This window comes from Zalophus californianus, chromosome 12, assembly GCF_009762305.2.
Source record: "Zalophus californianus isolate mZalCal1 chromosome 12, mZalCal1.pri.v2, whole genome shotgun sequence".
NCBI lineage: Eukaryota > Metazoa > Chordata > Mammalia > Carnivora > Otariidae > Zalophus > Zalophus californianus.
Window position 1 is genome coordinate 31,648,229 of NC_045606.1, and position 1,153,433 is coordinate 32,801,661.

A 1,153,433-nucleotide genomic window follows, 5' to 3' on the forward strand; every position below is an offset into this window, starting at 1 on the left:
TTTGGAAGATAAGCTAAAAGTTAACATGATTTCCTTAGAGAGATTTCAGATTTAAAATATGAACACTTCTTTGGGTAGAAGTGTGGATGCTGTGACTCTGCCATGAACTTAGATTTTTTTTTTGTTTAATTACTTCATGTTTAATATCAAGTATGTTAGTCTAAGTAACTGTAAATTCTCTATTTATCTATGTCTATAGGCCAATTTCAAATCATTTCCAGAACACACACACACACACACACACACACACACACACACACACACACACACACCACTCCTTCTCCACATAAAAGATAAATCAGCTCAATCAAATTAACTAAATTTAATTCACACACTAAATTCCTGTTGTTCAGTAAGGAGAGGCATGGTTACAAATCTTAATCCATATTCATCCTGGATTATAGGTAAAGTAACAAAGAGTTACTTTAAAATACTCAATCTCTCCATCCAAAAATAATGAATGTTTTTATTTATTCAATTCTTCTGTCACACATCTAAATTAGTGTTTATAGTTTTCTTCTTTTTAAAAGATTTATTTATTGAACACTACACCTGAAACTAATGATGTACTATATGTTGGCTAATTGAATTTAAATAAAAAAATAAAGATTTGTTTATTTGAGAGAGAAAGAGAGAGTGTCCATGAGCAGGGGGGAGGGGCAGAGAGAGAGAGAGAGAGAGAGAGAGAGAGAGAGAGAGAACCCTCATGCTGACTCCCCACTGAGTGTAGTCCTACACAGGGCTCAATTCCAGGACCCTGAGATCATGACCTGAGCCGAGAGCAAAAGTTGGATGCTTAACTGACTGAACCACCCAGGCGCCTCTATAGTTTTCTTCATAAGGATTTTTATTTGTTTTTCCTTTTTAAGTGATTGATGTCTTCGGCATTGCAGTTTTCTTTGTTTTTGTATAAGGGAGACATTGAGTTTTTGCATATATGTCTGTGCCCAGTTGCTTTGTGGATATCTCCCTTGAATTCTAATTATTTTTAATATAGTCTTTTGGGATTTTGTAAAAACAATGATATTATGTGCCCCAAATAATACATTTGACTAATTTCTAATATTAAGTAACTTTCCCTTGCCCCATGGTTTTTGAGTTGTGCGCACGTGAGTCAGCCATGGGTAAGTGTGTGTTCTTTCCTGGGACTTTAAATCTTGTGGAAATAAAAAAAAGGGAAAGGATAGGGAGAGAGATCATTTGCTGTGATTGCAGAAGACCAGAGGGCCAAGTAGTGTAAGGATGACTGATAACATTGAGGGTCTCCCCAACAGATCATTCCTATGAAATAATCTTGGGTTCCTTCCTTCCCTCCCTTCCTTCCCTCCTTCCTTCCTTCCTTCCTTCCTTCCTTCCTTCCTTCCTTCCTTCCTTCTTCCCTCCTTCCTTCCTTCCTTCCTTCCTTCCTTCCTTCCTTCCTTCCTTCCTTCCTTCCTTCCTTCTTCCTTCCTTCCTTCCTTCCTTCCTTCCTTCCTTCCTTCCTTCCTTCCTTCCTTCCTTCCTACCTTCCTTCCTTCCTTCCTTCCTTCCTTCCTTCCTTCCTTCCTTCCTTCCTTCCTTCCTTCCTTGGATTAACCCTGTTTATTACTTGTAGGAAACAAGCACCTTCTCAATCTCAATTATTAATTTATTACCAGTCTACTCTTTCAGTGTTAAAGGGGGACGGGCAGATCATGACTCCCAGGCATCCTACCAAGTAGGCAGATCACCTGAGGGGCAACCTGTATTCACTCACAAATTCATCTCACATTAGCAGTGAGGATTCAGGTGTCACCCCAAATTGTTACTTTACTTACTCATAAGTTTAAGGCAGAGATTTCTTCCTTTCTTAATTTCCTTCCACGTAAAGTTCTCTGGCTTTCCAGTTGATTCTGTGAACTCCCCACTATCCCTCCAATTAGTTCTTTACTGTGTGAATTAATCAAATTCACAGTTTCATTGAAAATGGAGATTGAAAAAGAGTCCTGACTGGGGGTGGAGAGTGGAGTAGGTAGAGATGCAACAAGGCCAGACTTCAGAGAACAGTGATTAGATCTGTGGCAGCACAGGATGTCTGGATTCGCTCAGTAGTAGGGAATAGATTAGAATGACCAGTTAGAGAAGATTAGAGAGGGCTTTAGGTGAAGAATCTTAGGCTAAGAAAACAGCCTATGGGCTTTATGAGCATATGAGGACTTTTCATAAAAGTGTGAGTTGAAAACATTAGTTTTAACAGACTATAAAAATGGAAATTTTCTTACCATAATTTCGGTGGAAATGGAGAATACTTTAATAGGGGTTGAATATGTACTTTGGATCCTGCAGGACTATGCAAAGCATGCTAGCAGATTGGAAACCTATTGCTTTTAGTCTCGTGAATGCTCACTTCCATCTCTTAAGTGTGTGGGGGTGAACAGACCCGAGAGAGTTTCTCTGAACAGCGGCACCTGTGGGTCTATCTATCACCCTTGCAGGGGGCGCTATGGACCGTGTCCTGATAACTGCAGTCAGCAGTCCTAAGAGAGACACTTTGCAAAACCTACAAAAGTGCTCCCCAAATGAGGGGCGCCTGGGTGGCTCAGTCAGTTAAGTGTCAGACTCTTGGTTTAGGCTCAGGTCATGATTTCAGGATTGTGAGAGCGAGCCCTGCATCGGGCTCCATGCTGGGCATGGAGCCTGCTTAGGGGTGAGGAGACAAGGGGAAATCAAATCAGATGGGATGTAATAACAGCTAGCTAGCCCTGAACTCCTAAAACCTTAAAGCTGGTGATGATGACAGAAAGAAATGGACAGATGTGAGAGAGATTTAAAGGACAGATTTCTTCTTCTTCTTCTTCTTCTTCTTCTTCTTCTTCTTCTTCTTCTTCTTCTTCTTCTTCTTCTTCTTCTTCTTCTTCTTCTTCTTCTCCTTCTTCTTCTTCTTCTTCTTCTTCTTCTTCTTCTTCTTCTTCTTCTTCTTCTTCTTCTTCTTTAGATGATGGCTAATTGAATTGAACAGGAAGATAGAAGATTAAAAGATTAGTTTGAGGTTTTAAGCCTGGAATAATGGTGGCACTATTTACAGAAACAGAGTAATCAAAAGGGTTTCCATTATTAGGAAAATAAGAAATAAAAGGGAAAAAAAGAATGTGTTTTGGAAAGTGAAACTAAATAATGAGAAGGGGACTATTCAGAGGTCTTTGGAAATCAGAACAAAGAAGAGCAGGTAGGTCTTCATAGAAGGGAGGGAGAGGGGATGATACAACTTGTATCATCTCTAACACTATCTGAGAGTGCTGAATAATGATGATAATAATACTAGTAATAAATTACATCATTGATGCTTGGGGGAATAATAATGGACTTACGGAGGACTTACTGTATGCCAGGCACTATGGAAATGCTTTAAATGCCCATATAGTAGCATTCCTAGGTGTATGGCACTATTTACTTCAAGAGAAGGAATAGGAGACTTATTGCTGAAGTCATTTATTTATTATCGGTTAGACGTCCTGGTACCAGTGGTATCCTAAAAGAATGATCACATACGGAAATGACCAGTTTCCCAAAGAGATGCACAGACAAGGATATGACCACTCACATATAAACTTTCAGTTATACAACACTGGCTAACATTTTCTACCCAGATGCTCTGTTTGCTTTTGTCAAATGTGTTGTTTGAAATTTGAAAATTTCTTCTTTCATTTATTACTTTTAAAAATGCATATTGTGATTTTGGTTCCCATAATATTCTGATTTATTGTTTTCTCTGAAACTCACGTTCCTATTTCTTTTCTTAAAATATAAAGTTTGTATTTTAGAAATGTTTTGTTTTTTACAAAAAAGAAAAGTTTTTGGGTCTTCGTTCTGGTTCACAGAGATCTTAACATTTTTCAAGCTAGCTATGTGTTTTGGTTTCCCTTTTAATATTTTATCAATTACTATTCTGTTTCAGGTGTATGGGCTTTAAAAGCATGAATTTATGCCTTGTTGCCTCGTTGACTGCAAGTTTTTGTGTCGTACCCACAGTGAAGTATACTAAGCAGTTTCACCTGTTTTTCACAAGTCAGCTATTAGTGTTTGAAAATTAATTATTGTATCATGTTGTTGTACAGTGATAATCCAGAGACATTTTTTTTGTCTGCTAGATTATTTCCCTCTGCACTCAATGGCCTCAGGTCAGGTTCACTAAATACTGCTTGTTTTACTTCCAATGTAATTCTCAATTCACTGCATTACAAAAGATTCCTAATTTGTCTCCTTACTTTCAGCTCTGCCTCCAAAAATATATGTGCATGCTGTTGCAGATCTGATGATGTTATTCACCATCATCCCCAGGTGGATTCCATGTCCTTATCCAGGCACTTGGCCTCACACGGTCGGATCTGGTCCCATCTCTAGTCTTACACTTTGCCCTTCCAAATGATCTGTTCTCTATATGCCTCATGCCCTTCCTCCTACCTGTAATTCTGGCTACACTTTCCTTTTCCTGCCAGGCCTTTAGAATCGATCTCAGGTATTCTCATTAAACTCTAGCTTGGACGAGGCACTCTGCTGGTCCTATGGACCATTGAGGCTTGTGAATTTTTTTTTGTTAAATCATTTAGTGTTAGAATGGAGCTGGTCTCTTTACTATAATATCTTTCCAATTATGCTCTACTCCAGGATAAGAATCTTGTCTTTCTCATTTTTAAATAAACTTTTTATTTTGAAATAATGTCAGAGTCACAGAAAAGTTGCAGACAGAGCAGAGAATCCCTGTAAAGCTCCCACCTATTTTAGTTTCTCTAAGGGTATTATCTTCCATTACTGTGGTATATTTGGCAGATCTAAGAAATCAACATTGACACATTACTGTGAACTAAACTTCAAACTTTATTCAGATTTCACCAGTTTTCCCACGAATTTCCTTCCATTCCGGAATCAGTCCAGGACACCACATTGCATTTAGTTGTCTCCTTAGTCTCTGCTGAGCTGGGATAAGTTACTAGTTTTCCTTATTCAAATTTGTAACCCAGCAGCTAAATGGACTAAACTGATATAACTTAGATGTGAGGCTGGGTTTTGATAGTTCTTCTGCTCGCTCATGTTGCTATTTTCCCAGCTGGGTGTTCTAACTGTTGCTAAAACTTTGTTGCTTTGCAGTGCGCTGTTATCTGGCTGCTAGTCCCAGCTAGCTTTCACTTTGGACTTCATGCTAGCTACTTCTGGCTCATAGGCCCTTTACATTTTTCTTGGATCCATAGAAATTAACCAGATGGTTAAGATGAAAAGGTTCCAGACATATGGTTAAAGGTTACAGAAGGAGGGAGCTAAAATGTTTCATATTCACTGACTGCTCAACCTAACACCATCAAGGAGTCAGGTGAGATTCCAAAATTCTTTGGCCCTCTGGCATTGCAAATACAGTAGGACTTCACCTGCACAAGACCAGAGGAGGTTAGACCCTCCTTAGTGTTTTGTACCATCAGCTCCTTCCAACTACAGAAGGGCATAGCCGTGCTCAGAAGCATTCATTACATTAGACAAACCTCTCTTTGGAGTCAAGCCCAGTGTAGGGACTGCCGGCTTGGTTGGATCAAGCATCATTGAGAATGTGCTCCTGTGGTGGGTATATGGCACTGGGACCGGTAATTCACTCATAGATCTGAAGGAACAGTATAAAGTGGGCAAGAGGAAGAGTTCTGGAAATATCTGTATGCAGTTTTGTAGCTTTAGGCTCAGATTGTTCATTCATCTAAAGATTATCCTTGAGCTTTGTAAATGATAAGCTTGTCCTAACACATGGTTTTAGACAAAGAATCTTTAGTTTGGGGGCTTAATTTTTATTCCCTTGAAGTCTTCAGTGATACATAAGCCTGCTCTAAAAGCAACGAGTGAAAAAATTACTTGGTCTAACTGGATACAGAAAGTAATTTTATAAATTTACTAACAATATCCCAATAGACTTTTCACATTATCCCCTTTATAACCCTTTGACAAAAATACAATTTAGATAAATCACAGCTTTGAAAGTACCTGCAGCTGAGGAACACAGGAACGAAGATTATAGGGTTTTTCATGAATGCCATCCCCAAAGAGCTACAGCCAAATTATTTAGAACCTGTGGGGGAAATAAAAGGGTGCATTTATATGTAATTTTATTTGTCCTGAGGCCAGCCTGACTATGAGAAACAAAGGTCGATTTGGGGCACAAAGCTTTAGCTCGAGACAGATGTTGGACTTTTAGACTATACCTGTCAACACAGTAATTGGTACATGCATGATACCCTAAAAATTATATGTGTAATCATATAGGACATGAATTAAAAGCAAAACCTGGAAACCTTGGGCATTAACACCAGGCCAGTAAGTCACTTCTGACTCTGAAAGGCAATCGTTCAATTGTTGTTCATCTTGCTAAGTGTATTGGCAGTCCCTATCTGCCAGCACTTGTATGTGGAACTCCCTATATCTTGGTGACTAGTCAGGAGCCTTGCACAGAGTTAGAAGGTGATCAAAAGATACTTGTTGGTTGAATACATGATAGTGAATCTAATAAATATGATGAAGTTTATGCAGTATTCTTCTGCCTTTCTGGACTCCGAGAATTATCTTAAACTTGAGACTGAACTTCAAGGAGAAAAACAGTTATGCTTCATAAAACTACAATGGACTTTTGGAGGCCAAATAGTTTTCAGGTTTTGCTTCTGGAGTAGGAGAATACGGTCATAGGTGAGCCAACAAGTATTGAATTGTCCATTCTTCTCTGTTCTCCATTCCCATGCGATTTATCCAACCCAGTCTCTTATTAACTCTTGTAGGACTATTGCAGATTACCTCCTTGTGGAAGTCCTCGCCTCGGCCTTCCTTTTATCTTAGAGCATGTTGCCTCATAGTCACCCTTTCAAAGTGCGACTCAGATCACTTCAGAGCCGCATGAGGAACATTTTTAACAGCTTTATTGATGTGTAATTGATAAACAACACACTAAACATATTTGAAGTGTGAGGTTTGATGAGTTTTGACATGTATACATCTGCAAATTCTTCTAGAATGTGGATAATGAACAAAACCACTACCTCCAATAACCCTTTGACAAAGGGTTCCCCTATGTGCCCCCTTATAATCACTTCTTCTAGCCCTTCTCACCCCATTGCACACCAACCCCATTCTCAGGCAACCACTGCTCTGCTTCCTAGATTAGTTTGTATTTCACAGAGTTTTGTATAGACAGAATCATACAGTATATAGTCTTTTTTTTTTTCTGACTTCTTTCACTTACCATAATTTTATCAAGATTCATCAGGAGTCTATTCGTTTTTATTGCTGAGTCATATTTCATTCTATGGCTATGCCCAGTTTTGTTTATCCATTGACCTGTTGATGGATGTTTGGGGTGTTTTGAGTTTTGATTTAACAAAGCTTCTTTGAATGAGATACAAGTCTTTATGTGAACTTTTTTTTTTCATTTCTCTTAGGTGAATACAAGGACTGGAATAGTTAGGTCATGTGGTGTGTATATATTTAACTATTTAAGAAACTACCCAACTGTTTTCAAAAGTGTTTGTGACATTTTACATCCTGACCAGCAGCATATGAGAGTTCTAGTTACTTCTTTAGTTACTTTACAGCCTCACCATCTCTTTGTAGAGCAGAAATTTTTAATTTAAGAAATTCTAATAAGTGTATAGTGGTGTTTCATTGCCTTGGTGACTAATGCTATTGAGTATATATTTATGAGCTTATTTTGCATGTGTGTGTGTGTGTACAGTGGATCGGTGTACTTTCCACTGTAACCTGTATATTTTGTTTGGTAGACTGTCTATTCAAACCTTTTCCCCATTTTTTTAATATTTTCAGAATTCTTTATATATTCAGAAAACAAATCTTTTATTGGATTTGCAAATATTTTCTCCCAGTTGGCAGTTTGTCTATTAATCCCCTTAACAGTGTCTTTGAAAGAGTAGAAGTACATAATTTTGATGGAATTCAATGATCAACTTTTTGTTTTATGAATCATGCTTTTGGTGTTATATCTAAGAAATATTTTCTTAATTCTCAGTCACAAAGATTTTCTCTTATGTTTTCCTCTAGAAGTTTCGTAGTTTAATTTTTTTATTGTGGTAAAAAGCACATGAGATTTACCCTCTCAAATTTTTAAATGTCCAGTACAGTGTTGTTAACTATGAGCACAATATTGTATAGCTAGTATCTAGGAATTTTCCATCCTGTGTGACTAAAAATCGATACCTATTTAACAACACCTTCTTTCTCCTCCCTTCAGCCTCTGACAACCATCATTCTACTCTGCTTCTATGAGTTTGACTCTTACAGATAGCCTGTATAAGTGGAATCATGTGATATTTGTCCTTCTTTGACTGATTTATTTCACTTAACATAATGTCCTGAAGGTTCTTCCACATTGAAACATATGATAGGGTTTCCTTTTTTTATGGATTGATAATATCTCATTGTATGTGTACACCACATTCTTATTATCCACTCATCCACTGATGGATATTTAGGTCATTTACATTTTGGCTATTGTGAATAATGCCTCACTGAACATGGGAGGGCAAATATCTCTTCAAAGTCCTATTTTCAATTCTTTCAGATATCTATCCAGAAGTGGGATTGCTAGATAATGTGGTAGTTCTATTTTTAAGTGTTGGAGGAATCTCCATACTGTTTTCCAGAGTGGCTGCACCATTTCACATTCCCACCAACAGTGCACATGTTTCCATTTCTCCCCATCCTTACCAACACTTGCTATTTTCTGCTTTTTGGGAGTAATGGCAGTCATAACAAGTGTGAGGTGATATTTCATTGTGGTATTGAATTGTAGTTCCCTAGGGATGTTTTCTTAATTTTTTTCCAGATTATTTATTTATTTTTTATTTTTTAATTTTATTTTATTATGTTATGTTAGTCACCATATATTACATCATTAGTTTTTGATGTAGTGTTCCATGATTCGTTGTTTGCATATAACACCCAGTGCTCCATGTAATACGTGCCCTCCTGAATACCCATCACCAGGCTAACCCATCCCCCCACCCCCTCCCCTCTAAAACAGTGAGTTTGTTTCTCAGAGTCCACCGTCTCTCATGGTTCGTCTCCCCCTCTGATTCCCCCCTTCATTTTTCCCTTCCTACTATCTTCTTTTTGTTTTGTTTTGTTTTTTTTTTACATATAATGTATTATTTGTTTCAGAGGTACAGGTCTGTGATTCAACAGTCTTGCACAATTCACAGCGCTCACCATAGCACATACCCTCCCCAGTGTCCATCACCCAGCCACCCCATCCCTCCCACCCCGCACCACTCCAGCAACCCTCAGTTTGTTTCCTGAGATTGAGTGTCTTATGGTTTGTCTCCCTCTCTGGTTTCATCTTGTTTCATCTTGTTTTTTCCTCCCTTCCCCTATGATCCTCTGTCTTGTTTCTCAAATTCCTCATTTCTAGATTATTTATTGTTAGCATAGAGAAATACAACTAATTTTTGTATACTGATTTTGTATCCTGTGACTTAGTGCTGAATTTATTAGGTTAAAACTCTTTTTAAATTATAAGAGAGCAAATAGAATCAAGAGGAAACATTTTTTCCTTGCTTGGAACCTTGAGAAAAACATAAAATGTGAGTATTCATGTTGGGATATTGAATAATATAATGGGCGGTGTCTTTAGTAGCAGTTTTATCAAAACCACAGAGAATTTCCTCATAGAGTCCTTTATTATATCAACCCTCAATAAAAGCTGAGGACATAATGCTAAATCATAGTGCTGTGAAGACATTTCTACAATTGATTGATTTCTAATTATGGCATGAATCTGAGGAAAACAGGATAGTGTGACTTCCATGTGTCAAGACGGATAGGCTTATTTCAGAAGTGCATACCACAGGGAAAGAAAAACCAGAAAAAATGGCTTTAAATATATTAAGTTGTGAGATTATAGTCATAGATTAAAAATAAGTGCCTTTCTCATTTTCCATCATATTCTTTCTAATAAAAGCAATATAATTGCTATATTAACCTATAAGAAGAAACTATAGTAACCTATAGTAAGAAACATTTGATTGACTTAACATGGATTTATGAGGAACTTTATGTGGAAGTTCATCTCGGTTAAAGGAGAAGCTCCTAATGTTAAAAATTTTAATTATAACCACAAGAAAGCAAAAATCTTTAAACTACTTTCCATTTTATAAACTCTGGTAACTTAAGTTGTATAACTCATTGTTTCTACTTTATATAGTTTTAAAAGGAGACCTGATTACAAATCTTTATATAGAGCACTTTAGACAAAACTTCTTAAAGGAGACATAAACAGAAAAGTAAACAGGAAGGTAAACTGTCACTGCAATAAGAAAAGAAAATGTGTGTAAACGTGTTAATAAGAATAAAACAGGCTTCTACAACTCCCAGGAGAGACATGGGACATATAGATAGTCTCTTTCTTTTTTAAATAAATGAAGAGGAGAATGGAATGTAGGATAATCAAAATGGCTGGAGCACAGCTCTTTAAAAATAGGTTTTCAATTTGCACGACCAAAGGAATAACATTATTTTCCCTAAAGGCTCATGAGGAAACACAAGTAATGAAGCAGCAGGCAAAACAAAAGAGAAAATGTGAATGAAACAGAAATGGCTTGTGTTTGGGGTCCTAAAATCAACCAGCTTGATTTAATAAATTATTTTTGGGAAAACAGAACTTAAAAACAACAGTATTATTTGAAAACATGGTCCATTTTCAAACTAAAAACCCAAATATTTAGGTAGCAGATTTTTCCCTAACTCTGTATTACTGACCCAATCTGAATAAATAATAAACTAAAATGAAAGAGGGAAGGAATGCTAGTGCTTTTAAGGGGAAATTTTAAAATGATAATGATTAGCGATCATTATTTGTCCCATTTGTAAGCATGACTCATAATCATGATCATATGTGATTGCATGCTCATATGTGGCCTGCAGTGTATAATATTTACTATCTGGCCCTTATCAAAAAGGTTTTCTCCTCTTACACTGACAGATAGCATTTGAATTATCTTCCCATTAGTTGTTCCATCTGCAAGAGCAATGAAGAAAAACCATTAGAAGGAATGATTGTAAAGCACTTGACAATATTGGAGTCCAATATACATTTGTCATGACAGTGAGCAGCTTAGTTGTAGGAAAATTCCTTCTCAACTGGTTGGTTGCTGCAGGAGTGTAGATTCTTCTTGTTTTATAGTTTGAGTTCCAAAGTTCAATGTAGAGTAATAGTATTTTATTCTCTCCTTTTCCAGTGATCTCAAAAGCATTTTCAAGCATTAACTAAACCTCATGGCAAATATTATCTCCATTTTATAAATGCAAAAATTAAAGCAGTGAGAATTTAAATGACTTCTTTAGGGTCATGTGGTAAAATGATCGGAGGAATGGGGAATAGAACTATTCTCATGAGTCAGTACATTATCCCTTTGATTATTCTCCAGCTCCAGCATACAGTTAAAAGTCATTTTAGAATTGTTTCCATTTATTCTTTTGCCTTTTGGGATAAGAATAGGAAGGATACTTACTCAGGAAGTTGTGACTTATTTTCAGCCATTACAATCAGTCAAACAAATCTACAAAGAAAACTTGACCAACATCTCATTCACATTCTTGATCATCACTAAAATGTGAAAGTCAGGTTAGGAGAAGATTTCAGAGGAAATTGAAATCATTTGAAATGGAACAAAGAAGGAATTTAATAGGACTTAAAATGTGTTAAAACTATTCTTTCATTCCTTTCTGAAATGTCAGGACCCCAGTTGAAGCCAAGAAAATATCAATGTATATTGAGCTGTTGGGGAAAGAGAGATGGATTCATAATTTTCATTCCATTCTGCAAGAGTAGAGTGAGGCCACCAAATACTAAGATGAGAGAAGGATGAGTCTGAAGGATTATGCCTCCTTTTGAGACAGAAGTACATTATCCCTTGATATCTGAAATTCTCCTCCTTTGTCAAAGCACAGTTCAAAGGCTAAGCTCTTTGGATGCCTGGGTGGCTCAGTCAGTTAAGAGCCTGACTCTTGGTTTGGGCTCAGGTTGTGATCTCAGGGTCATGATCCCAAGGTCGTGAAATCGAGCCCCATGTTGGACTCTGCACTCAGCGCAGAGTTTGCTTGAGATTCTCTTCCCTTCTCCTTCGGCCCCCCTCTCCAAAGGAGTGTGTGTGCACACGCACACGTTCTCTGTCTCTCTCAAATAAATAAATAAATCTTAAAAGAAAAACAAAACAAAACAAAGGCTAAGCTTTCCATGAATTTTTTTTTTTTCTGCTTTGGAAGGCTTATTACATCTTCCTCTATGCTCTCTTAGAATTCCGTTGAACCTGAATCACAGTAGTTCTCAGGGTGTGGTCCCTAGACCAGCAACATCAGCATCACCTGGAAGTTTGTTAGAATTGCAAATACTCACACCCTCCCCAGACCTTCTGAATCAGAAACTCAGGGGTTGGGGTCCAAGAATCTACTTGTTAACAAGTTCTCCAGGTGATTCCTGTGCCCACTAAAGTTTGAGAACCATGGATCTCACTACTTGTATTTTATTTGCAGTTTGTTGTAAGTTGCAATGATTCCACGGAGGGATTTCCAAGACTGCAGGTCTATTCTTCTCCTTTTTTAAATCCTGAATTCTTTGTGCTGCTGAGACCACAGAATTCACAGTGTTTGGTAGTCAATACTAACTCGTTAAATATTTGCTGTTAAATGGGTATCACGCTTGAATTTGTTCTGTGAGTTAGCATATCACAGTAATTGTGTTTGTAAAATATATACCCTTTGATAATTTTCCTGGGACAATAGTATAGTACTTGAGAAAACAGTATTGTGTATTTTTCCTAGATCAAGCGAACCCTAAAAAAGTCATGCAGGTTTTCGATGTCTGCTTTGCCTTGTACCTTCCTCAGAGAAAGTTCCTTAAGGATTCTGCTGTGTGTTTCTTATCCTCTTGGCAAAAGTGTAATGATTTAGTGCAAGCTTTGAAGCCAGATTGATAGGAAGTGTATTCCAGTGGTTCCACTCTTTCTCTGGGTTTGTTCCCGTTTCTTAACCTTTTTATACCTGAGTTTCTATCTGAAAAATAGGGGATAATGCTCATTTTGTTAAGTTGGTGTGAGGTTTAAGAAGAAAAATTGTCAGGGCGCCTGGGTGGCTCAGTCGTTAAGGGTCTGCCTTCGGCTCAGGTCATGATCCCAGGGTCCTTCGATCGAGCCCCGCATCAGACTCCCTGTTAAGCTGGGAGTCTTGCTTCTCCCTCTCCCATTCCCTCTGTTTGTGTTCCCTCTCTCGCTGTCACTCTCTCTGTCAAATAAATAAAATCTTAAAAAAAGAAGAAAGATTGTCACATGTCAGGCCATCAATAAATATTGGCTGCTATTAAATTATTAGCTTTATTATAAACTTGAAGAAAGAACAAAGAGTCTTCCACTGTGAATAATCTTAGCATGCTCAATTGGTTATTCTAAAAGTACCACATAATTGCTCTACTATGAAATAATATATTTCTACACTCAGAAAAAACATCTGGACAACCATTTATTCTCTAAATCGTTCACTGATGAAATTACTTTGTTCTGAAGAATTTAGTATTACAGAGACTCTTACAAAGAGACCACATGCTGTCCAAGAGATTATGGTAGATTTGAAATCCAAAAGCCCGGTTTAGAGTCCTTGTTCACTTCTACTGATGGTTAGGATTTGAGTTCCAGTGATAAATCAAGGTGCAAGTTACTTAGCAAATCAGAAGTTCAGTTTTCCACCTCGGTAAAACTAAAGTGGTGATACCTTGTAAATTAGTTAATTTCATAAGATTGTTAAAAGAGCTGAATGGTCGGGGCGCCTGGGTGGCTCAGTTGGTTAAGCGACTGCCTTCGGCTCAGGTCATGATCCTGGAGTCCTGGGATCGAGTCCTGCATTGGGCTCCCTGCTCAGCGGGGAGTTTGCTTCTCCCTCTGACCCTCTTCCCTCTCGTGCTCTCTCTCTCATTTTCTCTCTCTCAAATAAATAAAATCTTAAAAAAAAAGATGAATGGTAAACATCAAAGTGCTTTGTGAAATGTAAAGTGCTACCTAAATACCAGGTGTTTCAGTTGCTGTTGCCGTGATAATTATTATAAAACTGAACTGCTCTGATACCCGTTATTTGCTCCTGTGTTCTCTTGTGTGGCATGGACATGGTTTATCATTGGAGATATGAAGTGGGAGCAAATGGAGTAGTACACTTGATAATGTAATCACATCCCCTAAGAACGAGGTTCAGAACTTTGAAACATTTCACATGGACTAATAAAATGCTATTAGGCACAAATGACTTTTGCTCTGACAAATGACCCTGCTTGGATTTAAATTGGTGTCCCTGAAGTATGTGGCATTGTACTGTATCATGCAGGACCATCAGGTGCTCTGCATTTGAAAACAAATGTATTTTCTAGCTTACTGTCACCATGGTCCTAGTTAATCAGCTCCCTGGTGCTTCTCCTTATGATTCCAGGCTGTGCGGTAGTTCTGTGGTAAAATGACATGCTCATAGCGCTTTTGATTTTGTTTGAAGCTTTCATGCTTTTGCTTGAGTTTTCTATTTCTCCTTATTTATGAATGGCACCACAAACTTGCTGACTATTAGAATCAGCCAAAAAATTCCCTAGGATCTCTCACTGGGCTGTTCCGCACCCCCCCCTCCGCCCCCGCCCCGCAAGAAACCACTACCAAGTCCTTCCTTTTGCTTACTCTGGAGGTTACATGAATAGAACTATAAGATACAGGCATGAGGTTTGGAGATGCTCTTGCTTTTCTGATGGAGAAAGGCATGGCCACTGGATGCTTGATGTGATACATACCTCAAGGGCAGGTTCTCTAGAAAGATGGGCAGAAACACGTGCTTGGCCTTCAGAGTAGGAGACCTTGATTAGGAAAGAATGATCTAGACATTGAGAAGGCAGCTCGGGGTGAAGTAACTTCCAAAACCCAAAAGGGATGAAGTGTCCTGACCTGGATACTAAAGAATAAAGAGAACATAGGCTATGCCCACAGGGATGATATAGTAAGTGAAATACAGAAAAGCATGAGAGGAAAATGAACATAATATTAATAGAAGTCTGTAGTATAGTGCATTTCTTCCGCTTGTTTTTCTGTATTTTTCAAATTTTATATGGTGAACATGTACTATTTTTGTCAACAGGAAAAGTAAACGTTTATGTGCTATGGGACATCCAAGGAAATAGGGTAACTTCTTATGGGATTCTTTTCTTCTCCATCCCTATGTCTCCAGAGGCTAGAATAGTACCTGGAACATTGTAGACGTTCAACAAATATTTGCTAAATGGATGACTTAATTAATCTTAAAAACCACTGCAGAGCAATATGTATCATAGGACCATGGCTATATTAAAAAGAAAAAATATAACTAAATGGTTAACATTTCGACAAGTATGAAGTCATTGGACAATATGGCCACATGAGTGATAGAACTTGAATTACATTGTATAAAAAGACCGCTTTGGATACTGCGCAGAAGTGACCTTTGGGAATAAAAGCAGGAAAGCTTGACCAGTTAGAAAGTTATTCTAGACGAAAATGATAAATTGAACTTAAGTGGTAGGTAAGGAGCTGCTGCTGTTAGACTATATTTTGCATAACTATACAATTCTTGCTAGCAAATTGGACTTAGGCTTTGAGGAGAAGAGCATTGTAAAGAATGACTCCAGGTTTTCTAGTGTGAGCTACAGGAACAATGACAGTACCATCTTCTGAGAAGAAGTAGTAGTGGGGAGGATGTCTGGGGAGAAGTGGAGAATACATAATTTTCTTTTGGTTATAATACTTGTGAGTTGCCCATTGCATATAAACTATATAGACAAATCTCTATAGTAGAGGCGGGAAATCAGAGCTGAAGACAGAAATTGTGTAATCGTGTTTTGTATTGTCATTGAATAGATACACTGAAACCATGGGAGTGGGTAGTAAAGAGATGGAGAAAGAGAGAATGATGGTGGAGGATGAGAGGTCAAATGCAGGAGCCAACTCCTGGAATGAAAGGAAGGATAGGCGAGCATCCAGGCAGGTGAAGTGTATTTGGACTTACACAAGATTAGCGAAAGTTAAGTTTTATTAGAATCAGAGAGAAAGGAGAGCATTTACACACACATGCAGAGAGGCCAACAGGCAGATTCGGTGATGGAAAGATGGTCTTTCAGAGGGAGGAAAGAATGGGGAGGGAATATTGGCAATTTGAAGAACGAGATCTGAAATAACATCTTGGTTTGTGGGAGAACCAAATAACTGGAGACATGCCGAGGGTTTACTTGAGATTTGTGCTTAAAAATATTAGGAGAAATCTGTCAGCTGGGTTGAGTGCTTCTTATTAGCAATTCTCTGATGCCCAGGGGCAGGCATGCGTTAGGCAGACAGGTGGATGTAAGCAGGGCTAATGTGATGTCAAGTGGGTGTGACAGAGAACAAGAGAGTGGAGGGGACATGAAAAGGAGTGATTAGCAATTACAGTGAACATTCTACTTTCTTGTGTAATGTGAAAATATTTCATGTCAATCAATATTCTTACACCACACAGTTTATAATATATCCAAAGTAGCCCATCAATGCATAATCATTTTTTGATGTATATTGAAATCAGTGATGTTTCCTTTTCCTGGTTAAATGCGTCCCACCTGCAAACATATAAAATATGCTATGAAGAATTGAGGGTTGCTTTTTCCGTGCTTCTTTCAATATAAGTTTATGGACTGTCTTACTAGGTATCAAGAGACTTTTCTCTACAGTTTGACCAGTGATTTTAGAAATTTGTTCTTGCCTTGTTCTTGAGCAGGAAGGTACCCCTTCCTCTTCTTCAGGCCAGAATTTGGCCCTGCAGAAAATCTAGAAGGCGTGCACCGAGAGGGAACGCATGGAGAAAAATGTTGTTTGTGCCTCGGTAAGGAAGGTGGGTGCCCCATTGGACTCACTAGTGTTCCCTTTGCTTTACGACTGGTAGATGACCCTGCCTCCCAGCCTTCCCTTTTCAGCTGTAATGAAGGCGCTTATGCAGCTGCCACAGGAAAGCACGTTTTACTAGAGGAAATCAATTCCTTAACAAAAGACGAGAAGATTCACATCCCTGGCAATTGATGATAGGATAATGTGTGGCTGACTTCATAACATGGTTGCAGTCAGGCAGAACATGCCAACTGCTCTGAAACGAAATGTCCTAAACCAACTACAGAAATAGATTTTGAACACCACAATGTGAGGAGAAATAAGAAGCCAAGAAGGGAAGGTGGCAGAATCATTAGAAAGCCGCACATTTGAGCTTACATTAGACTTGGCTGACGATGGAGATATGCTTGATGTTAGCTGGATGGACTAAGGACTGCTCAAAGTTGACTAGGTTTTATTTAGGTGCCTCCCCATCCCCAACCCCCCCCCCCCCACCGGCTGCCCCGCCGTTTTACCAGCATCGCATTATAAAGAAGGATTCTGACATTTTAGAAATGATTTTTTCCTTTATAGCCAGACTCTAAATCCTTTTAGTGTTGGTCTGAAGCTTTGGAAGGTACACTAACTCTTCTAGGCCATGAAGCAAACATTTAATTAATTAGCATTGTTAAGGTGGAGCCAAACAGCCATAAATATGTGTTAACTGAAAGGAGGTAGGGCTGTTGGGTTTTAGGACCCTCTAAAATGGCCAGAGATGTGGACAACTCATACTTGTAAAACATTTGTCCTGGACAACCAAGATGGTCCTGTTGGGACAAGTCAGTCTTTTGTTGCCTAATGCTGTACACATGATATTTCATGCCCTACAGTAGGAGGAAATCCCTCCTGCATAAAGAAGGCAATAAACAGCCCAGGAACTAGGGAGCTCTCCTTAATTTCCCTCTGGTGGCCCCAGGAAAGTGAATTGTAAAATCCTGACTTAGAGCCACACTGTTTTGAATAAGACAAGGCCCAAATGTTCTTAATTCACTCCTAGGGAGCACTCAATCCAGCTGACTGTAACATAAGGAATTTAATAAAGTAAAAGCAGGTTATCTAGTCAAATCTCCTGCTGCTTTTTTATAATATCAAAATGAAAATAGGCTTAATTTTGTGTTAATGTAATCGAATTTATTGCAGGATCCAAACATGCTTTATGTTTTCCCCCCTTGGATATTCCATTTGCCACTGATTGTATGGATGAGAAGCGGGGTAGAATGGCTCACTTGTTGAATGCAGATATTCTTCACCGAACTTCACAGTTGGAAATGTATAAAATGGCCGTTTCAAATGGAAATATGGCTAACCTGAGTTATTACATATGGTTTATTTAATAAGAGACTTTACTGGATAATTCTATATGTGGCCTTGTTATAAGTCCAGTATGAGGAGTTGTTTATCCATGAACTCACTGTAAGTGCAAAAGGTTAAATTTGTAATTATCAAACAATTCCTGTGTGCCCTGGCCTGCTGGGTGCTGTGCAGGCTTACCCAGATGATAGACATCTGCTCTCTGTCCATGAGGCTGGTAAATGAGACAAAGTAAGTACACAAGGAACTGAGCCTTAAAGAATACATTGGACAGCAGAAGAATGAGTGTCAAGAGAGTTCGGAGGGTGAATTCAAGCTGATCCTTTGCTCTATTAGAGTTATAGTACCCATTTTGGAGAATTTCAGTTTTCCTGCTTTCTCCATGATAGAGATATCTCCTATCTCTCATTTGCTTTTTTTGAAGATTGTGATCAGCTTGCATTCATTAAGAATAGGTGAAGGAAGTTCTTTATGTGTTTTGGAGATTAACCCTTATCAGTTACATCATTTGCAGGTATCTTCTCCCATTTAGTGAGTTGCCTTTTTGTTTTGTTGATGGTTTCCTTTGCTGTACAAAAGTTTTTTAAATTTTTTAAAATTTATTTTGGTGTAGTCCCAAAATTTTGCTTTTGTTTCCTAGAAAAATGTATCTACTGCTGATGGCAAAGAAATTATTCTCCATGTTCTAGGAATTTTCTGGTTTCAGGTTTCACATTTGGGTCTTTAATCCATTTTGAGTTTGTTTTTGTCTTTGGTATAAGAAAGTGGTCCAGTTTCATTCTTTCGAATGTAGCTGTCTGGTTTTCCAGCACCATTTATTGAAGAGACTGTCTTTTCCCCATTGTATATTCTTGCCTCCTTTGTCATAGACTATTTAACCATATGATCATGGGTTTATTTCTGGGCTCTCTATTCTGTTCTGTTGATCTATGTGTCTGTTTTTGTGCCAGTACCATACTGTTTTGAACACTATAGCTTTGTAGTATATCTTGAACTCTGGGATTGTGATACTTATAGCTTTGTTTTTCTTTCTTGAGATTGCCTTGGCTATTTGTAGTTCCATACAAATTTTAGGATCATTTGTTCTACTCCTTTGAAAAACTGCTTTGGTTTGTATGGACCTTTTAACAGTATTTGTTCCTTCAACCCATGAGCATGGACCATCTTTCCATTTTTTTATGTCATCTTCAACTTCTTTCATCACTGTTTTATAGTTTTCAGAGTACATGTCTTTCACATCTTTGGTTAAGTTTATTCCTACGTATTTTATTACTTTTGGTGCAATTGTAAATGGGACTGTTTTCTTAATTTCTCTTTCTGCCACTTTATTTCTAGTGTATAGAAATTCAACAGATTACTGTGGATTAATTTTGTATCCTGCAACTATACTGCATTCATTTATTAGTTCTAGTAGTTTTTGGTAGAATCTTTAGGGTTTTCTGCCTATAGTATCATGTAATTTGCATATAGTAAAAGTTTTACTTCTTCCTTACCAATTTGAGTGCTTTTTATTTCTTTTTCTTTTCTGATGGCTGTGGCTAAAAGCAGAGCGGGTGGACATTTTTCTTTTGTTCCTGATCTTGGAGGAAAAGCTCTCAGTGTGATGCTCACTGTCAGTTTTCATATATGAGCTTTATTATGTTGAGGTATATTCTCTCGAAACCAACTTTGTTGAGAGTTTTTATTATGAACGGATATTGTATTTTTGTCAAATGCTTTTTCTCTGTCTCTTGAGATGATCATATGGTTTTTATCCTTTTTCTTGTTATTGTCATGTACCACATTGATTTGCAATTATTGAACCACCCTTGCATCCCAGGAATAAATTCCACTTGATCTTTGTGAATGATTTTTTAAAATATATTGTTAGATACAGTTTGCTAACAATTTGTTGAGGATTTTTGCATCTGTGCTCAACAGAGATATTGGCTTGCAGATTTAGTTGTAGTGTCTTTATTTGGTTTTGGTATCAAGGTAATGCTGGCCTTATAGAATGAATTTGGAAGCTTCCTTTCCTCTTCTATTTTCTGGAGTAATTTGAGAAGAATAGGTATTAACTTTTCTTTAAATGTCTGGTGGAATTCACCTGCAAAGCCATATGGTCTGCGACTTTTGTTCGTTGGGAATTTTCTGATTACAGATTCAATTTCTTTGCTAATAATTAGTCTGTTCAAATTCTCTGTTTCTTCCTGATTCAGTTTGGGAAAGTTATGTTCTTCAGAGCTGATCCATTTCTTCTACATTGTCCAATTTGTTGACTTAGAAGTTTTCATAATATTCTCTTATAATCCTTTGCATTTGTGATGTTAGTTATTATTTCCTCTCCTTTGTTTCTGATTTTATTTGAGTCCTCTCCCTCTTTTTTGATGATGGGGGTCTGACTGAAAGTTTATCACTTCTGTTTATCTTTTCAAAGAACAAGCTCTTGGTTTCATTGATTTCTTCTGTTGGGTTTTTTTAGTCACTATTTTATTTATTTCTGCTCTAGTCTTTATTATTTCCTTTCTTCTGCTAGCTTTAGGCCTTTTTGTTTGTTGTTCCTAGCTCCTTGAGGTGTAAGGTTAGGTTGTTTATTTGAGATTTTTCTTGTTTCTTAAAGTAAACCTGTATTGCTATAATCTTCCCTCTTAGTACTGCCTTTGCTGCATTCCAAAGACTTTGGACCATGGTGTTTTCATTTTCATTTATCTCCCTGTACTTTTTGATTTTCTCTTTGATTTCTTTGCTGACTGATTCATTGCTAAGTAGCATGTTATTTATCCTTTATGTATTTGTGTCATAGGGTGATAGAAATTAAATCCACAATAAGATATTATTTTGCACTTGACAGAATGGCCAAAAAAAAAAAAAAAAATACCACAGGAAATAAGTGTTGGCGAGGATGTGGAGGAAAAGGAACGCTTGTGCACTCTAGCTGAGAATGTAAATTGGTGCAGCCACTGTGGAAAATAATATGGAGTTTCCTCAAAAAAATTAAAAATAAAATTACCATATGATCCAGTAATTCCACTACTGGGTATTTGCCCAAAGAAAATGAAAACACTAACTTGAAAAAATATATGCACCTCTGTGTTTATTGCTGCATTATTTACAATAGCTAAGATATGGAAGCAACCCCAATGTCTGTCCATAGATGAATGGGTAAAGAAAGTTTGTGTGCGTGTGTTTGTATATGTGTGTGTATATGCATGTATATAATGGAATATGTATATAATGGAATATTTGCAAAAATATGGATGGACCTAGAGGGTAAAATGCTAAGTGAAATGTCAGTCAGAGAAAGAGAAATACCCTATAATGTCACTCATATGTGGAATTTAAGAAACAAAACAAATGAACGAACAAAGAAAAAAAAAGAAACAAGAAAGGATTCATAAATACAGATAACAAACTGGTGGTTACCAGAGGGGAGGTGGGTGGAGGAGATGGATAAAATAGATGAAGGGGATTAAGTGTACACTTATCTTGATGAGCACTGAGTAATGTATAGAATTGTTGAATCACTATATTGTATTCCTGAAATTAATATAATACTGTACGTTAATTATATTCTAATTAAAAAAATAGTCCACCAGCTCTAGCAGGTTGGGGGTGGGGAGCATCCCCAAAGAGGACTTTACCCAGGTACTTGAGGTAAGAGATGCTAAGGATACCGACCCCTGAACCTTATCTTTTAAATATTTCTAAAATCTGTAAACTTCTCTGTACTCTCACTACCCAGATCTAGCTCAAACTCTAGTTTTTTCTTCCATAGACAACAGATTGCAGAATGCCTGCTAACTGTTCCTTGTCATCCACTTTTCATCCCTCCCGCTTAAAAAAATAAATGAAGAAGGAAAATTAATTTAGGATAATCAGGCTGGCTCATTGGGACTATACTAAAGATAACAAGTTGATGCTTGTAGAAAACATGACTGCACATACCATACAGAATGAGAAGTGTTATGCATATGGTGTCTTCTAAACTGCTCAAATGGTGATAGAACATGGTGTTGGCTAAAATGTTAAGCATGAAGAGGATATTGGTATTTTGCCAGATAAAAAATTGTTTGTAGTACATAATAAAAACCATCAGTCAAGACAAGGAAGACTTAGATATCTGAGAAAATGCCCTCCTAGAAGCTGGGCAAGGCACATCATCTGTCTGTAGAGTGATATTAATGGTCTGGACTCCCGACTGTAATTTAGGTATCAGGTGATGACCAATGAAGGAAGAGCAACTCCAAAATGGAGCAGAAACACGGATCATAATCAGTTTAGAATTCTGTCAGGAGAGTTCTTAACTTCTCTCGTCAGCTGTCTGGGGGCCATGGGTTGATGATTGTTTGGATTTACCATATTGTGTGTATGTGTGTGTGTGTGTGTGTTGGGAGTTAGGATGGGTTATCTTTCCTCTGAACCAGTAATTAGAAAAAAAAAAAAAAGATGATATATCTTCTTCCTCTCTCTTCTTACAGCCTTGTGTTGTGTTGGGGTATTGTTGTTCTCCCACTGAATAGGGTGTGGTGCATTCCTTTTAGAGGGGCCCATCTTTGCCTTTGCTCCTGGCTCTTAAGTAGTCTTGAGATAAAATTGTTAGTTATTTATCCGAAATAGAATTTTTTTTTTAAAAAATTACAAATAATTTTTTTTATTTTAAAATTTTTTTGTAAAAAAAATTTTACAAATTTTTTCATTAATTTCAACTAGCAGCCTATAGTACATCATTAGTTTTTGATGTAGTGTTCAATGATTCATTAGTTGAGTATAAGACCCAGTGCTCAGCACCACATGTGCCCTCCTTAATACCCATCACCCAGTTACCCCATCCTCCCCCCCTTCTGTAACCCTCAGTTTGGTTCCCAGAGTCTCTCAAGATTTGTTTCCCTCTCTGATTTCTTCCTATTCAGTTTTCCTTCCCTTCCCCTGTGGGTGCCCGAGTTGGGCAAAATAGAATTTTAAAAATTCAAACCCCGCTGTGTATTTTAGGATTTGGATAAAGAAGTGACCACAGAATTGATCCTATGAGAGTGGAGTAGTGTCTCTCAGTCAAGATAAAACTGGCCAAATTATCAGCAACCCATAAATTGAGTATGAAATAGAAATAACATATCCTTTCATTTACCCTCAGAACAATGCTATCAAACTGCAAGTCACAGCACCCTGATGGAGGGGATTGCTAGCAGAGTAGCCCCAAAAGCTATATGGAAACATTTATTCAGTAGCTAATAAGAATAAGAACAGCAACAACTTACATCTCAATGGAATTTTAAAATTTAAAGTGAGTGTCCACATATATTATTTGATTTGATTGTTAACACATCTCCTGAACTGTGAAGTAAATAGAAATGTTAGGAAAAGTATACCTGCTACTCATTGCTTGGTTACCTAAAACAGCTCTTAATCTGTATGAGAATGATACCACTCTGTATTATATTGGATGTCAGTAACTCATCTGTCGCCTTTGTAAATCAGGACCAATATTGGTGGCACTGTATTTTATATTAGATAAGAAATTCTACATACATACTCTTCTAGAAAACCAAGCAGTTAGAAAGTGAGCTAAAATTAAATCTCAAAATTCTTTCTTTTATTCTAATAGTGGTAAGGAAGATGGTTTCTGCTAATTATATATTACAGAGGAAGTCTGAGCTTCTATATATAAGTGGTGGTCACATCTTTCTCAATTCAATATTTAACTACACATTAGCATATGATACTTAATTTGAAATTATCATTAACTTCCCAGTCGGCATGTGGCATTCCTCTTTCTAACTTTAAACCATTTCATTCTGAAAGTATAAAAAAAGGCCCGCGGCAGCAGCAAGATTGAACTGGACACATTTTCAACTCAATGATGCATTTGATTTTAACATTTTTGTCTTATAATCAAAACTCTGTACTGGCACTTTAAATGTAAAGATATTAGATGAATGGCATAGGAAAGATAAATTGTCCTCAGATGCCCTTTGTGGTATTACAAAGGAGTTATTTTAGAAAGAACTTTTTATATCAAAGCTCTTTCAAAGAGCTAGTTCGGGGAAACATTTGGTATTTACAATAACTAGTATTTCTAAAACTGCAAAGCTCACATTCTATTTAAAAAATCCTCACTTCTCAGAAATTTAAAGAACCCCTAGATGCTAAATGCAGAGCTATTTTAAATAAAGGAAACAGACCAACAGTGAAAGAAACCTGCAGCGTGATCACTGGAAGCAGCCATCACAAGCTCTGGCTCTGTCAAGTTGTGTGAACTTGAGGAGGAAATAATGTCTCCAGACCTCGGTTCCCTCATCTGGAGTCAGATGGGGCTGGACTATGTAACATGTAAATCCCATTGCAGCTCTAATAACCTGTCGTCATAAACCTGCATTTTTTAAGTATTATTCGGATACGACTCCTTCACCAGCTTCCCCGGATAAGGTTGTTTTAGTATTTCTACCCCGATTTCACTGAACATATTTCTTCCACTTTTCCACAACAGATCTCAGCTCTTTGAAAATTTTACCCATGTGTTTCTGGAAGTTCCTGGGTCTGTCCCATGGCCAGGGCTCCTCACCACACCTCTCTCATGGACCCTCAGCTCTACCATATCCAACAGAGCTTTGCTATTGCTCTTGACCAGTTGCCCCTCCGTCCAGGTACTGTCTCCTGCAACTCCCAAGCTGTAGACCTTTGCTTGTGCTGCGTTTCCTGCGAGTTCCTGCATCAGAACCAGTTTATACATGCCTTTTTCTCCTGAGACTTCAGACACAGTCCATGGGACTGAACTGTGGATAGAGGCTGGGATGTCGTCTCCATTTTTCTTTTTTCTTCTCTGGTCACAGAACCCATGCATTAATCTTCTCACTGATCCTTTTTCCTCTTAAGCAAATTGTTGATGTGTCTAGATTCCTGAGAAGTTGTTGACTCCACAAAAGCAATCTCAGTTTGGGCCCCAGTAAGGGCTTCTCTTTGCTTGTATTTTACAAACACTTTTTGGTGGGAATTAATATTTTAAAGCAGTGCATAATACATCCTGCAACGATTAGCTTCGGTCCTCTTGAATAAACAGAAGAGACAGCTAACATGAGGAAGGATGTCTTCAGATTAGAAGTGTCTTGATCTTAGGTCACACGGATTTTCCTGTTAGAGGTTCTTTCTTCTAAGATCTACTCTTAGGTCATTCCGAATTTTCTAATTATGATCCGTGTGATATCAACTGCCACCATCAAGTAGATGTTCATAAATGTGCCTTCAACTTAAAAAAGAGGTAAACTAACAAATGTGATAAATCTGAAGGGATACTTCCATATGATTAGTTTCTTTTTGATTATCACTATGTCTTAGTGTATAGGAAGCACACTGGGTACTACATGCAAAAATGAATCATGGATCACTACATCAAAAACTAATGATGTACTGTATGGTGACTAATATAACATAATAAAAATTTTTTAAAAAAAGGAAGCACAAGATGTTACTGTATGATCGGGTTAAGGTAAGTTTACCTCTCTGGTTTTTATCCCATTGAGAAAATGGGGACACTGGCTCCAAGTTATTTTTAAAGCCCCTGAGCTCTAAAATTCATGATTCTTTAATTTTGAGATGTTTAATTCATTAATTAAATGATCTTACCTTTTCTCTTTGATACCTGTCAAATTTACTTCAAAACTAGGATCACACGCCATTTATTTTCTAATAAATTTCTGACAGCACGAATTACACATTCAAGGATCCCACTGATTTTGTTAGATTAAGCCTACATCATGCTAAGTGGGGTCTGAGAAAGAAAATCTTCTGTTATGGTTATCACACATACTACTTAATGCGGGGGGGGTCATATGAGGTTTCCAGGTGCTACTTATTTTTAGGGGGAGGTGATAATTAGCATTATTATAACTATCAGGCAACCTTCTATATGTTGTTTCTTCATCTATTTTCATTGCTTCTATATATTTAGAAATCACTCACTTTTTATGTGTGCCAGTTGGGTTTAGTGGTGCCAGAAGAGTTTAATTTTGGAGAGAAAAAGGTGATAAAACAGCTTTGACAGCATAAGTTTAATAGATAGACGTTTTTGTGGAATAGAGCCATAACTCACCACCCCCCCCCTTGGAAATCTGTACTTGCTGCAAAACTAGCTAATGTTATGACCTTCCACTCCATTTGAACATGTTGGGAAAATTAATTTCATCATTGTATTCCATTATTATATGAGTAAACAGTTTTGGGGTATCTTATCCTCTCTGTTTACCAGAGAAAATGTTTAATTTTTGTTTAGGACTTTTTTTTTTTTCAACTTTCTCTTCTCTTTTAAAAACATAGTCTTCATGGGGCGCTTGGGTGGCTCAGTCAGTTATGCAGCTGCCTTCGGCTCAAGTCATGGTCCCAGGGTCCTGGGATTGAGCCCCGCATCGGGCTCCCTGCTCGGCGGGGAGCCTGCTTCTCCCTCTCCCTCTGTCTGCTGCTCTGCCCACTTGTGTTCTTTCTCTCTCTGTCAAATAAATAAATAAAATCTTTAAAAAAAAACATAGTCTTCATACCCTTATGGATTCTTTATGTTCTTCCCAGAGTTGATTGCTTTTAAAGTTTTTTAGCCTTACCATTTCTTCTGAACTCCATGTTTGCTTTTGATTTTTCAGTTCAGAAACCAAGACCCTGGATGTCCCTTAAAATAATACTTTCCTTTCTTATTAATATCTTTAAATCCTTAGCTATGTACATTTACATAAAACCACCGAAACCTAAGAGTGAGGAATTGGTAATATGAACAATTTTTAAAAATAAAGTTACCATGATTGCTGCATTAATTCTTTATAGTTTATATGAGTTAAAGTGATTAGAGTGGCCATAATGATCCCAACATTTCTCTGAACTACTGAGATCTAGCATTTTGGCTACATAATTGTCACCTTGACACATTTGCAAAGGACACTCACTTTTCACTTGAATATTTTTTCTTATTGCTGTTTTTCTACCACTCGATGGTTTCTTAATGCAAGTATCTGCCACAGGGTTTCTAGTGTCTTAGTGTATATAGTATCAAAGTCATGATAAAGACCTATGCCAGTATTCCTATTGCAGATTCAAAATATGTCGTCTCTCTTATAAAAATAATGCACTAATCCTCTGTTTACTTTTCATCATCTAAATGCAAGAGATCATTGTTTAAAACACATTTTCAAATTTTCATTAAAGAATGAAATGAAATAATTTTATTAAAGAGGCGGAATAATAAGAATGATGTAATTTTCTACATAAATAAAAAAATAAGAAAAAATAAAAGTTATCCATAGCTTTCTATCGCTGGGTAGCCACTAGAAGTATTTACACTTAAGCAATGTAATTGTGATCTGTTAGCTTTTAATTAGTGAGGTCCTTTCTTCTCTTATTCTGAAGTAAATTGTTTAAAGCATTATGTGTGCTTTATGGCATTTCTGAATAACAAATTTTTAGACAGGCAAGAGTTAACCTTTGCCTAAATTTCCTGTAAGAATCTGAGACTGAATGATAATCACTGAAATTTAAAGTGATTGACAGCGATGTAACAGAATTTTATCTTGTAAAAATTATGTAAAAGAAAAAGCATTATAGTATATAAAGCTTGAAACAGATGATAATATTCTGACATTTGGGAGACATTCAAGTGCCAGAATTTTATAACTCTTTCAAAGATGCGTGTTGACCTATTCAGAAAAAAGATGTCCTGATCCACAACCCAAATACCATAAATTCCCTTTTCATGTCCTCAAGCACTAAAGAAGAGCAGTGCCCATGTTAATATATATTTTCTTTGCCATCTTCCAAAACTTCATGACCTTTCTATCCTTGACTTAATTATACAAGACAAACAGAAATTATTTTCCCTGTGGGTTTACTTATCCCCTAGTATTGAGCAGAGGGAATGAGTAATCATAAATGTAAGAATGGAGAATAGAAGTTATATAAAGAAAACAAATTGGAGAGTAGTTACTGGCTTCATAAAAACATTCATTTTATTTTGAAAAGCCCTTATTTTCTTTAACAAAGTATGGTTACATTTAATCACAAACATTTTTAAGAACTAATATATAAAATTGTATATATTGGATTTGGAATTACAGTGCAATTATTTTATAATGTATCTGGTAGTTTACTCAGGTTTTACTCAAGAAATATTTATTGAGTGCATCTTTATAATACACCTTTTGAGCAAATATACTTCCTCTGTTTGGGGAGGCATTATTTAATACTAACCATATCAACATTACTGACAGGGAGCTGTGGTGAGACTTGTTTTAAAAATTGTTCCAGAATGATTTTTTTAGGGCATAGGATTAAGCACTGATTCGAGAACCATATGGATGCCAAATTGATACTATTTTCCAGAAGGTATTATGATCCCACCCACAGTTGAAGAAATTACCTAGGAAAGTAACGGTATCTAATATGTGTAGGGTAAATAATATTTCTGTGTATTTTGTTTTTGATTATCTTACTCTGGGGGTACAGAGAAAAAGTTGACAGTGATCAGCCTGTGTAAGGGATCTCTTTCTGAAAGATAAAAAGATAGAAGATAGAAAGGAAAGACAGAAGAAATGATATTAACATTTAAATAATAAGGATATTTTGACTCAGTGTGTTCAGGAACTAAATATAACTGTGCTGTTTCAAAAGATCCCAGCTGGAAGAATGTTCCCATTTATTAAATCTGTCTCTCAAACTCGCTGATAAAGTTTTTGAACCAATAGATCTTAAAAGGAAATGCATCAAAAAGTAATAAGCATTTCAGCGCTAGTTCTGAGGTAACAATATTCAGTTGAGAGACTGGTTGAGATTCTACTTTTATGCGTAAGAGTTCGGAGGTATCCTAAGAAAAGTCAGCTGCCTTTGGCATTACACTTATTCCATTATAAGTGATACTTCATGAAAGAACTTTACTCTCTTTACAATTAGGAAGATCGGTCCTCATACCAAGAATGAGCCACTGACATCACTTCCCCTCTTAGTTACAACTTTTCCTCAGACAGCATGCTCAGGCTCATTAGTGTCTCAAAGAATGCGATCAGGGATAGGAGGGGTGAAATGGAGTTATGGTGGAGAAGCAAGGACTGAGGAATTGATGTGGTACCATTTCTCTCTTTCCCTTTTTGTGCACATACCCAGTTAATGGACATCTGAGGCTCCATTTAAAAAACATGCATAGAAAACTTGAGCCCTGTAGATTGGTTATAAAGAACTAAACTGGGTGATGGGTAGTAAGGAGGGCATGTATTGTGATGAGTGCTGGGTGTTATACACAACTAATGAATCATTGAACACTACATCAAAAACTAATGATGTCCTTACTATATGTTGGCTAACTGAACATAAAAAAAAAAAGAACTAAACCACACAGTGAATTATCAAAATAGGCAAATAAGTCATTCTTCAACAGCCAGATGCCCTATAGGGCAAAGTCAAGTAAGGTGAAAGTCCTTGACATAGTCCTTGAATAGTTTAGTTCTGCAAAGGTGACCCCCCCCCAAAAAAAGAAATCAACTACTATGGTGCCACATAGTACAGGTGGTATGATATATAGGACTCTTTAGAGCCATAGACAGAATCCTACTATACTGATGAAGAAAGGCTTTTGGGAAAAGGTGACCCTGGTAAAGGGATGAGAATGACTTAGCTAGATTAATAAGAAGGAGAAGGTTAGAATTTTTAGAATGTCCTAAGAGCTTGTGCCAGTATTCATGCACACTTGAAGGTATAAATAATACATCAAAGCAGGTGCTCTAAATGACGGTGGGAGAGTATTGGAAGCTGCAACTAAGAGAGGTCGTCAGAAGACCAGATCCTGGAGGGGTATTAGTTATAGATAAAGATGACACATTTTACCCTGAAAGCTATAGAGAGACACTGAAATCCTTTTTAGACCTCATCAAGTAAGGAAATAACCTCTATTCTGTTCTACAATAGTTGACATGTCTAGGAAATTACTATACGCCTTGCCTTAAATATGAAAAAGTGTCCTAAATGAAGAGACAAATTTTGGCTTTGTTAGGAATAAAACTTGAAAGTTAAAAGAGCAGACTGCTACTTTTGGAACTCTTGTTCAGAACTAATGAAGATAACTAGGGTATTCCTGAATATTTTCTGCATACTTTTATCTAATTGAGTTATGTTGTTAAGTTGCTTTCTCTTGATGCTCCTAGTTTATGTGGTGGAAAATAACAAAATAGCACTTCAGAAGCAAGCACACAAACACTCTATGTTATAATGAATTTAAAATATGAAAATTTACAGACAGTCCATAATGGACATATAGATTGCTGTGAATTTACACACACACATGTACCTACCCCCTACAAATATATGTACATATAATATTGAACCTTTTCTTTCTTAAGCATTTGTTAATTTTTCCTAACATATGTTGCCTATAGTTTGTTTGAACTCTCAGTAATTTATTCAGCTGCATTTGATAAATGACTCATGAAATTCCTCACATTTTTTATCATTTCAATACAGCAGTACAGTACTGCCCTGGGTTAATTTACTATATCCAGTAATTTCAAGTAGAACAATGACTCCTAGCTGCAGCTGATTTCCATTTCTATGTAACCTGCTCTGACTTTGAATAGGTGTTATATAAAAGATATATAATACACTAATCTCAATGAAGAAAATGGGAAAACTGCAATAAAAACATGATGAGTTTACAAAGTTTGTTCAATTTGAAAGTTGTATCTAGCATTTTATAGAGCTTTATAGTCTATTTTAAAATATATATTTTTTAAAGATTTTATTTATTTTTTAACAGAGAGAGACACAGCGAGAGAGGGAACACAATCAGGGGGAGTGGGAGAGGGAGAAGCAGACTCCCCACAGAGCAGAGAGCCCAATACGGGGCTCGATCCCAGGACCCCGGGATCATGACCTGAGCCGAAGGCAGTCGCTTAACCAGCTGAGCCACCCAGGCATCCCTATTTTAAAATATTTTAAGTAAAAAAAAAACCTGTTTCCATTTATTGAGTGTTGGAATCCCTGATGCACCACTTCCTGGCCGAATGGGCTTTGGGCAAAATTTTTTAACATATGTAGGTCTCAATTCCAGCATTTGCAAAAAAGGGATAATCATATACTAATAACTTCACAGATTTCATGAATTCATGCATGTAAAGACCTTTAAAACAATCACTGGCAGGTAATGAGCACTTAGTATTTATTAACTGGTATTATTATTGTTATTATTTTACTTTGAGGTTAAGTACCTGGGTTCCTGTATCTTGAGTTAGGGCAAAGTTAGTTGCATCTGATTCCAAAATCCATGTAAGTGTGATCTATAGTGTCCCTTTTATTTTTCTCCAAGCTGTAATATCATGACCCTTTCCCTTTGCTTCACTGGTTTTAAATACCCTGCTGAACTTTCAAGGATTAGTTCAATCCTACATATCTTGTTAAGGTTTGTCTAAACACTTCATCCTACAAAGCTCCTTCTTTGTTAGCATCTTGTCTTTCTGACCTGTCTTCTCAATAATAATGTATTAATGTCAGAGAGATTTGTAATTTACCAGCGCCTTGCAGATTACGTGCTTGGTTAATAAGTCTTTCTCATTCCTTCTCTTCATCATCATTCCATAAATGAGAAACTGGATTACCTGGATCACAGAAAGACTAGGTGAATTATTACCCAAATTTTCAAACTCTTTCCAATGTGTCACCTTTATTAGCCATAACTCACTCCTTCCCTGGGCTTATCCAACTACCCCTTTTAGTAACTTTTTTTTTAGACCCTTTGTGTACATTTGCAGCTAAAGTTATATTGAAAGGATGACTGAAATAAGATAATTTTTTTAAGTGCTACAAATGATACCCATTGGCCTTTTCCTAAATCACCTACTTGTTCTAGAAAAATTCAAATTTGATTGGCACAATTTTCTTCTCTAAGAAAAAGCAGCTTTCAGCTAGGGAAAGTGAAAGCTTCATCTACTGAGTGTCATTACAGAACTATGCCCCAGAACAGAAGCTTCCAAATTCTAAGAAAGCTTAATTGGATGTTCTACCCGGCAATGATAATATGGTTCATTTCATGATCAGATGAGATTGAGAGAGTTGAGTCTTTTCTGATATTCAAAGTCATGTGGTTGTTTTCCTTTAATTTAGCATTTCGATAAAGCAAGATTTATACTTCAGAGATCAATTTATACATTGAGATAAAGATTTTGATTCATAGATCAAAATACAGGAACAAAATTTATTTTATTTTATTATTATTATAGTATATTCTTAGTGATGTTTTAGTATTAGATTATTCGTGTTTCAAAAAATGATCTTGCTGAATAGAATCAGATGATTCATTCTTCTTTCCATTGTGGGGTATACAAATTTGGATTATGTAGGAGCAGTGCAGGAGAAGATAACAGAGATAATAAAAAAAAACCTTTCAGTACATGCCTTTCACACATGTAGAATCTGCCTGCTTCTGTGAATGGTTTGTGACCCTCTAAACAGAGCAATAACAAAATAACATGGTTTGGAATGGCCTCTCCCCACAGAATGTGCTGGAAGCCACATGGAGGAACTTCATCTGTGTTTTTGATAAAAGACGCTTTGTTGTCAACTTCATCACTTTAAGGTCTACTCAGAATAAGGAAGCTGAAAGCAATAATCCAAGAGTTTTTGGTGCATTTTATCTATTCTAATTAAAAAAAATAATATGCTTTTTTCCATTGGATATTTTTTCCTGATTTGTCAAAGATTAGTTGACTATAGAGTTGAGGGTCCATTTCTGGAGTCTCTATTCTGTTCCATTGGTCTATGTGTCTGTTTTTGTGCCAATACCATGCTGTCTTGGTGATCACAGCTTGAAGTCAGGGAACGTGATGCCCCCAGTTTTGTTTTTCTTTTTCATCATTCCCTTGGCAATTTGGGGTCTTTTCTGGTTCCGTACAAATTTTAGGATTTTTTTGTTCCAGTTCTTTGAAAAATGCCAGTGGTATTTTAATAGGGATGGCACTGAAAGTGTAAATTGCTCTGGGGAGGATAGACATTTTAATAATGTTTATTCTTCCAATCCATGAGCATGGAATATTTTTCCATCTTTTTGTGTCTTCCTCAATTTCTTTCATAAGTGTTCTGTAGTTTCTAGAGTATAGATCTTTTACCTCTTTAGTTAGGTTTATTCCTAGATATCTTATGGTTTTTGTTGCTATTGTGAATGGAACTGATTCCTTAATTTCTCTTTCTACAGTTACATTGCTAGTGTATGCAAAAGCAACTGATTTCTGTGCATTGATTTTGTATACTGCCACATTGCTGAATTGCTGTATGAGTTCTAGTAAAATTTGGGGATGGAGTGTTTTGGGTTTTCCAAATAAAGTATCATATCATCTGCAAAGAGGGAGATTTGACTTCTTCTTTGCCAGTTTGGATGCCTTTTATTTCTTTTTGTTTTCTAATTGCTGAGGCTAGGGCTTGTAGTACTATGTTGAACAGTAGTGGTGAGAGTGGGCATCCCTGTCGTGTTAGACAGCTACATATAGAAGAATGAAATTGGACCATTCCCTTACAGCATACACAAAGATAAACTCAAAATGGTTGAAAGACCTCAGTGTGAGACAGGAATCCATCAAAATCCTAGAGAAGAACATAGACAATTACCTCTTTGACATCGGCCACAGTAACTTCTTTCAAGACATGTCTCCAAAGGCAAGTGAAACAAAAGCAAAAATGAACTTTTGGGACTTCATCAAGATAAAAACCTTCTGCACAGCAAAGGAAACAGTCAACTAAGAGGCAGCCTATGGAATGGGAGAAGATATTTGCAAATGACATTACAGATAAAGGGCTGATATCCAAGATCTATAAAGAACTTCTCAAACTCAACCCTCAAAAAACTAATAACCCAGTCAAAAAATGGGTAGAAGACATGAACAGACACTTCTCCGAAGAAGACATACAAATGACTAACAGACACATGATCAAATGCTCAACATCACTAGCCATCAGGGAAATACAAATCAAAACCACAATGAGATACCACCTTCCACCAGTTAGAATGGCAAAAATTAACAAAACAGGAAACAATAAATGTTGGCAACGATGTGGAGAAAGGGGAACCCTCTTACACTGTTGGTGGGAATGCAAGCTGGTACAGCCACTCTGGAAAACAGTATGGAGGTTCCTCAAGATGTTAAGAATAGAGCTACCCTATGTGCTGTGGTGAGTGCTGTGAATTGTGTAAGACTGATGAATCATAAACCTGTACCCTTGAAACAAATAATACATTATATGTTAATAAAAATAAAAGAAAAAAAAGAATAGAGCTACCCTATGACCCAGCAATTACACTACTGGGTATTAACCCCAAAGACACAGACATAGTGAAAAGAAGGGGCATGTGCACCCCAATGTTCATAGCAGCAATGTCCACAATAGCCAAACTGTGGAAGGAGCCGAGATGCCCTTCAACAGAAGAATGGATAAAGAAGATGCGGTACATATATAACAATGGAATATTACTCAGCCATCAGAAATGATGAATACCCACCATTTGCATCAACATGGATGGAACTGGAGGGAATTATGTTAAATGAAGTAAGTCAAGCAGAGAAAGACAATTATCATATGGTTTCACTCATATGTGGAACATAAGAATAGTACGGAGGACTATAGGGGAAGGGAGGGAAATCCAAAGGGGGAGAAACCAGAGAGGGAGATGAGCTATGAGAGACTATGGACCCCAAGAAACAATCTGGGGGTTTCAGAGGGGAGGAGGGTGGGGGAGGGGATAACAGGGTGATGGGTATTGAGGGCACGTGCTGTGATGAGCACTGGGTGTTATACTTAACTAATGAATCATTGAACACTACATCAAAAACTACGTACTATACAGTGGCTAACTGAACATAATAAAAAAATGCTTTTTGTACAATTGGGGTATGTAAGAAAATAATCTCTTTTGCTTTTCCTTGTCCTGTCTATATATCTATCTGTATATCTCCATGGCAATTGTCCATTTTTAATCTCAATTTTAAAGCCTTTCCCAAGAGTAGCCTGCCTTTTATAAGATAAGGATACCTATGTTCTAGGAAACTTGTGTTCTGATTTGGCAATTATAGATGATTATCCATGAACAAATATGTGGACCTCTCCAGGATTCCATTGCCTAATCTCTAAATGAAGCTGTTGGATGAGATAACATCAGATGCTTTTAAGGTTTAAATAATTCTATCATATTAGATCTTCTTTTAACATTTCTCCCTCTCTCTTCTCTCTCTTTTTACTTTCTTCCTTCCTTTTGATGTCAGAAACTATTCTTGGAACAAAACATATAACACCTCTGCCTTTATGGAGCTTATGTTATATTGATCGTAAGTTGAAGAAAATAAGTATATGGTTATATAATGGGGATGGGGAGTAAGATCAGTGCAATACTCCCAGAGTAGTGCGTGGTCTGACAAGAGAGGTCTGCTGCAGTCAGTTAATCATATGGTCAAAGGGAATAAAATTGACTATCCCTACTTGATTGAATTAAGTAAGCTCTACTGGATTTTCAGAAAAACTGTAAAGAATCACAGTCTAACAGAGAGATCTGAGACTCAATCATATACTCCTATATTCCCTATGTTTCTGAACAGAGCAGGACACCCCCTGCTTGAAAAAGGGGAAACTTAAGAAATGATGCCATTATAACACTAAATGTATTGACTATGAAAATTGTTCCAATCTTTCATCAAATGGAATGGGTTAATTTAGTAAATATATAGGGAAAGAAATAAAAAAGTCTGGGGGAGACTGTTGGATCCTGGCTCAATACTTGCACTAATTCCTGATGTTATAGAATCTCAGTGAATTATATTAGTAAGGGAGAGTTTGAGGGTAAGGGGATAAATGAAAATGAGCTAAATATGCCTAAGGCAAGAATCAGTAGGGTGTCTAACTCCAGGATCTCCCCAATTCCTGGTTGTAAAATTATATAGGTGTGCTGGAGCCATTTTGTTTCTACTTACAGAGTTGATGGTGTACATCTCTTTCTTTCTGCAGTTCGGTAACTTGCCTTTGGTAGCTCAGAGGTGGCCAGAGTGGAAGTATTTATGGAAATTGACAAACACTACAAATCAAGATATATTTTTCCCCCAGAAAGCTGTTTTTAACAATTTACCCGCACAAGAAAAATAACAAATCCCTATACTGGCTCCCTTTAATTTTTAATGAGTTATTATACTGGGAAGGCAAAGTGGAAGTTTTGGGTTATTTCTATAGGGCAAAGAACTCTGGTTGGGTTGCAGGATATAACTGGAAATTGTGCTCTGGTGGGGAGGAAGGACATGTGCATGGGACAGTTTAGATCTTATTAGGTGGGGACATTTTGGATTAAGGGAACAAGGGTGTGTGTGTGTGTGTGTGTGTGTGTGTGTGTGTGTGTGTGTGTGTGTGTGTGTATGGGTTAAGAATCAAGTAAAAAAGAACAAAATAGATCAAAGTACAGTGATCCATCATGTTCAAAGTGATGCCCCAGTGACTATAACCAAGCCCTATTTCTAGCCATGACTGATTAATTCTCAGGCAGATACAAGGGCCACATTTGAATAATCAAATTTACTGTCACTGGGATTTAATTTGAGCTGAGACATCTGGAAGATTGGAGGTCATAGGAACAGTGTAATCTTATGGCAGGTGATATTTTGTTTCTGAAGGGTAATAACACAGACTTGGCCCTGCTGGGCGTGGCTTATTCCATCCCTAGTGAGATCATGGATCACAGTCTTATTCTATCCTTGTTCACTAGAATTCTCAGCCCAGTAAAGCACTTTTCAGAGAAACCAGGACTTTCATCATTAGTCTGTTCCTAATTGGAAAGAATATTTAAGAGTTGTCTGGACCCTGGCAATGAAAATAGGGAGGAGATCTGTGGGTGAAAAGTACAGGATGGATCTAATCTAACATTACTTTCTCCCGTAGTCTTTGACTTCCTTCTTTTATATCAGACTTCTGGCGTTTTACTATTACTTAGCACGAGTCATCTTTTGATCTTGGTTTGCTTTGACTAAACCTACAAATTATTAGAATCACAGTTACCGCAAGCTGTTGAATTCCAAATTGTTGCGTTCACCCGTAGCAAAGACTTAAGCCTGATCCAAAATCATACTCTGCTCTTCGTGATTGAGTGTTTGCAAAATTTGCGGTATAATGCTTTTATTCTCTATTCTGATTTTGCGTTTCCCTAATTGAAGCAGTTGGGAAGCTATAAATGTTTGAATTGGGTGAATTTTTAGATCTGTACAGCAAGAAAAACACAATGGAAACATTTCAAAGCAGTTTGAGGAATTGGGAGGCTCCAGATCCTTTGAATGCTCTGGATACCCTTATTTCAATGATTACGGTTACTTAATTTACTATTAGTATATATTCCATATAAAAGAATTAGTGAGGTTGTGATGGGTCCTTTAGTTAAGCACCCCACAGAATCAATTCCTATATTTGATATTTAGTAGCTTCAGCTCTATGGTGACAAAAGATAGAAGGTTTTTTTTTCTTTTCTTTTCTTTTCTTTTCTTTTTTTTAATTTATTTTTATTTTTTTATTGTTATGTTAATCACCATATATTACATCATTAGTTTTTGGTGCAGTGTTCCATGATTCATTGTTTGTTCATAACACCCAGTGCTCCATGCAGAACGTGCCCTCCTCAATACCCATCACCAGGCTAACCCATCCCCCTACCCCCTCCCCTCTAGAACTCTCAGTTTGTTTTTCAGAGTCCATCATCTCTCATGGTTCGTCTCCCCCTCTGACATACTCCCCTTTTCTTCCTCTCCTGTAATCTTCTTCTTTTTCTTTTTTCTTAAAATATGTTGCGTTATTTGTTTCAGAAGTACAGAACTGTGATTCAACAGTCTTGCACAATTCACAGCGCTCACCGTAGCACATACCCTCCCCAATGTCTATCACCCAGCCACCCCATCCCTCCCACCCCCAACCACTCCAGTAACACTCAGTTTCTTTCCTGAGATTAAGAATTCCTCATATCAGTGAGGTCATGTGATACGTCTTTCTCTGATTGACTTATTTCACTCAGCATAACACCCTCCAGTTCCATCCACGTCGTTGCAAATGGCAAGATCTCATTCCTTTTGATGGCTGCATAATATTCCATTGTGTATATATACCACTTCTTCTTTATCCATTCATCTGTCGATGGGCATCTTGGCTCTTTCCACAATTTGGCTATGGTGAACATTGCTGCTATAAACATTGGGGTACACGTACCCCTTCGGGTCCCTACATTTGTATCTTTGTGGTAAATACCCAGTAGTGCAATTGCTGGATTGAACGGTAGCTCTAATTTCAACTGTTTGAGGAACCTCCATACTGTTTTCCAGAGGGGTTGCACCAGCTTGCATTCCCACCAACAGTGTAGGAGGGTTCCCCTTTCTCCACATCCCCGCCAACATCTGTCGTTCCCTGACTTGTTAATTTTAGCCATTCTGACGGGTGTGAGGTGGTATCTCATTGAGGTTTTGATTTGGATTTCCCTGATGCCGAGCAATGTTGAGCACTTTTTCATGTGCCTGTTGGCCATTTGGATGTCTTCTTTGGAGAAATGTCTGTTCATATCTTCTGCCCATTTCTTGATTGGATTATTTGTTCTTTGGGTGTTGAGTTTGATAAGTTCTTTATAGATTTTGGATACTAGCCCTTTATCTGATATGTCATTTGCAAATATTTTCTCCCATTCTGTCGGTTGTCTTTTGGTTTTGTGGACAGTTTCTTTTGCTGTGCAAAAGCTTTTTATCTTGATGAAATCCCAATAGTTCATTTTTGCCCTGGCTTCCCGTGCCTTTGGCGATGTTTCTAGGAAGAATTTGCTGCGGCTAAGGTCGAAAAGGTTGCTACCTGTGTTCTCCTTTAGGATTTTGATGGACTCCTGTCTCACGTTTAGGTCTTTCAACCATCTGGAGTCTATTTTTGTGTGTGGTGTAAGGAAATGGTCCAGTTTCATTCTTCTGCATGTGGCTGTCCAATTTTCCCAACACCATTTGTTGAAGAGACTGTCTTTTTGCCATTGGACATTCTTTCCTGCTTTGTCAAAGATAAGTTGACCATAGAGTTGAGGGTCCATTTCTGGGCTCTCGATTCTGTCCCATTGATCGATGTGTCTGTTTTTGTGCCAGTACCATACTGTCTTGATGATGACAGCTTTGTAATAGAGCTGGAAGTCCGGAATTGTGATGCCGCCGGCTTTGCTTTTCTTTTTCAGTATTCCTCTGGCTATTCTGGGTCTCTTCTGGTTCCATACAAATTTTAGGATTATTTGTTCCATTTCTTTGAAAAAAGTGGATGGTATTTTGATGGGGATTGCATTGAATGTGTAGATTGCTCTAGGTAGCATTGACATCTTCACAATGTTGATTCTCCCAATCCATGAGCATGGAACGTTTTTCCATTTCTTTGTGTCTTCTTCAATTTCTTTCATGAGTATTTTATAGTTTTCTGAGTACAGATCCTTTGCCTCTTTGGTTAGATTTATTCCTAGGTATCTAATGGTTTTGGGTGCAATTGTAAATGGGATCGACTCCTTGATTTGTCTCTCTTCTGTCTTGTTGTTGGTGTATAGGAATGCCACTGATTTCTGTGCATTGATTTTATATCCTGCCACTTTACTGAATTCCTGTATGAGTTCTAGCAGTTTTGGGGTGGAGTCTTTTGGGTTTTCCACATACAGTATCATATCATCTGCAAAGAGTGAGAGTTTGACTTCCTCTTGGCCGATTTGGATGCCTTTGATTTCTTTTTGTTGTCTGATTGCTGTGGCTAGGACTTCTAATACTATGTTGAATAGCAGTGGTGAGAGTGGACATCCCTGCCGCGTTCCTGACCTTAGGGGAAAAGCTCTCAGCCTTTCCCCATTGAGAATGATATTCGCTGCAGGTTTTTCATAGATGGCTTTTATGGTATTGAGGTATGTACCCTCTATCCCTATACTCTGAAGAGTTTTGATCAAGAAAGGATGTTGTACTTTGTCAAATGCTTTTCCTGCATCTATTGAGAGGATCATATGATTCTTGCTCTTTCTTTTGTTAATGTATTGTATCACGTTGATTGATTTGCGGATGTTGAACCAGCCTTGCAGCCCAGGAATAAATCCCACCTGGTCATGGTGAATAATCCTTTTAATGTACTGTTGGATCCTATTGGCTAGTATTTTGGTGAGAATTTTTGCATCCATGTTCATCAAGGATATTGGTCTGTAATTCTCTTTTTTGATGGGGTCTTTGTCTGGTTTTGGGATCAAGGTAATGCTGGCCTCATAAAATGAGTTTGGAAGTTTCCCTTCCATTTCTATTTTTTGGAACAGTTTCAGGAGAATAGGTATTAATTCTTCTTGAAATGTCTGATAGAATTCCCCTGGGAAGCCATCTGGCCCTGGGCTTTTGTTTCTTGGGAGATTTTTGATGACTGCTTCCATTTCCTTAGTGGTTATAGGTCTGTTCAGGTTTTCTATTTCTTCCTGGTTCAATTTTGGTAGTTGATACATCTCTAGGAATGCACCCATTTCTTCCAGGTTATCTAATTTGCTGGCATAGAGTTGCTCATAATATGTTCTTAGAATTGTTTGTATTTCTTTGGTGTTGGTTGTGATCTCTCCTCTTTCATTCATGATTTTGTTGATTTGGGTCATTTCTCTTTTCTTTTTGATCAGTCTGGCCAGGGGTTTATCAATCTTGTTAATTCTTTCAAAGAAGCAGCTCCTAGTTTCGTTGATCTGTTCTACTGTTCTTTTGGTTTCTAGTTCATTGATTTCTGCTCTGATCTTGATGATTTCTCTTCTCCTGCTGGGTTTAGGCTTTATTTGCTGTTCTTTCTCCAGCTCCTTTAGGTGTAGGGTTAGGTTGTGTATTTGAGACCTTTCTTGTTTCTTGAGAAAGGCTTGTATTGCTATATACTTTCCTCTCAGGACTGCCTTTGCTGTATCCCAAAGATTTTGAACAGTTGTGTTTTCATTTTCATTGGTTTCCATGAATTTTTTTAATTCTTCTTTAATTTCCTGGTTGACCCATTCATTCTTTAGTAGGATGCTCTTTAGCCTCCATGTATTTGAGTTCTTTCCGAATTTCCTCTTCTGGTTGAGTTCTAGTTTCAAAGCATTGTGGTCTGAAAATATGCAGGGAATGATCCCCATCTTTTGGTACCGGTTGAGACCTGATTTGTGACCTAGGATGTGATCAATTCTGGAGAATGTTCCATGGGTACTAGAGAAGAATGTGTATTCCTTTGCTTTGGGATGGAATGTTCTGAATATGTCTGTGAAGTCCATTTGGTCCAGTGTGTCATTTAAAGTCTTTATTTCCTTGTTGATCTTTTGCTTCGATGATCTGTCCATTTCAGTCAGGGGAGTGTTAAAGTCCCCCACTATTATTGTATTGTTGTCAATGTGTTTCTTTGCTTTTGTTATTAATTGCCTTATATAATTGGCTGCTCCCATGTTCGGGGCATAGATATTTACAATTGTTAGATCGCCTTGTTGGATAGACCCTTTAAGTAGGATATAGTGTCCTTCCTCATCTCTTATTACAGTCTTCGTTTTAAAATCTAGTTTGTCTGATATAAGGATTGCCACCCCAGCTTTCTTTTGGTGTCCATTAGCATGGTAAATGGTTTTCCACCCCCTCACTTTCAATCTGGGGGTGTCTTTGGGTCTAAAATGAGTCTCTTGCAGACAGCATATCGATGGGTCTTGTTTTTTAATCCAATCTGATAGCCTGTGTCTTTTGATTAGGGCATTTAGCCCATTTACATTCAGGGTAACTATTGAAAGGTATGAATTTAGTGCCATTGTATTACCTGTAAGGTGACTGTTAACTGTCTGTTGTCTGTTCGTTTCTGCTCTTTGCTGCTTTTAGGTTCTCTCTTTGCTTAGAGGACCCCTCTCAATATTTCTTGGAGGGCTGGTTTCGTGTTTGCAAATTCCTTTAGTTTTTGTTTGTTCTGGAAGCTTTTTATCTCTCCTATTTTCAATGATAGCCTAGCTGGATATAGTATTCTTGGCTGCATATTTTTCTCGTTTAGTGCTCTGAAGATATCTTGCCAGTCCTTTCTGGCCTGCCAGGTCTCTGTGGATAGGTCTGTTGCCAATCTAATGTTTCTACCATTGTAGGTTACATATCTCTTCTCCCGAGCTGCTTTCAGGATTTTTTCTTTGTCTCTGAGACTCGTAAGTTTTACTATTAGATGTCGGGGTGTTGACCTATTATTATTGATTTTGAGAGGGGTTCTCTGTGCCTCCTGGATTTTGATGCCTGTTTCCTTCCTCACATTAGGGAAGTTCTCTGCTATAATTTGCTCCAATATACCTTCTGCCCCTCTCTCTCTTTCTTCTTCTTCTGGGATCCCAATTATTCTAATGTTGTTTCGTCTTATCGTATCACTTATCTCTCGAATTCTGCCCTCGTGATCCTGTAGTTGTTTCTCTCTCTTTTTCTCAGCCTCTTTATTTTACATCATTTGGTCTTCTATATCACTGATTCTCTCTTCTGCCTCAGTTATCCTAGCATTTAGTGCCCCCATTTTTGATTGCACCTCATCAATAGCCTTTTTGATTTCGATTTGGTTAGATTTTAGTTCTTTTATTTCTCCAGAAAGGGTTTCTCTAATAACTTCCACGCTTTTTTCAAGCCCAGCTAGTATCTTTAAAGTCATGATTCTGAACTCTAGGTCCGACATCGTACTAATGTCCGTATTGAGTAGGTCCCTGGCTGACGGTACTACCTCTTGTTCTTTTTGCTGAGGTGATTTCTTTCGTCTTGTCATTTTGTCCAGAGGAGAATAGATGAATGAGAGAACAAAATGCTAACAGGTTTACAACGTCCCCAGCAAATATACTGTATACAAATCAGAAAAGACCTGAAACCAGGGGAAAAGAAAGGGAAAGAAAGAAAAAAGAAAGAGAAAAAGAAAAAAAAAGATAAAAACAAAAACAAAACAATACAAAAAAGGCAGAATATGATCAAATATGATCAGGCTAGTGCATAGATCAGTGCCACACACTAGATTTTCGACGTATTTTGGTCTGTTAGAAAAAAGTGCCTCCTAAAATTTTAAAGGAAGAAAAACATATATGTACAAAATAAGGGATGATACAATGAAGGGATGGAAGATGACTGTAAAGATGAAAATTATAAAAGATTTTATAAAAGGACTTGGTAGATAAGTTGTTTGAAAAAAGAAAGAAGATTTAAGAAAAAAAAAAAGGAAAAAGGGAGAGCATGTGATCAGGCAGGAGACTAGAACAAAGCCATACACTAGTGATTTAGGGTATATTTTGATCTGTTAGAAGAAACTGTACCTCAAAATTTTAAAGAGAGAACAACTTATATATATATGCCAAAAATAAGGGTAACTACTATGAAGGGATAAAATATGACTCTAAAAATGAAAAATAAAAAATTTTTTTTTTTTTTAAAAAGGGATTTATAAGATGTTGGTTGAAAAAGGGAAAAAGAAAAATAAAAAAAACAGTCAACAAAAATTAACTTTGATGAAATAATGAATCATGGTAAAAAAAAAAAAAAAAGCCATGAATCTATGTGCAGTATTCCCCTAGCGCTGGAGTTGTCCTATTCTCCTTGATCGATCAACTTGGTCTTGGCTTGCTGGCTGTTTGTGCTGATCTTCTGGGGGAGGGGCCTGTTGCTGTGGTTTCCAAATGTCTTTGCCGGAGGCGGAATTGCCCCGCCCTTGTCGGTCCGGGCTAAGGAAGCTGCTCCGGTTTGCTCTCAGGAGCTTTTGTTCCCTGCAAGCTCTCGGTAAAGCTTTGGAGGACCAGGGCAGAAATGGAGGCCTCCCAATCTCCACTCGGAGGAGCTGAGAACTCGGGGCCCCGCTCCTCAGTGTGCCCCCAGAGAAAAGCAGTCACTTCCGTGTCCCCGGTCTCCGGCCGCACTCCGTGCTCACCCGGCCTGTGACCGAGCGTTGCTATCTCTGGCACCCGACCCCGCACGGAATCTCCAAACCCAGCAGATCCCTGCAGTGCGTTCCTGCACCGCTCCTCCCCGGGAAGGAAGGGGAGTCTCCCCGGATCTGCTGCTTGTTGGGTCCCTGCTGGGGGAGCCGTGCCCCGACTGGGCCGCAGATCACAGTTTATGGCAACCCCGAGCTGAGAGCCCGCGACTCTGCTCCGTCTCTGCAGCCGGCTTCCCCGCTCTGATACCTGGGAGCTCTGGCGCACTCAGGCACCCCCGGTCTCTCTGTGACCCCAAGGGTTCTGAGACCACACTGTCCCACGAGGGTTCCACCCCCCGCTTAGCCACTGCAGCGACGTCCCTCCGCCGAGCCAACTTCTAAAAGGTCTGATTTTGTGCTCTGCGGCTCTATCACTTGCCAGAAGCGGCCGGCGGAGGCCCCCTCCCCCGCCGTCTATCCTCCTGAATATCGCCTCGGATTCACTTCTCCGCATGCCCTATCTTCCAGTAAGTGGTCGGTTCTCTGTTCAGAGAGTTGTTGCTACTCTCCTGTTCGCTCTCCTGTTGAGTTCGTAGGTGTTCAGAATGGTTTGATCCCTATTCAGCTGAATTCCTGAGACCAGACGAAATCTAGGTCTCCTACTCCTCCGCCATCTTCCTTTTCTTTTCTTTTCTTTTCTTTTCTTTTCTTTTCTTTTTTCTTTCACCATTGTAACATACAGGAACTGAGTATCAATCCAAGTCTTGTAGCAGGGTTTTCAAGGGTTGTTTTTAAGGTATTCTCACTTTAAATTATTCTGTACCATTAGATATAGTAAAGATTCTAGATATAGTAAGGAATTTTTCATCCTTTGTTGTTTCTTTGGTTACCAGAATCAGTAACTTGATTGGCTAATTCACTGCTCTGTACCATTATGGGCTAGAACTTTTCTATCCTGGAAAATGGGAAAGTATCCCAGTGCTTTTGTTCCATGTTGACCATATAACATATTTCAAAAAGATAAATTTCTCGAAGGATCTGTGGCCCTTGCCCTACTCCGGTATCTAATTCCGTGTTTGTTAAGGTGTCTGTGGATAAAAGCAATAGACGCAGTTGTGATGATCTAGGCCTTTTGATGTAACATTCCCACAGACTGGCCATCATGATGTAGCTATGTTGTATATAAGGTAAACACAATAATATGCATTTTAATTACTTTATAATCTGCAGACAGTGGCATATGATATAAAATTGTACATGAAACGTGGGTATTAGATACAGATGATGTGGCTTGCGAAGTGATTTCACCATCATAAAATATTATTGTGCTATAATTTCAGTGACATAAAGTTGATGGTAAAAAAGGCTGGGAAGCCTTCCTATGGCTACCCAAGACCTATTGGGATCTAGGGCCTGAAGAGGAGAATACCATCTCTACCAACCTAAGAATATTGTCCACAACAACCTGGAGAGTCTTCAAAAGCAGCGCTTGTTCCAAATCTTTTACCTTTGTGCCTCCCAGTACATTCTCTTGAGAATATATCTTCTGTATATTTCACAGTAAATTGTACCTTCTATAAGAGCACTATATCACAGTTCTTTCCTTCTCTAAAACTCCTACCTAATCTTTTAGAAGACTGAGTCACAAACTTTGGTTTAAAAAATTTTTTGGTAAAAAAAAAAAATGAGGTAAAAAGGAATGTTTCTTGAAAGAAGAATGACATCATTTATAAAGTTAAATAGCTAGCTAATTAGGTCTCGTGAAGGACAGAAATTCCAACTTAAACTGCCTTAAAGAGGAAATTCATTGACTAATATGGCTGCTACAGTGTTGGTTTGATCCAGCACCTCAAGACCTTCACCAAGAAATCAGCTTCTTTCTATTTCTCTCCTGCCTTTGTACCACTCTAAAGTTGAATCCTTCTATTGTGTCATAGGACTGCAGCCATAGGCTCCTGAGGGTACATTCTTCCTGGTTTATATTGAGGGAGAGAGAGAGAGAGTGTGGTGTGTGTTTGAGGGAGGGAAAGAGAGAGAGAAATATGTCTATTTTATCATTGAATAAAAGTCCCAAGCTTCCCTGTGACTGGACTAATTTTAGCACTTGTTCATTCATGGAAAGTCATACACTAACTACTTGCCTTAGGCATTGGTTTGCTGCTAAATGATTAAAATCAGCTCTCTGAAAAAATATAACCATGTATCTATGTACATAAGATCATTATAAATTTTACTCATGGAAAGGATGTCTAGCCCACAATTAACAAAAAAGAAATACACAGTACTCTTCAATGTAAATTCCATATGACCAATTAATTCTCTCAGAATATTTTTATTAACTTTTGCTGAACTCTCGTATCTATAGCCCACCTATGGTTGCAATCCAGTAATTATTTGAAAACATCCTAGCTGTTGGGAAACCTCACCAATTCATTCATTGATGATGTGAGTGAATTACTTGCTCATTTGGACAATAGTTTTGAAAGTATTGGAAGAATATATATTATTTAGCTACCAGCATGATGTCACTGACCACAGAGTTGGGAAAAAGTACGTAGTAGCACACCATTACATGGAATTTCCACCATACAGATAGAATAAATGTCAAGATCTGAAGAACATCAATTCTAATAAAGTATAGTAAAAAAATATAAAATGATTAGGAATTGATGTATTTTAAGTATTTCCATATAATTTAAGTATGAATTCATAATTTAATTTTTAATAATGACTCTGTGTAGTAATCTTGACTACTGACTTGCAGACTTTGAAGAAATTTAGCAGTTGGCTCCGGGGAGCTGCTATGAGCTAGCTCCAGCACACCTAAGCTGGGGTCTAGGTTACATACCCATCCCTAATTCTGAAACTGTGCTATGGGGATGAATTATGTTGTTGGCTTCAGCGAATTAGGACACATCTCGAACTAGAGATCAGATAATACCATTCCAATTACATGAATAGAACATTAGGGTACTGTTAGGACTGGGGAAGGGAAGGTGAATTCTAGAAAGGCAACTAAAAATTTCTGCCACCAACAGGAACATAAATATCCTGGGGTCACAGCAGCAGGAACTTGGGGCCCTTTGCTACAGTGCTGCTCTGGCATGACTCAGCTACCCCTTTCCAACTTTGTGCTCCTTTGCTCAACCTTCTAGTTGCTGGGGAAAAGACTATTATTGGCCCAGCTTAGATCACCAGGAGTCAATATTTCTTCTCAATAAAATTGCTAGATGCACCTGTGAAATAGGCAAAATATGTCTAAAATATACTAAATAAAAGACAAAGTAATCTCATTTTAATTCAGGCAGTTGGTATTCCAAATTTAAAACAATTTGATATTCCAAATTTAAAACAAAATGAAATTTTATAAAATACAGTGGACCTTGAATAACATGTATTTGAACTGCATGGGACCACTTATGTGTGGATTTTTTTAAAGATAAATTCAGTGTAGTACTATAACTAGAGTATGTTCTCTTCCTTAATATTTTCTCTTCTCTAGCTTATTTTATTGTAAGAACAAAGTAAAATATGCATATAACTCAGAAAATTTGTGTTAGTTGACTCTTTATGTTATCAGTAAGGCTTTGAATCCATAGTAGGCTATTTTGGCGGAGTCAGAAAGTTATACGCCGATTTGCAACTGCAAGGGATTGGCACCTTGAATCTCCACAATTGTTTAAGTGTCAACTGTATTATATTTTGGGAGGTCATGTAATAACTGCATCATGAGTAAGAATTTAGGGGACTTTGTATCTCTCTTGATCTTAGATTTACAAAGTTCTAAGTAAAAGAAAATAAAACAATCTGATTGATTATGAATGTGTATTAATTGAATTAGGTTTGATTACAAGTAGCAGAAAATCCCACAGAGCATTGGTTTTCTTTTTTTATTTAAATTCAATTAGCCCACATATAGTACATCATTAGTTTCAGATGTAGTTTCAATGATTTATCAGTTGTGTATAATGCCCAGTGCTCATCACATCATGTGCCCTCCTTAAACAACCTTGGTTTTAATAAGAATAAGAAATTTATTTTGGGGCCCCTGGGTGGCTCAGTCATTAAATGTCTGCCTTTTGTTTAGGTCATGATCCCAGGGTCCTGGGATCCAGCCCTGCATCAGGCTCCCTGCTCAGTGGGAAGCCTGCTTCTCCCTCTCACACTCCGCCTGCTTGTATTCCCTCTCTCGCTGTCTTTCTCTGTCAAATAAATAAATAAAATCTTAAAAAAAAGATATATTTCTTTCTTATAGTCTGGAAGTAGTCAGTTGAAATATACTATGGTACTCCAGAGTCTGAAAACATACTTCTCTTTTTCCTCTGCAGAGACCTCAGTTCCCAAAATAATCTCATGGAAAGAGATGATTGCTCCAGTTATAACACTGCATACCCATTTCAGCCGGCAGAAAGGGTATATTCTAGAAGCTTTACACTTGATTCTGTTGACATTCCATTGACCAGAACACACAAGGCTACTTCAGTATTGCTGCAAGATAGCTGTATGTGCAAGGTGAACAAAACACACACATGGATTTCTGGAATTTTAATAATATACCAATAATATAGTTAACCAACAAGGAAATATTTGCTTATAAATTATGATTAGAGCTGTGAAGAAAATAAACAGATAACAATACAAGGGGGAATATGATCAGTAAAATGAGTGTTAGAAATTAATTCCCCTAAGAAGCAAAAGAAAGAAATATGGGAAAGCTTCATAGAGAGGCTTTTGATAAGCAGATATAATTTGCAAAGATTTGGGCTGGAGATAAGCTTAGAAAGGGAATTTAAATACAGGGAAAACATAAGAATCACAGACATCCAAAAATGTGGGCTTTGTTCAGAGGCTATCATGCAGTTTTGTTTGTTGAAATTAAGTGTGTATGAGCAGTAGAAGGAATAATCTAACACTTAGAATTTATTCTGTGCCAAGCACTGTTCTAAGTACTTACCTTTACTCATTTACTTTTCACAACCACCATTTCAGGTAGGTTCTGTTACTTTTCCCATTTTTCAGATGAGGAATTTGAGGCATGGAAAGGATAAATAACCTGCTTAAATTCACAAAGCTCTGATTTTAGGAAGTTTAACTCTGAGTCTGCTCTTAACCCTTGGACTATGTTGCTTTAAAATAGGGAGATCTCTAATGGAGGGCCATGATGTTGTACTCAATAGTTTGGACTTAATTCTATAGACAATAGGGAGCTACTGAAGAATTTTGAGTAGAGGTAGATGATATATTTGAATTTGTGTTTTGTAGATATTGGTTTAATATTTGTGGGATGGACATCATTAAGTAGACTGAGAATGGGGTGTCATTTGGGAGATGCTAGAAATGACCCAATGAGAATCAACATAAACTCTTATTTTCATTATTCAGGGCATAATGAATAATGAATAATGAATAAAACCTTGGAGAGATTCTCTGAGACTAGTTTTTCTACTCTGTTGTAGTGCATATTTAGGGTAGAAGAAAATTGAAAGAAATGTTGACAGTTCTTTGGTTTGAGGTATAAAAGTTATTGATCCTCTCTGCAATGGAAAGGTGAACTCAGAAGGAAGGCAGTAATATTTATTAAGAATCTAGTTTTTACTTAGAACTTTACCTAGAACATTGGCTCATATTATTTTTAATTCTCACAACAGAAGTATAGGAAGTAGGGCTTCTCACTGAATTCTATTCATTCACAGATGAGGACAGCATGACTAATTTTTGACTAGTTTTGTCAGCAAATGAAAGAACTGGAATTGGGTTTCAAGTCTTCTGTCCCTTACACTATACAGCACCTATGACAGTACCCAGTTCACAAGGTTAATTTGCCAGTCACAAAGCCTCCGAAGGTGTGGCCACATGCTCAACTTGAGACAGGTTTTGAAATAAATATGCCTTTGAAATAGGGTCTTCTCTGAGATTGCCTCGACTTTAGCTCTAAAGTATGACAGATGAGTATGAGTAGAGAAATCTTCATTGATTTCTGGCTTTCTCATATGATTAAGTTACATGTAAAATACCTCTTCATTACAGAGGAAGAAGATATGAAATATTTTCTGAGATTCCCACGCTTTCCTTAGTCCTCACTCATGTTGTCACTGTGTCCTCAGACCAAAAGAAATACTTAAAAGTTCCATTTATTACACAGTGAAGTCCAAATAACTCCATCAGTACTTTTGTCCTAACAATTTATTAGATGTCTGAAGAAAATAATACACATAAATTATAAAAGAGAATTTAATTTTTAACATAAGCACCATTACAAATGGGATATATGTATCTATTGAGTATGGCACACCTCTAAGATATTAGCACCTCCCTAGACACCACTGGGACTTTGATTTAACCTGTGTTCCACATCGTATTTTTTTGCTTAGTACTTGGTTTTCTTCCCAGCAGTCACTGAAAATCCAGCTGTGCAAAGAGATGCCATTGAAGGGCTTTTAGCACAATGTACTCCTGAAACTGAACTACCTCAAACTACTAGTTTGTGGCAATCTGACAAATGTCAAGTATCGCCATGTTTCTCTTAAGAATTTAAGGTATTCCCTAGTGCCTGGTGAATTTGCTGTGACATCCCAGGGCACAGCTGCATAGTTTGGGAAACATGCATATACGTTACTTGACAAATACCAAGAGTTTTGACCTGAACACATTACAATTTGCATCCAAGCATACTTAATTCAAAACATGTTTTTCAACACTGATGTTTTTATTCCAAATACAGATTGTTTTATCGATGCATCCTGTTGCTGGGAGAAAAACAAAGAAGAAAGCATAGATTTGAAGTCATGTTTCAAATCCTTATTTCATTATTCACTGGCAGTTGGTCTCTGGGCAAGTTACCCAACATCTGTGAGCCTTAGTGTCTTCCTGTTTTTAAATCTATAATGTGGAAATAGTCATAAGCACTTTCGTGGTGCCTGTCAGAATTAGAGTAAATGTATCGGAAATACCTAGGACGACGCATGGTGCCTTTTGGGCTTTGCCAAATATTGTTTTTTTCCCTTCTTCCTCTCTAAAGGGAGATTGCCTCAGGAATTGACTGTATTTCTTTTCTAAATAACACATACTTAAAATGAGAGATCCTTCTGTAAAGGCTGTGAAGGGCAATGATTTTTAAATTAGCAGAAGGAGGCTAACGCAGATGAGATGAGATGTTTAATTCTGGAGAATTTATGCCACCAGAACCATTAACAATCTCCTTTCCAGGAGCAATTATCTCAGCAGCAAAGTAAGCAGGGACTGAGGGACACACACGCAGGAAGTAGACAAGCAAAAGACAGATGAATTTAGAAAATACAAACTAAGAGGCGTTCTGTAATAAAGTATGTTCCATGGGCTCCTAAAAAATAAGTTCTAGGGAATATTATTCTTTCTTTTTTTGTGTGTGTGTATATTTGAGTGCTACTGATCAGAATTCTCACGAAGATGAATAATTCCTAATTATTTTCAGCGTGTGTGTCGTGTGTTACTGTGTGCTGAGAGAAACTGAACCGCTCATTCCATGGCCTGTTCTGTTCATCTCTCTCCAGGGTCAGCCATACACAGTTGGGAAAATTATGCCTACTGGAGAACAATTTCTCACTCATTCAACATTCCCTCAGAGCTACATCAGATCATTAACAAGGATTTTCTCAATTAACTACTAAATCAGCAATTAAGGCTTAAGAGATATCTATTGCAAATAAAAGGGTTATTGATTTTAATTCAGTCATATCTTATAATTATGGATATTAATCACACACAGTCTTTAACTGCAAAATAGGACTCTCTCTAGCAGTCAAACATGACAGAAGGAGGCAAAGTGAAATGACTTTCAAGTGGACAAACTGCCATTACTTAGTAATGAGATTGAACAGTATGGCACTAATTTAAAAAAAGCGATAGATGCTTTACAAGATAATTTTAAAGTGACTTGAGATTTATACTTAGGCTTAGTTAAAACTCATCAGCCATGTAATACATGAATACATTCATTGAAGTATCATCTACAATTACAGTAAAGGCAACATGCTTCATGAATAGTTAAAGCTACACTCGGTGCTCACACAGACCAGTGCATATGCCAGATCATGTCTTCATTAACATATTACATGGAAATGTAACTTGTTAAAAATAGTAATGGAAGAGTGGTAAGACCATAGTAACCTATTGAATTCCTTCATATTTAAATTTATTAAAATAAAAATGTAGACTTTTTTTTTCCTATCCGGATATGCTCATTTTGGTCTAACAGAATATGTAAAGTCTCATAAAAAAAATAGAAAAAGACTGCAGCCCACCACCTTTCTCTTTTACCAGATGGCAACATTTTCTTTAGCATTCTTTCATGTTTGCCAAAGCTCCAGCTATCAGCCATGTGTTGAGTGAGTTTCGGCAATCTGGAAAATACAGTCCAGGTTCTATTAAACAGTGCTGTAATTTTGCACAAAAATTTTCCTTACCCAAGACCAATTATATTTAGAACTTGTTTAAATGTATGATTCCAAGCTTCATGCAAATTCCTATGACTGACAGCAACCTTTTCACAAAGTAGAGTTTGTTTACATTATATCTTTATCAAATGGTACCACTCCTTCTGGTCTGCTGTTTCCATGATTGCAAATTACAAGTCTTTTTTCTGTCCTAAACAGGTCCCTGAGTGTCGAAGCAAAAATTGCACCTGACGAAGTTAAAGAGGTAAGGAAGATTTTATTCAAGATTTTATTTATTATAGTCAAGAGGGAGATCAGACTAAAGTCTGAATTCATTTCATTTGAAACAAAGGGTAAGGAGACTTGTAGGCACTGGGGTGAGAGAGAACACAGGCCATCTGTGTTTGCTAATTTGCTTTTTCCGAAAGAAAAGTAAATTTTCTCCTATTTTTGTGATAGGAGGTAATTTTACAACTTGGAGTAGGGCATCCACTAAAGTTCAGCTCCTGTCCTCCCACAGAAATTGGGAGTTAGGAGAACTATCTTCCTTGATGTTGACATGTCAGAGGGATGGCTGTCAGATCCTGGAGACAGGTAGTCCTGGATTGTAACACTGACAACAACTTTTTAAAAAAATTTACATCTCAAAGGGGGCAGAGAAGGAATTTGCAGTTACAAAGTCTTTAAAGTAAATGCTCCAAGAAAAGGAAGACCAAAGTACGAGGGTCAGGAATAAGCCTGTCTAAAGTTTAATTAAGCTGAGAACTTTAAGGCTGTGTTCACCAAAAGTATTACTAGGACTCTGTCGTGAGAACTGATAAGAATAATGAAAACCTCATAATAATGGCAGATGGTTGGGATACATTTCAGAATTTAGTAGCCAAGGTGCCCCAGTGTTTGTTCTTCCCAGAGTCAGTTACAGTTATGGTGATATACTCATTAACTGCACTTGAGAAGTCACTACAAAACCCTTTCAGAAGGTGAAAATTTATTTTGTGCCTGTATGTGTTAAGTGATACTTCTCATTGGTTCCCACCCCTCTTACAGAAATGTATGAGATTAAAGGTGTCTCCGAAACCTGCCATTATTTCTCCCAAAGCCATTGCCTCTCTATGGATTTAACTGTGCTTATATAGTAAGACTTTGAATATACCCATATACCGTCCACATGGTAGTGTTTATAAATTTCAAAAGTACACTCATTTTTCATTTGATCCATACGACAACATCTTGAAGCAGAAAAGGACAGATACTATGATCCCCTTTTTACAAGACAGAAAATTGAGGTTCCTGGGAGCTAAGCAACTTGCCCATGGTCACATGGGCAAATAGTAGTACTAACTTCTACAACTATATCCAGCCTTTGATATAAATTTTTCCCAAGTACTACTACTCTGATTCTCTACTTGTAATTCAGCCGAAGTGTGATTTTTGAAGCACATGGATTGTTTTTGTTTTTTGAGGGCCTTGGAGAAAAAATCTGTCCTATTATTGAAGTGATACTGTCCAAGTAAATGAGCCAGCATTAGCTTTACTGATGTTGTCCTTCCTTTCTTTTGGATATTCCTCCTAATTGCTTGTGTACTTGGTTTTTCAAATCCCTGTCAAATATTAAGATAATTAAAGGGACATTTGATCTCTTTATATATGGTTATAATCTGTAAATGGGTAGACAAGCTTATATTTCTTTATATTCTTATACATCCATATGTATAAATTTATTCTTATCAATAGACTTTGATGTTTCCCAAATTGCTCCTCTCTTTCTTTTTTTTAAAAGATTTATTTATATGGGGAGGGAGAAAGTATGACTAAGTGGGAGGGAGAGGCAGAGGGTGAGAATCTTCAAGCAGACTCCCCACTGAGCATGGAGCCCACTGGGGCTGCATCTCAGGACCCTGAGATTGTGACTTGAGCTAAAAGTAAGAGTTGGACACAACTGACTGAGCCACCCAGACACCTATTCCTTCTTTATTTCTAATGTTTACAAAGTAAAATTTCATCAGTAACATTTTGTTTTACGTTAGAGTTAGACTCTTATTTTTCTATAATTCCCAAAATGTGATCTATTACTGGGAGTGAAATACAGAAATACATATTAATGAGTGAGGGTCAGTCAGGGGTGGGGGGGGTACAAAAAATCTGCATTTAAAGAAGGTCCCAAATAATTCTGTGTACTTTATGATTTAAGATACACTGGTCCCAGTTTTTTATTTCTCCCAACCCCATATCTTGATTAATATGTTTTCTATTCTTCTGAAAATCTTCATTAAGAACGCAAACCCATCACTGCCACTACTCCTGTAACTTAGTAAATAACAATGTCAGTAGTTTTATAGTACCTATTTTTCATAATAATTTTAATCTTCTCAAATCCTTATAATAGCATTGTGTGAGGGAAGAAAATAACTTCCTCAGAAAACTTTGTAAATGAAAATTAAAGTCAAAACTACACTTATAGACACAGAAGAAAGCTTATCCATTGAATGTGTTTTCATACTCTTTATTGGTTTTATCTGTCATGAAATGAACCATATTTGTATCCCCAGTCCTCAGAACCCATCATTTTCATGGTGCACTTTTAGGCCTCCTGGTAGACCTATATGACACTCCATTTCAGGCTTCAGGGTAATTCTTTGAATTACTACTGGCACCTGATAGAGCCAAACCAGAATTCAACGAGAGATACATAAGGAGAAAATTATGGGTAGTTTATATTTTTGCCAAAAAGACTTTCCTAACATTTAGAATGTTCCAAAGGTAGAATTGACTGACTTGGGAGGTAGAAAATTCCCTGTGAATTGAAGTATTGGAAATGAAACTGTATATAAGATAAAATGGAAGAAATCAATGTACTGGTGTAAAACAACAGATTATTTGATCTCTGAGGTCTTTTTAATTCTCTCCTTAATCTCAGAGTATTTAGAGTTGCCATCTATCCAACCAAAGTTATTACTGCTTTTCCATTCAATTATTATCCCTTGAATGCTAGTTATAATTCATTTGAATTTCTCATTTTTATAGAACGAAATCTGTGAGAGAATATTAAATGAAGTATCATGCCTTGAATTTCCTTGTCCAGAGCATATGCAAAACAAAAATATGACATCCAGTGCTCATCACAAGTGCACTCCTTAATCCCCATCATCTATTTAACCCATCCTCCCCTCCCCTCTAGTAATCAGTTTGTTCTCTGTAGTTAAGAGTCTGTTTCCTGGTTTGCCTCTCTCTCTTTTTAACCTTTGCTCATTTGTTTTGTGTCTTAAATTCCACATATGAGTGAAATCCTACGGCATTTATCTTTTTCTGTTTGACTTATTACACTTAGCATAACCTCATGTACCCTTAGGATCCATCCATGTGGTAGCAAATGGCAGGATTCCATCTTTCTTATGGCTGAGGAGTTTTCCATTATATATATATAGCACATCCTTATCTGTTCATCCACTGATGGACACTTAGGTTGTTTCCATATCTGGTGTATTGTAAATAATGCTGCAATGAAAATAGGAGTGCATATTCTTTTTGAATTAGAGTTTTCAATTTCTTTGGATAAATATCCAGAAGTAGAATTGCTGGATCATACGGTAGTGTTATTTTTAAGTTTTTGAAGTAACTCCATACTGTTTTTCATAGTGGCTGCACCAATTTACATTCCCAACGGTGCATGAAGGTTCCCTTTTCTCCACATCCTCACCGGCACTTGTTATCTCTTCTCTTCTTAATGATAGCCCTTCTAATAGGTGTGGGATTAAATCTCATTGTGCTTTTCATTTGTATTTCTCTGATGATAATTAGTGAAATTGAGCATCTTTTCATTTGCTTGTTAGTCATCTCTGTGGTTTCTTTGGAAAAATGTCTATTCAGATCCCCTGACCATTTTGAAATCAGATTGTTTTAGTGTTGAGTTGTATGAGTTCTTTATATATTTTGAATATTAACTCTTACCAGATATATGATTTACAAATATTTTCTCCCATTCGAGTAGGTTGCCTTTTAATTTTAGTGATTGTTTACTTTGCTGTGCAGAAGGTTTTCGTTTAATGTAGTCCCATTTGTTTATTTTTGCTTTAGTTGCCTTTACTTTTGGAGCCAGATTATTAAAAAATTGCCTATATTGATGTCAAGGACATTACTGCTTATGTTTTCTTCTAGGATTCTTATAGTTTCAGGTCTTAAATTCAAGTCTATATCCATTTTGAGTTAATTTTTATGTATGGTGTAAGATGTTAGTCTAATTTTATTCTTTTGCATGTGGCTGCCCATTTTTCAAAATACCAATTATTAAAGAAGCTGCCCTTTCCCCATTATATATTCTTGGCTGCGTTGTTGTAAGTTAATTGGCCATGTATGGATACATTTATTTCTAGGCTCTCTATTCTGTCCCAAAGAACTGTGTGTCTGTTTTTGTGCCAACACCATATTTTTTTGATTACTAGTGGTTTGTAATATAGTTTGAAATCAAGGAGAATGCTACTTTCAGCTTTGTGGTTCTTGCTTAAGATTGCTGTGGCTATTTGGGATCTTTTTGGTTCCATACAAATTTTATGGTTGTTGTAATTCTGTGAAAAATGCCATTGGGATTTTGATAGAGATTGCATTTGTTCTGAATATTATTTTGGGTAATATGTACATTTTAACAATATTAATTCTTCCAGTCAAGGAGCACAGAATATCTTTTTTTTTTAATTTTTTTAATCTTATGTTAATCACCATACATTAGATCATTAGTTTTGGATGTGGTGTTCCATGTTTCATTGTTTGTGCATAACACCGAGTGCTCCACGCAGAACGTGCCCTATTTAATACCCATCACCAGGCTAACCCATCCCCCCACCCCCCTCCGCACTAGAACCCTCAGTTTGTTTTTCAGAGTCCATCGTCTCTCATGGTTCGTCTCCCCCTCCGATTTCCCCCCCTTCATTCCTCCCTTCCTGCTATTCTTTTTTTTGTTTTCTTGACATATTTTGCATTATTTGTTTCAGAGGTACAGATCTGTGATTCAACACTCTTTCACAATTCACAGCACTCGCCATAGCACATACCCCCCCAATGTCTATCACCCAGCCACCCCATACCTCCCACCCCCCCACCACTCCAGCAACCCTCAGTTTGTTTCCTGAGATTAAGAATTCCTCATATCAGGGAGGTCATATGATACATGTCTTTCTCTGATTGACTTATTTCACTCAGCATAACACCCTCCAGCTCCATCTATGTCATTGCAAATGGCAAGATCTCATTCCTTTTGATGGCTGCATAATATTCCATTGTGTATATATACCACATCTTTAACCATTCATCGGTCGATGGACATCTTGGCTCTTTCCACAGTTTGGCTATTGTGGACATTGCTGCTATAAACATTGGGGTGCACATACCCCTTCGGATCCCTACCTTTGTATCTTTGTGGTAAATACCCAGTAGTGCAATTGCTGGATCGTATGGTAGCTCTATTTTCAATTGTTTGAGGAACCTCCATACTGTTTTCCAGAGTGGCTGCACCAGCTTGCATTCCCACCAACAGTGTAGGAGGGTTCCCCTTTCTCCACATCCCTGCCAACATCTGTCGTTTCCTGACTTGTTAATTTTAGCCATTCTGACTGGTGTGAGGTGGTATCTCATTGAGGTTTTGATTTGGATTTCCCTGATGCCGAACGATGTTGAGCACTTTCTCATGTGTCTGTTGGCCATTTGGATGTCTTCTTTGGAAAAATGTCTGTTCATGGCTTCTGCCCATTTCTTGATTGGATTATTTGCTCTTTGGGTGTTGAGTTTGATAAGTTCTTCATAGATTTTGGGTACTAGCCCTTTATCTGATAATGTCATTTGCAAATATTTTCTCCCATTCTGTCGGTTGTCTTTTGGTTTTGTGGACTGTTTCTTTTGCTGTGCAAAAGCTTTTTATCTTGATGAAGTCCCAATAGTTCATTTTTGCCCTTGCTTCCCTTGCCTTTGGCGATGTTTCTAGGAGGAAATTGCTGCGGCTGAGGTCGAAGAGGTTGCTGCCTGTGTTCTCCTTTAGGATTTTGATGGACTCCTGTCTCACGTTTAGGTCTTTCAACCATTTGGAGTCTATTTTTGTGTGTGGTGTAAGGAAATGGTCCAGTTTCATTCTTCTGCATGTGGCTGTCCAATTTTCCCAACACCATTTGTTGAAGAGACTGTCTTTTTTCCATGGGACATTCTTTCCTGCTTTGTTGAATATTAGTTGACCATAGAGTTGAGGGTCCATTTCTGGGCTCTCGATTCTGTCCCATTGATCGATGTGTCTGTTTTTGTGCCAGTACCATACTGTCTTGATGATGACAGCTTTGTAATAGAGCTGGAAGTCCGGAATTGTGATGCCGCCGGCTTTGCTTTTCTTTTTCAACATTCCTCTGGCTATTCAGGGTCTCTTCTGGTTCCATACAAATTTTAGGATTATTTTTTCCATTTCTTTGAAAAAAGTGGATGGTATTTTGATGGGAATTGCATTGAATGTGTAGATTGCTCTAGGTAGCATTGACATCTTCACAATGTTGGTTCTTCCAATCCATGAGCATGGAACGTTTTTCCTTTTCTTTGTGTCTTCCTCAATTTCTTTCATGAGTATTTTATAGTTTTCTGTACTCAGAAAACTATAGATCCTTTGCCTCTTTGGTTAGATTTATTCCTATGTATCTTATGGTTTGGGGTACAATTGTAAATGGGATCGATTCCTTCATTTGTCTCTTTTCTGTCTTGTTGTTGGGGTATGGGAATGCCACTTGATTTCTGTGCATTGATTTTATATCCTGCCACTTTACTGAATTCCTGTATGAGTTCTAGCAGTTTTGGGGTGGAGTCTTTTGGGTTTTCCACATAAAGTATCATATCATCTTCAAGGAGTGAGGGTTTGACTTCCTCTTTGCCGATTTGGATCCCTTTGATTTCTTTTTGTTGTCTGATTGCTGTGACTAGGACTTATAATACTATGTTGAATAGCCGTGGTGAGAGTGGACATCCCTGCCGCGTTCCTGACCTTAGGGGGAAAGCTCTCAGCTTTTCCCCATTGAGAATGATATTTGCTGTAGGTTTTTCATAGATGGCTTTTATGATATTGAGGTATGTACCCTCTATCCCTATAGTCTGAAGACTTTTGATCAAGAAAGGATGCTGTACTTTGTCAAATGCTTTTTCTGCATCTATGGAGAGGATCATATGATTCTTGTTCTTTCTTTTGTTAATATATTGTATCACGTTGATTGATTTGCGGATGTTGAACCAACCTTGCAGCCCAGGAATAAATCCCGGTTAGTCATGGTGAATAATCCTTTTAATGTACTGTTGGATCCTATTGGCTAGTATTTGGTGAGAATTTTTGCATCAGTGTTCATAAAGGATATTGGTCTGTAATTCTCCTTTTTGATGGGGTCTTTGTCTGGTTTTGGGATCAAGGTAATGATGGCCTCATAAAATGAGTTTGGAAGTTTTCCTTCCATTTCTATTTTTGGAACAGTTTCAGGAGAATAGGTATTAATTCTTCTTTAAATGTCTGATAGAATCCCCTGGGAAGCCATCTGGCCCTGGGCTTTTGTTTCTTGGGAGATTTTTGATGACTGCTTCCATTTCCTTAGTGGCTATAGGTCTGTTCAGGTTTTCTATTTCTTCCTGGTTCAATTTTGGTAGTTGATACATCTCTAGGAATGCATCCATTCCTTCCAGGTTATCTAATTTGCTGGCATAGAGTTGCTCATAATATGTTCTTATAATCGTTTGTATTTCTTTGGTGTTGGTTGTGATCTCTCCTCTTTCATTCATGATTTTGTTGATTTGGGTCATTTCTCTTTTCTTTTGGATAAGTCTGGCCAGGGGTTTATCAATCTTGTTAATTCTTTCAAAGAAGCAGCTCCTAGTTTCGTTGATCTGTTCTACTGTTCTTTTGGTTTCTAGTTCATTGCTGTCTGCTCTGATCTTTATTATTTCTCTTCTCCTACTGGGTTAGGCTTTATTTGCTGTTCTTTCTCCAGCTCCTTTAGGTGTAGGGTTAGGTTGTGTATTTGAGACCTTTCTTGTTTCTTGAGAAAGGCTTGTATTGCTATATACTGTCCTCTCAGAACTGCCTTTGCTGTATCCCAAAGATTTTGAACAGTTGTGTTTTCATTTTCATTGGTTTCCATGAATTTTTTTAATTCTTCTTTAATTTCCTGGGTGACCCATTCATTCTTTAGTAGGATGCTCTTTAGCCTCCATGTATTTGAGTTCTTTCCAAATTTCCTCTGTGATTGAGTTCTAGTTTCAAAGCACTGAGGTCCGAAAATATGCAGGGAAATTTTGGTACCTGTTGAGACCTGATTTGTAGCCTAGGATGTGATCTTTTCTGGAGAATGTCCCATGGGCACTAGAGAAGAATGTGTATTCCGTTGCTTTGGGATGGAATGTTCTGAATATGTCTGTGAAGTCCATTTGGTCCAGTGTGTCATTTAAAGTCTTTATTTCCTCGTTGATCTTTTGCTTCGATCCATTTCAGTCAGGGGGGTGTTAAAGTCCCGCAGTATTATTGTATTTTTGTCAATGTGTTTCTTTGCTTTTGTTATTAATTGCCTTATATAATTGGCAAGGAGCAAAGAATATCTTTCCATTTATTTGTGTCTTCTTTAATTTCTTTCATCAGTATCTTACAGTTTTTAGGGAATTGGTCTTTCAACTTTTTAGTTAAAATTATTCCTAGATATTTTATTCTTTTTGATGCATTTGTAAACAGAATTGTTTTCTTAATTTCTCATTATGGTAGTTTGTTGTTATTGTATAGAAATGCAACAGATTTTTGCATGTTGATCTAATACTCTGCAGTTTTACCTAATTTGTTTTTTCATTCTAACGGGTTTTTGGCACAGTCTTTTGGCTTTTTTACATATAAAATCATGTTGTTCACAAATAGTGACAGTTTATTTCTTCTTTTCAAATTTGGATGCCTTCTATTTATTTTTCTTGCCTCATTGCTCTGGCTAAGACTTACAGTACTTTGTTGAATAAAAGTGTCAAGAGTGGGTATCCTTGTCTTTTTCCTTTTCTTAGAGTAAAATGTTTCAGCTTTTCACCTTTGAGTGTGATGTTAGCTGTAGGCTTGTCATATATTGCCTTTATTATGTTGAGGTACATTTACCCACTTTGTTGAGATTTTTAAATCATAAATGATGTTAAATTTGTCAAATGCTTTTTTCTGCATTTATTGAGGTTATCATATGATTTTTATCCTTCATTTCTTTTTTTATTTTTTAAGATTTTATTTATTTATTTGACAGAGAGAGATACAGTGAGAGAGGGAATATAAGCAGGGGGAGTGGGTGAGGGAGGGAGCCCGATGCGGGGCTATATCCCAGGACCCTGGGACTGTGACCTGAGTTGAAGGCAGATGCTTAACGATTGAGCCTCCCAGGCACCCCTATCCTTCATTTGTTAATGTGGTAAATCATGTAGACAGATTAATGGAAGTTAATTCATCTTTTTATCACTATAGTGATACAATTTACTATCATTGTATGTTACTTTTAATTTATGGTTAAATTGGTTTTCTAATATTTTGTTGGGGATTTTTTCATCTATGTTCATCAGGGATATTGGCCTGTAATTTTTTTTTCTTTTGTGGTATCATTGTCCGGTTTTTGTATTAGGGTAATGTTGACCTCATCAAATGAGTTTAGAAGTATTCTCTCCTCTCATTTTCTGGGAGAGTTGGAGAAAGGTAAGTATTAATTCATCTTTAAATGCTTGGTAGAAATCACCAGTAAAACTGTCTCGCCTGGCAGTTTCGTTTTTTTGTTGGGAGGCTTTGGTTACTGATTCAGTCTCCTTAATAGGAATCAGTTTATTCAGATTTTCTACTTCTTCATCAGTCAGTCTTGGAAGATTTTATGTTTTAGGAATTTATCCATTTCTTCTACATTGTCCAATTTGTTGGTCTAACTGTTCATAATACAGTCTTATAATCCTTTGTATTTCTTTTTTTTTAAAGATTTTATTTATTTATTTATTTTAGAGAGATTAAGCATGCATGGAGGGGAGGGGAAGAGGGAGAGAGAGATAGAGTCCCAAGCAGACTCTGCACTGAATGTGGAGTCCGACATAGGGCTCGATCCTACCACCCTGAGATCATGACTTGAACCAAAATCAAGAGTCACTCTCCAGTGATTTCACCACTTAGGGGCCCCTAATCCTTTGTATTTCTGTGGTATTAGTTGTAACTTGTTTTCCATTTCTGATTTTATTTATTAAAGTTCTCCTTCTTTTTTTTGTGGTGAGTATAGCTAAAAGTTTGTCAATTTTGTTTAAATTTTCAACGGACCAGTTCTTAGTTTCCTTGATTTTTCTATTGTCTTTTTAGCCTCAAGTTCATTTATTTCTGCTCTGATCTTTATTATTCTTTTCCTTCTACAAATTTTGGACTTCATTTGTTCTTTCAATTGTCCTTTAGAATGCTTATTGAGATGTTTCTTGTCCCTTGAGATGGGCCTGTATTGCTATGCACTGCTGTCTTAGCACTGCTTTTGCTACCTCTCATAGATTTTGATAAGATGTATTTCCATTTTCATTTGTCTCAGAGTATTTTTTGATCTCCCCTTTAATTTTTCATTGACCGCACTGGTTGTTCAGTAGCATGGAACTTAATCTCCACATATTTTTGATTTTTCCTGTATTTCTTGTAATTGATTTCTATAGTCTTACTACTGCAGTCAGAAAAGATGCTTGATTTCATTTTTCTTAAATTTATTGAAACTTATTTAGTGGCCTAATATATGATCTATCCTGAAGAATATTCCATGTGCACTTGAGAGAAATGTATATTCTGCTGCTTTTGGATGAGATGCTTTGTATATACCTATTAAGTTCATCTGGTCTTATGTGTCATTTAAGTTTGATATTTCCTTATTGATTTCCTGTGTGGATGTTCTATCCTTTGATGTAAGTGGTATATTAAAGTCCCTTACTATTACTATATCGTTCTCAATTTCTCTGTTTTTGTCTCTTAATATTTGCTTTATATTTTAGGTGCTCCTCTTTTGGATGCATAAATATTTACAAATACAAGCTTTGGTTGGATTGATCCCCTTATCATTATGTAATACTTTTTTTTTTTGTCTCTTATCATGGTCTTTGTTTCAGAGTCTATTTTGTATGATGTAAGTTTAGCCACCCCAGCATTCCTTTGGTTTCCATTTGCATGGAATATCTTTTTCTATTCCTTCATTTTTAATCTCTATGTGTCCTTATGTCTGAAATGAGTGTCTTCTGGGCAGTATATTGATGAATCTTGTTTTTATATTTGTTTGTTTGTTTAATCCATTAAGCCATTCTGTATTTTTTGGTTAGAGAATTCAGTTCATTTGCAGTTAAAGTAATTGTTGATAGGTATGTACTTGTTGCCATTTGTTCATTGTTTTCCGTTTTGCAGTTCTGTGTTCCTTCTTTTCCTGCTCTCTCCCTTTGTGGTATGATGACTTTCTTTAGTGTTCTGCTTAGATTCCTTTCTTATTATCTTTTGTTTATTTATTAGAGGTTTTTACCTTGTGGTTGCAATGAGGCTCACATATATATATATATATATATATATGTATATATATATATATATATGAATAAAACAGTCTTTTAAAAAAATTTTATTTATTTATTTGACAGAGAGAGACACAGCAAGAGAAGGAACACAAGCAAGGGGAGTGGGAGAGGGAGAAGCAGGCTTCCTGCAGAGCAGGGAACCCAATGTGGGGCTCGATCCCAGGACCCTGGGACCATGACATGAGCTGAAGGCAGACGCTTAACGACTGAGCCACCCAGGTGCCCCAAAACAGTCTTTTTTAAGTTGATAGCAACTTAAGTTTGAACACATTCTACACTCAGCATTTTTACTCCCTGCTCTGTTTTATGTTTTTGATGTCACATTTTACATTTTTAAAAATTTTGGTTGTTCTTTAACTGAGTATTGTAGTTAGTTATTGTTACTTTTAACTTTTATTCTAGCCTTATGAGTGATTATCTCCTACCTTTACTTTATTTTACCTTGACCAGTGAGATCTACACTTTCATGTTTTTTTGTTTCCTTTTCTTTTTAGCCTAAAGAAGGTCCTTTAACATTTCTTGTAAGGCCAGTTTAGAGGTGATGAGCTGCTTTAGCCTTTGCTTGTCTGGAGAACTCTTTATTTCTCTTTTAATTCTGAATGATAACTTGCTAGGTATAGTATTCTTGGTTGGAAGTGTTTTTTTTTTTTTCTTTTCTTTCAGCACTTTGAATATATCATTCCACTCCCTTCTGGCCTGCAAAGTTTCTTCTAAAAAATCTTCTTGTTGGCTTATGGTGTTTTCTTATATGTAACACATTGTTTTTTTCTTGTTACTTTTAAAATTCTCACTTTGTTTTTAACTTTTGATATTTTAATTCTAATGTGTCTTGGGGTGGGTCGTTCTTAGGTTCATTTTATTTGGAACTCCCTGAGATTCTTGGATCTGGATGTCTGTTTCCTTCCCCAAGTTAGAGAAGTTTTCAGCCAGTATTTTTTCAAATAAGTTTCTTTTTTCCTTTTCTCTCTGTTCTCCTTGAATGACCCCTATAATGCAAGTATTATTCTGCTTCTTGTTGTCCCATAAGTCCCTTAAACTATCTTTACAATTTTAATTCTTTTTTTCTTTTTGCAACTCTGTTTGGGTAAGGTCCACTGATCTGTATTCTAGGTCACTGATCCTTTTTCCACTTTTTCTAGTCTGCTGTTGAACCCTTTTTGTGTTTTTCGTTTTTCGTTTTCTTCAGTTCAGTTATTGTATTCTTTAGGTCTGTGACTTCTCTTTGGTACTTTCTTAGATTTTTCAGCTCTTTATTGAAGTTCCCACTCTGTTCATCCATTCTTCTCCCAAGTTCAGTAAACATCTTTATAACAATTACTTTGAACTCTTTATCAGGTAAATTACTTACCTCTGTTCCTTTAAAGTTTTTTTCTGAGGTTTTGTCTTGTTCTTTTGTTTGGGATGTATTCCTCTGCTTTTTCATTTTGCTTGACTCTGTGTGTTTCTGTATATTGGTCAAAATAGCTTTCTCTCCTAGTCTTGAAGGAGTGGCCTTGTGTAGGAGATGAGCCTTATCTTTCAAACTTTATCTAGTTCTTGGTTGTCTCTCAAACCTTTGTGATTGTCTAAGCATCCCTATTTATTCTGGATAGGTCCCAGTTGTTGATGGTGTGCTGAGATATGTCAGTGTTGCAAAAGGAGGATCTCAGTCGGTTCCTAGTTTTAGGCTAATTGGAAGGCAGACCCTCAAGCAACAGCTTTTAAAGTATGCAAATATATATGTTCCTGTGGGACCACATCATAACCCTGCTGGCTTCTAGACCAGATGATCTGGAGGTATCCACTGGGAGACATATCAATAATTAGAGCTTCAGAAGAGAGTATAAGCTCCTTTCTGGGAGGTACTAGTGAGCTACAGTCTACAGTGGGACTAAGTACAAGGATGGTGTCTCTCTGCCTATATTCCATGAGAGTTCCTCTGTAGATGTGTGGCAGATGAGAAGTCTGACCCTCAGGCTGAAGATCTAGGAAAAGTAAAAGGGCCTTTCTTTTTCACTGAAAAACTGGGGATGTGTTTCATTCTGCTATTTGTGCATTGCCCTGTTGGTGGTTGTGTTCCAATAACTGTCTTTCTAATTGTTACAGTCCTGTGGGACCCAGGAACTCAAGCCCTTCTGTCCACCAAAGCCAGGAGCATCTCCTGTTTGGAATGCATATGCCTGCTGGCTTTAGCAAGTAGTGGAAGAGCATAGGCCCGAGGTGTGCCTTCCAGCTTTAGTGTGACAGCGTAGAGCTCAGACAGGGCCAGCATATTCCTGCCAGCACCATCAAAGTAGGGCGAGAATGCAGAAATGATTCCCACCAGCACCTCCATCTCAACAAAGCCCTGCCCTTTCCCCTCCACAGATGCTTTGAGGTTAGCAAATGAATTTCCTCATAGAATCTAGGTACTGTCAAGCTGCTGCTTTTGTGCTGGTACTTGGGGCAAGTGAATTTGTACATGAGCCCTTCAAGAGAAGTATCTCAGTTCCTTATGGCCTTTTGGGTTTCCTGGTTGTGAGCCCCATTGGTTTTCAAAGCTAGACATTTTGGGGGCTCATCTCTCTGATATAGGTCCTAAGGGTTGAGGTAGGCCCCTGTTATGGGACACAACCCCTTACTCTTACTCTTCAGGGAGAAGCTCCAGATTTGTGAGATTCCCCCTTGATTAGAGTTACCCTGCCAGGGGTTGGATTTTTGATGAAACCATATCTCTAATGCTCATACCTCTCTTGATTTGGAACTTTTACTATTTATTGTGAAGGAGCTGTTCAGCTACTTTTTAGGTCTATTTTAGAGGAAATTATTTCATAAGTAGCTATGGATTTGATATGTCTGTGGTAGGAGATGAGTTCAGGATCTTCCTATGCTGCCATCTTGAACTATTTTCTTGCATTTGTTTTTGAAATAGAAGTTTTTGAAGTAGCTAGACCCTAGACTGCTGGAAATTTGATATATATACATATATATTAGTATAAAGTTTATTTTATTACATTTCACACGAGGTTTGTGACTGATATATACTGTTGAACCAACATTTTAGATCAGAGAGTCTGTTGGTAATATGTGTTTTCCTACAAGGGCTAAAAGACCTTATGTAGGTCCTTAACTTGATGAAGCAGATGTAAACCATGTGGAGTTACTATGACAGATAACTGTGGATGCATCTTAAATGCTTTATCCCTAGTGCTCTATTAAAACAAAAGAGGGCATGTACTGAATGGAGCACTGGGTGTTACGCAAACAATGAATCATGGACCACTACATCAAAAACTAATGATGTAATGTATGGTGATTAACCTAACATAATAAAAAAAAAATCCTGTTCAGGCAAACAAGATTTTAGAACCGTACTAGTGCACATATGATATCTTTAGGGACAATTAATAGTGGCTTATCTCTTCCTATTTTATTAGATATCTTGCCTTTACCAGCAGGTGAGGTGGAAAATCTGTTTTGTGTTGTGTAACTCAATTTTCAAACCCCAGCAACATAAAGCTCATAGGCTGATGGCAGTATTTGTAAATTAAAGATTACTTTAATCTTCAGTGACAGAGATTTATGAAATATTGCTTTAAATTTGTGCTTCATGTGGTAAAGCAAATTGAGTTTATTTTATAGACAAAAGCAATTTGAAGAAACCCATAGATTACTCTGGCCACTGAAGGGTATAAATTATCTCTAACTAAATTTTGTCAGTACTGTATGTTGAGCTATTTAGATAAAACATGTTTTTGACATTTATTGCAAAATGATACCTTCTTCTAGACTCCTGCATTCTCTGGAGTTGAGTATAGAATGAATCATTAAGGGAATTAGTAATCCTTTTCTTGACACAAATTGCATTATCCAAGGATGTGAAAATTTGAATGCATTTTTCTAAGTAAATTATTGTGAAGAGGTATACAAACCTATTATGATGAATTTGAGGCATGCCAAAACATTATACAACCCACATGCATAATTTCCAGGCAAATTCGCTGCCATTATTTAGGATTTTAAATGCATATTTATTCCCACAGTGTATAATCCCATGTAGAGGCAAGGTAAGTAAATCATTGTGATGGTGGTACTTGCTCATACAAAGTAAGGCAATTCTTACAGAGCATGAAGCTTTCTAGTGGACATCCACCACAAATGCTAGTGTTGCTGTTATTACTCACCTCTAGAAGCAGCAAAAAGGCATCCATTATTAACAAAGCTGTGCCCTAGAAAGAATAAAAAAAACAATGTATGTTTTACGACTCCAAGGAACATAACATAAAATGGGCAAAAGAGGCTAATGTGTAGATATTTATAAACTTTAACACACAGACAACCAACCACAAGGCTCAACAACTGGGGAGGTATGAAAAATGAAGAATGGGTGGATGGTTTAAAAAAAACAAGAACGCTATAACTGGATCCAGGAAATTATTGTCTGCTAAGATTTGTAATCAAATTAGTACAACACTCAAATCTATGTAGCAAGTGCTATTAAGCAGCATTTCAATTTAATAATTTAATTATGAATTATATTGACTGCCACTAATTGGGAAGGAGATAATGAGCCTTTGATTAATAGTTCTCCTCTTCCTCCCTTCCTCCTCCTCTCCCCTTCCTCCTCCTCTGCCCTTCCTCCTCCTCTGCCCTTCCTCCTCCTCTCCCCTTCCTCCTCCTCTGCCCTTCCTCCTCCTCTGCCCTTCCTCCTCCTCTCCCCTTCCTCCTCCTCTGCCCTTCCTCCTCCTCTCCCCTTCCTCCTCCTCTGCCCTTCCTCCTCCTCTCCCCTTCCTCCTCCTCTGCCCTTCCTCCTCCTCTCCACCTTCCTCCTCCTCTGCCCTTCCTCCTCCTCTCCCCTTCCTCCTCCTCTGCCCTTCCTCCTCCTCTCCCCTTCCTCCTCCTCTGCCCTTCCTCCTCCTCTGCCCTTCCTCCTCCTCTCCACCTTCCTCCTCCTCTGCCCTTCCTTCTCCTCTCCCCTTCCTCCTTCTCTCCCCTTCCTCCTCCTCTTCTTTTACCTCCCAAAAATGTTTCTCTAGACAAACCTAACTTTGAACAATGCAACTTATATTTATTTATACTGAACCCTAATGGCAGTGACATGAATAGCACATAGCCTTCCCTCCTAGCTGATATAATTTAAATTAATTTTCCACTCTAATGATCTTTTTTCTTTCATAATTAGTATTAGTTCATTTACATTTATCTTTATTACAGTCCTACCTCATTTGATTGTGTTTGCTTTTTTGTGCTTTGCAGATATTATGTTTTTTGCAGATTGAAGGTTTGTGGCAACCCTGTGTCTTGCAAATCTGTCACTTCATGGTGTGCCACATTTTGTAATTCTTACAATATTCCAAATACCTTTATTATTTTATTTGTTATGGTTATATGTCATCAGTGATTATGACTTAAAAGCTCAAATGATGGTTAGCATTTTTAGCAATAATTTTTTTTTTGCTTTTTTGACAAAATACTATTGCATACTTAACAGACTACAGTATAGTGTAAACATAACTTTTATGTGCTCTGAGAAATCAAAAAATCATTTGACTTTATTGCAATATTTGCTTTATTGTGGTGGTTTGGAACTGAACTAACGATACCTCCAAGGGATGACTACATGGACTTCTATCCACCATGTTTTTTTTTTCCTTGTTTACCATGCTCTTTCTTAAGTTGTTTTCATCTTTCCAGTATTCTGTTAAGTGAATCTGGTGATCTTTTCCTTATTTAAACTCTTTGTTTCGTCTGCTGGTTTAGATGTTACAGATTGAATTTTTTTCATAGTTATACTTAACATTCTTTTAACACTCAGATTTAAAAATAATATTTTCTCTTAAATTCTATATTTTGCCTACAATATCACCATTCCTCCCAAGAAAATGAGAATTTAGGTATACTTTAATTTTTCATTAAGCCTTTTCATTTTTTCTTTTTTATTTCTAAAATATTAGTCCTTTCATTTAATGTAATTTTATAGTCAAATATTAATTAGATTTAACAAAAAGTTATTTGTTTCTTATTTGTTTTTGGTATTTCATTCCTTGCTGGGCCAATGGCAAGTATTTAATACCATTGTATCTCACAGGAATAATTGTAAAGCCTACTTGTGGAAAGGTAGCCTACATACCAAAGGAGTTATAGATTCCTGCCAACAGTATTGTAACTTGGGAAAACATATGGAGATAGATTTTAATAGTCTTAGACAAAAACTAAAGAGTATAAAACATGAAGCTGTATCAGGTTGAATTTATCAGTGAGTATATTCCCTGGAACTTCGGATTTATTGGATCTAGCAATTGGGAGTGGGATTATGTGTATTGGGTTGGTAAACTGAAGCTTGGACACAATTGTTGCCCATAATTGAGTGCGGTGAGACGAAAGGGCTTCCTTTATATATTTTAGAGGACCAAGTCTCAGGGATTAGTGAAATAGAAATATTGGAGTACACATATTTGTATACAACTAGTATAGTCATTCCCTAACTACATATCTAGGAAGGTCTGGCAGACATGAGGAATTAAGAAATACATTGGTGAATGGAGTACCATAATTCTTGAAAAATTTTGCCCTGGTTACTCACTGCAGAGGGTAAATAAAAATATGGTGGAAAATACTACCATGGATTGAGTTCCCTAATTTCAGTAGGAATAATGGGCTTAATACTTGAAAGATGCAGAGGTGGTCATTTTTAAAACATTCATATTTAGGTCTGTTTGACTGTTAAAAAGCCACATAAGTCCTGTAGAATGTCTGTATTTTATTGATCCAGTGGTAACTCCAATCACAATTGTAGTTTCTTATGATATTTATTATATCAAATCAATACAGCCCAAGGCAGATTTACACAAATATTATCTTATGAAAAACTTGCTGTTTCATTCCAACTAGTAAGAATAATCAGGAGCAATTTGCCTTTGCCTACGATCAATAGTACACATTTATTATTTTGTCCCCAAGTAGCCCAAACTCCTGATTTTGTTCATAATATAATCATAAAGGGACCTTAATCATCCTATAGATCCTCACTGTGGTACATTATCTATATGACATTATGCTAATGGGATTTGGTGACCAGGAAATGAGCAAGTACCTAGGCATCTCAGTAAGAAACATCTAAGCCAGAAGATGGGAAATAAAACTTCAGGGGCAGCCACACTGGTAGTCTCTAATCATTGAATGGTCTCAAAAATGTCAGGATAGTTCCTTAAATGAAAGAGGTCGTTCTACCTTGTACTTCTCCATAAAAAGAAAGAGTCACAATTGGTGGGTTTCTTTGGATATTAAAGTGAACATACTTCATATTTGGAGATGCTCTTTCAATTCATTTACTGTGTAAATTGCAGATTTTGAAAGGGGCCCAGAACAAGAGAAGGATCTGCAACAGGTTGAGGCTTCAGAGCTTTGACTGAGTAGATCCAATTGCACTTCAAGGATAGAAATGGATGCTGCATGGAGCCTCTCCTTCTTCCCAAAGAGAACATAATACAGACTCCTAGGATTTTGGAGTAAGTTTCTCCTGTGTGCTGCACTCTGTGACTAAAATGGAGCATGATACTAGATCCCATGCCAGAGCTAGACTCTTATGTTTCCCCGTCATTGAAGAGCATTTTGTTGTTTGTTTAGATGATATCTGGATAGGTCAGTGGTAAACTGACCAATATCTCCAGTGCTTGAACTATATGGATGTATCCACAGTTGGATAGGCAATGCTCCTGCAAATCAGAGGCCCCTGACTAGCGACTCTTCAGGGGCCACTTGGTTGGACCAATCACTTTATAAGCTTAATTTCATAGGGAGAGGCTACAGTTTTGTCTCCATTTTTGGGAAGTTTTGAGTTCCTGTTTTTAGATATCCCATATCTTAGGTGTTAAGTAGATAGTGCAATTCCACCAGTTCTCTTGTCAGTTGAAGGAAGCCCCCATTCTCACCTCCCGGTATTTTATTATTTTATTTTGTGTATATTAGGGTTGGGAACATCATCGATCTCATCATACTTGGCTTCTTTATCTACAAGTTATGTTACACCCTTACAACAGGGAGACTCCTTAAAAAAGTATATTTGGACCCTGTTAGGTTTACTTGGTACCTTTGGATAGTGCCTATTTTTCTAATGGGAGGGATAGTCATGCAGGCTGTGTATTTTAGGCCTTTTTTATTTTCATTTCTACTTTATCAGAACATGTAGCACCCTAGCAGTAGTATCCTGTCTTGGACTAATGTACTTGGTTTGGGAAGAAAATCAAGAATGAAATCAAAAGAACATCATTTCTCCCATATGGGTTAGCAAATTGTAGCTCTAATCTCCCTCTCCCCTTCAAGGAGCTTCCTCACTTCTTGAAAAATCCCTTCAAGATCATTAATAATAACAAAAGATTGTTATCTTTTGTCCCTGGTTTGTGCTCCAGTCGTACAAGAGATAAGTAACAAATTAGTAACCTGTAGTTCAAATCCTTATCATTGGTGGACTCCACCATCCCTGGAACAATACTTTCTTAACCTACCTTGCGTATGTTCTTGATCTCGAATCCCTTGGTTCACTCTTTGGAGGCTATGGTGAGTTTGGGGGCAAGATGTCTAGCTTTCTGCACCAAATTGTCAAACAAATTAGGATAAATGGCCCAATAACACACAAATCAGACTTGGATGATGTTTATAGAGAGAAACTTCTGATACAAGAGGATTAGTAGGTTTGCAGTTTTCCCTGAAAGGGCACTCAGAAGCACACGGGAATATAAGACAGCTAGATATCAGACTCTAAGTGCTAGACCTAGACCGTGGGCTGAGTATTGTAGTCACAATTCGATGATGTGTTAGAACTTTAGCCGTCAGCACTGATTTGCCACAGTATTTTTGGTTAGGAGAGCACAAGCCTCTCTGCCATGATCAGGGACTTGGGTCCATGCCTTGAACTTGTAGATCTGTGACAGAAGAAATCATTGACTTCCAACCCTGCTCCACTACTGACTTAGCGTTCTCACAGAACTGAATACCTTAGTACTTGTTTCTCTTTTCTGTGGAGTGGTTTGCATTTCCAATTGGTCCCTCAGTGGAAGCCACCACCCTCTCAGAAAGACCAGTCTGTAGGAGATCAGCCTAGAAAAAGTTAACTCTTCCTACCTCTCATTTAGACTCTCCGAAGAGAAATGCTGAGAAACATTAAGTGATTTGAAAGAAAGAACAAAACAAACTTCAGAGATAGCATATTCACATGGGAGATGAACCCTTTGTAAAAAATAAAATCATATTGAAACATAGCAGAGGTTTATATATTGATGGTGTTGCAGCAATGATAGGAAGGTGTAAAAGCTTTACACATTAAGTTCAATTTGAAAACTCTGAAATTGATGTAATACGTTTTTCTATTCACAGAGAATCTCTTAATGTAAAGGTTTGCTTGGAGTTCTGGAATCTACATTAAATAATGTCAAAATGATAAATCTATTAAAATTCAAGTCTCAACATTCCAATTCTCTTTTCAGTTTTACTTAAAGAAATAGGATCAGAATACTATACTATTTCCTACTGAAATAATGCTGATTACAAAAAGAAATTCATCAAGAGTTTGTGAATTAAAAGAACTGTTGTGAGTTTGTGATGGGCGCAAATGCATTTGCGTGATTCTCACTTTAAGAGATATTACTGAAAGAGATCTATTGGCTTCCAGAAATGACTTACCTAATGGAAATGTGGGAACATCCAAATTAACAGAAAAGTGCAAAGACAATTTTATTTATACACACACACACACACACACACACACACACACACATTACATACATACTGAAAGGGTTTGTGTTTTCACAGTCAAAATTAAACTTTGGAAAAATGAAGTTAAAATACTTTCTAATAATATTAAATTTGGGTTAGAATTTGAATCCTGAACACTCATTATGAAAATTGAGAGGGAAAAAAACCTATGTAAGCTACATGGAAAGTTTCAATATTCTCTGCATTTTATTAATACCTTTTTACTGACATATAATTGTTTAAGTTTAAGGTGTGTGATGTGTTGATTGCAGTGTGATTACTACCATAGCGTTAGCTAACACCTCTATAATGTCACATAAATATTTATTTTTTTTGGTTAGATCATTTAAGATCTATTAGCAACTTTGAAGTAAATAATATAGTATTTTGATTATAATCACTGTGTTATGCCTTAGATCTCTAGAACTTATTCATCTTCTACTTGCAAGTTTACAATCTTGGACCAATATCTTCTCAGTTCCCTATTCCCCCAGCCCCTGGTAACCACCATTCTAATCTCAGTTTCTACAAGTTCAGATTTTTTAGATTCCTCATGTAAGTGATTTCATACAGTATTTGTCTTTCTCTCTTTGACTTATTTCACTGAGCATAATGCCCTCAAGATCCATCTTTGTTACTGCAAATGGTAGGATTTCCTTCTTTTTCATTACCTATATGTGTATATTTATATACATATATATATGTGAGATACATACATATATATATATATATATATATATCACAATATCACACATCTTCTTGATCCATTCATTTGTTGATGGTTAGGTTGTTTCCATATCTTGGTTATTGCAAATAATGCTGCAGTGAACATAGGAGTGCAGATATTTCTTTGATAATTCAGTGTTCATTTCCTTTGGATATATACCCAGAAGTAGGATTGCTAGATCAATTGTAGTTCTTTTTTTTTTTCTTTTCCATGAAGTTTCATTTTTATTAAAAAAAATTTTTTTTTTAAAGATTTTATTTATTTGACAGAGAGAGACACAGAGAGGAGGAAACACAAGAGGGAGAAGCAGGCTTCCTGCCAAGCAGGGAACCCGATGTGGGGCTCGATCCCAGGACCCTGGGATCACGACCTGAGCCGAAGACAGACGTTTAATGACTAAGCCACCCAGGCGCCCCTAAGTCTCATTTTTAAATCTGATTGCTTTCTAAGATCATTCTTAGTATCAGTGGGTGATTATTGTACTTCTGCCTCATATGGAATGATTTAAACTGTGCATAGATTATAGTCCAAACCATTGATGGTAATAAACTTTTTGATGCCTCTATTTAGAATTAAAGGAGGGATTAGTCATAAAGATAATAATATTCCTGTTCTCAATTTCTGAGGGGTAGAGGGTTTTATTCATTCATGGACAGTATTTAGGGGAGATAACAGAGAACACAATAGATGACTTCTTCAAATTCAGAGAAAAATAGTTGAGTTTTCCCACTGATCATGCTCATCACCATGTCTATAACCCATGAGAAGAAATGGAAGAGACCCAAGAAATATCTAAGTGAGGAGAATGCAGTGAAAAGGCCATCTGTGAACCAGGAAGTGGCCTTCACCAGACATACCAGTCTGCAGGCACCTTGATCTTTGACTTTTCAACCTCCAAGCATGTCATTTCATGTAGGTTTTGAATTGTTGTTCGTGATGTTTCTCATCCATCCAATGTCCTCCCATTTTGTACACCTGGGAGATTTGTCCATGTGCTTTGTTTTGGATTTTCTCATTTTAGTAATCTGAATTGTTTGTGCTGATATTTCTCTCTGAGAGGGATGGCCAATATCCATGCATGGGACAAGACTCAGGTGCTTCTACTCAAAATAATTACCAATGAAGTAGTTGCTGCTCTAGACTGAAGTTAGAAACTGAGATAGTTGAGAAACACATTTAAAAATGGGAACCTGCTGAGGCTTGGTGCTTAGGCCTTTGTTGCCTCCAAACCATCTGCATGAAAGCCTTCAGTAGTTCCATTTAAAGTTTTTTGAGAAACCTCCATACTATTTTCCTTAGTGGCTGCACCAATTTACATTCCCACCAGTAGAGCATGAGGGTTTCCTTTTTCCACATTCTTGCCAACATTTGTTATCTTTTGTCTTCTGGATCATAGCCATTCTAACAGGTGTGAAAGTGGTATCTCATTGTGTTTTTTTTTTTCCTAAAACTCTATTTTTATTGTTATGTTAATCACCATACATTACATCATTAGTTTTTGATGTAGTGTTCCATGATTCATTCTTTGCATATAACATCATTGTAGTTTTGATCTGCATTTCCCTGATGATTAGTGATGTTGAGCATCTTTTCATGTATCTGTTGGCCATTTGGATATCTTCTTGAAAAATCTATTCATTTCCTCTGTTCATTTTATAATCAGATTATTTTTTATTATTGAGTTGTATGAAATCTTTATATGACTTAAATATAAGACCTTATACTGTAGAACTCCTAAAAGAAAACATAGGGAAGAAGCTCCTTGATACTGGTCTTGGCAATGATTTTTTGGATATGACACCAAGAGCACAAGCAACAAAGGCAAAAATCAGCAAGTGGGACTACATCAAACTGAGAAGCTTCTACACAGTAAGAAAAAACACTCAACCAAATGAAAAGGCAATGTACTGAATGGGAGAAAATATTTGCAAACCATAAATTGAGTAAGGGGTTAATCTTAGATCTAAAATATATTAATACTTTACAAATTTTAAAATAGTTATAGTCTATAAATCTATAGACAAAAATCTATAAATTTATAGACAACTTGTGAAATGGTATAGAGAATTCTCATATACCTCATACCCAGTTTCCTCTATTAATAACATCTTAAATTAGTATGGTATATTTGCCACAATTAATGAACCAGGATTGTACCTTATTATTTTTTAGAAATTCATTATTTTTTGTTGTACATTCATATGTGTTTTTCTATTTTAAAGATATTTGAGTGTTTTTTATTGAAGTATAGTTGGCATACATTGTTGTACTAGTTTTAGATGTACAACATAGTGATTTGACAATTCTATACATTATGCTATGCTCCCACAATAAGTGTAGTTACCATCTGTCACCAAATTGTACATTATTATTCACTAAAGTCCACATTTATTCACATTTCCTTACCTTTTACTTCATGTCCTCTTTTTGTTCCAGGATCTCAGGCAGGATACCACATAATATGTAATTATGTTTCCTTAGGCCCTTTTGGCTGTGACAATTTCTTAAGCTTGATTTATTTTTGAAGACCTTGACAGTTCTGAGGATTACTAGCCAGATATTTCACAGAAACTTTCTTAATCAACTTTTTCTGATTAGATTGGGGTATGGGTTTTTAGGAGGAAACCACAGAGGTAAAGCACTGTTATCATCACATCATTTCAAGGGTACATACTATCATGATGACTTTTTACTATTAGTGTTATCTTTGATCACCCAGTTGAAGTAGTGTTTGTCAAATTTCTCTGCTGTAAAAGTTATTTTTCTCTTGTTACATAGAAAACTGGATGTTCTCTTCCCACTCCTGAGCTAGCCCATTATCATGTAAAGTGGAATGGAGCTGTGTTCCTTCCACCAGCAAGTCTAGCTTTGTAGTCCAAGCACCTCTCTGTAAGGACTATCAGTGAAGGACCAGGGGATCCTTATGTGCGAACTTGAGTTACTAGTGAATTTTATGACAGCTAACCCTGTGTATCAGTTGACACGTTAGGACTATTAAGCCTCTAGCAAATCATCAGAATTACTGACCTATGGCTCCAGAAGATTCTGCTTGAATTAAGCAGATTCAGCCTGTGTCTCTAGGTGTATACATCTCTTTAGATGATAGGGTTTTAGTTTATATTGTGCTGTCAGTTCTCTGATGCGTCCAAAATAAGTAATTGATTTTCAGTTTGCCCAGCTTTCTCTTGTTAAGGATGAGTGTGGTAACTTTTAACCTCTTTGCTTGTCATAGCTGGTCCTGGAAGTCTCTTCATCATTGTTTTAAATATTTAATACAGAAAACATGTTAAAGGAACTGTGTATCTTCCACATTTTCTGAACCACAGCAGCACTGATGAGGTTAATTAAAAAGATTCCCTTGAAAGGTCTGATTTCCTATTTCTTTCTTCTCACTTGGAGTTCTGATGTAGTGAAGTGCAAAAGGACTCTGTGAATGATTCTTACATTCTCTATTTTTGTTACCCTGATGATTAGCACCTCCCTGAAACAATCAATCATATTCAGAATCCTAGAAAGCCTTGATGACAAATCAGAACATGCAAAAGATAACAGATATTCAGATGTGAGGTATTTAAATTTGGAATATTCTTTGGTGAGAGATAATTTAGTATGTGTAGAAGCAGTCTTGATGACCAGTCCTTCATAGGTTGGGCAGGATTAATAATTTAAATACATTTCTCCTGGGAAAATGAAATATTTGATTGATTATAGCCTGCGGACATGATTCATATGTAAGAGCCTTATTTGAAGTTCACTCCAAGGCTTCACAATATTCTCACATTGTAGCTATGATATGATTGTACTTGGAAGGAACACAGGATTAGGAATGTCCACAACCACAACCTTGAAAGACTTTGATCTTTTTCTCCTATTTGACACATCTGCAAATGTCCCAGTTTTCCATCATAACTTTCTATGGACCCTTTGAATATAATGTAGCAATATTACAGACCTCATTCTGTGGTCTATAGACTTCATCATCTGATGATTAAATGTGGCACAATGCTATGGCAGTTTCTTTATTTTGTAGGGAGTTTTGAATGACATGTGTTTCTCTAAGTTGACCTTTGAGACTCTGTATTCCTGATTAGCAAGGTGGATATTAGGATCGGTTTATACAGTATATGCTTATTTTCTAAAACAGAATCTCTAGATTTTTCTAGACTCTGGATTTTTCTAGAATCTCTGTGTTTTTCCCTAATCAGAGTCTATTTATGTTATCAGATGATATGTTGAATTAAACAAAAACCAAAAAAAGCCAAAGAAGATTTTAATAAGGTAAAGTCCTTTATTGCTACATTTCTTTTGGACACATTGGTCACAAACCTTTGCAAAAAAACAAGTGAAACTAAGCAAGCAAGCAAGCAAGCAATAATGCCTATCAACATGCTTAAATCTACTGAAAACACTAAGGACGTTTCACCATAAAATGAAAACAAGCATTAGGATTGGCTTTTATACCTCATAAAAAAAATCGTGTAGGAGGAAGGCTCATCTTATTATAGCAACACTGACCAGGAAAGATTGGCCAAAAATAAATTGAAAAGGATAAAGTGATTTGGATGCAAGTGTCCTTAACTTTATTGTTTATCTCACTGAGGTCTCAGTTGTGATCCAAAAACATTCCAGGCTTAGTCCCAGCATCTGTCCTGCTGTGTACCCAGAGGAAGGCTGTACTTCCTGCCTAATGGAGGGGCCTCAGACAGTTACTTGCAGTCATCTAGTCCGACAGTACAAGGCAGGCAATTGAAGGCCTTTTAATTGATTGATCTATCCATTCAATCATTCATTTATTTATTTCTAATAACTGAAGGACTAGAAACGAGATCTGTGTACTCATTTTGAAATGAATTCAAGACACTGCACTTAAAATTCATTTAATTTCAGATGCTCAGGCTCATTAAAAATATGAGGGCAAGTGATCAGCAGCAGGCCTTCTGCATAACTCTTGAAAGCCTCTGTTCCTTTCAGTGTTAATGAGAGTGCGAGCTTTAGAAACAACAGCAGGGAAACAAGCTCAGATGGTTAGAAACAAAGATTAGAATTTCACAAATGCTTTGGTTGACACTGTGGCATTTCTAATTGTTCTATTTATTGTGTTATACATTAGCCAGCTTATTTGAGTGGGCTTATTAGTAACAGGCTCATGCACAATCACATTGAGTATATGAAGCTATTAGCATTACACAGATCATCTGCATGCAGCAAATATTGCGGGAGTTTCTCACACATTGCTTTTTACCTTTAATTGGAATTTAGTATGAAAATTTCCCTATGAAGGAAATATTTAGCCTTACTTGGACAGACAAAGGAAAACTCTGCCAATGCAATTTTTATCCTTACTATCTACTCAATCCAGATTCATTTATTTATTCTATAAATAGTGACATAAAATGTAAACTAATCTTTAGGATATGGAATTTAATTTTGATATGATGTGTGTATATATATATATAGGTGTGTGTATATAAATATATATATCATACATATAAACATAATATAAAGGAAGTATTATAAAAGAGTGGGTATGGATGAACTTTTTTAATAAATGATATTGAGAAAATTTGCTTCATAGAAACTTTAAGGTAAATTCTCACATCCTACCATACACTAAGTTCCAGATAAATTAAAGAGCTAAATATAAATTTTAAGTCATAAAATACTGGAGAAAATATAGAAGCATATATAAACATTTAAAGCATAAACTGATAGACTTGACAATATAAGTTAAAAATTTTCTGTACATTAGAAATATAATACATAATGAACCAATGATATAACTCATTAGAGGAGTATTTTCAATAAATATGTTAAGAGTTCATCTCAATATCTAAATAACACAAATGAATAAATTATGAGAAAGGGACTTAAGAAGACTCATTACAAAAAGAAAACATGGTCAAGAAGTAAAAAAATAGTCAATATATTTATAATCAAAGATACATGGGATATTATCACTTTTCCCTCACATTTTAAATGTTCATATACAATATTGAATTTTACTTCTTTCACATTCCCAGCTAACATTTATATATGCTAAGTATCTGCTTACTCTTTTTTTTCTATCTTTATGTTAAATATTATGTTTGTTCTTTTTCTTAATTTAATTATGTTAATCACCATACATTACATCATTAGTTTTTTTTTTTTTTGCCTTTTTTTATATGGTTATGTTAATCACCATACATTACATCATTAGTTTTGGATGTAGTGTTCCATGATTCATTGTTTGTGCATAACACCCAGTGCTCCACGCAGAACGTGCCCTCTTTAATACCCATCACCAGGCTAACCCACCTCCACCCCCTCCCCTCTAGAACCCTCAGTTTATTTTTCAGAGTCCATCGTCTCTCATGGTTCGTCTCCCCCTCCGATTTCCCCCCCTTCATTCTTCCCCTCCTGCTATCTTCTTCTTTTTTTTTCTTAACATATATTGCATTATTTGTTTCAAAAGTACAGATCTGTGATTCAACAGTCTTGCACAATTCACAGCGCTCACCATAGCACATACCCTCCCCAATGTCTATCACCCAGCCACCCCATCCCTCCCACCCCCCCACCACTCCAGCAACCCTCAGTTTGTTTCCTGAGATTAAGAATTCCTCATATCAGTGAAGTCATATGAAACATGTCTTTCCCTGATTGACTTATTTCACTTAGTATAACACCCTCTAGTTCCATCCACGTCGTTGCAAATGGCAAGATCTCATTCCTTTTGATGGCTGCATAATATTCCATTGTGTATATATACCACTTCTTCTTTATTTTATTTTTTTTAAATGTTTTATTTATTTATTCATGAAAGTCAGAGAGAGAGAGAAAGAGGCAGAGGCAGAGGGAGAAGCAGGCTCCCCGCCTAGCAGGGAGCCTGATGCGGGACTCGATCCCAGGACCCTGGGATCATGACCTGAGCCGAAGGCAGACGCTTAACCATCTGAGCCACCCAGGCGCCCCCACTTCTTCTTTATCCATTCATCTGTTGATGGACATCTTGGCTCTTTCCACAGTTTGGCTCTTGTGCACATTGCTGCTATAAACATTGGGGTGCATGTACCCCTTCGGATCCCTACCTTTGTATCTTTGTGGTAAATACCCAGTAGTGCAATTGCTGGATCGTATGGTAGCTCTATTTTCAACTGTTTGAGGAACCTCCATACTGTTCTCCAGAGTGGTTGCACCAGCTTGCATTCCCACCAACAGTGTAGGAGGGTTCCCCTTTCTCCTCATCCCTGCCAACATCTGTCATTTCCTGACTTGTTAATTTTAGCCATTCTGACTGGTGTGAGGTGGTATCTCATTGAGGTTTTGATTTGGATTTCCCTGATGCCGAGCGATGTTGAGCACTTTTTCATGTGTCTGTTGGCCATTTGGATGTCTTCTTTGGAAAAATGTCTGTTCATGTCTTCTGCCCATTTCTTGATTGGATTATTTGTTCTTCGGGTGTTGAATTTGATAAGTTCTTTATAGATTTTGGATACTAGCCCTTTATCTGATAATGTCATTTGCAAATATTATTTCCCATTCTATCAGTTGTCTTTTGGTTTTGTCTGTCTCTTTCTTTTGCTGTGCAAAAGCTTTTTATCTTGATGAAATCCCAATAGTTCATTTTTGCCCTTGCTTCCCTTGCCTTTGGCGATGTTTCTAGGAAGAAGTTGCTGTGGCTGAGGTCGAAAAGTTTGCTGCCTGTGTTCTCCTTTAGGATTTTGATTGGCTCCTGTCTCACATATAGGTCTTTCAACCATTTGGAGTCTATTTTTGTGTGTGGTGTAAGGAAATGGTCCAGTTTCATTCTTCTGCATGTGGCTGTCCAATTTTCCCAACACCATTTGTTGAAGAGACTGTCTTTTTTCCATTGGACATTCTTCCCTGCTTTGTCAAAGATGAGTTGACCATAGAGTTGAGGGTCCATTCTCAGCTCTCTATTCTGTTCCGTTGATCGATGTGTCATTTTTGTGCCAGTACCATACTGTCTTGATGATGACAGCTTTGTAATAGAGCTGGAAGTCCGGATTTGTGATGCCGCCAGCTTTGCTTTTCTTTTTCAACATTCCTCTGGCTATTCGGGGTCTCTTCTGGTTCCATACAAATTTTAGGATTATTTGTTCCATTTCTTTGAAAAAAGTGGATGGTATTTTGATGGGGATTGCATTGAATGTGTAGATTGCTCTAGGTAGCATTGACATCTTCACAATGTTTGTTCTTCCAATCCATGAGCATGGAACATTTTTCCATTTCTTTGTGTCTTCTTCAGTTTCTTTCATGAGTATTTTATAGTTTTCTGTACTCAGAAAACTATAGATCCTTTGCCTCTTTGGTAGATTTATTCCTAGGTATCTTATAGTTTTGGGTGCAATTGTAAATGGGATCGATTCCTTCATTTGTCTCTCTTCTGTCTTGTTTTTGGTGAATACGAATGCCACTGATTTCGGTGCAATGATATTATATCCTGCCACTTTACTGAATTCCTGTATGAGTTCTAGCAGTTTTGGGGTGGAGTCTTTTGGGTTTTCCACATTCAGTGTCATAACATTTGCAAACACTGAGAGTTTGACTTCCTCTTTGCCGATTTGGAGGCCTTTGATTTCTTTTTGTTCTCTGATTGCCGTGGCTAGGACTTCTAATACTATGTTGAATAGCCGTGGTGATAGCGGACATCCCTGCCGCGTTCCTGACCTTAGGAGGAAAGCTCTCAGCTTTTCCCCATTGAGAATGATATTCGCTGTGGGTTTTTCATAGATGGCTTTTATGATATTGAGGTATGTACCCTCTATCCCTATAGTCTGAAGACTTTTGGTCAAGAAAGGATGCTGTACTTTGTCAAATGCTTTTTCTGCATCTATTGAGAGGATCATATGATTCTTGTTCTTACTTTTGTTAATATATTGTATCACATTGATTGATTTGCGGATGTTGAACCAACCTTACAACCCAGGGATAAAACCCACTTGGTCATGGTGAATAATCCTTTTAATGTACCGTTGGATCCTATTGGCTAGTATTTTGGTGAGAATTTTTGCATCCATGTTCATCAAGGATATTGGTCTGTAATTCTCCTTTTTGATGGGGTCTTTGTCTGGTTTTGGGATCAAGGTAATGGTGGCCTCATAAAATGAGTTTGGAAGTTTTCCTTCCATTTCTATTTTTTGGAACAGTTTCAGAATAGGTATCAATTCTCCTTTAAGTATTTGGTCGAATTCCCCTGGGAAGCCATCTGGCCCTGGGTTTTTGTTTGTTGGGAGATTTTTGATGAGTGCTTCCATTTCCTTAGTGGTTATAGGTCTGTTTAGGTTTTCTATTTCTTCCTGGTTCAATTTTGGTAGTTGATACATCTCTAGGAATGCATCCATTCCTTCCAGGTTATCTAATTTGCTGGCATAGAGTTGCTCATAATATGTTCTTATAATTGTTTGTATTTCTTTGGTGTTGGTTGTGATATCTCCTCTTTCATTCATGATTTTGTTGATTTGGGTCATTTCTCTTTTCTTTTTGATCAGTCTGGCCAGGGGTTTATCAATCTTGTTAATTCTTTCAAAGAACCAGCTCCTAGTTTCGTTGATCTGTTCTACTGTTCTTTTGGTTTCTAGTTCATTGATGTCTGCTCTGATCTTTATGGTTTCTCTTCTCCTGCTGGGTTTAGGCTTTATTTGCTGTTCTTTCTCCAGCTCCTTTAGGTGTAGGGTTAGGTTGTGTATTTGAGACCTTTCTTGTTTCTTGAGAAAGGCTTGTATTGCTATATACTTTCCTCTCAGAACTGCCTTTGCTGCATCCCAAAGATTTTGAACAGTTGTGTTTTCATTTTCATTGGTTTCCATGAATTTTTTTAATTGTTCTTTAATTTCCTGGTTGAGCCATTCATTCTTTAGTAGGATGCTCTTTAGCCTCCATTTATTTGAGTTCTTTCCGACTTTTCTCTTGTGATTGAGTTCTAGTTTCAAACCATTGTGTTCTGAAAATATGTAGGGAATAATCCCAATCTTTTGGTATTGGTTGAGACGTGTTTTGTGACCTAGGAGTGATCTATTCTGGAGAATGTCCGATGGGCACTAGAGAAGAATGTGTATTCCGTTGCTTTGGGATGGAATGTTCTGAATATGTCTGTGAAGTCCATTTGGTCCAGTGTGTCATTTAAAGTCTTTATTTCCTTGTTGATCTTTTGCTTCGATGATCTGTCCATTTCAGTCAGGGGGGTGTTAAAGTCCCCCACTCTTATTGTATTGTTGTCAATGTATTTCTTCGCTTTTGTTATTAATTGCCTTATATAATTGGCTGCTTCCATATTAGGGACATAGATATTTACAATTGTTAGATCGCCTTGTTGGATAGACCCTTTAAGTAAGATAGAGTGTCCTTCTTCATCTCTTATTACAGTTTTTGTCTTAAAATCTAATTTGTCTGATATAAGGATTGCCACCCCAGCTTTCTTTTGGTGTCCATTAGCATGGTAAATAGTTTTCCACCCCCTCACTTTCAATGTGGGGGTGTCTTTGGGTCTAAAATGAGTCTCTTGCAGACAGCATATCGATGGGTCTTGTTTTTTAATCCAATCTGATAGCCTGTGCCTTTTGATTGGGGCAGTTAGCCCATTTACATTCAGGGTAACTATTGAAAGGTATGAATTTAGTTCCATTGTATTGCCTGTAAGGTGACTGTGACTGTATATTGTCTGTGTTCCTTTCTGATCTGTGCTGCTTTTAGGCTCTCTCTTTGCTTAGAGGACCCCTCTCAATATTTCTTGGAGGGCTGGTTTCGTGTTTGCAAATTCCTTTAGTTTTTGTTTGTTCTGGAAGCTTTTATCTCTCCTTCTATTTTCAATGACAGCCTAGCTAGATATAGTATTCTTGGCTGCATATTTTTCTCGTTTAGTGCTCTGAAGATATCTTGCCAGTCCTTTCTGGCCTGCCAGTTCTCTGTGGTTAGGTCTGTTGCCAATCTAATATTTCTACCATTGTAGGTTACCTATCTCTTCTCCCGAGGTGCTTTCAGGATTTTCTCTTTGTCTCTGAGACTCGTTAGTTTTACTATTAGATGTCAGGGTGTTGACCTATTTTTATTGATTTTGAGAGGGGTTCTCTGTGCCTCCTGGATTTTGATGCCTGTTTCCTTCCTCACATTAGGGAAGTTCTCTGCTATAATTTGCTCCAATATACCTTCTGCCCCTCTCTCTCTTTCTTCTTCTTCTGGGATCCCAATTATTCTAATGTTGTTTCGTCTTATCGTATCACTTATCTCTCGAATTCTGCCCTCGTGATCCTGTAGTTGTTTATCTCTCTTTTTCTCAGCCTCTTTATTTTCCATCACTTGGTCTTCTATATCACTGATTCTCTCTTCTGTCTCATTTATCCTAGCAGTTAGTGCCCCTATTTTTGATTGCACCTCATTAATAACCTTTTTGATTTCGACTTGGTTAGATTTTAGTTCTTTTATTTCTCCAGAAAGGGTTTCTCTAATAACTTCCACGCTTTTTTCAAGCCCAGCTAGTATCTTTAAAGTCATGATTCTGAACTCTAGGTCCGACATTGTACTAATGTCTGTATTGAGTAGGTCCCTGGCTGACGGTACTACCCCTTGTTCTTTTTGCTGAGGTGATTTTTTCGTCTTGTCATTTTGTCCAGAGGAGAATAGATGAATGAGAGAACAAAATGCAAAAGGTTAACAACGTCCCCAGCAAATATACTGTATACAAATCAGAAAAGACCTGAAACCAGGGGAAAAGAAAGGGAAAGAAAGAAAAAAGAAAGAGGAAAAAAAAAAAAGAGAAAAAGATAAAAACAAACAAAAACTGAGAAAAACCAAAAAAAACAGAATATGATCAAATATGATCAGGCTAGTGCATAGATCAGTGCCACACACTAGATTTTGGGTGTATTTTGGTCTGTTAGAAGAAAGTGCCTCCCAAAATTTTAAAGAAGGAAAGACTTATATATGTACAAAAAAGGGTTGATACAATGAAGGGATGGAAGATGACTGTAAAGATCTAAATTATAAAAGATTTTATAAAAGGAATTGATAAGATAAGAAGTTGTTTGAAAAAAGAAAGAAGAAGATTAAAAAAAAAGGGGAGAGAATGTGATCAGGCAGGAGGCTAGAACAAAGGCATATACTAGAGATTTAGGGTATATTTTGATCTGTTAGAAGAAACTGTATCTCAAAATTTTAAAGAGAGAACAACTTATATATATATGCCAAAAATAAGGGTATCTACTATGAAGGGATAGAATATGACTCTAAAAATGAAAAATGAAAATTTTTTTTTCAAAAAGGGATTGATAAGATGTTGGTTGAAAAAGGGAAAAAGAAACATTAAAAAAAACAGTTAAAAAAAATTAACTTTGAAAAACTAATGAATCATGGTAAAAAAAAGCCGTGAATTCTATGTGCTGTATTCGCCTAGCGCTGGAGTTCTCCCGTTCTCTTTGATTGGTTAACTTGGTCTTGGCTGGCTGTTCTTGCTGATCTTCTGGGGGGGGGGCCTGTTGCCGTGGTTCCCAAATGTCTTTGTCGGAGGTGGAATTGCCCCGCCCTTGTCGGTGCGGGCTAAGCCATCTGCTCGGGTTTGCTCTCGGGAGCTTTTGTTCCCTGCAAGCTTTCCATACAGCTTTGGAGGACGAGAGTGAAAATGGTGGCCTCCCCATCTCTCCCCAGAGGAGCTGAGAACTCGGAGCCCCACTCCTCAGTGCACCCCCAGAGAAAAGCAGTCAATCACTCCCGTCTTCTCGGTCTCCGGCCGCACTCCGTGCTCACCCGGCCTGTGACCGAGCGATTCGATCTCTGGCACCCGACTCTCTGTGGAGTCTCTAAACCCAGCAGATCCCTGCAGTGCATTCCCACGCTGCTCCTCTCAGGGGAGGAAGGGGAGTCTCCCCGGCTCTGCTGCTTGTTGGGTCCCTGCTGGAGGAGCAGTGGCCCGACTGGGCCGCGGATCACAGTTTATGGCAACCCCGAGCTGAGAGCCCACACCTTGGCTCCGTCTCTGCAGCGGCTTCCCTGCTCCGATACCTGGGAGCTCTGGTGCACTCAGGCACCCCCGGTCTTTCTGTGACCCCGAGGGTCCTGAGACCACACTGTCCCACGAGGGTTCTACCCCCTGCTTAGCCACTGGAGCGACGTCCCTCAGCGGAGCTGACTTGTAAAAGTTCCGATTTTGTGCTCCGCGGCTCTATCACTTGTCAGAAGTGGCCGACGGAGGCCCCCTCCCCCGCCATCTATCCTCCCAAATATCGCCTCGGGTTCACTTCTCCGCACGTCCTACCTTCCAGTAAGTGGTTGCTTTTCTGTTCAGAGAGTTGTTGCTATTCTTTTCTTCAATCTCCTGTTGAGTTCGTAGGTGTTCAGAATGGTTTGATCCCTATTCAGCTTAATTCCTGAGACCAGACGAAATCCAGGTCTCCTACTCCTCCACCATCTTGCTCCTCCCTGACATCATTAGTTTTTGATGTAGTGTTCCATGATTCATTGTTTGTGCATAACACCCAGTGCTCCACGCAGAACGTGCCTTCTTTAATACCCATCACCAGGCTAATCCATCCCCCCACCCCCTCCCCTCTAGTACTCTCAGTTTGTTTCTCAGAGTCTACAGTCTCTTAGGGTTTGTCCCCCCTCTGATTTCCACCCCTTCATTTTTCCCTTCCTGCTATCTTCTTTTTTTTAATTTTTTAAATTTTTTTATTTTATTTTTTAAAAGATTTTATTTATTTATTTGACAGAGATAGACACAGAGAGAGAGGGAACACGAGCAGGGGGAGCGGGAGACAGGGAAGCGGGCTTCCCGTCGAGTAGGGAGCCTGATGCAGGGCTCAATCCCAGGATCCTGGAATCATGACCTGAGCCAAAGGCAGATGCTTAACAACCGAGCCACCCAGGGTCCCCTTCTTTTTTTTTTTTTTTTTAAACATATAATGTATTATTTGTTTCAGAGGTACAGGTCTGTGATTCAACAGTCTTACACAATTCACAGCGCTCAACATAGCACATACCCTCTCCACTGTCTGTCACCCAGCCACCCCATCCCTCCCACCCCCCCACCACTCCAAAACCCTCAGTTTGTTTCCTGAGATTAAGAATTCCTCATATCAGTGAGATCCATATGATACATGTCTTTCTCTCGTTGACTTATTTCGCTCAGCATAATACCCTCCAGTTCCATCCACATCATTGCAAATGGCAAGATTTCATTGCTTTTGATGGCTGCATAATATTCCATTGTGTATATATACCAAATCTTCTTTATCCATTCATCTGTCGATGGACATCTTGGCTCTTTCCATAGTTTGACTCTTGTGGACATTGCTGCTATAAACATTGGGGTGCATGTACCCCTTCGGATCCCTATATTTGTATCTTTGGGGTAAATACCCAGTAGTGCAATTGCTGGGTTGTATGGTAGCTCTATTTTCAACTTTTTGAGGAACCTCCATACTGTTTTCCAGAGTGGCTGCACCAGCTTGCATTCCCACCAACAGTGTAGGAGGGTTGCCCTTTCTCCGCATCCCTGCGAACATCTGTCATTTCCTGACTTGTTAATTTTAGCTATTCTGCCTGGTGTGAGGTGGTATCTCATTGAGGTTTTGATTTGGATTTCCCTGATGCCAAGCGATGTTGAGCACCTTTTCATTTATCTGTTGGTCATTTGGATGTCTTCTTTGGAAAAATGTCTGTTCGTGCCTTCTGCCCATTTCTTGATTGGATCATTTGTTCTTTGGGTGTTGAGTTGATAAATTCTTTATAGATTTTGGATACTAGCCCTTTATTTGATATGTCATTTGCCAATATCTTCTCCCATTCTGTCAGTTGTCTTTTGGTTTTGTTGACTGTTTCTTTTGCTGTGCAAAAGCTTTATATCTTTATGAAGTCCCAGTAATTATTTTAAGCACTTTGTGAGTAAGTAACCTTAATCTTTTAAGCACTTTGCATATGTTTACTCAACTCACTTCTCATGATAAACCTGTGAGCTTGGGATCATTGTTATCTCCTCTTGATAGATAGGAAAACTGAGGCAATAATAGGTGATACAGGTTTCCCAACATCACAAAGCTAGGAAATGGTGAAACTAGAATTGGAAATCGGGCAGTCTGGTTTTTTTTTTTAAAGATTTTATTTATTTAATTTTAGAGAAAGAGTAAGCGGGGAGGGGCAGAAAGAGAGAGAGAGAGAGAGAACTTTTTAAAATTTTTTTATTGTTATGTTAATCACCATACATTACATGTTTAGTTTTGGATGTAGTGTTCCATGATTCATTGTTTGTGCATAACACCCGGTGCTCCATGCAGAACGTGCCCTCTTTAATACCCATCACCAGGCTAACCCATCCCCCCACCGCCCTCCCGTCTAGAACCCTGTTTGTTTTTCAGAGTCCCTCATCTCTCATGGTTGGTCTCCCCCTCCGATTTCCCCCCCTTCATTCTTCCCCTCCTGCTATCTTCTTCTTCTTTTTTTTTTCTTAAAATATATTGCATTATTTGTTTCAGAGGTACAGATCTGTGATTCAACAGTCTTGCACAATTCACAGCATTCGCCATAGCACATACCCTCCCCAATGTCTATCACCCAGCCACCTCATCCCTCCCACCCCCCCACCACTCCAGCAACCCTCAGTTTGTTTCCTGAGATTAAGAATTCTTCATATCAGTGAGGTGAGAAAGAACCTTAAGCAGACTCCACATTATGGGTGGACTCCAAGGCAGGGTTTGATGATCCCAGGACCCTGAGATCATGACCTGATCTGAAATCAAGAGTCGTATGGTCAACTGACTGAGCCACCTAGATGCCCCTGGCTTTTGAGCTCTCAGCCATGGTACTACCTTGCCTCTGAGTTCTCAGCATGGGTAAGGAGAGATAGACACCAAATCTGCTCATTGAGGTTTATACTGATACATACTTTCTGGAAAGCAATTTGTGTGTAAACACACACAAATGCACACACATATCATAGTTTCAAAGAACTTGAATTGCTTAATGCTAAGAAAAAACTAAATATTAGATAATGAAAATCAGAGCGTAAAATTGTCCATACAGTATGAAACCCACATGAAGATGTCAGCCATGGATAACACGGGGAAATAAGTTTCTAGGTGATTTTTTTAAAGCATACTTTCTTATTTTTAAAAATTTCCTAAAATGACCTGTATATCGGGGCACCTGGGTGGCTCAGTCATTAAGCGTCTTCCTTCGTATCAGGTCATGATCCCAGAGTCCTGGGATTGAGCCCCGCATCGGGCTTCCTGTTCCGTGGGAAGCCTGCTTCTCCCTCTCCCCCTCCCCCTGCTTGTGTTCCCTCTCTCTGTCAAATAAATAAATAAAATCTTTAAATAAATAAAATAAAATGACCTGTATAGTCTTTTAGTCCAAAATCTCTATAAAATCCTATCTAAATGTTAAAATAAAAAAATAGTAACCTGTGGGCTCCTTAAACCTTACAGGGGTTACAGGTTAAAGACTATAAAAGAGGGTTATCTGTTCAATACTTATCCTTCGTTTATTTGCCAACTTAAGTAGGCTGAAAATAGAAAAAAGCCCTAAGCCATGTCAGTTACATTTGACTCACTAATTCAACAAATACTGTCTGTGGGCATTCTTTGTGCTATGTGTATTTTAGGGATACTGCAGCAAACAAAAATATATCAACTATTCTGCACTTGTGGTATTTTCATTTCAGCAGGGAAGGACAAACAATAAACAAATATGTGATAAACAAGAAGAATAAAAGGGTAATAGCACTAAAGATTTATGGAAGGTGCTACATTAAGTGATATTTATGCAAGGACAAAAAGAAGTATGAGAAGAAGGTATCTAAGGAAGAGCATTTCATGCAGAGGGAACAGTTAGCATCAAAGCCTGGGGTGGGAGTGCACTAGGTTTGCTGGAGAGCAGCAAGGAGGCCTTATAGCACATGGGAAGTTGGACTGGAGAATGGGGAGGAGGTTGGAGACAAATGCAGTCTGTGTAGGGTTCTATGGGGCACTGTTAGAACTTTGCATTATACTCTAAATGGGTATAGGTTTAACCAATGGAGTGATGCCATCTGACTTAACTTCAAAAGGCTTACTGTGAATGTTGGGTGAAGAGTTGCTAGGGGCCAGGATAGAGGCACGAAGACCAGTGAGAAGACTATTGCGGTAGTGCACATGTGAGATAAGTGGAACTTGAATTAGTTGCGTACATAGCAGTGGATCATATGCGGAACAATCAAATTTGGGATACGTTGTGAAGGTAGACTTAATAAAATTTGCCAATGGGTTAGATGTTGGGTGTAAAGAAAGAAGGAGATCAAAAATGACTCTAGAGTAAGAGAAAAAAAAGACTCTTAGAGTAAAAGAACAAAGCTAATTTCACTTAAATGATGCAACACCTCTTGCCCTTCCACATCAGTCCGGCCCACTTTTAGTCCTGCCATTTTCTGAGGTAACATGCGGAACTGCCATGCCTTTGTGATTCCCCAACACCCTGAGTTATTCTTTTGACCAATCTGTGAACCTTTTGGGGAAGGATATTATCCTACTATTATTTTTATCTTCAATACCTAGTACAGGGCTTGGCATGTAGTAGGTGCTCCATGTACCATTTGTTGAATGGATTGATTACTCACTTAATTGATTAATTAAATGAGTAAATAATTATTGGATTTTCTGTATAGTCGTGACAATTTATTCTCTTTCCTTTTCAGGGTAGAATAAAATTAATAAATTAAATGTGTTTATGTGTGTAATAAAGTTTCTTTTATTCCGGGCGGTTTTGGGTTTCATTTTTCAAGTTGTTTTCATAAATTACATATTCTAATCAACATGTAATTATTTTTTTAAAAGATTTATTTATTTTGAGAGAGTGAGAATGAGAGAGAGAGAGACAGAGACAGAGAGAGCACAGGAGAGGGAGGAAGGCCAGAGGGAGAAGTAGATTCCTCGCCGAGCAGGGAGCCCGATGCAGGACTTGATCCTGGGACTCCAGGATCATGACCTGAGCGGAAGGCAGTCGCTTAACTAACTGAGCCACCCAGGCGCCCAACATGTAATTTTTAAGGTGGTCACCAGATCCTCTGGCAAGTGTCCCAGAACCACCAGCTGGGCCCTAATCAAAAATACTACTTCAGTTCAGAGGGGCACGGAGCCTGTTCAGTGGGGATGACTAAGATGTTATATTCCTGGCTATTGGGAGCTTCATAGATATTTCTGATAACTGGATCTGAAAACCTGAGAACTATTTTTAACTTTTTCTTTTCTTTTCTTTTCTTTTTTTACTAGCCATGACAGTTCTTCCTTTATAGATAAGTAGGCCCCCTTCTGCATTTCGTCATTCTCGTGTATCTAAGCAATTATAACCTCAAGCCCAGATTTCTATGGTTTTCTTCTAACTGATATCTTATCAGCCATGAGAGGCTCCTGCCCTTCTTCCTCTTTCCACCTTACTTACCACTTTGATGTTTCTTCCTAAGAATTCATTATGTCATTCTTCTTAGAAAGAATTTAAGAAATCTCCCCTTTAGCCAAAAGCTACTGCCCAGATTCCTCAGTCTGATTTGCCAGGTGTCTTCAGTTCTGACTAGTATTTATGGAATGGCTCCCTGTGCGAGACATGACACTATATCACTTTGCCTTTGTTCTCTCACTGTATTGCTCACACTTCCCTCCCTAGTTAGAGAATCCTCTGTGCTCTTTCCCTTCCTCTCTGTATTGCAACTATCTGTATAATTCTCATTTCTGCCTTTCATCTGATGATGAGCATACCTTGTAACTCCTTATTGTCAGTGGGAAAGCTGCGTAACCTACCTGAGCACTGCCTCCTGCACACCACCTGTCAGCTCCAGCTTTCCCTGCCCCCCGAGCTCTCTCTTCTGAAGTAACACTATACTGCATGCATTTCAGAAAATTTTCTTGTATTGTAAAATTCTTCACATTTTCATATGAATTTTATATTTCCAACTAGACTGTTGTAACTCCCTTGTAGGCAGAGAGTGTATATCTTCTTTATGTCCCTAATTTTTCAGTTATCTCACATAGTTTCGTATACTGTGAATTGTTAATAAGTGCATATTGCCTTGATCTAAGAAGTATCATGGTGGATGTTAAACATCTTTTTTTAAATTTTTAATTTTTTAATATTTTTTAAAGATTTTATTTATTTGAGAGAGAGCACGAGTGTGGGGGAGGGGCAGAGGGAGAGGCTGAGCAGGGAGCCTGATGCAGGATTCAGTCCTAGGACCTGATCCTGGATCATGACCTGAGCTGAAGGCAGACGCTTAACTGACTGAGCCACCCAGGCACCCCATACATCTTTTATATCAAATTCTATATAACACTCAGGAGCCGGCTTGTGACTTCCAGGGTTGGGGATTCACAGCCACTACACATGCATTCACCTGTGACCGCAATGTCTATTCTTACTGAGCTGCTTGTCCTTGATTTAATCTTAGCCTGCAATGTAAACTTTATAAATTATATAAAAATGCATTTGTGATATCTATTGTCCATTTGTGGCATCTATTAAGCTGCTTTGCAGAGTCAATATAGCATGGAAATGGGACAACAGAGATCTTAGAGTCAGTCAGACCGGAAGTAAAATCCCAGATTCACATTTTTTTTTTCACTCTAGTAACAGGAAATATCATTTCTCTAGTCGTCTGTTTTCTTTTCAGTACAATAGTACAGATAATACTAGTACTTTGTAAGATCGTAATTAGACATGTATGTAAGGCACTTAAAATAGTACTTGAGAGTAAGCCCTCCATAAATTTTAGAAATTATTTTTATTACTAACATTATCATCATCATCTTTATTATTGTTATTAAGGTACAACAAGGCCTCATTTATTCAAAGACTCTATTATAATAATACATCATATTAAAAATGTAAGCAAGAGAGGAAAAATTGAGGGCTGGGACCCCCGACAAAGTACCTGTCAAAAAACTTTTTTTTTCTTAATACTTTACGCCTTTGTAAAGTAGAACCACTCTAGCCTTCCATATTGTGTGTAAAATAGGTAGAACAGAAGCCACTAATTCATCCTGTCAGTACTGAGATACAAAGATTAGTTAAAAATAAACCAAAGAGGGGTGCCCGGTGGCTCAGTCGTTAAGCGTCTGCCTTTAGCTCAGGTCATGATTCCAGGGTCCTGAGATCAAGCCCCTCATTGGGCTCCCTGCTTGGCGGGAAGCCTGCTTCTCTCTCTCCAACTCCCCCTGCTTCTATTCCCTCTCTCGCTGTCTCTCTCTCTCTCTGTCAAATCAATAAACAAAATCTTAAAAAAAGATAAACCAAAGAATCATAGAATAAAAGTATAAGACTTAAGAAAAATTAGAAAAACTTGGGAGCTACTTAATTTAGGATAAGTAGCTTCAGATATTACAAAATAAAATCTTGAGGATCTCATTTATTGTACCAAAATCATATAATTGATAAATCACATTGCCAGAAAATAGCAAAAAAAGGTAAAATTATTTATGATAAATCCTATTTAAGAAAATAAAGAGAGTAGATATTTCTGTATAAGAACATTTTATTAACTTCAAGAACCTATAGCCTATCTGATTGAAACTAACATTTTGCACACAACTGTATATCACCGCCTTCTAAAATACCTCTAAAATGGTAGCAATAGGACTTTTAAAATGGTGTAGGGTACATGGACAAAGAATTTGGAGAGGAGAGAGGAGAAGAAAGTAATAAAAATTTTAACTGGAAAGCAGATAATGTGGCAAATGACCTCGCAGATGCAAGAATGCTGAATTCTATCAGCAGTGGTGAGGTCACTGACTTAAAAATACAATTTCCCAAGAGGCTCAAGCTTTGGTTACTTCTTGTTACCCATAGAGATAGAGATAAAGGAGGGGCTAAAATGATTATTCAAAAGATTCTTTAACAGACAGTTGGGTACACAAGCTCCCTTCTCCCATTTCACTGATGGGCTCACTACTCTCCATTCTAGCAGAACAGAGTAGTTTTAGTCTCTTGAGACAGTAAAATGAAGAATTTCTGCATTGTCTGAGACTTCCAGTTTTCTTCTCCTACTCTAGTCCAGAACATTGGCAGACAGACTTACCCTTCCAGGCAGGAGAGGGTCAACACTCCAATGCTGGCATGGGTCAGCCAAAGGAGTGATGCCCTCACAAAATGACCAACTTGGTTACCTAACAGAATAGTGAGCAACTGACAGAAGGACCCAGTTAGCTTTCTAGTGCTTCAAAATTAAATATGAAAGAGAGAGAAAGTAAAAAAAACAGTAGCTTTAAGGAAGCAATATCAGGGAGGAAAAAAAACCACTCTGCTCCCATTATTATTATATGCAATTAAATGAAAGATGACACAGAGTCCATAAATAAGACCTTTATTCAATGGCAAAATCAAAAAGGATAATTCAGGGAACAAAAAGAGCTCTAGAAATTTTAAATATGCAGTAAAAACTAAAACTTCAATGAAAGAATTGCAAGATAAAGTTGAAGAACTCTCCAGGACGTAATTTTTTTTTTTTTAAGACATGAGCCATAGAAGAGCACTATAAAGAGAACTATAAAGAAACTAGAAGACTATTCCAGGAAGCCCAGCATTTGTGAAATAGGATTTCTAGAAAGGGGGAAAAAGGCATGGAGGAAAGGAAATCATTAACAAATGCAAGTAGCTTTTCTAGAATAGGAATATGAGATTGCAGAATTTTCTATTAGTTTCCTAACTGAATGGGTGACAGCTACAACCACATAACTGACATTCCAGCACACTAATGGAAAAAAAAAATAAAAAAAAAAAGGAAGATCCTGCAACTTTCCAGAGAGGAAAATAAATTTAATACAATGTCTAATATAAAGCATTCAATGTCTTAGCGGCATGATTGGCAGCCAGAAAACACTGGAGAATGTCTTCGAAATTCTAAGGAAAATACTTTCTCAGGAGACTGTTGAAAGACGTATTCCACAAAAAGGAAGAAAGAGAAAGAGGAGGATCCATAGAGCTGGAATGCCAACCCAAGGGAAAGGAGAAGAAAATTGCCAGGATGATGGTGAAGGGAGATCCTGTTTTATCTTGGGTTCCCTCGGAACAAGAACGTGGTAATGGTTCATGTGGGAGACAATCCCAGGGAGCAGGAGTGAGGGAATGCAGGGCGGGGCGGGGGCGGGGGGAGTGAGAAAAAGAAAGAGGAAAAGCCAATATAAAAATACACTTATTAAGGTCACAGGGAGCAACTAAGACTCAATTCTAGAGGACCACCGTGAGAAGCATCTGTAGTGGCCCCCAGGATTGTTCCCTTGCAAGAGAGGAGGCTGCACCTCTCATTCAATGGCTGCCATCCCAGTTGTTTGAACTTATGCCTGGAAGGTTAACTCTTCCTCTCTCCTGGGCCATGTTTGGGGGTAGGCTAGGCCCCAAGTGGGAGGGCAGAAAGTCATACAAAGAGAGCTTGAGGTGGGATGATGCCAGAACAAGGTAAGTCTGAGATCACAGGGCACAGTCTACCCCAGCTGCAGCTGAAATCAGAGAAGTGGAGACAATTTGAGGGGAGAAAGCACAGGTGGCTGCTGCAGGTCCCTAACTGTCATGCCTACAGCGCTGTTCTCTGCAAGTTGTAATTCTTCAGAAGAGTTCCTCAACAAGGTGGACTGGAGAGGCTCTCTTGGTTTTTTAACATAAGTAAAGACAGGCGAGGGGATAGCATCGGCCTAGATGAGTGGATAAGGGAACAGAATACTCAGTAATAGGGGAAAAAGTACATTATTAGCTGCAAGGAAGACTATTATTGAGCAATAAAGGAAAGCTATCATAGTTTGGTGCCTCAATAGTATCATTTACATGGTAGTAATAAATAAAAATGTTGAATATTGAGCTAACCAAGATTATGATAAAACTACATTGAGAGTTGTGGGGGCAGGGAATATTCATTGGGGGTGTGTGTGAAAGAATAAGGTGCCAAAACTAGTGCCTACAATTTAAAAAGTTAGAAATAGCAATACAAGTGTAGTAGTCACACATGTGGAATACATCAGGAAGCCATATGAAAATTTTCATGTTTCTGCATGGCAGAGGCTTTCTGAACAGTGGAAATCAATATGCTATAAAGAGAGAGAATGTCTCTTCTTCCCCACCAGACCCATTTGTTCTTCACACCAATAAGGCTGTTGGACGCATAACTACTTGTCCTTCAAGTAGCCATCTGCTCCCATTCAGAGGGTAATAAATATATTAATTAATTAATAAAACCTTTCTTATCTCCCCCAGAGCCAAATACTTAACACTTGAGGGAAGATACCTTCCCCTGTTCCTCTAAGAAAGGCTTTCAGTCTCTGTCTCTGTGTCTGTGTCTCTTACTGCAGGGGAGAGGGGCAGATGTGACAGTGCCTGTATAATCTCCCGATTTCAGAATTTCTGAATTCAGAAATACAGACCCCTCGCATGTGAAGTCAAGGGTGAACCTGGTTTATATTGGGTTTCCTCAAAATGACCTGCAACAAAAACTTGAGAAATAATTGCCCTGTGGATAAAACGGAGTGTGGAGACCTGAGACAGGGTATTCTGTGAGTAAACAGTTGGTCTGCCTCTGATAGAGAAACCTAACGTTACCGTTAAGATAAAATAAAAGCATATAGATATAAAACCTTATCAGAATTACATACTAATGAATCATCTGAAAAAAAAAACTGAATTTGGTTATTTCAAGATTGGGAAAAAGGGATGGAGTCAAGCACGGACCTGCTGTTGCTTATGAGAAAGCCTCGGATAATCTATTCGACTCTTGAAACTATGTGCACGTGTAAGGTTGATATTAGTAAACTTTGAACTAAAATTTTCAATGATCCCTGTAAATGCCATTTTACCACAAGAAGGGAAACTATTTTGCATTATCCAAATAATTATACTGACCTTAAAATTTGCATGAGTAAAATTCTTTACATAACAGTTTGATTTTCATTTACTGAATTGTTTGCTATACTCTTACTAAGTAAAAGATGTATTAACCTATGTTACACACCTGTGGTTCGGGTCATGAATTCGAGAGGTACATGGTTAGAAAGGCTGGGCTCATACTCTAATTATTTAAGTATGGCTACAAATAGCCTTCAAAGAGCGCCTTAGGATTTTTTCATTTTCCCTGGGTCGATACCTTTCCTCTCCAGGACCTTTTGCTACAAATGTAATTGCAGTTTATCAAGGCAGTTAGTCATACACAAGGGATTTCTGAGATGCCAGTTTGAGAAAGTCTGCACAGTATTTTGCTATCTGCTATCAGCTATAAAACTTGGTGACACAAAGGTTTTATCCTCATCCCACATTTTTCTTCTTCACCTTGAACAGTACTTTGTGTGTTACAGTTATCTCAATAGCTTTTGTTGAAAAATAGATGAAAATGGTCTAAGGAACTGTTACTACATTTTGATATTAACATGAAATTTGCCATTTCAAAGAGGGAGAATGCTAAATAAGACGTAATGTGAATTTCCTATACGTGTTGCAGATCTAAAGTTATTACCTAAACAGAACCTATTGCTTCTTGTATGAATGTTATTTTTTTCTGTAACCAGGAATTTGATAGACTTTATTTAAGGGGTCTTGGAAACTAAAGTTTTGGACAGTTTCTTTCAGTGACATATTATCTTTTCTGCATAATTTAATAATATCTTTAAATATTTATAATTTATATTCCCATTTGGTAGCTTAGTTGCCATTAAAATTCTTCTGAGAAAAGTTCATTTTAAAACATAATATTATCATTATCATTACTTATTTGTCGGATGAAGAGGCAGGATAATGGCTAGCAAGGAAAGTGGGACAAAGTAACTTTTAAAAATAAACTTTTTATTTGGGGATAATTTAAGATTTACAGAGAGTTGCTAAAAACCCTCATCCAGTTTCAGCTTCCCCCAATGTTATCAGCTTCCACTGTCACCTGCATTTGTCAAAACTAAGAAACCAGCATTGGGACATTATTTTTAATTAAATACTTCACTTTATTTAGATTTTACCAGTTTTTTAATTAGTACCTTTTTTTTTCTCTTCCACAATCTAGTCTAGTCTGTCATATCCCATTTAGTTATTTTATCTCTTAGTGTCTCTGATCTTTGATAGTTTTTCAGATTTTTCTTGTATTCAATGGCTTTGATAGTTTTGACAGTGCTATTCAGGTATTTTGTAGAGTTTCCTTCAATATGGGTTTGTCTGGTATATTTTTCACCATTAGACTGGGATTATGAGCTTTTAGAAAATATACAGATGATGTGCCTTTTTCATCACTTTATGTCAGGGGTATATTATAACCAACTTGAGAGTAGAGATGACTTTGTGGGCACATGACCTAAGCAGCTACACAGGACTCCACAGTCAGAAGGACCCTATGCTTGGCTTAATGCTTTAGTGTTGCCATCTTAACATTCTTAATTTTATCTTTGAATTTGTGACCTGTAAGAGAATAATGGGAGCATGCACACAAGTTAACATGTGTAGTGTTCCTTGCTTCTCCATTTTCATATAGTGTTCACCATGCCCCATGAATACAGAATTGCAATGGATAAATGATTCATGGGAGTTCAGCAAGACTCAAAGTACATGGCAAGCATGTTTCTTTGACAATTAAGTGGGGTTGCTTATAACTGGAGAGGCCACATGTTCTGTTTGAACCAGAACTTGCTTCATAGATAGAGGGCAATGTAATAAAATGACCAAAGGACCCCACTGTATCCTTCTTTACTTGTGTTACTTCCATATAGTAATCATCCACTTAAAATGGGAGGAATTTCATAACCAACCCTTATACACATATGTAACTTTTGAGACAGGGGAAGGATATTTTAGAGAAAGTGAAATATATAATGACCATTAGGTAATTAATTTACATCCTGAATCTTCACCTACACAGGGAACAGTGGCCTGGAGAAATATATATTACAGAGAACCAAGACAGAATATTATATTTCATGACAGAAGTTTACTCTTCCTTGACAGGGGAATGCAATTTGGGCATTTCTACCCACATTTTTTAATAAATCATTTGGGGAAACCCTAGCTAATCCTATTGACTCCCAGACCCCCTTTTCAGATATTTATGGGCAATATAGAGTTGTATAAATATTTATAATATTAATTTATAACATGTGTTAATTAGAATTTAAGTAATTATCAAAATTTTAAATTACTTCAGTTTAATTATATTTACAATGATTTGCTTAATATTTATATAAAATTCATATTTATATTGCAATCAAAATAATTTAAATCTATTTAAAACAATTTATTTAATGTTTATTTCTAACTCTGGGTGCCTGGTATTATGCCAGTTATTATGCATATTGTTTCTTAGGCTATACTTTAGGCAAATCTTCCTTAAGATTTATCAATATCTCCCAGGTCATGAGTACAAATCAACATAGCATTATGAATTTTATGAATCAGCTTGATCCTTTAATTTTAGAATTTGAATATTTTTGAAAAAAAAAGCAGAATGCATCTCAAGGTCAAATTGGTGCTTCATAAAGAACTAAATCAGCTCCTCAAATGTATAGCCATCAGTTGGCAATCACCCTGAAAGTAATGTATTTGGTAAAACTTCAGAAATGGACTGGATCTGAAACAAAAGATTGCTCTTGTCATGTGTTCAGTGGTGCCTCCTCCCCCACACCTCACTTCATATGTTGAAATCCTAACCCTCCATACCTCAGAATGTGAACTTATTTGAAAATGAGGTCTTTGTAGATGTAACTACTTAAGTAGGATGAGGGCATAGTGAAATAAGGTAGGTCCCTAAGTCAGTATGGCCAGTGTTCTTATAAAAAGGGAAAATTTGGACAAATTGAGGTACACTGGGAGAGTACCAAGTGAGGATGAAGGGTGAGTTGGGGAATGTCAAAGATGTCAGCAGGACACCAGAAGTCTTCAGAAGGAATCAACCTTGCAGAAACCTTGATCTCAGATAAGCCAGGAAAAATTTCCCCATTTTAAGATCAGTTGATTAGCAACCTTAATGCCATCTACGACCCGAATTCCCTTCTGCTATGTAATAGGTTCCTGGTATTTGGATGTGTACATCTTTTACGGGGACATTATTCTCCCTACCACAAATGTCAAGGAAAATAAGGAAAAAAGCTAAAAAGGTCAAGAGGAGAAAAACAGTGGACCTAGTTAGTAATTCAAAAATCCTATTTTTTCAAAAAAGTGAGCAAAAAAGACATATCCCTCATTAACTTGATGAAGAAAGGAAGTATGAAGGTAGAAACTAAAACAAAATAAGAGGTAAGCATTGTATCAGAAGAAAGTTTTTAAAAATCATGAGATTACTATTGCAGCCATCTATGAAAAAAGAACTGAAAATGCAGATGAAATGGATAATTTCCTAAAGAAATTCTGATTACCAAAATTCACTTAATTAAAATAATAGCAAGCAAACCTTACATGCAGGACATGGTTTCTAAATATCATTTCCTGATAAAAGGGACAGGGCCCCTTGAAGATTTCAAGTATGAATGGTATAAATTATAAGATGAATCTGGAATATTTTGTATTTTCAGAAAATAAAAAAGGACTGAAAAATAATGAGGGAATGTGTATAGGATAAAGTTTCCAACTTCCAATGCCTAAATCTGGGACAAGTTGAGAAAAAAAATCTAGATTGTAACTCAGAAGAAAATATATGTACATAAAAATATACCTGTATACCATACAGGTATAAAGAAATGACTGACTAAATAAATAAATAAATAAACGGTACATTTTTTATAGTAGAATATAATTAATAAGTGTAGATGGAATGATGGGCATAGAAAACCACCATTAGACAAAACACCATAGTAGTAATAGTAACAGACAGAATCTAAAATTAGTGGCCAAAATAGGATGAGAAACAGGAAATTTGCATAAACTTGAAATATCTTCCCACACACAAGATTCTTAAAAATATAAAAATGAAAAGGGATACTTTACAGTGCGGAAAGATGAGAGCCACCATCTCGACTAAGTGATCAATGTTAACATCATTGGTAATAAATCATACCAGCGTCATTTATCACTTGATATTGTTAGAGAAGGGCCAAACATGATTTCTTTGTGTTTGGTTTTTGGCAAAAATAAGTGACCTCATTTTAATCATGAGAAAATATTACACAGTCAAATTGAGGGGAATTTTACAAAATAAGTGGCCAGTACTTTGCAATAGTGCTGGTGTCACAAAGAAAAAAAAAAAAAGGCTAAGCAAGACCACAGATTGAAGAATAAGGAGACAGCATTTAATTGAAATCTGAGATCCTGAATTGAATCCTGTACCAGAGAAAAGAACATTACTAGGAAAAATGAAAGCCAAAAAAGAATAGAGCTGTGTATTGTTGTTAGTTTTGTATAACATTAATTTCCTGTTCTTTCATAAATATTCTATGGTTTTGTATGGTATTAACATTATGGATGGGGAAGGAAACTGTACTCTTTTAACATTTTTTTTTCTGTAAATCTAAAAGTATTTCAAAATAACAATTTTTGAAAGGTGTGGAAAAGATGTACTATGCAAACCCTAATAAAAAGAAAGCTGGAGGGCTATATTTATATAAGACTAAGTAGACTTCAGAACAAGGAATATTACTAGAGATAAAGGGGGAATAATTCACCAAGTGGACTAATTCACCAAAGAGACATAATAACACTACATGTGTTTGCACCTAACAATGCTTCAAACTACATGAAGCAAAAACTGATAGCACTCACCAGGGAAAATAAACAAATCCACAATTATACTTGGAGGATGTAATATTCCTTTTTCTGTAATCAGTAGACCAAAGAGACAGAAAATCACTAAGGATGTGGAAAAATACTATCAATCAACTTAACCTAGTCAGTACTTATAGAATAACAAATATCAAGAGACTCTCTTGAAATATATAATGGAATGTTAAAGAAGATGGACCATGTTATGAGCCACTAAAAATAGTTATGAAAGGATTATAATCCTACAAAGTATGACCTATGACCATAATGGAATTATACTAGGAGAAAAAGGGAACTTCTTCAACCTGAAAAAGAGCCTCTACAAAAGTCTTACAGCTAACATCATATTCAGTTGTATGTTTTCCACCCAAGATTGGGAATAAAGCAGGAATGTCTTCTTTCACCATTTCTATTCACATCCCATAGTGCTCCTGGCCAGTGTCATAAAGCAAGAAGGAGAAACAAAGGACGCAAAGGAAGAAATCAAACTATCTTTGCAAACAATGTGACCATTGAGTTAGAAAATTCCAAAGGATGTTGAAGAAAGCTACTACAACTAATTAGTGACTTGGGTGGGGTCACAGGATATAAGCACAATAGGCAAAAATCAAATCTATATCCTAGCAATGAACAATGAAAAATGAAATAAACAGTACCATTTACAGTTGCACCAAAAACATAAAATAAGGATAAAATCTATCAAAATATGTGAGATTTTTTATACTAAATATTATAAAGCTTTGATCATAGCCATCGAAGAAGACTTGAGTAAATGAACAAATTATTGTGTTCCAGGATTGGAAAATTCATTATTACTAATATATCAATTGTCCCCAAACTGATCTGTAGATTGAATGCAATCCCAACCCCAAAGAAGAACAAGTAGTTTGTCCTTGATTTCAATACTTATTAGAAAGCAACAGTAATCATTAGAATGTGGTATTAGTGAAAAGGTAGACACAATGGGAGAGATTAGAGTATCCAGAAATAGACCCACATAAATATGGTCAATTAACTTTGACAAATTTCCAAGGCAGTTCAGTGGAGAAGGAATGGTCTTTTAATAGGTTGTGCTGGAGCAACCTGACATCCATAGGCAAAAATATTGAACCTTGACCTATACATCACACCCATACACAAAAAGTAACTCAAAATGAATCATAGAACTATATGTAAAAATCAAGCTATAAAATTTCTAAAAGAAAACATGAGAAAGTCTTTGTGACTTTAGATTTGGCAAATAATTTTTGGATATAACACACATGCACAGAAACACCATAAAATAAAATGATAAATTGGACATCAAAATTAAAAGCATCTACTGTCCTAATTTCTTTGTTAAGAAATTAAGGCAAGCCACAGACTTGAAGAAAATATTTGCAAAACACACATCTAAGATCTGATACCTGAAATACATGAAGAACTCTCACAACTCCATATAAAGTAAATGACAGAGGACCTCAAATTTGAACATACGTTTATCAGAGAAGAATTTACAGATGGCCAATAAGTACATGAAAAGATTACCAGTGTTATTAATCAATAAGAAATGCCAACTAAAGCCATAATTCAATAACACAGTACATCTATTAGAGTTGTGAAAGGAAGGGAGGGAGGAAAGGGCAAGGAAGGGAAATAAAGAAAAGCAAAGGAAAAAGAGGAAAAACACATAATTGATAGCAGCTGAAAATCTGATACATTGCTGATAAGAATGCAAAGTAGTGCAACCACTCTAGAAAACAGTTGGCAGTTTCTCATAAAACCAAGTATATGTTTACCATATGACCCAGCTATTCCACTCCTAGGTAATTACTAAAGGAAAATGAAGATATTCACACAAAAACTTTAATGGGAATATTTATAGCAGCTTTATTCACTATTTGCCCAGTTATGGAAACAACACAAATGTCCTTCCAACTGGTGAATGTACAGCCATAAAACAGATAGTACACAACACCAGAAATGAATGAACTAATGATCCATATAACAACATGGATAGCTTTCAAAAGCTTTATGCTAAATTATAGGAGCAAGGGTAAAGCTAAGTGAAACAAGTCAATCATAGAGAAATACATACCATATGATTTCACTCATACGTGGAATTTAAGAAACAAAACAAATGGGTATAAAGGGGGGAAAAAGGGAGAGAAAGAGAGAGAGAGAGAGGCAAACCAAGAAACAGACTCTTAACTATAGAGAACTGATGGTTGCCAGAGGGGAGTTGGGTAGGGGGATGGGCGAAGTAGGTGATAGGCATTAAGGAGCACACTTGCTGTGATGAGCACCAGGTGATGTACGGAAGCGTTAAATTACTGTATTATACATCTGGAATTAATATAACACACCGTATGTTAACTAACTAGAATTTAAATAAATACTTTTTAAAAAAAGGCTAAAGAAAACTTGGTAGAGGTAAAATCAGATCAGTAATTGGCAAAGGTTGGAGGTGGGTTAATAATTGACTAAGAACAACAACTTTTTGTGGTGATAGAACCATTTTATGTTTGGATTGTGGTGGCAGCAACATGATTATTTACGGTTGTCCAATTTCATAGAACTGTACACCTAAAAGAGTGAATTTTAGTGTATGTAAATTATGTCTCAGCAAACCTTAAAAATAATAAAAGATGGGCAAAGATATGCTAGGTGAATACAAATCAAAAGAAGGGTTCACAATCATACCTTTCAAGGCAGAAGTCAGATCAAAAATCATCAGAGATAGATAAGTACATTTTATAATATTAAAGGCTATAAATCACAGTAAATTTAAGAGTTGTTAATATTTATGTGTATGCTAACACAGCAATAACTCATAAAGCATAAAATGCAAGAGATTCAAAGGAGAATATACAGGGACACACTTATAAAACAAAAGAATAATGGCAAAAACAACCCACCCAGAAAATGGAAACCAAGTAGGTTGTTCAGCTTAGAAAGGAAAGAAAAAAGAATGTTAAGAAACTTTTGGGTCAAGTTTAAAAAATAAAATTACAAAGTTCTTTGACAATGATGCAGTATAACATATAAAAATCTATAGGACAACAGTAGAATATCAAAGGAAAAAATAGAGTACAAATGCCTATATAAATAAGACAAAAAGGAACTAGATTAAACACTCAGCTCAATAAACTAGAAAAATAGTAAACTAAAAGAGGGTAGATTAATAAAGATAAAACAGAAGTTAATGAGTTGAAAAACAAAAAACAATGGAAGTAATGAATAAATGTAAAAGCTAATTTCCTTGGGAGAAAAATATACAAAATAAAGCACTAGCTTGTCCAGGAAAGAAAAAAAAAAATACACCAAAGAAAGGCAAGCATTAAAATTCGTGCTGTGGTAAAATTTTCAAGACCACTCTATTTCTAAAATTTTTCAAAAAATGAGTTGCAAGGAAAAAAATGAAAAAAAACAGGATGGGGGTGACTAGGGATCAAATGGGACATACTAACCATTTAAAGAACATGGACTTCATTTGGACGCTGCTTTAAGAAACCAACCAGACAAACAAACAAAAATGGGGAAAATGACAAAATTGGAACATTTGAATGCTAACCAGAACACTGAATAAGAAATTATTTTTAGGTATGATAATAATATTTAAATTTTAAAATGAGTCCTGGCTTTCTGAGTTGTACACTGAAATGTTTATAGATGAAATGATACTGAGTATTTAAAAAATAATCCCATATTGTGAATCGAAGAGGGGGAAGCAAGTGGAATTGCAGATGAAACAAGAATTCCTAGGGTCACCTGGGTGGCACAGTAGATTAAGCCACGAACTGTTGGTTTTGGCTCACGTCATGAGATAGAGCCCTGCGTGGAGCCCCCAGTGGGGCTCAGCGCTCAGTATGGAGTCTGCTTAAGACTTTCTCACCCTTTCCCTCTGCCCCTCACCCCCCACACTCTCTCTCTCTCTCTCAAATAAATAAATATTAAAAAAATTCCTGAGTTGATGAAGTTGTTGACACTAGATGATAGCTACATGTGGGTTCATTTTGTTCTTCTTTCTACTTTTGTATATGCTTAATAATTTTCACAGTAAGTTGACAATTTCACAGAATTTAAGACTATTACTTTAATGGTTTAAGCATTCTATGTGAATATGGCAGATTGGGGAGGCAGAAAATACAGATTTGCCCACACCTAGTTTCATGCCTAAAAGGTGGATTGACCATATTCAATGACATAGATAAATCTCATAAACCTAATATGGAGCAAAATAAATGGTACACAAGAGCATATAGTCTTTGATTCCATTTATATAAACTTCAAAACAGTTTATATAAAGTCCAAAATCTATGGTTTAAAAGTTTATATAAAGTCCAAAATCTATGGTTTAAAAGTGAATAGTAGTTCTTCTTTTGGGGAGAAGTAGTGACCAGAACAGTCACAAGAAGCTATTTATTGCACAGGCAGATTAAATTTGTAGCATTTCTTTGAGTGATATACTAATAACTTGTATATTCTCTGTATACATGTTATATTTCAATAAAAAGGTAAAAAAAAGTGCCTGAGGTGGGAGCAGGTGTTCTAAGATCTCTCATAGCCTCCCTTGGCATTGATTTCATCTAATCGTAATTTTATTACTTCATTTGAAGCAGGTTCAATGGACAGGTCTCCCTTTGCTCTTTAATCACAGCATTTAAAAGCAGCCTAGTGCCATTTTTGGCAAATTGTTTCTAAGTGGAACTTTGCAAGCTTATTAAAAAAAATGCAAAATTTATTTTTTTTGAGAAATTTATGCAAATTGGTAAATATACTTGAGAAAGTCATTAACACAGTGAATTTGTTATTCCTGTTTTTTTCAAGATAGAGGGAAGCAGTGAATGCATTCCAGGTATTAAGGGGACTTGAAGTCTTAGAAGGGAAGTTGACCAAGAATCTTATTGAATTGAATATATGGTGCATAGGGAAAAATTGTGAGCCATGAAATTCCTGTCCTCAACAGGTGAGGCTGTCATCGGATGAGAAAGGAGAAGCTTCAGAATTCCTGATTTAGAAAGCAAAATCTTTGCGTAAAATCAGCATATTTTGAGAAGAGACCTATATAAAACAAACTCAGACAGCAGTAGTCTCTTAAAAAAACAAAGGCACAGTATTCAGACCAAATTAGATGTTTGCCTTGTCCAAACTTTGATTAGTAAAGAGAGCCTGTGCCTGATGTCATCTCAGATTTGCAGCCAGGTAGCAGCATGAAAACACACTGATTTACTCCAGTTAAAAAATTGCTCTTTATCAAATGAGGGCAACAATTACACACTGAAAAAGACACTGTAAAAGACACAAGGAGTATTATCAGAAAAGATTAGTGATCCAGATGTAGTCATTCAAGAAACTCGATAGTGGATCAACTTCCCTGAGTTTCCAGCATATTTTCAGATTCATTGTTGTTATTCAACTTAATGTAATTTTCACTTTTTGGTAGCTGATTAATTTCTATTCTTTATTCTTTCCCATTGAGAAAACCTTGCAATTTATTAAAAATCTGAGACAATTACATTATTAAAATTTTCAAAAATAGATCATGAATTTATTCTTAATTTTTTTGCCCTTTAAATTAGAAACATTTTTGATCACCTATGTGATGTTGATACTTTTCCTATAACTGAATACAATCCTGTTTGTTTACATATTTAAAAAATTCATTTAGATCCATGTTTTTTCCCCACTTATATGTCTCTCATTTCTATTGCTTTTTCATTGAGCAGAAAAAAATCAAACACTTGCTTTCCATGTTTTCCCTGATTTTGCAGCTTGTAATACCTACCATAGGGAACTCTCTCTTAATATTTTTCCTATGTCTGTCACCATTCATATTTATGACTAAAGCTGAAAATCATAAGCAATTTTATGTCCTTATATACTGCTGACTGTCCCCCTCTGCCCAACACAGTGATGCCCCTGTTGACTCACATTTCACTTGAAAGATATTTCTAGAATCAAGGATATCTGGGAGGAGTGGCTTCAGGAGAGCAGAGAACAATATTTATCATCTATGAGTCAGATGATATGATGGCCATTTTATCCCTGGCATCTCATTTTATCTGCATGGCTTCATTATTGCACAGAAGAGAAACTCTGTATCTCAGAAAGATTAAGTAAACTGTCCAAGATCAAACTCAAACTTATCTCACTCCAAAGCCAAGAGGTACAAAGATCTTGAATGAGAAAAATCAAGCAAATTCTAGATGCTCTTATAAATGATTTCTGAATCTGGTCAACTGCCTTTCCTACCTTTATGTTCATTGACGTCTGGTGCTTTGGGAGAATGTAGAAGGTTGCAGGCAGGTACGTATAGAATTACCAGTTCCATTTGGGGAACTACAATATAAGGAAATGACTCATTACAAAGTAGAGAAGGAAGAGTCTTTCTGAACACACCTCCTTCAGAAATATGGTCTCTTAACTGCACTGAGTTCTCCTTCCCTAAGTATTTTTAGCACCGACTGCCTAAACTAAAAATCTTAGCACTGGTCTAGTTCAAGTGTGTATTTGTCTTGTCTCATGAGAAAAAAAAATGTCAGTTCCTTGAAGGAAGCCATCTTGAAAAGTATCTTTTTTTAGTATCCTCAAATTCCCAAGAGGAGAGTTAAACTAAATAGAGTTGAGTTTTGTTGAACTAAATTGTCTTAGGTTGCAACTGCTGTTTTGATTTTTCACCTGTCTCTACATTCTCTGTTGCGGGCTGCAGTGACATTTTATAACATCACTGAAATGATGTTATGCTGGAAGCAGTTGTAATGTCTGTGGGGATAAGTCACCACTTTCCTGCAGCTTTTGGAAGGTGTTTCCTGCAGTTCAAAAGGAAGCATTTTAAAATTAAAACTTTTGGCTTGCCAGTGAATGTTCTTCACGATCTGACTTTGTTTTGTCAAAAACTATGAAGGTTCTGAGATATTCTCTCTTGTGTGTGTATGTGTATACATGAATACTGCATATCTACGTATTTGTGTGTGTGTATAGACATATATACATGTATGCGTGTGTATTATATATGTTAGTACAGAAGCACAAGGCATCTGGGTGAGGGAAAAGAGTTCTGTACTGATGCTCAAAACCAGATTAGCAGTAACATTGTGACATTGCTTCCCCACAGCTGGACTGTAGGCAACATAAGCTCCTATGGACACTTTCAAGGCAAGTGATGAGTTTCATTCTCTAGAGGAGAGATGGAGAAAAATGGATTTGTTCAGGGGAAAAACAGCTGCTCCTTTCCCCTTCTGAGAGGAGAGAAAAACAAACAAACAAACAAACAAACCCTTGTTCTTTAAATGGGATGGAAAGGATTCTGGGTTGTCACAACATTTTAGAATGTAAATACACCTTTCCGAAGAACATGTAAACCCTGGACTCCACAGCTTTTATGACCTAAGGATGTGTCCAAATTCTGAGCTTCCTCCCTTTTGAATTATAAATTCCTAGGGAAACAGTCTTCTTGATACCTTGATTATTTAATCTAGGAACCTAATCCACATTGTAACCATTTGGCTCTCTAGGGGAGGTAAGAGAAGTTCTATCATAATTATGGATCAGAGCAATTAATTGTACAAATAAGTGCCGATCTAATCTTAATGGTATATGGAAGGTAAAATGTTTCTAGGGAAAGTGAAAACAAACTTTTTCTTTTTTAATTTCTGTATCTCAAGAGGGTAGGCTTTTTTATAGGAGCACCGAGAAATCAGGGAAATTTTATTTTCCTATATGTTCTATTTCCCTACCATTATTACTCATATTTCCCCTTTATATGTAGCACATTTTGCCAATGGAACTGTTCTCTGGACCTGGTGGTGTATGTCTCAGAATTTCTCACTTCTGCAGCTTTGCTTATGGCATTTCCTCTACATAGAACTCCCTCTCAGCCCAGTGGGTCCTAACCCTCCCAAAGGGTCAGATACTTTCTTCCCATGGAATATGGCACATTTCCTAACTGGATACCTTCTCTCTCTTCTTTGAACTACCATCTCATACTCTGGTCCTCTTTTATGGCATTTAATCATGTTTTAGCTTGTATTGTAGCTTTTTGAATACCAGTCATTTTCCCTGATGAACTGTACAATCATTTGAAGCAAGACTTATGACTCTGATTTCAGGTATATGGAATATTAGCTTTTTTTTTCTTTTCAAGCTGAAATGTCTCATTCTTTAATTTATTTTTTCCTGCGACTTGCTATGTTTGATTGTCCTTAATATCATAGGAACCTAATACTTCTATTGGAAAATAAATTGTTTAATTTGGGAAGATATATTAACTTAGATAACTAATGCTGATGTTTTCACGGGCTAAGAACTAAACTTTGTTGAAGTACTTATCATCTGCCCTCACGGTGTGGCGCCATGACCACCATTATGTGTGTACTTCTTTTCTTTTCTTTTTTTTTTTTTTTAAGAGAGGGAGAGAAAACGGGGGTGGGGCAGAAGGAGAGGGAGAGAGAGAATGCCAAGCCAACTCCATGCCAAACGTGGAGCCCGACCTGGGGCTCCATCTCACAACCCTGAGATCATGACCTGAGCCGAAATCAAGTCAGTCGCTTAACCAGCTGAGGCACCCAGGTGCCTCTCATGTGTGTACTTCTAACTAGCTGTTATGTTATTAGCTTCTTGAAACCACATTAAGACTTATTTATGTGCCATACTTAATATATTGATTAATATACTTCTATTAATACACTTAATATATTTCTAGCACATTGAATTATGGTTTAATAAATATTGAGTGAATAAAAACAAAGTTTGGTTTATTGCTATTATTGCTTTCTGACTCTCTTGTAACAATATTATCAGTCCTTTTTGAGGGAACTCAACATTTTGTGGGGTCTAATTAGGTGTGAGATTGTAAGACTAAGGATTTGACAAATTTTTTCTTTGCATTCCTTTGATTATTAGCTCTTCATTTTGAGTATTACTGTTGTTAGTTGGCTGATATTAGCAGCCATTACTTAATGTCATTGTAGAATATGAGCTGAACTTGAATGTTCCACTTTCATGTCACTGCTAGAGACTTAATTGGTCCCTGCTTTTGAGGAGAAATAGTGGTGGGAACACTCTCCTTGGTGTTTCCATTTGGCTCTCAGCTGTAATTCTGTTCTGTCCTTGCTGCACTTGTACTCCTAAATTGTTGGATTATAAAATACTCAGGAAATATGAAACTGGATTTCTAAATATGCGACAGTCAGAGAACAACATCCTTTGGCAAAACTGTGAGGGGGATGAAAGTGGGACAGTGTGAATGTCAAGCCTGATCATTTTGGGGATTGTAGCAATACTTTCATGCCATCCAACTAAATGTGTGGTATCAGGCAACCTGCTTTTCTGTGAGAAGTTCCACAGAGAAAATTTCAAAGTTCAGCCCTCTAACTATTTGGGAGTTTTCGGAAAAGCTTTTGTCCCCCTCTGAGCTGGAAGTAAAAAATCTGTGCTAATGAGACCAATTAGTGTTCAAAATTTGAGCTAGGGTTAATTGCATCAGAAACATGATTACATTTTTTTAAAAATAAATGAGCTTGAAGATTATAGAACAATGCTTTTCAAAATTGTTTTTTGATATACCAAAACATCAAATCTTTAAAAAAATAAACCACAGCAATTTCTCCACGAATTCTAAAACACTCAATCCTATTAATGGTAATACTTATTTTTAATAAATATAAAAATTATTCCTGTTGCACATTTTCCATAGCTGTCAAGTTTAAAGAAATGTCGACCAATTTCTGACCAATTTGAAAAATTCAACACCTCTCTGTGCTAATGAGAGACATACTTCATTTATATAAAGAAGCCTTATGACAATTGCTTTCTTTCAATTCTTTTTATTCCTTTGTTGGTTTGTGCATTAGCAGTTGTGTTGATATAGCATCAATAAGCACTAAGTGTGTACCTGTTAGAAGAGAAAATCCTTTGTGATTTGCCACTTCGAATAGGTTGAATTATATTTTTCTCTTGTAATATATTCAAGAGAAGAGAGTGTTTGGAAGTGTCTGGTATGCATACAGATCAGAATACTGGAACAACAGTCTTAGATGAAGCTTATTTACATGGGGACTCTCAAATGCTAATGTACACACATCCTACCGATACTTTTGGAGACAGAGTGACTCTTCATTGTCTAATGAATATTTACTTTTGATTATGATTAAACTTCTTTTGTGCTTAAAAAAAAAAACAAACAGCAACAACAGCAACAGCCTTTGTTTTGTTTTGTTTTGTTATTATTCTCTTCCCAGAATCCTTGGAATGGAAAACCTTGAGGGATTCACATGAAATGTTTTTCCCACTAGAATGTATCTTATAGAAGCAACTGAACCAACACATTTCTGAGGAGAGTATTCCCAGCTGGAGGATGATAATAAAGCTTGTGCATAGTTCTCCTGTCCTGTGACTTTTATCTTGAAATGTTTTTAGAATCTTTTCTCTCCATTTCAACTCCATCTATCCTAGATTGTTCTTCATCCCCTCCAGCTAGATTCCCTCAAGCCATCCTAACCTATCTCCCTAAATCCGTGGTTCCTTTCATTTACTCTATACTTTCTAATTCACTATTCTCATATATTTCATTCATTCAAGTCTTTTTTATTTGTTTAATCATTCACTAATATTTCACGTATCGAGCTTTTATTGAATGCCTTCTAAATGCATAACTTCTAGTGGAGAACTGAGACAATAATTCAGTGGATACTTTCATGATGCTTACTAATTCATTTTTCTCCTTCACTCAAGTGGCTACTGAGTTTTCCTAATGCGTCGTCAATCCAAATGCTCTGTTTCTATCACAGGTTCTCTATGTGACAGCCCCTTGGCTCTACTAAAACACTCAGGCAGCCCTAAGGCATGCGTGTATTAAACAACTATGACATTCAAGGTATTGTGCTCTTTGATGTTCTTTCCCATTTATCACTCAGTATGTTTCCTTCAGGGTTGCCTGATAAAAAATACAAGATGCCCAGTTAGTTGGAATTTCAGGTAAACAACAAACAAATGGTTAGTATAAGAGTGTCTCTGCAACATTTGGGACATGCTTATTCTAAAAATAGTCATTATTATATGACAGTAAACTTTCACCGGGCATCCAGGATTTTTATTTGCTGTATCTGACAATGAACACTTTGGAACTTTCCCCTCCTCTAGTGAGATCGAGTTCTTTGCTCTGGATTTCTTGGTAATGAAATATGCTTAGCACTTTACACAGTTTAACTTATGTAATTCTTAGGCTACCCAGTGATGAAAGAATCTGTATTATTCCCATTTTAGATATGAAGGTGTTGGAAAGTGGTGGTCAAGGAATTTGCCCAAAGCTACCCAGTAGTAAGTGTTACTTCTGACAGTGAGCCAGCAACCTCGGAGCAAGAACCTGGAGTCGTAACCATTACATATTATAGCTTCTGTGGAGCACCACCATGTGGCTGGTGCCCAAGGTCGCTCTGGAAAATAGCACTTGATGGTGACACCTACTGTGACACTTTCATAATTGTTCATTCTTAGCAATGTAAGTGTGTTTTTAAAGTATTGGCATAGTTATCTTACCTGGGCATTTCTAGACCCTGAGTGCATGGACACCACTTCAAATGCTATTAGACACCCTCTTTTCTGTTGCCTGGTGACTCTGAAAAGAAAGCAGTGCTGGCCTGTAAGAAGGAGATGGCTTGTTCCAACGATCATCTCTCCAGACACTGAAGTATGAGGATGTGTTCTCATTCTGTGCCCTGCAGTTACACCTACCGAGACCTACTGAGGGAAATTCTGGACTAAATATCCCGCAGATCCATCCATAGAGTGTCAGTGTACTCTTTCGTACTTTAGGTGTGTGCCACATTCTTCTGCAATGGTCAGAGACTGTTCCCTTATCTCCCTTATCCTTTCTTTTCCACTGGGGTCCTTTGATAAGGCAATCATAATGCTTGTTGTACATAATCTGTCTCTGTGAAGCTGTTCTACCTGGCAAAGGTGTTATGGTCTGAATTGTGTCCTCCCCACCTTCATATATTGAAGTCCTAACCCCAAGTACCTCAGAATGTAACCATATTTGAAAGTAAGGTCTTTAAAGAGGTGATTAGGTTACAGTGAGTTCTTGAGGGTGAGCCATAATCCAGTATGACTGGAATCCTTATAAGAAGAAGAAATTTGGACACACAGACACCAGAAGTATGCATGCACCGAGAGAAAACCAAGGGAACACACAAGAATGCAGCTCTCTGTAAGCCAAGGAGAGAGGCCTCAGAAGAAATCAAACCTGCTGACACCTTGATCTTTGACTCCTAGTCCCCAGAACTGTGAGAAAATAAATTTCTGTTTTTTAAACCACTTAGTCTGGGGTATTTTGTAATGGTGGCCCTAAAAAGGAATACGGAGGGCTCTTTCAGGAAAAAAAAAATCTGATGCTAGCTCTTCCTCTGAAAATGGACGTCAAACTAATGCACATTAATGCTTCCATGAGCATGTCATTACCATTCTAACCCACAGGCTTAAACTATTCAAAATTTAGCTGTCTGCTACTACAGGCACCCACGTTACCCAGGCTACTAGCTACTATTTCCTAAGCTCTTGTTATGTGCTGGACAATGCTCTGGTGACTTTTACATAGTATCTCTACTGATCCTCATTAACAACTCTGAAAGTTGGATGTTACTATAGGTAAGGCAGTTGAATCCAAGACCCCCGAGTAGAAAAACTATTATTCATCCAAACAATACTCAGTTTCATGGGAAGAGTTTTGGCATTCAGTTCAATTGCAGGTAAATTAAGATCAGGTTCAATATTTTAGATTACCTATAGAATGAGCATATTCTTGGTGCTTAATACATGCTGCTGATCGATTGCCTGATTGGAAGAGGAGGCAGAAAGGAGTAGCAATCCACTGTCTTCCTGACAACACATGTTCCCACATCATCCCTTCTGTGGAAATCTGCGGTGTGTTGGTGGAGAGTCAGCACATCTGTGCACTCACATAAGTGATACCACAGTGACCAACCATCTAGATCATATTTTTAAAGATTTTATTTATTTATTTATTTATCTGTCAGAGAGACAGAGAGCACAAGCAGGGGGAATGGCAGGCGGAGGGAGAAGCAGGCTCCTTGCTGGGGAAGGACCTGACCCTAGAATCATGACCTGAGCCGAAGGCAGACACTTAACCAACTGAGACACCCAGGCATCCCACCATCTAGATCATTTAAGTTTGACCCATGAAAGAACCTTTTAAAGCTTTGATTTAAAATCCTGTGTGTACCTATGTAAGAACTTTGGAAAGTAGAAAGAACATTTGACAAAAAGCTATACATTCTGGTTTCTGGTTCTGGTTTTATTCCACAATAAAAGGAAACCATGAGACCTATGTAATGTTTCTAACTCTTGGGTCTTCAGAGTTCCAATGAGGAAAACTGTGGAAGCTTTACTTGCTTCACAGAAGTGATGAAAGAAGCAATTAAAGCAACATGGATATGCTTTGAAACAGTTGCATCCTTAAACCTAGAACAATGTGGGTTTTCTTCCTTTGCTCCTTTACAAATTTTGCTGTTCTTCCCACTACATTATAGTGATTTCTGGATAATACGGTAGGCTACCTTGATTATTAATTATTATTAATGTACATACCAGATAATATTTTATTTTTTCAGATTACAATTTTTTTAATAAAAAATAGTAAAAGATTTGTTGATGATCTAAAGTCACTCTACTTTGGTGGCAGCTGATACATCTTAGAATTTGTTGTCAGCATTCAACTTTTTCTAGCAGCAGGACACAGTAATATGGGCAATAATAGCTAACATTTATTAAACAATTATGAACCAGGAACTAACCTGAGACCTTTACTTAGATTACATCACTTAATCCTTTCAACAACTGTATGAGGTAGATATAATTATTATCCATGTTTTAAATATGAGAAAATTGCAGACTTAGCGGTCTAACTAGTCACATAACTAGTAACTGTGGAACAAGGTTTTGAATGCTGGTGGTCTGAATCCATGCTCTTAATCACCACTTCATGTTGCAAGAATAAAAATTTGCCCGAAAATCAAAACTGTAAAGTAGTCCAGGCAGAAGGGAGAGAGTGAACAACAACAAGATACAGGTCAAGCATTGCTCTTTCCACCCCACGAGCATTATTATATCCTCAAAACCAGCACCTGGCATACTGCCTGGCCCAGAGTAGTTATTTAATAAGTACTTATGAATTTAATGATTGAGAAGCTGAGACTTGAAGTGTGTAGGAACTGCAAGGAGATTGACATACCTAGAACTTAGACTGTCATGAGTAACTTAGCAGGAAGTCAGATATGCTAAAAATTGTATAAAGATTTCTGGATGAAATATTGTATGAAGCAAGTCCATCCATTCATTCATTCATTCACTCATGCTTTAAAAATTTATTGGCCATAGGAATCAGATACATAAATAATGGAGCTACGATCTTTGCCTTGCAGAGATACACTGCAAAAAAGAATTTACTATCATTCAGTGGCAAAGTTACATACATACATATGAGTTAACAGATTTCATAACTGAAATGTGTTTTTTTTTTGCCCAATCAGTAACAATATCTTGTCATGAGGAAAAGTATTGATGAAATTAAAGTGTATAATAGAAAGGAAATGTGCAGTGATTAAAAACTAGTAATGTTTTCTGTGTATCCAAAATAATACTCCAATTTCATATTTGGGGTTAGATATTAGATAAAACGGAGTCCATCCTTGACAAAAATACAAAAGAGAACAAAGTGGAATAAAACAAAGTGAAACTTATGTTAATAAAAGTGAAAACAAATTCTATTGTCACAAATATTCTGTTTTACTGGCTAATTGTACATTACAGTGAATAAGCCATCACTGGTACTCTGCTGGCATTTAAACTTGTATTTTTCAACATAGTACCTCCACTAAATGGTTGTCATAGAGATGGGTTTCCTGGGAAGCGGATTCTGAGACAGAGGTTAGTGTATAGATTATTACTGAACACCATTGGATTAACCCTTGTGGAAGGGAATGATGAGAAGCAGAAACATGTAGAAGGGAAGGCCCAATGGCAGTATCCTCTGACTCTCAGGAGCTAGAGTGGCTCTGAAGAGTTATCAGTTCCAAGTTGGGTTGAGAAGGCCAAGCCCAACTTCAGAATCGGTCGGTCATTAAGTGTGGCTACCTGGGAGGATTGGCTTTCTGCAACTGAGACAGTTGCCGAAGGGGCTGATAGCCAAAGGCGGTCTGTGAGCAGCACTCCCAGCAGCCAGGGCATGAGTCTGTCACTGAAGGGGCCACATTGCAGTTTCAGCCACAATGGCTTCTTAGTACACAGAGCATTTCAAGGAAAGGGAAAGGAACAGCCTCCTCCTCCACAACCCCGTACCCCCATTGCTAATACCATGACCCATAGGCAACTTTGTTCTGCTGTGCTTGTTTTATTTTTCTTAATGGTTACCTCCATAACACTAGATGATATATTCTTACCTCTGTTTCTTCAGTCATGCTCAGATTCCCCCTCCTGCTCCTGTGTGCATTACTGTGTCCTCAGCACCTGGCCTAGTGCCTGGCATAGAGCGGTATTTTTTTTTTTTTTTTAGTTTATTTATTTTTAGTAATTTCTACACCCAACATGTGGCCTGAACTCAACAGACCCCAAGATCAAGAGTCATATGCTCTTTTGACTGAGCCTGCTAGGAACCCCACAGAGTAGGTGTTTAATATGCAACTATTGACACCTTCTCTGAAAAATGAGGATTTGGCTCACATTTTTCCTCTTCCTTTCAAATATTTATAGTTTAATTATTTTAAATTCTTCTGTTGATCTTTTCTGCAATTCTAATGCTATATTTACACTTGCATTTTTTGTGTGTATGCTCTCAATTTAGCAACAGCCTCTCCTGGCTTTCCACTCCCAAGACAAGGACTCCAATGTCCCTACCCTTTCTTTACCTTTCCTCACTTCTATCTTCCATGATCAGTCAACTATAGGTTTATTTTTATTTTGTTCAATGTGTTGACATTTATATTCTTTTTCTGAAACCACAACCATATTATCTATGCTTTTCCTCTCCCACCTGACTTTCTGGATCAAACATAGTAATGGCTACAAACTTCTCAAATTAAATAAAACTTCAGAAGACTTTTGGCTGAAGACCACCATTTTGAAGGTTTTGTCAACTGATGACTATAATGGTTGCTGGCTGGGGCCTGGGGCCTGGACTCAACCCATATGTGTGTTTTATTTGGCCCATGTACTATTTTATATATCTGAGCTGCCATTTAAAAACTGGGTAATTTTGGGTTGACTCTAAAAGTGAGGAATCAGTGAGCAGCATTTATATTGTTGTTTATTGTTAAGTAGTGTGCTGGGATGAGATTTCTATAGGAACAAAGTTACTAAAATTGTATGGCTCTTAGAAGTGTTTCTAGCTTCTCTAGTTTTATATTATACTCCCTAGTGTGAGGAGTTCTCCTTTTCTCCTCCTGAAGACCCTCTATCCTCCTTGCTCTAGTCTGGACTGGATATTCTCTGGGTAGGCTACATTTGAGGGTGTTCTCTTATTCTGGAACCCCTGCTCCTTGGAGGCTGTATCTCTTGGATTGGTCTTTTATTTACTGCTTTTCATTTATATTTTCTGTCCATATTTTCCTCTCTACACTTTAAAATATTTTATGCCATTCAATGTTAGCAATTTAAACATAAATCTCTAAGAATGGTTTCATGTTCTCTACTTGAGCCTTTTTGCAAGAATCCTAGCTTTAGTTAATCTCCTTGATCATGTTAGAGCTGTCTTTTCTGCTTCCTGAGTGTTGTTAAATTTCCTATTTTCTTATTTTGGTCATCATTTTCTTTTACAGTGTTGGTTGTCTTCTTAGGCCTCATGATCTGTGGTTGTTCTTAATGCTGATTCCATGAAGGGAGGAGTGGATGGTGTGGGGGTTTCTTTGCTCTTGTGGCAATAGGTGTGGTTTCCTTTCAGGTCTCTGCTGTGATCAGTATCCTGACTGGGAGCTCCCGTTGACTAAGGCATGGAGTGCCAGTGTTCATAAGTTCTTCTGGGTCGTGAGTTTGGGGGATATGGCCTAGTTGCACCTTCTTCTAGGGAGTCTTACTTTCTGCACTGACTGGAAACCAAGAAACTATCTCTTCCCTGAGATTCCCCAGCGGCCAGGATTCTGGGAGCAAAGTTGGTTCTGCACATTAGATTAAAAAAACCTTCTTTCTGCTGTATTTTTAGCTATTTTCTGATGGCCATTGAGGTGCTGGAGGTGCACCTCCACAGGAACATTCCCTCATCTGCAGCTTTCTGGAGCTTGTTGGAATAAGCAGTAGTTCTTTCCCGATTCCCATTTTCCGCTCTGTATGTTCATGAGCTCAGTAGTTTTCATAGTTCTGCTTTTTGCAGAAGGAGCAGCTCTTCTTATGTATCAGTCCTATCTGAAAGCTGATTGTACTTGCTACTCTATAACTTCCATTGATTTTATAACCACCAAATTTCTTTTATTTAATCCTCGCCCCCCCAAAAAAGCTAATCCAGAATGATTTCTCTTTCCTGTACTGACTCTAGACAGACAGAATGAGTAAGTGGGGAGTTGGGCATCAGGCTTTAGGCCCTGAGATGTGAGAATGAGGAGAATATTATTCTAGGGGGCTGATATATGCACTAGCTTTTTTGATCATTTCTTTGGATCGGGATAAGACTGGGGTAAGTGTCAGATGCCGGTGTCCTGAGTTGGAATAGAGGAGAGCAATGAGGGGATATTTGTCCCAGTTGTTCTGTGTACACACCTTCACTTAATTTCATTGTTTTCAGACCCATATATCACCCCCTGACCCCTCTACTGCATCAGCTGCCTTTGGGGTTTCACCAGACAAAGGCGACTCTGGCCCTATGGTCATTATATGGTGTATTCTCTTTCATGTTTTTTATCAAAAGGAAACACTCCAGTATGCTTTCCATCTCCCAGAAATGTGTTAAATTTCTTGACCTACTGCTGATGCCCCATACCCATATTCCTGATGATTATTTCCGTACTTGTATTTCATTAGAATCTCTGGAGAAGATGCTCGTTCTCAGTCTGGATCTTTAGCCAGGGTCTTATCGAAATTACCTGATTCACCAGTTTTAGAAGCAGAAGTTGAAACAAATGCATTCTCTCATAAAAGTGATATATTTGACCATATGATATTACTAAGGACCTTTCCACACTTTCATAATAGTTGTCAAGTTTTTCAAGCCTTTTTTTAAACTTACACCTTTTTTCCCATTAGAGAGAAAATGTCTTGAACATTTGAAGGTTCTATTAGTGAAAGCCAAGCAAACATCATCAAACTCCATTTAAATCTATTCATCAAAACTGGAAAAGCATAAGAATTTGAGTTAAAAGAAAACTTGCATGCAAATCTTAACATTGCCACTTCTAACTTTGGAATGTAGGTCATGTTACCTAATCACTCTGAGCTTCAGGTTTTTGAATTTGTCAAAATGTGAATAAAAATATTTACTGTGCAGTAGTCAAGTGAGAACTAAATATTATGAGGTAGACAAATGAAGATGTGTGCTTACTGTGTATTATTTGTTCAACTAAGAAAAAAGAAAAATGATCTTCTTTCTTTGGATAATTAGAAAAAATCCCACAAATGAGTTCCTTTACTGTTACTTCATGAACATAAAGATTTCAGTGAAACATAAGGAAAACCAAGTATATAGAAAGTTCTGCACAAAACTGTGGAGAGAACAGAGTTCATTGTTTCGCTCCCAAAGTCAACATGATAATATATACAGAAGATAATATGGTTTAATGTCTTTAAATTATGCTAAATAATAAAAACACTGGATTAAGGCTCTGAGGTATGTATTTCAGACCTCTTGTCTGGAATTTTTAAAAAGACTATTGTCAATAAAGCAAATAAAATGTACTGAATCTCAAAGACATGCCTAGTTTATCTTCTGGTTCATTACCCTGAACATTGATTTATTTTTTGCAGTTTCTGAAACCCTGTAAAAAAACCCATAATTTTGGAGATAAAATGGAAGAAAGGATAATATAGACTAATATCCTGGGCCTTCATCTAGGTGCTCTTTATAATTCCTCTCTTTGTGTGTTTTTAAAAAATCTTTTTGATAATATGTAATAATATGTAACAACTTTGTATGGTAACAGATGGTAGCTAGATTTATCATGGGGATCATTTTATAATGTTTATAAATGTCGAATCACCATGTTGTACACTTGAAACTAATATAATATTGTATGTCAGCTACACTTCAATAAAAAATAATGTGCAAAGTGAAAGAAAAATCTTTCTGAATGTTTCTCTGTGGGAAAAGGGGCCCTGCAAGTCATCATCAGCATATTGTTATTAGAGTAATTTAGAGATTATTTTTAGCTGGTCACCATGACCTGGCCACTGAAATAAAATGTTAGCTTTCAGTATTATTAAGCTTTGTGTTTCTAAGCACAGTGAAATGTTCATTACTCCCAAAACAGACCTCTGTTCCTCTGATTGGATTTTAAGATTAAATGAGCCAATGAGTATGAAATCCCAAGGTAGCAACCTAGTGGGAGTTTGCCTGCCCAGTGAAGAATAGTCCCTGTTTGTGATGGTGAGGAGAATTGGCACAAATACTAATTAGAGCCTTAGCCAGGATGTGTTCCTTCTGAGATTGTTCCTTTTTTTTTGATTTATGAGATATTTAAGACATGAATTAACTCCTTTGGCTTCTCCCTTTAAGTACACAAGCATTTGAGAGAGCCAAAACAGGTAAATCATAGGATAGAGAGACAATTGATCACAATACGCTTCTTGTTTTTTCTGTTCAAGGGAAAGCACATGATCCATGAAGAGAACTGTACAGATTTCAGAGAGAGAAAGAATATGTGTTTCCTTGAAGAGATTAAGGAGCAGAATGATATTGGACTTCTCAGCAATGCTGGAAGCCAGAAGACTGTCTTGGAAATGTCCAGTGAAAATTATTTCCAAGCTAGAATTCTATACTATCAATCAGATGTAAAAGTAAAAATAGGACATTTCAGACATGCAAGATATGTAAAAAAAAGTCTTACATGCATCCTATTCTAGGAAACTACTGAAGTATGTGCTCTGCCCCAAGCAGGGAGTAAACTGAGGAAAAGAGAATATTCAGGCTCCAGTAAATGGGGGACCTAAGTCAAGGAGAGGTGAAGGGAATCTCAGGATGGGAGAGAAGAATTATATGAGGAGGATAACTGTAGAGCAAGTTGACCAGATGGAGCAAGTCAGAGGTGTCTGGCAGAGATGTCTCTGTGAAGATGGAATTGTTAGGATTCCTGAGGTGTTTAGATCTATTGACTGAAGTTTTACATAATTGAGGCATTATTTAACAACTAAGGGTGATAAAGACATAGATTATTAGGCCAAAAAATAATATTTTGTGCAAGAAAGGAAAAATAGGTATAGTATACTATGTAGATCAGTCATGAATAGCATTTATCTAATTTGTAATAAAATAAATGCCACATGGCTCAAGAAATGATGATATACATTGAACTGTCAGATTTTGATTTCTTACTAGGTCAAACTTTACTACTAATGGTTTGCAAAGTGCTAAGCATACGTCCATCATTTTTGTGTATAAAATAATATTTTCATCAATAATTACTTGTCGGTTATTTTTCAAGATTTAAATATAATTTTTAGAGATATCAAGTTAATGACAAATTTTTAAAGAATCTGGTTTATAAAAAAAAGAATCTGGGTTACATGTTCTACCTGGAAATTATAATTACAAATATGGATATATAATAAATAATTCCTGCTAATTGAGAAAACCTATTTTAAGTGGCTAGTCAGAAATAAAAAAAAAACTAATGCATGCTTCTATTATGGACCTTTATCAAAATGATTTTCTTTGAAAACAGTCAATCGATTTCCATTTTGCATATATATAAATGTGGTTCTTTGATATATCAGATAGGATAAAAAATTGCAAATAATTTTCATTACGGTACTAATTTAAGGAGGAAATAGTATAATAGGATGCTCTACTGGCTAGTGAATTAAAGAATAGCAACTATTTTATATATATTTATAGTTTATACATATATAATAAATATATAATGTTTATAGTTTATATGGAAGGTAAAGGTTATAAAGTCTTATTTTTATGCCGAAAATCCATCTAATCATTAAACACAATGTTGCTATAAGAAAGTTGTTTTTTCCCTTTTTTTTCTAACTATATTTCTTTTGGCTCTATTTTTAAAATGTAGTGAATTAAAGCAATATAAAAAAATGAGTTTAGAGTGTCAGAGTACCATAATTCAGTTCTAAATCTAAGTGATTTGCCCGCTGCCATTATAGGTAAAAGACTATTAGTTGACTTCTTAAAAAAAGAACTTTCGTTTTTGAAATATGAAATGCTACATAGTTTTTTTCAGGCAAATTTTAAGAGAACATTTACTGGAGTATGTGCAAAAACAATAATTATTTACCTAATGCTACTTGAACTAAAGTATCGAAGGAAAATGTGTGCATTTCATTAAGGGTTCTTCTACGGTGAAATGTAGAGCTTTTTCAAAACAAAAGCAGTGGGAACATGGAAGAAAAGTAGTAGAAATAAACATTTCCAATGGTTATGTCTTAAGAAAATCCAAAGGCGATAATGCATTTGGTGGAGGTTTGTGCATTTTTTTGTTTTGCTTTTTCATTTTTTGAATTTTTTTAATTTTTTTACTGTCCTACAGTAAAGAACAAATAGTAGCTCAGCATGAAGCAACAACTATATACCACAACAGATATATTTCAGGTATTTGAAAGCTATAAATTTTCTCTCCTCTTGGCTAGTTTCAGCTTCATAACTGCCTTGCTGTGTGAAATTGGACAATCATTTAATTCTTGTTGACCTTATTCCTCCATGTTATAAGTGGCAATTATAAAACCCTGTAGCATTTTAAGTATGCATACACTGTGCTACTCCATATAGAAATGCCCCTGTTGTTGATACTTCCTGCAGGTTGGCCTCAAGTGTTCAGTGAGTGACGTATAATCTAGCACTTTGCTTACGGACTCTCACTCACACCCGTGGAGTTCTTATTAACATGCTACTGATTCTGCCCCTTAGGTTGCCTGATATTTAGACTCAAACAGAACCACCATATCTGTGGTTACTGTTTGCCAGTATAGTCTATTAGTACCACTTTTACAAAATTTCTAGCAACAATGTTAATGAGATCAAGTGATTCATTGGTGGACTTTAAGCTCAAGGAAAACTACAAATTTTCTCTGTTGGTCACATTTAGGATATCCTCTTTAGTTCTCACTCAGCAGGTGAGTGCCATCACATTATATTCCTTTTGTCTTACATTAATATCTCTAAGGGATTTTGTAATTTTGTATCTATACCTGATGCAGAAAATCACAGTGGCCTATGTGTATATTATATGGAAATATACTATTTTCAGACGATTTTAAGTTACTGACATATGGAAGATACACAATACCAGCATGAATGACAGAACTACATTGTTCTTTTGCTTATGACCATTCACTTAAGCAGTATTATTTAACTACTGGGAAATGAATCATTAATATTAATATATAGTATATAAATTATTATGGTAGAATTACAATTTTCCCATTGAATTAGTAAGTCAGATTCATGAAAAAATTTTCATGGGCTTGATTTCCTATAAAGTCATAGGTAGAGCCTGAGTTATTACTGAAACTAATGTTATTGTACACTTATATAGCAAGTGGTAATATGCTCAGCACTTGGCAAGCCATTGGGAATGAAATTTGACCTATCAAGAAATCACAGTGTGACAGGTTGATATATGTGTTTTTGTCCCCAAGGTCTTTCAGAGGTTGCATCTAATCAGGTAATTATATTTTCCACAGAAAATTAGAGATTGCCTTATAACAACTTTTAAGTTTCTAGAAACACTAGGAACATTTGGTTAATGTGTAAACTCTTACACATTATGAATGCTAAATTTTCATCATTTTACTAGTATAAGAAATATCAGACATGACTATGGAATAGGAATATCCTAGCTTGTGTTAAAAAGATCTTTTTTGGGGGGGAGGAATTCATGTGTAGTATCCCCAGAAAGAAGCAAGCACTGTGAAAATATTCTGTGTTTGAATACTCTGAGCATCAGACATCTACCTATTGTTTTCAGGTAGAGGGTCATCCAGATATATCAATAATAGGCTCAGTTATCTATCTTGGGACTTTATTAAGAGAACAAAAATAGTGTTGAGAATGAACGTGTATGTAGGAATAAACACATGTAATCTTTAATATTCATTGATACATATGAAAACATGTGCAATAAACTTTGAATATTATAGGGCACTTTCTGACATCAGTACCCATGTATCCTCTTAGCTTTTAAATATGATACTGCTATGGAGGTAACTTTATATTTTTTAACTTTATTTTTTTTAGGTGGCATTTCTCCTTGTGAAATTCTGTGTTTTCCTTCCCACTTATATGTGTCCCATGTCATTCTTGTACTCCATTTTGATACTGTGATAGTCATTATTTATATTATTAGTTGTCAAAAATTCTCATTTTTTATTAACAAGTATTCAAAATTGACTCCAAATACTATAACTTAGGTAAATCTATGGTGATTTTCCTTCCTGCTAATATGACCTAGAAAATGTTGGCTGCCTGGTTTATTAACCCCCTTGTTTGTTTATTAACCTCCTGACTGGCTTCAATCAGGCCCTGCAGCTTTCATTTTATTTGAAATATGTGCTCTTTTGTTAGCTCCTGACAGACAGATGTGACCAGGAAGATCCTTTTCTTGGGAAAAGTCCCTTTTAGGTTAGGATCTCAGCTGAGAAATAGGTAAAAAGGGCCATATTGCTTCTGTAATAATACTATTAAAGCCCTTTATCCCTCTGCCCTAGAAAAGTGTTTCAACAGTGTTACTGTTTAATATTTTACTTACTCCTTATTCAGTCTTCATTTATTACCTTGATTTAGGCAGTAGTGAGAATAGAAAATAATTCTGATTCAAGGGACGCCTGGGTGGCTCACTCAGTTAAGTGTCTGCCTCTGGCTCAGGTCCTGGGATCGAGCCCCACACTGGACTCCCTGCTCAGTGGGGAGTCTGCTTCTCCCTCTGCCCTTCCTTGTGCTCTCTTTCTCTGTCTCTGTCTCAAATAAATAAATAAAAATCTTAAAAAAAGAAAGGAAAATAATTCTGATTCAAGACCTGTGATAAGCATTTTGTAGGTTCCAGTTGTTTGCTGGATGCTATCATAGGTCATTCACTTTCATTATTTCAAACCCCCAAACAAATCTTGATGATAGGTGTTATTGTTATCTCTAAGAGGAATAAACAATGTCTCAGAGAGATAATATGAATTGCCCAAGGTCAGTCGGCTGATAAATGGCTAAATTTACGTGTCTTGACTCCCAGTTCAATGGCATATTATTTTGCAAAATTTGAGACTTATGTTATGGCTTTTGGTTTCATGTATCTTGAAGCTTTGTTTTTAGGCACATGCATATTTATGATTGTTATGTCTTCATGATGAGTTGACCTTTCTGTTGTTACAAAATGTGACTCTGTCTCTGGCAATATTCTTGTGGTATATTTTGTCTGATATTAATATAGCCACATCAGCTTTCTTATGTTTACTTTTTACATAGTATGTCTTTTCCATCTACTTATCTTCACCTTATCTATGTTCTTATATTAAAGTGGATCTCTTATAGATAGTGACTACTTGAGTCTTGCTCTTCTTAAAAAATTTGTTCTGCTATCTGCCTTTTAATTGGCATATTTAGTCCATTTGTTTCCTTTTTGTCCCCCCTTTTTTTTGTTTCTCTATCCTGTTTCCTGCCTTCTCTTAGATTATTCAAATAGGTTTTTCATACTATTTTAGTTTGACTATTGACTTTTTAGCTATTCTTCTTGCATTATTTTTCTGAAGTTTCTCTAGAGATTAACATATGCATTTTCTTATGAATAATGTTGTATCATTTAATATCAAATGTAGTAAACTGTAACTGTGTAGGTTTCCCTTTCCTGTCCGTCATCTGTGCTAAAGCTATTATATGTATTACATTTATACTCATGATAACCTCACAAGGTAATGTGATATTTGCTTTAAATGGTCCTTTGGATTTTAATGCAATTAAGAGGAAATACAGCCTTTTATATTTGCCTTCTTCGCTTTTTCTAAAAACCTTTTCAAGGTTTTGCATTCCTTCTCAAAGCTCTGAGTTTTCATATGGTGTCATTTCCATTCAGCCTGAAGGAATCCCTTTAACATTTTTGATAGTAGTGAATTTCTGCTGGCAATTAATTATCTTAGTTTTATCTTTGATTATTTTTATTTTACTTTTATATTCCTGAAGAATATTTTCACTGAATGTAGAATTCTGGGTTGGTAGTTTTCTCTTTCAGTACATTTTAAGGTTTTTTTGGCCTCAGTGGTTTCTGATGAATTATTGGCCATTCAAGTTTTTGATCTTCTATCAGTTTTCTCTGATTGCTTGGCAAGCCTTTCTCTTTCAGAAGTTTGGCTATGAGGTGCTTGGGTTCTCTTCATATTATCCTCCTTGTGCTTCACTGAACATTTTGAAGCTGTAAATTTGTCTTTTACTAAATTTGGAAAATTGTGAGCAATTATTTCTTTAAATACTGCTTCATTTTTTTAATCACCTTTTCTTCTGGGACTGCAATTACACATATGTTTGACCTTTAGCTTTTGTCCAAGAGTTCCCTAAGGTACTGTTCATTTTTTTTTCAATCTTTTTTGTTTTTGTTCTTCACATTTGATAATTAGATCATAATTATTGATGTAATTGTCTATAAGTTCAATGATTTTTATGTCCTCTCATTCTGCTTTTCAGTAAATCTAGATCTTAAGAAAGATCTCAGATGTTGTGCTTTTCAGTTCTAGAATTTTCATTTGGTTCTTTAAATTTTTTTCTATGGTAAAATATACCTAAATGAAGTTTATCATCATAACCATCTTTAAGTATATAGTAATACATTCATAATGTTGAGCAAGTCACCAATAGTCACCATCCATCTATATAGCTCTTTGTCTGGTGAAAGTGAAACTGTGTACCCATTAAATAATAGCTTCCCATTCCCTTCTGCTACTTCTCCTGGCAACTACAATTCTACTCTCTATGTCTGTGATTTTAACTACTCTAGGAAATTCATATAAATGGGATCATATAGTATTTATCTTTTTGTGACTGGTTTATTTCACTTGGCATTATTTCCTCAAGGTTCATCCATATTGTAGCATGCCAGAATTTTTAAGGTTGAAAGATATTGCATTGTATGTATATACCACACTTTGCTTATTTTTTTTATCTGTCAGTGACATCTGGGTTACTTCCATGTTTAGCTGTTATGAATAATGCTGCTATGAACATGAGTGTACAAATATATCTTTGAGACCCTGCTTTCAGTTCTTTTGAATATATGCCCTGAAGTGGAATTGCTGATCATATGGCAATTCTATTTTTACTTTGTTGAGGAATTACTATATTGTTTCTCATAGCAGCTGTATTGTTTTACATTCCTACCAACAGTGCACACAGGATCTAACTGCCAACATTTGTTGTTTTGTGTTTTTTTTGATAGTAGCCATCCTAACTGGTGTGAGGTGGTATTTCATTGTAATTTAGGTTTTTCATTTCCTGAATGATTAGTGGTATTGACCATCTTTACATGTACTTACTGGCCATTTGTGTATCTTTTTTGGAGAAATGTCTATTCAATTCATTTTCCTATTTTTGAATTGGGTTGTTTGTTGCTGTTGTTGTTGTTGTTGTTGAGTTTTAGGAGTTATCTATATATTCTGGATATTAATCCTTTATCAGGTATATGATTTGCAAATAATTTCTCCCATTCTGTGGATTGCCAATTTACTTTCTTGATTGTGTCTTTGGATATACAAATTTCAAACGTTTTGGGGCACCTGGGTGGCTCAGTCGGTTAAGCATCTGCGTTCAGCTCAGGTCATGATCTCAGGGTCCTGGGATTGAGCCCCGCATCAGGATCCCTGCTCAGTGGGGAGTCTGCTTCTCCCTCTCCCTGTGCCCCTCCACCCACCACTCATTTGTGTGCTCTCTCTCTTTCAAATAAATAAATAAAATCTTTAAAAAAAAAAAGTTTACATGAAGTCCAATTTGCTTGTTTTTTCTTTTGTTGCCTGTGCCTTTGGTGTCATATCCAAAACAAATCACTGCCAAATCCAGTGTTGTGAAGATTTTACCCTGTTTTCTCCTAAGAGTTTTATAGTTTTAGGTCTTACATTTAAGTCTGATCCATTTTTAGTTAATTTTTGTATGTGGTGTTAGGTAAGGGTCCAGTTTCATTATTTTGCATGTGGATTTCTAGTTTTTCCAGCACCATTTTTGAAAAGACTATCCTTTCTTCATTGAGTGGTCTTGGCAACTTTGATAAAAGTCATTTGAACATATATGTGCTTTATTTATGGGCTCTCTATTCTATTTCATTAGTGTATTTATCTGTCTTTATGCCACTACCACACTCTCGATTACTGTAGCCTTGTAGTAAGATTTAAAGTCAGGAAGTATGAAGTCACCCAGCTTTGTTTGTCTTTTCCAAAACTGTTTTGTCTATTCAGGATCCGTTGAGATTCCATATGAATTTTAGGATGGGTTTTTCTATTTCTGCAAAAGGTGTCATTGGGATTTTGATAGCAGTTGTACTGAATCTTTAGATTGCTTTAGGTAGTATGCACATCTTAACAATATTAACTCTTCCAATCCATGAATATGGGATATGTTTTCATTTATTTATATCTTTAATTTTTTAAATCAGTGTTTTCATTGTACAAGTCTTTCATCTTCTTGTTTAATTACTAAGCATTTTACTCTTTTTAATGCTATGTAAATGGAATTGTTTTTGTAATTTCCTTTTCTGATTTTTTATTGTTAGTGCATAGAAATGCAACTGATATTTGTGTGTTAACTTGTATCCTGCTACTTTGCTGAATTTATTTATTAGTTCTAACAGTTTTTGTTTATGTATGGAATTTTTAGGGTTTTCTGCAGGTAAGATCATATCATCTGTGAATAGAGATAATTTTACCTCTTCCCTTCCAATTTGGATGCCTTTTATTTCTCTTTCTTGCCTAATTATTTGAGCTAGAACTTCCAGTGCTATGTTGAATAGAAGTGATAAAAGTGGGCATTATTTCCTTGTTCCTGATACTAGAAGAAAAGCTCTCAGTCTTTCACCATTGAGTATGATGTTTGCTGTGGATTTTAAGTATATTGCTTTTTATGTAGGAAAAGTTTCTTTCTCCTTTTAGTTTGTTGAGTGTTTTTATCATGAAAGGGGATTGAATTTTGTCAAATTCTTTTTCTGCATCAGATGATTATGTGTCCTTTTCCCTTCATTCTGTTAATGTGGTGTATTACACTGATAGACTTTCATTTGTTGAACTGTCCTTACATTCCAGAACATACTCCACTTGATTAATTTGTATAATCTTTTTATTCGACTGAATTTGGTTTTCTCTAGTATGTTGTTGAGGATTTTCATATCCATGTTCAGAAGAGATATTGGTCTGCAGTTTTCTTGTATTGTCTTTGTCCGGCTTTGGCATCAGAGTGATGCTAGCCCTCATAGAATGAGTTAGAAAATGTTCCCTCCTTTTTAGTTTTTGGAAAAAGTTTGAAAAGAACTGGTATTAATTTTTTTAAAGTTTGATAGAATTCACCAGTGCAGCTATCTGGCTGAGGGCTTTTCTTTGTCAGGAGATTTTTGATTACTGATTCAGCTCCTTATTAATTATAGGTCTACTCACATTTTCTATTTCCTCATGATTTAGTCTTGATAGGTTTTATATTCCTAAGAATTTGTCCATTTCATCAAGTTTATCCAATTTGTTGGCATTTAGGTGTTCACAATACTCTCTTATAATTCTTTTCATGTTTGTAGAATCAATAAAAATGTACACTTTCAATTCTGATTTTAGTAATTTGAATCTTCTCTCTTCTTTTTCCCTTAGTCCATCTAGCTAAATGTTTGTCAATTTTTACTGATCTTTTTGGAAATAAAACTTTTTGTTCCATTGATTTTCCCTATTTTTCTCTTCTCTATTTTGTTTAACTGTGCTCTAGTTCTTATTATTTCCTTAATTATGATAGCTTTGGGTTTAGTTTGTTCTTCTTTACCTAGTCTTAAGTTGTAAAGGCAGATTGTTAATTTGAGATCTTGTTTTGTAATGTCTGCATTTTTTCATATTTTTTATTGAGATCAATTCACATACAACATTATATTACTTTTGGGTATGCAACATAACAATTTGATATTTGTATATATTGTTAATTTTGCATTCTTCTACTTTACTGAATTTGTTCATTTCTTATAATAGTATTTTGTTGGAGTCTTTAAAGTTTTCCATATGTAATATCATGTCATCTGCAAATAGTGGCAGTTTTAACTTTTTTCTTTCCAATTTGGATGCTTTTTTTTCTTTCTTTATCTTGTCTAATTGCTTCTAGCTGGAATTTCCAATACTGTGTTGAATAAAATTAGTGAGACTGGGCATCCTTGTCTTATTGCTAATCTTAGAGGAATAACATTCACCTTTTCACCATTGAATATGATATTAGCTGTGGGATTTTCATAGAGAGCCTTTATTATGTTGAGATATATTTCCTTGATATACACATTATTGAGAGTTTTTGTCATAAATGGATGTTGAATTTATCAAATGCTTTTTCTGCATATATTGAGATAATCAATGATTTTTCTCCTTTTGTTAATGTGGTATATCACAATGACTGATTTGTGGATGTTGAGCCATTCCTGTATTCCAGGAATAAATCCTACTTGATCATGGTTTCTGATCCTTCTAATGTATTGTTGAAATCTTGGTGCTAATACTTTGTTGGGGATTTTTGCACCTATGTTTATCAGGATACTGGCCTATGATTTGTTTTCTCATGTTGTCCTTGTTTGGTTTTGATATCAGCATAATGCTGACCTTGTAAAATCAGTCTGAAGTGTCCCTTCTTCTGTTTTTTGGAAGAGTTTGATAAGGATTGTTCTTCTCCTTCTTTGAAAGTTTGGTAGAATTCATCAGTGAAGCCATTTGGTCCTGGACTTTTGTTTGTTGGGGAGTTTTTGATGTTTTTAAAAAGATATTTATTTATTTTAGAGAGAGAGAGAGAGAGAGGAGGAGGAGGAGAGGGAGAGAAAGAGAAATTCAAGCAGACTCTGCACTGAGTGTGAAGCCTACCTGAGGGCTCAGTCTTATGACCCTGAAATCATGACCTGAGCCAAAATTAAGAGTCAGTAACCAACTAACCCAGGTGCCCCTAAAGATTTTATTTTTAAGTAATCTCTATACCCAACTTGGGGCTTGAACTTACAACCCTGAGATCAAGAGATCTACTTGTTCTAGAGATCTAGCATGTTCTACTGACTGAGCTAGACAGGAGCCCCAAGGGAAATTTTTTTTCTTTCAAAGTGTGACTTTATTTTTTTTTAAATTTTTTATTGTTATGTTAATCACCATATATTACATCATTTGTTTTGGTATAGTGTTCCATGATTCATTGTTTGTTCATAACACCCAGTGCTCCATGAAGAATGTGCCCTCTTTAATACCCATCACCAGGCTAACCCATCCCCCTACCCTCCTCCCCTCTAGAACCCTCAGTTTGTTTTTCAGAGTCCATCATCTCTCCTGGTTCGTCTCCCCCTCTGACTTACTCCCCTTCATTCTTCCTCTCCTGCTATCTTCTTCTTTTTCTTTTTTCTTAAAATATGTTGCGTTATTTGTTTCAGAAGTACAGATCTGTGATTCAACAGTCTTGCACAATTCACAGCGCTCAACGTAGCACATACCCTCCCCAATGTCTATCACCCAGCCACCCCATCCCTCCCACCCCCAACCACTCCAGTAACACTCAGTTTGTTCCTGAGATTAAGAATTCCTCATATCAGTGAGGTCATATGATACATGTCTTTCTCTGATTGACTTATTTCACTAAGCATAACACCCTCCAGTTCCATCCACGTCATTGCAGACTTTATTTTTTTATATACATTTTTTTAATTTTATTTTATTATGTTAATCACCATACATTACATCATTAGTTTTTGATGTAGTGTTCCATGATTCATTGCTTGCATATAACACCCAGTGCTCCATTCAATACATGCAGTCTTTAACATCCATCACCAGCCTAACCCATCCCCCTACCCCCAACCCCAAAACCCTCAGTTTGTTTATCAGAGTCCATAGTCTGTCATGGTTCATCTCCCCCTCCAATTTCACCCCCTTCATTTTTCCCTTCCTACTATCTTCTCTCTTTTTTTAAACATATAATGTATTATTTGTTTTAGAGGTACAGGTCTGTGATTCATCAGTCTTACACAATTCACAGCGCTCACCATAGCACATACCCTCTCCAATGTCTATCACCCAGCCACCCCATCCCTCCCAACCCCCATCACTCCAGCAACCCTCAGTTTGTTTCCTGAGATTAAGACTTCCTCATATCAGTGAGATCATATGATACATGTCTTTCTCAGATTGATTTATTTCGCTTAGCATAATACCCTCTAGTTCCAACGATGTCATTGTAAATGGCAAGATTTTGGTTTTTTTTTTTTTTTTTGAAGGCTGCATAATATTCCATTGTGTATATATATATACCACATATTCTTTATCCATTCATCTGTAGATGGACATCTTGGTTATTTCCATAGTTTGGCTATTGTGGACGTTGCTGCTATAAGCGTTGGGGTGCACGTACCCCTTTGGATCCCTACATTTGTATCTTTGGGGTAAATACCCAGTAGTGCAAATGCTGGGTCATATGGTAGCTCTATTTTCAACTTTTTGAGGAAACTCCATACTGTTTTCCAGAGTGGCTTCACCAGCTTGCATTCCCGCCAAAAGTGTTGGAGGGTTCCCCTTTCTCCACATCCCCGCCAACATCTGTCATTTCCTGACTTGTTAATTTTAGCCATTCTGACTGGTGTGAGGTGGTATCTCATTGAGGTTTTGATTTGGATTTCCCTGATGCCAAGTGATGTTGAGCGCTTTTTCATGTATGTGTTGACCATTTGGATGTCTTCTTTGGAAAAATCCCTGTTCATGTCTTCTGCCCATTTCTTGATTGGATTATTTGTTCTTTGGGTGTTGAGTTTGATAAGTTCTTTATAGATTTTGGATACTAGCTCTTTATCTGATGTGTCATTTGCCAATATCTTCTCCCATCTGTTGGTTGTCTTTTGGTTTTGTGGACTGTTTCTTTTGCTGTGCAAAAGCTTTTTATCTTGATGAAGTCCCAATAATTCATTTTTGCCCTTGCTTCCCTTGCCTTTGGCGATGTTTCTAGGAAGAAGTTGCTGCGGCTGAGGTTGAAGAGGTTGCTGCCTGTGTTCTCCTCTAGGATTTTGATGGACTCCAATCTCACATTTAGGTCTTTCATCCATTTTGAGTTTATTTTTGTGTGTGGTGTAAGGAAATGATCCAGTTTCATTCTTCTACTTGTGGCTGTCCAATTTTCCCAACATCATTTGTTGAAGAAACTGTCTTTTTTCCATTGGACATTCTTTCCTGCTTTGTCAAAGATGAGTTGACCATAGAGTTGAGGGTCCATTTCTGGGCTCTCGATTCTGTTCCATTGATCTATGTGTCTGTTTTTGTGCCAGTACCATACTGTCTTGATGATGACGGCTTTGTAATAGAGCTTGAAGTCTGGACTTGTGATGCCAACAGATTTGCTTTGCTTTTTCAACATTCCTCTGGCCATTCAGGGTCTTTTCTGGTTCCATACAAATTTTAGGATTATTTGTTACATTTCTTTGAAAAAAGTTGATAGTATTTTGATAGGGATTGCATTGAATGTGTAGATTGCTCTAGGTAGCACTGACATCTTCACAATATTTGTTCTTTCAATCCATGAGCATGGAACGTTTTTCCATTTCTTTGTGTCTTCCTAAATTTCTTTCATGAATATTTTATAGTTTTCTGAGTACAGATTCTTTGCCTCTTTGGTTAGATTTATTCCTAGGTATCTTATGGTTTTGGGTGCAATTGTAAATTGGATCGACTCCTTCATTTCTTTTTCTTCTGTCTTGTTGGTGTAAAGAAATGCCACTGATTTCTGTGCATTGATTTTATATCCTGCCACTTTACTGAATTCCTGTATGAGTTCTAGCAGTTTTGGGGTGGAGTCTTTTGTGTTTTCCACATAAAGTATCATATCATCCGCAAAGAGTGAGAGTTTGACTTCTTCTTTGCCGATTTGGATGCCTTTTATTTCTTTTTGTTGTCTGAGTGCTGTGGCTAGGATGTAGTGTACATCCTAGTACTATGTTGAATAGCAGTGGTGATAGTGGACATCCTTGCCATGATCCTGACCTTAGGGGTAAAGCTCTCAGTTTTTCCCCATTGAGATTGATATTCACTGTGGGTTTTTCATAGATGGCTTTTATGATATTGAAGTATGTACCCTCTATCCCTACACTCTAAAGAGTTTTGATCAAGAAAGGATGCTGTACTTTGTCAAATGCTTTTTCTGCATCTATTGAGAGGATCATATCGTTTTTGTTCTTTCTTTTATTAATATATTGTATCACACTGATTGATTTGCGGATGTTGAACCAGACTTGCAGCTCAGGAATAAATCCCACTTGGTTGTGGTGAATAATCCTTTTAATGTACTGTTGGATCCTACTGGCTAGTATTTTGATGAGAATTTTTGCATCCATGTTCATTAGGGATATTGGCGTATAATTCTCCTTTTTGATGGGTCTTTGTCTGATTTGGGGATCAAGGTAATGCTGGCCTCATAAAATGCGTTTGGAAATTTTCCTTCCATTTCTATTTTTTGGAACCGTTTCAGAGGAATGGGTATTAATTCTTCCTTAAATGTTTGGTAGAATTCCCCTGGGAAGCCATCTGGCCCTGGGCTCATGTTTTTTGGGAGATTTTTGAGGACTGCTTCAATTTCCTTAGTGGTTATGGGTCTGTTCAGGTTTTCTATTTCTTCCTGGTTCAGTTTTGGCAGTTTATACATCTCTAGGAATGCATCCATTTCTTCCAGGTTATCTAATTTGCTGGCATAGAGTTACTCATAATATGTTCTTATAATTTTTGTATTTCTTTGGTGCTGGTTGTGAGCTCTCCTCTTTCATTCATGATTTTATTTATATGGGTCATTTCTCCTTTCTTTTTGATAAGTCTGGCCAGGCGTTTATCAATCTTATCAATTCTTTCAAAGAACCAGCCCCTGGTTTCATTGATCTGTTCTACTGTTCTTTTGGTTCCTATTTCATTGATTTCTGCTCTGATCTTTATTATTTCTCTTCTCCTGGGGGGTTTAGGCTTTATTTGCTGTTCTTTCTCCAGCTCCTTTAGGTGTAGGGTTAGGTTGTGTATTTGAGACCTTTCTTGTTTCTTAAGAAAGGCTTGTATTGCTATATACTTTCCTCTCAGGACTGCCTTTGCTGAATCCCAAAGATTTTGAACTTTTGTGTTTTCCTTTTCATTTGTTTCCATGAATATTTTTAATTCTTCTTTAATTTCCTGATTACCCATTCACTCTTTAGTACGATGCTTTTCAGCCTCCATGTATTTGAGTTCTTTCCGAATTTCCACTTGTGATTGAGTGCTAGTTTCAAAGCATTGTGGTCTGAAAATATGCAGGGAATGATCCCAGTTTTTGGGTACCAGTTGAGACCTGATTTGTGACCTAGGATGTGATCTATCATGGGCACTAGAGAAGAATGTGTATTCGGTTGCTGTGGGATGGAATGTTCTGAATATGTCTGTGAAGTCCATTTGTTCCAGTGTGTCATTTAAAGTCTCTATTTCCTTGTTGATCTTTTGCTTAGATGATCTGTCCATTTCAGTGAGTGGGTTGTTAAAGTCCCGTACTATTATTGTATTGTTGTCGAAGTGTTTCTTTGCTTTTATTATTAATTGGCTTATAGAATTAGCTGTTCCCATGTTAGGGGCATAGATATTTACAATTGTTAGATCTTCTTTTGGATAGACCCTTTAAGTAGGATATAGTGTCCTTCTTCATCTCTTATTATAGTCTTTGGTTTAAATTCTAATTTGTCTGGTATTTGATTGCCACCCCAGCTTTCTTTTGGTGTCCATTAGCATGGTAAATGGTTTTCCACCCCCACACTTTCAATCTGGAGGTGTCTTTGGGTCTAAAATGAGTCTCTTGCACACAGCATATCTATGGGCCTTTTTTTTTTTTTTATCCAGTCTGATAGTCTGTGCCTTTTGATTGGTGCATTTAGCCCATTTACATTCAGGGTAACTATTGAAAGATATGATTTTAGTGCCATTGTATTGCCTGTAATGTGACTGTTACTGTATATTGTCTGTGTTCCTTTTGGTCTGTGTTACTTTTAGGCTCTCTCTTTGCTTAGAAGACCCCTTTCAGTATTTCTTGGACGGCTGGTTTCGTGTTTGCAAATTAATTAGTTTTTGTTTGTCCTGGAACCTTTTTATATCTCCTTCTATTTTCAATGACAGCCTAGCTGGATATAGTTTTCTTGGCTGCATATTTTTCTTGTTAAGTGCTCTGAAGATATCATGCCAGTCCTTTCTGGCCTGTGATAGGTCTGCTGCCAATCTAATGTTTCTACCATTGTAGGTTATAGACCTCTTGTCCCATGCTTCTTTTAGGATGTTCTCTTTGTCTCTGAGACTGGTAAGTTTTACTATTAGATATCAGGGTGTTGACCTATTTTTATTGATTTTGAGGGGGGTTCTCTGTGCCTCCTGGATTTTGATGCCTCTTTCCTTCCCCAAATTAGGGAAGTTCTCTGCTATAATTTGCTCCACTATACCTTCTGCCCCTCCCTCTCTTTCTTCTTCTGGGTTCCCAATTATTCTAATATTGTTTTGTCTTTTGGTATCACTTATCTCTCGAATTCTGCCCTCGTGATCCAGTAGTTTTCTATCTCTCTTTTTCTCAACTTCTCTATTCTCCATCATTTGATCTTCTATATCGCTAATTCTTCTGCCTCATTTATCCTAGCAGTTAGAGCCTCCATTTTTTATTGCACCTCATTAATATCCTTTTTGATTTTGACTTGGTTAGATTTTAGTTCTTTTATTTTTCCAGAAAGGGTTTCTCTAGTATCTTCCATGCTTTTTTCAAGTCCAGCTAGTATCTTTATAATTATCATTCTGAACTCTATTTCTGACATCTTACTGATGTCTGTATTGATTAGGTCCCGGCAGTCGGTACTGTCCCTTGTTCTTTTTTTTGAGGTGAGTTTTCCTTCTTGTCATTTTCCAGAGGAGAACAGATGAATGAGAAAACAAAATGCTAACAGGTTAACAACGACCCCAGAAAATTAAACACTAAACAAATCAGAAAAGAGCTTCCAGAAAGTGGTCGTTTTTCTGTTCAGGAGTTGCTGCTATTCTTTTCTTCAATCTCCTGTTGAGTTTGTAGTTGTTTAGAATGATTTGATACCTATCTAGCTGAATTTCTGGGACCAGATGAAATTTAGATCTCCTACTCCTCTGCCATCTCGCTCCTCCGTCCCAGGGAAATTTTTGATTATTGATTCCATCTCCTTAGTTCTTAAATCAGTGTGTTTAGATTTTCTGTTTCTTAATGGTTTGGTCTTGGAAGGTTGTATTATGTAGGAATTTTTCCATTCTTCTAGGTTGTCCAGTTTGTTGATGTATAACTGTTCCTATTAGTCTTTTATTATACTTTGTATTTCTGTAGTATTAGTTGTAACAATTCCTCTTTCATTTCTGATTTGATTTGTTTATGTCCTCTCTCTTTTTCTCTTGGCAAATCTAACTAAAAGTTTGTTAATTTTATTTATTTTTAAAAACCAGCTCTTGGTTTTATTGGTCTTTTTTATTGTCTTTGTTGTCTTTATTTCATTTATTTCTGCTCTTAATTTTATTATTTCCTTACTTCTACTAACTTTGGGCTTCATTGGTTCTTCTTTTTCTATTTCCTGAAGGTGTAAAAGTAGGTTTTTATTTGAGATTTTTTTATTGTTGTTTCTTGAGATAGGCATTCATCACTACGAACTTTCCTCTTAGAACTGCTTTTGATGTATCCCATGACTTTTGGTATGTTTTATTTTTATTCTCATTGTCTGAAGGTAGTTTTTGATTTCTGGTTTGGATTTGTCAACCTTTTGATTGTTCAGTAGCATGTTGTTTAATCTCTACCTATTTGTGATTTTTTTTCCATTTTCTTTTTTTAATTGATTTCTAGTTTCATACCTTTATGGTCAGAAAAGATGTTGATATGATTTCTTCCATCTGAAGTGAGTCTCTTTGTAGGCAGCATATAGATGTATCTTTTTTTTTTTTTAATCTATTCAGCCACTCTGTCTTGTGATTGGAGAATTTAGTCCATTTACATTTAAAGTAATTTTTGATAGGTATGTACTTATTGCCATTTTGTTAATTGTTTTCTTCCTGTTCTGTATTTATTCTTTCTCTTTTCTTTTTTCTTTTCCTCTTGCTCACTTCTTTTGTGGTTTGATGACTTTCTTTAGTGGTATGCTTAGATTCCTTTCTCATTATTTTTTGTGTAACTACTCTAGGTTTTTGCTTTGTGGTTACCGTGAGGTTTACATATAACAACTTATATTTATGACAGTTTATTTTAGTTGATAACAGCTTGTTTGGACACATTGTAAAGCTCTATGATTTTACCCCTTCCCATGTTATGTTTTTGGTATCACATTTTAGATAATTTTATCTTGTACATCCCTTAATTATTGTAGTTACAGTTAATTTTTATCCCTTTTACTTTTAAACTTCATACTGGCTTTGTAGGTGATTAATCCATTAACTTCACAATATATTTACCTTTACCAATGAGATTTATACTTTCATATGTTTTCTTGTTACTAATTAGCACCTTTTCTTGTCAGCCTGAGAAGTCCCTTTAGCATTTCTTATAGGACTGTTTAGGAACTCCTTTAGCTTTTGCTTGTGTGGAAAACTTTCTCTCTCTTTCAAATCTGAATGATAACTTTGGTAGGTAGAAGTATTCTTAGTTGGAAGTTTTTCTTTCAGTACTTTGACTATAACATGCCACTTTTTTCTGGCCTGCAAAGTTTCTGCTGAAAAAAAATAATTTTTTTAAAGATTTTATTTATTTATTTGTCAGAGAGAGACACAGCAAGAGAGGGAACAGAAGCCAGGGGAGTGGGAGAGGGAGAAGCAGGCTTCCCGCTGAGCAGGGAGCCCAATGTGGTGTTCGATTCCAGGACCCTGGGATCATGACCTGAGTGGAAGGCAGATGCTTAATGACTGAGCCACCCAGGCACCCCTCTGCTGAAAAATTTGCTGTTAGTTTTATAGTGGTTCCCTTCTACAGAACAAGTTTTTTTCTCTTGCTGCTTTTAAGATTCTTTCTTTGTCTTTAAATTTTGACATTTAATTATAGCGTGTCTTGGTGTGGGTCTCTTTGGGTTCATCTTTTTTGGACCTCTCTGGACTTTCTGGATCTGGGTGTCTGTTTCCTTCCCCAACTTAGGGAAGTTTTTAGCCATTATTTCCTCAAATACATTTTCTTCCCTTTCTCTCTCTTTTCCTTTTGGGATTTCTATAATGTTAATGTTATTCCTCTTGATGTTACACTACAAGTCCCTTAAGCTATCTTTACTGTTTTCATTCTTTTTTGTTTTTGCTGCTCTGATTGGGTGAGCTCCTCTCCCTTGTCTTTGAGTTCGCTGATCCTTTCTTCTGCTTCAGCCAACCTGCTGTTGAATCCCTCTAGTGTGTTCTCCAGTTCATTTGTTGTATTCAGCTTTGTGACTTCTGTTTGATACTTTCTTATATTTTCCATCTCTTTGTTGAAGTTCCTACTATGTTCATCTATTGTTCTTCTGAGTTTGGTGAGCATATTTATGACCATATTTTGAATTCTTTAACAGGTAAATTACTTATCTCTGTTTAAGTTTTTTGTTCCTGAGCTTTTATTTATTTTTTCCATTTGGAATGTATTCTTCTGTTTCATCATTTTGCTCGATTCTCCTTGGTTTCTATGTATTAGATGAAACCCCCATCTCTCTGAGTCTTGATGGGTTTGCCTTATTTAAGAGATGAAACTTATTTTTCAACCCTGCCCTAGATCTTGATTGTATTTCTACCTCTTTGATTGTCTAGGCAGCTTATTTTATTTTTAATAGCTCCCAGTAATTGAGGCTGTGCAAGGCCAGTCAGTATTCCAAAGTATTCTGTCAGCACCTAGGCTGATTGGAGGCCAAACCTGGCAGCAACTTTTAAAGAATGAAAATATATTTAGTCCTCTGAGATCACAGTATAAGCCCCACTGGACATCAGAGCCAGGCAATCTGGAGGTGTCCCCTGAACAGCAGTTGCAAAAATCAGAACTCCAGATGAGTTCATAAGTTTTTCTGTGGGAGATACTTGTAGCAAAGAGAGGCAAAGGGAAGCACAGTGATGGAATCCTCCAACCTATGGTCCCTTACAGTACTTTCATAACCCCTAATGTGTGCCATCCGTGAAGCCTGTCTCTATAGCTGAAACTCTAGGATTATCAGGTAGGCAGTTTTTACAGAAAGGTTGAGATGTGTTTCAGTCTGCTGTCTGTGCAGTATCCTGGATTGGTAGCCTGCCACAACTCTTTCTTATTGTTGCAATTCCATGGGCCCCAGGAACACAAGCCTTCTTGGCCACCAGATCCAGGTGATCAAGGGGTATCTCTTGGGTGGCAACTTCAAAAATCAAGGCACCAGATGTAAAGACTGGTGCACCAGACCCCTGTAAGAGGTCTCTTTCAAAAGATGCTGGTGTTCTGTAATGTAGTAGAGGGAAAAGGCAGAATAGTACCTGCCCTCTGAGGTCTCAGGAAGGGCTTACAATCAGTTCTTAAATGTATGTTTAATTAGAAGCATGCCCCTCAGGTGGTAGCTATTATGATAAACTAATAAGGCCTCTTACATGAAGACTGAACTTCTGGGTCTGTTGTTTTTTGCTCTGTCCTTAGGGTGATAGCTGTTCAAAAGTTCTTTTTCCATTGGCTACAATCCTGTGGGACCTGTGAGTGTAAACACTGCTGGCCACCAGAGCCAGGCAATGTAGATGTGTCTCCTGACAGCAGCCATAAACATCATGGCACCAGTTAAGGATATAAGCTCCTCTCTGGAAGATACCAGTGAGTTAGAATAAGGCCGAGGAAGACTAAAAATATGGTGTGGGCCAGCTTACATTCCCTGAGAGCATCTCTATAAGCCCCTGTAAGTGTGCCAAAGCAGAATTTTCCCCTCAGGCTGAAGCTTCTGCACAAGAAAATAGACCTTTTCCCAGAAAGACCCAGGGGTATTATGTTTCAGTCTGCTGTCTGTGCAATGCTTGGAACTGGTAGTCTGCCAAGAATTATCTCTGCAATTGTTATAGTCTCATGGGACTAAGGAACAGAGGTCCTTCCCTGGTGTTTGGAGCCAATTAAGAGGTATCCCCTGGATGGAAGCCATAAATACTGGGTCACCAGACATAAAACCTAGAAAGTTAGACATTTGTAGAAGCTCCCCCCCCCCCCCCCCAGGAGATACGAGCATTCTAAGGTGTGACAGAGGGAGGGTGTGAGGGTGGTACCCACTGGCTGGAATGAGGTGGAAAGGGAATACAAAGATGACAGTGCCCCAAAAAAGAAAAAGAAAAAGAAAAAGAAAAAGAAAAAGAAAAAGGTAAGAATAAAAAAAAAAAAAAAGAAAGAAAAGAGAAGGAAAAAAAGATGGCACCTGTTGGTTTTAGCAAGCTGCAAGCAAGAAGCTAGCGCCCACCAGCCTCTGTCCCTGGATAGTATCCCAGCAGGCCTCTGCCCCTCAGGCCAATGTTTTAAAATTAGCAAATGAGCCTTTCACATAAACTCTGGGCAATTTTCAAAGGGCTGCTTCTGTGCTGGGCCCGGGGGTGGCTGAATCTGTGGATAAGTCCTTCAAGAGCTATTTATCAGTTCACCACAGCCCTACATGTCTCATGGGTGTGGGTTCCATTGGTCTTCAAAGGCAATTGTTTTGAGGCTTGTCTCTCATATGCTGGTCTTATAAGTTGGGGTGCCTAATGTGGAGTATGAATCTGTCAGTCCTCAGGGAGAAGCTCTAGGTTTTGTGTTCCCTCCTGATTGTGAGCTGCTGCACTGTGAGTGGGGTTTCTGGTGAGATTGTGTCTCAGCTTTTCCTACCCTCTTTGATGTGGTTTCCTTCTTCTTTGTTTGATATAAAGGGGTTGCTTCACAAGCTTTTAGTTTAGTTTAGTTTAGTTTTTTTTTCCCCCAGCAGAAACTGTTGCATATATAACTGTAGATTTTATGTGTCCATGGGAAGAGGAACTTTCAGGATCTTCCTATATCACCATCTTGACCTGGAACTCTCTTAATGTCTGCATTTAAAGCTTTAAAATTCTCCCTTACACCATTTTCACTGCATCCCTTAAGTTTTGGTATATTATGTTTTCATTTTCATTTTTCTCTAAGTATTTTCTAATTTCTCTTGTGATTTCTTCTTTGATCCACTGTTTAATAGTGTGCTATTTAATTTCTAAAATTTGTGAATTTTCCAGTTTTACCTTTGTTCTTGATTTCTAAATTCATCCCACTATAGTCAGAGGAGATACTTTCTATGATATTTATCTTTTAAAATCTATTGAGACTTACTTTGTGGCCTAACATATGGGCTGCCCTAGGAAATGTCCCATGTGTACTTGAGAAGAATATGTATGCTGTTGTTGTTTGGTAGAGTTCTCTATAGTCTATTAGATCTAGTTGGCTTATTGTATTTTTAAGTCCTCTGTTTCTTAACTTATGTCTGGTTGTTATATCCATTTGTGAGATTGAATTATTGACATCTCCAAATATTCTCATAGAGCTTTCTATTTCTTCCTTCAGTTCTGTCAGTTTCTGCTTTATATATATTTTTGGTCTGTTATTAAGTATGTAAATGTTTATAAATGTTATAACTTCTTGCTATATTGAACATTTTACTAGTATATAATGTCCTTCTTTGTCTCTTGTAAACTTTTTGATTTAAAGTCTATTTTGTCTGATATTAGTATGACTACCTCTATTCCCCTTTGGTTATTATTTCCATGCAATACCATTTTCCATCCTTTTACTTTCAGCCTATTTGTGTCTTTAGATGTAAAGTGATAGCATATAGTTGTATCATGATTTTATCCATTCTGCCAATCTTTATCTTTTGACTGGAGAGTGTAATCCATTTCATTTGAAATAATTACTGATAAGGAGAGATGTATGTCATTTTTTTTAGCATATAGTACATGTTGATTTATTATCAATCAATACATGTTGCTCAATAAATGCCAATGAATATAGCAGTTTTTTTGTATTTAGTTAGCTGAATGATTTGCTTATTTACATTTTTAACTGTGACTATGATGTCATTAGGGAATACTACATCTATTGTCTCTTTAGGTTTACTACATCCATTGTCCTTTAAGCTTTGGTAGAAAAGCACTAGCTTTGCAAAGAAACTCTCACTCTTGCTAATCACAGCAGAATCACATCACACGTGATTTAACTCATAGGCATTCAACTACGTATGCTTGGCAAAAGTGTTAAAATTCTGTGCAACACTGTAAAAGCAAAATTTGCATTTAGAACTTCTATTAGGTACTGTAAATTGCTGAATGCATAATATATTTATACATAGATATTGACTTGTGTATAAAACCAAGTACACAGTACTTTGTGGGGACTCAAAGGTATTTTCAGGGGAAATTTTGAGTAACTGTGACTTTCACCCTACATGCTACCCTTGCAACCTGACTTGTGTGCAAGGTGAGGATTCCCTTGATCCACACCCCCATCAAATTGTCACGAGTGGAAGTGAATGGGAGGGTGGGGAGAACCAATAGCAGCTTCTCCTATGATTAATAATAGTGAGATATATGTCATTTTTCTATTTGGCTTCTATATACCTCATATTTTTGTTCCTCATTTCTTGTGTCACTATCTTCTTATGTGGTTAGTTGCTTTTTTTTGTGGTGAAATGTGTAAATTCCTTTCTCATTTCCTTTTGCATATATTCTATAGCTATTTCCTTTGTGATTATTATGGGAATTACAATTAACATCCTAAAGTTATAACTTTCATAACTTTATAAATTGAATTTATACCAGCTTGACTTCAATAACGTACAAAACCTCTGTTCCTTTCCAGCTCTATCCCTACCCCTTTCAGTTGTTTATGTCACAAAATTATATCTTTATATATTCTGTGTCCCAAAACTAATAGTTCTTTTAAATGCATCAGTCTTTTAAATTATGTAGAAGACAACATGTGGAGTTACAAACCAAAGTTAACAATAATACTAGCTTTTTAAACTAGTAATTAAAAAAATATTTGTCTTTAAAATCATGTAGAAAACAAAAAGTAGAGTTACAAACCATTGTTATGATAATACTAGCTTTTATATTTGCCCACTTACTTACTTGTTGAGATATTTATTTTTTTATATGGCTTTGAGTTACTGTCTAGTGTCCTTTCATGTCACTCTGCAAGACTTCCTTCAATATTTCTTGTAGGCCAGATCTATTGGTAATGGATTCCCTCAGCTTTTGTTTATCTGGGAATGTCTTAATGTCTCCCTCACTCTTGAAGGACAGTTTTGTTGGATATAGGATTCGTGGCTGGCATTTTTTTTATTCTTTTAGCAGTTTGATTCGACCTCCAAAGTTTCTGATGAGAAATCTGGTGATAAACTCATTAAAGATCCCATGTATGTGCTCACTCTGGGTCCCACAAGCTGTTTGCTGGCTCCTTTAGGAAGTGTGTACCTTCCATGGGGCTAGGGGTGTAGAATGGGTACCTGCTATTATGCAAATAACTAAAATTAATTCCAATTTAGTATTCAAGCCTTCCTTTGAAAGTTGCAATCTTCAGTAGACTCTAGAGTTCCTAAATAGTTATATTAGACGGATTCTGCCAGTATAAGTTTTGTCTAGTTGGGGAGACAGATTCCTGGTATTTCCTATCTAACCATCTTCTCAGAAAAGTGTCCCATTTAGTTCTCTTTTACAGCTTTTTATTTCATCTCCAAGATTTGTTTTCTTTTTTCCATTGTGATCATATTTCTATTAAGTATAATTATAACAGCTATTTTAAAATCCTTTCTGATAATTTCAAGACCTGGTTCTTTTTTGGGTTGGGTCTCAGATGATTTTGTTTGTTCATTTTTGAATTCCTGATTCTTTATGAGTCAACTAATTTTTTATTATGCCCTGAGCATCATGAATTTCATGTTGTGGAATCTCTGGATTTTGTTATATTTCTTAGAGGTGTATGGATGACTTGTTTTAGCAGGTAATTAATTTGGTTGGAGTCAAGCTGCAAACTCTGCCTCTTGAATGGCAGTTTAAATCTCAGTTATTTTGTATTTAGCCATACTTCTTTGAGTTTTTCCAGTGTATATGTAGTTCAGGGGGTCAACAAAACATATGGACAAGTATATGAGCAGAATCTGTGGCTCATATATCTGGCTTTCTTATTTCCTTGATTTCACCTTCACTTTTAAATATCTGTGGTTTCTCTGAACTTTAGTCTCCTAGTGTAAAAAGACTGTAGATTTTCTCTTGAAATTTTAGCCACTTTTACAGTGCCATCTCCAGTCTGCCCTCAGGATAAAAGCCACAATAAATGAAAATTTACTCCTTTCTGGGCCCTTCTGGTTCTGTAGAAACTCAGCTATTCTGGAAGCCTTATTTTACCATGATCTAAAATTTTGTGGACTTTAAAAATATTTTAATATCATAGTTCAGAGTTTTATAATATCATTTCATTTTATATTCAAGCGCTGAATATTTAATAATGATTAAATCTTTCCAAAGACTCCAAACACTTTCCAAAATTGGATTTTTCCAAATTATATTCAGACACTAATAGAGTGATTTTAAAACTACCAAAATAGAATGTTTTTCATTTTGGGCATTTAAATTAACTAACTGTATGATTAACCTCTATTATGATGCTAAATATTACAAAGCAACCTAAAAGTTTATGAAGCAGGTATATCAGTATTCAGAAGACTTCAGTGGGAATTTTGTCTCTTTAAAGACCAAAGATTTGTGATTGATGTTGGTGGTGACCTTAGAAGAAAAATCAAGGGAATAAATTATTGTGTCAAAATTACCTTTATAGGCAATGTTTTTGCTGTCTTAGGGCAATCTATGCTTCCCTTTCTTCTTATAATTGTATCAGTTTCTCATTGTTAAAGAATTCCTCATCCCAAGCTACTCTATTATTTCTGGAATTTGTAGAAAGGTCAGTGAGTCTCAGGAGTTGTGATTACTTTTTCTAGCTGACATTTATTGATCTCATTACCTTCATGCTCATATTTCAAAAACTTTTTTTCATTCTGTTACCATTTCAAAGATGACAGAATGCTGCAGTGCTCACTGTATTAGAACTGTATGTAATTAAAATTTGTACTCTGTGTTTCATCACAGTCTTACTGTTAGAACCACAGTATTTATTGTTTATAAATTAGATTGTTATAATTAGAACACATCATGTGCATAAAGTCAAGTCTGAATATATCTAACATATATTTTACTTATTTTCATAGAAATGAATACTGTAAAATCTTTGGGCATAAACCTTTTGCTTGTACTGAATGGTTCACTTGACTCTCGATTGCCAGTGCTTAGTTTTAAATGACTGCTTTCAAAGAAGTTTGTGTTTTTGCATAAGCGGTTAGTTTTTATAAAATAATAAAGAGATGTATTCATGAATAAGGGTGATTAAATAAAATTAGACATAAGGAGAGTATAAGTCTCCTCACTAAGATTGAATCATAATTAGATTCATCAAAGAAATATATATCTGTTTCCAAATATTTAACTCCACAGTTCTAGGCCAGTTTTACTTGTCTACATTAAAAAAAACTTTAGGAGGATGGTGGAAATTATTTTGTATTGTTCTGTTTGTGTGGGGATAGGTGCAGGGATAGTCTTCTCTTGTCTTTTGTTTGCTTAAGCCACAATTGTACTTAGGAAATTTTCATTCCTATTTGCCAAGAGTGTATTTAACAAGAAGTATTTAAGGATTCTATGATAATCAAAAGTAGACCCAGGCATTCAGCTGTCATAATGAATCAGAAATCAAATCTATGAACCATTTTCCAGAGGTTATGTTTTAGATTGATTAATTTACAAAGGGCCCTAATTTACAGAAACTAATAAATTGTAGTTGATTGTTATGACCAAAATCACTATTGGATAAGTCTGCCAGTTTATGTACATGATTTCAGTCCTTTTTGCCACAGATTTGACTCCTTTTAATTCATTCCTCAGGGTCACTAATTTCTTTATTCTTCCTCCTAACATGAGGGATAAGGTCCAGAGAAGCATGATCTATCTCTCACTGTCATGACCGGCTGAAACTCTTAATTTATTTTTTCTTTTTTTAAAAATTATTATTATGTTATGTTAATCACCATACATTGCATCATTAGTTTTTGATGTAGTGTTCCATGATTCATTGTTTGTGTATAACACCCAGTGCTCCATGCAGAACATGCCCTCCTTAATATTCACCAGGTTAGCCCATCCCCCCACCCCTCTCCCCTCTAGAACCCTCAGTTTGTTTTTCAGAGTCCATAGTCTCTCATGGTTCGTCTCCCCCTCCGATTTCCCCCCCTTCATTCTTCCCCTACTGCTATCTTCTTCCTTTTTTTTGTTTTTTAACATATAATGTATTATTTGTTTCAGAGGTACAGGTCTGTGATTCAACAGTCTTGCACAATTCACAGCACTCACCATAGCACATACCCTCCCCAGTGTCTATCACCCAGCCACCCCATCCCTCCCACCCCACCCCCACCCCCACCCCAGCAACCCTCAGACACATGAAAAAGTGCTCAACATTGCTCGGCATCAGGGAACTCCAAATCAAAACCTCAATGAGATATCACCTCACACCAGTCAGAATGGCTAAAATTAACAAGTCAGGAAACGACAGATGTTGGCGGGGATGTGGAGAAAGGGGAACCCTCCTACACTGTTGGTGGGAATGCAAGCTGGTGCAACCCCTCTGGAAAACAGTATGGAGGTTCCTCAAACAGTTGAAAATAGAGCTACCATACGATCCAGCAATTGCACTACTGGGTATTTACCCCAAAGATACAAAGGTAGGGATCCGAAGGGGTACAAGCACCCTGATGTTTATAGCAGCAATGTCCACAATAGCCAAACTGTGGAAAGAGCCAAAATGTCCATCGACAGATGAATGGATAAAGAAGATGTGGTGTATATATACAATGGAATATTATGCAGCCATCAAAAGGAATGAGATCTTGCCATTTGCAACGACGTGGATGGAACTGGAGGGTGTTATGCTGAGCGAAATAAGTCATTCAGAGAAAGACATGTATCATATGATGTCACTGATATGAGGAATTCTTAATCTCAGGAAACAAACTGAAACCCTTAATTTAAAATTTTATCCATGTTTCTGAAATTTGCAATATCTTGCTTTACTCTTATCTGTTTAAAGATCACTGATACACTGTATTCATCGGACAAACCCCAGCCTTATAGTTTGTAAAATACAAAGAAACATTGATCATTTTGATTTCCCCATTAGACACACACAAAAATATTCTGTATTGAAATTTCTCCTAGCTGTAATAGAATATGCTAACCCCAGGGAATAAGTGTTTTTCATGGACCATTTTTTAGGGAAAATCTAGTATTTCCTGAAGAAAACATCATTATGTCTTTCTTTGTAAAATATGAGTTTTTATTTTTTTAATGATAAGCATAAGTATATGGATAATATGTGTAAAGTTGAGAGATTCTCTTTATAGTATTTGAATTCATCTAGATGGTACATAATCTAGTTAAAAACAGAAAAGCAGTCTGTTTTAATGACATCCATCTCTTCAGCTATTAGTCAGAGACTAGAGTTCTTGTTATCGCAGGAAACTTTCTCTATGGATATTGTTATGGCTAAAGGTGATTATTTGAAATTAAATCAACACATTTACTGAACAGTACCATAGGTTAGATACCATGTTATCTGTAGTGGAAGATATGAGGAAGGTACTGGTACTAAGTACTGAGTTAGTCAGTTATAAATAGTATTTTGTTTATTCCCAGCGATCCTGAAAGTGGTATTAATCCTATTTTATTGCTGATGAAACAGGCTCTTGATTAGAAAGTAGTACAGAAAATTATTACATACCAGGAATGACCGAATCCAAAATCCCTTGCTCTATGGTAATGCCTTCAAACTTCTTTGCTCTATTCTCTTTACTGAATTGTGAAAAATATGCTTCTCATCATGCATGTTGAAGCTGATGGCTAATTTTTTTTGATAGCTAAAATTTTTAATCAAAATTTTAAATAGTCCATAATTTGATGTACTGCAAATATTTTCATTGAACAATTAATAGCCAGATAACTCTCTTAAAAATGTCCAATTGAACCTAAATAACACAGTGATTTGATGATCATAATCATCTATTTTTTGAAAAGTACTTAGACATTTTTGTTATGTTTAGGAATTTTACATAATACATTTTTTATACTAGATCTCTGAGTTTTATTATACAACTTTCATAAAATTTTATCTTAATGTAATATTTTTTATATTTGATATCTTTTATTGATTATCCTATTATAGTTCCCCACAACAAATATGTGTATATAATTCAAATTAATTTTTTAAATTTCCTATAAAAAGACTCTAAGTACTAAGGCATGTCTTCATAATTAGTTTGTCAATGCAGTTTTTATTCTTATGTGATCAGAACAATATAAACATGTTAAGAGGCTGATAAATAATTATTAAATATTGGCAAAATTGATCAGTCCTACATTTTTAAATGAGAGAGTAAACTTTTAATCTATCTCTGGATGAATAATAAGAATCGTTACAGAATCAGAGTTCAGTCAAGTCTGTTGGCTTTTGTTTTTATTAATGTAAAATCCTTTCCACATTTTTAACTGCATGGGAGTGGTAGTATTAATATTATTCAATTTCCCTGAAGTTTTTATAGAAATATGCCAAAAGTCACAAATATTATTTTTAGTAATATAGTTATTGATTTTATTGGGTATTCCATCAATTTTGTTGAAAACAAAGAATTTAAATCCAACTGACTTGCAAAACAAGTGGTTAAAACAGTCACTAAATTCCTTCACTTTGTCAACATCCACACAAGTGTTTCAATCAAACTGACTCTTCACTTGATGCCTGGCATACTTTTCCTGGCTAGGGACACACTGCATAGCAAGTTTCTGGATAATGAGAGAGAATAATTTCCTGTGTGAAGTAGGACAAAGGGTTATGAAAGGGGAGTTGAGAATGAAGAATCAGCAAAACCTGTACTTTCTCAGTTAAGTATTAGAAAAGAAGCCACACAGAAGTTAAGGGTCTAAAACGCAGCAGTGTCCTTTGGAAACTTTAACCCTTTGGAAAGTCTTTGTGTATCTTCTGGTGTATTTTTACCCAACCTAGTGTGGAGATCACAGCTCCATGCCACACAGTGGACTTTGCAGTCCAGTTAAAACGAGTTATCAGGTGAGGTATTTAATTTCAGGACAAGAATACATATTTTAATAAAAGTAGGTTAAGTCCAAAATAAACCAAACGTCACAATACCATTTCATATTAATAATAATCACACTGTATATATTTTTCATTCAGCATTTTGTCAGTAATGTTCATCCAAACACTGACATAGCTGTATGATAGCCAGGATAAAGTATACAATTAAGTCAAAGAAATGTAAGGTTCTGAATATAGTTTAAACACTCAAGTTTTTCAGCATCTTTTAACCAGATATGGGGAAAAGAGCAAGAAGTTGGTGTCCCTTCAGGCTCTCACCCCAAGGTTGCCCTTAAACAAAGGGCATAACTGAAATTAAGCAAAAACTATCAGCAGTAATCCTTATCCATGCTGCTTCTCATCTGTTCTTGCTGCCGCCAACCTCCATGATCCCTCAAGCACACAAATTCTATGAACCTTTTCTGAGCTTGACAAAGATGTATTGAAAACTCTCACAAACATCTTTCTGTCAAATTCATCTTGTACTTCTCATGTTTCATTTTGGTATTTTATGTAGCAAACACATTGAATTATATGGCTGTTATAGCTATTATGGGAGATTATAACCCTTTGGTCAGTATAAATAATCCTATTGCCTCTGCAATTTTTTTTCAATCTACTCTGTTAATGTTGGCACTTTTTTATTATTTCTTTAATTTGGGAAACTTATTTTTTATATATTTTTAACATTTCTATAGCATTTTGTTTTAGATTTATTTCTTCAACGCAAAAATATATTTCATTTTTTTCTTTTCTTTTTTTAATTTTAAATTCAGTTAGCCAACATATTAGTTTCAGATGTAGTGTTCAATAATTCATCAGTTGTGTAGAACACCCAGCACTCATCACATCAGGTGCCCTCTTTATTTCTTTAAACCGAATCAGAGAAATTAGTTTCTTTTTCTGATTGAATTTGAATGAATTATATGATGCCTGTTGTCTTAGTTTTCCATTCCAATACTGCAAACATAATGGCTTCAAATAATACCAGTATATGATCTTATAATTCTGTAGGTCATAAATCCAAGCACAGAGAGCCTAGGTTCTCAGCTGACTGTGTTTTCATCTGAGGCTCAGAATCCGCCTCCAAGATGTTTCAAGTTGTTGGCAGAATTGAGTTCCTTGATAGAAACCCATGGGAAGGTCACTCTCATACTCTCAGGCTTATGCTTTGCAACCCTCTCCATCTTCAAAGCCACAATGGAAAACTTCCTGCACATCAAGTTTGTGTTCCAGAATTTGAATCTCTTTTCCAGCAGGAGGGCTCACCTGACTTATGCTCACTTATGCTCAGGCCCATTGAGAATCATCTCTCTTTCTTAAGGTCAACTGTGCAAAGTAGTGTTACCCAGTCATGGGAGTGACTATCCCACTGTAGTCACAAAGCCTGCCTACCCTCAACAGAGAGGGTTCTGCAGAAGTGTACACCCAGGGGCAGGAATCTTGGCACTGTATTAGAATTGTGCCTACCATACTTGTTTTTACTTTTGTAATCTTATTTTACAACTTATTTGGGCTTTTTAACTTTTTTTTTCCTAAAGAATTTTTAAAAGAGCTTTTTAGAGCAGTTAGGGATTTGCAGCAAACTTGAGAGGAAGGCACAGCGACTTCTCATAAAACCCCTGCCCCCACACACGCATGGCCTCCCTTATTACAACATCACCCTCAGGGTGGTACTTTTTGTTTGTTTGTTTGTTTTACCAAGGATGAACCTAAGGAATTTTACCTTTTAAGAAACTTGAAATTATGGAAATAGTTTGGAAAATGGCTAAGAGTGTGGTGGTGAAGGGCATAGTTCTGAAGGCACCACTTAGGTGGAAATCACAGCTCCTGTTCTATGTGATTTGGGGCAAGTTACTTCTCTCTGCATGTGTCTCATCTGTAAAATGGAAATAATATTACTTATTCCCCAGGGCAGTTTTAATGATTAAATGATTTAATATGCATAAGGAACACGATGTCCAGGAGAAGAGCATTCTGTAAGTGTTAGCTATTAGTATTTCTCTTTCACTGTTACATAAAAGATATTTCTTCTTTTGTAAATCTTCTTGATTTCAATCATATATTGAAACTATATTTCTCTAATCATATGTAACCTCTGATTCCATACAATATCTAATGATGGATTTAGCAAGCATTTACTATTAGCATGGTCTAGTCTTTATTAATATTCTATTTTATATCCAACCCCTATGATAAATTCACAGAAAATTGAAGAAGGTGAGGAAGTCTGCATTGTTGATCTACATGGAAAGGAGAGTCACAAGCAAGGGAACGCAGGCTCTTAGGATGAGTGAGGGCCAGATATGTTCTAGAAAATAGAAATATACCAATGTGACTAGAAGCGAACAAGGTGGAGAATGGTAAGAGATGAGATCGGAGAGAGATCTTGTTGGACTGGATCACACAGGGCCTTGTAATCCATGGCAAGGACTTTGGCTTTTACTCCACGGAGTAATTTAGAGTTTAGGAGTGTGGTTTAGCTTTGAGATATAAGTGAGGAATCTTTCAGGAGGTTAGGAGTATTTGAAGTCATGAGTTTGTATGAAAACATTTAGGGGTTGGATGTAGATCAACATGCCAAGATTACAAGGACGGAGCCCTGGGCATGGTAACGTTGCATACGGTGATACAAGAGGGAGAGAAAGAGAATGACTGCAGAAGTTATTTCTTTGAGTAGACAACAGTAGATGGCCTCCAGTGAATGAGTGCAACACCTGAGTTTAGATAAGAGCATGGACAGTTCACTCATTCTAACAAGGGAGCGGGCAGAGTATACTATCTGGGTGTAAGAGTTTTGCCTGAGTTGGTATAATATGGACAGAGAACTTTTTTTCTAGTGTAAAATATTATCTTTTTATGCATAATAATTAGGAAAATAATAGGCCCCTATTTTTTGACAGGGACAGGGAGGAACTAAAAAGAGAGGTAAAGCTTCCCCTTTAGGGGAGAGGGATGGGCTGTGGCTAGAAGCTAAGGGGGAGGGCCACAAGGAAGAAGCCAGGATGAGGGGTGTACCGCTGCCAAAAGGTAGGAAGGCTGAGTGCACATATCTTGTTTAGGTAGTACTTGAAAACTTAAAAACAGCTCAACATTCTCCCCATAAAAATCAAATGTCTAAAAGGGTTTCAAGATCATCATATATTTGTTTAAGGCTGTCATTTCATAACAAACAGACAGTAAACTATATACCTATGAAATTAGATTAGAAATTTTATATTTTATTATTAAATATTATGGATGATCATGTATGAATCTACCCCGTCCTCATTCGTAAGTCAAAGAAAAGAAGTATGGCTTCCTGGAGAGGACATATGTCTTTGGAAAATATCATACCCATATTAGAGTGAAATTATTAACACTACACGCCAAACAAAAATATTGATGGCTATTTCTTATTGACAAGAATACAAATAATTTATTGAGAAGCCTGTGAAAGATTTTAAGTGTAACAAGACAGAAATGTCCAAACACATTTAACTAATGAGGCTAAATAATCAATCTTAACAAGACTAATCCAAATTAACAAGCTGTGCAATTTTAACATATTCTGCCTGAATATATTAAACTTTATTTATGTGTTGGTAAGACTGTCTTTGTGGACATTCCCTTTAACTGAACCCAAATTACACAGCATTATATACTGAAGAGCATTTTCAGAGAAAAAAATTTAAAAAAATGCTTGATAATTTATGAAAAGAAATACAATTTGAAATAAATGAGATATCACATTTGAGTTGGCAAAAATTACAAACACTGATTTTATTCTGTATTGGAGAGAGTATGGATTTATTCATAGTACTCAATTATTCTTGGATAGAGTTTAAATTGACACAATTTTTGAAGAGCAATGTGGCAATATATGTTAAAATTTTAAATGTGTCATTAACTTACTTGCTGGGAATTTATTCAAACAAAACTCTCTCACAAGTGTGCAAAGATGAGTGTTCAAATAAATGCAGTGAAGCATTATTTGTACCAGGGAACATTGGAAATAGCTTAAATATGTATCAATATAGGCTTTATTAAGTAAGTTATGATGCATCCTATTACCTCGAGACAACAGTTAAAGAATATTTATTAATTCAGAAAGAAGTCCAACATTTGCAGTTGTATTTTCCATTTAAGATACAGAAGAACATTGGGTATGCTGGTGCAGACTGCCTTGAGAGCAGGCAACATGGGCAGTAAAAATGATAGGGAATTTTCAGTGCAAGAGTAAAATCAACTAAGAAACTCTGACCCATAGGGAACAAACAAAGGGTTGCTGGAGGGGAGGTGGGTGAGGGGATGGGGTAACTGGGTGATGAACATTAAGGAGGGCATGTGATGTAATGAGCGCTGGGTATTATATGCAAATGATGAATCACTGACCTCTACCTCTGAAACTAATAATATGGTATATGCTAATTAATTGAATTTAAATAAAATAAATTAAAAAAATAAAATCAACTGAAAGTCAGTCTGTGAGCTGACAGTTTAAACAGTATCAGTCAAAAAATACTCTTCCCCTTTGAGAAAGGTTAGTCCCTTTGTACACTATGACCCCTGCCATTGATTAACTACTGCAGAAGGTGAGAGGAATGAAGCATAAGAAGGGGGAGGGCCAGAAGAGGAAGAGAGAATATGAACAAGTAGTAAATTTGGGAGTGGCCTCATGTGTTTCAAATGTGGAATCTTAATGTAAGGTTTTGCTCTATTTTGAAGAGTCTTATATGCCATATTATGGGATTTGGCAAACAGTGATCTATGGGCCAAGTCTGGACTGTTGATTGCCTTTGTAAATAAAGTTTTATTGGAAACATGGCTACAGTCAATCTTTTATGCATGGCTATGGCTGTTTTCATCCGACAACGACAGAATTGAGTAGTTGCAACAGAAGGTGTAAGACGCAAAATCCTAAAATATTAACTATCTAATCATTTATAGAAAAAGTTTATGGGCTTCTGCTATCTGCTGTAAGTAATGGAGTATTTTAATTATATTTGAGAACAACTATTTCCTATTGGGTTGAATTACCTTACTTAGTTGTTGAATTATACATTAATGGCTATTTTGGTCACTAGCATTTTCTATCATATTTAATGAAAGTCATTGATCAATTCCAAGTTTTCATATTTTAGCATTTTTGAGTGACTTAAAAGCAATCTGTGGGAAAGTTAGCAGCCTTTCAACTAAACAATTGAGACTTTTCTATTCAGTAAGTTGTCTTTGTTTACAAAGCCATGTTTGAGTGCTTGGGGCTTTCATTTCCTGATTCTTTAGAAGTAATATAAAATGTAAAAGTAAAATAAAAAGTAATTTACTGCTGCCCTTTTCCATAAACATACATAGAATTCATGGTGACCAGGTTGCTTACTAGTTTTGGAGAGTGTGTCTTACCTGTCCCTGCAATACAGCGCTCAGTAAGTTCTAGAAACAGAACTACCATGTTTACTCGAAAAATACATGACTAATTTAAATTATAGGATCTTCCTGAAATCCCAAGTGATTTACAGAAGACCACATTTGTAACACATAGTTTAGGTTGTGCAGTTGCTTTAAAAGTCTATTATTTTTTATGAACTGTTCCCCCTCCCGCCTCAATGTTTCAAAGGTGTCTCACACATATTTCTTAACAGAAAGTCTGCCAGAAAGAGGCATTTTGTAAACTTTAATTACTTTCATTGGGTATTTTCTTCTGATCTCGCATACAAAGAAAAGGAGATCATTGTTGCGTGGTAGCATCTTTGCAGAGAAGACCAAGCCTCTGGAGATTTACCAAACCTGCCTCGGAGTTAGGCTTGTTGAATCCTGATCTATTTTATTTATTAGAGATGCATTTTATTACTTGATTTTAAAAATGGTATATTACAGAACTGGTCATTTTTTTTCCCTTTAAAATGATCGTCTTCCTCTAATTTGTTTATTTTACCACTAACTATTAAGCATTTAGCTAATTTCTAGCCACAGAGGAATAGTAAACTAGACTAAACCTTTGTCTCCAGAGAAGCTTATGTTCTACATTCAAATGTAGATGTTCTTGTTAGTTTTCTCCCTCCCTCCCTTCCTTCCTCCCCTGTTCATATCTTCATATATTACAATGTCTAAGCTAACCCTTTTACTAGGGGATTCTGAGGAAAATGGCAGCCTGAATGTTTTTCAATTCTCCACCTCTCAATTGTTTCTTTGTTTCTTCTTATTTAAAAGATTTGATCTATTTGACAGAGAGAGAGACAGCGAGAGAGGGAACACAAGCAGGGGGAGTGGGAGAGGGAGAAGCAGGCTTCCCGCCAAGCAGGGAGCCCAACGTGGGACTCGATCCCAGGACCCCGGGATCATGACCTGAGCGGAAGGCAGATACTTAACGACTGAGCCACCCAGGCACCCCTCAATTGTTTCTTTGTTGAAGGAGACAGCAAGGATGCTCTGCCACTGGGAGGGGCTCAGCCTTATAGACCAGCGAATTAATTACCCAGAGGGAAGGTAGAGCTTACCTACCTGTGCAGAGTCCTGGGAGGGTTGGCTGTGTCTTGCTGCTGACCTTTAGGACTTGCAGAAAACTTGAACGTGAGAGAGAGCTGCCTCTTAAGCTTAAGAACATCTGGACAGATGCTCAGTAGTTGATATCTGGTCTGTAGTTTTGTTGTACACACCTTTTTAGTATTGTTTCAAAATTAAATACCCCAGTAGAAGATGTATGGTGAAAAAAGAAGTAAGAATAGCAACACCATGGGATAAGGTAGAGAGTCTTATGAAGCAGCAAGCACATATATATAAAATATAGCTTCCAAGAGTATATGTAAAGAAATAAACTAACACATGCAAGGTGTTGTTGAGAGGAGCTATCTGTAGAGTAATCAGGCATATATATGATCTGAGAAGGCACACTGGAAAAAAACTGAATGTGAATGAGATTTAGAGAGATTGGTTTAATGAGGAATTGTGCTTAGCTGAACAGACCTTGAAAAGATAATAATTTGAATGGAGCTAGACTAAATTTCATGAAAAAAGTTTGTTTTATACACGTATCTCAAACTTGGACAAAATTGTGGTGTCAGCATTTACCGAAACTTTCCTTCTTTAGACTCAGAATTAAAATAATTTCAACATATTTTCTTCATTTTAGGTATTTGATTCAAATTATGTTCTTCATACTTTTTATAATACAAATCCACGAGAACAGATTTAACTCTTATAAACTACATATGCATATATGTAATGATGATTTCACATAGAGTCTAAACAAAAGTCGAATTCTCCTGTACACTCACAAAACAAGGAGAATTGATCATTGTCTTGGAAATGTCCACCAAATGATAGAATTTACTCTGGGGACTTTAGAAATAGGTCAATCTAATGAAAAAGAAAAGACACATTGAAATGCAGAACATGTTCTTCTTGAAAAGATTGATGTATTAAATATTTATGCAAACACATTAAATTGGCAAGTGTGTGAAAACATTATTACATATTTATCACCTTCACATCTCATCATTTTGAAAAGAACTTCTTTCCTATAAAACTAAAATGGATGACTATAAGTTTTCCAAAGTCACTTTTTTCAAACTTCATAATGTGGAATAGTTTGTTTTTCAGAGTTTATATTAATTCTCATAAATAACAAAATTAATGCTGAAACCAGAAAAGACTAATAATTTATTCAAGATAGGAGCAGTCAAGTCCTGTTTCATCATTAGCCTTTCTCCACAAACCTGAGCTGGAGCCTCCTAATATGAAAGATGCTCCCTAAGAGTGAATATTCACTGTGAGAAATAAATGAGCTCTTTTAGGTCACAGAGTCATTTAGCCAGCAACTGGTTCTGTGGCAAAAGCCAAATGTCGTAAGGGAATTAATGCATTTCTAAAGTACCTAACTTCTCCTAGAGGGTAATAAATCCTGATGGAGTCCAAAATTTTATGGTCTTTGGAAAGTGTTATTTAAATTAAAATTTAAATTGACTACACTTCTCATTAAAAGCCAGAAAGCTGAAATGATTTTATATAGGCTCTAAAAATATTCCTGTTTAATATAAACTGCCTTATTATGATGATATGGTGTTCTGTATTCAAAGCTCTCTTTCTGCCTCTTCACTCCTACTTTTTATTCCCGCTGAGCTCCTTTCCCTGTCTCTTATGACTTTTCCTTACCTCATTGTTGTTTTGATTTTTACCACACTTCTATTTAGTATTTCACTCCTGAATCATACTACCTTTTCATCTCTCCGCCCATCTCTAGAAGCTTCTGTTACTTTACTGTTCTCTTCTGCTTGCCTCTCTTTCCTTTTTCACCTTTTCCTCCCCTCTTTGATGTTCCAAAGACCAGCATTTTAATTCATTACTCTTCCTCCTGTGGAGTCCCCACGATCTCTCTGTGCTTTGATTGTTCACGGTGTCAGTCCTGCAGTGGGGTAGCACATCATTGGTGTTGACTCTACTGAATTGAACTTGACTCTTCCCACCATACACCATAGTAAGAAAAATCCCAAACATAACATGGGAAGAGATGGAGGAGGAAGAGAGGGAAAGAGAAGGTCAGAGCTGGGGCCGCAAGTGGTTGGTTTTGAAAGAAACTTGGAATTTAACTCTGGCTGAAATTGACCTTGACCTCGCCTTCTGTCTGTGTGTGGCTGTTCTGTACTCCTCCTGCCCTGAGCAGTTCTCTGTCATTTCTACTGGACTGTCTAAATACACTCCCTGGATCCGGTGCCTTGCTATGAAAGGTCCCCTGCCTCCCCCAGGGCCCCGCAGCTTGTCGGGTTTTTGTTTCCCTGCTCACTACTCATTACTGTCTCCATGCTGCTGTTGAGTTCTGGGGTCCTTCTTTGTTTCTCCCCTTCCCTGTCCTGCTCTCTCCCCGCCCTGCTTCTCCTTGGTACACGAGACAAAGCCTGCTCAGTCCCCGCAGCACCATTCTTTTAAGAGAACACTTTCACTAAAGAAGGAGGGGTGAAGGATAAAGATGAAGCTGGAGAACAGCGCAGCGTAGATAATAACATCACAGTGAAACCAAGTTATTTAGTTTGACGGCTTCTTGGTCATACCCACCTCAGTCCTGCGGGCCACTCTGTGCCAGATTCTTTTCTATCTGGCGATTTTTCCCCCACATCCTCCTCGTCTCCCCATGCAGGTACCCCCAAGCACGTTCTCCCAGGGTCAGGAGAATATTCTATGTTCGTGCTCCTTGATTACACAGGGTGATTTATTTCATTTTGTCTAACCACTCTGGATTAGATCCCCGTGGCTGCTATAATAATGTCTTAAACTGTGAGGCTTAGAGCAACAGAAATTTATTCTCTCACAGTTCTTGAGACCAGAAGTTTGCAATCAGGGTGTCAGCAAGGCCACGCTCCCTCCAAGGTGCCGGGAGAAATTCCTTTCCTTGCCTCTTCCGAGCTTCTGACGGTTCTGGGTGTTTCTTGGTTTGTGGTGGCATCACTGCGTCTTTGCCTCCTTCATCAGGCTGCCTTCTCTTCTCTGTGTGTTCTCTTCTGTCTCTTATATAAAGGAGACTGTCATCGGTTATAGGACCCGTAGGTGATCTGGGATGATGAACTCATCTCAAGATTCTTAACTTAATTACATCGGCAAAGATGCTTTGTCTGAATATGGGAACATTCATAGGTTCCAGGAATTAAGATACGGTCTTATTTTTTTGGCGGGGGTGGGGAGGCTCTGTCCTTCATCCGGATGATTCCCTGTTTTCTTAACTTTCACAATGAGAGACAGACAATGAAAGTATTTTCCCAATTTAGTTTAAAGGACAAAAGTAATTCTGTCCCCCCAGAATAATTCTAGGTCTTTTAGAGCGAATTACAGTTAGTTTTTAAGTGATATTTTTCTTCTCATTAAAAGACCCAACCCATTATAAATGGTTGAAGTAATGTAACATTTTAAATATGGGAAAATTAGGGACACCTGGCTGGGTCCATCAGTTAAACTTCTGCCTTCAGCTCAGGTCCTGATCTCAGGGTCCTGGGATGGATGCCCCGCTTCAGACTCTGTGCTCAGCGGGGAGTCTGCTTCTCCCTCTACCCCTTCCCTCCCCAACACCCCGTTCACGTTCTTGCTCTCTCTCAAATAAATAAATAAAATCTTTAAAAATAAGTAAATAAATAAAGGAAAATTATAAGAGAAACTTAAATACAAATTTTATATATTTACATGAATGCCTTTATGTCTTTTTGTATACATGTGAATATGTAAAAATACATATTTGTAATCATGATGGATTTACAACTGTCTATACTGTGCTTAGTCTTAATATCTAATAAACCGTGTTTAATATTTTAACATATTACTTAAATTTATGATTTTTTTGTTTTTTAGTGTAATTATTTAAGAAATGCAGTGCTTTGTCATTGTAGAAAACACAAACTTAAAGAAAAAATTAATTGCCTGATTCTGCCAGACCAAAAAAAACAAAAACAAAAACAAAAAAACAACAACCAGTTTGGGGCCACATCCTTAATTTTTCTCATGTGATTATGTCCATGTGTATATGTGAATCTATATTCCTGTAACTACACCCACATTTATTTCTAGTTTTGATTATAACAAATCTTGAACCATACCGTATTGTTCTATACTTGACTTTTTCGTTTCTCCAATTAATATTATGTTGCACTTTTCATTTTCCATTATTTTATGCTAGGGTCATTATTCTATATATTATATATGTCTATGTAGTGCATCATTGTTTGATGTTCTATAAATTATTATCATTGGAGATTATTTTCACTATTAAAATGAGCACCGTTAATGAACATACTTTGTCATACGTTGTTATAAATGGGTATCATTATTTCTTCAGGATTAATTCTCAAAGATGAATCTGCTGGCTCATAAAATGTATATGCTGGGGCAGAGACTGCTAGTCGTCTCCTAGATCTCTGTTCTCTGCTTCCTAAGAACCAGGAGGCTCCTTTCCCGGCCTCACCTGCGGCTGGGGGCGGCCACATGACTGAGCTCCCTAGCCAGTGGCATAGAAGAGTGGGACTCATTTGTCCCATTTCTGGGCTAAGATCATTAACAAGCAAATCTACTTCGTCGCCGTCCTCTTTCCTCTGGGCTGCCAGAGAGGAAGAGGTCTGAAGGACAGAAGCAACCAGTGCCCCTTAGCCACCGTGTGGAGGGAGCTACCCTTTGACTGAACCAGGAACATTCATCTCAGGCGTTAGTAGAGTGAAAAGTACTGGTTTTGAGCTATGACGTATTTTAGGGTCTTTTAATAAATGCTGTTTTATGCTAAGTGACACACTTTTTAGTAGCATTGATACATACTGTTAAAGTATATTCCTAAGAGTCTAAGCAGTGGGGATATCCCTGATACTTTATTTTTCTTTGGTTTTTTAAAAAAAATTTATTTGAGTGTAGCTGACATACAATGTTACATTAGTTTCAGGTGTATAGCATAGTGATTTGACAAGTTTATGCATTATGCTGTGCTCACCACAAGTGTAGCCACCATCTGTCACCGTGGGACACTATTACAGTACCATTGACTGTGTTCCTTATGCTGTGCCTTTGATCCGCATGACTTATTCATTCCACTATGGGAAGCCTGTATCTCTCACTGCCCTTCACTCATGTTGCCCACCACACACTCCTTCCTGGCAACCATTAGTTTGTGCTTACAGGACTGATTCTGCTTTTTGTGTGTTTATTTGTGGGTTTTTGTTTATTTGTTTTAGATTCCACCTATGCTTTCTAAACAAGACTATACTCAAATGTTTACAGTCAATTTTGATATTTACTAGAAAAGGTCTGCTAATACTTTCTAGAGATTCTCCTACGTTCGTTCTTCCACATGACCATTTCAATCATGTTGCCAATTTTCCTAAAGTCTTAAGGGAGGTGGTTAAGCCTGCAGCTGATGTAAAATTAGTAATTGTAGCATTCTTTCAATCATTAAACCTTATGTATACTTGTATACTTCTTTTTTTTTTTTAAAGATTTTATGTATTTATTTGACAGAAAGAGAGATGGTGAGATCAGGAACATAAGCAAGCGGGGGAGGGGGGGTGGTGGGAGAGGGAGAAGCAGGCTTCCCGCAGAGCAGGGAGCCCGATGCGGGGCTCGATCCCAGGACCCTGGGACCATGACCCGAGCTGAAGGCAGACGCTTAACGACAGAGCCACCCAGGCGCCCCGATGCTAAACCTTATGTATACTGCTAATTATTTATTGCTATGTTGCTGTTATAAACTAGTTTGTATGTAGAGATTTCCAAAGTTCATTTATTTTCTTACAGGAATTTCTTGGAAATGTGGGAATTCAGAGAAATGGTAGCAGTAAATCTACAGTTGTTCTTACAGATCGTAGTTTGCTTCTCATAAAGAATCTGTACAGACCATCTCATCAGAATAAGCCAGTTTGACCCCAAAGTCACCCTCATTAGGTTTTGATATTAACATTAGTTTTTTTCATTATAAAGAAAATAAGATGTTACCTTAATTTTAATTTAATTGCGTCTCTTCTCTGTCAAAATAGAAGTTTATATGAGCTTCTAAGTGGGTTCAAATTCCTTTAATATTATAGGCAGGTCATCCTTCTAGTGATCTGTACTTAATTAAATTTTCTAAGATTTTTTTTACCTAATTCAGCAATCCATCAGGAAGTAGATTGATGTAGACTGTGTGAACTGTGTATCTAAATTAATTTTTCCACAAATTCTAATGAATTTTTCTCATTTATTTATTAATGAATATTCTCTTCTCTGTAATTTCCAGATGTTGCCTATATCAAATACACATGTCTGTTAAAGCTTTTTTCAGACATTTTCACTATGTTCTATTTATCTTCATAATTATTTTTGTTCTAGTAGCATACTGTTTTGATTATCACTGTTTTAAAATGTGACTTGATATTTGATTGGGTTGGCAGTCCTGCCTCACAGTTTTTCTTCTCAAAATATTTTTGATAATCTCTTTTTCTTTTTTTTATTAAAAAAAAGTTTTGCTAAATGGCAAGAAAATAATTGAGAACTATTTTATTTAGTGGGCGTTGTACCAACTCTACAGAATAACTTATGTCTTATGTCAAAGCACCTTTTAAAAAATATTAGTCAGTACATCACTATTTCCATTATAGAAGAATCATAAAATATTCAAGGAGTATTTTGCTTAAAAACAGGGTTTTTTTTTTTTACTGACATATAATTGGCATTATATGTTTCAGATGTATGACTAATGATTTTATAATTGTACATATTGCAAAATGATCCCAGGAGGTCCAGTTAACATCCATCATCATACATAGTTAAAAATTATTTTTCTTGTGATAGAACTTTCAAGATCTGTTCTCCTTACTACTTTCAAATATGCAATATAGTATTATTAACTATGTCCCTCCGCACGATTTACTCATTTTGTAGCTGGAAATTTGTACTTTTGTCCCCCTTCTTGCATCCCGCCCCCAAGCAACCACCAATCTGTTCTCTGTACCCCTGAGCTTGATATTCTTTATTTTGTTTTTGAAAAATAGATATTTTTAAATGAAAATTAAGAAACATGATTATTTATGGCTTAAAACAAAATTAAAATGAGTAGTACTATATGAAAGGCTCTCCTTTCTCCTTTATTTTTAAGTTCAAATATACATACACATTGCGGGATTTTGCCTCACTTGAAATATCACCAGATATACGCCCGTCATCCCTGACAACTGTACTGTCCTATATCCTACATTTCCTTTAATATGGAAGTCCAGAAACCTTCAAGATTTGATGCAATGTCTTACAAAGCTCAAGGGTTAACATGAAACGTTTGATATTGCATGAAGTCAGGAAATGCAGCTTTTTTTTTTTTGAGAAGTGGAACTATATTTATATCTGGAAGTTAATTAGATATTATGCCTTATAACCAATATGGTCTAATTCATAATGAAAGTATTTTATGAAAAAATAAAGATTAAAATTTTCATTAAGACCTTTTTGTGTTGGCAGTTTGCCTGTGCAGTTGATTTGCATAAAGCATGATTAATGATAACTAAAGAAATAGTCTAACAGGTAGAAGATGAAAAATTATCCTAATGAAAGAATATTTTTGGGGGTAAGCATTTCAACCACAGAAACCCCCATTGACTGGAAGTTTGTGACATAACATAACTATGTGAAATGGTAATAAGCTAAAGTTATTAGCCAGTGTTCATTGCTTTGATTTGTTTATCTCTGGCATGAGTTTTCTAAGACAAAGACTTGCCGTTGCGTTTCTTTCTAAAAACTGCCCAAAGTAACAGACCAATAACCAGTTCAGCACAATTTGACAGCACGAATGCAAACATTACTAACCAATTCATCTGTGAACAACTGAAAATGTGGAAATAAACATAGTAAAAACCTATGTCTTCTGGTATATTTACTATTCAGTTGCTAGATTACATTCTCATGAACACATTTGAGAAGACCAGATCCATTTTACAGCTCACACAGGACTTTTTTTTTTTTTTAAGATTTTTGTTTATTTATTTGAGAGAGAACACAGAGAGAGAGTGAGAGGGAGAAGCAGACTCCATGCTGAGCAGAGAGCCTTATGCGGGGCTCGATCCCAGGACCCTGAGATCATGACCTGAGCCAAAGGCAAACGATTCACCCACTGAGCCACCCAGGCACCTTCACACAGGACTTTTCATGTGGCTTATGTTATGTAACTGCTTTCATATATCCTCCATATAATATAAGACACAAGAGCCCCAGATCATGTGATATGAATGATTAACATATGAGTTTATATTTGGAATACAAAATATAATAAATACTATTAATGCAAAATAATATTAATAAAATATGGAATTATATGTGGAAGGAATGCATTGTAGAGCTCATTGTTTCAACTATAGTTCTTGACACAAGGTATAGTGGTTCAATACAATCTTTATTCTGGTTGAGTGACAGGATTTTTTATAACTATGAGAAGAAAGCTGTGACATATTTAGCATTTTTTTTAAGGTAATAAGGGTGGGCTTCATGGACATGAGACCTGTGTGGTCACACAGGTTCCCCACTGTGAAGGGCCCCACACTTGGTTTAATGTTCTGGTATTAATAATGCCAGAATACTAATAATATTTGAACAAGAGTGCTCTCCTTTTCATTGTGCTCTGGGCCCTGCAAATTATGGAGCTGTCCTTCCTGTAACCAAATACTCTATCCAAGACTCTCTTGTATTAAGATTATCAATTACCTTTAATCCAAAAACTTCAGTCCTCTGCAAAAGTATACGATTTATTATTCCTCTCTCTTTTCTTATCCTTAAGCTTCACAAACAGAAATTATCAATGGTGAGACTGGCTTGGTTTTCTACTGGTCTTATGACTTTTAATTTCTTTTGTTTTCTTAGTGAAATATAATTTTTCTTACAGTTTTTTATTTAAATTCCAGTTAGGGACACCTGGGTGGCTCAGTCTATTAAGCGTGTGCCTTCGGCTCAGGTCATGATCTCAGGGTCCTGGGATCAGGTCCTGCGTCAGGTTCCCTGCTCAGCGGGGAGTCTGCTTCTCCCTCTCGTTCTATCCCTCTGTGCCGTCTCCCTTTCAAATAAATAAAATCTTAAAAAAAATAAATAAACTCCAGTTAGTTAACATACAGTGTAATATTGGTTTCAGGTATACAATTTAGTGATTCCACACTTATACACAACACCCGGTGCTCATCACAAGAAGTGCACTCCTTAATCCCCATTACTTATTTTAGATTACAACTCTTGCAGTTTTTTCCTTTTAGAAACTACGTGAATGTTGTTGCAATTGCAAGCTACTTTACATAATCTCACATTAACCCCACAAACAGAAAAAAATACAGTAAGTACTCTTTTTTTTTTAAATTTTTTATTGTTATGTTAATCACCATACATTACATCATTAGTTTTGGATGTAGTGTTCCATGATTCATTGTTTGTGCATAACAGCCAGTGCTCCATGCAGTATGTGCCCTCTTTAATACCCATCACCGGGCTAACCCATCCCCCACACCCCTGCCCTCTGGAACCCTTAGTTTGTTTCTCAGAGTCCATCATCTCTCATGGTTCGTCTCCCCTTCCGATTTCCCCCCCTTCATTCTTCCCTTCCTGCTATCTTCTTCTTCTTTTTTTTTCTTAACATATATTGCATTATTTGTTTCAGAGGTACAGATCTGTGATTCAACAGTCTTGCACAATTCACAGCGCTCACCATAGCACATACCCTCCCCAATGTCTATCACGCAGCCACCCCATCCCTTCCACCCCCCCACCACTCCAGCAACCCTCAGTTTGTTTCCTGAGATTAAGAATTCCTCATATCAGTGAGGTCATATGATACATGTCTTTTGCTGATTGACTTATTTCACTCAGCATAACACCCTCCAGTTCCATCCACGTTGTTGCAAATGGCAAGATCTCATTCCTTTTGATGGCTGCATAATATTCCATTGTGTATATATACCACTTCTTCTTTATCCATTCATCTGTCGATGGACATCTTGGCTCTTTCCACAGTTTGGCTATTGTGGACATTGCTGCTATAGACATCGGGGTGCACATACCCCTTCGGATCCCTACCTTTGTATCTTTGGGGTAAATACCCAGTAGTGCAATTGCTGGATCGTATGGTAGCTCTATTTTCAACTGTTTGAGGAACCTCCATACTGTTTTCCAGAGTGCCTGCACCAGCTTGCATTCCCACCAACAGTGTAGGAGCATTCCCCTTTCTCCACATCCCCGCCAACATCTGTCATTTCCTGACTTGTTAATTTTAGCCATTCTGACGGGTGTGAGGTGGTGTCTCATTGAGGTTTTGATTTGGATTTCCCTGATGCCGAGCGATGTTGAGCACTTTTTCATGTGTCTGTTGGCCATTTGGATGTCTCCCTTGGAAAAATGTCTGTTCATGTCTTCTGCCCATTTCTTGATTGGATTACTTGTTCTTTGGGTGTTGGGTTTGATAAGTTCTTTATAGATTTTGGATACTAGCCCTTTATCTGGTATGTCATTTGCAAATATTTTCTCCCATTCTGTTGGTTGTCTTTTGGTTTTGTGGACTGTTTCTTTTGCTGTGCAAAAGCTTTTTATCTTGATGAAATCCCAATAGTTCATTTTTGCCCTTGGCGATGTTTCTAGGAAGAAGTTGCTGCGGCTGAGGTCGAAGTGGTTGCTGCCTGTGTTCTCCTTTAGGATTTTGATGGACTCCTGTCTCACGTTTAGGTCTTTCAACCATTTGGAGTCTATTTTTGTGTGTGGTGTAAGGAAATGGTCCAGTTTCATTCTTCTGCATGTGGCTGTCCAATTTTCCCAACACCATTTGTTGAAGAAACTGTCTTTTTGCCATTGGACATTCTTTCCTGCTTTGTCAAAGATGAGTTGACCATAGATTTGAGGGTCCATTTCTGGGCTCTCTGTTCTGTTCCATTGATCTATGTGTCTGTTTTTGTGCCAGTACCATACTGTCTTGATGATGATGACAGCTTTGTAATAGAGCTAGAAATCCGGAATTGTGATGCCACCAGCTTTGCTTTTTTTTTCAACATTCCTCTGGCTATTCGGGGTCTCTTCTGGTTCTATACAAGTTTTAGGATTATTTGTTCCATTTCTTTGAAAAAAGTGGATGGTATTTTGATGGGGATTGCATTGAATGTGTAGATTGCTCTATACAGTAAGTACTCATAGAGTTCACCTAGATTTAGTGACCATTACCATTTTACACCATTTGCTTTGTCTGTGTATATTCATACAGGCACATACATTTTTCTTATGAATTATTTGAAAATAAGTCACAGACATTTTGTCATTTCACCCTGAAATGATTCAGCTTGTGTGTCCTAAAAACATTCTCCTCTATAACCTGGGTACCATCCAAGATATTTTAACTTGATACAATAATATTATCCGACATGATTCCAACTGAAATTTCTCTAATTATTCTGGAGTATCTTTTACAGATTTTTTAAAACCTAGTATCCAGTCCAGAATAATGCATTACATTTCGTTCCCATGCTTCTAATTAAGCAAAAACGTCTGTATTTGCTATTTTTCCTCCAGAGAATCTTAAGCTTCATGAAAGCAGGAACCCCTGTGGCTTATCCTTCTTTGATCCTCCAAGGAGGCTGAGTGATATAGGATAAAAGGCAATGTGGCGTAGAGTCTAGACTTAGAGTCATGTGCATGAATCCCAGTTCTACCACTTCGTTCTGTGACCTTAAATATTCTCTAAATTTTCTGAGCTTCACTCTCCTTCTCTCTAAGAAAAAAAAAAAAGCCATATTACCCACATTAAAGCAATTGTTATAGAGATGAAATGATAGAATGAATGTAAAGTACCTGGCATGTGGGTGGCACTCCCACAAATATTTTCTCTTTCCAGCCTTCCCTCAATTTGTGCTGATAGTGAGTTTTTGCTATTTTTTTTTCAATATGCAGAGTGAGAATGAGAGGAAGAAAGAAAGGGAACTGTTCTGTCTGTTGATCTTAAAAATCTTTTTGTCAAGTATCATCTCCAAAGTGATAAGAACAGATTTTATAGCATTTCAGGTGTACTGAGATTCATTTTAAATTTGAAGGGTACACACAATAAGGTTGTATTTTAAAAGTGTGGCCCCTGGAAATCAGAAAGAATAAAGTTTAGAAAAGGCACCTTATGTTTAAATAAATGGTTCCTGTCCTTGAATGCAACATGGCAAAATTTCAAAAAAAGCTGGAAGAGGGTCTCAGCTACAGTGAATTGCCCTACCATCCTTCCAGACTCTTCTGGGATTCTGAGTGTCAACAGACATGACGATGACCACATTTCTTGGCATTTGCTGGCAGCAAGGTTCTCCTCTCTCTCCACGGCTTTGTCAAACCCGACCATCGTTCTGGAACTAGGGAAATGAGAACACCAAAATGCTAAGGAAACAGCAGAGACTCTGGTTTCCCTTTCTTTTGGATTCCATCATCTGAGTCTTTCTCCACCTCCTGGGCTTCTGGGACTCTTCCTCGAGGAGGAGGAGGAAGAGGAGTGTGGAATGAACGGGACTGGGGACTTTACGATGGGAGATTTATGGATAGGTCTCATTCGACTCGTGAGTTTCAGGATTACTGTGGGAATGCTGTCTTTCTTTTGATGACTCGGGGCAACAACAGTCAGTATCAGTGGTTTCTCCATGCTGTAGTTTTCATTAATCCAAGCTACTGAACTGACACTTTTTTTATTCATAAGGCATATCTTGGTAATACTTTTTAAATAAATCTGTGGGGTCATTTTGATTTCTTATCATTTGACCTGTATTCTCATAATTCACGGGATTAAATTTAGCTCTCTGTCTTACTGGTGTCTTTTTGCAAAATTAGTTATGGAATCTAAATCTGAGGGAAGCTTCCCCTAATTTGTTTTCTTGGCTGATTAAATAATCATCCCTGTCTTTGTTATTTGATCTGTTAGGAGGCAGTCCTGAAAACAGTACACCTTCTGCTTCAGGGACTATAGGATCCTTTACTTAGTCACAACCCACTTTGTAACGCTGTAGGGTTCATTTTAAGCAGGAGCGTATCACAATCATAAGGATTTTAAAGATGCTGCTAAGGAAAGAATGCTCTCTTTCTTTCTCTCTCTTCAACTCCTTTCCTCCCTCCCTCTTTTCCTTCTAATCTTTCCCTCTTTCTTTTTTTTTTGGTATGCTTTAAGCACAAATAGAACTTCACATCTGAACGTTTGTATTTACTCTCAGATTTACCACTGCGAAAATGCTAAAGGTCTTCATCTGTTTACCGTGATTTCCTATGCCTGTGCAGGTAAACTATGCCTTCAAGAAACTAGTTTGAAACAGTTATCCTTAGTAGAAAATGTCACTAACAGTTAAGACCTAGGAAAAAAGAAACTGATAAAAGAGGTCTATGTAGTTGGGTCACCTTGGAATCAGGCACTTGGTGATTCTCAAACTTCTCATTGGAGCCCTTCAGTGAGCGTGGCCCAGCCATGGGTTGGCCAGTTTCCTGGGGTTGTGGTTGGAGTCTGAATCACGTACTGATTAGAGGCAAACACAAAGAATAACTAGCTGTATTTGGAGACATGAGCTGAGTTAGATATTAACTGGTTGAAAAATGTTGCTTTTCTCTTTTTTAAATTTCAAAACTTTAAACCTCTATTAAGCTAAATATTAGGGTAAAGTGGAACAGACCTATAAAAGTGAAAAAAGACCAGTATGAGAGAAGCAATGCAATTAGCAAACCAAATAACAGAATTTAGAATGAAAGAAATTAGTTGGAGGCATGTTTTGGAAACAAAAAACTATATTAAAATTTGTACTTTCTGAAGACTTTCTCAAAAAGTGTTTTGCTTGAAGAATTTATTTTAAAGATTTCATAGCTCTATTACCATGATAATTTATTTTAATGAAAGACAATCACAATATATCTGTAGACTCTTTCATGTACACATACGATGAAACCAGAAAATGCAGAGCTGCTTTCCTTTCTGGCTCTGCGGTGGTCCGGGTCAGCATGGCGCCTGCACCTGGGTCCTGGGTTTCTGGGCTGCTAGCTTCTGGCCACAGCGGGGACAGCCTGTGGTGAGTGGTGCCCACAAGGAGGAGGGCTCAGCTCCCAGGAGGAAGTCCCTCACCTGCTTCATCCTTCTTCTTGGGCTGGGGCTGAGCATGATGAACGCTTCCCTGAAGAGCAGGAGACATCCACGTTTATCACCTCACCTCCCTTTTCACATCAGATCCAACCCCTTTGCTGGCAAGATGGTAACCATATTCTATTCCTAACCCTCATGTGAATCCACTTCCAAATGGCGATGAAGGTGAATAAGGAGAACGGGGGACTGCCGCCCAGGCACAGAGACCACAGCACGGGTCTGCGCATGGATCAGAAAAGCGCAGGGGACTTTAAGCTCACCGGTTTTACTTGTATCAAATCATGAGCAGTGTACTGATCTTCCATCCCTTTGCTTGTGGCAGAAGAATGGCCTAAATAAATAAATTAACTAGCTAACTTAGTCACAGGAGAGGAAAGCTCAAGAAACAAACAAAAAACCCACCAGAGAGCCAGGCAGTGGGAGACTAGCTCTCTTTCCAATTTGTGTGACTTGCCTATTTTTAAGCTTCCCGGAGCCCTGGTATCTTCATCTGTAAAATAAGCGTGTTAATTTTTAAAATATACTTTTATTAAAGATTGATTTTTGTAAGCTACATTGTGGCAGTGAGCAAATCATATGATGAATAATATTTGCTCCCCAGGATCCAACTTTGTTTCCCTTCCCTTACTAATCCCCAAAGGTAATCACCAAGCTGACTTCCAACATCATAAATTAGTTTTTGCCTGTTTTTGAATTTACATAAATAGCATCGGATGTTAGGTACTTCTTTGGTTTGGCTGCTTTTGTTCAACTGGATGTCCATGAAATTCATTCATTTTCTTTTTTGTAGCAGCTTGCTTAATTTTACTCCTATATTATATTCCACTGTATGAACATACTACAATTTTTATCTATTCCACTGTTGATGAACATTTGGGTTGTTTCCTTTTGGGAGCTATACTGAATAATTCTTCAATGAACATCCTTGATTGTGTATTTTGGTGATATATGTGTGCATGCCACAGAATTGCTAGTCATAAATTATATGAATACTCAACTCTAAGAGATGTTACCAACAGTTTTCTAGAGTTGTTATATTAATTTAAACATATAATATATTCAAGTTACACTTATTCCTTAGCCTTGCCAATTCTTGGTACTGGGAGTCTCCTTAATTTTAGCCATTTGGGTGGGCGTGTCCTAGTATCTCATTGAATCTTCAGTATACAACTCAAAGAATATTTACAAACAAATTTGCACACACATAATCACTTCCCAGATCAAAATGGGGTTGGCAAGACTCTAGAAGGCTCTCTCGTATCCATTCTCAGTGAATATACTCTGCCCAAGAAACGACCACTATCTAACTTACATGGTAGACTACTTCTGCCTGTTCCTGAATTTTATGTTAAAAGGAATCAATTTCTAGTCACTTGTCTCTCAATTCATTTGCTCATTTTTTATGTCTGTAATATTAATCAGTGTATTATACTCAGTGTTAAATTTTAGTCATTCTGGAGGATGTATAGCGATATGTCATTGCTGTTTTAATTTGAATTTCTCTGATGAGTAATTATATTGAGCATTTTTTATGTTTATTGACTATATCAATACCTTTCTTGGTGTAGTGTCTCTGAAGTCCCTCTCTTACTTTCTCATTCTTTATTATTGATTTATATGAGTTCTTTATATATTGTAGATGGGAGTTCTTTATTGTGTCTCTGTATTGTCTATATCTTCTCCCATTTGTCTTTCACTCATAATATGGTGCTCTTGTTGAAAATTCTCATAGTCTAGAAAAAAATACATTCTATTAGTTGCCAATATTTAAATACTAGATTTTATATAAAAATATGGATTTCAATATTTCTTTTAAAATACTACAAGGATTCTGCAGCATCCTGCTTGAGGATTTCATATACCTAAGGCTCTATAGGAACTGCCCATATGAGATGCCCACCATGGTCCCTGTTGTTCTCTGCACCAGAAAAGCCTGAGTTCTGCTAACCAGACCTCTTTTGGCTTGATAGACTTAATCAGTGTGAGGGATAACAAATGTCTTTTGAGGGTCCCATCCTTAAGAATGCCAAATCTCTGGCCACCAAATAATAAATACTTTAGTGTAATTAAGTCCATAGGTTCTACAATAGTTAGCTTTTCAAGAATCAGAATACAATGCATGGAATTTGGGAGAAGCTAAGAGTTCAAATAATGTTTAATAATAGTGGCATTATTTTAGTTTAAGTAGAAGAATTAGTGGAATTTGACCAAACGTGTCTTAGACCTAAAGAAACAAAAATATTTGCAACCAAATTTCAGAATTTCTCATGTATGTGTTTGTGTACACACACAATATATTACTATGGAAATAACTGTGGTAACTAGCAGGTTAAAATAGAAAACACTTACTCATTTACTTCCCACATACCAATTAAGAGCTTCTGTATTCGCCCGGTATTTAAGTGTTAGAACCACAGAGCGGACAAAATAGAGGAGTTCCCTGCTTTCATAGCTGTCATTCAAAAATGAGAAATAATCAAAACCTAGATACACAATAAAATATTAAAGTATATAAAAGCTTAACATGTTAAAAATAGGTTCTTATAGTAATCAAAACAGTGTGGTATTGGTGAAATGATAGATAAATAGATCAGTGGAACAGACTAGAAAACCCAGAAATAGACCCATGCAAAAACAGCCAACCAATCATTGACAAAGGAGAAAAAATAATTCAGTTCTTTTCAACAACTCGTGCTGGAACAACTGGACTTCGACATGCAAAAAAGAAAAAAAAATGAATCTAGACAAAGACCTTACATCTTCCACAAAAATTAGCTTAAGATGGGTCATGGACCTAAATGTAAAGTCTAAAACCATAACACTCTTGGAAGATAACATGGAGGGAAATCTAGGTGACTTCAGGTTTGGTGGTGACTTTTTAGGTACAACACTGAAAGCACACTCCATGAGAGAAAAAATAATAAATTGGACAATATTAAAATTAAAACCTTCTGCTCTGCCAAAGACACTGGTAAGAAATGACAAGAAAAGCCACATATTGGGAGAAAACATTTGCAAACATATATCTGGTAATGGAGTGGTATCCAACGTATACAAAGAGCTCTTAAAACTCAACAAAAAGAAAGTGAGTAACCCAATTAAAAAATGGGCAAATGATGTGAACAGACACCTAACCAAGGAAAATATGCAGATGGCAAAGAAACATATGAAAAGACGTTGCATCATACGTCATTAGAGAGTTACAAATTAAAACAATAGTGAGATGCCACTACACACCTATTAGAATGGCTAAAAAGACAAAACACTTGACCACACCAGATGTGGTGAGGACATGGAGCACCAGAAACCATCATCCATTGTTGGTGGCGATGCTAGATGGTGGAACAGTCTGGAAGTGTTTTGACAGTTTCTTACAAAATTGAATATAAGATCCAGTGGTTGCATTCCTTGGTATTTATCCAAAGGAGTGGAAAAGTTATGTCCACACAAAAACCTGCTCATGAATGTTTATGGCAGCTTTATTCATAATTGCCCAAACTTGGAAGCCACCAAGATGTCCTTCAACCAGTGAATGGAGCAACAAACTGCAGCACATCTCCACAATGTGTGTTAGTTTCCTAAAGTTGCTATCACAGAGCAGGTGGGGTTGCTTCAACAACAAGAATTGTCACACAGTTCTGAAGCTAGAGGTTTCAAATCAAGATGTTGGCAGGATTGGTTCCTTCTGAGTGCCGAGAGGGAGAATCTGTTCCATGTCTCTCTCCTTGATGGTGGTGTGCTGGTGATCTTCTGCATTCTTTGGCCCGTGGAAGCATAATTCCAGTCTTCACGTGGCAATCTCCCTGTGCCTCTGTCTCTGTGTCTAAAGTTTCCCTTTTTAAAAAAATAAGAACACAGTCATATTGTAGTCGGGCCCACCCCAAGGATCTCATGTTAACTTGATCATCTGCAAAGACCCTTTTTCTACATAAGGTCACATTCACAGGGCATCAGGACTTCAATATTTGGGGGGAGGGGTACCATTCAACTCAGAATATTAATGGGATACTGTTAAAATATTCCATTATTCCAGCAATAAAAAGAAAAGAGGTATTAGCCACTAAAAGACATGAAGGAAACCTAAATGTATATTTCTGAATGAAAGAAGCCAATCTGAAAAAGCTATATACCATAAAATTCCAACTATATGACATTATTGAAAAGGCAAAAACAGGGAGAGAGTAAAAAGATCAGTGGTTTGCCAGGGATTCAGGGGGATGGAGGGATGAATAAGTGGCACACAGGTGATTTTTAGAGCAGTGAAACTATTCTGTATGACACTGTAATGGCAGATGTACGTGTGCCATAGAATTAGAAATGTCATATAAATGACATTATATATTTGTCAAAAACCCATAGAATACAGAGCACAAAGAGTGATCCCTAATGTAAACTATGGACTTTAGTTAATAATATTGTATCAATATTGGCTCATCAATTCTAACACACGTACTACAACAAAAGGAGGATGTTAACGGGAAAAACTATGTGTGTTGTGGGGTGCTGAGAGATATATGGGAACTCTCTATACTTTTTGCTCAAGTTTTCTGTAAGCCTAAAACTTCTCTAAAAATTACATTCTATTAATATACTTGAAAACCCCCACCATTTTCTGTGGTAGAGAAATCCCAGATAGCTCCATAGCTTGAGTAATCAGGAAGGGCCTCTCTGAGCACCATGAGGATCAGGGGGAGACAGGCACACAGTAGAAGAAAATGAGCAGGGACTGAAGTGAGCAGGGCTTTTTAAACAGAGTGTCATTTGGATTTTATTCTGGGTATGATAGGGTTTAATAGGGAAATGTTAGGATATGATCTATGTATCAAAAATATTACTCTGGGAGCACCTGGGTGGCTCAGTTGCTTAAGCGCTGACTCTTGATTTCTGCTGAGGTCGTGATCTCAGGTCTTGAGTTCGAGCCCTAGGTCAGCTCTGCACCAGGCGTGGAGCCTCTTGAGATTCTCTCTCTCTCTCTCTCAAAGTAAAATATATATAAATATCACTCTGGCTGTTGGATGTAGAGAATATATTACATATGGAGGCAACCCTGGGAGCAGGGAGATTGGTTAGGAGGGTACTGCTGTAGTCCAGGCAGGAAGTGATGATGGTTTGGACTAAGGTTGGGCAGCCGATGTGGAAATAAGGGCATCGACTAGGGATGTGTTTGAGAAAGGTAATGGAAGAGAGAATTTCTCCACTCTGTCAATCATCTGTGACATAGCCATGAATCTGGAAATATGTGGAAATGTCAAATTGGTTATAGGCTGAAATCCATGCCCTTTGCCATTCACATCTCCTTCCATGGAATGAAAACTCATCAGATCAAATATTACTTTAATATAAATGGGCCTTGCAAAATTGCACATGATGTTTGCTTTTCATAATGTTTGTTGTAATAGATTTTGACCTGTATCTAAGATTCATTTAATATGGGCTTAAAGTGTTTTGCTTTCCTTTCACTTTCTCTGAAAATTTTTAATTATTGAAGTTAGAAAAAAAGTGTCTCATTTAGCAAAGAGAGAAGTTAATACAACTGAGCAACTCTGCAAATAAAAACACTTATGTTTCTGTTCTTTAGATTGGGTACACCACATCTGAAATATAGACCAGCAATGATGGGGAATTGTTGAATATGATGAAATCACACAGATAGATATCAATCACAACTTGTCAAGGAGAAGAAAGGAGTTGTTTTTGTTATTGTTGTATATTTTAAAAACTATTCTTAAAATTGGCTGAGAGTAACAAATGTGTCAGTTTTTGCCTTGATATTTTAAGATGGATGACAAAGAATTAGAAAGCAAAGGATACCATAACTGACTTAAAATATGGCAAATTAACAGAAGAACTGGTATCATTTTAAAGAAGAAAGGCCACAAAAATTAAATTATTTTAAAGAAATTTAGAAAAATTACTACAGTCTTTGAAATATTACCATAAAAGGGGATTACTTTGTTTCCTGTGGGGAAACTCAAATGCACATAGGATAATAGTCAAATGAACAAGAATGTCATACTTTGAATAAGAAAATAATACAATAGGATCGTATATGCGAATTGTATACTTTTTGATTACTTGTCAGTTATTTCATTTTAGAAGAATATACCTTATTCTTAGTAATTAAGCATTATTAGGAATTACATTTGCCTAATGAAGAAGGGATAGTATCCTTGGAGCTATTAGTCACAGCATGTGACATCATTGATTTTTCTAGTCCATTCAAGGGTGCTTACACTTAGGTCCTCAATGCTTACTTACATTTATGAAGAGTGAAATAGTCTAGACTGAGCTGCACTATCTTCTTTTAAAAATTCTACTTCATTCATTTTTTTTGGCAAAGCTTTTTCCTGATTTTGAAATTTCACTGCTTGCAAATACCTTGTTTTCTTTGTATAGAATGTATCTAATGTCTATACATGGGTAATACTCTCAGTCTGAGGAAACATTTTGCACTTCTAAGTTCAATAAACATGACATTGTTAACCATGTCAGTCTTAACAGAAAGGAAAACATGGATGTGTTGTATCTATTGTCACTGCTCTATAATTTTTTATTTCAGAAGTTCTTACCAACAAAATAAACAATCCTACAAGATTTATATTGCACCATGTCAGTTTCAGTAATTTTCAATTCAAAGTTTGCAAGGAATTGGCATTTTGCCTTACAGAAACACTTTTAAAGAGTATCTAAAACCTTTAGAGTGAGAAATACATCTATGTGTTTAATAAAATAGTAAGGATATAAACTATTGGAATCATGTAAACAAAAAGTCAGGTCTTTATTGGGTAGTTACAAAAATTATATTAGTCGGATTTTTATTTTTTATTTTTTTATTTTTTTTTTTTGCTTAAGAGTTTTATGAGTTGCCTGAATAGGAAAAACTGAATTATCTGTTTTCTTCGACCTGTTTCTGTCATTTGTGAAAGGTCCTCAGGGTCAACTAGGATGCCAGTGGAGCATTGTGGGAGACAGAAGAGGAAAAAACTGGGGCTTTAATCTTGCATTAAGTCCAGTGGTAAGGCAAAAGGGGAAGGAGGCCACGCTTCCTCTTCTTCCCAGCAGAGCCCTGGCCGAGTGGGACCAGAGGGACCGCAGAACCCCGCTAAGTCAGCGCAGGGTGGAGAGCGCACACTGTCTCCTGACTCCGGAAAGGCTTCCTTCTCTTTTCAGAACACATTTCTGCACAGGTCATTTATTCTCAGGGCAGCTCGCTCCCCGGTGGCTTAATTTACAGTAAATGATCTAACGTCGGTTAAGAAGCACCGCTGAGGGATGATTGTTCAGGGTTGTGGAGACGAAAACATCCTATACAAACCCCAAATATCTGACTCTTTAAAGGCACCGAAAGACTTGGAAGTGACCGTTTCTAATTCTGGAGACACACACACACACACACACACACACGTATGCATGTTTCGTTTCGATTCCTTATGTAAGTTTTCGATCTAAAACTTCTTTCCTCCTGCATCCATTACCTATCATTGCGCATCTAACCCGTCTGCCTTATTTGGGACTGCACAGCTCGTCCGTACAGCCGGCTGGGGAGCTGTTGCTTCTGCGAACGCCGCCGGCAGCCGGAGCGCTGAAAAATGCTGAAGGCGAGCAGGCAGCGAAAGAGTGCGGAAAGCGCTCTCCTCCTGCTCGTCTCCTCCACCGCCGCCCTCCCTAGTCGCCCCGGGCCCTCGCCTCTAAACCCGGCGCGAAGTTGGCCCGGAGACGGGGCAGAGGGACCAGGCGGCCGGGGCGGCGGATGGCAGGATGCCGACGCGGCGCGTCCCGCAGCCGCCAGAGCCTCCGGCCGCCGCCGCCGCAGCTGTCACCTCCTCGCGCGGCCGCCCGGCTCTCCCCTCGCGTCCAGCCGACGGCTTGGAGCGGGGAAGCTAGACGCTCCCGCTCACAGGTCGCCGCGTCCCCAACTCCCGGTCCTCACCCCAGCCCGCGCGTTGCCTCCTGCGCCTCCGCCCCCGCTACTGCAGCGGGGGCAGCGGTGTGGCGCTCCCCAGGACCGCCCGCCACTCTCCGGGGCACACCGCCGCCGCCGCCGCCGCCGCTGCTGTCCGGCGCCGCAGCCCACAGCCCGCGGCCCAGCCCGCGGACGCCCCCGGCCAGGCGACGGGGACCCGCGCCTGAGCATCCCGGGGCGTGCGCTGGGTGCGAAAGCGGGAGGGGGGGGAGGAAAGGGGGCGGAGGAGTTCCTGATTCCCCGGCGGACCCAGGAAGTTGTCCTTAAAAAAAAAAAAATTATATCGCCGGCCCGTGGTTGAGCAGCCCCCTCGTCAGAGCAGCATGTGGACTGGCTCGCCGGGTCCCCTAAGTGCTGTGTGGCTGCCGCCGCCGCCGCCGCCGTCAGAGCTGCCGCTGCCGGCCGCAGGGGCCCCGCGCGGGGCGAGGAGCGGGGACGCGCGGCCGCCGCGTCCCCTGCTTGCTGCTGGCCGCTTCTTCTCGGGAGGTGGCAGTCACTGCTGCTGCTGAGAAACCAGCCCGCATTTCCACGGCTGGTCGTCTGGTGAGGAGTTGAGACTCTGCGCCTCCTGCTTGGACCCACATGGCTTGTTACCTGGTCATCAGTTCGAGACATCTCAGCAATGGGCACTACCGGGGCATTAAAGGAGTCTTCAGAGGGCCCCTCTGCAAGAACGGATCTCCCTCTCCGGTAACCTGCGCGCACGCACACACACACACACACACACACACACACAGACACACAGACACACACGCGCGCGCGCGCGCGCGCGCGCGTCAAAAAGCAAGATAAACAAAAAGAGATATTGTCCTGGTACAATGAGTGGGGGGTGGTGGAAAACTACCTTACCCATGAGTATATTGTGTCTGTTTTTACATTTTATTGACAGGCTGTTACACACTGAGGGGTGCGTGTTTACATGTATATGTTCAACACAGTCATTAGCATCTGTAGTGCTGTGGGTACAAATATTTACCGAACGCAGTTAACTGCAGGGCTGTGAGGGTAGCTTCTGTGAGCTATGTCAAGTTACGAATCTGCTGATTTGGGCAGTGTAGAAAGTTTGAGTGGCACTTTATAACCATGCTTTGTGAAGTCATCAGTTGGGATGAGTTAAATAATGCTGCTGTTACTTTATAAGAAAAAAAACTTTTTAAAGATTTTGCATCGAGGTAATGACGGACGGAAAGGTGTTGGATGCCAGCACTTGATATAAATCTCATGCTTAACTGTGTAGGTTCTTTAAGGAATGTGGAAGAGTCCTTTGTGGAAACATGAAGTGGATAGCTTGCGGTATTTGGTACAAATGTATTTACATGCAATTGGAGTGATCACTCAACTTAGTGCACAATTACTTTACTATTTGATTTATTCAAGTATTTTTTTTGTAAAATAATTTTGACCAGACTCTAGGACTTTGATATATTATTAATTTATTAATTGGCACATGCTATAGACTAATGTTTTATGGATTCAAATGTATTTCAAAAAAATGTCATGACATATTAGGAAAAAAAGTTTGGGATTATTAAGTTTTCTGGTTTAATCGAAAAACCAGTATTTTAAGTCTGGATGATATAAAGAAGGAAAACTTAAGTTGCCTGATTTTTATTTATTTATTTTTTGCACTTTTCATCATGGTTTAATGCTTCATTAGCCTGAATTATTTGAAACTGCAATATGTCTTTAAAACTTTTGATTAAGGACTATATGTGATTTGCATGAGAAATTTAAAATCAGAAAGTCCAAGTACCCAGAGCTATCACTAGGACTCCTAATTATGACAAACCAGTGCCTCACATATTTTTATGCACTGTGAATGTGGGTCGTGGCAATCCCTCCCACCCCCTCAACTACATGGTGCTGAAGCAGAAGTGTTAGAATGGAATATACTGTTTATATTGACACTTACAATTAAACTCTTAGGGTTAGAGGGGTCTTGGAGAGTTTTAGTTGAAAAAAGCCCACATTCAATCCTTCTGAGCGGCTGGTCTGAATCCTTTCTATTTTTAAAGATTCTCTGGATTGGCGTTTCTGCAGTCTCAGCAAACCACCTTAATGTTTAAGAACCCACAGTGTCAGAATCTTCCTTATAGCAAACTTAAATAGATTTATCAAGTTTTTCTTTGAGCTCATTTCGTCTTGAAAACCTAGAATGTTCCACTTTTCTCCAAGGTATTAGTGTTCAACGCTTTGATAATCTCTGTGGCTATGTACCAAAACCCTCTCTTTGGTTATGGACATCTGAACTGGGTAGTGTGTTGTAGTCTATATGCTTCAACAGTTCACAGGATAAAGGAAAAATTACTTCATAGTTCTTACATTGTTCAGTTCTACTTAAGTTTGTTAGAATATGGAATTAATCTTCCCAAATCTAAAGGGCTTGTAGAGGAAATTTCTGTCACATGGTCAGAAGGGGTCCTTCCTTCTCCACTGTGGTCACTCATCTCCCGGAAGCCTGATGGATGCCCCAGGGACGGACACATGAATGTGGTTATGACAAGACAGCCCATAACCAACATGTCTCTGCTGGCTGGCCAGGTGCTCACACCTCCAGGACCCTATTCCTATTCACTGCTGGGCTCATTTTTATAAAATACTAATTAATTTTCTTTTATCTAGGTGCTACACTTTGACTCATGGGATTGTTCTCTCCAATACTTTCACATTTGATTGTACTTAAATTACATTTGCATCATTCAAAAAATAGCCAAGTTAGTCATGGACTAACATGGACTTCCTACACCTGATTTATTTTGTCTTTGTTTACATTTTACTATGGAATTTGAATGACTTTTTCCAGGTTTCAGTAGTTTCTCACATGAGCTAGGCAGTGTGTGAAAAATTGATGTTCATTCATTCTCTGTCACAGGCAGGTTTTTGAGACGTCATTGCCTTCACATTATATGACACTTAGTCTTTCTTCCTAAATTAAAATAAGTCACTGCCTTCTGAGTCCTAAACCCTTGAGCATTTAAGTAAGTTTCCTAGTATAGATGAGTGTATGTTTGCCTTCTTTATTAGTGAGTTGTGAAGCACAAAGCTAAAAATTGGGGTTATGCCTCATTTCTTTTTTTATATTGAGCAATACACACCCCCCAATTACTTTCAGGTTGACAGACATTTACTGATTTTTTTCATCAACATAAATATTAAACTCACAGATCCATAAGATAAGGTCATTTATTTTTTCTTAAAACACATTATCTACTCTGACAATACCTTTTTATTATTTTTTTTTTCAAATTTTATGCCCAGAATGTCTCAAACTAACTTCTACATCATTGACTTGGATTATTTCCACTCATTGAGACTCAGTTTATCTGGGACTCTGGACTGGGATACAGTCATTAGTTGATTTAACTCACTCTTACTAAGGTCTGCAATACTTCAACTTTGGTTCTTACTCTTTTAATCCAAGTGTCCTTTCTATTTTAATCCATACTTTCCTTTTTAATAGAGCTGTTTAAAAGTAGCACATAACACGATTATCGAATGAGACTATTTTGTAACTTTATTATAGAAAAGAGAAAAGCCACAATTAATTTTTGATGTAAGGAGACAGATCAGAAGAAATTATACTTACTATCAGAAGAGATTCTCCTTACATTATATATATATAACATATACATATATAGAAAAATATATATATAGTCTTCTGATATTAATCTAGATAACATGAATTTAGCATTTCAGTGTCTTCTGGATGTAATTCTGCACTTATATATTTAAAGTAGTTATATATATTTGTCTTGTTCAAATCACATGCCTGTAGAATCTAGACACGTGGTATTAAACTGACAGCACAGGGGAAATGATTATATTTATATACATTTTTATTTCAAAGGATTTCATTTAGGAAACATTGAATCTTTGCATGGAGTTCTTATAATAGATACTTAGTGGGATACTTGAGAAATAAATAAAGCATTTTACCCCCAAACAATTTTTGCAGATCAGCTAACTGGAAATCCTGGAGTGAAATTCAGCTCCTATCTTCAAAGTGAACACATGCAAATGTCTTGTCTGTTGCATCTCTTTTCTTTTGGAGACATGATATGAAAAAAAAAAAAAATAGCATACTGCTCTTCATCCTAATTAGAATGTGAATAATTGATGAGATAGTTTATGTTACTTTAAATCCAGGATAGGTTAAAGAAAAGAAAAGAAAAATGAGAGTATTACATAGTTCTTTGTACACCATTGAGTATTACATAGTACTTAATGGTAAAAGTCTCTAATTCTAGAAAGTAAATTTGCACCCTCTCACATTTTAGGATATTTATCCCCCACCCTATCACAACTCTGAAATAAAATGACTGAATGATGACTTTAAAAATCCATATGATATACACATACACTTGTATCCATATTTGTCAATACCCACACATAGGCATACAGATACAATGTTATCAGTGCTCAAACCTGAGAAGCCACCTATGTGTTACATTGTGAATTCTTTTACCATCAAATATGCTAACTGTAAAACTTTGTTATCGTAATTGAAGTATCCATAAGAAAACAGTCTATAAGTGAATTCATTTTTTTGTGTGTGTGGACTTCTACATTCTTCTATCACCATGTTTGAGTTCAATGAAACAAATAATATCCTCTACATAGTGCCAAAATTATGTTTGAATTTATTCATAGTTATTTTTTGTAATGACAAATATTGCCTCAAATTTAGATTCGAGTATGGTTTTTTACTTAATTTGTGTGTGGTTAATAGTATGACTATCATCCAAGTTACCGACTGACGAAATATTAATAATAATCAGAGTTGTATATTTTATCCGTGGTGCACGTTTAGCTTATTACCACTCTTTTGAAGCTTACATAGAGCGGTACTTCTTAAGAAGTGCTTATTCCTGAGAGTACCATAGTTAGATGTCTGCAATTATCTGTTTCTGGAGATGCCTATACCTTTGGATATGAAGGAAATTTGGGGAATTTTCATCTGAGCAACAGATCAGGGTCCCTGGATTTTGTTGTTGTTTGTATTTTGTTCTGGTTAGTGATCTCGTTATAAATTATACATCTGACAAAAGTGCCTAATGGAAGGAGGTGGCATACAAAGAAACTAGCATTTCAAATGGACTAAAAAATCATATAAAGTTCTCTTTTAAACGCATATGTATAAATGAAAAAAGTTCTAGAAACAAATTACCTTGAAGGTACATCTCTTGAGAGAACTCCTTCCGTGAAGCAATGAGTGCAGACCCAACCTTGTTGTTTCTTCTAATGCCTATACTCTTGTGTTGTGTGTTTTCATTATGTTTACTAAGTCAATGTTAAACACATCTAAAAATGCTCTCAAACTGATCCACTTTTCATGTGCCAAATATAATTATGAAGATGTAGTCTCCCATAGAGAAGTCACCTATGTTCTCTTTTGGAATTCATGAGTAGGCTAATGCTGCCTTTCATACTGAAACTTGTAGATATTTACAATAAAGACGATTCAGGTATGATTCTTATAATACATGTTTTCTTTGTTATGACAAATAGTGTATTAAGCAAACTCCTTTCTTCTCACTGCCTTTTCAACCCTTCTTCTTTCCCCCAACTAACTGATTTCAGAAACTTGTAGTTGGCATTTATGCTTTCAATTTGAAGTGTCAAGGTTTTTAGGTCTTAAATTTGTGTGTATCTGCCTTTGGAAAGCTCTTGTGGTAAGAAGAATCAGATGAGTATTTAAATGGTATAGTTCGTGACTTTTATTAGATTATACTACATTTATTTCATGATTAAATTTTGATAGATCAAATCCTCTGATTTGTTTCTTTTAGACATATAGTTAAGATAACCTCTATTTTAAATTTCTCCTCCATAATTTGGAGACAAAATTAAAATAAAACATATTGGCATCATGTAGATTAAATGAGGATGGTATTTAACATATAACTTGATCATTTGTAGTTGAAAGAGTAGCTATGAGATCTTTGTTGTATAATGGATATGCACTATGATACATATTTTCCAGGTGATAAGTATTAACAGAGCTTGAAATATCAGTAGGTTTTAGGCTGTATTTGGAGCAAGGAGCAGAAAGAGTAATATATATTTCGAATAACTCTATGAAGTGCATTTCAGTGTGAATTTGGTTTGTTCAAAATACACATTGTCAGAATAATTCTTTAGTATGTATGTACATACTTTGTAGAAAGTAATTTGAATCAAAATTGAAGTAAAAATGCTACTTTGCTTGAAAATACCTTGGTTTTAACAAGTACCGTTTTTCAGGTAATCCTTATGGAAGGACAGGTGACAGCCTTTGGTAGATGGGTTTTTTGAGTCAGATTTACTTAGTGGATAAGGTGTGGAGAGAGAAATTAAATATTTGATGTATTTTCATGACAAAGTGTAGTTTTGATGATGATAGGATTATACCAATCACCAAGTTCCACAGTGTCCCTTGCATTGGAACTACTTACTGAACTTGAGAAGAAATTCTGGGAAGATGAGTCATATTATACCTTAGACAATATTCTCACTTGTAACTAAGACCTTGCTGGCTTACTGAAGACAAAAAATGCAAAAGAGTATTATATAGCATATGAAATGAAAAAGGGCTCTTAGAAATATTTACTCATGTATGATGTTACGTTTCCTGTGATAGCATGCATTGAACTAGTCCCTTCTTTCATTCAAATTTGATACCTAAAATCTCAACATATACTTCTGAAAAACTGATAATATCCTTTTCCTAACAGATAAAGAGAACTATTAGAGTTAGCTCTTTCTTTCTTTCTTTCTTTCCTTCCTTGGCTGGTAGGAAGCTCAGAGACAAATCTGTGGCTTAACAAAGCTGTGGGGGAATCAATGTTGGCATCCAGAACAGCACGCTATCCCCACCCCTGCTCATCTCTTATTCCCAGTTCAGCTTTTATCTTAATTTTATTTTCCATGGCTCTCATTCTTTTAAATTTATATTTTATTGTTTCAATGTATACAGTTTCTTTCAGATGACTTAGTTCTGTTGTGAACTTGCAAGTCAGGCTATAAATAAATAATAAAATATAGACTATCTAAATATAAGGATGCCACTCAGGCTTTTGTACTGGCCAGCTTTGACAATGATTCATGGAATCATTGAAAGTAGTCATTTTGTTCGTTTGTAGCAAGCATAATTAGGGCTGCCAATTTTTTGCTTTGACAATTGGCAAATCTCTTTTGGCAAATTTTACTTCACTTTAGTGTGGGTGTGGGAAGCAGGATATAGTTTATTTTGAAACGGCTACTGCCAGTTTGTTTTTTTTTCTAAACAATCTTTTCCCTCCCTGTTATTCCTCTTGCCATTGATCCTTATTCCTTTCGTTAACATGATGATTAGGTTTTTTTTTTTTTTTCAGTGTCTTTTTGGGCTTATGGGTAAATGTTGGCATGTATGTCTGACTCCAGAGGTACAGACCCCCTGCAACCGGTGAGAACCACCCCATTCTGTCTGCTTCCCAACTAAAGTGTACAAGTTTCTTCTCCGTTCACCGTCCACATTTAACTTTCATCTCTAGCTCAAAATTTAGAGCTTCCCTCATATCTCCATTCAGAACCTACCTACCAGTGTTCTTCCCCTGCCCACCTTCCCACAGCTATTACTCAGCACTTCACTTGTCCCATCAACCTCCTGAGCAACAAATCCAGTCAGTACCTCCCCACACACACATATGTCCTTTCCAGATCTCTCTCCATCTTGCAACGAATAATTATATTCCCTAACATTTTTCTTGGCAAGCAAAGCCTAGATGCGTTTCTTCTTTGTGAATGAAGTATCATGTTCTAACCAGAAAATAACCCTGGACCCCCCCTTTTTTTGAATGAGGAAGGAAGGGATGGAGGCTCCCCTTAAGTCTGTCCCTTCCTATTAATTTGCTTCATCTAAACATGAAGTCAAGAGATGCCCTGGTGGCCATAGTAATTACATTCACATTATCTTTAAAATGTTCAGAGTCCCTGGATGATATCTAAGAGTCTTCATGATCCAGCCCCTATCTACGTCTTTTGTTTTACCTCTGTTTTTCCATCTGATCTTTGCTGTAGCCAGACCAAACGACTCAAGAGTTCTTGACTATGATGGGTGTTTCTAGACCTTTATTCCATTGCCCATGCTGTTCCCTCTGGCACAAATCCTCTTTTGGCCTTCATTGTTTGCATCATGTTTTATATATTCTTTCCGACCTAACTGAAGAGTTGGGTCCTCATGTGAGTTGACCGTGAGTTCTCTGTCATGAGTCAGACACTTCTCTTGTAGGCTGCCATCACATCCATTGCTTACCTTGATTATTACTGAACTGGAGTTTTTTCTTGGTCTCCATGTCAGTCATGGGATGTGAGATCCTTGAGGTCATATCTGCTGTTATCCTTATATCCCCAGAGCTGGGCACAGCTGGTGGTTCATTCTTGATTTCAATAGGGAAGAAAAAGATTTTGGTAGAAATTTAATTGGCGTAAATATGTTCCCTTTGGTCCCGCCGGTACCTGCATGAGGAAAACTTTCCCTTAGAGACTGTTTTCCCAAGTTAGGTCCCCAGGATCTTTGAGAATGCACACTGTTCTACTGATGGATTAAGTGGTCACTGTTTTCATGGTAATGCTTCTTGCTTTAATATCTACCAAGGTCATTTGGTCAATTGCTTCAAGTATAATTTAATACTTACTATTAACCCAAATTGCAGAGTGCTTTATTCCATGTAACCATTTCAGAACATTTTTGTTAAAGGCCACAAGGGACTGAAGATTGGCTATATATGAATACATGAGTTAGTTAAGCCATATTTTTCATTGGCACATATTTAATAGCTTCTGAGAAATGAATTACAAGTTAGGAACTTGATTATTCCCTTTCTATTTAGGAATGTATAATAAGGAGAAAAAAAACAGTGGTTCTTACACCTTTTCTTTCTTTCTCTGTCTCTCGCTCTTCCTTCCTCTCTCCTCCCTCTTTTCCTCCCTCCCTCCCTCCCTCCCTCCCTCCCTCCCTCCCTCCCTCCCTCCCTTCCTTCCTTCTTGCCTGCCTGCCTGCCTGACTCCTCTGCCTTCCCCTCCTCCTCCTTCTGCTCTCTCCTTCTCTCTCTGTCATTTCTTCTTTCTTTGAAAGAGAGACAATAATTCCCTGATCAGTTGTCACTATAGCCCTCGAGAAAGCACCATCCTGGAGTAACTGTGGGTGATTTTTGCATAATTGCCAATACTTTCCCATTGCTTGAACCTATTAGTCACACACATTCCAACAACATTTTGTTAGCATTTGTTCTTTCCTGGATCAGTCGAGATGTGGCCACTGTCAATAAGGGAAGCATGGACTTCTTCTAAACAAGGAATTTTAGCTAAAATAGGCAGCCCTCTAAGGTGGACATACATAGAGATAGTATTACTATCTGGGATGGAGAAATCAGGTTTATTGTATGGTCAGTTTCTTAATACAAATAAACTTTTTTTAACAGTTGTTAACAGATATTTGATTTCTTTGCCTTATTCATAAGATGTAAATATTGGAAGGGCCCTCAGCAATCTCGTTTAGGCTCCCACTATCTATTTTGAAAATATATCACTATGATAGACAATAACAGCTCCCCGAAGATGTTCATGTTATAATCCTCAGAACCTTCAAATCTGTTACACACATGGCAAAGGGGCTTTGCAGTTGTGACTAAATTAAGGATGTTGAGAACATTGTCCTGAATTATGCAGGTGGGCCAAGTGTAACCACAATGGCCCTTATAAGAGGGAGGCAGAAGTGTCAGAGTCAGAGAGCTTTGAAGATGCTATGCTGCCGGCTTCAAAGACAGAGGAAGTGGCCACAAGTCAAGGAATGCAGGCAACCTCTTGAAGCTCAGCAAGGCAAGTAAACGGATTCTCCCTGGAGCATCCAGGAAAGTCACAGCCCTGTTAGTATCTTGATTTTGGCCCAGTAAGACTTTTGACTTAATGGATTGAAAGACAATACATTTGTGTTCTTTGAAGCCAGTAAATTTGTGGTAATTTGTTAGAGCAGCCATAGGAAACAAATACAACCACTCTTAACATGGGTGAACACTTCCAGGGTTGGGAAGCCTCTGCTCACTAAAGTGATTGATCCGCTTGTGAGACTAATGGGATTAATGCTGAGTCTCCTGCCCCTACCCAGATGTCTCTGCCTCCCTCTTGCTTTTACTCACTATTCCTCATTCTGCCCTTTGGAAAAAGAGGATAGATCTACCCCCAGGACATGACATCCCTTCAACTATTCAGGGAGAGCTGGTGTATAGATTTTCACTCTCAAATCATGTGAAGGATTGAAAAATTTGTGAGAACTAATCTGCCCTGTACATCACTTGCATCCATCTCTTATACATTAATTGAAATTTCTGTAACTCAAAGTGCTTTATTTATTACACTTTTTAATGTAATACAAGTTTTGAAATATACTTGTAATTTTTGTATTCTTGAAAGATGGTAAACTCAATAGAACATTACGTACATTTAGAAAAATACTGTCCACACTTTCGACTACTTCCCCCAGATATTTCCCTTTTGTATTGTATCCATCAACTTTATGGAAGATGGACTTAAGAACACAAAAACCAGATCATTTCTTTTTTTTTTCTTTAAATTTTTTTATTGTTGTATCACCATACATTACATCATTATTTTGATGTAGTGTTCCATGATTCATTGTTTGGGCATAATACCCAGTGCTCCATGCAGAATGTGCCCTCTTTAATACCCATCACCATGCTAACTCATCCCCCCAACCCCTCCCCTCCAGAACCCTCAGTTTCTTTTTCAGAGTCCGTCGTCTCTCATGGTTCGTCTCCTCCTACGATTTACTCCCCTTCATTCTTCCCCTCCTGCTATCTTTTTCTTCTTCTTTTTTTTTTCTTAACATATATTGCATTATTTGTTTCAGAGGTACAGATCTGTGATTCAACAGTCTTGCACAATTCACAGCGCTCACCATAGCACATACACTCCCCACTGTCTATCACCCAGCCACCCCATCCCTCCCAACCCCACTACTCCAGCAACCCTCAGTCTGTTTCCTGAGATTAAGAATTCCTCATATCAGTGAGGTCATATGATACATATCTTTCTCTGATTGACTTATTTCACTCAGCATAACACCCTCCAGATCCATCCACGACATTGCAAATGGCAAGATCTCATTCCTTTTGATGGCTGCATAATATTCCATTGTGTATATATACCACTTCTTCTTTATCCATTCATCTGTCGATGGACATCTTGGCTCTTTCCACAGTTTGGCTCTTATGGACATTGCTGCTATAAACATTGGGGTGCACGTACCCCTTCGGATCCCTACCTTTGTATCTTTGGGGTAAATACCCAGTAGTGCAATTGCTGGATCGTATGGTAGCTCTATTTTCAACTGTTTGAGGAACCTCCATACTGTTTTCCAGAGTGCCTGCACCAGCTTGCATTCCCACCAACAGTGTAGGAGGGTTGCCCTTTCTCCGCATCCCGGCCAACATCTGTCATTTCCTGACTTGTTAATTTACCCATTCTGACTGGTGTGAGGTGGTATCTCATTGAGGTTTTGATTTGGATTTCCCTGATGCCGAGCGACGTTGAGCACTTTTTCATGTGTCTGTTGGCCATTTGGATGTCTCCCTTGGAAAAATGTCTGTTCATGTCTTCTGCCCATTTCTTGATTGGATTATTTGTTCTTTGGGTGTTGAGTTGGATAAGTTCTTTATAGATTTTGGATACTAGCCCTTTATCTGATATGTCATTTGCAAATATCTTCTCCCATTCTGTTGGTTGTCTTTTGGTTTTGTGGACTGTTTCTTTTGCTGTGCAAAAGCTTTTTATCTTGATGAAATCCCAATAGTTCATTTTTGCCCTTGCTTCCCTTGCCTTTGGCGATGTTTCTAGGAAGAAGTTGCTGCGGCTGAGGTCGAAGAGGTTGCTTGCTGCCTGTGTTCTCCTTTAGGATTTTGATGGACTCCTGTCTCACATTTAGGTCTTTCAACCATTTGGAGTCTATTTTTGTGTGTGGTGTAAGGAAATGGTCCAGTTTCATTCTTCTGCATGTGGCTGTCCAATTTTCCCAACACCATTTGTGGAAGAGACTGTCTTTTTTCCATTGGACATTCTTTCCTGCTTTGTCAAAGGTTAGTTGACCACAGAGTTGAGGGTCCATTTCTGGGCTCTCTGTTCTGTTCCATTGATCTATGTGTCTGTTTTTGTGCCAGTATCATACTGTCTTGATGATGGCAGGTTTGTAATAGAGCTGGAAGTCCGGATTTGTGATGCCGGCAGCTTTGCTTTTCTTTTTTAACATTCCTCTGGCTATTCGGGGTCTCTTCTGGTTCCATACAAATTTTAGGATTATTTGTTCCATTTCTTTGAAAAAGTGGGTGGTATTTTGATGGGGATTGCATTGAATGTGTAGATTGCTGTAGGTAGCATTGACACCTTCACAATGTTTCTTCTTCCAATCCATGAGCATGGAATGTTTTTCCACTTCTTTGGGTCTTCCTCAATTTCTTTCATGAGTATTTTATAGTTTTCTGAGTACAGATCCTTTGCCTCTTTGGTTAGATTTATTCCTAGGTATCTTATGGTTTTGGGTGCAACTGTAAATGGGATTGACTCCTTGATTTGTCTCTCTTCTGTCTTGTTGTTGGTGTATCGGAATGCCACTGATTTCTCTGCATTGATTTTATATCCTGCCACTTTCCTGAATTCCTGTATGAGTTCTAGCAGTTTTGGGGTGGAGTCTTTTGGGTTTTCCACATAAAGTATCATATCATCTGCAAAGAGTGAGAGTTTGACTTCCTCTTGGCCGATTTGGATGCCTTTGATTACTTTTTGTTGGTCTGATTGCTGTGGCTAGGACTTCTAATACTATGTTGAATAGCAGTGGCGATAGTGGACATCCCTGCCGCGTTCCTGACCTTAGGGGAAAAGCTCTCAGCTTTTCTCCATTGAGAATGATATTCGCTGTGGGTTTTTCATAGATGGCTTTTATGATATTGAGGTATGTACCCTCTATCCCTATACTCTGAAGAGTTTTGATCAAGAAAGGATGCTGTACTTTGTCAAATGCTTTTTCTGCATCTATTGAGAGGATCATATGATTCTTGTTCTTTCTTTTGTTAATGTATTGCATCACATTGATTGATTTGCGGTTGTTGAACCAACTTTGCAGTCCAGGGATAAATCCCACTTGGTCATGGTGAATAATCCTTTTAATGTACTGTTGGATCCTATTGGCTAGTATTTTGGTGAGAATTTTTGCATCCATGTTCATCAAGGATATTGGTCTGTAATTCTCCTTTTTGATGGGGTCTTTGTCTGGTTTTGGGATCAAAGTAATGGTGGCCTCATAAAATGAGTTTGGAAGTTTTCCTTCCATTTCTGTTTTTTGGAACAGTTTCAGGAGAATAGGTATTAATTCTTCTTTAAATGTTTGGTAGAATTCCCCTGGGAAGCCATCTGGCCCTGGGCTTTTGTTTCTTGGGAGATTTTTGATGACTGCTTCCATTTCCCTAGTGGTTATAGGTCTGTTCAGGTTTTCTATTTCTTCCTGGTTCAGTTTTGGTAGTTGATACATCTCTAGGAATGCATCCATTTCTTCTAGGTTCTCTAATTTGCTGGCATAGAGTTGCTCATAATATGTTCTTATAATTGTTTGTATTTCTTTGGGGTTGGTTGTGACCTCTCCTCTTTCATTCATGATTTTGTTGATTTGGGTCATTTCTCTTTTCTTTTTGATAAGTCTGGCCAGGGGTTTGTCAATCTTCTTAATTCTTTCAAGGAACCAGCTCCTAGTTTTGTTGATCTGTTCTACTGTTCTTTTGGTTTCTATTTCATTGATTTCTGCTCCAATCCTGATTATTTCTCTTCTCCTGCTGGGTTTAGGCTTTATTTGCTGTTTTTTCTCTAGCTCCTTTAGGTGTAGGGTTAGGTTGTGTATTTGAGACCTTTTTTGTTTCCTGACAAAGGCTTGTATTGCTATATACTTTCCTCTTAGGACTGGCTTTGCTGCATCCCAAAGATTTTGAACAGTTGTGTTTTCCTTTTCATTGGTTTTGATGAATTTTTTTAAATTTTTCTTTAATTTCCTGATTGACCCATTCATTCTTTAGTAGGATGCTCTTTAGCCTCCATGTATTTGAGTTCCTTCTGACTTTCCTCCTGTGATTGAGTTCTAGTTTCAAAGCACTGTGGTCTGAAAATATATATGGAATGATCCCAATCTTTTGGTACTGGTTGAGACCTGATTTGTGACCTAGGATGTGGTCTATTCTGGAGAATGTTCCATGGGCACTAGTGAAGAATGTGTATTCCGTTGCTTTGGGATGGAATGTTCTGAATATGTCTATGAAGTCCATTTGGTCCAGTGTGTCATTTAAAGTCTTTATTTCCTTGTTGATCTTTTGCTTAGATGATCTGTCCATTTCAGTCCGGGGGTTGTTAAAGTCCCCCACTATTATTTGTCTCTTTGCTTTTGTTATTAATTGCCTTATATAATTGGCTGCTCCCATGTTAGGGGCATAGATATTTCCAATTGTTAGATCTTCTGGTTGGATAGACCCTTTAAGTAGGATATAGTGTCCTTCCTCATCTCTTATTACAGTTTTGTTTTAAAATCTAATTTGTCTGATATAAGGATTGCCACCCCAGCTTTCATTTGGTGTCCATTAGCATGGTAAATGGTTTTCCACCCCTGCACTTTCAGTGTGGGGGTGTCTTTGGGTCTAACATGAATCTCTTACAGACAGCATATTGATGGGTCTTGTTTTTTAATCCAATCTGATAGCCTGTGTCTTTTGATTGGGGCATTTAGCCCATTTACATTCAGGGTAACTATTGAAAGATATGAATTTAGTGCCATTGTATTGCCTGTAAGGTGACTGTGACTGTATATTGTCTGTATGCCTTTTTGGTCTATGCTGCTTTTAGGCTCTCTCTTTGCTTAGAGGACCCCTTTCAATATTTCCTGGAGGGCTGGTTTCGTGTTTGCAAATTCCTTTAGTTTTTGTTTGTCCTGGAAGCTTTTTATCTCTCCTTCTATTTTCAATGACAGCCTAGCTGGATATAGTATTCTTAGCTGCATATTTTTCTCATTTAGTGTTTTGAAGATCTCATGCCAGTCCTTTCTGGCCTGCCAGGTCTCTGTGGATAGGTCTGTTGCCAATCTAATGTTTCTACCATTATAGGTTACATATCTCTTCTCCTGAGCTGCTTTCAAAATTTTCTCTTTGTCTCTGAGACTCGTAAGTTTTACTATTAGATGTCGGGGTGTTGACCTATTTTTATTGATTTTGAGAGGGGTCCTCTGTGCCTCCTGGATTTTGATGCCTGTTTCCTTCCCCACATTAGGGAAGTTCTCTGCTCTAATTTGCTCCAGTATACCTTCTGCCCCTCTCTCTCTTTCTTCTTCTTCTGGGATCCCAATTATTCTAATGTTTTTTCGTCTTATCATGTCACTTATGTCTCAAATTCTGCCCTCAAAATCCTATAGTTGTTTATCTCTCTTTTTCTCAGCTTCTTATTTTCCATCATTTGGTCTTGTATATCGCTAATTCCCCCTTCTGCCTCATTTATCCTAGCAGTTAGTGCCCCCATTTTTGATTGCACCTCATTAATAGCCTTTTTGATTTTGACTTGGTTAGATTTTAGTTCTTTTATTTCTCCAGGAAGGGTTTCTCTAATAACTTCCATGCTTTTTTCAAGCCCAGCTAGTATCTTTAAAATCATGATTCTGAACTCTAGGTCTTACATCGTACTAATGCCCGTATTGAGTAGGTCCCTGGCAGAAGGCACTACCTCTTGTTCTTTTTGTTGAGGTGATTTTTTTTGTGTTGTCATTTTGTCTAGAGGAGAATAGATGAATGAGAGAACAAAATGCTGACAGGTTAACAACGTCCCCACAAGATATACTCTAAACAAATCAGAAAAGACCTGAAACCAGGGTAATAGAAAGGGAAAGAAAGGAAAAAGAGAAAAAAAAGAAAAAGAAAAAGATAAAAACAAAGAAAAACAGAACAAAACAAAAAAAAACAGAATATGATCAAATATGATCAGGCTGGTGCATAGATCAGTGCCACACACTAGGTTTTGGGTGTATTTTGGTCTCTTAGAAGAAAGTGCCTCCTAAATTTTTAAAGAAAGAAAGACATATATGTACAAAATAAGGGTTGATACGATGAAGGGATGGAAGATGAATGTAAAGATGAAAATTATAAAGGATTTTATAAAAGGAATTGATAAGGAGCTTGAAAAAAGAAAGAAGACGATTAAAAAAAAAGAAAGAAAGAAAGAAAGAAAAAGGGGAGAGAATGTGATCAGGCAGGAGACTAGAACAAAGCCATACACTAGAGATTTAGGGTATATTTTGATATGTTAGAAGAAACTGTATCTCAAAATTTTAAAGAGAGAACAACTTATATACGTATGCCAAAAATAAGGGTAACTACTATGAAGGGATAGAATATGACTCTAAAAATGAAAAATAAAAATGTTTTTTTTAAAAAAAGGATTGATAAGATGTTGGTTGAAAAGGGGAAAAAGAAAAATTCAAAAAAAAAAACAGTTAAAAAAATTAACTTTTAAAGACTAATGAATGGTGGTAAAAAAGGCCATGAATTCTACGTGCAGTATTCCCCTAGCGCCGGAGTTCTGCCGTTGATCGGTAAACTTGGTCTTAGCTGGCTGTTCTTGCTGATCTTCTGAGGGAGGGCTCTGTTGCCGTGGTTCCCAAATGTCTTTGCCGGAGGCGGAATTGCCCCGCCCTTGCCGGTCCGGGCTAAGCAATCTGCTCGGGTTTGCTCTCGGGAGCTGTTGTTCCCTGCAAGCTCTCAGTACAGCAATGGAGGATGAGAGTGAAAATGGTGGCCTCCCAATCTCCGCCCTGGGGAGCTGAGAACTCGGAGCCCCGCTCCTCAGTGCGCCCCCAGAGAAAAGCAGTCACTCCCGTCTCCCCGGTCTCCGGCCGCACTCCGTGCTCACTCGGCCTGTGACTGAGCATTTCTATCTCTGGCACCTGACCCCGTGTGGAGTCTCCAAACCCAGCAGATCCCTGCGGTGCGCTCCCGCGCCGCTCCTCCCGGGGGAGGAAGAGGAGTCTCCCTGGATCTGCCGCTTGCTGGGTCCCTGCTGGAGGAGCAGTGGCCCAACTGTGCTGTGGATCACGGTTTATGGCAACCCTGAGCTGAGAGCCCGCGCCTCGTTCCGTCTCTGCAGCCGGCTTCCCCGCTCCGATACCCGGGAGCTCTGCCGCACTCAGGCACCCCTGGTCTTTCTGTGACCCCGAGGGTCCTGAGACCACACTGTCCCGCGAGGGATCCACCCCCCGCTTAGCCACTGGAGCGATGTCCCTGAGCGGAGCCGACTTCTAAAAGGTCCGATTTTGTGCTCTGTGGCTCTATCACTTGCCAGAAGCGGCCGACGGAGGCCCCTCCCCCGCCGTCTATCCTCCCGAATATCGCCTTGGATTCACTTCTGTGCACGTCCTACCTTCCAGAAAGTGGTCGCTTTTCTGTTCAGAGAGTTGTTGCTATTCTTTTCTTTGATCTCCTGTTGAGTTCGTAGGTGTTCGGAATGGTTTGATCCCTATTCAGCTGAATTCCTGAGACCAGTCGAAATCCAGGTCTCCTACTCCTCCGACATCTTGCTCCCCCAAAACCAGATCATTTCTTAAGGCTATCTTTCTTAATTTCTTTAGTCTTTGATTTAGACATTTGGAAATTCCTAAGGGGGAAAGCATTACTTTTAAATAAAAAAATGATGGTACCAATTGAAGTAGTAATTATATTTCATGAAATCCCCAACATTTTCTATGCTAGATATAGTGGTAGCTAAATGGAAAGTTATCTTTTAACTTCTGTGTCAAAGAGTAACATAATATGTAAATTGTCACAAATTATAAGCATACAGCTTTTTAATGCCTCAGATGTAGATAGAGAACATAACAATTCCCTGAGAGCCCCAGATATACCAAGTACCACCTACCCCAAAGGCAGTGAATGTCCTTACACTAGATTATAAACTGCCTTATTTTTTAAAATGATGTAAAAGTGAGCTTTAGTAAAGAATGCCTATATTTGCAGCTCAGCTGCCAGCAAAGTGTTGAATGAAGGCCCACTTTTTGGGTCGGGGTAGGTAACAAAAGAGTGTTTTAATTGCTTCATTTGTCTATACTATGAATGATGGAAGCAAACTTGTTAACTATTTGAAGCAAATGAACAAAAGAATCCTGATTAGGTAAGAATGAATGGATTTATGGTAATAAAACACATGGATTATATCCAGGGTGACATCTGTGAAGTATTTCATTATCTTTTCCTTAATATTACATGTTGAAATTCAAAGATCCGACCATCATGTAGATTTCGTAATCTCTTGCAAGTGGTTAGGAATGGCTCTGTTGAGTTTTCATTATTTGAGAGGAGATGTGAATTATGTATTTAGTGGTGAGATAACAATAAATAATTCAAGGAAAGAAACCTCTAGCTTGGACTTCTCATAAAAAATGAAATTTATGTGCAAATGATGTGTAAACTTTATTACAAAAGTTGTTATAATTTCACACACATGCACAAGGATGAAATACAAGTTTGTGTTACTAGGGAAACAGGATTATTGCCAAGAGGATTACAGATAATACCCTAACAATGCTTATTTATATTAATCAATCCTAATGTAAATGGATTTAAATATATTTAAAGAACTGACCATATATTTTCAATAAAATTTAGTGCTCATCTTCCAGTATCCATATGCTATATGGTATGAGTTCAAGAGTTCTGTCTGTTGTTGCTAGAAAATCTTTGGAGACAGCCACTGATGATTTGTTTATCATCATAGAAGGGAGATTTGTGAAACTGTGTTATAAAAGAAAAGTAATAAAGACTAATAAACCTTCTTTATGTGTTCCTTCCAATAGTAGATCACTTTGCTGTGAATTTTTTTTTTTTCTTTTTAAGTCATACTCAGTTCCATACTCTGGGATCATCAGGGTGGACTCCACCCTTGAAAGTGATAGAGAAAACCAGTTCTTCCCAGGGAACAGAGCAGGTGAGAAACCATAACTAGTGAGAAATCATAACTGGCATAAAGATACTTATAGAAAGTCACCTTGGGTGGATTTATGTAGTATATAAGCATCATTTAATCTGAAGATCTTAGAATTAGACCCAGTAGGCACTAACTGGAATACAATGTGTGATCTGCTTGTGCCACAAAAATTTAGGCATGTAAAGTTTTAAATTCTTCCTTAAGTCATGAATATAAGGCTAGCCCTAGGATTCAGTTTCTGATCTTGAGTGCCGTGCTTGGTGAAATGGGGAAAGAATCTGCAACCTCCAAATATCACCTCCCTCCCTCTTGGGAAACAACTGACTAATGTTTGACCAGTGGTTTTCAGGTTGTTGTCTTATTTTTTAAGTGCTGATGTGTATGCTTTGTTCAAAGGAAATCCTAGGAGCAAGGCAAAATTGACAGAAGCACAATTGCTTCTGCTAAAGGTGGGGAGCGAGTGTTGGATGGTTAAAGGCCCCTCCTTTTCCTCTGGATCTGGGCAGGGGACCTGGCAGGGGCGGGGTATAAGACGAGGCAGACGAGGGCCGACCAGGTAGAATCCTGTTCACCATGTAACAAGGAAATCATCTCGGGTAAGAATGTGACTTTTAATCTCACTACAGAATTAAATACTCTGGAGTAGACATGAAAACTTCTCATTACTTTCTGTGGGTTGTGCCAGATGAGATGGCTTTTGTTTTTCTTGTTACACACAAAACCAGAAATGATTTATAAACAAGAAAATAGAAGAGTACCAAATTTGAGTCATCATTAATTCAGTTACTAGTGGAGTAAATCCATTATAATTAGGCCCTTTCTTATAAGGAGAGAAAAACTGAGAAATAACTTCATAGATAAATACACAAGAATGATACGGTTTAAAGTTCACCCCAAATATTTCTCTTTGCTCTCAAGGTAATTTGGGGTGATCTGGCCAAATGAGAGTTTTCTTGCTTTAAGGGTATATAACATTTCCATCAAGAAAACAAAGAAAATGGAAGTTTTAAAGAATGTTATACGCAAACAATGAATCATGGAACACTACATCAAAAACTAATGATGTACTGTATGGTAACTAACATAACATAAAAAAAAAGAATGTTTTGAATCAATTCTAGAAACTCCTGTTAAGGAAGTTTGATCAAAGGTATTAGAGACCATTAATATAATAACTTTGAAGACCCAATGCAATGATCACTTCTTTAGATCTCTGAAATGCATCTGTGCCCACTAAAAGATAAGTCCTTCCCAGTGCTGGTTGGTGACAATAGTTGCATTTTTTAATATTATTTCACATTTTAAGATAGAAACTGTTTTGTGAATAGGGTTTTGTTGTGTTCTTTATGCCTGTATTTTGTCTTATTTTATGCATTTATCCCTCCTACCCCTGTAGGTTTAAGGTGGGAGCATGGACATTTTCCCTTCTTATATTCAGTGTAGAGGAGTAGGTAAACCACATTGATTTTAGAGTTGAACTGACCCATCCTGGTTTGACCTCCCTCTCCAGCTCCAACTAACTGTGTGACTGCTCCACCACTTTGATGCTCAGCTTGCTCACTGGGCATATTACCAGTCTTCTAGGGCCATTGTAAAATGTGAGTGTGCCAAAGAATACCACATGCTTAGCACAGTGTCTGGCACTTAGTAAGTGCACGGTGAAAGGCAGTCGACGGTTACTCCTAGAACAGTTGGCTCATTCTGCCACAGACAGGTGTCCTTGACCCTTTAACATGTTCTCCGCAGTGACTGGGAACTTGGCACCTTAATGTCAACTTGTTGAAACTGTTGTTCTTTTGGATGACCCTGTCAGATTGCTCTTTACTAGAGTTGTGTCTTCTTGGGAAAGGAAGCATAGGCATGGAGGCCAGATAGCTTTGTGGTTAACACGGCTGTTGCAAATAGCAGCCCCATGTTTTCACAACTTCCGTAATGAAAATGCTCAGTGTGCCCTACTTACCCGATGCAGCTTTAATTCATGACAGTGATACATTTTCCTATTGTTTTTGTCAAAGCAAATCGAGTTAAGTAGATGAGTTGTTGTTATGATCTTGCTGCCTTGTGGAAGGAATTTTTTCCCCTCTTTTCTATTAGGGATAGATATTTAATCTAAAGTTGCTGTCTCCGTGCTGATAAGCATCTAGCCTCATTATTGTGTTTAAATATCTTTCTCTGCCTTTGGAAATTCTAATGAACCAATCAGGTGTTTTTTCACCCATCACTTTCTCTTCCCATAAAAACCTACTACAGGAAAATATTTGAAAGGAGGAAATACTATGTGACTAAGGACTGCGTGTGGTATACATATGAGCAAATATTAAGGTCCGTGTGTAGATGCAAACTCTTAGACACATACATTCTGCTTTTGGCACGCATAGAAAATATTCAATCCGTGTATATCATTGTCGCAGAAAGCATTTGTGTCAGTGTCTAGTCAGGATAACAGAAACCATTTGTAGCTTTTCAGAGGGTGTACAGTGCAAGGAATTCTTTACAAATGTGTGAAATAGCCTGTGGGAGAGAATAGGGGAAGGTGCTATTACCCAGGGATTAGTAATTGTAGGAAGTCACTCTAGCCCCTGGGGCTGGAGGAGCAAAGGGGAAATGGTATTCCCTAAACCCTGGAAACCTTACTCTGGTGGTCCTGTCGCTGCTTCTGAAAGCACCGGAGGGGTCTGCGCTGTGGGCATCTAAGAGTTTGCAGGCCCTCTCTCTGTGGGCCTCCCTGCCCATGTGGCTGGTGTGTCTGCCCTGGCTGGCGCCCAGGCCAGCCATTGACTGGTGCCTGCTGCCACCGCCACCGGAACCTAGGAGTGCAAAGATGCCCAGGCGGCTTCAGGTGGAAGTGGGAGAAAGAAAATCATGGTTTCTTTCCTTATTCTAACTTGCACTCTGCCACCAGTGCTTTCCACTGACAGACCAAACCAGAAACCGGCTGGAGAGGAGCTCTGTGGATACGCCACTGACACGTCTCCAGAGAGTACAAGTGACCCTCCAAGAGCACAGGTGTGAACTGCCTGGTCCACGTATACACAGATTTATTTGCTTTGCTAAATCTGGTACAGTGCTATAAATGTGTGTTGTCTTCCTTATGATTTTCCTAATAACATTTTCTTCTCTCTGGCTCACTTAATTGTAAGGATACAGTATATAATACATAGAACACACAAAATATGTGTTAATTGACTGTTTATGTTATCAGTAAGGCTTCTGGTCAACAGTGGATTAGGAGTCATTACGGTTTGGGGGAGTCAAAAGTTATATAGATTTTCGACTGCATGGGGTTGGCAGCCCTAAGCCCTGCATTGTGCAAGGGTCAGCTGTAGCTTTCTGGCTTCCAGTTGCAGAAAAGAGTAGGAATGGTGAAAGTAGAACTGATCAACAACAGAGAAATACCCGGCGCTGCATTTACACCACATGCTCTGAGATTGCAGAAACTAGGAGGGAGGAGCATTAACTCATGAAAGAAATTGTTTTATATCTCTTATACAGAAATCCAAAGAATGGATCCAAATGTTTCTGTTCTACCCAGACCTAATGTATATAGTTTCCTATTGCTCTAACAAATTACCATAAACTTAATGGCATAAAACAACACATTTATTAATCTTTAGCTCTGTAAGTCCCATAGAGATCTCACTGGACTAAAATCAAGGTATAGGCAGGGCTGTCTTCCTATCTGGAGAATTTAAGGCAAAATCTGTTTCCTTGCCTTCTCTAGCTTTTAGAATTTGCCTATGTTCCTTGGCTCAGGGCTACCCATCTCCATTTTTAAAGCCAACAAATTCTTCTCCTGCTACCCTATCTCTGATTCTCTGCAGCAGGAAAAAACCCTTTGCTTTAAAGGACTCCTGTGATTAGATTGTGTCTATCTAGCCAGGCTCCTCTCCTCCCCTCAGGGTTCTTAGTTTTAATCATATCTGCAAAGTCCCTTTTGACATGTAAGATAGCATTTATAGGTTCTGAGAATTTGATTATGGGCATCGATGGGGGCCATTATTCTGCTTACAGAATTTTAGGTTCATATACCTCTGTAGTTATTCACTGGTTGTTCTCTCTCATAGGCCTCTCAAACACATAATCTCTAAAACTGAATGAATCTTCCATCCAGTGTGTTCTTCCTTGGTTAGGGACATCATCTTTATTTATTTATTTTTTTAAGATTTTTTACTTATTTATTTGACAGAGAGAAAGACAGCACTGAGAGAGGGAACGCAAGCAGGGGGAGTGGGAGAGGGAGAAGCAGGCTTCCCGCTGAGCAGGGAGCCCGATGTGGGGCTTGATTCCAGGACCCTGGGATCATGACCTGAGCCGAAGGCAGACGCTTAACCACTGAGCCACTCAGGCGGCCCTGGGACATCATCTTTATCCAACACTGTAGGCTCGAAACTTGAGTGTTTTCCTTTAATCCCTCATCAGATTGGTATGTCCGCTCATTTTACTTCCTAAGTATTTTTCCAGTCTTACCCCTGCCTTGCACCTCTTCCACCACTCCTGCCTCCTGCCAAGGAAGGCAAGCGTTTTCCATTTTTCTGAAAATAAAATGCTTCTTGATTAACCGTGTCTGGCATTGTGTGAGCTGGTGGAGGTACCGATGCAAATCAGGTGCCCATGTCTTCTGCTTCAGTGGAATTTATAGTCTAGAAGGGAAAAAACACACTGTAGAAATAAACCTGCCTGACAAATGTCCTAGAAGAGGACAGTTCTGATCTTTGTGATTATGGTTCATTTTTCAAAACTTGGGGTTCAAATTTGTAAATATCCTAGACAAAGACCATCAAGGTGGCTGATTTAAATGTAATCAATAGTAAGTACTTTTGTGTGTGTGTATATGTGTCACTTTCTCCTGATTCCAGAATATAAAGTTGAACAATAAGACTGCTAAGTTACAAGTCAAATATGGCAATTTGTTTACTTGTAGTAAAATCAAGCTAGAATGGCCTGCAGAGCTCAGCTTCATCCATTATTTCTTTTTTTTTTTAAAGATTTTATTTATTTATTTGACAGAGAGATTGACAACGAGAGAGGGAACACGAGCAGGGGGAGAGGGAGAGGGAGAAGCAGGCCCCCCGCGGAGCAGGGAGCCCGATGCGGGACTCAATCCCAGGACCCTGGGATCATGACCTGAGCCGAAGGCAGTCGCTTAACTGACTGAGCCACCGAGGCGCCCCACATCAGTTATTTCTAAATGGGGTTACCCTGCAGATTTCAGGTCCCTGGACTAGCTTGGATGGAATCAAAATGCTGAGGTGGGTGAAGGCTTGGATGCGCCCTTTAAACAGGGTGCCTGTGAGTGTGCTGTTCACATTAACAGTGTGAAATTAGTGAACCAGTGGCCACTCACCAATCCTGCCTTGATTTGTGACTCAGAGGCTGAGGAAGGTTTTGTGATTTGTGCATGCTCTGTCCTCTCCTTTTTCCACTGGTAACTGTTGGGGATGACTCCAAGAAGCTTCCCTGTTGTTCTAAACACCTCCCTAATTCTCAGTTTGCAGTCACAGTAACAGGTTAAAAGCACTCATTTTATGTCGGACATACTAGGCTGAAACAAGCCTTTCACACATTGTCTTTTATTTAATCTCTAAAACGATTTTAAGATGTAGGCATTACTGTCTTCCATCTTGCAGATGAGATGAGGCTCCCCATTTCACAACCACTGAATGGCAGAGAGAGCTTGGGCTTGGATCCAGGACCTTCAGATTCCAAGGCTCAGGTGTGAGACGACTTCATGGAGAACTGATGCTTCTCTCTGTGTGCCACCAGGATGATTTTCACATTCCTTTATTACCACCTAATGCCATTTCAATTGTTGGTTCACATATCTGTCTCTCCTTCTTTGAGTCTCTGACAATAGGATCTGTGTCTTCTTCATCCAGGGTCTGCAGTGTAGTAGACACTCAATCAAACTGTCCCCTTGGTCATTCTTTTATTCATTCATCAAATCTTAGTTGCTTACAGTGGGTCGAAATGAAAATATAAAGTTCAAGTAAATGTAAAATGTGTGTTTCTGCACACATGGCACAATAACAGGTAGAACTTTGGCAAACTATCCATGTGTACAGTGGTTGATGTGTGCGTATAATTAACTAATGTTCAGACTTTAGTAAAAAACTAATGGTGAAAACTCTTATTATTGGCAGTAATAATGCCTATAAAGGCATTTTCCAAAAACCCAAAGACGCAATGAATGCATAACACTTCCAAAGGGAAGCAGGTATTTTAAATATTTTTTATCTCATGTAAATTATAGATAATGTAATTTTTCAAGGTGAAAACCCCAAATTATGTCTCTTCATAGGAGGATATAAAAATGTTTATTTGCTTCCTTTATTATTATGTACTTTTTCTTATTTTATCTTACACTAATTCTGCTCCTAAGGATGAATATTAAAAATCAATTTATGTACATCAGGTGACAAGGCATAATGGTGTTATTACTTTATTCCTTCAGGTATATGTGATTAAGCAACCAATTTCTTCTTAGAAACATATAAGAGAAAGAAAACTCATAAAACCGACATAAATCCATTTTCATCTTATTAGAATTTGAGTTTTTTAAAAATAATAATAAATCCCTTCATAAGTATATCAAACCATTTAATTACAGTGGTGAGTGATTTTCTAATGTTCACATTATTATTGAAGAATATAAGCAGGGTATTCATAACACATATTAATAAAAGTTAAATAACTGATCAGAGTCCAGTTGTCTGAATCATCATTTAAGCATTTATCAAATTATAGCTCAGATTCTTCCTGAGGATATTAAGAGCAGGAGCAAAAGCCAGCTGAAGGACCTACCCTGTGTTTTATCCTGCTAGGGGATTTTCTGGAAGATCTCTAGACTACTGGAGCCTTGCTGCAGAAGCATTATGTATCAGCAGCTTGACTAATTGGCCTGACATCCCTGAGGTCTCCCTAGGCTGCTGGTCAGAATTCAGACCATCTTATGTCCTTGTCACAAAGCTTATTGTCATAACTGCATTATGGAAACTGCAGACTTGCACAGCATACTCTAAATTCTGTGATGAATTCAATAAGCGCTTCCTGGGTTACTGGTTATTTTCATGTATGATTTATCTCATTTCATATTGGCTGCTCATTCAGTTTACAGGCAACAAAACTGAGGCTCAGAGAGGTTAATAACTTTCCTAACATCACAGTTAGCTAGCAGAAAATAAGAGATTCAAACACGAATCTTCTAATATGAAATCTAGAACTCTGTACTATGTGTGAGTAGGTTGCTTTGAAAACCATGTCAGGCTGCTAAGAAATTTTGTGTTTGCTTCAAAGAAAAAAAAAAAAAGCCCCCAAAGCACTTTAACTAACTTAAGCAAGAGAGAAGCATTGGTTAGTGGAAAGATTCATGGATAGAAAATGTTAGGGCCTCAGTCAGGGCTGGGAAATGCAATCTGGGGTTGAGGTGACTGTCTCTGGTCTTTCCAGATATTTCATCTGTTTCTTATCTCAGATTCACCATTTGCTGCTTTACAGATGGGTTCTTGCTGCCTCTGATAGATAATGACTGGTCCAGCCTGTGTGTGTGTGTGTGTGTGTGTGTGTGTGTGTGTGTGTGCGCACGCGTGCGTGCGCATGTGCACACATGTAATGGTGCAGGGGGAGAGAGAGAGATTGGGTGGGAGAGAGGGGGGCAGGGCTACTCAGTCTGTGGCCCACACCAGGAGCTATGGGAGGAGACACTCTGGGAAAGATGCACCAGCAGCTTCTCAGATGGGAATCAGAGAGGAGGTGGGGAGGACATAACGGGTAGAGAAATGATCTCCATTATTTATACAAAAGGACTTTCTTGTACTGTACTGTTAAACGATGATAGTTAAATCCCTGGTTCTCCCACTTGATTGGGAGCAGTTTTATGAATCTGAATTGGTTTCTCTAGTTTGGGTTAAGAGAGTTGTGTATATACTCATGTGTGTGTGCGTATGTGTGTGTGTGTGTGTGTACTAATATGTCTAACCCATAATACTATTCCATATATGCACATGTAATTCTATTTATGCAAGCATTTTATTCCTGTTAATCAACTGGGAGTTATCTTCATCAAAGAGGTATTTTGGTGTCTCTTCTATGATGTGAAGGGGGAAACATTGTCTTCTTGTCATTTGTAAACTAATTGTTTGTGCTTATACAAGTATCATTTGATTAATATTAGCAAGAGGAACCAGGTAGTGCCAGAGAGAAGAAGTGGCAGTTCTATTAGCAGAATGTGCTTGCCTGTAAGCTCTGGGTTTCCAATATCTCTGACATGGCACGCTACCCTGAGTCAACATCTTTAGCAGCAGACATTAGTTAATGGCCCTCAGAAGAATTATCCCACAAAGCAATTTTTATGGACGAGAGGATTCTTCAGGAAAACATTACACTCATTTCAACTTAGTATTATCTGAAAGCCCTAAACATCTTTCAGTATCCAAAAACATTTGCTGCTTGTGCAAGAAGATCAAAAGTGAAAATGTCAAACCGGTAATTACCTTCCCTTGTGTGTGGTATTCCTGAAAGCATCCCATAAAAAAAGATAAATACGAAGTACATTCATGGATGATGTCCTGGTTGAGAAACAACCAAGGTGAGGACTTTCTTTGCTTCTTACAGTCCATCACTCAGCTGCTCACTCCTAAAATATCAACCCAATAATCATGTGCCTAATATGCCAGACTTTAAAACACTTTAAGTTTTTGCTTGTAGCTTGTGGTTTGTAAGATGATGGAAAATAGGATTTAGTAACATGTGAGTTTTTGGAAATATTCTGTACCAAGAATAAGGCAGTAGAGATGTAGTCTTGATTCTACCCAAAGCGATAAGCAAGACGTGGATGATGTCTAGTTCTCCTCTTATCATCATTCAGTGCTGTGCTTTGAGCCTCAACTGTCCATTTTTGTAACCAAGGGATGAGGTTGCAATAGACAGTGTCTGAAACTCCTTCTAGTTCTCATATTTGTGTCCTTTCTTAGTCTATAATATGTCAGAGAGATCATAGTCATGTCACTTAACAAAGAGCAAATTTTAAAAAGAGATGCTGATAGTTGTCGTAGGTGGGGGATGGATATACAGGTTCATTATACTAGTCTCTTCACTCCTGTGAATGAAACTTTTCAGAGGGACAGAAATGGAGAAATATAGCTAAAGCAGATGACAGCAATAATAAGGAAATGCTGCTTATTATCTCCCCATCCTAAAAAGGAAAAATCATGGTATGTTAGTTTATTTTAATGAGTCACCTAAACATGAAAGGTGACAGAAACAATAGGATGTAGTAGGAAGCAGGACTAGAGGAATTGGAAAAGCTTGCAAGCCCTCTTGAGCCATTTCAGTTGAAATGCTTTATAATTTTATTATGAAAGACATATAGGATGTACTTATAGTCAAATTTAATGAATATACATTACAGAGATAAATGGTTCATGAATTCACCATCATTTTAGATTATGCATTATTGCTCTTTAAAATCATTAGTTTGGAAAATTGGGATTTGATTGTAATTTGCAATTTCCTAGCTTGCCCTGACTGGGCAAAGGAGGAAGCACTCTGGATAATGGCCAGAGCAAAATTTACAAATGCGATGGGGTTGATCCATAAAGTAGATAAAGGACATGGCATAATTTGCAATCAACTCTAAAAGTTTGACCATGGAAATACCAATGGAATAACCCAAAGTTTGAGCTGTAACATTAGAGCACATACTTTTTTTAAAGATTTATTTATTTATTTTAGAGAGAGGTGGAGAGAGAGCATGTGTGGCACAAGGGGCAAAGGGAGAGAGAGAATCTTGAGGCAGACTCCCCACTGAGGGTGGAGCCTGATGTGGGGCTCGATCCCAGGACCCGAGATCATGACCTGAGCTGAAATCAAGAGATGGCCACCTAACCAACTGAGCTACCCAGGAGCCCCAGAGCTCATGAATATTATAAAGTCACTTTCTGCAAAGCTAGATTTCTCCCAGAGATTAGTGCATTTATCTAAACAGATGTTTACTGAGCAATCATTCTGTTCCAGAACTGTACAGACTGTCACCTGAGGACCTTTAAGGTACAAGACCAGCTCTTTGCCATTCAAAACTGGGTACAGCTCTTCTCTCCTTGGTCCATGATTGGATGTTTAATCTCACATAAGAGGGCAGATTCCTTTCTTGAAACCAGAATAAACTACTGGTCTTCCTCTTAGTAAAAACTTTAACATCTCCAGAGGGCCCTGTGCATTCCCAAACTGACTCTGCAAATTCACTAAGAACTAACTCAACAGCCAAGCTTATAGAAATGTTCTTTATACTTTGTTCTCTTTCCTCACTCAACCTTCACGATCTCCTTCTGTCTCCGATATACTGTGTACGTCACTCTTTCCAAGTTACCACTGATCTGGTTGGGTACTGTTGGGTACTCTCTTTTAAAAGAAATTGTTCTTTTCCTTTGGCTTCCATGTCACTGCCTGATCTGCTCTGCTTTCTCTGCTTCTGGGTGATTTAAACAATGTCTTCTTCAACTTCTTTGTGGGTCCCTGTTCTTCCCATAGCATTCCTCAGGGTTCTGAGGTAGACTGTCTTCTCTCTTCACCATCGACTTGTGCTGGGCGAGAGGATCACTCCTGAATCCTCAGTCATCTGTGATGATGTCCAGTCTTTATCTCTACCAGACCCATCTCCATCACTTCGGAGAATATATCCAAAGCTCTACTGGATGGTTTAACGTTGATGCTTTGCAGACACCTCAGATTCAGCATGTTCAAAATGGAAAACTTCCTCTTACTGCCTGCACATCCCCAAGCTACTGTTCTTCCAGTATTGTCTGTCTTTGGGAATGGCACGTGCCTTCTGTTCTTGTCATTATCATTGTACAGACATCCTATCATCTCGTTCTGGTGAGTCTGTCCAGCCTCGTTGCCAAGTACCCTTCTCATCTCTTCTCCCAATTCAAACTGGGTCTTCTATAATGCATATCTAATCATGGCATTTCTCTGATTAAAACAAAACTGTGTCCCCTTTCACTTGAGGTGAAGTCATGGTGCTGATGTAGCTCTAAGTGTCTGTGTAATCTGGTCCCATGCCTAGCTGTCCAATCTCATCTCTTATGATTCCATTTGTTTTTCAAGTCCTGCCTTATTGATATTCTTTCACATCTCCCAGCACAGTATGGCTCTTCTTGCCTTTGGGTGTTAGCACATCCCTCTGATCAAGTATACATAAATATATCCTCCACCAGAAACACTCCCTTCCTACTCCTTGCCTTTTATTTTGGCTCAGTTCTATGCAACTTCCAGAAATCCTTGTGTCTGTCTTCCCTGAGAGGCATCCCCTAATCCTCTACACTAGGTAAATTTAGGAAGCCATTGCTAATAAATATATATTATTATATAATATATTAATTAATATAATTACTATAATTATAACTGTTTAATTTTTTTATGTGTCTGGGGTAGAGGGAGATAGAGACTGCATACTCTCTAAGGTAGAAATTATACTTATTGCATTGTACCCCCAAGCCCCCATGCCTGATAAAGCATTTGACACAGTTTTTCAGTCCACACTTGCTGAATGATTAAATTCAGAAAGAGAATACAATTCAAGGTGTATCATGTTGTCCTACAACCAGCTGAGGGAAACAGAGGGCAAAACATTTCAATAGAATGCCTAAGGACACCTTTTTACCTAAATTTTTATTGCAAATGGAATAAATAATGTATCAATGAATTTGGGAAGGGCCCTATGGAGGCTTTTATGTGTTTGTGCCCTTAACACATGACTACACATCAATAAATGACAGTGGCATGACCTTCAGTAAATGTATGTGACACTCAGTAAATAATTAGTAATGTTTTGAATGACTTTTATTTGACTAATGGAAGGAATTGAGCTCAGTAAGTGCTGCTGATTTCGTATTTGGCTCCACTGAATACAGATACAATGTTAAGGGGAGCTGTGATGGTGACTATCAGACTCAGGATTATCACTGGGACAATCTCTCCTTTAGCTTAATTTATTCTAACTTATCAAAGTGTTTTGAGTTTCCTGGAAGTTACTTACTTACATCAGAAAATGTGTATTTAGTACTTAGCCATTTCAACAAAGTATGAGATTTAGTATGTTGCATGTTCTCTATACCTCCTCTAAAGGTATTAGTGATGGAAGTATCAAAAATTATTCCAACCTGACGTAGCTGTCATATATCAGTAATGGAAAGCCCATTTTACTTTACAAACTCTATACTCCTCATATATTTCCTACCTCAGGAATGGTAGCATCTTGTTGTAAAAACTAGAAATCTAAAATGTTTGACACGTTTCTCTCCCTCATAACCTATGTTTATTTATTTATTTATTTTATGTTATTTACCTGATTATCTTTCAGATTGGTCCCCTTAGATCCATTTCCACAGTCATTAATCTGGTTCTATCTATTATCACCCCTTGCCAACTTCCTAAGGAGCCTATCTGCACCAACATGTCCCCTGCCAGTCCATTCTCCACTCAACAGCCAAACCAGTCTTATTATGCCCTGCTTAAAATCTTCAGTAGCTTCCCATCAGCCTTAAAGAAAAATGTCCCTCTCTTCTCTGTGTCTCCTGATGTTAGAGTGCTACCCAAACATGCTATTTAGGTGTCATAATCTAACATACAGATTTCTGGCTTTTTGATTTCCCATTCATCTTTGCACTAAAATGAATGCATCCAGGATAGACTTTTTAAAGGAAAATGTTGGTATTGCCCACAGGTACTTTCTGATAGGGTCGGTGAATTCAAGATATTCATTCATTCAGACATCAGCCTTCAATATTTTATTTTATTTAAGATTTTATTTATTTATTTGATAGAGAGAGAGAGAGAGAGAGAGAGCACAAGTAGGCAGAGTGGCAGGCAGAGGGAGAGGGAGAAGCAGGCTCCCCACTGAGCAGAGAGCACAATGCAGGGCTCTATCCCAGAACCCTGGGATCATGACCCAAGCCGAAGGCAGACGCCCAACCGACTGAACCACCTAGGAGGCCCTCAAAATTTTAATACAAACATCTTAATCCTGTCCTCCTGCCTGATTCTAAGACAACATGTCTTTCTTTTGAGACACATTTCTGGATACAGTTCAAGGGCTTCATGGACTTCTTTATAATGCTCAGAGGTTCTACGATGTAGATGAACGGAGACCCCAAAAGAAAAAAATTACTTGTTTGGGGCCACCTAATGAGTTGGTAATGGAGTACATAACAAGAGTCAGTCATCTCACTTCAATGTTCTTTTCATTTTGTCATTTTGATTTTGGTGGAACAGTTACGTGCTCAAGAATTGTCACTATAGAGGATAGAAAGTGAAGAATCGATGAATCAAAATACTACAAGGTGTGTAGTTTTATCTATGATGAAATAAACCTTGTTGTAGAGTAGTTTATTATTTGTGCTTTCAAAAAGCAAAGTCTAGTATAAACTGAGTCTAGTAAAAACAAGAGAGAGAGGAGGAAGGTGAGAGATGAGTGGGAGAGATCCCTCAGGATGTCATTACACTAGAATGCATTTTGGTAAAATGTAAATGTGTTCAGTATTCAGACATTTATTTTTTCCTCAATAAATCAAGGCTTTACATTTAATGCACTCTTTTATAAATAGTATTTTTAAAAATGGCTTAGTACTTTAGAATGAGATTAGAAATGTGAAGTGCATAACTAAAATGGAAGCAAATTTTCACTTTTATAATAACCTAAGAAGAGATACATAATAAATATTAGCCTTATTAAGCACATATCTCTCAAAGAACAGGTGAGTGTGGCAGGTAAAAAAAGGATTTGAAGAACATAAAGAAAACATCTTTAGAATATGGAATAAAGGTTGTATACCTTACTAGTAGCTTGCTCAGATGCTCCAATAGGAAAGAGTATTTTTATTTTTAATCCAATGAATTGGGAATGAGTTCCTATACTTGGCTCAGTGAATAGTAATACATAAGTATAAAAGTTCCGCTGAATCACTTCCAGAAGATATTCTTAGTATCCTTCCAAATTAAAGTGGAAGAAATTAATATGTGGGTAAAACAGAAAACTTCACATAAGGTACAACCGTTATATTTTCACTTGCTATTTTAAAGAGCTCCATGGACAATGACCCAAACCTGATCAATTACATAGGAACATTTTAATATATTGACATTTCACAACCATTCTGATGGAAGTAAAATTAACTTTATGGGAAAATTCTTAGAGATATTTTAACAGCCTCTTTTTAAAAATGAGACACTGAAGATCTGAATACCCCAAATCCCAGAGTAATAGCTTACAAGTCGCTGGCGGGGAAAGGGGTGTGAAAATAGACAACAGCCTTACAATAGAAGAATTGCTAGAATGTGGTTGAGTACCACATACAGTGTGGGTTTCTTGAGTTTGCCAGGCTTCACAGAGGAAATATAATTTGATCAATAGGCAGAATTTTGCTAAGAGAAGTGAGAGGAAAGAGGATAAAGACGGAGTGGAGGAATATTAGGAGTCAAAGCTTTGCAGATCATGATAGAATTTTGTTTTTTATCCTGGAGGTGAAATAGAAGCCATTGAAGTATTTTGATGGGAGGAATGACATTTGTTGAGTGCTTACTATATGCCGGGAGTATTGATATCGCTATATCAATATATTGATATAATCAATATGTTATTGATTATAATCAATCTTATAATGTAGATACTGTTATCACGCTCTCTTTGTAGGTGAGGAGTCTAAGGTGTCAAGAGGTGAAGAAATGAAATACGGCTCTCCAAGTTCTTGAGCCAGGTTTCAACACAGAAATTGGATAGCAGAGGTGGCCCTCTCTCTTTTTTTAAATTAAAGATTTACTTATTTGAGAGAGAGCAAATGAGGGAGGTTGCAGAGGGAGAGGGAGAGAGAGTCCCAAGTGGGCTCCTGCTGAGCACGCAGAGCCCAAGACTGGGATTGATCTCAGGACCCTGAGATCAGGACCTGAGCGGAAACCAGGAGTCAGAGGTTTAACACCCGGGCGTCCCCAGGGGTCCCCAGAGGTGGCTCTCTTAAACCTGTGCTACGCTGCTTTTAACACTGATAGAAATACTATATAGATTAGCAGGAGGAAGAGGAGATGGGAGTGAGGGAGATCCCTAAGGAGAGCACAAAAACAAGGCCAGACAACTAGAAACACTTTCTGCGGGAAAAGGGGTGGATTGATTGGCTGTCAGTGTAATAAGGAAGAGGGGAAATTGGGACAATGTTCAGGTTTCTAACTTGGCAACTGTGTGGAGAGTGGTCCATTTTCTAGTTACAGGGAGTGCAAGTGGGGGAGCAGATTGAAGGAGGGGTGGTGGCTGGGAAGGGGTGCATTCTACACAGAGCATATGGAGATGGAGATGCCTGTGGAAATGTAGGAGGACATCCGGAGGAGGCACTACATGAGGGCTGGAGCACAGGAGGGGTATGGTGCCGCAGTGAAGAGACCACTCAGAATTAAATCCAGACCCCCTACCCATGACCACAACTAATTATGTAAAGTAGTTAAGTGGAAATAGGAAACTTCTGTTAATCAACTCTTGCTTTCATTGTTGGCAAAACACTTCATGTCTTTGGGTCTCAGAATCTTTATCTGTCAAACAGGGAGATTAGAGCAGACATTTGAAAAGTGCTTTGGGGGGTTCTCTTTATATTCTCTTAAAAACTATGCACTGTGTTTACTGCATAGGTCCTATCAGCAGGTAATCTGGAAATTTACATAATTGGCCACAAGAGGGAGAACTCTAATTCCACATTAAATCATTTTCTACACTATGAAATAATCTCAAAGTTGGTGATAGGCTGTCTCATTTCCACTTCCTTGTGGAAGTTGGGGGAATTCTACTGCTAGAGATAGGTTTAACTGAATTGAAATGTGGTTTTGTGTCACTAAAGTTACGAGAAAGTCACTGAATGTAAAAATCTATTTGTATTAAGCAATAATTCTCCATGAATGAATCCACATGCCTCTTTACTTATGATGAAGACAGTAAAAATTTTAAATTCACCCTGGGAGGATTTTTTTCCTCCAAATAACATTATTTTAGTTAACCTTCATGAAAACTATAACCTTCCTGAAAGCCCTTGGTTATTCTGAAAAGAACATAAGAGCCTTGGCATGTCAGTCTTCTATGAGGATACCCATATCAAAATAAAAGAATTAGAATGGCACCGGCCTCACCAGTTTAAATGTTATATGTTCACTGGATATGTATATGTTGTATGTTCTATGTTCATTGTTATAAGAACACTGAATGTTATATGTTCAGTATGAAAATACTCATTTTCTGCTTGGGTTAACTGTACTTTAGCTTTTATTATTTTTAATTTTTTAAAAAAGATTTTATTTATTTATTTGATAGAGACAGATAGTGACAGAGATAGCGCGAGAGAGCACAAGCAGGGGGAGAGGCAAAGGGAGAGGGAGAAGCAGGCTCCCCGTGGAGCAGGGAACCCAACGTGGGGCTCGATCCCAGGACCCTGAGATCATGACCTGAGCTGAAGGCAGACGCTTAACTGACTGAGCCACCCAGGTGCCCCTGTACTCTAGCTTTGTGGAAAGTTTTATTGTAAGGAAACTGTAACTCTCATTGGGTTGAGAATTACCTTATGAGTCTTCCTAAGCTTTAATAAGTCACACTTTTTTGACTTGATCAAATTAAATTACCTTTGTAAGGTCTGACTATAGTATTTCTGCATTTTATCAAATATATCTAAACATAGACTATGTGTCTTCCCTTTTAAAGACATGATATTAGTGAGCTATATAGGAACCTCAATAATACAACTGTTGCTGAAAACATATTTGTGTTCCCCCTTAGAGACAGTGTCACATTCTTTTAATATGTTTGATGACAGCAGATATTCCTTTGAGAGTGAATGCAATAATCAACAACAACAACAACAGATGTTTTTATGAATGGAGACTGAATATCAAGGTCACCAATCAAGTTGGAGTATATATTATTTGGGAGTCATAATACTAGATGTAGCTAAAATATTTAAACTCCCTTTGATTTATAAACCTTTTCATTCATCTGTCATAAAAGTCACAAAATGTTTTCAGCAGGGATGTTGTAGCTGAAAAATAAGTAGAAACCCCCCTAATGTGACTTCTAGGAAGGGTAATTTCCATTTGAATAAACTCATTCTCCTGTTCTCACGAAAACAGAGAAATAACTACATAAGTAGTTTGATTTATTTAGAGTCTCTTTGCTCTTCTTTTCCAGTTACTTTCATAATGGACACTTCAAGAATCCTTCAAATGTAAATTAACAGTATACTAAGTAAATCGGTAATATTATCCTTGAGATCTTTCCTATAACTTCCTCCAAAAATGATTCCGATTTTTAATGTTTTTCTTTGGCTTAGTGAATTAATTTTCAATCAGTGCTTTTCGTATTGGTCTATAATGCTTTCTGATACGAAAGTATTATAGACCAATAAAAGATCGATGCTAGGCAGTGTGCTAGGCCTATGCTAGGAAGATACACACCTTTCAGCTGCTGCTTGTATCCCCAGTGACAAGCATGGTGCTTGGCCCTCTAGTAAACATTTACCAGTAGGTATTTAGTAAATATTAGTGGCAGAGATGAATGAAAACTAAATGATATGAAATTACATATATATGTATACTTATATATGTGATTATTCCTATTATATATATATTATTGTTCCAGACTATTACATAATCACCCACCTAAAACATAGGGGCTTAAATCAACGACAGTCGTTTATCTCGTTCACAGATCTGCAATTTGGACAGGGCTCAGTGGGAACACACCGTCTCTACTACTCCACACAGTGTCAGTTGGGCTGGCTTGAAATCCAGGGTTGACTGGAAGACTAGAGTCTGGAATCACCGGAAGTTTCACTCACTCACATATCTAGTGGTGATCTGGCTGTTGGCTGGGACCTCGGCTGGGGATGTCCTCTGGAAAATCACTTGGATTGCTCACAGCGTATTTTTAGGTTCTAAGAGCTAGCTAGCATTGAAGTGATCGTGGTAAAGTGAGTAGCACTTTTATGACCTAGCTGTGGGGGGTCACATGGGATCACTTCTGTTGTACTCTCTTGGTCAAGGCAATTACAAAGGTCTGCTTGATTTTAAGGGGAGGGGATTTAGAAGCCACCATGATATGTATGAATGTTAAGGCCACATTGTAAGAAGAGCACGTGGGATGTGATATTAGCCATGGCCATTTTTGGGAAATACGCTGTACTTTTATGTAGATAAATATACAATTTTATTTGTAACCTGCACTTCTATTCACTAGCTAACTTTAGAAAATACTCTTCCCAAACAAACAAAATTTACCTTCCTAAAGGAATTTTACCTGATTTAATGAACACTTATGGTTCATTTTCTCCTTCCTGTTTTTGCTTGTTCTCTGTTCTCGTAAATATGCTCATCTGCCCTCCCCAACCTCTCCTCACATCCACAAGCCTAGATCAAGGCTTACTTCTTCAAGTCTTTCCTCTACGGCTTTTTTTTTTTTTTTTGCCTGGAAAGCATTTTTTACTTCCATTCATTTTGTTGCTGAACACTTATTCTCAAAGGGTGGATGCCTGTGTCTTTTTCACATTTCAGAGCAAATAGCACATTACTGATGAATAGAAGGTGTTTAATATTTGCTAAATTGATAAAATGTTTGTAAGTTATATACTCTTTCTTAACCAGAAGAATTACTTCATGTTTAATCTAAAATATACTCTTTCTGTTACTAAATTTAAATGAACAGAACTTCAAGTTCAGCTAAGAATGAAAAATGCCATTCTGTATCTAAATCTATATTACAAAATTTAAAAATAGAAGCAGTCTTTCCTGAAATTTGATTCTGATATGGAACAAGTGATGACAAATTATCTGCACATGACAAATTTGAGATGTATACTGAGATTGCTTTTTTTCCCCTAAAGAGACTGAAAATCAAATAGTAATAAAAAAAACATAAAACGGAAAACAGTATTTCTTCTACTAAATCTGTTTCATGAGATATTGAAATAATTTTGGATAAATATCACTGAAGCCATCAAGATATTAATGCCATTGAATAGTTTAAACTAATGATACTTTTTAAAATAAATTATACTATTTTAAATAATAATAAATACTATACTATTTTAAATAATAATAAATACTATACTATTTTAAATAATTTTAAATAAATTATACTATTTAAAATGAATATTTTAAATAAGGGCATTGATCCTGGGTGAAGGAAGGATCAACTTAAAATAGGTCATATAGAAATTGCACGTCATTAATTGCTTTATAGGAAGTAAATTGAAAAGAAACCAATTTGTATATCTTTTGTGGGATAATTTATAAATGTTTTACAAGTTAGCAAGAATCATGTTTTCTATGTACCCTGCCGTATCCCTAACATCTGGCAAACGTCTGTCATGTGAGGGATGCTCAAAAAATGATTTTGCATGAAAGAATACAGTGCCTTCTGACAATGTATTTTCTGGTTGTTTCAAAAAGCTACTGTGTTCTTCAGCTTTATAATAGCCTCAGAATTCTTGATTATATAGTTCAGAATATATGAGCTTTGGAACTGTTTTCAAAGTTGAGGTTTTGTGTTCTGAATTCAGGAATCATATCTCACAGAGATTAGTCCTTCAAGTATTTCCTACATAGTGCTAACTATAATAATGATCATACCATATCATATTTACTTTTACACATACTTGCCTCTAAACATAGGTTGCAAGCAACTCAATGATGGTATCTTTCCCCTAAATTTTATATTCTGAGAACAAATTGGTTTTTCCTGAAATTTGATTCTATGTGGTGGCTACTGTTCATTTACTCTTGAAAGAATGAGTGAGGGGCGCCTGGGTGGCTCAGTCGGTTAAGCGTCTGCCTTCAGCTTAGGTCTTGATCCCAGGGTTCTGGCATCAAGCCCCATGTCAGGCTCCCTGCCCAGTGGGGAGTCTGCTTCTCCCTCTCCTGCTCTCCCTGCTTGTGTGTGCTTGCTCTCTCTCTCTCTCTCTTTCAAATAAATAAATAAAATCTTAAAGAGAAAGAATGAATGAGAATCGGAATCGGAATTTGCCCTTTATTATCTATACTTTTCTTAAAAAAACAAGCCATTTCATCAAAATGATGTTAACATTTGAAAAATTATTAGCTTATTAAACCCCTCCACCCATTAAAATAACATGTTGAACTTAATATCAGAATAAACATTAATTTCAAGTTTAGCTCAACATCCTCTGTAAAGATTAATATATTACCTTGTGTGTATTGTGACGTTCTGGTGCTTTCTTTTTTCAAAAGAAGAGTTACTTCAGAAAACCTGTTCTTTTATTTTAGTAGCACCAATTCCTTGAGAGATTGCACCCCACCCACCACATCTCTCTCAATCCTAGAAATAGGTAGGAGCCGGCCATATCACCTCGGAATCCAAAGTGACGTGTATGGGTTTGTTGTATATGTTTAGAAAAGTGTCTGGATCCATGAACTCTTCAGATTTGCACAAGTACTTTATCATTTGTTCTGGGATGAGCAGTTCAGGTGCAAGTTGGTGCAAGTTATCCCCTGGTCCTTTAGCGCCCACTTTAACCATCTTGAAAAGATGGAGCGCTAGCTTATGGGTCTGAGTGAGAAACTCTGTGATGACCTCTTCGGTGGACTGTGTCTGTGTCACATCATCAAGATACATGACTGGAACTTTTATCACTGAAACATGCCATTGCATGAAGAGCCTGGTTGGGATGTTATGGGACACAACGATAATTTTCATCCCTTGGATAAAAAATTCTGCTTCTCTCTTTTGATGGTTAAGATAATCCAAAAGAATTCGGTAAAGCGTACCATTGGAGCTCTCAAGGATGTGCAGGATAGAAGTAGGATATACCAGCAGAAACCCTGTCACTGCTTCCCCTAGGTGGTGTTTTAAAATCGACTGGAATGCTTGTTCATAGTAGTCAGCAATATCTTTTTTTTCTGTGTTTGCTGTTATCTCGGCCACTAGAAACATCCTATGAAGAAGGAATTTCTTTAGCTGTAGTCTTTGCTTCTCTTCCTGAAGATGAAAGTAATTGCCACGCGGGATTTGTGGCATTAGAGGAGATTCCACTGGAAAAGTCCTTTTGTTGGTCTTTCCCATACGGCCTGGGAATGTCATGATGGGTCCTGTTTGTTCTTGCCGATGATTCCAGTTTTTAGCCTAGCACAGTGTTCACATTATCGGGATACCTCTTCAGTGGTGAACTCTTTTATTTCTTCTCACGAAAAAAAAAAAAGTTTATTATTTGTCAGATGCTAGTGAGTAGCAAAATCCCTTCCCAGTATTATCGACAATACCATCTTTGAAATAAAAGAGAATGTTAAAACAAGATGTAAATTATAGAGATTGTTAAAAAGTTTACAGTGAAATAACATTCACATCATAGGAAAGAACTCTTAATACACTGGTGAGTGGGGAGAAGAAAGAACGTAATCTACAGCAAGTTAACTCTGTTTTTGTTTGCATTATTATTTTCTCTTTCAACTTATATTAAATTTCTTCCCTTTCCCTGAATCAGGCGTGTGCTCTTATGCACATGCACGTGTGCACAGGCACACACACGCACGCACACAGGAATGTATCTGACACTCACTCACCGTAGCATTGGTATCACATTAAAATGTCTTCATATATGTAATGGCAATTACAGATTGTCCTTGATTTGTCAATCAAAAAAAAAAGTGGTATCTTATGGTAATTCTCCATTAAAAAAATTTAACTGGTCAGTAAATTAAAAAAAAAAAATCTGGGGGATTCTGAAGTCCTAATTGGCTTACTCCATCTTTACTCGGGGTACGGAAAGTTAGTACTGTGGCTTGTCTAATAACATTCGATTTTTAGAGTACCTAATTTTGATTCTTTGGGGTTTTTTTCCTATCAACAAATGTCAGAAATGGCCCTTCTCCCTTCCTTTTGTTGTTGTTGTGGGCATCGAATAATAAATTCTGTTACTTTGCACTTACTCTTCTTACCAATCTCTTTTTCTTCCCTCCAGGTCATCTTAACATTTCTTTTCTTCAAGTGCTTCTTGCTTTTACCCGTCCATGAGGTCCCATTTGTCCTCCATTACTTGTCCAACTGCCAGTGTCTTGGGTGCTGCGGTGCCCTCTTGTTTCCATGGTGCCTAGCGAATCAGGCTGTCGGGGTCTTAAAGGGCCAGAGCGCACTGGCAAGTGCCATTGTTTCCTTTAATGAGGGTATCTCAACAGACATCTCAGCCTCACAGGAGAGGAAATGAGGGCTTCTTTTCTAGAATGGCTTCTTCTTTGCCAGGTGCCTTTGAAAGTCAGACAGATGGGGGACCTGAATATCTTACTAGACATAGTCTTTTCTTTTTACTTTTTGTCCACAATTTATGGAAGAGGCAACTAAAGCATGGAGTAGTTATGTACCTTGCACCCAATTCAAACATGCTTTCAGCAACCTCCCTACTCTGTCCGCCTAGGGTAGAGGGGGTATTGAGATGCATTAATTAAATACTTTAAGAACACATGTCAGAGTCTGTGTAAGGGTGACTCTGTTTTAAGAAATTTCTTCTATAAGGTTTCCTTAATTTGATGTAAATTTAAGTTAGTTTTTACAATAAAAATTAATAATACCATATCTTAAAATTGCATTCATGTGAGCTCTAACCATAATTTTAAAACAAGATTAGAAAACACCTTTATTTAATTTTTTAAAAAGTAAACCTTACAGTACTTCTTTTTTTCTTTTTTGAGGATTTCTGTATCTCTCTCCTTTTTTTTTTTTAAAGATTTTATTTATTTTTTGACACAGAGAGAGAGACAGCAAAAGAGGGAACACAAGCAGGGGGAGTGGGAGAGGGAGAAGCAGGCTTCCCGCTGAGCAGGGAGCCCGATGCAGGACTGGATCCCAGGACCCTGGGATCCTGACCTGAGCTGAAGGCAGACGCTTAATGACTGAGCCACCCAGGCGCCCCAAAAGTCAACCTTACAGTACTTTCCCCCGCCTAAGGTTTGTGATATCCAAACTTATGATCTGGCTTTAATGATATACGGTAATGAGTTATCCCAAAAAGTGGAGGCCGAGAGGTGACTTAATAATTCCTTAAGGATGTGGTACATAAACATTGACTAATTCCTCACAGGGTTCACTTCATCACTCCCTGAAATGACACAGTCTTTCCCAAGGCACGCAGGAACTTGTCACTGCCCAGTCTACGGGTTGTTCTCAGCCTCATTCTTCTTCCTGCTTTGCAGAATGTGATTGTGTTGACCATACCTCCTTTATGGCCTTCTCTTCTCCCTTGGTTTCTATGATTCTGGACCTGCCTGAATTTCTTCTCAAATTTCTGTTTATGGCCTTGCTCAGTTCCCTCTCACACTCAGCTTTGGGCAAAGCTGAGGCTCTGTGCTCATCATGCAGATCTCTCATTCTACCTCCATGTCCAAGTAGCTTAGCACCATCTTTTGTGAGGGCAGGTGGCTGGTCCTTGATGTCACTCTTGCCTCCAAACTTAGTGACTGACATTGCTGACTGACCATGGAGACCTCCCTGCTGAGGCCAGCCATGGATTTGGACTCCTTCTCAATCTAAGGCTCAAGGCAGATACCATTAGTTTGTGGGGGTTGACAAAGAAGAAAAAGAAAGACTAACTTTCCAGCCCCGTACTTTTTCTCTACGGAGGACTCCTAAATTGTAATCCTGTTTATTACACTTCTCCTGGGATGTACCTCTACCCTTTTAAATTTAAAAGGCCAACATTTTAACTATTATTTTCTGTATATTTCCCTTTACAAATACCCTATTTGTGTCTCAGTTACACATTTTTCGCTCGTCCCCTAGGCCAACACCCCTCGTCTTACCTTTTCATGTTTCCTAAATGTTATCTGCCAGCTGTGTTCTGTTACTAAGTCTTTTTACTTTGAAATCTATCATAGGTTCTTGATTTCATTATAGACCTTGCTCTTTATTGGGATTATAATCAGAATCTCCTATCTTCAGTGTTTTTCCACCTCACCTGTTCAACTGAGAGCATGAAACTGTAGGACCTGTGACATGTCTGCCTCATAAAATGCAGGAGATACTTATTTTATGAAGTCTTTCCTGTTTACTTCCCCTCCGTAGACTGCTAGGAGAAGGCACTTCTCCCCTTCCCAAGTCCACAGCGATTCCTGGCACTTCCACTGCACATTAATGGATTATAACAGAGAAGATAGGGACATGCAACTGTAGGGTTTGGTAACCTAACAGGGGCTTTGCTCAAAGTCAGTGGGAGAATTTATAGGGCATGTCTAGAAGCCCTTTTTCAATGCACAAACTTAAATTAACCTTTTATCCATAGATAAGATTTTCTTCTTCATGACACCATTCTTACCTATAGTCCAATTTTTCTACCTTTTTACCCCTATAAAAGGGAGCTCAGTTGTGATTTTTCGCTGCATGTGCACTTTTTATTTCCCTTCTGTTTCATATATCTTGGTTCCAGCAATATAAACCTAATAGAAAAATGACAATCTTTCATCATTATAATTCCCCATATAAACTATGCAAAATATCACTGAGCCATTCCTTCTTCAAAAGAGTGATGATCTCTTAATTGGCGTTAGCTTGAAACATATGAAGTTGTCATTTTTTTTTAAGATTTTATTTATTTATTTATTAGAGAGAGAGAGACACAGTGAGAGAGAGAACACAAGCAGGGGGAGTGGGAGAGGGAGAAGCAGGCTTCCCGCGGAGCAGGGAGCCCGATGCGGGGCTTGAACCCAGGACCCTGGGACCATGACCCGAGCCGAAGGCAGACGCTTAATGACTGAGCCACCCAGGCGCCCCTTAAGTTGTCATTTTTATAAGTTAAAAACTGTCTGGTATTGACAATTTTTATTTTATGTTTTAATTTTTTTATTCAAGTATAATTTACACTAGTTTCAGGTGTGTAACATAACAATTCAAGGATTCTATACATTTCTCAGTTTCATGTGGTCCAACTGAATACATTTAGAATCAGTGGTTTTTACCACCATAGATAATGGTTTGACCTCTATCTTCCCCATGTATCTTTCCATCTTTTGAGGCATGTTTTGTTGTTGGATTCTTGCTTCCACATTGTTGTTTCATTGTCACGTCACATTTAAAGGCAACTTACCTTCTTTTCTTGCCTTTCATCAACAATCCTCTTAAGTCAGGAGTAAAGTTTTGAGCAGCTAGGAATAGAAACAACACACAGTTTGGACCGATTTTTTTTAATTGGCTGTTATATGTAATTATAATTGTCCAAGCTCCTTTCGATGGACACCTGATATTTGAATTCTCAGATGCCACAATCCTGTGCTCCATCGATTAAGGACCAGTTATTTATCTTCAGGTGGCAACTCAAACAGAAGACCTCCTCTCTCTGTCCAATGGGATAAAAAGACATTGGGGTTTGTTCTCCCCGAGTGGTCCGTTAGCGTAGTTATCCGAGTTCAAACAACTGACAAGTGGCAGAACCCGAGTGGAAACCTATAATGCTGAGGAGTCTTCTCCCAGATATTCTTCCTATCTGCTCTTGTTATCCAACTCCTCTCACATAAGTACACAACATGTATTTGGAACTCGGGTCAAGCATGCACCTTAATATTTACCATATACTTCCTGTTCTGGTTTTATTTTCTGGAACCAAATGTTTCTGAAAAACAAACTCCCAGTGTCCTTTGTCTTTGTAAGGCAGAAGGAAAGGATTAAAAAGATTAAATACCATTAACTGATTATTTACCATGTGCCCTACACTACATGCTTTTACACATATTAATTAATTTAAGCTTCACAACAGCCCTGTAAGGTTGACAGAAATTTTGCCCACAATTATAGAAGAGGAAACTAAAGCATGAGTTACTTAAGTGCTTTACACACACGGTTCACACATGCTCTCAGCAACCTCCCTACTCTGTCTACCTAGGGTAAAGAGCAGATAAATTATTCCCTCTCAGTATCCATGCCCACAGGGCCATTCTTTGCTTCTCTATGACAGGACAATTTTTCTGGAAATGGAGGCTACCTTGTGGTTTGGATAAAGGAAATTGAAAACTCTTACCTCATACCTGTAATTCAACAAAATTGATTTCCTGTCTTTATTCTCTCATTCATTTCAGATTTATCTACACCTTTGGTGCACCAGGTAATATCGTGGGCATTGTACAAAACACAAACATGGAAAACAGCTGGTCCCTAATTTTAGGACCTGAGGGTCCAGTGAGGGGTGTTGAGATGTCCATGAATGACTACAGGCCAGGGGAAAACATCATAAATACAAAGTGAATGATGATCAGTGCTTTAGAAGCCCTGAGGTTGAAAGGGTGGCTTTTTTGGAAAGCTTAATGAAAGAGCTTTTATTTGGGCATGGTCTTCAGGGGAACAGAGCTGGGAAGTGGCTTTGTGAATGTTTCTTGAATTCATTTCTCTAGAATGGGAGGATGTGCACCGACTGACTATTTTCTACTTGGAATACCAGATCCCACTTTAACTTTCCGCTTGTGCTCATGTACTGGAAAAACGGAAAACTCTAAATCATTTCCACTAACTTTTTCTGTGTTTTGATAGATCTAAATAATTGTATATGAGAATTCATGTTCTAAATAAATGGCTAACAACTTGGGTAGAGCCTTTTACTAGGATCATATACCTAAACTATTAGACAAAATATACTTGATTTAGCAGAGAAAAAAAAAGGTTAGTTATCAAATCACTAGATATTTAAAGACTTACTAAAAAAGAAAACTAGATTACCTCCTTCAGCATTGCTTCTATTTGTCAAAAACATTATGGAGCAGTGTTTGGTAATTATTTATCAAGGAGAGCACAGGCTAAAAATATTTTGTTATTCAATTCAAACGTTTAACATATGTCTACTATTTGGAGAAAAGCGTGCCAGACACTGTGGAGATATTCTTGTAAATCAGATGTTGTACCTACACGTGAAAAAGTCAATTCTATTAGCAGATCTTAACGTCGACACAATTATGTTTAGTACAGAGCGGGAGAGCAGAAATATAATAAGGACATAAACAATGAACACGGAAAACAAAAAATGCTGTAACAATTAAACCTGACTGAAAGAACTAGTATTTAAGTTGGGCATAACAAAAGATATCGTTTGGGGGGTGGACCAGGGAAGAGATGGGGATTAGGGAAGATACAGAACAGACTTTGTAAACGAGAAGCTTAAAGAGCAGAAGGCATATACGGCAGAGCTGGGAAATGTGATGCTTGAAGAAATGGCGGTGGTCTTGTTGAAGTAGAGTGTAGTTCTCAAACTAGAGAATCTGCAGGCTTGTTAAATTACAGATTCCTGGTCTCTAGCCCCACAAAGTCTGAGTTAGTATGCTCAAAGTGTGGCCCGAGAATTTGCATTTTTGCAAATGCTCTTCTAATGTCTCCACCTATTTCACTTTAGGAAAGAACAGGCTTACTGGTGGTGATTCAAACGCTGGCTGTCTATTAGAATCATCTGGTGGAGAATTAAAAAAGAAGCCAGCTCCTGGTTCTTATTTAATTAGCATGGAAAGAACTCTAGCCTGTGTGTTTGTGAAAACCCCTCCAGGTGATTGTAAGTGTAGCCTGGTGTAGAAGTGCTAGCCCACGCTGGAGGGTGAGCAGGGGGGAGACGTGGGGAAGGAGAAACAAGAAGTTGCGGCTAGTCTGTGGAGGACTTGGAGGCCATGCTCAGAGGTATGAGTTTTACTCTGTGGGTGGTAGGGAATCATTGGGAGTTTTTGAGTGCCTATAATCATAACTGTGTTTTAGAAAGTTGCCTGTGATGGGCAGAGGAGTTGGGGACGGGCAATCTTGGAGGCAACCAGAACACTTTTAAGAATTCTGCTGCTGGAGAATGAGTGCTCTTATCTTCCACCGGTTGAGGAGCATAATTGGTTCAACTTTTCTAGATAGCCATTTGGTGATTTGGATCACGAGTTTAAAAATTTCATACTCTAAGTAATGCCTCTTCTGGGTATATCATAAAGAAATAAAATTATTGACAAGCTTTTTAATGTAAAGATGGTTATTATAGGGATTAAGGGAGAACTTTGAAAAATTAATATATTAATTATGGAATACTATGATGCCCTAAAATCATTTTTGAAGAATATTCTAAATGCATGGAAAACAGTTATTCTCAAAGTAAATAATATAATACACAGTTATGTATAATATGTGATCCCCATTTTATTTTAAAAATGATAATACAAACCAGAGAGAAATCTAGCTAAATGTTAAAATTGGTGGAATTTAGGGGGTGCTTGGGCGGCTCAGTTGGTTAAGCATCGGACTCTTGGTTTCCGCCCGGGTCATGACCTCAGCGTCATGAGATTGAGCCCCGCATCGGGCTGTGCTGGGCATGGAGCCTAATTAAGATTCTCTCCCTCTCCATCTGCTCCACCCTGTACCCCCCCTCCCCCGCCGGCTAATGCTCTCTTTTTCTCTCTCTTTCAAAACAATAGTGGAATTTGGTGGTGATACTCGTTTTGCATTTAAAAAAAAAAATTCTAAGCGTGTCTACATTATTGTTCTATTCAAAGGAAAAAAAACCATTAAAAAACCTGATAGGCTTTGTTACTGGTTTGGCAAAAGGTAATACATGTGTTGCTCTGTTTGTGGTCTGGGCTAGTCTACTTTAAGAGCCTGCTGATGGGTAGAACTTATAAAAGGGCAGATGCTGGACCAAGTTGAACAAGAAGGATCAACAGTCAGAGATGTCTGGACTTACTGATTGAGAGTAAGAATAGAAAGACCTAGAGATGGAAAATGGAGCTGTTATCAAGACACAGTCCAGGAGCTTCAGTTCAGAACAGCCTTATGTGACGTGAGACCATCTTTGTATGGCTAGCCTAAAGCCTACCCCTGAGAAAAAGGTGGGTCTTTGAAGATTTGGGTAGTTGCTAAGACTAAGGACTATATGCAAGTCATCATCAAGGTAGGCATGATTTGGTCAACTGGATGTGTGAGGTGAGCTGTGGAAAGAGTTAAAGATGGCCCATGGATTTGAATGTCAATGGCTGGGATGACTTAGATTTTTAAACTACAGATAGAGGATAGACGAGAAAGCCCAGATTTGAGAAGAAAAACAGTTTGTAACTATTAGGTTGAAGTGGACTTGCCATGGGAACATTCAAGTATAAATGCAGTTAGGAGTCTGGAGATTAAGAAACGTCAGGATCGTGATGCAAAGTCGATCGTCATCTGTCCTGAGGAAAAAGGTTGAAACCCTGGGAACCATTGTGCTTGTGAGAGAATAACAGGAAGGGAGAAGGTGGAGAGAGTACCATGTGGAACACTTAATTTTTAGAAGCGGGCAAATGAGAACATCAAAGGTGGGTGGAGGAGAGAGGTTAAAAAGCTTGAGAACTGTGGTGACCTTCTAGTATTGGCAATTACGAGTTTCCTGGAGACTTCAAAAAAAAAAAAAAAAAGATCCAGTAAAATGATCAAGGGAAGCCAGGGTGTACTCATTGAGTTGAGTCAATATAGAATGAGTGGTCAAGGAGTAGACCCCTCCTTCAAACCATTTGTCAGTAAGAGGAATGAAAGCACTCTGATAGTAAATTATAGAGGAGGAAGATAATAGGGCAATTATCCTATAGTGACCCTAGGATTTTCTCTATTTAAAAACTAGCATACGATGTTGTTGTTTTCTCTAACCTGACATTGTGTCCAGCCAGGAAGGTTGAGTCTGAAAATGGAATGCTATATTGTAAGCTTTGAAAATATCTTAAGATCATCAGTTCTCAACAGAGATTTTGAAGACAACAAATAACACTGAACTCCGAGTCATGCTCGGTTTTCCTCTTGTATCAGATGTATTTTGTGCTGCTTTGGCAAACAGAGGAGCTCTAAAGACACAGGACTTACTAACACCCTTGGTGTATACTATGTCATGTGATACAAATACAACTAAATCTTAATTTAGGTTTTCATGACTTTAAACATTTTTGAGTTATAATAGCAAGGTTGCCTTACATGTACAGCAGTAATTACGGTTGGAGTAGTCACTTAGTAATGTTGGTGCAAACTTCTACTTTGGTGCACATAATTTGTTGTGCTAAAACACATCATCAATAAGCGAGTATCTATTTTAGTGCGTGCATTTGGTTTTAATGTTGATCAATGTGCTGTGCAGAATGGAGGAAATGGAACTAAAAGAAATTTAGAGTTGGAAGGAAACTTGGCACTCCCGACATAAACATACTCCTTTTTCAGTTAGGAGATGGAAATGTGACACAAAGAGGCCAATTGCCATCACTGCCATCAAGTTGCTTACCTTATATCAAGGTTGACAAAAACATACGTCCATGAAATACTGAAACAGTAAGATGATATTTCTTACGAGATTACTTTTCAGGAAACGTGATAGATGCTTCAATAAGTAAAGTGGTGCCAGAACGATTCAAAAGACAGTTACAGGAATCTGAATTTTGTGATGCTCCGTAGAGAGCCATGAGATATTTTTACACAGGGAAGTAACAGGATGGGTGCCATGTTGAATGGTTTTAATAACTATATTCAGGATATTTAGGAAGGCAAAATTTTAGAGTCAGAAGTGCCAGCTAAAATATTGTTGCATATGTAATGAAGATTTAAGCTAGGATTTAAAACTTTGGAAAGTATTTCTTTTTAAATTAAGAGTAATGTTAATCCAAGTCTAAGTACCTGTATCATTTTTACTTCAACATATCCAGAGCAGCGATAGGTAAGAGCAACATAGTGAAATATCTTTTAAAGATCGGCTATGTCCTAGGTCTCTAAACAGATTTTCCTTTGTCTATTCAAGTCTTTATTATCCTGCGACCTTTCCAGCCTATACTAATTTTAAAGCCCATTTGCCCATTTTAATTCAGGGCAATTCCATATTTCTTCAGAAGCCATACCCACTAACGTTAGCAGTTGTTAACATTTCACAGCCTCATGTGATTCTAGGTACCATTGTTGGAATATATGTGATCATAAGGTACAGTCACTTTTTTGTGAAGTGAATTATAGAGAATGAGCATATACTAGGGTGACTACGTCATTTGGGAGGACAAATTTCCAGGGTCTACAATAGGATCACAGTGGGGAAGTGTTGGCATCTGGTCCTCCGTCATCAGTCTTCAGTGCTGGCAGCTGTTAGAGATGCATGAATGCCTTTCTGGTCCATGCCTCATCTGTCACCCTAGTTCCTTGTCTCTATGACAGGCACCACTCAGCTACATACCTACTACAGTTGGCCTTATGGAAAAACCTTTTTGGTATGAATACTTATTCCAGGAGAATTCCTAGGCAAAGCCATCTTGGACTCTGTGCCTTTGTGTGCTGAAATGTGGATAAATGATCATTTTGTCTCTCTTTTAGCCTCGAGAGGTTCTACACATCACATTTGTTGAGATTATGGCTGAAGTAAGAAAGTCGTAACTTCTACCCTAATGACCTAGTTAGTAGAAGTATGATTTCTATGTGAATACTTTATATTCATGTAAAACTTTTCACTTTTCCATGGGCTAAACCATTTATACTGTTTAGTTGTGATATACTCAGAAAAATTCAACTATTGATAACACAAGATGAATAAAAGCATAACTATAAAGGCAAAATTCTCAGACTCAAACAGTAAGCTTCAGGGTAAAAAATTAAGGTCATTTGGATCACTCGTTCCTTAGAATTATCAACTTTTAGCCAAACAACTTGAATATTGATTGTATTTGCTATAATTATATTCATTTGTGATTGTAATTTTTTATTAAGGACAATTTGACTTTGACAGAGACCACACTTTTTTTGCTTATGGTTTGATGGGAGGATAATCTTATTTTTATCATAAACAGAGCAGAAAGTGTAAGATAACTTTCATATCTGAAATTTTAGGAAATCTTTTTACTAGGTAGAGAAATAGCCTGGCCTAGCCATTGCTTGATGGTTAAAATCTCTAATCTACTTCACAAAATAGTGTACTTAGCTACCATGGACCCATACTCCAGATCCATCTCATTTGTGTGCATGTGTGCATGTGAAACTTTTCAATGATAAGACAGTGCAGCAATAAAAAAAAAAAAAAGTCATACTTTTAAGCTTCAGCTCTTGATTAAAGACCTATTTTGGGCCCAGGCTCACAGGGTTGTGGGAAGTGATGTTTAATGAATTTTCAGAGGTGGAGGCCAATGGTGTGACTTGGGTTCAATAATTCATTTTTGGTTGTTAGAAATTTGCTTCCAGTGATGTATTTAAGAACCAGGCTAGTCTTACATGTTTTATAAGGTCATTCTCCAAGACCTATGCCTCATAAAAGGAGGGAAATTCTTCTTGGTCATGATGTTATTGGAATCTAAGTGCTGGTTTCTGGCTTAGTGCATATCCTCTTTGCCTTCAACTAGCTGTTTGTGAATTAAAAAATTAAAAATCTGTAGGTTTTTTTGACTGAAGACAACTTATAACATGTGCTTTTAAAAAGCTGATCTCTAGAACAAATAAAATTTTTTCAGGGAAAACTAAAGCATAGTCATGTTCTGCAACATTTAAAAAATTATCAGGTTGTGATTGCTAGTCTCTTTGACTAACTAATTTGTTTTAAGTGGCATAAACTTACTATTATATTTTACGGTTAAGCCATTTTTATTTAATGAAATATAAAGGCAGGCAATGAAAGAAACAAAAAGAAATTTATGTTACGAAAAGTAAAATTAAGGAAGAAGAGATTTCTGTTGGCAGGGTGACGGTAAAGCAGAATAAAATTCAACTCTACCATACAGGGAGCTAGATTACATCTTGAATGCTCTGTATTATGTGAGTGGAAAAGAGTGATCCCTCTGAATACTTCATCGCATCTGAGGTGAGTGAGTATTGCTGCAATAGTATCTGGGAAATGCAATCGGTGTGTCTGAAGCCAGCATCTATTTATCTTAAATTAATCATTCTTCTGAGGTAGATGATAATCCCGGTGCTGGATGCCAGTGTCTTTTTATTCATGGTGCAGATAAAACCAGAGGCCTCCTAGATTGGTGAGAGCTCTACAATATGAAGGATCTCCAGCTGTAACTCTTTCAGAGAATGATGGACTGCTTTTTAGATTTTTCAGCATTGTTTTGGGATTGAGAATCAGTAAATAATTGTTTTTAAAATAAATCCTTGACCACAGTTAAGTCTATTACACCTTTCTGCTCTTGGCAGGGGAAAAACAAGGCACGCTAAAAATGAGGCAACATTTTTTTCTCCTTCACTATTACATTCTCTAGTCAATAGAGTTCCAATGAAAAGACTCTGTGAAGGTGTTAAACTCTCTGGGTGTCAGGACCCTGCTGTCAAGGCAAGCCACAGGGTGAATGGCACTGTGACAGCTCTGATGGAGCTGACCCCCGAAGCCCATGACACCACATCACAGACCGAGCAACTGAGCTTGTGCTTTTCCAAAAGGTAGGCTGGAGAAGTGGTCTGTTTCTTTGTGAATGAATGAATGAACCCGAATGAATGAATGAATGAAAGAAAGCAAGTGTATATATAAATATAATATTTTAAAGTAGAACACATTTCCTAGGTTTTATCAGTAAGTGTTATATTACCAACTTGCCTGGGGTGGAAGGTAGGGTAGCAAGAAGACAGTGAGGTCTCTGTGTCCCAAAACTGAACAGTTTACCAATGATTTAACCATCTTTTCACTCCTGCTTTGTGTCTCCAAGATACATGTGCATATATACCCACAGTTGTCAGGAGAAAGACTTCAGACATTGTGACCACTAGCTGTGAGAGACACAAAACTCAATCAAATGTTGTGTAATATAGATAAGAATTGTGGTCCTAATGGAAGGAAAGAGTGTAAAAAAAAAATTTCAGGACTGAATGAAACAGTGACATGTTCATGTTGGATTTATCATTAAGTGATCTAGTTAGTGGGATGAAAGTTAATTTAACTTAAAAATTAGGTAAGGATACAAATAAATTTGGAATATAGGCTATGTGGCTGTCAAAGGTTTTGAATTCAACCCTCATTAAGTTATGAAGTCTCTGTTAAAGACTGTGAGTAGGGCTCATGTTGACACTTAGCGGCACTGACAAAAATCCAGTCAGCAACTTGGTTGAAATCCCCGATCAGCATATAACTTCAACTGCCTGAGAAGGAAACCTCAAAGCTGTTTGTAGTGCTATCTTTGCACCCTTCGTGGATAAAAATCTTTTAACCTTGGGTGATTTATAATTTACAGTAAAAATGTTTAAGAGAATTAAATGTTGAGCGGCAGTACTTTTGGTGTTAAGGGATATGTGCATACTTGGTATTTTAAGGATTTCTAATCTCTAAGAGTATATGTCCTACGAAGTAATAAGTTGGCCTTTTAATTCCATCTTAAGATGTATGATCGAATAATTGATCTAGATTTCTGGATTGATTTACTTTAAGATAAAATCTTGCCAAGTTATATATAATATAGGAACATTAAGATTTTATGTATGCATATGCAATCTACTATCATCTACCTACCTACCTACCTACCTACCTACCTACCTACCTACCTACCTACCTACCTAATCTAATCCATTCTGTTTGTCAGATAAGCATTTTTTCAAGGAATTACATTTAAAAGAAATAATTTTTAAGTTGGGCCAGTGATCAGTTAAAATTTTCCTATAAGGTACTATTAAAATACACTAGGCTAATAATTTATAAATTGATGATAAGACTTAAGGCTGAGTTAGGATTCTTGAATTTGCAACTTCATTAAATTTAATACTAAGCTTTAAACCCAAATTAAACCTATGAATGGTCTTTTCAACGCATAGAATCTTCTCTCTCAAGGACACAGAAATACTTTTTATTGACAACATTGATTTATCTTGCCCCTCCTCTGAATGTGAGGAGATAGCAGTCAATACTCAGTTAAGAAAAAATGCCTCCTACACAGATGTTCTCAGCCTCTCAGCCCATTGCTCCCTCTGGCAGTGGAAGGTTGCCATCTTTAATGGTGGTCAGCCCTGCATCTCAGAAAACAAGGCCAAAACACTCTGGATCAACCTGAGAAATGGCTTGCATGCAGGCCAGGTATCCACTCCTTTTATTATTTTATATGAAGCAGGTGTATATATTTTTTATAGAAAATTCAGAAAGCAGAGATAACAAACAAGAAGATGATCTTCACCTCAACCTCAATCCAAAAAAAATAATGATTATGCATATTTTGTGATTCTCTTCTGTAATTGCAGTTATGTGTAGGTATGTCCTTAGTTTAACATGTAATGAGTTTTATTTAAAATACATCAGTGATGGTGTTACACAGACTCGTACACACATGCTTTTTTAACCTTCTACTTACAGTTTTGGCTTTCTATCTTTATTTTACCACTTAATGATATATCATGAAAACCTTTTGGTGTTAATAACACATAAATACTACACACATAAGTACTAAAAGTACATAAAATGTATACTACAAAGCTTGTATAAAAGTATATAAAAAACCATAAAATAGTGTAAATAAAACATAAAACAAAGCTATAGAAGTATGTTTAATGGCTGCATAGATTCTAATGTTCAAATGCATTTTTTAACCAGTCCCTACTCTTGAGCATCCTTAAACATTTTGAATCTCCATTTTTCTTAATTCATTGCACAATTTCATTAAGACAATTCCAGGTGTGAAATATCTAGCAAAATGATTATGTATTTTGTAAGAGTTTAGACACATATTGTCAAGGACCCTCCAGAAATGTGTACCAGTTGCTGTCCAGGAGTTCTTTAGTAGTTAAATTTTGAATTTACTCAAAACCAGGTATAAGAAAGAAATCACTAAACTCCTGGGATAAACTGAGAAACCCATCAAAATTAGAATGCCACATCTCAGAAGGTTTAAAATTTTAAAAAAACCTATTAATTTATTACCAGAAACAGTTGAGTTTAAGGTGTGAGATGTATATTAATTCTGACCAAAGTCAGCACAGGCCCTGCCATTAGGTAAGGGCTTTGCATTGGGGCTGTTAGAAGTACCAGGCTGAAAATTTTTCATGACTGTATCAAGCAACAATATATTTTGGTGATGCATTCTCATATACCCTGGATATCTCTCCCTCTTCTTCACTGCTGCCATTATAGTAGCCTCTACCAGAGTAATTGAAATCAGGTAGGAGTGATACAGCTTTCCTTAACAAAGATACATTTCATAGCCAATAATCTATCCCTATAAAGCTGAGGAAGAATGACTTTCATTCATTTTGAAGAATCTAAGGAAGAATGACTTTCATTCATTTTAAAGACTCTAAGGAAGAATGACTTTCATCCGTTTTAAAGAAGTTGACCTTTATCCGTTTTAAAAGGTGTTTAATTTTTTCTATAAAATTTCCAGTAATATGGTATCCATTACCTACATTAAAAATAATTGTGTACCTCACACCCATTAGGATGGCTACTATAAAAACAAAAACAAAAACAAAAACAAACAACCTATTCAGGTCCTCTGCTCATTTTTAATCAGATTGTTGTTTTAGTGTTGAGTTGTAGGAGTTCTTTATATATTTTGGATATTAACCCTTTATTGGATATATCACTTGCAAATATCTTCTTCCATCTAGAAGGTTACCTTTTCTGTTGCCTGTTTTGTTAATGGTTTCCTTTGCTGTGCAGAAGTTTTTCAGTTTGATGTAGTTCCAGTTGTTCGATTTTGCTTTGTGTTGCCCTTGCTTGAGAAGACAGATAACCCCCCAAATGGTGCTAAGATGTCCAAGAGTTTACTGCCTATGATTTTTTAAGGAGTTTTATGGTTTTAGGTCTTACATTTAAGTCTTTGATCTATTTTGAGTTTATTTTTGTGTATGGTATAAGAAAGGGGTCCAGTTTCATTCTTTTTCATGTAGCTGTCTGGTTTTTCTGGCACTACTTATTGAAGAGATTGTGTTTTCCTTATTGTATATTCTTGCCTTCTTTGTCCTAGATTAACTGGGTTAATATAAGTGTGAGTTTATTTCTGGACTCTATTCTGTTTCATTGATCTTTGTGTCTATTTTTGCACCAGTATCATCCTGTTTTGATTACTGTAGCTTTGTGGTTTAGTTTGAAATCTGAGAGTCTGATATTTCCAGCTTTGTTCTTACTTCTCAAGATTGCTTTGGTTATTTGGGACTGGGATCTTTTGGGGTTGAATACAAATTTGGGGATTATTTGTTCCACTTATGTAAAAAATGGTGGGATTGTATTTAATTTGTAGATTGCTTTGGATATCTTTCCAAAGAATACATACAGATGACAAACAGATACATGAAAAGGTGTTGAACATCATTAATCATCAGGCAAACAAACCAAAACCACAATAAGATATCCCCTTACACTTGTCACAATGACTAGTATCAAAAAGACAATAAATAACAAGTACTGGGGAGGATATAGAGAAAAGGGAACCCTTGTCCACTCTTGGTGGGTAGGTATATTGGGGCAACCACTATGGAAAGCAGTATAGAACTAAAATTAAAAAATAGAAATACCATGTGATCCAGTAATTCCACTTCTGGGTATTTACGCAAAGAAAACAAAAACACTAATTTGAAAAGATACACATACCCCGATGTTTACAGCAACATTATTTACAATAGCCAAGATATGGAAACAACCTAAGTGTCCATCGGTAGAAGGATGGATAAAGATGTGGGATACACACACACACACAATGGAATATTACTCAACCATAAAAAAGAATGAAATCTTGTGATTTGTGGCAACATGGATGGACTTAGAAAGTACTATGTTAAATGAAATAAGTCAGAAAGAGAAAGACAAATACTATATGATTTCATTTATATGTGGAGTCTAAACCAAACCAAACCAAACCAAACAAAATAGAAACAGATTCATAAAGAGAACAAACTGATGGTTCCCAGTGAGGAGGAGGTTAGGAGAATGGGTAAAAGAGGTGAAGGGGAATTAAGAGGTACAAACTTCCAGTTGTAAAATAAATAAGTCATGGAGATATAAAGTACAGCATAGAGGATATAGTCAATAATATTGTAATAACTTTGCTGACAGTTGGTGACTACACTTAGTGGTGAACATTTTGTAATACACATAAAGTTAAAACCACTTTGTTGTACACCTCAAACTAATTCTATATGTCAACTACAATTAAAAAAATTTTTATTTTTTATTTTTTTTAATTTTTATTTTTTTTAAGATTTTATTTATTTATTTGAGAGAGAGACTGAGAGAGAGAGAGAGAGAGCACATGAGAGGGGGGAGGGTCAGAGGAAGAAGCAGACACCCCGCCGAGCAGGGACCCTGATGCGGGACTTGATCCCGGGACTCCAGGATCATGACCTGAGCCGAAGGCAGTCGCCCAACCAACTGAGCCACCCAGGCGCCCAATTAAAACATTTTTTAAATAAAAAATAAGAACAACCAACAAAAAAAGCAACAAGGAAGTTGGCAAGGATGTGGAGGAATTTGAACCCTTGTGCACTGTCTCTGGAATTGTAAAATGGTGCAACCGTTATGGAAAACAGTATGGAGGTTCCTCAAGATTAAAAATACAACTATCAGATGAACCAGCAATCCCACTTCTGGGTATATACCCAAAATAATTGAAAGCAGGGTCTCAAAGAGATATTTGCCCACCCATGTTCATAATAGCATTACTCATAACACTCAAGAGGTCAAAGCAACCCAAATGTACATATACAGATGTGGTTTATACATACAATGGAATGTTACCAAGTCTTAAAAAGGAAGGCAGTCCTGACAGTGTGACAACAGGGATGAGCCTTGAGGACTTCATGCTAAGTGAAAGAAGCTGGTTGCAAAAGACACATACTATGTGTTTCCCCTTATCTACTTCCACATATCTAAAGTAGTCAAATTCAGAGAATTAGAATGGTGGTTACCAAGGGCTGAGGGGAGGGAGGGACTGAAGGGAAGTTGTTGTCTAATGGGTATAGCATTTCAGTTTTGTAGGATTTGTCCTGGAGATTGGTTGCACAACAGTGGGAATATAGGCAATAGTGAAAAATGGTTAGAATGGTAAATTTTATCTGTTTTTTTCCACAATAAAAGGATCGGTGAATTATATGTAATGTGAATTATATCTCAATAAAAAAACCCTGAACATAAGTTTCCCACAACTATTATCATATAGAATTTTTTTAAGGAGTATCTAATTCCCCATGTGCAAAGTTTAAAAATATTTTTTAAATGTCACTTTAAAATTTTATTTCCTTAATTAGACTACGTAAAGTCCCTCAGCATAGCCTTTTACACAAGGTCAATTTTTAAAATGTTTTCGATATAAAATTTACCCCCTCTTCTATCAATGCCTTCCATATTACTTTGTAGAAATTCAACACACACACAAAAATATCTTGGACAAGTGGTAGGCATAGAAAATAAGCTTACTGTGTTAAATACCAGAAACCCAGTATGGTTTTCCAAGTGAAAATCTTTCCTTTTTCAGACTACAAATTAGACATATTCACAGGAGCCACATAAACTTAGGCACTTTCTTGTCTACACAACACTTTATCTTTTAAAGATGCTAAAAGAGTTGTATAATTTTTATAACTATGTCTAAGACCCTGAGCAAAAGTCCTACATGTATCCTTATATGGGTCTCTAAATGCTAAATAGAAATAGTGAACTGGCACAGGTTTTATACTGTACTTTTTGACATGCATGGCTAATAGGTCGATAATATTCAGAAAGAAAGAGAAAAGGAAATAAATAGAAGACATTTTTGGATCTGTGAAGATTCTCATTGAGGGAAAGGTGTGCAGGATCGATATTTATTGTACTTGCTTTTGGCTCTAATATTTTAGCTACTCCACTCTTGGGTATTGGCTAATAATACAGAGCTAAGTTTTGTATTTGGGAAAATTTTTGTCAAATGAGTATTTCATGTTTAAAAAATAGTGTATATACTCTTATAAAAGTTTACTAAAATCAGACATTTTTTATATAAAATGTACACTTGGTTGTTACCTAACCAGATTGAATAATAGATGAAAGAATATAGAATTCATAGAATAATACATTATTTTAATTCTTATATGATCTGTTACATAAAAAACAAAATTTTATTCTGAATTACTAAGTTTGTTGTGTAACCTTCCTGGTTACACGTGTGTTTTAATGTTTATGGGTAAGTATGTGTGTGTCTGTGTGTATAATGTGTTTGTTTTTATATGTATTTTTATATGTTTGTAGAGATTGTTAATCAGTCTTTTATTGCCCTCTCTCTCACACACACACCTTAATGATGATAGCACTTGCTCTTTCCACCCTATGGGATTACGACAAGGTTAAATCGAAGGAGCTTAGTTCATTGAAAAGACCATGGGTTTCATGTGAATACAATTTTGGATTCAGATCTTGTCTCTATTTTTTAATAAAACTAGATCCTTAAGCTATGAATTAAATCTCTTAGACAGTTTTCCAGTTTTTGAAATGGGAATAGATGGCCATGTCTCCTAGAATTATTGTATAGAGCAAAACATGTTAAGTGCCTAGTGTTATGTTTGACATCCAATAAAAGCTATGTTTTTATTGGAGAGTTAAAATTTTCACTTTTATTTCCCCTTGCTTTCCTTCATGTTGCAAAAAAAGACTGTCTGGTTCTTAAATGTAGAAAGATGAGGAAAAAATTTGGATAGTAACCCATTTTTCATTCTCAGCTTTTAGTGGAATGTGTTCTGGTTATCTAGCTGGAAATTAAACTTGTTCTGAAAGTTTCTTGGTTAAATATATAAATATAAATAAATACATACATTCCTAAAAGACAGTCTATTCAACAAATGGTGTTGGGAAAGTTGGACGGCCACATGCAGAAGAATGAAACTGGACCATTTCCTTACACCACACACAAAAATAGACTCCAAATGGTTGAAAGACCTAAACGTGAGACAGGAGTCCATCAAAATCTTAAAGGAGAACACAGGCAGCAACCTCTTCGACCTCAGCTGCAGCAACTTCTTCCTAGAAACATCGCCAAAGGCAAGGGAAGCAAGGGCAAAAATGAACTATTGGGACTTCATCAAGATAAAAAGCTTTTGCACAGCAAAAGAAACAGTCCACAAAACCAAAAGACAACTGACAGAATGGGAGAAGATATTTGCAACTGACATACCACATAAAGGGCTAGTATCCAAAATCTATAAAGAACTTATCAAACTCAACACCCAAAGAACAAATGATCCAATCAAGAAATGGGCAGAAGACGTGAACAGACATTTTTCCAAAGAAGACATCCAAATGGCCAACAGACACATGAAAAAGTGCTCAACATCGCTCGGCATCAGGGAAATCCAAATCAAAACCTCAATGAGATACCACCTCATACCAGTCAGAATGGCTAAAATTAACAACTCAGGAAACGACAGATGTTGGCGGGGATGCGGAGAAAGGGGAACCCTCCTACACTGTTGGTGGGAATGCAAGCTGGTGCAGGCACTCTGGAAAACAGTATGGAGGTTCCTCAAACAGTTGAAAATAGAGCTACCCTATGACCCAGCAATTGCACTACTGAGTATTTTCCACAAAGATACAAAGGTAGGGATCTGAAGGGGTACGTGCACCCCGATGTTTATAGCAGCAATGTCCATAATAGCCAAACTATGGAAAGAGCCAAGATGTCCATCGACAGATGAATGGATAAAGAAGATGTGTGTATACACACACACACACACACACACACACACAATGGAATATTATGCAGCCATCAAAAGCAATGAAACCTTGCCATTTGCAACAGTGTGGTTGGAACTAGAGGGTGTTACACTGAGTGAAATAAGTCAATCAGAAAAAGACATGTATCATCTGATCTCACTAATATGAGGAATTCTTAATGTCAGGAAACAAACTGAGGGTTGCTGGAGTGGTGGGGGTGAGAGGGATGGGGTGACTGGGTGATAGACATTGGGGAGGGTATGTGTTGTGGTGAGCGCTGTGAATTGTGTAAGACTGTTGAATCACAGACCTGTACCTCTGAAATAAATAATACATTATATGTTAAAAAAAAAAAAAAGATAGCAGGAAGGGAAAAATGAAGGGGGGGAGATGAACCATGAGAGACGATGCACCCTGAGAAAACCTTAGAGTTCCAGAGGGGAGAGGGTGGGGGGATGGCTTAGCCTGGTGATGCGTATTAAGGAGGGCACATACTGAATTGAGCACTGGGTGTTATAGGCAAACAATGAATCATGGAACACTACATCAAAAACTAATGATGTAATGTATGGTGATGAACATAACATAATAAAATAAAAATAAATAAATAAATACATACATAAAAACATACATACATGTAACATTTAAAGTGCTATCTTATTGTATTCCCTTATCTAGACTAAATAAAATCCCTTAATGTAGCCATTTTTACACAGGGCAATTTCTTCATATTTTAATATAAACTCTTTTTTCTTTAACAATCTATGCTACCACATTATTCTGTAGAAATTCAGCATAACAGAATATAACTTGGACAAAAGCTAAGGATAGATTTAAAAGAATAAAAAAATAAGATTCTTAGCTAAAAAAAAAAAAGCTAAGCATAGAAAATTGGTTTACTGTATTAAATACCAGAAACCCAGTACAGTTTTTCAAGTCAAATTCTTTCCTTTTTAGACTCTAAGTTAAAAATATTGTCATTAATATGGATATTAATAGGGCGCCTGGGTGGCTCAGTTGGTTAAGCGACTGCCTTCAGCTCAGGTCATGATCCTGGAGTCCCGGGATCGAGTCCCGCATCGGGCTCCCTGCTCGGCGGGGAGTCTGCTTCTCCCTCTGACCCTCTTCCCTCTCGTGCTCTCTCTCTCTCATTCTCTCTCTCTCAAATAAATAAATAAAATCTTTAAAAAAAAATATGGATATTAATAAAATTAATTCATTTTATGGTCATATATTTATAAATTATATGTAAATATATAAATTACTAGTATTTATGTATATTGTATAACACAGTATATTATTATATGTTATATGTATTATATATTATATACATTGTATGTTATACCCAATTATATCCGTTAAATTATATATTACTATATAGCCATACAAATATAATGTATTTATATATGTGTGTATATATATGTTTTGAAACAATCTGAGATTTACAGCAAAGCTCCTAGAGACCTCTGACCAGTCCATGAGAGTGTGAACTTCTGAATCTAGAGCTAGCAACTGTGAGTCACATCTTTTTCATATTTAGAATTTCCCTGACTTTCTCATCCAGGGAATCCAAGACAATCTATTTTAAGATCTATTGATGAGTAAATTTAATTACATCTGTGGAGCATCTGGGTGGCTCAGGTGGTTAAGCCTCTGACTCTTGATTTTAGCTCAGGTCATGATCTCAGGATCATGAGATTGAGCCCTATGTCAGGCTCCACGCTCAGCATGGAGTCTGCTTGAGATTCTCTGTCTCTCTCTGCCTTTTACCCCGCTTGCACTTGCTCGCTCTCTCAAAATATATAAATAAAATATTTAAAAAATTAATTACATCTGTGAAGTTCCTTTTGCCATACAGTGTAACATATACACAAATATGACACAAGTCATAAGGGCATGGTCATTTGGCAAGGAGTGTTGGAAAGGGACGCACTCTGCCTATCCTGGAAGATATTTACAACTATTTAAATGTCTTAATTCTTCATCAAATTTTAGCTTATTCATTTTTTGCTTTATATCAGTATGGACTCTTAGATTCCTCTTTTATTCATTATTACTTTATTATGTTACCATCCCGCATTTGACTATAGGAACCCTTGCAAGCTGGCTGCTGTATACTTTTGACATGTTCCCCTCATTCTTTGTACACTTGCTTGCTTTCTGGCACAATAGATGTTTCATCTTGTACTTTCCCTGCCCCAGTCCTATCTGCTCTTTCTCCAAAGAGCCCTAATTTCTTTTAGTTGAAAATGATATTTGGATGTTAGTATCTGGCTACCAGGTTGCTATTAAGGTGGAACTGATCCCACTTCCTTCTCAGTGGACAATTTACACACACACACACATTGATCTCTCTGTATTTCTGAAAAGAAATAAACTGAAAACCATCAGTTCATGCTTATACTTCCAATTCTAGTTAAAAGTATTTAGTTCTTGGGCGCCTGAGTGGCTCAGATGGTTAAGCGTCTGCCTTCGGCTCGGGTCATGATCCCGGGGTCCTGGGATCGAGTCCCGCATTGGGCTCCCTGCTCCTTGGGAGTCTGCTTCTCCCTCTGCCTCTCTCTCTCTCTCTCTCTCTGTCTCTCATGAATAAATAAATAAAATCTTAAAAAAAAAGAAAAAAAGTATTTAGTTCTCTCTTTCTATGTTTGTAACCCATTTAACAGCAAGAAACCTGGAGCCTTCTTCCATGTAGATTGCTTCTTCACCACGCTTGAGCTTCATTAGTCCCTAAAGAGCTGCCCTCTGCATATGTGGCGAGCGCTGCCCCATCTAATGACTTTATGACTGAATTGTCCATAAAGGGAAAGAGTAAGGAGAATAGTATTAGGGACATTTTTTTGTTGTTGTTTAAAACACTTGTTTTATAATTGCCTTTTCAAAAAGGAACCCTTTATTTTAGAATAGTTGTAGGTTTACAGAAAAATTGCAGAGATAGTGCAGAGAGTTCTAGTATACCCCACACTCAATTTACCTGTTGCTAAGATCTTGCATGAGTATGATGCCTTTGTCACAACTAATGAGGCCAACTTTGACACACGTTTATCAAATAAAGTCCACCCTTTATTAACATTTCTGGTAACGTTCTTAAAGGCGAGAAAAGAATTTTACCCATGTATCTTCAATTTACCCTTTATCTTCACTGCAATTTTTCCCACAGAATTCAATTGTTATTCAAATAGAAGAACACTAAAATTGCTGGTGTGTCAGGAATTCCCTTAAAGATCATCCTCCTTATTTATAGATTTTCTAGTGTTTTACTGTAGCAACCTACTATCTGTACCCAGCGTGCTTTTTTAACTCATTTTTTTAAAATAAGGTAATCAAATGAGATATGGTCTGTAAAGTGCTTGGCACAGTGCCCACATCACTTTATCAGGGACCAGAGGCACAGTGTGAGGGGACTGTAAGTTTTTCAGTGGCCTGAAAAAAAAAAAAAAGTGGAGACCAAGAAAAGAATCTCTTTCTGGAAACTATGAAAAGAAAATGGCAAAATCTAAATGAATAAATGTTTTATTAAATGTCTAGGAAGCATAATATTATGTCAACTTCATGAGTTGTTAAATTTGGTATTCATAAAAAATGTCACTATATTTGAAAACAATCTGTAGGTTAGATTTTCTACAGAATGACTGCTGAGAAATCAGAGCTCATCCTAATTAAAGGAATAACTTATAGCCAATCATTTCAAAAGCAAAGTAATAACAGTAATTAGGTCTTTTTTTTCCCAGCCAAAATTATTTTAATGTCAGATGGGCGAGAATTTTAATACACTTGTTAAGATACCTGTGACAATCATAAAAATTTCCCACCTAGCATGTAGTGAGTGATTGGCAAATATTAATTCTCTTTCCTTCTTTGTATTTGAACAAATATTTTGTATCAGGGCGAATAATGGGTTGATAATGTAGAATATACTTGTTGGCAAATTCTAACAGGAGATTAAGTGATTTTCATTCATTTTGAGGGGATTCTGCAGTACAGGATAGAGAAGAAATCTAGACTTTTAGTCAGAAACATTGGCTGACTTTCTTCTCAGTCACTTCGTTTCTCCCACATATCTGGATGCTATCTCTGACTTTCTATTGCATCATCTGTAAAATGGGAATAATAATTATACTTGTGCACCTGTATTGGAGTAATGCTTGTGAAATCATTTAGTGATTACTAGGTCCATAAAATATTTTAAATAAAATTGCTGATCATGATACTATTGTTGGTGCCAACATATTTATTTAGATATGTCAGAAACAATGAGGTTGACATAATCAGAACATTTTAGGCTCTTCAGAGTTTTAAACATCAGCATTTACAAAAATAAAGCTATGTAAGTAAAGAGCATCAGTGGATATTACAATGCTTGGCTGTATTCTCTGTACTACTCATGTGCTACCCTATGACAGGGTGTCCCCGCTTTCTTTGTCTCCTTCATTTATTCTTGGTTCCCCTAAAGAGTGAGGCACCTGCAACATTTTAAGGCTGACACCATATGATAGATCCCATCCACGTCTGCTGCTGTATTAGAGGATGCACACAGCTAGAATATTATATCCTTACTAGCTTGTCCCAGAGACACAAAAGTGCTTTGTCTATACATCTTCTCCTAAGTTTTAAACATCTATAGAGATGGAAAAAATCTATTAAAAATTTCCCCCCCGAACAATTATATGAAGAGCATGAGATTCTAGGTAGAAAGTCATTATAAAAATCTATAAATAAAAAAAAAAAGTTCTGTCCTCCAATAAGCTTAGCAAAATTGTTCTGAAGACTAGAAGAAATTGGGATTCTCCTGTTTAATTGACAGTCTGGCATTTATTGAAGATTGCTCAAAATGGTTAACTCATATGTTCTGGCAAATTCAAGAAACGGTTAAGAGTTTTGTTCAGGAAGTGCAGTTTGTCCTGTTAGCTTTTTAAAGGTTTGAAGGTTCTCTAGATATTTTTGATCAGTTATCTGAACTTAGTGTTATTTGAAGTTGTAATGAAAGCTCTCCTGAATGTATGGGAGGGCAGATTAATAAATAAATGATTTTTTTTCTAATTATTTTTGTAGCAGTATAGGTAGGAGCTGAAATGAAAGGAGCTTTTAGTTACAAAATAATTTCAGAATTCTAAGGTGAGTGTATAGATTGATAATTGGTGACATCTTATGCCGGGTAGAGGCAGCCCGTACATCATTATATGATACATTCCTGAAAAATATATTTGAGGGGCACATGGGTGGCTCATTCAGTTATATTTCTGCCTTTGGCCCATGTCATGATCTCAGGTCCTGGGATGGAGTCCTGCGTTGGTCTCCCTGCTCAGCAGGGAGCCCGCTTCTCCCTCTCCCTCCACCCCTCTGCCCTACTTGTGCTCGGGTTCTCTCTCTCTCTCTCATCCCCCCTCTCTCAAATAAATAAATGAAATCTTACATATATATTATACATATAATATATATATAAATTTATTTGAGAAATCCAGTGTCTGAAAACAAATGAAATACTTGATTTTTTTTTTTAATGTAATAGATGTGGTGTTCCACTTCTGGAAAGCTAAAAATTAGTACTGTATTGTTCAATACCATCCCCGCAGGCATTCCAGTGGGTGGGTGTGAACCTTTGCAGGGACATGGGGAAGTGACTGCAGGACAAAACCTGCCAGCTCCTTCCTGGGAACTAGAGACATCAAACCATGAGCCTCCGTCTCACATGATTCCTGCCTCTGTCTGATCTCTCACCCAGAGCCTTGATCTGAATGTCGAGGGGCTTTCAGTCTTTAAACTACCTAGGCTTGGTGCCTGTAGTGTTCTGGAGCATGATGAAGACAGAGGAAAGTTGGGCAAGTGTCCCCACACTTGCAAGTAGGGCCACCTGGATGGGGAGACGCCCCAGCTGCCGGAACAGGAGCACTGCCAGTTGTCTTTTCTCTCTCTGTTTTTAATATTTTATTTATTAGAGAGAGAGAAAGCACAAGCAGGGGGAGGGGCAGAAGGAGAGAGAGAGGGAAAAGCAGACTCCCTGCGGAGCGGGGAGCCTGATGCGGGGCTCGATCCCAGGACCCCAAGATCATGACCTGAGCCGAAGGCAGATGCATAACCGACTGAGCCACCCAGGCGCCCCCGTTCCCTTCTCTTCTTATTGCCACTCTTGTAGCCTGGAGTTGAGTTAATGTTGGGGGGGAAGAAGGGAAGATAATGTTGAGGGGGAAGAAGGGAAGATAAAATGACACTAGCTGTGGATAATGATGACACAGACGCTGATAGCTTGGGGTATCCTAGAGTCCTCAGAATCTGCATAGGACCCCTCAGCCTAGAAGAGAAAGGGACAATAGAGGAGACTGTGGACACGCTGTTGTGAACATGGGCAGAAAGCATTCTAAGTTTTTGGTTTTGCTGGTCCTGCTGCAAATAATAGTCTACAAATGCCACAGCCCCATCATGAAGGCTGACCTCCCTTCCCTTGCCCAAATCTCCATGGGTTTCCCTAAATCACTCTCAGTCACTGCTAGTGTGAAATTCTGAATTTGGCCCATGGAAGGTGGCTTAGGGCATGGATTTATAATACACACAAAAAATGTCTATTTTGTAAATGTCAAGAACCACCTTTATGTTATGAGTTCATAAAGAGACTACAGTAAGCCATAATTCCCTGGTCACGATAGCTCCTAGCCAAGTCCTATCAACAGTAAGTCCAACTCTAGTGGGCCTGGTTGGTGCTCATAGTAATTCCAAGACTACAACTTAGGTTTGTTGAAATCTTACTTCAAATGAAAGAATTGTTTAAAGAAACGACCAGAGAAAAAGAATCTCTGTGACTGTGTGCAATATTCTCAGTTGTTTTTCTGAGTGTTTTCAACAACCACAAATGGTATTCATAAATCCCCAATGTTTCCAACTTTAAATTTTAAAATGTGTCTCTTGTATACATAGCACTATGGAATGAGAAAAATGTAGTATTGCCAAAGCCTTTCCTGCTAAGGGGCTGCAGTTCCAAACACAATGACAATTATTCAATTAGTAGTAACTCATCTCTAAACAATATCTTTGGGTTACCATGCACTTGCACAAATTTAGATTATAGGCTCATAACCAACCCTTACAGGTAATTCTGAAGGAAAAGTGCCAAAGTCAAATACTCTTTCTGGGAAATGTTGGTTCCTTTTCTTTCGAAATTTTATTTCTAAACAATAATATTATTTTTACAAAAATCAAGAAAAAATACTACAATTCTTAAAACATCTAATGTTTTGCCGCTTGGGGAAAGTAAATTATAATAGCACATGTAAGACTATCTATCTATCTAACATCTATCGGTCTATCTATCTTTGAGAGAGGGCATTTAGATCACAGCTTCTCCTGATTTTAGTCTGCCATAATTTATACTAATTGGCTTTATTTAGGCTCTTTTTATTATGAGAAGAAATGCTGGAGCACCATTGGGTTTTGGAAACATTCTCTTCTGTTATTATAATGCAACAGTTTGCTATATATGGAAAGCCAAAATTTTTACCATGGTATGTTGCTGGTATGAACCGTCATTGATTCATATCCCAATTAAGCTGCAATACTATTTAAACAGACCATGTGAGTATAGAACAACTAAAGGTACTCTTTTTATTCATTTGTTTTACCATGGTGATATTTTAATCAGAGTTCTCAAGGCAATGAAACCATGCAGAAGGGTCTTTTACTGGCATTATTAGAGACTTTTGAAAAATCCTCAGTTTTATGAAGAACTTTTTTTTTACACAAAAGTGCAACAAGAACAACCTTTATTTTTATGGGAGCACAACAAAACAGACTCTAAACATTGCTTAGATAGCCTCATGATAGTCTATCTACAAGTAATCATTATTTGTTTATCTAGTCATTTTCTCTGCTTAAAGTTCATGAACATTATTGCCACCCGTGGTTATAGTTATCACTAAATGCAGCCCACAAGCCAGCTGGTGCTGCAAGTGAAGACCTCTTATTCTAAAATGTTTAATTACCTCTTTCAGCCTGGAAAAGTATGGGCAAAAAGACAGTGAGCTTTAGCTTAGGAGCAATTGAACAAAGCTCTATTTAGTCTGATGCTTTCCCTCAATTGTAAAATTGATCCTCTTAAACAATACGGTGGAGAGAAAAAGAGGTAATCCTACAGGGAAGCAGGGTGGAAAATGATACGATTCGATGAGGCTTGATGATAGCCCCGCAATTTTGAAGTGACAGAGATTCTAAGAAGAGCTCTGTCCACGGCCACTTGTAAATACAAATAAAATAAGCAAACACAGTATAAGTGATTTTCCATTTTGGTTTAGTCACATCATTGGGTCTGTCTATTATCTTGATAATCAAGAGGTATTTAATCAAGCATTTACTTCATAGAAAGAATTGTGTAAGAGATGGCAAGGTACAGAATCGCCTGTGTCAGGCTACTCAACAAAGTTCAATAAAAACATAGCGCATGTGCACATTAGAGGTGGCCTCTGAGTGCAAAACATTGAAGATGAAGCACTCCGAGCCATCACTGTGAGGGCTGTTACCCAGCCTGGGCAGTGGTCCTTCCTGTACCTAGAAGAATATGAAATCTCTTCACGCTTGGGGTTCAGATAGATACTGTTACGTTTCCAAATCATCATCTCCTGACACAGACTGTTACGTTTCCAAATCATTATCCACAATTCAAGATGGAATGAAGAAATTTTTAGGAACAAAACGTCTCTATGACCATGTCTGAAGTTTGGAAGGAGGTGCCCGACTCAGGATCAGGCCTGTACAGTGGGCGGGAAGGGAGTGGGGAGGAGATTCTGGGAGGAATGACAGTGGTTTCCAGTGCAGTGAGTTGAATACCCTTGGTCCCAAACCCCTCAACCCCTTAGATAACCTGAGCTGGTGGCAAATTGAAAAGAACTAAATGGACAAGGGTAGTTTCTGGTATTGGGCCCAATATACTTGTTGATGGCTGGGTACTGGGAGAGGAAGGTGTTTCTTTCCTGGTTTGAGATAAAGCTGAGAAGAGAAGTTTGGTAGACAAGAAAACTACTGGTAGAGGTGGCAAGTTCCCAGAGGCAACAGAAGCACACAGGGTTCCCACAGTGCTGACCTCAGAAAGAATGAGCAGCCCTGAAGGGAGAGGAGCGAGAGAGAGCTACAGTTGGGGGACCATTGTGCTGACTCTGATTCTGGTTTGGTTTATGCATGGAAACCTTCTCCACAAACCCCATTTTCCTGAGAGGATCTGAAAAGACAAAGTGGGAAGGTTGAGTGTCTGGGATATGAAGACTACTAATTCAGGGGATGTAGGAACCTAATCTTATCTATTACACCTTCAAATTAATATTGTTTAAACACCACTTCTTGACCTGTCCCTGGTCTCTTGTTTTATCTTTTGTCTGCCTCTTTGCAATCCCCTATAAGCCAGATGCTAAATACACCCTCTTTCATGTTATCGTTGGCTTTCTGGAGTTGTCCTTAATTTTTAGATTATGTCTGACCCATCCCAGACCCTGGAACCCTATCCCAGAATTCAAGTGAGGTTTGTCCTATCTTTAGGTGAGTGGATTTGCCAAAATAGTTAAGAGCTGAGATTTACAATCAGCAGTAATGCTCAAATAAGTCTAGGAAGGAAGTTTAGGACAAATGGCTGATTCTTAGTGGACAAGGCAAGATCGATCATGTATGGCCATAACCCTGAAAGAAAAGCCAATGGTCATGGTTTTGGTGAATGCCTTACAAATGCCCAAGCCCAAAAAGCAATGACAAAGTTTTTTTCTGGTAACTTTTTGTCCTCATCCAGTTCTGTGTTCAAAGGATCACCATTTTAAAAAGGCAGATGGAAGGCTGGATTTGGGAGAGTGGGATGAGCTGAGTAGGGTCCTGTGAGAGATGATCATGGCACAGAAGCAAAGATATTGATCTCATTTTGCAGAATCATGTTTCCTAGGATGTCAGGTACTTTATGGGCAGAGCTACAGGTCCTGGCATAGGTGACAGTGATAATACCACAGCTTATGTACTGTGAACCCTCTCTCCATCATCTTGAGCAATCCACTGAGGAAGACAAGATTGTAATAGAAAGAAATGACTTTAATTTATGGATCCAAAAATCACAAGGCACTAGCTTCTTAGCATCTTATATACAGAGAACTGTATGTACTAACCAGACACTCTGGGACCCCAGGGACACCCTCAAAGTGCAACCCAGATCCTCCCTGGCCTCTTACTCTATCCCTGACTTCTCTACACAAGTGTTAACTTGCAGATACCTGTGTCCTCTTGTCTCTACAGTGTGGTGAGGTCAAACTATTAAAACCCAGGAGACTTGGCCTCTAGTTTGAACTTATCTACTGACTAGTATAAGACCCAAGTAAATCACTTTTCCTCTCTGGACCTCAGTTTTCTCATCATTTTTAGAAGAATCAAGTCTAGATGATTTTTCCCATTTCTTCCAATACTGTGGATCATTGACTTTATGGATTTTTGAACAAATCTTGCTCAGTCCCATTTTGTACCTATACAATGCTGCCTCTCACTTAAGGCCTTCCTGTGTCTCAACCAGTATCCACCAAATTCTGTTTGACTCATTTTCCTCTTTGAATCAGCACTGACCTGGCCCATTCCTGCTTCATCTAAAACAGAGCGATAGAGAATATAGAGCACTTATTTTATTTGCTTATCTCCTTTTTGAAAATTTAGTTTTAAACTGCAAACTCAGCAAATAGTTTGTTGAGGCCAGGCCAGATTCCTTTTTAATAAAACAAGAAGATACCTCATGACATAGGTGATTCCATTTTCTTTCAAGGTTTAGTGATCTATGCACTTCAAGTCTTCACAAATGAACTTTGTGGAAAAAGAAAATACTTGGAAATGAACACTGTCATCTCAGCCATCATACTTAAATCTAACGAGTTTGGTACTTCTATTTCTTCTTTCTCTTTTGTATAGCTGATTTTATGTATTTGATTATGGGAAATATTTTGTAGCATTTGAAAGCCTTTTGATGGTTCACACAATATACTCCAAATTCATGTAACAAATTTTGATTTTGAAAACTGCTTCTAAGCGATTCACTTAACCTCATTGCACCTCCTTTTCCTCGTCTATAAATTGAAGAGGTTGAAACAGCTAATCTCAAAGGAACCTTCCAGTCCAAAAATGTTATGATTCGATGTTTTCCTCATTTACTGTACACAGTGAGAACAACTCTTCTAGCGGCTAAGCACAATAGAAAGCCTAATGATAATGGCTTTGACAGGAGTCTAATTAGGGCTTTTAGATATAAATTCAATTTATGCTAAGGTCTTTCTCATGAGTCTTAGCTGGATGGTGACTTTAAGGAAATTACTAAGCTTAGGTGAATTCCAAAGCATCTTTATCTCATGGCTCTAATATTTTTGCTTTACAATAGAGCCATACCAATTTATTGTTATAAGTTCATAGTATAGAAAGACTCTGGCAATGAGGAATTTTTTAAAAGGGAGAATGATGAATATATTTTGCACGAGGCTACATAATTTTAGAGTCAGAAGGGATCCTGGAAAATTTATGCAGACTTACTGGTACAGGAACAATGCTAAAAATAAGGCAATATAAGGACCTGATTCATTAATTGGAAGATTTTATATGAAGAATTTCTGGCAGAAAGAAATACTTGGGGATTAAATAATAAAACTGGATCTGTTTTCAAGACAAAAGAATTGTTTCCAGTATTCCTGCCAGATACCATGTAGAGAAATAAGGAGCAAAACAGAAAGCAGTTTGAAAATTGTATAGATTACTATTTTAAAAATTATATTCTGTCAACTTAGATCTGCAAAAGCCTGCTGCTCAAAAATGGGCATTGTTTTCAGGTAAATTTGAGAAACACTGGTTTCAACAAAACTCATATTTTACATAGCGAATTTTTAGGAGCCTTAATATTCTAGTGTATGATAGATACTGTTAAGTCTCTAAGAGAGGAATAAAGCACATGGTTTTTAAAATAAACTTATTGACCAGGGAATCTTTAAGAAATTTGATGAGATTAAAATATCATTTAGTAATTATAAAGAAAGAATATTAACATACATTTTGAAATTCTGGTTTTTGTTATCTTATAAAACTTTCAGTTTAAAAATATTTGTGGTTTGAGTTGTTCATACGTGTGTGTGTGTGTGTGTGTGTGCGCGCGCGTGTGTGTATTTATGTATTAACAGTCATTTGGGCAAATATTTAGAAGAACTTTGGTGATGATGCTGTTAGCCTTTGATGTTCTGGTCTAAGTCCATTTCTTATTTTTTATATTTTATATATTTTTTAAGATTTTATTTGAGAGAGAAAGAGAGAGAGAGAGCACAAGCAGCGGGGGAGTGGTAGGCAGAGGGAGAAGTGGGCTCCCTGGAGCCCGATGCGGGGCTCGATCCCAGGACCCTGGGATCATGACCTGAGCCAAAGGCAGCCACTTAACCAACTGAGCCACCCAGGTGTCCCTATAGGTCCATTTTTTACCCATCTTGCTATCTAAAGGTGAATGTGACCCCCCCAATTCTTTGTCCATGGCCCATCTTCTCCCTTCCACTCTCAAAATGTCCAAGACCTAAGATTACTCCTTTAGCATGCCTCATCTCAGCAAACACGAAGTGTATTACTCTACATGTCAGAAAATTGGGGACTATTCTTCCCACTGATTATTGCCAAATAATTACTACATCCTGCTGATTTTACCTGCTAAGCATCTCTTGAATCCACCCCTTTCTTTCCATCTCTGCTGCCAACAAGCATAGGTTAAGTTACTGAGCTTCCTGTGCACTGTTGTAAGAGTCTTCTAACTCTCTCTCCAAGTGTACTTTTCCAAGTTCTTTTACTCATTGTCACATCAGAAATTAAAGACAAAAAAATGCTATCATACCTCTTCATCACTCAGTATCCTGTCATAGCTTTTTCCTTAAAGGAAAATAACATAATCCCTAAGATGGCCTACAAGGCCTTAAACAATGTTTAGCATTCTAGACTTTTCAGGTGTCAAATTTCCTTTTTATTTTTAAATCGATTTTATTGAGATGTAATTAACACATGGTAAAATGCAACCATTTTTAAAAGCACATTTTGCTAAATTTTGACAAATTTGTCCATCTAATCAGGATATAGATGATTTTCTATCACCCTCAAAATTCCTATGAGCGCCATCCCAGGCAACCTCAAACACCACCCCACTCCTTTTGGTTACCATGATTCAGAGTGTTTTTCTGCTCAATGGAAGATTCCCTGACCTATTTATGAAGATGCAGGATGTTCCCCAATGTTTCCTCTGCCTGGGACCATTCCTCCCTACCTGCAACCCCAAATGCATGCCAGAGTGCCTACCAACTCTTATTCACCCATCCATTTTTAAAGATTTATTTACTTGTTTTAGACAGAGAGAGAGAGAGAGAGGGAGAGAGGGAGAGCAGGGGGAAGGGCAGAAGGAGAGGAATCCAAGCAGATTCTGTGCTGAACAGGGAGCCCAATGCAGGGCTCAACCTCACAACCATGAGATTATAACCTGAGCTGAAAACAAGAGTCTGATGCTCAACTCTCTGAGGTACCCAGGTGCCCACACATCCATTTTCAGTTTAAACACCATTTCTTCAGTCATTTAAAAGTGTGTCTAGCCAGGTAGCTACTCACTAAATATTAGTTATTATTTTAATGAGTAGTAAGTTCGTTTGAAGAATAGGACATTTGGGTAAAAAGAAAAACATAGGAAAAGGGATAAGAGCTCTGGCCTGTTTTAAAAAAATATCAATTCAGCATGAGACAGTTTTGAGGAAGATGTTCATTCTAACAATTTCCTGAAACCACAAAAAGAGCTGTAGTTGTTTTTTTTTTTATTTGTTTGTTTTTAGTCAATGAATTTCCCAAGATGTTATCAAAGGTAGGATTTTAGGAAAAATAGAGAATTAGATTATCTGACAGATAAAATATTCTGTAGTTGTAGGAGGGCCCTGTGTTCCCATTACTGCCCCACACAATAAGTCTGTCTTTACTGAGTTACTAAACTATTGTGAGGATAGAGAGAAGAGAAAGAGGAGGTAATAATTTTGCTGGGGCTTATCCATTATCTTTTATCACCCATCTATTGTTGAGATTAGACTTTTTTTTTTTTTTTAACAGTCTCTGAGGTCACTGTGAGGGTTATGTCATCTAGACCCAAGCACTGAACCCATTCTGCCAAAGCCATGTGGACCTAAACCTCTTCTCTAATTAAATATCAATCATTTCAGGAATACTTCCTTGGTGAGACATCCCTTCTGGTGATAATGAATCATAAAACTCAAAGAAGACAGTTGAAGGAGTAACTAATGAACCAGTTTGGTCCTATTAAAGGGAAAGTAAAAAATAAAAGTATTTAGACAGAATTTGAGGTTCAACTTTGCAATTGATCATTTAAATAATTTCCCTTTCTGAGGAATTTTCATGTAATAAAAATGGCTAAGATCCCACAGTTGCTTTTAACTCAGTAAAAATAAAGAGAAGTTGGTCATGTGTTACTATAACGGCTTATGTGACTTATTCACTGAGCTCCCCAAAGATCTCGCGTATTCTGGAAACAGTCATTTGTTAAAATGCTGAAGAGTTAAGATGTTTATTGTTTTATATAAAATCCTCTTTGAGATGGAATAAAAAGGTGTGTTAGTTATTTTAATCATACATTGTGCTATAATATTTTACTCTGAATTTGTTATGGCACTAACTTTAAGAGTATCGTCAATTACATCACTGATTCTAACCATCTTAATTGGTCTTCCATCTTTAAGTTTTTTTTCACATATTAAATGCATTTGTAAACCATATATTTCACTTGTTGAAAAAAGTTAGTTAAGCTGCTATTTCATCACTGATTTATGATTTTATCATCTCTCGTGTGCCCGCTGACATTTGGGCTCAGTGCTGTACAGGAACGCTTCGAGTGTGCTTTAATGCTGGGGGTGGGTGGGGGGGAATACTATAGGTAGGTACTTCTGGAGCATTTCTTAGAGACCATATCAGATTTGCTTACTAAAAAGGAATTAGGCTGAGACTTGTGTTGCCAAAGGGCATTGGGGAACTCAGATTATATAATTAAAGTGTTGATGCTGATGAAATTAGCCAGAGCGCCAAGTGATCTATCATAGGAATGAAAAGTTATATTTTTTTTAAAAAGGCTTGTCAAACTGAATGATGCATAACAGGTTTTCTCTGAAGTAGTGTGTTGGACATAGAACGTCAAAGTCGGTTATACATTATTTTATATGTAAATATAATTTCCTTCTGGAAATTCTAGCAGCAACTGCAAGCTCTGATTTGTCTAAAAAATAATATGTATCAGTTGAGTCATTATAGAATTGTAGAAAGATAAGAAAAACAAATGCAAAGACCTTGTCCAGTTCACTTATCGTTCTCATGCAGGTAAACTTATAGCCATAGCACTTACTAGATTATTTTTCAAGTTATTTTAATAGAAATTTACCCCATTATAAAAATAGTCAAGTGAGGGGTGCCTGGCTGGCTCAGTCGGTGGTGCATGTGACTCTTGATCTTGGGGCTGTGGGTTCGGGCCCCACGCTGGTGGTGGAGCCTACTTAAAAAAATAACCAAGTTAAAATTTTGGAAAATACAAACCTATTTTCTGTCACTAAAGATTTGTCTATTCTGGAAGTTTCTCTTTATAGCTTTAATTGGTCTCATACAATGTATTTTGAAATGTCTGCATTGTACTCTATGGTTATGATGCTTCAATATTTATTTAAGCACTCAGTGATTATTAAATATTTCAGTTATATGCAGATTTTCACATTATAAGTGAATTTCTGTTCGTGTCTGAAAATGAATTTTAAGAAATTAAATTATTTGTTTGAATTGTAGGCCCATTTTTAAAGCTTTTGTCACATTTTGTCACATTTTGCCAAAACAAATTTGAAAGGTGTTTCTAATTTGAGCCTTTACCAAAAACTGGAGTTAGAGATTTAGAAAAATAGTATCTTGTTTGAAAGGTGCCTCTAACTCTTTGAATAATAGGGATTCTAAATTTTTCTTTTCCACATTTATTGGATATTTGTACTTTCCTTATGATAGACTGCTCTTAACATATTTTCCTTAGGTATAGATCTGATAGTCCGAACGAATAAGCAGAACTTCCCTCTAACAGGTCAAACCATTTCTTTTCCTGTAAAAATATATACAGGGCGCCTGGGTGACTCAGTTGGTTAAGCGACTGCCTTCAGCATAGGTCATGATCCTGGAGTCCCGGGATCGAGTCCCGCATTGGGCTCCCTGCTCAGCAGGGAGTCTGCATTCTCCCTCTGACCCTCTTCCCTCTCATGCTCTCTCTCTCTCATTCTCTCTCTCAAATAAATAAATAAAATCTTTAAAAAAATAAATAAAAATATATACATATATCATAATAAGAACACTTACCATGAGATTACCCTCTTAACAAATTTCTAAGTGTACAACCATAAACTCTGAGGAATTAAGGCTGGATTGTCAGTTTGAAAATGTATCAGTATTATTAGTACGGTGAGGCCGGGCCAATTCAAATGATTTAGTGCTAATGTCCGATTATTTTTTAACCTGATGTGAATTTATACTCCATAATTATCCACCTTTTCTAACTTTAGAAGATTTGAGGATGCAATCTTCCCTCTGTCATTGATAATCCATGGATTCTGAGGAAATTACTTAAACTTTCTGATCCTTTTCTCCTAATGAATAAAATGGATTGGAAACAGCTTGTCTTTTAAGGTGGTAGTGGAGATTAATTGAGGTATTTCTGTTCAATTATTAACGAAGTTAGGTGATTACATGTGCCTGGCCTGCAGCTATGTATTACAATATTAAGATGAAGAAGGTAGGAACTCAGCGCTCAAGAAATTTTAGAACCAGTAAGAGATATGGAATTTAGAATCCGAGGGTTTGAAAAAGACTGGTTGCGGGGTCATTGAGTACAACGGCCAAGAAAGAATTAAGATTTCTTGAGATGTTGTATGGTACAACGTAGTAAGTTCCTTTAAGTAGCACGGGGACAGGACCGGCAGGCCGGAAGAGCTGCACGTTTGCTGTAGGAAGCTGGTGGGTAGATGCTTAGTGCTCGAGGGGGAGGGGATGTGCAAGGGAGTATTAGATCATAAATGTTTTCTTTGAATTTCTCCTCGTAAAACTACTTCTGCAAGATTTCTCTGGTGCTTCTTGTTCAGTTTGATATTAACTATCGGTGAGATATACAGGCAGTCCTGAGACCCTTTAAGAATGTAGCAACCAGCACACAGTTGATCCTAATCAGAATTATGCAAGCTATAGGTCAGCCTTAGGGGCTAAAGGTGAACATGTTTCTGCTTATAGCCCCTCATCAGTTTCAATTTCCTTTTTTCTGCTAGTAATATAATGGGAAAAATCCATTGTCATCCTATTTGAATGTTTGTTTCACCTTTAGGTTAATGGAAAGCCTTAATTCTACTGACCTAGTGTGAGAAGGTCAAGGTCCTCAAATTGTGCTATTTGTAAAACAAAACCAAAAAGAAAAAAAGTTTAAGGATGATTGATTCTGTATTTGTGAAACATCACTAGGGTGGAAAATTGAGAGCCAGAGATTTGAGGTGATTCCCTTAGGGTTTTAGTGACGAGAACAGGGCTAGATCCAAGTTCCTAGCTGTTTTATGTTATGACACATTTCCACACGTAAGCCAAAAATCACTGATTTATTTTTTCCTCAGAAGCACTATTAAGAAAATGAGATCAGAAGCTTTTCAGGTAAATAATACAATTTTAAAAAATTACAGAGAAAGAGCTCTCCTTCAGAATGGGGCTGGTTTTTAGCATCTATGTAGTTTTGAATACAAAGCAGTCAATTCTAGGCACTCTGAAGTACAGGTTCAAATGGGAGGCTATAATCAGAAATAATTTGAACTCCGTAAATTAAAGATACCTTGAGAGTAAGTGGTAGTTCTATGTGAAAAAAATATTTCTAAGAAAAACTGTGTATAAAAATCTCATTATAAATGCTATTATTTTAACCAGATATAATCGTAATGATATAAAAATGATGAAGGAATATAAGCCATATTATGAATTATTTTTGAGTTGTGACTATTACAGCTATTATACCTGATCATTTAGCTAAAGATGAAAACTATATTCAGACAATAAACCAAACACACTACTTGATATTTCAGAATCCCAATATTTCTACATAAGGAAAATGAGCTATTTTTTTAATGGATGAAGAGACAAGTAATTCTAATCTTAAGGCTGTAGAATTGAGAAGATACATGACAGTGGAGTTAAAATAATAGAAAGTTCTTAAAGAAAATTATAAACTCCTTAGTGACATTTACTTTATAATGGTAGATAGATTCTCATGACTGTAGTTGTAGCATTATAGGCTTTCATATTTGTCAAAACGTATTGAACCGTACATTTAAAATTTATGCATTTTATTGTATGTAATTTATAACTTAAGTAGATTTAAATGTTAGTTTAAGTTGAAATTTGATGTGGTATTGATGTCAGATGCTCTGTTTACCAAATAATTTATTGTTTCTCATTCAGTCTCCTAGCTCCTGATACTTTGGTTACTAGAAATACAGCCTTTGGGAAATAAATACAAATAACAAGTTTTTAACAAAGGGGACAATGTAATACTTGCAATATGTATTAGAACACTATATGATAACATTTTGATATCTATAGAAGGCACCAGCTCTCCACAGAGTTCAGCAGCAGCGTTTTATATAAGGCGCTGCCCAGAGAGGGGCCCGTATGACGCTGCTCTGGGTTCCTGTCATCATTTAAAGAGAAACTTGCACAACGTCCAGAGTCCTTGATGTCCTGCAACTGGTGGAGGATGTCCTCAAATTCTTTGCAATGGGAATTCACTTGGCTGGCATGCAACCTCGACTTTCAAATGGAATGGTCCATCTACCTAGGGAAAAATGATGACATGTAACTGCTAAATCTGAAGAGAATCTGGGAGGAGTTTCTGCTGGTAGCTTGTGCCCTCATTCCCTTTGCAAACCTGGCCAATATCCGTGCCTTGCCCCCCAGCTCTACTGGCCAGCAAGCTGTGCTGGAGTTTGCTCTTGCCGCTGAAGTCACTCCCATTTTAGGCCACTTCGCTCCTGGAACTTTCACTAACCAGGTCCAGGCAGCCCTTCGGGAGCCTCAACTTGTGGTTGTTCCTGATCCCAGGGCTGACCGCCAGCCTCTCACAGAGCCTGCTTCTGTTAACCTGCTTGCCACAGCTAGCTCTGTGTAACACAGACCCTTCTGCACTGTGTAGACACTGCTCTCTAGTGCTACAAGAGCTCACTCAGAGGATCTGATGTGGTGGATGCTGGCTCAGGAGGCTGTCCCTTGGCATGGCACCAAGTAAAGGCCAGTGAGTGGTCATGGGGGATCTCTCCTTCTACAGAGATCCCAAAGAGATTGAAAAAGAAGAGCAGGCTGCTGCTGAAAAGGCTGTGACCAAGAAAGAATTTCAGGGTGAATAGACTGTTTCTGCTCCCAAATTTGCTTCTGCTCAACCTGAGGTCACAGACTGGTGTGAAGTGGGGCAGGTGTCCCCTGTGCTTATTCAGTCGTTCTGTCTGAAGACGGGCACACCCAGCCGGCCATGAAGGACTGGTCTGCAGCACCCACTTACCGAATGGGTAAGAACAACCATTGCATGTTTCTCCACTATTCTTCCATAGGCTCTTGAAGCAGGAAATGGAAACCAAGTTGACAGAAGATAAACATTTAAGAAAAAAAAAAGTTAAGAAAGAAAAAATGCCCATGTAGAAGATATCCTTGGACTCTTGCTGGACTCTAACTACTGAACAGAACTATAGTACTCATTTGTTTTAAACAATTGATTTTTATATTCCTTTAAAATGGGAGGTGATGACAGAAGCAGACCTCTAGTACTCACATGTGCTCCCTTATGCCAAGAATTTGAGTTTTAATTCCAGCTACAAAAAAGGGAACGAGAACTTCTTAGAGAAGATGTGGTTCTGTTCTAGGGCAGAGATAATTCAGAATGGGCATAAAGCTTTCTATTATTACCAAAAAGCAAGAAAGCTTTTTAAAAATATCAGGACTATTACTAAATGGATAAATAATCCAACTGAAGGAGGCTGTCGCCGGCTAAGAGATGAAAATGTAAGCTCAAAATTGTAAGTAATGGAAATAATTTGAGTTTAGAAATGGCCATGATTTCAAAATGAAACTCAAAGAAAAAGTGCAAATAAATGTGCAATGAGGTAGTTGTGATAACTTTGAAAGTACATGACCGGTCTTCTCATTACTGATTTTAATAAGTAAAACAGAGTGCATGTGTACGTGTTTTCTACATACACATATATCTTTGTTTCAGTGTTTAAGTATAAGTGTATATAGAGGGTTATTACTGGTAAGTAAGATGGCAACACATGCCTAAAAAAGGAAGCAACTATAAATACTTTGAGCTTGTTTCTTTCCTGCATATGGAGGTTATATATGTATGTATCTGTGTGTAATCATAATCTATATGACAGAGTGAAGAGGTCTAATTTTGAGTAAGCCAAATATTTTCTGTAAAGGTAATAATTCTTCTGAGAACTCTGCAAGACAAGACATTAGCAGATGCTTAATTACCAAATAATTCCAGCATATGATAATGAGGTAGAGATATTTTCCACTAGTTGATCAACTCCGGTGATCCTACATATTAACTGATTAATATCACCCTTTGGGAGAATTTAGCCAAATGTTCCAAAGGGAAGAATTACTGGGTTAGATTTGAACCTTCATTTGCTAGAAGATAAAATGGCTAGACCTTCTGATGATTATAAGTTATAGATAGAGCCAACAGAAATTTTTAATCATAATAAAAGACTTGTATAGGTAATTGTATGAGGATGATGACTTAGGTGGTACTGGCCACTACAAAAGTAAATAACACATCTTTTCTGGAAATGATGTGGAAAGCATGGATGTGTCCCATGATGCAGCAAATCAAGTTATCTGAGTTATGTGAAGAATCACTTGGTCTTAAGCCAGAACCAGCAAGGACTTTTAAATCTGAGGTAGGGTTTTTTCTCTTTTTAAAAGGTGTTATTATTGGTGTTCTAGGAAGTTTCCACAAAAATTTTTAGTTAAAATACTAACCCTCAAGAAGGTGTAAGACTAGGGATAATAATATAATAACAATATGAATGGATGAATACATAAATAAAAAAAATAAATTGCTAATCAACACCCTACTGAACATTTGAAGGAAACCCTCTGAATATTTCTAGGGCTGTTTCTTTGTGCAGTTCATGCTTCTTTCTTGTGAACACTTAGCTACTTGGGATCTCAGATGCCTCAATTCAGTGAGTCCATCAGTCCTGCCTCATTTCCTCTCTGTGTTCATGACCTGGACATTCATGAAAGAATGAGGTAGGGCGTTTGTAGGGCTGGCTTCATTTGTTTACCGTCTTTCAGGGATAGATGGTCTTTACTGGCTGATGTCTAGTGGTTTTGAAAATTTTGATCCCTGTGTTTTGTCTGTTGTGTTTTTTTGTTGTTGTTGCTGTTGTTACATGGGGGAAGCTAAATCTTTCCCCATTGGTCCAGCTTGTCCAGAAGCAAGAGAGCACCTGTCTGCTTAATATTTTGTGGGACCAAACAATAAGTACACAAATAGCATTTCTGCTGCATACTGAAATAGGATGGTTTTCTTAAGAAAAAGCGTTTGTCCACTTGAGTTGAGGTTGTACAGTCCCCTTCTTTTCATGAAACACAATTTTTACTTGAAAGATTAACTGACAGACAAACTACGGTTTTTTAAATGCTTGGGCATTAGCAAATACTTATTTAAAAATGAAAGAAGTGATCTTGTCATTTCAAAGGAAATCAACTGATATTTGTTGCCAATGATACAATTCAAGCTTTTAAGAGAAAATTCAAATTTTGGAAAACTTGTGACAGCTACTGTGAGCTTGAGAGCTTCCCAATCCTTACAAACTTTTCTGATAAAAATGGTGGTGATATCAACAAATATATTATTACTTTGTTTAATAAAATATATTAATATTTGAAAAAATACACAACTCAGTGAACTAATATTTTTCAAGTAATCAATAGTAGAAAAACATGTAAGAATAAATGAACAATGCAAAAAGAGAGCATTTAATGTAACAGTAAAAGTTAACAGTTAAGCAGTGTTCACCGATTTGGTTTCAGATTGCACATTGCAATGAAGCTTTAATAGACTACCACTTACTGAGTTTTGGTGTAGTATCAAGAAGAATATCCAAAGTTTTCTGGAAAGTCTATTAAAATACTCCTCTTACTTCCAACTGTATATCTATGGGAGTCTGGATTTTCACATACTTCAAACAAAAGAACGTGTTGCGACACATTGAATTCAGAAGCAAACAGAATTTCTTTGTCTTCTATGAAGCCAGGCACTAAAGAGATATGCAGAAATGTAAGATAGCACCAGTCTTCTCATTATTTCATGGGGGGGAGAAAATAGAGCCCATTTCCTTCTAAAATATATTATTTACTTGAACATATAATATAATTACTAATGTAAAATGTAATTGTCATTTTTAAATGAGTTAATGTTTATTTTCTTCAACCTTAATTTCTTACATGGTAAAAAAATTCTTACATGGTAAATATTGACAAATATTAACCAATGTAAAACTAAAGTTCTGTGAAATTCTCAATCGAGGGACTCAGAGACCAGAAAATTAGAGAATTACTTTTCTAATCATTGGGTCTTATGGGTAGAGCCAACATTTTCAAGCACTTCCATATGCCTGGTGTTATCAAACTCTGCTAATATATTCTCATTGAATGCTCACAATAGAGTAATAAGGTAAATGTTATTATAATCTCCTTTTTATAGATATAGAAAATGAGACACAATTTCCCCAAAGTGGAAAGAGTCAGATTTTGGACACGGGCAATATGGCTGCATAGGCTGCGTTCGGAAACACCATTCTAGATTTCTATGCTATGTTTGGTCTAAATCTTACAGTGGTTTCAGTATTCAAAAAATTCTATTAAAATTATTTTAAATCAGATACCTACAGTGTTTTGTGAAGTTTGTAATCAATTTTTAAATATTGGAGATAATTTGTCCAATTCACAAGTTTGTATTTTTCTTTAGTGAATACTTGTTAAGGGATATTGTTTAATGTTTAAGGAACATTGTTTGTTAGTGGAGTTTTAAGACTAATATGTTGAATATCAAAGTTGAGGGAGTAGTGAGTGTTCTTCCCCATACACAAAAGCTGAAGTGCTGAGGACAAACACCATCTGGATACCAGACATAATTGTAAAAATGATGGCAAATCACATAAGAGCTTTGAGCTGTACTTGAATTGAGCATACACCAAACCTGTGATTTGTACATCTTTTTTTATTTGAGGATAATGATAGTACTTGACTGTGACAGGAGGACTTACTAAAGACTCACAGACACTTTCACTAGCAATTGCATGCAAGGGCCATTCTATTCATATTCTAACTTTCTGAATCAGTTAAGATTTATATGACTGGGGTATCTCTTGATTTAGACTCACTTACAAAACTGAGATACAGAAAGTCAAATTAACAATATTTCCAATAATGTACAAAATGATTTTTTTATTCTTAAGGGATTCATGAGCAAGTATTCTGAAGTGAAATATCATTATATTAACAACTTAGTTTCAAATGGTAGAGCAAATCAAACAAAAAACAAAATACCAATCCATGCCGTGTGTATGTGTGTGTATGTGTAGAAAAATAGAAATATAGTAAAAATGGCCAAAAGCTACCTTTGAGGAATCAAGATGCAGAGTGCATGGATATACCCATTTCAATATACTTTTCCATATGTTTTTCTGAATATATAAAATTTTTCATAATAAAGTTTGCAGATAATAAAAAGGACCATGTGATAAATAGGATTAAAAACAAAGGCAAATGTAGATTTTGAGTTTTGCTTGCTTATATTAGCAATTTTCAGTTTCTTAAATGTGCAAGGCCAGACTGAGACACATGGGAACTCCTTGTCAGAGAGATTTTTAATATTAATCTTATGTTTCTTTGGAAGGGCGTTGAAAGTCATTTTCTCTAAATAAGAAGTTTATATTTACTTTTTAAGCTTGAAATGGGTATTTGTTACCAATACTATTAAGTAGGTTAATAGACTTAAGTGTCCCTTGTTTTACATTTTTCAGACACTCCTAACTTAGTCAATATGATGTAGCAGTAAGAGCAAGTTTTCAAATTTCCTTGGTTCTGATATTGTATATCCTTGGGCAAGTCATGTATACTCTATGTGCCTATTTCCTCATCTATAAAACTGAAATAATAATAGAAGCCAGCTTTTAAGAAACTTGTGATAACTCCTTGAATTGACATATAGAAAATTCTTAGAAGCTTGCTGGCAGCATGGTAAGCCTTCAATACATATTAGCTATTTTTATTATAGCAACCAAATAGTGTTAAGCAGTCAGTAATATAACTTGCTTACATAGAGCTAAAAGTCTTAGCATCAGACCATACATATCTTGAGTTCAGTATTTCAGCTGAATGTAACTAGATCTTGCTAGATCTTGCACCGTTTCAGTTCACGTGTGCACTTAACTGTGTCTTCCATCTTCAAGGTCTGATGGATGGGTGATTTTGAAGTTGCTGCAATTGCTGCAATTGTAACTCTTGTAACATTCTTGTTAGCCTTAAAAAAAAAAAAGTTGGGGCATCTGGGTGGCTCAGTCAGTTAAGCATCTGCCTTCAGCTCAGGTCATGATCCCAGGGTCCTGGGATTGAGCCCCGTGTTGGGCTCTCTGCTCAGCGGGGAGTCTGCTTCTCCCTCTCCCTCTGCCCCTCCTCCCCACTTTTATTCTCTCTCCTTTGCTCTGCTTTCTCTCTCTCAGATGTGCATGCATGCTCTCTCTCAAATAAATAAATAAAAAACTTAAAAAAATTGAACAGATAGATGAAACTAAGCATGGCTTATCTCCACTTTAATTTGGCAGAACTGTGTCTATTTTGTTTGCCTGTTATTTAAGGACTTTTACAGAAAACCTTGAGTTCCTAGCAACTGATCAACTTTCTGATCAGTTTTAGTAAGAGGATCCTCCTTTATATTTGGCACCCTGAAAGGCTGCTGTGCTGTCCCACACCTTAATGTCAGGCACTGTGCTAAGTGCTTTGTTTATGTTTTCTTATGTAATCTGTATAGTAAACCTGTGAAGTTGGTTACGTTATGCCTGGTTCACTTAAGAGGAAAACGGTTCTGAATGTTGAGTGATATGATCAAGGTCGTGTAGCCAGTAAGTGGCAAATGAGAGGTTTGACCCATCTCATCCTAGAATGAGAGGCTGACTATCTCATTCCCTGAAAGCTATGAGCATCTCTACCTTAGCCTCAAGGAAAAAATATTGGAATAATTAGTTCCATCAATAAGGCTGTTCACAATACTAGATCCAGAGCAGTTGGGCCATCTTCGTATGGTTTTGCAACAGCTGCGACAAGAGTGTGGGAAAAGAGCACAGTTTTTTGGGGTATTATAAAGTGGGGCTGAATCCTTTACCTGCCACTTGAGCAGCTTAATCTGGGTCAGGTTCTTCAACCCTTGCACACCTCATTTCTTCATCTGAAAGTAAAAATCAATAAAATAATCTCCAATTTATAGGATAGTCAGGAGGATTGAATTAATCTATAAATAGCACACAGCATATAATAAATGTTCAACGTTTGTCATCTCTCCCCTTATAGTGGGACTCTTTAGTTTGGCTACTTGGGTCATAGCTGTTTTCCATTAAGAGGGAGTTCCCAAAGAAGCCATTTGTCCTGACAATTTCTTTTTTTTTTTTTTTAAGATTTTATTTATTTATTTGACAGAGAGACACAGCGAGAGAGGGAACACAAGCAGGGGGAGTGGGAGAGGGAGAAGCAGGCTTCCCCCTGAGCAGGGAGCCCCATGCGGGGCTCGATTCCAGGACCCCAGGATCATGACCTGAGCCGAAGGCAGACGCTTAACGACTGAGCCACCCAGGCGCCCCTGTCCTGACAATTTCTGAACGTGCTCCTTCCTTCATGTGTTGGCCCCTCCGTGGTGAATACCAAAGCATTTTAGGTGATCCTATAGAGAAGTTTATTATGAATTGATATCCACCTAGGAGATACAGAAGCAGCATCCTTGCAGTCTTCTGCAGACGCCGGGTGTTTCTCAGCCCCTTTCATGGCAAAACGAGGCTCTGGTCCCAACCCTGCAATCAGTTGTTGATCCAAATTGTTTTCTTCCTATGATCATTGGCTTGATTGGCAGCTTCTTCTTTCCTGTTGCCTGGTCCTCTGCTCAGTATTCCCCATCTGGGTAAATATATTCTAAATGGAAAATTTCATGGAAGAGTAATAATATCCAGTTTTGTTTATGCAACATTTATAAAATCATGATGCCTTGTATTGTATTTCTTTTCAGAGCGGCACCGGATAATCCTTAGTTTTGAAAATGTTAATCCTTTTTAGACGTGCTCCTTAAAAATGGGAGAGTTAGTAAGCATGTGTTGAAACTGATCAGATTCAGGAACCAGCATTCCTAAAATACTTAACTCAGTTCTATTTGATGAACATTAACTCATTTTCCATCAGATTAAATTATCTTCCTAGGGATAATTTTAAATTGAAATGAGACTGAACTGAGTAAATTAACTGAGAAGTCACTCGATTGGACAGAGGGAGAACCAAGAATTTGAATTGTTACAATTTGTGTTTGGGGAGGTGGAGGGGAATGGTTTATGGTATGATGAAAAGCTTTCTTAGTGAATTAGGAAACAGCTCAGAGAAGACATGGATCTATAAACAAAATTTGTTGACTGAAATAAAATGCCTTGAGATTAAAATTCGTGAATCCCAAGTGTGGAAGGATTATCCATCAAACTACATAAACAAAATAGTCATTGACTGCTGGGGAATAGAATATTTAATAGTGGATGATTATGCCGTTTTAGTTTAAAAAATCACAGAAGATAAAACGAGATACCACAATACACTTGTCTATTACATATTTTCTTTAATGCACACTTAGATGTAAAATGATCATTAATATTCACTGTGTAGTAAAACATTTGGCCTTGCCCAAAGTAAGCTCTGGTCTTTGCCATAGACTTCTGGAAGGTAATCTATTTCATACCTGATAGGAGTGCCTTTGCTTAGGGTACAGGGCTGACAATACTGGATCTTAGGATGTGGTCAAACACACTCAGCAGCTTTAGGGTAGGGTCTGACCCCACCAGAAAGACCAACAGTGTGACGTAGCATGGGGGTTTTGAGTCAAGTGGTATAAGTTGACCTAAAGACAGAGATCAGCCATGTCAGCAGTCAGTCAATCAATCATTCCTGCATAATGAAGCCTCAATAGAAACTCTGGACACAGAAACTTGGATGACTTTTCTTGTTTTGGCAATACTCTGTGCAAATTTTACCCATCAGTGCCAGGAGTGGACAATGGAAGCTTCATGTTTGTAATCCTAGACTCTGCCCCATGCATCTCTTGTTTGGGCTTATTTTACTTTGTATTCTTTCCCTATAATAAGCAGTAACTACAAGTATAATAGCTTTTAGGGAGTTTTGTGAGTTTGGAATGTGGTTTTGTGAACCCCCTGAATTTGCAGTTGGTGTTAGAAGTTAGGGTGGCACTGGGGACCATTTCCTCGAGCGTCACAGTTTGGCTAACTCTGGGTACTTTTAGTAAACATTGTAAGCATTTTTAAATCCTGAATTGCCTTCTGAATTTTCTCAACCTAAATTATAGTTAATAAGAGTTTTACTGTTAATTTGGATGTCTCCTATTTCTTAGGAAAAGATAATCAAATGGTCAAGTAATATAGTCCTTATTGATTACTTACGATACACGTCTAGCTGAAATATTATTTTATTAGTCCAGATATTTCACTGATAGGAATAGGTTATAGTTTAAGTCATGCTCTGCATTCTGATTAGACTATACAATAGCAATAATTCACTTTTTCATTAAGTGACAAAATAGAAATATTTTGGTAGAATCGTCCTATCTTATTCCAAATCCATATCAAAATTTTTTTTTATTTTTACCATTTTTGGAAATTTTGCTCTGTCTGAATTTCTCTAAACTTGTCTTAATAACCTGAGAATAGCAAGACTAATTATTTTGTTGTGTCCTCATCTATTGTACAAATGAATCGAACCAGCCAAGTAAGTTGGTTCCATTTGATTGGCTCCCACTCATTCCACTGCAGCTGTTGTCATTCGTGGGGATGTGAGCTTACAGAAACCAGCTCTCCCGTGAAGTGGAACACTGCCAACTCTATTGGGGGAACATAAATTCTATGACAGTTACATCTCAAATCCATTATTGATAAAACCTTGCACCGTGGGCCTCAGCCTACAGCAGATATTTATGAACAGGTCAGGAAATGAAGAGTAGACATTGAAACACTGGGCCTTTAATTACAGCTGCACAAATGGTAGGGATAGAGTTACAGAGTTGTTAAAAATCAATTAAGAAATGTTGCCACCTGATCTCCCTGCACAGAATCTATTTAATTGGGTAGTCTGTTTCTGAAATCAAATGTTTCTGGAAACTGAGATTTTCTAAGAACAGCATGGCATTTTACTTAGAAAGTATAGAGATTCCTTGGGCCCCGTTTTTAAAAAGAATATACATAAGAAATAATTGCACTGCATTGTACTGATTAACTAATCTCTAACTCAAGCTTGTTGGGGAAACTCATCGGGTACCCTTTTAAAATATAATAGAATTTTTGCAAATTAACCCTACAAACTCCTGAGCACTTTATAATTTTTATTTTACATCCTCAGTAACACAAATAATCTTAAGGCTTCTATTATATAGAAAAAAAAAAACCTTTCATTGAAATGTGCCCACACTCCTAAATTCTATAATCTTAAATTATAAGAAGAAATTAGGATTTTAAGTCTGCTTTCTACGAAATAAGTAATCTAGCATATGCTATAAAGTTTGCTGTGATTCTTCAATGGGGAGCTGTTTGAACAGACATTAGAGAAGGCTCTGAAGCAGAAAGAATTTTTGGAATGTAGTAAGAAACCTTCTGTATCACTGATGTCAGTGATACTGCTATGATTCCACCAACCCTTTAGTTGACATTGAATTCTAGCATTTAATACTTACTATCTTATTTATCCCTCACATAATTATGAGAAGTTTATTAATGTTCTTATTTTACAGATAACAAAATTGAACCTCAGATGATTTTGATAAAACTTAAGCCAAGAGGTCTATGGGGCATCAAAATGAAAAATCCAGTGAGTGCTGGAGAATGGTTTTTCTGGGACACCACTCTAACTCATTCGAGTGAGGAGAATAAATGAGGAAATGAGTGAACAAATGAGGGCATGTCAAACTCATTATCACGTCATTTATCTGAATCACAATAAGCAATGATGAAATTCTTTATTTTAGCTATTTTAGAAACACGTATATATGAAAAGCATCCTATTGATGCCATTTGTTCATTTAGGTTAAAAAGCAAAGAAACTGTTTAACAATACAAGTTAACATCACAAGTTAATATCACATTTATAACTACATCAACTAAAAAATTTAGTTTTAATGAAAACTTTCAAATATGTGGGAAAATATAGATTGTAAAATGCATCTTGTACACTCATTACCTAGATTCAACAAATGCGGGTGTTTTGCCACATTGACTTTCTTCATTTTTTCCCTGCCAAATGATTTTCAAGTAAATTGCGGATATGACATCTCAAACCTAAGTATTATTGTATTAACTCCAAAATGAGATTTTTTTTTTCCTTGCCATTATAATACCAGGTGGTATCATTATTGCAGCCAACAAATTAACCAGAGTTCCTTAATATCAGTTGCATTTTTAAATTTTACCAATTAAACAAAAAATATCTTTTAAAGTTCATTTGTTTAAACCAAAGATCCAATTAAGTTAAGAGACTGTTGTTAGTTTGTATGTTTCTTTGATCTCTTTAGTCCCCACACCCCGCTTCCCTACTCCCACCCATCTTTTTTTAATATTGACTTGTTGAAAGCTGGTCCTACTAACTGCATGTTTAATGGCTTTCTCTGCCTCAGAGTATCATGTGACTCTACTCCCTTTATTACCTACTGAGAAAAGAGAAGTTAGATTTAGCAGCTCGGTTAAAATCAGGTTAAAGGATCTTGGGAAGAATCCCTTATATAAGTGATGCTATCTGGATACACACAGAGTCTAATCATTCTATTATTCATTTTGCTGAGTGATCTGTGGATTCAGGTGGTGACAGCTTGGATTCTCCATGGTAGAGTGTGCTTTTCTCTTTCCCATCTGGATATTGCTGTGGAAAACGCAACTGGAGGCTATACATTTTTAACTTTGAGTTTCATGCTAATCTCTGCCAGTCAAACTGTATTCATTCTATTTATATTTTCCCTAGCTTGACGACGCATAATTCTGAGATTTATAATAGGAGACATGGGAGTTAATCCTCAATTGTTTTTGGCCATACTCTAATTTAGACTCCTAAAAATTATAAAACTGCTCATAATGTTTGTGGTTTGCAAGCTCCAAGTTCCCTCAGTAAAGCACAAGCATCATAGAAATCCTTTTCTGTAGGTTTATTTTTGAAAGAACTTAGTTTCTCCCTTTTTTCTAATTCCAGAAAGCAGGCAGAGCTGGGTTTGCTTCTGGAAAACTTAAAAGGGGAGATGTCGATGCTTTGATGAGGCAAGTGGTGGATCCTGGAAAAGCATCCAGCAGGCTGTTCTTTCCTCGGCCTATGAAAAAGACATGGTACCTGACCCTGAGGGCCTCTCAGTTTAGAGAGAAAACAGATCGGATCTATTTTATGTCAGACTTCTAATTCTTTATAAAATTTTATTTAAAATGTTGAATGTTAGAGACAGAATAAACGCACACAGATTTATAAGTCACAAAAAACAATGTATGCTCACAGAAAAAGTGTCACCTTTTTCTAAAAATTTTTTTATTGTTATGTTAATCACCATATATTACCTCATTAGTTTTTGATGTAGTGTTCCATGATTCATTGTTTGTGCATAACACCCAGTGCTCCACGCAGAATGTGCCCTCTTTAATACCCATCACCAGGCTAACCCATCCCCCTACCCTCCTCCCCTCTAGAACCCTCAGTTTGTTTTTCAGAGTCCATTGTCTCACATGGTTCATCTCCCCCTCTGACTTACTCCCCTTCAATCTTCCCCTCCTGCTATCTTCTTCTTTTTCTTTTTTTCTTAACATATGTTGCATTATTTGTTTCAGAAGTACAGATCTGTGATTCAACAGTCTTGCACAATTCACAGTGCTCACCATTGCACATACCCTACCCAATGTCTATCACCCAGCCACCCCATCCCTCCCATCCCCCACCACTCCAGCAACACTCAGTTTGTTTCCTGACATTAAGAATTCCTCATATCAGTGAGGTCATATGATACATGTCTTTCTCTGATTGACTTATTTCACTCAGCATAACACCTTCCAGTTCCATCCCCGTCGTTGCAAATGGCAAGATCTCATTCCTTTTGATGGCTGCATAATATTCCATTGTGTATATATACCACTTCTTCTTTATCCATTCATCTGTCCATGGACATCTTGGCTCTTTCCACGGTTTGGCTATTGTGGACATTGCTGCTATAAACATTGGGGTGCACGTACTCCTTCGGATCCCTACATTTGTATCTTTGGGGTAAATACCCAGTAGTGCAATTGCTGGGTCATAGGGTAGCTCTATTTTCAACTGTTTGAGGAACCTCCATACTGTTTTCCAGAGTGCCTGCACCAGCTTGCATTCCCACCAACAGCGTAGGAAGGTTGCCCTTTCTCCACATCCCCGCCAACATCTGTCGTTTCCTGACTTGTTAATTTTAGCCATTCTGACTGGTGTGAGGTGGTATCACACTGAGGTTTTGATTTGGATTTCCCTGATGCCGAGCGACGTTGAGCACTTTTTCATGTGTCTGTTGGCCATTTGGGTGTCTTCTTGGAAAAATGTCTGTTCATGTCTTCTGCCCATTTCTTGATTGGATTATTTGTTCTTTGGGTGTTGAGTTTGATAAGTTCTTTATTGATTTTGGATACGAGCCCTTTATCTGATATGTCATTTGCAAATATTTTCTCCCATTCTGTTGGTTGTCTTTTGGTTTTGTGGACTGTTTCTTTTGCTGTGCAAAAGCTTTTTATCTTGATGAAGTCCCAATAGTTCATTTTTGCCCTTGCTTCCCTTGCCTTTGGCGATGTTTCTAGGAAGAAGTTGCTGCAGCTGAGGTCGAAGAGGTTGCTATCTGTGTTCTCCTTTAGGATTTTGATGGAATCCTGTCTCACGTTTAGGTCTTTCAACCATTTGGAGTCTATTTTTGTGTGTGGTATAAGGAAATGGTCCAGTTTCATTCTTCTGCATGTGGCTGTCCAATTTTCCCAACACCATTTGTTAAAGAGACTGTCTTTTTGCCATTGGACATTCTTTCCTGTTTTGTTAAAGATAAGTTGACCATAGAGTTGAGGGTCCATTTCTGGGCTCTCTGTTCTGTTCCATTGATCGATGTGTCTGTTTTTGTGCCAGTACCATACTGTCTTGATGATGACAGCTTTGTAATAGAGCTGGAAGTCCGGAATTGTGATGCCGCCAGCTTTGCTTTTCTTTTTCTATAATCCTCTGGGTATTCAGGGTCTCTTCTGGTTCCATACAAATTTTAGGATTATTTGTTCCATTTCTTTGAAAAGAGTGGATGGTATTTTGATGGGGATGGCATCGAATGTGTAGATTGCTCTAGGTAGCACTGACATCTTCACAATGTTGGTTCTCCCAATCCATGAGCATGGAACGTTTTTCCATTTCTTTGTGTCTTCTTCAGTTTCTTTCATGAGTATTTTATAGTTTTCTGAGTATAGATCCTTTGCCTCTTTGGTTACATTTATTCCTAGATAGCTTATGGTTTTGGGTGCAATTGTAAATGGGATCGACTCCTTGATTTGTCTCTCTTCTGTCTTGTTGTTGGTGTATGGGAATGCCACTTGATTTCTGTGCATTGATTTTATATCCTGCCACTTTACTGAATTCCTGTATGAGTTCTCGCAGTTTTGGGGTGGAGTCTTTTGGGTTTTCCACATAAAGTATCCTATCATCTGCAAACAGTGAGAGTTTGACTTCCTCTTTGCCGATTTGGACGCCTTTGATTTCTTTTTGTTGTCTGATTGCTGTGGCTAGGACTTCTAATACTATGTTGAATAGCAGTGGTGATACTGGACATCCCTGCTGCATCCCTGACCTTAGGGGGAAAGCTCTCAGCTTTTCCCCATTGAGAATGATATTCGCTGTAGGTTTTTCATAGATGGCTTTTATGATATTGAGGTATGTACCCTCTATCCCTATACTCTGAAGAGTTTTGATCAAGAAAGGATGCTGTACTTGGTCAAATGCTTTTTCTGCATCTATTGAGAGGATCATATGATTCCTGTTCCTTCTTTTGTTAATGTATCACGCTGATTGATTTGCGGATGTTGAACCAGCCTTGCAGCCCAGGGATAAATCCCACTTGGTCGTGGTGAGTAATCCTTTTAATGTACTGTTGGTTCCTACTGGCTAGTATTTTGGTGAGAATTTTTGCATCCATGTTCATCAAGGATATTGGTCTGTAATTCTCCTTTTTGATGGGGTCTTTGTCTGGTTTTGGGATCAAGGTAATGGTGGCCTCATAAAATGAGTTTGGATGTTTTCCTTCCATTTCTATTTTTTGGAAGAGTTTCAGGAGAATAGGTATTAATTCTTCTTTAAATGTCTGATAGAATTCCCCTGGGAAGCCATCTGGCCCTGGGCTTTTGTTTCTTGGGAGATTTTTGATGACTGCTTCCATTTCCTTAGTGGTTATAGGCCTGTTCAGGTTTTCTATTTCTTCCTGGTTCAATTTTGGCAGTTGATACATCTCTAGGAATGCACCCATTTCTTCCAGGTTATCTAATTGGCTGGCATAGAGTTGCTCATAATATGTTCTTAGAATTGTTCGTATTTCTTTGGTGTTGGTTGTGATCTCTCCTCTTTCATTCATGATTTTGTTGATTTGGGTCGTTTCTCTTTTCTTTTGGATAAATCTGGCCAGGGGTTTATCAATCCTGTTAATTCTTTCAAAGAACCAGCTCCTAGTTTCGTTGATCTGTTCTACTGTTCTTTTGGTTTCTAGTTCATTGATGTCTGCTCTGATCTTTATTATTTCTCTTCTCCTGCTGGGTTAGGCTTTATTTGCTGTTCTTTCTCCAACTCTTTTAGGTGTAGGGTTAGGTTGTGTATTTGAGACCTTTCTTGTTTCTTGACAAAGGCTTGTATTGCTATATACTTTCCTCTCAAGCCTGCCTTTGCTGTATCCCAAAGATTTTGAACAGTTGTGTTTTCATTTTCATTGGTTTCCATGAATTTTTTTAATTCTTCTTTAATTTCCTGGTTGACCCATTCATTCTTTAGTAGGATGCTCTTTAGCCTCCATGTATTTGAGTTCTTACGACTTTCCTCTTGTGATTGAGTTCTAGTTTCAAAGCATTGTGGTCTGAAAATATGCAGGGAATGATCCCAATCTTTTGGTATCGGTTGAGACCTGATTTGTGACCTAGGATGTGATCAATTCTGGAGAATGTTCCATGGGCACTAGAGAAGAATGTGTATCCTGTTGCTTTGGGATGGAATTTTCTGAATATGTCTTTGAAGTCCGTTTGGTCCAGTGTGTCATTTAAAGTCTTTATTTCCTTGTTGATCTTTTGCTTTGATGATCTGTCCATTTTAGTCAGGGGGGTGTTAATGTCCCCCACTATTATTGTATTGTTGTCAATGTGTCTCTTTGCTTTTGTTATTAATTGCCTTATATAATTGGCTGCTCCCATGTTAGGGGCATAGATATTTACAATTGTTAGATCTTCTTGTTGGATAGACCCTTTAAGTAGGATATAGTGTCCTTCCTCATCTCTTATTACAGTCTTTATTTTAAAATCTAATTTGTCTGATAAGGCTTGCCACCCCAGCTTTCATTTGGTGTCCATTAGCATGGTAAATGGTTTTCCACCCCTGCACTTTCAATGTGGGGGTGTCTTTGGGTCTAAAATGAGTGTCTTGCAGACAGCATATTGATGGGTCTTGTTTTTGAATCCAATCTGATAGCCTGTGTCTTTTGATTGGGGCAATAAGCCCATTTACATTCAGGGTAACTATTGAAAGGTATGAATTTAGTGCCATTGTATTGCCTGTAAGGTGACTGTTACTGTATATTGTTTGTGTTCCTTTCTGGTCTATGCTGCTTTTAGGCTATCTCTTTGCTTAGAGGAGTGCTTTCAGTATTTCTTGGAGCGCTGGTTTTGTGTTTGCAAATTCCTTTAGTTTTTGTTTGTCCTGGAAGCTTTTTATCTCTCCCTCTATTTTCAATGACAGCCTAGCTGGATATATTATTCTTGGCTGCATATTTTTCTTGTTTAGTGCTCTTAAGATATCATGCCAGTCCTTTCTGGCCTGCCAGGTCTCTGTGGATAGGTCTGTTGCCAATCTAATATTTCTACCATTGTAGGTTACATATCTCTTCTCCCGAGCTGCTTTCAGGATTTTCTTTTTGTCTCTGAGACTCGTAAGTTTTACTATTAGATGTCGGGGTGTTGACCTATTATTATTGATTTTGAGAGGGGTTCTCTGTGCCTCCTGGATTTTGATGCCTGTTTACTTCCTCACATTAGGGAAGTTCTCTGCTGTTCTTTGCTCCAATATACCTTCTGCCCCTCTCTCTCTTTCTTCTTCTTCTGTGATCCCAATTATTCTAATGTTGTTCCGTCTTATCGTATCACTTATCTCTCGAATTCTGCCCTCGTGATCCTGTATTTGTTTATCTCTCTTTTTCTCAGCCTCTTTATTTTCCATCATTTGGTCTTCTATATTGCTGATTCTCTCTTCTGCCTCATTTATCCTAGCAGTTAGTGCCCCCATTTTTGATTGCACCTCATCAATAGCCTTTTTGAGTTCGACTTGGTTAGATTTTAGTTCTTTTATTTCTCCAGAAAGGGTTTCTCTAACAAATTCCACACTTTTTCAAGCCCAGCTAGTATCTTTAAAGTCATGATTCCTAACTCTAGGTCAGATATCGTACTAATATCCATATTGAGTAGGTCCCTGGCTGATGGTACTACCTCTTGTTCTTATTGCTGAGATGATTTTTTTTCATCTTGTCATTTTGTCCAGAGAAGAATAGATGAATGAGAGAACAAAATGCTAACGGGTTAACAACGTCCCCAGCAAATATACTCTATATAAATCTGAAAAGACCTGATACCAGCGGAAAAGAAAGGGAAAGAAATTAAAAAGAGAAAAAAAAGATAAAAACAAAAACAGAACAATACAAAAAAAGCAGAATATGATCAAATATGATCAGGCTAGTGCATAGATCAGTGCCACACACTAGATTTTGGGCGTATTTTGGTCTGTTAGAAGAAAGTGCCTCCTAAAATTTTAAAGGAAGAAAGACATATATGTACAAAATAAGGGTTTGATACAATGAAGGGATGGGAGATGAATGTAAAGATGAAAATTATAAAAGATTTTATAAATGGAATTGATAAGATAAGTTGTTTGAAAAAAGAAAGAAGAAGATTTAAGAAAAAAAAAGAAAAAAGGGAGAGAAGGTGATCAGGCAGGAGACTAGAACAAAGCCAGACACTAGTGATTTAGGGTATATTTTGATCTGTTAGAAGAAACTGTATCTCAAAATTTTAAAGAGAGAACAACTTATATATATATGCCAAAAATAAGGGTAACTACTATGAAGGGATAAAATATGACTCTAAAAATGAAAAATAAAAAAAATTTTTTTTTCAAAAAGGGATTGATAAGATATTGGTTGAAAAAGGGAAAAAGAAAAATTAAAAAAACCAGTAAAAAAATTAACTTTGATGAACTAATGAATCATGGTAAAAAAAAGCCATGAATTCTATGTGCAGTATTCCCCTAGCGCTGGAGTTCTCCCTTTCTCCTTGATGGGTAAACTTGGTCTTGGCTTGCTGGCTGTCCTTGCTGATCTTCTGGGGGAGGGGCCTGTTGCCGTGGTTTCCAAAGGTATTTGCCGGAGGCTGAATTGCCCCGCCCTTGTCAGTCAGGGCTAAGCAAGCTGCTTGGGTTTGCTCTCAGGAGCTTTTGTTCCCTGCAAGCTCTCGGTACAGCTTTGGAGGACCAGGGTGAAAATGGTGGCCTCCCAATCTCCACCTGGAGGAGCTGAGAACTCGGGGCCTGCTCCTCAGTGTGCCCCCAGAGAAAAGCAGTCACTTCCGTCTCCCTGGTCTCTGGCCACACTCCGTGCTCACCCGGCCTGTGACCGAGCGTTTTTATCTCGCACCGGACCCCTTGTGGAGTCTCCAAACCCACTAGATCCCTGCGGTGCGCTCCCGTGCCGCTCCTCCCGGGGGAGAAAGGGGAGTCTCCCCGGCTCTGCCGCTTGTTGGGTCCCTGCTGGAGGAGCAGTGGCCCAACTGGGCCGCGGATCACAGTTTATGGCCACCCCGAGCTGAGAGCCGGCGCCTTGGCTCCGTCTCTGCAGCCGGCTTCCCCACCTAGATACCTGGGAGCTCTGGCGCACTCAAGCACCCCTGGTCTTTCTGTGACCCCAAAGGCCCTGAGACCACACTGTCCCGGGAGGATTCCACCCCCCGCTTAGCCACTGGAGCGACGTCCCTCAGCGGAGCCCTCTTCTAAAAGTTCGATTTTGTGCTCCACGGCTCTATCACTTGCCAGAAGCGGCCGACAGAGGCCCCCTCCCCCGCCGTCTATCCTCCCGAATATCGCCTCGCATTCACTTCTCCGCACTTCCTACCTTTCAATAAGTGGTCGCTTCTCTGTTCAGAGAGTTGTTGCTACTCTCCTCTTCGATCTCCTGTTGAGTTCGTAGGTGTTCAGAATGGTTTGATCCCTATTCAGCTGAATTCCTGAGACCAGACGAAATCTAGGTCTCCTACTCCTCTGCCATCTTGCTCCCTAAAACAAAGTGTCACCTTTTATCCGTGTGGATTTGGTACATGGTGTAGGAACCAGAGAATCGCTTAGATGACATCATCCCAGAGGAAGAAGCTGGCAATCCTACTTACTGCAGCTCTCTCAAAATGAGGGGCAATCGGCAGCCATGGAAAGTTTGTTAGGGTAAACCACAGGCATGATCCACAAAATGATTTCATCACTTTTTCAAATGGACTGGCGATTTCAAGTTACTGGCTTTTGCTTTTCTCTCTTGGGACTCTTCCTTTTTCTGCCAGGAAATGTCTTAAATATCCTTCGAAGCCAGTATGCAAGTCATCTTATTTCTAAAGCCTTCCCTGAGCCTTCTTCTGTCTTAATATAGAACTTACCAGTTCACAGTTGATCTTTGGTGTGCCTGTTTTCTCTCTAAACTGAGAGGCCCTCAGGGTCAGGTACCAGGTCTTTTTCATCTCTGTTAGTTCTTAGAATCTTGTAAGCAGTAAATATATGTGTAATGTATGAATTAAAAAAAATTGTAAGCCTCTGCAACATTGGAAAAGAGGTGAGGAGGAGAAAAGAGGGAAAATGGAAAGACATAATCGATATAGGGGTCTGGATCGGATTCAAGCCTCTGGCTTTAGAATATCACCGATTTCCAGTGTGGAAAGGCCCTGGTAGTCAAAGACGCCACTGACCCTGGCCTAACATTTTCTATTAAGTTGAACTACTTAATTTAATGATTTAGGACACGAACTTAATAATGCCCATAACTCTTGATGTCCAAGAAATCTCTTATTGTTCTAAATTCTCAAACAAGCAGCCTTTGGGGTGTGATATACTGGAACAGAGTCTAAGGCATTTTGTATTCATAAAACCTCCCGGAGTCACTAGTAGGTGCTGGATATGCTTAATGAGCTGAACACAAATAACTGCTGGAAAAATCATATTTATGAAGGAAACATTCCAAGGAGAGACCAGAAAGTCTCCAGCTTTCTGAAAGTTTACAGAGCTCCTACAAAGGAGAGGGACCAAGAGTGAGGGATGCGAGGCTCCAAAAGACAAATGTTGTCTGGTATTCCCTAAGTGTCTTCAGGGATGTGCTGGTCAGACTCTGTGAGGAGGCATTTCTCTTCACACTCACTTGGGATGCTTTCGGCCTCAGCACTGTCAGGTATGAACTGGGGGCAGGATGACCAGGATTGGAGCTCAGCTACTCACAAGCAATTCTATTCTTCCTGGGCTTCACATTCTTTTCAGTGGGATGATGAAAAAGAATAAGCAGTAGTCTATATGTGAAACTACTACTACTGCTACTACCACACACACACACACACACACACACGCACATATACACACGCATACAATTATGTAAGCGGGCGTGCCTGGGTGCCACAGTCATTTAAGTGTCTGACTCTTGATTTTGGCTCAGGTCATGATTTCAAGGTTGTGAGATCAAGCCCCGCATGGGGCTCCATGATCAGTGGGGAGTCCGCTCGCGATTATCTCGCTAGCTTTGCCCCTCCCCCTGCTCACGGACACTCAATCTCTCTCTCTCTCTCAAGGAAATAAATACATCTTAAAAAAAAATTATGTAAGGACAACAGCTAACAAATACTGCCCCAGAAACTTAGAAGAAAATAGAAAATGACAGCAAAGAAACTGGAAACAATCCTTTGATTTTTGGCAAAGATTGTAACAAAAGTAACATTTTCATTTTGACAATGGATCTGGAATACTTGAAGATGCTTTTAGCCTCAAGGAGAGTTTATTAAATTTAGCAAATGACCTGTATTTTAAAAAAACATAATAAAATGGTATTGATATATATATAAGTGAAGTGAAACAATGAAGCATAGAAAACTCTTCAGCAAAACTATTCATTTCGATATTATTCAACCTAATTATTGTTAGTATAATATTTTTTCTCAATTATGTCAGTATCCAACCAAAAACAATTTGTTTGAACAAAAACTGGGTTTGCAATTCTATGTTAAGAAATAAAAAGATTCCTTCCTTCAATAAAGGTTTTAAGAAAAAATATTTAACATTTGAGACTTAATTATTAAACCATTACTCTTTTTACAGGTACTGATTTTTAAAGCTTAATTTTTAAACCACAGTGTTAATTAAAATTATAAATAGTGAGGGTTTTTAATAAGCTTGGAATAATGTGTGTAGAATAGCTTGATTAGGATAAACCATGCAAAAAGTAATATTCAATGTTTTCTTCAATAACGCTTACATATGTGCTTGACATGGGGCCACGGAGATGGTTTGGGTTCACGTTATTTTACAGTGCTTGTTTATAGTAGGTGAGATGGATTTCAAGTAAGTAAATTATGAGGAAAGTAATGAATGCAGCAGTAGGAAAATGCTTGTACTCTAAGCGTATAAGAGCAAAAAGAAGAGAAAGATAAATTCTGCCTAGGAACCTAGTTATGTTTCCTCAAGATGGTGACAACTAAACCATTGTTGTTACTGTGGTAGTTGTGTATTTTTTTCTTTTATGACTGCTTTGTTTATTGTTGGCTTATCTTCTAAGTGTGAATAAAGTTCTTTGAGTTTTCACATTCAGGAGGAACGTATGAGGGACATGGATTAATGCGGACAGTGGTGCAGACACATGCATCCATGTATAGTGTTTGGGGAATTATTACTCATTTGGTATGGCTAGCAACCAGGAGTGATTTTTCCCTCACAGAAATAGCTGGCAATGGCTGGAGACGTTTTTGACTCTGTAAAAGGAGTGCTACAACATCTCATGGGGAGAGGTCAGGGATGCTACTAAATTTCCTAAAATCCAGACAAAACATCCCTCACATCAAAGAATTACCTAAACCCCAAATGTCAATAATGCTAAGCTTGGGAAGGCTTGGCTGAAGCATAGAAGCCAAGGTGATAGGAGAGGGAGAAATAAAAGGGGAGGAGGCAGATAGTGTCCACATTATGGAGCGTTGGGTTGGCTCTGCATACCAGCCTCAGGAGCAAATGAACAGCATCAGTATCATTAGTGAGGAAGGATTAGAGGAAAGATGGAGGCCCAAATGTACAATGGCTCCAGCGTATGGTATACATGGGCTCAAATCTGGGGAGGGCATCCACACAGGTCAGAGTGCATGCAGTCGCCCCTGGAGTTACTTGTACAAGGGAATGACCTCCAGGACCAGTTGCAGTGAAGAAATTTGTTCACAGCTGTGAAGTATGAAGACACTAATGAAATCACAGAAGCTAAAATGATATTAAAGTAGATTTAGGTTTAGATGATGTTTAATGTGAAAATGTTTTTTTAAAAAAAGATTGTGCCTAATTTAGAGATTATAGGCATAATTACCAGAAAGGATTGGGAAGGGCAGGTAGATGGATAAAAATTGGGAAATAATCCTGAGACAAGAGAGGTCAAGAATAATGCCACAGAAATGTCTCGCTTAAACAGAGGGGCTAGTGTGGGAAGTATTGAGCCATGAGGTAGAAAAGCATAGCATTACTTGATGGAAGGCTTTGGATGCTAGTTTTTAGAAGTTTAGATTTGATGTAGTGAGTTAGAAAGAGTCCTTGTAAGTTCCTGAATAGGGGAGAAATGAATGGAAATGGACTTTAAGTAATACTGTGGTTCCAGCCCTGTGTTAGATAGATCATAGCATGAAGAAAATGAGGCATGTGACAGGGCCATCATCTGGGAGACCATTGAAGTTCTGCCCTCAATTTACAAACAAAATAGCAGCTCACTGCCACCCATAAAATATTCCTTTATATACATGAAACGTGCTATTAAATTTCCTTTCAATTTTCTTAGGTGCATACACTTAGTCATTTGGCCTTTTCTCATCGGACACATTTCCCAACACTTCAGTGATTTATTTTGCTCTTGGCTCTGTATTCTCTCCAACTTTGTTGTTTCATATCTTGCTTCATTTACCATGAATCAGATTGACCTAAGTATAGGCATACCTTGGAGATACTGTGGGTTTGGTTCCAGACCACCACGATAAAGTGAATCAAATGAATTTGTGTTTTCTCAGTGCATATAAAAATTATATTTACACTATATCCTAGTCTATTAAGTGTGCAGTAGCATTATGTCTAAAAAATCCAGTGTATATACCTTACTTAAAAGATACCGTATTGCTAAAAAATGCTAACCATCATCTGAGGTTTTCAGTGAGTCATAATCTTTTTGCTGGTGGAGGGTCTTGCCTCAGTGTTGATGCCTATTGACTGATCAGAGTGGTGGTTGCTGAATGTTGGGGTAGCTGTGACAATTTCTTAAAATCAACAAAAAAGACACACTGAAGTTTACCACATTGAGTGACTTTTCCTTTCACAAGCAATTTCTCTGTAACATCCAATGCTATTTGATAACATTTGATCCACGGTACAACTTCTTTAAAAATTGGAGTCATTCATCTCAAACCCTGCCACTGCTGTATCAACTAAGTTTATGTAAGATTCTAACTCTTTTGTTGTCATTGCAACAATTTTCACAGCATATTCACCAGGAGTAGGTTCCATCTCAAGAAACCACTTTCTTTGTTCATCCATAAGAAGGAACTCCTATGTTTTAAAGTTTTATCATGAGATTGCAGCAATTCAGTCCCATCATCAGGTTCTACTTCTCATTTAGTTCTTGGCTATTTCCACCACATCTGCAGTTACTTCCTCCACTGAAGTCTTGATCCCCTCAAAGTCATGCATGAGGGTTGGAATCAACGTCTTCCAAACTCCTGTTCATGTTGATATTTTGACCTCTTGCCATGAATCATGAGTGTTCTTTATGGCATCTAGAATGGTGAATCCCTTCCAGAGGGTTTTCAATTTACTTTTCCCAGATCCTTCAGGAAAATCACTCTCTAGGACAGCTACAGCCTTAGGAAATGTATTTCTTAAATAACAAGACTAAAAATCAAAAGAGCTCCTTGATCCATGGGCTGCAGAATGGACATTGTGTTAGTGGTCATGAAAGCAACATTAATCCCATTGTAAATTTCCATCAGAGCTCTTGGGTGACTAGGTGAATTGTCAATGAACAGTAATATTTTGAAAGGAATCTTATTTTTTACTAGAATGTCTCATCAGTGGGTTTTAAAATATTTGGTGAACCATGTTTAAACAGATGTGTTGTCACCCAGGTTTTGTTGTTCTATTTATGGAGCACAGACAGAATGGATTTAGCATAATTTTTAAGGGCCCTAAGATGTTCAGAATGGTAACTGAGCACTAGCTTCCACCTAAGGTCACCAGCTACATTAGCTCCTGACAATAAAGTCGGCCCATCTTTTAAAGCTTGGATGCCAGGCATTGACTTCTCTCTAGCTATAAAAGTGATAGATGGCATCTTCTTCCAATATGAGGTTGTTTCATTTACATTTAACATCCATTGTTTAGTGTAGCCACATTCATTAATTATCCTAGCTAGATTTTCTGGATAACTTGCTATAACTTCTGCATCCGTGCTTGCTGCTTCACCTTGTACTTTTATGTTACGGAGATGGTTTCTTTCCTTAAACCTCATGAACCAAACTCTGCCAGCTTCAAACTTTTCTTCTGCATCATCTTCACCTCCCTTAGCCTTCATAGAGTTGAAGAGAGTTAGGGCCTTGCTCTGGATTGGCTTTAGCTTAAGGGAAAGTTACGGCTGGTTTGATCTACCCAGACCACTAAAACGTTTTCCATATCAGCAATAACGCTGTTTCACTTTCTTATCATTGTGTGTTCACTGGAGTAACAATTTTAATTTTCTTCAAGTAATTTTTGTTCGCATTCTCAATTTGGCTCACCGTTTGGTGAAAGAGGCCTAGCTTTCAGCCTCTCTCAGCTTTTGACACCTTGACTAAGCTTAATCATTTCTAGCTTTTGATTTAAAATGAGAGATGTGTGACTCTTAGTTGAACAATTAGAGATCATTGGAGCATTATTTTTTTTAAGATTTTTTTTTATCTTTTCTAATTAGTACTTTTATTTCCTCTGGGTAAATACTAAAGGAATGGTATTGCATTGTATGGTATTTCTATCTTTAAATTTCTTATTGTTATGTTAATCACCATACATTACATCATTAGTTTTTGATGTAGTGTTCCATGATTCATTGTTTGTGCATAACACCCAGTGCTCCATGCAGAACGTGCCCTCTTTAATACCCATCACCAGGCTAACCCATCCCCCCACCCTGCTCCCCTCTAGAACCCTCAGTTTGTTTTTCAGAGTCCATCATCTCTCATGGTTTGTCTTCACCTCCGATTTACTCCCCTTCATTCTTCCCCTCCTGCTATCATCTTCTTTTTTTTCTTAACATATATTGCATTATTTGTTTCAAAGGTACAGATCTGTGAGTCAACCCTACAGAGCACACATGTGCAGGGAGGGGTAGTGGAGGAGGGAAAGGGACAAGCAGACTCCAAGACGAGCAGGGAGCCTGAAGTGAGGCTTGATCTCAGAACCCTGAAGTCATAATGACCTGAGCCGAAATCAAGAGTCAGAAGCTCAACCGACTGAGCCCCATGAAGGCGCCCCCACTGGAGCATTATTAACTGGCTTAATTTCAATATCGTTGTGTCTCAGGGAATAGAGAGGCCTGAGGAGAGGGAGAAAGATGGGGGAATGGCTGGTTAATGGAGCAGTCAGAACACACACATTTATCAGTTAAGTTTGCCATCTTATATGGGCACAGTTCATGATGCCCTAAAGCAATTATAATAGTAACATGAATGATCACTGTTACAGACCACCATAACAAGCATAATAACAATGAAAGGATTTCAATCATTGTGAGAATTACCAAAATGTGATGCAGAGACATGAAGTGAGCAAACCAATTTGTAAAAAATACATTATCTGTAAAGTGCAATAAAGTGGTATGCAATAAAACAAGGTATGCATAAGTTCAGAGTGAACTCATCAAAAAGAAAGCATATTGTCTATTTAAAAAGATACATTTTAAATTTTTAAGGAATTCAAGATTAAAAAAAAAGTAGAGTCGATCTAACATTTTATATTATCATAACGCTGAACAGGTAACAAGATGTGACTAACAAATGAGAAAACAAGAAAAGTACTATGTTAAAAATTATATCTTAAAAATGTAAGGTTGCCTTTATTTTTTATTCAAAGCCATTTCAGCTAAATCTAAATTATAGATTTTTAAATCTATAAAAATATTTTGAAATGGTAATTAGAATTAAGCAACTTTATTTTAAAATTGCGGCATTAAGTTCTCAATTTTTGCCTAAAAACATCGGACATCCTCTTGCCTTCTTTTACAAATATAATAAAAATGCACCAGCAAAATACCTGAGTGTGAACCAATGCAAATTTTCTTCCCAAGCCCAACAGATTAAATGATTAAAAAAAAAAAAAGACTTGCACTTCAGAGACTAGACTGGATTTACTCTCCTATCTGAAACAAGTTTTTTGAAAGAATAGTCAAAGTATTTAAAACAATTACTCCCAAGAAATTTTATGTCAGGCAATGAAGACAGAGGTCCCTATGGAGTAGGAAGCAATCAAGGTTGGTAGGTGCTACATGAGTGCCTCAGTATGGCCTTGAGGAACTTTCTAGGCATAACCCAGGAAGAGGGAGTCCAAGTAGAGCCTGGCAGTTTTCCTGACTTAAGGAGATAGAGCTGGATGTTCAGGGAACCCAAGGTGGCTGAACTTTATAGGAAAGAGAGTACCAGAGAGGAGAGAGATACACAGACAGACATCTCTGGATTTCTGCGTAGGGTCCCTTGTGATTATTTAGTAGAATTCAGATTAGTTCATATGTGTGTGGAAACAACAAGAGATGTGGGAAAGAATCACCCAAAATGATCACAAAGAACATTTGGGAATAGTGCTTATTCCCACCAGCCAGACTGGAAAATTCTGTATTTCACAAGAGACAGTACTCAGAACCTTCTTGCCTCAGTTAAAATCTCCCCAAGACAAAAGTCTAAGAAGTCTAAAAGCAAGACCCCAACAAATCAAACTATTTCTAAGAAACTCAACTATACCACAGAACAAGGATCAAGAATATTTATAGGAATAAAAAGTGTGCTCAGTAAATTAAAATGCACAATGAATGGCATCCAAGCAAAAACTGTAAGGCATATAAAAAAAGCAGGAAAATATGAGAAAAATCAATCAATCAAAACTAACCCAGAAATGGCACAGATGATAGAATTAGTAAAATGTCATTTAAAAACTTATTATAACTTTATTCCATATGTTCAAAAAGCTAGAGGAAAAGTTGAGCATGCTAAGTAGAGTCATGAAAGATACAAATGGAACTTTTAGAAATGAAAAACTTCAATGTCTGAGAGTAAAAAAAAAAAGTTGGAATTAGCAGCAGATTAGACATTGGAGGAAAGGTTAGTGAACTTGAAAGCAGCAATAGAAAACATCCAGTGGGAAACACAGAGAGGGAAAAAAAGGCTAAAAAATATAAATGCAACATTAATTAGTTGTAATACAACTTGAAGTATCCTAATATATGCCTAATTGAAGTGCCCGAAGTTGGGGCAGGGGCATAAAAATATTTCAGGTAGTAATAGTTGAATAATTTTTAAATTTGATGAAAACTGTAGACCCCTCTATATACAAGAATCTCAACAAGCACAAGACTCATGAAGAATATTACACTAAAGCACATTACAATCCAACTGCTTAAAACCCAGGATAAAAAAGAAAATCTTAAAAGTACCAAAGGAAAAAGACACATACACAGGAGAAGAACAAAGGTAATGTGGACAGCAGATTTCTTTGGAAACAATGCAGGCTAAAAGACACTGGAGCAACATCTTTAAAATACTGAAATAATGAAACCCTTACCTAGAATTCTTCACCTGGCAAAAATATCTTTTAAAAACAAAGGTGAAACAAAAACTTTCAGACATAGAAAAGCTGAAAGAATTCATCTCCAGCAGACCCATACTACAAGAATGGAAAAATATTACCAAAGGGAAATCTGCATCTCTACAAAGAAATTAAGATAACCTGGAATGGTAACTGTGAGTAAATATAAAGAATTTTTGTATCATTTACATCTTGTTAGAAATAGCTGTTAGGGTGTCTGGGTGGCTCAGTTGGTTGAGTGTCCAACTCTTGGTTTCAGCTCAGGTGATTCTCTCACGGGTGGTGGGATCGAGCCCCATGTCAGGCTCCATGCTCAGCCAGAAGTCTGCTTGAAGATTCTCTCTGCCCCTCCCTCCACTCTCTCTCCCACACGCCCAGGCTTGCACTTGCTCTCTCTCTCTCTTTCTCTCTCTCTCTCAAAGTAAATAAATCTTAAAAAAAAAGAAATAATTGTTTAAGACAACACTAATGAAAGTACATCATGGAGTTTATTGCATACACAGAAGTGAAATGTGTGAAAATAATAGTACAAAGTTTTGCAGGGAAAAAATGGGTGCATGCATACCATGGTAAAGTTCTTACACCATCTGTGAAGTAGTGTTAATGCCATTTGATGGTACACTGTGTAAAATTAAGGATCTCTCCTTTAAACCTCAAAGTAACCAGTAGCATGACACAAAAAAGAATTGTAGCTAGCAAGATAAAATGAAATTAGAAAAAATACCCCATCCAAAAGGGAGAAGAAGAAAAAAAGAATGAAGGAAAGTTGGGACAAGTAGAAAAGATATATCAAGATGGTATTTTTAAACTCATTCATATCAATAATCATATTAAATATTAAGTTAAAAAGATATGTCAGATGATAAAAACGAATTATGTGCTGTTTATAGAAAACCCACTTTAAAAGTAAAGGCACAACTAGGTTAAAAGTAAAGGACAAATAAAAAAGTAAAAGTTTGGTAATAAATGTACTATGTTTCATACTAATCAACATGAAGCCCTGTTGGGTGCATGGGCTGTGGGAAGGCCTGAAGCTCCTACAGGCCTGCCTTGTCCAAATCTCATAATTGGCCCGGATTCCCCATCACATTACAGTGCATCTTTCAGTACTCGCCTAAGTACTGTTGAAAGGCATGTAGAGGAAGGTGCTAGACCCAGGTACAGAGGCCACTGTGTCATTTCTGCATAACTTTATGTGCCATTTGGCTTAGAAACTGGATAACACTGAAAAATACAGGGATTAAAAGTCTAGAAAAAAAGGTTCTTTTTCATACTTTTTCAGAAAACATTTGACTCTGTGAAATGTGAAGGGAATGACACAGAGGTCAAATGATAGGAATAAAACCTGCCTGAGATGTCTTCCTTCTCACCCTCAAGTATTGAGAGAAGGACGAACTACTTTGTGTCTTTTTAAACAGTCAGTATTCCATTCTCTATAGGAATTGGGTTGTATCAAAAACACGGAAGAAAGGAGAACACAACCAGAGAGGCAATGTCCCCAAGTGACCATGCCTGTGTGATCATTCTTCAGAATGAGCACCATCCAGTGTGAAAGTCCTCAGAGATGCAAATTGCTGCTCTAAATGAAGAGCAGTCTCTGTTTTCCACTGACAGTGTCTTCAAGTCTAATTAGCATGTGCTGGTGGAGGGAGGGCAGGGAGTTCATTACGGCAAACACTGTGGAAGATAGGAGACTCAAGATGAAAAGAGACATTTGAAAAATTCTATCTTAAGGAAGGAACTCAAAAGTCAAAAATCAACTTGGTGTCTGGCTTTCCTTGCAGAAGCAAGGAGGCATGTCAAGGAGGCATGACACCCCCAAGGGCATGCATCATGATGTAAGATCGGGGGACCAGGAAAGTGCCGTTTGATCTCTGGCCTTCCACCAAGCACATATATCCTTGTTGTAATGTAAAATATATTTCTTACTGTGAGTCATGGTCAAAAGAGTTTGAAAGCCACCACGCGGAGGAGGGGTAAAGTCCTTGACTTCAGCCATAAACATAGAATGATGCAAGGTCATTGCAGCATAGCTATCCGAATTTAGGCAACTAAGCTATGTTTGGAAAATAAGTATGCAATTAACTTGTAGCTAGGTTTTAAAATTTTTAACTTAGGTCCTTAGTAGGCAGCAAATTCTCAAGCTCTAAAAATTAGAATTCCAAAGGATGTACAGTAAAGATGTTTTCTCCCACTTCTCTCCCCTTGACTTTTAGTTTCCCTTCCTACAAGTGACCAATAAACAGTTTTAGGTGTATTTTTTCAGAGACATTCTACTCATTTGCTGTGTGCCTCAAGGCAAGCCGAGGGAAATTGTTGCCTCCGTTGAAGTTCCTGAATGGCTATTTTGCTCAGGTAGCCCGATCTGTAAGTACCTGACACTCACACTGCAATTCTGCCCAACTCTTATTATCTTCCTGGAGTTATTAACTTATTAACTTCCCAGGAGTTACCGTTCCCCTCCTAGGGGGATTCAGATTAAACCTGGATGATCTTCTGTAAAAATAGGGCTCACTGACCGACTCTCCAGGATGTGCGCCATGTTCTCATTGGGAACTACAGGCAGCTTGCGATAGCAATGGCTAACACTTAGCATTTGCTCTGTTCCATCCTGATTGTAAGCAGTTTACGTATCATACATCACTTAATTCTCTTACACGCACTAAATAATCCCTATGAGGCCAATATGTCATTATTTTACAGATGAGATGATTGAAGTGCTTAAGTATCTGTGTAGATTCCCCCAGCTGGCAAATGATGGCTCTTGGATTCAAACCAGGCAGTCGGGCTTCAAGGTTATTCTCTTCATCCTTATACTATACTTCCTCTTATCTACATGGATCCAAATGTTCTCTTTTCTCACTGGTAGAGAAGGAATATAGTTTTTCGGACCCATGGCTATCATTGAACAATGGTTCCCCTCTCTTCCATCCCCTTTCTGGGCCATAGGAGTTACCATACCCTGCTGGAATGATAAGAGGCTACACCTGGCACCTCTCTCTAACTGAATCTCAGGAGGAATGAAAGACAACATTAAAGGGTTGTGTGCGCGCACAGACGCGCGCGTGTGTGTGCATGCGCACGGGTGTGTTTTCACCATATTCTGTGAATTGGTGTCTTTTAAAAGACTCTGTTATCTGCAGAAAAGATAACCTGCTTTATTCTCTGCTAGAATTAGAAAATTAGTCTTTCATCATTCAGGCAAACATAGACTAGAACAAGCTAAAATAGTGGCCCTGAGACTATTTTAGATTCACTAAAACAAGAGAAGGGTGAATAAGGGGGATCACAATTAGAAGCAGAGCCAACAGAGTTGGCAGAAAAGATACATAAAAAATTTGTTTCGTTATGTGGGGAGGGTTGTGTGATGTCAAGTCTGTACAAAATCTTAAGTAAAGTCTGCATCGCTCTCCAAGAGTTCTTGGTAAAGTGGATTTATTCTGGGGAATGAAGAAGTGCCAATTTCAAAGAATTGGTGACTGAGAGATATTTGAGTTATGTTAACATTAATTTTTCACATTCTATCCAAACATTTAGTGTGCTCAACGGAGTCAAAATCTATTTCTAAAACACTTAATTTAAAACATAGGATAAATGATATGATATCAGATTAAAATGCAATAACCCAAAAGATATGGAAATTTAGTCCTCTCAAATATTTTGTAAACATGTATGTATGTTTTTAATAAACTAGCAATATATCAAGTATTGCAAATTTTTTAATTTAACTTTTGGCCAAGAATTTGACCAATGTAAAATAATGATAAATAGGCAAAGAGCCATAGATGTTAAGATAGTATGACTTCCTTGAAAATAGATTGTGTGTATTTAATTCTAACCCTCAGAACTTTAAACCCACATGGGGACTTAATATATGTGTGTTTAATGATGATAATGATTAAGAGACTAAAATACTTTGAAGGTCATTGCAATTAGGCCTAGCATACTTTTTTAAACATGAAATCCCATGAAGGAAATATTTAGGGCACATAGCTAATAATAGTAATTTATTTTATTCCACTGCTTTTATTTATTTATTTTTTTAGCTATGTATTCTCATCCTCTTATTTATTTTTTTCATTTTTTTAAATTATGTTATGTTAATCACCCTACATTACATCATTAGTTTTTGATGTAGTGTTCCATGATTCATTGTTTGTGCATAACACCCAGTGCTCCACGCAGAACGTGCCCTCCTTAATACCCATCACCAGGCTAACCCATCCCCCCGCCCCCCTCCCCTCTAGAACCCTCAGTTTGTTTCTCGGAGTCCATCATCTCTCATGGTTCATCTGCTTTTATTTTTAAACTAAATGTGGGATTTAATTTTTGAGTATCTTGATAACCCTTGCAAATTCTCTACCCCAGAATTTGATCCCATACATGGGCAGCTAAAGTTGCAGGAGAAAAATTTTTAAATTGTGCAAGAAATTTTTGGTTTCCACAATTCAGGGGTCCTCTAGCCTAATAATAAGAGTGGCTAACATTTATGTTTACTATAAGCGAGGCAATGTGCTTGACACTTAACAAGAGTTATCTTATATAAGCCTCACGTAATTCTATGATGAACTAAATATTTTATCTCGATTTTTATATATGCAAAATAGATGTTTAAGTCAGGTTGTCATTTGTCCACTTGGAAATGTCCTGGGAACCAGGCCTTTATACATTTATAAAATCCTGAGAACTAAGCTTAAAATCAGGAAGTTTGACTCCAGAGACTATGCTCTTAAGTACTGCATTTCTCTACTTTTAACTAATCTCTTTCTCCTAACCTCTAATTTCTCTAAATCAAAAATAACAAGGAGATCTAAATACTCCTTCCTCCTCACATTCAGCTGATCCCTGGCCTTTTCTAGATGGGTATTACCCACTTAGGTTTCCTTCTTCAAAGTTCTTTCTTAAGTGTAAAGCCTTTTCTGGCAACAGGAGTTAAATCTGATAAACTTTCTATCATTTGCAAGAAAGGATAGGAAGTAACTTAAAAAAAAAAAGTAAAATTAAGCACTCGCGTCACTTGAAGTCAAGGAATAGAGATGCGGGTGGGGTTATAATTCCTTCTCTGGGATGAAAGCTGACCACTTTTCATACAGCTGGTAATATTTCAGTTGGGACCGAGAGATTAGGACATGCAGCTAGTTTGCTGAGTATTTTATAGTAGATGAAAAAGAGGAAACGGGAGTCCTAGGGTGCAGTGAACACAGTGAAAGACTTTGAGGCAGTTACAGACATGATAAAGAAAACCATTGACAATAAGACCATAATGAGTTATATTTATACTGAAATAAAATATGCAATGTGTCCTTTGAAAGTCTTTAGAAATGTTACAGCCTAGAAAAATACAGTGATGTTCCAAAGAAGAATGATTTTGAAAATAACTCTTAGCGTCACACATTTGGGATAACACAGTAGCGGCGATGGTGGACTTCATGCCAGTGTTTTCCAGATCAGTCCTCTGGTTCTACAGCTGTAAGGGGGACATATTGTCAATGGTGGTTTCAGAAATAAAACAGCTTGAGATAGAGATTATTAATGGGGAGAATTACAAATATTTCCTGAATGTCGAGGGATAGATATAGAAATGAACAGTTTTGTGAAAGATTAAATATTGTCACATAATTATATATTTGCTTAACATTGGGTCATTTGTCCAGTGAGCAGATCAACTTTATCAGGTTTATTTTCAGATGGCACTCTTCTATCAATAAGATGTAGGGGAATGTGGGGATGTTACATCGGGAGTGTGTGTGTGTGTGTTTGTGTGCCTGTGTGCACACCATTTTGTAATATTTACAGATAAAACACCACTCTTAAATGTGACCTAAACAGAAACATACATTTAAGGTCACATTTAAGAGTGGTGTTTTATCTGTAAATATTACAAAACAACTCAATGATTTCCCAAAATCAATGATAGCACAAAAATTGGGTCAGGCAATCCTTTCATCTCTTTTGCAAAAGTTAATATACGCCATATTTTGAATAAAAAGGTGCAGACTTTCCTCTAGCTGGTAATATTATCAGGCATTATTAATATTGTAGTTAGTTGAGTCCACTTTTGTGAGAGGACATGACTTAGCAAAATTTTATTTGAGGAATAAAAATAAACATACTCTTTTCTTTAATGTTCTTTCATTAGTTTGAATAACATGTTGGCACCATGATTTATAGGCATATAAATAATATATTTTCATTTACAGCTGATAATTTTGATGTAACAATTTGTAAAATTGTTTAGAAACCATCAGATCCACTAAGACAGAAATACCTTTAGCAGCTATGTACAACTAAGATCCCAAGGAACCATTTATACATGTATCCATATATGCACATGCAAATATAGTTTTATTTAGATGTAAAGTAATATCTAGTAAGTAAACCAATATTACACAAGATATTTGAATGATCAGATAAAAATGTACTTACAGTCAGAAGAATGTTTTCTAAAATTCACTGCATTCATTTTTAAACAGCAAACTAATCTAAGTTTCCTAGACTATGTCAAAAAAAATAAGTTATAGGACCAAGTGTGTAAATTTCTCTATTGAAAAAAATCAGCAACTTATAAATATAAACTATAGAAAAAGTAAAATTAATATTTGATGTTTTACATACAAATGCTCTGTAGTGTTACATCCGTATTTCTTTTAAAATCTAATTACACTGACTTCCTCAGTTACAATTATTTATTCTACTTTGTTCTTATTTGGAAAATCATAATATATCATATTTGATCTGACAGAAAATTCTCTTGTTCAGTGAGATTTGGCTTTAGATTATTACAATATAAAATATTCTGGAGGATAATGGTACATTTGACAATTTTTTCTTTGAACAAATACAAAAGTAGGTATAGAATTAAGCTTGCAATGTATACATGTGGCATTCAGTAGATTTAATATTTTAATTTTTATTTGCTTAATACTGGAATATACTTTCTACTTCCCATAAAGTACTACAAGTGATAAGTTTGTTGCTATATAAAAAGTGAATTAAAGTGAACTTTATTTGAATATATTTATACATACTGTAGTGAGTAGCAAAACCATGTTTGGAATTCCTTGGCTTCAAAATTTTTTTATTTTCCATGTTCAGAAATAAATAATCTCCTTAATTAGATGAGAGCAAATTACCCAAAGTTCATGTGAACTCTTTCTCAGTAGGATTATTGAGTTGTGAGACTCTAGGTTTCATATTTATAGGCCTGTGTCTGAAATAATTGGATTGCTTTTGGAAAGAATCATGTTAACAGAAGAAAAATGAAAAGGGAGGGAGAAAAGAAACCTGATGCATTTAAATAGGAAGACACAAATGAAAGAAATATCTTAGTGACTGTATTAACTAATAGGAGACGTAAAGGAATCAGAATATTTAATTTGTATAAAACAATGGGCCTTTAGTTGGCATTTTCCCAAATGCCAGTTCAAAAAATAGCACCAGAATACTGATTACAAAATGTTGTTTTGGGTTACACACATTTGTGCTTTTCATTCCATATTCAAAGTAAGTTATTTACTCCTGGCAAAAATAAAAGTTGGTCAGTCAATCATAGAATCACACTAGTCCTTCACATCTGTCTAGGATGCTGACTGCCTTGGTTTAAAGTATGAGTCTTTACCTTATTTACAGTTTCTTTCTTTTTTTATAAGACAAATATTTATTAAAGCACCAGAGTGTTGCAGACATTGTTTTAAGTGCCCCGGAACACACAGTTGAGTGAGATGCTGCCCAACCCTCTGGAAATCTCAGTCTACTCACTGTACATGAAAAACAACAGATTTTAACATGGATATTTTCCATGTTAATCACTAGTCATAGGCCAGACACTATTAAATGATCTCATTAACTTCTTTAAAATTCTCATAGTGTGTATGGGTGGATATAGAGTCCCCTGAAATTAAAAAGGTGGGACCAGAAGGCTTCAAAAAAGAGAGAGTAGTGTCCTGGATGGGGAGGAATTTGCTGCTGAAGAATTTTTGTTGTTGTTGTTGTTGTTGTTGTTGCTTTTGTGGGGTATTTTTTTGTTTGTTTTGCTGAGGGAAGTCATTTAAGTCAGACTGCAGAAGGGCATGGAGGCTGGAACCTGATTAGTGCAGATATCACTTAATTTCAAATTGTAAAGCATTTAACATATGATGCTAAGGAAATTGGACTTTATCCTTAGCAGAGATGGGAAGGCACTACATAATTTTCTTTATATGGGTGTTATCGATCTCTCATGTGTATCTGTCAAGTTTCCTACTGTGTTCCTAAAATCTTTGATATCCACAGTCTCTAGGGTATTTTCACCACAATAGCAATCCTTATATCTTAACTCATTACTCATTCTTTACATTTTCAGTATGGTTTCAAATAAAAAATCTCATTTTTATTCTCAGCAGAATCTGAGTTGGATAGAGTACACTTTATCACCATTTCATAAAAGGGAGAACAGAAACAAAGTGTCCCAGTGGCCAACATGATATCCCTTGGGTATTTTCAGTAGGAAAGACTAGAATCAGGGGTACAAGAAGAAGATGCAGCATGGTGCCTGGGGAGAGTCGGCGGTGTGCTGGGGAGGAGAAATGTTAAGTAAGGGCTGTGTCCCATCACTTCTCCATCTCCTTAACCAGCCCCACTCACACACTTACACCGTTGATTCTATAGCAGACTTCTATCTGGCATAATTGGGGAATGGAGTCTTTTACAAAATCAAATATTCTGTTTAATATAACATTTAGATTGAATTATGTGCTTTCAGAGAAGTGGATAAAAACACATGTAATAAGAAATTATGTGGACCATATTTTAAATATTTTTGCTCATTCATAATCTACTTCAGGAATACCCAGTCCCTCTGGATCTTCATAAATTTGAAAACAAAACAAAACAAAACACTAAAGTCTTCATAGATTCAAGGCACCATGTTTGGCACTAGCAATGCAAAGAATGCAAATAATGAAAGGCCCTTGAAGACCTCACCATTGAGCCAGGGAGACAATTGTCCCACTGATTGTAGAGCACCTAATTACTCATGACAAGGCCAATGACCCAAGAATAATGATGGAAAACACGAAAGATAGAATGGTAACTTAAGCCCAGCAAACATAGAAAACAACATTATGAATGGTAGATATGGAGAAACTGAAAGTAATGGAATGTTCTGGGTGACAAGTTGCTCCATGCGTCTGAAAACCATTATACATTACTTGTTATATTACTTGTATATTTTTATAAAATATATAATCACCTTGTAATCCCCATGTGGCATTGGCTAGGACAAAATAATTTCCTAGTCAGAGAAATTTTTGTTTTAGTTTTTATCAGTTTATTTTTGTACACTGGCCTAACCTTTCGCCTTGTACTCAGCAGATGCCAACTACAAAATGGGACTGTGGTGGTATTTATTCTTGGATGTGTGCACCAGCATACTTTTTATCCTTTCCTCCTTGATACTGCTAATGGTACCATCGCTACCCCACACCACTTTTCACTTTGCGGTCACTCCTGTGTCATTCTGAGCATCTGCCCCCTCACACCCTGACGAATGCAGTGTTTTCATTCATCACCCTACATCTCATGGCAGTCAGAGTATGACTTTATAGGAAAAAGACCTATAGCACCTTACAAGACCCTTCAGCAGCCTGATCCATACCTCTCCCTCCAGATTCATCCTACCTCTCCCTTGCTCCTTGCACCCTGGCCAAACCTACCTTCTTTCAGATACTGGAATGCATTATGCTGCCTTTCGGCTCACGGCTTTTTGCATGCTCTTCCCTCTCCCTAGAATGCCCTGATACTCCTGCCCCTCTGTTCTCCACATCTTGGCTTCCTTAATGCTTATTTTTCCTGATCTTCGCTCAAGAAACCCTTCCTCAGAGAATCCTTCCCTTGTCTTCCAGAAAAGGCTGGTTGTCTTTCTAGCCTTTACTAGGCCCATTCATAGCTTGAATCTCAATTGGTAATTATTTTGTCTTTTTAAGAGACTTTCATTCATTTAGCAGGTAATTATTGAACACTAGGTGCCAAGGATTGGAGTTACACTGAGGAGTAAGACAAACAAGTTCTTATTTTTCATGGAGCTTACATTTTAATGGTTCGAAACAGGAAATAAGTCAAATAATAAAAAATGCAATTTCATATAGTCATTGTTGCTATACAACTACACAACAATAAAACAAGATTTGGTAGAAAGTGAGATGAGATAGCTTGGGGAGCAAATCATGCTGGGACTAGGCAGCAGAACTTGCAAGCAGACGGAAAAGGCAGTGCACATTCTGGAGGCAGCATTAGGCTTGGCAGTTGGAAGTAGAGGGAGACCAGTGTTGCAGATTTCATGAAAAATCACCACCTTATGCCTGTCTCCTTCACTAGACTACAGGTGTCTGAAGGGAAAGACTACATCTTCTTTATCTCTGAGGCTTCTTGTACTGAATCACATTTTCTTTTCTTTTTTTTTCCAACTAAAGTATAGTTGACACACAATGTTGCATTAGTTTCAGGTGTACAACATAGTGACTGAATCATGTTAAATTTTATTTTTTCTCCTCCCCCTTTTTAAAAAAAGGTTTCATTTATTTATTTGAGAGAGAGAAAAGAAAAACAAAACACAGTGGGGGTAGGGGCAGTGGGATAGGGAGAAGCAGACCCTTGCTGAGCAGGGAGCCTCCCCTAGGACTCTATCCCAGGACCCTGGTTCATGAACTGAGCCAAAGGCAGATGCTTAACTGACTGTGCCACCCAGGTGCCCCTCTTTTATTTTTTTAAGTTTTTAAAAATCTTAATTCCAGTATAGTTAACATACAGTGTCATGTTAGTTTCAGGTGATATACTCAATCAATAATTCTATACGTTACTCGGTGGTCATCATCATAAATATACTCTTAATCCCCAACACCAATTTCACCCAACCTTCCTCACCACCTCTCCTCTGATATGCTTTATTTTATTTTTTAATTTCTTTTTTAAATTTTATTTTATTATGTTAATCACCATACATTACATCATTTGTTTTTGATGTAGCGTTCCATGATTCATTCTTTGCGTTTAACACCCAGTGCTCTATGCAGTACATGCCCTCCTTAATACCCATCACCAGGCTAACCCATCCCCCCAGCCCCCTCCCCTCTGAAACCCTCAGTTTGTTTCTCAGAGTCCATAGTCTCTCATGGTGCGTCTCCCCTTCCAATTCCCCCCCTTCATTTTTCCCTTCCTACTATCTTCTTTTTTTTAACAAAATGATATGCTTTATTTTAAATGAGTAGTCTCAGTTAAAGTTATTATTATTTTTAAGAACTTTTTTTTTACTTGAAGTATACTTCAGAATACGTGATTCTAAAAATATATAAAACATTCCATCCAAGAAAAATAGAATACACATTATCTTCAAGTACACACCGAAGAATCCTCTGGTTAAATCACATACAAAGAGACATAACAATAAAATTTAAGGAGACTGAAATCATACCAAGTATATTTTCCAATGACAATGGTATAAAACTAAAGATCAACAATAAAGCTGGAAAATCTACAATGTAAATATTACAATATTTAATATATGTTAACATACTACTATGTAAACAATGGGCCAAATAAGAAATCAAATGGCAAATCAAAATATGTCTCAAAACAAAAGACAAAACACAATATTCCAAAACCTATGGGAGGCAGCAAAAGCAGATATTAGAGTGAAATTTATGCTATAAATGCTTGTAATAAGACAAAAAGCTCAAATAAACATTATACCACAAGGAACTAGAAAAAGAAACTTAGCTGAAATTTAGTAGAGGAAGGCAATAACAAAAAAAAAAATCAGAAATAAATAAAATAGAGACCAGAATAAACAATAGCATAACGTTGAAAGTAATGACCAGTTTTTCCAAAAAAAATAAATAAAATTGGCAATGCTTTGTCTACACTGAGAAAAAAAGAGGGAAGACTCAAAAACCGAAATGAGAAATGGAAGAGAAAACAGTACAACAGACACCACAGAAGTAGAGAGTGTGAAAACAGATTAAACAATTATATACTGACAAATCAGATAACTTAGAAAAAAAAAAGCAAAACAGATAAATTCCTAAAAGCTCACAATTTACCAAGATTGAATCGTGAATCCTAAATTCAAGAGACAGGAAATCTTCTCAGAAATAAGGAATTAGGAATCAAAATTCCCCCAGCACAGAAAAGCCCAAGACCGCATGGTTTCATTGGTGAATTCTGCTAAACATTAAAAAAAAAAAATTAATGACAATCTTAATCAAAATCTTACAAATAATAGAGTAGAGGGAACACATTTAAAATCATTCCATGAGGCCAATACTACTGTAATACCAAAGCAGGATAAAAACAATACAAGAACAAAAATGTCTAGTTTGTCCAAAAAAGTATTACTATTCTCTCTTCTGACGTCCATCTGCATGATAAATATTTCTCCACCCGCTCACTTTCAATTTGCAGGTGGCTTTAGGTCTAAAATGAATCTCTTGTAGGCAGCATATAGATAAGTCTTGGTTTTTGTTTGTTTGTTTTCATCCATCTGACACCCTATTGGAGTGTTTAGTCCATTTACATTCAAAGTAATTATTGATAGGTAGGTATCTATTGCCATTTTATGCCTTGTTTTGTTGTTTCTTTTTTTTTCTTTTTATTTATTTATTTATTTATTGAGAGAGAGAGTGTGCACGCGTGCATGAAGAGGGGGCAGATGGGGAGAGGGAGAGGGAGAAGAACAAGCAGATTCCCCACTGAGTGCCTGAGCTGGGAGCCCAGAGAAAGGGGGTGGGGGCCTCAACACAGGGCTCCACATGGGCTTCAATCCCAGGACGCCGAGATCATGACCTGAGCCAAGTAGGTGATCAACCGACTGAGCCACCCTGGCACCCCGAAAACAGCCTAATTTCTGAGGACAGAGTTAGTTTTTTTTGACTTGCCATTATAAAACATTGGCCTTTAAATTATTCACGTAAATACTTCTTAAAGCATTCTGATAATTAAATTATTAGTTCTGCATTAGGCTGTCATTTTTATTAGTGAATATTCCGATGACCAAGTTCTAGATACATCTTTTTATTTTATTTTTTTGTTTTTGTTTTTTTCTTAATTTTTTATTGTTATGTTAATCACCATACAATACACCATAAGTTCTTGATGTAGTGTTCCATGATTCATTGTTTGTGCATAACACCCAGTGCTCCATGCAGAATGTGCCCTCTTTAAGACCCATCACCAGGCTAACCCATCCCCCCACCCTCCTCCCCTCTAGAACCCTCAGTTGGTTTTTCAGAGTCCATTGTCTCTCATGGTTCGTCTCCCCCTCCGACTTACTTCCCTTCATTCTTCCCCTCCTGCTATCTTCTTCTTTTTCTTTTTTCTTAACATATGTTGCATTATTTGTTTCAGAAGTACAGATCTGTGATTCAACAGTCTTGCACAATTCACAGCGCTCACCATTGCACATACCCTACCCAATGTCTATCACCCAGCCGCCCCATCCCTCCCATCCCCCACCACTCCAGCAACACTCAGTTTGTTTCCTGACATTAAGAATTCCTCATATCAGTGAGGTCATATGATACATGTCTTTCTCTGATTGACTTATTTCACTCAGCATAACACCCTCCAGTTCCATCCACGTCGTTGCAAATGGCAAAATCACATTCCTTTTGATGGCTGCATAATATTCCATTGTGTATATATACCACTTCTTCTTTATCCATTCATCTGTCGATGGACATCTTGGCTCTTTCCACAGTTTGGCTCTTGTGGACATTGCTGCTATAAACATTGGGGTGCACGTACCCCTTCAGATCTCTACCTTTGTATCTTTGTTGTAAATACCCAGTAGTGCAATTGCTGGATCGTATGGTAGCTCTATTTTCAACTGTTTGAGGAACCTCCATACTGTTTTCCAGAGTGCCTGCACCAGCTTGCATTCCCACTAACAGTGTAGGAGGGTTCCCCTTTCTCCGCATCCCCGCCAACATCTGTCGTTTCCTGACTTGTTAATTTTAGCCATTCTGACTGGTGTGAGGTAGTATCTCATTGAGGTTTTGATTTGGATTTCCCTGATGCCGAGCGACGTTGAGCACTTTTTCATGTGTCTGTTGGCCATTTGGATCTCTTCCTTGGAAAAATGTATGTTCATGTGTTCTGCCCATTTCTTGATTGGATGGATTATTTGTTCTTTGGGTGTTGAGTTGGATAAGTTCTTTATAGATTTTGGATACTAGCCCTTTATCTGATATGTCATTTGCAAATATTTTCTCCCATTCTATCGGTTGTCTTTTGGTTTTGTGGACTGTTTCTTTTGCTGTGCAAAAGCTTTTTATCTTGATGAAATCCCAATAGTTCATTTTTGCCCTTGCTTCCCTTGCCTTTGGCGATGTTTCTAGGAAGAAATTGCTGCGGCTGAGGACGAAGAGGTTGCTGCCTGTGTTCTCCTTTAGGATTTTGATGGACTCCTGTCTCACGTTTAGGTCTTTCAACCATTTGGAGTCTATTTTCGTGTGTGGTGTAAGGAAATGGTCCAGTTTCATTCTTCTGCATGTGGCTGTCCAATTTTCCCAACACCATTTTTTGAAGAGACTGTCTTTTTTCCATTGGACATTCTTTCCTGCTTTGTCAAAGGTGAGTTGACCATAGATTTGAGGGTCCATTTCTGGGCTCTCCATTCTGTTCCAATGATCTATGTGTCTGTTTTTGTGCCAGTACCATACTGTCTTGATGATGACAGCTTTGTAATAGAGCTGGAAGTCCGGAATTGTGATGCCGCCAGCTTTGCTTTTCTTTTTCCATATTCCTCTGGCTATTCGGGGTCTCTTCTGGTTCCATACAAATTTTAGGATTATTTGTTCCATTTCTTTGAAAAAGTGGATGGTATTGTGAGGGGGATTGCATTGACTGTGTAGATTGCTCTAGGTAGCAATGACATCTTCACAATGTTGGTTCTTCCAATCCATGAGCATGGAACATTTTTCCATTTCTTTGTGTCTTCTTCAGTTTCTTTCATGAGTATTTTATAGTTTTCTGAGTACAGATCCTTTGCCTCTTTGGTTACATTTATTCCTAGGTATCTTATGGTTTTGGGTGCAATTGTAAATGGGATCGACTCCTTGATTTGTCTCTCTTCTGTCTTGTTGTTGGTGTATAGGAAGGCCACTGATTTCTGTGCATTGATCTGATATCCTGCTACTTTACTGAATTCCTGTATGAGTTCTAGCAGTTTTGGGGTGGAGTCTTTTGGGTTTTCCACCTAAAGTATCAAATCATCTGCAAAGAGTGAGTTTCACTTCCTCTTTGCCGATTTGGATGCCTTTGATTTCTTTTTGTTGTCTGATTGCTGGGGCTAGGACTTCTAATACTATGTTGAATAGCAGTGGTGATACTGGACATCCCTGCCGCGTCCCTGACCTTAGGGGAAAAGCTCTCAGCTTTTCCCCATTGAGAATGATATTCACTGTAGGTTTTTCATAGATGGCTTTTATGATATTGAGGTATGTACCCTCTATCCCTATACTCTGAAGAGTTTTGATCAAGAAAGGATGCTGTACTTTGTCAAATGCTTTTTCTGCATTTATTGAGAGGATATGATTCCTGTTCTTTCTTTTGTTAATGTATTGTATCACGTTGATTGATTTGTGGATGTTGAACCAGGCTTGCAGCCCAGGGATATATCCCACTTGGTCGTGGTGAATAATCCTCTTAATGTACTGTTGGATCCTACTGGCTAGTATTTTGGTGAGAATTTTTGCATCCATGTTCATCAAGGATATTGGTCTGTAATTCTCCTTTTTGATGGGGTCTTTGGTTTTGGGATCAAGGTAATGGTGGCCTCATAAAATGAGTTTGGAAGTTTTCCTTCCATTTCTGTTTTTTGGAACAGTTTCAGGAGAATAGGTATTAATTCTTCTTTAAATGTCTGATAGAATTCCCCTGGGAAGCCATCTGGCCCTGGGCTTTTGTTTCTTGGGAGATTTTTGATGACTGCTTCCATTTCCTTAGTGGTTATAGGTCTGTTCAGGTTTTCTATTTCTTCCTGGTTCAATTTTGGCAGTTGATACAGCTCTAGGAATGCACCCATTTCTTCCAGGTTATCTAATTTGCTGGCATAGAGTTGCTCATAATATGTTCTTAGAATTGTTTGTATTTCCTCGGTGTTGGTTGTGATCTCTCCTCTTTCATTCATGATTTTGTTGATTTGGGTCATTTCTCTTTTCTTTTGGATAAATCTGGCCAGGGGTTTATCAATCTTGTTAATTCTTTCAAAGAAGCAGCTCCTAGTTTCGTTGATCTGTTCTACTGTTCTTTTGGTCTCTAGTTCATTGATGTCTGCTCTGATCTTTTTTATTTCTCTTCTCCTGCTGGGTTAGGCTTTATTTCCTGTTCTTTCTCCAGCTCCTTTAGGTATAGGGTTAGGTTGTGTATTTGAGACCTTTCTTGTTTCTTGAGAAAGCCTTGTATTGCTATATACTTTCCTCTCAGGATTGCCTTTGCTGTATCCCAAAGATTTTGAACAATTGTGTTTTCATTTTCATTGGTTTCCATGAATTTTTTTAATTCTTCTTTAATTTCCTGGTTGACCCATTCATTCGTTAGTAGGATGCTCTTTAGCCTCCATGTATTTGAGTTCTTTCCGACTTTCCTCTTGTGATTGAGTTCTAGTTTCAAAGCATTCTGGTCTGAAATTATGCGGGGAATGATCCCTATCTTTTGGTACCAGTTGAGACCTGATTTGTGACCTAGGATGTGATCAATTCTGGAGAATGTTCCATGGGCACTAGAGAAGAATGTGTATTCCCTTGCTTAGGGATGAAATGTTCTGGATATGTCTGTGAAGTCCATTTGGTCCAGTGTGTCATGTAAAGTCTTTATTTCCTTGTTGATCTTTTGCTTAGATGATCTGTCCATTTCAGTCAGGGAGGTGTTAAAGTCCCCCACTATTATTGTATTGTTGTCAATGTGTCTCTTTGCTTTTGTTATTAATTGCCTTATATAATTGGCTGCTCCCATGTTAGGAGCATAGATTTTTACAATTGTTAGATCTTCTTGTTGGATAGACCCTTTAAGTAGGATATAGTGTCCTTCCTCATCTCTTGTTATAGACTTTGTTTTAAAAACTAATTTGTCTGATATAAGGATTGCCACCCCAGCTTTCATTTCGTGTCCATTAGCATGGTAAATGGTTTTCCACCCCCTCACTTTCAATCTGGGGGTGTTTTTGGTCTATAATGAGTCTCTTGCAGACAGCATATTGATGGGTCTTGTTTTTTAATCCAATCTGATAGCCTGTGTCTTTTGATTGGGGCATTTAGCCCGTTTACATTCAGGGTAACTATTGAAAGGTGTGAATTTAGTGCCATTGTATTGCTTGTAAGGTGACTGTTACTCTATATTGTCTCTGTTCCTTTCTGATCTATGCTGCTTTTAGGCTCTTTCTTTGCTTAGAGGACCCATTTCAATATTTCTTGAAGGGCTGGTTTCGTGTTTGGAAATTCCTTTAGTTTTTGTTTGTCCTGGAAGCTTTTTATCTCTCCTTCAATTTTCAATGAGAGCCTAGCTGGATATAGTATTCTTGGCTGCATATTTTCTCGTTTAGTGCTCTGAAGATATCCTGCCAGTCCTTTCTGGCCTGCCAGGTCTCTGTGGGTAGATGTGTTGCCAATCTAATATTTCTACCATTGTAGGTTACATATCTCTTCTCCCGAGCTTGTTATTGTTTCTGGTGATTTTCTCTGATCCCTTCTTGTCTTTGTCACTTTTCGTCTTTCCTTTGTGCTCGAAGAGCTCCCTTTAATATTGCTTGCATGGCTGATTGAATGGTCACGAACTCGTTTAGTTTTTGTCAACCCCCTGCACTCCTGAATCACATTTTAAAACTTGGCTCAGCAGTTACCTTGTTTGGGCAAATACAGATATCTCCCCTCTTGTTTTCTGCCCTTCCCCATGTAGACAAACACCTGCGCACACCCTGAATTGAATTGACCACTCTCCCTTTGCAAGTCCATGCCCCTGCATTCATATTTTTTTCGTAACATGAAGAATACTTTTTTTTCTACTTATTTTTATACCTGTCTCCCTTCTAACAGTGTCTTGAGGGTAGGGACTCTTTCTGATTCATTTACATCATTCAAATGGCTAGCTTAAATGCCTGACATAATGAGCCAATCAGCATTTAATAAACGTTTGTTGCAATGAATGAGACAAGGAATTTATATATGCCTTATCTCTGCTACGGATTCTGTTTTTGTCTTGGTTGAGGTTTACTAGAAAGCAGAGCCTTAAGTAAGACTTAAATGGTAGTGTGGTTATTGAGATGTGCAGTCTCAGAGCCAAGGAAGTGGAAAGTGGGACCAGGCAGAATGAGACAGTGTACACAGTTGGCTCCCAGAGTGACACACTTAGATGATAGCAAATGAGATCTCTCCAGAGAGGATGTACAGAAAATGTACCTCTGGGGGAATATTCATCACAGAGCATGCAGAGAGAACTTACCTGTTGGTGCCCTCCTTCCTTCCAATTCCCATCAGTCAATGTACTGATGTTAACACACCTGGATCATCTGGCCTTTTAGGTAGCCTCTGGGGAAGTGAAATCCCATGGTTGGGCTTCATCTGAGATGCAGTGGGAAGAACCAGAGATTTGGTGTAGGTCTCAGGCACGAGGCCTCTGTGAGCCCACTGAGGATCATTCACTGCATTGGCAGCTCTGGAGGAGCAAGTGGCCAAGGGCCTGAGAAACATATGAGGCTAAGGCTGAGGGTCTCAGAAGGTGCATAAGGAGTGATTAATGAAAATCTTTAAACTTTATTTCCTTCTAGGTTCCTTCTTCTCAGCCCATCAAAAATATTTAAGTCAACTTAAAGAAAAATCACTATCACTAACCACCAACAGGAACAAAAATAAAAATAAGAAACTCCTGGGACCTTAAATTCCTCAATTTTCTACCCTGTTTTTCTCTATTTTGCCAGAACTTAAGGTCTAGCTTCTCTGTGTCTCACACTTGACATGGCCCCCCACCCCATGCAGTGCCAGTACCTGGCCCCCTCTAGGTTGTTATGTCCTCTGTGCTCTCACAGAGTTTTAGTATTTGATCTTGCTGTCACCTGTACCTTCAATGATCTTTTCTTCTTTCTCTCTTTTTGAGATGTCATCTAGACTAGAGATGTCATCTAGACTAGAGAATCTTCGCTGGCCCTTTTTCCAGCTCAGTCTGAGTGTCGTTCTTCCCCTCTCAGTTATGGTGGTATTTTGCCCTTACCCAAATTATAATACTTAACACATTTTTCTAAAATGGTATGTTTTATACATTCCCCTAAAGATATTGTAATATTGAATTCTCTCACTTTTTTCATTCATCTTTATATGCCAATTGTTTGGTTCAGTGTCTGGTTCATAATGAGCAGTTGGTTAAAAAAAGCTATATGAGTTAGACTAAATGGTCCACAAATCTTGTTGGTAAATCTCTTTATCTTATCTATTTTTAATGTGGAAAAAAAAGACGGGGAAATAATATTTCTAATTTCATCATATCATTAATAAACTCTAGCTTTAATTATTATAATTAAAAATAATATTCTAAAAATCTATTAAAGCAATGACTGCCTATGATAGAGTCTATACAGATGAGCCCAATTAATGATTTTCCTTCCCATGTATGTTGCTTTCCCAGCAAGAGGTGGTGTCTATTTATTCTCCTCTTAAATTTAGGATGGGCTTATGACTCATTTTGGTCAACAAAATGTAGAAGGGGTGCCTGCAAGAAGATTAAATATTTTCAGTTTCAACATGGGGGCATTCGGCTGCAATGTAAGTGGTATCTCTACCCTGATACCACCATGCTGTCGGAAGACCAAATGAGTCATGTGTAGAAAAAGAGACCACATGAAGGAATTATGGAGGCCCCAGATACGTGAGTGAAGCCCTTTTGTGCTTTTCAGCCCATCCCCGCAGCCAAGTGAAATGCACCCAAGTGTGTAATGCCAGCCAGTGTCACCTGGAATAGAACAACCCCTCAGCTGAACTCACCTAATGCACAGAACTGTAGGAAATAACAAATCATTGCTTTAATTCACAAAATTTTGGGTGGTTTGTTGCACATTAATGAGTTACTAAATTAACATATTTAGCTTTACCTTTCCTTAAAAATGTATCTTAATTTTACAACTTAGTAAAAAGTTTGGTTTGTTGGTTAAGTTGGTTTCTGATAATGGACTTAGCAATGATTACAGCAAAGCACATTCTTTCTGTTTATAAGAGACCCTTGAGTGTTTCTGTGAGTAGAACATGATAGAGTGCACCATGAGATGAGCATAGCAGAACTGTGCACTTTTCCCAGGGGTAGTATATACACAAAGGAGACCCTCATGTGTTGAACAATGAGTACGGAAAAAAATATGAGAAAAGAGCAACTGGTTGAGGAGACTCTAAGTAAAGGTATAACATTGACATAATTAAGAATAAATTTAACTTGAGGGGCACCGGGGTGGCTCAGTCGTTAAGCATCTGCCTTCGGCTCAGGTCATGATCCCAGGGTCCTGGGATCGAGCCCCACATCGGGCTCCCTGCTCAGCGGGAAGCCTGCTTCTCCCTCTCCCACTCCCCCTGCTTGTGTTCCCTCTCTTGCTGTGTCTCTCTCTCTCTCTGTCAAAATGCATAAATAAATAAATCTTTAAAAAAAAGAATAAATTTAACTTGAAATCATATAACTCTGTAGTAATTTGTACAATGCGATAAAGCAAAGACAACAACCATAAGAAAACTCATTTCTCTTGTCTTTATGCGTGCCTAACAAGTTTCATCTCATTTAATTCTTAGAACAATCTTATGAGATAGTTACTATTATTAAATCCACTTTACAGTCAATGGAATTGAAATATAGACGAGTTAAGTGACCTGTACCAAGCCACATAGCAAGAGGTACAGTCTGACTGAAACTAAGTTTTCAGAGCTTTACCTGTTAACTACTAGCTGTATAATATGTAATTTGTTTGTATAGTAACCTATACTATAACATGTATATATAATTTATACATAATATCCATGAACTTATCTCTATATAGGTAAGTATATATTAGACTTTTTTTTCCTTAGCAGTGTATGCTGCCATTCCAGGGTGTTTTGGAATGTTGAGGTAGGAATTAGCTTTTGTAAATGGCATCCCTTTACCGATAGCCTGACCACATCTACCTTCTCCTCCTTCCATCCCTTATCTGGATGCTATAATTATCATGAACCTGTCCAGTTCCCCTCACTGCTCATTGATTAGCCCATGAACCAACTTGGCCATGTTTATCTATTATGAGAAAGCAAGAATTAGGACGGAATAAGGGCATTTTGAGTGCAGCGAAGGCTATTATTTGTCACTGCTATTATGTCAGCTAATAATTATCATCTCCTCGTTTTCCAAGTAGGAAAAATTCTTCGTATCTCTTTTGTCATCATTTTCAGAAGATATGCAGAGAACAGAATGGAAGGAGTTGGAGAAGTGGATCTTAACCATGCAGGCACATACCCATATTCCATCCATCAGCTCTTTGCCATTGGCAATTTATTTGACTTAACACCATGGCCAACCACCGCCAGCTTCAATTGGCTGACTGCCCTTATTGATGTTTTCAGGACCCAAGACCTTTTTATTCACGTTTCCTATTAATCTTAGATGCTTTACAGCATATCTAAAGACAGGAAAACATATTGAGTCAAATTTAGAGCTATCTTTGAAGTCAGTGGTTGAATCTGCAAAGCCAAATCTAGATTTCAGCTAGGAAAATAGCTTTTGAAATACTGGTTGGAAAAGAACTCAAAGATTTCTTAGATGTCAGTTCCTTGTGGGAGAAAAAAGAAGGAAACCTCATTTTAATGATTTAAGTCTAGGTATATCACAAGGGAAACACATTTATTTTACTTTTTTAGTGAAGTGAGAAGAATCACTTATTGAAGATGCATTGCTATATACACATATTTAGTCTGTTTTTCCTCTTTAAGTTCAACCCTGTAATGTACTAAAAAAAACAAGATGTTTGTAAAAATCACATGCTTTCATCTTAGAGAACATCTTGATAATAAGATAATTCTTAATCAGAATAATGGGACAAAAGCATATCGAAGTGCTCATACTGGCTTATGGATATTTTTGAGTTTTTCACCGTAATTCCTCGGAGAGTAGTGCTGGCATCAGCCCCAACTGTAAAATATGACATTAATCTTTGAAGCGTCTTTACCTTTCCCCCAGTCCCTTTTATTCCTTACCAGGCAAGCCTATCCTGGGACTCATTCCTTAGTCTTTCAGCTCATAGCAATAACCCATCACTTTTAAACTGAATGGTATTTTCTGTAGGCAAAACTAACAAGTTATTAATCAGCTCTCCATTGATCTTTATGGCACTTTCAACACCCTCCATCTCTGGTGACTTCTTCCTTTGGGTGTTAGAAAACCTCCTCTTTTTTTGAACACCTCTTCTCTCCCCATAAGGGAAGGAGAATAAATATTGACAATCATTTATTTTTCCTTTGTGTAATCATAAGCCAAAACAAATAGCTTATAAACTAAATACATACTTTACCAAAATTCGTACTTTAAGTTCTGTTTTTAAGTTTTAATTGTGGCAATGGGAGGTTGTAGCCTTCTTTAAATATATTTTTTGGTATTAGCAAATGTGTAGTGAAGTGTTTTGAGAATAAAGGACTGCTGAAATTGCATGTTTAATCCAGGGATAGGTCTGAAGATATTACTGATGTGGAGACCAGAGGGGTGTTGTGGAGAAGGCAAGATCTCTCCATGCTTTTCTGAGGAGCAGAAGCAAGTCACAGGATCAGCCAAAGCTTTTCTTATTATCTAGGCTCCTCCTGGATTTGGGGAATGCATCAGGTAGAAGTCAACTTCAGATCATTGAAACCAGGCTAACAATTTTAAGAAGAAATGTTTTGGGGTGCCTGGATGGCTCAGTCGTTAAGCGTCTGCTTTCAGCTCAGGTCATGATCCCAGGGTCCTGGGATCGAGCCCCGCATCAGGCTCCCTGCTCCTCAGGATGCCTGCTTCTCCCTCTCCCACTCCCCCTGCTTGTGTTCCTCTCTCGCTGTGTCTCTCTCTGTCAAATAAATAAAATCTTAAAAAAAAAAAAGAAATGTTTTAAAAAATAAGGAAATACACAATTATAAAGTAGCTGGAAAGGCTGAAGGACTAGGCTCTGAGTTGGTCACCATCACTCCAGTAGAGAGCATGTTCTCCATGTATTCTGTTCAATTGTCATCATCAGAAAGTTAAGCAATTGGAAAATGGTCACTTCCTATTGGTCTTATCTGAGATTCAGAGATCAGGAAACTGTCCTTCCATACTTTTAGAACTGTATCAGCTGAAAATATCTGTGTCTAAGCCATTGCCTCCATCTCCAACCTTAATTCAAATCCGAATAAAAATATTGTCAGATCCTAAGTCATTCTCAGATATGTAGCTGCAAGGGAGTCTTGACAATGTAGATTTTAGCTTTCTGTATCCTCTAGTACACAAAAGTATTGGAAGAGATGCCAGAGGGAGTCAATCTTGATGTTTTGTTCAAAATGCAAGTGATCAAGAACTATTTTTATCTCCCTGATCTAAACAGTTACACATTGCAAAAAGAAAATGTTATATACATAAGCAAAATATTCCTGAATCATTTGTTATATAAGCTAGAACATTATTTTTGGACCTTTACTTTGTTTATTTTTTAAGATTTTTTTCTGTTTATAATTGTTACTGATGATGGTGACTAGATATTAATACTTAATACATTTGCCACAAGGAAGAATATTAACTGTGTTAGTAAATTTTAGTGATGAGATAATGATTTAATATCATTTGCTTCTTATTATATTAAATTCCACATTAATTTCAAACAATTTCTGATGAAAGGATTGGTAATTCTAAATCAGATCTTAAAATTGGGAGAACAGTATAAACTGATATTTAAATAAACTCAGGAGCCACTGAGGAATAAGTAATTGATATATGGTCACTGCTTCTGCAGTGAGGTAAAGGTACTTGGAAAATAAAACATGCTATCTTTCATTCTCACTGAGGTGATTAAGGAAGGTCAAGTATGGTAATTTGAACCGTCTCTGTGAACTCTAATGCAAATGCAAAAGAATCTTAACTGAGGCCTATGGCAGGCATATTAGAAGCCTCTTAAGTCCAGTACAACTATTGGGAAAAGGGTGAGGAAACATATTGTTATTATATTAGAAAAGTGTAAGTGCTCTTTACCTAGGAATAGAAGGCAATATCAAAGTCCTGAAAACAGTAAAGGAAATAGGCTTTTTAAAATTTTCAATTAATCAATAGCAATTAAAAGGAAATACAAAATGCATGAATGATATATAACAGAAAAATTATACTATACTCTATTGAATCTGAGGAAAATGCAAATACAATAAAGAAACATAAGTAAGTAAAATATATATTTAAACTTCGTTAAACAATATGATACTACTTTTAGGGTTTTTCATTTTCCAATTTCAAAATTACCATCTGAGAATGCCCTATCTAAATGAGAACTATGATAAAAGTGAAAACTGAAGTAAAGTAAATAGTATGTAGGAAATGTTGCAGTTTACAGAAGGTATGTGATTGATTTCCATGGTGAACAATGTTCATAGTCAAATATAATTAAATTTTTTTATTAGGAAAACAAAACATTTCTTGTGTCTTATGGAAACTCAACTAGGAATTTTGCATGCTTTTTTTTTTATTGAAATACTGTGAGAAAGGTAAACACATTTAATTGAGATTAAGGGAGTTTAAATAGGCAGAGGCAAATATTGTCCAGATAACAAGTAGTGGATCTAGGAAAAATTCAAATAGTGCTTTAGAATCTATGACTTTTCTACCATGCTAACTGCTAATTCCCCTATTAAGAAGAATTGATTTGCATGTCTGCTGATGAAAACCACTTCTCCTTATTTTTCTCAAGTCCATTTCTTTTTCTTCTTTCCCAGCTACCATGACAAACCAGTTTATCATAACAACATCTTGGACTCAAGCCTTTCTTGCTCTCTTCAGTCTTTTGAGCCTGCCAGATTACTGCTTTCTCTTGAACTAGTCTCCTGAGTGACTCTTTTCTGTATATCAGATCTAGACTTCTCTTTCCAAACCCTCTACGATATGGTTGCATCTAATTTAGCTGAATTTATTTTCTATTCCTCTAAATGCAGTCTTGTTCCCTCTAATGAGCCCAAGATTCTGGAATTCAGATGAACTACTGATGCTCATTCTAACATCTATGCCTTTGTTTACAATTATCCTTTAAGCAAAATGTCTGTGTCTCTGTCATTTATCCAGCACCCAAATCCTAGGCATTTTTGGTGACCCCAAGCCGAGCCTTATCTTTTCTATCATCTTGTGTTCTGACCACCAGGTCCATTATAATCCATTGGCTTCCTCACTGTTCTACTCTCTTGTTGCACTCAGTAGAATTCTACCTTATATTGTTTGCTGTTAAGTTTATGTTTTTAATCATCTCTCCTGCAAAAGGCTATATGAGCTCCTTGAAAATATGGACTATGGTATCTTCTTTTTCTTAATTACATGCAGTGTCTAGAACATAAGCCGATTTCCAGGAGATGTCAATATGGTACTTTAGCTCCAATGAAATCTTTATATAAGTAATCTAGAATTGGTAGTAAAAGATACACCATTTTAAAAGTATTTGAAATGGTATGTGGAATTAATGTTGATTACACTGGAATGTTAGAGATACGAATTTAAAAAATAAGTAATTTAGACAGAAAATAACATAGTGAGTTTCACCTTGAAAACATCTTCTGAGGTAGTACCGGGAATTATAAAGAGGCTATTGGGGAAAATATAATAATCAAACAAAACAAAATGACTAATAGGATTCTATGTAGATATTGACTGATGAGAACTAGAAATACTGAAATGTTGTCTAAATGTGGTGACTTAATTTAGCCTCTTTCTCAATTATCTTTTCTACCATCTCCTAATAGACCACTTAAATTCCTGTTTCCATATCTTAACATATGCAGTTGTGTCCAAATGCTGTATACTTCTCTACCAATAAGAATCATACTCAGTCTTCAATATATCAAGGCCAAAAGTCACTCTGTTGGCTGTAGTCAGGCAGTGGTATGTTAGGACAGTGGAAAGGGTGGTGGCAAAATGTTGCCAGTTTCCTGAGATATTCAAGAAGTAGGACAGAAAGGATTGTGCGGTTTAGCATAAGAATCTGGGGAGCAGGAGATGGCTAGGATGCCTTCCAGATGTTTGGCTTTTGTAGCTAATTGGATGTTTAGTGACTTTTACTGATACGTAAAAATTCTTAGAGGGATCTTATCTGAGAAGAAAGAGTGATGTTTGGAAGATGGCGGAGGAGTAGGAGACCTGGGTTTGTCTGGTCTCAGGAATTCAGCTGAATACGGATCAAACCATTCTGAACACCTACGAACTCAACAGGAGATCGAAGAAGAGAGTAGCAACACCTCTCTGAACAGAGAAGTGACCACTTACTGGAAGGTAGGACGTGCGGAGAAGTGAATCCAAGGCGATATTCGGGAGGATAGATGGCGGGGGAGGGGGCCTCCGTTGGCCGCTTCTGGCAAGTGATAGAGCCACGGAGCACAAAATCGGAACTTCTAGAAGTCGGCTCCGCTGAGGGACGTCGCTCCAGTGGCTAAGCGGGGGGGTGGAACCCTCGCGGGACAGTGTGGACTCAGGACCCTTGGGGTCACAGAAAAACTGGGGGTGCCTGAGTGCAGCAGAGCTCCCAGGTATCGGAGCAGGGAAGCTGGCTGCAGAGACGGAGCCGCGGCGCGGGCTCTCAGCTCCGGGTGGCCATAAACTGTGATCCGCGGCCCAGTCGGGCCACTGCTCCTCCAGCAGGGACCGAACAAGCGGCAGATCTGAGGAGACTCCCCTTCCTCCCCGGGGAGGAGCGGCGCGGGAGTGCACCGCAGGGATTTGCTGGGTTTGGAGACTCCACACGGGGTCGGGAGCCAGAGAGAAATGCTCGGTCACAGGCTGGGTGAGCACGGAGTGCAGCCGGACACCAGGGAGATGGGAATGATTGCTTTTTTCTGGGGGCGCACTGAGGAGCGGGGCCCCGAGTTCTCAGCTCCTCTGGGTGGAGATTGGGAGGCCACCATTTTCACCCTGGTCCTCCAAAGCTGTACCGAGAGCTTGCAGGGAACAAAAGCTCCTGAGAGCACAACCGAGCAGCTTGCTTAGCCCGGACCGACAAGGGAGGGGAAATTCAACCTCCGGCAAAGACATTTGGGAACCATGGCGACAGGCCCCTCTCCCAGAAGGTCAGTACGAACAGCCAGCAAGCCAAGACCAAGTTTACCGATCAAGGAGAACGGGAGAACTCCAGCGCTAGGGGAATACTGCACGTAGAATTCATGGCTTTTTTTTACCATGATTCATTAGTTTTTCAAAGTTAATTTTTTAACTGTTTTTTTTTTTAATTTTTCTTTTTCCCTTTTTCAACCAACATCTTATCAATCCCTTTTTTTAAAAAAAAGCATTTTTTTATTTTTCATTTCTAGAGTCATAATTTATCCCTTCATAGTAGTTACCCTTATTTTTGGCGTATATATATATAAGTTGGTCTCTCTTAAAAATTTTGAGATACAGTTTCTTCTAACAGATCAAAATATACCCTAAATCCTAGTGTATGGCTTTCTTCTAGTCTCCTGCCTGATCACATTCTCTCCCTTTTCTTTTTTCATCTTTATTTTAAAAATCTTCTTTCTTTTTTCAAACAACTTCTTATCTTATCAATTCCTTTTATAAAATCTTTTATAATTTTCATCTTTACAATCATCTTCCATCCCTTCATTGTATCAAACCCTTATTTTGTACATATATAAGTCTTTCTTCCTTTAAAATTTTAGGAGGCACTTTCTTCTAACAGACCAAAATACGCCCAAAATCTAGTGTGTTGCACTGATCTATGCACTAGCCTGATCATATTTGATCATATTCTGCTTTTTTTGTATTGTTCTGTTTTTGCTTTTATCTTTTTCTTTTTGTTTTGTCTTTTTTTCTCTTTCTTTTTTCTTTCTTTCCCTTTCTTTTCCCCTGCTTTCAGGTCTTTTCTGATTTGTATAGAGTAGATTTCCTGGGGACATTGTTAACCTGTTACATTTTGTTCTTTCATTCATCTATTCTCCTCTGGATAAAATGACAAGACAAAAAAAATCACCTCATCAAAAAGAACAAGAGGTAGTACCGTCAGCCAGGGACCTACTCAATACGGACATTAGTACGATGTCGGACCTAGAGGTCAGAATCATGACTTTAAAGATACTAGCTGGGCTTGAAAAAAGCGTGGAAGTTATTAAAGAATCCCTTTCTGGAGACATAAAAGAACTAAAATCTAACCAAGTCGAAATCAAAAAGGCTATTAATGAGGTGCAATAAAAAATGGGGGCACTAACTGCTAGGATAAACGAGGCAGAAGAGAGAATCAGCGATATAGAAGACCAAATGATGGAAAATAAAGAGGCTGAGAAAAAGAGAGATAAACAAATACAGGATCACGAGGGCAGAATTTGAGAGATAAGCGATACGATAAGACGAAACAACATTAGAATAATTGGGATCCCAGAAGAAGAAAGAGAGAGGGGGCAGAAGGTATATTGGAGCAAATAATAGCAGAGAACTTCCCTAATGTGGGGAAGGAAACAGGCATCAAAATCCAGGAGGCACAGAGAACCCCTCTCAAAATCAATAAAAATAGGTCAACACCCTGACATCTAATAGTAAAACTTACGAGTCTCAGAGACAAAGAGAAAATCCTGAAAGCAGCTCGGGAGAAGAGATATGTAACCTGCAATGGTAGAAATATTATATTGGCAACAGAACTATCCACAGAGACCTGGCAAGCCAGAAAGGACTGGCAAGATATCTTCAGAGCACTAAACAAGAAAAATATGCAGCCAAGAATACTATATCCAGCTAGGCTGTTATTGAAAATAGAGGGAAAGATAAAAAGCTTCCAGGACAAACAAAAATTAAAGGAATTCGTAAACACGAAACCAACTCTCCAAAAAATATTGAAAGGGGTCCTCTAAGCAAAGAGAGAGATTAAAAGCAGCATAGATCAGAAAGGAACACAGACAATATACAGTAACAGTCACCTTACAGGCAATACAATGGCACTAAATTCATACCTTTCAATAGTTACCCTGAATGTAAATGGGCTAAATGCCCCAATCAAAAGACAGGCTATCAGATTGGATTAAAAAACAAGACCCATCAATATGCTGTCTGCAAGAGACTCATTTTAGACCCAAAGGCACCCCCGGATTGAAAGTGAGGGGGTGGAAAACGATTTACCATGCTAATGGACACCAAATGAAAGCTGGGGTGGCAATCCTTATATCAGACAAACTAGATTTTAAAACAAAGACTGTAATAAGAGATGAGGAAGGACACTATATCCTACTTAAAGGGTCTATCCAGCAAGAAGATCTAACAATTGTAAATATCTATGCCCCTAACATGGGAGCAGCCAATTATATAAGGCAATTAATAACAAAAGCAAAGAGACACATTGACAACAATACAATAATAGTGGGGGACTTTAACACCCCCCTGACTAAAATGGACAGATCATCTAAGCAAAAGATCAACAAGGAAATAAAGACTTTACATGACACACTGGACCAAATGGACTTCACCGACATATTCAGAACATTTCATCCCAAAGCAAGGGAATACACATTCTTCTCTAGTGCCCATGGAACATTCTCCAGAATTGATCACATCCTAGGAGTCACAAATCAGGTCTCAACCGGTACCAAAAGATTGGGATCATTCCCGGCATATTTTCAGACCAAAATGTTTTGAAACTAGAACTCAATCACAAGACGAAAGTCAGAAAGAACTCAAATACATGGAGGCTAAAGAGGATCCTACTAAAGAATGAATGGGTCAACCAGGAAATTAAAGAAGAATTAAAAAAATTCATGGAAACCAATGAAAATGAAAACACAACTGTTCAAAATCTTTGGGATACAGCAAAGGCAGTCCTGAGAGGAAAGTATATAGCAATACAAGGCTTTCTCAAGAAACAAGAAAGGTCTCAAATACACAACCTAACCCTATACCTAAAGGAGCGGGAGAAAGAACAGCAAATAAAACTGAACCCAGCAGGAGAAGAGAAATAATAAAGATCAGAGCAGACATCAATGAACTAGAAACCAAAAGAACAGTAGAACAGATCAACGAAACTAGGAGCTGCTTCTTTGAAAGAATTAACAGGATTGACAAACCCCTGGCCAGACCTATCCAAAAGAAAAGAGAAATGACCCAAATCAACAAAATCATGAATGAAAGAGGAGAGATCAAAACCAACATCAAAGAAATACAAACAATTCTAAGAACATATTATGAGCAACTCTATGCCAGCAAATTAGATAACCTGGAAGAAATGGGTGCATTCCTAGAGCTGTATCAACTGCCAAAATTGAACCAGGAAGAAATAGAAAACCTGAACAGACCTATAACCACTAAGGAAATGGAAGCAGTCATCAAAAATCTCCCAAGAAACAAAAGCCCAGGGCCAGATGGCTTCCCAGGGGAATTCTATCAGACATTTAAAGAAGAATTAATACCTATTCTCCTGAAACTGTTTCAAAAAATAGAAATGAAGGAAAACTTCCAAACTCATTTTATGAGGCCATCATTACCTTGATCCCAAAACCAGACAAAGACCCCATCAAAAGGAGAATTACAGACCAATATCCTTGATGAACATGGATGCAAAAATTCTCACCAAAATACTAGCCAGTATGATCCAACAGTACATTAAAAGGATTATTCACCACGACCAAGTGGGATTTATCCCTGGGCTGCAAGCCTGGTTCAACATCCGCAAATCAATCAACGTGATACAATACAGTAACAAAAAAAAGAATAAGAATCATATGATCCTCTCAATAGATGCAGAAAAAGCATTTGACAAAGTACAGCATCCTTTCTTGATCAAAAGTCTTCAGAGTTTAGGGATAGAGGGTACATACCTCAAGATCATAAAAGCCATCTATGAAAAACCTACAGCGAATATCATTCTCAATGGGGAAAAGCTGAGAGCTTTTCCCCTAAGGTCGGGTATGCAGCAGGGATGTCCACTATCACCACGGCAATTCAACATAATTTTAGAAGTCCTAGCCCCAGCAATCAGACAACAAAAAGAAATCAAAGGCATCCAAATCGGCAAAGAGGAAGTGAAACTCTCACTCTTTGCATATGATATGATACTTTATGTGGAAAACCCAGAAGACTCCACCCCAAAACTGCTAGAACTCATACAGGAATTCAGTAAAGTAGCAGGATATCAAATCAATGCACAGAAATCAGTGGTATTCCTATACACCAACAACAAGACAGAAGAGAGACAAATCAAGGAGTCGATCCCATTTACAATTGCACCCAAAATCATAAGATACCTAGGAATAAATTTAACCAAAGAGGCAAAGTATCTGTACTCAGAAAACTATAAAATACTCATGAAAGAAATTGAAGAAGACACAAAGAAATGGAAAAACGTTCCATGCTCATGGATTGGAAGAACAAACATTGTGAAGATGTCAATGCTACCTAGAGCAATCTACACAGTCAATGCAATCCCCATCAAAATACCATCCACTTTTTTCAAAGAAATGGAACAAATAATCCTAAAATTTGTATGGAACCAGAAGAGACCCCGAATAGCCAGAGGAATATTGAAAAAGAAAAGCAAAGCTGGCGGCATCACAATTCCGGACTTCCAGCTCTATTACAAAGCTGTCATCATCAAGACAGTATGGTACTGGCACAAAAACAGACACATCAATCAATGGAACAGAATAGACAGCCCAGAAATGGACCCTCAACTCTATGGTCAATTCATCTTTGACAAAGCAGGAAAGAATATCCAGTGGAAAAAAGACAGTCTCTTCCACAAATGGTGTTGGGAAAATTGGACAGCCACATGCAGAAGAATGAAACTGGACCATTTCCTTACACCACACACGAAAATAGACTCCAAATGGTTGAAAGACCTAAACGTGAGACAGGAGTCCATCAAAATCCTAAAGGAGAACACAGGAAGAAGATATTTGCAAATGACATATCAGATAAAGGGTTAGTATCCCAAATCTATAAAGAACTTATAAAACTCAACACCCAAGGAACAAATAATCCAATCAAGAAATGGGCAGAAGACATGAACATACATTTTTCCAAAGAAGACATCCAAATGGCCAACAGACACATGAAAAATTGCTCTACATTGCTCGGCATCAGGGAAATCCAAATCAAAACCTCAATGAGATACCACCTCACACCAGTCAGAATGGCTAAAATTAACAAGTCAGGAAACGACAGATGTTGGCGGGGATGCGGAGAAAGGGGAACCCTCCTACACTGTTGGTGCGAATGCAAGCTGGTGCAGGCACTCTGGAAAACAGTATGGAGGTTCCTCAAACAGTTGAAAATAGAGCTACCATACGATCCAGCAATTGCACTACTGGGTATTTACCCCAAAGATACAAAGGTAGGGATCCGAAGGGGTACGTGCACCCCAATGTTTATAGCAGCAATGTCCACAAGAGCCAAACTGTGGAAAGAGCCAAGATGTCCATCGACAGATGAATGGATAAAGAAGAAGTGGTATATATACACAATGGAATATTATGCAGCCATCATAAGGAATGAGATCTTGCCATTTGCAACGACGTGGATGGAACTGGAGGGTGTTATGCTGAGTGAAATAAGTCAATCAGAGAAAGACATGTATCATATGACCTCACGGATATGAGGAATTCTTAATCTCAGGAACAAACTGAGGGTTGCTGGAGTGGTGGGGGTGGGAGGGTTGGGGTGGCTGGGTGATAGTAGTGGGGACGGTATGTGCTATGGTGAGTGCTGTGAATTGTGCAAGACTGTTGAATCACAGATCTGTACCTCTGAAACAAATAATGCAACGTATGTTAAGAAAAAAGAAAAAGAAGAAGATAGCAGGAGGCGAAGAATGAAGGGGAGTAAGTCAGATGGGGAGACGAACCATGAGAGACGATGGACTCTGAAAAACAAACTGGGGGTTCTGGAGGGGAGGGAGGGTGGGGGGATGGGTTAGCCTGGTTATGGGTATTAAAGTGGGCACATCTGCGTGGGGCACTGGGTGTTATGCACAATGAATCATGGAACACTACATCAAAAATTAATGATGTAATGAATGGTGATTAACATAACAATAAAAATAAAAATAAAACGTTCTCTTATAAATAGCAAAAAAAAAAAAGAAAAAAGAAACAGTGATGTTTTCACAATTTAAAATTCCTATGATCCATTTTATCCATATGGTCTCAATGGGAGTGATATCAACCCAAAGGAGAGAAAACCATTTCTTGGTTAGTGAAAAGACCTTACTCTTTTTATACGCAAAGCACAGAAATGTACATGGTACATAAAAAGATAAAATATATAGTATTAGAATTTCATGGGGCCAAATAGGAAAAAAAATATTAGTCTCTTTGGGAAAGGTGGGTAATGAGAAAAACAAAAAAGAGTGAATGTCTCAAAGAGGATAGAGCTCTGAGAATGGGTCTGGGATAGATAGACCTAGATCCAGAGATGTAATTAAACCCAAGTTATCTGCCCAACATACCACAAAGCCAATCACTGAGACCACAGGTATGCAGCTAGGAAAAAGTTTATTGGTGTGGCAGCCAAAGGAGGAGACAGGAGGCCAAGCCTCAGATCTGCCTCCACCTCCCCGAAGGGGGAGAGATCAAGGTTTTGTTTTGTTTTGTTTTTATAATCACAGGGATTGAGATTGCATACATATTGATGAAAAGGGTGGGGAAACTGATGACTATTCATGAGGATAGACAGAGCTCTACACTGAGCAAACATATGTAACATACATCCCATATTCATTTTGGGTGGAGGCTTAACATCAGAACGTGGCAAAATTCAGCCCCTGACTCAGGAGGTTATCTTAGGACAAGGGGAAGGGCCTGTGGGCTTGCTCTGAGAGCCAGTAGGAACTGGATGGGGTCTTGGGCTCACTATCTCTGGTAAGGAATGCAGGGCCTTTCTTGTTCCTGGGCTGGAACCCTATCAGTTAACCTTGAGTCCAGGCTTCTGTGGAGACAGCTAGTGGGTTTGTTAGTGGGGTTTGAAAAGATAAAATAGCTGATTAAGGTGAAATACTTCTCTGAAAAACAAACTTTAAATTTGCTGCTAGTTTTATCTTCATTAACCCTATGGGGTATGATTTCAGGGATAGATAATCTGAGGGGAGTATATTGTGACAGTCAGATATACTCTCCTCAGATTCTGTCTGTCTATCATATCTTTCTATCTATCTTTCTATCAATCATCTATCCTCTAGGAGTCAGTGTACAAATAGGAATTGAAGGCATGTGAATAGCTGAGTTCACCAGCTTCAGTGATTTCCAAATCTTGCTTTACATTAAGATCATTTTGAGAGGTTTAAAACATTTTCTGGGCCCCATTGTCTGGAAATCTAATTTTTAAATTTTCCCAAGTTAAATCTAAAGGGCAGCCAAGGTTAAAAGCTACTGACCTGGGGAAGACGTATATAATGAACAAGGGTTCTTGTGGAATTAACTCCCAAAGAAACTGGTATAGAAGATAATTCAGGACACCAGCAAATAGGGTGTTTTCCTGGCAGAGACGAGAACAAACTCCAAATAGAGGCTGAATTTTATAGTTACTGATTATGCTGAGAAGTTGAAGAGTATCATAATAATTCATTGGATTTAATAAAATGGAGATCATTAGTTTTCCATAAAGCTGTTTTGGTGAAGCAAATGGGGGGTTGAAAACAGATTAGAGTATACTGAGGAGGAAATTGAACTTAAAAACTGAAGACAATGAATTTAGGCAACTCTTGTGAATTGAGATATTCTTTGTAGCATAATAAATTATAGGGAACGTCCTAATTGAAGATTCACATTTGCTTAGCTTTAGGCAGTACCGTTAGGAAAGCTCTGTTTTTCCTCTCTTACACCTTCTGGATGTCAGCTCCTAAATAGCAAGGGAAGTGACTGATACACCCTATAGTACCCTAAAGATATCATAGGAAGAGATGGGACTTCAGAAGAGGAGGAGCACTGGGGAGCCAAAGGTTAACATACTTTAGAAGAAAATGAAAATAAAGATGTAGATTCTGGAGCCACGATCTCCACCTATAAGCACGTGGCTATCCTTCAGTAGGTAGTATTTGCCTGTGTTTCATTAAATTTAATGACCAAATCTTAGTGATGGGCTACCTGCTTAAGTAAAGTCTCTCTCACCCTTACTTTTAAAAATAGCTTTTCCTCAAGTATTTTTGCATATCACAAGTATCTCCAAACCCCATGAGGAAGTAAAATCACTGTAGAAGTTGCTGAAATTCCACTGGATTGATCATCTACCTCTACTTATGATCTCACCCTTGAATGTATCTTAGTGATATAATTTTTCCCTTAGAAGGACAAAACAAAGATGTTTTCACATATGCTAGGAACTAGGAAACTTTCTCCCACACACCTATTTCAAGAAAGCTATTTGAAAATGTACCCTGGCAGAGTAAGGAAAGAGAGAAAGAAAAGAAAAAAAGAAAGAAAAACAAGCAAATGGACCCAGGAAGGCAAGATCTAGTGAGGTTTTTTGACTGAATGCAAAAGTATATCCTAGAATGGAATTACAAATTTGAAGGTAAATTTAAATTTTTGGTAGATGTTGACTGTTGTCTTTCAAGATGATTGTATATATTTTCACACTCACCAATATTTTATGAGATTATCACATTTTCATGTGCTAAGCAAACCTAAATATTAGGGATATTTTAATGTTTACAAATACGTTAGATAATTTTTTGTTTTGTTTGAAATTAACTTTGAGAGAGGTTGGGCATTTTATTTTATATAGGTTTTCTGATTTGTATTTTTTTTCCTGAAATGCTGTAGCATAATTCTCTTTCTGACAACTTCTGTTGGATTGTCATTTTCTTGTTGATATGTAAAAACATGTGTAACAAAGAAAACATCACTTGGTCTAATATGTATTTCAAACTGTTTTGAATAATTTGTTTCATTCTTTTCATTTTATTACCTTTAATTTCATGTTAGTTTTGTTTTTGCCATTTTAAAGTTTAAAATATCATGCAGCCAAATTTAGCAAATGTGATAGAATAACCTAAGAGTAGACACTAGGTAGGAGCAGCTTATATACAATGGGCCAAATCAAGAAGGGCAATTTTAATTAAATTTTTGTTATATGTGATGGAGAACCTTGATTAAAAATGGATGACTTTCCATTTTTAATATGGTAATTAGAATTTTTGCTTCTTTTGTGATCCTTACATGTATTAATACTTGTAGTGTTCTAGTATTAATTACATGAATTAATGGCCAGTGAGCATTATTTTAATTGAAAATTCCTTGAACATTAAAGTACTTAATGAGGTAGATTAATAGAAGTGAATTAATACTATTTGGTTAAAGACTTGTATCATCATTATTTAACCACTGAACAAAGAACATCCCATAACGTTTTTTCTCATTATATAATTAGTATATTGATCTCCCCACTTTTCGAATAGTGTTTTAAAGACAAAATAAAAATATCTTTATAGTTATTAAAGTATTGTAGAGATATTTTAAATTATGACAGCTGCCAAAAATGATTCTTAATGGAGTAGAGGTAATTTACAAAAAAGGTATAAATGGATTATGTTTGGAAGAACATTTAGAATCTATTTTTCATGCAACTGCCTTTGTCATACAAATAATATTTTTTGAACAATGAAAAACTAGATCTGAATAAGGATTTAAGTCTGTGATTATGAATGCACCATAGAAATATATTGCTTATTTAGGCCCATGGGAACAGTGGTCCTGCATATTTTCTCTGACAGGTCCCTGGCACCTAGTAGATTCTCCATCAATATTAGAATTTGAATTTAGTCTAACTATCTTCCTGCTTTCACAAAGAAATTTTTCAGTTCAAGGCACCTGAGCATGTATCAGAACATTCATTGATTATTGAGAAAACATATTGAAATGGTTGAGGTTACAGATACTTTCCTAATGAATCTGTGGTATTGCTTGGGGAACACACTTGCACTGCCCTTCATTTTAGGTTGAAGAAGGGGGAGAAGGAATTAGTGAACTCTAGATTAACTTTGTCTGAAAATATCATCATCAATTTGCAATTTGTCATCATATGTTTGTTCTAGTCATTTTTGAGGATACTGGTCTTGATGAGAGTAATTGAAATTACTAGATCCTGTACACATCTTACGTTGTAGGTGCTATCTGTTACCGAATGGTAAGTAAATGAACACTGTTAGGTGCTTTATCTTAGAAAGAAAGAGTCACAGAACCATCCGTCAGCAAAAAAAAAAAAAAAAAAAGAAGCATTTGTTTTAGAAGAGCTTTTGAGTAGGAAAAAATAGCTAAGGTAGTTATGTATTTGTCTGTGTCCATAAGACAGAAACAGCCATAACTCTGGATGTCTTCTCCCTTTCACACAGAGCAAGGCTTTTGTGGAGGAAACACAGGAGAAGCTTCAAGTGCTTGGCATCAGCTCATGGGCACTTCTTTCTTCATTTGGTATTTAAGATTGTCTTCATGCAGAAAGTCTTCATTTTAAGAATTAACACTGGTACACCTCTTCATTAAAACATGTACTCAAAATGATGTTTAAAATGGCTGTTTGTTTTTGTTTTTGTTTTTGTTTTTTCTAGAAAATCAGGAGGAAAATTTTTTAAAAATTACCCGTGGGAGAAAACATGGGAGACAATAAGAGTTAGAGAGAGAGTGAGAGAGAAGCATTGGCTAAGAGCCACTGTCAAATTGTAGGATGTCTGAGAATAGCATGACCAAGTTTGTTTTTTGTTTTTGTTTTTTCACCGGGCTTGAACTCATGACCCTGAGATGAAGACCTGAGCTGAGATCCAGAGTTGGATACTTAACTGACTGAGCCATCCAGGTGCCCCATGAGAAAGTTGATTATAGGCCCCACTACCAGGGATTCTAATCCAGTCAGGGTGGATTGAGGAAACTCCAGCAATTATGTCAACCACATTTTGTGAAACATCGGAAAAGAATCTTTTTTCTCTGTCTTCCATGTAATTATAATTAGGCAGAGACTTGCTGTCTCCTCTTCTTGAGGATACAACTACACTACATTTCCCAGACACCCTTACATAGGGCGTGGCCAGAGCACTGAATTGTAGCCAATAGAGTGTGAGCAGAAGGCGACTGTCAATCCTGGCTCATAACTCTTCAGTGCACTTGTCCAAGCTCTTTTTCCTTTTCAGGCTAGTGATGAGTACAGTGACCTTTTTAAAAGTCAACAAAAATGTGCATGTCTTCCTATACGTCAGTGGTTCTCCAGTTTCAGTGCATATACCCGCCATCTTGTGTGCTTATTATACAGATTCTCAAATCTTACTCCAAAGAGTCTGATTCATTAGGCTGAAGGGAGGAATTCAGGAATCTATATTTTAAAGTAACCAGGTGATTCTGATTTGTGTGATTGTGGGTCTACACTTTGAGAAACAGTGAATGTGTGTATGGGTGTGTTTAAGTAATATGCAATGTTATTAATGCTAATGTTTGTTATCAATTATATATCACCTATCAAACTATATATATCTGTGTCTCTATATATAATATATGCATATTTACTTATATTTACTTTAGAAGAAAGTAGCTTTATAGATCACAGAAAAAGGAAATTGGATCTCAAGAAATCATCTAGTTCAGTTCAGATCCTAAAGAAAACAGATGTCTAATCTTACTTTTATTTAGCTACTTTATCTCAAACCAAATAATGCGAGCCATTCCCTTAAGGTACTATTTTATATCTCTGTAAAGATTTCTTTTGATTCTTTTTTCTGAGTCCTCTCCCTATTCTTTATCTTCTTTAAAAAACAAGGAGAACAAAATACAACCCCGATAAATGTTAATAATCCAGAGTATTACAGAAAAATGAATCTTGGCTTTTATTTTCAGAGATACACTTTATTTATATATTTTAAACACAGAGCTTATTATTCATTTTCCTAAACATATCAGACTTTCAAATGTGAAATGCATGTACCTTATTCATTTACATGTCTGACTTAAGCGAGTTAGTTTTGCATCTTTTTAAAAATAGCTTTCCATTTTTTTTCCTCTTTGAAGTTTAAAAAAACATGATACTATGCACACCTCTCTGGCCTTGATTTCCCACTAGTGGTTTTCTATCTGCATGTTGAGGAATTATTATACATTCAGGCAAATCTCTTGGCATTTGATGGAAATTCAATACTTGAAATGACCATTTGTGTTCCATACCGTATGACAGATGAAGTAAAAGTGTTTAGATGTAGTGATTTACTTGCCCAATATCATTCACCCAGTAAACTGCATTGCAATTTTGAATTCTTTCATATTCTTTTGTCTATAAAGTTTGTGAAAAAGTCCTTTATAATTAACAGCTTTGTATAGATGCTTCTTATTTTACTGTGAAATGAATTCTCATCAGAATGCTACTGCCATGGAGCGGAAGTTGCCATTGGTGGCAGTCTACAATTCTGTATATTAGTCTTATCCACTGAATCGGGGTGTGTACATTTCCTTCCTAGAGGGATACTAATAATAATTTTCTCTTAATGCTTTTCCACTTTGAGCTCAAAGTGCTCATGAATACATTACCACACTAAATCCTCCCATCAACCAGTGCAAAAGAGAAAGCATTTCCTTGCGTCTATAATTGCATCCTGACCTCAAATGCAGTGTTTCATTTCTAGTTACCCCATATTTGGTAATTCTTATTTTTGAGTGAAATCTAGAGTTTATGTTTAAGTACTTAGGCTCCTACCATCAATGTGAAACTAGTTGGGGATCACGTTACATTACCTGCCATCTTTCTCAGGGCAGGAATTTTCGACGTGGGATAGAAACCGTCTTTTGTTTTTCTTCAATGAAATATTGAACTGCTTAAGGCTTAGAGTCCAGATCTATAAATGAGAACGCGAGTTTGCATTTACTGGACTAATTCATCTTTTCTCATAAAATAATACAGGTTTTTCTCTTTGACTCCTGCTGTTCCAGTGAGCTATTGATCTGATTTTGGTTGAACAATACAATATTGCTAAAATCTGGTTCAAAGGAGAACCATATCAGATAATTCAGTACAACTGTATACCATTTCCTATTAGAGATTTGGTGTTTCTCCCTGGAATAGTCTATCTTTCCTAGGTAGCACTATATTACAAATGCAAGGGTATAAAAGGCCACTATGAGCAATTTTATAACATACCAGATATGGGCAACCTGTTGAAAAGAGTAAGTCTGTGAAAAATCATGTCTCTTGTCTGCCTCTTTCAGAAATTAGATTTTTACTTTCCATAAGCTTTCATAAGATTACTTACCAGAATACCTAAATTATTTTTTCATAGTTAAATCTGTAACATATAAAAGCCATCTAATCTGTATCTGTTTACACCTGACGAAACATTATAATGAAATTGGAAGTTAATTCCCGTATATTGTGTGAAATAAAATGATGCATTATTAATTATATTAGCACTCAGGTCACTGAGAAAATAGAATGTTCTTTATTGAATTATCAAGTTAACCTTTTGCTCTGAAATTTACTTGCTGGAGAAAATATTTAAATGGAAAGTTTAAACGTAATGGCCTTGTATCATCTTTCCTTTTTAGGAATTTGAGGCACTTTGTTAACTTTCCATTAACCACAAATATATGCATATCTTAAATTTGACCACAAAGTGTGAAAAGAATTTAGAGGCTGGGTTAGTCCAAAACACTAGGATGTGTATTTATAGGATTGTTAACACAAATAAAGGAGCAGATATAACATGCATTTATTCCAAAACTGTAGATTAAGATTTGGTGGGTTTTATGGTAAAGGTAGAGAGATCAGGGATGACACTTTCCTATGGAGTTTCCCTGTTTCCAGGGAAAGGGGATTTATAAGCCTGGGTAGCTGTCCATGTTATTCAGAGGCCCTGCTTTTAACAAGTGCCTGGTGCTCTGGCCCATCTGGTAAATTAACCAGGGTATTTGCCCTTGTTTTTCTTATAAAAACCCAGATGTTAATGGGAATTCCCTTCCTCTTTGATGGTTGAATAAACCCTGCTTGAACTACATTTAGTGGAGATCCCACCCCCCCAACCCCCTGCTCTCCTGCTATCTCTGAGAACCTTTGAGAATCTTGAGTTCCTCCAGGTCTCCTCTGACTGGAACTTTCTCCTTATACTTAACTCACCTTCCTTGCCTCTTCCATGACTCTTCTTGTTTCTGCTCCATGTACATTCAGGAAAGGAATATGACTGTTTCGTTTGAACTGCCCCTAGATGACTCATAGAAGACATGCTTTTGTATGGCAGTTTATTAAATATTTTTATTTTTAGACTTGGGAACACCACCATATTTTCAATGATTTTTTTTTTTTTTTTTTTTTTAAGCATCAGTTGCCTGCCTTCCTGAACATGTGCATTTGAAGTCACTTTCTTCCCCTTCCTCTTGCCTTGCTGCACTTTGGTCACCTAGCAATTCTCTCGCATTCTAATCAGAGATGTTTAGCTCTTTATTTTCTTTCATACTCTATTCTATGAACCATAAACTTTGAACTCAGTGAAAGATAGTTTGCTGGACGGAAGTCGATCTGCTGCTCTGGAAAGAAATATTGCCTATCCCTTAGCAGAAGTCACTTTCATTAGTTGTGCCAAGTAGCAGCAGGTGAATTACCTGGGTATGGCTCTCAGTTCTACTTTCCTGAAATGTAAACTAATACATAAAATGGGCATTATATCTGCTCCCATGGGTTTATTGTGCAGATTCAGTGAGCATATACTCAAACGAAGCCTAGCACAGTCCCTGGCTCATAAGCAGGGCTATGTGAGTTTCCTTTATCTTGAAGTAGGTGACTTCTCTGCCTTCCACTTCTCCGCCTTCCACGTCTGATACCCATTCTGCTGCTAAGTGGAGTTTTCACGTGGTTCTCTGACTCATGAAAGCACAGATGTTATACGCGATCATGTTTTGCTTCTTTGCTTATGAATCTCCACTGATTACTTATAAATATGTTGTCCAGATTTCTTAGTATGGACTTGAAAATGTCTCATGCATAGATTCCGTTTTATTTACCTCTTTATTTGCATTTTCTCTTCCTCTTCACACAACTTACTGCGTAGCCGCAATGTGCTTAGGAGTTCCGGGAAGGTGTTATTCATTTTTGTGTCCGTGAGCTCCTGTTCATGCCATTCCTGCCTTTTTCCTCAGTCACCTACTAATGGCACTTCCCACTTTTGCTTTCCTTAACACCCAGGAGTGTATTAATTGCTGCTTTATTTGAGTTTCCAGAAGAACTCTTTCCTTATAGCACTTAGCCATATTGGCTTATTATTTCCATCTGCCTGTCTTTCTGCATGAGCTCTTTCTGTACCATCTATACTAAGCAATGAAATACGTCTTAGTCATCCTTTTACCTTAACATTGAACCTGGTTGGAAAATATGCTATTGTCATTATTATATTATTATTATTGTCACTATTATTATCACCTGGGACAAAAAATAAGCCATGATTTAATAACGTTCCTGATAAGTATTCCCATGGGGGGGCTCATGATTCTGTCCACAGCACAGGTCTGACGTGAATGATAATCCCATTCCTTGTGACTCTACTTCCTTCTGGTCACTGCTTTCTGACCCCAGGCAGCATTGGAAGCTCCTGTTCATCAGGGCTCATTGGGAAAGAAACATCTCTAATTATGCCCCACAAAATGAAAAACACTCCAAGTATAATGTATTTCTGTATTATATATATATATATATCCAGGTACCATATAATCGAGTGATCCAACCACTGATGGTACCCAACCTTTAAACCCATCTACTCGTTTGACTGGTTTATAAATAATATTGCTTACAATATCTAAATATTATGATACCAGACAAAATACTCCCAACTTTCCTTACTGTTGCTGTTTAACTTCCCACCAAGACACTGAAACTAAAATATATAAAAGGTCGGTACACACACAGATCCTGAATCTGTCTCACCCTCCTATCTTTTCACAGAGTCAGCTCTAGGCCCCACCTCTGAGGTACTTGTTCCTTGGAATCCTTATTGTTGTGTCTTGCCACTAAAATGGTTAAGAAACATGAGCTCTTTCTGAAAACTCCAATTGTGAATATTGATCTATCATGACCAATTTATGTTCTAAAGAGTATTAAAATGTATATATTTTCATTGTAAAAAACAAACAAGTACAGATTTATTTTTACCTTATATATATCCTCTGTCTCCTCACTATGATCTCTCCAGTCTATACACACGTACAACATTGATATATGTACTTATATGTGCATATATTTAAAAAAACACAGGGAAATTTTATATACAGAAACATATATATCTGAGATTTATTATATTAACAAAGTTAGGAAAATTTCAGTGCTGATGTATACCCATTGTCACGTTTTCCTTACCAGTTTGATAGCAGCCCTATTGAAGAATACCATATTATGTAAATAACATTTTATTGTTTTGGCCATGCTACATTTTACTTATGAATAACTGTTATGGAGAGGTTGGGTATTGATCCCCATTCCTTCCTTTAATTGGAGAAAGACAATGCTACTCATAATGAAAACGATTCATTGTAACTTATTATTGTAAACTTAAAAAAAGTCAAATTTTATAGTGACAATAGGTTATTTTGTAATATATTTTGAATTAAGAGTGATTTTAGAAATTTTGCAATAACACTCTTATACTGATAGAAAGACACTCTTCACAAATAATTATATATTTTTGTCTCAACTTTTCTCAGTATTATTTTCTTAATTTAACGTAAAATTCTGAAATCATTGGTGTGTATGATAGTAAATAAATTATTTGTTTTGTATTTTTATAACTGATAAGTTTAAATTCTATATTTTTCAAGTAATAACCTTTGCATTTTACTAAATACACATGACTGCCTTTCATTTTTTGTTATATTAACAATAAGTGCCATTAATCATGAGAATGAACTTATGTTGGCAATAGTTCTTTGTCAACTAACAGATTTTAACTTCTTGGGGCGCCTGGGTGGCTCAGATGGTTAAGCGTCTGCCTTCGGCTCAGGTCATGATCCCGGGGTCCTGGGATCGAGTCCCGCATCGGGCTCCCCGCTCAGCGGGAAGCCTGCTTCTCCCTCTGCCTCTCTCTCTCTGTCTCTCATGAATAAATAAATAATCTTTAAAAAAAAAACTTCTAATGATAAGGAAATGTGTTAAATAGTTCAATGATCTAGTACAAAATTGATAATGTAGCATAGTTTTTTAGTTGAATTTTTCTTTGTGAAAAACACAAGTACAAAGAGGCTATGGAGAATTTAAAGGAAGCTTATAATCCGGAAGAGGAGACAAAGAACTTATGTAGGAAAAGTTACAAAAAAGGTGTTATTTGATGTTTTTCCCTTAATGTTTTCCAATTATAATAATGACATTAATAACATTCTATTGCTGGAAGAGTTGTTCCATTTAACTTATGTAAGTCCACAATTGAGAAACTTACTGTAATACTCAATTTAAAATTAACTATTTTTCAATACCTGTGAAAGGTCCATTTGGAGAATAGATAAATAGGTAGGTAGATAGATCTATCGAAATAGATCCTGCTTATTTTAGGGACTTGATAATGATGAATGTATCTAATTTTCCACGTTCTTTCCTTATTTTAAAGCAGTTATCAGAAGGTTCCATCCCTTGTCCAAATTGAATTAACTCCTTGTAAGAATACCTTCAATGAATGTCGATGTCAAATGCTATGATGGACATTGAGAATGGAAATTAGAATTAGCCATGTATTACTGTTTCTGCCATTTAAGAAGGCTATTGGAAACTCTTGTCCATTGTTCTTCAAAGGGTCTCATCACATAAAGATCCATGGTACACATAGATTTTCAGGCCAAATGCCAAGAAGAACCTGTGTCTGAGTATTTTTCCTCGTTATGTTTCTTGATTGCCATTACCCTTTGATAGCCTTTGGGTTCTTTTAAGTTGAACACAGTATTTAACTTATATTCTTTGGGTTGGGCTCTTTTAAGATGAACACACTATTTAACTTATATTCTTTGTGTCAGTTTCTAGTGTGTTAATTTACCTTCTACTATGTGGTCTTGATATTTTAGAGCTATTTTAAGAATCCTATAGCTTACATACTTTTTTTGAAAACTAGTAGCAGAAAAGGTAAGTATTTAACAAATACAGGCATCTCATTATTTTAAAATTAATTTTAAACAGGTTTATGTACAATAGCACGTTCATCATTTCAAAAATTAAATTTAGGGAGAAAATAATAGGGCAATATGGATGACAAACATCCAGGTTCATCCATTTCCTATAAGCATATATCCCAAAACGATAGATGCCATATTTTGAAACAGCCTTTTAAATTCTTGGCTTAGGTGGTGAGGAAGCAGCTATATTCCTCAGAGGTCAGACACTATAATAAAATAGTAATCCATATGGTAAGCAAGTGCTGGAACTGGCATTTACCCTGGAGCTTATCTTTTGCTAGTTACTGACCTCGATTCTGGAATGTAATGACCAAAGTGCTTGAGAGATAGGAAGTAAAACCTGGAACCTAAGCAAATAGGTCAAAACTGAAATCACCATCAAAACCTCATATAAAGGGCAACATCTTCTGCAAACAAACTAGTTTAAAAAAATGTTCTGACAAAGAAAACAATGAGGGAAGTAGAACAAAGTTTCCCTTAAGACTTTCTGATCATAATCCTACATCTAAACAAGTTTGGGGCTACAAGGAACAATAACTATATATTCAAAGAAACTGTGCTATTTTAACTGATCCCAAATTAGTGTTCCCACTAATGTGTGTTGCCAGGAGCAAAGTGACAAAGAGATAGAAGATATGAAAGTTTAAGAGACATGTGGAAGAAAGAGATAACATTTCAGACGGAGACTAGATAAAAAAGTTAATATTGAAAAAAATAATGGCTTGGACTTCACAGAATTGGTGAATGATGTTAATGTACATTTACAGGAAGTCCAGTGAACCCCGACAAGGATAAATTTTTTTAAGAGGTATACAATGAGACAAAAGGCAGTGAAGCTATAGAGCTTATAAAAGGAGCCAGGGAAAAGGATGTTACATACAAGTGATTGACACTTAAAATGACAGTGACTTTCCAACAAAAATATTTGAGGGCAGAAGATAATAGAACGAGAAAAAAATTGCTAGTAAGCTAGAGGTATTACTCCCAACAAAACTATTTTTTCACGAACGAAAGTAATATTAAGATCTTTGCATACAGATGCAAACTATAAATAAAGCTAAAAACACCATTTCCTAAAGCACCACATAAATGTCTGTACTTCAAGAATGAAGAAAATTACCTGTGAAGAAAGCATTAATATGCTAGAAAAAAATAGAGATCAAAGAAATTTTGTTAAAAAACTATGTAAGTCTAAATAAACACTAACTGTATCAAATATTAATAACAATGAAAGCATTGAAGTTATAGTAGGATGGTTGGATATAACACATTAGGACGTTTTGTTGTTAAGAAAGATGGTAAAGATATGATTTAGACTTTGATGTGTTAAGTTTACATATCAAAATGTTTTGGGTAAATACCAAAAACGGTAAATGATTGAATCACTAAAAAACTAGTAGAAGGAAGAAATGGAATAGCAGGGAGATTACAACCTCAACTAACCAAAGTAGGCCAAAAGTTAAAGAAAAAAAATCAACTTAGATAAGTGAGGACAAATATAAAGCTAACAATGATAACATAATTGCTCTCAACTAGATCAGGGATTTCAATAAAGGTAAAAGTAATGCATTTTTCAGGTAAAAGTCAGAGGTTAACAGATTGGATTAAAAAGACACACGAATGTCATAGTAGACCCAAATAATGCATAACACATGTAAAGTTTTAATCAACATGTGGAAAATGATATGATAGTCAAATAATCAAGAAAATAAGGTGGGTACAGCTATTATTAATATCAGGCAAAAGCGACTTCAACTAAAACATTTGTCAGGAATAAATACATAGTGATTAAAATTTCATTTCACTGGGAAGAGAGAATTACAAATGTGTATGCCCTAATAAAGCAGACTCAACAGAGTAAAGCAAAACGGATATAGCTGGCATCAGTGGGGAGAACTGAATTAATAAATATTATCTAGGTTATCACATGTAAGGACAACATGAAAAAGTCATTTACGTTTTTATATTAGTCAATATTAAATAGTAGATATTGAAGGCGCCATTGTGGGTGGTAGGGAGACAACACAGACAACAGTGCTTGACTTTGAGTAGCCTGTATTCTATCAAGGGGTGGGGAGATAAATAAGTATGCTAGTTGATGAGAATTGAAAAAAGTTGAAAAGGTGCTACGCACAGTGACTTCAAAAGGTCACTCTATCTAGAAATAAATCTACACGTGCACGACTTGTATGGAAATATTATGTGTTGTGAATAAGTGGAGAACTGGGAACAACTCGGATTTCCTCAATAACAATAGGGATAGATAAGTTTTATGCATGGGAATTTTATACAGTAGGATAGGACAGAGTAATGAAAAGGAAGGACCTACTGTTTTATGCAACAACTTAGATGACTCTGCAAAATATATTTAAGTATAAAAAATATAAAGTTACAGAGGTTATATACAGCATTGTCCCATTTATAAAATTTTGAAAAGCAAGTAAATAATAAACTGTTAATTATACATCCTGCAAACATATACATTTACATTTTGCAAAATGGTACAAAAATTGACTACGTTCCTAGTAGAAGTATTGAAATCAAAAAATCTGGCAATATCACTAGCTAGTGAAGATGTGGAACAACGTGAACTCACAATCATAGCTGATGGAAATACCAAAAAAAAAAAAAATGGTACAGCCGATTTGGAAGATAGTTTGGCATTTTCTTACAACGTTAAACGTAGTCTGACCATAAGATCGAGCTACCATGTTCCTAAATAGTCAGACGATTGATTTGAAAATTTAGGTTCATGCAAAATCTATAGGCAGACACAGCAGTTTTGTGTTTTTGTTTTTTTAATAATTGTCCCAAACTGGAGGCATCCAGGATATCTTTGAATAGGTAAATGAATAAACAAACTGTGGTACATCCATATATAAGATAGTATTCAGTAATAACAAGAAATGAGCTCTCAAGCCGCAAAAAGCCATGGAGAAACCTTAAATGCACATTGCTAAGTGTGAGTGGCCAGTCTGAGGAGGCTTCCTACTGTATGATTTCATTCTCTGACATTCTGGAAAAGGCAAAATTGTAGAGATGGAAAACAGATCAGGGGTTGTCAGGGGTTTGGGAAGAGGGGAGAGATGAATAGGTGAAGCACAAGGAATTTTTTTAAGATTGGGAAACTGTTCTGTATGATACTGAACTGCTGTATTGGGTCACTGATGCATTTTTTTAAAACTTCTAAAGCTGTGTAGCACAGTGACCCTTAATGTATGCACATTTAAAAATCAATTAGGAGATCACAGTACCCACGATGGAATGTAGAATAACAAAAGAATCTAATGGTATTAAAATTTGTAAAACAACTTCATTGTAATGGGGGTGGTGGTGTTAAGGTTTCTTTTACTTTTTTAAAACTCATGTAATATAGGAAACTGGTGGAGACTTAATACTAACGATTTAAAAAAATTATACATAAAATGCTATACTGTGGTTGATAAAGTTGTTTCCCAAGGGAGTTTAGATTAACAATTCTGGAACCCCTCTACTTCGGTAGATCCAACAGTTCAGTAAATGAATGGCAAATGGTGGGAGCCAGATTTCTCACTGTTGAGGTGGGCAGACCCAGATGAGAAAGGCGGAAGGCTAGAATGAACACTGCTAATGGATTAGAGTTGGAGGCAATAGAATACAGGTAGAGATGTATGGAAATATTTGAAGATCTGTGTTAGTGTACATCTGGGTTAGTGTACATATATAATTTCCTAGCTCTGTCCTCTGAAATGACCTAGAAACAATGATACCCCATTAGTAAAGAGCATATTCAGCACCAAAATCCTGGTTTCTAATATCATTCTCCAGTAAAAGAAACTAGAGCTCATTAAAGAAATGCCTGATTCTGGGACTAGGGCTGGGAATGTACAAGATGAGCCTAGAGCATCTTGTAAGTGCCAGAAAGTAAGGAAGTGCTCAAGGAACAAAACAATGGGGTGTGTCAAAGGGATACATACAAGAGCCAACTGAAAAAGCTCCCCGTGCTTAAAGCAGAAACAATTTGAGCTTTAAAATATGTTGGATTATAATAAAAATTGTAAAATTATCTTAAGTCTGTACTGATACAAGTAAATGATTGAATAAATAAATGGGGAGAATAGACAAATTTTCCATGCTGAACAATTCCAAATAATTTTGGTAGATAATTTCCTGTCAAAAAGGTGGATCATAACTCCTCATATGTGGGTTGCATTTAGCAATACCATTCTAAAGAGTAGAGTATTTGAAGAGCAGAGGGTGGAAAGGCGAATACCGTGGAGAAAGCTGATAGACTCTGCCTCAGCCAGGTGATTAATAATGTCAGAGTGATAGGTCATGTTGAAAGAATGTACCCTTCATATAATGTGCTGAGATGACACTGTTTCTGTGGTCTTCTTCCCCAAAATCCACTATTCTGGTCTAACCATGAGAAAAACATCTGAGGAAATCCAAATACAATATGGAGTTTAGTTTAAAATAATTATCAAGTTTGATTTCTTCGTTGTGTCTGATTATCCTAAGATGCTAATAATATGGGAAAATGGGTGTGGGGTATATGGGAACGCTGTATTACCTCTGCATCTTTTCTGTAAACTTAAACTATTCTCCGTAGCGCCTCGGTGACTCAGTCGGTTAAGTGTCCCACTCTTGATTTCAGCTCAGGTCATGATCTCAGGGTCGTGAGTTTGAGCCCTACATCATGGAGCCTGCTTAAGATTCTCTGTGCCTCTGCCCCTCCCTTGCGGTGCATGTGCTCTCTCGCATTCTCTTTCTCTCTCAAAACAAACAAAAACTATTCTGAAACAAAAAGCTTATTAAAAGTGCACAGAAAAATCAAAGAAATATTGAAACTACAATTCGGGATAGTGGTTACCTGAGGAATGTGGCACCTTGGGGACCTCACAAAGTTCGGCAGTATTTTATTAAGTGGATGATATTTATATTTTATTATTTTTAATATTCACATATACTTCACGTGCCATATGTATATGTATTTTGTTTTTTATTATTTTTTATGTTTTAAGATTTTTTATTTATTTGAGAGAGAGAGCACAAGCAGGAAGGGCGGGCAGAGCGAGAGGGAGAAGCAGGCTACCCGCTGAGCAAGGAGCCAGAAGCGGGACTCGGTCCCAGGACCCCACGATCACGACCTGAGACGAAGGAGACACTTAACTGACTGAGCCACCCAGGCGCCCCATATGTGTATTTTACAACTTTAAAAAAAGTAACAATTATCTGAAGAGAAGTGGCACAGAGATTGAAGAAATTTTAAGGGGTAAGTTAGAGAGGTTTTTCTGGGAGGCAATACTTCCTCAGTTGGCCAATACATTTAACTGGAATACTATAGCTGTAATCAATTTGGATTTGAAGGTAGAGTATAAAACAGCAATTATGTGTTTTGCCCAGTACTTTCTAAAGGAAAGCTAGAAAGGTCACCCTTCAGATGTGAGAAATTTACTTGGCAGGACATTTAAAAGGGTATGCTCTGAGAATTATGCATATTAATTCTCTTCATGAAAGCAAATAATGCTTACAGTGATTATAATAGCTACATTTTATTTATGCCTATTATCAGTTTAATCACAAGCTGACTGCTTTCCTTTTTTAAATTTTTTTTTTAAGATTCTATTTATTTGACAGAGAGAGACACAGCAAGAGAGGGAACACAAGCAGGGGGAGTGGGAGAGGGAGAAGCAGGCTTCCTACTGAGCAGGGAGCCCGATGCGGGGCTGGATCCCAGGACCCTGGGATCATGACCTGAGCCGAAGGCAGACGCTTAACCACTGAGCCACCCAGGCGCCCCAGTTGACTGCTTTCCAACTCCTGTCAAAGGCTAACCATAGAGAATTGATAATCAAGGGACATGTTCATAAACTTTCATTGCTTTCGTTAGTATTATTATTACTCTTATATGTAGTCAGCCACTGTACGAACATTGTGGTAGGCTGGATAGTGGCCCCTTTAAGGTTTTCCATGCACTGATTCTAAGAACCTGTGAATATATTGGCTTATATGGCATAGGGGACTTCACAGATGAGATGAAGTTCAGGATCTTAAAATGCTGGTATCATCCTGGAGTATATGGGTGGGCCAAATGGAATCAGCTGGGTCCTGATAAGAGGGATGCAGAATGAGACAGAGTTAGAAGAAAGAGGTGACAGTAGAATCAGAGGTTAAAATATTGTGCTTTGAAGACTGAGAAAGGGTCCATGAGTGCAGGGATATAGGCAGCTTCTGTAAGCTGAAAAAGACAAGGTAACAGATTCTCTCCTACAGCTTCCAGAAGGAACACAACTCTGCTGACACTGATTTGGGGCTTCTGACACAGAGAACTTTAAGGGAATATATTTGTGCTGTTCACCAGTAAGTTTCTGGTAATTTGTTACAAGGACAATAAGGAACTAATACATTATGTCATGAAGCCCCACCAGAACTCTCTAGTTATTTTTTTAAAGATTTTATTTATTTATTTGATAGAGAGCACAAGCAGGGGGAGCGGCAGGCAGAGGGAGAAGCAGGCTCCCCGTGGAGCAAGGAGCCTGACATGGGGCTTGATCCCCAGACCCCGGGATCATGACCTGAGCCGAAGGCAGACACTTAACCGACTGAGCCACCCAGGCGCCCCGAACTCTCTAATCTTTTAAATTTATTTTATTTTCTAGGTATTTATTTGTATTGAGGTATAATTGACATACATTATATTAGTTTCAGGTGTACAATGTAATGATTTGACACTTGTATACCCTGCAAAATGATCATCACAATAAATCTAGTCACCATCTATCTTGTAAAATTTACCCCCAATTTCTTTCTCTTGTGCTGAGAACTTTCAAGATCCACTACCCTGGCAACCTTCAAATATGCACAATACCATTGACTGTAGTCACCATACTGCAGGCCACGTCCCCATGGCCTATTCACTTCCCTGCTGGAAGCTTGTGCCCCTTGACCCCCTTCACCCATTCCTCCTCCTCCTACTCCAGCAGCCACCACTGTGTTCTCTGTATCCACATTGTTGTGTTGTTTCTTGCCTTGTTTTGTTAGATTCTGCATGTAAGTGAGATCACATGGTATTTGTCTTTCTCTGACTCACTTCACTTAGCATAATACCCTTAAGGTCCATCCATGTTCTTGCAAATGGCAAGATTTAATTGGCTGAGTACTATTCTGCTGCATGCATATGTGTATATTTATATAGATAGATAAAATAATATATAAATATATAAATATGTACAAATGTAATATAAGTAATATAAAAGAATATAATACAATATATCGACTTCACCCATCCCCCCTCACCTCCCTTTTGGCAACTACCAGTTTGTTCTTTGTATTAAAGAGTCTTTTTTTGTTTGGTTCCTTTTTTCTTTGCTCGTTCATTTGTTTTGTTTCTTAAATTCCACATATGACGTTCTGCATGGAGCACTGGGTGTTATGAACAAACAATGAATCATGGAACACTGCACCAAAAACTAATGATGTAATATATGGTGATTAACATAACAATAAAAAAATTAAAAAAAAAATTCCACATATGCATGAAATCATATGGTATTTGTCTTTCTCTGACTGACTGACCTCACTTCGTCTCATACCCTCCATGTTGTTGCAAGTGACAAGATTTCATTCTCTTTTATGGCTGGGTAATATTTCTGTGTGTATGTGCGTCACATCTTCTTTATTCATCCACTAGTGGACACTTGGGTTGTTTCCATATCTTGGCTATTGTAAATAATGGTGCAGTGAACATGGAGGTGCATATATCATTTCAAATCAGTGTTTTCACTTCTCAAATAAATACTTCTAGGTGGAATTGATGGATCATATGGTAGTTCTATTTTTAATTTTTTTGAGGAATCTCCATGCTGTTTTTCACAGTGGCCGCACCAGTTTGCATTTCATAAACAGTGAGCAAGGATTCCTTTACTTCACATCCTTGCCAACACTTGTTATCTCTTGCCTTTTTGATAATAGCCATCGTGACTGGTGTAAGGTGATATTGTAGTTTTGTTTTTCATTTCCCTGATAATTAGTGATGTTGAGCATCTTTTTATGTACCTGTTGACCACCTGTCTGTCTTCTTTGGAAAGATGGTTGCTCAGGGTCTCTGCTTATTTTTTTTTCCTCTGCCTATTTTTTTAATCGGATTTTTTTGTTGTTGTTATTGAGTTATATGAAATATTTATATATATTTTGGATATTATCGCCTTATTGGATATATGATTTGCAAATATTCTCTCCCATTCAGTAAATTGCCTTTTCATTTGTTATAAGTTGACCATATATCTCTGGGTTTATTTCTGGGCTCTCTGTCCTGTTCCATTATCTATGGGTCTGTTTTTGTGCTCACATCATACTCTTTTGATGACTACAGCTTAGTCATATAGTTTTAAGTCAGGGAGTGTGATGCCTCCAGCTTTGTTCTTCTCTGTCAAGACCAGTTAAGCGATAGGGTTCTTTTGTGGTTCCATACAAATTTTAGGGTTGTTTTTTCTATTTCTGTGGAAAATGCCATGAGCATTTGGATAGGGATTGCATGGAATCTGTAGATGATTTTCGGTAGTATGGACATTATAACAACATTAACTTCTTGACTTCATTAACATGGAGTGTCTTCCCATTTATTTGTGTCTTCTCCAATTTCTTTTATCAACATCTTAGAGCTTTCAGTGTACAGAAAAAGAAATTAAGAAAAAAAATCCCATTTGCAATTGCATCAAAAAGAATAAAATACCTAGGGATAAATTTAACTAAGGAAATGAAAGAATTCTTTAAATTGGGACTTGGATTCCTCAATTTATAGATTTAGATTTAGAGTCTTAGCAAAATTAAAGAATATGTTCAGCTTCTCTTAGCTAGTGAGAGAAGAAGCTGAGGTTTGAATGCTGGTTCCCCTTCCTCTGAAGTCTAGACTTATTCAGCTCTACCATCTTTCTCCAGTGTAGCCAATGGCCCTGGAGCTAAGCTGTTGGAATCCTCCTTTAACACTTCCTAGGCAAAGTTACTTAACATCTTGAGAAGGAATCATACTCCATTTTGCCTAGGATTCCTACACACAAAAGCAGTAGAGTAACAGTACTTAACCTACAGTTTCATCTTGGGAAGTAAATGAAATAATCTAAGTTTTTGGCAGTACATCTTCATATCCACCTCAGTAGCCTGCAGGCCTTTTAGAAAACCGAAAATGTTTAAATTCAACAGTAAGCTGCAGGCCTTTTAGAAAACCAGAAATGTTTAAAATTCAACTTCAATTGAACTTTTGAATTAAAATTTTATGTATTATCCAAACTCTCAAATCTGCCCCACCTCCTATATGGCCTCTGTATTCTTAGAGCTTCATCATCCACCTTATATTCTCTGCACCTTCAATCCCCAGCTAGAAACCTTGTTGTTCATGACTTTTCCTTCTGTTGTGCACATATCCTGGAAATCTAATTATTCACATGTAAAATTCTTCTCTTGGAATCCGAATATGGGCATCACATCTCATTTATATTGTCACTTCACTCCCCCACTCCCCTCTCTCACAATCTAGAAACTTCTACTATTATTAAAACTCTTTGCAACAATCTCCCTCTTCAGACCTTCCCCTTCCCTTAGAAATTGCTTAAAAAAAAATCCAAAAACTGCTTCAGTTCAAAGAGAGTCACTTTTTTAAAAAAGATTTTATTTATTTATTTGACAGTGCAAGAGAGCACAAGCAGGGGGAGCAACAGAGGGAGAGGGAGAAGCAGGCTCTCCGTGGAGCAGGGAGCCCGATGCGGGGCTTGATCCTTGGACCCTGGAATCATGACCTGAGCTGAGGGCAGACATTTAACCGACGGAGCCACCCAGGCGCCCTGAGAGTCACTTTTTCTTCTAAATGATAGATGTGGCTTCTCACCGCCCGAGATGTTGCTGCTACAGAGAGGCCTGGTGCTTGTTGACTTGGCTGCTCTGTGCTTGTTTACATTCATGGCACTGCTGATCCAGGTCTCAGCACAGGCTACAAAGGTGTCCATGGGTTCCTGCTCCGTGGTTGTGGTTCCCTTGGTTCACTCATTTCGCTCAGATGTTGTTTCCTAGAATTGTACACACAGGTCAAGGTGCTGAGTTCTGAATGCATACAATTTTAACCATAGTCTTTCCAGAAACAACCAAACCCCAGCTCCCAAGTTCCAGTTCTGACCCCAAGTCAGCAACTCAGATACACATCCTTACCTACCACCCCAGCTCATGGTGAATTCCATTTTGGGGCCCCTTTCTTTTCTTCAGACGCCAACCTGGTCCACAGTGTGACATAGCTTCTGATATTTGAGCAGTATGAGAAGAAGAGATCAATATTTTGTTCTTAAAACATTGAAAGTTGTATTCCTGGGAATTTTGGGTTCTTCATATACAGTATCTTAAATTTTTTCACACACTTCCGTGTAGACCAAGAAACACTGGAAAGGAGCAGCTAAAATCAATCGAGTAACAGATCCTAGTAGAACTTTCTGGGGACAGGGATTACCTTGTCACCTTATATAACCTCTGAGAATAAGAGAAATCTGCTTCCAGGTTACATTCATATCCATATATGGACAAGAGAGGTGACATAATTTCTAAAACTGAGCCTCACATGGCATTCTATCTTACCTTGTGTTTTGATTATATAGCTTAGATCTCTCTCTCTCTCTCAGCTGAATTCCCCTATGGTTCTTCAGTATGGCTCTTCACCCAAGTCTACACTGCTTTTCATCTAAGACACTGCCTCAGCTGATAACCAGTCTTCTTGCCTCTCCACTCTCCTCCTTTTCCATCAGTCCACTATTTTGACAGTTCTCTTCCAAACAAACAGAATGGATTATTGGCTCGTTTGCTTAAACCCTTATTTTTTTAAAGATTTTTTTTATTTATTTATTTGGCAGACAGAGAGAGAGAGCACAAATGGGGAGAGGCAGTCAGAGGGAGAGGGAGAAACAGCTGAGCAAGGAGCCTGACACAGGGCTCGATCCCAGGACCCCAGGATCATGACCTAACCCTAACCCTAACCCTCTAACCGACTGAGCCACCCAGGTGCCCCTTGCTTAAACTTTTAAAAAATGTTTCATTACTAATGGGGTCAATTTCATGTAATTCAACAAAAGCATTATAAAGTCCTCTAGAAATGGGCTACAAGCTGCTTTCCAGAGTGAATTCCCAGTACTACGAGCCTCATTTATCCAAATCTACTTCTATATACATAAAATACATTGGTCCAAAGTATGTGCATTCTAATAAACATCTATTTTTTAAAAGGAGAAAACAAACGCAAGTCCTTACCTTTTACATTGCTAGCTTACATAGTTTATGTGATTTAATTAACATATTGCTTTCATGTGTAGAATAAAATGCACTTGGAGTGAAACACTGTTTTCTGGGGCAAAAAGTATTATGAATCTGTTTTTTCTCAAAATTCAGATTTTGTAAATAGTTGAATGAAACAATAAGCTTATTTTCTCTCTAAGGCAATATTTAACATTGTAGGTTGGGAGTTCCAATTTCTTTTGAGATCACAGCGAGATACAGGTTTTAAAGATTTTATTTATTTATTTGACAGAGAGAGAGAGAGAGACGGCGAGAGAGGGAACACAAGCAGGGGGAGTGGGAGAGGGAGAAGCAGGCTTCCCGCAGAGCAGGGAGCCTGACGCGGGACTCGATCCCAGGACCCTGGGATCATGACCTGAGCCGAAGGCAGACGCTTAACAGCTGAGCCACCCAAGCGCCCCAGCAAGATACAGGTTTTAAAAATCGATCTGAGAGCAACAAGATTAGCTGGCACACTCACTTTACATGTAAAGGTCTGGATTTCTTTTTGATTTATGAGATAAAACAACAAGATGGTGAGTAAACAAAGATGAATCCTGAATAGATTTATTCTACAATAGAAGGTAGTTTAGGAAATAACCCAGGGTGTCTTCCCTGTGGAATTATTTGTTCACCCAAGTAATAATACATAGACTTTAAAGAACGGGTTGTTCTATTCTTCATTGAGAAGGGAATTCCTCCAAAGCAGTTCATTAAAAATAAGTTAAAATAAAACATATTCTCAGAGTAAATGGGGCACTAATTAATCAAGCTTTGTCTCTCTTGTGAAACATTTATGACCATTTTAAAACTCTAAATCTCTCAGAGAGGAAACTTTGTTTTCCTATAAAATGTAAGCTATCTAAACACCAGTGACTTGAATAAGAAAAATAGATAAAGTTATCCATGCTAAGGTTAACGAATGTGTAGATTTTTACTACACATGAAAAAGTATTGTGTTGTTCATTGTGGAGGAGGTTTTGTTGGGATAACCAATGGGAAAATATAGGTATTAATATTTTTGTTGCCAACAGGAATAAGATCAGAAATTCTTCTTCTTTTTTTTTTTTTTTTTTTTTTTTGCTTTTTAAAGACTTTTTGTCAGAGAGAGCGAGAGAGCACAAGTAGGGGGAGCTGCAGCCAGAGGGAGAAGCAGGCTCCCTGCCCAATACAGGACTCAATCCCAGGACCCTGGGATCATGACCTGAGCCAAAAGGCACACACTTAACTGACTGAGCCACCCAGGCGCCCCAGAAATTATTATTCTTATGTGAAAAATTCAGATACACCAAAACTCTATTTTAACTTTAAGTTTCTAGTCATTCCCTCTTCACCAGAATTATTAGGTGACCAACAAAGAAGTAGAAAATTATCCAACTACAAATTATAATTTATCCATCTAGTCTGCCTTGCTTATCTTCTGACGGTAGTATTCATAGACAGAACACGGCCAAGTAATTGACAGCCGTGAGAAGGAAAACCAGAAGCCAAGAAGCTGGCTGGATAATCACAGGCTGGATAATCAAACCTGAACTCAAGTTATGATAGACTAGAATGCCAAATAAAATGCAAATAAAAATGTGAAGAATATGGAGTTTTGATATTTCAGTTTTATTTGAGGACTATGGCCAGAAAAACTAGTGTAGATATGGAAAACACTGTGGTATTTGGTCGGTTCAAATAGTGTGCCTGGGGAAAATAGAGCCAGTAGTGAGGACATTGTGGTTTTTATTTTATCAGGTTATTTGCATATGTTTCGTGCCTTTGCTCTCACCTTATCTGCTTGCTTTGGTCTAATTCTGCTCTGATATTGCTAAAATACTGGTCCTGCCGCCCATCTCTCCAGCACACCCTAGCGGAGCCTGCTTTGAATTTTCTAAATGCAATTGTTAGCTCACTAGTGCGTATCTTTACCTATCATGTTGGATTTTTGAGCTCATCTTTAGATCCCTAGTGCCTTTTATACAGTCTGAACATTGAGACTCTCAAAAAACGTGTAAGTATTTGTTGAATCAGTGAATGCAGGATTCAATTAATATTCTTACCAATTTAGACAAGGAGAGAAAATCTGTGCTCTTAGTGGCATTCCAAGATGGACATGAAGAAGCTTCTTAGGCATAGGAAAGAAAAGGGTTTCACTCCGGGTATCACACCCTCTGAGCAAGCTAGATACTCCCTGGTGGCTGCAGGAAGCAGGGAGAGTGACGGACTGTGGCCACCATCACTAACAACACAAACCAGCAGACAGAAACCACCGAGAATGAACCTTGCTGTCTCTCAGGGGTTTCTTGACACAGATGTCTGGACAAGGACAGCGCCATTGATGTGGATCTACGAGCACCTGGTTTATTCACTACAGTCATCACCGTGTCTTGGGAGAAATGACATACCAAGTAGTGCAGAAACTCAAGGCTCCATGCGGACCTTCCCCACAGAATCCTAATTCTTGTTTTTTCTAGAAATTCTTCCCAAACTCTACTCTCTTTCCTCTTCTGGCAAACAAATAGCTCTGGAATGTATCTAATTTTATGGGATCAGTTCCATATCTTTCTGCCAACAGAACACAAAGGTAAACATACTAGTCAGTAACAGCCATGAGCACCTCTTACCAGTACATTCTTACACATATTAGCTTAAGAAAGTATTTCAATTATTTTTTTAGTCCTGCCTATCACTCCCTCCCACATGTTGGCCTAATCCTCAAAATTTAATACTTTCTCTAATTTGGTGATTTTGTAATAAACTACAAAGAATTATTAACATATCCTATAAGAAATTATGTAAAGTTCACTACACATTTAGTGCATAGTATATAGACCTGTTTATTTCGTCTGAGACTTTTAGTAAGAATACATTTTATATTTCAAATGATGCATATCTCTACCTTTATACTTTATACTGTATACTATATAATTAAAAAGACTTTCAAGTAATATCTAACTTAGGTATAATAAAATCAAGCCAAAGTTAATATAAAAATATTTTTATATTTTTATTATCATTTAGCTACAATCTAGAAAATAGACCAATTTAAACAAATAAAAATACTTGTTATGAGCCACTAAATTGATTCTGTGACCTTTTAGTTGGTGATGGATTATAGTTTAAAAAAAGCAGGGCATGAAAATGGAAATACTGCACCTTGCTACTCAGTGTTTTAGGAAACCAATTAAAGACATTTATTTCTCCCCTTTTACAATATGTTCATTTAATAATAAGTAAACTGGAAAGAATGAAATGATACTGGACCTGTTTATGATGTTAATTGTGTTTTTGTGTTTTAGCTAAGACTTGGTTCAGTAAATATCCATATATTCAGTAAAGAAACAAATTAATATGTGTATTAAACATTCTCAAAGTGAATTTTATTAGGAAACAATGTTTAAGTTGGCTTGATTTTACACTTTTCAATTGTTAACAACTTGATTTTATATAATAGAGTCTCAGTTATCCTAGTCTAATGACTAAGCTCACTTAGATCTCCAGATAAAAATTCTTCTCCATCAAGAAGTTTGGTAGGGCCACCTGGGTGGCTCAGTTGGTTAGGCGTCTGCCTTCGGCTCAGGTCATGATCCCGGGGTCCTGGGATTGAGCCCCGCATTGGGCTCCTGGCTCTGCGGGAAGCCTGCTTCTCCCTCCCCCACTCCCCAGGCTTGTGTTCCCTCTCTCACTGTGTCTCTCTCTGTCAAATAAATAAAATCTTAAAAAAAAAAAACAAAAAAAAAAGAAATTTGATAAATCTTCTCCACATTTGTAGGTATTGGCAAATAATGACTTTTATACCCCTGTTTTGGAATTAGTATAGCTATGCACATCTACCTGAAGAATAAGAGAGATTTTTATCTCAACAGTAAAGAACTGAAAAAAATGTGTTTTTTAAAGATTTATTTATTTATTTTACTGAAAGAGGGAGTGCGCGCACATGCGTGCGCAAGCACACAAGGTTGGAAGGGAGGGTCGGAGGGAGAGCATCTCAAGCAGACTCCCTGCTGAGCTTGGAGCCCCATGTAGGCACAGTCTCAAGACCCATGAGATCATGAGCTGAGCAGAAACCAAGAGTCAGGTGCTTAACTGACTGAACCACCCAGGTGCCCCTGAAAAAATGTTTTGTTTGTTTGTTTGTTTTTAAAGATTTTATTTATTTATTTGACAGAGAGAGACACAGCGAGAGAGGGAACACAAGCAGGGGGAGTGGGAGAGGGAGAAGCAGGCTTCCAACTGAGCAGGGAGCCCAATGCGGGGCTCGATCCCAGGACCCTGGGATCATGACCTGAGCCGAAGGCAGATGCTTAACGACTGAGCCCCCCAGGCGCCCCTGAAAAAATGTTTTTAAAACAAAGGTGAAAGGTGAGAAACCTGGAAGGCAATGTATTACCTGTGAGAAGACATCAAAGGTAGAGATTAATAACAGGTGGAATGAGTGGAGAGAAAAGAAATCAGAAGAAGTCTTCTGGTCCTGTGGACCGTCTAGAATTTCTTGTTCTTTGAGAGGTTTTCTCTTACTAGCTGAACCAGCTAGTACAATTTAAAGGCATTTGGATGTTTTGCAGACTGAAACCTGGATTGTCTCGCTCAAGGTCTTTCTTATCTGTAGGAAGGAATGGGAAAAGTAAAAGGGAACTTTTGAATAGGGAGGAAAAAGACCCATGGGAAGCAAGGAGCCAAATGGGAAAAGGCAGAAAGATAGATGGTGTAAGTTGAGACACAGAAGGCAGAAAACAAAGGGCATTTGACTTAGAATTTCAAAGCAATTAAAGTATCTGAGCAAAATCTATTCACATTGTACATGGGATTCTAGAAATTCTTGTGCTAATTGACTTGCCTTGGGGTGCAGAGGAAGCTTTCCTGGAGTTAGTGATAGACCTGGAACTGGGTCTAGCTGTGTAACCTCAAGTAAGTTAACAGATTCTGAATTACAGTGGGCTTACATAAGGGGAGGTTATGTAAATACCCAACTTGTACCCTCGATGCAGAGTCCATGCAGATATATATCACTCGGTATGCCATGCCCTCATAAATGTGAGTCCCCCCTTCTCTTGGAGTTTTATTAAATCTCCTGGCATAATGGAATGGACTCATAAATTACCATTTTTATAGCCTGCTAATAGAACTCATTCAGGCATGTATGGGTGATGGAATGTTCTAGTTAAATGTTACTAGGATGACATGGGCACACGGCAGTTTTCTCAGTCATGGGCTCAACCTTGACTACTTATTTTTACTTTGAGAGAGCAGAGTTTTGCAAGTTGGTTAGAATTCCTTTAAAACTCAAAACTAAATAAGAGCAGACAGAGTAATTTTCCTCTTAATTATCACGGGTTAACCTTTTAACCCTTCCTCTGCTGAGCTGTAAAAATTGTATGGCTGCTATGGTGCATGCAGTGAAATTTGCTATCAGACAACCTGCTAGTTGGCCGCAATATAACTTTGTAAGGTCTTGAAAAGTGTAAAATCTCCGTGGAACTGCAGGGTCTGACTGTAGGGTTATACAGAACCATGAGACTTTTGTTCAACTTAATACTGTGTGACTAGGGGCACGTGTATATGGAGAAGGCAGTGATATCTGGGATTGGCCGGAGAGGGATTAAAAAGAAGACACCAGGGGCGCCTCCGTGGCTCAGTCGTTAAGCGTCTGCCTTCGGCTCAGGTCGTGATCCCAGGGTCCTGGGATCGAATCCCGCATTCAGCTTCGGGTTCAGCTGGGAGCCTTCTTCTCCCTCTACCTGCTTCTTCCCCTGCTTGTGTTCTCTCTCTCTTTCTCTCTGACAAAGAAATAAATAAAATCTTAAAAATAAAAGACACTGAAAAAGTGATATTCCTTCATAGAGTTTTGACCTCATATTTCCTCCATTTCTCCTATTGAGCCAGAAAATCCATTCCAATCTGTGTGTGGAAACTGCTTTTTCTTATGTCACAAATGGATTTTGTCCATGATTTAAATAAAATGAAATAAAAATTGTCCTATGGGAAGGTAACATTTTAAATCATATCAGTCACTTACTCCTCAGAGTAAAAACATAAACTCAATGCGTTTGTGAGAGCCAAACCCAAAGGTGAAATAGTAAGAACGTAAGAAGTTAGAGCCCTAGTAGGACGAGGTACAACAAAGAGAGGAAAATGATGAGGAGCAGGAAGACTTGGTGGGAGTTGGGGAGTATTGTGTCATTGAGACAAATTTAAAGAAGTACAGTTTATCGATAAAAATATACCAGTCCAATAATGAAATATATATTTCATATGTGAAATATATATGTAATCTCTATGTATTTCATATACAGTGGCCCCTTGAACAACACGGGGATTAGGGATGGCGATGCCCTGTACCCCTGCCACAGTAAAAATTTCACGTAGAACTTTTGATTCCCCATAAACTTAAGTTATTGCCTTCTGTTGACTGGAAGCCTTACTGAGAACATAAATAGTCAACACATGCTCTGTATGTTGCATGTTGTTACAATAAAGTAAGCTAGAGAAAAAGTGTTAAGAAAATTATAAGGAAAATACATCTACCATATCGCATCATATTTATAAAAATAAAAATTCATGTGTACATAGAACCTGGATTGTCTCGCTCAAGGGTGTTTGTTGTTTTCAGACCGTGTTGTTCAAGGGTCAACTGTACATGACATATACATAATCTAAATTCTAAAATAGGAGGGATTAAAAATTATTACATTACATCATATGGGGATTTGATAAAATAAAACTTTCATGTGGCAAAAAAAATTTATAAGTGATGAGAATGTAGAAAAAATGAACACTTAAGATGCTAACAACTTCCACGTATGAACTCTTTGCTGTCGGTTCTACTGTAGTCTATTCGCATAGAAGCAGATCATCACCTAAAAATGAATGTCAAATCTAGTCTCTCATCAGTGGCTTCTCATTTCACTGAGAGGAAAAGTGCACATCCTTCTATTGTTTTGCCAGGACTGATTCAGTCTGGCCCTTATGATCCCTCTGCCCTAATTTTCTATCCCCTTCCTTCACTCTACTTCTGCCACTCTGGCTTTCCTGGGGCTTCAGAAACACACACCAGACCCACTCCTGCATCTTTGCTATGTCTCTTACCTGAAATTCACTCCCCCCCGTATATTCTCATAGCGCACATTTTCATCTCCTACCTGTCTGCACTTCAGTGAGGCGATCCCTGAGCAATGTCGACAGAAAACTCCTTTTGCTTTATTCATCCCCATAGCTTTCATTTCCATAGCTTTATCCTCTTACGTACTATACACCTTCCTGCCTGTCCTTGCTAGAAGGTAAATTAAGTAAGCTCTGTCTGTTTTGTTCAGGGCTGCACACATATCTAGAAGAGGCCTTGCACACAGTAGGAATTTCATACATGTTGGGTGAATAGATGGAATAGATGGAACGAGTGAAAGAGTGAGCATGGCATTCTCGATTTCTATTTTTCATGCTTCCTTTGAAGACGTAACGCTCATCTGTATGCTATAAATATTTATGTCCATCCAATCACCATGAATGTACAAACTTACAGCATATATGTTTTTCAAAGCTTAACTGTAAATAAAGGCCTTTCACTGACATTAAAACTAATGTGTTTAGTCATAACTAAACATTTGCAAAATGATCCACGATAGCTTTGAAACTTACACAGTGGTAAATATTCAGGCAACTTGATAATTTCCTTACCTTTAGTTTTGTCTACCTTTTTATTTACATTCTTTTATTTGATGGTTGGATTAAAAGTCATTATACATGATGAACCATTCCGATACCTTAAAATATATTTAAATGGAAATGAATAAAGATGTGGATATTGCATTTCTATTAGATTTTACTGAGATTAGCTGTGTTATCAGATTGGCCCACGGAGAAAAACTTTATATAAAATTGTCCTACTTTGTATTTATGTTCAAGGCAAACAAAGATAAACAGATGTTTAAAACAGCCATTCCATAAGATCACTCAAAAAAAGTAATTTTAATGATAAATATTTGTAGTGGTTTATGACCTCATATTTTCAATATATCATCTATCTACTCCATTTTTACTTGCTTTTTTCAATATGTTAGTGGCTTTTTTAGCCTTTTTCCAGACTGATCTCTTAGTACTCAAAAGATGTAATCATATTGATTTAGTAAATTTTTTCAACAGAAAAAAATTAAAATTTTATGAGTGAACTCTTTTTTTAAAATAATTCATTAGAATTAGAGGTCAACATTTTTATCCCTTTTTGAGTTTTTTTTTTTTTTTTCCAAACGTAGCATTTCAATCTGAAATAAAAGAACTAATCATTTAGGATCAAGTACATTAATCCCATTTTACTAGTCTGAAATGAATTTGTATAAACCCAAGGCTTTAACAGATTTATTTTCCACTCAGTGTATTAATGATTCATTTCCTTATTTCATTTAATTACTGATAAATTTCCAGAATTTTAAAATAATCAGTTCTTAAAGAATTCACCAAATCTTAGAATGAGTATTTGTTCTTTATTCCATAGAATATATAACATTACCAGCATAAAGCAAGCCTACAAATAAGAGATAACAGCTTCACTCTTTGCATTCCTCTCTCCTTAAACACTGCTTTAGGCTCAACTAGAAGATCTTTCCAATTCTCTTGATAATTCCTTTTTCTGTACTAGCACTCATCCAGATATTTATTTGGTGTTTAAAGTGGTTATTTGGCCTGGGTGGGGGTGAGTGGATAGGAGAGGAAGCTGTTCTGGGTAAGATTTGGTTCAAAAGCAAATTTTCAGGAGTTGAAGCTGGAAATTATGGGCCTTTAGTAAATCGGCCCCTCAATACATGTTTGTTGACTTGAGTTAGTTTGTAAAGATTCAGACTGTGTTCACATGGTGTGTTGAGTATTGATGCAGTAATAATAATGAATACTTAGAGATATGTTTTATTTTGGTAAGCTTTTCCCATCTATCCTAAATAATGACAGGTTAATATGACACTAATGCCTAAAATAACTTGTTTTTGAGCCTATGTCCTTATTGTAGGTCTAAAGGAAGACTCACAAAATGTGATTAGAACACAAAATCATTTAACTAATGGTCCAAAACCACCCAAAGCAAAGGATCATAAAAAGATATATGCATTACTTAGATATTTTAATATTAGTCATAACTGAATGAGTATTTCTACATCCATCATTCTTTTGATTTAGATCTAGGGTCTTTCTCTTGACTTTAGGAGGGCCACATAGACTCTCATGGTTGGCCACATCCTCATGCATTATATATAAGTTTTTGGTTTTGATTTACTTAAAGTGGAAAGGGATAAAGGTCTTTGAGAAGCAACTTAAAGATCTAATTCTAAGTTTTTGTTATTTTCCAAAAGATTTTATAATCATCTCACCCACATCTCTTTTGACAAGTCTTTTATAAAGCGATTCATCTTTGTATAGTCTTCCCAAAGCATTCAAATTAATACCATACTACTAGAACTCCTTTTCTTAATAAAGTACAAATTTTTACTTTTTAATTTTAATAATATAAAGACAATAATAAGGTAAAAGATAAATTACTTGGGGAAACAGAGGCTACTGATTCTGGATGTACCTAACTCACACAGAGCACAAGTGATGGGCATTAGTCAATAAAAATACAGTTTTGTCTTTTTTTCAGTAAACTGCATTAAATAGAGACATTTTGATGTTGAGTAAAAGTTAATGTGGTGAGTCCATTAAGGGAAGGGTGATTAATTTTTTCAAGAGCTTAAATTTTTTCAAAATCTATATTTATTAGAGAAAAATAATTTCCTACTTCTTTTCTACTTTAAATATCAACAGTTCTGAAAGTAAATTTAAATACTCCATGTTGTAAATGAAAATGTGTTTTAATGCATAAGAGTGTGGCTACATTCTTTTAAAATATGGGTATGTTTTCATTTCTGAGTCAAAAGGAGAAACAACAGCAGTAAATTCTAAGGTGACATTTGCTATCTTTCCACACAAATAGTACAATGTGAATCTTCTGTTCCAAATGTGGAATGCCAGTTTGTGATTTTAAGAGTCATTTATTTTTTCGAATATTAATAAACTAGTGCTACTATTATTATAAGAGTAATAACAGAAGTTAACACTACCGTAGCATTACTATGTGCCAAGGAATCATTTAAGCCTGAAAATCACTCAGTGAATGAGGTGCTATTACTAATGTTCATTTCTGGAGGATGAAGTTGAGGCACAGGCAGATTAACTAACTAGCTTGAGGTTGTAAGGCCTTTAACCTTGTAAATGTTAGCATGTAAAACTAGGCAGTCTGGCTCCAGAGTTCATGCTCTAAGCCAATACCTATACCACATTTCTTTTTTTTCCTAACAAAACATGAAACCAATCCCATGTGCTTGAAGTTTAGCCTTCATTTATCCTCAGCCAAACCCATGCATTAGCTAAATTTTATTCACCTATTAAATAAGTCCTTGTTAACTGACTTCATTCATTTAGTCAGAAAAATCAGTCTGTTCAATCAAAGAGCTGTTTTAATTTTAGATTTTTTTTTTTTAACTCTATTGACCATTTGACTACATTGGCTGGGACTACATGCAAAAACAGTTTTATTATGAATTAGAAGCTTGGGAACAAGCAATCTTGGTAAGATTCCTTTATTGGTCAATCAATAACATTTACTTGAATGCCCTCTGAGGTGTAGGGGTAGAAAATTTTCCCTTCCTCCCTTCTAGGTTCTTTGGCTGCCTAATTAAATTGACATAAAAGGATTAACAGGAAGAAAATAAACATGCATACCTCCTGATACCCTCTTCGGCTTAAATACCATCTTTAGCTAAAGACAAAAGATGTTGTAGGTATGGAGTCCATTGTAGGTAGTTACCAAGAAAGCACAGTGAGGTTGTTATGTGGGTTCAAGTCTTGTGTTCTTCATTGGTAAGAGTTTCTTGGGATTGAGTTATCTCCGGCTTCTTGGTACAGAGAGAGAGATACCCTCACAAATAGAGATTTCCCTTGTATATATAAATGTCTGTTACAAAAGTGTAACCACTACTTAGTTTTCTCAGCTTCTCCAGTGTCTCCTTTCTTAAAAATGACCAGCTTAAAATAAGCAGTATGTCTAAAAGGGTATATTTTGGGGAGTATATTTTGCTCCCCTGTAGAGAGGTTGTGAAGGTAAAAGAAAGTATATAAGACATTTGGTCTTGCATGCTCAAGTAATTGCAATCCAGTGGGAAACTTAAAGTCTTGATATCCAAACCTTTGAAACTTATGCTTAATTGGTGATATTATTCTGAGATTTTTATGGTACATAAGCCACATTTTAAAAGAGAGTTTGGTACATAAGCCACATTTTAAAAGAGAGTTAATTATAATGGATATATGTGATAGACTCTGGTTGGATTTCTAGCTTTTTGGTCCTGTTATTCTTATGAATGACCATTACCTCAAGGAAGATAATTAATGCCTGCATGTTATCATTTGAAAACAACAACATATATATATCACAGCTTTTCTTTCACATATGGCTAAAAACAATAATATTAAGCTTGGGCAAGCACATCTTTTATTATCTATAATGTTAATTTTAAACAGAGCAAAGAGCAATTTTACTGCATTAAAAAAATGAGTTTATTTGGAATAGCAGAGGAATTACAGTTCAGGACAAATAAGCTATGGGAACCATAGGCAAGTCCAGAGACAAACGTAAGGTCAGTTTTTATTAGGTTTTAGGAGGAAACAGGGGAGGATTTTTCTGAACGGAAGTTCACTGGAGACAACAGGAGATTGAGGTCAGGGACATCGCTCACTGGCTGGGGCCAATGGTTGGTTGTTGCTGGGGCTGGAAGGGGTCTTTCTTCCTTTTCTTAAAGGTGGGAGATAAATCCCACATGAAAAGTGTCCAGATTTGTCAAAGTTAACGATTTTCCTTCTTCCTACTGGTTACATAGGCTGTTGTGAGTAGTACTGTGAGAGCCCCCCCCACTTCATTTTAAGTGACTTCATTTTGAATGAGCTTTCCTTTAATTTTCACAGAATCAAGGTTATTGAAATATGTGTCAAACTGACCAAAAACATTTCTACCTTTGTTCATGTATTCAGCCATCATTTTCAAAGAGTGTATATTAGAACTCGAGCAAACCTTCTAGACTTTTATCTTTACTTTTAAATTTTTCTGTTGCACAACTTTTTCTTTTTTTTTTTTAATCTAGTTTTTTTAATTTTTTTATTGTTATGTTAATCACCATATATTACATCATTAGTTTTTGGTGCAGTGTTCCATGATTCATTGTTTGTTCATAACACCCAGTGCTCCATGCAGAACGTGCCCTCCTCAATACCCATCACCAGGCTAACCCATCCCCCCACCCCCCTCCCCTCCAGAACCCTCAGTTTGTTTTTCAGAGTCCATCATCTCTCACAACTTTTTCTTTAAATGCTGTCTTCACCAATTCTCCCTTCCACCCTTGTCCACAAACCCACTGACTTTATAGAAGACTTTTGAGAAGAAGGGAAGCATTTTCACTTACTATGAGCATGTGATTATTTATAAAAATCTATTCACCATTCATTAATTCAAAGTAGTATAGCATAATGATAATAATATGGCCTTGGAAATAGGGAATGCATCCCATCCTGCTTCTGCCACTCTCTTGTACTTTGATGAGGAGCAATTCTGCTTCTCCCTGAATACTTCAATTTATCTATCTAATAAGTGATTGGAATGAGCCAGATGAAGTATAAAATTTTATCATTCTTTGAAGTATTCATTGAGATTGTAGGGACCAAAGGCCAGTGGCCCCAGAATGGCTCACTGTGGTGTGTGGACTATTTTGAGCTGAAGGCAATTGAGACCTTGCAGGTTCAGGAGGAACTTTTAACCCTTCCTTAACTACATAGAAGAATCTAGATTGGGGTCTTCCCCAAGCATAAGGGTTATTACTAGAGATAAATTTTATCTGAGTCACCCTTCTGTATGGCAGAGCAAATATCTAATTACCAAACATTTATTCTTCTTCTTAGTGCTCTGTGAATTGCATGCCTTCCTTTTGAAGTCCCAGACCCTACATACTTCTCCTTAGTTCAGGATGACATATATACCTCATTTTGCCTGTCTTTGGAACTTCCATGTCTATGTGGATGTCCTGTAGTAAATTTGATTTTCTCCTGTTAATCTTTCTTATGTCAATTTGATTCTTAGTCCAGATAGAAGGACTGGAGAGGAGTTCTTGCTCCCTGACAAGATTTATAACACTGCCGATACAGGAAATTCAAAGATTTATGTAAGTATCCTGACCTCAAAAGGATAACCATTCAGTGAAAGTAGATGAGAAATAATAATCAACATTTATTTTTGAGACGTTACTAATTGAAAGAAATTAGATGGCCAAGTCCACAGTGGATATTGTTTGCAAAATAAAGCCAGACATTCCCAAAACAGTTAGAGACCTCCAAACTAAACTGTTCCCTCCTGGCATTTTCTTCAATTACAGTTTTTGCTCCTAGTTAGGAAGGTGACCAAACATGCTCATTGAATGACAAAGTAACTTTCTTCCTCTGCATGAGAAGATAAAAAGGGTGAAGAATCCTGTTTCTTTGACCATTATGGGTTGTTATAGTCAAATTGCTAGTTATTGTCCCAACCTGATGGACGGGGTTTTGCTCACGTTCCTGAGTTACTAGAACCTATTTCATTTTGCTTCAGTAAGTACTGAAAAGGCAGAAAATGGCAGGGTGGGCCATTAAGTAGGTGATTTTTTTTTTTTCTTGTCTTCCTCTTCTTCCTCCCTCTCCTAAAAATACAGAATAGACTTCATTTTATTTCCAAGTAAATATTCTAATACCACAGTTAGCTCGTATTTTGTTATTAACTCCAGTCATTCACCAATTCTCTTGTTCAACTTTTTCTAATTCAGGAGATTTAACATTGTTCCTTCTTTGTGTTCACTTGATTGCCTTGTTAATGCTCTTATTCCCTAGCAATCAATTTAGTTTGATTGATATTTGTTATGCAGCCTAGTAAGTTCTCTTCACTTGAATTTCATTTAGAGTTCTTTCTTTTTCTCAACTTCCTAGCAATCAATTTGACTTGATTGCTATTTACTTCCTGACCTGTTGATATTGCAAGATTGCATAAGTGTGCTAATTACCTTCATGTCCACATTGCAAGTTCGGTTTCATTCATGTATTTCACATTTCTACTGTTAAATGACTTCATGTAAATAATTGCCTCTTTAATGCAGTTTTTATACATTTGCTGTCAGTGCACACAATAGTTTGAATTTATCTTTGCTTATTTCTAACTTGGGATGTAAAAAAATGTATTATCGTAAGATACATTATAATTTATGAAAAAAAAATCCCTGCCAGATTAAAAACATAACCAAGGGAAAGCCTGAGTCAGTAGATACGGATGACTGTGGAGACAGCCTTAGGCGATTTTAGAACACAGCAGGCGGAACCTGCACATCAGGTTTATCTCTCACCATTGTGAATTTTCTTTCTTTCTTTTTTTTTTTTTTAACAAACTAGGTCACTAAAACTGTTCAGACAGCACTGATAAGCTGAATAAACTCTTCATATTTCAGAGCATCTGAAGGGTCCCTCAATTTAGATTGCATCAAGGTGAAATAGGAGCTTCTTTGGAATACCATATTCCTAGTAGTTCTCTGAGGAATTTGATTGGATCTCTATTAGATTAAAGAAAAGCTTTGCTTAATTCCATAAACTGTCATGCTTTAATAAATATTTTAACACTCAAATAACCCTACAATATTTAAAAAAACATGGCAAATTAATTCTACAAGGGTCTCATTCCATGGCTGGTAAATAATAGATGCTCTTTCAATGTAGGTAAACTGTCCTTGGATCTATTTTACAATTTAAGAGACTCGAACTGTGAATCTTTACACTTTCACTCTCTGAATTTAAGTGAGAGTATGCTTCATCTGCTCACTACCTTAAGCAGACTGTCCTATAATCCTCCCTTTTGCTCAATATTTATGGAGACTAGATCCAATGCAAGTGTGATCAAAGAATCAGAAGATGTTCTGCAAAATGAGATTAGTGTCTCTCTACATCTGGTAATCTTATCAACCATGAAAACTCACAATATTCCCTCAGCAATCCTTTCTTCTTGCCTCACTGTTTGTTCCAGGTGCCATAAGCAGTAAAAAATTTCAAATCTAGAAGAGTAATAAATACTTGTGTCACTGAAATAACTTTGGAAGCAGTATTTTAGCTGTGTTTGTATGATAAGAGAGTAGTCAGCATGCAGTTCATATGATTACGGAAAATTTAGAGGATATAATTTGTGGTCTTATTCCTGGTCTTGAAGAAATGTATGGAGGCCTTCGTATAAAAGAAGGAACCAGCAAAATCATGTTTGGTAGACCGTTTATCGGGAGGCAGAAAGGTTAAAATGGGCTCTAGAGCCTAAAATAGAGGAATATACATCATTGTGAAAGGACACTTGCAGAAAGGTTCAGAATCATAGCCTAAGTGGAATTTTACTTAAGAGGTATTAAGAAGATGACTTTGGGTCTTTTCAATGGCACAATTAGGCTTTTAAGTATTTGATATTTCTTCATTTACTTCTTTGAAGAAGGCTTTCTGTCTGTATTCTACTATTCAAATTCTATTTCTTCTTTAAGATTCAACACAAATGTATATCTCATTTTATATATATCTCATGTATAAATGTCTTAAGACATATATATATGTAATTAACTCTATCTATATTTCATTATATATTTGGCTTTTTTTAACTTAATAAATTATAAGTCTACATCACCCCCAGTGTATATCTCTTCTGATCCACTCTTTTAACAATTAATCCTTCAATATTTTGAAGCAGACTTTTGTTTTTGCTATTTTTAATTAAAGTATAACTTACATACAAAAGAAAATATATCTTAAATTGTTCAATTTGATGAATTTTGACAATCACACACATCCATGTAAACACACCCAGCCCTAAAAAGGGCCTAAAAATTCTAGTACCCTTTTCTAGAGAATTCTCCACCCTTTTTCTGAATTCTCTTGCTATAGATTAGTTTTTCTGGTTATACATGTACATTGTGTATTATAAATATATCGTTATATGCACATGTATTTTGTGTGCCTGTCTGGTTTCTTTTAAACTACATAATATATATTTTTAAAAATTTTAATTCCAGTATAGTTAACATACAGTGTTATATTAGTTTCAGGTGTACCGTATAGTAATTCATCAATTCCATACATTACTCAGTGCTCATCATGATAACTTACTCTTAATCCCCTTTACCTATTTCACCCATCTCCCCACCCACCTCCCCTTTGGTAACCATCTGTTTGTTCTCTACAATTAACAGTGCTTCTTTGGCTTGTCTTTTTTTTAATTTGTTCACTTATTTTGTTTCTAAGTGAACTCATATGGTATTTGTCTTTCTCTGACTGACTTATTTTGCTCAGCATTATACTCTCTAGATCAATCCATGGTGTTGTAAATGGCGAGATTTCATTCTTTTTTATGGCTGAGTTATATTAATATATAATGTATATTATACAATGGAATTACATTATATAATACATATCATATAATGGAATATTATATGTGTGTATATATACATGCATACACACACATATATACACATGTATATACATACACATACTATATCTTCTTTATCTATTCATCTACTGATGGACATTTAGGCTGCTTCCATATCCTGGCTATTATAAATAATGCTGGAATAAATATAGGGGTGCTTATAGTTTTCAAATTAGTGTTTGAACACATAATATTTCGGAGGTTCATCTTTGTTGTCATGTTTCATAGTTTGTTCCTTTCTGTTACCAAGTAGTATTCTATTGTGTGAATATACAAAAATTAACTTACTCATTTTCCTGTTACATGTTTGTGTTGTTTCCAGTTAGAGAATGGTTGCTATGTGTTAACTTTATAAGAAACCATTAAAATGTTACACATAAGTGATGAATCACTAAATTCTACTCTTAAAACCATTATTATACTCTATGATAATGAACTAAAATTTAAATAAAAACTTGAGACAAACAAACACACAAAAAGAAACCAAAAAAATAGTTCTCCAAAGTGGTCGTACTATTTTGCAGTCCCACCAGAAATGTATGAGAATTGCAGTTGCTCTGTATGTTTGCTAACATTTACTATTGCTAGGCTTTTTCATTTTAGCCAAATTAATGGTTGTGAAATGTTGAATACTTCCACATATGCTTTCTGGTCATTGGTATAACTTCTTTTGTGGAATGTCTATTCAAATCTTAAGTCTAGGGGCGCCTGAGTGGCTCAGTTGATTCAGTGTCCAACTCTTGATTTCAGGTCAGGTCATGATCTCAACAGGGAATCTGCTTGAGATTCTCCTTCTCCCTCTACCCCTCCCCCTGCTCTCTGTCTCTCTGCCTCTCTCTCTCTCTCTCTCAAATAAACAAATGAATCTTTAAAATAAATCTTAAGTCTCTTTTCAAGTGGGTTGCTTGTTTTTCCATTGTTTTTGAAAGCTTTCTATACATTTAGTATATGATGCGGAATGTCAGATATACACTGAATATATTTTTTCCCATCTGTGGCATGCCTCTTCATTTTATTACTTTTTCAAGTTTCTTAATGTTTCTTAGTGAATAGAAATTTTTAATGTTGACAAAGTATAATTTATGTTTTCCCTTTTATGGGCTAGTGCTTTATGTGTCCTGCTTAAGGGACTTTTGCTGACACTAAGGCCACAAATATATTCTGTGTATTCTTCTGGAAGCTTTATAGTTTTGAACTTCATATTTTGTCTATGCCCATCTCACATTAATTTTTATATATGGAATGAGATAAAGATCAAAGTTTATTTATCTCCACTAAGCCTTGTGGGTTTTTTTTTAAACAAATTTGTTTATCAGCTTTATTCTTCGTGTTAGTCAACTTTTCACATGAAAGCCTTATCTTCTCAACATGGTTGTAAGTCTGTTGAGGACCAGGGCTGGTTTTTCTTTTCATATTTATTTGTATCTTCATGGTGTAGATTTGCATAGAAATATTTTCCTTTGTGTTTTTATGAGTGTTGTATTTGAAATGATGATTCCAAATGCTGTGTACATTAATATTATTACTGTTACTCCCAAGCTTAAAGTGCTTAGTTTTACTTACCTAGATTTTATTTACCTTGATTTATGTGTTAAAATGAATCATATGTTTTAATAGAGTTGTAGATGGAACAACAGGAGAAAATTACAAGAGGAAAGGTCAGTATTTACTAGAAGCAGTCAGAAACGACTCTCTGGATTTGGATTGGTACTGATATTTTCAAAACATTAGAGCATGTTGTCTGCAACATCAACAGAGGTAGTTTTGTGGTCAATGAAGACTGCAGTCCTCCTGTAGTAACACAAAAGAAGTGGGTTAAGAAGCAAAACATTGGTATCTGGTGAGGTTATCTCAGTGCTTTGATGGTGTGTATTTTCATTTACTTACCTTTCGCTTTGCTATATTATTTTCATTTACTTAACTTTTGCTTTGCTATATGATTCCTGGAGAGGTGAAATTGGAATGTAAAGAGTTAATGAAATCATTGAAATATTTAAAAAACACTATACCTCTTTTTATGAAAAAATGCAGATACAATGTACTTAGGAAAATTCATTACTTGAATTCATTACTTCCGTCATTTTCTGGAAATGGCACAAAGAGCAGTATCATTTTTATTCCTAAGGAGCTTAGAATCTGATGCAATTTTAAGCATGATCTGCACTCTTAAAAAGTGCATTGTTCTCCTGTCTATATGCCACAAATGGATTTACTGATGAAATCATTTAGTAACTGTCAAAATGGTAATTAGTTCTTGCAAAAATAGTAAAAGATAACCTGCTTTCCAAGAAGCTCAACTTTACTTTGTGAGTGCCTGAGGATTTCTAAGAGGCTATGACATTACAGTATTGCTAAAGGGGCAGGCTGTGAATTGAGCTGAGTGAGCAAAGTTGCCATGGGAAACTTGCAGGCTTTTCCAAAAAGAGAAACTAAACCAAAAGCACTGATTCAAATTGAAGTCTGGGTTCTAGGAAAAAGACTTACCAATTCCCACTCAATGTGCCTAAGGGCTTGCTAGATATTGGGTGGCCCTGTGGGCAGATGGTCTGCCCTGTTTATCTCTCTACAACTTCTCTTATACCACTTTCTCTTTAAATTCAAAACTTCAGATAACTATGGGTGACCAATTCAACAGAAGTTTGAAAATGGAAACGAAGCTCCTCTCATGCAAACTTTGTCTTCCATTGTATTCCATTCAATGGCAAACTAAAATCTCTTAGAGAACTTCATTGGACATTTTAGCTACTGTAAAGGGCCCATGTTTGGCACAACCTCCCCATTCTCTCTCTCTCTCTCCTCCCGCCTTTTACGCTAATACCCCTGCTAACCCTCCCCATCTAGTTACAAATAAGATGAATGTGGCCCAGAAGATTTTCTTTGCTGGGGACAAATGATCAAGGCCGGATGTGGAACAACAGTCTTTTATCCTAGTCAGTGCTTAATCATTCTCTGAGCAATTTAGCTGATGGCCTCTGATGGCCAAACCACCAAAATAGTGATTAATAAAGTCTTACACATAACTAATGGTCAGAAAATGTTAAATTTTCATTTCTTTGCACAATTCATTAACATATGTTTTAATGATTATGTCTCATATTTAAATTATATAGAAACTTCTGAGAATCATTAATACATAAATAAAATGGAAATAGTACATTTTGTAAATTAAATGTATGGTTAATTGTTTCAGAAGACATTGCTGACAAATGGATTGTGTTTTAACTAAAATATGATTTTTATTTTGCCTTGTGTCTTTGGTTTATTAAGCAATTTGAGGAAAAAAAGTATAAATCTAGGGATTTATTAGAGTACACAATAATACATTTTCATGCTAAAAATTCTGTACTCTAAGTTAGAATATAAAATATCCCCGACTGGGAGCCTTATTTTTGAGTTGTATATAGATTTAGATTTAACCCAGTCTATATTTTAAAAACTAGAACTATAGCGCATTTTCTCTCCCCTTCCTTTTCTAGCAAGCGATTATTACTTATTGATCTACTAACAAGAGTTGCATACTTTTAGGTAGCTGGGTACCATTTTGATAATATCAACCAAGTATTAAGAGAAAATAACTTGCATATCTTTAATGGGAGTTTCTATTACCATTGATCTTTCTTTTAATAGCACAACTTCCTGACAATACAAACATTTTCCAGATACATGTCCTTAGGTTAGATACTGCCAATAATTTTACCTGCTCTGATTAACAATGTTGGTTTGTGAATTCTAAATTCCCAAAGTGCATCTTGTCACAAAAAGAATCAGTGACACATTAATACTCTCTTGGTTATGCATGAAATGCTTTTGGACAAATGTTCTCAGTAGAGATTCTATTCTACCCTAACCAGAAAATTAAAAATGAGTACACATTATGAACAAATTACCTAGCTGAATTTAATGGCTGAGATGGCCTATGCTTTTATAAATGGAAGGAAAAGTAATGGAGGAAAATTATATTAGGTATCTATTTATGAATTATTCAATTTTCAGAAATAGATTTTTGTTTCAAATTTACCCTTTATGTTTTAGGACCTTGCAGAAGTTGAATCCTGAAGTGTAGGTTAATGGAGACTGAATTATTTTCAATAGCTGGAACTTACCAATATGATCTAGAAAAGAAACTGGAAAAAAATTAAATAGTATTATATTGAAAATAGAGAAGAGGTGAAAGAATGGGAATGCAGTTATTTATTTAATGGTAGAATTTAAGTGCATTACCAAAATTAAATAGACACTTGCTGAAATTATAGGTTCACATTAAGGAGAAATGTGAGTATTGCAACAAGCCTATGATGTAATATATCTAAAATAGTATGTCCAAAACTGTTATAAAGGAATTTTATAATTTATGGTAATAAATAAATAATATAAATTAATTAATGGTAACAAAATAATTAAAATGGCTCCAATAACATATGTTTGGAATGCATACATTTAAGATTGTAAATCATCTTAAACTTGTAAAGAATGAAAAATATTTCTCTTGGCTTAAAAAAAAATATGTGTCATTTAAAATGAAAGGTCTTTTTTGGGAAGAGTTATTGACCTGTATTGACTTCAAAAACCCTTTTGACTTTGGTATGAAATATATGGGAGGAGGCTGAGTGTATGTGTTCTGTTATTTATATCAAAATTAATGTATAGATCTAGACCCCACGTTCTCCATGGGTAGGTTGTATCAAATACTGAGTCAAGATACAGACAGCTCAGATTTAAAGAGTCAAACCTCACCTAGTAACTATGAATGAATTGTAATCATTAACTCTCATAAATACTCAAGGACTTCTCAAGTAAACAACAAGTATAAGGTATTTTCTGAGCATCTTGTACATTATAATCTGTCATAATGATATCGGTAATGAAAGCAATGCCTGTGGTCCAATTGACTATAATTATAGTCTCACTGTGCTTTGTTGCTACTGAGCTGCTTAGGAGATCCCATGCATCTTGGTAGCCTTTCCTTTGACAAAGCAAAAATTAAAGATTGGTGGCAATTATGTCTTTGACTCCATAGAATAAAATGTAAACATTGTGTGCTACTGATTATTTCTCTCTTGCTATTTAGAAATCTAGAGGAATACCTACTTAATATATATATATACAAGATAGATGATACCATATTACTCTGTGCCTTTTATTTGTGTCATAGTAGCATTGGAACATTGTAATTATAAAGTCCTTTATCTCATAACACTTTGGTCTGTTGCATTATCAAACAGAATACTCTATATTTTAAGACACATTGTATTATGAATCACCAACATCTCAAAATTTAAGAAAATTATGCAGTATCGTTTCGGAAGGAATATGGTGTCACTCATATTAAGGGTATATGTATATTTATGAGTTTCATCGTATTGTTTTTAGTGGTTTTAGTGGGAGATTATTTGTTCAGATATTCAGGCCTAGATTCTTCGTCTTGAAAAACTAGCTGAAATATAGTGTGCTTTAAAGAAGTTAGTATTTAAATGATCTGAGCACATTGACTACAGTAGTGACATTGATGTTGGAACATGTTAAAATGTTAGTATTTGTACAAAGGCCACAATCGCATGTGTTGAAACTAATGAAGAACATAATGATTCTAACAGAAAATATAGCTGAACATTTCTTCTCCAGTTGTGTATAGCATTTTTGTCTGGTATATAATGTGACTCAAGTGGAAATAAGAGATTCAACAGCTTGCTCTTTTTAAGTGTATCTTTGGAATCAGGAGACCGAGATTTTGTTCTCAGAATAGAGTGACACCCAGTGTACAACTCTCATAGACACTCAGCCATTTCTTTAGTAAAGTGATGATTGTAAGATATTTTCTGAGGATCTTGTAAATTGCCTCAAGATTGCCAAGCTAAATGTAATCGCTAAGTACTGGCTTTGGATGATAAAAAAAAAATGTGGGTGGTGGGTAGTTCCTTGCCACAGGATTTGGGGATCCCGTTCTGAAAACCTGCTGCCACTCTTCCACCCAATTTTATTTTTTTAAGTAGAAGAAATTTGTGAGCAAATTGAAAGAAATCCAGAGATGATTTAAAGATGAGAGTTGTTCAGAATGACTAGGTTGGGAAATGGGTAGGAGAATTCAAAATTGGTCAATATCTGATTGAGAGGAAAGTACCATTTAAGGAAAGCAATGATGAATTTGAGATTTACCTCGAAACAATAAAAATAAATTAAGGTAAGAAATACGCTGGCGTTATTATCAGCCAAAAGTACTGTGGTAATGAAACTTGAGTAATAAAAGAGAATAATTTCTCTCAGAAAGATAATAGAATTTCTCTTTACTTAGCACATTTTGAAACTCAGCAAGATAAGCCATCAGCAGTGGTGCTAATGTGGTGCAGAAATGACAAGATAAGCGGTTAGGGAACCTTAGTTCGGGTTTCATAGTTGAGTAAATCCTTTTAAAGAAACGTGAGAATCCACTGGTGTGTGCTTTTAAAGAAGTATAGAATATTAGAATTACTGGCAGTGTTTGAATTATATAAGCGATTGTATTTGTAGTTTTTTTTTTTTTTTTTTGGTTGAGTTATGTTATGATGAGGAGATTTTAGAATCTCTATCAGGTCAAAATTCAGGAGCACCACTGGCTGATTCATTCAAGGGATATCTGTTACATTAAATTTCATAATGATTCTTTCAATGAATTATCGCTCTGTTTGCTGAGCAGAGTTGAGAAATAAAGAGTGTTTTGTTTCACTAGAATCTTACTTCAATTTTCAACAATTAAAGAAAATATTTACATTAAAATAAAATGGTGCAATAAGATTTAAAATCTCATTATGAGAAATGAGTTGTACAGTGTCATTCATGCCTCTTTGTATTCAAAAGTGAATGTCATTAATGACACCATGTTCCTGATGTGTTTCCAGAGTGGGAGTTAGACTGGTTGTACATATATTGATAAATCAAGATGAATTTTTATTTCAGTAAAATGCTCTGTGGCTTCAGTGTCTTAAGGTCTAGGGAGAAAATATAGATTCTTCCTGATTCTATAGTAAAACAAGGGTTTCTCAGTGAACTTGGATGTACCTACATCTATTTTCATCGTGAATTATTTGATTATATTTCTTATGGAAAGCAATCGAAACACATCAAAGGAATATATGAGACTCAGGAAAAGGCAAAAAGAGGAATAGAAATTTTTAGTTGATTTGGGCTGTAAAAATCAAGTTATTTAAAATAATGCTTAATTTGGGGGGTACTTAATATTGCTCAGCTTTCAAAACTCAATCATATTATTTACTATCTATGGATGGATGTGTTATATTTCACTTTAGAGCTTCATGTTTAAATATAACTGTGGTGTTATCATCATAAGCTGTATTTCTAGACCCTTCTTTCTGTGCTTGAAGAGTCTTGGAAAAGAGATTATTCTTATAAATTGTTGATGTTTTTAAGCCATAATTGCTCACAAAGAAGTGTAGTGAAATAAAAAAATCTTAAAATAATTAGGGTTTAGTTATTGGGTAATATGAAACAGATTCATTCATTGAAATAAAGAGGAAAAGACATTTTAATGATGCATGAGGAAACAGAAGTCAGGCTCAGTTGTTAACCAGAAAAGGATGTTGTACTCTTGAACAAAGTAGTGCTAATATCCTATATATGGAGAAGGAATGTATTCTTAAAGCAGGACGTGTTAGCACCCGTTTGGTCCCCTTCAAACGCAGCAATCTCTGTTAGTATAAAATTTAAGATTATGCTAGGTCTATACAAGGCCAGAGAATGAGTTATATTTTTTAAAGACTTGTTATATTGGCTCACAAGTAGCTCTATTTTTATTCCTCTGATTCCAGAATTTGAAAATTGAATGAAAGTCGTTTTAGGATAGTCTGCTTCCCTGTGTCATGTAAATCTGGTCCTAGATTGACTCAGAATCTGTGATCCAGATACACTTCTATTGTGGTATTACTTAAACTGTAAAAGTAATAGATTTCCCTAGTGTAATAATTCTGATTAACAGCCTAAATTCTGAGACAAGCCTGATTCTAAATGTCAGTCATGACCTCCTATATCCTAATCATTACACAGATCAGTAGAGAGGAAAAGTAGTTGAACCTGTACTCAGACATGTGTTAAGTACAGAACCCACCAGAGGTGAAGGTCTATCCTTCAAAGCAGTTCAAAAAGGAAAACATCCAAGAGTTCTGAACCTGCATGTTATGAGGGAAGCCTGACAGATGTAGAAAGAACTTTAGATAAATACAATCCAAGCATCATAAAGGATGGCATTACTTCTTAACACTAAAAGACAACTACCATGAGTATTGAAGTTAGCACAGAAAGTTAAAAACTTTTTAAAGAATTTTTAAATCTAGACCTATTTAAAAAAATCATAAATCAGGACCTTCCTTAATAATTGTCTTATAATTTAGAAAGTACAGTCTATAAAAGTGTATTAATAATAATTCAGAAGGAATAATAATTCAGATGGAAATTAGCTCCTGGTTTTATGGTATTAATTGTACATACTAGAATCACATTAAGGATTGTTACTACTAATATAACATTACTACTAACATTCAACTAGTAACTTTCAAGATCATGTGTTCTATCTACATTTCGCGGGGTTTTGATCTGGTGGGGGAGGCCAGTGTTCTGTCAGTGTTCTGACTCACAATTGAGCTAGATTGCAGTCCATTGTGACCACTGAACCACAAGTCTGTTTTCAGATACAGTATCCAATAGCCTCTTGCAATAAATGCATTTATGTAACTATGAAATTATTTGTCCTTATACTGTTCTAAAAAGTATTCAAGGCAGTATGCAAAACTGCCTACTAAATGAGAAATCTAGGGGAGACAAGAATGTGGTTACAACAATTAAAACTGAAGCAAGGAGGGAGGTTAGCAGAACAAATGTGTCTTGTAAAGTGCTTACTTTTGCTAGAGGTGAGCCTTAAATTTGACTCTCAACTCTCTAGGGAGCAATGTGAATAAGAAACAGGATCAGTTGTTTTACTCACTAGATAAAAACAAACCAGTTACCTAGAAATACTGAAACATAAGATATATTTCTCTTATGGGCCTAATAAAGAGGAAGCTCTAATTTTAATAAATGTTCAGCAACATTCTTACAGGAAATACACTTCATATGTTCAGATAGACCAAAGGTCAAATCACCTCCCTACCCTACATAAAGCAGATTAGGTAAGAGGAAACAAGCATAACTTACATCCTTTAGGAAAACATTTAATCCTTCCCCTGAATACAACATAATAATGATTTATATTACATTTCTTACTATAAATCCTAAAGCAAATATATTATAAATAGATGATGCTTCTAACCTATTTCCAATGGGACATGCACATTTAAGTTTTATTTGTAATCAAAAATTCTTACACCAACTTGTCTGAAGACCCTCATGAGTGAAACACATTTTATAAATACACGTAGTGTAGAATAAACCCTACATTAGAAAATATTTTCTTCTATAAGTAGATTAGTTAAATCTTAAATTTAGACTTAGAAGTCAGCTTATTCAATCATCTAGTTCATTTGCTCTTAAATCTCATTCAGCATCAGAATATCCTGAGGTATTATAAAATAAAAGATTTTCAGGCTCTACAATAAATCTTTTGAATCTGCACCTACTTGGAGGAAGTGGGTATGGATGTTGCATGCAGGATGAGGAAGGTGGAAAGGAAAAACTGGAAAACTGAACTTTAATCAAAATTACTAGGGGATTTTGATGATGATTTAAATACATAGGCCATAATCTAGTGTAAAACTCATCTTACAGTTGCAGAAAATTATTCATTAATTAATGTGCATATTCCTTGAGCATTTTATTATAGCTATATAATTATCTGGAAATAATTAAAATAAAATAGACATAGTCCCTATAGGATAAGACTCCATAGCCTGAAGACATGAGATATGTAAATATTTGCATACCAACTCAAATCAACAGAGAATAAATTCTCAAAGTCCATGGTTAGCAAGAGCTACGGTATCACCTGAAAAGCCCTGAACTTGAAATTATCATCATAGGTCACATCATTTTTCTGGGGATCAGTATCCTCATTGATAAAATGAGGAAACTGTGTGAGACTGTCACCAAGACCTTTTCGGCTATACAATGTTAATGTTAAGATTCTCTTATATCAGAGAAGGGTGGGTATGAGGTGGGATGATGGAGGGATAGTGAATAGGTGGTGCTTAAGACCTGGTAGATGGATATGGTAAGGATAGATAGAGAGGGAAATATACAGCTGGTGGAAAAGGAGGAATAATTTAACACAGAACCAGATGGTCAAGTTAAATATTAAGGCTTACTAATAATTATATGATATAAACAATGAAGAGAAATGGGTAAATCCTGGAGGTCTCTGAGACTCCACGATTAGCTCTTAAGGTTCTTCCTTTTCCCATCAGATGCACCTTCGAGCCCAGAATAATAGGAGATATATCTATGCAAGACATGTAGGTTACTTCATTCATCAGGGAACCTTTTGGACAATGAGACATCTCTTTTTATATGTAAATAAATGTATAGTTTGTATGACATTTATAAGGAACCATACTCCATAAATCCATAGATTCTAGGTTTGTTTCCTAGAAGAAATCTAGATATCCCAAGCCATGGACCATCTACCGAAAGACTTTCTTGGATCAAGACTCTCTAACACATGTCATTTGTTTGTTTCTGGGGAGATTGGTTACCAGCATGTTTACTAGAGAATTAGACCAGGTCAACCTGCCATCTCTTGTAAGTATCCCCAATAACAGGTAGGGAAATGAATCACACACTAACTGATAAAAACCCTTTCCTCCTAGGGAACAAGACATAAATTTAATGACACTTCTGGCTTATTTTCAGAATACCTGCTTGGATGGTACCTTCTGGGAACAGTCTGTAGTGACAAGGAAATGGCACAAGATTATGACAGAGCCTCAGGATCAACAAGTTTCAGAATCTCTGTCTGTTCTTCCTATCCTGTAACTGTCTGTTTGGATGTTAAGATTAATATCCAAAGTAAAGCATGAGACGTGCACTTAGAACTCACTGTTATTTTTTTTTACCACTAGAATGGTTTATCAGCCCTTGTTCCTGGAGACTGTCCTATTTCTCAGTTAGATAGAATGATTTGAACGTGGCTCTCCCTGGGATTTTAGCTACGAGAAACCCTGTCCCTTTCACTTTATGCTGAGGTCACCACAACTCTCAATTCTAAAGTCAGTCTAGCCCTTGAAATTTCACATTTTATGAAGGACAGTCAGATCAATGTTTACTAGACTGTTGCATTTCTAAAATTATTATGAGAAGATGCTGAGAGAGTTATCTATATAAATCATATGTATACACATATATTTATAAAATATATTTATGGACCAAAATAATTTTTCTTAAATCTTGCAAAAAATTAGCCCTTATTTTAATTTTAATTAATATATTTTATTCTGATTTGCCTCCTGGGTAAGTATATTGTATAGTTTGTGAGGGATGTACAGTGTGATCCTTAAAGCCACCAACATGACAGCAATCAATGTTATACAACTGTGATTTTCACAGTAGCGATGGATTGATTAAAAAGGCCAAAATTAAATGCTGCATTTCTTTTGTTTTCAATTATACCTTGAGGAAAAGAGTAATTCAATTTATGGCCTTCTAATAAATTAGATGTAAATTATCCATCTCATGTTTCTGAAATTGGAAAGAAAAAATATTTGAGTATCAATAAAGGACATATAAAACTGCATGATTTTAAACTACATCCAATTCTAATAGATTAAGTACTTATAAAGACAAAATAACTAACAGAAATGCACTTTATATTTCATAGTTTTCCTGTCCACCAATCATTTTATATTCTCATTTATTTATTTATAAGGTTTTTATTTATTTATTTGGGAGAGAAAGAGAGCATGGGGCTCCATCGCAGTACATGGAGATCATGACCTGAGCCGAAGGCAGATGCTTAGCAGACTGAGCCACCCAGATGCCCCTATATTCTCATTTAATTACAACATTCAGCATATTAGAATCTCATTGCTTGTATCTGAAAAGAAAGATGGATGTAGGCTTTCTGTTACAGGATCATGGATGACAGGAGGTGACTTACGTCATAAAGAGATCTGAGAGAAAGAATGTGTTCATTACTGTGTTTGTATGTAAGAGACCATATAGACTTCTATAATGCTGTCTTGGTTCTATGCCACAGGACTGCCTGATAATAATTTCCAACTAGTAGATTGAGATACCATTAAGTCCATTTCCATGTTAAACTCTGCTTATTTGTGAGTTTTATTTTAAAAACTAGATTCACAGTGGTCAATTATGGACAATTGTCTTGTAATTTTTCTGCTGTCAGAATAAATGGAAAAGTCTTTCATGTAACCCTCTTTTATATTTACATAATTATGGTTGCATTTGTCTAAGACAAAGTAACTGATTTAACTTGTTCAAAATGATCAGTTTACTGCAACGTTCAATCAGTTATATGGTGCTATGGAGACAAAAATGTGGTTGAAATGTTTCTCTTAAGTGTCTTTAAAGTGTATGATTTAGTGCAAATGTCTCTTGAATACATATTTTTCTTTTACATAAAAATAATAGTGATTAGCATAATACTCTCTTGCTCCATTCAAGTCATTGAAAGTGGCAAGATTTCATTTCTTTTTATGGCTGAGTAGTACTCCATTGTATATATACACCATATTTTCTTTTTCCATTCATCAGTTGGTGGACACTTGGACTGTTTCCATATTTTGGCTACTGTAGACAGTGCTGCTATAAACTTCAGGGTGCATGTATCCCTTTGAATTAGTATTTTTGTATTCTTTGGGTAAATACCCAGTATTGCAATTGTTGGATCATAGGGTAGTTCTATTTAACTTTATGAGAAACCTCCAGACTATTTTCAGAGTGGCTGCACCAGTTTGTGTTCCCACCAACATTACAAGAGGGTTCCTCTTTCTCCCCATCCTCACCAACACCTGTTTCTTGTGTTGCTGATTGTCACCATTCTGACAGGTGTGAGGTGATCTCTCATTGTACTTTTGATTTGCATTTCCCTGATGATCAATGTCATTGAGCATCTTTTCATGTGTCTGTTGGCCAAGTGTATGTCTTCTTTGGAAAAAATGTCTAGTCATGGCTTCTGCCCATTTTTTAATTGGATTATTTATTTTTTGGGTGTTGAGTGTTATGCGAAGTGAACTAAGTCATTCAGAAAAAGACAAATACCATTGATTTTACTCATGTGGAGTTTAAGAACGAAAACAAATGAGCATAGGGAGGAAAAAAGAGAGAGGTAAATCAAGAAACAAACTCTTAACTCTAGAGAACTGATGGTCACCAGAGGGGCATTGGATGGGAGATGGGTTAAATAGGTGATGGGAATTAAGGAGTGTACTTGTGATGAGCACAGGATGACATATGGAAATGTTTAACCACGACATCATACTCCTGAAACGAATATAACACTATATGTTAACTAGCTGGAATTTAAATAAAAACTTAAAAAAAATAATAGTGAATAATGTTGTCATCTTCCTCATTTTCCTTCTGAGGCAATAAATATTATCAATATGGTATATGTCCTTCTACCTTAGTCTAACCTCAGACAAACATATAGAAATAGGTATAGACATATATAAAATGGAAGAATCTTTAAGTTATTTTACAAAAATGGGGTTATAGCAGATAAGTTTGCTTTCAGTGTTTAAGACATCACAGTTACTCCTCTAGATCAATAAAAATAATTAAAACATTTTAAGTAGCTGTATAGTATTTTATAAGTTGCATATATCATGATGTAGGCAGCCATTCTAGTGATACACATGTATGTTGTTTTTAGCTGTGTTTTTGCTTTGTGACCTCATATAATGTTTCAACAGACAGCTTTCCAGTTGGTATACTTTATCCTCTAGGGTGAATTTCCAAGAATTGAGTTGCTGGGCCAGAGGATGTGTGTACATTTAAAAGATTGCTAAATTGTCTTCAAAAATGGCTAAAGTGATTTGCATCCCCTGCAGTCATTTGTGAGATTGTCCGTTACATGCATTCTTGCCATTCTAAATATTGTCATTTCTTATCTTTTCTTCCCTCCTCCTTTTCTAAAATAATCTGATTTGTGAAAAACTATCATATCCAGGTATTGTTTGAATTTGCAATTCCTTATCTGCATGGTATCTTGGAGACATTTTCATTGACCTATGAGATTTCCCTGTCTCTGACTTGCCCTCTTTTTCTTCCTTTGATTTGTACTTTTCTCATCATCTTATAGGGGCTCTATATGTACTATAAACACCAACCATTTATTTGCCACATGTTTGGCAAAGATTTTTTTTCCCCTCTATGTCCTTACATGATAAGGTGTCATCTACCACTGCTTGGTTATGTCTTACTGATTTCTGGCTCACACTTGTGTAATTTCCTGACTATTCCTCAGCCAAGCTTTGGCACCCCTAAACCCTCTACCTGGAAAGCTCTTCTATAGAGATGTACATGGCTCCCTCATTTTATTCAGGACAAAAATAACAGTATTATAACTCTATCTCCACGTTCAACTTTATTTTTATCCATAGAAATAGTATTTCTCATTACTGTGAATACATACCTACCTTTCTACTCATGATCTCTTCTGTTACCCAACGGTCTCCGTGAGAACAAGATCGTCTTTGTTTTGTCCACTCCTGTGCATCCAGCATCTGAAACTCTGACTTGCACAGTAAATACTTTAGATTTGATGAGTAAATTACTTGTTTTTTTATCTTGATTAATGATACCTATGATTTTCAACAATGTCTAGAAGTCACTGAAATCTTTCAAGTAACTTGTAACAAAACTGATCTAGGACTATGCTGTGGGTCTACATTTGGTTAAAACACTTCTTTTCCCCAAATCCTTGTGTATTTTGATATAGGTACTACTTAGCATTAGTTACCGATATCCTGCCTGTGAGTTATTGTTTATTTCTGATTCCTAGGTCTCACATCAGTAACATTTTTAGCAATAAATAGGTTTTACGAGCATGAGTACCTCAGTCACTGCTCTGCTCTGAGGTGATCATCACGTACACATGGCTCCTTCCATACGAGGGCCTGTGCCACCTGTGAGGAGACTGGTGCTTCCTACATGAGGTGGGCTGAATTATGTCCTCCTAAATTCTTGTGCTCAATTCCTAACGCCCAGCACCTCAGCGTGTAACCCTATGTGGAGATAAAGTCTTTAAAAGCAGGTGACTGTCTTAAAAGGAGGTCACTGGGTTATCCCTACTCCAACCTGACTGGTGTCCTTATAAGAAGAGGAAATTTGTATGTACGAAGGAATTGTGCTCACAGAGGAAAAAACATGGGAGGATACAACAAGAAAATGACCATCCACCAGCCTAAGACAGAGGCTTCAGGAAAAACCAAATCTGTTGGAACCTTGATCCTGGGACTTCTAGCCTCCAGAACTATAAGAATGTAAATTTCTATAGTTTAAGTCACTCAGTCCGGGCCATTTTGTTATAGCATCTCTGGCAGACTGATACACTACCGCATCCCTGCTCTTTTGCTGCACACAAATCACATGGCTGCAGTTCTCTATGGACCTCATTCTCGGAGACTCCAATTTTTCTGCTGTGGATGGCCAAGGAGGCTTTGTCACTCTTACATGTACCGTGGTGTGGGAGCAGCTCTAGCACCTGAGGATGGCATAGCTTCCAAGGGGTTATGAATAAGAGGAAAAGCACATGGCTGCTTTGGACACTAGTGATACAGCCAGAAATCTTCTGCAGTATCCCTTTATACCCACAGTTAGCTTCCTTAGGGGTTAAATGCTTTGGTTAGTACATAGTAAATTGAAAATATGATACAATTACTAATTAAAGCATTGTTATTGAGAGAAAATGCATTCCTGAATGACCATTCTGCAAACAGCCTGTAGCTGAGTTAAGAATTGCCTCTATTTGCCTCTATTTTATTATAATTGGAGATGGTTCATATACAAGAGGTACTCGAAACTTTAAAAGAAAAAAAAAGCAAGGATAACAGAAAAAAGAAAAAAAATCATCGCTGGATGCCCTTCTCAGAGGAGCTGAGATTTTGGTCTGGCTCCTGCAGCTGGCCCTGCAGGGGCAGCTGTGCCTTTGAATGCCCAGAGTAGAAGGGACGGGGTAAATTGGCCGAGAGCAGTCAGGTGTCCATGGCCAGGACTCCAATCCAGCAGGCAAGGCAAAGCATGGCAGAAGAGAAAGCCCTGCACAGAGAAAAGACTAAAATCAGAATAAGGTCATGATCATAAGTGATCTTCACAATCGTGGCATGATCCCTATCAGGCAAAGTGAAATAGAAGGCATGATGTGGGAAATCTAGGCAGGTGAAGGGAACTGCCTTATAGACTGGAGTCAGGTCCTGGCAAGAAACAAGTTTTCTAGGCCACAAACTTAAAGCAGAAACTCCGTTCTATAGAGGCAGCAAGTAGGAACTACTGTGACAGTGGCAGTATGTGACAGTTACAACTCTTCACTGCATTCCCAAGAGCGAGCTGAAGTCTCCGGTAAAACTGATGAAGGCACGGCTTGAGGAAAAGGGGGGAGACCATTTGGGATTTCAGTTGCCACATTCAGGGGAAACTGAGGCAGACATATTTGCTCAAAACCAAAGAAATTATCTACATCCTAAGATTTCTTTACAAAGTCCTGACTGGAGGTGGGAGGAGAGTAATAGTGTACCCCACTCTCATTAGCTGGCATTTCCTAATTCATCTCTCCCCCTGTCCAACATTGACACGTCCACGATATCACCGCTGGGTGATTTTATTTCTGCTTCAGAATTCCCTGTGACACCGATTGAAGATAACACAACCTTGCATTTATATAGAACTTGTATTTTTGCTATACGTTTTTGTGTCTCTGATTTCATTAGAAAGAAAAAAAATGAAAATACATCCGGTTTTATTCTCACATCTTAGTTTCTGCTAAATTACAGATCCGAGCTTGATGGCTGCCAGGAAAAAAAAGAAAGAAACAGCTGCTTTGCAGTTTGTTACACAAGTGCGGGTCTCCCCAAAAGAATGAAAAAGTGAGCGGCAGCTCATATATATCCTGGCGACAGACTGAAGAGGAACTAGGTCCTTCAAGATCCTGTTGGAAATGTTCCTGAATTCCCAGGTGTGCCCCAATCATGAAAGCAGTGCCCTAATTGACAGATTTGTTTTCCAGAAGTTTGAGAATTTATCATATGGATATGGTCAGTCAGGGCCAGCTTTCGAAACTGCCCCATTCAAAGCAAACTTCAGAGTAGCCGCGAGTGAATACTCATTCTGTAGAATCAAATGCTCTTAATGACTTTGATTAAATTCCGTATAGAAATAAACATATTTGGTCAAAACAGAGTTCAGAAACTCAGATGCATTTCTGAGAAAATCTGACTCACCTTATTAAAGGAACAAATGGCAGTGCTTATACTAGAAAACACCTTGGGGTTTAAACCCAGAGGGGTTTTTATTCAATGCTTTCTGTATACGAAGAGGAGCATCACCTTGTCGATGAGCCAAGATGCCGTGCTCACTTGGAATTATAAGGGAAGGATATGCGGGGAACTGCTGGAATCCATGACCCTAGGTATTTCTCATCTTATAGGCAGCCTGAGAATTGGCCTTACCTTGTCCCTGTCCTTGAGACGAGTCCTGTCATAGAACACAAGTTCACTGACTGCAGAATCTCTGTCTCCTCTCTCTTCCCAGTTCTTTCTGTGATCTGGATATTACAGTTTCCAGTAATTGGTTTCTAGCCTTTTCCCAAGTGATCACCACTTCTCTTTCAAGGACATATTATTTCCTAGTGACTTTTGCCCCTTTGATGGCTTCACAATCAGACCCTCATTACCTCCTCATTTATAGTAATAGAAGTGGTACCTTGTCCGAACCTTGTCCTTAAATGATCGTGCATTTACATTTTTGCCGTACTTGCTTAATGCTTCTCATAACAGAATTATTTCATGGACCAGCCTCCCACGAGCCTGTATTTTCTCTCCCAGAACCCCACTTTATCCATTCCTGTGTCCCCCGTAGCTCCTACCAAACCTCATCCGTGTTATCATTACCCATCCGTAGATCTCCAAGATGTCCGCTCTGGCTGCACTTGACAGCCCAGCCATTAGGATTCTTTTGAAGATGTAGCTAATTGAGTCCTATCCACCTTTTCATTCTTGTAGAATGGTCTTCACTTTGCTTGGCCTTCTTGTTCTGACCTTATCTATTCTCAGCTAAACTCTTCTACCTGAGCTCCCTTATGAAAGTATATTCTGCATAAATTATACTTAGAAAAATAATCTTTTACTTATAAAGTAGCATTATACAGTGTAAGTATTTTTAGCTGCCAGCTGTGCCAGCAATAAGTAGGAGACTTTAAGTGCTAAAAATATTTGGGATGTGTCAAGTGGGAGTTGGCAAATACCCTGGGGTGAGAAAAGCCCTAGAAATGATACATCTGGCACACATTTTTCGAATGTCCTATTTTTAGTCTGTATTTTGATTTCTGAAGCGATCCAGGGGTGTTTCCCTAAAAAAGGAGTGAAATGACAGAAAGACCTTTAGTGAACAAGGTAATCTCTGAAGTTTTCTCTCTCCCCATTCTTTCTGCCCTTCAAATTAAAATTGTCAGCATGCCTGACATTAGTCTTGAATCATAGATAGTTGGCAACCTTTGGAAGCGAAGTGGTATATAATATCCAAGTATGAATGATAAAACACAGAGAGTAACATTAAAGTATTCTGTTTCTTGATTACAGCTCTGAGCGTGATCGCTGCCATTATCGTTTTCCTCGTTATTTTTATTGGCTGATCATTATCAACCTTCCGGCAAATTCTTTTGGTTGGCTCATATCTGGCACATATATTTTGTACAGTATATTCACTTAAATTCTTGTCTTAAGTAGTTCAGTGAGTAAAGAATGAAAGCCAAGGAGAAATAAGATGTGATACGTTTACCATTTGGTTCTAGTCCTGATATTACCAATTCTCAGAATGTTCCCTGACTTCTGTTCTCCACTTGAATGTAGTACGGAGCTCCTAGATAATGCCCCTTTATCATAAACAAAGCGTAGGCTGAAAATTTTCTGTGCTTGCAGTAGAAATTAAACGTCCCCCTAGGTATGGAAACGGGGGAGGTTTTGAGGTGGGTATGAGTGTGCTCCTGTATAAAGGTGAGGGAACGAGTCAAGAAATCTTAGTGAATCCTATTTTTGACTATAACCTTAGGGTCCTGAAAACAACAACAACAACAAAAAAACAAAAAACAAACCTTGTGGGTCAGGAAGAATCTCAGACTTACACATTTACCAAAGGTTTATTCATTAATAGAGATTTCTAGCTAAAAGGTGAGTATCGATCGTCAACAGATCTTTACACAGTTATCATCTCTGACTTCCGATGGTGCTGTGGATTATGAAGCCACTGTTTTCTTGACAGCTCCACACCATATCTTTTACAGTTTGCATAAGGACACTTGACATCTAGGACGTCCTTGAGGAATCTACTGCGCTCTCTTTATGTGCATGAAACCTGCATTCTCTTCTCTTGATAGCGGGTCACTGTAAACATTTCCTGATTCTAGCTGGCAAGAGAGGGTATGATTATACAACAAAAAATATTTCTGTTTTGGAAGCAATCTATTTGGTGGATTCTCTTGCAATTCTATTAGAACTGTAATGGTGATTTTAAAGTATTTTCAAGAGATTACAATCTTGTGATTTGTCTTTTCTTAGTGATTTAAGTTTACAAAGATCTGTTCTTAATGTTTATGAGTCTAAAATCATTTCAAACTTTTGATGATCTGAAATTTTTTCCAATTTACCAAAGTGCATTTAGTTTAGATTCTCTTTAAAGAAAGATGATTCAGGAAAAGGTATGTCTGGGTTATTTGCAGTCTAAGTTGTGGAGTGTCCATGTAAAAATGTACAGAAATCTTAAAAATTCTGCATATTTGTTATTCTCTACGGGTTCATACAACTGAAGGGTCAAATTTCAGAATTCACTAGGACATGAATTATAGTTGTAGTAACATTTAATATTACATGTTTTTGTTAGTTTTCATTTTGTTATTTTGTGACAAATGTCTCAAGTTTTAAACCATGTTTAAAAAAATGCATTAGTAAGAGAAATTTATTTGATTGCCTGCTGGATACAGTTGCAATGGTTAAGAATCTCAGGAATATTAATATTTGGTAAGTGATCTGTAACATCTTTGAGGAGAAATGGAAAGTGCTTCTATGTCAGATTTCATCACAAATAGCGAACTAACCCCTTGACAATTTAAAATGCAATGTGCCGGATCATCTGTAATACAGGGAGATAGTTGGCAAGAAAAATATATTTTTAAAAATCTGCCACATTTTCTAGTTGAAGAAGTATCTGAATGTAAATCTAGACTTGTGTTACAAAAAAAGTCCCAGATTGATTTAAAAAGTGCTTTGATTCATGTCTCTTGAATAATCTTTATGATTAATGTATTGAACTTTCATTACCATTAAAGAGAATTATTGGATGTGAATGCACGGTGAATTAAGACACTATGTTTTGTGGTAATTGATAAGGGAGAAAGGGAGAGTTAATGGCTTAGCATGCTGACCTTTTATGGATTGTTCAAGGGAGCATTCACTAGGAAAAAGAAAACCTTTTGATGGGTCTGGCATTAGGAATCATCAAATAAATTAAGGACTCTAGCATCTTTCTCTTACAACCACCCAACATGATAGAGGTGCTCCTTTATGTTGTAACTATACCTACGAGATGCTGCTGCAAGTGCTGAGATAATATAGAGGGTCATCAGAGTCTTTTTCCCTGTGAGAAAATGTCCTTCCTACCATCAGTAGATAATACAATCCAGCCGTCACTAGCCAGTACACTGGCCTTCTCCTTTTGGTCAATAGCTTAGGAATTGAGCCGTAGCATTTATAAAAATTCAGCAGTTTCTGCATACCTGTCTACTTTGTCACCAGCTCAGGGGAATTTGATGTGCGTGTTTTGCCTCACTGAGTCAGTTTTATTGATGTTCTTGCTGTAGGAGTTGCATATACAGTATGAACTTTCCTGGGAAAGCTGCTTCTTTGCCATAAGACTTAAAGTTATTAATAAAATAATCCCAGTGTTAGCACAGAAGATCTAAACTTACGAAGGAAACCATAAAATCAAATCTATGGTTAATTCATGCACGATAATTCAGAGAGGTAAATAATTGGCATTTATATTTGAGACAAGTTCAGTGTTTCGGCTCAAGGATTTTATGCATGTGTCTCTAAAACAGTGGGATTGCTGTTATTGTTTCTTGAATTCACCAGAGTCTCCAGTTTAACTGAAGTGTGAAGGCCTCTTACTTTATTATTTAGATGATGATCTAGGCAGAGTGTAAGGAAGACCATCCCACCATCATAGAAAGAAATTTTATGAATTTCTAATATTCTGCTAATTGCCAATGTATTTTTCTTCTTGAAAAAATGATAAAGGGAAGGACAGGTCTCTCTCATGTAATCTGGCATAAACTTTTTAATATTTCTGATTGCAATTATAATCTTATATATATTTATTATGTTTGTGTATCTTCTACATCTGATTATAAGCTCCACATAATCAAGAGTCAAGTCGAATTTTGCACATCATCATCCCTGACCCTACCACGTTGCCTGGAATCTAGTAAAATGCTCAGTAAATATTTGTCGAAAGAATTAGTGAGTGAATAAAAGAAACCGTAACCCAATATTTAAACAACTTCATAACACTTGACTATATTTGATCATTTGAAACATGTTAAGAAATCGTTAGGCTAAAAAAAAAAAAAAAAAAGAAAGAAATCGTTAGGTTGTGATAAACTTTATTCCCAGAACTATTGATGCTTCCCAGATGGAAAGTGAAAAAATTAAATATATGTGCATTTGCTCTTACTCTCCATTTTCTTAGTAGGTGCTATGTTTTTATGAAAATTATCTTAAAATTCGTTCCAGTTGTGGAATGAATAAGTCACAGGAATAAAAGGTACACAGAGAGAGTATAGTCAATGGTATTGTAATAGTGTTGTGTGGTGATGACAGATGGTAGTCACCCTTGTGGTGAGCACAACATAACGTATAGAGATGTTGAATCACTATGTTGTACACCTGACACTAATGTTATAATGTGTGTCAGCTATAGTTCAATTAAAATTGCAATAATTTGGGGCGCTTGGGTGGCTCAGTCGTTAAGCGTCTGCCTTCAGCTCGGGTCATGGTCCCAGGGTCCTGGGATCGAGCCCCGCATCGGGCTCCCTTCTCCGCAGGAAGTCTGCTTCTCCCTCTCCCACTCCCCCTGCTTGTGTTCTCTCTCTCACGGTGTCTCTCTCCGTCAAATACATAAATAAAATCTTTTAAAAAATAAAAAAGAATTGCAGTAATTTGAAAAAATAAGTAAAATTTGTTCTTTTTATTGTATTTGGAAGTTATTCAACTAATAATGGTTTCAAAACTTTAATCCTCCCTAGGATTTGGAGTATTTAATTCCTTCCTCCTCCCTTCCCTCCTTCCTTCCATCCATCCATCCCTCCATCCATCTATCCATCCATCCTTCATAACAAAGTACACAGGTCTCCTAGAACACTACTCTTAAAACAACCTCGGTGCTTGGTAAAATGTGGCACAAATTAACCAATAGCATTCCAACTCTTCTTTCCTAATATATGTAAGGACATGTAGGAGTCTCCTTTAAAACTAGTAACTTGATTTCATTCTGGAACGTGTGTGAGTGAAAAGGGTGTGTTCAGTAGAGACTGAAGCAGAGTGGGTAGAGTGTAGAGAGATTGTGTTTTGGGGTAGGTGTTTGCATTTTATTTTGCTTTGCCTTTTTGTTTTTGCATTGAATTATTATAGGGTCTTTTTCTTTGCTGTATCTCTTCATCCTTGGGAAAAAAAAAAAAGCCTAGCATAGTCTAGGTGCCCAATTAACAATTTTAAATAAATATATATATGTGAACAAAGAATTACATGAGACAAAAGACCAAAGGTATTTAGATTAAAGTGTTACCATCAAGTAAAAAATAAATATTAAGAGGTCTTTTCTAGTCTTGAGTTCTTATATATTATGTATATTTGGTTCTTCATGACACGTTTTTTCTTAAATATTTCCATTCCCTTCAAGTGCGTTTTCCACTGCCTTTTTTATATTCACCACCGAATGTCTTATGGCAGTGACTACCACAGACCTTATTTTTAGGGGCAATATCTCCCTGAATTGATTTGTAGTCCTGTAACATTTAAATGCAATAAGGTTCATTAATGGCATTCTTTCCCCAAGATCAGAATGAGAGCTGTGTACGTAAATGTATGTGTGTGACTTGTTGTGCATGCTGATGGATTCTACCCCCATGTTTACCAGTGGTAAACAAAATCACAGGTGCTACCCAGTAATTCTCACAGTGCAGATTATAAAGAGGAAAAGCTTCTTTCTCTCTGCTTTCCCTTAGCTTTATTAAATGCTGAAAATCAGAAACAATTGATCAGGATTTAAGAGATTTTTGTTGTTTCAGGAAAGATATTTCTCTATGTTATATAATTGAAGTCGGAATCTTATCTCTGTTGGAGCTCATTACCCAGCAACAGTCCCTCCATCCCTCCCCAGCCCCGAAAGTAGTGGTGCAGAAACTACAGGAACGTGATTACCAGCCCAGGTATTGGAGGAGCAAGAAATAATGAGATTTCCTCCCTGAGACGTGTCTCTTCATCCTGAGTCAAGTGGATTCATTTTCATGTTTTCAAAGTCAAACAGTGTTGAGAACACAGACAGTTTATATAACAGCAAACATGTTTTAGGAAAGAGAGCAAGAATAGTGTATTCTATCCCACACGATCTTTCAATACAACTTGTTCAGTGTTTGGTTTGTTTACATATTGATGGAACTTTTATTCATATTGAAGTCAGTATTTACTGTGTTTCATTGTGTCATAAGGAACAGGAAAGAAATAGAACATTTTGTCCCTGCCACTGTGGATGCTACAAGTCCTTGCTATTAAGAATTTATATTTCTGATGATTATTTATAGGCCGCAGCCTAAGATGTTGAATGCATGTCTTTTTTTTTTTTAATGCATGTCTTTTTCTAAACTTAAAGAGTCTTAGCATTAGAAAACCTTAAAGGACATTTAATCTCACCGCCATCTAGAACATCACCTTTACGCTACATGACGATATTACAATCCCTTTCAGGGATCCCGCACTGCACATATTAAGGACTCTAATAGAATCTGCAAAGAAAATATATAATTAGTATTGATTAAACCAAGAAGTTTTTGACCATGGGGTTTGTCTTTGTTATAGCCATTAAAATGTGTTTTAAGAAACACACCACTGTTTCCTCTTCAAGAAATACATTCCATTTGGGCTGTTTGCAAGTACTTCCTTATATTGAGATACTTTTCTCTATAACTTCCAACTATGTATGGGCCCAAGCTATACAACAGCAAAATGGAGATGAACTGAAAATGTTTTGAGCTTTAATTTCTCCTACTTCTGGATTCTTGGATTTTATAGGAAAACCAACACCTAGTTTTTATTTGAGTTATTCAGTTAACATAAAATTTACCCTTTTTAGGGTACATTTCAATGACTTTTGACAAATGTAAACAGGGTCTCCATCACAATCAAGATATAGAATATTCCCATGAGTCCAAAAAATTTCTGTGGGCCCCTGTGTTCTCAATCTTCTCCCTGCAATTTTTGTTTGTATTTCTCTAATGACTAATGATGTCGAGGATCTTTTTATATGTTTATTTGGCATGTGTATCTTTCTTTATGAAGTATTCAAATATTTTGCCTATTTTTATTATATTTTTAGTCTTGTATTAAGTTACAAGATTAACATCTATTTTGGTTACAAGTCTTTATCACATAGGTGTTTACACATATTTTGTTACTATTTGTAGCTAGTCTTCTAATTTTCTTGAGTGTCTTACAAAGAGCATAGGTTATTTTTTTGTTTTGCTTTTAATTTTGATGAAGTCATATTTATTGATTTTTACTGTAGGTTTGTGCTTTCTAAATCCTCTTTTAGAAATTTTGCCTAACTGAAGATCACAGAGGTTTTCTCCTATCCTTTCTCTAGAATTTTATAGATTTAGAATTTACATTTTGATCTAAGATGTTTAAAATTAAGTTTGTAAATCATGTGAAGTGTAACTCAAGAAGGCCTTGGTACCCTTTCTGAAAATTAGTCATATTAGTTAGTCATAATTAATCCATACATATGGATTCATTTTTGGATTTTTTTTTTTTGTTCTGTTCTATTGATATCTACATTCACCTTTACATCAGTTTCACATGGATGTGAGGTAATATGAGTCATCCATTGTTGTTCTTCCTTTTCAAAGTTGTTTGGCTATTCTGGTCCAGGGTTTCTCAACTGGGGAACTATTGACACTTTCCATCAGATAATTCTTGGTTGGGTGGGGGGGGGGGGCTGTCCTGGGCATTGTAGGATGTTTAGCAGCATTCCTAGCCTCTACCCACTAGATGCTAGTAGAAGCTACCACCAAAATGTCTTCAGACATTGCCAAACGTCCCCTGGGAAGGAAATATCCCCTGGTTGAGAACTGCCATTCTAGCCTTTTGCTATATCACTTAAGTTTAAGAATCAGCTTGCAATTTTTTTCATGAGACCTGCTGGGATTTTGATTGTCATTGCCTTGAATCTTTAATTGAATTTGAGGGAACTGACATCATAACACTAGTGAATCTTCTAATCCAAAAATATGGGATATCTTTCCATTTACTTAGATCTTCTTTAATTTCTTCATTTTGTAATTTTTAGTATATAGGTCTTTCAGAGATTTTGATCAGTTTATCTATAAATTTCTTATTTTTGATGCTAATGTAAGTGATGTTTTAAAATTTATTTCCTAATTGATTGTTTCTAATATATAGAAATACAGTGGATTTTTGTACTTTGAGTTTGTACCCTATAGTTTTGCTAAACTCCCTTGTTAGTTTGTCAATATTTGCTAGATACTTGGGATTTTTTACGTAGAAAATCTTGTCATCATGTCATCAGTGAATAAAAACAGCTTTACTTCTTCCTTTTCAAAATTATGTCTTTCATTTCTTTATCTTTTCTTATTGTAATGTCTAGGACTTCCAATACACGGTTAATTGGTGAATGTACGCACCTTGCTCTAAGAAATAAAGACTTTAGTGTCTGATCATTATGTGATATTTAGCTATAAGGTTTTTGTTGTTGTTTTTTGTTTTGTTTTGTTTGTTTTGAGATACATGCCCTTAAGAAAGTTGAAGGGTTTGTTTGTTTTGTTTTTTTTAATTCCTAGCTGAGAGTTTTAAATCAGGGATGAGGGTTGTGTTTTGTCAAATGATTTTTCCGCATCTATTCTACTTTGCATCTATCGAGACTATGCTTTTGCTGTTTTAGTCTTTTAGTAAGGCAAATAACATTAATTTTGAATGTTAAATCAATGCTACACTCTTTGCAAGACTCATTCGGTCTTGATATACTATCCCTTTATATACATGTATCGCTGGGTTTTATTTGCAAATATTTTCAGAATCTTTTGAGTCTATGTTCATCAGGGATTTGGGCCTGTAGTTTTCTTTTCTAGCAACGTCTTTATCTGATTTTGGTACCTGAATAATATTGGTATCATAGATTCAGTCAGGTAGTGTTTTCTCTTCAAATTTCTGTAAGAATTTGTATAGAATTGGTATTATTTCTTCCTCAAATTTTGCTTTAGAATTCACCGGTAAAGCCCTCTGAATTGAAGCTTTCTTTATGGGAAGACTTTCAACTTTTTAAATTTTCTATGGAGATTTTCAGCTTATTTATTTGTTCCCAAGTGAGCTTGTGTCATTTTGTTTTTCAAATGATTTGTCATTTCGTTTAAGTTGTCAAAATTATTGGCACCAGTTTACTTATGATATGTCTTTATTATCATTTTCCTTATCGTTAGTAATGACTCTCTTTTTCTTGATATTGGTAATTTTTTGTCCAGTGTGACTAGAAATTTGTCAATTTTATTGATAATTTTTAAAGAACAAGGTTTTTGTTTCATTGATTTTTCTCTGTTACAGTTTCACTGATTTCTACCCATATCTTGATTGTTGCCTTCCTTCTGTTTTAATCTGCTTTGGATTTAATTTCCTCTTTGTCTAGTTTCTTTCTTTCTTTCTTTCTTTTTTTTTTTTTTTTTGGCCTAGTGTCTTAAGGTGGAATCTTTGATTATTAATTTGACAATCATTTATTTTTCCAAGATAAACATTTAATGCTATAAATGTTTCTCTAAGAACTGCATCTCACAAGTTTTGATAGGTTGTACTTTAATTTTCATTCAGTTAAAGATGTTCCAATTTCGCTTTTGGCTTCCATTTTGACTTATGGCTATTTAGAACTGTGTTATTGATTGCTAAATTATTTCCAGTATGAGGAAACATACTTTGTGTGATTGTAATTATCTCATATTGTTTAGCAATCTTAGCTGTCTTAGGAGCTCAAGAATAATCATGATGTTGCAAACTACCCAGCTTTTCCTTATTGTTAGGGTAGGAGATTTTCTCACTTATAAGCAGAACCCCTCACCCAGTTTTAAAATAATTACTAATAATACATACTTCTTTTTTTTTTAAAGATTTTATTTATTTATTTGAGAGAGAGAATGAGAGAGAGCATGAGAGGGGGTTGGGTCAGTGGGAGAAGCAGACTCCCTGCTGAGCAGGGAGCCCAATGCGGGACTCGATCCCGGGACTCCAGGATCATGACCTGAGCCGAAGGCAGTCGCTTAACCAACTGACCCACCCAGGTGCCCTACATACGTCTATAAATAGAGAGAATACATCTGTCTGTTACTAGTAGGGAGTATTTTTTCCCATGGAGCAGACTTATCTTGTATCTAAGGTCGTAGAAATATTTCCATACCGTCTGTTGAATCCTTGACTATAAATTATCTCCTCCATCAAGTAATTTGCAGTAAGACATTTTGAAAAATAAGCCATCCAGGAAGACAACAAAGTAAAGTCTCTTTTAAATTATGAGGTTTAAAATGTTTTCTGTCCAACCATTTATTATCTTACTTGGTATTGGGAGTCTAAATAACAATTATATAACTTTGAGTCTGTGGAAACACAGGCAGGGCTCTTTAGCTTTTCTCAGTGGCTTATGTGTAGACTGTAGCTCTTAGAACATGTACGGCTCAATGCCTTCTCCTCCCATTTGTAAGTCTCTGTGCTATTTGTAAGTCTTTATACAGCAACAGACATTCAATCTAAGTAGTAAGAGAATTGTGTTATATGTGTGTGAAAAAACAAATTTTTTCTCTTCATGTCTTTGCAGTTTTCAAGAAATTGCTAGCCATATTTGAAGCCTTATATTTCTTATAAGGGTCAAATTAGATTATGTATATGCAATCATATTTTGAGCTGTAAGATGAGAGACAAATGCTAGTAAGTGGTTTATGCATGCAGTGTATACTCCATAAATACTTTTTGAATTGGCAGTGCTTCTAGGGATGCAGAAAATTTCCATAGAACCTTCAAAGCTTCAAGAAGAAAGGAAAGTGAGCTATGTTTTTGCTGCTATGATTTTGTTTTAGTTACTGTTACATAAAGTACCTTAGAAAATATTACCAAGCAATTATGCAAGTGTTGCTCCTAGGAAATTAAGAGTGTCATCTTTTAAACGCCATTCATCCAAATGTACATAATGCTTAAGGAATGTTTATACTTTGCAGGAACCTATGCAAGTTCTGTTGAATAAGAAATATTTAGAGGACTCTGATAGCAAAAAGACTGCAGTGGGTCTGAAGTGTCTAGGAGCATATGCAGGAAGGATGATGCTTCTTTCCTCTGTTAGTGCTCAGTCTTTGTTATGACAGCCTGAATCCTTCCTCTGTCTTCTCTCCAACACTTTTGAAAAGAAAATTAAAGAAAAAATGTACAGGTATGCACTTGTAGTTGTTTGTTTCAACATTTCCTATTAAGATAGAAACTTAGGTTAATAATCACACTAATTTTGATTTGAACTAGAAAATGAATTTGAAGCCTATTACATTACTGCTTCAAAGGGCAATAGATTTTATAAACATAAACACACTATCTCTATACCAACAGGTATATATGTATAACATCTCTTACTGTCTTTGTCATTGATTCTCTCATGATAGCAATAATACCTTTTATTAATCATCTTGTTAAAAATATTTGAAAATTTTAAGATGCACTTCATGGGACTGAAAATATTTTTACATAAAATGCGGCATATCTTTTTGATTACAAAAGTTTTCTGAGAAAATATGGAACAATATATACATGGACACAAGAGATTGGAATTTGGAGACGAGCTGATTGACCATTGGGCACTCACCAACTGCCCTGAACTCAAAACACTTTTTAAAAATCCTAATTAATGCAAATGTAGGCAAGTCATTCACTCTTTAACATATTTCTGAATAACTTCTAAAAGGACAACTTAAAAAAAAACAAATGATGAAACTCCAAGTTTAAAATATATAAACACACAAAAAATTTGGTTCCTTATCCAAGGGTAAATTTCTCTTTATTTATATCTGTACGCAGCTGGCAGTGGGTGGTATCTCATTCCTGGAAACTCATATCTTGAAAAGCAAACACTTAGGAGAATATTCATTTAGCTACGAGCAATGGCGTTTCCAGCTCGGAAATGTCATTTTGAGGAGTCCCTGAGTGCAGGGCAGAGAAATGTGACTGCGCTTTGGCAGACTCTGTAAAGCTCAGTTCTCAAATTAATGGGTCTTATAAAGTCCTGATGGTTTTGTTGACCAGGCTATATGCATAATTTGTTTTTTTTTTTAATTTTTTTATTGTTATGTTAATCACCATATATTACATCATTAGTTTTTGGTGCAGTGTTCCATGATTCATTGTTTGTTCATAACACCCAGTGCTCCATGCAGAACGTGCCCTCCTCAATACCCATCACCAGGCTAACCCATCCCCCTACCCCCCTCCCCTCTAGAACCCTCAGTTTGTTTTTCAGAGTCCATCATCTCTCATGGTTCGTCTCCCCCTCTGACATACTCCCCTTTTCTTCCTCTCCTGTTATCTTCTTCTTTTTCTTTTTTCTTAAAATATGTTGCGTTATTTGTTTCCGAAGTACAGATCTGTGATATGCATAATTTGACTGGGCTTATGCCATAGCCACACTGAGAGAATGATTGTCATTAATATCATTAATATGTATGTATTCTCCTTGTTCTCTGGATTTGTTTGGAGGTTTTAGAGGAGCAGACTATTGGTAAGGCCTCAAACTGATGACCATGCCCATTTTTATTTTTAAGACAAAGCATTTTATTAGTAACCACACTCTGGACCAAGTTAGAGAGCTAGGAAGGACATATTATAATGCTGTGGTTCAGAACACCATGAATTTGGTTTGTGTATGTGCAGTCTTGGTTTATGATGTTTTTTATCTTATTTGTTAACATCTCTTCTTGTGTGTTAGTATTTTGATACAGCTGATTCTAATGGCATGTCTAGGCTTTTATAAAATCAAATAATAAACCAGTTTAAAGAACTAGAAAGGCTTCCTTTATCGATTGATTTTTGAATAGCTTTTATTCATAATTACCAAAATAAAACATTGTCATGCCAGAAAGCTTAGAAAACACTGGAGCAAAATAAATAGATCAAAGAGAACTGCCTAGAACTACCCAGTCCATATTTTTGATACTTTGTATCTCTTTATCTTTCTCAGCTTAACACTGTGGCAATAAAGTGGGGTCTGTAAAGTATGAGGACTGGAACCCTATCCCTAGGCTTTTGTTGGACTGAGTCCTCACATCCTGAGTGGATAAATGAAAGAATGGCAGATACATTAAGAATATCATTTATGATTGATTTGTAGGTGCTAACTTTGAATATAGGCAATGAAAGGAATCCTGCTATGAAATTAGCTACATTGGTACATCATCCCTGGACCTTGGTTCCTGGATGGATCCTCTTGCTTGTGCATACCTCTGATGTTCCTGGCAACACTTGTCTCTTGGTTCCCTGGTCCCTGGTCCATACCTTTCCACTGACAGACGTCAGCTCTACACTGGTGGCAAGATTGAACTTTTCTGATCTTTCTTCTCCTTTGCATTCTTATCTTGCACCTTAAATAACCTATAAGACCCGACATGATTTGGCTCCAGGCTTCTACCCCAAATTCATCTCCTATCATTTTACCTTTCTGCTCAATAAGGGTCACTTATATATTCCTTCTTTCTGTTTTGTTCTTGAACATGTCAAACTCATCATTGACTCAGGGCTTATTGACTGTGTTAACATATCTGAAATGCTCATTTCTTTGATCTTTACCAGTTCTCAACCCAAATGTCACCCCTCAAGTTGTCTTCCCTCACTACCCCCTCTGAATAGCTGTCTAGTCAACACCTTCCCTTTCTTTGACCTTATTTTTCTTGCAAATAGCACACATTGTTTAAAATTGTCCTGTGGTTTTATTTATGTATTTATTGTTTGCCTTGATTCTCTCTCACCGGCCTCTCATTTTCACACTAGAATTCACGCTCCCTGTAAATAGGGAGCTTGTTTGTTTTCTTCACTTGTGTGTTTTTATTGTTTAGATGAGTCTAGCACAGAGAAAGTACCTGGTAAGTAAATGCTAAGTGAATGTTGGATAATAGTGCTTGGTTATCCAACAGAATGAGTGTGATTAGTTGAAAAGTTCCAGATCAAAGAATCTCAGGAGTCCTTTTACACCCCCTTGGAACAATGAGGGCATCCTAACCCCAACAAACAGAAAGGCTGTCTACCTTCCCTAGAGAGTAGGAACTATAATTTTTGTCTAAACATGATTTTTAATGACTGCATCATGTTTTGTTACATGGATATAACATATTTTAATCACCAACCCCTTATTTCTGATCATTTGTTTTTTTTTTTTCCATCTTGTCTGTATTTGTGGGTGCACTTCCATGGATATCTCCATACACATATCTTGTGTCCAATTCTGAATATTACCTTAGGTTACATTCCTTAGAATAAAATTGCTATGTTAAGATGTATGCCCCCTTTTGAATATTTTGCATATTATTATTTGAAAATCTGCCAAAATATTTATGTTTTAGACACTTTTAAAAAAACCGATCTTTAAAGAGGAGGTTAGAAGTTTTCGACCTACTTGTTTAACTTTCCAGTTTTAATTTCGATTTAACTGCATTATTAAAGTGAATAAAGATTGATTTTTTTCCAGAAAAAGAGCCAGAGAAAAGTAATTTGTCTATCTTACCTTATAGCCATTTCAGCCAAAATAGGGATGTGAATTGCTTCAAGCTGTCACTCTTTCTTGTTCTTGTTTGCTATGTTACTTTTAAAATAAATGAAGTTCAGCAAAAGCTAGGCTGACAACATACCAGTAAGAAACAATATCCATGTTGCTCATAGGTTCAATGAATTTAATACTTGAAGATTACTTAGATGTGCATCTCTTTTCTTCAAAGTTAAACTTTGTTTTCTCTGAAAAGGATGGCCATTCCATGGTACCTTTCTAAATCAGGGTGTGTGTGTATGTGTGTGTGTGGGGGGGGTGGGGGGTGGGTGTGTTTAACCTTTTGGCATGAGCAAAGAAATATAATGCATTTGCTGCCCTGCAAAAACATCAATCCTATTGTACTATAGAAATGTCTAAGTTAAAAAAGAAGGAAGGCTTAAAATGTTTGGCCTTAGTGATCATAGTATTACCATACAATCCAGCAATCACGTTCCTAGGTATTTATCCAATTGAGTTGAAATCTTGTGTATACACAGAAATTTGCACAAGAATGTTAATAGCTGTTTTATCATAATTGTCAAAACATGGAAATAATCAAGGTGCCCTTCAATAGGTAAATGCATAAACACACTGTGTTGCATCCACACAATGGAATAGTCCTCAGTGATAAAAAGAAATGAGCTGTCAAGCCACCAAAAGACGTGGGGGAGCTGTAAGTGCATATTACTAAGTGAAAGAAGCCAATCTGAAAAGGCTGCCTACCATATGATACCAACTATATGACATTCTGGAAAAGTCAAAACTATGGAGACCATGAGCATATCAGTAGTTTCCAGGGGCTTGTGGGGAGAGAGGAAGGGATGAATACATGGAACACAAGGGATATTTAGTTTAGTGAAACTCTTTTGTATGATACTGGTTCATATATGACATTACATATTTGTCAAAACCCATGGAACTGTACCAAAGAATGAGCCTTAATGTAAACCATGGACTTTAGTTATAATAAGTGCTCAATATTGGTTTGTCAATTTTAACAAATGGACTGCACTAAAGCAATATGTTAATAACAGGAAGCTGTGTGCAGGGGAAGCATCTTTTGGGGAACTTCCAGTACTCCCTGAGCCATATTCCTATAAATCTATAGCTGTTCTAAAAAACAAAGTCTGGGGTGCCTGGGTGGCTCAGTCGGTTAAGCCTTTGGCTCAGGTCATGATCTCAGGGTCCTGGGGGGAGCCCTGCATGGAGCCCCATGTGGGGCCAGGTGTGGAACCCCTAGTTCGGCTCTCTGAGTAAGCCTCCCTGCTCAGGGGGAGTCTGCTCCCTCTCGCACTGCCCCTTCCCCTGGCTCATTCTCTCTCTCTCAAACAAATAAAACAAAATAAAACAAAAAAAATCTTTAAAAAAATAAAAAGAAAGTCTGTTAATTAGAAAAATAAACAAGGAATCGAATGTGTCATTTTCCTCCTATATCTATCTCTTTAGTACTGTCTAGTGAGTGGTTATTACTAATCAATTTTTTTGTGTGTGTGTGCAGATAAAACCATTTCATCACTATGATATTACAAAGCTTCTGACATTGACTTTCTCAATTAGATGATTGGATCAGTCAATCATTTTCTCATTGTCAGGCTGCTTCTTGGACTTCTGGTACCCTGGATTAGAGTGTCAAAGTGATTGTCTGAGTCAATATTTTTGTTTGTTTGTTAGTTTGGACTTACATTTCTGTGGCGCAGCTGCACTGGATATTGTTCTCCTGGAAAGTAATAGAGAGCATGTTGAGTTTTTAGACTCTTTCGTGTTCTTAGGCCCTACAATGCTTGATAGTCTGTATTATTTGATCCGATCTTAAAGGGAAAAATAATAAGAACTTTTTAAGTCTATGGTCTAGATATCTTCCACATCAATCAAATTATAACCTAGCTGTTATCACCTTGCCTATAAGGTTTAAGTTAATAATGTAACAATAACATTTACATGATGTTCTTTATTTCCATATTAAGAATTTTTTAGCTTTATATTTAAAAGTAAAGAAAGTTGATAATACCTTAAGTTTCAGGGAAATTTCTGCCACCTAATTTTTTCGGGGGGGGGGTTCTTTTTCTTTTTTTTTCTTTTTTAAAATATTTTTTTCTTTAAATTTTTTATTGTTATGTTAATCACCATACATTACATCATTAGTTTTTGATGCAGTGTTCCATGATTCACTGTTTGTGCATAACACCCAGTGCTCCATGCAGAACGTGCCCTCTTTAATACCCATCACCAGGCTCACCCATCCCCCCACCCCCTCCCCTCTAGAACCCTCCGTTTGTTTTTCAGAGTCCATCGTCTCTCATGGTTCGTCTCCCCCTCCGATTTCCCCCCCTTCCTTCTTCCCCTCCTGCTGCCACCTAAATTTTTCATTTCCTAAATTAAATCAATCTGAAAGCAAAGAAAATGGCTCTCAAGTGGCCTACCTCTAACTTGAATATAGTTTTTTAATGTAATAGACAGAGGAAGAGGAGAAATATTAAATGTAGTCAATTTCACTTCCCTCTGGAATTCATTTTGAGGGTGTAGTATAAAATTTTTGTGACTCTCTACATGTTATCTCATACTATGCAAATCGTATGGTGAGACTCCATGCCATTCAGTGTTTCTTAAGTAACTATAAATGCTAATGACACCATATTCCCTTTATTGTACCTGCTTTTTTCATGGTATGAAAGATGCAGCCAACTATCTGCATTGTCTTTTTCATACTGCGTTAATTGGAGCAACTTCTTTTCTTTCTTAGCAGATGCTTATTGCCTAAAAAATCAGAGTTTTAATACTCTCCCATGTTGATGAATAAATTCCTTTGAAACCCTTTGAATTGTAAGTGAGTGGAAAGATCAGTAATTGGACTTTGAACACGTCACTTTGCCTCTTCTCAGTCTGTGACCCAGCGTTAATAGTGCCTGCATGTGGAAGAAAGCCCACTTTAAGTAGGAAGCTTCTGGCTTCTTTGGAACCTTGTTTCTTTTCTCTTCAGAGAGGATGGTGTCTGACAGAAGACCTATTCTGTGGTATAATAAGAGCATATACTCAAAGCTTATATTCAGTGAGCTATCTTCGACTTTCTCTCTTTCCAGCTTAATAACTAAGAAATTTTGATTATAACCACTGCATTATGATTTTCTGTAAGAATAATACTTTCTGTATCAGTGTGTGTGTATTTATAAGCAAAATAAAGAGGCTAAAGTAAATTAATGTACACAACCTCAAGCACAATTATGCACTCATATAATGTTATTGTATAAATATTACCTGAAGGGTAATATTTGTGTGTGTGTGTGTGTTTGTGTTTCTTTAATGCAGAAGGCATTAACCATATGAATTAAGTTAAGAAATATTCAAGGTTTATAGTAACTAAAAAAATTATTTTCTAGTATTCTAACATAATATATGAAAGAGAATAGTGATTACATTTTTCAAGATTCTTAGACCATTCTCATCATTTGAAGGAATTTGGCTTTTAGTCAGATAAGATTTTGAGAAAAAAAAAATCTATTTATTATTTTGAATTAAATATCTTCCTTACATAATATAGATGGAGAAACACAACTGTTAACTGATTTTATTGAGTTATTTAATTATTCTTCCTTCTCCTGGTCCCTAAGTTTTATTTTCGGGCTTGACTCTTTAAAGATAATTTCTCTAAGCACAGAAATATACCTAAAAGGAAATTATAATTGGTATTTTGCTAGTCCCTACCTTCATATAAATACATATATGAGTGTGTATGCACATATATACGTACATGAGTGTATATATCCTGAGATAGAGCACTACTTATATTTCTGTAGCTATAGATTTATTCAATTTCACATAGAAAAATAGCTGACAACATTTTCTTAAAGGCAGATGATATCCCACAATAGTGAATCTGACAACAGTTCATTCCATTGTAGATTTCTTAGTAGCAAAAGTAAGTCACCAACTCAAAGGCACAGATCATGAATATTTATTATGCAAAACACCAGCTAAACAATTGAAGCCCATTGGATCTAGAATTTTCCTTGCAAGTTCAATTGATGATGACAGTTGGTAATTTGTCTTCATATGTTTTCATTTCTTTCATATGAATATTTTATTTTGCAAATTCAATAGATCAAACACATAGAAATATAACCAAAAGATTTATCATCCTGAAAATTATTCATAAAAATGAATACTTCCTCATACATATGACAAAATACACATTTAAATGATAATTCCAGTGCTCATGTTATATCTTTTATTCAAAGACCAAAACCTTTCATATATCTTATTTTATTTATACAACTACTTTTGGCTTTTGTAAGAAAAAATAGCCAGGTATGAGATACACAGAGTCATCCACAGATGTCACCATGAAATATTGCTGGCTTCATAGCATTTGCTCTATTCTGTTCACTCTGGTCATTGTAAAATATGTGTAATACTCTTAAAATAGCTGGCCACCTTGTAGCTTATTATGTGTCTAATCATAGTTTTGACTCTGAGACACAGAATGGCCTTCAACTCACCTCTGGAGAATTTCAGACTTAATGTCACACCCGACAGTAACTTTTTGCATTTCAGATGCAGGTTCTCATGATATAAGATGCCTACGTTATTCACTATCTTTCTCTCGCCTAAGACAAATACAGATTAATGATAGTGTTGGAAGGAATTCTGCTACACCCATTCCATTCTGCATTAGTCTGAAAAATGGAGAGGTAGACATGTTCTCTCTTTTATATTGTCTGCCCGCAGAGGAATTATGATTCCAACTGAATCCCTGAAAGTGAAATCGTGGTTCCTAGATAGAGATGCAGTATCCTCTCAGGGCCCACTTCATCTATGACTACAAAAAAAAAAAAAAAAAAAAAAAGAGTTCCATCTCTTTTGTACTGAGAATTGTTCACCTGCCTGATGTGTTCAGCTTTGTTCACCATTTCATGTACTCCATCACTCTAGAGGTTGCCTGGTCCCTGACTTCTCATTTACATACTGAGGTCGTTCTCTCTGAAGTATTTTCCTTCAATCCAAGTAAGAGTCCTATATTTTTCTTGTTACCTGGCACACAATGTTTCATGTATTGTCACTGTTCATGGCAAGTTTACCCTTTCAACTGTGCTTTAAGAAGAGGGCAATTCAACTTTTTTACATTACCTTACAAATACCTTTTATATATCAGATTAGCCACTATTTTAGCAAATATCTGGGTTCAAATTGTTTGTATGAATGTTTTGTTAATCAGAACATACCCTCTAAGACATTTAAAAGTTTTCTCAGACTAGAAGCTTCTATGTACTTACAAGTCAGCCTCCTATCCTCAAACCTTTTAGCCTTCTGGAAACTCTTATTTTTTACTGTTAATTTTTTAAAAAGCTAGAATCTCTATCCTGCTTGTTGATAATATCCTTAAGAATTTCTTCAAGCGTCCTCTGAGAGCTGTCATTTCTCTTCTTTAACTCTTGCTCTGATATCCTCTTGTCAGTTTCTCAGAACTCACACTGAGTCTCTTTTTCCTCCACTTCTCTGATAATTTTAAGCTGCATTGTTCACTCATAAATGCATTAATCTCCTTTCACCTCCCATAACACCTCATGATAATTGTATGCAGTCAAAATTTTACTCAATATTTGGGGTAATGGGAATGGTTTACAACCCTACATGGTCTGGGCAGCAACTTAGGATTTAATATTAACTGTCACTTAAAAATTCATCCTTTCCATGATGGGGTGAACCTCTTATAGGGCAATCTCCCCCTCCAGCCTTCTTTTCTTCTTTCTCCTCTAGTTCCAAACTCCTGATAGCTTATTGTATACAAAAATTGCCTCAACCCTCTATAATGGAAAACTTGACTTTTAACCTATTTGTTCAAAATAAAACAAAAAAACTGAAATATTTTCTTGAACAAAGGGCCATTTTTTTCTCCTTTTTATAAAAGTGTCCTTTGTACAAATTTTTATGTAAATCCTCTTATGTTTTGTTCTTGTTGTTGTTGTTGTTACACGTTCATTCTTATAAGTAGTTTATTTGTTCACCGATTATTTTTATTTTTTTAATTTTTTATTGTTATGTTAATCACGATTCCTTTAAAAATATATTTGTTGGTTGTCAGGATATGGGGGGTGATCTGCTAGGTTCTGGGGGACAGCACCAACAATAACACTCAACCCTGCCCTCAAAATGAGCACAGTGTCCTGTGGGGCAGGGAGCAGCAAACTGAGATGGTATAGTGTGACTTGAGAAATATGAGCAATATATACCAAAAGATAGTGTGTGAGTGCCAGTGGGTTATCTAACCTGGAAAGGAATTGGAGGGAGGGGTCCCAGAAACTTCTTAGAGAAGGAGATAATCTGAGATATTGGGACATGAGAGGGAACGAGAGTGAGAGAAGAAGAGAAGGAAGGAACGTAGAAATGGGGAATGATGAGAAATGAGGTGAAATACTCTCTTAGGTGACTTTTAGGTAAACGCTCTGTTAAAAAATACACAGAGCATCATTAGCTCTTTAGAGATAATTTTACTTAACATACTGTCTTTGTGATTTTTTAAAAGTTGAATTTCTTTATTACTCTCATGAGGTCAAGATGCCATTGTCCTTTCCATGATGGAGCATTGAATCTTGTAAACTTTGGTAAAGTATATTCAGTTGAAAAGTTACCTATACAATATAATTTTTATTTCTGAGTAGAAATTTATCCCTCCAAAAAGGCGTAGTTGATTTTTAGCAATAAATATCCATTGGAATAAAATGGTAAATTGGTTGTTTTCTGTTTGGATAAAAGCAAACAAAAAGTGTGATATTTTCTTTTCCCTTTTGAATGCACCAATAATTTTGTTATTTACAAAGAGCCTTAGAAGATTAAGATTTATTCAATATAATAACTCTGAATAATTAAGAGAGTTTTAGTTTGTGAAATATATTTTATTTTATTTTTTTTAAAGATTTTATTTATTTATTTGAGAGAGAGAATGAGATAGAGAGAGAGAGCATGAGAGGGGGGAGGGTCCAAGGGAGAAGCAGACACCCTGCTGAGCAGGGAGCCCAATGCGGAACTCGATCCCGGGACTCCAGGATCATGACCTGAGCCGAAGGCAGTCGCTTAACCAACTGAGCCACCCAGGCACCCTAGTTTGTGAAATATATTTTAGACATTAAATAATTGAATGTGGGTCAACCACGCCCCCGGCCCCCCAATAGTTCTATCACATTTGCTCTAAGGTATGCTTAAACAATGAGAAAAGGCCCAGAACTTTTGACAGGAAGTTGAACATGTCTATTTCAGTTCAAAGAAAAGTTTTTTACATACAGAATGATTATGTTTAAATATTTATCCACATACTTAAAAATTACTGTAAGAATGTTTAGTGTCTCATGATTTTAAAGGGAAATTATGTATCTTCTTTGATGTGTGAGAACATCCTTCTCTGATTTTTAAGGTGGATGGTTGCTGATCTTCTCTAATTATGTCTCATAGAATGTGTCATCTATGAATGTTTAGATGCTAGATGAAAATTGATTGTGGCCTTGAACTTCACTTCAAGGTACTCACAAATGAAGCACCTTTGGAGTGTCTTTTTTTTTCTTCTTCTATATGACTATTCTGTTTTTGAAGTTTTCAACAATAGGTAGCCCTGAATGTAGCAGTGACCCCTTCACAGCTTTTACAATGGAAAAAAAAAATCAAGGACTGGTTTGTAAAATACTGAGCTAAAATGAAATTGTTCATGAAGAGCACGAGTATTCAGTGTATCCCGTAACTCCTCACAGAATTTGCCCTCCTGGGCGTGAGGTAAAAAAGTAGATCTCAGTGGTTCATAATTAATGTCAGGGAACTATGATCCTGGCATGACACCAACTATATTACCAAAAGCAAAAGGTAAAGAAAAATGATGATTGCTCAGCAATTTACACCAGAGGATGCGAGAGAAAAGCATATTAAATTAAAGGTCCTAAAGTCTTCATGCTGCCCTGCCATATTTCATCAATCTTTTCTGAGTACCCTCTCCTGTGAAAAGGGGATTTCACTGTCATTTAGCGAATACCAAACAGTAGATTTTCAAAAGAAGTTGGCTTTTCAATTTTACTTTAGAATTTTCTTTATAGTACATAAGCTTTTAGTGGGGAATTTGATTAAAATATACTCTGCTGCCTGGGAAAGCTTCTCCTAGTAAAAACTGTCTAGTTTTATTGCCAAAATGGTATCCGACTGCAATATCTTTAATTGCATTGAAGAAACTTGTAGTTACAATTGATTGTCCTGAGGTTTTTATAGACCTGAAATGCATTGTCTCCAAACTCACTTCCTTAAGGACCAGGAAGTTGCCTTTTGTAAAATTTATACAGAACATTGTTTGGATAGAACATTGTATTGCTTCTGTAGGGTTCTTCTCTCTGCTCAGTATACCTTCTAATGTTTCAGGTTATGTAGCAAACTGAAGGCCTGATGAGGAAATGGAGCTGTATCAAAATAACAGTCATGTATCACTATCCAGGTTCCTGCAAAGGAGTAGTAGTGTGGGCTATGATCAGATTTGAACTTCCTCATCACTGAACTCAACATGGCTCCATTTTAGGTCATTTCTCAAAAGGCTCAGAAGGAACAGTGCCTGGGAAAGAGGCCATGAATTAATACTTAGGAGGAAGCGTTATTCACACAGGAAGTATGCCTAAGAGTATTTAAGTATATATATATAAACCATTTTTTTGAAATTTTCTTTCTTTTGTAGATGTGTGCAGTTAGGAAAAGTGCCTCTGTGGCATCACCTGCTTTTCAGAGATTGAGTTGAGTGCTCCTAAAATTTTATTTTAGTATTTAATTTTATATATAAATTACATATATGGTTAAACATATAAAACTTTTAAAATATAGCGGGGGGCAAGAATTCCTGTCCCATCAAAGTCCTTCTAGCTGGAGTAAGAATCAAATTGACATGAGACAGATTAACAGGAGAAAACAAAATGTAATTGGTGTACGTATGGGAAACCCACATAGACATGGAAATTCCAAAGACAGTCAGGCAAACAAGGTATATATGTCCTTCTGAACTAAGGAGAAGGGGAGAGAGGTCTGGGATTTCAGAGGAAAGAGATGCACTTCACAGGGCAATAAGAAAAGCAGGTGTTTGGTAATTAGTTGTTTGCCCTACCATAGAGATGGATCAATGAAGATTAAAATTTATCTCTGTTAGTAACTCCTTGTCTGGGAAAGACCCCCAATTTAGATTCTTCTTTGTGGTTAAGGGCAGGCCAAAAATTTCTCTTCAGCATGCAGGGTCTCAAGTGCCTTGAGCCCAAAATAATCCACATGCCAAAGTGGCACATTAGCAGGGGTAGGGGATGGGGGCTGTCCTGAACCCCTTCAAATATAAAATTGATATATTTATATATGTAGTATTTATGTATAGTTAAAAAAGCAAAATTCAGCCAAGTGAATATTTTTAAAAGATTTTATTTATTTATTCAACAGAGAGAGACCCAGCGAGAGAGGGGACACAAGTAGGGGCAGAGGGAGAGGGAGAAGCAGACTCCCCGCTGAGCAAGGAGCCCGATGTGGGACTCGATCCCAGGACCCTGGGATCATGACCTGAGCTGAAGGCAGACGCTTAACACTGAGCCATCCAGGCGCCCTGGCCAAGTAAATTTAAAGATCAATTTGGCTTTATTCAATGGTTTATGAATCAGGCAACATCCCATGTAGTAAATAGAAAGGAGCCCCAAAGGGCTGTACAAAAATGGAAGGCTTCTGTAGGCAGAGAGGGGTGAAAAAAGGAAGTTTCTAACAGAGTGGATTGTTTCAGGCAAGGTCACCTTCCTTTGAGGGAAGAGCAGGGGATGGGTGGGGGATGTCTATCAGGCAAATGACCTTACTAGGGCTGATCAGGTAATTCCAGATTATCTGGTTAAAGATCACATTCCTGAGAGAGGCTGAAATTACAATAAGTTTAGATAGTAAGTCATGGTTTATTGATGTGGGGCTTAGCACAAGTGATTCCATTTGGGGCCTGTTGTCTTTCTTTTTTGCTTAAATATATATATTTACATATATATGTTATATAGTATCACATACATGTGAATAGTTCATACACAGAGAGATCTCAGCTTGTCTTGATAATACATCAAATTGTTTTTGCAGAATTTTGTCATTTATTATTTATATCAATGTCCCAATGTCTTAGATGGAGAGAAAGCATTCTATCTGAGCATTTGCTTAGTAGTTTAATCTCTAACAGAGAAATTTGTCGAGTGCTAATATAAAAGTATGCACCCAAGAGGTACAGCTATTTCTATGATCATTTTTTTTTAATGTCACAGGAAAAAACAACAAAAAATGATGCTCATGTTGAGTTTGGGAAATCACTGGAAGGTAGTAAAAAGCTAAAAAGCTAATGTCTGGGATGGTCTCAAAAATGAAGATGGTTTGGGGGAAACATCCTATTAACATGGATTACAAGACTTAATATTAAGATGTCAGTACCTCCCATAGAGATCTACTGATCCAATGTAATCTTTATCAAAAATCCAAAGGCTCTTTTTTTTCAGGAATAGAAAAACCCATCATAAAGGTCACATGAAATTTCAGTGGACTCTGAATAGCCAATGCAAACTTGAAAAAGAACAAAATTGGAGGACTCAAACTTTCTGATTGTAAAGCTTATTACCAGGCTTCAATCGGTCAAACACTGTAGGACTGACATAAAGACACATGTATAGATGAATCCAGAATCCAGAAATAAACCCTGACATACATGGTCAGATGATTTTTGAGGAGTGTCAAGACCACTCAAAGAGGAAAAGACATCTTTTCGACAAGTGGTGCTGGGAAAACAGATCTACACACACAAACGAATGAAGTTAGGCCCTTACCTTACACCACACAACTTACACAAATTAACTCAAAGTGGATGAAAGGCCTAAATATAAAAATAAAAACAATAAAACTCTTAGAATGGAGCTTAGGAGAAATCTGCATGACTTTGGATTTGCCAGTGATTTCTTGGATATGACACCAAAAGCACAGCCAAAGGGAAAAGATCAAAAAATTGGATTTCAGCAGAATTAGAAAGATTTTTACATCAAAGGACACCACTAAGAGAGTGAAAATACAACCTCTGGAGAGGGAGAAATGTTTGCATATCATCTATCTGACAAGGGAATAATATCCAGATGATATAATGGACTCTTATAATTCAAAACAAAGCAAAAAATAGCTTAGTTAAAATATGGGCAAAGAACTTGAAAAGATTTTTCTCCAAAGAAAGAAATGGCCACTAAGAACATGAAAAGATATTCAACAGCATTAATTGTTTGAAAAATGCGAATCCAAACCATAGTGAGATATCACCTCACACCCAGTAGGATGCCCAGTATTTACAAAACAAAACAGAAGATAACAAGTGTTGGTGCAAATGTGGAGCAATTGGAACACTTGCGCTTTGCTAGCAGGAATGTAAATTGGTTCAGCCACTGTGGAAGACAGCAGGGCAGTTTCTTAAAAAATTAAAGATGGGGGCCCTGGATGGCTCAGTTGTTAAGTGTCTGCCTTCAGCTCAGGTCATGACCCCAGAGTCCTGGGATTGAGCCCCACATCGGGCTCCCCGCTCAGCGGGGAGCCTGCTTCTCCCTCTCCCACTCCCCCTGCTTGTGTTCCCTCTCTTGCTGTCAAATAAATAAATAAAATCTTAAAAAAAAAAAATTTAAAGATATAAATACCATGTGATCCAGCAAGTCCACCCTTATAAGAATATACCCCAAAGGTGAAAATCCAGGGAACTTGAACAGATATTTGTACACCCACATTCACAGCCATGTTATTTACAATAGCCAGAAGGTGGAAATAGCCCAGACGTCTACCAACAGATAAACAGGTAAACAAAATGTGGGTATACATACGATGGAATATTATTCACTCTTAAAAAGGAATGAAATTCTGACACATGCTACAGCATGAATGAAACTTGAAAACCATACGCTAAGCGAAGAAATCCAGTCACAAAAGAAGAAATATTAACTGCCCTAACTTAAATGAAGTACTTAGCTTTGGCAAATTCATGAGACAGAAAGAAGGACAGTGGTTATCAGGTGCTGGATAGGAAAAGAGGGAAGGGAGAGTAAATGTTTGATGGTTTCATTGCTTTAGTTTAGGAAGATGAAAAAGTTTCTGGAGATGGCTAGTGGGGATGGTGGCCCAAAAATGTGAATGTACTTAATCCCACTAGATTGTACACATAAACATGCTTAAAATGGTAAATGTTATGCATTCTTTACCACAGAAAAAAACCTATGAGAAAAAAAACAAGAAGGCACATGTGAAACAACATACCTGGTATTAACGTGACCAGTGCTGTGACTTATCATATTTGAGCCACATCTTTGTGGCTCTTTGCTTTCTGTACCACTGTGAGGAAGATAAAGGCTCTCAGAAGCTTCTCTGGACGTTGAGGAGGGCAGAACTCCATAGTTACAAGAAAATTCTGCATATAGAATGGACACTTGCATAAAGCTTCTTAACAGATTTACCACCAAGATTTGCCCAAGTATTCATTGCAGTTCAAAGAGACACTTGGGTGAGATTTTTCTGTTTGAGAAATGATTTTATAGGATATGAAGATTTGTAATCTGTGGATGTCAATACCTGAATAGAATCTTGTCTTAATAACCCAAGGAGGAATTTAAACACCAACTTTTAACTGTTTAAGGATAGAAACAATATAACTAATAGAGTTGATTTTCTTGATAAGACCATATTGTCATACCTTTATTTCATCATGGTGTCATCACAGATTTCCCCCTGACTTAGCACTTTTGTCCTTACAAGAATAACTCCTCCCATGCTGTGCCCCCACCTGTATTATAATGGACTGAAATGTGTTCAGAGGACTTGGAGACATTAGAGACCAAGGAGATTCTCTATGGCTTCTCTGTTTGGGAAGTTTGAATCAGTGGAATTTCCTAACACTATTATGCAAAGTAGTCCCACACAGGTCTGCATGAATCCACACGTAAAGTGAATGTATGGGTAGAAGCTTTGCTCTGCTCTTAGAAGTTGGAATATTCTTTCATAAAAAAGTTTAACCTTGAAAGGGAGACAATAAGAGATGGCAAACCATATATGGGGATTGTCATTTTCCCCCTTTATGTTTGGCTATCACAAATATGTCTGAGCTATAAAGAGATGAGAAACTTGAAAACAGATGGCTCATCTGTTTCTGTCTGTATGAATTGTGGAGCATTTGAAAGAAGCGTCGATCATGTATATTGAAATCTAAGAGCACTCTTACCATTCCATAACTTTTGTCCTTACAAGCCATTTGTGAGTTGCTGCTGCAGCTTTCCCTTATTGAAGTGAATTGAGAGTTTTTGCTACTTATTAAGATAATTTTGGGATCTAAGAGCATATATTTATTTATCTTCAAGTAATACAGAGCAAACAGTGATTGATATAGCCATCAACCAGAATCCTTTGACCTTTCTCAAATGTCCATAATAGGGGCATAATCCCTAAGGAAGCACAATTCTGAAAGAGTTATTAACTAAAGTGATTCTAGGATTCATTTATAACTATTGTAACTAATGTACATCAAAATCACAAGAGGGGGTGCCTGGGTGGTGCAGTCAGTTAAGCTTCCGACTCTTGGTTTCCGCTCAGGTCGTGACCTCATGGTCATAAGATTAAACCCCACATTGGGCTCCATGCTTGGTGCAGAGTCTGCCTGGGATTCTCTCTCTCCCTCTACCCCTCCCACTCTTTGTCTGTCTTTCTAAAATAAATAAATAAATCTTTCTTTGAAAAATCACAAGGGAAGCTGGTGAAAGAGCAAGATGCCCAGACTTTTTTAAAGATTTTATTTATTTGTTTATTTATTTATTTGAGAGAGAGAGAGCGTGAGAGAACAAGCAGGGGGAGTGAGAGGGAGAGGGAGAAGCAGGCTTCCCGCGGAGCAGGGAGCCCGATGTGGGGCTCGATCCCAGGACTCTGGGATCATGACCTGAGCCAAGGCAGGCGCTTAACGGACTGAGCCACCCAGGCACCCCAGCCTTTACTTTTTAAAACTGGCTCCGCAGGTTTGGGGTGAAGCTAAGTGTCATCTGTATTTTTAAAAAGACTCTTCTTGGGGGGTGCCTGGGTGGCTCAGTCGTTAGGTGTTTCTTTCTTCAGTTAATATTTATCTATATACAAGTGATACTTCAGCATTTCTGTATTAGATTATTACTACTAAAATATGTGTTATTATTGTAACCCATAGGTAGAATAAATGAGACAAAATAGGTTTCTTTATTTCTTTTCTTGTCCTTCTAGACTCACACTGAGGGGCTATTCTTTTCTTGTGTGTGAGTTTTGGGTAGTCTCTGTGACTCTCAGAGTCATTTTCAAATAAAAGTCATCTGGTTACATACACACACATACACACAGAATATTCTTTCTTTCTCATTTTTTAGAGCACGAGAGAGAACGAGTATGAGTGCAGGGGGAAGGGAGAGGGGCAGAGTGAGAGGGAAAGAGAGAATCTTAAGCAGGCTCCATGCCCAGTGCGTTGGAGCCTGATGCGGGGCTTGATCTCATGACCCTGAGATCATGACCCAAGCTGAAATCAAGAGTTGGGGTGCTTAACTGACTAAGCCACCCAGGTACCCCCCCACACAGAATATTCTTATTAATAGTTCCAGACAAGTGTAATATTATAAATATCTCTAAGTCAGCTTTGGCCAAGGTTCAAACTCCCCCTTGCCACAGCACAGGTTTAGTGACTGAATGGTTGTTGCATACCAGAGAAGGCTGCTATCCACAGAATCCAGCATTCTAGATTTTTCAGGTATGGATCAGACCCTAGTCCATGGTGTCCTTTAAAGTCTAGGGTGCACTTACCAAGCTTCTAAATGGTCACCTTGGACCCTCTTTAATTTTACTGACATATAACTTACAGATTAAAATGTAAAATTTTCAGCTTCACTAGTGTAAAAGGAAAAGTGTAACAAATAGATTTTGGGTGCAGAATTAAGGAGATGATTGGCTAGAGAAAGCACCCTCATGTTAATGTCTAAGATTGATGATACAAGAAGCAGAGATTTAAGGTTATGATTTAAATTGTACCCAATATTATTGCCAATAAAAGAATAATAAAAACAGTGAGAAGGCAGGAGAAAGCTGTGGATGAATGATATAAATGGACGTGTTCTTATCTTTCAGGATGGGGAGTCATAAATGACAACTAGAATTGATAAACCAAAAGAACTATGTGTAAAAATAGGATTATAGCTAGACAAGTTAACAAGTTTTTCCTACCCCCCGACCCACCTCCATTTTGGTAGCCATCAGTTTGTTCTCTATAGTTAAGAGTCTGTTTCTTTGCCTCTCTATCTCTTTTTTTCCCTTTGCTGATTTGTTTTATTTCTTAAATTCCACATGTGAGTGAAATCATATGGTATTTGTTTTTCTCTGACTGAATTATTTTGGTTAGCATAATACTCTCTAGCTCTATCCATGTTGTTGCAAATGGTAAGCTTTAATTCTTTTTTATGGCTAAATAATAGTCTGTATTCCATATTCCATTCTCCATCCATTCATCAGTTGATGGACACTTGGGCTGTTGGACACTTGGGCTGTTTCCATATTTTGTCTATTGTAGATAATGCTGCTATAAACATTGGGTTCATGTATACTTTTGAATTGCATTTTTGTATGTTTTGGGTAAGTACCCAGTAGTGTAATTGCTGGATCATAGGGTAGCTCTATTTTTAACTTTTTGAGAAACCTCTATACCGTTTTCCAGAGTGGCTGCACTCGTTTGCATTCCCAACATCAGTATAAGAGGGTTCCCTTTTCTCCATAGCCCCACCAACACCTGTTTCTTGTGTTTCTGATTTTAGCCATTCTGACAGGTGTGAGGTGATATCTCATTGTAGTTTTGATTTGCATGTCCCTGATGACCGGTGTTGTTGAACATCTTTTCATGTGTCTGTTGGCCATAAGTATGTACTCTTTTGAAAAATGTCTATTCATGTCTTCTGCCCCATTTTTTAACTGGATTATTCATTTTGGGGTGTTGATTTTTAGAAGTCTTTTTTTTGAAGATTTTATCTATCCATTTATTTGACAGAGAGAGAAAGAGCACAAGCAGGGGAAGAAGCAGAGGGAGAGGGAGAAGCAGGCTCCCCGCTGAGAAGGGAACCCAATGCTGGGCTCGATCCCAGGACCCTGAGATCATGACCTGAGCTGAAAGCATACGCTTACCTGACTGAGCCACCCAGGCACCCCTATAAGTCTTTTATATATTTTGAAGACTAACACTTTATCAGATATGTCATTTGGAAACATTTTGTCTCATTCGGAAGGTTTCCTTTTAGTTTTGTTGATTGTTTCCTTTGCTGTGAAGAAGTTTTTGTCTTGGCTGGGTGATAGACATTGGGGAGGGTATGTGCTATGGTAAGCGCTGTGAATTGTGCAAGACTGTTGAATCACAGATCTGTACCTCTGAAACAAATAATACCTTATATGTTAAGAAAAAAAAAAGAAGAAGATAACAGGAGGGGAAGAATGAAGGGGGGGTATCAGAGGGGGGAGACGAACCATGAGAGACTATGGACTCTGAGAAACAAACTGAGGGTTCTAGAGGGGAGGGGGGTAGGGGGATGGGCTAGCCTGGTGATGGGTATTAAAGAGGGCACGTTCTGTGTGGAGCACTGGGCGTTATACACAAACAATGAATCCTGGAACACTACATCAAAAACTAATGAAGTAATGTATGGTGATTAACATAACAATTAAAAGTTTGAAGGGAAAAAAAAAGAAGCTTTTTGTCTTGATGAAGTCCTGATAGTTTATTTTTGCTTTTGTGTCCCTTGCCTTAGGAGATGTATCCAGTAAGGAATTGCTATGGCTGATGTCAAAGAAGTTACTGCCTGTGCTCTCTTTTAGGATTTTTATGATTTCAGGTGTCACATTTAGGTCTTTAATCCATTTGTAGTTCATTTTTGTGTATGGTGTAGGAAAGCGGTACAGTTTCATTCTTTTGCGTGTTGCTGTCTAGTTATCTCAGCACCATTCGTTGAAAAGACTGCCTTTTTCCCATTGGATACTCTTTCCTGCTTTGTTGAAGATTAATTGACCATGTAGTTGTGGGTTCATTTCTGGGTTCTCTATTCTGTTCCATTGTCTATGTGTCTATATTTGTGTCAGTAATGTACTGTCTTGATGATGACAGCTTTGTAATATAACTTGAAGTCTGGAATTGTGATGCTTTAAGCTTTGCTTTTCTTTTTCAAAGTTGTTTTGGCTCTTCAGGGTCTTTTCTGGTTCCATACAAATACTAGGATTGTTTGTTCTTGCTCTTTGAAAAATGCTGTTGGTATTTTGATAGGGATTGCATTAAATGTGTAGACTGCTTTAGGTAGTATAGACATTTTAACACTAGCTGTTCTTCCAATCCATGAACATGAAATGTCTTTCCATTTCTTTGTTTTATCTCCAATTTCTTTCATCAGTGTTTTATGGTTTTCAGGATATAGGTTTTTCACCTCTGGTTAGGTTTATTCCTTGGTATCTTACTCTTTTTGGTTAACAGCAGAAATTTCGAATTGTTTTTCAACCACTTTCATCATACAATGTTTCTGAAACTGGAGAAGAGTGTGGCAGAATTTTGTAGCCCTTTCCTAATACCAACTTTATTAGAGTTAATAAAAAAAATTTTTAAAATAGTAATATGACCTTAGTCTTCTAACCTTTCTAAAATAAGTTCATGGAGAATCCTTTCTAGATACACTGGAAACTTAAGAATAAAAATTAAGCCAATGTTAACAAGTTTTTTCCACCAGTAATAATTACCAAAAAATAATGTTAGATTTTTATCATGCTAATGATATTTAATAAGACAATCATTAAATTGTCAGAGACCATGAATTATGTTGAAATTTACTAACAGCATTAAGCTTTTTTAAGCAATACATTTTGGTCAAGCAGCAGTGAGGCTCTGAATGGTTGGAAGTCTGGGCCGAAACTGTACCTTCCGTGATGCAATTGATTCATCATCTCCATTTGTAGTTGTAGCTTCTTTGATCCTGTCACTAACTTGTATCCTGTCTGTAAATGTGAATGTTTCCCAGTGTTTTCAACTCTTTGCTCTCCTATTACCCACCTGGTTTTATTCACATTCACAGTTTCATAAAATTTGATATATTGTCATTTTATATCTTTCCTTATTTACAAGCTTGTTTAGTTTAGACTGATAGGCTACATGCCTGAAAACATGGTGCCTAGAGTGAATGGTGTTCCATAGAATGGACTAGGTTATGAGTGAACAAATGAATGAATGAATGAATTTAAAGAAAGGAAAGACATCTAAATTACAAATGTAAGGAGATTCTTCAAACAGGAAATGTTGCTCCATAACATTTAATCATAGCAATAGGACTGGACTGATAAAGATTAAACTGTTTCCTACTCAAGGATGATGACTAGAAGAAGCACTGTGCTACCTTGGGTAGTTGACTACATACTGTGTGCATCCTCAATCCCTATTATTTGGGTTAGATTTTATTTCTGAATATACAGAATTTTTCCTGGACATATATCTTTTTATATTTTATAGTTTTACAATGATATTATACAGTTATCCAATGTATTGTATTGCATACACTGTGTTTATATTAACCCTTTAGCAGATCAAGTGTTTTCTTTCTCATTGTCACATGAAAGTAGGGCTTTTAGAATGAGATCTTGCGATTTGCAACAATGTGGATGGAACTGGAGGGTGTTATGCTGAGTGAAATAATTCAATCAGAGAAAGACATGTATCATATGACCTCACTGATATGAGGAATTCTTAATCTCAGGAAACAAACTGAGTGTTGCTGGAGTGGTGGAGGGTGGGAGGGATGGGGTGGCTGGGTGATAGACATTGAGGAGGGTATGTGCTATGGTGAGCGCTGTGAATTGTGCAAGACTGCTGAATCACAGATCTGTACTTCTGAAACAAATAATGCAATGTATGTTAAGAGGAAAAAAAAAAGAAGAAGAAGATAGCAGGAGGGGAAGAATGAAGGGGGGAAATCGGAGGAGGAGACGAACCATGAGAGACGATGGACTCTGAGAAACAAACTGAGGGTTCTAGAGGGGAGGGGGTGGGGGGATGGGTTAGCCTGGTGATGGGTATTAAAGAGGGCATGTACTGCATGGAGCACTGGGTGTTATGCACAAACAATGAATCATGGAACACTACATCAAAAACTAATGATGTAATGTATGGTGATTAACATAACAATAAAAAATTTAAAAAAAAAGAAAGTAGGGCTTTTGTTAAAGCAGCCGATCGTTCTCTAACTTCCTTTAGTTAGGTTAAACAGTCTCTATCTCTGGGTTTTATGGATCAGAGAGCCTATAACCCCAGCAAAATAAAGCCTATTTGCTACTAATTACATCTGGTATACTCTACACGAAATTCATTTTCCATGAGGAGTCTGTTGCTGAAACTTCATTTAGTTGCTAGCCACGAAGATTCTGGCAGTCTTCGTCAGCCTCTTATTATTAGAGCATGTGTAGCTTTTAAAAGTGAATGGCTTGATGTTAAATTCAATTTTATAAAGCATCAAGGTGCATTTACTTTGCCCTGTATAAGGAACTGATGAGTATGCAAGATGAGGTTAATGCAATGGGTAGAATAATTCCACGTCTCAACTAATAGCCTTAATAGTTTAGCAAACCACATAAAAGTTTGCTTTTAAGTGACACTTAGGCTAATTTGACAGCGTGCTTGCCATTAGGCCACAATTAGTGTCATTAGAGTGACATTTTTTCCTCCTATCCCTAGTCAAATCTAAGAAAAACAAGAAGTGGGAAGAAAAGAGGACAAACTGTTTCCTTCCAACGTTCAGTTGCGGTGCCCGTGAGTCAAGCTCATTATGCTTATGTAGCTGAAGCAACCAATACATTTTCACAGCCGGCACTCTGCACCTGAAACACTTTGCGTTTATTAGTTAAAATTATATGCCGTAGACATGATTGCTTTGAGAGAAGGGAAAACTGTGTTTTGTACCATAGCATTAGTCACTTTCTTCCAATTTTTGAAACAAGATAGAAACTTTCTGTATAAATTGCATAAATATCAGGGTTGTAAAAACCTTCTCCCTTTACTATTGTCATAGAACATTAAATAGAGTTATTTCTGAAAGTGTGGATCTTGACAGGCCAATACAGTGGCGTGCAGATATAAAACCTGAAGCGATTACCGCTCAACGGGGCTCTTCCTCCTCTTGTTCTTTCCCCCTTTTGCTCCCTTGGCCCTCTCCTGCTCCTCTCTTTCCTTCCTCATTGCTGTGTTCCTTCCAGCTTCCTTCCACAGTGCAGCAATTCATGGTGCAAAGCCTTTGTCTGTTTTCAGTGCAAATAGATATTTAAGCTAATACTTCAGTGGTATGTTGCATCATGCTTTTTTCTTACGTACGCCTCTACATCAAGGAAGCAGGAGAGTAAAAAGTTTATACTCCAAACATCTCATACTAATCAATCCAGGTTTTATGAAATTTCCTTCTGTAAATTTATAGATCTTATATGAATGTTTTGTTTTTTTTCAAAATCAGAACAGATTTTAGTGATATAAAAATGAATATTTTAAAGCTTTATTTTTACCCATATCTTTAAGAAAATGACCAAATGAGTTGGGGTGGGACCCCTTCCCACTGCCTGTTTTTGTAAATAAGGTTTTATTGAAACACAGCCCCATCTATTTCTTTACCTATTGCTTGTGGCTCTTGTCACACTACAATGGCAGAGTCGAGTAGTTGCAATGGTTACCGTCTGGGTTTAAAAGCCTAAAATGTTTACTCTCTAGCTCGTAAATAGCAGAAGTTTGCCAATTGCTGTACTAGGGCATACATTTATCTTGATATTTTGACTTTCTCCTCAAAGACTGAACTGTCATATATTGTTAGTTGGAAGGTCACTGTCTCATAATACAGAAGATAGTTCATCATTTAGGCATTTTTTCCTCTATTAACCATTCTTAGATATTTCTGATGCGCCAGATACTTTGCCAGGTGATGAGAAAACAAAACTTAATAAGACAGCCCTTGATGATAAAGAAGTGTACAGATATAAATTCTAATATAATGTGCCAAACTCTGATAGAGATATGACTGTTCTGTCACTCATACAGTTTGCAAGGTATACTATGAAAGTCGTACTTGCACCCTTCAACCTTCTGGCTCTTCAAAGTAATAATTCTCTGAAGAGTGAAGCAATAGCCTTGAACTTCTGAAATCACTGTTCTTTAAACCTTTTGAGATATGTGGAGAAAATGCGTAGCTACTGGGACACATAGCTATAAGTTAAGAATAGTGTTATTGGCTTTACTAAGAGTAGTGTTATTATTCTCATTTTTCTCTTTGAATTCTCTACCTGTATTTCCTTCACACATATTTTTAGAATTAAGCTCAAGGTACATGCTTTCCTTTTTTTAAAAAATATTACCCTTTTAATCTGCTTTTTCAAAGATTCATTCATTCATTCATTTATTGAGAGAGAGCATGCTTGTGCGCATGTGGGTGAGTGGGGGGGGCAAAAGGAGAGGGAGAATCTCAAGCAGATTCCATGCTGAGCATGGAGCTCAACATGAGGCTCGATCTCACAATCCTGAGATCATGACCTGAGCCTCTGCCTGTACAGCCTCTTTTCTCTCCATCTTAAAATGCCTTTTTTTAAAAACTATTTCCAGTTTCTCCAGGCAGTGCTAATTGTTGCAATCTCTGCATTAAAATAGACCATTATTCATCTCTTGGTAGCAATACCTAATTTAATTTATTGTAATTATGTATTTACTTGTCAGACTCTTTCCTAAATTGTTTGCTTTTTGAGTCAGGGAAGCTGCATTTCACTCTTTTTTTTTCACTCCTCCTCCCCCAGGCGCCAGCATAGTCCTGCCTGGCACACCATAGGCACTTAGGAGATACTAATGGAAGAGTATGATTGAGAAAATCATCTGCTGTTCATTATCAGTTTTTTATAAATACATATTCAACCATAAAATATAGCATCCTTTTGAAAAATAAAAGATAGTGATCTGAGAGGATGCTTTTAGATAAAAATTTAATCATCTTTGGAATTTTTTATAATTTAAAAAAATTTGGTTAGGATTGATAATGTCAATAATATTTGAAGACTGCTGGGTCTTTTATTATTCACTTTACTAGTAGTATAGCTGATCTTAAACCAAAAAGGGAAGATGTGTTGGGGATAGGAGATTATTTGAGTAAATAGAGTGTTATGAGTGATAGACTTATAGGTTGATTTCTATAAACTGCTATGATAACCAGGCCTTATTATGGGATATGAGATGGTCTTACTATCCTTACTTTATGATTTCTAAAAGGTAAATATTCATACCTTCCAAAGACAATGCCTGACATCTAAATATCCTCTAACAGGAGACTGATGCAAATTATTGACTGAATATTGAAATGGTTATCAGTATTTTAAGGTTTTTCTCCTGACGTACATTCTGCCATTCTATACGCCCAGAACACTTGTTTCTCAGATGATGTCAATTTCAAGTATTCACTGAAATAGTGTGGTGGGTTTTTCTATACATATTGTAATCCATCATGTCTTTTAGCAAAGGAAAATTATCTTCTCTAGGGAGGGACCTTGGACCCTTGTGAATAAAGTTTAGTACATGATAGAGGACACCACACTGGCTTGATTCAGAGCTTGCCAGACATGGAATCGTAGCAATTAAAAGCCGTAAGAAATATGTTCAGGGAAAACAGGTCATTCCTGTTATGCTTACTTGTGTATCTTTTTTTTTCTTTTCATTTTAAATCTGGAGGGTGATGTGTTGTGATCAAAAACCAACATTCGTCTATAAGACTGGCAAACCTATTTAATTGTACTATTTAATTTCCTAGGAGACAATGTTTTCTACTAGAGCACTTTGAAATGGCATTTTTTTTCTTTTTTAAGGAAGTAGTTATTGACTCAAAGCTACAAAATGTAGATATGCTATTAACAGGAGACTTCAAAGTAAATACTTTGCACAGCCTCTCATGCTATAGTGACCTACTCTCTTGATCTTGGGAGAAAATGTGTATTTTAATTGACTATTCAGGATGCCATGATAAAGTTCAACGTTACTTCTAGGATCTGACTTTTGTTTGTAATTGATGATTATCATTAGTGATCATTAGCTTCCTCTTTCATCTAGCAGTTGCCTATTTGAGGAAAAGGAATGCGAAGATAGTGCATACAGGGCTTTACACAATGCATAGTCTGTATCAAGCAAGCAAGACTCACAAAATGTCATCAAGATGTGGACACAACTCTTTCATTCCTCACAGCCCCTTCTCTGGTTCATGTAAGAAAATACTGCCAAGTGTATGACTTTTCTGGAATTTCTTAGAAAAATTATAAAGCCCTGAGTTTACTTTAAATCACAACAGTGGGACCATTCTGAAGTTTGAATGTCTAATTTCTAACAATAATTCAAAGCCAAAGGATTAACGCCACATAGTCTCCCCTCCCATCCAGGGCTTCCTGCAGTGGGGGTGGGCACATGGTCATTCTCCCCACTGTCTAACTGCCATGATAGACCCTTCCCAGTTTGCAATGCAGGGGCTGAAGGAAAAGGGTTCAGTCTGTTTCTTAGTTGAACTTTTTGGGCCTGTAAAAATAGTAAAAATACTAAATATATATATATATAATAATACATATTTTATAAATAGAGAAATATATGTCCTCTATGAATAAAGTGTGAAATCTTTTGTGATATTTAAGATCTTCAAGCTGATTCTTTCCCTCATGTGTGCTATTATGGACTGTCAGGGGGCCCCTGCAGGGCCCTCCAGCTGCAACTCCCAGAGCTGGGCTGGATCTCCTCATTGACCAGCCACCCTCCACTAGCCTATAGTTTTGTCTGTTCCACTAAACCCAGGCTCTCACTGTGCAATCCTCTTGCATTGTTTACATTTCCCCTTGGGGGCAGTACTTAAAAAGTTTTGAGGCTGGGCTTCTTTCCTCTAGGTTCACACTGGACCACAGAAAACCCACAAGCATCCATCTTCCCACCTTAAGAGAAAATTTATTCCCAGACACAACACAATCCACCTTGGCTTTCCTACCAGAGTAACTCACTGCCATCACTTCTACTACCTAGAATGGGAATCTGATGCCAGATCGCTGGGTCCTCCAAACTCCAAGAGGAACATCTGAATGTCTTCATGTGTTCTTTAAAGTCTCTCTTGCTAGGCTTTAGGTGAAAGAAGTAACATGCTATCCTGCCTTCAGGGAGGGGATAGGATTTTCTCCTCTCCCTCCAGTAATCTGTCTCACATCCCCTCCAGTAATCTGCCTCATAAATCTCCCCTCACCCTCTTTCAGATTCTAGACCTGTGGTTCTCAACCTTGGGGGTTGCATCAGGGTTGAGCACCACTGTTCAGTCCCTTACCTTTCTGACTGTCATCTAGGTCAACAGAAGTCACATTATTGGAAACTTGTTAGAGATGAAGCAGCTCTGGTCTCATATGAGACCCACTGAATCAAATTCCACACTTAACAAGATCCTCAAGTGATGTGTGTCCAAATTAACATTTGGGAAGTGTGCTCTTCTAAACTAGTGGTGCTCTAACTTTAATGGGCATCATAATCATCTAAACTTGTTAAAACACAAAGGTCTAGGCCCCAGCTCCAGAGTTTCTGATTCAGTAGGTCTGAGTTCAGGTCTGAGAATTTGCACTTCTAACCAAGTTCCTTGGTGATGCTAATGCTGCGAGTCCCAGAATCACACTTGAGAATCACCATGTTACACCTATGCCGTCTGATACTCCAGCCATAGTCACATGGTGTTATCAAGGGCTTAAAATGTGCTCTCCACTGAGATGTGCTGTGTAACTATAGATCTGCTGTAACACACCGGATTTCAGACATAATATGAAAAAATGCAACATATCACATTTATAATATTTATGTTCGTTTCATATTGAAATACTAGTATCTTAACTATAATAGAATTAAAATATATTGTTAAAATTACTTTTGCTTTTTTATTTTTACTATTTTTAATGTGATTACTAGAACATTTAAAATTATATATATGGCTCATATTGTGTTTTTATTGGTCAGCATTCTTTTTTTTTTAAGATTTATTTATTTATTTGAGAGAGAGAGAGTGGAACATGAGCATGGGGTGGGGGAGGGGCAGAGGGAAAGACTCTCAGACAGACACCCTGCTGAGTGCAGAGCCCCATGTGGGGTTTGATCTCACAACCCGGAGATCATGACCAGAGCTGAAATCAGGAGTCAGATGCTTAACTAACAGAGCCATCCAGGATCCCAAGCCAGCACTCTTTTTATTTTAATCTCCATCTGACTTAGAGAATTCTGAGGGGCTTCTGAAACTGATTCTTGGTCACCTACCTTGCACATTTATTATTTTGTCATGCATCTTCTTTTGATATGCTGTATCTCACAGATCTTGGTACCTCAGGGAAATTTTAACATTCTGGGTTACACATACAATGGCTTGTTTGATCACAAAAACACTATGAAGTGGGTATTATTATCTGTATTCTCCAAATGAGAAATGTAAAGAGAAATAGCTTACCAAAGGTCCTCTAACTAGGAAGCTAAATGCAGGGACAAGTTTGTCTGACTTCCAAGTCCACGCTTTTCCACCTCAACATGCAGCCTCCCCTCTAGCACGACGATGTGCAGAATTTGTTCTTAACTGATTATTTGGAAAGTATCTGCTCAAATTTGTGTAGGTTCAAGTCTGCTGGAGGTTCACATAAGGGTAAATATGTCTGGCAAATGCTTATCTTTTTTTTTTAAAGGTATTTAATTTATTTTTTTATTTACATTACATATTTTTATTTTATTTATTTATTTTTTATTATTATGTTATGTTAATCACCATACATTACACATTAGTTTTTGATGTAGTGTTCCATGATTCATTGTTCATGGGGGGATGGGTTAACCTGGTGATGGGTATTAAGGAGGGCACGTTCTGCCTGGAGCACTGGGTGTTATATGCTTATCTTTTTTTCCTGGGCTGCAAGGCTGGTTCAACATCCGCAAATCAATCAACGTGATACAATACATTAACAAAAGAAAGAGCAAGAATCATATGATCCTCTCAATAGATGCAGAAAAAGCATTTGACAAAGTACAACATCCTTTCTTGATCAAAACTCTTCAGAGTATAGGGATAGAGGGTACATACCTCAATATCATAAAAGCCATCTATGAAAAACCTACAGCGAATATCATTCTCAATGGGGAAAGGCTGAGAGCTTTTCCCCTAAGGTCAGGAACGCGGCAGGGATATCCACTCTCACCACTGCTATTCAACATAGTATTAGAAGTCCTAGCCACAGCAATCAGACAACAAAAAGAAATCAAAGGCATCCAAATCGGCAAAGAGGAAGTCAAACTCTCACTCTTTGCAGATGATATGATACTGTATGTGGAAAACCCAAAAGACTCCACCCCAAAACTGCTAGAACTCATACAGGAATTCAGTAAAGTAGCAGGATATAAAATCAATGCACAGAAATCAGTGGCATTCCTATACACCAACAACAAGACAGAAGAGAGACAAATCAAGGAGTCGATCCCATTTACAATTGCACCCAAAACCATTAGATACCTAGGAATAAATCTAACCAAAGAGGCAAAGTATCTGTACTCAGAAAACTATAAAATACTCATGAAAGAAATTGAACAAGACACAAAGAAATGGAAAAACGTTCCATGCTCATGGATTGGGAGAATCAACATTGTGAAGATGTCAATGCTACCTAGAGCAATCTACACATTCAATGCAATCCCCATCAAAATACCATCTACTTTTTTCAAAGAAATGGAACAAATAATCCTAAAATTTGTATGGAACCAGAAGAGACCCAGAATAGCCAGAGGAATACTGAAAAAGAAAAGCAAAGCTGGCGGCATCACAATTCCGGACTTCCAGCTCTATTACAAAGCTGTCATCATCAAGACAGTATGGTACTGGCACAAAAACAGACACATAGATCAATGGAACAGAATCGAGAGCCCAGAAATGGACCCTCAACTCTATGGTCAACTTATTTTTGACAAAGCAGGAAAGAATGTCCAATGGCAAAAAGACAGTCTCTTCAACAAATGGTGTTGGGAAAATTGGACAGCCACATGCAGAAGAATGAAACTGGACCATTTCCTTACACCACACACAAAAATAGACTCCAAATGGTTGAAAGACCTAAACGTGAGACAGGAATCCATCCAAATCCTAAAGGAGAACACAGGTAGCAACCTTTTCGACCTTAGCCACAGCAACTTCTTCCTAGAAACATCGCCAAAGGCACGGGAAGCCAGGGCAAAAATGAACTATTGGGATTTCATCAAGATAAAAAGCTTTTGCACAGCAAAAGAAATAGTCCACAAAACCAAAAGACAACCAACAGAATGGGAGAAAATATTTGCAAACGACATATCAGATAAAGGGCTAGTATCCAAAATCTATAAAGAACTTATCAAACTCAACACCCAAAGAACAAATAATCCAATCAAGAAATGGGCAGAAGACATGAACAGACATTTCTCCAAAGAAGACATCCAAATGGCCAACAGGCACATGAAAAAGTGCTCAACATCGCTCGGCATCAGGGAAATCCAAATCAAAACCTCAATGAGATACCACCTCACACCCGTCAGAATGGCTAAAATTAACAAGTCAGGGAACGACAGATGTTGGCGGGGATGTGGAGAAACGGGAACCCTCCTACACTGTTGGTGGGAATGCAAGCTGGTGCAACCCCTCTGGAAAACAGTATGGAGGTTCCTCAAACAGTTGAAATTAGAGCTACCGTTCGATCCAGCAATTGTACTACTGGGTATTTACCACAAAGATACAAATGTAGGGACCCGAAGGGGTACGTGTACCCCAATGTTTATAGCAGCAATGTCCACAATAGCCAAACTGTGGAAAGAGCCAAGATGCCCATCAACAGATGAATGGATAAAGAAGTGGTATATATACACAATGGAATATTATGCAGCCATCAAAAGGAATGAGATCTTGCCATTTGCAACGACGTGGATGGAACTGGAAGGTGTTATGCTGAGTGAAATAAGTCAATCAGAGAAAGACATGTATCACATGACCTCACTGATATGAGGAATTCTTAATCTCAGGAAACAAACAGTGTTACTGGAGTGGTTGGGGGTGGGAGGGATGGGGTGGCTGGGTGATAGACATTGGGGAGGGTATGTGCTACAGTGAGCGTTGTGAATTGTGCAAGACTGTTGAATCACAGATCTGTACTTCTGAAACAAATAACACAACATATTTTAAGAAAAAAGAAAAAGAAGAAGATAACAGGAGAGGAAGAAAAGGGGAGTATGTCAGAGCAGGAGACGAATCATGAGAGATGATGGACTCTGAAAAACAAACTGAGGGTTCTAGAGGGGAGGGGGTAGGGGGATGGGTTAGCCTGGTGATGGGTATTGAGGAGGGCACGTTCTGCATGGAGCACTGGGTGTTATGAACAAACAATGAATCATGGAATACTGCACCAAAAACTAATGATGTAATATATGGTGATTAACATAACAATAAAAAAATTAAAAAAAAATAAATACAAAAAAAAACAAAGCAATCATTTCTTCTTAATGGAGAAGTCTAACACTTCATGCTGCAAATGTTCGGACTTTTAAATGCATTGTAAAACTATAATTGTCTTTTTTCTGATATGCCAACTCAATTCCATTCTCAGACCTAGAACATGATTGGCTATGTTGTATCATTGTTATTTTTATGATTAATATTTAATAGAGGCACACCCATTCTCTGTACCTGGACTCTAATTTTGGCTCTTTCTTCTATATTTGTACCAGACTTCTGAGTAGCTTTTTTCCCTCTGACTTCCTGAGTGGTCAAAACGCACATTAATGGTACAAAGCAATAGGTGGTGTCAATGGAAAAAAAAGTCCTTGACTATTACATTCCAAGTCATCTCTCTGGAGCTAAATGACTCAAGCTTTCTGTGATGCTTCCCATAAACAAGTAGGCAATGTTTTCCTCTTCTAAATTGCTAGGAACCTTTAAAAAATACTTCTAAATATATTACTTAAACTTTATTGTAATTGTCCATTGCCTGTCCATCTCCTTGATTAGAAGGTGACCCTTTTGAGGACAGGGTATATATATATTTCCATCCCCAGGATAATGTATGCATGCAGTAAATGGTCTGCCTTGAACTTAACCCCAATGTTGAAATGGTCTTAAATTTATCAGAGGCACTCTTTGCTTTCATTCAATTTTCACTTGACTGCCAAGATGAGTACTTTAAGTTTATAATATTTTATATTTATTTATATGTATTTATATTTATTATTATTACTTATGTGTATATTTTATTGTTCTTTGAGATGTCTGAATATCTCTATTTTAAAAGTCCTATAGTCTATAGTACAGTAGTGGTTTATTGGTATATGGATTAGTGAACTAACATGTTTCCAAAAAATATTAGAAATTGTTTTATATTGCTCTGCAAGGTCATTAAATATTTGTGTTTGTTTAACCAGAAAAAAAAAGGGCATCCATTATCTCCATCATTTTATGAAGGATATTTTTAAAATAATGTGTAGAAAGGATGTCATCTCAGAATAAAACCCAACTTCTGAAAATATAAATTTATTTTTATTTAAAAATTCAAGACTCTCCCCTCACCATACATTTTCTCCCCATGGATTCTCCTTGGCAGTAGTCTGTGGCCTAGAGGAAAGAACTGCTTGTCTGAGACACAAGGCCACGACATAGAGGACATGAAGGGCAGAGAGGTGATTTGATGACTCCTCCTTATTCATGGGGCTTTCAGAATATAACACACAGAAGAATCTCCTTCATGCTTAGCTCATGTGTAGAAGCTAGTTATCCTTACTTCTTTGGTTTAGGAAGATTATGAATACAGAAAAGGTAGAAACACAAAAATTCAAGCTAAAAAGTTAGATCCTCCTTTAATGGGAAGATGCGAATTGACATGCCTTCCACATGGGGCAAGAATCAGAAGTACTACAGGATTTTTATGGGCATGGGAACCACATACCTTTTGGCAGTATAAAGAAGTTCTTTGAGCACCATGGGTGATGTATTGACTCTTCCTCATTGACAAACTGATTGCATACTTGCCAAGATTAATGGAGTGGAAGCAGAAGTAAATTCAGATGTAAACCATATCATTGTGGGAGCATACACTTTCTTCTAATAGGAACCAATAAACCTAAGTATTCCTTCAAAATGAAGCATCCTGTGCCTCAAATATTCCCATGTAACTGGAAATATAATTTCCAATAATTTATTTCTTTGGCTGGGTCCTCCATTTATAAGATGTGGCAGGGCATATGCAAGTCCTGGCAAACATAAAGGCTCTGATAGTCATAAAATACATTAATATAATATTCAAAGCAACAGAGCCAAGACAGACTGCCTAATTGTTTAAATTCCTTCTGCCTTTACTAGTCCTATTCCAACAGTAATTACTTTCTAACACCCTCAGTCAATTTATTCCTTCTCATACCTCCAAACCTCTTTAGAGTAAAATGGAGCTAGTGACTACTGATGATTTGTGATTCACCTTCTTTTTAGTAATTGTGGAACTTCCTTCCTCCCCCCCAAAACAAATAATGCCAATTTATTTTCTTGCTTTTGCTGTGTGTAGCTTTTCATCCAAAGAAGTAAAATGGAACACCTTCCCAAAGTGTTTAATGCTCACTGCCTACACAAATGCTGAGCATTTCACTCCCCCTAATATGCTGGAGAATCATGTATCCAATAAAGGAAAACTCCAGTGATCCCAATACATAAACATTCCCTCTTTCACCTTGCTCTGCTCTGTAGCTTGTTTCTTCCCTGTTGTTATCTTCCATATTAGATTTTGTTTTTCTGTCCCCTGCCCCTAGATTCCCTTTTACTTGCTATACGTCCTCCAGTATTCATTTCTGACTCACCTTAGATACCAATCTGCTTTTGCCCTCATCATGGTCGGTATCTGGATCTTTAAGTATCTATCATTTCTTCTACCCCCCAACCTCCTTCTGGACCTTGAGGCCTTCTGTCAGACCTATTTCATCCCCCAAAAGAAAAGTGGACCCAAAGCTGAACAGATTTAGACAAAGTGGAATACTTACTAAATAGTTAGACTTAAAAAAGAAATGGGGTACCTGGGTGGCTCGGTTGGTTAAGCACCGGACTCTTGGTTTCAGCTCAGGTCATGATCTTGCAGTCCTGGATCAAGCCCCTTGTCGGGCTCTGAGCTCAGCATGGAGTCTGCTTCAGATTCTCCCTCCTGCTCACTTTCTCTCTCTGTCTCTCTCAAATGAATAAATAAAATTGTAAAGTGCCTCATTTCTACATAAATCAATTTTTGAAATAATGGTGATAATTCCTTACCTTGAAGAAACTTGAGTCATTCCTTTCCTTGGGTCTATTATTCAAAATCCCTTTTCAAAGAGCTCTATGTAATATAATCTGTTTTTTTTTTTTCATGCTTTTCCTCTAAGATGGTTACTTACATGACTTCAGCTACTTGACTGTTACACTTGTATGACATTTTCTTCTTTACCAGTACATTTTTATAATTCCTTCCAAGTATCCTTCAGCTCTAGCTCCCTCCATAGAGCAATCAAGCACACCCTGAAGACAACAGCCACTATTTTAGAGTGCACATGCTAAAAGCCCGATTTGTATAGAATTTATATTACATTGTTCTTAGAATTTTCAAGTGTACAATTTTCAAATGTAATTTCCTGAACTGGACTCCAAGCATAAAACAACTATGTCCATATGTCTTTGTGTTGCTTAAAAACCTAACATTTCTGGATAGGAATGATAGGAATATAATAAACATCAACGGTCTAGCTTTCTAAGGAATCATTAGTCTCCCTTTTCCTACTTAAATTTTATTATGAGAACACATTTTTTATTACTTTGTCAAACAAAATCCGTTTGTAGCCTAAAGAGTTAGAACATACTAAAAACCTTACCATTCATAAGAGAGAAACAGAGAAAAGCTCTCTGTATCATGAGAGGTTGGATTCCAATGACCAACAAATGATGTGGAATGAAAATAAAATATCACCAGGGATAGATCAAAGCTTTGTTTGTTCCTTTGAAAATGTGGAGATTTGGTTGTTCAGAGTCATTGTCTGAATTGTTTGTCAACAAGAGAGAGGTTTGCTGCTCTCTTTTGCATATAATGATACTTGATACCAGAGCGTACAGTTTAAACACCATTGTCAAATAGGCAAAGAGCATTATGCATTCATGGATGTGTATACAGCCTAAATACTTACTTATAACAATAGCTATTGCAGAGCTTTATTAGAATAACAAAAGGAGCAGAGATCAGACAAAGGGAGTAGGAAGTTCACAGCTAATCTGTTAAGAGGAATTATGTCAATTACAAGGAATTATTTTAATACTACTTTCAGTATTCTTGATAAACAACAACAAAATGATGTGAAGCTTTAGCATTTGATTGACTGTTGATGAAATCTCCTTGAAAATGTTATTTCTGCAACCGCAGGAAATAGGAATGGCACCAGATAAAGAAGGTTATCTCTGTAGGAAGAAGGAAAGTTGATATGGGTATGACTAAAGGAAACTTGGAGAGGAGAGAGAAGAAATCTTTTAACTGGTTCATACAACAAAAATTAAGACTGTTCTCTCTATGTATGCACGAACAGAGCTCCCATTAAATTTTTGGTTTCCAAGGCTGAGTGTACTTTAAAATATCCTGGCGAACTTTTCCAAAATACTGATGCGTAGGTCCTGCCCTCAGAGATTCTTGATTCAGTTGTAAGTTCCGTAGGTTTTATTTTATCTCCAGGGCAGCCAGTCATTGCACTAGTTAATTTCAAAGGAAACATGACTTTGACCATGTCAAGAGTGAGTCAACCTCCACCTGCATTGCCCATGAATAAGAGGACTAAACATCAGGCTCATCATGGCGTTTTTTGGATTAGTGTCTCCCTCTGTTAGGGACACAGAAAACTGTGAAAATTCTCCCGAGACTAAGCTCTCAGGGAATAGTCTGAGCTGTAACTCTTGTTGCTCCACTCAAGAGCCATAGTATGTGCAGGCTTAGAGAGGCTACCGAAGAAAAATGATCAAGAATGCAGTTTGGCCTCTCACCTGATGTTTTTAGAATATGTACATAACTGTAGTCAGATGTCTCCAGTGGCCATTTGTTGAGAGATACCTAGTGATATCTAAAGCTAACCTACATTTTGCTCTTTTGTGGGGAGAAATCAAAGCAGAGTTGTCATGAACCACTGAAGAAACCTCTGATTAATTTAGTGAACTAGCATCATGGATATGTTCAGAATGGAGCCCTGACCAAGGAATCACTAGAAAACCTAAAGCTGGTTGCTTGAAACTACATTCTTCCTCATTCTTCCCTTTCCCTGATCTTTCCTCTTAGGATAATAGTACAAGAAATTTTGTCATTGTTTCTATCTATCCATCTGTCTATCTCTCTTCTATTTATAATTTTTTATTATGAACTAAAGGCAAATTTGGAAAATTCAGAGAAATGGAAAGAATATAAATCATCTATAATGGTTCCAACCAGTTATAACTGGTATTATTTGGTTGTCCACCTTTCTAGTATTTAAAAAAGAAATGTTAGAATGGTATTATATATAGTTGTGTAACATATTCTTTTCATTTAACAAATATGCAATAAATATTTTCAATCTTACCAAATCTTGATATTTATTAGAATATCTATTGTAGAAGTATGATCTTCTTTTTTTTCTTAAAGATATTTATTTATTTATTTATTTGAGAGAGAGAGAATGAGAGAGAGAGAGCACATGAGAGGGGGGAGGGTCAGAGGGAGAAACAGACTCCCCGCTGAGCAGGAAGCCCGATGCGGGCCTCGATCCAGGGACTCTAGGATCATGACCTGAGCCGAAGGCAGTCACTTAACCAACTGAGCCACCCAGGCGCCCTGAGAAGTATGATCTTCTTGAATACATCATGGGAACCATAAGATTTGATTCAATAATTATTGTGAATTATTTTTTGATATTTTTGAAAAAACTATTCTGTGTTATTTTCCAAATTTTGTTTGGAAACAAATTATGATGCCTTTATATGTGTTCATAAAACTATCTCTTCCTTAAGACACTTGATTTACTTCTGTCAGAAAATCGTCATAGTAAACGTACAGATTTACCATGTGAATGGATCCCCCTGGATGTGATCCCCTTGTGCAGTATAAAACCATTGTGACTGAAGTCAGTGATCCTCTGGGAGCTTCCTTGAGCAGACTCAATGGATGATGTGGATGCTCCCATGGGCATGACTCTTGACCTTCTATAGGGAATCCATCCCACAGCCTTGCTGCTGGGGTACCTGGCTCTGCCCTGGTAGTCTATCTGGTAGGTGTCTAAGCCACGATCTTCAGCCAGCCCCTCAGAGGATCTAGGATCCCATCCCCCCACATGGGAATCAAAAATGGGTCAAGAGTGCTAAATATCAGGGCTTTTTGCTTCAGTATTTCACACTTCCAGGTTCACATATGATTGGGCCACAACCCATGAGGGCCTTTTATTTAGCAGTGTGAAATAAAGAGCTAAACATAAAGAATCCTTGAGGTGATGTTTCTAAAATGAGAAAGAAAATGAGAATCCTGACGTTTATCTCCCTCTTCTGCTTCACTCTCCCACAATCCTCAGGGATCATAAAACCCTGGCTATTCTATTCCTTCCTCTACATCAGCTCCTCTTTCTTTCTGATTCCAATTTTAGGAAAGGACTGTATGGGGAAACGTTCAACATGAGACCTAGCCATTGATGTGTTAAGTGACACTAAAGAATCCTAGTAAATCCTCAATCCCTTCTTCCAAAAATTTGGTTTTATATATATTATATTGCTTTAAAACATTATTTTTCATATCGGTGGTTAAACAGTAACTCTTCTTTTCGCTAACTCTTCTTTTCGCTATACAGTGCTGTGTAACTGTCCTAATGAGAGGTCACCTCCCTCCTACCAGTCTTTTCTTCTTTCTCTCTCTCTTTTTTTTTAAGATTTTATTTATTGGGGCACGTGGGTGGCACAGTCAATTAAGTGTGCAACTCTTGTTCTTAGCTCAGGTCATAATCTTGGGGTCATGGGATACAGCTCTGTGTGGGGCTTTGCACTTAGTGTGGAGTCTGCATGAGATTCTCTCTCCCTCTCCCTCTGCACCCTGAATGTGCTTTCTCTCTCTCTCTCTCAAATAAATAAAATCTTTTATTTTAAGTGGGAAGGGCAGAGGGAGAGGGACAAGCAGACTCCATGCTGAGTGGGGAGCTCGATGTGGGGCTTGATCCCAGGACCCTGAGATTGTGACCTGAGCCCAAGTTGGACACTTAACGGACTGAGCCACCTAGGTGCCCCCCTACCAGTCTTTCCTTACATCTTAGACTGAAGAGAGAATCATATGCTTGTTTAAGGTCCCATCCAGGTTTAAACAATTTAAATTTCTGTATTACTTTCCTATGGTATCTTAACAGATTAGACAAGTTTAGTGACTTAAAACAACATCTAATTATCTCTTAAGGTTTGTAGATGAGAAATCAGGGTGAGCTCAACTGGGTACTCTGCACAGGGTCTCACAAAGTGTCACCCTGGCTGGATTCTTACCTAGAGGCTCTGGGAAAGAATCTGCTTCCAAGCTCATTTATGTTGTTGACAGCATTCAGTTCCTGGTGGTTGTAGGATCTAAGTGTCTGTGTTCTTGCTGCCTGCTGGCCAGGAGCTGCTCTCAGACCTCTAGCTTAGGGTCCCACCTGTCTCAGCAGTGGGTAAGTTTTCTGACTTCCCCTTTCACTACCATTAGGAGAGGAACGCTCTTTTTTGAAATGGCACATGTGGTTATTTCAGGCACAACTGGATAATCTTATTTTTCATTAACTCAAAGTCAATTGATTAGTAACTTTGTATTTTTTAATTTTTTTTAAAGATTTTATTTATTTATTTGACAGAGAGAGACAGAGCGAGAACAGGAACAGAAGCAGGGGGAGTGGGAGAGGGAGAGGGAGAAGCAGACTTCCTGCTGAGCAGAGAGCCCGAGGCTGGACTCCATCCCAGGACTCTGGGATCATGACCTGAGCTGAAGGCAGACACTTAAGGACTAAGCCACCCAGGCGCCCCTGATTAGTAACTTTTTAAAAAAGATTTATTTATTTATTTATTTGAGAGAGAGCTTGAGAGAGCATGAGTGCGGTGCGGGGAGGGGCAGAGGCAGGGGAAAGAGAGAATCTCAGACTCCCACTGACCTCAGAGCCCTATGCAGGGGCTCGATCTTACAACCTTGAGATCATGACCTGAGCCGAAATCAAGATCTGGCCACTTAACCGACTGAGCCACGCAGGTGCGCTGACAATTCTTATTTTTAATCAGAAAACTAAACATCGGGGCTTGTATAACTCTTTTGTTTATAATAGCCATAGAGTACTTCTCTGAGTTTGTAGAAATTTGTGAGGGGATTATTCTAGTCATAAAATAATATTTATACTTTTTAAACTTCTAGAGTGAAAATGAAGATAATTTTCTTTGTTGCATTTAATTGTTGGTGTTGTTACAAAGGCCCCATGATTTTCTAAAAGGAAATAGCGCAGCATAAGGAATGCCTGAATTACTTACAAAATGCTAGTTTATAAATATTTAGGTTTCTGGTATTCTCTACACATGTTTTTTGCATTATGAAATCTGACATTTAATTCCAATGCTTTCAAAACATAGGAAACATTGCTTTTATTTTTTCTAAATGTTTTTATTACCATTAGGAAGAAGGTATGACAAAACTATACTAGTTTCTTTGTATAAATTTGCTTATTCCTTAGTTTACAAATCATTTGAATCACCTTTGTCTCCTAAGAATGTTGAAGTTCAGAAAATTTGAGCCAGATTGCTAAACTTACCGAATCCTTAAAGATCAGATTAGTGTTTTGCAAAGTCAGGATGAGGCTAGGTTAACATTTGACAACAACAACAAAAAGTTTAAGAAGAAGAAAAGAACAGTTGATTAAATTCAGAACTAGTAAAATGAAATATTACCTTTGTACTAGCTACTTGGCCTGCATAATTCAATGAACAAGAAAAAGGTCAGTGATCCAAGAAGAGTTGTTCCTTCCTGCACTAAAGATAATGTGGAATTGCTGTCACTTCCCAACTATTCATGCAAAGCTTACCATCCAGCTTCCCAAAAAAAGTGCTAATAAAACAACCAGAAAAAGCATCTGCTCTTTTCAAACATGTGGAAATTCACATACGTGCTGGAACATCTCTATAATGTATAAATAGAAATAATATAGGGTCTCATAGAATGTTTGAGAAAAGCAATGGCATTATAAGATGAAGGCTGTTTTATTCATTTAAAAATATGTATTTACTTGATCTTACTCTTATAAAATGAATTAGGATTTATTCTGAGCAATGGAGGCAAAAAATTTGAAAGGAAACAGTGATCTGGCTCTCTTTCAAAAGCTTTCATTGTTAATATAATATTAGATGTGTTTATTCTATGCTTTTTCCTCAGCAGATTTTTCATAGTTTTGATTACATAATATATGTATAGGCTGATTTATTCACTTAATATTATAACAAGTATTTTTCTATGCTATTATAGTTTCTTCATAAAATCAGTTTTGCCTCATTGATTCTTCATCTTACATGAAATTCATCATAAATAATATTATCTCACACTTAATTTTTGCTATGCTTGAGTTAATGTCTTTAAATCTGAGTGATTTAATTCTTTCATCAGATGCTAAAATAATTTATTTTATTTAACTGCCTTCTGCCAAATGAATTCAATCCTAGAAAATTCTGAAATATAATATGACACAGGGTGTTTATGTCAAATGAAATGGCAGTATTATTATAATTTTCCCTATTTTCATAGCAGCTCTTTCATATTCATTAAATGTGTAAAGATGATGGCTATGCATTTGTTTTAAGGCTTTTAGCACAAGGGTGCCTGGGTGGCTCAAATGGTTAAGCGTCTGCCTTCAGCTCAAGTCATGATCCCAGGGTCCTGGGATCTGGCCCCACATCGGGCTCCTGGCTCAGCGGGGAGTCTGCTTCTCCCTCTCCCTCTGTCTCTCCCCCTGCTCATGCTCTCTCTGTCTGTATCTCTGTCTCAAATGAATACAGAAAATATTTTTTTTTTAAAAAAAGACTTTTAGCACACCAAAACATGCAAGTGAAATTGTTTTTTTAAACGATTTCATGACATTTACAATCAATTTGATTCCAAATACCTAATTCCAAAAATCGACCAATTCTTAAGAAAATATAGGATGGGGCGCCCAGGTGGCTCAGTCATTAAGTGTCTGCCTTCACCTCAGGTCATGATCCCAGGGTCCTGGGATTGAGCCCCGCATGGAGGGACAGACACACAATAAGCAAATAAACAACTTGCCAGATGGCATACTAGTCTGAGCAGATGCTGATAAAGAAAGTCCAAAAACTTGCTCCATTTCCTAATGAGACCCAAGGCTTACATTAATGCCCATAATAATAGTGAACAAATAACATAGGTCCTACCTGGAAGAGGTACTGCTCCAAATACTCAGTCCTCGCTCTCACTCTAAGTAGGAGATACTATTATTACCCACATTTTGGAGACAGAACAACTGCAGTGACAGAGACTACTTAATGTATTCCAAAATTTTGCTAGGAGAAAGGCAAAGCCACAATTTTAACCTGAGAAAACTATTTCCAGAAAAAGCTCCTCAAAGCATCTTGACATTGAAGGCAACATACTCCAAACATCTGATCTTCACTGTTGGGACATGCTGTAAATATCACAATGGGGAATCTATATGTTTTGCTTATTCTGAGGTTCTTATTTCAGTGGTTGTTCACAGACCTGTTATGGTTCTTGGAAAAATCTTTATGGAAAAAGAAAATTGAAGACAATTCACAAGTGTTTCAAAAAGCTACTTTGATAATAATAAACGAATCTCTTAGGATCAAGAATGCTTTAGGAATTATATATAAAGGAAAATTTTTTAAATCTGCTTTGGAAAACAGAGGCCTTGCACACCATTGGTTTTCAATGTTGTTTTTTAACCATGGAATTATTTCTTCCATCAAAGTCCTTATCAGAGGTCTTGTATGTAAAATTAAAATCAGCAAAAGAGTTGCATTGGTTCAAGCAAGGGTGGCAAAGTGCACATCTCAGAATCTGTCTCTAGCTCCCTTCCCCTTTATTTCTTTGGCAGCCACTCAGGTGCCTCTGAGGTACTTCTAAGTCTTTATATACCACAGTTGGTCAGAGAGTGACAATTTTTCAAAACACATAATGTTTTGCTCTATGTTTAATTCCACCAGTCTGATGGAAGCTTCAACACCCAAGTGTGAGCACTCTTTAAATCTGACAGGACAGGGCCCTGCCAGTTTCTCATGCTGTTGGGAACGTCTGATATCCTCAGACCTCCTGCCTGTCCCAGCCTCAGAGAAATAGGTCATTGGCTCTGGATGCATGGTTTCCTTTTTTAAATCTTCTCTTTCCCATGCTTTTCTTCATATTTAGTATTAGTTCGTTTCCCACACTACTCACACAGTTACCTACCCAAAAAAATGACCTTGTGAAATAATTATGTATAAAATCATTTCCCAAGTGCTTAGAGCTTGGGCAAAAACTACACTCCTTAATTTGATGTTCAAGGTCTTGTACAGTCCATCTCAACCCACATTACTGGGCTCATTTTCTGCCATTTTGCCTCACCCATATCCTGCGCCTGCACTTTATTACTTTTCTCACTATTCCCACCCATGTCAAGCTCTCTCAGGCCTTCAGGCCATCACAGTTTCTTGAAAACACTCATTTCATTAAATTGGGTTCCTTTTTGCTTTGTCCTAATCATATTCATTTATTTTTATCATATTCATAAGTATAATAAGGTTAACACAGGAGAAGTGTATAAAAACTTACCCTATCTATCAATTTCCCGTGGATCCATTTTGCACAGAGAGAAAACAAAGTAATAAAATTATCTTCAGGCTCTGTGTCACCTTCTGGACTGGAATCGACCAACACGCACGTGAAGAAATATCTGATGGTTTGAACTTGATGGTTTGATTTTGTTTTTGATAATGTCATTTGTTTTATTTTGTTTCCTGGCAGAAAAATAGGTACTGAGTGTTGACTAGTCCTTCTATAGCTTCAGCTTTACAGAGATCTTGGCATATTACTTGTTTTTCTATTGCTTGGTTCTGTTCTCTCTATACCCACAGGTGTGGGAAGCTATAGGAGAATGAAGGAGAGAGGGCGGGTAGAGGTGTCATAAACAGAATATCTTTGATTTCCAAGTGGGAAAATAGATGGATAAAAGATAAGATTATGTGGTTAGAGAATGGAAGCTCTGTTACAAAAGTAATTATTACATGCCATGATGAAGTCTAAGTCACAGATAGAACACGCTGCAGTGAGAGAGCGTATAATAGAGGTACTATCTAACTGGTGAGGAAGATTTTAATTGTATCAAACTATACCTCAAGGAGTTCCCTAGGAAACCCTTATGAGTAGAAATCACAACTATAATGTGTTATTCTACAATCCTAAAAACATGCATCTGACTCAAGTTTGATTTTGTATGAAGCCAACAACCCCCTGCACATTTCTTCCCCTGGGCAATTCTCTCCCTAAATCCCGCTGTGCTCCACTTGTGCTGAGGGGGTCAATTCCTGCCTAGAGCCTGGTCTGCTGACTCGTTGGGTGTCTGTCCCACCTTTTTTTTCCCTTCCAGGGATAGCCAGTGCGTGCTATCTTTACTTCATTTCTTTTCTGTGGCACTGCTTATACTTACGAAGGTAAATCTTTGATAATCTTTTCTTTTTTTTTTTTTTTTTTTTTAAGATTTTATTTATTTATTTGAGAGAGAGAGAATGAGAGAGAGAGAGCACATGAGAGGGGGGAGGGTCAGAGGGAGAAGCAGACTCCCTGCTGAGCAGGGAGCCCGATGTGGGACTCGATCCCGGGACTCCAGGATCATGACCTGAGCCGAAGGCAGTCGCTTAACCAACTGAGCCACCCAGGCGCCCCGATAATCTTTTCTTATAAATACATATGAATTCTCCATAACACCTCTGTACTCTTCTCTCTTGTCCATTTTCTTCCAGATATCTTAGGAAAATCACTACCACTAGTAATTATCATAAAAATACCTGAATTATGACTGAAAGGTAAGATTCCTTTTGGTGGAAATCATGTTTTTAAAGTACTTGTTACATTTTCCTCCAAACTGCCTTCCTACCATATTCTCTTGAATAATGGCACCAACCGTTGCCCACTCTAACTTCTTCATCTCTCAAACCAGTAAAAGGGAAATCATAGAGGTTCATTCCTCCTTCACTGAAGTAACAGCAACTAATCATTAGCAGAAGTGTCTATCATCTCTCATGTCTGACCACTCTTCCTCAAGGCTCTTGGATTTTTGACTTAGCTGAGGCCTTCATCTAGTGTTTTCATCATTTCACTATTTTCCTAATTTATCCTGCCTCCATTGCCACCCCTCTCCTCTCCATCCTTAAGATGGTCATCAGAGTGATGTTCTTAAGACACAAATTAGATCATGCCATTCCTTTGCATACAATTGTTCATTAGCTCTCATTCTTCTAAACTTAAAGCCAATCTTCTTAGTATGGCATATAAAGCCTACAATAATTAAGTCACTGCTTGCCTGTCCAGGCTCATTAAAATCCACTCTACAACACACGCTGTGTGTTCCAGCAATTTCAGAAGTCACCATGCTGCTCTCCCCTTCACAGATGTTTCTCTGCATTTAATAGACTTGCTACTCTCAACTTCTCTCAGGTTTACTTAAGTATCTATATCTAAGATGAATACAACACTACTTCTTACTTAAATGTTTTAATGTTTTCCCTTTTTACTTACTAACATTACTATTATTTTTATTTGCAAATATACACTCTTATAACCATATTCTGGGTTAAATAAGCCTTTGTGGCCTAGCCTAGAAACCTTACCATTATATCGTGGATGAAACCCTGGAATAGAAAAAGGCATTAAGTAAAAACTAAGAAAATCTGAATAAGCTCTGGACTTTAATAGATAATATGTATTAATGGTTCATTCATTTTTTTTTTTTACAAGCTCACCATTCTAATGTGATGTTCATAAAAGAAGAAAGTTTCTCTGACCACAAATTAGGTGCATTTTTCAAAGGAAATATCTTGTACCTCCTTCCTCTATTTTCCACATAAAATAGTGACCTTATATGTTTCTGCCTAAAGGAACTTGCATTATGTAAGGTGAAACCTTTCCTCCTTTGGGAGGACTATTGCATGAATTTCTGCTGGGCCACTCCATTGCTAGTGTGCACGCCCAGAGTGTTCTCTTCTGTCATTCTTGTTTACTGGCTCCTGATTGCAATTCCTCCTCATATTTAATCCTCCTTGAATATTCTTCTGACACAATTTAGTGAACAGACACAGTCATCTATTCTCCTCAAGTTTTTTTTTTTTTTTTAATCATCTGTTGACATTACTTTTACCATGCCTACTTGAACCAATATGTTCTACTTGTGGATGATAACTCTGAATGGGAAGTTTTGAAGTATACCATTTAATTATAACAATTTACATTTGGCAGCATATAAACTCTGTGCTCTATGCAAAGAGTCTGGCTATCACATTTTATTTACTTTAAAACTATAATGTGGCTTCTTTCTTATCAAATGATTTTAAATATTCACAATATAGAATGACAAAGAAAAAATGTATCAGTATTCTATGAAGTAGCAAACATGTGAGTGACCTCAAGAGGAATTGGAAAGTCTTGACATAGTGAGATATAAAGTACAGAGGGGGTTGAGACCGAGCCAGAACTGAGGCCCTTGCTACCATGACATTTGGGATAGAAGACACCCACATTTGTAGTTTCCTTCCTTCTGACTCAACAGACAGGTATGGTAAAGGTGTGTGTGTGTGTGTGTGTGTGTGTGTGTGTGTGTGTAAACTGGATATGTTATAGCACACTGAATGCAATTCTTTCTTAAAAATGTTCTGCATAAGGAATATTATTCAGCCATAAAAAATAATGAAATCTTGCCATTTGCAACGACATGGATGAAACTAGAGAGTATAATGTTAAGTGAAATAAGTCAGTCAGAGAAAGACAAATACCATATGATTTCACTCATATGTGGAATTTAAGAAACAAAAATAAACAAGCAAAAGAGACAAATCAAGAAACAGACTCTTAACTCTAGAGAACAAACTGATGGTTACCAGAGGGCAAGGGGGACAGGGATGGGTGAAAAAGGAGTGCACTTGTGATGAGCATTCCGGGTGTATGGAAGTGTTGAATGACTATATTGCACACCTGAAACTAATATAATGCCATAGGTTAACAAACTGGAACTAAAGTAGAAACTTAAGCCAAAAAAATGTTCTGCATAACTTTTCTTTACTCTTTTAAAAAAATTGTTCTATTTATTGTTTTCTAAAGATTTATTTAGTTATTTGAGAGAGGGGGAGAGAGAGAGAGAGAGAGCAAGCTAGTGCATGGAGGGGAAAAGGGCCAGAGGGAGAAGGAGAGAGAGAATCTCAAGCAGACTCCCCACTGAGGGTGAAGCCTGATGTGGGGCTTGATCTCATGACCCTGAGATCATGATCTGAGCCAAAATCAAGAGTCAGAGGCTTAACCGACTGAGTCACTCAGGCAGCCCAACTCTTTTTAAATTTTTTTTAAAAAAATTGCAGTATAGTTGACACACAATGTGACATTAGTTTCAGGTGTGCCACATTGTGATTCAACAAGTCTATTATGCTCTGCTCACCGCAAATACAGCTACCATCTGTCACCATATAAACTAATTCAATACCACTGGCTACATTTCTTATGTGGTGCCTGCATCACCTTTTAAAAGCAATGTGTTTTACTGATACACATTTGGAATGCTTAAAGTGTGAGCTGGGGGCCACTATCCCAAATGATAACAAAATAGTTGTTTCACCCAGAACTAGAACTAGATTTGAAATGTACCTGAAGGATAATCTAATCAACCATTAAATTAATATGATTTTTTTTTACTGTTTATCATCACTTACATATTTAAAGTGGTCACCTTATTTTGTGGTTATCATTACACTCAGTTAATAAGGGATGTGATTGATTTCACAAATATGTTAATTTCACAAGTCTTATTTTCCTAGCTGTGGCTCAGCCTCATTTAGGGCTTCAAAGAAAATGATAATATTTCTTTAAAAGGCAAGGAGTTTTATTTAAATTACTACACCATTTTTTTATTTTTTATTTTATTTTTTAATGATAGAACCATAGAATCCCTATTAAAGAGGTTGCTAGAAGTTGTTCCTTGTTTGTAGATAGGAACTAAAGTTCTAATTCTAATCATAATGATGCTTCCAAATGCTTACCTGTGAGATATATCCCCCCAAATTTTGTCTAAAATATCTGTGGGATGCCAACATCTGTATTGCCTTCAGGAGTGTCATCTCTAGGGGTGAGAGCAGCCATCCAGAAACCTGAAAAAAATCACTTATCCCAGAAATGATAGGCTCTATTTGTGTTACTAATTTTTGCTTTAATTCATTTCATTTGTTCACTGATTAATTCATGCAGCCATTGATTAATTAATTCCCTCTCACAAAACAATTTGCTCCCCTATTGCACCTTTCACAATTGGACACGTCTCAGACTAAATGCCACTTTGCCATAAAGTCGATCTGAATCCCCTCAAATATTTGAGATCTCTCCCTCTTCAGAATGCTAGTACCTTAACATTTTTTTTTTTTTTTGAGATTTTCTTATATTCTGTCTTGAATGACAGTTGTTTGTGTACCTGTCTTAGTGCCCTGTTAGCCTATCCCTCTTGGAGCAGACCATCTGTCCTTTATCATCCTCCCCTGGCACAGGGCCCTATGCCCTCCATGTAATGTCACTGGCCACAACCTTAGGTCTCCACCCTGTTTTGTAAACGTGTGTCTTCCTGCTCAGGTCCCTGCTCTGTTCCTTGTCTTTTTCCTCTCTGAGCACCTATTATTTCTAGTATGCTCCTTGTCCATATAATCCTAGCCAGTCCTCCCCTCATTTCCTATCCACAATCCTCATAGCTTTAGGGGAAGATTCTCAGGTCCCAGACGGTTTGGAAGAAAGTGGAGAAGTGAGATTTGCCCTGCAGGAAAGCATATAGGTGCAGACCCAAGGAAGCAGAAGTGGGAAGAAAGATGGAAGAAAATTGCATGGAGATGTACCCAGGAAAGAACACTCAAGGGACTGGAATCACAAAGGGTTGAGAGATCATCCTCAGGAGGTAAGAAGAGCAGATGAGTGGATATTATTTCCAAATTTACCTGATCCTAAGAAGTACCTCACCCACTTGTTAAAATGTAGATTTAGGAGACCCCCCTAACCAAAGTAAATTGTAGTCCCCTGAGAAAGGAGCCTAGAAATCTGATTTTAAGAGACTCCTGAATGACCCGTATGGTTGGTTAATTTTGAGAATCTCTGGATAAATTGATGGTAATGTCACAGAGACATAAAAAAATCAAGAGAATCAGGGACTGGGGACAATATCTTTCGTCATCCCCCAATATGGGATAATTGGGCTGAAAGCCGGGGCTCAGAGCAGAGCCCTAATGCAGGGAGCACTGTGACTTCCTTAATGAGCCTGCATTAACTCTGCTAGCTGCAAATACTTCTCAGTAAGAGTAAAAAGGCTTTTACAGTAAGATTACCAAGATTTTGTTAAATATGTTTAACCATTAAGGAAAACATGTGGGAAATTGTGAGATGTTTTCTTCTGAAGCAATCATTTGTTATTAGTACTTAGCTGTCAGTTTACTTTATTCTCTCTTCTGTTCTTAGTTTCTCAACCTACCGCAGAGGCCTTGAAAATAGTATTTGAGTAATGTGAAATGGAAAAATCACAAGACTTCGATTAGTTTTACAAGAAAGCAAATAGCTTATGTTTTAGAGACTATCAATTTATTTTTAGAGAATCATACTACCAACATGCTAGATAACATTTAAACACAACACAACTTAACTAAAGTTCTTATAAAAATAATACATATTTTATGTCAGTACTAAAATGTCCCATATGCGTGGTATGCAAAGTTGCTGTCCCTATTTTAGCCTAAAGACTAGCGTATTTAATGAGAATGTTAGAACTCGAGGAAAATAATACAATTCACTTATTCATCACTTTTGATTGATTTTTTTCAATTGGACTTATAATCTGGACTATTGAAAAGAAAACCATGGACAAGGGCAATTCATGTTTAAAGAACTTTTCATAACCCGTTTTGTATTATCTACTGCTTTGATTATTATTTTCCTAATAAAGAATTCTAGTTCTCATTCATTGCACACAACAATTAATTGTAATCAAAGCATTTTTATTGCCTTATGCCTCATATAGTTGATATTTTTCATAAGTAAAAAATGAATAGCTGTTTGAAATTAAAAATAGCACTTTATGGAGAACAGGGAATGAATGAATCAGTGTATCAAAATGTTGTTCCTTTTCATTGAAAGCTTACTTAATTTTTAACATTCAATTAAAAAATTACAAAGGGATAAGCAGAAGGGAAGTTTGGCTGTGTATATTCTGACAGTCACTTGCTAAATAAAACATTTATTTCCAGATATTTTCTGTAGGCACATAATTAATATTCTACTTAATCCAGTCCCTTTGAAAATTTGTTAACAACTAGATTCTTTGTTTCATCTCTCAGTGTTATGTAACATTAAAATATCTTTTTTACTCAATGCATAAATGAAAAATCCCCTGTTTATTCAATATTCTCATCATTTCTTTGAGTATGAGTGAGAAATAGGTTATTTGCTAAGAAAGAATCCAAGGTTCTAGAATTCTCTTGTCATGGCATTGGCTATTTAACACAATCCAGTTGTCCCAAGAGGACCCTGAAAGGTATCAGGGTCTGCAAAATTGTTATTGCAGATCCTTTCACTGCTTCTGTCCTAATTAAAATATTTTCATATATAGACACAAATAAAAAAGTAGGTGAGTTTTCTGGGTAGTGGTTATCTGGATTTAAAATGTACTTGTCTTGGGGCACCTGGATGGCTCAGTCGTTAAGTGTCTGCCTACGGCTCAGGTCATGATCTCAGGGTCCTGGGATGGAGCCCTGCATCGGGCTCCCTGCTCTGCGGGAAGCCTGCGTCTCCCTCTCCCACTCCCCCTGCTTGTGTTCCCCCTCTCGCTGTGTCTCTCTCTGTCAAATAAATAAATAAAATCTTTTAAAAAAATAAAATAAAATATACTTGTCTTAAAATATACCATGATTATCAGTGTCTGGCTTGAGGAAAGATGCATTGTTAACATGTATTTTACCTTTAGGCAAGACCATCGTTTGTAATTATGAAATTCATTGATTCTTCAAATTCTTTTTCTATCAATAGTGGTCACATCAGATTTTCTCATGTTTACTCACAGTTACCTATCTTGGGGGAGTGGGGAGGGGTGGAGGGAGAGGGAGGGAGAGAATCTTATGCAGGCTTCAGGTCCAGCGTGGAGCCCAACACAGGGCTCGATCTCATGACCTGAGCTGAAATCAAGAGTCAGACACTTAACTGACTGAGCCACCCAGGTGCCCCCACAGTTACCTTTTTTCTACTATTTGTAACATAAACTGAGTATACCACTTGGTGTAATATTACTCCCATATATCATAACAAATAGTAAAGGCTCGATAAAGAAAATCTTTAGTGGAAATATGGTTGTCATCATATAGGGGACTAGAAGCTTCTGTTCAGTACAGGCTATTAGCTCTGTAATGCTAACAGTACAAACACATCTGCTCATTCATTTGACAAATATTTACTGAGAACCTAAAACCACTATAATATATACAATATACATTGAAAAAAGCTACACGTATATCTTGTAAAAGACCTTTCATAATTTTTAGTTATTAAGTCCTATAGAAGGAATGATCTATTGCTAACACGGTAACTGAGTGGGTGGAAAGCAAGACTCCATAGACACTTGCTCCTGGAGGACTTTACAGGACCCTGTGGCCAGTTCTGTTCTCTTCTGGTCCTCTGAAGACCCTCTCTGTGAACTGAGTTAACTGCTTCAATCTAGCTCTATAAGAGTCCGGGGAAGGGAGGGGAACAGGAGAGACATGTCCTTGTAACAGAACCTCATACATTCTAGAGACACCCGAGGTAGAAAAGAAAGGAGATAATTGCTTACTTCTCTGCTCTACCTAGGCTCATTTAGGTGAAATGGAAAGGGAACCTCATTACTACTTCATACTCTGCAAGAATGCATCACTTTCCACTTTCCACTAAGGGTGAGGGGAGCAGCAAGAGACTGATGTGATGGGAAGGATGGCTGGTCCAGGACCCGGTGATCTCAGTTCTAGCAGAGCCCACTGTGGCCTTGGGCAAGCCACTTCTCATCCCTTGGATTCTGCAGGTTCTCACAAGTGTCTTCACATAATGGTACAACACACATGATGTCCCAGAAAACACATTGCTACTCTTGTGAATTCCATTTGCCTACTAATCTCAGGAAAGATTAGCAGGGTGTACCATAACATGTCAGGAGACCGTATCTACACTGACATGAAATAGTGGCAGTTCAGAAACAAGCAATTTCATTTGCAGACAAAGAGAAGATGAAAGCTTTTTTTTTTTTTAAATATTTCATTTATTTATTTGACAGAGAGAAGAAGGAGCACAAGCAGGGGGCGCAGCAGAGGGAGAGGGAGAAGCAGGCTGCCTACTGAGTAAGGAGCCTGATGAGGGGCTTGATTCCAGGACCCTGGGATCATGACCCAAGCTGGAGGCAGAGGCTTAACTGACTGAGCCACCTGGGCACCCTGAAGATGAAAGATTTTTACCCAAATGTACTGTTACAAACTGTCTTGTTATAGATAAAGGGGTTGTTATGTCACTGGGCACAATAGCCAAGTTCTCTGAATTTAAACTAGCATTTGGAAATGTACAAATTTAATCATATATTTAAATTTAAAGTACTTTTAAGCCACTCACATTTACAAGATTTTTGTGTGTGATGTATAGATAGGGTTGTGATGTTTGAGTTTGGTGCTTACTTTAGTTAAGCTATAAAGCAAACATAGGAAAATTTAATGAGCTTCACAGTGAACAGGTTTACAAATCTTCAGAAATTCATACACGAAATCTAATACAACTCAATTTTTTCCTCAGTAATGTGTTTGCACTTCTCTTACTTTACTATTGAGAACTTACTATGTTCAGGTCCTGTGTTAAGCACTTTATGTGTGTTGTGAATTATCTCATTTGGTTATAACATACACCATAGAGTAGGTACAGTTTTTGTGGAAACACTTTGTAGATGAGAAAAGTGATAATACCAAGGATGAAGTCCCTTTTTATAACCCACTAGAGAAGGGGCTGGAATCCAGTGTTATTTACCTTGAAGGTAAATAACACTTGAAGGTAAATAACACTACCATGTTCTTAACCTGGATTGACTCAATTCTAGCCTTCTCATCTCATGTTAAAAGGTATCTGCAAGCTAGCTCTCTGAATAATAAACATTTGGCCGAGGGAAAAAAAGGGGAGGATCCAAATGTGTTATTGGGAACAATATAATAAAAAAGGTAGAGGTGACTAAAAAAGAGGTGATCAAACTATTTTCCAGAGGCACAACTTGAGTCCATGCTGCTGCAGAAGTCAGCTCGGCTCTTGAAGGGGAATTCAGTATCACTCTGAAGGAGTCTGCAGTGGTGATCTGAGGTGGTTCTTGTGCGAGGTCACCTATGAGAATTGCTTTCCCATGGCTCTCATGCACTGTTTTCCAAATCCTTACCAGTATTCAGAGGCCAGAGTTATGGGAAGCGGACATATCACGGCATGCATCTCAATTTCATTTTCAGATTGATAGTTAACTCTTTCCAAGCTGGGAACGTTTTCCTGAACTATAAAAGCACAGAAAGGGTGTATATGGTTGAATCAGAAGTTCATTAGCTTCTTTAGGAAGCAGCGATGTCACCTAGTTCTCCAAAGGAGAAAGAGTTATGCCTGAAGATGGGATTAAGTCACCCTAGACTGAGCCCAGACATTTGATTTTGGAAAGCCCAAACAATACCTTTAGTTGTTTTGGGGGACACTGTCCAGATATTTTGGAAGAGTATGCTGTACTTTGTGAGGCTCACAATGCTCAGTGGGATAAGTTGTGATCTGAAACTCGCCCGATGCATATGAGAGCTGAGACAAATTGGCAGAGAGAAGATAGTCGCAAAACTTTTACAGGCAATGCCTGGAAACCGAAGAGCTATGTAACCAGTAGTCAGAATTACATTCAATCATCATGTTTTAGTGCCAGAAGGAGTTATTTAGCATCAGCTCCTCGATTTACTGTTGAAGAAACTAGGCTCAAATAAGTTAAGTGACTTGCCTGAAGTCAAATGGGTGTCAGACTCAGAATGGAATCTCAATTTTCAAATTCAAAGCCCAGTGCTCTATTGAGTACCTCATGCTGCCTCTTATATTAAGCTTCACAAATTCAATGCAATTATTCACCTTATAAATAGTGTTCTGTTTTCATAGCCACGATATCAATCACGTAGATGAAAACCCATCTCTTTATGGGGCCAATTCAATTATATCAATTATGTTTAAACATGTAGGAGAGTCCACTCTGACTACCTGTGAATACCATTGTCTCAGGAGGAGCAATTTTGTGTCACCATTGTGCAGAAATTTGTAAGTTCAGCTTGTCAAGTAACTAACACGATGAGAGGAACTTCACAATAGAATATAAAAATGCAGTACTGAATATTCTAAAATAAAGGACATTAAAACAAATCAAAATTTATTTTCATGTTAGGCAAGGATTGCTGGACTTGGCATTGGTAAGTGTTTAGAGATTTAAAATGTATTAAAAAAAGCAAATCAATAAAAATTAAATGATCTATAAATAACACTTAACCATCAGTAATGAAAAAGTTGGTGTTATAACACTGACCTATTTAGGAAAGGATGAATTTTTTGTTTCTCTTCTGAATTTGGTCATATCTTTTCAGAAAAAAATACTTTTTATACCTTGGGCTCCCATGAATAATTTAGTCATTATTTATATGAAGTGTGATCATAAAATTAAGAGGATGCATATAGAACAGTTGAATTACTCACACAGGGAATGCAAGTTTATATTAAGAAGTTGTGGGCCTTGTTGATTTAAATAGTTTCTGTGGGTTGTTTTTTGTACCTTTGTTGCGAGATTATTTGTATTATGTTAGACTATAATTGTGTTATCTTTAGAAATGCATTGTATAACCCTAGTGTGGTGATGGCATGCACGTAACCATGACTACTACTATTGTTCAATCAATTTTTGCTTCTTTATGCAGTAGTGAATATTTTTAGTGGTTCTATTATTTGCTCTTTTAAAATTTGGAACTGAAATTATAAGTCATTTCTATTAAAAAGAATAGCATTGCATAAGTTTATAATGTTCCCTCCTTTTAGATATTTAGGTATGAAATACCAAAAAGGGAGCTTGCGGCAAGAGTCTTCTGATTTAAACAAAAAATGTCTCTCAACAGGCCTTCATTCTCCTCATTTTTCACGCTATCATATTTGCATTTCTTAATTTTTGTTTCTAGACTTTCACTGTAATCATTAGTTACTTGCTATTCTTTACCATGCAATTTCTAAAAGCTTCCCGTTTAGCCCACTCACAGAAACACCATTCTTATGGAGGTCTTTACCTCTCACGTCTGGATTATTGAAATACCCTCCTGACTGGCATTCAGGGCTTTCTTAACATTATTCTCAACTTCAGGTCTTCTTCTTTTTTTAAAATTTTTATTGTTATGTTAATCACCACACATTACATCATTAGTTTTTAATGTAGTGTTCCATGATTCATTGTTTGTGCATAATGCCCAGTGCTCCACGCAGAATGTGCCCTCTTCAACTTCAGGTCTTCTTAGTAACCCTTTTGGCCTGACTCCATTCCAAGGCAACATTTTTTTTTTTTTAATCACAAAACCTTTTCTAAAACTAGGCATTTCTTCTAGTTTCAGATATTGTAGAGCTCAATGTAAATCTAAAATGATTTACTTTTTCAGTTGGGAACATTATTGGCTCTCCGGGGACTGCCACTGCCTATGTGCAGGGCACTGAGTGACAGGGTACGCAGAGGCTTTATAGTGTACATCACAGATTTTGTTTCTGTTCTTTTGATAGTTATGAACTCTGCTGTAAGCAAAATTCCAAAGTCAAAGTCAAAGGTGACAGTACAGTTGAAATGCTTCTGAAAGAGGAGATTGAAATGCAAATAAATTATTGCCATTAACTTTGATGAGCCAATTTATTCTCCGGTAACATTAGCAAAATACTCAAGGTTTAATAAATAAAACCTTTCATTAGTGAGACTTCATGTTGAGGAAAATTTACTTAGTTATTGCAGATGTCAAAAATTCTTCTTATATGAATGCTACTCTTAGAAATCCTAGAGCCACTGGTTCAATCTGAAAACAGCGTTATGACCGAAGGAATAGAATCCAAGAATCAGATTGCATCAAATAGGTTAAAATCTTTACTTACATGTCTTAAAAAAGAGTGAAGTTGTTTCCAGACACAACTCTAATAAAATTCTTTCTCCTTCCAACATTGCAGACCTACAATACTCCTTAGAAACTTGCTCCTCTATCAGCTCTGAGTTTTTGTGTTTTATTTTTTTCTGGCCCCAGATTCTTTATTATGTAAATGTACTTGGCAGTTCTCCACAAGTATAATTCTTCTTCTTTAATGTAGGGAAGGAAAAAGAAAATTGGACTAGGTATTCTCTTCGGCAGGATGTGGGAAGGGAACAGCAATGAACAATCAAGTTGTTTTCAGTCATAAAATAACTGGTTTTGTCACTAGAGTTCTGAAAACAGACGATTTTCATGCCACAGTAGAACAGATAGTGCTAGAATTTGGCAACAGATTCTTTGGATTTTAAGGGTGGCTCAAGCCAAGAGCTCCTGGTTCTAGATAAAATGATGATTTTTGTTACTATATGGTCTTTTCCTAATCTCCCAGATTATAGTCCAGGTAGGTCTCGATTTCTTTCTTCTCTTCTTTTTTCATCTATTGAGCCAATATTTCTCTTTTGCTTAATTCCTTATATTTGAGATATAACTGCAGTGTGATGCCTTTTATCACTGATGGGAGAATTGCACATTACATTCCTAAAACACCTTATATTTTATCCAGTCACATAAAAAGTTGTCCAGAAGAATGTATGAAAACTTTATGTAAGATAAATCAGGTTGAAACCTCATTCATCTCCAGCACTGTGAAGGACTGGTATTTTGTTTATCTGATTTTCAGTCATGTATGGAATACTTTGAAAAATATGACAAAAATCAATTAATTATTATAAATGTTATAACCAATTACTTATTTTATTTAAAACAATGTAATAAAATTATATGGGGCTGAATGCCACAGCCATATCAAAGTTTCCAAATAATTACTTTCAATGTCTGTACATCTTGTACGAGAGGAAAGTGAGATAAGAGACCTCAGTTTTAATAAACACTTCCCTGACTAGCAAGTATTGTTAGCATTGACTATGAAAGAAGGTACATTTTCCCTAGACTTCAAGCCACGTGCCACCTTAGTTCTTCCAAAAAAGCTATCCATGATACAATTATATGTATGTACAATTATATGTGTGTGATATATATCTCTAATTTTTAAATATTTTAAAGCATTGTAATATTTAGAAAGTGTGGCTGATAGTAGCAAGTAAATTAATGAGAGACTCAGTAAGATGTTCAAATAATTCAAAGGAGAGAGTTAAAGTATGTAAGTAGTTGGAAATGTTAAAATAAGTCTGCTAATAAATATAAAACTAATTAATAAGCTATAAAGCAATAAAATGTCATGTTTTCTAGAAACCGGAAATCAATTGTATCAGATGAAATATATTTGCATTTTTGTGGACAAGAATTATTTACATGACAATCAGCTTTGTACAAGTTAACTTCAACTTCTGCAATAGTCTGGTTAATAGGAAATGAACTAGGGGCTCCTGGGTGGCTCAGTAGGTTAAGCGTGGGACTCAGGTTTCTGCTCAGGTCGTGATCTCATGGGTCTTGAGATTGAGCCCCTCGTGGGGCTCAGTGTGGGCCCAGTGGGGAGTCTTCCTAAAGATTCTCTACCTCTGCTCCCCCCCCCAACACAATTGCGCATGCGCTTTCTCTCAAATAAATAAATAAATCTAAAAAAATAAAATAAAATGAATTAAAGGTACTCATCCCTATTGAATGAGATAACCCCCAGAAAATCCACTAGACAACTTCTATCACTCCACTAAAATGATACCCAGTGATCTCTTTTGCTAAATTACAAGTCTTGGGCAACCTTTCCTGATTGCATGTACTACATCAAATGAACAATCTCTAAAATAAAAAACAAACAAACAATACAAAGAATGAACCATGGTGTCTTTATACATATAGCTATTTTATGTAATTCTTTATTTTGGCAAAAAAAGGATCTGGAAAGCCCACTCCTAAATCAGTATAAAATCAATCTATGGGAGCTCAAAAGGGACAAAATGCAGTATGCTAGCCATTCACGGGGAATTTCACAGCCAAGCCTTGTTTTCTACAAGCAACAGACTGTATCTGCTCAGGCTAGTGAGTCTCAGATCAATCCTGAGAAAAACAAAGAGCTGTGCTGACCTGAGAAAACAGATTATTGACACTCACTTCTCACCAGGTCTTCACTGATGCTCATAATTTTTTTTTTTGTCTTAATCATTCATTGATTCCCGCAGAGCCTGTACAGCTGATGGGTGGGATTTGAGTCTCATTAGCTTCCAGTCTCTCTTGCTTACCACATTCTCACCTGTACCTGATGATCTTATCTTCTGCTTGAGAAATACTGGGACCAACTGGTTTGATTTCCCTCTTATATTCCCACCGTGCCTTCAGGCCGCTCCTCACAGAATTCTACGCAGCTTAAAAGGAAAAGATTTTCTTTCTCTTTCAAGTAAACCCTTCTGTTTTTTTTCATTCCGACTTCACTGAGTACGTCTCTGGTTTAACCTCTCATTTTTAAGTATTTTCACTCTTCCTCTCCCAAAGACTATTTCCTTTTTACCATTGAACCTGGTCAAGTTTCTCTCCTAATGCCCATTTTTACTTAGCTACGTTTCTCACTATGAAGATTTTTTTCCCTTCATTTATCTGCTGAACTCCTGGATTACAAGAACCCAGCCTGCTGCTTCCACAAGGTACGTGTTTATTATTAAATAAGTCAGGAGTTTGATGTTCCCCTCTAAAAGGTTTGCTGTGTTACTCAAATTCCTTTCTCAAACATTTTCCTTTAGTGTCAAAAATTTTTCCCCAACTCTTGCAGAATTGGCATTTTGGTTTTTGGTTTTCTTTCCTACGTCTGAAGTACAGACAGCACTTTCCTGGTTCTCTGCCTTTTCTTTACCACTCCTTTCATCCAGTTAATATAACATTTATCTTAAAGCCTTTACTCTTGATTCTTGATTTTTCTTTAAATGTAAGCCGTACTCAATTTCATCGTTCCAACTCTTGAACCAAAATTCTGTCTCCGGGCTGAACCTCTCAAATTCCAGGCACATAATTCCAGTTGCTCACAAGATAAGTATTTTCTCATGGTAAACTTAATAAATCTGAAACCAAAAACACTATATCTTTTCACAAACGCGGAGTTCCTTTTGGGTCAATCGAGTTTCAATCAATGTTAACACATTTTTCCAAATCTCATGGGAAGAAAGAACTTTAATTTAATTTCCCATACGCAGTGTTATTGAGTTTCATTTCCCAAATTTGTTCTCAACTTCATCAGCAAATCCTTAGATTAGGATTATATTTACTGTTTTTAATTTATTTTCTGTGTATACATGTTTTACTTCCCAACTAGATTATAGGCCACCTGAACAAAATTAGTTTCTAATTTAATCTCATGACTGAAGCTCAGCAAGCTTAAGGGGCATTGCTCAAGATTATATAGCTTTTAACAAACAGAACAGGAAATTGTGTTGTCTGAATTCACATTCAGTGCTGCATTGTAGTACTCATCAACTGCTTAGTCATCAGAATGATATTACCTGTAAAAAAAAAGTAAACCCATATTTTAATGTTAAGCCAAAGGTGGTAGTTACTTATTCTCCCTTATTATGGGGATTCTCTGTCTCTCTCTTTTTGTAATATACAGGCAGCAGAAAAATGCCTGAGGGGGGACAAAAACGTTCTTAGAATTAAAAAAAAAAAAGATTTGATAGCTTGAGAAATTTCTACATTGACTGGGAAATATTTGCTTACTGAAAATATAGTCTCCACAACAGCATTTAATAGGGTTTTCTCACTATGCTCCTGAAAAATAAAATTTTCTTTAATATTACTTTATTTTTCCACCCAAAACAGAGCAGATATCTTTGCTGTGAAGGGTTACATCTTACAAAGCTCTCTCTTCTAAGGGCTAAATTTCTTGTCCACCATTAGGGAGCTAAAATTATTATGTGTTTCAAACTAGAGTCTAAGACTGTGGAAAGGGCATGTAAAATTTAGAGCTTTTTAAATTCCACTTGGGAACATGTTTCCTCTATAAAATGTTAGATTCTGATTGCTATGCTTCTGCTCAGGAAAAGTCCAGGATGTTCTGTTGTATAGAAATAATTTATTGCACAAATTTTTGATAAAATAAAAATATAGCTATTTCAATATTTTATCCTGGGAGTAATAAGATTTTATCAGAGAAAGGCAATTTTAAATTAGTCATGCTCTTGAGAGCAATTAAGAGAAACATGTGGGAATTAGAAAGCTAGTATTCACTATAAAAAAAAATCTGGTGAATAGTATGCTTCAAAATGAAGCACTGAATCTACCAGTGTGATCTTTGATTTTTGCATGATGCTGGACTGCTAGCATCTGTGCAGTATAAGGGCCCCATTGATGTAGAAAATACTTTTCCTTCTGTACTCAAATTGGAATATCTGAGACTCTTAATTGTCAGGCCATATTTTAGATAGTTGTTTTTTTTTTCCAAAAATTCCAAGTGGTTTATGAAAATCTAATTTAAATATGTCTGCTTACATTTGTTCTGAATGATTACTGAAGGGCACATAGATCTGTGAGTCAGTATTTTCTCTACTTTGCTAAAGGGAAGATTGCTAGATCAGGAGTGTCTTCGGAAGGAAGCTTATAGGTTGCTTTCTTAATTCTTGGATAAGGGCAAGATAGCAAAGAAATACTTAACTCTTGTTAACATCCACTTTTTTTTTTTTTTTTGCTTATCAGTGACAAAGAACCTGGGTACCATGTGTAGGTAAAGCAAGACAAAGTTAAGAAGAAGAAAACAGTTCGAGAAAGAAACTAGAAGGGGAACCTAGTATTTTAAATAATAACCCATCTTAATCCATGTTAATACTAAGACAAGTCTCACATACTCTAAGAGAAAAAGTAACTAGACAGAGAAGTAGACATACACACTCAAAGAATTGACTTCCCAGACTTTTGTCATCAGTGACATTCAGAGAAGTTAGCTTTATCTGCACGTTTCACTTCCGAATCCATAAATATTAAATGTGTATCACAAAATAAAGCCCTGTAATAATTTAATAGGAATATTTGTTCCTTCATTTATTGGAACTCCTCTGCTGATTCTACCACTCGATCTTGAATATTTGGATAGGTGAGTGGTGGCCACTTTAGATACCGTTTCAAATGCAATCTCAACAACGAACAGTGTAGTATGAGTCTCTCCTGTGGTTCTTTCTCACTAGTGAGCTTGATTGGCTCAATTTGTTCAAATACCCAATTGAATCAGGCACCCGGGTGGCTCATTTGTTAAGCGTCTGCCTTCGGCTCAGGTCATGGTCCCAGGGTCCTGGGATCCAGCCCCGCATCGGGCTCCCTGCTCGGCGGGAAGCCTGCTTCTCCCTCTCCTTCTCCCCCTGCTTGTGTTCCCTCTCTCTCTCTCTGTGTCTCTCTCTGTCAAATAAATAAAATCTTAAAAAAAAAATTACCCAACTGAAGAAACGACAGCCTTGTGTTTAAGTCCCTAGTGAGAAAATGTGCTAAGATGATAGATGTCGTCCCTCCCTGAACACAACGGTCAGTACATCTGGACAGCAACAGATTAGCCTTCCTCCACCTCAGAGTCAAATACCTTGAAAATTCTGCTTTATGGAGGATGCGGATATGAAATAATATCATTTATGAAGTTCAACTAAATAAATACTTATTTAAAAATGACATTTTGGCCTTGACATTGATTAATTCATCTTTAGGAACCATTTCAATGTACTTGAACAGTTTACCAAAGTTTAATAATTTCCTACAGGGCATGCAATTCACCCTAATCTCAAAGTCTTCCCAGTTCACTAAAGACAGATCCATTTGTTATGACACAAAACCCTCAAGATTCACAGAGATTTGCATGAGGAATACCCAGGAAATCCAATGGAGAGAGAATGTCTTGTGCAGGGCTTTTCCGTGAAATCTCTTGTCTGACCATTTTTGAGTCCCATTTTAGCTCCTTACTTTCAGACCTCGGCTTGTGTACACAGGGTTCCCTCGGCTGTAGCGCAGCATCCTTCTTGCCTCTTTTGTACTGTCACTTTCTCTTCCACCCTTGGAAGAGGAAGTTTTAAAGTGAGAATAAATTGTAATGAAACCAAGTTGCCGTAGGATTCCTAACTGCCAAACTGGGGGCAGCATCCTGCCAACTGGAAGGTGTCTGGAGCTGCACTTTGAGCCTCACCGTATGTCTTCTCACACCCCATGCCTCTGCCTGTAGATGCTTCACATTGTACATTAAAATAGCGAGGACTTACTTGCCAAGCCCCTGTGATTTTGCAGGGCTCTCATGTCTAATAATATCCTGTTGAATAGATGTAACTTAGACCCCGTGAAACTGGACTATGAATAACTTTATTTGCGGTTGAAAGCACACATGATTTCTTTTCTTGGTGGACTTTACCCCATATTCTTATTTATAATATTAGATGGTCATTTATCTTTCAGGCTAATATTTAGGAGAGGAGTATGTTTCCTTGCTTAGCTCTTGCCAATTTATTATTACAGACTTTGGTAGCATCTGCCTATTGAACTAACAATTCAGGCTACTAACTTAGGGCTTCTCTTCCTTTTACGTATCATGACGCATGCAAGTGATACTTGTTTGACACATTGTGGTAAAAATGTGACTGCCGCTAGGGCTCTGTCCCTTGCAGTGTCTGGACAATCACTACCTTCACACAGCTTTGGGTGTTCATTTATAACCAGTTGGGAGGCTCTGTAACACCTCTTCTCTGGGACTCACTGAGAAAGCTATTACCCTCTTTACAGTTTTAAGGGTCTTCTCACAGAAGTGTCTGTCTTTGAGAGTGTCTAGGAGTGTCTTTTCTCCAGGAGAGGATCCAGTCCTTCCAGTGATCTGGAAGCCCTGACTGACGACCCTTTCCACACAGCTGTATGATCTACATGGCCATCAACTCCCCCTCATTTCAGTTAGATGTCATGATATTAAAGATTCTCACATGTTAATATTTATGGGGAATATCTTTGGAGCTACTTTTTTGTCTCAATCATAATTACCCCAGAAGAGAAGAAACAAAGAAAACCCAAAATAGTAGGTAGACTAGGAAAAAGGTTCATCCTATGCTATCATACTCCATCTTCTTCCTTGTTTTCCTTTTCAAACTAATCTTCCCATCAAGTTCACAGCAGGAATTCAGAGATTTTGAGTTTGTAAGAGCACAAGGAAGGAGCCTGGTTACCACCCCTTTAATAATAGCTTGGAGGATGACCACATGGCCAACTGGAATTCAGTGAAAGGTGCAATGTTTATTCCCCCAAAATTAACTCGTGCTAACTGAAATTTCTTCCCAGTTTCTGATTCAAATATGCAATGTCAGTGTCTCTTCAAGTCAGTTGTTAGCATAGGCTTTTATGGATTCCAGTTATTATCAACCTTGGGAAAAGAAACAAACATAGTGACATCTGAAATTGTTACTGCTTCTTATAACATACAAAACCAGTCCCAAAGATATGTTTGAAAGAATTGGAACATCCTGACAAGCACTAAGAACCAGAAGTGTGGCCCTAGGCAGGATTATGAAAACACTACATTTGCTTTAGCTTGAATCCCAAATATCCACTAATCTTTACATTTCTTTGGTCTCTGCCCTGCAAGGTCCTTTTGGAGTTCTCTTTCAAAGAAAGCCCTAAAGCTTGGTGGCAGGAGGACTCAGGTTCTGAAGTTATCTTTGGGGTTGTCTCTTGGGGGGAGAAAATTATTTCAAATCTCTGCACCATACCCAGGTATTGCTACCCAGCACCAAAATGCTTTGATGATTAATGCTAACAGTCCATAAAGTATGTACCTGTATTAACCCTACCAATTACAAAGTGTATCTTAACAGAAACATACAGTCCTCATTTCCAGCCTGTTAGGGAATGGTTAGAGATGAAAGCTTTCAAGTAGCAAGTTACACCGTGCCTCTTGAGGTAGTCACACAGCCCACTATAATAGTATGTGATTTGCCCACTTAACTACTTCTCAACTCTTCAATTTTCTTCTCAGTGCTTACTATACAATTTGAAAAAGTGATCTAATGATTAGTCTTAAACCTTTTTATTGATCCTCAAGTACTCATAAATTGCGTTTGAATTACTAGAACCAAGAGATGTTTTAAACCTGCAAAGTCAACTCAATCACGGCAACTTTTTGCTTTTAAAGGGAATTTAAGTGGGTGAATGTTGAACTCACGGAGTGGCATAGGCCTGGGTATTTATAATTAGTTAAAATCTAAATATAAATTAAGCATGTTATAGTTTGAGCTCTTAGCTTGTTATTTGCTGTGAAACTATTATCTACCTCGGAAACTGACAGGCTACAAAGCAGTTAAAGCAAACTCTACTGGTTTACATTATACAACAGGTGCATGTGCTCTTCTTTGGATTTTCAAGATACCATATATGGGGGACTCTTCCAGAACTAAATATAATTTTCTTTAATGCATTATATATAAAATCAAGCTGCACTGAGTTGATGCACATAAATGTGTCTTTAGTAAGACACAGTATTTTTTAAAAATTACATGTATTCTCTCTTAGAGCAATTTCAAACTACTGTTAGAATGTTGGAATGATATCGATTGCTCTTTCCTCACTGTTTATCAAAATAAACTCCATTATTTCTTATCCTTCAAAAACAGTTATGTATATACCACATTTTCTTCATTCATCTGTTGATAGACATTTAGATTATTTCCATATCTTGGCTGTTGTGAATAACGTACAATGAGCATGGGAGGGCAGGTATTTCTTCGAGATCCTGATTTAAATTCTTGTGGATGTATATCTAGAAGCAGGGTTACTGGATCATACAGTAGTTCTATTTTTAATTTTTTGAGGAACCTCTGTACTGTTTTTCCTAGAGGCTGTATGGTTTGCATTCCCACCAACATAAGAGTACTGGTTTCTCCACATCTCAGTCAACATGTTTTGCTTTCTGTTTTCTGTGTGTGTGTGTGTGTGTGGTTGTTGCTGTTGTTGTTGTAATGGCCATCCTAATGTGTGAGGTGATAACTAATTGTGGCTTTGATTTTACATGTCCCTGATGATTAGTGATTCTGAACAAGGTTGCTTGTACCTGTTGGCCGTTTTGTATTTCTTCGGAGCGATGTCTTAAAGTCCTTGGCCCATTTTAACATCAGGTTATTTGTTTTTTTTGCTATTGGATTGTAGGAGTTCTGTGTATATTTTTTATTATTTTTTTTAAAGATTTTATTGAGAGAGAGAGAATGAGAGAGAGAGAGCACGAGAGGGAAGAGGGTCAGAGGGAGAAGCAGACTCCCCGCTGAGCAGGGAGCCCGATGTGGGACTCGATCCTGGGACTCCAGGATCATGACCTGAGCCGAAGGCAGTCGCTTAACCAACTGAGCCACCCACGCGCCCTATATTTTTTATTATTAATTATCAGATATGGTTTACAAATATTTTTTCCCATTCATTAGATTATCTTTTCACTCTGTTGATTATTTCCTTTGCTGGGAAGAAACTTTTCAGCTTCCTATGGTCTCATTTGTCTAATTTTACTTTTGTTTTTTGGGCTTTTGAAGTCATATCCAAGAAAAATCATTGCCAAGTCCAATGTCATAAAGACTTTGATCTGTGTTTTGTAGGAGTTCGATAAATACAGGTCTTATATTTAAATTGGTAATCCATTTTGAATTTATTTTTGTGTACGATGTAGGATAAAAATCAAATTTCTTTTTTTTTTCTTTTGCCTGTGGATATCTAGTTTTCCCAGCACCATTTCTTGTTTTTCTGTTGTTGTTTGATTTATTTAAGTAATCTCTACACCCTACATGGGGCTCGAACTCACGACCCCAAGACCAAGAGTCATGTGCTCTTCCAACTTAGCCAGCCGGGCACCCCCCTGGGTCCCCCAGCACCATTTCTTGAAGAAACCATCTTTTTCCTATTGTGTATTCTTGACACTCTTGACTGTGACATACCAGTTGACTCTGTATGCATGGGTTTGTTTTTGGGCTCTCTATTCTGTTCCATTCATCTATATATCTGTTTTTATGCCAGTACAATACTGTTTTCATTACTATTGCCTTGTAATATATTTTGAAATCAGGAAGCCTAAAGCCTCCAGCTTTGTTTTTCTTTCTTAAGATTTCTTTGGCTATTCAGGGTCGTTTGTGGTTCCATCTGAATTTTAGGATTGTTTTCGCTATTTCTGTGAACAATGCCATTGGGATTTTGATTGGATTGCATTGAACCTGAATATCACTTTGGGTAGTATAGACATTTTAAGAATATTGTCTTCTCATCCATGAGTAGGAGATGTCTTTCCATTTGTTGGTGTCTTCTTTAATTTCTTTCATCAGTAGCTTGTAGTTTACAGTGTAACAGTGTTTCACCTCCTTGGCTAAATTTATTACTAAACATAATATATTTTTGATATTGTAAATGGGACTGTTAATTTCTTTTTCAGATAGTCCATCATTAGTGTATAGAAACACAATTTTGTATCCTGCAACCTTACTGCATTCATTTATTCTAATAGTTCTATTTCCTAATAGGATATTCTAATTCCTATATGTAGGATCATACCATCTGAAATATTAATATTTAGACATCAGTAAGGAGTGAAGAGTTCACAAATAAAATAAAGAGTGACTATAAAGGCAGAAAGAGGGTGATGAGAAGACAACAAAATCCATGGGACAGAGTTAAAAAGAGCAAGGGATCAAATAAGGTAAAGAAAGCATTGACTGGAAAGTGTCCACTGGCTTACCTAAAAAGCAAATCACTGTTTGCTAATAAGCTGATGATAGAATTAACATGTCTAAATGCTGGAGGAAAGAAGACAAAAGAGAAGGAATATTTGGAAGATAGAGAAAGAAGAGTCTTTCGTGTTAGCTCTCTCAGGATGCTGGATAGGACAACTTCTGCACAAAGGAGGAAAGAATGACCTTAAAGTAGGAGAGGGATTTCTTCCATTGTAATAGAGCAAAAGATAAGCAAAGATGCAGTTAGGGTTGTAGGTTTAGAGCCTGAAATGGAGAGGGGAAAAAAAAAAACCAAGAAACTTAGATTTCTCAGTACTTCTTCCTGCCCTGCATGAGGGTAATTAAATTTTGTAATGACAATAACCAGTCACTAAAACTGCAGACCCATTTATGAGGATGCAGTGGCCAAAATAGGGAATATTATTTGTATGGATTTTTTTCCTCCCATTTTTTGGTTAGATTTGGGAAGAGAGGACCTTTCCCAGGTGGGTCTGTATTGCTGTGTATGGACTTTAAGTGCAGAAAGAGAGAATATCATTAAAGAAACTTTTCGGACAAGACAATTTGTGTGTGTGTGTGTGTGTGTGTGAGAGAGAGAGAGAGAGAGAGAGAAGGAGAAAAGACCCTAAAATCATTCTTGTAGGGATCAGGTCAAAGCAGATGCAAATGTTGGTCTCCTCTTTGGGAGAGTCAGACTATTCGCCAGCCCAGTGCCCTTACTTACTGTACTTGGTACAAGTGCTTGTATCCCATATTGGGAAGATCCATCAGTTGGTCAGCTCCTTGTCTGGCTTCTCTGCAGACATAGAAGGCTATACCAGACTAATGAAATTGTTAATCCTCCAACCTTTTATTTCGAATTTGTTCTTGTGTGTCTAACAAAGATCTTTAAAAAACAAACAAACGAACAAACAAAAAATATTGGGGTGCCTGGGTGGCTCAGTTGGTTAAGCGTTGGGCCTGATTTTGGTTCAGGTCATGATATCAGGGTTGTGAGATCAAGCCCCCTTCGGGCTCTGTGTTCAGTGGGGAGTCTATCTGAGATTCTGTCTTTCCCCTCTCCCTTTGCCCCTCCCCCTGTTCATGCTCTCTCTCTAAAATAAATAAATAAAATATTTAAAAACATTTACTCAACCCATGATTCCTGGGTTCATCATGTCTATCTAGCATGCGACCTTTGAAATACTTAGGCACATAATTATACGGTGGTTCATTATGATATGTGATTTATTTTAAATATACCAATGTATAGCATAAATAACACAGGTAGTAAGGAATACCTGGAAGTGAGTATTTTATACAATAACCTTACCCCATTTATTTGCAGAAATATTAGGTGGTTATAAACAGTAAATTATCTCCTGTGACATGGAAAGCCAAATTATGTACTAAGAGTGAGCAGACAGTGGGGGATTTGGAGGTTTCAAGGTGAGGGGAAAGCATGACGTGACAGTGGGGAGAAGGCAAGGGAAACAGGATCCCTGGGCAGCTTGCAAAGCCAGTGGAGGTTGGAAAGTAGTGTGACTGACCTGATTGTGTGCAGTTGTTAAATTTGCATGCTATCCGTGTATTTGTAGGGCTATGCGCGTGGCTTCGAATGCCCTTTTCTGCTTCATCTTATTCATTAAATGAAACGTGATCCTTTAAGAATCAATTCATATGCTTTATTCATTGTGAAGACTTCCCTAATTTTCAAGCAAGGTTTGCCACACAGTAGATATGCTATACATGTTTGTTGAAAGGATTAAAATTATGCTTCCTTTGTGCTGACGTTTTCACAGTGATTTTCTGATGTTCTTTGTGCTTCAATTTCCCTACCTGTCAAACATGGAAAGTAGCAATGCTTATTTCATAGGGCTGTTTTGTGGATTAAATGAATTCACACACAAAGAACCTAAAGTAGTGCCTGGCACCATTGAAGTGCTCAATTAAAATTAGTCATAATAATTAGGATTATCAATGCTATTGTTATAATTATTACACTTAATTGTATTTCCATCATTTGCATGAATCGGTCTCCTACTAGACTGCATATTACTTATCAAAGTTGTCTTTATATTTTCAAGAGCTTGGTATGGACTGGAGACAGAGCTGACACACTTGTTCAGTGTTTGTTGAACAAATGAATGACAGTGGGTGAGTGTGCGTGCGTGTGTGTGTGTGTATAAAGCTAATATTAATAGGTGAGTGACATTTGAGATGCTATGTGGGATAAAAGGGGAAAAAAAAAGAAACAAACATACAGGCTTTGGAATCAAACTGAGTTTCTAGCTGGCTGATCTGGGCAAGTTGCTAATTTTCCCTGAGCTTCAAGTTGTTTATTTGGAAAACCAGTATAAGGGTACTCAGCTCATGAAGTCGTGGTGATGATGGCATATATTTTTCACTCAAGAGGTAGATGTTTGGTGATGACTTACCACCGCCACCAGCTTTCTCACACGGCTCACTGTTGTCACTCTTGGTCACTTTTTCCTCATGGTCATGGTCACTTTTTCCCTTTCACTGATGAGACTTACAAGAAGACAAAGCACCTCAGGAACAGTGATTTTTCTATTTCCTAAAATGTAACTTTCATTTTAATTAGATTCTCCATCCAGGAATGTAATTATTCTGAGTGGTAGACATTGGAGTAAATAGTTCTGCTTAGCAATTTCGCGTGGTACAATGCTAGTAATATTCTGATTTTTGCCTCAGTAACAGGAGCAGGAATTCTGTACAAAAACACCAGGCTTGATTTTGATATAAAAATCAGCTAGATAGAAAGACTTATTTTGGGAACAAAACAACTAAAAATATCAGGGTTATGCTTAAGTTACCAGCTGCGAGCATTAGTCATGACTCTTCTACAAAAGAGTTAAGTTCTTCGGGTGAAGGAGGCGCAGAAGGAAGTCAAGCACAGTCTTCTGGGATGAGTCACTGTGATCATATCAGCAGATCACAGAAAGGTGGAAAAACATTCTGACTCCTGATTGGATGCTGTCCTCCAAGACCCGCCTCTCTCAAGAGCCACTGACCAGTAGGAAGCCCAGAGAAAAATAGCTGAGTGCTGTCTTAGGCCTCATGAATACTTAAGCAGTTTGGATTTTCCTATTTAATTTTACCCATCCTGTATCAAATTGTTAGATGAGAGAATATTATGATTTATTAATTAACATGTACAGTTGGTTATAACAAAGAAAACAAGAGGAAATATAGTAGATCCATGAATACTTACTTTTAGCCTCATGGTTTCCTGCCTCGACCTCATTTTTCTGCTTCCCCTCATTCATCAGTCTTGGGTTCTATGATTCTAACCTTAAATACCATACCCCACCTGGTCCTGCCTCATTTTGCAATTAAATTTTAGGGGGGGAAAAAAGTGGCTTCCATTTCTCTTGTCTTTTTCCTAAGTCATTTTAAACAATATAGGAAAAAATATCATTTTTGAACTCAAATTAGTTACACCAGTCCTGTTCAGATGCTCCCGTGGGCTCCCAGGCTCACTCACTAAACATTAATGGCCCTTAATAAAGGGCCATTTGGGATCTGACCTTGACTCTGGTCTTATTGACTTGTGGTTTCTGCTTCCAACAGTATGCTCAGCTACAGTTGTAGCTGTTAACTGTATCATTCAGCTTCCTGCTGATGTTCCTTTGTGTATACAGTGAGCCTTTCCTGCAATGCCCTTCCTGTGGCCTTCATCACTTGTCAAATGCTGGTTCATTCTTCAGAACCCTGCTTACACATTTCCTCCGCTGTGAAACTCTGCCTGACTTTGTCTCTGCAGACTCAGTCACTCACTCTTGTTCCCCACATGCCACCAAGCCAGTTCTGTTAGAGTAGTCTTGCCCTCTCTTATCAAGTATTAATGTATCCACCTTCACCAATGGACCTTGAGCTACTTAAGGGCACAGAACATTTAACTTGCTCTCTTTCATCTCCAAACGACTTGACCCAGAGTAGAAGATAAATACAATTTTGTTGAACTGAATTTACAAATTATATAATACAATAATGAAAAACTTCATCAACATAGTAGTATAAATGGGAGCATAAATAATACATACTATTTCTTTCTTTGCTGTTAAAATTTATAGGGTATTGAAAAGGCAAATATTCTCTGCGGGCTTCCGTTTTCCCCAGATTTCCAGAAAGAGTGAATTAGATAATATCCAAGTCCCATTTTTTAGTAAAAATATCTTGTAATTTTAAGACTATATTGAGACTACTGGAATAAACTGAATAAACTTTCTATGTCTCTTAAAATAGCGGCATAACCTTTTTTCATATTTGTATCCTAACATGCAAATTTCAGATTTCAGACTAGTCAGTTACTTCCTAGAAGGACTGTTGAAGGTGAATTTATATCTTTAGGTAAAAGGCAACCTTTTTAAAAATCAATGTGGTTTCAAGGCTGAGATACATAAAGGGAATGGGTTTGTTGGGCATAGCTAGATTTTATTTCATATTAGCAAATGCTTATAATATTTCTATACTAGGTTTTGTTTTTTTTCCCCCTGATACAACCTGTTCAGTGGCTTGGAGGCAAACACTGTGTCGCTCATTTGTTTGCAAGCTTTCCTTTCTGGAGTATGAATAATATATTAGCTAAGTTTCAGGCCAAGATCACACAAGCTATTTTACTTTGAGTTGAAATAAACCCCTTCCTATTAAATATGATAGGACTAGCTAATCTTCTGCAACATTTTTAGGAGGCTGATTTTTTTTTTTCCTCAAGTTTTATGTCCTAGTGATAGAAGTACTTCAAAGAAGGCCAGAAAGGACTTCAGATCTTTGTGGCTTCAGTTGTGAGGATTGTATGCCTCACATACAATTTTTTTAATAATATATTCCAGAGAACTGAAGAGCGTGTGTTTGAGTGTGTGTGGGGGGGGAGGGGGGGGAGAGAGAGACAGGGAGAGAGAGAATAGAGAGAATGTATTAAGGGAAAAAAATCTCAGACTCCATAAATATATCTATAAATATTGAAATATTTCTGGAAAAAATCCACTAGATTTTAAAGTAAATATTTTATGTCAGGAACTAATGGGAAATAACAGTAATGAGTGTTTCATTTTATACAAGGCAGACAATATAGATTTATTTGCTTTCCATTCTTTATCTTAGCTTCGAAACATTTGAAAATTATAAGATCACCCTTACTTTAATAAGGGTGTTTGTATCTAAAAAGATGTCACATTCAGAAATGAGACCATGTACATAAAGCTGGGTGTTAGAAGCACTGCAAATACATGGTCAGAGAGGAGGCCTGAGACTTCACTTAATGAGCAGCCTTCAGGATGAAAGTTAGTTTGAAAACAGGATGGGCATCAGTGAATAGAAGATAGATGTGAAATAGTTAGAATTCTCCAACACGACCTACCTGGGGATGCAGAACCCTTTTCCTTAGTAGGAAACAAATATATTTCCTTTTATATTAATCATGAAATTTAAAACATGAATTTTTGAAGAACGTATTTGAGTATTTTCTCAGCGAAGGAAAAAAACTGCCTTCTTAGCTGAATGACATCATGAAAGAGATCTAAAAAAGAAATACTGTTCCAGGGCGCCTGGGTGGCTCAGTTGGTTAAGCGACTGCCTTCGGCTCAGGTCATGATCCTGGAGTCCCGGGATCAAGTCCCGCATCGGGCTCCCTGCTCAGCAGGGAGCTTCTCCCTCTGACCCTCTTCCCTCTCATGCTCTCTATCTCTCATTCTCTCTCTCTCAAATAAATAAATAAATAAAATCTTAAAAAAAAAAAAAAATACTGTTCCAAAAAGTAGTTAAGGTTAGGGTTAAGAATATAAATTAAGGAAGTGAAGAGAAATTTATTAATAAGTGGTGAGAAGCCCTTCTGTTTTGAACCTCAAAAGTTTTCAGTAATATCAGTTATGACAACCATTAGCTAGGTAAGGAATTAATTATGAACATCATTGACTGCGTCATTTTAAGCATTACTGGTCACTAGTATAGCATCAGCAATTACAAATACATGTTTATTCTTTTTTTAAAACACATACAAAATATATAAAATGTTAAATAATTTTTGAAATACAATTGATCTCTTCCTACATATTCATATCTCTGCTATTTGACATTGAATCCCAGCCAAGTTATTTCAAAATTATTTTTTGTTTAATAGATTCAAGAAGCATTTCTTGAGTACCACATGCACTAGGTTTGGTAGAGATTGGAAATAATAGATTAGTAGCAGGCAGTTTCTGCCCTATAATCAGAAAGATTTGCAGAAAAATATTGTTAAACAACTACATCAAATCACATCCAGTGAATATAATGCAGCATCCTTGAAAACATTGTTTCTTCTTTTGTTCTATATCACTTCTCAGAAAAATGAAATTAAGAAATCCTTGCATAATTTATTGATGATTCAGCCATCTACCTGCTCTCATCATATACAAAATTCTGACCTGATAGTTTATCCCTTATAAATTTTCTATTCAGAGAACTGTAGGGACTGAATCTCTCCAACAGCACATTGTACATTCACAGCATCACCATAGATAATTACATTTTGAGGATGAGATTATATGTGCATGAGCATTCTGGCGAAACAGGATGGTGAAAGCAGTATTTTAGAAGACAGGATTTTACCCAGATTTTCAACAAGTGTTCTAAACCACATATCTCTTATTTTTTATTGCACAGTCTATTTGGAAAAGACCCACCTGCTCAGAAAGAAAAAATCAACATGATTGCTGTTGTAATTATCCGTTCAGAGGGGATGTTATATGAGCAGGAATATCACAAGCAATTCAATAAAGAACTCTTTTGGTAGGTTCCATCACGAGTAATGAATAGAGTTTAATTTCATTTCATTATAGTTCAAAAGCCTCCCCAGGGTGTAATTCTGATGTCTTGCCATGGGAGCCAATTGTGTTATTAGAATAACAAGATGGTGTATTTTTTTAATCACCTTCACTGGCTTTTTATCTTGACAATAGTGGAGAATTTGCATGTGTATGTATCACATGTTATGGAATATAGAGGAGTTGAGTGAGACATAAATCTTTAGAATTAAAGCCTGGGAGCAAAGTGTGTGTTTTTTTTTTTTTTTTTTTTTTAAGATTTATTTATTTATTTGAGAGAGCGAGAATGAGAGAGAGAGTACACGAGAGGGGTGAGGGCCAGAGGGAGAAGCAGGCTCCTCGCCGAGCAGGGAGCCCAATGTGGGACTCGATCCCGGGACTCCAGGATCATGACCTGAGTCGAAGGCAGTTGCTTAACCAACTGAGCCACCCAGGCGCCCTCAAAGTGTGTGTTCTGGATGAAGCTTTAAGTGACAAGCTTCTGATTAGTGTTTCTTATCCTGAGGCAGTTTCTTGATCAATTAACAATCAATTAGGCTTCTAGATATTGCTTAGCTGGCATGGTCCTATTTCAAAATGCAAAAAGAAGTTTTGGCAGATTCCAAAATCTATGAATATATGATTCAAGCATACTGGACACATTCAAGTACTGTATTTTGTTAGTACATTGGACCTACAGTATATGGAAAAAAAAACGATACACTAGGATCTTTGCAGTCATTCCAAATATATATGACTCATTTGTTATTTATGGTTTGAAACTCTTCTCCTCTCTACAATTTTTGATGCTGATTGTAAAACTAAGCACAGGATTCCAGTTAAAAGCAACAGAACAAAACACAGTCTGAGGCACCTACAATGCTCACTGCTGAGGAGCCCTGAATTCTAACTTTGAATTTTCTGAAAATCAAAGCAAAATGAGATCTATGTTGGGATGTATAGTTCTTAGATTTCCTGGACTGAAATTTTGACTTGTCCACTTCTATTCTTTTCCAACTCTCAAACATAAAAAGGGATAACAAAATTCCTTTTTAATATTTATATATGATTAAAATAATTTAAATAAATTTAATAGTTAATAATGTAGTTTTATATACTGGGATAGAATATTTAATAATATGGTTTTATATTATATATTTAATAATTCAATAATATGGGACCACTGTGAGAATTGCAGGTTTTACTACATATAAGACATTTATGCACACATTCTAAATACTCGTTATAAGCTCAGTGAATATTAGCAATGAATTATAATCATAATAATAATGTCTGACAAAGGAAAGTACAGTCATTTATGTAGTGAGTTCCTTCCTCCCTCTCCCTCCCCCAACAGTGAAATTCAAAAAAGCACCTATGGCCAGGGAAAACTGAAGGGAAATCTTTTACTGTAACACATTCCTTATTTAAGTGTGACATTCAAAAGGGGCACATGAATATATTCTACACGAGTACGTGTTTTTTATCAACTCTCCACAGAAACTGAGACCTTAGCATGTACGCATAACACAGAAAAGCCTTTTCCATGGCAACATGTTGCAACAGTACAGTGTGGACACCTGACTTTCTGTTGGTCTCCTACAGTAGGTGTAATAGAGTAAGCTGTGTGAACTTGGCCGTGCTGAGCACATTATGGGAGTCTGAAGTAGCCTCTGCCTGGCCCGGCCGGAGTCACTTCCAAGCTGTTAAGCGAAGAGGTGCTATTCCGTTTGTTGAGTACTGTGACCTCTATATGCTTGAAGTTATCAGACATGAATTAGCTGGAGTTGGCTCTCTGTTGCAAAGACGTGGAAACCAAAATCGTTTTCTTGCTGTGAGGCTTCATCTACATTCTCTCATCAGTCAGGCTCTGAAATGCCTGTGGGTATAGTTGATATTTTCCTGCAAAATGAGCTTTAAATATATTTAATTACTTGCCACATGACATGGATGAGAAGATTTTAACCTAAAGAAAATTTAAGGACAGATGGTATCAATAAATCATTCTAGCCTTCCCCCCAAAAAAAATAAATGAAAAAAAAAAAGAAAAAAATCTGTGTGAGTCCTATGGACACGGTCCGAATTTCAGTAGAGTTACGTTCAAACTGGCCTGCTAGCATTGGCTCCTAAAAATAATACTAGGAATAAAATAAAACTGCCCATTTAATATTCCTGTTACAGACTACCTAGTATTTAATGTTGACATTGTCCTATGACACCAGGTTTTTGCTTTTAGTTGTTTCACCAGCACATAATGTCATCACACTAGAGAAAGCTGTTGATTGTGATATCTTTTGTATTTGAACCAAACCATTTTAATTCATGTATCAAATTATTTAAATATAAATTTTAGAGTATTTAAGACTTAAGATTCAAAGTTTTATTAATTTATTTTTATTTTATTATCTTAATATTAAAAAATATTTATTTATTTTAGAGAGAGACCGAGCACGAGTTGGGGAGGGGGCAGAGGGAGGGAGTGTCCAAGCAGACCCCCCACTGAGCATGGAGCCCGTCCCAGGGTTCAGTCTCAGGAGCCATTAGATCGGGACCTAAGCCGAAACAAAGACTCCACTGTTTAACCCACTGAGCCACCCAGGTGGCCAAAGTTATTTTTTAAATAAACTATTCCTACCAGTGGGGTCTAAGTGTGATAAAAGATCACAGAAGGCTGAGAAAGGTGTTAAGCTTTTTCTAGTTTAGTTCTCAGCTCTAGATAGTAGCCAGTTTAGGTAAAGAACACAGATTTTGGCCCTGGATTCAGGAAGAGCACGCGGCTCATCTTTATTATTGACTTGCTTGTGCTTGCTGCATACAGCAATGTTAGGGCATTTCTGAAAGTTCTCTCTGAAAACCTCTAACTTTGGGAGATGGAAGAAACCTGTTTGAGGAGTTTCTTGAGGGATTTTTCAGAGAGAAAATTGTTAAAAGTTGTCTCACTTTGGAGAAGATGTAGGACTTACCTACTTGATATTGATTCAGATCGTGAGAATAATTTGTCTTAAAATGTTTACCAAATGAAATTTTTCACTACTGACACTGAGCGATATTTAAGGGTTTGTGTTGCTAATGATTTCTAAACTTTGTTTTCCTACATAATTAAGTTGCAATCTCTCTAAGTCTTAGGGGGAAGAAAGACTCCGAAGTGAAATGAGCCCTGATTTCAGCTATAATAATTTGGGACCAGTGCAGGGCTGGCCTTCCTCTTAAGGATAGGGTAGGAATGTGTTCTCTTTATTGAGTTCTTTAGTCCCTCATAGATTCCCCAATTGAATCAGTGATGACATTGAAATCTAGAGCTTCTGAATGAGTTTGATCATCTCTGGCTTCTCAGGCAAAAAAATCTCTCAAAACCACTTTGTTTCATAGATGAAAATACATGATATTTCTATTGTGGAGATATGAGATGGGAGCAGGTTTTTAGAATCTTGGTAAGAGGTAGCAAACTACTGCATGCAATATATACACAAGACACTTTCAGTTGTTTCTAAAAAAATGATAGCAGATTCATTTCTATACTCCATTATATAAAATATGCCGTTTTAATAAATTTCTTCACACAGGAATTGTATGTGTAAAACTCACATGAAAAACCAAGATAGCTATAAAATAAATTCAAGTCAGAATGCTAAAAGAAGAAACTTGAGATTCTCCTTAAAAACAACAAAAACAAAAAAAATGACTTCTAAATCAACTCACAGTTGTCTGACATTCCTCCTGATTAACGCCAGGGTTCTCTGAGGCATACTAATAGGATAAACAAGAAAAAAATGTTAATTTCTTGACATACAGCGAGGGTCATTTTAAAGATTTGCATGCTCCAACTTTATTGTTTAATCACAAATACTTGCAGCCTGAGGCAGAAATGCCTTCAGTGTGAATTTTATACAGTTAAACACTGTAGTGTTCATATCATCGTTCATCATCAACCTTCATTGTTTCAAATACGGCAAAGTAAAACTAACGTCTACTTTTAATTACAAACACCGAATTATTTTTATGTTTAATTAAATGGAAAAATTTCGGAGTGGGTTAGAGAGTACATTTAGTTATGAAAGTGCCCAAAACGATTTCACTGAGAAACATAGCATCAGCCATAAAGTGTCATGGTTGATAAGAAACTCGCTGAAAGCTGTTCAAAAGACTTCTGTATTAACTTTTGCAAATGCACTCTTTAAATCCATAAATCTTTATGGGAACACATTTTAACAAATGTACTGTGGTTTATATTTAAAAGCACTGTGCTGTTTATAGTTAAAAGCAATTATGATTCTGTCTCCCTGCTGATCCGGCTAAGGGGAAGGTGTTCACAAAACTACAACATTTAAGAACAGTAAGGATTGTTGTTTAAATTCAGCACATTAGCCCCCCTCCAAAGTGGGTCAGCGACCTCCTTGTAATAAGACCAGCTTCACTGAATACATATTAAGGGACAATTAGGAGCTAAAATAAGTTAATAGAAAAGAAGACATCAAATGTGGGTGGCAAGAATGTGTATTGCCCGTGTCTCCAGGCATCTCCATTTCTTCCTGGTGCCTCAGACTTAGAAGAAACATAAATGTCACCCCCTCTCCACCACCCTGCAGGTCATTTCTTCCTCCTCTTATGCTGTGTCCATTCACGGTGTCACCTTGTATCCACTGTTCAGACTTGAGAGTCATCCTGAAATCCATTCTCATCTGCCGCCTTCCGTATCCAGACAAATCTCGGTCTTGAATTTGGTCCTTTCTGCTCTTGTCTCTGCTTGTGCTTTTCCTGCCTTCAGCTGCCGCCTCTCTCTTCAGCCCAGCCTCCACTTTGTGGCCAGAGTGCACTTTAGAACCACAGACTCCGATGTGTTTCCTGAAGCCTGTGATCATTTTCCCATTTCACAGAATTCAGTCCAAGTCCCTTGGCATTCTTTAATGTCTGTTCCTTCAACAGCATTTAAGGTTCCATAAAAAGCATTCCTGAATAAATATATTCTAGCCATGCTCCCTGTCTCAATCGACTCTCTTCTGACCTTCTTGGCATATCCCAGCTCTTACTCTTGTTTTCAGATCTTTGTACATCCTGAATGACCCCCCCCATCTTCGCTGCTTGATAATATATCCATTATTTAATTTACTTCAAATTATACTTCTTGTCTCCAGCTCTTTAAAGAGTTATTTGGTCTCTTCTCTGCGTATTTTGTAGCTCCTATTATGTGACAGGTTTGTATTAATTATTGCACTATATTATCACTTAATGATTCGCCCTTCTGACTCTCCTATACTCAAACAAAAAAAGTATCTTACTCAATTTTGCATTTCATAGGCTAACCCTGACTTTGTCCCTTTTGACCCATATTGATTGATTGAAAGATTAACTGGCAATTGGGAGGCCTAGATTTTAATTCTGACTTTATGCTAATTAACTACTGGAATCTAAACAGGGCACTCAGTTTTAAGTATTTTTAGAATGAATGTTGTGGCAAGACAAGTGGCTCTTAAACTTGAGATCTTTAACACATCCTAAAACCAGTGTACAAAGAGAATCTAAGCCTTATTATAATGGCTCATATTAAGGACAGTGGCAATTGAGCAGTTTTTCTGCAAAGTGTGAACGTCTTATTGTTTAATCCCATCTCATTTCATTTCATTTGGAGGGATTGAGGATGATTAAGATCAAGGTCTAATTGGGAAGCCAACGTGTTGCAAACTATTTTATACTAACTGTGATCAATATAAATAGGGTTTTAAATATTTTGTTTCTGAGACAGTTCTGGTACATTTTGGAAAACATGAACAATTCAACAAAATAATTTTGTCTGAGTTCTTAAAATATCCCCACTTGTAATTTAATTGCTTGTCACCTTCCATAGGAAAATTAGAAGTTACGGTTATATCCACTACTGTGAAATCCAAGGCTTATTTATTAAAGGTTGGCCCCCTAAAACTTTTGCCTAAGTACCACATGACCTTAAAGACATGTTTACTTTTGCTTTTTGAAGAATGATTATCTGAGCAGACTTTATGAGATATAGATGGTATATACATATTTAAAGCCAAATTAACTAAAGCATCAACAGGAAAAATATACCAAAACTTAATGGAATTCAACAAAAACAATATTAAGAAGCAATTTCATAGTAATAAATGCTTATATTAAAAATGAAGAAAGATCTCAAATAAACAACCTAACTTTACACCTTAAGGACGCAGAGAAAGAAAGAACTAAGCCCAAAGATAGCAGAAGAAAGGAAACAAGAATGATTAGAGTAGAAATAAATGAAATGGAGACTAGAATAACAAATGAAAAGATAAATGAAACTATGAGCTGGGCTTTTGAAAAGATAAAAAATCGACCAAACTTTAGCTAAGCTAACTAAGAAAATAAGAATCAAAATCAGAAATGAAAGAGGGGACAGTACAACCAATAACACATAAATAGAATGATCATAATAGAATACATTGAACAATTATATTACAAAAAATAATATACAAGAAATGGAGAAATTCTTAGAAACCTATCTACCAAAACTGAAATACAAAGAAATAGAAAACTTGAACAGATGAATAGGGAATAAGGAAATTGAGTCAATAATCAAAAACATCCCAACAAAGAAAATCTCAGGACCAGATAGCTTTGCTGGTGAATTCTACCAAGGAACACCAATCCTCATCAAATTCTTCCAGAAATCAAAGAGGAGGGAACACTTTGAAACTCATTTTAGGAAGCCAGCATTAGTATTCTGATGATACCAAAGCCAGACAAAGATACTACCAGGAAATAAAATTATAGGCCAATATCCCCAATCAATATAGATGCAAAAATCCTCAAAATATTAGCAAACTGAAATCATTAGCACATTTAAAGAATCCTATACCATGATCAAGTGGGATTTATCCCTAGGATGCAAGAATGGCTCAACATACGCAAATCAATAAATGTGAAACACCGCATTAACAGAATGAAGGATAAAAATCATATGATGACCTCAATACATGCAGAAAAAGCATTTGTCAAAATTAGACATCCTTTCATGACAAAAGCTCTCAACAGATTAGGTATCGAAGAATGCACTCAACATAATAAATGCCATATAGGATACACATGCTGCTAATGTCATGCTTCATGGTAAAAAGCTGAAAAATAGGTTTTTTAAAAAATAATTATTTGAGAGACTGAGGAGGGAGAGTGAGCATGAGAGAGAGAGAAGCAGGTTCCCCGCTGATCAGGGAGCTCAATATGGGGCTCGATCCTAGAACCCTGATCGAGGTCGAATCATGATCGAATCATGACCCGAGCTGAAGGCAGATGCTCAACTGACTGAGCCACCCAGGTGCCCCTGAATAATAGGGTTTTCATAACTGAATAAAGGCCTCTCTCCTATGGTTGTTTGAAACAATGTCTAGATAGGTGGATGTTAGTATGGATGGGTGGCTAGATAAATGTATCTCCCTGAAGTGTTCAGATTTGTTAGAATCAGAAAGTATTGTTATTGCAAATGATTTAGAAGGAATGTTTTTGATCTTGTAAATTTTGGTTTGGACTTTCTATTTTGACCAATTAAAAAAAAACTAGGACGTTTGAGATAATTTGAGGTTGCCTATATAGTTCTTAGTCCCCTAAATGTTGGAGGTATCCTGCTACATTTTTTTTTTTTTTTTTTGTCTCTTAGAGAGTGATTCTAATGCAAGTATGTCCAAAAGGTAGAATGTAATCAATTAGGACACTAGTCTGGTTATTATGATCAATTATAATTCATTTATTATAACTTTTATCCCTCACTTTAATAGTTTCATATATTTAGACATAGGCATATATTCTTGAGACTATACCCTGGATAACTTAATGAACTTAAATTTTCACCTTATCTATTTTCTGACTATTCCTTAGGGCAGGTAATTTTTACACACAGCTAATTTTATCTTTTATTTTGAGGTTTAAAGTTGTGTTAAATTTCTGTAGTTAACTCCAAGCTTTAGATTGTATCTCACATTACTGAAACAGTAACGCTTGTGCTGACAAGCATCAGCCTCCCCAGATAATTCCATAACAACAGTAAACATCGCTATTGTAGAATTTCATGTCTTGGACCTTATGGTGCATTGGTGCATTGGAGGTCTGACTTTTGGGTGATTTAGACAACCAAATGCCATTAAGCAAAGGCAAATCTCAGTAATGCAAAACAAGTTCTTTTATTAAAAAACTATGGAAAATATAGTGCAGGCTATCAAAAATAGGCAGATCTGAATTTAGATCCCAGCAGTGATACTTGTTAGTTGTGTGATTTTAAATGTTATTTGATTTCTCCAAACTGAGATATCTTCCACTTACTCAGAGGGGACATAATAATTTCCTCGTAGGTTTACCATAAATATTAGAGATAATGTGTATCGAGAGACCAAGAATAGTGATTGGCACTTGTAACATATTATTGTTGTTATTATTAAAATGAGTGATAATATTATAATAAAAAGTAAGTTCTTAATTTGTGTTCTTAATAAGGTAACTGAACTAGAATATAAGCCCACTACTTAGATTGAAAGGTGATCTTTTTTTTTGAAAGGTGATCTAGAAATATGAAATTGTATAAGATGATAGACAAAATTCTAAGTTTTTTTATTACAGCAATCTCCTTAACTTGTTATAGTACGTTTCTCACCATCCCCTAACCACTGCTTTTAATTACATCCTTTCTCTGGATTAGCTAATGGTTTTGCTTGACCTCTTCTTGTGGGTTTTGTGAGTTAAATTAAGGTCAAGTTCAAGATAGAATGATAGCAAGGTAGGGTCTTAAATAAGCAATTTCTATGACGAATTGCCTTGCCCTTTGTTTCAGTTTCAGGGGCATGCTTCTGTATGAAATACTTGCTGACAAAATAGAAATGCATTTTTAGTTTATCAGTAAAGAGTCAAAGGTACTTGTAGTCAGATTTCCCAATGGAAATCACCTCTATGGATTGTAAAACTAGTCATTATCATGTCATTAATAATCATGCTATGTGAATACTTAATAATCATATTCTGGGACTCTTTGAGGTACCATATAAACAATAAGAATGTGGAATCACCTTGGTCAGCACAAGGTTAATGAGCAGGTTATGTGGGACACACTGGTAAGAATCCAGTTTTCTCACTCAGCACAATGATCCACCAAACAGAGATGGCCATTTTGCTTCTTATTAGCATGATTCAGTTGGAATGTGGCGATGATTTTACAACTCACTTCAGTGATATGCTGGAGCTGGCCTGTATTGGTTTCTAAGAGCTGACTTCAATTTGGGGGGCATTTGCCACCTGGTCTTTTAAATATTTGGTAGCTTGATCTTGGCCACAGTGTGTGTATTTCTACCACACAAATTAGAAAACGCTTCTGCCCCTTTATCCCCCAAATTGCTTATTGCTCAACATTTATTAGCTGATATTATATCTGACTCATTTTAACAACTCCATTACCCCATCACAGTGATTATTACTTAACCCTAAATTTAATCATTATGAAGTAAGGATGCAGACATCAGGAGTTGATTGAGAAAATCTGGATTCTGGTTAATTTAGATATTGCCAGAAGGAATAAGAATGCTGATGAATTATTTTTTCTTTAGTATCAATTTTCAAGAAATATAAAAATGTACTGCAGGAACTACACTACTCTGGATATAATTCCTTTTGAGCAGTTGACAGTTTCCCACTAAATCCAGAAATAAGCATGTGGAGAAATAATGTTTTCCGGTAACGAGGAATGCTACCATAACTTGGCTGGTCCAGGTTCAAAGTGCTGATACTTTGAATTTAAAAGGATATTTTAGAAGACAGATTAAAATTTTAGAAAAAAAATTTAATGGAGATGACCAAAATTTTTTTATAATCATTACCAAAGGACTTACATACAAAATTTTATCCATTAATGCAGCATCATGAACTTTCTGTAAGACTTCCTTTCCCATCCTAGATGAAATGGGATTATAGTTTATTACTGCATAGAAATCATGGAAGCAGAGTCTTAAAATAAATCAATACTCATGTAGTCTAAAATAATTTCTCCTGTAAAACAAAGTCACACCGTTTTCAATCTATAATAAAATTCAAATGGGAAATTGGCAAAATTCCAGTGCTTGCTCTATGGATAATGGTTTTACAACTAATTCCTTATATCATAAGTGTATGAGCCTTAGATTTATGTCCCTGATGATCAAAGAGTCACTTTATTAATCCATCAGGACTATTTTTGACACTCTAATCTTCCTTGTGATGATTTAAAGGTATTTTTTTTAAGATTTATTTATTTGAGAGAGAGAGCAGGTGGGTGCCTGAGTGCATGAGTTGGGGGAGGGACAGAAGGAGAGACTCTTCAAGCAGAGCCCCCTGCTGAGAGTGAGCTGGGTTCTAGACTCAATCCCAGGACCCTGAGATCATGACCTGCACCAAAACCAAGAGTCATATGCCTAACAGACTGGGCCACCCAGGCGCCCCTGATTTTAAAGTTTAATATTGAATACAGTGCTGATGTTTTAAAGGTACACTAAATATCTTTATCCAGATATTACTTAGCAAAAGAATCTTGCAATAAAATAATTAGTAACTTTTTCCCTTCTCTCTTTTTCGAAATAGGGTTCATTTATCATTTAACAAGACTTGCTTATTATAATAAGTGAAAGGATAAAGGAATAGAAGAAAAGTTACTAATCCCTACTCCAGTTCCTCTTAATTCTTTCTGTGGTAACAACTTTTGACAGTGTGTATATCACCTCACATCATTCTCCAAGCTCACAAATAAATAGACAAGTAGATAAATTTTATTATTTTGTTTGAGGCTTTCTTAAGGCAGCAGAACAGCATAAACTTTATTCTCCAACGTCAGTTTTTTAGTTAGAAATATGAGTATCAATCCTGGTCAATAGATGTAGATTCTACTCACTCTTCCTAATGGCTCCATAATGTTCCATAACATAGATGTATCAATTTTTTCAACCATTCACCTACACATAGATCCTCAGATTGTTTTTGTTTTTTCTCCTCTGAAGAATGCTGCAATTTGTGTGTGTTTGTGTGTGTGCGCTTTTAATGCAAAAAAAAAAAAAAATTCCAAGAGAGTTATTGCTACTAAATTTAAAATACAATAGGTATTGGAAGGGAAAAATGAAGGGGGGGGGAATCGGAGGGGGAGACCATGAGAGACTATGGACTCTGAGAAACAAACTGAGGGTTCTAGAGGGGAGGGGCGTGGGGGGATGGGTTAGCCTGATGATGGGTATTAAGGAGGGCACGTATTGAGTGGAGCACTGGGTGTTATATGAAAACAATGAATCCTGGAACACTACATCAAAAACTAATGATGTATGGTGATCAACGTAACATAATAAAAAAAAATAGATATTGCAACTTGTGGGTGCCTGGGTAATTCAGTCAGTTAAGTGTCTGCCTTCAGCTCAGGTCACAATCCCAGAATTCTGGGATTGAACCCTGCATTGGGCTCCCTGCTCAACGCGGAGTCTGCTTTTCTCTTTCCTGATCCCCGCTTGTGTTCTCTCTATCAAATAAATAAAATCTTAAAAAAAAAGATAATGCCAAATTGCTTTTCAAATATATTTTCATTAAAATCAACTGTACTTAACAAAATCATTGGTTCCTTTTGTAGCATTAAAACATATTTTTAAAATTATCAAAATCAAAGATTTGTGTCTATTTATACAAACCATTAAATTTAGGTATAAACATACCAGCATTGTAATATATTGGTTTTATAAAATTGAATAGAATTTGTTTCTTGTGGGAGAATTGTGTAAAAGACATTTTGGGTTGTAATATCTACAATGCTAGCTGTCGAAAGGAAATTCTGTCAAATGAATGGATAAGTGACATTACTTACTTAAAACCATGCCCTTCCTGCATTTACTTCCTCATTGTCTTTACAGCGTTTAGTCATAAATTCTACTTTGACAGACACTTGGAGTCTTGTTGCTGAACTTGGAGGTGTTTCTTGTCATTTTCCCATCCCTCAGATGCTCTTGGTTCTGTGTTTAACTCCAGCATCTAGAAAATAAGATGTCATGGTGACTTACGTTGAATAATAAAGTTGGTTTGAGTGAATTTTTTTCTTGACATACTCAGTTTGAACTTCTACAGAAGAAGTCAATATTAAGAATGATATTAATATTAAAAGTAACTAATTTGTATTTGAACTTTCCAACAGGGATCAAAGAAGAGTCTTGCATAGATGTTATTATTTTTGACGGGGGCTTACACCTTTTTGGATTTTTTTTTTCTGTCTTCATTGTTGTTGTTAGTGCTGTTTTCTTCCTGCTAAAGCAATCGTTACTTTAAATTTCCTTCCTCGCTTTCTCCTTGCTTCCATTACTTTTCTCTCACTCTTTTTCTTTCTTTTGTTGAATATAACAAATCTGACATTCTTACTGATTCGGGAAAAAATACCAAGACCTGTGAACGGAACCTCTTGTATTGAAGATAGTAATATGAGAATTGAAGTTAGAAATTGGAGTTCCAAAATAATTGGATGTTGCTGGTTATTGGTCTTCTCTTGATAGCACTGTGGTAGAGAGCAGGAACATCGGGATAGGTTCTATGTTCAAGTGTTGTCACTTACTGTCCAATTTCAGCACTCCCGTGGTTTTTAACCTCTTTTTACCTTGTTCAGTTACATTTTCACAACTGTAGCCCTTGCTGCTCCTTACCACGTGGTGTTAGTCCTAAAACTATTCTTTCCACCAAGTTTCATGCAGAATTCTGAGCCGTGTCTCCTAAAGGATCTGACTTGCCTGGCAGGTGGAGGCTTCCTTAGGAAGTTGTCCTTATTAGCCTTGTCCTCTTCTCAATGCTCTTCTTCCTCCCTGGCGTTTATGGTGTTTTTCAGTAAGTTAATTGCTACCTTGTATATGTTTCCTGTGTAAAAATACAACCATGCGGACCTTGGGAATAAAAAACAAAAAAATCAGATGCCAGTACAGTTCCTAGTACAAGGTTGATAAATATCTGATGAATGCACAAATCGTGGCAAAATGAGTTTTCTTTTGGGGCACCTGGGTGGCTCAGTCAGTTAAGCGTCTGCCTTGGGTTCAGGTCATGCTCCCAAGGTCCTGGGATCGAGCCCCGCATTGGGCTCCGTGCTCTGCGGGAGGCCTGCTTCTCCCTCTCCCTCTGCTGCTCCCCCTGCTCGTGCTCTCTCTCTCTCTCTCTCTCTCTCTCTCTCTCTCTCTGTCAAATAAATAAATAAAATCTTAAAAATACGAGTTTCCTTTTAATGACTAGTTTTTTGGAGAAACTCTTGGACCATGTTGCTGCTAAGGAAGTGGTTGTGACATAGAAGTGAAATGAAGGAAGTAAGAATGAGAGGCAGGAAAGGATGACCAAGCACTGTGTAAATCCTCTTTCATGTTTGTTATTTCTCAGTTAACATAGGTTACTAGGAAAAGGCAACTCTAGTTTCTGGTCGTTCCAGTCTTCCAATAGATAAATGTCCTGCCTAGTTTAACAGTTGAACCGATTTCATTCATTGATTGTTGCACAGGGGGATAAGGAGGCAGTAGGTTGTTTCTAGAGGCTAATCTTTACCTCTCGGAGATTACAGACCTGCAGAGAGCCCTCCCTGCCAGCCCCTGTCCTATTTCCGTCCCTCCTGTCTTTTCTTTCTTCTTGTCTCCTCTTTCATTTGACAATGATTTATTGAATGGCTACCATGCTTCAGACTCTGTTCAAAGCAATAAACACAATGGGTGAGGCCATCACCGGTGTGCAGTTTTACACCTTACAGTAGGGAGAATGAAAATTAAAACAAAATGAACACTTACACGTGAAAATTTAATATAGTGATTGATTGTTGCTATAAAAAATAAGGGTGATGAGTCATAGAGTGATGGGGGTGTTGTTGAGTGTTGCGTGGTCATGGAAGGCCTCCCTGAGACAGGACTTGAACAAGACTGAGGAGTCATTTGTGTAAAGATCTGGGTCAGAGGGAGGAATATTTCTGAGGAAGGACTGAGCTGGGGGAGGAAGGCCTTGTGGATGGAACGTGACGAGTGAAGGAGAGAATGGTGGAAGATGGGTGGTGGGTGGGTCCACATCTTCCAGACCTTGGAGGCCACTGTGAGTTCAATGGGAAGCAGATAGATTATTATAAGCAGCAAAATGCTAAGATCCGATGTGCAGGTTGGCTGCGATATGGAGAAGGGGCTGCTGGGGAGAAGCAGTGGAAGCAGAGAGATCAACGAGGGCGCAGGGTGAATGCATGAGCAATGGGGTTAAGATGATCAGGCCCACCTTTCACATATTTGGGCCTGGAGCAAGAGAACAAAGGGAGGATTCTGGCTGACCAACCTCCTTCCCCTTCTGCTCTGGCCCCTCTATGAGGAACCTCACACATGCCAGTGAACAATCCAGCCATCTGGGCAAGAAATTCCATGGTCTCTTGCATTTGGAAAGGGATATAGAATTGGCATTGTGGGCCTGTGGGGGTGGGGTGGTGGTAGCTGGTGGTGGTTGTGGTCGTGTTAGTGGTGGTAGTAGGATTACTTGGTCCCACAGATTCCTTGTCTCGTGAGGAAGGGTGAAGATGAAGGTGGACAAAAGTGGACCCAGTTAAGCTGGAAACCCAGAGACCAGCACCCTAGTTGCTCAGCTATAAGGGAATTGCTGATGTTAACATGAAATATGGAGAAAGGTAGAGAGGTACTGTGCATGTTTTGGAAGTAAAATCAACAGAGTGGTGGGAGTGGAGCATTTGAGGAAAATAGACAGCATGTGTCTTCCTAGAGCTTATGATGTAGACATAAGGTCAGGGGCAAGCTATGATAAAATTTAGTCCATTTAGACAGCCAAGAAACTTCCTCTCACTTCCGGTCCCAGATATCTTTTGTGTGAAACATCTTTGTTGTTGTAACGCAGGAATTGGCAGAACTGACCCTCTGCAGGAAGAGCACAACACCATCCAAATTACAGAGAAGCAATCAATAAAATACTTTGCTTTAACTGAAATGGCATGGAAGGTTAATTAGCTGTCAAGAAGAGGTGGGGTCTGACCAGATTTGCCTAATTCCCTGAACCCAACTAGACTTCTAAGCAGAGGGTAATAGGGAGAAGAATAAAGAAAAAAAAGGGAGGCCAAGGAAGGTTGCACAGACCTAACCAAGGATGGGCCAGAATGAGGGTCAGTTTCTTCACGGACTAAGACAGTCAGGCAGAATCTTCTTCACTTAATTGAAAATTTTTTTTTTGTTTAGAGATTTTATTTATTTATTTGAGAGAGACAGAGATAGTGAGAGAGAGCACAGTGGGGAGGAGAGGGAGAAGCAGACTCCCTGATGAGCAGGGAACCTGACACGGGGCTGGATCCGCGAACCCCGGGATCATAACTGGAGCCGAAGGCAAATGCTTAACTGACTGAGCCACCCAGGCATCCTAACTTTTTTAAAAATATTAATCAAAAATATTTACTGCCAGGTCTGCTTTTGGGCACAGAGGAGTGTAAAGAGAATTTATGTTATTATGTAAGTTACATTGGCGTCCCTGAATTCATGAACATCTGGTTTAATAATAAGGCACTGAAACGGGGGTGAGGGATGGAGCAAGGAACCTGGATAGAGGCAGAAAGCAGTCAGATAATAAACAGTCACTGAGGGAAAGAGTGTGATCGTCTCTGTGGAGGGAGCTTGGGGTAGGGGCAGCGATGATTTATTTTCAATTGAAGAAAAGATTCTGTGATTTGATCCTGTGCTATTAACTCATGAGTCTAAAACTTCTTGATTCCCAGCGCCCCCCCCCCGCCCCGCCCCACCCCAGATTGAAGAGTTTAGTGCCTGCCTTTGAGAGAAAACTGTACATTGGAGAATGAAGCCATGGGATCCTAATTTCAAATAAAAGAAATGCCAAGAGTGGGTAGAAAATACATCGTTACAAAAACTAATCTCAGAGATGACATAAACTAAGTGTGCGTGTGCAGGTGAATAACTTTTATCAATAATTGCATTTATAAATAGAAGCATTTATCAGTACTTAGTCCCAGGAAAGGAGAAAAGTGTTGCAGAGTTTCTGGAAGGAGGTCAATATTCAGGCTTTATATTTTCAAAACAGCATTCATTAGCATCCCGTATCACAAACTTGATTGCATTCTTCAGAATGCTTACTGGCCCTTATTAACTGGTCATAAGATGATTTCCTTCTGTTTATTAGAGAAACAACCTTTATATTAAAGATCTGCAGATAAAATAATGTGTTGAAATATGGGGACATTTTGAAACTGCTTAGGTATGGTAAAGGTTAACGATTCCAGTTATATCTTACTAATTACTGTCATCAGGTTTCTACCTTTATAGATTTTTAATTGTTTAAAGATCATAAAACAGCAAATTTAGCACAAGCTTGAGAAAGATCCTTTATAGTGTAACATAATTTTATATTGATATTATCACTATAAAATGCTTCACAAAAAAAGCATCTTAATGAATTTTACTTGCCACACATCTGATTAGTATTTCTACTACAATATACTATCCACTCGGTAGCATGTTACAGCATTCCTGCTAAGTAAACATTCTGCTTGTATTCAAAGCAAACATTTTAAAGTCTTAGCATTTACCAGGTTTACCTGGAGGATGCAAAATGACAAAAAGGGAGGTCTGGCAAGATCAAGGAACAAAGAAAGATTGTGGTCCACTGGGAGAAGTCAGTATTATCCCTCAGAACTCTTAGAGCAAATGTTTTTTGTGTTTTATATTTTTTCTGTCCAAATAATTCTGTTTTGACCAAATTCATTTGCCCCATGCAAATATTTTGAGACTGTGCTCAGGAAAGCTTCCTTGTGTGTGGGTGGGTGTGGGTGGGTGTGGGTGTGGGTGTGTATCAGGGCAAAGACCACATCAGAGAATGTGAATTTAAGCTTCTCTGTGTTCAGAGATTCACCGGCCACCTATGTGTTTTCTAATCCGAAGTGTATATAGCCAAGTGAGTCCATGCCCTTTCCTGAGCCAAACATTTCTGAGAGCTGGTGCTATAGAGCATACAAGCAGGGATTTTTTTTTTTCTTTTAAATAAGGCAAGAGAAAAGAAGGAAATTGGAAATAGATGGGGGGAAACTAAGATATACTGCATGTATATATTGAGCCGGGCGTTGGGTTTGGCTCCATGTCAAGTTCTCCTCGCCCCCTTGTACCAAATCATACAAGTTGCATGTCAGGCCAGTCCTGCCAATTTATAGTTGTGTTAACTTTTAGATGAAGCACAGCTGTTCCTTTCAGTATTGCCCATGTAGCCATTTCCTTACACAGCAGGCAGAAAGATCTTTCTTGAAAGCAATCTGAATCTTACACCCCTACTGAAAAGGGTTCCAAAGCTCCCAAAGCCCTTGATACAGTATAAGCTCTGGAAGATAGTTCTAGCCCCCACGTTACAAACAGGCAAGCATATGTGAGTCCCTCACCTTTTTGGGCTTCAGGTCCTTTCATAAGGTTGTGTAAGGATTAGAAGGATTACTATATATGAAATGCTGGGAGTAGTGCTATGTAAGTGATTATAGTTATCACGAATATTAGTTCTCCACCGGGGTGTCCCACAAACACCTAAACTCCATCTGTGTCATCATCTCTCCCTTCCCCTCTGTACCAAGTGTCAACTGTTATCCAAGTCAGGAACCTCGCTACCTCAAACATCCACCCCACGTACTTAGTTCCTCCAGAGTCCAGCAGCTCTGCCTTCTGTTAGCCCAGCTGCCAAGGTCCAAGCTGGACACATGCCATGTCCGAGCTGGTACACCGTAATAACCTCCAGATGAACTCTGCTTCCCACCTGAGGGCCCTTCTGTTCCGTCCTTCACACTGGCACCACGGCGATCTTTCAGAAAGACCAGAAACCAAAACAATCCTGTCATCAGTTGCCTAAATTCTTTGCTGGGTCTCCATTCTTGACAAAAGAGTATTTTAACTTCTTGATGTGAAGTGCAAGGCGTTCGTGGTCAGCCCTATAACTACTTATCCAGCACCCTTTTGCCCTTGGCCCCCCAGCTCCTGCTGGATCCTGTCACCTCCCCTCCCATGCACGCATGCCTTAATCACTATTTAAGTGAATACTCATATTATTAAATATACTGTGTTGTAGCAAGCTTGAACTTGCGACCTGCTCCCAGAATGTACTTCCTAGCTATTCCCTTATCCACTTATTTCCTATTTATTCCTCAGACATAATTAAAGTGGACCCCTACCTGAAGGGTTCTCTGAGTTCAATCCATGCTCTACCCAAATAGAGTAGATGTGCTTCTGTAGCAGTCAGGCCTCTAATCTGGCATTTGTCCTATTTTTTGTGATTTCTTATTTATATGTTGATTTTTGTCTCCACCTGACTATGCACTCTTTGAGGGCAAAGTCATAACTTATTTTTTCTTCCTGGTACATAGAGTAGAGCTGGACACAGTAGGCATTCATAAATGTCTGTTTAATTGGTGAATAAAATAACCTATAATAAGTCAGGGCAATTGACTGGTGATAATTAAGATGGTAAAAAAAAAATCATCAACTGATTGAACAGTATCTCCTACTGGGTGGACATAATGAAGCCAACTCTTTATTGTCCAGATTAACTGAAGTGAGTAAAATCAATAATAATTCAACATGACATGTAATTCCTAATGCGGTTGACCCTTGAGGAACATGGGGTTAGGGTTGCCAACCCCCTGCACAGTTGAAAATCTGTATATAACTTTTGACTTTCCTAAAATTTAACTAATAGCCTTTTGACTGGAAGCCTTACTAATAACAAACTGTCAATTAACACATATTTTATGTTAAATATATTATGTGTTATATTCTTATAAAATAAAGTAAGCCAGAGAAAAGAAAATATAATGAAGAAGATCATAAGGAACAGAAAATACATTTACAATACTTCATTATTAAAAAAAAAAATCCACTTATAAGTGGGCCAGCACAGTTCAAGGTTGTGTTGTTCAAGGGTCAGCTGTATATAAGTATATTCAAATTTTACCGTCTTTTCCTACTTTTTGATATTCTAAGGATTCACTTACGGAACAATACATTTACGTCATCTGAAGAAACTTGCTATGATTGAAAATTAAGGATTGTCTGAAGACAGACTATTGAACCTTAACTTTGCTCTGACTAGCTATTTGATTTTAGGCAAGATGCTTTAACTTTCTAAGATACATCTGAAATTTAAACATGATAGTAAGCTTTATTTCATATGGTCATTGTGAGAAGATAATCTACTTAATGGTACTTAGTACAGTGTTGGATGTGAATACAAGGACTTTGTAACTGTTAGCAATTAATATTATTTGCTTAACTGCAGGGGGCATGCTCCTCCCTACCAGGAACAAGCAATTCAAAAATGCCATTCAAAAATGCCATTCAAACTAAGTAACTTTCTCTATTCCCTACCATCATAAGAAGGATTGAATTTGGGGCCATTTAGGGGACCTGCTGTATATCAGATGCTGTGCGAGACTCTGAGAGTATAAAAATATATAAGACTGAATCCTTAGTCAAGGAGCTCATAGTCGATGGTTTTATTCTCTTCAAAATATTCATCCTGGAATGAAGATTGGAAGCAAAAGGAAAATAGAGATCTACCGTAAAGGTAAATTGAACTGAAATATCAGCAGAACAAATGATCAATCAACAAATACCTATTAGGTATCACGCTGTGTGGGACTCAGAGGGGGATGTTTCATACTATTCAGATAATTATTATGGAGGAACACTGGTAGTGAATAAGGTGGGCAGTCAGGAGAGTATACGTAGACCACCCTAAACTCTATAATTTATAGAAAATGAAAAGAATGAAAAATATCTTCAAGTGGAGAAAGAGGATGGCCATGATGAAGTTTTGTACTTGCTTTCAAATGATTTGACTAAAATTGTTCACATCTGTGGTCTCAGTATTTCATTAAATCAACCGTTCATTTGGTTATTCATTCACTTGGTATGTCCTAAGTACCCAGGTGGGTAAAAGGCTTTGCATCACAATTGATTGAATGAATGTGTGAGGAATGAGGCACTCTTCTTGGTGCTGGTTATAGCTAATAAATAAACCAGACAAAGCCTCTGCCCTCAGGAAGATGATATTTTTAGGACTGCCAGCACTGTGTGTTACTCGCAATAAACTCTCAGCTAATATTTATTGGACAGTTTAGAGTTGGTAGTGTATTGGTAGTACAGATTGGGTCCTTCAAGAAATAAACCCTGAGAGTTTAGTGTTCAGAATGTTAGGGAAGGAAGGGAAGCACAATCGAGCAGAGGGAGAGGTTGAGCTACACTGAGGGCCGGAACAACCGCTGTGGCTGACCCCGCAGGGAACTCTGGCTCTTGAATGATCACTCGGAGTTGTCCTACATTGGGTCTAGATGGGGAGAATCTCCCCATCTAGAATGTCTAATTGCATCTGTCAAGTCTCTTCTGCCATCTGAGGTGACTTGCACGGCCTGGGCATTATATGGTGAACCTCTGGGCAGCCATTTCTCATTGTACCACAACATGATCGTATGTTTGTATACAGTTAGTAGAAGTAAGATACGTCATGCGCAGTTAAGATGGCCATCTCTCTTACCTCCTGCTTTTGTACTTCACCTCGAAGTGAAGTGTTGGAATAGCTTCAGACATTTTGGGTTCTCAGGGGAATTTCACCTGAAGGTACATTTGGTTTTGTTTTGATGAGATGCACTTATGTTGTTCACAGTGACAGCCATGTATTATAAGGTGCCCCTGGCTGCCGGGTGTGGGGGTGACTTCCAGGAATAGTCCTGTTGCCTCTTTTCCCAATTCACTCAACACTGTGCCTTAAAGGTTCTGTGCCAAAAGTCGTATTGCAATAAAAATATGTCCCATGGTTCTCAGATATACTCTATGTATATAGACAGTGGAGGAGAATCCGGGCTTGAAATACATGAAGGCAGAAGACATTTGGTAGAAAATGATTTCAGTCATCAACAGGTTAAAATGGTAAGTGGAGATTTTGTTTTTTGTTGACATCTGATCAAAATTATCATTAATAAAAGATTTCAATCAACCATGCTAGAGGACAGACTGTTTTTTAATTCTCTTTATAGGAAAGGGAAGTACTGAGTTTTTGTCATATGGAAGATAGTTAAGGAGAATGCAGTTAAAAATGATAAAGTATTTTAAAGTGTGCCAGGCAGTTCATAATAAAAATATTATTCTGCATTGCATGATGTTTGTGATATTTGTCAGTTTTTAAAAAATTATTTCTTAGGGTTCTATCATCTTAAACACTTTCATACCTAAATGTTTAATTTTTAAAAAAAATTTTTTTTTTCTTAAAGAGGATCCGCACATGCACCAAACTCTATAAGCTTCAGGCCTCACAGAATCAAGATCGGACACTGATAAAATGTATATCAGTCAGGCTTCAATTAAAGAAGCAAATTATCCATCTACCTACTACCTACCTTTAGGGAGGTATGTATTACAAGTAATTGGCTTATGTAATTGTGTGCGGAGGCAGGTTAAACAAGTCTGAAATCTATAGGGAAGATGCAGGGAAGGGGCAGAAATTATAGACCAAAGTGTTGTTTGGTCTATCACCAAAAAGAGACCCTTCTAAGGGCTCACCTAGGTCAAGCCCATCCAGGAAAAACTTTAAGTCAGATGCTCAGGGCCTTCCATTATACCTGCAGAAATCCCTTCCCAGCAGCACCTAGATTAGTGTTAGATTGAATAACTGAAATGAGGTGCATGTATATACTACAAGCAGCCTGCCCCGCTCCCTTCCTTTCTCACAGCTTAGCTTAGTCAGGTTGACACATCAGAAATCCATAGTAACATTCTTGGTGTTATTGGCTAAAATTGTCCCTTTGGAAACAATAAGAAAGATTGCTGTCCTCATAATTCATTCTTATTACCTAATAGCTCATAGCCTCGTGTGTATCCTAACAAGTAAATTCTTACAAATTTAAGCAGTTGAATAGCAGTAGTTAACCACAGGGGCTCTGAAGTCACACAATCTGGGTCCAAATCCGGGCTTCCTCATATTACATCCCTGTGACCTTAGGCAAGGTACTGAAACATGATAACTCCGTACAGAGTTTATGTTAAAAATGAAAAAGCTTAAATGAGGTAATCCATGCAAAATATTTAACAGTGTGGATAACAAAGTAGTTAAATCTCAGTACTTAAAAGCATTAAAAAAAAAAAGATTTTATTTATCTGAGAGAGAGAGAGAGAGAGAGAGAGAGCACATAAGCAGGGGGAGGGGCAGAGGGACAGGGAGAAGCAGACTTCCTGTTGAGCCCTTTGCTGGCTTGTTGGCTCAACCCCATGACCCCGAGATTATGACCTGAGCCCAAGGCAGACCTTAACTGACTGAGCCACCCGGGAGCCCCTTAAACAGCATTTTTAAATAGCAACTGTTTTGAACCAGATAGCGTAAAAAGTTTATTTATACTATTTCATTTAATTTTTATAATTGTTGGAAAATTATGAGAGGTTAGGATGAATGGGAACAACACTGTGATCTTTGTCTTTTTAAAATTGTAGCAACATGCTCAATTTCGTGACTTTCTGTATATTACATAAATATGGCACCTAGAATACTTTATATATTACTGCAGCCTGATACTATTTATTTTATATTCCACCTAATGAAGTACCCTGTTGTGTCATATGAATATTTTATGAAGTAGAAACAATGTCACTAAAAATCAAGTGTTTGCCTGGGGTTATTGCTGATTTATAGATACTTCTATTCACTGATCTCTCTGCAAGGAGAGTGAATGTGATCAGAAGTTTTAGTATACTACTAAAAGGAAACACTTGGTTTAAAAAAAAAAACTTATCCTTACATTTTTCTAAATGCTGTGTTATGCGAGGCTTGAGTCGCACTCGATGGAGACTAGACAGGAAAGTACTCAAAGAGGAAGAGACAAAGGCATGGACTAGATGTGTTAAGAGTCCTGGGGGATAAAGGGTCTATCTGGAATCTTTAAACATTTGTGATTTGCTATTTAAAAGTCTGCATAGTGACGGAGAATCTCAGTATTAAGCTCTATATGAACAGATTAATTTCACAGTCGTCCAGGAAGTGTCATTGAGAAAAGAGTTGTTGTGTCCAACTAGTCTAGAAACTTTGAACTGTGAAGAACAAAATACTTAGAGACACTTAGAGGATTGCAGCCAGGCCTGGAAGCTGAGCTGAGTTTTGAGCCAAGGGCAGAGGTTAGTGCCTCTGAACCAAGGGACTGAAATCTGCTGCTCGAGGCTGGTGACTGGATTTGGATTTATTGAGCATAATTGTGACTGGACAACACAGAGGATGGGCAGGCACTTTCCTACACCAACAAAACGATGCAGAGTTGGGCACCTGGGTGGCTCAGTCGGTTAAGCGTCTGCCTTTGGCTCAGATCATGATCCTGGGGTCCTGGGATGGAGTCTGAACCATGCTCCCTGCTCAGTGGGGAGTCTACTTCTCCTTCTGTCCCTCCCCCTACTCCTGTGAACTCTCTCTCGCTCTCTCTCTCTCAAATAAATAAATAAAATCTTAAAAAATAAAAGATTTATTTATTAAAAAATGACCAAAAAAACCCACCACAGGCCTATCAATACCCAGTAGGCAGAAGACAAAAGAGGGCGGGTCTCCAGGGTTGGCCTGTTGATTAATCATGAGGCCCTGTTTATGCAAGAAGGAAAGGTGTGTGGGCAATTTAAAAGAGAAAACCTCTTAGGCCTCTCCATCCAGAAGGATTCTGTTAAATAGGGTTTGAAGCCTCTCAAAGGGCTTGAAGGGCAGGGCTCTCCCACTGGGAGGAAAACTCCTGTATCATTAAAATCTAAATGTCTCAGATGAGACTGTGTATGTGAAATTAAAAATTCACGCCATTACTATTATGAGCTCATTAAGAATAATTAGGGAATTTTAAAAAGTAGAAAAAAGAAATACCATGCATAATCCAGTCACCCAAACACAATCACTATTTGATTCATTTCCTTCAATATTTTTTAATGCAGAATTACTTTTTTTTCATTTATGTAATTGCAACACATATAAGATTCTGTACCTTTTAAACATTGGTATTCAGTAAGCATTTTGAGTATTATTCCGGGATCTTTATAAACATTATTTTAATGACTGCACCATACTCCATTTTGTGATTATGCTATATTTGGGCCTATATGCTGCAGTCTGTCTTTCCACTACTGAAAATAATTACTATGTATCTTTTTTATAGCATTTTCTTCAGTATTTAGCGTTATGCTTAAAGGCACAGATGCTGGGATTGGATAAACTCAATTTTGAGCCAACTTATTATTTGAATGACCTTGGACATTATTGGACATTATTTCTCTCACAGAGTTTCAGTATCCTCTGAAAATGAGGGTAATAATAGTTCCTGCTGGCAGGGGTAGAGTGGGAGTTAAATGAGAGGATAGGCTTAAAACAGTAAGCAAGATGCCCACCACCAACTCGGTGCTTGATAAATGTCAACTATTATTACTGAGTGTATTTCCCTAGGGTAGAAGCAAAAGAGTTGTTTCTAAAGGATATGGATATTTTGTTTCTTGATACCTACTGCCTAAGTATGTTTCCAAACATTCACAGATAATTAAAGGTAAACAAGATCTTTTAGGTCGTGTTTTGTGCCATGAAGGAAGTAAAGTGGTAAAGCGTACTGGAGATGAACCTTACTTGTGGGAATGGATGAGGGCAGAGTTATTTTAGGTACTATGATCCCAAATATCCAGGAAAAAAAATGTTCTGAGGGAAAAAGCAGGGCAAGAGTCATTTGTGCAAGAACTTGGCAAATTTGAGAAAGAACGAGTCAATGAGTGGTTGGGACACACTAAGTTAAATTGAGTGGGTGCGGGACAGGAGGGCCCCTGACAGACCTTGACTGAGGTGCCCCCTACCCCATCTCAGGTCATGAGAAGGAACTTCACATCTGGACCTGAGTGCAATATAATATCATGGGAGGGCTGAAGTCCAGAGGCTAGTTAAATATTAGAATTAGGCCTTTGACTGCTAATCTCATCTCAATGATTTCTTAGCTGTGTGAGCTGGGAACAAGTTAGCTAATTTCTCTCCACTGGGGTTTCTTCATCTGTAAATTGATAACAAGAGGATCTACATCCTTGTTTGTGGTGAGACCTAAAGGAGATTCAGCATGTGACAATTCTTACCATTGTGTATGGACTCTAGTAAGAATTTAGTAAAATTTAGCCTCTATGGCTAATTGTGATGCAAATTTTATAAAGCCAAATGGCCTGTTAACGCTTTTTTTTTGGTCTCAAACTAAAGATGGTGCTCCCAAATGGGTCTTCAAGTTTCTACTTGTAGAGAAAGAGAAAACTGCTTACTGTCTTTATAGCATTATCCCAATTCCTACTCATCAAGTTTCAAAATAATGTGAACACTGGTTTAATCAGGAAATTATAGTACATAAATAATGCTTTGATAAAAATGTTAATTATTACATTTTTGTCTTTGTCTTATACATGTTTTTAAGTTAAGAATGCTTGTACGGGGGGCGCCTGGGTGGCTCAGATGGTTAAGCATCTGCCTTCGGCTCAGGTCATGATCCCAGGGTCCTGGGATCGAGTCCCGCATCGGGCTCTCTGCTCCTTTGAAGCCTGCTTCTCCCTCTGCCTCTCTCTCTCTCTATCTCTCATGAACAAATAAAAAAATCTTTAAAAAAAAAAAAAGAATGCTCGTACGGGGTCATGTCATGTGATGACATAATTATCCAAGGAAAAATAAAATGAAACTCTCTTACGAGAAAGCAGCACTTTCCGCCGAACATTAGTCACAGCAAAAATCAGTAAATGGCCAATTCAGTCACTAGCTTGTAGCCTGTTTTCTGTCTTATTAGATCACAATTTTCTCATTCTCAAATTCAGGTTCATTTTGTTATAGTTCCAATTTAAAATGTTTGACATTACCACATTTTAACAAAAGGAAATATTCCTCTCTATGAACAGAAATATTTTCAATTCTTTTTAAATAGAGGGTATCAAGTATACCAAAGAGAATCCATTCTCACTCACATATATTTAATTTCTCTTCCAAAAACATCCTTTTAAAAACCTTCTTACTTTCACCCTAATTGTGTAGTCCTTCTTGTTACTGTTGCACTTTTTTTTATAAAGCCTACTCATTTGGGCCAGTTTGTTAGTACTGGGACTTGTCCCATTTTGGGCCAATCAAAGACCACAAGCCCTTGACCACCAGCGATGAGAATGGGGAAGAGAAGTTGATGTAGGCTGGGCAGATCAAACACCGTCCTCCAGAGTTTGAACTTGGGAAGAGAAGAGTTGGGTTTTAGCTCCTCTGTAGGTGGAGTTGTGAGACTTGAGAGAAGTTGTTTCCATGGCCCAGCCTTTAAAATGGTTCAGTCTGAAATAGGAAGAGATGAGATCATAAGCAGAGAGAAAGCCCATGATGATAAATGATAGGATAGAAGGATAAATGACATCTTACATTCTCTATTCCAGTTTTTTCAGAGGCCCTGATAACATTTCCTTTTCCACGGTTAGAATGACTTGGGTAGCTGCCATTCAAACTTGAGGAGTCAAGACTAGTAGAAAGTACTTCCATGACTTTCTTGTTCCTTTTTAAATTTCTCCTGCACAGCAGGTTGTATAACTACTCAACAAATGCATTTTCATTAAAAGAATGAGTCCTGGACTACCCTTGAAATACTCTTTCAGTAATGTCTAAACATGGGGTTATCTGATAGAATGTGAACCTGTATTAACTCATTCAAACTGAGCCTCTCTTCAGGGCTGATCCCCGAAATTTGGGTCACTGACACAGAGGGAACTAGATCATGTACTCTCTCTTCAGGTGTCTGGGTAAGTGATTTATAATGTCAATATGAATAGACCCTACACAAAATGAATAAGAAGGATGAGTTCAGAAGAGCGGCCTGAGCTTATACGCGTACAAGCAGAAAGACAATACATACTAGTCTGTTACTGAGGAAGAAGTCTAGAGATTCTTTTTTGTTTTATTTTTTCTTGTCTCAACTATATTCAGAAGATTAAGGCACTGCTTGGGAATCACAGGTATGAGCTCTTTTATTTTTATTGTCTTCTATTATGTACCCTGAAGAGGAAACTCAAGCCTCAGAAATGCCCTTGGGTGACAAACAGTGTCTTCAAATGTGTTTAGGTCAGGGTATTCAGGGATCTTGTTAAATTAGGAAGCAGTTAAAAATCTTTGATCAGACATCATGGAGAGCCAAAGTTTGAAGTCACGTCTACTCACCCACTCTTAAAAATTGATAAAATAATAAATTGCAGAAACTTTTATAATAATTTGTCAAAACATGTTAAATGGATTTTTAAAAGATTAACTGTTAAATAAAATCGTGACCACAGGAAATCAGGAAGAAAAAAAAAAGTAACTCAAGAGCACTTTTGATTGAATTCTTTATTGATTTGCAAAAATCATGCATGTGTATATTCTGCAAAATACCTTTAGTAAGCAAAGCTTACTGGCTTCAGCTTACACCTTGGAGAGGCATGAATTCATAAGAGGAGTCATTTCCTACGTAGGAGGAGTGTGTTCACATGTAACAGGTGACCAAAAACATGCTTGCTAAAATAGATTTCCAGTAGAAAAAAAAAATTATTCTGTGCTATTCTACCTAAAGTTGTTCTAATGATAGACTTCTTATTTTTATCTAATGGGTTTTCTTTACCTTTTTTTTTTTTTCTAAGTCCTCATTACTTTAGGTCTTATGAAGTGTCAGGTTTATGAAACAGTCCAGGACACACATAAACATGGTGACATGTAACAAAATGAAGAGAAAGGGGTTGTCTGAGTCACCATCCTATTCCAAACCAGTGTCATCTCTCACCTAAACTACAATAAGAGCTTCCAGCTAGTCTCCCCATAACCTCTCTGTCCCTCATATGTTCAGACTGAACCTAGAGCTACCTTTTTGGTAATTTTTTAAATTTAAATTCAATTAATTAGCATATAGTGTATTAGTTTCAGAGGTAGAGTTCAGTGATTCAACAGTCTTATATAATACCCAGTGCTCATTACATCATGTGCCCTCCTTAATTCCCATCACCCAGTTACCCCATCCCCCCACACTCCCCCACCCCTCCAGCAACCCTCAGATTGTTTCCTATGATTAAGAGTCTCTTATGGTTTGTCTCCTCTGATTTCCTCTTGTTTTATTTTTCCTTCCCTTCCCCTATGATCCTGTTTTGTTTCTTAAATGCCACATGAGTGAAATCATATGATAATTGCCTTTCTCTGATTGACTTATTTCGCTTAGCATAATACCCTCTAGTTCCAACCACATTGTTGTAAATGGCAAAATTTAATTTTTTTGATGGTTGAGTAGTAATCCATTGTGTGTGTGTGTGTGTACCACATCTTCTTTATCCTTTTCTAATGGGTTTTCTGAATATGCTGACATCATTCATCATTATATGATCATTCCCTTCATTTTGCTACATTTTCTATTCAGACCATTCTTGCATTTCTACATTTGATATGTGCTAGATTCCTAATGTTGTTTTTAGAACTTTTGCTATATTCATAATTAGCAATTAGTTTTTATTTTTGTTTTACACCATCATCTTCAGTTTTGTTGTATTGGTTTTGTTGGACTCATAATAAAATTAGATGTTTGTTTAGTATCAGAAATACCTCTTATTAGAAATTATATAGAGCTCAGCTATAAATTAACCTTTGCCTGTAGATCTTTAAATTCTTTTGATCAGTTGATTTATCATTAGTTATTTGTCATGTAGTCATTATTAGAAAATCATTCTTTTTCCCAAATTTTTAACTTTATTGATAGAGGTTCACGTATTATCAAAGCTGGTGCCATTCTTAGAAGTCCTTCTCTCAGATTACAGAAATTGATTCTGAGATGATCACATAATCTCCTTCAAGCACTTAGAATCAGCTTTTCTGCTGGTCTTAACAGTATTATTCAGTTTGTAGGAATGCCAGCAGACACCACAGGACAAATACCAGTCTTTAGGAAACAACACAACACAACACAAAACACTAAAGGAAGTAAAGATGAGAAAGAGAGAAAGGACTGATGGTATTATTTAAGTGTCTGGATATAACCATGTTTATTTATGTGAGCCAATAAATTCCAATTTTTCTAAGGTTTACTATATGTGTGTATGTGTTTATATATATATATATATATATATATATATATATATGTAAAATCGACCATGCTATAGGTCAGAACTTCTTCATTATATAACTGAAAGTTTGTACCCTTTTATCAATCTCACCTCATTTCCCCCCATTCCTCAGCTCCTGGCAGGAACCATTCTACTCTGTTTCTATGAGTTCAATGGTTTCCCCCCCCCCCACGTGGAAGTGATGCCATGTGGAATTTGTCTGTTTCTGTCTTGTTTCACTTAGCACAATACTTTCCATATTCATCCATGTTGTCACAAATGGCAGGATTTCCTTCCTTTTAAGTTTGAAGAGTATGCCATTATTTACATATGGATATAAATATATATTGCATTTTCTTGATCCCTTTATCTGTTGATGGTTATTTTCATATCTTATCTATTGTGAATAATGCTGCAATGATCATGGGAGTACAGATATCTGTTTGAGAAGATAATTTGGTTTCCTTTGCATATATATCCAGAAATGGGAATGCTGAAGCATATGAGAGTTCTATTTTTAATTTCTCAAGGAGCCTCCATACTATTTTCCATAGTGAGTGTACCAGTTTACATTCCCACCAACAGTGCATGAGGGAGGGCTCCCTTTTCTCCATATTCTTGCCAGCACTTGTTATCTCTTGTCTTTTTGATGCCAGCCATCCCAGCAGAGGTGAGGTGATAATCTCATTCTGGTTTTGATTTTCATCTCCAGACAATTTTGTTTAATGTAGAAGTTTACAAGATTTGTAAGATATAACATCTCTTAGAAAATTACACATTTAATAATTAGATCAGCCTATATATGTGTGTGTGTGTATATATATTTTTTAAAGATTTTATTTATTTATTTGACAGAGACACAGCGAGAGAGGGAACACAAGCAGGGGGAGTGGGAGAGGGAGAAGCAGGCTTTCCGTGGAGCAGGGAGCCCAATGTGGGGCCCGATCCCAGGACCCTGGGACCATGACCTGAGCCAAAGGCAGAGCTTAATGACTGAGCCACCCAGGCACCCCTAGATCAACCTATATTTTAATCGGGTTTTGTTTTGAGAGAGGCGATTTAATGATATCGATTAATCTCAGTAGTAGTTTGAAATGACAAAGTCCTATATGGTACTATAGCAATTTATGTTTTGCCTAAACTCAAAAAATTACTTTAAAAATCATGAATTTGAAAATACTGTGTGGTACTTAATTTTTTTTTTTAATTTTCAATTATATTAGAAATGCAGCTTCTTCCTAAAAACATGTATTTTTTTAAAATGACAAATGTTATATTAGCATTCCCAAAGTTTTCCCTTTCTTAAGTTCATCAAGGGGATTCAAGTGAAACTAGGTAAATAAACATTGAAAAATATTTAACTATATCAATATAAATAAAAGCACCTAGAGTACTATTTACCTTAAAAACGTTTACAGAAAAGCCACTGGGGAAGCTTTATTATATGACATCTAGTTGAACTGTTGTTCTCACATTTATTCAGGTTAATTAAGTGCACATTTTTGAGAACCATTTTTGTATCAAACTAGTTTCTGTAGTAAATAGGGTTAGTAAGGGCATTATTAAGAAGGCAATACTCTAATAGAAGCTTTCTGTAGCTACTGGGAGTCATGAGGACATGATTTTATCAGTTAACACTAAATGTTTACAAACCTAATGAGAGAATGAGCTAGAACATCTCAAGTTAAATAATTTCTCATTCGTAAGGTCGATCTTACCATGAAGACTAACTTTTCCAGACTTCCACAGTACCTCACTGTATATTTTTGCTTCAGTGACTTGAGTGCTGAGGGGAGTGAAGTTTAATCAGTACATTGTATAGTAAGAAAAACAAGTCCCAAGTTTTCTCTCCCTTTAGTGTAGCATCAACTCACTGGAAATACTCAATTAAGAATTTTAGAAATTGTTGGTCTTGCTTCTAACTTGCTCTATCCTCTAAAGACCAATATGCAATAGTCTTTGAAATTAATTGTTGAGAAAATGGAATTTTTTTTTTTTATCTTGGCTAGAGAGAGAATGTGTTGTATTTGTTCTCTTATTCTCTGCCGGTACACAGATTTTCATGACACTTAATTCCCATCAATGAGGGATATTTACTATTGCAGGAGAACCTAAGTGTTTTCTTCCTCCTCACAATATTATCTAATATTTTGCAATCACACGAATGAAATAAAGTGTGAGTACAATATAAAATAAAAGTACTGTTTAGCTAAAGCTGGGTTTTAACATTTCATTACTTATCTTAGATATTTTCTTTGTAACTAGAACTTTGTCAGTTGCCACCAAAGCTATCCCCAGTCTTATTCACTCCTCATTAAGTGGATAAAATGACAACTGAAGGAGGAAGAAGAGGGAGTTAGGGAGTCTGAGAAATAAAATTGGTCCTTAACCTCTTTCATTTACCTTTCACATTGTATGCCTTCTAAAAAAAATTTTTTTTTTAACTTTTCAAAATGTCCATTGTATTTAAACCATGATTTTGTGAGCTAGAGCAAGGCCAACTTGATACATTCAGGAGATGGAAGGAGACAGAATATGGGGCCAACCGTTTCTTAGGGAAATTCTGGACTAGTAGTTGTGGCTCTTGTGACTCTTTTCCTCAGCTTGGATTATTTATTTCTATCTGTTTTATCCATAATTCTTCCAGCTTTGAAAGGCGCAAAGCCTACCTGCCAGTTTCATGTTAAAGTGTATCAAATCACCATTGATTTTTCCAAACTCTACATACGTGTTGAGCAAAGAACACATTTGTGTCAAGGCTCACAAGACGTAGAGACCCCATTCGGGAGCAGGGGAGAAAGGGATCAAGGTGCAGGCCTGGCGGTGCTTCTTGAATATGGCTGTTGGATGTTCTCATTGGAATTGGAGGATTAAATGTTACCCTGTCATTTCTCTACCCACAGTCAGGCTCCAGGGTAAATGTTTTATATTTGAACATTCCCTCCGAAGTCCTATATTTAGAAGGTTGCAAGTGCCACTGACGAAAGTTAGGCAGGTGTCCCAGATTAATAAATAAAACACCAGCAAATAAGAAAGACCTAATTTGAATACAGGGTCCTTCAGTCTTAGCCATAAGGCCTCCATCAATTGTTCAACATCTGGGAGCTTCCCTTACTTATTCAACAGATACTGATTAAATGCTCCCTCTCTGCCAAATACTCAATAGGTGTGCAGATACTGCAGTGAGTGACTATAACTGATAAATACTCTGCCTTTATGAGACTTACATTCTAGTTGGAGCGGACAGGTAATTTTTAAAAGTGGAAAAGCAAAATATGTAGCATATAGATATTAGAATGCAAGGGAAAAACACAAAGGAAGGGGACAAGAACTGATGTAGAAGAACAAATATTTTAGGTAGTGTGGCCAGAGAAGGTCCTTCTGGAAAGTGACTTTTGAGTGAATTAACCATGCAGGTATCTAGGGGAAAAGCTTTCCAAAAGAGGAAAAAGCCTATCCACCAGCTTTGAGATGAGATCGATGATCTCGATGGTAGCATGTTCAAGAGGCAGCAAGAGGCCACTGCGGCTGGTGCAGAGTGAACAAGGTTGGGGGTGGTAGCAGAAGGTGAGAAGACAGAATGGATGCGTCTAGGTGCTAGATGATGGAGCACTTTGCAAATTCTAGGAAGCCAGTGAAGGCTTTGAGCATTGGCATGACGAGATTTGACACCTGTTTCCACAGGATCGCTCTGGTTGCTAGGTTGAGGCTAAAACTGAAGGTCGACAAGTCCAGAGATAGGGCAAACAGTTAGGGGGTATTGCGATAACTGAGGAGAAATATGGTGGCTCGGATCAGGGCAGTGGCAGTGGTAAGAAGTAGTCAAAATGTGGGTGTATTTTGAAGGCACTTCAATCGAATCCTACCGAAATTAAATTTTCAGAAAGACCTCTTGTGCAATGTGAGCAAAGAAGAATCCTGCTGTTTCCGTCTAGTCACCTGAGAAAAATGAACATCTCATTTGCTCTGTTTCCTTGTGGGATTTCTGTGGAATGCATGTTGTAAGAATGAAATCAATACCAGTTATTGTTATTTGGATAGTGTAGTCTATCTAGTTAAAAACACACCATATCAAAGACCAAATATGCAGGATTACGTCACTTTTAGGAGGTAATCCTTCCTTTTCGAGTATAGGAGAACCTATAATAAGCTTTTTTATGTCCAAAGAACATTTCTTTCATTTACATTTGTTAGGATTTTGATTAATAAGGAAAACAATCTGCAGAGATCCAAGTGATACTTCATGGTCAGGCCCTTCATCTGTGGATGTCATGACATTCAGCTACTTGGCAGTTGGTTGTGTGTCCTGGGAAGATTTTCTTGACAGGTGGACCAGTTTAGTTCTGTTCAGCATGCATCATCACTGTTAACTTTCCTTCTAATGAAACTAACCCGTAGGGCTGACCTAAGTGGTTAAAAATAAAATTAATCATAATTCATATACACCTCTTATTTGGAAAAAAATGATGCCTAGGGATCTTGCACTATTTAATGGAAAATATTCATAGTGATCTAAATATAAAAACGGAATTCCCATGGGGTGTGAAGGAAATTTAACTGTCTAAAGATAATTTCATTAGGGAGAAGCTAGATATGAGCAGTGGAAGGAATGCCCCGAGGAAACATCATCCCTCAACCTGAAAGACTACAGAGTCCCAAGTCCTTGAGGGGGCAATGATCAAGTAGAGAGTTAGTTAGACCTGAGTCAGGAGCAAGAACGGTGATACATAGGTTACATGTTAGAAGCCTAGTACTTCTAAACCCTGGGGCTAACAGATCAAGAGCCACAGGTGCAGAGCATGCCCTCTCCTCTTCCACTTTTGCTGTGGGGTACCCCCTACGCTCATTAAAATGCATTTGCATTGCAGTTACAACCTCCCACCCCACCCCCCGCCCTCACTCTACCCTTCATGGAGAAAGTCTGCCCTGCTGGTTAAGGTATAAATCTTGCAGGGTCAAAAACTCCCCCTCCCAACCTGTGGGAGGAGTCCCCCAAATGTCTGGAGGCGGTCTCCATTAGACCATCCTGTCCTTGACACAAGACCCCATTGGGACAAAAGGAAAAGACCCCTGTAGCCTCAGGGCAGTTATGACCTCCCGGCCAGCTCTCTCACCCTGACTTGTACTGTCCTTAATGAACTGCTTTGTGCTTGTTACTTTCCTCTTGGCTGTCTTTATTTAGAGTTCCAATCCTTATGTAAATCTTTCCTGGGGAATCCGAAGAACAATGCAGACTCTCCCACCAGTAACATCTGCAGTTCTGCCACTAAATGAGCAGCACTTGACAATTCCCTTGATATTCGATTTGTAGGTAGCTATGTTTATTGGCAGTTTAAGGACTAATATCTACCATTAACAGGAGAAGTATTTCCATAACAACTGTGTTCTGTTGGATGTTTTTCTGTTCAGTGTTATTTGGAGTCAGGAGTTTCCAAGGGGATTGTGTTTTTGTAAACTCTTGACATGAAGATCCTCTTTACAACAAAGAGGATTTTAATGAGAAACATTTTTAGCCTGCTACATAATTTGAAATTCTGTTAATTGGCCTGGCAAGGGCAAAAATGGCAGTATAGCATGGAGTCTGCTGGTGTACACACACACACACACACACACACACACACACTCCACAATGAAAAAATATAATATTATGAGGTTTTCCTAAATGAATATGTACAATTATTTGGACTTAGTGAAGGGGTGTGAACTCTGTAAGAAATAGTAGGTGTTTATAATAGAATTTGTTAATAAATTCAGTTCACGGACTGTGTCTTCCTTTCCAAAGGAACTCTCCTGATTCTGGATTTCTAATTATGTGGGGGAGAATGCTATAAAGTTAGAGGCTCAGCAGTTTTATAAAGAAATAAAGGACCAAGCCAAGAACAAATGGTACTGATTGTTACTATACACTTACTATTTTCCACTTCTTATTTTCCACTTCTTCCCAAATTGATCATTATAATACTTAGAAATGTATGTGAGGCTGTGTCTAACTTTATCTGGCTGAAGAAGATCTGTTCACATTCAAAGCTTAGCAAAACCCATACACTTTGCAAAGAACGGCAACCAATATAAATACTAAATTTCCTCCAACTTAATCCAAGCATAATAATAAAATGACACATGTGGAGACATTTAATCATTGAAGATATTTTTGTTTTGAGAAATTCAAAGCTGTAACCTATGGATTAAGTTGACACCTCAGAAAGGAACTGACTTCTCTTGTCTTTGTTTTGAATCCCAGAAAGGGGGAAGGTATGGTGTGAAAGAGCTCCAAGGGCATTTCGTATGTGGGTAGGGCCTATGCAGTGGTGCCTACGGCTCAGAGTCAGTAGAGGACCATGATTTCAGCCATGTTGTGTGTTTAGTGGGTTTCATTATAAAGCCCATGCGAACAGTTGGGATAATGGCAGGAGCTGGGGATAGATGGACTAAAACAAGGATAACTAGATCATCTATAGGCCTCGTTGTTCTTGGTGAACTGTGCAAGTATTCCAAATCTGGGTGGGCACACATAGACACTTGATCTAAAGGTAGAGCTCAGAGGATGGAGTAACTCAACTGTGGCTATGCCCTAAACTATGCAAGGAATGTGATTCTAGGAGGTTTTCACAGCCAGTGAGAACCTCCTCTTGCCAGTCTCAAGAGTAGGAGTGGGTACACGGACATGGTTGAAGAGTGGGAGACAGAATGATAGAAGCCTAGCATGCTGATTAGATTTCAAGAGAGAGCTCAAGCCCCAGGAGATCAACAGTTGTGAAACTGAGATCCTGAAAGAGATGTTGGATGATACAACATAAACACAAATGGTGCTATAGGGGTAAGCAGGATCCATAGATCAGGGGCCCTCCCCTCAGGCACATGGGATACCAGGCTGCTACCTCTCCCAGGTGATGACTCCTAATCATATTTCCCGACATGGCAGGGGTTAACTGTGCTGAAGGTGAGAACTTGGTCTCAATGACACCAGCAAATAGGCTTCATTCCAACAGTACTGGGACTCTAACCATTTATTCTTGCACTGCTGCAACTGACATAGATTTTTGTATCAAAAAGTTCAGGTAAGCAGGATGCATGACTAAGACTGACTTCATAAAGTCTCCATAAATGCCTTGAAATGCTTAGATAATAGCCAGTATTTATATTTAACAAAGTAGTTTCTCTAAATTAAATGAGTTATCTAATAGAACTACTCATTATTTTTCTGATTTCCATTTTACATATTCTTACTTTTCTTTTTCAAATCAGATTTTTAAAACTTCCTCAATAAAATATTATTTGCTAGTGGTTTATAATAAAAATCCCATGGTGAAACCTGGAGTATGCCAATTTCTATAGATAATCATTTACACTATCATTTTATTATAGTGGAAAATACAAATATGGGCTTTGGGAAAAAAAATTTAGTACAGCTTCTTTTTAATTTCAAGGAGATGAACTGATTTTGTCCTTGATTTCATTTTCCTTGAACTCTCCTTAGGTTAATCTTCCCAAATCAGGTAACCCTGTTCAGCTTTTATTCTGCGGGTTTAGGATAGGCTTGTGCAAATCAAAGTTCTCTTGAAAATGCAGGGAACATTTACAAATTGAGCTGTTTTCTATGTTGGAGAAGTTCTACTTTCTTCCCCTTTCTTCTTTACGGTTTACAGTAGTTTGCAAAGAAAATGATTGGATTTTTAGTTTCAGAGCACACCAAATAGGGAATCTCATTTATTGTTTCTCTTTGATACACAGTGAAAGTTTCCGAATACTTTTGCGCAGGAAGTTTTCCCTCCACTTAAGTAGAGCTTTCTAGTTGTTGAGAAACATTCTTGGAGTTGATGAATCGAAATATAATTATTTTGCGGCTTTTAATTACTTCCCAAATCTGCTATGTTCACTCTGCAAGAGTGACTGTTAACCCACTGAAGCATGGTTAATTGTGGGCTTGATAGATTCAGTGATGTTTGGATGTTTCATTTGGAAGCATGCATACCCTACGTACCACTCAAATGACTGCACTTTGTATATTTTACAAGTGTCTCTGTGACACTTTGCGGGATCTTTTGTCTATGTGCAAAGGAGGCACACAGCTGTTAATTGACAAGGTAAGTAATAGTCTTCTGATTACAGTAGTTAAAGGCTGTTCTCTAATGGATTTTACTTGTCACTTTTAATTCTTTTTCATCTTTGTCTGCATTTCATTAGAATGGCTTTATCATTTGGATTGCCTTCCTTTTGGTTACTTTGATATATTTAATGGATTATCATCAAACTATGGCAATCCCTCAAAAATATAACAGAGTGATATTTAGATTCTTCAGGGACTTTTTAAACTTGATTGCTTTTCCAATCCATTTTTACTCTTTTACACTTTACATTTTTGCAAATCAAGTATTTTGCATTTCCTACATGCCCTGAGCAAGCGTCTGCTTTAATCTTCCATGACTTAATCTACTGACTAAATATGAGATAGTTGGTAAGGCAGTGAGGAAAGAGTCTGTTATCATTTCCTGTTCTACTTGCCTGCTGCGATTTGATTTTTTTTTTTTTTTTTTTTTTTTAATTTACAAGCAATAGGCTTTCAGTGTGCAGTTTCCTAAAGAGATGATTCAGGTACTGACAAAGTAAGGCTTTTTAGGGTCTGCTGTGATAGCATGAAAGTGAATTTATAAAAATGGTTTATTATGCATTTCATGATGTAGAAAGGTAATGTTCAGCCATTATTTATTCTATAAGAGAGCAGTTTTAGATCTTGCATATGCTCTTCTACATAGGAAAATGACAATTTACATATAAATGTATATCCTGAGATCATATATCATTCTTCTATAGTTCCTGCATTTACCAAACAGCTCTTTTATAAGGTATAATGTAATTACTAAATTATGCCAATCAAAGTGTCTGGATGGCAAGAATAATTTATTGATGTAAAAACTGTATCAAAAATAGAATGCAAAAAAATAGTGGGATCTGGACCTTTTTATATTTAATAAATTGGGATTAAATTGCCCTATCTTAATTGCAAGTACAATTGAGTCATTTGATAATCCTATCTGGCAAAGGTTATACAATATTGAATCATGCAGCAGATGGTGGAATTCCAGGATGCAAAATTTTATGGGTGATTTTTCAAAGTTTGCTAAAGTGAGATCTAGTACAGGGCTTTTATTACAAGTTAATTTTGCCTGGAAGCTTGTATGTAAGTAATTTGTCAATATTGTTATAATGGAAATTTGTCTTTGTATAAAATGCAATCCATGCCAAATTACTCTTTTTAGTTCATAGCATAGATTCTCAAAAATGAAAGGAAGCACAATTTTTAAAAGGACTTAGTGTATATTGATTTTTAGAATGCACCAGTGAAGTGACAAGACAAAATTGATGTATGCTCAGAAGTTTAAATGGATTTCATCTTTGGTAACGTAAGTAAGAGGCTTAAAGCATAAGTATGAAAATGGGTAAGACAAATAGTGATCATTTTCAATTCTTGATTTGCCATTATTTAAATTACGATTGTGCCAAAATGGCATTATGACACTAACCTCAATTATTGTATATTTTATGATTATAGAAAAGGGTCCGGGGGCACCTGGGTGGCTCAGTCGGTTAAGCGTCTGACTCTTGATTTCGGCTCAGGTCATGATCTCAGGGTTGTGAGATGGAGCCAAGCATAAGCCTCTGCACTGGGCATGGAGCCTGCTTAAGAGTCTCTCCCTCTCCCTGTCCCTCTCTCCCTGCTCCCTCTCTCAAATAAATAAATAAGTAAACTAAATCTTAAAGAAAAGAATGGTCCATATTTTATGTAAATGTGACTATAAGGTCTCAAAATCCCCAAAGTCAAAATCCCCAAATCCTTTGATTAATTAGGTAGAGAAGAAACAAATATATGTCAACATGGATAAAATCCCCACAATATCAATGTCAAATAAATATTATTTGAGTATGCAAGCACAGTATCACTTAAATAGTTCTGATATATATATTTAAATGGTTTTTATTCATAGATTTCAATACAAAATCCTATATTTGAGTCTGTACTTTTAGTATCTCCTGATCTTCAAATGTTAAACTAGACTTCACTACAATTGTGTTAAGATGCAAGCCCCAATAGTAGTGGGCATTTCCTCTCAAGGGTTCCATTTAGATTTGTCTTCATATGTAACACATGCAACTTTGTGATTAGTTCTACTTTTCACTTGTTCTTTTTCTAAATCTTTTATTGCTTTCTTCTTACCTACTGCCAGAAACAAATACCGTATGCTGGGAAGAGGCCTCTCTCCTTGACTAAACCCAAATTAAAAGAAATTGTAGAGGAGATGGCCATGTTTGATCAGAGAATCTTCAGCATTACAGATCTCTCAGCAAATACATAGTACAGACTGATACAGCACAGACACTGTGTCCAGTTCTGCCCCATGTCCTTTTTGTGTAGGAACATTTTGAGTTCCCACCACGACTCTTCCAGATTGACAGGTCTGATATTATAGACAGGGAAAAAATAATTTTCCTCAGCATTACACAACTTCTGAAAGAGGGAGCCAGCATTCCAACTTAGGATGACTTGAGAATTTGCATTCCCACCAATGTTCTGGGCTGATTCTCTACATTCGATAGTTTGGTGATTATTAATGGTAAGGTATGAGAAAGAAGGTCAGGGGAAAATACCTAGAAACAAGATCAGACAACCAAATAAGTACTGGAAGGGAAGTGACAAATAAATAAATCCCTATCCATGAAAACCTGGAAAATAAAGGCAGTAGAAATAGGAGACATTAATGGGGTCTCCTGGGTGGCTCAGTCGTTAAGCATCTGCCTTCAGCTCAGGTCATGATCCCAGGGCCCTGGGATCGAGCCCCACATCGGGCTCCCTGCTCTGCGGGAAGCCTGTTTCTCCCTCTCCCACTCCCCCTGCTTGTGTTCCCTCTCTCGCTCTCTCTGTCAAATAAATAAATAAAATCTTTAAAAAAAAAAAAAAGAAAGAAATAGGAGACATTAATGGATCTTAGACCACTAAGAAGTTTAAATATATGATAATCACTTAAAATCTATTATAAGCTATTTCTTATCTACTGGCATGTTTTTGCTTGCTTTTAAGAGTGGTTTGTAGTTAATTCCCAAGAAGAGCGAAGAGAGGTATTTTGAATTAGACCGATGGGCTAATTCACATCCCCATGTCATGCAGACTGGACTCAGCTTATACTTTCTGCACCCCTGGCCCTTGCACTTACCTTGCTCTCTGGCCAGAGTGGCCTTGGTAATGACTTGCCCCATCCCTGCATCCTGGAGAAAGGTCACGGCCACTGCCTCTAATGTTGCTTTTGTTTTTGGGAGGAAAACTCAACAATGGCCCATGCCTCCTACCTCATGTTTCCTTGTTGCTTCGGATCAGCTCCACATCACCTGAACACACTGGAAATTAACACCTTGTGGAGGCAAAGTTTGCACAATGACACATGAGAATGAGCACTTCTCTTCTTTCTTCCTCTTCCCCTAGCTAGACTTTTCAAGGATGCAGTTGCTACATAATGCCTCTCTGAAGATGTCTGGTGAAACAGATCCACCAGCCCTTTACAGAGCTGTGATCACATCAGCAATGCTCTCCTTTCTACTTGCTGGAGAATTAGCAAGTAGAAAGGACCTCCGACCCCTGCTGTCCTCCGACCCCTGCTGTCCTCCGACCCCTGCTGCCTCCTCACTCCCCTCTGTTCTCCATCTTCTTTCCCTGTGCTCCTGCACAAAGTGTTGTCACTTTATAAATGTTGGCCTCATCTTCTCTTTCCTAGGGAAACTAAAGAAAGCTAAAGCATAGCATAAGAGCTGAATACACTTTGAGTCCTTTGAAGATTACATGCAGTGACCTTCAAGAATTGTCTTTAATGACTGATCTTTATTTATACCGTATGTAGTAAACTCTGTTTCTCAGCTCAGAGCTAATTTTTTTTTTTAAAGATTTTATTTATTTATTTGACAGAGAGAGAGACAGCGAGAGAGAGAACACAAGCAGGTGAAGTGGGAGAGGGAGAAGCAGGCTTCCCGCCGAGCAGGGAGCCCGATGCGGGGCTCGATCCCAGGACCCTGGGATCATGACCTGAGCTGAAGGCAGTTGCTTAACAACTGAGCCACCCAGGCGCCCCCTCACTGCTAATTCTTGAACAAGAAATTCTACACTGTTCAAATTACTGTCCTCTTGTAACAACACATGATGCTTTATTGTCTTGTATTTATTGCCTAAAAGTGTGCTGTGTTTAGATACAGATTTCTGTGTCTTGGGAAACATTTCCCATTTCTCTAAATAGGTATATATAGAATCATGCACCTAAGCATATAATGTTCTTACTTGAATTCTGCTGTGACAGCAAATAATGCCTGGAAAATTTCCTGATAATTCCTTTTGTGAAGTGAAAATGAAGGGGAGTCTAAGTTAAGTATTTGTATTTTAAAATGAATCCTAAGTGGTAGGGAAAAAAAAACTTCTTATTTTTTGTACACAGACATACACAACACACATGTACACATATACCAGTACACACACATACACACACACCCTAGCGCACTCACCTATCTCAAAGTCAGCAACCCTTTCCAGCAAAACATCTAAATATGTGAGAATATAAATATTCAAATATAATTGAAATGGAATTCAATTCATTCTCAGGTCAGTGTTATTTTAATTTGATACTACTTGCAAACGTGCAGGTGGCAAGTGAATATTCAAAGTGCAGATGTTGTATTTTCTGCTAACTTTACTTTCTAAAGATGTTGCATGTACTGATTTTTATGGAAATTTATACTGAATAATCCTCAGCTAGATAGTATTTACTGAAGAATGGATTCTAGCCTGTGCTGTCTGAAACATAGCAGGAGAACCTTCCAGAGATCTGTGTATGTAAATTGTTTTAAATTGTTTAGGGAAAAAAAAATGAAAGCCTGAATCCTTTCTCAGATTTTAAAAGTAGTTGTTAATTTTAGATAAAGCAAAACAAATATACCTGATCATCACAACTTTGAAACATAAAAAGAAATTAAACACAAAGAATATTCTGAGGGATTTCAACATCTAGTGGGCAATCGGGCTTTCTTTTCTTACTATCATTAATTAGTAATGGATGAGTGATTACACTTATACTTTACTGAACTTTTCTCAGCATAATTTTAATATTGAAATGGGAAAAGAATGATAGATCCACATGGACAGAATTTCTTTCTGTTTTGTTTATTGCTACATCTCCAGCTTATAGAAGGGTTCCTGGCATATAATAGATGTTCAATAAATATTTGTGGCTTGAATAAATGTGAAAAATTTTTAAATGTTGAAAAAGAAATGTAAGAAGAGAAAAAGTGTCAGGGGAGAATGACATACTCAGGATGTCTTCAGGATATGATTACTTAGTTTATCTCCTAAATGAATTGTACAGTGTTTAGCCCATAGGAAAACAGCATTATCAACATAAATTTGATAAAATACATTTAAGCTCAAGCAGTGTATATAGGTAGAGTTTTAGTTTCTTGACTGCTCTAAATATCCACTTGCCTTGTGATGATTATAAGATTATAAAGACGGGGAGCAAGATGGCAGAGGAGTAGGAGACCTGGATTTCGTCTGGTCTCAGGAATTCAGCTGAATAGGGATCAAACCATTCTCAACACCTACAAACTCAACAGGAGACCAAAGAAGAGAGTAGCAACACTCTGAACAGAGAAGCGACCACTTACTGGAAGGTAGGACGTGCGGAGAAGTGAATCCGAGGCGATATTCGGGAGGATAGACGGCGGGGGAGGGGGCCTCCATTGGCCACATCTGGCAAGTGATAGAGCCGCAGAGCACAAAATCGGAACTTTTTTAGAAGTCGGCTTGGCTGAGGGACGTCGCTCCAGTGGCTAAGCGGGGGGTGGAACCCTCACGGGACAGTGTGGTCTCAGGACCCTCGGGGTCACAGAAAGACCTGGGTGCCTGAGTGCGCCAGAGCTCCCAGGTATCGGAGGGGGGAAGCTGGCTGCAGAGACGGAGCCAAGGTGTGGGCTCTCAGCTCAGGGTTGCCATAAACTGTGATCCGCGGCCCAGTGGGGCCACTGCTCCTCCAGCAGGGACCCAACAAGTGGCAGATCCAGGGAGGCCCCCCCTTTGTCCCCCGGGAGGAGCAGCGCAGGAGCGCACCGCAGGGATCTGCTGGGTTTGGAGACTCCACACCGAGTCGGGTGCCAGAGACAGAAATGCTTGGTCACAGGCCGGGTGAGCACGGAGTGCGGCCGGACCAGGGAGACGGGAGTGACTGACTGCTTTTCTCTGGGGGCACACTGAGGAGCATGGCCCTGAGTTCTCAGCCCCTCCTGGGCAGAGATTGGGAGGCCACCATTTTCACTCTCTTCATCCAAAGCTGTACGGAAAGCTTGCAGGGAACAAAAGCTCCTGAGAGCAAACCCGAGCAGATTGCTTAGCCCGGACCAACAAGGGCGGGGCAATTCTGCCTCCTGCAAAGACATTTGGGAACCACGGCAACAGGCCCCTCCCCCAGAAGATCAGCACGAACAGCCAGCGAAGACCAAGTTTACCGATCAAGGAGAACAGCAGAACTCCAGCACTAGGGGAATACTGCACATAGAATTCATGGCTTTTTTGCCATGATTCTTTAGTCTTTCAAAGTTAATTTTTTTAACTGCCTTTTTTTTTTTTTGAATTTTTCTTTTTCCCTTTTTCAACCAACATCTTATCAATCCCTTTTTTAAAAAACATTTTTATTTTTCATTTTTAGAGTCATATTCTATCCCTTCATAGTAGTTACCCTTATTTTTGGCATATATATATATATAAGTTCTCTCTTTAAAATTTTGAGATACAGTTTATTCTAACATCAAAATATACCCTAAATCTCTAGTGTATGACTTTTTTCTAGTCTCCTGCCTGATCACATTCTCTCCCCTTTTCTTTCTTTTTTTTTTAAATCCTCTTCTTTCTTTTTTCAAACAACTTCTTATGAATTCCTTATAAAATTTTTAATAATTCTTACAGTCATATTCCATCCCTTCATCATATCAACCCTTATTTTTGTACATATATAAGTATTTCTTTCTTTAAAATTTTGGGAGGCACTTTCTTCTAAGAGACCAAATACACCTAAAATCTAGTGTGTGGCACTGATCTATGCACCAGCCTGATCATATTTGATCATATTCTGTTTTGTTTTGTTGTGTTTTTGTTTGTTTTTATCTTTTTCTCTTTCTTTTTTCTTTCTTTCCCTTTCTTTTCCCCTGGTTTCAGGCCTTTTCTGATTTGTTTAGAGTATATTTGCTGGGGACGTTGTTAACCTGTTAGCATTTTGTTCTCTCATTCATCTATTCTCCTCTGGACAAAATGACAAGATGAAAAAAATCACCTCAGCAAAAAGAACAAGAGGTAGTACCGTCTGCCGGGGACCTACTCAATACAGACATTAGTACGATGTCGGACCTAGAGTCCAGAATCATGACTTTAAAGATACTAGCTGGGCTTGAAAAAAGCATGGAAGTTATTAGAGAAACCCTTTCTAGAGAAATGAAAGAACTAAAATCTAACCAAGTCAAAATCGAAAAGGCTATTAATGAGGTGCAATAAAAAATGGGGGCACTAACTGCTAGGATAAATGAGGCAGAAGAGAGAATCAGCGATATAGAAGACCAAATGATGGAAAATAAAGAAGCTGAGAAAGAGAGAGATGAACAACTACAGGATCACGAGGGCAGAATTCGAGAGATAAGCGATACGATAAGACGAAACAACATTAGAATAATTGGGATCCCGGAAGAAGAAGAAAGAGAGAGAGAGGGGCAGAAGGTATATTGGAGCAAATTATAGCAGAGAACTTCCCTAATGTGGGGAAGGAAACAGGCATCGAAATCCAGGAGGCACAGAGAACCCCCCTCAAAATCAATAAAAATAGGTCAACACCCCGACATCTAACAGTAAAACTTACGAGTCTCAGAGAGAAAGAGAAAATCCTGAAACCAGCTCAGGAGAAGAGATATGTAACCTACAATGGTAGAAACATTAAATTGGCAACAGACCTATCCACAGAGACCTGGCAGGCCAGAAAGGACTGGCATGATATCTTCAGAGCACTAAGAGAGAAAAATATGCAGCCAAATATTTTGAAGATGTCAATGCTACCTAGAGCAATCTACACATTCAATACAATCTCCATCAAAATACCATCCACTTTTTTGAAAGCAATGGAACAAATAACCCTAAAATGTGTATGGAACCAGAAAAGACCCCGAATAGCCAGAGGAATGTTAAAAAAGAAAAGCAAAGCCGGCGGCATCACAATTCCAGACTTCCAGCTCTATTACAAAGCTGTCATAGGTATAGGATTAGGTTGTGTATTTGAGACCTTTCTTGTTTCTTGACAAAGGCTTATATTGCTATATACTTTCCTCTTAGGACTGCCTTTGCTGCATCCCAAAGATTTTGAACAGTTGTGTTTTCATTTTCATTGGTTTCCATGAATTTTTTTAAACTAATTTTCACAGTAAAACATGGAGTGTAGATAACTAACATCCCTCAAACTAAAGTATGTTAAGAAAAAAAAGAAAGAAAACATGGTACAATCTTGGTCCTAATCCAAAGAGTAAACAAGCATTTGATTCACAGGAATTTTGAATTTATTTTGCAAAGATAGACAATGCATAGTGCTGATGGGCTTGCTTTTACCTTTTCACCTCCCCTATGGGGCCCACTCTATTCACCAAAACTACCTACAAGGATCCAGTGCTTTCCTATGGCACACTGTCTGGTTGGGCCTTCCCTTTACGTTTCAGTAAATGAGTGAAACTATGAGTTCAGACGTTTTTTCTTTGCTTTTCCTCATCAACCTATGCCTATTTAGTCTTATGTTCCACTTCCTGGAGGGGGCAGTATCTATGTAAATCATGTGCAATTCTTATGTACTGGAAAATTTTCTCTTTTTTCTGCTTATATCTATACAGACATGATAGGTATTTTCTATTTTGAGAATATATTTACTATATTCATTTTGTTCCTCCAGTTATTGCAACTTTGGTTGTTGGGAGATCTTTTAGTTGGCTCTTGGGTCCATCTACGTAGTCCATCATTATTGATACTATTATATTTTAAGCACTTCCTTACTTGCTTGCACTACAAGATATTTCAGGTCATCTTGTATATCCTCATATTTTCCTGGTTCCTTTTATTAGAAAATGATATTAGAAGCCAAGATGTGAGTGTTAAGTGTACTCATTGCTACTGTTTGGTGTACTCATTGCCAGTTCAACTAAAAGTGCAAAGGAACATATATGTGTGTACTAACCCATGCCATATACATATGTCTATAAGTCTATATGTCACCATCCATATCTCTTTTAGACTAATAATGAGTCCATTCTGTTATCCCCATTAACCTATTACTACATGGATCATTCTAGCCTTCCCCCTCTTTACTTACCTATGACCTCCCACTCCAACTGTGAGAAAACTAGCTCTAACCGTCCTCCATCCATTTACTTAATTTTTCAATTGTAGTATACATGAAAAATGGTTTCAGAACTGTTATCTTTATCTCTGTGGGAAACAACATCAACTTGAGTACAGTGCTATGTCTATTCCTTTTGCCTTTAATCTTGATGTCTCCTCTTATTTCCCAAGTTAATTAGGTAGCACACTTTTCTTCTACTTGTTAATGAGATTGTTTCATAATTTGTAATAAAGTGGGTTTCTTTTGTCACATTGAGCATTCTAGGATTCCCTGAAATTTCTAAATGATTTTTAAAAATTCGTATACATTAAAGTTGACTTTTTGTGTTTTCAAAGTCTGTGGTATTAACGAATGTATAGCTTCATGTACCCACTACTACAGTGTCAGAATATTTGCACTGCCCTAAAAATTTTCTGTGTATGTTCACACTGTCCTGTCTTAGGGACTAGTATTTGGTAATTCGACTCTATTATTGGCCAAGAACTTGTTCTTTCTTGGGAGACAGAAAGGGAATTTGACCTTACACTTGTATGCATAGGAGTCCCACGATCTGAAGGAGCCACTGAGTTGTTTAGCTGGTCTTCTGGGGAGAATGCTCATCAGTGGGTACAGAAAATCTACACTGTCCAAGGCTGGCCTTTCAGTAATTCAGGTATCAAAACATCTTTTAGCTCAGGAGCTGAGCACTCAGCCAAAATGGCCTCACTTTTTCTAGAGCTGAGTTAGATCTTCGAGAAACCACTCAAGTTGTTCTGGGACAGCTCCATTTATTACTGTTGGCAGCTTCCTCTAGTGAATAGGGCTCAGAAGCCCTCCTGATATGGGATGGCTTGTTGTTTGCTAGTTAATTCCATAAATATATGGGCATATTTTAGTCAAGGACATTACATGCACTCTGTGGTACTGTCAAACACATTTGGAAGAGTAGAAAAAGGGAAAGAGAAGGCCAATATTTATTGAGAACTATCCCATTGCAGATATCATTCTAGGTCCTTCAGATCACATATTCTAAAAGCTCTAAAATTTCAACTAACAAAGATTTTATTTTGTTGAATCAACATCATGACACACATACAAATCATTAATTCCCATACTTTCTTCTTTTCTTCTGAAGAAATACTGTGACTTCCTTTGTTTTCAAGTGTTTATTTTACATCCTTTGAAATATATGTATGATGACATTGACAAAATGGTCAAATAAGTATCTCCCACAAGTACCCCTTCCATCAACAACAACAATTTGGCATCCATCCACAGATAAAGTGCCTCTCTGGAACTTTGGGATCCAGGTAGGAGATTGTGAAATGAAACTGCAGTCCAAGATTGAAGAGAGCTGTATTGAGAAGGCAGATTGGCACTTCAGCGGCTAACTCGCCAACTGTGGTCTTGGCTACAGAAGTGGAAACAGTTCTGTACCCCTGAAGAATTGGGTTACAGTCCTGTCTGGCTTTGGGTCGGGAACCAGCACCGCAGGCCAAGAAACCCAGGAAGAATCACACCCATGCATGTGCAGAGTAACATACCGACCTCATTCCTGGCTGTGGAACCCTGAAATGGTCTGTGAACCAGCTCTAGCTCCTCTCCTTTTGTGGTCTGTGAGGCCCTGGAGCTAAGCCTGCAAAACTGGGTCAGAATGTAGATTCGGAAAAGGCCCTATAAGTGGGCTCCCGTCTGTCCCAGCCAAGTCTGCAGGATTCTTTTGGCACAGGGACCCTGTAAGGGACATTCCTCTCTGTGGATCCCCAGAGATCCTCAAAGGGTCCTGCACACGACTCCAGCTTCCTTACAGCCATAGTCTCCAATTGGCCAGCAGCACTGGGGGTCCGATGTCCCACAGGGAGAAACTACTGTCTGTGCTCCTGCTGCAGATGCTGAGAGAGCCCTATATTCAGCTCTAGCCCCTCTCAGCCATGGTCCAGGGCCAGTCCTGCCCATCCAGGGAGCCGTGCAGGGGGCAGGCAGCAGCCCTTGCATGGATCTAGCAGAAACTACTCTCACTGAACATCTGGTAACAGGCCTACCATCTGAGGCCTCAGCTGTGGGGCCTTAAGCAGACCACTCTCCCTGTGCTATCCTGCTGAGAAGGAGACTGGAGGCAGTCCTGTCCTCCCAGGGAGCAGACAGGATCCACACCTGCCTGAGCTTCCCGTAACAAGCTGGCCACCTGCAGACTCAGCAACATCCTCATAACTGGATCCAACCCGGGAAGGCAGTGATTCTCTGCAAATCTCCGTGCATCATTGTTGAGCATGTAAACTGGTGCAGCCACTATGGGAAACAGTATAGAAGTTCCTCAGAAAAACTAAAAATAGAGCTACCATATGACATGGCAATCCCACTTCTGGGTATGTATCTGAAGGAAATGAAATCACCATCTTGAAGAGATTCTGTACCTGCATGTTCATTGGAACATTATTTACAATAGCCAAGGCATGGAAACAACCAGTGTCCACAGACGAATGAATGAAGAAAATATGGTATGTATATACACAATGGAGTATTATTCACTTATAAAAAAGGAAAGAAATCCTGCCATTTGCAGCAACATGGATAGACCTTCAGGGCATTATGCTAAGTGAAATAGAGAAAGACAAATACTGTATTATTTCACTTTTATATGCAATCTAAAAAAAAAAAAATAAGCCAAAATCACAGAAACAGAAAGATAGCTACCGAGGGTTGGCGGGTGAGGGAAATGGGGAGATGTTGGTCAGAGGGTACAAAGTTGCAGATGACTAAGTTCTGGTGATCTAATACTCAACATGGTGACTATAGTTAACAGGACTCTACTACATACTTGAAAGTTAAGAGAGTAGATTTTTAATGTTCTCACCATACACAGAGTAGTTGTAATTATGTGAAGTGATGCATGGGTTAATGAGCCTTTGTGGTCATCCTTTTACAGAACACATGTGTATCAAGTCATCGCATTGAATACCTTAAGCTTACACAGTATTTTGTGTCACTTCAACGTTTGGTCTCATTTAAAATATGTCATGTCAGTCCCTCTTTCCAGTGACTTCTTTCAAGTTTTCTAAATGATTAGATCCACCTTTTGAATCTTTTCTGAGGACTGAGGGGTCATCTTTCTCCTATGTTAGTGTCCCAAGGCCAATATCTCCATAAAACAATTATTGGAGGATATTTTGGGTATGCCCAGATATTTTTTAAAAAGCCTAAAGTTTTGATGCATTTGTAATTGAGGTGTGGTAGTTTTCAGACCCTGACTGGGGGACCCTCCTCCCTACAAGGTAGTTCTTGTAAATAGCAAAGCTTTGCTTATCCATTTTGAGTCTGTGCTCCTTTTCCAAGACATAAGGGATGATTGTACTTTTATATCAGTTTTAGTATTAGTTGAGTTCTTTATTTTGCTTATCAGTACTGATAATAATCACATTAAAGTCATTGCGTATGGTGACAGATCTAAAAAGATAGTTTGCCCTGCAATCTCAGGATAGGATTCAATTTGAACTGATTGAGTAGCTTTAAAGGGGAACAGCGATAAATAATATTTGTTTCAAAATTAAGTCTTTAGCAATATCTATCATGGACTGATATTTTTCATAAGCGTAAAAGTTAAAAAACAGGTTTCCCCCCCAAAATAAACATTAAAATTCTTATAATGTGCTACTGTCACAATACAATTGTATTCTATTGCACATACTTGTATAAGAGACAGTTATTCCAAAATGAGACTATATTTTAAAAGATATATCTGAACCTTGCCTGGTATTAGATAAATAATTATACAGGCATGCACAAGTGTGAAAGAAAACAAAGATCAGTGCAAATCATTAGTCTTCTTAGTGATAAATTTACAAAAGCTTCAATGTATGCACTGGGAAAGCAGGAAAAACTGTTACAAGTTTTATGTGAAACTAAATTATCAGGTAACTACAAAAGTGAGCAAATGAGAATTACGGTATGTTAAAATTGGGTAACCAACATTTACATTTGTTTCCTTTAAAAATTGTGAACTCTTTGAAACTATATACAAAACTATTCTTTGGCCTAAACTTGGCAGCCGCCCTAGCACTTCTCTGTAGGATTTACACAAACTCATGTCTGCAAAGCCCAGTTTGAAAATCACCATCCCAGCAAGTGACAAATGGCTTCATCTAAGGCTTAACCAACACAAGTGTCAAAACTGAACCCTGGAAAGAAGGATGGCAGGTCTAGGGATAGAGGCAGGAACATAATTTATGTTGGGAAATGCATAGTGTCACCAGGCCAGGATGAGACAGGAGAGAGTTTGATAGGCAGAAAAGATCCATGAAGGTAACAACCGTCCAAAGATTGGAGGGGCTCTTGGTGGGAGAACTGATCCTGAGGCAGATGTCACACAGTAGTTTTTATGAAATGCTCTTTATGTTGACCTTTCTTAGAGCCTTCTTCGGTTGTCTTTTGGGTTCTTCTTGGCCCCAAGGTGATCTATGTATTGTGGAATAAGGGTCCTATATTCGCTGACATTACTTCCCTAATTGTTCCTTACATGGGTACTTTTCCCAGTTCCTGATTTTAAGATAATCCAGTTTGAAAGAAAGTGTGGAATTTCAGAAAGATGTCTTATTCTTTTCTTTAGCCTTTAAAAAATTGAGATGAGCTATTCTATTTGTATTTTTGAATGCAGGCTTCCTGTTGCACTCCTGTTCAAAGTAACTTTCATTACATGTATACTTTTTTTAAGTTGATTAATTAACTAATTTACTTGAAATAGCTGACAGGTCCTTTCCAGGGAACTGTGCCTATATAAAATGAAATCAAGTTGAAATTATGCTGTGAAGCTGGTACTTTGGTCAGCTGGAGACCTTCCCAACAGACACTGTTCTCAGATCCTCAGATCATCCTCACACCTGCAATGTTGAATTATTGACTCCCTAGATTTCATCTCTCGCATTGTTGATCCTTAATCTTTGCTTGTCATGAAAGTCATTCAGTTGCAAGGACTAACTTTCAGAAAGGTTCACAGATTGCTTCAGGCTAAATCCTGTATTCAGGTTCATGCTGAGTCCCCAAGCGAAATTAATGGGAAACGTGCAGCTGCATCTCTGGGTGGACCTTGCCTTCCCTGGCTTCCTTCAATTCTCCTCACTTGCCTTTTAAGCACTTTGAAGACTGTCGTGCCTGCTTCAGAGAAAAGCACACGTTCTGTTTCTGTGATTCTTGCTGGCTCATTTCACTTGAAGGCTGAATATTGTACGTGGGCCATAGATTAATTTCAGCATGGATATTTGTAATATATATAAACGAGTTGGATGAAGGCATTGAAACAAAATTTCTGAGTCTGCAAATGAAGCTGGAATTGGAAGCACAGAAAATAACAAAGGGCAATGAAACCCAATTCAAGGAGAAGAGGGTTTGAGTAACAGTGCCAACAAGCACCCAATCAACCTAAACGAAGACAAATATTAAATGATTTAGGAGCAAAGAGCCAAGCTGGAGACAATCTGCTAAATGGATTCATGAATCAGCAGTCCAATCAGTATGTGGTTTGAAAGTTATGATAGAAAATCATAAAAGCTATCAACTCAGAACCTAACAAGAAATTAATAGAAACATAATAACGGGTCTGTATGTTGAAAGAGCATACATATCACAACAGGGAAAAAATTGCAACACGGAACCCAGATAATTTCGCTGTAGAAATATTCTCGTTTTCCTAAATTCATAAGAGGTTTCATTGAGTTGGAAGTCCCACAAAGATGCAGATTCTAATTTATTTTATGCATCTTCTTGAAGGAAATTCATTTTGTTTTACTACAAACGCACCACCCAATTTTTGTGTCAACTGTTCATGAAACATCCCAGTAAAATTACCTACTTTGATAAGATTGTGCTTCATTGTATCACTGAGGGGCCATATACTTAGCGGCAGTTACATAATAATGTAATAATTATAACTAACGCTTTCGGGCAGTAGCTTGGTCACTGATGCAAGCACTAATATTATCTAGTTCAAACCTTTATAAAAATCCCTTGAGGGAAGGACAAGGAACAATTTATATTTCAGCTTTAAAGGGGAGGGAGCAACTGCCACATTGACTAACTTGTCTAAGGTCATACACAGTAGGAAATGGAGCCCAGACTCAAACTCTGGGTTACCTTCAGAATCCACATTCTTAATCACCATGTTATTCTTACAAATTCTGTGCAAAGCAAAAATATATATATATATATATAACTATTCCTGATGAAACTGAGGAACAGAGCTGGTAAATAACCTATTCATGTTACATGGATGACTATTAAATGGCTTCATATTCAAATTCTAGTTTGTCAAACTTTAAACTCCTGTTCTTTCTATACGACATATATCTCATGTTGTCCCTAAACCCTTACCTTTCTCCCTTTGTGTGCAAAATGGGATGGAGACAGATCAATGATTCTAGACTGTAAACTACTAAGATAAATAATTTAATGTGCATTTGTTTGTTTGCTAGCTCAGATACCTGCCCAAACTCCACTGAAGATTGTGTTTTTATACCTTGTAATGAACATTGACAAATCAATCCCTCCAAAATCTTTTCTCATAGATGAATCAACTTTTCATTATGGTAAGACATGAATGTAGCTGACACACTCAAGTGAGATGCCTTAATTCTATCAGCACATTTAGGAACATGTGAGGAAGAATAGTCCCTAAGATGTTTTAATAATAAACAGCCTGTGATTTCATTAAAATATTTTCTCAACTGAGTACTTTGTTCAGAAACGTACTAAGAACAGAGCAATAGATTGTGCTATGATTCTATGATAAGAACTTTGTATTGAAAATTAACTTGTGATTTTTTTTAATTTTTAAAAATTCTTGATTGAAAGTTGACATATTAGTTTCGGGTGTACAGCATAGTGACTTGATAATTATATACATCATGAAATGCTCACCATGGTAAGTGTAGTTACCGTCTATTACCTAGTACGGTATTAGTCACTATATCCCCTTTGCTATATTTTTCATCCCCATGGCTTATTTATTTTATAAGGAAAAGTTTGTATAACTTGTGGTGATTTAACAAGCAAACTGAACTGAAGTCTTGGCTGAAAAATATAATTTAAAAGTTCAGTACAGTTATATATATATGAATATTTATATCACATGTGCACCTGTTAAAGGTGGTATGGAGGAACGCTTTTTAAGAAAAATCAACAGGCTTGTGAAAATGCTCATTTGGGTTGTGACAATTCATCCTTGAGGATACCCCCAAGAGGTGAGACTGTAGAGCCTAGACCTGTTAACTGACTGCTGTGCTGCTATATCATAATTTAAAACCTGGAACCCTTTCTTTAAAATGATCTAAATACTGCTATGTAAAAAAAAAAAAATGGTAAAAAGGGGAGAGAAAATGCAAAGCATTTTCCAAAAAATTATTAAATTACATTTCAAACATGCACTACACGTGTGCACACGTTTTTTTTTTTTTAAAGATTTTATTTATTTATTTTACAGGGAGAGACACAGTGAGAGAGGGAACACAAGCAGGGGAGTGGAAGAGGGAGAAGCAGACTTCCCGCGGAGCGGGGAGCCCGATGCGGGGCTCCATCCCAGGACCCTGGAATCATGACCTGAGCCGAAGGCAGACACTTAACGACTGAGCCACCCAGGCGCCACATGCAGACATGTTTTGAAACCGACCTGTTCCCTGGGAAAGAGCAGCAAGTAGGAAATAGACCCAGCTTTGGGGACTGGCGAAAGGTCCAGTTCAGTGAAAGGAAAATGGTGTTCCCATGTGTCAGGCAAGAGGAGCTGGCTCTTTGGGTAGACAGTAGGCGTCATGGGTACTAAGCCATCCCAGTGGAAAGGTTGCGATTGATGGGTGGGCATGGCGATCGGCAGTCAGACACAAGTCATGCCTAGGATTTTCTGGTTGAAAGATCTCTGCATGGGAGAGAATGCTCAGTAGGGTTTGGGCTGGGACTTTGCGGTAAGACATCACTCCCCCCACCCGGCAGGGGAATGGTCAGAAATAAGGCAGACCCCTAGTTTTAGAAGTATTGGACAAGTTATAAAGACAAAAGTCAGGGTTGGAGATGCAAAGCAGAAGTAGCTTGGGTATGTTAACTGGGTAGCAGTGAGGTCCAGACTGGACTAATTGCAAGGATGACCTCTTGCTGATCCCCAGATGGTTACACAAAACCATCTTTACCCCTTTCATCTGGAAAGGGCTTTAGTCTTTAGGTGTTTGTTCCTACAGTTCATCTGAAAGAAGGGCTAAATTCTGAAGGCTGAAATCCAGGTAGATGTGAACAATGTGCATTTAGATAACCTCAGATTAGTTAGTCTGGTGTTTCAAACGCAGGTATTTTATTAATAGATTTTCCCTTAGGAAAATGACAAGAAGCCATATTATCAAAGTAGTTTCAAGGGTATATATCATAGATATGGTGTATATATCAGGTTTATATTGATATTAGGTATATATTTTACCTCTGTTCCATCAGAAAACTTCAAATGTAGTTCATACCAAACCACCCCAGAAATAAATGACTATGTTCTTTCTATTTTAATCATTTTTCTTCAAGCCAGAATTCATTAATGGAATACAAAAAGCAGTGCAATTTCAGAATGAAATCCTTTAATGTAGCAGTTTTAGTACACACAAACTGATTCAAAAGCGTTTCATTTCCTCACAGTCACTATAGCAAAACTCAATAATCTGTATTCATTATATACACTAGCTCCTCTAGCAGGCGTTCTTAGCTCTGAGCTATTTGCATGGTGTGTGTATCACCAGTTTGGCAAGGCTGGCATTCAAACAGACGTCAGAAGTGAATATTTTGCAGTATTATCAGGTATATTGCATTTTTGACAGTATTACTCTACTTTTAAAACTCTCTCCATGATATTCTCTATTTGAATAAACTTTGTGTGGTTTTAAGGGTGAACATAAGTAGCCATTCCCTTTAAATTATAAAATTCGATCTCTTTACAATAATCAAATCTCTTATTTTTCACTTTTAAGACTATAAAGAAGTTTAATTCACATTTATAAAAGGAGTAAAGGTTTACTTTCCCACAGCAGAAAAAGCTATGCAAATATTTACCAGTTTTGCATGTAAAATCAGAAGTAATTAATTTTAAGTGGCTGGTGTAAAAGCAATGTGAAATTTATTTTGCAGTTCACATGTTGATTGTATATAATATTACAAATTTATTTAAAAGAACTTCTAAAGGAAATGTAAGTTCCAGGAGGGCAGAGACGGTGCCAGTCTTATTCACTTAGTTCCTAGTATGGAGCCAGGAGCCAGGTATATACACATATATATATGTGTGTATATATATATATATGTGTGTATATATATATATATGCAATTAATTTTAATTTTATACATACATTCAACATGTGAAAAGCAAATTTTCACACATGTGTATATATGTGTATATATATGTACATATAGACACACAGATATATAATTTAATGTTGCATATTTTTGTTTCCTCAGTGTTCACATGTTCACATGTTAAAAGCATAACCACTTATCCTGAGGTATTCTGTGAAAAAGTATTTAGGAACCAATATTTATAATACTACAGCATTACTTGTGACTTTTAGTATTATGTGCTACATCCTCAGTGTTTTAATCAGATGATACAGCAAGACACATAGTCTATAGGCCCTGTACCGCTCAGTTGAGCATTTAGAATTCAAAGAAGTGATATTCAGTCTTTAAGAATACATAGGAATAGAATGAAGAAAAACGAAAGTGCTTTTAAGGCAAGACATATAACAGATACACTAAGGGGATAGGGGTTGGGGGAATGACCATGGATGCTTCTGGAGGCTAGTTGGAACCAGAGGGTTGCTACAAAGGGAAACTGGAGAGTTAGAGAAGTGAATCCTCATTATTGAGAGGCTGGACTATCAGACTTCTGAATGAGTAATTGGTAATACAGTCGAAAGCTGCTTTAAATCCCAGTGAAGGGAAATAAAGGTAGAAAAAGCTATATTTTGTGAAAGTCCATTACTTCCACCAAGAGGGACTGGAGGATAGGAAGGCAAGGTAGAAGCAGGTTACAGTAGCAATACAGGAATGAGGTTTAACAAAGGCTGGACTGGGATGTGATAGGAGACATCTATGAGTGAAGAGACAGTTCAGTGCAGATTTATAAGATGAAAATAGGACCAACCGAATATAGAGGAAGGACTAGAGTAGGGGAATAAAGGATGTCCCAGGTTTTCCAGCACGATATAGGTGATATCATTGAATATAGTGAGGACACGAGGATTTTTATGGAAGGAAGATGATTACTTTGGTTTGAAGCTACAGGAATTTGATGACTGTGTGGCTCCTACTAGAAATGATCAACAGGGGGCGCCTGGGTGGGTCAGTCAGTTAAGGGTCTGCCTTCTGCTCAGGTCATGATCCCAGGTTCCTGGGATGGAGCCCCACGGGCTCCCTGCTCAGCAGAAAGCCTGTTTCTCCCTCTCTCTCTCCCCCTGCCTGTGTTGCCTCTCTCACTGTCTCTCTCTGTCAAATAAATAAATAAAATCTTTAAAAGAAAAAGAAAGACATGTTCAACAGGAGCTATAAATACAGTAATGGAATTCAGATCAAGAACTTAAGTGGAGATGGAGCTCTCCTTGTTCAAGGCATAGTTATTAAAAGGAAAATAAAATGAAGAAAATGGTGAGTTTTTCAAGAATGCAATCCAAATGGAAATGAACCTGTTAGTTTTAAATGTTAGTAAATAAACCACTTTTTATTTATAACTGATGTCATAAGTATGCATTTCACTAGCACAATGATTTCCAATCCTTTTGATATTGAGAATCAATTTTTAACATGATGATGATTCTCTCTTTTTTTCTGATGATTGTTCTCCTAATGTGTGTTTATTTGATACTATACTGATGAGGTGTAAAAGTTAAGTGATCCTCTTAAGTGAATTTATATTATATTAGTCACTGCCATTAAATACATTTGTAATATTTTCCATATGTGTGAATCTTCTATGATGGAGTGTTCTGTGAAATACAAGCTGATAAGATTTATTCTAGTTTTCCTGTTTCGGTCACTGATGCTCCTTCTACTGAAGGACTCCTGGTGCCTTAGGAAGTATCCGTAGCTGGGAACAGAGGCTTTACATTTTTAAGATTCTAAGTTTAAAAGGCAGGAGTTGTACAGTGATTAGGGGATGCATTTGAAGACACAAAATCATCATTTTCCTTGCTGTCAGATTAGACAGTTGACCTTTCTCCTCTCAACTGGAGACAAGTGAGGGAAAGGATGGGTAGTGTGGAGAAGAAAGAAAGGTGCAGTGTGGTCACATGCGTTCTGTTCCCCGCCGCGTGAATCTGGGTGGTTGGAACACATTTGAATTCTCTTGGAAGTGTGAGAGGACGGCAGAGTTGCATCCTAAGTCCCAGTCTTGATTTATACAAAAGGGACAAGCAGAGAGGGCCGGAGACAGCCTCCCAAAGCTCTCAACTAGGTACTACGTAGCATGGGACTTAATTTGTAAAATTTCTGTGAGCCCCATGTGGGGTAGCGACGTGCGATGGGAGATAGTGGGTCCTTCCCAGCAGGTGTCCTGATGAGAGTGAAGAGCTAAGCACGGGAAAGTGGTAGAGTGGGTCACATGTCTGGAGCTAGAGAAGGAAACGTCCCAATTTCCACCCACTGTTACAGCCAGGAAGTCAAAGAGGGGGCTGAGTCAGCAGAGGGAAGAGAAGACAGTCATAAAACAAGTGAACTGATACACAAAATTGATAATAGGATGCAACGTTGCTATATGAAAGACAGGGAAGGTAGGCATAGACAATTGGACATTAAAAGTGCTTGGATATTTTCTCTCTTTCACCTACTAGTGGGCATTAGTTATGATATGAAATTGAGTAGTTGTGTTTTCCCTTTGCTTCCTGCCTGTAGAGATCCAGGATGGGCGGCTTCTATCTCAGAAAGTACACACAGAGGAAAACACAGGCTTGAATGCTGATCCTTCAGGGGATTCCCAGAGAAAGGAGGAAGAAAAAATGTAATGGGGTCAGTGGCTTCTGAAGAAGGATGAGCTATGAGGTAGGAGAATAAGGAAAGAGTTTCAAGAAAGAGATACTTTAAATACTTTGAATATTATATAATTATTTCTACATCTTGACTCAAAAGGGCCTCACTTTTAGAAACTTTTTCCTATTCTAGAATGATTTCACTCTCTTTAAGCAAATTCACAGTTCATCTCTGGAAAGTTGATCATATTTATTTGGAAGCAGTAACAATACAGCAGATACTTTGAATGCTGTCCGATGCCTCAGAAGGTCAAGGAGAATGATTCTATGGGATGTGGCAAGATCTAAGTCAATGATGACCTTTTAGAGAACCATTTCCAGGGAAGGGCTTGCAGAAGACAAATTGTAAGGGGTTAAGTAAAAATAAATGAGGAAGGAGAGGAAGAAATGGCTGAAGAGAAAGAAATGTGCCCCCAGAAGAAGTGGTTAGCAAAAGGGCAAGAGTTAGAAAGAATAACCTATTTAAAATGTAGGCTAGCAAGGAAGACGCCACTGGAGGGAGATTGCTTGAAAATACTAGAGGGAGAGGAGAAAAACAGTTTAGGAATAGCTGTTAAGTTTAAACCACAGTTATATTTAATAAATAAAGGCTTTCCTGCAGAGTCGTGCCATTAGTATTGGAGAAAAAAATGTCCAATGAATAGTTATAATCTATTCATAAGCATGCAGTAAATCATGTTTGGGTATAATTAGTAAGAGAGCATCAATAAAGGAGAAAAATATTTTTAATCTACTAATAGACCTGGAATAAATCATGCATTAGGTGTAATTACTGGGAGAATACTTGGATCATTGCAAATAATTTGACAACATGATTCTATTTAATGCACCTCCCTATTTTAAATGAATACATGATGCTTGTGATGTATTTTATTGTCTGCTTGTTGTGCCAGCACAATGAAGGAAAAATAAGAATCCTGTCAGGTAGAAGAGCCTGTTCTCCTAGAGTTGTAAGAATAGCCCAAACCTCCTAACTTTACGTTAAATTTTCTTTCATGATGTTAATTTATTTTAAATTAACTCTCTCATTCTAAATGGAATTGCTTTCAGGGCGCCTGGGTGGCTCAGAGGATTAAGCGCCTGCCTTTGGCTCAGGTCATGATCCCAGGGTCCTGGGATCAAGTCCCGCATTGGGCTCCCTGCTCAGCGGGGAGCCTGCTTCTCCCTCTCCTCCCCGCCATCTCTTATGAATAAATAAATAAAATCTTTAAAAAAATAAATGGAATTGCTTTCTCAGCTGGTGCTACTGCAAGCTGACAAAGGTCCCAGGGCTAACTGCTCTCTCCCAGGCAGGATCTGGGCCATAAGACGCAGTCCCTGGACCTAGTCACTAGGAACCGCTGAACTTTTCTTTCACCTTCTGATTTCATTTTCACGGCCACTTCCCTTCCACAGACTCTGTTGTCCCACTTTTGCCTTATTGCTGAAGTCAGGGAATGCGTCTCCTGCCACCTGTCTTTCTTTTATCCCCCTCCCTTTTACTCTAGTACCTAAGTCCTCTTCTTCAAGCACATCTTTCTTCATTTTACTCTTTTCCAAAAATCCCTAGCACCTCTGAGCATCTCCTTTGTTATCCCTTGTTGATTCTTTTCTCTTCTAGTGGAGGAAAAACAATATTTTGCCTCTCTGCCCCTAAAGGGAATCTATATGTCCTACCTGAAGTTGCTTGTTTCCTGTGGTGTATACTGAATAACTTCACATGTCCAAACTGAATGTATTACAGGCATACTTGGATTAAACTCTGTTCTAGGTCTTGCAGATATAAAGATGCACGTGCAGCTGGTAAAAGGATGAAAATCCATGACCTTTGCCCTTGACTACAGTCTAGTGTGCAAGCAGATGAGAAAACTAGTGATTTCAACTCTGAATTCAGAAGACTAGCACAGAGATGCGAGGATAAGTCAATGTTTTAGAAAAATTTAGCTGGTAGGTAGGGTGCAAGGCACAGGTGGGTGGTTGAGCTGGGGGTGTCACAAATAAAGACTAGCACAGCACGACTATAATTAGTTTGCTAATGCCAAATGATTGATGAAAGACCATACAGGTTAAATAGTGAGCAAATGGAGAGGTCCTTCAAGATTTGAAACACGGAAGTACAGTGATAGAATTTTCAGCTGAGAAGGAAAGCATTGTGGAAGATGGATTTAAGTTGAATGAACTAAAGGCAAGTTCACTAGCTAGAGGGCTATTACAGTGGTAGAGGTGAGCTACCCCACTGGTCTGAACAAAGGGACTGCCAGCATGATGGAGTTGAGGGAACGGATTTAAATGACACCTGTGTGTCTGTGTGTGTTTTAAATTAATAGACTTTATATTTTAGAGTAGTTTTAGGTTTACAGAGGAATTGAACAGAAAGTGGGGCACCTGAGTGGCTCAGTCAGTTAAGCGTCTGCCTTCTGCTCAGGTCATGATCTCCAGGTCCTAGGATCAAATGCCGCATCAGACTCACTGCTCAGCAGGGAGTCTGCTTCTCTCTCTTTTTCTCTCTCCCTCTGCCCCCCCAACTACTTATTCTCTCTCTCTCTCTCAAATAAATAAGTAAAATCTTAAAAAAGGAAAAGAAATTGAACAGAAAGTGCCAAGCATTCCATATGCCTTCTCAACTGCTACCACAGTTTTCCATATTGTAAACCTCTTGTGTTAGGGTGGACGTTTGTTTACTATTGATGAACCCAAACCCAAACTGATGCATTATTATTGGCAAGAGTCTACATTAGGGTTTACATTTGGGTTCACTCTTTGTTTGTATGGTTTTATGGGCTGTGGATCTACAGAAATGCACAATGTAATGTATTCACCATTACAGTATCATACAGGAGAGTTTCTCTGCCCTAACACACCCTGTGCTTTATAGATTCATCCCCCCACTGCTCTGAATCCAAGGAAATTCCTGACCTTTGACTGTCTCTATAGTTTTGCCTTTTGTTATGTAGTTGGAATCATACAGCGTGTGGTCTGTTTAGATTGCCTTCTTTCACTTAGCAATGTGCTTTCCAAGTTTCCCCATGTCTTTTATTTTATTATTTAATTTAATTTAATTTGTTATGTTAATCACCAAACATTACATCATTAGTTTTTGATGTAGTGTTCCATGATTCATTGTTTGCGTATAACACCCAGTACTCCATGCAGTACATGCCCTCTTTAATACCTATTACCAGGCTAACCCATCCCCCCACCCCCCTCCCCTCTAGAACCCTCACTTTGTTTCTCAGAGTCCATAGTCTCTCATGGTTCGTCTCCCCCTCCGATTTCCCCCCCCTTCATTTTTCCCTTCCTGCTATCTTCTTTAAACATATAATGTATTATTCGTTTCAGAGGTACAAGTCTGTGATTCACAGTCTCACACAATTCACAGCGCTCACCATAGCACATACCCTCCCCAGTGTCTATCACCCAGCCACCCCATCCCTCCCACCCCCCGCCACTCCAGCAACCCTCAGTTTGTTTCCTGAGATTAAGAATTCCTCATATCCGTGAGGTCATAAGATACATGTCTTTCTCTGATTGACTTATTTCACTCAGCATAACACCCTCCAGTTCCATCCACATCATTGCAAATGGCAAGATCTCATTCCTTTTGATGGCTGCATAATATTCCATTGTGTATATATACCACTTCTTCTTTATCCATTCATCTGTCGATGGACATCTTGGCTCTTTCCACAGTTTGGCTATTGTGGACATTGCTGCTGTAAACATTGGGGTGCATGTACCCCTTCGGATCCCTACCTTTGTATCTTTGGGGTAAATACCCAATAGTGCAATTGCTGGGTCATAGGGTAGCTCTATTTTCAACTGTTTGAGGAACCTCCATACTGTTTTCCAGAGTGGCTGCACCAGCTTGCATTCCCACCAACAGTGTAGGAGGGTTCCCCTTTCTCTGCATCCCTGCCAACATCTGTCGTTTCCTCACTTGTTAATTTTAGACATTCTGATGGGTGTGAGGTGGTATCTCACTGAGGTTTTGATTTGGATTTCCCTGATGCCGAGCGATGTTGAACACCTTTTCATGTGTCTGTTGACCATTGGGATGTCATTTTTGGAAAAATGTCCGTTCATGTCTTCTGCCCATTTCTTGATTGGATTATTTGTTTTTTGGGTGTTGAGTTTGATAAGTTCTTTATAGATTTTGGATACTAGCCCTTTATCTGATATGTCATTTGCAAATATTTTCTCCCATTCTTTTGGTTGTCTTTTGGTTTTGTGGACTGTTTCTTTTGCTGTGCAAAAGCTTTTGATCTTGATGAAATCCCATTAGTTCATTTTTGCCCTTGCTTCCCTTGCCTTTGGTGATGTTTCTAGGAAGAAGTTGCTACGGCTGAGGTCGAAGAGGTTGCTACCTGTGTTCTCCTTTAGGATTTTGATGGACTCCTGTCTCACGTTTAGGTCTTTCAACCATTTGGAGTCTATTTTTGTGTGTGGTGTAAGGAAATGGTCCAGTTTCATTCTTCTGCATGTGGCTGTCCAATTTTCCCAACGCCATTTGTTGAAGAGACTGTCTTTTTTCCTTTGGACATTCTTTCCTCCTTTGTCAAAGATGAGTTGACCATAGAGTTGAGGGTCAATTTCTGGGCTCTTGATTCTGTTCCATTGATCGATGTGTCTGTTTTTGTGCCAGAACCATACTGTCTTGATGATGGCAGCTTTTTAATAGAGCTGGAAGACCGGAATTGTGATGCTGCCAGCTTTGCTTTTCTTTTTCCATATTCCTCTGGCTATTCGGGGTCTCTTCTGGTTCCATACAAATTTTAGGATTATTTGTTCCATTTCTTTGAAAAAATGGATGGGATTGCACTGAATGTGTAGATTGCTCTAGGTAGCATTGACATCGTCACAATGTTTGTTCTTCTAATCCATGAGCATGGAACGTTTTTCCATTTCTTTGTGTCTTCTTCAATTTCTTTCATGAGTATTTTAAAGTTTTCTGAGCACAGATCCTTTGCCTCTTTGGTTAGATTTATTCCTAGGTATCTTATGGTTTTGGGTGCAATTGTAAATGGGATCAACTCCTTGATTTCTCTCTTCTGTCTTGTTGTTGGTGTATAGGAATGCCACTGATTTCTGTGCATTGATCTGATATCCTGCTACTTTACTGAATTCCTGTATGAGTTCTAGCACTTTTGGGGTGGAGTCTTTTGGGTTTTCCACATACAGTATCATATCATCTGCAAAGAGTGAGAGTTTGGCTTCCTCTTTGCCGATTTGGACGCCTTTGATTTCTTTTTGTTGTCTGATTGCTGGGGCTAGGACTTCTAATACTATGTTGAATAGCAGTGGTGATAGTGGACATCCTGCCACGTTCCTGACCTTAGGGGGAAAGCTCTCAGCTTTTCCCCATTGAGAATAATATTCACTGTATGTTTTTCATAGATGGCTTTTATGATATTGAGGTATGTACCCTCTATCCCTATACTCTGAAGAGTTTTGGTTAAGAATGGATGCTGCACTTTGTCAAATGCTTTTTCTGCATCTATTGAGAGGATCATATGATTCTTGTTCTTACTTTTGTTAATGTGTTGTATCACGTTGATTAATTTGCGGATGCTGAACCAGCCTTGCAGCCCAGGGATAAATCCCACTTGGTCATGGTGAATAATCCTTTTAATGTACTGTTGGATCCTATTGGCTAGTATTCTGGTGACAATTTTTGCATCCATGTTCATCAAGGATATTGGTCTGTAGTTCTCCTTTTTGATGGGGTCTTTTTCTGGTCTTGGGATCAAGGTAATGGTGGCCTCATGAAATGAGTTTGGAAGTTTTCCTTCCATTTCTATTTTTTGGAACAGTTTCAGGAGAATGGGTATTAATTCTTCTTTAAATGTCTGATAGAATTCCCCTGGGAAGTCATCTGGCCCTGGGCTTCTGTTTGTTGGGAGATTTTTGATGACTGCTTCCATTTCCTTAGTGGTTATAGGTCTGTTCAGGTTTTCTCTTTTTTCCTGGTTCAGTTTTGGTAGTTGATACATCTCTAGGAATGCACCCATTTCTTCCAGGTTATCTAATTTGCTGGCGTAGAGTTACTCATAATATGTTCTTATAATTGTTTGTATTTCTTTGGTGTTGGTTGTGATCTCTCCTCTTTCATTCATGATTTTGTTGATTTGGGTCATTTCTCTTTCATTTTGATAAGTCTGGCCAGGGGCTTATCAATCTTGTTAATTCTTTAAAAGAACCAGCTCCTGGCTTCGTTGATCTGTTCTACTGTTCTTTTGGTTTCTATTTCATTGATTTCTGCTCTGATCCTGATTATTTCTCTTCTCCTGCTGGGTTTAGGCTTTACTTGCTGTTTTTTCTCCAGCTCCTTTAGGTGTAGGGTTAGGTTGTGTATTTGAGACCTTTCTTGTTTCTTGAGAAAGGCTTGTATTGCTATATACTTTCCTCTTAGGACTGCCTTTGCTGTATCCCAAAGACTTTGAACAGTTGTGTTTTCATTTTCATTGGTTTCCATGAATTTTTTTAATTCTTCTTTAATTTCCTGGTTGACCCATTCATTCTTTAGTAGGATGCTCTTTAGCCTCCCTGTATTTGAGTTCTTTCCGACTTTCCTCTTGTGATTGAGTTCTAGTTTCAAAGCATTGTGGTCTGAAAATATGCAGGGAATGATCCCCATCTTTTGGTACCGGTTGAGACCTGATTTGTGGTCTAGGATGTGATCAATTCTGGAGAATGTTCCATGGGCACTAGAGAAGAATGTGTATTCTGTTGCTTTGGGATGGAATGTTCTGAATATGTCTGTGGAGTCCATTTGGTCCAGTGTGTCATTTAAAGTCTTTATTTCCTTGTTGATCTTTTGCTTAGATGATCTGTCCATTTCAGTCAGGGGGTGTTAAAGTCCCCCACTATTATTGTATGGTTGTCAATGTGTCTCTTTGCTTTTGTTATTCATTGCCTTATATAATTGGCTGCTCCCACGTTAGGGGCATAGATATTTACAGTTGTTAGATCTTCTTGTTGGATAGACCCTTTAAGTAGGATATAGTGTCCTTCTTCTTCTCTTATTACAGTCTTTGTTTTAAAATCTAATTTGTCTGAAATAAGGATTGCCACCCCAGCTTTCTTTTGGTGTCCATTAGCATGGTAAATGGTTTCCCACCCCCTCACTTTCAATCTGGGGGTGTCTGTGGGTCTAAAATGAATGTCTTGCAGACAGCATATTGATGGGTCTTGTTTTTGAATCCAATCTGATAGCCCGTGTCTTTTGATTGGGGCATTTAGCCCATTTATATTCAGGTAACTATTGAAAGGTATGAATTTAGTGCCATTGTATTGCCTGTAAGGTGACTGTTACTGTATATTGTCTGTGTTCCTTTCTGATCTATGCTGCTTTTAGGCGCTCTCTTTGCTTAGAGGACCCCTTTCAATATTTCTTGGAGGGCTGGTTTCGTGTTTGCAAATTCCTTTAGTTTTTGTTTGTCCTGGAAGCTTTTTATCTCTCCTTCTATTTTCAATGTTAGCCTAGCTGGATATAGTATTCTTGGCTGCATATTTTTCTCGTTTAGTGCTCTGAAGATCTCATGCCTGTCCTTTCTGGCCTGCCAGGTCTCTGTGGATAGGTCTGTTGCCAATCTAATGTTTCTACCATTGCAGGTTACATATCTCTTCTCCCGAGCTGCTTTCAGGATTTTCTCTTTGTCTCTGAGACTCGTAAGTTTTACTATTAGATGTCGGGGTGTTGACCTATTTTTATTGATTTTGAGAGGGGTTCTCTGTGCCTCCTGGATTTTGATGCCTGTTTCCTTCCCCACATTAGGGAAGTTCTCTGCTATAATTTGCTCCAATATACCTTCTGCCCCTCTCTCTTTCTTCTTCTTCTGGGATCCCAATTATTCTAATGTTGTTTCGTCTTATTGTATCGCTTATCTCTCGAATTCTGCCCTCGTGATCCGGTAGTTGTTTATTTCTCTTTTTCTCAGCCTCTTTATTTTGATCATTTGGTCTTCTATATCGCTGATTCTCTCGTCTGCCTCATTTATCCTTGCACTTAGTGCCCCCATTTTTGATTGCACCTCATTAATAGCCTTTTTGATTTGGACTTGATTAGATTTTAGTTCTTTTATTTCTCCAGAAAGGGTTTCTCTAATAACTTCCACGCTTTTTTCAAGCCCAGCTAATATCTTTAAAGTCATGATTCTGAACTCTAGGCCCAACATTGTACTAATGTCTGTATTGAGTAGGTCCCTGGCAGATGGTACTACCTCTTGTTCTTTTTGCTGAGGTGATTTTTTTTGTCTTGTCATTTTGTCCAGAGGAGAATAGATGAATGAGAGAACAAAATTCTAACAGGTTAACCATGTCCCCAGCAAATATACTCTAAAGAAATCAGAAAAGACCTGAAACCAGGGGAAAAGAAAGGGAAAGAAAGAAAAAGAGAAGAAAAAAGAAAAGAAAAAGATAAAAACAAACAAAAACAGAACAAAACAAAAAAAAAAACAGAATATGATCAAATATGGTCAGGCTGGTGCATAGATCAGTGCCACACATTAGATTTTGGGTGTATTTTGGTCTGTTAGAAGAAAGTGCCTCCTAATATTTTAAAGGAAGAAAGACATATATGTACAAAATAAGGGTTGATACAATGAAGGGATGGAAGATGACTGTAAAGATGAAAATTGTAAAAGATTTTATATAAGGAATTGATAAGATAAGTTGTTTGAACAAAGAAAGAAGAAGATTAAAAAACAATGAAGAAAAGGGAAAAAGAAAAGGGAGAGAATGTGATCAGGCAGGAGAACAGAACAATGCCATACACTAGTGATTTAGGGTATATTTTGAACTGTTAGAAGAAAGTGTATCTCAAAATTTTAAAGAGAGAACAACTTATATATATATATATGCCAAAAATAAGGGTAACTACTATGAAGTGATAAGATATGACTAAAAAATGAAAAATAAAAAATTTTTTTAAAGGGATTGATAAGATGGTTGAAAAAGGGAAAAAGAAAAATTCAAAAAAAGAAAAAAACAGTTAAAAAATCAACTTTGAACAACTAATGAATTATGGTAAAAAAGCCATGAATTCTATGTGCAATATTCCCCTATCGCTGGAGTTCTCCCATTCTCCTTGATCTGTAAACTTGGTTTTGGCTTGCGAACAGATCAGCTGTTCGTGCTGATCTTCTAGGGGAGGGGCCTGTTGCTGTGGTTCCCAAATGTCTTTGCCGGAGGCAGAATTGCCCCGCCCTTGTCGGTCTGGGCTAAGCAATCTGCTCAGGTTTGCTCTCCGGTGCTTTTGTTCCCTCCAAGCTCTCGGTACAGCTTTGGAGGACCAGAGTGAAAATGGTGGCCTCCCAATCTCCAGCTGGAGGAGCCGAGAAATCGAGGCCCCGCTCCTCAGTGCGCCCCCAGAGAAAAGCAGTCACTCCCGTCTCCCCGGTCTCCAGCCGCACTCCGTGCTCACCCGGCCTGTGACTGAGCGTTTCTATGTCTGGCACCCGACCCTCTGTGGAGTCTCCAAACCCAGCAGATCCCTGCGGTGCGCTCCCGCGCCATGCCTCCCGGGGGAGGAAGGGGAGTCTCCCCGGCTCTGCCGCTAGTTGGGTCCCTGCTGGAGGAGCAGTGGCCCGACTGGGCCGCGGATCACAGTTTATGGCCACCCCGAGCTGAGAGCCCGCGCCTTGGCTCCGTCTCTGCAGCTGGCTTCCCCGCTCCGATACCTGGGTGCTCTCCTGCACTCAGGCACCCCCGGTCTTTCTGTGACCCCGAGGGTCCTGAGACCACACTGTCTTGCGAGGGTTCCACCCCCACCGCTTAGCCACTGGAGAGACGTCCCTCAGCGGAGCCGACTTCTAGAAGTTCCGATTTTGTGCTCCGCGGCTCTATCACTTGCCAGAAGCGGCCAACGGAGGCCCCTCCCCCGCCGTCTCTCCTGCCGAATATCGCCCTGGATTCACTTCTCCGCACGTCCTACCTTCCAGTAAGTGGTCGCTTTCTCTGTTCAGAGAGTTGTTGCTGTTCTTCTCTTCCATCTCCTGTTGAGTTCGTAGGTGTTAAGAATGGTTTGATCCCTATTCAGCTGAATTCCTGAGACCAGACGAAACCCAGGTCTCCTAGTCCTCCACCATCTTGCTCCGTCCCTCCTATACCACATCTTCTTTATCCATTCATCTGTCGATGGACATCTTGGCTCTTTCCACAGTTTGGCTATTGTGGACATTGCTGCTATAAACATTGGGGTGCACGTACCCCTTCGGATCACTACATTTGTATCTTTGGGGTAAATACCCAGTAGTGCAAATGCTGGGTCGTATGGTAACTCTATTTTCAACTGTTTGAGGAACCTCCATACTGTTTTCCAGAGTGGCTGCACCAGCTTGCATTCCCACCAGCAGTGTAGGAGAGTTCCCCTTTCTCCGCATCCCCGCCAACATCTGTCGTTTCCTGACTTGTTAACTTTAGCCATTCTGACAGGTGTGAGGTGGTATCTCATTGAGGTTTTGATTTGGATTTCCCTGATGCTGAGTGATGTTGAGCACTTTTTCAAGTGTCTATTGGCCATTTGGATGTCTTCTTTGGAAAAATGTCTGTTTATGTCTTCTGCTGTTTCTTGATTGGATCATTTGTCCTTTGGATGTTGAGTTTGATAAGCTCTTTGTAGATTTTGGATAGTAGCCCTTTATCTGATATGTCATTTGCAAGTATCTCCTCCCATTCTGTGGTTGTCTTTTGGGTTGTTGACTGTTTCTTTTGCTGTACAAAAGCTTTTTATCTTGATGAAGTTCCAATACATTTTTTGCCCTTGCTTCCCTTGCCTTTGGTGATGTTTCTAAGAAGAAGTTGCTGCGGCTGAGGTCCAAGAGGTTGCCTGTGTTCTCCTCTAGGATTTTGATGGACTCTTGTCTCACGTTTAGGTCTTTCATCCATTTTGAGTCTATTTCTGTGTGTGGTATAAGGAAATGGTCCAGTTTCATTCTTCTGCATGTGGCTGTCCAATTTTCCCAGCACCATTTGTTGAAGAGACTGTCTTTTTTCCTTTGGACATTCTTTCCTGCTTTGTTGAAGATTAGTTGACCATAGAGTTGAGGGTCCATTTCTGAGCTCTCTATTCTGTTTCACTGATCTATGTGTCTGTTTTTGTGCCAGTACCATACTGTCTTGATGTCTTTTAATGGCTTGAGAGTCCTTTTCTTTTTACTATTGAATGATAGTCCATTGTCTGGATATACCACAGGTTATCTCTTCACCTACGGAAGGTCATCTTGGTTGCTTCCAGATTTTGACACTTATAAACAAAGCTGCTATAAACATCTGTGTGCAGTTTTTGTGTGAACATATATTTTGAATGGTTTTGGTAAGCACTAAGAAGTATGATTGCTGGATTGTTTGGTAAGAATAGATTTAGCTTTGTAAAAAATGACCAGCTGCCTTCCAAAGTGCCCGTGCCAATTTGCCTTCCCACAGGCATTAATTGAGAGTTCTTGTTGCTCCATATCCTCACCAGCTTTTAGGATCGTCAGTGTTCTGAATTTTAGCTGTTCTAATAAACATGGTGTCTCATTGTTTTCATTTGCAAATCCCTCATGCTGTATGATGTTGAGCCTCTCTTCATATGCTTATTTGCCATCTATATATCCTCTTTGAGAAGGTGTTTGTTCAGATCTTTTCTCACTTTTTAATTGCACCGTTTGTTTTGTATTGTTTAATTTTAAGAATTATAAACTTTGGATAGAAGTCTTCTCACAGATATGTATTTTGCAAATATTTTCCCAGTTTGTAGCATGTGTGTGTGTGTGTATGTGTGTATATATGTGTGTGCATATATATATATACATATATATATGTTAAACACTGACTTTCTCAGAGTAGAGGTTTTTAATTTTGAATAGGATTATGTTGATTAGATCAAGCTGGAAAGCTGACATCCTGACAATATTAACATTTTTGTTGATTGTTATTAACATTAGGACTATTAGTTACAGTTATATACATTTTTCAATGCTTATTTTAAGTGGGGAGTAAAGATACAGGAACTAGGGATTACTTCTAGATCTCTGATAAGGGCACCTGGAGGGGTCTTGTCACTCAGTTGGGCATGAGATTTTGAAGTGATAATGATAAATTAGGTACTGGATATTTAGAATTTGAATTTCCACATGGAAACCAGATAAATACAACCAACATACAATTGAATAAAAGGATTTGGAATATAGGGAACTAGGCAGAATATAAATATTTGGAAGTCCTCAACATACATATCATTGAATCTATGGGTATATATGATGTTGCCTAGGGAGAACATATGATATGAGAAGAATTTAGAAAATATAAAAATGTAAGGTGGAATAGGAAAAGTTGCCCAGGAAGGAACCATAGTGAAAATGGCAGAGGTGAATAAAAATTAGAAACTAAACAGCAGAGGAGCTGGGAGTTAAGATGGTGGAGGAGTGGGAGAATCCTGAGCTTGTCTCGTCCCTTGAACACCCCTACATAATTACCAGGTTTTTCTGAACAACCAAGAAGTCCATCGGAGGTCTGAGACAACAAAAACTGCAGGTCTACAAGTAGAAAAGTGACCACCTTTTGGAAAGTAGGAGGTGCAGAAGTTCATGTGGGGGAGACATAGTGGTGGATGAGGTCGCAGGGAGGGAGCCTGCTTATGGTGGCTACTGCAAGGTATTAGAAAATTATTTTGGAAGCCACAAAAGAAAAGAATTTCAAGAAAGAAACTTGTCAGCAGTGCCAAATGTAATAAAAGAGCATGAAAAGTAAAAGTGCAAAGGAAAACAGTAATTCATGGACATGAATTAATAGAGCCATGAATGTAGACAACTCAGAAGAAAAAAATGCCTACCTTGGGAGAAGGGGTAGTATAATCAAAGAGAAATGATAGAGGGGCTAGGGAAAGTTGACATTATCATTACAATTGACACCATTAGCATAATTGTCACTATCATCATTATGATCATCATTACTTAGCTGGGATAAACTGGAATATGTTTATAAACTGAGGGCAAAGAAAAAATAGAAAGGTGGAAGGCGAGAAACAGAGGGGTTTTCCCGAGTGATGGGAAGGAATGGGATTCCAAGCATAAATGTAAGAATTAACCTGGACAAAATTCAAAGAACTAACCTGGACAAAATTTCTCCCAAGCCATTAATAAATGAATAGAGAACTGGTTGAAAAATAACAGCAAGCTTGATATTTGGGCCCTGGCTTAAAAAAATGAATATAAATTCTTAGTATCTAATAAATATCTGACAAAATTATACAAATATTTCTCCTCTGATCCTGAATAAATATTCGCCTAACTTATTTCCAATATTTTACTTTAAAACTTAACATGATTTATTGGATGCAAAGTGTGGAAATTTGCAACTCCTTCTCCCTGAAATTTTGCAAAATCTGCAGGTAAAATTGAGACGTGGGTCAGTGAGGCAACTCACCAAGCTTTTTCTGCTTATTGAGAGTAATGACTATGCAGTGATGTCAGATATTGTCACAAATTTGTATTTCCCAGCATGCTGAGTAGTCCAGTTCTCAGAAGGATGGGTAGATAAGGCATGGCACCTGAACATGAGTTTGTTCCTTGAACGGCATCTGGAGCCAATGATTTTATCGTGTCTTATTGATGCTCTCTTTGCTCTCCATCAGTCAGGATCCAGTCGTAGAGAATTAATGCAGAAAATGGATATTATGTAGATATGAGAAGACCTGAAAAAGGAGGACAGAGAAACATTTTTAGATTTTAACGGCAGGGACAAATTATCACAGCTGAGGAACACATGGTGGGGTTTGAGGTTACCAGTGCTCAGAACCATAGAGGATTCCCTGGAGCCTGTGCACAGAGAAGAGGCAACCCCACAAAGATACTGGGACCTCCAAGAGACTATGAGCACTGATGCTCCATCTAAGGATGTGGGTATGTGCTGTAAGCACCAGAATTGAAAAAAGCATTGACTCTTTAGCTTTCTCATGTCTCTAGAGACTGGTGGCAAGAGACTCTTTTTCCCATTTTTCTGTCTTCCTTTTTCCTGTGAGTTCCTCTAATTAAAGGAATTTGGCTAAGAAATTTGGAAAATAGGGCTTACGGGGGGCCCTACCTCTCTTAAAATGCACAGCGGAGCACCAAGGAGTAGGAAAGTCAACTATGGGCAAACAAAAGGATGACTGGCAAAATGAACTTTCCATTAAGAGCCTTCTTTGAAAAGATTCTAGGATAAAAGAGGGTTTTAAATGAAATATCTGACATCTACTCAACAGTATACTTGAATTCAGGACATTCCAAACAGGAACCCAAAGATCCAATTTCTAATGCCAGATTTTTACTCCTAACAGAAAGATAAAGAAAACAGCTACCACAAGCTTATATTGTTGGGAAGATTTGAAGAGACTGATGTCTTGAGCTGGCCCACTGTCTGTTGTCCTGGAGGTTTTCCCACCCCAGGGAGATGTGCCATGTTAAGATAATACATAGTGAGATTATGCCTATAATTGTACAGTGGGAGACAAGGCAATGTGGGAAAGAAGAGCAAGACATCTTGACCCCAGATGTACGGTCAAAGAGGTGCATTTTAGAAAGATTACACATAGAAGTTGAGCACCTGAAAATTGATTCCTGTACAAATATCATAACCCTCTATCTCTTGGGAAGTCATAGTGAACTCTGTACGTGTGCAAGCTTTGCTTTGTAGATTGCTTTTATTAACTTTATTTATTTATTTTAAAGATTTTATTTATTTATTTGACAAAGAGAGACATAGTGAGAGCAGGAACACAAGCAGGGGGAGAGGGAGAAGCAGGCTTCCCGCTGAGCAGGGAGCCCGATGTGGGACGTGATCCCAGGACCCCGGGATCATGACCTGAGCCGAAGGCAGACGCTTAACGACTGAGCCACCCAGGCGCCCGCTTTTATTAACTTTTAAAAAACGTGCATAAGGCAGTGAAAATGTACACTCTAAAGCATGTAAACAAGGAAAAAAAAGGATTATCTTTCACGTTTTCACTTTGCTCTGAATTCCTCTATTCGTATTAATGTAAGTGTGGGTAGCTTGGAGCTGAAGTGCTGGATTTAAAGATCATAGGTTTGAAATTTGAAGTGATCAAATTTAATTCAGTTTTAATGCGGTCTTCCTCTTGCAAAGTTTCCTGTCACACTCCTCCTTCCGTGGGTGCTGCGGTGAATATATGTGTTCAATGGCTGTCATCAGATCTATGGCCTGCTTCCCTTAAGAAGTCCACCCTCCCCTCTGAGAGTGCCCTGGAGGTTCCTTGATGACTAGTCACATCTTCAGGCAGGTTCCGAGCTGCTGAAGTTGGAACAATTGTCTCTTCTGGGCATAGCTTGTATCTGAGGCCTGCTCCTCTCAACCTCTGGTCTTTTTTCAAGTTTCAGATCCTCTCTTCTGTGTCTCTACCTAGAGGCTTGTAGTAAATTGATGCATTATTTGACACAGTCTGAGAGAAAGTACAAGCGCTATCTTAAGCCTTCTCTCTGCCCTAACCCACCAGCTCTGATGGCCCCATCACAGGAGTGGAGGGCACTGTCTCTCCAAACATACCAATGGCAGGTAGGGCACAATCCTTCTCTGCTTAAATCCCATACCTCCTTCCCAGGCTTAGGTCCAGAAATGAGAGGTAGTTTGGTCTCAGTCCTAATATCAACCCTTAATAATCTCATTTAATGATAATTTATTAATAAATTAATTTGAAGTTCAAAACAAGCATTGATCCTTTTGTCCTAGCCTTAATGTGTATTATTCCTGAAATTTTAATACCATGTGTTGAGTGGATGAAAGATCCAGTCAACTCATGAACATACTATCTCAAAAACATTATCTTTACATTTGCTTTATGGGCAGAATGGACATAAATACCTTTCACATACTTTGGCTTTCCAAATAGCATCATTCTGCCTTACCTAAGATCAAACATCCATAAAATATATTATGCTATTTGAGAAAATAAATTACATTGCAAATATAAAATTGCTTTAAACTACTGTTATAAATTTGTTAAGTACTCAATGCACATAATGGCAAGAAGAAATTAAATGATCTGGAAGGCATTATATGCTTATAATTTTTTGATAGAGATGTTTTTAATAAACTTATTTACTGAAGTGTAACATGAAGACAGACGTGCACAAATCGTAAGGCTATAGAAATCCTTACCATTAATACAGATTCATTGTTCAAATTCTCAGGAAAAACAGTAGTAAAGTATTTCTGTTTAACCTGAACTACTCCATTCCCATTTGACCCTTGCCCACGTTGTGCAGAACTACAACTGTGTAGTTAAAATGGATTAAAAGAATAAATCTCCATTTTTGAGTGTAGGTACAATTTCCCCTCCATTCCGGTTAATAGCTACCAACCATGATATATTCTCATCATGGCCAAGTTTTCTTTCTCAATTTAGAGTTTTTCAACTGTTTCAATATGCTCTTTATCCTAGGAAATAATAGGTAAAGAATTTCTGAAACATGTTTCTTTATTTTTCTAAGCTGCTAGTGTTGTCATTGTCCCAAGCCCAATAGACTTGATGGTATTAATATATATACTTGAATATTTGTGATTTTTCTCCCTTAGCTTTTTCATAGTTCTCTGATTAGACAGGCGTTTGATTACATTAAGAAATTATGCATATTTAAATAGTGATAAAACTCTAAGAAAACTGTACTGTGACCTTAAGAAATAATAGTTCTTTGCAGGGTGTTACCTATTGTAACCTTGTCAATTTCTTAATGGATAATCAAGCTTTTGGCTAATTGCAGTCATCCTTATTAGTGAGTATTAATTAAGCAATTATTAAAAGGTCAATGAAAAGGATTTTTTAAATTGAAATTAGAAAGACCAGACTCCTAAATAAAGTATTTGTGCTGTCTGTGATTTAATATGTGTATGATTTATGACAAGCATGGTTATTAAAAACCTTATGTTTCTGCCTTACTTAAAAGACCTGGGAAACAAAGTAGTTTCCTTATAACTGAGTGTTTGCATCTTCTGCTCCATATGAAAAGTCCTCAGAAGAGTGAGTCTCCATTTCTGTATTTGGTCCTTAAAGCCCAAACAGGGTATTTTGAGTCTTCATAATCACTGTAATTAAAATAAAATTACCTATAACATATAACTTTGTATAACTTTGAAGAAAAATGGAATAAATTGTACCTAAAACTAATTTTAAGGGTTCGACAGTTAAGCTTCAGTTCTAGAGGTAATAAAGCCTCCTCACCAGTTACACTGCTTAACGGTGCACTGACTTCATTTTCAGGGAAGCAACTTATACCCATGGTCTTCATTCCTAGTTTACTCACTAGCATAGTTCTTTATATCTCCTTGTAACAACAAAATTATGAGGTAATATTTGGAAGATCTCTCTCTCTCTCTGTCTCAACAAAAGTAGACTTATAAATGGGCTGGATTCTACTAGAGCACAGTAGTAGGCTGATTAATGGCCCCAAAGATATCGGAATGCCTAGAACTTGTGAACGTTGCCATAATAGACTTTGCAGTTATAATTAAGGATATTGAGACAGAGCTATATCCTAGGTTATCATGATGGGCCCTTAATGTAATCACATGTGTCTTTATAAGAGGGAGGAAGAGTCAAATTGGACTACACAGAGAGAAGGTGATGCGAAGATGAGAGTGAGAGAGGTGGAAAGATGCTGGCCCTGAAGATTGGAATAAGGTGTCACAAACAGAGGAATTATGGTAGCGCTCAGAAGCTGGAAGAGGCAAGGGGCAGATTCTCCACTAGAGCCTCCAGAGGGAGAGTGCTCCAGTTGACAAGTTGATTTTGGCCCAGTGATACTGATTTCAGACCTCTAAACTCCCCAAGTGTGACAGAGTATGTTTCTGTTGTTCTAGGCTACCACGTTTGTAGTGATAGGTTATAGCAGCCATAAGAATCTAATAAAGGCCCCATGCATCATCTACAGAGAAAAAATATGTATGACAGCTACTGGGTTATGTTATGCTAGAACGAATCTCTCCTATGTTTCTTTCAACTAAAGTAGTAACCAGATAAGGGAGTTTTCCAAGTTTATCTTTTTTTAAAAACTACATTCTGTGTTCTTATAGCCTATTTACTGTAACTGGTTAACTCCTTGGTTACCTTTTAAAATAATTAAGTTTGTACTGTAAGAAAGAAGAAAGACTTTCTCCAATCATGACTCAAAATACAGCCATTCCGCAGTATGATACCCAGTTGGATAAGTTCAAGTAATTTGCTCAATGGGGTGAAGTCTGAAAAGGTTCAAATTGTGATGCTTTTCAGCCATATTGTTGATGCTGTATTGACTGAACTGTAGGTATATTAAACTTATGGTATTTTTGGCAGTGAGAGAATTTCGTATTCAAATTCCCATAATCATAAACCATGTGACTGTTGAAAAACCAGCTTTGAAAGGTTGTAATCATGATGCTTTCTTTCATAGTTTGCACATAAATATAAAATCATACTTTAAAAGATATTCCAGTAAAGTTTTTGGAGTTTGAGTTTTGTGACATATTCTCAGGATTGTTCATGAATACTTTTTCTTCTGTTCAACTACCTTTAAAAGTGATGGAAAATGTACCATTTGTCAGCAGACTTTTGATTGTGTTGTAGGCTTGATGTACAATAGGAGAAATTCTTTTGTGCCTGGAAGAAAAGTTTTGCATTTGAGAACAGCAAAGTGCAATCAAAGAACAGCTAATTTTAGACCAGAAAGGACTGGATGCACTTTCTTTTACATGTAGAACCAAAAAAAAAAATTTTTTTTTTGAAGTTTGACATACTTTTTTTAAGTACTACCGCATGCTAAACTCGTAATCTTACAATTATTTTATGAAATGTCATATTCCCACTTTATAGCTAAAATAGCTAAGGCTCAGAGCAATTAAATATCTTCTCCTTGGAGTACTAAGTCAGAACTAGGAGGCAGGTCCAGCTAGGTCTTTCCTAGCTCCATTCAACGCTACCTTAATAATAGAGTCATTTCGTTATTGTAATAATCTCATAGTTCTTAGGTCATTTTGTAAAATCCATCTTCTCTCAAAAATTACAGGAAAAATGTCATTCGGCAAATAATGAAATAGGGCCCAGCATTGATGAAATAAAAGCAAAATGTTACCTCCTCAGTTTTACAGTGCACTGTAATGAGTTTTTTCAAAAGAAAGAAAAAAAGCCATTACCTAAAGTGCCTCTGGTTCTCATACTTTTAATGCGATGAAATTAAGTTCCATCTTAAAATGCACGAACAAGCTATTTATTATCTTTTGCTTATTTTCATTGTTAACTAAAATGTAAGCAGGCTTGAACTTGTTTGGGCAGAACACGATAAAACCCCAAGTCCTCATTAACATTTTTCTTTGTTATGCTTTTGTGCAAGCCCCGACCCCAGTTCATCACTCTAGAGTTTTGTTGCAGGAAGGAGTCCGCAGAGATTAGATGAGATCTGTGGTAATGGTGACGAGGATGATGACAATGATAATTTTGACACAAAAGGAAGTCCAAATGAGAATTCTGTGGTTCATTCCCGTCATGTCTAGGTCAAAGTCAGATTTCTTTCAACATACACACTCTTTTTTTTTTTTAAGATTTTATTTATTTATTTGACAGAGAGAGACACAGTGAGAGAGGGAACACAAGCAGGGGGAGTGGGAGAGGGAGAAGCAGGCCCCCCACTGAGCAGGGAGCCCAATGGGGCTCGGTCCCAGGACCCCGGGATCATGACCTGAGCAGAAGGCAGACGCTTAACGACTGAGCCACCCAGATGCCCCAACATACACACTCTTCTTAAATTTTATAAGCTACTGCCTCAATGAAGACATCATCTTTAGACTCACTTCAATCAAAGAGTAAAGGAATATAACGTTTGAGTACGTCCATGTTTCTGGCAGTGGACTGGGCTCCTGGCATGCGTGATCTCGTGGCCATTGTAGTCTCTAGTGTCACTCACAGTGGTATACCATCCTGGCTGCACAGCAGGATTATCTAGAGACATGGAAAATTCATGATGCCGGGGTGCCTGGGTGGCTCAGGTCATGTTCCCAGGGTCCTGGGATTGAGCCCCGCATCAGGCTCCCTGCTCAGCAGGAAGCCTGCTTCTCCCTCTCCCACTCCCCCTGCTTGTGTTCTTTCTCTTGCTGTGTCTCTCTCTGTCAAATAAATAAATAAAATCTTAAAAAAAAAAAAAAGAAAATTTGTGATGGTTGACCTAGACCCCACCCCCAGAAAAATCACATCAGGATCTTTCAAGAGGTCTGAAACAGGTATTGATATATATATATTTTTTCTAAGTCTCCCAAGTGGATTAAAATACAAAGCTAGGGTAGGGAAGGGTCGTCAGCTTCAAGGTAAAAATGTTATTTTGTTTATTTCTGTTTGGTCAGTTTATAAAATTCGGGAGGGCTTTTTTTTTTTTTTCACTGAACCACCTTTTTAGCAAAAAATACTTCTATGAAGTATGAGGTATTGAAATATTAACTCAGTTTGCTTTCCCTCATAATCAAAATAAATCAATAATTATAAAATTACTTACCCAAAGGACTCTCACCTCTAACTCTCATACACTTTAGTTTGTCTTCTCTGTACTAAATTTGTTATTCCCTTCTGTAAGTCAAAAGCATGTATCTGATCTAGGGAATTCCAGAGAAGAGAGTTAGAAGTTAGAATAAGGAACATGAAACGTACATAGTACCTGGCTGTGCCCAGTTACTTCCTCAGGACCCACCTTATTCAATAATCCCAACATGGGAAACTACTAAGGCATAAAAACCAATTAAAATTACATAATTTGAAAAAAAAATAGTAGTTTCTGATCTTCTCTCTTTATTTTTTGTTTGCTTACTTAACATGTTCAATATTGCCAGCAAAGTTTATGCCCACATGAACTGGGTTCCTTTGACCTGCTAGCCTCTTTTCCCATCTAACGGACTGAAAAAAGAGAGGGAACAGGTATACAGATACCAGTAAAATGCAGCTAATGGCCCTCATGAGGCGCAGAAGAGATATCACAGAGAATTACTTTTTTAAAATAATACTGTTTCAGGTGCACCTTTTTCTATCCTTTTAAAAACAAAGATTAAAAAGACCAACAACACCCGCCCCACACTCTTCCCCCAATTTTTTTTTTAAATCTCTTCCCCCAAATTAAAAAACAAAAACAAAAAACAAACTTTTAAACTACCTTTAATCTTGCCTAAGTTCAATGAGTTGAATTTTAGTTTAGGGCTTTTTTTTTTTTTTACTTCCATTTTGTTGATGTGTCCAAAGATAATATTTTTTGATAACACTTCAAATATTTTGCAAAGGAAAATAATAATAGTATTAAAGATTATAATTTTAAAATAGTTTTTGCAATAGAGGAAGATCTTTGAGTATATTAATGATCAATGTGTTGAGCCAGATGTTTTGGGAATCCACATTGCTTTTTCTAATAAGAATAGAGCCACCACTTATGTGGCACCTACTGTCTAAGATATTGTGCATATATATATTTTTTATTATGTTAGTCACCATACATTACATCATTAGTTTTTGATGTAGTGTTCCATGATTCATTGTTTGCGTATAACACCCAGTGCTCCATTCAGTAGTGGGGGGTGGGAGGGATGGGGTGGCTGGGTGATAGACATTGGGGAGGGTATGTGCTATGGTGAGTGCTGTGAATTGTGTAAGACTGTTGAATCACAGACCTGTACCTCTGAAACAAATAATACATTATATGTTAAAAAAAGAAAAAGGAAGAAGCTAGCAGGAGGGGAAGAATGGAGGGGGGTGGAAATCGGACGGGGAGATGAACCGTGAGAGAGAATGGACTCTGAGAAACAAACTGAGGGTTTTAGAGGGGAAAGGGGTGGGGGGATGGGTTAGCCCAGTGATGGGTATTAAGGAGGGCACGTACTGAATGGAGCACTGGGTGTTATACGCAAACAAGGAATCATGGAACACTACATCAAAAACTAATGATGTATTGTATGGTGACTAACATAACATAAGAGCCAAGATGTCCATCGACAGATGAATGGATAAAGATGTGGTATATATATAAAATGGAATATTATGCAGCCATCAAAAGGAATGAAATCTTTCCATTTGCAACAACGTGGATGGAACTGGAGGGTATTATGCTGAGCAAAATAAGCCAATCAGAGAAAGACATGTATCATATGACCTCACTGATATGACGAATTCTTAATCTCAGGATACTGTGCATATATTATGTGAGTTATGCATCACGAAATGTGCCTCTTATTTCCCCATGTTAAAAGGGCAGCAGCTGAGATCCAGAAAGGCTAAGGAACTTGCCTAAGAGGTGGCAAAGCCCGGTGTGAATTCACAGTCTGCGCTCTATGTCTTACCACTCTGCCATCTGCTCCTCACGACCATGGCAAACCAGTTGAGAGCTGACTGATTTGTGGTTAGAGCAAGAATTTGCTTTTTAGGTTAGAAGTCATGAAAGTCTCTAGTTTCCTGTAGGGCTTAGATCCATATATAAGGATAACATGAGTTCTTCCTATAATATTACCTGGTCAGGCTTCTCTTCTGTCAAGACTCTGTGTGAGTTATGAAGATGACTCCAGTATGGGTGGTGTACCTAGCAGACTCAACAGCTCATTTTAAACATTTTCTTCTCCATTACAGAATTATTTTTAGTAATAATCATGCAATGAAACAAATGATAAATATGGCCAGAAAAGTAATGCAGTTAAAAATTGTTATTAAACTTTTACATAAATATATATGATGAAGAAATAAATGTTTTAGTACAAAAAGTAATATATTTTATTTTTAAATTATATTGTGTTTTTATTAAAGAAAAGAACTACATATTCATCTATCATCATAGCGGATTATAACATTACAAATTCTGTTCCTAGTCTTCCACAAACTTCCACAGTTTTAATACATAGACTCCGAAGAGTTATACAAAGGTCAAATTAAAGTAAATCAACTTCTCATTCTTTTCTTTTTGTAGTCATTATGCTATTGATGTCTTTTTATAAATTACTGTTTGAATTCAGATCTAGATAGTGCCACAGAGACATGACCACATAGGAACAGACTATAATGATCCCAAACTGCTATGAAATTACTTGCAAAACAAATAGTACTTGCCTGGGTCTCTATGTGTTAGGGTAGAACTAGGAATTATCTGAATTAACTTCCATACACCATCATGTTTATTAAAAGATAAGTAATAAAATGCTAACTAAAATGATAGATATGTGTATATTTATATATACACACATGCTTATGTATAAATTATTATATATTAAATTGTGTGAACATAATAGAGGTGTATTTATATTTTTATGTAATTGAAACATACCAGTAACCATAGTAGTTTTTAGAACTGTGATGTGCACTGGTCACACGTGGCTATTTATATTAAATTTAAATTTATTAAAATTAAAGAAACTAAAATTTCAGTTCCTCAGTCACATTAACAGCATTTACATGTTGAATAGCCACAGGTAGCTAATGACTACAGTGTTGGATAACACGAATATAGAACATTGACATCATTTCATAACATTTTGTTGGGCAACATTGATTTGAAACTTTGGATCAGTCAAAATTTTATTGAGGAGGAGGGGGGGCGGAGCAAGATGGCGGAGGAGTAGGAGACCTGGATTTCGTCTGGTCTCAGGAATTCAGCTGAATAGGGATCAAACCATTCTGAACACCTACGAACTCAACAGGAGATCAAAGATAAGAATAGTAACAATACTCTGAACAGAAAAGCGACCACTTTCTGGAAGGTAGGACTTGTGGAGAAGTGAATCCGAGGCGATATTCGGGAGGATAGACAGCGGGGGAGGGGGCCTCCGTCGGTCCCCTCTGGCAAGTGCTAGAGCCGCAGAGCACGAAATCGGACCTTTTAGAAGTCGGCTCTGCTGAGGGACGTCGCTCCAGTGGCTAAGCGGGGGGTGGAACCCTCGCGGGACAGTGTGGTCTCAGGACCCTTGGGGTCACAGAAAGACCGGGGGTGCCTGAGTGCAGCAGAGCTCCCAGGTATCAGAGCGGGGAAGCCGGCTGCAGAGACGGAGCCAAGGCGCGGGCTCTGAGCTCGGGGTTGCCATAAACTGCGATCAGTGCCACACAGTCAGGCCACTGCTCCTCCAGCAGGGACCCAACAAGCGGCAGAGCCGGGGAGACTCCCCTTCCTCCCCTGGGAGGAGCGGCGCAGAAGCGCACCGCAAGGATCTGCTGGGTTTGGAGACTCCACACGGGGTCGGGTGCCAGACATAGAAACGCTCGATCACAAGCCAGGTGAGCATGGAGTGTGGCCGGAGACCGGGGAGACGGGAGTGACTGCTTTTCTCTGGGGGCGCACTGAGGAGCGGGGCCCCGAGTTCTTGGCTCCTCCAGGCAGAGATTGGGACGCCACCATTTTCACCCTGGTCATCCAAAGCTGTACCGAGAGCATGCAGGGAACAAAAGCTCCTGAGAGCAAACCCGAGCAGCTTGCTTAGCCCGGACCGACAAGGGCGGGGTAATTCCGCCTCCGGCAAAGATATCTGGGAACCACGGCAACAGGCCCCTCCCCCAGAAGATCAGCAGGAACAGCCCGCAAGCCAAGACCAAGTTTACCGATCAAGGAGAATGGGAGAACTCCAGCGCTAGGGGAATACTGCACATAGAATTCATGGCTTTTTTACCATAATTCATTAGTTTTTCAAAGTTAATTTTTTAACTGTTTTTTTTTTAATTTTTCTTTTTCCCTTTTTCAACCAACATCTTATCAATCCCTTTTTTAAAAAAAACAATTTTTTATTTTTCATTTTTAGAGTCTAATTTTTATCCCTTCATAGTAGTTACCCTTATTTTTGGCATATATATATAAGTTGTTCTCTCTTTAAAATTTTGAGATACAATTTCTTCTAACAGATCAAAATATACCCTAAATCACTAATGTATGGCTTTGTTCTAGTCTCCTGCCTGATCACATTCTCTCCCTTTTTTTTCTTTTTCTTTTTAAATCTTCTTTCTTTTTGAAAACAACTTCTTATCTTATCAATTCCTTTTATAAAATCTTCTATAATTTTCATCTTTACAGTCATCTGCCATCCCTTCATTGTATCAACCCATATATAAGTCTTTCTTCCTTTAAAATTTTAGCAGGCACTTTCTTCTAACAGACCAAAATATGCCCAAAAGCTAGTGTGTGGCAGTGATCTATGCACTAGCCTGATCATATTTGATCATATTCTGTTGTTTTGTTTTGTTCTGTTCTGTTTCTGTTTGTTTTTATCTTTTTCTTTTTCCTTTTTTTTCCCTCTTCTTTCTTTTCCTTTCTTGTCCCCTGGTTTCAGGTCTTTTCTGATTTGTATAGAGTATAATTGCTGGAGACGTTGTTAACCTGTTAGCATTCTCTTCTCTCATTCATCTGTTCTCCTCTGGACAAAATGACAAGACGAAAAAAAATCACCTCAGCAAAAAGAACAAGAGGTAGTACCGTCTGCCAGGGACCTACTCAATATGGACATTACTACGATGTCAGACCTAGAGTTCAGAATCATGACTTTAAAGATACTAGCTGGGCTTGAAAAAAGTGTGGAAGTTATTAGAGAAACCCTTTCTGGAGAAATAAAAGACCTAAAATCTAACCAAGTTGAAATCAAAAAGGCTATTAATGAAGTGCAATAAAAAATGGGGGCACTAACTGCAAGGATAAATGAGGCAGAAGAGAGAATCAGCAATATAGAAGACCGAATGATGGAAAATAAAGAGGCTGAGAGAAAGAGAAACAACTACAAGATCACGAGGGCAAAATTCGAGAGATAAGCGATACAATAAGATGAAAGAACATTAGAATAATTAGGATCCCAGAAGAAGAAGAAAGAGAGAGAGGGGCAGAAGGTATATTGGAGCAAATTATAGCAGAGAACTTCCCTAATGTGAGGAAGGAAACAGGCATCAAAATCCAGGAGGCACAGAGAACCCCTCTCAAAATCAAAAATAGGTCAACACCCTGACATCTAATAGTAAAACTTACGAGTCTCAGAGACAAAGAGAAAATCCTGAAAGCAGCTCGGGAGAAGAGATATGTAACCTGCAATGGTAGAAACATTAGATTGGCAACAGACCTATCCACAGAGACCTGGCAGGCCAGAAAGGACTGGCATGAGATCTTCAGAGCACTAAACGAGAAATATATGCAGCTCAGAATACTATATCCAGCTAGGCTATCATTGAAAATAGAAGGAGAGATTAAAAAGCTTCCAGGACAAACAAAAATTAAAGGAATTTGCAAACACGAAACCAGCCCTACAAGAAATATTGAAAGAGGTCCTCTAAGCAAAAAGAGAGCCTAAAGCAGCATAGATCAGAAAGGAACACAGACAATATACAGTAACAGTCACCTTACAGGCAATACAATGGCACTAAATTCATACCTTTCAATAGTTACCCTGAATGTAAATGGGCTAAATGCCCCAATCAAAAGACACGGGCTATCAGATTGGATTCAAAAACAAGACCCATCAATATGCTGTCTGCAAGACATTCATTTTAGACCCACAGACACCCCCAGATTGAAAGTGAGGGGGTGGGAAACCATTTACCATGCTAATGGACACCAAAAGAAAGCTGGGGTGGCAATCCTTATTTCAGACAAATTAGATTTTAAAACAAAGACTGTAATAAGAGAAGAAGAAGGACACTATATCCTACTTAAAGGGTCTATCCAACAAGAAGATCTAACAACTGTAAATATCTATGCCCCTAACGTGGGAGCAGCCAATTATATAAGGCAATGAATAACAAAAGCAAAGAGACACATTGACAACCATACAATAATAGTGGGGGACTTTAACACCCCCTGACTGAAATGGACAGATCATCTAAGCAAAAGATCAACAAGGAAATAAAGACTTTAAATGACACACTGGACCAAATGGACTCCACAGACATATTCAGAACATTCCATCCCAAAGCAACGGAATACACATTCTTCTCGAGTGCCCATGGAACATTCTCCAGAATTGATCACATCCTAGGTCACAAATCAGGTCTCAACCGGTACCAAAAGATGGGGATCATTCCCTGCATATTTTCAGACCACAATGCTTTGAAACTAGAACTCAATCACAAGAGGAAAGTCGGAAAGAACTCAAATACAGGGAGGCTAAAGAGCATCCTACTAAAGAATGAATGGGTCAACCAGGAAATTAAAGAAGAATTAAAAAAATTCATGGAAACCAATGAAAATGAAAACACAACTGTTCAAAGTCTTTGGGATACAGCAAAGGCAGTCCTAAGAGGAAAGTATATAGCAATACAAGCCTTTCTCAAGAAACAAGAAAGGTCTCAAATACACAACCTAACCCTACACCTAAAGGAGCTGGAGAAAGAACAGCAAATAAAGCCTAAACCCAGCAGGAGAAGGTAAATAATAAAGATCAGAGCAGAAATCAATGAAATAGAAACCAAAAGAACAGTAGAACAGATCAACGAAACTAGGAGCTGGTTCTTTGAAAGAATTAACAAGTTTGATAAATCCCTGGCCAGACTTATCAAAAAGAAAAGAGAAATGATCCAAATCAACAAAATCATGAATGAAAGAGGAGAGATCACAACCAACACCAAAGAAATACAAACAATTCTAAGAACATATTATGAGCAACTCTATGCCAGCAAATTAGATAACCTGGAAGAAATGGGTGCATTCCTAGAGCTGTATCAACTACCAAAATTGAACCAGGAAGAAATAGAAAACCTGAACAGACCTATAACCACTAAGGAAATGGAAGCAGTCATCAAAAATCTCCCAACAAACAAAAGCCCAGGGCCGGATGGCTTCCCAGGGGAATTCCATCAGACATTTAAAGAAGAATACCTATTCTCCTGAAACTGTTCCAAAAAATAGAAATGGAAGGAAAACTTCCAAACTCATTTTATGAGGCCACCATTACCTTGATCCCAAAACCAGACAAAGACCCCATCAAAAAGGAGAATTACAGACCAATATCCTTGATGAACATGGATGCAAAAATTGTCACCAGAATACTAGCCAATAGGATCCAACAGTACATTAAAAGGATTATTCACCATGACCAACTGGGATTTATCCCTGGGCTTAAGGCTGGTTCAACATCCGCAAATCAATCAACATGATACAATACATTAACAAAAGAACAAGAATCATATGATCCTCTCAATAGATGCAGAAAAAGCATTTGACAAAGTACAGCATCCTTTCTTGATCAAAACTCTTCAGAGTATAGGGATAGAGGGTACATACCTCAAGATCATCAAAGCCATCTATAAAAAACTCACAGCAAATATCATTCTCAATGGGGAAAAGCTGAGAGCTTTTCCCCTAAGGTCAGGAATGAGGCAGGGATGTCCACTATCACCACTGCTATTCAACATAGTATTAGAAGTCCTAGCCACAGCAATCAGACAACAAAAAGAAATCAAAGGCATCCAAATCGGCAAAGAGGAAGTGAAACTCACTCCTTGCAAATGATTTGATACTTTAGGTGGAAAACCCAAAAGACTCCACCCCAAAACTGCTAGAAGTCATACAGGAATTCAGTAAAGTAGCAGGATATCAGATCAATGCACAGAAATCAGTGGCCTTCCTATACACCAACAACAAGACAGAAGAGAGACAAATCAAGGAGTCGATCCCATTTACAATTGCACCCAAAACCATAAGATACCTAGGAATAAATGTAACCAAAGAGGCAAAGTATCTGTACTCAGAAAACTATAAAATACTCATGAAAGAAATTGAAGAAGACACAAAAATTGGAAAAACTTTCCATGCTCATGGATTGGAAGAACCAACATTGTGAAGATGTCAGTGCTACCTAGAGTAATCTACACATTCATTGCAATCCCCATCAAAATACCATCCACCTTTTTCAAAGAAATGGAACAAATAATCCTAAAATTTGTATGGAACCAGAAGAGACCTGGAATAGCCAGAAGAATATTGAAAAAGAAAAGCAAAGCTGGCGGCATCACAATTCCCATCTACCAGCTCTATTACAAAGCTGTTATCATCAAGACAGTACGGTACTGGCACAAAAACAGACACATCGATCAATGGAACAGAATAGAGAGCCCAGAAATGGACCCTCAACTCTATAGTCAACTCATCTTTGACAAAGCAGGAAAGAATGTCCAATGGCAAAAAAGACAGTCTCTTCAACAAATGGTGTTGGGAAAATTGGACAGCCACATGCAGAAGAATGAAACTGGACCATTTCCTTACACCACACACAAAAATAGACTCCAAATGGTTGAAAGACCTAAACGTGAGACAGGAGTCCATCCAAATCCTAAAGGAGAACACAGGTAGCAACCTCTTTGACCTCAGCCACAGCAACGTCTTCTTTAGAAATGTCGCGAAAAGCAAGGGAACCCAGGGCAAAAATGAACTATCGGGATTTCATCAAGATAAAAAGCTTTTGCACAGCAAAAGAAACAGTCCACAAAACCAAAAGACAACCGACCAAATGGGAGAAAATATTTGCAAATGACATATCAGATAAAGGGCTAGTATCCGAAATCTATAAAGAACTTATCAAACTCAACACCCAAAGAACAAGTAATCCAATCAAGAAATGGGCAGAAGACATGAACAGACATTTTTCCAAAGAAGACATCCAAATGGCCAACAGACACATGAAAATGTGCTCAACATCGCTCAGCATCAGGGAACTCCAAATCAAAACCTCAATGAGCTACCACCTCACACCTGTCAGAATGGCTAAAATTAACAAGTCAGGACACGACAGATGTTGGCGGGGATGTGGAGAAAGGGGAACCCTCCTACACTGTTGGTGGGAATGCAAGCTGGTGCAACCACTCTGGAAAACAATATGGAGGTTCCTCAAACAGTTGAAAATAGAGCTACCATACGATCCAGCAATTGCACTACTGGGTATTTACTACAAGGATACAAATGTAGGCATCCGAAGGGGTACATGCACCCCAATTTTTATAGCAGCAATGTCCACAATAGCCAAACTGTGGAAAGAGCCAAGATGTCCATCGACAGATGAATGGATAAAGAATTGGTATATATACACAATGGAATATTATGCAGCCATCAAAGGGAATGAGATCTTGCCATTTCAACGACGTGGATGGAACTGAAGGGTGTTATGCTGAGTGAAATAAGTCAATCAGAGAAAGACATGTATCATATGATCTCACTGATATGAGGAATTCTTAATCGCAGGAAACTAACTGAGTGTTGCTGGAGTGGTGGGGGGTGGGAGGGATGGGGTGGCTGGGTGATAGACATTGGGGAGGGTATGTGCTATGGTGAGCACTGTGAATTATACAAGCCTGATGAATCACGGATCTGTACTTCTGAAACAAATAATGCAATGTATGTTAAGAAAAAAAAAGAAGAAGTTAGGAGGGGACGAATGAAGGGGAGTAAGTTGGAGGGGGAGACGGACCATGAGAGACGATGGACTCTGAAAAACAAACTGAGGGTTCTAGAGGGGAGGGGGGTGGGGGGATGGGTTAGCCTGGTGATGGGTATTAAAGAGGGCACATTCTGCTTGGAGCACTGGGTGTTATGCACAGACAATGAATCATGGAACACTACATCAAAAACTAATGATGTAATGTATGGTGATTAACATAACAATAAAATTATTAAAAAGATTTTATTGAGGAGAACTACTTTATTACTAACATTGCTCAGAATTGACAATGCAAGGGGCTAATAAAAATCAGACTAACTTTTAGTAGGTGTTGTTAGTATATAAATATTCTCTTTCGACAATGAACCCCTTACTGCCTTCATGGAGACAGTCATTCCCACTGGGCTGCTCTGGGTTTGTCACTGCTCCAGGAATCCATTAATGCTTATCTATGGCTCTCATCTAATCTCTTCCAGATAGGTGGTGGGATATAAAGGTTTTTTATCCCCTCATTAGGTTTTATCATGATTAGTGTAGTTTGGATGGCAGGTTTTCCTACGCCCTCAGGGAACATGCTCCATCAGTCATTATCCATTTTTCTCTACTTACTGGCAATTCATCATAAACCTAAGCAAGCTGTGTCTTAACCCTTATGAAAATTCCCATTCTTGTACCTTGGCTTTGTCTTACATCTCTAGTCAACTTTGAACCATTACATTTCTTGTCACCTTCTAATTTCCTGGAATAGTATTCCATGGTCCTGTTTGTCTCTCAGTCATTCTTCATTCCATTGCAATCTGTCTTCCACAAAATCTGCTCTGGGTGTAGCCACCCCAACATCTACAGAAAGTCATCCCTGACCTACCTCTGTGCTCCTATAGCATCCGTTCTATACTGTGTTCACACTACTTTTCACGGTAGTGTGAAAGGTAGATTTGCTTGTCACTTGTGCCCAAGAGAATCTAAACTCCTAGAAGATATTAGAAATATCGTATTCAATTCTGAGGCCCCTGGACTCAGTTCAGTGCTTGTGAGTAGTCACTAAGTAAACATTTGTGGAAGAAAGGAGGGAAAGAAGGGAAGAAGGGAGAGAGTTTTACTATTACTTTGAATAACTTAGTTGCGAGTTAGGGGGAGGGGCAAGAGGACCAGCAATTAAAATGAAGTGTATGCATGTCAGTTACATGTTCAAGACTATAGGGCACTTAAGAAGATGTATTACTATAGCAAGTAAATTATTCTGCATGCCAAGGTCCTCCCTAATGCTTAGATAATTGCAGATGATTGATGATCTCTTAGAAATTGATACCTGGAACTCTTCATGGCTCTATTCAGTTCAGTGTAAAAAGTAGATTAAAGGGCTTGCTTTATGTTAAACACTGTGCTCGAAACTGAGGATACTAAGATGACTAAGACATTTTATCTGCCCTTAACAGATAAATTTATTTGTTAGGAACAAGGCACAAAAAAAATGAAAGATAACATGATAATGAGAGTTAATGTTCATTTAGCACCCACAATTTGTCATCACTAAGTGTAGCAGACCTTGGGTTGGGGAGAGCTAAGGTAGAAGTTACCATTGGGGTACATTTGCTCCTCTTATCACTAATCAAGCCAGGCTCTTTAACAGGTTATGCTGGGTGAAAAGCATCGGTAGGCACATTGGTTCTGGGACTTCAATAGCACACAGGGAATTCTGGGCTTAAATAGCACATCATAAGTCCCACTGTTTTTCTCTTAAAACAGTCAAAGCTAGGTATCCAAGCATCCCCAGAAATAAGGAAACACCTTCCCAGTCTAGCTGTAAATTAACTCTGTCCTGCACTGAAAGGCAGGCCATGGTGATAAGGACACAGGGAAGAAGCTTTGCTTGGGGGGAATTGAGGAAACGGATACTGATGAACCACAGATGAAAGCACATAGCAAAATGACAGGAGTGAGAGATGTTTTCCTAGAGCTCTGCCTTGGCAACAGGTGGACTTGAATGCCCGTAATACAGTAGCATGAGTTACTATGAAGCACTTACTATAAACCAGTAATTGTTTTTTTTTTTATTTTTTATTTTTTTAAAGATTTTATTTATTTATTTGAGAGAGCGAGAATGAGAGAGAGAGAGAGAGAGAGAGCACATGAGGGGGGGGTGGGTCAGAGGGAGAAGCAGACTCCCTGCTGAGCAGGGAGCCCGATGCGGGACTTGATCCCGGGACTCCAGGATCATGACCTGAGCCGAAGGCAGTCGCTTAACCAACTGAGCCACCCAGGCGCCCTAAACCAGTAATTGTTAAGCACTTCATATATATAACCTTTAACTGTATAACAACCCTATGAAATGACAGTGATCACTCATCTAGAACTGAGAAGACTGAGCCCTATTGAGAATAAGCCATTTGTTAAAGTTTAGATGCAGAGAAAATAGTGAAGCTCCATCAGCCTGTCTCAAATATCAGTGATTATAATTTTACAGCATGGTCTATAGGTGAAGGTCAGTAGAGATTTGTGTTTTTACTTAGGACCAAATGCACAAAGGGATCTGGTTGGTAATTCTAAACTACAGTTTTCTGGTTTTTGATAACTTCAAGGTCCTTGAAGAAAATGTGAGGAGCAGTCTCAACCCTGAAAGCCTTGCTTTCATCTAAACACCCTTCCTCCCTTTGCCCACATTTGTAGGGAATTCCAGGACTGGTTGGGTAGTGTTATATATTTTTTTATTATTCCCATGATTAGTATTTGTCATCATGATTGACCTTCACTTTTCTCAAGAAGAAAACTCTAGAGACAAGATTGCCTCGTTCTTTCCAGCTGTACTTAATTTTGGCCTGTCAATATGACAGATGTCAGGGAAACTACTTGGCTTTCTCCTTAATCTCTTAAGCTTAGGGGGTGTCTAACAGCAGGCCTGATTCCGGTGATGAGCTGGCTGTCACATCTGTGAATAGCACCAAGGAGAAGAGCCAAAAAGATGTTTAGAACTTAGTGGTATACTAATAAAATCATTGTAAACAGAAGTAATCCATTTCCTGAAGTGGCCATATGAACATACTCTACTGCATGATACAGATGTAGATATTCATGTGAATATATATGTATAATATATGTATAGACACACAAACTAAAGAACCACAATGTTAGAGAGAGAGAAATAGAAATTATCAAAATAAGTTGTGCTTGCATTGACTTCTAAACTTGTTTTTGTCATTCCCCTTAATCCTTTAGTTCAAAGAAACCAGTTTCTACTAAAGTAAATCTTTAGTTTTTTCTGTTTTTTTTCTCTGTCGTATTAAAAAAAAGATCCTAATTGTCTTAGTTAACCAATATTTGTTACTACCAAACATTCATAAGTGTTTCATTAAGGAGGGAAGAAACCTGGACATAGGTTTTAGTTCAATTTTTTTTAATTACAAAATAAGATTTAAAAATTGAGCATACTATTTTTTGAATGCTTAGAGACTAAGTTTTTGTTATTTCTAGAGTAATGAGTGATGAGTAATGATACCTATTTTTCCTACAGTGCATGCCTCTAGGTCTTGATATATTTGCTATAGAACAGTCAGTAAACGACAACAATCAGTATTTGTGCATGTCTCCTTTGTTCCCAAGTGCCTGCAACTGGTAATTTTAAAGCACTATGCTGAAATTCCAATAATCTAAGATAATTTAAAATGACTATCATACAATGCTTATGAGAGAACAAAATGTATTTTACAGCACATATTTTTCAATTATTATTTCACAATTGGTTTGTTTCTTGGCTAAAAAGAGTCAAGTAACATTGGTATTCTGGTTCCATGAAATTTTAATAGGTATTATTTAAGAAAACAGATTTTATGAGAAAGAATTGAAAAATTTGGGACAGTGCATGTTGCATAAACTTCTTTATATGGTAGTCTATAGTATACCAATTTCCCTTACGAGTGTCTGAAAGGGTAGTGTCATTTACTGGATTCTCTAAAAATATTCAACTCTAAATCTCTTTTCAAGAGGAACTTCTTGATGATTCCATGGTCATAAAATATCCTTTGGGGAATATTGGATTAGACAGTCTTGAAGCTTCTGGAAAGTGAAGGTAATGCCAGTTTTGGATTAAAACCAATCTCTAGTCAATATGCAAAGCAATCCCAACACAGATTGCTGAACTTCTATTTTATTAATAATCTCTGCTTGTCTTGTAAATAATTTTTGGAACTTATTCATGTCTAAAAACAAGAGTATCAGTCAAGAGTATATCATTGGTTATTAAAAGAAGCATCAAAATTTTATATCTCATTGTTGGAATTTAAAGGTTTTTTTACTTCTTAAAAAAATAAGCTTGATTTCCTTTCGGTGACCCTGTGGTTTTTGGAACACACAAAGGCCCAGCTGTTCATTTCCTTCTACAGTTCTGAAGTCTGTGGATTTTTTACTTACCAAGATTACTAGATCTTCTGTCTCTTCTGTAAATGTTACACTTTGTGATCCCACATGAAGACCTTTAGGTCATTAAGGCACCATGAGTATACTGAGATAGTGACATGATAAATAGATCTTACATAAATAGCTTCACTTTTGTAACTCACATTTCTCTGAAGAAAATGCTACCTGCTCTACCTTCCTCAAGGATGTCAGAAAATAAAAATGAAAGTAATGCATTGTGTATGAAAATGTTTTGTAAATTGCAAAACAGCCTACAGAGACAAGGAGCTTCAATAATGATAATGATCAGAGGTCCCAACTGTACCTGATGGATTCTGAAAAATAGAGCGGCTTATAAGTTAACCAAAGATAAAACATTCTCTAGCTCAAATACAAATTGTGTCAAGGCAAATGTTTACTTCAAAACATTATTCATTTTGGGAAAACACTAGAAGAGATAAGTAAATATTGACATTGATTTTCAGGAGCTTTCTAAAAATTCAGAAATGAGCTCTTCAAGAAACTATGACAGTAAAACAATTGAGTGGGGGTTTTTTGTTTGTTTGTTTGTTTTGGTCTTGGGTTTATTTTTTGGACTATTTTTCTTCTTACAACATTGGAAGAGCACAATTCCCAAAACAGTTGTTGTTGTTTTTTTTTCCAAGTTATTGTATTGTTCAAGGTAGAGTTATTTTGAGTGAAAATCTCTGAGGCATTGAAGAAAAAATACTGAAAGTCCCTCAATGATCAGACTGTTTCCTTCTTGGGAAAGTTCTATAATACTTTTAAAAGTACAGGTCAGAATGTGTCTTTGCACTCAATTTTGATTTTTATTCAACTCCCAGATATTTCTACAACAGCGAGCTATCTAAGGAAGTAGTTAAGAGAAAGAATGTAAACCCAACTAAAATGTAGTTCTTTTTGGTGCCAGAGAAAAGCCATAATGTTATACTACTGAATAAATATACCTTGAGGTTCATATAAATCACATATTTTTGTGATCAAATCACATATGTTTTTAATATAATTAATATATTTTAAGGAAAAAGATATAATTGTGTTTTCTGTTGGTAAATTCAGGCAATTAGAAGTTAAAGATAAAAGAAGAGTCATCTAAAATCCATTTTTACTTTATCTAAAAATATTTGTAGTTACTCCTGTGATATAAAAGCCTCAGGATTTTTTTCTACCACATGCAATCATTTTTTTCTTTAGAAAAATGAGTCATACTATGCATGATCTTTCATAACTTTTTGGCACTTAAATATTTTCATGGGTTTTTTTGTAGACACCATAATTAGACATCATAGTATTTAGTATTTCCATTGTATTGCATTGTAATGAATATTATAATTTCTTTTTTAATTTTTAAATTTTTTATTATTGTGTTCAACTAGCCAACATATAGTACATCATTAGTTTTTGATGATTCATTAGTTGCGTATAACACCCAGTGTGAATATTATAATTTTTAACCAGTTCCAATTGTTGGACATTTAAAATCTTTAATTTTTTTTCCTAGGATAAAAAGTACTTTGATGTACATTGCTAAACTAACATTTTTGTACATTAGACAATTATTTTTTCCGGTTCAAGCCCTTAGATGTGTAAATGTTAAGCTTCGTCAAAATTTAGCACTTATAAAATTTTAAACATATTTCTAGATCTCCTTTGAGAAAATGTAGCAATTTTCTCTCCAACATAAGTGTACAGAAATGCCCTTTTGCCCATCTTCTTGTCATTATGAAAGCGTTAACAGAAATCTTTTCTCCTTTCCCAGTCTGTTAGATAAAAAGTGATGTTTCCTTATTTCAGTCTGAATTTATTTTATTAATAATGAGGTCAAACATCTTTTCATATGTTTATTGACCATTCCTTCTCTCATGTGGAATACGTTAATGCCCCCTCTCTTCGTGTACTTTGTTTATATTTTTCTAATGGACATTAGCATTTTGTAATTAAAGATATTTTCTCATTATCTGTATTTTCTACTCCAAATAACTAAATTGTTGTCTTTGCATTTGATGCATCATTAAACATTACCCATTTCATTCTGAAACTAACAAGAGAGCCTATGGGCATGGGATCTGAGCCTTCCAAAGAGAGCCTGATGCACTCAAATGAGAACTTCATAACCGTGTCTTACCTATGGTTCTTAAGTGGTTGGTGCCAAGTGAAAGCAGCCGTGCCCACATTTGTCTGAATGTTTCTGAGTATGGTCTGAGCCCTCCTTGCAGCAAACTTCATCGTAGTGCCCATTTACAGCTGATTCTTGGTCACTCTGCACCCCTGCTACTTCCAGGGGTGGACCTAGGAACCTGCATTTAATCTCTAGCTGTTTCTTGTATGTGCTGAAGTTGGAGAACCCCTGGTTTCATTACTATTTAAATACTAATCCCTACATGTATTCAACACAGTAGTCTCAAAAACAACCTTTTGAAGGCTATTATTTTATCTTTAGTACTCCTTCCTTCATACATGAAGCATTATAGAAAGAGACTCTGCTACATATTCAAAACTTTAAGAAGTTCAAGTAACTCAGCAAAGTATTATTTCTTTGTTAGATGAGAACCACCCAGCATCATATTTTGTTTGGTCCTTATGGCTTCCATTATGTCTGAAGTTAAAATTAATACTCAATTTTAGAAAATTCCATTGTTACATTGCTGGTATAATTATCTACTTTACTCAGATACAAGATACCTGTTCTATTGAGTGAAAAGAAAGTGTCCAGTGTCCAGTCCATCATACCTGCTCCTCAAATTGCCAATGCTCACTGTAAGCCCTTGGTCATAATTGCTGAAGATGTTGATGGAGAAGCTCTGAGCATACTCATTTTGAATAGGCTATAAGTTTTATCCTTATTTTAATGTTGTTATTGCCTATTGCATATTTATCATTTATTAAAAACTACCACAAATCATCTGGGAAACAGGAAAGGAATGAAAATAAAAGTGCTATATTCAAGAAAACGAATGTAACAGTAACTCCTCAGAAACAGATCAAAAACATATCTTTTCTTTCCAGTTGGGCTTGAGGTCTCCAAGGCAGAGAATAATAGAATAGGTGCCAGACTCTTATGTAAGTGATGGCTAATACTTTTTGAGTACTTAATATATGCTAGGAACTGTGCTAAGACAGTTATATTTATTAACCCCCATATTATTTGGTGAGGTTAAACACTAGTACTTATTAGTATCCCCTTTTACAGATTAGGATGGCAGGCATGGAGAATTTAACTTCCTCGTGTTTTCTTGGCAGGTTGGTGGCAGAGTCGTGATTTTCTTTCTTTTTTTTTAGATTTATTTATTTATTTTTTGGGGGATGTACATGAGCGAGGGGGAGGGGCAGAGGAAGAGGGAGAAAGAGAATCTCAAGCAGGCTCCACACAGAGAGTGGAGCCTGACATGAGGCGTGATCCCATGACCGCAAAATCATGACCTGAACTGAAACCAAGAGTTGGACGCTCAACGGACTGAGCCACCCTGGCGCCCCAGGGTTGTACTGATTTTCTTAAACACCAGCCAGCCCTTTTAGTCATTTCCTTCAGCTGGCTTCTCGGAACTTATTGTTGAGAAGCGCTGCCTCAACTTTCGTCTCACAGTTCATTAATCATGGTAAAACACTATTCTAGAAATCAGAACCTGCTACTTCCTATACCACCTCCTATACCATCACGCCCGTACCCGGGTCCTTCTCTTCTTTAGGAATTCCAGTGACTACCACTTCTGCTGTAGTTAACAGACCACTCCAGCAGCATCGACTAAAGCAGTTCCTACCACCTTACTTGGATCGCTGATTCCTTTTTCCACCATATCCACAAAATCTCCAAGCATAGTGCCATAACCAACTTCTGAGGACCGTGGCATAATTTTTTTCAACTATCAGTGATCCTTCAACACCTGCATTCTTGGCATTGGTCACTGCAGGAATTTTGAGTGTTCCTTTGATAATTTCTATACCAATTTTTGTAATCTTCATTAGCTGGAGTCATTGAATCCAAGGCTGGAATGCAGGGCTCAGCCCCCTCCCAGAGAAATGCCTTTTTCAACATCAGCTTGTGTAGCTCTGAAGGCATCTCCAACTCTGCGTTTCTTTTCATTCACTTCCAATCACCTGCCCCACTAACCTTCAGCACAGCTACTTCATCTGAGAGTTTTGCCAGATGTTCATTCGACGTTTCCTTTTCATATTCACTAATTGTGATACCTAACTGCTCAGTGATTTCTTGAATACGGTTTTCAATTTGAGCCTTATCACCTTTTCCTTTTAAGAGCATGGCATCATCTTTGGTCACAATGACCTCTCCAACTTTTCCTGAAGTCATGAGACTGAACATCTTTAAGATTTAGAGTCAGTCCTCCTTCTCCAAACACTGCACCACCAGTAGCAATAGTCATGTCTTTAATCTGGTTCTATTGTCACCAGAACCTGGAGCTTTGACTGCTACAACTTGAAGACCAACTTTTAGCCTATTCAAAATGAGTATGCTCAGAGCTTCTCCATCAACATCTTCAGCAATTATGACCGAGGGCTTACAGTGAGCATTGGCAATTTGAAGAGCAGGTACGATGGACTGGACACTGGAAATTTTCTTTTCACTCAATAGAACATAGGCATCTTGGAATTCACATTTCTGATCTTTTGCTATATTAATGAAGTATGGAGAAATATAACCTCAATCACACTTTGTGCCTTTAATAAACCATACTAAGTACCTTATATCTTGAAATGTTATGAAATCAGTTCTAGTGGCATCGGTATCTGATTGTCATCAAGAGAAGTCAAAAAGCAAAAGATTAACTGGAATGGTGTACCTGCCCATAGAGTAAAGAGAGTGGGATTGCATCTCCTTGGAAAGGCAGCTGAGGGGCCCTTTATCCTGGGGGCAGCCTGGGGGACTCATGTTAGAAAGCTTGGCCTAGCTGCCATTCTGAAGGGACATGCCCAGGAGGATGACCCAAACACAGGTGCCTCAGGAGAGGAACCAACAGTCCAGATGGAACAAAGCAGCTGGACTGGAGGAAACGCTGGCTCCATCAAGCAAATTGTAACACAGAAAATGACTTAGAGAAAGTATCTTTGAGAAAATCACAAATACATCCAAGAAGGAAATAGACTCGACAACCACCATGGAGAACGCTCAGATGCAGCTTACAACTGTCCCAGCTATGTCAGGCTTTTCTGTTCTTCATGAATCTTCTCTTCACCAGGTCTGAACTTGAGAGTCAGAAATAGCTCCGTGAGGGAGGAAGGAGGTGAAATGAGTCGCGGAGAAGAAGCATCTTCACCTACAGGTTTACAGACTGGGACTGGCCCAAGCTGGGGAGAGAGGGGGGGAAAAAAAACTTTAAAATTGATCATTTTTAATAACAAAGAAGTGGATTCCTTCTTTCTCTCTCTCTCTTTTTTTTAACTAAAACCAAAAGGAATATTTATTTATTTCCCCAGAGTGACAGGAAAACTCAGAAACCTGAGGTGGTTTTCATCCCAGGTGGGGGGCAGGCATGGAGGTCTTCACCTATGGAGTGGGTGGAATGGGACAGAGAGAAGACAGGCCCCTTTCTGAGCTTCCCTGACCTAGTTCAACAACGACAACTGAGTAAACCTGATGTTGTCACAGTTAAAATGCATATATTTTTGAAGGCCCTTTAAAGAAAACTGATATTAAAAATTGTGATTCCAGTGATGTCCCAGGGAAAGTAGTCACCTATTTCACTAATCCATGGAATAGGCTTAAAATTTGCCCAGAAGTATCTAAGGTAAAATTAGGTACTATCTGTGAAAAATGTGTGGCTCACTGTTTGGCACAGAAGCATTCATAAGTGTTTGTCTTTTCCCTTAGGAAATAGGGTGTTTTATTAGTAGAGAAAAAAATGAAGCAAATTTTGTTATGCCAGTTTCCTGTATTTTCAGAACTGAGGGACTAAGTTTTATGACATCCTTTTATGAGCCCAAGTATAAAACTGAGATATAGCCTGTGGTTTTGAAGAACGGTTACATCAACCACTTTTAATCTGACTCATTTATATTTTCTAGATAGAAGCATAAGAACACATTTTATGAAGTGCCCCTTCTTTGGGCCATTACAAACTTGGTCCAGAAGCCAGAAGTGGTGTGGCTTTGGAGTCATGTCTGCCCTCCTTAGAAAGGATAAAGGCAAGTTCACCTATCTGTGAAGATCTTTGATTTGAGGGAACATAGAACTGAAATTGACTTTATGCACTGCTTTTTATAGAGAATTAGATTAAAAAACCCAATATCTAAGTCTGCTTTGTTCTAATTTAAAAGATAATCAAAATATCTGCAACAGTGTAGGAGGTCTCTCAGTAAACATGGATTTATATTTAGCACAATTTATTTGAAAATCAGAAAGGCTGCCAAAATGGTCCAAACATTACATTATTTCAATTTTAGAGGGCAGATATTACTGAGAAGTAATAAAATATCGCCAGCCTGCATAGGCAGCTCATCATCACTAGTAAGATGAAAAGACCAATTATGCCTCACACGGACAAATGTTGATGAAAGGGTGGACTTCATAACTGCCTGGCCATGTTAGAGGCTATAATCACAGAGGAGAGGGAAGGAAGTGCCCAGCACAACACCAAAAGCTGCAAGGGGGAGTCATCTGATGAAGGGGGAAAGATGGGAAATTTTAAAGAAAATGTCAGAGTAAATTGCCTGGTGGTAAGAATTCTACTTATGTATGACTCTTAAGGAAATTGTCTTCTTAGAAAATTGTAAGTTTTCAAAATGTCTTAAATAAAAAACAGACCTATCTAAGCATTCTGTAGATCAAGCTTGGTATTCTCAGACTTCAGAGAAGTTGTTTTTACCTGTCGCAGCTCCTCATTCTTCTGAGGAAGACTCAGGAACTGTGTGAGTTTGGATTGGTATAGGGGCTCCAGAGAGATACTCAACTTGCTTTCCATTCAAGCCTGATAATGTGAAAGTGAAGCTAAGACGCCATCAAATACTTATTGAGGAATTTTGGATCTAAATAATTACATGCAATTTCAAATGAGATAGTGTATACAAAATGCGTAATACAGCCCTATAAAGGCAAGGTGATATTATGCCTAAGATTATGATATGTCACAATCACTATGTATTCATTGAGAATGTATTGAAATGGACTTAGTGCTGTAATGTGCATAGGAAGGATAAAGGAGTTGTGTCTAGGCTACTAGGGAGGTAATGGAAGGTACTAAGAGAAAAAAAATAACATGCATGAGAAAATTTTTAAAATAATATGATGCAGTGTGTAATTAAGTACCATATTATGTAACACAGGGTTATCAAAGTTCAGAAAAAAATAAATGCAGTGAGATCTGGCAGGGTTTTCTAGAAAAGGGGGGAACTTGAAGTGGGACTTGAAAAATTCGTAAGATTTGGGAACCTAGAGGTTGAAAGGGAAGAAATTTCAAGAAAGAGAAATAGCAACCCCCAGGTTCAAGGGAGGGAATGACAAAGATTGTCAAGGAGGGAATGACAAAGATTGGATTAGGGAACCAGTGTAGTGGGGCCGGATTTACTAGATTGGAGTCCCAGCTCCCTGACTTACGGGTGTAACCTAAGTATTATGTGATCCTTCTGTGCCACACTTTCATCGTCAGTAAAATGGAAGTAACTATCATTTCTATTTTAAGATATTTTGAGAATTAATGGATTGACATATATAAAGCACTTCCACTAGGACCCAACACCTAGGAGGTAGTCAACAAATGTTAGCTACTCTTACTGTTATTATGTTGTTACTGTACACTGTTAAAGGACATGATTTTCATGGCTAGAATGAAGCCAGATTATACAGCAGCCCCAACTACCACTTGTTACAGATGGAGTGATGGACACCATGTTCCACACTTTGCCTACATTTTCTCTTATTCCTAACAACCGCCCCCTGGAGAGAGGGAGAGCTGAGAATTAGAGAAGCACGTTTCTCAAAAATTCTGCAGCTATTGAGAACAGCCAAGACTTGGAAGCGCAATCTTTTGGCCATCACCCCTGTGTTGGAAACTCTTGCATTACAGTGCTTGAACTTAAATGATAGAGGATCCTGAGATTGAGGAAGGAGTCAGACACTAGTTTACTAGATGAGTTGAAAGTAGAAAAGAGTTCAGATTCAGGAAAATCAGCCTGGTGGTAGCTGGTGGCCGCTGGAATACTCTAGGAAAGTTGAGGTAAATAAACTTTTAAGATGGCAGCCCTGAGACATGAGAAGAGGGGGAAAAAATGGGGAAGCATTTATTCTGGACCCTGAAAGTGAGAGACAGTAATTTTGATTCTTGGTGATGGATCCCAAATGACTAGGAGAATGGTAGCTTCTGGAGGGCTGACTTGGAGAGAGGGTACAAAAAAGGACCTTGGCTCCTTGAACATAAGGCCAGGGATGAGAGAGCCTCTTTGTCTCCATATGTTTTGCAATGTTAGCTGGGCCCATCTTCCAATCACTTCATGAGATTGGAAATTAGCTTTCCTGTTACCCTGGGTTGCATTTCACTTGTCCCTTGGGAGCTCTTGCTCACATTTTCTAAGCTGCTTGCTGTATGGAAGTCATTTAAGGAAGGACAGATTAGTCCTGGAAGACAGTAGTTGTTCCTAATGCAGTTGAGAGTTCTCTGTTTTGTAGCAAGCAAGGAGTAGACCCTTTACAAGCAAGGAGTAGAAATAAACATCATGGCTAATGCACTTCAGCAATATAAAAGCTTTCTACAAGGAGAACGCTGCTAACAGTAAACAGTTTATATAAAGCAAAGATAAATCATAATGGAGTGGTAATTTGAGTTTGTATTGTACATCTCCTCAGGGAATTCCTAGTGCTCTAAAGACACTATCTCATTACTACCTGGAGTACCTCTGAGAAATATGCAAAAAGCATCATATTCTTCAATTTTTGCAGAAGGACCTAAGTCACAGAGAATTAATGTGGCTTGTCATTATATGGAAGTGGATTACTCATTTTTATGGAAAGGATTGTCTCCGTGAGTGGGCTGATTTTCTCATGAAATTAGTCACTCAACCTGAGGAAAAAAAGACAATTGAAGTCCCCCCAGAAAACAAGCAAGCAAAATACATTTTAACATATTTCAATACCTATTTTGGCAACCCTCTGGAGTAGTTTGAACCTAAATAATGCAACTAGAATCAGAATAGAGTATATTGACTTTATCCATTAGATTAACGTCACATATTTACTTGAAAGTTTTTGATGGGAAAGGTGAAATTTTTAAGGGAAAGTGTAAGAAACGTGCAGCTTCTAGGCAAATGTGTGACATAGTGGGAATGGAGCTGCCCTTGTCCCTCTGTACCATCTTAGGCCAACCTTAATGACAAATGGACATGCTCACCAGAGCATGATCTCTGCACCCAGAAGTGATGCGTAAGGAATGATCGATCACTTCCTTAGGATTTCAGAGGAAATTGCAATGGAGCCCACTAACTCTTAGGCATGCTGCTCAACAGAGCACCCACCACTACTGCACAGCTAGAGAGTATGACCTAACTGCTTCTCTACCCACCTTTCCCGTAATCCTCCCTATTTTCAACTCCCTGCCTTGCCTTAGGTGTATACATTTAGAAATCACTCAAGCCAGAACATAGTTCTGCAAGATTCTAATGCTTGTCTTCCTTGTTGATCATTTTGGGTAAGGCTGCATAGATCAACTTAGCTCAGTACGTTTGATTTTTACTCCTAGATGTAATGTCCCACATTTTATTGCTCTTAATTATATGTGTTGCTAAACATCCTATTCTCTTAATTCACTTGTGAAGGAAAATATGTGTTTTACTGCCGAGTATGGCCTTCTTTATGGATGCAGATCTCTGGACAATGATTAAGATTTGTTATTCATTTATTTTTTAATTTTATTTTATTGTGTTGATCATTAGTTTTTGATGTAGTGGCCCATGATTCATTGTTTGCGTATAACACCCAGGGCTCCATGCAGTACGTGCCCTCTTTAATACCCATCACCAGGCTAACACATGCCCCCAGCCCCCTCCCCTCTAGAACCCTCAGTTTGTTTCTCAGAGTCCATAGTGTCTCATGGTTTGTCTCCCCCTCCAATTTCCCCCCTTTCATTTTTCCCTTTCTGCTATCTTCTTTTTTTTTTTTTTTTTAACATATACTGTATTATTTGTTTCAAAGGTACAGGTCTGTGATTCAACAGTCTTAAACAATTCACAGTGCTCACCATAGCACATACCCTCCCCAATGTCTATCACCCAGCCACCCCATCCCTCCCACCCCCCCCCATCACTCCAGCAAACCTCGGTTTGTTTCCTGAGATTAAGAATTCCTCGTATCAATGAGATTATATGATACATGTCTTTCTCTGATTGACTTATTTCACTTAGCATAATACCCTCTAGTTCCATCCACGTTGTTGCAAACGGCAAGATGTCCTGTTTTTTGATGGCTGCATAATATTCAATTGTGTATATACACACCACATCTTCTTTATCCATTCATCTCTTGATGGACATCTTGGCTCTTTCCATAGTTTGGCTCTCATGGACATTGCTGCTATAAACATCGGGGTGCATGTGCCCCTTCGGATCACTACATTTGTATCTTTGGGGTAAATACCCAGTAGTGCAATTGCTGGGTCATATGGTAGCTCTGTTTTCAACTTTTTGAGGAACCTCCATATTGTTTTCCAGGGTGGCTACACCAGCTTGCATTCCCACCAATGGTGTAGGCGAGTTCCCCTTTCTCCGCATCCTCACCAACATCTGTCGTTTCCTGACTTGTTAACTTTAGCCATTCTGACTGGTGTGAGGTGGTATCTCATTGAGGTTTTGATTTGGATTTCCCTGATGCCGAGCGATGTTGAGCACTTTTTCATGTGTCTGTTGGCCATTTGGATGTCTTCTTTGGAAAAATGTCTGTTCATGTCTTCTGCCCATTTCTTGATTGGATTATTTGTTCTTTGGGTGTTGAGTTGGATAAGTTCTTTGTAGATTTTGGATACTAGCCCTTTATCTGATATGTCATTGGCAAATATCTTCTCCCATTCTGTCGGTTGTCTTTTGGTTTTGTGGACTGTCCTCTGCTATGCAAAAGGTTTTTATCTTGATGAAGTCCCAATAGTTCATTTTTGCCCTTGCTTCCCTTGCCTTTGGCGATGTTTCTAGGAAGAAGTTGCTACGGCTGAGGTTGAAGAGGTTGCTGCCTGTGTTCTCCTCTAGGATTTTGATGGACTCCTGTCTCACATTTAGGTCTTTCATCCATTTTGAGACTATTTTTGTGTGTGGTATAAGGAAATGGTCCAGTTTCATTCTTCTGCGTGTGGCTGTCCAATTTTCCCAACACCATTTGTTGAAGAGACTTTTTTCCATGGGACATCCTTTCCTTCTTAGTTAAAGATGAGTTGACCATAGAGTTGAGGGTCCATTTCTGGGCTCTCTATTCTGTTCCATTGATTTATGTGTCTGTTTTTGTGCCAGTATCATGCTGTCTTGATGATTATGGCTTTGTAATAGAGCGTGAAGTCCAGAATTGTGATGCCGCCAGCTTTGCTTTTCTTTTTCAACATTCCTCTGGCTCTTCAGGGTCTTTACTGGTTCCATACAAATTTTAGGATTATCTGTTCCATTGCTTTGAAAAAAGTTGATGGTATTTGATAGCAATTGCATTAAATGTGTAGATTGCTCTAGGTAGCATTGACATCTTCACAATATTTGTTCTTCCAATCCATGAGCATGGAATGTTTTTCCATTTCTTTGTGTCTTCCTCAATTTCTTTCATGAGTATTTTATAGTTTCCTTAGTACAGATCCTTTGCCTCTTTGGTTAGATTTATTCCTAGGTATCTTATGGTTTTGGGTGCAATTGTAAATGGGATCAACTCCTTCATTTCTCTCTCTTCTGTCTTGTTGTTGGTGTATAGAAATACAACTGATTTCTATGCATTGATTTTATGTCCTGCCACTTTACTGAATTCCTGTATGAGTTCTAGCAGTTTTGGGGTGGAGTCTTTTGGGTTCTCCATATAAAGTATCATATCATCTGCAAAGAGTGAGAGTTTGACTTCTTTGCTGATTTAGATGTCTTTTATTTCTTTTGGTTGTCTGACTTCAATTACTATGTTGAATAGTGGTGGTGATAGTGGACATCCCTGCCACGTTCCTGACCTTAGGGGAAAAGCTCTCATTTTTTCCCCATTGAAATGATATTCGCTGTGGGTTTTTCATAGATGGATTTTATGATCTTGAGGTATGTACCCTCTATCCCTATACTCTGAAGAGTTTTGATCAAGAAAGGATGCTGTACTTTGTCAAATGCTTTTTCTGCTTCTATTGAGAGGATAATATGGTTCTTGTTCTTTCTTTTATTAATGTATTGTATCACATTGATTGATTTGTAGAATTGAACCAACCTTGGAGCCCAGGGATAAATCTCACTTGGTCGTGGTGAATAATCCTCTTACTGTACTGTTGGATCCTATTGGCTAGTATTTTGGTGAGAATTTTTGCATCCATGTTCATCAAGGATATTGGTCTGTAATTCTCCTTTTTGATGGGGTCTTTGTCTGGTTTTGGGATCAAGGTAATGGTGGCCTCATAAAACGAGTTTGAAAGTTGTCCTTCCATTTCTATTTTTTGGAAGAGTTGCAGAAGAATGGGTATTAATTCTTCTTTAAATGTTTGGTAGAATTCCCCTGGGAAGCCATCTGGCCCTGGGCTTTTGTTTGTTGGGAGATTTTTGATGACTGCTTCAATTTCCTTAGTGGTTATAGGTCTGTTCAGGTTTTCTCTTTCTTCCTGGTTCAGTTTTGGTAGTTGATACAGCTCTAGGAATGCACCCATTTCTTCCAGGTTATCTAATATGCTGGCATAGAGTTGCTCATAATATGTTCTTATAATTGTATTTCTTTGGTGTTGGTTGTGATCTCTCCTCTTTCATTCATGATTTTGTTGATTTGGGTCATTTCTCTTTCATTTTGATAAGTCTGGCCAGGGGTTTATCAATCTTGTCAATTCTTTCAAAGAACCAGCTCCTAGTTTCGTTGATCTGTTCTGTTCTTATGGTTTCTATTTCATTGATTTCTGCTCTGATCTTTATTATTTCTCTTCTTCCTGCTAGGTTTAGGCTTTATTTGCTGTTTTTTCTCCAGCTCCTTAAGTGTAGGGGTTAGGTTGTGTATTTGAGACCTTTCTTGTTTCTTGAGAAAGGCTTGTATTGCTATATACTTTCCTCTTAGGACTGCCTTTGCTGCATCCCAAAGATTTTTAACAGTTGTGTTTTCATTTTCATTGGTTTCCATGAATTTTTTTAATTCTTCTTTAATTTCCTGGTTGACCCATTCATTCTTTAGTAGGATGCTCTTTAGCCTCCCTGTATTTGAGTTCTTTCCGACTTTCCTCTTGTGATTGAGTTCTAGTTTCAAAGCATTGTGGTCTGAAATTATGCTGGGAATGATCCCAAACTTTTGGTAACGGTTGAGACCCGATCTGTGACCTAGGGTGTGATCTATTCTGGAGAATGTTCCATGGGCACTAGAGAAAAATGTGTATTCCGTTGCTTTGGGATGAATTGTTCTGAATATATCTGTGAAGTCCATTTGGCCCAGTTTGTCATTTAAGGTCTTTATTTCCTTGTTGATCTTTTGCTTAGATGATCTGTCCATTTCAGTCAGGGGGGTGTTAAAGTCCCCCACTATTATTGTATTGTTGTCAATATATTTCTTTGCTATTGTTATTAACTGACTTTTATAGTTGGCTGCTCCCATGTTAGGGGCTGCTCCCATGTTAGGGGCTGCTCCCATGTAAATAATAAATAAACAATTATTTACAATTGTTAGATCTTGTTGGATAGACCCTTTTAAGTAGGATATAGTGTCCTTTCTCATCTCTTATTACAGTCTTTGGTTTGAAATCTAATTTGTCTGATATAAGGATTGCTATCCAGCTTTCCTTTGGTGTCCATTAGCATGGTAAATAATTTTCCACCCCCTCACTTTCATTCTGGGGGTTTCTTTGGGTCTAAAATGAGTCTCTTGCCAACAACATATCGATGGGTCTTGTTTTTTTATTCAATCTGATAGCCTGTGTCTTTTGATTGGGGCATTTAGCCCATTTACATTCAGGGTAACTATTGAAAGATATGAATTTAGTGCCATTGTATTGCACTAAGGTGACTGTTACTGTATATTGTCTGTGTTCCTTTCTGGTCTATGTTACTTTTAGGCTCTCTCTTTGCTTAGAGGACCCCTTTCAAGATTTCTTGTAGGGCTGGTTTCATGTTTTGCAAATTCCTTCAGTTTTTGTTTGTCCTGGAAGCTTTTTATCTCTCCTTCTATTTTCAGTGACAGCCTAGCTAGATATAGTATTCTTGGCTGCATATTTTTCTCTTTTAGTACTCTAAATATATCAGGCCAGTCCTTTCTGGCCTGCCAGGTCTCTGTGGATAGATCTGTTGCCAATCTAATGTTTCTACCAGTGTAGGTTACAGACCTCTTGTCCTGAGGTGCTTTCAGGCTTTTCCTTTTGTCTCTGAGACTTGTAAGTTTTACTATTAGATGTCAGGGTGGTTGACCTATTTTTATTGATTTTTGAGGGGGGTTCTCTGTACCTCCTGGATTTAATGCCTGTTTCCTTCCCCAAATTAGGGAAGTTCTCTGCTATAATTTGCTCCACTATACCTTCTGCCCCCCTCTCTCTTTCTTCTTCTTCTGGGATCCCAATTATTCTAATATTGTTTTGTCTTATGGTATCACTTATCTCTCGAATTCTGCCCTCTTGATCCACTAGTTGTTATCTCTCTTTTTCTCAGCTTCCCTACTCTCCATCATTTGGTCTTCTACATCCATCACTAGTTCTCTCTTCTGCCTCATTTATCTTAGCAGTTAGAGCCTCTGTTTTTGATTGCACCTCATTAATAGCCTTTTCGATTTCGACTTGGTTAGATTTTAGTTCTTTTATTTATCCAGAAAGGGTTTATCTAGTATCTTCCATGCTTTTTCAACCCCAGCTAATATCTTTATAATCATCATTCTGAGCTCTAGTTCTGACCTTTACTATTGTCCATATTGATTAAGTCCCTGGCAGTCAGTAGTGCCTCTTTTTCTTTTTTTTGAGGTGTGTTTTGTCTTGTCTTATCATTTTGTCCAGAGGAGAATAAATGAATGAGAGAACAAAATGCTAACAGGGTAACAATGACCCCAGAAAAATATGCACTAAACAAATCAGAAGAGAACTGAAACCGGGGGAAAAGAAAAGGAAAGAAGGAAAAAAGAAGAAAAAAACCCAAGAATATGATTAAATATGACCAGGCTGGTAAATAGGTCAGTGCCACAACTAGATTTTGGGTGTATTTTGGCCTGTTAGAAGAAACTGCCTCCCAAAATTTTAAAGAAAGAATAACATATGAACAAAAATAAGGGTAAATTTGATGAAGGGATGGAATATGACTGTAAAGATGAAAGTATAAAAGATTTTATGAAAGGAATTGATAAGATAAGAAGTTGGTTGGAAAAAGAAAGAAGAGAAATTAAAAGAAACAAAAGGGAGAGAATGTGATCAGAGAGGAGACTAGAACAAAACCATACACTAGAGATTTAGGGTATATTTTGGTCTGTCAGAAGAAACTGTACCCCAAAATTTTAAAGAGAACAACATGAACATAAAAATGAAAAATAAAAAAGATTTAAAAAAAAAGAGGATTGGTAAGATGGCTGAGAAAGGGAAAAAGAAAAATTCAAAAAAAGTAGAAAAAGAAAAAAAAAGAAAATAAAATTAACTTTGAAAGACTAAAGAATCATGGGAAAAAAGCCATGAATTCTATGTGCAGTATTCCCCTAGTGCTGGCGTTCTGCTGTTCTCACTGATGGGTAAACTTGGTCTTGGCTGGCTGTTCTTGCTGATCTTCTGGGGAAGGGGCCTGTTGTAGTGGTTCCCAAATGTCTTTGCCGGAGGCAGAATTCCTTCACCCTTGCCGGGTCAGGGCTAAGTAATCTGCTTGGGTTTGCTCTCGGGAGGCTTTGTTCCCTGCAAGTTTTCCGTACAGCTTTGGATGAAGAGAGTGAAAATGGCGGCCTCCCAATCTCCGCCCTGGAGGAGCCAAGAACTTGGAGCCCCACTCCTCAGTGCGCCCCCAGAGAAAATCAGTCAGTCACTTCAGTCTTTCCGGTCTCTGGCCGCACTCCATGCTCACCTGGCCTATGACCGAGCATTTCTATCTTTGGCTCACGACCCCGTGTGGAGTCTACAAACCCAGCAGATTCCTGTGGTGCACTCCCGCGCCGCTCCTCCCTGATCTGCCACTTATTGGGTCCCTGCTGGAAGAGCAGTGGCCCAACTGTGCAGGGGATCATGGTTTATGGCAACCCCAAGCTGAAAGCCTGCGCCTCGGCTCTGTCTCTGCAGCCGGCTTCCCTGCTCCGATACCTGGGAGCTCTGTTGAACTAGGTCAGGGAGCTCTAAGTGAGCACCCAGCTAGTTTATTCCTGTCCTCCTCCGCACCAGCTCTTGAGAGTTTTTCTTCTCTCTGTAGCAGAGTTTAATTTTGATTTGCCCCGTTTTAACTTTAAAACCTTATCATTAACATTTGCTTGAGCTCATCTAGCTCTTTCCTATCACATCACAAAGGTCTTTGTTAGTTGTAAATTCTTTAACTATACAAATCATTAGATAGGTACATATTCTTACAACTTTCATTTTTATGTTATAAAAGCATGTACTCATCTGGTGCACAGAGATGGTATTAAGATGAAGGCATTTTGTCAGCTCATTGTCATTTTACTCTCATTACCAAACTTGATATTTTAAAACATATTTTAGTGGGGGCACCTGGATGGCTCAGTCAGTTAAGCATCTGACTCTTGATTTTGGCTCAGGTCATGATCTCAGGATCCTAAGATCAAGCCCCTTGTCAGACTCTGTACTGAACATGGTGCCCGCTTAAGATTCTCTCTCTCCCTCTTCCTCTGCCCTTCCTCTCTCTCCCTAAATATGTATATAATATAATATATATATATGTCTTAGTTATGAGAAAAGGTATTACATATCTCCTATCTACATCTTTCTTGATATTTTTGTCTGACAGGAAATCTGAATGGGCCTCTCACTAGCGTAGATGTGTTTACCACAAGAGAGAAAAAAAATCAGTGATTTTTATATGTTCTAAACACATTTGAAACTGGCATAAATTAACAACATGAAGCTCTCATTTGGTTTAATATTTTTTATTGATAGATCATATCACAGTAAAAATACAACTGAGAAATATCAAGTGCACTTTTGTCTTAGAATTGTTTTTCACCTTGAAAAATATTTCAAAATATATGAGCTTTGAACTTACTTGTCGAATGCATGAGGGCTCCCATTTCTCCACATCCTCACCAACACTTGTCAGTTTCTTGGTTTTCATTTCTTTTCTTCCTTTCTTCTTTCTTTCTTTTTTTTTTAATAATAGCTATCCTAATGAGTATGAAGCTTTCCTTTGCTTTTGAAATCAAAGATTTTAAGTATAAAAAAAATTTATGACAGGTTTGCAAGAACAAATTTTCCTACAAATTTCAACACAGTGAATATATGTCATTTCTTTCCATAATTCTGAGTAGGTAGCAATTGCCTTAAATTACTTCTAGTATAGAAGTCATACCATGTAGAAATATTCTCTCTATAACATTAGATAGACACATTCTATTCAACTCTTCCCCTTGTATGAAGAATATTTATAATTACTCCTGGTGAATGAAAAAAAAGTATAGATAATTATCTCCCTAAAGTCTTAGTAGGGTTTATGAAACCTTCACAATTTCCCAAAAGCAGGGAAAATACATTTGAATTAGCTTAGAGAAACACAAAAACTTTGATTCAGAAATGTCACATGAACTTACTTTTCTCTTTATGTTTTTCTGTATTTCCCATGAATGAATACCTATCATTTTATCTTGTGGAAAAAAAATGTCATACAAATAGTGGTAAGCTTTAGGATCTGGGCCTAATATGCATTCTTTTCTTTTAAAATAATGAATAGATCACAGTGAATAATATCTAGTAGGGTGTTTGTTATTATTCTTTTGTTCTAAAAAAGAACTATTTCTTTTTTAGGCTGGTATCAGCCTTAAGTTTTCTTTTCAAGAAAACTCTGAAATCTAAAATGACGATAGAGCTTCAAAAAATCAAACCAGATTTTACATGATTAAATATTTCATATTTCGAAAAAATGCCATCAAAGAACGATGTTTCACAGAGAACTGAAAAAACTAAAAAGAACTAGTATTCATATGTAGTAAATGAATATATTTCAGGACTCAGGAGTGAAACCATGGTTATTCCTTGATAAGACAATCATTTGAACACTAAATATGTGATATTGTGACCAAATAGTGTGATAAACACTGGAGTTATATTTGCTTTGACAACTTCACTAATTCACTACATTAAATATTTACTTTACATATAGGGTGTGTCCAGTATGGTGTTAGGTAGGAACACACAACCAATTCTTTGGTTTTCTAATTGTAGTATTTTTTTTTAAGATTTTATTTATTTATTTGAGAGAGAGAGAATGAGAGAGAGAGAGAGAGCACATGAGAGGGGGGAGGGTCTGAGGGAGAAGCAGACTCCCTGCCGAACAGGGACCCCGATGCGGGACTCGATCCCGGGACTCCAGGATCATGACCCAAGCTGAAGGCAGTCGCCCAACCGACTGAGCCACCCAGGCGCTCTAATTGTAGTATTATTCAGCCTTTAAAACCATCAGATTTTGATTTAAAGAGTGGTTTATACTTTATAAACTGATTGTAATCATAAAATCATAAATTAAAATCAATTTAATGTATTAACTGATTCATTCCACAAATGTATACTTATTTCCTATGGACCAGATCCTATGCTCCATGTTAGTGAACAGAAATGATGAATACAATGTGTTTCCTTCCCTAGATTGTTCAAAGACACTCATTATAATTGATTTAGGATCAGTGTACTAACTCAGGGGATAAATCCTCTTTTTTTCTATAAAGCTTAGGGAATTAAAGGAAATAAAAGCTGTTCTCCCTTCACCTTTAAATTTAAAGTCACAAAAATTAGACATATTTTCCATTTATTTCCTGAATTCTGTGCTGCATTTACCACTCTCGGAAAGTTTTTGGCATGAAATCAAAATGAACTAGGATCTTCAGCATACTCTGAATCAGTCTCCAAATAAAGAGATTATTGAGCTTCCGAATGATGTTTAAACTCATTATCCTCCAACAGGGAAGCATTAAACTATCATCCCCTAGAAACATTATTACCATGGAACATCTGTAAACATCAGTACGTGGTCAGGGATATTGATGGGATCCACTTTTTTGGTAAATTTAAACATACTCAAAAGATGAAGAAAATCAATGAACATTTATCAGTAATGAGACAGAAAAAGATCTTATAGCGTAAGTCCATTTTGTAGGATGCAATAATGTACCCACAAAACTACAGAATTACTTATAAACAAATTAGGATGTGACATTAATCTAAATGTGGGGATAATGAACATGGCAATAGAAATTGCCAGTCAAGTACTTCTAAGAGTGCTTGTATTAAAATTAGGAGGCATCTAAATTGCAATACATTTAAAGTGCAACAATGGGTACAAATGATAAGCTGGAAGTAGTTTCCCTATAGATGTCCTGTAGACTCATAGAAATAAAGTAAAGCCATTCAGACACTGACAGTTTTTCTTCCTGAAGTTTGCCATATAAATAGACCATTCTCAAAATGGTACACCTTGAAATATTTCAGAAGTAATTCCTGCACATTTTTGGAACTAAGGAAATCAGAACTGTCAAAGTAACTGTAATTGGGACAGATATGTCCCACTGTGTATTCTGAGGCTCAGTTGAAAGAGAATAAAGTGAACTCTATAAATTAAGTTAAAAGTGTTAAATAGTATAATTAAAGTGTTTATACATGAAAAGTATAAAAAAGAAAAAACGGGCACCTGGGTGGCTCAGTCGTTAAGTGTCTGCCTTCGGCTCGGGTCATGATCCCAGGGTCCTGGGATCCAGCCCCACATCGGGCTCCCTGCTCATCGGGGAGTCTGCTTCTCCCTCTCCCCCTCCCCCTGCTTGTGTTCCCTCTCTGGCTGTGTCTCTCTCTGTCAAATAAATAAATAAAAAATTAAAAGAAAAAAAAAACCAAAAAACATGACCACAAAGTGTTTCTACAAGCAGGCCTAATATATATATATATATATATATATATATATTCAAATTAGAGGGATGCCATCTGTATGTATGTTTCCAACCACTGATCAATCATCATTTGAATTTCTAACCCAGATATTAGAGAGCAAAACCCATATTCTAACAGTTTTGTTGTCAATGAAAGCATGATAATGATCTCATCCTTCATCTTGCACCTGTGTTTGTTTTCCTATTAGCAAGTAATAGCAGATGATATAAAAAGTGCTAATACTAAGGGAGGAAATGTCAAAATTTTAGTCATATTGAATTAAATAGCTTTAATTTGTAACTTCTTGAATACAGTAGCAATTATTATATAGTTTTACAAACATAACCAGAGGAAGTGAGGAATAGAGAGGATATGCTCAGGAATCAAGCTAACACAGATTCATACTCCAACCCTGCTACTTTTGATGCCTGAAATTTTGGGCAAATCGTTTAACCTCTGTAAATTTTAATTTTCCTGGCTGCACCTGATATAAGATCTGTATCTTTTACTGAGGGTTGCTGGAGGGGAGATGGGTGGGGGGATGGGTTAAATGGGTAATGAGGATTAAGGATTAAGGAGGACGCTTGTGATGAGGACTAGGTGCTGTATACAAGTGATGAATCACTAAGTTCAACACCTGAAACTAATATTACATTGAATGCTAACTGGAATTTAAACTAAAACTTGTGAGGGGGCAAGACCTATATCTTAGAATTGTGATAAACGGTTAATTAAGTTATTTCTTGTGAAATGCTTTAATAGGGCACCTCACACATAGTACTTTTCCAACAAACGTTGGCTATTGTTACCGATTAGTATTCAATCGTACTAGTTGCTAATGAAAGTGCTCCCAGTGTGTATGATATAACTAAATACAGTGCGACTTCCAGATGCTTCTAACATACAAACAGCAAATAAGAGTATATGAGAAAAAAGAGAACAGAAAGAGGCAAGTGGTTCATTCTCCTGTAAAATTCAATATCTTATTTGTATTTTACTTTTACCTTTCTCTACTATAAACAAAGAAAAATGTAGATTATATCACTGAAGCAATTCCAAAACAATGTTATCTCTTTTAAAATATTAATGTCAGGGGTCTGCTGAATAGAATAAACACTAATTTGAAAATTAAATCACTATTTTCTCCAAAGAAATCAAAAGAACCTGATTTACCCAAGAAAATTTCTGCTGTTGAAAGGGAGGCACTTTTTAGAGGTTTGTGAGTAGAACTTTTAATATTCACATACCACAGGCCATCATGTCAGGTAGACAATACCTGGAAGAATCTAATAAATGATGTTGTATTGACTATATCTGTTGAAATGTCCCTTAAATGAACTCACTTCAATCTTTTCTGTTCTCTGATGAATATCTCTGTTTAAAGAAGTCTCAAGTTTCTGTGTTTTCCGCTGTTGCTGCCTTAAAAAAAGGACCAAGCTAGCCATAAACAATCAAGTCGACAGATGCCTATGAGAATTATGTTGCTCTTTTTGAGTCACTCCCAGGGCTTCTTTGGAAACTTCTGACTTTCTGCCCAGGAGATGCAGGCTGATTTTCTGCTTTTGGCTTCTTATCCTGTCACTCAATGGAAGAAGGTATTAGAAGGTTACCACTGAGCTGAAATTGAAGTCAGAGCTACTGACCCTACTGTACAAACCTTTCATTTTGTTTTCTGGGCTAGGTCACATCTTATTTGTCCTTCGTAAATTTTTAGTGTCTATTCACTGAATTCCCATTCAGTGTTTCAAATCAATTTCCCTAGGGTTTCCTAGGAAAATAAGCCCAAAAGAACAAAATTTGAGCTGCCAGTCATGAACTTACATGGCTTACCTTTGCAAATGGAATTCATTCAAAATAAAGGTACAAAAGCTTGGCCAAGGATTTCAATTTTTTAGAATACTGTATAAAGAAAGTCAAAATCTGTCATTTCGTTAAAAGTATAGTTACTTTTAATTCCTACAGTTACCCAAAGATGCTTAGTATTTGTAATAAATCAACAGTGAAAATGGAGTTATTATTTTTCTTGTTAAATAATGCCTAGTGAACAAATATTCGGAGGCAGTATTTTATGTCTTCTCAACTGTTCTATTGTAGAAATGTCAAGATACTTTTCAAATCTTAATGTCAAATAGTCATTATCTAAAACTTGAGATAAGTGTTTTATCACTTAACATGTGGGGGGGGGGAATCCTCTAATCTATCTTCATTGTAAGTACTTAATCTCAGAGATTTCATACTTCCAAAAATTCATGCAGTCCTGGCACAAGGGAGCAAATAGTAGATCGCTCTACTATTTTGGAGCACGAAATCAGCAGGAATAAGGGGCTTATACAGGGTTCTCAGTACTGTATGAAGTCAGCCCTGATACTTGTTTGGTAATACCACTACCAAACATCCATTGTTGACAGCTGGTATCCTTTATGACTAGATTTGATTCCATTCTGAATGGTCCCTATCTGTGCCATAATTATTATTAAATACTTTGAATAATATAGATGGTTCTCTTACTGGAAAACCTGATTCTTTGTGTGGTAGGGCCGGGAAGTTACAAATACATAAGCACATGCATTGGGTCTCATTAAGATGATTCAGTGAACATAGAGAGAAACATTGTCTTATTAGAAGAAGTAGAGGGCTAGGAATCTGATGGCCTGAACTCCAGTCCTATTTTTGCATTAGTTGAATCTTTGCCCTTAGGTAGGTCACTCAGTGCTTGATCTCTGCGTGTCGCTTTATCTGCAAAGTGTGGGGGGTTTAAGAGTGTTTGTTTAGTAGACTTGGAAGAACTATAGAGATCATAGATCCTTCTAATATCCCTTTCATTTCTTAAGTTATATTTCTCTATTTGGTCATTGGTAAGTTACCAGTCAAGAGATGGAGTTGGGCTATTAAGTGTTTTCCCCACAGACAAAACGGGAAAGCTTACGAAAGATCAAAATATAGAGATCGGTGTTCTGGAGAAGGAGCAGGAAGGAGCGCCTGGCTTAGGCTTTCTGAGGGGGCCAATCTTTATTAGTGTACATGGTATCCTCTTTGTATGGTGTCTGAATATTGTGAGACCACTAAATGTTATTTGGTGAGTTTCTACTTATGAAGCTAGTGTATACTCTAAGCCCTTGAGAAATTAAGATCTGTGCTTAGGGTGTGTTAGTCTAAAGAAAGTTCAGGTTATTAAATAGTCAATTGAAATTAGTACATCAGAACTAGTATAACTGTTATAAAGTACACTGGAAAAGACATTCTAGAGAGGAAAAAGGTTTAGATGAAAGAGATCAGAAAATCAAATTATTGGATTGTGAAAAAAATCACATTTATTTTGATCCATTTTTCAAAGTAATTAAAAAGTAGAAGACTCAAATGAATCTCTCCCTTCTCAGTAACCACCACATCTGAAATTTGGAATATGACATTTGATGTTCGGGTGAGAATTGGAGGAAAACAAAATGTGCTATTTCTTGACCCTTGAAATTTCTTCATTACTAGTGAAACCTGCACAGGAATTTTACTGCTTTTATTTTATTAGAAACTCCTTGATCCAATTAATTAATTTATTTACTTAATCTGATCTCATTGGTGCCATCATCCATCTGTTCCCATGTGATTGTATTACACATACTCCCATTTAGAAATACAGTTGTAAACATCAAAAGCACTTGTGGTCTCTTTTCAAGAAATAATTTAATCACTGATGTAGAGCTGAACTCATGGAAAATAATTGTTTTATTGAGTAGAGAGACGACAGGTGTTTTTTATGATTATTAAGTTTTATCATCCCTCACGAGTTTCTGGTTAGAAGATGGTAAATGAACTTACTATGAAATGTAAAACTGTTAGGTATTCAGGAATATAGAATAAGATGTGGTAGAGAATGAGCATCTAAGTAAACCTATCCTGACCTTCTGTGAAAAGCAGTTTCCCTGAAAACAGTCCCAAGAGCCCTGTCTGCAGAGCCTATGAATAGAGCTCTAACCGCCCTGCGGCACTGGTATAGAAGGGGAATGGAGGGGCCATCTTTACTGTTGAAGATTTACCCTTAGGGAGGAACACTGTAAGGATCATACCCCAGGACACAGATTTGGTTTTGTTTGTTGGTTTATTTGCCTGTTTGTCATGTACGGGTGTTGACTGTTAAAATTTGTGTGTCAATTTTGATAATCCTTTGCTGTTTTCTCTTTTTTAAATTATAAGCATATGAATTACACTACTAGAAGTATCAATGTTAAACCTTGGTGTTCCTGGGAGTCACCCAACTTGGGCAGTATACACTACTATTTATATTGACTTAAAAACAATTTACATTATTTGTATTTATATGGATTTGGCTTGTCATATTTTTTTTAGAGTTTCGCTGGGTATTTTTAAGTAACATAACGCAGCTAATTATCTTTCATAGCAAGGAGTCAACTAATACTGATTCAAACTACAACACATTTTTCTCCAAACTACCAATTTGCTTTTCAAATTTCATTCCTTTCTTCTGTTATATTCAAATAAAATTAAATATTCTTATCTAAAAATTGTGTATGGCTATGATCTTATTTTTCAACCCATTGAACATTCTATCTGTACACATGCAGAAAGAGGTGTTCCAAATAATGTTCACACAATTTTAAATGATAGTTAATTTCTCAGTTTTAGGTGATTTAGAATTTTAGTATCTCAGTCTTTTCTGTTGCTTGAACTTTTTCATAAATATGCATCATTCTTTCACCAAAACTGTTACTATTTATAAAAAATACAAGACACAATTACTCATTTTCTTGCTGCTAATAGTAACTAAACTAAATTTGCCTTGATATTTTCTTATTCTAAAATGTAGTCTAAATCCCTACTGCTGCTGATTGACATCTTTGGGTATATTCTGAGTTTTTGCCTGCTGATATCCAGATGACAAGCACCTGTAGAATATGAAGGCTGGAGTCTGTTCTAAGTTATTGCTCATATGTTCTGACTGGCCTTTGCTGAAGTCCCTTAGTCTTTAAGCATTTTGGATATCATCCATGAGTGTATGCATAGATTTTAACCACAAAAACTAGGATATCGTATCTCTTTTTAAGTGAAGATTGTAAACTATTTTTAGTATTAGGAACTGCCATTCTGCTATAATATTGTGAGTTTGGTTTTATGTCTGTCTATATCTTCCATATATAAATGAGATCATGAAGTATTTGTCTTTCTGTGTCTGGCTTATTTCACTTAGTATAATGTACTCCAAGTTCAACGATGGTTACCAGAGACTGGGGTGTGGAAGAAAAAGGGGGCGAAAGAAAGAAAGAAAGAGGAGAGAGAGGAAGGAAGGAAAGAAAAAAAGAAAGGGAAGGAAGGAAGGGAGGAAGCCAGCTGGTTGGGGGTTACCAGGGGTCATGGGGAGTTATTGTTCAATGGATACACAGCTCTGCAAGATGAAAAGAGTTCTGAAGATAGATGATGGTTGCACAACAATATGAATGAACTTGGTACCACTGAACTGTACACTTAATAATGATTAAGTTCATAAATTTTAGGTTATATGTATTTACCACAATAGAAAAATATGTGATAACAGAAAAATATTAGAAACTAAGATTCAAAAGCATACTGTTTTATAAATTTCATCTCTTTTTATATTTTACCGTCAACATAAAAATAACATGTGCTCAAAAAGTTTGTTCATCCTATGGCATTTGAAACTTGGGGAGGACTCCAATCAGATGCCCTGACTCAAGAGCTCTCATGGAATGAGGACTTGAAGAGAGGTGAGGAAAGAAGAGTAAGGGTAGGAGGCTGGACTTCCAGAAGGTTTGAAATCAACAGGGATCACAAAAAGGAAAGAAGGAGGAATTGGCATAAAAATAGACACAAAGACCAATCAATAGAACAGAATAGAGAGCCCAGAAATAAATACATGCATATATGGTCTATTTAACTTAACAACGGAGTCAAGAATATACAATGGTGAAATGACCATCTGTTCAATAAATGGTACTGGGAAAACTGGACCACTATCATACACCATAAACAAAAATCAACTCAAAATGGATTAAAGACTTGAACATAAGACCATAGACCATGAAAGTCCTGGAAGGAAGCATAAGAAGTAAACTCCTTGATTTTTTGAATCTGATACCGAAACTAAAAGCAAAAACAAACAAGTGGGACTATATCAAACTAAAAAGCTTCTGCACAGGAAAGGAAACCATCAGCAGAATAAAAAGACAACTTACAGAATGAGAGAAAATATTTTACAAATTATGTGTTTGATAAGGGGTTTATATCCAAAATATATAAGGAACTCATACAACTCAACAGCAAAAATAAATAAAAATAAAAATTAAAAAATGGGCAGATCGCAAAAGAAATGTTTCATGTTTCCAAAGAAGACATACAAAAGACCAACAAATACATAAAAAAGATACTTAACACCATTAATCATCAGGGAAATGCAAATCAAAACTACAGTGAGATATGACCTCACACCTCTTAGAATGGCTCTTATAAAAAAAATAGCAAGTGTTGGTGAGGATGTGGAGAAAAGAGAATCTTTGTGTACTGTTGGTGGGAATGTAAATTGGTGTAGGCACTGTGGAAAACAGTATGGAGATTCCTCAAAATAGAGCTACCATCTGATGCAGCAACCACCAATCTGTTTTCTGTGTCTATGACTTTGGTTTTATGTTTGTTTTTTAGATTCCATGTATAAGAGAGATCATACAGTATTTATCTTTCTCCATCTGATTTATTTCACTTCGCATAATGTGAAGGTCCCTCCATGCTGTTGCAGATGGCAAGATTGCATTCTTTTTTATGTCTGAATAATATTCCATTATATATATATATATATATATATATATATATATCACAAATTTATTTATTCATCTATTGGTGGACATATAGGTTGTATTTCCATATCGTGGTTATTCTAAATAGTGCTTCAGTGAACATGGGAATAGAGCGATCTTTTTGAGTTACTGTTTTCATTTTTTGGATAAACACCCCAGGGGTGGAGAGTGGGAGAAATAGGGGAAAGATGTCAAAAGATTTAAAAAAAAAATCTGTTAAATGAATATGTTGGCTGAACTGCAATCTGAATCATCTCTTATAAAAAAATAAGAATACACAATTGACTTCACTCATTTAATTTTTATTCAATAACATTTTAGTACTTTTAACCAAGTATTTTATCATAATGTACACATATAACTTATGAATGAGTAAACATGAAGTTAGACATCTTGAGAGAAAATTATAACTTCTACATTTTTCTTTTGAGCACAATATCAGCTTTGATGCTCAGTAATCGAAATATAATTTTTTTCAATTATCTTTCTCTATTTTTAATAGATTAACAATCACTTGCTTTTCTTTTTTTTAAGATTTTATTTATTTATTTGACAGAGACAAAGCGAGAGAAGGAACACAAGCAGGGGGATTGGGAGAGGGAGAAGCAGGCTCTCTGGAAGCAGGCTTCCCATGGAGCAGGGAGCCTGATGCGGGGCTCAATCCCAGGAGCCTGAGATCATGACCTGAGCTGAAGGCAGACGCTTAACACCTAAGCCACCCAGGCGCCCCGACAATCACTTGCTTATTGTGTAATTCTCTAACAGTGGCGTAAATTAAATGTATTACTAAAAAATAATGAATGGAACCTATATTGTTAATATTCTAGGATTTTTTCCCCAGAATTTAGAAAAGAAAGAAAATATCTATATAAAGAGAAAGTAACTTTTGGTTTTCCAAAGAATTCTCTGGAATCAGCAAAGTTAGATTAATACTTGATGATTTTACATGGAGTATATTATATTTGAGAATTTGAACTCATAATGACATCACTTAGATAATCTAGGAAGATGAAAAAAAATAAAAAAATAGTAATTTAAAATATTGGGTTAGAGTCCTTGAATTTGCGGATTTAAGCAGCATGGTTTTTGTAATTTCTAAGTAGCCTTTGAGGACCTGTTATGAGCCAGACAGTCTAATAAGTAATTAAGTAAGTAAGTAAGTAAGTAAGTAAGTAAGTAAGAAAGAAAGAAAGAAAGAAAGAAAGAAAGAAAGAAAGAAAAAAAGAGGTGTTCCTTTCAGGCTTAAGTTGTTTCCCTGAAAGTCCAGCATAATGGTTAGTACTTGTTTCACTGGCCACACCTTACTGCAAAGGAGATGAAAAATGTAGTGTTTGGGCTGGGCACAGAAAAACAAAATAACAAAGCTAGCAAAGCAAACCCCAACTTCATGGCTCATCAGTGCCCCCTCTTTGTGCCAGGGACAACCAAGTGACTGATTAACTCTTGGCTGCCCAGCACAGCTCCCCACCCAAAATAGAAGAGAATATATGAGGAGTGATATTTCTTTGATAAGATATAGTACAGTATCCATAGAAGAAGACTTTGAAAACTTGGCAAACATTTTCCAGTTGTACAAAACTATCATATTACAATTCTCTGTGATAATCTACTTCACAGCTCTAAAACTGGTGTAATAGAACAGACCTCTGAACATTGCTGAGTGACTCAAGATGAGGTATGTGAAAATGCTGGGTGCTGTTCTAATAGAACGAAACCATCTAGTAGTTGAACTGATTAGCTGAACAAATGATCAGTCTTCAGTATTCTACCAGGGAAGTAGAGGAGTGTCATTTCATAAAAGAGCAACTGGACAGAGCTTTTTTTTTTTTTAAAGATTTTATTTATCCGACAGTGAGAGACACAGCGAGAGAGGGAACACAAGCAGGGGGAGTGGGAGAGGGAGAAGCAGGCTTCCCGCCGAGCAGGGAGCCCGATGCGGGGCTCGATCCCAGGACCCCGACCTGAGCCGACGGCAGATGCTTAACGACTGAGCCTCCCAGGCGCTCCAGAGAAAGATTTTTATTAATTGCTTTGCCCTCCCTGTAGTGTTGCGCCGGAGAATGCTGATTCCTCATTTGATTTCTGATTCCTATGAGGAGAACACAGAACAGGGCCCTAGAGACCCGGCTTCAGGACTGCTGCTTACTAGTTTTCTGGCCCTGCACTCAGTCCTTAAATAGGCCTTGTTTATCTGTCTCCTGATCTGTGATTCTTTTAGTGAAAATGAGATGATTTTCAAACTAGGAATCCATAAGTTTCAAAGTTTGTGCAAGGAAAAACACAGTAAAAAAAAAAAGTTTGTGCAATGTGTCTGTTAGAAATAACATAAGTGCACTACATCAAAAACTAATGATGTAATGTATGGTGATTAACATAACAATAAAAAATTTAAAAAAATAATAACATAAGTGCCATCCATTCTTCATTTCAAATGAGAAGTGAAACAAAAGTGATAGTTTTGAGAATACTGATTATGAATACATGTCAATTTAAGAGACTCAGTGTTTAATAATTACCTGCAAAACACACACACACACACAAAATATGGGAATATAGTAGGTATTCCAAAAGCATTGACTCTTTTTCCTTATGTCTGTATCTTTGTAGAAGCCAACCTCTGCTGGAGGGATGATGGTGATGATGATGATGATGATGATGATGAATTTCTTTAATCAAAAGTTGCTTTTCTGCCACTTTTCTTCGACAACATAAAATTGTATTTCCCATTAAAGTTATCTCTAGGTTTGCAAAAAATGAGAGTTGGAAATGGTACCTGCATACGTAAAGATTGACGTTCTACACCTGTCGAAGATAAAATAGTTCAAGTGATTGTGTCTTAGCTTTCTTCTCCAAGGGCAGCCATTACTGGGCATTTAATTGCTACAGTGAGAACCATTCAGAACCTGATAACCAGTGATGGAGGAGGGAGGTGGGGAGAAGGAGATCTCATTGTGGGATTTCCCTTCCGCTTGTCCCTTTCAGTCTCACACACCTGGCTCTCCAAACACCCTCATTACTTGCGACTGACCAGCACAGACGCAAGAGGAGAGGCAGGAGCAAAACTTCTGTAGGACAGGCTCTCTGCTAGTCCTGCTGTTTATATTTAAGCCAAAGAGGCAAATAAAATATGATTTGCTGAACAAGTATCTGGGGTAGCTCCCTGTAAAGATGGGATTCATTGAGGTTGGGCATAGTTAGGATCAAAATTTCTCTTATTCTTTCACATCATTTTCAACCAAAATTATGGTATCTGAAATACAAATTAATTAATACATCCTATTTAATAAAAAGGAAATGTCAAGATTTCCTAAGCTAATTAGTGATTCATCTTTCTCAACTATCACGTTTCATCCACAATTAGTGAGAAAGCTTTTGATTTTTGTAGCTGTCATTTTTCTTTTTATAAGCTGTAAAACATGTACTAAAACACTTCTTTGATGAACATATTGTCACCTCCTAAAATGTCATGGGACTTCAGATTTTTTTCAACAAAATAAAAAAAATAAAGTCTTTTGATAATAGTATTCTTTGATGTTACAAAAGTTATCTGACTTCCAGTCTGGTGACTGCAATTTTGAAAATAATTCATTAATCACAACGGAGTAATTATCTTTGGTAGTCATCTTTCTCTGAGTCACGGAGAGCTAATCCAAAAGTGAATGTTATTATAAAGTTAAGGGGAATAGAATATCCATGATGTTGGGGGAAGAAAGATTTTTAATACAAAAAGCTGTGTTTATAGTGAAATAAACATAGCCCTGTGCTCATGTTAATGACCTCCAAAGTTTAATCCTGGATCTAGTACTGAATTTACACTGACCCTTCGTCGTGAACAAGTGTCATTATGTCACACAATAGATCGCAAATAGATGAACATTACGATTTCCTAGACTTTACTGTGCGTCACTCAATGTCCCAGGTGTGCCTCACTTTGAAAATAAACTCATAAACTAAGTCGATGGGAGGTACATCAGTTCGAATATTTCTCTAGTGTCTGGTTCAAATGTTTTTCATCTTCTCTTTTGTTTGTGCATGCTTATGTAGAGAAAGTGAAAGCCAGGTCAGGTGTGAACTTGACTTTGATGCCAAAGGCAGGTTTGACTTGAAAAATTCCTTTCAAAAAGGCTGAGAATAAGTAATGGAAATTGAGGTGGAAAATGTACTGCGAGTTGATACTGTGAATTGGATGAACTTGCCAAATATACTTAGCTTAATGACTAACAGCGTAAAATACAATTAATAGAAATTAATAACCTGCTCTTCTATTTTGGAGTATAGTGTCCGTTTCAGAAAGCCTCATAGGGATATTCTCCTTATGACAACAAGCCTAACTTAATCTTACCTTAACTTTCGGGGCTTAGCAAAGGAACATGCCTCAACAAACTCACAGTATGAACCTGGTTTGAATTAGTTTCATGGCTCTAGCCTCAAACTCTTTTCTGAGATCCAGACTCTGGTACAAACATCTCCTAAATGTTCCACAGTTTGCAAAAATGTTTGTCGCTGAATTTTATCTCCCTAAAGCATATCATTACACAGTATCCTCTTTAAAGGTACTGCCCTCCATATAACCTCCTCAGCTAAAAATCTCAGTCGCTTTTCCTCCTGATTCCCCCTTAAGCCCTCCACACTCATTCTATTGCCAAGTTCTGTCAGGTTCATCTCTGAAACATCTCTGAGATTATTTTCTCTTTACTACTCTCAGGGCCATGGTGTCAGTGCCTGCTCTCATCTTCTCAAAGTTTGATTATTGCTATGACCTTCACACTGGTGTCTTTGACCTGCTCTCCCCCATTCTCATTCCGCTTCTAACTGCCACCAAAACAATAGTCTTCTCCCCTTGCTTAAAATGCCTACTTGTTCCTCAGTGAATTACAGTTACTACTCAGTAAAGCATATAAATAATTTTATAATGTAACCCAAACTACTTGCCTAAGTTCATCTCCTACACTTCTTTTCTGCAGTTCAATTTTTCATCGTCCATGTCTTTGAAAAAGATTTCCCTCTAGTAAAAATTTCCCTTCATAGCCTTACATATGTCTTTCTCCACCTGGAAAATGATTAATCATTCTTTAAGACCCTGTTCACATGTCCCCTTTCTGTTATGCATTTCCTAAAAAGCCCAACAAAGAGAAACCACTTCCTGCTGTGACCTTCATCAGTGCATTTAGAAAATACTTAGCTTATCATATAATATATAGCTCAGTCCTAAAGTTGCTGATTACCAGAATCATAACTTCTAAACAAAAATGCATTTCATAACTCACTGTAAATGTCTAAGTTATTATCCTGGGGATAGGGTCCCAGAGGTTCCCAGTAACTTTTAGTGCCATGGATTTGCTTTGTCATCTCTTTTTCCCAATCTTAAAGATGGTGCCTTGGTGCCTTGCACAACCCAGACACTAGTGAGTGTTGGCCACATAAAAGTTGAACCCCATTAATCTTTCAATTCTCCACTCATGTCCACAAGCTCACTCTGACCCAATCTCCACCCTAAATCTAGAGACAGCTTGGGCCAGGTCATACAGAAGCCAAGAGTGGATGAGCAGTTGGAAATCCCATGACCTACAGATCTTTGTGATATCAAAGAGCCCATGCTATAGACTGAATTGAGCAAGGGACTTGGAGATGGATAGAGCCTGGCTATACCGTTTTCTAGTTCTGTGATCTTGAGCATGTTACCTGATCAGCCTGAGCCCCAGTTTCTTCACATGTAAGTGCTTATGAGATTACATTGCCATAGAGAGCTGGGAGAATTAAAGGCAGTGGTGAAAGTAAAGCACAGAACAAAGTGAGTGTATATTAAATAGTGGCTACTATTATTATAGACCCTTAGTGATCTTCACTAACTTCATGACTTATCTTCTGGTAATATTCCATAAATGAGTACTTCCTTACCTGTAGTACTTAATTCATTAAATCTTTAATTATGGGCATAGAATATGCTCACTGACTTGAAATAAAGTATTTACATACCTCCTGCTCAATAATTCTTTAAGAGGAAAACATTCCGGGTAGAATAAGAGGTTTCCATTCATGGTTTACAATCCTGCATGAGTTTAGGGAAGGCTTAAAATGAGAACCAATTTAAGGAATATGAAATATTTGAAAATTCTCAGACAGCCATCTTTCCTACAGGGCCAATGGAACATTTTCTGAGCACTCAAAGTGAAGACGAGTCCCAATCAAGCTAGTGTCTGATATAAAGACATAGCTACTTAGCTGAGTGATGATGTAAGAGTGTTTGTGTGGCTGAATGATGCTGTGGAATTCATATCTACTCATCACTCTCTCTTCACCTTGATACATTTAAACGATGGTAATTCCATGGCAGACACTATCCTTTATGGTATCTCGTTGTTAAACGTATTTCTGAGTTCGTAGCTGATAATTAGTTACTCTAGTGTAATTTGGCTTAGAAAATCTGTGATTTGGGCAACTGCACCTTGAGACAGCACTTGATGTGACATCTTTGTTTACGCTTTGTATGTGTGCATGTGTGCAATAAATCAGGCTCAATAGTAACTCTCCTGTCACATACCATCATGTCACACTAATAAAATTTGACATGCTCTGGGATGTGGTGATGAATAACCATATGTGGTGACATCTTGGAGAATGCTTAAAAATTATGCTCTGTAGTGGTTCCAAAACCTTATGTGTACTTCCTCATTGTTGAAGTAAACCTTAAAAAATAAAATTCTCCGACCATGAAAAAAAAAAAAAACAATTTAGAATTTTAGTACCAAAATCACTGAGAGAAATTCACATTAAACTTATCAGTAGCCATTAAATAACACAGGGTTGCCAAATGGAAGTTACCTAATATTGCAAACAAGATGAACCATATTTTACATGAATCAGCAGTCCAGAGCTATGAGACACTGATCAGAAAGAATAAAGACATTTATCAGAGATTAGAATACCTTAGTTTGTATGGGTTTTTGTTGTTGTTGTTGTTGTTGTTTTGGTGGAGGGAGAGCTTGTCTTTTTGATTACCCTTTCTCCTGAAATAGTCATTATTTATATAGCTATTAAACTGACTTCTGAACTGAATGCCCTCTTCATGATAAGCACATTCTAGTACAGAGTCTTTGTCATCCTGTATGATTATTCCCTTTTGCTAGTTGAAGAAACTGAGACCGAGGTAGTGGAATTTACCAGCCCAAAGTCACAGAGCCCTAAGTGATATGGCTTAGTAGCAGAACTAAGACTGGAATCTGGATATTTAGTGCTATTTACAAACACTGCAATTTCCAGGTCCTGCTAGTCACTCGTTCCCCTTAGACAAAGCTGCACCATATCCTGCCATAGCCAAATCACTTTTCCTAGAGAAACTATCTCATGGTAAGGATCCCCTTCACCAGGAGGGGAAGGGCTGGTGGCTTCTGCCTGAGAGCCAAGGCCTGGCTCCCACAGCTGTGTGGAGAGACCTTTGTAGCATGTGAAAGCATATTGTGCAATTCTGCTCTGATTAGTAGCACAGCATGACTTCTGAAATCAAGCAGTTTCTAAAACCCAGCAGGATTCATCTAGAGAAAGGCCTGTCAACACTTTTCTTGAACCTATACATACTAAATTTGGTGCTAAGCTTTGAAATGGAAGCCCATGGAATATTCCTTAGGTGACATGAACTCAATGCTTTGCAATTTTATATTAAAAACAATTCTATTGGAATTAACTAATGTACATGAAACAATGGTAGTGCAAAAAAAAAGCATGCATGATTTTATTAGTAATTTAGAGGTGGTAAAAGCAGAATTACAATTATTGAAGAAACTAAAGTTTTATTGCTTTTGCTTAAAAGTATTATTTGCTGAACAGGAAACTTGTTTTTTTGTTTGTTTTTTTGGTAAAGCATTTCTTACCTTTTTGTGGAAAACTGGTAAAATATCTCAATATCTGGGTAAAAGTGAACATTGTTAATTCCAGTGTGAAGAGATATTAAATTATGAAAGCATTCACTCATATATTTATTACATTTCAGAACATTTTCTGATCTAGGAAATGTATTAGGATAGTGATCTGTAAATGGTTAATGACTATACCAAAATGAAATTGTGAATTTTAGCCACACGTATTACATATAATAAAATTTCTGATAGATAGCATGTTGATAATGGCCCAAATAGATAATGACTGCATAATGTGATGGATAAAAGGAACATATTTAGGATTAGTCACATGATATATTATTTCTGACATTCTAATAGTGTCTATTATTATGGAGTCAGCTTAGGGTCTGTGTTCTGTAGTCTGAACAACATCTCTATTAGGGGAAAAGAGAGAAGTTTTATTGAATGTGAATATAATTTGCTACAACTGGTCACCATTTTGAAATAAGAAATACAGCTATATATCTCCCTAGTCCACTTCCTTTTCCTATTTTTTTCAGACATTCAACTTGGCAATTAGTTCTGAAGCTTTATTATAAATTCATTTTATGAACATAGGCAGCACTTCAAATTTGGGATTTGAGATGACTATGGAGATATCATTCAACCCAATTGTTTTTCTTTTTTTTTCTTTTTTTTAAGATTTTTATTTATTTATTCATGAGAGACAGAGAGACGGGGAGAGAGAGAGAGAGAGAGGCAGAGGGAGAAGCAGGCTCCCAAGGAGCAGGGAACCCGATGTGGGACTCGATCCCAGGACTCCGGGATCATGACCTGAGCTAAAGGCTGACGCTTAACCATCTGAGCCACCCAGGCACCCAACCCAATGGTTTTTCAAATGCATTTTAGCTCTATGACCCAAGTCAAGATCCTCAGTAGCTTTTGAGCCAAAAATAGATTCTAGGAAAATATAGTGCAATTATTGATTGAGAGCAGTGAATCAATGTAATGATCCAATTTAATATAGACCTTAAGTAAAATTTCCCTCAAGTTTGGGGAAAAAATCCCACTTAATTCTTTGTACTTACTACCCCTTTTATTTTTTCCTGTAGAGAAATCACAGTTACCAGCAGAGCCCATTGGTGGCTTTAAGAATTTTTACACTTGAAGACATAGGAACTCAGTATTTCTTAACTTAAAAGTTTTGTTTAATGTATGTCACTTTTTAAATTGAGAAACTCTTTTTCCCTTTTTCTTTCTTTATTCCTTTTTTTGGGGGGTGGGGGTGCTGTTTTCTGTAAGGCAGAGAAAATGTTAAAGAATCAGCCAACACAATGACGATATACCTTTTTGGCTAAGATAAAATAAGGGAGTTCCATATCACTTAGTGTCATCTTTCTTTCCTTTGCTTATTTATTTTATTTCCATCACTCCTGGGCTATCAGTGGTAAATCTAATAAAAAAAAAGTAGCTGTAACTGAAAGTGTTGTCCAGCTATAAGAATAAAGATATCTTTATGAAATATTTATGGATTTTCAATGTGTAATCTAGAGTTTGGGTAGCCAGTAGAGCAGATGGTTGAATCTATAACTGCTTCATAAAACTTTTCCACATAGACCTTCAAATAAAAAGAAAAAAAAAAGATTATCCTAAATGCAGACATTGTCTTTTTAATCACTTAGAACCAGTTTCTTCTTCCATTCCTTCCTTTTTGTTCCTTTTTTAAGATTTTATTTATTTATTTGAGAGAGAGAGAAAGCATGAGCAGGGGGAGGGACAGAGGGAGAGAATCTTCAGGCAGACTCCCCACTGAGCTCAGAGCCCACCACAAGGTGCTATCTCACCACCCTGAGATCATGACCTGAGCCAAGAGTCCGATGCTCAAAGGACTGAGCCACCAAGGTGCCCCTTCCATTTCTTCCTTTGTTCTTGCCCTTCCTTCCTTTTTCGCTTCTTTCCTCCCTTGCTTTCTCTCTGTCTTCTATTTCTCCTCCCCTCTTTTCTTCTTTCCTTTCTTTTTTCCTTCCCCCTTCTCCCCTTCCCTCTTTTCTGTCTTCCTTTTTTCCTTCCTCCATTTCTTCTCCCTAGATATCTTGGCAAACATCAGCTGATATTTTTACACAAAGGAATAACAAATTTGCATTTCTTTAGTTTGAAAGGATTTTTTTTAAATAACAAAACGAGTATCTCTCAAACAATGCTTCCTCAAGCATTCTTCAAGAACATTAAAATATATCACTCAAAGGTAGTAATACTGGATTTTATATTTGAAAGTTGCTGATAGAGTAGATCTTAAAAGTTCTCATCACAAGGAAAAAATTGTAACTATGTGAGGTGATGGATGGTAACTTATTGTAGTGATTATTTATTTATTTAGAAAGATAATCATGTTGTATGCCTAAAGCTAATACAATATCATATATCAATCATGTCTCAATAAAATATAAAAAACTTAAATTTTAAAAAATAAATAAAATATGTCACTCAAAATTCTCATTTTATTATCAAATGAGTTTTTTTTTAAAATTTTATTTATTTATTTGACAGAGAGAGAGATATCGAGAGCAGGAACACAAGCAGGGGGAGTGGGAGAGGGAGAAGCAGGCTTCCCGCTGAGCAGGCTGTATTGGACATTGATACCATATGTCTATAACCTTTAGGTATTTAGGACCATTTGTCTCTATGCTAAATAATGAGAACATAAATTTCATAGTGACAGTTTATAAGTGTTTTCAATGTGTCAGGCTCTATACCACATAGTTTATATATGTACTGTCATTTAATCCTTATAGCAGCCATATACGACATGTATTTCTACCTTATTTTTACATATGAGGAAATGGGGGGCACCTGGGTGGCTCAGTCAGTTAAGCATCTGACTCAGTTTTGGCTCAGGTCCTGATCAAAGGGTCGTGATATTGAGCCCCACATGGGGCTCCGTGCCCAGCGTGGAATCTCTCTTCTTCTGCCCCTCCCACCAAGCTCACTCTCTTTCTCTCAAATAAATAAATCTTTAAAAAATATGAGGAAATGGTAGCTTATTACAATCAAATAACTTACCTGTTGTTACATAACTAATAGGTAGAATAATCAGGATTTAAATTCAGGTCTCCCAGATTCAAAGCTTGTGTTTCAAACAGATTGTTCTCCCTTATACTACAACTAGAAAGCTACAAAAAAAAAAAAAAAAAAAAAAGAAAAGGAAAGAAAAAGTAGTTTGATTTTTATAGTGCTTTTCTGCCTTTTATCCAGTATGGAATTTTACGTATAACTAGGCCATTCCTTTTGCCTCTGAGTTACATCTGAATTTTAGGCATTCTACTAATGTGACATACACTATACGGATAATGAAATGTCTGAGGTCTATACAGGGCATGGAGGATAAATAGGAAATAATTTCAGAAGGTGTTAAATTGAATTGATAAAATAATTACAAATCTATGTTTCACAAAAACAAAAAATTGCAAAGCAGAATAGGGAAAATAATTAAAAGAAATGAGAAGCCTTCTTGGGCACAATTGTCCAATGATGGAGATTTTAATAATATTTTTTGGAATTCAGAAATCTCTCTGACTTGCAGCTGAGGAGTAATCCAAGACAGGAGTTTTAGCACTGAACTTACAGGAAAATTTGTTTTCGTATTTTATAAAGACAAAGAAGAGGTAATTACATTGTGTTTATTTATAAAATAACTTTTAGATTATTGGTGGCTATTTTCTGACAAAGAAGTGATTTCACAATGCCATCATAATTTGCATAATTCTTCAGAAGAGGTGCTGGATGTCCACAATAGCCAAACTATGCAAAGAGCCCAGATGTCCATCAGTGGATGAATGGATAACGAAGAAGTGGTATGTATGTATACACACACATACATATATGTATATACACACACACATATATATACACATATATATATACAATGGAATACTACTCAGCTATCAAAAAAAATGAAATCTTGCCATTTGCAACGATGTGGATGGAACTAGAGGGCATTATGCTAAGCGAAATAAGTAAATCAGAGAAAGACAACTGTCATATGATTTCACTCGTGTAGAATTTAACAAAACAAAGGAGCATAGGGGTAGGGAGGAAAAAATAAAATAAGATGAAATCAGAGAGTAAGACAAATCATAAGAGACTCTTAACCATAGGAAACAAGCTGAGGGTTGCTGGAGGGGAGGTGGGTGGGGGATGGGGTAACTGGGTGATGGACATTAAGGAGGGCACTTGTAATGAGCACTGGGTGTTATATGCAACTGATGAATCACTAAATTCCACCCCTGAAACTAATAATACACTATATGTTAGTTAACTTGAATTTAAATAAAATATTAAAAAAAAAGAAAGAAGTGCTGTACGGATATTCTATCCTCTGGTTCCTACAAATGCAAAGCTTTCAGGTTATACTGCCTAGCATGACATTTTTTCATGGAATATTCATTTTTGTATATTGGGATTTCAACATGAAATGAGTTTCTATGCATCAAGAAAGCATGAAACTTAATCACCAAGCTGTATTTTAAACAAAGCAACTCATTCCCAACAAAGGAAGTTAGAACATATGCAGAGTGTACTTGCTTCTACAATGCTTTTAAAAGATTGTGAACAGTTGGGTTAAGAGTTGCCAAAATTAAAGAATGACTTTTATGAGGAGGATAAAAGAAAAGTCCTGCTATAAAAATGTTTTAGAGTTCATTGAACTCTGCATATTTCAGCTCAGGTAGAACGCAGATTATGGCATTCATTATTAAAAAAGGCTTGAATCTCAAACAGAAAAATGAGGAGCCCAAATGGTAAGCATTAAATTATACAACTTGTCATAAAATCTCTTATTATTCTAAGTAGTCTCATGTTTTATTGCATCTTAAATACAAACTAAAGAAACTACCAAAAAAGGCCTTTTTCTAGCAATACCAGTAAAATAAAATGGTTATTAAAGCACAGATGCAAAGATTTAATACATACACTACATAGTCAAACAAAACCTGTATGTTGTGCTTAACTTTGAGTACCCAAACTCCGTATTTAACATGGTATTCAATGAAATGATTAGAGAAATTAAAAATCTTATTAACAGAAACAGCCTTATCCATTGAGAAAATAACTATCCCATTACCTTCTCACAAGATGGACATTTTTCTTTTATTTCTCCCGTCTGTTTTCTTCATAGAACCTATATACAGGTTACCATAAGCTTTTTCACTAGTAAGTCCTGTTAAGAAAACACAAACCAATAGCATGAAAATAAGTATTTGTTCACAGACCTTCTGAAGTTAAATGAAATCCCTGAAGTGGTTATTTTTAGATATGTGAGCAAACTGTTCTACCACCTTATTTTAGCAAATTTCAGAGCTAAATTGAGGAAGGAAAAAAAAATAGGAAAGATCGAGGTATACTTGTGCTAATACCTCTAAATTATTTTTTTAATTTTATGCATTTAAAAGGGAATTTGATGTTGTTTGCCCTGTGCCTCATAAGTTCTAATGTGCAGCCTTCTTAGCTAATGCCATTGGGACTTGTGGTTGGTTGGTTGGCTAATAAAAAGTTACCCATTAAATCCAGAAATTATGAGACATGACACATATTAAAGGTGAAGATTTTTCGTTCAGAATAGTCCTTCACCTTTTATAGTAGAGATAAATACTTTCCTTTGAGCATGGATCTACTGATTGGAATAGATAGCATATTATCTTTTCTTACATGAAACATATCCTAATTCACCATCCTTAGTTTCTCTGGGTTATTCAAAGTAGAGTGAGAATTTTGTTGCTACTTGTGAAGCAATATGAATGCCAAATCTTTCTAGATTTGTGCTGTCCCCCCCAATATTTTAATGTCATTGTCCTCACATGTAATTCAGTAACATCAATTCTCAAAGCATTAAACCTGGTTTTTGTGGAAATAGCTCCTTCATTTCAAACATATTTTATCACTATAACATATTCGATTAAACAGTATAATTACAGTAGCAAGAATAAGTGCATAAACAGGTTGGGAAGAAATAGGAGTAATTTATATAAGCATATGGCTTGGGTGGTGGGAGGTCAAGTGTTCAAATGCCAGAGGACGGTGTGCTAGGGCAGGCCTTTACCACATCCTAGGCTTCAGACCCTGTGATCTGGAGGGGACAAGAAGCTACTGGTAAGCCTTCAGGTTGGTTCTTTAAAGACCAGTTAAGGGTGTTTTTGCTGAACAACTTTAAAGGCCTCTGGATAAAATGAGAAGCCAAAATTCAGTGACCTTCAAATATATGTACTTCAACTTTCTGTTTGTACACTTAGAACCCAGACTGAACAAATCTGTGAAATAGTTATTTGGAAGGCATTGTATTTACTGACTTTGAAATGAAGTCACAAAATTGTTTATTTTCTTCATTAAATGTCTTATGAAACACATATCGAGTTGAAATAGGTATGATTAGCAACAGAATTTTACTCTTCATTTCAAAGTGGGGGGAAATAGATATTTTATCTTTTTCAGGTTGTAGTTATACCTTAAATTTGATGTCATGGCCCAGAATGATTTGCCTAATTGAGGAACATGTTCATCAATTTCCTTTAGTAAGAGACATCTTGTTACAGAAACTATGGCTTCGCTAATGTCTTTGTCCTTGTTCTTTGTGGTAGTGAACGAAAATGGCAGGCAGCTTTACCTCTAGGCCCCCCTGAGCACAGGTTGGTCATTTTTTTAAGGCTATGAATTCAGAAATAATAGGAGTATATTTCTCCCAGTTTATATCGGGGATGAACTGGGAATGAAGAGGTTGAGGGAATTGGGGGAAGGAAGTATTTACACCTCTGTGTCAGCCAGTCTTCCCTCATTCAAGAGCCCAGCAATTTTTAACTCCTCTTTTAACAATCAGCCCATAAGCCAACATCCTAGGGTGTCTTCCTTTACTTAGCCTGGAAGATCTGGCATGATCAAATTCTGGGTTTATTCATGGTCAGATTAAAACTATGGACAGAATATACCAGGAAAGGTGTTTATATGAATGATCAATAAGGTCTAGCCTGTGAATTCTGGTTTCTGGTTAGTTTACTAAATGTGTTTATACTCTCCCCATTTCTACCTAAAAACAAAACAAACAACAAAACAAAAAATAGTAAAAATAACAAAAATAACAGATTATTTGGGGTTTAAAGAGTAGGAATCATGTGGGGCTTCTATATCCATTATCTTATTTTTTCCTTCTAATAACTCTATGTGGTAGGAGTTATTTACAGCACCATAATTCATGGATGGGGGAGGCAGGGCTTACAAGGATTAATTTGCTTAAAGTAAAATAGGTGATAGTGACAAAAATGGGATTTGAACTTGGGTCATCGGATTTCAAAGTCTAGATCTTAATCCTAAAATACACTGCACCCCTCCCCCCCGGTTAATAATCAAGTCATTTCAGACTTGAAGAAATTCTGGGATGCCGGGTTTTGACATCACAGGAACAGCTATTTGGAGGATTAAAGACTGACCCTTTCAAAACTGGACTTGTGTAATTGACTTACAGTGTGGGATAGTTCTCAAAAGACTTCATGGCCTCATCAAACCCTGTAGCTGAAGGGGCACTTTGATTTTGTGGTGCTGTATTTTAAAGAAAACTAGTCAAAGAAAGGAAGCATGATAGGCTAGGAATGGGTAACCAAGATGCTCACAGACCAAATGAAGGAATGGAAGACACAAGAATATCTGAATGAGGATTTGGAAGATGCATTTGGTTTGGAAAATACAATTTTTTGATGACTCTTGGGAGAATCATTTCAGCAGAAGATAGAAGAGGGTACCAGTTTGCAACAAGAGTATGCAGGAAGTGAGAAAGTGACAGCAGTTGGTATAGTCTGTCTTTCGAAATGTTTAGCTAGATATCCCAGTCAAACTCTTAAGCAAAAATTATGTCTAGAGTGCTTGTACCTATGTCAGTCAATTCTGTTTGTAAATAGAAGGTCACCTAGCATACTCCTTGTTGATTTATTTCCCTCCAATGTATCTTTTTCTCTTTCGCCTTGTCAGCTGTTTTATTAACTGGAGAGTCACTTTTTATTTTATTATTTTGCCACCTAAATAGAGTAAACTTGGAGATTTCTTACCAGGTATGTTTTAAAGCAGTGTAGCAAATTTAACATACTTAATTTACATTTATAGAATGTGGTATCTGAAATATAGGTGTTTATAAATAGATAGAATTCATTGTGATGAAGCAAAACTCAGGGGATTTTATCTCACTCATAATTTAAAGCAGACTTCTCCCCATCCTCACCCCTGCCCCTCCATCCGATTTTGAAGTAACAAAACACAATCTTAGCTTTGGAATTGGCCTTTGACTGGAATAAAAGTTTAAGCAAACATTTTGATGAACCAGTAGTGTATATTTCATCCTCATATGCCCTCAAAATGAATAAACTTGGAAAAGTAGAGCTAATTCTTATCATAGCATTAAACAGAAGGTAATGAGTGATTCCAGTGGTGCCACGGAGACCCAGGGTTTCTAGAAACAACAATTCAAGGCACTGATTACAATTTGAGGCTGCTGTATAAGTCCTCCTGGGGTATCAATTAATCCCCGAATTCTTTCTGTTCCACATTATTTAACAAAGGACCTGAAATTAATGGTACTACTTCTTTGACTCAAAAAGTTAATCCCTGACTGGGTGAAACATGTGTCTGGCTCTCTGTAAATTGTGATTCAAAGTTACAGAATTTTACTTTATATCCTACCCCCAACCGATTGGGTTGAGTAATCTCTCTTCCCTGTATTTATTAATTCCTATAGAGATATCACTGATATTTACCCAGATTTTGATATTTGAGTCATTTAATGTAAGTTAAGTTATTATAGCCTACTAAATATTATATAAGTATAAAAATAGTTACATTAAACCTATACATAAAATATTTAATAAAGCTGAACACATTTATACCCTAAGACTCAGTAATTTCACATCAGAAGATATGTTAAAAATATTCATTACAGTTCTATTCAATATAGTCCCAAACTGGAATCAACTCAAGTGTGTTTCAAAAATGGAATGGATAAATAAAAGATGGTATATTCCTATAATGGGATATCATACAGGAATGAAAACAAATGAGATATCATCACAGGCAATAATATAAATGAGTGTGATAACCATAATTTTGAGCAGAAGAAACCAGACACAAAAGCACATATGGTGATGAGTCAGTCTGTCTGTCTGTCTATCTATCTATCTATCTATCTATCTATCTATCTATCTATCTATCTATCATCTATCTATCTGTTTTGGACTGAATATTTGCATCCCCCCCCCAAAATTCATATGTTAAAGTTCCTAGTGTGATGGTATTTGGAGGTAGGTCCTTTGGGAGGTGATTAGGTCATGAACGCATAGAGCCCTCATGAATGGGATTAGGGCCCTTATGAAAGAGACCCCAGAGAGTTCTCTTGCTCTTTTCCCCATGTGCGGATACACCAAGAACTGCTCATTAACTGTTTTGAATATTTTCCACATATCTTTTGAAGCAGAATTGCTTTCCTTGCACCAGGAGGTGGGTTGTCACCAGACACAGAATTTGTTGGTGCCTTGACCTTGGGCTTCCCACCCTCCAGAAGTGTGAGAAGTAAATGCCGTTTAAATCACTCAGTGAATGATATTTGTTATAGCAGCTCAAATGCACTAAGATAGTATCTATCACAGGAAAGCTGGACTGTAATCGAGTTAGATTGATGATCTTTGTGGGAGAGGGGCTGTGGAGGGCTTGATGGGTATTCTGCAGCACGGATGATGTTCCACTTTTGATCTGCATGCCAGCTAAAAGGATCAGTCCACTTTGTAAAAATTTATTGAGTTGATGATTTGTTCCCTGATTGTATGCAAGTTATGTGTTAATAAGTTGCACTTTAGTAAATGTTCTTGCTAGGAGCAACTTCCTGAGACCTGTTATGTGCCAGTTTTATTATCTAGTAGCCACCAAATCAATAGAATACATTCTTAATATTTCAACCTGTAGGCTTTCTGCATTGAGGATAAATTCAAATAGAAACTCCAACAAGTTAACTTTGAGCAGATGACATTTAATTCAAACAAGATCAAATAGGAAATTGCCCTTTCTTAAAGATGCTATTACAGTAGTGTGTTACCTAATTATAGATACTAAATCACTTGCTTTTATTCATTCTGTTTTTAAGCATAGTAGTGTGGGAGGCATTCATGAATCAAAATTTGTGATAACACGTGAAGAGACACTTAGAGGTTTTGTTAAAACACATTCTCTAAAGAAAGCCTAAGCTAATTTGAGCTTGACCTTATCAGCAATCCAAATTCAACAAGTACGACCTACTATATTGTTCATGAGAATTATATGTGGCAGTAGAAGAATTTAGTGTAATAGAAGTCAAGACGTGGTAAGAGAGGACTAGTGTAGTTGTAGCTTCTGTCCATGATAAGCATGTGCTAGGTAAAAACCCAAGAAATAATTTCATCTTATCATTGGCCAACACTCCTGGAGGAATATGTTTTACAATTAGCTCTCAGAAACACAATGTTTAAATAATATAAAAGAGGGAATATTAAATTCACTTTTTCTTGAAATTCACTTACTTTATAAATAAAAATGCTTGCTTCTTCTTCCTGAGAACTAAGAGAGGCAGACAGCCTGAGTGAGTCCTTCTCTGCCTCTGTTTCCATAAGGGCGGGTAGTAGAGAGAGTTGTGCCATGATTATGGAAAACTATTTTCCAGTAGAAATGATCAGAGTCGAACGGAATATTTGCATTGCTGGTCCATATTCTTTGATTTGATCTACCAATTATCTGATTCTGCTCAGGATTGTATTTTGGCTACAGGTAGAGTTTCTCTGCCTACATGTTAGTTCAAAAGTGTATAGTTAGAATGTCTACTCTGTACTAAGAAAAGTGTTAAATACTACCAAACATGGGTATGATCTCTGTTTTCAAGAAACAGACACTAAAGACCAGGTATATATGCAAATGAAGAATTGACACAGATCATATGAAAAGAATTTAAGAGCAATAGGGGCTCATGGCAAAGGATTGTCTTTGGCAAGTGTGACCATAGTAGGCTTCATGGAATAGATACAGCAAATGATTTCAGTATTGAATGTTGGCTGAAATATAAACATGATGAAGCATAAGGATGGCATTCCAGGAAGAAGAGTTAGAGCAAAGGTACAGAGGAGAGAAAAGAATGGATATTGAGAGTGAATAATGAGTCATTTACCTTGATAGGAATATGTATAAGAGCACCATGAGGAATAAGACTGCAAAGTGTACCAGAGTCAGATCATGGAGGAATTAAGCATATGTATTTTGTTCATGAAGCAAGTGACCCAAATGACGTTATTTATTGGGCAACTATATATAAGATATACTGGAGCACACAAAAGACTCTGGAAAATTCCAAAGGAATAATCTAGCTTGGTTTGCCAATCCATGAGGAGAAAAGTCAGGGTAATACTGGTAGGAAAAAAAATCTATAAAACTATTTCCTTTTTAAAAATATTGTTTTTATTTTCTCTAAGGAAGAAAGGATATAGCAGGTTTTTCCCCTGCTCACTCATTTTTTCCCCCCTTTGGCTCAAAATCCCGTATTTCTAAGTACATCTGCAAGTTCAGGTAGAGCAAATTTCAGATGTGAATGAAAAATGGAATGCTCTTAATTTTCAAATAATGCCTGCCTTAATGGTAAAATGGCTGTGACAAGATTAGCCAGAATCATAGCACTCATTTTATGAAGAAAAATAAGTCAGTGACAGTCATTTTATTTATACAGCCATCTGCACATTCGTGTCTAAATCCTTCTGGTATTTGAAAATGCAACTTCCAAATTCGGGATCTTATTGGGAGGCCTGAGTCATTTGGAAGCCAGCAAGAGTGACAGGCAAAGACAAATTTTTTTGTGGGCCCTTCATTCCAACCTTTTATACAGTTAGCCTTTTTATGAGCTGCTGTCTCTGTGAAATCAAGCAAATTCCAATAAACAGGCAAACTACTGCCTGGAGTTCCATCCTGCAAAGGCTGGTCTGGTTTAAGATTAGATGTAGGGAAGGTGATTTGGAATAAGATCAGAATAGGATGATGGAATCACTGAGTTTGTGAGGCAAAGGGTCCTTGGAGATAGCTATCTGAGCACCCACATTGAGCAGAGACGCTCAAGAGTGCTCTGGACAAGCCCAGGGGTTGCAGGACTCCAGCCCTAGGTACAGAGACACACAAACACGCACGCATGCATGTGCACGTGCACATGCACACATCATTTAAAGCAATACCCTTTGGTCTTCTTTCAATATGCTGAATATTCCTCTAATAAATAGGAGTTGAAACGGCAGACCTAGTAGAGCAGCTTACAGAATCCAGTTTATGGATTCATTTCGTGGATGATCTAATGTTCTTTATAAGGTACAGTCTTTATAAGGTATTTAACATAGAGTATGTCAACTTTAAATGCCAGTTCCTTTCTCTTGTTCTATTCTCTTTGAGTTCTGTGTTCATGTTATTTCACGACTTCAGTATTTACAAATAATTCTTTTTTGGTCCTTGTTTTTTTATTTTTCTGGTATTTAAAAAATACTCCCAACTCTTCCTTTACTACATACGTGGATTTCATCAACAGGGTCCTTAGCTTGAGTGACTGGTATCCTTCTCCATGCAAGCTACTCTACCCACTTGTTACCATGTTTAGAGTCTAAGACTCAAGTTGCTCTAGAGAATCATAGGAGGCGATTCAAAACATATCTATTAACCTGGATGCTTATCTAGGAAATATCTTAGAAATGGAAATGGAGATACCTTAGAAATGTCATTATACACAGTACAGTTAAAGTACTAATTCCTGTTTTTTTCTTTTCAAGGATGACCTTTTTATTTATTTAGTTTTTAAAGATCTTATTTATTTATTTGCCAGAGAGAGAGAGAGAGAGAGACTGTGTGCACACAAGCAGGGGGAGCAGCAGGCAAAGGGAGAAGTAGGCTCCCTGCTGAGCAAGGAGCCCAATGTGGGACTCAATCCCACGACCCTGAGATCATGACCTGAGACGAAGGCAGACACTTAACGAACTGAGCCACCCCAGGTGTCCCTCATTTATTTTTTTAAAAGATTTTATTTATTTATTTGCCAGAGAGAGAGCGCACGTGCAAGCAGGGGGAGTGACAGGCAGAGGGGGAAGCAGGCTCCTCACTGAGCACAGAGCCCGATGTGGGACTCCATTCCAGGACCCTGGGATCATGACCTGAGCCCAAGGCAGACACTTTACCTACTGAGCCACCTGGGCATCCCAGGGATGAACTTTTTAAAAGCAAGTTTAAGAATTCCTCAAAATTCTTAATCTCAGGAAACAAACTGAGGTTTGCTGGAGTGGTGGGGGGGTGGGAGGGATTGGGTGGCTGGGTATAGACATTGGGGAAGGTATGTGCTATGGTGAGTGCTGTGAATTGTATAAGACTGTTGAATCACAGACCTGTACCTCTGAAACAAATAATACATTATATGTTAAAAAAAAAAAGAAGAAGAAGAAGACAGCAGGAAGGGAAGAATGAAGGGGGGGAATCGGAGGGGGAGACGAACCATGAGAGACTATGGACTCTTAGAAACAAACTGAGGGTTCTAGAGGGGAGGGAGGTAGGGACATGGGTTACCCTGGTGACGGGTATTAAGGAGGGCACGTACTGCACGGAGCACTGGATGTTATACGCAAACAGTGAATCATGGAACACTACATCAAAAACTAATGATGTAATGTATGGTGATTAACATAACGTAATAAAATAAAATTTAAAAAAAGCAAGTTTACTCTGTGCTACTTTAAAGTTAGTCTTTGAGTAAGAAGATATGTCACAATGAATAACATTTTTATTCTTATATAGAGAAAGTCTGCTTGTTTGATATAGTAAGATTTGTATGATCCTCTTTTATAAGAACTACCCCAGGGGTGCCTGGGTGGCTCAGTCATTAAGTGTCTGCCTTCAGCTCAGGTCATGATCACGGGGTCCTGGGATCGAGCCCTGCATTGGGCTCCCTGCTCCGTGGGAAGCCTGCTTCTCCCTCTCCCACTCCTCCGGCTTGTGTTCCCTCTCTCGCTGTGTCTCTCTCTGTCAAATAAATAAATAAAATCTTTAAAAAAATAAATAAAAATAAAAAAGGTGTTTAGAAAAATAAAACAATATTTTTGTTCACCTACATGAGTCTTGAGTGATATGGCTTAGTAGTTGTGTCGCATCTATAAATACATCTTTTGGCAACTGAGAAAATCGCTTTTCTTCTGCTCACTTTAGAAATAACAAGAGCCCTTTGCAATTTAAACTCTTAGGAAACAATCATTCCGAGGACCTTGATGGACAAACCAACTTCTCTAGCCCCTGCCTTTCTAATCTATATCTTTCTGTCAAGATCTGATAGATTCTGTCAACCTTGATGACTGTCTTGGAATATAACTCCAAAGTTACTCTCAGCATTTTATTTGCAAAACCACAAATTTCAGAGGCTTTTGATTTTTTTGCAGAGTGGCTGAATTCTTCACCCTAGACTTGGAACATTGCTGTGTGGAGCTCCACATTGGATATGCAAAGGCGTATCTCCTCTAATCACTGCATTCACCACCATTGGCAGGGAATTAACTTTAGCTCTTAGTGGTCAGGATTGATCCTTTCAATTTCCAAATCTTTTGCTTTCTGACTCAGAAGCTCATTTAACTGGAAGAATATTTTCCACCTTACAAATTTCAGGCCATCATATTCTTTCTCACTAGTAGTTTCTGCAAATGTGAAGGTACATCAATAAAAATGTTACATTATTTTATTTCAGCCATTTATCTTCATGGAGTAGAAACCTAAGGCAGTTCCAAACAAATTGAAAGCAAAAACAAAGTAAAGAAGAAAAAAAAACAGGCTAAATAAGTGGATGTCAACACATTTAAATTGTAATTATATAATCAGAAGCCCTATTTTGGCATGAATAGCTAGACGTAAGATATTTGGAAGGTTTTGATATGTTATTAACTCTTAAGAATGTGAAACAGGTGACATATAGTATAATCCCTTCTTGTGCCCTAGGCTTTGTCTACAGTGGCACAGGGTTGGAAAAGTAAGCATTCATAGGTTCTATCATTGCAATATCCCAGCAGCCTGAATAATTCTGCCTCCTCTCTCCCAAAACTCTTTCCTCATCTTCACATTTTAGGGTCAGAAATATTCTATTAACTGATCATTTTCCTCCTCACACATACACTTTGGTATTTAAGAAGTCTCTTCCAAAAAGAAAAAAATTAATGGTACAATCTTAGAGTTCAAAAGAAACTTGTCAATTAACCAAATCCCTTTTAAAGGTAGGAAAGCTGAGAATGAGAGAAGTCACATACATCTAGCTGGAGGTAAGACTAGGTACAGACACTAGGTCTCCCTTGTTTCCTACCTCAAAACCAGGCTCACACACCATTTATTGCATTTTCTTCATATAAATAACCTTTAAAAATTATATGTCCAGTTTAGATAAGATAAATGTTTGCTAAAGGCAGATTTTTTTTTAAAAAATCACCCTAAATAGAACCAAGTTCCCAAGAGTCACAATTAAAATTTACATGAAACTTGTAAAATGTTCATTTTCTTTTTTTTTTTAAGAGTCTATCTGAGAGAGACTGAGCGAGTTGGGGGCGGGCAGCAGAGGAAGAGGGACAAGCGGACTACACTCTGAGCATGGAGTCTGATGTAAGACTCAATCCCATGACCCCGAGATCATGACCTGAGCTGAAATCAAGAATCAGACGCTCAACTGACTGAGCCACCCATGTGTCCCGAAAGTGTTCATTTTCTTTTTTTTTTAAAGATTTTATTTTATTTATTTATTTGAGAGAAAGAGTGAGCAAGAGAGAGAATACCAGCAGGAAGGGGCAGAGGGAGAGGGAGAAGCAGACTCCCTGCTCAGCAGGGAGCCCAATGTGGGGCTTGATCCTGGGACTCTAGGATTATGACCTCAGCCAAAGGCAGACGCTTAACCAACTCAGCCACCCAGGCGCCCCAAATGTTCATTTTCAATACCAAATTGTTACATATTTCATAAAAGTAAGCTTGGAAATTTTAATATCAGTATTTGTCAATATTTTAATTTTTAGTATTCTTTATGAATCTACAAAATCTTCAAGTGAACCGTTAATTTCAATATATAATTCATTGCTGCTTTCCTACGATATTCAGCATTTACTGTCAAGTGGCCATAAGGTACAAGAAATTATCTTGTATCACACAAAACTGTCACCTGAATGTTGTTAATGCCTCATAAACACTAATAGAGTACAAAAGAATAGCCCATCAGGTTGTTGAATTTGCTTTCAACCAAATGCTGAATAACTCAGCAGCTGTATGGCTATGCCTACAAGGTATATGAATTAACTCTCTCCTCAACTGAACCACTTGTTATCACATCAGTAATATTTTAATCTCTGTAATGAATCATGAAATCTATATTTTAAAAAATTACTTGAATGACATTTGGTAGTATTCACATCATGAGCTTAAGCATTCTTCACCACGTCCATAAAATAAAGGTAAAATGCATCACCAGGCCAAACAGGATACATGGAAAAAAAGAAGAAAATAATTGCCTGAGAACATCATGTAGGGAGCAGAATAAAAATGTTGTAGCCAAGTGGCAGGGAGAGAAATGTGAACTAGATTTTTAGAAGTACATCCTCCAAGCATATTTTCCATAGTAAGTTGTACCTTACTCGTGAATGAAATTTTACCTGTCAACAAAATTATTTTTGACATTTATACAAACCTATGAAAAATTTTTTTTTGTTTTTAGAGTGGGATAAAGAAGAAATAATTATATACTGGGAGAAAGTGTCACTGTTGTTATGTTTGTTATGTTTGGGATAATATCTGCCCAGATCTTTTCTTAACAATGGGAGTATCAAGAATTCTTAATAGGAGTATGGAAAATGAATTAGAAAGACTAATCATTGATATTTTAACACTGCATGTACTTGAAGTGTGCAGTTTAATCAGTTATGACATATGTATACGCCCACAAAATCCTCACTACAATCAAGATCATCTTGTACATATTCAGGTATTTATATTATATATATATATATATCTCACCAAATGTTTTCTAGTGCCCCTTTATAGTCCCTTCTATCCCTACAACCCTTTCACCCCTTCCCCAGTTGAGAGTACCACCAGGAAGAACCCAAATGCCCATCAACGGGGAATGGATAGACAATTATGATAGCCATACAATAGAATGCCATCTTATGATAAAAATGAGCAAGTGATAGACATGGATTAAATTCAAAACAGTTATGCTGAGTGAAAAGCCAGACAAAAAGAGTACATGCTGCAGAACTCCATTTATATAAGATCTTAAGAAATGAAAACTCTTCTATAGTGACAAAAAATGAAACGATAGTATTTAATTAGCTTTTCGGTAAGGTGTGTGAGTTGTTTAAGAATTCAGCTTCAAATCCTTCAGTTCTGAGTCCACACAAAACAAAATACAACAGAATGGAAAGCCCTTAGTGCCTGACTCTAGCAAGTTTAAGAATTCCTTTAGAGTTAATATAGGTTCTCACAAAAATCTGACAGGAAGAAGATAAAAAGCAGATTCAAAATATGTACAAGTTTTAGTCACACCACCGGCTCTCCATCTGTTGATGGCTTCTGTTTGCAAATTTGTCTTCTACCAAAGAACATACCTGCATCATAGCTCTTTCATTTCTTTTTCCTTTTTTCTCCCATTGGCTGTCTGATTACAATCATATTTTGCATATGGCATGAGTCTTCGCAGGGTATCTCCTGTTTCTAACTTCTGCAGTAAAATAAAAAGGGAGAAGTGTTTTCAAAAATTTACTTATGAGGAAACAAGAATCTTAGCTCTTAATTTAATATATTTGTCACTTGATTACTCATTGGAATTCATAGTTAGCTCTTAAGAACACACTTAGGTTCTTAATTATTTCCTCCATATTAGAAAAGACAATTTATGCATAAGTTTGTGAAATTAAATTTGATTTAGTTAAATGGGGACACAAGAAAGTGGAAATTTTCCTACATTTTAGTTTTGAGTACCAAAGAAACATGACCTCGTTTCTATCTGAATCAATTGTTCTTCAACTGATTAGCAAATTAAATGCTTAGACGTTGCTAAACATCCTGTAAAATAATGACATCTTACTCGTGTGTTTCAACATACAAATCTGGTCATTGAAGACTGATGAACAGAACACTGACCTTAGACTATCCAGGTTTTCATGAAAATATTAACTAAATGAACAACAAAAGAATTGACATAATCAACAGATAATTAAACCTTTACAAATTCATGTTTGATTGTATGACTGGTTGATCAAATAACGAGTTGATTTAAGGCAGACAGGTTAAAAGGCAATATTTTATGGAAATGCTATCGCACAAACACACATAAGTCTTTTTCAAAGTTTTGCTAAAGAACTAAAATACTTGGTGTGTCTGGACAGTCTTTTTAGTTAGAACCTATAAAAATTGATCGTTGCCATTTCGTTATTAATAATAAAATGTACAGTGTTCAAAATCATTTCTAATCACCTTCCAAGTTTGTGGTTACCTTGAGTGAATGCTTTTTTCTGTCCAATATTAATACCATTTATAAGAATTTTTTTTCTTTTAATGAAACATTATAGAATAAATAAGGTCACGTTGCAATTAGTAAAAGGCACTGGAAAGTAGCACAAGTTTTATATTCAATAAAAAATAAAGTGACCTTGAGATCATTTGTCATGACACCTAAGGAATATTCTCGCGTAAATGTAGCAGAATTTAATACGTGCCATTGCAGAATGAGTAAAGATTATATATTGTTTATCTGACAGGTAGATTCCTATATGTTATAAATTGATAAACTTTAAAATTATATTTTTATGGAGTAATAGAAATGTAACAGAAAACATCTAAAGCTTTTTTTCAATAACAAAAAAAGTACATAAGAAAATTAGTCCATCTGTACTTGTGCCAAAGGCAGAAATCCAAAAGACATGGTAGCAAAAGGCCAGGTTAGGAAACCAGCTCAGCTCACCATCTGTAGTGGAAAGCAGAGCCTATTTACAGAAAGGAAAATGTATGTTCAATGCAAAGAACATTATTTCTAACAAGTAACTTATCTGGAATATGGCGCCATGGGGAGTTTGGAAATAAGAGAGTCAGCAATAAAGGGCACTAGTGTCCTCATAGGAGCATGATTAAGTGTCTGACCGAAGCTTCCACTTGTTTTTGCATTGAATTTTTCCCCTTTAGTTTGCAACACAAAGATAGGTTCCATAGGAAGGAAAACTTGTCATCTACACAGTACATCACTCAGTCAGCTACAGATAACTACATCTGTTCCCTGTGGGAAGAAATTCTTTTTATTGGACTTTGTGAGCCCATTCTTTATTTACTTGTATTGTTTGGGTGGCAGTTATGGGAGGCATGGCTCCCCCTTCCCTATTGGAGGCAACATTTTTTTGGTGCAGTCCTCAAGGACTCTCTCCCAGTCTCCTTTTCCAACCCAGACACATCTTCTCTAACCAGCCCATTGCTTGTCCTCAACTGTCACAGTATATCACATTCAAATCCAATGCCGTGTTCTTCGATTTGCTGTTAAACTCTGTAAAAACAAAATGAAAAGCAAACTCCCTAACCTAGGAAATATACCCCAAGTAACCAAACAAAGAGCAATATGAGGCTGGTGCAATGCCAAGGATTTCATTTGGTTTGTTTCCACAATGAGGACAGTGGCCCCCCGGGTTAGTTGCTATTATCTCACACTCCTGTTTTATAGTTGAAGGCACACATCCAGTTGGTGCTGCTGAGTGCCATACACACCTGAAGAACAGAGCTCTGATTTATACTCAGGCTGCCTGATACAGAACTACACTCCTAACCACAAGAACATATTGCCTCCTCCATTTTTAATAACTAGTTTCAAAACTGAGGCCTCCGTAGACACCATTCCTGCTTCACCATTCCATTTTGCCCACTTCCTGAGCATTGAAGACTGTATTTATTTTATACATTCACATACATCTCTCTCTGTCTCTATCTATCTATAGTTATGTGACTTCTTCGTGGTGCCTGGAGCTGTATGAGGTGCTTTTTATGTTTGAACTTATTTAATTATTACAATTATCCTGTGAGAATGACATTTTTATCCTCGTTTTACAGAAGTTAAGTGATGCAATGAAGGGCCATGGAGTTTACAAAAGGTTGAGTTCGGATTCAGACTCCTAACCCCAATCTCTACTTCCTAAATGCTTTTACTCTTTATTATGTGAAGTGCTCCCTTATTTCCCTCAGGTTTTACCTCCAGTAGCTAACTATACATTCTTTTAGTCTATGGATAATACCTCTTGGGTCTTTTGCAGTTCCTGTGGCACCTAACAGACCAATAGCAACACAGTAAGGACTTAATAAATATTTACTTCTAATCTTTGAATTCCTGTCCTGGTCTTTAAGTCTCCAACTGAGACATTTACTACAAAATGTGTGGACTCCTGAAAAATAGCCCATGACAAAAGATTTCCCATTGAGGAACACTGATAAGAACTCTGTCAGTCTGAGAATGTCAAGGTCAATAGATGATTCATATGCAATGTAAATATTGTTGACCTTTCTATACTTTCAAGTCTCCACAAATAAACTTCAAATCATAAACAGTCCTAAAAGGACTATATTCCCTTTTATCCCCCCACAAATAGCCTTTGGCTAAAAAAAAATTACCTCGGAATAAGGAAAATGTTTATGACTTATCCCTTTCCCCCGCTCCAGGATATTATTTTAAAATTCTGCTTTGCATTGCCATAAACCTGATTCTTCTCCTTAGCCTTCTATCCCACTCCTCCATGGGAGAATATGGGTTCTTCTATTAACCCCATGTGTTTCTTTTCTCTTTTTTCTTCCATGTCTTTGTCTGTATTCCTCATCTAGGTTTTACTTCCTTTTTTCCTATCTCTTGGCATTCTTCCCGACATGGAAATCCAAAGTAAAGCCATTGTGATATTGGGGCATTCAGGAAATGATGAGGGATGCTCTTGTCTGAGTCTTCACTGCTGCTCCTACGGAATGCCTAATGTATTTATTTCAAAGTTTAAGGGCATCGTTTCTTATCAGGGAAGGTTTTCTTTTCTCTTTATATTATAGAGGAGACTTTTTTCTACTAAAAGGGGTATAACTGTCCCCTGCTGTCACTGCAGCTAATACAAAATAGACATTTGCTGAAATGCAGCTGTGAATAAGGACACGGATTTCAACCAGAGTATTTAAGCAGACAGCGGCCGGTCAGGCTTTTCTGTGGCAAAATGGATGGAGGGGAAACAGTCTGTAGGAATTCATTTTTTTTTAAATCACTTAGCTGTGCTTTGGAAGTTCAAAGTGAACTCAGACTTTGTGTGAAGACTCTGACATAAAAAGCAGAAAGTCTAAGAGAGATGTTCTGGGAAAATAATCACAAGGAGTGTACAGAGAAACAACACAGACAGGAACATCATTCCCCATCTTAGCTACTGATCAGAAATAATACCAGCTGGAAAAGAAGAGGAAATGGGGCATAGGAATCACATCCTCCATAAAGTTGGGGTGGCTTCTTGTTTATTAGTATATAGAGTAAAATCTGCGTTGTTCACATCACAAAATGTAGGTTCATTCATTCTCAGCAATACTTTATGTACCTTCCTAAATTCCAGAATTAAAGGGCCCATCGAGTATCATTCATTTTTTTATACATGTAAAGGTCAAATCCAAGACTATCAATTGAGACTCATTATCAAATTCTATCATAATAGGCTTCTTCTGCTAGGTATGCAGGTACATTACAGAACAGCATGGCTCGTTCCCTTCTCTAAATACAGAGCACTTTAAACCCCCACCAAATAATTATATATCCCTTTGTGTTGTGGCTTGCAATCTATGAATTAATTCTATCCCCTTAGGTGGTCTGAGAGTCTTTGAAAACAGGAACTGTGTGCTACAAACAGGAATTGTGTGTTACATTTTCTTGTATAGTAGAATAGCATAGTAACTAATACAAACCTTCATAACACAACTAAATCCTTACCCTATACTGAACTCCTTCAAGGGTAGCATAGAAAAGTTTTAAAAAACGGTCCGAGGTATGAATTCTTTTTTTTTTTTTTTTTTGCTTTTTCTTCCTTTCCATCTCAGATACCCCTCCAATATCAGAAAAGAAGGTAGCTTCTTCCTTTCTAGAGTCAGTCTTTAGCACTGGCTAAATTCAGTGCTCAATCACCAATAACTCTCAGTAACTAACAATCTGTGGACTAATAAATGCTTGTTTTTTTAAGCTCAGGGGAATAAGGGGAAGAGGGGTCCTATATTTGAGGGTGATTCTCCTTCTGTAGACGAGAGTTTAAAATGGAAAATTTTCTATTTCTGGCATTGCAAGAGCAAGAACCTAATTTTCTAAATATATTGTTAAATAGATTTTGATTGTGTGGTTGAAGAAAAGAAAGAGAATATCTGTATCTATGTCTACATCTATATCAGCTTAAAGACTCTGAATATTCGTTTATACTTCTTGAGTTTCAGAAACACAAAAATCTAGTCCCTTAGTTCTATCTCATTTTCCAAATGAAGAGATAGTTTTAATTGCCCTACCACTGGTCTCAAAGATAGAAGTCAAGAACTTCAGTTCTCATCCTAGATCTGCTACTTATCCCACACCAGCCTGGGCAAACCATAAAAATTCTGGATTAAATCCCTTTATCTGGAGAAGGATTTCTGAAGTCCTTTCCAGGGACATGCTTCTATAATGATTCTCACTTTTGTATTCCACTACTTTTATGATGGGCCCACAACTTCTGTTTTATTGTAGCTTGCTCTGTGTTTAGACGGGCTCTGTCCAAAGCACATACACCTTTGTGTGCATGCAGACACACACACACACACGCACACACACACGCACACACACACACACACAATAGATTGGGGCACAGCTGTATGGCTTATTAAATTGGTCCTGGTGTTAACAGTAAGTACAGATCCTCCAAATGCTCAAGCAGCTGCGAAAATCTGTAACGACTATAGTCTATTTGCCATATCTGGGTGGGATGTACCTTTGGTACCACCATTATGACACAATTCGACTTTGGCCACACTTCCCTAGTTAATCAGGGTTTCTGCCTTCAGTTGACAAGTGTTTTTAGGTTGTTTTCAAAAAAGCAAGTGTGTACCCATAAAACTGGTATACAGACTTTCCTTTTAGGGATTTCTGAAGGCACTAAGCCACATTTTGCAAAGTTCTGTGAGAATCATAATAAATGGACAAAATATAAGTGACAAATATTTCTTCCAAATTATATGACAGTGGAGCCAAAGTTTTGTACATCTTTTCATGATCTTGAAATGAACATTATCTAGTTTACAGCATTTCCCTGAGCTCATGTGAATGCCTTTTTCCCAAACTAGCATTTTAATAGATTTTCCTCTCTTTGACACATTTTCCCAGGTTGCAGTTAATATTGCAAGATTTGAGTACAGAGCTTCTGTACAGCATACTTCTTTCACAATTGCTAGTTTTCTCAAAGTTTGAAAGTAAATTACCTATTAGAATTGCAATAGATAGAAGCCTGGAGCAGCCAGTTTGAAATAATGAAGTGTCTTTGTGAGCACAGTCACTTTTTAAACATCTCTGGGTTATAGAACAAGTAAACCAAATGTAGCAGTCTTTTTATCAGACATGATAGCAGACATTCAGGAAAACAGAGACAATGTCCTTGGAATTGGCATTTATCTGTCTTTCATGTCCTTAAAGCCATTGCCATTATACTATTTCGGTCCATCACTTCGGGAGTTTCTGGGCCTGTTTTTAATACATATAGAATGTAAAACACAATTTTTTAGAACCATACAGATTATTAGCCCCAGAACAGACAGAGAAGGCCTGGGAATGAGAACTTACTTGACAATCACCTGAACCTGTTTAAGGGAACACACTTATAGTCAGTTCCCAAGCAAAGGCGAAACAACATGTAGATCAGCAACTCGGAATGACCATTTCTCCCCTCGATAACTGTTAGAAATATTGAATTTTAAAAAACGGTTTGTAATTGAGCAGGTGTCACTTGCAACTTTCTAGAAAACTTAGTTACCTGACATTTTTCTTCGATTTCTCTTATATTAGAAAATGAAATATCAGACACTATTAATTGCCTTTTTACAATAAGTAGTTACAGCAGGAGTAATGGCTAAATGAAGGTACTTTCTGTCTAATGCACAATGGATGTATTCATTTAAATGTATTCAGTTTAGATGAATGCAATATATCTATATTCATCACAGTTATACATATCTGTGGGCTGAATGGATGGGGTGGTAATTACTCCCTTTATAAATGGGACCGTATTGTCAGTTTGGAGGAAGAAAATTCCTTTTCTTATCATATTTTACACACCCGCACAATAGATACATCCTAGAATCTTTCTTTCAAATGTAGAAATTTTGCCCTTGAATTTCTAGTGGATCTAATGATTGTAGGTCATGCTTTTCTGGAAGAGTGGCAAGGGCTGCTCTTTGTCTCATGGAAAATGACAGAGGGGAACTGAGAGTCTCAAGATTTCTCCACACAAAGAAGCTCACATTTGTCATTTGGCATGCCTCAAACTCAGCTGTATGCATAACATAGCATAGATTTGATTATTCTTACACCGTCCGTTGTTTTACTTTGAGTTCAGGGAAGGTAAGACTATTAAATTGTGATTTAGTTGTATACTTTTTTTCCTAAATAAGAGACTATTTTTTCAAGAGCAATTTTAGGTGTACAGAAAAATTGGGCAGGAAGCACAGAGAATTCCCATAAACTAATCTCCCTTATTATTGACATTTTGCAGTTGTGTGGTGGGTTAGTGTGTTCCACCTGATGAACTGACAATGATACATTGTTATTAGCCAAAGTCTGCAGCTTATATTAGGGTTCACTCTTGAGTTGTACAGTTATATGGGTTTTGACACCACCATCCATATTTCGGACGTTCCAATTCTCTCCCCTTTAGCACTATAACCAGGCAAAAAGTGAGAAAGAAATCAAATGTATTTATTCCTTCACTCGCTATATTTATTCATTTGTGTTTTCACTAATGGGTGTTAGCAGGCCAAGGACTGCTATTTAATGGATTCAACCACTTCCCTGACCCTGGGTTAATTTACATATCTTCTCATGCATCCTCTTTTTCTCTTCAACGCAAATATACTGTTTGGTTTTACTGATGAGGGCTGGAATGTTCTCCATTAGAGATTGGTGGTCCTTGCACCTTGATGAGCTAATATTATGTTGTGTCCAGCAAGGCTTATCAGTTGATGTGTATTTTACCATTTCATTGGTTGTTAAAAACCTCTGCAAACCAATACATGACCTTTAAAACATGTGCATTGTAGCATCTGTATTCGATCGATAAGCAATCTGAAAATTATACCTGCCCCTTTTTGCCTCCATTGCAGACAAGCACAGGTAAGCAGTGAAGTAATAGCTACTGTTATGATTATCTTAGGGTGCATCTGGAACTGCCTTAGTCTCTTTCTAAATTGTTCTTCTGGGGGAAGAACTGTATATTAATTTATGCTGAGGAAGATACAGTTGGCAGAATGCTGATGAACAGTGGTTCTAGCGGAAATGCATGTGTTTTTCAAAAATAGTCTCTGTTCGAATGCAGCCAATTAGGAAGCTTTTCCAAAATAAGCAGTTATACAAGCAAACTTTAAGTATTTAATTGTTACTTCATGAGCAGGAATGCAGTCATCACTCTGCCATCTTGCCCGTAAGTCAGAAATCTGTCATTTCTGTCCAAATTAGAAATGATGCTGAATCGTCTCCAAACCATGCTACCCAGAGGCAAGTTCATATATTTAATGTGGTTGTATTTATCTTCTAATCTGGGCACCTTAAGTGAATTATTAATAAGAGGGGAAAAGCTCTCTTTCAAGTCTAGGAAGTGGCTGACATCATACTTCCCTGGGCATTGACGGAATGGTGTAACTTTGGTAGAGTTCTACTTCAAGTCTGGGAAACCAACACTTGATTCTTAATGAACTGTAATGAGAAGAGTGGATTATGGCAAAATGGGAAGAGTACTGAAAGTCAAGAATCTGTAATTCTGCTTGTGAATCTGTGTGCAGAGCTCCCCTTCCTTCCTTTAGGGTAGTTCTTCAGTAAGCTCCTTAGACCTCAGAATCTACTTTTTTTTAAAAAAAGATATTGTTCTAAAAGTCTAAAAGTTCCATGTGTTTAGAATCATACTCATCTGCTTATTCTCCCATTATCTCGACAATTTAATTCATGATAGATGTACATTGTCCAGGCAGGCCATGCTATCTATGTAGTGGGAATAGCATTCTCTGCTTTTTTTAATTCATTAGTTTCACTTATTCAGCAAGTATTTATTGAGTTTTTCTAAGTAACAAGTGCCATGGTAGATGCTATATAATGCAAAGACCGTTCTTTCTATAAAAGAAGCAAGTCACATCTTTAGGAAAATCAATATTAGTGATATTAATGTTAACTGAGCACATGGGGGAATCTCTTGACATTGTGTCGTATTCCAAAAATGTCCCAAAGTTAAGCAATTATGAGATAAAAACATCTGAAAATCCTAACTATATCAGCCAAATTTGCATTTATGAGCAGAGATTGACTGATGAGGGCTGTAATGTTCTCCATTAGAGATTGGTGGTCCTTGAGATGGGGGGGGGTGAGAATGAGAAGGGCTCCTCTCACTTGCTCAAATTGCTATCAGAAAATGAAAGTTGCTTTGTAGACTCCTGGGAAAATGGTACTGTTTTTTAAATAATTTTCTAGTGTCACATGCATATAATGATGTGCACATGCATACATATACACACACATACACACACAGAATCTCTGGACATCAAGTTCCTACTTTTAGTGTGCCCTCTACTAAGTGCTTCCATAAAAATAAACTCATTTTATACTCACAGCAATCCTGCAAGCCACTCATTATTCGCCTTAATTTATACTGAAATAACTGAAACTGCTAGAAGAGAGAGGCTGAGATTCAAGCTAGTCATGCTCCAAGGAATAATTTTTCCCTATCACAAAAATAAAATAAATAAGTGAATAAAGCTCTCTAAAGTGAGCTTTCCATTACCCAGTCTGTTGCAGAGATTCAGGAAGACAATGGGGACCAAAAGAGTTTTCTGAATCCACTGCCACTTAATCGGGGGTGGGGGTGGGGGAAAAGGAACGCACTCTTTTTGAAGCAGGATTTTATTTGGGACCGATATAATAGAACAGGTTAGGGAATATTAGAATTCTTAAAGCAATCTCTTACACATAACAGTGAAAGGTCAAATGTGAGCTTTCATACAAAGAATATGAATTCAATCCTCAAAGCTCTGAGCTGGTATTACCATCAAGGAGATATGAAGAACAGCAATTGATTTTTTCTCTTCCTTTTTAATAATCAGGGCACATATTCACAAACAGTCGAAACAAGAGGACCATCTTGGATTTTCCCAGTGCCTATCTCTCAGCTTCAAGAGCTTAATAGATTTTTAAAATTATAATTACTCCCCTTACTCTCTCTGGGAACTAGGGCCTCTGCATCATCCCAAATCTACAAAAAGTTAGAAAAGGCAGCTTGAAATTTTGTGGCATCTGGATGAAGGCTAAGTAATTGGGGCAGCCTTTAGCATGGTGATTAATAGCTCTGAAGTCAGGCAAATCTGATTTTTAATCCAGTTTCTGCCTTTCAATGTTGAGCGAGTTTCTAAACATGCTTGTGCCTTGCCTTCCATATCTTTGTTTGGAATAATAATAGATAATACTTTATAAGGTTATTGTGAAGATTAAGGGAGTTAACAAGTGTGGAAGCGCTTAGCAGATTTCTGGTTTACAGCGAATGCTCCGGGGGTGTTACTGTGTAATCATCATTACAATAATAAAATAATTTGGTAGCAGAACACCCATATTTCTAATTAAATGCCTTTCTCCAGGCAACATTCTTGCCACATTACAGACATACCTGTTATTTGCATGAATGTAAAATTCTTGGTGTAAAAAAGTACATTTTTCTCTCCCTGCACCCAAAATATTAATTATTAAAAGTAATTAATTACTACAGAATTCTTACTGAACTGAAACATAAAATGCCCCCTGGCAATACCTAATGTTTTAAAAATGACTCTTCTTAAGATAACTGTCATATTCAATTTATAATTCATTTTCAATCTTTTAATGAACCACTGAGAACAGTTAAAATGAAGCTTTCTTTCACTTCATAAATGTTAGTTTTTTTCTGTTAAATAAGCTTCTAAAGCTCCCTCTTTTAGGCAAAGTGTGAGAAGAGAACTTTGAGTAACTAGCAAATCAATGGTAGAATTGTATGTGAAGTCTTGTGTGTCAAGTGTATTATTGTGAATTTTATTCATTTTTTAATTTTTTAAATTTATTGATACTGAGAATAGCTATTTTTACATCTTTCATATTTATTCTGTGTCTCTTCTATATTTAAAGATTGTGTAATTATTTCAGAGAACAAATGTCATCTTAAGTTGCCTTCCAAGTTATTTGACCAGTGAAAGTATCCTATCATTTAACAAAAAGACAAGAACATTCTGAGTGCTTACCATGTATCTAATGCTACGTGAGAAAGAGAAAAAAACACCATGACTTTTTCCTCTAATTATTCTTAACTAGTCCAAACTAGGTAATGCTCTATAACAATTTGTGATCATCACTCTATTGCAATTTACAGTCGTTCAGCATTTTACATGTAATCGTCCCCTTTCAGACTGTACATTTCTGAGGTCAAGGCCCTTTAAGAAATTGACATTTAGAAGTTGCTTAATAACAGTTGCTTTTTGTTGTTGTTAAATAACAAAATTTTATTTATCTTTATTTATTTTATTTTTATTTTTTATTAAGTTTTCAATTTTAATTCCAGTATAGTTAACATTCAAAGTTGTATTAGTTTCAGGTGTACAATATAGTGATTCAACACTTCTATACATTACTCAATGCTCATCATGATAAGTGTGCTCTCAATCCCCTTCACCTTTTTCACCCATCCCCCACTTACCTCCCCTCTGGTAACTGTCAGTTTGTTCCTTGTACTTGAGTCTGTTTCTTGGCTTGTCTCCCCCCCCCCCACCTTTTTTTTCCTTTGTTCATTTGTTTGGTTTCTTAAATTCCACATATGAGTGAAATCATATGGAATTTGTCTTTCTCTGACTGACTTATTTCGCTTAGCATTATACTCTCTAGCTCCATGCATGTTGTTGCAAATGGCAAGATTTCATTCTTTTTTTTAGGGCTGAGGAATGTTCCATTGTAAGTAGGTACCACATCTTCTTTATCCATTCATCTGTCCATGGACACTTGGGCTGCTTCCATAATTTGACTATTGTAGATAATGCTGCAATAAACATAGGGGTGCATATATCCTTTTGAATTAGTACTTTTGTATTTGGGGGGTAAATACCAGATTGTGCGATTACTGGATTGTAGGGTAATTCTCTTTTTAGCAATTCTTGAATGTATCAGTGCTTAATGGTTGGTTGGATGAGTATGTGGTTAGATGGATGGATGAAGCAGCATGACACAGTGGAAAGTGTGCCTTGCTTTACCATTGCCTGATTTGATAGAACTCATGAAATTACTAAACATAAATTGCCTTCTAAATGGTACTTAGACTACGTGATACCTCCCTTTCTAGTCTACTAGATTGAGCCCTTACCTTCCAGCCTTCTGGTACATACAGCTAGACCAACTCAGCTCCAACTTCACACTTGAGAACGGGCTCACCTCACTCTGGGTGATATCACAGGCTACTGGGTTATGGTTCTTTAACTAAAAGTCAGCTATAGCTCCAACCTCAGTTTCCAGTTTTGCCAAAGATGCTTAAGGAAGCTTATTTTTTTTCTTTTCCTCTGTGATTCTTCTAGCCCTACCCAGCTCTTGGCTTGTGTTCTCCTGTGCGCGAGATTTCTCTTCTCAGGTCTCAGCTTCCCCATTTCTGACCTCCACTCATCTGCTTTTAAATTTATGCTCTTACTTCTGGACTTGATAGACCCACTGGATTGTGAACTCCGTGTGTATGCTTTGCTAATGGCATTTATATTCCATGTGTGTTCCTCCTCTCTTAATAAGGGTACTAGGATACATCCTGGGGAATATCGTTCATCCCCTAGAAGGAAGGAAATTGGGAATAGCTGTTACCTCTTCCTGGCAAGAAAAATGAAGTAAGAAATGGGGTATATAATTTAGTCTGATGACTGTAAAACGTGAACACTCATAGGAGATGGTGAAAATATTGGTAGAACTCTGTTATAAGTACAATATGTTACACTGAAATTCATTTAATATCATAATTGAAGGGTGTTTTAGAAATAAATGCTGTTTAAATGAAGATACCAAGAGTAATTGAGGAAGCCTCACCCCTGGTCATTGAGCTGTTGTTATAAAATCCTCTACATAATCTGGAATAATATGAAACTATATTTTTCGCCACTCTCAATTCTCAGTTGCCAGCCTGCCTCCGTTAGTGAAGCTGAGGCACTTTTGAGCACTGAGGAGGAAGTGCTCAATGTCCAAGGCACATGGTCACTTTTCTAAGGCTCTTATTCCAGTGTTATAATAAAGGAAGAAAAACTGTGAGTAAACCCACGAAGTCCCTAGTTCCAGTGCAGCCTTTGAAATTGTATACAACATATAAAGGACATGTAAAAAAAAAATCCTAGTGAGAAAGAGGGGATGAGAACGAACGCTTTCCCCTGATGTAAGCCTACGGTTCCAAAGGTTGAGCTCTACCTCAATGCTCTACTTCTGCCTCAACTCTCAAGGGACACCATTAACAAGCCATTATTTCCATTCTTTGAGCAACTGGGTTTTTGTCCTGAAATTGAGGTCCACATTCTCATTACTGGTTACATCCTGTCAGTAGTTTTTATATGCCCCATCAGCTGATAATATAACCAAATTCCTGCTTTCACTCTCTTAGATAGGCATTGTAGATGTTTGGTCTAGTTTTGTTGTTTGTGAATGGTACTCATGTCCTTCCTGCCTTCGTGCCATGTGTGTTAGCCACTTATATTTGGGCTTGAATCATTCTGTTTCCATGTCCAAATTAATTGCTCCATCTCTTCACCCCAACCCTGTGATAATCTGCTTCTCTTCCCTGTGCTTGCTTTCTTATCTGGTCAGCAACGGCCCTGAGATTTAGGTTTATCGCCTGATTTCTTTCTATAGAGGGTTAGTCATTTTAGAGAAACAGAACTAAAATCCATCCTTTATTTTGTCCATTCATTTTTTATGCATATTTACTTGATATCATCCATGTGCCAGTCATTCTTTTATTTAGGCATGGGGATAATGGAAAACTTGCAGAGTGATGGAGGCATAAACCTGTGAGCTACTATTATTCATTAATTTTTGTAATACATATTAAATAGGTAACTCTGTGCTAGACAATATGTTTGGCATATTTTTGTGGATGCAAAAATGAATAAAACAGTTCCTGCCCTCGAATGACCTGAAAACAGATCATTTAATATCATGTGACATGTCTGATGATAGAATTAAAGAGGGTAATATGGGAGCAGGGATTGATACAATATGACACTGATGAGGTAGGAAGGAGTTTGTATGGTGCATTAAGAGGACTGGCCCTAAGGGAGATACTAAAGCACAACTGTTTATTAACAAGGGAGTTAGGCATAGGGTATTTGAATTCAAATTCCCCCCTCTACTTACTAACTCAGTGACCATGAGTGTGTGATTCTAAGTGAGGATTAATATATTTGTAAGATGTAGATTAAAAAAAGAACTTATTTTTATAGGGTTAGTGTGAGGAATAAATGAGAGAATTCATCATATACTTAGCTTAATAACTGGCACATAGTTTATGCTCAGTGAGTATTCATCACTATTATTCTATAGGCATTGAGAGAATTCAGGAGGATTATATTATTTTTTTTAAGTGAAGTATAAGTGACACCCAAAGTGACGTTAGTGTCAGGTGTACAACATAGTGATTCAACATCTCTCTATATATATGCTCACCACGAGTATAGCTGCCATCTGCCACCACACAATGCTATTATAATACCTCTGACTTTATTCTTCCCTGCTTGGGAGGAGTTTAAGCAGAGGAACCATGTGACCAAAACTGCTTGAGAGAGAGCATAGTCAAAATTGTTTGAAAAATATGTGGTAAACCCATTGGCAGCATCTAGCATGAACCAATGCCTGTAGAAGAAGCTTATCCTGGAGTCAGAGCTGATGGATAAATAAGACCCTAGCTGTAGTGTGAAGGAAGATCACCCATGGAGACTGTGTGGAGTAGACAGATCACTTGGCTGAAGATGGCACTGGGTGAAACACAAAAATATATGAGGTAATATAAGAAGAAGGAAAGTTTATGAATGGTCGTAGATGTGTTTGGTAACAAGCAACAAAATGGAGGCTTTGTCCTCCTGGTAAAGTCATGGGAAAGCGTTCCAGAGGGGACAAAGAGCTGGGTGTTAGGAAGGGAGTAGGAGCTCACCGATTTAACCAGGTGGGAATAGGCATCGTGTGCTGAGAATAGCAAGTCCCAATACTGACAATTTCAGTGAGGCTAAAATACATGAAGCAGTAGATGAAGGATGTAAGACAATGCAATCAATGTCTCCCTTAAATATTATAGTAAAGAGACCTCGCACTAATGGGTGCTCCACAGACATAGTGGCAGCTTGTGTTTGAGATCCGTCATTGGAGTGTCAGAGGAAATGGTGCTGAGTCAGCAGAACCACAACCTGAAAATGGAGGGGAAGAGAATGACCAGACTGCAGTTGTGGGCTTTTTTTTTTTTTTTTTAAGATTTATTCATTTGTTTGAGAGAGAGTGAAGGCATGCAAGTTGGGGGAATGGCAGAAGGAGGAATTTTTTTTTTTAATTTTATTTTATTATGTTATGTTAGTCGCCATACATTACATCATTAGTTTTTGATGTAGTGTTCCATGATTCATTGTTTGCATATAACACCCAGTGCTCCATGCAGTACGTGCCCTCTTTAATACCCATCACTGGGCTAACCCATCCCCCCACGCCCCTCCCCTCTAGAGCCCTCAGTTTGTTTCTCAGAGTCCATGGTCTCTCATGGTTCAATTCCCCCTCCGATTCCCCCGCACCCTTCATTTTTCCAGAAGGAGGAAATTTTCAAGCAGACTCTCTCTGCGCGGGGAGCCCAACACAGGGCTCCATTCCATGACCCAGGAGATCATGACCTGAGCCCAAACCAAGAGTCAGCCGCTTAACCAGCTGAGCCATGCAGGCGCCCCAGTTGTGGGCTTCTTTGAGAGAGTTCATTATGTGTTGGTTGATAAGTTAGGAATAAGGCTGAGCTGAAAGTTATTTCCAGAGTGCCATGAATTTCCAAAAACTGATGAGTCTCACCATATTCTTTAAGTCACAGTAAAATTAAATAACAACTTGATTAACATGAGATCTAGTTATGCTATTAGAGAGAAATATAACCAACATTTTTGCCTTCTTTAAAGGATTTTCCAGAAAAGGAGAAGTCCACAGCAAAGGCCCTGGAAGATGTAAAGGCAAACTTTTACTGTGAATTATGTGACAAGCAGTATCACAAGCACCAGGAGTTTGACAATCATATTAATTCTTACGATCACGCTCATAAGCAGGTAAGCCGAAGTGTGGGAAATCCTTTTCATTCCTAGATTTATACCTTCAGAATAGAATGTATGCATTCGGCCTTATTTATTGTCATCTAAGATACTGAGGTGAAACCGTTTTATTTATTTATTTTTCTTCAAAGTTTGTTTTCTGTCTAAGTGTTAGGTGAAATATTTTTTTTCCTAGAAGTATTGTAAACCTGTAGGTGAATTTAAAGATGATCTAAAAGTAGACTGATATTTATTTGAGAATTTTACATATGGGGAAACCAGAACCCAGTAAAAAGAGTGTCACATTTAAAACCACCTAACTAGTCAGTGGCAGAACCAGAACACTGGACAGAATTGATTATAGTGTTCTTTCAAAACTTCTGAGGTTTAGGGAATCCTAGGACTGTGGGGAAAAAATAAAGAATACCCTCTTAAGAGAGTCAAAATGGTTAACTTACTAGATGAACCATTGCAAATGAACAAACAAAAATTCAGGGAGGCTAAGTTGAGAGGTAATTCAGATAGAAATGCTTCATTTCTTTTTCTTAAGAGGTCATATGTATACATTATTGGTTTAGATAGTCTATACATGGCTGCTAATATTCTCTATTTCCATCTCTCTGTGAGAGAGGAGGCTGTTATTCTTATTCTGTTAGATTTTATCCTTGTTGCATGAGGTATGGAGATATTGGCCATTTAGGAATTGGGAGTGTTAAATACCCCTAAGAAAGAAATCCCACTTGGCCAGAGGATTATTGCTGACAGCTGTGAGGAGGTACACACTCCTGATGCCAAACGGACCTGATATCTTGGAACGTGTGGGTAAGTCTTGTATGATCTAGACCTAAAATATTTATTCAGAGTAAACAACAATAAATATCTTGACTAACGTTGCCAGTATTTTCTGAGTGCATCCAAAATCCTTGGCCTTGAGAGATGCAAGGAATCGGTTTCTATCTTTAAAGATGTAGCATGTATCGATAATTGGCCATATTTCTTGGACAAGAGGAAGGACCTGGAATAAACTGTTTTAGGACTGTGATTCCCAAATCTTAGTGTGCATCATAATCACTTTGGAACTGAATAACACAGATTCCCAGACTTTCCTTCCAGTATTGTAATTCAGTAGTTCTGAGGGGGCCCAAGAACTTGCATTTTAAAATGATACAAAATGGAACTTTCCAAGCATATTTAAAACTGAACTACGTGGCTACCATCCAGCTCCAGCTTCGATCTCCTTTCCTTTCGACCCCCACCCCTCCCCCCCCCACCCGCTGCCACCGTGTATTATTTTGAAGCAAATTCCAGGCATCATGTTATTTCGTCTGAAAGTGTTTCACGATGGAGAATGGTGCTTACACAACATAGCCTCTGTCATACCTAAAAAGTAACAGTAGTATCTTAATAACAGTTGGTGATCTTTTTTCTTTAGTTGTCTCATAAATGATTTTTAAATTCGGGTTTTTTGAAATCAGGATCCAAAAACATCCACACTTTTGGTTGACACGTCTTTAAGATTCTTTTAATATATAGTTAAACTATAGGTTTTCCAGTTCCTTTTTACATTTGATTTCTTGCAATTTATTTGCTGAGAAAACTGGACATATTCAGGGTTTTGCTGAATGCAACCCAGTGCTGTCTTTTTTCATTTTCTGTGTCTTCTGTATTTCTTTTAAACTGATTGTTACGTATAGAGATCTGAACAAATTCCAGTTCATTTTTTTCTTGGCAAAAATATATCACAAGGCATTTTGTATCCTTCCATAAAGAGGCATATGATGTTTAGTTGTCTCTATTTTTATGACTGTAAGTTTAAGAAATGGGTTTGGATGCTACCAGTTTGAACCATCCATCATTAAGTACATCACTTACATTTTTCCACTAATGTTTTTTGTAGCCATAGATGATCATTTGTTTAAATCCCTTACTTCATTTGGAGTTGTAAAATGATTCTATCATCCATTTGTCATTTATTAGATGATATATGTCTATAAAGAGAAATTCCCTATAAGAATCACTCCCAGAGGATTTTATGTAGGTGGTCTTTAGGCCACATATATATAAATTCTCAGTATATATACATACAGTATATAAGTAACCAGAGAAGGTTCTCATGGGATAGCTACATTGATCTGTACTTTAAACACGCATGAGGAGATGTTGAAATGGAGGCTAAAGATGGGATGGCATCCTTGACTGTGGAAACACAAGAATCTAAGGCGAGGAAATAGAAGAGCACAGGGCATCTTTTCAAAACTGTTGAAAGTGTTTGGACTATAAAGGGGATGAATTCTCCACACCTTATCTGCATGCCACAGCCTCCCTTGTACTCTGAAATTCTGCCTGATCATTTCCCTTATTAGTTTCTCCAGTCTTATTTCCATTGACTTTCCAACATGTTGGAAAAAACCACCTTTCCTCAATCCTTTTATTTCATCTGTGCATCTATTTCTGTTTTTTGTTTTTGTTTTTTTTTTCCTGTAGGTTTACCAGCATTCTAACCTTCCTTGGTTATGTTCCTTCACCAGTGATTGAGTTTCAGCTATGTACTATTGTGCTAGTTGTGAAAAATGGACCAATTTGGTCTCTAACTTCAGGGAGCCTGCATTCTAACTGGGGAGACAGACATGTCAACCTACCTTTAAAATACATTGGTTTAAGTGTTCTAGAAACTGTATACCTAAGATACCAAGAAAACCTATAAAACTGATTTAAGAAAGAAGAGATGACAAGTGAGCTGGGATTTTTAAAGAATGAATAGAAATTAACCATGTAGTCAAGGATGGTAGGTCCTATATGATAGAAACCTCTCTCAGGACATGTGGCAGTTATAAAGCATGAGTGGAACACAGAGAAACTGCCAAAGACTCATTATGGCCACCAAAGTCACCATCACTATCCTGAAGAGCTCTTTAAAAATCTTTGAAACTGTTTCTCGTTTCTCTCATTCTTCTTTTGCAATAGATCTTGCTCTCATTTTTCATTTTGGAATCTCTTTTCACCATTCATATTTAATCTCACTCTTGAATCTGCTGGGACCTTTGAACTGGACTCCCCACCTCCATTATTTTCCCTCCTCCAAACCAGGCTATCCATTTATAGCCAAATTAATCTTCTCAAACTATCACATTCAATGGGTGATGACTGACTTTTTCAAAAGTCTGAACTACTTAGTCTGTCAATTCAAAATGTCCACAGTCTGGCTCTTGCTTCCATTTCCAGATTTATCTCCTGCAACTCCAGAATTTCCCTACAGTTTCTCAAAAGATGCCTTATGCTTTCCCACCTGCTCATCTTGGCTCATAATCTTCCCTCTGCCTGGGATGCCCTCCCATCTCGTGGCTGTATTTCAACATATGCTCCTGTGTATTTAATGAATAGATTGACAACTTATATCTGGATATTCAAAGAGCTGAAATCTCATGGTAAGCGGATTTAACAGCATTTTCCAAATTCTCTTTGATCAAAACTTATTAACATTGTGCAGAATTTTGTCCAAGCTGCCCGCTTTGGAAAACAATGGAATAATTAAAGTTGCTGTAGACCTTGGAAAACTGCTTTCTTGGGTAATGTTGAAATACTTTTATCTAAAGATTTCTTTTAGCCCAAAATTTTGACAATAGCTTGAATTTTAAATGAAACTGAGTTTTATGTACGGAAAAAAGAAGTATGCACTAAAGTAAAACATGCATGTCTTTTTTTTTTTTTTTTCAAATCCCAAAGCTAAATATGTCTATTTGGTTCTTGCTTCAGTAAGGGCTCTTCTTGATTGTGATGATGATTATAATGATAGTGGTGAGGATTTGGCTGAGAGCATTTTTTGGCCTGAGTAATATGAATAGCTTCTATAATTTTATTTTCCATGTGGATTCAGACAAAATATCTGGCCTCTTCTGTTAAACTTCCAACAAGATGGTCTTTTTGGTATACTTTGAAGTGAATCTAAATTCACATGAAATTAAGTCTGTTATTCATTAATAGAATAGCATAGAGCTGGAAGCAAAGGAAACTGAATTCTTATAATTATTTAGGATCCTTCAGTTCAGTAAGTGATTTCTAAAGCTTTTATATTATCTTGTATCTAAATAGCAGTATCATGTGTTATCTTATTACAAGGATTATATTATGCAGAGATATATTGTAATTCTAGAGAAGTAAGTCAATACGTAACTTTAAAGAATAAAGTAAAATAGTCTGAGATTCATAGCTTTAAATTAGTTCCATTTGGCATTTAACATTATTTTTCTATAATTTGATCAAAAATTAAGATATTTTTCTTAGGTATTATTGATAGAAAAGGATAGCTTAACAGTAAAAAAGCTGATTTTTTTATATTTATTCAACAAGGGGAAAAATTAATTTCTAAAAGCTTTGACAACCCAACTCTCATATAACTCACGTTTTTGGAAATAACTCAAGTTATGTTAGCTATTGCTTTGAACTTCTTATAATTCCGTATAAATGTTGAGCATTACTACTAAAGCAATTTGAATGTATATACAAATTATAGTCACTTGGATGAAGACAGCAGTGTAACTATTAATATAACTAACATGTTAATAACAACTAATTCCTTGTGAGACTATCCACAAGTCATAATTCCTTTCTCAAGATGGTGAACCGCAAGTGCATAATACTGAAATGAAAACCACACATCCTCACATGCAGCAAAAATCTCTCCTGCCCCAGAGGCATCCTGGCTCATCTCAATTTAGAAAAAACAAAGGAGCCTGATCCCCATACAAATAAGCCATAAAAATATCTTCAATAATAAAAAACAAATCCACTTTTAGATCCTCCACATGTGACATTTAATCCTCCTAATCTTCCTTTGCTTCACAATTGGATTTATTTTCACTCAGGAGGAGCTGTTCACTTGTCAAGCCTGAATTTGAACTCCAGCTGATTCATTCTTAAAATATTGTTTTGGATTCTCCCCAACTCTACCTGCGCAGGATAAAAGAACAGAACAGAATCATTTTTGCCATCTTGTCTCCAAGAGGAAAAGACCCAAAACTGCTAAAGAAATTCAGTCCAGTTACGCCTTGCTTTGTTCCTACAGTATGATTTATATTTTCTCCAGATACTGCCCAAATTAGCCTAATAATATATTTCAGCACAGTATGTTTAAGTTACTAGTCCTCTTAATGTAGCCACAAAACTTCAAGGTCTGGTTAATTTGTAGGGTCAGCAAGATTGAAGAAATATAAACTCAAATATCTAGGGAGGAAACTCTCAGAAACATATTTGTTGGTAAAATAAAATACTACTTATCTCTATATTTTGCATTCTATAAACCCAACTTTCTGGTCTATATATATTCCTCACCTCCCCCATCCTCCACCCCCTGGAGTCAGCCAGCAGCAATTGGAACCTCCATCAGCAAAAAAAGTACAGAAGACCCAAAGCTGATCTTAGCTTCCGACTCATCATTCGGCTTTGCTAAAATACTGCTCTCACCCTGGCTAAGAGGCTTTTCAATCTTAGGGTTGTCTCCTGACGGAAAAATAAATTAAAAATCTATATTCTGGCTCTTTCTGTATCTCAGGTGTGCCAAGTACTTTCCTGCCTTAAAACATTTGGCATGTATCTCTCTGCAATGTTCTTCCATTTGACCTTCAACTTCCTGGTTCTTTGCATTTGTGTCACGTGCTCTGAGGGATCTCTCCTTCGCCTTCTACCTCATGTAGACAGTTGTCAGTTCTCCAAATCTTAGTACCCTGTCAGCACTCAGTGGTGGTTGGACTCGACCTATGCTGGCTCTCCAGAGCCACTTGTTCAATATATAAGAATTCTGTGAGCTGGTTCTTAAACAATCGGTAGCTTGGTTTAAGAAATCAGCCATGGTATGTGGTGGGGAATCCATAGGCACTGCAAACAGGGCTTGTTGGGTTTTGTTTGATTTTTCCAGAGTGTCAGTATATCAGCACGCCATTGCTTATTACTCTGTAAAAACAGGTTCTTTTTTATTTTTTTCACCCTGTCCCCTCTTCCCTACTATTAGTTCCATAAAGAGAGGAGCAGGGTACTGTTGGTTCTATTGGCCGCATATCCCTGTCTCTCTCAAATGTAGAGCTGTGTTTGGCACAAAGTAATGACTTTATAAATATTTTTTTAAAAAGAATGAGTGGCCGAATAAGGTTCTACAATTGCCATGCTACTCTGACCTACATCAGTACATTCATCAACCATTGATTGCTTCCTTTTTTTCCCAGTCTTATTGAGAAATAATTGACATATATTAATGTGTAAATTTAAGGTGTATAGCATGATGGTTTGATTTACCTCTATTGTGAAATGATTACAAGAGAAAAAAAAATTTGCTTTATGATGAGAACTCCTAGGATTTACTCTCTTAACTTTTCTATGTATCGTATAGCCCTGTTAGCTGCACTTATCATATACATTACATCTCTAGTGTTTATCTTATAACTGGACTTTTGTGCCTTTTGACAGTCTTCCTACAATCCCCTCTCCCCCTGCTCCACAACTGGTAACCACAACCCTGATCTCTTTTTCTATGAGTTTTTTTTTTTTGAGTTTTAACGTAAGTGAGATCATACAATATTTGTCTTTTCTGACTTATTTCATTTAGTATAATACCTTCAAGTTTCATCCACATCACAAATGGTAGGATTTTTTCATTTTTTTGTGGCAGAATAATATTCCATTGTATGATGTCCATGGATATTTAAGTTGTATCCATGTCTTGGCTATTATAAGTAATGCTTCTGTGAACATGGGGGTGCAGTTATCTTTTGAGTTTGTGTTTTTGTATTTTTTGAATATATTGTTCCAGAACTGGAATTGCTGGATCATATGGTAGTTTTATTTTTAACTTTTTAAGGATCCTCCACACTGTTTTCCTTAGTGGCTGTAACAATGTACAATTCCACCAACTGTGCACAAAAGTTCGCCTTTCTCCACATCCACACCAGCATTTGTTAACTCTTGTCTTTTTGATGATGGACATTTTAACAGGCATAAGATGGTATCTCATTGTGGTTTTAATCAGCATTTCCCTAATGTCTAGGGATGTTGAATATCTTTATTTTGTACTGTTGGTCTTTTGTATATGTTCTTTTGAAAAAGGTCTATTCAGGTCCTTGGCCCATTTTTAAATTGAGTTATTTGGGTTCTTTCACTATTGAGTTGTATCAGTTCTTTATATATTTTGGATATTAACCTTTTATCAGATATATGGTTTGCAAATATTTTTTCCCATTCCATAGGTTATCTTTTCACTTTGTTGATGGTTTCTTTTGCTTTGCAGAAGTACTTTAGTTTCATTTAGACCCACTTGTTTATTTTTTTATTTTGCTGCTTGTGTTTTCAGTGTCATATCAAAGAAATCATTGCCAAAACCCATGTGAAAGAGCCTCACTCCTGTTCTCTTCTAGTGGTAGAATTGTGTCTCAGCTCCCTTGTCTGGGTGGGCAGGGAAGGGGTTGCTTCAGGCAACTCTAAATTTCTTGAACAAGCTTTCCCACTGGGAGGAGCTGGGGGTATCCTCAGCCTTTGTTATGAATTAATCCCCCTGCCTGTATGCCCCGTACTGGGTTTGATCTGGGGGTAATCCATTCTGTCCACTCACCTCTCTGCTCAAGCATCACTGGGCCACACAACTTTGGGAAGTTGTGGCCAGCCCCTGTGGTCAGATGGAGCCTGGAGACATTCTCCAGACCAGTGGGGCTAAAACTCAGCTCCCAGCCTGGATTGGGCAAACCAGGCTCTAGGGCCAGCAAAACTCCTCATTTTTAGGATCCAAATCAGGCAGACCTGCACCCCAAAGAGTTCCCTGGCCAGAGTACACTACTGATCTGGTTCTGCTAATGAGCAAAGCCTCTGGTTTGTGTTACTACTTGGGCATTTCAACTGGGTCCGCTGAGATTTATGTGCTCATTGTGGCAAGCCCTGCCACATTCCCAGTAGCGGAGCCCACAGATTCTCCTGCAGTACCCGCAGGGCCAGATCAGAGTTGGGGCTCTCACAAGTGACCAACAATGCTGTGGGTGCTGGTTGCCCCTCCCCCAGGTTCTTCCCCACCCCCCACCCCCCACCCAGGAACCAGAAGCTTAGGGGAGATCTCTCCACGTGGTGCTTCCCTGGCCTGGGGGAGGGGCAATATGGTCAAGGAGTAGCTGCTTCTCTTCCCCTTCTAATGTGGTCTGTCTTGGTCACTGAGGTGTGGGGTGTGCTTCATCCTCACTCCCATTTTCTATGATTCTCTTTGTGGTATCTTGCTTTTAAATAGTTACTAATTGTTCTTCTTGTGAAGGGGAGTAAAATCAGGAACAATTTTAATTGCCATCTTGGTGATGTCATTCCCTAATCACTTCTTAAGTAGAGAAAGTTGAATGTTGTAGTAAACAAGATGGGACCCCAATCCCAGGTTCTTTGTAATTACTGAAGAAAAGTTGTCATAAAAACCCCTTTTTATAATTTAGAAAATATCTAGCTCATAAATGCTGATGTGGTGTGCCCTTTTAAGAATTTTAGACTTTATTTTGTAGAAAATTACTAGTCTTCAAGGGCTTCTAAGCAAGCAAATGATATGATCAGATTTGTGATTTAGAAAAATAAATCTAGAAGCAGTTTAAGGGGTGGTACAGAAGGAGAGAGCTTGGGTCTGTAATCAGATATGAGGCTAAGAGCCCACAAGAGATGATCAAAACCATTACAGCAGTGACAAGGAGAGAAAGTGTGAGAATGGGTGCATTCAAAAGATTGTCAGTGGCTTGAAACACATGAACACATGGTCTACATCACTGATAATCAACTAAATAACAGACTTGGAGAGTTTTTTTTTTAAGGTTGTCAAATATGATAAAAGAATGTTACTACCCAATGTTGACAAGATGTGAGAAAGTAAACACTGTCAAACAATCCTTGTGAGGATATAAAGTGTTTCAGTCTTTTGATGTTCAGTTTGGATTATTTATCAAAAACTTTAAAATGGGAATTTTCTATCAACAATTCCATCTGGCATGTATTCTAGAAAAATAATCAAATGAATTTCAAGATTTATGTATAAGGATGTTTAAAACAGAAAAATACTGGAAGCATTCTAAACATACAATGAAAAAAACATAATGACTAAATTATGACACAAATAAAGTGGAACTACGATGTAAAAATTGAATTGTGTTTTGGATCTATATTTTACACAAAATTTAATTATTAAAAGGAATGCATGAATGCTTGTTTATTTATTTAAAAAAATTTTTTTTAAGATTTTACTTATTTATTTGAGAGAGAGCACGAGCAGGGGGGAGGGGCAAAGGGAGAGGAAGGAGCGACTCCCTACTGAGCAGGAAGCCTGAAAGAGGACTCAATCCCAAGACCCTGAGATCACGACCTGAGACAAAGGCCGGAGCTTAACCATTTGAGCCACCCAGGTCCCCCTGAATACTTGTTTATATCAAAAATTAAAGACCGGCGTCTAGGTGGTGCTATAGGTCAAGTGTCTGACTCTTGGTTTTGGCTCAGGCTGTGATCTCAGGGTCATGAGATCAAGCCCCATCTTGGGTTCCACGCTCAGCATGGAGTCTACTTAAGATTCTTTCTCCCTCTCTCTCTGTCCTTCCCCCACCCACCCTCTTTCTCCCTCTAAAATAAATAAATGAAAAAAACCCAAACAAACAAAAAAACATGAAAATTAAAGAATACAGAAGTAGAGAACAATGAATAAAAGTACATAGTAACAATTTGGTCCCTATCTTTTTAGATAAGTCTCTAAATATTTACATCAAATCATAAACTTTTGTATAAAATGTAAACATAAAATGTGATTGTATTATACATATTATTCTGCCTTCATACATTTTCACTTATATCTTGTCAGTCCATAAAGATTTATATTTTATTGCATTAAGTCAATACCCAGAATTTATATCACTGTGACTTGTAAATTGTTTTTCTTCATCAGAGCTTCATAGGTACTATGATTACTTTATGATTATGTTTTCTTTCTTGTACAGCTCTTTTCTCCTGGAGTTAGAAATTGCCTAAGTTTTATATTTGCTCAGGTTTGTATCACTGCCTATTACTAATTTATCTCTGAACTATTTACCATATATAATGACAAAATCTTAATAAAAAAACATCAGATACATGGGACAATAGATCAGTTCTATTTTGATTTTTTTCCCCTTCTTATTTTAGAGAAATGCGTGGTAGAGTCCTCGGTCTTTCGGCTCCAGTCCAGGTAGATTGCATTCCGTTCCTGCTGCACAGCTACCGTGCTTTTTATCAACATCCTGTGACTGCTTTTGCTTCTTTCCAAGATTGTATTTCTCATTTCCTTTATCTCATGACTTCCCATATCTTATTTCCTCCTTTCGGTGGAACCTAGTCTCCACAAGCTTCCTATACACACGAGGTGAAAATTTGGGGGCCCGTGTCTATCAGTAAATGTAAATGTGTTTATTCTACTCTCATACTTGATTTACTTTTCAACCAGGCTTCAGCTTTTAATGTTGCTGTTGAAAAGTGATATGTCATTTTCAGTTCTAATCCTTTCTTTCTGAAAACTTTTAGACATGTCTCTTCATCATTTCTTCACACAACAAACATTTATCTACTGCCAGCTATGGACCAGACCCTGTTCCACATCCTGGGAGTAGGAAACCATCCAATCATCTCCACCCTTGTGGAGCTAACATCAAAGTGGGTGCAGGAAAACTTGAAAAGGGAGATAGAAATAATAAAATATATAGAGCCCTGGATAGACCTGTGTGCTATGGAGGAAAATAAAAGAGTGTAGTGTGTAGGGAGTGCTCTGGGCAAATAGAATTTTAATTAGGGGTTTTAGTGAAGACCTTAAAGAAAAGATGAGAATAAGCAAAACTTAGAAGATACAGGAGCCATTGATTTATCTGAGGGAGAATATTCCAGGCAGAGGGAATGCCACATGTGCAGTCTGGGAATTAGGACCATTCACACTGTTCCAAAGACTCCTAATATGATAACATCCTACAATGACTTTGATATGAGTCTCTTTTCAATTGCTGTGCAGGCCATTCCGTGGAATATTTCGATTAGGAAAGTCATGTCATTTGTTTTGGAAATTTTTTAATAGTATATTGGATCATTTCCTCATCTGCTGTCTTTCTTCTCTTTCAAAATTCTCTTGTTTGGATATTAGAATTCCAGAATGAATCTTCCAAATTCCTTATTTTTCTTACTTTTTTCAGTGCCTTAGTGCTTATGTCAACATTCTGGGAGATTTGCACAATTCTATCTTTCCAATATGAACCTTATTTCATATTGTGTGTGTGTATATGTGTGTGGGGAAATAGAGACAGAGAGTGAGAGAGAAAGCAAACAAGTACACATTTGATCCACAGTTCACATGCTAGAGGCATTCCTCAAATATTTTGTAATGCTTGGCTATTTACCTGACATTCCTATTTATAACTGAGGGACCAAAAATTTGATTGGAAAATTTATTTGTATGGGTTGAGTTTGGCAGATGGCAACCTTCAGTACAGTGTGATAGGGTAGTAATTTTTTTTTTCTTTTCACTGAGTGGCCTCCAAGTGTCAATATTTAGGAAGTTTTTGAAAGTCGTGGGCAGGAAAGAAATTTGAAATCTCACTTGTATGCAAATTTTCATTTAATCTCCTTATTTAAATGGTTTTATAGCTTAGCCCTAAGCTGTATCAGATGTTCCTGAGACTAAATCCTACCTGGTTCAGTATCTCCATAGAGCAAGCCTCAATTTTCTGCCAGAGTAGGCTAAGGGATATGTTGCCTTGTCTGCTCTTTTGTAAACTTTAACTGGTTTTCTTATTTCAAGTCCCATCCTCCACTTTTCCAGTTTTACTTCTCTAGCAGAAGTTTTCTGGATTAATATCAGCTGCCCTCCCCTTGGCAATTGGTCTGCCTTGTCTGCTGTATTGCGTATCCTCCCTCCCTCCCCCTCTCTCCTTCCTCCCTCCCTTCCTTCCTTCTTTCCCTCCTTCCTTCCTTCCTTCCTTCCTTCCTTCCTCCCTCCCTCCCTCCCTCCCTCCCTCCCTCCCTCCCTCCCTTCCTCCCTTCCTTCCTTCCTCTGTAGGCCAATACGTTTTTTTTTTTTTCTTAGTAAACTAGAACCAACACTCTATTCCTCAGAGAGTTATCATGACAATTAATGAAAAAATATGTGAACATCTTAACCTAGGGCCTAGTATATAGTGTAAGTGCTCAGTAAAGGAGATTGAGGCATATTGCACAAGGTGTGCTTTCCAAGAGAAGCTAGAGGCTCATTTCTCAAGAATATTATTTGAGGGGCCCCTGGGTGGCTCAGTCATTAAGTGTCTGCCTTCGGCTCAGGTCATGATCCCGGAGTCCTGGGATCAAGCCACGCACCAGGCTCCCTGTTCAGTGGGAATCCTGCTCCCTCTCTCACTCCCCGGGCTTGTGTTCCCTCTCTCACTGTGTCTCTCCCTCTGTCAAATAAATAAATAAAATCTTAAAAAAAAAGAATATTATTTGAGGGATAATTTCATCGAATGGTGGCTACCCTGGAGGACCTCTAATAAATTCTTTTGAAAAATTATTTTATTTATTTAAGAGAGAGAGAGTGGGGGGAGGGGCAGAGGGAGAGGGAGAGAGAGAAGATCTCAAGCTGACTTCCTGCTGAGCGTGGAGCCTGACTTTGGGCTAGATACTCATGGTACCGAGACCATGACCTGAGCCGAAATCAAGAGTCAAATGCTCAACTGACTGAGCCACCCAGGTACCCCAAATCTTTTTTTAATAATAAATCTTTTATCTCTGAAATTATGATTGTATGAATTTGTAGTTAAATACAACTTTCTGTCGTTTGATTTAAACTCAGGCTGAGACTTGTCAGTGAGAAAAAAAAATAATAATTTGCTCCTAGCGTTAGATCCTTGGAACCACAACACCTATGGGGCTTTTACTTTCTAAACACAATTCAGCAACTTCACTTTGACGTATTTCAGATGTCAGATATCATGAAAAACCATACAGCACAGTCTTGGTTCTTTACCATGTATATGCTTTTCGCATTTGCAGATCTATAGGTTTACCTTTCCTAGCCTATTTTTTTAGTTTTTTCAGCTTACGTTCTAGCTTCTTGACATAATATTTCAGCATATTATGACAACTCCATACTGAATGAATTGTGCATAAAATTAATCCTGCAATATTTAATGATAGCTTCTATTGTTCTATATGGTTCTCTAAGCTATCTAATGATAGCTTCACATTGTTCAAGATGTTACAAATGGCAATATTTTTCTCCTTACCTATTAAGTATGATCTGGCACTAGATGATAATATATACGAATTGGTAATATATACATATATATATATAATATAAATTAATCTGATAAGTGATAAATATATAAATTAATATATAAATATGTAAGTTAATCTGGTAATTTAAGTGATAAAATTATACCCATTAAAATCAAGTAGCCAAAACAATGCAGAGCTGTAGGTCAGGCTAGAACTCACTGCCCACAAATGTTGATAAGGCCAGAGACTAGAAGACAAGGAGTGATGTGTAAATCGGTTCTAATTAATTATTTCTTTCTTATTTCCATGTAATTCTGTTGGATATGGCATTCATTCAGTAATCCACGCTTTCAGTCATTTGTTCAAAAATCATTTGTGCTAGGTACTGTGTATTCTATAGATGTAAAAATAAGTACATATTTCCTGTTTCTGGTCCATTATGTACAGAATTTGGAAGTTGTCACTCCCATCCACATAACCAGACAAAAATTAAATAAACTGAAAAATCAACAACTCTTCTTGGATCTACCAGAGAACTGAGGTTTACAGGACAAATTGCTTTCCCCAAAATGGGGCAGGTGGATATAGGAAATTACAACTTAGCAACACTGAAGTGTGGGAATTTTGAGGGAATCAGTAGGAGTGTACGGAAACCTAACCTATAATCAAGAAATTGCTGGAGGCTCAGTGAGGATAACTCTGAGGTAAAATTCATGTGGGAGAGGGCTGTCTCAAGCAGGCCACTAGGCTTTTATAAATTTTACCTCCAGGAGACCTATCTTGTTCTTAAAGTAAAGAGAGGAAAAAAGTCCCCCTCTGCTTCAGGCAGGGGAAGAGGAAACGTTTCCATTTAAAAATGTATCAGAGCACTCTGGGCTTCTTAACAAGACATGCCCTCAAGGGGGAAAAAAAACTGTTTTGTCAAACTCAGGGGAGAGAAATACCCATCTCCTCCTTTAGTCTTCCTGTCTCCACTAAGGATGGTGAGGGGAGGAGGAGGTCAGCCCTGAAAAGCACTTGAGAAAGTCGTAGCCCAACAGGTCACTAAAGGCTCAGACCTAGTCACAGGAGTACAGAACACTTTACCTCCTCCTGCCAACACCTTACCACCACATCAGTAGAGCTCCGGCAGAGTGGTAGAGGAATGAATACAGCAGAAAGAAGGGCATATCTCCAACCTTATTTAAGAAGCCTCCAGAGAAACCCAAAGTCAACAGGGGAGGTAAATACACGGACACCAGATGAAATTTTAGCCTCTGATGAAATTATAGCTTCAAGAAAAGGAAATAGCCAAATCCCTAGTTGGATATGCATAAAACCTCATGCTAACAGCATATTTGCCTCAATTTCACCTACCCAATATATCATGTCTGGCTTTCAAGAAAATAACTGCAAGACATATTAAGTAACCAAAAACACAGTTTGAGGAGACAGAAAAAGAATTCAAATAGGACTCAAATGTGGCAGAGATGTTGGCATTATCAGACTGAGAATTTAAAACAACTATGGTTAATATGCTTATGGCTCTAATGGAAAATGTGGAGAGCATACCAGAACACATAGGTAATGTAAGCAGAGAGATGGAAACTAATAAAAAAAAGCAAACGAAATATTAGGAATAATAATTTTAAAAACTGCAGCAGAAAAGAAGAATGCCTTTGAGGGACTCATCAATAGATTGGACAGAGCTAAAGAGAGAATCAATGAACTTGAAAAAATGCCTATTAAAACTTCCAAAACTGAAAGGCAAAGAGAAAAAAATAATGAAAAAGATAATCTAAAAATTGTGGGAAAATTACAAAAGATATAAAATACTTGTAATAGTATTACCTGAATGAGAAGAAAGAGAGAGAGAGAAAGCAATCAAGCAAGCAGAAGAAATATTTGAAGTAATCATCACTGAGAATTTCTCAAAATTAATTATAGACAATAAACTACAGATCCAGGAAGCTCAGAGACACTAATCAGAATCTTAGAAAAAATACAAAAATCTACACCTAGGTATATCATATTCAAACTGCAGAAACTCAGACAAAGAAAATAAATGAATAAAGACTTTCTCAGACAAATAAAAATTGAGGTAATTTGTCACCAGTAGACCTGCCTTAAAGGAACTGTTAAGAGAAATTCTATAGAAGGAAAGAAAATTCCATCTACATAAAGAAAGGGAGAGCATTAGAGAAGGAATAATGAAGGTAAAGTAAAGTCTTATATAGTTTTTTTGTTCTTAATTGATATAACAGATAACCATTTGTTCCAAGTACTGTCAACAATGTATTCAGTGGTTATAGCTTATGGATAAGGGACATAAATGCCAGCAATTCTGTAAGAAGCAGGAAGGAGGGATTGCAAACACTGTGTCATAGGATACTTGCACTCCCCATGCAGTGCTAGAGGGTTGTGTGAAAGAAAACTTGGAATAATTGTAATTTTTTTTTTTTGGCAAAATCAAGGACAACTGATAAAAGGAGTAATAACAAAATATAACTGGTATGTGAAGAGAGGAGAAAACATAGAATCCTGTTGAATACCTAACTGAAACCAGTGAAGGCAGAAAAAGAGTGGAAGACAAAAACAAAAAATAAGCAAAGAGAAATGAATAGAAAACAGTGACAAGTATAGCATATATTAATCCAACTATATCAATAATCACTTTAAATGTTAATGGTCTAAATTCACCAATTAAAAGACAGATTGTCAGAGTTCATTTAAAAAGGAAGAGAGACCCAATTGCATGTTGTTCAGAAGACCCACTTTAGATATGAAGTAAAGTAATGGAGAAATATATCCTATGCTAATGTTAATCAAAAGAAAGCTGGAGTAGGTATATTTATTTTAGACAAAGAGGACTTCAAAGAGAGGGAGATTATCAGGGATAAAGACAGCATTACATAATGATAAAGAGGTTAAATCACCGAGAAGACATAACAATGCTTCACGTGTATGTGCCTAACAACAGAGCGTCAAAACACATGAGACAAATTTGAAAGAAATGCAAGGAGAAATAGATAAATCTACTAACTTGAAGAGACCAACACTTCTCTATCAGTAATTGATACATTCAGCAGGCAAAAGATCAATTAAGAAGATAGTTGAGGGGCGCCTCGGTGGCTCCGTCGTTAAGTGTCTGCCTTTGGCTCGGGGTCCTGGGATCGAGCCCCACATCGGGCTCCCTGCTCCATGGGAAGCCTGCTTCTCCCTCTCCCATGTCCCCTGCTTGTGTTCCCTCTCTTGCTGTGTCTTTCTCTGTCAAATAAATAAAATCTTTAAAAAAAAAAAAAAGAAGAAGATAGTTGAACTGAAAAGTGTCATCAATCAACTTGATCAGTTGATATTCTTTTCAAGCTCATGTGAAGCATTCACCTAGATAGACCATATTCTGGTCATTAAAAACATCCACATTTAAAAAAATAGAAATCATACAAAATTTGTTCTCAGACCAAATGGAATTAAACCAGAATTCAATAGTGGAAAGATAGTTGGAAACCTCCACATAACGGGAGATTAAACAGCACACTTCTAAATGATATGAGTCAAAGAAGAAAGTCTCAAAAAGAAATTTTAAAATATTTTGAAATGAAAATATAACACAATTTATCAAAATTTGTGAGATGCAACCAAAGTGGAGCTTACAAAACAGTTTTATATTGTAGAATATTATACCTGAAGAGAAGAAAGGCTTAAAATTAATAATCTAAGCTTCCACCCTAGGAAACTATAGAAAAAAGAACAAATTAAGTCCAAAGCAAACAGAAGAGAAGAAATAAAAATTAGAGCAGAAATCAATGAAAACAGGGAGACAGTACAGAAAGTACATAAAATCTAAAACTGGTTCTGGAAAAAGATCAATAAATTGATAGAACTTTAGATAGGCTAACTAAAAAGAAAAAGAGACAGAAGACACAAACTAATATTAAAAATGAGAAAACACCCATTACTACTGATTCCACGGATATTAAAAGGATAATAAAGGGGGTGCCTAAGTGGCTCAGTCAGTTAAGCTTCTGCCTTTGGCTCATGTTCCAAGTCTGCTTCTCCCTCTCTCTCTCTGCACACACTGCCCCCCGCTCGGGCTTTCTCTCTCTCCCTCTCAAGTAAGTAAATAAAATCTTTATTTAAAAAAGGATAATTAAGGAGTATTATGAAAAAACCCTAAACTCACAAATCTGGTAATCTCTTTTTTCTAAAAGATTTTTCACTAATCCTGAGTGCTTAGACTAACTACAACAATGGCTTTCTTAAAGTTAATTCTATGGGATGACCAATAAAATCGTGCCAGGGCACAAAGGTATGTGGTTGTATGATTTACAAAGTAATTCTGAGCACAAAAATAAATGCAGAGTGAAATCCTCTTTTGGTAAGTATTGCACATCTAGGAATCTGAGGATTTCTTGGTAAGTGTGAATATAACCATTTCATATGCAGAGTAAAGACACACCTCTGTGCTTTATTCTTACTACCAAAGAGGCAAAGCTAAAGTAAGCCTGTCTTAGTGTAGAGATGGGCTACTGTGGAAGGATAGGTTGGAAGAACACATGAAAAACAGGGCCAAGAATTTTCATAAGAAGTAGTTTTGTATCTACTCCAGTGCAGAGAATAAAAACATTAATATTTTATCCTGGAGTGTGACTATTAATTTTAGACAGAGAACTGTTAAAATGAGCTCATATCTGTTTGGGAAAAGGCAGCTGCATCTCTGATGTCGCCATAAAGTCATCTCAGTAAATAACCTTAAAAATTTTAAAACAGGTGATATAACGTTCTGACCTCTATCCCCAAATAAACTATGAAACACACATCTAGATAATATAATGAGCTTGTTCTCAAAATGGAATTATTAAAGGCAGGCATAATGTTTTATTGTGCTTCGCTTTATTGTCCTTCACCGATGCTGCATTTTTTACAAACGAAGGTTTGTGGCTACCCTGTGTTGAGCAAGTTTACTGGTGCCATTTTTCTAACAGCATATGCGGTCCTTGTGTATCTGTGTCACATTTTGGTAATTTTTGCAATAGCTCATGCTTTCCCATTATTATTATATTTGTTATGGTGACCTGTGAACAGTCATCTTTGAGGTTACTATTGTCACTGTTTTGGGGCAGCATGAACCACACCTATAATAAGACAGCGAACTTAATCGGTAAATGTGTGTATTCTGACTGCTCCAGCAACTGGCCATTTCCCCATCTCTCTCCCTTATCTAGGCCCCATCCAGGCCTCCCTCATTCCCTGAGATACAACAATATCAATGTCATCCAATTCCTAACCCTACAATGGCCTCTAAGTGATCAAGTGAAAGGAAGAGTCACACATCTTCCACGCTGAATCAAAAGCTAGAAAAGATTAAACTCAGTAAGGAAGGCATGTCCAAAGCTGAGAAAGGCTGAAAGCTAGGCTTCTTATGCCAAAAGTGAGCCAAGTTATGAATGCAAAGGAAAAGTCCTTGAAGGAAATTAAGAGTACTACTTCAGTGAACACACATATGATGAGAAAACCAAACAGTCTGATTGCTGCTATGAAGAAAGATTTAGTGGTGTGGATAGAAGACTGAGCTGGCCACAACATTCTCAAATATTAGGCCAAAGCCTAATCCAAAGCAAAGCCCTAACTCTCTTCAATTCTATGAAAAGTGAAGGAGGTGAGGAAGTGGCAGAAGAAAAGTTAGAAGCTAGAAGAATTCGGTTCATGAGGTTTAAGGAAAGAAGTCAACTCCTTAACATGAAACTGTAAGGTAAAGGAACAAGTGTTGATGTATACAATGCAACTAGTTATCCTGAAGATCTAAGGTAATTAATGAAGGTGGCTACACTAAACAACAGATTCTCAGTGTACACACAACAGTCTTCTACTGGAAGAAGATGCCATCTAGGACTTTCTTAGCTACAGAGGGAAAGTCAATGCCTGGCCTTAAACTTCAAAGGATGAGCTGACTCTCTTGTTAGGGGTTAATATAGCTGGTGACTTTAAGTTGAAGCCAATGCTCTGTTACCATTCCCAAAAATCCTAAGGCCCTTAAGAATTATGCCAAATCTATTCTACCTGTGCTCTATACATAGAACAAAAAAATCCTGGAGAATAGCACATCTATTTACAACATGGTTTACTGAATATCTTAAGCCCACTTTTGAGACTTACTGCTCAGAGAACAAGATTTTCTTCTAAACTGTTATTGCTCAGTGACAATCCACCTGGTCACACGAGAACTCTGGTGGAGGTGGACAATGAGATGAATGTTGTCTTCCTGCCTCTTGACATAACGTCCATTCTGCTAACACGGCCGTCCACCCATGGATCAAGGAGGCATTTTGAGATTCAAGCCTTATTATTTAAGAAATACTTTGCCTAAGTCTAGAGCTGATATAGCTAATGATTTCTCTGATGGATCCTGGACAAATAAATTGAAAACCTTCTGGAAAGGATTCACCATTTTAGATGCCATGGGGAACATTTGTGATTTGGGGGAAGGGGTCAAAATATCAACATGAACAGGAATGTGGGAGAAGTTGATTCGAACCATGAGGCATGACTTTGAGGGGATCAAGGCCTTAGTGGAGGATGGAACCGCACACGTGGTGGAAATAGCCAGAGGACTAGAATGGGGAGTGGAGCCCCAAGATGTGACCGAATTACTGCAATATCATGATCAAATTTTAACAGATGAGCCAAGAAAGCAGTTTCTTGAGATGAAATCTACTCCTCGTGAAGGTGCTGTGAAGATTGTTGAAATGACCGCAAAGGATTCCGAATACGACATAAACTTTGATCTAGCAGTGGCAGGGCTTGTGAGAATCGACTCCAGTTTTGAAAGAAGTTCTACTGGGGGTCAGATGCTATCAAACAGTGTCTCATGCTACAGAGAAATCGTTCATGAGAGGAGTCAGGCAATAGGGGAAACTTTTCTGTTGTCTTATTTTAAGACATTGCCACAGCCACTCCAGCGTTCAGCAGCCATCAGCCTGATCAGTTAGCAGCCATCAGCAGGGAGGCCAGACCCTCCACCAGCAAAAAAGATTATGATTTACTGAAACGCTGAAAACTGAGATGATGATTAGCATTTTTAGGAAAAAAAGTATTTTTAATTAAGATGTGGTGTAAACATAGCTTTTATATGCACTGAGAAACCAAAAAATCCATTTGACTCACTTTATTACAATATTCACTTTATTGCCCTGGCCTGGAACCACTCGTTATATATTCAGAGGTCTGCCTATATAAGCTCATTAATGGTTGAGGTATATAAACTTAAAATTATTCCTTTTGTTTGGAATTATTATTTGGAGGTAGTCCTTTTCCTTCTTCTTCTTCTAATTTGGGTAAATCCATTTTGTTTTATTACAATCAGCCCAATAGGAGGAAGTGTATTAAATTTACTATGACATCTGCCCAGAGTAATTAAGGACTCTTATAATCAGATTAGGCCCTAACCTTAGATCTAATAATCTACATAACCCCTTTTGAGCAGTAAATGATACCTACTTCATAGGATTTCTATAAAATTAAATACCATCATAAAGTTGCTCAATGCACTGTTTGACCCAACAAATACTACTTTTATAACAAAGATTTTCAAATACATATATAACAGAATCCTTATCTTCCTATTTTCTATTAGGGGTTTCAGTTTTCCGGCTTATCAAATATCATCAAGTGACAAAGATAAAAAATAAAAAGATAATCAAAACTTTCTTCCCTCCACTATTAATTGGCACCTAATCTGCCTAGAGAAATAGAGAAGAGTCTGAATCTGAAAGACTCTTGAGGTATAAAACTTGAATGAGTACTAGTGAGTAGTACACTCTGCTTTCCTTTCTTCCCTCATAGCCAAGTCTTCATAGATTCAAGCTAAAGGAACGTAAACAAAAAGAGATTTTCCCGTAAAGGAATGTTGATAAATACGGGGTTAATCTGTACTGAAATTTTGAATGATCCTCAGACTTTATGGAAGTCCATATGTTCTATGCATCATTAAGGAAACTGAAATGCATTTGAGATTCAATTCTGAATAAGCTGATCTGCATAATTTGAGCCGTGTAAAAGCTGCCCTTTACAAAAACATTCTGGATCGAGACATGAAATCGAAAAAATGACTTAATTGGCCATAATACTAACAGTGACAGCTACCTATTCTTTACGACAGTCTTTTAAAAAGCAGTTATGGATATCAAATGTATACTTCTTGTGCAGGAAAATCCTGATGAATTTTTAACTTGGGCCAAAATATGTTTTTTGAAGAATTAAACAACTGACTGAACTGAAATTAAATGGTTTTCTTTTAACACTTTCCACAATACCTTTGCACTCAGAACAAATGTTTAGTAATAGGTACTAATTAAGTATTTATTAAAAAATTGAAAATTTCTAAATATTTGGAATCAAAACCACTCGGTAAAACCACTTTCTTTCTGAATCTTTAATTGGGAATCACATATCTATTTTTAGGAATATTTTAATTTGAGTATAGATAACACACAGGGTTACATTAGTTTCAGGTAAACAACACAGTGATTTGACAAATTCATACATATGCTGTGCTCACCACAACTGTAGCTCCCATCTGTTACCATACAACACTATTACAATGTCGTTGACTATATTCCTTATGCTATGCCTTTTATTCCCATGACTTATTAATTCCATAACCACATGTCTACTTTCACAGCTGATTCCTAAGTTTTTGTAACCTTCTCAAATACAAATCAAGTTATAATGTGTAGTGAGTTTAATTGCATTTGCTAAAGACCATGAGTAAATAATTATAGTTCAGCCTTCAAATTTCATTAAACTCAACCAATGTTTATTTAGCCGCTATCATTTGCAGAGATCTGCCCAGCGTGGTTCAAGAGGAAAATTGGAGTGAGATGTGTCTCTGGTCTTCAGGAAACTTGTATAAACATGATGACTATTCTGGTTTCATTTTTGAAACTGATGAAGTTTTAGGCACATGTGGCGATGCCTAGAGAAGTGAGGTGAGAAGAACAAGAGAAGGCAACTATAACATAATTCTAATATACTAAGTCAAGTGTTAGGAGAGTTACAAAATTTTCCATGGAGATTGAAAAGAAGGAGAACAGGATCAATATGCAATTCACGAATATAGAGCACAGTTCCATTCATACATATAGAGAGAAGAATTGAATCTCTCTCAAGATAATTAAAAGTGGAACTTTCCAGTCTATCTGAAGTATATATGACATTCAACTGGCCACTTAGCATTATTAGAAATATGCACTTTATTATGTTCGTTCCTTGGCAAACTACAAGGCTTTCGGGGTTCTAAATTATAGTGAGATTTAAAATTACATTCATGGGCTCCTGTGTGGCTCAGTTGGTTAAGCATCTGACTCTTGATTTCAGCTCAGGTCATGATCTCAGGGTCTTAAGATTGAGCCCCATGCTGGGCTCTGTGCTCAGTGGAGAGTCTGTTTGAGATTCTCTCTCTCTCCCCGACTCTGCGTCTCCCACTCGTGCTCTCTCTCTCTCTCTCTCTCAAGGAAATAAATAAATCTTTAAAAAATAAATAAGATTATATTCATGTATATGAAAATAAAATATATATAACCATACATAATTTTAGTTTTATAAAATAATTTTCTTGGATTTCAGAGTTGGTGCTATTTTATAAGAAAATGAGGCTTATATTAGTAAATCCCATATCATATTGTATTTTCTGTAGTTCCATTGAAATGCTCTGATCAGTAATTTTAGAATCCTGCAGTCTTGTTTTTAGGGTTAGAAGGTTTTTTAATTAATTCTTAAAATTCAAATCTATTTTTCAGACTTTATATGCTAAACATTAAGAAGGATTTTAACATTATGAAGGACATAAAGGTAATGTGAAAAAGTGGGTGGAACACCAGATGTGAACCTAAAACTGTGACCCCCACCACTAGGGAGCAGTGAGAATTTAGTTCTTCATCTGAAAACTCTACTAATAAGACCTGTCTTGCTTATCCCACAGGGAAAGAGTAATGGTGAAGAAACTTAGGAGAGATCTAAAAATACAAGGATTATTATGTGAACAAGAATAGCCAGAACATTTATAGTTCATTGTTTATGTGGAAACTGTAATTTTCAAAACACATACTTACATACATCGTTGTTTAGAAGAAAATCCGCTTGTAGTTGATTCCTGATTGTGGCAGAACCCTGACATAGGACAGAGGCCAAGCTTTCCCACGCCGAATTAGATTGGAGTCCTGGCTCAATCACTTTACAGCTTTGTATTTTGAACCACGTCTTTCTAGCTCAATGAATCCCTTCCGTTTCCTCAGAGGTGAAGTGGGGCTCATAGATCTGCCCCCTTCATTGGGAAGACTGACATCATGATGACGTCAAGATGAGTCATGCTAAATTACTTCACACATTTCCAAACAAAACATTATTTTTCTCACCTTGACTTTCTAAGCAAATCTATTTGTGTAGCAACCTCATTCTAGGCAGGAGGTGCAGGGATGAGAACAGTCCAGAAAAACTGGAGTGAGGTAGTCAGTGGCTTCCATGTGTAAGACCTGTAGAATCCTGGGTTCAGATTTGCATATGTTCCAGAGAAGCTGGGCCGTGGGAACTGCCTGTCATGACATTTTTCCAGCTACTTTAGTCATTTGGTGCCTGTTGATTGCTGCCCGCACTGCACCATATAATTCAGGGAAGTTACACACCAAAGACCTATAATATTCTATTGCTGCTCTCAAGGCATTTCCAATCCAGGCACAGAAATCATAAGCACAAAAAGTTATAGTAAGAAAAAGGTTTTAAAATGACTTACCACGTTTCATCAAGAGTAACTAATTGGCAAATGATGAGTTAAGAAAATAGGTTCTTTTGAGAGAAGGTTGTCTCAAAGGAAGTTTTTGTTGTTGTTTTCATTGTTTGTCAAAATACAAGAGACCTGACCTGAACAAATCTATATATAGAGGGGAAGAACCAAAAAAAAAAAAAAAAAAAAAGAGATTCAAAATCTGAGGGCAGTTGGGGACCAGGAGAATGGGAATAATAGAACAAGACATTTTCAGTAGGCGAAGTGGGATTAGATCAAAGCTGAGCAAAGCACATTTGGAGAGGAGCAGGTGGGGCAGAACTGTGAGAACAAGAGCATCAGTAAGTAGGTTCGTATATCATTACTGAACATACATGCCTAAGTCATGAAACTAGTACTTTTCCAAACAAAGGCATATGATCCATTAGTGGGTCGTGATTTATTATCGGGTTATGTAATCACTTCAGTGGGTTGCAACTAGTACATTCAAAAATGAAATCAAATACAACAGAAAATATTAGAGAGCACTACATTTTTATAAGGGTAAACTTTGTTTCATAAAATTTTGTTGCAGTTAAATAGATACGTGTGAAGATCCTGGGTCATGACCTAAAACGGATTTCTTTCTGTGGAGTGTAATTTCAAAAGCCATTTTTTTTTCCAAATTCCAAAAGCCACTGAACTAGAGAATCTCTGTGAACTGAATAAAAAAATGTTACCAGGAGGCAAATAGAGCTGGAATACAGTTTGCTGATTGAAATTTGTATTGGGCTATTCACTACAATGCCCTGCCTTTCTCCAGTGGCTCCCAGGAAGCCAGAAGCACAGACAGAGAAAGGAGCTGGTGATGTTGATCAAGGGTGAGAAATTGGACCGAGTGGAGGCAACATTGTTAGGGAAGTGAAGACGTCCTGGCTGTGGTTGAGGCTAGGTCTAAGGTGGGCAGACCTGAGTTTCCAGACTGGTGCAGTGTGACCATCTATATTTTTAAGCAGCTTTAGCTTTTAGTAATGTTAATGTCTGTAATATCCATGGACCTGTAATATCTATGGTTCTCTCTTCTGCTGCCACACTCTGGATCTACTCACTTTTGTACAATTAGGATTTTTATGTATCTGAAAACAGCTGTTGCCACTTGGATCTATTTGGGTTTAAATGTAGAAGCTCAATCTGAGAGCCTCAAAGGTCAAGATGCTGGTAGAGGTGGGTGCAAGAAATGAGCTGAAGCTCTGAACATGGTAAGGGGCAGGTTTGTGAGGGACAGAATTGAGTGAGTTTGGGGTTGCCCAAAGTCTAGGCAATAGGTATGTGGATCAGCAGAGGCCAAACACAAGCATGGATGGAGATTATGAAACACAATGGAAACCACAGTATTATAGTCTGAGCTCTACCTTTTCTCTTTGAAGAGGCACTCTGCCTTGAGAGACAGCTTGTACACCCGGGGTCAGGGGCATGACCAGTTTATATCCTTATTCCTCCTTTTTCTTCAGCTTTTTATCAAATCATGGTTTTTCTGCCCTTCCTGTGTCCTTAGAGGAGCATCACACTTCAACTTTTCTAAGTCCTGTTCTCAATCCTGTTCTTTTTAAAATGCTTCAAATGTATGGGACTGGCTGGTTTATGGTGCTTGTGAATACAGTAAGGTATGTATCACTTGAATTTCAAATTGAGCTCTTTAAAAGCATTCTGATAGGTAAGCTGTTTTTGAATCACTGATTCTGGGGTTGGTAATCGTGATAGACCAGAGGGGCTCCGACGTCCAGATCAGTTTATTTATGCCTAGAGATACACTGACTTGTATAAGAATACAAGTTTTGCTTCTACTTTTACTAATTTTTTAACAACATGGAGTTTTTTGATATATATAGAATGTAGCAGATTGACTTTTATTCTAGTGGTTTTGAAAATTGTATTGAAAATATTCGGTTTTATTGAGACCATTTTCATGACACATGTTCTCTTCTTATTCATTGAGTGTTTAATTTGAGGCAAGCACAGTCTCACATTGAGAGAGCATATCTAAATTCTAAGTTAAAATATATACTTCTCCATCCTTTTACCATAAATTACTTATTCGATAGAGAGGAAATAACAATTCATTAATTATAAATATATTGAACAAAATGTTCTGGTTCTAATTACTGGTATGTTTAGAAGGCTTCCCTCTTAAACATTACCCTATAAATCGTCATATGCAAACTGTCATTTTTTAAATAGGAAACTGGGGTCTGTAGATGTGCAGGAATTTTCCAAAGTCATTTTCCTAGTTAGTACTGACAGAACCTAGCTTTTTTTTCTAGTTTGTATATATAGGAGATATATATATATATATATATATATTCAGTGTATATATATATATATTCAGTGTATATATATATACATATATATATATATATATATGTATATACTTAATTTCCCTCCAGTTTTTGGGAGTTAATTCTGAAGTATTTTTAGAAGTGATTTGTCTATAAATTCCTTCACGGTTATGTGAGCTTTGCCTATGATGGTTTATACAAAGCCCATGGTCAGCTGAAAGGCCTTTTCCCTTCTGTTCATTTTCTGTAAAAAGTATGTGTTTTGTGCCACTGGCATTAAGTCTTATGGCTACATTTTTTTAAGTGAAAAATTATATCATTGGCCACATATCTTGTCTCTCTCTGTAAATAAGGTCTGCTATTTATAATTCAGAAGTGAATTTTTTTCCTAACTGACCTCTTGCTTAATTTATAACTGACATAGTTCTTATACTTTCTGCATATACTCTTCATTTTATATTTGGTACATCTCAACTGCTTTTACTTTTTTTCTAACCTAGACTTTTTTTCCTAATTTCATATTCATCTTCTTCAACTCTCCACTCCCGGTTATTAATATTAGGCCACTATCTCAAACCTTGGGGGGCAGAGCATAATTTCTTGCTCAGCCCTTAAAAATTTTCCTATTTCATTGTAATGTGTAATTGCTTTGGCCACTGGTTTTAAGAAGATGGGTCTTTAGTATTTCAAAATGTGCTTAACATATTGTTTTAAAGGCATGATAGACTCACCTTGTTTGAAGTCATTCCTAGTCATGGCTTTCTTTATTATTTAGTTTTTAATGGCTATTCCAAACTGTACACTATCTGTAGCAGATGGTGGCAGTGCCCCGTCCCCATCACTCAGAGCTGTCAGTGTTCTCCGGCTTTCTCCCAGCCCTCAGTGCCTGCACCTCTGTGCCTGAGTCGTTTGTTTTCGTTTTTCTACCTGAAACCACAGAAGGCTATGCTGCTTTTATGGATAAGAGATGAGAGGCTGTCTGTACTAACACCATCCCACCCCCAGAAATCCCAAACCAATGACTCTCCTGAGTATAAATATCCCAGTTGCTTTCTCTGTAAACAGGAGAAATCTGGAAACGTGGGTGTCCTCCCTTCCCGAGGACCTTCCATGAGATGAAACTTCACTTGCTCACTGGGGTAGTTTCTTTCTTTCTTTCTTCCTTCCTTCCTTCCTTCCTTCCTTCCTTCCTTTACGATTTTATTTATTTATTTGACAGACGGAGACACAGCGAGAGAGGGAACACAAGCAGGGGGAGTGGGAGAGGGAGAAGCAGGCTTCCCAGTGAGTGGGGAACCCGATGCGGGGCTCGATCCCAGGACCCTGGGACCATGACCTGAGCTGAAGGCAGATGCTTTACAACTGAGCCACCCAGGCGTCCCCTCACTAGGGTAGTTTCTGAGACACCCTTTACTGGCCTGCTTCCCTTCTCTGTACCACCATCCCTGCTCACAGCCAGCTTTTCCCAGCCCTCCCAAATACACTCTTTGCCCGCCAGGCCCTATCACAGAGCCTGTTTCACGCATATTCTTGCAGGTATAGGTCTCTCATTTATTAAGGAGTAAAAACACATAGATTTGGAGAGAATTGATTATTAAGGAGTAAAAATACCTAGATTTGGAGAGAATTAATAGAATAACTATAGGTCCTGGCTTACAGTACATACTCTATTAACATCACATCTAATTAAAAGAAATGTTACCTTTTACTGCTAAGTACTCTCTCCCAGATATAATTTTGTTTCCTCTGTAGTTCAGTAGGAGGAGTTATTTCACACTGGATGGACAGAGCCATATCAGTGGTCCCTAGTGTGACAAAACGTAAGGGTTGCATATGAAGAGTTCACATATTTCTCTGATGTTGCTATGATTCTATCACCAGTCACACATTTTCCTCCAGTGGAAATCTCTTTTTCCAGCAGTACTTTTGAATCACTTACAAACACTGCAGAGAAGAAGGATAATATTCAGTGAAAGGCTTGGAAGAGCCCATCTTTTTCTTTTTCTTTTTCTTTTTAACGTTCCGCCTAGAAGAGCGATGCACTGTGATCTTTCACACTTCCCACCAACTTCTCTTCACCAGGCTGTTCCCCCCTCATCTTGTAAAACTCAATTTACAGGGCCTCTACAAAGTTTGTCCTGATCCATCAAAACATTCTGGATCCCTTTACTGGAAACTCACATGACCCCCCAATACTTACTCCTTGCAGAGCATATAATCCACTTAACTCTTAACTTCTTGTTTATCCAAAACTGGTAGGACACCGAACTGTTAGATAATGGCTACATTTATGCGTATTGGTGGAAATAAGTTATCGCTAGATCTTCAAGTGGTTTGGATGAAATCTATATAGTTACAGAATATTTGGCTCTGGCACTGCTTCAAATGGATACAGATAATTACCTACTTTCTCTTTTATCATCCCTACTTTTATGTCGCTAAGCAATTAATCATATTTCCCTTGTTTCCAATATATGATCAATATAGAACTTGCTGGTGGTAAATCTGAATATTTTTGACTCTAAGAAAATTCAGGAAGCCTTTAGCTTATATCTTGTACTATAATAAAATAAAATAAAATAAAATAAAATAAAATAAAATAAAATAAAATAAAAAAAATAGGACAACTTAAAATTATTCAATATTTGAATTTAATCTCTGCTTAAGTAAAAGCAAAAAACCCTAGATATCAAGATGCTTACTGTTTCTAAAGTATATATAATGTGAAAATTACATTTAATTATTTTTGTTATGTTTGTAATAATTTATTACTTAATTATGTATTGATCTTCTAAATGTTGAAACGTAGAGTTTATGAGTTTGATAAAGGGTTAAATAATGCTCTTTATTTGCTCATTAAATAACTGTGTATTATACCAGTGCTGCCAGAGAAAAACTTAAATTATCAAATGCCACTGAACACAGGCCAGTGATTGCTTTTGCCTTAAGGCAACAAATTCCAGTTTTAAATGTCAGCTTGCATGAGTCTTTATTTTAAACCTACCCATTTGTGAAGACAGTTGGGTTTTATTGTGAAATGCTGTACCTGCCACCCTGGGAACATTTTTTTTTTTTTTTTTTTTTACGTCTGGGAAAGCAAATAAATCAGTAGTTTTAATATTTGGAGGTAGTATGAAATAATGAGCTTATCATCCAAAAAATATCTAACAAACAGAGTAGTGATCCCTTTAAATTTAATGGTTAGATATGCTAAGTTTGTCATTAAATGTTGGATGCAAAAGAATTATATTCGCCACCTTTTAAAGTGAATGCTAATCAACATGCAAATGAGCAATTTAACCCTCTTTAAATTGGAAAAACCCTTGGGACAGTTAATTTCCTAGTTGTTAGCGATGGCCAAATTATTGTAGGATGATTCTTCGTATTTTGTTACATAAGAAATTACAGAAACATATTATCAGACTTTTATACTTAGAACAGAATAAATGACAACACTTACTGGCAGAGAATATTTTATTATTTTGCTTCTATACTGATGTTTTTTATTCCTCCAGAAGAGTTGGAACAAAAACATCCAGCTCTGAAAACCATGAATGTGTTAGTTGGGGGAGTGGTACCAGACCAAGGGCTGTGGCAATACTGTTCAGCATTATCCCGGTGAACACTAAGATTTGGGAGTAAATTCAGGTAACAGAGTTTACCTAAAGCCCTGAGATTTTGATCCCAATCCTGTTCTAGTCCAAAAGGACCACATATTGCTGGTGCAAGAACACTGACCTGTCAGTTTTTCATTGGTTGAATATTTCTTTCAACACATACTTATTATGCACTTGCAATATTCCAGATACTTTTGTTCTTCCCTATAATTCCCAGTGAGAAAAGCTACCTTAAACTGATAACTGACGAAAACTTGTGATCACAGTGTACTGAAACTAGGTTTTTCCTTGAAAAGTAGGTATATGCAGAACATGGCTGTTATTCACCAAGGTAACTAGGGAGGGTGTCTGAGTAGGGTGCTGTATTTGATAAGCTCTAACCAAGCCATGATTCTCACTCTAAGATACAGATCAAAAGATCTAAGTACCAATCAGTTGCGTGTGAGTAATTTCAAGTGGATCTGCTATGCTCACACTTATATAGGGAGTTCCAGATCTCAGAGAGGGCTTCCATGTACAGTTGTGCAGGTTGTACATCATAGACCAAAGGCAGCAAGCTGCGCAGCTCAGTGTCTGTGTGGACGTGTACAATGACTCTTAAAATGAGAGGTCAGGATTCCTGGAAGTCACCAGCATTTAAATATAGTTTAAGTCAGAAGGTCACCTGGGAGAAACTACTGAATCATAAAAGGGCCTAGCACCCAGCCCTGAGGAACCCCCAACAGTTTAAGTTTAGCTAAAGAAGGAAGCATCAACATTTTTATATAGAGCACCTAGAGTGAATGGAAAAATGCCAGCAGTGTGTGAAGGCAGAAAGCTATTCTCCACAAAGGGAAAGATCAGTAGTGCCAAATACTGAAAAAGAGAGAGCTGGGATTCAAACCCTCTTCTGTCCACACAAAGCTCTATACGCTCTTAAGAAAACCATACCACCCCTCTTTAAATGCATATATGTAAACAAACAAACAAACAAACAAAAAACCAAAAAATAAATCCAGTAGTTTTGAATCTGGCACTCAGGGATGTAACATGGTTGGCTAACATTTAAAATCTTTCCAGACAGTCTGTGAAATGTCATGCTACCTTTTAACAGTCTGATTATACTTATTTTGTCCTCAAATGAATGCAGTGAACAAAATTGGAAGCCAAAAGACAGAGTCTTTTCATATGAATGAAATAATTTAAAAAGTGTATTTTCATCTTCTCTCACAAACCTTTTTAGTTTAAATGAATTAGTAGGAGACTGTCAAGAAGAAGCTTTATAAGAGGAAGACAGTACCTGGATGACCACCAGCAGCCCAGGCTCGCGGGTGGTAGCCATGAGCTCTAGGAGACTGGTAACATCCCAGGGCTTCTGTCCTGGACAGTGAGGGGGCTGGGCTAGATTTCTGAATCCCCTTCTAACAACAACCTTTACTTTTATAAGTGGCACCCAGGTTTGCGTTCCATAAATACATTTACAATTGCATACCAATGGCAAATTAGATGTGTTTTCCTGATGCTAAACAACAGATTGATCTGCTCAATCCTGTCTTAAAAAAATAAAAGTGTCGTCATTGTGTTCACACACGCACGCACATACGTATACACACACACCCATAAAATGCTTGCTAGACTTTTCAACAGTTCTAGAGGTGTGTGATTTTGATATTTAAGCATAATCTGAACGTTGAGAAGAGACACATAGCATGAAATTCAAGTTATGCATGTTTGTAGATGGTATTCCTGCTATAATACATTGTATTTCTTGGATGATATGTAAAGTTAATATATTTTCCTGGATCTTTATTGAACCTACTTGTGTAGTTATGATGAAGATCATAGGTGAAATCTGCCAGCTATATATCTTGGTATTAAGAATATAACAATAATCTTCTGAAAAAAAATCAAACCTTTCATATGTATTAGGAGACTTGGCTATCAGGGTAATATATATGAGATGAAATATATGGTATATCTGATGATATGGTATATAGTTGTGGTATATGATGTGTGATATATATAGTGGATATATGTGGTACATATAGTCTATACTATATATATTTGAGATGATACACATGAGAGAACTTTTTGTTTTCTATTTAATAGATGCTGAAATGAGTGCTTGAGAATCCTATTTGCTGACTTTGCAGAATTACAAAATGCAATCTGATTAATGCAATCATTAATCTAATGTAAACACCTGGCCTTTTGTAAAATTCTTGTTAATTAATTAAAAGAAGCCCTCTCATTACTCTTGACATTGTAGAAATTGGCCTCTGTGAATAAACTTAAATGTATGACTAAAACATAAATGAGGTCAAGCTGTTACAAATAAGAGAATTAATCATTTGGGGCCAGCTAAACATTTAAGAAAGGATATGGGGACATAATTTATTGGTACTGTAGAAAAAGTATACACACGTATTATGTAAGTATAGGATGCTGCCATACTGGTAGGGTTGCTATTTTTAGCAAATGGTAGCACCACCACCAACAACAATAAAAATAGGAAGCTCAGCTATATTTCAATTTCATAGAAACAATAAATGCTTTTTAGTATGGAATGCCCAAAATATTGCATGGGTCATAATTACACTAAAAAAAAAAAAGGCTCACTTTTCATCTAAAATTCAATTGTAATTGGGCATTCTGTTTTACCAGGCAGCCCTACATATTGAGAAATGACGTATGGATTTTTAAAAATCTGATTATTCTAATAGCTTTATTAATTTGCAGTTAAGGAAACAAAAAGGAAGAAATATCCCTGAGATATTTTCAAGGGAAACTTGGAATGCAATCTTAGCCATTATGTTAAACTTAACAGGAAAAAAAGTAGTAATTTTGCTTTTTTCTAACTTCAACTTTCTATTACTGTTGGACATGCAATATAAATTTATTCTGGAGTCAGAAATTCACATGGTAATTGTACGTATGAAATTGTTGTAATGTTGTATGTCAGTTATACTTAAGTTAGAAAAAAATTCACATAGTAAATAGAAACTGGAGAGAAATCTAAGGAACAATGCTTTAAGGCAAATTTATCTAGTATAAAATGTCCAGGCAGTTTTTTATACTTACAAATGCATATTGTATAAATTAGAAAGGGTTTACATTTTAACTGGTTTTAACACATCTATTATATAGTAACCTCAAAGGAAAAAAGATTACAACTACTCTTTTACTACCCTTTTAAAATTCTTTCATTGTTTTCATTTGTATAATGTAATTGAAAGGAGGAAAGTCAGCACTGACAAAATGGGAAACCCATAAAGACCAACACGTGAAGAAAGTTAGAACTCTTGAGTGGAAAGTGAGGATCAAGCTAGTCCTCACCTGAAGCATTTTATGGAATTCTGGAGACCTGACCTTTTTAAAAACAGCTTTGTGGGACCTGGGGACAAAAGATAAAGACTGGAGAGTGCCTAAGGTATGGAGTTCAGAAGATAAACGGGGGATTTAACATTTCCATCCTCTCTATGGTGGTGGTGAGGGGAGGGCAGGGGGAGAGAAGGGGGCAAAATTCGAGTATTGTAAAATGTGGACCAAAAACGTTCCAAAGAAACTTGTTCATCATTCTGTGGTGCCAGGAGTAGGGAGTAAAAGAAAATTAAGTCTTTCTTGGATTGTAATTCACAATTTTTATGAATGAAGAATTTAAAATTTACTTATTTTAAGATCATGCCAGGCAAATTACACAGGTAATGATGCTCTTTTCTAGAGTAATAGCAACTTTAAATTCTGGTCTTATATAGTACACAAGATAAAATTCTGAGGAGAATGAACAACTCATGAACAAAAGTTACATAGTACAATAGCAAAAGGTTGCCATGAATGAGAATTAAACAAACATTAGTATCATACCTACCAAGATGTAAAACTGAAAATACCACACACCAAATTATAAACCTAATTATGGCTAGGATTTTTATAATGAAGGAAAAGCTTGAAAATACAAGCAAGTAAAAAGAGATTCAGGAATATTTGGAAATAAACTTCTAGAAATAAGAACTATAATAATAATAATAATAATAATAATAATAAAAACCTCAGTGAATAATTAGCCATGATCCTATGGAGATTTGGAAAAGATAAATTTGAAAAAAAATACTCAGAATTTATCATAGAGACTTTTGCCTGGAAAATATGAAAAAGGAATGCAAGACATTGAGGAGATTGAAACAATCTAAGTGTATCTAATTGGAATTCTAGAAAGAATTACCATAGGTAATGGGGGGAAATCTATATACAAAGAAATGATAAGTAAGAATTTCTCAACATTATTGAAAAAGAGACTTCTCAGAAGAAGGAACAAAGCAACCCAAGCAAATAATAAAATGAAATTCACATTTAAAATTATCAAAATGATCAGAGATAGAGAAATCATAAAAGAAAGCAGAGGAAAAAACCCACAATTTACTGAGAAAAGAACAGCAATTTGACTAATGTCTGGCTTCTCAGAAACAAGAATAAAGGACAAAAGGCAATGAAATATTATTGTTAACATGTTGAAAAAAATAAATGTCAAATGAGAATTTTAGATGCAGTGAAACTATCTTTCAAGAATAAGGGACAAATGGGATTGCTTGGGTGGCTCAGTTGGTTATGCAGCTGACTCTTGATTTTGGCTCAGGTCATGATCTTGGGGTCCTGGGATGGAGCCCCCTTGTGGGCTCTGTGCTTAGTGGGGAGTCTGCCTGAGATTCTCTCCCTCTGCCCCTACCCCACCCCACTTGCTCTTTCTCGCTCTCAAATAAATAAATAAATCTTTAAAAGGGAAAAAACGAAGAAGGGACAAATGAAGGCAATTTTTAGGGGAAAAAACAAACATTGAGAGAATTTACTGCCTATAGATTCTTACTACATTAAATTTAAATTCTAATGAATGAATTTCGGATGTAAGAAAAATGGTAACAGAAGTAAAGTCTGAGATATAATAACAAATTGGGGGAAAAAAGGTGTTGAAATATGTGTGCGTAAATTCTAAGAAAAATCACTGTCTAAAATAGTACTAATACCTTCCAAATGTGGGAATGAAATAATAGAACTAAAATACAAGGCAAAGGTAATATGTAAGGTAGGAGAGTATAATTAGAGTTGAAATACATAAAGTTTTTGTTTTGTTCAGTAGAAGAGTAAATACACTAATTGTAATGTTTCATTAGTTTAGAGTGCATGTTAAAATAGCTAAGGTAATCACTAAAACAATAAGATGTAAACACTATAACTGTTTAAACAGTAGAAGGAATTAAAATGGCCAGTCTTCAATCACAATGGAATCAAATTAGGAATCAATAATAACTTTCACCTAGAAAACCTCACATACTTGGAGATTAAAATATTATATCTAAAATCTCACAAATCAAAATTTAAAAAGGAATATTAAATATTTATTTGTAATTAAATAAATATGAAATTACTGAATTTCAAAACTTCTGGCATGTCCTAAGGTAGTACTTAAAGGGAAATGTATAGTTTAAAGAGGTTTTTTTTTTTTTAAAGATTTATTTATTTATTTTAGAGAGAGAGTGAGAGCATGAGCAGGGGGAGGGGCAGAGGGAGAAGGAGAGACAGAATCTTCAAGCAGACTGCCTGCTTAGCACAGAGCCCAACACGGGGCTCTGTTCCAGAATGCTGAGATCATGACCTGAACTGAAATCAAGAGTCGGCTGCTCAACCAACTGAACCACCCGGGTGCCTCAGTAAGAGTTTAATTTAGAACAGAAATCAGGCTAAAAGTTAATAACCCAGGTATCCAATTTGAATTAAAAGCTAGATAATTTAAAAAGCTAATTCAAAAAAAGGAAACATAAAATGTAAAAATTAATAAAAAGTGCAACAGAGAGGATCAACAAAACCAAGAATGCCATTTGAATAAACTAATGAAATATAGCAAAATATACCATTTTGAAAAACAAAATAGATCCAACTGAAGATGCCATTTAAATTGTGCAGCTAATAAAAGAATATTATAAAAACTTTATACATTTAAAAATTAGATGAAATGAATGAATTTTAAAAGAACTCAGCTCATCCAAACTGACCCCAGAAGAAATGGTAAATCTGAATGCTTCTATCACCATCAAAATAATAGATACATTTTTAAAAAATCTCATTTTGGTAATACCAGGTCCAGGTAGTTTGCAACATAAGTTTTTATCATATAATTTCAATTTATGCAAACTCCTCTGGACCATAGAACAAAAGAAAGGCTGACAACAAAAACAGAAGAGTACAAAAAATGAAAAGGCAAGTTAGAGGTTAAAAATGATTCATGAACAGATACAGAAATACTAAATACATTATTTGCATCTAAATCTAGCAATTTATAAAATAAGAACATATAGCATAATCTAAGCTTGATTTATGCCAAGAATATGAAGACCATTTATTACTAGAAAATGAATTAATGTAATTCACCTCATTATTCCTACAGAAGATACTTGAGGAAATTTATACATTTATTATCCATTGAGAATAAGAATCCTTAGAAAACTAAAAATATAAGAGAACTTTCTTAGCATAGTAAATAATTCTTTTATTTTTAAGGTTTTTTTTCTTTTTGTTTACTTGACAGAGAGAGCCAGAGCACAAGCAGAAGGAGTAGGAGAGGGAGAAGCAGACTCCCCGCTGAGCAGGGAGCCCAATGCAGGGCTCGATCCCAGGACCCAGGGATCATGACCTGAGCCGAAGGCAGACGCTTAACCGACTGAGCCACCCAGGCGTCCCATAGTAAATGATTCTTACTAAAACACAATGAGTGCCATATTAATGGTATATGTTGAAAACTCTCCCTTAAAATTAGAAACAAGGAACAAGCCAGTAGTTCTCATTATCACAATTTCCTTTTAACATTGCATTGAAGACTAGCTGATGTCTTGAGATAAGGAAAGAAAGTAAAAAATTAGAGGGGAAGAAATAGTGTTCTCATTACATCTAGATAGCATAATTGAACTTAGGACTATTAGAGTTAATTTAGAAATCAGTCGTGTTACTTGATAACAATATTCAAAAGGAAACATTTACTATTGAGTTTATAACAGTAAAAATCAGTTGGAGAATATAATTGTATTAACATAAAAATTATTAATAACATCAAAAATGTAAAATACCTCATAATTAGACTAACAAATTATGAGCATACCTTTTGGCAGAAGAATATATGCAATTGTATTGAAAGGTATTTTTTATTTTTTATGTTTTATTTTTTGAAAGGTATATTTTAAAAACCAAGTAAAAGGAAAGAAACAACATGTTCTTTATATTAAATTTTGGTAATATATATGTGCCGTCAACTTAAAACACCCTTTCAAATTAGAAAACAAAAACAAAAACAAACAAACAAAAAGAACAAATCTCAACAGGATTTGTTGTGGAATGTGGAAAAGTGATTCTATAGAAAAGAGTGAAAGACCAAAACAGCCAGGCCACTATTAAAGAAGAAAAATAAGATGATGAAATTTCCTTTTAAGCACCAAGTTTTATTAAAAATTTTGGTGATTAAAATATAGTGGAACTGGTAAAGAGAGAGCAATTGAATGAATGGAATAAAATAGCAAGCCCGGGAAGCATTCCATCCATGAAAGCAAATTTGATTTATAGAAGAGTGGGTGTTGCAAGTCAGTGGGGAAAGGAGAGCCCATTCAATAAATAATATTGGAAAACTTGGTCATGTATTAGAATACCTAAATGAAATTGATTCCTACCTCATACTCTCCCCAAAAAATATTAGATGAATTAATGACTTATCTGTGTAGCTATAAGAAAATATCTTTATAATTGTGGTAGAAGAAAAATGTTTAATCAAATAATAAAAAGTACATCGCCTAAAAGAAGATTGATAACGTTCATGATAGAAAAAAGAAAAGAACCTATGTTTTTCAAAAGATGCCACACAGAGAAGGAAAATAGAAGTAATAATGTATAAAAGATTTCTAGTATTTATAAATGGCATATAATCAGTAGTCAGATTATAAACAGAATAGGTAATTCATAAAAAATGAGTAAAAGACATAAATAAGCATTGGGCAGAGGAGGAAATATAAATGTTTCATAACTTTATTTTTTAAAAGCTTTTAATAGTAGTCAGGGAACTTGAAATTAAAACACAGCCCAATTCCAAATCAAAGCCACCCAATTTCAAAAATTAAAAATTCATCCAATATTAATGATAGGATAAATATAAACTATAAAAAACCCTTTGGTGATTTTTACTACCGATCATTTGGCCTGGGTATGCTTGTGAGCAAGCAGATCCATCCCCGTGCATATAGACTAGAGTAACTCTCATTCTGTTTGCCTCCAGAGATATTCATCAGGATAAATTCTTATAAAATTACTTTTAATAGCAAGAAATTGGAAACAACCCAAATATGCTATCTAAAGTGGCTGGCAAAATGTACCTAGGGTCAGTGGTACAGTGACAAACTATAAAGCATTGAAAATAAACATCCTATCATTGCTACAGCCAGGTAGGATGAACCTCAAAAACAGAAGAATGAGCAAACAAAGCCAACTTATGAGAGAATGCATGCAGTATGAATTCCATTCACGTAAATTTCCAAAACGTGTGAGACAACCACTTATTGTCTGGGCTTACATACATAGGTGGTCAAGTGATAATGAAAGTCAAGTGGATGGTTTACACACTCGTTAGGACAGTACTGCAGTTCATTAGAACAGAGGCCTTTAGGGCCCTGGCAGCTGAATAGTATTCACTTGCTTAAATCGGTGATGATTTCATAGGTGCTTTTAAAATTATTATTCTCAAAAAATAAATAAATAAAATAAAATAATTATTCTCTAAACTGTATATGTTTAATTTTAATTTACTTTTAATTGGTTGGGTATCAGAATTAATTTAAAAAAATAGCATCAGTATATGAAATTTCAGATGCCATTGTGGGCGAGGTGATTGAGTTAGACAAGTTGCTGTTAACTCCTAGGGTGTTAGCGCTCCATAAAATGGCTCATTAAAAGAACAAATTTTAGGATGTTTTCTTCTCATCAACTGTGCTGACTTTAATTAAAAACACACATAATAACCTGAATGAAGAGCTGGATTCTCTTCTATAGCAGGAGAAATTTCCCTCAATTACATACTGGCATTAAATACTGGAATTAATTTCTACAGGAAATTATCAAATATCCTTCTATCAATTCTTTTAAAATTTGCTTTGAAATTCACACATTACACATAAAGTTCTGCATGGTCGTTCCTAAGGAAAATGCTGTATCTCATGGTGTCGTGGAAAGAACATGGGGACAGGAAGCCTAATTTCAGTTCATGTTAGTTTTTATAAACCTAATCTCTCAATTCTAATTTCATCATGTGTCTAACGCCCATAGCTTTGTGCTGTGTAAATAGTCTCATGAAATGATGCTAACAGCAATTCACTTTATACAATGAAAAGAATTACTACTATTCATTTTTAATCACTTTTTTTTTTCAGTGAGAAGCCCTACATATTTTTCAGGTGTATTACATAGACCTCAGTGCCTTATAAAGTCATGCCATCCAAATATGCCAACTTTGAACAATACCACCTCACAGTATGTCTTTTTTTCCCCCCATGATTGCTCAGAATCCTGCTCTTTTGAGCTAATGGAAAATGAAATTTGTTCATGGCAGTGAGGCTATGTGTAATAATGGCGTGATAGTTAATTTTAGCCATTAATTTTGGCTACATACAGGCATACCTCAGAGGTATTGCAGGATCAGTTCCAGACCAACATAATAAGGCAAATATTGCAATAAAGTGAGTCAAAATAATTTTTTGCTTTCCCAGTGCATATAAAAGTTATATTTACACTATTCTATAGTCTGTTAAGTGTGCAATAGCATTATGTCTAAAAAAAGGACATACCTTAGTTAAAAAATACTTTAGTGCTACAAAATGATAGCCATCACCTGGGCTTTCAGTGAGTCATAATCTTTTTTGCTGGTAGTGTCTTGCCTCCCTGCTGATGGCTGCTAACTGATCAGGCTGATGGCTGCTGAACGCTGGAGTGGCTGTGGCAATGTCTTAAAATAAGACAACAGAAAAGTTTCCCCTATTGCCTGACTCCTCCTTTCATGAACGATTTCTCTGTAGCATGAGACGCTGTTTGATAGCATCTGACCCCCAGTAGAACTTCTTTCAAAATTGGAGCCGATCCTCACAAGCCCTGCCACTGCTTGATCAATTAAGTTTATGTCATATTCGGAATCCTTTGCGGTCATTTCAACAATCTTCACAGCATCTTCACGAGGAGTAGATTTCATCTCAAGAAACTGCTTTCTTTTCTCATCTGATAAAGTTTGATCATGACACTGCAGTTCGGTCACAATCAGCTCCACTCCCCATTCTAGTCCTCTGGCTATTTCCACCACGTGTGCGGTTCCATCCTCCACTAAGGCCTTGATCCCCTCAAAGTCATGCCTCATGGTTCGAATCAACTTCTCCCACATTCCTGTTCATGTTGATATTTTGACCTCTTCCCACAAATCACAAATGTTCCCCATGGCATCTAAAATGGTGAATCCTTTCCAGAAGGTTTTCAATTTATTTGTCCAGGATCCATCAGAGAAATCATTAGCTATATCAGCTCTAGACTTAGGCAAAGTATTTCTTAAATAATAAGGCTTGAATCTCAAAATGCCTCCTTGATCCATGGGTGGACGGCCGTGTTAGCAGAATGGACGTTATGTCAAGAGGCAGGAAGACAACATTCATCTCATTGTCCACCTCCACCAGAGTTCTCGTGTGACCAGGTGGATTGTCACTGAGCAATAACAGTTTAGAAGAAAATCTTGTTCTCTGAGCAGTAAGTCTCAAAAGTGGGCTTAAGATATTCAGTAAACCATGTTGTAAATAGATGTGCTATTCTCCAGGATTTTTTTTGTTCTATGTATAGAGCACAGGTAGAATAGATTTGGCATAATTCTTAAGGGCCCTAGGATTTTTGGAATGGTAACTGAGCATTGGATTCAACTTAAAGTCACCAGTGGTATTAGCCCCTAACAAGAAAGTCAGCTCGTCCTTTTGAGTTTAAGGTCAGGCATTGACTTCTCTAGATGATCTCTCCTCCTAGACGGCATCTTCTTCCAGTAGAAGACTGTTGTGTGTACACTGAGAATCTGTTTTTTAGTGTAGCCACCTTCATTACTTGTCTAGCTAAACCTTCTAGATAACTTGTTGCAGTGTGGACATCAACACTTGCTGCTTGACCTTGCACTTTTATGTTAATGGGATGACTTCTTTCCTTAAACCTCATGAACCAAACTCTGCTAGCTTCCAACTTTTCTCCTGCATCTTTTTCACCTCCCTTTGCCTTGACGGAATTAAAGAGACTTAGGACCTTGCTCTGGATTAGGTTTTGGCTTAAGGGAATGTTGTGGCTGCTTTGATCTTCTATTTGACCACACACCCTGTCTTCATATCAGCAATAAGGCTGTTTCACTTTCTTACCATTGTGTGTTCACTGGATTAGCGCTTTTAGTTTCCTTCAAGAACTTTTCCTTTGAATTCACAATTTGGCTCACTGTTGGGTGCAAGAGGCCTAGTTTTCAGCTTATCTTGGCTTTGGACATGCCTTCCTCATTAAGCTTAATCATTTGTAGCTTTTGATTTAGCATGGGAGATGTGTGACTCTTCCTTTCACTTGAACACTTAGAGGACATTGTAGGGTTAATAGTTGGCCTACTTCAATATTGTTGTGTCTCATGGAATAGGGAGGTCTGAGGAGAGGAGAGAGATGAGAAAATGGCTGGTAGGTGGAACAGTGAGAACGTAGACAATCTTTATGGATTAAATTTATAGTCTTCTATGAGTTCATGGTGCCCCAAGACAATTACAATAGTAACATTAAAGATCACTGATCACGCTTTACCAGAACAAATTTAATAATAATGACAAAGTTTGAAATACTGTGAGGATTGCCAAAATGTGACACAGGAACGTGAAGTGAGTGACTGCTGGGTAAATGGCACTGACAGCCTCATTCAATACAGGGTTGCCACAAACCTTCAATTTGTAAAAAACGCAATTTATCTGTGAAATGCAGTAAGTGAAGCACCATCAAATGAGATGTGCCTGCAGTTGCATTGAAACAAAATAAATTTCGAAAATATCAAATGTATTGAATAAATAGCTGTTCCATTGGCAATGTGACACCCTTTGTAATTGGAGAATCAAGTACGGGTAAAGATAATAAGAAAACTGAGAGACTGATTTATAGTGAGGGATAGTGTTTTATTCCTTAGTCATTGGAATCTTTCTTTCTTCTGACTCACTCTCACTGGGCTCATTATACTGCTTGTATTTACATTTTCATGTTGAGTAACTAGAAATATTTTTGGAAAATACAACTTTAGGACTAATGCAGACCCCCCTAATTAACCCTGATTTTAGAGAAGAAGGTGGTTTTAGAAAATCATTTAAAGGAATGGAAACACCTTATGAATCACCCAAACATTCTTTGTCAACTTTGTTGATTAGTCTGGAAAGCTAAAGAAGAAAAAAAAATGGACTAGAGATGGGCCATTTGTCATTTGGTTTGTTTTATGTTTCTATTGTTTTTGTCCTAAGAGAGGTTTCGTAGATATTCTACTATCCCTTACTCAATTAAGTCTCCTGTCCATGCTTATTATTTTCACGCTCTGGCAGCTTAGCCTAATGGTGAATAGCTGCTATCTGGAGCCTGGCTGCAAAGGTTCATTTCCCAGCTTCTCTGTTTATTAGTTATGTGACCTTAGGTGAGTCACTAACTTCTCTTCCTTAAAGGCCCATTGTGAAGACTAAATAAATTGGTATAATGTCAGTTGCTTAGATCAGGGCTTGGCACATTTTCAGTAGTATATAAGTGCTTGTTTTTATTACAACTAATAAAATACATCTACATCTACTTTTATAGAGATGTGCAAATTTTTCATCCATTCTCTATGTCTCTCTCATGTCTTCCATCGATGTAAACTTTGGAGTTACCCTGCAAACTTAGTCCTTGGCTTGGTGCTTCAGGGCATTTAGGTGTTTATCAGCTGTGCCCATCTTCCTTTCTAGTCTGGATAATCACAGTGGGTTCTTTTTCTTTTTCTTTTTTTTAAACCCACAACTGTACTTTTCAGAAATCTCTACTCATTTCTTATTTCACAATTACCTATTCTTGTTGTGGGTGTGATATCTTCTCGTATCTCTCTGTAGATATTAATATTAAATATATATTAAGTGTATTTTCTAGAACTCTATTCTGATTGCTGTTGACTCTTTTGACACATGTAGGCTTTCCATTGATTAGCTTGTCTGGCTCTCTTTCAGGATTCCATTCAATATTTGTTCCTTATTGGTGCACTTATCTTTGTAGGATACTGAGGTATCCTATATGACTGTCTCTTCTTTGTTCAGAGAGACACATACAAGCTATTCTGTGCCTCTTCTCTTTTTCAGTGACTAAGAGAGCAGCATCCCTTAGCAGTTAATGTTCTGAGGGGTACTCACAACCAAATGTTAGCCGTTCAGGATACGTGTGTACTTGCTTCTCTTTTCCTAAACTCCTTCACTTATCATTTCCACCCGGAGAACTTTCCATTGCTCTTGCTGAGGGTGACCTATCTGACTTCTCCTGCTATGATACCATAAGTATAACTCTGCTGTCCCTCCTTGGTCCCCTCGTATTCACAGGCTCCATGACCTCCCTGCACAGACCATCAAGATGTTGCTTTTACAATTTGCCACTATGGTTTGCTCTGTGGCTTTTTTCCCTTTTCTTTCTATTCCTCAGGGGTTTTCTAGAATTTCCAGTTCATCTAGACTGACTCCTTTCAGTTTTTGCATGGGACTATGTATTTATTTTTATATATGATAAAGTCATGTCTATGAATCTGAAGTAGGAGAAAATTGTAAAATGTATTCAAGTCTTCCTTCTTGAAACAGAATTCAGTAGATATTATAGTGGATTGAAGTGGTGACCCCCAAACACCTCTCCTGTGAATGAGATATTTAAAAAAAAAGTTCTAGGGGCACCTGGGTGGCTCAGTTGGCTGGGCATCTGACTTGATTTCTGCTCAGGTCATGATCTCAGTGTCGTAAGATCCAACCTTGCATGGGGCTCTACACTGGGTGTGGAGCCTGCTTAGAATTCTGTCTCTCTTGCCTTCTCCCTCTGCCCCTCCCCCACCCCACTCTGTCTCTCAAATATATATATATATATATAATATATATATATATATATATATATATATATATAAGTTCTGTGTGGCTATCAGTAAATTAAGGATCTTGAGATCAGATCACTCTAGATTGTGTAAGTGGGCCCTAAATCCAGTAAATGTCCTTGTAAGAGGCACACAATGAGAAGGAAGAAAAGGTCATGTAAAGACAAAGGTAAGGATTGGAGTTCTATAGCCACAAGCCAGGGAACCACCGGAGCTGGAAGAGGCAAGGAAGGAATCTTCCTAAACTGTCAGAAAGAGAGCATCCCTGCTGACACCTCGGTTTCAGACTTCTGGCTACCAGACTTTGAGAGAATAAATATCTGTTGTTTAAAGGGACCAAGTTTGGGTTAATTTGTTAGGGAAGCCCCAGAAAACTAACACACTGTCCTCCACGAACACTCCATCAATATCCACAACATCCCTAGCACCAGAAAATAGTCTCCTGCCTAACAGAGAAAATGAAGACCAGTACACAAAAGCTTCCTCAATTTCCTCTTTATCATTTACAAGTGTATTTTTATCTGTATCCACACCTACCTCCTTTGTCCCTCTTACTATGGGAAATGAGCTTTGTAGTAGTGATTTTTACTAACTGACCCAACCTTTTAATCTAGTAGAGATTTTCCTTTTGCCTATGAACATGACCGAGGCTCCTTCAAATAAAAAAACTTCCTTCAGGTTTCACACATCATCCTCCAACTTCTGCCCTCCATTCTGTCTTGGTGTCACAGCCAATCTCTGAGAGAGAGAGTAGCCTGCAATCACTGTCCTTTCTGTATCATACATCTCCACTTGGTGCAAGCTGTCTCTGGAGCCTGATGCACTTCTGAAAGCTAACAATGCCAGTGCCCTTCTCTTTCCCAAAGCCTAAATATACTTTCACTTTTGATTCTTAACTTCAATTGACCTCACTCTAGCATTAGACTCTGACCACTGCCCCCAGCACAGAGATTCAATCTCTACTCAGCTTCCCTTCATGTTTCTGCTGATTGGCTAACTGTCCCCTCTTGATCACAGAAAGGCTGCTTTCCCCCAGATCCTCCTTAAAGATCAGGAGTGTTATTTAAGTTTCCATCTTTGTTGATCTCTGGGTGTCCTCATCCAGACCCACAATTTTTCTTAAGTTTTTACACTGGGGACTCTGAAGTATATTCTCCTAAGTTAGAACTTGTTTTGGGACTTCAGTCCTAAACACCTAACTGCCACATACATATCTGCATTAGGATGATCCAAGGACATTTCAAACTTGGACCTTTATCTTTGACATTGACCTCTCTCTACTTTAAACCTGTTACTCTGTGTTACCTGTTTTAGTGAACACACTCTCTATTCAAACAATCAAAAAAAAAACAAAAACCCACAATCTTGTTTGTGTCAAGAAGTTCTTTCTGTGCCCTCGCATATCATATTGTTGTATCTGATTAAGCAATTATTTTATTCTTGTGTGTGGGATGTAAAATTGTATCTAGAATGATAAATAGGTTTTATCTCAATCACCATGTCCTAGTGATTTGTAGGGGCTGCCTCAAGAACAGGGTTGGGAAGCATAGTGAGGTCACCTCCAGAGTCAGAAAAAAGATTGCTGTGATTGATGCTGAACAAAATGGCCGGGCTGGGGGAGAACAGCAGAATCTGGCCCTGAATCTATTTTCCAGGAGCGTAGAATAAAAGACAGAGGGCAAGTATGTGTTTGTATGTTTGTGATTTGTGAAAATTATTATAGTAAATGAGGACAAAAAGGGTGTTTTACACTGTGGAAACAAAATCAGAAAGGAGCACGGTGGAATTGAGTTGATACTCAGGAACTGAAGCCTGTGTTCAAATGCAGTTGAGCTGAAGCCTGTGTTCAAATGCAGTTGTTGGGAGTTTAGGCTGGACCCTAATCAGTGAAGGCTATTCATGCCAACTTAAAGAGTTTGTATTTAAACTAACACAAAGATAAAATCCTGTCCTTTCTTGTATCACTGGAATTAATTTTTTTATTCCATTTAAATTTAAAACAGAAACTTCTCCTATAAGATAATTTAAAGGATAAAATGATACAACGTTAATAATGATGATTATGCTAAGAAAACAGAAACATTTTGTGAACATACAAATTAGTTTTCCACTTTAATTAAGAAATAGGAACAACAGGAGTCATACATCTTCTTTCTGCAATGTCACCCACCATCTGTTTGTTCCTTGACCCCCACCCCCACCCCCCGGGGCAGAAGTTTCAGGCAGAGATGGAAACCAGCCTTCCAGTAGGTGCAGCTACGGTAATTTTCACTAGGGCCTCAGAGTAAGTTCCCACGCCACCATCCTTTTAGGAAGAGACCTCTCATCTTTCCATTCTACCGCACACGTCTTGGCTAATGGAAGAAGTGAGAGTGTTATGGATTATCTCCAGCCATGAGCACAAGTAATTGATGCAAGTGTTACACCCTTGTCTGTGCTTGGATTTTTTTCCTCCCACTATTTGTCGGAGGATTTGGGGTTTCCAAATAGATTCTTGAAGATGTCAGTCAGGGCTTTCACTGACCTCTGGAATAGGGCCATTTCTATCCCTCTGCTGAGCAACTTGCCTATTTGTCTTTAACAAGCCACCAGAATAGCTGGCCTAACACCCTTATTGTTGCTCTTTCTGATATTATCAGTCCAGCACCCAGGTGGACTTATTTTTTTTCTCTTTTTCCCGTCCTCAGGCAGCTCATGATAAAGGTCATATTTACATTTCAGAATTTTGCGTCTCTGCACTGCTAGATGTTAATGTATATTATAAATAATATGAACTCCCAAATTTGCAAGTAGCGTTGGCTGTAAATAAATATACCTCAGTAAGGGGGGCTACTTATCTATGATCCTTTACAGTTACAAAGATGCAGCTAGAACAACTGTGGTGTTTTTTCCTCTGATACAGAATTCCCATAGAGTTCCTCTAATCATAGAGTTCATATGAAACCAAAGTGGCAAGTATAGTCCAAGTAATTCTTTTTTTTTTTTTTTTAAAGATTTTATTTGTTTGACACAGATACACAGGGAGAGGGGAACACAAGCAGGGGGAGTGGGAGAGGGAGAAGCAGGCTTCCTGCCGAGCAGGGAGCCCGATGTGGGGCTCGATCCCAGGATCCTGAGCCAAAGGCAGATGCTTAATGACTGAGCCACCCAGGCGCCCCTAGTCCAAGTAATTCTAAAGTTCCTCTTGCATGAACCACCATCCCACACATGTCATGCTAACCTTGATCTCTTAGTTAGCTTCAAGGTGAGCTCTGTTTTCACTTTGGGGAATCAGATTTTGTACTTCATTTGTCACTTGACCCACACATCCTTTCTCATCATGTTTACTTGGTTCCAAAATTATTGGGTTGTAAAAAGCAGAGTTTTTATCAGATATATTATTTAAAAAATGTAGATCGCTTTGTCAGGAAACAAAACAGGTGAGAAAATGGCTCAAAAATTTGGTAATAATATTGTGTGTGTGTGTGTTTGTGTGTGTGTGTTTACTTGGTTCCAAAATTATTGGGTTGTGAAAAGCAGAGTTTTCATCAGATATATTATTTTAAAAATGTAGATCTCTTTGTCAGGAAGTAAAACAGATGAGAAAATGGCTTAAAAATTTGGTAATACTATTGTGTGTGTGTGTGTTTGTGTGTGTTGGGGGGAAGGTGCGAAGAATTTTACTAAAGTTGTGCATACTAAGTTGCATCAATATCTTAAAAATCAATTGGAATGGAAGAATTGGGCATATTATTTATTTGAAAGGGAATTTTCTTAGAATTGAGGAGTTGGCTACTTGGAGTAATTTGGCCAACTTATTATCATTCCTCAAGTCTTTTAAACCCTATTTTAGGAGGGCCTGGGTGGCTCAGTTGTTAAGCGTCTGCCTTTGGCTCAGGTCATGATCCCGGGGTCCTGGGATGGAGCCCCGCATCGGGCTCCCTGCTCGGCGGGAAGCCTGCTTCTCCCTCTCCCACTCCCCCTGCTTGTGTTCCCTCTCTTGCTTTGTCTCTCTCTGTCAAATAAATAAATAAAATCTTTTAAAAAAATAAACCCTATTTTATATCCTTGTATTCCCTCCCTTCATTTTGTTGATAGAGATACTTTGTTTCAGACTGTGAAATGCCCGTTCTTCTTTTTAAGAATATACTTCCCACTTGCTAGTGATTGGAGCCCCTCTTTCTTCCTTTGTGAAATTACTCCATCCATTATAATTTCCCTGTTTTGTGTATTCTACTTTATTCATGGTAGCTATTTATATCTGGCTAAAGTATCAGGATCCTGGTGGTTGCAAATGACCATTCAAACTAGTGTAAATACACGTGGAAATTTATTGGCTCACAAATTTGAAGACCAAAGAATGAGCTAGTCTGTGACACAACTGTATCCAGGGGCTCAAACGAAAACATCTTTCTTTTATATCTTTATTTCCTTCTGTGTGTTGGCCAAACTTGCTTCCACTAAATATGGTTTAGTCCCACATGGGGGACAGGACCAAGACAGGAACGACAGACAAGAGAGGACTTTGGTTGGCTAGAGCCAGCCAAAGCGCCCTGGGTTAGAACTACTGCCAGATTCGAACAGAATGGTTGTGAGGAGGAATTCATTTCCCAATAGGAGGAGGTTTCTTTATTACAAGAAGAGAAGAAGAGATATACAAGCAACAGGAGTCTTCTAAAACCTTTGTTTCTTTTCTTTTCTTTTTATTTATTTATTTTTCTCTCTCTCTCTTTTTTTTTATTGTGTTATGTTAATCACCATACATTACGTCATTAGTTTTTGATGTAGTGTTCCATGATTCATTGTTTGCGTATAACACCCAGTGCTCCATGCAGAACGTGCCCTCCTTAATACCCATCACCAGGCTAACCCATCCCTTCACCCCGCTCCCCTCTAGAACCCTCAGTTTGTTTCTCAGAGTCCATAGTCTCTCATGGATCATTTCTTAACCTTCCTATATTTCTCCCTATGTAATTATTCTCCTTTTCTGCAAATGACCTCCTCTTTCTCTTTGGCCTACATTTCACCTAGCTTTTGCTACTCATCTTGCTGTGATGAACCTTTTGGCTCAACAGTCTACTCCTCCTGTGTTTATTAAAGACACCATCCTTTCTTAAATCAGTGACTGCTTTTCTTTCTTCATAGTACTTCATCACACTGTCTTTGGCATTGTTTCAAGACTACTTCTTTCCTGGATCTCTTTCCTTCTTTAGTGTTTATAATACGTATCTATCCTGCATATCTTTGTAACTTATACCAGCTTTTGAATTAATTTCTCTTCTGCTATCTCTTCATTAAATAAATGTTCTCCAGATTTCTATTATTTTATCCCAATATGCAATCTTCTTTTGTGCTTGATTTATTTTCTGTGGATTTGAATATATCTAAGTGACAATAAGAACAAATTCTGTATCTTTTGCCCAGAATAGTATCCTGAAGTACAAACCTGCATTTCCCACTACCTGTCAGCAGGAACATATAAAAAAGCACAATATATCAAAAATCAAACTTTTTGTAATTACTTTTAAATCCCCTCCTCTTTATATGTTTCTGTCTGATCTCCTGACTTCACCAAATTCTCATTTAAAGCACCTATGAAGAACAGAGCCGGTTTCACATCTCTCTTTCTCATGTACACATGCAATATGTTGGCAAATCCCACCTCTTAGATGGATGTGTCTAGAGTCTATTCTCCATGCTCCATCAACATTGAAACAATTTATCATCATACTTCCTTAAACTATCCCAATAACTTCCAGATGTGTCTATAGTCTCCTGTCTCCCCCATTCCAGGCAATAGGGGTAATGCTACCTGATTTATTCTTCTGCCAGACAAATCTGTCTTTTAGGAAACTGAAGAGCCTTAAAAACTTTCAATGTGTCCCTTTTGCTTATAGGATAAGGTTTAAATGTCTTAGCATTAAGCTTTTCAATTAACTGTCTTTTCTCTTCATAGTTCTCCAACTACACATTCCATATGTCAGCAATCCTTGAGGTATTTACCGTTCTTGCAACATGTCATGCTCCTTATCATCTCCCTATCTTTGCTCATATTGTTGTTTCTACCAGGAACATCATTCCCCACTGAATTCCTACTCAGTCTTCCAGGTCCTAAGACCTAGAGAGTACCTGGCACAGAGTATATGCTCATAAACATATATGAATGAATGAATTAGATAGTAATTTATCTTTGATTTCATATTTTTTTAAGATTTTATTTATTTATTTGTCAGAGAGAGAGAGAGAGTGCACAAGCAGGGAGAATGGCAGGCAGAGGGCAAAGCAGGCTCCCTGCGGGATTCGATCCCAGAACCTTGGGATCATGACCTGATCCAAAGGCAGACCCTTAACTGACTGACCTACCCAGGCATCCTGATTTCATATTTTCTAAGATGGGATAAGAATTTATGCCTTGAGTACCTCGCAGGCAAAATGAAGAAGGTTTTGGGTTTTTTTGAAAATCAATTACAATTTATTAACTAAAATGTACAGTAGTCCTCCCTTATTCATGGTTTTGCTTTCCACAGTTTTAATCACCCATAGTCAATCACAGTTTGGAAGCAGAGGATCCTCCTTCTGATGTATCAGCAGTAGGTCAGTTGTAACCCAACACTACGTCAAACTGCCTACATCCTTCATTTCCCTTCTGCTCATCACCTCACCATTTTATCCTCTCACATGATCACAAGAAGAGGAAGGTATTTTTTGAGAGAAGGAGAGAGCGAGAGAGAGAGAGAGACCACATTCACATAGCTTTTAATACAGTGTATTATTATAATTGTCTATTTAATTATTAGTTACTGTTGTTAATCTCTTGCTATACCTAACTTTTAAATTAAACTTTATCATAGGTATGTATGTTTAGGAAAAAAAAACATAGTATATATGGGGTTCAGTACTATCCACAGTTTCAGGCATCCCCTGGAGGTGTTGGGACGTATTCTCTGTGGATAAGGGGGGACTATGGTATGTTTTCATGATGTGGTAACATGATACATAATGTGGTGAACTTGTTCCATAAACACAAATAAAGCAGGACCCAAAAAAATAAATATACACATCTATGGTTTGATTATTGGAGTGGTGTTTAATTCCAAACAAAGGTAACTGCGATTGAAGGCAGGGTTCAAAACAACAGATATCTTCTCAGAGTATGATATTCCACAAAATAACTATTGAGTTTTGTGGCTCTGTGTCCCTCTATGTTTCCGTCACTCTTAAAATGGTCCTTTGAACTTTATTTTTAACACAGCAACTCTTTGAGAGTTGTGCAAGGAAAAAATTCTTTCATCTTCATCTTTCTCTCTCTTAGATTATAGGTGGAAGGTTTTGCCATTGTTGTTTTTTGTTCTGTTTTTTTAAAGAAACAATATATATGTATACCACCCACTGTCAGATCAAGAAAAATAAAGAAGCATTTAATTAACTCTCAGAACTTAGGAAAGGCCAACTCCAGTTCCATTTATCCACTCCCCAGTTTTTGGAGAAATGTTGCATTTATACTGCCTTCATGTTTTCTGACACTGTTTGTGAGGCAGAGAAAAACAAATACTGTTAAATTGCTTCTCAAATGCTTATATAGCTTTCAGGTTTAAAAAATAAAACAGTTCTTTTTTATGATTCTAAAAAATGTTTCAGCTGTTTAAAGGACAACTTCTCAAATGTAGATAATTACAAAAAAGTAATTAATCAGTTTTTATAACAACCCTAAGCATTGTGTCTTCATAAGTAAGCAAAGCTCTGCAAGTAATATTGAGGATATTTTACTAAAACTAGAGTTTAAAAGAAAAATTCAACTTCAAAGGACAGACTAGAGCAGTGACCTCATGCTACTAACAACAAAGAGGGAACATGAGACAATACAACCATCAGAATGGAAATCATGCCAAGTCTAATGAAAGAATGGCACTAAGTTTCTTTTCTTTCTTTCAAAGAATGCTTTCATAAGGATTTCTAATGACATCTGGATTACAGATGAAGGCAAGTGCAAATGGCTAGGTGGGGTTTTTGATTAAATGTTTCACTTTGTTACAATTAATTTCCAACTTCAAATTATTTAAAGTGGCCAGGTTCTAATTCAGTATTAGAATTTTATCCACACTAGGCAATCTATAAATATTTACGCCCAGAAACTCTCAATTTACTCAGTTTGATATTTCCCATTTGCCAAGTATAATGTGATTAGGAAATTGACAACTGAAAAAGATAAGTGGGACTTAATCTACTATTTCTGGAATATTTTTCCTATTCACGAAACTCCCTTTGCAAATCTCACCTTGATACCTAGCACATATTAAAAGCTCAAATAGTTAATGTTTCATTGATTTGCAGTTGCATGGTGGGTGTCTTGGGTGGAAGATTCACATTTTCCCCAGAGCTCCCATTTAATTCTCACTTCTTAGGTCATCAGTATTTCCAAACAACAAAACATGGAAGAATAAACAAAACAAAATATTGGCATCTCTCTGAAGAATGATAAAAACGCCTTTACATATTTGAGGCAGTTTTTTCCATATCACTACGGTTATATATTAATCTCAAGGAAAGGTTTTCCTTTATTTAAGTTCTTCACCACATTCTGCATCTAATATTCCAAACAGGGATCTTCCAAATCTGTGTGTTGGTCAAAAAGGGCAGTCATATTAGAAGTCTATTCTTCATGTGCTCTCCCACTCTGATAGAGGACTATTCCACATCATCTTCTGTCTGCTGAAATTGCCAATGCTACGTCGCCCATCTTCATTCTCCACTGATGACATTTTGTTTTATTGAATTAAGAAAGTAGATACACTTAGAAGAGAAATTACCCAAACTTCTAACACCACACAACCTACCAGTCTGCTTCTGTGATCACCTCTTCTGCTTTCACTCCAGTTATGAAAAAGTCTGTACCTCCCTCCTAAGTTTTCTATTAACTCCTTTATTTTTCTTTCCTGCTTATCTACTTACTAACTCATGTTTCCCTTCCAGAACTCGACTCTACCCCAATTTCTCTCCATGCTCACTGACCACTCTTTTTTAGTCTCACTTGTGGATTCCTTCTTATCTCCCAACCTCTAAATGTTGGAATGTCTCAGCCCCCAAGCCATGGACGCTTCTCTCTCTTCTATCTTTATGTAGTCCCTTGGTGATTTTTCCAGGTCTCCATGAGACAGGGAATAGAAAACTTCCAAATTGATGCCTCTAGAATGAGCCACTCTTCTGATTCTAGAATGTTATGTGAATTAATAGACTAGTATCTGCACTTGGATCTCTAATAGACATCTCAAAATGTCCTTAAAAGAGATGAAAAACCTTATTTTGATCTTTCTTCTCAGAAACCTGCTTTTCCTTGAGTCATTCCTTTCTCAGAAAGTAGAAAGTTCTGCTTCCAGCTTTTCAGGCCCAAAACTTTGACTTCTCTCTTTCTCTCTCATTAGTCATGAAATCAGGAAAACATGTCCACCTTGTTGGCTACCACCCTGGTGTTGTCTGAATATCTACAATAGCGTTATAACCAGTGTGTCTACTTCTGTTCTTGCCTATCTGCCACTTTGTCTAATTTCAAAAGCATTGTCAAATCTTTCTTATTGTTTGGATCAAAATCCTCCAACTCTTTTGCATCAGTCTCAACGTAGAAGCTGCAGCTGACAAGGATTCACCGCCTCCTACTACTTTTTTCTAACTCACTGCTCTCTAGACACATCCCTTCTAGCTACTCTGCTAGACTCTGCTAGGACTCTTGCACTTGTAGTTCTCTCTGCCTGGAATGTTCTTGCCCTAATATCCACATAGCTCATTCCCCTATTTATTTCAGATATTGGATCAAATTCCTTCTTTCTCAATAGGTCCTTTCTCCAGTGCCTAATAAATTTGCAACTTTTCCCTTTGTTATTTCACATCTCTTGTTTCCTACATTATTTTTTTTATAGTTGTTATCAGGTTACGCTATATATTTTAAGGATTCATTTATTTTTTTGTCTTCTTCCCATAGAAAATAAGCTCTATGAGGATAGAAATTATTCTTTGTTCCTGTTGCTAATGTACTCCCCACCATCTAAGAAGGCTTACCTGTACCTATTAGACATTCTAAAAGTGATCTATCGGCTTTGCATAAATTACCCAGTGTGCAGTTATATTTATATATATATGTGTGTGTGTGTGTGTATATATATATATGTATATAAAACCTATATATATAACCTGTTTACATAAAAGACTTTGGATATACTCACATCCAGTAATTAGAAGTTGAGTGTTACATTGGCCAAGAATGCAAATTCCCAAAAGCTCCATTGTATTTTTATGGGGACATTCACTAAACATAAATGCTAACTTAATTTCAAGTTCACAACAAAATGTATGTTTATTTTTGAGAGTATGATACAATCAAAAACTCTGAGGTAAATTTAAGATATATTTTAAAAGCTATTTTCTATGTGTTTCAAGAGAAAAGATTTAAATACATTTTGACAGTCAAAATAAAATCATAAGAATTTAACCCAGTAATTATCACAGAATTTGATTATAACACAGTACCCCTTTAATTGGGCATTTGATCATATTTAAATTAATTTTGAAAGTAGCTAATATTAAAATATTTGGAGAACTCATTTTTAAACTTTATTGTGTATTTGTAATTTGTATGTACCTACGGATGTTGCAACACCCCTCAGAGTCTTTTTATCACTTCAATCTGTTGAACAATGTAGATAGCATTTGCTAAATCACAAAAGCAGTGTTTGTAAGTTGTTTTTTTCCTTTCTGAAAAATATTATCTGTATTTTAGTGCATTTGTGTGTGTGTTTGGACTATATGTATAACCTGAATTTGTTTTCATGGGCACATAGAAATGCATACTCAAATAATGTAAAACAATTTTGGCTGGTTGACAAATTTAATTGACTTTTTCAATTTAGTACTAATGTGTGCATGTGTGTGTGTATGGTATGTATGCATGCATGTCTTATCAGTCATATATGACCCTAAGATGCAACATCAGAAATATACACAGGAGAATTTTTTCAAGATACGTACATTTGGATATCTGTGATATAATATCTAATCTTTGTTCAACCATTAATGTCTTGTAGTAAACTTCAAAAATATCATGACCATCTGCATCTTTTGCTTCATGATTGATGTTAAGAATTTAGTGGCAGAATTGTGTCCTGTGTAGCTAATCATATATCTTGGTGCTCATGGATTTGTATTGTAGAATATATTTCTTTAAGGGATACCTTGTTAAGATCTGCATATTATTATGATAGCTATAAATGATAGGTTGGCATGATTATAAATTTATTATCCAAGTTGAATTTCAAATGTTAATTTGTAATCTTTTATTTGTCTTCCAGGGGAGAGAAAGCAATAGCTCTATGTTAATTTTTTTTATGTGAGAGGCTTAGCAACTTCTGGAGAACTGGATTTTTCACCACTGTTTTCTCAAATGCTATGATAACATTTTAAATGTCCATAACTAATACTAAGTTATAGTGAAACACTTAAGGAAATATATATCTAACATTAATATGAATGTATTTCAAGCAGGATAATTTAGGATAATTTGTGAAAATTCATATTAGTTTTTTCTCCCCCCTTAATACAATTAAAGACCACAAGGTAATAAAAACAACTAGAATCCCTGGTCTAGATGACATAGTAGGTCTAGGTCATGACACCACACTCTGCTTCAAACTTACGGCAAAGCCAAACACAATGTTCACACAGACAACAATAACAAGTGATATAACAAGGTTCTAAATGAAATAAACATCTCTGTAGTCTGGAAATAGACCAGAAACACAAGGATGACATAGTCCTGTTAGGCCATGGATGCTAAAGCAAGCAAAAATAGTTCCACAATTTTAGAGAGTAATGCAATCCACTCTGATGGAGTCTGAAAATCTCTGCTTGAAATATGGCCCTGGAGTAGGCTTCACACACAAGAAAAAATTAATCAAAAATTAATGATGTAATGTATGGTGATTAACATAACAATAAAAATTAAAAAAAAAAGAATCAAAGAGACTGAAAAAATAAAACTCAAACAGTGGCAAAACACAAACTGGGGCTATTGCTTTTAACAAGCTGCTAGCCAGGGAGGCTACCAGCCCAAGCACCAGCAACTGTGCAGGTGCCTGTAATAATACAAAGACCACAGTGAGGCTGAAAAGCCAATGGCCAATCACAAGACCTGATTAGGATGGAAAACCCCGGGACAGGTAACTTAAGAAGTGATGGACAGGAAGACCTGACAAAAACAAAGAAGAAAGCAATGACAACAAACACAAAGACTGTTCTCTCCCAGTGAGCCTCAAAATAAAATACCCAAACAATGAAGAAATCAAATGATATGTGTAGTAGGCTGAATAATGGTACCCCAAAATATCAATATCATGTTCTCATCCCCACATTCAGTATTTGCTACTTTATTTGGATAAAACAAACAAAAACCAAATTTAAAAAAGAAAAAAAACACTTTGTAGATTTGATTAAGTATCTTGAAATGGGGACATTGTCTTGCATTGTCAGGGTTGATCCTTAATACAATTATATGTGTCCTTCTAAGGGAAGACGGCGAGGTTTGATGAGACAAGAGAAGAGCTTCGTCTCTTGTGTCATCATAGAGCCAGAGATTGGAGTGATGCAGCCACAAACCAAGGCATGCTGGCAGCCACCAAAAGCTAGAAGAAGCAAGGAACACATTCTCCCCTGGGACCTATCAACACCTTGATTTCAGCCCAGTAAAACTGATTTCAGACTTGTGCCTGCCAGAATTATAAGAGAATATATTTCTGGTGTTTTAAGCCGCTTAGTTTGTAGTGGTTCATTACAGCTGCCATAGGAAATTAATACAGTAAAGACACAGCTAACAAAACAGAATAGGAAATGAAAGGACCTTCATTTCTCCGAGCTTTTTGGGTCTTTTCTTATGGTTGGTGGACACAATGACCTTGCCAGATTTCTACGTTCTAAGCAGAAGCCAGAAATCCATTTTAGATTTTAATTCCAAATGTTTTTGAAACGCGTTGCATTTTGCCCTCACAAGTGAATGCTAATTTAACCAAGCACAAAATTTGAGATTTAAAATCATTTTCCCTCAGACCATTTATAATGCTGCTTTTCTCCATTGTAGCCTAGTAACCAATTCTGATAATGAGAAGCATGTTTTCTTAGGTTCTTCTGTGTGAAGAGTTTCATGGTGCTAATTTTCCTCAACTATTTGACTATTCTTGGCAGTATATAATTTTTTTATGTGAGAATTCCTGCTGAATGGTCTGTGTTTGAGAGTTCAGTGTGTCTTAGCCTGCCTCTGGTAATTTTGTAGATCACAATGTGTTGTTATCTGAGAATTCTGATCACTTTTATTTGGAAAGTGAGAGGTTCTTGCCTCTTCTCAGTAACCCTCTGGGCTCATTTTTACACCTCTGTGGCCAGCGTCCAGACCCCATCCTTGATGTAGGAATAAGTATCAGTGCCATCCACCGTTCAGTACAAGACTTTGGGTGGTACAGTTGCTGAAGTGCAGTTTGGCAGTGACTCACTCTTAAAATTCTCTTGTAGATTCAGACTTTGCCTTTCACCTAAAATTTTCTCACCTTGGAGGTCATCTTTTTCTGCAATTGTTTTGTGCTCCCATTACCTACTGGATGATTTCTCTCTGTTTCTCATCTTCCTGAAATGGTCAGAAGAGTCCTGTAATAGGACTTTTTGTTTTGTTTATTTATTTTCCACTGTTACCAATAATTTAGTATTTTATGAAATCACGGTTCTCTCATTTCATTGGATTTGGGGCAAAATGAAAAACAGATTATGTTAACATTATGCAAACTTGAATCAATCTCAAAGGTTTTTTTTCAAGATTTTATTTATTTATTTGAGAGAGAGAGAATGCATGAGCAGGGGGTAGGGGCAGAGGGAGACGCCAACTCCCCACTGAGCAGGGAGCCTGACTTGCTCAATCCCAGGACCCTGAGATCATGACATGGGCTGAAGGCAGCTGCTTAACCGACTGAGCCACCCAGGCACCCTTCAAGGTTTTTAAAATACGTATTTTGTTTGCAGTAAAAATTGGCTTTTTTAGAACACTAAGCTTTCTTGTTTATTAAATCAATTAATATTTTAAATTGGACTATTCGTGATAAAACAGACAAGACTGGACATATTACTATCACCTCAGTTTGTCTAGATTTCCATTATTTTTTTCCTGATCTTTCTCTTTTCATCTAATTTTCAGTGTTAAAAGCTATATGCTTGGTAATAGTCAAGGGCTGAAAAAAGAAGATCTGTTTTAAGATATACCAACTTAAGGTATATCTTTAGCGAATGTTTGGATGCAAAAGAAGTCTCTTTTACTTTTTAGAGCCACAGAGCTTTGTCCTTAATGAGCTGTTCTCTCAAGTCTCCTACCTTAAATGAGGAAAGGGTGGTTTCTGCCTCAACTATTTTAATATTGATTTGTTATGTACTTACTTTGTTAAGAAATCAATTAAGAGTCAAATATGACTATTTGTAGCTTTTATTGCTTTGCATTAGCTAATAGCTATTTGTGCAGAATTGGGCTAGGAGCCAAACAATATACACTTAACATAGCTCTTAAGTTGTTAATATTTTCATGTAATCTAAATCTTTTAATACCACCATATTAATATAGTAGCCAGTTGTTCTGCCTGACCAAGTCACAATTTCAAGTAGTATATACTAGGACTATGTTTTAATTCCCTTTTTCTATAACTCATTTTTAATGGCCTCCTACTAAGTTCAACTAATTGGACACATGCTCTCCTGGAGTAATAAAATTAGAAATACATGTGTTTCTCTGTGTTGTGTTGATGAAATGTTTTCTCTTTAGGGACTACAAATTATTTCCAGAGGCAACTGGTCTTCATATTTAAGTAGATAAGAATCACTTACTATTAATTATACTGAGTTATAGTCGTCACCCTTGAAATCTATTCTCCCAAATTAATTGTTCACTCCAGTCATACATTAGTTCTGGAAACCCGACCATAAGATTAAGCACAGTCCACAGAAGCTTGTCTGAGATTCTGCTATATCTACGATAGGTAAATTGTAAAATAGTTTCTAGAAGGGGTTAGGTTCACATTAACTCTGCCATATTTTACATATGCTATAGAACGTTGAAATTGCAATTGCATATTTATTACTTATTTTCTTGGGGTGTGTGGGGGGAGTTTATTTTAACATAATTTCAAATTTATAAGACTAGTACAAAGATCTCCCGTATGTCTCAGATTCATCAATTTTTTCTTCTCTGTAGAAATATAGATGTAATTTTTTCTAATCATTTGAGAATAGGTTGGAGATCCCATGCCCCTTTAGCTCTAAATACTTTAGTGTGCATTTTCTAAGAGTAAAGATATTATCTCATATAAACATAAACAAGTTACAAAGTTAGGAAACTTAAGACTGAGATAAACGCTAATTTCCCATCCCCTTATGTCTCTTTAGTCTCCTCTGATCTGAAATACTGCTAATCCACGCTCTATTTGTTTAGTTATTTTTTAAGGTTATATTTTCAGATACATATTTAATGAGTTTGACAAATACCCATACCTCTGTAATCAGCACTATTATAAAGATACAGAACATTTCTATCATCTCAGCTCTCCCTTAAGTGGAAACATACAGGATGTGTTATTTTGTGTTTGGCTTCTTGAGCTCAGAGCAATGACTTTGTAATGCATCTATGTTTTTGCATGTACCAGTTGTTTATAATTTATATTACTGAAAAGTATTTCACTTTCTGTATATATCACAATCTATCGATTCTTCTACTGAGTACAGTTTAAATTGGAAACTGTCCCCCCCACCTTTGGCCTTTTATGCTAAAGTTGCTTCAAAATTTTGGTGTAAGTTGTCTCATATTTTATGTACATGTATTTTTATTTCTTTTGAGTAAATATTTAAGAATGGAATTGCTATATCATATAGTACATATGTGCTTAATTTTGCAAAAACCTGGCAACACTGTTTTCAAAATGGTTGGTTCATTTTACATTCCTACCAGCTATGCATGAGAGTTGCCAGATCTAGAACAAGTTAAAAAAAGAAATTCAAGAAGTGGTTTGTTTTCGAATTAGGGTAATTCCAGAGCAACTACTTAAGAAAATAAGGGATTAGACTTGGGTACCCTAATGACCCATTTTCACAGAAAACACTCCTACACCCTGATAAGAGTACTAGTCAGACTTCTCAAATTTCATAATAAACATTCTTTCTAACTCTTCTTTCTAACTCTCTTGTTTTTCAAAGCTTATGACCTACCAATTATATAAATTGCTGGCACTGTACATTCTTGCCTAAGATCTTTAAGAGTTAATTGTCTGCTCTCCAGTTTTCATGACAAGCTTAACTGAGGCAATTAATATTCAAGAAAGATTGTCTATTTGACCAACTATTCATGCATTACTCTAGGGATTCTGTTATTTTATATAATCAGGTTAGACAGCCCAAATACCAGGTGTCTGGAACATATTACTTTACCACCATAGAATTGATTTGTTTTTTCATCTGCAATTTAAAATAAAGCCCTCATTTTTCTCTTGTTGTTTCAAGATAGAAACTTTATTGATCTTTTTTATCTAGTTTTATTGGAAGATAATTGAAATATAGCATTGTATAAGTTTAAGGTGTACAGTGTAAATTTGATACATACATATATATATGTGTGTGTGTATTTATTTATAGTGAATGTTTACCACAATAAGTTTAGTTAATAGTCTTCACCTCACATAATGACCGGTTTGTTGTTGTTATAGTGAGAACATGAAAGCTAGACTCAGTAGCAACTTTGAAGTGTACAATATAGTATTATGAACTTTAATCACCATGCTATACATTAGCTCTACTGGAAGAGAATTGAAAGTTTGTGCAATATGATCAACAACTACCTAGTTTCTCCACCCCTCAGCTCCCAGCAATGATCATTCTATAGTTTTTATGAGTTTAACAGTTTTAGATTTCATATATAAGTAGGACATACACTATTTGTATTTCTCTGACTTATTTCACTTAGCATGATGCCCTCAAGGTCTATCCACGTTGTCACAAATGGCAGGATGTCCTTCTTTATTGTGGCTAGATAATATTCCATTATAGATATACACCACATTTTTTTATTCATCTATCCATCAACAGACACGTAGGTCAGTTCCATGTCTTGGCTATGATGAATACTGCTGCAATGAACATGTGAGTACACATACTTCTTCAAGATAATTATTTCATGTCCTTCAGATATATATCAAGAAGTGATACTGTTGGATTATATGGCAGTTCTATTTTTATTTTTTTGAGGAACCTCCATACTGTTTTCCATAGCAGCTGTACCAATTTACATCCCTACCAATAATGCACAAGAGTTCCCTTTTCTCCACATCCTAACCAACACTTGTTATCTCTTGTCTTTTCAATAATAGCCATTCTAACAGGTATAAAGTGGTATCTCACTGAAGTTTTGAATTGCATTTCCTTGATAATTACTGATTAGCATTTATTGAGTTGTATATTTCTTTATATATTTTGGATATTAACCCTTTATCAGATGTATGGTTTACAAATATTTTCTGCCATTCTATAGATTGTCTTTTCATTTTATTGATTGTTTCTTTTGCTACTCAGAAGCTTTTTCCTTGATGTGATCCCACTTGATTTCTGCTTGTGTTGGTTGTGCTTTTGGTGTCAGATCCAAAAAATCATCGCCAAACGAATGTTAAGGAGCTTTCCCCTGTGTTTTCTTCTGGGAGTTGTGTCCTCAATCAATTTCAAGTTAATTTTTGTGAGTGGAATAAGATAGGAATCTGGTTTTATTATTTTGTTTGTGAATATATGGTTTTTCCAACACCATATATCAAAGACACTATTCTTTCCCCACTGAGTATTTTTGACTACTCTGTCAAATACTAGTTGACCATGTGTGCATGCATTTTTCTAGGTTCTTGATTCTGTTCCATTCATCTACGTGTCTGTTTTTATGCCAGTACCATAATTTTTTTTATTATTATAGTTTCATAATATAGTTTGAAATCAGGAAGTATGATGTCTCCAGCTTTGTTCATTTTCAAGAATGCTTTGACTATGTGGGTCTTTTTGTGGATTCATATGAATTTTAAGACTACTTTTTTCTGAGGTGCCTGGGTGGTTCAGTCATTAAGCATCTGCCTTTGGCTCAGGTCATGATCCCAGGGTCCTGGGATTGAGCCCCGCATTGGGCTCCCTGCTCTGCAGGAAGCTTGCTTCTCCCCCACCCACTCCCCCTGTTTGTGTTCCCTCTCTCACTCTCTCTCTCTCTGTCAAATAAATAAAAAAAAATCTTTTTAAAAAAAGACTACTTTTTACTATTTCCATGAAAAATGACATTGGGCTTTTTATAGGATCACATTGACTCAATAGATAGTTTTGGGTAGCATGGACATTTTAATGATATTAACTCTTCTGATCTATGAATACAAAATATCTGTCTCTTTATTTGAGTCTTCTTCATTTCTTTCCTCATTGTCTTATAGTTTTGGTGTATAAATCTTTCATTTCATGGCTATTTTTGGTAACCCCTATTTTTTTTCCCTATCCCCACCTAGTTCTATACATCTCAGCTATGATGGAAAAGCTGCTCACTTACCGCACTCTCCCTTTCCCAGTGACGGGGGGACTCTTCCTAGCTGGGGGTTTCCTTCTTGGCACTGAGTAATGACGGCTTGGGGATGGGATGATGCAAACAAAATGAAGCTGTCTTCCTTCTCTTTTTTTTTTTTTAAGATTTTATTTATTTATTTGAGAGAGAGAATGAGAGATAGAGAGCACGAGAGAGAAGAGGGTCAGAGGGAGAAGCAGACTCCCTGCTGAGCAGGGAGCCCGATGTGGGACTCGATCCCGGGACTCCAGGATCATGACCTGAGCCAAAGGCAGTCGCTTAACCAACTGAGCCACCCAGGCGCCCCTTCCTTCTCTTTTTATGCAGTTATTCTCAAGTATTTTGTTCTCTATGTTGAAGTTTCTTAGGTGGACTCTAGAGATCTTCCAGAGCTATTTTTGTTCTTGGATTCCTGAATAGCTATCTAATTGTTGATCTTTGTAGGGGGGTTAGAGGCTGAGGCTCCCTGTCACCATCTGTGTGATGTCACTTTTGAAATCTGTATTGATCTTTACAATGGAAATACTTGCTTCTTATTCCTTTCTAGTATTCTAATTTCTGATTCTGCTTTAAGTTTTATTCGTGTATGACAACTGAAAGCATTTTCAGAAGAAGTGAGATATCATGTTTTTAGAAATTTAAAATCAAATGTGAAAAAGATCCAAAATAACAACAGTAACAACAAGACACAGCTGCATAATTTTGAGTACCTTTCAGCAATTTGCTCATTTGGAGAATATCTAGTTATCATTTTGGATTAAACACCTCTGACCCAACACATTGCTCTAAAGTCCCCAGCACCTGAAATAATGTTTTTTGTTTGTTTGTTTTGTTTTTTTATATTGAGATAGCTGTAAAATTTTTTTGTTTTATTATGTTATGTTAATCACCGTACATTACATCATTAGTTTTTGATGTAGTGTTCCATGATTCATTGTTTGTGTATAACAACCCAGTGAAATAATTTTTATTTTATTTTCCCTAAGGGTTGAGAGTTAACTGCTTCCTCCCTTTTAGCTCTTAAAAATGAACGTATCAACCTCTTTACAATATCTCCTTCCATTATGATAAGAATAGAGCTACTCATTTAATTAAACCATTAATGTTCTTAACCATCTGAGCCACCCAGGCGCCCAAACCATTAATGTTCTTAACCAAAAAACAAAAACAAAACATCTCATTGAAATAAATGATTTATTTTGGTAATAGTAGCGTCAAGAGCGCAAATAGATTTCTGATTGGTGAGTAATCTCCCAACAATTCGGTCTGCAGCCAAAGTACTCCCCTCTGCTAGTCCGTCCCCACACTGCCTCTTATTTTATAGCAGGACACCACCATCTCCTCCTTGGTTAGTTTCCTTGTCTCCGGTCTTCCCTACCCTTTTCCCCCTTATTTACACTAAGTACCCTTCATCTTTCTAAAATGCAGTCATGGCCACACTCCTCTGCTTAAAACATTCCATTACCTTTCTTCTCACAAACCACTGTATGGTTCAAAATAGAACCTAACTTCTTATGATGGCTTAAAAAGCTCTGGATGTCCCAAGTACCACTCCCATCTCTTCTCTTACCTTCTCCCACTTTTTATCTCTACTCTACTTGAATCTATATTCTAGCCTTACAGGTATTCTTTTCTTACCTATGGATCTTTTTTTAAAAAAGATTTTATTTATTTATTTATTTATTTATTTATTTAATAGCAGGAGAGAGAGCAAGAGAGGGAACACAAGCAGAGGGAGTGGAAGAGGGTGAAGCAGGCTTCCCGCGGAGCAGGGAGCCCGATGTGGGGCTCGATCCCAGGACCCTGGGATCATGACCTGAGCCGAAAGCAGATGCTTAACGACTGAGCCACCCAGGTACCCCTTACCTATGGATCTTTGTGTATCCCTTTTCTTGATCTTGAACATTGTACAGCAGCTTTTGCTCTTTATGGGTTAATGGATAATCTTCCTCTGTGACATATTAATAATTAGGGGATGGAGGTGGAAGTTAGGAAGTTGTTTTAAATTATTGGTTGGCTTAAGCCTCTCTGACAGCATGGTCCTAGATTCTAAAGATGAGAATACATTGGCTATCTAAAAAGAAACGAGAAGAGTCCAGCAAGGGCATAGTTCCTGATTTGGGGAAGATTATGGAGTACTTAAATAATAGAAAGTCAGTATAGCTGAAGGACAGTAGAATGGGGGGGGCCACGGTAGGGAGAATGATAAAACGCAAAGCTAGAGAAGTACAGAGTGTCCGAATCATGTATGGTATTTTTAGTGTTCTTAAACCCAGTTTCAATGTGGGGTAGGGAGGCTCCCCGACTTCCAACATTTCAACAAGCAATGCTCCATACATCTACAATTCAAGTCCGTTCTGACACTGTCTATCCAGAGGTAGCATCAGATTTCTCAGGTTAAGGTTTCAGTTCTACAAGACTCTCCCTAAGCTCCTTATGTTCACCAACCCAGAACCTTTCAGAACCCTGTTCTCTTAGGGTTTTATGGAGGCTTCATTACATAGGCATGACTGATTAAATAATTGACCATTGGCAATTGATTCTATCTCCAGCCCCTCTCCCCTACCCAGAGGTCAGGTGGATGGGACTGAAAGTTCCAACCTTCCAATCCTGTGGTTAGTTCTCCTGGCAACCAGCCCCTGCCCTTAGGGGAAGCCCAAAAGTAACTTCATTTACATAACAAAAGAGAGCTTTATTGCTCTCAACACTTTGGAAACTCCAAAGGGTTTGGGAGCTGTGAGCCAGAAACTATGGATGAACACCAAATGTATATTTCTTATAAATCACAATATCACAGACCTTTCCAATGATTTTGGATTTTAGTCTCAGATCACTTCTAAACCACTGATAAATTTTAATCAGGTAAGAGGCTTAATCTGAAAGATTTTTTTGAACTGATTACTCTGTTTGCTTTGTGAACCAGGGATAGGTATAAGGGAGGGTAAAATTGACAGTTTTGAGCCTAGCTAGAAAGTTATTATGGTATCCAGGAAAGATATGACGATGGCTGGGTTAAGGTGGAAGCATTGGAGACAAAAAAAAGCTATTAATATAGGCTATAATTTAGAAGTGAAGTCAAATAGGACTTGGTGATGGATAGGGAGTTGAGAAAAATTGCCTCGCATTTAGGCAGAGAATTTCAGAGAATGGTATTTTTCTACATTTTTTTCTTTTTGTCTGAAGTAACTGATAGAAAAGAAATAGTAATAGACACCCTAAGCTTTCCACTCACTTATTTTGGCAGTTTTTCACCTTATTAGCTTAGCTGATCTCTTGGCTACACAGTTCATTCATTCATTGAATGGCTGCAAGATGCTTATTATTTACATCAACTAAATAAAGTGGACTGCAGTAGATGATCTTGACATGAGAGAGCAATAGTTTCATCAGACTCTCATGACTCCTTATTTTCTCCTTCCCACCCACCCTATTCACACTTTAGGGGAATCACACTTTCCTCAAGAATTATTTCAAATAATTTTTTCTCCTGCCAAAAGTGGTTTTCATGACCCACCATGCTCACAACCAGATTTGTCTTTCAGGCTTAGTTTCTCTCTTCTCCTTATATATCCCATGTTTCAGCTAAAAATAGTTCCTCTGTTTTCCTTGAGTACTCCAGAATTTTACCGTCCTCTTGTCTTTGCTCCTTTAGTCTTCCAAATGACGTATTAGAATGCCATCTCTCTAAAAACATTCTGCCACCATCAGGGCTTGGAGTGACAGTAATGCATAGTGATTAGGAGAATTAGTTTAAGAAACATGGATTATACTCTTGCCCCTGTTACTTATTAGACATGTAATCTCCAGCAAGTTGTTACCTTCTTTAAGAGCCAATTACTCTTTCTCTAGCCTGGGGAAAATAGTAGTGTCTACTTATAGTGTTGCTCTAAAAATGAAGTGATATAATGCATGAACACACTTCCTAACAGTGTTTCACGTAATTTAGGTGCTAAATTAATGGTAGGTATCAATATCTTTATTGATGCTCCCTTCAAATGCTATAACTGTATGTGAAAAACTCTTGATGTCAGTTTGTACTATCAACTTGAATATGATGTCACGTGTTACAATTGTACATGTATGTTTGTATATATACATGCATACGTATGCATATAAGTGACCAAAAAATAATCTTTTACATTTTCACTATTGTAACTATACGTTCACATCTCTTGCATGCTTCTTAGCACATCCTACTGTGCGTTCAGATTGTGTATGTACCAAGCACACAGTCATTTCCTGTGCTGAACATTTTCTCCTCTGCCTTACATGCAATTCTTAGGGAACTTGCTTATGTCCTCTTTTTACATTGTTTGTACCTGCAACCCCTGCTAAATGAGAGTTAAGTCACAGCTCTCACCCACTCTGTCACAGGTAATTGGATTTGGATGAACCTTTGGCCCTAGTTCTTTTAGGGACGTTCTTTCCTTCCATGACTTAGAAATCAGAGTCCGAGAACAGAGCACCAGGCTAAACTGGAGCAGTAGAGCCAGTTTAGACTGGCCATACCCAGGTCTAATACATTCTGAAATAGAGAAAGGCCTGCTGGGTAGTGACAAAAGAATGTCATTTGTGTGTCCACAGAAGGGATGCAATCCTCTATTGACAGATAAAATCATCTTAGTTCATAGCTTTCTTGCTGCTGATGTCATTCCATAATTCAACCTACCTACACTTCTTGCCACGCCTCTGAGTAAGATACCCTGTGCCCTTCCAAGAAATCATCCCTGGTTTTAGTAGTTTCTCTTGCTAATAAGTAAACCATTCCTGTTGAAGACCATATGCAGATCTCCTTTTCCCTCTGCATGCTCTTTGCTGTGCCATATTTTCATCTTCTCTCATCCGCAACACCTCACTCATTGCCTCACACAGCATAACAGTAACAATCCAGATAGTGCTCAGTTATTTTTCCACTTCTTGATAATCTTGAATTTAACACCATATCACTCACAGTGCTGGATCAGACTTATTTAAAAGTGAATTCAAACTAATTTCCTCTGAGAAATGTGGTAGAATTGAGATTTTCTCTTAAGTTCCCCTGGATTGTGGTAAACCTAAGTTGGGAATTACTAAATTGGACTAAAGTATAGTAAAGAGCATAATTGGCTTTTCTTATAGTAAGTCACGTGCATGTGGAAAAAAACAAGAATACTTCCTGGATCTTAATCTTACCCTGGTAAATAATAATTTTTCTGAAGCTGATTTGTATTCCAGAGGTTTCATTTGTTAACCAAGGAGAAAGCAGATGTTTCTATGTTGCTGGCACAGAAACATTCTAAATTTCAGATGCTAAATCCCAAATGAATATTTCAAAGCTGTCATGGATGTATGTTTAATAAACTACAGTTTATGCGGAGTAGAAAATAAAACTTTTGAAATATAATTGATAAGTCCCAGTCCTGTGAAGATGGCAATGTCATGATTCTAAGAGAGAGTTAATGAAAAGTTGCAAAGTACATAAAGAATCTATCAGAGAAAATAGAGAATAGATGTTACCAGCTACGGTTTGGGAGTGAGGCAGCTACATTCTATAAAACTAAGTTCTATAAAACTGATCATTAGTTATATAATTCTGAGCTAGTTACTCAGCATCTCTTAGACTCAATTTCCTCATGTAAAAAAGTAGAATATGGGTGCAAATAGTACTTAAAAGCTTTTTGGGGAAACTAAATCAGATTATTTAAGTACTGGGCTTACCATAATGCCTGGCATGTAAAAAATCTCATAATTCATGTAGGTTTATTGTTGCTGTATCGTTGTAATCATTATAGACAGATTTTCACCAGAATTCACTTGTTCCATGGCTCTGAATAAGAATTGGGTGGGAAAGGCGGAGCAAGATGGCGAAGGACTAGGAGACCTGGATTTCCTCTGGTCTCAGGAATTCAGCTGAATAGGGATCAAACCATTCTGAACACCTACGAACTCAACAGGAGATCGAAGAAGAGAGTAGCAACAAATCTCTGAACAGAGAAGCGACCACTTTCTGGAAGGTAGGACGTGCGGAGAAGTGAATTCGAGGTGATATTCGGGAGGATAGACGGCGGGGGAGGGGGCCTCTGTCAGCCGCTTCTGGCAAGTGCTAGAGCCGTGGAGCACAAAATCGGACCTTTTAGAAGTCGGCTCTGCTGAGGGACGTCGCTCCAGTGGCTAAGCGGGGGGTGGAACCCTCACGGGACAGTGTGGTCTCAGGACCCTCAGGGTCACAGAAAGACCAGGGGTGCCCGAGTGCGGCAGAGCTCCCAGGTATCAGAGCGGGGAAGCCGGCTGCAGAAACGGAACTGAGGCGCAGGCTCTCAGCTCGGGGTTGCCATAAACTCTGATCCGTGGCACAGTCGGGCCACTGCTCCTCCAGCAGGGACCCAACAAGCAGCAGAGCCGGGGAGACTCCCCTTCCTCCCCCGGGAGGAGCGGCGCAGGAGCGCACCACAGGGATCTGCTGGGTTTGGAGACTCCACACGGGGTCGGGTGCCAGAGATAGAAACGCTCGGTCACAGGCCGGGTGAGCACGGAGTGCGGCCGGAGACCGGGGAGATGGGAGTGACTGACTGCTTTTCTCTGGGGGCGCACTGAGGAGCGGGGCCCCAGGTTCTCAGCTCCTCCAGACGGAGAGTGGGAGGCCACCATTTTCACCCTGGTCCTCCAAAGCTGTACCGAGAGCTTGCAGGGAACAAAAGCTCCTGAGAGCAAACCCGAACAGATTGCTTAGCCCGGACGACAAGGGCGGGGCAATTCCGCCTCCGGCAAAGACACTTAGGAACCACGGCAACAGGCCCCTCCCCCAGAAGATCAGCACGAACAGCCAGCAAGCCAAGACCAAGTTTACTGATCAAGGAGAACGGGAGAACTCCAGTGCTAGGGAAATACTGCACATAGAATTCATGGCTTTTTTACCATGATTCATTAGTTTTTCAAAGTTAATTTTTTTAACTGTTTCTTTTTTGAATTTTTCTTTTCCCCTTTTCAACCAACATCTGATCAATCCCTTTTTTAAAAAAAACATTTTTTATTATTCATTTTTAGAGTCATATTTTATCCCTTCATAGTAGTTCCCCTTATTTTTGGCATATATATGTAAGTTGTTCTCTCTTTAAAATTTTGAGATACAGTTTCTTCTAACAGATCAAAATATACCCTAAATCACTAGTGTATGGCTTTGTTCTAGTCTCCTGCCTGATCACATTCTCTCCCTTTTTTTTCTTTTTTTTTTAAATCTTCTTTCTTTTTTCAAACAACTTCTTATCAATTCCTTTTATAAAATCTTTTATAATTTTCATCTTTACACTAATCTTCCATCTCTTCATTGTACCAACCCTTATTTTGAAACCAAAAGAACAGTAGAACAGATCAACGAAACTAGGAGCTGGTTCTTTGAAAGAATTAACAAGATTGATAAACCCCTGGCCAGACTGATCAAAAAGAAAGAGAAATGACCCAAATCAACAAAATCATGAATGAAAGAGGAGAGATCACAACCAACACCAAAGAAATACAAACAATTATAAGAACATATTATGAGCAACTCTATGCCAGCAAATTAGATAACCTGGAAGAAATGGGTGCATTCCTAGAGATGTACCAACTACCAAAATTGAACCAGGAGGAAATAGAAAACCTGAACAGACCTATAACCACTAAGGAAATTGAAGCAGTCATCCAAAATCTCCCAACAAACAAAAGCCCAGGGCCAGATGGCTTCCCAGGGGAATTCTACCAAACATTTAAAGAAGAATTAATACCTATTCTCCTGAAACTGTTCCAAAAAATAGAAATGGAAGGAAAACTTCCAAACTCATTTTATGAGGCCACCATTAGCTTGATCCCCAAACCAGACAAAGACCCCATCAAAAAGGAGAATTACAGACCAATATCCTTGATGAACATGGATGCAAAAATTGTCACCAGAATACTAGCCAATAGGATCCAACAGTACATTAAAAGGATTATTCACCATGACCAAGTGGGATTTATCCCTGGGCTGCAAGGTTGGTTCAACATCCGCCAATTAATCAACGTGATGCAATACATTAACAAAAGAAAGAACAAGAATCATATGATCCTCTCAATAGATGCAGAAAAAGCATTTGACAAAGGACAGCATCCTTTCTTGATCAAAAGTCTTCAGAGTATAGGGATAGAGGGCGCATACCTCAATATCATAAAAGCCATCTATGAAAAACCTACAGCGAATATCATTCTCAATGGGGAAAAGCTGAGAGCTTTCCCCCTAAGGTCAGGAATGCGGCAGGGATTTCCACTATCACCACTGCTATTCAACATAGTATTAGAAGTCCTAGCCCCAGCAATCAAACAAAAAGAAATCAAAGGCATCCAAATCGGCAAGGAGGAAGTCAAACTCTCACTTTTTGCAGTAGATATGATACTTTATGTGGAAAACCCAAAAGACTCCACCCCAAAACTGCTAGAACTCATACAGGAATTCAGTAAAGTGGCAGGATATAAAATCAATGCACAGAAATCAGTGGCATTCCTATACACCAACAACAAGACAGAAGAGAGACAAATCAAGGAGTCGATCCCATTTACAATTGCACCCAAAACCATAAGATACCTAGGAATAAATTTAACCAAAGAGGCAAAGGATCTATACTCAGAAAACTATAAAATACTCAAGAAAGCAATTGAAGACACAAAGAAATGGAAAAACGTTCCATGCTCATGGATTGGAAGAACAAACATTGTGAAGATGTCAATGCTACCTAGAGCAATCTACACATTCAATGCAATCCCCATCAAAATACCATTCACTTTTTTCAAAGAAATGGAACAAATAATCCTAAAATTTGTATGGAAGCAGAAGAGACCCTGAATAGCCAGAGGAATATTGAAAAAGGAAAACAAAGCTGGCGGCATCACAATTCCGGACTTCCAGCTGTATTACAAAGCTGTCATCATCAAGACAGTATGGTACTGCCACAAAAACAGACACATCGATCAATGGAACAGAATCGAGAGCCCAGAAATGGACCCTCAACTCTATGGTCAACTCATCTTTGACAAAGCAGGAAAGAATGTCCAATGGCAAAAAGACAGTCTCTTCAACAAATGGTGTTGGGAAAATTGGACAGCCACATGCAGAAGAATGAAACTGGACCATTTCCTTACACCACACACAAAAATAGACTCCAAATGGTTGAAAGACCTAAACGTGAGACAGGATTCCCTCAAAATCCTAGAGGAGAACACAGGTAGCAACCTCTTCGACCTCTGCCACAGCAACTTCTTCCTAGAAACATTGCCAAAGGCAAGGGAAGTAAGGGCAAAAATGAACTCTTGGGATTTCATCAAGATCAAAAGCTTTTGCACAGCAAAAGAAATAGTCGACACAACCAAAAGACAACCGACAGAATGGGAGAAAATATTTGCAAATGACATATCAGATAAAGGGATAGTATCCAAAATCTATAAAGAACTTATGAAACTCAACACCCAAAGAATAAATAATCCAATCAAGAAATGGGCAGAAGGCATGAACAGACCCTTTTCCAAAGAAGACATCCAAATGGCCAACAGACACATGAAAAAGTGCTCAACATCACTCAGCATCAGAGAAATTGAAATCAAAACCTCAATGAGATACCACCTCACACCCGTCAGAATGGTTAAAATTAACAAGTCAGGAAACGACAGATGTTGGCGGGGATGTGGAGAAAGGGGAACCCTCCTACCCTGTTGGTGGGAATACAACCTGGTGAAACCACTCTGGAAAACAGTATGGAGGTTCCTCAAACAGTTGAAAATAGAGCTACCATACGATCCAGCAATTGCACTAGTGGGTATTTACCACAAAGATACAAATGTAGGAATCCTAAGGGGTACGTGCACCCCAATGTTTATAGCAGCAGTGTCCACAATAGCCAAACTATGGAAAGAGCCAAGATGTGCATCAACAGATGAATGGATAAAGAAGAAGTGGTATATATACACAATGGAATATTATGCAGCCATCAAAAGGAATGAGATCTTGTCATTTGCAACGACGTGGATGGAACTGGAGGGTGTTATGCTGAGTGAAATAAGTCAATCAGAGAAAGACCTCACTGATATGAGAAATTCTTAATCGCAGGAAACTAACTGAGTGTTGCTGGAGTGGTGGGGGGTGGGAGGGATGGGGTGGCTGGGTGATAGACATTGGGGAGGGTATGTGCTATGGTGAGTGCTGTGAATTGTGCAAGACTGTTGAATCACAGATCTGTACTTCTGAAACAAATAATACAATATATGTTAAGAAAAAAAAAGGAAAAAGAAGATAGCAGGAGGGGAAGAATGAAGGGGAATAAGTCGGAGGGGGAGACGAACCATGAGAGACGATGGACTCTGAAAAACAAACTGAGGGTTCTAGAGGGGAGGGGGGTGGGGGGATGGTTTGGCCTGGTGATGGGTTTTAAAGAGGGCACGTTCTGCGTGGAGCACTGGGTGTTACGCACAAACAATGAATCATGAACACTACATCAAAAACTAATGATGTAATGTATGGTGATTAACATAACAATAAAAAAATTTTAAAAAGTATTGGGTGGGAAAGACTATAAAATTGCATGTATGACAAAATTTATGTTTATAAATAAGCGATGCATAATCATTGAAAGGGCAAACACCAAAATATTAATAGATATCTTTGTTAAGAAATAAGGGTAATACATATTCTTAATTCTTTCTACATACATTTTCCAAACTCTCTCCTGACCAAGATGGCCTTCACGTTCCCCTCAGCTTGATTAAACTTTAGACTGGCTTCTTCCTGACCATAGGGCCCTGACTGCCCTTTTCTTAGAGCACTTACTTTAGAAAATTTGCAACTGTACATTCTTTCTCTGTCACTTAGAGTTGTTAAGTCTTCCACAATCCAGAATGTCTCTCTGAGGACATGGGAGCGTACCTTTGGAACGTATTTATTGAAGGGCATAGAGCTCCTATCTCCCAGTCTCTGTGGGAGGATAGGAACCTAACTTCAAGAAGGGATAATTAGCAAACACAGATGGCCTAATAACATTGAGAGATCTCTGTGATATGTCCTCTAATTCTTCTCCATTACCTCAGCCTGGCCACTGGCAAATCCTCCTTTTGTTTCAGTGGAGTTGTGTTCAATTTCTCTTCCCTATTGCAATAGTCTTGAATAAAGTCTTCCTCCTTGTTTAGCCTGAGCAGTACATTTTTTTTCTTTTATACTACAAACATATTTATGGTAAAAATGACAGTACAGGGTGTTTTTGAGTGTGTGTGTGTGTGTGTGTTTGTGTGGACATAAAAGAATATTTGTAGCTACAAATCCTAAAAAGGAAGTTCAGTCTTTTTAAAGTCATTGCCCTCAAACTTGTTTCTTTTTTTTTTTTTAAAGATTTTATTTACTTATTTGACAGAGAGAGACACAGTGAGAGAGGGAACACAAGCAGGGGGAGTGGGAGAGGGAGAAGCAGGCTTCCTGCTGAGCAGGGAGCCCGATTTGGGGCTCGATCCCAGGACCCTGGGATCATGACCTCAGCTGAAAGCAGATGCTTAACCGACCGAGCCATCCAGGTGCCCTTCAAACTCGTTTCTTAGTAGATTATAATGATTGTGTTTCAGCAAAAACTTCCAACTTCAAAAACTCAGCTATAGGGATGCGTTGAAGTGTCTGCACCAGAGACTGGGCAGCTGATCGGTTTCTAAAGCATAGACCTCCAGTCCCTATTGGCTACTAGACTTAGAGTGGCATTCGGCAAAAGACATGGTCTTCATCCTGCCTGGATCTCATGTTCCTATATCTGAAGAGAAAGGTGGGAAAAGTTCTGAAAAGAAGGGCAGAATTAGAAATTCAAAAAAGCAGAACATATTTTCACCTAGAAAGAATTTCCCTCCATTAGTTTGCAAGATAGATTTGCATTATAGGCCATAGTTTGGCTGGTTCGAGCCGCACTCTAAACTGGCCTGGCTGCCAGTGTTCTGCCTCTAGCTGTCTTCACCTCATCTGTAAAATGGGAATGATAATAATAACATTTACAACACAGATTTGTTGTGATGATAAAAGGAATTAATATGCATAAAGCACTTGTGCTTTTTTTTTTTAAAGCACTTGTACTTTTAACTGAGCCTTGTACCTGTACTTTGATGTCAGCCCTGCTTTATTGTTGTATTATTAAATATATTAAAACATTGCAAGGAAGAACATAGTGGCCACTAGGCAACTTGACTTGAACATGGGAACTGAGTCTCTTAGGAGTTTCTTATGGCCAAATCGTAGGAGTTTATTTATGACCATGGCTATACCAGAGTCACATGTATATCTGAGGTCGAGAAATTGCAGGGGCGCCTGGGTGGCTCAGTTTGTTGAGTGTCTGCCTTCGGCTCAGGTCATGATCCCAGGGTCCTGAGATTGAGCGCCCCCCCCAGTCACCCCCAGCATCAGGCTCCCTGCTCAGTAGGGAGTCTGCTTCTCCCTCTCCCTCTGCCCCTCCCCCCAGCTCATGCGCTCTCTTTAGCTCTGCTCTCTGTCTCTCTCAAATAAAAAAAATTCTACATGATACCTCAAAAAAAAAGAAAAACTAATGTTAGCAAAGAAGGAAGGGAGCAGCATGTAATATTTGAGTAAATGGTGTATCTGTCACAATCTGTTTTCAGGGTAATTAAGTGTTGTCCCTCAATGTAGATTTTTTTTTGGTGGCATGTGTTTTATCAAATGTTGGTATCATAAAATATTTGACCAATTTTCTATACTTGCACTTCTGGATTGTTTTCAATTTTTCATCATGATAATAAGTATGATAAACATAAATATTATCTAAACTCAAAGGAAATAAAGGCTTTGCTGATAAGGCTTCAGTCTTCCGCAGAGTATTTTATATATTCATATTTTTTTCTTATTTCTGGTATTAATTTTTGAAGGAGCTATTTTTCAACCCACTTGTATTTATTTGAAGGTTCGTGTGAAATTTATGCATCCATGGTTTCATACCTATTTATTTATACTGAATAGCAATGTGTGCTTTTTTACGATCACTATGTTTATTCTAGTATTTTGTAGAACAACTAATAGATGGCTTTATTTAGGAAAATTTAGGCCTCCTGAATTACCACTTCTCATAAATTTAATAATATTTTTGTCCAAATTTTGAATTAGCATGGCTAATAAGGTTTAGGGAATTCAATTAAAACTAGGCTAAATGAAATAAAGGGTAAATAAACAGCATCATTAAATAGCTGTTGATAGCTGAATTTGCCAGAGTTCATTTCCAGGCATAATTTGTCCCCAATCAACAACTAATTCAAATGTCAAAGTGGATGGTTTTCACTTGAATTACAGATTTCAGTTAATTGCATAATGACATTAAATATCTTATTCCATTAAAATTGTATCTTTGTGATATTTTTTGGAGGAGATTTGAATGTAACAGCCAGTTGGACACTTCAAAGGAAGAAAATAGGACCCCGTGGTGCTTTCACCAAGGCCAAGAAGCCTACCCTTGACTTCGCCTGTATCTCACCCTGCTCTTCCTGTGCCCAACTCTTATTTCCACTTTACTTTGACTCGTTGAAAAATTTAATTTTTAATTCCTTAAAACATCCTCGTCTCAACTGATGCTTTATTTTATTTTATTTTCTAGAAAAGTTAAAAGCTTTTGGAGAATAAAGGCTGTGATATTATTTGACTCTGGTCTTAAGAGAGTAAAATTCAAGGCCACTGATTCTTTAGGCCCTGAGTTGGATGAATTCTTTTCTGTACTTATTTCTTAAGGCAACAAAAAAAGTAATTCGGTAATCTTCTTCTCACTCTTTTTTTATTAAACTTCTTTTAAAACTTTAATTTGTCTAATTCCAGGGCCAAGTGTAAGGAAGAGACTTAACATAAAAAGGAATAGAAAATAATCTAGCCTACAGACATGGTTAAAACTGTGTATCATTCCCAAAATGAAGCTATCACAGGCAATTTGAGTAGTGGTTAAGAACAAGGACTCAGGAATTACACAGTTTTTTTTTTTTTCTTTTTTTCTAAAGGTACTTCCATCAGTATTACAAGGAACAGCCTTTGCTCAGATGTGTAATTATATCTGAGGGATGCATTTCTAGGTAGAATTGCTGAGTCAGGGAGATGGTACTTATAGAAATGCATTGCTATTGCCAAATTACCCTCCAAAGGGATTGCAGCAGTCTGTTAACTCATACCAAGAATGAATGGATGTGCTTGTTTTCTCACATAGCTAGTGCTACTGGGTATTATAAAACATTATGACTTCATTAGTTTGATAATTGAAAACCTGTGGTCTCTTTGATAGTTATATTACGTTTCTTTATGAATGAGATTATTTTCCTTTTAAAAGTCAAAGTAAATCTGTGCAGCCTTTCTTAGTGTACCTGCATTTCAACCTCAGAGTTTTATGTAATAAATATATTTGAAGATATAAAATACACAATGAATAATGCATACAATGCTAGAAAAAAGCATAAACACAACTAAAAATTCCCTCTGTTGTAACAGTGTTTCTGAAATCGTGAATAGCATTCATCAAATTTTTAAGTCAGCTAAACACGGGCCAAATTTTACACAACTGTTATAAATTTTCCTAAATGCACACTTCTGCTTTTGTTCTCTTTAAGTGCCATACTTTACTAAAATATCTGAAAGTGGCTAATTTTGAAATATTGAAACTCAGTGTTTTGGAAGTTTAATTTATGAAGTGTCTTGTCACTTCAAATTAAAGTATAATTTTGATCTTGGTAATAATATATTCATGTGGTGTATTTTTCCAAGAAGCATTTACAATCACTAATAGAATATATGAAATGCTATTTTTCAGTAGTAGCAACTATGGATGTTGATAAAATTTTGTTCAAATACTTTTGATTTTAAAAATAATATATTTCTGGGGCACCTGGGTGGCTCTGTCTGTTAAGCGTCTGCCTCAGACTCATGAGGATTGAGCCCCCAAGTCAGCAGGCTGTCTGCTTCTCCCTCCCCCTCTGCCCTCCCCTCCCCAGAACTCTGCCTCCCCACACCCTTATGTACTCTCTCTCTCTCTCTCAAAAAAAATAAATAAAATCTTTAAAAATAATGCATTTCTAATCAGATTATTTGCTTATCAAAGAGGAACTAATTATTGAGAAAATAACTAAAGTGGACTTAAAGAAATACTTATTTTTATAGTCTAGGAAATGAAAAATTTGAAAATAAGTTTTGCTCCAAAAATAAACATTTAGTTTATTTACGGAGATAAAGAAATCAAGAGTCAAATTAAAGGAGACGCTTGCACAGTCTTGACTAAAACCTATTTTTTCTCAAGTACATACTCAGCTAAAACCTTAGTTTCCCAAGCCTTCCTGTGATTAGCAGTGCAGCATTTATCATGAGTTTCTCACAGTGCACTTAATAAACGGAGTTACACTTTTGAAAAAAAAAAAAAAACAGGATAAAAATATTTTAAAAGACAACTTACCAGTTTCACTTACAGAATCCCTCTGCCCCAGAACCAGGGAGTCTTTTTAGCGTGATTCAAATATGATGCTCTTTATTCTTGGAACATCCAGACATTCTTGACTGGACTATCTACATTTTCCTCATTTCTTTCCTCAGCAGTACCTCCATGCAAAGTATAGAAAAGACCCCTAGTCTCCTATCTGCCTAATATTTTCTGAGGCATTATCGGGGAAACACTTGAAATAAAAAATTATTCAGCCTGTTGAGTTCAGAAAATTAGCTGTGCATTTAATAGCTTTGCGGGATCCAATTCAAGGAGAATATTCAGGGCTTGGTTTGTTAACAAAGTCAGGCTTGATTCAGTGAGACTTCCCATAGGAAACTGGGAATGGTAAAGCTAAGTCGACCTCTTCATAGAAACGCTAGAAGTTATCCTGGAAGCAGCAGTAGTTTTGCATTTAGTGTTATATATTTATTATTGTCCATTAAATAAAACTGGTACTTTCCTCCAAATACCATTTATGTTTCTCCCACTACTACCTGCTTTCCTGTTTCCCCTGGATCTCATTATTTCTCTCTGTGAGGGCATCCCATGTGGTGTGTAAATATGGAGCTAATCACCTCCCTCATCTTGAACTAACAGAAACAGGGCTGTTTCTCTCGCTGCGGTTGGCAAACTTTCTGGAAAGGGTCAGACAGTAAGTAAAGTTTTGACTTTGCAAGTCGTGTGGTCTCTGTTGCAAAAACTTAACTCTGCCATTTTAGCTTGAAATTAGCCAGAGAGGAGATGTAAATAAAGGGGCATGGCTGTGTTTCAATATCACTTTATTTACAGAAACAAGTGGAGAGCCAGGTTTGACCGAGGGGCTTTAGCTTGCTTACCTCTGCTTCTAACTCAATACCCAAGTAGTAAATCAATTTCGAATCTTTTAGTAGAATTGATACCTTTAAATATAGGCTTTTACGAGGATGGAGAAGAAAATGGGCTGGAAATTTCTCCATATCATGTTTCGCAGCCCAGGGGTTTAGAGCTCATAGTGAGGAATTTTATATCTGAAAGAAGCAGTGCCCTCAGTTGAACACTAACTGCAGCATCCCTTTTGTCAACATTTAGCAAATTTAGTAGAAGGGACGCTGTGTTTACCTAGTCAGTGTCCCTTCCACCCTCTCTCCTTACTAACAGAGCTTGGATTGATTTGAGGGGTGGCTGTAATCCTAGCTGAAAACCTGGATTCCCCATACTCCTGACTTAAAGGCTAATAGCATGTGATGTCCTTCTAGCAAATGATATGCAAATGAAGTCTACTTGGTGCAGCTTCCAAAAAGCTGTTGTGTATAGGACTTAAGAAAAGTACAGAGTCAGCTTTTGCCCTTAGCTCTTCTTTCTCCCTAGTTTTGATGTCTATATTTCTCGGGTATACTGCAGCCAGGATGATAAAGCCACATGTCTTAGTTGGAGGAAACTCAAAGCTGAAAGGAGATTGAGCTATGGTCTTTCTAGAGAAGGTGCAAGGACTGTGCTATATGCTTGAGTATAGATTCTTGGATTAGCTCAAATTAACCTGATTAGATTAAGCCACCGCAGACAAGTCTGATACACACAGCCCAACTGAACACTGGTATCTTTAGCTTTAAAATATCATCTCTATTTATTGTGTAAGAGTAACATGATCCAAAATTCAATTTTACACCAGAGTCTAATTTCATTAATGTCTCATTTCTGTTCCTGTCTCTGTTTTAAGAGTTTCTTCTCAAAGACAATTCCATTTCAAAATAGCATTTGGTTAGGAAATGAAGAAACCTTGAGAACACTTTCCCTGTACTAAGACAGTCTTCGTTTGCAGGTATGTTCAGAATTAAATAATTCTGCCTGCAATATTCTCAGCAGGTGTCACTGACCCTAAACTCAGGTATGAAAGAGTGGGAGGATGAAGTAGAAATGGAAAGAGCTTTTGAAAATCAATATAATGTGAGGCTGTACAAGATACCGCAATATAAGGAGTTGCTCTTCAATAAGCAGTGGGATGGCGGGGTCAGAGGGCATCGGGTCAAGTTTTCCTAAGGAACTGGATGGGGAGCAGGTGACCATGAAGGAGTCGTCTAGCTGGGAAATAATGCTGCAGAGCAGATAACAGCCTGCTAAATAAAGACGGCATCATGACAGCAACCGCATAGTCTGCGGGAGGACAGAGCTTTGCCATGGGATTCTCATAACATTTCCTTTTTAGACTGTTAGGGCTCAGCACAAATCATTTACATCCTAAAACTTTCCCTGAAAGAATGTGATTGATTCTTTTGATCTTTAAAAATAAACAGATAGGGGCGCATGGGTGGCTCAGTCGGTTAGGTGTCTGCCTTCAGCTCAGGTCATGATCCCAAGGTCCTGAGATCGAGTCCTGCATCGGGCTCCCTGCTCGGTGGGGAGTCTGCTTCTCCCTCTCCCTCTGCCTGCCACTCTGCCTGTCAAGTAAATAAATAAAATCTTTAAAAAAATAAAATAAAATAAACATATAAAATAGTCCCTCAAGGCCTTGTTCTGGTCCGCATGATGCCAGAGATAGAAATGAACTTCACAAAAATATCCTTAACCCGTTTGATACCTTAACACATTAATCCTTTGAGGCACATTCTAACTCTACATTTTGACACTTGGAGGTGTTTCTAAAAGACAGAGATTTGTAAACTTTATTTGAACATTTTTATAGCATGAATAATACTTTTTAAAGATAAATTAGAAATAATTTACATACTAGACTAAAAAATGTCTGAAACATTCTGACACTCTCTACTTTTTCTCCACAGAAATAGTTGTAGCTTTGAGACCCTGTTACATGAGGAAAAAGTGTCTGGACTTTCCTAATCTAATTCTTGTGTTTCTTACATAGAGTTTATTCACCATGGTCTAGACTGTGATGGAATGCAAAATTATTTTTTGAGGTCTTATTAACTAATGATTAATCTAATCAGATGTTTACACAAGTCATAACCTTTAATTAATGAATTTCTACTTGCTCATTCCAGAAATGCTGGATTTCTCCAAACCTAGACATACTTTCTGCAGACACTTAATGGGAGTTAATACTATTCTAATATGGTGGGTGTGTTCTTATCATGCTGTGAACATGGAGAAGGGTGAGGATTAAAAGCTCCTTGAATTTTACTACTAAACCAGTTTGAAAAGCAATTTGCATTCACTCATCACCAAAGCACTTCCTTTGTAATGCTGCTAATGATTTCACAACCACCACTGGAGATATTGACCTTGCTATCTTGTTGGCTATATTCTTGCCTAATATAATGTGGCTCACAAAACTACTAAAAACTTTATGCCATGGTACAGAAAATAAATAAACCCTACTGTTAAAAATCCAATAAATGTTTGTGCCTTGTGTCACAGCTGACTCGAATCCTGACTCCAACAGCTAGAGGATGAACGGAACTTCTCAGAAGAAATGGGAAAACCAGAGCTGTCTGTTTGCTATTTGAGGACTTCTCAGGGGATCCTGGGCCTTGGAAGGGGGTGGCATGGTGGCTTGTCAGGGGCATCTACCTTACCCACCAGAGTATATTCCCCTCCTAAGCCACAGAAGTACCTCAGGCTATTTGGGCTTATAAAGAAATGTCTTTTATATTAGCCACATTTTTAGGTTATTTTAGAATCTACAAACATCCCCAGACTCGCACCTAACAGTGGTGTCTTCAGACCTGGCCATATCTCTCCTGAATATTGGGCCTGGTCAGTGAAAGAGTCCAGAAATGAGCCCAACAAGGAATCTCTAGGTCCTGGTTGTCACAGCACGGTGGGGTGGCCATAAGCAATTAGATTTAGAGCCTAGCAATTCCTACTTCAGCAGGGGTATGAAGAATCTTCCAGATGCTGCTGTGAAGTATGTAACAGCATTTGTGAGGAAATGGATGGAGGCAGAGTATCAGCTCCAGGTTCATTTCTTCTCACCTATTTCTGGCTTTTGCTTGTGGCTCTGTTGGTCCTCAGAGGAGTACATTCAACCAAGGGAATATGCTCAGAAACATTCACTCTGCAACACAGCAGGGAGCTCATCCTGGTGAGTAGCCCAGACTGTATCTTCTCAGAAGATGGGATGCCTTAAAAGAATTTGGTTCATTTCACTATCTGTGTTTGTGTAGCTACGAGATCACATAAAAGACGAAACGCAAAAAAGCAGAAAATAAGGAAGGTCCCATTTCAACATGTAGAATTCTTCTGAGAAATAATAAAGACATTTTATATAATTTAATTCTTTTGTCTTGATCATATTGTTGTTCAAATTATGCCCTCTTCTGTGTTAGGTTATTGTTAATTATCTATAAATGTCTCCCAAATCATGTTGGTAAAAACATTTCTAAACAATGAACAATATCTAGGAACAGGGTTGACTTTTAATTTCACAAAATGAAACTATTATAAATGTCTAGAATTTTACATAAGCTCTTCTGACTTTTCCTTACTTTTATGAAGATCAGACATTCTGTTTTTAAGTCACAGTTCTTGGCTTGGTGTCTGCTTTGCTGTGGATCACACCATTTAGCCTTCTATGTTTGTTTCTTTGTCTCTAAACTGAGGTTAATAATTTTGACCTTTTGCATTGAGGTTTTGCTCCTCTGTGAAGAAAAACATGAATGCCAGCAAAGTACCCTGGGCTCTATAGATGAAAATGCAGGGATGGAAGAAATTATTCTGTTTAAGAGAGGAAAAGTGTAGATATACATGAGGAAATCTGTTTCACACGTGCCGTTCTGCTCCAGTGAGGGTGAACGGAGAGTGGTTACCAGCGTGGGCAGAGGCTCACATGCATGTTCTGACCGGTGTGCAATAATATTGGGGATATTACCATTCCAAGCACACAGAGATTCACTGACCTGATCAATTTGCCTCTTCATTTATCTATTCACGGCTGAATTCCACTTGCAATGCATGTGCCAAACATTCATGTTGGCAGGTAGAGAAATAAAGATTGCTTAGTTTGTGCTTTTAAAATGAAGCTGAGAAAAAAAATTAAATTCCAAATATTTCATAAATGTGTTTAAGCAACTATATCTCCATAAGCCTTATGTTACTTTTTGTTGAGAGCGAATAAAATGCATTGTGAAACTGGAGAAGATATGTGAGGACTGTTTTACTTCCTTTTAGCTTGACCCCTGCATCTGTCTTTTATTAAATTGCTTTTGATCTGGGCAAGGACCATGGCCTCTCTTCAGGACCAGGAAGACCATCTGTTCTGTACATTCTCTTTTAAATTCCTTTGCAAAATACAAGGACATGAACTAGTCCCCATTTCCCTCTAGGAAATACTTTTACCCTCTTTCCTGATTGAGATCCATTTTAGATAATAGTAATACCCAAGAGCAAACTTCAAATAAGATTTATCGAAGAAAAGTCTGCCAACAAATCATACTTGAATCCAAAATTTATAATTTTCTTCAGTAGTGAAGACCATGGACTTACAGAAAGTACATGTTTCGATGAAACATTATAAATTGTTCAAGACAAGGGTGAGGAACATACCCAGCACATTTCCTTTTCCTGTCTTATGGTGAGCACTGTGAATTGTGTAAGACTATTGAATCACAGACCTGTACCTCTGAAACAAATAATACATTATATGTTAAAAAAAAAAAGAAGAAGAAGATAGCAGGAGGGAAAGAATGAAGGGGGGGAAATCGGAGGGGGAGACGAACCATGAGAGACGATGGACTCTGAAAAACAAACAGGGTTCTAGAGGGGAGGGGGGTGGGAGGATGGGTTAACCTGGTGATGGGTATTAAGGAGGGCATGTTCCACATGGAGCACTGGGTGTCATATGCAAACAATGAATCATGGAACACTACATCAAAAATAATGATGTAATGTATGATGATGAACATAACATAATAAAAAAGAGAAGGAAAAAAAAGAATATGGTGGAAATGATGCTATGTGACTTCCAAGGACATAGCTTCTGCTTGGCATTCCCCTTGAATTATTCATTCTGGGGTAAGCCAGTCACCATGTTATGAGGATACTCATATAGCCTTGTGAAAAGGAGTGAGCAAGCCACATTGAAAGGGGATCCCTTCAGTCTCAGTTGAGCTTCCAGAAGACTGCGGCTCCACCTGACATCTAGACCGAACCTTCATGAGAAATCCTGAGCCAGCAACTGCTCAGCTAAGCTGCTCCTAACCTATAGAAACCTTGAGAGATAATAAATGTTTGTTGTGGTTTAAAAAAAAAAAAAAAGAAAGAAAGAAAAGAAAAGACTACACCTACCAGTTTTGTAAAATCCAGATGAAAGCTACTCAAACACTCTGTTTTCAGTAAGAATATCAATCAAGTGTTCTTTCTTAATAGCTCCCCATTGCCAGGTAAATCAAGGGCTTTTTATTTCTGCTGCTTCCCAAAGATCTATAAAATCTAATCATTCCTTTTTTTTACCTCTAAAAGTGATCATAGTTCATACCCATTGAGCATTTCCTATATATCAGGTGCCGTGCTAGTATCCAAACTGATACTAACTTTTACCTTTATCAACTCAAATAAAAATTCCAAGAACTCTACATGGCAAATATGATAGTTTGCTAAGTTACAAATGTGTAAACTGAAGTTTGGGAAGATTGAGTAAACTTCTTAGAGACTCAAAGCTAGTGAGTGACAGAAACAATATACAAAGTCATATCTGACTGATTTCAGAATCCTTCTCTTAACCCCTACACTGTATTATCTATCATCCAACACCTCTGGACACCAGACACTTTGTTTTATTGCCCCCCTATTGTTAGGTGCTACTCTGTCTTTCTTACTCCCCATCCCAGGGAGGTTCAACTTCACCTGCTCTAACCTATTCACCCTGAGTCCCTGCTGATAAGCAATGATTATTGAGCTTTCTGCAGTTCTTTGTAAATATGTGAGGTAGCAACTTTTGTTTTTCTGAAATATATTTGTCTTGTGCTGTTCTCAATAAGAACTGATCTACTCTATACTGTCAAGGAACTTTTATTTATTTTCAACCAGTTTGTTTTCTGTTTAGACTAAGATTACTGACAATTATAGGACATGCCGTTTTTTTTAAATAAGTGGATTTTTATTAGAACGGGAGAAGAAAAGTAGAAACTTGGGAAAACCCAAGCTAAAATATGAGGTTGGCAAAATTTGACCCCCAGATTCTTGGAAGTCTTCCTTATCTGTCCAGTTCTCTTTTCATTAGACAAGTCAACTGTTGGAAAAGTCTTTTATTATAACAGGCATGATCACGTTGGTGTAACCAGTTCCAAAAGTATGGTATTTGCGATTAACATTCTGTTGTTTGGTAGAAGGTCATTGAAAACTCCTAATATAATTGTGGATTTAACTTTTTCTCTTTGCAGTTTTGTCCACTTTTGTTTTGTGTATTTTGAAGCTTTGTTATTAGGCATAGAAACATGTAGGCTTATTTTGTCATTCTGATTTATTTACTCCATATCATTATGAAATTCCCCTTTTTTTTATTCCTGGTAATAAATCTGCTCTAAAATTTACTCTGCTTGATAGTGACTGAGCCCCTCTAGCTTTCTTTTTCCTGCTGTTGACATGATATATCTTTTTATATTCTTTTAACCAATTGTATCTGTATTTTAAAATTTGTTTTTATAGTTAACATATAGTTGGAGCTTACTTTTAAATCCAAACTGATACTAACTTTTAATTCCAGTGTTTAGACCACTTACATTTAATTTGATTAGTGATATGTTTAGATTTTAGTTGTTACCTTGTTATTTGTTTTGTAACTATCCCAACTATTTTACCTGCCTTTTTATTTTTTTTTCTGCCTTCTTTTGGATTGAGTAAATGCAGTGATTTCCTTTTATCTTCTTTGTTATCCTATTGGCTAAAACACTTTGTTTTATTATACTAATGGTTGCCATAGAGCATACTGTGCACTTCTTTACTGATCACAGTCTGCCTTCAACTGTTACTCTACTATTTCATGTATTGAGTAAGACCTTTCAACATATTTGTTTTTTCTCCCCTCTTGGGTTTTGTGCTATTGTTGTCAAACATTTTAATTATAAATTTGTTATAAATCCCCTAAAATGTAGCTATTTTTTTTTGTTTAAATGGTCTAAATACATTCAAATACTAAGAAATAGGTCTTATTTATCCTGTAGTAACAATTTCTAGTGTTTATTCTTTTGTGCAGACACACATTTCTATCTGGTATTATTTTCCTTTTGCCCAGTGCTATTCTTTAACATATTCTGTGGGTGTGCTCCTGATTTTTTCCAGGTTTTCTTGTCTTAAAATATTTTTATTTCATCTTCTTTATAAAAAAAAAAGATATTTTGGGGAGCACCTGGGTGACTCAGTTGGTTAAGTGTCGGACTCTTGGTTTCGGCTCAGGGGATGATCTCAGGGTCAGGAGATTGATCCCCATGCCAGTATACATGATCAACACAGAGTCTGCTTGAGATTCTCTCCCTCTCTCTCTCTGCCCCTCCCCCTGCTCACGTGCTCTCTCGCTCTCTCTAAAATAAAATAAATAAAATCTTTAAAAAAAGATTTTCACTAAGTATAAAATTTTATTTTGGGAAGTTTTTAATTTTTGTCAAGAAATTTAAATATGTTGCTTCACTGTTTTCTCACTTGTATTGTTTCCAATAAGAATTCTTTTGCCATCCTACTCATTGATACTGTATAGCAATATGTCATTTCTCTTTAGAGGTTTTTATAAAAGTTCCACTTTTTTACTCATTTTTAAAAAAATTTGATAATAACAAGTCATGGTATAGTTTTCTCATGCTTGAGATTTTGGGGGGTATCTATGGGTTTTTGGTTTTCAGGAAATTTGGAAAATTTTCACCCATTATATTTGCAAATACTCCCTCTCCCTTTTTCAGAGACTCCAATTGCACCATTGTCCAGCTGATCGCCATCTTTTATCTACATTTTGAGCTCATAGGATATGGTTATAACTGTCCTAACGTCCTTTTCTGCCAATTCTAGCCTCTGTGTCAGTTCTGTATTGGTGTCAATTGACTATTTTCCTTTTTTTTTCTTTTTAAAGATTTTATTTATTTATTCATGGGAGACAGAGGGAGAGAGAGAGAGAGAGAAGCTGAGGGAGAAGCAGGCTCCCAAGGAGCAGGGAGCCCGATGCGGGACTCGATCCGAGGACCCTGGGATCACGACCTGAGCCGAAGGCAGACACTTAACGATTTGAGCCACCCAGGCGCCCGACTATTTTCCTCATTTTAGGCTGTACTTTCTTGATAATCTTTGCATGCCTGATAATCTTTGATTGGGTGTTAGATGTTATTAATTTTTCCTTGGTTTTGCTGAATATTTTTGTATTCATATAAATTTCTTTAAATTTGGTTCTGAAATGCAGTTAAGTTACTTGCAATCAGGTTTATACTTGGATTTCTTGCTTTCATGATTTGCTAGGCAAATCAAAAGTAGTGCTCAATCCACAGTAAATTATTCTCTACTGAAGCAAGGTTTTCCTGGATTCTTTTTTTTTTTTTTTTAGGTAGATTTATGCCCAGTATGGAGCCCAACACAGGGCTTGTACTCACAACCCTGAGATCAAGACCTGATCTGAGATCAAGAGTCAGATACTTAACTGACTGAACCACCCAGATGCCCCAAGATTTCCCTGAATTCTAAACTCAATGTCCCATGAGTTTTTCCAGCTTCGTTGGTGAGAACAAGCGCTATTCCTGACCCTATTTGAATGCTAGGCGCTGCTGCCATTAATTCTTTCAGGTGGCCCTTTCCTTGGCTTTGAGTAGTTTTTTTCACGCAATTCAGCCTGCTGAAAATTTGAGGGGATCCCTCTTTAGATCTCTGGGGTTTTTCTCTGTGCAATCTTGAGCACTCAGCATTTGCTAAGCCAAATCTGTGGCTAGATGTTTTTAAACAAAATCTCTTCCAGTTTTTTGTGTTCCTTAAACACAGTTTAACTTTGCTGACTTCCTTAACACAACAAATCTCTACCACCCCAGTCAGTCTTAACTTTTCCTCTATGCTTCAAACACATCTTGTGTCCACCCCTATTGAGAAACTCAATACCATCTTATAAAAATATCTATTCACTTGTCTGTCTTCCTTGAAGGGAAAATTATTGATTTGACAGTTAGATGTCCCTATTATATAGTAGTAGTTAACAGCATGTATTGTTGGGTAAATAAGACAGAATTCTCAATCATTTTTGTAACTCAGAGCTAGCAGTGCAGTTTGGGAATCTGGGATGCTCATGAAAGAAACAGAGGCATACCTGGAGGTTTCAAAGGAGATTCCAGTCAAGTGTCAGTTGTGAGCAAATGAATACATTTCCTCTCCTAGGCTATTGAGGTTTTACATACGAGTAATATCAAATATTAAATAAATATAATATAGAGTGTTTATGTGGGCTCTTAGACTGTATAGAACAATTTCCAAAAGATCTTTGCTCATAAGGCAAGCTTTTACTTCAAAAACTAGATTATTCTGTATAGGGAGGCTAAGGAAGTGTGAGTAGGACGGTAGGTAGGATTGGAGATTTTTTTTAAGATTTTATTTATTTATTCATGAGAGACAGAGGGGGAGAGAGAGAGAGAGAGAGAGAGAGAGAGAGAAACAGAGGAAGAAGCAGGCTCCCAAGGAGCAGGGAGCCCGATGCGGGACTCGATCCCAGGACCCTGGGATCATGACTTGAGCCGAAGGCAGACGCTTAACCATCTGAGCCACCCAGGCACCCCAGTAGGATTAGAGATTTTAAAAGCCTTTCCCTTCTGACCATGGCTGTCTCTTAAGGCCTAGACACTCTGCTGCTTATCAGCTCTAGAAAACTGTTGATCATTTTTTGTTTTGTTTTGTTTTGCTTTGTTTTTTTACACATGGGCTGTAATTTTATTTCTTGAAATTTTCTGCTATTTAAAACCCTCTAAAGCTCTTGTCAAAAATTGAATCCATGTCTTTCTCTGATTGACTTATTTTGCTCAGCATAATACCCTCCAGTTCCATCCACATCATTGCAAAGTATCATATGACCTCACTGATATGAGGAATTCTTAATCTCAGGAAACAAACTGAGGGTTGCTGGAGTGGTGGGGGGTGGGAGGGAGGGGGTGGCTGGGTGATAGACATTGGGGAGGGTATGTGCTATGGTGAGCGCTGTGAATTGTGCAAGACTGTTGAATCACAGACCTGTACCTCTGAAACAAATAATACATTATATGTTAAGAAAAAAAAAAAAGAAGAAGAAGATAGCAGGAGGGGAAGAATGAAGGGAGAGAAATCGCAGCGGGAGACAAACCATGAGAGACTATGGACTCTGAGAAACAAACTGAGGGTTCTAGAGGGGAGGGGGCGGGGGAATGGGTTAGCCTGGTGATGGGTATTAAAGAGGGCACGTTTTGTGTGGAGCACTGGGTGTTATACGCAAACAATGAATCATGGAACACTACATCAAAAACTAATGATGTAATGTATGGTGATTAACATAACATAATTAAAAAAAATTGAATCCATATTGACTCCACTGTTCCCCCTTTGGCCGTTTCTAGTTCTGTGAAACTCTTTTTTTTTTTTTAAGATTTATTTACTTATTTGAGAGAGAGAGAGTGAGAGAGCCGGGGGGAGAGGCAGAGGGAAAGAGAAACTCAAGCAGACTCAAGCAGAGCCCATAGGGCTTGATCTCACGACCCTGAGAGCATGACCTGAGCTGAAGCCAAGAGTCGGATGCTTAACCGACTAAGCCACCCAGGCACCCCTTGTTCTCTGTGCTTAGAATATCCTCTCTTTGAAAAGTTGGTCGTGCCTCCCTTTTCAAATACTTAGCCCAGATGTGGTTATCTGGCCACCATCTCCCATAAGCATGTCCCCTTTCAGGAAAAAGCTGATGATCATTAAAGTTTGGGGCTCTTGTTTTATGGGGGGCAATAGTCCAGTACTGCATTATGACCTCACTGGAGAGCTATGTGGTTTTTGCCATTCATGGGAAATATCTTCTCTACCTGATTTGGAAAATGAGAACAAATTGAATGGATATAGATTTCAGACAGTTTGAAATCATTTTGTATGGGTTAAGAGAGACTAATCTTCAAATATCTTCTCAATTCAGGATTAAGTGCCAAGCTTCAAGATGCTCATTTGATTGTGGCTGTTTCTCAATGTGTTCAATATCATTAGGTGTGCTTAGTGGCCAATTCTGAAGTAGAAATCCAAACAGGTAATGAGCAACATCCAATTTGCATGTAAGCCAATGTTTTTAGAGAAAATATTAATTAAAAGAAGTGGTAGGTTAATTTAAATCAAGCAAGGCCAAGCATCTATCCTGAGTTTAAATCCCTGACCCATTTTTATCCTCCTGGATAGAAACTAGGAATCTGCATTGAATAAATACCTCCACCAGGAAAAAATGAGTTAAGAATCATATTTAGAGCTTTGAACTAAATCTTTCACAATATAACAGAAGCTCTTAAATGAAACAAGCTCATTTCACCAAGTATATTTAATAGCATCAATTTTCATGAAGAAGAGTAAGTATGTTTTACAAGTTAGAGGGCTGTGGGCAATGTTGAGAGGTAAGGGCACCCTATAACCTCCTTTCCCTTCACCCATTCATGTATCACACATTTTTTGACTTATGTTTTCACAGGCACATAAATGATTGCAGATATGTAGCCAGGGTGGTCCCAGCAAGAACTAGGGTTCAGCTTCGCAGCACACTTCTGTAGTGATTGTGACAAGCTTTGATAAATAAGCCAGTTGACAACTACATTTATCTTGGAGAAGAGAATAACATCAATGGAAAAGGCACTTTTTTACTCTGTCCATCCAGAAAGTTACCTCTGCACCCAGGACAAAGTTTAATAAGGAGCCTTATGGATGGAAAAAATATTATTTATAGTACCCTTTCTGTTTTTCTTCTCTGTCCATAGAGACTGAAGGAATTAAAGCAACGGGAATTTGCTCGAAACGTAGCTTCCAAGTCATGGAAAGATGAGAAGAAACAAGAAAAAGCACTTAAACGGCTTCATCAGCTGGCCGAGTTAAGACAACAGTCTGAATGGTAAGAATTAGAGGTATCTCAGATGGTTCAAAACTCTCTTCAATCATCGGGGAAATGTCAAAGAAAGATTTACTTGATTCATTGTTACAATGTAAACAAATTAATCGAAACACACATTTGAGAGCAAATGGTTCTAGTAGTTAAAGGTTCATAAGTTAGTTCCTTTGGTATCTGACTTTTTTCTTTCCCAATATTGTTAATTTTATGTGCTCTTTAATGAAATGATCTAAGAATGATTCTAATATACTGGCACTTATTCTATCCAGTTGATTTAAATGGACGCATTTAGCTCTTTAGTAATTATTTTAAGTTTATAATAATAATTTAAAAAACCACAAAGAACAGTGCATCTTTTTGGGGAGGAAATAAATCTGTACGTTTCCCTCTACACACTTGAATCTGAAATAAATAGCACTATCATTGTCCAGGTGACAAAAGAAGATGTAATTAATGCAGTTAAATTTACCACACCATGCCATTTAAATTGATAATTATAACACATGTTATACTAATACATCCTTGTAGCTGAAAAATAGCTGTTTTACATAAGCTTGGAACTGCCAAATGTTTCAAAGTGAGGAGATTGTTACCTGGAACTCAATTAAATTTGCAGGTTGTGATTTGTGTTCATATGAATCATGATGTAGAACACCTAACGTAGCTAATTAATGCAGTTGACAGCAACCTGGTGAATTGTGAAATTTATAGCCCTGTGCCACAATTCAAACCCCTGTTGTTGAAATGAAAAACAAGATGCAAGAAGTTTGGGAATGAATGACTCATATTATTGAGTGTCATAAAATATTAGAGCTCACATTTCATTCTAAGAAAATATTTATTTTAAGGATCAATTTATGAGTAAAAACACAGTATTCACCTTACATATGTCCATGTATTTGTATTTGTACCACTATCTTAGACTAATTTAATTAACTTATCAAAATACATAAAAGATAATCATGCAAAAATTAAGTGAGAAATTTGGTATAAAGAAAAAATAAAGTTTGAAAAAATACCATGTCCAGAGGTGAGGTCAATATAAAAAATGCATGCTCTGAGGTCCTCTACAATCATAGAAACAGGACACACAACTGGTACTGAGCTTTGTACCTGCCAACACACTGAGGATCTTATGCTATTCGAACACACTGTCAATATGATGCCAGATCGTCCTTGTCAAAACAGGACTCAGAAGAAAAAGTCTAATGATAATTGTGGTAGCATGAAGGAAAAAAATCTGAGGAATATGTTAATTCTTGGATGACCTATTATGGTATTATAAGGTTTTAAAAAAGAGGCAAACCTCACTATAGAGAGACAACTTTTAGGTAGGTCCTTTAAAAACACATGACAAAAAAATCTGAGTAGACTTAATACACATAATTTTGGTTATTTTATTAGTAGAAAGTTGTCACACTTCTGCACTTCTACTTACCCATTCCATATTTTCCTCTGGGAGAAATAATGGTGGTGATGGTTATGATGCTTTTGTTTACAAGTGCTGAGTTTACAAAGCTACTCATGAAGTATCTTCCAAATTAAAACAAATTAAAAGATCTACTCGATGGGGGTTGAGCTGAAAATCATATTAACTAAAAAAAACCCCACATACTTTATAGAATAGACATAGTCTCCAGGTTCTTTTTTTTTTTTTTCTTTTCACGTTGTTAGGGAAATGATAGGTGTTTAGCTTTCCACATACAAAACTCGGAACGAGGAAAATTATTGCATTCTTTTCTGCTACCTGCCATCTGCCCTCCAGCCAATTGTTCTTTTTGCTTAAGCAGCCTCATGGCCTAAGGGAAGTCACTTAATAGAATTATTTAATATTTCCATCTTGGAAGCTGAATTGAAAAATGAAAGTAAGAAATAAAATGAAAAAGAAAAAAAGATCATCTGTATTACTACCCCCCTCCTGAACAACCTTTCTCTGTCCATTATTCTCATTACAAAGACTTCTAAGTAGGGTGATGCAGATAACAAGAAAATTCTTCTGTGGTCCATTAGATAAAAGAGGAGAATTTACTAGTAATAAGAATATTCGAATTAGACTGATGGAAAAAAATGATGCAGGAAACTTGTAATGGATCTTATAAAGGGCAGTCAACTTTGGCCATCTCTTGAGTAATTCAACACAACCTGGTTCCTCAGCAAGCCTAGTTATTGTATGGAGGTGGAGAGTCATTTTGTTTGTAAATTTCTACTATGTATGAATTTAAGTATAGTGTATATTGATATGGACATTTTTCCAAATTTCAAAAATTATAGGACCATTGACTCTGAGAAGATGGAATTTCTTATATAAGAGCTGAATAATGTGGGACATTAGGATATTATATCATTTAAAGAAATTATGTTGTTTTGCTATGTCTTGTTTCCTCTTTGGAAAGTATACTTTTTCACAGAAGATAATTAAATTGTGCATGTGTTTAGTTGCCAAGAATTAGAATTTTGGGAGAGCTACTAGAATGGACGATCCATTCATAAGAACGAAGAGGTACCTGTATAGTCACTTTTTTATTATAAATAAAAACAATTAGGTAAAAAATACAGAAAGAAACTAGAGAACGTTCTAGGAAAAGGAGTAAAATCATAAATAAGGTATAACTATAAAAATTAAACCTTTAATTATGTTAAAAGGCATAAACTTCTATTGAAATAATAGAATTGAAAACCACAAAGATAGAAAAATAGGATTTTTCCAAAGTAATAAAAATAAACTAGATTTAAGATAAGGGAAATTAAAGTTTAGAAAGCAATGAGATAAAGAGTTTAAAGCATAAACATTAGTGGTAGAAAAGATTAATAATGAGGGTAAAATGCTAAAGCTTTTGAAAAATATAATCATGAATGTAGATTGGATTATAAAGTGAGAACAAGAAGTAAGGACAAGAAGAGCCAAATATAATATGAAAACAAGAGGAAAGAGGATTAAAAATATTTAAAAGAATATAAAAGAAAGGTGCTTACACATTAAAGAGATAAATGGTAAAATAAAACAGCAATACAGAAAAGAACATGAAGACTAACATAAATCAGAGCAAGAAAAGATGCAAAACAGTGCCAGGATAATAAGCAAAAATATTATTAAGGGAAAAACAGAGACAGATAATATAAAAATAGTAAAATATCTGAGTCATAATGGAATCATGAGATGCAGAATGATAATATTCATGTACCAGGCTTTTGAAATAATTTCTGCTAAATGCAGATAGTAGCAGATTAATTGACGTTCCTAGAGAAGGTAACTTAGCAGAAATATAGCTCCTACTTAATCTAAAGTGTCTCTTTGGCCCTGAGGCAAAATCCAGAGCTACAGATGTCTCTGGTCCTCATTCTTCCAACCCCAGACTGCAGGCACTTTAAAAGGCCAATAACTGTAATTAATCTCTGTGCTTTCTATTTCCCTTTATGTTTGAAAGAAATATTTAAAAGCTATCTTAGACTGTTCCTTCCCTTCCTTTTTTGAAGTTTTTATTTAAATTCTAGTTAGTTAACATATAGTGTAGTATTGGTTTCAGCAGGAGAATTTAGTGATTCGTCACGTACATCGAACCTCCAGCGCTCATGATAACACCTGCCCTATCTTAGTGTGTTTCTTCCCATTCTCACATTAAATATGCCTAAATACCCTCTCTAAAAAGCATTTTAAAAATGATCCAAAAAAAAAAAAAGAAGATTAATGTGATGAGCAAGAAGCAAGTTTTCATTATGAAACAGTTACTGGAAATGTTCAAAAATTTATTTTCCACGAGACTCAAGAGAACGCTGTAATTCTAAAGCTATAGCCATTAGTTTATGAAGGGGGAACAATCTGAAAGTATTAAAGAGTGAATGGCGTCTGAAAGTATTGTAAATTAAAATCCATATGGGCATAGTAAATGACTGGTTGGATATTGTAAAAAATGAATTGGTAAAATAGAAATTAAAAGCAAGAAATTCTTTCTGAATGAGAGAAATACACTAAAGACACTAAGGTAGTGAGATAAATAAGATCTAAAAGATATATTCAGGAGAGCCAATACACTTAACATATAAATTCCCAGATGAAAAACTAAGCAGAGAAGAAGCAATAATCAGAGAAATCAGAAGAAACTATAACTGAACAGAAGAAGTTGAATTGAAAGGGCCCAGCAGTACTAGCAAAAATTAACCCAAAGAAATCAATGTGTAACTATGGTCTGGTAAAATGTGATGCATGTATAGATGTATAATATATAAATATAATAAAAATAGATCCTAGATAATAAATACAATAAAAATACATTATAGATTGGAATTATAATAAACGTATATACATAAGTGAAAAGGAAAATTGCAAAATCATACAAGTGCACCAGTGGACTCATTTCAAAAATGAATAAAAGGAGGCTAATTAAGTATTTTTCTACAATATTAAACCTGTAAACACGATGAAGCAAAGTATATGGAATTTGGTGGACAAAAAGAATGTTACCCCAGAGTTCTACACTGATTGGCCAAATAGTCATAAGTGAAGGGAACAAGAAAAACTTCTTAGATAAGGGCTCAGAAAATACACCTCTCCATTAGAATTGAAGCTACATGTGGAAAAGATATCACTTGTTTTGGTATTGTATACTCAGGTAACAAATGGCTGAATAAAAATAAGATAAAAACCTAAACTAGAAAAAAGCAAACAGACACACATCCAAGCATGTAGGAAAAGAAAAGGAAAAAGAAAGCCAAGTCAAAGCAAAAGATCAGACAAATGGTGTGATTTGTGTTGCCCGCCCCCCAGGAAGGTCAATGTGGTTTTAAAGTGGAACATTAAAGAGACAATTTCAATCTAAAGAGTTTCATCTCTTATGTGTACGGTTGTTCCCAGTTTTCTGATTGAATTACTAATTTAAACTCCGCAGAATGAATAATCTTTACAAAGCTGTTAAAAGATGAAACATATATATGCATAAAAGGTAGAATGAAAGTATTTTGGTGAGGAAGATGAAAAAGAAAAGTTTTCAAAATAATTGAAGCTATGGAGATGGCTTGTAGATGTGTGTTACTTTATTATGCATTTGTTATAATTGGTCAAAATAGTGACCAGTCATGAAGAACTAGCCACACTGTTTCAAAGGGAGACAAACAGGAAGGAATTTTAAAACTGAGGCAACAAAAATTCTAAACTGGTAGCCCTTATCCAAAAAGGCAAATGAAATAAATATTTTTATGCTTTGGAAATGACTTTTAAGTCCATTTAATTCCTTATTTAATGTGAAGTCACCGATTGAAAAACTTTGTGAAAGAATGTTAAATCTATATTCCAAAAAAAAATGATAGGTTCTGCAGGACATCTATTGGGATGTAAATGCAACACTTTATTCTTTTGCAGCACTAGCGTAAGACATTCACTTGCTATTGCTTCTTGCTAATTTCAAAATTAGAGGAAAAAATGAAACAAGATGAAACCAGAGAGGGAGACAAACCATAAGAGACTCTTAATCTCAGGAAACAAACTGAGGGTTGCTGGAGTGGTGGGGGCTGGGAGGGATGGGGTGGCTGGGTAATGGACATTGGGGAGGGTATGTGCTATGGTGAGCACTGTGAATTGCATAAGACTGATGACTCACAGACCTGTACCCCTGAAACAAATAATACATTATATGTCAATAAAAATTTAAAAAAAAGAACACACTTTCGTGATGCATTTTAGAAAGCCACTATGAAACATAGGTGTACTGAGTTGTATAAACACAATGAAATGGTTATATTACAATAGACATAGTTTCATAAAATAGCAGAACTCATCATAGAAACACTAAAAAATGTTCGCATATAGATAAGATTTCAAATCCAATGTCTTAATCATTTAAATATTTATTGTATTTACAGTGTTTCTGGAAATGGACCAGCATACAAAACTCCCAGGGTAGCCATAGAAAAGCAACTTCAGCAAGGAATTTTCCCAGTTAAGAATGGCAGAAAAGTATCGTGCATGAAGAGCGCTCTTCTCCTTAAAGGAAAGAATCTGCCCAGAAGCATTTCCGATAAACAGCGGTCCACCATGCAAAACCGACACCAGTTACAAATGGACAGACGTTATTTGTTTGGAAATCGGGTACCACAAGCCTCTTCGGATCTCAGCAATGCAAACCACAGGACAGGAGTATCATTTTCTTTTTCCAAAAAAGTGCATCTGAAATTAGAATCTTCAGCCTCTGTTTTCAGTGAGAACACAGAGGAAACCCACGATTGTAGCAAGTCACCCATCTATAAAGCAAAACAAACTGCGGAGAAATGCAAGTGCCGCAGGTTTGCAAATGAGGATACACATCTCACTAAGGAAAAAGATATAAACATCACCCCAAGCCATCTGGAAAGTGTCTTGCACAATACCTTCTCTATAAGCTCTCAAATCTTGCAAGACAAAGATGACTCTATTGATGAAACACTAGAAGATTCGACTGGCATTCATGCTTCATTCTCTAAATCTGATATTCATCTTTCAGATGTGGATTTTACTCCTTGCAGCAGAGAAAAAGAAACTAGAAGTACAGTGAAGAACACTTCAGAAAACTGCATTCATCACTCCTGCCAAGCAAATCCTTCCTCCAGCCCACCAAATATTTACAAGCACAGTGATGCCAGGATATTTGAATGTCTGGATGAGTTTCCATCACTGGAGCCAAGAAAGCAAAACACTACAGTGCATCTGAATCCCAATTCCAGAATGGAGAAGAGAGAAGACTCTTTAGATGAAACAGAAAGAGTTAGCAGAAATGTACAGAGGCTTGTAAGAGATGCATGTCCCCATGATGTGAAGTCGAAACCATTGCCTTTTCTCCACGTACAAAGTAAGGATGGCCACACCACCCTCCAGTGGCCTACGGAACTTCTGCTCTTCACGAAAACAGAGCCCTGCATCTCTTATGGATGCAACCCATTGTATTTTGATTTTAAGCTTTCTCGGAATGCAAAGAGTGACCACGATTCAGAGGGCCTAAAAACAGAATTGATGAAGGAGCCCTCAGAAATGAAGACAACAATAGAGAGCCAAGTCTCAGGTTTAATTGAAGACCAACAAAAATTGATCCAAGAAGATGATCAATCTCTGAAACCAAAGATGATGATAGCTAATCCAGATTGGGAAAATTTCCAGAGAAAATCTAATTTGGGCTACAATGATTCTGAGCCAAATATGAGTCAACATAATTTTAGTGCAAGTGATTTGGAAATGAAAAATCCTGAAGTGCCTGCTTACCTTGATATCCCTCTAAAGAATTGTGTAGAAAACAACAATAATAGTGATAATGAACTTAAGGAATCTTCAAGGGCCCATTGGCAAAGCTGCCAGAGGGTCATCCTAAATGATGCAAATGAGAGCCTAGCTTTTTCTCCTTGCATCTCGAGGACTAAGAAACCAAAACTGATTCCTTGTGATCCTCATTCAGATTTTGAAGATGGAAATCAGTTCACCTGGAATTCGAGTCCTTACCCAGTAAGGGGTCACAGTGATCACGGGAAGGACGTCAGTGTAATTTTGAATAGTAACCACATCAGCATGGCCAGCGGGGCTTCCGGATGTAGAAACAAGAGAGATTCTCCAAACTTGTCTCTGAATAGACTTTCTAGCCCTTCAGACACGTGCTCTGGCAGTACATCCAGCCTGAGAAGTACTTGTTCAAGTGCTCAGTCCGGGAGTGATGGCAGAGGTGATTTGCTCTTCTTTTGTAAAAGAGAACACAGTTCCATTGAAAGGCACAAAGGGAGACAGCAAACACACAACTGCCCCTGCCCGTCTGAGGAGATGGTCAAGGGTACCTGCCCGCCATCTGAAATACCGAGAGATCAGAACTGCAGATCGTGGGAATCGGCTAAGAATGAAAAACACTCCACTCATAGATACGGCCGCTGCAGACAAAGATCTAAACTGGGCAAACATCAACAGCAGTTTTCAGGGGCCAAATCCAGGAGAATCCCCCACTATGATTCTAGCTCACAGGTGTCCTGTCCCGGGAACAATGAAAAGCCACCAAACTGCCAGGGACCTCGGCACCGCAGATGGGGCTCTTACTCAGGAGGGAGTATTTATTGCTTAAATAAAAGTGCAAGAAGTCAAGAGTCTTTGGACAGCCCTCATATCTGTGACCTGGGAAAAGGAAAATCCATGCAGTATAACTCTGGGAACATCAGCTGCCTTCTGAGGAACTGTTCCAGCAGCCCTTCTGAAACCACGGAGTTGACAGAAGGAGAGAGGACTCCCCTGACAGCCAAACGTCTTTTAGAAAGAGTGCAAGCCAAGAGGTGTCAGGAACAATCAACCAATTTTGAGGTCTCTTCAAAGAACCGTAAAAATGAATCAGAGGCTCATTCACAAATTCAATGCACAATTCAGTTCACACCACTGGGCTGTCACCGACAAACATTGCCCTTGTCTGAAAAAACACAGAACACAAGTAAGAAAGGGAATGATCAAGGCGGTGCGATTCAAAGGACTCTAGAGAAAGACCAAGTCAAAAGTTCACAGACAAATAATGTCACCGTTTTAGGAGATCCTGATTGTGATAACCATCTTTCTAAGGGTCTAATTCATGTGGTAGTGGATTCTCAGTCACCAAACATGAAAAAGAACCCAACAACAAAAGAACAAGTAAAACCTGTAATTAGCGAAGTCCAACATTTTACTCAAAGCCGTGACCCAGTACCAAATGATTTCCCTGGTGCTTTTTCATCTAACAGATACACCGGTGTTACTGATTCAACAGAGACCAAAGAGTACCAAATAAATCTAGACTTGCGGGATGTGAGCATGCCTATGAATCACGGAGAGGGGGATATAAACTCTTACTCTGACAGAACGATGCATAAGCATGACAAAGTAGAAGATGAATCAGAAGTGTGCCATAAATCAAGCTCGCCCCCTTTAATTCAACAGCCAATCACATTTTCTCCAGAAGAAATGGATAAATACAAGCTCCTACAGCTACAAGCCCAGCAGCACATGCAGAAACAGCTCCTACCGAAGCATCTTCGAGTTTTGCCTGCTTCGGGGCCGGCTGCCTTCTCCCCGGCCTCGGCCATGCAGACGGTCCCGGTTCACCAGCACACATCAATCACCACCATCCACCACACGTTCCTGCAGCATTTTGCTGTTTCCGCTTCCTTAAATTCCCATGGCAGTCCCCTCCCTGTAGCTCATCTGCATCCTCTTTCCCAGCCACATTTTACTCCATTCACGTTTTCCCCTCTGACTCCCACCATCCTGCCGGCGCACCCCACTTTCTTAGCGGGCCATCCCCTGCATTTGGTCACCGCTGCCCCCTTCCACCCACCTCACATCACACTTCAGCCCCTGCCCTCCGCGACATTGATCCCCGCATTGTTTGGCCCTCACTTAAACCCAGCCACAGCTTCTATCATCCACTTGAACCCTTTAATTCAACCGGTGTTTCAAGGTCAAGATCTTTGCCATCATTCTTGCTCCAGTCAGATGCAACCGTTAAACGGAGTGAAAGAGGCCTTAAATGTATCATCAGCGCACTTGAACTAATAGGTGTCAAAGCCCCTCTTGCGGATAAATAAAACACATTGTCACTACCTACAAAAATGATATCTTTAAAGTGGTCTATCTGATTAAGATTTTAAATATTGGTGCCAATTCAAAATGTTTCCAGTATATGAATACGAACTGAATTGCCAATATCAAAATAGGAGCGTTTTAAGAATTTCTTTTAACTCACATAAATAACAGAACAAATTTAAAATAACTTTGTGGAAAGGTAAAGGGGAACGTGTTAAAGGTGTGTTTGGATGAGTTCTCACATAATGTTATAAAATGGTAACAGAAAACATTTGGGCAGATCACTGATACTACAAAGAAAATCAAATGGAAAATAATGTTGTATGTTCTAGGTGTTTGTTGAGTGCGTGAATGAATAGATCGCACAATTGGTTTTATGCATCAGAGAATAACAAGATCAGTGAAATAAACTGCTTATTAAAAATAATTCCAATGATTAACTACTAAGCTTTCAATCAATATAATCTGTTTCGATCAAAATAATTTATATTTTCATAGGAAATAAGAGATGGCAAGAAATTTTCTGATTAATTCAAGTTGAAAATTACTCTTCAATGAAAAACAATCTTTACACAGATTGTATCATTGAGTTTCTGTGAAAAGTTGGATTATCTTCTTTTCACACACATCTATGTTAAGAGAATTTTGTAACTGTAAGAATCACCAACATCTAAAATTAAGACTATTTAATTTTTGTATAAGAAAACATATATAAGCTATCATTAGTATTTGATAATGCAAAATAAAAAAGTAAAATATACTCAATACTATTTTGAGTATATTGCTTAATCTTTCAAACATTACAGGGATTAAAATACTAAGTTTTCTTTATTCTGTACTCAAGAAATCTTACTGTGTTCAGCCAATATTATATATAAGGAGAGAGATGAAGGTTTGGAAGTGTCAGAATTTTTACATGATATTTATCAAGAAAATCTTATAAATTATTTTGTGTATTTTACTCAATTGTAATAGATATCAGTAAAACACAGTGAATGGTCGTGAATAAAATCACCATTCATGTGATTTTGCAAATGATCTTAAACATTTATTCAAAATGTTTCCTGGCCCACAGAATCCACATTTCTTACATCAGTATTCTAAATGGCTCTCCAATTAGATTTATTATTTTATATTCATAAAATGAAAGAAAAACTCATATGACTGCACATTTCCTATGAGTTTCAGAGAAAATCAACTAAGCAGAAATGGAGTGATCAGCCAACTACTGCATGTATGATGATGTCAACGCTTCTGTTAAATGAGATGGGCATCTTATTCAGCCTGGGTTTCACAGAGAAGAGAACCATCCTCACTGAAGTACTATAGTGCATCAGGCAGAGTCAGGCTAAGCACCTGCTCTGTTATTTCACTTAATCTTCACAAATGTATTTTGAGATCAATGTTATCATTCCTCTGTACAGACGAGGAAAATGAAGTTGAAAGGATAAATTCTTAATACTTGGTAAATGATAGGAAAGGATATCTTTGATACTGGGGAGAGAGACAGATAGGCAGAGACAGAGAAAAGAGATAACATGATTTTGAAATTGTAACATAAGGAAAATATGTAGTTTCCTAGATATCATCAGAAAGTTGCAGGATGGGGATTTTGACTGAGATATGTCAGTAAGAATGTCTAATGTCTGAAAAGAATCAAAAAATGGAGGAAAGGCATCAAAAAGCAAAAATAAAAGCCCTCTATATTTGCATGGAACTTCATAAAAATCATTATAAAAGAACATTAACACTGGGTGAATCCAATAGAAGTGAAATAAACAGAATGTTTATTATGAAAAATAAATGACAAATGGACCAGCAGATTAAAAAAAATAATGTGGATGACAATTTCCTAAAACAGATTACACAGCTGATATAGAGCCAAGACAAAGTAATTATGGGAACAGACTAAAAGTCCTATTATGAAAAAGAAAGTACCTGATTAATTTTTATAATTGTCTTTGTGACAATTTAATCTCTCCAAAGTTAGACCAGAGAACCTCTATTGGGCACTTCATTTTGACTAACAAGGACAGATTGATATGAGTTGATGGCATGGAAATGACTGTCTTGTATTATCAGTGATGACAGTGTTCACTGGCTATACTATCTTGGACTATGGGAAAGCAGACTTCACCATTTAAATAAGAGATAACTTGTACCATAGAGTGAGAAGTTATAAGTCGTGTCATCACATGAAGAAAGCTACAATTATAAAACATTTCAATAAGGAGAAAAACAGTCCTTTAAACAATCCAATATAAACTGAATGGGGAAGACATTCAGAGTAAATTTTTAAGCGCCATACATCCATGGATCAAAATGAACAGAGATTAGGTTAATGTCTTTTTATATCTCATTTATTGGGAATATCAAAAGAAGTCAATATTTTGCTTCTGCTTGCTGCTTACTGCTGGGGCAGATGATCTAATGAAACAAACAAACAAAAAATGGTAATGTTACCTAAATCTGATTTCATTACAACTTTTCTATTAAGAAGACAGTTTTTCGAACTGGAAATTGTAGAACAATCATGGATAAGGAATTTGGAATCTATAGAGAAAATTATTTCCTGGCTACTACAAATGATTTGAATCTTCAGGTTTAAGAGACTTTTACCAGAGAGTATTAGAATTGCTTAAAGAGAGCATCATGGTATCAATTGTCCTTGAGAAAACAAGCAGAATCTAAGAGGAGCTAGAATAAATATCTTTACTTTTATAAAGGGAGGAGCTAGAATAAATATCTTTACTTTTATAAAGGGAGGAATGTTGAATACAGATATTACTGATTTAAAAGTTAGCATATACATAAATAAAATGTTAAGCAGAATGTCTAGCGAAAAGGAAGAGACAATCACTGGTAACTATTAAGAACAAATAGTACAAAAATAAAAATATTTTATTTCTCATTTGTCCACTCTATTTTCATTCTTATTCAACAAATATATATTTAGGGCCATATGCTAGGCAGTAATCTAACTGCTGGAGATAAAATAATGATCAAAACTAACAAAAATAATGTCAAATAGTTTAATTCTACTTGAGTCATGCAAACAAAAACCAGAATAGACAAGTGAAATATGTATTATGCCAGATGATCATAAATGCTACTGAGGAAAATAAGAAAGGCAGATAAAGGGACTCGGGTGAGGTAGTGGGTAAAGCACTATTTTAAAAAAGAGTAGTCAGGGGAAGTTTAACTGTGAAAGTATCTTTTCAGCAAAGACCCGAGAAAGGGAGCATTTCAGACTAAGACAAGACCAAGTTTCAACAACCTGTTGGGTGTGCTTACTATGCTCAAGAAATGGCAGGGAAACACTGGCTGCGAAAGATCAGGGGGAGTATTACAGGAGATAAGGTCAGAGATATAACTGTGGAGCAAAATCATGTAGGATCTTGTCCACCATTGGAATGACTGGCTTTTATTGTGAGATGAGAAGCCACTGGAGAATTTTGGCAGAGGGGAAACGTGATTTGTCTTGGATTTTTACCAGGGTCACTCAGCTATTGCTTGTGAATAATTTCCAGGAGAGTCAAGGTTGAGGTGGGGAGGCTGATTAGTAGATTGGAAGCAGACAAGAGAATGCAATGACGTGCTCAGCCATAGTCTGGTGGGAATGTTGAGAAGTGCTGAGATTCTAGATTTATTTTGACAGTAGGGCTGGGAAAACGTGCTTCATATTGAGTGTAAGGTGTAAGACAAAGAGAGGAATTAGAAATGACAATAGTTTTTGCACAAGGATGGATTTACTGCTCACTGAAATGGGGAACACTGTGGGAGGGGCAGGATAGAAGAGGGTCAGTTTAAATACTCTGTTGGAGATGCCTAAAGTTATACAAGTGGAGATATTGAGTTGGTATTTGGAAATATGGGTCTGAAGTTTGAGTAGACATGTGAAAAGGACATACACTGGGGAATCATCAACGTATAGTAAGTATATAGAAGCCATTACCTTGGATACTATCATCAGGCATAGGTAGGGTAGATATAAGTGTTGCAGACTGAGTCCCGGGTCACTCCAAGAATGGATGTAACAGAAGGAACTACGAAATGAGGCCATGATGAAATTATGTAGGAAAAAATCAGGACAATGAGACCATGGTGAAATTTCAAGTTACATAGGAAAATGTCAGGACTATATAAGGCAAATTACAAAAGTGATTCAAAGAAGTGAGGATGATCAATTTTGTCACATGTTGCTGAGTCAAGAAGAAGATAGAAAATTAAGCATCCCTTCAGTAATGTAGTACTCACCTGCTGCCTTAGCTAGAGACATTGTGGTAAAGTGGATGGGGCAAAAAACAATAAAATACATGGAGAATTTTACACAGAAATTTTATGATTCTTAAAAATATCCTTATGGATAATAGCACTGTGTGATAAATGTGTCTTTATAGCTAAACAACTATACCCAGAGAGTAATAAAACTTAGATTAATTCCAAACTGGAGAGAGGGTTGCAGAGATTGGTTATGAGGCTTTGTATTCGTACTCTGTCATATAAACTCTCATAAAACGTGGACAAAATCATGGAACAATATGTACCAAAGAGGAGAAAAACACAAGCCCAAGAGGACTAGCAAATGTAGTGAATGGCAAAATACAACGTGAAAAAATTTTAAAGCATAAAATAGGGCAAAATTTAAAGGTTAAATTTAGCATGAATAGATGTCAGATCCTACATTTATTTTCAATTTAAAAATCTTATATACATAGAGCCTAATTCCAATTCATCAATAATATGAAGGGCATAGTAGATTATAAACCATATAACCCAATGATGTGGAAAGTCTGGTGAAAAAGTTTTGAAGTATTAGGTTGTATTAAAGGAACTATACAGAATTGGAAAACAGGGTTCTTTTAGAACTTGGAAAAAAAATACACCACTTGTGGAAAACTAAATGTTGTTCTAGGCCACAATTTAAGAGAGCTATTAGCAAATAGCGTCATAAATGGCAGGTTTCACTAATTAAGAGACCAAATCAATCTTACGTTTTTACACTCACAAATAACATGAGTTTTGTGAATTAACAAAAATTAACTGACAAATCCATTTTCGGATATTTCAGGGGAATGTTGAGTTACGTGGCTTATTTCATTACTTCAACATATCTCAGACCATATGACAGGCAATATTTACCAGACTTTTCTGGAAGGAGGATAGACTATATTGAATTTCCAAAAATAATAATGTCAGAAACATCCCCCCTGCCCCGGGATCATCTCATAGAACTAATGTTCTATAGAACAGAACCTGGTAGATGCCATGTGAAAAACAAAGGCTAATATGCGTTTTCCAAAGAAAAGAACACTTGGGGAGGAAAGAAGAGAATTAACCTTCCTAACTTTAGATATCTGGATAGCAGCATGGGGCTCTGTTTCTGGAAGATCATCTCTATTTTCTTTAGGGCGGAGAGGGTACGCACTACACATAGGTAGGTTTTGATTCAACATGAAGAAAATCTTGACAAATTGTATAAAGTTGTAAAATTTCCATCACTGAAATATTCAAGAACTTTTGCACATTTGGTTGAGTAAAATGCTTAGGGATTCTCAGAATAGGTTTATTAGAATTTTGTTTGTGAACAATGACCTATTCAATGATCCTCTAGGATAATTTCCAAATTTCAGGTGGCTGACTTATAGTGCTTAGTTTAGGATTTTTTTCTTCTGGTAATATTCAAAATGCCTTTCCTGCTCTGGAGAATATTCTGAGCCAAACTCTTAATTTCTCACAATTAGTGAGTATGGGCCTGAACAGTTTATTTTTTACTTCACTTACTTCACTATAGAAGAGAATGAAATAGAATTCTAAATATATATTAAATTCTAAAATGGATCCTTTTTAAAACATGTCACTGTGATGGATGATATTTTCAGGATTGTTTCCTTTCATTTACACAATTATTTGACAGTTGATTTTCAGCATTCAACATCTGTTATGGCCATTGTCTGATATTTATGGAGCAATTCTCGTTATGGGATTATTCTTTCACATTTGGCTCATTGAAGTACTTTTTTGTATCTGTCTTAAATGATAAATGCTTAATTAAAAACTGAAAGTGTTTTAAGAAAGTCTGTGAAATCTTTACACACACATGTACAAACACATATCCACATGTGCACTATATATTTTTCTGAGACACTAAGAACCAGTCCACCAATAATATCCTTCCTGAATTCAGGGTATGGTTGAACAAAATAACTCGTAGTATAACAAACAGGAAATTCGGTGAAGTTCATGTTCTTAATTCCCTGCCAAATTCGGCACGAAAGAAGACAATGGGATTTAAAAACTGTATTCTGATATTCTGAGTTCACCTCTTTATAGGCTATGTTAAAAAAAACATAAGAAATGATTAAAATATAGAAAGTAATTTGGAAAGCTCCCAGTTCCCAGGGCTTTTTTTTTTTTCCCTTAGATAGACATTTCACAGAGAAATCCCCTAAACTTTTGATTTCATTTACAGAACATGGATTTGACAGTGACATTTTTTCCCGCAGTTTCTGCCAGGGCTTAGAATCCCTCTGTTATCTCTGAATAGAAATATATTCAAAGAAATTAATCCTATACAGCTTTCCCATTGAATGGAATATTTAATCAATAAAAGTACTCAGGGTCATATTGCTGGATTGGGCTGTTTCCTTAGTGTGTGAAGTTGCTGCTTCCTTGCACGGTTCCCAATGAAGGCAGCAACATGGCTTCTAAACTTTACCATAATACTTTTAAACAATTCAAAAACATCATGATTTTCAAGCATGATGCACACTAATGGGGGATGTGAAGATGCTCTAGCCTTTAGGGGACCGCTTGTTACACCAGTGTTTTAGATACATACATATGAATGAAACATCCAGACGCCCTCCCCAGGCTGTGTGGGGAGTTCATTGCCTCCTTATTAGTGAAATACCATCGGTGGTCATTTCAAACAGGTAGCACATTTTTCAATTTTCCCTCAATATTTCCCCAAAAGTGTTCAGAAAGATGGTTAAACATTCTGAAGAAAAATATGTCACATCCATTTTTTTCTAAAGGCACAATAGAAAGAACCCAAATCTCACACATCAGTGTATGTAGCTAATGTACTTAGAGGCAAAATTGACCTAGTGCTTATCTCTGGCTTAGCAGGACTCATGAAGAGATTTAATTCTGAATCTTTAAGTGAGTGAACTCCTGAAGGGAAAGGTGCTCTCGTTGGAAAATAGAAAAATTATTAAAAAGCAAGTGAGTGACCACTTCCATAGAGTTGTCAAGAAAAGAGTTTACTTCCCTTTGTGTCTCAGACTGAAACTACTTCAAGATAGGAGTTTCCTACTAAAATATGAGTTTCCCAGCCAATAAACCTGGGTCTAGAGGATTTTCAAAGGTTATCATTTCATTCCAGCAAAAATATTATCCACTGCTTCTATTAGGTAGACATTTGAAGGTGATTGTTGTATTGCTTTGGATTAAGCTATATTAAAATGGAAGCAGTGGCTGAATCAGTAGGGTTTAGAATAAACCAATATTGGAGGGATAAGCCAAAGGGTCTTTTTTCATTTTATGCAGCTTTGTATTGGAGGGTGACCTCCCAATCCACTTTCTTAATTCCCTTCCTTTTGCAACTCACCACCCTTTTTAAATAGCAAGATCATCTTGACAGAAACACAAAGCAGGCAAATTGGAAATATACAAAATACTGTGGGTGTACATGTGAGTGTGTATGCCACTGTGTGTTCTTAATGAATATACTCTAGTCTTTAGTTGTAGGCCTTTATCTTTGTTCAAAAGGTGTTCAAAATCGTGTTTTTCAAAACATTTTCACTTATTGAAACAATCAACCTCAAGAAAGATTTCCTTTCCACCATGCTCAAAATTGTCAGTTTCTTCTATTTGTGGGAGATAAAATAGTTGATAATGTAAATTGGTTATGTAGCTGTTTAAAACAAATTCCTACCTTCCTCAATTCTATTGAAAATATTTACTTTGTAATTAAACTGGATGATAGTCTGGCAATATGAAACATAATCCAATAATTTTATTTTGTATTCTATGTACAAAATGCTTTTTTTTTAATTATAGTGTGGCTAAGTAAATTGCACTATTGTACATGCAAAGCAGCTTTTTTAGGTTATTCAATAAATTACTTGGACTGTAGTTCAATGCAATAATATTTTTTTCAATAAAATGCTTAATGGTATAAGAGTATTAGTCATGCATTTCTAACAAAAACATACCAAAATATAAAAATGAAATCAAAAGCAAAATGGTATGGAAATATTCTGTATTTTACACTACTGAATTTAAAATGCATTTAACATTTTATTTATTATTGTATATATTTATATTATATATTTAAAGGTTGGGATTTCTTAGACTATTTCTTAAAATTTTAGTGTTATAAAATAAAGCTGTTTCCTCAAACTAAAAATAAATATGATTTTAAAAAGTTCTATAGATGTATTCTTTGTTGAAACCTATTATACAAATACTATGTGAAGTCCTTCTGTTTCTTGTAGCTTCAAAAACAAGCAGTACTTTGAAATGCTCTAACAGAGTTTAGTTTCTGGAATGTATTCTCTAAGTGATAAGACAGACATGATGGTATTCTTCACATTTATAATAATTTTAGTGTAAACTCTGAAAATACTTTAATTAATAACCCAAATAAGCTCTTGTTCCAGAAGGAACTCACTAGGAAACCTCTTTAATCAAGCATGACCAATAGGGTGGGAATATTATTTAACTGTTTCTCCTTACTTTATTTTCTTTATCTTTGCCCTCATTTGCTGGATCTTAGTAGGATATCCTGGATTGTTTCATTTGTTATCAAGACATTCTCGTAAACACTTGTCCTTTATCATTAGTTACTTATTGTTTGTAGGCAAATAGATTTCTTCCACATTTCCAAGCCTTCAAGAAAGTAAAGAAAATTTATTGTAGAAATAGTTAATTAAGGAAATAACTGGGATATGATTTTTCCCTCCTTAAATTACTCATTCCTTGAGTAGTTAGGGGGATTGTTCAACATTGACCAAGACAAAGGCAAAACAAAATGATGAGCAGAAAAAGTGATGAGGCTAATCATTTTGGGTCATTTTTTCATCCGGACACTTAATCCTTATTATATCCTTGTCTCATGAACTAACACTGACTACAAAACTCTCAATTTATGACAATGAATTGAAACCATCCAGTCAAGGCTCAAAGTTCCTTTACCTTGACTATATTTGGGCACCTGTGTGGCTCAGTTGATAAAGCCTCTGCCTTCAGCTCCAATCATGATCTCAGGGTTCTGGGATTGAGCCCCGTGTGGGGCTCTGTGCTCATCTGGTAATCTGCTTCTCCCTCTCCCTCTACCTCTCCTCCCTGCTCATGCTCTCTCTCTCTCTCAATTGGATAAGTAAAATCTATTACAAAAATAATTTGACCTAACTATAATCTTGATTTAAGTATACAAGTAAATTTTAGGATTGTACAAATTCCATAGAGCCTATGGACTTCCATTATTCCAATCCAAAGCCAATAATGTTGACAGAATTGAAACCTCACTGTGCTAAATAGCTGAAGTAATATTAGAAAGTTTGCCATAAATGAATTTTAAGAAATTATATTTCAAGTACTGAGGACCTGAAACAAAGATATATATCATAATCTAACCAGCCAGGACATTCCTGAGGAATGTTCCTTTTAGTCTATTCTCAACAGTATTTATTACTCTTCCTATTTGAAATAATTTCTTCATTTGACTGTAGGATACTATGCACTTTGATTTTCCTTGAGTCTGTCTTTTTCTTTGCAACTTTTTCCCCCCCAGAGCTTCCTTAGGCTACCAACATATAAATGTTGGAGTAAGCCAAGGGCTTAATTCTTAGACATTTTCTTGTCTAAATAACATTGCCTCAAAAGATCACATACTATGTGATCTTTAGAATCAGGCCTTTAAGAACCGTTTATATCCTGATGCTTCTCAACTTTATATCTTCAGGTATGATCTTCCCTTAATTTCTGCATTTATTTATTTGATGACTCACTCGAAACCTCCTTTGAATGTTTACTAGTCATCAGGAACTCCGTGTCCAAAAAGGATCTCTTTGCTTCCTCAAATCCTTTCCTTCCTCAGCATCTCAGTAAAGAGCTCTATCAGTCTCCCAAGAGCTCATTTTCAATTCTTGAGCATCCTCTTGGATTGCTCTCTCCCACGTCCCACATCATTATCCCCAACTTATCAGCATGTCCTGCCAGTTTGACTTATATGATATATCCCCAAACTGACCTCATCATGTCCATTGCTACCTTCTCAGTACATTCCATCTTCTCTCACCTGTGATATAGCAACAGCCTCCTACCTGGTCTCCCTGGATCTCCTGTTTCTAGGGCCCAATCCACAGAGGGGAGACAGAGTGCTATCCTGAAGAGAAAAATCTCTTGAATAGTTTCACATTATTTTTAGAATAAAATCCGATGTTCTGATAACAGCCTTTAAGATCCAATTTCGTCTGACCTCTGACAATCTCTACAACTTCATCTTCTCCCAGTGCCTCTACCCGTCTCTGATCTTGCAGTCCCTCAAACAAAGCAAGCATTTCCCACGCAGAGCCTTTGCATTTGCTGTCTTCTCTGATGAGAATGTTCTCTCCTCAGCTACTCTCATAACTCCTTCCCTTTTTTCATTCGGGTGTTTTAAAAAACAACTCCTCCTCAGAGAGGCCTTTCTTATCCAATCTAAAAAGAATATCTGCTTTACACGGTACCTGGGTGGTTCAGTTAAGCTTCTGACTCTTGACTTTGGCTTGGGTCATGATCTCAGGGTTGTGGGATCAAGCCCCATGTCGGACTCCTTGCTGGGCATGGAGCCTGCTTGGGCTTCTTCTCTCTCTCTCTCTCCCCCTCTGTCCCTCCCCCCACCATGTGTGTGCATGCATGCGTGCTCTCTCTCTCTCTCTCAAAAAAAAAAAAAAGAATATCTACTTTACTATTCAAACCATTCACTTTGAATTGTTTCTTACAATTAATACCATACTATTCTATTATGTATTTACTTTATGTTTTTGTTTATACATTTTAAAATTTCATCTTAAAAGAAATATAATTTTGAAAGGAAACATTTTATGGGAGAAGGATTTTTTCCTCCTTTGTTCAATACATTTTGTTGTTTGTTTCTGAGACTCATACTGGGAACATACTAGGTGCTCAATAAATAATTTTTGAGTAATATAATGAATGCAGAACTTGAAGAAGATTCTCAGCTTTCTGATTGATTTGAGGCAATGTTATTTTACTGAGTACAGGTGTGCCAAGTTTGATGCAATTTATTAAACAGATTATAATTTCAAAATTAAAGCCTATAGCTTCAACCAAAGGGTAAATGTGAAAAAAAAAAATGAACCTTCTTGATTAATTGATAAAATACTTGTCAAACTTAAGAGGTTGTTTTTTTGTTATTTTAATTTTTAAATTATCCATGGGTCATGATGTATTTCCTTAAAGACATGAAATTTACAGACATGCATAAAGTGTGAAAACATTCTTTTAAATTCCACATTGATTTGTAAAAGTGCTTATCCTATAACCTCTATAAATTCAGGGATTATGTTTGATTCTGTCGAGGGTCATATTACTAATATCATTTGGGTGCGTATTTCTACTTCCGCCTACGTAATGTTCCTACTGCTCTCTACATGTGGTAGGGCAAGGTGGAAATTTTCTGGAGAGTGACTTACTCATTCAACTAATAGGTATAAAGTAGTCACTAGATGCAAGACATAGATATAGAAATATGGAAACAGACAAAAAGCTCTGTTCTTATGGAGCTTACAGTTTAGTGGAGAGAGGAAACAAACAAAATAAAAAAGCAAACCATGTGTTAGGGTAAATAATATTCGGTGCTAAAGAAGTGAATGGCCCTCTGTGCAAAATGGAAGAGCTTGTATTAGTACCCAGGTCTCCGTCTTGTTCCCAAAACCACGTTTGGTCTATTTCATGAAGCAGTATAAGATAGAAATTACTGTCTGGTTAATTAAAGATAATTGCCTGTTTGGTTAGTTCCTTCAAATAAGGATGCTGCTGTGTTCAGAAAAAAACCATCTCTTTTCAATGGGTTTCAGAGAATCTTTTTAAATTTACCGAGTGTCACTCATGTTAAGCATATCTTGACTTTGAGACTGGAATCTTGTGACTACACTAGTGCAAAATCTGTTGCTACTGAATAATTTAAAATGTGATGGATATGCATAGGAGAGAGAATAATGACATATGGCCTGATGACATATTTACATAGATATATAGTTGTAGTTAGATCCCTACTGCTGTTGTCAACAATCAATGCATGTCCAGAAGGTGGACAAAAAAATCTGATTTTTCATCCACATCGTTGCAAATGGCAAGATCTCATTCCTTTTGATGGCTGCATAATATTCCATTGTATATATATACCACTTCTTCTTTATCCATTTATCTGTCGATGGACATCTTGGCTCTTTCCACAGCTTGGCTATTGTGGACGTTGCTGCTATAAACATCGGGGTGCATGTACCCCTTCGGATCCCTACATTTGTATCTTTGGGGTAAATACCCAGTAGTGCAATTGCTAGATTGTATGGTAGCTCTGTTTTCAACTTTTTGAGGAACTGGAGGGTGTTATGCTGAGCGAAATAAGTCAATCAGAGAAAGACATGTATCATATGACCTCACTGATATGAGGAATTCTTAATCTCAGGAAACAAACAGAGTTGCAGGAGTGGTGGGGGGTGGGAGGGATGGGGCGGCTGGCTGGGTGATAGACATTGGGGAGGGTGTGTGCTATGGTGAGCGCTGTGAATTGTGCAAGACTGTTGAATCACAGACCTGTACCTCTGAAACAAATAATACAATATATGTTAAGAAAAGAAGAAGAAGATAGAAGGAGGGGAAGAATGAAGGGGGGGATTCAGAGGGGGAGACAAACCATGAGAGACAATGGACTCTGAGAAACAAACTGAGGGTTCTAGAGAGGAGGGGGTGGGAAGATGGCTTAGCCTGGTGATGGGTCTTAAAGAGGGCACGTATTGCATGGAGCACTGGGTGTTATATGCAAACAATGAATCATGGAACACTACATCAAAAACTAACGATGTAATGTATGGTGATTAACATAACAAAATTTTTTTTAAAAAATCTGATTTCAGAGAAAGGTGAAGTTGTCTCTTGAGATCTCAGTTTTAGAAAAGCAGTTTTGTACGAGGCAAACTTCTAGCTTTTGGCAAACTCTCCAGAGAAATTTCATTTCATTAAGAGGATAGGCACTCCAGGTTTGTTGCTATTCATTTTAACTAGCTGCTGTATTATTAAGGCATGACTGTTTCATACGTCTTTGATGTGCAGCCCTTTCTCTTTCATATCTGATAGCCAGCAACCCTTTAGTCAGCTTTTTTCTTTAAGATTTCTTTCTTTATTTTTAGAGAGAAAGAGTGGTAGGGGTGGGGGCAGAGGGAGAGAGAGAGAAACTTAAGCAAGCTCCATGCCCAGTGCAGAGCCTGATGCGGGGCTCAATCACAACCCTGAGATCATGACCTGAGCTGAAATCAAGAGTCAGACACTTAACCGACTGAGCCACCCAGGCACCCCAAGGAATTTATTATCAATAAACTCTAGCTGATAAATGAGACTATTTGGCATCCTTGTTACACAGGAAAAGGTGTCTTTTGGGTCCATATCCCGTGTTTCTCCTTGCAAGGTCGTACTTTTGAATTACAACACCAGCCTTGGTTTCTTTGTTTCAAATTAAGCTGTCCCACCTTGATGGCAGTGAGGGGTTGGTTCTGTCACTACTGAGAGAGATGTTTCAGTGCTTTGGACTGAGTTCTGGCATGTCCTTGAAGCATGAGACTACCCACCCTGGGCATGCCTTTTCTCCTTCTGTTTCTTAGACATTCTGCCCTCATCAATTTTCCTCACATGCCAATCCTGTCAGAGTTGAGTTTTCACAATCATTGTGTCAAATTCAAGGAAGCAAATGCGTCCTGAACCCTGACCAGTGGGGATTTAATCCGCCTGCTGAGGTTGTGGGGGTGGCATTTGCATTAGAATTCAATAACCGGCTGGGACAGGGAGAAAAATTCTCAAAGATTGAGTGTTAGGGACCATGAGATTACCTCGTCCACTTGGGTCTTGATGTGGGATCTTGTGCTGGGGATTAGTGTCATTAAGAAACAATGAGCTCAGGCGCCAGTTTGAGGGACCAGTCATTAATCAAGATTTTAGAGAGAGGGGCATTTAAATATTTTCATAGAGTTAGCTAATTCAAATTTGCCAGTGTGACTCATGTTTCCTCAATAAAGATGTGCAGATAGACAGCAGGAAAGATCATAGCAATGATAGCCGACCAGCAGGTTAAAAGACAATAGTCACAATCTATTTATCTAGACCCACAAGAATGATAAAAACATTACTTGGCTATACTAAGGTTGTCAAGCTCTAGAATAATGGCATAACTCGTGATCTTGTATCCTACTTTTTTTTTTTTTTTTGACCTACTGTTAAAACTCTTTCATGCTACGTTGTTTCTTAATCAGCACTTTAAATTACACAGAAAATTGCATGGAGTGAATATACCATAACTTATACAACCATCCCCCATCTTACTGTTATTTAGACTCTCTCCCAGCTTTTTACTAATATAAATGAGGTTTCAATGAATATTTTCATAAATGTAGTTTTTTTCTTATCATTACCTATGTAAATTCAGTTCTTGGAAATGGGGATTAAAGCACACATACATTACTGTCGGTTTGTTTTTACACTACCTAATTGCATTCCAGTGAGTTTTATCAAGGACTGAAATATATTAAAATTTTTGACAATAATGTGTTATAATTTATTCAACTTTTTTCTTCTGCCAATTATTATTCTTATTATATGGTAACTTAAGATGAAAAGATGTTGGTGTGTTGTTTTTCCCTTATAAATTTTTATTTTTATTTTATTTTTGTTTGTTTATTCCAGTTTTATTGAGATATAAATGACTTATAGTAGCATATAAGCTTACGGAGTACAACATGATGATTTAACTTACATATATTATGAAATGATTACCACAATAAGTTTAGTCAACATTCATCATCTTGTGTAGATATACATATATAAAAAGTGGTCTTTCCTTATGATGAGAACTCTTAGGATTTACTCTCTCAACTTCCATGTACATCATGTAACAGGGGTAAATATAGTCATCCCGTTGTACATTAGATCCCTAGTGTGTCTTTACCTTATAACTGAAAACTGGTACCTTTTGCCCATCTAATTCCTCATCCTCCCACCTCTGACATCTGGGAACCACTAGTCTGATCTCTTTTTTTTTTATGAGTTTGGCTTTTCTTTTTCTTTCTATTTTTTTTTTTAAAGATTCCACACGAAAATGAGATCATACAGTATTTGTCTTTGTCTAAATTATTACACTTAGCATAATACCTTCTAGGTGCTTCCATGCTGTTACAAGTGGCAAGATTTCCCTTCTTTCGTGACTGAATGGTATTCTGAGATATATATATGTATGTATATGTATGTGTGTGTGTATATATATATATATATATATATATCACATTTTCTTCATTCATTCATCCACCGATGGGCACTTGGGTTATTTCCATGTCTTGGCCACTCTGTAAGTAATGCTGTAATAAACATGGTGGTACAGATATCTCTTTGACATAGTGTTTTCACTTCCTTCAGATATATTCCCAGAATTGGAATTGCTGTATCATATGGTAGTTCTATTTTTAACTTTTTGAGGAATCTCCCTCCTGTTTCCCACGGTGTCTGTACCAATTTACAATCCAAATAATAGTGCACAAGGGTTTCCTTTTCTCCATATCCACACCAGCTTTGTTATCTCTTGGCTTTTTGATGATGGCCATTCTACCACATATGAGGTGGTATCTCGTTATGCTTTTGATTTGCATTTCCCTAGTGATTAGTGATGTTGAACATCTTTTCCTGTGCCTCTTGGCCATTAGTATATCTTCTGTGGAACAATGTCTAATGGGGTCCTTTGCATATTTTTAGTTGGATTAATTTTTTTGTTTTTTGCTATTGAGTTCTATGAGTTCTATTTCTATTTTCTATATTAACCCCTTATTAGGTACATGGCTTGTAAATATTTTTTTTCCCCATTCCATAGGTTCTCTTTTTATTTTGTTGATGGTTTCATTTGCTGTGCAGAAGCTCTTTAGTTTCACTTATCCCGACTTGTTTATATTTTATTTTGTTGCTTGTGGCTGAGGAGTCATATCCAAAAAATCATTGCCAAAATTCAAGTCAAGGAGCTTTTCTCCTGTTTCCTTTTAAAAGCTTTATACTCTTCCAGTCTTACATTGAAGTTTTTAATCCATTTTGAATTAAATTTTTGTGAATGGTTTAAGATAGGGGAATAGTTTCATTCTTTTACATGAGACTATCCAATATTCCCAGCACCGTGTATTGAAGAGATGTCTTTTCTCCATTGGATGTTCTAGGCTCCCTTGTCAAATATTAGCTGACCATTAGCTGACCATGGTTTAGTTTCTGAACTTTTGACTCTGTGCCGTCAGTCTATGTGCCTGTTTTTATGCCGTTACCAAACTGTTTTGATTACTATAGCAGTATAATATAGCTTGAAATCAGTACATGTGATTCCTCCTGATTTCTTCTTTCTCACACTTGCTTTGGCTATTCAGGGTCTTTTGTGGATCCATGTAAATTTTAGGACTTTTTTTTTCTCCTGCTGTTAAAAAAGGCCATTAAAATCTTGATAAAATTGAATTGAATCTGTAGAAGGCTTTGTGTAATATGGACATTTTAACAATATGAATTCTTCTAATCCATGAACACCTTTCCATTTATTTGTGTTTTCTTTGATTTCTTTCATCAATGTCTATGGTTTTCAGTAGAGAGATCTTTCACCTGCTTGGTTAAATTTATCCCAAGTATTTCTTTTTTTATTCTAAGTATTAAATTCTAAGTATTCTATTGTTCTTAATGCTACTACAAATGTGATCATTTATTTCTTTTTCAGATAATTCATTGCTGGTGGATAGAAACACAGCTGATTTTGGTATGCTAATTTTGTATCCTGCAATTTACTGATCTGTTGATGAGATCTGACAGTTTTTTGTTGGGATCAGGACTTGAAGGCCAGCCCGGAGCACCCTCCCAGGTGTTTCCAGTCAGGGTTTCTGGTCAGGAGAGGCTGGAAGCTACTCAGTTGCAGGCCAGGCTAGGCTTCCGATCCCCAGCCAAGTTGAGGCCAGAGAGGTTTCCAAGCCCAGCAGGGCTTTTGGATTGTGGTCTTGACTCAAGCTGACCCAGTCCTCACATTCTCTGGACACTTGATGCCACTGAATTTGCTCTGTGGATGATCAGCTCTGCTTGCCACACCCTCTGCTCAAGCACTGCCGGACTATGCAGCTTTCAGCTGTTCCCCACCAGGCTTTCTGGTCAGGAGGGGCCAGAAACTACCCTCAGCAGTGGGCCAAACTATAACTCGGCAGCCCTGCCTGGGCAGGGGAACGGCTGACAAGGCTCCAGGGCTGGCAAAGTTCTTTGTCTGAAGACCCAACTCAGGCAAACTTGCTCCCCACCACGTTTCCTGGTCAGATTGCACCATCATCTTGGCTCTGCAGATGAGAAGCTGCTGGTCGGGAATCCTACTTGGGCACTGCAGGTAGGAACCCAGTCTGCCAAAATCTGGGCAGATTTTGTTGTTGCAAGTCCCTCCCCCACTTCTCCATCCCAACCACATGCCCTGTGGTCAAGTCCCACGGATTTTCCTGCAGTCCCCATGGGGTGAGACCAGAGTGGGTGTTCCCAAGAAGCACCCCACAATGTGGGGGCCAGGAGCTGAATATCTATCCTATGCTCTCCTTCTCCACTGGAGAAACCATAGGCTCAGGGGAGACCCGTGCTTGGTACTCTTCTTGCCTGGAGGAGAGGCAGTCGAATCAGCCTGTAGCTCTTCCTCTTATCCTTCTAATGCAGTTTGTCTCAGTCTTGGTGGTGCAGGGGGGTGCTTCTTCCTCACCTCTATGTTCTAGGGTTCTCTTAGTGGTGTGTTGTGCATGAATAGTTCTTCTGATGGGGAGCAAAGTCGGGAACGACCTATGTTGCTATCTTGGTGATGTCATTTCCCTCATATTTTTTTTAAATTCTCCTATAGTTCCTGCATTTTTTTATATAACTGTATAGTTATACATTTGGAAATTTACATGAAATGAGCATGTTTGTGAGAGCTTATAGTTCTTGTTCTTCAAGAGGCGACAGATAGCATCATGCCTTAATCAGCATGCTTCATGTTTGTATTGTTGCCTGGCATAGCTATATTTTATGCCCCAACCAAATGTCTAATTGACTGACTAGGAATCAGATATCCTCTAGGATCTTGTCTCTTGCTATTGTATTCCTCATATTCTTGCAAATTATTGAACTTGAGGAGGTAGTAGGAATCTCTGAATTTGTAGTTGGTCAGATGTAAGAATGGGCTAGGGACCCTTGGGACTGGTGTCTGAAGGGAGGGCAATGTTGGGGAGGACTGTACCCTTCATCTGTGATGTCTCTCACCATTTTAGGTGGTTGGTGTCAAAAGTCTTTGCAATATCTCATAGTTATTATGAGAATTAAATGGCTCATTATATGTAAAAATGCTTCCAATAGTAACCGGTATGCAATAAATGCTCCACAAGTGTTAGCTATTACAATTATTAAAGGTTCACATTCTTCATGACTGATAAATATACTAGCAAGAATAATAACCATGAGTTTTTGTTTACATACTATGTTTTATTTAACCCGTTGCTTATTCTATAAGATACTTTTATAAGATTATTCTCTCAAATTGTTTAAAGAAATATAGTAAATGGTAAAAATAGACACACTCACAAAAGTCTATGGTTCTTACTACAATGTAATAAGCTTAAGTCTGGAAACTCCTTTTCCAGAAGAAACTATGACAGTTATAATCACTTAAAACTTAGGTCTGACGTTTTATTGGTAAAAGAGGAGGAATAAAAAGTTTACCTCTAGGTTTTCTTATAATTGAGCTGACTTAAAAAAAAATAATAGTAACTGAGCTGACTCAGTGCCATACTATATAGAATGTTGGGCTGTCATAACAATTAGACTCCAGAAATTATGTAAATTTAATAGAAGTTTACTTTTTAATAAACCATAAAAGTGTCTTCTTTTCTATTTTTATTTAAGTATAACTGACATAAAATGTTACTTTAGTTTCAGGTGTGCAACATAGTGATTCGGCAATTCTCTGTATTATGCAGTGCTCACCACAATAAGTATAGTTACCATCTGTCACCATATAGTTATTACAATATTATTGACTGTATTTCTTATGCTGTACTTTTCATCCCCATGACTTAATTTAAAACTGGAAGTTTGTACCTCTTAATCCTCCTCACATATTTCACCCATCCCTCCTTCTCCCTCCCCCTCTGGCCACCACCAATTTGTTCTCTGTATTTATTATTCTATTTCTGTTTTTTGCTTGTTTTTGTTGTTGTTCATTTGTTTTTTTAAATCATACATATAAATGAAATCATATGGTATTTGTTTTTCTCTTCAGATTTATTGCACTTAGCATAACACTCTGTCCATCCATGTTGTCACAAATGACAAAATCTCATTCTTTTTTAGGGGTGAGTAATATTCCATTGTTATACATGTCATAACTTCTTATCCATTCAGCTATCGATGGACACTATGTTGCTTCGATATCTTGGCTACCGTATATAATGCTGTAACGAACATCGGATGCACATATCTTTTTGAATTAGTGTAGTCCTTGTCTTTGGGTAAATAGCCAGTAATGGAATTATTGGATTGGGTGGTATTTCTATTTTTAATTTTTTCAGGAATTTATATGCTGTTTTCCCCAGTGGCTGCATTAATTCACATTCCCACTAACAATGCACAAAGGTTCCCTTTTCTCCATATCCTCATCAACATTTGTTATTTCCTGTCTTTTTCATCTAGCCATTCTGACTGGTATGGGGCGATATCTCATTGTGGTTCTGATTTGCATTTCCTTGATGATTAGTGATGTTGAAGATTTTTTCATGTGTCCATTGGCCATCTGTATGTCTTTCAGTTTCTCTACCTACTATTTAATTGGATTCATTTTTTATTTTTTAATTTTTGGCATTGAGTTGTATAAGTTCTTTATATATTGGATATTAACCCCTTATTGTATATATTGTTTGCAAATATCTTCTCCCATTCAGTAGATTGCCTTTTGGTTTTGTTGATGGTTTCCTCTGTTGCGCAAAAACTTTTTATTTTGGTGTAGTCCCAACAGGTTTTTTGTTTGTTTTGTTTTGCTTTTCATTTGTTTGTTTTGCTCTTTTACCCTTGCCTGAGGAGACATGTCTAGAAAAATGTTGGTAAGGCCGATGTCCAAGAGACTACTGCCTATGTTTTCTTTAAGGAGTTTTACAGTTTAAGGTCTCACATTTAGGTCCTTAATCCATTTGGAGTTTATTTTTGTGTATGGTTTAAGAAATTAGTCCAGTTTCATTCTTTTGTACATAGCTGTCCATTTTTCCCAGCACCATTTATTGAAATGATTGTCTTTTTTGCATTGTATGTTCTTGCCTCCTTTGTCATAGATTAACTGACCATATAAGTATAGGTTTATTTCCGGGCCCTCTATTCTTTTCCACTGATGGGTCTATTTTTGTGCCAGTACTGTACTGTTTTGATTACTATAGCTTTATAGCATATCTTGAAATCTGGGATTGTCATACTTCCAGCTTTGTTCTTTCTCAAGATTGCTTTGTGTATTTGGGGTTTTTTTGTGGTTGAATACAAATTTTAGGATTCTTTGTTCTTATTCTGTAAAAAACACCGTTGGTATTTTGATAGACATTGCACTGAATCTGTAGATTGCTTTGGGTAAACTTTACTTTTAATAGAAGTACTAAATGAATAAATACATTCATGGGGCTGCCTTCTTGTGGTACTCAAGAAACCAAGCTGACAAAGGCTCTTTGGTCTTTACCTGATGACTCCCAAAGCATCTTTAGGTATCATCTGCAATTCAAGTGGATAGGGAAGGGGGGAAAAAATGAGGCAAAAATATGAAATATTTATACAGGTTAGGCTTAGAAGTAATTTTAGGTCACATTCCATTGCCTTGATCTCAGTCACATGGACACATCTAACAGCAGGGGAGGCTGGGAACTGTAGCATAGCTGTAGAAGAAAAGAGAAAATGCAAGTATTTCTTTGTTAATTTTTCATACACTTTATTTGAAGGCCCATTAAGTCCATGCAGAAAAGTCAATAACAATTAAATGCCCATTGATTATTTCATTAAACTTCCTCCCTTCTTGCCTTCCACAACTGAAAAAAAAATTTCTTTTTCTTTCTTTCTTTTTTTTTTGCCCTTTTTACATAAAAAATCTTTCTTTCTCACTGCCCCTTTGGCCTAAAATTACACCATACAATTTTCAAGCTGTTGATATTCACTGTAGAAATTCACAATAGACATTTCTAGCTTAATTCCCTGTCAGAATGCAAAATTACCACAGCCATTTATACCTTGGAAAAGATGAGTTTGTCAGACATTTTTCTAGTAGCTCTAGCCCATTAAAAGAGTATTTTCCCTGGTGGGAGTGGGGAGAAACCTAAGTACCAGATCACAAAGTGAACTGGGCAAATACAGAAGCTCCATCACAGGACAAGCTGAGATTCCTTTACAGATAGATGCCCCATCACATGTGCTGGCTGCCTGACTTGACTTCTTAAAGGGACGTGAAATAGTAGTTCTGATTCTGACCAATTTAAATATTCATTTCTTCTTCTGAGTGAAAAAAAAAAATATATTGAAGATTCCACTTGCCTTTTATCTTCCTTGTCTTTTCTGCTTTTTATCCTAAACCCAAATACTTGCTGTTCTTTCTCCTTCCCTTGGCCCAAATCCTGTGGCAAGAAGAAAAGGGTATAGGGATGGTGTTTACTAGTTTCATGGAAATATACAATTTCAGAACGCTGGGGCTGGGGTTGGAAAACTGTGCTGTTCTAATAGTGTGATGTGATCCAGGCATCTATTTTATAGCAGGTCAGGGATACAGCCTCTGACTCCTACCATCCTTTCTCCTGACAGTTGCTGTTTTGTAGTTCCAAAATATTATTTATTTATTTTTCTTAAAAGACCTACCCTTGCCTCTGTTGCAGAGTAGAATTTTCTTAAACATTGTACTCATTACTAAATTACCCATACCACATTTCCCAGTTCATTGAGGAATACAGTATTTCACTACAAAATTCCTGGTCTTTTAGATTTACTTCAAAAGCCTCTGCAGTAGACAACCATAGGCTTTATTAAAATTCGTACTTGTAAGAATTTGCCTGGTGATGTCCAATTGACCTATGAAATTATATACTTATAATTGACAAACATTGCTTATGGTTATAATACTTCTTTTTATTTTATATAAAGTCCCTGGCAAGGGAACAGATAAAATCAGGCTGAGTTCCCTTTCAATGAGAATTTCATCTCTCTTGCATTGCGGAAGGAAAGAATCAGCAAAATGAGCACTTAAGATGTCACGGCTACATTGGACCCCTTGTGGCATGTGACCTGTCTTAGGGACAAGCACGTTAGAGGCAGAATGTTACTCAGAATCATCATTTCAGATCTCGTGCCTGGAGACAAAGCCTACTGATGTGGAATAAAGGTGAAGAACAGAGGCTGGGAGGAGGGGGGAGAATTACTTCCTATCAGTGGTTTCCAGAAAGGTGGTGTATTCTTAGATGATAAATGTAGACATTGCCACCACTTTTTCAGAATATACTTTAAATAGTGTCTTAGAATTATCAATAAAACAAAAATTAATAGGAGGGCAGATAAATACATTAAAAAATTACGTGGTAGGGGCGCCTGGGTGGCTCAGTCATTAGGCGTCTGCCTTCGGCTCAGGTCATGGTCCCAGGGTCCTGGGATCGAGCCCCACATGGGGCTCCCTGCTCTGCAGGAAGCCTGCTTCTCCCTCTCCCGCTCCCCCGCTTGTGTTCCCTCTCTCACTGTGTCTCTATCTGTCAAATAAATAAATAAAATCTTTAAAAAAAAATTACGTGGTAGGAATTTAAGGCAATGAAATTTCACATTGATAATTTTTCTCAAAGAAAAACTATACGTTTTTAAGTGTCTTGGTCCGTTAATAATAATAATAATCCCAAAATATTTCTTTTATTCCTTATCCATTTAGTTTCCTTTCTCATTTAGGATTTTGTATCTACATAAACATATATACACATATATATACACATATATACACATACAAAGATTTACTATACAGTGTATTTTTTTTATTACAGCTTGTTTTCAAGCAGAAATAAAGATGAAAGGAAAGTTAAAGACCAATGAGGGGAAAACTGAGATTTTCTTTTTTAAAAAATTTGAACTGAACAGATTCAGATCAGTTGAGAGAATATTTTGATATTGTGTCTGTTTCTCAATCTCACACTTTTATTTATTTATTCATGAGAGACAGAGAGAGAGAGAGAGAGGCAGAGGGAGAAGCAGACTCCCAAGGAGCAGAGAGCCCAATGCGGGACTCCATCCCAGGACCCTGCGATCATGACCTGAGCCGAAGGCAGACGCTTAACCACCTGAGCCACCCAGGCGCCCCAGTCAATCTCACACTTTTATAAAACATATAACTTTATTTCTTCCTCACTCTAGTTAATATGCTAATAGCATATAAGCAAGTTAAAAGGATACATTCAGGTCAAGTCCCGGCTGATTTCAAGGCTGAGCCGTCTGTGCCAGGCAGGTATTTGTCCTCAGGAATGTGTCTCTGCAATATTTCTAGAAATGTTGGGACTATAGGCACTACAGAAAGCTCCAGATAACAATGATTGTCTTGGATGTTTTACATAAAAACCAGGACTAAAACAAACTGGTATGTAATAGTTGAAAATTCTAATTTGTTTTGCCCCTACAGTTTGTATTTGGAAAGTATAACTTCTTTTTTTTTTTTTAAAGATTTTATTTATTTATTTGACAGAGAGAGACACAGCGAGAGAGGGAACACAAGCAGGGGGAGTGGGAGAGGGAGAAGCAGGCTCCCAAGGAGCAGAGAGCCCAATGCGGGACTCGATCCCAGGACCCTGGGATCATGACCTGAGCCGAAGGCAGACACTTAGCAACTGAACCACCCAGGTGCCCCTGGAAGGTATAACTTCTGAGACACATGCCTTAGTGCTAAGTTAACAAGAACTTTGGGTTCCAGCTGCCCAAGTTCGGATTCCATCTCTGTTTTTTACTAGCTATGGAAAGTTGGCAAACTGCTTAACCTCTGTGCATCTCAGTTTCCTATCACAGAGTAGTAATGATAATTTCTGCCTCATAAGATTGTAGTTGAAGTCATTTAGTGAAAGTGGCACATACAAGGGCTTAGTAAGTATTGACTATTGATGTGACTGCTTACCTTCCATTTAAAGACAAAATATTTTACCAAGGTAATGAGACTGGAGAAAAAAACCATAAGTTTGGGTTTGGCATTTAAAAAAATGACAATGAGGGGCTCCTGGGTGACTCATTTAGTTAAGTGACTAGCTCTTGATTTTGGCTCAGGTCATGATCTGAGGGTCCTGGGATCGAGCCCTGTGTCAGGCTCCACACTCAGCAGGGAGTCTGCTTGAGGATTTTTTTTCTCTCTCCCTCTGCCCCTCCCCCCATTCATATGTGCTCGCTCACTCTCTCTCTCTCTCTCTCAAATAAATCTTAAGAAAAAAAAAAAGACAACGAGCTTCTCTGTCCTCTTAGATGGACTCTGCTGTTCATTTCTTCCCTGTCTCTTGGCTTATACATGGATGATACAGTAAGGCCAACACGGACCTCCTGCTTTCCTCAACTGCCTTGATTGACCAGGCTCCAAACATACCTCCTTCTTTAAACCCACATCACACTGGTGTTAATATACAAAATAGCATCCCGACACATCCTGGAGATTAGCGTTAATTATCTTGGAGAAAATTCCTAGATGGACAGCTGGTATCCTTGATAACAGAGAGGATCAAAGAATCTTATTATTAAGCACTCTTATTATCTCTAACTTCCCACCTGTGTGAATCAAGGTCTTCTGAGAAGATGTCACACTGGTATTAGCTGTGTAAGAAATTTATTGGAGAAAATGCCTATGAGGACAAATCAGGAGGAAGTCAGAAGAGGTGGAGAGAATTGCGAAACCAAGATACAGGTCTAATTTCTCTGAAAGAGAGAAGCAAGGCAGGTTGAGTAGGGAAAGTCTTACACTGTAATACAGTTCAAAGAAAGTTTTAGCAAAGCCAACAAGGAGCCGTTGAGCCAAAGTCACCAGTCATAAGAGTCTCCTATGTCCCAGGAAGTACCTGGCTGGGTGTCCCTGTAGCATTCAGTCACTGGCTGGGAGCATGTGGTGAGAAGCATGGCCCTGAAGCAGACACATCAATGGATTTCCGAGTATGTCACCTGGGTCCATCGGTCAATTATGTTCCCTGCCATGAGATATATGGGACTGTAGTACATGGCTATCAAGTCACTGGGGGCTTGAAATCTTCTTCTCCAGATCTCCTCTCTGCAATTCTGGAATTCCCCCACTCCTTTTATTCAGGCACTAGTTTGTCTTAGCCCCCTTTCCCTGCTTTGCTCTCTCTGTGCCTTTTCTTTCATCTCAGATTATTTCCAGGACACCCCTTATGACTCTGATTGTGAGTATCACAGTATGCTCCAAAAACAGCTAAGAGGTTTAAATTATTTTTCACGTAGGCTTAACGGTTAGCCAAACACTAGAGATACACAATGTAAATAACAATTCCTAGGGCAAGCATGATCTCCAGTTGTCCTTAGTCTTTGCCAAGCCTGGTAAATTACAGTGGAGGACTAATCACATGAAACTTTATAGACTCAGAGTGTGAAAACAGGGTGTAGGCAACAGTCTGCTTTACTCTTGTGCTTTGCTCATTGATGCTGCTTGTGATCTGATTGTAAAACTGAACATTCAAATATCCTGAAGTCTTTCCAAATCTATAAACAATACTCTTTCCCTTGAATTTTGTTCTCACTTTCATCAGGGTTTGCTAATTTAAGCAATGATGAGAAATGATGAACAATGACCATAATAAAGTCAATTACAACACTGACTTTACAGAAAAGAGCATTAAACTTTATTTTTTTTAGCATTAAACTTTAAATCAGTGAAAATAGTCAATTTACCAAGCTTCCAAATGTACGTAGGCCAAACTTTTCACATTAACATTTCAAAAACATTCAGATGAGGTGCAGTTTTATGGCAAGTTGTAAATGATGTATGAAAAGAAGAATTTGTAGTCAGTCTCTGGCTAGAGAAACCAAAAGAGACAAACTCAGAATTAATTTCACAGTGCTTTGCGATTAGTTTTATTAATTCTATTTGCCCAAATAAGGTAAAGAATCACATTTTTTTTTTCTGTAGCATCTTAGGACAGGCGGCTATAACAAAATAGTACAGATTGGGTGAAACTAACATAACAGAAATTTCTCAGAGTTCTAGATGGTAGGAAGTCCGCGATCAATGTGCCAACAAAATAGGCTTCATCCTGAGGCAGTGGCTTCTGAGCTTGTATGCAGCCACCATCCTGGTCAGAGGACCTCTTTTTTGTGCACAGGTGGAGAGATGAAGAGAGCAAGCCCTTTGATGTCTCTTCCTGTAAGGGCACTAGTCCCATCAGGGGCCCCACTCTCATGACCTCATCCAACCCTAATTACCTTCTGAAGGCCCCATCTCCAAATCCCATCACATTGGAAGTCAGGGCTGCAGTATGTCAATTTGGGGGGTGAGGCACAAACATTCAGTCCATAACATAGAGTAATTGTTATACCCTCAGATCTCAATCTGTAATAAAACCTAAATTCACAGAGTGGGCATACGACAATACCTCGGAGTTTAGCCACAGGTCTGTTCTTTTCCTTCTGCGTTCTCTTTGCAAATTCTTCCATGGAGTCCCCAAGGTTCTTTGCAGAGATCAGCATTTCCTTTCTCTTTCGCGCTGAAAGTTATGTGCTGTGAAATTGGGGTTTCAGGGATGCTCCTCAAGGCCAGTTGCTATAAGTGTGACCACCTGGTCTGCTGGTCTTGGTTGTTTCCAGGGCCACCATGGCCAAAGTAGGATCTTAGGGTTCCCGATTAAAGCATGTCACCATGAAACAAGGGCCTGTATGCAGTACAGCCTCACTGCAGTCCCAGGACCCTCTTGCTGCATCTGGTGCTAACCTAAGTCTCTGCTGATTGTCCCAGCATTTGGCAAGTGGCCCGGGTGTCCAGCTCAGTCTGTGCAATCTTACAACAAAACCCACTTGAGCCCCAACTGTTACACCTCTTTGTCATTAAGATTATCATACACCTGCCACACACATACACAAGCACAAACACACACAATTGTTTTTCCAACAAGACGCCTAAGGTGATATCAGTGGGTACTTACGATGCAGAGCTCAAACAACCTGTGCCCCAACACTCAGTGGGAATAGAGTACTATGCACAAGTAGACTCTTCTCCGCTTAGGTTTAATTTCATCTCAGAGGCCCCCCTGGCCTTGGATCTCTGTATTGCTTAGTCAGGCTTCTCCTGTTGAATTTGATACATTTTAACACACATACAATTTCAGATAGAAAGGTCAGACTCTACTGGCGAAGCTGGTGTGATGTCACATTCAGCCAGAAGTTCCTGCTCTGCCCTCCTTCATAGTAATAGTAATGGGTACCTGCCTTATACCAAGATAGGTCGATAGGCAGCCAGACAGACACGTGCTGGTTTTTACTCTGAAATTTTAATATAAGAAAAATGTATCTTATGAACCGAAAGCTAACAGTGACGGGTCTCCATTGTAGGCATCAATGGTGCCTTCAGGAAATAGCCTGGACTTCTTTACTTCTGGATACTCTGGACTTCTTTACCTCTGACCACATTCATGCTACATTATGAAGTTGAAGAGCAACGGAATAAAAAGTATGACACTTCTATGTACTTTCCCTCAATTTGCACGGGTACTTCAGTTCCACCAATTTGCTGCAACTCTCTAACCCTTAATGTTAATAGGTCTGGCTATTAAAGAAAGCTCCCCATGGGAAAAATACCCACGGGCATGTACCTGAGCTCCAGAGAAATGCACTGTTCTGATTCAAGCTGCGCCCAGGTTCAAGAGTGCCCCAGCCCTGCTCAGTGCCCAGGCATGAAGTTCCTTCATGGCCCAAAGCCCAAAAAGGAGCCAAGAGGCTCACCTGAGAGCAAACTGAGGTCTGGTGATGAGGGGGGAAGAGGCCGTGTACCACAGAAGGCCACGCCCCTCTGGCCCTTGCCCCATGGGGCACGATAGTCAGAAAGAAGGGTCTAGTTAGAGTACCACTCTCCAGGGCTTACTGCTTAAGATGAAATGTGGCCAGTCTCACCAGGCTCTCATTGTAAAGCCTGATGGTGCATTTCCATCTTCAGTTTCATTTCTACTTCCTGAACCATTGGCATTTCTTTTAACATCAATCAGAAGGTTGCTGTGAACTTTCCCCGTTTGAACTCAGTCGATGCCGAATTTGTTTTCTAGGTAGTCTAATTTTATCATAAAAACTCAGCTCTGAAATTAAAGTTGGGTTATATCTAGTCTTTCGGGTATCTGAAGTTTGTGTCATATTGGCTTCCACAGGTTTTATTTCTTCACATGAAAAAAAAGAAAAAGATTCTCCCATTCAAGTCCTCAGGAAAGAGGGCGCAGACAGGATGGAACATCACATCACAGCAGATGATACTCAAAGTAGCAAATCCAAACAGAGAAATATTTACTCGGTCCCTCTTGCTGTCTCTCTGTTGTGCCCTCCTGGGAAACCATTTCATAGTTGACGTGTTGGTCTTGTTCCTTAAATTAAGTGTTTCTCCAGGGCAGAGACCACATCCTCTTATTCAGGGCACCTAGCAAGTCCTGGGACACGGCAGGTACTCCATGAGTATTTGGTTTTTAGAAAGAACTCAAAGGGCCTGCCCAAAAGGCATTCTAGCTGCTTCTCAGAGGCCACTTGATCGGGAGCTGCTTGTCCAGAGTGTCTGTCCTTACCTGGGGCCGCTCTGTGATGCCATGCCCACTGTTTCCATGCCTCCTGCCCCAGAGGAAAACCGGGGTCACTCCTGCCCACCTCCGGGAGGTGGTCACAGGTATCAGCCTGGATGACTCCCTTTGCTCTTTCTTTCTTTTTTTTTTTTTTAGAGTTTATTTATTTATTTTTTGATGTAGTGTTCCATGATTCATTGTTTGCGTATAACACCCAGTGTTCCATGCAGTGTGTGCCCTCTTTAATACCCATCACCAGGCTCACCCATCCCCCCACCCCCCTCCCCTCTAGAACCCTCAGGTTGTTTTTCAGAGTCCATAGTTTCTCATTGTTCATCTCCCTCTCCTATTTCCCCCCCTTCATTTTTCCCTTCCTGCTATCTTCTTTTATTTTTCTTTTAACATACAATATATTATTTGTTTCAGGGGTACAGGTCTGTGATTCATCAGTCTTACACGGTTCACAGGGCTCACCATAGGACTCCCTTTTGCTCTTAAAAGGAAGAAGTACACTGCTTGTTACAGTGTAATTAGGGAGCTGCTGGGGGCTCTACCCATATTAGATAGAAGGTATAGCACAGGTAGAAAGAGAGACATCCAAGTCCTTTAGCCTGGATTTGAGTCCTTTTCAATTTCTTTTTTTTTTTAAGATTTTATTTATTTATTTATTTATTTATTTATTTGACAGAGAGAGAGAGCGCACCCACGTGCACGAGCAGGGGGAGGGGCAGAGGGAGAAGCAGACTCCCTGCTGAGCAGGGAGCCTGATGTGGGGCTCGATCCCAGGACCCTGGAATCATGACCTGAGCCAAAGGCAGAGGCTTAACGACTGAGCCACCCAGGCGCCCCTCCTTTTCAATTTCTTAATTGTATTCCTGTGAACATCTAGCATTCCTGAACCTTAGCTTCTTACTGGCAAAATGGAAAAAGTGTCTTCTTTTTTCTGGGTTGTCAGGTATATGATCTGAAATAATACAATTAAAAAAAACTTTGTAAATCATACAATGCTATCCAAATATATTATATTCTTAGTCTCTTAACTATAACAAGTTTATCCATGGTAAGACACCTGGAATCTTCCATCAGCAAAGTAGGTAACTAAGCATAAGTTATGCAAGAACTAGATAACTTTGTAGTAAATTTTGCAATTAATTCAATCCCGCCCCCACCCCAGTTTGCCTTGGGCTGCACCCTGACATACAGATTCAGGAAGTGCTCCCAGCACAGGAGGCAGCAAGTGAGACCAGCATCCACACTCTCAGATTTCAGTAAAGCATACTAACAACTTTGGTGAAAAATCCTGCCCACAAAACCACAGTGACCACAAGATGACATGTCTTACAAGGCCATAAAATAAAAGCTCACATTTTGCCTTTACATGTAATGAGAAACTAAGAGTTGCAGCGGGGGCAGCTCCAGGAATCATACCCCTCAAGAACACTCAGGAGCGCCCCCAAAAGCATGGATGCCACTAGACCCCTGAGAAGAGGATATGTCTGGATCTAAGAGATGCAGCAGCCTCTGCTCCGGCCCAGGCCTGCTGATGCCCAGGAGAACCGTCCCTCACCTGGGGCCAGGCTCGAAGGCTCTGCTGCTCCTGCAGTCCGGCCTCACACCGCGCTCCCACTCCGCTCCACCCTTGCCTTCAACTATACTGGTCAGCCTGGCCCTTTAGCACATCCTCCCCCCTTTTTTTTTTCCATGAACAAAAGTCTATACTTGGGGATCAGGGAATTATTTTTTATAGCAAAGCATTCTCTGCATTTTCAAGTTGATGCTGTTGGTATATAGTATGAAAGGGGTGCCTGGGTGGCTCAGTTGGTTAAGCATCTGCCTTTGGCTCAGGTTGTGATCTGGGGTTCCCACCGAGGGGAGCCTCCTTCTCCCTCGCCCTCTGCCCCACCCCCTGCTCATGCTTTCTCCCTCTCTCTCAAATGAATAAAATCTTAAAAAAAAAAAAATATATATATATATATATATATACACATATATATATACATGTCATGTGGAATATCACAGTTGTGTTGACAATGGGTAATACCACAAACTGTTCAGTCATAATGTGTCTTAGCTTTTTGGTTTAGGGGCGGAATAACGTGGGAGGGGTGTGGTTCTACTTAAAATGACAGGGGGACCATTTGAACTTCCCAGGACTGGAAATCTAAAGTAAGCCCAAGCCTCCATAACTTTGTTGGAAGCCATCTTTCTGCAAATACAACGAACGACACACACGCCTTTCTTTGATTATGAAAACGTTCTTCCGAAGTAAATTCTGTCTGGGAGTCAGAATGTCCACTCAACAAGAGTATCAATAAGGCATCTAAGAATCTTGGCTTCAAAGTGAGATTAGTTTTCTCTCCTACTGTGGACTTCCCGAGCAAAAAGTTTAGAAATGTTGTTCCTGTCCTGCCTCTCAGATCCCACTGCATTTGTTAAAGAAAAGCCCAGGCTTTTCCATAGCAGATTCTAAGCCTGCAGCTTTCCCTAGGATTTCTATGTAGCCTTAAAGCCCAGGTATACATTCATTCTGGTTCTTCCTTTTTTTCTTTTTTTAATTCAGGTATTCTTCAAGTCTTTATTAGGTTCTTGCCAAATGAATGTGTGAACAGGTAATATAAGGGATTATAATGAGGAATGAAATTGGATTCTTAAAGTTAAGGCCTTTTTCATCCAGAGGAAAAGACCACACGCCACCATTTCTTTCATTCACCATCATATCTCCAGACAAAGTTATAGATTTTGGCACATAGTGAACCCTCAATACTTATTAAATTAATGAATAAATAAGTAAATAAGTGAATCATAATATTAGAAAATGGTATATGAAGTGTCTTGAGAGGAAAAAAAAAATCCACTTCTTGATCATTGACTGCCCTTAATCATGGAACCATAGATGACACTTTGGGTGAATTCTCTTCAATTAATATCCGTCAAACACATCTGGGAGATAGCACAACCCAACACTCCCTTGTTTTATGTATTTCCAAGATAAAGTTACACAAAAAAGATATATGTACTGGAATGCACAAGAAGCATCCTATCATGAACAGAATATGAGTATGAAGATTCTTGATATACTGCATTCTCTAAAATGCAATCCTCATCATTCATAGCCTCTTGAGAATCATGGCAATGAGGATATTTTTTCCTTCTGGCTTGCCCAGTGGTAAACTCTGCTGAATCCCCTGGTCCCAAACACTTGCCCGGCTCTTCCTCTTCTGTGTGCTCTGCTTCCTAAGCTCACTCTAGCGGACTGAGTGCAATGCTAGCCTTGGAAGAAACTGGAAGAGTCCACACTTCTCTGTTACTTCTCCACTGCTACACTTCTTTTTGCCCTTTTGTCAACCTTTTGAGAAAAGTGAGAAACATATTTCAGTTCGGGGTTTGGGTTTTCACGGAAGGAAGAATTGATGTGTGGAAGGGTAGGTTTGGCCAAACCACTCTTCTCTTTCTACCTTATTTATAGTGAGGTTGTTCCATATCAAAGTCTTCGGTGCTACTTCCATTTGGAGTATCATTTATCTATATGATTTCATGTCTTTTTCTTTCACAACCTTCAGACACAACTCATGTCCTCTCCTCAGAGATTCTTCCTTGACTGCCTAACTAAAGGCACCTCCTGTGTCATTATATACCATTATGCTCTTTTCGTAGTCTTCATGGCACTGAACAATACTTCACGTTTCTTCATGTTAGCCATCCATTTCTACCATCGTATACACACTCTTGCAAGTCTCGCCTCTTCACTGCTATACCCACTTCACCTAGGATAGTTCCTGGCAGATGGTAACTGTGTGGACACCTGACCATTAAAGGGCTTTAAAAATTTATTTATTATTTATTTTGAGAGAGCGAGAATGAGAGAGAGAGAGAGGGAGAGCACACACGAGAGGGGGGAGGGGCAGAGGGAGAAGCAGACTCCCCGCCGAGCGGGGAGCCCGCATTAAAGGGCTTTAAATGCCAGACTTTTTCAGGGGCACGAAAGGGATCTATTGGAATTACTCCAGCTGTGGGAGGGTACGTGTCCAGAACTGTGCCTCCGAAAAATTACATTCATTGGTGACAAGGTGCAGTCTGGATTGGAAAGCAGAGATCCTGGCACAGAGAGTTCAGTAAGAACTTTAGATTATTTTTTTCCTGTATGATGTGAATAATATTGGTTTAAGTTATATATATTTTTTTGTACAATATAGTAGCTGCTTAGACTGGAAACAGATTTTAAGCAAAGGAAATCTATTCCTTAAGACCTGTTAAGCATCACACATTAAACATATTTCTACAGCAGTTATTAGTTGTGTGTGTGCGTGTGCATGTTTTTACAAAGCCTTATTTGGTTGCTTAAGGCTGTCAACACATCTCTATAAAAATGAAGACAACTATTAACCAAAGGACCTAAGGATTTTAACCCAGACCATATAAAGAGTCTTGGAATTCAGAATTTGCTGTAATTATTGCAGTAAAAAAATAGTGAAGGCTATTTAAAAAGTTTCCTGTCTTGAGATGGTGTGTCCTTGTATTCCAGGAATTTAATGAGGGATAATAATAATGATTATGATAATGATAATCTCATCAAAATCATGAAAGTGTGCTTAAAAAGCCTAAAATGAGTTTCCTACTGAGACGATAAAAAGAGGGCTTTTTTTTTTAAGGCCAAGTTGAGAATTGAATTTCTACATAGTCCAATTAACTTCACACAGAGGAGAAAAAAAAATAAAAAAACAACTATTACATGTCTCCATGCCTTATTCTCAACCCTGTGTAGCAATCACAACAAATCAACAATGTAATTATTGAGCACCTAATGTGTTCAGTGCTGATGGTTTAAAACTGTTCGCAAATATATGTCACTGGCAAAACAGGAAACTGGATAAAGTATGGGTGAGTTAGTATAAACATCATAACTGCTGCTAAATGTCAGAAAAAAACCACTTAAAGCAAAACCATCTTTTTGGGTATTCAAGAGCCAGGTGTTGTTTCTATCTCTTGGTCTCTTATGACTCCTCTTGGTTAGCTTGTAAGAAATCTTAAGGAAAAAAAAAAAGAAATTAATTTATCCCCATATTCTGTTTTTATCACATGGCTCCTAAACTTCCCTTTTAATTCTGTAGTGTTATTTAAAAGGCAGATCTGATCGTGACTCTTCTCTGCTTATAACATTTTAGTAGCTACCCAGAATCAATACAAAAAGATCAACCCTCTAAACATGGCATACATAAGGCCCTCCATTATTGGTGCCTTGCCTAATTCTCCAACTGTATTTCTCAAACCCCTCCACTTTACACTTAACAATGCATTAATCCCAAGCTACTCTGCTCAGGTTGCCTGAATGCCCACCTTTCCTTCTGTACCTTCTTTCTTCCTCAACTGTCTCTTACTTAATTTTCAAGACTGAGCTTAAACATCATGTCCGCAAGGCTTTCTGTATGTCTTGAGCCTTAGTATATCTGTGATATTAACTCCATATCTGATAAATGGCTTGCAAATATTTTCTCCCATGCCATGCATTGCCTCTTCATCCTGCCACTTATTACTTTTGCTGTGGATGCGATTTTTAGTTTGATACAGTCCCACTTGGTTATTTTTTATTTTCTTGTTGGTATTTGGGTGTCATATTCCAAAACCTATAGGCAAGACCCATGTCAAGAGCCTTTTCTCTATTTTTTTCAGGTCTTACAGTTAAGTTTTTAATCCACTTTGAATTAATTTTTATGAATGGTCAAAGATATGGGTCCAATTTCATTCTTTTGCCTGTGACTTTGCAGTCTTCCCAGGACCATTTATTGAAAAAAACTGCCTTATCCCCAGTCAGTATTCTTGGCTCCCTTGTCAAATACCAGTTGACTATATATACATGGCTTTATTCTGGGCTTTCGACTTTACTCAACTGGTCTACGTGTCTGGTTTTTTGTTTTGGCTAGTACCATACTATTTTGGTAACTGGAAGTTTTGTGCTTTGTAGTATACTTTGAATTTAGTAAGTGTGAGGGCTCCAGCGTTCTTCTTCTTTCTCAGGATTGTTTTGGATATTCAGCACCTTTGGTGGTTCTATACCAATTTTAGAACTGTGAATTTCTGTGAAAAATGCCACCGAAACTTTTATGGGGATTGCATTGAATTTACAGATGGCTTTGGGTGCTATGGACATTTTAACAATATCAAGCCTCCCAATCCACAAGCACAGATAGCTTTCATTTATTTGTGTCTTCAGTTTCTTTCATCAGTGTCATGGTTTTTAGTGTAGAGATCTTTTACCTCTCGGTTAAATTTATTCCTAAGTATTTTATTGTTTTTGATGCTGTTATAAAAGGGATTGATTTCTTTATTTCTCATTCAAATATTTGTTATTGAATAGAAATGTGACTTATTTTTGTATGTTAACTGTGTATCCTGCCACTTCACTGGATTCATTTGTTAGTTCTGACACTGTTTTGATGGCATCTCTAGGGTTTTTTATATAAATGACCATGTCCTCTGCAGAGACAATTTTACTTTTATTTTCTGATTTGAGTGGCCTTTATTTGTCTTGCCTGATTATTTGGTCTAGATCTTCAGTATTATGTTGAACAGAAATGGTGAGAATGGGCACCTTGTCTTGTTCTTGATTTTAGAGGAAAAGCTTTCAGCTTTTGATGTTGTTAAGCCTTACTTTGTGGCCAAACATGTGATCTACTTCTTCAGAGAATGTTACATATGTGCTTGAGAAGAGTGTGTATCATTCTGCTGTTGGATAGAATGTTCTGTTGAGTTCATTTGGTCCATAATATTATTCAGGTTTGCTCTTTCCTTATTCATTTTCTTTCTGGATGATCTATCCAATGTTGAAATGGAATACTGAAGTCACCTACTATTATTGTTCTGCTGTTTGGTTTTCTCTTCAGTTCTGTTAATATTTTCTTTAAATATGTAGTTGCTCCAATGTTGGAGCATATATATTTATAATTGTTCACCCCTTTCACTATCTGGTGTTCTAGTTAGTTTCTTGTAACTGATTTTGACTGAAAGTCTGTTTTTTCTGATATAAATACAGCCACCCTAGGTCTCTTATTTACCATTTACATGGACTATCTTTTTCCATCCCTTCACTTTCAGTCTATGTGTTCTTAAAGTTTTTTATTTTTTTTTAAGATTTTATTTATTTGACAGAGAGAAACACAGCGAGAGAAGGAACACAAGCAGCGGGAGCGGGGGAGGGGGAAGCAGGCTTCCCGCGGAGCAGGGAGCCCGACGCGGGGCTCCATCCCAGGACCCTGGGACCGTGACCTGAGCCGAAGGCAGACACTCAACGACTGAGCCACCCAGGCGCCCCTGTGTGTTCTTAAAGTTTAAGCATATCTCTTGTAGGCAGCTTATCCTTGGATCTTATTTTTAATCCCTTTAGCCACTCTGTGTCTCTTGATTGGATAATTTAGGCCATTTACATTTATATTAATCATGTATACATAAGGACTTTAAATTGCCATTTTGTCAACATTTTCTGATTTTATTCTTGTTCTTTTGTTCCTTTCTTCCTCTCTTGCTGTCTTCCTTTGTTATTCATTATTAGTAGAGCATACTTTAATTCCTTTCTCTCAATCTTTTGTATACTTACTGTCAGTTTTTTCTTTGTAGTTACCATGAGGTTTCCTTGAAACATCTTACAGATCTCACAGTCTCTTGGAAGCTAATAACAGCTTATTTTCAGTTGTATACAAGAACTACAGTTTTCCTTCTCTATTCCCCACATATTATGCTATTGAGATAATATTTTATCAATTTCTTTAAATATTATGAATCTATTAACAGATTATGGAGTGGCTGAAACTGAGTATAGAGCCCTTTCAGGATTTCCTGAGGTGTCGATGTGTTTCCCACCTGGCCCCTGGCCCAGCAAGACTGGTTGTGGACTTTGGCTGGGAGGGGCTGAAATCAATGATAGGGCACTTGCAGGGTCTCCTGGGATACAGGGAGAAGTAACTCCCACTGGTTTTTTAGCCCAGTGGTATTGCGCACACTGAGCCGTGATAATCACATTTTGGAAACCAACCCTGATGCTTTGCTTCTCTGAGTTTTGATTCAGGAAAAGAATGAGGATGCCAGAGCCTTCATCAGCTATTATTTGGTGAGGTAGGCTGTGACAAAGCAACATGTTCTTACTTTATAACTACAAGCAAGGTAATAATCACCCCAAATTATCCTCAAGCTATAAGTGAAGGAAAATGAATGGAATATCAGTTGCAGGGGAATGATTGTGTAATGTTTATAGATATGAGGAAAACTTTGGGCTGCAAACTGACCTGGTCCCAAGGCCTAGAGCAGAGCAGGTTTGGTGATAGACCCATCATAGAATTTGCCAGACCTCTCCCAAACACGGCTGCTGCACAGACAATGTGGAGAGGCCTCCCTTCTGCTTCACTCACCATCCTAAACACAAGCATCAAATATTAAAATCATCTTCACCTTCACACAGGAAGAACACGTCCCTTGGCTTTCTGCCCACACTCACGTTAAATACCAAGCGTTGTCAGAGTATTCTTTAGTACAATGGTTTCTAGTCCTCTATTCAGAGTGCCTAAAATGGAAGCAAACCTTTTCTTTTCGAAAAGAAATTAAGAAGAAAAAAATTGAGTTTAAAATGGAGTAAAAATTGAGACCTCTCAGAGATGTTCTTGTTATTTCAACTCCATGGAATACAAAAGCTGAAAAAAATCAATAAAATTTAAAGAAGCTATGATATCGATTTGATACAATCATAAGTGGTAGCTTTAAGTAAGCCTTCCCCCTTTCTTGTAAATTACCTTGAGCAGAGCTCTTTATGAAATAAAGTGCCATGTACCAAAATCCTGCTTGGTTTCTGCTTTGTTAGTGGGTGCATTCCATTGAGGGTGAGCCAATTACCGAGTAAAAATGCCGTTTAATTTTTTTTCCCTTTCTGACACCACAAAGGTCAAATGTCTGAGAAATCTTTGTTTGGGTAGAATGAGTTTTCTTCTTCTTCCAAATGAGACTCTGTACCTGTATTTCTTAGTATGCTCCCAACTCTTGGAGAAGGGTATTAGAGCTCATAACATCACTGTTACAGTCCTCTTCAGGCTACCACTGACCAAGTGATGGATTAGATACGAGGATTTTTGTGTGGTATAGCAACTCCTCTACCTAGTAGTACAGTGGGTAGTAAAGAAGGGATTTCCCAGCACAAACTGATGGTTTTCCTTCAATTTGCAGAATGAATTGAGGAGAAGCTATAGCTAGTTAAGATCATTTTTTTTATCTTATTACACATTAATTTTTATCAATAGATTTTCATGCAGTTTTATACTTAATTGTATAAGATTCGATTGCTACTGACATCTCTTCAGCTAGAGTCTTTCCAACCAGAATATATTACAATATTCTGATAATATTTTTACGTGTTGATTTTATTCATTCCAATGAATACCAGATTTCTATTACTATTTGGATACCAACTTCAACATCTTGAAGCAATCAACTATTTATATAATCCTATCTGAGAGGATTCAAAGGAAATAATGAATAACAGAGTCAATACGTTTAATATGCGTGATTAGCGGTTAGCATTTCTATTGGGATGTGATCCCCAATAGGTTAACATTTCCATTTCCATAAAAATAAACTAGAACAGCAAGTGTAGGGACACATTTAGTAAACTGCTGCAGCTGGCTACTTCCCATTACTGTCTATTTCCTTATTCACTTGTGTACATACAAACTCAATGTTTCTGTCAGCAGTGGATAGATACTTAATTATTCAATACAGTTTCACATTTAAGTGTAAATAATATGCCTGCCAATTTCTAAAGATAACTTCATGAAGGTCCTTGAAAAACTATCATGAAAATAGGGTCAACGGACAAGATGCAATTTCAGTGAACACTCCCTTCCCATTGCCAGTGGAGTCCAGTGAGAGCAGAGATCATCCAGAACACAGGGATAATTCTATGTCCCATAGATGTGACTCGAAGAACATTGTATTTTCTAAAGCAGGCTTACTTTTCTGGTTCGGCTGGGCTAAGGCTAACAAATGTGTTGGTTTTTTCTTGGAGAGTGAAAGCTGAACTCTTGGGCACCAGGGTAAAGGAGCTTGTCACTGCTATGTCTGTGGCTGCCCATCCACGGAACTGATGGGCTGTATTTGTTCGTAAATGAGAGCAAACAATAGTATGGCTGTTCTTAATATATTAGGTAATAAATTTCATTAATCCCCTTGTTCTTAATGCATTTTAAAGCACTTTCAAAATGATCTCCTTTGAACCTTTCAATAAATTGACAGACGAAATTTGACCATTAAATTTAAATTTGACCATTAAAAGGAAATTTGACCATTAAATTTGACCATTAAAAGGAAACAGTTTGAAAAAAATTTGGTTTATATTAGTGGTCATAAAACAGCATCTTTTTGTGTATAATAAGGTTACTTTTTTTTCCTCTAAAGATATACTCCAAAGATGATACTAGTAATGATTACCAGATTATATGGCACTTTTAACATTTCATGTACTTGGAGAGTTTTATCTGTATACGTACCTTGCTTCCAGTCTTTTGATGGACATAGAAGTTATTTTTAAGGAAATATGGGGCACCTGGGTGGCTCAGTCATTAAGCGTCTGCCTTCGGCTCAGGTCATGATCCCAGGATCCTGGGATCGAGCCCCGCATCGGGCTCCCTGCTCTGCGGGAAGCCTGCTTCTCCCTCTCCCACTCCCCCTGCTTGTGTTCCCTCTCTCACTGTGTCTCTCTCTGTCAAATAAATAAATAGTATCTTTTTAAAAAATAAATAAATAAGGAAATATGCTTAATTGATACATGGTCTACCATTTTGTGAGCCTGTACATTTTCAGTTCCTTAATGTTAGAACTGATTGCTGTTTTCCTGATGCCTTTTTTGAGGCCTGACATCAACTTTTCCTTTTTGAGGAAGTAACCCTGAAAAGGATTAGGCAGGGCTTGAAATTAAGGGAAAGGCTATGGGAGAAAGTTTCTAGAATGATGGCAAATAGTGGAACAATTTCTTCCATGTGATATATATACAATAATACTAGGCAAGTATAATTGTATTTTTGTTACCTCTAAATTCTCACTTAGATTTTCAGGATTCTTTTCCCATTTTTATAATTTTCATATTGCATTTTCTGTTGTGAGTATTTGCTTTATACATTGAAGTGCTTAAAGTTGATAGCATATATGTTTACGACTTCTATATTATCTTGATGATTATCATTATATAGTTACCTTCTTTGTCTCTTATGGGGTCCATGGTTGGTAGACCTGATTCCAAGGGCCTCAGGTGGCCATGGATCCTGTCTGGTCCCTGGATAGAAAGACCTGAATCTATGGCCTTGGCCAGGAGAGCTGGCTCTGGGACAAGTGTCTGCTTTCATTGTCTACAGTTGGATCCACAGACCAGGGACCTGTTACCAGGTGTGCAGATGGGTGTGGCTTTTGCCTGGCCCCAGGGAAGGGTGGGCCCATGGGTAGGCCAATGACCCGAGACCTCTGCTGGGAAAGAGTCACAGGGCTGCTTCAGCGTTAACCAGCTGGGACTGTGGTCTGCAGGTCAGCCTCTAGGGCACAGATGAGAGTGCCTCCTGCCAGGTTCCTGGAGGAGCCAGACTGTCCTCAGACCATGGCTGAGCTGGGCTAGAGTCAGTCACAGGGCTGCTTCCGGGTCTGAAGTCATGCTGCATTCTGGTGTGTCTGTCTTCAGGTGTTTCCCACCTTATCTCTGAGAGGACAGTGCAGCTCCCAGACCCTGGCTGAGAGGGGCTGAGCTGCATATAGGACCTTTCCAGGATTTGCTGTCTAATGAGATCAGCAAGTCTCCCTCCCTGGGTGTGGGTGTTTCCTGCACAGTTCCTGTGCAATCAGGACCACTGCCAGACGCGAGAGCAGAGTTTAAGAGCAGTTTCAGGATAAGCAGTCAGACAAAATAGGATGGGCCTGCCTCAGGAGTGCGGGTGTTTATATCTTCTGAGGACAGTACTGCTTCTGGACCATGACTGAGAGGAGCTAGAGCCAAGTCACTGGATGCTGCAGGGCCTGAAACCAAGGACAGAGGTTGGAGGGCCTGTTAGCTGAGGCACAGGGACACAGGACTCTTCCCAGCTAGGTCCTTGGCAGATGGTGCTGGTGGCTGGACCAAAGTCAAACAGGCTGTAGCTGAATGCACAGGGGTCAGTGCTGTTTCTAGGTCTCTAACGAGGACCATAATCTGTGAGCCTGCCACCCGGCATGGGCCTGCCTTCTCTAAAATCTGCATTCCAGAGCTCTCACAAATGTGCTTTTTGTCCATGAATAGCTGCCAAATGAGTATGGCTGAGGGGGGATACAAGTGAAGAAGCCTTTCTTCTGCCATCTTGTGGATGTTACTGAATGAATTTGTTTTAATGTAATCCGATTATTCCATCTTTTCCTTTGCTGTTAGTGTGGTGTGTGTGTGTGTGTGTGTGTGTGTGTGTGTGTGTGTGTGTGTGTATTATTCTGGAACTATTTTATAATCATTTCATCAAGGTAAAAATTACCTATTAGCTCATTGATTGGAGGTGGAAATGAATTTATCAACTGCTTTAGAAATAAGTGACACAATACTACTGTTCTTTCTAAGATAAACATGCCTTTCCATTTCCTTACATTGTCGTTAATGTACTTCAGTAGAGTTTTAAGCTTTTTCTAACACAGGTTTTGAAATTTTTGTTCAGTTTATTCTGAGCCATAGTTTAAACAATGGATATAATATTTATTTATACTATAAATTAGCAATTTTTTAGAAAATAAATCTATGGATTTGTAAGTATTTAAAAGTGCAAAAGATACTCTAAAAAAAATCTGATTATGAATGTAGAAATGGAAAGGATATTGTAGCCCTACCTGTTATTAAAATATATTAAAAGAAATATATTAAAATATATTAAAAGAAAACTAAAAAATATATTTAAAAAATATATTAAAGGAGTTTGGTACTAGAAAACTAGGCAGATTTATGATATAGCTCAAAATTAGCTGCAAGAGTGGTAGTATTTCATACTCGTGGAAAAATTAACTACCATTCAATAAACTTTTTAAAGAACTATCCAGCTGTATGGGAAAGGCCATATTCCTGTCACCCTCTAGAATTAAATTGTAGATATTTTAAATAAAACATATGGAGGAACCTAACATTAGACCAGGGAAAGAGTTTCTCAGTGTAACTCAACACGGATAAGCCAAACAAAGGCTGGTATTAAATAGATGGTATTATAGGCATAGCTGGTGGGACCGTAAATGCAATCTTCTGCAAAGAAAATGGGATACTCTTTTGTGTAACTTAAAATTTGTATATCTTTGTTTCTGAAGTTCCACTCAGGGGGATATTCCTCATTTATATCCTAGTGTTAGGTCGAAAGATTGTAGATAAGACTGCTTACTGAAAATAATGTAATGGTAAATAAATAATGAAATTATTTCATGTAAAGTTGTACCCATGAAATAGAATATTATACTGTCATCAAGAGGTATGAAAGAGAATTATGAGTATAGAAAAGAGTGCTGCAGTATGTTTTTAAAGGAGCAAAATAAGGCAAGTTGTCAGAGTATTAGATACATATAGATTGCAAATATGCCCCCATGTGATTATTTATAACTATGCATAAAATATATATAGCCCATATTGATAGTCACAGCAACCTCAGAAATATTCTCCTCCTCTTGCTCTAACATGATGGTTTTAATTAGTATAGTTTCCTATCTTGATTTTTCTTTAAATGATTTCATGTCAACCCATCCTCATGCTTTAAAAAAAATCTTGATTAATTTTTCACATAATTACTCTTTCAATTAATTTTATAACTAGGTTGTGAAGTTCCATGAAACTCTGATGGGATTTTAAAAGGTATTAATTTGGCTTTATAGAGTGATTTACAAAGAATTGATATCTACATGGAACTGACACATCCCCATAATTATATAACTCTAGACTTGAGGACTCTTATTGCCTTTTTATAAATTTCTTGGATTGCCTTCATAAAATGTGTACAACTTACTAAAAATTATAAAATTTTTAATTTGCATTTTATAAATGTATGATACATTAGTTTTGTTGCTATGATGACATGCATCATTTTCTACTCTAAGTTTTAATTGATTGTTGCTCTTGTACAGAGACAATTGAATTTGTATGTTGAACTCGTATACAGTAGTCTTGTTGAATTTTATTCTTTGCATTTTAAATTTGTTGATTCACTTCACTTATGTTTATAAAAAAAAGCTATATATTTCTTTTATTAAGTTTTTCTCTATTTTTGATATTGGTACTATGCCTTAAATCATGCCTTGTAGGGGCGCCTGGGTAGCTTAGTCATTAAGCGTCTGCCTTAGGCTTGGGTCATGATCCCAGGGTCCTAGGATCCAGCCCCGCATCAGGCTCCCTGCTCCGCGGGAAGCCCGCATCTCCCTCTCCCACTTCCCCTGCTTGTGTTCCCTCTCTCTCTCTGTGTCTCTATCTGTCAAATAAAAAAAAAAAAAAAAATCTTAAAAAAAAAAATCATGCCTTGTAAAATCAATTGGCCAGTAATAGAGCTAGTTCTTCGTTCTAAAACCATTTGTGTAAGAGGATAATTATCTTTTCCTTGAAGATTTCATAAAGATATCTATATTTTTGGTAATTTCGCGTATGTGTGAATGTTTTCATATTTCAGATTTGTTTTTAAAATTGGAATTCTCTAGAAATGTATTTATTTTATCATCTTAACTAGGTTTTCAATTCTACTGGTATGAACTTACCAACATTGCTCTTACTGGTACTTGATTACTATTTTTGTTTTTTTCCTCTTTGTAATTGCTCCTGGTGTCTTTTCTCTCCCTCAGTGATTAAATTGCAGATTTCTAAGTTATTGTTCTTTTCCAATACAACCTTTAATTTTCTCCATAATTTTCTGCTCTTTTGTTTTTTATCAATTCTAATCTGTTTGTTTTTTAGCTTTTTGTTTGATTCTGGAAGAATTTCTAGGTTTGATCTTTGGTCTGCTAATTAATTTTTCAACTATGTATAATGTGCTCTTTACCTATTTATTTTGTCTTCATATCAATTAAATTCTTCATTAGATCTCTCATTTGATTTCTTTTCTTGTCATCTGTGTTTTATAGCATCCTGCTTTAATTCCAGTGATGATTCCTTTCATCTCTCACTTTTGTCAGAGAGAGAGAACAAGCAGAGGGAATGGCAGGCAGAGGGAGAAGCAGGCTCCCCACTGAGCAAGCAGCCTGATGTGGGGCTTGATCCCAGGACCCCAAGATTATGACCAAAGCCGAAGGCAGATGCTTAACCGACTGATCGATCCACCCAGGCGCCCCTCATAGTCATTTTAAAGCTCTCTTCTGATTTTTCTAATAACTCTAATTTCTTTCGACTTAAGATCTTTCTCATGTTGTGCCTCTATGATAATATTGGCCTTCCTCAGATTTTTTTCTTCTCAATTTCTGTGAATCCTTAGCATCCTGTCCCATAGTAGCAATAGCTGTTTCCTCTGTGGCTAGAGGGGTGATCTCATGGGATGGTCGCCCTCTAAGTGTTCCCAGCTGAGAATGCCACCTCCTGGGATGGCTTGCCTGAGGCGAGGGCGGGGCGGGGCCTCCCCTGCAGTATCACGCACCAGGCATGCGCTATAGCTGCAGTCTCCTGTGAATCGAATCCCTTATTTTTCAGGAGTTTGCGGGTGTATCACTAAGCTTAATTTTCAAAGATTTTCTGTCATTTTTCAGGTTTCACGTAGGTGAGGGAGATTTGAACATGAGTTTACTTCCCAAAAATACAAAATGACCGTATTATTTTTATAATGAAAAAAAAAAGGTTTTAGATTTAAAGTGTCTGCACAGTGCATGACATGTATTAATTTCTTTGTATGTCTGGTGCACTGAATCGAACTTTATTGTTTCAGACAATTAAGTTTAAGAAGCATAGATCTTGGTACTTCATCACATTCATCATTTTCAAAATCAAATATTCCTTTAATTACTATTCATTTCCAGATCAGACTCATTCTTAAAATGAAACAAAGCCATTTATTTACTTTACTGGGTCACAGAATATGCCACAGTCCAATGCTCCAGGCACAGCATCTAGATACATGACATGCATGCCCTTTACATGGAAATTCTAACTAGCATTCATTTGTTATTGTTTTCACAAGTCATCTGTCCTTTACACTGAAAAATGGGGAACTTTTTAGTATGTCTTTTTTCACTGACTTCTTAAAAAATCACAATTGGACATTGTGGATCGAAACTGGCATTTACTTCACAAAGGGGAGGAATTGTCTCTTCTAAAGTATTTGTGGGATAACCTGCAATGTTACATATGCCCACGCTTGGAAACCCACTCTACCTCAGAGCCTTTTCCTGATGATTGCACTTGACTAAGTCGTCTCTAGCGCCATAGTTCTGTGAGAAGCTATGCCTATAGTAATAGGATTGGTCCTGAAGATAAACAAGAGAAGTTTGCTTTTGACATGAACTCTGAAATTAGCCTTGTTTAAAGGTAATCATTTCTTCAAGTATCTGAGCAATTTAGTATTTTTACATATTGGGCTTTCTCGGCAAATGGCAGATAATTAATATACCTCTCGTATGCAGAACATTCTTTCCTCTAGTTTGAACCACAGAGAGACCATATGGTAAGAAAAATGTTAACCTAGTTTGAGAAACTTGCAGTAATATTTTACAGACTGGGTCAAGTAGTTCTTCTAGCTCAGGCCAGTGCATTCTCTAAATTTCTGGGCTCATTCTTCCTCTAAATACTGTGCATTCTGTAAAATACTGGCCACCGGCCAATGACCAGTATGCTCACAGAATGATTTTAGATGATCTACCTTCTCAAAAGTACATCTTACTTAGATATGAGATAGCGCAGCTTGGAGAAATTGAGTAATACTGCAGTTAAATGTTAAAATAATGGGTCTTTTTAGTCCATTTTATACCAGATAAATCACATCAGAGTGATTTTAGACTTACATCTGCAATTTTAGACTTACATCTCTTTTCCTGTCCTCCACTTCCTTGGTTTCTGTGGTGAATGTATTGATTACATGAGACTTTTCACAACCACTGAGAAGCTTTTATTTACTTATTTTTTCCTTTGATTGGCTTTATTTTGAAATAACTGGGACCATGTTGGCTGGAATGCAAATTGACGAATCTAGTGTCCCCATTGTCAGTAAGGGAGGTGATTTGGGAGCCAGCACAGAATCTTTTGCAGGGAGAAAGGTAGTATCTTACTGAAAGTTTTTTTATTTCTAGTTTCATTTTGGTGGGGTTTGTGAAAAAATGTTCAGAAGCAGTTACCTTGTACTAGTTTGTGGTCTAATTACACAGCATTACACAGTTTTGAAATTCGTTTGAGGAAAAGAGTTACCTTTTTCCTGCCTGAATCTCACATTGAGGCTGAATTTTGCTTTCGTGTGATGAGTAGTCAATGCAGAGACCACATCCATACAACTTTCTTCAACCTTCTGATCTGAAAGTCAAGTTCTGAAGGAGGGAAGTTGCCAGGGGGATGGGTTGAACTCATACTTTACACTTTTCACTAGGATACAGTTTAAGTTTGTCAGATATTTAAATGTAGAAAAACTATAATACCACTGAATAAAGCATCAATTTTTTAAAAATAATCTTGGAATAAGGAAGATCTTTCTAAGAATGCTAAAAATTGATGAAAGTCATATAAGAAAGGTGAGATATTTGGATACCACACAGAAGGTTAAAAGATAATTGGCAAAGAAAAAAATAGTTGTGACATAAATAATGTCTAAATATATATATGATTGTATATTGTATATGTAACAATATTTAATCATATATAGATATTCTTAATAGAAAAAGGAGCAAATAATTCATCAAAAGTTTATTAAAAATACAAATGGTCTTTTTAAAAAACAAGATTTCAATTCAATCTCATTTAAATAGAAATTATTCTGAAACTTCAAAAAAAATTAAAAATACAGATTTGATATATTTAACAAGTGGAATTCTATACACAACATAAAAGAATGAATTTCCAACATTTGCTGGAACGTTGTATTGCATAAAAAAGTCAGAAATAAAATTCTTCATATTACACAATTTTGTTTATATTCAATAATTTATATTTGTATTAAAAATTGGCAAAACACTCTTGTGGTTAAAGTCAGAATGCATTTTTCTCTGGGGAGGTTGGATATTGAAAATGAGCAAGAGAGATTCTGGGATATTGGTTAAGTTGTATGTCATGATTTAGGTGGTGGTTACACAGGTGTATACATATGTAAAATTCATGGAGTTGAACACTTTTATTATATACCAAATAAGCCTCAGTTAAAAAACAAAAAAAATTCAGATATATAATATTTTACCTCTCAGATTAGCAAAGATAATATAATATTGAAGTATATATCAAATGATTTTATATTTAACAATATGTTTAGGAATATATAATTACATGATATATGATTCATACATAGGTACATATAGAAAGATAAGGTGCTATTACATTAGGAACTATGAGGAAACAGACTCACACTCATGGTTGGAGAGCAAATTGGTATAGCTTTAGTAGAGTGCAATTTAGTAATATCTATCAACATTACAAATGACCATAACATTAATGTAAACTAAACATGTGAAACATTGCTTATAATTCCCAAAGAATGAAAGAAATCTAAATGTCAATCACCAGGCTATTTAAGTAATCCATAACATGGGAGAACCAACCATAAGAATGAATGGGGAGGCTCTTTGTATGCCATCATGAAATAACTTCTAAGATATATTAAGTAGAAAAAGCAAAGGACACATAAATGTGAATAATATATCACTACTTCATGTTAACAGTGGGGTAAGAGACAATCTGATTGTATATACATAAAATATTCCCATGGCTAAACCCGATAGTACGCTGCCTCTAAGGAACTCACCTTAAGGCACACATAGACTAAGAGTGAAGGGATGGAAAAAAATTTTTAAACCAATGGTAACCAAAGAACAGCAGGGGTAGCTATACTTAGGAAAAAACAAAAACCTTTAAAACTAAAAATGGCAAAAATAGAGAAGGTAATTATATAGTGATAAATAGATCAGTCCATCAAGAGGATAACAGTTGTAAGTATGTGCCTAACATTTGAGCAAATATATATATATTTGCTTTTAAGTTAAAAAAGTTATATTTAAAGCTAAAACAGAGTTAAAGTGAGAAATAAACTAATAAGGGGAGTGGGAGGATGGGTTAGCCTGGTGATGGGTATTAAAGAGGGCACGTTCTGCATAGAGCACTGGGTGTTATGCACAATGAAGCATGGAACACTACATCAAAAACTAATGATATATGGTGATTAACATAACAATAAAAATTACTTAAAAAAACTAATGATGTAATGTATGGTGATTAACATAACAATAAAAAATTAAAGAAAAAAGAAATAAACAAATAAAATGATAGGGACTTTAATACCTCACTCTCCCTCACTCTCAACAATGGATAGGTCATTGAGACAAAGAATCATAAGGAAACCATGGATTTGAACAACATCAAAGACCAAATGGACCTAACATATATAAAAGAACATTCTATCCAACAACAGCAGCATATACATTCTTCTCAAGAGCACAAGAAACATTTTCTGAGGGGTATATACCATACACTGGGCCACAAAATAAGTCTTAGCAAAGTCAAGAAGACTGAAATCATGCCAAGTATCTTCTCTGTCTACAATGGCCACAACAGAAATCAACAACAAAAGAAAACTGGAAAATTCAAGAACACATGAAAGTGAACAACACTCTCTTGAGCAACCAATGGATCACAGAAGAGAAAAAAGGGAAATTAAAGACATTTCTTGAGACGAAAACACAATATACCAGAACGTGTGGGATGCAGCAGAAGCAATTCTAAGAAGGAAGTCCACAGCAATAAATGCCTACATTAAGAAGCAAGAAATACCTCAAGTAAGTGACCTAACTCTACACCTTAAAGAAATAGAAGAACAAACTAAGCTCAAAGTTAGCAGAAGAAAATAAATAATAAAAATTAGAGCACACAAAAAAAAAAGAAAAGAAAAACAATAGAAAATTTTAACCAAACTAAGAGTCTCTTCTTTGGAAAATTCTGCAAAATTGACAAACCCTTCGCTAGACTAACCAAGGAAAAAAGAGAGAGGACCCAAATCAAAATTATAAAATGAAAAATGAAACATTACAACGAATGCCAGAGAATCATAAAGGTTTTTAAGAGGCTACTATGAACACGCAAATGCCAACAAACCGGGCAGCCTAGAAGAAATGGGAAACATCTTAGAAACATACCATTTACCAAGACTGAGTAAGGAAGAAACAGAACATCTGAACCGAGCAATTACTAGAAAGAAGATTGAATCAGTGATCAACAATCTCCCAGTGAAGAAAAGCCCAGGATGGATCAGATGGCTTCCCAGGTGAATTTAACCAAACACTTAATGAAGAATTAACACCAGTCCTTCTCAAGCTCTTCCAAAAAATTGAAGGGGAAGGAACAGTCCCAAACTCATTTTACGAGACCAGCATTATCCCAGTACCCAAACCAGGAAAGGACACCACTAGAAAAGAAAACTGAAGGCCAATATCCTTGATGGATATAGATGCAAAAATTCTCTACAAAACACTAGCCATCTGTATTCAGCAGCACATTAAAAGGATCATTCACAATGATCAAGTGGAATTTATCCCTGGCTTGCATATCCCTGGGTTCAACATATGCCAATCAATCAACATGATACATCGTATTAATATAATGAAACAAAAGAGTCTTATAAACATCTTAATGGATATAAAAAAAGTATTTGACAAAATTCACCCATACATCCATGATAAAAACTCATAACAATCGGGGTGCCTGAGTGGCTCAGTCATTAAGCGTCTGCCTTCAGCTCAGGTCATGCACCCAGGGTCCTGGGATCGAGCCCCACATCGGGCTCCCTGCTCGGCGGGAAGCCTGCTTCTCCCTCTCCCACTCCTCCTGCTTGTGTTCCCTCTCTTTCTGTGTCTCTGTCTGTCAAACAAATAAAATCTTTAAAAAAAAAAAAAACTCATAACAAATTAGGCATAGAAGGAATTAGCATCTCAATACCCGGGAGGCATTATGCTAAGTGAAATAAGTTAGAGAGAGACAAATACTGTAAGATCTCACTTATATGTAGAAACTGAAAAAACAAACAGAACACCAAACCTATGGAAAAAGAGATCAGATGTGGTTATTAGAGGAGGGGTCTTGAAGGAAGGTGGTCCACAGGTATAAATTTCTGGTTATGAAAGAAGTACTAGGGTTGTAATGTACATGATGACTACAGCTAACACCACCATCTGATACACAGAAAAGATGTTAAGAAAGTAAATCTAAAGGGTTCTCATCTTAAGATTTTTTTTTCCTTTTTTTCTTTCATTTTTGTTTTCTTTTTTCTTTTTGTTGTATCTATTTGAGAAAGTAGATGTTAGTTATATCTTTTGGGGGAATCATTTCATAATATATGTAAATCAAACCATGTACCTTAAACTTATACACTGATGTATATCAATTATTTCTCAAAACTAGTAAAAAAAAATTGTTAAATAAAAATTCCAAAAGAGTACACAAAAAATGGTAAGATTAATTTCCTCCAGGGAGAAAAAGTTATGTGACTGATGGTGAAGGGTGAGAGAAAAAAAAAAATGTGTATTTTTTTGTAACTACATTTTTTTTAAAGATTTTATTTATTTATTTGAGAGAGAGAGAGCCCAAGAGTGGGTAGGGTCAGAGAGAGAAACAGACTCCCCGCTGAGCGGGGAGCCCGACGCAGGACTGATCCCGGGAGTCCGGGATCATGACCCGAGCCGAAGGCAGTCGCCCAACCAACTGAGCTACCCGGGCGCCGGTAACTACATTTTTGAACCACAGTGCAGTGCAAGCTCGAAATATTAAAATTAATGAACTAGGGCACCTGGGTGGCTCAGTTGGTTAAGGGTCTGCCTTCCACTCAGGTCATGATCCCAGGGTGCTGGGATCAAGCCCCGCATCGGGCTCTCTGCTCAGCGGGGAGCCTGCTTCTCCCTCTGCCACTCCCCCTGCTTGTGCTCACTCTCTCTTTCTCTCTGTCAAATAAATAAATAAAATTTAAAAAGAATGATGCAAGAACTATATACATAGGTCACCTAGAAGAAGATGAGGAACCGAGACTTTCACACTCTTGTCTGGTGCAAATAAACTTCTAATTATTTTATGGTAAACAGATACTAGAATATAATATCAACCCCCCATAGTAATTCAGTTTGTCTTTGTTTAAAAAAAATTTTAAATTCAAGGGACACAATCTTACAAACTCTTGATTAAGCAAAAAAGAGGGAAAAAATACGAAATGTATATCCTTGCATCAGCCTTCATAAATTTAGGGATGGGGCTGGCATTTTGTTCCACCTGACTGACTCTGGAAGGATTGCTTTCTCAGCTTCTCTGATATTCCTTCCCTTCTCTTTTCTGTCCAAGTCTGCCTTCCGTCATATATAGCATGCTGTGCCTCCTCATGGTCACCGCAAAACCATTGCCAGCCAGTGGGTCTATATGATCTTCATTTCTTAGTCCCGCTGCCCATAGAAACCTAACTGAATTTGTCAGTGGTCTAATTTATGGACCTCTGAGGGGAAAGAATCATAGTAACTCAGTCCATTTCCGTTATTTTTTGCCCTGGATCAGGGTTATATCCAAGTCCTTATAGCACTGACCACCATGGAGTGAGATGCAGAGATTACTTGGTACAGTTACATCGGAAAGTGATACGAGTAATGGCAATGGCTTGTATCCTAATAACATTGCACATTGTGGTTATCCAGCTGCCTCTATGTTTACGTGGAAATAGTTCTCACTTCCACAGGTCATTTATTTCTTTTGTAACCGAGCATTTTGTTTTGTTTTATGAAATTCTGAATTTTAAAAACAACAGCAATAATGCAAACCCTTCTAAATACTGTTACAGAGATCTTTGGTCTGGGAGGACTCTGTCTTGTAGCCAAGACATCCGTGCTTGAAATGAGTAAGTCATGAACCACCTCTCACACCACACAAAATGACGTTTTCTCGGGTACTGTTCTAGAAGAACGTGATATGCAGTAAATGTACACATGTAGCTTTGAGAATAGGGAATACAGATTCTCCAGAACTCTTCCTGCTGGTATTTTATATTCAGAAGGCCTCACGTAAGATGCTTTAGGAAACTGCAATGATTACAGCAATCTTTTCACACGGCCATGAGTGCTAGGTGAGAGTTAACACAGTAAGCAGGATTTCAAAGATCAATAGAGATTTTACTTTTCTTAGTTCTTTTGTTATTGAGGCTTACCATTTGTTCCAGTTGTGAAAACCACACATGCAGGTGGCAACACAGAGAACACGCATTCAGTATCCAGTATGGCACACACGATGTGGGCATGCACCTAGACTACTCTTGCTGAGGGAATGTTTAATGATGCTACGTCAGAAGTATTTAGTGCTGGGCAGTGGGCTATCTGCATTCAAGTGAAATATAGACCCCAAATGGCTCTTCCTGCCAAAGGAAGCAGAATACATGACCCCAGCAGTGGGGAGGAAGGATGCAGCCATCGGTGCAAGCACTGAAAGCAGTAGACAATAAAGATGGAAAGGAGAAAACGTAGGAGAGCATTTCCAGGTTACCAAGTATATAACAAATATTTTGCAGCAAGTATTAGTGAGGAGCATACACTAACATAAATTGATGAAAAAATGAAAAGACAAGAACTTTACAGATAGGACCCCTGGATCTTAGACTTTCCATTGGTCAGTGATAACTACCTGGGACACACAGGAGCACATCATGATCATGATAACACCAGGAGTCTAACTAAGCTACCCATTTGGGGACACAGACCAAGCATTGATTGGAATTTTGAGAAGACTAAATGCGTATAAACTTAGTAGAATCATTACTGTACCTGGCAATACACACCCACTTTTCCATGGAACATGACTATGAAACTGGCTAAACATTCATATTGATTTTTCTAAAAACAAAAAGTGCCATTTTTCTTTCTCAAAAAATCTTAATTTTCCTCTAGCCTTCTTGCAAGACACTGATAACACTAACAGTCATCACTAAGTACTCTTATTTGCCTTTGGTATTGAGACTTGAGTTACTGAGTTTATTTGTTGGGCAAGGATCACAAGTGAGATATTTAATAAATTATTGTACTGAAAGGACTAGGCAGTTTTCCCAACAAAATTTCCCATAGCTAAAATATTACATTCTCTCTAAACGCTTCTTAATAACAATGGTAATACTATACATATCTCACATGTATTACACAATAAATAGGTTCTATGCTAAATGTTCATATCATTTCACTACCCCTCAGGGCGATGCTATAAAGTAAGTACTATTTTTACACAATTTTACAGATGAGAAGACTTTGGCTTAGAGAAGTCCTCAGTCAGGACCTTGTTAGGGAACAATAGTGGAAGAGGTAGCTGAATGAACTATCGACAGAGGCATGGGAAGGGTTAAGGAAACCAGCAAAGTAGAAGCCTAGCAACAGTGACGCGCCCTTATACCTCCGGGCTTGAGTGGCAAGGAGAGCAAGAGAGGGGATAATGTCACTGCGGCATAAGAAGGGCCACATTGCTGCCAAACCAGAACTCCCGAGTTGATTCCCACGCGAGTTGCCTTTTCACTACACCACCCAGTTAAGCAGGGCAGTCTTAAGAGCCCAGTACAGAGCTTTAACAAACAAGTGAAAGGAAATACCTAGTTCAGTTGTGGCTCATTTTCTCTGGGTTCTGCACCTTGTCGCTCCCGCAGCAAGTGGGGTCTGGAGCCCTAAATGCAGCTAGGGTTTATCAGCTAAGCCCTGTGTGGTGGGAGTGTCCTTCACTCATGGAAATGGGAGAGGGGATCCCAGAAGATGGGTTTCACAAACAGGCAGTGGGAATGCAAATCAAGGAAAACTACAAGAAAGTGTGATATGGGGAATAGAAACAAAGCCTGGTGAATGTTTTAAGATAATCTTATAATAATTATTTAGTACATTTTTAACTTAAATTTGTTTGAAAAAAAATCGCACTCTGCCCAATGCTGATCTCTTTGGGCTAATTTCTAGAGGCTATATTTTTGAAGGGATGGTTGGCCAACATGTGTGTGTCCAGAGAAAACCAGGTAGAAATAGTGAGGACCTGGAAAGACCAATGAAGGAAACAGAGATATTTATCTAGGGAGAGAAGGAAAAAAAAAAACCAAACTCAGTGGAATTAGGTATTCGAATAAAACTTAACCCTGTCTAATTGTAATGGGCAAAACTAGTACCAATAAGAAAAAAAAGATAAAAAAGCAACTTAGTTTTGATGGAAAGAAAGTGGTTCTAATTTTAGTTTTAATTGCTAAATTCTGTCTAAAAATAAACTGGGTTGTCCTGCAAGGTGGTGAGTTCTTTGTCACATGAGGTATTCCGGCAGGATTCATAAAAGAAATTCCTAAACTGGAAGATCAAACAAGATGATATCAAAGATACTTTTGAAGTTTAACATTCTGTGTGGTGTCATTAAACTAAAATATCAACTTTTAGTACTATTTCTGGCCTCTCCATGGTCTCTTATCTTACAGAGAGATATTTGTCCAGATGGTTCACCTGGCTGAAAATGAGTTCCCAAAAGTTTCCGGAAAGCACTTTTTAAAATATGCTTTCTTCTCTTAAATTACATTTTTATGAATTCTATGTAAATATTTAAAAACAACTCAGTAGGATATTGCCAAAACTTATATAGCTTTTATTGTTCTATTTTCATCTGATTAGTTCTCCACAGTATACATCAACTCTTTATCGAGGATTCAAAGAGAATGAGAAGTTAACGTATCCTCCATTAGCATTCTACCATTAGCAGGGGTGGGCAGGTTAAATTTTGGCTGGTGCACTGTGCTTTGTGTAAGATAGAAATCTTCTGCATTGAGGAAGTTCTTCAGGGTATAGGATATCACATCATTAATATATCATCTTGTGACTCAAGACTCATTTCAGATCTAATGATAAACTCAACAGTTATATGGGCTTGGAGCAGGTGATCTATGAGATTTCACTTGAACCAAAGGAAATACACAATCACCTAATGAATGGCAGGCGTTCTAAAAACAGCAGACCTGATATATCTTTTATAAGATGAAATTGCTATATCCAGATAGCCTAATATAGCTCAGTAAATTTCAGTGAGTCACAAGATGCTTTTTTCCTTGAATGAGTTAGTGGTTCCCACTCATGATTCTAACAGGAGGCTTGCTCCCCTGCTTCCTCATCAGAGAATGTCATAGCCTGTATTGTGGCTCTTTGGGGGTCAAGGGCAGCAGACCCACAGCCAGAGACAACACCCCAGTCTGGCTAAGGTTCAGCACACCCTGCATTTCTATGAAGACCCTGACACCAATCAGATGGGGAGAAATTTTCCCCCAACTGTCTTCCTGGTCAGACTCATCTCTGGTTCTTACCCCATACAATCCTTAAGCATACAGAAACTTGAAAATCTCTTTACTACTCTCCTTGTATCAGAATCTTTCTGGAGAAGAAAGCTGAAATATTCACACACATACTAACGATGTTGTCAGGGATATTTATACTTTAAAAGCACTCAAAGACTTAACCCAAAGAATACAAACAGACTCTCAAAGGGCCATTTTAGGTGTTTTTTAGGACATGGACTACACGGTATTCCTGAGATCAGCCCTGCTTGTGCTTCTGTGCCAGCTACGGTATTTTCCAGATTATCAAAGTGCTACTGGGTTGCTCAGTTCTTGTCCCAGATGCACCAAAGAATTGGAGACCCCAGACCAGAATGTGAAGATAGAGTTTATTGAGTAGGTAAGTATAGTACACTTTCAAGAGAAGAAGTGGACCACTCTCAGAGAAGTGGCAATGGCACCATGGAACTCTAGCTGCATCTTTTTAAGCTTGCTTTGTGTACGTGTAAATTTGGCTTTGATTGACATTTTGACTGACAGCCGGTGGTTATATACATTTTGGCTTCTGCGCATGTGCCTACCCATGACGCCTTATTATCATTGTGTTTATTTATGTGTTGTATATGAGTTTCTAATGAGCTTCTGCTGTGATCCTAAGGGCAAGTTGCATGTTCAGCTCTTGGAAGTCCCCTTGTGCCTTGTGAGCCCGTTCTGTGGCAGGCTTTTCCTGTTCTGTTAGCCACCGTAGAGGTGGCTCTGAGGGTGTGGTCGGCATCTGCTTTATGCCTCCTGGCTCATGCCTAACTAACTGCCTAACAAAAGTGCAGAATATCAGTGCTCGAGGGGATCACAGCCAATTTATCCAAGTCTTTCCGATTGTGGATTAAAATGCAAAACAGAACAACAACAGCAGCAACTAAAACTCTGAGGCTCAAATGGATAAGGATGTCTGATTGGCATAAACCACAACGGTTCAAAGTGTCAAAACCAAAATGAATACGCAAGTCTTCCTATTTGTGTTCTGGGGCACATTTCCCCCTCTTCGGTCTCTTTTGATATTCTACATATGTCTTCACGATATCTGGATATTCTTTGCATGTGGAGAATTTTAAAGCAGAAAATGCAGCTTTTAAAGGATAGTTTTGGCCATGTGAGATCTAAAAGTTTATTATATTTAGAGAAATATTTTGATGAGTGTGTATGTGGATTGGTAAAAGCAGGAAATTAATGTCCGATGGTAAAGATGTGAATTTTTTATGCTCTTAAGTAAAGCTCTGTTTAAAAATGTGTATTTATCTCACTGTAATATATATGTCATTGAAAGAAGTGGACACCTTTGTGTTACTGAGCTATTTATACGGTAACAAAATGATTAAGATAAGGTAATTATAAGTTTTAATGGTACTTGTTATACTCTAGCATGTCTACATGCATGTACGCACACACACTCATATATATATATATACACACACATTTAGCCAAAGAGAATCCAGCAAGCAACTGTGTAATTATCACTAAACTAGAATATAAAAGCAAGGTCAAAAATTAGAGAAGTGTTTCCCATATTTCAACCCACACTTAACAAATTTGTGTAATATTGTCCATCTTGCATCAGTTTTACGTATTCAACAATATACACCGTTGTCATTCCCTCAAATTTTATAGGTACTTCTATAAAACATCAGTCAGTAAGTATTTGTCTTTAAAAACTATTTTAGGGATGCCTGGGTGGCTCAGTTGGTTAAGCATCTGCCTCTGGTTCAGGTTGTGATCACGGGGTCCTGGGATCGAGCCCTGTGTCAGACTTCCTGCTCAGTGGGGACCTGCTTCTCCCTCTGCCCCTGCCCCCCCCCCCCCGCTCGTGCTCTCTCTATTGCTCTCTCTCACTCTCAAATAAATAAATAAAAAACCTTTAAAAAGTAAATAAATAAAAACTATTTTAAATGAACTCTCAAAGGCTTAAAATGGAGCTATTAACTGATATGAAATTAGTTTTATTTCCCCCAAAGAGTCCAATGCAAATAAATCATTCTTGATAACTCCACTGTCAATGGAGATGACATATTCATTCTGACTCCAAATCAGAAGAAGCTTCCGTGTTGTTCTCACTTGGGAATTATATTGAGATCAGGAAATAAACTCTCACATATTTGTTCACCGTTTCTCTTCATGGGGAAAATAATAACAGAGTTTGAAAGTTAAAATGAAAAAGTACCCATTAAATAATAATTGTCTTAGAGGAAGCCATTAAAGCAGGTGCTTTGATCAGTTTCTTTCCTGTCACTGGAAATAAGCTCTCTGGGGAAGGCAAGAAGTTGTCCCAGTCTAGTCCCTTTTTAAATTTGATGTTAACTGAATCTCCTGACGTACAAACTGCTTTTGTTTGCTAGGAGGAGAGTCCTTATCAATGGAATGTTTTTAGTGACCTGATCCTGGCATAGGATTCCTTAGAGTAAACAAAATCTGGATTCTATTAATTCAAGAGACATGGCTCCATGGAAAATTCCACGTAGCTATCTGGGTATAAAAGGTATATGTCTTATAACTTAAACACTCCCTCCTCCATTATGTAACTCATACACATAATTAAAGATCAAATCTATTACTCTTGGCCAGAGTACAGGTCTATTATGAGAAGGATTTGGGGAGCTGTACTTGATAGTCCAAACTTCTCCTCGTGTTGCTTGTGGGTCTTGATGGAACATATCCTTGAATTAATTAGCAAATTGTGTTTCTGGTAATACCTGCTGTTTATGAGTCTGATTTGGTGATTTGATCTTTGTGATAGCTTGATCATTCATTCATATCCTTCCTCTTGGAACATTGCCAGTGCCAAACCTTCTTCCAAACCCAGAGTCTCACCATGACAGTCTCCTTTGGTGAATTTTATCATGGCATCACAAGAAGTGCAAAAAAAAAAGTGCCATGCCTTGGTTCTCTAATCAGACTCTTGTTCCCATAGAGCTCCGGTGCCACCTCATCTGATCTTATTCTATATCCCTCCTGAAGTGCCTAAAATTCTACTGTGTCTCTTAGCACCCAGATTATAATCCACACAATCCTCTGTTTTTTTAATATTTTTTTATGAATAATTCTAAGTATCTTGTTTTAACTGCGACCTGGTTTCCTTCTGAGAGTAATACCTCTTGAGAGTTCTTTCACATGGAGCTTATTTTGTCTTTCACATCTCTTATGTCCCTGAGTATGAAGATGGATGTCTACCTTGCCACCATTGCCTTCCTCCCCGCTGTTGCTCTACAACCCATTAACTCTATACCGACTGCCCCCCTCATGGCAGTCTTCTACAAGCCTCTGATGATTCATTTCTTGGTGATTTTAGTTCTTGGCTCAATTTAATGTGATGCATCAAGTTTAGTTGTTGCCAACAGATACACTTGGTTATGAAAAGTCCTATTTATTCACCAAGCAAAATTTTAAATGCCATGGGTTCCAAAGAATGCCCTCTTTTTTAGAATCTGAACTCCCTATCATAAAAGAAAATGATATCTTGTGGTCCACATCTTTTCCACATTCGTTTAGAAGATATTTTTTAGTAACCTGGCCTCTCAGTTCCTTGACTTTTCTTCTGAATGACTGACTTCCAGTTCATCTCAGTCACTCATGTCTGTGTTTTTACCTTAGATATTTAATTCCTATTAACTTTTCTAAACTCCAAAACCTCTTTGTTTATACAACTGTATATAGATAAAACACAAATACAGATATGAATATAGGCATAGGTCAAAAGAAATTTAGAAGAAATATTTTGGGGACTTCCTCTCCGATCCACAATCAAGGAAACTGGGCATTTCTGGGAATGGGTGGTTGTGTTTATTTAGCTTCTCGTACCTACCAAATGAGAGATTTTCCCTGTGCTGCTTTTTACTTCCATAAGCAATGATACTCCTGTGGTATCATAAAATGTATTTTGAATTTTCAGTAATAAAATTTTGTCTTTCTTCAAATGTCTGGTCCCTGCCAATTACTTTTAAATTATCTACTTATTATTTCTTATATTTGCCACATGTTAAGTGTGTGTCTGGAGGAAGCAGAGACCAAAAATGTGGTTTGAACAACAGAGACACCTGAAGAAGTGACTGTATTAGCTAAATAGACAGGAGTTAATATGCAGAATAATGAGCAGGAAAAATAATTAAAATTTATTTTTATTTGTTTTTTATTCTTATTTCTTTTATTTACCTACATTAAAATGTGCAGGTATTCACAGTCCTATATACCTGTGAAGTCACCACTCAAAACAGAATCATCCATCATTTCAGAAAGCATTCTCATTCTCCTTTCCAGACAATTCCCCCACCACCATCCCTGCCCTCTCCTGAGAATCCACCATAGCTTTGTTTCTGGACCAGACTGAAACAGGATTTATATTATTTTACTCATGAGAGATTGAGAGGAATATTATAAGGGGAAAAGTGATTACTTATTGCTTAGAAAATAAGAAAGAGAAATTCAGTCAGTAAGGATTAGTGTTAAAATAGAAACTTTGCATGAGTGGTTACACATGAAGCATATATGATAGGAGAGCAGTCTCTCTCTCTCTCTCTCTCTCTCTCTCTCTCTCTCTCTCTCTCTCTCACACACACACACACACACACACACACACACACACACACACACATGCACACAACAGAGTAAGTATAATGAAAATGAATAGAGCCCTAATCTATAGTAGAAAATGGATGGGCAGGGCTGAAGAAAGTAAGGAACCTCAGGCAGCCATCAAGGAATTCCAGGCAAGTGGAGTCATCAGAGATTTGTAAAAAAAAAAAAAAAAAAAAAAGGACTTGAAGATGGGTTCCTGGGTAGCTCATTTGGTTAAGCATCAAACTCCTGATTTTGGCTCAGGTCATGATCTCAGGTCATTATCTCAGGGTCCTGAGATATAGAGAGCTCTGCACTAGGCATGAAGCCTGCTGAAGATTCTCTCTCTCTCTCTCTCTCTCTCTTTCTCTCTCTCTCTCTCCAGGGCGCCTGGATGGCTCAGTTGTTAAGCATTGGACTCTTGATTTCTGCTCAGGTCATGAATTCAGGCTCATGATCTCAGGGTCCTAAGATCGAGCCCCTTTCAGGCTCTATGCTCAGCATGGGCGTCTGCTTGAGATTCTCCCTCTCCCTCTGCCCACCCTGCTCTCAAAAGGGACTTCAAGTACAGAAGACCTGAAAGCTATTTTTTTTTTTTCAATGAGCCATGTAATAGCATTAATCAGTGGTGATGCCTTGGGAAAATGTTGCTGGCAAAAACCTGCTGCACTCGCAGTATGGTTCCACATCTAAAAATTGATTTCACATTTATTCAAAAGATTTTATTTTTATAAAAGAAAATACTAAGCACCCCAGTCTGATGCAGCTCGCTAATACATGGATCGGGAAAAAAGTACCTACAGTAATAACAGTAAAACAGCCTCTAACAATTCAATCACATTATGTCATTTATCCTTCACTCTCATCCTTTTCTCCCCTGAAGCACACCTGTTAGAGACAAAAAAGACTGTCCCAAATTGCCCTCTTCTGTCGTGAGTTCATGCCCTATATTGGTCTTAATGTTTTGGCATAAACATGATAGCACAATACCCAATGGGATGTGGACTTTTCTCGAGAACAGGCAGTTTCTCTCTTAACTATATTTGTTGCCATGCGGGGTCTTGCCTGCAGTCTCTTGACCTTTTTGAAACAAGTGAAGGAAATCATTGTTGCCTGAAGCAGCTGACAGCAACATTTCCCAGAGATTGGTCCTTCCCTTTCAATAAGACAAATGGCTTTTAAAGGGAGATCTCAAAGCAAAGCTGAACAGGACATTTTTCTTTTTTATCCCTAACTCAGCTTGGTATATCTTCAAAGTTAGAAAAGGTTTATCAGCAACATTAGTAGTGGGTATCTATAATTCCACATATTCTCACATATTTAGAGAAATTTTAAAATTTACTTGCCAATGTCATTAAAGTGAGCATTAAAATGATGTGCTGATCTCTTTATTACTGAATAAACCTGGGGAAATGGGTTCTCACCAGCCTAGTAGACAATATGGAAGAGAACACTAAAGGAAAAATGTGTGGTTCACATCAGGTAGCCAGTTTATCTTCTAGTTGTTCAAGCAAAAAAACCTTGGAGTTATTCTTAACACCTCTTTGCCTTGCATACCAGATCTGATCTTTAAGCATTGGACCGCTTTCACGATTTCCATGGCTACAATATTATTGTCAGGCATCTCCCAACTAATTGCAGCACTTCTTCCTGACTCTTCTAGAATATATGGTCTAAAGAGCAGCCAGCCTGCCTGTGCCTATGAAGCACATGCGCGATGGCACCACTCCTCTGTTCCTGTCTTCCAGTGGGTAAAGCCAAGGGCTTCCTGATGTCTTAGAAGCCCTCCTAATATTTTATTTTTTAACTATGAAAAATGATACATCTCAGAGAGGACATATATAGTTTTCTAAAATGATTGTGCCAATATTCACTCCTACCAAGAGTCTATTAAAAGTTCCCAGTATTCCAAACAAATAAATCTTAAAAAAAGAAAAAAATTTATAAAAGAGTGCCTGGGTGGCTCAGTCGGTTAAGCGTCTGAGTCCCTCATCGGGCTTCCTGCTCAGTGGGGAGTCTGCTTCTCCCTTTTCCTCTGTGTGCTCGCCCTTGCTCTCTCTCAAATAAACAAATAAATCTTTAAAAAAAATTTTTTTTAAAGTTCCCAGTATTCCATAACCTGACCACCATTTTGTATAGAGTTATTTATGTTCTCCAGTTTATTCAGGACAGAAGGGTGTCTCATTATTTTTTACTTTCCTTGATTACAATTAAGCTCGTGCATCTTTGCATATTTTGAATAACCATTCATATTCCCTATCTTGTGAAATGTCTGTTCATGGTTTTTTTTTTTCTTTCTTTGAGTGGCTTAACTTTTCCTTATTCCTGTTTCTGTTTAATGTTAGTTCCTATTTAATTTGTAAGAATTTTTATACATTTTGGATACCGATTCTTTTTTTTTTTTTCTTAAATGGAAGTATAGTCGGCATACAATGTGAGATTAGGTGCAGAGTGATTGGACAATTCTCTACATGATGCAAGAGTCATCAGAGTGTTGTCACCATGTGTCACTGTACAAAGTTACTAGAGTGCTATTGACTATATTTCCTCTGCTGTACTTTCCATCCCTGTGACTTACTTATTCAATAATTGGAAGTTTGTACCTCTAAATCCACTTCACCTTATAGTATCTATGAATCATTTTAAAGTAGTCCAATATGTGAATCATTACCCTTAGGGTTTGACCTTTTTAGGGTCTTATTTTAAATATCCTTCCCTATTCCAATATCTCAATACATATTTTAATATTGTTTTCTTGTGCTTTTGAGGTTTTGTCATTCACACTTGCCAATTCAGTTGGGTTTTTTTAAAAAATTGAAATTTTTAAAAATATAAGATAGAAGACAAATTTCACCTTTTATGTATTTTTTATTATGTTATGTTAATCACCATACATTACATCATTAGTTTTTGATGTAGTGTTCCATGATTCATTGTTTGCGTATAACACCCAGTGCTCCATGCAGAACGAGCCCTCCTTAATACCCATCACCAGGCTAACCCATCCCCCCAACCCCTCCTCTCTAGAACCCCCGGTTTGTTTCTCAGAGTCCATCATCTCTCATGGTTCATCTCCTCCTCCGATTTCCCCGCCTTCATTCTTCCCTTCCTGCTATCTTCTTTTTTTTTTTTTTTAACATATAATGTATTATTTGCTTCAGAGGTACAGGTCTGTGATTCATCAGTCTTACACAATTCACAGTGCTCACCATAGCACATACCCTCCCCAGTGTCTATCACCCAGCCACCCCATCCCTCCCACCCCCCATCACTCGAGCAACCCTAAGTTTGTTTCCTGAGATTAAGAATTCCTCGTATCAGTGAGGTCATATGATACGTGTCTTTCTCTGATTGACTTATTTCTCTCAGCATAATACCCTCCAGTTCCATCCACGTCGTTGCAAATGGCAAGATCTCATTCCTTTTGATGGCTGCATAATATTCCATTTTATATATATACCACATCTTCTTTATTCATTCATCTGTCGATGGATATCTTGGCTCTTTCCATAGTTTGGCTATTGTGGACATTGCTGCTATAAACATTGGGGTGCATGTACCCCTTCGGATCCCTACATTTGTATCTTTGGGGTAAATACCTAGTAGTGCAATTGCTGGATCATACTACCATACTACTTTATTTTCAACTTTTTGAGGAACCTCCATACTGTTTCCCAAAGTGGCTGCACCAGCTTGCATTCCCACCAACATTGTAGGAGGGTTCCCCTTTTTCCACATCCCCACCAACATCTGTCATTTCCTGACTTGTTAACTATAGCCATTCTGACTGGTGTGAGGTGGTATCTCATTGAGGTTTTGATTTGGATTTCCCTGATGCTGAGCGATGTTGAGCACTTTTTCATGTGTCTGTTGGCCATTTGGATGTCTTCTTTGGAAAAATGTCTGTTCATGTCTTCTGCCCATTTCTTGATGGGATTATTTGTTCTTTGGGTGTTGAGTTTGATAAGTTCTTTAACAATTTTGGATACTAGCCCTTTATCTGATATGTCATTTGCAAATAACTTCTCCCATTCTGTTGGTTGTCTTTTGGTTTTGTTGACCGTTTCTTTTGCTGTGCAAAGCTTTTCATCTTGATGAAGTCCCAACAGTTCATTTTTGCCCTTGCTTCCCTTGCTTTTGGCGACATTTCTAAAGAAGACATTGTTGTGGCTGAGGTCAAAGAGGTTGCTGCCTGTGTTCTCCTTTAGGATTTTGATGGACTCTTGTCTCACATTTAGGTCTTTCATCCATTTAGAGTCTATTTTTGTGTGTGGTGTAAGGAAATGGTCCAGTTTCATTCTTCTGCATGTGGCTGTCCAATTTTCCCAACACCATTTGTTGATGAGATTGTCTTTTTTCCATTGGACATTCATTCCTTCTTTGTCGAAGATTAGTTGACCATAGAGTTGAGGGTCCATTTCTGGGCTCTCTATTCTGTTCCATGATCCATGTGTCTGTTTTTGTGGCGGTACCATACTGTCTTGATGATGACAGCTTTGTAATAGAGCTTAAAGTCCGGAATTGTGATGCCACCAGCTTTGCTTTGCTTTTTCAACATTCCTCTGGCTATTTGGGGTCTTTTTCTGGTTCCATACAAATTTTAGGATTATTTGTTCCATTTATTTGAAAAAAGTGGATGGTACTTTGATAGGGATTGCATTAAATGTGTAGATTGCTCTAGGTAGCACTGACATCTTCACAATATTTGTTCTTTCAATTCATGAGCATGGAACATTTTTCCATTTCTTTGTGTCTTCCTCAATTTCTTTAATGAATATTTTATAGTTTTCTGAGTACAGATCCTTTGCCTCTTTGGTTAGATTTATTCCTAGGTATCTTATGGTTTTGGGTGCAATTATAAATGGGATTGACACCTTACTTTCTTTTTCTTCTGTCTTGTTGGTGTATAGAAATGCCACTGATTTCTGTGCATTGATTTTATATCCTGCCACTTTACTGAATTCCTGTATGAGTTCTAGCAGTTTTGGGGTGGAGTCTTTTGGGTTTTCCACATAAAGTAACATATCATCTGCAAAAAGTGAGAGTTTCACTTCTCTGCCAATTCAGATGCCGTTTATTTCCTTTTCTTGTCTGATTGCTGTGGCTAGACTTCTAGTACTATGTTGAACAGCAGTGATGATAGTGGACATCCCTGCCATGTTCCTGACCTTAGGGGAAAAGCTCTCAGTTTTTCATCATTGAGAATGATATTCACTGTGGGTTTTTCATAGATAGCTTTTATGATATTAATGGATGTACCCTCTATCCCTACACTGTGAAGAGTTTTAATCAAGAAAGGATGCTGTACTTTGTCAAATGCTTTTTCTGCATCTACTGAGAGGATCATATGGTTCTTGTTCTTTTTTTTATTAATGTATTGTATCACATTGATTGATTTACAGATGTTGAACCAAACTTGCAGGCCAGGGATAAATCCCACTTGGTCATGGTGAATAATCCTTTTCATGTACTGTTGGATCCTATTGGCTACTATTTTGGTGAGAATTTTTGCATCCATGTTCATCAAGGATATTCGTCCGTAGTTCTCCTTTTTGATGGGGTCTTTGTCTGGCTTTGGGATCAAGGTAATGGTGGCCTCATAAAACGAGTTTGGAACTTTTCCTTCCGTCTCTACTTTTCAGAACATTTTCAGAAGAATAGGTATTAATTCTTCTTTAAATGTTTGATAGAATTCCCCTGGAAAGCCATCTGGCCGTGGGCTTTAGTTTGTTGGGAGATTTTTGAAGACTGCTTCAATTTCCTTAGTGGCTATAGGTCTGTTCAGGTTTTCTCTTTCTTCCTGGTTCAGTTTTCGTAGTTGATATATCTCTAGGAATGCATCCATTTCTTCCAGGTTATCTAATTGTCTGGCATAGAGTTGCTCATAATATGTTCTTATAATTGTTTGTATTTCTTTGGTGTTGGTTGTGATCTCTCCTCTTTCATTCATGATTTTGTTGATTTGGGTCATTTCTTTCTTCTTTTTAATAAGCCTGGCCAGGTGTTTATCAATCTTGTTAATTCTTTCAAAGAACCAGCTCCTAGTTTCGTTGATCTGTTCTACTGTTCTTTTGGTTTCTAGTTCATTGATGTCTGCTCTGATCTTTATTATTTCCCTTCTCCTGCTGGGTTTAGGCTTTATTTGCTATTCTTTCTTCAGCTCCTTTAGGTGTAGGGTTAGATTGTGTATTTGAGACCTTTCTTGTTTCGTCAGAAAGGCTTGTATTGCTATATATTTTCTCTTAGGACTGCCTTTGCTGCATCCCAAAGATTTTGAAGAGTTGTGTTTTCATTTTCATTGGTTTCCATGAATTTTTTTAATTCTTCTTTAATTTCCTGGTAGACCCATTCATTCTTTAGTAGGATGCTCTTTAGCCCGCATGTATTTGAGTTCTCTCCGACTTTCCTCGTGTGATTGAGTTCTAGTTTCAAAGCACTGTGGTCTGAAAATATGCAGGGAATGATCCCAAACTTTTGTTACTGGGTGAGACCTGATTCGTGACCTAGGATGTGATCTATTCTGGAGAATGTTCCATGGACACTAGAGAAGAATGTGTATTCTGTTGCTTTGAAATGGAATGTTCTGAATATATCTGTGAAGTCTCTTTGGTCCAATGTGTCATTTAAAGGCTTTATTTCCTTGTTGATCTTCTGCTTAGGTGATCTGTCCATTTCAGTTAGGGGGGTGTTAAAGTCCCCCACTATTATTGTATTGTTGTCGATGTGTTTCTTTGCTTTTGTTATTAATTGGCTTATATAATTGGCTGCTCCCATGTTAGGGGCATAGATATTTACAATTGTTAGATCTTCTTCTTGGATAGACCCTTTAAGTAGGATATAGTGTCCTTCCTCATCTCTTATTACAATCTTTGGTTTAAAATCTAATTTGTCTAATATAACGATTGCCACCCCAGCTCTCTTTCGGTGTCCATTAGCATGGTAAATTGTTTTCCACCCCCTCACTTTCAGTCTGGGGGTGTCTTTAGGTCTAAAATGAGTCTCTTGCAGACAGCATATTGACAGGTTTTGTTTTTTTATCCAATCTGATAGCCTGTGTCTTTTGATTGGGGCATTTAGACCATTTACATTTAGGGTAACTATTGAAAGATATGAATTTAGTGCCATTGTATTGCCTGTAAGGTGACTGTTACTGTATATTGTCTGTGTTCCTTTCTGGTTTATGTTACTTTTAGGCTCTCTCTTTGCTTAGAGGACCCCTTTCAATATTTCTTGTAGGGCTGGTTTTGTGTTTGCAAATTCCTTTAGTTTTTGTTTGTCCTGAAATATTTTTATCCTCCTGCTATTTTCAATGACAGCCCAGTTGGGTATAGTATTCTTGGCTGCATATTTTTCTCGTTTAGTGCTCTGAAGATATCATGCCAGTCCTTTCTGGCCTGCCAGGTCTCTGTGGATAGGTCTGTTGCCAATCTCAATGTTTCTACCATTGTAGGTTACGGATCTCTTACCCCAAGCTATTTCAGGATTTTCTCTTTGTCTCTGAGACTCGTAAGTTTTACTATTAGATGTCAGGGTGTTGACCTATTTTTATTGATTTTGAGAGGGGTTCTCTGTGCCTCCTGGATTTTGATGCCTGTTTCCTTCCCCAAATTAGGGAAGTTCTCTGCTATAATTTGCTCCAGTATACCTTCAGCCCCTCTCTCTCTCTTCTTCTTCTGGGATTCCAGTTTTTCTAATATTGTTTCGCCTTATGGAATTACTTATCTCTCAGATTCTGCCCTTGTGATCCAGTAGTTATTTATCTCTCTTTTTCTCAGCTTCTTTATTTGTCATCATTTGGTCTTTTGTATCATTAATTCTCTCTTCTGCCTCATTTATCCTAGCAGTTAGAGCCTCCATTTTTTATTGCACCTCATTAATAGCCTTTTTGAGTTCAACTTGGTTAGATTTTAGTTCTTTTATTTCTCCAGATAGGTTTTCTCTGATATCTTCCATGCATTTTTCAAGCCCAGCTGGTATCTTTAAAATCATCATTCTGAATTCTAGTTCCGACATCTTACTAATGTTCATATTGGGGTCCCTGGCAGTCAGTACTGCCTCTTGTTCTTTTTTTGAGGTGATTTTTTTCCACCTTGTCATTTTTTTTCCAGAGGACAATAGATGAATGAGAGAACAAAATGCTAACAGGGTAACAATGTCCCTAGAAAAATATACACTAAACAAATCAGAAGAGACCCGAAACTGGGGGAAAAGAAAGGGAAAGAAAGAAAAAAGAAAAAAAGAAAAAGATTAAAACAAACAAACAAACAGAATATGATCAAATGTGATCAGGCTGGTGCATAGGTCAGTGCCACACACTAGATATTGGGCATACTTTGGTCTGTTAGAAGAATGTGCCTCCCAAAATTTTAAAGAAGTAAAACTTATATATGTACAAAGTAAGGGTTAATATGATGCAGGATGGAATATGACTGTAAAGATGAAAATTATAAAAGATTTTATAGAAGGAATTGATAGGATAAGAAGTTGGTTGAAAAATGAAAGAAGAGGATTTAAAAAAAAAGGGAGAGAATATGATCAGGCAGGAGACTAGAGCAGAGACATACACTAGAGATTTAGGGTATATTTTGGTCTGTTAGAAGAAACTGTATCCCAAAATTTTAAAGAGAGAACAATATACTATATACCAAAAATAAGGTTAACTACTATGAAGGGATAGAGTATAACTCTAAGAATGAAAAATAAAAAAGATTTTTTAAAAAAGGGATTGATAAGATGTTGGTTGAAAAAGGGAAAAAGAAAAATTCAAAAAAAAAGAAAGTTTAAAAAAAATTAACTTTGAAAGACTAAAGAATCATGGGAAAAAAGCCAGGAATTCTATGTGCAGTATTCCCCTAGCGCTGGAGTTCTCCCGTTCTCATTGATCGGTAAACTTGGTCTTGGCTGGCTGTTCTTGCTGATCTTCTGGGGGAGGGGCTTGTTGCCATGGTTCCCAAATGTCTTTGCTGGAGGCGGAATTGTCCCACCCTTGTTGGTCCGGGCTAAGCAATCTGCTCCGGTTTGCTCTCAGGAGATTTTGTTCCCTGCAAGCTTTCTGTACAGCTTTGGACGATGAGAGTGAAAATGGCAGCCTCCCAATCTCTGTCCTGGAGGAGCCTAGAACTCGGGGCCTGCTCTTCAGTGCGCCCCCAGAGAAAAGCAGTCAATCACTCCCATCTCCCCGGTCTCCGGCTGCACTCTGTGCTCACCCAACCTGTGACTGAGCATTTATATCTCTGGCACACGACCCCATGTGGAGTCTCCAAACCCAGCAGATCCCTATGGTACGCTCCTGCGCCATTCCTCCTCGGGGAGGAAGGGGCGTCTCCCTGGATCTGCTGTTTGTTGGGTCCCTGCTGGAGGAGCAGTGGCCCTACTGTGCTGCGGATCACGGTTCTTGGCCTCCCCGAGCTGAGAGCCCGCTCCTCGGCTCTGTCTTTGCAGCCGGCTTCCCCACTCCGATACCTGGGAGCTCTGCTGCACTCAGGCACCCCCGGTCTTCCTATGACCCCGAGGGTCCTGAGACCACACTGTCCCAGCAAGGGTTCCACCCCCGCTTAGCCACTGGAGCGATGTCCCTCAGTGTAGCAGACTTCTAAAAGTTCTGATTTTGTGCTCTGCTTCTCTATCACTTGCCAGTAGCGGCTGACAGAGGCCCCCTCCCGAATATCACCTCGGATTCACTTCTCCACACGTCCTACCTTCCAGAAAGTGGTCGCTTTTCTGTTCAGAGTTGCTGCTATTCTTTTCTTCGCTCCCCTGTTGAGTTCGTAGGTGTTGAGAATGGTTTGATCCCTATCTAGCTGAATTCCTAGGATCAGACCAAATTTAGGTCTCCTACTCCTCCGCCATCTTGCTCCTCCCCCCACCTTTTATGTATTTTTAAAATATATGAAAAAATGCTCCACATCACTTGCCATCAGGGAAGTGCAAATCAAAACCACAATGAGATACCACCTTACAACAGTTTGAATGGCCAAAATTAACAAGACAGAGAACAACAAATGTTGGTGAGGTTGTGGAGAAAGGGGAACCCTCCTACACTGTTGGTGGGAATGCAAGTTGTTGCAGCCACTCTGTAAAACAGTATGGAGGTTCCTCAAGAAGTTAAAAACAGAGCTACCCTGTGACCCAGCAATTGCACTACTGGGTATTTACCCCAAAGATATAGATGTAGTGAAAAGAAGGGGCACATGCACCCCAATGTTCATAGCAGCAATTGACTAATTGAACTTAATAAAAAAATGTAAAGAAAAACATGAAAATATTGTCTCAGAACCATTTATTTAATAGTTATTTCTCTACAGATGTCCATTGTGATACATCATAGTTCTCTCAGTCTTTGGTCATTTCTATTGGTTTTTGAGCCCAGTGACACCTTCCCTGTGAGGACATCGCTGGTCTCCCTCTCTAAAATTGAATCTCACTTGCACCTTCAACAAAAACACATGTACTTTGTATCCACATGCCTTGCTCAGTATCTCTCCAGAGCACCTACCACTAGCTAATATATGTTTATTGCTTTCCCCTCACATACACCTAAACTCCACAGGGACAGAGTTTTGTTTGTTCTATTATTGCTATATCACCAAACCTTAAAACAAAATCAGAATTCAGTAGGTGTTGAAAAAAACGTAAGACTGCATTGAGTTGATAGTCCATATGCCTGTTGCTACTCTGATACAAACTGTCTCTGTTACTATTTATAATCAATTGATATTTTATATTGCAGTCCCTTTACCTAGTCTTCATTAAGAGTATGTTAGAATTGAGTGATCTTCCAGATACTTTTGAGAATTAGCTTTCCAAACTTAAAAACAAAACAAAACAAAAAACCTGTTTGGTGGGTTGGTGTTTAAAAAATATACCAACTTGGAAGAAACTGAAATCTTTATATTGAACCTTCATCTCCACAAATAGTATTTGTTAGAGCTTACTTAATTGTCTTCAAAAACATTTTGTAATTTTGTACATAAAGTTCTTGCATTTTGCTATTTCCTGAGTTCATCATATAGTCAATGCTATTGTGAAAAATAATTTTTAAAATTAGAGGTTTCCATGATGGGGGAAAAATGGAATCATACCCCAACTTTAGAACAGTTATTTTCAACCCTCCTGCACATTAGAAATACCTGATTTATTAAAAACAAACAACCAACAACAAAAACAAAAAAAAGTGCCAAAAACTGGACCTTTATCCAAACCAATTAACTCAGAATCTTGGGGGGTAGGTTTAGGTATTTGTATTCTTTTAATTTTCCCCTAAATGTTTCTAATATGCAGCCAGTTTTGAAATACACTGTTTTAGAAGAGTATATCCCAGGAAAGCAACCATAAAGATACTTAAAAGGACATAGTAACAGGCAAAACTCTCAGTTGATAATTAACATATCAAAGGCCCAGACTTTAATTTTTATATATTTTTGGATTTATATACTCCACATTTCATGACTAAAAGATCAAACATTATATTTCAATATTAACTTGCCATAAGAGATCTTTAAGTATATACAAACATAATGTCATCTTAATTTTCATTTTTTTAAAGGAGAAAAAGTATTTTGAACATGTGTAAAAACCAAAGTCACTAGCTAGTGTACAATGGGAAACAAAACTAAGTGTTCCAAACAAAACAAAATCCATCAAGGGAAAAGAAAACAACTCTGCATGGGCATACCAATTTAAAAAATGTCCAAATTCTTAGAAAATCCATTAATAATGAAGGGGGGAAATCAGAGGGGGAGACGAACCATGAAAGACTATGGACTCTGAAAAACAAACTGAGGGTTCTAGAGGGGAGGGGGGGATGGGTTAGCCTGGTGATGGGTATTAAAGAGGGCACGTTCTGCATGGAGCACTGGGTGTTATATGCAAACAATAAATCATGGAACACTACAACAAAAACTAATGATGTAATGTATGGTGATTAACATAACATAATAAAAAAAAGAAAAGAAAATCCATTAATATAATCCATATAAAACCAACTTTATATTATTCAAAATATCACAATAATGGAAGATTCTCTGGATAATAGGGTCTGCATCATTTCAGCTAAAAAGAAAAACAAAAGAAGAACACGAAGAGTCATGAGAGAGAAAAGAAAGAAAAAATAGACCCATACTGGGCATAGGCATAAACAAAATATGCATATGTAAGAATTCCTTCTAGGAAGACAACTCCTTTTTCCTTAGGAAAATTTATGGAGAGTTTTTTTGAGTGTAAAATGTGATCTGTGCCCCTCTCCACAGCCACAATGAGGATAAAGAGATCTTTGAATTACTATGATTAAAGTTGAGGAATTTTTAATTTCTTGGGACAAACTGATGAATCATGGAAAGAACCCCAGGGACATAGTAGAGGGTCAGAAGGAGTCCAGGGAAGGAGGCTGACAAAATGTGATTTGCCCTGCAAGAAAATAAGGGAATGGCCACACAGTGGAAGGAAGGAGTGAGAGTTATATAAACCTACAGTGTGGAGTCCTTATCTATTTTATTACATTTTGATATTTAAAAAGAATGTGACCACCATTTTGGTTGGAAGACTTAGGGCTTTCTAGGCAAATGACCTCTGGGTTCTACACACATGACAAACCCTGCTAGGTAGTCTGGAAATGAATTTCCACTAATGTCAAAAATCTAAATCCAGGATTCTTTTTCTTTTTTTTTTTTTTTAAAGATTTATTTACTTATTTTAGAGATCAAGAAAGAGTGGAGGGAGGGGCAGAGGTGGTGGGAGAGAGAAAATCATAAGCAGAGTCTCTGCTGAGCAGGGACCTGGGCCCAGGATTCAATCTCCTGACCCTGAGGTAATGACCTGAGCTGAAATCAAGAGTCCAGTGCTTAACCAACTGCACCACCCAGGTGCCCCTAATTCCAGGATTCTTAAATCAAGGCACTTAAGAGTTGGCTTTTGTGGGGGAGAGAATACATTATTAAAATGCAGGATAACGGTCATCCAAGAGCGTAGTCTTCAAGTTAGGTTATGCATACTGTGGGTTACAGAAAACCTTTACAATATTAATATTTGAATATTAACACAATACTCAAATTTCAATTTTTCATATTTACTCCTTCTTAACAAATATAACTGCTATCTAGGTCTCTTGTTGGTTCTCTCTTCCCCTTTTTCCTTTCACAGTTTCTCTTCTCTTAGTCTACAAAAGAAAAGCATCCCCCCCAACACACACCGCCTGTCAAAACCTTTCCATACTGCATGGCAGTGGAGCGAAAAAAACTTCTAAGGAACAAAGTGACAAGTCCAATTATTAGTGTTGAGAGGCTTTAATCAAGACATCAAAACCCCGTGGCCAGCTTTGTGTCTCTCCACATCTCTTACATATTAATGTTCAGGACAATGGGTGGTATTCAAAACAGGATATGTTGGTCTGTGTTGAGATATTCTGAATTCAAGAGAATTCAGGTGGGATTTATGACAATTTTGCCTTAAGTACTTTCCATTTCCTTTCCAATGACTGTGGTCAAAGAATTCATTCCTCTTGAAGGGGAATTTGAGATTTTTGGCAAAAAAGAGAAATTATATCTGTATCTATATAATGTTTGAATTCATCCGTCTTCTAAAAATATAATTTACAAAATTTCTGGACTCTATAAACAAGACTACTATAAACAGTTTTGTAAAACTATTTATTTACAGTAAAATGTAAATAAAACTAAAAATATCATGTAGTCAACATTCCCTTGGAAGCCTCATCCAAAGTAGCTTTGTTCAATGTGAAAGTTAGAAATTACATATGATAGGAAAGACTTTAATATCTGTTGCAGTACTTATAGTTTATAAATATTAGATGCCAAGCCTATTGTTACAATTAAATTGTTTTTTCCTATTCAAACAGCACTATACTTTGTAGAGATCAGATAATAGCAGGGAACATTGTTTAATACATAATGACAAAAATTGCTGTAAATAAAAGATATATACTTTGGGTACTGAGAATCAAGCGGTATTTCCAGTCATTATCAGTTAACAATGTAGAGAGAAGAAAATGTAGAGGGAAGAAAATCAGAATTAATAATTATGGTGTGGTATGCAACCCTTGCCAAATAATATCCTACTAAGGAGATTTTCAGAACATTAAACAGTGTTATTTGAGTTGATGCTGGCTAGATGGGCAATGAACAGGTCAAGAATGGTTTATTGCTCATTCTTGCACTTTAATCCTTACTTTATTTTGGAAATGTTATTTTTTTTAAACAGTCTCTTGATGTGTCATCTGGGAACTTTAGTAAGTATTGTTAAAAACAGTAATTTCAAATATAATCTTAAAATAACAAATAGAGTAAGGTAATGCGAGAATCTAAGTAGCTCTGAAAAAGCCCAGTGTTAACAATGGTGTCAGGTAGGCACTCAAAGGAGCTAGTGAAGGAAAGCAGAATTAGTCAATCCAAAAACTGCGGAATGCAGTTAGAAGCTTTAGTAAGACATGAGTTTTATGTTTAAGGGGAGGAAAGTAGGTGTTGGAAATATAAATTTATTGATTTTTTGATATTCTAAATCAAAAAAGAATGTGTTCAATTCCCATGTCCAATCAGAGCACTAAAAATGTTTAATAGTTGAATGAAGAATGTTGATCACAGCAACAGCATGTGAGTCTTCATTCACTGACACTTGACAAATTTACAGGTCTGTGCACTCTTTCCTCAATTCCAAAATCCCAAAATCTTCTGAAAAGCAAAACAGTTGTATCACTTATTTGGGAACAAAACCTGATGCAAAGGGATGTAAGGCTATTTTTAGTCTGTATCTTACTAAGTAGGATATGTTATGTTTCACTGCAGAAATAGTAACAGGCTTGATTATAGGGCGCTGCCCTAGATGCAGCTGAGAATGTTACGTAATATGTGGTGTGTATGTACTCACAAACATTCTGATATCTACAAATTCTGAATAGCCAAGCATGTCTGCCCCACAGATTTAGAAAAGAAATTGTTGACCTGCTCAGACGATTAATGTACAATAAATTACAGGAATCACTAGCTATCTTTCTGTGCCACAAAGATCTTTGACCCCGGGTGGGCTTCCCTAAGATGATAAACAAGCCTGACTGGCCAGGTCAGCTCACTTCAGCCATCTGAAAGTGCAGTTCATTTGAACTCAACAAGGTGACGCCTAAAACTGTTCACCAAAAGGAAACTTGAAAACATCACTTTTCTATTTATTTGGCACTACTCTGGATCGCCAACATAGTGAAAAAAACCTGTTACCCTATATAGCTCCAAATCTGTGTAAATTCAGTTTTCAAAATACTCAGACACCAACGTGAGAAAAATACATTACTTGGAACGTGAACATGATGTGTTCATTCATTCACTTAACAACCATGATGGAATACTTCAAGTATGTCCCACACTTCTAGGTGCTAGGAATGTGGTGGCGACAGTAACATGTGCTTCTTGCTTTGGCCCATGCCACGTGTTTTGAACAGCTTTCTTCTATCTAAAGGATTTCCTATGTTAAGAAACACTTGTCAAGTTAGAAACCTGAAACTCACTTTTCTTGACATTCTTGATCTGGGGCTCAGCTATGTGAATGTGCTAATCAGCTGTGCTCGCTCAGGACTTGGGTCGTGAAAGAAACAAGCAGAGAAAGCAAGAGTCAAAGGGAAACCTATCAAAATGTCTTACCTGTTAAGTCAGAGCCCACAGCTGAGTCGTCGGGCTTCCAGGGATAGCATATGACCGGTGTGTAAACTGCACTCTCTGACTCAGGCAGCAGCAGGGGTGGGGCCTTGTTGGAACATAGCCGTGGTGATACTTGGGCAGTGTTTTTCCTGGTGGCTTAGACTTCGAGCCTTGATAATCTTGTCTTCTGGAGAGACCGTAAGCAACCTACTAGCTTTTGTTTTTTTTAATTATTATGTTATGTTAATCACCATACATTACATCATTAGTTTTTGATGTAGTGTTCCTACTAGCTTTTAATAAATGTATTACTTCTTTTTTTTAAGATTTTATTTATTTATTTATTTGAGAGAGAGAGCAAGGAAGAGCCGGTGGGGGGAGGGGAAGGGCAGAGGGAGAGGGAGAAGCAGACTCCCCACTGAGTGTAGAGCCCAACACAGGGCTTTTCCCAGGACCCTGAGATCATGACCTGAGACAAAGTCAGTCGCTTAATTGACTGAGCCACTCAGGCACCCCTAAATTTATTATTTATTACAATAACTATGGATTAGGTTCTTTTGCAATTAACCCCACCATGATTTATATAAATAATGAGAAAACATCCCTGACCTCATGTGGCTGGCATCCTAGGAGGGGACACAGATAAACTAATGAAATGATCAATATAAAATGTAATATGAGGCTATTTTTTAACAAAGAGCATGGACAGAGAAAGAAAGGATATTATTTATAAGGCAGGATAATAGCAGAAATCCCACAGAAGGTAGCATTTAAACCTAAGTAAAATCTAGGAAGAGAGGTAACGAACTATGTGAATATCAGGCAGAGAAACTATAAATGCAAAGGTGCTGCATTGGAAGCTTCCATAAAATATTTGAAGAAGACCAAAATCTTAATGTGGCTGAACAGAGTCAAGAGAAATTTAGAGGAAATGAGGTCTGAAGAATAGCCTGAGGCAAGCACATCTGAGTTTGTAGACCATATTAAGAACTCATATATATGGGATGCTCTTTGAGTCTTTGTTCAGCCCATTTTAAAAATCCTTAGGATAAATCTACCAACATCATTCCTGTTAGTCAATGTGACAAGTTAGAAAGTTTGGTTTTTGTGTTTTTTATGAGTTAATAGAACTTTAAAATAGTTTTTACATTAAAATAAAGAAATATGTGGTAGGATGCAAATTTTGCATGTATTTTAAATATTACAGGAGGCCTTAAAGATAGTTTAAGTTTGTAGACAAGTAGAGTAAGTTTCCCAACTTCCTTTTGATACAGGTTTTATGTCAATATCTTCTGCAATTAGGTAATGCTTAGCAGCAAAAGTTTGAGAACTACACTGATAAGCAATGCACAATCGGAAGAGTGAATAAAAATCTGAATTAATTGGACATTTTACAAAGATTCACTCCTCTATTTAAAACAATGTGGTTTAGTGAAAGACAATGAGATTTCAAATCTCTCAGACCTGGTTTCAACTTTTGTTCTGCCCTTTAGTACCCACATGACCATGAAGTTACTTTAATGCTCAGCCCCAATTTCCTTATCTGTAAAAGCAGGGAAAATAAAACGTATTATACAAAATTGTTATAATAGTACTTTAGGCCTTATGTCTAAGGAACAAATTAGGATGCTTCCATAAATTACACAATTATATTTGTTAATTTTCTTTTTTGTTTGTTTGTTTGTTTCACAGCATAGCTCAGGAATTGCCAGAGAAGTTACAAGAAGAAAAATTTGCTTAGAATAATATTTAATCCTAACTGCAATACAAACAAAGAGTTGCTCAATAGGAAACCTTTTTGTGAGTTTTCCTATTATAATATATCTTGAGAGCTTCATGTGTGTTGATAAAATCCATAGGTTTTAAATGTGTGCTGAACTTAGTATAATCTTAGTGCTCCCTATCTCTCCAAAGCACCTGGAGATATAAAAGCTGATAGGAATAAATCAACACGTGTCCTTCACCTGAACGTAGTGTGAGAATGAACTCAAGATACTGGCTTTTAATACAACGGGTAGTTTAGTAGACATTGTAAATTTTTGGAAAATACTGGTGAGGGAAAAGCTCAGAAGCTAACAGTAAGGAAACATAGCACTCCAGAACAAACTAGGATTTACATATTTGGATACATGTTGGCCATCCAGGGCTGGAGCTAACTAGAAGCCAGTATTAAGATACAACTATTAGGAATCTAAGGGATCCACAAAGGTATTTGTTGAGAAGAGGTCACATTCAGAAATGTAAAAAATTAAAATTTAATTACACTAAAACAATAACAAATATGTAAAATACTTCAGCACTAAAGGGAAAATGTGAGGGACTCTAAATAAAGGGGATGTTAGATAAAATACTGTGATTAGTAGGCTTTTCCCATCACTACCAGCACAAGGAAGACTTGGGGGGAAAGACATGGACTTCATTAATAGACCAAAAGGGCTAATGGTGCAAACAGTTCCTTAGCACAACACAGCACTAGGGAGTTACTGGTGGTGGGCTTTGGGCAGGCATACATGAGCACCCTTTGGCATGGCAACTTTGTATTGCACTAAGTTAATAAAGTGTAAATAGTGAGCTTATGTTGCAGGGCAGGATTTATAATATATTGGCATCATTACATGTATAGGTTCAAATTCTGCCTCTTCCACTTAACTATTAGTGTTGCCTTGGGTAAAGACTCTTTAACTGTAAAGTAGAAATAATAATTCCTATCTCATAGAACATACGAAACAATGAATACCTTTCTTGGTACAGTAGGTACTTGAAGTAATAATGTTAGTATTACTCTTATTTATTGATATTTTTAAAAAGTCAATATGAATGTCTCTTTTCATAATCCCACATACAATTAAATTTAGATACCTCTGCATCTCTTTCTGAAACTTCAAAATAATATACATTGTTAAATGATTTTGTATTCTTCTATAAATTTTTCTGGAATAAGGAAGATGTTCAAGATCAAGATATCATATTGCTATATTATTAGCTGTTTTTACTTCTAACTAAATCATGAAGTCTCAAGAACATCAATTTTATAAGGCATAGGGAAAGGATGTTGTCTTTAGTCAAAAGAAAGATGTTACTAATATTTCTTCAAGAAACAAGTAAGACTTTAATCTATTGTTTCAAATTATTTCCATTCAAGTTTGAAGGTAAATATTATTTGTGTTCTCCATGAGCAGATATATACCAACTGGTATCATAATTCCCCACCAGTGCTCAGACATTTCAGGAGCTATTCTGGGCATTAGAGCTCCTCCCAGAGGTTTAACTGGCCTCAGTTAAAGGAATTATTTCAAAAACATCAACTTTGGAGGAGAGTTTCCCTCTGGAGAATTTAAAGGATAGTGGTGTTAAACTATGCAGTGTCTGCAAATTTTTCATCAGCTTCTCAGAGCATGGTATGATTTTATCATTTCATATCTCTAGCTCAAGCTCTCTCTATAATAAGTATTTTGATCAATCAAGCTCCCTTTCCGTTTGTAGCCACATACTAAGGATAGGTGGTAGATTGACGAATGTTCTTGGGATTTAAATTTGGTGACTGTGTGCTCTAACAGAGAGAACACAGGTGTTAGACCCGCCTCCCATTTTCTGCTCTTGATCAAATGCTAGGAAATAATTTTATTTAGTGAATTCAGTGTTTTTCTGCCCAAAGTGACTGACATTGGGGGAAAAGCTTATTTTGTGTTTGATTTTTGGCTACCTGTGAGTCTGGGTTGGGAAAGAGGAGTCATCTTCCACATCAGCTTATTGACTGTGCAGGAGGAACGGCAGCCATGTAAACACTGAAGCATCAGCAGTACAGTTGGTCAAGTTGATACCAGTGCCCATGACCAATGAAGTAAGGGAAAGAAATGAATTGGTTTTGCCAAGACCTAGGCAACAATGGGACCTGCTGAATGCTCTTTACATGAAAATAGAGTACGTATTCTGGCATTGGAAAACTTACTGGCATTTAGACATTTATTGAAAACAGTTCCACTTTTTCATTAACCAGAAATTCCTTGGGGCACCTGGGTGGCTCAGTTGGTTAAGCATCTGCCTTCAGCTCAGGTCATGATCCCAGGGTCCTAGGACCCAGGGGTCTTGGGATGCAGTCCCTCATCAGGCTTCCTGCTCAGCAGGGAGTCTGCTTCTCCCTCTGCCTCTCCCCTGCTTGTGCTCGCGTGCTCTCTCTCTCTTGTTCTCTCTCTCTTCCTCTCTGTCAAATAAATAAATAAAATTTAAAAAAATTTCCTTTATGCAGCTGCAAATGGCCCAAGATGAGACAATTTTTTTTTTTTCCTGAAGTGTTATTTCCTCTAAGTGGAAAAAACTGTCATTTCGGGGGTTGGTGCCATAGTGGTAGAATTCCCTTGCTGGAGAAGAAATTGAGAACAGCATTAGGTGAAGAAAGGAATGAGCCAGGCAGCACTATTTGGCTTTGTTGACCAGCTAGCACACAGCAATCATTTTAAAGGTGTTCTCTAAACATATTCAAGTAATCATCTCAATTAATTCATTTTGAAAAATGGATAGATTTCATAACAAATTGCCATTTAGATGGCACTGCTCATGGGAAGAACACAGTCTAAATGCCAAGGAAAGGGTAGAAAGCCAGCTGTTAAAATTATTTCTTTGCCTGCCTTTCTCGGGGTGTCCATCACAATGCCCTCTGCATTTTGAAAGCTGCCAAGTTGGTCAATAGCCAAGGTGTATGCTGCATGCATTTCAAATTAGGATAAAATGTTAGAGGGTTCTTCAGTTTCATGGCCAGGTGAAATGAACTTGCCTATCCTGGACATACATGGCATAGTTGGAATAAGCAGCTTTAAGAAGTTAGGTAAAGTATCCAAAATTCACAAACCACTGAACTCAAGGGAATTACATAATGGCGCCCAGGAAAAGAATGAACCTAACGTGAAACATTCCAAAGGTGTTCACCATGCTTTGACATTATCGTTCATTCCTTAATCTACTTTGAGAAATGAACTCTGGAAAAAAAAAAATGAGAGAGGGTACTTGAAGAAAAAGCCTAAAACATGTTGTGAAAAACCTGCCTAAAGAGTTCATACACTTGGAAGAATCTAAAGATTCTTGGCTTTAGCACTGGGCAGTGTTCTTGTCTGATAAACAGAAAGAAGCATGTTGATATCCCTAATGGCTGAAATTTTATGTCACTCAGCAAATAATCATTAGCGCACAATAGATGTGAGGACTGTGTTTTATGTTAGAAGCACTGTTTATTTCGCATATTTCCAAGAATTCTCTATTAACTTGCCCCCTTGAATTTGTCTCTTATTTAAATATTCTTAATAAACGTTGCCCCAAAAGAAAAGCTCATCTTTCAATTTTATCCTAATGGTGGCTGTTCTGAGAGCAGAACAGAGCAATTTCTCAGTATCGGACCTCTGTGAAGCTTTCTTTCTGTGAAATATACCTCTTGCTCTTTCCCATTTTACTTCTTTAAATTAAAAAATGGCAACGGAAATGTATGAGTATGAGCTGGAGCCAGGCAATAAGTAGGAAAACAAACTGGCAATGCTGAGCCATAGTCCTGATGTCTAGTCCTATTTCTGGACCTCATTATCCTTTTATATAAAAATAAAATGAATTTATGTAACATAAATTTAATACTAAATTAATATGATATCCAAAATCCTTTTTGTTGATAAAATCTCATAAGTCTTTCATTATGCTTTCATCACCTAGGTATGCACAATAAACTATCTGTTGCATTTTGGAAGTTCTATAGTTTTCAAATTTTTATAATGATCCCCCTGTTTATAGCTTAAAAAACAATCATTTAAAAACTAACATGGATTAACTTATCACTTATAGTCTAGTGACAGAAAAAAAATCATAAAAATTTTCTTAAAAATTAAGAGAAATGCCTACCTATATATATAGCAAGAAATACATAGAAATGATATAGTTCTATATATCTTTATCTACAAAGATAGCTAAATCAGGACCAGAAAACAGAATGAAAATACATTAATATTATAAAATTTAAAATGTACTGACAGAAAATTAAGAAGTCCTGACTTTTAAGAAATAAAAGAAAAAAGGTATTATGAGTGAATTTGCATTGCTCTGGCTAGATCACCAATTTTCATTAAAAAAAAAAAAAAAAAAAAACCGACATTGATTTATTATTGGCTTGGCCAGGACTGAAAGAAGACTGTGTTAGACTGAGTTTCCTGGAAAACAGAACCTGAGGCAAAAACTGAAACACTTCCATTTTACTGGGGGTAGCTAAGGGGGCAATCCCTGGTAGGGAAAGTGAGTGATAAAAGGAAGAGAGGTCCCATAATGGAAGGAGAGCAAATATAAGTTGCTTATTACCATATGGGGCCATAGCTGCAAAAGCAGCATAGTGGATACGTCTATTGTGTGAGTTGTTGAACTCTGGGCTTGGGTAAACCTGTTGGGGGTTGAAGCAGGGAGGAGAGGCTAGTGAATTGACTCCTGACTCCTCTTTGTCATCTGTTTCCTATATCTAAAGCATAGCTCATGAGTTATTTCCCCTCTACAGCCAGGTTGTGTCACATGGGCTCTCGAGGCAAGTATGGAGAAAACAAGGGCTTCCAGAAGGTCCACCCCAGCTAGAGCTTGGTACAGTGGATTCCACCAAGATTGTGTATGTGTGTGTATGGGGCATGGGGGTTACTTGGTTTGTGATGGTTCTGGTGGCACTGATGGCTGTGGCATTGACCTTGGCTTATGACTGAAGTAATGGCATGAGTCATTCCTAAGCCCATTCGGGCCAGAATGCAGAGTAAACTGCCAAGACTTGAGGGTCAGGTGAGGTCAGGTAGATTCAGAAGGCAGAAACCCCTCCTATTTACTCACAGACTTTAGTGATCTTCAGATTTCACTTGAGAACACTGCATGGAATTCTTCCCTGGGAAAGGAGGTGTAAATCTCATCCTTCAAGATCAGTATAATCTCCCAAAAAGACTCGAAGTAGTTTGGAAAAACAGAGCCATATTCAAACTATGGCAGGTGGTACAGAAGTGGTATTTCCCGTCACGCTTCTTCACCCAACCTTTCCGATCTTCCCTTCCCTTATCCCAGCCCTTCCACAAGTCAGTATTGCCTATCTCAGGAAGTGACACAGCATTTATTCTTCATGGGTTTGAAATCTTCACTTGATTTTGTTGGGTCATAGCTGCTGAAAATTTTCATTCACATTTGTCAATGGGCTTAGAAGCGTCGAAATACGCCCCAGGGACTCTCCTGGGACCCAGACATACTCCATTCTACCTCCGTTGTGTCATGGCAAACATATCCAGCCTTACGTTTCTGATCTACAGCCTTTAGTTAGGATCCACTCCCATAGTTGTTTCCCTGGTTTCTGTTGGCATACATTACCCGGGCCTTTCATTTCTTTGACATTTAGGCCTTTTCTTCCCAGGCAGAGCCTATTCTCCTCTGTTTGGACTGTGATGAGACTTGATTGGCATGGAGCCAGTGAAGCATATTAGGGACAGACTTTATAGAAAACAAACATTATCTTTTGAGACCCCTGCTTCAGGTCAATTTAGTACATAGTTCTTAGGAAAGGGCAGGATTGTTCTCTTTTGACAGGTTCTATTAGGATTGTCTCTCCGGACCAAGAATATTATGGAAAATTCAGCAAGTTGACCTTCTCAGGATCATTTATCCAAATATAACCATTTTGGCTTTTAGGGGCCCATTCTTTCCCAGCCAGGACCCTGGTTTAACATGTGAGACTTATTAAGATGACACATTCGGTCTGCTTTCCAGATTTACCAGTTTATATTCAGATCTTAGGCTTAATTTTCAGCACAATCTACTGGAGGACCAATATGCAAGAGACTTTCTGAAAGCTTCTGTGAAGATACTTTGGTTTACATGGGAAATAGCTGCTATAAGCCTGTCATTTTTATTTTTCTCAAAGTTTCCAATATTACCAAAAGATCAGGTATCACTGTCCCCATAATGATCAATGCCAGCAGCCCCTTAATCTTCCAAAGCCTTGCCTTCTATTTATACTCAATTTCAATTAGCCATAGGTCAAAACATTAGTAATTATGTTACCTCTGAATACCAACTGTTATTACACTCTTCCACTAACCATGAGCTCTGTGGTCACTATTGCCTTCAAACAGGTAGAGGATCCAAATCCAAAAGTCCATTCTAAAGGGTACATGCTATCTGAGGCCACGGTCTAGGATTGCATCAAAAACAGAGCCTGAGGAAAGGCGTGAGAGGAAAAAAAAAGGGCAGTGAAATAGAGAATGTGTTGGGCATACTTTACAATCATCAATTTTCCTTCCCCACTGCCAGAGCCTGGCAGGAATCTCTGCTTCCTAGAGGTATTACCCCTTAAGCCTGGACCTCAAGAGTTTCTCATTCTGAGGGGAGTCCACCTTCAGGCTCCGGAAGTTCCTCAGAATTACCACTTAAGTTCTTTCTACCAGATTATAACACCAGGGTCTTCTGCTCCTGGTAAGCGGGTCTCTCCTATGACTCTGAATTGTCTGTCCTTCTGAATATGGGGGTGATGCTTTTCCCTTCAACATCAAGTCTCTGATGGGTCCAAGAAAAGTCAATGATTTTGTTTTGTCAACTCTTTCTTGTTGGAAGGACAAGAGTGACAGAGATACACTCTATACATGTTTGGACCGAAACTGGAAGTAGAGCTCATATTCTGTTTTTGTTCCATTCACCATTGCAAACATAGTTTGTCCTTGATATTCCTACAGGATGAAATAACAGTCATTGGTCTGTCACTTGTTAGATATTTTGATCGAACTGAGGAGAAATAGTAGCAAGGCTTCCTTTTCCTGTTCTTGTTTTAGACCACCTGTGTGGTGGACAAAAGAATGAGCAGGGGCACATCGGGGAGGTTTCTGGAGTTGACTCCAGGTGACTCACAATTTGGCTTTCACTCACTCCCAGCACGGATTTCTTCCCTCTATAAGAAATAGTAATATTTCTCTAATAGTCATAGAAATAGTAATATTTCTCTGTAAGAGCCTAGGTGGCTCAGTCGGTTAAGTGTCTGACTCTTGATTTCAGCTCAGGTCATGATCTCAGGGTTGTGAGAATGAGCCCCGTGTCAGGCTCTGTGCTCAGCGTGGAGTCTGCTTGAGATTCTCTCTCTCATTCTGCCCCCCACCCCCATGCTTGCTTGCTTTCTCTCTCTCTCTCTCAAAAAAAAAAAATAAAAATAAATCTTAAAAAAATAGAAGTAGTATCAATTCTTACAAATAAGCCAAACTTAAATATGGTCTCAGAGTCAGCACCTTCTCAATGAACCTCAGACCTGAAAAATGGGAAAATATTCAATACTATTAAAGAAGGTAACCATGGCCACTTCTTTTTCTTTCTTTTTTTTTTTTCTTTTAAGATTTTATTTATTTATTTGAGAGAGAGAGAGAGAGCAGCAGCCAGGGAAGGGGCAGAGAAGCAGGCTCCCCACTGAGCAGGGAGCCCAATGCAGGGACTCCATCCCTGTTAAGCAACCAACTGAGCCACTCAGGTGCCCTGGCGCTTCTTTTTCTTTCTCATGATCCTTGTTCCTTCTTCCTTTTCCTCTCCTTTTCATGAAAGGCTTTCTTTTAACCTAGGATAATTAGAGAGAAACATAATAGTAATTCATTTTATCAAGAGTACAATTATTTCTATTTTAAAATATAAAGCTGGTCAAATGACATTGATCATATTAATCTCAGTTAAGTTACTTATTTTAATATAGGCAGATGGAAAAAGGACTCATTATTCATCATTTTAGTAAGTTTCACACACCACCTGTTCCAACCAGAGAAGAATGGTCTCTTAAGTAAAACATTCTCTCATTTCTTGAAGAAGTCAGAGTTTTTCATCTGTAATGCTTCAGTATCCTCATTTTCCTCTATCTGGCTTACCCAACCCATTGACATTCAAGCACAATAAAAGAAAACACCAAAATGCGGTCATGAATATTAAAGTTGCAGGGTATCCTGTGAATGGGGAGAGATTTTTCTAGAGAGTGTCACTTGCCCATACTAATCCCAACATAATGACAAAATGAAAATACCAGCACCTAATTTCCTGGTAAAATGTGTACTTTCAGTATAAAGCAAAAAAAAAAAACTTGTCTCCTCCTCATTGAGAAAAGGTAATTAAAATTCTTAAGTGGAAAAGCACGGTTTTTAGAGACAAAGGTACCTGACTGAATTTGAATATTGCACTAACCATGTGGCCTCAGTTAGGTATACAATCTCACTAAGCCTCAGTTGCCTTACCTGTAAAATGGATCTACTAATACCTGACTAGCAGGGCTGTTGAGATATTTAATTTGATTCATCAATATAAAGAATGTAGAATGGTAATATTCAATAAGTGATAACTATAATTATTACTAAAATTTTGAAATTTTCTCAGACATATTTTTTTCTAAAAATAACCATTACAACTTGCAACTTGAAATGATTTTGATTGCAGTTTGAAATGGTTTGGATAGAGAGAGCTGTTACTCTATTTCTAACCTTATACCTCTAGATAACATGATCTTTCTGTGTAGAATAAAAGTAAAAAGAGAAAGATCAGAAGGATGAGGAAGAATAGAATGAAGAGAAGATGAAGATGGCTCTACTCCAGAATATTTTACATTTACATTTAAGCACTTGCACCCTTTCAAGGAAGAATAAGTAGCCTCTATTACTTTTATTCATGCCTTGGCAAGGCTGTATCTTGACCAAATTTGATAATGAATGACGGCTGTTTTCAGGTTCCTCAGGACTCTCTTTCATGCTATTTTTCACTACAGATTAGACCCTCTCTACTACTCTCAGATTTTTAGGTCTTTACACTCAAATTCTGTTCTCTGAAAAATGCTGTTAGCCTTTACATGTTACCATTCTCAGATATATTGATATTAAGGTTTTATTTCTAATTAGGGAATTGTGGGTCAGGGATTGTGTAAGAAATAGGAGAAGGATATGACTATAGGGAAATCGTAAAGGGTCCCCAGGTAAGGGATGTCACGCATCAGTCAGAAGGGAACAATCCAGTGTGTGTGTGTGTGTGTGTGTGTGTGTGTGTGTGTGTGTGTGTGGCCCAGCTTGTGGCTCTCGGGGACCTCACCTAGAACATAATAGGGGTGCTAAGCAGACTGAGAATGTGGACATTGTTATGTCTGGTCATGTAAGAGGGTATCTTTTTGTTGAATACTTGTTTTCAGAAACCCTTACAAAATTAGATATAAAGAAAGTTCAACAGACAAATAAATAATACTGCTTCCTCAGTTTGTTTATTTCATAAGTCGGCAACAATGTGAGAATGTTTGGAAAGAGTTTTTAAATGTGTTATTTATTCCAAAGAAACTCATAAAACACCGAGAACAGGAAAGGGGGAAAAAAAACTGTGTGCTTAAAATATCTTCATAAAAACAAACTGTAAATATTGAATAAGCAAATCCATTTCAGCTTTGAAATCCCAAGTTCTTGGTGGTTGTTTGTGAGGGTGCTGATGGAGGTGATGTGTGTGTCTATGTGTACATGCGTGGGTATGTTAAATTATAAATGCCTTTGAAATCCTTGCTCCTTAATTACTGGAACTGTGGTGTTTTCACGTTGAGTTCCACTAGTCTATGTGTGAAAGTCTAATGAGAGGGTAAGAAGGCTTCACAGGTTCTCAAGAAAAGGAAATCATGAAATAAATCCACTATTTGATTCTCAGTGGTACTGCAGCCACATGGAAATAACAAGAAATTATAACTTTGGCAAAGAATAAAAAGTTTAAAGCAGCTTAAAAATAGCCCCGAGTGAACACATGGCAACCAAAACAAAGGTGAAGGAACGGCAACGGGACTCCTACCTTACTGCTGAAGAATTTTAAGTTTTCCCTCAGTCTCCATATGCTTTGCGTCTCCAATGGCTCCATGGAATCTAGAGATAGTCTGCAAAATGCCAGCAGTTTTCACATACAATCAAGCTTCCATCTAAAAGAAACAATCATTTTCCCTTCTGAGCATAAGGGCTCTCATGAATGTAAGCAATCATTTGATGGGGACAAGAATGGCTTTCAATTTGCCATGGGTGAGTTGAGCTAGAAGTTGCTGGAACTCCCAGTCCATTAAGCTGCTGTGTGTAGACTTAGCAGGTTGAAAACCAAACCAAACCCCACCTGTATACAAACTTTTTTTAAAAAAAGAGATTAAACTGTAAAGTGCCAGTTGAGAGAAATTTTTAAGGGTATCTTCTTCTTGGCCCTTTGGGAGAGGCAGAAAAGGCAACCAAGCATTTGAAAAGAATATTCTGTATCAGAAGAGTAGGGAAAACTGCATAACATCTAGTTAATGGTAAAATGTGTAATAAAATAATGTCCAAAGCAGATAGATAGTTTCCAGGCTCCGCTTATCCCAGCAGCACCCAAACAGATCCACATTCTCTCTCAATCTCTCTCTCTCTCCATGTCACTGCATGCATGAAGCGTTCTTCTTATTGCTATGTAATGTTTCCATCGTACATTTGTATAATTTACCAGATGATAGAGATTGTTTTTTCCCTTCATTTTTTGCTGTAATAAATAAAGTTGCTATGAATACTATGAACACCTGAGTACACATCTTTGTGTAAACATGTATTTTCTTTTATTTAGGGTAAATGGTTTCTCTGGTGATGTATGTTGTGACCTTACCGAACATTTGAAGTTATCCCAGATATCTTTCTGGTTTTGATTTATAGTTAAATTCTATTGTATTAATAGGGCATACTTTGTTGGATTTCAAATTTTCATGTTTTTTGAAATTTATTTAGTGGCACAGAAGATGATCTTTCTTTTTGAATGCTCCATGTGCACTTGGGAAGAATGCATATTCTGCTTTTTTGGATAGAATTTTCTATCGGTCTCAATTTGAGCACATTAGTTGATGGTGTTGTTTGAGCCTTCTGCACTCTTACAGATTTTTGTTCGCTTTCTCTATGCTATCAATTACTGAAAAAGGAGTGTTCAGTTCTGCAAATACAACTGTATAGGTTTATCAATTTTTCCTTTTAGTTTCATCCGATTTTTAATATATATTTGACCCTTGAACAACATGGGTTTGAACTGTGTGGGTGGGCAAAAAAAAAAAAAAAATGACCCTCCAAAGATGGCTACCTCCTAATCCATAGGATTTGTGAATCTGTTAGGTTATATGGCATAGAAGATTAGGATTGCAGATGGCCTTAGTTGATTTAATTAATTGATCTTAAAATAAGGAAATTAACCTAGATTATCTGGGTGGGTTCATTGTAATTACAGAATCCTTAAAACTACAAGAGGGAGGCAGTTGAGAGAGATGGTACCATGAGGACTTGGCCCAATGTTGATGGAGGAGAGAGGCGACAAGCCAAAGACTGTGAGTAGCCTCCATCAGCTGGGAAAGGAAGGACACGGGTTCTTCTCTAAGGTATCTATAAGGAATGCAGTCCTACTGACCACTTTATTTCAGTCCATTGAAACCCATTTCAGAGATTTGATATCTGGAATTATATAATAATAGATTTATATTATTTAAACCACGAAGTTTACGATAATGTATTGCAGGAGTAGTAAGAAACTAATATAATGTGTCATAGAGAGTGCTCATCAAATAAAATTTGTTGGGGCCACACTACTTTGTCATAACCAAAGGTATGTGGGAGAAAGCAACATAAGCTCCCACCGAGTCTGGCCATCTAAAACATCCCATGGCCTCGGTCACCTCTCTTTCTCTGTTGCTATGACTTTTGTGGCTCTGTGTTCCAGGAAGCGTAGCTACAGATGAGAGAGGCTTGGCCCCCTGAACTACCCCTTGTAGAAGAACCCTTTGGGAGAGCTGCTCGATCCACATGAAACATAACATGAGCAAGAAATAAACCTGTGTTTGTTAAGCCACTGACATTTTAGGGTCTAACTGTTGCTATATCATAACCTACCTTTTTTACAGAAATTGAAATAGGTTCTTGCTAATACTTAAACTATGTAAAAGCTGACAATGTGCTTTGTGCTAATAAATCACCTTTAGGCTCGGAACCGGGGAAACAAGATTCTTCACTGTACGCACATTGAGACCTCTTACATATGCAGCCCTACTTCACTATTGGAGAACTGACTGCACAAATAAAGATGTCCTTGTTTGACATAACATAGAAGGAATGCCAGTCTATGACAAAGTGGAAACATCAGTTACAGTCTTAAAGAAAAAAAACATGTCGCTCTGGGTGTCATAGTTTTCATTGCCTTCAGTTTTCTGTCGAATAATTAATCAAATCTGACGTTGTCATTAGAACTTTACATTATTAAGCTCTAGAAGTATATTTTCTTGTTTTTAAAAATCTAAGCTATTAACAATTACAACTTTTTTATTCCTTAAAGAGTTATTTATTTATTTGTCAGAGAGAGAGAGAGAGAGAGAGAGAGCAGAAGCAGGGGGAGCAGCAGGCAGAGGGAGAAGCAGGCTCCGCACGGAGCAAGGAGCCCGATGCGGGACTCGATCCCAGGACCCTGGGATCATGACCTCAGCCGAAGGCAGACGCTTACCCTACTGAGCCACCCAGATGCCCCAACAGTTACAACTTTTAACCATCTGTATTTAAATGGTTGTGTGTCCAAAAGTAATTTTTAACTAGTTGTTTAAAAAAAAAAATGCAATATCCCCTTTGTTATTTGCTTAGGACAGCTGGACTCCAAAAGAATTTGCAATTCATTTTGGGAAATCAAATTACACAATCAATTTGTGTAAAATTACACAAAATAATTAGATAGCAATCGAGTTTAAAGGAGGGATAAAAATGAACAGTAGTTCGATATAGCTTTTATAGTCAGACAAGAAATAGTGTCTATTGAAAACAAAGGAAAGAAATAGTGTCTGTTGGTGAAGTGAGCGCTTACAAAATCACCCTCAGCCTCAGGTTTCTTATCTGCGAACTGAGATATTTGTGTTATCCTCAAAATCCTAAGAAAAGGTTAAGATATAATGGGTATAAAATTCCTAGCACATAGCAAGCACTCAACAAATAGTGTGAAGGCGTAGTAGCCATCATTTCCATCATCATGTGCACTAAGAGAATCAGAGAAAGTTTCTGTAGAAGATGGGTCTTGATAAAGGATTTAGCCACTAGCGATGAAATTCAAAGTAGTGACAATAGAATGGGAAAATGTAGAAAACTGAAAATAAACAAGGGAAGGAGGAGAGTAGAGGTAGCAGAAAATCCGAAAAAGAGAGTTTATGCATTGTGTAGAAACATAAACTTTGAAGCCAGAAAAATGGAGATTCAAATTCCATTTCCATGATGTGGGGCAGTTATTTACCCTCTCTAAACTTCAATTTTGGGGCACCTGGGTGGCTCAGTTGGCTAAGCATCAGACTCTTGATTTCATTTCAGGTCATGATCTCAGGGTTGTGAGAATGAGCCCTTCGTTGGGCTCAGCGTGGACCCTGCTTAAGATTCTCTTTCCTTCTCCCTCTGCCCCCTCCTGCTCACTCTCTCTCTCTCCCTCTAAAACAAAAAACAAAAACAAACCCTTCAATTTTATCATCTATAAGTGGGAATGATGTCTGTTATGGGATTGTTGGGATAAATAAAGTTATATATAGATGCATATATAATCAAATATAATGCCTGGTATATGTTGGGAACTCAGTGCTTGAACTGGAAAAATAAAGACATTCATTAAAAAAATGGTGAGCAGGGCCTTAAAAACTAGGTATAGAAATTAAATCCTCTCATTCTGGTAGGCAATTCCTACTTGTACAAATTATAACGTCACCATGGGGAACAACCTCATCATAAGTAACAAAAAAAGATTTTTAGGCAATTACATAAACAAAACATAAACATTTCTGGGAAATGGTATAGAAAGTGAAAGTTGCAAAGATGAAAATTCACACCTCATCAGTCGGGATACATGAGCGCATGTGCACACACACACACACAAGCAAATTTAAGCATATTTTAGTACCTTCGATATGTAATTTGGCAGATGGAGCAGGTCTGTCCCTGAATAGGTTATATTTAGTGGGGATAGTGTGTAATAACTGAAGTGGTTAAAATACAGTGTCCTAGGGCATTTCACAAAAGTAAAGCCCAAATTGAATCAAAATACTAAATAAGCAATCAAATTAATAACTTACTATAACATATGGAGACTGAAGAAGTCTTTATGGAAAAGTTCACATATGAAGCAGATTCTGCAAAGAGCTCTTAAATGCATTTACTAAGTTTGGACTTTAGTCAAAAGCTAATGAGGAGGATGAAAAAAATTATTTTTTTTCTTTTTTAAGTAGGGAAGTCATCTGACATCTGTTGTAGAAAGATTATGTTGATGATGATAAAGGAAAAAGATGAGACTATAAGAACATAGAGGAAAGGTATCTAGTTAAGAAGTCACTGCACTGATTTGTCCATGAGAGATAAAGGAATGAGCTTTAGTGGGGAAAGTACAGCGAGGAGACAGATATGAACATTACAGAGGTAGAATGAATGGAGTTTGTTTGAAGACAGAAGGAACATGGGATGGTGGGTGGCCATTTTCTAAGGAAGGAGTAAAATTTATCAGGGAAGTAAAGATCATTCCAAAGATCTCCCAGGCTGTTTTGTCCTGGCAAAATACCTATGTCTCTGAGAAAAATTAAATCATGATTTACCATGCATAATCTGTTAGGTGACAGCTAGAGATATTGTCATAAAAGAGAACTTTTTAAACGGTTCATAAAACTCATAAATTGCATTTCTTGGGTGTTGCTTTCAATGATTAAATTCCATATAATTCAGTTTATGTATTATTGGTTACTAGTATTCATCTCCTGCTAGCAGTGTCTTAATAATTTGATTAATAATTATTATGTCCACCATAAGGAAAAGGAAAGAGTGGTAAAATGGAAAATTAGTCACCTTTGCTCCTTGCCAGCAATATTCTGAAAATAAGTTAATAAGATATAAGTAAGTTTATAAATAGGGCTTAATGTATACACCCCATTAATAGACAAGAGATGAATGCTAGTAGGAGGCTTACTGTATTGGATCCTGGGAAACCTTCACAGCCAAGACTTTTGTTCATTTGAACTTAAGATGTCATCGTTAAAAAGCATAAGAACTTAGAAAATGGTCAATCGCTCATCCATGTACTTGTAACAATATAATTCTTATACATGTAAAAATGTGAAATTCTTCTTTAAAGCCTATCCCTTTGTAATAAGTCTCAACTTTTTAAAAGGTTGTCCCAAACTCAAGAACAACTCAAGGAGAGATATTAGAATAGTCACAGGCATGTAAATATTTTCAAATATTATGTTAATCTTTATAACAATTTTACTTTACAAATCAATTAGGCATTGCCTACTTAATATATATACCATAGAAATAGTCTGTATTTTTCCCCCCGGTGGATTATTTGTAATAAAAATAATATAATTTTGTTTGATAAACACTGTTATTTGTAGAAATAACATAAATAAGAAGTAAGGTGTAAGTTAAGCAGTTATTTGCCACCACACTTCTTAGAGATCACTCTACCTAACTTGTAGAATTCTTGGTCTTTCGGGATGAACAGCAGAGAGACCTTCATGAAGGATGAATCCATTAGTTCTCTGGGTTATGTATGACAGTGTTAATGGGGCAGGGATATAATACCAAGTTCATAAGCTGTTCCTTCATGGATTTTTGCCATTGCCTCACAAACCACCACCTATTGAAATTAAAAGTCTTTATTACTTTAGGAAGCACATATTTGCCCCAGGGATAGGGAGATATAAAATAATCCAGTAAAAGTAAGAAAGCTGAGAATCTAAGTGTATTTCTTATAACTCATAGCAAGTTACCACTTCTAAAATCTTTTTTCTTTTATTTTTCAATCATATTCATTTTTGAAAGGCAAAAAAGAGTTTTCTGAGTTCAAAATCTTAGCTTAGAATATCAAAAGATGTGGGCCATCACGTAATGCTTAGATGACAAAATAAGGATGTGTAATGTTACAAAATCTGGTTCTCCTTCCCCCAAAACTATGAAGTAAACTGAATTGGCAGGATGAGAGACAGCTGGGCGCCAATGAGTAAGAGTGAACAATTATATTTCAAAATTTGAGAAATGACCTCACCATGACTTTCTCCCCCCCACTTCTGTCTGTGACAAAACTGTTTATAAGCTCATGTTCCAAAAATGTGTAGGAAACAGAGCTACCTGCATTGCATGCCATGAAAGATCATAAATTCTGAAAATGTTGTTCTAATAACACAGAGACACAAGATTTAAAAATGCAGCTATGTTCAGACTCCTATGCTGATGGGCTAACGTCCCGGCAACTTATTCATCAAATTATTAGTGAATTTAAAGAAAATGAGAAAATGACATAACTGATGACTTTTTGGGTAGAAGAATTGCAAGTTTGGGGAAAAAACTGGAAATCACTTCTCAATTATATCTGTAATTTATGCTGTTTCAGACCCTATTTTCCTAAGGAGAGACTAAAAAAAGAGAGACATGCTGCCCGTTGGGTAACAAGAGGACTGACAAGAAAGAAGCAGGTGGGTTTTTTTATTGTCTGTTGTGTTTTTTTTTTTTTAATTTTTATGAGAGAGAGAGTGCAAGCGTGGGGTCAGAGCAGAGGCAGAGGGACAAGGAGACTCACACTTAAAGAGGGAGCCCACCGAGGGGCTCGATCCCAGGACCCCGAGACCATGACCCCAGGTGAAACCAAGAGACAGATGCCTAAGTGACTGATCCTCCCAGGCACCTGACAAGAAGCAGTCCTAATACAAAGATGAGGTTCCTCCCACCCCGTCAAAACTCATCTCTGGACTCATCTTTTCCACATGTGGATTTTGGGCTGCAGCAAGACGATAAACACTCTGAGAACAAACACACAGCCATAAAATCGCTCCCAACGGCGACCCAGAATGTCCAAGTCAGGATGGAGAATCGAGCAATAATTATCGTCCCCCCAACCTCCTAATAACACACACATTTTTGAGTTTGAGGAAGAAGGTGGGAAGGAAGGAAGTCCCAGAAAGGGAAAGAGAACCAAAGAGGAAAAAAGGAAAAGGAAACGATGCAAAAACAAGGAAGTGAGAGTGGGAGGCCACGTTTTGTGGCTGCAACCGCCTCTGCCCTTCAGCCAGCATGCACCGTTCTCTTTCCTGGTCTCAAGGGTTCTTATAGATGGTGTGTACAAGCAGCAATGCAGTCATGCCAGATAATTTCAGTAATTTATGAGGTCTATAACAATTCACATTTTCATTAGCATCGTATTACCTTTTACATTCACTATTCCTGACTTGGAGCGCAAAATGCAGATGGCAAGTTCCTTTGAGAAAGCGCATTGTTTTGTTGCCTAATGTTGCAAAATGAAGATGTGTAGTGAATTGTGCATAACACATAATTACAGCTTATTTACTGTATTTAGCATTGAACAGTGTACAACAGATGGAAGCATCTGAAGAAAACCAGGAGAGTCTTTTATGAGGCATGCGCCACATGTGTAGACCCATATTATAAACCAGAGGCATAAGCACTTTGGAATGGAAGTACTAATAGATATTTGACTACAGTGACAAAAATAATCTTCGCGCTAATGAAAATTTTCAAAAGTTCCATCAGGCCAAAGCTAGATGAGAATAAGGGGTATGGATTTTTGCAGCCCCTGCTGTTTTACTTATTTATTTATTTATTTATTTATTTATTTATTTATTTATTTATTTCATTAGAGGAAAAAAAGGGGGGGAGGGGAGAAACAGTGGTATCTAGCTTCAGGGAACACATTTCTGGAAGCTGTTGACAAAGAATACAGCTGCAGAAGAACTAACAAATTCTAGCTACATTGTAAGACATCAGAGGTTTATATTTTGTTCACCTCTTATTCAATATAAACCATTGTTCATAGTCAAAAGAAAAGTCACCCTTAAGCTTTTATCAGAATTTCTCATAATGTTACTTAGAAACAGTCCCAGCATGCGTTTTTGAGATTGCCTTACAAAGCTGATGTAAAATTCTACGCTCTCTTTGAAACAGGGTTAAAAGTGATTTAGGCTTTATTCCAATATACATACCTCATGGAAATGGACTCCTGTGTTTTGCCTGTATGTTTGGAAATAACTGAACACGAGAATAATCCCAGCACTTTCATCCATCTCACGTTCATAGGGAAGAGAACAAATATTTCTAATTATTTGATGTTTGGGAAGAGTGTTCAGTTTGTTGATATGCCATTTGAGTAATTTTGCAGATTTGGCATTTGAGCAGCTTTGCTATATGCAAAGAAATTCTTTAAATGAGGTCTGGAGCATTTGTGTTGCAATATATCTACTTAAAAACAGGAAGTCTCATTATTAACTTTGTTTCCATTCCCCTCAGTGTACACATGCGCACACACACACTCACAAACCCTTAACTCTTTTTTTTTTTTTAAAGATTTTATTTATTTATTTGAGAGAGAGAGAATGAGAGATAGAGAGCACGAGAGGGAAGAGGGTCAGAGGGAGAAGCGGACTCCCTGCCGAGCAAGGAGCCCGATGTGGGACTCGATCCCGGGACTCCAGGATCATGACCTGAGCCGAAGGCAGTTGCTTAAACTACTGAGCCACCCAGGCGCCCTCAAACCCTTAACTCTTGATAGTGGTGGGAGAAAAAGTCATAAAACATTGAATCCTTTATTTCATTTTACAGAAGAATACTATATGGGGATATAACAACCATTTGTGAAAACTTCTTTGTTGTCAAGGGTCAATTGAACAAATGGAGCTGTATTAATTGCAGCCTTAAGTCACATTTACCCTGAGTTCTAACCTTGTGTAATTCTGACACCACATGCCTACTCGGGTGGTGAGTGGACATGTCAAATCTGAACGTGCCCTGCACCGAATTACTGATAGCCATCTTCTTCCTCCCCAGATTTACTTGGCTTTGAACCTTCACCACTTTTTTGGTTCATGGTTCCTTCTTTCCTTCTGCCCTTTCTACCTTCTTTTTGATGTCCTTTCTTTTCCTTTCCTTTCCTTCCCTCTCTTTCGATCCTTATTTATTTTTGTGTAATTACAAGAGGAGGCACAATATAAAACATTATATATTGATACTCTTAACATATATGTATGAGAGTTCCTTCAGGGTCTTTCCAGGGCCGTGCAGTAAGAACTTCCTGTGTAACTGAACTCTTCTGTAAATTGTGCTGTCAAATAAGGTGGCCACTAGCACTTGAAATATATCTAGTGAGACTATGGAATGGAATTGTTTTTTAAATACTTTTTTATTTTTTTGTTTGAGAGAGGGAGTGAGTGCAAGCACAAGCAGGGGGAGGGTCAGAGGGAGAGGGAGAGGGAGAAGCAGACTCCCCGCTGAGCAGGGAGCCAGAGGAGGGATTTTTGATCTCAGGACCCTGGGATCATGACCTGAGCCAAAGGCAGATGCTTAACCGACTGAGCCATGCAGGCATCCTATGGAATGGAATTTTTAATTTTATTGATTTTATTTTTGTTTTTTTTTACTTAAATTCAGTCAACCAACTTATAGTACATCATTAGTTTCAGATGTAGTGTTTAATAATTTATCAGTTGTACATAACACCCAGTGCTCATCACATCACATGCCCTCCTTAATGCCCATCAATTTTAAATGTAAATAATTTAAATAGTCACATATTGCTAGTAGCTACTGTCTTGGAGAGTGCCAGTACATTTCAAAAACTGTAATTGTTAGGAAATCATTTATGCACATTTAAATATTAGCTAATGTTGAATTACTCTCCAGAATAGACGTCAATGTTTGTGTACAATATACATGCAGTTGTCTCTTTCCCCAGTTCCTTGACTATACTTAGTATTATTAGGCTTTTACACTTCCTGGATGCTTCAATGGGTATAAAATATTGTCTCCTTAATGGTTTAATTTGTATTTTCCTGTGCGATTGTATATTACGCATACCTTTATCGGCCATTCTTCTTTCCTCTTCTTTTAATTTTAATTACCTGCTTATATTTCTGTTGAAATATTGAACAGTTTCGCATTAAAAGGTATGCTTATACTATGTTTTTCCAAGAAGAAGGTAGGGGTTTGTTGGTCTGAGTTTGGTCTTTAATGATGTTTGAACTCCAATTCTTTAAATACATTTTAAAATCATTTTTTCATATTGCGTGAGAAACTAAAAATTTGTTGCTACTTTCATAAAATACATCAATAACTTGAGACCAATTAAGTCTTCTTATCAACGGAAATGATATATGCCCCAAATTATAGATGTTTCTGTTTCTAAATAGGATTTTGAATATTTCTCCATGTTTTATTTCCCATTTAATAGGTATATATTAATATATATTGTATGTTTATTATATATATTATGTTCAATGTAATATATAATGAAATACTATCTTATATATTATTAATACATATATCCACATATTTACCAGGAAATAAAACATGAAGAAATTATCAGAACGCTATTTATGAACATGAAAAAATAGAATAATATAAATAAAATATATAAAATATATGTATACTATTACAGATTATAACTTTTCCACTTACTACATTTTTAATTGAGTGTTGCTGTTGGGTTGAATGATGTTCATTTTAAAATATAGATCTTCAGTACACGTGATGAGGTACAGAACTATGAACTAATAAAGGAGTGTTACTTTAAGCCATTGAGGTTATGACAATTTGTTATACAGCCATAGAAAACTAATACAAGTACTTGTTTTTAAATTAAATGCAAATATGTCTAAAGCTCGATAATTAGGTCAGATGTTTTCTTTATGATCTTAGCAAATATATTTTACTAAATTAAGGAAGTTTTTTTCTGTTTCTCATTTATGATCATTTAAATTAAAAATCAATGTAGAAGTAGGTTTAATGCTTTTTTTCTGCAACTGTAATATAATCACATATGGTTTATTAATATATAACTGGATGTTAGTACTGTTACATTTTCTAATGCTGAATCTTTCTTGCATTTCTGAATCATAATTACTTGCTTTATTAGTTTATATTAAGCTAACAATTTTTGCTTGCCACTAATCCTGGGAATCTAGCTATGGGGCATATTTTTTCTTATTTTTAGATTCTACTGAATATGGCGTGAATCATTTTAAGGAGATGGGAAGAGATGCTTCGACAGACATCCCTTCCAGCGGTTGTAACTATTTGCTTTTAAAAGTAGATCCTAGCTGAAGGACCTTGAGGTAGACAAAAAATGGTGAGATATTATCACAGGCACATTTACCAGGAAGATTTGGAGAGAGCTGATCTTGGAGTTGAGCACCCACTACTGTCTGTGGAAGGGCAGGAACGAAAGCAGAATTGAGCAGTGAGAGAAGAGAAGGTACTGTGCAGCCCCAACCACAGGATTGGCTGGGGGAGTTCTGGTCTTACAATGGTTCCTCAGATTTGGCCTGCGGTGGCCTGAGATGACCAAGCAGGACATACCTGTTGTGTAGTCATTGCACATGGGTCATCCTGAGAAGGAACATGGCCTTGGGTAGGGTAGCTCTCTGCAGCCGAGACAGTCCCTGAAGGATCTGAGGTGGGGGGATGCTGTCTGCTGTCAGCGCTCCCAGAAGCTGGGGCAGCAGGTTCTTCCCTGAAGAGAGAGTTGGGTTATACCCACAGTATCTCCCAGGAATAAATATGTAGAGATAATGAGAACACTTCTTCAGTCCTGGGGGACTTGTTAGACAGGGGCAACAATGATTTTGGCTGATTTATGTGGGACGACCCGATACTGAAGAACTAACTATCTCAGGTACATTAAGAGGGACCTTGCGTATGACTGTAGACATAAAAAAAATGGTATGCATTGCTTTGTAGATCACATGTCTAAACTAATTAGTGGAAGTACTTGCAAAATAACCATTAGACATGTCCAGTGTTTAGAGTTCATCTTTTCTCTGAAGCCTGCTAGGCCTATCATTGGCCAAAATAACCTAGCCAATAAGAAGCAGGAAATGAGCTGATATCTGGACCCAGAATTACTCAAACTGCAAATCTGGTAGAAGAGTGAACATCTTATGGTACCTGAGGTTTCCATTTCAACAGTGCCTGCCCTCCTCCGCCTGGATGGTATAGAGGGAGAATGCCAAGGTTAGCCTCTCACTTCTTTCCTAATCTTAACTTTCTCTTTGGTCCAGCCCCACAAGTTTAGTGGATTAAGAGGTTATTTTACTCTGTTTAACCTAAGATTTGATTTGAAAAGAGGAGCAGAAGCCAGGGAAAATTTGATTTATACTAGCCCTACATCCAAGGAATCTATGGAAGAATAATATGCTTTTTTTAGGAGGTAGCAGTGATGTAAGTGGGAGTACAACCTAGGATGGGACCTCGTTTAGCTACAAGCTCATGGTCCACAGACCAAAGCCCTAAGGCTCCTCTAATTTGTTAGCGGACTTCAGACTGCTTCATTTCATCTCTAACTGGATTTATTTTTCTAGTCCTCTAAAATAGAGATACAAATTATATTGCTGAGATTTATATCACAATTTTACACTGTTTCTTCCATTCATTTAATTCAAAGAACTTTTCATATACTCTCTCACTTATTTGTATATCTATAGAGGTGGCATCTCCTTCATTAAACCCCCTTGTTGATGGATACATGTGAGGGATGAGAAAGTAAATGAATGACCTCGGCTCAGCATTTTAATGGGGAATATGACCTGTATTGAAAGCCCAAGCATTTTGGAGGAAGGTACACATATTTGCCACAACACTAACATTTACATATCCTTTTAATTTCCTGACTGGCAAAAGAAAAAATTTGGTTCATAAACCTTGTTCTAGCTCTTTTGCTTTCATAGTTGTCTTATTAGTAGAAAATATTTTTGATTTGATGACTGACCATTTTCTCCCTTCACAAACATTTTAACCCTTAGCTCTCAAATACCAATATAAACACGTCAAACATAAATATGACGTGAAGCTGATATTGCTGAAAAGTAAAAACATTCTCTTTACTCGTGTAAAATCACTCCTGTAAACATCTGAAACCATCAGGAGTTCCATAAATTTTACCTTTCAAATAGAAGGACTTTACATGAATTGGATTGCTAAAAGTATAAATAGGCAATAAGTCTAAGCTGTTACTGGTATCCCTAACTTGATTTACAATATGACAACAATGATTTATAGTTTTTTTTTAATTTATTTTTTCTTGAAGAAAAATCGGATATAGAGGAGATTCAGTCTTTTTAGGAATCAAAACAACCTTGGGTAAGATTTCCTAAAAGATAAAAATAAGACCATTAAAAACACCATTGCCCTAGAAGCCTCCCAGAATAAGCAGGAATGTAGGTCATGGTATTTCCCCTTAGGTTGGCACACTGATATACTGTGTATTGAGGTACGCTGGGATACAGTGAGGTCTAGAGGTGAAATGCTCCCAGCCCTCGGTATTTAGAAGAGATTAGATTCTCAGTTTCTGTGTAAACTTAAGGAATCATCTGAATGTCTGAAAAAACATTTGCAAAAACACAGACACAGTCAATTCAGTTTTATTCTGAAGATTTATTTCATAGCAGACAAGCTACTCACGATTAATTCAAACCTAAGACAATATGCCACCTGTATTCGCTTTTTTTGGTTTTTACCTCTATGCTCATTACCTAGTCTCCCATTTGTTTTACCCAGCTTGACATTTTCCCTTACTGTACTATCGGATTTATTTCCACTTCGGAATTTTCTAAGTGATACGGAGAAAGCATCTTTTGGGGCTTCATCAAAATCTTTCTCTAAGACTATCAGAATGGCTTAAAACTGGAGTTTGGAATCTCTGCTGGTGGGGATTGGCTGTCCAAATTTCACAGTGTAATCCAATATTAATAAAACTAATTACTAAGCTTGAATGTCTTCCAGCCCACATCCAAAGCCTCCGGCCTATCATTCCAAGTATAAAGTTTCCACATGGTTTACTGGTCTACAGTACCTCGATAGTGACTAAGTCCATCCCCATTTCTTTCTCCAATAACTAAATTCTAATAGTAGGTCTTGTTTTGTTGGTGTGCTTCATTTTTATTTCTCTATGTTTATTCTTCACACCCCTCACCTCTGATTCCAATTTACTAATTAGTATAATTTAATGGTCCAGTTTTAAACACTCAAAGGGCATACATCCTAGAAATTAAGCAACTTTTTTTTTTTATTCCAAAAATATAAGCCTACACTTAAGAAGCTAAAAACATGGCCCTGATCCCAGTTTAAACCATCAGACTTCAGGGACGTAATTACAGGCAGAAACTGTGACTTAGGTCCAATTACACGCTGGGCCTGAGCTGGGTGCCTCCTGTTTCTTCAAAGATGAATAGCCAGAATTAGAATTTAAATTGTCAGCTCAAAGAAACCCAGGGTGTATTTGGTTTCTGCTAGTTAAAGAGTCATAAGGGAGCCCAGAGGGGCAGACTCCCATGTCATTCCCATTTCCCTGAGCGAAACCAAGCTTAAGTTTCTGAGAAACTGATACTTTAGCTCTTCTCAAATATTTATCTTCATGCATTATAAAAATACCTTATTGTCAGAATGTGTTTCTATTCAATATGAATACATGTAACTCTGTTCTCCTGCATTGCATGTATGGGATGAGATGTAGAGAGGGAGGAGGGGAGGGAGGGGGAAATGAAAACCTCTTGAAATTATACAGTAATTAGTTTCTTTGTTTGAAAACCCTTTCATTAAACAGCAATGATAACCAGCAGTAAACTGTCACCCCCGGGAGAAGGGTAGAGTGTCAAATTTTATTCTGAAAAGACATTTGCAAAAACACAGACACAGTCAATTCAGTTTTATTCTGAAGATTTATTTCAAAGCAGTCAAGCTACTCAAGATTAATTCAAACCTGTCTCCCAGATGCAATGAGTGTGAAGAACTCGAGCTTACTGTCATCTGAATTTGCAATATTTCGCCATCTCTAAATATTTTATACAGATGGCAGAAATGGTATTACCCAAATCTGTGTTAGGAAAGCTTTAGCTCAAGAAAATACATGCTGGTATAGGATTATATGTGCCTCTGTGTGTGTGTGTGTGTGAGATTTTCCTTTTGGGTGATCCATTTGTGTATAAACACATTTCCTCTTTATCCCATCGATCTAATAAAATGGGAAAAAATTATCTTAGCCTTCCTAAAAGGACAATCTTATTGCCAAACACTATGTGAAATGATTTCACTCACCACTAGAGGATAAGCAACATGTTTGAGAAACAATATAGCCATCTTTTGAAATTACACTAAGTAGCTCCAGAATTAAATCAATGGATAATTAACTGTTTAAGGAGCCAAATCACAACATGCATGTTACAATTAAAACAGTAAATAATCATTTAATTTGCTGTCTGGCTTTTCCTTGTGAACTGACAAAATCCATTGTAGAATATGGAATTAGAGAACCTAGAACATAAGACTTACAAATATTTATAGTACCTCTAATTCCTTTCAAGGTGGATTTGAATAAATAGAGTTTAAACAAAAGCCAGTGCTCCCCCCCCAAAAGATATGTGCATGACAAATATATAAAGAGAAGCTTCACATCAAATTTCATCAGGGAAATGCAAATTACAACAGTAAAGAGATAGCAACACCAAATGCTGATGAGCATATGGAGCAACAGGAACTCTCATTCATTGCTGGTGGGAATGCAAAATGGTACAGCCACTCTGGAAGACATTTCGGTGATTTCTTACAAAATTAAATATACTATTACTATAAGATCCAGAAATCATGCTCCTTGGTATTTACCCAAAGGAGTTGAAAACTTCTGTCCACACAAAATCTGCCTGGATGACTATAGCAGCTTTATTCATAAGTGTCCAAACTTGGAAACAACCAAGATGCCTTTCAGTAGGTGAATGAATAAATCAATGATGATATATCCAGATAATGGAATATTATCCAGCACTAAAAACAAATGAGCTATCAGGTTACGAAAAGACATGGAGAAATCTTGAATGCACATCACTAAGTGAAAGAAGGCTATCTGAAAAGACTACATACTATATGATTCCAACTACATGACATCCTAGAAAAGGCAAAACTATGAAGACAGTAAAAAGATCAGAGATTGTGGGGTGGGGTGGCAAAGATGGAGGATGAATAGCTGGAGCACAGAGGATTTTAAGGTACTAAAAATACTCTGTATGATACTATAATGATGGATCAATGTCATTATATATTTCTTAAAACCCATAGAACATACAACGCCAAGAAGGAACTATAACATAAGCTATGAACTTTGGACGATTATCATGTGTTAATGTAGGCTCATCTTTGATTTAAAAAAAGCAAAACATATCACTCTGGTGACTGATGTTGATAATGGGGGAAGCTATGTATATGTGGGGGCTGAGGGTGTAAGGGAAATCTCTGTACTTGTCCCTCAATTTTGCCGTGAACTTAAAACCTTGCTAAAAATGTTAGTCTTTGGGGGACCTGGGTGGCTCAGTCAGTTAAGTGTCTGCCTTCAACTCAAGTCATGATCCCGGGGTCCTAGGATCAAGCCCCTCATCAGGCTCCCTGCTCAGCGAGGAGCATGCTTCTCCCTCTCCCTCTGCCCCTCCTCCCTGCTTGTGCTCCCTCTCTCTCTCTTAAATGAATAAATTAAAAAAAAAATCTTAAAAAAAATTAGTCTTTGAAAAAAGGTCAGTTTTCTTTCCTTGGTAAGGCAGGTACCTCTAACACAGCCACCTGAAGTTGACGGAATATACATTAGGAGCAAACACCAGAATCAAGGAATGATATTGTTTACATAATATTATAATAGATAATAGATAATAATGCTCATAATAGCTAAAACATGTGCCTACTAATCATCTAAACTGATTTCCTTCTCTTAGGGGGGAGCACCCACCTAAGAACAACAACCAAAATTAGTGAACTCTTTTTTTTTATTTTATTATGTTATGTTAATCACCATAGATTACATCATTAGTTTTTGATGTAGTGTTCCATGATTCATTGTTTGCGTACAACACCCAGAGCTCCATTCAGTACGTGCCCTCCTTAATGCCCATCACCAGGCTGACCCATCCCCCCACCCCCTCCCCTCTAGAAGCCTCAGTTTGTTTCTCAGAGTCCGTAGTCTCTCATGGTTCGTCTCCCCCTCCGATTCCCCCCCCCCATTTTTCCCTTCCTGTTCTTGCTAGTGGTAAGCATTGCACTAAATGATACCTGGTAGATACCCATACAGAAGTGCTTTCAAGTGCATGTGAAGTGAGTGTTGGGGCCCCATTATGTCCAAATGACAAGCTGGCACATGCTTGATTTTTTAAAAATTCATTAAAATGTTAATTTCTTCTTACTCAATTGTATGGCAGCCACCTCTTTCTACCCTACTCTGCCCCAAGTGGGACATTTGGCAAGCCCTGTCTCTCCTCGGAAACACTTCTCCATCTTTGGAATCAGTGAACCTTGAAAGTTATGATTCTACAGATTATCTGGATTTTTCTTATTGCAAGTGAAGAAGAGACCATTTTTATGGTTTTCTACTTCCCCGAGATAGATGGAAGTGACCTCATAAACATTTGTCCCCATTTATAATTGTTGTAAACGTTATCTTCAGTAGGTATGCAATATTCCATTGTAAATATTCAGCATACTTGACTATTCCACTGTTGCTGAATATTTTTTTCCTGTTTCTTACCTTTAAGAAAGAATATTTCAGTAAGAATATTTATGTGCATAGCTTGTTTTTTTAATTCAAGATTATTCCCTTAGGACATATTCATAAATACAAAATTACTTGGTTTAAAAAAAAAATAGGGTCAAACTGTAGGCCGATGGGTTTGAATCAAGTCCTGTCATTGATTGCCTGTATTATTTTCAGGTAGCTGATTAAAACCTTCAAGCATTTTTTTGTAAAACATTTTCTTTTATTTTTTTGCAAAATAGGAATAATAATAGCATCTATATAAAGTTCCCGTGATAGGTAAATGAGGTAATCCAAATCAGTGCCTAGGAATGGATCATCGAAGAGTAAGCATGCAATTGTTGCTAGTTATTATAAAAACAACTATGAATCTTTCACAGATTCTGCAAGTGACTTTCCAAAAAGACTGTAGCAATCCACGTTGCACTAGCAATGCATAACAATAAAGCCTTGCCTTTTTTTTTTGTTCTTTCTGATCAGATTGATTGATTGATTTTTATTATGTTATGTTATTCACCATACAATACATCATTAGTTTTTGATGCGGTGATCCACGATCCATTGTTTTCATATAACACCCAGTGCTCCATAGAGTACGTGCCCTCCTTAATACCCATCACCGGGCTGACCCATCCCCCCAACCCCGTTTGTTTCTCAGAGTCCATAGTCTCTCATGGCTCATCTCCCCTTCCGATTTCCCTCCCCTTCATTTTCCCTTCCTTCTCCTACTGTCCTCCATGCTGTTCCTTATGTTCCACAGATAAGTGAAACCATATGATAATTGACTTTCTCTGCTTGACTTACTTCACCTAGCATAATCTCCTCCAGTCCCATCCATGTTGATGCAAAAGTTGGGTATTCATCCTTTCTGATAAGCCCTGCCTTTTAAATGCTTGATTCTTTGTTTTATCTGGGAAACATTTCTCATAATATATTTGTCTTATAATCACATATGTAGTATGATATAATCAAAATGGCAGGGTTAATGGGTGAGGACAAAGATACTTGGGTTCAAATCCAGGTTCTGTATTTGCTACCAATGTGGACCTGGAAATTTATCTTAACGTCTCTGATTTTCACTTTCTTCATCCTAAAAAATAGGAATAATAGTGACTTCTAGTGATTAAAGATATTAGAAATAATATAGGCAAATTACGTAGTCCCTATTATATACTCAAAATGAAGTTCTTATCGTTGAGCACATATTAGAATTATTGAGAGATCTGATGTCCAGCTGCATCCCAGACTAATTCATCAGAATATCTGGGGTTGGACCCCACATATCAATGGTTTTTTTAGCTTCCTAGGTGACGTGTATAGCTAAGCTTATCATCCATTGGGTATTATGTCCTTATCCGTGTTATATGGATTACTAACAGCTAAAATTTATAAATGACCTTACAATTTAAAAATCACTTTCATAACTAAAATTTGATTTGATTACAAAAGCTTTGAAGCATTGTCTTGAAAATTCATACATTTTTTAAGTGAGTAGAGCTATGATAATTAGCAACACTGACACAGAGTTCATCTCTCTATCTCAGGTTTAGTGTATTCCATATGTTGGCCATACAGTTGTCATTGAATCTGTTTACAAATCTCTTACTCCATTTATATTGTGTATGATAACACCTCTAGCACCAATTATTCAAATCAGAGCCAGTCAAATCCTTTCAAAAAACCCAGAAAGATAATGCTCAGGATTTTCTTTAGCTTTCTAGTCGGTTGCATGATCTTAGGTACAGAGTATGAGCGATTTATGTATAACCCTATTTTATCTGTAAAACCTTTCTTTTCTTTGCTCATGAGCATCAGGGACCTAGATCTATAGACATTGTAAATACTTTAGAATCTTGCAAAGAGGAAAATAACTGGATGAGATTTTGGAAAAGGAGACCTTGGCACTGAATCCAAGAGAATAGTCTGTGTTGATGTCTTTCTGGATTCTGCCTTAATGCAGGGACCAAACTTCCAGACATTTTGACGAAATTCCAAAATCAGAGAAATATTTTCTCTGCACCAGTGAGTAAGCTAAGTCTCTATTTTTCTGCTATGCCGTGATGTGCTATTCTATGCATCATGAAGGTAGCCAAAAGGAAGAATTTCTATAAAACAGTGTCATATACCACTTTCCTGCACTACCTAAAAAGCTATAATATGTTTTATAATGGCCCCTCCACATATGACTGCTTGCTTTAGACTTGGTAATATTGTCTTGTAAGTTTTCGTAGCTTAGTTCTGAAATGGATTTTGCTTTATAACCTCTCTAAAATTTAAAAACAAACTTTTTTTTCTCAACTGCTGAAAAAGTACATGTTTAGGATTCTTTCAAAGATATATGGGTTTCAAATGTACTTATTAAAATGAGAGTATTGGTAATATAATAATATAACTTGAAAGGAAAAGAATATACCTTTAAAAGAAATAATATACCTTTAACAGAAAATAATATATCAACACCATTGGCCAATTTTTAGCTTATTTGATGTAAAACCTCCAGCTACATTTTGCCAATAGGGGTAACTATCTTGATTGGTCCCAATTATTCCTATCCCTAAGTGTCCTTGCCTCCTATTTTTAGACATGATAATTTTATGAAACATACCACAGGACACATGTGGAATAAAATTCTGCTTCTGATTCAGACTCCTTTACATCTTAACCAATAGCAATATGTTGAAAATTAAAACTCTGTACTCTATGGTATGTATTTTAATTACAGTTTTATAAAACTGAAATATAATTAAAATGCGCTTATTATAGAACTATAATATGGAAGGTCTATTATATTAAGAGACACATTATAGAAAATGTAATTGACTTCTTAACAAACCAGGAACTCTTTGGTGAAACCCAGAAAACCAGTTTGAATGCTAAGTAGATTTACTAGTGGTTCTTCTTTTCCTAGGCTGAGAGGTTGAAAAGCTGAATGAGCTATATATGTTTTATAAGATGGTAGTATTAATAAATGTACAGTGAATCCACTTCCTACCCCCAAATTGTTCCTACCCACAGTTTGCTTAAAGAAAAGTGGGCTGATTGTTTTTTTATTTCAGTAGTTAGTTCTCATTCAATTTGTATCTCAAATGTACCTCGTTAGTGTTGGCTCTGGTATTTCCTTTTTTTTTTTTAAGATTTTATTTATTTTACAGAGATAGACACAGTGAGAGAGGGAACACAAGCAGGGGGAGTGGGAGAGGGAGAGGCAGGCCTCCCGCCGAGCGGGGAGCCTAATGCGGGGCTCGATCCCAGGACCCTGGGACCATGACCTGAGCCAAAGGCAGACGCTTAATGACTGAGCCACCCAGGCACCCCTGGCTCTGGTATTTCATGCTGCCACATTGTGGCAGGGTTATTGCTGTACCCTTAAGAAAAACAAAACAAAACAAAACAAAAACTACTGACACACTATAACACATTATAACATGTTGTCCCTTCCCCAAACATAAATTTTCCTTTAGCGGGAGCACAAAATTCTTCTTGGTATTGTGGCTAACTTCTCATTGGTTAAAACAAGAACTTAGCCCCCATTCAACACTATCTGCAATTAGCTATTTAAACTGTACCTGTATGAGATAGATATTTTTATTTTAACACTGGTACTAACAGAAAGATCACTTTAGTTCTTTTTTTTTCTTTTTTTTTTCACTCTATCATTAAAAATTCACAGAAGGCTTAAATTTAGATGTGATTCTTGATTGGGTTCTGCTTCCAATATTGGTATGTATGTAAACATGGTAGTACAGCCATTTTTTTTCCATACATGAGTATAAATAAAATAGTATTTTTTAAAGTAAAAAAAAAAAAAAAAATTCACAGAAGGCTTAATTGTTCCTCAGCAAAAGTGTTTTTAATAAGGCAGATACTCTTGGTCAAAACAAAAAATTTTGAGGAAATGTGTATATGATTCAATAACAATAATAAAAGCTAAAGTGTATCTAGAGTTCTGTTTTTCTTTTTAAAGAAGTGTGAAGAGGGACGCCTGGGTGGCTCAGTCGGTTAAGCGTCTGCCTTCGGCTCAGGTCATGATCCCAGGGTCCTGGCATCGAGTCCCGCATCGGGCTCCCTGCTCCGCGGGGAGCCTGCTTCTCCCTCTGCCTGCCGCTTCCCCTGCTTGTGCTCTCTCTCGATCTTTCTCTCAGACAAATAAATAAATAAGCTCTTTTAAAAAGATAAAATAATAAAATTAAAAAATTTTGAACAATCCTATGATACAAAAATCAGATCAACTATTTTCAATTTGGAAATAAAGCAAGATGCAACTAATTCTATGCTTAAAATAGGTTGAATTGTGAGGTTAGGTTGCTCAGAAGAGATAACAGTTGTTTTTCAGAATTATAACTTCTAGACCTATAAATACCTTAGCTGTGTAAATATATTAATCAAATAGACAGGATGCCTGTATTTTTTGACATAGATGTGATAGTTCACACTTGACGCTTTCCAGTTGGTATCAGCAAAACGTTGTTGGTCAGAAGTCTCTAGGAATAATTGATTTCAAGCTTTTATTTTTCTTTCTTGTACCTGACAATTTATGATGCAGGCTTTTCCCTGGTAACCTCCACCTCACCTCTGGAAACTTTGTCCTCAGTAAATGTCCGTGAGCTGATTGTTTTCAGAAAGGCAGTGTTGTGTCTGATTTAGTCGTGCTGATAACAATGGGCTAACTGGTAGTTTGGCCATAGATTCCAAAACAGATACTGGAATCTAAATGAATACTTGCCCTGTTAGGAGAGTTTGGCCATCTATGAAGAGCTGAAAGCCAGAAGGGGGTACCTGAGTTCTCAGTGGTGAGTTGATAATCCCTGGGGACTCCCCAGGACGTTTTCTTTTCCTTTCAGAGAATTGTTGCCAAACAAAAAGTATTATTTGTACAAATTATCCATTTGTCCTCAGTCAAGGTCATGAGCATTTCAGCAATGAATGCATGCAATGGATGTACTGCATTCTTAACATTTTCATGTGCTAGAGACACAGACATAATTTACTTGGCAATAATAGCGAGCTATCACCGGGCAGAGGTACTTTCAAGGAGATTGAATCCATGCTCTGGACAATTAAGCCGTGCTACCTACCCAGTGAGGGTGCTTTATAGTATCTCATATTTTCATAACAGCCTGACTGTTTCGTAAATTTAAATGAAAGGCTTAGTGGGTAAAACAGCAACTGACCTGACTAATGAGATGTTAAATTAAAGTAAGAAAGTAAAGAAGTAAGAAAAGAAAAAAGAAAGAAAGAGAATTATTTAAACACAAATTACAATTGCAATAAGATACACATTCTACATAATTGTTTAGACTTATCCAAAGCTATGCTTTGACTTAGGAAAAAAAAAAAAAGGAAAAAAAATCTATACGATAACCACAATAAATGTATCCTCCACCTATTGGGATAAAATGTTGCAGGAACTTCGCTATAGCTTCAAACTCAAAATGCATAGTATTAAGTTTTTAACTTATTCCAGTAAAATTTTATCCAAAAAAAGTTGAAATATGTAGTAATAACAGCTGAAATTGCTATCATGAACCCAAATTTGAAAACCATGAACAATATTAGCATAATCTAGCCTTTTAATATTATGATTAAGTCCCTTTCTGTTGTGAAAAAAGCACTTTCTGTTGTAGATATATTTTTAAATTAAAAAGTAGAAAGAAGGGAGGAAAGACAATAATATTTTCTGAATGCCTACAGCGTGTTACAATGCATTCTGTATTGTATCTCCTTTAAATATCACAGTGATTTTGCAAGATTGGGATTATATTCAGCTGATAAACGCTGAGATTCAGGGAAATTGTCTGACTTTGCTACTAAGTGGAAGAAGCATGGTTTGCCCTATAAACTTGTTTTTCCCAGGTATGCTGAATTATAAATGGAACTGCCATCCGTCTGGTCACCAAACTCAGATAAAACATAAATATATTAACTTATGCGAGTGCTTATTGCAATACCTAACATGAAGTGAGCTCTCTATAATTTGTTTATGATGATCATCATCATCCTAATAGAATTCTCCTTTGCATCCAGGGAGTGCTCTGCTTCTCCCTCTATTACCTGCCTAACATCCCCGCAGCTCCTTTCTCCAGTGCTCCATCTAACCTTAATTCAAGCTCCTGTCATCTCTCTTGATTTGATTATCATAACAATGTCCAAATGATTTCTTACCCCTAGTTTTGCCACCTCTTCCCAAAGCCATTTCCATTCTTCACGTTACTGTCACTGGGATTTTTTCAAAATGAAATTTATGTTCTAGCCCACTTTAAGACCCCTCAGTGGTTTCCAGTAGGAAGGTACAGATTCTTTCATGGTATAACCAGTCCGGTGCTATTATTAAACATCCTCTCTCACCGCTCCCATTTCCCAAGGAGAAAGTTTAAATTCTGACGTGGCGTAAATGGTTCTTTGCTATCTGGCAATCTGCCTTATGTTAACCTATTAAACATTCTTTCTCACCACTGCCATTCAGCTGGCATTCTGGGACACCATGGTCCGCCTTTCAGTTCCTCACATCTCCCAAAATGTTTCACATTTCATGCCTTACACTGACCCCATTGCCAGGAAAATAAAGTGTGTGTGTTGTGCGCACGCCCGCGCGCACGCGCACGTGCAATTTATTCCCTGATTGTACATTTCTTTTTTCAAATTTCACTGTACTGTTCACGTCATTAGTGAAGTTCTTTTCTCCCTGCTGTCCTCATGCAGAACTAACTAACCCATTCGCTGTACCACCCCCCCAAGCCTCCCTGACATACTTGGGTTATAAACTATGCTATTCTACATTATACATGTACACACACATGCATGCATTGGTTTATGAGTTTTTGACATCAGAAATATTTGTTTCAGCAGAACCTAGTATGTACTATAGCACCTAACATAAAACAAATTTTTTTTTTGGAAATTGATTTTTCTATTACACACAAAATGCTGTCTGGATTATTTTCCAATCTCCAAGAAAATCACTGGTAACTCTCGGGGATACCACTAAATGGTATTAGTTCTCACAAATTTAAACAAGTGGAAGAAGACAAGGTACTTTCTATCATTTATGAAGTCTAAGATTGTCCAATGTTACCCACTTTGCAGAGTAAAGTTACTTCCTGATTATTATGTTTTTTATTACCTCATGGATGTTTGAATCAGAGGCAAGGATTTTGTTTCTTTATGTTGACTTCTAGAAAGCATATCTCCAATGTTTTTGTAGAATGTAAGATGTATATTTTGTTTGATAAATTCACTATTTTACTTTTTTTACACATTTTCATATTAACTTTATTCCTGTTATTTTACTTTTTATCAAATGTTCTCTTGTAAACAAGGCATAAGGAAAAGCTTGTGTGCTGAGGTTTTATTGAGAGGGGAAGTTCCAGGCTGACACCTGGGGGAGGAGGGGAGGAAGTGAGGTGAGAAGGAGGGAAAGGAAATAGCTGGTTGTCTGTCATGAAAAATGTCTCCCAGAAAAGCCATGTGGAATCGCATTGCCTTAGTAAAGTCCACTAGGAGGAGGAAGGGAAAGATATTCATGTGCCAGATCCTCGGAATTTTCTGTCCCTCATTTTAAAAGATTCTCTTCACGGGCATTAAATTCCCTGGTCTTCTGGGTTGCCTTTCCCAGCCTGTCTAGGCAATTGGTGGACAACAAAGAGGTTGCATCCTGAGTCTTAGTACTATGGCTGAGTCAGAAAGAGATGGAAGGAAACAGAGTCTCTGTGGGTCCAGTTCATGAGACTTACTACTAGAGTTGCTGCGGCCCACTCTGTCATGATAGCAACAGGGCTATGCTAAATTTCAGTTCTTATCCCAAGGCAGTCTGCCACCGTGGGTAGTGTCAGAAGAGGAGATGAAGGCAATGGTGTCCAGTATTCTCCACCCGGCACAAGACTGAGATTGAAGAGGCAGACACACTGAGTCTGGTAGATTCCACCTTCATGCCTTTCAGATCTGCCCACAGCCTTTTATGAGATCTAGATCTCATTTGAGAACAGGATGCCGTCATATCTTCTCTAACAGGGAATGCACAGGTTTTGTCTCTTTAAAAGTATTAACAAATCTCAGAAAATTAAAACTGTGGTGTATAACGCTGCAGCTAGCCCCACAGCCAACACTTAGATTCATCATCTCCCTCTTCTACTACCCATTCACAATTGCCCTCTTCCTTGGCCATTACTTTCTCTCAACTGGTTTGCTTGCTCTCTGGAGTGACCTAGATGTTTAGTTCAAACTCAGAGAAGTCTGATTTCGTAGTTGTACAGAGATCTACTTACAGTTTTTACCGGTCATGGAAGCACCAAAAGACATCCTAGTGAATCACCTGGGATCGGGATCGACTTTTCTTCTGTTGTGTAGTGGTAACTGTAGGCAATTGGGGTCAATTTTCCTTTACAGTCAAGTAACTCCATTCTTAGCCTTCTATTCTTTTGGCATGAGAAGTCAAAAGTAATCAGGTGATAATTTCGGGTATCAGCAGAGTGAAACTTTTATTGTATTCCATGGTGAAAGTATTCCCCTGTGTGTGACAAAGAATCAAAGCTTCTATTGGAGCTTAAAAATTACAATTTTAGGAAAAGAAAGTTTAAATTCCATGAGAAAGGCACTAGCTATTATAGTGAAGAGATCATTCCTACATATATCCATAGGTTTTAGACTCATCTATTCTAATTGGCCCAGACACAGGACACATCTTGGAAGATAATATTCAAAATCTATGTGTTTAAGCTAAGTTGATACAAGATCTGAGTCTTCAACAGGCAGTTTCATGCATCTATCCAGCTGGCTGCTTCTCCAATAAATCCTTTGGTCATGTATCTTTCAATATAACTACCTGGTCATGAAATGAGCCCTTGAACTGACACGTTGTTATAGGATATTATGACCCACAGTAGGACTTCTTTCAATATTGTAGCCAATTAAACCCTGCCAATGCTTTACCTCTAAGTTTATGTAATATTCTAAATCCTTTGTTGTCCTTTTGACAGCCTTGACATCTTCATCAGGAGAAGATTTCATCTTAAGAAACCACTTTCTTTGCTCATCCATAAGAAGCAAAAAAACTCATCCTTTAAAGTTTCATCATGAGGTTACCGCAATTCAGTCTCATTTACAGGCTCCGCTTCTCATTCTATTTCCCTTGCTATTTCTACCACATCTGCAGTCACTGTCTCCACGGAAGTCTTGAATCCCTCAAAGTCGTCCATGAAGGTTGGAATCAATGTCTTCCAAACTCCTGCTCGTGTCGGTATTTTGACCTCTTCTCATGAATCACAGATATTCTTTATGGCATGTCTCAAAGGTGAATCCTTTACTTTGCCCAGGTCCAGCAGAGGGAATCACTATCTATGGCAGCTGAAGGCTTACAAAATGTATTTCTTAAATAGTAAGACTTGAAGGGTGAAATGACTCTTCAGTTTATGGGTGGCAGGATGAATCTTGTGTTTTGAGACATGAAAACAATATTAATCTAATTGTATATCTCTATCATAGTTCTTGAGGGACCAGGGATATTATCAGTGAACAGTAATGTCTTGAAAGAAATCTTTTTCTGAGTTGTAGTTCTTACAGAGGGCTTTATTCAGTAAACCATGTTGTAAATAGCTGTACTGTCATCCAGGCATTGTTATTCCGGTTATAGAGCACAGGCAGACTAGATTTCACAAAATTCTCAAGGGCCCTAGGATTTTGGGAATGGCAAAGCAGCAGTGGCTTCAACTTAAAGTCACCAACTGTGTTAATCAGTAAGAGAGTCACCCTGTCCTTTGAAGTTTTGAAGCCAGGCATTGACTTTTCCTCTCTAGCCATGAGAGTCCTAGATGGCAACTTCTTCCAATAGGAGGTTGTTTTATCCTCACTGAAAATGTTGTTTCATGTAGCCACTGTCATTACTTATCTTAGCTAGACATTCTGGATGACTCATTGAATATTCTGCATCAGCATTTGCTGCTTTACCATGTACTTTCATGTTATGGAAATGGCTTCTTTCTTTATACCTCATGAACCAACCTCTACTAAATTCCAACTTTTCTTCTGCAGCTTCCTTACCTTACCTCTCTCAGCCCTCATAGAATTGAATGAGGGCCTTGCTCTGGATTAGGCTTTGGCTTAAGGGAATGTTGTGGCTACTTTGGTCTTCTCTCCAGACCCCCAAATCTTTCTCCATATCAGCAATAAGACTGTTTTACTTTTTTGCCATTTGTGTGTTCACTGGAGTAGCACTTTTAATATCCTTCAAGAACTTTTCTTTTGCATTCACAACTTGGCTAACTGACATAAGAGGCCTAGATTTGGGCCTATCTCAGCTATCAACATACTTTCCTCCTAAGCTAGATCATTTCTAGCTTTTGATTTAAAAGGAGAGTGGGGCACCTGGGTGGCTAATCGGTTAAGCATCTGACTCTTAATTTTGGCTCAGGTGGTGATCTCAGGGTTGTGAGATTGAGCTCCATGTTAGGTTCTGCATCCAGCAGGGAGACTGCCTCATTTTTTCTCTCCCCTCTGCCCTTCCCTACCCCCTGCTTGTGTGTGCATGCTCTCTTTCAAAAAAAAAAAAAAAGAGAGAGACATGTGACTCTTCCTTTTACTTAAACACTTAGAGGCCATTGTAGGGTTATTGATTGGCCTGACTTCAATATTGTTGCGTCTCTCAGGGAATAGGGAGGTCTCAGGGGAGGCACAAAATGAGGGGAACAGCCAGTTAATGGAATAGTCAGGACACACATAATATTGATGAGGTTTTCTGTCTTGTTTTTGTTGTTGTTGTTGTTTTTTAAGATTTTATTTATTTATTTGAGAGAGAGAGAGTGAGAGAGCACAAGCGGGGGGCGGGTGGCAGAGGAAGAGGGAGAAACAGGCTCCCCGCTGAGCAGGGAACCCGATGCGGGGCTCGATCCCAGGACCCTGGGGTCATGACCTGAGCCTAAGGCAGAGGCTCAACCAACTGAGCCACCCAGGCACCCTGAGGGTTGCTGTCTTGTATAGGCACATTTCATGGTGCCCTGAAGAACTACAATAGTAACATCAAAGGTTATGATCACAGATCACTGTAACAAACAATAATGAAAAGGTTTAAAATATAATGAGAATTATTAAAATGTGACACAGAGAGACATGACGTGAGCACATCCTGTTCTAAAAATGGCCCTGATAGACTTACTCATGCAGGATTATCACAAGTCTTCAATTTGTTAAAAAGAAAATACTCGGTATCTGTGCAATAAAGTGAAACACAATAAAATGAGGTATGCCTATACAGATTCCAACTATGACACTCTGACACTTCTGTTCGTAGATCCATGACATAGGCACTAAGTTGCCAAGGAGTAAGTTCCAGAGGACAGGTCATTCTGTCCACCCAGTTGAGAGTTCCTTCTTTGGTGGCTGCCTTCTGGGAGTCATCTACACAGGACATAAAGATCTGAAGGCCTTGTACCTATTTATGTCAGTCTATTCATTTACTTCATTCTGCTTTAATATCTCATTGTTTTTTCAGGCTCCTGGCTTGTTCATTATTTCCCACAAGTGTACATCTGTATCTATGACTGTTTCTCCCTTCATATGAAGTGGATGTTCAAGTGTACTGCTCACAAATTTAGCCACTGGAAGAATGTTTCTTTACACTGTTTTTAAAAATAACCCTTTAATGGGATGATAATGTAGTAACAGATAAATTCCAGCTAGTATCATCATATCATGCATAATTACTTGCTGTTTCATAATCAGGCCTATAGCACAGTAGCTACAGCTTAATATGTTAATTTAATAAACAGTTTTAGCTGAAAACTATACTACTAAATAACTCATGATTAAAAGATGGGTTGGGAAATATTAAAAATACATTGAACTGAATATCAAAGAACATACAATGTATCAAAATCTACATGACATCACAAGTAGTTTTGAGAGGGAAATTTATAGTACTGAATACACAAATTAGAAAAGAGAAGATATTCTAAGTCTTATCTCAAAAACATAGAAAAGAAGAGGAAAATACACCTAAACCAAGTAGCAGGAGAAAAAATAATAAAGATAAAAGCCTTAATCAATGAATTTGAAAACAATAACAATAGAGAATAAACAATAAAACAAAGGTACAACTCTTTGGGAAAGATCAATAAAATTGGCAAACCTCTAGTAAGACAGCAAAAGAGAGAAAGAAAATTTGACAACTTGGATGTAATGGACCCTTTCTTGAAAAATACAAGTTACTACAAATCACTTAATATGAAATAGATCATTTCTATAGCCCAGAGCTGTTAGGTAAATCTAATTCGTATAACTACTCTTCACTCCCCGTCCCCACCAAAAACAATCTCCAGGCTCCAGATGGCTTTGCTGAAGAATTCTACCAAACTGTCATAGAATGCTTAATATGAGTCCTAAGCATACAAATATTATATGCACTCTTACAGAAAATAAAAGAGGTAAAGATTCCATTTTATTTTATGAAGCCAGCATTATACTGAAACTAAAACCAGATAAAGACAGTACAAAATAAAAAACAAGTACAGACCAATATGCCTCATGAATATAGTTGCACAAAGCCTCAACAAAATATTAGCACATTGAATTCAGCAATATATCAAAAGAATTATACACGAGACCAAGTAATCCAACCCTTGGGATGCTAGAAATGTAAGATGTAGGCATGTAGGACTAGGTCAATAGTTAGTTAACCTGGGGATAAAGACTAGGTCAATATTCAATAGTCAATCGACTACATTAGCTAAGGTAGACAAAAATACATAATCATATTAATTGCAAAAAAAAATCATTTGACACAATTCAACATCCATTCCTGGTAAAAAATGCTCAGAAAAATAGGAATGGGGGGACTTCCTCAGTTTGGTAAAAAGCATCTGCAGAAGTCCTACAGCTAACATTTTTCTCTGGTTTGAATCCTTTCCCCTTAAGATCTGTAACAAGGCAGGTATATTTGTTTTCCTTACTCTTATTCAATACAGTGCTACAAGTTGTAGCTGGTGGAATATGGCAAGAAAAAATTAAAGGCATGCTGATAGGAAAAAAAATAAAATTATCTCTATTTGCAGATAACATGATTGGCTATGCAAAAATTCCAAAGGAATCTTAAAAAAAAATTCCTAGAACAGATCAGTAAGTTTAGCGAGGTCACATGATACAAGTTTACATATTAGCAATAAACGGATGAATGCCAAAATTGAAAATGCAATACCATGTGCAATCTAAAAAAGAGAAATACTTCAGTGTAAGTGTAACAAAACATTTACAGTGCCTACATGCTGAAAACTAAACACTGATTAAAAAAAAAATCAAAGATCTAAATAAAATGAGTGCATAAAAAACCATTCATTATCATTAACCATTAAGGAAATGCAAATTAAAATCACTATTAGATATCACTACACATCAATCAGAATGGCTGAAAGAAAAAAGTGACCACACCAAATGCTGGTAAGTATACAAAGAACCAGTTCATTCTTATATAACCACATAAATGGTCCAGCCACTCTAAAACACCATTCTGTCATTTTTCTTAAAAATGTTCTTAAAAAAACAGGGGACTACCATATAACCCAGAAATTGCACCCTTGAGCATTTATCCCACAGAAATAAAAACTCATGTTCATGCAAAAACATGTGCATGAATGTTTATAACAGCTTTGTCCAAAGCAGTCAAAAACTGGTAACAACCCTCATGTTCTTCAAGGAGTGAATGAGTAAAGAAACTTGAATATGCATACCATCAAATATTGCTTAGCAATTAAAGGAACAAACTGTTTAACACACAACAACCTGAATAAATCTCCAGAGGATTATGCTGAGTAAAAAACAGCCAATCCAAAAGATAACATACTGTATGATTCTATTTACATAACTATTATGGGCTGAATTTTTTCCCAGAGAAAATCTGTCTGTTGAAGTCCTAACCCTTAGTACCTTGGGATGTCACTGTGTTTGGAAAAAGAGTCTGTAAAAAGGTAACTGAAGTAAAACGAGGGGTCATTAGAATGGACCCTAAACCAATATGACTGCTGTCCTTATAGGAAGAGGACATTAGGACACAAGTACCCGAGGAAGAATACATGAAGACACAAGAAGATGGCCATCTACAAGTCAAGAAGAGAAGACCTCAGGAGTAACCACCCCGCTGACTCCTTGATCTGAGACTTCTGGCCTCTAGAACCATGAGGAAATAAGTTGTTTTTTTAACCACCCCATCTGTGATGCTTGGTTATGGTAGCCTAGCCAACAATAGAATAACTAAAATGAAAAAAATTTAGAATGGAAATTCAGAAATGGAAAACACATCAGTGGTTGCAGAGTTAAGGAATGAGTGGGAGTGAAAGAAAGGGGTGTAATTGTGAAAAAAGAAAATGAGAGATTCCTGTGATAACTTTGGTTCACTAGACACTGAATCAGTGAGTTCAGTCACCGTAATTATTTCCGAATCTCCAGATCTCAGCATTTGTGTTAGCCTTCACAGTCCTATCACGAGGACAGTCATCTCTAGTATACCTGTGTCTTCTAAACTTTAGACCACTGTAACTAACTGTAGAAACTTAATGTGTATCCAGTAGTCAAGATTAAGGAAACCTTGAAAACTGGTTTCTCGATCTCTAACCTCTCTACCTAGAAGGCAGTGGAATAGAGGCAATACACAGCACATATCACATTAAAACTTATTTTTTAGATATGTGGTAATAACTAAATAAAATAATACGTGTGATAATGTTTCCTTAACTACTATTCACAAGTTAGTTTTACTGCTAATCTTCAGACCTATGTAAACTCAAAGCACTTTTGCAAATCCACATGTCCAAATACACTAAAATAAACAGTTTCAGCCTTTGGCAGTTTTCCCCTCTCTTTCTGTGATATCTTTTTCATCAATTTCATTCAGGTTGACATCTTCCACTTCTGACTCTCAAATCTGTATCTTCTGCTCTGATCTTAGGCTTTGAAGTTTCATCTTATATATCAGAAATCTTCAACTAGTTGTTCTACCTGTACTTCATAATTAATTTGCTTCAAATTCAAGACATCTCAAATTTGTACTATATGTTCTGTTTCATTAAAATTGATTTGATGATTTGCATAATATACGGATGGTATAAGAAGTGAAAAATGAATGTAAGGAGATTTGGAAAAATTAATAATGAACCAAAATGAATTTATATGTCTCTCCAGATAGGTCATCTCTGCCTCTTCAAGATCTTGAATAAATGAAAATCCCTTGTTATTGCTGTCTTCATCTCTTCTCCTAATACTTGTGACTATAAAGTACAACTTGGCCATTCTCACAGAGTCTCTGGCTCCCTGTAGCACTTTCTGAGTTAGCTGAAAACCACCAGCTCATGGGATCTGGTTTTCCTGATTCAGTTTCCCAGAGGCCTGAGTAACATAACCCAGAAGTCTGGGAAAGATGACCCACTTTGGGAATCAAAGGTAGACCAGAGAAATGAATGATCACTTTCTCTCATTTCTTCTTCCTGGAAAACTGTTCAAGCTGAGTTGGGTTCACACATCCTGTCTTAAAGATGACCCTCATGGCCTAGAAACTGTGTTATATTTTTGAAGCTGTGGCCAGGTGAGTAATGCACCCATTTGTGTTTGTTTGTTTGTTTGTTTGTTTTCCTCTTCCCTGACTCACTCTTTCATTTCCTCACTCTTACCCTTTGTTCTTGCAGCCCCAGGATTGCTTTTCCAATAAAGCCACAGCTTACGGTCTTTACCTCAGGCTCCATACTTTAAGGAATCTGGGCTAAGACAATTTGTACTAGGAATATCCCACAAATGCAGATATCAGAGTGAGATTTTAGTGTTGGATGGCTCACTTGTTTTTTGGTGACATGATTGTAACCCCTGACATGAAATGACACCACAATTACTGAAATTTTGACCTATGGGTTAATTTTGATGAGATGCAAGTAGAATCTAAGGCTTAAGGAGATCAGATGAACACATCATTTAATCACTATGGAGGTAATGCTAATTATGAGGATTGTGGTTGAAGATATCCATTTTAATGAAATCAGAGAGCTTGCAAAATAAAATTATAAGATAAGGGCAACTAACATAAGGGATTCTATGAAAGCTAGAAAACTTCTATGGTTTAAAGGAGATTCCAATGTACTGCGGACACATAGCAGGTCATGATTAAAGTCAGGCCCAGATTATGATCATAAGGGGCTCAGAGGCTCCATAGATAGTAACTGAGCAGTCTCCAAAGGTCTTTGATGTCAATGCCAACATCATAATAGCAAAGCTGGCTAGAATAGGAAAATATGAGTGGATGAGCCCAAGAGTATTGAATCTCTGAATTCAATATGGAAACCTTGGGAAGACCTCCAATGTCTAATAAAATGTTACCATTCTCCTGAAATTCACCACCATTTATTGCCTCCAGGCCAATAACCAGAATCCAATTTTAGCATATCCCAAGTGGGCCAGGAAGCAATTCTATAAATGTGTGAAAGGAAGAAGACTCCTGGAAGATATGAACAAGCAGCTACTGAGTGAATATGCCTGATCATGGGCCTTGGAGGTGTTAGAGCAGAAGATACAAAAGATAAAGCTAAATGGAAGATAATTCATTCATATGAAAGTATTTGGCTATGATTCTGGATTCAGAATGTCAGCATAAATACCTGTAGCTGGACCTAGTAACTTTTTGGAATGGTTCCTTGAAGCCTAAGCATGATAAGAGCCTATAGCAAATGGGGTAGAGATGCTGTACATTTTTTGACATGTATTGAAGGGCTCAGAAGCCTTCAGGAATTGGGAAAGTTAAAATGGATTTACCTTGTAATGCCTAAGAATGACAAATCTCTCTCTTTTTACAAAGTTGGCCTAGAAGAAACTTTTAAATTGTTATAAGGTGGTAAGGAATGCTTTAATAAGGGAGGCATCTGAACTTTGGGAAGTTCAGTGATGGCTGTTGTCTATTGCCCAGAGGCTGTGAGAGATTCTTCTGGGGAATCAGGGTACCTAATGGGTGACAGCACAGCACAGGGAGAAGACTTACCTGTGAGTAACATGGGAAGCATGATTATTGGAGTAGGCAATAATGCTTTTTCCTATAGGAGACTAAATCATGATGTTCCTAGGAGTTTGACAAATGGGCATCTGACAAGGATATTACTCTTTTTATATAATAAAGCAACCAAGTGCTAACAAACGGAAAGTTGACAGTCCTGCAGTAGAAATTATCAAACTCCCAGAGTATATGAAATGTTAAAAGTGCCATGTAATTTGTTGATCATTACTAGGACCATCCTTGGAATAATTCTCTAGAAGAAAAAAGTGGCCTTGCTACATACAAAGAGGTGATCTTTTATGGCCATTACATATGTTAAAATTTTTCTCAAATTGTTTCTTTTTTAATGCCAAATTTAAATCCTCACTAATTTATTGAAAGGTTCAAATGAGATCATTTTGAAAGTGCTTTAAAATGCACTACGAACAATGAAGTTAGTGAAAATTATTATCATCTAATGTATTTTGAACAGCATTTGTGAACAAATAGAGCCCATCAGTTCTGTGGACGGGCAGCCACAGATGTAGCAGTGACAAGCTCATTTACCCTGGCGCCCAACAGTTCAGCTTTCACTCTCCAAGGAAAAACCAACACATTTGATTGTTAGCCTCAGCCCAGCTGAACCAGAGGAGTAAATCTGCTTTAGAAAATACGATGTTCTTCAAGTCAAATCTGTATGACATAGGATTATCGCTGCGTCCTGGATTATCTCTGCTATCACTGTATGCCATTAGCCACAGGAAGCGGAGGGTTCACTGAAATCGCATCTTTCCCATACACAGCATTTTCATCACATTTTTCGAGGGCTTTCACAAAGTTATCTCTAGAAATTCGCAGGAATGCTTATTGACACTCAAATGTGAAACTGTATTGAATAATTAAGTATCTAACTATCCATTGCTGACAGAAACTTTGACTTTGTATGTATACAAATGAATAAGGAAATACACAAGTAATGGGAAAGAGTCAGCTGCAGAAATTTACTAATTGTGTCTCTACGATTGGTTTGCTATTCTAGTTTGTTTTTTATGGACATGGAAATGTCAATCTATTGGGGATCACATCTCAGTAGAAATGATAACCTGTCATCAAGCATATTAAACATATTGGGTCCTTTATTTATTATTTCCCTCACCTCTTCTCAGATACAATTTATAAAAGGTAGATCATTTCAAGTAGTTGAAGTTAGTATCTGTGAGATAATAGAAAAAGTATATGTCTAAATCAGTCTCTGTCCCCAGTTCCTGGCACAGATCTCCTACAGCCCTTGTAATTCCCTAAGTGATATAACAGTGCATCTGCTGTTCCAGTATTTGTCTCTGACCCCATTCCTGGCATGGGGCTCCTGAAACCCTTGCAAATTCCTAACAGCACTAGGAGCATCTTTTCTTCTATTGAGGGGACTCTTGGTAGGCTCCTAGATGGAGGTTAGTCTGCAGAAAGACCAAGCCATAATTAGAAACTTGGGATTTTCAGCCTTGCCATCCATCCTCCGGAGAGGCGACAGAGGCTGGAAATGGAGCTCATGGTTGATTGTATCTACAGAAGGAAGCCATCATAAAATCAAAGTAGTTGGGAGTTTGGAAAGCTTCCAGCTTGGCCAGCACATCAGGACTTTTACAGACCGGACCCTATGTAGCTCTTCCTCTGTATCTGTTATCATATCCCTTAATAAACTGATAAACGTTACATAAGTGCTTCCCTGAGTTCTGTGAGTTGCTCTGGCAAATTCATCAAACCTGAAAAGGAGGTGGTTGAAGGCTCTGATCTATAACCAGTTGGTCAAAAACCTGTGGGTAACTGGTATCTGAAGTGGGGCTAGGGGCCAGTTTTGTGGGACTGAGCCCCTACTCATGAAATCTGATGGTATCTCCAGGTAGATAGTGTCAGAATTTAAAACTGTAGCATACCTGCCTGTATCGGAGAGTTGCTCATTGCAGGGAAAAAAAAACCCCACACATTTGGTGGCCAGAAAGTCAGAAGTGTTCTGTGTGAGGAGAAAAGGAGATTCTCAGGGAAGTAGGGAAGAACTGGGGTTTTCTTTACATAGGAAGGAAAAAAATCTAAGTTTTTCCTTCACAGTATCCAAATAAGAAATATAAATCTGTTATTCATTGGAATGCATGAAATTACCACATAAAAATATGATCATAATACTATAAAATATTCTGGTCAGAAAGATTCTAACCAAAGAGATATCAACAACAATAGAATCTCATGCAATTAAGTATACAACTGCATGAACTTCTACTAATAAAAATTAATCTGTCAGCTTTTTACTAAAAGAGTGATCTTAGCTAGCTACAGCTTCTCTTCAATTAATTTTGCAAATTGAAAGAAAACCAACAATTTGTGTGGGGAAATACCTTTGTTACTACCCACTGTAACACTAGATAGAGGAGTTGCTACATCAGGCAAAAATTCTTGCAGCTAATCCATCACTTGCTCAGCTGTAGCCTGAAGAAAGATGTCACCATGATGTTGTGAACTTTAGAATCCTTCTTCAAGAATTGGGAGCATCCCAGGATGCCAGGGTGCCTCAGCCATTTAAGCGTCTGCCTTCTGCTCAGGTCATGATCCCAGAGTCCTGGGCTTGAGTCCCACATCGGCCTCCTTGCTCAGTGGGAAAAATGCTTCTCCCTCTCCTTCTGCCTCTCCCCCTGCTTGTGTTCTCTCTCTCTCTCTCTCTCTTTCTCTCTCTCTCGCTCTCTCTCTCTGACAAATAAATAAATAAGATCTCAAAAAAAAAAGTTGGGAGCATACTAAGAAATACAGGTACAGCATCTCATTTGGACCAAGAAGAAAATTCACTCCACCCAAAGGGTTCTCAGACATTTGGCCTTTGTGTTGGCAAGAAGAAAAAAAAAATTAAACATTTGTACTCTGTAATGGGCCCAACCTTAATGGAAGGCATTCACTAGCAGAGCAGAACACCAAGATAAGATTTTGGCAAATGGCACATTATTTCATAAAGAGCTCTGCTCAAGGTAATTTGCAAGAAAGGGGAAGGCTTACTTAAAGCTACCACTTAGGACTGTATCAAATCAAATCAATTTCATAGTTCCTTTAAATTTTATTGATGTTTTTTCAGCTTTTGTATGCCATAGCATTGAAATAACACAAACAACCCTGAGACGTCTAAATTCTAACTTCATCTTAAACTCAATTTTTATCTTCTTAATTTCTTTTTTAAAAGAGAAGAGTTTGCTTCCATTTCAGACACTCTGAATATAGCAATGGAAACCATTGTACTAAAAGAGTATTCTGAGAACGTTTGGTATTTAACTTGAGTGTGGGCAGAAAGCCAAGGGACTTGTTCTTCCTGTGTGAAGGTGAAGATGATTATAATATTGTGTTTAGGATGGTGAGTAAAGCAGAAGGGAGGCCTCTCCACATTGTCTGTGCAGCAGCTGTGTTTGGAAGAGTTCTGGCAAGTTCGATGATGGGGTCTGTCACCAAACCTGCTCTGCTCTAGGCCTTGGGACCAGGTCAGTTTGCAGCCCAAAGTTTTTCTCTTATCTATTAACATTACACAATCATTTCCCTGCAACTGATATTCCATTCATTTTCCTTCACTCGTAGCTTTAGGCTGTTTTCAGGTAATAATTATATTTCTTATAGCTATAAAATAACATTTCGCTTTGTCACAGCGTACTTCACTAAACCATAGCTGATGAGGGCTTTGACATCCTCATTCTTTTCTTGTAGAATCAAAACTTGGAGAAGCAAAGTATTCATTTCCAAAGTTTGATTGTCACTGTTCAGAACAAAGGCTCATTTTACTTTGTAATATTGATATTTTTATCTGCTTTTAACCTGTGTATCTACATTCTAATTTCCCCACTCCCTTCAGTGATAATGTTTATTTATTCTTTCCTAATTAAAACACAATTTTCATTTCATTTTTCCTACGTGGATTTATAGTTTCATATAATTGCAATTACAGAATATCAACAATTTTGTGCTTTTAGCCTAATAAGATTATACGTTAAATATTTTCCAGTGTTTTACATTGTTTTAATAAAACAAAGTGCCCAATTGTCCATTGAGTTTGTATATCATAATTTACTTAACTCTTCCTCTATTTTGGAACATATAGATGATTTATAAATTATGCTGTTACAATGAGATTTTCAGGAAATACATATATTCTCTTCATAGATTTTGTTCCTTTTCTTTTAATGAGTAATTTTCTTAGAATAAATTTTCAAGAATGGAATTATTTGATTAATAGTATGAACATTTAAATAACTTCTGATATATATTTTTATCATTAAAACTAATATTTTAATCATCAAGCACTTAAAATATAGAAGTATGAAAATAATAAAACTAATACCTAATGTACATCACTGATATTTTATTTAATAAATTATAACATTTTGCATATTTAATTCAGAAATACTTTTTTCTTTTAAAAAAAATATTAGAGACCTTAGGTCCATGCTTTCAAACACTTAATCTTCTTGCTTTTTCCTTGAGTTCTACCTTATAGATGGTGTGTATCATTCTCAGTGCATTTGTATACGTCCATAAATGATATGAATTACTGCTTAAAGAGTATAAATATGCATAAATGGTATCATATTATCATATATTCTCTGTATCTTTTAGCAACTTGCTTCATTTCTTCCTTATATACAAAACGGTTTTTTTATTATTTTCTATTTATTTTTGCTCTTATTTTTTATTTTGTTTTAATTACCTTCTTTAGGTTTAGTCTATTTTCTTTTTCCTAATTTCTTGGTGAAGATTAATCCTCCAGGGCACCTGGGTGGCTCGGTCAGTTGGGCGGCTGCCTTTAGCTCAGGTCATGATCTCAGGGTCCTGGGATCAAGCCCCATGTGGGGCTCCCTGCTCATCAGGGAGTCTGCTTCTCCCTCTCCCTCTGCTTGTGGGCTCTCTCTCTCTCTCTCAAATAAATAAATAAAATCTTTTACCTGAAAAGATTAATTCTTCATATTATTATTTGCTGATATAAACTTTTAAGATCAAAGAGTTTTGTGAAACTGCCACTTTATCCACATTTAACAGGTTTGGACACATTGTGTTTTCATTGTTAATTTAGTTCTATATATGTTTCAATCTCTATTATAACTTTTTTTTTGGTCCATTACTTATTTGGAAGATTGTGCATGATTATCTTTATTCCAAATATCTTGGGGGAGTGAATGTTAGCTTTCTATTGTTGATTTCTTGCTTTTAAGTGACTTTTGGTCCATTCTATGTGATTCAGATCCTTGGATATTTCTAATGATACGTTATGTAATCTATTACTTGATAAATTTTCCATGTATCCCTTGTATGCAGTAGTCAGGAGTGCTATTTCCAAAAATATTTCCAGTTCTTTCCAATTGGCATGAGGCTTATATTGTACTGTATTCCCATGTGTCTTTGATGACCATGACTCAATGCTTAATTGCTTTGTTATGTAGCACTAGAATGAAATACATTGTTGTGGTGTTAACCCACTGAGATTTTTGGTTCTTTGTGTTACTGTAGGATGATAACTCAATTCTGATATTGTAGACATGGGGTGATACTGGTAGCGCCCTGGCAGTGAACAGGGTGGCAATTGGTGTTACACGTTAGCAAAACACTTAAAACTATCACCTGCTATGACTTGGATTTTAGTCATGTATCCAGTGAGCGTGTAGCACTAGGAAACGTGGTTGAAAACCCAAACTTATTGGCACGTATTAGTTGGTATTAGCCAGACATCATGAAAGAGACCCAAAGAATGTGTGTTGAAAATATATTTTTCCTTCATTCTTTGGTACAAGTCCATCACATCAACTTATTAGTTGGGTTGTTGAAAGTTTCTGTATCCTTACTAATTTCTGTCTATTTTTGAGATGATCATTTTAACATCTCTCACTGTGTGAATAAGTAAATATTTCTTGAACAGAATCTAAAAAAAATTAAGCAACAAACAGACATGACAAATTAGATGTTAATAAAATTATCAACTTCTGTTGATCAGAAGACACCACTGAAAGAGTAAAAAGCAAGCCAAAGAGCAGGAAAAGATCTTTGCACTAAAAGAACACATCATTCAGATCTAGAATACACAAAAATTCCTGCAAATCACTTAGAAAAAGAATCATTCAAACCAATAGAAAAAAATATATAAAATACTTAGAGACGTTTTCCAAAAAAAAAAAAAAAGATATCAAAATAGCCAATAAACATTTGAAAAAAGATCTGAACAATATTAGTCATTAGGGAAATGTAAATCCAAATCATGATAAGATGTTACTATACCCCCAAAATGGTTAAAATGAGGAAAACAAAAATCCTGTCATGGGGACAGTATTGCTGGGAATATGAATTTGTACAACTTCTTTGCAAAACTGTTTTCTGCAGTGTAAACTAAAGCTCAAAATATGATACCCTGCGGCCTGGCTATCCCAGTCAAACTCTATAAAGATCTTTGAGGATCCCAGCTTTATGTAAAGGAAGGTCTCCCAATGCCATAAGCTAGACGGTCATAGGGCTTATCTCTTTTGTTTCCCCTCTCTTAGGAATAACTGTTCTGCACTACCTACTGTCCAATACCTTAAAATCTTTGTTTTCAAATATTTAGCTGGCTTTTAGTTGTTTATGGCCAGACGTTAAACTGGTCCGTATTATTCATCCATCTTGGCTAAAAGCTGGTGCGTGTCATGCTTTGTTGGCTAACTGCTGTGGCCCTTCCAACTTCCTGCTGAGTCACAGCACATGTAGCTGCTGTCACCCTAATGGCACTCCTGGGGGATGACATGTGTCTCAGTCCCAGGGATTCTTGCCCATCATCTAAAACTGCTCATCCACACATAGTCTGTGTGTTATTTTGATTTTTGAATTTGTCTTTTCTTTTCCCAGGAGGCAGACAGGAACCTGAAGAAGGCTTTCCTTCCATTTTTTGGTAAAAAAAAAAAAATAACTCTTTACTATAAACACATGCTTCTAGTTCTCCCGAAAGGAGATAATAAATTTCCAACTGATAATTGGATTTGAGTCTGGGGGTTTGCAATGAGACCACATATCTGAACTTACTTTCCTTATGTTTTTATATGTCGGTGACATCAGAAAATGCTTTTCTTGTGGATTATTAAATTTTATGATAAAACTCTAGGAAGTGCTTCAGATGGCTTGTTAGGATGCTCTAAAACTAAAGCTGTTCTTTAACTTAAATTTTGTAGGACTTTGAGTAAGCCAATAAAATGAGCAATGCCCAAATGTAAAATAATGGTAGTTTAACTTTTTAAATCAGGTTTGTTTTCTTTTTTTAATTTTGCATCTTACTTCATTCAGCAGAGAACCAAGTGGTGTAATTCTTTTGATAAGCTGTTGCTGTTGTTCCTCATATAGAAGTGTATGTGCATAATCAGGGTATCATTGAACAGCCATAGTGATCAAGAGTGACTCAGTTAGAAACTTACTAAAGACCCTGCATTGTTGTTGTTGTTGTTGTTAATTTTACCCCTTTGTTTTGCTAGACCCTGACTGGCAAAATGATTGAGTAGCTGAAGCTTGATTTTTGATGCATTCCCACTGATTTCAACTCCTCTTCCTCATTAACCCCCTGAGATCACCAGCACCTCCTGCGCCTCCTCATGATTCCCAGTTGTCATGCCCAGCACCGCATTTGTAGGTACTATTCTTTTGTACTCTCACTTGTCCTCTGTGATGTGGAGTATCTGGAATCTCGGAGGCATAGTTAAGTGTCAGGTTAGCTGTCACTAATGGTTTAATACAGGGTCAGCAACTTTCTCCGTGAGGGGCCAGATTGTAAATGTTTTTAGTTTTGAGGCCATAAGGTCTCAGTTGCACCTTTCAGCACTGTCCTCGTGACACAAAAGCATCCATAGGCGAATTGTAAATGAACAGGCATGGCTGTGTTCCATTAAAATTTTATGTACAAAAATAGACAGTGGGCCAGATTTGGCTGATGGGCCAGAATTTGTTGAACATGTTTAATAGATTATTCTTCCCAAAGTGGTATGATGGGATTTTAACACAGACCTTTCTGGGCAAAACTATAATTCAAGTTTTAAAGGTGGGGCTTTAATGTGACATTAATAGAACCATAGGTCATATTGTTAAGTCATTCAGCATGCAGAGCAAAACTTTCTCAGTTGAGAAATGTTTAAAAAGTAACAGGAAGTGTATAACGGCCAGATAGGAGAATTTGGCAAATTATTTAGCCTCCATTTAAAAAGAAGCCTCATTGTTTCACAACACGATTTTCTAATACACACTTGTAGTATTCATGTTGCCTGAGGGGAGAAAGGATCTACCTGAAAGTATCCACATGAAGATCTGCATGTAAACCATATGTCTCAATGGTATTTAGGGACACAGGAATGGTTTTCTGTTAACTAACTTTGACGAAAAATTGTAGTTTTCTCCCCAATAAAGGAGTGATTCTCTATGGGTTAATATTTTTGTGCCTGTGGCTATATGTAGACTATAGAATTGCATTTTTTTACACTTCCAGCTTGAATCGATTTTTTTTTCCCCTTTGGAACTTGTCAGAAATGCCATGAGTTTTCAAATAAGACTAAAACTCTTTTACTATGAAGTTGTATGATGGATTTGAAGACTACATTCAGAGGACAGATACATGGTTTCAGGTGAATTTGGGGGAAAAGGTCAATCAACCAGTGTTTTCTGCTATCTTGTCACTTTTCATTCAAGCCTCTTTGCATACGTAGCTTTGCAGTAAAGTATTCCAGCTGAGATAGATTTGGCCATTGTAACAACGTTCTTTTGACTAAATCCAGGTAATTTAACAAGTTTCTTAAAACTACATATAAGAATTGAAAGTATTATTAAGCCATTTAGAACGTTTTTTAAAAAGCATATTCAAAGATTACAGTGGTCACTCAGCAGGAACATTCCCTTTCTTATGCCACTAAGGATTCTGTGAGTTTTTATAATACCAGGTAGGTCAGGATCTCAAGTACTTTTTCAAGTCATTTCACAGTAATTCCAAAGTTCTACATTTATTCCTGAAATTAATAGCTTGTCATAAATTCTGACTTTCATTTTTGCTTAATAACCCATGCCTTCACTTATTCAATAAATGCATCATGAACCTACTACGTGTTAAGATTTGGAAAGTCAAGGATGAACAAATCAGATGTAATCTCTGCCCTGATAAAATTAACATTCAAGTTGGAAGCACAAGACAATAAGCAGGTAGAAAAATATATGTAATAACCTGAGAATATGATGAATGCCATGCCATGGAGGAAATGAACATATGTCATTAAAGAATGTGACCCAGCGCCACCCAATAAATGAGGAGTCCAACCAACAATTCCTCTAAGGGAAAGCATAAAATGTGAAACAGTAAGTTGATGTTTCTTTATTTTCTAAGGAGTTTTTTTTAATGAATAGGAATTCCTAAGAAAATGGGGCTATTTCGTGACAGCAATGATCTATGGAAGAACAAAAAAAAACATTTACCTTGATAATTTCCTTTAACTTGGCTTCTATAGTTTCGCAGCCCTCTAATCCCACGGACAGCCCCACAGTAATCCTTTATTCATATTTCAACCTTGAGAAACTTTTCGGTCCCTCAGCCCCGTTGCCGCTCTGAGTGGGAGGCTGAGAATCAGAGGGAGTTAGGCCACATAATGTCTTCCTCCCTGAGTACCCTGGTTTTGTTCAGACTGACAAATAATAACTTCTTGTGTCAATCTGATGTCAAGAGATGGAGCCAAGCCATCACAGAATCGTTTCTTTTAGCATGTCAGACATCCATGTTACTTTCCCGAAATGGAGTCAAGATTCAGGACTTTTATCTCACTTCTGATTTAACTACACCCCATCTTAGTCCATGTGTGAAAAACGGTGGTCATTCCAGAAAGCTTGTTCATACTGCTCCCTTGAATATCTAAATACCTTCACTGTTCTTTCAAACACAATTTACTGCCTCAACTTAACAGTTCAGGGAAACACTGAGAACAAGCCATACCACTGCCAGGGCAAGGAACACAGAATAGCAAGTGTATCAACCAGGATGGTGTTTCTCTTCAAGTGACAGACGACCTCTACAGTGATGGCTGAAGTTACACATCAATTTACCTTCTTCTCGTCAATAAGAAGCCGGCAATCCACTGTTGTCCTCATGGAACCATTAAAATCCTGTTTCCTTCAAGCTTTCGGTTCAGTCTTCCTTAGTAAATGGCTTGCATTCTCAAGTTTTCCCCTCAGTTTTTTTCAAAATTTTACATTAAACAAAACACAACCAATATTTGAGAAGACTCATTCTTGAAAAAAAAGTAAAATGCCATTGCAGGCTATATAGTCACAAAACTTTCTAAAATCTGGGTAACAGTAGGCAGCCAAGAGAGAAAGCACGTACTGTTACAGTTGACATCAGTGTTGTGTGAAACTTGACAAAGCATAGCACTGGCTACTGAGGAGTCAGAAGGCAGAGCCTTGAGAGTTTGCTGGAGTAGAGATGAAGGACACAAGTCCTCTTGAGATAGGAAGCATCCCTTAGAAGCTTGCAATGGTGAAGAAGGAAGAGTAAATCGTGGGAGTTAAGGGGGTCCACCAGGCCTCTTCTTCACATCACCCCAAGGGTAAGGGAGAGGGACACCTCCTTATTGCCAGATGGTGGTGACATTAGGGTGCCCACATGGGCAACACTGATGTCCTAAGTAGGGGGGGAGCCTTATTACCAGCTGACAGGAATGGAAGTCTGGCCTCCCTTCCTAACCTTTTCTGACACTAACCCAGGGGTTATCGGAGTACTTTTAACAACTCAATGAGGGTAGGCTAACACTTAGCCATTGCCACGTTGGGTGAGTTGGGGTGGGGAGCCCCAGGTCTTTTCTGCAGTATATGGCTGGAGCAGAGTGGTTATTTTCTTTTTTTTTTTTCTTTAAGATTTTATTTATTTGACAGAGAGAGAGAGACAGCGAGAGGGAATACAAGCAGGGAGAGTGGGAGAGGGAGAAGCAGGCCTCCCATGGAGCAGGGAGCCCGATGCGGGGCTCGATCCCAGGACCCTAGGATTATGACCTGAGCCGAAGGCAGACGCTTAACTGTCTGAGCCACCCAGGCGCCCCAGAGTGCTTATTTTCTAAAAGCCTGATTTGCTAGACTGCTCTAGCTTGTTCCTTTGGCTAAACAAAGCAGACTTTTCTGGTCTGTTTTTTGTTTTGTTTTGTTTTTTCCTTCTATGGACCTGTTGGCATTTTCAGATGGTCACTGTCTTTTCTCCCACTATGGGATATATGAGACCAAAAGAAAATCCAGCGAACACACCACTGCATCATTCCTCAGATTGCAAGTTTCCTAGTCAATCTGCTTTGTTTTTTCTACCTTTTAGCCTCTTTGAATGGTTGTTTTACATATAATGTCCAGCATTTTCTATTGTATTTGGTGAAAGGAATAGGAAAACGTACGTCTACTATAACCTCTTGGAAGCAGAAGTTGGCTAGAGTCATGCACATTTCTATTTCTTGGAAGTAGATCTATTAAATGTTGAAAAGAAGTTAACTTTTTCTCTTAGGAGTGCCTTTTGTTTAGCTCATTATATTCAGAAAGGACTCAGAAATTCAAAATGTTAATTCCACTTTTGCCAATAAAACTTGCATTCTTTATAAGTAGAAAAATGTGTCATTATTAAACAATACGTTAGCTCTTAAAAAAAAACAAACAAACAAACAAAAAACAACTTCCCCCCCCCCCCCCAAGCTAATAGCAAGTCCTGGAGATAAGTATTGAGACTATTTGAAACAAATTACTCACATTTAAATACATGAAAGAAGCTACAGTATTTCTTACAGATTCATCTCCTCATCCTCTGTCATTGGGTAGAGGAGAAAAGTGTTGAGGTCAAGCTCATTGAAGGAAATTTGCCATCATTCCTTTGCACACTCATTGATTTCAGAATATTTCAATGAGGGCTGAAATGTCCCCATTCAAATGCCACGCTTGACCTTGAAAAGGAATGATGGGCATTACTAGTTCTGCCGTGCATTTCCGCCCACATATTACCATCTTTTGAAGGCAACTTTGTCTTCGCTGGTGGTGCAGTGGTGATTGTCATTGCCTGCGCATGTGCAGTGCGAGATCGGACCGTGCAGGTTGGGTGTCGGTGGCTTAGAAGAGAATCTCACCGGCGATACACCGTGACCTTGAAAGACGGTGAGTTGAGGTGGAACGTGTGGCCAAGCAGAGGGCTTGTGCTTCATTCCCAACTTAAGAAAGCAAGCGGGCCAGCTTTACTCAGGTGCAAACCACCCCAGAAATCATCTCTAAGGACTTTTAGTTTTCCAGACTATTTTAAGAAAGTCGATGCCACCAATGCTTTTGATGGAACAGAGGCTGATGTTTTGTGAAAAATACGGATATTCACGCCTAGAATAGAAAGAATAGGATAGAAAAGGATTCCAAATTTCAAACTCTGAATCTGAAGAACTTTGTAGGAAAATTTTAATTTATTTCACATACGTTTTTATGCCTGTACAGAAGTAATATGTAATAAAGTACCACAAAATATATCTTTCAACAAGTACAAAGTGAAATTTTGTGGTAAGAAAACATGTTATAGTTCAATTGACAGTATGGATTTTTTTATAGTTCTTAACAATCGACATTTTCCTTGATAGCATTTAAAATATATATAAACTCCTATCTTGAGCTTATGGAATCTTGGTTAATGAGGCAAGGGGGCCTCCCAAAAAACAGTAGATCCCTTTGTTTGGAGTCCTAGATTTATTTTGCATTCTAGGCAATACGTTACATACATTATATATCGTAAGATATATGTGTATATGTATCTGACATACTATTTATATAATATATACTATATATATTTCATGTTATGTATAATATATATTTTATATATATAATCTAATGCAAGCATATGCCATTTTAGATACTAGCAATTCAAGTTACAAATATTAAAAGATTATCTCTCTGGAGCAATTCTCAAGGGCATGTGTTGAATTTACAAAACATGGTGTTCCGATTTCCCACATATATTTGATCTTGGAATTTCTGGTTTTTAGATTCTCTTACTGAAACACCTTGGAACATGGTCTGGATAATATTGCTCTAGCTTCTTTCATGTCACAGTGCTCTGATGTATTTTCTAATTTTCTACCCACTGTAGTATTTGACGTGATGACAGAGTTCATATTCTTTGTTAAGAGTTTTATAGATGTATGCCATTTCCTTCAACAGCTGCTATAGATTGTCACGTAAGTTAGAAAGTTTACAAGATATATTTTTATTCCTCTGTTAGACCTAACTAAGCCTAAATACATGGTGGTTGTTTAATAAACCCCCATTGAATGGAAGCCACACGGTAGCTCCATTTCCACAATGCTCAAGAGAGGCAACCCAGCAACAGTGTTGGGGGGGGGAGGGGTACTCATTGCTGGGGCTGTTACACACACATCACACACACTATATATATATATATATCTTTTTTTTTTTACAAATTGTATTGATTGTCATTCTCTTAATCTAGCATGATTTTCTTTTTCTTTTCTTAAAGATTTTATTTATTTATTTGAGAGAGAGAGTGCACACGTACAAGCATGGGGGAGGGCAGAGGGAGAGGGAGAAGCAGATTCCCTGCTGAGCAGAAAGCAGAACTGGGACTCAGGGCTTCATATCAGGACCCTGGGATCAGGACCAGAGCTGAAGGCAGACGCTTAATGGACAGCCACCCAGGCGCCCCAATCTAGCATGATTTTCATGTGGCCAAAATATTCTGAATCATGTAAGATATTTATTTTCTTTTGACGTTGTTAAGTTATTGCTTCATATATAAAGCAATAAGAAGTGTAATCCAAAGGGGTACCTGAATGACACAGTCGATTGAGTGGCCAACCCTTGATTTCGGATGAATGAATTTCGATCAGGATGTGATTGGCTGACTCTTGGTTTCAGCTCAGGCCATGAACTCAGGGTCCTGGGATCAGAGCCCCTATGGGGCTCCCAGCTCAGCAAGGAGTCTGCTTGTCTCCCTCTCTCTTTGCCCCTACCCCTGCTCTCTCTCTCTCTCTCCTAAATGGATAAATCTTCAAAAAAAAAAAAAAAAGTATATCTAAAGAAGTAAGTTGAAGTATCATCATCCTGTAGTGAACTCTTTTAACCACGTGTGTATTTCCCTTGGGCCCAAATTTCCAGACAGTGAAAACTCTCTGTGGTTTATCCTTATAGCAGTTACCATAGACTCACTCAAATGCCTGCTCCATGCATGTTGAACAATGAAATAAAATCTGACAGATTTATCAGAGAATCAGGAGGAGAGAAGGTGAACATTTAAAAAGAAAACTTTGTTTGCATAAGATGATGTCTGCCACATGCTCTCCAGCATCAAATTAAATCTATCAGGTTCAGGGTAGGATGGAAGGGACTAGACATGTTTTATAAAAGGAGATAGTCACCTCTTTAAAGTACTTTTAAAACATTCCATAAGTATCAAAAAAATTACACAGAAAATACAAAATTATGAGTGATTTACTTTTTGCTATTATAAAAAGGTACATTTAGGTCAACAGAAAAAGTATGTCTTTTTCTCCCTCAAATCATAGTTTATTCACCATATAAAGTATTTGGTTTATTCACAGTGGCTCAGTAAGAGATTCAAGTTATCAGCTATTTCTCCAGAAAACAGGGAGTGGGGTAGATTGAATATAAACAAGAAGGAAGAATACACAGGCAGTGAAGCCCTCAACTTTTAAGGCCCTGGGGTTTTTTTCTTCTCTCTCTCTCACTTCTTCTCTCCCTTTTCTTTCCCTCCCTCCCTCTCCCTGGATATTTCTGTTCCCCACCTTTCATTCAGGACTGCTCATTATTCTTTTATAAATGACAAGGGCCATTCCAGCCTTATTAAGTGGAAACTTGACCGAGAGCAATGAAAAGGTCACCTGTAATTCAGGCTACAAGTGATAAAAATTTAGGGTTTAAGATCAACAAAGACTGGGAGGGAAAATTGAAAAAACAGAGATAAAGATTTATAGACATGAGGCATTTCAAAAAAAGACCAAGCACGCCAGTTGCTGAGAAATCAAACTGATGGCCAGAAAATAAGATCAGATTAAGAAATATGAGGTTGGTAGGACCTCCTGAGGCACAGGCAAGGGACACTGAAATATATTTTTAGTCAATTATGAAGGGTCTGGGAATGGATAGCTCTAAAATCCTTTTACACTACATCACAATGTGTCATATATTCCTTGAGAAACTCAATTACCAAACATCCCAGACAACATGAGTGCCTCTTGTTAAAGTGAGAAAAACTTTGAAAGTGACATGAAATGCTAAATTGGCTTTCAGGATTCAGGAAGGATTTTATAAGTAGGCATAAACCCTGATTTTCTTCAGCACAAGAAGCTCATATCTACTGTCAAGTACCTGTTACCTATGAAAGGTAACTAAGTATATTTTTTTTAAAAAAGAAATGTTTAAGATAGTTCTGAGCCCTTAGAATGAACACAGACATGCATTTTTATTTATAATTATTTAAGGTCTCTCTTCTTTAGTGTATCTTTCCTTAGTTGTAATTTACCAGGGAGAGGTGCTTAGAAGTTAATCAAAAGTAAACAAGTCCAGGAGGTGTATATGTTGAAAAATCTTTTATGAAGGGGAGCAGAGAAGAATTTTTTTTAAGAGTTGGAACAAAGTAGAATTATTGAAGTAAGTGTTAGAGGAAAGAAAGAAATTCATCCTACGAGCAATAAGGTACTGGAATAAATTAAGGCAACAACAAATTTCAATCCAGTTGCTTGAAATTCCCCTTTGACTTCAAATATGCTTTCTCTCAGATTTGATTTAGGTACATGATTGTCCATAATTAACAGTGGAATTTGAATTCCCCAAGGAATCCCATCTAGACATGGGATCAAGGTAAGTTCTGATCAATGGGGCAGAAGCAGAAATAATGGGCACAACCTCAAGAATCAGTCTTTAAAAGAGATGACGTGCTCATTCTTTCCCCTGTCTTATCTTCGATAGCATCTTCATCCCTTCCAGACTTCGGCCCCTGACAATCAACCCTTACATCATGCTCCAGCTCCCGTGGGGGCTGCAGCTGCTCTCCGATTCCATCAGTTATCTTCCTTCCTTCCTTAGGCCCCTTGCCTCTTGGGGTGATACATCTCACCATCTCAAGATGATCTGGGTACCTCAGTGTTACTTCTTTGTCACAGCTCAGCATTAAAATATCTCGGTTTGAGCCGTCCTTTTCCTGCAGAGACCCCGACTGACACAAATAAAACCTGCTTCATATGTTTTTTGGTAAGGTTTAAATAAGTTAATATACATGAAACGTGTGTGGAAGCATGCCTTTATAGTAAACCTTCAACAAGTGTTAGTAATTTCTCCATGTGAAACATGTAAACAGTAAACAATAATGCACCCCTCATGAGGATCTTCTGTGGACTAAAGAGATAATACCTATAAAGTGTTATTCAAAGAGTTTCTTGCATATAGTTGGCACTTCTTGCTATTACTCTTACTGAAGGGTTTAACTGATGAAGTGTATACAGGGTTAGTTTGTGTGAGCTTTGGCAAGATGAGAAATTCAAAGCAGAAGAGTGAGGGAAAGAAAGTGTTTGTTTCATCAAGCAAATATATGTTGGTTTCCATAACTAGGATGTGAATGGCAATTAAATCAAGTGGACTTGGCTTTGCTCCCAGGTGGGTGCCTGAGAACTTGCTGGTGTGGGAGGCAGTGAAATGACTAATTCTGCTCACCATTTGCAGTGGTGGCAGGAATGAGGGAGGGTACACAAAGGAGACCACAAAGTGACCCGTGATCTAAGTGCAGGGGAGGTAGATTGCCAAACTCACCCGAAGTATCCGAAAGTGATTGCAAGGGAGGGGAAATTAGAGTTTGAAATAGTCTTCCTTGGAAGGTGGAGTCGATTTCATAGAAGGTCCATACTCATGTGATACAAAGGCAATGGCTGGGTCCCCGTGCAGAGCAGCAGGCCAGCCGCTGAGGTTCACCGAGCACGCAGGCAACACGACTCCCTGGAACTGAAGGCACAAGAACTGAATCTCAGTGGCAAGGATGGGAAGCAGAGAAGGCAAAATAAAAGCCAAGGAGGGAAGCCTTAGGAGAACAGTCCGTCACTCTCAAAACTACGTCCCAGTAGCAAGGAATTGTCTCTGACACCCAGATTTTGAGAGGCTCTGGACTTCACTTCTCTGAAGATGAGAAGTATGAAAGGCACAGCCCAGTTGGGTCTTAAGGCAGAAGCTATTATGGGTTGAATCATGTCCTTCAAAATCTTATATATTGAAATCCTATCCCCCCCCCCCCCGCCCCAGGATCTCACAATGTGACAAGAATGTGATAAGGTCTTTATAGAGGTAAGCAAGTTGAGATGAAATCAAGTGGAAATTAGAGTGGACTGTACATCATCCAATATGACTGGTGTCCTGATAAAAAGGGGAAAGTGGAGAGAGACCCATGGGCAGGGAGAACGCTGTGTGAAGAGGAAGGCAGAAATCGGAGTGTGATTCCTATAAGCCAAGAAGCATGAACGATTGACAGCAAACCAGCAAGTAAAGCAAGAGGCTTGGAGCAAATTCTTCCTCACAGCCCTCAGAAAGAAATAACTGCCCTTCTCATCTCCAGAACCATGAGCAATAGATTTCTGTTATTTAAGGCATGAAGTTCATGGTACCTCGTTTTGGCAGCCCTAGCAAACTAATACAGAAGCTAACAATAAGCTCCATATATTTGTCAGGAATGTTTTAAATTAAAAAAAAAAAAGAATATTTTAAATATATGTGGTCAAAACAAAACAAAATCCCTCATATTATCATACACCTAAGGAGGAAATCTATAAAATCAGGCAAATGAAAAGTCCAGGAATGTGCAGTTCCCAAGAACATCTTGATTCAGTCAGTTAAATAATGCTATGGGGAATGTGCAGCTCTTTCTGTTCTGGCTTGCTTCCCTGGCAAGCTTTGAAGAAATGAGAGAAGATGGGACCTCACCAGTCCAGACTTCAGAGAGTTCCGGCGAGCAAGGGAAGTCAAATAGCCTCTCATTTCCAGGACTCATATCAACATACATTGTATTTCCCATATTATCCTGCATTATTTAACTATTGCCCATTATTTTACTTGCATTAAACACTTGGAAAATTACTTAACCGAAGAGGTAAATGGATGAAAATGTGTGGAAAAATTAATATTTATTAAGTGTGATTTCTCTATTTACTATATCATCTGCTGTGATGGAGACAGATATGGATAGTTTTATTTGAGAATGAAAATTAAGAAGCATAAGAAATAAAGGAATAACAGGTCAGGCATGAACATGAATTATTTTCTTTACTTAAGTTGTTATCATATTCTTAGAAGTATCTCCCTTAACAAGGGGATGCTTTCACCATGGAAAACCTCTTATCAGAGGTTGAGAAGCCTAGGTCCAGCCACTGAGCCATTGGAAAAAGAATTTAACTTTTTTATCACCTACTCACTCTACTCATCTGCAAGGAAAAAAAAAAGCAGCTTCATGGTCTGATCTTAATATGCTAAGATTTCTATAATTTAAGTAGTAGAGGACCCCGAGGGCTTGACACAGCCATACTTTTGTAGTGCTTAGGTAAGCTTTCTTTTTTTCAAATAATTTCCTTATTTAAATTAAATAAAAAATTATTCATTTTTAAAATAGTATCTTGATCATAAGAGTCTTGCATCCTCCTTGCTGAACATTTTTAAGGCAGCAGTTATAGAAAAGTTAAATTGTTGACATTACTATGATTCAGAGATAACTACTATGAATAGTTTCATGTATTCTATCCAAGTTGCTTTTTAAGAACATATCTGTGTGCAGCACCTGGGTGGCTCAGTTGGTTAAGTGTCTGACTCTTGATTTCAACTCAGGGCATTATCTCAGGGTCGTGAGATGGAACCTCGGATTGTAAGATTCTCTCAGAGAATCTCTGAGAGATTCTCTCTGTCCCCCTCCCCCACAGGAGCATGCTGTCTCTCTCTCTCTCTAAAAAACAAACAATAACAACAAAAAGAACATATCTGTGCCATTTAGGGAGTGGTTCGGTTTATTCTTTAACCCTTGTCTTAGGATCTGTTTGTATGTCTTTTATTTAAAAGTTGCAGCAGACATGTTTGTAAGGAAGCAGGGAATTAATAATATATACATAAAAAGAATTCAGTTGAAAAATGTATTTTGCAACTACTTTATCAGATTCAATTAAACGTGCAAGTCACCTTCCTCTAAATCAGAGAGTTGCTTATCTCATGTAGTCCCATAAGAAATTTATTCATATGAATTAAATTATTTATTTCCAAAGGTCTTAAGGGTAAAAAGTAACATACCTTATCAGTCACACAAAGATAATGGGGAACAGATCAGGGGAGTATACTTACAAAGAAACATCGTAATCTTCAAACAGAAGTGACCACCAGAGAAGCCAAGCCGACGTGCATCCATGCACTCTGCACAAAGACAAGCAGATAGAACTGATACACATTTCAAAAGCACCTGATAAAATGAATGGCTGATGACGCTACACAGTAACTTCTTCTTCTGGCCAATGCATCCTCTCTTAGATGAATAGCAATATGGCCCTTTGAATATGACACATCTATCCATTTATGAATAGAATATAGCTGCAATATAGATTAATTTTTTTAAGGTTTTATTCATTTGAGAGAGACTGAACGAGAGGGAGAGAGAGCATGAGCCCACGGGTGGAGGGGCAGAGGGAGAGGGAGAAGCAGACTCCAGCTGAGCAGGGAGCCTAGCCTAACGTGGGATGGGGGGTCCCTCGATCCTGGAACACCAGGATCATGACCTGAGCCAAAGGCAGACCTTTAACTGATTGAGCCACTCAGGTGCCCCTAGATTAATTTTTTTATTGCAAAGAATATTATGTTCCTGTTTCTGTATTTGAAGGCAGAGACTAAATGATACTTCCTTCGAAGGGCATTTACACACACACACACACACACACACACACACACACACACACACACACACACACACCTACCCACCCCCCTCAGGGATGGCTGAAACACAAAAGACAACTGAAATTTAATGTAAGTTATTGGGGAAATTATGTAGGTAATCTTGGACTCCCATGGAAAATCATTTATATGTAGAAACCATTCATCGATATGGACAATCTATAACAGCTAATTCCTACTCTGATTATTTTTCAACACATAATAGTTTATTTATATGTTCTACTCAGCCACCTGCTGGAGTCTGCATTGTACTTGCAGACATCCAAAGGAAAAATGTTCAGTGGCCACTCACTACTCCTATAAGGAAATTATGTTCTGATGACAAAGCAATATATCACTGGCATTCTTCCTATCAAAGGAATCCATCTGAAACTTTCATCCATTCATAATCAAAAAGCAACTTGAATGGCCAAAGGGATGTGTACTGAAACATACCAGTGTCCCTTCAAGTGAATAAGAATGGCAAGTTAAGGGGAAATAGCAGCTTCTAGGATAGTACTTACAGGAAGTGGATTAAAATTTCAATAAAAGTGATACATGCATGTGTTCTTACAGGAAAGAAAATTTAAAGACAGAAATTGTCCATCAGGCTCGAGTAAAGCAGGATGGCATTTGTCTATAAGAACTAGGATGTTTTAAGATTTTTTTTTTAAGATTTTATTTATTTATTTTGACAGAGAGAGCCAGAGAGCACAAGCACGGAGAGCAGGAGAAGGAAAGGGAGAAGCAGGCTCCCCGCTGAGCAGGGAGCCTGATGCGGGGCTCGATCCCAGGACTCTGGGATCATGACCTGAGCCAAAGGCAGACACTTAACCATCTGAGCCACCCAGGCTCCCCTCAAGGTTTTAAGATAAGGAAAAACATTTCATTGTTCGCTAAACAAACTCCATCACTTCCGGAATCCAGTGTGTGCTCCAAATTGTCCCATAAGTTTCAGAGAGAAGGAGAGCCACCCAAGTTCTCTTAGGCCATAGAATTATCTCAGGACCCAAGAAAGTATTGTATTTTCATTAATTCATTGCAAAAAGACTGGGGAATACGGATTCAAAAATGAGCAGGTAACTGTATTATTTGTCCATTTTAACCTGAATTTTTAAACAAAAATCAAACTTTTTACTGATACACAACATGGATAATGAACAGAGCACTACAGAACACTTGGCATTCCCTCTTCATTCCATAGCGCCCAGCCCATCAGAGTGGATCAGAAGACTTACCATCTAAAGATCAGAATTTCAAAAGAAACATCATATCCAAGAATGCTCCGGAAATAAAACAGTGATATTGAGTGAGTGGCTTGTCTCTGAGTGAGAGGTATAAGAAACAGAGGTGAGAAACTTATCTTTAAATTATGTTTAACAGTTATTAAAGCAATTTCAAGCTAATGACTTCACAGCATCCTCACAACTACGTCATGAGCTGGTGGGACAGGTGTGGTCACCATTTCAAAAACAGGGAAACTAAGACTGTGAGCATAAGTGAAATAGCTAAGGCTCCTTTGTCTAAAATAGTAATACTGTGAGGGGCACCTGGGTGGCTCAGTCATTTGAGTGACCAACTCTTGATTTCAGCTCAGGTCATGATCTCATGGTCTCGAGATTGAGCCTGAGGTAGCGCTCCATGCTCAGGACAGAGTCTGCTTGTCTCCCTGCTCTCTCTCTCTCTCTCTCTCTCTCTCTCCCCCTCAAATAAATAAATAAATAAAATCTTTAAAATAAATAGTAATACTGTAACACCAACCAAGATTCTCTTGAGTGTTTATATTATGTATTTTTATATCTAATTATACAAACAGCCATGAATCCTCCATCTCTACCTCTTTTTAAATGAAATAACCCAGGTTGTATTACATTGGTATACAAACGTTTTCTTCCTTTTTTTTTTTTTAAAGATTTTATGTATTTATTTGACAGAGAAAGAGAGACATTGAGAGAGGAAACACAAGCAGGGGGAGTGGGAGAGGGAGAAGCAGGCTTCCCATGGAGCAGGGAGCCCGATGCGGGGCTCGATCCCAGGACCCTGGGATCATGACCTGAGCCGAAGGCAGACACTTAATGACTGAGCCATGCAGGCACCCCACAAACATTTTCTATTAAAATTCAGAAGATATTATTCCTCTGTTTTCCAGTGTATCCCATTAGTGATCACAAAGTGTAGTGCAAAGTGATTACTTATACATTTATTAGAGACATGCCTTGTTCCTCTGGGAAGTTTTTATAATCTTGTTTTTTCTTATCTTTGCACTCTGAGAGTTCAGGTTTTATCAATAGGTGGGACTTTCTTTCTTTATCCGACAGGACCCTGGAGGACCATACAATCTAAAGATTTTAGTTCTTCTTCAAGTATGAACAATTAATTCATTTATTTCTTAGACAATATTCCCCTGAAATTTTTCTGGTATTTTTATTAGCTGGATATTCTACTTCCTGTATTAATCTTCTTTTGTTAAATTTTTTTATTAACATATAATTTGTTATTTGTTTCAAGGGTACAGGTCTGTGATTCATCAGTCTTACACAACTCACAGCGCTCACCACAGCATATACCCTCCCCAATGTCCATCACCCAGCCACCCCATCCCTCCCACCCCCCACCACTCCAGCAACCCTCAGTTTGTTTCCTGAGATTAAGAGTCTCTTATGATTTGTCTCCCTCTCTGGTTTCATCTTGTTTCATTTTATCCTCCCTTCCCCTATGATCCTCTGTCTTGTTTCTCAAATTCTTCATATCACTGAGATCATATGATACTTATCTTTCTCTGATTGACTTACTTTGCTTAGCATAATACCCTCTAGTTCCATCCACATCCTTGCAAATGGCAAGACTGCATATGATGGCTGCATAATATTCCAGTGTGTGTGTGTGTGTGTGTGTGTGTGTGTGTGTGTGTGTGTGTGTGTGTGTGTGTGTGTATACATACCACATCTTCTTTATCCATTCATCTGTTGATGGACATCTTGGCTCTTTCCATAGTTTGGCTATTGTGGACACTGCTGCTATAAATGTTGGGGTGCACATACCCCTTCGGATCACTACATTTGTATCTTTGGGGTAAATACCCAGTAGTGCAATTGCTGGATCATATGGCAGCTCTATTTTCAACTGTTTGAGGAACCTCCATACTGTTTTCCAGAGTGCCTGCACCAGCTTGCATTCCCACCAACAGTGTAGGAGGGTTCCCCTTTCTCCGCATCCCCGCCAACATCTGTCATTTCCTGACTTGTTAATGTTAGCCATTCTGACTGGTGTGAGGTGGTATCTCATTGAGGTTTTGATTTGGATTTCCCTGATGCTGAGTGAGGTTGAGCACTTTTTCATGTGTCTGTTGGCCATTTGGATGTCTTCTTTGGAAAAACGTCTGTTCATGTCTTCTGCCCATTTCTTGATTGGATCATTTGTTCTTTGGGTGTTGAGTTTGGTAAGTTCTTTATACATTTTGGATATTAGCCCTTTAGCTGATATGCCATTTGCAAATATCTTCTCCCATTCTATCGGTTGTCTTTTGGTTTTATGGACTGTTTCTTTTGCTGTGCAAAAGCTTTTTATCTTGATGAAGTCCCAATAGTTCATTTTTGCCCTTGCTTCCCTTGCCTTTGGCGATGTTTCTAGGAAGAAGTTGCTGTGGCAGAGGTCGAAGAGGTTGCTGCCTGTGTTCTCCTTTAGGATTTTGATGGACTCCTGTCTCACATTTAGGTCTTTCAACCATTTGGAGTCTATTTTTGTGTGTGGTGTAAGGAAATGGTCCAATTTCATTCTTCTGCATGGGGCTGTCCAATTTTCCCAACACCATTTGTTGAAGAGACTGTTTTTTTTCCATTGGACATTCTTTCCTGCTTTGTCGAAGATTAGTTGACCATAGAGTTGAGGGTCCATTTCTGGGCTCTTCATTCTGTTCCATTGATCTATGTGTCTGTTTTTGTGCCAGTACCGTACTGTCTTGATGATGACAGCTTTGTAATAGAGCTTGAAGTCCAGGATTGTGATGCCACCAGCTTTGCTTTGCTTTTTCAACATTCCTCTGGCTATTCGGGGTCTTTTCTGGTTCCATACAAATTTTAGGATTATTTGTTCCATTTCTTTGAAAAAAGTTCAAAGGTATCTTATGGTTTTGGGTACAGTTGTAAATTGGATCAACTCCTTAATTTCTTTTTCTTCTGTCTTGTTGTTGGTATATAGAAATACCACTGATTTCTGTACATTGATTTTATACCCTGGCACTTTACTGAATTCCTGTATGAGTTCTAGCAGTTTTGGGGTGGAGTCTTTTGGGTTTTCCACATAAAGTATCACATCATCTGCAAACAGTGAGAGTTTCACTTCTCTGCCAATTCAGATGCCGTTTATTTCCTTTTCTTGTCTGATTGCTGTGGCTAGGACTTCTAATACTATGTTGAACAGCAGTGGTGATAATGGACATCCCTGCCATGTTCCTGACCTTAGGGGAAAAGCTCTCAGTTTTTCCCCATTGAGAATGATATTCACCGTGTGTTTTTCATAGATGGCTTTATGATATTGAGGTGTGTACCCTCTATCCCTACATTGTGAAGAGTTTTAATCAAGAAAGGATGTACTTTGTCAAATGCTCTTTCTGCATCTACCGAGAGGATCATATGGTTCTTGTTCTTTCTTTTATTAGTGTATTGTATCACATTGATTGATTTGTGGATGTTGAACCAACCTTGCAGGCCAGGGATAAATCCCACTTGGTCATGGTGAATAATCCTTTTAATGTACTTTTGGATCCTATTGGTTAGTATTTTGGTGAGAATTTTTGCATCCATGTTCATCAGGAATATTGGTCTGCAGTTCTTTTTGATGGGGTCTTTGTCTGGTTTTGGGATCAAGGTAATGCTGGCTTCATAAAAGGAGTTTGGAAGTTTTCCTTCCATTTCTATTTTTTGGAACAGTTCAGAAGAATAGGTACTAATTCTTCTTTAAATGTTTCGTAGAATTCCCCTGGGAAGCCTTGGCTCCCAGAAACATGGCTCTTGATGTTGAGAGATTTTTAATGACTACTTCAATTTCCTTAGTGGTTATGGGTCTGTTCAGGCTTTCTATTTCTTCCTGATTCAGGTTTGGTAGTTTATACATCTCTGGGAATGCATCCATTTCTTCCAGATTATCTAATTTGCTCATATTCCACATTATCTAATTTGCTCATAATATGTTCTTATAATTGTTTGTATTTCTTTGGTGTTGGTTGTGATCGCTCCTCTTTCATTCATATTTTTGTTCATTTGTGTCCTTTCTCTTTTCTTTTTGATAAGTCTGGCCAGGGGTTTATCAATCTTATTAATAACCCAGCAGATCCCTGCGGTGTGCTCCCACGCCACTCCTCCTGGGGGAGGAAGGGGAGTCTCCCCGGATCTGCCACTTGTTGGGTCCCTGCTTGAAGAGTAGTGGCCTGACTGTGCCCCGGATCACAGTTTATGGCAACCCCAAGCTGAGAGCCCACTCCTCAGCTCTGTCTTTGCAGCCAGCTTTTCCGCTTCAATACCTGGGAGCTCTGCCACTCTCAGGCACCCCCGGTCTTTCTGTGACCCCGAGGGTCCTGAGACCACACTGTCCCGTGAGGGTTCCACCCCCCGCTTAGCCACTGGAGTGATGTTCCTCAGAGAAGCAGACTTCTAAAAGTTCCAATTTTGTGCTCCAGGGCTCTATCACTTGCTGGTAGCCAGCTGAGGAGGCTCCCTTGCCCTGGGGTCTATCTTTACAAATATTGCCTCAGATTCACTTCTCCGCACATCCTACCTTTCAGAAAGTGGTCGCTTTTCTGTTCATAGAATTGCTGCTATTCTTTTCTTCAGTCTCCTGTTGAGTTTGTAGGTGTTCAGTATAGTTTGATAACTATCTAGCTGAATTCCTGGGACCAGATGAAATTTAGGTCTCCTACTCCTCCACCATCTTGCTCCTCCCCTCTGTATTAATCTTCTTTAACTAAGAGTTTATCATCCCCTTTTTATCAGTGTTTGCATTCTGCATTCTGCCAGCTTTTTCCCTCTCTCCATCCCCCAATCTCTGTGTGTGTGTTTTAATTTCAAAGGACTCTTTCCTGGTCCCTGAATGTGACCTTGTTACATTTTGATAGCATTTGATTCTTATCTTATAAATTTGTTTGTGTCTATGAGTTAGAATTTTTCAAATGTCTTCTATTTCCTGAATTACCTCTTAGATTTTTGGTCTTTTGGTCAAGAGTTCTGGCTAGTCCATAGTGTTGATTTTTCTCACTTGTCTAATTATACTTGACCATTCAGTTATATTTTAAGAATTAAAAATTGGGTTAATCTAAATAGCAGGTATGTATTTCCTCCACTCTTGTGTATATAAGTTGTTTCCCTAATTAGCTGCACACCAAAATTAAGAGTTTGGCTGGACATACTATAAAAATTGGTGTGGCCTCTCAACCATTATGCTTTGCTTCAGTTCTGAGTGACCATGATAGTATTTGGAAAGCCACAGATGCCAGAATATCGAGGGTTTTATTTGGTCGCAAAAACCTACATCTACGGCCCTATTTTTCTTTTAAATTGGAGTTGAAACTTCAGTGAACATTGTAAACAATTTTCAAGAGATAAACAAATGCCTACAGCTGTAATATTTACATGTCCCACGGCTAGAATTCTATCACTTAGGATACTGGTTGGTAAATATCTTAGAAATCAGTCATCCTTTCAAAATTCTCTACAGTTCAGTAATTCTCTACAGTTTTGTGCATAATAATTATGCTCTCAGTAAAAAAAATGAGCGGACTTCAGAAATGTGTCAGTGTTCAGGTGGAGTTTTCTCAATTATATGTTAGTTTTATATTGAACTGTATATACTTGCATGAAGATTATTTCAGGAAGCTCAAGCTAGTGAGACTCATCACAAAGTAGCTCATCTCAAGACCATGATTGGTTCAGTACAATAGGTTAAAACCACAGACTGATATTTGGAAAGAGAGGATGATCCGTAGCCAAGAACAAAACTGAGACCTAGGAAGAAGACCATTGAAATATTGGGCACTCAATGGTACATGCACTTGAAAGAGAACTGTAGCACCTTCTGTGAAGGGACTCCAACCAGACACAATTGCCTAATGGGCTATATACATTGGGAAGGATGTTGTATGACAAGCCATTAGAGGTGAGCTGAAGGAAGGTGACAGTGGTAGTGAGCCATGCAGAAAGAAGGGAGTGAATTGGATTGTCTGCAAGCTACCTCCGCAGGTGGCTAAATGAAGGTTGACTGGGAAATTGCAGTTTTGGTAACCTCCTTAGTCAAGCCGAAGATAGATTAGAGTATATTTTTTCCCCAAAATACTGGCATGAGTATTTCTGTTACCAACATGACTGTCTTCAGGGGAGACCACTTCAACATGGCATAGGGTCTGGAGTATTATGACGGGAAGGGGACAGGAGATGCAACAAGCTTTTTCATGACTTAAAATGTCTATAATAGCTTCATGATTGTAGTTGCTATGTGGAGATGAATTAAAGACATTTCTGAAGAAAACAAATGTGAGGATTTGTCATAATGAAAGAACTGTCTCAAAATAGTAGTTTAAAAAGAGAGGATGTGAAGCTCATTTTTTATGAGACTTATGAGCCAAGTGGGTGCAAAAAGCTGGGTTTTTAACTTTACCCCGTTTTGTGAAGAAGAGAGTTTACTGAATTCATAGCACAGAGCAAACACATGCTAAAGTCAATGCAAAATGGTAAGTAAATTAAAAGGACAGAGTGAAAGAATCTTATTCAGAAGTGAAACCACAAGACAGGCTTTCATGAATCCAGACAACAGTCTTCACAGTCCAAATAGTCCAGTAATAGCCAGAGCACATGATCGCCAGAGATTAAGCGTGGAGTTCCAGCCCCCCATTCTGAATGGCAATCACAGGACCCAGATGCCAGCCTTTGAAAGACCTTTTGCTAGCAGCAGGATCTGACTCACTGGCAGGCTTTTTCAGATTGTTTCCCTGGCAGCTTTGAAGTTGCTTCTAAGTCAGTTATGTGATTAGACTCTTCAGGGAGCCTGGGTTTGCTTATCTTCCTCTATGCTGTATCTTTGGACAATGTAGCTTCTCACAAAGGCAGATAACTGTGCGGTTCCCATCAGTTTGGGTCACCAGTTTTCTCAGAGTGAATATCTATTTTGTTAAGCTAAATAAGTAATCACAGTCATTTTTCCTGAATGTACTTGCCTAAGCAAAAATCCTGAGTCACCAGAGAAAGTGGGTTTATAATGTTTTGATTCTGGGTGCCTGGTTTTTCTTCCTTCCTGCTCCCCACTCCTATTTTAGAGTTTCCAAAGATCCTTCTTCATCTTCTTTTACCCAAACTAACTGCGTCCTCTAGGATCCTTCTAAAAGTATGTTTTATGGTGGAATTAGGAAAGAAACAGAAGTTCAGAAGAGAAGATAGAAGAAGACTAAGAATGGTCATTGGAAATGTCTTTCTAGTTTATATCATCATAGGTATTTCACCAGTGCATAGAACTTGAAGATATGGTGTTTAAAAAAAAAAAGTTTGAATCATGTGAAATTAAGAAAATCACTAAGAAATAACCTTCTCAGTAAGTACGTCAACTGGTAAAATAAGACCTCTAGGGGCTATGTTTTGCTTTCCACTTATACCCATATGTGGGGAAATAGATGTGGTCATCTTTAGCAAGGCACTGATATGTTCTCTGTATCAAACAAGAACTTCATCTTCTTTCTACTTGTTAGAAGCATAAATGATAAAATTTGATTTATGCTGTAGGGACTAGGAAGGGAGATGCCAGAGCAACCTGAAAAAGAAGGTCCAAGAGTTTGCAGGAGAGACAAAATTGCACTGGTCTCTGACTGAATATTTGACACCATAATTTTTTCCTATCCTGTTCTTGTAATGTTTCCTAGCCCATTTTCTGTAATCCATCGATAGTTTTCTTCCTTGTGATTGGTTTGTGTGAATAGACACATTATTCTAATCGTGTTGAGTGAAAGTATGTACATCTTATATTAAAGAACCTAAAAACAATGCTGAATCATATATTTGGGATATAGGTTGTATGGCTTATTTTTTCCACTGTTACAAATTCAAAATAGTACACCAAGGCTGAACATGATAAAACACCTACTTAAAGTTTCATGTTGATAACATGATTAATTTATCACTGCTTTTATTAGTAAAAATGTTCTCTGCTACCTCCAAAGAGGCTTTCTACATTTTAATGACAATGCATATTTGATTTATCCAAGTATGAGTCACTGTGAAGTTGGAAATTAAATAATAATACCATGTCATCCTTCTTCAGCTCTCTCCACTGTGGCACCCTGTGGCTTATAGTTTTTTTTCTGTATATTTTGCTTTCTCTTTTCATCTGGCAAGAGGTTCTGCCTAGTTAGAGGTTGCTCTCGCCGGGACTAGGGGTGAAACAGGTGTGTTCAACCTCAGGATGCTTCTCCTTAGCCAAGGGTGCTGAGAAAATTACAAATGAGACAAGGCTTGATCTTCAGCCAAGGGAGATGGCGCTCATCAATCTTAACCATCAAGCCATCCACTGCTAAAGTTTTCAGCTAGGCCAGCTTGAAAGAAAGTTAAACAGATTTTTCCCCCTCTTTTCCCCCTCCTCCCTTTATTATTTTTGCTCATATTTTAAGAAAAAGTAGGGAGAGAATGTAAATAATAGGTCCTTTATTCAACAAATCTACTCACTGACTCCCATAGTAAAGCTTTTAGCTTACTGAGAAAATTAAATGAGGGTTTTTTTAGTGTATGAACTATAAAGTTCAACTTGTTTCTTTCAGAAAACCTTACCTTATCTGTTGGCTTGAGAGGAGATTGGGCAATTGTCCTCTTGGAAAAAAGAACAGGGTTCAGACATTGACCCAACATTTCAACATAGCATATTCTGGATTGACATTCAGAGACCTAAATATTTAAATACAAGATAGTAAACAAGAGCAGAAATTTTGTGTTTTGGAAATATGGGAAAGAAATGTTCTTTCATTTTTAAAATTCCACCTCATTTGGGTGGTGACAACTTCAGCAACCAATGGGTGAATAAAATCATGTTCATTTTCTTCCATTTCCACCCTACCCAATATGCTTTACCACTTTCCATTATAGAACTTCTTTATTTTTAAGGATAGTTACAGCACCAAGTTGCTCAATTGCATCCAAGCCTTGATAAATAAGTAAAGAACTCAAATTGTCTTTGGTATTAATATCAAAAATTTATACATTGCTTTCCTTTTCATCTTTCACACACACCACCATGTCATTTGAACCTCACGTAGAGCACCTCGGGGAAAAGATTACCATCCGAGTCTCATGAATGTGGCAATACAGATCGAGAGAGATTAGGTGACTTTCCCAACGTAGTAAGTGATACTGCCAACATCTGATGCTTTGTAGATCCAAAGCCCGAGATCTCTAAGCAGTGTGTTCCAGCGTTTTCATCTCCTCAGCTTTTAGGCTGCCTGGCAGAGTTTAGGTGCCACTAATCACCTAACCAGTTGCCTCCAGCTGGGAGGAGCCTCATTCTTTACAACTGTGGATGGTACCCATATTGTTACTTTTTATATGCCCCATGCTAGGAATATAGCAAGAAAGTATTGCTATGGGCTGTCAATGTTTCCTAGAAATATTTACCTACATAGTTTCAATATTCTTCTAAATACATTCTAAGACTGAATTGTTAAATCTTATCGTGTGGGCTCACCTAAAGTAAATTTCCTTCTTCAGACCACATACCGATTATCTCTTACTATTTTTCCAGAAGGGAACAGAGATATAATATATATATTTGTCAGGGAAAGAGAGAGAGAGAGCCTGAGAGATGTAGATACAGAGAGATGTAAACTGTGTTTGATGCTTTAAACCTGAATGTGCCAAATTAGCCACATCCTTCTTAAGTTGAAGTTCAGCATTTCTCTGGAGGCTATAACAATAAGTGAGGGTCATTCCCACTAAACAAAAGTAACCAAAAAAAAAAAAAAAAGATACTTTCAAGTAATGTTTTGTCTTTCACAATTTGCCGGGCGCTTTTATGTGTGTTTTTTTCTTTTGAGTTCTCACAACAATTTTGTGAATTAGCTCTCATTATCCCGTTGTTTCATACAAGAAAGTGTTTGTGAGACACAATTCCTTCTCCAATTACTTTAAGTTCAGGTCTCAGCCTAGGCCTTCCTAGAAGTTCTGAGACGTGATCCTGACTTACTATGTCATTTCTGTCAGACTGATTATTCCACTAATATTTACCATTTGTTTGCCCTTGTAATAACCCATGAAATTCTCAAGATAGCTCCTGTTTTCTCTTTCTTTGAGGAGTATCCTGAGAGTAAATGAGTCATCCAGGCCTCCCTAGAGAGGGTCACGAGTTCCCTATCCTCCCAAACCTTCAGGGTCCTCATACCCACCTACAATAAATGGTTTTAAAATGCATTACAGTTACCAGTGTAAAGATAGCTTACCATCACCGAACCATGAAGAGACATAATTTCTACCAAGGGAAGAAGATGGTCATTTTCATTACAGAAAGTCTTCCTAATTGGTGTCTCTCTACTTGCCGTGATTTGCTGGTGGTTGCCCTTAATGTTAGAGGCTACTAAGCTCACAGCCACGGAGGAGGTGTTCTGGGTGTGACCTGTGAAGCCGGAAAATCACGTGACCGGAACAGCTTCAGAACCCCGGACTGCTTTATCTACTGCCGTGACATTCTGACTTTGAGTAAAAATAGTACCATAATTTGCTCCACAGCCCCAAAGTCACACGCAATCCCCATTCGCATATAAATGTTTCATATTAGAGAAACCCCTTCAGAGCCCCAGAGCTCACACAAGCTTCTTTCAAAATGACAGATGACCCTCTGCCCCACAGAGACAGATTTCACGGACTGCCTCAATGTAAGTTTCAGACAGAGCATTCTGTGATGAATTCCATAACAACAGTTATTCTGCGGCTCACAAGCCTAATAGCCAAACAGCGGTGAGGAGCTTTGACATCAAATTCCTAGCCTTAGGTTCAGCAGTCTGGACAGCAGTCTAGTTGAATGTCTCGTAGACAGCATCCCCGCCTTGGTGCTGGATAGGTGACAGATCATTAACTTCACAATTGCCAGGCTGACAAACATGGGAAACGATCATCTAAAGAGTGACGGAGCTTTGGAATAGCCTGTTTTTAAAGTTACTTAGGACTTTTAAGAGCAAATGTTGTAACTGACCACGATACTAAAGATGGTTAACAGCGCTGACCTACAAACACCAACGTCTCGAGTCAGTTCTCTAACCAAGATGTCTCTATTCCTGGGCAAAAGTCAAGAGCCTACGACTTTCATAAGTCTGTACATTTCTTCAGCACTGCCAGACTCAGCGTCAGATATGCATCCACTCCGTATTCCAGCAGACCCCGGGGAAGGGGGGGCAATGCGTTCAGTGTTTACAAAGCCTTTTCCTGTTTTATCAGTCCGTCCGCTCATTCTTTTTCATTCAATCATCAGTATTTATTCAGCATCTACGATATGTCAGTCAGTGTCTTGAGCACTGGCTTACAAGGGGCAAATAAGATAAAACCAAGTTGTAGTAGCAGTCATGAATTGGGAATCCTACAGTCGAGTGGAGTCATGGGGAGCGCGTGTGTGTGTGTGTGTGTGTGTGTGTGTGTGCGCGCGCGTGCGCGCGCGCGTGCACGCACATGAAAGAGTGCTAGAAAATTATACTAATAGGCCAGATAATGCTGGACTTTATATGCCATAGAAGAGAAATATTTGGACTTTTCTAAGTTTGGAAGCTAATGAAGGGATTTGAGCACAAGTATAACATTACATTGACTTTGCAGAAATATCCCTTCGGCCACACTGTGGTGAATGGGAAAGCATAGAGGCGGAAAAAGAGCCGTGGAGAAACCAAGGCAGCAGCGCTTAAGAAAGCTGAGGCTACTTAGGACTCGAGTGAGAGTGGCGGAGGTAACCGAAAGCTGACCAATTTTGAACCAATTTTGAACTTAGCCCGGAGAGGAGCGAATAAGGGGTTTGAGAAAACAGTCGTGAACAGCTCCTAAATTGTTGGTCTAAACTGCTGGATGGCTGGTGCCATTTATTAAGAATAGGAGAACAGGAAGGGGCAGTAGCCAAGAATTCTGTGTTAGATTCAGAATTATGGGCTGTCTTTTAGGTCTCTGGTGGAAGGATCACACTGGCAGGGAGAGGTTAGAAATGGTCTCATGATGGAAGATTGATCCATCTGCCACATAGGTGATATTTAAAGGCAAGCAATTAGGTAAGATCACTGATGGAGTGAAAGACAGTAGAAGAGAGGTCTGAGGCCTGAACTTTGGAGCACTCCAACCAGGAGGAACAATAAAGAAGATGACACACCAGAGGAGACTGAGAACAAATGAAGCAGGAGGAGCGCCAGGATAGTGTTTCTTATTCATATTCTTATCAGCCACAGGAATCACTGTGGCAAGAGCTCGGTTGTGTTACCTGCAGGATGGAGTTACCATAGTTCATCTAGTCAAAGATGCACTTTCTTGTGCACATTTTACATTTCTGAAATCAATCTTATAATTGATGGCAGCTCAGTACTGTGTCACAGTTTAATTGGCAGATCTTATCCTTAGTGTCAGTAAATAGAATAATGCGTCTTGCAATTAACTGATGCTGTTTTAGATTTAATGAAATGTATTCTGATAACCATACAACAGAGCACACATATGGAGAAATTAATATAACTCCTCTCTTTCTCTCTCTCGCACACACACATCATTAAGCACATTAAGTATTTGAATACTCTTTCTTGGCGATTCTTGAGGGTCTCATAAGGGAATTCTATTTTCTTCTTTTTTAAAGATTTTATTTATGTATTTATCTGAGAGAGAGAATGAGAGAGAGAGAGAGAGAGAGAGAGAGAGCACGACAGTGGGAAGGGTCAGAGGGAGAAGCAGACTCCCCGCTGAGCAGGGAGCCCGATGTGGGACTCGACCCCGGGACTCCAGGATCATGACCGGAGCCGAAGGCAGTCACTTAACCAACTGAGCCAGGAATTCTATTTTCTTAACATAAAATAATAGGAAATGAATGAATCCCTACATGTGATATTTGAGAAGGAAGATATTCTAAAGCCACGTGGTCTGTTAGCTGCATGTTTCTTATTACATGCAAAATCTATAATTTGATGGTAATATGCTCAGGTTACAAATCCATCCAATGATAATTCATTCCTCAATCTATCAAGCAAAATATCCTTGTGAATTTCACAACGAATATACAATTTGATAGAAAGCAATAGAAGACTTTCAAATTGCTATAAATAAAGGAAAATCAGGGCCATGAAAGAACACTAGCAACTTCTTTTTCATGGTAATTCTACATCAGAATATTACCTTAAAACTTTGAGGAATTGCTTTTTATTTTTTTGAAGAATTTATTTATTTGACAGAGAGAGAGAGCACAAGTAGGAGGAGCAAGTAGAGGGAGAGGGAGAAGCGGCCCCCCCCCCAACCCCCGCTGAGCAGGGAGCCTGATGCAAGTCTCCATACCAGGACCCTGGGATTATGACCCAAGCCTAAAGCAGACACTTAACAGACTGAGCCACCCAGGCACCCCAAGAATTGCTTTTTATAATAAAAATTGACACCAAAAATTACTTCGAATTATACAGCCATCCAAAGTTCTTGTGTAACTTGAAGTAGCAAACAACTCATTATTTTACCAAAGAGTAGTGAGTTGTTACAGTGCGTATAGTCATTGTACAGTAACTCTACTGTACTCCAGCAAGCTGATGTTAAATATTGAAAATAATATTGAGGTTAAATATTGAAAAAGTCATCAGCAAATATGCTAGGTGTATGGATATGGAGTGAACCAATGTATGCAACCTATCGCTGCTATTGATAATTTTTAAATGATGGTAATCAAATAGAGTACTGCTTGATTGGAACTGTTTTATAATTTTGTATACTTTGTTTTCATCACCTTACTAAGTTGTTTCTCTGTTTTAAAGCTGAATTATTATTCTAACTTACCATTTTGTAAACAAGTATTCATGTCAGTGTCACTAAGTTGTTCAGCTGCAGTAATGAGTCAAAGATCAATTAGGCACAAACCCCATAATGGATCAAGGCACAAAGATTCCCCCCCCCCCCCAATCCATTTGAATTTAGAAAGAGACAGCCTGTTTTAATCTGTCTTCTGAAACGCAAGGTCAGCAGACTGGAGGATATTGGCTGCCACTCTTTAGACATCTTCAATCAATCAACCTTGATTGGCCATGCAGTTGGACTTCAGAGTTAAGAAAATGATGTTTCTTGCCTCCTCTACAAATGCTTGAGATGAAAGTAAAATGCATCTTGATTTCAGGTTTTAAACAAAGGGTGAAGTCAAGTTTTCATGTATTATTCAAGCCTTGTATATAACACATAAACTCATGAAGTTAAAATATATCTCAATGAAGAACCAGGTTGCTTTATTTTCCTTTGAAAATGGAATTAAATGTAAAAATAACTGTAATGCAAATATAACTTAAAAATATGTATCTACATTGGGGAGGGTATGTGCTATGGTGAGCACTGTGCATTGTGTAAGACTGATGAATCACAGACCTGTACCTCTGAAACAAATAATACATTATATGTTAAAAAAAAAAAAGAAGATAGTAGGAAGGGAAAAATGAAGGGGAGATGAACCATAAAAGACTGTGGACTCTGAGAAACAAACTGAGGGTTCTAGAGGGGAGAGGGGTGGGGCGGTGGGTTAGCCTGGTGATGGGTATTAAAGAGGGCACATATTGAATGGAACACTGGATGTTATACGTAAACAATGAGTCATGGAAAACTACGTTGAAAAAATTAATTAATTAATTTAAATAAAAGTATCTCTCTCACAGAATCCTTTATTTTTTACCCAAACATCATATTTATATCTAAAGGGAAAATGAATTCTTGCTAATGAGATTAAATAGAAAAATAGCTTGTAGTTCGTGTTTCCCTTGAAGGTGATTTGCATTTCAGAGAGTGGAACATACATGTTTATTAGAAGAGCTATAGGTGTAAATGAGACCCAGACAATCTGTCTACAAAGACAAAGCTCAGCAGAACAATGGAAGTAAAACCATCCAGAATACTTGGAGTCATGCTTATACAATATCCAAAATTGGGAATTGGTCACTTTGTTGGAGTATGGGGGTGTCTAAGAGGGTTTTTCTTTGATTTGGTGATGTTTTCGTGTATGCCCAGATTTAACTGATGAAAAGGTTATGCAATTTAGCACTGAGCATGACAGCATCATCTCCTTCTGCTCACCCCCTCTTCCCATCTCTGATTTTTTTTTTTCTCCCATAGGCATGGCCTTGGTCTTGGCCTTGTTATAGCTCATGTTAGCATAACCTACCAACGTACTCTCTTGGAGTGGACTGATGTTCTTTTGCTTGAAACATCTGGTTATATCCCTCAACTCTCCACTTACCCTTGTGAAGATTTGTCTTCAGCATATTCCCCAGCAGTACAACGCACAGTCTTTTGTAGTCCACATTTGTATTGAAAAATTTGATGTTTCATATTTCTCAAAAACAAAAACAAAAACCAATGGAACAAACGTAGTTTCTGCTTTCAGATTTTGTTTCTGCCAAAAGGTGGGTTCTATTACCTGTCCACACATGTTGACCATTTACTTCTAAGTGTTGTTACACGTGTCATAATTACAGTTTTGGGAACCCTGCTTGCTGGAGACAACATTGCCTATGCCTTCTTTATGGGTGATTCCTAAAACACAGAGCCACAGTTTGCATGTCTTCAAAAATTTCATCCAGATGTTTCTTTGTGGCTTCTATGTGGCAGATTCAGATTCAAATTTTGCCTATGAATTAGTTTCTAAAGTTATAAGCTGTGAGGACCTGAGGAAGCCTCTAGAGTCCCTTTTCTCTAAGATGTCTATAGAAAAGCACACTCCTCTTTCCCAACATCACACACAAAATTAAGAACCTGAAGTGCCAAGATGATGACAAGGACCCAAATAAGTCAAAACAAGTTCTGTTATGTTTGGCAAAGTAAGGGAAATATTCTATGTCCATAGTTTTACAGGGTTATTTTTACAGGAAAAAAAAAGATTATGTTTGGTTGTTATGCTAAGAAGGATTGAGCAATGAGACTATGATCAGTACTAAAAATGAAAAATGGAAAACAGCCTGGCATTAGGCATCAATATGGAGTCAAAATCATACCAGCCTCGCTCTGGAAGAAAACAGAAAGCAGTCAGGACGGCCAAATGAAGGTAACAAGTAATAGTAAGAAACATTGGGAAGTAGAGTCAGATCCACTAAGCAAAAGGCAGCTCCATCCATTGAATGGAGCACTGGATGTTATACACAAACCATGAATCATGAAGAAAATCAGGAGGAAGATAGGTCAGGCACCAACTAAGAGAAGGAGGCCTAGGGCCTCTGACCCCAGTGAACTGGTGGGTACTTTTAACTCCACCTGATTGTAACTTATAAGTTCCTTCTTGGAGAGTCCAGGTCACTTGGACTTTAATAGCTTATGGCCCCATAAAACTATGATTGTCTCATAGAGAATACTGAATGCAGTAAGAGCTCTCCCATCATGTCTGAAGTTTTGCTATCAAATGGCCCTCTTTTGGGTTACTGGCCACTGATTTTAGCCATTAAGTTATTAAATGTATTAAAAACTACCACTGAATTTGGCAAGATAAAACATGGACTCGGATATATATGCCTCTACAATGGAACTTCCATATTGTTGCAAAAGTTGGAGTACCAATGAAAGTATAGCATTGAGGTGAAATATAGAGAAATAGAATATGTAGAGAAATAGAAAATATAGAGAGAACTATAGAAAGGCAATGCAGAGTCCTTTCCAAGAGCTTATGATATAGCGTGGGAGGCAGACAAATAAACAGACACCTACCAGTATAGTTATCATGCTATTTCCTGTCATAATTTCAACTGAGACATATACAAAGGGCACCTGCTATAGATAGAATGAAACATTGCACTCAATAACATCTTATTTTTTCCTTTAAAGATTTTATTTATTTATCTGACACAGAGAGAGAGCATAAGCAGGCGGAGCGGGGGAGGGAGAAGCACTCTACCCGCTGAGCAAGGAGCTGGATGTGGGGCTTGATCCCAGGATACTGGGATCATGACCTGAGCCACCCAGGTGCCCCTGCACTTAATAACATCTAAGAAATAATGTATGTACAAGAATAATACATAGCAAAATGAGACATTTTGAGAGACATATCCTTGGATATTCATAGGAGAAATAAACCACAGTGCATTAGAGAATCAAGGAAGCTAGTTCAGAAAGGCTGGGGAAAAATAGAAAATCAGTTAAGGCGAATGGCATGAAGTGTAAAGAGGTGTGAGGGCTAGATACTACAGGGGTTGTTTACAGATGGTAGTAGTTTAGCTTGACTGGAGCACATAATATGCACCGATTAAAAGAAGGAGATATCCACAGAATTAAAAGTGGGGGAAATGAATATTTGTTGTAAACCTGTGATATTTTGGCTCTGGTATATAGAAATTTACCTATATTACTTCGTCTTCACAACATATTACCAAGATGGGCATCATCATCACCCATTTAGAGATAAAGAAGTTGAGACCCAGGCCAATTATAACTTGGTTTAGATCAAACAGAAATAGTACAAAAACCTGAATTTGAACACATGATATTGAACTCATTCCACTACAATATGCTGCATCTTAAAACAGTCTGATGAGACCAAACTATTTTTCTTAAACCATAGAGCGGGAACATGAGTTGCATAAATTCATTGCATGAACTGTTCTCGAGCACCAACTCGAATTTTTTTCATACTATTCCACCTCATCCATCACAAGTTCTGGCTTCTGATAAGAAAGTACAGGTCAAAAATACTTGTCCTTTTTCCTTCTGGGTTTGGAGCTAAATGTGGTAAATTCTGTTCAGAAGCTTGAAATAGGGTGAGGGAGAGGTAGCCCCAAATTTTGCACTGTTTGGCCAAAATCATTGGTAGGCCTGATGTTAATTATTCATGCGTTCATAACATTATGACACTAATCATATATTAATTCATTAAAATCACTTAACAGTATTAACAGTATTATATTATTGACAGGAAAAGAGCAACACTAAAAGGGCTTGTGCTCTTTCTCTACTTTATCTTTTAAAAATACACCAAATACCTTTGTTTTCTGAAAACTTGTATAGAGTCCTTAATCATAAGGATCAAATAAATGTATATGAAAAAGTGGCTAGTCTGGTATCTGATATATTTAATTATTAAATGCATATTAATTCATTTATTCATTCATGCATATAATTTAATTACATTTCATTAATTGAAACAAATCAGCTGTGGGGAGTTAGTTTAGATATCAAAATATTGCCCACAATACTCAATGCATGAATTCATCCCCTTCCAAAATGTAAATTCATTTTCGGGCAATGCCTTATAGTGTAAAGTGCAGAAGGTAGAATCATGTCTTTTTAATTTGCCTTATAAGAAAAATGCCAGCAGTAAGTAGACCCTGGATGCTCTTGACAAGGATAGCTAACGAATCTCCCCTTTTGCCTTCCACTCTCCAGATAAATATCCCCAATTACCTCCCATTTTTTCCACTATTTATTTTGACTACTACTGATCACCCTCAAGACCATTGCTGTGTTTAAGGATCAACAAAAGTATTGAAGATAAACAAACTTGAAAATGGTAAAATAATTCTCAGATGAAGTTTTGGTAGTAAAAAGTTTGAGTAAAAATCTCTTTTATTAAGTTGGGTTTCCTCAAAACAAAACCTGAGCAGTCTGTATTGTGTCCGTGGTTTACTGAGGAGCAAACCCTTAAGGGATTGAGGGAGGCAGCTCTGGGGAGCGCAAGAAGCCTGAGGAAAATGTGGAGTCAGCCTCCATGGCCTGTTCTCCTGTGGAGCTCTGGCGAATGGACGGCAGCACAGATGATCTCGGTTTGAGGCAAGGTAGTTGGACGTTTACACCTGGTATCAGTCAGTCCTTGACTCTGGAGGATATAATCCCTGGGGGAGGTGACTCCTGTCAGTCTAGAGCAGTTGTTCTCAATGTAGGTACGGGTTCCCAGACCAGCACATGGGCATCACCAGGGAACTTGTTACAAGTGATAGTTTCTTGGAGCTTAGCCCAGAACTGCTGAATCAGCAACTTTGGGGGGCGGGGCCAAGTGATCTTGTTTTAACAAGCTCCTCCGGTGATTCTGATACACAGTCAGGTCGGAGCACCACTGGCTGAGAGAGCAGATCTCTCGAGGAGAAAGCTGGGAGCCCTCAGCAGCTGATCCTCACAGTGGTATTGGTTCAACTGCCCTGTGAAGGGAATCAGAGTGGACGACCAACAGCCCCCACTACGCGTGTTTCGGACTTCGGTTGTATGAGAGGAAGCCACCCGTCTTGTATTCACCGTCTTGGTAGCTTTTGTAAACGTTCATTTAACAGCTGCCCTGCATGCATGTGCTAGACTTGCCTCATCCTGGAAAACTGGATAATATGCTTAAATCACTTTGCGTTGTCCTCCTGCCGCTCCCAGCCCCTTTCTCGGGAGGAGTCCGCCCCCTGCGGATGTATTTTTCAAATAAAACCAACCAATCCAGAGTCCGTATGTCCAACCAGTTGGGCTCTTATACTCCAGGCCGTTCCCTACCTCCCTATTAAACCCCAAGGCCAGGCACCAGACAACCAGGGATAGCCCCTCTGCCCCAAAGCCCACTGACGTGATTCAAACTAGCCAATACTAAATCTGCTTCCCTGCCTCACCTGTTCCTATCCGAGGAAACCACAGTAAATATCCCTACCCACAATTCCCCTGCCTCCCTCCACCTGCTGAGAGACTGCCCCTCCATGCTTGCCTGTGTGGCTTCCTGTGGTGTGCCCTGCCTCCTCTTTGGGGGGAACCGTGAGTATTAGTTTATTATTATTTTCAATGGCAGTTGTTTTCCTCATCTGTTGGCCAGACTGTACCTCAAAATTTTTGTGAACATGCTATATTTTAAAAAGCCTCTTCGTCAGAATCCACTCCGTAGGGAATGCACAAAAGATGGAGCAAGTAGATTAAAGAGTCCTGCCACAGAGTGTGTGAGAGCACCTGGTAGTTCACCCCCACTGGCTTGAATGAGAATTTCAATTTGAGGTGGTCAAGGGGAAAAAGATTTTAAACAGATGCCATATAGAATCTTCACATAATTCTCATAATGTGAACCCCCTTTCCTTTTAAACAAAGAGAATCTAAGTTCACTACAGAGATAGGGCAAATATGTGTTTTCCACCTGAGGCATTGCTGAGAAAAGAAATTTAACTTGCCCTCTGTGCCAGATTCTCAATAATTTCTTTTTTGGAACATCACACTTTGGTTGCACATCCCTTTTATGTTTACATGCAAAACACAGTTTTAACTTTTATTACAAAAGCTGTAGTACGGTTATTTTTGGTCAGAACAAAATAACAACTCACTGTTTGTTTTCACAGTGAGAGTGTATATGCCAAGGCTAAAACTTAGCGCGATAAAGCATAATAAACAAACAAAAATACTGAATGTCAGAAGAATGTAATTATGTAACATAACAATTTTCTTGCAATAAGTAATGTGACATGCAGTCTTGGGCATTGATTTGCATTGAGGATTGTTAGGAATTGTTCTGTCAGAAGCAATACTTTAGTATGTGTGGATTCTTGTTCATGAATGTATGTTTCGATTTTGAGTGAAGATATTTTATTTATCAAGGACTTAAAGTCCAGAGTGTGAACACAGTCCCAGCTCTGGTGACCTTGCCTTTCAGGTATTCTCTGGTGTGCCAAACTGTGAAACTTGAAGGGGATACATTTATCTTCATCATGTGTGTTTGATAGCAGTTATTGAATTTCTAAAATTAATTTGCAGGCCATTTTAGAGTCCAGATTTTTCTGCCAAATTTTCTATCTTCTGAGTGATTTATTTGTAAGTCCAAAGCACCAGAGGTTATAAAGCTGTGGCCAAAAAGATTCTTACTTTGTATGTAGATTAAAAGGTTTATCTCACCCGAGGTGCCGCTAACTCTTTACCCAGATGCCAAACTCAATGGTGTGTGACATGGACAACAGGTTATATAATTTCCAGTGGTCAAAGCTGGGCTGGACGTTGGTGTCTTTCCCCTTAGGGAGATATTCCATGGGAAACAAAAGTTTTCAGTTACTTGAGGATTATGAATCATTACCTGCATAATTCAAACTGCAGTTCTACTTCTGACTTTGCAGGAAAATAGAAAAAATGATGTTTGTTTACAGGGCCATTATCTTAGCTTTTAACCTGAGGGAATGTTTGATGAGCTTATCATAACCAGTCAAGCCTATCCCACACTGTGATGCTCGAAAAGAAGCCGATGTTCCAGTTCACATAGATTTGTTTTAGAAGATTTAGTTTATACTCGGAAGAGAAAGGATTATGAAAGAAAATTCAAAATCCACAGTATTTTAAATGTACTCTTCTCCTCAGCTTGTAAACTTTTTAAGCATAGAGAATTGCTTTCTGTCTTAACACCTCCTGATTTATTGCTGCATCTGTCTCCTAACACAAGCAACTAAACTAAACAGGGGTGTGGCAAAATGAGGGTAATGGTAATTAACATATTAATAATGCTTGCTGTCCTTTCCTACGTGTTTTCAGGTACCAGGTGTTGTTTTAGGTACTTTGGTATCATGTTAATTGTTAGAGCAACCGTATTAGGCTCATTTTCCAGATGAACCTGAGTCAAGCTCCTAATCTTACATGTGGGATATTGGAATCGAGCAGACTGGGTTTAAATCCAAGTTTTGCCGATGAGAACGGGTGCATTACTTGACCCATGACACGCATTATTTGACCTTTAAATAGTTGACTGTTTAAAGGACCCTTAAGAAAAAGACTGTTTTTATTTGTGAATAATACCTCTCACATGGGCTGTTGGCTTTACTTCTGTAATGCCCCTGATTAGGTCCCCTCCTGTTGGTAACCACAGCTGCTGTTTGAGTTCGTATCTTTATCCGTTTCACATGGACAAAGGCCATTCTCTTGCCCTTACACCAGTGGTATTCTAGCGCAAAGGGCACTGGCTCATGAGAACCCGACCGCTACATAGTCAGGAATTCTCAAATCTGGTTATTAAACCACTGGCACCTTGACACCAGCCATGGCGAGAGTGTTTACACCAGGGAAGTCTGGAAGGTGAGGGCTTTCTCCCACCCACATCCCACTGAAGATTCAGTCTACCAGCACCTCAACCTTTACACGGCTAGTAGAAGAATATTCAGATACCTCTAGGTCCTCACTTTTGATCTAGTTCTACTCATTTTGCAATTCCTACAGTCCTAACTCCTCAGGATTCCTGAGACTTTTCATAAGTTAAATGTGGTCAGTCTACCAGCTACCCCAACTCTCCTTCTTTGGTTCAGGCAACATGTGGACACTACATTACACCAGCTCTTGACCCCTTCCTTCCCAGACGGCATGGCCTCAGTGCCCATGTTGTCATTCATGCTACACTCTCTGCCTAGAATTCCCTTCATATGACGGATATACTGGGCAAGCTTTTTTTCCTAAATCCATCATGGTTCAGCTTTGTCTTCTCATCTGTTAACTTCCTTAAAGCCCTTCGTACTCCGGGGATGGGGGTGTTCAGGACAGCCTGTCTTAGCTGCTTTTTACAGCACATTTGTAAATGTGAATATTGCACTTAGCACACTCATTTTTTGCTTACTTATCTAGCTGAGTAGATTCAAAGTCTGAGGTTATGACTTATCACCTAGAATACAGGAGATGCTTAGCAAAGAAAAATCGCATCACAGGGAATTAACAGGCAAGAAAAACTTTACTCAAGACTGTTGAAGTAGCAGGGAGAAAGAAAACTCCACTTCCCTGAAACAAAAGCAGAGAGAGTTGTTGAACACTGGGATGAGCTAGTGGAAAAGTACTGGAGGATGTGGGAGGAGAAGAGTTGGTCACATGGTAACTGCCATCTGTGTTGGCTAATTGGCAGTTCTCAAAGTTGGGTCTCCAGCCTCCCATAGACACTGGGATGTGGGGGCTCTGTCTTCTGTGACGATTATGTTTCCAAGAGATAGTTTCCTTGTCTTTTTAAATTTTTTTCCAGATTTATTGAGATATAATTGACATGTAATTTGTAAGTTTAAAGTTCATAACAAAATGTGACAGATGTCTATATTGTAAAATGGTTACAAATTTAATTAACATTGATCACCTATAATTTTTTTCCTTGTGATAAGAACATTTAAGATCTAATAGCATCAACTTTGAAATATAATTTGTTAACCATAGTCCTCATGTTGTACATGAGATACCTAGAACTTACTTCTCACTGCAAGTTTATATCTTTTAATCACCTTTACCCATTTCACTAATTTCCCCAATCCCCCCTCCCCACCTGTGTCAGCCACCAATTCTCTGCATCTAGGAGCTTGGGTTTTGTTTATTTAGATTCCACATATACGAACTGAAATCATATAGTATTTGTCTCTCAGTCTGACTTACCTCACTTACCCTTATGCCCTCAAGGTCCATTCGTTTTGTCACAAATGGCAGGATTTACTTCTTTCTTTAGGCTGAATAATACTCGCGTGTGTGTGTGTGCGTGCGTGCCACATTTTCTTAGTCATCAGTTGATGGACACTTGGGTTGCTTCCCAGGTCTTGGCTATTATAAATGATGCAATGAACATTGGGATGCAGATAATTTTTTAAGATAGTGATTTTTGTTGTTGTTTCCTTTGGATAAATACCCAGAAGTGGAATTGCTAGGTTATGTGGTAGTTCTAATTTTAACTTTTTGGGGGACCTCCATGCTGTTTTCCACAGAGGCTGCACCAGTTTGCATTCCCACCGATAGTATATAAGCGTTCCCTTTTCTCCACATCTTCATTAGCATTTGTTACCTCTTAGCTCTCTGATGCTAGACACTGTAATAGGTGTGAGGGGAGAGCTACTGAGGGTTTTAATTTGCCTTTCCCTGATGAGTGATGTTGAGTACCTTTTTATGTACCTGCTGGGGATTTGAGTATATTCAAAGAAATGTCTATTCAGGTCTTTTGCATATTTTTAAATTGGGTAATTTGTGGGTTTTGTGTTTTCTTTATTCTTTATTTTATTTATTTGGCTATTGAATTGTAGGAGTTCCTTCTATATCTTAAATATTAACACCTTATCAAATGTGTGGTTTGCAAGGATTTTCTCCCATTTTGTAAGCTGCTTTTTCATCTTGTTCATCATTTATTTTGCTGTGAAGAAGCTTTTTAGTTTGATAAAAACTAAAAAGTTGTTTAATTTTGATGTAGTTTGTGTTTTAGGTGTCCTATCTCCCCCACTCCCCCCAAAAAAAATTCTTGCCAAGACAGGTCAAGGAAGTTTTTTGTTTTTTGTTTTTTTCCCATTTTCTTTTAGAAGTTGTATAGATTCAGGTCTCCTATTTAAGTCTTTGATTAATTTTGAGTTAATTTTTGTTGATGGTAGAAGATAGAGGTCTACTTTCATTCTTTCACATGTGGCTATCCAGTTTTCCCAGAACATTTATTAAAGTTGCTGTCTTATCCCCATTGAATACTCTTGGTCCTCTTGTCAAATATTAGTTGACCTTACATGAATGAGTTTATTTCTGGGCTTATTTCCATAGTTAGGAAGATACGTGTCTAAGGTGTAGTCAAGATGAAAGGAACATTAAGGTCATCTTGGTCATGCTTAATAAATATCTTAAAAGTTGTGTTTGACCAGTGAAGTGCATCCCGTTAGTCAATGCATTTTAACCATGTTTATGGCTAAAAGCAATCAATATAACTTTTTAAATAGACTCTTTTAGTAATTTTATGAGTGGTGACTACCAATGCATACTATTTGGGAGCTGTTTTCCTATCTGCCTCTATCTATGTTCCTAAAAGGCTCTATGCAAATAAATATAAGTAATCATTTTAAATATAGTAAAATAGTTGACTATTTAAAGAACTCTTAAAAGGAGAGTCATTTATATTGATGATAGCACCACAGAATTAAAATTTTATGAAACCTTCATTTCTTATACTGATCCCCCTTAAAAAGCCTGAGGTACCATTGGTATGCTGGGGATGTTCTTTAATTTGATTTCTGTTCTGGCTACATGGGTGTGTGTGAATATCCATTGAACTGTACCTTTATCTGTGCATTTCTCTGAGCACATATTCAGTTTCACTATGTGCACCTTTCTGAATATTCTTCAATATAGAAAGATAGAGAAAACAATGACATAGGATTTGGAGTTACAGGCCTTGGTTTATAGACCTAGTTTGTGTTGCTGAATTGCTCTGTACATCACTTTCTGGATCTGGAATGTAATGCCATTTACCTCACTTAATTATTTAGATCAAAAGGGATCACATAGGTAAAATACAGTATATAAACTTGAAAGTAAATACAAATAGGAATTTTTATGACTCTATTAAGGTTCATAATATGGCATCTTATTTGGAGTCTGTTACTTGCTCCCATGGTCCTGAAGTGGAAAATTATATACTTCATAACTTGTTTATGCTAACTCATTTTTAATTCTTTTGACTTTTAATAATAATTTTTTTCTCCTGGTCTCAATCATAAGGATTTTCCTTTTGGGAGGAAAACAGTTTTTCACTATTTTATATGACAACTTCTGAGCATAGAACAAAGTTGAAAAATGTGCATTAAAATCTGTATATCTACCACCTAGATTCTCCCCATGTTCTTATGTTTTAGTAATTTCTTTACATTGAAAAATTCACCTGTAAGTGTACAGTTTTGAGTGTTGACAAATAATTTGTATAACCACCACCATGAAGAAGATATTTCCCTTGTATCAAAAGGTTCCTGAGGGCCAGTCTGTGGTCATTCCCTTTGTCCACTTACATTATTCCCTGGCAACCACTGATAAGAATTCTGTACCTATAGTTTTGCCTTTTACAGAGTGTTAGATAGATGAAATCTTCAATTCTAGACTTTTGAATTTTACTTTTTCTCTTTGACCCAGTCTTACAAGGGTGCTTTTAATATCGAAGATACCTTTTTATTATTTACTCTAGTTTATTTGGCTTTTGCTTACAATGTTTTAAATCTCTTTGTTTATTATAGGGTCCAAAATATTGTCACCTGGTGAGAGTTTCATGAGTGCTTGAATATGTGTGTTCTGTTTTTGTTGTTGTTTGAAATGTTCAATTAGCTCATGTTGACTGAAGATAGTCTTCATATATTCCTGTCTCTGGGAGGGGAGTGAAGTCTCTAGCTGTGATTGTAAAACTTTTTCCCCCCATTTCTATCAGTTTCTTCATTTATTTTGAAGAAACTGTGAATATGTACAGTTATATAGAGAGAATAAAATTGTATTCTCTTAATGATTCCTCTTTTTCATTATGAGTTTTCCCTCCTTATCTCTGATAAAATGTTTTGTTTGGAAGTCTGCAGTGTTTGATACCAATATAGCCAGCCCATCTTTCCTCTAATTATTGTTTGTATTAAACATCTTTCCTGGGGCACCCGGGTGGCTCAGTCGGTTAAACGTCTGCCTGCGGCTCGGGTCATGATGCCAGGGTCCTGGGGTCAAGCCCCATGTCAGGGTCTGTGCTCAGCGGGGAGCCTGCTTCTCCCTCTCCCTCTGTCTGCCGCTCCTCCTGCCTGTGCCCGTGTTCTCACTCTGTCAAATAAATTTTTAAAAAATCTTAAAAAAAATCTTTCCCATCAATTTTAATTTTAACAGATCTATTTTTATATATATTAAGTAGATTTATTTTAAACAGTGGATTTTCTTTGTTTTTTAAAATTTAATTGGACCACTGGTTTCTGGTTGGGTTTTTAGAATATTATATGTGAAACTATAGCTTTTTAATAAGTTGAATTTATTTTGCTGGTTTTTAGTGTCTTATCTGCCCTTTCTTCCTTTTTTTTCTTTTGAATTTTATTTAGTTATGTTAATCACCATACATGCCCTTTTTTGCCTTTTATTCCTTGTTTTGAAAAACAAAACAATGATTATCATGATTCTGTTATTTCCATTATTGATTTCTTAGTTTTATCTTTTTAAATTTTAATGGTTTCATCAACACAAACCATGTAACATTATCATAGTCTACTTTTAAATATTGTATCATTTCACATAGTGTTGAATCCTTGCAACAATATACTCTGCCTCCATGTCCTCATTTATCCTAGTCTGTCATAAATTTGAATTTTTCATATGTAATAAGCACAACAAGACAGTATTATTTTTGTTTTAGATAGTCCATTACACTTTCAAGTAAGTAAAAGTAGGGGGAAAATGGTATTCTATATTTTTTACCATTACTAATAAGCACTCCTTTTCTATTTGTGTAGATTCAGGTTTTTATCCGGATCCTACTCTTTGTGAAGGAAGAATGTCTTTTAACTTATCTTGTAGCACAGTTTTGACAATACATTTTCTCAGGCGTTTGTTTCTTTGTTTTTGTTTTTGTCTAACCGAGTCTTTTTATTCTTAAAGATATTTTTGCTAGGATAGAATTCTAGGATCAGAGTAGATTTTTTTTTTCTTTCGGTGCTTTATGCCTGTTCTGCATCCTTTCTGATGAGAAGGTTGGTGTTGTAAATTCCTCTGTCGTCTTCTAATTATATATAGGTTAGATTTAAATGGTTTGAATAATGTGTCATGGATACTCTATTTTCACTCTTTCCCTTTGTTTCACTTGGCACCATTTTTATTTTAATAAATCCAAGTTTCCTGATTGTTAGCTTTGTTCATTCTTCTCATAATCCTTTTGAAGGAATTTGCCATCAGTGATCCCATGCTTTTATTTCAAGAACTTTCATTTGCCTTTTTTCTATGGCTTTAATCTTCCTGCTGAAATTGCATCTCTGTTCATTAGTGTTTTCCAATTTTTCCACTAAATCCTTTAACATGAATGATAGTTATTCCAAAACCTGAGATGGATAGCTTCACCATTTGGGTCACTTTTATTTTGATCCTGGGGATTGTTTATTGGCAGCGGGCCACATTTTCTTGCTTAGATTATGTGACTCCACTCCTAATGGAACGTCAGGTACTCTGTAATGAAGAACAGAAAAAGGTAATGAAAATAATTCATGCACATCAGTGGGCACAGCTTTTCTGTCAGGCATCTGGAATAAGATTTGAGTCAATCTAGTCAGGTGAGTTTGGCTTAAGTATTATTATTTATCGTGATTCCAATTGCTCCAATGGTATGCTGCTTCTTACTTTGTTCTTCATGTGTGCTTGGAGTGCTGGAGGATTTTGTCTCAACATTCATAGTCCATTGGAGCTTTCAGCAGTTCCTTCAAACTTGGGCTACTGATAAGGGTCTCTATACCACTTCTCCCTCAGTATAAGACTGGGGATGTTTCTTACTCGTAGGTTCTAGTTTTAAACAAGTTATTTTCTGTTATCTTACTCTACCTTCTGACTCACAGAGAAACTAAGAACCTGGACTCCAGGGGTAAAGCATTTTATACATTTTTGGTCTGTCTCCTACTGTAACTGAAACTGAGCTTCGTATCTACATTTACTCTTGGACAGGAGATTGCTCTCTCTACTCCAGTGGGGTATCGATGTAGCTTCCAAGGCTACAGCTGGTTTCATACCTTTCCTCCAAAAGGATCTTTCATCTGTCTCTTTGAATAATGAATGTGTTCACCTGTGTGCTGATGGTGAAAAGTTCTGCTTTCCAGTGGAGTAACAATTCTTTTGTTGTTTTGGTTTGAAATGAAGGTCTAGGAAAAAAAGAACACTTTGGGGTCTGTCTTTGCCACCCTTAATGACCACCCCTGCTTTGCTATGACTTTGATCTCCTGCCTTCTCCCAGGTTTTATAAGTACCTGATGCAGGCCACTAAAGAAGGGCTTGCAACTCTCTTTTTTTTTTCTGGGTTCTTCGGCTGTTTCAAACTTGACCTTTAATAAATTCCCATGTGTGGCCTTTAAGATTGTCTTGAAATGCAACTGATTTCTTAATTGCTTGTATAAAAGCTACATCTTTCACCCACTTTCTGCCATGAGTGAAAGAATGGATTTGCCCTGTCTCTCCTTGGAGGATCTTGTTCTTTAAAAATTACTTACTTGCTTGAGTAAACTCAGAACAGCCCATGATGGGCTCAAGAAAGTATGACAAATAACTTAGCCTCCAAAAATATACTTATATGCTCCAATGATATTTAGGATTTTTAAATAGAGGTTGACATTACTGGATGTTATTTCTGATCAAAATACTGGCATATTAACTTTCTATTTCAAGACCAACAATTTTTAAAGCTTCCAGACATAACGATTCACAAGGGAGAAAACATCAAGTTGGCCTCAGACTTTTCTATATCAGCATACATTGTCCAAAAAAATTGAACAATATCCAATAAAATTATCCAATCAAAAGCATTTAAGCTTCTATGTAATTAGGCATTCACTAACATGAAGGAACTACAGCAATGTAGTAGCAATTATGAACTAAATTTTGAGGGAAATCTGTTGAGCATTAAATCAATTAAATTATGGAATAATATGGACCTATAAAAAATTGCAAGTGCTATTTAAAAAAAGCTACTTTAAAAATATCCCTGGAGGAAGGTGGTGCAGAGGAGTGTCTAGGAGCATGTGTTTACTGTTTCTTCATAGTTCATAGCAAGAAGGCAGTCAATTCTCTAAAAGCTGAAGGTTTAAAAATAACACTTCAATATTTTTAATATTTCTGTACTTACTTTTAGAGACCTTTGAAAAGGAGTCCCTTTGGGAGCTTGGGAATATGGTGGAGGAGAAGAATCCCAAGCTAACATCCTCCCGCAGACAGCTGTAAGGCTGCAACTAAATATATAGCCCAACTCCCTCTGACAATGACCTAAACACTAGTAGAACAGCTCTGCCACAGCTGAAGATAGAAGGGAAAGGTCCCACTGAGAATGGTAGGAGGGGCAGAGACCTAGTTGGGAACAGGGTATGGCAACCCACCTGCCTGAGGGATATCGCAGGTACAGAGGTCTTCCCCAAAGAGGGAGGGAATCGAGCCCCACAGTGTGCACCCTCTGTCTTGGGGATATTCATTGGGAATATGAGCCTCCACAACATCTGCCTTTGAGAATTAGTGGGGCTTAACTCAGGAGCTCAGTAAGAAAACTATGAAAGAGGGGCACCTGGGTGGCTCAGCCAGTTGGGCATCTGCCTTCAGTGTGGGTCATGGTACCAGATTCTGGGGACAGAGCCCTGAGTTGGGCTCCCTGGTCGATGGGGAGTCTGCTTCTCCTTCTCCTCCTCCCCACTCATGCTCTCCCTCTCACTACCTCTCTCTCTCTCTCTCAAATAAAATATTTTTTAAAAAATTATGAAAGAGAAAACTATCACTGGTAAAAGCAGACAAAAAGTAAAGGTGGTAAAGCAATTACTTAAAGCTGGCATATGAAGGTAAAAAGACAAAATTAGCAAACTCAATTATATCTACAAAAATTAAAGGATATTGAGCACTTTTTCATGTATCTGTTGGCCATTTGGATGTCTTCTTTGGAAAAATGTCTGTTCATGTCTTCTGCCCATTTCTTGATTGGATTATTTGTTCTTTTGGTGTTGAGTTTGATAAGTTCTTTATAAGTTTTGGATACTAGCCCTTTATCTGAAACAAATAATACATTATATGTTAAAAAAAAGTAGGAAGGGAAAAATGAAGTGGGGAGATTGGAGGGGGAGATTAACCATGAGAGACGATGGACTCTGAGAAACAAACTGAGGGTTCTAGAGGGGAGGAGGGTGGGGGGATGGTTTGGCCTGGTGATGGGTATCAAGGAAGGCACGTACTGAATGGAGCACTGGGTGTTATATGCAAACAATGAATCACGGAACACTACATCAAAAACTAATGTATGGTGATTAACATAACATAATAACATAAAAAAATGTGAAAAAAATTAAAGGATACACAAGAAAAGACCTAATATACGTTAGGAGGAATATAATAAGGTGGCTTGAAATGGGTTCAAACTTAGATGACCAATTGAAAATAGGATAAATCCTAAATAAATATAGGATGTTCTATATGAACCTCATGGTAACCATCAACCAAAAACCTGTAATAGATAGACAAAAAAAAACAAAAAACAAAAAACCAGGGAATCCAAGCATAACACTAAAAGTCATCAGTCACAGGGGAAGAGAGTAAGAGAAAGAGAGAAGAACTACAAAACAGCCAGAAAGTAATTAACAAAATGGCAGTAAGTAAATACCTATCGATTATTACTTTAAATGTAAATAAACTAAATTCTCCAAAAGACATAGGGTGACTAAAAAGATAAAAGAAGCCCCATTTATGTTTCCTACAAGAGACACACTTCAGACATAAAGACACATACAGATGAAAAGTGAAGAAATAGAACATACCATTAAATGGAAACAGAAAGCTAGGGTAGCAATGCTTAGTGTCTGTTTTAAAATCTATTTTGTGTGATCTAACAAGACAAAAGGGCACGCATGGGATAGAGATCATTCCAACAAGTGGATATAACAAGTGTAAATGTCTATGCATGCAACAGAGGAGTGACTAAATACATAAATATTGCCAGATATAAATGGAGAAATTGACAGTAATACAATTTTATAGTAGGGGACTTTAACATTCGACTTAAATCAATGGACAGATCAGACAAAATCAATAAGGAAATAGTGGCTTTGAATGATAACTTTAGACCAGATAAAGGTAACATATATAGAGAACATTCTGTCCAAAAGCAACAGAATACACATTTTTTCAAATGTACTTGGAACATTCTCTAGGAGACATCACATGTTCGGCCATAAAACAAGCCTCTCTAAACTTCAGAAGATGGAAATCATTGAAGCGTCTTTTCTAACCACAATGGTATGATTCTAGAAATCAATTACAAGAAAAAGGGAAAAAAAAAAAAAACAGGTGGGAGCTAAATAACATGCTACTAAACTGAGTTAATGAAGAAATCAAAGATGAAGTAAAATACCTAGAGACAGTCTAAAATCTTTGGGGTGCAGCAAAAGCAGTTTGAAGAAGGAATTTTATAGCAGTATAGGCCTACATTAAGAAACATGTAAAATCTCAAGCAACCTAACCTTATGTCTAGAGGAACTAAAAAAGGAAGAAGAACCAACCCCAAAGTTAGTAGAAGAAAGGAAATTATAAAGATAGGAGCAGAAATAAATGAAATAAAGACTAACAGAACAATAGGAAAAATCATTACTACCAAGAGCTGGTTCTTTGAAAAGAAAGGAAATAAACCTTTTGTCAGACTCATCAGGAATATGAGTACTCAAAACAGAAATGAAGTAAAAGTTACGATCAGCATCACAGAAATAAAGGATTTAAGAGATAATTACAAAAGATTATATGCCAACAAACTGGACAACCTCGAAGAGATGGGTAATTTCCTAGAAATGCAAACTTCCAAGGCCAAATCAGGAAGAAATAGAAAATCTGAACAGCCTGATTAGTAGTAATGAAATTGAACTGGTGATCAAAAAACTTCCCAATAAACCTAAGTCCAGATGGCTTCATGAGTGAATTCTACCAAACATTTGAAAAAAAGTTACTACATGTTTTTCTCAGTCTATTCCAAAAAATTGAAGAGGAAGTCATGCTTTCAAACTCATTCTGTAAGGCTAGCATTACCCTGATATCAAAATCACACCCACCACAAAAAAAACTACCTTAAAAAAAAGGCCAGTATACCTGATAAACATAGATGCAAAAATCCTCAACAAAATATAAGCAAACCAAATTCAGGAATACACTAAAAGGATCATTTACCACATTCAAAAGAGATTCATTCCAAGGATGCAAGGATGGTTTAATATATGTAAATCAACCAGTATGACATAACACATTAGCAAAATGAAGGTTAAAAATCATTGCAGTAGATGCAGGAAAACATTTGACAATTCAACATCTGTTCATGATATAAAACTCAATAAAGTGGGTATAGAGGGAACATACTTTGACATAATAAAGCCGTATATGACAAACCCACAGATAACATCATACGCAATGGTGAAGAGCTGTAAGCTTTTTCTCTAAAATCAGGAACAAGACAAGAATGCCCACTCCTGTCACTTTTATTTAACATAGTATTGAAAATGCTAACTGCAGCCATCAGGAAAAAAAACAAAACAAAACAAAAAAACTTCTTACCAATTGATAAGATGTAAAACTCATGAGGTGCCTGGGTGTCTCGGTTAAGCCACTGCCTTTGGCTCAGGTCATGACTTCAGGGTCCTGGGATTGAGCCCCACATCAGGCTCCCTGCTCAGTGTGGAGTCTGCTTCTCCCTCTCCCTCTCCACTCTGCTCATGCTCTCTCTCGCATTACATCTCAAATAAATAAAATCTTAAAAAAAACTATTTGCAGATGAGATAATACTATATATAAACAACTATAAAGACTCCATCAAAAAACTATTAGAAAAAATAAAATCAGTAAAGTTGATATATAGAAATGTTTGGCATTTTTACACACTAATGATGAACTAAAAGGAAGAGAAACCGAGAAAACAATTCCATTTATAGTTGCACTAAAAATAAAATATCTAGGAATAAATTTAAACAAGTAGGTAAAAGACCTATACTTTGAAAACTCTGACGTTAGTAAAAGAAATTGAAGATGACACAAATGGAAAGACCTACCATGCTCATGGGCTGTAAGAGTATTATTAAAATGCCCATATTGCCAACAGCAATCTACAGATTAAATGCAAGCCCTATCAAAATACCAATAGCATTTTTCAAACAACTATAACAGCACTAAAATTTCTATGGAACTATAAAAGACCTTGAATGGCCAAAGCAATGTTGAGAAATAAGAAAAAGCTGGAGGTATCATAATCCCAGATTTCAAGATCTACTACAAAGCTGTAGTCATCAAAACAGTGTGGTATTGGCACAGAAATAGACAAATCAATAGAACAGAATATAAATCCAGAAATAAATCCATGCTTATATGATCAATTAAGATACACCAAAGGAGGAAAGAATATAGAATAGGGAAAAGATGGTCTCTTCAGTAGGTGGTGATGGGAAAACTGGACAGCTACATGCATAAGAATAAAATAGACCACTTTCTTAAAACATTTACAAAAGTAAACTCAAAATGGATTAAAAATTTAAATGTGTAAGATCGGAAATCATAAAAGTCCTATTAGAAAACACAGGCAATAAACTCTTACACATGGATCTTAGCAATATTTCTGTGGATTGGTGTGTCTTCATGCAAGTGAAACAAAAGCAAAAACAAGTGGGACTCCATCAAGCTAGCAAGCTTTTGCACAGCAAAGGAAACTATCAACAAAACAAAATGACAGCCTACCGAGTTGGAGAAGATATTTGCAAACAATATATCCAGTAAGGGGTTAATACCTAAAATATATAAAGAACCTACACAACTCAACACCAACAATTCCTGATTAAAAAAATGGGCAGAGGTCCTGAATAGATATTTTTCCAAAGAAGACCTACAGGTGGCCAACAGATACATGAGAAGACGTACAACATCATTAATCATTAGGAAAATGCAAATCAAAACCACAATGAGATATCACCTAACACCTGCCAGTATAGCTAGAATCAAAAAGACAGGAAATAACAAGGGGAGGCAAGGATGTGGAGAAAAGGGAACCCTCACACACTATTCATGGGAATGTGAATTGGTGCAGCCACTATGGAAAACAATATGTAAGTCTCTCAAAAACTTAAAAATGGAAGTATCCTATGCAATAATTCCATTTTGGGATATTGACCTGAAAAAGATGCAAACATTAATTTGAAAAGATATATGCACCTGCTATGTTTATTGCAGAATTTTTGAATAGCCAAGGAAAGGAAATGACCTAAACATATATGGTTAAAGATGTGGTGTGAACATATATAATGGAATATTAGTTAGTCATGAAAACTAATGAGATCTTAACATATGTGGTAACATGGATGGATCAAAAGGTATTATGTTAAGTGAAATAAGTCTGAGAAAGACAAATGCCATATGATTTCACCTATCTGTGGAATTAAAAAAGGAACAGATTCATAAATACAGAAAACAAACTGATCGTTGCCAGAGGGGGTGATGGTGAAATAAAAAGGAATGAAGAGGTACAAACTTCCAGTTAAAAGTCATGGAAATGAAATGTACAGTTTAGGGAACATAATATTGTATAAACTTTGTATTGTGACACATTAATTACACTTAACAGTGAGCATTTTGTAATGTACATAAATGTTGAATCATTATGTTGCATATCAACTGCACTTTAAAAAATTTAAAAAAATTAAATATTGTATATTTTTACCCAGAGTTCAAATATTCCCTTTATCTACATATTGAATGTTACCAGTCTATAGTCAACTATATTTATCTCTATTTTATCTTCATAAATGCATAGAGATGTCTGTAGTTACCAAATACAAAGTTCAGTTGTTCATGGATGGTGGAAGTGGGATAATTTTACTAATAAATATGTAATTCTTAATATTCCTATACATTTAAAAATGATGTATGGATTTTACAAAAAGTTATTTTTCTTTCAAAAGGGATTTTATCAATTAAACATATGAAATTATAATTTTAGAACCCTCTGCATATTAGAATCCTTTTTAGATAATTTTTATGGTCGATGCATTCTCAGAGATTTCAGTCATTCCCCGTTCAGGAAGCTGTTCTAGATTTATAACTGGTCCATAACTGGCTAGGTCATACGGGGTCTCTCTTAAAAACTGAAGAATCTATACTTTTATTAACAAAAAGGATATTATGAATATTTTTCTCTCCTTTATCCTATACTGAGTTACTTTGTTTCTGGTATTCTGATTCTGTGTCTTTGATCTTGGCTGAGAAAGTTCTGGAAATGACTCATTTTCTGATTTCCTGTCTTCTGCCTTGCTTTGCTCTTACACATTTCCTCCCACCTACCTCCCTGCTCGACTCCCCATGTGCTTAACTATTAGAGATACTAGTCAGTCTACTCTGCTACTTTTTACTTTTAGGACACTTTGTAATATCTTAAGTTTTCCTGGATAAATTACTGTTTTTATACTTGATTACTATGCTTTGTCCCAGAGCATTTTTTTCTATGTGTTCTCTTTAGGATCCTGTCCCAAAAAGCTGAAAAGTCCTTGTGATTTAGCAACACAGTGATTTCTCATGAAACACATGAATATGCATTTGTGTAATTGGTTCTTAAAATACAATTTTAAAGAAATATTTTTATATCATTCACAGTTCATTTTTATTTAGCAAAGCAATTTACAAGATGAGATTTATCCCCAGAATATACAAACAGTAGCTAAGTATTCTTTAATATCCGTTATGTCCCAAGAACTATTTTAAGTGATTTACATATTGTAACTCATCTAAAATAAGCCCATGAAGCAGGCGGTACTATCTCCATTTTGAATGTAATGAAATTAAAGCATAGAAAGCTTAAGCAACTTATCTAAGGTCCTAGAGTATATATAAGGTGATACCACTAGGAACACAGGTTTTGGTAATATTTACTTTGTGGTCCTATTACCTTAATTTCATGATTAAATTTTATCTTTGTTTTTATAAATATGTAATGTGACAAATTTGCATATAATATATTGAAAAATGGAAAACTTCTTTTACTGTTTAATTTCTAAATTTATGACATTCTGCTTTGCTGCAATATTTTGACAAAATTTATTTTAAAAAGAATTTGCATCTTAAAATGGTAGGAGGATTGTAAAAAAAAAAAAGAATCTATGCTCCATACCATTGAAAAATCAGTGAGAGCTACTGGCATATATAGTTGCTTTAAGAACTAAAAATATGCATAGATTAAGCAGTTTAATAGAAATAATAACAATGCTGTGATTGTTGTGAGCTAGGAATACTTTCCTCATTTCTTTCTTTTTTCTTTTTTTTTTTTTTTTTGGAGATGAAAACTGTCAATTTATTTCAAATGAATTTTGTTTCATTAAAAAAATGCTATGACATTAAAACAGAAATAAAATCTCATTTCTTTCAATATATCTGAATATTTATAGTTCAACAAATAATCAAGTATTTCCCTGATACTCTTTAACTACTAGTAGCTTATAAAGGTTGTCATATATGGAAACTGAGAGAAAAGTCTTTTCAAAATGCCTAGCTACAGAAATGTGACAAGAATGATGTTTTCATGTAATAGAATACATAATCATGACTAACTTACTATCTTGTCATAATTGTACATAAAATCATAAAACCTATAATACGCCTTTTCTTCTTTTAAAATCATAAGAATCTAAAAGATCAAATGAGCAAACATGTTTGAAAATGACACATTTATTAAATTTAAATTCTTGTATTCAAATAGCATCTACTATGTTTTAATAGTGACAAGTGCAAAATGCCATGTCATTTACTGCTTATGTGTTTCGTTTTAGTTCAGTTCAACATAAAACTGGAATGCAAAAACTATTTTAGATGTGATCTTAGAAGGGTTTAATCAGACCAGGAGAAATGAAGCCCTGGGGGGAAAGGTTATCAACCTATTCTTAGAGGACATGAGAGATGGAATTTTTAATAATTCTTAAAACCAAGTGAAGTATTATTCCTTGACATGATAGAAATTTTGTCAGTCATTTGATTTTTTTTTTTTTTGTATTAGTATTCTTGTGCCATCAAGAATGTCAGGACAAGTCAAGACCATATTACTAGTCAGTCATTGTATCCTATTGATTTCATCTCAGTGCTTCTCTCCCCTCCAATGACACTGCCTAAGTTCAAAATTTTGTCTTGATTTAAGTAGTCTCACTGTTATCTTTACTTTCATCCTCCCCTTCCATATCATAATCTCTGTCCCCCAAAACCAGTGCATTTTTAGTGCTTTCCTAAGGATTTTCTAAAACTTCTATCTGATGGGATCACTCTTAAAATTTTGAACATGGAGCCAGACTGCCTGGATGTATGTCCTTGTTCCCTTACCTAGCAGCTTTTGAACCTTGGCAAAGTCATTTAACTTACTAGTGCTTCGAGGGTTTTTTTTCCCCCTTTGTATGAAATAGAAATAATAATAATTAACTCACTAAAGTTGTTAGAGGAATTCAGTGAGTTAATATACATGAATTGTTAAAAGTTGTACTTGGTACAGAGTGAGCAATATATGCATTATTTTATAGAAGAATAAAGGAAAAACTAATACTATGCCCTACACAAGGGTAGGCAGCCTTATGTTTGGTCAAATATGTATGTACATTTGTGTATATATGTGAATGTGTGTATTGGTGTGAATGTGTGTAGGGGTATTTATACCTACATAAAATCAAGCAGCTGGTTTAATGGATATCCTTATTTGACATTAGAAATTTTTACTCACTGGAAAAATCCAAAATTAGAAAAAAAATGTAAAATTGTCAGAGTGGGGGTCCAAGGAAACATTAATAACTGGTTCCAGATAGGTAGAGGAATGAGTAGACAAGCAAATAAGGCATAGAGCAGGGTTACAGCAGTGGTAGGAGTCCTCTTTCTCTGGGATATAGAGAAGGAGGGAGATATATTCTTTTGAAGGCACCAACCAATGAGCACATTCAGATGAGGTTCAGGTTCTGAGCATCCTCTAGAATAGAGTACAGCAAAATGAGACAGAGTGGATCTATGTACAAGGTAGGATATAGAGAGTCTGGCTAAGGTCAGGGAATTTAACAGGATCTAACAGTGAGCAGGGATCGATGTCAGCATCTCCGGAACTTGGTTACTGTGGTACGCACTGCCTTTGATTTTACATTTTACTTTTGTAAAACTACAGCTGTTAGAACTTTTGCCTGGAAGATGTTTGATTCTTTCCACACAATTGGGCCGGAGTTGTGTGAAGTGATCAAAAGCAAACCTGACCACATTGTTTCAGAGCTAGTTGTCAGACGGATGAAAGATAGAAGGCAGATGGGATCAAGCAGCAAATTGCCAACCAGTGTGATGGTTCCCTGGCTGCGGAGACTGTGCCCTAAACCTGTCACCTTACACCACTTCATCTGTAGTTATTTGACCACCATCCTGACTCTACTCTTTAAACTATTACGTACGGCCTACTTGCTGCCTGCTGGTATGGATGATAGAAACCTCAACTTGCTTTGATCTCTAGTTCTTGCACTTTTGTTCCTTAGTTTTCGGGAATGTCCTTGCTACTCAGTTTTTGCTTCAAGCCATCTTCAGTCCTTTCTAAGAAGCCCACACTGGAGCAGACAACACTCCTTTTCAGGGATGGTGGGCTGGGCTGCACAGGTGTGAGCAAGTTCTGGGACACTACCTTGATTACTCTGAGCATATTAGGAGATCCTGTCTTGTGCTCCTACTATATTATGTATTTATATATGTAATCTGTGTAATCTACATACTATATGCACACACATACATTGTAACAATGATAGTGTTCTTATGCAATGTTTGGTACATTTGTGACTCTGGATTTTAAACTACTAGATTTTAAACTACTTAAACTCCAGTAGAACAATATTTTTCATTTGTGTGTGTCTATCCCCAGTGCCTAGATCAGTGCCTAGCTTAAAATGAATAATATATAATAAAAATAATTTAATAAATAAAGGAACCGGATGACAGGTATAAACTAATGCTTGGCAGAGGAAGAGCTACATGCATTGTTAGACTAATATTGGTAGGGAAGCTGTCCAAGTGTCTTCTACAAAATGAAGTATTTCCTTGAAATATTCTGACTTTCCAAGATTTACTGGCTATGCTAACTTGTTCAAGTCTCTTTGGATGACAGTAACATTTTTATCTCCATTGTCCAAAAGAATAGAAATCAAGCAAGTTACAAAAAGCACATTTTTAAGGTGTATTTACTGTCTTTAAAAAAAAAAAGTACTTCCTGTACCAATTTTTGAAGCTCAAAAAATTAAAAAAATTATATATCAAATGTGCCGTAACACATTTGTAGAAAAATATTGCCCATAGGTTGGAATTTTGTTGTATCATCCTGATGCATCCTATAGTCCCAATAAGGAGCTGAGCACTTTCAACTGTGCTAGAGACGGATGATTTGACATGTAGGATTTTAAAAGGGGACATCCATAAGTAAGTATAATGTACGCTAAAAAAGGAATAAAAACTATTTTAAAACTAAAATTACTGCCATATACTTTGGATGTTAGATGTTATCTTGAATCTCTAAGTGTCATTGTGACTTAATATGTGGAACTTTGCATTTAGAAATCTTCAAAAATTTACGTATGATTACGTTTCATGATTGGCAACTCTTGATTCCCTCCCTTAAGCTTGGCTTGACTTGAACAAACATGTCTGTGCATGTCTAAAGATACTTCAACAAAAGCTGCAAAGCAAAATTTCCCTTTTTTTCCCCCTCTACATTGTGCCTCCAATTTGGTATGGCTACAATAGAAGTCGAACATTAAGTTGTTTGCACTAATCTCAAAAGTCTGTTCTTAAGCCTTTCACTTTATTCATGAGTGGTAGCAAAGGAAATTACTTGAAATATTATGGAAAGGTATGATTAAAGGCAGAAATACCTGTAATATTTTTAATCATTAAAAGTAAGAATTTTGGGGACTATTCGATCATGAATAGTTACATACTATAAATGCATGTACCCATGTGTATGAAATTTCTGAAAGATATTTTCACATAAGCACCATACTTTCTAATAATAATATTATCCTTAGGAGTAAGCAGAACATCCCAATTACAAAATGCCACTTTGAAATGGCTAATTCTAGTAGCTCAAAATTAAATTTTCAAATGCTTCAAAAATATGATTACTTGGTTATTGAAATGAACATCCTAGTAAGAATCCCCTTTTCCATGGTTTTGCATATTTTCTACCAATTCCTACAGTTCAACTAATTTTTATTACTGTTGTTAGCACTCAAAATAGGATTAGAAAACAGGCAAGGTCCTTGCTCTTGTGGTATTTATATCCTGGAGGAAGTGGTGGGGAAGAAGGGAGAAAGATGTCAAATGAACAAATACACAAAAAGATGATTTTAGATTTTGGAAAGCACTGTGAAGAAACTAAAGCTGGGCAGTTAAAACAGGACATGAGAAGGCACATTGCTTATGGTTGTCAGTCTGGGACATGAATTACAAGAAGGAGCAAACCAAAGAAAGTGTATTCCATGCAGAAGGAAGTGCAAATGCAAATGTATGATGCTGGGCAAGAGCACTGGCTTAGAGGGACCCATTAGATACCACTATACCTAAAACAATGAGGAGGTGGTGTTTAAAGGATCAGGTGGCAGAGCTTGGCAGGGGCGACGTCCTAGAGCAAAATGATATGTAAACCATGGTAATAATCTGGATTTTTTAAGTGCCCCAAACAACTATTCAAAGGTTTTCAGCAAGGGCTGAAATTATCTCATTTTTTACCTTCACTGTAAAAGATTAATTTGGTTGCTATCAATGAATAAATTTTATCCAACAAAGTTTATTTAAGTGGGAGACTCCGTTAAGATGCCAGTGCTATGGCCCAGTGAGTAATGATGGTGCCTTAGACTACAGTGATGGCAGTAAAGAAGTAAAAAAGTAATCAAATTTTGTGTCTGTGTTAGAGGTGGATCTGACATGATTTGTGTGTGTTTGTGTTTGTATGTGTATGTGTGTAGAGGAGTGGTGGTAAGTTAAAGATACTAAGAATGACTGCAAGGATCTTTTGGTTTGAGGAACTGAGTGAAAGACTGTTTACTGGGATAGGGAAGATTGATGGAAAATCATGTACTGGGAAGGGAAGCACAAATCAGAAAGTTATATTTTTTAAACAGGTCTAATTTGAAATGCCTATTAGTCATTAACAGTTGAGTTTATGAATTTGAAGCTTAGGGGGAAAGCTAGATAGGAGGACATATGTTTGGCACTCACTGCCCAGTTCCTGGTGTTTTAAGCAATATAACAGGGTGAGATTATATAGGAAGACTTCTTTAGAGAAATAATAGAATAGAGCTTCAGTTTTCAGATTGGGTAGAAGAAGAGAATGATCCAAAAAAGTAAGTAAAGAAAATGTCGTTTCACAAGAAATGAAACAAAGTAGGAATTAGGTAGTTGTCAGTTGTATTCAGTTCTGAGAAGCATGGAGATCACTAGTGAATTTAATGAGAGCAATTTCAGCAAAGCAGAGAAGACAAAAGCCTGATAGCAAAGAATTTGAAAGAAAATATAAAATGGGGGTAGGGAAATAGCACTTAGAGCTACTTTTACCTTATTCTGTGAAAGGGTAAGGAAAAAAGGCAAACGCTGTACCGTAGCATAAAAGGATTTTTAAATGAAAATACATTTTTTCTTCAAGATTAGAAATACCAGGGGCACCTGGGTGGCTCAGTCGACGAAGCACCTGACTCTGGATTTTGGATCAGGTTGTGATCTCAAGGTCCTCAGATTGAGTCCTGCTTTGGGCTCTATGCTTGGTGTGGAGGCTGCTTAAGATTCTCTGCCTCTCCTTTTGCTCCTCTCTCCCCCCTCACCACCACTTGTGCTCCTTCTCTCTCTCTCTTAGAAAGAAAGAAAGAAAAGAAAGGAAAGGAAAGAAAAGAGAAAAGAGAAAAAAGAAAAGAAAAGAAAAGAAATACCAGAGCACACTGGTGTAATTATGTAGTAAGCAGAAGAAATTGTTGGTGTGAGAGAAAAAGAAAAGATAAAGAAAGACTGAAATACTTAAGAAGACAGGAAAGGGTAGGATCCAGGTCACCAGTGCGGAATTGGCCGTTAGTAGGACCATGGACACATCTTCACAGTGTCAGGAAGAGAAATGGAATAGAGAAACCTACCAAATTAAGTTCATATAGGTTTGTTTACAGAAAGATTAAGTCATTCCTTTCTGTTTCTGTCTTGGTAAATAAACATCAGGTGAAGTCATTATCTGAGAATTGCTGGAAGATATGACAATTTGAGGAGAGAAAAAATATAAACAGTTGTCCATGGGAGTGGGAATTCTCACTTATTATGGAAATATAACAGAATTGTCTGGATAGTGTTGAGTGCCAATTTGAGACTTGTGGTTATGAACTGAAAGTCCATTTAACATGACTTTATAATGATCTACAGCAAATTTCAGCTTCCTGGTTGTAGGTGAAATGTAAGAAAAGTGTTAGATTACTTAGATTTGCAGTTCAACCAGGTGAACAAAAAGAAGGGAAGTTGTCAAGAGATAAGGAGTTTTGCAAGTACAGGATTTTAATAATGAAAATAGAATCTGGACTTGATAGTTAACATGGAAGCTTGATCATGGAAAAAAAAAGTAGTGAATTAATCCAGCTGGAATGAGAAAAGAGGAAGAGGAGGAAAAAAAAGTAAGGGCTTGGAATTGGAATTTTGAAGGTGTTCCATTATTTAAGATGTCAACATAAAGGGTACAAACCTAGTTGTGGATGGCTGAGGTAGAACGGAGAAAAATTCCACTGGAGATGAAGTCAAATAGCTCAAAGCAATAAAAATTGAATTAGAATGACCTTATGAATCTTTTCCACATTCCATAACTCTAATACGAAAACAAGGAATCTATGTATTTTACTTATTAGGGTTTTGTATTATTTTTGTCCGGTCACAACTGCACAAAGTGAACCCAGTATTGCTCCCCAGAATAAGAATATTTTTAAAGAGCTGAAATAATTCATTTTGTGTTAATGCTGAAAAAATCTTCAAGATGTGATTATTTATATTATAGATCTTTTTAAAAAAATTCACAGTTATAGAATAGGGGAGAGGTTCATTTGGCTATATTGCACAGATAAAACTGAAAATTTTGGTTTATTGAAAAGAGGGTTGCAAATTTTTTATAAGACGGTGGTATCCAAAGTTGTGTTACTTTTCAGGTTTTTAAAAGCAATCACCAAATTCACTGAAAACGTGTATTCAGAACTTTGGATAATTCATTTGGAGGGTTTCAACTATCAAAAGATTTTTGACTTATGGAACACTACATCAAAAACTAATGTAATGTATGGTGATTAACATAACATAATAAAATAAAATTAAAAAGAAAGATTTTGAGTTATTGACTCCTTTGTTCACTGAAATTGAATTTTTAGCCCTTTCACCAAGATCTTTTTTGCACTTGACCTAAGTACCACTGGGAAAATACTAAGAATAACTATGTATTAGGACTAAAAGTCTATTCATGTTGCTACTGGAATGAGTAGTACCACATTCATTAGTTTATGCCATTGTTTTCCTATTTAACACTTGTCATATCCCTAGGCACTGCAAAACATATTTGACAAAATAACTGCGCTGCTTTTATGGTTCTTGTAATTTTCTTAGTCCCCAAATTTATGAATAAAACTTAACCATTAAAATAAGGAAACTATCTAATTACAAACTTTGACCATATGAAATTGAAGAATGTAAAAGATCTTAAATGATTTAAATTTTCAATTTTGTCAACATAGAGGCATTTAAAATAATTTTGGATAATTTCTTCTATTTAACAACAAAGATAAAATTGTCTACTATGCAGGCACCAGGGTGGCCTGTTAAGTGTTCCACCCTTCGTTTTGGCTCAGTTCATGGGATTGGCCCCATGTGGAGTCTGCTTCAGATTCTTTCTCCCTCTTCCCCTCCCTGTTCGTGCTCGCTCGCTCTCTAAAATCTTTAAACAATGTCTACTATGCACTGGACATTGTGTTAGGTGTTCATAATGTATCTGGATAAGACAGGCACAGCCCCTCTCCTCATGGAACTTGCTCTTAATTAGAAATGGTGTTTAATTTAAGCACAAGGAAATACAGAAGGCGATAGGAGAACAAAATGAGACCTCATTAAATTAATGAGCTCTAGGTAGGCTGAATGGAAAAGAATGACACTTAATCTGATACGTGAATTATGATAAGGGTTTTCTGGGAAATACAGTTGTTTCAGCAGGGAAATATCATATTCAGTGATTTTTGAAACAAAAAAAAAAGGAATCATTTAAGAAACTTAGATTCGGTAAGTACAGATGGCATAATGGAGAGGGGTCGAGAAGATAAAAAACTAGAGATAGATGAGCTTACACAGGTAAGGTGTGTGTAGAGAACTAAGGGGAACAATAAGTACTTCTGTACAAAGGTAAACATACAGGGCATAAATGAGGGAAGATAAGTACGAAGGAGACCACTAAGGAAAGGTCATGGATTTCATATAAATCTCTAGCTTTGTTTCTGGTGAGCCTAGCAAAGCAAGTGTTCCAAAGTGAGGAATGATTGGCAGATATATATGAAGCCTCTTGACTTCTATCATTATCACCAAAAAAGAAATGAAAAATAAAAAAGCAGTAGTAGAAATAGCCTTACTCTTCCTCTGGAAGAATTCTTTTAATGGGCTTGACCCAACTCTTACTTACTTGAGGAAGGTTGAAAGCTCTTGTTCTCCTCCACCATACCAGTTTTCATTATTTCCCTTAGAAATGTTTTTGTTTCACTCATCAAAATACTAAGGGAACCAAAATGTGTTTTGATCATATTGAATGGGAGACACTAAAATTAACTCGTTCCTCCCATTTTTTTTTCCTTTTAACAATTTTTGTTGTTTTTTTTTTTAATAAGTAACCAAAAATTTCTTTGGCTAAATTATAAAAATAATCTATTAAGCTAGCAACTAAGTCACAGAATTAAAAAAGGCTATAGAAACAAAAACAATAGGAAATAGAAAAGCTTCAGAGTTCTAGTTACAGAAACTTGTTTTTTTCATTGTTTTGTTTTTGTTTTTGTTTTGTTTTTCAAGTCTCTACTGCCAAGATTAACAAATTCTAAGTTTTCGTCCTCTTACATTTCTTTACTTAAGATTTAATACCTAGGGAATTAAGGAATCCACTAATTCTATTTGGGTTATATGCCTCCCCTCTGATGAAGGGAGACTTTGGGACTGCAGTAATGGGGAAGAGTCCATTACCCACAGAGAATTCAGTATGCTATTACCAAAGAGGAAAGAATGGCCCGTTGGATGCTACAAAACCGTATTTTGTTTTTATCCTTACTCTTTAAACTTCCTTATATACTGGATTCTTTTTTTTATTAAGTATTTTATTTTAATTCCAGTATAGTTAACATTCAGGGTTCTAGTAGTTTCAGGTGTACAATACAGTGATTCAACAATTCTATACATTACTCTGTGCTCATCATGATAAGTGTGCTCTTAATCTCCTTCACCTATTTCACCCATCCCCCACTTCCCTCTCCTCTGGTAATCATCAGTTTGTTCTCTCTAGTTAAGTCTGTTTCTTCATTAGTCTCCCTCTCTTTTCCTTTGTTCCTTTGTTTTGTTTCTTAAACTCATATAAGTGAGATGGTATGATATTTGTCTTTCTCTGACTTATTTCACTTAGCATTATACACTCTAGCTCCATCCACGTTGTTGCAAATGGTAAGATTTCATTCTCTTTTAGGGCCAAATAAAATTCCATTGTATATATGTACCACATCTTCTTTATCCATTCATCTGGTGATGGACACTTGGGCTGCTTCCATAATTTGGCTATTGTAGATAATGCTGCAATCAACATAGGGGTGCAAGTATCCCTTTGAATTAGTGTTTTTGCATTCTTTCGGTAAATGCCTGGTAGTGTGATTACTGGATCATAGGGCAGTTTTATTTTTAACTTTTGAGGGAAATTCTGTAGTCTTCCACAGTGGCTGCAGCAGTTTGCATTCTCACCAACAGTGCAAGAGGGTTCCTTTTTCTCCATATCCTCACCAACACCTGTTGCTTCCTGTGTTTTTGATTTTAGTGATTCTGACAGGTGTGAGGTGATATCTCGTTGTAGTGTTGATTTGCATTTCCCTGATGATGAGTGACCTTGAGCATCTCTTTATGTTCTATTGGCTATCTGTATGTCTTATTTGGAGAAATGTGTTCATGTTTTCTGCTTATTTTTTAATTGGATTATTTGGCTTTGCGGTGGTGACCTGCATAAATTCTTGATATATTTTGGATATTCATGATTTATCAGATACGTCATTTGCAGATACCTTCTACCGTTCCATAGGTTGCCTTTTGGTTTTGTTGATTTTTACCTTTACTATGCTGATGCTTTTTATTTTGATGTAGACCCAATTGATAATTTTTGTTTTCCTTTCCCTTGCTGTATTCTTTTCTAGGATTTTTTTTTTTTTTATGGTTTTGGTCTCACATATAGGTCTTTGATCCATTTTGAGTTTATTTTTATGTATGGTGTAAGAAAGTGGTTCGGTTTCATTCTTTTGCATGTGGCTGCCCAGTTTTCCCCACACCATTTGTTAAAGAGACTTTTTCCATTGTATATTCTTCTTTCCTTTGTTAAAGATTAATTGACCATATAATTGTGGGCTTATTCCTAGGTATTTTATTCTTTTTAGTGCAATTGTAAATGGGATTGCTTTCTTAATTTCTCTTTCTGTTGATTCATTATTACTGTATAATGCAACAGATTTCTGTACAATGATTTTGTATCCTCTGACCTTATTAAATTCATTCATCAGTTCTAGCAGTTTTTTGGTGGAGTCTTCATGGTTTTCTATACATAGTATCATGTCATCTGCACATAGTCAAAGTTTTATTCTTTCCTTACCAGTCTGGATGTCTTTTATTCTTTTTTGTTGTCTGACTGCTGTGGCTAGAACTTCCAGTACCCTGTTAGAAAACAATGGTGAGAGTGGACATCCCTGTCTTCTTTGTGATGTTAGGGGTTTCCCCATTGAATATGATGTTAGCTCTGGGTTTTCATATAAGGTCTTTATTATGTTCAGATATGTTCCCTCTAAACCTACTTTATTGAGGGTTTTTACTATGAATGGATGTTGTACTTTGTCAGATGCTTTTTCTGCATCTATTGAAATGCCCAAATGGTTTTTATCCTCTCTCTGATTGATGTGATATATCACGTTGCTTGATTTGTGAATATTGAACCACCCTTGCATCCTGGCAATAAATCCCACTTGATTGTGGTGAATGAGTTTTTTTTTTTTTTAACATATTGTTGGATTCAGTTTGCTAATATTTTGTAGAAGATTTTTGCATCTCTGTTCATCAAAATATGTAGTAGTTACCTTTTTTGTGGTGTCTTTCTCTGGTTTTGGGATCGGGTAATGCTGCCCTCATAGAATGAATATGGAAGTTTTCCTTCTATTTTTCCTTCTTTAGTTTGGGAAGAATAGGTATTAACTCTTTTTTAAATTTTTGGCAAAATTCACCTGTGAAGCCATCTGGTCCTAGACTTTGTTTGGAGTTGTTTTGTTTGGTTTTGGTTTTTTTTAAGATTTTATTTATTTATTTGACAGAGAGATAGCACAAGCAGGGGGAGCAGCAGACAGAGAGAGAATCAGGCTTCCCACTGAGCAGGGAGCCTGATGCGGGGCTCGATCCCAGGACCCTGGGATCATGACCTGAGCTGAAGGCAGGTGCTTAACCGACTGAGCCACCCAGGCTCCCCTGTTTGGAGTTTTTTGATTACTGACTCAACTTCATTGCTGGTAATCAGTGTGTTCAAATTTTCCATTTCTTCCTCTTTCAGTTTTGGGAGGTTATATGTTTCTAGGAATTGATCGATTTCTTCTAGGTTGTCCAATTTGTTGGCACATAATTTTCATAATACTACAATTATTTGTATTTCTGTGGTGTTGATTGTTATTTCTCTTCTTTCATTTGTGATTTTGCTTATTTGGGTTTTCTCTCTTTCTCTTTCTCTTTATGTGTCTTGCTAGAAGTTTATCAGTTTTGTTGATCTTAACCAGCTCCTGGTTTCATTGATCTGATCTATTGACTATATAATTTATTTCTGCTCTAATCTTTACTCTTTACTTCCTTCTGCTGGTTTGGGGTTTAGCTTGTTCTTTTTCTAGCTCCTTTAGGTGTAAGATTAGGTTGTGTGAGTTTTTCTTGTTTCTTGTGGTAAGCCTGTGTTGCTATAAACTTCCCTCTTAGAACCACTTTTACTGCATCCCAGAGATTTTGGACCATTGTGTTTTCATTTTCATTTGTTTCCATGTTATTTTTTATTTCTTCTTTGATTTCTTGGTTGACCCATCCATTGTTTAGTAGCATGTCATTTAACCTTCATGTATCTGTACTCTTCCCAGATTTTTTCTTGTGATTGATTTCTGGTTTCATCGCCTTGTGATCAGAAAAGATGCCTTGTATGACTTTGATCTTTTTAAATTTTTTGAGACTAGTTTTGTGGTCTAATATGTGCCCTATTCTGGAGAATGTTCCATATGCACTTGAAAAGAATCTGTTTCCTACTCTTTTAGGGTGGACTGTTCTGAATATTGTGAAATCCATGTGATTCAGTGTATCATTCAAAGCCACTGATTGCTGTTGATTCCCTATTTCGATGATCGGCCCATTGATATAACTGCAGTGTTAAAATCCCCTACTATAATTGTATTATAATTGTATCAATTAGATCCTTTGTGTTTGTTATTAACTGTTTCATGTATTTGGGTACTCCTATGTTGAGCACATAAATATTTAAAATTGTTATATTTTCTTGTTTTTTTGTCCCCTTTATTATTATATAGAATCCTTCTTTGTCTCTTGTGACAGAGCCCGATGCAGGGCTCGATCCCAAGGAACCTGGGATCATGACCTGAGCCAAAGGCAGACGCTTAACCAACTGAGCCACCCAGGTGCCTCTACAGTCTTTGTTTTAAAGCCTATTTTCTCCAGTAAAATATTGCTATCCCAGCTTTCTTTGGACATGCACTTGCATGATAGATGTTTCTCCATCCCTTCACTTTCAACCTGTAGGTGTCTTTAAATCTGAAATGAGTCTCTTATAGTCAGCATATAGATGGATCTATTTTTTATCCACTCTCTTACCCTGTCTTTTGATTTGGACATTTATTTCATTTATATTCAAAGTAATTGTTGATAGATGAGTATTTGTTGCTATTTTGTTACTTGTTTTGTGCCTTTTGTAGTTTTTCTTTGATCATTTCTTGCTCTCTTTCATGGTTTGTTGGCTTTCCTTAGTGAAATAGATTCCTTTCTCCTTATTCTTCATATATCTATTAGTGGTTTTTGATTTGTATATAACATCTTCTGCAAACAGCAGTCTATATGAAGTTGATGGTCACTTAAGTTTGAACTCATTCTTTATTCCTCTCCCCCCCATGTTTTAGTCATACTACTTATATCTGTGTTGCTTAAGATTCTTGCTATGGTTTGGTTCTGTTCTTTCATTTGGGATATATTTCTCTGTCTCCTCATTTTGTTTAACTCTCTGTGTCTGTTTCTGTGTGTTAGGAAAGTCAGCTACATCTCCTGCTCTTGAAGTAATGGCCTTATGAAGAAGAAATCCTATAGTACACTGCAGTTCAGTGTTCTCTGTTCACTAGAAACTAGTGCTTCATGGAGTGTCTCCTTTGTGTGTTGCATGTGCTCTGCTGTTGAGTCCTGACTTCTTTTTCTCAATCCAGTTGTGTGCAGAGGCTTTCTTTGCTTGTTATGGGCAGTATTTGGTCCTTAGCTGAGTGTGGCACATTTTGCCAAGGTGTGTGCTGACCTGCTTATGAAATATAACCTGCCACCACTGCCACTGGAACTGAGACCCTGCAAATGGTGCAGGTCAGAGATGTGGTGCTAGTGAGGTTTGCTCCAGTCTTCTGGGTGGGAGGCCTGCAGCCTTTGGACTGAGGCAAAAGCGACTGGGAAGAGCAGAACCATCAAAGCAGGTGGGGGAGGGGGAGCTTGGTCTCTGTGTGTTTATGCTGGGGGGGGGGGGCAGGGCAGAGGAGAGAAATGGCATTTGCCAGCTCCTTTGCTCCTGGAGTATTCTCCCCGTGATCCCTGTCTCTCTAGGCCATGCTCTGAGATGAGTAAATAACTCTTCCTCCTATCTGCCCACAACGTTTTTTCAAACTGCTGCTTCCACACTGTATTTCTGCTGGCTCTTTGTCTAGCTGTCTCTTCAAGGGTGAGGATTCAGCTTCCTGACACCTTCTAGGGTCTCCCAGAGCCAAGCTGGCTGATAATTAAAATTCTGGGGTTTAAGTCTTGCTGGGTGTAAGAACTAATGAGATTAGCCCCTCATATTTTCAAGGCCAAATGTTAGGAGAATTTGTCTTGTCCATGCAGGCTCCCCAGTGTGATAATCTGTTTTCTGCCCTTCTCTGTGTCCTCGCTTCCCTCTCCACCATGGATAGCCACTGTCTTTTTTGCTCCCAAACTGAGTCTTTGGCCTTCCTGCCTTCTTCAATGTGGCCTCTTCTCTACCTTCAGTTGTGGAGTTTGTTCTGCCAGACTTCGGATCTTTTTTGGGTTATTTACATTGATGTTAGTGATATCTAGTTGTATCCATGAGGCAAGTTTAGGTCCACCTACTCTGCCATCTTCCCAGCCTCTAAACTGGATTCTTAAGATAAGAACACTAGAAATAATATTTTGAATTTCAAGTTTGCATAAACTCCATTTTTCCAGCTTTTCTTTTTATATCCTGTGACTTTTTAAGTATGTTTATTGAAATACATGGAAACAGAACAAACTAAACATGTAAAAAGTTTATAATTTTGTAAGTTTTACATTTGTATACACTCTGAAATCATCTCCACTATTAAGACAAGAAACATACACCCCACTGCGAAGTTTTTTCGTGTCCATTTGCAATCCGTACCTCCTGCATCTCTCCATTCCACCCCCTGCTAACTCAAGGCAACTTCTGTTTGCTAATAAACATTCATTTCCATTTCCTAGAATTTTATAGAAGGCTAATGCAATGTGTACTCTTTTGTCTGGACTTTCTCTCAGTTTAATTATTTTGGGATTCATCCATACAACTGCCAGTATTAATAGTTAATTTTTCCACTGCTTGGTAATACTTTATCATGTGACTATAACACAATTTCTTCATCCATTCACATATTTTCCAATTTTGTCTATTACAAATCTGTAAACATTCATGTACAATTCTTTGTATGGATATGTTTTTTTGTTTTTTTGTTTTTTTTTCTGGGGAAGTACCAGGACTGGAATGGCAAATGCTAAGATAGGTACATATTTAAACATGGCAGAATTGTTTTCCAAAGAGTTGTTCATTTTAACATTCCCACCAAGAGTGTATATGATTTCCAGCTTCACCACATTCTTGCAAATAGTTGGAGAGGACATTTTTAAAAATGCTATGCATCCTATTTAGTGTATAATGAAGTATCATCATGGTTTTAATTTTCCTTATGACTAATGTTGAACATCATTTCATTTTTGCCATTCATATAGATTCTTTGGTGAGTATTCAAATCCCTGTGCCTTTTTTTTTTTTCCTCTTGAGTTGTTGTCCTTGAATTTGGGGGACTTTATATTTTCTAGATGCAAGTCCTTCATCAGATATGTAATTAACAAATATTTTCTCCCAGTCTGTAGCTTGGGTTTTTATTCTTAGCACCCTGTCTCAAAGAACAAAAGTTCTTTTTTGGTAAAGTCAAATTTGTTATTTTTTCTTTTAAAGGATCATACTTTTAGTGTTGTTAAGAAATCTTTGTCCAAACCAACATCAAAAAGATTTTATCCCATCAAATTTTCATCTAGAAATTTTAAAATTGTAGGTTTTACATTTGGAGTTCTCTGGCTCTGTCTTCTGAAGTTCCTCTCTTCACTCTTCAACAATCTTACTTTCTTCAATCCCTTTCCTATGGTCTTCTAACCTGAAAGAGGTGAGTTTCCTTTCAGAGTTTTGTATACTGCACCTCCACAACAACTGGAGCTTCCCATAAGGGAAAATTATACAAATTGAAACTTCCCATTAATAGCTCTAAATTTTTTTTAATACATTGTATAGGGATTCCTGCTTTCTAGGTAATTAATACATATACATCCATCACTTCACTTTTTTTTTTTTGGTGAGAATAAAAGCTTTTATCATATTGAGGTACATTCCTTCTATACCTAATTGGTGGAAAGTTTTCATCATAAATGGATTTTTAATTTTATCTAATAGTTTGCATTTATTGAGATGATCATATGATTTTTTATCAAATGATATGTCACATATTAGTTATCAGATAAATTGGGTGATAGATAATAGGGTATCAGATAGATTGGTTATTAGATTGATTTGCCTATATTGAACCATTCCTTTTTTTTAAAGATTTAATTTATTAGAGAGCACGTGAGTATGAGTGGGGCGAGGGGCACAGGGAAAGGGAGAAGCAAAATCCACTGAGCAAAGAACCTGACACAGAGCTTGATCCCAGAACCCTGGGATCATGACCTAGGTGAAGGTAGGCACTTAACCAACTGAGCCACCCAGGCGCCCCTATATTGACCATTCTTATATCCAAAGAATGAAGCCTACTTGATCATGGTGTATGATCCTTTTAATGTTCTGCTGAATTTGGTTTGTTACTATTCTTTTGGGAATTTCTACATCTGTAAGTATCGGGTTTATTGGCCTATGGTTTTCTTGTAGTGCCCTCTTACAGCTTTTGTATTGGGATAATGCTGGCCCAATAAAATGATTTCGGAAGTATTCTCTCCTATTGATTTTTTTTTTAAAGATTTTATTTATTTATTCATGAGAGACAGAGGAGGAGAGAGAGAGAGAGAGAGAGAAGCAGAGGGAGAAGCAGGCTCCCAAGGAGCAGGGAGCCCTATGTGGGACTCGATCCCAGGACCCTGGGACCATGACCTGAGCCGAAGGCAGACGCTTAACCATCTGAGCCACCCAGGCGCCCTCCTATTGATTTTTTTGAGAAAAGTTGAGAAGGATTGGTGTTAGTTCTTCAAATGTTTGGTAGAATTCACTAGTGAAACTATATAGCCAGGGCTTTACTTTCTTGAGATACTTATTGGCCTATTCAGATGTTCTGTGTCTTCCTGATTCAGGTTTGGTAGGTTGTATGTTTCTAGGAAGTTTTCCCTTTCTTCTAGGTTATTCAGTTTGTTGGCATAGAGTTCACAATAGTTTTTTATGATCCTCTTTCTGTGGTATTGGTTGTAATGTCTTCTCTTTCATTTATATCTTTATTTGTGTCCTTTTTTCTTTTCTTGGTGAATCTAGCTAAGGTTTGTCAGCTTTGTTTATCTTTTCAAACAACCAGCTCTTTGTTTCATTGATGTTTTTATTGTTTTCCTGTACCCTATTTCATTTATTTCTGCTCTGGTTTTTATTATTTTCTTCCTTCTGCTAACTTTGGGCTTCATTTGCTCTTCTTTATCCACTTCCTTTAGGTATAAAGTTAGGTGGTTTATTTGAGGTCTGTTTTTTGATGTATGCATTTATATCTATAAACTCCACTATTAGAGGTATTTTTGCTGCATACCATTAACTTGGTATGTTGTGTTTCCATTTTCATTTGTCTCAAACTTTGTCCCCTTTCATTTCTTCTTTGATCCATTGGTTGTTCAGAGGTATGTTGTTTAATTTCCATGTGTTTGTGAATTTTTCAGCTTTCCTCCTGTTACTGATTTCTAGTTTCCTCTTATGGTCAGAAAACCTACTTGCTATAATTTCAGTCTTTTTAAATTTGCTAATATTTGTTTTGTGGCATAACTTATGATCTAGTAAATGTTCTGTGTGCACTTGAGAATTATATGAACTCTGCTGTTTTTGTGTGGAATGTTCTATATATGTCTATTAGGTCCTTTTGACCTGAGTGTTGTTCACATCTGCTCTTTCCTTATTAATTCTCTGACTGGATAATCTATCCATTGTCAAAAGTGAGGTTTAAAATTCCTCAGTTCTTGGGGAATCTGGGTGGCTCAGTCTGTTGAGCTGTCTGTCTACCCTTGGTTTCAACTCAGGTCATGACCTTGGGGTCCTGAGCCCCCATTTGAGCTCTGAGCTCAGGAGAGAGTCTACTTGAGGATTCTCTCTCTCCCTCTCCCTTTGTCCCTCCCCCCCCACTTGTGTGCTTTTTCTCTAAAATAAATAAATAAATCATTTAAAAATAAATAAATAAAAATAAAAGTCCCCAACTCTTGTTGTGTTGCCATGTATTTCTCTTTTTTGTTCTGTTAGTATTTGCTTTATATATGTTATGTTGTCCAATGCGTGTGCATAAAAAATGTACATTTGTTATAGTTTCTTGATGGATTAATCCCTTAATAATGACCATCTTTGTCTCTTTTGATCATTTTTAGGTTAAAGTATGTTTTTTCTGATAGAATTATAGCTACACCAGATTTCTTTTGGACATCATTTGCTTGAAATATCTTTTTCCACCCTTTTACTATGTGTCTTTAAGGTTCTAGTGAGTTTTTGATAGGCAGCATATTGCTGAAATTTTTTTTAATCCATTCAGCCACACTGTTTTTACAGAATGTATTTATGTTTAAAGTAATAGTAGGTAACAGCTGACTATTGTCATTTTGTCATTTTTTCTGTTTTGTAGATGCATGTTCCCTTGCATCTTGCTGTCTTCTTTTGTGAATTTAATGACTTTTTGTAGAAATTTGCTCTGACTCCTTTATCATAATGTTTTACATTACTCTACAGATTTTTCTTTTGTAGTTACCATGAGGCTTACATGAAATATATTTATTACTCTATTTTAAGGTGTTAACAACTTGAATAGCATTTCTAAACCTCACACTTTTACTTCTCTCCCATCACACACCTTTTAAGTTATTGTTAAAATTTACCTAATTTTTTTGAGTATAGCTGACACAATGTTACATTAGTTTCAGGTGTACAACTTAGTGATTTGACAAGTCTATACATTATGCTATGTTCACCACCAGTGTAGCTACCATCTGTCCTGTGACCTCACTATTAAAATATCATTGACTGTATTCCCTATGCTGTAACTTTTATAACAATGACTTGAGTCATTCCATGACTGGAAGCCTGTATCTCCCTGTCTCTTTTTTCCCAATTTTTCCCAACCACCCAACCCTCCTCTCTGGCATATCAGTTTGTACTCATCATTATGATTCTGCTTTTGGTTTGTTTTTTTAGAGTATATTTATGATAAAATCATACAGTATTTGTCTTTCTCAGTATGACTTATTTCATTTATCATAATACCCATCCATATTGTCTCAGGTGGCACAAACTCATCCTTTTTATGGCTGTATGATATTCCATTGTATATAATACCCCATTTTCCTTACCCATTTGTCCATTAATGTATACTTAGGTTGCTTAGATATTTTAGCTACTGTAAATAATGCTGCAATAAACATAGTGCATATATGTTTTAGAATTAGTCTTTTAATTTTCTTTGGGTTGATCTACCCAAAAGTGGAATTACTATATCATATGATATTTCTATTTCTATTTTTAATTTTGTGAGGAACATCCATACTGTTTACCACAATGGCTGTACAAATTTACATTCCCACCAACAGTGCATGAGGGTTTTATTTTTCTCTACATCCTCAGCAACACTTATTACCTATTTTTATATTGTATATCCCATAAGAAACTATTGGAGTTATGTTATTTTTAATACATTTTCTTAAAGTTGTATTGAATTACATACCACCATTGCAATGTTAGAGAATCTAACTTTGATTGTATATTTACTATTACATGTAAGTTTTATAACTTCATACATTTTATGATGTAAATTAACATTATTTGTGCTTGAAGAACTGCATTTAGCATTTCTTGTAAGGCAGGTCTAGTGGTGATCGACTCCCTCAGCTTTTGTTTGTCTAAGTATCTCTTCATTTCTGAAGGTCACCTTTGTCAGGAATAATATTCTTAATTGACAGGTTTTTTCAATACTATTAATATATCATCCCATTCTCTCCTGGTCTATGTTCTTGTAGTTCACTCAACTTTTTTATGAGAATTATTTTGATTTCTGTGCGACAGTTCATAGATGTTTGTTTCCTTAGGGTCAATTATTGTAGCAAGCTGCAATAATTTTGATGGTATCATGTTTACCTGATTCTTCATGATCCTTGATTCCTTATATTGATATCTGCACATTTGAGTAAATGGTCTCCTTTTCCATACTTCACAGATTTGCTTTTGCAGAATCTTACCATTCAGCTCAGCTTGGGGATCTGGATGGGTAAGCTGGTAGCAACCTTGGTCAGGTGTGGCTTGCTATCAGGGTCTATATTTGGTTGAAGCCACTGCTGAATCTGAGGTCAGGGCAAGTGGTACCACTAGATGGGAACAGTTGGCTAGTACTGCTGGCTTGGTTCTCTGCCTGAGAATGGCTGTAGAATGGTCTCTGAAGTTGCCTGGATTGTCAGGTCAGGCTCCTTAGCCTGGTGGAACTGGGTCCTGTACTCAGCAGTAGGCAGGCCTGGGAATTAGCTTCACTGTCCACACAGGGTAGAAGATCAAACTCAAGGCTGACCTGACTTATTGTTTGGGAATCTAAATCATGCATAACTGTGCACTGAGCTCTGTGGCCAAACAGAGCCACTGGCCTTTGTTCTACAGACTGGCAGAGCTGTTGGCTTGCTTCTTTGCTCTCTTCCACTGTTAGGCTGTAGGATGGACTACACAGTTTTCCAGGGGATCTGGTTAGGTTTTCTGGTCAGGTGGGGCTTAGGAAGGCTTTTTCCATGACTTAGTGGCACTACAGATTGTCTTCCTCAAGTTTGGCAAAGTTCATTCTTTGGGATCCCAAGTTAGGCAGAATTGTGTACTAAGCTCCCTGGTCAGAGAGGACTTCTGGCTTGGTTCTGCAAAAGGGCAGTGCTGCTGGCCAGGGTCTCAGCTCAAGTTCTGGGCTATATTAGCTCTCCAGGTGCTCCGGCCACAGGTTTCTTGGTCAGGTGGGGCTCAGGTGGCACTCAGCATTAGAAAGTGCTACTAATTAACTTCCTTATCTGGGTGCAGTAGAACAGGCTCCAATGTCAGCAGAAACTGTACACCAATTTCCCTGTTCAGTGGGGTCACCATCTTAGCTCTACAGAGGGGCACAAAGCCATTGTTAGGGATTTTTCTTTGGGTGCCTCTCCAAGTAGAAATTCATTCTGTCAAGATTTGAGCGCTAGTCACAGCTAATTCCACCCCCTTCTCCTTCACAACCTGATCTCCAGTAGTCAAGGCCCACAGATTACCTCCTATTTCTCTGGGAGGCAAAACCCTAGCGGGCCTCCCAGAAAGTGACCCACAACTCTGGGGCACTTGGATGTCCACCTTGAACTCTTGTTCCCACTGGGGAGACCATGGCCCCAGGAGAGCCCTCTTGGTATGGCACTGTGTCAGCTTGGGGGAGGGGCAACATGGTCAGAATGTAGCTAGTCCTCTTACCCTTTATTGTGGTCTTTCTTGGTCTCTGTGGTCCATGGGATGCTTCCTTACCCCTGTGTGCCAGGAATTTTACAGTGGTGCCTTGTTTATGATTATTTGCTAGTTTATCTAATTGTAAGGGGGACTGAAGTTAGGAATAATTTATATTGCTATCTTGATGATGTACCACCCTCACATCTTTATCCATTCATGTGTTGATGGACTTGATGGACTTTTTTCCATATCTTGTTTATTGTGAATAATGTTACAGTATACATGGTAGTGTAGATATCTCTTTGAGATCCTGTTTGCATTTCTTTGGCAATATACCTAAAAGTGGAATTGCTGGATCATATGGTACTTCCATTTTTAATTTTTTGAGAAACCCCCCTAAGTTTTCCATAGCTGTATGAATTTACCTTCCCATCAACAGTGCACAAAAGTTCCTTTTTCTCCACAACCATGCCAACATTTATCACTTGTCTTTTTGATGATAACCATTCTAACAAGTGTGAGGTGATATTTCATTGTGCTTTCACTTTGCATTTCCCTTATGCTTAGTGATGTTGAGCATCTTTATGTACCTGTTGACCATTTGTCTGCTGTCTTCAGAAAAATGTGTATTCAGTTTCTCTGCCCAATTACAAAAGACAAAACATTCCATTGCTTCCCATAATTTTGACTCTCTTTTTGAAACCCACTCTTTGTGCTCACTTTTTGTATTTTTTCCAGTTTATTTGTAGTAGCATTAATGTTTATTACTTCTCTATACCAGAAGGTGAATGTTGAGAACTTTAAATATATGTAATGTGTAGCTATTGTATTGGTTTCAGCCATTGTTACCAAAACAAAACAGGCGAATTCAAAATTCGTACCTACTGTATTGGACATCTTCTATTAGGCACATCTTTTTCCTTTCGTCTTCAAGCCATTGTTGGGGGTACTGGCTTCACACTGGTGCAATCTAACGTCCCCTTGGGTTGAAACCAAGCCATAAACTTTACATGTTCTGCTCTGAGATTGTAGTTATGTTATAAGATGCCTATGAAAAGGGCTCAATACTCACTTATGACTGATACATTTTAAAAATGTAATGCCCCAGGCACATTTCAAAAGGAGCCTGAAAAGGTCCATGGGACTGTGTAACTAAGCACCATTTGTTTGTAGATTGGCCAGTTTAATGATATCTCTTTTGCATTTGTTTTATCCCATCCTCTGCTTCAGGACCCTCGTTGATCACTCCTCCTTGGGATCATACTTTGAAGTTAATGTTGTGCATATGAATCTTTGTCTCCAGCTCTGCTTTCAGAGAATCCAAGCTTAGAATAATTCAGTTTATGCCCCACCCCCACGTGGTCTTAATAATAAGACCTTTAGGTTGGGATTATAGAGTTGGATCACTCACAGGTTACACAGCAATGTGACATGGTTCTTGATAATTGGGATGGTGAAATCCCCTGGCATGCAAGAGCATCACAGTTACCAAGATTCTCACCTGTGATGAATTGTGAAGTGATGCAAAAGAATGGTGTGGTAGCTATAGTCCTTAAACAATATGGGAGAGGTGGTATTATGAATTGGCTCGATTTGTTAACTAATATAGAGACACTGAATAAAGGAGTGTCAGGATCAAGTCAGCCATTAATCAACTCCATGAACTCTGAGATTCAGGTAGCCTCTATGCCAGTTTGCAAGGAGACTCTCAAATCTTATGTCTGCATTTAAGATTATACTTAAGTCAGGTAAAGGATTTAATAAAAATAGGAATATGAACTTTAATCTGGCATCTTCCACAGTGGTAAAGGATTTCAATGTCTGTGGCATACCAAGATATCCCCCTTTAAGGTAAAAGACAAATTGTTGCACCTTGTATCATAAACCTTTCATAACGAGACACTTGATTTTACCCCCCAACTTTGGAAACACTACATCCTACACTTGGGAAAATTCTTAGTCTCTTGAATTTATTCTAGAAGTTAGCAAACATTTTCTCTAAAGAGTAAGATGGTAAATATTTTAGAATTTGCAGACAAAATGGTTTCTGTTGGAACTACACAAGTCTGCTATTGTGGCAAAAAAAAAAAAATAGTCATAGGCAACACATGAACAAATAGGTATGTCTGTGTTGTAATAAAATTTGATTTAAAAAAAAAGCAGACTAGATTTGGCCTATAGGCCATAGTTTGCAGAATCTTTATTAATAGGTGACTCAGAAAAGTCCTAGTCTAAAGTGGGGTCCAGAGGAGGAATCTACTTTATAATTCCAGGTCCAGACTGTGGTGAAAGTTTCTCTGTCACTCAGGCCATGTGGCCTAACAGATCTGATGATTCTAAGCCTTTTCTATAGTGTATGAAATGCCAGGTGGAACCTCTGACAAACATCAATAAAGGTTGTATTGCATAGGCCAATAAGCAGATCCTTACCTGAGAACACACTGACTACTTCTTGTTTTATGCTGTGATACTTTGTTTAACACCCTGTTGTATGAAACTCTACAGCATCTTGATCAGCACTCAAGCATATGCAGGAAGTCCAGGGTAATTAACACTTCCAGGGCCAACCAAGTGATACAAAACTGATGGTTAAATGTGTTTGCTTTTCCTCACCTGGGTAGATGGTTTTGAGATATATAAGACCTCGCAGAAGCAACTGTGAGAGTACTAGTTGCCATAGTGGCCAACTAATTTACACAGCCTTTTATTTGCTTTTCCATCTGCATTTTATTCTCCTCGTCTATCAGTTTGGCTTTCTGGGATTACCTCCCCCCAAACACCACCTTATTCAAATATATAATTCAGAGACTTATTTCAGGAGAACTCAATGTTAGACACCCTGTTAAAACTCTTTAAATGCACAAGACAAAGTTGTATTTTCTAATGTTCCAAGATAAAAATAAAGGATTTATTTTTCTGCATGCATTTATTTATGAAGAAACGTAATATCCCCCTAAAAAATAATTTAAAATACAACAAAAAAATAGGGAATGATGAATCTCCCTTTTTTCCTGCATAAGAATGAGGGGCTGATGTATTTCAGTATACACTGAGAAATCAAATGTAATCAAACTAATCCGTAAACTGAGCATGTCAGCAGTATTTGATGTAATTTCAAGTTACTTAAATGATGTCTCTGTAGCTCTGTGTAAAGAAATTAAGTTCAAAGGCAATTTGGTTTTTACAGATGAAAACACAAATCAGATGATCCTTTGAGAATTTTTTCTACTTTATCTAATCTTGTGTGTGGCTTTTTTTTTTTTTTTTTTTTTTTGGTGGGGGAGAATTTAGAAAAAATGAGATAGAATATTCAAGAAAGGGGCAAAAGGAATGTATACAGGGGCTCCTAACCCTGTTCATTTATTTATTTTGCATCATGTTTGTTGTCACAGCATGTAGGTTTACCTTTATTTAAACTTGGATGTAGAGAAAAAAAAAATCTAGATAAATGGCAGTCCTCTCTCCTCTGTATATTTTTTGTTCATTAATTTCCTAAACTGGAGATGTGCTGAGTGTAACACAGTATGTCATTCTTAAACGAGTTGCTACTTTTAGCTGTCACTTTTGATCAGAAGGCACACAGGTTTGGGGCATAAAACTTGCAAATAAAAATCAGAGAAATAAAAACAATTTCCATTTTCACTTAAAAATTCACAAACCGTGGTGCTCTGAGCAGCATGTGGTAGTTAAGAAAACATGTCTTTCATTTTTCTTGCTTCTGTAGAAAAGACAATTTGGAGAAAGAGTGAATGCCAAAAATGTATCTTTTAGCTTTCTGAGTATTTGGGAATGCTATGAAGATCACACTTAATTAAAGAAAGGCTGTGAAGTCTTGTTCCCCTCCTGTGTCAGACCTCGTGTGATCAAAGAGGCTCTGTTACATTTTAACTCATTGATAGGAATATTTTAAATTATTTGTCCAATTAAAATTTCTAAAACAAAACATGGGTTTTAAGTTCCCCACTGGTTCCTGACTTTCAGCTGTTAAAGTGCCTTCTTAAAACATGGAATGGTGCTTGACATATCAGAGGCTAAAACAATACTTAGAATAAACAAATTATCAACATCTAATTTCATGATTAGCCAAATCTCAGCCTGCATTCTCTATCTACAGAATCTTGTCTGCCACAGTGACTCTTGTTAGAAGTCATCAAATTTTTAATTTTCCATTTTTTCCTCTCTCTATTACAACTTTCACCCCTCTTTCGTAGTAAAAGCTCACAGAACAGAAATTTTCACTTCTTATGACTACAAAGCCCCATGAGAGTCTGTGTATGAAACAATCATGGACCTAATAATTCTACTTGCTTGGGAAAAAGATCACAACTTTCTTTTTAAAAAATCCTCTTAATGCTTTAATATTACTTGGATGATAACTTTTAAGCTGAATTGTCAAATCCAGTCAACTGAACCCCACTAAAATGTTAAAATTATTTCTTAAGAAGTGATTATATACCTATTAGAATGGCTAAAATCCAGAACTCTGACAATACCAAATGGTGGCTAGGATGTGGAGCAACAGAAACTCTCATTTATTGCTGGTGGGAATGCAAAATGGCACAGCCACTTTGGAAGGCAATTTGGCAGTTTCTTACAAAACTAAACATATATTTACCTTATGATCCAACCATCGTGCTCCTTGGTACTTAACCAAAGGAGTGAAAATTTACGTCCACACAAAAGCCTGCACACAGATAGCAGCTTTATTTGCCACTGACAAAACCTGGAAGCAACTAAGATGTCCTTCAGTAGGTGAAAGGATGAATACGCCGTGGTATATCCAATGGAATATTATTCAGAGCTACAAAAAAAAAATCTAACAAGTCATGAAATCACATAGAATAACTTTAAATGCACATTACAAAGTGAAAGAAAATCTGAGAAGGCTATGTATAGTTGACTTTTTTTTTATAAGATTTTATTTATTTGAGAGAGTGAGTGAGTCAGAGTACAAGCGGGGGAAGAGGCAGAGGGAGAGGAAGACAGAGAATCTCAAACCTGACACAGGGCTTGATCTCAACCCTGAGATCATGACCTGAGCCGAAACTGAGAGTCAGACACTTAACCAGCTGAGCCACCTTAGCACCTCTGTATAGTTGACTCTTGAACAACACAGGTTTGAACTACTTACTGTGTGGGTCCACTTACAAATGGATCTCTTTCGACAAATACAGTACTGTTTATATACTTTTAAGATTTTCAGAATATTTTCTTTAGCGTTACTGTAAAATATAATACATGATACAACATACGAAATGTGTTAAACAATGGTTTGTGTTCAAATAAGGCTTCTAGTCGACATTATTCTATTAGTAATGTTTTAGGGGAGTTAAAAATTATACATGGATTTCAACTGCTTGGGAGGTCAATGACCCTAACCCTAACATTGTTCAAGGGGTCAACTTTACTTTGATTCCAACTGTATGACATTCTGGAAAAAAACAAAACTATGGGGAAAATTTAAAAGATGAGTGGTAGCCAAACCCAAACCTATTAAATGTATAACACCAAGAGTGAATCCTGAGGTAAACTATGGACTGTGGGTGACTTTGATGTACCAATGTAGGTTTACCCTTGGTTTAAAAAAAAAAAAAAAAACACCATTCTCGTGAGTATGCTGATAATATGGGAGGCTATGTATGGATAGTAACAAGGAGTATATGGGTAATATCTGTACATTCTTCTCAATTTTGTTGTAAACCTAATACTGATCTAAATAACAGTCTTAAAACAAGTGTGGATTGGGAAGAGGTAAAAGTTGGGAAGCAATGTGTGGAGGTAAGTATAGGAGAAGTAAAAATTGGAATTAGAAGATGCTGCTTTACCAATAGTAGCTTAGTGATCATGGCCAAATCTCTTAAACTCTTGGAGATTCACTTCCACATCTGTGACATGAGATGAATAATACTTGTCTCACCAGGTTGCTCAGGGAGAATATGAAATTCATGAGTATATATTTCAGGTATAGAAACCTTTATACGCTATCTATTACTCAGTAAGACTGCGGAATTTTCTTTTTTATTTCTTTTATCTTTTTTTTTTTCTTTTTTTTTAGAGAGAGAGAGAGTGCAGAGGGAGAGGGGGAGAGAGAATCCCATGCAGGTTCTACTCCCAGTGTGGAGCCTGATATGGGGCTTGATCTCCTAACCCTGAGATCATGACCTGAGCTGAAATCAACTGACAGGTGCTTAACCAACTGTGCCACCCAGGGACCCCAAGACTGCAGAATTTTTATGTAAAGTATATTTAATTGTAGGATGGCTTACAAAACAATAGTTCTATCTAGCAAATTTATTCATCAGAATCAGCTCCCAAGAAACATTTATTTGGGGGGGGTTAATAACACTATTTTTAGAAAGCCAGTCAATAACTATTTCTCTATTCATAATTCAGGCTGAGATTCTTTTTTAAGCTGAGAATTTTTACTTAATGCCATTTATTGATTTTGCAGCAAGTCACAAGAAAGGAATATAAATACTACTGTTCAACCTTGCCTTCAACTGCCTTCAATTTTGCCTCGAGGTCATATTTAAATACATCAACAGAAAACTGGTTTCTTTTGTTTGGATCAAAGAATAGGGTGATGACTAAATAGGTCTGTGCTCCATCTTCTCACTTTTGTGGGTCCTCACTTTATGTATTAGTCTATGGCTTTTTGACCAACAGTTTCCCCTTGGGTCCTGAGATCTAAACTAGTAGCTACTATCAGACAAGAGCCCTCAGACACCAAAAAATCTTGGTGATGATAAAGGTGAAGAAAAATAAAACAACTTTTCCAAAAGGGGTTTGTGAGTAGGACTTCAGAATTAATCTAAATTGAATTGTAGTCAATCTTGTTTAGATTTGTCTTTGAAAAACTATGCTTGTGTTATATCTTCTCAGTTTTAAATTCCATCCAGAAGCTGATTCCACAATTTTTTCAGGAAAAAACCCATGCTTCTCACCTCAAAAGGAATGAGTCCATGGAAAGGAACATGAGGTTAAAAAAAAAAAAGATGGACCCAGAACATCTTGGGCTATAATGTAAAGAAGTGCTCCAAAAATGATTGGGATGTGTCAAAAGGATACAGGGGCTAGCCTGAGGTGTTTCCCGCAAGTCACATATGGAACAATTTGAAATCAAAATGATATTAAAAATAGTTAACTATTAAAATTCATTATAGCCCATTGAATAAGAATCTATGTCTATGATGTTATAAAGTGGGGAAAAAAGGAGGTTTAATGAGAAATGGGATACTTATAGTTTCAAAGCAGCTCCTCACAAATGCTAATTAATTCCAAGGAGAAAAAGAGTAACTTTACAGTGAAAAAGCCTGGCAGACACGATCTTAATCAAGTGATCAAAGTGAACATCATCAATAACTAGATAAATGGAAATAATTTGCCACTTTAAAAGATACAATGAGAAAAAAAACTTCTATCTCATGTACTTCTTGAGGAATGTGAGCCAATTCCAAGTAGAAGAACGTAATACAAAATAACTGGTTTGTAATTTTCAAAAGTGTCAAAATCATAAAAGCCAAGGAAAGACTGAGAGACTTGTTCAGTGTTGAAAGAAACTGAAGACAGATACTGTTCAGATGCATTATATGACTCTGGACTTAATTCTTCTGCTATGAAGGGTATTATTGGATGATGAAATCTGAATGACTTCCGATGCTTACTTGGCAGCAATTTGCCAGTGGTAATTTCCTGGTTTGGACGGTTATATTGTGGTTACGTAGGATAATGTATTGTTTGTAAAAAGACACACTAAAATAATTAAGGCATCAGGTTTGCTATTCTCAGATAACATCGGGGGAAAAAAAGTCTTTGCAATGCACGTATGACTTTTCTGTAGGTTTGTGATTGTCAGTATCCAGGATCCACTATATAAAAACCCAATCATGGTCAATAAGAATTAAGATAGAAGCGAGTGGATGGCCCTCAGTGCACATATGCAGCTGCTGGACCTTTACCCTAAATCCCAGTTCTGGGTTCTGGCTGGTCATTACTGCTTGGGATAATGATAGCAGGGATGGACTGCTCTCTATAAGCCAGGGCTGGGCCAAGCCCTTGTTGTATAATATTCCATTTAACCCTTGCTACCACCTCGCAGAGGCTTAATGGCAATTCTCCAAGAAGCCAAAGCTCTCTATTTCTCCTTAGAAGGCATGCTGTGAGGCTCAGCTCATAGCAGGGTGTTGGGATACAGGACTGGGCAACGTTGATAAGCATAAGCTTCCATGTCTTCAGAGGCTGGTGAAAGATACAACATCGGGTAACTAATGGACTGACACTGGGCTGTGGACCATACTTTGAGGAGCCCTGTTCAAAAGCCTTCTTCCCTGGCTTTATGAGTGGGAATTATCACCTGCTGCTCTACTAATAAATTCTTCTTTCCACTCAAGCTTACATAGTTTCTATTATTTGCAACCAAAAGAATGTTAACTTACATAGAAAGCAGCCCCCTCTTTGCTCTATTTTAAAGGACTCATAGAGGTAATTCACCGGCCCGCTCCCTTTTATACATGACGCATTCCTGGAACTGTGGACTTTCATCAGATGATATATTTGCACGTTATAATGCATGTTTTTGTTTTCAGAGAGTTCAGATAGGTTTTATCTTTAATTTCACCTCATGTTTTAGGTGGTATCATCGACAAGATATTTCTAGACACTATGTACATTCTTAAATTGCATTCTGTTTTTTTTTAATTGCATACTTCATCAGTAAGTTAAATCCTCAAGCATCTCATTGAAGGTAAATATTTTCTGTTTTTGAGATAAAAATATTTTTTACCCTTTTATCAACTGTATTAATTTCTGATACTTATGCTATGTACAAACAGTGTGTGTATTTCTGCATAGAAGTGTGTATTTTCTGCATAGAATCATTCCTCTTCAATGTTCATTCATCAATGTATGAGAGTCCCATATTTGGCCATGTAGATATACATATATGTATAAAAATAAATTTATAGAATTAATGGTTTGGATGTACCATGTTCAAAGTTATTCCAAAGTTGAATATGTGAAATTTCACAATAGTGTCTAATAAGAAAAGTAGGGGAAAAAAACAGAAATATTTCAAGTAAAATAATAAGAATTGTGCTGTAGCATAACTAAATATATGTTAAACATATGTGTAAATAAAGCTTTTTATTAAAGAAGATATGGGAAGGACCTTCCTAATTTAAAGACTTTTCTTATATTTTTCTTTAAGTAAATTATCAGTGAAAATAATACAGAATTAGAAATAGTAAAAAGTAAAGTCCCTCCCATATTTTCCCTACTTCCCAATCCACTTTACAGTAATGAACACAGTGCTTTGAAGCATATCCTCCTTGGGTTTTTCCTATACTTACTAGTATGAGAACGACAATATAATGAGTAGTTAAGACCATATCATGCAGCCAGCTAGACTGCCTGAGTTCAAATCTCTCTGCTGCTTGGTAGTTCTGCAAATGTGCGTGTATTACTTGTCTTTGTGGTGGTTTCTTCATTTCTGCAACTGGGCTGAGGCTGATAATCATGTCTACCTACCAGGTTGGTTACACAGACTAAATAATACGTGTAGACACCCTAGAACAGTGGTTGGCTCTAACAATCCTGCTTGGCTCTTTACATAGACAAGCATGTCTAGTTTTACACAGGAAAAAAAAAAAAAACAATGTCTATATAATCGTAGGACTTTATTTTTTTCACAGTGAACATTTCACATTGTTTTTCTTATTTCAATAAAAATTAAAGTTTTCCTTACTGAAATTGCATCAGAAACACATCTTTTCATCTATGATTATAGAGAACTGATTAGATTATCATATTTACTTCCAAAATTCTATAATTTTACTGGTTCTTCATCTTTTCAAGATCCAAAGCTTTGTCTTTCTTAATTTCTTTCTTTCTTTCTTTCTTTTTTTTTTTTTTGAACTATATCGCAGCCTCATTCAGAATCCCCTGTTAGGAAAAGGGACGTGAAAGATGGGAAAAGGCCATCCTTGAGTCTGGAGGTTGGTAGTAGTGGTTGAGTTGAAGATCCACTACCCAAGAAGAATTAGAACTGAAATATGAGAGTGGGTACTTAAAACACCAGAAGTCACTGATGTCCAAGGTAGCCTGACAGAACTAGCAAGAACAAGTTCATCTCAAAGGCCTAGGAAGAAACACAGCAGGATTCAGGGACTCAGCAATTAAGAGGACAGAATGTAGCCCAGGAAAGTGAGTCATGAAGACAAAGAGACGTGAACAGCAGTAAGGCAATCTACCCTCCTGTGATATTGCTCTAAAACTCTACTTCATTTAAAGATTTTTTTTTTTTTCATGAAGGCAAGAACCAAGTTCCAGCTTGTGTGACCTGAGTGTGGCAAGTGAAAATGGCCACATTTAGTTGGACTGGAGGTAGAAGCAAATCCGGCCCTGACAGCAGGAAGCCTAGAGCATATCACAGCACACAGGCTAATTTTCAGGGGCAACATGCTGGCTATAACTATTATGAAACTCAGTGATTTTCAAATATAAATTTTCCTTGACATACAGCGTTACATCCTGATAAACCCATTGTAAGTTGACAATATCAAAAGTCAAAAAAGTATTTAATACTCCTAGACTACTTTAAGTGTGCTCAGAACACTTACTCTAGCCTACAGTTGGGCAAAATCATATAAAGCCCATTTTATAATAAGCTATTGAATATCTCATGTAATTCATTGAATACAGAAAGTGCAAATCAGAATGGCTGTCCATGTACAGAATGGTCGTAAATGTCTCTGTTGATTACCCTTGTGATTGTGTGGCTGATGGGGAACTGTGGCTTGCTGTTGGTGCTCAGCATCACAAGAGTATGATACTGAATATGGGTAGCTCAGGAAAAGATCAAAATTCATAATCTGAAGGACAGTTTTTACTGAATCTGTATCACTTTTAAGTTTTTTATTTTGACTCCAGTATAGCTAACACACGGTGTTATATTAGTTTCAGGTGTACAATATATAATGATTCAACAATTCTATGTTACTCAGTGCTCATCATGGTAAGTATACTCTTTAATCCCCATCACCTATTCCACCCCACCCCCCACCCACCTCCCTTCAGGTAACCATCAGTTTGTTCTCTAATTTTTTTCTTGCTTTGTCTCTTTTTTCCTTTGTTCATTTGCTTTGTTTCTTAAAATCCATGTAAGAGTGAAATCATATGGTATTTGGCTTTCTCTGACTGTTTTCACTTAGCATTGTACTCCCTAGCTCCACCCATGTTGTTGCAAATAATATTCCACTTTATGTGTGTGTGTGTGTGTGTGTGTGTGTGTGTGTGTGTGTATACCACATCTTCTTTATGCATTCATCCATCAATGGACACTGGGCTGCTTCTATAATTCGGCTATTGTAAATAATGCTGCAATAAACATAGGAGTGCATGTACCCTTTTGAGTTAGTGTCTTTGTATTTTGAAGGTAAATACCCAGTAGTGTGATTACTGGATTGTAGGGTAGTTCTATTTTTAACTTTTGGAGGAAGGTCCACACTGTCTTCCACAGTGGCTGTACCAGTTTGCATTCCCAACAGTGCAGGAGTATTCGTTTTCCTCTACATCCTTACCAACACTTGTTATTTCTTGTGTTTTTGATTTTTGCTGTACTGACAGGTGTGAAGTGATACCTCTTTGTAGTTTTGATTTGCATTTCCCTGATGATGAGCGCTGTTTCACATCTTTTCATGTATCTGTTAGCATCTGGATGTCTTCTTTGGAGAAATGTCTATTCATGTCTTCTGCCCATTTACTAATTAGATTATTTGGTTTTTGGGTGTTGAGGTCTAGCAGTTCTTCCTTTATTTTGTATGCTAACCCTTTATTGGACATGTCATTTGCAAAAATTTCCTCCCATTCTGTGGGTTGCTTTTTAGTTTTATTGATTGTTTCCTTCACTGTGCAGAAACTTTATTTTGATGAAGTCCCAATAGTTATTTTTGTTTTTATTGCCCTTGCCTCTGGAGCCATGTAGAAAAATGTTGCTATAGCTGATGTCAGGAAAATTACTGCCTGTGCTCTTTTCTAGGATTTTTATAGTTTCACATCTCACATTTGGGTCTTTAATCCATTCTGAGCTTATTTTTGTATATGGTGTAATAAAGTGGTCCAGTTTCATTCTTTTGCATATAGCTGTCCAGTTTTCCCAGCACCATTAGTTGAAGAGACTGTCTTTTTCCCATTGCACATTCTTGCCTCTTTTATTAAAGATGAATTGACCACATAATCATGGGTTTGTTTGTGGGCTTTCTATCCTATTCCATTGATTTATGTGTCTGTTTTTGTGCCAGTATCACATTGTTTTGATTGCTACAGCTTTGTAATATAACTTGAAGTGCAGAATTCCAATGCCTCCAGCTTTATTTTTCTTTTTCAAGATTGTTTTGGGTATTTGGGGTCTTGCAGGGTTCTATAAAAATTTTAGGATTGTTTGTTCTAGTTCTGTGAAAAATGCTGTTCTTATTTTGATAGGGATTGCATTAAATGTGTAGATTGCTTTAGGTAGTATAGACATTTTTAACAACATTTGTACTTCCAATCCTTCAACATGAACTATATTTCCATTTGTGTTTTCTTCAGTTTCTTTTGTCAATGTTTTATAGTTTGCAGAGTGTGGGTCTTTTAACTCCTTGGTTAAGTTTATTCCTATTTATTATATTCTCTTTGGCACAATTATAAATGGGATTGCTATCTTAATTTCTCTTTCTCTTGCTTCATTATTATTGTATAGAAATGCAATGGATTTCTGTACAATGATTTTGTGTCCTGCCACCTTACTGAATTCATTTATCAGTTCTAGCAGTTTTTTTGGAGTCTTTATGGTTTTCTATACATAGTATCATGTCATCTGCACATGGTAATAGTTTTACTCCTTCCTTGCCAGTCTGGATGTCTTTTATTCCTTTTTGTTGTCTGATTGCTATGGCTAGAACTTCCAGTACCCTGTTGAATAAAAGTGGTGACAGGGGACATCCTAGTCTTATTTGTGATGTTAAGGGGATTTCCCCACTGAGTATGTTCGCTGTGGATTTTTCATATATGGTCTTCATTATGTTGAGGTGTATTCCCTCTAAACCTACTTTGTTGAGGGTTTTTATCATTAATGGATGTTGTACTTTGTCAAATGCTTTTTCTGCATCTATCAAAATGCCCATATGGTCTTTATCCTTTCTTTTATTGATGTGAGGTAACACATTGATTTGTGAATATTGACCTACCCTTGCATCCTAGGAATAAATCCCATTTGATTGTGCTGAATGATTCTTTTAATATATTGTTGGATTCAGTTTTTTAGTATTTTGTTGAGGATTTTTGCATCTATGTTCATCAGAGATATTGTATTGGCCTGTGAGGGTTTTTTTTTTTTATAGTGTCTTTATTTGGTTTTGGTATCAGGATAATGCTGCCCTCATAGAATGCATGGGAAGTGTCCCTTCCTATTCTACTTGTTGGAAAAGTTTGAGGATAGGCATTAACTACTCTAAATGTTTGTTAAAAATTCACCTGTGAAGCCATCTGGTCCTAGACTTGTTTGTTTGGACTTTTTTGATTACCGATTCAATTTCATTGCTGGTAATCAGTGTGTTCAAATTTTCTACTGCTTCTTTTTGGGGATGTTACATGTTTCTACAAATTTATTGATTTTTCCCCCCTAGGTTGTCCAGTTTGTTATTATATAATTTTTCATAATATTCTCTTATAATCCTTTGTGCTTCTGTGGTCTTGGTTATTTCTTGTCTTTCATTTGGGATTCTGTTTATGTGAGTCCTCTTTTTTTTAAAGATTTTATTTATTTATTTGAGAGAGAGAGAGAATGAGAGAAAGAGCACGAGAGGGAAGAGGGTCAGAGGGAGAAGCAGACTCCCTGCCGAGCAGGGAGCCCGATGTGGGACTCAATCCCAGGACTCCAGGATCATGACCTGAGCCGAAAGCAGTCGCTTAACCAACTGAGCCACCCAGGTGCCCGAGTCCTCTATCTTTTGATGAGTCTGGCTTAAGGCTTATCGATGCTGTTGATCTTTTCTAAGACCTAGCTCCTGGTTTCACTGATCTGTTCTCCTATTTGTTTTAGGTTCTGTTTCATTTATTTCTGCTGAAATCTTTATTATTTCCTTCCTTCTACTGGTTTTGGGTTTTGCTTGTTCTTCTTTTTCTAGATCCTTTAGGTGTAAGGTTAGGTTATTTGAATTTTTTTTTTTTTTTTTTTTTTTTTTTTTTGCTTCTTGAGTTAGTCCTATATTGCTATCAACTTCCTTCTTAGAATAGCTTTCGCTGCATCCCAAAGATTTTGGACTGTGGTGTTTTCATTTTAATTTGCCTCCGTGTACTTTTCATTTCCTCTGATTTTTTCATTGACCCATTCATTGTTTAGTAGCATGTTATTTAATGTATTTGTGGTTTTCCCAGATTTTTTCTTGTGATTGATTTCTAGTTTTATAGTGTTGTTGTCAGGAAAGATGCATGAAATGACTTCGATCTTGTTGAATTTGTTGGGATTTTCTTTGTGCCCTAATATGTGATGTATTCTGGAGAATGTTTTATGTACACTTGAAAAGAATATGTATTTTGCTGTTTTAAGATGGAATGTTCTGAATATATCTGTTAAGTCCGTCTGTTCCAGTGTGTCCTTCAAAGCCACTATTTCCTTGTTGATGTGGTGTGTAGATGGCCTATGATGTAAATGGAGTGTTACAGTTGCCTAGGACTATTGTATTACTCTTGAATAGTTCCTTTATGTTTGTTTAACTGCTTTAAGTATTTGGGTGCTCCCATATTGGGTGCATAAATATTTACAATTATATCTTCTTGTTGGATTGTGCCCTTACTGGTTATATATACAGTTTGCTCGAAGTCTATTTTGGCCAATGTAAGTACTGCTACCCCAACATTTTTTTCACGTTTCTCCATCCCTTCATTTCTTTTTTTTTTTTTTTAAGAATGTATTTATTTATTTGAGAGACAGAATGAAAGAGGGAGAGAGAACAAGTGGGGCCGAGGGGCAGAGGAAGAGGGAGAAGCAGACTCCCTACTGAGCAGGGAGACTTATGTGGGGTTCGATCCCAGGATTCTGAGATCATGACCCGAGTCAAAGGCAGATGCTTAACAGACTGAGCCACCCAGGCGCCCCCTCCTCTCACTGTCAATCTGCGTGTATCTTTAGCTCTGAAATGAATCTCTTGTAGGTAGGCTATAAATGGGTCTTTTTTTTTTTTTTAAATCCATTCCATCACCCTATGTCTTTTTATTGGAGTTTTTAGTCCATTTACATTCAGAGTAACTATTGATGGGTATGTGTTTATTGCCATTTTGTTACTTGTTTTATCGATGTTTTTGTAGTCTTCATTGCTTTCTTCAATTCTCTTCTCTCTTGGTTTGCTGGCTTTCCTTAATGATACAGTTGGATCCCTTTCTCTTTATTTTTTGCATATCTATTACTGGCTTTTGATTGCTGGTTACCATTCAGTTTGTATATACCATTCATTTTATATAGCAGTCAATATTAAGTTGGTGGTCACTTAAGTTTGAACCCATTCTTTTCTCTCCTCCCCACATTTTGGGTATATGGTGTCCTACCTTACATGCTTTTATTTTGTGAGTCCCTCAACTGATTTTTATAGGTATATTTATTTTTCACTTCTTTTGTGCTTCCTACTTTTCTTACTCTTCCCTATGGTCTTTCCTTTCTACTGTAACAGTCCCGTTTCACATTTCTTGTAGAATTTGTATAGCGGTCATGATTTCCTATAACTCTTGTATGTCTGGGAAACTATATCCCTCCTTCTATTTTGAATGATAGCCTTGATGGGTAGAATATTCTTGGCTGCACATTTTTACCTTTGAGCACTTTGAATCTTTCAATATATCAGGCCACTCCCTTCTAGCCTGCAAAGTTTTCACTGAAAAATCTGCTGATAGCCTTATGGGTTTTCTCCTGTATGGAACTGCCTTCTTTTTCTCTTGTCTCTCTCTCTCTCACTCGGAGAGCATGAGCTGGAAGTGGGAGGAGCACAGTGAGAGGGGGAGAGAATCATAGGTAGGTTCCACACAGCATACACACAGTCTGACCCAGGGTTCGATGCCATGACCCTGAGATCATGACCTGAGCCAAAATCAAGAGTTGGACACTTAACCGACCTGAGCCACCCAGGCCCCTTACTTTTTGCCATCTTAATTACCATGTTTCTCAGTGTGGCCCTCCTTGAGTTGATCTTGTTGGGGGATCTCGGTGCTTCCTGGATCTGTATTTCTGTTTCCTTTCTCAGGTTAGGGAAATTTCCAGCTTTTATGTCTTCAAATAAATTTTCTGTTCCCTTTTCTTTCTCTTCTTCTGGGATCCCTATAATGTGAATGTTATTACACTGAGTGGTATCACTGAATTCTCCTGGTCTCTTCTCATTTTGCATATTTTTTTCTCTCACCTGCTCAGCTTCATTATTTTCCATTACTCTGTCCTCCAAGTCATGGATCCATTTTTCTGTTTCATGTAGTCTACTACTTATACCATCTAGTGTATTTTTAATTTCATTTTTTGTCTTTTTAAACTCATTGTTATGGATCTCACTGATGTCGTCACTCTTTTCTCAAGTCCAACGAGTATCTTTATGATCATTACTTTAAATTCTCTATCAGGCATATTACTTACATCCATTTGGCTTAGGTCTCTTGCTCTGATTTTCTCCAGTTCTTTCATTTGGAATGTATTCCTCTGTCTCCTTATTTTGTCTAAATCTCTGTGTGTGCTTCTGTGTGTGAGGAAAGATAGCAATGTTTCCTACACTGAAAAATAATGGCCTTATGAGGCCAATAAAGGCCTCAGCGTAGGAAACATTGGCATGACAGGTCCTGTCATGCCCTGCTGTGTAATGTACCCTGTTCACCAGAACCTGGCACTTCTGGGGCATTTCCTACGTGTGTTGTATGTGCCCTGCTACTGTGCTGAGTCATTTTTTCTTTCAGTCCAGTTGTCTGCAATTGCTCTCTTGCCTTTACGGGCACTGCTTTATCCCTACGGTGTTAGTGGGCCAGTCTGAGGCTTCCTTGAGCTTGAGTTGAGTCAGACCAGGTGTTTGCCAGAGAAGCAGTAGCATCAAACTGCTTTCTCTGTGTTGCCCCCTGATAAGCTTTCATTGGTAGGCATGGTCTGCAGTGAGACCAGTTATCTGCCTCCAGCCTACCACTGGGGCCACAGTCGGACTGGTGTTAAGTGATTATCTTTCCCTCTCCCTAGGGCAAAGGTCACTTGGGAGTGGTGCTGGCCATTGTAGGGGCTGCTTGGTATACTGCAAGGCCTGTGGCACCACCCTTGAGATCTGCCAAGAAGGTATCAGAGAGGGTGGATTCAGGGAAGCACAGTGTGGGGGAAGCGTGGCAGGGTGACAGTGCTACCAAGTAAGGTAAAGAGTCCCTCACGTGGTTGTGTGTTTAGTCTGGGGAGTGGAGATGGGAAATGGCACCTGCCATTGCCTTTGTTCCTGGAGGAATTCCCCAGACATTTCTGTCCTTCTGGGACAGCCTCTGAGAATAGTAAATAACTCCCTCCCATATGCTACAGGCACTTTTCAAACTGCTGCTCCTCACTTTCCTATCACCTTCCTGGCTCTCCTAGGAATCAGAGTCTACTGATTTTTTTAAGAAATTCCTGGTTTGAGGTCCTGCTGGTTGTAAAAACTCAGGAAATTCAACCGTTCTAAGGGGTTTTCACAGCCAAATGTTACGGAGATCATGTTCCCTTTTCAAGTGCCCTAGTGTGGGAGTCTGTTTCCCCTTGCTGCCTCAGTGGCATCCCACCCCCTCCATGGACAATCCTAGGAGTCCATTTAGCTACTGACCATGTCTCTGCCCTTTCTACCCTCTTCAGTGTGGCCTCCTCTACATTAGGTAATGGAGTTTATTCTGCCAGTCATTGGGTCATTTTATAGGTTATTGACACTGATGTGAGTGTTCTCTTGTTGTATCCATGGGAGGAGGTGAGCCTAGGGTCCTCCTACTGTGCCATATTCCCCAAAAGGCCTAACCAGACTTCTTGAGTGTGTATCACTTTTGCACCATTGTAAAGTCAAAAAATTGTAACTTGGAGCATAAGTTGACCATCTATATTGAATGCCTATAATATGCAGCTCATTAGAAATGAACTTTATTGAAATAGCAACTTGCCACCTTTTTTTTTAACCTCTTCTGAGCCCCCAAATCTTTCCCATAGTAATAAGGAAGTGTTCTCTCTATACAGGAAACAATTTATGACAATAGAATAAGCAATCTTTAATGTGAAATTTAGTAAAAATGGAAAAATCATTTATATACATTGACAATAATCACATAGAAAAGAGAGGACATCATATTTGAAAATGAATTTGAATAGAAGATAGGTTTCTAGTGCTAATTACAAAGTGTTCTGTCAAAAGCAATGGGGAAAATATTTAGACTGTGGAACAAAAGAAAGAATTGCATTTTGTTCTGGATTTTGAGGCTTTGGGGCTGTGCGGGGGCAAGAAGAGTAGTAACTGCCACATTGCACAACTCCCGAATGCCCCATTCACAGAGTGTTGTGCATTTAACATCGCCCCCTTTATTGTGTAGTGAATGAAGCCTGCATAGGAAAAAGTGGCAATCTTCCTGCTGGTCTTTTTCTTTAAAGCTTGTTCTACAGTCCTCTGCACTGGATTTGACTCTTTCTGCTTGTATTCTTGGTCTACACTTGGCAGTTGTTCAAAGGTGACTTTAAGAACAGACTTTTTCGACTGATTTCCATAGCAGCTTTGATCCCTTCAATATTCTCTTCCAAATGCTTCCTACATGCTAAGCCTTATGTCTTTTATACAGAATCTCAGCTGTACCAGCATTAAATTTCCTCTATGTAGTTTATCTTCTTCACTATAAAGGAGATAATTTTATTTTATTTCTGTAAGCAGAAAGAACCACTTTCCAATTAGAGCCATAGCTAAAACTGTCCTGACATGCAACTTCTTCTTCTTTTTTTTTTTTTTTTTTTTTTAAGAGAGCATGCACATGAGTGGGACTGGAGGGAGGGGAGCAGAGGGAGAGGGAAAGACAGAATCTTAAGTAGGCTCCACACCCAGCATGGGCTGAGCCGAAATCAAGAGGCAGATGCTTAACCAACTGAGGCCAGTCCCTGCCCCCCCCACTGCCCCCCCCCACTGACAGCAACTTCTTGACACTGCTAGATGAATATTAGTGTTATTCTCTATTGATATCAGTATTTTTAGACTACCCACTATTTTCCAACACATGGAATGCTACAATTATATGGCAATGCTAACATGAATTAGATCTAGTCTCTCTCCTCGGGTTGCTTAGTCTCATAAAAGCGGAGGACAGGATCATAGAAAATTAAAATTCAGCTTAAGTTCATTGAGGGGAGTGTGATTTCACTGGCTTCGGGAGGTCAAGAACGCCTATTCTTCACACTCCCAGTCTCTAGCACGTACTTTATTATTTGGTGATTAAACAGATGTTACTCTAGTGTATTAGTCTGGCAAGTGACCACTATTATCAATTGGTTGAAATTATGAAAAACTCCAAAGAAGAAATAATATTCAATTTCAGCTTTAAAGATATGATACTGGTAGGCAGAGAAGATACAGGAACATTCCTGGCATAGATAATAGAATAACAGTATAAACAAAGTTATATATGCAAGTTCTGTCTGTCTCATGGTTTCTTCCCCCAGATATAGTGTCTTGCTCCCCACTTGATTCAGGTGTCAAATGTCCCCCTACTAGACAGGGACGCCTTCCTTGATGACTGTTTTAGGAGTAGCTCTCTACCATGCTTTTTCTTGCCTCTTTTAAAATTTTACTTATTCCTAACTTAAATATGTATACATTTTATCATTTTAAGTGTAATGTCTGCCCTGATTCAAATATAAGCTCTATAAGATAGAGAAAATACTATCTAGTTTGCCCACTGTTGTCTAAGAACAATGACTAATACAGAAGAGTTGTTTTGTTTTTTTGTGTGTTTCGGGTTTTTTTGGGGGGATGGGGGTTTTTGTTCTTTTGAGGCAGTGAGGCAGGTAGGAAGGTAGGAATAATGGATTGGGAGTCATGACTATAAAGGACAGCTTTAATTAAGCAACTTTCTCTCCCCTGGTTCATCTCAATGGCAAATAAACTCAGTACTTGGTCACCATATCCTCCACCCATGAGATTCCCATGGTTACCACCATCACCCCTCCACAGAAATTCCCAAACTCCCCCAAAAGACCAGGTGCTTCACTTGTGAAGGTATTGGCAACTTATCAAATTAGCAAATTCAGCCATTTCTAAGCATACTTTTGTACTAGCAGAGGGATGATCTTTGCAATAGAAATAAAAGCTTGCATGATTCTGGTTATATCTGAATGAGTACTGCCATGTGAAATTGCCTTTGGCGCTACCTGTAAAAGCTATTTTGCAGTTTCATGACCTGTATCTATAATCAGCAGCTCTGATAAGATTTGCCTTTCTTATTTGTCTCCATTTCAATGTTTACATCTTTATTATTCTTCTTAGGTATGACTTCTTGCAAAGCACATCCTACATGTCATTTCACCTACATTTGCCCAAGCACAGGTAACTATTTCATTGCCTCAAACAACAGCACTCTGAACCCAGTCATGTACTGCTTTGTTTAATACTTGTAAAATCATGCCTGTTTTCTGCATGGATTATCTATCAGTATTTTTCTTAACGACTCCATTTTCAACATGTCTGCTTTATCTTGAACCGGTTTTTGATGAAGGATTTTATATGCTGAAGTTCATTCTTAAAGTTTAGCAAAGTTCTTTCATTCTCAGAATGAGCTATAAATGACTAGTCCTTAAACCTACCCCCTCAAACACACAACATGGTTTTCTTAGCAAATTTAAACTGGCTTAGAAACAGCATAGCAGAACTGAGTTAAACTAACTATAACATATCAATTGATGTTCCTAGTTAGCTGCCTTACCTAGTTTTTCAGGAAGCAGGGCTAGTGGACACCTTTCATACAGCATTTTTCCTCCAAAATTCTTATTCTGACCTGGAGGTAAAATCTAGCAGTCAACTCTCACAGCATTGGCCAGTTCAAAACAAATTTATTATATGAGCAGAATTCTTAGAACAAAATGTTTTATGAAAAATTTATATTACAAAAAAAAGGCAGCAAAAAAATTTTCAGGAATTTTAATTGGAATTTCACTCAAACTACAGGTCAATGAAATTAACATTTATATATATAACATTAATGTAAATTAACATATATGTGTGTATATATATGTATACATGTATATATGTACATAAATCTAGATATATAAAACTATATGTATACACATATATATAAACTGTATTGAATCTTTCCTACCAAGAATATGGCTTTTCAGTCCATTTACTTAGCTGTTTTAAAATATTTTTCAATAAAGTTTTTAAAAAAGTGCCAAAATCACATAGTTTAGGAGTTTGGCAAGATCTGAGGGCTAGTAAACAGAAATCTCAGAAACAAACCCCTCATGGGATGATTAGACTACAATGGAAACATATTTTTGTCTGTTCCTCAAGTGCTCAATGGAATATGAGCCATAGGCTCATAGTTTTCAGGCTGCAGTAATTGAAGACAGCCCTGAGAAGATAAGAGATTTGTCAAAATCAGACATTTAGCCAGAGGCAGTGTTAGAAATCAGAACTCTTTTGATTTCAGTAAGCAATTCCAGCACCCAAGTCAGTCATGCTTAATAAATATGTATACACTTAACTCCTGAACAGTGATGGGGGTTAGGGGCATTGACCCCCCTCCTCATTTGCATATAATTTTTGAGTCCTGAAAAACTTATCTACTAATAGCCTACTGTTGATTAAGTAGCCTTACCAATAACATAAATAATCGATTAACACATATTTTGTATATTATATGTTTTATATACTATATTCTTATAATAAGCTAGAGAAAATAAAATGTTAGGAAAATTATAAGGAAGAGAAAATATATTTCATAGTACTGTACCGTATTTATTGAAAAAAATGGACGTACATGGATCTGCATGGTTCCAACCATGTTCTTCAAGAGTCAACTGTGTGTATATCAATGGCTGGATTAATGAGTCTAAATTTATTTGCAGGTCAGTTTATTTTTAGCATGGGATTTTGCAGATGTGACATCTGTAATATGTAAAAACTTCTTTCTTGGGCCATAAAGTTTATCCCAAAAATATGACATAGATCTAGTGGCTTAAAAATAAGTCTAGACCATACTAGTGACATCTTGAGATCTAAGGTTCTTAAATCTGTTCTGAGTTTCTTGGCATATAAGAAAACTTTTTATCCAGTTGTGTATAGGCAAGCCCATCTTAATGATTTTAACCAAGTACAATCCAGTTTATTATCCTGCTTGTCCAAACAGAATTTTCCCAATTATTCTTTAAAATCCTGTGCAGTGAAACAGATTCAGCATTAGGACAGCTAGAAAACACTATTATACCTTTGCAATGTACTTTTATACTTCTTTAAGTTATGAAGAAAATATAAACAATAAGGACTTGATTCCCTAGCCATGTCAAGAGAAGCATTATTACTTTCCTGTCCTTATCCTGTATTCACATCAATGAGATGAGCTCTTTGCTGCAACCCTCTGCCCACTGGTTCTAAGACACAACAAGTTTGATTACATGATGTCAAATATTGGTTTAAAAAAGTGAGGAGTTCGTAGGAGGCAAGGAAACCAGAAACTGCAGATGTATTAAGGGTTATAAAAATAACACAAAATGTGGTGTTAAAAGTTTTTGGTTCAAATCACATCTTATTTGCTGAAAAATAATGGACCTGTTACTTAATTTCTTTGACATGGAATTTGTCCAATGGCAATATATTCCTGTAAAAACTAAATTAGCACTTTCTGTATATTTCCAGCCTACTGAGGTTCAGTACAGTAGCTACCAGCCATTTGCGGCTATTGAGCGCTTGAAGTGTGACTAGTCTGAATTATATGCTGGAAATGTCAAATACTTCTCAACTATTTGAAGACTTTTTTTTTAAAGATTTTATTTTTATTTATTCGACAGAGAGAGAGACAGCGAGAGAGGGAACACAAGCAGGGGGAGTGGGAGAGGGAGAAGCAGGCTTCCCGCGGAGTGGGGAGCCCGATGCGGGGCTCGATCCCAGGATCCTGGGATCATGACCTGAGCCAAAGGCAGCCGATTAACGACTGAAGACTTAATGACAAAAAAAAAAAAAAAATCTCCTTAATTTTATATTAATTGCATGTTGAAATGATATTTAGATATATAGGGCAAAATAAGATGTATTATAAAATTTATTAATATCATTACTAGAAAGTTAAAAAAAGTTAAAAATTAAAACGATTTCTGTTGTATAGCAGCTGCCCCATATGTTTGCCATTTTTACCCTACTAAAGTTACTTTGAGAAGAGGGATTCTGTTTTACTTACCTTACTATACATGTACCTAGTGAAAATCCTGACACAAACATGAGTAAAATTAGTAACTTTAATCAGGAATTTTTAATGCAGTTTCCTAAAGAAGTATCATTACTGCTATAAGTAGGTTAATTCAAGCCAAACTACCTTTATTTTCTATCCCACTTGTTACTCTGAGTTCCAAATAACATTTGTTTTGCTCTCACTGTTTTACATAGCCCATGGGTCAAAGGAGAAATTACAAACAAAATGAGAAAAAACATTGAACTAAATGCCAGTTAAAACGTAACCTATTTTGCTTTGAAGAATGTATTTTAATTAATGCCTAGAAGAACACTTACAGCATTACATGGAAAACAAACTCTAAAATAATAATCTAAGTCTCCACCTTAAAAATGATTGAAAAATCAAACTCTAAGTTAGTAGAAGGAAGGGGTTAATAATTTTAAAATGAACAGATACTAGTAAAATAAAAAAAAGGAAAAGGAGTCTTCAAAGTATTATTTTTTTGAAATATCAGGAAAATTGATAAATTCCCAGAGTTCAGAAGAAGAGAGCCTATAAACCCTAGCACGTTAAAGGCATAACAAGAGATCATTAGGAACAAATTACTATGGATAAATTCAATAGCATAAGTAAAATGGGAAAGTTCCAAACTGTCAACACTTAGAAATTATTCAGTGTTTTTATCTATTAAGTTAAATTTGTAGTTTAACACCTCGAACAAAGAAAAGTCCAGACCTATGAGGATCCAATGTTTAATGCTATAAAATAAAGAAGAAATATCTATTCTATGTATGCTCACCAAAAAATAGGAGAGGAGGAACTGTTTCCCAACTAATTTTATGAAGCTAATGTTACCATATAACAAAATCCAACAAACATGATTTAAAAAAATATGTATATGAAGTGATAGATGTGTTAATTTGATGGATTTTCTCACCACGTATATCAATTAATCATGTGTATATTCTAAATATCTTACAACATTATAGCAATTAGGCTTTAATAAAGCTGGAAAAATAAATTTTAAAACACAGTTCAGTATCCCTTATGAACATAAAAACAAAATTCTTAGCAAAATTTTTGCAAATTGAATCCAGCAATATATGAAAAAAAAAATCCCATGACCAAGTGTACAGCTCAAAGATTTTTAACGCATGTTCAATTCCAGAAATTCAAGGTTAGTTTAACAGTACAATTAGTGTAATTCAAAGTATCAAAACACTTTTAAAAACCTTAAAATTATTTCAACATGTGCAGAAAATGACCAAAATAAAACAGCTTGGTGACAATAAACATCAAACACAAAACAATAATTTGTGGCAAACTGGCTACTATTATGCTTAATGTTGAAACACCAAATGTTTTCACCCAAGGTCAAGGGAAAGCCAAGTCTGTCTACTCTGAATACTTCTACTCAGTATTGTCTTGGAGGTCCTACCCAGTGAAATAATACAAGAGAAAATACATGTGGCTTGTAGGTAGAAAGAAGCAGAAAAACTGTCTTTATTCCTAGATGACCCAATTCCAAGGAATGCATAAGAAGAAACAAAGTAGAAATAAAAACAATTCAGGAAAAATTTATAAATGATTTGAACAGAAATTTTACTAAAGATGACTGTAAATTGCTTTTAAAAACACATGAAAAAATACGTGGCATTATTGATGATCAGGAAGATGCACATTGAAAGCCACAACGTTGTACTACTAGGCATCCATTAGCATGGTTAAAATAAGAAAGACTGATGATATCAAGAGTTGATTATGCGTAGTAACTGAAAATCTTAAATATTTCCAGTAGGAGTTTAAGTGGTACAACCACTTGGGTACACAATTTTTGTAATTTCTCAAGAGCTTAACGATACACTTACCATATGACTCATCAATCCTACCTCCCAGGCATTTACTACAGAGAAATAAAAGGCATATATGCACATAAGAACTTGTACATGATACTCATAAAATTCTACTTCAGAATATTCAAAAAGTGGAAACAACCACATGTCCACTAATACATGGAAAAATAAATTTTGTGGTATTTATACAATGGGATAAATAATAGGAATGGAGTAGTAGGAATAAACAGGGATGCAAACCTAATACATGTAGCCACAAGGATCAATCTCAAAAAACACATGATGCTAAACACTAGACACCAGATACAAAAGAGTGTATACCCAAAAATTCATTTATGAGGAATTCCAGAAAAGGTAAAACTAATTCATGATGTCAGAAAGCAGATTAGTGTTTTGCCTTGGGTTCAGGGTGTGTGAAGAGGTGTGGGGTTAGAGCAGATTTGATAGTAAGAATTATGTGTAAAATTTAGTGAATACATTCTATATTTTGTATATAGGGATAATTTGCCAAAACTTATTTAACTGTATACTTTAAATGAGTATATTTTCTTATTTGTAAATCGTACTTCAATAAATTTTAAATTTATTTAAGATTTTATTTGTTTATTTGCCAGAGAGAGAGAGCACAAGCAGGCATAGGGGCAGGCAGAGGGAGAAGCAGGCTCCCGGCTGAGCAAGGAGTCTGATGCTGGCCATAATCCCAGGACCATGGGATCATGACCTGAGCTGAAGGCAGATGCTTAACTGACTGAGCCACCCAGGTGTCCCAATAAATTTAAATATAGAATGAAATCTCACCATATGCAATGATGTGGATGGAGCTGGAGTTTATTTTGCTAAGTGAAATAAATCCGTCAGAGAAAGACAAATGCTATATGATTTCACTCATATGTGGAATTTAAAAAACAAAACAGATGAACGTAGAAGGGGGAAAAGAAAGGAAGCAAACCATTAGAGACCCAACTATAGAGAACAAACTGAGGGTTGCTGGAGGGGAGTTGGGTGGGGGATGGACTAAATGGATGATGGGTATTAAGGAGGGCACTTGTGATGAGCACTGGGTGTTACATGTAAGTGATGAATCACTAAATTGTATTCCTGAAACCAGTATTACACTATATGTTAGCTAGAATTTAAATAAAAATTTGGAGCTAACTAAATATTGCATATAGATTGGTTGCTTGCCAGAGGAGATAGATAGGAAAAGGTAAACCTGTGAGCAGAGGCATTAGGGAGGAAAGCATATGGTATGGTATGGAGCAGTGCTGAGTGTCAGGACTAGAATAAAAGATAAATGAACAGGAATTGTTGTACAAATTGGAATGTTAAATAGAGTTAGAACATGTAAGGTCATGAATATCAGAATAAACATCTCCGATACTTGTGAACAAATGACGGGATATCAGTTTATTCCCTTTGCCCTTCCCTTCCCTTTTTAGCCTTTGGAGTAACATTCTCAGACAAGCACACAGATAGGTCTCCAACAGACCAAGAGAGGAAGAATGCCATGATTCCTCCTGAAATGATAGGATCTCTTTGTCCTCTTGGTATGCATGAGCTTCCTTTCCATCAAGTCACAATACTCATTTGTTTATATCATGTCCAAGTTCCTCACAATTACTATCAGCAGAGCTCTTAAATATGTGTGTTCACACAACCAAATGGAAGCATGTTGGTAGGTTTTAGGCATTTCTTGAAAAAAAAATGCATTGAGTATAAGTAAAATATTTTTTTCAAATATATTTTTAGGCATTGCCTATTATTTTGTCATGATTTCCAAAATAACTGTCTTGATACTTAGGTGGAAACATGAAGGCTTTGTCAACTATTTTTCACATCTTTCAAGGTTAATTTAATATTTGATGAATCATAACGATTGGTCATATATCCCAAAATATTGCAAGGGCTAAAAGATGAAGATATTTTATAAGCCTATAGATCTGTTGAGCTCAGTATTAGGCAAGACAAGGTTGTTCTCTCCAGATGGTTAATTTGCATGGCTTCCTTAACACTTGACTTTTCCACAAGCATTGGCTTATTGTAAAGACTGTTATAAAAAGTACATTACTCAAATGGTGAGAGAAAAAAATACCCAGCAAAACTCTGGCTGCAAGATTGGTGTCTTGCTATTCATGTTTCTAATATGAAGGAGAAAAGAGGTTTAAAGGATTTGGAGCTTTGAAAAGGCCATAGCTGCTTCTGCGGTCCCCAGTGAGTTCGTTTTCTCCTGGATTAACAAACTGTTAAAGTGTCAGAGAGGGACGTTTTAATATAAAGACTTAATAGAAAGGTGAAAATTCAGGTAGAGTTCTCAATAGTTATGGTTTTCCAAAGATTTTATAAGAAAACATTAAAGTGACATGAAATCATAGCACTATGTTAACATATTGATACGATACAGAAATATTTACTGTATCTAATATTTATTGTATCTTTTAATTTCCCATCAAGCAGAGATTCTTAATCCTTGCTTTCAGTCTAAAAACTGCTAATGTTTTCTATTTGTGTTTGTCATTCCTGACAATTATTTTAGTGCATTCTCATCATCTCATATGCCCTTATAAGTGTAGAATTGGACTTTATAAAAGAGCACAGAAGCATTGTCTGGGGCAGAGATGAAGAGCTGTTCATTTCCACTCCCTCACTCTGAAGTCTTGCTTCTACATTGCACTGAATTCGCCCTATCGCCCTGTTGTTCCAGAGCTATCACCTAGGCAACTAAAGGGAAAAAAAAAAATTCCAAGAAGCAACAGAATAAAAGACCAGACATTAGGAAATTACAGATATTCACAAATAAAAGGCATTTGGGAAGGGGGAGATTCTCAACTGAAATTCTGTAATTATTCAGACTGAAGTCAGAGAGGTAGAAACTGAGTTTGTATTCTACTTCTCCAACTCAGTGTTGCTTAGAAGAGTCTCAATCTGTCTCACTCTCTCTCTCTTTTTTTTTTAGTTTTAATTCCAGTGTAGTTAACATACGGTGTTATATTAGTTCCAGGTGTACAATATAGTGATTCAATAGTTCCATATATTACTCAGTGCTCATAAAGGTAAGTGTACTCTTAATACCCTTCACCTATTTCACCCATCCTCCTGACCCACCTAGCCTCCAGTAGCCATCTGTTTGTTCTCTGTAGTTACAAGTCTGGTTTTTTTTTAATTGGTTTGTTCATTTGTTTCTAAAATTACACATAAAAGTGAAATCATATGGCATTTGTCTTTGGCTTGGTTTGCTTAGCATTATGCTGTCTAGATCCATCCATGTTGTTGCAAATAGCAAGATTCTATTCTTTTTATGCCTGAATAATATTCCATTGGGGGTGTGTATATAGTTGGATAGAGAGGGACACACACACACACACACACACACACACACACACACACACACACACACACACATCTTCTTTATCCATTCATCTACAATAGATACTTGAGCTACTTCAATAATTTGGCTATTGTAAATGATACTGCAATAAACGGGGGTGCATGTATCCCTTTGAAATACTATTTTTGTATTCTTTGGGTAAATACCCACTTGTGCAATTACTGGATCATAGGATAGTTTTATTTTTAATTTTTTAAAAAAGATTTTATTTATTCGTCAGAGAAAAAGAGAGAGTGCGCACAAGCAACGGAGAGCAGCAGGTAGAGCAGGCAGAGGGTGAAGCAGGCTCCCCGCCGAGCAAGGAGCCTGATGTGGGACTCGATCCCAGGACCCTGGGATCATGACCTGAACTGAAGGCAGATGCTCCAACCAACTGAACAACCCAGGCATCCCATAGTTGTATTTTTAACTTTTTGAGGAAACTCTATTCTGTCTTCCACAGTAGCTGCACCAAATTGCATTCCAATCAACAGTGCACAAAGTTTCCTTTTTCTCCACATCCTTACCAACACTTGTTGTTTTCTGAGTTTCTGATTTTAGCCCACCTGACAGAGGTGAGGTGATATCTCCTTGTAGTTTTCATTTGCATTTCCCTGATGATGAGTGATGTTGAGCATCTTTTTTTGTGTCTTTGGGCAATCTGTATGTCTTCTTTGGAGAAATGTCTATTCATGTCTTCTGCCCATTTTTGAACTGGATTATTTGTTTTTTGACCATTTGGGTGTTTTTATAAGTTCTTAATATATTTTGGATACTAACTCCTTACCAGATATATCATTTGAAAATATATTCTTTCCCACTCGATAGGTTATCTCTTAGAGTTGTTGATTGTTTCCTTTAATGTACAGAATCTTTTTACTTTGATATCGTCCAAATAGTTTATTTTTGCTTTCATTTACCTTGCTTCAGGAGACATACCTAGAAAAATGTTGCTATGGCTGATATCAGAGGAATTACTGCCTGTGCTCTTTTCTAGGATTTTTATGGTTTCAGGTTTCACATTTAGGTGCTTAATCCATTTAGAAATTATTTTTGTGTCTGGTGTGAGAAAGTGGTCTAGTTTCATACTTTTGCATGTAGCTGTCCAGTTTTCCCAACACCATTTGTTGAAGGGATTGTCTTTTCCCCACTACTTAGGCTTGCCTCTTTGTGGAAGATTAATTGACCATATAATTTTGGGTTTATTTCTGGGTTTTATCTTCTTTTATTGATCTATGTGTCTATTTCTATGCCAGTAACATACTGTTTTGATTATATGTTTCTATGAATTTACTGATTTCTTCTAGGTTGTCCAATTTGTTGGCATATAATTTTTCATAATAATCTCTTACATTCTTTTGTATTTCTGTGGTGCTGGTTGTTACTTTTCCTCTTTCATTTCTGATTATGTTTGAGTCCTCTTTGTCTCTCTCTCTCTCTCTCTCTCTCTCTGTCTCTTTATATCTTGGAGTCTGGTTAGAGGTTATCTATTTTTTTGATCTTTTCAAAGAACCATCTCAGGGTTTCATTGATTTATTATATTGAGTTTTTTTTAGTTTCTATATTATTTATTTCTGCTATAATCTTTATTATTTCCTTCCTTCTGGTTGGGTTTGGTTTGTTCATCTTTTTCTAGATCCTTTAGTCATAAGGTTAAGTTATTTGATATTATTCTTCTTGAAATAGGCCTATATTGCTATAAACTTGCCTGTTAAAACAGCTTTTGTTGCATCACAAAGATTTTTGGACCATGGCATTTTAATTTTCATTTGTCTTCTTTGATTTCTTGGTTGACCATTCATTGTTTAGTAGTATATTATTTAACTTCCACATATTTGTGCTCTTTCCAGATTTTTTTTGTGCTTGATTTCTCCTTGCATAGCATCCTGGTTAGAAAAGATGCATGATAAGCAAAAACTCAAAATGGATGAAAGACCTAAATGTGAGGCAGGAATCCATCAAAATCCTGCCGAGGAGAACACAGGCAGCAACCTCTTTGACCTCAGCCACAGCAAATTCTTGCCAGACATGTCTCTGGAATCAAGGGAAACAAAAAAGCAAAAGTGAACTATTGGGACTTCATCAGGATAAAAAGCTTTTGCACAGCAAAGCAAACAGTCATCAAAACTAAAAGGCAACCTACACAATGGGAGAAGATATTTGCAAATGGCATATCAGATAAAGGACTAGTATCCAAAATCTATAAGGAACTTATCAAACTCAACACCCCCCAAAAAAACCAGAAAAATCCAGTCAAGAAATGGGCAGAAGACATGAACAGACATTTCTTCAGAGAAGACATTATTTGTCCAACAAACACGTGAGAAAATGCTCCACATCACTTGGCATCAGGGAAATACAAATCAAAATACAATGATATACTCCCTCACACCTGTCAGAATGGTTAAAATTAACAACTCAGGAAACAACAGATGTTGGTGAGGATGTGGAGAAATGGGAACCTTCGTATACTATTGGTGGGAATGCAAATTGGTGTAGCCACTCTGGAAAACAGTATGAAGGCCCCTCAAAAAGTTAAAAATAGAATTATCCTATGACCTATCAATTGCACTAATATTTATTTATCCAAAGGATACAAACATAGTGATTCAAAGGGGCACATGCTTCCCAGTGTTTATAGCAGCAATGTCCACAATAACCAAAATATGAAACGAGCCCAGAGGTCCATGGACAAATGACTGGATAAAGAAGATGTGGTATATATACAATGGAATATTACTCAACCATCCGAAGGAATGCAATCTTGCCATTTGCAGAGACATGGATGGAACTAGAGGGTATTATGCTAAAGAAAATAAGTCCGAGAAAGACAAATACCATATGATTTCACTTATATGTGGAATTTAAGAAACAAAACAAATGAACATAGGGGAAGGGAAGGAAAAATAAGATAAAAACAGAGAGGAAGGCAAAGCATAAGAAACTCTTAACTACAGGAAACAATTGAAGTACTTGAAGTAATGAGCACTGGGTGTTGTATGCAACTAATGAATCACTAAATTCTACCCCTGAAACTAATAATATACTGTATGTTAACTAATATACTGTATGTTAACTAAATTGAATTTAAATAAAAAATTTTAAAGAGAAAAAAATCAGAAAAGAAAGGGGGGAAAAAAGACTTCAATATTGTTGAATTTTGGGCGGCTTATTTTGTGGTCTAATATGTGATCTATTCTGGAGAATGTTCCATGTGTCCCTGAAAAGAATGTGTAGTCTGCTGTTTAAGATGGAATGTTCTGAATATATTTCTTAAATCCATCTAGTCCAGTGTGTCATTCAAAGCCACTGTTTCCTTGTTGATTTTCTGTTTGGATGATCTCCTGATAGCTATAAGTGGGAAATTAGAGTCACCTACTATTACTGTGTTACTATCGATTATTTCTTTTATGTTTTTTATTAACTAATGGGTGCTCCCATATTGGGAGGATAAATATTCATAATTTTTATCTTTGTGTTGGATTGTTCCCTTTATGGTCATATTGTATCTCTTGTTATAGTCTTTGTTTTAAAATCTATTTTATCTGATGTAAGTATTGCTTCCCTGGCTTTGTTTTCACATCCATTTGCAAGATAGAGTTTTTTCCATCCCTTCGCTTTCCATCTGCATAGGCCTAAAATGAGTCTCTTGTAGGCAGTATATAGATAGATCTTGCTTTTTAATCCATTCTGTTGCACTGATTTTTTGCTTAGAGAATTTAGTCCACTTATATTCAAAGTAACTCTTGATCATTATGTATTTGTTGCCATTTTGATACTTGTTTTAGGATGGGTTTGTTTTTTTTTTTTTTTTTTGTAGTTCTTCACTGATCCTTTCTTCCCTTGCCCTCTTCTCTTGATCGTTATGTATTTGTTGCCATTTTGATACTTGTTTTAGGGTGGGGTTTTTTTTTTTTTTTTGGAGTTCTTCACTGATCCTTTCTTCCCTTGCCCTCTTCTCTCATTTGTTGGTTTCTTTAAAGATATACTTGGACTTCTTTCTCTTTATTTTTTTGCGTATGTGTTACTGGTTTTTGATTTGTGGTTACCAATAGGTTTGTATATAACAACTTTTGCATATAGCAGTCTATATTAAGTCAATGGTTACTTAAGTTTGAATCTGTCCTTTACTCTTCTTCCCCCATGTTTTAGGTATATGGTGTTATACTTTATATCCTTTTATTTTGTGAGGCCCTTGACTGATTTTTATAGATGTACTTCTTTTTACTGCTTTTGTGCTTCCTTCTTTCCTTATTCCTGCTTATGGTCTTTCCTTTCTACTCAAAAGTCTCCTTTACCATTTGTTGGAGGGCTGGTTTAGTGGTCGTGAATTCCTTTAACTTTTGTCTGCCTAGGAAACTTTTTATCCCTCCTTCTATTCTGAATGATAACCTCACTGGATAGAGCATTCTTGGCTGCAGGTTTTTCCCTTTCAGCACTTTGAATACCTCCTGCCACTCTCTTCTGGAGTGCAAAATTTCTGCTGAAAAATCCACTGATAGTCTTATGGGGTTTCCCTTGTATGTAACTGTCTTCTTTCCTCTTGCTGCTTTTACTGTTATATCTTTGTCACTACTTTTTGCCATTTTAATGATTCTGTGTCTTGCTGTGGATTTCCATGGTTCATTTTGTTCGGGGATCTCAGTGCCTCCTGAATCTGGATTTTTGTTTCCTTTCCTTGATTAGGAAAGTTTTCAGCTATCATTTCTTCAGATAAATTTTCTGTCCCCTTTTCTTTCTCTTCTTCTGGGATCCATATAATGCAAATGTTACTGCACTTGATGGTGACCCATTTCCCTAAGTCTATTCTAATTTTGTATATTTTTTCTCTCTCACCTGCTCAGTCTGATTACTTTCCATTACTCTGTCCTCCAGATCACTGATTTGTTCTTCTGATTCCTGTAGTCTGCTATTTATTCTATCTAGTGTATTTTAATTTCGTGTATTGTGTACTTCATCTCTGATTGATTCTATTTAATCTGATTAATTCTATTTGTTAAGGGCCTCACTGATGTCCCCCACTCTTAAGTGCAGTGAGTATCTTTACGATTATTACTTTAAATTCTGTATCAGGCATATTATTTAAATATTTCTCTGAGCTCCCTTGCTGTGGTTTTTGTCCTGTCTTTCATTTAGGACATATTCTTCTGTCTCATTTTGTCTGACTCTGTGTGTGTTTCTCTGTGTTAGGAAAGTCAGCTATGTCTCCTGCTCTTGAAAGTAATGGTACTGTCATGCCTTGCCATGTAGTGTCCTTTGTTCACCAGAACCTGGCACTTCTAGGATGTCTCCTATGTGTGTTGTGTGTACTCCGCTATTATAGCTGAGTGACTTTTTTCCTTCAGTCCAGTCATTTGCAAGCACTCTTTTTGCCTGTTGTGGGCAGTGTCTGGTCCCTGTCATGTCAGCAAGCCAGTCTCGGGCTGCCTTGGGTTTGAGTTTAGTCAGACTGGGTATTTGCCAGAGATGCAGTGGCACCAAACTTCAGGGTGTTTTCCCTGTGTTTATCCCTGAGAAGTTTTTTGCTGGTGGGCAGGGCCTGCAGCCAGACCAACTTTCTGCCCCTAGGCCACTGCTGGGGCCATAGTCTCACTCGTGTGTGTGGTTATCTTCCCCTCTCTCCAGGGCAGGAGTCACTTTGGAATGGTATTGGCCACTGTCAGAGCTGCTTACACACTGCCAGGTTTGTGGCCCTAGTTTGAATGGGCTCCAGTCAGGAGTGTATCAGAAGGGGCAGGGCGGACAGTGCTCACAAGTTTTGCACAGGCAAGAGAGGACGTGCTGTCACCCGGACCAGGCATGCAATTTTAATAAGATGCATGCAGGTCTTCCAAGGGAGGGGGCCTACTGCTGCTGTTTCGGCAACCGAGGCCCTGCAAAGTGTGTGGGTAGGGAGATGTGCTGGCAGGATTTGTGCTGGCCTTCTCGGGGAGGGACCTAAAGCTCCTATACTGGGGCAAACATGGCTGGAAAGGGTGGCTCCACAGATGCCTGTTGGGTAGGGCTTGGTGTAAGCAACTTAGGGAGTGAATGTCATATTCTCTACCATCTGTTCCCCACAGGTGGCTGTGGGTTTAAGCTAGGGGGCAGGGGACAGAAACGACCTGTGCTAGCTCCTCTGTTCCCGGAGGAGTCCCCTAGAAATGTCTTTCTCTCCAGGACACACTGAGATTGGTAAATAATTCTACCTCCTATATCGCCAAGTGTTCTTCAAACTGCTGCTTCTGTGCTGTATCTCCTGGGCTGTTTGTTATGCTGTCTCTTTGAGGGTGGGGACTCAGTTCCTCTTGCCTTTCAGTCTCTGTCAGATCTGGGCCTACTAATTTTTGAAATTCCAGGCTTTAAGTCCCACTGGATGTAAGAACTCAAAAAATTTGACCCTTCTAGTTTTCAAAGCCAAATGTTATGTGGATTCATCTTCCCTGTGTAGGCTCCCTGGTCTGATAGTCTGTTTCTCTACCTTCTCTGTGCTTATAGGTCTCTCCCTCCCGCTGATGGTCTCTCTATCCATTTAGTTCCTCACCATATCTCCATCCTTCCTACCCTCTTCAATGTAGCTTCTTCTCTGCCTTTAGTTGTGGAGGTTGTTCTGCCAGTTTCCTGGTCATTTTCTGGGTTATTTATACTGATGTCAGTGTTACTTAGTTGTATCCCTGGGATGAGATAAGCTTAGAGTCCTCCTTCTCCACCATCTGCCCAGCCTCTCTCTAGTCTCAATCTCTCTTGACCTCAGTTCCTGTCACCCATGAAGTAATAAAGCCTAACTACACATAACAGTTTTGTGGGGTTAAAGATAATTTTATGAGGGCACTTGTGAAGTTTTAAACCAAATTAAATATTGCAGACCACTACATGAGAACAACATCAACAAAAAACTCAGAATATTGCAAACATGAATGTGAGTCCTGACTCTAGCATGTGTTAATTATATGAGCTTGGCATGTTTTCTAAATGTCTCTGAGCTTCAGTTTTCTAATTGCCGAATCAATTATGATAATCTCCATTTCATAGAGTAGTTGTAAGGATTGTGTGATAATCTATTGAAGGCAGCATGCAGAGTGGCTGGTTTTACCTCGGACAGTAATTCTAAGTGTTGAACACCAGCCTTATGGATGAAGTAGTTCCCATTTCTCTTGGTTCAAAACAAATGCAACCTCCTCAAACATAATTAAAGTGAAAACACAGTCAAAGGTTTTGAACTTCTCTAATAATTATTTCCTCCAGGTTTTTGTTTTGTTTTGTTTTGTCTTTAAGGTCAGAATACAAATGCTTTCTCAATAATCAGTCTGGTGTTTTTCTTTACAATATTCTATAACAAATGTTATTCAATTGTGATAAAGGACCAGTATCCAAATTTAATCTGCATTCCCTTCATCTACTTAAAAAAAAAATTTCTGGTCATGTATCTACGTCCCTAAGTTGACCATTTATTTTCCCATTTCCTTCTGTTTTCTTCTGTTTAATATGTTCAGGAATCTGATTTGTTTTTTTAGTTGTATAAAAGTTATTTCCAATACAAACTAAAAAGCAATTAAGAAATCAGCAGAATATACCTTGGAAAATTCTGTTTCAGTTAACCATTTACTCAGTAGATCTATTAGTTGTAGAAGGTACTGTGTGCTAAGGCCCAAACGGAATTCAAAGAAGGATACATCTCAGTAAGCTTACAGTCTAATTATAGATTTAAAAAACAAAAAAAACCCTATATTCTGGACAGTGTGTTAGGAACCCTGTATTTAATCCTCACAATAATCCTAACATACTCATCATTATCATACAGATAGGGAGCATGAGGTTTAGAGAAACTCCGTGGTCATACAAGGTCAGGATTATAGTTGGTATTTGAATTGAAGATAGTACAGGACTTTGACTTGCCAGTTTGACTCTCCAGATTGATTACATACCCTTTATTCTTTTAATTGTGCATACTAATGCATGACTTAACATATGTTTTGGGGGAAAAAAAAGCTTTACTGATTTGCTAAAAAGAATTTTCAGGAATTTTATCTATTTCATAAAGATATTTTCTCTAGTTTTCTTTCTTGGTAATTTTGGTCTGTTTTTGGTAAAACAGCAATGCTGGCCTCATAAAACAAGTCAGGGCAGTTTTACTCCTTCTATTAGTTAGGAAATTAGTATTACTTATTCTTTAAATATTTGGTAGAATTCACAGTTGAAGCCACCTCAATCTGGAGTTTTTGCTGTGGGAAGGTTTTTAACTGTGACTTTAATTTTTGAATAGATAGAGGGAAGTACTGGTAGTGTTTCTTTGTTTACGTGAATGAATTTTGTGTCATTCAGGGAATTGGCCCATTGTTAATTATCAAATTTAATGGTAAAAATTGTTTCTGATACTATTTCCTTATCCTTTTTATGTCTGTAGAAGCTGAATTGATATGTTCTTTTTCCTAATACTTTAATTATTTTCTTCTGTCTCTCTCTTTCATACACACATATTTGGATAGTGTGATACTATTTTCAATTTTCCTGATCTTTTCTAAGAACTAATATTTATTTCATTGATTTTCTGTTACTTTTTTCTATAAATCACTAATTTCAGCTCATTAGTCTTTCCATTATTCTGCTTATTTAGCATTTAATTTTATTTATCTAATGTCCTCACATGGAAGTTTCCTCAAAAATTCAAGTAATTTAAGTCCTTTATTTTAATGTAAGCCATTAAAGCTATTAATTTCCTTCTAAGGATTCCCTTAGCTTAAAATAATTTTATGTGTGTTATTTTCACTTATTTCAAAGTATTTTTCTGTTTTCTCTTGTCATTTCTTTCTGTCTCATAGGTTATTTAAAACTGTGTTGTTTAGGGGTACCTGGGTGGCTCAGTCCATGAATTGTCTGCCTTCGGCTCAGGTCATGACCCCAGGGTCCTGGGATGGAGCCACCAATTGGGCTCCCTGCTCAGTGGGAAGTCTGCTTCTCTCTCTCCCTCCACTACTCCCCTCCCCCCACTCTTGCTCACTCTTGAATAAAATCATAAAAAAAATGTTTAATTTGCACTTACCTGGGTATTTTCCAGATTCCCATTTCTTACTGATTTCTAGTTTAATTTTGTTATAGCCAGAGAACATGAATTGTATCATATCTGATCACATAATTTTTTTTTGGTAGATAGGAACACTTTATTAAAAATAGGTTCTAACAGAGATGGATCATAGCTGGGGGGAAATATATGTGTGGATATGTGTTTAATCTATACCCTCAACTGCAAAAATTTGAAGCTTTTGTAAATATATAGATACATACATACATGCACAGATATATAATTATACATATATGCATTTATTCACATATACATTAAAAATTGATGAGTTTTTATTTGGTTTAATATCAGAAAATGATAGTCCACAAAAGCACTGAAAGTGAGCTACAGTCACCTTAGCTATTCAAAGGATGTTTTTTAACCCCCTTCGTCATCAGACATTTACAGGTAAATATATTTTGATTCAATGTTTTCCTCTATACAAGCACAATAAAGAGAGCATATTTTTTATTCCAATAATTGAAATGTGTTGTTAAAATAATTCATAATTTATTCTCATCTTGCAGTATTTTTGACTCATTGTATTTGTTTATAATTTTTATATTATATGACATTGGCCATAGAAACATTTTCTTTTTTTTTAAATTTTTTTATTTTTACGTTTATTACCATACATTACATCATTTGTTCTTGATGTAGTGTTCCATGATTCATTGTTTGGGCATAACACTCAGTGCTCCATGCAGAACATGCACTCCTTAATACCCATCACCAGGCTAACCCGACCCACAACCCCCTCCCCTCTAGAACCCTCAGTTTGTTTTTCAGAGTCCATCGTCTCTCATGGTTCGTCTCCCCCTCTGATTTACTCCCCTTCATTCTTCCCCTCCTTCTATCTTCTTCTTCTTTTATTTTTTCTTAACATATATTGCATTATTTGTTTCAGAGGTACAGATCTGTGATTCAACAGTCTTGCACAATTCACAACGCTCACCATAGCACATACCCTCCCCAGTGTCTATCACCCAGCCACCCCATCCCTCCCACCCCCCGCCACTCCAGCAACCCTCAGTTTGTTTCCTGAGATTAAGAATTCCTCATATCCGTGAGGTCATATGATATATGTCTTTATCTGATTGACTTATTTCACTCAGCATAACACCGTCCAGTTCCATCTACGTCCTTGCAAAAGGCAAGATTTAATTCCTTTTGATGGTTGCATAATATTCCATTGTGTCTATATACCACATCTTCCTTATCCATTCATCTGTCGATGGACATCTTGGCTCTTTCCACAGTTTGGCTATTGTGGACATTGCTGCTATAACCATTGGGGTGCACGTACCCCTTCGGATCCCTACATTTGTATCTTTGGGGTAAATACCCAGTAGTGCAGTTGTTGGGTCATATGGTAGCTCTATTTCCAACTGTTTGAGGAACCCCATATAGTTTTCCAGAGTGGTTGCACCAGCTTGCATTCCCACCAACAGTGTAGGAGGGTTCCCCTTTCTCCGCATCCCCGCCAACATCTGTCGTTTCCTGACTTGTTAATTTTAGCCATTCTGACGGGTGTGAGCTGGTATCTCATTGAGGTTTTGATTTCGATTTCCCTGATACTGAGTGATTTTGAGCACTTTTTCATGTGTCTGTTGGCCGTTTGGATGTCTTCTTTGGAAAAATGTCTGTTCATGTCTTCTGCCCATTTCTTGATTGGATCATTTGTTCTTTGGGTGTTGAGCTTTTTAAGTTCTTTATACATTTTGGATACTAGCCCTTTATCTGATATGTCATTTGCAAATATTTTCTCCCATTCTGTCGGTTGTCTTTTGGTTTTGTGGACTGTTTCTTTTGCTGTGCAAAAGCTTTTAATCTTGATGAAATCCCAATAGTTCATTTTTGCCCTTTGCTTCCCTTGCCTTTGGCGATGTTTCTAGGAAGAAGTTGCCACGGCTGAGGTCGAAGAGGTTGCTGCCTGGGTTCTCCTTTAGGATTTTGATGGACTCCTGTCTCACGTTTAGGTCTTTCAACCATTTGGAGTCTGTTTTTGTGTGTGGTGTAAGGAAATGGTCTAGTTTCATTCTTCTGCATGTGGCTGTCCAATTTTCCGAACACCATTTGTTGAAGAGACTGTCTTTTTTCCACTGGACATTCTTTCCTGCTTTGTCAAAGATGAGTTGACATAGAATTGAGGGTCCATTTCTGGGCTCTCGATTCTGTCCCATTGATCTATGTGTCTGTTTTTGTGCCAGTACCATACTGTCTTGATGATGACAGCTTTGTAATAGAGCTGGAAGTCTGGAATTGTGATGCCGCGAGCATTGCTTTTCTTTTTCAACATTCCTCTGGCTCTTCGGGGTCTCTTCTGGTTCCATACAAATTTTAGGATTCTTTGTTCCATTTCTTTGAAAAAAGTGGTTGGTATTTTGATGGGGATTGCATTGAATGTGTAGATTGCTCTAGGTAGCATTGACATCTTCACAATGTTCTTCCAATCCATGAGCATGGAACGTTTTTCCATTTCTTTGTATCTTCCTCAATTACTTTCACAAGAATTTTATAGTTTTATGAGTACAGATCCTTTGCCTCTTTGGTTAGATTTTTTCCTAGGTATCTTATGGTTTTGGGTGCAATTGTAAATGGGATCGACTCCTTGATTTGTCTCCTGTCTTGTTGTTGGTGTATAGGAATGCCACTGATTTCTGTGCATTGATTTTATATCCTGCCACTTCACTGAATTCCTGTATGAGTTCTAGCAGTTTTGGGGTGGAGTCTTTTGGGTTTTCCACATAAAGTATCCTATCATCTGCAAAGAGTGAGAGTTGGACTTCCTCTTTGCCGATTTGGATGCCTTTGATTTCTTTTTGTTGTCTGATTGCTGTGGCTAGGACTTCTAATACTATGTTAAATAGCAGCGGTGATAGTGGACATCCCTGCCGCGTTCCTGACCTTAGGGGGAAAGCTCTCAGCTTTTCCCCATTGAGAATGATATTCGCTGTAGGTTTTTCATAGATGGCTTTTATGATATTGAGGTATGTACCCTCTATCTCTATACTCTGAAGAGTTCTGATCAAGAAAGGATGCTGTCCTTTGTCAAATGCTTTTTCGGCATCTATTGAGAGGATCATATGATTCTTGTTCTTTCTTTGGTTAATATATTGTATCACGTTGATTGATTTGCAGATGTTGAACCAAACTTGCAGCCCAGGGATAAATCCCACTTGGTCATGGTGAATAATCCTTTTAATGTACTGTTGGATCCTATTGGCTAGTATTTTGGTGAGAATATTTGCATCCATGTTCATCAAGGATATTGGTCTCTAATTCTCCTTTTTAATGGGGTCTTTGTCTGGTTTGGGGATTAAGGTGATGGTGGCCTCATAAAATGACTTTGCAGGGTTTCCTTCCATTTCTATTTTTTGGAACAGTTTCAGGAGAGTAGGTATTAATTCTTCTTTAAATGTTTGGTAGAATTCCCCTGGGAAGCCATCTGGCCCTGGGCTTTTGTTTCTTGGGAGATTTTTGATGACTGCTTCCATTTCCTTAGTGGTTATAGGTCTGTTCAGGTTTTCTCTTTCTCCCTAGTTCAATTTTGGTAGTTGATACATCTCTAGAAATGCATCCATTTCTTCCAGGTTATCTAATTGGCTGGCATAGAGTTGCTCATAATATGTTCTTATAATTGTTTGTATTTCTTTGGTGTTGGTTGTGATCTCTCCTCTTTCATTCATGATTTTGCTGATTTGGGTCATTTCCCTTTTCTTTTTGATAAGTCTGGCCAGGGGTTTATCAGTCTTGTTAATTCTTTCAAAGAATCAGCTCCTAGTTTCGTTGATCTGTTCTACTGTTCTTTTGGTTTCTAGTTCATTGATTTCTGCTCTGACCTTTATTATTTCTCTTCTCCTGCTGGGTTTAGGCCTTATTTGCTGTTCTTCCTCCAGCTCCTTTAGGTGTAGGGTTAGGTTGTGTATTTGATACCTTTCTTGTTTCTTGAGAAAGGCTTGTATTGCTATATACTTTCCTCTCAGGACTGCCTTAGCTGTATCCCCAAAATTCGAACAGTTATGTTTTCATTTTCATTGGTTTCCATGAATTTTTTAAATTCTTCTTTAATTTCCTGGTTGACCTATTCATTCTTTAGTAGGATGCTCTTTAGCCTCCATATCTTTGAGTTCTTTCCGACTTTCCTCTTGTGATTGAGTTCTAGTTTCAAAGCATTGTGGTCTGAAAATATGCAGGGAATGTTCCCAATCTTTTGGTACCAGTTGAGACCTGATTTGTGACCTAGGCTGTGATCAATTCTGGAGAATGTTCCATGGGCACTAGAGAAGAATGTGTATTCCGTTGTTTTGGGACGGAATGTTCTGAATATGTCTGTGAAGTCCATTTGGTCCAGTGTGTCATTTAAAGTCTTTATTTTCTTGTTGATCTTTTGCTTAGATGATCTGTCCATTTCAGTCAGGGGGGTGTTAAAGTCCCCCACTGTTATTGTATTGTTGTCAATGTGTTTCTTTGCTTTTGTTATTAATTGCCTTATATAATTGGCTGCTCTCATGTTAGGGGCATAGATATTTACAATTGTTAGATCTTCTTGTTGGATAGACCCTTTAACTAGGATATAGTGTCCTTCCTCATCTCTTATTACAGTTTTTGTTTTAAAATCTAATTTGTCTAAGGATTGCCACCCCAGCTTTCTTTTGGTGTCCATTAGCATGGTAAATGGTTTTCCACCCCCTCACTTTCAATGTGGGGATGTCTTTGGGTCTAAAACGAGTCTCTTGCAGACAGCATATCGATGGGTCTTTTTTTCTAATCCAATCTGATAGCCTGTGTCTTTTTACTGGGGCATTTAGCCCATTTGCACTCAGAGTAACTATTGAAAGATATGCATTTGGTGCCATTGTATTGCCTGTGAGGTTACTGTTTCTGTATATTCTCTGTGTTCCTTTCTGGTCTATAGTGCTTTTAGGGTCTTTCTTTGCTTAGAGGACCCTTTTAAATATTTCTTGTAGGGAATGTTTCGTGTTTGCAAATTCCTTTAGTTTTTGTTTGTCCTGGAAGCTTTTTATTTCTCCTTCTATTTTCAATGACAGCCTAGCTGGATATAGTATTCTTGGCTGCATATTTTTCTCGTTTAGTGTTCTGAAGACATCATGCCAGTCCTTTCTGGCCTGTCAGGTCTCTGTGGATAGGTCTCTTGCCATTCTAATGTTTCTTCCGTTATAGGTTACATATCTCTTCTCCCGAGCTGCTTTCAGGATTTTCTCTTTGTCTCTGAGACTCATAAGTTTTACTATTAGATGTCGGGGTATTGACCTATTTTTATTGATTTTGAGAGGGGTCTCTGTGCCTCCTGGATTTTGATGCCTGTTTCCATCCCCACATTAGAGAAGTTCTCTGCTCTAATTTGCTCCAATATACCTTCTGCCCCTCTTTCTCTTTCTTCTTTTTCTGGGATCCCAATTATTCTAACTTTGTTTTGTCTTACCGTATTGCTTATCTCTCGAATTCTGCCCTCGTGATCCAGTAGTTGTTTATCTCTCTTTTTCTCAGCTTCTTTATTTTCCATCATTTGGTCTTCTATATTGCTGATTCTCTGTTCTGCCTCATTTATCCTAGCAGTTAGTTTCCCCATTTTTGATTGCACCTCATTAATAGCCTTTTTGATTTCGACTTGGTTAGATTTTAGTTCTTTTATTTCTCCAGGAAGGGTTTCTCTAATAACTTCCATGTTTTTTTCAAGCCCAGCTAGTATCTTTAAAATCACGATTCTGAACTCTAGGTCCAACATCGTACTAATGTCCATATTGAGTAGGTCCCTGGCAGACAGTACTACCTATTGTTCATTTTGCTGAGGTGATTTTTTTCATCTTGTCATTTTGTTCAGAGGAGAATAGATCAATGAGAAAACAAAATGCTAACAGGTTAACAACGTCCCCAGAAAATATACTCTAAACATATCAGAAAAGACCTGAAACCAGGGAAAACAAACAAAACCAGAACAAAACAAAACAAAACAGAATATGATCAAATATGATCAGGCTAATGCATAGATCAGTGCCACACACTAGATTTTGGGTGTATTTTGGTTTGTTAGAAGAAAGTGCCTCCTAAAATTTTAAAGAAAGTCTTGTATATGTACAAAATAAGGGTTCATACAATGAAGGGATGGAATATGACTGTAAAGATGAAAATTATAAAAGATTTTATAGAAGGAATTGATAAGTTGTTTGAAAAAAGAAAGAAAATTTAAAAAAAAAAGAAAGGGAGAGAATGTGATCAGGCAGGAGACTAGAAGAAAGCCATACACTAGTGATTTAGGGTATATTTTGATCTGTTAGAAGAAACTGTATCTCAAAATTTTAAAGAGAGAACAACTTATATATATATATATATATATATGTGTGTGTCCAAAATAAGGGTAACTACTATGAAGGGACAGAATATGACTCTAAAAATGAAAAATAAAAATGTTATTTTAAAAAAGGGATTGATAAGATGTTGGTTGAAAAAAGGAAAAAGAAAAATTAAAAAAAATACAGTTAAAAAAATTAACTTTGAAAGACTCATGATTCATGGTAAAAAAGCCATGAATTCTATGTGCAGTGTTCCCCTAGCGCTGCAGTTCTCCTGTTCTCATTGATCGGTAAACTTGGTCTTGGCTGGTTGTTCTTGCTGATCTTCTGGGGGAGGGGCCTGTTGCCATGGTTTCCAAATGTCTTTGCCAGAGGCGGAATTGCCCCGCCCTTGTCGGTCTGGTCTAAGCAATCTGCTTGGGTTTGCTCTCAGGAGCTTTTGTTCCCTGCAAGCTTTCAGTACAGCTTTGGAGGACCAGAGTGGAAATGGTGGCCTTCCAATCTCTGCCCGGAGGAGCCGAGAACTCAGGGCCCCGCTCCTCAGTGCACCCCCAGAGAAAAGCACTCAGTCACTTCCGTCTCCCGGTCTCCGGCCACTCTCCGTGCTCACCCGGCCTGTGACCGAGCGTATCTATCTCTGGCCCCCGACCCCGTGTGGAGTCTCCAAACCCAGCAGATCCCTGCGCTGCGCTCCCACGCCACTCCTCCCAGGGGAGGAAGGGGAGTCTCCCCAGCTCTGCCGCTTGTTGGGTCCCTGCTGGAGGAGCAGTGGCCCGACTGTGCCCCAGATCACAGTTCATGGCAACCCCGAGCTGAGAGCCCACGCCTCGGCTCCACCTCTGCAGCCGGCTTCCCCGCCTCGATACCTAGGAGCTCTGCCGCACTTAGGCACCCCCGGTCTTTCTGTGACCCCGAGGGTCCTGAGACCACACTGTCCCGCGAGGGTTCAACCCCCAGCTTAGCCACTGGAGAGACATCCCTCAGCGGAGCCGACCTCTAAAAGTTCCGTTTTTGTGCTCCGCTGCTCTATCACTTTCCAGAAGCGGCGGTCGGAGGCCCCCTCCCCCGCTGTCTATCCTCCCGAATATCGCCTGGGATTCACTTCTCCACACCTCTTACCTTGCAGTAAGCGGTCACTTTTCTGTTCAGAGAGTTGTTACTATTCTTTTCTTCGATCTCCTGTTGAGTTTGTAGGTGTTCAGAATGGTTTGATCCCTATTCAGCTGAATTCCTGAGACCAGAGGAAATCCAGGTTTCCTACTCCTCCGCCATCTTGCTCCGCTCCCCCTTGATCACATAATTTTTAGATGTATTTTATGTCTAAGAATATATTCTATTTTAGTAACTATTTCATATGCATTTATAAAGAATTTCCTTTGTTCATATTTGATATAATTATCTATACCAATTAGTTATGGTGTTTTTGTTTATTTTTTTATTTTTTATTTTATTTTATTTTATTTTAATTATGTTATGTTAATCACCATATATTACATCATTAGTTTTTGATGTAGTGTTCCATGATTCATTGTTTGTGTATAACACCCAGTGCTCCATGCAGTTCTTGCCCTCTTTAACACCCATCACCAGACTAACCCATCCCCCCACCTCCCTCCCCTCTAGAACCCTCAGTTTGTTTCTCAGAGTCCATAGTCTCTCATGGTTCATCTCCCCCTCCGATTTCCCCCCTTCATTTTTCCCTTCCTATTATCTTTTTTTTTTTTTTAAACATATAATGTATTATTTGTTTCAGAGGTACAGGTCTGTGATTCAACAGTCTTACATAATTCAAGTGCTCACCATAGCACATACCTTCCCCAATGTCTATCACCCAGCCACCCCATCCCTCCCACCCCCCACCACTCCAGCAACCCTCAGTTTAGTTACGGTGTTTTGAAAGTTGTTCAAGTCTTCCATATCCTTGTAGATTTCTGCCTATTACATCAGTTACTAAGAGATAAGTGTTAAATTCTCCAGTTATATCTGTAGGTGTATCTATTTCCACTTTCCATTTACCACTTTTGCTTCATAGGTTTGAACCTCTTATTAGGTGCGCATATATATTTAGGACATTTATTTTTAATTCATTGACTTTTTTGTCTTTGTCAATGTCCCTTTCACTGGCTATATTGTTCAAAATTTTACTTTGATGTTCATATAGTTACTCGAGCTTTCTTATGATTAATGTTTGCATGGTACATATTTTCCATGACTTCACATTTTACCTGTTTTTTTCTCTTTAAAGTGAGTTTCTTATAGACAGCATATACTTAGGTAGCATATTTTGCTAAGTCTAGTAATTCTTGCTTCTGAAGTAGAGTGTTTAACTGGTTTATGTGTAATTAAAAAATGGATAATGCTAAATTAAAATCCCATATTTCTTTTTCTGTCTTTTTTTATTGTTTTATTAATCTATTTTATTTCCTATTGGCTTTTAAAGTGCTCTTCTTTGTTTTATTTTTAAGTTGCTAGATTTTCTAGAATTCACAGTTTATCACAGTGCAACTTCAGATATTATACCCAGTCGCATACATTAAATAAAACTCATAATACTATGATTTTTATCTTCCCACTCATTCCTGGTGTTCTTATCATGCATTTTACTTATGTATATGCTACCAACCCTGTAGTGCATTGTTACTGTTTTGTTTTAAGCAATAACCTTTTATACCATTTAATTATAGGAAGCATTGTATTTCAAATATACTCATGTTTTTCCATTTCTCCAACTCATTTGTGTTTGTGTATGTGTGTGTGTATTCAGATTTCTATCTTGCATCCTGCTACTGCCTGGAGAACTTTCTTTAATATATAATTCAGGTATCTGGGCAATTGTCTCAGGAGTTGTTAATCTGAAATGATATTAATTTTTTCTCACTTTTGAAAGATATTTTCTCTTGGTATATAATTCTGGATTGGCTGGCTTTTTATTTGTTTTTCCCATTTTTAAAGGTGTCATGACATTGTCTTCTGGTTGGCATTATGTCTCACAAGACTTCTGTTTATATCCTTAACTTTGTTTTTGGTTCACAGTATGCATTCAAGATTTTATCTTCTGTTTTTAGCATTTTGACTGTTATATGCCTAGGTATGATTGCCTTTATGTTTATTCTTTTTGGATTTTAATGAGCCTCTTATTTTTGACTTAATGTCTTTCATTGATTTTGAAAACTGTAGGGCTCTTAGCTCTTAAAATAATTCTTCCATCTGTCCTTTTCTTATTCTCTTCACTTTCTAATATTTATAATACCCACTGGTTTTGAATACTCTATCCTGTTTTTTTTTTTTTCTTTGTGTCTTTAAATTTGGATAATATCTATTAAACTACCTTCATGGTCATGAAACATGTCCATTTTTACTGATAAAACTGTAAGTGGAATATTTCCTTTTAATAACCTTTTTATTTTTTAAGTTCTTTATGTTTTTGTATAGTTTCTATTTCTCTGATGAAATGCTCCATCTGTTTATGCATGTTTTCCTCTTTTTTTAATTAACTGTACCTTTTATCATATGAATTACAATTTTTTAAAAGTTTCTGATGTTTTGCGGGGTGCCTGGATGGCTCAGTCAGTTAAGCGACCAACTCTTTATTTTGGCTCAGGTCATTATTTCAGGGTCGTGAGATTGAGTACCACACTGGGCTCCGCATTGAGTGTAGAGCCTGCTTAAGATTTGCTCTCTCTCTGCTCCTTCCCCCTGCTCTCTCCCTAACTAACTGAATTGTCTGATGTTTTGAATATCTGGGCTATTTCTGGGTGTGGTTTTATGGATTGGTTTATTTCTTGATAATGGGTCTTTTTTTCTCTCCCTGGCATTTTATGCCTCAAATTTTGGAATAAAATCTAGGAATTGTAATAAAAAGTAGAGGCTGATTTAAATAATATTTATGCACAAAAATAGGCCCACCTCTTCTACATATCACTCAATGCTTACCACAATAAGTGTAGTTACCATCTGTCACCAAATATTATTACAGTCTTATTGATTATATTCTCTATACTTTATTTTTCATCTCTGTGACATTTAATTTATAACAGGAAGCTTGTACCTCTTAATCCCTTTAATCTATTTCACCCATCTTCCCATCCACCACCCCCCTGACAACCACCAGCTTCTTCTCTGTATTTAATCCTAGGTATTTTATTCTTTTTGGTGCAATTATAAGTGGAATTGCTTTCTTAATTTCTCTTTCTGCTGCTTCATTATTGGTGTTTGGAAATGCAACAGATTTCTGTGCATTAATTTTGTATCCTGCAATTTTAGTGAATTCATTTATCAATTCTAACAGTTTTGGGGTAGAATCTTTAGGATTCTCTGTATATAGTACTATGTTATCTGCAAATAGTGATAGTTTTATTCTTCCCTACCAATCTGAATGTGTTTCAGTTCTTTTCTTTGGTTAGTTGGTATAGTTAGAACTTCCAGTACTATGTTGAGTAAAAGTGTTGAGTAAAAAAATCTTTGTTGTGTTTCTGATCTTAGAGGAAAGTCTCTCAATTTTTTACCATTGAGTATGTTAGCTGTGGGTTTTCATATATGGCTCTTATTATGTTGAAGTATGTTCCTTATAAACTTACTTTGTTAAGCATTTTTAACATGAATGGATGTTGTATTTCATTAAATTCTTTTTCTACATCTATTGAGATGATCGTACAGTTTTTATTCTTTCTCTTGTTGATCTAATTACATTGGTTGAATTACAAATATTGAAACACCCTTGTATTCCTGAAATAAATCTTACTTGATCTTAGTGAATGATTTTTTTAATGTGTTGTTTAATTTGCTAATATTTTGTTGAGGATTTTTACATCTCTTCATCAGAAACACTGGCCTGTAGTTTTATTTATTTTTGTAGTGTCTTTGGTTTTGAACTCAGGGTAATGCCTTGTGGAATAAATTTGAATATTTTTCTTTCTTTTCTATTTCTGTTGGAATAGTTTCAAAAGAGTAAATATTAACTCTTCTTCAAATGTTTGGTAGAATTTACCTTGAAGCCATCTAGTCTGGACTTTCTTTGTTAGGAGATGATGATGACAATAATGATGAGTACTGATTCAATGTCATTGCAGGTAATCAGTTGATCCAAATTTTCTATTTTTTCCCTAATTCTCTTTTGAAAGGTTATATGTTTCTAAGGATTCATTCATTTCTTCTAGGTTGTCCAACTGGTTGGCATATTATTTTTCACAATATTCTTTTATAATCCTTTTGTATATCTATAGTGTCAGGTGATATTTCTCATCCTTCATTTTATTTTATTTATTTGAGTCCTCTCTCTTTTTTCTCTTGATGAGTCTGGCTAAAGTTTTATCAATTTTGTTTATCTTTTTAAAGAACCAGATACTGGTTTCATTCATTTTCCTTCTATGTAATCTTTTTTCTGTTAACTGCTTTTAACACTATGTTTATCACTGCTTTTTGCCATTTTAATTATTAGGTGTCTTGGTGTGGCCCTCCATGGGTTAATCTTGTCTGGGGTTCTCTGTGAGACCTAGATCTGTATGTCTATTTCATTCTCCAAATTAGGACAGTTTTCAGCTATTAGTATTTCAAATAAGTTTTCTGCTTTCTTCTTTCTCTTCTTTTTTTTACAATTTCTGTAGTGCAAATGTTATGATTGATATCACTGAGTTACCTTAACCTCTTCTCGTTTTTTATTCTTTTTTTCTTTTCAGCTTGGTTGCTTCCCATTACCCTGTCTTCCAGATTACTGATGTTCTTCTGCATTCTCTAATCTGCTGTTGATTCCCCCTGTTTTTTTTTTTATTTCACTTGAGTTCTTCAATTCTGCACCCTTTTATTTTTTCTATCAGTTTGTTGAAGGTCTCAGTGAGATCATCTACTCTTTACTCAAGTTCACTGAGTATCTTTATGACCACTAGTATGAATTTCTTATCGAGCATATTGTTGATCTCTGTTTCATTTAGGTCTTTTGCTGTGATTTTTTTCTTGGTTTTTTATTTGGGACATATTCCTCTGTCTCACTGTTTTGTCCATCTCTCTGCATTTGTTTCTGTGTATTAAAAGTCAGCTACATCTCCTGGTCTAAAATTAGTGGCCTTATGAAGAAAAGATCCTGTGGCACCCTGTAGTGCAGTACCTTCTGGTCACAAGAACCAGGTACTCCAGAGGTGTCTCCTGTGTGGGCTGCCTACTATTGTGGCTAAACTACATTTGCTTTCAGTCCAGTAGGCTGTAGTTTACCTATTGTGGTTGCACTGGGCAGAGTTTGGTTCCTGCACTGTTGAGGGGCTTGTCTGAGGCTGCCAGGGGCTTGTAGGTAGGCAATATCAGCAGTCTGCTGGCTGTGTGCACTCAGTCTGTCTGCTATAGGAGGATGTGCCTCAAATGGCTGTGTACTTTCCCTGTAAATCTCTCTGATACTTTAATCAGTGGACACAGTTGAGAATCAGACCAGGTGTCTGTATTCAGTCTGTTTTCCCAGGCTGCAGGCTTACTGAATGACAGTGTACTCTCCCTGAATGGCCAGCTAAGAAACTAGGCTGCTGGGACAACTGGTGCACTGGTGGGTGTGGTTATCTCCCCCTTTCCTCTGGGCAAGAGTCACTTTGGAGTGATACTGGTCCCAGTCTGGGCTGCTTTCAGGGTGTGTCAAGGCAAAAGCTGCTTTGGAGGATACATGCTGAGGCAGGCAGGTTGGATGAGATAGATCCACAGGGGAACACAGGTACAGGGCACTCAATAGGTAGAGAATGTTCCTGCTGGTTCACTCAAGTCTCCCACTATCTAAACTGAGAGGAGTGAAAAGGAAATGTTGCCTGTCAGTACTTTTGTTCTTGGTGAAGTCTTCTGAATTCCCTGCCCCTCTAAAGCACTTTCTGAGATTAGTAAATAACTCTCCTTCACGTATAACTCAAGTGCTTTTCAAACTGCTGCTTCTATGCTGTGTCTCAGCTGAGTTGTTATGCTTCCTCTTCAAGGGTGGGTACTCCATTTCCTGTTGCCCTCCAGCTTCCCTGGAGCTAAGCCTGCTGATTTTTAAAGGGCCCAGAGTTGATTTCCACTGATTTTAAAAGCTCATGAATTTAAGCCCCACTGGTTTTCAAAATCTAGTGTTGGGGGGAGTGGTCATCCCAGTGCAGTGACCCTCTGGCTTCTCCAGGCTTGTGGTGTCCCATTTGTGATTAGTCTCACCAGGGGCCTTGTTCCCAACTGGTATCTGCCTCTCCTACCCTTTTTAATGTGGCTTGCTCTCTCTGAATAACTACTGAAGGCCTCTTCTGCTGGTCTCAGGTTGTGTTCAGGGTTAGTTGTACGAATGTGGCTGCTACCTTGGTGTGTCCATGGGGTGAGGTGAGTTCGGGATCCTCCTGTCCTGCCATCTTTCCGACCCTCTCTAGAGAGTCTCCATCCTCCTGCGTCTCTTCCACAGGTAGACTACCGTTGCTTAGTACTTGGCTCATGAAAAGTTTCATTCTGAGAATCTAAAATCTCCGGCACTATCTATATGCTTCCTCATATCTTGTGCACCTGAGCCCTAGGAATGATGTTTGCTCAGCATTCCTTACCTTTACCCTTTGATGAGTTCGGGCATAAGAGTTTTCTGCTCTTTCTTCAGTGGTAGCAGAACTCTGCACTGTATCATCAGAAAATCCTAGGTACGAGAAAGTTCCTGACCTTTACACAGTAGAAAGTTGTTTGCTTATATGTATCCCCAAGTGAGAGGAGGAGGAAAGAGAAGAAAGGAGGGTTTGTTGTTACTCCCTCTGCAATAACCTTTTCTTCCCCCTACTTCATATGAGAGAAAGATTCAGGGTACCAAATAAGTTGGCTTATTACCCAACATCACCCAAGCAATATGTGCATGTCTCTGTCACTAGGCATGCCACTTCATTGTCTTTTCTGTCTCTAATCTTCCTTGTGAGGCCTTCTAAAAAACTGTCAAATAGGTGCTAACTCCTATTGTGTCTGGAACTCCCAGTGATTTTCAATTGTCAGGCAGGCTCACAGTTGACATTTAAAAATTTATTAAACTACTTTTTTTTTCCCTACCTGCCTTTATATATGTTGCTTCTTCCTTCTGTTTAATAGAAACACCATTTATATGCGCTCTCTCTCCTTGCGAGGTCTTCTTTTCTTTGAAATTTAGTTCAACTTACTGTTTTGTGTTAGCTTGCTAATGAGCTTTAAAAGTATTTGATTGTATAGGTTATAGATTTTACATTTAGTGGTGTGGAATCTTTTACAACATTCTACATCCTAACTAAAAGTGGAACTTTGAACACAAAGAACTCACAAAATTTAAAAGTAACTTGTGGAACGGAAAAATATATTGACAAATCATGTATTTGCTATCTTGTAGATAGTTGGGTCTTTTTTTTTTTTTTTAAATCCATCCAGCCACTCTGTATCTTTTGATTAGAGAATTCAATTCATTTACATTTAGAGTATTTTTGACATTTAAAGATTTACTAAAGCCATGTCTTTGTTTTCTGGGTGTTTTGTGGTTCTTCCTTGCCCTTGGTCCTCTGCTGTCTTTTTTTATAATATGATTTTCCATAGTGTATGCTTTTATCTTTTCTTTATCTTCTGTGTATGTATTGTAGACTTTTCTTTGTAGTTCCCAAGAGGCTTGCAGAAAAAAATCTTATGTGAGTATAGTATATATATTTTATATATTACATGTAATTATATATATGTCTATTTTATGCAGATAACAATTTGATTTTTATTGCAAACAAAAACTCTTCCCTTTTACTTTTTTATGTTTTTGATGTCAACATTTACATAGTTTTTACTGTGTATTGATTAACAAACTGTTTGAGCTATACTTATTTTTAATACTTTTGCCCTTTAGCTTTTATTCTAGAGTTAAGTAGTTAGCACATCACCATATTACAGTTAAGGTATTCTGAATCTGACTATATGATTACCTTTACCAGTATAGCATATTTTCATATGTTTGCATGATACTAACTAGTGATATTCTGCTTCAGTTTGAAGAATATCTTTTAACATTTATTTTAAGGCACATTAGTAGTGATGGATTCCCTTAGCTTTTGTTTATTAGGGAAAGTCTTTATCTCTTTTTTTAAGTCTGAAGGACAACTTCAGTGAAATATTTTTGGTTGGTGATTTCTTTAGCTCTTTGAATACATAATGTCATTTTTTTTTTTCCTGGCCCCTGCTGAGAAATCTTCTGATAACCTCATTGGGGTTCCCTTCTATGAGAATTTTTTTTTCTCTTGCTACTTTTAAAATGTTCTGTCTTTAGTTTCAGACAGTTTTTTAATTGTGTGTCTTCAAAAATGTTTTGGATTCAAAGTTTAAGGTGGCCTATTAGCTTCATGAAGTTAGATGTCCAAAATTCTCCCTAGGTTTGAGAAGTTTTCTGCCATTATTTCTTTAAATAAGCTTTCTTCCTTTCTCTCTATATTTTCTTTCTGGGACTCCAATAATGCATATTTTATTTCTTTTGATGATTCTTCTGCTTAATCAAGACTGCTGTTAAGCTCTCTACTGAATTCTTCAGTTCATTGTATTCCTCAGCTCCAAAATTTGTTAGTTTCTTGTTTTCTTTTTCTTTTCTCTTTATTGAACTTCGATTTTATGCTTGTGTTTTTGATGTTAAATTGTTCGTGTTCTTTTGTAACAGCCTGAACATCTGTATAACAGTTACTTTAAATTTTTTGATTTCCATTTCTTTGGGGTCAGTTATTAGAGGTTTGCTGTATTCCTTTGGGATATACATTTGCCTGTTTTTTTGTGGTCCCTGTAGCCTTGTGTAGATGTCTGCACATTTGAAGAAACAGTCACCTCTTCCAGATTTATGGACTGATTTGGGTAATGGAAGTCTTTCCCCTAAAGATAGGGGAATCATTCTGTGGCCCTGGGTCTAGTTATGGAACATGCCATTGCAGGGGGAGTATGATGTCTCTTCAACTCAAGCCACTGGGGTCCACAATATTAACAATTATGTTGTCAGTCCCTGTGGAGAGTCCACATAGACTTCAAGGGTTGTTTGCTCCTAAGTAATGCCCTCAAGTCCAGTAGCTAGGAACCAAGGGAGGGAGCAACGGTGGCCAGAGCCAGTGGTTTTCACACAGTTAGCTGAGGAGGCCAGCTGTATGTGCCTATGTACTGGCAGAGGCCAGTTACAGACACACTCCTAGTGATGGAGGTTAGGGGGGATAGCAAGCCTGGGACCAATTATGGGCTCACCAGCATCTGTGGAGGCCCTTGCTGTCAGTGTGCCCTCCTATGGCAGCAACTAACCCTGAGTGTGCACAATGCAGTGAAGGCCAGTGACAGGAGTCCGACTGGGGAGTATGCACGTGCACAGGAGGGAGGGGCTAATTGTACGTTGTCATGGTATTGCTAGCCAGTGACAGAAGGAAGGACCTGATCTGGGCCTGCAAGCAGATGTGGGGGCCCAATCTGTCAATGTGCTCTCCTATGTCTGCACATTGTCCCTCTGGGCATGCACATTGCAATGGAGGTTGGTGATGAGGGTCAGGCTGAGAATATGCAGGTGCACAGTGGGAAGGTCAGGGAAGGACTGAAATATCTGGTATATTAGCAACACAAACACCCAAGGGACAATAACTGGCAAGATCTAAGGGGGATCCACAGTGGTTGTATTGGCTGGTGACTTTATCAGAGGCTGAAGTTGTTGAGTTTGCCTGTAGAGCAGATCTCTGTGAACCATCAACATCACCCTTGCCTGTCTGCCTATTAATAGTCTCTGTTTTTCTTGTTTGTTCCTAATCTTTATATTTATCATCTTTGCCAGTCCAGGAGGTACAAAACCAAAGCAGGACCTTTGCATAGTGTCCAAAGAGGCTGGTCGGGCAACCCACTCTTCCTTTCCTGGTGATAACTCTTTGTAGCTGGGAAGGTCCTTCCTGGCAGAGAACAATGCCAACTTGGGAAATGTGATGATGCAAGTCAAATGAAGTCTTCCTTTGCTTCTTGTGTAATTATTCTCAGCAGTTGTTGTTGTTGTTGTTGTTTTTCCATGCTGTGGTTAAAATTTCCTAAATGTGCTTTCAAGGTCTTCTGGAGCTACTTTTGTTCGTGGATAGCTGTTCAATCACTGATCATTGTAGGGAGATAGGGAAGCTGGGTTCTTGTACATTGCCATTTTTTTCCACAATTGATTTCTTTTGTGTCTAAATGAAAGTATTTTAGTATTACCCTCTAGCAAAATAAAAAGAACCATGAATCAAACACTTAGGAATTTATACTGCTGTTTCATGGAAGTTTTGTATATTTGTTACATTTCAACATAAAATTATTTTTCAGTGAGATGTCTCCCTCACAGTTTCTTCCAATACTACTTTTACAGTGAACATAATTCCTGTAGAGAAAAAGTAGAACTATGTGAAATAGTTCTCATACAAGCTTTAAGACCTAGGCCTGAGTGTGGTATAAAAGTTTCTTTGTACAGATAATGCATGATGTAGATATAATTCATTTGTGGAGAACCAAACACCTGTGATTCCATATGTTCTCATTTATTTCATTAAGTTGGAACCTCATGGATGAATTTCTGTATAATTAGATGAGCGTGAGACAGGCTTTCCTGGGATACACTATTATCCAAATGTTTGTGAGTTTATAGAGAAGCAGGGATGGATGTCTCAATAGTCATAAATGTGTACTGTGAAATGAATGAACTTGACACAACAAATAATTTCAATATAATATTAAGGAAATAATGTTTTAAAATGTGATCTAGTGTGTTTTGCTAAAATACTTCTTATAAAACATTAAATCTGACTGAATAGAAGGGATTGTCTGATACAGCTGAATAAATCTTATGCCTGCTTCAATCTGTGCCTTTCTGGGTTAGGTCAGTATTTAGGTTCTGTAGAGAAATGTAGACAGCTCTACAGACATAATACAAGCTTTAAGAAAATCACCTGTTTTCTTTTAAAAAATTGAAAAGACACAGGGATGCATATAATTTGATATTTTTTAACCAAGAGTCAAAGGGATTTTTTTTATATTCATGATAAACTCACTGAAAATTCAGTACATGATCTTGATATTAAAGAGACAGACTTATTGCAAATCTGAAACTCATACTTTATTGTAGCTGCCAATTCTTCTTCCATCTAGTTAGGTTTTACTGTTATTTTCAGAAAAATTAAAACTATAGAGAGTTGCAAACTAAAAATAAAGTTTAACATCCTGAACCATGAGTTATGAAAGTTTATACATGATTGAAAAGTAAAAAAAAAGATCCTTTGAAAAAATAAAAGCTTAGAGAAAAAAATGATTTAATGGAAAAATTAAAGAAATGTCATAAACCATACATGCATTATAGATCTAACATTTTTAATCCTCTTGATACAATCTAAATATCAACAGAATGCTCTTTTGAGAAATCAAATTAAATTTTCATTGACAAGTAGAAAGTTTCTGTGCTGCAATGTCAACAGAGAACTGAAGTACTTTGTTAACTTGAAATTTTGACAAATTAAAACCCTCCTGTTAGTGCATCAACAGTTTATAAAATAAATTCTGAGTACATAAAGTGGAGATACAGAACCCTTTTATTACCTTAATGTGCTTAAGAATGTAATAAATAATTGTGTATTAACAGATGATTCTGAGATTATTTTCTCTAAGATTAACTTTAATTTCTACCGATATCTACAAATTAAAAGAACAGAAATATTAATTACTTAAGTAAAAGGCTTGATAAGTTCCCAAAGGCATGGAAGAAAGAAAGTAGTAGAGGAGGAAACAAAAAAAGAATGGACTTGATGCTAGGTGATGGAAACACAACATAAGAATACCTTATTGTGTGAGTGTTACTTACTTACATTAGGCAGCAAGGAATTCAGTGTTTATAGACAGAATAGAATTTATAAGTGCTAATAGGGGAAGGCATAGGTAATTTTTTAAAATCTTCTGAAAGTAAACACCCTACACATGTCAATGGGGTGTAAATATAGAAGCCTAAAAAAGTGAAAAGAAATGCCATTAAATATTCAAATGTCATTAATCTCTAGATTATTAATAAAAAGGTACCCTAACTGCATGATCATTAAAAATATTTGGTTTTTGGATGTTAAAGCATTTCAGCACTTGTCAGAAAGCTAAAGCAAAATATAATGTCTCATTATATATATATTGATTGTATTCAAAAAAAGTAAAATTTACCCATGTTATGGTTTCTTCTTCAGAAACCATGCTGTCTTTTAACCCAAATTTTATATTAAAAGATTCTGTGCTATTTTTAAATCTGCCAGCTACCCACTTTTGGGAAGGGACACACCAACTCTCTATTATTACTCACTACCTTTTTCATTTATTTTTGTTAATCACCATACATTACATCATTAGTTTTTGATGTAGTGTTCCATGACCCATTGTTTGTGCATAACACCCAGTGCTCCACGCAGAATGTGCCCTCCTCAATACCCATCACCAGGCCAACCCATTCCTCCACCCCCTCCCCTCTGGAACCCCCAGTTTGTTTTTCAGAGTCCATTGTCTCTCATGGTTCGTCTTCCCCTCCGATTTACTCTCCTTCATTCCTCCCCTCCTGCTATCTTCTTCTTCTTTTATTTTTTCTTAACATATATTGCATTATTTGTTTCAGAAGTACAGACCTGTAATTCAACAGTCTTGCACAATTCACAGCGCTCATCATGGCACATACCCTCCCCAATGTCTATCACCCAGCCACCCCATCCCTCCCACCCCCCACCACTCCAGCAACCCTCAGTTTGTTTCCTGAGATTAAGAATTCCTCATATCTGTGAGGTCATATGATACATGTCTTTCTCTGATTGACTTATTTCACTCAGCATAACACCCTCCAGTTCCATCCATGTCGTTGCAAATGGCAAGATCTCATTCCTTTTGATGGCTGCATAATATTCCATTGTGTATATATACCACTTCTTCTTTATCCGTTCATCTGTCGATGGACATCTTGGCTCTTTCCACAGTTTGGCTATTGTGGAAATTGCTGCTATAAACATTGGGGTGCACATACCCCTTCGGATCCCTACATTTGTATCTTTGGGGTAAATACCCAGTAGTGCAATTGCTGGGTCATATGGTAGCTCTATTTTCAACTGTTTGAGGAACCTCCATATAGTTTTCCAGAGTGGCTGCAGCAGCTTGCATTCCCACCAACAGTGTAGGAGGGTTCCCCTTTCTCCACATCCCCGCCAATATCTGTCGTTTCCTGACTTGTTACTTTTAGCCATTCTGACTGGTGTGAGGTGATATCTCATTGAGGTTTTGATTTGGATTTCCCTGATGCCGAGCGATGTTGAGCACTTTATCAGGTGTCTGTTGGCCATTTGGATGTCTTCTTTGGAAAAATGTCTGTTCATGTCTTCTGCCCATTTCTTGATTGGATCATTTGTTCTTTGGGTGTTGAGTTTGATAAGTTCTTTATACATTTTGGATACTAGCCCTTTATCTGATATGTCATTGCAAATATTTTCTCCCATTCTGTCGGTTGTCTTTTGGTTTTTGGACTGTTTCTTTTGCTGTGCAAAAGCTTATTTTCTTGATGAAATCCCAATAGTTCATTTTTGCCCTTTGCTTCCCTTGCCTTTGGTGATGTTTCTAGGAAGAAGTTGCCGTGGCTGAGGTCGAAGAGGTTGCTACCTGTGTTCTCCTTTAGGATTTTGATGGACTCCTGTCCCACGTTTAGGTCTTTCAACCATTTGGAGTCTATTTTTGTGTGTGGTGTAAGGAAATGGTCCAGTTTCATTCTTCTGCATGTGGCTGTCCAATTTTCCGAACACCATTTGTTGAAGAGACTGTCTTTTTTCCACTGGACATTCTTTCCTGCTTTGTCAAAGATGAGTTGACCATAGAGTTGAGGGTCCATTTCTGGGCTCTCGATTCTGTCCCATTGATCTATGTGTCTGTTTTTGTGCCAGTACCATACTGTCTTGATGATGACAGCTTTGTAATAGAGCTGGAAGTCTGGAATTGTGATGCCGCGAGGATTGCTTTTCTTTTTCAACATTCCTCTGGCTCTTCGGGGTCTCTTCTGGTTCCATACAAATTTTAGGATTCTTTGTTCCATTTCTTTGAAAAAAGTGGATGGTATTTTGATGGGGATTGCTTTGAATGTGTAGATTGCTCTAGGTAGCATTAACATCTTCACAGTGTTCTTCCAATCCATGAGCATGGAACGTTTGTCCATTTCTTTGTGTCTTCTTCAATTTCTTTCATGAGTATTTTATAGTTTTCTGAGTACAGGCCCTTTGCCTCTTTGGTTAAATTTATTCCTAGTTATCTTATGGTTTTGGGTGCAATTGTAAATGGGATCGACTCCTTGATTTGTCTCTCTTCTGTCTTGTTGTTGGTGTATAGGAATGCCACTGATTTCTGTGCATTGATTTTATATCCTGCCACTTCACTGAATTCCTGTATGAGTTCTAGCAGTTTTGGGGTGGAGTTTTTTGGGTTTTCCACATAAAGTATCCTATCATCTGCAAAGAGTGAGAGTTGGACTTCCTCTTTGCCGATTTGGATGCCTTTGATTTCTTTTTGTTGTCTGATTGCTGTGGCTAGGACTTCTAATACTATGTTGAATAGCAGCGGTGATAGTGGACATCCCTGCCGCGTTCCTGACCTTAGGGGGAAAGCTCTCAGCTTTTCCCCATTGAGAATGATATTCGCTGTAGGTTTTTCATAGATGGCTTTTATGATATTGAGGTATTTACCCTCTACCCCTATACTCTGAAGAGTTTTGATCAAGAAAGGATGCTGTCCTTTGTCAAATGCTTTTTCGGCATCTATTGAGAGGATCATATGATTCTTGTTCTTTCTTTTGTTAATGTATGGTATCACGTTGATTGATTTGTGGATGTTGAACCAACCTTGCAGCCCAGGGATAAATCCCATTTGGTCATGGTGAATAATCCTTTTAATGTACTGTTGGATCCTATTGGCTAGTATTTTGGTGAGAATTTTTGCATCCATGTTCATCAAGGATATTGGTCTCTAATTCTCCTTTTTGATGGAGTCATTGTCTGGTTTTGGGATCAAGGTAATGGTGGCCTCATAAAGTGAGTTTGGAAGTTTTCCTTCCATTTCTATTTTTTGGAACAGTTTCAGGAGAGTAGGTATTAATTCTTCTTTAAATGTTTGGTAGAATTCCCCCGGGAAGCCATCTGGCCCTGGGCTTTTGTTTCTTGGGAGATTTTTGATGACTGCTTCCATTTCCTTAGTGGTTATAGGTCTGTTCAGGTTTTCTCTTTCTTCCTGGTTCAATTTTGGTAGTTGATACATCTCTAGGAATGCACCCATTTCTTCCAGGTTATCTAATTTGCTGGCGTAGAGTTGCTGATAATATGTTCTTATAATTGTTTGTATTTCTTTGGTGTTGGTTGTGATCTCTCCTCTTTCATTCATGGTTTTGTTGATTTGGGTCATTTCTCTTTTCTTTTGGATAAGTCTGGCCAGGGGTTTATCAATCTTGTTAATTCTTTCAAAGAACCAGCTCCTAGTTTCATTGATCTGTTCTACTGTTCTTTTGGTTTCTAGTTCATTGATTTCTGCTCTGATCTTTATTATTTCTCTTCTCCTGCTGGGTTCAGGCTTTATTTGCTGTTCTTTCTCCAGCTCCTTAGGTGTAGGGTTAGGTTGTGTATTTAAGACCTTTCTTGTTTCTTGAGAAAGGCTTGTATTGCTATATACTTTCCTCTTAGGACTGCCTTTGCTGTATCCCAAAGATTTTGAACAGTTGTGTTTTCATTTTCATTGGTTTCCATGAATTTTTTTAATTTTTCTTTAATTTCCTGGTTGACCCATTCATTCTTTAGTAGGGTGCTCTTTAGCCTCCATGTATTTGAGTCTTTCCGACTTTCCTCTTGTGATTGAATTCTAGTTTCAAAGCATTGTGGTCTGAAAATATGCTGGGAATGTTCCCAATCTTTTGGTACCAGTTGAGACCTGATTTGTGACCTAGGATGTGATCAATTCTGGAGAATGTTCCATGGGCACTAGAGAAAAATGTGTATTCCGTTGCTTTGGGATGGAATGTTCTGAATATGTCTGTGAAGTCCATTTGGTCCAGTGCTTCATTTAAAGTCTTTATTTCCTTGTTGACCTTTTGCTTAGATGATCTGTCCATTTCAGTCAGGGGGGTGTTAAAGTCCCCCACTATTATTGTATTGTTGTCAATGTGTTTCTTTGCTTTTGTTATTCATTGCCTTATATAATTGGCTGCTCCCATGTTAGGGGCATAGATATTTGCAATTGTTAGATCTTCTTGTTGGATAGACCCTTTAAGTAGGACATAGTGTCTTTCTTCATCTATTACAGTCTTTGTTTTAAAATCTAATTTGTCTGATATAAGGATTGCCACCCCAGCTTTCTTTTGGTGTCCATTAGCATGGTAAATGGTTTTCCACCCCCTCACTTTCAATGTGGGGGTGTCTTTGGGTCTAAAATGAGTCTCTTGCGGACAGCATATTGATGGGTCTTGTTTTTTAATCCAGTCTGATAGCCTGTGTCTTTTGATTGGGGCATTGAGCCCATTTACATTCAGGGTAAGTATTGAAAGATATGCATTTAGTGCCATTGTATTGCCTGTAAGGTGACTGTTACTGTATATTGTCTGTGTTCCTTTCTGATCTATGCTGCTTTTAGACTCTCTCTTTGCTTAGAGGACCCCTTTCAATATTTCTTGTCGGGCTGGATATTGTAATTTTCTGCATCTATTGAGATAACCATATGATTTTTACTGTCTATTAATGTGGTGATCTGCATATGTTGAGATGTCTTTGTATCCCAGGGATTAATTCTACTTGATCATGGTGAATAATCCTTTTAATGTACTGTTGAATTTGGTTTGCTAATATTTTGTTGAGAATTTTTGCATCTATGTTTTGCATCAAAAATAATGGTCCTTAGTTTAAGAAATGTGTCCTTTTATCTAGTTTGGTAACAGGGTAATCCTGCCTTGTAAAATGAGTTTGGAAATGTAAAAGAGTTTGAAAAGGATTGTCAATTCTTGTTTAAATGTTTGTTGGAATTTCCTCGTGAAGCCATCTGGTCCCAAGGTTGGAGGTCTTTGGTTACTGATCCAATCTTCTTGCTCATATTTGTCTATTCAGATTTTCTATTTCTCCCCAACTTAGTCTTGATGGATTTAGGGATTTATCCATTTCTTTTAGGTTATCCAATTTGTTAGCATATAACTATTTATAGTAGTTTCTTGCGAACCTTTGTATTTCTCTGCTATCTGTTGTAATGTCTTCTCTTTCATTTCTGGTTTTATTTGTCTTTCTTTTTTTTCTTTAGCTAAAGGTTTGTCAGATTTTTTTTGAAAAACCAGCTGTTTATTGATTTTTCTACTTTTTTTTCTCATCTCAATTTCATTAATTATTGCTCTGATCTTCATTATATGCTTCCTTCTGATAACTTAGAGCTTAGTTTCTTATCTTTTCCAGTTCTTTGAAGGGTAAATTGAGGTTATTTGAAATATTTCTATTTTTCAAAATATGTGTATTTATCACTATAAACTTCTCTCGCAGAACTACTTTTGTAGCTGTCCACAGATTTTGGTGTGTTGTGTTCCCATTTTCATTTATCTTAAGATATTTTTTGAATTCCTTTTTATTTTTTCTTTGACCCATTATTTGGTCAGGAGTATGTTTTCTCATTTTTGCATAATTGTAGATTTCCTGGTTTTTTCTCTTGTTAGTAATTTCTGTCTTCATACATTGTCAGAAAAGATGCTTGGTATAATTTCAGTCTTCTCAAATTTGCTAAGAATTGTTTTGTGTCTTATCATATGGTCTGCCCTGGAAAATGTTCCATGTGCACTTGAGAAGAATGTGTGTGCTGCTACTGTTGAACAGAATATTCTATAATTATCTGTGAGGTTCATTTGTTGTAATATATGGTTCAAGCTCAACATTTCCTTGTTGATTTTCTGTCTGGATGGTCTGCTGGTGAGTGGACTATTTTAGTCCCTTATTATTCCTGTATTGCTATTTATTTTCCCCTGCAGATCTATTAGAATTTGCTTAATTAATCTGGATGCTCTAATGTTGGGACAAATATTCACTATTGTTATTATTTTCTTGATAAATTGACCTCTTCATAATTATACAATGACTTTTTTCTCATTACTTTTGGCTTAAAGTCTATTTATCCATTATCATTATAGCTGTCCCCACTTTGTTCTCTATTTGCATAAAAATCTTTTTCCATCCCTTCACTTTGACCCTCTGTGTATCTTTAGAGCTTTAGTGTTTATTGTATACTACCTATATTTTAGTCTTGTTTTGTTATCCATCCAGCCACTCTATGTCTTTTGGTGATTTTAGTCCATTACATTTGATGTTATCATTGGTAGGTAAGGGCTTACTAATGCTCTCTTACTAATTTTCTTATTAATTAATTTTGCCATTGCTCCCCCCCTGCCATGTTTCTGTGTACCTTTTAAGTTAGTGTTTTTATGTGGTATGTTCTGTTTTACCTTTATATTTGGTCCTGCTACTCTAGGTTCTTGTTTTATGGCTACCATGAAGCTTACATAATAGATCTCATAGATAAAATAGTCTATTTTAAGCTGATAGCAGCTTAACTTGGATTATGTACAAAAGCTTCAACCCTTCCCACCTTTCACATTTCTGATCTGATTACATACCTTTTTCATAATTTTATTATTTGTTCATTAACAAATTATAGTGACTATTGTTTCATACTTTTTCTTTGACCTTTATACTATAGTTAAGCAATTAACACACCATGCTATTACAAAATTAGAGTTTCCTAGTCCAACTCCATATTTACTTTTTTTTTTTTTTTTAAAGACACATTTATTCAGTGTCATGATCAGACCATTATATTTAGCAATCAACAGCGTGGGTGCAAAAAAAAAAAAAAATCTACATTAAAACCCTTTGTTGGAATGCTTTACACTTTCCACAGAACAGAAACTAAAATAACCTATTATGCAATTAGTCAGAAATACAGTCCTCGAGTTTTTTGCCCATACACATGAGTATTGTCTAAAACATGTCTTCTTTGTAGCAGCTAGGCCCTGCCACCACTGTGCTTGGCTGAGTTCACAAATCTGTTGTAACCTGTAGCTTCCCTGTCACTTCTCTGGCTCTCCTCTCCTGCTAAGCTTTGTTTCCTGGCAGTAATTAAAACCTTCGGCCACTGCCATAGCTACTGCTGCTGCTGGAACCACCATAGCCACCTTGGTTTCGTGGTTTGGCAAAGTATTGGCCTCCACCACCATAAGGGCCAGAGCTTCTGCCTCCAAAATTTCCTCCTTTCACGGGTCCAAAATTTGAGGATTGATTGTTGTAATTGCCAAAGTCATTATAGCTTCCGCCACCTCCAAAGTTGCTTCCATCATTACCAAATCCGTTATAGCGATCCCCACGGCCACCATAGCCACCACCACCTCGACTGCCACCAAAGCCACCTCGACCACTGAAGTTCCCTCCACGACCAGAGTTGTCATTCCCACCAAAACCACCTCCACGACCACCACCAAAGTTTCCAGAACCACTTCGACCTCTTCGGCTGGATGAAGCACTAGCCATCTCTTGCTTAGATAGGGCTTTCCTTGCTTCACAGTTGTGGCCATTCACAGTATGGTATTTTTGAATGACAATCTTGTCTACAGAGTCATGGTCATCAAATGTTACAAAAGCAAAACCTCTCTTTTTGCCACTGCCTCAGTCAGTCATGATCTCGATCACTTCAATTTTCCCATACTGTTCAAAATAATCTCTTAGGTGATGTTCTTCAGGGTCTTCTTTAATGCCACCAACAAAAATCTTTTTCACAGTTAAGTGGGCACCAGGTCTTTGAGAATCTTCTCTTGAGACAGCCCCCTTTGGTTCCACAACTCTTCCATCCACCTTGTGTGGCCTTGCGTTCATGGCTGCATCCACCTCCTCCACTGTGGCATACGTGACAAACCCAAGGCCTCTGGAGCGCTTGGTGTTTGGATCTCTCATTACCACACAGTCCGTAAGCGTTCCCCATTGCTCAAAATGGCTCCTCAGACTCTCATCGGTTGTTTCAAAGCTCAAACCTCCGATGAAGAGCTTCTGCAGCTGTTCAGGCTCTTTGGGAGACTCTGACTTAGACATGACGGCGGTGGGAGGGGAGACTTTAACGATCCTTACTCTGCGGCGTCCACGGGCAGAAAGGAGCTCCATATTTACTTTTACCAGTGTGTTGTATACTGGTATATTTATCCTTTCATATGCTTTTATGGCCCTTATTAGCATCTTTTATTTGAGCTTGAAGAAATCCTTTCAGCATTTCTTGCAAAGTAGGTATAGGGGCGATGAACTCCCTCAGATTTTTTGTCTTTCTTATTTCTCTTCCAAATCTTGAGGCTAACTTGCTGGATAGAGTATTCTTGGATACAATTTTTTTTTCTTACAATACATTGAATATGATATTCCACTCCCTACTGGCCTGTAGGGTTTGTCCTGAGAAATCTCCTGAGAGCCTAATGGGGTTTCCTTTGCAGGTGACATTCTCTTTACCTGGCTGCTTTTAGAATTCTCTGTCTTTGATTTTTTTTTTTTTATAGTTTCTTTATAATGTGATAATGTGTCTTGTAGAAGGCCCTATTGCATTGAGATAATAGGGTGTTCTAGTAGCTTTTAGGACTTGTATGTCCAATTCTCTCTCCTTATATGGGACATTCTTTGATTTTTTTTTTTCTTTATAAATATTCTGCCTCTCCCTCTCTTCTTCTGGAACCTTGATTATTTTTATATTTGTTCTTTTGATGGATCTCCTAGTTCACATAGACTTTCTTCACTCTTCTTCATTTATTTTCTCCTCTAACTGGGTTATTTCAATAATACTATCTTTTAACTTATTTCTTCTCTACTCTACTGAAGATCTTTATTAAATTTTTTATTTCATTCATTTAGATCCAAAGCTTCAGGATTTGTTAATATTTTTAATTGAAGTATAATTGACACAAAATGTTTTATTAGTTTCAAGTGAACAGCATATTGATTTCACAATTATACACTCATTGCTCACCATGATAAATATTACCATCTGTCACCATACATTATTACAATATTATTGACTATATTTTCTATGATGTATTTTTCATCTCCATGACTTACTTATTTTATAACTGGAAATTTGTACCACTTAATCTCTTTAACTATTTTATCCATCCCCTACCCTGCCTCCCTTCTGGCAACCATCAGTTCTCTGTATTTAAGTGTCAGTTGGTTGATTTGTTGGTTGGTTGGTTGGTTGTTTTTTTAGATTCCAAATATAAGTGAAATCATATGGTATTTGTCTTTGACTTTTTTCACTTAGCATATAATACTCTCTAGGTCCATCCATGATATTACAAAATGGCAAAACCTCATTCTTTCTATTACTGAGTAAAATTCCATTGTGTGTTTGCGTTGATGTGTATCACATATTCTTTGTACATCTATAGATGGACACTTGAGTTGTTTCCACACCTTGGCTATTGTAAATAATACTGCAGTAAATACAGTAGTTAACATTATCTTTCTGTTAATGGAGAGATTATTTTCTTTTGTTGTGTTTTAGATATTCTTTTGTAAGTTTTTATTTAAACTCCAGTTAGGGAAAAAATAAAAATAAATTCCAGTTTAATACACAGTGTAATACTAGTTTCAGGTGTACTAATACAGTATTTTAACACATACAACACCCAATGATCATCACAACAAGTGTACTCCTTAATCCCTATCACTTATTTAACCCATCCCTGCAGACACCTCCCCTCTGGTAACCATCAGTTTGTTCTCTGTAGTTAGGACTCTGTTTCTTGGTTTATCTTTTTTTTCCCCCCTTTTGTTCATTTGTTTCTTAAATTCCCCATGAGTGACATCATATGGTATTTGTCTTTCTTGACTGATTTCACATAGAATGATACCCTCTAGCTCCCTCCATGTTGTTGCAAATGGCCAGACTTCATTCTTTTTTTATGGCTGACTAATATTCCAGTGTACACACACATAGATACACACCACATCTTCCTTATCTATTCACCAGTCAGTGGACACTTGGGCTGTTTCCATGACGACTATTGTATATAATGCTGCTATAAACACGGAGGTTCATGTATCCCTTTGAATTAGTGTTTCTATGTTTTGGGGGTAGTGCAATCGCTGGATTATAAGGTAGTTCTCTTTTTAACGTTGTGAGGAACCTCCATTCTGTTCGCCATGGTGCTGCAGCAGTCTGCATTCTCACCAGCAGTGCAAGAGTGTTCCTGTTTCTCCACATCCTTGCTAACACCTGTCATTTCTTGTGTTGTTAATTTTAGCTATTGTGGCTAGCGTAAGGTGGTATCTCATTGTAGTTTTGATTGATATTTCCCTGATGATGAGTGATGGTGAACATCTTTTGATGTGTCTGTTGGCCATCTGTATGTCTTCTTTGAAAAAATGTCTGATCATGTTTTCTGACCATTTTTAATTGGATTATTTTTGAGGTATTGACTTTTATAAGTTCTTTATATATTCTGGATACTAACCTTTATCAAATATGTCATTTCCAAATATCTTCTCCCATTACATAGATTGCCTTTCAGGTTTTTTTTTCCTTCTCTGTGCAGAGGCCTTTTATTTTGATGTTCAATATTCACAAATCAACATGATACACTACATTAATACAAGAAAGGATAAGAACCCTAAGATCCTCCCCATAGATGCAGAAAAAGCATTTGACAAAGTACAACATCTACTTAATGACAAAAATACTCAACAAAGTAGGTCTTGAGGAAACATACCTCAACATAATAAAGGCCATCTACGAAAAACCCACAGCTCATATCATTTTTGATGGGGGAAAACAGAGCTTTTCCTCTATGGTCAGGAACAAGACTAGGATATCCACTCTCATCACTGTTATTTAACATGCTACTAAAACTCCTAGCCACAGCAATCAGACAACAAAAAGAAATAAAAGGCATCCAAATCAGCAAGGAAGAAGTCAACCTTTCACTACTTGAAGATAACATGATACTCTATATAAAAAACCTGAAGAAAACTCCTCCAAAAAAACTGCTAGAACTGACACATGAATTAAGTAAAGTTGTAGAATACAAAATTAATGTACAGAAATCTGTTGAATTTTTATACAGCAATAATGAAGTAGCAGAAAGAGAATTAAGACACTAATCCCAATCACGATTGCACCAAAAACAAGATAATCTAGGAATAAACCTAACCATAGAGGTGAAATACCTAGACTCCCAAACCTCTAAAACACCGATGAAATTGAAGAGGACACAAAGAAATGGAAAGACATTCCATGCTCATGGACTGGAAGAACAAATTTTGTTAAAATGTCTATACTATCCAAAGCAATCTACACATTCAATGCAATCCTTATCAAAATAGGAACATCATTTTTTACAGAGCTAGAATAAAAAATCCTAAAATTGGTATGGAACTGCAAAAGACCCTGAATAGCCAAAGCAACCTTGAAAAGGAAAAGCAAAGCTGTGGAGGCATCACAATTCCAGACTTCAAGTTATATTACAAAGCTGTAGTGATCAAAACAATATGGTGCTGGCACAAAAGTAGACACACAGATCAACTGAACAGAATAAAAAAATCCAGAAATGAACCCACAACTATATGGTCATTAATCTTTGAGAATGCAGGAAAAAATATCTAATGGAAAAAAGACAGTCTCTACAACAAATGGTGTTGGGAAAACTGGACAGCAACATGCAAAAGAATGAAACTGAACCACTTTTTCACCATACACAAAAATAAATTCAAAATGGATGAAAGACCTAAATGTGGGACCTGAAACCATAAAAATCCTAGAGGAGAACACAGACAATAACCTCTTTGACATCAGTGGTATCAGCTTCTTACTAGATATGTCTCCCGAGGCAAGGGAAACAAAATAAAAAATAAACTATTGGGATTGCATCTAACTTTTTGAATCAGTGTTCTCATTTTCTTTAGGTAAATACCAAGTAGTGGAATTACAGGATTGTATGGTATTTCTATTTTTAAATTTTTGAGGAACCTCCATACTGATTTCCACCAGTAGTGCATGAGGGATCCTTTTCCTCCACCTCCTTGTGAACACTTATTTCTTGTCTTTTTGATACTAGCCATTCTGACTGGTGTGAAGTGATATCTCTGTGATTTTGATTTGCATTTCCCTGAAGGTTAGGGCTGTTGAGCGTCTTTTCACGTGTCTGCTGGCCATCTGTATGACTTCTTTGAAAAAATAACTATTCAGGTCCTCTGCCCATTTTTAATAGGGTTTTTATTTTTTTTGGTGTTGTGTAAATTATTTACATATTTCAATATTAATTCACCAGATACTTCATTTGCAATATCTTTTCACAATCAGTAGGTTGCCTTTTCGTTTAGTTGGTTTCCTTTGCTTTACAAAAGCTTTTCAGTTTGATGGGGTTTTACTTATTATTGCTTTTGTTTCCCTTGTCTGAAGAGACATATCCATAAATATGTTGCTACAACTGATGTCAAAGAGATTACTGCCTATGTTTCCTTCCAAGAGCTTTATAGTTTCAGGTCTCACATTTAGGTCTTTAATCCATTTCTAGTTTATTTTTGTGTATAGTGTAAGAAATTGAACCAATTTCATTATTTTGCATGTTGCTGTCTAGTTTTCCCAGCACTATTTATTGAAAAGACAAACTTTTTCCCATTATGTATACTCATTTCCTTTGTCACAGACTCATTGACCATATAGATATGGTTTTGTTTCTGGACTCTCCATCTTGTTTTATTCATCTATGGATCTGTTTTTGTGGCAGTACTATACTGTTTTGATTATTATAACCTTGTACTATGTCTTGAAATCTAGGATTGTGATATATTCAGTTTTGTTCTATTCTATCAAGATTGCCTTGACTATTTGGGGGTCTTTGTGGTTGCATACAAATTTTAGTATTATTTGTCCTAGTTCTGTGAAAAGTGTTGTCAATATTTTGATAGGGATTGCATTGAAGCTGTAGATTGCTTTGGATTAAATGGACACTTCAACAGTACTAAATCTTGCAATCCATGAGCATGGTTTATTTTTCCATTTGTGTGTGTTGTCTTCAATTTTTGTCTGTGTCTTAGAGTTTTCAGAGTATAGGTCTCTTGCCTCCTTGGTTAAATAATCCCTTCATGTTGTATTCTTTGGTTGCAATTGTAAAAGGAATTGTTTTCTTAATTTCTCTTCCAGTTACTTTGTTATTGCTGTACAGAAATTCAACAGATTTCTTTGTATTAATATTGTGTCCTGCAACTTTACTGAATTCATTTATAACCTCTAATAGTTTTTTGGTGAAATCTTTAGGGCTTTCTATATGCCTAGCATCATACCATACTAGATAGTAACAGTTTAACTTCTTCCTTGGATCTCTTAATTTCTTATTCTTGTCTGATTGCTGCAGCTAGGACTTCCAGTACTATGTTGAATAAAAGTAGTAAGAGTGGATGTCCTTGTTTTGTTCCTGAGCTTAGAGAAAAATCTTTGTTTTTTTCCATTGAGCATGATGTTAGCTGTGGTGTTTTTATATATGGCCTTTGTTATGTTGAAATATGTTGCCTGTAACACCAGTTACAGGGTATAACTCACCTGTGAAGCCATCCAGTCTTGGGATTTTATTTGTTGGGAGGTTCTTATTACTGATTCAATTTCATTATTAGTAATCAGTCTATTCACTTTCTATTTCTTCCTGATTTAGTTTTGAAGAACTTTGTTTGTAGGAACTTATCCATTTCTTCTAGGTCGTACAATTTGTTGGCATATAATTTTTCATGATATTGTCTTGTTTGTATTTCTGTGATGTCAATTATTTCTTCTCTTTCAGTTTTGATTTTATTTGTCTGGGTCCTCTTTCTTTTCCCCTTGAGCCTAGCCAGACTGAAGAAAGGTTTACCAATTTCGTTTATCTTTTCAAAGAATCAGCTCCTGGTTTCATTTATCTTTTCCACTGTTTTTGTGTTGTTATTTATTATTTCCTTCCTCCTATAAGCTTTGGGTTTGTTCTTTTTCTAGCTTATTTGGGTGTATGGTTAGATTATTTGAGATTTTTCTTTTTATTGAAGTAGGCCTGTAGTACTACATACTTCCTTCTTAGAACTGCTTTTGCTGTATCCCAAAGATTTTGGACCACTGTGTTTTCATTTTAATTTGTTTCCATGTATTTTTTTAAATTTCCTCTTTGATTTATTTATTGACCCATTGGTTGTTCAGTAGCATATTGCTTAGCCTCCATTCATTTGTCTTCCCATTTTGGGGTTTTTTTGTTTGTTTGTTTTGGAATTGATTTCTAATTTCATACCATTATGGTTAGAAATGATGCTTGTTTGATTTCAACCTTCTTAAATTTATGGATACTTGTTTTGTGGCCTAAATATTATCTATCCTGGAGAATGTTTCATGTGTACTTGAAAATATGTGTTCTGCTCTTTTCTGTATCTATTATGTCCATGTACTCTTACGTATAGTTCAAAGTCATTGTTTCCTTGTTGGTATTTTGCCTGAATGAGCTATCCATTGATGTAAGTAGGGTGTTAAAGTCCTGTACTACTTTGTATTACTGTCAGTTTCTCCCTTTATGTCTGTTAATATTTCCTTTATGTATATAGGATGCTCCTGTGTTAGGTGTGCAGATAGTTATACTTGTTATGTTCTCCTGTTGATTTGATCCCTTGAACATTATATAGTCCCTTTATCTCTTACTGCAATCTTTGTTTTAAAGTCTATTTTGTGATAGTATTGCAACACGCAGCTTTTTTTCTCCACTTATATTTGTGTAGAATATATTTTTCTATTACTTCCTTTCAGTCTATTTGTGTCATTAGGTTTGAAGTCAGTCTCTCTCAGGCAGCATACAGATAGGTGGGTCTTGTTTTCTGATTTTGGGTTTTTTTTTTTTTTTTAATTCCTTTAGTAACCCTATGTCTTTTGATTGAACCATTTAGTCTGCTTACATTTAAGGTAATTATTGACAGTATGTAGCAATTGTCATTGTGTTCATTGTTTTCTGGTTGTTTTTGTAGTTCCTCTCTTTCTTCTCTTGCTTTTTCTTTGTGATTTGATGGCTTTAATGCTCTGCTTGCATGCCTTTCTTTTTTGTGTATCTATTACCGGTTTTTGATTTGTGGTTACATTAGATATATATAACATCTTATGCATTATGTGGCTCATAATAAGTTGATAATTAAGTTTGAACACACTCTAAAAGCACTAAATTTTTACTACCCCCTTGACATTTTATTTATATGATGTCATATTTTACATATTTTTTTCATGTAGGCCTTGACTAATCTTTATAAATATAATTGATTTTACTACTTCTGTGTTTTAAACTCCATACTAGCTTTATAAGTGGTTAATCTACTACCTTTACTGTAAATTTCCTTTTACCTGTGATATTTTTTCCTTTCAAAATGTTAATTACTTAAATCTTAATTACTTGGAAGGCTGCTTTGGTGGTGATGAACCTTAACTTTTGTTCATCTAGGAGATTCATTATCTCTCCTTCTATTCTGAATGATAACCTTGCTGAATATCCTTGGTTGTGGGGATTTTTTTCTTTTAGCACTTTGAATATATTATGCCATTCCCTTCTACCCTATAAATCTTCTGCTGAAAAATCTGCTCACAGTCTTATGGAGTTTCCCTTCTATGTAACCATTGCCTTTTCTATTGCTGTTCTTAATATTTTCTCTTTATCACTATATTTTGCCATTTTAATTATTATGTGCCTTGCTGTGCCTCTCCTCGGGTTCATCTTGTTACCGGCTCTTTGTGCTTCCTGGGCATCTTTTTCCTTCCCCAGATTAGGGAAGCTTTCAGCTGTTTTTTTTTCTCTCTCTTCTCCTTTTGGGATCAGTATAATTTTTCTTGATGATGTTGCAGAATTCCCTTAAGCTATTCTCACTTTTTATTCTGTTTTTCTCTTTGATGCTCAGTTTGGTTAGGTCCCATTATTTTCTCTTCCAGATTTCTGATCCATTCTGCATCCTCTAATCTGCTACTGATTTGCTCTCGTTTACTTTTAAATTTCAGTTGAGTTCTTTAGTTCTGACAAATTATATTTTCTATTTCTTTGTTGAGGTTCTCACGGAGTTCATCCTCTCCTCTGAGTATCTTTATGAACATTATTTTTAATTCTTCATCAAGCATATTGCTTGTTTCTGATTCATTTAGCTTTTTTACTCTGATTGTTTCTTGTTCTTTCAATTTGAACATACTCCTCTGTCTCTTCATTTTGTATTACAATCCGTTTGTTTCTGTATACTACATAGGTCAGCTACATCTTCTGGTCTTTATAGTGGTGGTGTTGTATAGAAGAGATCCTTTGGTGCCCTATAGTATAAGCCCTCCTGGTCACCAAAACCAGGTACTCCAGGGGTGTCCCCTGTGTGGGCTGAATGCACCCTCCTATTGTGGCTGAGCCACAACTGCCTTCAGTCCAGCTGGGTGCAGTGACCCACACTGCCTGCTATGGGCCCACTGGGCAAGGTTTGCTCCCCATGCTATTGTGAGGTCTGTGTATGGACACTATGGGCTCGTTGATGGGAAAGCTGTCCGCATTTAACCTCTCTGCCACATCTGCAGGCATACCGAAGGGCTCAGTTGCAGGAACTGTGGGCATGCTCGTGTATGGTCTCTCTCCCTTTCCTTAGGGCAGGAGTCATTTTGGCATGACACCATTCCTAGCTGGGGCTGCCTGCATGTGTGGTGGAACATAAGTAACTTTGGAGGGATACCTGCTAAGGAAGATGGAGTTGGATGGGGTGGGTCCATAAGGGGAATCTTGGGGCAGGGCACATGATGCAAAAAAAGTAGATAGTGAGAGCCAACACCCTCTGGGGGTGGTGAAGAGAAATGGCACCCACTAGCCCTTTTGTGCCTAGAGAAATGTCCTTCAGATCCCTGCTCCTCTGGCACACATTTTAGGATTAGTCAATAATGGTCTTTCAGGTATACTCCAGGCACTTTTCAAACCTCTCCTTCTGTGCTGCATCTTGGGCCAAGTTATTTTAGTTGCTGGCTCTTTAAGGGTGAGATCTCAGTTTCCTTTTGCCCCCTGCCTATCCTGGAGTTAAGCCCCATTGGTTTTCAAAGGTAGATATCATGGGAACTCCTCTTCCCAATGAAAGTCCCTAGTGCCTGGAGTGTGGTCTGATCCTCTCATGTCTCCATTCTTGTGATGTCTCTCCCCTGTGTGGTTAGTCATGCTGGGGCTTTTGTTCTCATCTGTGTCTCTACCCCTCCCACCCTTTTTGATGGTGGCCTTGTCTCTATGATTAGCTGTGGAAGGTCTCTTCTGCCAATTGTGAGGTCATTTTCTGAGTTAGCTGCACAGATATAGCTGTTATGTTGGTGCATCCATGAGATAAGCTGAGCTTTGGATCTTCCTACTCCACCATCTTCTCCTCACTGGTGTGTTGCTTCTTTTTAATGATTTCAGTCTCTTTGGCAAATATCTCATTTTAAAGATTTTTTTCATGATTTCATTTAATTGTCTTTATTTTTTGTAGCTTGTTGAGTATCTTCAAAACAGTTATTCTGAGTTCTTTATTAACTAGATAGTAAAATTCCATGCCTTTGAACTTGGTTATTGGAGAATTATTACTATCTTCTGATAATATATTTTCTTGTTTCTCATCTGTGTTCCTTGTAGACTTCTGTTGTTGCTTTCACATTTGAAGTATCAGTCACTTCTTTGTTAGTTGCCTTCAGATGGGGTATTCTGTCTCTGGTGGTGTTATTATTTGGGGGTTTTCTCTGCCTTTATATGAATATACCTGTTTCACTCTTAGTATTCCTTCTTGGGGAATTCTTAAGCTTTCAGGAATTTTAAATTTTTAGGAAGAATTCTTAAAGTTTTATGACTTCTCTAGTTCTACAACTCACAACTATTTAGAGGCTACTATAAACCTCTTTCATTTTCCAGAGGTGGCATTTTGACCCAAACTTGTGGCTTCTCCCTTGCCTACAGACCTTGGCCTGTTTCCTTAGGATATTCTCTGTCTACTGCAGCTTCCTCTCACCCATACACTCAGGAGCATATATAAGATGGCTGCAGAGTTCGGGAGGTGTGGGTAGTACTCAGGATGTTAAGAGGTGCCTGCAGATAGAGTAGGGCTATCACCATGTATGGTACTCCCAAAGGCTTCGTGTAGCCTTCCTGCAGAGTCCATTCTGCTCAAACTGTGTCTTGCCATTCTTATCTGCATTTTTCCTGGCCTTTCCCTCCAGCCCATCCTGGAGGTCCCAACTCAGTACTTTGGGTGGTGCTGGAGAGAAACATTTTTTTTCCAGCTGTGTCCCATGTCACTGAGGTAGCCAGGCATTCATTCACTGTTCTCCTTTTCCCCTTGCTGCCACTTGATAGTTAAGCATTATGCAGTACTGCTTTTGCAGGTGCTCAGGGTAGGGGATAGCACTAGTGAAGTTCTATGTACCACCTCTACTGCATCTAAACTTGTGTGTGTGCATGTGCACGTGCATCCACACCAATGGTGTACTAGAATCTCCCTTCAGAAAGGCTGGACTGCTGAAATTTCTTCGTCTGTGGTTATCAGCCCAGGTTAGCATTCTCAGGTTTTTTTCCCCCAACAAGAGGGGTTTGGAGCAAGTTGACTGCTCTGCTGGTTCCACAGTTCATACTGAACTGTATCTGTCTGTTACTGGATGTGCAGGTGAGCAAGACACCTCTCGAGTCCCTTAGCATATGGTGCTGGATCCTGCAACTCCCACAAAGGTACTTTTGTTCACGAATAAATGTCCAATTTTTTGTTAAAAATGGGGGATTAAAAGGCACCATATCTTGAGCCACTTTGTTTCTGTTAGTAAAATATTAGAAGCACAACTAAAAATACATCGGAGAAAGGTTATATAGTATAAAACATAGTAAAGTTGGTAATTAAAGAAAATTATAGGAATGATGTCAGCGTCAATCTTTTTCTGATACCTACTCTCAACCTCAAGTACATTACATCTTCCTGGATTTTATGGGCACAGATAGTCTTACTCTGTTTATATTCCCTAGACCAAGACTTCATTTGAAATAATTTTCCACCTAATGATTTCTAATTTGAGCTCAGCTACTTATTTAACAAACACTAAGCCTTTCCTATATGCTGAGTATCCTAACAGGTTCTTCACTTTGAGTTTGTTTTAAAATTCCCACAACAGAAGATAGTATTATTTCCATTTTACAGATAAGGAAGCTGAGATTGAGAGGGCAGATGATATACTTAAGGGAACAAAGCTAGTTTGTTTTTTTTTTTAATTGGGATTCAATGACAAAACATAATCTGTGGTATTTCCTTTATGCCAGCTACCTTGGTACCTCTTCCCTGAAAAGGAATGAGGAGAAAAGAAAGTAGCTACAAATTAATAAGACATGAAACATGTCAGAGAATAATAGATAAGCTCACCTCTGCTACAGAAACAGGAATGGAAGCTAATAAACATGTCTCCCTCTGCGATGCAGAGGCCTGCAAAAGGTAATATGATTATACACAAACTGAAACACTGGGTCACTAGTCTAAGAGGAATCAAGAGACTAATTATGTCAACTTGCCGACAGGAGAGTGGTGGCAAATAAAAACCACAATATTTTGTAATAACTAGGACCAAAATTGGATCAGAAACTTACACTGAGATCCTTTCAACTAGGGGTGAGACAGGCAAATAATATGAAAGGGCAAGCTGCAGAAATGGACACATATGTAGGATTAGCTCTTTAAGAAAAAGGATGGGAAGGGAGAATCATGCTAAACAAAGCTTAGTGACAAAAGAGACGATGTCTTTTTGCATTTGTTCAAGTCAGAAGTTGAGGTCCAAACCAGAATGTATACCATAGGCAATGGAACCTAGAAAGTAGGGGATAGAGAAAAACAGGTCTCATGTGGAAGGTCTTCATTAGTATTAGAAAGTATAAAAAAATGAATCAATCACCTTGGAAGACAGGGCCTTAGTGTTAAAATGTCAGAGCTGAAGTTCTAGGTGAGGCTTCAGCTGCAGCAGACAACTGTAGTACTGGGCTGAGGCACAACAGCACCCCAGGCCAAGGCAATGGGGCGGAGGGTGGTGAAGGCTAGATTGTCAGGGGCAAAGTGGATGTTCAAGGCTCTGGTATAGTGGACAACATATCTCTGGCAGTAAGATGTGCTCTATACTCACCAGCTGGTAGAGCTGGAGCACTTTATGTATACTCCTTAATTAAGGTAGGGATTAGTTAGGCTGAGTCTGGGTGTAGAGGTTGAGAAGTTCTGGGGCAGAGGTTGGCATTGTCCATTGAACAAAGCTGTTCCAACTTCTAATTCTGGCATCTACGAAAGTCCTCTGACTTATGAATTACTGGTCAGTCACTGGTAAGCTAGCTGCCTTACCAGTTTTTCTTGCATAAGCCCTTTTTAAAAGCAAATTTATATTCATTCATATATATTCTAGTAGGTTCTTTTTTCTCTTTCATAACCATAAAAAGTATATGGTCAGGACAGATCACTCATATACTGAAGTATATCTACTTAGAATTTGAAATACTTATTGTATACTCTTAGTAAAGTCCATATGGCTTTGGTCATATAGCTTTACAGCAATATATAAGCAAAATCCCTTTACAACAGTTAAGTAATACTATTCTAAAAGATTCACTTAAGTGGTGTTACTTAACATGTATTTTCTTTACCCTTTTGACACCTGGATTTTTATATTTGTTTACAAAATGTTCTCTTAATTCCTGAGAACTATTTCTAAAGAATCAAGGAGAAACACATAAGCTTGTTTTTTTAAATTAAACATTGATGAACCTGGATTATTAAAATTAAGTCCCACAAGTATTTAACTTGCGTACATATACTGGAGAGACCGAGATGGATAAGAAGCCACAAACACTGTCCAGAATCTCAGTCTATCCTTGGTGATGGGAAAGAGACACATTCACAAATAATTTCAATGCAAGTTCACAGGGGTAAATACTATACAACAACTATAAACATTTCCTGTGGGGGCAAAAAGGAAAATGTGATTAAAATTATGGGTTGGATATTAAGAAAGAGAAGCCTTGCACAAGATCCGATGTTTGCGTTATGCCTTTAAAGATAGTTAAATCAAGAAGGCCAGAGAAGGAAAATGAAAGAAGGGGAAAGGGAAAGACTGTATTTGGCCAAGAAAGGAAAAAAATCTAAGACCTAAAATTGAATGTTTTATTCGGGGGCAGGGAATAGTATCCTGTGGCTGGAGTATAGAGGGGTAAGGAGAACAGGAAAAGCGGTTGGACGGGGAATTTTTTAAAGTCATTGGTGAGATTATGCAAAATGTGTTTAATAAAGCAGCATTATATGGTGACAAAACAAGTTGATTTTCAAATCAGGTTATGTAATAAATATTGTTGATCCAAATGAGGGAATTCATCTAGAAGAATGAAGGTTGGCAGGAAGAGGGTACATTTGCATGTTGTTAGGATCATACTGTCAAAAGAGCTGGTTGGTCTTCCTTTGACTCCACAGTCAAATGGAGTCAAAGGAAAACTGTCTCTTATAGTTTTAGAGAATGAGTGAAGGGGAATTAAAAAATAAACTAGGACTACAGGAATAGGAAATGGTATCAGGAAAGACCAAAAATTTGGTTTGAACATTGATCTGAGTAACATAGCTAGCCTCATATCTAGCCTACACTTCCCAGAGTCCCTTGTTTATATGGACCATGGATCTGAGCTCTATGCAAGGGAATATAACCAGGGTGAAGTATACCACTTCCAAGTCTGACCAAAACATATTCCTGTGCATATTTCTTGTTCTTTCTCCTTCTGCCACTAATGCAAGTGACTCTACTGTCCTAGAAAGAGTGATGATGCTTCAGTTCATGAATGAGATATCTGAAAACCAGATATACTTACTTTGGTTTGTTATTTGCATGATTGATTAGTAAACTTCTAGTGTTTCTGAGACATTTGGTTCTGGAACTTAGCTGAACTGAATACAGATGTATTGAATCTAAAATTCCTATTAACAGTGTTGACAATACAATGTTCCATGAGAGATAAATAAGCAGGGTCCAAAGATAGTATGGAGAAGCACCACCTAACTCAGGATGAGAAGGCTGTGAAAGTCTCCCAGAAATTTATCTTAAATTGAGAATGGGAGTTTGAAGAAAGAAAGTTAATGGGAAAGGCACTCTTGAAAGTAAGAGAGAGTCATCTATATATGAACACAAGATCAAATGCCAGAATTTTTTGTCAATTTCTTGCCCTTTGGATCCTAGGAAGCAAATACATCACTGGGATGTATTGATTTGATGATAGATTTGGTAAAAAAAAAAAAAAAAAAAAAAAAAAAAAACTAAAAGCAGGCTTTTTTTGTCCATAAGATCAAGTAGGTTATGCTTTAAAGAATACAAGTTTTAAAGATTCGAAAACCTTAAGCTTTAATTCACCCACCCACTTTCCCTAGACTAAATAGAACAGCAACTAAAGGGTTCTCAGACAACAACAAAGTGGTTTCTCACCCCTCTAGTAAGGGAACTGCAGAGATTGTCAACAGAGAAGGGAAAGTAAAAGTATTCTGACAAACTATGGTGCCAAAAGAAATTGGATTTTCCCTCATTTTGTCAGAGGAGAAAAAGCACTTTCTAATGTGGGTGCAAGAAGAACAGGACAGATCAAATTCATTTTTTGTAGGACTGACATCTTTATACTATTGAGTCTTTCAATCAGTACACATCATAAATACCATACAGGTTTCCCTTGCTATCTGAAAGTAGAGTGTACCTATGAAATAATTCATATGCTGCAATGACATGAAGCAAAGAATCAATTGCCATTAATTTATATGGAAAGATTTTTAGCATTCCCAAGCCCGCCCCCCCCCCCCCAGATTACCTATCTTATGCTTTTCTGGTACCTTCAGCCACATCTTGCTATAACAGATGGACAAAATGAGATAAAGCATACATGCTCACAGAGACAGGTCAAAGCTATAGAGGCTTGATGCCGATGCTAAGTGTCGGTCTCAGGAAGATGCTTGGTGGAACTGTTCTCCCCTTTCAACTTTTTGTTGTTCTAAAAGTGAAAATCCTTTTAAGATTGCTTTTGATTAGCAAAAGTACTAATCTAAGTCTCTTTAAAAGCAAAGTGGTATAACAACACAAACTTTCAAAAATAGAGAATACCTGTATGTAGGTCTTCTCTTGATGTTACGCCGCTTTTTAAAAATAATATTGTATAGAGTAGCTTGTATTGTATTAGTAGTGTTGTATTGGGTAGTTTTATAGTGTTGAAAAATTTTGATGTGGAGATACAGGTGTTTGCTGGGTTTTACGGACTGTAAGATAGTATTTTCCCTACTCAGTTAACTTTTTAAAATGCCATTTCTACTTGGTTGCCGAAATAGAAACACGTAGGTGATTTTTATATACTGATCTTATATCCAGTGACCTTGCTAAATTCCCTGAATTTTAATAGTTTATTCTTAAGTTGATATTAGAAAGATAACTGAATAGAGACAATTTGTATATATTTTTTTCCTTTTCATGACTGACAGTACTGGTTAAGATGTTTAATACAATGTTCAATAGGCGTATTGCAAGCTGACATCCTCATTCCTAATCTCAAGGAGAAAGTGTGCAGTATCTATCAAACATTCTTTATACAGATAACATTTGCCAGATTAAGGAAATTACCTTATATTCCTAGTTGATTGAGTTTTTCTACTACTGAGTGTTGAGCCTTACTAAATACCACTTACACCTCTAGCAATGTGATCATATGTTTCTCCTTTAGTACCTTAATTTGCTTAGTAAATATGTGTATCTCCTTAAATTAGTTTTTCCAGACAATGACGTTACACACTTTTAAAAGTAGATTTAAAACCCACTAAAACTCTTCACATGGGAGATTTTAATCTGTTAGATAGTTCTAAGTGTCTACATTTATAAATCCATAGATTTTTGATGATCCATATCTGTACTGGCTTCAAAATCATGTAAGAGCAAAAACATTTTAAAGTCCATTTTACAAAAGCTTTCTCCAAAGCTTTGCAAAATGAGCTTCTCTTACAAACATTTGCCTTGGCTCATTTTCAAAATGTTTGATCATCCAAAATACATTGACAATACATATTCTTGGCAAGTTTCAATAAATAAGCATCTCATAAACTCCCAGTAAATAAATGAAAGTTAACACAATTTTGGGGGCAGTTTAGCGATACCTATCAAAAAATTTTTTTCTGAGGTTTAGACTATATTTTTTGTTTTATTTAAATAAAATTAGTCAACATATAGTATGTCATTTTTTCATATAGTGTTCAATAATTCACTAGTGGCATATAACATCAATCAAAATTACTACATTTTTATCTTTATCATGATAGGCTAGGTTATGCTGAAGTAACAGGCAACAGAAATTTTAATGGTTTCAAACAGTAAAGTTTTATTTATTACCCATTGTATATACTCAGTGGAGGTTTTTGCATGGATACTGCTTAAAGAATTTATTCTCCCTCTTGACTCAAGTGTCGGGAAAAGGAATGGTCCGTAACATTGAGGGCTGCAGTGAAAAAAGAAAAAGGAATGTCAACGTATGCCCTGTGATATAAAAATTCTTATTACACAGTAATTCCGTTTACCTTTGTTTAGCAAAAACAGGGCATATGGCCAATTTTGGCCCTAATGAGAGAAGGAATCTGAACATAATTCTCTTCCAGAGAATTAAACATTGATGAACTGTAATGGGATTTACCACAGGCTTCCTGTCAGATCAGCAAGTTTTGGGCTCCCTCCCACTCCTGCTTACATACTCACCTCCTCCCAAGAAAAATGACACAAACCTCCCACCCATTTCCTAAGAATTCATCACCTGCAGACACTCTCTGCCAGGTCAATTAGATTCAGAGCGGTCCAACGAGGAAAGCATCCCTGCTATGAACACTTCCAGTCAGATGGAAGCAGCATATACTCATTGCTCATATTTAGCAATGCTACTTCCTATTAGCCATATACAGAAATGGGCTTCTTTCCTGGTGGTGTGGGGGGGTGGGGGATAATCCTCGATAGGGCTCTGATTTGTCCTCCTAAAGGTAAGCCCCAGTCCATTGTTGTCTATAGTCCTCGAATCCATTCGCTTCAAAGTAATTTTTTATCCATTATCTTCCTCTGCTACAACTGAAAACGTGACAATATTACTTTTTAAGTGGTGAAAATCTTTCTCAGCCCATTTGCTGCCCACAGAGAGTTGGAAGCACACTTGGTCTATTTTAGTCCAGCCTAGTGTTCCTCTTGATAGTATAACTCTCAGATAATTTATGGGCCCCTTATTTAATTTCAGTCCATATTACAAACATATGTACAAACGACCACACTCATGATTTTTCTCAAGACATGCCTCTCTCTACATATATTCAGTTGCAGAGTCCTTGAACTGCCAGGACTGGAAGAAAGTCCATCTTTTTCACAAAAATCCTCTTTCCGATGAAAAGAATGTACTGCCTGCCACTTAACCTGCTCAGATATTTTAGCAATTGTTATATGGCCCATCTGTTTTACACAATCTTCACTACAAGACTGATTTCAAAGACTTTTTCCTGTTAGAAATTAAAAGACAGTCTCCTTTGCAAACCTCAAGTTCTAACTTTCAGGACCATCTCTCACACTTTTCATTTCTCCTTTCAAACTGGCAATTTCTACTCTGGGCTTCTCTGTGTGATTCCTTTTCAAGTATAGTCAACACTAGGACTCTATTTTCCAACGTTTTCACCAAACCATAAAAGACATTACTGACTTTCCACGTTGTAGAAGGGGACCATTTTATCACTGTTTCTCCAAAGCATAAACCTAGATCTTCATCCTTCCAGCTTTACCACCACCTTTCTACTCACTTTCTACCCAAGACACCCAATGACCCATAGGTTCTATGTAACGGTAGCACATACAGTCTGATGCCATATCAATCATGATCATCAAGGAAATGCTAACAAAACTATTTTCTTCATGGATAAGTGTCTTTCTCATTCACATCAGGTGTTTAACATGGGTCCTAATTACTGTACTCCTTCTAGACCCCAAGTTGAAAAAGGAGAACACATCTGCAGATATGCTGGTTTCATTGTCTGGTTAAGAAAGAGAGGGGAGGAGGAGAGAACATGGCAAAGAATTCACTCTCCCTCTGAAAGTGTCTCCATAACTGACACATCTCTGTCACTCATATTTCACTGGCCAAAAACAGACATGGGGCCAGGCCTTTCTTTATACGGATAGAGAAATGTGATATCAAGGGATAGGAAATGGATACTGGTGAACACTGACAAAGCCTACCACAAATGTTCTCCAGTGGGTAATTGTAAATTAGTTATGGTAAATCATATAAAGGAGTACCAAGCAGCTTATTTAAAAAAAGTTGTATACATACTGATTTGGAAAGAGCTCCCAGACTATAATACATTTTGTGTAAAAAAGGGGGAGATGAAAATGCTTTTTTTTTATATATATATATACTTAATGGCTGGAAGACTACGTAAGAAACTAGCTGAAGTATAAGAGAAAGTATCCACTCTACAATACTTCATATTTTTGCATTTTAAACCCCATAAATTTTCCTATCCAAAAGTCCTATTGAAATGACTAAGCTATATTTTATAGGGATAAATTGTTCTAAAATTAAAGGGAAAATCGAGTAGGTAGATTTTATTACAACTACAACATCACAGAGAATCTCAGCTCACTTAGAATACCTGTCTTCATGAAAAGAAAATGTTGAACTTACCTTTAATTTTGCCAATTCTTTCACTCTTAAGATACCAAAGGTTTCTAAGCTATTCCTGATACCATTACCGAGTATTTTAAAGATTTTACTGCCCAAGGCCTTGTTTTTATAAAACCAACCATATATGACGATATCCTGCAGTATTTTGTTCACTTTGTGCTTCCATGTGTTTCTCTGAATGACGTAAGGAATGGATTTCAGGTATGTAGTTACAGCTGGAAATTTATACTAAAAAAAAGGTTAAAGCCCAGATAAAACAGCTCCAACACTGATGATGACATTAGCAAATTTGTACCTAAAAAATATATTACAAAATGAAAATGGTTACTGTCTTAGCATCCTATGAAAAAATAATGATTATTTGTATTAAAACATGTTACTCAGTTTGGGAGTTTTGCTCTATGTTGGCTGAAAAATACATTGTTTTTGTACATGTGTTAAATACATTTCTTAAAATTTCAGAAATGTTTTGTTTTCTAACACTTGATGCTAACTAATATGCAACTAGTTAGGTAATCAAGTGTTTAATATTTCTCCAATGGTATCTGGTAGTTTAGCTTTCCCTACTAAGAAACTTGTAAATGGTTTGCCAAACATTGATCATCAAGTTTACTGAAAATACCCTAAAGTACATCTCGTGTGCTGACATAATTTCAGCTATCCCAACTGAAATAAATTGTAACGTTCCATCTTACATTTTGGTGATTAGGTTTTAAAATTTCACTAATCATGATGACTTCATATTGCCATTAGCTCAGCACTGTATACAGGTAAACAAGGTTCATCATTAATCATGGACTAACTGAAGAATCTGGTAACTTTGAAATTTTACAGACTTCTTGCTAATTTTTTAGGTTACTTTTAGTCTCACATAGAGACAAGTCAGACTATTGTAGAGCTAAATGGGTCACCATCTCTCTCAAGGTTGTATTGTTCACTAGTGTCTACATTACATATTGTACAATATACATATGATACTAAGAATATGAGGGTAAATTTTGTTTGTAATAAAATCCATAAGTTAATGAAACTAGATGACAGAAACTTTAATGAATGGCAATAAAAACTGCCCTTCTGCATAATAATAAGCTTACATGTTCCTTAAAACAGCTCAGGAGCTGTATTTGGCATCAAACTATCTGATCTATGGATCAAGAGATGGCACCACTGTGAGTAAGATCTTTTCATATTGGATATATGGATTATTTAATTTCTAAAAAGAAATATAAGTAAAACTTGCCTTACTCTCTAGTAACCCTTTTCCTATCTAATGCCACCAGTCCATGCACCTCAGATCAGTTATAGCTTGTAAAAACTGAGTTTACTAGAGGTTAAGTAATTGTTAAGAACAGTTGCTTAATCTCCTGCTACTCCTCTATGAAACTGACCAACACATCCCAAACGACAGTAATGTATAAATTTATTAGCTAGACAAATATTTACTGAATATATAAAATACAGGAGCCAAGAGTTAATTATCAACGAAGAGTAGAACAAAGGGAATTCTCATCACTAAAAATGTTTGTGTGACACAAAACATTTTCATATAAAAACAAAAAATAACCTGCAACCCACACTGAAGATAACATTTCCAGTAAACTTTCTATATGGTGAAAGTAGGTCCTTCTTCATAGAGTACATTTCAACTATGTATTTTGCCACAACCTAACCCACCATATTAGTAAATGGAATCAGATTTTCTAAAAGTTTTATTCAACATTATTTATGATATATACATGTTTTCCACATCTAGCTGTGGTTTATTTTCCCTGCTTCAAATTATATAATTGAGTACATATACTATAATTTATTAACCAATATTTGTGATGGCCATTTGTTTTTCTCCAGTTTTCCTTTCAGTTACAACAATGCTGCTAAGAATTTTCTTTTTCATAAATACTAGTACATAGGAGTGATTTTTCTCTATGTGAAGTTGTATTGCTACATGTACACATGTCCAAGTTTACTAGTTTTCTCTTTTTTCCAGACTACCACCAGCAGTTTATAAGTTTGCATTACACTATATTGTCAAGGACACTTGGTAAGTTTAGACTTTAATTTTTGCTAATCTAGAACATTTGAAATAAGATCTCAGAGGAATGATTCATAAGAAATTGACAAGCTTTTTATATGCTAAAATAGGTGGGTGTTGTCAAAATAATGTGTTTTTTAAAGTAGATTAACCTTTAAAAAATACTGTTATGAAAAAAAAAAATTACTATTATGCCTGTTCCTCTTAGGCACCATTCAGTGATGTTCTTGGGGTAACTGGGGACTCGTCAGGCTGTTTAAGGTAATGTGAGACCCTGTAGCACAGGAACAAACCATTTTGCCTTCTCTCTGAGTAGCACTTGGTCAGGTTTCTGATGCTCCTTTTATTCTTATATGTGCTGCTAGTGCTGGTTTCCAATTGGCAGTGAGCTAGGAAAAGGAAATAGTCACTCCTCTGTTACTTTAAAATATGGATGGATGGACATAGCTCTCCGGTTCTAAGTTAGTAGGTCTCCTCCATCTAAAAAAGCTTTGGCTTTTTGTTCATGGGATTGTGTTAGTTATCTTTTGCTGATTTTACCAGACAAGCTCTATGATGACTATTACACCTAGAAAGATTTTTCCCATGTTATTTCAGAGTTTTAGGATACTTCCTAGAGATTTGATGTTGTAACTTTGGGTAAGTGCTTTAAAAAATGTTTCCATGTTTGATAAATATGCTGTTTGCTTTTTGAAGAAACGTTTTATAAATCTTAGATTTTTATTTTCACATTTTTGCTAAGCTATAAATGATTTGTCTTTCTATGTTTATAATATGCCTGTTCTTATTGTTCAGAAAAGCAAGGGCAAGTACTTAATCAGAAAATAATTTCGTTTCATCATCCCATACATAAGAAATTATTTAAGAGTGAATCCTTGAAATTAGAATAGCAGAAAATTGGCTGAGGCTCTAACTACTGGCTTTCATCCTCAAGAGCCTTGCAACCCTAGCAAAGCTCTATAGACTCTACTGACAAAAAGAAGTGGATATCTACTTAGTACTTGCTCATAGCCTGGTCCGTTAGTACCTAATGTTCCCATGCCTGGATTCATCATTATATAGAATGCAAATGGAAACATTTTTCACAATACTCCAAGAACTCTTGGAATAGACGATGAATAAAATAAGTTGATTAATCAATGCATCAACTCCCTTTTCACAATACTCCAAGAACTCTTGGAATAGACGATGAATAAAATAAGTTGATTAATCAATGCATCAACTCCCAAATATCCAAAGGTAGTTGTCTACTATGTGCCTATTTTTGAATTTTTCTACACAGATTTATCCAATTTTAATTTTCAGGCTTACCTCTCATTGTGAATATTAAAACGTGTAAAAATAAGTTACACCTTGAAAAAATATACCTTCATTTAGAGTATAATAATCCTCAGTCATGTCAATCAAAATAAAAATGCTTTGATTTCCCTCAAGAAGATGAACAAAAACTTCATCGAGGGTTATGAAACATGGAAATTGAATAAAGCTCTCCCTAACTATGATGGATAAAAATTCATAATATATAATTTGAAAATATTTTTTTAAGTAGGTTCAAGCCAAATGCAAGACCTGAACAGAGATCAAGAGTCAGATGTGTAACTGACTGAGCCACCCAGGTGCCCCTGAAAATAAATTTTAAAAATTTAAAAATTAAAATTTTTAAATTTTAAAATTTAAAAATTTAAAAAAAAAAAAGCTAGCTCTAGAGAGAGCTAGCTCCTCTGCAGCTAGGAAGAGCACTCACACCCTGCTGACAACCCGATCTCAGAGTTCCAGCCTCCAGCCTTTAAATTTAAAAATTTAAAAATTTTTAAATACTGTATTTAAAAATACAGTAAATTTTTTATCCAATATATTTTAAAATATTTGTTGGGAAATGAAAATTTGTCATATTACACAAGTGGCAAGTTAGGATTTTTTAATCTATAACAATCTAATATTTATAGAAAAGACTTGTTTTACACAGGCATTTCTTCTTGGCTCCCACAAGAATGTCACATTTCCTGAAGTGTGGAATTTAAAATTGGAAAATAAACTCTTAAAAGCAAAGTGATTTCTTTACTTATATTTTGGCTTTAAAAGGTAAAAGCTCTGTTTTAGCTCAAAAAGCTTCTTCTCTCATACGCTTCTTGGGCCTATTATTGTAATTTGAAGAGATTCTGAAAATAGAGGCAATAAGACTGTTTCTGCTTGCATGCTGTGAAATTCTCCCTACAAGATTTTAAATTGAACTTGCTCAACAGGCAGAGAGAACTGCCTTCTTTCTTCAAAGACAGAAGAGGACTTTTTCAGCAGGAGGAAAAGGTCTACCAGCATTCTCCGAAAGGGGCGCGTTGAGTGTGCCTGTGATTGCTCGTCCTGTCAGCTGTACTCCTCCCGTCAGAAGACGCCACAGCAGCCCAACCAGTGCATGCCACAAGGGGCAGTAAGTTTGAAGCACAAGCTGACCTAACTGCTTGGGGGGAAAAAAGACATAACAGAAAAAGAGAAGATCGTTGGATTTGTATGTTTTGTGGCCTGAGAATCCAAAAAGCAGCCCTGCTGAGCATATCAGTAAAACCTGGAAAAAAATTCCATTCTTGTTGAAACAAGGTTTTAGACTTGCTTAAACCTTTGAATCTAGGTTGGGGGTGAAGGGGGTCAGAAGAGAAGACGAGGGAAATATTTTCTTCTATTCGGGTTTTCTATAATCATTGTTTTTAGCTCTTCAGTAAAAACAGAAGTTATTTTATAAGAAATGAGACATTTTCAAATTCTAATCAGACTTCAAATCGTAAGTGTTTTACATATTTGGTAAGCACTCTGCTAAAAGCACTGTTTCAGTTTGTGGACTTTTGGATGTGGGAGTAACTGAAGGAAAAGATCAATTAGCTCCAACTGAGAATGTTTCCATGTATGTATTTGTTATGGACTGAATGTTCTCTAAAACTCATATGATGAAATCTAATTCCCATGGTGAGGCTATTTGTAGGTGACCTTAGTAGAAAAGATCAGAGAGCTAGCGCCATCTCTTTCTGCCATGTGAGACCAGAAGGAGAACTTGGCACTCTGCAGCTAGGAAGAGCACTCACACCCTGCTGACAACCCGATCTCAGAGTTCCAGCCTCCAGAACTTGAGAAGTCAGTTCTGTTTGTAAGATCCCCAGTCTATGGTATTCTGTTAGAGCTGCTGAAAGTTATTCTCTATCCAGTATTATCCAGTAATTACGAGTTTGGACTCTGTAGTGTGAAGAGCTGATTGTGAACACATGAAGGGATAAAGGTAAGGTGAAGAATTTAGAGAAAGAAAAAATGACTAGACAGGACGATCTATATGTGAAACGCCCCTAGAAAGGAGTGATAAATGGCATCATGATGGGATGCTTTGAACTATTCCAGAATGTAAAATTAACCCTCAAGAAAATGTTGTGAATGGATAAAACCAACACAAGTAGTAGGTGATGGCAAACCTTACTTCACCAAAATAGATTCTGGAGAAGGCTTGTTATATATTGTTGCATTTTACTTCCATTTTCTGAACTACTTTGACTTTAAAAATATAAAAAAGAATAATTTATCTTTTAACAACACTGTATGTAAAACCACCAAGTGAATAAACATTGTCTCTCCCATTCTTATAAGAATAGGTGGTCCATGAGATTATTTACATGAATGAGAAAAGTTAGGTTCACCCAACGCTACATCTCCTGACCTGTGCCTTCTGCAGGACCTCAGTTCTAGTGGCAATATGGTCAGGTCACATTTGCAAGCGGACTACTGCCCACCTTGTGAAAAGGCAATCCACCCCTGCAGGGGGCCAACCACTGCCCACAGCAGGGCACTAGTCTTAGGAAACGGAGTGACACCAACATTCACATTATAAGGATCTCAGAAGAGAGATAAAGGGGCAGAAAATTTGAAGAAATAATAGCTGAAAACTTTCAACCCAAGGAGGGCCACACCAAAACACAAGTAATTAAAATGGCAAAAAGTAGCGATAAAGAAAACAATTCAAAACCAGAAAAAAAGGGGCGCCTGGGTGGCTGAGTCATTAAGCATCTACCTTCGGCTCAGGTCATGATCCCAGGGGTCCTGGAATTGAGCCCCGCATTGGGCTCCCTGCTCAGCGGGAAGCCTCCCTCTCCCACTCCCCCTGCTTGTGTTCCCTCTCTCGCTGTGTCTCTGTCAAATAAATAAAATCTTAAAAAAAAAAAAAAAGCAGTTACAAACAAGGGAAACCCCATAAGGCTTTCGGGAGAAACTCTGCCGGTCAACAGAAAATGTCATGGTATCTTTAAAGAGCTGAAAGGGAAAAACCTATAGTCAAGAATACTCTCTCAAGCAAGGCTATCATTCAGAATGCAAGGACAGATGAAGAGTTTCTCAAAAACTAAAAGGGTTCATGACCACTAAACCAGCCCTACAAGAAATATCAAAGGTACTCTTTCAGTGGAGAAAAAGACTAAGTGAGAGTATGAAAGTATAAAACAAAAGAAGTAAATTAAGTATTTCAGTAAAAATCAAAGGATTCACAAAGTAAAAGGTATAGGGTTTATATTTTACATCCTAAAACGTGGGGGGGAGAGGAGTAAAGAATGGGTTCAAATTGAAGTGACCATCAACTTAATGCAGACTGCTAGATGCAGATGTTGTTATATACAAACTTAATGGTAACTGCAAATAAAAAAACCACTGATATGCAAAGAATAAAGAGAAAGGAATCTATATCACTAAAGAAAGTCAGTGACCATCAACTTAATGCAGACTGCTAGATGCAGATGTTGTTATATACAAACTTAATGTAACTGCAAATAAAAAAAAACACTGATATGCAAAGAATAAAGAGAAAGGAATCTATATCACTAAAGAAAGTCAATAAACCATGAAAGAGCAAAAACCACAAGTAACAAAATAGCAAATACTTATCAATAATTACTTTGAATGTAAATGGACTCAATGCTCCAATCGAAAGACATAGGGGTGACAGAGTGGATAAAAAAAAAACAAGATCCATCTATGTGCTGCCTACAAGAGACTCATTTCAGACTGAAAGACACCAGCAGACTGAAAGTGAAGGGATGGAGAAACATTTATCATGCAAATGGATGTCAAAAGAAAGTCAGGGTAGCAAACTTCTATCATACAAGACTTTAAAACAAAGACTGTAACATGAGGCAAAGAAGGACACTATATAATCATTATGGGAACAATCCAACAAGAAGATATAACAACTGGAAATATTTATGCACCTAATGGGAACACCCAGATAAATGAAATAATAGTTAATAACAAACATAAAGGAGATGACTGACACAGTAATAGGGGATTTTAATCCCCCGCTGGATGGACAGATCACTGAAACAGGACGTCAACAAAAACAGTGCTTTGAATGACACACTGGACAAGATGGACAGAAAATACAGAACATTCCACCCTAAAAACAGCAGAATACACATGCTTTTCAAGTGTACATAGAACATATTAGACCACAAAACAAGGCTCAACATATTCAAAAAAAGTTAAGTCATGGGCGCGTGGTGGCTCAGTTGGTTAAGCGACTGCCTTCGGCTCAGGTCATGATCCTGGAGTCCCGGGATCGAGTCCCACATCGGGCTTCCTGCTCAGCAGGGAGTCTGCTTCTCCCTCTGACCCTCTTCCCTCTCGTGCTTTCTATCTCTCATTCTCTCTCTCTCTCAAATAAATAAAATCTTAAAAAAAAAAAAAGTTAAGTCATACCATGCATCATTCCTGACCATAATGCTATGAAACTAGAAATCCACCACAAGAAAAAACCTGGAAAGAGCAGAAAAAATTACATGAAAAATATGTGAAGTTAGTTAAATAACATGCTATTAAGCAGCACCAAGCTCAGCACTGCAAGGCTCTCCTCCAGGGGAAGAGAACAGGTCCCTACCTTGCTGGCCCTTTTAGATTTATAGTTTTATCTCTGACATGCAACTGGTATTCAAAACCCAGAACTGTGGCACCGGACGTGCAAAGGGGCCCAGGCACACACAGGTTGAGAGCAGAGATCAGATGGAGGCTTGGGCCACAGGAGGAGAGATTGTTGGCTTTTCTATGAGGGCTTCCTGAGCAGGGGCAGCTGGGGGTTCCCCTCCCCAGGATGAGGGGGGGATGTAAAGCCGCCTTCCCCCCACTACCTTGCCCACTAGCATGGTCAGACTTGAGAGGAAAACACAGCACCTACAGTGGAGGGTGGAGCTGCTAGTACCAAACCCCAGCACCCTGTGCCTGCAGGGGTATCTTTACTAGGGAAAGACTGTGAGCCAGCACAGCCAGCTTCTCCCTCAGAAGACCAACACAGGCCCCCTACATATACCAAGACTACTGATCAGAGAATCAACTTTAGTCCTGGTGGAAACAGGACCAGGCTTTACCGCCCCCCCCCCCGCCTTTTTTTTTCTTTTTTCATTGGAATCAGGCTTACAATTTTTTTGTTTGTTCCCTTTACTCATTTTATAGATCAGGCTTTTTCTTTTTTGGACCAGGTATTGGTTTTGTTTTGTTTTTTCTTTTATCAGGCTTTCTTAAACAGATCAAAGCACATCTAGTTAAAGGCCCAAAATTCCCCCACTGCAAGCAAGGAGGGACTCCGCAGATGACAGACATGTGGGAAATAGCAGTCAAAACACATCAGCAGAGCACGCAGCATACATCAGAAACATCTTCTGAAGTGCCAGGGCCGTGGAGAGTGTATGACACCTTTTTAATACAGCATTACTCTCAGGAGCAGGAAACATAACAAGTCTTCATAAAAAGCAAAAGATAGAAACTTAGTCAAAATGACAAGATGGATGAATTCTCCCCAAAACACAGCCAGAGACTTGCTCAAAACAGATATAAGCAATATATATGAACAAGAATTTAAAACAATAGTCATAAGGATACTAGCTGGGCTTGAAAAAAAGCATAGAAGATACCAGAGAAATCCTTGCTGCAGCTATAAAAGACCTAAAAACTAGTAGGCCGAAATAAAAAAAAATGCTACAAGTGAGATGCAAAACAACTGGGTATCATCACAATGAGGATGGAAGAAGCAGAGGAACAAATACATAATACAGAAGATAAAATTATGGAAAATAATGAAGCTGAAAAGAAGAGGGAAGGAAAACTCTTAGATCATAAATATAGGAAGTCAGCGATTCCATACAAGAATATCTGTAGCCATAGGAGTCCCAGTAGAGGAAGAGTGAGGAAAAGGGGCAGAAGGTTTATTGAACAAATTATAGCTGAGAATTTCCCTAATCTGTGGACTGAAAAGTCCAAGAAACACAAAGAACTCCCCTCAAAATCAACACCAAGACACATCATAGTGAAACTTGCAAAACACAAAGATAAACAGAGAATCTGAAAGCAGCTAGGGACAAAAGGTCCTTAACCTACAATGGTAGACACATAAGGTTCACAGCAGATCTGACACACAAACATGGCAGCCAGGAAGATAGTGTCTGATAAATTCAATGTGCTAAACAGGAAAAATATGCCGCCAAGAATACTTTATCCAGCAAGGCTGTAATTAAGAATAGAAGGAGAGATAAAGAGTTTCCAAGACAAGTAAAAATTAAAGTAGTTCTTGAACACTAAACCAGCTCTGCAAGAAATATTAAAGGGGACCCTCTGAGTAGGAAAGAAAGACCAAAAGCAACAAAGACTAGAGACAATCTACAGGAACAATGACTTCACAGGTAATACAATGGCACTAAAGTAGTATCTATCAGTAATTACTCTGAATGTAAATGGACTAAATGTTCCAATCAAAAGACATGGAGTATCAGAATGGATCTAAAAAAAACAAGACCTGCTTACAAGAGACTCTTTTCTTTTTATTTTAATTCAATTAGCCAACCTCAAGTACATCATTTGTTTCAGATATAGAGTTATTTATCAGTTGCATATAACACCCAGTGCTCATCTCATCACATGCCGTCCTTAATGCCCATCACCCAATTACCCCATCTCCCACCCATCTCCCCTCCAGCAACCCTCAGTTTGTTTCCTATGATTAAGAGTCTCTCATGGTTTGTCTTCCTCTCTGATTTCTTCCCAGTTCTCCCTCCCTTCCCCTATGATCCTCTGTGCTGATTTTATATTCTACCTATGAGTGAAACCATATGATAATTGCCTTTCTCTAACTGACTTATTTTGCTCGGTATAATATCTCCAGTTCCATCAACAGCGATGATCCTTTTTGATGGCTGAGTAATAGTCCATTGTGTATATATACCACATCTTTATGCATTCATCTGTCAATGGACATCTGGGCTCTTTCCACAGTTTGGCTATTGTGGACATTACTGCTATAAACACTGGAGTTGCAGTGCACCTTCAGATCACTACATTTGTATCTTTGGGGTAGATAACTAGTAGTACAATTGCTAGGTCATAGGGTAGCTCTATTTTTAACTTCCTGAAGAACCTCCATACTGTTTTCCAGAATGGCTTGTACCAGCCTGCATTCCCACCAACAGGGTAAGAGGGTTCCCCTTTCTCCACATCCTTGCCAACGTTTATTGTTTCCTGACTTGTTAATTTTAGCCATTCTGACTGGTGTGAGGTGGTATCTCATTGTGTCTTTTATTTGTATTTCCCTGATGCCAAGGGATGTGGAGCATTTTTTTATGTGTCTGTTGGCCATCTGAAATGTCTGTTCATGTCTTCTGCCCATTTCTTGACTGGATTATTTGTTTTTTGGGTGTGGAATTTGGTACATTCTCTATAGATCTGAATACTAGCCCTTTATCTGATATGTCATTTGCAAATATCTTCTCCCATTCCGTAGGTTGCCTTTAGTGACTGTTTCCTTTGCTGTACACAAGTTTTTCATCTTGGTTAAGTCCCAATAGTTCATTTTTGCTTTTACAAGAGATTCAGTTTAGACCCAAAGACACCTCCAGTTTGAAAGCAAGGAGGTGGAGAACCATTTATCATGCTCATGGACATCAAAAGAAATCTGGACTAGCCATACATATATCAGACTAGATTTTAAACCAAAGACCATAAGAGATGAAAAGGGGCCCTATATCATAATAAAGGGGTCCATCCAAGAAGATCTAACAATTATGAATATTTATGTCCCTAACTTGGGAGCAGCCAAATATATAAGTCAATTAATATCAATGAGTTTAAGTTCATTCGTAATACAGTAATTAGTAGGGGACTTTAACACAGCACTCACAGCAATGGACAGACAGCCTAAGCAGATCAATAAGGAAATGATGGCTTTGAATGACATACTGAACCAGATGGATTTAACATATATAAACAGCATTTCATCTTAAAGCAGCAGAATGCACATTCTTTTAGAGTGCATATAGAACACTCTCCAGAATAGATCACATACTAGGTCACAAAATAGGCCTCATCTGGTACAAAAAGATTGAGAACATACCATGCATATTTTCCAACCATAACACTATGAAACTTGGAGTCAACCACTAGAAAAAATTTGGAAGGTCCACAAATCCATGGAGGCTAAAGGATGAATCGGTTAACCAAGAAATTAAAGAAATTAAGAAAATACAGGGAAGCAAATGAAAATGGAAACACAACAGTCCAAAACCTTTGGGATGCAGCATAAGCAGTCCTAAGAGGGGAAGTATATAGCAATACAGGCCTTGCTCAAAAGCAAGAACAGTCTCAAATATACAACCTAACCTTACACCTAAAGGAGCTAGAGGAAAAACAGCAAATAAAGCCTAAATCCAGCAGGAGAAGAGAAATAATAAGGATTCGAGCAGAAATCATTGATACAGAAATTAAAATAAAAAAAGAACAGAGCAACGAAACTAGGCATTACTTCTTAGAAAGAATTAACAAAAGTCATAAACCCACAGCTAGAGTTATCACAAAGAAAAATGACCCAAATAAATAAAATCATGAATAAAAGAGGAATGATCACAACCAACACTGCAGAAATACCATTTGTAAGAGAAAATTATGAGCAATTATATGCCAACAAATTAGGCACTTGGAAGATATGGATAAATTCCTGGAAGCATTTAAACTACCAAAACTGAAACAGGAAGAAATAGAAAATCTGAACAGACTCATAACCACCAAGGAAATTGAATTAGTAATCAAAACTCTCCCAACAAGAGTCCGGGGCCACTGACTTCCCAAGGGAATTCTACCAAGCATTCAAAGAAGAATTTATACCTATTTTTCTGAAACTCTTCAAAAAATAGAAATGGAAGGAAAACTTCCAAACTCATTCTATGAGGCCAGCATTACCTTGATCCCCAAAACAAAGACCCCACTAAAAAGGATAACTACAGACCAATATCCCTGATAAATACGGATGCAAAAATTTTCAACAAGATACTAGCTAATCTAATCCCACAGTACATTAAAATGATTACTCACTATGACCAAGTGGGATTTATTCTAGGGCTGCAGGTGTGGTTGAATATCATGTGATATACCACATTAATAAAAGAAAGAATAGGAACCATATGATCTTGTCAATAGATGTAGAAAAAGCATTTGACAAAATACAGCATCCTTTCTTGGATAAAAAAGCCTCAAGAAAGTGGGATGGAATGAACATACCTCAACATCCTAAAGAAAACAGAAATAAAAGGCATTTAAATCAGCAAGGAATAAGTCAAAATTTTATTCTTCGCAGATGACATGATACTCTATGTAGAAAACCTGAAAGACTCCACCAAAAAACTGCTAGAACTGATACAGGAATTTAGCAAGGTTGCAGGATAAAAAAAATCAACATACAGAAATCTGTTGCACTTCTATACACCAATAATTAAGCAGTAGAGACATCAAGGAATTGGTCCCATTTATAATTGCACCAAAAACAGTAAGATACCTAGAAATAAATCTAACCAAAGAGGAAAAAGATCCCTATACTGAAAACTAGAGAACACTTAATGAAAGAAATTGAAGAAGACACAAAGAAATGGAAAAACAATCCATGCCCATGGATTGGAAGAACAAATACTATTAAAATGTCTATGCTAACATAAGGCAACATACACATTCAATGCAATCCCTATCAAAATGACACCAGCAGTTTTCAGACTTAGAACAATTAAAAATTTGTATGGAATCAGAAAATACCCCAAATAGCCAAAGAAAGGTTGAAAAAGAAAGCCAAAGCAGAAGGCATCACAATTCCAGACTTCAAGCTGTAGTACAAAGCTGTAATCATCAAGACAGTATGGTACTGGCACAAAAACAGACACATAGGTCAAAGGAACAGAATAAAGAACCCAGAAATGGACCCACAACTGTGTGGTCAACTCATCTTCGACAAAGCAGGAAAGAATGTCCCATGGAAAAAAGACAGTGTCTTCAACAAATGGTGTTGGGAAAACTAACTGGACAGCCACATGCAGAAGAATGAAACTGGACCATCTTTCTTACATCATTCACAAAAATAAATTCAAAATGGATGAAAGACCTAAATGTAAGACAGGAAACCATCATAATCCTAGAGGAGAAGATAAGGTATTACCCTTTTTGACACTGACTGCAAGAACTTCTTAGTAGACATATCTCTGGAGGCAAGGGAAACAAAAGCAAAAATGAACTATTGGGACTTTATCAAGATAAAAAGCTTTTGCACAGCAAAGAAAACAATCAACAAAACTAAAAGGGAACTGACAGAATGGGAGAAGATATTTGCAAATGACACATTCAGATAAAGGTTAGTATCCAAAATCTATCAAGAACTTATCAAACTCAACACCCAAAATGTAATCCAGTTCAGAAATGGGCAGAAGATATGAACAGACACTTTTCCAAAGAAGACATCCAGATGGCTAACAGACACATGAAAAGATGCTCAACATCACTCATCATCAGGGAAATACAAATCAAAACTATGATGAGATACCACCTCACACCTAACAGAATGGCTAAAATTAACAAGTCAGGAAACGGCAGATGTTGGCGAGAATGCTAAGGAACAAGTACCCTCTTGCACTGCTGATGGGAATGCAAACTGGTGCAGCCATGCTGGAAAACAGGATGCAGGTTCCTCAAAAACTGAAAAATAGAACTGCCCTATAACCCATCAACTGTACCACTAGGTATTTATCCAAAGGATACAAAAATGCTGATTCGAAGGGGCACCTGCACCCCAATGTTTATAGCAGCACTATCAACAATAGCCAAATTATGGAAAGAGCCCAAATGTCCACTGATTGATGAATGGATTAAAAGTGGTGTGTGTGTGCGTGTGTGTGTGTACACACACACACACGCACACACACACACACACCAATGGAATATTACTTGCTGATCCAAAAGAATGAAATCTTGCCATTCACAACAGTGTGTACGGAACTAGAGGGTATTATACTAAGCGAAATAAGTCAGAAAAAGACAAATACCGTACGATTTCATTCATATGTGGAATTTAAGAAACAAAACAGATGAACATAGGGGAATGGAAGGAAAAATAAGATAAAAACACAGATGGAGGCAAAGCATAAGAGACTCTTAACCAAAGGGAATAAACTGAGGGTTGCTGGAGGGGAAGTGAGCAGGAGGATGGGCTAAATGGGTGATGGGTATTAAGGAGGACACTTGTTGGAATGAGCACGGGGTGTTATAGGTAAGTGATGAATCACTAAATTCTATTTCTGAAACCAAAACAGATTAAGCTCAGAGGAGCTGAGCCAAGTTATTCCAAATGTAAGAAAAAATGCTAAAGTGGAAATGAACAATTTTACTCTGTAAAAATTCACTGCTTATCAGGGTAGAAAGATTAGAAGAGGTTGCTCATTGAGGAAAGAAGTAAGATAAACAAAGCAAGCAAGTTCAAGATTTTTTATTCCTATGTTTTTTTCTTGAAACAGAACCAGGAAGGCCTGATGAAGGCTGAACTAATGTAATTATAGGAAGGGAGGCCCTCCTAAAAGGCAATCGAATTCTCTCTTTATAGGGGCATAATCAGGAATGACTCCCCAGAAGTCAGTGGTATGCTAGGTAGAGATGGTACCTAGCATCTTCCACAACCTCTGCAGTTTTCATCATAATAAAAGGGATCCAAAATTACTAAATAAATAAATAACATGCTACTAAACAATGAATAGGTCAACCAAGAAATCAAAACAGAAATAAGGAGAAATGACAGTGAAACACAATGGTCCAAAATCTTTGGGATGCAGGAAAAGCAGTTTTAAGAGGGAAGTTCAGAGCAACACAGGCCTACCTCAAGAAGAAAGAGAAATCTCATATAACAAAACAAAATAAAAAACAAAATAAAACCTTACACCTAAAGGACAAAGAAGAGCAAAACCCTGCAAAAAGGAAGGAAATAATAAAGATTAGAGCAAAAATCACTGAAATCAAGAGCTGGTTCTTTGAAAAGGTCAACAAATTAATAAACTTCTAGCCAGACTAACGAAAAAAAAAAAAAAGGATAGAAAAACCAAATAAAATCACTAATGTAAGAGAAGAAATAACACTAGAGAAATACAAACAATTCTAAGAGACTGTGAAAACTAGAACAGGAAGAAATATAAAATTTGAAAAGACTATTTATCAGCAATGAAATTGAATCAGTAATCAAAAAACTCCCAGCAACAGTCCTGGACCAGATGGCTTCACCAAACATTTAAAGATGGGTTTATACCTATTCTTCTCAAACTATTCCAAAAAATAGAAGAGGGAAGAAAGCTTCCAAATTCACTCAATGTGGCCAGTATCACCCTGATGCCAAAACCAGAGAAAGACCACAGAAAAGGGGAAATACAGGCCAATACATCTGATGAATATGGATGCAAAATTTCTCAACAAAATATTAGCAAACCAAATCCAACAATACATTAAAAAAAATCCTACACCATGATCAACTGGGATTCATTCTCTGGATGCAAGAGTAGTTCATTATTTGTGAAACATGATTTATCATATCAGTGAGAGAAAGGTAAAAATATTATTTCAAAAGATGCAGAAAAATCATTTGACAAAATACAACGTTCATTCAAAACCCTCAACACAAAGTAAGGCTCGAGGGAACATACATCAACATAATTAAGGCCTTATAAGAAATAACCCCAGCCAACATCATACTGAATGGTGAAAAACAGAGCTTTTCCCGTATGGCCAGAAACTGGCCATTTTTATAACAAATTATAAAATAAGACACAAGGATGGCTACTTTCATCACTTTTACTGTACTAGAAGTCTTAGTCACAGCAATCGGGACAACAAAAAGAAGTAAAAGGCATCCAAATTGGTAAAGAAAGAGTAAAACTGTCACTATTTGCAGATGACATGATACTCTACATAGAAAACCCTGTTAACTCCCCCCGCCAAAAAAACTACTAGAATACTGAATTCACTAAAGTCACAGGATACAAAAATCAATGTACCAAAATAATGCAGCAGCAAAAAGTGAAATTAAGAAAATAACCCCATTTACAATTGTACCAAGAACAGTAAGATACCCAGCAATAAACCTAAATACAGTGGGGAAAGACCTATACTCTGAAAACTATAAAATATTAATGAAGGAAACTTATGATGACCCTAAGAGACAGAAAGACATTTCTTGCTCAGGGACTGGAAGAACAAATATTGTTACAATGTCTATACTACCCAAAGCAATCTACACATTCAGTGCAATCCCTATCAAAATATCAACAGCATTTTTCACAGAACTAGAACAAACAGTCCTAAAATTTCTATAGAACCACAAAAGACTCTGAGTTGATGTTCATGAATTGGAAAAATATTGTCAAAATGTCAATACTACCAAAAGCAATCTACAGATTAAATGCAATCCCCAGCAAGATTCCAATGACATTTTTTTTACAGAAGTAGAAAAAACTCCCAAATTTATATGGAACCATAGAAGGCCCTGAATAGAAGCAGCAGCCTTGAGAAAGAACAAAGAAGGAAGCACCACATTTGATAATTTTAAAATATGCTGTAAAATTATAGTCATCAAAACAGTACAGTACTAGCATAAAAACAGACAAATAAACCAATGAAACAGAATCAGGAGCCCAGAAATAAACCCGAGCACATATAGTCAACTAATATTTGAAAAGGGAGCCAAGAATATCCAATTGAGAAAAGACAGTCTCTTCCATCAATGGTGCTGGGATAACGGGATATTCACATGTAAAAAATGAAACTGGTCTCCTATCTTACATCACAGATAAAAATTAACTCAAAATTGATTAAAGACCTAAGATCTCAAACGATGAAACTTCTATACGAAAACATGGGAATAAGACTCCTTGATATGGATCTTGGCTATGATTTTTTTTAATATGACAAGTGAAGCACCCCAGTAGCAACAAACATACGTAGTACTCAGACTTTTGTTTCTAATACCATTCCCTAATATAAAGAACTAAGTCTCCTTGGAAAAATGGCTGATTTGGGGGTTGGGGCAGGGAATTTATGAGTGTGTAGCATCTTATAATGGCAGAAATTAAAGGAGTACTCTTGAAAAAAACCTACAATGATGAGGCTATGTCAAGGGACACAGGGGTCACTTTAAAGAGCAACCAACTGTCAAAGCTGGAACAATTTGAGAAACAAACAAACAAAAAAGTGACACTGAATTATAACTGAAATTATAAAATACTTGTGTTCATACTGATACAGATATATGACTGACTAAATTAACAGACTAGACAAATCTCTCTTGCAGAAAAGTTCTACACAATTTATGTAGATAATCTACTCTCAAGGAGGTGGAGCATAACTCTTGTACTTAAGTCTGTGCTGCCTAATAATGAATTTCTTCCAAGGAGTGAATTTCTTCCAAGAATTTCCCCAAAGAGGAAAAAAAGAGTAAGTTTACAGTGGAGAAATCTGACAAACCTTACTTCAGTCTTGGTGATAAGGTCAACACATCAACAATTAAAAAAAAATGTCAACACAACAGTCATTAATCATGTTTAGAGTGTATATCCTTGATGTGATGAGAATGATAATTAATCTCGGTGCTCTTCCTCCCAAAACCCCATAGACCAAATCTAATCATGAGAAACACATCAGACAAATCCCAAATGAGAGATATTCTACAAAATATCTGGCCAATACTTATCAAAACTATCAAGGTCATCAGAAACAAGGAAAATCTGAGAAATTGTCAAAACCAAGTGGAACCTTAGGAGATATGACAACTAAATGTATTTAATATGATATACTAGATGGATCATAGGGGAACACAGTTCGATAAAAACTTTGAAAATGTGAATAAAGTATTGACTTTAGTGTATAATAATGTACAAATACTGTTTTACTGGTTGGGATAAATGTGTTATAATAATGCAAGATACTAATGGGAAGTTAGTTGGTCATGGAGTATATCAGAACTCTACTACCTTCACAACTTTTCTGTAAATATGAAACTATTCTGAAATAAAAACTTTACTTTAAAAAATGCATGGGGCTAACGAGCACATATTTCTCAAACTTTTGAAAAGTTGCCACATGTAACTAAAAATGTATTCACTTAACTTCCATACGACAGACAATACAATGTCACACCACAGTTGCATTAAATTCAATCCCAAGATTTTGGAGCATTTTTCTTTGCAGGTGGCAAATTGTGTATAAATAAGAGCTTCCCAGCCTTGGTGATGTATTCTGCAAATTTGCTAAAAACCCTACTTCTGGCATCAAATAACCCATTGTGGATATCAGATTTACCAATTGCTAATACCTTGACTTTGATGTGGGTTAAGGACAGGACGGAGGACTGCTTTGCAGGAATTGCTATAGTGTATGAAAAATCACAGCTTTTTATATGCAAGTTTCTTGTCAATACAACTCCCTACGAGGTTTATGAAAACGTAGAGCAATTTGTATTTGTTCCATCCCAGAGGCCTTGTTGAATCACAATTCCTGTATCTACGGATTAGTGTGGAAATTGTTTTTGTTAGTAACAGGCTTTGGTGTTACTACCCAACTCCCCAGTCAAGAATTCAGCGTAATGTCTTCAGTCTGGACTTCTCAGAAAAGGCAAAGCATGATAGCCTAGGATGGGTAGCTATATTCCCTCCTTTACCCCAAAGCTAGATCCCTTTAGGTGACTCCTTCTGACTTCAGCACTTTTCAAGTCTGTTACAACAGGGAATATGCCACAAAGAAAGATTGAGAGGGATATGGAAGACAGAACAGTGAAGAGATAGATTACTTGTAAATTATGAAATCAGTTACTACATCCTATAGGAAGTAAGCTTCTAAAGGATTAGGCCTGCACCAAGGCACCATCTCTGAAACCTGGGATACAGACAGGCATATTTGAAATACACTATCTGAAAGTAAATATAAATGTGGATGCTCCTACCAGAAGATGTCAGAATTAATGCTAAGCAGAGAAAGGAAATATCCACTACCATTCCCTTCCTTATTATCGAAAGTTTCATTCAATAAATTATCATGAAATCCAAGCCTTGGCTTCTTCATGGCCATTCTTTTGGGAAGTACAGAGGCCACCTGCTTCTGTTTACCCTACTCAAGTTTATACTATCATCGTATATCTGAAAGTAATCACTGCTCACACTACTCCACTGACTCCCAGGAATAATATGAGAACTCATTAGGTTACAGCTGTGAATCGCATGGTGTATTTATGAGGGTAGTGTCCATTTAAATATTTACAGTGTTATTCTTATTGAATAATTTTTGGTATGATTTGTGTTCTGAACATTTCCACTTGTTTCTCTATATAGTTAATGATACAATGTCATTCAAGCACCAATTGAAAAAGAATTTAAAGCACATGTTAAACTAAATAAGCCTTAAGACTGATTTTCTGAGGTGACTGATAGGAAAAGAAAGAACAATGAAAATAATTCTAGCATGGAACAAAAAAGTGTTGATATAAATCTGTAAAAGAAGTCATTTTCCAATAAAAATTGTAATGTAGAACTATGCGTATTTTCACACATAGCTCAGAGATCACATAAATGCCAGAAAAAGTGACAGTTGCTGAAATAAATGTGTTTTTTATGAAAAGCAAAGTAGTAAAACAAGCAAAATAGATGCATAAAATGGGTGAATTTTCAATGTATTAGTTATTGCTGCCTCAGGGCATCTGTAAATTACAAACTTGTTTTTAACTTCTTTGGGGGTATTCATGAATATATTCTGGATCTGTTCTTCTCCTACAACCCTTGTGATTTGACCCTTTGCTAAGATTTATGATCTTCTTTAAAGTTTATAAATCAAAGGGTACCAGATATTTGGATGGATAGATTCATAAAAAACTAAAATGTGATGGTGGGTAAGATACTAACTTTTGAAAATATCATTGTTAAAAAAAAAAGTTGAAAAGATCAAATTAAGTGTAAGATTTTATTTCCTCTCCCCCTATCCAAAAATGTGTTAAAAAAAACTTACTTTGCTTTTTTCTTGCAAAAATGGACAATGCTATACACAATGACTATGAAAGGTTTAAATGATAAAGTCTTACTCATTTGGCCATACCTTCTTCATAGGTCAAGGTGATTCACTCTGCAGTGAAAACGTGATAAAATACAGAGAACAACCATAAATAAAAATGCTTTTATAGCATAGCAGTGAATCCTTCAGACAGAAGAGTCTTTTTACTGTCTTATATATATATATGACTAAATATTTTACTACAGTCCCTAGAGCTATAGTGAACAAAGCAAAGAAAATGCACCCCTGAATGGCATTGCCCCCAGAGAACAGCATACCCTAAAGTTCTTGCCTGACATCCCTCTATGAAATTGCAATTAGGAATTGAAACAAAATGGCAAGAGCTATTAAAAATGTTTAATTCTCCACCTTTTAAGCAGAAAATCAGTATCTACAACTGACCTTTAAGTAACTGCCAAAAGTACAGATTTTAAGAGAGTAGTAAGCTATATAAAGGCAACTCTACATTTAATGCCTCATTTTTCCCCATTTCCACTCCCACCCCCCCAGGCTTACTGAGGTATGATTGACAAATGAAACCTGTGTATATCTGAGATGTTTTGACAAATGCGTACACTGTTGAATGATTACCATCATCAATCTTATCACTACATTTATCACCTTACACACCTGTGTGTGTGGTGAAAACGATAGAGATATACTTTCTAAGCAAATTTCAAGATACAGTATATTATTAACTGCAGTCACTTGCTATACATTAGGTCTCCTAAAATTACTCATTTTATAACTGAATGTTGATACCCTTTAATCAATATCTCCCTTTTTCCCCTGCCTCCTAGCCTCTGGTAATTATCATTCTCCTCTATGTTACAGTAAATTTGACCTTTTTTCTTAGATTTCCCATAGAAGTCAGATTATGCAGTAATCTGCATAATCTGCAGAAATACAATCTTGTATTTCTGTGTCTGGCTTATTACATTTAATATAATGCCCTCCAGGTTCATTCACATTGTCACAAATGGCAGAATTTCATTAAGGCTGAACAATATTCCATTGTGTGTGTACGTGTGAATAGACAGATAATTCCATTTTTTTTATCCATTCATCTGTTGATGGACACTTAGGTTGTTTCCATGTCTTGGCTACTGTGGAAAATGCTGTAATGAACATAGAAGTGCAGGTATCTCTTTGAGATATTAATTTCATTCCCTTCAGATATTTAACCAGAAGTAGGACTGTTTGGTCATACAGTAGTTCTATTTTTAATTTTTTGAGGAGCTTCCATGTTGTTTTCTGTAATGCCTGCACCCCTTTAAATTCCAACGAAACAGGGCAAAAGGGTTTCCTTTCTCCGCATTCTCACCAAGACTTGTTATCTTTTTACTTTTTGATGATAGTCATCTTAACAAATTTGACATATCTTGTGGTTCTGATTTGCATTTCCCTGATGATTAGTGATGTTGAGCATCTTTTCATGTGCTCCTTGGTCATTTCTATGTCTTCTTTGAAGTATCTATTCAGGACATTTTCCTATTACTTAATTGGATGGTTTTAATGTTGATCTGGACGAGTTCCTTATATATTTTAGATATTAACCCCTTATCAGATAAATGCTTTACAAATATTTTCTCCTGAATAGGGTGCTTTTTCATTTTGTTGATTGTTTCCTTTGCTGTGCAGAAATTTTTCAGACTGCTGTAGCCCTACCTATTTAATTTGGCTTTTGATGCCTTTGCTGTTGGTGTCATATATAAAAAAAAATCCTTGCCAAGCCCAATATCAGGGAGATTTTCCCCTATGTTTTCTTCTATGAGGTTAGGGTTTCAGGTCTTATATTCAAGTCTTTCATCTATTTTGAGTTGATTTTTGTTTATATTGTAAGATAAAGGTCAGATTTTATTCTTCTGTATGTGGCTACCCAGTTTTCCCAACATCATTTATTAAGACTATTCTTTCCCCATTATGTTTTCTTGGAGACTTTGTTGAAAATTAGTTAAATATATATGTGAAATTTATCTCTGGGCATTTACTCTGTTCCATTGGTTTGCATGTCTATTTTTATGCCAATACCATTCTGGTTAAATTACTGTAACTTTGTAATATAGTTTGAAAGCAGGAGGTGTGATGTGCCCAAGTCTTATTCTTCTTGCTCAAGACTGCTCTGTCTATTCAGAGACTTTTGTGGTTCCATATGAATTTCAGGATTCTTTTTAATTTCTATGAAAAATGTTATTAGAATCTTGATAAGGATTGCATTATATATGTAGATGGCTTTGGAGAGTATGGACATATTGACAATATTGATTTTTCCAATACACAAAGACAGATATCTTTACTTTTATCTGGATCTTCAATTTCTTTCACCAGTGTTTTATAGGTCTCAGTGTACAGCTCTATAATGTCCTTAGCTAAATTTTGTCCAGTTAACTTAAAATAGTTAATTTTATTCTTTTTGATGCTACTATAACGGGGTTGTTTTCTTCATTTCTTGTTTTGGATAATTCACTGTTTGTATATAGAAATGCAATGGGGTTTTATATGTTGATTTTATATCTTGTAACTTTACTGAATTCATTGATTAGATTTAACATTTTTTGGTAGATTCTTTGGGATTCTCTATGTATATACAATCATGCCATCCATAAAGAGAGACAGTTTTACTTCTTCCTCTCAAATTGTGATGCCTTTTTATTTTTCTTGCCTGAATGCTCTGGCTAGGACTTGTACTACTATATTGAATAGAAGTAGTTAGTGTGGCCACTCTTATCTTGTTCCTGATCTTAAAAGCTTTCAATAATTCACTATTAAGTATGATGGTAGCTTTGGACTTGTCACTTATGGATTTTGTTATGCTGAAGTATGTTCCTTCTATATGTAATTTGTAGAGAGTGTTTATCATGAATGAATACTGAATTTCGTCAAATGTTTTTTCTGCATCTCAAGACGATCATAAAAAATCATTAAAAATCACTTAAAATCATAAAAAAGATGATCATGTAATTTTTATCTTCCATTCTATTAATTGGTTGTATCACATTTATTGGTTTGCATACGTTAAACCATCCTTGCATTGGAAGGATGAATTCTTGATCATGGTGTATGACTTTTAGCATGCTACTGAATTCAGTTTGCTTGTATTTTGTTGAGGATTTTCCTATCTCTACTCATCAGGGATATTGAATGGTAGCATTATTTTCTTGTGTCCTTATTTTTTTAGGCAAGCAATACTCTTGATACTCAAGCCAAATGAGTTCGGGGATGTTCCCACCTCTTTGATGTTTTGGAAGCGTTTGAGAAGGATTGGTGTTAATTCTTCCTTAAACGTGTGGTAAAATTCACCAGGGAAGCCATCTGGTTTTAGGCTTCTCTTTGTTTGGAGATTTTTTTATTTGATTCAATCTCTTTATTGGTCTGATCAGATTTTCAATTTGTTCCTGATGCAGTCTTTGTAAAAGGTATATGTTTCCAGGATATTATCCACTTCTTCTAGGCTATCCTGTTCATTGGCATATAATTGTTCATATGTCTCTTACGATCCTTTGTATTTCTGTGTTATCAGTTGTAACATCTCTTCTTTGTCTTGTCCTAAATACAGCAAGCGCCATTGAGATTTTCTACAAATATGTAGGCTCTCCAAGACATTTCATACCTATTTTCCATGCTGGATAAACACTGTAAGACTTTATTGGATTTGCTGATTCATCATCTTTCACAGAAGTATTTCTAATCTCTGAGTATGGAGTTAAGCACCTCCCAACATTGCAGAGTCATGACAAAATCTTTGTTTCTCCTTGGCCATTACTTTTCAGACCTTATGTCATAAAGTTACCCGTTATGATTAAATGCTGCTGCTAATTTTTTCATACTGGATTTTTATTTTCTTAGTAATAAGATAATGCTGATCCAAGCCACAAACACCAAACTCTCCCTATGATGGTTTTCTCCTAACAGCTTCCTGATCAATCCTTAATCCTTCTGTTCCTACTTGTTTATAGCAGCCAGAGTCACCTTTTAAAACGTTAATCAGATCATCCCACCCATGCCTAAACCCTCCATTGGCTTTCATCCTTACTGAGGCCTCAGGATATTCAGGGTTTGGTCCTGCTGTTTACCTCCCCAGCTCATTTCATTTCATGCCTATCACTCCCTCATTCTCATCAGCTTTCTAGCTGTCCTTCCAACAGGCCAACACTGATGCCCCCTCAGGGGTTTTGCATTTGCTCTTCCTGTCACATAATTCTCTTCACTGAAATTTTACTGTGGCATTTTCTTTCCCATTATTCATGTTTCAACTCTGAGTTGGCTCCTCAAAGCAGCTTTCTTTCCCCACTTCACTAAGGCAGTACGCCTAGTTATTCTGCGCCATTCTTCTATTTTGTCTTTTTAATAGCACTGGCAGGTTCTAGAAAATATTCTAGTTCGTTTAGTTAGTTAGCTAGTTAATGTGAGTCAAGAACAAGAAGTTACTTTCAACTTAACATCTTTATGTCACATCTTTATGGTTGCTCACAGAAGACAAGAGACTCCTGGGTGAAAGACAAAGTATATTAGTATTCATGGCAGCAGCATGTGTCAGTTACTCAAACTCCATTTTTCTTAGGGTGACTCAAGAGGGTCAGGTAAAACCTGAACACAGAGTGAGTTGTATTACAGAAGAAAAATCCTCAGCTTAGGAAGGTCAAAATGTTTATACTGGACTTGAAGCAAACCTCTTTCCTCTAAAGGAATACATAATATATACACTATATGTATTCCAAGGTTGTACAGTTTACATAATGCTATCTTATGCTTCACCATCATGTGTATGTTAGTTATTCTGACCTCTAAATGCACTCTTCAATATATGTTCTGGATAATAGATGCAATTTCTTTAAATATTTCTCCTTTAATGTGAGCTCGGTATTAACCTCTCTTAGAGAATGCTGGAGGCAAATTGCAGAGGAAGGAGCTCTCCAGCATTTTCCAGCAGCAACAGAGGGTGGGTGTGTCAGAAATGTGGCTGAGAGGATAATACACAGAGTTCTGCTATTAGTAATTGGCCCAAAAAATGAGAGCTTTTGGCAACCTTACAGCCTTAGCCTGGAGATACTTTCTATGCCTCACTTGACCCAGAAAACCGTTGCCCTAAAGCCCTTTCACTCACATGAGTACCCTGATTCCCTCTGAAGTTCCCTGGGCAGCCTGCCTGGAATCTGGAAGTTTCCCAGGGAGTTGGTTTCCTCTCTGTGGTCCCTTAGCCTGCCTATGACCCAAAAGATTCTCATTGAGCCTCCACTAGCATTGCAGAGCTCTCCTTTACCTCAAAGTGTTCCCACCCCTCTGTGCACTTCTACCATTAGTTATTGAATGCCTACTCCATGCCTACATTTAGCAGGTTGCCTCCTGCTTATCCAGTGACCACAGATCAGTTCCAGCCTGTCTCTGCTATCCAGTGAGCTGGACTAGACCTTCTTCAATAAGGTCTGAATCAATCTCTTTATCTCATCTCCCTTTCTGTGTGTCCCTCTCTGTCTCTGTGTATGTGTGTGTGTGTGTGTGTGTGTGTATGATTTAGTTATATAGTTATATATATTTAATTATATAGTTGTTATATTTACATATATAATATACATGTGAAATGTACTCTTTACCAGAGTTTGTTTAATCTTTATTTCAAACCACCCCTGTTTAATCTACTGTGTATCTCCTGATTAGATCCAGAAAAGTACACTGCATTTAACTAACTCATATGGTGAACATATATGTTGCTTCTAATTTTTCCACTATTTTAAAGAGAATAAAGAATGTCTTTTTTTTTAAGGTTATATTTATTTATTTGTTGGGGGGGAGCTGTAGGCAGAAGGAGAAGCAGGCTCCCCGCTGAGCAAAGAGCCCGATGCAGGACTTGGTCCCAAGACTCTGGGATCATGACCTGAGAGGAAGGCAGAAGCTTAACTGACCCAGGCATCCTAGAATGTCTTTGATCCTATATCTTTGCATATGTTTGTGATGATTTTCTTTGAGAAAATTCCAAGAGGAATTGCTACTTCAAAAATTATGTGCATTTTTAAGCCTTTTGACATATAGAGAATGTGATAAAATACACTTCTAGGAAAGTGTAGAATGCCTAAGTCCCAGTACCTTTACTTACAAACTGTAAGGAAGAGAGGGGGAAAAAAATGCACTAAGATTGTTTAACAGCCTCCCCTTAGTCTACAAAACATCTACCAAAGGTGAGTAAACCCATTTATTAAAGCTTACCTTGGACTCAGAGGTTATTACCTAGAGAAATAAAAGTCATATTGAATACAAAATTATTTCTAGGTCCCTGTTGACTTGTAAAGCCTGCACACCCCAGTGCCTTCTCCATTTTCACTTCCACCAGAAACCAGAACCTCTTCACAGCTCATCTCTTCCCTCATTAAAAACCTCAAAGGGACTCAGAAGGCTTAAAGCTAAGCCACAGTATGGGTTCAAAAAGCTTATCAATCACCTTAATCATTACTTACAATTTTCTTGGAAAAAAAATTCTTATTTCCAAACATACTGCCCTAAGTTAAAAGTTTTTTAAAAAGAAAACACTTTTACTAATCGAGTATTAGACTTCTTTAACTTGAGGAAAAACATGATTCAATTCTGAGAATGAGGGACATTTATTTGGTTTGCCACAGAAACTGAAAATTTGCAACTCCTGACTTGATCTGGAAGACATGGATTATGATAGGGACCAGGTTAAATCAAGAGACACTTCTTCAATAGTAATAGTCCACTGAATTGTGGGCAACAGATCAAATTTTCACAAGTTGGTAGTAAAATTTAAAATTTAACTAGGAAAAGCAATGAGTCGAGAGGGCTCTAGACTTGGAAATCAATTTACTAACATCCTAATAAACCGTACTTAGAGCTTCTGGCCCTTTCTCAATCATTAACTAGTAAGTCCAGAATCACCTATAAATTTTTTTTCAGAACCACCAGTGACTTGGTAACTAGGCTTAAACCTGCCTGATGACTCCTTCTTTTTCACATGTGTTTCAGACATGGTGTTACCAAAAATAAAAGAAGAGGAGGAAAAAAATAAATCTTCAGGCTGGTTGATTTGGCCACTTGTACAGATGTAGTCTTTATTTTTTGAAATAAGTTTTCCCACATTCTTGCCAATTAAAGCATAAAGATCAGGGTCCTCATGCTTTTAAAAGCTTCTTGGTATCCTCAAGAGCCTACTCAAAGGCATGGGGTCATTACACCTCCATTGTATTACTCATAATTGCACAAATGAGGTGAGAAAGCTAGTAACCTAATTCCATTCTCATTAGTTTCATGAATCTACTATCAACTCCTGGTCAGAGCCTGGCACTGTCCTATTAATAAATAGACATATGAAAAACCAAGGAAAGAGAGAGCACTCTTTTGAACTTGAACTCCTCTTGTTGACAGGAAATGAAAAGAGCAGTGGTTTTTTGGGGTTTTTTTGTTTTGTTTTGTTTTGTTTTTTTGAGAAGTCCCTGTACTCAGCAACCCCAAAGCTGTGGCTGCTTCAAAGAGGCTTCCAGCAGAGTGACAGACTCCCTTCTGAGGAAGAATGATGGGAATGAAAGCTCTCTGGATCTCAGCATCACAGGATCCTGCACATGGCAGTATTTCAAAGGCTCCCTTATTCCCTTCAATAGGACAATATCACTTTAGTAAAATGCAACTAGGTAGAAAAGTAAAGCCAAATCATGTGGCTTTTTGTCTCCTACTCAGCACCTCTGAAGCTCTGCCATCCTGCTCTCTGTTGAGAAGATAAAAATGTTCCATCAAGTATTGGGGGCCCAAGAGTTCGGAACTCACAATTTGACAAAGACATTTGCAGAACTGTGGAAGGCTGGATTATGGCCCCAAAGATGTCTACAGCCTCATTCCTGGACCCTGGGAATATGCTACTTTCCAGGGTAAAAGTGACTTTGCAAATGTTATTAAGTTAACCACCTTGAGATGGAGCAACTAACCTGTGTTATTCAGGTGGGCCAAAGTATTCAAAAGAGGTTCAAGTCAGAAAAAGGAGATATGACCATGGAACCAGAGGTTAGAATGATGAGTTCTGAAAACAGAAGAAGGAACCATAAGCAAATGTATGCAGGTGTCCACTAGAAGCTGGTAAACAGATTTTTTTCCTGAAGCTTCCAGAAAGAATACAGTTCTGCCAACTTCTTGATTTCAGACTTCTGAATTTAGAACTATAAGAATATAACTTGTGTTTTTTTTTATGCTGAGTGTGTGGTACTTTGTTACAGCAGCCATAGGAAACTAACACAAAAACCAATTATCATGTGTCACATGTCCATAATGAATTTAGGTTTGTGACTGTTTAGGAATCTCATGAGGAAGATATCCATGATATCCATGATAAAATCTCTATATGCCTATAGACTCTAGGAGCTCAATGGTGGCCTGAGTTAGAGGAAAGGGCAGTCATCCTAAAATCCATCCCCTTATTAGGTCATGTTCCACCTGAAAAATTTTTGGCCTAATAGATTACTATTAAAAACACTGATACTGGGTATGAAAACAGGTTAATAATTTGTTTCCAATCTATTTATTGAACTTATCTCCTTCTCTTGTACAATACATGCCAGATGCATTCCCTGAAAAAAAGTCACCAGTTCTAGGCTCACTGATTAGAATGCCTGACTGATTTGGCATATAATCTACTATGGACTTCAAGAGGTCCAGGGTAAGCATCTTTTCTAAAAAGCTTTTGCTGACTCCAGATTTCATCCCTGATGGTCTAAACACTTTGTTTAATGAAATATTATTGCACTTTCAATTTGATTAACACAATTTATATTATGATTTAATTTGCATTTTTAAAAACCTGCCTAACCGTATTTGATTCTGGTCTTATGAAAGGAGGAGGAGAGACCTATCTTACGACTTCTTTGATTCTTGATACTTCAAGTTTGGCACTCAGAAAATGAATGAAAGAATCAAGAAATGACTAATGAACGAGTGAATGAACAAAAGAAGAGTGCAAGTTTTTATACAATATAGGGCACGCAAATGATTTAATGAGTTCAATTTGTGTGCAGACCTCTAGATTTCAACATGTTTTGTGGCAATAAAAATCCCAACTCCTGACCATAGCTAATAGCACCCTGTATAAGCTGGCTCCACCCACTTCTGCCATCCCCCTGCTCCATTTCTCGCTTTCCAGAATGCTAAGCATCTTGCAATTACTCAAAGTCAATATCCTTTGTTCAAGCCTTAGTTATTTTGCAAATGTCTCTGCCCATTATACAACCTACATTGACTAACTCCATTTTAACCTTCTCTTCCACACTTTGTGAGCTCCTTTCTATTCAACAGATCTCACACTGAATATTAATTTTCATAAAACCCTTCTGTGACCCCCCCCCCCACTTAAAGTAGATCCCTGTTATTTTCTCTGATACTCTTTTCCTCTGTATCACAACTTATAATATATTCTTTATTTGTTAAATTTAGGTCTCTCCCATGGAGTTAAGTTCGGTAAAGACAGAGGCCATGTCAGTTTTTTTCCTCATATTGTGTCCCTAACACCTTACAGAGACTGTTCACCAAGCCAGTGTTCAAAAAAATATTTGTTGAATGGTTGAAAGAATACATGCATGAAAGAACACATATGTAACTTAATGATCAACGTTTCCCAGCCAGAGACAGATATTTTGCCATACTTTTTTGCCACAATCAGTTAAGTGAACACAAATTGATGAATACAAATCTACTGCTTTCTAGTAAGTATTCTGGTCTGTCCATTTTAATTCCAGATTACAGAAACCACTGACTAGATATGACTAAATAGGTACTGGTTGAAAGAGGAATTACAGCTGAGGAAAAGCAGATCAGCATGCATTAGTTCCATACAAACAAGAACATTTTTGATTCAAGAAAACAAAATGAAGTACATTTAATACTAGATTGTCCTCATGCCCTAATGGTAAATATTACTTCTGATTTTAGGGGTTACTTGTGGTCAATGAAATTAAAGTATTACTGTGGGTTCCTACTTTGCACTTAAATGTCCTAGGAGACGAACCAGGAGAGATGATGGACTCTGAAAAACAAACTGAGGTTTCTGGAGGGGAGGAGGGTGGGGGGATGGGTTAGCCTGGTGATGGGTATTGAGGAGGGCACATTCTGCATGGAGCACTGGGTGTTATGAACAAACAATGAATCATGGAACACTACACCAAAACAAATTATGTAATATATGGTGATTAACATAACAATAAAAAATTAAAAAAAAATGTGTTTTCAAGGAATAGTGAAATTTGTACGCATTTTTGCATCCACAATTTGCTTTCTGTTTATGTGTTGTTTTATATTAGAGAGAGCTAATTCTGTGGTATTGTATCACTAGAGTGAAGACTCTACTTCCTCAAAACTGTGAATTCTCCAGTCTAGAATGATGGCTCGACTCTTGCACTCTCCAGAGCACCATCATTTCATAAGGCACAATCATTTTAGAATATTTCTTAAAGGTGATTATGTTAGTTCTGACTCCTAGTGCAATCACCTCCACATTTTTAAAATAATCTCATTTTCAAGACAACTTGAATTTCTGCTACTTTCTGGGGGCTAAGAGACTAAGAAGTATATATAGGGTAATGATAATTATCATATTTTACTTGTCTTTGTGTAGTTATATTCTTGAAGCACAAACATTTATTCTTACTTGAGGCTCAGAAGCATACTTGAGGTTTTATTTTTACTTCATGTCCCCTTATCATAATAAACATCTTTCTCATATACTAAAACTTTATAGTTACCCATATTTGCATATTTGTTTCCCATACCAACAAGGATTCTGGTTTATTCAGGTGGTATCACAACTCTATTATGCCCATCACACAAAAGACCCCCCAATAATATTTACTGAATTGAACAGACTGGAGTAGTGATTATAGATATCAAATATCTTTTAGAAATTAGAATCCTAGGTTAAGTGTGTGATCTACTTACAAGTTTATATTTGATAGGTAGTAAAATCAGGACTAGAAATTACTTAACTGATACCCCGAGTAAAGGTCTTTCCACCGAATAGCATTTCTGAATGTTTTTTGATACAAAGTAATATATTTACATATCCTTAAGAATTAGAATTGGCAGAAGAAAGCAAATGACTTTAACTCAAAATAATGTATCTGTATATAAAATATTGTCTCTTTGAATAGGTTTTGAGTTAGTACAGCAGTTCAATCATTGGCTAGATAGTTTTTTATTAATGATAGAGGAGGGAAGGCCTGAGTGTAAAAACAATGGTTGAGGTAGGTAACAACTGAAGTCCCTTTAAACAGGGAAAGTCCATGGCTCTAATTTTTCCAGAGACTTGCACTTTTAATGAAAAAAGAAAAATAGCACTGCTCTGTATTTTATCTACCAATTACTTGTGAGCACTAAAAAAACAATAATAATAATAATTAATTAGTGGGAAAAAAAGCAGTAGATCCTAATCCAGAAATATCGTTCTAATTCTGATACTGCTGACCTGATTTAAGTAATGATAGCAGAGTGAAATGATTTAGGGTAGGAGATCTGGAATTATCCTTGCTAAACTTAAGTCTTGAGTTTACTTCTGTGTCCTAAGCATGCAACTTAACCTCTGTAGGACTCCATCATCTCCTCTGTAAACTGAAGATGATGCCATCAGAATGTTCCTATCAGGAGTAAATGAAGTAATAACTACCACATGCTTAGCAGAGCGCCTGATCTGGATTGGAGTATTGTCTCAATACATGCCATCCATCTTTCCCAGCATGGTTCCTCAGAGGTAAAATAAAAAATTGTACTAGATCAGAAATACCAAATAAGATAGTATGAGTACCACCCCTGTCACACATCTGTCATACATTTCTAAGTAATTACCACATGGAGTGCTGAGAAGCCAGCCTGGTTTTGAGGATCCTGCTCAACATAACCAATATCCACTAGCAGCTGATCAACACTGACAGGGGAATCATTTACCTACTTGTACTATTTAGACAGGATCACACTAAGACTACCTGTGATTCTTTAGAACAAAGGAGCAACTATACTAAATGAAACCAGGTCACAGCATTATAGATATGATGCTGTCATTTATCTCATGAAAGTTTATTTGAATACATAGTAAATGCTCATGCACACACTCACAGTCACGGTATCTGCTAATGAATCAGATCCTTTCCATTGTCCATGTTAAAAAAAAAAAAAAAAAAAGCACTTCTCCCTTTTCACTATCACCATCTTCCCAAAGTCATGGTCAGAGTGTTTTGTGAAGAATGGCTGATGTCTGAATGACGAAGAAAACTCAAAGCTTACAGCATCAAAATGTATCTCACAATCATGCAGTGTGAATATTTTGGGTCACAATCAAAAGAAATGAATACATTTTCTTTCCAGCAAGGTCTGACCTGTGTTGGTATAGCCAATTCATGATATGTTAAAAATCTTCACTTAATATACCATCTCACTTATTTTTATCATCTTTATATTTTTTTAATATATAAGCTTTCTTTTTTTTAAAAAGATTTTATTTATTTATTTGAGAGAGCAAGAATGAGAGAGAGAAAGAGAGCACATGAGGGGGGGAGGGTCAGAGGGAGAAGCAGACTCCCCGCTGAGCAGGGAGCCCGATGCGGGACTCTATCCCAGGACTCCAGGATCACGACCTGAGCCAAAGGCAGTCCCTTAACCAACTGAGCCACCCAGGTGCCCCTATCATCTTTATATTTTTAATTGTGGAAATATGTTGTTAAACAATGGGCATCAACTGAAAAAAGGATTGAATGCCATTATTTAAGGTACATTTGTGGTGATTCATACACAGTTAACATGTCAAATGAAAGAGAAAATGGTGCTAGTGACTAAAATTAATGGAAACTGACCAGAGTAATTTGTTCCCTTTGTTTCTCTCACTGAAGCTCATTGGTACCTACTGTCTCCTAGAGATTGGGATGACTGTCTTCAGATGCAATCTGATAGGCATTTGATTTATCTATCCAAGCCGTAAGGCCAACATGGAAAGCAGGATTTTAACAGAGACATTTGGTGAACAAGTTGTCTTGAGTTGGTTTGGCTTGGTTTTAATCATGTATTAGGAAACCTTAAGGTCTCTCAGGTATTGGCACAATTTAAGAAGTCAGAGTTTTCTGTAAAATCATAATTCATTTGGATCTGTGTTTTCTTAAAGCAATAGGACTGCCTGCCTACATAAACACTAATGGTGTAAATAAAGGAAGGTATCCAACAGAGAGAATCCTGAAATGACTGTGCATTTTATGAGGTTTAGTGATTTGATTTGGAAATATTTTACTTGCTGAATATACACCAAAGAATTTATCAAGAAAGATAAGGAGTGGGAAAGAGAAAATCAAGAATCAAACACTTCTCCTCAAATACAAAATTTGCCTTTCTCCAAATTTTAAATTCCGTCTTTAAACAATTTTCCAAAATCAATTATTCACAACCAGATGGAAAGTTGTTCACAGGTAGTTGGATGCAGTGTAAATAATATAAATATTATTCTATAAAAACATATTGTCATTTATTATAATTGTACTTTTTTAGGAATAAATATTGTCTTTAAGAATGTCTGAATGTAACCCAAAATATAATTTTATAGACAACCATATGATGCTACCATTTTTTAAACATTGTTCTTAGTCAGAAATGACATTTTCAAAGGGTTCAATCTAATTTTCTTTAACAAAAAGACTTCTAAATACAAGCTGTGAAGTTAAATTACACCAAGTAGTGGCAGATTGGACTTAAGATGTCCAAAGAAATTCTCTAGTTTTCATAAAGTTTTTATCAAATAAATGTTTAAAGGGAAAGAATATCCTTTAGGTTTTTAGAAGGTAATGGCAGAGGTGGAGTACAACAGCATGGAAGTTTGGTGTAGAGTCTAGACTACAGTATTACTGTGAAATCTATTTAGTACAAGTAAAGCATTTTCTAAAAATGTAATTTGTAATTAAGAACACATTAGACAATACATATATGAAGTATAAGCATTTCATACTCACTCATCCCTAAGTGTCACAATCCTCCAATTACAGGGGACTTCATTTTTAACTATACCTTAATATATAGTGCCTATATAAGAAATAACAAAGTGTTTTTGAAGCTTAACACATAATAAAGCAATGTTACACCTGCCCTTTAATAGGCACAGCTTTGTTTTGTGGCTCAAATACTTTCCCCATAAAGTGGTTTTATAAAGATTTATTTATTTGAGAGAGAGAGAAGGCACACAAGCGGAAGGTACAAAGACAGAATCTCAAGCAGATTCCACGCTGAGCACCCAGAGCCCAATGTGGGGCTGGATCTCATGACCCTGAGATCATGACCTGAGCCTAAACCATGAGTCAGATACTTAACAGACTATGTCAGCCAGGCACCAACAGAAGGTGGTTTTAAACCAAAGATATAATCAAATCTATGAGAGGAAAATATTTCTTCATTGTGCTTCAAAGATCTTGGGCAATAATAATTTTTTTCCCTTTTACAATCCATAATGTCCGTTCTATGCATCACTCCTTTTATAATACAAAAAAAAAAAAAAAGGGGGAATAAAAACACTTAAATTTCAGTAAGTGGAAGAGAAACATGCAAAATGAGAGCAGGTGCATGAGCTTCTAGTGTGGAGGTCTGACCCGGCATCATTATGCTGGAATTGATGTGGTCACACCCAGAGGTTATTAAAAAACATTTCACCAGGGGAACTCCTTGAGCTAAAGAGCAAATGAAATCTTAGAGTGTTTAACAGGAGTCACGATAAGAAGTAAGAATTAATGACACCCTGAGGTCACAGCCTCAGGGAAACAGTTGACAAGAGTAATTTACCTAACACTTTGGAACCTCTGGAGTCTGTCTAATAATTATCTCTCTGCCTTCCCTTTCCCTCATATATCCACCCTCTCTCCATTCACTCTCTTTAATACTGGGAATGTGCTTCCACAGTTTTGTTCCATGACTTCTTAATTTATCTGAGTCTGTCTCTGCAATTTGAGTCCTTCTCTCACATTAATGCCAAATTTATATTTTCATTCTTACTATGTCCATAACCTTCTTAAAGAACTATATTGTGAAACTCAATGAGAATATTAAATATTGTACTTTTTAGAATAACACTTTAGTTTCTTTTTATTATAAAATTCAGATAAATAAAATATCACCTCTGGTTTCCTTGTAGGAATTCTAACTAAATTAATTTGCCTTTCCCTTTCAATACACTACCACGAAGTAGGGAGTGACGTACAATAGGACAAAGTTTCCTTACTTTAATGTACACTTCGCAAAATATACTTTGGCATAATTAAGTCTTATGGCAGGAATGAGGACTTGGAATTTTGTCAGTTTTAAATATTTTTCTGTGTAATTTATGGAATTTGTATCTAATACATGGAGTCAGAAATAAATTAAGTAGAAAAAAATAGCTCTAACTGTATTGTATTAAATCTCTCAAATCTATTTTTCTTTTTTCACGAATGGGACTTTCCCCTTCTTTGTTCTTAATACAAACACTTCAAACAGGATGCACTAAAATTTTGCACATTTATACTATCAGCAAATAATTTAAGAAAAACCAACACCTAAAGTTAGGGTAATATTCCTTACAGTTAGGAAGATGGCAGAGGAGTAGGAGATCTAAATTTTGTTTGGTCCCAGGAATTCAGCTAGATAGGGATCAAACCATTCTGAACACCTACGAACTCAACAGGAGATCGAAGAAAAGAATAGCAGCAACTCTCTGAACAGAAAAGCAACCACTTTCTGGAAGGTAGGACGTGCGGAGAAGTGAATCCGAGGTAATATTCAGGAGGATAGAAGGCAGGGGAGGGGGGCTACCATCAGCTGCTACTGGCAAGTGATAGAGCAGCAGAGCACAAAATCGGAACTTTTAGAAGTCGGCTCTGCTGAGGGACATCGCTCCAGTGGCTAAGCAGGAGGTAGGACCCTCGCGGGACAGTGTGGTCTCAGGACCCTCGGGGTCACAGAAAGACCGAGGGGTACCTGAGTGCGGCAGAGCTACCAGGTATTGGAGCGGGGAAGCTGGCTGCAGAGACACAGCCGAGGAGTGGGCTCTCAGCTCGGGGTTGCCATAAACCATGATCCGCGGCACAGTTGGGCCACTGCTCCTCCAGCAGGGACCCAAGAAGCGGCAGAGCTGGGGAGACTCCCCTTCCTCCCCTGGGAGGAGTGCCACGGGAGCGCACCGCAGGGATCTGCTGGGTTTGGAGACTCCACACGGGCTCGGGTGCCAGAGATAGAAACGCTCGGTCACAGGCTGGGTGTGCACGGAGTGCAGCCGGAAACCGGGGAGACGGGAGTGACTGACTGCTTTTCTCTGGAGGCTCACTGAGGAGTAGGGGCCCCGAGTTCTCAGTTCCTCCAGGGCGGAGATTGGGAGGCCGCCATTTTCACTGTCGTCCTCCAAAGTTGTACGGAAAGATTGCAGGGAAATAAAGCTCCCGAGAGCAAACCCAAGATTACTTAGTCCGGACTGGCAAGGGTGGGGCAATTCCGCCTCCAGCAAAGACATTTGGGAACCACTGCAACAGGTCCCTCCCCCAGAAGATCAGCAAGAACAGCCAGCCAAGACCAAGTTTACAGATCAATGAGAATGGGAGAAATCCATCCCAAGGGGAATACAGTACATAGAATTCATGGCTTTTCCCCCCAATTCTGTAGTCTTTCAAAGTTATTTTTTTTAATTTTCTTTTTTTTCTTTTTCTATTATTTTTGAATTTTGAACAGACCAAAATATACCCTAAATCTCTACTGTATGGCTTTGTTCTAGTCTCCTGCCTGATCACATTCTCTCCCTTTTTTTTTTTAATTCTTTTTCTTTCCTTGCTCAACCAACATTTTATATTATCAATTCCTTTTATAGAATCTAATTTTCATCTTTACAGTCATATTCCATCCCTTCATCATATTTACCCTTATTTTGTAATTTAGTTTTTCTTTCTTTAAAATTTTGGGAGGCACATTCTTCTAACAGAACAAAATATGCCCAAAATCTAGTGTGTGGCACTGATCTATTCACCAGCCTGATCACATTTGATCATATTCTTTTTTTTTTTTCTTTCTTTCTTTCCCCCCAGGTTTCTGTCTTTTCTGATTTGTTTAGTGTATATTTTTCTGGGGTCATTGTTACCCTGTTAGCATCCTATTCTCTCATTCATCTCTTCTCCTCTGGACAAAATGACAAGACAAAAAAACTGACCTCAAAAAAAGAACAAGAGGCAGTACTGACTGCCAGGGACCTAATCAATACAGACATTAGTAAGATGTCGGAACTAGAGTTCAGAATGACAATTATAAAGATACTAGCTGGGCTTGAAGAAAGCATGGAAGATACTAGAGAATCTAGTATCTTCCAGGTCTGTATTTTGGCCTTCCTGGAGAAATAAAAGAACTAAAATCTAAACAAGTTGAAATCAAAAAGGCTATTAATGAGGTGCAATAAAAAATGCAGTGCTAACTGCTAGGATAAATGAGGCAGAAGAGAGAGAACTAGTGATATAGAAGACCAAATGATGGAGAATAAAGAAGCTGAGGAAAAGAGATAAACAACTACTGGATCATGAGGGCAGAATTCGAGAGATAATGACACCATAAGACAAAACAACATTAGAATAATTGGGATCCCAGAAGAAAAAGAAAGAGAGAGAGGGGCAGAAGGTATATTGGAGAAAATTATAGCAGAGAATTTCCCTAATTTGGGAAAGGAAACAGGCATCAAAATCCAGGAGGCACAGAGAACCACCCTCAAAATCAATAAAAATAGGTCAACACCCCGACATCTAATAGTAAAACATATAAGTCTCAGAGACAGAGAGAAAATCCTGAAAGCAGCTCCAGACAAGAGGTCTGTAACCTACAATGGTAGAAACATTAGATTGGCAGCAGATCTATCCACAAGGACCTGGCAGGCCAGAAAGGACTGGCATGATATCTTCAGAGCACTAAATGAGAAAAATATGCAGCCAAGAATACTATATCCAGCTAGGCTGTCATTGAAAATAGAAGGAGAGATAAAAAGCTTCCAGGCCACACAAAAACTAAAAGAATTTGCAAACACAAAACACGCCCTACAAGAAATACTGAAAGGGGTCCTCTAAGTAAAGACAGAGCCTAAAAGTAACATAGACCAGAAAGGAACACAGACAATATACAGTCACAGTCACCTTACAGGCAATACAATGGCACTAAATTCATATCTTTCAATAGTTACCCTGAATGTAAATGGGCTAAATGCCCCAATCAAAAGACACAGGCTATCAGATTGGATAAAAAAAAAAAAAAAAAAAAAGCAAGACCCATCAATATGCTGCCTGCAAGAGACTCATTTTAGATCCAAAGACACCTCCAGATTGAAAGTGAGGGGGTGGAAAACCATTTACCATGCTAATGGACATCAAAAGAAAGCTGGGGTGGCACTCTTTATATCACACAAATTAGATTTTAAACCAAAGACGTATTAAGAGATGAGGAAGGACACTATATCCTACTTAAAGGGTCTATCCAACAAGAAGATCTAACAATTGTAAATATCTATGCCCCTAACATGGGAGCAGCCAATTATATAAGCCAATTAATAACAAAAGCAAAGAAACAGATTGACAATGACACAATAATAGTAAGGGACTTTAACACCCTCCTCACTGAAATGGACAGATCATCTAAGCAAAAGATCAACAAGGAAATAAAGGCTTTAAATGACACACTGGATCAAATGGACTTCACAGATATATTCAGAACATTCCATCCCAAAGCAACAGAATACACATTCTTCTCTAGTGCCCATGGAACATTCTCCAGAATAGATCACATCCTAGGTCACAAATCAGGTCTCAACTGGTACCAAAAGATTGGGATCATTCCCTGCATATTTTTGGGCCATAGTGCTAGAACTCAATCACAAGAGGAAAGTTGGAAAGAATGCAAATACATGGAGGCTAAAGAGCATCCTACTAAAGAATGAATGGGTCAACCAGGAAATTAAAGAAGAACTAAAAAAAAATCATGGAGACCAATGAAAATGAAAACACAACTGTTCAAAATCTTTGGGATATAGCAAAGGTAGTCCTAAGAGGAACGTATATAGCAATACAAGCCTTTCTCAAGAAACAAGAAAGGTCTCAAATACACAACCTAACCCTACACCTAAAGGAGCTGGAGAAAGAACAGCAAATAAAGCCTAAACCCAGCAGGAGAAGAGAAATAATAAAGATCAGAGCAGAAATCAATGAAATAAAAACCAAAAGAACAGGAGAACAGATCAACGAAACTAGGAGCTGATTCTTTGAAAGAATTAACAAGATTGATAAACCCCTGGCCAGACTTATCAAAAAGAAAAGAGAAACAACCCAAATAAAGAAAATCACGAATGAAAGAGATCACAACCAACACCAAAGAAATACAAACAATTATAAGAACATATTATGAGCAAGTATATGCCAGCAAATTAGATAATGTGGAAGAAATGGATGCATTCCTGGAGATGGATAAACTACCAAAACTGAACCAGGAAGAAATAGACAACCTGAACAGACCCATAACCAGTAAGGAAATTGAAGCAGTCATCAAAGTAAAAAGCTTTTAGCACAGCAAAAGAAACAGTCAACAAAACCAAAAGACAACTGACAGAATAGAAGATATTTGCAAATGACATATCAGATAAAGGGCTAGTATCCACAATCTATAAAGAACTTATCAAACTCAACACCCAAAGAACAAATGATCCAATCAAGAAATGGGCAGAAGACATGAACAGACATTTTTCCAAAGAAGATATCCTAATGGCCAACAGACATGAAAAAGTGCTCAACATCGCTTGGCATCAGGGAAATCCAAATCAAAACCTCAATGAGATATCACCTCACACCCGTCAGAATGGCTAAAATTAACAAGTCAGGAAACAACAGATGTGACAGGGATGTGGAGAAAGGGGAACCCTCCTACACTGTTGGTGGGAATGCAAGCTGGTGCAGCCACTGTGGAAAACAGTATGGAGGTTCCTCAAAAAGTTGAAAATAGAGCTACCATACGATCCAGCAATTGCACTACTGGGTATTTACCCCAAAGATACAAATGTAGGGATCCGAAGGGGTATGTGCACCCCGATGTTTGTAGCAGCAATATCCACAATAGCCAAACTGTGGAAAGAGCCGAGATGTCCATCGACAGATGAATGGGTAAAGAAGATGTGGGGTATATATATATATATATATATACACATATATACACACAATGGTATATTATGCAGCCATGAAAAGGAATGAACCATTGTCATTTGCAACGACGTGGATGGACCTGGAGGGTATTATGCTGAGCGAAATAAGTCAATCAGAGAAAGACATGTATCATATGACCTCACTGGTATGAGGAAGTCTTTTTTTTTTTTTAAAGATTTTATTTATTTATTTGAGAGAGAGAGAATGAGAGATAGAGAGTACGAGAGGGAAGAGGGTCAGAGGGAGGAGCAGACTCCCTGCCGAGCAGGGAGCCCGATGTGGGACTCGATCCCGGGACTCCGGGATCATGACCTGAGCCGAAGGCAGTCGCTTAACCAACTGAGCCACCCAGGCGCCCTGGTATGAGGAAGTCTTAATCTCAGGAAACAAACTGAGAGTTGCTGGAGTGGTGGGGGGTGGGAGGAATGGGGTGGCTGGGTGATAGACACTGGGGAGGGTATGTGCTCTGGTGAGCCTTGTCAATTGTGTTAAGACTGTTGAATCACAGACCTGTACCTCCGAAACAAATAATATATGTTAAAAAAAAAAAAAAAAAAAAGAAGAAGAAGAGAGTAGGAAGGGAAAAATGAAGGGGGGAAATCGGAGGGGGAGACGAACCATGAGAGACTATGGACTCTGAGAAACAAACTGAGGGATCTAGAGTGGAGGGGGTGGGGGAATGTGTTAGCCTGGTGATGGGTATTAAAGAGGGCACGTACTGAATGGAGCCCTCAGTGTTATACGCAAACAGTGAATCATGGAACACTACATCAAAGCTAATGATGTAATGTATGGTGACTAACATAATAAAATAAATTTTAAAAAAATTATTCCATACAGTCAGAATTTAACAGTACATTTCCTCCTTTGGCACAATCAGAAGCTCTGTTTAGAAGTAAATTACAAGGTTTGGCTTGTGCAACAGACATCATTTGATTGGACTACCACATTAAACTACAAAATAACCTTATTAATTGAAAGACATTGCAAGTAGCAGCAGGGATTTAACATGACAAGGACTGGCCTCTAAATGAATCAAAAGGCTCAATGAATCCAGGAAAATTGCCCCTGAGGATTGCATAACTGTGATGTGTGATGACTAATGATACAGTTTTTCTGTGTTCTCAAAGACATGCATATCTGAGGGGTAAACGGGATCGATTATTGAATGTTAAAAATTAGTTAAGATTCCAAGTATAAATTCTTCTACAAAATTGGACTTTCCCTCAATCTCGAGACACTCACAAAGTCAACTTTGTCATTATGATCTGAACAAAGAGTGCCAAAATAAAAGGATTCATTCAGCTTTTCTATCTGAGCAAATTGCCCTCTAGCACATAAAGTGTGCTTTTGTGCACACACGTGTGTGTGTATAGTCCTGCACCTTCTTTCTGACCCTTAACCATTTATATCTGAACCCGGGAGCTCCTTTCTTTTGGTTCATAAAGAGTTGTTTCGTTCTTTGTAATGGCTCTGTAGCGTCCACAGCATGGATTTTACATAATTTATTTAGTCTGCTATATATTCTGGGCATCATTATTTCCCTTAAGAGATTACAAACAACACCAGAACAAATATTCCTGTATGTAAATCAACTCAGACATATATGAGTTTATTAGTAACAATAGTCCTGGATGTACAATGTCTAACTCAAAGATTACAGCTCTTTTGATCAAATCTGTCAAAATGCCATCCAATGAAAAATATATAAAAAGATATTTCCCTAAATTTCATGGATAGTATAATCAAATGTTTTGATGTCCAATAAATATTTAGGTAAATATGTTTCCTCCTTGTCATTTACGTTTTCATTAAGAGTGCATTGAACATCTCTTTGTATATTATATTATGTCTATTCTTTGCCTATTTTTCTATGGGTTATAAGAATTTAAATTTTTTATTGTCTTTATCCTATAAACAATTAAGCATTTGGCCTGAGATACACAATACAAATTTTCCATGCTGTGGTTTGCCTTTTGACTCTGTTTATGTTCATTTCAACTGTACTGAAGCATTATTTACGTAAAATAAAATGTACCCATTTTAAGTGTACAATTTAAGTGTTGCACCATGTGATATAGAATGTTTCTGTCACCCAATTTCCCTTTTAAATCTTTCTTATTTATACTCTCAAACACAGATCTGATTTCTTTAACTATAGATTGGTTTTCTTGTTTTTAAACTCTAAATGCATAATATGTACTCTTTTTACCTGGACTCTTTTGTTTAGTATCATGTTGTAGAGTTGTCAATACTTAATACATAGAGCATTCCTTTTTATTCTGAGTAGTTTTACACTGTGTGAATATCAAAATGTGTTTATTCCCCAGTTTATTGGCATTTCTTTTGGACTGTTTCTAGTTTTGAGCTGTTTTTATTTTTATTTTCTTCATATGACTACATTTAACTTTTTAAAAATGTGTTTATTTTTCATTGAAGTATGGTTGACATGCAATACTTTATTAGTTTCAGGTCTTCAACAAATGATCTGACATTACACATTACAAAAGGCTCACATGGTAAGTGTAGTTGTCACCACACACAGTTATATAATAAAATACCAATCTGATTCTAAATTGATTGGAACACTTTACTCTCCCACCAGCAATATATGAGAGTTCCAATTGCCTGGCATTATGTCAGTCTTTTACTTTAGCCATTCAAGTTGACATGTGGTCGTATCTTATTGTTTTACTTTGAAATGCCTGATAATAATGTTGAATATCTTTTAACATGCACATTTGCCACTATTATTTTTTATGAGGATTTTACTCAAAATTTTCTGTTGTGTTGTCTTTATTTTATTGGTTGTCTGTATTTTAGTAAGAATTCTTTATATGTTATGAATGGAAGCTTTTTGTCAGCACACACACACACACACACACACACACACAATTTTCACCCAGTCTGACTTGTCCTTTTCTTCCCTAACACTTTTTTAAAGGCCAAATGTTAAATTCTCAATATTGATGAAACTGGATCAGCATTTTTCTTTTTGTTTTCATCATCAGGGAAATGTAAATCAAACCCTCAATGAGATAACTCCTTACACCTGTGAAAAGAGTAGACTCAAAAGAAATGACAACTGTTGACAAAGATATGGAAAAAAAGGAACCCTCCTTCACTGGGAATGTAAATTGGTACAGCCACTGTGGAAAACAATATGGAGGTTCCTCAAAATATTAAAAATAGAAACACAATACAATTCCATAATTCCACTACTGGGTATTTACCCAAAGAAAACAAAACCGCTAATTCAAAAAGCTATATGCACCCGTATGTTTATTGTTGCATTAAATACAATAGCCAACATATGGAAGCAACCTAAAATGTCCATCAAAGATGTATGAACACACACACACACACACACACACACACACACACACACACACACATACACACCATTATTACTCAGCCATAAAAAGGAATAAGATCTTGCCATTTGCAACACAGATAGGCCTAGAGGGTATTATGCCAAGTGAAATAAATCAGACAGAAAAAGACAAACACCATATGATTTGACTTATATTTGGAATCTAACAAAAGAAAACAAACCAGAAGCAGACCCATAAATATGGAAAACAAACTGGTGGTTGACAGAGGGGAGGAGTTGGGGAGGTGGGCAAAGTGGGTGAAGGGCAGTGGGAGATACAGGCTTCCAGTTATGGAATGAATAAGTCATGGGAATAAAAGGCACATGATGGGGAATATAGTTAATGATATTATTACAGGCTTGTATAGTACAGATGACAGCTACACTTGTGATGAGCATAGAATATATAGATATGTTGAATTGCTATTTTGGACATCTGTAACTAATGTAACATTGTGTGTCAGCTACACTCCAATTTAAAAGAAAAATCAGGACAAGTTGTTAGTTATTTCAGTGTTAAAATTTGTTTGCTGATCGTCTGAAGCTCAGTAGTAAAAAAGAGAGAATGTTAGAAACAGCAATTTAAGCCACAACTACCTATCACTCTAAGAATCTGAAGACTGGGATTGTAGGTAGCACTGGATAAGCCAGAGTATCAAAGATTTAGAGGGGAAAAAAAGCCTATTTAGATGCTTCTGAGGAGCAATAAATGGGAGTTTAAGAGATTTAAAAACAGTAATTTTTATAAATACCATCACCTGTTAGTCTTTCTAGCTAAGTAATGGTTTCAAATGCTTGACTTTTAAGCATATGCATAGGTATGCATAATTAACTTTGAACTCATCCTTTCAGACCTGATTTGAAATACAAAACTTTCTTTCTCTTTCACTTTTTCCACACATTTTCCTGCTTTCTTGATGGTTTCCACCAAAGAGAGCAGCAATCTTTGTTGACATTTCTACATTTTAAAGTCACAAACATTAGATGTGAAGTAATAAATTTACAGCAATGGAAATCCTCAAAATTGGTCCATTCAATCAAATTTTCATTCCTTGGAATAAATCTGGAAAATGAGTATTTGGAGTAAATCACATGATTTTTAAGCCATATATGTGTGTGTGTGTGTGTGTGTGTGTATGTATATATAGTTGAATTACTCAGGTGAATTGATGGGCACACACACAGGTTTTATAACCATAACTCTAGCACATAGATATTTCATCTGGGAATTTCCTTGAAATCAGAATCAGGTTTTATTTATATTTGTACATCTGCATCTTTTAATGTAATACCTGGTGCATGGGAATAAAACTTCTGTGACTAAATTTTATAATAATCACAATAAGTCAATTTGGTTATATATAGTTAACTACCTTAAGTGGATTTCAAGATTTGCTCATCAAAGGGTAGAGTTTTTGATTTATCATTTTCAAGTAAGAAATTAATTTTCCGACTGTCTAACGTTTTAAGAGGTTTTAGAGGAATATCACTTTCTCAACATACGTAGTCTGTCCATTCCAGATCCCCACACCTTTTTCCTTCACTGATGAATTTTTCAAAGGGGGAGTTTATAGTGATCCCCTCTTCATTTCCCTTCCACTTCTCTCCTTATCACAATTTGTATTTGCCTCCATTATTCAGAAACTGATCTTCTTAATTAACTCCAAATGACTACACAAAAGTCACTTTCAATCCTGATTTGAACTCTGCCTAGGATGAGATAATGTTTTCTTCATCCCAGTCACTGAAGTTCCCCTTCTTTGACTTCAGAGACTATTTCCCTCATTTTATTCCATCCTTTATTTTCATTCTTGGGGTTATTCCTTAAACATTCGTGTTTCTGAGAGTGCTATCATCATCTCCTCTAACTTTACCCCTCTCACTGAGTGATGTCATCCAATGCTATTAATCCAAACACTATATATGGGAGACTGTATTTTTGTTCAGAACGCTCCCTACCTTGAGCATAGTGTCCTCTGGGCAGAATATACTTCCTTGCCCCTTTGATGCCTGGCTGGGCCATGTGATTTGTTTTGCTCAATGGAGTATGAGCACAAGGTAATTTGCTAGGTGTATATTACACTGAGGACTCAAGACACATCACGGGCTTTTGCCAGCTCTTTTTGCATCTTTGCCATCCATCATGAGAAGAACATCCCTTGGGAAATGTCTAGTCCCAAGACAGGGAGACACAAGAAGTAGTACTGAGATGTTACAGCCTGAACATGAGTGTTAACAGCAGAACCACATCTAATCCACAGGTTCCAGGAGCAAAAAAAAAAATAAGTACTTGCTCTAGACCACTAAGCTCTGGGATAGTTCTTCTTTGGAGGTTTTGAAGCACATATTTGGTACTATACCATGTGTTTGTTAATGTCGCTCAAACCATCCTCCTAAATTTTCAGCAAAAATATCCAACTGTCATTTTAACATTCTCATCTGGATGATTCATCTGCCCCTCAAATTCAATATATACAAAAGTGAATTTATGTTTTCCCCAGGTAAGCTAATTTTCCCATGTTACTACTTATTTCTGTAAAGAAGAATTGGGTTTGTCTATTTTCCAGGCAAAAAACCAAGGCACTCATCCTTTCTTCATCCCTCCTCCTTAGCCCAATTGCTAATTGATCAATTGCTAATCCCCTGTATGGTAATAGAATCTTATAAGCTAATATGTTTTTCTATTGTGTTTTATATATCCCTATAAGCTACCTTAAATTTTTCATGAAACAAGGCAGAATAGAAACAACAAAAGTACTGGTGATTTTTTTTCTCTCCTTAGTTCTAATACATGTAACCACATCTGCATCCCCACTGCTACTACATTGGTTGAGACACCCCGGATTTCTTCAAATATCACGTCTTCTAACTTCCTCCAAGTTATTCTCCAATGTATTCTGCACTCTTCTTTCAGCGTGCCTTTTAACATGGAAAATCTGATCTACTTAAAATCTTCGCTGGCTAGCTACTTTCAGAATAAATACAGTCAAAGAACACGGAAACCCAGCTTGCTATCCAAATATATTATTAACACACTGCAGCTGGGTGCAGAAATCTCTCATACTTTTGCATGTTTTTCAAGTAGCCCCCTTCTCATAAAAACATCCCTTGCTTCCTCTCCACGGTCCAACTTGTTAGCTGACTCCTGTTCATCCTTTTACTCCCATTTTAGCTGGTATCTGCTGATCCCTTTTAGCCACTCTATACCACTTTCCCCACAACTAGGCTGAGTAATTCCCCCTTGGGAACTTGTGCATAAGCGTATAACGTCTTCTAGCATTGATTTATGACCCTGCCTCTGCTTTAGGTATTTCATAGGAAACATGGTTATTATTTGTTTAAATATCTAGTTTCTAGGGGAGTAGTTTCATTTATCTATCTCAAGCACCTATACATAAATAGTAAAAAAATATTTGGGCACTAATGAATGGATATAAGTTTGGATAAATGGTTCAGGGGTAAGCAATGATTTAACTTTAATATCTAATAAAATTTAAATCTACCAGAAACTCCTCAAACTTCTTTTAAGACACAGACATTCACGAAGAGCCTCCCTGGGAAGTCTTTTTCAACCTGCCAAGACAAGAGTTGCACATCCCATACTGGCTGAGTACTTTGTACAAACTTTAATTATCACGCCATATTGTTAGAATTTGTTTCTAAGCCTGCCTTTCCCAGTAGACTGTGAAATCCCTGAGGCTCAAAGGACAATATTATTAAGTAGTGAAATCCTAAAACTAGCAGTTAAATCCCAAAACTGAATGCTGTTACTTTATGTGGTACTGATCGATGTTTGTTGAACTAGATCATTCATTCCTTTAATAGTAATAGAGCTTCATTATGTGCCATACACAAATTCCAAAGCTGGGAATAGGGCAAAGGTGTAATAGGACAATAAACTTCATATTTACTATGAAAATTTTGAGTATGGAGCTCAAAATCAGAAAAGATAGTTTATTCTTTCTACAGTTACGTTTGAAAATTATCTACAGAATTGAATCTTTTAACAATGGCTTCAAGAGACTAAGAAGAGTTGTGTTGTCCCCCAAATAAGCCATTAGCCCCTGCTATTCTATTACCATTTGGATAATGCATAATTGCACTTAAGGTTTATATTGGTCTCAATTCAATATGGTCTATCACATTAAGATACCAGCAACTCTCATCTTATAAGATCATTACTAATCCAACTGAGTTCTATTATCATATTTTATTAGTTTAGCAGGTTTTTTCCTGAGCTCTGCAGTGTTGTTGTTTTGAATATGCATCTATATTTTGTCTGTGTTCAAATTCCTCTTATGAAAGCTGTTACTCTTGGTAGATGGCCTGATTTTAAGAATTGTATTTTCTTTTTTCCCTACTGTATGTCACCATCATATTAAGTCACTTTAATGACTGCTTAAAATGTGTAAGTGCTGCTGGGTGACATTCTCATTACATGCTTTATTTCACAAATTCAGAGTATTGTATTATTAACTTTTGAAGAGCTCTGAAAATCAGTAAACAAGTCATATAAGAATCTCTTAATTTTTTATGGATTTATCATCAAAATTGCATTTCAAATATACAAACATTGCAAATATTTAATAAGAAAACTCTGTTTTGAGGATATAGGGGTATAAATTAATAATATTTTTCTACAACTTAACAGGACACTATGATTTTTAACACAGATATATAATATCAGACATTTTACTTTCTTCTACAATTAAAATGGCTAAACATTAATAAATACCACTCTGAATGAAAGGAGTGATTTTGTTTCTATCAATTTGAGAGAGAAAGAATTCTTTGAGTTACAGCATGTGGCTATTGATACAATTAGGCTATCCATTATACATTCTTGCTTTGTACTTTGTGAATCCAAAATCATTTGGGGAAAATTAAAATTCTAGGTTGGTTTTTTATAAATGACATATTCTCACTTTTTATTTTCCTTTGGGCTAATAGTAAAAAGCACTTAAGGTATTGGCCAAAGTGAATTCTGAGATCATTTAAAGTCCTCAAAATCAGTGATTCTAAAACAGAGTCCTTTCCCTACACTGCCTCCCATAGCATCAGAGTGAGGCACACGATGATGATTGCATTGTCCTTTATAGGACTGTCTTCTAGTCTAAGTGGCCTATGTGTAATGTACACCGCACAGGCTAAAATATCATACTTAACCACAAGCTCTGCAATTTTATATGTCTTGGGTGCATTTAACTTTAATGAACTTCAATCTGCCTGGTCCTGATGATCTCTTCAATTTATAAAGATAACTTTGGAATTAGGTCCTACTTCCCTGCCTACTCTGAAATAATCTATAAATTTAATGATCAAAGCCTTTATTCCAGCATTTAGTCATTGATGAAAGATTGCTCTACGGCATATTTGATTGCTATATCCTTAATGTTGACACTGGCCCGTTGTTAAATATACTCCTCTTGAAGGGAGCATCAAAGCTCTGTAAGATAGCTAGGTTATGGCTGTATTTAAGGTCTGTTCTTTGAAAAGAGACAAGAGTTAAGAAAGGAACTTGTTCTTTATGAAGACACTGGTTGATAAATTCTTGATTTCACTGAGGAATACTGAACACTGTACTAAAACATTATGATTAGGCAGAGTACAAACATTTTCATGTAATATATAAAAATGACTTTGCTTAAAATATTTTTGATTTCTCAGCTTTTCTTTTAAATTATTCAACATTTTTCTATTGACTTAGAATATTACTAATCAGAAAATTGCTCATTAATTGGTCTAGCAGTCTTGGGTCTTAAAATTGCAGATGGTTATTACTTTCAAGAAATTTCTATTCAAGTTAAAATTATGGCAATAAGGTCAAAACTCTGGGTAAGCATAAGGGCTTCCATATCTTATGGCCAGTCTGGGATGTATTAGAAGGTTACTGGGGGATACACTTCTGAATGAAACAATAATATCATTGAAAAAGAAAAAAACAAACTCATATGTCCATGGCATTCTTGTTCCTGCTTCCAAATCACGGTTACTCCTCAAACTCTGTAGCAATTGTAAAATATGTTTTGGACCACCTCACTATAAAAAAAAAAAAAGTTACAGGTAGCACAGCTGTTATAAATCAACTACTTCAAACTGATGAACACTCAAGGAAACTGAAGTCCCAAATGACAGAACATGCCAACTGAAAATGGGGAAGTTTGGTTAGAACAGAGCAGGAACCAGAATCCAAACCTTCTCATTTTCAGCCCAGTGTTCCTTTCTAATCATTTGATGAGACACCACATGAGGGAAAGAGAGGATGCAGTTTAAGGTAAGTGGGGGAAAAAGAGCCTACGGGAAGATTTTGGCAAGATCCAATTAGAGTCCTGCTTTTTTACGGCTTCCAGCATTGGTCGGTGGGAAGGGGAGGGGATGAGATGTCGGATGAAAATCTGATTCTTGCTTTTGTTGTGTGTGGGGGGAGGTGTGTTTTGTTTCCTCTTTGTATGCTCGCATGATTCTCTTTTCATCACAGAAATTAACCAAGTTTACCAAAAAACATCCAACTGTGGGTCTATTTTCTTTTATCCCTCCTAGCTTTCAGAGTCCCTTCAATGTGAACACTCTTGCCTTTTCCTAGGTGGTTTTTTCATCAGTTTTCATTGTTGCTCCTCCTCACTCCCCCATTTTGGAATTGCTTTTAATGCTTCTGCAACTGCTATTTCCCATTTTCAGCAAATCTATGATGCCATACACAATAAGATTTAACTTAATTTCACAGGTTTATAACATAAAACAAATCAGACAACAGGAATTATAATATGGCATAGACAGACATACCCTGATGCTTCTAGAAATCAATAAATAATATCCTAGTTTTTAAGTTATTGTCCTAATGCTCCCTTATAATTTCAAACTCAATTATTCTAAATTTTATGAACCTCTCTCAAGCTCATCTCTTTTGTTGAGAAAGAGAGAGAGAGAGAGAGAGAGAGCAGGAGCAGTGTGAGGGGAGGGGCACCGTAGGGGCAGAGGGAGAAAGAATCTTAACCGTTGAGCCCCACACAGGGCTCCATCTCACAACCCTGAGATTATGACCTGAGCTGAAATCAAGAGTCTGACACTTAACCGACTGAGCCACCTAAGCAGTCCCACTCAAGCTCATCTTCTAATCATCAAATTCCTACCATAGTTAATCTACTACCACTACATGCTAGATTTTACATGGAATGCATCTAATTATCATTGTTTTAATTTCCAAAAAGTTTAGTTTTCTTTCTATTTGGAATATTCCAGTATTATATTATGCTCCCTAAATGTCACTCTCGCCATTTAATGAAATATTTAAATATTTAATGTAATATTTAATTTAATCCTTCTTAACCAAAGTTCTTTGAGTGCTCAGATGCTCACAACGTTGAACTCCAGGGGTGGACTATAACTCATTCTAACTTACTTAATACTGGTAATCATTAGCTCTTTCAGCAACTGTAGTCACAACTGTTTTATCAGGCCCAGGTAAAATAAAAACAAACTATAAAAGAAAGAAAAAATAAATAAAAATTTTTTAAAAATTAAGCTTTATATATATATTTTCTTGAAAGCTGAAGATCCAGCATGAATGCCATGGGAAATGGGATTGAGTTTTAGACAAAGACAACTACAATTTCAGAGAAATGTATTTGTGTGAGTCAGATGCCAAGCAAAGTTTATGTGACTTCCTTGGGATTCTTCACTTTGAAGCTTCTGGCACTTGGCTAGAAGCCTGGAATCCATCTCCCCAACTCCCTGCCACAGCTTCAAAAGTCCATCTTTTTGTTCACAGTTCACTTTGATTTACAAGATGTTATTGGGGTTCTAGAGAAGGTGGGATAGGGAAAACCTGAAATATCAACCATAGCATTTACTGACAATAAGCTTGGAAATACCATGTATATGAGTGGAGCATCTATTTTCTAGCTATCAAAGAATGCCTCAACTCTTGGTACATTCATTGACACATGTACTAGAAAATAATGAGACATGCAATACAAAATATCATGGCTTCTGTATACCATCTTGAGCTGTGTATTCAAACGCCAGGCTATAACTTTCTAAACTGGAAACTTCCTAATTTTTTATGTAAACTTATTCCATGCTGCTCATGGAAAAAGGCAAACTCATTGGAATTGCAAGCTCCTTGACAGCTCAGTCTTTTCCAAATCATTTTCTAGAATACTACAAACGCTTATGGAACTTTACTTTTAGCAGTTAGTCATAGTGCCCTGAACCTACCATGTTCTTTCATGCCCCCACATTTTGCCTACTAAGCCTGAAGCATGTTCATCTGCTTTTGTCTTAGAAGTATACACCTGCTCACCTTTCTAGACACCGTTCCAATATCATCTGTTTTATGAAAATTTTCCTAGCCCCATATACCATATTTGGATTCCCATAGTACTTTTTCATAACACTTATTTGATAGTCTTCTAATGATTTATTGCATGTATTTGTTTCATGTGACTTTTTTCTACTATATGTGGAAAGCCATAGGCTCATGATACATGAGGGTTAAAAATCCTGATACTTTCTCCATCCTAATCCTTCAATGGCCTACTTTATAGACGGCATAGAACCCCAAGTGCTATTCTATGAGTTGTATTTAGGGCACTTCTCTTTGTCATTATGCAATTAACTAACACAAATACTGAATGCTAAAAACAGGACGTGCTCATTTAAAGTAAGAATACCAAAACAAACAAACAAACAAAAAAAAAACCTTTAAAGGCAGGGCTCACCCAAAACAATATTTGCCACATGAGGGTTCTATCAAAACATTTTTTTGACAAGCTCATCTCATGTCTTCCAGAATCTCCTTTGCATATCCATGTACATCCTTTTTCCCAAATTCCAGACAAATTATCCAGAGGCCTTAGTTCATTTTAGCTTTTTATTGTCATTATTACTAACTGTACTATATGCCTAACTCTTTCTGAGTATTTTATACACATCAGCTAAATTTATTAAATCCTAAAAACAATCCTAGGATGTGGGTGCTATTATCATTCACATTTAAAAGGTAAGGAAACAGAGGAAAAAGGAGGAGTTTATTTTTGATCTTATAAGTCTTCCCAGATTCCCTCAAATCCTATCATTATGTTATCACAGTTATTACATTATTAATCCGGCAAAATATTACAAATATTTTATTAGACCATAATAGACAGATATTAAAATATTTACACTGCTTTATATTTGTATAGCTCCTTATCACTTAGGCAATACTTTCACAAACATGATCTCATTTGCTTTTCACAATGAAAGTAATGCAATTCACACCATATTCAGGTGAAGGAGGAATAAAACCAAGGCCTAGAGAGGCTAAGATAAAGCAAATTTACATCAAAGTCTTAATTTTATGCCAAGACACCACTTTATGTTCAAAGTTGGCATTGTCATAGGCGAAATAACGGTTTCTAGTGATACCAGGTCCTACTCTTTTGGAACATGTGAATGTTACCTTATTTGGATAAAGGAACTTTGCAGATGTGATTAAGTCAAGGATCTTGAGATGGGGAGATTATCATGGACCATACAGGTGGGCTCTAAATGCTAACACATGTATGCTTGAGAGAGAGACAGAGAGAGATTTTATGCACACAAAAGAAAGGCAATGTGATGAAGGAGCAAATAGGGATTGGAAGGTGTTGGCTTGGAAATTTGAAGTTTTATTCAGCCATGAGCCAAGGAATGCTGGCAGCCACCAGAAGCTGGAAGAGGCAAGAAACATATTTTCCCCTAGAGCCTTAAGACAGAGTGTGGCCCAGCCAACACCTCGACTTTGGCTCAGGAAAACTGAAGTTTTGGCCTCCAGAACTGTGAGAAAATAAATTTCTGGTCTTTTAGCCATGGCACTTAGGACAATTTCTAACCACAGCCACAGTAAAGTCATACAAGCCTAAACTGAATGTCTATTACATCTGAGCTCGTTAGCCTCATGATGGTGATTAAAATGAACATGGGTGTCCCCTAGTGTCTTGCTATCTATAGTCCCAAGAGTTAAAAGAAAGCTAGTACATTAGCATTTCTATGAATTCCTTATAGAAGAGCCTCTTATTTTCCCCCCGATTTCACAAGAAAGAACGATAACAGGTAACATTGCTATTGTTCTAACTCTATTTCCTGCTGCATCAATGTTCATCTTATATGTCAGATGCATGTATGAATGCTACCTCTTAGTGTCTTCTTGACTATTTTGTTTGCTTTTTCCTTACCCATATGATTTGTGTGTCACTCCCATTCTACCTCTCATTGTGCTCCGTCCTCAAAGCTTTCTAGGACATTAACCTCTTCTCAACTCTCATACTGTCTGATTCCCATCTTTTCCATGCTTTTATATTATTTGATCCTTTAACCGCTTTGTAACTGACCTCCTTCTAGTTTCCTTAAATTTTTATGGGGGGGGGCCTACATTTTTCAACTCACCTTGTTTGCTGATGATTATTCATGAGGGCTGTTTGTGTGTGTGTGTGTGTGTGTGTGTGTGTGTGTGTGTGTGTGTGTTTAGCTATTGCTATGAACTCTTTCAAACAGCTTAGCATGACAACAAATTCCTACATCCTATTTGCAACTGAGTTGTATTGCATCATTTTTCTAACACGGTTTACATTTCTGAAAATGTGAGACAGGTATGAGCTTTTATTTGTAACAATCATCACTTTGCTGATGGGCCACTTTTCTGGGAGTCTGTGCCAGCATACTTTTATCTAAATTGAGCTGACATAGCTTCTGATGTAATTGTGGAAGGACTTTAATTTCTTACAACTCCCATTTTACATCCTTTGAATACAATTACTGTCTACGTTAAAGGAAGGAGACACCAAAGTGGAATCTTTATCAGTAGGTCCCAATCATAATCTTTGTAATGCAATGTCTGGGTTTGCCATTGGGATCTACTGACGATAGCGTAATAGCCCAGCTAATGACTTAGTGTTCCAGTGCACCCAGTTCACTTCAGCTTAGGAGTGCTGACAGCTGAGCATCAGGAATTCTGCCTACCTGCAAATTTGGAAGTGGTGCCTATACACTGCTTACCTAAATTTTATTCATATACTTATTTATACCTTGACTCGTTTCAAGAAAAATTTAAGGCAGCTTATAGAAATGAAATACATTAAAAGAGAGTAAAACCAAAAAGGATAGCACGCTGATCATAAAGTCATAGACACGTTAGGAGGGGCCACAAATTCCACACCAAGATTTCTAAGCAAGCCAAGAGGAAAAGTGACTGTATCTCAGCTCACTGAGCTCAGCTCTTCATCTGAGAATTAGAAAGAAATTTCCCCCAAAAGTCCTCAAGAAAAAGATCCTGCATAGGAAATGAACACTTTCCTTACATGGGATACCACACATTTCTATAGGGCCACTGACAGTATTCATAAACATAAGTCTATGGTATCAAACTAAAGCATTAGCCAATCAAATGCTCTTGTAAGGGAAGGTGAAAATTTGGTTGGTACAGTCCAGGTCTCCTCTTGGGAATACCACAGTCCAAACAACATATCTGACACTTCCCCAACTCTTTACTTTTGTTTTTACTGTTGTTTCTGATTCTTGCTGTTAATTTCTAATTATATCTTTGCTGCAAATCTTCATATCCTTGAAGATTAGTTCAAATATTACTGCCAGACATGTCATATAGTCGATAAAAGCGGAGAATATGGAGTGAGAAAGAACTAGGTTAGAATCCTGCCTTCTTCATGTACAAGCTGTGTGATCTTAAGCAAGTTAATTAAATTCTCCAAGCATCTGCTTCCACATCTTTAAAGTGAGACGGAAATTTTATCTCCTAAGATTGCCAGTATCTTTAAATCTGGTCATGAAACGTAAGAACTCAATAAATGATAGATTTAGCTGGCCAGAAGAGTTTTTTTTTTTTTTTTTTTTTTTAATATCACTTCACTCTGAATTCACAGAGAGGTATGGTGTCAAGAGAGGTAGGACCTGCAGCCAGGTTTAGTTTATTTCTTATCACGTGTGTTCAACTACTGACACTGTGGTTGGCATATGGCCCCTAAGATTCCTGCCCACCGGTGTATACCTCCTAGCCTGAGTTCCTGACCCATAGAGTGTACAAGATAATAAATTTGTGTCACTTTAAGCTGCTCAATTTGTGTTAGTTTCTTACATTGCAACAGAAAACGCATACAGGCATGTTAGTTAACCTCTGTGACCACAAGTTGTCTCATTTGTAAAACAGAGACAATGGCATTCATGGTACAGAAGGGTTCTGAGGGACGATAATGATTACAAGGATATATGTATTGATAAAAAGCAAACACTGTAAAATCTGAGATGGCATGACTACCCTCACAAATGCACGGCATTAGGGGATTACTTTCATACTCTAGTTATTTTTTCGTGGCTCTTATCTCCCCCCCCATCATATTGTGAGCCAGAAATAGCTTCTATCTTATGTCTCTGCGTCTGAATATAAAATTCTTGCAAAATTAGTCACAGTGATAAAAATCACAACAGTTGTTACCTCAACAGGGGAGGAAAGTAGATCATACTGAGAAGGGACACCAGGGAAACTTACGGAGTTTGAAAATATTCTTGATCTTGATCTGTGTAGTATATATATAGAAATCATCCCCCAAGCTGTGCCTTTAGGATTAGTGTACTTCATGGATTTTTTGTATTTTAATTATCTGCTTTTTAAAGATACTATTGAATTAATCTCTGAGAAACACAGTTTTATTTTTTAGTGGATTATATGATTTTTTTATTAGAGTTTTTTTTCAGATTAATTCAAGCAAATCTGACAGAAAAGGAAATGGGCACATACTAGGTTTTCCAGAGCGGAAGCCACAGCGGCAGTTGTACTGTTTTCAAAAACGGCAAGAAGATGACTTACAAATGACCAACAGAGGGTCATGAAAAGATGAGCATGAAAAAATGCTCAGCATCACTAACCATCAGGAAAATACAAATCAAAACCACAATATCACCTCACACCTGTCAGACTGGCTAATATCAGAAAGACAAAAAGTAATAAATGTTGGCAAGGATGTGGAAAAAAAGGAATCATCGTACAATGTTGTGAGATTGTAAACGGGTTGCAGCCACCATGGAAAGCAGTAGGGGCATGCCTCAAAAAATTAAAAATAAATGTATTGTATGATCCAGCAATTCCACTTTTGGGTATTTATCTGAAGAAAATGAAAACACCAATTTGAAGAGATATGTGCACCCCACGTTCATTGCAGCATATTCACAATACCCTAGATACGGAAGTAAGCCAAGTATCCATTGATAAATGAATGGATAAAGAAGATGTGGAATGGAATATTACCCAGCCATAGAAAAAAATGAAATCCTGTCATTTGTGACAACATGGAGGAACTAGAAGGCAGTATGCTAAATGAAATAAGTCAGATAAAAAACAAAATACCATATGATGTGGCTTATATATGGAATCTAAATAATGAAACAAATGAACAAACAAAACAAAAATGAAACAGACACAGGAAACAAAATGTTGGTTACCAGAAGGGAGGGGTTGGGAGGCAGGTGAAATAGATGAAGGGAATGAAGAGGCACAAACTTCCAGTTAGAAAATAAGTCGTGGAAATGTCATGTACAGCATAGGCAATATGGTCAATAATACTGGAATAACTTTGTATAGTGACACGTAACTAGACATCATGGGGATCATTTTGTAACGTAGAAAAATATCAAATCACTATGATGTTCACCTGAAATAGGATATTGCATGTCGATTGTATATCAATAAAAAACAAATGACACAATGAACATTATCTAGTCCCTAGGAGAGGGTCTCAGGACAGGATTTTCAGGTAACACTTTTCAGGTAAGTGGCTTCAAAACAGACCTTTCTAAAATCAATAAGCGAATAAATAAGTAATCAAAATCATAGAAACAGCTCATTGAGTCCTATATTGTGACCTCCATATTCCTATATCTCAATACATCTATAGCTCAGCAATCCAACATTACAGTCATCAGCATTTTAAAGAACGGAAATATCATGTATTGAAATGGTCTTCATAAATTTTTTAGCTTTCATAAGAAAAATAAAAGACATGATATTCATGGACTGCCAGAGTAGATGGTAAAAATAGCAAAGGCACGTGCCCCTGGGACTCTTTCTTGAAACAACATTGAACTCTCATTGGCAGTGTCAGCAGGTTAATGAAGAAATCTCTTAGGCATGGCACATGTTCAATCCAGACTGACATTACTTGAGACATGGTTTTAACAAATGCCTGTTCATCAATACGCACCCAAATGATTGACCTGAGTTAAAATTAGAAAAATGCCACTTGCTTCAAGGACTGAATGCCTGCAAAATCATTTCATGGAAGAGTGAGAGGCAACCATTTGATGAATATCAGAAGATAAATAGCATTCAGTGTCAGACTATGGCAATGGTCTATTCACTTCAGTGAATCTAAGGGACGTTTTAGAAAGCAGCGCAGTAGACACTTTTCAGAACTTCAATCTCAGGAAACTGGGAAAAATCCTATTATCCTTAACTTTCAGACTTAGTCTCAGGGCCTGAAGGGACTCAGAGATCACCAAATCCAAAGTACTCTGTTTGCAGGGAAAAAAAAAAAAATCAGCCTAGAGGTTAAGCTGCTGGAAGAATTGAGGATTAGGATTTGTGTTATATTAAAATGAGAATAATGATTATATTAAGGAAAATATATCAGTGTAGTAATTATTTTTTAAAAATTATCAAGTAACTCCTTTTCATGGAAAATCTTGTAAATGATTTTGAAAAACTACTTTCAGTTCTTTCTTGAAGGAATAAGACTCACAACTGCTGATCCCTGAGACATTTCTGGTCAATGAAATACAGAAGACAAGACTAAATGCATCGTTACTGTACAATTTGGGTAAAGCAAAAACACAGGTAGAGTGTGACCAGGTTCTAGCGTAGATTTAACTGCTCCTGTCTCTCCCTCTGGTTCCCTGATAACAGAGGTCCCTCCTTGGGTCAACACAAAAACAACTCTACATAAATGGAGTTAATGCTAATTAGGAGGATTAGAAACTGCAATTAGCAACCCCATTTGGAAAGGCCCGGAGAGAAATTTAGTAAATTCTGGTGCTGCAGATGAAGGACTAGATTATGAGACAAAAAAAAAAAAAAAAAAAAAAAAAAATCAAGTGTTATATAAAAGGCATTAAACTGATCTGAATGATGAATCACTGGTTTATTGCTCCGCAAAATCTACTATTTCTTCTAGTTTGGAAACAGTCAATGTCAACATTTTGAATGCTCACAAATCCATGTGGCCTGTCTAGGACTACTTGTTACCATAAAGAGTTTTGATCTGGGGTGCTGCCAATTTCAATGAACTAATAAACTAGTTGGGCTGGCTGAAAATTAGAGCAATTTAGCCACCCACTGCTTAGATTGCTCTCCCTGATGTTTGGGTATGCCTAAAAGTGTCAAATCTACGGAGAGGGTAGTTGCATAGAACTAGGTGGCAACATCAGCAACTCCTACAACTCACTATGGCATTAGTTAGAAGCGCTAGTGCCCAAGCAAGACCTCCTGATACCCTCCAATGCTCCTTCTACTCCATCAGATATTCACCCATGAATGTATCTGTCAAGTCACTTCTACATTGTACAGATTCAGTTATATGCATTAAACAGTATAAACAGAAGCTAGAGGCAGACCAAGTACAAGTCAGATGAACAGAGTTCATCTTTACAAAAGACTCTCATTCCACTTCCTGCCAACCATATCAAAGTAACGTTCCCCTTTATTTTCCAACAAACTACCCGTTTGTTACCAATTAGAATCACATTTACATAAGAAAAGTAATTCCCCTATTTAAAACATTACCCCAGGTCTCAGGGTCCTCAAAGTTAAGTCTCCAGGTGCTGTCCAATCTGACACAGTCAACTACATTATCTGTCCCAAATCTTATTTTCCTTGACTTCTCAGCAGCTTGCTTGCCCTATACCTTGTTCTCACCCAGAAGCCATGCTCTTTGATAAGTAACAGCTAATAAACATTTTGCAAGCAATTATGTTCTCATGCTTTGCCCCACTTAAGGCCAGAAAAAGCAAGACAATCTAGTTCAAGCTCTTCATTTCATAAATGGGGAAATTTTAGCCCATGGAATTTTACTTTTTACTTACCATCCTAAGAATACTAGAAGAACACATAACAGAATGATTCTTTTCTACCTTACTATGATGCCTCAAATCATACCAATTAATTTATCTCTGTAAAGAACTGGTCTAAAATGTACAAAATGTTCTGACAGGAGGGGAGCCAACATCATTTTTTTTTAAATCTTCAAAATAAAAATAAAATTAATCCACAGGGATTTAAGTATGCATAAACGTGTATACTACTATGAAATCTGTAAGATTAAATAAAGAACTAGAACAATGCTTGACACTCCAAGCACTTTATTTCTGAAAATAAATATTCCATTTCACACAAAATTGAAAATCATTTCAATTTTGCCACAAAATCCAACCATTATGTTCAGGAACCTAGAATTTTCCTAGAACACATTATAACCCGTTTTTGTTTTGTTCTTGTATTGTTTAGTTTGCAACTCTTTCCCTCGGAAAAAGAATTTTCTAGCCAAAAACAAAAAAGGAAATCATTTTCACATATTGTAGCAAATGTATCAGTAGATAAAATTTCTTCCATCCCCTTCATTTTTGAAAAAAATTCAGAATAATCTATGGCAAAATGTTCATTTTCATCATTAAAAGTGGTTATCCAAAAAATCAGTAGATAACAATGGAAAATAAAGGATGAAACTGTGTTTTAAGAGTAATGAAGAGGGGGCACCGGGGTGGGACAGTTGGTTAGGTGTTGGACTCTTGGTTTCAGCTCAGATCCTGATCTCAGGTCATGACATCAAGCCTCACGTCCAACTTGGGGCTCAGTGTGGAGTCTGCTCAAGACTCTCCCTCCTGTCCATCTGCCCCTCCCCCCACCCCCTCTCACGCACTTGCACTCTAAAATAAATCTTTTAAAAAAAGAGTAATGAAGAACACTTCTGGATGAATATAAAAACTATGGGATTAAAACAATTTCATGGCAAAACCATGATCTTTTTTCACATAATCTGGTAAACTACTGCTGTTCCTATTTCCTTGTCATTGGTAATGGCATTAATCTTATCCCAATTATTCACTCAAAATCCAATCTTGTTCAATTTTTCTACTTCTTTGACAAACTCCTATTCAAAGATAATCAGTTCCTACTGAGTCTGTCTTCTCAACGTTTTATCAACACACTTTCTCCTTTCCCTTCCCACTATTAGAGTCTCAGTACACATCTACCTGGTGTTTGCTTTCCTCCATTTTCCCCAGTAGGAAGCATCAGGAACCTGACTGCAGGAGTGATGTTCCATAAACAAAGTCCAGGCTTCTTACATCCTCTTTTTTTTTTTTTTTTTTAAGATTTTATTTGAGAGAGAGCAAGCGAATGGGAGAGCACAAGTAGGGGGAGCAGCAGAGGAAGAGGGAGAGGGAAAAGCCCCCCGATGGGGGGACTTGATCCCAGGACCCTGGGATCATGACCTGAGCCAAAGGCAGATGCTTAACCAACTGAGCCACCCAGGTGCCCCTGGCTTCTTGCATTCTTTTCTCAAAAAAATAAGAATTCATCATTCTCTCCTGATAGCAGGATATGGCTCAAATTCCTTACTGGTACATGTAAAAATCACTACAATCTGAGTTAAATCTACTTTCTTGATTTCTCAATAATCTCCCATGAGGTCTCCAAGTTCTAGAGCAATGCTGTTCAATAAAACTTTCCACAATGATCGAAATATTCTACATCTCTTCTGTCCAATATGGTGGCTGCTGGTCCCATATGCTTACTGAGCACTTGAAATGAGGCTAATACAACTGAGGAATTGAAATCTGGATTTTATTTAATTTAAACTTAAATTATGTAGCAACAGGGGGCTAATGGCTACCATATTGCACAACTCTGCTCCATGACACTGGTTCTCAAATTTTAACATGCATCAGAGTTACCCAGAAGGCTTACGCAGTCAGTCAGTCAGACTCTATTCCTGACTTTTTGAATTTGTAGTCTGGAATGAGTCCTAAAAATTTGCATTTCTAAAAAGTGCTCAAATGATGCCAATGCTGCTGGTTGATCCAGTGTGCAAGTTTGAGAATCACTGTCCTAGACAAATTTAATCCCTTTTGCTTCCTGAACGGACCTAGTACACATGTTTATGTCTGCATAGGTTTCTGTTTGTAACTACATTCTACATGGCTTTATACTCACTTGCATGACTATCATCTCCTCCCATAAATCAGCAATCACCTGAAAACAAAGACAATGTCTTTTTCATATTTGCAAGAACTAAAATACCTTGCTTAGTCATATAAACATAACAAACATACAGTAGGGGGTATTGGATTGAATTAGAAGCCAGGTGTTTTTTAAAAATATTAAACATTTCAAACTGATTTTATTCCTTCTAAATTTAAATTTTGGGTAGGTGGAAGAACTAGTTATAAAACTATACAAAACACCTTAAACTTAATTTTAGAATTTGGATTACTTAAATTTGAGATTCTCATGGTTCTCCATCAATACAGTTATATAATAATACTCCAATGGCATTGGTAATTGTATTTCTGAGATAAAAAAGGAAAATATCACAGAGCTATTAGAGACAGTGGCTGTTGTAAAGTATTATTAACTGTTAAAAAATTAACAAGACAAATCTACCTCTCTGGGCAGAATTTTTAGAACAAATAAAAAGCTCTTTTCAGCCAATTCAAACTTTTTAGATACAACTTTTCTTTAAAATAAAAGTGAAAATAGCTCACATTTTCTGTTGAAATGAGGTTCAATACAAAAAGAGCAAGGCATCATTAAAATGAAGCTCAAGGTGATACAAACACCAGGAGAAGAAATGTTTCCAAGATCTTTTACAGCAGTGAGCCTAGTTAAGACCAGGCAATTAGTTCCTTACTGTGATCAGACACCTTTAAACCTGCAATTTGAAAGAAGCCACCTATAGAGAAATCACTTCCACTTCTTTTTAAATTATAGTAAGTCACCACCAAATTATTTTTCTTCAGGTTATCAAAGAAGTTTACTCAGCACATTTTTTAAACAAACTCACTCTATATGATTCAAATAATGTGTGGCTATTCCATTAGCCAGATAACTCTTTTCCCATTTTTCCACTAATATGGGTCTTTATGTGAACAGCAAAGAAATATGGTTAATGAATCAACCCTCAAAATTATAGCACAGGGAAGAGCCTAGATGGCATCATCTGGCCTTAATGCAACCTCATCTGTTACTAGGCAAGAAATGGTAATAAAAGAAGTCTGAAGCAAGCCAGCAAAAGAAAACCAGCCACTGCCCATCTTTATTATCAGCCATATTGCCACAATTAAGTTAGTAAGAAGCTCCACATCAAAATGCAGCACCCAGGGGTGCCTAGATGGCTCAGTCAGTTAGGTGTCTGCGTTCAGCTCAGGTCATGGTCCCAGGGTCCTGGGATCGAGCCCCACATCGGGTTCCCTGCTCGCAGGGAGCCTGTTTCTCCCTCTCCTCCCTGCTTGTGCTTTCTCTCGCTATCTCTGTCTCTCTCTCTCTCTCAAATAAATAAAAACTTAAAAAAAAATGCAGCACCAACTTAGGGGAATTAAATTTGCTTTCACCCTGTGAGGTAAAGCCCACCTTTCTACACCAATAAAAGGTTTACCTGACAAGAACACTAAGGAAAAAAAAAATATTGCTTTTCAGTTATACTCTATACCCGTTTGAACTTGAGAAGTCATTTCTAATATTCTAAGACAGCCATTCAAATATTCGGTCAGTAAATGTCTGAGAGCTTAAAATATATTCTGGAAGTATCTTGTGGGGGAGGGTTATTTTGGTTGCTAGTATTTTTCTTTTGTTTGTTGTCCTTTGTTAATGTAATTTGTGGTCTAAGAATTTAAAATCTCTTCAGGAAAAGAATATCTATGAGGACAAATCAACAAAAAATCGAGCACCATGATTCCAATTAAGGACCGAAGAATATACACAAAATTGACATCTATGTTCAGAAACCTGTATATTCTACATTGGTGGGATAAAGCCTCCCGGAGGCTTTGGGGTAGGTCTCAAGTAATGGATTCTAATATAAATAGAAGGAGCAACCATGCACAAGGAAGTGGGATCAAGAGAGAATGATACCTTCAGGACTAAGTGAGGAGATGCTTGCCTGAAGAGGAAAAGTTCAGCATGATATCAACAGCTAGCATTCACTGAAAGTCTATTCTTGCCAAAACAAAACAAAACCAAAAAAAACAAAACCACTTTTTGTGTCTGATCTCATAAATCATGATGGCAACCCTCCAAAGTAGGTACTATTATATCAATTTTATAAATAAGGATAAACTGGTAAATGGATGGATAGACAAAAGAGAAGGAAGCAAGCAAGCAAGCAGAGGGGGGAGGTAGGGAAGGAGGGAGGGAGAGAGAGAGAAAGAAAGAGAAGAAAAGAAAGGAAAAGAAAACCAAACCAGGCTTAAGGGATTACTCAAAATTTGCCTAAATTCACACAACCAAAATCCCAGTTTGTCTAATTTCACAGTTCAAGTTCCTAACTACATTTCATATTACTTCCAGACAAGAGAGCAATATTGGGTAGGTGAAAATTAAGATAGATTATCAAAATTCAAATTTGATTTGATGATTCTACTCAATACAGATACTAAAAAAATTTTTTAAGGTAGGAGAGTAAAAGAAATTAATATTAAAACCATCAAAAGAAAATATCTCAACCTAACCAGGTTGCCAATTTCAATGTTGTAACCTTTAGGGTCTCAAATAGGTATGACAGGAAAGTTCCATGAACCATTTAAGTCCAGATGTCCGCTCCTATAAAATATACCGAAAGGCATTAAGAATGGGTTTTTTAAATGTAAAAAATATAAAACTATGGACTATTTGAATAACATAAGGATGACTTTATGGTATTATGTATAAATGTGTTCAATTAAAACTGGCTTAAGGACATTATTCCCCTATTGAGACTGTCATTAAAAGGGTAGCTTTTAGAGGGGGTGGAGCAAGATTGCGGAGGAGTAGGAGACCTGGATTTCGTCTGGTCTCAGGAATTCAACTGAATAGGGATCAAACCATTCTGAACACCTACGAACTCAACAGGAGATCGAAGATAAGAAGAGTAACAACTCTGAACAGAAAAGCGACCACTTTCTGGAAGTCATCTGCCATCCCTTCATTGTATCAACCCTTATTTTGTACATATATAAGTCTTTCTTCCTTTAAAATTTTAGGAGGCACTTTTTTCCAACAGACCAAAATACACCCAAAATCTAGTGTGTGGCACTGATCTATGCACTAGCCTGATCATATTTGATCATATTCTGTTCTTTTTGTATTGTTCTCTTTTTGTTTTTATCTGTTTTTTTTTTTTTTTCTCTTTCTTTTTTCTTTCTTTCCCTTTCTTTTCCCCTGGTTTCAGGTCTTTTCTGATTTGTATAGATTAGCTTTGCTGAGGGCGTTGTTAAACTCTTAGCATTTTGTTCTCTCATTCATCAATTCTCCTCTGGACAAAATGACAAGACGAAAAAAATCACCTCAGCAAAAAGAACAAGAGGTAGTACCGTCAGCCAGGGACCTACTCAATACGCGCATTAGTATGATGTCAGACCTAGAGTTCAGAATCATGACTTTAAAGATACTAACTGGGCTTGAAAAAAGCATGGAAGTTATTAGAGAAACCCTTTCTGGAGAAATAAAAGAACTAAAATCTAACCAAGTCGAAATCAAAAAGGCTATTAATGAGGTGCAATCAAAAATGGGGGCACTAACTGCTAGGATAAATGAGGCAGAAGAGAGAATCAGCAATATAGAAGACCAAATGATGGAAAATAAAGAGGCTGAGAAAAAGAGAGAGAAATAATTTGGGAGATAAGCGATATGATAAGACGAAACAACATTAGAATAATTGGGATCCCAGAAGAAGAAAGAGAGAGAGGGGCAGAAGGTATATTGGAGCAAATTATAGCAGAGAACTTCCCTAATGTGAGGAAGGAAACAAGCATCAAAATCCAGGAGGCACAGAGAACCCCTCTCAAAATCAATAAAAATAGGTCAACACCCCGACATCTAATAGTAAAACCTACGAGTCTCACAGACAAAGAAAAAAACCTGAAAGTAGCTCGGGAGAAGAGATGTGTAACCTGCAATGGTAGAAATATTAGATTGGCAACAGACCTATCCACAAGGACCTGGGAGGTCAGAAAGGACTGGCATGAGTTCAGAACACTAAACGAGAAAAATATGCAGCCAAGAATACTATATCCAGCTAGGCTGTCATTGAAAATAGGAGAGATCAAAAGCTTCCAGGACAAACAAAAACTGAAGGAATTTGCAAACACGAAACCAACCCTACAAGAAATATTAAAAGGGGTCCTCTAAGCAAAGAGAGAGCCTAAAAGCAGCATAGATCAGAAAGGAACACAGACAATATACAGTAACAGTCACTGTACAGGCAATACAATGGCACTAAATTCATACTTTCCAATAGTTACCCTGAATGTAAATGGGCTAAATGCCCCAATCAAAAGACACAGGCTATCAGACTGGATTAAAAAACAAGACCCATCAATATGCTGTCTGCAAGGGACTCATTTTAGAACCAAAGACACCCCCACATTGAAAGTGAAGGGGTGGAAAACAATTTACCAAGCTAATGCACATCAGAAGAAAGCTGGGGTGGCAATCCTTATATCAGACAAATTAGATTTTAAAACAAAGACTGTAATAAGAGATGAAGAATGACACTATATCCTACTTAAAGGATCAATCCAACATGAAGATCTAAGAATTGTAAATATCTATGCCCCTAACATGAGAGCAGCCAATTATATAAGGCAATGAATAACAAAAGCAAAGAAACACATTGACAACCGTACAATAATAGTGGGGGATTTTAACACCCCCCTGACTGAAATGGACAGATCATCTAAGCAAAAGATCAACAAGGAAATAAAGACTTTAAATGACACACTGGACCAAATGGACTTCACAGACATATTCAGAACATTCCATCCCAAAGCAACAGAATACACATTCTTCTCTAGTGCCCATGGAACATTCTCCAGAATAGATCACATCCTAGACCACAAATCAGGTCTCAACTGGTACCAAAAGACTGGGATTATTCTCTGCATATTTTCAGACCACAAAGCTTTGAAACTAGAACTCAATCACAAGAGGAAAGTCGGAAAGAACTCAAATACATGGAGGCTAAAGAGCATCCTACTAAAGAATGAATGAGTCTACCAGGAAATTAAAGAATTAAAACAATTTATGGACACCAATGAAAATGAAAACACAACTGTTCAAAATCTTTGGGATACAGCAAAGGCAGTCCTGAGAGGAAAGTATATAGCAATACAAGCCTTTCTCAAGAAACAAGAAAGGTCTCAAATACACAACCTAAACCTACACATAAAGAAGCTGGAGAAAGAACAGCAAGTAAAGCCTAAACCCAGCAGGAGAAGAGAAATAATAAAGATCAGAGCAAAAATAAATGAAATAGAAACCAAAAGAACAGTAGAACAGATCAACGAAACTAGGAGCTGGTTCTTTGAAAGAATTAACAAGATTGATCAACCCCTGGCCAGACTGATCAAAAAGAAAAGAGAAATGACCCAAATCAACAAAATCATGAATGAAAGAGGAGAGATCACAACCAACACCAAAGAAATACAAACAATTATAAGAACATATTATGAGCAACTCTATGCCAGCAAATTAGATACCCTGGAAGAAATGGGTGCATTCCTAGAGATGTATCCACTACCAAAACTGAACCAGGAAGAAACAGAAAACCTGAACAGACCTATAACCACTAAGGAAATGGAAGCAGTCATCAAAAATCTCCCAACAAACAAAAGCCCAGGGCCAGATGGCTTCCGAGAGGAATTCTCCCAAACATTTAAAGAAGAATTAATACCTATTCTCCTGAAACTATTCCAAAAAATAGAAATGGAAGGAAAACTTCCAAACTCATTTTATGAGGCCAGCATTACCTTGATCCCAAAACCAGACAAAGACCCCCATCAAAAAGGAGAATTACAGACCAATATCCTTGATGAACATGGATGCAAAAATTCTCACCAAAATACTAGCCAATAGGATCCAACAGTACATTAAAAGGATTATTCACCCCAATCAAGTGGGATTTATCCCTGGGCTGCAAGGCTGGTTCATCATCCGCAAATCAATCAACGTGATACAATACATTAACAAAAGAAAGAACAAGAATCATATGATCCTCTCAATAGATGCAGAAAAAGCATTTGACAAAGTACAGCATCCTTTCTTGATCAAAACTCTTCAGAGTATAGGGATAGAGGGTACATATCTCAATATCATAAAAGCCATCTATGAAAAACCTACAGCGAATATCATTCTCAATGGGGAAAAGCTGAGAGCTTTTCCCCTAAGGTCAGGAACGCGGCAGGGATGTCCACTATCACCGCTGCTATTCAACATAGTATTAGAAGTCCTAGCCACAGCAATCAGACAACAAAAAGAAATCAAAGGCACCCAAATCGGGAAAGAAGAAGTCCAACTCTCACTCTTTGCAGATGATAGGATACTTTATGTGGAAAACCCAAAAGACTCCATCCCAAAACTGGTAGAACTCATACAGGAATTCAGTGAAGTGGCAGGATATAAAATCAATGCACAGAAATCAGTGGCATTCCTATACACCAACAACAAGACAGAAGAGAGACAAATCAAGGAGTCGATCCCATTTACAATTGCACCCAAAACCATAAGATACCTAGGAATAAATTTAACCAAGGAGGCAAAGGATCTGGACTCAGAAAACTATAAAATAGTCATGAAAGAAATTGAAGAAGACACAAAGAAATGGAAAAACGTTCCATGCTCATGGATTGGAAGAACAAACATTGTGAAGATGCCAATGCTGCCTAGAGCAATCTACACATTCAATGCAATCCCCATCAAAATACCATCCACTTTTTTCAAAGAAATGGAACAAAGAATCCTAAAATTTGTATGGAACCAGAAGAGACCCCGAAGAGCCAGAGGAATGTTGAAAAAGAAAAGCAAAGCCGGCGGCATCACAATTCCGGACTTCCAGCTCTATTACAAAGCTGTCATCATCAAGACAGTATGGTACTGGCACAAAAACAGACACATAGATCAATGGGACAGAATCGAGAGCCCAGAAATGGACCCTCAACTCTATGGTCAACTCATGTTCGACAAAGCAGGAAAGAATGTCCAATGGAAAAAAGACAGTCTCTTCAACAAATGGTGTTGGGAAAACTGGACAGCCACATGCAGAAGAATGAAACTGGACCATTTCCTTACACCACACACAAAAATAGACTCCAAATGGATGAAAGACCTAAACGTGAGACAGGAGTCCATCAAAATCCTAAAGGAGAACACAGACAGCAACCTCTTCAACCTCAGCCGCAGCAACTTCTTCCTAGAAACATCACCAAAGGCAAGGGAAGCAAGGGCAAAAATGAACTATTGGGATTTCATCAAGATCAAAAGCTTTTGCACAGCAAAAGAAACAGTCCACAAAACCAAAAGACAACCGACAGAACGGGAGAAGATATTTGCAAATGACATATCAGATAAAGGGCTAGTATCCAAAATCTATAAAGAACTTATCAAACTCAACACCCAAAGAACAAATAATTCAATCAAGAAATGGGCAGAAGACATGAACAGACATTTCTGCACAGAAGACATCCAAATGGCCAACAGACACATGAAAAAGTGCTCACCATCGCTCGGCATCAGGGAACTCCAAATCAAAACCTCAATGAGATACCACCTCACACCAGTCAGAATGGCTAAAATTAACAAGTCAGGAAACGACAGATGTTGGCGGGGATGCGGAGAAAGGGGAACCCTCCTACACTGTTGGTGGGAATGCAAGCTGGTGCAGCCAGTCTGGAAAACAGTATGGAGGTTCCTCAAACAGTTGAAAATAGAGCTACCATACGATCCAGCAATTGCACTACTGGGTATTTACCACAAAGATACAAATGTAGGGATCCGAAGGGGTACGTGCACCCCAATGTTTATAGCAGCAATGTCCACAATAGCCAAACTGTGGAAAGAGCCAAGATGTCCATCGACAGATGAATGGATAAAGAAGAAGCGGTATATATACACAATGGAATATTATGCAGCCATCATAAGGAATGAGTTCTTGCCATTTGCAACGACGTGGATGGAACTGGAGGGTGTTATGCTGAGTGAAATAAGTCAATCAGAGAAAGACATGTATCATATGACCTCACGGATATGAGGAATTCTTAATCTCAGGAAACAAACAGGGTTGCTGGAGTGGTGGGGGGTGGGAGGGTTGGGGTGGCTGGGTGATAGACACTGGGGACGGTATGTGCTATGGTGAGCGCTGTGAATTGTGCAAGACTGTTGAATCACAGATCTGTACTTGTGAAACAAATAATGCAACATATGTTAAAAAAAAAAAGAAAAAAGAAGAAGATAGCAGGAGGGAAGAATGAAGGGGAGTAAGTCGGAGGGGGAGATGAACCATTAGAGATGATGGACTCTGAAAAACAAACTGAGGGTTCTAGAGGGGAGAAGCGTGGTGGGATGGGTTAGCCTGGTGATGGGTACTAAGAGGGCACATTCTGCATGGAGCACTGGGTGTTATGCACAAACAAGGAATCATGGAACACTACATGAAAAACTAATGATGTAATGTATGGTGATAAACATAACAATAAAAAAATTTTTAAAAAAAAGGGTAGCTTTTAGAGAAGCCTAAATTGATTACCCAAATAGCTTCTGAAATCATTTAATTAACAGGAACTTGGAAATCCGGGGTTTTGTGTGTTTGATAGCCAAAGGATCAATTCAATACAATGAATTGTGTTGGTTGGGCTTTCCTTATGGGCAGATAAAAAGAATATTGGTATAAACAGTTTTCTGAAACACATAGAACAAAGAATGCAGTACCTATGTGTTGGTTTATTCTCATCAATTGGTATTTCATTAGAGGTATATTAGAATTCAATTGGTAGAAAATTTTAAGCACCTTGGTTTACTGTCTCAAAGCCATTTCTAGTCATCTGTGGCTCCTGTGAGTAAAAAGTAGGTCTTGGTAACTGTAGTTTTACTCCCTTTCTATTTATATTCTACTACTCTCATCTCCTCAGTATTCACCTCCTGCAGAACTGCTAATGAAAAGACATACACATTATTGCTATTGGTAGTTCAATCTGCTCAGGCAGAGTCTTACCACTAAGAAACACCAGGTTTTATACTGGAAAATTGACTCTTCATTGGTGGGAGGCCATTCAGTATCTCTGGAAGTGGGATATGAACATTTTTCATGTTCATCAAAGGGATAATATGTGAAGAACAACTGAGAAACACTTCTCTCAATAATGAACATTTATCTCTCCATTTTGGCTGCTTGGGAACTACTATTCTTTCACTTTGAATTTCTTTCTCTATTTTTTCATGGTCAATGTCTAGACATCCTTTAAAACCAAGCTTAGGGGCACCTGGATGGCTCAGTGGGTTAAGCAGCTGTTTCTTGATTTGGGCTCAGGTCATGATCTCAGCATTATGGAATCGAGCCCCACCTCAGGCTCTGTGTTCAGTGGGGAGTCTGCTGGAGATGATCTCTCCTCCTCCCTCTGTCCATCCCCTGCCCGTGCATTCCCTCTCTCCCTCTATCCCCGCTCCTCCCTCTCAAATAAATAAATCTTAAAAAAAAAACAACAAACAAGTTTAGGTGTTATCATCTCTGAGTGCCCCCTTTGATCATTACACTGGGTTTATGTGGCCTTTTTCCACTTAGTTTGTAATGTCCTTCACAACAGGGATTGTGCATTGTTCTTCTTTGGATCACAGGTAGCTATTAGGATTCTTGTCACCTAAGAGATGCTCAAATAATGTGAGGTGAGCTGAAATGAACTGGACTTTCAATCTAAGTAAGTGATCCTACCTCTGATCTTACTAAGATGCATGAGCAAGAAAAATGTCTTTCCTTCCAATGTAACACATCCCTTTTACATCACACTCGGCTCTCTTGCAAAGCCTTGTTCTTCAGTTTACACTTGTATTACCTTCTTTTTCTCCCATAGAAGAAGAAGCCTGTCCTATTTCTAAGAATAATTTCTATGCTCCCTGGGAATTCATCCCATAATTATACCCTTTTTTCTTGCAAAGTCTCACTCTTCTCCTGATTCATTTCTTTTGCCGACAAAAACATTCGGTTTACTTAATCTAAAAATCTTCTTGAGAGACATCATTATCCCCTTGAATTATAATTCTTGCTCTTTCTTCATTCACAGATTTTCCCAAATCTTCAGGTCAGTAAACAATCAAATTTATTTGTAAATAAATGAAGATCAGAAAGAGAAGAAGATATTGAGAAGCTGCTTTGCAAGTATGAGAGAAGGAATGTGCTGGTAGGTGGTAAAATGTACTATTAAGACTAGCAAGGTACTTAATGATCTCTACTTCCTCACCAAACCCCAAACATTAATAAGGAGTTGTCATTCAACAGTTACCATACATGAACATGTACCTAAAATTTCCAAATTCTGGAATTCATTTGGTATAGATCTTATTTTCATGTTAGAAATCTTAATTTTGACAACCTCCATACCTAGTAGTGAATTGCTGGTTCATATTAGGTATTTATTTAAAGGACACAAATACAGTGATTCAAAGGGGCACATGTTCCCCAATGTTTATAGCAGCAATGTCCACAATAGCCAAACTATGGAAAGAGCCCAGATGTCCATCAACAGATGAATGGATAAAGAAGATGCGTATATATACACATACAATATACAATAGAATATTACTCAGCCATCAAAAAAAGAAATCTTGCCATTTGCAGTGATGTGGATGGAACTAGAGAGTATCATGCTAAGTGAAATAAATCAGGCAGCAACAGACAAATATCATATGATTTCACTCATATGTGGAATTTAAGAAACAAAATAAATGAACATGGGAAAAGGGAGGGAAAAATAAAATAAGACGAAATCAGAGAGGGAGACAAACCATAAGAGACTCTTAACCATAGGAAACAAACTGAGGGTGGCTGGAGGGGAGGTGGGTGGGGGGATGGGGTAACTGTGTGATGGGCATTAGAGAGGGCACTTGAATTAATGAGCACTGGGTGTTATATGCAACTGATCAATCGCTAAACTCTACCTCTGAAACTAATTTAAAAAACCTTTAATTTTGAAATGTGGGTATGAAAAATGTGTGTTAAATGTAAACTTTCTCCAGAATTACCTTACCCAACTTTTTGTAAAAGTTTGAGGGTTTTAATTTTTTGTTTAGTTTGGTGTATTGTTGTGTGCAGTTCATTTTACGCTAGGAGAAACACATTAGACATGATTTAATATTCTGAGGGGTCAGTGAAGAGGGATGGCAGGGAGGGAGGAAAGTAAGAAGATTTAAGTTTCCTACATACAAACAATGTGGAGATATATGTGTCATTAGGAAATGCTTATCACTATAGGGGTGAGTTACCAAACAACCAAATATTTGTGGCATCAAGCAAATTCAAGTTGAAATGAAATTCAAGTTGAAAAAGATATGTTTATATTTGTGTTTTATTTGTGAAGAGATTATTTACAGTAAATGACCTCATTAGACCTCATTATAGTACGTTATTACAGTCACAGTCCCAAACGTATTCATGCCATCCTGTGTACTCACTTTTGCTTGATACCTTATCACACCGACTAAGGTGCCTGGTCATATGACTTGCTTTGGCCAATGGGATAGAATATGATATAATGGAATATAACATGATGCAAGCAGAGATGTGAAAAATGCTGGTATCTTGCTGCTCTTCAAATGTGTCTCCATGTAAACACGTCTGGATTAGCCTAAGGAGTCGGCCATGGAATTAAGGCTCTCTTTGACCAACATCTCCCAGACAGTTGTAGATGCATAAGGAAGCCTAGCTAATAGCACAACTGTTCAGCTAAGTCCAGCTCAAATTACCAACTGAGAACTGAGTAATTTAGTCTGGTATTTTTATCTCCTGATAAGTGTCATTTTTTAATAATCACAGGGTTCTTTCAGAGACAGATTGACTATACTAATGCACTTGCCATAAATATAAAATGTAACAGTATTGTGTGAACTGTGAATAATACTTAAGCGAAGTGGTGAAGGGCTACACTCATTCAGTAAGGTGCAAGTCCTTACAACATACTGATTTTATCTTGGAAGTTCTTCAATAAGGTTGAACTTGTAAATAGGATAAATTCTTAAAAATAAAATATCTCTATTATGATGCTTTTTGATAAATATTTCTTAATTTTAAATACAGATACATATTTCATTTACTGTGGTCTCTTATATGAGTATTTGATGTATAGAAATATACCACTCATAATTTACTCACCATACTTTTTCATTCTCAGATTTTAAATGCGTACCTACATTTAAAGGCTTAATATTCTTGATATCTGAGGCTCTCCTTGTGGTTAAGAAGAAACAAACTGATAACAAAAATTGCAATTTCTCAATCCAGATAATCTTTGGATATGAATGAAATATATGAAAACCTGGAATGACTTATGAGCTTATTTAACCAGTTTTAATCGCACTTTGTAAATTCTCTTTTTCTAGAGAAAATCTGTTTATTATTCAGATTCCTTAATTTGGTACGTTACTGAATATGTTACACAATTACTTAACTACATAAACTAGAACATTCACTTATATTAAATCCAAGGTTCATACACTGGCAAGTTTTACCTGGCTGAGTCATTATCACTCTTCAGCAACAGAAAAATATTGACATAAAACAGCATAAATAGATATTACAGCATATTCAGTTAGTATCATTTTCTGATCAGCAAAACAGTCTTGCAAAAAAATAAAAGAGATACAGAAACTTTTATGAAGCTAGCATAACATTTATATTTTATAAATAAAATATTATTTATACATAGAGAAAGCAGACTTCATCAGATATTCAAGTGAATTAAAGATATCTCTCTAAAGAAAAGTCAGATCTCTTTTGTGTTATTATGTTTGTGTTACTGTGTATTTTTTCTCCATTCTCGAGAGGACTGTGTGAGATGAAGATGTTGGAAACGTATAGTTATGAAGCTGAATACCCAAAGCCAAACACCACCACCACCACCAAAAAGAGCTAAGACAAGAAGTGCAGATGAATTCTAGAAGTTAGAATATGGTCAAAAATAAAACATAAATGTTAGAATTAGGATTTATATAAGCAGGAATATCATAGGTGAACAATGAGCCAGAGCCAAGTAAATATTCTAGAATCAGTTATGAAAGAAGAAAAAAAAAGGGGGGGGGTTATTTACCAAATGCCTGCTAGGTACTGGATACTGTGTTTCTGCTTTGCCCAGATTACCTCATTTAATCCTCACCACAACTCTGAAGTAGGTATTACTCTTTCTATTTTATCAATGAGGCAATTGAGAAACAGATAAATTACATGACTTGCCTATGATTCCTTAAATTAAGCAGCGTAAATAGAAGAGAAACTTGGGCATGTGAGAGTCTCAAGCCTGTGCTCTAAATTTGGCATTGGCAGCAAGACAAGAGAAGACTGATTGCTGAATTCAATTTCCACCTCAGCTTCAGGATTGTTTTACAAGCATCCCCAGTCTTACAGTCTGTTTACTAATGGTCTACTCTTAGAAATGGTCACTACTGCTCTATATCCCTGGCTCCGCTTTATAAGTTACCCATGGAGGGATGGTTTCTCCATCTTGTGTAACTCTCCAGTAGGCTTGGATAATCTTATACAATCCGTCTGTATGTCAGGCTAAAATTATTAAGTCATAAAATAAATGTTTATCGTGTCATCTTTGTGTAAGGGATTTTTATTCTTTTAAGAAAATAAAACAATATAACAATCACTGCCTTGTAGGATGTTAACGGTATAAAATATATACAAATGGCTTAAATATATATGGTCCCCCAAGGGCAAGTCAAAATAATGCAAACTCCCTATTTTGGCACACAGAAACCAAAAATAAATTTCATTTTAGTAAAGTCTAGTTAATCACCAGGTTTACCCATGTGAGAGGCAGAGCGAAATCATGACTAAGGATAAACAGTGAGATACAATTAGTATGTTTAGCACAAAGCCTCAACGTAGCGATGGCTCAGTAAACATTCACTATTTAGGGTCACAACGAGTACCAAAATAGTAAAAATTGCAGGGGAAGAAGCGTTTACCATTCAAGGGGAGCTTTCCACCTTTTATGTGAAAAGAAAATCGTATACAAGTCTTTTGATTTCAGGAGAGACCAAGAAGAGAAAAGACTAAGCTGTGGCATATATTTATTGCAGAAGAATGATGAATATAATGCAATGAAGAAAATAAAGTATAAAAAAGTTCCTCACAGTTTAGAAGAGAGGAGGCTATTTCAGGATATAAAATAATATTTCATTTTATCTTAGTTCTACCTGGGGCTGTCAAATTCATGGTTCGTTCCTAAGTCTATTTCAAGACTGGCTTGTTCTTTTAGAATACACATGCAAACGTAAGAGATATAATGTTGAAAAAAATATCTGGATAGCTCAAGGTCAAAAGCATACTGTTGAACAAAAATCAAGACTGGGAAGAAAATGTATGGAGAGTACACAGTACTATTTCAGGATAAGTGGACTTTTTAAAAAATGGCAGCCAAAACACTACACCTAAGGGGACCAAAACATGCCACAAAAGAAAGATTGACCCAATTAATTAGTATGGTCGTGAAGTCATACGGACAGCAGCACCATTGGTTTCAGACCCTAAGGAGAGTCAGTATAAACCAGTACACTGCTACCAAACCAGATTATTTATCCTATTTTGAGAGACACAGAATCTTGGAAGTGGGCAAGAACTTTTAAGAATCACTCTTCTATAAAATGTCTAATTATCACCTGAAATTATTTGAATAGCTCTAATGTTGCCGAATATTTTTATCTTATAGGAGGACATGCTCGTTTTTTCACTATTCTAAGAATTAGGCTTCTTCCTGATTTTTGAGCCAAAATCTTTCTTCTACTAATGTCTACCTTTTGATTCTAGTTCTCTCTACACATCCTAAGCACTCACTCTTTTTCTTATGATGACTTTTGAACTCTAAAATAATCAGACCACCTGTTGCTACCTCTCCATATTCTACCACTTAACCAAGCCATGTCATTTCCAGGTTCCCCAGTATCCTAATTTCTTCTCTCTGAAAGTATCAGAACCCCAGATATGAGTAAGTACCAAAGACATGTATAACCAGTACCAGCCAGTACCTCCCAGGTCAGTAATTCTCATACTATCTCTAGTGAAATACCACTAAGCTTTTATCCCTCTCTGTATCAAGGACCAAAGTTTCGTTTAAAAGTTTTTGGTAGAGGAGTGAAAAAAGATACAGAATATAAGCTCTGTTTATTATTATTACATTGATCTCATATAAAATTACTCAGTCAATTGCTTTCTCTTAATTTCTTTCCTTATCTCATCATAAACCAGTAATGAACTGTTATCAGGCTGAAAGCACCGTTCCAGGTAACAGATGCTTTCCTTAAGCTGACATAGCCCATACTTGTGTGACGGTTGAAAGTAAATGATTTCCCTGAACTCTGTCAACCAAATTCATGTTAATACCTAATAAGTTACATTATTCCATCCAGATCTGTATTATTGAATTTCTTTTGAGAATATAAATTCAGTAATCTTAATACCTTAATGACTGTAATATGTCAATTTGCTATTATCAACAATTCCTATCTTTATTTTCTTATGTATTTTTATTATTAAAATAATACACTTTCAAGGTAGATAACATAAAAGATGCAAAAAAATATATGGTGTATAGAGAATAAAAGTAAAGCCTGTCAAAGTTCCACTTTTTAAGCCTAGCAAATTAGATCACTGTCTTTATAGTCAGAACAAAAACTAAATTTAAATCCAGATCTATAAATAACTATATATGGACTTTGAGCAAGTCATTTATTTACCTAAGCTTTCTCATTTTGAGAAAAGAAGATAAAAGCCTCTGTATAAGTTAGTTGTGAGCATTAAATGAGATAACTTTATAAAGTGCTTTATAAAGGGAAGGCAAATAGTAAATTCTCAAAAAAATTAAATCTTATTACCAGATATAATATTACACTGTTCATAATTTGGTGTTTTTCCCGATATAGTTTGTGCACAATTGAGATTTTACTGTACTTTTTTATCCTATTGTTTTTACTTAATGTTATATTATACAAATATCCCATCACGTTAAATTGTTTTCAAGAAATCATTCTAATGGCTTCTTGTTGTGAGTTACTGTTCTCCTCTCCAGAATATTAGGTATCTTTACTATTTTTGTATTTTCTGCCATTTTGAAAAATGGTTTTTGTAACTTCATCCAAATTACTGAGACAAATTGCTGAAAAAAAAATTCATCTTGTAGTTCACCATTAGAGATCTTCCTTTAAGTCAGTGTTTCTCAAATTTGATCATTTTTCTTTTATAGAGGAAAGTATGCTTTTACTAATGATACAAAACCATAAGCATTTTCAAAATTATATGGATCACAGTCTTTTTTTCTGATAAGGGCATGTCATTTCAGGGCTAAAATTTCCTACCTTTTTCTACCCCATGAGCACATCTTTTATTACCCCAGATAGGGCTCAGCAAACTACAGCCTGCCTGCATGCCAAATCTAGCCCACTTTCTATTTTTGTCAATGCTGTACTGGAACAAGCCCTGTTCATTAGGTTACATATTGTCGGCGGTGGTTTTCACATGAAAATGATAGAGTTGTTACAACAGAGACCATATAGCCTACAAAGCTGAAAATATTTACTCTCTGGCACTTTACAGAAAAAGTCTGCCAGTTCCTTCCCTAGATAAATGAGAAGAAAAGAAATGGAATTAATGGAGAAGTACTATTTTTTTCCCTGCATTTTCCCTTTCTTTTTTAGTGAAGTATAGTTGACACACAATGTTACATTAATTTTTAGGTATACAACATAGTGATTCAACACTATGCCTTATGCTACCCTCACCACAGGTGTAGCCACCATCTGATACCATGTAAGACTATTACAATGTTATTGAACAAATTCCCTATGCTGTGACTTACTCATTCCATAACTGAAACCCTGTACCTCCCATTCCCCTTCACTCATCTGGGCAAGTAATGATTTTACGTGAAAACCCAAACTACCCTCATGGTCTGAGGTTTAAATAAAATAAAATAAAATAAATAAAATAATTTTAAAAATTGTGGCACATTGAGGCTGGATGGCACACACAGGTCAAACTCAGGAGATCTTGTTCCACAGCATCTATGTGGAGTAAGGAATGAGTTGATGTCCAGAAGATATTACAATGTTTTGTTAGCATTTATTCTACCTGGGGTTAATTTCACATCTTACAACTTAATCATTTTCATTAAATTTGGGAACTTTGGGGCTATTTATTTCTTCGTTTCTGTTCATTTCTTCTTCAGGAACTCTCATTAACATAAGATGAAGACTAGGTTTTCACAACATGTCATCTGAACAACTAAGGTTCTGTTCATTTTCCTTTTGTCTTTTTCTCTTTGTTCTTCAGTTTAGATCATTTCTATTGATCTATCTTCAAGGTCATAGATTCTTTCTTCTGCCAACTCATATTTGCTGTTGATTTCATCTAGTGAAATTTTCAGTTCAATTACTATGCTTTTCATCTCTAGATTTTCCATTTGGAAATTGAGTAAAGGACCGATTCCCTTCTAGAGTCTTCTTGAGAGACCACTACTCTACACAAACCTTGATTTTAAGACCTCTGGCCTCCAGAACTATAAGAGAATAACTTTCAGCTGTCTTAAGTGACAATGTTTGTGATAACTGGTTACAGCAGCCTTAGGAAATGAATACAGATCCTGTCCAAAATCTTGACACAGGCTCCATGAGCATAATAAAATGACTGCCATTTTATGCCATTTAGTTTGAGGTGATTTGTCACACACCAGTAGATTACCAGATCAATTCATGTGTAGATATTTGGAAATTCTGAAATGCTCAAAATAAACATTGTTGACTATGCATTATCGCTCTTGTCCCAAGTTATCATTCAAATTTTCATTTGCTATCATTCTTCCTTTCTCATTTCAAAGCAGTGTTAATTTTGCATCATTATTATTAGATTATTGGGTGAGATTGTTTGCTATCTCTACAATATGTAATACAATCTTTTGTGTATTTTAGTCCATGATTTTCCAGTTAGATAAGATATGAATGCATCATGTCTTACTGATGAGACATGTATTTTCTTATTGCTGAAGCTGGTGTGTGTGTGTGTGTGTGTGTGTGTGTGTGTGTGTGTGTGTGTGTATGTATGTGTGTGTGTACACACACATATGTATACATTTCTACCAAATTAAATTCCAGAATGGCACTTAATTTGTGGTATGCTGCTTGTGAATTTTGGCATTTAAATAAATTGCAATATAGTATTAAAACAAATTACTGAGTAATTACTAACAGGAGAGTAGCAACAACTCTCTGAACAGAGAAGTGACCACTTACTGGAAGGTAGGGCGTGCGGAGAAGTGAATCCGAGGCGATATTTGGGAGGATAGACGGCGGGGGAGGGGCCTCCGCCGGCCGCTTCTGGCAAGTGATAGAGCCGCGGAGCACAAAATTGGACCTTTTAGAAGTTGGCTCGGCGGAGGGACGTCGCTGCAGTGGCTAAGCGGGGGGTGGAATCCTCCCAGGACAGTGTGGTCTCAGGACCCTTGGGGTCACAGAGAGACCAGGGGTGCCTGAGTGCGCCAGAGCTCCCAGGTATCAGAGCAGGGAAGCCGGCTGCAGAGACGGAGCAGAGTCGCGGGCTCTCAGCTCGGGGTTGCCATAAACTGTGATCTGCGGCCCAGTCGGGGCACGGCTCCCCCAGCAGGGACCCAACAAGCAGCAGATCCGGGGAGACTCCCCTTCCTTCCCGGGGAGGAGCGGTGCGGGAACGCACCGCAGGGATCTGCTGGGTTTGGAGACTCCGCGCGGGGTCGGGTGCCAGAGATAGCAACGCTCGATCACAGGCCGGGTGAGCACGGAGTGCGGCCGGAGACCGGGGACACGGAAGTGACTGCTTTTCTCTGGGGGCACACTGAGGAGCGGGGCCCTGAGTTCTCAGCTCCTCCGAGTGGAGATTGGGAGGCCACCATTTCTGCCCTGGTCCTCCAAAGCTGTACGGAGAGCTTGCAGGGAACAAAAGCTCCTGAGATCAAACCCGAGCAGCTTCCTTAGCCCGGACCGACAAGGGCGGGGCAATCCCGCCTCCAGCAAAGACATTTGGAAACCACAGCAACAGGCCCCTCCCCCAGAAGATCAGCCCAAACAGCCAGCAAGCCAAGACCAAGTTGATCGATCAAGGAGAATAGGAGAACTCCAGCGCTAGGGGAATACTGCACATAGATTCATGGCTTTTTTTTTTTTTACCATGATTCATTATTTCATCAAAGTTAATTTTTGTTGACTTTTTTCTATTTTTCTTTTTCCCTTTTTCAACCAACATCTTATAAATCCCGTTTTTAAAAAAAAAAAAACATTTTTTATTTTTTTTTCATTTTTAGAGTCATATTTTATCCCTTCATAGTAGTTACCCTTGTTTTTGGCATATATATATAAGTTGTTCTCTCTTTAAAATTTTGAGGTACAGTTTCTTCTAACAGATCAAAATATACCCTAAATCACTAGTGTATGGCTTTGTCCTAGTCTCCTGCCTGATCACATTCTCTCCCTTTTTCCTTTTTTTTTTCTTAAATCTTTTCTTTTTTCAAACAACTTATCTTACCAAGTCCTTTTATAAAATCTTTTATAATTTTCATCTTTACAGTCATCTTCCATCCCTTCATTGTATCAACCCTTATTTTGTACATATATGTCTTTCTTCCTTTAAAATTTTAGGAGGCACTTTTTTCTAACAGACCAAAATACACCCAAAATCTAGTGTGTGGCACTGATCTATGCACTAGCCTGATCATATTTGATCATATTCTCCTTTTTTGAATTGTTTTGTTTTTGTTTTTATCTTTTTTCTTTTTTTTTCTTTTCTTTTTCTTTTTCTCTTTCTTTTTTCTTTCTTTCCCTTTCTTTTCCCCTGGTTTCAGGTCTTTTCTGATTTGTATACAGTATATTTGCTGGGGACGTTGTAAACCTGTTAGCCTTTTGTTCTCTCATTCATCTATTCTCCTCTGGACAAAATGACAAGACGAAAGAAATCACCTCAGCAAAAAGAACAAGAGGTAGTACCGTCAGCCAGGGACCTACTCAATACGGACATTAGTACGATGTCAGAACTAGAGTTCAGAATCATGACTTTAAAGATACTAGCTGGGCTTGAAAAAAGCATGGAAGTTATTAGAGAAACCCTTTCTGGAGAAATAAAAGAACTAAAATCTAACCAAATCGAAATCAAAAAGGCCATTGATGAGGTGCAATAAAAAATGGGGGCACTAAATGCTAGGATAAATGAGGCAGAAGAGAGAATCAGCGATATAGAAGACCAAATGATGGAAAATAAAGAGGCTGAGAAAAAGAGAGAGAAACAACTACAGGATCACGAGGGCAGAATTCGAGAGATAAGTGATACGATAAGACGAAACAACATTAGAATAATTGGGATCCCAGAAGAAGAAGAGAGAGAGAGAGGGGCAGAAGGTATATTGGAGCAAATTATAGCAGAGAACTTCCGTAATGTGAGGAAGGAAACAGGCATCAAAATCCAGGAGGCACAGAGAACCCCTCTCAAAATCAATAATAATAGGTCAACACCCTGACATCTAATAGTAAAACTTACGAGTCTCAGAGACAAAGAGAAAATCCTGAAAGCAGCTCGGGAGAAGAGATATGTAACCTACAATGGTAGAAACATTAGATTGGCAACAGACTTATCCACAGAGACCGGGCAGGCCAGAAAGGACTGGCAAGATATCTTCAGAGCACTAAACGAGAAAAATATGCAGCCAAGAATACTATATCCAGCTAGGCTATCATTGAAAATAGAAGGAGAGATCAAAAGCTTCCAGAACAAACAAAAACTAAAGGAATTTGCAAACACGAAACCAGCCCTCCAAGAAATATTGAGAGGGGTCCTCTAAGCAAAGAGAGAACCTAAAAGCAGCAAAGAGCAGAAACGAACACAGACAACAGACAGTTAACAGTCACCTTACAGGTAATACAATGGCACTAAATTCATACCTTTCAATAGTTACCCTGAATGTAAATGGGCTCAATGCCCCAATCAAAAGACACAGGCTATCAGATTGGATTAAAAAACAAGACCCATCAATATGCTGTCTGCAAGAGACTCATTTTACACCCAAAGACACCCCCACATTGAAAGTGAGGGGGTGGAAAACCATTTACCATGCTAATGGACACCAAAAGAAAGCTGGGGTGGCAATCCTTATATCAGACAAACTAGATTTTAAAACAAAGACTGTAATAAGAGATGAGGAAGGACACTATATCCTACTTAAAGGGTCTATCCAACAAGAAGATCTAACAATTGTAAATATCTATGCCCCGAACATGGGAGCAGCCAAGTATATAAGGCAATTAATAACAAAAGCAAAGAAACACATTGACGACAATACAATAATAGTGGGGGACTTTAACACCCCCCTGACTGAAATGGACAGATCATCTAAGCAAAAGATCAACAAGGAAATAAAGACTTTAAATGACACACTGGACCAATGGACTTCACAGACATATTCAGAACATTCCATCCCAAAGCAACGGAATACACATTCTTCTCTAGTGCCCATGGAACATTCTCCAGAATTGATCACATCCTAGGTCACAAATCAGGTCTCAATCGGTACCAAAAGATTGGGATCATTCCCTGCATATTTTCAGACCACAATGCTTTGAAACTAGAACTCAACCACAAGAGGAAAGTCAGAAAGAACTCAAATACATGGAGGCTAAAGAGCATCCTACTAAAGAATGAATGGGTCAACCAAGAAATTAAAGAAGAATTAAAAAAATTCATGGAAACCAATGAAAATGAAAACACAACTGTTCAAAATCTTTGGGATACAGCAAAGGCAGTCCTGAGAGGAAAGTATATAGCAATACAAGCCTTTCTCAAGAAACAAGAAAGGTCTCAAATACACAACCTAACCCTACACCTAAAGGAGCTGGAGAAAGAACAGCAAATAAAGCCTAAACCCAGCAGGAGAAGAGAAATCATAAAGATCAGAGCAGAAATCAATGAACTAGAAACCAAAAGAACAGAACAGATCAACGAAACTAGGAGCTGGTTCTTTGAAAGAATTAATAAGATTGATAAACCCCTGGCCAGACTGATCAAAAAGAAAAGAGAAATGACCCAAATCAACAAAATCATGAATGAAAGAGGAGAGATCACAAGCAACACCAAAGAAATACAAACAATTATAAGAACATATTATGAGCAACTCTATGCCAGCAAATTAGATAACCTGGAAGAAATGGGTGCATTCCTAGAGATGTATCAACTACCAAAATTGAACCAGGAAGAAATAGAAAACCTGAACAGACCTATAACCACTAAGGAAATTGAAACAGTCATCAAAAATCTCCCAAGAAACAAAAGCCCAGGGCCAGATGGCTTCCCAGGGGAATTCTATCAGACATTTCAAGAAGAATTAATACCTATTCTCCTGAAACTGTTCCAAAAAATAGAAATGGAAGGGAAACTTCCGAACTCATTTTATGAGGCCAGCATTACCTTGATCCCAAAACCAGACAAAGACCCCATCAAAAAAGAGAATTACAGACCAATATCCTTGATGAACATGGATGCAAAAATTCTCACCAAAATACTAGCCAATAGGATCCAACAGTACATTAAAAGGATTATTCACCACGATCAAGTGGGATTTATTCCTGGGCTGCAAGGCTGGTTCAACATCCGCAAATCAATCAACGTGATACAATACATTAACAAAAGAAAGAACAAGAATCATATGATCCTCTCAATAGATGCAGAAAAAGCATTTGACAAAGTACAACATCCTTTCTTGATCAAAACTCTTCAGAGTATAGGGATAGAGGGTACATACCTCAAGATCATAAAAGCCATCTACGAAAAACCTACAGCGAATATCATTCTCAATGGGGAAAAGCTGAGAGCTTTCCCCCTAAGGTCAGGAACGCGGCAGGGATGTCCACTCTCACCACTGCTATTCAACATAGTATTAGAAGTCCTAGCCACAGCAATCAGACAACAAAAAGAAATCAAAGGCATCCAAATCGGCAAAGAGGAAGTCAAACTCTCACTCTTTGCAGATGATATGATACTATATGTGGAAAACCCAAAAGACTCCACCCCAAAACTGCTAGAACTCATACAGGAATTCAGTCAAGTAGCAGGCTATAAAATCAATGCACAGAAATCAGTGGCATTCCTATACACCAACAACAAGACAGAAGAGAGACAAATCAAGGAGTCGATCCCATTTACAATTGCACCCAAAACCATTAGATACCTAGGAATAAATCTAACCAAAGAGGCAAAGGATCTGTACTCAGAAAACTATAAAATACTCATGAAAGAAATTGAAGAAGACACAAAGAAATGGAAAAACGTTCCATGCTCATGGATTGGGAGAATCAACATTGTGAAGATGTCAATGCTACCTAGAGCAATCTACACATTCAATGCAATCCCCATCAAAATACCATCCACTTTTTTCAAAGAAATGGAACAAATAATCCTAAAATTTGTATGGAACCAGAAGAGACCCAGAATAGCCAGAGGAATACTGAAAAAGAAAAGCAAAGCTGGCGGCATCACAATTCCGGACTTCCAGCTCTATTACAAATCTGTCATCATCAAGACAGTATGGTACTGGCACAAAAACAGACACATAGATCAATGGAACAGAATCGAGAGCCCAGAAATGGACCCTCAACTCTATGGTCAACTTATTTTTGACAAAGCAGGAAAGAATGTCCAATGGCAAAAAGACAGTCTCTTCAACAAATGGTGTTGGGAAAATTGGACAGCCACATGCAGAAGAATGAAACTGGACCATTTCCTTACACCACACACAAAAATAGACTCCAAATGGTTGAAAGACCTAAACGTGAGACAGGAGTCCATCCAAATCCTAAAGGAGAACACGGGTAGCAACCTTTTCGACCTTAGCTGCAGCAACTTCTTCCTAGAAACATCGCCAAAGGCACGGGAAGCCAGGGCAAAAATAAACTATTGGAATTTCATCAAGATAAAAAGCTTCTGCACAGCAAAAGAAACAGTCCACAAAACCAAAAGACAACCGACAGAATGGGAGAAAATATTTGCAAATAACATATCAGATAAAGGGTTAGTATCCAAAATCTATAAAGAACTTATCAAACTCAACACCCAAAGAACAAATGATCCAATCAAGAAATGGGCAGAAGACATGAACAGACATTTCTCCAAAGAAGACATCCAAATGGCCAACAGGCACATGAAAAAGTGCTCAACATCGCTCGGCATCAGGGAAATCCAAATCAAAACCTCAATGAGATACCACCTCACACCCGTCAGAATGGCTAAAATTAACAAGTCAGGGAACAACAGATGTTGGCGGGGATGTGGAGAAAGGGGAACCCTCCTACACTGTTGGTGGGAATGCAAGCTGGTGCAACCACTCTGGAAAACAGTATGGAGGTTCCTCAAACAGTTGAAATTAGAGCTACCGTTCGATCCAGCAATTGCACTACTGGGTATTTACCCCAAAGATACAAATGTAGGGACCCGAAGGGGTACGTGTACCCCAATGTTTATAGCAGCAATGTCCACCATAGCCAAACTGTGGAAAGAGCCAAGATGCCCATCGACAGATGAATGGATAAAGAAGGTGTGGTATATATACACAATGGAATATTATGCAGCCATCAAAAGGAATGAGATCTTGCCATTTGCAACGACGTGGATGGAACTGGAGGGTGTTATGCTGAGTGAAATAAGTCAATCAGAGAAAGACGTGTATCACATGACCTCACTGATATGAGGAATTCTTAATCTCAGGAAAGAAACTGAGTGTTACTGGAGTGGTTGGGGGTGGGAGGGATGGGGTGGCTGGGTGATAGACATTGGGGAGGGTATGTGCTACGGTGAGCGCTGTGAATTGTGCAAGACTGTTGAATCACAGATCTGTACTTCTGAAACAAATAACGCAACATATTTTAAGAAAAAAGAAAAAGAAGAAGATAACAGGAGAGGAAGAAAAGGGGAGTATGTCAGAGAGGGAGACGAACCATGAGAGATGATGGACTCTGAAAAACAAACTGAGGGTTCTGGAGGGGAGGGGGGTGGGGGGATGGGTTAGCCTCGTGATGGGTATTAAGGAGGGCACGTTCTGCATGGAGCACTGGGTGTTATGAACAAACAATGAATCATGGAACACTGCACCAAAAACTAATGATGTAATATATGGTGATTAACATAACAATAAAAAATTAAAAAAAAAAAGATGTTAGCTAATGGTTAGTATTTTCTTTGCTAAGAACACTCAAGTCATTTCCTTAATAATTCATTCTAAAGTGTTAGCATAAATCAACTCCAAACTCTCCAGTTCTCAGCTTCTGAAATCTAATTTACTTCCATCTGGAAAATCTTTGTACTTGTACACCTTTATCCTTATGGTGCATTTTCAGACATTTCCAGTAATAGATACAATGCCCATCTAGCCAAGAATCAGAACAATAATAAAGTCCTGGATATTTTTGTTGTTTATAAATCCCAATGTTACAAAATCCAAAACTCAAAAATTAAAATTTCAGGGTTTTTCTCCCCCAATATGACCTTTACTCATTTATTTTGCCACTTAATTCTTAACCTTCTGCTGACTCAGACCATCTCTGACACTAAAATTTAAAAAAACAAAATAAATTTTATTTATTTATTTAATGATTTCATTTATTTATTTATTTGAGAGAGAGAGAAACAGCATGAGAGAGGAGAGGGTCAGAGGGAGAAGCAGGGTCCCCGCTGAGCCGGGAGCCTGTTGTGGGACTCGACCCCAGGACTCCGGGATCATGACCTGAGCCGAAGGCAGTCGCTTAACCAACTGAGCCACCCAGGCGCCCCAAAATAAATTTTAAAAACCCTGATCATTTCATTCTTTTTGATTATTTTAAAACTTGCCTATATCTGCTTGCCACTGGGTTCAAATCACAGTGTAATTCTTGCTTACAGTGATTACAAGTATTGCATTTCTCTAGGTAATTTTGTCTGAGTTTTGCACAATTAGGGAAAATATAGTAGAAAATTTATTTGTCTCCTTTTCTGCTCATTGTGTCCTCATTCTCTTCCTTTAGATGGAGTTCAGTTAAATTTTAAAAGAACTGGGAACCTGGGAGGCTCAGTCTGTTAAACGTCTGCCTTCGGCTCAGGTCATGATACCAGGGTCCTGGGATCGAGCCCCACAGCTTCTCCCTCTCCCTCTAGCCCCAACTCCTGTTTGCTCTCACTCTCTAGTGCTCTCTCTCTCTCAAATAAATAAATAAAAGCTTTAAAAAATTTTTCAAAGAACTGAAAAATATAAAAGTAAAGTTTAAAAAGTAAATTCTTAAATTCCTCCAGCTCTCTTTAAGCTTTCATACTGAGGGAATGAGTTAAGCAAGGCCGCTTCCTACTTATATATTTAAAAAAAGATTTTTAGAGAAGCCAACCCTATTTTTATATTCAATTCTAAACTATGAAATAGCTCTTTTCTTCCCAGTGCATTGACACTTCTGCTTTCTTTTGCTATTTATGGAAGTATAATAGTTAAGGTAACTCTAGCTGCTGTAATGCACAAAATGTCCTAAAACAAAGTTTAACATGGGTATTCCTATTAAACAAATGGCTTTCCACCAAGTGGAAAATCAGCCGTCATGCTCCTTCCAGATTCTGATTTCACCATATTCAACACGGCCTCCAAGGTTACTGGGCCCATTTGCATCAAGCCAGCATGATGGGAGAGAGCAAGGAAGATCTCTCATTGAAGATTTATGTGTGCCATGGCTTGAATTGGTACACAGCACATTTGCCAACATTCCATTTGCTCACTTACTCATTCACATGGCCAAACCAAACTGCAAGGGAAGCAGAGAAATGCAGTACAGGAATAATGAAAAAAGAGTGAAAGTGACTTGAGAAACAGACAGCCATTCTCTGAAATAGGAAGAGAAAGACTAAAGGTTTTGAGAAATAATGGACAAGAAAGATATGAATCACATGATAACAACTGTCCTTTCTATGAATTACTGAGATTTACTACTGATAGCTCAAATGAAGCAAAATGTTGAACGATTCTTAGGTAATGCATTTGTAGTTAGGAAGAATTTTTGCATTAGTCGAGGGAATTATTTTCTAAGAAAATTCCAACTCCATATACCTAGCATATATCAATATTCATAATTATATTTATATAAAGAATGAAACATGTAAACATGTTAAAGAGTCTCTGAGGGAGACCATGTTTGTCTCTTGAACACTGATGAACCCAATTCCCTAGAAAAGTATGTGGCACAGAGTTGACAATATATAATGTTTGGATGGTTTAAATGAATAAGAATTTAGAGGTACTTTCTCATTCACAAAGATACATAGTGCTCTCACTTTCTTAATTGATTTACAGTGATGCTTGAATACTTTAATTGTGGGGACAAGCTTGAGTTTCTTCAACTGACTTTTTATCTGACAAATGTATTTTTTTTTATTTAAATTCAATTAGGCAACATATATTATTGGTTTCAGATGTAGGTTCAGTAATTCATCAATTGCATATAACACCCAGTGCTCATCACATCACGTATCCTCCTTAACACACATCACCCAGTTACCCCATCCCCCCACCCACCTCCCCTTCAGCAACCCTCAGTTTGTTTCCTATCTTTAAGAGTCTCTCATGGTTTGTCTCCCTCTCTGATTTCTTCCCATTCAGTTTTGCCTCCCTTCTCCTATGATCCTGTGCACTGCTTCTTATATTCCACTTATGAGTGAAACCTTATAACTGTCTTTTTCATGATTGACTATTTCACTCAGCATAATAGCCTCCAGTTCCATCTACGTCAATGTAAATGGTAAGATTTTTATACCATGTTATAACCTTGGACCCATTTTTCTTTGAAGAATAAAAAGAAAAAGGTGTAGCCATTAAAAACACTTGAGGAGTGGGAGGTGGAGCAATATGGCAGAGGAGTAGGAGACCTAAATTTCGCCTGGTCCCAGGAATTCAGCTAGATAGGGATCAAACCATTCTGAACACCTATGAACTCAACAGGAGATCAAAGAAAAGAATAGCAGCAACTCTCTGAACAGAAAAGTGACCACTTTTTGGAAGGTAGGACGTGTGGAAAAGTGAATCCGAGGAGATATTCAGGAAGATAGATGGCGGGGGAGGGGACCTCCATCAACCGCTACCGGCAAGTGATAGAGCCACGGAGCACAAAATCAGAACATTTAGAAGTTGGCTCTGCTGAGGGACGTCGCTCCAAGGGCTAAGTGAGGGGGGTGGAACACTCACTATGATAGTGTCGTCACTAGAACCTCGGGGTCACAGAAAGACCGGGGGTGCCTGAGTGTGGCAGAGCTCCCAGGTATCAGAGTGGGAAAGCTGGCTGCAGAGACAGAGCCGAGGAGTGGGGCTCTTAGCTCGGGGTTGCCATAAACCATGATCCCCGTCATAGTCAGGCAACTACTCTTCCAGCAGGGACCCAACAAGCGGCAGATCCAGGGAGACTCCCCCTCTTCCCCCGGGAGGAGCAGCACGGGAGCACACGGCAGGGATCTGCTGGGTTTGGAGACTCCACATTGGGTTGTGTGCCAGAGACAGAAATGCTCGGTCACAGGCCAGGTGAGCATGGAGTGTGGACAGAGACCAGGGAGACAGGAGTGACTGTTTTTTCTGGGGGCTCACTGGGGAGTGGGGCCCCAAGTTAATGGCTCCTCCGGGGCAAAGATTGGGAGGCCGCCATTTTCACTCTTGTCCTCCAAGGCTGTATGGAACGCTTGCAGGGAAAAAAAGCTCCCAAGAGAAAACCCGAGCAAATTACTTAGCCTGGCCCCTGATAAGGGCGGTGCAATACCGCCTCCAGCAAAGACATTTGAGAATCACTGCCACAGGCCGCTGCCCCAGAAGATCAGGAAGAACACACATTCAAGATCAAGTTTACTGATCAATGAGAAATTCACAACTCCAGCACTAAGGGAATACAGCACATAGAATTCATGGCATTTTTCCCCATGATTCTTTAGTCTTTCAAAGTTAATTGTTTAAATTTTATTTTTTTTCTTTTTTTAATTTTTCTTTTTTCCTTCTTCAAACAACACCTTAATTATCAGTCCCTTTTTTTAAAAGAACAAAAGGCAGTACCAACTGCCAGGGACCTAATCAATACGGACATTAGTAAGATGTCAAAACTAGACAGAATGACGATTATAAAGATACTAGCTGGGCTTGAAAAAAGCGTGGAAGATACTAGAAAATCCCTTCCTGGAGAAATAAAAGAACTAAAATCTAAACAAGTCAAAATCAAAAAGGCTATTAATGAGGTGCAATAAAAAATGGAGGTGCTAACTGCTAGGATAAATGAGGCAGAAAAGAGAATTAGTGATATAGAAGACCAAATGATGGAAAATAAAGAAGCTGAGAAAAAGAGATAAACAACTACTGGATCATGAAGGCTGAATTTGAGAAATAAGCGATACCGTAAGACAAAACAGTATTAGAATAATTGGGATCCCAGAAGAAGGAGAGAGAGGGGCAGAAGGTATATTGGAGCAAATTATAGCAGAGAACTTCCCTAATGTGGGGAAGGAAACAGGCAACAAAATCCAGGAGGCACAGAGAACCCCCCTCAAAATCAATAAAAATAGGTCAACACCCTGACATCTAATAGTAAAACGTACAAGTCTCAGAGATAAAGAGAAAATCCTGAAAGCAGCTTGGGACAAGAGGTCTGTAAACTACAATGGTAGAAACCTTAGATTGGCAGCAGACCTATCCACTGAGACCTGGGAGCCAGAAAGGACTGGCATGATATATTCAGAGCAGTAAATGAGAAAAATATGCAGCCAAGAACACTATATCCAGCTAGGCTGTCACTGAAGCCCTTTATCTCTCCTAGGAGGAGAGATAAAAAGTTTCTAGGACAAACAAAAACTAAAGGAATTTGCAAACACAAAACCAGCCCTACAAGAAATATTGAAAGGGGTCCTCTAAGCAAAGACAGAGCCTAAAAGTAACATAGACCAGAAAGGAACACAGACAATAGACAGTAACAGTCACCTTAGAGGCAATACAATGTCACTAAATTCGTATCTTTCAGGAGTTTCCTGAATGTAAATGGGCTAAATGCCCCAATCAAAAGACACAGCGTTATCAGATTGGATAAAAAAAAAAAAAAGACCCATCGATATACTGCCTGCAAGAGACTCATTTTAGACCCAAAGACACCTCTAGATTGAAAGTAAGGGGGTGGAAAACCATTTACCATGCCCATGGACACCAAAAGAAAGCTGGGGTGGCACTCCTTATATCAGACAAATTAGATTTTAAACCAGAAACTATAATAAGAGATGAGGAAGGACACTATATCACAATTAAAGTATCTATGCAACAAGATTTAACAATTTCAAATCTCTATGCCCCTAACATGGGAGCAGCCAATTATATAAGCCAATTAATAACAAAAACAAAGAAACACATTGACAACAATACAGTAATAGTAGGGGACTTTAACACCCCCCTCACTGAAATGGACAGATCATCTAAGCAAAAGATGAACAAGGGAATAAAGGCTTTAAATGACACACTGGCCAAATGACTTCACAGATATATTCAGAACATTCCATCCCAAAGCAACAGAATACACATTCTTCTCTAGTGCCCATGGAACATTCTCCAGAATAGATCACATCCTAGGTCACAAATCAGATCTCAAGCAATACCAAAAGACTGGGATCATTCCCTGCATATTTTTGGGCCACAGTGTTTTGAAACTAGAACTCAGTCACAAGAGGAAAGTCGGGTAGAACTCAAATACATGGAGGCTAAAGAGCATCCTACTAAAGAATGAAGGGTCAACTAGAAAATTAAAGAAGAATTAAAAAAATCATGGAAACAAATGAAAATGAAAACACAACTGTTCAAAATCTTTGGGATGTAGCAAAGGTGGTCCTAAGAGGAAAGTATATAGCAATACAAGCCTTTCTCAAGAAGCAAGAAAGGTCTCAAATATACAACCTAACTCTACACCTAAAGGAACTGGAGCAAATAAAGCCTAAACCCAGCAGAAAAGAAATAATAAAGATCAGAGCAGAAATCAATGAAACAGATACCAAAAGAACAGGAGAACAGATCAATGAAACTAAGAGCTGGTTCTTTGAAAGAATTAGTAAGATTGATAATCCCCAGGCCAGACTTATCAAAAAGAAAAGAGAAACGACCCAAATAAATAAAAACATGATTGAAAGAGGAGAGATCACAACCAACACCAAAGAAATACAAACAATTATAAGAACATATTATGAGCAGTTATATGCCAGCAAATTAGATAATCTGGAAGAAATGGATGCATTCCTAGAGCAGACTACCAAAATTGAACCAGGAAGAAATAGAAAACCCAAGCCGACCTATAACCAGTAAGGAAATTGAAGCAGTCATCAAAAATCTCACAACAAAACAGCCCAGGGCCAGACGACTTCACAGGGGCATTCTACCAAACATTTAAAGAAGAATTAATACCTATTCTTCTGAAACTGTTCCAAAAAAATAGAAATGGAAGGAAAACTTCCAAACTCATTTTATGAGGTCAGCATTATCTTGATCCCCAAACCAGAAAAAGACCCCATCAAATAGGAGAATTACAGACCAACATCCCTGATGAACATGGATGCAAAAATTCTCACCAAAATACTAGCCAATACAATCCAACAGTACATTAAAAGGATTATTCACCACAATCAAGTGGGATTTATCCTTGGCTGCAAGGTTGGTTCAACATCTGCAAATCAATGTGATACAATACATTAATAAAAGAACAAGACCTATATGATCCTCTCAATAGATGCAGAAAAAAACATTTGACAAAGTATAGCATCCTTTCTTGATTAAAGCTCTTCACAGTGTAGGGATAGAGGGTACATACTGCAAATTCATAAAAGCCATTTATGAAAAATCCACAACGAATATCATTCTCAATGGGGAAAAGCTTTCCCCTAAGGTCAGGAACACGGCAGGGATGTCCACCATCACTGCTGCTATTCAACATAGTATTAGAAGTCCTAGCCACAGCAATCAGACAACAAAAAGAAATCAAAGGCATCTGAATCAGCAGAGAAGTCAAACTCTCACTCTTTGCAGATGATATGATACTTTATGTGGAAAACCCAAAGACTCCACCCCAAAACTGCTAGAACTCATACAGGAATTCAATAAAGTGACAGGATATAAAATCAATGCACAGAAATCACTTGCATTTCTATACACCACCAGCAAAACAGAAGAAAGAGAAATAAAGGAGTCGATACCATTTATAATTGTACCCCAAATCATAAGACACCTAGGAATAAATCTAACTAAAGAGGTAAAGAATCTATACTCAGAAAACTATAAAATAGTCATGAAAGAAATTGAGGAAGACACAAAGAAATGAAAAAATGCTCCATGCTCATGGATTGGAAGAACAAATATTGTGAAAATGTCAATGCTACCTAGAGCAATTTACACATTCAATGAAATTCCTATCAAAATACCATCCACTTTTTTCAACAAAATGGAGCAAATAATCCTAAAATTTATATGGAACTAGAAAAGACCCTGAATAGCCAGAGGAATGTTGAAAAAGAAAAGAAACGCTGGTGGCATCACAATTCTGGACTTCCAGCTCTATTACAAAGCTGTCATCATCAAGACAGTATGGTACTGGCACAAAAACAGACACATAGATCAATGGGACAGAATCGAGAGCCCAGAAATGGACCCTGAACTCTATGGTCAACTAATATTCAACAAAGCAGGAAAGAATGTTCCATGGAAAAAAGACAGTCTCTTCAACAAATGGTGTTGGGAAAATTGGACAGCCACATGCAGAAGAATGAAACTGGACCATCTCCTTACACCACACACAAAAATAGACTCAAAATGGATGAAAGAACTAAACGTGAGACAGGAGTCCATCAAAATCCTAGAGAAGAACACAGGCAGCAACCTCTTCGACCTCAGCCGCAGCAACTTCTTCCTAGAAACATCGCCAAAGGCAAGGGAAACAAGGGCAAAAATGAACTACTGGGACTTCATCAAGATAAAAAGCTTCTGCACAGCAAAAGAAACAGTCCACAAAACCAAAAGACAACCGACAGAACGGGAGAAGATATTTGCAAATGACATTATCAGATAAAGGGCTAGTATCCAAAATCTATAAAGAACTTATCAAACTCAACACCCAAAGAACAAATAATCCAATCAAGAAATGGGCAGCAGACATGAACAGACATTTCTGCACAGAAGACATCCAAATGGCCAACAGACACATGAAAGAGTGCTCACCATCGCTCGGCATCAGGGAACTCCAAATCAGAACCTCAATGAGATACCACCTCACACCAGTCAGAATGGCTAAAATTAACAAGTCAGGAAACTACAGTTGTTGGCAGGGATGAAGAGAAAGGAGAACCCTCCTACACTGTTGGTGGGAATGCAAGCTGGTGCAGCCAGTCTGGAAAACAGTATGGAGGTTCCTCAAACAGTTGAAAATAGAGCTACCATACAATCCAGCAATTGCACTACTGGGTATTTACCCCAAAGATACAAATGTAGGGATCCGAAGGGGTACGTGCACCCCAATATTTATAGCAGCAATGTCCACAATAGCCAAACTGTGGAAAGAGCCAAGATGTCCATCGACAGATGAATGGATAAAGAATAAGTGGTATATATACACAATGGAATATTATGCAGCCATCAAAACAACAAAATCTAGCCATTTGCAACAACGTGGATGGAAATAGAGGGTATTATGCTAAGCGAAATAAGTCAATCAGAGAAAGACAAGTATCATATGATCTCACTAATATGAGGAATTTGAGAATCAAGACAGAGAAGCATAGGGGAAAGGAGAAAAAAATGAAACAAGATGAAACCAGAGAGGGAGACAAACCATAAGAGACTCTTAATCTCAGGAAACAAACCAAGGGTGGCTGGAGTGGTGGGGGGGTGGAGGGATGGAGTGGCTGGGTAATGGACATTCGGGAGGGTATGTGCTACGGTGAGCACTGTGAACTGTATAAAAATGATGAATCACAGACCTGTAGCTCTGAAAAAATAATACATTATATGTTAAAAAAAAAAAAAAGAAGAAGAAGAAGAAGAAGAAGATGGTATGAAGGGAAAATTGAAGGGTGGGAAATCGGAGGGGTAGACGAACCACGTGGGACCATGGACTCTGAGAAACAAACTGAGGGTTTTAGAGGGAAGCCCAGTGATGGATATTACGGAGGGCATGTATTGCATGTAGCACTGGGTGTCATACATAAACAGTGAATCATGGAACAGTACATCAAATCTAATGATGTAATGTATGGTGACTAACATAATAAAATTAAATTAAAAAAAACATGATATTCATTCAATTCAGTACAGGAAAATTGAAAAATTCATGAAATGGAATTCAATGGTTCTTTTATCTAAACAAATAGGTGACAGTTCTATTTCTTTGAATGCTTGTTCTAAAGATTTTTTCTACAACAGATTTCAATTACATTCCATATGATATATTCTGAAACACAGGCTTACAAAAGAACAATATTTTCCCTTACTATAATCATGATAAAACTATATAGCACTGGTGGCCAAAACTGAGGAACTTTTATTTTAAAGTAAGCAAAGAATGTTATTAAAAGACATTTAGTATTTATTAAGTTGATAAAGCATATTATACAACTACGTGTATGCATGAAATAAGCCACTTTTATTTATCAAAAAATTAAACGAAGAAGTACCATATGATCCAAAAATCTAACTCCTAGTTAGATGCCCAAAATAAATGAAAGCAGGTGCTGAACAAAGACATGTATGTACCTATATTCATAATAGCACTATTCACAATAGCCAGAAAAGGAGCAACAGACAAAATATCCATCAATCAACTAATGGATGACCAAACAGTGGTATATACATGAAATAGAATATTATTCAGCCTTGAAAAAGAGAATGAAATACCAATACATGCTATATAGTGGAGGATCTTTGAAAACATTATGCTAAGTGAAAGAAAACACACACACAAGTTAGATATTGTGTTATTCTTTCAATATGAATTGTCTACAATGCACAAACTCATAGAGATAGAATGCATATTACTGAGAGCTAGGAGTTGGGGCCAGGGAGAGGGAATCGGAGAAATGTGCTTAATACATACAGGGTTTCATTTTGGAGTGTCCGAAATGTCAGGGTTTTGGAACTAGATAGAAGTGGATTTTGTACAACACTCTGAGTGTATTAAATGCCACTGACATTGCTCACCTTCAATGGTTAAATTTATATATGAATTTCACCTCAATAAATAAAAAATGTCACTCTTGTTTAAAGATATGTAACTATAGGTAAATGTCTATGTAAATAGATGCATAGGAAAGAGAAAACGAGAAAAATTTATCCACAATTGGAATTGAGTTTTTTTCTTTCTAAATTATTATTTATGTAATTTTATAAAGAGGTTATATTACTTTTGCCATCCCCCCAAAATTCATATATAATGATTATACACACATACCATATGCTAGGTAGACTTGTTACCATTTCTTAAATATGTATTTTATTCTTTGTGAGGTTGCTGGCAGTAACATGCTTGGTCTTAGACTGAGTTTATAATAAAAGTGAACTAGGAAGGGGAGCTGGAAATGAGTATGAAAGTTATGACTCCACCTAGAACACTTTTATATCAAATAGAGTTGGTATAAAATTTCCTTCTAATTATACACTAAAATTATATATATAGTAAATTTTATAGTAAAATGTATATAGTAAATCATGTGTATCCTTGAAAACCGTTAATAGTATAACCTTAACATTCTTGAAGTTTATAGCCACAGACCCAGATTTACAAACATAACAGTATCAACTATTTCCTTTGGGAAGCATGTTTTTCATAAAGATACAGAGATTTTATAAATTCAATAAGTAACTGCATACTTACTTCAAGAGTAGTTATTTTAGATGCAGATGCAAGGCTGTGGACTAGGATTAGTGTGGTAGACAGATGGTCTTTCAAAGATCCACATCTATGAAATCTGTAAACATGAAACGGTACCTATACATCGGATCTCCATCCTCTGTGACAACAGCTAAGTATGACCCAATGTCACGGTAACTACCTCAGGATGATATTAGGAATAACAACTCATGAATGAGATCTATGGAAAAAACCCATGGACATGGAAACATGGCTAGAGTGCTTCCTGACTCATAGTCAGTGAGTAAATTAGAGTATCTGTCTAAAACACTTAACTTTACCACTGAATATGATCAAAAGGGCCCGAAAGCATGGGATAGAAAAACACAGAATTTGACAATGCATGTATGTCAAGCACAGACCAAGTGATTTGGAGACACAATACTGGCCTCTGATCCCTGGAGAGTTGTCCTTTACTGAAGATCGGAGAGGGCTCACCAGGCCTCACCATACCATGGATAACATATCCTTCAAAATAGTATACCACTTTTTCCTCTAGCTCCTTGCACACCTATAACCTTCTATTCCGATACGTGCAGGGGGTATATATAAAAGGCCCCAAAATTTTGAGCACTAGAAAAAAGTATCTTTAATTTTAAATTAATGCTCTGAACTTGATTAATGTGAATAAGTCACATATGTTCCACTAATTCTAGATGCCTTAGAAAATGGAATTTCTCAACCTATGGGCCATACCCTGGACTGAGCTGATCATCTCTGATTATTATCAACTAGAAGATGCTCCTGGGCAGCTAGCCAATCTCATACAATTTCGTTATCACATCACTTGTTTTATGAATATAACAGCTCATTTTAAAAACGTATTAATATGCAAAATACCAAAAGTAGACCAAATAGTGTAATAAAGCCTTACAAACAGTTTGCAGTATTGCCAGTTAGAAACTCATGGCCAGTCTTGTTTTTTGTTTATCCCCATCCATTTCCTCTCCCAACACATATGCACACACATCCATACATCCACATAAAGGCTTGTCTTCGGACAAATCTTGGACATTCTATAGTTTCATTAGTCAATTTTTCAGAATGCACCTCTAAAAGATAAGGACATTTTGAAAACATAACTATGATATCACTAATCATACCTAAAATTATGACCATAATTCCTTAAAATGATCAACTATTCATTAGGTGCTTATATTTCACTATCAGATTTTTTTTCTTTTTTAAGTTCATGTGTTTGAATCAGAATCCAACAAGATATGTACAGTGCACGTAGAACTTCTGAGCATCTCAGCTGAGAACACTGTAAGGTCTACAAAGACCTTATCCCCTAAAGGAGGACAGTGCATACCATGGCATCTCTCCAATAATCCATTTATCCTACTTTGAAACAGACACATATAGGAAATTTGCATTGCAAAAGAAAAAAAGCACAAGTGGAAAATATTCACAGCTTCTTGTTTTCAGTGCTTTCATGAAGAAATTAACTTTCATACTCAAAATGGATGTGGTAGCATCATCCTTTGACATGTTAACACAAAGTATGACAACTCTTCTTCTGCTAGGTATGCTGTTTCAGTAAAATGCAGAATGCCATTTTTAACCTATGCTTTCTGGAAGAGGGCAAGGAATTATGATAACCAAACTATTTACTTCTGAAGCAAAGAGCTTACAAAGATTTTCTAGAATTTCACCACTGCTTTCCACCTCCAGGACAAACATCTTGGTACAAGCTACCATCATCTGTTTCCATGAATTACGCATTTTCCTCCTTATCTGTCTCCCTCAATCTGATGTTGCTCTTTTGCAATTTCACTTCAACACAGACTAATTCTATTAAAACATTATGAGATCGTACCTATTTTCTCTAAGAAAACTTTCCATGGTTTTCTATCTTACTCCTACTGAAATTCTAGGTCTTTATTTTGACTTATAAAGTCTGACACATTGTACCTCCCTGTTATCTCTCTGACCTCATCTTCTACTGCTCACCTATTCTTCATTTCCTCCAGCCATAATAGCCTTAGGGCTTTGGGGAGCATGTAAGAATCCGGCAGTATTTTTTAACTTCAACCCACAGGGCATCTTCCTTTCCATACCACAGAGCTGCCTCCTCAAGTCACTACCCACCACCTGCCATTTGACTGGTGTGGAGGAGAGCGTGAGTAATTATTCTATGGCTTTGCCTGTCGTTAAGGATAGACAGCCACACACAGTGAGCAACTTACCTGTATCCCCTCCAACTCACTTATCACCAATATCCTTAAACATCAAGATATACCTGAAAGCTTTCTAATTCTCTCTACCTCCTCTAACCAACCAGGATTACCTCACAACTGAATTGTTGAGCTGGTCAGCCTTACCAATCTCTCTGGAATCCTTCCGACCTTCTTCACACTATTCTCTACCCAAATAATTTTTAAAGAATAAGTCAAATTGTGTCGCCTCTCAGATGACAGCTATTTATGTGGTAAGCAAAGCACAACAGAGTTGTCCAATCACTAGGCTGTATACCTGAAACTAATGTAACACTGCATGCCTTCACTTCAATAGAACTTATACTTCAATAAAAAAATTTTTAAAAATTATGTCCCCTCTCCCTTCAGACCATTTAATGATTTTACTTTATGCTGAGAACAGAATTCAGACTGTTCAAGTGACCTGCAGGACCAGACCATCGCCCACCTCACTAAGCTTTTGCATTGTTTTCGTCTTTACTAGATACACTGCCCTGCCTTCCATTCTTCTATGAGAACTTTCCTTTCCAGATGCTGTCTCCTGTGTCAAATGCTTTACTTCTACCTCTTTACCAGTTCACACCCTCATTCTTCACACACCACTCTCATCACTTATCTTTCACTGCACTTACCACAACATGCTACTGTATGTGTACTCTGATACTCATTTTTAGTATGTCTTCTTACTCTGCCCTGAAATCCATTAAGCTCTGTGGGAGTGGTGGCCATACCTTTATTCACATTGTACTTAACTTAGCAAAAAACTACTCAATAAACATTTGTTAAAGGAATACATGTATGTATCGGCGCATTCATGCAAGAAGGAAAAACTAAATGGATTACTTAATCAGCAAAATCGGGTACTTTGCATAATCCTAGCCGTCAGCTTTCAGGTTGAAAGAGGAGATGATAAGCATATGTCTCAGGGCATGTTTACTTTTATAATTGGGAAAAAAGAATTGAACATTGAGAAGAGATCTGGCTCCAAGTCAAAACAAGGAGGTGAATCAGAAACACTATGGCCCCGCTGAAAAGTTGTTTCTGAGGTTTGAATGGTGAAGGCTGAAGGAATCTGCGTACTGTTAGTGGTTTACTGAGCAGAATGAAAGCCATGTCTCTCTCTGGGTTGGGAGAGTGGTTTGTAGAAACCCTCTGACCCAAATGAAGCTTCAGTTCCACAGTTCAACCACACAATATACACACCTAAAATCTTGTCCCCCCAGAAATAATACTGTCGCAACTCATGCATGGCCCAGACGGCTGCAAAAATATCTTCTATCCCATTTGTTCGTCTGTAATGGGAACTTCCCAGTCCCCCATTAAGAGAGGGAGTCTAGGGGCGCCTGGGTGGCTCAGTTGTTAAGCGTCTGCCTTCGGCTCAGGTCATGATCCCGCTGCAAAAATATCTTCTATCCCATTTGTTCGTCTGTAATGGGAACTTCCCAGTCCCCCATTAAAAGAGGGAGTCTAGGGGCGCCTGGGTGGCTCAGTTGTTAAGCGTCTGCCTTCGGCTCAGGTCATGATCCCGCTGCAAAAATATCTTCTATCCCATTTGTTCGTCTGTAATGGGAACTTCCCAGTCCCCCATTAAGAGAGGGAGTCTAGGGGCGCCTGGGTGGCTCAGTTGTTAAGCGTCTGCCTTCGGCTCAGGTCATGATCCCAGGGTCCTGGGATCGAGTCCTGCATCGGGCTCCTTGCCCCGCGGGGAGCCTGCTTCTCCCTCTCCCCTCTGCCTGCCACTCTGACTACTTGTGATTCCTCTTTCTCTGTGTCAAATGAATTAAAAAAAAAAAAAATCTTAAGAGAGGGAGTCTAATGTCCTTGAATCTCAGCTGGCTCTACTGACTCACTCGTAGCCAGGAGAATGGAATTGAAGCAACTCCGTGACTTGTACCATTAGGTCTGAAGAAGCCTGTCCCCGACGAAGCCCCCATGATTGAGTTCCCATGCATCATCTTGGTCTGCATGCACACTTGGAACACTGTGCCAGTTGCCGCCTTGCAGGATGCTCTCTTTCCGAACCCAGGCTGGGTTCCTAGAGGAGCCCAGCCTTTGAGTCATCCCAGGCCAGCAGACAGATATGACAGTAAAAAAACCTCAGATGATTCCAGCCTCCAGTCATTCAAGTTACCCGCCCCCCACTCCGCCATGTCAGTCTTCCCAGCAGAGGCCCTAAACATCATTCTATCTCCAAAGTGTCCTGTCCAAATCTCTGACCGCCAATTCCATATGTATAACAAAACTGTTGTGGCCTTAAGTCCCTAAGTGGGGAGTGGTTTATAACACAGGAATAGATGGCCAGAACCCCAGAGAAGCCCAAACAACAATGCAGAGTAACAGGATGTGATCCTGTTACTATATAAAAACTAAGACACTGCAAGTATCCTATGTCGGCATCTATCTTCATTGTGGCACCACCTGTAATAGGAAACTAGATTCAGTCTGAAGGTCCTATCAGCCAGCAAGGATTTATGTACATATGAATAAAATGGTCAATATGCTTCCATAAAAATAATATCAAATGCGGATAGCAATCAAGAAAATGTGTATGATGTAAGGTGAAGCTGAGACTAAAAAGCAAAACATCAAACTGTGTAAAAGCAAGTATGTGTTCCTTAAAATTTATGTATGCTTGTAGACAGTCCTGGAAAGGAAAACTTCTTTTTTTTTTGGAAAGGAAAACTTCTGCTGGCATTAGGCATACAGAATGTAAACCGTGCACCAGATTTTCTTGAATATTTTGTACAGTTATTTTTCTTACAAAAGTATATATAATGTGTAGGTAGTCCCATATAATCTGGGCAGTCAGGTAATTAATTCTTTCAAATGGGGTGGGGCAGCAGGAGAATGAAGGAAGAGAGTTTCTCTCTTGTACTTGCAAGGATGTGACTGCTTCCGCTCTACTGGCAATGAAAGACTTACTTCTGCCTGGTTCTGCAGCACACACAAATGTAGATTCATTCACAGCTGGATTTGGGTCACAGACACAGACTCTTTCTTGAGCTAAGTTCAGAAACCTACTTTTATGTCAGCCTTAGGTTAGGTTTTCTTGTGATTTACTTGAGTAGTGAGGAAGACAAAAGCAGGTTTTGGTTTTGTTGGTGGTGGCGTTTTCCTGTCCCCAAAAATGAAGGTCAAAATAAATTAATTAATTGATAAAGATGCTACCTAGGAAGCTAGCAATATCTAATTCTAAGGCAAGATCTCCTGGGTGTGCTACCAAAGATGATTTAGAAACACAGAAAATCTGGTTTATGTTGACAGCTCCATGGACTCTGATACCCCTCTCATTTGGAGCTAGGTAGAAATGTTGATATGTCATCAACGCTTACTAATGGGATTGTGCTCTCGTGCTCAGAATGGAAACTAACAACTAGAAAGCGGTAACCCACATGTGCCATAGACATGCAGGAGAAACCAGGCTAGGACTGAAACATGATCGCTGATGAATGAGAAATAACAAAACCCCATTTCCATAGATACAAGACGTTCCGTGCACAAAAATATATTCCAAATGTTGAGCTTAAGAATGGGTCATTTAGAACTCGCTTTAAGATTTTATCTGTACTTACCTGCACTTAACATGGAAGTAGGAGAAGTGGACTTTTGGATAGCAAGCTGACTCAGAGTCTAACAAATTTACATACAAGTCTGTATTATTCTATTTGTTTCCTTTACCAGGTGGTCATGTCACACAAACACAACAGCGTTCATGCAATCTTCCACTTTAAACTCTTCCTGTGTCTCAGTGCATTTCCTCTAATAGTCAGTATATCCTCTACTGAAGGAAGTCTATACTCTTCAGAAAAATCTGTGAATTCTGAGATTTAACGGGCTTGTCTTTTCTAGTAGTGTTTACAAAGCCGAAGCCGCTGCCTTGTTGTCCTGTGCTGTGGGGAAACTGCTTTTTATTTTTCAGCACTGTCTGCAAGTCCTGCTTTGTATTGGGCAGTTTAGACATGTCTAATAATCACTTGCAGAGTTTATATCGAACTAAATTTAAATATCAGAGTTCGTGAGGCTGAGTTTATCACTGTCCCTTTCTTAATAGATTAGAAGCTGTGGGCACCAAGGGAGGTTTCCAAGTAAATACCAAGTCTGATTCAACCTCAGACTGGCCAGGAAAACATTTCTGATAGGGAATCCTCTGCTAGTACTTTGAATAGCATCATCTGGCAAGACTTAGAAGTGAACTCTTCAGGCAAAAGAAGTGGACTAAGGTGCTCTCTGGAGTAGGTCTGGGCTATTTCTTTTTTTATTTTTATTTTATTTTATTTTATTTATTTATTTATTTATTTTTAGATTTTCTTTATTTGTCAGAGAGAGAGGGAACAAGCGGGGGGAGCGGCAGGCAGAGGGAGAAGCAGGCTCCCTGCTGAGCAAGGAGCCTGATGTGGGATTCCATCCTAGGACCCTGGGATCATGACCTGAGCTGAAGGCAACTGCTTAACCGACTGAGCCACCCAGGCATTCCAGTCTGGGCTGTTTCTTATCCTGAACTGTGCCCTGTGGGTCTGACCTAAAGATGTCAGACAGAAAGATGCCAGTCTTGAGAGAGGGGTGCAGATTTGAACACGAGCATCGTATAGTGTGTAGCAGAAATGGCCACAGGCAACTGCACGTGACTGATGGCCCCTGCCACAGCCCCTTCCTGCAGTGCCCTAAAAAAGGCAATGAGCTAAAGGCAGCACTTAGAACTGAATTATTAGTTAATAAATTCTATTTAAGATTTTGCTATATTCAACCTTATAATTAGAGAGTCTATTTTCATGACCATCTTCACTCTTAACCTTCAAAAATTAATCTTCTCATTTGATGATGGCCCCAAAGGCTTGAGGATCATCAAAACGCAATTGGGTTCAAAGGCAAAAAAAACAACAACAACAACCAAGCAAAATAATTTAGAAATGTAGAGGGAAATTACCATTATAAACAAAAAAACATGTGATTTTATGTCAATATTTTTGTTGATCAAATAACATATCTCTAGGATAATATCAGATTTTCTCCTTTTCTTCCACATTTCATATGCAGTGTTCAGAGGATTGGCAGTATCTCATCAAAATACTTAATGCATAAATATGAATAGTGAAATCTCACATATGTATGGGCAGTGTGGGTGGCTGCGCTTAAATTTGACAATTCCACTTGCATATCTTTAAGTGCTGTAGTATTCACACGTTTGTTTCCAGAATTTCTATATGAAATTCAGAGACTTGAATGATAAAAAGGGAAAATATAGGACTTTTCCTTATTTCCCCTTTTCCATGAGAAATATTCTTTTAACTTTAATCAAAAAATTAAAATTGTCTCTATATAACCTCAATAACTCTAAAATTCATTAGTTATAAAAACAAAAGTAATGTAAAGGATTTGTTGTATCTAAGGCTCACCCTCATATAAGCTATTTTTTTCCTTGGGTGCCCAAAAGACATTCAGCAAACCACGTGTACCACTCTTACTTTCCTGGGAAACCTGAGACAATTTTCTCATGTGGACCTTGAGAACACCCCAGGATGATTCTGACCCTGCTCTACCCAAATATGTCAAAGAAATGAAAACACTGACCAAATTCACAGGAACGTTGACAGCCTCTGACTTTTGTTTAGTTTTAAACAGTTTATAAAGCTCCTTTCTATAAATTATTCTATTTTCCCCTTACATTCTTTGAGTGATGGGTTTCCCGGGGCTCCTTATTGTCCACGTTTTCTACGTGGACAAACAGAAGCTCGGGAGAGTTACTCTCTCATAGTCCTGTGGTTCATAGCTGCTGGAACTGGTCAAACAGATTTGATATGCAGCTGCCTACTGCATCTGATACAGCACAGTTACCTGCCTACTGCATCTGATACAGCACAGTTACCTACTGACCTCTGCCTCCTGCACTGAACAGGGACCCCAAAAAATATTTTCTAATTCTGCACATGCCACAGTAATTCTCATCTGGCCCTAACAACTGGCACCTAAGTTAAAAAGAGTAACAAAGTATTTAAAAGGGTTTAAGATTAGTGCCTGGTAAGAGACCTAATGTTATAATACAAATTTGAGCAAAGTAAAAAAAAAGCTAAAGCTCAGACTTGGAGTTAATAGATTTCCATGGATAGAAAAAAATCCATAAGAAATTATGATAAAATGCTGACTTTGGCATAGATTTGCAGAAATCAATAAAAACATTTAATTTTAAAGAGTTGGAGATATTTTGATGATATCAGCTTTATTACTTCCACAGATTTAAATGTGTAAGACTTTTAGGAAGAAATGACATTTCATTATGACAAAGTTTCCCTATGCTCCAACAATCTGAATGCCGTAATACAGAAGCGCTGAGCGAGTATGGAGAGTCAAAAACAAGGGAAGGGAGAGGAAGGGAAATCTCATGGCAAGAAAATAGGATATTTCTTAAATACAGGCTTTCCACATGAGGCTTGTTAGTGCACTATTCTGTTTAAAATATCCAATTTGCTCTTTTTTGTATGATCATTGTCATTTCTACAGTGTCATTAGCCATGGTAATAGCAGTTAGGGACAACACTTGAAAACTCATAGCAATTCCAGTTTTAACCATGTAGGTTTCATGCTTAGTGACTCTAAACATAACAAGGAAGGCATACAATATAAAATATGAAAAAGAGAAACAGTAACATAATAGTATAAAGACATTTGACTGCTCATACATACAAACATACAAATACATGAAATATCAGGAATTGTTGGAAAGGTTAATTTGAAATTCTCTAGTAACTTATTTCAAATGCTCCAATGCAGATTATTATGGCATGCTCCTTATTGAAGTATTAATTAGTTGTCTGTAATTATTTATCAATGCTCTTATAAGCCTAAGTATTTTCCTTATTTTCATTTCATTCCCTTATTTTATTTTATTGATGACATAATAGCATGAACAGGCAAAAAGAAGGTATCGCTTATATTATCAAACAATTCAAATGAAAAGTAGTCGATAGTCCTGGGAAGCAGACATTTGTTCCAGATCAGCAGAAAGATGTAAGTTGCGTTAAAAATACCGGTTCATTTGGCACCTCTCCCTCAATATTTTTGGTAGTCAGAGAGGAACATCAATTACCATACTGTCAGTCTGGCTGACTTACCTAAGCAGCTACTACCTCCCAAGGCCCTGAGCTTTGTGTTTCTCTCTCACTCTCATTCTACCTAGAACTGGCCATTAAAGGAAGTTATTCCTTAGTTCCATAAACTATAATTTAACACATTTTCCTGTCTTTGACTCAGATTCAGCATGGTTCCGGCATAGGGTATGAAAATCCACCTGTTGAGGTACTGGATCACAGAATCATTAACAGAGCTAGGCTCAAACATTCTATCAGTGGCTTTGGCTTGAGAAAGCATCCACAGGGAGTTTCTGTGATAACAGCAAGAGCAAGAGAGCTCCTTGAAAACGCAGGCAGTTAGGTTTATCTCCTGCCCCAGATGGTTTCTACGCCAGAGGCAGAGATAACGGTTTGATATTTAGATCCAGTGTTTTCCTCCTAGCCCCGTCCCTTAGTGGTGCCATGATGGGCCAGGAGGAAGTTAAACAGCAACATTAATTATTGAAAGATGGGCCACAGACAGCTGAGGTTATATGAATATGCCATCACTTCACATGAGCTCTGTAGCTGTTACTGAGGAAGTTGGCTGAGCTCTGTTTAAGAAGGATGACACTTCTGGAAGATGCTAAAGCCATGGTTAAATGGCTGAGATGAATCTCAAGTCCACTTCCAACACTCATGGCCAAATGAACAACAAATTCTGCATAGTTTCACGTGCCCTATTTAACATAATCAAGTGCTGTATGGAGAAGGAATCTTCTTCTCTTGTCTCAGCCCCTGCTGGTTTCCTCAGCTGAAAGCTCTCTGTATGTTTAACTCTTACATGTTGTGTCATGTGCTCATTCAATGGCTAAGAATTAGTATTTTTATTAGGTCTCTGCAGATGACAACTAGCAAAGATCCACTAAATGAGATTGCACTAACAGAAAAAGTGATTTTAGAACACAAACATTTCTAAAAAAAAAAAAAAAAACCCACAAAACTTTCCCATAGAACCCAAAAATGTAGATTCAGTGATGCCTCAGGAATAAACTCTAGCCAGGGCCACAAATGCTAACACAACACTCCCCATCTCTCATCTCTGCCAGACTGCATCATCATTCTAGCTCATAGAATGCTACTTTTCCTTATGACAAGTCCCCATGGTAGGACATGACTGACCATATCTCTAGGGTTTATAGATCCTCTGCTGAAAAGAGCAGCTATCCTTAATCCTGGTTCTATATCCCTGCAAGGAAATCCTGAATGGGCCAACTTGGTTTAGTTGTCCAACCGTAAGCCTAGAGTGTATAACTATTTGGAAGGAGTGGTTCCTAGTATGGTAGGAGAGCAGCTGTGCAGACAAAATTATGATAAAACAACAACAACACAAGTTCCAGGACATTGTTCTGGCTGGGCCTTCACAAGAAAAGCTAGGGGCCATGATTCCTACTCCAACAACAAACTCATCAATGAAGTCAGGTAGCACAGAGCATCAGACGTCAAAGAAGGGGCGGATGGACGCTCTATGTTGCATGACTCTTAAAACCTTCTTTAGAAAAGGTTCTGACTTGACCTTATTCTTCAGAATCACACAGTTGAAGAAAGAGCATACAAGTCATAAGGAGACCACTTTGCTGTTTATTCAAGCATCCATACTTGCTAGGTGCCGCAGAAGAACTCATTATCCTCACAAAGAATAAAAGGAGAGACAGATTTTAACTGGGGTTGGGGTGTGGCGTGGTCAGGAAAGGCTTTTTGAAGAAAGGACCTTCAAGTGAAGATCTCACAATAAGGAAGAATTAACTGGATGAAGGGCGGAGGAAAGAGATGCAAGCAGGGGGCATATTAAATGTAAAATTCAACAAACTAGAACAAACAACAGTAGAAGCTATTAACACCAAGTCCAAGTTAAAACAATCAACCACAGAGCGTACTGAAGCACACAACTGATGTAGGAAATATGATATTTTACTCTGTACCAAATGGTTATTTAATTTTTAATTACATTAAATTACCACAAATATTTAATTAGACACAGGTGGTAATGTAGCAACCCTTTCTGGTTCCCAGTCTCAAAATATTATGTGTGCATGTTTTTTTGTCTGCAGTCTATATGTATATATACATATTCATAGAATGCTAGTGAGTATAGATTTAACAGCCTGAGAGAAAGCTTTCCAAGAATAAAAACATTCTGATATTGATAAACAACTGCCTGATTCACAGTTTCCAGTCCTGTGTGCAGACCAGCTGTGCTGTTATAACTGCTGGCATGTCTATAAATCTTAGCTTTATTCCATCCCCAGAGAGTCTCTACTTGTCCAGACAAGTTCAAAAATACATGTTTTGAATTCTGGGAAGATGGCAGTGGTGGCAGAGATTTTGATCTCCCTGCATCCCCCATAAATTAGAGGAAAAGCAACTAGAATAGAAAACCAAACCCACAGATAACATCAACAAGAAAAAGAGGTGAAAATACATCTGTAAACCCCTAGCCCCAAATATGAGCAGCTATGGACGAACCAAGGACACCTAAAAGACTTGTGTGGTATGGGCAGCGATGCAGGAGGAAGCAAAGGGAAGTGAGGTGAGAGCAAGAGGACCTCAAACAGCCAACAGATACTCCAAGGAAAGGACGGGTTTGTGTGAGGACCAAACTCTTGTTCAGGAGTAACTGCAGGGGGTCCAGTGAAATGTCTAAAGGGGTTGAAGCCATCGGGATGCTGTGAGCTTTCAAAACTGACAGCCTGAAAATCCCCTCTAGACTAAATCCCTATATTAAAGAGAGTGAGCCCGAAATAGAATCCAAATGGAGCATGACCTCAAAAGTACGTGTGAGGAAAGGAGAGAATCCAAAAGAAGTAGTAGAGGGAAATAGAGTCTACAGATGTCAGAAACTAAGAGGCCGGATATTTGAACGTTATACAAAACTAACAGAGCAAGGGCCATATCTTTCCTGCTCATCCCTGTGGCTCCAATACCTAGCATAATTCCTAGCAGATAGGGAAAGTGGGAGACAAAAAGACTCAAATGGTTTATAAGAATGACAATTATGATTATGATGCCCTTTTATACTCTTTAATGTATGTTGGCTCCCTTAACTTCTGCCCCGAAAGGAAATGATTTAGCCCAGTATCTGAGTAACATTTTTAAACTCATAAAATATCTTTTTCATAAGATAGAAAGTACGATGCTGGATTTAAGAGTGTAGCAAAGAAAAAGCAGCTTTCCTATGTCCTTTGTATATAGAACCGAACCCTTGTTTGTGGGAAGTCTCAAGTAAATAATTAATCAGTTGAACATAATGGAAATTTCACTCTAGAACTGACACGAGGATGCAGTCGACAGAAGGGAAGCATCAAATGTCCTACACCTTTGCTGTAGACCTAAAGAATATTCCAAACCAAATATTCTAAAAAATATCCCATACCAACATTCTTCCTGGAAAGCACTCATTTAATTCATTCGAAAAGTAGCCTGACATAGGCGAGGCACCGCATGTATCTTCCAGATCCTCTGTCAGGTTTCAACAATCCATTACGTGGGTTGAATCTAACAAGCCAAAAGTTTCAGACACCTTTCTGATATACAATTATTTTATCCTGCAGTTTTTCCTTAAAGAAGTAGCGGCTGAACTGGGAGCAGAGAATTTAATTTCTCAAGTTTTTTTTTTCTTGAGCTGTGGTTTTTATTGGATGAAAGGCAGCTGTGATTGTACTAAATAGGTTTTTTAAAAAGCTCTTTTCTGAGTACCCTTCTCATAGCAGCCATGCTATTACTTTCATACAATTTTAGAGCAATGCTTAGATTATAAGAGCCTTTGGACACCTGTGCATTATAAGTGTAGCACATTGTTATTTGTGACACCCCTCAAATGCCAATTTACTAGACTGCAGATTGGTCCCTGGGCTCAATAACAAGTCCATCTCCAGTGGCTAGGCTATACTTTTCTCCCCTCCACCATTCATTTTGTGCAGTAGATTCTATGAAGTCATTATTATGTAATGGTTTCTACTAATCAGAAATTAGTATTTTGATACTTGAGTAAATATACACTGTACACTTGTGTATCCAGTTGTCACAATAATTATACTAATTATTATCATGTCTATTTGGGCAGCACTTTATAAATTTCATATACACAGATGTGTGCTTGTATTTGCTGAACCCCCTCAAAATCTCATGGGGTAGAGAGAGCAAATGACACACATATTTCATAAAAAAAAAAAAAAGAGAGAGCGCAATGGCTACAAATGTCCATGATGTACCCACAGTCATACTGTAGATAGTGGAATGTGAATCTGAACCCACATTTGCTGTTACTTCCTCAAGAAAAAGGACTTAAGCCATACTGATTATAGGATGACCCCTTTAGTGTGGATATTTTAATTTAGTTGGGGTATAGTTTGCCTGAGTGAAAAGGCTTAAGAAGAAAGACTAGTAAGAGGTTACTGCAATAATCCAGGAGAGAAACAATGATGATCTGAATGAGGGTAATAGTGCTGGAAGAGTTTTTATAAGTATTTGCCAACTCGACTTAATAGCATTTGCTGCTATGAGGAATGAAGGCAATGAAGGATTGTCATCATAATGTTGGGTCTAAGCAACTGGAAGAATGCAGTTGCCATTTGTTCATACGGAGGAGTAGGTTTTGGGTGTCAAGATTCAAGAGCCTAGGTTTGAGCTATTAAGTTTAGATGTCTATTAGACATCCAATGAAGTAGCTCATCCAATGAGCAGATGGATGGATGGGTGAGCTTCAAGTGTGAATGAGGTATCCAGCTGGAAATAGGCTCTGAAATTCACAAATGCATAGATGTTATTTAAAGCTATGAGACTGGCTGGATGCAGGTTATAAAGATAACACGGCTTCCTAAAATCCAGATGAAGTGTCTCAACAAGGTAGGAATGATCATCTGTGTTAAAGATTGCTGATACACTGAGTAAACTGAAGCCCTAGAAGTGAACATAGTCTTTTCCAACACAGAAGTCCTACATGTGTTTGATAAGAGCTATTTTAATAAAGTGATACGTACCAGAGACTGTAATGATTTCTGGAGAGAAAGAGGAGAAAAGTGAAATGAGTGACTACAGACATTTCTTTAAGAGGTGTTTTGCTGAAAGAAAAATAGAGTAGAAACTGGAGGACAGTAAGGGGTCAAGGGAGACCTCCCCTCCCCCTTTTTTAACCAAGAAAAGCAACAGCACTATTGTACACTGTTAGATAACCCAGTGGAGCGGGAAAAAAATGGATGCTGCAAGAGAAGAGATCATTGTCCAAGCAAAGTATAACAGGAAAAAGGAGATAGGATGCACTATAAAATAAAGAGGTTGGTATCGGATACAAACATGAACTGTTTATCCATGGTGACAGGAGAAGAGACGAAGCATCTAGATCCAGATGTAGATAGGCTGACAAATGTAGTAGAAAGAACATATGGAAATTCTTTTCTAATTGCTTCTATTTCTCCTCAATGGAATAGAAGGCAACAATGCTATCTAAGAGTGAAGATGCCAGGATTAAACTATTTCAATTACAATAGCCTCACAGTTTATTTTTTCAATGTTTTTATCTTTCTCTTAAATTTCTCGTTCTATTTTCTAAGCACAGTTCTTGACCATTTTCATTCATTTTTCTTTCAGATGAGCTGCACTATCAGGTTTTCAGATTCTAGCAACAACAAAAAGAATGCAGAGTGCTGGTTGAAATTCAATGTATGGGTCTGGATATCACTGGCATTTGAACAATATCATGTCTTTCCAGAAAACTGGAAGGCCTGTCTTTTTCCAGTCTTCTTTTACACCCTCTAATAAAGCCTGTTATTAGTGTTGTTCCTTTATTGTCAAGTTTAGTCTTGGGTATTTTATGTTTTTGCTTTCTTTAATGCAAATTACCCTCCTTTTATCCCATATCATTTAAGATTGAAATTTTTATTTCCTTATATAAAAGAAAGCGAATTCAACTTCTGCCTCCTAGTAACTTTTGTGACTTTGAGCAAGTCATTTGATCCCACAAATATGTCTCTGTAGCTGGAAAAGGAATGAACTAAATGACCTCTATAAATTAAAAAAAAGTGTATAAACAGAAGGATACTAACATTATTCCTATTTTTTTTTAGCCAACTGATTCTCAGAGAATGTAATTTATCCGACATGGTTCTGTGTATAATGAGAAGAAGTGACCCAGTCTGGGGTAAATCACAAATACATTTTCTAGCGGACACTAACTGGTTATCGAGAGCTGAGAAACGAACCATTCCATAACTTACTGGATTAAAACAAGAACCATTTATCTGTTTACAATTGTTCAGACTGGCAATTTAGGCTAAACCTAATTGGAGGAGGTTGTCTTGGCTTCATGCTATGTTGACTTGACTCATTCATGCAGACGCAATTAGTTGGCAAGTCAGCTGGAGGCTGGTTGACCCCATTGGGCCACATGCTGGCAGCTGGCTAGTGCTGTTGATCAGAGTGCCTTGGTTTTCCTCTACCTGGCTTATAAAGCAGGCTATCTTAGGTATTCTGGGCTTCAAGAGAGAAAACTCTCTTGAAGCAGCTCGCAAGCACAAGCTCCTACCTGTGTTTATATCTGCTGATATAAGCAAACCCACATTTGCTGTTACTTCCTCAAGAAAAAGGACTTTTTCTTGAGGAAGTAACAGTAAGTAACTAAGTAAGTGGTGACCCACTGGCCCAAATCAAGTCACATGATCGGGCCGAAAGTGACTGCAGAAGAGGACTATACAGGGACATGGATGACAGGAGGCAAGATTCGCTGGGAATTATTAACATACTAATTTGCCACAGTTATGAATATGATTCAGCACAGTATCACTTTCTAGAACCAGTATACAGTTTCAGCTGGTCACAGTCTAGGAAGCACGCACAGTAAGTCCAATGAGGTTGTTTGTTTGATTTAAAATACCCCAAAGCTCTCATATCCCTAAGTCTTCCCCTTGTCAATCTGCTACAGATGTCTGACATTTCAGTGTTAGATAGTGAATCATTTGTGTTAACAATCTGTTCCTTATAAGACCACATAGATCTCTATGAAATAGGCTCCACATAAATGTATCAGAAAATTTCCAATGGGACCAGTAGCTCTTAACAGCTACATTTAAAATAAGGACATTTGCTCTTAAGAGAAAGAATGGGAGAGAGTCATATTCTGGATAAGATTGCTGCTCTGAGAAGGTAGATTTGGGCTTAATACCACTTTAGAAGTCTCTGGAAAGTCAACAGGGTACAGGAAGGGAGCCAACTTTCAAGACTTATTTTATGTTTCACCGAATCCCAGAGCTGAAGTGTAAAGGTAGGGAATCCTTCAGCAACCTTACCTTCAATTCACCCAGTTCCTATAAACTCATCTCCTATGCATTTGCCATCATATATACCTTAATAAATTTTCTCTGAGCAAAAATAGTATTTTTTACCCATTTTGGCTTTCAAATTATGGCAATTTTTCATGATGAGAATTATATTTTAAAAGAAGAGCAATTTCTTACAGCGGTATTCAGACTTTGGGAGCCCACAGAGTATTTCTATTTTAATTTACTCATTTCTAGAAAAAGAAAAAAAAAGTCATTCTACCCATCCTCATCCAACCCACTCAAAGATGAGGATGAAGTTTTTATTATCCTAAAATTGCCTCTAGCTTCTGGAGAAAGTGATACTATATGACCACACTGCTCTACCTTTATGTCTGCATTTTTATATAAAATCATGACCCAACAAAAGGAACCAAATAGCAACTTCATAAATTAAGGTCAACCTTCTATCATTGAGGCTTGCCAATTATTTTAACTAAGGTGCTACTGCTAATTTGAGCCCCTATTGTCTCCATGCAAATGTTTTAGTCCCTATGATTCTATTTTATTTCTTCATAGTATTGATGCAGATATGGTCAATACTTCCAGAGCCAACATATACTTGTAATCAATATATTAGGTCTTACAATTATCTGTCAATAAAAATCAATTAGAAAACTAAATAAAGTGTTATTCATTTAATTATTTCTATTCTCCTTGGTAGGTAACAGTAAATGGCCTTTCACTATACTCTCTAGAGAAGAGATACAAACATTTGGAACGCTTCACAGATTTGTGTGTCATCCTTGCGCAGGGGCCATGCTCATCTCTGGATTGTTCCAATTGTAGCATATGTGCTGCCAAAGTGAGAAGACAGAAATATTTGGAAAGCAGCTGAATTTCTGCTATCAATTGATTTCCTCTTCCTTTAATCTTCCTTCCTCTACTTTTTTTAAAATTAGATTTTTTTTTTTACCCTTCCCTGTTTAAAAAAAAAAAATTCTACTGCATTAACTGTATTGGCTACAAAAAGCCAGTGGGAAATTAATTCCTTAATAGCACAACACACAGAAAAGCAGTCACTCTGGTGCCCAAAAGCAATCAGTGGAAGTGGTCAGAACTGAGAAAGTAACTTGCTTGGTCTGATTGATAAGGCAGTCTGGGAAGGCAAATGTCAATTACCAGCATAGTCAAGACAGAAATGATTAAAAATATGTAGACAAGAGAAAGTATCAAGGAAAAGCTTGTTGGACTGAGCTATGTTCAACATGAGAACTTTCTAGGTAAGTGAGAAATAGGAGACAATTGGAGGGCTAGGTGGAAGTGAGGTTTCAGCCCTGAGTAATTTAGTTGTTTTAACTGATGTACCTATAGATGGCTCCAGACCTACAGATGATCATCCCAGCCAGAAGGAAGCTGAAGAGGAAAGAAGAGAGGAGAGGAAAGAAGAGAGGAAAGGAGAGAGGAGAGGAGGGAGGGGAGGGGGGGAGGGGAGGGGGGAGGGGGAGGGGAGGGGGAGGGGAGGGGGAGGGGAGGGGGAGGGGAGGGGGAGGGGAGGGGAGGGGGAGGGGGGAGGGGAGGGGAGGGGGAGGGGGAGGGGAGGGGAGGGGAGGGGAGGGGAGGGGAGGGGAGGGGAGGGGAGGGGAGGGGAGAGGAGAGAGAACAAACCCACTGCCATAGCCCATGGTGCCAGGATCACCTGAGACAGGTTTCGGAGAAAGAAGAGAATAAAAAGAAAATATGCTACTTTTAAAACTACCATAATAACAACTTGAAAGCTATTTTTGTAAATGCCAAGAAGAAAATAGTTTAGCAGATGTTCTTGCCTGTAAGAATTGACACAAGCCAACTCTCAGGAGTCATTTTCTAGAAAGAAGAACTGGCCCAACGCAACTGGGAGTTTACCAAATAATCAACTTGACTTTTCAAAATATGTTTGAGTGCTAAAAATGGACAAAACATAACAAAAACCCTACAATTGTTGTTTACAACATTACTCTATGAGTAACTTGATCAATTTAAGAGATACCCTTGATTTCTCAGAGACAGCAGAAGATTGGGGCAGAAGTCAGAATGAATGAGGAGACATATGAGTTCACATAAAAGAAAGATACAATGAAGTCTTTAAAAAAATCCCAAATTACCTGCTTAGAAACCACATTTATAGAACATACTTGCATCAGCATTTCTAATAAAGTAGAGGCTGGATTGCTGACAGGATGACCCTGGTAGTGATTTTATTTAGGAGGGGCTTGTAATGGTAATCCCCATGTAGTCCCTACCGTTCAGAGTCAACCCCCTAGGCTTTCAAGTCCCAAAACCGGAAGTCCTTAGTCAACTAGACTGCAGTCTCTCTGTGATAAAGTCCTGTTAACTGATCTATGTACTTCTGATCACAATACCTCAAAGACCATGCATTAATTTGAAACGTCAGTCACATTATTCCAGTGGTTAAGTACCATCATTCCTTTCCAAGGCTTCTCTTGTTCCGGATTCAACTGGAATGATTAAGAAGTCAGACTTTAAGCTGTGAGTGCCCCAGTATGAATCCCAGCTTTGCCACTTACTAACAATTTGGCACTGAGCACCTTTCTTAGTCTCTGTGGAATCAAGTTCCTTCATTTCAACAAGGGAGCTAACAACAGCTTCTACTCCAGAGTACTGTTATAAAAATTAAATGAACTAATACATATAAAACACCCAGAATGGTGTCTGACACACAGTAGCAATCAACCACTTTGAGCTGTTATTAGCAAGATTTTTAAGAATCCATATTTTTTCAGCAGGAAGTTGCTTGGTAAGTATGAAATGGAAGATCCAAGGCAGTAGAGTGATGGTACTGGTAGTCTTTCATACACTGAGTCTTTAATAAAGCTAAATTAACAAGTGTGTTTTTATCTCCCCAATCTGGAGTCTTCCTTAATGGAGCAGTACTCACTAAAAAATCAGGCAGACCTTCACTTTCTGAATCTCAATTTTGCAGGCTCTCCACTTTTCTCCATCAGAACCATTCCTGCCTCAGATGAATTAATATCACTGATTAAATTTCATTCAAGTGTGATCCCCTTGAGGCTTAGAGACATTATATATTGATTGAATCAATCAAACTGCCAGAGTTTCAGAAGCACTGTTAGAGCCTATATCCTATCCTGTTAGATGTCAGGTTTCGAGGCTGCAGCAAACCCTGTCCACGTCCTGCTCTGCATCATCTCAGCCCACCTGACTTGACCCCGGATAGGCAAACTCAACATTGCCTGCATTGTCCTTCTCTACCTGAGGGCTTAAAATAATCACATTTTAAAATCATTGTTGGAACTATGGTATTAAATAGGAAAATATATGTGATTACCTAGGTATGTCCCTGTATCTAGTCAGAGTAATCAAACACAAAAACATATTTATCTCCTGAACCTTCCAAATCTTCCTTTTGGCCACGCTTCTGAGTACCTGTCCCGACACCAGCCCATTTTCACAGGGCTCAATCCTCAGGTAAGAAAGGGTTTTAAATATTAATTGTTTAAAATGCTTGTCTCTAAACATGATGTATCCAGTCAGTAAACAAACAAACAAACAAACAAACACACAAAACAAAAAACTGAGCATATATCCCCAGTATATGTTTTTATATATTAAGGACATACATGTACCATTATAAACAATGATATTTAAATATAAACAGACATTTAAAAGGATGAGATATCCAAACATTAATAGAAGTTCTAACATTTTAATTTGACATCCCAGTAAATCATTTTGTACATACCCTGATTTAGAGAGCACTGTTTAAGGTATATGGTACATACCATACTACAACTCCTAAATTTAAAAGCCAAAAACTGTTGAATATGCAACTTTGTAGAAATCATGGTAGGATACATGGGGTACCACTTCATTACTGACCAGGGAAGTAGAAGCCCAGATTTCCCATTTGGCCTCTGCTGACACTCAGGGGGAGGACTCCTCATTACTGCTGCGTGGCATGAGAATTCCAGTTCTCCCTAAGGCGTCCACCAACCCCCCTGGTTGGAACAGGTAGAAATGCTTCATCACTGCTCCCCACACAGCCTTCACTGACACCACAGGGGTAGATAAAGGCCTTGTCATTGCAGTGTGGTGGTACAAGTCCTGTCTCTCCACGGGGCCTTCTGTCATACCATCCCAATGGTAAGAGGGAAGGCTGTCTCATTCTTACCACATGGGGATGAAAGTCTGTTTCACTACTCAGCCTTCTCTGATACTACTTTGGTGGGGAGGTGGAAGTACCCCATTACAGCTGGGCAAGGGTTGAAGTTTAGGCTTCTTGACTTGGCCTTTGCTAGTATGGGTGGAGAAGAGGCCATGTTTTCTCTTTGCTTCATTTTGTTTTCCCTGTGGGGTTTGAATGTAGTAGAGTGGCTATTACCTAAAATTTTTCTGATTTGCAGGAGGCTGCCCCTTTCTTGGTCCTCTGACTTGAAAGCATGGGCTTTTATTTGGGCCATTTGTGTGCCAACAAATGTTTGTTGGCATTTACCATTTACCTACATCTTCCCTCCCATCTAAGATGTAGCAGCCAACAAAAAAACAGGGACACTCACCAACATGGTGGTCCTTGAATTTCAAAGTTGCGTGTTTTGCCTTCTTCTCTCCACCTTACAGAATCTTCTTATGTTGTTTGATATATAACGTCTAGGGTTTCTAGTTATTTTTAGTGGGAGGGGAAAAAAAGTACATATTTCCAGGAATGGAAGTAGGATTTGTTTTATGTGAGATATTTAACCTCCTTGTGTCTCAATTTGTTCATCAATACAATGATAATAATAACATCAACCTTGCAGAGTTGTTGAAATAATTACTTTTTTTTTTAAGTTAGCCTGGTGTGTTACACACTCTCTAAGAACCACTGTGTGAAAGAGGTTTCTAAAAGCGCTGGTTATGTGAACAAATCAGTATAGTGTTATTTCTGTGACACACTGGGGTCATCCCTCTGAGCTCCATGTTACATACTCTCTAAAGCAGACATCTGTAGACAATGTTTCTAAGAGAGCTCGTTGCACAAATGAATTAGTGCTGAAAAAAGAAGTTATCCTGTAGCATGGCACATTCTAGTTACAAAAAAGAACCATTTAAAAAAGAGAGAAAGATGGCAATTATTACACCAGTAATGACATCAGTGTTTTTTATTTTGATACCAGTAATTATTGATGCAACTGACTAAAGCAGTTATTGGATATACCACAGTCTGAATAAGGGTGAAATGGAGTAATACTAACAAGAGGAGTTTCTATAAAGACAAAAGTCAGGCACACTAAATTTGAGCTAAATTTCAGATAAAAACAAAGTTGCTGTGGTTATTAATAGCAGTCATAATAGTATTGCAAAAGATTTGTAAACACATTAGTTAGACCTTATTTTCATAACTTTAGGGTCAATTACATCCCAAGAAACCTCAGTCTATTTCCTAAAAATACTTAAAAGTCAGTCAAATTAGTTAAATCTTTTGAGATTATGCTCATGAAAGTACTAAAAATAAGATCACATTAATAATTTTTTTTTTAAAGTATAAAACTTTAAAAGCCTCCTTCCCCTCTCCCATACCTCACTCAGCTGCATCTGGGGTTTCCTATTCACTTCCCAATGCTTGTTATGTACTTATCATTTTTTTCTTCCACAAAGCAAGCCCTGGCTTAATTGTTTTCTTTTCCAGTTCTCTTTAAGACAGACTCTATAAAGTAAAGGGGAGGCAGCAAATTCTCTTCTGTTATAATCACCCTTTGCATCATCCACCTCATGCAAATCCCGTAATTTTCAATGTTGCAGTTATTAGATACAAACGTAAATTTATTTCCACAATGAGGCAAATCATGTTGCATTTGAGATTTTTAAGGAGGAAAGGGTAGACATGGGTGTATAATGTGTATGAGCACAAACTTTGGAACAAGACAAGCGGAGTTCAACTTTTGGCTTTACTACTTTTTGCTTTGGGCCTTGGGCTCCCTGTCCTCTTCTGTAAAATAGGGAAAATAACAAAATAGAATTGTTAAAAGATTAAATGAGTCCATACATATAAATAACTTAATACCTACCACAGAGGAAATGCTAATGTATCTATTGTAATATTTACTAAATGTTTGATTCCTTTAAATCACACTGACCAGATCAAGTCCTTTTTCTCCATTTGCACTGACCAAGAAAAATCAAACTAACTGGAAATCAGTTTGAAAAACTTGCATGTCAAAAATTGACTTCTTACTTGTCGAAATAGAAGACTTTGTGAAAAGAAACATTTAAGCCCAAGGAAGTGATCTCTTAATAGATGAACAGATAAAATAATCCTAGACTAGTAGGTACATCAACAACTTCTATGAAACCAAGCCATCCTCACAAACTATTAGGTGATAGACTGCATAATACATAGAATCCCTTCCAACTTCAAGAATCCAGAGGCCTACAGTTTATTCTAAAACAATTGACACAGAAAGTTGATGTTAAAAAAAAAAAGAAAAGAAAAAAGATGCTAGATCACTAAGTTTCACTATTATTTAGACATTGCTCAGCTAAAAGCAGTTGAACAGTATTCCAAGAGCAAGAGAATGGCAGGGCATCAGATTGTCTATTTATGAACAATCAGATTGACCTGGCCACCTCTATTAATTAAAAAAAATTTTTGACTTATTTAGGGTAAGTGGATTAGGTTAACCTATAGCCGTGATACCATATAGAGCATTAAAAGTAATAAAATATTACCATCAATGATAATGATGAGGATTATAATACTAATTATCATGATGATGACAAGAGCAATTGGAGAGATGTCATTAATAGATTTCGGGTTTGACTGCTTAGTAAACCAAATGAACCGTACAACTTGGCAGGGGTTCTCTCCCTATGAACTTACTACACACGTTATGTTTACCGTATTACTTTATGCAGAAAAACCACTGACAAAGAAATTTAAAATAAGATCACTGCAGGATAAATGACCGAGGACAGGGTGGGCTGAGTATGGAGAGATGAGTGCTTGGGCCCGATCATTCCTCTGCTCCCCCACATTGGAGAAGAGTAAACACTATTATCACACACAGTCCCGGGGATCAAGGTTGGCAGATACAATTTAAAACCCTCTCTGTACAGCAAAAAATAAAACTGTATTTTCTTATCAGTGTGATTGCGTGAGATAATGATAATTTAATTTCAGTCTATTTATTTATCAATTGTCTACAGACTCAGAAAGATCCTCCCTCACAAAAAGCCATTCTCAACAAAGTAGGCAGGCAGAGAGATTTCTCCCAGCTGTTCTCAGCGGTGCTCTCAGATCGTTCAAGTGAATTACTGGAAACAATGGATACTGAGAATAAAAGAAAAATGACTGGAGAGAATAGAAGTTGATAGCATTGAAATAAAAACCTTCCAGTGGGGCAGACCTGTGTGGAACTGCATGTCTTTGCATATTTCCCCAAGGAGAGAAGTAAAGAATGGTTTTGGCTGTGAGATGCATTTTAAAACTGCAAAATAAAAGGATCATGTATCAAACTGAATTGTCTTGGCTTAGAGACATATTACATCTTTTCACAATTCTGCATTCTCTACAATATTTTTCATATTTATTCATTTACTTTATTCCTTTCCTAGCACTTCTCTTCCTAATACGGATGGATGGATGGATGGACGGACGGACGAATGATTTATTGGTATTGACTCAGTGGCATATAAATCTAAACTCCTAATCACTTAAGAATCCTCAATGAATCCTGAAAATAGCTGTAAAATATTTTCCCTCATCATCATTTCTAAAATGCTTTGTAATTTAGAGCGTGCTGCATTATTCTTGGACCATTCTTTCGGTGCACCTCCTGACCAACCAGCCAGTATTTCCATAAATTGATTTGTTATACTCAGGGCACAAATAAAAGTCTTATATTGGCATAAGTCCAAGAAATCCATACGAAGAGAAAGTTGGTGCCTCTATTCCCAGCAGCTGGTCACTAGATAGCACTATTTCAGACGAACATTGAGATAGAGTGGGTACAGACGACATTGTACAATGAGCTCTATTTATGGGAATAACATATCATTAGAAAGATGAATGGGGGTTAAAAGGGAGAGAACTAGTAAATAAGGAAACAAGTAGTTTTTGATTTTGATTTTAAATACAATCCTTGGCTTATGAGAGTATATAAGTTGTAGCCACAGAAAAAGAGCTGTACTTAAAAACACTTTTTCAAGGCACCTGGGTGGCTCAGTTGGTTAAGCGACTGCCTTCAGCTCAGGTCATGATCCCAGAGTCCCGGGATCTAGTCCCACATCCGGCTCCCTGCTGAGCAGGGAGTCTGCTCCTCCCTCTGACCCTACCCACTCTTGTGCTCTCTCACTCTCTCTCTCAAATAAATAAAAAATTAAAATTAAAAAAAATAATTAAAAACACCTTTTCATTTAGACCTTTTCTGCATCCTGACAAGGCAAGCCCAAAGTTTTTAAAACCTACTTTCATCTATCACAGCTAACCAATATAAAAATCTCACCATGTTCCAAAATGAGTTTTACTCTTTAGGGCAGGTGTACCTTTAGCCTTTAGTTTCCATGTCACTAGCACACAGTTATCACACACTAGCACGTAGTTATCACAACATGCCCTAGATTTAAAGGAATTATGACAAATCAGTGGTTAAGTATAAAACAGAAGCTAATTTTTGCAAACATAAAAACTCATTAGCCAATATGATTAGACTCAGGATAAACCACGAGTCTTTTTACTTTTCTAGAGCACAATCTCTTTTGAGGAATTTAACAAATAGTCTCCTGGTGGTAAATAGTTGGGACCATTCCAATAAGAGAAAGTAATGCTGTCTAAGATTTTGTTGATTAAGAAAAACTGTTCTACCCAATGTCTTGTTATGCAACAACTGTATGACTTCTCCTTAGTGATGTGAGGTGGGAATAACCATCTTGGATCCCAGGACACTTTAAGAATAAGGGACTCTGTGTCTCAGACCAGCTGCATGGATTTTAGGAGCACACCCTTCAAGGAGACACTGCAGTCCGTGCTGATTTCTTCTCAACAGATGCCACCAAGTCCATCTCTTCCCGCTTTCATACCTGCCTCCCTGAGCACCCCCTCTGTTTCCACATTTCTTCACAGCATTTGTATCCAGGGAGATTCAGAGTTCTTCTCTCATTCTGATTTATTTTGCTGCATGATTAATACGAGAAAACATGTATAGAAGACCTATGTTGTGACTGGCACTATTCTAAAAGCTTGGAATATGTGACCTCACTTAATCCTTTGAGGTAAAAACTATGATTACATTCACATTACAGAGGAGGAAACTGAGGCACAAAGGGCTAAGTGTGCTACCAAAAGTCACTCAGCCAGGGAGAAATGTAACCAATATTTCAACTTAGGCAGTCTATGTTCAGAATCCACTCTTAAGCACTACTCCTTCGCCTTGAGACTAGTGAGACTAGGGAGTCCAGAGAATATACAGGACACCCAGTTACCATTTAGTATCAGATAAACAGCCAGGCTTTGTTAGTATAAATATGTCCCATATATTGCCTGAGATGTCCTTATACTTAAAAATCATTTTTTAAATCTAATATTCAACTATAACTGGGTGCCTGTATTTTTATTTGCTGAATCTGGCAACCCAGCTAGGGACTGTCACTTAGACTGACTTTTCTGAAAAATGCCCCTTCCCCGACATCATCCCCATGACCTTCAGCAGTGGCTTGGCAACTGCCAAGGCTTTTTCCTAATCCATCACCCTGGGCTGCATTAGCTGCCTGCTTAATGACAAAGCTTTGGAGAAAGTTCTCAATATTACAGATCAGGGCTTGGGAAACTTTTTTCTGAAAAGGTCCAGATAATAAGTTTCAGGTGCTGTGGGTCGTAATAGTCTCTCTGTCCCAACGAGTCAACTCTTCCAATAGAGCAGGAAAGCCACAGACAATACAAACACTAACAAATGTGGCTATGTTCCAATAAAACTTTATTTACAGTAACAGGCAGCAGCTCCTATCTGGCCCATGAATACTCAGTTACTGATCCCTGCCATAGACTGTCCTGGCAGATTTGGGGAGATGAGTTCCCCATCTGAAAGCAATCAACCTAACCAAAAGATACCACTAGAACATAAGCTCTCTCTGCAAGTTAACTGCTGTTTAGTGAAAGAAATCATCAGTGGAGAAATTGCCCCTCAGTACCTTCCAAATAGGGCCGGCCTGCATCTCATAGGATAGTCACACCATCATAGGAAAGAGGTCTAAGCAGATATGACCTGAAGGAAAGGCAGGTCTTGGGTCTTGCAGTAGGTTTTGTATGTGCCCCCTGAGATGGAGCTATCTCTAATTACCCGCTCTTCTGTTCTCATTTCCACACTACCCAAAGAAGCCTGTCTCCTTTTATCTTCTATTTCCTCTCTTCTTCCCTTTAATTTACTTAATGGTATGCAGTTATAGCTCTTTGCTTATTGTTTTACTCCTTCCGTTTCTACTGCATTTAAATCCTTAAATGCAAATTCCTGACCTCCCGTGTCCCAAAAATCTCATAGTTCCCCAAATCCTTCCTGACTACCAAATCCAGAGGCTTGCCTGTGTTCCATACCCTGTTTGATCATTCTGCCATGTTTACAACTTCAAATTGTTTGCTTCTCAGATCACTGTCCTTCCTTGGAACCTGAGACTGAGTTCTCGCACTATTCCCTTCTTCTTCCCCCTGTGACCACATTTCTCAGTCTCTAGAGATAACTGTCTACACTCATGGCCAGAGATTTCTCACTGTTCTTCTAGGTGGAATCTCTTCTGCTTCCACTCTCTGAGAACCTAGAGCTACCATGACTGCTGATAATTACAGGGATAAAGCAAACTCAATCTATCCTGTTACAGGCTGAAATGTGTTTCCCTCCCCCCTCCCCAGGTTTCTCTGTTGAAGCCCAACCCCCAGTACCTCAGAATGCTCTTGTATTTCAGGGTAGGGCCTTAAAGAGCTGATTAACTTAAAATGGGGCTCTTCAGGGTAGGTTCTAATCCAATTTGACTGGTATTCTTAGAAGAAGAAGAAATATGGAAGCACAAAGAGACACCAAGGGTGTGCATACAGAGATGGGACCATGTGAGGACACAGCAAGAAGGCGGCCATCTGAAAGCCAAGGAGAGAGGACTCAGAAAAATCCAAACCTGCCGACACCTGGATCTTGGACTTCTAGCCTACAGAACTGAGGGAAAATAAATTTTTGTTGGCCAAGCCACCCAGTCTGTTGTATTTGGTTATGGCAGCCCTAGCAAACTAAGACGTATCCCAAAGCTTGTTAAACGACCCCATACAGCACACATTACTTTGCAATCTGCTTCTCCTCCAGAAGTCTGTACACCATGAGTACACTGGACGCCAGCCTATTTTGCTGTCTATTCCCCATTTAAACTCTAGCCACTATCATGTTCTTCTAACATACACAAATATACAAATATTGTATTAACAATCCAAATGTAAAAAGCTGAAATTTTAAGCTTTTAGAAGATATAGAAGAGAATATATTTTATCATCTCAGTATAGGGAAGAATTTCTAAGTAAGTCACAAACAACACTAGCCATAATGAAAATCATAAATAAAATTAACTACATCAAAATATTTTAGTATAAGAAAATTGGCCACAAAGTGAAAAAAGTCACACACTTGAGGAAAATATCAGTAACACGTGTAATTGATAAAAACAGTATTTGGATGATATTAAAAACTCATTCAAATAAGTAATAAGATTAAAAATCCAATTGAAAAATGAGCAAAACAAATAAATGGAAAGTTTGCAGTAGTGGAAACTTAAATGTGTAATAAAATGAAACTCATCTCCCTAGTAATCTATGAAATACAAAATTAAAAACCACATGGTATACCATTTCAACGAATTAGATTCACACCTAAACAAAAATAGAAACAAATACAAGTATTGGTGAGGATGTAGCTTAAGTGGAACACACATATGTTGTTAAAGGGAAAACTAATTGTCAATAAATACAACAAATTTGAAAAGAGGTATATTCTATGACAGAGCAACCACACTCTTGGCTTAGAAATGGATTTTCAGTTACCACTGTACACTATAATTGCCTCAGGAGCTTTTTGTTTTATCTTTAGTACTAGTACCTAATCCCTGCCCCAGAAGGAATGACTAAGAATCCCTAAGGGTGAGGCTCAGACAAGGATGAAGAGGGATTGCAATCTCCAGCCATTGCTGACATCACTATCCCCTAGAACGTTTCACACAGGTGCACAAGGAGACACATATAAGAATACTCATTACAATATGATCTGCCATAGCTAACAATTGGAAACAAAACCAGTGTCCTTCCTCAGGAAAACAGATTAATAATTTGTGGTAAGAGTCACACCTGGAATATTCCAGAGCAGTTAAAATTAACAAGCTAGACTTGTGTAATTCAATATGAATAACCCCTAAAATATAGTTTTAACTAAAAATGTATTCAGCATATGTGTACTAATACTAGAAATTTAAAAATATATAGTTAGTACTCTTTTTATAGCTACTTAATAGAAACTTTTGGGGAATGAAAAATATCAAAGCTGTACAACATAATAGTGACTAATTCTGAGGAAGAGCAAGGGGACTGGATTGGAGAGGCATGTAAAGGAAATTTTAGCTCTACTATGTCTTTACAATGTTATTTAAAGTCCGGACTATAAGGATGCAAATGTGGCAAAATGTTGAGAGTTGACCGGACTGGGTAGTGGTCTTGTATTCTCTATTTGAAATATTTCAAAAAAGAGAAGGAAAGAGGAAGGGGGTGGGGGAAGGAGGAGGGAGACACTTGGAGGAGGCTAATCTTGGGAAATTAAGCCAAAGATAAAGAGTATTTATACTACATAAGTTGCACCGAAAGTCAGTTTAAGAAATTCACATTCGATTTTGAACTCATCCTCCATGGAGAACCACAGTAAGGTTTTGAAAAATATGCCTTGAGAGTGTACCTTTTATGGCTCTTTCCACCCTATACCACCAAATCCCCTAAAACCGGTGCCTATGACAGATATAAACTACCTAGTCTTGCTGACCTTAGAGAGCGAGAGCGAAAGTTTGAAATGATCCTCTGTAACTAACATACATATTAAGATCAAAATATAGGTACTTGGCCTTCTGCCTTTACATCACATTTTGGTAGAAAAATGATATTGTGCTTTGACATTCTCATGAACTTCTCCATTAAGATTGCTCAGTTATTTTTATTATTTTGCCTCTCAGAGTCTTTATGAGACTTTTGCCTTCTCACCAAAAATTTAGACTCCTCATTGAAACCGACCTTTTTCTTTCAAACAGAGTTGGTTGGTGCCTCTTCCTTAGTGATTAGCAAAGTTGATCATATTTTTGCTACTGAACTTTCAAGAGTGTAGTGTAAATGTCCACTATAAACTCCTTGAGAGCAGGAGCCCTGGCTCCTTCCTGGGCAGCATCTCTGTGTCTCCTCTTGACCAACACCCGCACAGCCTGCATTTTCCGAAGTGTCTTCTGAATGCCTCTTCCTCGAGTTAAGTTACCACACTGGTTCATTCATTCATTTGGGGTGGCTTATACTTTAACCAGTTCTCTCTGCTCTTTCTTTATGAGCTTTTTATGGCCTTTCCTATTTCTTATTTCATAATTTTAACTGATTCCTACAATAAGATTTCCCTCCTCTGAATATCTATGGGACTTGTTCATAACCTTGGATTTGATGTTTGTCATAATGATTATGTCTTTATGCATAAAAGTTAGATCTTTGTAAAGGGCAGAATCTTCTCTCCTTTCTCTCTTCACATCCTCAATGACTCAGGATTTCTCAAAGTGCCACCCTGACCACATGCATTCAAATAACCTGGGGCTACTTTTCATGAAGTTTATTTTTAGCCTCCCTTCCAGAATCTCTGGGTCCAACGTAGAAAGAATTGAGGTCACACTAATGTATCAGGTATCTTTATGACAAGAGCTTTATATATTTTAACAAATTCAATCCTAATAACTCTATTTAAAAAGGTATTAGTATCCTTATTTTATAGCTGAGAAACTGAGAATTACAAAGTGTGTAGCGTAGTTTTTGAAGTCAGATTGCCAGGGTTCAAATTTCAATTTGATTACTTAATAGCTATGTGATTTAGAGTCAAGCTTTTAATATTTCTGTGTGTAAGTTTCTCCTTTTCAAGTATGCATTAAAAAATGACAGCTAGCTCATGGAAGTGTTGTGAGGGCTAAATGAGAACAGAAAAGGTCTGTGAAAAATGCTCCGACACAAAATAGTCCTCAATAATCTTAGCTTGGGAGATCATCGAATCCCACATTAAGTAATAGAGGAACTGGGATTTATCTTAGACTAGGGCTCAGAAATTTTTCTATCAAGGGCCAGAGAGTAAATATGTTAGGCTCTGCAGATCATGCAGCCTGTTTCAACTACTCAACTCTGCCCCAGTAACAGAAAAGCAGTCAGTAAAGAGATGCCTGGGTGGCTCAGTGTGTTGAGTGTCTGATGCTTGGTTTTGGCTCAGGTCATGATCTCCATCCAGGTCAGGAGATGGTGCCCTGTGCTTTGGGGCTCCATGCTCAGCGGGGAGTCTGCTTCCCCTCTCCTTCTGCTCCTCCCCAGCCCCAGCCCCGAAATAAATAAATCTTAAAAAAGAAGAAAGAAAGAAAGAAAAGAAAGAAAAGAAAGAAAGAAAGAAAAGAAAAGAAAAGAAAAGAAAAGAAAAGAAAAGAAAAGAAAAGAAAAGAAAGAAAGAAAGAAAGAAAGAAAGAGAAAGAAAGAAAGAAAGAAAGAAAGAAAGAAAGAAAGAAAGAAAGAAAGAAAGAAAGAAAGAAAGAAAGAAAGAAAGAAAGAAAGAAAGAAAAGCGGCCATTAAGAAAATGTTTTAAAAAAAATGGCTGTGGATATATTCAAATAAAACCTCATTTATGGACACTGAAAGTTGAATTTTATGTAACTTGCACAAGCCACTAAATATTCCTCTGAAATTTCTCACCCATTAAAAAATACCAAAAAACTCACCCTTCTTAGGCCCCAGCTAGTAGGAAAACAAGCAATGGCCAGATTTGGCCAGGAGACTATAGTTTGCAGACCCCCACCTTTAACTGTCAGGTTGCAAAGCTTCTGATACAACACAGCTGCCTAAGTGAACTTAGAATGCAAAACTACTCAGCAAGTATTTAATCGGTTAATACCATAATTTTCAAGGTTTCTGCTTCAATATCTTAATGCTTGTGTAAGAAGAAATTAAGTAAAATGTAATCCCTTATCATCCCTTGGTTCCGTATCCTCTGAAGCCACTTACACTCTAGCTGAACCTTTAATTTGTTAACCACCTCTTCCCAAAATCATCCTCTTCCTACCTCCCTCAGCCTCTTTCCCAGGGATACTCAAATTGAGATCCCAAGGCAAGATCACCACGTATCATGATGGCTTGTGTCAATTTGTCACTTACTAGCTCTTCCCTTCAATTAATCCAGAATGTCCTTTTTAAAAAAAGTGCTCTTAGAGACTAAGTCTGCCCAGCCCACTCAGACTCAAGCTATGCTTCCTCAGGCTCACCGATTGTGCAACTTGCCCACTGCCTTTCAGAGATCCATCCGTTAAGGTGCAGGCAAGGCGATACAAGCAGAATCTGCTGGCAACCGTGACCAGTGAAACCAGAGTAACTGAATACAAAGTCCATAATTAATTCGAGTCTGCTAGTCGCCCACACGGGGATCTGGACAGAAAGGGTGACAGAACATTAACGTGACAGATGATTGCTAGAGCACCATTTGGCCATCACTGATCCATTTATGTAAATATTTAGATAATTCTAATATCTAAGTAGCTAAGTTAATATAATATTGAATACATGTGTGATTGAGAGTCTTGAATGTAAGAGTATATAAAAGATTCTAATTAATTTTATAGAAGAAAATAATGCAGTGAAATCTGAACAAATCAGATATGGCACACATTTTAAAAGAAACTTTGGACCTAGACAGAATTTTCAAATTGAACCTCAGCATTTCCTCTTCTTTTGGAGGCAAGACAAAGCCTTCACTCTCCCATGAACAATCTGAAGAAATCCCTCACCTTCCTGGAGCACTGTGCTGTTCATTTCACCAGTGCCATTACAATTCATTAGTTGTTTTTTTGACTAAAGTGCTGGTCCTGCAAATCCCCAGTGCCACCATCCAAAAGCCAGGGTGATTTTATACCTCTGAAATAGTTGGATTTTCTTAGCACAGAATATTTCAACATGGTCTCTGCTCTCTCATTAGAAACAAACATTTAAGATGAATGGTTTTTAAATGATAACCATAGTGAATACTAATGCCTCAGTGCAGAATTATCACAAATATACAAATGTCTTCTTCACATTCCTATCCAGCATGAATGGGGGCCTACCAAGAAGAATTCCTAAAAAAAAGGGGGGGCACTTAAAAACCCCTTTTCCATAACTTTTCATGCTATGGTTTAAAGATCAGAAGGCCTAACCCAGGCCTAAATTCAAATCACTTTTCTATCTCCTGTTGGGGCCTCATCCACTTATCTTCGACTATAATTAGCAGTGATCAGATTTAGTGTTTCTACTGACATTCTAGCATATCATGTGATATCTTCATTAAGCATCTCCTGTTAACATATGACGTAACGGCTCCTTATTCCCTTACCCTAGTCATATTACTTACCTCTGAACAATCCTGTACCCCACCTGACTTTCTGCCCTGGTCTAATCAGAAAGAAAGGAAGGGAAGAGCCTCTGGATGGTAATAGGCAGAAAGGAAGCCAGTTAGTGTTGGCTAGTAAATGGAAAAAGATTAGTAACACAGTTTATTCTCAGTCCTCACTAAATGTCATCTGGGTTAAGACTGAAGAATGGCAATGATAAATGGGCCAAAAAATTCTCTAAATCTCAAAACCTTCTGTGAAACTTTTTCCTGAATTACCTTTGTTTTGACCCGAAGTGTCTCATCTTGTAGACACATTCTCACTGTTCCTCATCTCACCCTGCTGAATTAACCAAACATCTGTCTACATCAGATTCAATTTAGATGGCATTTAACTCAATACCTAGGAGTACAGTTGAATCGACTATAATCTGTAAAATCCTTAAAGGCAAAGTTTGTTTCGTCTTTGTGTTCATAGCACATTGCTTGACATATAATGGATGCTCAAAAAAATTGGCTGGCTGATTGAATAAACGTATCAGCCAATCCTTTCAGTCCAGTAAGAACTATTTGACTAATTAATGACTTGACAGAACTGCCTAGCTGACTTGATTGATTTCCTTTTCCCTAATCAAGGCAGACAGAATATTTGGATCTGCTGTGCATGTTTAGATAAAGATTCAGGACATCCCAGTTAGGCTCCTACTCATCCTGGGTAGTGGATGCCCCAGACTTGTGTCTGCTTCCCTTGAATTCATATTTCTAACCATTATTACAAAGTTAATAAAGGGAATATAAAAAAGTTGGATCATTAAATTTCTTACAGGCATAATAAAGCTGCTTATTTTCATGCCTGTAAAAGGGTATCTAATTTCTATTTCATTTTTCTTCTGAGTTCTTCAAATATACCATAGGCTTTACTTTATTGGTTTTTGGTTTCATTACAGACAAAGTGCTTCGATAGCACAGGGTGGAATGAAATTTGCCCAAGGACAAACAGACGGCACTGGAACTCATGTGCCCTGGCTTGGCTTTCAGTTCAATGTTTCTTACCACTTCAAAAATAATAATAATAATAGAAATCTTTTTCTGATTTTTCTAGAATCAGCTGGAAAAAAAAGAGTTGGTTTTTAAAATTTTTATTTATATACACTTAGAAACTACTATACATGGACTCTTTCAACTCCCTCGAATTTCAAAATTATTTTGGATATCTCAGTATTTTTATAATTGAGATTATCTTCTTCTTGTCTTGATATGTAGAAACCACAAGGCAAAACATCCAGTTTATACCAACTATTCAGATTATCTCTTTCAATCAAGAGATTATATGATCCTCTCCAGGAAAGGGAAATCCACATAATCAATTAATACTAATATTTTAGGGATGCCTGGGTGGCTCAGTCGGTTAAGTGTCTGCCTTCGGCTCGGGTCATGATCCCTGGGTCCTGGGATCGAGTCCCACATCGGGCTCCTTGCTGAGCACGGAGCCTGCTTCTCCCTCTGCCTGCCTCTCTCTCTCTCTCTCTCTCTCTCTCTCTCTGATAAATAAATAAAATCTTTTTAAAAAAATACTAATATTTTAATTCTGCACAGAGCTTTACAAGCCTAACAAAAACATTAAGTAAAAGGATACAGGCACCATGGGAAAGAGAACCATAAACATAAATAAATTTCTGTTGGCAGACCACACAGGGCACAGCAGATAAACCAAACCACTATTTTAAGCCACCTCTTTTTCTGGCATTATCCAGGCCTGACAAATGCCTCGGTTTACATTCAGGATTTAGTTTGTTTCAAGAAAGCAAAGTAACACTTTCAAGATGGTATATCAGCATGTTTTCAAAAACTACAGACTAAAGCTGCAGTTTCTATATTAACAACTCATTGTCTCATAAATGCCATATTCGCCAAGAGACGGTTTACAAGCATTGTGGGGATCTATAATCCCTGCCACCATAGTTTTTTCACTGCCCTAGCCCTACCTCTAAGACTATACCCTAGGTCAACTGTACAGACTTGAAGAAAATTTCTTAGTAATTTTCCTTATTCCACCTCATTTTAATTTTCTTTTCAGTAAAAGATTCCTCAGAAATGCTAGCCACAGATATGCACTTCCAACTAGGGAACATCTTCTTAACAGAGATGAACAGCAGTAGGGGGCTGGCCATGAGCCACTGAGGACTTCCCACAGGTTCCTGTGCCTGAAACCCTGGGGCCCAAACCCGAACCAACCACCTGAATCTAGGCAGATCCTGTTGACAAATACGCTAGTTCTTACCGCTTTTTCAGCCCTGACTGACTGCTATTTCCTTTATGTGGACTTGGCAAGTACTAGTTAGTGAGTTCTGGATGCAAACCACATTAAGGAGAATTTGATTTTTTCTTCATGTTTGTTTTGCCTTAGGCAGAAGTAAATTCAGTGAGAAGCCAGGAGCATTCTGATATACCAAGAGATTGTAACTTATCCAACCTTTAGTAGAGTACCCCAGATATCCAGCTCTGGTTGGAATTCATTGTGTAGCCCTGGATTGGTCCCAACACAGATCTAAATCTCAGTTACTGTACCTTTTTCCTATGGACGATACTACCTCCTGCTTTACTCACAGCATTGTGGTACTGCCTTGAGCTAATGTAGGTACAACTGCTGTAAAAGGTCAAAGGCTAATGCAAACAGGAGATGGACCCTACGGAATACACAGCCCTCAAATATACATTCCTTCTACATACACCTCTCAATAGGAAACGATGGTGTCACAAAAATGGAGAATTTGGTGAGAACTTTCAGAACACCTACTTTAACATACTTTCTTCATAGATACAGAAACAGAGACCCAGAGAGAGTAAATTCTTTAACATATAATGATCTAACTGGTATTAAAAACCCCTATCATCAGGGAGACCAGATCAATGCCTGGCTAAGAAGGCTCATCCTAGCATCACATCCCAGTACATCAATTTCGAGAATACTGAGTCACGTGTGTAAAAACAACCTAATCTTCCTATGTCAATCAACTCATTTCACAAGAATAAAATCAACTACATATACAAATTACAAAAAAGTATGGAGTTCAGGCACCAAAGAAAAAGACAGAGGTTAAAGGGTACTTTAAAAAGTTTATCCAAATATAAGTATCACTGCATTGTAACTCAGAAACACAGGGGAAAAAAAATCCACTCCAAAAAAAGGTTTCTCTGTAAGTTTCAGCCAACAGATGCCTTGCATATTTTCTTTCCTCATACTTTGTTGGATCATGATAAAAAAAAATTATTAATTTTGATTATAAAAAGAGAACTACGGGATATGAGAAAGTTATTATCTTTTTTTTAAGATTTTATTTATTTGACACAGAGAGAGAAAGTACAAGCAGGGGAAGGGGCTGAGGGAGAGGGGAAGGCGCTGAGCAGAGAGCCCAATGTGGGGCTCGATCCCAGGACCCTGGGATCACGACCTGAGTTGAAGGCAAACGCTTAACCAACTGAGCCAGCCAGGTGCCCTATTCATTATCTTCTTATTTCTGGAAGTCTCTGCCCAGATACCCACCACCTGTCCACACATACACAGGAGTATAGGGAGGGACACAGGACATGGGGAGAAATTTTCAGTTCAGCTATTTTGAGAGTCTCCCCTCTGTTTCTCCCACAGTCAATAAAACATAAAATACTATTATGTCTTTTTATCAACACAAAGATATCTACAGCAACTCACAGAGAGTTTGTCTTACTGGAAACATTTTTTCTTTGGTGGCATCAGATCAATCATTTTTAAAGAAGTTTTTTCTCACTTTGTTCTTACATCATCCCTTCTGTGCAAATGCCTGATATTAGAACTTAAAAAGTAGAGATTACACTACATGAGTCTTTGATTAATATTTGTTTGCCACAGTAATGCTAACAATACCCAGGCCAGAGATGTCAGAGATGTTCGGACAATCCCATGCCTGCCAATATAAGCATAGGGAATCATATATTCTCTAAATTGATTTTACTCATGAACAGAATGTGAGAAATTAAGTAAATCGCACTGGGGATTCTGAAGTAGAGATCTTAATTGTCAATATGTCCTAGCAACAATGTTTTTCACATCATCTATTAAAATATCACGTAAACATCAGTGGAAATAAATAGTGCACAGTCTAGATTTGTCCAAACAATGGAACCAGAGAATATTTTTGTAGATCTTCAAACCATTTTTTGATATTTTACATAACAAGCAAACTAAAGCTATTTTCGTTAGCAATTTAAACCACATTATGACAAATTTAGCACTTACATAGTTAACAAAGGAAAGGTTAATGTATTTGTTGATGTGTATGAAACATGGGACAATTCAAGTACGTTGAAAAATAATGTCAGACATCCATGTTTCCAGATTGTTCCATTTCTAGTATCTGTCTCAGTGACATTTGGGTCACTCTACCCTGCTAGATATTTATGTGTCCATCTCAAAGGTGATATCCTGTCAGAGTAGACAGACTACAAGAGAAAACAGATTTCAGTTTAAAGCACACCTGCAACACCTAGGAACTGTGCTATATTGAGCAATTATTTGATCTCACTGAGCTGTAGTCTCACAGCTTTAAATAGGAATAAACTACCAACTCCAGAGACTTGTGAGAATTAAGTGATATAAAGTACTGACCACAATGTTGGATGTAAGTAGGTGCTCAGTATTGGGGATCAGAATTGTAATTTCCCTCCCTACCTCACGTCAGGGGAATTAAAGGGTGATACCTCATTCCCAAATGCAACAGCTAAGCTCACCGCATGCCCCCTTTCTAAATAACGGTTTCCTTGAATACAACTAAGCTTGTTAGCTTAAACGGTTAAAGTACACAAGACCTCACAGTGACTAATAAAATAAATGTTAAAACATAATGGAAGGGAGGAGCAAGATGGCGGAAGAGTAGGAGACCTAAAATTCATCTGGTCTCAGGAATTCAGCTGAATAGGGATCATACGATTCTGAACACCTATGAACTCAACAGGAGATCAAAGAAAAGAAGAGCAGCAACTCTCTGAACAGAAAAGCGACCACTTTCTGGAAGGTAGGATGTGTGGAGAAGTGAATCCGAGGCGATATTCCGGAGGAGAGACGGCAGGGGAGGGGGCCTCCGTCAGCCGCTGCCGGAAGGTGACAGAGCCGCAGAGCACAAAATAGGAACTTTTAGAAGTCGGCTCCGCTGAGGGACGTCGCTCCAAGGGCTAAGCGGGGGGTGGAACCCTCGCAGGACAGTGTGGTCGCAGTACCCTCGGGGTCACAAAAAGACCGGGGGAGCCTGAGTGCGGCAGAGCTCCCAGGTATCAGAGCGGGGAAGCCGGCTGCAGAGACGGAGCCGAGGCACGGGCTCTCAGCTCGGGGTTTCCATAAACTGTGATCCGCGGCCCAGTCGGGCCACTGCTCCTCCAGCAGGGACCCAACAAGCAGCAGATCCGGGGAGACTCCTCTTCTTCCCCTGGGAGGAGCGGCGCGGGAGCGCACCCCGGGGATCTGCTGGGTTTGGAGACTCCACACCAAGTTGTGCCAGAGATAGAAATGCTCGGTCACAGGCCAAGTGAGCACGGAGTGCGGCCGGAGACCAGGCAGACGGGACTGACTGACTGCTTTTCTCTGGGGGCGCACTGAGGAGCGGGGCCCCGAGTTCTCGGCTCCTCCGGGTGGAGATTGGGAGGCCACCATTTGCACTCTCCTCCTCCAAAGCTGGCTTTGGAGGGAACAAAAGGCTTGCAGGGAACAAAAGCTCCCAAGAGAAAACCTGGTGCAGATTACTTAGCCCGGACCAGCAAGGGTGGGGCAATTCCACCTCCGGCAAAGACATTTGGGAACCACCGCAACAGGCGCCTCCCCCAGAAGATCAGCAAGAACAGCCAGCCAAGACCAAGTTTACCGATCAATGAGAATAGCAGAACTCCAGCCCTAGGGGAATACTGCACATAGAATTCACTGGCTTTTTTTCCCCTGATTCTTTAGTCTTTCAAAGTTATTTTTTTTAATTTTCTTTTTCTTTTTATTTGAATTTTTCTTTTTCCCTTTTTCAACCAACATCTTATCAATCCTTTTAAAAAATCTTTTTTTTTTTTCATTTTTAGTCATATTCTATCCCTTCATAGTAGTTAACCTTATTTTTGGTATATATATATAAGTTGTTCTCTCTTTAAAATTTTGGGATACACTTTCTTCTAACAGACCAAAATATACCCTAAATATCTAGTGTATGGCTTTGTTCTAGTCTCCTGCCAAATCATATTCTCTCCCCTTTTATTTAAATTCCTCTTCCTTCCTTTTTCAACCAACTTATCTTATTACTTTTATAAAATTTTTTTAATTTTCATCTTTACAGTCATATTCCATCCCTCCATCATATTTACCCTTATTTCTGTACATATATAAGTTTCTCTTTCTTTAAAACTTTAGGAGGCACTTTCTTCTACCAGACCAAAATACACCCAAAATCTAGTGCGTGGCACTGATTTATGCACCAGCCTGATCATATTTGATCATAGTCTTTCTTTTTTTAATCTTTTTTCTTCTTCTTTTTTTTTTTTTCCTTTTTTCTTTCTTTCCCTTTCTTTGCCCCCGGTTTCAGGTCTCTTCTCATTTGTTTAGTGTATATTTTTCTGGAGTCGTTGTCACCCTTTTAGCATTTTGTTCTCTCATTCATCTGTTGTCCTCTGGACAGAATGACAAGACGGAAAAAATCACCTCAACAAAAAGAACAAGAGGCAGTACTGACTGCCAGGGACCTAATCAATATGGACATTAGTAAGATGTTGGAACTAGAGTTCAGAATGATGATTTTAAAGATACTAGCTGGGCTTGAAAAAAGCATGGAAGATATAAGAGAAACCCTTTCTGGAGAAATAAAAGAACTAAAATCTAACCAAGTCGAAATCAAAAAGGCTATGAATGAGGTGCAATGAAAAATGGAGGCGCTAACTGCTAGGATAAATGAGGGAGAAGAGAAAATTAGTGATATACAAGACCAAAAGATGGAAAATAAAGAAGCTGAGAAAAAGAGAGATGAACAATTACTGGATCATGAGGGCAGAAATCGAGAGATAAGTGATACCACAAGATGAAACAATATTAGAATAATTGGGATGCCAAAAGAAGAGAGAGAGAGAGGGGCAGAAGGTATATAGGAGCAAATTATAACAGAGAACTCCTAATTTGGGGAGAGAAACAGGCATCAAAATCCAGGAGGCACAGAGAGCCACCCTCAAAATCAATAAAACAGGTCAATAACTCATCATCTACTAGTAAAACTTACAAGTTTCAGAGACAAAGAAAAAATCCTGAAAGCTGCTCAGGACAAGAGATCTGTAATCTACAATGGTAGAAACATTAGATTGGCAACAGACCAAACACAGAGACCTAGCAGCCAGAAGGGACTGGCATGATATCTTCAGAGCACTAAATGAGAAAAAAAACGCAGCCAAGAATACTATATCCAGCTAGGCTGTCACTGAAAATAGAAGGAGAGATAAAAAAGCTTCCAGGACAAACAAAAACTAAAGGAATTTGCAAACACGAAACATTCCCTACAAGAAATATTGAAAGGGGTCCTCTAAGCAAAGAAAGACCCTAAAAGTAACACAGATCAGAAAGGAACAGAGACAATATACAATAACAGTCACCTTACAGGCAATACAATGGCACTAAATTCATATCTTTCAATACTTACCCTGAATGTAAATGGTCTAAATGCCCCAATCAAAACACCAGGGTATCAGATTGGATTAAAAAACAAGACCCATCAATATGCTGTATGCAAGAGACTCATTTTAGACCCAAAGACACCTCCAAATTGAAAGTGAGGGGGTGGAAAACCATTTACCATGCTAATGGACACCAAAAGAAAGCTGGGGTGGCAATCCCTATACCAGACAAATTAGATTTTAAACCAAAGACTGTAACAAGAGATGAGGAAGGGCACTATATCCTACTTAAAAGGTCTATCCAACAAGAAGATCTAACAATTGTAAATATCTATGTCCCTAACATGGGAGCAGCCAATTTTATAAGGCAATGAATAACAAAAGCAAAGAAACACATTGACAATATAATAAAACTGGGGGACTTTAACACCCCCCTGACTGAAATGGACAGATCAAAGCAAAAGATCAACAAGGAAATAAAGACTTTAAATGACACACTGGACCAAATGGACTTCACAGACATATTCAGAACATTCCATCCCAAAACAACGGAATACACATTCTTCTCTAGTGCCCATGGAACATGCTCCAGAATTGATCACATCCTAGGTCACAAATCAGGTCTCAACTGGTACCAAAGGACTGGGATCATTCCCTGCATATTTTCAGACAATGCTTTGAAACTAGAACTCAATCAAAAGAGGAAAGTCAGAAAGAACTCAAATACATGGAGGCTAAAGAGCATCCTACTAAAGAATGAATGGGTCAACCAGGAAATTAAAGAAAAATCTAAAAAATTCATGGAAACCAATGAAAATGAAAACACAACTGTTCAAAATCTTTGGGATGCAGCAAAGGCAGTCCTAAGAGGAAAATATATAGCAATACAAGCCTTTCTCAAGAAACAAGAAAGGTCTCAAATATACAACCTAATTCTATACCTAAAGGAGCTGGAGAAAGAACAGCAAGTAAAGCCTAAACCCAGCAGGAGAAGAGAAATAATAAAGATCAGAGCAGAAATCAATGAACTAGAAACCAACAGAACAGTAGAACAGATCAACAGAACTAGGAGCTGGTTCTTTGAAAGAATTAACAAGATTGATAAACCCCTGGCCAGACTTATCAAAAAGAAAAGAGAAATGACCCAAATAAATAAAATCATGAAAGAAAGAGGAAAGATCACAACCAACACCAAAGAAATACAAACAATTATAAGAACATATTATGAGCAGCTATATGCCAGCCAATTAGATAATCTGGAAGAAATGGATGCATTCCTAGCGATGTATCAACTACCAAAACTGAACCAGGAAGAAATAGAAAACCTGAACAGACCTATAACCACTAAGGAAATGGAAGCAGTCATCCAAAATCTCCCAACAAACAAAAGCCCAGGGCCAGATGGCTTCTCAGGGGAATTCTTCTAAACATTAAAGAAGAATTAATACCTATTCTTCTGAAACTGTTCCAAAAAATAGAAAGGGAAGGAAAACTTCCAAACTCATTTTATGAGGGCAGCATTACCTTGACCCACAAACCAGACATAGACCCCATCAAAAAGAATTACAGACCAATATCCGTGATGAACATGGGTGCAAAAATTCTCACCAAAATACTAGCCAACAGGATCCAACAGTACATTAAAAGGATTATTCACCCCAATCAAGTGGGATTTATCCCTGGGCTGCAAGTTTGGTTCAACAACTGCAAATCAATCAGTGTGATACAATACATTAATAAAAGAAAGAACAAGAACCATACGATCCTCTCAATAGATGCAGAAAAAGCATTTGACAAAGTACAGCATCCTTTCTTGATCAAAACTCTTCAGAGTATAGGGATAGAGGGTACATACCTCAATATCATAAAAGCCATCTACGAAAAACCTACAGCGAATATCATTTTCAATGGGGAAAAGCTGACAGCTTTCCCCCTAAGGTCAGGAACACGGCAGGGATGTCCACTATCACCACTGCTATTCAACATAGTATTCGAAGTCCTAGCCACAGCAATCAGGCAACAACAAGAAAATAAAAGGCATCCAAATCGGCAAAGAAGAAGTCAAACTGTCACTCTTTGCAGATGATATGATACTTTATGTGGAAAACCCAAAGGACTCCACCCCAAAACTGCTAGAACTCATACAGGAATTCAGTCAAGTGGCAGGATATAAAATCAATGCACAGAAATCAGTGGCATTCCTATACACCAACAACAAGACAGAAGAAAGAGAAATGAAGGAGTCGATCCCATTTACAATTGCACCCAAAACCATGAGATACCTAGGAATAAATCTATCCAAAGAGGCAAAGAATCTGTACTCAGAAAACTATAAAATACTCATGAAAGAAATTGAGGACGACCCAAAGAAATGAAAAAACGTTCCATGCTCATGGATTGGAAGAACAAATTTTGTGAAGAGTCAATGCTACCTAGAGCAATCTACACATTTAATGGAATCCCCATCAAAATACCATCCACTTTTTTCAAAGAAATGGAACAAATAATTCTAATTTTGTACGGAACCAGAGAAGAGCCCGAATAGTCAGAGGAATGTTGAAAAACAAAACCAAAGCCGGTGGCATCACAATTCTGGACTTCCGGCTCTATTACAAAGCTGTCATCAAGACAGGACGGTACTGGCACAAAAACAGACACATAGATCAATGGAACAGAATCGAGAGCCCAGAAATGGACCCTCAACCCTATGGTCAACTCATCTTCGACAATGCAGGAAAGAATGTCCAGTGGAAAAAAGACAGTCTCTTCAACAAATGGTGTTGGGAAAATTGGACAGCCACATGCAGAAGAATGAAACTGGACCATTTCCTTACACCACACACAAAAACAGACTCCAAGTGGTTGAAAGACCTAAATGTGAGATAGGAGTCCATCAAAATCCTAAAGGAGAACACAGGCAGCAACCTCTTCGACCTCAGCCACAGCAACTTCTTCCTAGAAACATTGCCAAAGGCAAGGGAAGCAAGGGCAAAAATGAACTATTGGGATTTCATCAAGATCAAAAGCTTTTGCACAG

At 37.3% G+C, this 1,153,433-nt stretch overlaps 2 protein-coding genes, 1 long non-coding RNA gene and 2 other non-coding genes across 7 annotated transcripts; 1 reads left to right on the top strand and 4 right to left on the bottom strand.

Moving 5' to 3' along the window:
- Positions 1-1,663: 1,663 nt before the first annotated feature.
- On the bottom strand, positions 1,664-1,813 carry LOC113912118. Its single transcript, XR_004819495.1, has one exon. It is a non-coding gene; the product is annotated as a U12 minor spliceosomal RNA (small nuclear RNA).
- A 180,007-nt stretch (positions 1,814-181,820) lies between these two features.
- Positions 181,821-726,339, top strand: ZNF804B (zinc finger protein 804B). Its single transcript, XM_027574973.1, has 4 exons — positions 181,821-181,928; positions 625,553-625,696; positions 716,701-716,831; positions 722,682-726,339. Exons 1-4 carry the CDS (start codon positions 181,821-181,823, stop codon positions 726,337-726,339), a joined length of 4,041 nt encoding a protein of 1,346 aa, XP_027430774.1.
- On the bottom strand, positions 206,016-222,361 carry TEX47 (testis expressed 47). 3 transcript variants are annotated; one of them, XR_004819494.1, is made up of 3 exons: positions 222,225-222,361; positions 220,478-221,467; positions 206,016-206,140 (listed from the first exon to the last, which is right to left on the bottom strand). XR_004819494.1 is itself a non-coding variant. In XM_027574977.1 (2 exons), exon 2 carries the CDS (start codon positions 221,368-221,370, stop codon positions 220,609-220,611), a length of 762 nt encoding a protein of 253 aa, XP_027430778.1. In that variant the 5' UTR covers positions 221,371-221,467; positions 222,225-222,361; the 3' UTR covers positions 220,299-220,608. The 3 variants fall into 3 exon arrangements, 2 of the variants coding, with proteins under 2 accessions (XP_027430778.1, XP_027430779.1); XM_027574977.1 differs by lacking the exon at positions 206,016-206,140 and having other exon boundaries at positions 220,299-221,467; XM_027574978.1 differs by lacking the exon at positions 206,016-206,140 and having other exon boundaries at positions 220,299-221,467; positions 222,216-222,353.
- Positions 726,340-869,916: 143,577 nt separating the features above from the next.
- Positions 869,917-880,208, bottom strand: LOC113911891. The gene is made up of 3 exons (XR_003516620.1): positions 880,098-880,208; positions 878,440-878,553; positions 869,917-869,966 (listed from the first exon to the last, which is right to left on the bottom strand). It is a non-coding gene; the product is annotated as an uncharacterized LOC113911891 (long non-coding RNA).
- A 246,657-nt stretch (positions 880,209-1,126,865) lies between these two features.
- On the bottom strand, positions 1,126,866-1,126,971 carry LOC113912056. Its single transcript, XR_003516684.1, has one exon. It is a non-coding gene; the product is annotated as a U6 spliceosomal RNA (small nuclear RNA).
- Positions 1,126,972-1,153,433: the final 26,462 nt, after the last annotated feature.

Bases quoted from the DNA above. Each gene is read 5' to 3' on its own strand.
- ZNF804B (XM_027574973.1), top strand. From the start codon at position 181,821: ATGGCTTGTTACCTGGTCATCAGTTCGAGACATCTCAGCAATGGGCAC. The intron at 625,697-716,700 runs GTAAGCCGAAGT...CTCTGTCCATAG, and splicing joins ACGATCACGCTCATAAGCAG to AGACTGAAGGAATTAAAGCA. The intron at 716,832-722,681 runs GTAAGAATTAGA...TTGTATTTACAG, and splicing joins TTAAGACAACAGTCTGAATG to TGTTTCTGGAAATGGACCAG.
- TEX47 (XM_027574977.1), bottom strand. From the start codon at position 221,370: ATGACATTCCCAGGCCGTATGGGAAAGACCAACAAAAGGACTTTTCCA.